At 43.8% G+C, this 1,153,433-nt stretch overlaps 3 protein-coding genes, 1 non-coding gene and 1 pseudogene across 12 annotated transcripts in view; 2 read left to right on the forward strand and 3 right to left on the reverse strand.

Annotated features, from left to right (window-relative positions):
* Positions 1-1,181: 1,181 nt before the first annotated feature.
* Positions 1,182-256,372, forward strand: herc2 (HECT and RLD domain containing E3 ubiquitin protein ligase 2). 8 transcript variants are annotated; one of them, XM_041199292.1, is made up of 93 exons: positions 1,182-1,595; positions 18,977-19,094; positions 27,418-27,555; positions 41,036-41,255; positions 48,669-48,769; positions 48,881-49,037; positions 49,141-49,251; positions 65,748-65,919; positions 69,605-69,778; positions 71,069-71,257; positions 73,499-73,650; positions 75,188-75,345; positions 79,391-79,504; positions 82,569-82,820; positions 84,939-85,132; positions 88,670-88,870; positions 90,039-90,267; positions 90,680-90,804; positions 92,604-92,782; positions 96,305-96,489; positions 96,883-97,038; positions 99,296-99,481; positions 99,910-100,080; positions 108,383-108,486; positions 108,734-108,884; positions 109,544-109,752; positions 113,009-113,141; positions 115,345-115,472; positions 115,604-115,799; positions 116,834-116,967; positions 117,498-117,671; positions 117,794-117,930; positions 122,588-122,739; positions 124,104-124,295; positions 126,017-126,085; positions 134,083-134,270; positions 135,221-135,413; positions 135,963-136,145; positions 136,938-137,122; positions 138,568-138,715; positions 138,833-139,029; positions 140,628-140,858; positions 140,989-141,124; positions 141,783-141,926; positions 143,314-143,456; positions 149,061-149,328; positions 151,108-151,277; positions 151,379-151,477; positions 153,472-153,640; positions 153,759-153,884; positions 154,048-154,156; positions 157,210-157,349; positions 157,812-158,002; positions 168,949-169,054; positions 169,148-169,239; positions 171,121-171,299; positions 177,246-177,357; positions 177,747-177,828; positions 181,957-182,100; positions 182,183-182,273; positions 183,253-183,430; positions 184,227-184,308; positions 184,391-184,562; positions 185,029-185,173; positions 185,634-185,859; positions 186,430-186,601; positions 188,339-188,525; positions 189,099-189,242; positions 189,922-190,113; positions 191,333-191,486; positions 192,513-192,620; positions 200,908-201,039; positions 202,952-203,110; positions 203,872-203,990; positions 204,104-204,229; positions 212,263-212,418; positions 214,557-214,672; positions 218,190-218,388; positions 218,658-218,872; positions 223,344-223,521; positions 232,261-232,422; positions 234,533-234,624; positions 237,529-237,668; positions 240,927-241,114; positions 241,728-241,925; positions 242,643-242,726; positions 246,279-246,420; positions 248,008-248,202; positions 248,948-249,060; positions 251,446-251,636; positions 252,256-252,361; positions 253,633-253,845; positions 255,238-256,372. In XM_041199292.1, the coding sequence occupies exons 1-93, from the start codon at positions 1,524-1,526 to the stop codon at positions 255,508-255,510; spliced, it is 14,616 nt and encodes a 4,871-aa protein (XP_041055226.1). In that variant the 5' UTR covers positions 1,182-1,523; the 3' UTR covers positions 255,511-256,372. The 8 variants fall into 8 exon arrangements, with proteins under 8 accessions (XP_041055226.1, XP_041055227.1, XP_041055231.1 ...); XM_041199293.1 differs by having other exon boundaries at positions 171,124-171,299; XM_041199297.1 differs by having other exon boundaries at positions 126,017-126,061.
* A 2,807-nt stretch (positions 256,373-259,179) lies between these two features.
* Positions 259,180-259,429, reverse strand: LOC121284180 (annotated as a pseudogene).
* Positions 259,430-361,508: 102,079 nt separating this feature from the next.
* oca2 (oculocutaneous albinism II) lies at positions 361,509-891,917 on the forward strand. The gene is made up of 24 exons (XM_041198655.1): positions 361,509-361,731; positions 364,119-364,389; positions 455,104-455,217; positions 478,747-478,929; positions 487,489-487,546; positions 492,550-492,622; positions 539,255-539,412; positions 540,218-540,297; positions 543,401-543,554; positions 572,838-572,909; positions 581,426-581,491; positions 601,293-601,349; positions 623,531-623,655; positions 644,264-644,402; positions 689,210-689,342; positions 694,414-694,561; positions 703,860-703,917; positions 708,648-708,756; positions 769,737-769,864; positions 777,486-777,545; positions 789,196-789,300; positions 791,421-791,514; positions 803,101-803,194; positions 891,414-891,917. The coding sequence occupies exons 1-24, from the start codon at positions 361,509-361,511 to the stop codon at positions 891,499-891,501; spliced, it is 2,790 nt and encodes a 929-aa protein (XP_041054589.1). The 3' UTR covers positions 891,502-891,917.
* Positions 891,918-1,082,955: 191,038 nt separating this feature from the next.
* On the reverse strand, positions 1,082,956-1,083,088 carry LOC121284506. The gene has a single exon (XR_005944489.1). It is a non-coding gene; the product is annotated as a U11 spliceosomal RNA (small nuclear RNA).
* A 7,206-nt stretch (positions 1,083,089-1,090,294) lies between these two features.
* LOC121284106 (gamma-aminobutyric acid receptor subunit gamma-3) overlaps positions 1,090,295-1,153,433 on the reverse strand; it is a 661,993-nt gene continuing 598,854 nt past the window's right edge. Inside the window, exons 8-10 of one of the 2 annotated variants that reach the window (XM_041199198.1) lie at positions 1,110,973-1,111,169; positions 1,108,442-1,108,447; positions 1,090,295-1,090,573 (exon numbers count right to left, since the gene is read on the reverse strand). In XM_041199198.1, the coding sequence (XP_041055132.1) occupies positions 1,090,295-1,090,573; positions 1,108,442-1,108,447; positions 1,110,973-1,111,169 (482 nt within the window). The remainder of the gene's footprint in view (positions 1,090,574-1,108,441; positions 1,108,448-1,110,972; positions 1,111,170-1,153,433) is intronic. The other variant, XM_041199197.1, reaches the window with a different exon arrangement.

Raw genomic sequence — 1,153,433 nt, forward strand, 5'->3', positions numbered from 1 at the left:
AGCTGCAGGGCTACGGGCCAAGTGCAGGAAGGTTGGATTAGAAAGGGCACCTGGGTGTCATTGGGCTGGCATGGACAAGATGGGCCAAATGGCCTCCTTCTGTGCTGTAACTTTTCTATGGTTCTAAGGTTGTGAATCTTTGGAACTCTCTACCCCAGAGGGCTGTGGATGCTCCATTGTTAAAAATACATTTAAGGCCGGGACAGATTTTTGGTGTCTCAGGGAATTAAGGGATATGGGGAGTGGCTGGTAAAATGGATCGAAGCTCAACATCAGCCATGATCATGTTGAATGGAGCAGGCTGGACAGGCCAAATGGTCTATTCCTGCTCCTATATTTTGTGTTGTCATGTCCTAAATGTTCAGCCCCTTATCCTGAGATTGTCCCCCAGCCACACAAATAGCTTAAACTTCAATCAAATCATTATAAATTCGAGGGAATCCACCCCATGTTTGAATAATTGCTCTTTATAATTTAACCCTTGGAGTCCAGGTATCATTGCACTCACTCCAATCCTAAAATCTGGTGCCCAGAGTTGTTCCACAGGGCTCCAGGTGCGGTCCAACCCAGGGATAAGGAAACCAAACCAGGAATTCCGGACTTTAAAACAAAAACAGAATTACCTGGAAAAACTCAGCAGGTCTGGCAGCACCGGCGGAGAAGAAAAGAGTTGACGTTTCGAGTCCTCATGACCCTTCGACAGAACTTGAGTTCGAGTCCAAGAAAGAGTTGAAATATAAGCCATATATTGGCCATATATTGGCTTATATTTCAACTCTTTCTTGGACTCGAACTCAAGTTCTGTCGAAGGGTCATGAGGACTCGAAACGTCAACTCTTTTCTTCTCCGCCGATGCTGCCAGACCTGCTGAGTTTTTCCAGTTAATTCTGTTTTTGTTTTGGATTTCCAGCATCCGCAGTTTTTTTGTTTTTAATTCCAGACTTTACTTCGAACAATATGTTGAAGAGTATGAAACTCGACTGTTCTCTCCACAAACCACCACACGCAGCCAGCGCTCATTCCCGCCGGCCGGCCGTCCATCAAACAGGCGCGCACGGGAAGTCCACCCCCCCCCCCCCCCCCCCACCCCGCACTCCTAAAGCCGAATCCGATTAGCTGAAAGGGCGACAGCGGGACCGGGTCCGATTGGCTGGGAGGGCAGTCACTCTCGGTAGCGTCACCGCGCCGTTGCTAATGGCCGTCGCCGACAGGGTTGGTTGAGCTCTGCTTCCTGCAGCAAAGGCTGTTGTGAGGGCGCATACACATACGGACGTAGAGAGAGAGAGAAAAGCAGCCGAGGGAGGAAGAAAGCAGGATTTAACGGTATGGGGGAGGAGACGGGCCGCCTGTTAAATCACCACCAGAGTTAGGCCCGAGCCTGTGCAGGTAGTGATGCACACAGGGTGAACCCGGAGTGATTCGTCTCCTCGGGTCCTGTAATTAATATAATGCGGCTGTTTCCTTTGCCTGCTCCTTCCTCCCCTTCTTGCCATTGAATTTCCTGGAAGACCTGAGGTGAGAAGATGCCTTTCCAGTGTTTCTGTCTGGCAGCACAGGCTCGTTTCGACTCAAAGTGGCTGAAGACGGATTTGCAGGTATTAAAATTAAATAGATAATTATTTCCAGGATAAGTGGTGGGTGGAATCTGTAATCTAGGTTAATATAACTGTGATGATGTCTAACTCCCACCCAGGGCTAGGGGTGTAAAATGAGGATAGTAAGGCTAATGGGCTGATGTGTTTGTATTTGGTTGGGTGGGTGAGGGATGCAGATTAAATCAGCGTGATCATATTTTTAGTCTCTCCTGCAGACAGGCAGCCATGGATTTGGATGGCCCTTTTCTCCTCGTCCCCAAATCTCTTACTCCCCTCCCCTCCCCTTTCCTCTACCTTGTTTCTGTCAGCTTCAATGATGGAAATACGAATTGTGATTGAAAGGATGTAAATATAAATTAGAAAAAACAATACAATATATGTGCACCTATGAAAGGCTCTTGTATTGTCCTAAGTTCAGTCTGCCCCTGTTTTGAGGTGTGTATCACCATACACTGCAAACGGTTACCAGTACTGAAACATTATACTGTATTTAAAAGATCAGTATGTACTTTCACTCAAGCATAGGATATTTAAAGAATTACATCAATATCAACAAAATAATGGTTTCCTTTTATAGGAAATTTTAAGTAGGCCTCCATAAAATGGAGGCAGCAAGGTGACAAACAGGTTTTTTTGAAAACATCTTTTGTAGAAGTATAATTAATAGGTTAACCTTTTTATAAGACTTTCTTGAAGGCATATTTATTGTGTTGAATTATTTGCATGCATTGATTAATATTCAGAATGTATTATGTTGGTGAGGCCCTTACTGTGTGGGGAAAGGCAGGAATCTGATGGTCAATATGACAGAAGTAAACAGTTGATGAAGTAAACATTTGTGATGTGAATAAAAATTTGAAAGTCATAGTATGGAGGAGTGATGTAGTATGTGTTGCAAATTACTTTGCTATGGATTATTAAGGTATAGATGTGTACTTGCTCTTTGAATACATATTGAATTTCAAATGCAATTGTACCAATAGGGGAAAGGCCAATAATAGAAATGCATAATCCCCTGTTTTGCAAGGAGGAGAATTATAATTGAAACGTGAGTTTATTTTCTGTTATCCATGTGCCAAACTCTTCCAAAAATCTTGCTGCTTTAATTTATCTTCTGGCATTTAGAGTACGGAGGAGTGAGAGCAGATCCTGTATGCAAGACAGAATGATGCACACTAAATTATATTGGAATTTGCAACACGGAAGCAAGTTGTTTTGATCTAACCAGGCCGTGCTGTTGATCCTAATTCCATATACCTGCCCCTTGTTGCCATATCCCTCTTATTGCTCTAACCTTATTCCTATCTAACCTATTCTTAAATTTTGACAAAGACTCTGTTTCAATCACTCATTGTGGTAATGCATACAGTCTTACAACACGTGTTTAAGAAAAAAAGGTTTCTGCTGCATGTCCTTAACCTCTTGTATTTCACTCGAGATCTGCTCTTGTATCTCACTTGAGACCTCTGTCCCCTTGTTTGAGTCCCTGCCACCACTCCAGATAGTCCTATGATGCAGGAAGAACTTAAAATCCAAAACCATTGTGATTTGGGGATTTTCTGTATTGTTTCTATTCTACATCACTCACTGTCTTGGTGCTTTACTATAGCAGAACATCACAAGAAAGGATGATTGGATGAAGTGCAGGAGTTGGGAGAATTGTAAGGAGAGGTGGCTGAAAGCCAAGTCAAAGAGTAAATTTTTAAAAAGCTTCTAAAGGTGGGGGAAGTTGTATTAAAATTGGGGGGATTTAGGAAGAGTGCTTCAGAGTGCAGGATCATGATGACTGCAGAGGATGGGGGTGTTGGAGATGGAGCGGTGTGGACTGGAGGAAGTAAGCTTGGAAGTTTGAACAAGTTTGTGAACAAGAAAACGAAAACAAAATGAGGTCATTGAGTGGTGGAACAACAATGATAGGCGGTGTGTTTCAAGGATAACAATGGAAATGGAGCTCGGCGATGAGTTGAAGTAGACTGGACTTCAGTGGATGATTGAGATCCTTGGGGAAAATGAACCTGGAAATGAATAGGGTATGGATGAGCATCGCAGTGGTGAGATTGATGTGGAAGTACATAATGCTGGTGATGACTGAATGTTCATCCAAGGGTGAGTGATGTTTTGGGCGGTGACGCTATATGGGGAGGAATGGAATCAGTGTGGATATTAGCTGATGCATTTCAGAGGTTCAGAAAGATTCGAGCAAATGAATTTTGACTGACCATTTGTAGAATTTAATGAGAAATTACTTTATGATACTGTCGTGCCTTGTTAATTTGGCTTTACAAACCTGGTGTAAACTGTTTCAAATGGATATTGATGAATTTTAAAACATTAACTTGATTATTGTTTTGATTGGAACAGCTGTTATTGAAAGAAACAAAAATGAATTTTAAGCAGATGATTTTTGCTCCAAATGATCTCTCTCTGTTTACAATCTAGTTACAGTGGACTGAGTTTTGTCAGAACCCATTAATAGGCCTTCAGTACTTATGTATGTTTTCTGTAGAATGTCAGTAGAGTTTCTCTATCGCACAGTAACTGTTTATGTTGCTTCACTCTGATGCAAAACAAAATAAATGGTCTTGAAAAGTAAAGCTTGCTGATCCTTTGTAAGGTTCATAAAAGAATGTTGATAATATTTTGACCTGATTGTAATGAGATGGAACAGATTCAACTGTAGTGATGTGATTTTTTTTCCTTAACTGATTCGCGAAGTAAGAAAGAAAGACTGAGAACATAGATTTTGTTGTCAGCTCGAGGTGGAATTTTTTAAAAATAAGATATCTCTTCCAAACTAACTTATTGTAGACATTTAAAAATGTTTTCTTTTAAAATTTGATGGTATTGAGGTTAAGAATGAAAACCATGTTCTGTGGGAAGTGAACACATTTTAGTGGAAACTGAAGTGTTCTATTTATTTATTTGCTGTTCTGTGCTAGTATTGTATGTTGTAATTAAGACAGTACCATCATCTGAGACTCAGCCCATTGTACGTAGCATCTTAAGTATAGGGTTAACCATTACTTTGGCTGTGGAAATCCTTTGACTTGCTCAGTTGCTTCCCACTACAATTTTTTTGTCCTTTAATGCTCCCCTCAACACAAGTCAATTTTATGCGACCTGTTCTTGTTATTGCATCTGCTTTGTCAAAGCTTGCAGTTTGAGAAATTTTTAATAGTAACTAGGAATACAGCAATACGTTTGAAAAGTATTTGATATACTGAACTGAGATCAGGCCCCTGTTGGTATTAGTTTCCTGAACCCATCTTTTTACTTTGTTTAAACTGTACATTTTGCTCTGTGTCTTTGTCATCTGAAGGCGAGAGATTTATTTTTAAACAGTAGATGATGATCTTTCAACTACAAAGTACAGTACGTGATTTTTCCCTCTGAAGTATCTTAGTGAAAAATGTTTAGGTAAAAACTATTGCATGTTAAAAATGTGGATGATGTGAATTCCTGCTGGGCAATCTCAAAAAAATGAGATCTTTGTTGTTTTAAAAATATTTTTGTCTCCACAAGCTTCCATGATGGGTTCTCGATTCTAACTAAAATGTGTATGTTACTGATGCAAACACGAGCTATTTTTAGGATTTCACCAGTCTAATTTTTTAAATGTACACCTTGTAAGTTTACCAATCTATCCTGTGGGATCGCTCATCAACTGTGCTGGACCACACAACACTCTTATGTCAAAGATTCATTGATTGCATATGCCCACACTGATAAGTGCAGTTGGGAGGTTGGCCTGCAGCATTGAAGTTCGGAGCTGCCCAGGTGACTATCTTCTCTTGGATAGCTTGTCAGGACATAACATTCCTGAAGTTGACCACTGCTGTTGAGTTACTCATTGTGTGTGGGAAGGAGCAAGAGGAATGGACCCCCAATGTGATATGACCTGTACCATGTTGGTCTATTGTGAATCTAAATATTTTGCGAGGTGTAATACAAAGTGGCAAGGAAATCTTGAAGGGCTTTGTTGGGAATATGATACTTCTAATAAAAATATCTTTCTTTGTTTGCATCACAGCACAATTGTGCTTAGTTTAACATATTTTTGATTTGCTCAAAGATTGATCTATTTTAGGTGGCAACAAAGTGCCATGAGAATCATGTGGGACTTCAATCAGCAATGAACGTACTGGCTATTCTGAACTTTATGGTATTGTGAAATAATGCCCTTCCAAAAATTGAATTATTTAACAATCGCAGCTTAAGCAAGCACTGCATGTTTTTTATCTCCTTAACTCCTGTTGAACGAATGCAATCATGTAAGGCCTACAGTTTAACCAGTCCAGTTCAATTGTTTTCTATGTGTGCTCACCTTTCCCATTTCACATTGTCAGCCACTTAAATTGTCAACTTGTATGTTGTGAAAGGAAGCTAAATAGCTGAGAGAGAGAAACAAATATTTAACTTCGGCCAATTTCTGTTCGTATCTGAAAAGAGACTACTGAGTTTATGAGAAGGAATGGAGAAATTTTATCTAACCACTCCGCAGTCCCTGATAAAGATTTTTGTGACAGTTAATGTGAGTCTGGCATGTTATCTTGCCTGTAAACTTGGAGACCTGGCTCCAATCCAGAGCAGTTGTAAAATACCTAATTTTAGTGTACAAGTGTTAGCATTAAACTTATAGGTTTATTTCAGTCTCAAAGTCTACCTGAGGCCTGTAGCTGAAAGTTAGCCCCTTAAATAACTATCCAGCTTTTCTTGAGAATAGTTTTTAAAGTCAGCAAAGGTACAGAAACCAGTGTCCTATGCTTTGTAAAACAAGCCCATGAAAAACGCTATTGCATTTTGGATCACTTAGCCATGTTGCTTCTGAATTAAAAGACCGTGGAGTTAAAATAAAAACAGAAAATTCTGGAAAAGCTCAGCAGGTCTGGCAGTAGAGTTAATGCTCCAAGTCCAACATGTCTTCTTCGGAATTCCATGGGTTCAAGCTTGACCATGTATTTTCACAATTTAGTGCAATGCTGAGAGAGTATTATATTGGTGGTGGTGCTTTTTTGGTTGAAGCCTTAAATTCAGTCCCCCATTTGAAGGCTCAGTTGTATATAAGATATCCCACAAAACAATTTGGAAAGGAGCAGAGGGGTTCGCCTTATGTCCAACTTTTATCCTCCAGTGCCAGAAACAAATTGGTTAGTTGGTCATTCATCTAATTGTTTGTGGAATTTTGCTGTGTGCAAATAGGTTGTGTGGAAACGCATTGTCTCATTCCACATAGACAGTGATGACACCTAGCTCTACCCCACTGCCACATCTTTCGACCCTTTCACTGACTCTGATTTATCACTGCTTGTTCGATATTGACTTGTATTGGACGAGCAGAAATTTCCTCCATCTGGCCACCAACTCCATCACTTTCCCTACCAGCTAAATGAAGGTGAACCAGACCATCCACAACCTTGAAGAGTTATTTAAACCAAAGTCCTTAGATTAGCTTCCACATCCAATTTCATCTATTTCTTTGTTACCTCTAGACATGACCATTCCTTCTTCCAATCTACATCCAAAACTCTGCACCCTAAATCACAATGCAGAAGTGTTGCCTGTAAAGCATGGTGGGATGTTTTGAAGATGCATTTTTTTTTTTATTTGTTCATGGTCTTGCTGGCTAGGCCAGCATTTATTACCCATCCCTAGTTCAGGGGGTATTTAAGCATTTAAGGGGACATTGCTGTGGGTCTGGAGTCACATGTAGTCATAGCCAGACCAGCTAAGGACAGCCGATTTCCTTCCGTAAAGGACATTAGTGAACCAGATGTGTCTTACAACAATCAACAGTGATTTCATGATCATCATTAGACTTTTAATTCCAGATCTTTTATTGAATTCAAATTCCACCATCTGGCATGGTGGGGTTCGAACCCAGGCCCCCAGAGCATTACCCTGGGTCTCTGGATTACTAGTCCAGCAACAAAACCACTACGCTATTGCCTCCCCCCTTTATTTGCAAGCATCCTCTGAATCAGTTGTAGTCTGGCCCTTGCTGTTGTTCTGTAGATCATAATCTAGCATGTTATAACATTTCAACTAATTTATGATGTATAATTGTGGGGAGAGGGTTGGCATGGGTGGGAAGCAAGAAGCAGGAAGACAGGATGTCTTTGTTTATCACTTTTCCCATCTGAGGATCAGGCCCAAGTTAACAGCAAACATCTTGATCATAGCTTGAAGAAGATACTTGTGCAGTTTTTATTTCTTTGGATCTCACAGACCCATCCCTAAAATAAAAAATCCTAATGACCTGCAGTAATCTAATTGAAGGTACTTTGCTGATGGCAGGATAACCCAAATCTCGCAGTTCATGTCAATGTACCCATTACTTGTTTTTTGTGTATCTCAATTTACTGATGCTACCTGATTCTAATTTAGGATGTTTCCTGAAAGAGGATGTAGTGGGAAGGACAGCTCCTTCAAAGCTTCCAACTCCATGAAATTCAAATGGAATACCAAGGAGTAAGAAATGTCAACAGGATCATACAAAAAGTACTTACGGTTTATTGGCTGGATTGACAGGGCTTGTGGTTTGGAGGTGGCCCACTTTCACTACTTTGCCATATGTTTTTCTGTATTTTATTGAGGTGCATCTGATTTTTAAAAGTTGTTCAAAGCAGCTTGGCATATACAGCCATTACTTCATAAACTTTTTAAATGAGCTATTCCGTGTAAAAATAATGTGAGTAACGAATAAATGAGAATACAGTCCTCACCACTTTATGCTTGCTACAGGCAGCCACCTATGTCAGGCAAATGGAGCAAAGCATTTGTCATTGTCATTGAAGTCAATTACAAAGATGTCACTTATAATGTTTTTTGGCATGCTGGTTATTTTGGGACATATGACAAAGCTTTCGCCTCTCATAATGTTCACAAGCTGCCACCAGCTCATTTTAATTCTGGTGAATTAATTCAGCTGTATAACAAAGATGCATGAGTCTTATTGAATAAGTCTGATGTGCTGTAGCAGCAAATTGAGTCTGCAAGGGACTCTGGAGCAATAAAGATGGAGACCTGGAGAAAATCCACGATTTTTAATTTTGCATACATACTGCAGTAGTTTTACTGTACACTCCTTAACAGTGGGCAAATCTCACAAACACCAATGGTGGGGAACCGTATTTTGGAGTAGATTGCATTAACTCGCGCAGCAACTTTTTCAATATTTATACTGTATTGTCACATGAATATGAAATTATATGATTACATACTTTTGAGATAACCCTGTCATACCTGCTCTCTCATTCTATAGTGTTTGGTTCAAATCAATAGGCAATTAAGTGATGGAGAAGGGAGTGCAATTTCAATCTTTAAATGTGCAAATTGCTCTCCTGAATGGTCAGTGATTTCTATTCAGAAATTAGCTCAGTCAGGCAGATGAGAAAAATCTCAGGCTAGATCCTGCGGTTCTGCTGAATTATCTGGTCTCAGTTGGTCCAGCAGAAGGGTGCAACAATTACTGTCTGTGCCTCTGGGTTGGTGTGGGGAAATTGGCCAGCTTTCTAGTTCCTGATTTCTTGCAATTGATCTGTATTATGTACTGTTAATGATGAAGTTGATAAAAATAACATTCTGCATCAATGTGATTGAAAAAATAAAATGAGTACTGATTTTTTTCCTTATCCGTTCCCAGGGTTTACTCTGATTCCCTGTTGCTTAAAATAGCACGCTATTTATTAAATTTAATCTAAAACCTTTTGGAAGTTCATGTGCACTTACCATCATCATGTTTCTCTCAGTCCATTTGGTTTGTCATTTCCTCAATACAATTGATTTGTCAGGCAGGATTTTCCCTTTGTGAATCCATGTTGGCTGCTGTTAACTAGGCTATTGTTGATCCTCAAGCTTATTTCTACAAATCACTTAGTTTCATCCTGTGTATATAAAAAAAATAATGTAAGCTAATGGGTCTGTGGTTGCCCATGTCTGTTTGATCATCCTCTTTGAATATGGGAACCGTATTAGCCTATTTTCAATTTGGTGATATCTTCCCAATGTCCACTTAATGATTCTTGATGCCTCTCATATCTCTTCCCTTGTCTATTTCAGCACTCTGGGATAACTGTTATCCATCCCATATGATTTATTTGTTTCGAGCCCATTTTATCTGCCTGGGACTTCTGTTCCATATGGGGAAGTTATTGATTGAACCTAGGATATTTTGACAAAAAGGCATGTTGCTGATATTTTCCCTTGTGATGTTCATATTTTATGGCTTGTACTACTTCTGTAACTGTCTTCCTAAATAAAAACAAAATGCTGGAAAAATTCAGCACCTGTGGAGAGAAACAGAGTTAACGCTTTGAGTCCGAATGACTTCTTTAGAACTAAAGAGAGGTAGAAATGCAATGGATTTTATACTGTTTAAGAGAGAGTGGAGCAAATGGAAGGTCAGGGTTAGGTGGGAGCTGTGAAGAAATTTGACAAGGATGTCATGGACTGGACACAGGATAAAGGGAGTATTAATGGTCGTGTTAAAGATTAAAGTTGCTGATAGTGACATAAAGGTAAGGTAGCAGAATGTGTTAACAGCAGAACAAGGGTCAGTGCTCTATGAAAGCACAACATAAAAACAAGTGACAGATGGCCCTGTGGGGGAGGGGGTTTGCGGAAAAAGGATTTAAAAAAAATTTAATAAACAAAAATTCGATTTTAAAAAAAAAAGTGGGTGAGGATGGAGGAGAGAGTCCCTGGTCTGAAGTTGTTGAACTCAATGTTAAGTCCGGAAGATTGTAAAGTCCTAATCGGAAGATGAGGTACTGTTCCTCCAGTTTGCGCTGGACTTTTATTGGAACATTGCAGCAGGCTAAGAACGGGCATGAGAGCAGGATGGTGTGTTGAAATGGCAAGTGACAGAAAGGTCTGGGTCATGCTTGCAGACTGAGCGAAGGTGCTCTGCAAAGCAGTCACCCACTCTACATTTTGTCTCCCCAATGCAGAGGAGACTGTATTGGGAGCAGTAAGTACAGTCGACTAACTCGAAGGAGGTTCAAGTGAAACACTGCTTCACCTTAAAGGAGTATTGGGGCCTTGGACAGTGAGGAGGTGGGAGATAAAGGGGCACCAGCCCATTTGAATGTTTTAAGGTGGTGGATGGGGTGTCAATCAAGTAAGCTGCTTTGTCCTGGATGATGTCGAGCTTCTTGAGTTTTATTGGAGCTGCACTCATCCGGGCAAATGGAGAGTAGTCGATCGCACTCCTGACTTGTAGATGGCGGAGAGGCTTTGGGGAGTCAGGAGATGAATTACTCATTGCCGAATTCCCAGCCTCTGACCTGCTGTTGTAGCCGCAGTATTTATGTGGCTGATCCAATTTAGTTTCTGATTAATGGTGACCCCCAGGATTTTGTTAGTCTGTGATTCAGCAATAGTAGTGCCATTGAATGTCATGTGGAGAAGATTGGATTCTCTCTTGTTGGAGATGGTCATTGCCTGGCACTTGTGTGGCGCGAATGTTACTTGCTACTCATGAGCCCAAGCCTGAATGTTGTCCAGGTCTTGCTGCACATGGACTGATTCAGTATCTGAGGAGTTGTGAATGGTACTGAACATTGTGCAATCATCAGCAATCATCCCTAGTTCTGACATTATGATGGAGGGAAGGTCATTGATGAATAAGCAGAAGATGACTGAGCCTAGGATACTACCCTGTGGGACTTTTGCAATGATGCCCTGGGACTGAGATGATTGGCCTTCAGCAACCACAATCATCTTCCCTTGTGCTAAGTATGACTCCAATGAGTGGAGAGCTTTCCTCCGATTTCCATTGACTTCAGCTTCCTTAGGGCTCTTTGATGCCACATGCGGTCAAATGCAGCCTTGATATGAAGGGTAGTCACTCTCATTCGCCTCTGGCGTTCAGCTCTTTTGTCCATGTTTGGACCAAGTCTGTAATGAAGTCAGGAGCTGAGTGGCTCTGGCGGAACCCAAACTGAGTGTCAGTGAGCAGATTATCGCTAAGCAAGTGTCACTTTGTAGCATTGCCGATGACATCTTCCATCACTTTGATGATTGAGAAGAGGCTGATGGGGCCAGATTGGATTTGTCCTCCTTTTTTGTGGATAGGACATACCTGGGAAATTTTTCACATTTGTCAGGTCAATACCAGTCTTACAATTGTACTAGAACAGCTTGGCTTGGGGTGTGGCTATATCTGGAGCACAAGTCTTTAGTGCTGATGCTGGGAATTTCAGGGCCCGTAGCCTTTGCAGTATCCAATGCCTTCAGCTATTTTTTGTCACCACACTGAGTGAATCAGATTGACTAAGACTGGCATCTGTGATGCTGGGGATCTCACAAGGAGGCCGAGATGGATCATTCACTCGGTACTTCTGGCTGAAGATAGTTGCAAATGCTCCTGTTATTGGGTATTTCTGACTTCCAGGACATGTTAAACTTTGCCATTTTTTGGTGCTATGCTTCTGTTTCTTGTACATTTCTCAGTAATTAACTCACACCAGGTCAAGAGGCTGCTTTCCTCCTGTAGCTTCCTTGACACAGTAACAAGAACAAAGAACAAAGAAAAGTACAGCACAGGAAACAGGCCCTTCGGCCCTCCAAGCCTGCGCCGATCATATTGCCCGTCAACTAAAACATTTTGCACTTCCGGGGTCCGTATCCCTCTATTCCCATCCTATTCATGTATTTGTCAAGCTGCCTCTTAAACACCACTATCGTAAGCTGCGATAATAGTGACAATGTCTGTCACTGCAAATGCAAAGGTAAGTTTGATTTATTTTGTTGGATTTAAAAGCAATAAAAATACCATTAATGTTATTTTCCACTTAAATAATAGAGAGTTTGCCATTCTTATAGTTAATTGGATTTGTCACAAAGTAGTTAAGACTTTTTCCTGTGTATTTATGGTGACAGAATTGTTTTAATAAGATTCAGCTGTTTTTTTTCCCCCGGCAACATTTCCTAGTCAGATTTTAGTACTGATGAGGATGTTCCATGGACCATTTCAGTTTTAATTGCAACTTTCATTGAGATAATAGCTACCCACAACTTTTTATGGAGCTGAGACTGTATTTCCATGGTTCTGTTAAGTTTAGCAGCTTCCTAAATGGCATACTTTTCAGATATAGCAGAAATAATAGAAACTGTATATCAAATAAAAAAGTGCGCAATTTACAAAGTTTAGGTTGTGATTTTGGATATGTTCAGTCCAATTAGACAAATAAACTAAATTAATGACATATAAATTGAAAATGCTGGAAATACTATGCAAGCAAAGAAATGTTGCATTTATGTAGCACCTTTCACACCCTTGGGACATCCCAAAGCACTTTAGAGCCAATGAAAGACTTTAAAGTGGAGCTACTGATGTGATGTACAATATGTGGCAGCCACTTTGCACACAAAAGCATCCACAAACAATAAGGTGATAACAACCAGGTCATCTATTGTTGTAAAAAAACAAAAAAACTGTGGATGCTGGAAATCTAAAACAAAAACAGAATTACCTGGAAAAACTCAGCAGGTCTGGCAGCATCGGCAGAGAAGAAAAGAGTTGACGTTTCGAGTCCTCATGACCCTTCGACAGAACTTGAGTGAATCCAAGAAAGGGGTGAAAAATAAGCTGGTTTAAGGTGTGTCGGGTGGGGGGGGGGGGGGGGGTGGAGAGAAGTGGAGAGGGTTGGTGTGGTTGTAGGGACATCACTGCTTGTTTGTCCCTACAACCACACCAACCCCCTCCACTTCTCTCCCCCCACCCAAACCACCCGCCCCACACACACACACACACACCTTAAGCCAGCTTACATTTCACCCCTTTCTCATCTATTGTTGTGATGTTTATTCAGGGATAAACATTGGCCAGGACACTGGGGATAACTCCATGCCACTCTTTAAATTAGTGCTGTGGGATATTTTGAAACTATGGGAGAGAGCAGACAGGGCCACTGTTCAGCATCTCACCCAAAAGAAGGTAGGTCCGACAGTTCTATACTGGAGTGTCAGCCTAGGTTTTGTGCTCAAGCCTCTGGAATGGGACTTGAACCCCATAGCCTTCTGCTTCAAAGGCAAGAGTGCACCACAGCTTACACAAGGCAAGGCAGCAGTATCTGTGGAGAGAGAAACAAAGTTGACATTTCAGGCCTGTGAGCTTTTGTCAGAACTGGAAAATGTTATAGGTGTAACAGATTTTAAATGAGTACTGGAGTAGAAGTGGAGAGGGGAGGAAAGAACCAAAGCGAAGGTCTGAGATAGAGAGGGACGCAAGAGTGATTTAATGCAGGGCAGAGATGACACCTGTCTGAATAAATGGGAGTTGTGGTTATGAGCTGAAATTGTTGAACTTGAGATTGCCTGGAAGGCTATAAAGTGGAATCAAAAGATGAGGTGCTGTTCATTTGAGTTTGATTGGAACAGTTTGAGGCCGAGGTCAGAGTGAGATGGACAATCAAAAATGGCAAATGACGGGAAGCTCACAGTCGTGCTTATGAACTGAATGGAGGTGTTCTGCAAAGAGATCACCCAATCTGTTTCTTCTCCCCAATGTGATCAGTGTACTAAATTGAAAGAGTTACCAATAAATCACCGATGTTTCAGCTGCAAGGAATGTTAGGGGTCTTGAATGATGGGAAGGGATAAAGTTTTAAAAAAAAGGCAGATATTGCACTTCCTGCCCTTGCATGGGAAGGAGAGGGGATGTTGCAGGTGATGCAGGAGTGGACCAGGATGCTGTGAAGGGAACGTTCCTGTGGGAATGCTGGGATGAGTGGGCAGTGTTCTGTGGTGGCCTCACATTGGAGGTGGCTAAGGGTGAAATTAACAGGAGACACTTTTTTAAAACAATTGTGTAATATTCAACTGTGGTCTTGTTTGGGGTTGTTAGCTGTAGAATTGGAGAGATGTTTATGAAATTGGATCTACAGGAACTAAGAGGATCTCAGTGATTTTGCCTCTGTAAATGCTCTGTAAGAACCCAAACACTCTGTATCTCAAAGGCATTCCCAAAAAATGTAAATATCAAGAAAGAGCAGAAACCTTGGCTTTTCCTCCTCCCTTAGCCAATTGCGGTGCTCCAGTGACTCCCCATAGGTCAGTTTACTTATTTGAATCTCGGACCTTTGGCATATGCGCCTCAGTAGCATGTATTTTGTGTAGCTTCAACCCATGTTTTGTTTTTAATGCCTGTAGCTTAGGTATCCTTGTTGTTTGAATTCAAGCACACGGGTTTAATTCCAACCGATGGAGGTAATATGAAGCTTGTGACTTATGAATATTTTTGTTGGTATTTGCTGCAGGATTATGGTGCTAGTTTCTTAGCTTCAGCAGATGATATCTGTTTTGCAACACAGTAACTTGTTGCCAACCAACAAACTGAGGAGTGGGAAGTGACCTAAATTGAGTTCGGTCCAGTAACCTGCAAGAGACTTGGGCAACAGTCGGCTCTTTCATCATTAGAGTTTTGAAGACGATGTTGTCAGATGCTTTAATTTCTTTCAAACTTTTGAACTTGTATCTCTGGTACTAAAGCTGAGAGTTGAGGTGGTTTCACTGGTGACATTAAACTGTAAAATTGGCTTTGTTGTGTGATGTGTCTTGATACAGCAGTATCATTGATGAAATACACTAATGTGAACAGTGCAGTACAACTGTGAAGTTACAGGTTACTTGGATGACTGGAATGAGAAATAGAATAAAATAGTTTTTTGTCTATTTAGTAGGCGGTTATTTTTGATTTGTTGCCAAGAGATAGAAGATTAGAGAAAACATTGCTGCTTATATAACCCGCTCTTTTATGGAAGAGTGCTTTCACTGCCTTATATCTGCTCATATCTCCAGATGTTACAGTGAAAGTCCTTTGTGATCCAGATTGGGCTTCTATCTTAAACACATTCATTGGAATCTCAGCTTCTCCCCATATCAATGACATGAGTTAAGGAGTAGAGACTTGTATCTCCAATTTTGTAGCTGACACCGTGGGGAGAAAGCAGGAAGTTACAAATGGACATAGATAGACCGAGTGGGAAAAAATCCACTTTAGGTTTTGGACAAATTGGAACTCGTTTAGTAATGAGATGCAAGGTGTAAGGAGAAGTAAAGAGATTTTGGTGTCTGTGTATATTATTTAAGGGAGAAAAGTGAGGAGCTGGATTTTGCAGTCAATGGTGAATTAATGGCCTCTGCTTTTCTTATGCTTATACTTCCAAGGTCTTTTTATGGGATTTTGCACTGGAACTTGTGATCAGAAAGTCATTCCGGCATAGTGCCCTCCACATAGGATCTAGGACCTGTGTAAACAAGATAAGCAATTGTGTATCTGCATAAGAAATCAGATTGAAGAATTTTGAATGATATATGCAGAGTCTGAACCAGGAGGTGTAGGGCAGAATAGTTAATGCCAAAACATGTACAGAAAAAGGCTTAAAGAAGTGAGGAAAAATGGTATTCGGAAAGAGACTAAATAAAAAGAAAGAAAATGTTATTTGCGTTTTAAATATTTTTAAATGTCTTTATATAAGATGTGAAATGAAACTCCACACTTGCAAAAGCTAATTTTCAATGAAAGAGAGGTTGTTTAACAGTAATTTAAACAGCTGATTTAAAAAAATGTATTCATACGGGAATAGATAACTCTTGACATTTACTATTTATCTATCACATGACAGTGGCAACATCATTTTGTTCTGTGTTTAAATGCCAAATCACTGGATGCGATACTGTTATAGTAAAGCTTCTGGAAGAGCAGGGCAATTTGGATAGCAGCTTTGTTTAACTGCATGTGTGTGGACGCTGGAAGTTGTAGTCCAACAACTGTGACTGCCAATGGCATACTTTTTGCTGCAAAATCTGAGACAAGGTTATGGCTTGCAGATATATTGACAAGGAAACTAAGTTAGCAGTGGAGTGTTGACATAATTAAGCTGGATTTTCAAAAATTGATTTTGAACTGTTAGATTTGAAAAATCTAAGTTTCTAACAGTGGTAATGAGTAGTATAAATATCAGATTAGTGAGCTGTGTTATGAATCATCTTGGTAGTAGGTAAAAGATGATTAATGGATGTGATGTTCTTCAGAGGGCCATTATAACAGGTCTGCCTGTCTGTTGCTTTCACTGTGCCTATTGCATGCATCGCACTTGAAGTGCAAAATATGTATACATTCACCTTCTGATTGACTCAAATGTCACGTTTGTGAAACAACAAATTACAACTGAGGCAGTAAGTAGTGTATGGATGACCGAGTCATAAACTAGAATGATAACAACCAATCAAGGATTTCAAATGCTGTGTGTCAAAGATTGCAGTTAGCAAATAGCTACCAATTGCAAATTATAGAAAGGAAACTGAGGAGAACACTTCAAACATCTTTTCAAAATTTTCCACTTTGTTTCTCAGTTTAACAAGAAAGCATAGGCTTAAAAGTAGAGTTTTTTGATTATAAAGAGAGAAAATAATTCATTCATAGGAAAACAATTCAATTTGATTATTTGCCTTTGTGTTTAAAATGCTTGCAACATTCTCTGTCAGAAGTGAGTTACTCTTTGAGAAGCCTGGAGCTGCAAGTCATAGTGTTTCCCAGAGCTTTCATTAACTTCACTGAATGGTAGGGCTCAATTAAAAAGCAGACCAACTCCTGGAATACGTTATATAGAAATGGTCAGTGCTGTACAAACCCTAGAATCTAGATAATTAAGACCTCTCTTTAGATCCTAAGGAATGCCACCATATTTTGGAGTTTATGGGCGCTTAATGCACTGCAAATGTGTACCAGGACTTGCTGCTTGTAAAGCTTTCTTTCCCACTCTTGCCCTATGATGGATAAGGTCTAATAGCACTGGAGAACCAGGAAAGCTATTATAAGAATGTTCAGCAGATAACTGGATTGTTTTCTTCAAAACAGTAAAACACCGTGAATCATGAACTTTCTAGGTGCCTTTAAGAGGAAATAGCTATAAAAAAGAGAATTGTCTTGATGGAAGGGGGAAAAGGTCTCTCCTCTTGAGTTGCAGCATGAAAGGCTTCTATCATTGGATCACCAGAGTTGGAGTCCCAAGATCAATTCAAACTATTTTGAAAGTGGGGTGCCTAAAACTGTAGGCAATATTCCAAAGCACAGTGTATAGAAAATAGCTCAGCAGAGAGCAGCAATGATTACGCCCAATTAAAATGTTGCAGGAAAAATGAATGGAAGAGAACATGTTCAAATATTTAAAAACAAGATAACTTTAGAGCGATTCCATAATTAGAGAGTCCTTGAGCTCCAAATAAAACTACGGATTAGAAAGAATTTGTTTCTTTCCAACACTAACTATATGTCTGGTATTAGCTCTTGAGGATGTTTCATGTTGTTTCAAAGTTCCTGTTTATTTAAAGAAAAGAGCTTTATATATCGAAGAATGAGACTGAAGGTTATAGATGATGAAATTAACTGAACAGCACAAGGAGTAAATTGTCTGTTCGAAGGAGCAGGCAGTTGGTTTTATTTATTCAGTACTTTGATTCACATGTTTTCAGCATAAAATGGTGCTTAGTTGCTTCTGCCTTATCCCGTTATTCAGTTTCATTCCAGTTCTTTTATTTACATTTTGGCAGATGACATTTGTGTTCGTATTAGTTTAAATACAGGTTCTTTCACCTTTTTGGTAAGTTGGGGCAATCTGTATGTGACTGCTTTCAGCAGGTTGGCAGAGTGAGCCCATCACCCACTCAGTGAGGTTTCCCACTGGCCCAAAATTCCTGGTCTGTGCTGAGTTGAGCTCATGTCAGTTGTGGCAACAAAAATGAAGACCTATAATGGATCTATATTTAAATTCAATAAAAATCTGCCACTCTAAAAATTCCTTCAAACTATACAATCAATTGTCGGTCAAGTTGCCTGCCACTGGTCATTCAGTGTTGTGGTAGCACTGCTGAGTTTGGGTGTTTAATGTGTGCCAAGTGATTGCAGTATCAGCACAATACATGGCATCCATTGCCAGATGTTCCATAGTTTCTGACCATTCATTCAAAGGATAAGTCTGTCAGGAAAAAAATTTAACTTTCGGGATTTAAGTGAGCATAATTTCATGTGGGGTTATTATAGTTTGTATTTTTGGTGGGGAGAGGGAATGACCTAATTGTTGTAGTAAGATTACATCAGTTTAGAGGGGCAGATGCAACAGTACTCTTTCCTGTTCCCCACAGCCATAACACTTTCCACGCAGAATCTTTCAAATTTAAAAAAAATGCACATATTACTAATACAATGGGCCCTGGAGATTAGTTTCATTTTAGAAGAAAAGGGATAAAGCAAGAAAATTCATTTTTGGGTCATTTTTAACTGCGGACTCTTCTGCCTTCAGTTCTGAAATTGAGGGATTTCAAACTATTAAAATGTGAAGTTATCACCGAGTCATCATTCTATTTTGCTTTCATCTTAGCTTGCCTTCACTCGAGATGGACTCTGTGGACTTTGGAATGAAATGGTCAAAGATGGTGAAATCGTTTATGCTGGTCCTGAAGCAATGCAAAATCTTAATGACTCATTAACATCGAAAGGTAAGAATTTAAATGCAGTGTAAAACTAATATTCCTCAAATGACTATTGTGTCATGTTTCTTGATCTTCAGTTTTTTCCCCCTCCATGGATAGGATTTTGGAACGGTGTGCAGGAGTAGAGGGACCGAGGGGAAAAGTGCACAAATCATTGAACGGGGCAGAGCATGTTCAGAAAGTGTGCAGGACCCTGGACTCCATATATAGGGACATTGATTATAAGAGCAAGGAAGTTATGGTGAACCTTTTATAAACACCGGTTCAGCCTCAACTGGAGTATTGTGTCCAATTCTGGGCACCATACTTTTGGAAGGATATGAGGCATTAGAGTTGATGCAGAAAAGAGTTATGAGAATGATTACAGGGATGAGAGACTTCAGTTACATAGATTGGAGAAGCTGGGCTTGTTCCCTTTGGAAAGGAGAAGGTTGAGAAGAGATTTGATAAAGTGTTCAATTTTTTTTTAAAATCTATTCGTTCACAGGATATGGGTTTCACTGGCTAGACCAGCATTTATTGCCCATCACTAATTGCCCTTGAGAAGGTGGTGGTAAGCCGCTGCCTTGAACTGCTGCAGTCCATGTGGTGCAGGTACACCCACAGAGCTGTTAGGAAGGGAGTCCCAGGATTTTGACCCAGCAACAGTGAAGGAATGGCAATATAGCTCCATGTCAGAATGGTGTGTGGCTTGGGCGGAATTTGCAGGCGGTGGTGTTCCAAAGCATCTGCTGTCCTTGTCCTTCTAGGTGGTAGAAGTTGCAGTCTTGGAAGGTGCTGTCGAAGAAGCCTTGGTGAGTTGCTGCAATGCATCTTGTAGATAGTACACATTGCTGCCATTGTGCATCGGTGGTGGAGGGAGTGAATGTTTAAGGCGGTGGATGAGGCGTCAATCAAGCGGCTGCTTTGACTTGGATGGTCGAGCTTCTTAAGTGTTATTGGAGCTGCGCTCATCCAGGCAAGTGGAGGACATCCCATCACACTCCTGACTTGTGCCTTGTAGATGGTGGACAGGCATTGGGGAGTCAGGAGGTGAGTTACTCACTGCAGAATTCCCAGCCTCTGACCTGCCAATGTCACCACAGAATTTATATGGTTTGCCCATTCAGTTTCTGCTCAATGGTAACTCCCAGGATATTGATGGTGGGGGATTCAGCGATGATAATGCCATTGAATGTCAAAGGAGATGGTTAGATTCTCTCTTGTTGGACATGGTCATTGCCTGACACTTGTCTGATGTAAATGTTACTTGCTACTTATCAGCCCAAGCCTGAATGTTGTCCAGGTCTTGCTGCATTTGGACATGGACTGCTTCAGTATCTGAGGAGTCACGAATAGTTCTGAACATTGCACAGTCATCAGCGAACATCCTCACTTCTGACCTTATGATGGAGGATAGGTCATTGATGAAACAGCTGAAGATGGTTGGGCCTGGGACACTACCCTAAGGAATTCTTGCCATATCTTGGAACTGATATGATTGACCTCCAACCATCACAATCACCAGTGGAGCATCCTTCCCCCGCCCAGTTCCCATTGACTTCAGTTTTGCTTGGCTCCTTGATGCCATACTTAGTCAAGTGCTGCCTTGATGTCGAGGGCAGTCACTCTCATCTCACCTCGGGAATTCAGCTCTTTTGTCCAAGTTTTGACCAAGGCTGTAATGTGGTCAGAAACTGAGTGACACTAGTGAAAATGAGTCTGGATAGAGTAGATGGGGAGAAACTTTCCATTGGTGGATGGGTCAAGAATCAGAGGATTCCAATTCAGGTGAATAGCTAAAGAACTGAAGGACAAATGAGGAAACATTTTTTTTAATGCAGTGAGTGATGAGGATCTGGAATGCTCTGTCTGAGAGTATGGTGAAAGCAGATTCAATCATGACTTTCAAAAGGAAATTGGTAATTATCTGAATAGAAAACATATAGGGCTACAAGGAAAAGGCTGGGAAGTGGGATTAGCTGAGTCACTTGTGGAGAGAGCCGGTATGGACACGGTGAACCAAATGGCTCCCTCTTGCGCTGTAACCATTCTATGATTCTAACTCGGTCTTTCAAAAACCAGTTCTTTTCATGTGGGAACAGCATGAGGTAGCTGCAAAGAATATATACCTAAAAGAGCTGGTAGGTGGTCAGGCCTAATGCCAAAACCCTGCACAGGAATTTGTCAGAGGCACTGTGCTTCTCTTTCCTTGGGACAGAAAAGATTGTGCCACAGAGCACTTGGTGCTGGGACCTACAGAGACAGGAATGCCCAAAAAGCAAATCAGCCTAAAAAAAAAAGGGTTGGAATGTGTGGTTAATTATTTTTTTTGAGGGGGTGAAATGTGTTGTGATTGTTATGCCTTATGTTCACTTGTTATTGGCAGAATAAAACAACTTAATTATTTGTATCTCGGCTCATTCTCAAAGTGTTTCTTGGCTTGCCTTGAAAAGATTGGAGAAGCAAATGTAACTGCGATTGCAAAAGACACAAAGTCCAGTTCTGATTGCTCTAGATTATACTGTTGTATAATTAGATATTGAGCAGTGCTGACACACATCAGATGCTCAGACTATTTACCGATGTGACCAGCACCACTGCAACTGAGAGACCCATCAGATCTAAACTTGTAACAGTAAGCCATTGGCCATTTAATTGTAAGGCAGCTGTATAATATACAAATCCAGTTCAATCTTTGCTTTTCCACATCATGCACCTTTTTTGGGAAGTGGGCGTTGGTTGGTGATTTGTTAATGATAGTGAATCTGCTTTTGTATTAAACAAATGACTCTGCACTGGCATGCAAGTCTCAAGCAGCCAGTGGTAACATCAGTCTGAACTTAGCTAGTTTGTTAAGATCAGGTGCTGGGCAGACCTGCTTAACTTGCTGTATTTTAAACTTGGTCTTTCTAACGAATGCTGGTCTATGGGGTTAAAAGTACAGATTCAAAGGGTGCAGTCCATTTTTGTGACCTTGTGCCAATCCTTAACAGTATGATGCTAGCACAAAGAGGCATGTAGGTGGCTCTTTTATATGCTTAAAAGACTGTTGTTGGCAAATGCGCTGGCATGGAATATTGGTGTCATGTTTTTACTTTGTACATATACACTGGTACTGAAGAGTAAGTTCCACTTTGTGGATGTAAAGCATAATGCGACTCTCCCATTGTGACCTAGCTTTAGAATATGGCAGTGGGAGTTGTCAGGTTATCTGAGGTGACTGAGACTTCTGCCCGTGGCCCTGTGGAAAAACACTTGATAGCAACATGGCCTCCCACAACGACATTGTTGAAACTGCGAATTCATCTTGTCGGTAATCCTATATACCTGGGAGCTCCAGTATAAATCATAGAATTGTTATGGTGCAGAAGGAGGCCATTCAGCCAATCATGTCTGCACTGGCTCTCCAAATGATCATTATGACTTAGTGCCATTCTCCTGCCTTTTCCCTATACCCATGCACATTGTTTCTATTCAAATAATCACCCCATGCCCTCTTGACTGCCTCAGTTGAACCTGTCTCCACCACACGTCCAGGCAGTGCATTCCAGACTTGAACCACTCGCTGTGTGGAAAAATAATTTTCTCATCACATTTGCTTCTTTTGCAAATCATTTAAATTTGTTCCCTCTCATTCTCGACCCTTTTATGAGCAAGAGCAGTTTCTCCCTATCTACTTTATCCAGTGCCCTCATAATTTTGAACACCTCTATCAAATCTCCTCTTAACCTTCTCCCCTTCAAGGAGAACAGTCCCAACCTCTCCAATCTATCTTCATAACTGAAGTTTCTCATCCCTGGAACTATTCTTGTAAACCTTTTCTGCACTCTCTCCAATACACTCACATCCTTCCTATAGTGTGGTGCCCAGAACTGTACATAATAGTCCAGCTGTGGACTATAACTAGTGTCATATAAAAGCTCAGCATAACCTCCTTGCGCTTGTACTCTATGCCTCTATTAATAAATACCAGGATACTGTATGGTTTATTATATGCTCTCTCTACCTCTCCTGCCACCTCCAATGATCCATGCATATATACACCCAGATCCCTCTACTCCTGCATCCCCTTAAGAATTGTACCCCTTATTTTATACTCTGTCTCCATGTTCTTCCTACCAAAATGCGTCGCCTCACACTTCTCCGCATCGAGCTTCACCTATCACCTATCTGCCCACTCCACCAACTTGTCTATGTCCTTTTGAAGTTCTGCACTATCTTCTTCACAATACTTCCAAGTTTCGTTTCATCCGCAAATTTTGAAATTGTCCCCTGCACACCAAGATCTAGATCATTAATATATAGCAGGAAAAGCAAGGGTCCCAATACTGGCCCCTGGGAACTGCAGTACAAACCTTCCTCCAGCCCGAAAAATATCCATTGGCCATTACTCTGTTTCCTATTTCTCAGCCAATTTTCTATCCATGTTGCTACTGTCCCTTCTATTCCATGAGCTATAATTTTTCCCATAAATCTGTTGTGTGGCACTGTATTGAATGCCTTTTGAAAGTTCACGTACACCAGACCAACAGCATTTCCCATCACCTACCCTCTGTCACCTCTTCAAAAAACTCCAGCAAGTTAGTCAAACACAATCCTTAGAAATCCATGCTGGTTCTGTCCCAATTTCAAAACAAATCCCAAATAATAGAGATAAAAAACAAAAAACTGCGGATGCTGGAAATCCAAAACAAAAACAGAATTACCTGGAAAAACTCAGCAGGTCTGGCAGCATCGGCGGAGAAGAAAAGAGTTGACGTTTCGAATCCTCATGACCCTTCAACAAAACTGGAGCAGTTCAGTTGAAGGGTCAAGAGGACTCGAAACGTCAACTCTTTTCTTCTCTGCCGATGCTACCAGACCTGCTGAGTTTTTCCAGGTAATTCTGTTTTTGTCCCAAATAATACACATCTATCCTAGTTGTATTACACTCATTTCCTGACTTTTAAAGTAATCTCCCAACCCACTTCCCACCTTGGCACCATCATATATGGCAAATACATTTCAGATTTTTAAAAAGAGAAACAGGTGCTCCACTCCATTGCCCTTTTGTTCCTTTCATGCTACCTTCCCAATCCCCACCACCCCAAGACTGCCCCAAATTTCCACTTGTTCTAAAGCTGTGTATTCCTGACCTCAGTTCTGATGAAAGGTCATTGGACCTGAAATATTTACACCATTTTTCTCTCTAGAGTCGCTGTTTGATCTGCTGAGTGTTTCCCTGCATTATCTGGTTTTATTTGATTTCCAGCATCTGCAGTGTTTTGCTTTTGTCAGATTGTAAGTGAGCTAATTTCACATTAACAGGTTTTAGTGAATTTCAAATTACTTTTATCATGAAAACCAAAGTAACTTGAGTAACAAAAATTTAATGAGTTTCAATTACAGAGAATTGTAGGCATATGCTTCCAAGTAGAATTTAAATGTAATTGGTATCCCTGAAACCTGTATGGTTAATAATGATGGATTGGACGCTTAGTTGAAAGGTTCCACGAGGTCACAAAGAAGAGGATTTAACTTTATTTGTGAAGCAAATTAGTGGGAGTTGATAATTGAGTGGGAAGATATTGGTCAGGATAGTAATTGGAGAGTAATAGGCATGATTCAGAGAAAAGCAATTGTACTTCTCTGATTTAAAATCAATGGCCCAGATCTCCTGGTCAGTGGCAGAGTAGGCGTGCACGTAGCTGACTGTGATTTTAAACTGCGCACTTACGTTTTTACACTGGAGCCTTTGGGCCATCTGATCCCAGCTCCAACTTGGAATCATTGTCCAGCAGTCTGGGAAGGCTTAGTGGTGAAGCTTAACTGAAGTAAAGCCATGCCCCATCATCATGAACTGAAGACAACTCCTCAAGGTCTGCCTTCAGTTTATTGACTTGCAGAGTTTTTAACTCTCCCTGTCTCCACCACCCCCTCCTGGCCCAAGCCTGACAATACTCATGCCACTCCGCCAGCAGTGCTCGTTGCCTCATTGCTTATCCCTAATTTCCCTTGAGTAGCTGCTGGTGAGCTGCCTTCTTGAACCGCTGCAGTCCATCTGTTGTAGATACACCCACAGTGGTGTTAGGGAGGGAGTTCCAGGACTGGGCAACATAAAATTGGCAATCAGAAGTTTAAACCTCCCACATGAGTATGTGCGTGTCAGGACTTCCTTAGAGACTTGACACGCATAACGGCTTATGTTGAATCGTTTGCCACTCCCAATGAGGGAGTCGGGGGAGGGGGTATAGGTTACTGTTAAATAGGGACATGATAATGGAAATCTCCCTCTCAAAAAGCATTAGTATATGTGTGAAAAGTTTAAATATCAGGAAAGTAAGGACAAGTATAAAAAGCAGCTGAGGATAATCTAAGTCAGAATTAGAAATGTGAAGATGACAGAAGAACAAAGAGCTGTTTTTTCCACTTGAAATAAGTCAGAGAATAATCAAGGGCTGCACTTATCGAGACAAGTATGAAGATAAATATATAGCCAGTGAATGAAATAACTTCAAAAATGGTTTTAGCTAGGATTTAATGTGTGTAAAATTGCTCATACTTGATACCGTTTCCCCTACAGTGTCTGTGGCAGTGGCGAAGGTCATAATATGAGCCAGTGGTTCATTATATTCAGTAGTTAATTAAGATCCAGGTTGATTAAAGATGAATTACTGGCCCCATTATTGGACCCTGAAACTTGCAGATTTGTGTATTTGACTTTGGAAGGGGGAGGCAGTTGGAAAATGAATGTGATATATTAACAACTTAATTTCTGTCAGTTATTTTGGATTCCTAATAAGATTTTAGCAATTATAGGCCCTGTTCTAAACTGGCTGCATTCTTTGTCCTGCCTAAGTGCATCACCCCACATAAGTGTAAGGTGATGCACTTGGGCAGGACAAACAAGGCATGGGAATACACGATGAATGATAGGACCCTGGGAAGTACCGAGGATCAGAGGGACCTTGGTGTGCATGTCCACCGGTCCCTTAAGGTAGCGGGACAGATAGATAAGGTGGTTAAGAAGGCAAAGGGGATACTTGTCTTTATTTGCCGAGGCATAGAAGATAAGAGCAGAGAGGTTATGCTGCAACTGTATAAAACGCTGGTTAGGCCACAGCTAGAGCATTGCATGCAGTTCTGGAATCCACATTATATGAAGGACGTGATTGCACTAGAGAGAGTACTGAGGAGATTTACCAGGATGTTGCCTAGGCTGGAGAGTTTTAGTTATGAGGAGAGATTGGAAAGACTGGGGTTATTTTCCTTGGTGCAGAGGGGGGTCATGATTGAGGTGTATAAAATTATGAGGGGCACAGATTTTCCCCCTTGGTGGAGGAATCAATAACCAGGGGGTATAGATTTAAGGTAAGGGGCAGGAGGTTTAGAGGGGATGTGAGGAAGAATTTTTTTCACCCAGAGGGTGGTGGGAATCTGGAACTCATTGCCTGAAAGGGCGGTAGAGGTAGATACTCTCATAACATTTAAGAAGTATTTGGATGTGCACTTGCGATGCCCTGGCATACAAGGCTATGGGCCTAGTGGTGGAAAATGGGATTAGAACAGTTAGGTACTTGTTTGATCGGCACAGACTCGATGGGCCGAAGGGCCTTTTTCTGTGCTGTATATCTCTAATGACTTTGAGGAAGTGACCAGACTAGTGGGGTTGAAGATGGTCTGGTTGATGTTGTGTCCCTCACCTTATAAAAACATTCAATGCTGTAGCGTTATTAGCTATTGGGGGAAAATCAGGAGAACGTAATATACTGCTTAGATTGGATGGGTAGCTGCCTGGAATCATGGAAGCTAAAATTTGTTAGTGAAAGTGGCTCTTAAAGAAACCAGGGCTCTTAAAGAAACCAGAGTACAGTTGGTGATCCGCAGGGTTCTGTATTGGGATCACTGCTGATTATCAGTAATTACCTAGAGGAAGGCTTAAATAGAATTAGTCATAAAATCATGGATAATACGAAGATGTGAATGAGGATTAATTATCCCTCCCAATATCTCCTCTGGTGTCTCTGCATCAATTTCAGTGCCTGGTCATGTTTTTGTGAAGTGCTCTGAGATGTTTTTCCATCTTAGAGGCATTATATATTGCAAGATATTGTTGAATAATTTACCTGCACATACATTTTGTATTTTAAGATGGCATTTTTGAAGAGTAGATCAAGTGGACACATTTCTAATTTAAATGGTTATCCTAAAGGCTCCTTGGCTTGTTTTAGTTATTGTGTTTTATTATAATCCACAAAGCTATCGTGTTCTATTACATCATCATATATGATGAAGCTACAGTTATATTTTGAGTCTTAAAATGTGATTTTATTTCTCTCCCCCTACCCCCGGCTCCACCCCCCACCAGAGGATAATAATGAATGTCAGACTGGGTCAAAGAAGGATGAGCAGAATGACAAAGAGAAAAAGGATGAAGAAGAAACACCAACGTCCACTTATCGAGCCAAATCCATTATTGAGTCATGGGTTTGGGGCAGGCAGCCAGGTAATAAACAGTCTGTTTCGAAGAAGACATATTGGACTTGAAACATTAACCCTGTTTCTCTCCACACATTTTTTTTGCCAGACCTGCTGAGTTTTTTCAGCGCTTTCTGTCTTTGGACCATAAGACATAGGAGCAGAAGTAGGCCATTCGGCCCATCGCGTCTGCTCTGCCATTCAATGCGATCATGGCTGATCTGATAATCCTTAACTCCACTTTGCTGCTTTTTCTCCATAACCCTCAATTCCCTTACTGATTAAAAATCTGTCTATCTCAGACTTGAATATACTTAACGACTTAGCCTCTACAGCCCTCTGCGGTAAAGAATTCCATGGATTCACTACCCTCTGAGAGAAGAAATCCCACCCCTCTGCCTTATTGGGCGATCCCTTACTCTGAGGTTATGTTCTTTGGTCGTAGACTGACCCACAAGGTAAAATTACCTCTCAGCATCTACCCTTACAAGCCTCCTAAGAATCTTAAATGTTTCAAAAAGGTCGCCTCTCATTCTTATAAACTCCAATGAGTACAGGCCCAACTTACTCAATATCTCCTCATAAGAAAGCCCCTCCATACCTGGGATCAACCTAGTGCACCTTCTCTAGACTGCCTCCAATGCCAGTATATCTTTCCTTAGACAAGGGGACCAAAACTGTTCATTAATCTAGGTATGGTCTAATTAGTGCCTTGTATAGTTTAGCAAGACTTCCCTATTTGTATACTCCACTCCCTTTGAAATAAAGGCCAACATTCCATTTGCCTTCCCTATTACCTGCTGAACTTGTATGCTAGCTTTTGTGATTCATGCACGAGGACCCCCAAATACCTCTGTGCTGCAGTTTTCTGCAGTTTTTTTCCATTTAAATAATATTCAGCTCCTCTATTCTTCCTGCCGAAGTGCATAACTTCACATTTTTCCACTTTATATTTCATCAGCCAAGTTTTTGCCCATTCGCTTAACCTGTCTATATTCCTCTGTAGACTCTGTCATCCTCACCACTTCCCACCTATTTTTGTGTCATCCACAAACTTGGCGATAGTACATTCACTTTCTGCATCCAAGTCATTAATATATATTGCAAATAATTGTGGCACCAGCAATGACCCCTGTGGCACTCCACTAGTTACAGGTTGCCATCCTGAAAATGCCCCCTTATCCTAACTCTGTCTTCTATTAGTTAGTCAATCCTCTATCCATGCTAATATTCTACCCCCAATACCATGGGCTCTTATCTTATTAAGTAGCCTTATGTGCGGTACCTTATTGAACACCTTTTGGAAATCCATGTACATTACACCTATTAGTTCCCCTTAATCTGTCCTGCTTGTTACCACCTCAAAGAATTCTAATAAATTTGTCAGGCATGATTTACCATTCATGAACCCATGGTGAGTCTGCTTGATTATTTTATGCATTTCTAAATGTTCTGCTATTATATTCTTTATAATAGACTCTAACATTTTCCCAATGACAGATGTTAAGCTAACTGGCCTATAGTTACCTGCTTTTTGTCTCCCTCCCTTTTTGAATAAGGTTGTTATATTGGCAGTTTTCCAATCCTCTGGGACTTTTCCAGAATCTAAGGATTCTTGGAAGATTACTACCAGTGCATCCACTAACTCTGTAGGCTGCTTCCTTTAATACTATGCTTGACCCCTCTTCTTTTTAAAGATATGTTCCTTCCTTTCTTTGACTATGGAAATGGTTCTACAAAATTATGAATTATTCTAAAGTTGGCACACAAAGCAAGGATATTTCTTGAAGTTACTAAATCCTAGATCCTGCTAGAATTTATAAAAAGCCTTGTCTGTGTGATCATTTATTGCCTGTTGTATTTTATGATTGAGAACTGCTGTTTAGCTTTGGGATGTTTCATTTACATCTGATATATGACTTGTTATTTTCTAATCCAAAAGCATCCAGATTAGGTTATGCTATCTGTGGTTTATCTGGGCTGAAACTTTTCTGATGTGTCTAGGGAGGAAGGTGCTATTGGAAGTGTAAACATTTCTGTATAGAAATTCATAAATTGATCATAGTTCTTTCCTTCCCAATCTAGCATTATCGAATTCTGTTCCATTCCATGAATACTCTGCCTGAATGCAGGCCCTTGGCTCATTGTCTACTGATGTTTCATGTTGAGCCATTTTTCTTGGCATTTTTTCTCAGTGGTAGTTTGCCATTGCTTTCCACTGTCGGGGGTGGGATGAGGAGTTCCCAAGTCTACCTCAGCTGAAACCGGAATCAAACCGGTGCAAATTGGTATTATTCTGAACCGCATGCTTGCCATCAAGTCAACTGAGCTAACTGGCTCCCTTCAGCATTATTGAATATCATGTCCAAATCTGCCACCATCTCTGCAGTTTGAATTCTGATTCAGGAAAGTTACTTCTCTGGTCTATTAAAATCTTGCTTTCTGTTGCACTAACATCCCCTGGGTCACCTTAATCTTTAATGGATTGCCATTAAGTAAGAACATAAGAACATGAGAAATAGGAACAGACCCATGATCCTGCTCTGTCATTCAAACAAATCATAGCTGACCTACCTCAACTGCACCTTCCTGCACTGTTCTTTTATTCAATTTTGTTCGATCCTGCTTCTGTTCTATCTTTGTACCACACTTTTTTTTTGCCATCCTAAACAACTGTAGCAATTTCATATTTTCTTACAAGAATGATACAGCACAGGAGGAGGTATTTGGCCCATTAGTCTATGCAAACTGTTTGAAAGAGCTATCCAATGAGACACTTACTTCCCTGCTATTCCCCCATAGCACAGCAAAATTTTTTCTGTATGTATATATCTGTTTCCCTTTTGAAGGTTACTATTGAACCTGCTTCTACCATCCTTTTAGGCAGTGTATTCTAGATTATGATAACTGGCTATGTGAAAACATTTCTCTTCATCTGCTCCTTGGAATATTTGCCAATTATAGTAAATCTGTGCTCCTCAGTTATCAACTCTCCTAATGGTGGAATCAGTTTCTCCTTTTACTTTTTACATTGTTACTCTTTACATTATCTATCTGCTTCTTGCAGTGACTATTCTTCAAAAATACTCATTAGCTGTAAATGCTTTGGGACTCCATGAGGTAGTAAAAAGTGCTATATAAAATGCAAGTTTTCATTCTTTGTTTACTGCATCAAAACCCCTCATAATTTTGATATTATTTGAATCTCCTGTTAACTTTATTTGCACTAAGGACAATAATCCCGTTCTGTTAAACCTTCGCACACTCTCTCTATAGTGTGGTGCCCAGAATTGGACACACTACTCCAGCTGAGGCCTAACCACCGAGTTCTTTTTCATCCCTTCCTTGCTTTTACACTCTATGCCTCTGTATAATTCCATATATTTTTTAATAGCTTCAACAACAATTTTGTGTGCGTTGGGACATTTTAATATGCTAAGTGTGCTATATAAATACAAATTGTTGCTATTGTTGCCCTGACACCTTCCAAGATTTGTGTATATCAATTTTATGGAGACATTTGAGGTTTTAGACTGTCGTCGGTTTGTTTTCCCCATCCTTGTTTTTTTGGGTTTTTTTTGTTGGTTTCATGAGAGTTTACGGTGCAGAAGATAACTATTTGTCATTGTATCAACTGCCTATTTTGTGGCATTCAGCCTGCCCTTTCCTAATACCTTTAAATTATTCTTTTTCAAATATTTAACCATCTCCCTTTTAAAAAAGCTAATATAGATGATTTTGTCCCCCACTCCAGAGAATTATCTTAACAATCTTCTGTCTGGGTAAAAAAAAAAGGCCAAACCCCTCCCTTAATCGTCTTAGCATTGATCTTAAATTTATGACTTCTATTTATCAACATTGACAAGTAGAAGTTGTTTTTCAGGACATAGTCTGGGAGTTCAGAGCGAGTTGTAATTGGAATGTGCTTCTTGATGGGATGCTGGAAGCAGATTCAATAGTAACTTTCAAAAGTGAGTTTAATAGATACTTGAAGGTAAAAAAATTTACATGGCTGTGGGTAAAGAGGTGGGGAGTGGGATTAATTGGATACCTCTACTAGAAAGCCAGCACAGGCCACCTGGTCGTCTCTATGTTCTATCATTCTGTGATTGTAGGATTCACTTTTATCAGAAATGCTAAATTTTAAACAGCTCTACTAGATCTCTTAACCACCAATGCTCAAATGAAAAGAGCTCCAGTTTCTTTAATCTCTCCTCGTGACTAACGCCTCATCCCTGATATTTTAGTGAACCTTGACTGCGTCCTCTCCATGGTTTTGATGGCTGCCTTAATTTAAGACGCCCAGGAAATGGTGTTATAACTGCCACCTAACCAGTGTATTAGTTTAGCATTGCTTCTTCCATTTTGACTCTTGCTCTAGTCGTGAAATCTAGCATCCCATGTGCATTTTTGACAGCTTTAACAGCATGTTCTCCTACTTCTGTTGCATTTACACATTACTTACTGTCCTTGACATATTGGTGGTATGGGGTCATGGAGTCAAAGGTCTACAGCACAGAAAAAGGCCCTTCGGCCGATTGAGTCTGCGCCAGTCAAACAAGTATTTAACTATTCTAATCCCATTTTCCACTACTAGGCCCATAGCCTTGTAGGCCATGACACTGCAAGTGCACATCCAAATACTGCTTAAGTGTTAGGGGAGTATCTACTTCTACCACTCTTTCAGGCAATGAGTTCCAGATTCCCACCACCCTCTGGGTGAAAAAATTCTTCCTCACATCCCCTCTAAACCTCCTGCCCCTCACCTTAAATCTATGCCCCCTGGTTATTGATCCCTCCACCAAGGGGAAAAGTTCCTTCCTGTCTACTCTATCTATGCCCCTCATAATTTTAAGTTTTTAAGGCCCTCTGTGAGTTTGTGCACAGCAGATAACTTGGCAGTGGTACCAAGATGACACCCATCACGTGCCAATGTTCTTTTAGCAGATCTGAGAGCCAGGCTGATCTTGTGACTCAATTTCAGCTGTGCAACAAGCAGCTGCTCCACAGACATGATCAGCCCTGCACTGTGCATCCAGAAGATCTCAATGTTTTCATGGGCTAAGCTGTGACCTTTCCAAACATACTGTTGTCCAGGGTAACCATATAGCAAAAATCAGTTGGCATTAAACAAAAATAATAACGTCACATCCCATGCCAGCCTCTCATGAGTTGATTTCCCTCTGGTTAGAGTTGATAATTCTTAGCAGAGGTACAAAATCCAGAGAGGACGCAATCAACATTGCAGATCTTGTCCCTTATAAAGCTCTTTTTCTCTCATGAGCCGCTTTAATGACAAAGTATTAGAACAAGTAAATGGAATTTAATCCAGATAAGCATAAGGTGATGCACTTGGGCAGGACAAACAAGGCACGGGAATACACGATGAAAGGTAGGACCGTGGGAAGTACTGAGGATCAGAGGGACCTTGGTGTGCATGTTCATCGATCCCTTAAGGTAACGGGACTGGCAGATAAGGTGGTTAAGAAGGCATATGGATACTTGCTTTTATTAGCCGAGACATAGAATATTAGAGCAGGAACGTTATGCTGGAACTATAAAACGCTGGTTAGGCCTCAGCTAGAGTACTGTGTGCAGTTCTGGAATCCGCATTATAGGAAGGATGTGATTGCACTGGGGAGAGTGCAGAGGAAGATTACCAGGATGTTGCCTGGGCTGGAGAGATTGGATAGACTGGGGTTATTTTCCCTGGAGCACAGGAGATTGAGGGGGGACATGATTGATTGACCAAGGTCCCTCTGATCCTTGGTACTTCCCAGGGTCCTACCTTTCATCGTGTATTCCCGTGCCTTGTTTGTCCTGCCCAAGTACATCACCTTACACTTATCTGGATTAAATTCCATTTACTTGTTCTAACACTTAAAGCTGCTCATGAGAGAAAAAGAGCTTTATTAGGGGCAAGATCTGCAATGTTGATTGCGTCCTCTCTGGATTTTGTACCTCTGCTAAGAATTATCAACTCTAACCAGAGGGAAATCAACTCATGAGAGGCAGGCATGGGATGTGACATTATTTTTGTTTGATGCCAACTGATTTTTGCTATACGGTTACCCTGGACAACAGTATGTTTGGAAAGGTCACTGCTTAGCCCATGGAAACATTGAGATCTTCTGGATGCACAGTGCAGGGCTGATCATGTCTGTGGAGCAGCTGTTTGTTGCACAGCTGAAATAGAGTCACAAGACCAGCCTGGCTCTCAGATCTGCTAAAAGAACATTGGCACGTGATGGGTGTCATCTTGGTACCACTGCCAAGTTATTTGCTGTGTACAAACTCACAGAAGGCCTTAAACTTACATTTTTTGCTATGTTATACTCTGGTTAAAAGAAAAAATGTTTTCTACACTGTTTAATACAGCTGGTAATTTTTGGAGGCAGCCCTTTGCTAATCTGATTCCTTTTTTATTAATTAATATTTTAGCTTATTTTTAAATACTGAACAGAAAATAAAAGTTTAAATTGTTAAGGTTTAAAATGAAATGCAGTTTTAGTTAAAATACAGTTTTGTAGTGTTCTGTTCACAAAGCAAAATTTTCCAATGCAAAGATAAGAATTTTAAAGTTGTGTGTTAAGTGTCAGATAAGCTAGTTCTTGGAAACTGCATTGCAGGAAAGTTGGTGTGACTTGGCTCAGATGTGACAAAGTTGACACAGGATTAGGCAGCTGAACTCTGGCCCAGTAGCATGTTAATCATCTAGAAACAGAAGGAGTATTTAAGAACAAACATAAAATGGTATTTCTGTAATCTATATATAATAGAAAAGAAAAGGAGCTTATAATTCATAGGTGAAAACTAGACCGCAGTAGTATTGTACAATATTGGGAAAATAACTTTTTGTTTACAGATCAAGTAGTTAGTCTCGACAGGTAGAAGTCACTATATCTAGACTGAAAAAGGACAAATAGGATAACATGATTTGTAAATGACACTCAAAAGACTTTCAGGAGGGGTAGATTCTGCCTGACAAACCTTGAACTTTTTGAATCTCAAAATCATAAAATTGGTATGGTGCAGAACGTAAGAAATAGGAACAGGAGTAGACCATTCAGCCCCTTGAGCCTGCTCTGCCATTCAATAAGATCATGGCTGATGATCTTGTGTTTCGATTTCCACATTCACATCTACCCCTGATAACCTTTGATTCCCTTGCCTAACAAGAATTTATCTATCTCTGCCTTAAAAATATTCAATGATACCGCCTTCTGAGGCAGGAGGATGCCATTTGGCCCATTTTGTCTGCGTGAGCTCTCTGAATGAGCAGCTCACTTAGATCTGTTCTCCTGCCTTCTCCACTTCCACGATCCTGCACATTTCATTCTTTTCAAATAATAACCCTGCCTCCACCCGATACTCGGGCAGAGCATTCCAGACCCTAACCACTCACTGCTTGAAAAAGTTTTACCGCATATCACTATTACTACTTTTACTAATTACTTTAAATCTGTGCCCTCTCGTCCTGGATCCTTTCATGATTGTGAATGTTTCTCCCTATCTACTTTGTCCAGACCCCTCATGATTATGAATACCTCTATCAAATCTCCTCTTAGCCTTCTTTTTTCAAAGTAAAACGGTCCTTCTCCAATCAGTCTTCATAATTGAAGTTCCTCATCCCAGGAACCATTCTTGTGAATCTTTGCTGCACTCTCTCCAATGCCTTCACATCTTTCCTAAAGTGTGGCACCCAGAACTGGATGCAATACTCCAGTTGAGGCTGAACTAGTGACTTATACAAGTTCAACATAACCTCCTTGATATCCTACCCTATGATCCTATTAATAAAGCCGAAGATACTGCATGCTTTATTAACCTCCCTCTCAACCTGTCCTGCCACCTTCAATGATATATGCACATATACACCCGGTTCCCTCTGCTCCTGCATCCTCTTTAGAGTTGGACCCCTATTTTATGCTGTCTCTCCCTATTCTTTCTACCAAACTGAATTACTTCACATTTCTCTGCATTGAACTTCACCAGCTGTTGACCGCCCATTCCTCTAACCTGTCTGTCTTTTTGAAGTCCTCCGCTATCCTCCTTACAGCTCAAAAAGCTTCCAAGTTTTGTATCATCTGTAAACTTTGAAATTGTGCCCTGTGGCTCAAGATCTAGATCATTATTATATATCAGGAAAAGCAAGGGTCCCAATTCAGACCCCTGGGAAACTCCATTACAAACCTTACTCCAGCCTGAAAAACACCATTAACCAATACTCTGTTTCGTGCTACTCAGCCAGTTCTGTATCCATGCTGTTACTGCCCCTTTTATTCCATGAGATGTAACTTTGTTCACAAATCTATTGTGCGGCACTGTATCAAATGCCTTTTGGAAGTCCCTGTACATCACATCAACAGCATTACTCTTACCAACTTTCTCTGTTACCTCCTCAAAAAAAAACTCCAGTAAGCTAGTTAAACATGATTTTCCATTATGAAATCCATGTTGGCTTTCCTTAATTAACCCACATTTGTCCATGTGACTATTAACTTGGCTCTGAATTATTGTTTCTGAAAGTTTCCCTACCACTGAAGTTAAGCTGGCTGGCATGTAGTTGCTAGGCTTATCTTTCCACCCTTTCTTGAACAATGGTGTAATGTTTGCAATTCTCTAGTCCTCTGGCACCACCCTTGAGTCTAAGGAAGACTGAAAATTTATGACCAGTACTTCCACAATTTCCACACTCACTTCTTGGTGTATCCCTGGATGCATCTCATCCAATCCTGGTGCCTTAAAAACTTTAAGTACAGTTAACCTTTCCGATACCACCTCTTTTTTTCAATTTAAGCCCTACAAGTGTCTGAATGACCTCCTCTTTTACCATGGCCAGGGTAGCATCTTCTTTGGTAAAGACAGATGCAAAGTATTCATTTAGTACCTCAGCTATGCCCTCTGTCTCCATGTGTAAATTCCCTCTCTGGTTCCTCATCATCCCTATTCCTCCTTTTACCACTCTGTTACTATTTATATGCCTATGGAAGACTTTGGGGTTCCCTTTTATGTTAGCTGACCGTCTCTTTTCATACTCCCTCTTTGTTTCTTCACCTCCCCTCTGAACCTTCTGTATTCAGCTTGGATTTCAATTGTATTTTCTATCTGATACCTGTCATAAGCACACATTTTCTTCTTTATCTTAATTTTTATCTCCTTTGTCATCCAGGGATCTCTGGATTTGTTTGCCCTACCTTTCCCTTTTGAGGAAATATACCTTGACTGTGCCTGAATTTTCTCTTCTTTGAAGGTAGTCCATTGATTAGCTACCATTTTTCCTGCCAATCTTTTGACTGCAATTTATTCGCCCCAGATCCATTCTCATCCCATTGAAGTTGGCTTTGCTTCATTTAATTTTGCTTACTCCAGACTGTTCATTGTCCTTTTTCATGGTCAGCCTAAATCTTGTGATACAATGATCACTGTCCCCTAAATGTTCTCCTACTGACACTTGGTCCATTTGGCCTACCTTATTCCCAAGCACCTGGTCTAGCAGTGCCGCCTCCTTTGTTGGACTGCAGACATACTGCTGAAGAAAATTTTCCTGAACACACAACTTTTGACCCTTTTCGTATTTGGATTATTCAAGTCCCCCATTGTAAGTACTCTATAATTTGTAATCCTCTATAATGTGTTCCTCCACATCCTTCCCACCAATTGATGGCCTATAGACTACACCAAGCAATGTAATTACACCTTTTTTTGTCCCTTAGCTATAGAAATAGATTCTGTCCTTAACCCCTTCCTGTTTCTCCAGCACTGCAATGCTCTCCTTAATCAATACCGCCACCCCTCCACTTTTTCTCCCTTTCTTATCTGTCCTGAACACCTTGTATCCAGGAATATTTAGCACCCAGTCCTGCCCTTCTTTGAGCCAGATCTGTTATAGCCACAACATCATATTTCCACATGGCAATCTATGCCTGTAATTCACCAATCTTATTTATCAAACTCTGTGAAGCCACAAACACGCACAGTAACCCTGATTTAGACTCTATTACTTTCTCTTTAACTCTGACCCCACCTATTAACTTAGTATTCCCTATTCTAGTGCTATCTATCTTTCCCAATATTCTGTGCACCTGGGTATTCCTCTCTGATATTATCTTCTAGTTCGTTAGTTTAGAACCTCCCCAACAGCACTAGCTTAACAACCCGCCAGGAACTCAGTTCCAGCTCTGTTCAGGTGCAACCTGTTTGGCCTGTACAGGTCCCATCTCCTCCAGAGTCAGTCCCAATGTGCCAAGAATCTAAAGCCCTCCCTCCTGCACCATCTTTCCAGCCACGCATTCATCTGTCTTATTTCCGTGTTTCTGTACTCACTTGGGTGGCACTGGGAGTAATCCATGGACTTAAAGATGTAAAGATTCTTTACTTCAGTGGAGCTTCACTGCCAAATCTGCGATAAATTCCTGCATGTAAACCTGCTACATGTGTTTAAGATAATGCATGTCATAAGTAAAACTTGAAAACGAATAAAGAATTAATGAGAAAGGGAGCCACAGTTTGAGGAGTGGTGCAAGGTGTGGGAAATGTACTAATGGGAGTGTCCTTGGGACCAGGGCTGAGCCTCTGCATGGGTCCCCATATCTTTTTTCAAATGGCCAATAGTACTGAATCATGACAAATAGGTTAAGGGCAATGCTGAAGCAGATCTGGCACTGATAGTGCATCTAACACTTAGCTTGGACACTCATATTATATAGCAATAAACAAACCAGGCAGAATTCTTGCTATATTGCCAAATCAGTTGATTTATAAGTACAAAATCGATTTGTGTTACGATGCAGGTATCCCAGCTTCGCTCCTGAAGGGGGATTTTCAAACATTGGAGGTGCAAATTTGTGGTGAATTTCCAGGGAGTCTGGGGGCATGCTTTACTGGAAAACATTATTTTTCTTCATGTCAGATGATACAATTTAACTAATTTTATGTTTCACAATGGATGGATGGTTAATGTTATAGAGAAAAAGAAAATGCCATTTCAGTTTTGAACAGAGCATGTAGACCATCAGTCCCCAAAAGTTCTCAACAATTACACTCCCAATTTCAAACCTTATGACCCCATTCTGACCCAACTTCGTAGAGGCAATTTAGATTCATGTTCCCCAGAAGCCATTCAATTCCTCATCTTTTCGTGGAGACACTTGTCCCCTAAACCTACCAGTTGATAATTTATTTCTTCTTCCTCACTTCCCCAAATTCAACTTGGCATATTTTTCTGCTCTTATTCAAGCTGGGACTCTTCCTCCCAACTTGCCCACTGTGCCCCTCCTCATTATACGGCTTTTGGCTCTGCCAGCTTTTGTCTTGTTTTTTGTTCTGTTTCATTTTGCTTCCCCCCGCCCCTCTATCTTCTCTGTCTGTGCCTCTGTCTTCATTTCTTTGCCCCAGATTGCTGACAATTTCAGGGAATTTGTCTATCATTCGTTTCCCTCTTTTTTTGTGTCCTCTCCCCTCTTCTTACCATACTCCCTCTCATATCTTTCTCATCTTATTTCTTTCTGTCCTCTCTTCCTTCTCCATTTTTCACTTTCCGATTTGTTCTATCTTTCCCTTTTCTCTCTCCTATCCCTCTGGTTTTCTGTCTTTTAATTTCTTTTTTCTCAATCCCCTCATTTTTCTTATTCGTGTCGCTCTCCTTCACTTCATTCATTTCAAAGTTCTCCACCATTGTGATGCTGAAATTCAAATGTAATTGTTTTATTATCCCAATATACAACTAAAATAAATACTTCAAATAATATGTATCTATTTGCTACTTATTTTAATTTTTACTTATTTAATATAACCTATTCTAACTATTCCATATTTTATATTTGAAGAAATGCTTTACTTGATAGAATATTTATCATCAGCCAAAAAAAAGAACAGGCAGGTGGGTTGCTGTGTCCTGGCCCAGGAAAGAACAGGGAAGTTACTTCAGCATTTTGCAGCAAGTGTCTTAATAGTCAGAATAACTCTTTCGAGTACAAACACATTTCCATCTGTTCCTATTCAGATGCAGTTACATTGTTTCATGGTTTGCCATTGTGAGATTTGAACTCTTGATCTTGGGGTTACAAGCCCAGTACCTTAACCACTTGGCTATTTAGGCCAAGCCAGAAGTTACTTCAGTTCTTTTTTTTATATCTTTTCATTATTCATTCTCAGGATGTAACTCTTTTGAGTACAAACTCCTTTCCATCTGTTTCAGATGAAGTTAGTGTTTCATAGTTTGCCATTGTGAGATTTGAACTCTTGATCTTGGGGTTACAAACCCAGTACCATAACCACTTGGCTATTTAGGCCAAGGCCGGAAGTTACTTCAGCTCTTTTGAGTACAAACCCATTTCCATCTGTTTCAGATGAAGTTACATTGTTTCATAGTTTGCCATTGTGAGATTTGAACTCTTGATACTCTTTTGAGTAAACCTGTTTCCATCTGTTTCAGATGAAGTTACATTGTTTCATAGTTTGCCATTGTGAGATTTGAACTCTTGATCTTAGGGTTACAAACCCAGTACCATAACCACTTGGCTATTTAGGCCAAGGCCGGAAGTTACTTCAGGTCTTTTTACCAGCCTCCTAACTCCTGCAGGTCTGGCAGCATCTGTAACTCTTTCGAGTACAAACCCGTTTCCATCTGTTTCAGATGAAGTTACATTGTTTCATAGTTTGCCATTGTGAGATTTGAACTCTTGATCTCAGAGTTACAAACCCAGTACCATAACCACTTGGCTATTTAGGCCAAGCCACGGAAGTTACTTCAGGGTGCAGCAAGCAAGGGCTTTTGAGAATTGGTTCCTAATTAGTATGTGGTTAGTGGGAACACATGCCTGTAAGGGACACAATGGTTGGTTGGTTTGTTTGTGTGTGTTTCAATACTTGGTTAGTGTTTGGAAGGGGAAAGGAAATGGCGGAATACTTTAATTATGGTTTTGCATGATGATATAGTATATTTGTTTGATTTTTAGTTTTAAATGCTTATTTGGAAGATAAATTAATACAAATTGTTTTCAACCTTCTTGTAAAACAATCATTTTGTTTTACTTTTTTGAATAAGTATTTCCATTTACCCTGAAAAATATACTACTTCAGAGCCCTATGGATTAAGATTTGTGTCCTTGGACTGTCTGATGCTCAGAAGTGCCAAATATGCTTGAAGGGATCTATCTGTCAATTATTTGAATGACGTGTATTGGATATACCAGTTAAGTTTTCACATGGGAGCAGGGAATGAGGGGGAAGGAAGTATTCTGCCTTGGGTTTATCATTGGCATCCTTCTGTCAGATGAACACGAAACAGAAAAGGTGTTGGAAGAATCTACGGTCTCACTCTCCTCTATGTAAGGCTGTATTGAGTGGTAAAGCTTTCTGTAGGGAAGGGTGCAGGAGAAAATGCTGTATGTTAATATCTTATTTTACAAGATATACTAATCTCCAGTTATTTACAATGAAGCCATTGATCTCCATTTTTCTTTTATTCCTTGAAAGTAATAACTATGATTGAATTTTCATTGCAGATGTGAGTGAATTGAAAGAGTGTCTACATGTACTTGTGAAGGAGCAGCAGACAATTGCTGCACAAGCAGCAACCACAACCCTCTCTGGGATAAGACTTAAGCAGAGATTGGCAGTCCTTGAACGATACTTTATTGCACTGAGCAGAAGCGTACTCTTGGAACAAACAAATGTTAAATGGAAGAGCGTTAATGTTCCAATGCCTGTTGCTGACAAGAAAAGGTATATTTCAAGGCTAACACCGTCTCAATCTTATTGACAAAGAAGGGACAATCTGTTCAGCAGCTTCTGCTGCTATCCCACTTCCCCCTTGCTCACCCTGGCCCTGAACCCATGTCATTCTCTAGTTTCTCTCCAATCTCCCCTTACTCCGTCTTCCAGCCAACCTTGTCCATGAGACCCATCTCTGTTCCCTTTAAACTACTGACCATCTCTCTTCCATTCTGGGTCCCATGTGAGTTGGTGTTAGCGATAATTCCCTCTCCTTCCGCACTGACCCCTCTCTTTCAAAAGTGTAGTTAACACCTTCTTCTTGGCCCTTATGTCCTTTCAAGGGATCTTACCATCTCCAATCTCCCTTTCGTCTCTTGAATCCTTGAATGTGTTGCCTCATGTGCACCCATCTTCCTGTAACTCCATCTTTGAATCTTTCCAATCAGGCTTCAAGCCATGGCCCAGCACTGAAACATTCCTAATCAGGGTCACAAATGAGAATGTGACTGACCATGGCATACTATTCCACCATTACCTGCCTGCAACCATTGATGTGATCAACTCCACCATCATTCCTCAATGCATTTAAGACCATAAGACATAGGAGCAGAAATTAGGCCATTCGGCCCATCAGGTCTGCTCTGCCATTCAATCATGGCTGATAAGTTTCTTAACCCCATTCTCCCGTCTTCTCCCCGTAACCTTTGATCCCCTTACCAATCAAGAACCTATGTATCTCGGTCTTAAATACATTCAATGACCTGGCCTCCACAGCCTTCTGTGGCAATGAATTCCATAGATTCACCACTCTCTGGCTAAAGAAGTTTCTCCTCATCTCTGTTCTAAAAGGTCTTCCTTTTACTCTGAGGCTGTGCCCTCGAGTCCTAGTCTCTCCTACTAATGGAAACATCTTCCCCACGTCCACTCTATCCAGGCCTTTCAGTATTCTGTAAGTTTCAATCAGATCACCCCTCATCCTTCTAAACTCCATCGAGTATAGACCCAGAGTCCTCAAACGTTCCTCATATGTTAAGCCTTTCATTCCTGGGATCGTTCTTGTGAACCTCCTCTGGACCATCTCCAGGGCCAGCACATCCTTCCTGAGATACAGAGCCCAAAATTGCTCACAATATTCTAAATGTGGTCTGACCAGAATCTTATAAAGCCTCAGCAGCACATCCCTGCTTTTATATTCTAGTCCTCTCGAAATAAATGCCAACCTTGCATTTGCCTTCCTAACTACCAACTCAACCTGCAAGTTAACCTTAAGAGAATCCTGGACTAGGACTCCCAAGTCCATTTGCACTCCAGATTTCTGAATTCTCTCCCCATTTAGAAAATAGTCCATGTCTCTATTCTTCCTACCAAAGTGCATGACCTCACATTTGCCCACGTTGTATTCCATCTGCCACTTCTTTGCCAATTCTCCTAACCTGTCCAAATCCTTCTGCAGCCTCCCCACCTCCTCAATACTACTGTCCCTCCACCTATCTTTGTATCATCTGCAAACTTAGCCAGGATGCCTTCAGTTCCTTCATCTAGATCATTAATGTATAAAGTGAAAAGTTGTGGTCCCAACACTGACTCCTGCGGAACTCCACTAATCACCAGCCGCCATCCTGAGAAGGACCCCCTTATCCCCACTCTCTGCCTCCTGCCAGACAGCCATTCTTCTATCCATGCTAGTACCTTGCCTCTAACACCATGGGCTCTTATCTTACTGAGCAGCCTCCTGTGCGGCACCTTGTCAAAGGCCTTCTGGAAGTCCAAGTAGATAACATCATTGGCTCTCCTTTGTCTAACCTACTCGTTACTTCCTCAAAGAATTCTAACAGATTTGTCAGGCATGACCTCCCCTTGATGAAACCATGCTGACTTTGCCCTATTTTACCATACACTTCCAAGTATTCTGAAATCTCATCCTTAATAATGGACTCTAAAATCTTACCAACGACTGAGGTCAGGCTAATCGGCCTGTAACTTCCCGTCTTTTGCCTCACTCCCTTCTTAAACAGGGGGGTTACATTAGTGATTTTCCAGTCCTCTGGGACCCTCCCTGACTCCAGTGATTCCTGAAAGATCACCACTAACGCCTCCACTATCTCTTCAGCTATCTCCTTCAGAACTCTGGGGTATAATACATCTGGTCCAGCTGATTTATCCACCTTCAGACCTTTCAGTTTTCCTAGCACCTTCTCCTTGATAATAGCCACCGCACTCACCTCTGCCCCCCCAACTCTCTCGAGTCTTCTACTGTGAAGACTGACGCAAAGTATCTATTCAGTTCCACTGCCACGTCTTTGTTCCCCACAACTACTTCTCCAGGGTCATTTTCCAGAAGCCCAATGTCCACTTTTACCTCTCTCTTACCCTTTATATATCTAAAAAAAACTCTTGCAATCTTCTTTTATATTACTGGTTAGTTTACACTCATATTTAATCTTCTCCTTCCTTATTTCTTTTTTAGTTGTCCTCTGTTGGTCTTTGTAGGCTTCCCAATCCCCTGATTTCCCACTGCTCTTTGCTGCTTTGTATGCTTTTTCTTTAGCTTTTATGCTGTCCCAGACTTCCCTTGTCAGCCATGGTTGCCTCGTCCTCCCTTTAGTATGCTTCTTATTCCTAGGGATGAATTTTTGCTGTGTCTCCCAAATTACTCCCAGAAACTCCTGCCATTGCTGTTTGACTGTCTTACCTGCTAGGCTCATCTCCCAGTCAATTCTGGCCAGCTCCTCCCTCATGCCTCTGTAGTTGCCTTTATTCAGCTGTAATACTGTTACACCTGATTCCAGCTTTTTCCTCTCAAATTGCAGGGTAAATTCTATCATATTATGGTCACTTCCTCCTAAAGGTTCATTCACCTTAAGCTCCCTTATCAAATCTGCCTCATTCCACATCACTAAATCTCGAATTGCCTGTTCCCTAGTGGGCTCCACCACAAGCTACTCCAAAAAGCCATCTTGTAGACATTCCACAAATTCCTTTTCTTGGGCTCCACTACCAACCTGATTTTCCCAGTTTTTCTGCATATTGAAATCCCCCATGATCACTGTAACCTTGCCTTTCTTACACGCCTTTTCTATCTCCTGGTGTATCTTGTGCCCCATATCCTGACTACTGTTCGGAGGCCTGTACATAAGTCCCATTTTGGTTTTTTTACCTTTGTGGTTCCTCAACTCTACCCACACAGATTCTACATCATCTGATTCTACATCATTTCTTGCTATCGATTTAATTTCATTTCTTACTAACAAATCAACCCCACCCCCTCTGCCAACCTGCCTATCTTTTCCATCGGATGTATATCCTTGGATATTTAGCTCCCAGTCCTGATCCCCTTGCAGCCGTGTCTCCGTGATGCCCAACGCATCATACCTGCCAATTTCAATCTGCGCCACAAGCTCATTTACCTTATTTCGTATACTGTATGCATTCAGATACAACACCTTCAATCCTGTATTTCCCATCCCCTTTCTCATTGTCGTCCCTTTATCTGATGTGCTTGAAGTTAGATTCCTAGCCCTTTCCAAATGCTCTGTCCTATTTTGTGTTCTGGAGACTTTAATAGCCTCTCCTGGGCTCTCCTTTTCAGTTTTTTCATAATTTTCTATGATGTTGAATCCACCCCTCCACATGCTAACCTGCTGCTTTGTTTCCCATTAGTTGTATTTCTTGGAGTCCTCCCCCCCTCTAGTTTAAAGTCCTATTGACCACCCTATTTACCCTTTTCGCACGAACATTGGTCCCAGCTCGGTTCAGGTGGAGACCGTCCCAAGGGTACAGATCCCTCCTGTTCCAATACTGATGCCAGTGCCCCACGAAATGGAACCCCTCTTTCCCGCACCACTCCTTTAGCCACGTGTTTACTTCCCTTATTCTTGCGTCCCTATGCCAATTTGCACGTGGCTTGGGTAATAATCCGGAGATTATAACCCATGTGGACTTGTTCTTTAATTTATTTCCTAGTTCCTGATAATCCCCAAACAGGTCCTCTTTCCTAGTCTTACCTATGTTATTTGTCCCGACGTGGACCACAACAACTGGATCTTCCCCCTCCCTCTCCAATATCCTTTCAAGCCGGCCAGAGATGTCCCTCACCCTGGCACCGGGCAGGCAACATACCATGTGGGACTCTCAATCCTGCTTACAAAGGATGCTATCAATTCCCCTAATTATAGAATCCCCTACAACTACCACTTGTCTTTTCGCTCCCCCCTCTTGAATGGCCTCCTGTGCCACGGTGCTGTAGTCAGCTGGCTCATCCTCCCTACAGCCCTCTTCCTCATCACACAGGGAGCAAGTACCTCGTACCTGTTGGACAAGATCAAGAGCTGAGGCTCCTCTGTTCCTGAACACAGGATCCCTCTACGTGCCTCACTTGCACTCACATGCTGTTGACCCTGACCACTGATCGAATTTGAGGTACTTAATCTACCGAGTGTGACCGCCTCCTGATACAAAGCGTCCAGGTAACTCTGCCCCTCCCGGATGTGCTGCAGCTTCCGGAGCTCGGTCTCCAGCTCATTAATTCTAAGCCGGAGTTCCTCCAGCAGCCAACACTTGCTGCAGATATGGTCACTGCGGCTCGCAATGGGATCTGCCAGCTCCCATATCATACAGCTACAACACATCACCTGCCCAGCCATCTCTACTTAGATAATTAATTTATTAATTAGTTTTGCAGTGTTTTTTTCAAATTTGGTGCAGATTTCCTACTAACCAATCAGGTCACAGCTTTCCTGTCACGTCACTTTTTCAGTTTTGGCTTCAGTTACTCTGTGCCCCGAGGTCACCGCTCCGGTGCTCCTCCCTCCGAGTCTGCTCCCTATAGACAAGGCCACAAATCCCGGAGGTAAGCTAGATTTATACTCACCGCTCTGGTGCCCCTTCCTCCGGGTCTGCTCCCTGGAGACAAGGCCGCGAATCCCCAAGGTAAGCTAGATTTATATTCACCGCTCCGGTGCTCCTCCCTCCGAGTCTGCTCCCTGGAGACAAGGCCGCGAATCCCCGAGGTAAGCTAGGTTTATGCTCACCGCTCCAGTGCTCCTCTCTCCGAGTCTGCTCCCAGGATTTACTCACCAATCAGCTGCCTTTTCTTTAAAATCCACTTTCATAAGAGTGTCCCTCGCAGGTCTGGTGCACTCCTGAACGCACTGCCTCTTCCTCTCTCTCGTTTTTTTTTAGGTTTGAGAAGGAGGGAGGGATGGAAACACTACAGCAATGTAATGTTTGGGGCTATTCCGTTCTTTGACAGTGGGTCCTCCTCGATTCCCTCCTGAGTCGTGGTGGCTGCGATGATTTCTCCCAGAATGCTTCAGTCACATCTCACCAGCGTCCTCTGTTGGATGCCCTTCCTCCTGTTGAATGCAAGAGTCCTTTTCCTCGATTCCCTCCTGAGTCGCGGTGTGTGCTGTGACTTCTCCCAGAATGCTTCAGTCACTTCTCACCAGCGCTCTCTTTTCCCCTAATAGGACTGCCCTAGTTGGTTTCATTCTTAGCTATCTGAGTGCAACCAGCACATCATGGCTCCTCTTCCCAATCTTGCATCATTACTGCTTGGAGTTCCCTAAGTATCTATCATTCCCTCACTCCCCTTCCTCATCTATATGCTGCCCCATGAGGACATCACCTGCAGACATGGTGTCAGCTTTCACCTGTATGTTGACAGCACCCAGCTCTATCCTTCCACTACCGCAATTGTTCTCTTTACTGTCTCTTTCTAATATCCAGTAATTGACAAGTCAGAGTTTCTCCCAGTTATATATTGGGAAGATTTAAGCTGCTGCAAACTCTGTTTCCCTGACAGTGAGTTCGTCTTCCTCCCTGACTGTAGTATTTCTTTGGCTTTTCATCCATTGATTTTGTACTTTGAAGATGCTGTATAAATGAAGGTTTTTTTCGAATTATATTTTTAATTTCACTTTTATTGCAGCTTACACATAAGAGGGCCTACACATAAGAGGGATCAGTGAGGCATTTGGAGTGGGATTGTTTTTCACTATTCTCTTTTGATACTTGACCTTTGTTTCATACTAGAAAAAAAACCAGTGCATGCTGCCTACCTTGTACATGTTGGGGGTCATTTTTAAATTTTGGGTGTAAACTTCAATTTCCATTGGAAATAAAATTTCAATTTCAATTTAAAATTTCACTGGAACTTAAAATTGAGAGAGTTCTAAAATGGGCTGCTGAATCTCTTATTGCCTGTTTTATGCCATTGCACAATGTCAAGGTCTATCCAATTGCCTTTTGACCTCTTTCACCTTCCTAATGGTTGAAATGTCTGTACGGCTGAAAACAGCCAAATAGCCTTCTGCATGTCAGCATTTATGAGCTGAATTTGCCAAACATTAATTGCAAAGGCAGGTGCACATTGCACCTTCCATTGCCTTCCACTGAGGTGGAGTAGGACTGGAATTCTTTGGACTAGTACCATCAGTTAAAGAAGATCTCTAGATTTTAAAAAAATTATTTGTTAATATTCAGTGTGCATTATGGTGACTTTTTGAGAGTTCTTACACAAATGTAATTGAAAGTTTCAAGATGTTTCAGAAAAGGGAATAGTAAGATGTTGCATTCTTAATTCAAATTTGCATGTACATTTTGTAAAAATTCTTTCTTGGGAAGCAGAAATCATTAGTAAGACTTACAGTCATTGCTCAACCCTTATTGACTTGTTTATAACAACTGAGTGTCTTGCTAGGCCACGTTAAAGGATAGCTCAGAGTCAACTATATTGAGGTGAGACCGAAACATACGCCAGGATGGCATGTTTCCTTCGTGAAACAGTTTTAGTGAAACAGTTACAATATTTGAGTAAGAACAAAATAGAAGAAAATTAAAAGTAAAATTTTGAAAAAAAATTGAGTTAAACAGAGTAATGAAATGAACTAAACCCAATAAAATAACTATTTTTGCCCAACTAACCTGATTTATGCATATTAAAACCTCTCCCTCTGCCTAATGTAGTGCTAGGTTTTACAGAATTAAAGGATCCATGTTCAGTTTTTCAATCTGTGTATTTGACATAATTTGAGATGTAACAGTTGACCTCACCGCCTTAAGGTTATACATTAGCCAGGATTCCTTCCCTGATTGCTATCAAGTGATTGATGAAAAGTGGCCATGGAGCGTGGGGAGTTTCAGATGAAAACAGCGTCAGGTTTGTTAGTGTAGCTATCCACCATCAATGGCCTGCTGTTACTCCAACTAGGTTTGCATGTGATGAATGGCCTTTTTAAAATAATGGAGGCCAGCTGCTATTTAAGGTGGCACCATTGACAACCATAGAGCTATACCCCCATCAAAAGCAGGTGCACTTAGGAGGCAATTGAAGAAAAAAATACCTTATTCTGCTTCTGTTCAAACATTTAAAAGTTTTCATGCGTGTTGCTACTTGTCATTTCAACTTGTAAAAAATATTAGTTCTAGGCCCGTTGGGAAAGGTGTTGAAGGACTTGCCAGAGTTGGATCCAGAGCTGCACTTTCATTTGCTTTTGCATTCCTTCGCAGAGCTTGGAGATCAGGTAAGGCAATGCTGCATGACATTGTAGAGCAGCCTTTTAGGGCTAAACGCAGATTTTGCCTTTTTTATAATGAGCTCTGAGCACATTTTTCTTTGTCTTTTGATTTTTAAGGTGAAGATGCAGACCTGTGCAGTGAATTACTGCAGGAATCTCTTGATGCACTTCGTTCTCTTCCAGAAGCATCATTGTTTGACGAAGGCACAGTATCCAGCGTGTGGCTTGAAGTTGTAGAGAGAGCAACAAAATTTCTCAGGTCGGTTGTTACAGGGTAAGTTGGTATTCATGGGAAAGCTAAATTTGATATTTTGACTAGAAAGGAAATTAATTTTTGTGGTACTGAGTACTTGGCTTAAAATTCTGATGTTCTGCAGTGATCTTCATGGAGCACCAAGCTCTAAGGGGTCAGGGAACATTCCACTTCAAGACCAGCACTTGGCCCTTGCAATACTTCTAGAACTGGCAGTACAAAGGGGAACACTGAGGTAAGGAATACAAAATTGCGTATTGTTTGTCTAAGTCACCTTACAGAATGTTGTAACTAACATTTTATTTCCAAGCAGTTCATGACATAATACTGCCTTAATAATGAAGTGGGAAGGAAGGTGTCAAGTTAATTTGAGGCGTGGCCTGACAATATCCTAGTTTGTTCCATCTGTTGATACATATAAAATGACGAGACTCTAAAAATTTGTTATGGCCCCTATTTGTGTGCATAACTAATACAGCTTGCAACATGACTGGGAGGCCTGCGGGTTTTAATAATCTGGGAGAACTGTCAGCACCTGTCACTTACACATTGCCAATATTGCAATTTCGAACCATCTGCCTTGCTGGCAGTAGACCTCAGGCGAGTTCTGGGGCATGGAAATGATCATGGTTGATGCTCATGCTCCTGGACCAACAGCAGTGTTTTTTAATGGGTTTTTAATGGTGCTTGCTGCTTAGGCCATAGTCATCACTCAAGAATCCTGAGCAGAGTAGGCTTGAAGCTAGTGTTATGGTAAGACATGTGGTATTTGCCTTGCTAACCAAATCCCAAAGGGAAATTTGGTCAGACTATTGCAACGATTCTTCAATTTGTATTTATCACTAGAAGGTATGTGTACTGAAATCAGAAGTAAAGATTCCACTGCCACTTTTGAAGATTTTAAATATTAAAGTAAAACATCTATTAGCAAAAGAAAAGAAAACTTAAACACACAAGATGACAGTTACACAGTTAAATTTAGTCATACACTAGGTTTGCTAACTGTGATTAAATGGTATTCCTGGAGGTTTCACCACATGACTTGCCCCCATGGTCCTGCCATTAGTCAGTCAACACATCCATCCTTGTGATGTACTGTCTTTCCATGCCAATTGGAAAGCAAAAGGACTCTACCCAATTGGATGATGATTAACTGTCAGCCAAACAGTTTTTTTTTACCATTTCCAATATTTTTTACATCTGATAAAGAGAAATGTTCAAAGAAAATGACAAAAAAACAATCGTTTTTTAATGTCCCATTGATTTTTCTCCAGGGTTGTACAGTGTCCTGGAGATTGATCTTCAATACTGGAAACCTGCTCCACTCATTGCTTGCCAATTTAATGTGCAGGGCTCTGCAGTGAGCTTTAGTACCCTCACTTACATGTGTAAGGGGGCCTCTCTACGCTCATATGGCAGCACCTGTACCCTTGGTTCATCGGCTGGATGTTGCTTCCCAAAATTGGCCCTCCATTGTGCCTGTTTTTGGTGCGTAAAATGGGTGCAGCAAGGTTCAATTTCCACCCCAGACTGACTGTTGAAGTTGTTTTATTAAACTTGATCTTTCTAATAAATGCTGTGTTTGGGTAAAAAAAAAACACTGATTCATTGGGTGCAGCCCATTTTTGTGACATTGTGACAATATGGTGCAAGTTCTATCAGCCCGCTTGGTTGGATGTAACAAATCCCATAGCCCTATTTTGAAGTAGAGCACGGGAGTTAACTCTGTTCATCTCACCACAATTGTTGCTGGACCTTCCAGGCATTCCTAACATCTGTTTTTATTCTAGGGTTCCAGCATCTATAGCATTTTGATTTTTGAGTTGTCCCCAGTGTTCTGGTCAATATTTATCTTTCAATTAGCATCACAAAAATAGATTTATGGTCATTATCACATGTAGGTGTTTGATGTGTACAAATTGACTGCCATGTTTTCCTCATTACAACATTGACATGCTTCAAAAAGTAATTCATTGGTTGTAAAGCACTATGAGATTACTGGCGGTTGTGAAAAGTACTATATAAATGCAAATCTTTCCTTTTTTCATTCCTTTTAAACCCATCAATTAATTCTGTGCCTGTGGCCTCCTGGGGTGATTCATTCCATATTCTTTTGACCTTGGGTGTCATCCTTCTCTGTGGTAGCACTCTCACTACTTTGTAAGAGCTTGTGTTTACACGCCCCACTCCAAAGACTCAAGCACATAATCTTTACCGACACTACAGCAAGGTACTGATGGAGTTTGCACTGTCAGAGGTTCTATCTTGCAGATGATATGTTAAACCACGTCAGGTGGGTGTAAAAGATCTCATGGCACGATTGGAAAAAGAACACAGGAATTCTCTCTGTCCTGGCCAATATTTATCCCTCAGTCAACATTAAAAACAGATTGTGGTCATTATAACATTGCTGTTGATTGGGAACTTGCAGTGGTTGCTGTGTTTTCTACTTACAAAAGGGATTCTAATTTGCAAGTACTTACTCAGCTGTGCTTTGCAACATCCTGAGGTTGTGAACAATGCTATATAAATGAGAGTTGTTCCTTTTTATTTTTTTCTGTGATTTCCCTTTCTAGTCCCTTGTTCTGGATTTTCTTGCCAGAAGGAAGAGTCATCCCCTACCTATTTTTTTAAAATTTAATTCATTCGTGGGATGTGGGCTTCGCTGACTGGGCCAGCATTTATTGACCATCCCTAGTTGCCCTTGAGAAGGTGGTGTTGAGCTGCTTTCTTGAACCGCTGCAGTCCATGTGGTGTAGGTACACCCACAATGCTGTTAGGAAGGGAGTTCCAGGATTTCGACCCAATGACAGTGAAGGAACAGTGATATATTTCCAAGTCAGGTTGGTGAGTGACTTGAAACAAAAACAAAAATTGCTGGGAAAACTCAGGTCTGACAGCATCAGTGGAGAGAAAGACAAAGTTAACATTTCGAGTCCGTATGACACTTCTTTAGAACTAAAGAGAAGAAAAATGTGGTGAAGTATATACTTCACTTAAAGTGGGGGTGGGACAGGTGAAGCTGGATAGAAGGCCAGTGATAGGTGGAGGCAAATGAGAGATTGTGAAAGATGTCATAAACAAAAGGTCAAAGGGGTGGCGATACTGGCTAAAGGAGGTGCTAATAGTGACATTAAGAGTAGAAAGCAGGATGAGCAAGTGACAGATAGCCCTAGTGGGGGTGGGGTGGGCGGAGGGGACGGTGTGGGAGAAAAGATCAAAATTGGCTAAAAGGTGGGGATAAAACAATAAATGAAAATAAATTTAAAAGATAATAATAGAAATGGGGGGGGGGTGGGAAATATATACAAAAATTAAAAAATAAATATTTGGAAAAAGGGGATCAAAAAGAGGTGAGGATGGAGGAGAGAGTTCATGATCTGAAGTTGTTGAACTCATTGTTAAGTCCGGAAGGCTGTAAAGTGCCTAATCGGAAGATGAGGTGCTGTCCTTCCAGTTTGCGTTGAGCTTCACTGGAACATTACAACAGGCCAAGAACGGACATGTGGGCATCAGAGCAGGGTGGTGTGTTGAAATGGCAAGCGACAGGAAGGTCTGGTCATGTTTGTGGACAGACCGAAGGTGCTCCGCAAAACGGTCACCCAGTCTGCATTCGGTCTCTCCAATACAGAGGATGTAAGTGAGTGACCTTGGAGGGGACCTTCTAGGTGTTGGTGTTCCACAGCATCACAGTGCAGCAGAGGCCCTTCAGCCCATTGAGCCTGTTCTCACCTATCTGCTGCCCTTGTCCTTCTAGATATTAGTGGTCGTGGGTTTGGAAGGTGCTGTTGAAGGAGCCTTGGTGAATTCCTGCAGTGCATCTTGTAGATGGTACACACTGCTGCCATTGTGCATTGGTGGTGGAGGAAGTGAATGTTTGTCGATGTAGTGCCAATCAAGCAGGCTGCTTTGTCCTGGACGGTGTCAAGCTTCTTGAGTGTTGTGGGAGCTGCACTCATCCAGGCAAGTGGGGAGTTTTCTATTACACTCCTGGCTGCGCCTTGCAGATGGTGGACAGGCTTTGGGGAGTCAGGAGGTGGATTACTTGTTTCACGATTCCTAGACTCTGACCTCCAGTTTAGTTCCTAGTAAATGGTAACCCCCGGGATGTTGTAATGGGGGTTTCAGTGATGGTAATGCCATTGAACATTAAGGGGCGATGGTTGAATTCTCTCTTGTTGGAGATGGGCATTGCCTGACACTTGTGTGATGCTACTGCTATTTGTCAGCCCAAGCCTGGATATTGTTCAGGTCTTGCTGCATTTGGTCATGGGCTGCTTCGGTATTTGAGGAGTCACGAATGGTGCTGAACATTGTGCAATCATCAGCTAACATCCCCACTTTTGACCTTATGATGGAAGGAAGGTCGTTGTTGAAGCAGCTGAAGATGTTTGGGTCGAGGACACTAACCTGAGGAAGTCCTGCAGTGATGTCCTGGAGCTGAGATGACTGACCTCCAACATCCACAGCCATCTTCCTTTGTGCTAGGTGTGACTCCAACCAGCAGAGAGTTTCCCCCGATTCCCATGGGCTCCAGTTTTGCAAGCTGTCCTTGATGCCACACTCGGTCAAATGCTGCCTTGATGTCAAGGGCAGTCACTCTCACCTCACCTCGGAGTTCAGCTCGTTTGTCCATGTATGAACCAAGGCTGTAAAGTGGTCAGGAACTGAGTGGGCCTGGTGGAACCCAAACTGGGCATCATTGAGCAGGTTATTGCTAAGCAAGTGCCACTTGATAGCACTGTTGATGACCTTTTCCTTTACTTCACTGATGATGGAGAGTAGACTGATGGGGTAGTAATTGGCCAGGTTGGATTTGTCCTTTTTGTGTACAGGACATATGTGGGCAGTTTTCAACATAGCCAAGTAGATGCCATTATGGTTACTGGAACAGCTTGGCTAGGGGCGTGGCAAGTTCTGGAGCACAAGCCTTCAATACTATTGCTGGAATATTTTCCAGGCCCATAGCCTTTGCACTATCCAATGCCTTCAGCCATTTCTTGACATCACGTGGAGTGAATCACATTGGCTGAAGACTGGTATCTGTGATGCTGGGGACCTCTGGAGCAGGTCGAGACAGATCATCCACTCAGCAATTCTGGCTGAAAATTGAAGCTAATGCTTGAGCCTTATCTTTTGCAATGATGTGCTGGGCTCCTCCATCATTGAGGATGGGGATATTTGTGGAGCCTCCTCCTCCAGTGATTTGTTCAATTGTCCACCACCATTCACAACTGGATATGGCAGGACTGCAGAACTTCGATCTGATCAGTTGGTTATGGGATCGCTTAGCTCTGTCTGTCACTTGCTGCTTTTGCTGTTTGGCATGCAAGTCCATCCTGTGTTGTTGCTTCACCAGGTTGGCATCTCATTTTTAGTTATGCCTGGTGCTCCTCCTGGTGTGCCCCCCTGCACTCTTCATTGAACCAGGGTTGATTCCCTGGCTTGATGGTAATTGTAGAGTGGGGGATATGCTGGGCCATGAGGTTACAGATGCTCCTAATATAAATCTTTTCAAGTTGCCAATATTCTAATGAACCTCTTTGAAATTCAAACGCCTCTGGACTTACCTAAAAAAAAAAAGAAAATTCCTGTCACAATCTTACGTGCTAAGACCTGGGCCATGTTTACCTACTTAGCATTTTAAAGGCACTTCTACACTGTCTTTTGATAACTCCAACTTGCATGCTGCTTGATTACAAAATTTAATTAAATCTCACACATACAGAAAGCACCCCCCCCCCCAACCATAAACCTACTTTACAATAAATCACAATAATATTATAAAAAGTATTATACTTTCATGACAGTGGAGCACCCAAAATAGTTCACAATATTCCAAATGAGGCCTGACTCACCCCCTTGTATAATTGCAATAGTATTTCATTAATTTTATGATGAAGCCTGATATTCTAGTTAGCTTTTTTGGCTGCTTTTTGTACTACTTCGACCAAGTTATGGATCAGCCCTTCTTCTCTCTGCTTTGGCCTGGCATCTATTTTTTGCCATGCTCTCCTATGAAGAGCCTTGGGGAGTGTTCTACTTTTAGGGTGTCATATAAATGCAAGTTGTTGTTATGATCCCAGCTGATGTTACCACTGGACAAGTCTGATCCCAGGGTGGAACCCGCCTTGATAGATCCTAAATTTTATTTTTTGTTTAGATAAGTGGGGACTGGCTACTGAAATTCATCATGCGTCACCTGATGAATTTTAACAAAACAATGAAATATTTATTAAACAAGAAAAGATGCACAAGATTACGTTACTCCTTCACCCACAACTATACCTTTACAGATACATACAGATTTGTAAGGATAACACAAGTTACAAAAGTTATCTTATACTCTAATGTCCATAATAATTACACAGTCCGTGTAAACCAATCGGTGACCAGTGGTCAGGCACAGCAGACTCTGAAACCAAGTGACAAATGCCACCCCAAACAGCTGCTATGAATCTCTCCTCATCTGGCCCCAGACGCTTGTTACACAGTGAGCCAACCAGTCTCACTGAACTCTCTCTTTCACATGAGGGTTTCCAATCTCTGCTGTCTAAAAGCTCGCTTTGCAATCTTCCAAACCGATGCTTTCTCTCGGATGCCTTCCACAAGGATCCACCTCCAGGATTACGAACTCACTTTCTGATGTTCCTCTCCCCGGATCACCACGTGCATTCGAGCTTTTCCCCATGCACGCTCTCTCACCAACTCAGCCGTCAACAGTACACCACTGCTTCACATGCCCATAGCAAAGAGTTACAGACCTTCAGTTTTCTCTTTGGACCTTTTGACTTCTCACAAGCCTGTATCGCTTTGAATCTGCTTCCTGGTGACACTGACGTAAATGCCACTCCTGACACTTCGGTATTGACAGCTCTGATGTATTAAGTCAATATAGGCAACTAAAGATTTTTACAAGCCCATAATAATTAGTTACTAGAATCTATAATTAATGGCTGAGTGACTGAGAACCTCAAGAAATTTGAGCTGGTTCGAGAGAGCTAGAATGATTTATATGTATTGAACCTAATAGATTTCAGCTATTTAGGACAGAAGTTAGGAAACACGTCTTTGTGCAAAGAGTGGTAGAAATGGTGAATTCTCTCTTAGAGAAAGTAGTCGAAGCTAGCTCGATTAATAATTTTAAACCTGTGATTGATAGGTTTTTGCTAACCAAAGGTATTAAGGGAAATGGAGCTGAACCGGATGGATGGAGTTAGGATACAGACTAACCATGATCTCATTGAAAGTTGGAATAGGCTAGAAGGCTGAATGGCCTGCTTGTGTTCCTATGACACTGGAAACTTTGTACAGTGGACATAAAGACCTTTATTGAAGAAGTTTTTACATAGCACTAATGTAATGACAATGTTTCTGTTTTACAATTAAAGTCAGATTCAGTACACCATAGTTTAGATAATCATGCAACTACTAATTTAAGTTAGAACCCGGGTGTTCTTTTTTATTGAGATGTGAGCATTGCTGACAAGGCCAGCTATTACTTGACTAGTCTGTGAGACACCTCTCCCAATTTTGGCACAGGCTCCAGATTTTAGTAAGGAAGATGTTGCAGGTTGACAGTGTTCCTGTTATCATTTCCAGTGACTAAGTTGATACCACGTGGTTGATCCGGTTTTATTACTTTTTTTAATTAATTGGACGTGGGCATTGCTGGCTCGGCCAGCATTTATTGTCCATCCCGTTCAGAAGGCATTTAAGAGTCTGGAGCCAGACCAAGTAAAGACAGCAGATTTCCTTCCCGAAAGGACATTAGGGAACCAGATGAGTTTTTACAACAATCGCAATGGTCTTCAATAGACTTTTAATTCCAGATTTTTATTGAATTCAAATTCCACCATCTGCTGTGGCGGGATTTTGAAAGCAGAGCTTTACCCTGGGCCTCTGGATTACTAGTCTAGCGACAATACCGCTAAGCCATTGCCACCCCTTTCTGTACTGCTTTGGTACAACTGAGTGGCTTGCTAGGCAATTTCGGAGGACAGTTAAGAGTCAACCACATTGCTTTGTGTCTGGAATCACATGGGTAGGCCCAGACTGGGTATGGATGGCAGATTTCCTTCCCTAAAGGACATTAGTGAGCCAGGTGGGTTTTTACAACAATCGATGTTAGTTGGCATTATCACCATTGAGACTAGCTTTATATTCTAGATTTATTACCAGCTGCCATGGTGAGATTTGAACTTGTGTCCCCAGGGTATTAGGCTGGGCCTCTGGATTACCAGTCCTGTGACATGATCACTAGTGAGATTGGAAATTGCAGAAGCACTGGTGATAATCTTTCAGTCTTCCTTAGACATGGAGAGGTGCCAGAGGACTAGAAAATCATGAATGTTACATCCCTGTTCAAGAAAGGGTGCGAGGATAAAGCTGGCAACTACAGACCAGTCAATTTAACCTCAATGGCCGGGAAACTTTTGGAAAATATAGTTTGGGATAAAATCAAGACCCTTCGACAAGCGCAGGATAATTAAGGAAAACCAGCATGGATTCATTAAGGGAAAATCATGTCTAACTAACTTGCTGGATTTCTTTTGAGGAGGTAACGGAGAAGGTTGATAAGGGAAACGCTGTTGATGTGGTGGATATGGATTTTCAAAAGGCATTTGATACAGTGGCGCACAACAGACTTGAGCAAAATTATAGGTCATGGAATAAGAGAGAAAGTAGGCACTTGGAAAAGAAATTGGCTGAGTGACAGGAAACAGTAGTGATAAAAGATTGTTTTTCAAATTGGAGGAAGGTTTGTAGTGGAGTTCCGCAGGCGTCAGTGTCGGGACCCTTGCTCTTCCTGATATATATTAATGACCTAGACTGTGGTATGTAGGGCATGATTTCAAAATTTGCAGATGATATGAAGATTGGAGATGTTGTCAACCTTGATGAGGATAGTCTTGAACTTCAAAAGGACATAGACATGTTGGTGGATTGGGCAGACAAGTGGCAGATGATGTTCAATGCAGAGAAGTGTGAGGTGATCCATTTTGGCAGGAAGGATATGGGAGACAGTGTAAAATAAATGGAGAGACTCTCAAGGAGGTGCAGGAACAGAGGGACCTCAGTGTATTTGGACATAGGTCATTGAAGATGGCAGGGCATGTTGAGAGAGCAGTTAATAAAGCATATAGCATCTTTGGCTTTATTTTAGGAGCATTAAGTGCAAGAGTAACGAGGTCATGTTGAGCTCGTATAAGACACTAGTTAGGCCTCATCTGGAGTACTGCATCCAGTTCTGGGCACCATACTTGAGGAAGGATGTGAAGGCATTAGAGAGTGCAAAGGAGATTCACAAGTCTTATTCCAGGGATAAAGAACTGTAGATATGAGGATAGATTGGAGAGATTGGGACTGTTTTCCTTGGAGAAAAGAAAGCTGAGAGGAGACTTGATAGAGGTATTCAAGATCCTGAGGGGTATGGGCAGGGTAAATAGTGAGAAACTGTTCCCACTCAAGAGAACTACAAGAACTAGAGGGCACAGATTAAAAATAATTGGCAAAAGGAGTAAATGTGATTTGAGGAAAACTTTTTTCGCTTAGTGGGTGGTTGGACTCTGCAATGAACTTCCTAGAGGGTGGTGGAGGCAGGTTCGATCGAGGTATTCAAATGGGAATCGGATTGCTACCTGAAAACAAACAATGTGTAAGGTTATGGGAATAAGGCAAGGGAGTGGGGCTAGGTGGAATGCTCTTTCAGAGAGCCAATGAAGACTTGATGGCCAGATGGCCGCCTCCTGCACTGTAAAGATTCTGTGATTTTTGCAGCTTTCGTCTCTTTAATTTTGAAGCCTTCCTCTGCTCCTCATTCTTAACTTCACTTAACAGGACCTTTTCCAGGTTCCTGCTCTTCCTTGGACTTGAAGGTCTTCTTGAGACTTTCTCCTGTTTCTGTTCCACTCCTTGGCCTTGGGATCTTTCTTCTTTAACTTGGGACTTGCTAACTGTCCCTTGTCATGTCCTTCCTATCCTGGCACTTTCTTCCAACTGCACTCAAACTGCTGTTTTGTGTGTGTGTATGCACGCCTGTAGGGGGTGGGGGCTGCCTCTCTCAACCCCTGTTTCTAGGCAACAGCAAACTTCTTTCTATTCTAATGTTTGCTTTAACTTCTCTTCAACAGTTGTAAAAAAAATTCCGTTAGAAATGCAGGCAGCTTTTAAAATGAAACTAAAACTCAACTTGACCTTTTCTTAACACAAAAATACAAATCAAACTTAAACTTTAAAGCTAAAACCCATTCTGAGCATCTACAAATACAAATATAACTTACTTAACTATCTCTATTTCTTAATGTTGTTATTGTAGCTGAAAGTGTACAGGCATGGGTGTCAGGTGAGGATAGGAATGGGCTTCGATGTGATGATTTCTGTGGTTGAATGGCCCATTAATGCTTACTCTCTAATCTCGCACTTAAGTGGCCACTTGGGTGGTATCTAGGCACTTTCAAGACAGGAGAGGAAAAAATTAGCTTACTGGGTTCGCCGGTGTTACAATCCAGTTAGGGACCAGTAATGTTTTGTTTAAAGTAGACAGTTTGAGATTCAAATTTCCCATTAGGAGAATAGATTCTATGGTTTTAAACAAACAAAATAAACTTTACTGTAACAAAGTCAACAAAGTAAAATGATCTATAATACCTATCTTAAACTCTAACATTGAAAATTAACATGAGATAAAGATGAATTAACAGGCAAAGGGTGGTTGAACACACCACATTGCACATTAAATTATCAGGTATGACTAGGACCATGACATTTACACCTGTATTCGTTATAGAGAAGGACGATGTAGGTATAGAAAGCAGGGAAGGGGGACTGTGATATACTTGAACAAATTAGCATTGAGAGGGAGCAGGCATTAGCAGTTTTAGTGGGCTTAAAAGTGAATAGATCTCCAGGCCCAGATGAGCTATACCCCAAGCAGCTGTGGAAGGCTAGGGAGGCAATTGCAGGGGTCCTGACATTAATTTTCAAATCCTCTCTAGCCACAGGAGAGGTGCCAGAGGACTGGAGGACAGCTAATGTGGTGCCATTATTCAAGAAGAGTGGTAGGGATAAACCAGGGAACTGTAGGTCAGTGAGTCTAACAGTTTGTGGTAGGGAAACTTTTGGGAAAAATTCTGAGAGACAGAAACAATCTCCACTTGGAGAGGCAAGGACTAATCGAGGATAGTCAGCATGGCTTTGTCAGGGGGAGATCATGTCTAAAAAATTTGATTAAATTTTTTGAGGTGGTGATTCGGGGTGTAGATGAGGGTAGTGCAGTTGCTGTAATCTACATGGATTTCAGTAAGGCCTTTGACAAGGCCTCGCATGGGAGACTGGTCAAGAAGGTAAGTGCCCATGGGATCCAGGGCAATTTGGCATATTGAATCCAAAATTGGCTTGGTGGGAGGAGGCAGAGGGTGATGGTCGAAGGCTGTTTTCGTGACTGGAAGCCTTTGTCCAGTGGCATAGCGCAGGGTATGGTGCTGAGTCCCTTGCTGTTTGCAGTGTACGTTAATGATCTAGACATGAATGTAGGAGGTATGATCAGTAAGTTTGCAGATGACGTGGAAATTGGTGGTGTGGGAAATAGTGAGGAGGAAAGCCTTAGGCTAACATAAACAGGCTGGTCAGATGAGCAGAACAGTAGCAAATGGAATTTAATCCTGAGAAGTGTGAGAGGATGCATTTTGGGAGGACTAACGGGGCAAGGGAGCACACAATGAATGGTAGGACCCTAGGAAGTATAGAGGATCAGAGGGACCTTGGTGTGCATATCCATAAATCCTTGAAGGCAGCAGGACTTCCAGGGGGAGGTGATGGCGTAGTGGATTTGTCATTGGACTAGTAATCCAGAAACCCAGGAGGACCCGAGTTCAGATCCCGCCACGGCATTTGAATAAAGCATCCTGCGGAATTTGAATTCAATAAAAATATGGAAATCAAGAAACCATTGTCGATTGTTGTAAAAGCCCACCTCATTCACTAACGTCCAATCTGTCTGGTGATTCCAGACCCACAGCAATGTGGTTGACTCTTAACTGTCCTCTGAAATGGCCTAGCAAGCCACTCAGTTGTATCAAACCACTACAAAGTCATAAAAATGAAACCAGACAGACCACCCAGCATCGACCTCGGCACTGGAAATGACAGTCTCAGCCCTGTCAACCTGGCAAAGTCCCCCTTATTAACATCTGATGGCAAAATTATGAGAGTTGTTTCTTAGACTAGTCAAGCACCAGCCTGACATTGTCTATAAGTTATGATTCTGTAAGGATGACTATGTCCCAGATACCATCATCACCATCCCTGGGTATGTTCTGTCCCACCTGCAGGGTCCAGAGGGAGTTGCCCTTGGAGTCCTCAACGTCGACTCCGGACCCCATGAAGCCTCATGGCATCAGGTCGAACATGGACAAGGAAACCTCCTGCTGATTACCATGTACCGCTGTCCCTCAGTTGATGAATCAGTGTTCTTCCATGTTGAACACCACTTGGAGGAAGCACTGAGAGTAGCAAGGCATAGAATGTACTCTGTATGTGGGACTTCAATGTCCACCACTAAGAGTGGCTCGGTAGCACCACTACTGAATGAACTGGCCGAGTCTTAAAGGACGTAGCTCCGAGACTGGGCCTGTGGCAAGTGGTGAGGGAACCAACAAAAGGGAAAAACTTACTTGATCTCATCCTCACCAACCTACTTGCCACAGATGCATCTGCCCATGACCACCGCACAGTCATTGTGGAGACGAAATCCCACCTTCACATTGAGGATACTCTCCATTGTTGTGTGGCACTACCACCGTGCTAAGTGGGATAGATTTCAAGCAGATCTAGCAAGTCAAGACTGGGCACCCAAAAGGCACTGTGGGGCATCAGCAGCAGAATTGTACTGTAACTTTATGGCTCTGCACGTCCCCCACTCAACCATTACCATCAAGCCAGGGGATCAACCCTGGTTCAATGAAGAGTGCAGGAGGGCATGCCAGGAGCAGCACCAGGCATACCTAAAAATGAAGTGTCAACCTGGTGAAGCTATAACACAGGACTTCGTGTGCCAAACAGTATAAGCAGCAAGTGGTAGACAGAGCTAAGCGATTCCACAACCAACAGATCAGATCTAAACTCTGCAATCCTGCTACATCCAGTCACGAATGGCGGAGGACAATTGAACAACTCAATGGAGGAGGCGTCTCCATAAATATCCACATCCTAAATGATAGGGGAACCCAGTACATCATTGCAAAAATTAAGGCTGAAGCATTGGCAACAATCTTCAGCCAGAAGTGCCGAGTGGCTGATCCATCTTGGCCTCCTCCGGAGATCCCCAGCATCACAGACACCAGTCTTCAGCCAATTCAATTCACTCCACATGATATCAAGAAACGGCTGAAGGCACTGGATAGTGTAAAGGCTGTGGGCCCTGACAACATTCCAGCAATAGTACTAAAGACTTGTGCTCCAGAACTTGCCGCGCCCCTCGCCAAGCTGTTCCAGTACAGCAACCACACTGGCATCTATCTCACTTTGTGGAACATTGCCCAGATATGTCCTCTACACAAAAAGCAGGACATATCCAACCTGGCTAATTACTGCCCCAACAGCCTACTCTCCATCATCAGTAAAGTAATGGAAGGGGTGATCAAAAGTGCTATCAAGTGGCACTTGCTTAGCAATAGCCTACTCACTGATGCCTAGTTTGGGTTCCGCCAGGGCCACTCAGCTCCTGACCTCACTACAGCCTTGGTTCAAACATGGACAAAAGACCTGAACTCCCGAGGTGAGATGTGAGTGACGGCCCTTGACAGGCAGCATTTGACCGGGTGTGGGATCAAAGAGCCCCAACAAAGTTGGAGTCAATGGAAATCGGGGAAAACTCTGCTTGTTGGAGTCATACCTTGCACAAAGGAAAATGGTTGTGGTTGTTGGAGGTCTGTCATCTCAACTCCAGGACATCACTGCAGGAGTTCCTCGGGAGTGTCCTCGGCCCAACCATCTTCAGCTGCTTCATCAATGACATTCCTTTCGTCATAAGGTCAGAAGTGGTGGTGTTCGCTGATGATTGCACAATGTTCACCATTCGCAACTCCTCAGGTACTGAAGCAGCCCATGTCCAAATGCAGCAAGACCTGGACAATAACCAGGCTTGGGCTGACAAGTGGTAAGTAACATTTGCGCCACACAAGTGTCAGACAATGACCATCTCCAACAAGAGAGAATCCTTGATGTTCAATGACATTACCATCACTGAATCCTCCACTATCAACATCCTGGGTGTTACCATTGACTGGAAGCTGAACTGGACTAGCCATATAAATACTATTGCTACAAGAGCAGGTCAGGGGCTCAGAATAGTGCGGCGTGTAACTCCCCTCCTGACTTCCCAAAGCCTGTCCACCATCTGCAAGGCGCAAGTCAGGAGTGTGATGGAATACTGCCCGCTTGCCTGGATGAGTACAGCTCCCATACCACTCAAGAAGCTTGACACTGTCCAGGAGAAAGCTGCCCGCTTAATTGGCACCACATCCACAAACATTCACTCTTTCCACCACCAACGCACAGTAGCAGCAGTGTGTACCATCTACAAGATGCACTGCAGGAATTCACGAAGGCTACTTCGGCATCACCTTCCAAACCCATGATCACTACCATCTGGAAAGACAAGGGCAGCAGATAGATGGGAACACCACCACCTGGAAGTTCCCTTTCAAGTCACTCACCATCCTGACTTGAAATATATCGCCGTTCCTTCACTGTCATGGGGTCAAAATCCTGGAACTCCCTTCCCAACAGCATTGTGGATGTACCTAGTCTACGTGGACTGCAGCGGCTCAAGAAGGCAGCTCACCACCACCTTCTCAAGGGCAGCTAGGGATAGGCAATAAATGCTGGCCCAGCTAGTGAAGCCCACATCCCATGAATGATTATAAAAATGAAAAGGACAGGTTGATAAGGTGGTTAAGATGACATATGGGATACTTGCCTTTATTAGGCGAGGCATTGAATACAAGAGCAGGGAGGTTATGATGGAGCTGTATAAAATGTTAGGCCACACCTGGAGTAATGTGTGCAGTTCTGGTTGCCACACTTTAGGAAGGATGTGATTGCACTAGAGAGGGTGCAGAAGAGATTCACCAGGATGTTTCCTGGGCTGGAGAGTTTGAGCTATGAAGAGAGATTGGATAGGCTGGGGATTTTTTCCTTGGAGCAGAGAAGGCTAAGGGGGAACCTAATTGAAGTGTACAAAATTATGAGGGGCATTGATAGGGTAGATAGCAAGAAACCTTTCCCTTTAGTGGAGGGGTCAATAATCAGGAGACATAGATTTAAGGTAAGGGGGCAGGAGGTTTAGAGGGGATTTGGGGAAACTTTTTTTCACCCAGAAGGTGGGGCGGTATCTGGAACTATCTGCCTCAAAGGGTGGCAGAGGCGGGAACCCTCAACATTTAATAAACCTTTCGATGAATATTTGAAACACCATAGCATACAATGGTACGTGTTGGAAAATGAGATTAGAGTAAATAGGTGTGGACACGTTAGGCCAAAGGGCCTCTTTCCATGCTGTAAATTCTATGACTATGACACCATGACGGATCCCATGGATTGCTCAGCAGCCCACTCAAAAGTCAGTGACCATGGAGTCACAAAATTTCGTTAAAACTTTTTCTTATGAGAGATTTAAACTCTTTCACTTTTGATGATCTACCCTCTCAATTCCCTCGAAGGCCGCTCCAATTCGGAGTCACTTGATGACTGCTCGCCTCCTGATGGTTCAGTATCTCCACCTGAGATTCTGTTTCACAAAACTGCTGTCCCACTGCTAATTACTGGTACACCTCCTGGTCTTTTGCAGACTGCTGGCTTCACTAAGCTGGCACTGCCCCTGGGTTTCCCGAACTCCAATCCCTGGCTGTACTGGGCTATAATTAGCTCCCAGGGCTTCTCTGTGAGCTGTAAACCGTTTACGGCCCAAACTGCAACCAACCTCCCTCTCCCAACAAACCAGAGGGCCTTCTTTAAGGTCCACCCATGCCCTCGATGACGTAGCTTTTCAGAGTTCATTGAATGCTTTCAAACTAATTTAGCTCTAACACTCAAAACAAAACATCTCTCTGGTTTGCACTTCTTTGCAAGCAGTGTAGACATCACCTCACCAGAATTCCAGCTAAGTAAGCACACCTGCTGTTTTATGGCACCTTCTCTTCTATTCTTACTCCATTAAACAAACATTGGTAATCCTCGAAACTGCAGTCATCTTTCAGGTGTTCTGGCAATCTCTAAAGACCAGCATTTTAGTTACCTTCCCTTCACAACAATAATCTTCCCAGAACTAAACATTACCTCCAAAATATTAACATGAACCATAAACTAAATATTTATAACACAGAATGCATAACTTTTTGTTGAACCAAAGAATTAAAGCAGACAGCAGAGATAAAAACAAAAAAACTGCGGATGCTGGAAATCCAAAACAAAAACAGAAGCAGACAGCATGTTGATGTACAAGTTAGACAGTAAATGTATGCTAAAATTAAATGAGTTTTAAACAGTGGCAAAGTACAATATTTTTGCAGTCGTGCATAATGAAGCATAGAATAAATGAAGGACATTTGATCTATAAAGTCTGCTCAAATATTTCATCACTTTATTTGAAATACTGACAAAGTATTTGAAGTGTGAGAGAGAATGTTACCTTGAGTGCCTCATTTATTGAATTTACATTTCCTTTTATAGCCAAATGCTGTCCGCAGTTTTACTACTACTGCAGCTTTGGGAAAACGGAACCAGAGAAACTGACAACGAAAGATCATCACAAGGCACCAGTGCACCACTTTTACCTCTTCTGCAGAGATTCCAGAGTATACAGTGCAGTAAAGATTTGCCAACAGCAGATGAAGAGGTACAGGTAGACTTGTGAAAGTTTTCAGTGACATTTCAGCCAAGTGTTTTACGCTTTTGTCTGGCACTGCTGGTATGAAATGCAAAGAACTCCGTGAACATTTGTGTGCATTTTTGAATGAAGATCACTGAGAATGTGATGATATCAAGCATGATTGTCCCTCCTCCTCACTCCCAGTCTTTGTTGATGGCTGAATGTATAGTTTGTTTAATTTCATTGACCAGTAGTTCAGAGCAACAAAATGTATCTATTTTGAACTTGCACTAAGGAAATCCTGGATTAAGAATTGTCTTTTAAATTATTAAATCCCAGGTTTAAGCATGGACACTGGAGAGTAGGACAAAAGCTGCAACTGGGGCATTGTGAGATTGGCGATAGAGCAAAAGGAATATTTATAAGCTTGATTGCCACAGCTTTTGTTTAAATATTAATTTAAAAAAGGAGAATAGAGGACATAGGCAACCAGCAACATGTTTTTTGGCTCAGGTACTTGCAAGTATCTTTTGGGACACACACTGCTGTGGATGATAAATTCAATCTGATGCTGATTTCAAGAAACACCAATTGCGGAATTCTAATGTTTGCAGTTTTTTTGTCTCTTACTTTTTTTCATCAGTTTTCATTTCTAGCTCCCAGATGAGCCAATCATAATTTTAGTTTTAGTTGTGAAGGTGTTGATATGGATTTTATAATGCCTTTCGGCAGTAGCACTTTATGTTAGTTGCCAGGAGTTGCAGCTATTGCATGACACTGACTGACCACAGATTTTCTTTTTCTAAGCAAATGGAGTTCTCTCCCATATCATTTTGCTCTGCTTGACAGCTTGATTGAAAATGGAGCAAATGAAAACACAGCCGTGGGAATTGAACCTAAGTGTGCAGTCCTGAGACTTGAGCTTTTAACTGTTGGGTGGTAAAGCAGCCCAAATAATTCCTAAGCCTTGAGTTACTTCATAAAGCTTCACCTTTCACCTTGGCGACGAATGCAGTAAAGATCACCTTTCCTGCTGTTCTGAGTTTATATGATGGCAGTGTAGGCCCCGGGGAGATTGAAGGTACAGTTTAAAAAAAAACTCATCCAGCATTTGGCACAAATTGGCAATTGAATTTGGAAACACCTTAAGAATGGGAATTCTGAGGGGGAGAAAATTTGCAGTAATGTTGTGGGCAATGCACTTACTTTTTGGCATATTAGATATATTAGGTTATTTTTACAGATTTATGCCACAGCTGGTTGTGCTATTCACGGTCTGGAAGTGCTTGTTAATGATTTTTTTTAAAAGAGAAAAGTGCTCTTTTGCCCAGGATTGATGTTGCACCTTGATCTTCAGCTGCCTCCCAAAAAGTTGGGTGTTTTTGTTTGAGTACTTCAACACCTTGTAACATTTGGAATGTAAGCTATGATGTTCCGTTAAAACACTTGTTTCTTTTTAAAGTACACAATTTGGATTAATGAGAACTTATGATTCCAAATGAAGCTTTGAGGTAGCCGGTTAACGAGGTGAAACTTCATTGCTGTGTTTTCTGCCTCAGCCACCTAATAATTCTCTTGCATTTAAAAAAAATTCTTGTTCTCTGTTATAAAACTCGTGCACTTACTTACATATAAAGAGATATATATGAGTGTAGGTGTTATGGGCTTGTATATGGCGTCTTTTTTTAGACCACTCAACCACTGGAACTGTTTGCTTTTACGTATTTTGTGCCATCCTTTTAAAATTTTAACATGCTTCCTTGTAATAATGATAAAAAATCCAATTTTTTATAAATCTTTCTTCCTATTTGTTTTTCTTCAAACCAGGCAGCATCCTTGTGAATCTGTGTTGCACTAAGCCCTCATTCATGGGCTTCACACTGTAATAAGCCCAAAACTACATGCGGCACTCTAACTCAAGTCAGATGAAGCCTCTAAGTTCAGCATTACCTCTTGGCTTTATCTTCTATATCTCCTGCTAAACCTAGAATACCATTAACATTTTTATAGCATTATCAACGCTTTAATATCCTGAGAACCTGTGCCCTCAAATCATTCTGCTTATTCGGAGTATGAGGACTGCTATTATTTTAGTAAATTTGCATTATCTCGCATTCAACAAATTCGCCAATGTCAAATTCATCTACCACTTTTTAGCCCATTCTTTATTATTATTCCTTTTCAGCTTTATTTAGTTTGTTGAATAATTAACTATACCCCTTATTCTAGTATCAACTATAAATTTTGACACCACTTCATTTAGGCCTATATGCAACTCATTGGTGTTCACAGTGAACAGACTAGGCCCCAGAACTGATCCCTGTGGGACATCACCGTTTCTGAACTACCCTGAGAAATGGCCTTTAACTCCTACTCTGTTTTTCCCTTTTGAAACAATTTTTAAATTCAGTTTTCTATCCTTTCATTAATTTAATACACCTTTATTCTTCTTTAGTAATCTCACATGTGGCAACTTGTCAAAGGCTTTCCTAATGTCAATGCCCACTACATTGGTTGCATTTTCCTAGCTACCATACTTGTTAGCTTTTGGAAGAATTCGAAGACTGTGATTAATCATTTTGAAATCCGTACTGCCTACTTCTAACTATTGTTTATTTATCATTTTAGAGACTCAAATATTTTATCTGCCATATGCATTAAACTAATGGGTTTATAATTATCCAATGGGGTTCATCTTCCTTTTTCTAAATAGACAGTACATTGGCCACACTCTCTGCCTGTGATTCACAGCAACTCTCAAAAGAGCCTGAGATACAATATCTAGGACTGCTGCAATTTCCTTCCTGAGGACCATGGGAGATAACCTGCTGACCCTCAGTGTTTTGTTTTCTTTAGCCTAACCAGCCTACCTAAAACTTCTAGTCATTCAGAATATTATTTCTCAGCCCACTGACAGCCACTTCTGGATTCATCTTTTCTCTAATATCCTTCACATTTAGTAAAAAATGATGCAAAATACTTAAATACTTTCACTATTTTAAAAAATCATTTACAAATTGACAATCCTCTCTCCTCAAATGTCCAATCTCACTTTTGAAATTCTCTTGTTACTGGTAAACTTATAAAATGCCCTACTCTTCCTTTTGATTTAAAGAAAAATGTTTCCTCCTGTTCCCTCTTAAACTTCTTATTAAAGCATATTATGTGGGTTTTTGGGGGGTTATTATTCCTTACAGCCCTTTTCAATATTAATTGGTGTCTAAACTCTTTAGCTATCCACAGCTTCATAAAGACTACTAGACTTCTTTTGGGTTGGGGAAGAGTTTACTCATTTTGTATCTTCACAGTCTCCCACTGTTGGGGTACAGTACTAGTGTCAGTATCTCCTTCCATGTAAACTAGCTTGCTCCTCATTTAAGATTTGCTTTGATAGTGACTTATTCCCTTTCTAATTGGATCTGAAAGTTTTTTTCTACTGTGGTCACCACTCCCAAAGATGCTTAGGGACATATTTAGGTCATCTCCTGGTATAGTTTATTGCCCAGAACAAATTCCAGCATCACCTGATGAAAGTTCCTCATCACATTTTAGGAATTCTGTTCTCATTTCTCCATTTAACGCTCTGGTTTTATGAGCTTGTTGTAAACTTAGTGTAAATGTAGTTTTGTACTTTTATCAGTTCAAACTAATTGCTCGTTATGTGCTTACTATTGAAAAATCATGAACTAAATGGAATATTTTTGCTTTTTTCTACTAGATATTGGGAAATCCTTTGAGTCCAAATGAATGTTTTTTGAGGTACCTTACTTTACCCCAAGATAATGATTTGGCCATAGATCTACGGCAGACAGCAGTTGTGATTATGGCTCACCTGGACCGTTTGGCAACTCCCTGCATGCCACCACAGTGTAGCTCTCCTCCATCTCAAAAGGTAAAATATGTATATATAACTTCAAAAGTCTCAACCAACTTGTTTAGAAACATCCACTTCAAATTATTTGTAATACATTCTGCAATCCAATCTAATCCAAGTTTGCATACTAAATATTAGGAAATTATATTGCTTGGAACACGGGTATTGGAAGACATCGTTTGCTACTTTCATTTGTGTCCATTTCTCTCATTGATGCTCCTTCTTTAAGAGGCTGCAAGAATGGCTTATGTGAAAAAAATACCTCTCACTGCGTAAGTAGTGATGCCCCAAGTTGAAGCTAAAGGCTTGTTAGTGCAGATTAGAGAGGACTTTTCCCCCATGTCTTAAGTTGCTAAATGTTTTGAGTTGGCATTAGATATTCTGTTGGGTTCAGCAGTGTAAATCATACCCAAATATTTCTTGCAATCTTAAAAATGAATAAGAGGATGCGTTACCATGGTGGAGGAATCCATGAATGCGGAACTCCTGCTGAATTTATCTGCAGTGATTAATTTTTTTTAGCTTTCTTTCGTTCCTGGCAGCTGGCCAGCCAGAAAGTTAAAGTGAAATGATGGAAAAATAAGAATCCACATTTTAATATAAACTAACTTCAGATTGAACTTGGGTAAATACACCACATATTGAGCTTGCAGTTAGTAGTAGAGGTCCCAACTCTGGTTGGACGTACCCCTGATGGTTTAATCAAATAATCTTTTTTCGCTAACCATCGCATCGTAGCCTCTCATTGCCATCCCTGGATAGAACATTTCTTTTTATAGCCCTATGATATTTCTCTTGAGGTGCTTGCAGTAATGTCCTGGAGGTTAATCTTCAATTCCAGAGCACCCGTGGAGAGTTTGCAACCCTAAGCACCATTCCATTCCTTGAGTGTACTCCTGGTTTCAGGATCAGCTCTGTGACCTGTCTGAAGTTGTGGCTCTCATTGAAGTAGACAGAACAGCTCAAGGTTGCGGCCAGCTCCTTGTTGAAGAAGTCTGCAACATATCTGGAGGGAGAGCTGAACATTGAGTCTGCACAAGAAATGCTGTAAACATGCAGCAAGTGAGTCAGCATCTGTGGAGAGAAAACGCAGGTTGACATTTCTGATGGAGCTCCTTTCCTCCCAGCATTTGCAGTTTTTTGCTTTTTATTAAAATATTTCTGCAACTTTTTAGGCCAAGTTCTCCTATCAGGTATTGCTTCCTCTTTTAACTTTAGCTAGAATTTGTGAAGAAATGCGAGTAATAACCTTTCCCTGAAGATGCTTTTACATTGAAAAGGCTTCTTTTCTGTTGATTTTTGTGGTAGGGATCTTTGCAAGAAGTTCTTGGCTGGGGGCTGCTTGGTTGGAGAAGTCAAACAACGGTGATTTGCCCCATTCAATGTGAAGGTATTGCTAATCTTGGAGTGATGCAGATTGCTTGTGCTGAGAAATGCTTTATTATTCTTTCGAGGAATGGAAGGGTTTACATGCAAGCATACAGCAGCGATACACTGGTATGTTATGGTTTTTCTTTTTTTCACTATTGAGTACTGGTTTTGACATTTGCTTAAGTTTGCTGTGGCATTCAGATGATACATCACCCTTCATCTTTATTTTGGAGTGTAAGTTTAATGTGCTATAATCACAGCTACTGAAAATAATTCCTGTGGAATATTTGTCTAAGAAAGCTTTGTATGGTTTATTTTGGTGGGGGTGTTTTTTGTGTATCTTGTTTTGTCACAAAAAAATTATAACCATTGCAGCCGCTTTCATCGTATTTATTGTGAATTGGCCAGGCAAAATTCAAGGAATGCAATTTTTTTGTTAAAGGATGGACTTGAATTATATAGCACCTTTCTAGTCCTCATAGCTAATGAGTTACTTTATTTTAAATGTAGCCACTTTTTTTTCTAAAGGCAAGTGTAATATACCACATCACAAGGTCCCACACACAGCAAATGAGAGAAATTACCAATTATTGCTGAAAGAAGAGGCATGTCTAAGCTTTTTGTCTTGCACTCATCAGGACATTCCCAAGAATACCAATATAAGGGGGAAAACAACAATTTATACTGTATGAAGAGAGTGCCAATCGATCAGCAGGTGGTGTTGCCATGGACAATGCACCACTGATGGTGACTGACAGTTAATTGCCAAGCATTTTTTGAAATTTAAACCAGGCAGCTTGACTCTGCTTGGTCAAGGCATTGTTCTGAGGAATGAGTCAGCGAATGGCTGTCACTTATTTTGTTAGGCTGAAACAGGCGTAATGTATACGAACAAGGAGCAGGAGTCGGCCATTCAGCCCTTTGAGGCTGGTCCGCCATTTAATAACATCATGGCTGATATAGTAATCTGAAATCTGCACTCCACTTGCCACCAGAACCTATGACCCCCTTGCTCACCAAGAATCTATGCACCTCTGCCTTAAAAATATTTAAAGATTTTGCTTCCACCACCTTTCCAGAAAGAGTTCCAAAGATTTGCAACCTTCTGAGTGAAAAGATTTCGCCTCAGCTCTGTTTTAAATGGGTGACCCCTTATTTTTAGAGTGACCCCCTAGTTCTAATTTTTCCACAAGAGGAAACATCCTTTCCACATTCACCTTGCCAACACCCCTCAGGCTCTTCTGTTTCAATCAAGTCACCTCTTATTCTTCTAAACTCCAGCAGATACAAGCCTAGCCTAGTCTGTCCAACCTTTCCTCGTAAGACAACCCACTTATTCCAGGTATTAGTCTGGTAAACCTTGTCTGAACTGCTTCCAACATGTTTACATCCTTCCTTAAATAAGGTGACCAATACTGTACACAGCATTCCAAATGTGGTCTCACTTGTGCCCTGTACAACTGAAGCATAACCTCCCTACTTTTGTACTCAATTCCCCTCGCAATGAATGATAACATTCTATTCACTTTCCTAACTAATTGCTGTGCTTGCATGCTAGTCTTTGTGGTGTATGTACATATTCCTTCTGTCTCCAAATAACAGGGCCCCATGTATTAATATATGTAGCTTCCAAAACACACACAAGCACCACATTGTGACTCACTCTGTAATACCTGAACAACCCCTTCATCCCGGCACTGCTGAGTGAATCTTCTCTGAACCATTTCCAATGCAAGGATATCCTTCCTTAAGTAAACAAAACTGTACACAGTATGGTACTTGAGTATTGTTTACACTCATCAGGACACTTCAAGAATACCAATATAAGGGAAAACAGCAACTTGTACACGCGATGACTAGGCCAGTATTTATTGTCCATCCCTAATTGCCCTTGTTCAGAGGGTATTCAACCACATTATTGTGGATCTGGAGTCACATGTAAGCCAGACCAGGTAAGGACAGCAGGTTTCTTTAGGACTAAGGAACCAGATGGGTTTTTGTGACCAATCAGCAATTGTTTCATTAGACTTTTAATTCCAGATTTTTATTGAATTCAGATTCTACCATCTGCCATGGTGGGATTTGAACCCAGGTCCTCAGAGCATTATTGTGGGTCTCTGGATTACCAGCCCAGTGACAGTACTACTATGCCACTGCCTCCCCATGTATGTGATTAGTTGGCAAGTGTTAATCTTTTGCAATATTGTTATCCATGCAGCTTTACCCTATCATGGACTAATGGGCGTATGGTGTTTGGGTTTGGTTTGCTTTTTAAAAATACATTGGTATGCTTGCTTCAAGAAAGGACTTGTTTAAATCATGTTTAAGAGTTACTGAGATGGTCATAATTTCTCTTTTTTTAAACAGGCACCTCAGTTGGTTCAAGGACTTGCCTCAAGGAACATTGTAAAAATTGCAGCACACCCCGATGGTCAACATTTTTTGGCTTTGTCTGCAGCTGGGGAGGTATTCTCTTGGGGCTGTGGTGATGGTGGAAGACTTGGCCATGGAGATACTGTGTATGTATTAGAAAACTTTTTAATTACTGCAATACAACTGCAGTGAATAACTGAATAGGTGTTGTGAAAGAAGTTGAAAAGACCTAAAATGATTGTGTTTGATAGTATTCATTAGTATGAATTTGTGTGCTCACCATAGTGAACAATGTTCATGCTAGGCAATGTTACTCTTAATGAATTTTTGAACACGGTGCCAACATTTGTCAACCACAGCAGAAGATGCTAAGTGTAACAACTTCTATTCTATGCCAACAATGTACACCAGCTGCAGTTTTTGCTGTACAAGAGAGACATCATACTGTTTTCAATACCATCAATTCTGTGTTCTCTCTGATATTGCCAACTTGATGCCAAATATGGGACATTTTTGTGCTTTTAACCTGTAACTACTAAAAACTGTCATAAGACTAGAAAAGTTTGTGTAGGTTATTTAATGCTTAGCAAAGAGGAAATATTGGGTCAGAAGAGGAAATATTGGGTCAGAACTTCAGAGAAATGGCAATCACAGCTGCAATATCTTTTCCACTAGCCCAGGCCATAACAACTTTTAAACATTAGGATTGCTTGAAAAGTCAAGTCGGCCCATTATTACTGTGATACCATCTAGCCATGTAAACTCTATACATTTTAACTTTACATTAAACTTGCCCTCCTCTGGTAACTCCATCATGTTAAAAGGATCCAAGCTGGTTGGTAAAGCCGAAACCAAGACACAGGGCTTTTCTTTATTGAGATTATTGACTTGTTCAGTCTCTCAGCTCTCCCCCCACACGCTATGTCCCAGCTATCCCCTATTAATATGCACTGAAAGACAATGCCCATCACGTGTTTCTCTTAACTGTAACAACGTAATTGACATTAACAAATCTTAACAATGTAATTGATAGGACATTGGCAATCCATACATTTCCTGACCTGGTATGGAGCTTGATATTCTCTTTTCAAATTTCTGTCAATGGTGGTTTAATGATTGCTGTTGAATGAAGTGAAGTCCCTTCCTCTTTAAACCTAAGATGAACTGGAAGCCCTATCTACTGTTTTGCATGTCGTGTCAGAATTAAACACTACCAAGCCAGGCATTGTGCATAGCTCCATGTATTATTAAAAATGTATTGCATTCCAGAGAGCATGAACAGTTTTATCTATATAGCCAGATTTCAAATCTTTAAAATGTTCAGATGCTAGATAATGGATTAGAAGATTTGTCAACATAAGAGTGTGTTGGAACAAAAAGCCTAAAATTAAGCTTGGATCTGGAGGTGAAAAATTACCAGTACATTAATTTTGTTATTTAGTTGTGTCCAAGAACATAAAATTATACAGGAAATCTTTGCAAAGTGTGCTCTTTTATACTTTTTTACTTTCACTGAGAGATGTCAATATTTGGTCTGTCCTGCTATGCTAATTTATGTGACACGAATATACCTCATTTATTTAAAGACTTTCTAAATAACCATAATCCATATTTATGAAATAACTTTTGCAGAAGGTTGTAAAAATTAATTTTGTTTTATTATTTTTTGTGTGTTTTCAACAGATCCCTTGAAGAGCCAAAAATGGTGGCTGCCTTGTCAGGGAAGCAAGTGGGAAAGCATGTTGTTCATGTGGCCTGTGGAAGCACCTACAGTGCAGCTATAACCTCAGAAGGAGAACTGTATACATGGGGAAGAGGAAACTATGGTCGACTTGGACATGGTATTGATGCAATTTGTCTGCCAGAAATGTTATCCTAATTGTGACAGATATGAAACATATTTCCCCTTTTAGACCTTGGATATTGCAAAAGGCAGTGTTGTGATTTGCACAGAACTGTGCCAATTACTGTAATTGCCCAAAACAAAAATTTGATTTAGATAGTTCTAAATTCCGAATAATATTCCCAGATGTTGAATACCTTGAGATAAATTCTCTTTATTTGTCAGAGGAGTAAATGTTTTTGAAGACTTGATTCTTTTCAAGATTTATCTTCTATGAGCTGTGAGTAAGCCTGATAATTGCATCTGTCAACCTTGTTATTTCTGATTTTTGTAAATCCCTGTATTGTGATGTACCTAAGAAGACTGATAATCTTGGGGAAGATTTCCTGTTGACTGTTGGTGACATATTGTAAATACTTTTTGTACATGTGTTTGATTTTGCTGGAACAGGAAGGATCTGTACTGTTGAGACGGTCTCCACCTGAACTGATCTGGGACCAATGTTCTAGCGAAAAGGGTAAATAGGGTGGTCAACAGGACTTTAAACTAGAAAGTGGGGGGAAGGGAAGGGTAAAACTCCAAGAAGTATGACTAATGGGAAACAAAGCAGCTGGTTAGCATGTAGGGGAGTGGATTCAACTTCCTGGAAAATTATGAAAAAACTGAAAAGAAAGGAGAGCCCAGGAGAGGCTATTAAAGTCTCCAGAACACAGAATAGGACAGTGTGTTTGGAAAAGGCTAGGAATCTAACTTTAAGCACATCAGATAAAGGGACGACAATGAGAAAGGGGATGGGAAATACAGGACTGAAGGTGTTGTATCTGAATGCATGCAGTATACGAAATAAGGTAAATGAGCTTGTGGCGCAGATTGAAATTGGCAGGTATGATGTGGTGGGTATCACGGAGACATGGCTGCAAGGGGATCAGGACTGGGAGCTAAATATCCAAGGATATACATCCTATCGAAAAGATAGGTAGGTTGGCAGAGGGGGTGGGGTTGCTTTGTTAGTAAGAAATGAAATTAAATCGATAGCAAGAAATGATGTAGGGTCAGATGATGTAGAATCTGTGTGGATAGAGTTGAGGAACCACAAAGGTAAAAAAACCATAATGGGAGTTATGTATAGGCCTCCGAACAGTAGTCAGGATGTGGGGCACAAGATACACCAGGAGATAGAAAAAGTGTGTAAGAAAGGAAAGGCTACAGTGATCATGGGGGATTTCATTATGCAGGTAGACTGGGAAAATCAGGTTGGTAGTGGATCCCAAGAAAAGGAATTTGTGGAATGTCTACAAGATGGCTTTCTGGAGCAGCTTGTGGTGGAGCCCACTAGGGAACAGGCAATTCTAGATTTAGTGATGTGTAATGAGGCAGATTTGATAAGGGAGCTTAAGGTGAATGAACCCTCAGGAGGAAGTGACTATAATATGATAGATATTGGAGAGGAAAAAGCTGGAATTAGATGTAACGGTATTACAGCTGAATAAAGGCAACTACAGAGGCATGAGGGAGGAGCTGGCCAGAATTGACTGGGAGATGAGCCTAGCAGGAAAGACAGTGGAACAGCAATGGCAGGAGTTTCTGGGAGTAATTTGGGAGACACAGCAAAAATTCATCCCTAGGAAGAAGAAGCATACTAAAGGGAGGACGAGGCAACCATGGCTGACAAGGGAAGTCAGGGACAGCATAAAAGCTAAAGAGAAAGCATACAATGCGGCGAAGAGCAGTGGGAAACGGGATTGGGAAGCCTACAAAGACCAACAGAGGACAACTAAGAAAGAAATAAGGAAGGAGAAGATTAAATATGAGTGTAAACTAGCCAGTAATATAAAAGAAGATTGCAAGAGTTTTTTTAGATATATAAAGGGTAAGAGAGAGGCAAAAGTGGACATTGGGCCGCTGGAATATGACGGGGAATAGCAGTGGGGAACAAAAATGTGGTGGAGGAACTGAATAGGTACTTTACATCAGTCTTCATAGTGGAGGACATGAGTAACATCTCCAAAGTTCAAGAGAGTCGGGGGGCAGAGGTGAGTATGGTGGCCAATACCAAGGAGAAGGTGCTAGGAAAACTGAAAGGTCTGAAGGTGGATAAATCAGCTGGACCAGATGGATTACACCCCAGAGCTCTGAAGGAGATAGCTGAAGAGATAGTGGAGGTGTTAGTAGTGATCTTTCAGGAATCACTGGAGTCAGGGAGGGTCCCAGAGGACTGGAAAATCACTAATGTAACCCCCCTGTTTAAGAAGGTAGTGAGGCAAAAGACGGGAAATTACAGGTCGATTAGCCTGACCTCAGTCGTTGGTAAGATTTTAGAGTCCATTATTAAGGATGAGATTTCAGAATACTTGGAAGTGTGTGGTAAAATAGGGCAAAGTCAGCATGGTTTCATCAAGGGATCTCATGCCTGACAAATCTGTTAGAATTCTTTGAGGAGGTAACAAGCAGGTTAGACAAAAGAGAGCCAATGGATGTTATCTACTTGGACTTCCAGAAGGCCTTTGACAAGGTGCCGCACAGGAGGCTGCTCAGTAAGATAAGAGCCCATGGTGTTAGAGGCAAGGTACTAGTATGGATAGAAGATTTGCTGTCTGGCAGGAGGCAGAGAGTGGGGATAAGGTGGTCCTTCTCAGGATGGCGGCCGGTGACTAGTGGAGTTCCGCAGGAGTCAGTGTTGGGACCACAACTTTTCACTTTATACATTAATGATCTAGATGAAGGAACTGAAGGCATCCTGGCTAAGTTTTCAGATGGTACAAAGATAGGTGGAGGGACAGGTAGTATTGAGGAGGCGGGGAGGCTGCAGAAGGATTTGGACAGGTTGGGAGAATTGGCAAAGAAGTGGCAGATGGAATACAACGTGGGCAAATGTGAGGTTGTACACTTTGGTAGGAAGAGTAGAGGCATAGACTGTTTTCTAAATGGGGAGAGAATTCAGAAATCTGGAGTGCAAATGGACTTGGGAGTCCTAGTCCAGGATTGTCTTAAGGTTAACTTGCAGGTTGAGTCGGTAGTTAGGAAGGCAAATGCAATGTTGGCATTTATTTCGAGAGGACCAGAGTATAAAAGCAGGGGTGTGCTGCTGAGGCTTTATAAGACTCTGGTCAGACCACATTTAGAATATTGTGAACAATTTCGGGTCCCGTATCTCAGGAAGGATGTGCTGGCCCTGGAGAGGGTCCAGAGGAGGTTCACGAGAATGATCCCAGGAATGAACGGCTTAACATATGAGGAACATTTGAGGACTCTGGGCCTATACTTGATGGAGTTTAGAAGGATGCGGGGGGATCTGATTGAAACTTACAGAATACTGGATAGAGTGGACATGGGGAAGATGTTTCCATTTGTAGGAGAGACTAGGACCCGAGGGCACAGCTTCAGAGTAAAGGGAAGACCTTTTAGAACTGAGTTGAGGAGAAACGTCTTTAGCCAGAGAGTGGTGAATCTATGGAATTCATTGCCACAGAAGGCTGTTGAGGCCAGGTCATTGAGTGTATTTAAGACGGAGATAGATAGGTTCTTGATTGGTAAGGGGATCAAAGGTTATGGGGAGAAGGCGGGAGAATGGGGTTAAGAAACTTATCAGCCATGATTGAATGGCGGAGCAGACCCGATGGGCCGAATGGCCTAATTTCTGCTCCTATGTCTTATGGTCTTATGGTCTAAGTAATGCCTGATGGAAATCTCAGCTCTTCATCTTTACATTTACATCAACTCCTGGAAAAATGGTGAATAAGGAAGAGTTTAATAAGCATGTGCTGGCTCTCAGCTCTCAGTTCTTTAATTGCCTAAACAGAGTCGATTAAAAATGCTTACATTACATTTCACATAATTGGAAAGATCATCTTAATAAATATGTTTATAAATAAGTTTATGGTTTTTTTCTACACTTGGTGAATAAGAAATATCTACCTCATTTTATGAAATATTATTTTTAACACGCCCTCCATTTTTTGTAATTTCTGCTGTTAACTAGAAAAGACAAAATATGTAAGTGTTCAATTTTTTAAACTTAGACTTGACTATCTCTGTCTTTCCAGGGTCCAGTGAAGATCAGACCACACCCCTGCTGGTGACTGGATTGAAAGGGTTGAAAATTATTGATGTTGCTTGTGGCAGTGGGGATGCCCAGACACTAGCAGTGGCTGAGAATGGTAAATAATAAGGATTAATTTGCAGCACAGTCCAAGTTAAACCACAACTATAGTACATAAAGCCATAGCAGCATGAGAGAAAAGTCTTAAAAGGCAAATTCAAAGCTGATGTCACAATTGAAGCACTTTTTCATGGAGAGGGTGATTACTAATGGCCTTCTGGCTGCGGTAGTGGAAGCCAAAAGACTAGACTTATTCGAAAGAAAGTTTGATGCTGTGATAGGATCGTGGATTTCTGTAAAAAAGATAGGCTGAATGTCGTCCTCAGGTGTACTGATCTTTGATGCCTCAGCTTTAATCTGTACAAATGAGGAGGAGAATGTTTTAATGGTTAACTTGTCTAATATAAAATATTTCATGGAGGGTTTATTGAGGGAAGTAATTGTGATTGTTCTCGTACGTGGTGATATGAGGGGAGGTCTGGAATCAGCTGGTTTGACTGCCATCTTACTTCAAAGTTGTATAAAATGCATGATGACCAACAGTTAAAAAGGAAAAAATATGTAAGGGAGCCTTGCCTTCAGAAATATGTTTTGTGAGCATTAAGATTTGGGGGAGCCGTGGCTGGGAATGGCACGAACGGCTTAATTGGAACAGTTCGGGTGTGGTGGCACAGTGGCTGTTTTACTGGACTAGCAATCTAAAGGCCTGGACTAATAATCCAGCGATGATAGTTCACATCCTATCATGGCAGCTGGGGATTTTAGTTTTTATTTAATTAAGTGAATTTATCATCAGTTCAGGTTCTCTAATGCTCTTTGGAGAAGGAAATCTGCCATGCTTACCTTGCCTTGGCATGGCCTATATGTGACTCCAGACAAAAAAAACCAGTAACTGTCTTCTAGTTTAGCCACTTAGTTTGCCACCATCCCCCAAAGGCTAATTCTCAATGGATGGTCAATAAATTGTCAATGAATTATTGGTACTTTAAAGCTTGTGTCCGTGCGTGTGTGTGTAATTTAATTCGACTAGAAATGGTTAGACTGCAAGGTTTAAATTTTCAAGGAAGTGATGTGTAAAACAGTCATTTGAAATGGAGATGAATAGAGCTTGCGTGAGGTCAGCAGATGTGGTGTGAATGAAATTTGCAGTTTTAGATAAGTGGAGAAGTGTTCAATTTTCAAAGGAACATAGAAAATGTTTACAACTGGCAAGATAAGTAAGGCAAGGTTATTATGTTGATTTTCCCTGTAAGTACTGGCTATAGTGAGAACGTGAAAGACTTTTATATTCTGTGAAAAGTAACTTGTAAAGACAAGTTGAAACAATAAGATTTACAGATCAAAAAGGGAGGAATATATTTAAAGAAGGATGGAAGGCTGTGTGAGATATTGAAAGGTGATTGTGTTAAACAGGCTGTTGGGGCAAAGCCTCTAGCTATCCTGAAGATATTTGCTGTTCCAGTAACCAAAATTGTGTTAAAAGCCTTTGGAAGTCATTATCTAGTGGGTGCTTGTGGTAACTTTGCTGGATGACTTTATAGAGTAAAAATCTATTTTAGATTGTTGCCTTAAAGGGGATGTATAGTTGGGAGCCTGGTTAGGTAGCAATTTTGGGAACTGTGATGACTGTGTAACTGTAATCTTGTGTGTGTTTAAGTTTTATTTCTTCTTTTGTTAATAAATGCTTTAATCTTTAAAATCTCTAAAGGTGGTAGTGGACTCATTACTTCAGATATCAGTGCACAAGCATTCTCGTGAAAAATACAAATTGCAAAATCGTTATGATAGCATGGCCAAGTTTTCCTTGTGGATTTGGTCGGCCTGGAAAATATCACCTGCTATATCATAATAAAACGCTCATCTCATGAATGAATTTACCAAAAAAAGAAAATTGAAGGGTTCTTTTGTAACTCGAGCCGCAGATATGACTATTTAGAGTGGGGTCTCATGAGGCAATATACTAAAGCAGCCTGTGCCCATATGCAGCAAAACCAGACAACGTTATGGCTTGGGCTGGTAAGTTGCAAGTGACATTTGTGGCAGGCAACGACAATCTTCAACAAGAGAAAATCTAACCATCTCCCCTTGACATTCAATGGCGTTACCATTGCTGAATCCCCCACTATCATAATCCTTCGGGTTGCCATTGACTAGAAACTGAACTAGACCAATCATTGAAATACTGTGGCTTCAAGAGCAGGTAAGAGGCTAGGAATTCTGCGTTGAATTAGGAGTTTGATGGAATAATCTCCACTTGGCTGGATGAATGCTGCTCCAGCAATATTCAAGAATCTTGACACTATGACAAAGTAGCCTGCTTGATTGGCACACCATCCACTATAAACATTCACTCCGTCCACTACCAAAACACAGTGGCAGCCCTGTGTACCATCTACAGGATGCACTACAGCAACTCACCAAGGCTCCTTCAACAGCATTTTCCAATCCCACAGCCTCTACTGCTTAGAAGGGCAAGGGCAGCAGCTACATGGAAACACCACAACCTGCAAGTTCCCCTCCAAGTCACACAGCATCCTAACTTGGAACTATTTCGCCATTCCTTTACTGTCACTGGATCAAAATCCAGGAACTCCCTAACAGCACTGTGGGTGCACCTACATCACATTGACTGAGAAGGCAGGTCACCACCACCTTCTTGAGGGCAATTATGGATGGGAAATAAATGCTGGCCTAGTCAGCGACAAACACATCCTGTGAACAAATAAATTAAAAAAAAATATGTTGACCTACTAATTATGCTTGTACATTATGTATACTGGTTTCAGAAACTCTTTTTTGATTTTGAGGAAGTGTGCTGAATTAATTTTCTTTTGAAGGTTTGGTCGTTGCCTGGAGATGTACTTGTTAATGATATGATCTATTGTGTGCAATTGAATCCTTCTCATATTTTATCAGCAGTCTTGGCAAACAGGAGAAACTACTTATAAGAAAACATTTGAGACTGCGCTGTATCTCCTGTAGCGTTTATTATGTACTCTATTTCAGTGCTGTTATCCTTGTATAATAAAATTTAACTTTGAAATTTTTTTTGATGCTCCTTGAACAACTTCTTCTAAAAGGAAGGCATGTGAGCTTAATGTGTGCTTTTAATTTCTGTGCAGGCCAAGTATGGTCCTGGGGAGATGGTGACTATGGGAAATTGGGCAGAGGTGGCAGTGACGGCTGTAAAACCCCTAAGTTGATCGAAAAACTTCAAGATCTCGATATTATAAAAGTGCGCTGTGGCAGCCAGTTTTCAGTTGCAATTACAAAAGATGGACAGATTTACACCTGGGGAAAGGGTGATACCCAAAGACTTGGACATGGAACTGAAGAGCATGTGCGATATCCCAAATTATTGGAGTGTCTTCAGGGTTAGTACTGCTTAGCCTCAGCTCATCTGTTGAAATCCTCATTCATGCTTTCATTATCTCTAGATCTGACTATTTCAGTGGTCTCCTGGCTCTCCTCCCATCTTCCATCTTCTGCTGCTTGTATCATAACTTGCACCAAGTTTCAATCACCCCTGTTTTTGCTGACCTACATGAGCTCCCAGTCTGGCAATATCTTTTTTTGAACTCTAATCTTTATTTCCATGACCTCATCCCTCTTTATCTCAATGACTATCTCCAACCCTACAACCCTCTGAGACCTCTGCACTCCTCCAATTTTGACCTCTTGCACATTCTCAGTTGCTGTGCCTTCACCTGCCAGGGACCTTAGCTCTGGAATTGTGTTCCTCCAGCTTTCTGCTTCTTTCCTCCTTGAAAAATTGACTTCTTTGACCAAAGCTTTTGGTCACCTGTTCTAATATTTCCTTATGTGGCTTGGTGTCAATTTTGTTTAACAACATTCCTGTGTAGCTTCTTAGGCGGTTGTACAATGTTGAAGGCTATGTACATGCAACTTGCTCTTGTTACATAGAATTTTCTCAAAATTTGAAAATAAACTTGCATTCCTAATGGCTAAAGTGGACAAATTGGTGAGGAACTGAGCATGAAGAACCCAGGTTTGAGCCATGGTCTGTATTGAATTATCTAATCTCAGTGGTAGGTAGAGTTGGTATTAACAAGTTTGTGGGAGGGTCCTTGCTACTGATTGCTGTTCAGTAACTCCCTTTGGATTTGGGATAATACAAACATTTGGCTAAGGGAAAAATATCACCAATCAAAGAGCCTATAATTTCAGTGATGCATACAGAGTGTGACTGGGCAAGGTCAATGTGTTCAGGTTTGAAAATCACTCTTTTTGAGCGTAAAGAAATGTTGAAAGCAACTGTTCATGCAAGTAGGTAAATCCAGAAAAAAATTGTTCATTGAGCAATATTAAAATGTTAATTTGCTGAATTCGGCTTTAGCTAATGTTCAACAGACCGGGTAAGATAGAGGGGAAAATCTGTCAAGGTTGATTAGAAGACCAGCATAAGTCCCATTCTTCCCTCTAAGATGAATATAAATGATCCTGTGGTACCATTTGAAGAAGAGCAGGGGTGTTCTCCTGTTGGCCTAGTCAATAAGCATCCCTCAACCAATGCTAAATAGATTATCTAGTCATTTATTTTATTGATGTTTGTGGGACCTTGCCGTGTGTAATTTGGCCACCCATTTGCCTACATAATCATTGACTGTAATTTAAAAGTATTTAATTGGTCATGAAGTGCTTTGGGACATGTTGAGGTGCTATTTAAATGTAATTTATGTTTGTCATTCTATTTTCTTTAACTGAGAAAAATTCTGACTTTTTATTGCAACTGAATGTTGCCCTGACTGTTGCAGACAAGGGATTAAGCTAGGGATGTCCCTGATTATATAATTTAGTGGCATAATACATGGTTTATTTTCTTATTTAATAGAGAGGCATGCACATCAATCTGCTTTAATTTGTTAGCTCTTTGGCCCTCATGTCCATGAGTTTGGATCTAGCACAGGTGAAGGAACATTGTGCAGATCAACTGTATGTAAATTTCTCATTTATTTTCTAAATTAATGATTGCAACAGTTTTTGCAGAATACTTTTAATATAGCCTTTTTGTCTGTAAACTTTGGTGTGGTTTGATCTGGAGCATTTGTTCAGCATAGTATGTGCTGTGCATATTTTTGTTCTCTACTTGCTCAGTTTGGTAAGAAGTAGGGAAACACCTGGCATTGTGCGAGTTCATGATTCAGCTTTTGCAGCTCACTACAGAGCCTGGCAAGAAAAATTATTTGTAAACATTTAATCAGGCAACAGTTTGATTCACAGATTTGTACTTGAATTATTTGGACAAATATATATGTATTTATAATTTTCACATCTGTGAGCATATTTTCATTTTTGTGTCTTACCTAAGGTTTTCTTTTTAACTTATCAGGCATTGGGGGAAGGGTTTTTTGTGCCTTACCCTGAGCACATCTTCAGGGTTTTTAAGGTGTATTTGGAACTATATGTATATACGTAGGCCCTCTTCAGATGCTGAAAGATTTGTTTTGTGGATTATTTTTGTTTATTTGCAGGTAAAAAAGTAGTTGATGTAGCTGTTGGATCCACACACTGCATGGTACTGACTGAAGATGGTGAAGTTCATAGTTGGGGCAGCAATGATCAGTGTCAGCATTTTGATACCCTGAGGATAACTAAACCAGAGCCAGCTGCTCTGCCAGGCCTTGATACAAAGCACATCGTTGGGATTGCTTGTGGGGCTGCTCAGGTAAAATGTCATTAAATTCCAAATATACACCTGTCCCTGAGGTGATTTATTTTAAAATTTAAATTACACCCTATTTCATATTGGCAGTAGGACTTCAGTATTGGTGAGAGTATGACATTTTCAAGCAGTATTCACTTGAACTATGAGAAGAAACATCCATCAGTGTAGTTAATAAAATTGTTTCTGGAGACATTATATCACACTACATAACTCAAGAATGCAGTACAGTTAGCTTCAGGCTTCTTGAGTAGCGGTCATTGTGGGATCACTTTCAGGAGATGAATAATATCAGTTTTGTCTCAATCTTCCAGAATGTGCTTGATATAGGTATATATCCAAGCAAACGACATATCTTGGGAGAATGGGGAAAGTATAGGACTATAGTCTGTCTGACTGGTTCCAAAGAGCAAACAAAAAAGTCATTTTACCATGCTGTGAAATATTTAAGCAATTTTTCCTGAATCGTTTCCACACTTGCTATGCAGTCTATTCCACATGTTCACCACTTTCTGTGTAATGTAGTTAAACCTAATCCACCTGTGCTCTTTTTTTATATATAAGCTTGAGCCTATGACCCCTGATACAAGAGTTGGTGGCAATCTCAAACCTCTCAAGATTCAATTTATTTATTCCCCTAAAAAAATGGAATTCTTGCATGTTTTGAATTGATTTTAATATGATTTTTAGGTCAAGCTTTGTTAAGACTAATGGCAGGGATTTTTCGTAATACATTTTCACCCAATTTCAATGAAAAATTATGTTAATCATCAAGTTTTTTCTCTTCTTGCCGCTTACTTTCTCTTAAAGGTTTTGGTATTTGAGTTATACTTAGGTTGCATTTCCCAGACATTGTCTGAGTGGCCATCATTCTTGTGGCATCATTTCTTGGTGAATGTCAGTATGTTATTTGACTATAGAGAGCATTATACCTGAGCCTGACTTGTCCTCAGCTGATGTGCACACCCTCAGCTGGTTAGCTGCCAGTGATCAGCAGCATTGGCAAGTGTTTCAACACTTTCCAGCTCATGAATAATGAAGCTGCTTGTAGCTTTTTTTTTACAGGAAATACATGTCATTTACTCCTTTGGACTTCTCAACGAAAGAACCATGAGTGGTTTAAACCTTGAGTTGTAAGAATTAATTATAATTTATATATCAGTAAAATCACAGTGTTATAGCTGCGCAATTTGGCTTACGAATATATGAATTAGGATGCGGGAATAGGCCACTCAGCCTCTCGAACCTGCTCCGCCACCCAATAAGATCATGGCTGATCTGATTGTAACCTCAGCCCCACATTCCTATCTATCCCTGATACCTTTTCATCCGCTTGTAAATCAAGAATCTATCTACCTCTGCCTTAAAAATAGTCAAAGACTCTGCTTCCACTGTCTTTTGAGGAAGTGTTCCAAAGTCTCATGGCCCCCGAGAGAGAAAGTTTCTCCTCATCCCTATTTAAAATGAGTGACCTCTTATTTTTAAGCAGTGACCCAAAGTTTTAGATTCTTCCACAAGAGGAAATGTCCTCTCCACACTCACCCTGTCAAGACCCTTCAGGATCTTTTATGTTTCAATCAAGTCGCCTCTTACTCTTCTAAATTCCAGTGGATACAAGCCTAACCTGTCCAATCTCTTCTCATAAGACAACCTGCCTATTCCTGGTATTAGTCTGGTAAGCCTTTTCTGACCACCTAACGCATTTGCATCTTTCCTTAAATAAGGAGACCAACACTACACAGTACTTCAGATGTGGTCTCACCAATGCCTTGTACAATTGAAGCATAACTTTTGTCGTCAGTTCCCCTCACAATAAACGATAATATTCTAATTACTTGCTTTACCTGAATTCTAGCCTTTTGTGATTCATGCACTAGGATACCCAGATCCCTCTGAATCTCAGAGCTCTGCAATCTCTCAACATTTAGCTAATGAGCTTTTTTATTTTTTCCTGCCAAAATAGACAATTTCACATTTTCCCACATTATACTCCATTTGCCAGACCTTTACCCACTCACTTAACCTATCTTTGTAGTCTCCTTATGTTCTTTTCACAATTTACTTTCGTACCTATCTTTGTGTTGTCTGCAAATTTAGCAACCATATCTTCGGTCCCTTCATCCAAGTCATTTATATAAATTGTGAAAAGGTGAGGCCCCAGCACTGATTCCTGTGGCACACCACTTGCCAACCAGAAAAAGACCCATTTACCCCAACTTTCTGCTTCCTGTTAGCTAGCCAATCTTCTATCCATGCCAGTATGTTACTCATACATTAAGTGCTTTTATTTTCCGCAATAACCTTTGATGCGGCACCTTATAAAATGCCTTCTTGAAATCAAAGTGCAGTAATTCCACCGGTTCCCTTTTATCCACAGCACATGTGACTGCTTCAAAGAAATCCAATAAATTGGTTAAATATAATTTCCCTTTCACAAAACCATGTTGATTCTGCTGATTGACTTGAATTTTTCTAAGTGCGCTGCTATAACATCTTTACTAATAGCTTCCAGAATTTTCTCTATGACAGGTGTCGGGCTAACATTCCTGTGGTTTCCTGCTTTCTGTCTCCTTTTTTGAATAAAGGAGTTAGATTTGCTATTTTTTAATCTAATAGAACCTTCCCTGAATCTAGGGAATTTTGCAAAATCAAATCCAATGCACCAATTATCTCACTAGCCACTTCTTTCAAGACCTTGGAGTGAAGTCCATCCAGACCTGGGGATTTGTTAGCCCGCAGCTCCAACAATTTGCTCAATACCATTTCCCTGGTGATTGTAATTTTCCCGAGTTCCTTCCATTTCCTCATTGGCAGCTATATCTGGGATGTTACTCGTGCCCTGTATAGTGAAGGCCAATGCAAATGACCTGTTTATGTCATCTGTCACCTCCCTACCTTCCATTATCAGTTCCCCAGATGCACTTTTTATAGGACCAACACTCCCTTTGTTATCGCTTTTCTTATTTAAGTATAGAAAGAAGCTCTTACTATTCATCTTTATATTACTAGCTAGCTTTCTCTTATACAAATTTTTCCTTCATCCTTAATCTTTTTGTCATTCTTTGCTGTTCTTTATATTATTCCTAATCTTCTGACCTGCCACCTGTCTTTGAGCAATTATGTGCTTTTTTCTTTAAGTTTGATACTATCTTTAACTTAGTTAAGCAAGGATGGTGGGCCCTCTTGGAATTTTTCTTTCACATTGGAATGTATCTATTCTGTGTATTCTGAAATATCCGTTTAAATGTTTGCCACTGAACCTCTACTGACCTATCCCATGACCTCATTTGCCAGTTCACTTTGGCTAGATTTGCTTTCATGTCCTCGTAATTGCCATTATTTAAGTTTAAAATACTAGTCTTGGTTGCACTCATTTCTCCCTCAAAATCAATGTAAAATTCAATCATATTTTGATCGCTGCCACCTCGGGGTGCCTTCACTGAGTTTATCGGTTAATCCTATCTCATTGCACAATGTCAGGTTTAGTATAGTCTGCTCCCTGGTTGGCTTTGTGTATAAAATTATTTTCTGTTGCTTTAGAGCTTTGCTTGGTCTTCGTGTTCAGAATGGTCAATTGGCCTTCGTGTACCCTTTGTTGTGGATGTTTGCCAGATGACATTTGAGCAACTGGATTTGCTGTTGCGGCAAGTATGTGAAGGAATGGATGGTAGTTCGGATTGGCCTCCACCACAGGAGAAAGAATGTATGGCCGTAGCAACACTCAACCTACTGAGGCTTCAGGTAATGTGATGTCTGCACCTAAATTAAGAGTTGTGTGTATCAACTCAATCTGGTTTAACTTTTTATTAATGATAAAGGTAGCTCATCAAGATTGAAATTATTCCAAGAAAAAAATCATTATTGAATTCAATTGCTAAATATAATTTTAAAAAATTAAATGGTGCTACAATCCCTGTAGAGACAAATAACTTTTTTTAAAAAGAGGTGAATTTCCCAGTGACCAAGGGAAAGAAATGCAGGGCAAGATTTCATGTTTTGAGACTTATACTGTTACAAACTAAAATCAACATAGACTAAGTATTAGTAGACAACTAGCATACCAAACTAAAGAAAAGGTACTTTTGCATTAACTAACTAAAGCAACCAAGATATATGTTCTGAAACTATTTTACTTTGCACTAAGCTTCTGGCAGATATGCAGCATTAATAGCTAAGTACCAAGTCCCAAGTTTCTCCAAGCTTTCCAGCAGGCTCCCTTCTCCTTGCCACTCCTGGTTGAATCTCTGTGTCCTTTGAAAATCATTTAATTTAGTCTGTATTCCAGAACTGACTTCCACCAGCAAGGCATATCTTGATGGATCCTTGTTCCTTTAAACCTCCAGATGCCCTGCCTGTTCCGTCCTCTGCTTTTCAAAAAGAGAACCAGCTCTTAACAGCATCCTGCTTAGTTACTAACATAAAAACAGTGTTTTCCTGCTTTTCACAGCAAAAGCTTCCTTGCCACCTGCCCCCTCTGTCTCCAAAAAACAACTGCCTCTCTTCCTGTGTCAAGGTGCGAGAACTGTTGCTTTATTTTCAATAGGTTTAGATTTCTTTCCCCTTGATGACCAGATCATATGACCCTGTCTCCAGGCAGAGGTTTAGTATGAGCACCATACCACGCTATCCAGAACATTCTTGTTTCATCTTATGTTAAATGAGGCATTTTAAAACATAACCATCTTGTAAAGTCACGCATCCATAACCATGACTGTCTGTAATTTCAGTTCTTCCCAGCTATGCATGGCCTTGTCTATATACTGGACAAATGGATCGACTGGAATTAGTGTTTTTAAATTAAATATAATTTTGTCTGCCTTTTAAAGCTGGGAATGTGCATGTAGGGGAGAGGGAATATAGTGGCTTATTAGTCTTATTATATGAAAATTGTTTTCATCTTCTATTCTAGCTTCATGCTGCTATTAGCCATCAAGTTGACCCAGAATGCCTTGGTTTGGGCATAGGCAGCGTTCTGCTGAATAGCTTGAAACAGACTGTGGTGACTCTTGCCAGCAATGCTGGAGTTCTCAATACAGTACAATCATCTGCACAAGCTGTGTTGCAGAGCGGTTGGTCTGTGTTGCTCCCTACAGCAGAAGAAAGAGCTAGGGCCCTCTCGGCATTGCTGCCTAATGCAGGTAAGGTGGTGAATTCTTTTCTTATGAGGAATGTTGGTGCTGAAAATGGAAACTGTTCCATTCCATTCCCTAGCAGTAGGTCTCAGATCAGTTAAAGCATGTTCTGATGATGTACAATGAAGCTCTCATCTATTTTGCCATTACTTTGTACCTCAACTTTGATTTCAGTCGTGCACCTATATGGCTTCTCTGATAAGATTGCTGGTTATTGCCAAATTGGGGCCAGGATTTTACTTCCCACAAAACATTGTTGGGATTTACCCTCTGGGCCCGATTTGAACCAAAGTTGCACGGGTGAAAGGCCGATAACTAACTCACTGGACCATTAAGACCATTACGCAAAGCCTTAAAAATTTAAACCTATTAAATTCTGATGCATATTCAGCTTTATTTTCATTTTATTGAAATTAAGTTTCAGGGAATGAAATGAATGTAAGTCCAGGTCGCCGATTTATGATTGATCTTTTGGTGAGCAGTCTGATGGCGGATGGAGGCTTGGAGTCGGCACTAAATGCTGCAATTACAGCTGAAATCCAGGTAAAAACAATTAAATTTCAAAGTATTTCTGCATTCAGACTGCCTTCAATTATTTTGTGACTGGGGGTATGTTAGATGGTGGTTTTGTTACTGGATTAGAAATTCAGAGACCTCCTCGACTAAGGATTGGAGACATGAGTTCAAACCCTATCATGACAGCTGGGGAATTTAAATTCAATTAATTAAATCTGTAATAAAAAGCTGGTATCAATAGTGGTGACCATGAAACTACCAATTGTCATTAAAACCCATCTCGTTCATGAATGCCCTTTGGGGAATCAAGACTGCCTTCCTTAACCTGGTCTGGCATATATATGACTTCAGTCAATGTGGTTCCAGCAATGTGTCCCCTGAAATGGCCCCGCAAGCCACTCAGTTCTATTTTAAACAATTTTTTCTTATTCGTCCATGGAGTGTGGGCACCTGGGCAAAATTTTAATCTATAAGCCCATTTATTACCCACCCCTAACTGCCCTTGTTCAGAAGGAATTTAAGAGTCAATCGCATTGCTGGAGTCATATGTAAGATAAGGATGGCAGATTTCCTTTCCTAAAGGACATTAGTGAACCAGTTGGGTTTTTCTCAGATAATCGGCAATGGTTTCGTTGTCATCATCAGGCTTAAGTTCCAGATTTTTATTGAACTCAAATTTCACCGTCTGCCATGGTGGGATTCAAACCAGGCCTGCAGAGCATTACCCTGGGTCTCTAGAATGCTAGTCCAGTGACAATACCACTGTGCCACCACCTCTTGTATTCAATCACTGTTTCAAGCTCTGTTCATCACCACCTTCTCAAGGGCAATTAGTGGTGCGTATTCAACGCTGGCCCTGCCAGCAAGCCCACACCCCTGAATAATTTATTTTAAATCCATGGGATCAGAGCCATTTTTGCTTTTCCATGTGAGACACTGTCATGGAATTGATTGTGGATTAAATAGCATAATCAATTGGTGAATGGCATTTTAAATATTTTTCTCCATAACATGTGTGATCTAAAGAAGTAAAGTTCATTTCTTCAGGATCACTTCCATTGACTGTCCAACTTTACCATATGCCTCTGTTTCAAAATTTTCTTTCGACCCACATCAATGTCTTTATTTCTCTTCAGGCTGCCTCTTTCTTTCCTGTGTGTCTCTTTCCTTAGAATCAAGGGATATGGGGATTGGGAGGGAAAGTGGAGTTGAAGTTATAGGTCAGCTATAATCTTATTGATGATGCAGGGTGTATATAGCCTACTTCTATTTTTTGCATTCACCTATCCTTTTCTTGAAGACACTTCGCAAACACTAAACAAAGGTTTAAGGGTCTCTATTATATAACTCATTCATAAGAAGCTGGACTAAAGAGCCATGAACTGGTTCCTGACATTAAGGAAAAAAGGGGATTAAAAATACACAAACTACAGATTGTTCAAATTTGCATATCTTCAAATGGAATCCGAATGTGAGTGCTTATGTAATGCATTAAATTAACTTTTTTATCCACATATACCATTAAGTCAAGCGTAAATTAAAACAACATTTGAAAGTGCACAGCAGTCTGGCATCATCTGTGGGGAGAGAAACAAAGTTGACGTTTCTGATTGATGACCTGGACCTGAAATGTTAACTTTGTTTCTGTCTCCACAAATGCTATCTGATCTGTTGAATATTTCCAGCACTTTGTTTTTTTTTATTTCAGATATCTGGCATCGCAATAATTTGATTTTGTACTACTGATTCATTCAAGCAAATGTGTTTCTTTGGGTGAGTATCAATGCTTGTGTTCTTTATTGTTAAATAACCTTGTTTTTTTTTAGGACATAGAAGCTAAGAAAGAAGCACAGAAAGAGAAGGAGATAGATGAACAAGAAGCCAATGCTTCAACGCTCCATCGGAGCAGAACACCGCTGGATAAGGATCTCATCAATACCGGCATATATGAGTCTTCGGGGAAACAAAGCTTACCACTCGTTCAACTTGTACAGCAGCTATTGAGGTACTGCTAAAAATTCTGCTGCGTTTCTTTTTCCTTCTATCTCAATTTGCTCCCTGTCACTCCTGAAAAAAGCCATGTATGCTGAAATATGGCCCGACACATACTCCAAAGCTTCTCCCAGTGATTATTCTCATATGAGATGCTTGAATTGTCAGGTGTTCAGAACAATGTATAACTTTAAGTTTAATTTATATTTATATTTGCATTTTAAAGAAGGTAGAATATGGTTTCAGTTTCATTTAGTTTTTCTGTAAGCTTGGTGACAGGAAGCCTGGAGGGCCTCACAGCAAAAAGGTCAGGTTTTCTGGATTTGTTTTTATACATTTTTAATGAGGTTTTATACCCTTGAAGCGAAGAGATGGGTTACAAAGGAGTTAATAGTTTAGTGATTTTGGGAAAAAGCACACAATGTGCTGTTGCCTAGCAACAGGGATTCAGTGAGACATGGAAAGATAGAAAATAAGTTCAGAGTGTGTATGTCAGAAAGTGAAGCGTGATGAAAGTATAATAATTTTCATAATATTTTTCTGGTTTATTGTGAAGTAGGTTTATGGGGGTAAATGTAGTTGAGCCTGTCTGTATGATTTAATTACATTTGGAGTAGAGTAGACTGGAAGCTTGAAATCATCAAAAGAAGCAAAGTGCTTGACATGCTAATGAGTAAATATGGATGCTGGTTTAGCATGTAAGGTTTGAAGGGATTGTTGGATTTCAAAGGGATCTTAGTTTGTTTACCTAGTCAGATAAGCAAGGTTAAGGAGTGTGTTTATTTTTCCCAAAGGTTACTGACAATATTGGCAGCACAAAAGTTTTTATATTACGATGAAGATACAATTTCAAAGACATATGGAACAATAGAATTTACATATTAAAAAGAGAGAAACATATGTAAAGGAGGATGAAAGGCTATGTGGAAGAAGGCCATGTAAGATCTAACAGAAGTGTATGAAATAGCCTTAATGACGCTTCCTGCCATTTGTGCATAAGCCTACTATATAAATGGAAATGGAAGTTGGGGAAAAGCCATTTGGAATTCCACTGTCAAGTGGGTATTGTGTTAACTTGCTGGTTCTGTTTTAAATCTAAAATCTATTTTGGACCGTTGCCTAAAAGGGCGTGTAACTGGAGGTCAGGTTAATTAGGAATTTTAGAAATTATTAGTAGTAGTAAGTAATTGTAGTCTTATGTGCTTGAAATCTTCTATTTTGATGATAAATATTTTAATTTAATTTTCAAAATCTCAAGGTCTTAGCGGACTCATTACTTCCGAATTCAGTGCACGCATCTCGTAATAAATACAAATTGCAAAACCGTTGTGATAGCATGACCAAGTTTCCCATATGGATTTGGTCTGCCTGGTGTACATCATCTGCCACGTCGTAACAGAAGTTCTAAGCTCTCTTTTAAGAAATGCTGCAAGGCTGCTGGGGGACTGAGTTTAGGGAACTCATGTGCTTGCTCTGCAGTTGCAATAATATTGAGTTTAGATTGTGGTTTTGATTGTCTCGGAGAGATACCAGCTGGGGAAAAAGCATCGACTGAATGCTGAGAAATCCGCTGGAAGAAAACCGTTTGCACCTGGGCCAGTCCATGCAAGAAGCCTTGGTGTTAAGATAGTGCTAAGTCTTCACTGGGTTTTTGTGTGTATAAGGGTAATGCTGGGATAAAAGGAATAGTGTGAGTTTGAACAATTTTCTGTTGTTTATATTGAGATCTTTCCAACCATTTTTGTCTGGTGTTATATAGTTCATTTTTCTTTGTTTCATAATGTTTAATTCTTTGTTAAAAGTTCATCGGTAAACTCTGTGAATTTGTTCAGTAACTTTCCTCCACAGGAAAAAAAACAAAGTTTAGATCTATCAAGCCAGGTTTCACAATGAACCTGACCAGTATTAGTATCAGCTGGGATCGTAACACAAGGAAATGCACCAGAGCCTGATTGTGTCCTCTGCTCAGACCCACACATGCTGAGATCATTCTGAACCTTGGGAATTGCGTTCTTTCTGCTGACTTATCTATCTTGGGTTTGCTAATAGCAGGAGTGCTGCAACTCTCTGTCCAGATTATTAGTACTGGTAGTACCTGTTGAAAGTTAATATGTGTGGATATCAGCAGTAGCAACATCAACAGCTTATATTTATGTACCACATTTAATGTAATAAAACAGCCCATGGCAATTCACAGGGGCATTAGAAAACAAAGCATGACATCGAGCCACGTAAGGAGATATTAGGTCCAGTGACCAAAAGCTTGGTTAAGGAGGTAGTCTTTAAGGACTGCCTTAAAGAGGTAAAGTGAGGTAGAGAGGCAGAAAGTTGTAGGCATGGAATTCCAGAGCTTAAGGCCCAGGCAACTGAAGACACTTCCATCAATGATGAAGCAATTAAAATTGGGGACATACAAGAGGTCAGAATTAGAAGAGCGCAGATATTTTGTGGGGTTGTGGTATTGGAGGAGATTACAGGAATCAGGAGGGGTGGTACCATGAAAAGATTTGAAAACGAGAGTGAGAATTTTAAAATCATGATAGCAAGTAAGTGTAAGTCAGGGAGCATGGTGATGCTAGGGGAATGGAACTTGGTGCAAATCAAGACACAGGTAACCGAGTTTTGGATGACTTCAGGTTTATAAAAAGTGGAGTGTGGGAGACCAGCCAGGAATGCATTGGAATAATCAAGTCTTCAGCTGACAAAGGCATGAATGGCAGCCTATGAGCTGAGATGTGGGTGAAGTCGGGCTATATTATGGAGGTGGGAATAGGCAGTTTTAATGATGGCATATATGTGAGGCCAGAAGCTTATCTCAGGGTCAGATATGACACCAGGGTTGTGAACAGACTGGCTTAGTCTCAGACTCTCACTAGGGAGAGAGATGGAGTCAGTTGCTAGGGAATGGAGCTTGGGGCAGGTACCAAAAACAATGGCTTCAGTCTTCACAATATTTAATTAGGGGAAATTTCTGCTCATCCAGTACTGTATGTCAGATAAGTGTCTGATAATTTAGCAACAGCGATGGTGAGGCAGAACTAGGCATTGTCAGCGTACATGTGAAAACTGACACTGTATTTTCAGATGATGTCGGTGAGGGGCAGCATGTAGATGAAAAATAGGAGGTGCTCAAGCATAGATCCTTGGGGGGACATGAGAAGTAATGGAGCAGGAAGAAAAGCCATTGTTAATAATTCTTTGGCTATGATTAGACAGATAGGAATGGAACCAGATGAGAGCAGTCCCACCCAGCTGGATGATAGTGGAGAGGCATTGGAGTAGGATGGTGTGAACAACAGTGCAGACAGATTGATTAGATGCATTCAGGATTAGGTTCAGCTGTGATGCTTTCTGTGAATCCCAGTACCCTGTGCATGAGTGGTGGCTTTATGGGTAAAGTGGTGGAAGACACTGAGCATCCGATAAGGATTCAGCATCTTAGATAGGAAGGGTGAAGGCAGCATTGGAAAATAAAAAGGGAAGAGAAAACAAAATGTGTTTTGAAATGATGTTGAACTGTTATTTTTGTTTAAAGAAACATTGCATCTCAAAGCATCGCTAAATTGAAAGATGTCACTCGTCACATTTCTTCTTCTTTGGACCATGAGCACTTCAATCAAGAAAGGTCAGCTTCTTTGGACCTGTTACTGCGATTTCAGCGCCTGCTCATCAGCAAACTTTACCCAGGTGTAAATTTCAGTTATGAGTCCAATGGATATAGTAAGTGAATTTCTTACTTAGTCCAGTTAATGTGCAAATCTATTTTCTGGGTCAGTTGATTTGGTGGAAAATCATACTCAGTTGATGCAGAATCTGCAGTAAAGCTGCAATGATCCAAGTTCAATTTGGTTTGAAGAAAGTTACAATTGTTTTCTTAACTCTCCTGTTGGCTCAAGGAGAACAATGTGTAATATGTCTGAATAGTTATAATTGTTGGGCATTACTTTGTATAATTGTGAAAGATTTTAAGTTGATCAATATTTTTAAAGTTAGGAGCCTAATACCCTTAATTTTTACCTTTTGCACAAATGGTGTGCTTTTATTTGTTCAGTTTTAATGTTTATGATTTAAAATTTACTAGCCTAATCAGTAATTATCATGTCATCTTTGCAGGTCCTGAGCTTTTAGGAGTGGGTTCGTTACTTAAAAAATATATTGCCCTTCTGTGTACACACATAGGAGACATTTTGCCCGTGGCAACCAGCATTGCTTCAACTAGTTATAGGCATTTTGCAGAGGTGTCTCGTATTCTTGAAGGAGATTTGACAGGTAATCAATTTATGGTGATTTATTTTTAAAAAGAATAATTTAGGAGTTTAAGTGCATCTTTAATCAATGCACTTGAAATATGCAATTGGCACAATTGATACATTACAGAACATGGCTACACTTTTGCAGTTGTGACGAAGACTGACCTAAAACATTATGTTGTGTGTATATAGTTACTGCCTGACCTGAGTATTTACATCATTTTCAGTTTTAATTTTAGATTCCCATTATCTGCAGTATTTTGGGTTACATTGATGGAACAAAAATAATGTTCAAAATAGAAATCACATAATCGTTGTTAATGGGTATGGGAGTGCAGTAGATATGTTGCTGGGTCAGTAATCTAGGGATTTATACCTATAATCTAGAGAACGAGAGTTTGAATCCCACCATGTTTCAAAGAAATAACCTGGAAGTAAAAAGCTGATTTTTTAAAAAATGACCACGCCTTAGCAGCCTTCTGTCTTGTGAGGTGATGGTTTGCATCTTGGTGGTCAACTCTGTGTTAACCCTCACCAGGTGTGGCTCAGGAACTCCACTCTGGAATAGCAGTCTTTGTAGTATTTGCCAAAGAGAAAGACAGTGGCTGCAGGATTTGTTGGCCTTTGTTTTCTCTGGGCCCTCTTCTTGGCCAGCTATGTATTCTGTTTCTCCTTGCCTCTTCCAATGCCCCTCCAAACATTCAGCCTCCAGACGTCACTGCCATCAGCAACTGTCTCTGTTTTGTCAATAACCATGAAGCTGTTGTATTGTTGTAAAAACTCAGCTGGTTCATTCCCATGTCCTTTGGTGAAGGAAACATTTTGTCCTTATCTGTTCTGGCTTATACATGACTCCAGTTTACTCTTAATTATCTTTTGAAATGGATTAGGAAGATAGGACTTAGGAGCAGAAGTAGACCATTCAGCCCAGCAAGCCACTGTTGTCTCATTTAGGTGTGTTAAAGAAGATGGTTCACCATCACATTATCAGGGCTTCTAGGGATGGACATTAAGTTTCAGTCATGACAGTAATGCCTTTGCTTGGCACCACCTGTCCCCACTTTCCCTGCTACAATTTGGTAGGAAGAACAATGGGAGATAATATAAATAAAGGGCAAAGTTCTAAAGTGGGTGCAGGAACAGAGACACTTTGGGGTTATCCATTGAAGGTGAGAGGGTGGTTGAGTAAGTCGTTACATGAGCTTTATAAATAGAGACATGGAATACAAAAGCAAGGAAGTTATGATCAATTTTTTATGAAACTCTGGTTGAGTCTCAACTGGAATGTTGTGTCCAGTTGTGGGCGTCGCACCTTAAGGAGGATGTGAAATCTTTAGAGATGGTGCAAAAAAGATTTGCGAGAATGGATGCAGAGTTGAGGGACTTCAGTTACGTGGATATACTGGAGAAACTAGATAGATTGGGACTAACAGAGTTGCTCTTGCAGAGAGCTGGCAAATCTCGCAAATCTTTTTTGCACCATCTCTAAAGATTTCACATCCTCCTGTGCTGTTTACCAGTCTACGATTCTATGAAAATGCAGATTAAATAGCTGACAGTATTTCACTTAAATTCATATTCCAAAAATAATGGATTCCAAACTCTTAGTAGTTCTGTACAATACCTTTACAATAAATTTGAGCAAAGGGCGGTGAAACAATATCCTCCAAAATTAAATGAAACAAATGTGTTCATCAAAACCAATGTCAGAGATTGTATGATAATACTAACTGAATTTTCCAATAATTTTCCATTCAGTTCTTGCATTGTCACTAAATGGCTTGATAAGCCATTGTTCCCAGGTATTTTAGGCATCAGGTGTTGTACTGATTCTCTTTCTCTCTGTTTAGTTGCGTATAAGAGCTTGTTTATCTGTTTCCCGATTTTGTGCTTACACCCATAAATATCGACCTGTCTTTATTTTAAACGGTTAAATCCCAGTCTGTTCAGATTTTAAGTTCGGGTTCAGCAGTTAAAATGCTTCACAATCAACTGTGTGCCCATTGAGAATAAAGGGATTGCTTGGCGTTTCAAAATGTAGAATCTTGGTGCTGTTTTTGTCTCTCTTTTCACTTTTTCTTATAATTTTCATCCTATAAGAAAACCTTTTTGAAGTCGGTGAGGAAAAATGTTTCAAGTACTGTCTCTGCTTAAAATTAATATAGAGTAACTTGTTAAGTGAAGAATTTAAACTTTGGCGAGTGAGTTAATGGATAGGTACAAAGGATGCTTCTGTTTTGGCTGTAATGTTCTATTCTGTTTTTGTTTTAATGCAGGAGTTCTGCTTCCTGAGCTGGTGGTTTGTGTTGTCCTGCTTCTCACTAAAAATGCTGGACTGATGCAGGAGGCTGGGGCTATCCCTCTGTTGGCTGGATTGCTGGAACATTTAGACAGGTTTAACCAATTGGCACCTGGCAAAGAAAGGGATGATAATGATGATTTAGCATGGCCGGGAATAATGGGTATGTCAATTTAGCTGATAATTCACATAAAACAATGGACAAACTTGGCTTTAAAGTGATTTTAAAATGATTGGCAAAGGAACCAGAGGTGACATGAGCAAAAACGTTTTTACACAAGTGGCTAAGGTCCGGAATGCACTGCCACACTGTACAGGGCAGATTCACTTGTTCAAAAGGGAATTGAATAATTATCTGAAGAGGAAAGATTTTCAGGGCTATGGGGAAAGACTGGGAAGTGGGACGAGGCGAGTTGCTCTAGCAGAGAACCATTCTGAACTCGTTGGGCCAAATAGCGAAACCATTCCATGACACTAATAAATACTTGAACTAGAGTCAGGTTGTCTGTCATTTAAATTTTGACTGTAATCTAGAGATTTTGTTTTTTTAGAATTGAACCATGAATTTTTTTTTAATGTATTGTTTTACAGGTTCAATCTTCACAAATCAGAGCTCACGGAATAATGAGGAGGTTACTCTAATTAGAAAAGCTGACCTTGAGAATCATAACAAAGATGGTGGCTTTTGGACAGTAATTGATGCAAAGGTTTATGACATCAAAGATTTCCAGACACAATCATTGAGTGGGAGCAGCATACTTGGTGAGATTAATTTAAAATATTTCAAAAAGAATCTCACTGTTTATAGTGAGCATGACAAGTTGGTTCACTCTGATTTAATTCAACAAGATCGCAACACACAATCCCCATCTCCATGTTCCTGACAAATGTCTTCTAACAAATGCCATAAAACACAAACCCTGGATGCCCTCACAAATACAGAAATATAAATCATACTAAACTTTTTCTAGAGCCTGGTGGGCCTTTTGCAGCTCAAAATAATCTAACTTTTTTTTTGTGTCAGTCAAAATTTCTGTAAACGCTTTACTTTAATCTTAACTTGGTGAGTGCTTTGAACAATAAATGCTTTTTCCTCTTCTCTAATCTTCGTCTTGTAGACAGGCAGCACAGCAGTAATAGTGCTGGCTGCCCAGCTATATATTAGTTTGTGTTGTTATGACCAGATGAAAAGCAGTGAACTGTCTCCCTCTATTCAACTTCTTTGGTTGATCCCAACAAAGGTTTAGGTTCCTTTTTTCATGATGATGTGCTTTTTCTGAATCCAAATGTGTTGGACTATTTAAGCTGAGAGTTATATGAAGCTAATCAAACGAGGTTTTCTTGAATCAAAGAGCAAATTTATTAACCACTAAACCTGAAGGGGAAAAATATAAAAACATAACATCGTACACACATGTACCAGAAATAAGGGAAATTAGAGGCCAATAAAATAAGTTAAAAGGATTTACGGTTAAGTGCCCTTCGATTGTCCTCTAGGCATAGATTTTTAAACATTGTGGCAGTTTTGGATGAGTTGGTTTCGTGGATGCCGTCAGATGCAGAAGATGTTGCAATTATTACAAGATCTCAGTTTCCTGGTAGGTTTCTAGTAAAGTTCATTTCTGAAGCAGATAATATATGCGTTCCAAAAGAGAGAGAGAGAGAAGAGCCCAGTTTTCAGCCTGTTTCCTCTGCTGAAAACTTTCTTGTAAACTCTCTGCAGTGGCTGCAGCCTGGCCTGTTATACTTCACCCATTGTGTATTTTCAAGGCATTTTGATTGGATCTGTCTGTGGCAGCTATTGTTTCAATATCCAGCACTTTTCATTTTAATGTCCCTTCCACTCCACTGAGGGTAATTTATTTTTCACCTTCTCTTTAGAAAGTGGCTTTGTATTTTTAAGTAGCTTGTTCTGTCTCATTTCAAATTGCAAAATTTCCAGTCCGTTGAAAGTTCAAAAATCTTATTTTCAGAATTAAAGGGGCATAGCTATGTGACAGTGTTCAAAGTTACTGTTATCATTCAGGCGATGTTGTTATACCAGGGGCAACAGAGCCAACACACACTGCAGTGATTCACTTACCCTGGTAAACCCAATAGCAGTGTAGTACTGCTCAACCTGGCTTAGGAGCTACCACGCAAACGTTGTAGATATTCACCTCTGGGAAATCATGAGGATTTTTTCTGGAGCACCGAGACCAACTCAGCACAAATGGCTTTCTGCTCTAGCACACAATGAACTCCCTGATGTGTGTAGGGAAAACATCCACCTGAAGAACACCATCGGCTGACAGTTAGCAAAGTGCTCCCATTGACACAGGACCTCAAAAAAAAAACTCATGCTTGTCTGAAATCCCGCACTGGAACACTATGCATATGCTGCAAACTTGACACCCCCATGTCCTGATGCGCACCTCCTTGTTGAATGTAAACATCACCTGTGCACCTGGTAATTGACACGAGTGTTGAAGTCCCAGGTTTTCATCGTCCTTGGAAAATTTAGAGAACCCTTAACCACATGAAGGTGGGCCAGGCAGGATGTGGCCACTTACTGCAGAAGGAGCAGCTCAAGTTGTGATTGTGACCACCCAAGTCAGACCATCGTCCACATACTGAACTTGAGAGACCCAACCCTGGTGGCATCACAACCATTCACACCATGAGCTGAAGCCGATGAATCAATTTGTTAACTTTGACATCGAACTATTGGTGAATTTTCCACTCCTGCCAGTGGTGAGGGCACACAATTTGGAGTGATAGCAAAAGCCTGGGGACTTCACAGGGTGGATGTGGAGAGGATCTTTCCTCTTATGGGAGAATCTAGAATTTGGGGGCCACTGTTTAAAAATAAGGGGTCACCCATTTCTAAGATGAGAAAAAAATTTTCTGAGGTTCTGAGACTTCAGAATACTCTTCCTCAAAAAGAGGTTGAGGCAGCATCCTTGATTATCTTTAAGGAGAGGTAGATAGGTTCTTGATATGCAAGGGCTGAAAGGTTACGGGGATAGGCAGGATTGTGAAATTGAGGTCAGTCATGATCTTATCGAATGGTGGAGCAGGCTCGAGGGGCTTACTCCTGGTCCTAATTCGTATGTAGTCAGTGTCCCGCCGGTGGGAAGTTAGCTTGGAACCTTGTTCTCCCGACTTTCATGGCGGGTTAAAGGTGGCTCGAATTTCCCGCTGATCGATGTTGGGAACCACATTTGCATCTCATGAATGTTCATTAAAAGGCCAACTCGCCGGAATTATGTTCTCCCTCCAAATTAAGTGCCTCGCCAGTGGATAATTCGAACAGCCCATTTCTCGACTGTATCTATATGGTGTGCACCTGGAGAGCTTCACTTCATCAACTACTTTGAGGTACATAGACATTTCTTTTGCCTACCTTTAACAAAATTGCTGTGAGATTTCGGATGTTTGTTTTACAAGCTGTGCCAAGGCTGGGCATGGGTGATGAGACCAGCACAGAGGGGGAAGACTGAGGCAATACTGGGGGATGGGTAGTGGAGCACGGAGGTTAAAGGGGGAAGACGGAGGCATGACTGAGGGTGGGATTGTGTAACAAGGAAGAGAAGGGGAAAGATGGAGGCATGACTTGGGGTGTGGGTGGTAAAGGAACAGAGTGGAGTAGTGCCAGACTGTCCTGGGGCAACAGTTATAAGACTGTCCAAGGAGGAGTTACAGATTGTCCAGGGGCTGAGGCCACGCTGTCAGGGAGAGAGTGAGCAGATTGTCCTGGGGCTTTGTGGGCCATGTTAGAGAGCTCTGCATGGCACATGTGTCCTGGTCAGAGTCTTGGGCAGGGTAAGGCCTCTCTGGACTGTGACAGTTGTGTACAGAATGGTGTGTAGGACATGGTCAATGAACTAAGGCATTTGGTCCTGAGGGTTGATGTTAATCACAATAAGAGGTTGTGATGGAAGAATTAATCCAGGCTGGTCTTTTGGTTCAATCTGGTTTATTTTTGAGACAACTCCTCGGTGCTACTGACTTCCAAGTAGCTTCCACACAAAATGTTCCAGCTGTATCTTTTTATCCTATTTAGATGGGATAATCAATGCCCACCACCTGTTTAACCAGTAATTGTCTTTGTCAATGTGGCAATCACCTTGTTAGTTGGAGTCATAGTATTGGGAAGCAGAGGGCACAGTAACATTGATGGAATGCATCTGTATTTGGTATGTCGACAAATTCAAAGTCACTGGGGTGGGGGTGAAGCCATTGTATGGTCTTGTGGGGCGGGTCTTTGAAAGTGAAGGTGCAGTGGCCTCAAGAAAGGGAGGGGGTGATATCAACAAATGGCATGTGGACATCAACATTGAAGGGAACAAGGGGGCGAACAAGGATACCCATGTACACAACAACCGGGCTAAGGGTAACTGAGGCCAAGGCTGAATAGTTACAGGAGGGATGGGAATTAGGAGGTGGTGACTGGAGGAGGTGGGAGAAAGTTGGGGGGTGACAAGGGGAGGCTGGAAGATATTGGTGGCACTCAAGTTGGCAGCATCATTTTTGCCTTTAGACAGTAATGATGCAGTTGGGAAAAAGTATGGAAAAATGGTAGGGGATGCGTCTCAAGGCATGTGGGAGGAGTCCCCACTACAATTTTGGGCTAATTGAAGGGGCATCCTAATAATTCTGTGCTCAAGACATGGAGAACAAGGCTCGCTGAGTACTGTTTCTGTGGGTCAGATGCCCATTGAAGGAGCACAGCACCCTCACTCATGCGCATTCATGCAGCAGTCCATTATGGTTTGAGGCTACATTAGAGTAGGTCTGATTGGGCACCTGTCCCTGACAGAGGCATATAAAAAGGAAATGAGTATCAAACAATCAAGGGCTATGCCTGCTGGACAGAAGCTACATGCGCACTACAAGCCTCAATATTCTCATTTTAATGGTCATGGCTTACAAGACCCAACACTTAGCCATGACATTGTTACAAGGCTAGATTAGTATTTAGGCTAATGGAGGCAAGGTGACAATAGGCTGAGGGTTACAGCACATGGGTGCACGCACCCTGATAGAACACCTCTTTGTTTATGCACAGTCATGTCGGAGGAGGATACTCAGCCACCTATAGGCCTTCGGGATATGCTTCAGCTGCAAGGGGTGGCCTGGGGATGCCATGTTTAGATTGAGGGCAGGCGTAGGGCTTCACACTGGCTTCCTGGCTTGGAGATGGTGGGAGAACATACAGGGGGAACATGCAATGATGTCTCAAATCTATTCTTCACAGATACAAAGAGGAACGGAGAATACAGGCTGCAGGCAACATTGCCTTCAGAGATTTTTGCAAATGAGAAGAAGGGCCTGTCACCTTTTAGCACAGCTCAGAGAAGGTCGTCACCCCAAGGAAGACCCACATGCTGACAAAGAGAGACCATGTCCATTAAGACATTTGGTGTGACCAAGGGTCTACAAAAGGTGCTGCTCATGCATAGAGACGTGTGGAAGACAGTGCTGCAGATGCCTTCACTTGTCTCGGAATGTGGTAGCTCATATTTGGCACATTCTTTGTGAGGAACTTGTGCCACGTGCACTGGGAGGGCATCCAATGTTGGTTGCATTTAAGGTTACTGCCGCACTCAATTTTTTTGCCTTTGGAAATCTCTGTGGAATCTCACAATCAATGACACGTAAATACGTAAGGGAGGTAACATGCCCTTTTTAATGAAGCTCGCCATTACGCCTAGTTCCGTGTGGATGAAGCAAGCCAGGGTGCAAGAGCTGTGGATTTCACAGCAATCTCAGGCTTCCCGCAAGTGCCATTGACTGCACGTGTGGTCTTGAGAGCTTCCTCTCAAGGAAGCAGCCTCTGAGATTCCTTTAATAGGAAAGGATTTCACACTCTCAGCGTCCAGCTTATCTGTGATCTTGTAAAGCAGATCATGCATGTTTGTGCTAGGTACCTGGCAAACTCTCATGACTTTTACACCTTGAGTCCCTTGCAGGTGCCACAGATCTTTGAGGGCCCTCGGTGCATAGAGGGTTGGCTCCTCGTTGCTAAGGTGTGTTATAACGTGGCAGATGATGTGTGCCAGGCAGATCAAATCCTGAGGGATTTGCTGTTACAATTTGCGATTGATCATGCGGTTACAACGATTTTGCAAATTGTAGTTATTTTGAGATGTGTGCCCTGAATTCAGTAGTAACAAGTCCACCAAGACTTCAGAGATTTTATAGAAAACTAAATTAAACATTTACTAACAAAAGAAAAGATTTCAAGCACATCCATAGGTTTTACAAATTACTACTGTAATAATTCCTAAAACCCCTAATTAATCTTCGTTTTGCACCCCTGTTAAGGCAACAGTAAAAAAAAAAATTTAAAGAGATTCCAGCCAGTTAACACAATACTCTGGACAGTAGAATTCAAAGTGGCTTTTCCCAGCTTCGGTTTCTGTAGACAGCAGCTTAATGCACAACTACTGGAGGCTTTTCACACTTCCGGTAGATCTCTCAACGCCTTCCAACACAAAGCCCCTTCTCCTTTTATACATTTTTCTCCCTTTTAATGCAAATTCCATTGTTCCCATATGTGTTTGGAACTTTACTTTTCTCTTAACATAAATCATTGCATGGTGCTAATATTATCAGTAATCTTTGAGGAAAAATAAACAACTGTTTGGCCTAGCTTCTCTGGCTAGGTGTAACATACTACCATCTCTTTGAAATTCAAACTACCCTGATTTATCTAAAAATGCAAATTCTTCTTGTCTCACATTCTAAAACTTCAGCCATTTTTACCTATTTAGCATTTCAAACCTAGCTTCTTTTTATGAATCAAAGCCTGCAGACCAGCTGTTTCCAATTCAGTTAAATCTCTCTCTCTCACACACATGCACCCCACTATTAACCTACTTCTACAATAAATCACAATAATATTATGAGAATTATTATACTTTCATGACAAGGGGTACCCTCCTAAAGATGTGGCTAATGATGCCTGTTTGTCATCCACATAGTGCATCTGAGGAGAGATGCAATGGTCCACATTCAGCCACAAGGTCTTTAATAGAGTAGACTATTAGCTCATTAATGATGCATTTCAAATGGTTGGACTAATCAGACAGGGCTCTTCAATACTTACCACAGAGGGTGTTCTGCATCATCGTTGCTTGCTGTGCCCTGCACATCCTAGCCTTGCAAAGGGGGCGGGGGGGGTGGTGGTGTGAGGAACGTGTTGCCAAAGGGAGACATGGAGGAACTACATGTCTCCTTGGATGAAGACGACGTTGAAGGTGATGAGTTTGCAGAGGACAAGGATTTGGATGAGCCACATGAGGATGCCATTACACGTGAATAACTTGGAAGACATACTCATGGCAATCTCATAGCTACAGGAGGAATAAAGTGAAAACAAGTTGATACAAGTGCAGTTCTCCTCATGCTTTGTGGGGTAGTCAATAAGACTTCATTGTCATCCTCAACATCTCACGAAAGGTCATCAATCTGAAAATGATAACGGAGGAATCATAAATCACCTTGAACCCTAATGATGGTGGCATCCTTGGAAGGTGTAGTAGCCTAGGGAGCATGTAGCCATTGTGTAATGGGATAAGCATTCCACTAGTGCACATCCTAAAGCAACTACATACTGACATCAGGTAACAGATTAAGCAATTCCTGCTCTATCCTAAGAATATTTCTTCATCCCAACTGCAAAGAAAGCACCTGTGCACCAGTGTAATTTATCCATTTCCCACACTAACCATCCTTTATACCTTGTGCATACGACTGCCAGCTAGCATAGAATTATGACTCTTTTGCCTTAGACCCATATTCATCAGGAATTGGTGGAGACGATCAAACTCGCCTTCATTTGTAAGACCATTATTCTGTCTTTGGGTATCTGTTGATGTTATTTGTCTAATGGTGTGCAAACGTAATGTCCAATTACAGTGCCTGTTCACAATGCTGTTGACAGTTAATAAAAAAAACTCCAAACAGTCTCATGGAGTGTCTTCTTTGCTGCTAAGTGTCCAATGATTGACAAAGGGCAAATGGGAAATTAGCTTGGCTATTATTACTGACTGGAATATTGATTTACTGCGCAACAGATTGCCTCAGATTTTTTTTAAGACGAGGGAGGTGTTGGACACTAAAACCTGATGCAGGACTGATTCATTAAGATGATTTTGCTAAGTTTGGGAGAGCGATGGCTGACCCAATGTTGACAGTGGCCACACTGCTCTTTTCCCAGCTATGTGCAGTAGGATCCCAAAAGTGCATTAAAATTCTGGCATTTAGGTCATTATGGTCAGGAAAGAAAAGGAACAGTTCTCCCATTAGACAGTCCATGTTGTGACAGAGTGTTCTAGCTCACTCTGCTTGTGTAGTTGTGTTTTACAGTTTTTGTAGTCACCCATGTCCTATTTCCTTAAAATTCCTGTAGATATCTTTAATTTCTTACGACTCATAATTTCGACTTCACTAATAATGATGGCCACTTTTACTAATGTACCACTATTGACATTTTTTTTCTTTTCGTTTTTTACCTGGGACAGGTACAGTTTAATTTACATGTCGACCAGATTACTTGCCTGCTTTTGGGCATGTAAGTATAGGAATTTTGAACCCATGTAATGAGATCTGCCTGCCACTGTTCCTTGTTTGTATTGCTGAATCGTGGAGGATTCCACATTTTAGGTGTGCAGATATAAATGCTAAGTGTCTTGCACCACTCCATATTTGCCTCATCTTTGCTGAAAAGAGTATGTTTGATCGCAATTATGGGGAAGTAGGTGTCCAGGGATCTTGTGATTAAAGGAGGTTGTTTTGAAACTGTAACCCTTGAGAATTGGAAGAAGTGCTCAAAATTTGCGTCTCAGTTTTGTATTAGTTGAGACACAAATAGCACATATGATCCCAATGGTGAAGAAGCTGACAGGATAAATAGAGTATTCGTTCACTCACTGGAAAGGACCCATCCCAGAAAAATGAGCATGTTTTGTTAATCCAGACAAAGCCAACAGAGTTGGTATTTCACAAGTGTATTTGTTACTGTTAGAATGTTTCTTTGCTTTAAATGATGATGATGACAAGATATTTTTTCTTTCAGCTCAATTTGCAGGAGAAGACCCAGTGGTTGCATTGGAAGCTGCCCTCCAATTCGAAGATACGCGTGAATCAATGCAAGCATTTTGTGTTGGCCAGTATGTGGAGGTACAGAAGCATTGAGTAAAGCTGTGCCATGATCTGCTCCATTGTCATCTGTGTTTTAATGAATTTATTAATTGTTGTTGACTTCCATTTTTAAGTATATTTTTTAAGAAGTTAATACTACATCATATACCACTGTTTGTAATGTAAGCAAAACAAGCATAATATTTCATCATACTTCAGACTTGAGTAATTTTTTTGATCTAGTTAATAACTTTTTAATCTCTCCCTCTTTGTCTTTCCAATATAGCCGGATCAAGAAGTAGTCACCACACCGGATCTTGGCAGTTTGTCTTCACCTCTGATAGACACAGAAAGGAATCTTGGTCTACTGCTAGGATTGCATGCATCATATTTGGGAATGAGTACTCCTTTGTCATCTCTGGAGGTCGAATGTGGCAGTTAGTATGCTGACAATACATAATACATTAAAACCCTTAATTTTCCTAACACTTTGAGGGTTGCTGACTTTTTTGCATCAAAAGTATAAAAAGGATTTAACTCAGTTATTGGGAACGTCTCCTTCTCTGGTGGAACATCTGCCCATATCAGTTGGCTTAAAAGATTCTGTCTGAGTTTTACAACTTTGCTTCTATAGTTTTGAAGTTGGGCTTTTTAGCAGTTAGGACTTTGCTGTGTACTTTCTACAATGATTTTTGTTTTGTGAATGTCAGGTGGATACCTTTATGCTTAAATACAAAAAGAGGTGTTTGGAGAGCCTATGATGATCAGTTGAAGTGTGGAGTTCAGAAAGGCTGTCTTAGTTTGCCCTGCTTAAATGGAGTCTCCTGTTGAGTGTGGAACTGGGTTGACCAGATGGTCTTACAGCATCTATGATTGCCAATGCGCTGATCAAAGGGCATAATATGTGAAATTGAGGCTTGCAAATAGAATCTACGGACTGTTTTCAGTTCTTATTTTTGAAAGTTGAGAGCGATATAACATTTGTCAGGTTAAGCTTGCATTACTGCTTGAAAAGAGTGCTTGATTTTAGCGAGCTGGTTTGGTAATGTAAAAATTCTACAGTTTGTAGAATTAACACAATTTCTATATTTAACAGAATGGCTGCAATCTTCCCTTTTCTCTGGTGGCTTGCAGACAAGCCAGATTCATTACAGTTACAACGAGGAGAAAGATGAGGACCATTGCAGCTCCACCACCACTCCAGACAAGACCAAACTTTACGTACGAAATTTAACACTCGGTGATCACACTCAGCCATTCCTGCAGGCGATTGCAGACAACAACATTCAAGACCACAATGTAAAGGTGCATGTTTCAAACAATCAACTTCTGAAAAGTAATGTAAAGTGCTTCACTGTATCTGGTGCTGCTTTTATCTGAGATTTAAAATAGTTAACCTGTGCTTTATACAATACAGTGTTTGTACAAATTTGCACAAAAATTCTTATGTGGATGAAAGGAGACCTGGAGTGCAAATGGCAAAGCTGCATTTGGATAGAAGAAATAATGATTTCAGTTGACTGCTGACCATAGGCCAGTTGATTCAATACAAATTCATTTAATCTGAATTCAAAGTAATTGTAGAATCAGTATGAGAAATTGCTCTGATTAAGGCCTCAATTTACTGCTGTTCACTGCAGTTGTAGTGGCAGATGTTGGTGTGTCTGTAATTCTGGGCACATCCTGATAAGTACTCATGAATGAGTGCAATCAGTGTAAATCTGCCATGCTGACCCAGGGGCATGGCTGGATTTGTACTTGGGCAAATTGACTTTTGAACCAGAGAAAACGATCAAGCAATTTGACTGTAGGTGGTTATATGCTGTTATCTTGGTGGATACCAAGTGGAAACCCTAGGCCATTGTGTAAATAAAGATTACTTACAAATTTATGAATACTGTTATGAATTTGAGTCTGCTATAAATATCATCATGTTCAGTGATGTAATTTGCTCTAAGTGCTCGTGAGTACCCTACTTAGATGGGAATTAACTTGCACTGCTCTATATTACTGATATGATAGCATAACCCAGAGATGTAACCAAAGTCTTTCCTTATGAACTGTGTGCTCGTATCTTTTGCATGTTCAGACTCTTTCTCCAAAATTGAACCATGTGAATATTTGGTCAGGCATGGCTTGGTGGAAAACATTCACATTGGTGAATATGAAGTGCAACATTTAATAGTGTCTTCACTGATTTCAGTCAGTACAGCATTTGTGTAAATTGTTTTATTTGTTAACGGGGTGTGAGCGCCGCTGGCAAGAACTGTGTCTATTGCCCATCCCTAATTGTCCTTGAGAAGTCGCTGGTAAACCACCCCCTTGAATGCAGCTGAGTGGCTCGCTAGGCGATTCGGAAGGTAGTTGAGAGTCAAATACATTGCTGTGGGTCTGGGGTCTTAAGGGCCAGACCAGGTAAGGATGGCAGATTTCCTCCCCTATACTCCATTAGCAAATCAGTTTTTTTTTTGACAGTCTGGTAACTTCGTGATCACCATTACTGGAATAAAACAGAAAATGCTGGAAAAGCTCAGCAGGTCTTGAAGCATCTGCAGAGAGAAAATTGGTTATCATTTTGAGTCCAATATGACTTCTTCGGAACTGAAGAGAGGTAGAAATGTAATGGGTTTTGTGTTGTTGAAAAAGTGGGGAGGGTCAGGTGGAACTAAAGAGAAAGTCAGGGATGGACTAGAGGGCGGGGGAGATTAAATACCAAAGATGTCATGGAACGAAAGGCAAAGGCAGTGGTAATGGTTGTAGTAAAGAAACAAAGCATAAGCCCAGAATGGGCATTAATAGCAGAATAAAAGTCATCTTATTCTAAAAGCAAAAACAAGATACAGACTGGCACATGGCAAAAAAAATCTCAAAATGGAGGAGAGAGTTCATCGGCTGAAGTTGTTGAACTCAATGTCGAGTCCAGAAGGCTGTAAAGTGCCTAATCAGAAGATGAAGTGCTGTTCCTCCAGCTTGCATTGGGCTTCACTGGAACATTGTAGCAGGCAGAGGAGAGCGTGTTTCTCTTTGCAGATGCTGTCAGACCTGCTGAGTTTTTCCAGCAAGTTTATTTCTGTTTTTATTTCAGATATCCAGCATCTGAAGTACTTTGCTGTTATATTACTGATACTGGCATTTTTTTTTTTGCACCCAGATTAATTTAATTAAATTTAAATGCCCAACTACCATGGTGGGATTTGAACCTTTGTCTCCAGATCATTAGTCCAGACTTCTGAATTATTAGTCCAGTAACATAACCACTATGCTACTCTACCCCTTATTAATAATAGCACCCATACATTTATGAAGATTCTGCACTCCCCCACATCAGTGGTCAATTTACTTAACATAGGCAATAACTCCCCTCTTTTCTGGCCTTCAACCCATGGCAGAACCTCCTTTCCTTGCTGTCTTCTGCCTTTTCTGAACCTGCCTACAGCATTTACAGCTTTGACTGCTCTCTTGTTTCATTTAAAAAAAGGCTTGACCACTGGTGGCCTTGCTGTGATCAGCTAATTCAGTACAGGGCGGCATTGTACATAAGCCCTTCTAATCTGTATTGGTTAATATGACATACTGTACATTTATCCCCTGGTCTATTGGGCAAGCTTGAAATACTAATTCGTGAGGAAGAGATACTGTTAGGTGGGTTTCCTGTTCAACCCTGAGCTGAGTTTTTCATGGTCTTTTCTATCACGAACACTGCTTACTTTTAATTGCATGACCATGCATGTCTCTGTTGATCAGCTGCTGAAATGCTCATTTCATGGTTTTCGCACTGCCAGACTTATTTACTTTCACTGCGGCTCTCCCTTCCTTCACTCTTCATAAACTTCAGTTCACTCGAACCTTCTTCATCCCTACAACCCCACTCTCCTCAACCTCTGTTCCTGAGTCTGGCTTCTAGTGCATTTGCACACTCCTCCATCTGCATGGGTAGCCATGTTACATGTGCCTAAGTCCTATGCCTCTGTAACCGCTTTCTCAAACCCTCCTGTCTCCCTCTCCTTAAAGATCTTCACTAAATCCCACTTTTTTGTTCAAGATTTTTCTCACTTCCTCCTAGTCTTTCCTGCTTTGGCATGTGTTGTTCACCTTTTCTGCCATTTTTCGTGGGGCATTTCTCTACATCAAAAGTGCTGTATAAATGCATGCTGGTGGTTGTGCTGTTGCTCATTTCTAACTCATCTCTGTGAACTAGGTGCTTATCATGCTCTGAAGGCACCCATTTGGTATCTTGGGTATGGTGTTGAGGGGGGAGAATGTGTTCACCTGGTCCAGTTTTTTTAACAACAGAAACCAAGTATCTTGGCTTACATTATAGAAGTTGAAACTTTAATTTTACCTTTAAAAATGATTAAGATCTAACTTGGTTTGCTAAAATAAATTATGTAGAATAGTAAAACTGAGTAGATTTTTCTTTTTATGAACAGCCATGCTGAATTTTTATAGCATTTGATTTGGAGTGGAATTGTCTGCATTGTTACCCAAACCTTGCTTTTGTTTAATACTCCTATTCCTGTATTATTTTATTTATATTGACTTGCTTATGTTCCATTGGCAGGATTTCTTGTGCCAAATAGAACGCTATTGCAAGCAGTGTCACCTGACGACACCAATCACTTTCCCTCCTGAGCACCCCGTGGAAGATGTAGGGCGGTTGCTGTTGTGCTGCCTCCTGAAGCACCAGGATTTAGGTTGGACCCTTCACTAAATCTGAAACTCCTGTTATTGACAATAGAATTAGTTTATGTGCATGCTCATACTGAATGTTTAATGACCCTCAAAAGCCAATGCCAGAATATTTTTTTGCAGGCGGCAGGAATTTTTTTTTTAAGGCCAAGCAGGGCTAATGTTCTAATTTTCTTCCCATATCACTTCCTTGTTAGATACATAGAGCTATCAAAGTAATTTCCACTTCTTATTCTCCTGCTATTTGAGATTACAGCCAAATGTTCTCACTGATTTGTACTCTGGCCATTTCTCCTTTCTCATGTGTATTGTGCCCTGTTGTTCTTTTGTCGATATCATTGGCAAGCATGTGTCAGCTGTGGCTCAGTTGGTAACACTTGCATCTAACCGCAAGGTTCCAGGTTCAAGTCCCACTCCCGGGCTTGAGTGCACAAAATCAAGGCTGACACTCTAGTGCAGTACTGAGGGAGCACTGCACTGTTGGAGGCACGTTCTTTCAGATGACACACTAATCCAAGATCTTATCCACCTGTTCAGGCAGATGTAAAAGATCGTATGCCACTATTCTGAAGAAGACCAGGGGAGTTATCCCCGGTGCCCTGGTCAATATCTGTCCCTCAATCAACATCACAAAAACCTGGTCATTATCACATTGTTAACCACGTTCATAAAAATGTTGGTGGAATACAGATGTTAGTCTGTGATGCTGACACAACCAAAGCAGAAGCAGTTTCTAGTCCCTCAATGCAGTGCTGAAATGAACTCTAATTTTGCATGAATTGGTAGATATGACTTCAATTATTTCTAGTATTAGTTCATTTTTTTTCATATTAGCATTGTTTTGTTTCTGTCTTTGATTTGTTTACATTAGGCTGATTGATTATGTTTTTTTTCTTTTTTCCTTCATGGAATGTGGGGATTACTGGCAAAACCAGCATTTGTTGCCCACCCATAATTGCCCTTGAACTGACCTTGCTAAGTCATTTTAGAGGGCAGTTAAGAGTCAACCTCATTGCTGTGGATCTGGAGTCACATGTAGCAGATTTCTTTCCCTAAAGGGCAGTAATGAATCAGATGAGTTTTTGCAATAACTGATAGTTTCTTGGTCACCATTGCTGAGATTAGCTTTATTTTGCAGACTTATTAACTGAATTTAAATTCCACCAGCTGCCAAGGTGGGATTTGAACCCATGTCCCTAGAGCATTAGCCTGAGTCTCTGGATTACCAGTCTTAACAACATTACCACTATACTACTGAATGCTGATAGGAAAACGTTATGTCATTGAATTATTAGTGCACTTGCTTTGATAGGAAAATTGAAATGCTGAGCAAGATGCATCCAATTTGGAAGGAAATTCCGCACTTCCACATTCTTATTTTTTAAACGCTCTCTTTTCTTTATCTGCCCCCTTTTCCCCACCCAATTGATTTTGGACAGTTTATTTAAATTATGGAACTCTTAAAAGTGCTACACTTCTACACTTGCCTGCTACAGCCGTCCTGAAAACAAACTGCTAACATCAGGCTGCACTTGATACGTTGCAAAAATAAAGTGGAGTGCTTTATAAAAACATTGGAATCCACTGTGCCTCAACAACAAAATTCCTCAAACAAATTACTATATCAGTACCTGATGAGGGGTGCCTTGTAGTCGAGTACTGACTTTGGGAGATGAGTGGACACAGAATTGCTAAGTGGCTGATGACCAAGCGTTGGGTACGAAGGAAGGTAGGAGAAGTAGTTGGCAGGGGTGGGGGTAGTCCTGGCCAGTTTAAGAAGCAGCATGGACAGAGCCCTGCGAGCATGGTATTTCACTTGCTGAATGCTCTAGAAATGTCAGTTTGGGGGTCGGGTGGGAAAGAAAATAAAATAAATGCAAATGCAGAAATTGCGAAGTGTAAATTAAATTACTGTATGACGCCTGCTGAATTTGAAATAGTTGACGATTATTGCACAGTGAATCTGACTCTACTTTCTAAAAGACCAGGTGGTCAATGAAAAAAGATTTTTTTTTCTTTTTTAAAGAAGAGAATAGTGGTCATTTGAATTCTGGATGCTGGTTTGATATGCTCCCCTGTGACCTTCAAGTTACTGATGTCAATTATTTTGCTGTCAGAGGCACTGAATGAAATCTCCTGTTACAAAATCAGTTCACTTGCTGGCTTAAATCTAATGTGTTTTTTTTCCCCTATGTAAACTTGATGCAGGCCATGCAGCTTTGTCTGTTATCAATCAAAGTGCCCTTGGAGTGGATCAAGGAAAACTCAGAGTTTTACCTAAATCAGTGGGTGATGTTTGTCGAGTGGTGTATCAGGCCAAGTGCTCTTTAATAAAGGTGAAGAGTAAATTTTATATACGTTTATAAGCAACTTCCTTTTCTACTTTAGATGTTACTTTTAAGACGCCATCCTGTTGGCCATGTTATTTGTTGCAACTTGATTAATTTATCGCACATTTAAATCTTAGACCCACCAAGAGCAAGGACGCTCGTACAAAGAGGTGTGTGCACCAGTAATTGAACGTCTGAGATTTTTGTTCAATGAGCTGCGTCCTGCTGTCAGTAATGACCTTTCTATAATGTCTAAGCTGAAACTACTAAGTTCATTGCCTCGGTGGCGGAAAATTACCCAGAAAATCATCCGCGAAAGGAGGAGAATGAGAGGTATGAAAATAAAACACATGTACCCAAACAAGAGGCTTGCATGCAGCCTGCGTATTTGCACTTGTATATCGTGTGTGTGGATGTGTGTGTGTGTGTTTGTTTCATTTTTAAAATATTATATAAATATATGTAATATTTGAAAAATAAGGGAAAAGATTTAATCAAAATATGATAAAAAATAAACTGTATTGAAGTAAGTTTTAGGAACAAAATTTTCCAGAAAGGGAATGCATTTAACTTTGTGGCAATATCTTTGTTTATGTTAACTTTAAACCTTACTTTTTAAAAAATATTTTTGCATAGCCTCATGTTCTTCTTTGAGAATCAAACATTTAATCTCTTAATAGCTTATGTGGGCAAAGAAAGATGCTGATAATTAGATTTGAAATTCCATTCATTTGTCTAAAAGTGGACAGAATACTGTGAAATCATTACTGAAATCATTTGGTTTGGTAAAATAATAATTATATTTTGTCTTTCAACTCCACCTTAACTTTCATGGTGTGAGGGCGAATAAGTGCATTCAGTAGGCATATTGACCCTGTGGATTTTTTTTAGTGACACAAGCTTAGTAAGTTAGTTAACTGGCTAAGATGCACAAGTAAACTGGACTCATCAATTCAGACTAAACTAGCAAAAGTTTCCTAAATATTAATCCTCCACAGAAACATCAGTTGAGACTAAGGTTCAGGTAATCAAGATCACTTTCCTGCGATTCTGCCATTGAAAACCTGGCTCAAGACTTTTGGTGACTTGCACATCTGGATTGATTTTGGCTGATGTTTTAATTATTTTTTAAGCACCAGTGCTGCATTCCTGAATCTTGTTATATCCGACTTGCAATTTAAAAATAAAATTGCACAACTATAGTCCACATTGAATGTTTATGATGATGATTTCTAATGTGCCTTAGTTTCTTTGTTGTGTTGCTCTTGGCTTTTTGTTTTTAGTGTTTTAAAAGAAACTTTGGTCTCTTTATGGAAAATCACCTCTAAACCTGTTCATAGTGCTGACTGTGCTGTGACTCTTTACAGTTCCAAAGAAGTCTGAATCTGCTGATGTGGAAGAATCCAAGATTGAAAACAGTGAGAGTGATATAGAAGATTCCTGTGTTGTACCACTTAGCCCTGGAGGTGTGGATAAAAAAGCCATGCCTGTGAAATCAAAGGTAAGATAGTGATAAAGATTCCTGCTTCATGTGTACCGTGTAGTTTATAAACCTCGGGGGTTGCCATTGTTTGTGGAATTTTGAAAAATCTTGAGTTTGGAATCAATGGAAACAAATGGAACACAGTGTATCGGTATATATTGTTCTGGAAAAAAATACTTTTCATACCTTGCTGTCAATTAAATTAGGTTTAATTTGTATTCTTTAAATGTTTTAATTCTTTCGTGTTTAAGATTCAAACTGGGTAAATCTTTCCTGATCTCTCTCCCCTTCTTTACATACTCTCTCTCACTTTTCTTGCACATCTCTTCATCGTATACCTCTTTCTTTGTGTTCTGTGCATTCTGTCTCTTTTTTTTTCACTCAGTCCTATTTAGAAATACTGGTTCAGGTGTTTTTGGAGACTTGAGACACTACAACGGCAAATATGTTTGACTGCAAACAAACGTCTGTGCTTTTGAAATTTTGCACCTTAATTCTGTAAATAACATGCCATTCTAATGTATGATTTGTTCTGTGTTGTGATCTAGGATAAGTGGCCACCCCTTCTTTCTTCTGTAACAAGTGTTCACAGATACAAATGGCTAAAACAGAATGTTCAGAGTTCTTTTCCACAATCTGCATTGATGGCAAATATACTTGACTTTGCATTGAAAGAAGAGCCAATAGATGTGGAGAAAATGAGAAAATGTCTCTTAAAACAGGTAAGGCAGAGTTTCCCACTGAATGTAAGATTGCAACATTGGGAAGACTTAACTTACTATTACTAATCCTCAACTTGGTGACAAAGTCCAAATACTTACTGATTTATTGTTTGCTTTTGCAGCTGGAGAGAGCTGAAGTTCGGCTGGAGGGAATAGACACAATGCTTAAACTGGTATCAAAAAGTTTTTTGCTTCCGTCAGTGCAATATGGCATGTTATGTGGTTGGCAAAGACTCATCCCTGAGGGGATAAATATAGGGTAAAAGTGCTTATTTTTAATTTTCTTTTAAGGCGTCACTCATATGTCTACACTAATATATTTAAAAGTGGGTAGAAACTGAAGACCATCTTAGCACAGTTTATGGTAGAAATGGCAGTATATTGTAATCCTACTTCATGCCACCTACTGTAGAAATAATATTCTTGGTACTTAGCCATTTTGTGATTCTTTTTTCGCACAGGAAAGAAATTTCAATATTCATTGAACATGAGAAAGTTGTGAACAAACTAGTCAGACAAATTATTATTAATCAGTTTGACTGCAGCAGATACACATATTCCATTTACCACACAAGTAATAGAGTTCAGTTAGTGGTCTCGGGTATGGTCTCACCAAAGTCCTGTATAATTGCAGCATTTTTTTTCCAGAAGAATGAGAGGTGATCTCTTTGAAATGTATCAGTTTCTGGGAGAGTTTGACAGGGTAAATTCTGTGAGGCTGTTTCTCTTGGCTGGAGAGTCCAGAAACCTAAAGTTATAATTTCAAAATAAGGGTTCGGCCATTTTGGACTGAAATTAGAAAAGATTTATTGTCTCACGGCTGTGTACTATTGGAATTCTGTACTAAGAGGACAGTGGGAGCTCAGTTGTTGACTATATTCAAGACTGCAATCAATAGGTTTTTGGACACCAAGGGAACTGAGGTGTGGGTTTAGGGCAGGAAAGTGGAGTTGAGGTAGAAGATAAGCCATAATCTTGTTAATTGGAGGTGTAGGCTCAAGGGGATGAATGGCATGTTTCTGCTCCTATTATGTCCTTATTTTCTTATAGACACTGCTGTGATGGGTTGAATTGCTCCTATTCTGTAATTGTATAATCCATAAAGAATTTCCTGCCATGTGTAATAAGGCCATGATTTAACATGACCTTGAGTCCAACATGTGTTAAATGCCTTGAAACATATTGCAGGGTTGGATAATGGGGGGGATCTAAGCAGTAGCTTGGTTTGGAGGGTAAGGTGAAGGGAGGGATTTGGCACAGGCTGCTGTTTTAACCTTAGTGATGAAGAAGTCCCATCAACTCCTTGGACTTGTTTTTGGAGGCGAAGGTGGAAGAAGCTTGTAAACATGGTTTAATGTTCGTAGTGAAGAAAAAGTTATATATGCATTTACATTGTATGTGTGTAAATGCAAATGTATTTTGTGAGTGTCTGATTAAAAAAATATTTCATTTGGATTATTATATACAGTTATCCCCCATTTAGAGTGCATTCTCATAGCACTTTTTTGTTTTAGTGGGGTTTTTTAATGACGGATCTTACTCACATAGTACTGCCTCCATTTTTGTTTTAGCTAGTTTACTGCACATGTATCAAGGACTGCATTGTAACTGTGCATTGTCTGCCTGTTTTTGTTTTTTAAACACACTGCCACCTCTCCTGACTGCTTTGCTCCTTCCTGCTCGCTGCCCCTCTCTCTGACCCCCTTGCTGCTTCCCTCTTGCCAAGAATGGCTTGGAAGATGAGCAACAAGCAGGAGGGAGTGAGTGGGTGACGAGATGGAAAGAGTGGAAGGTAGAAAGAAGTGGCAAGTGGGAGAGAATGAGGGGGTCCAGAGAAGTGGCAAGAGGGAAAGACAAGCGGTGGTGGGAAGTAAGTTAGTAAGAGTCATACGTTCATAGGAGTAGTTAGTTAAAAGGGGATTTTTGGGCCACTAAGTTTCAAGACAGCAGTAGGTTTTTAATGTAAGTATTACAGGTTAGGAACATAAGCCCCCCCCCTTATTACATGGTTTCATATGAGAAAATTATTTTTGTTTAGCATGTTTTCGTTTAGCGGAACTTTTTTAGGAGCACAGTAGGAGTGTAGAACAAATGATATCTGTATAAAATTACATAAAATGTACAACACAAACAGGCCAAAAACAAAAATACCTGGAAAAACTCAGCAGGTCTGACAGCATCTGTGAAGAGGAATACAGAAACAGGCCATTTAGCTCATTGAGTCCATGCCATTGTTTGTACTCCACTGAAGTCTCCTCCTAGCTTTTCTCATCCAATTCTTTCAGTATAACCTGCTAACTCCTTCGCCCCCATATGCTTATCTAGCTTCCTCTTGTGTATCTATACAGTTAGCCTCAACTGCTCCCTGTGGTAGTGAGTTCCACATTACATTGTTATGTTAATGATATACAGCAGCGATGGACAACCTAGGCTAGTGAATGGGCCACATGAGTGGCCCTCCTTCATCTCAATGGGCCGCAAGATTGAAATCACGCATGTGCACCAGCCATGACCCCATGAATAAGAATTTGCAGGGTGTGCCAATTGAACTGTAGCAGCGCTTTGGATGCAGAGGGAGCACATGGCTCTCACAGTCAATGTTGTGTGCAGTCAGCATGCACCTCACCTCATGTGCCTTTGCTGTGCATGCATATCACTTCAGTAACACTGGTGGGGAAAAAAACAACGCGGAAGGAAACCAGCGGAATCTGGCAACCCTGCACGTAGGCAACAGTCAACAAAATGTCTCGCGGGCTGCACTCAACTCTGATGGGCCCCATGCGGCTGTGGGTTGCAGATTGCCCAACACTAATATACAGCATACCCAGCAGTATATGCGATGCAGATACCCTTTGGGTTTTGGAATTTAAATTGGAACCTCTGCTTGTAATGCTGAATTAATTGATCTCTGCTGTTAAAGGCTTTGATCAATAGAAATGTGTTCCATCCTGTGGCTGAAAGCTCATACTGCAGCATGATAACTTATTACTTGGTGTCCACAAACCTGTTGTCCAGCCTGAAGTTTAGTGTAGGTCTTCACCTGTGAATATTTGAAATTTGCATTTTCAATTTGGCATGCCGTATATACTCAAGTAATGGTTGATTTTGTGTAAAAGTCAACCTCTGACTTTTGGCCAAAAGGTCCAAACCCTTTGTACTTACCACCTGCTCGCTGCTGAAGTCAAACTCGCCCTGGTGCAAACCTACTCGTTGATAGAATCATAGAATAGCACATCGTGAAAGGCATCTGTTCAGCTTCTCGTTTCTGTGCACGTCAATACATGATGTCAGGGATACCACCTCACTGCTCCGAGCTGTATTCCCGCCAATCCCACCCACTAATCTGACAACATGGTATTAAGAAGGAACGGCAGACACATAGCCGAATTCAAACTTAGTCATTGACATTGCAAAGCAGACAGATAATTGTGCAGCTGTTAGAGAATGCAAACAATAGGAGAAGAACATTAGATATTGGAAGAAGCTGTCTACACAGTTTAGGCAGATACCTTAGAATAAATCTGCAAACTGAGGAAAGCCTAGCATGTGGCTGCAGTTGGAGAATGAAGTTGCAAAATATGTCAATGAAAATTGCCAGAATGGGCTCTGTTTCTCACGGATCTATTTGAATCTTTCCCTGAGGCAAGCAACAAATGTTGGCATTGCAGATTTCAAAGCCAGCCCTGAATGGTGTACCAGGTTTATGAAGAGAAGCAAGTTTGTACTGTGACAGAAGACCAAGATTTCACAGAGTCTTCCAGCAGAACTTGACAAATTTATTGCATTTCAGCGGTTTATAATCAAACATCAACAAAAGAATGGATTGGCCTTTTTGGCAAACATTGATGAGAGACCAATGAATTTTGACATGCCAGCTAGTCAAACTGTGAGCGAAGTTGGAGAGAAAACAGTGTTAGAGAAGACAACTGGCCATGGAAAAAAGCAATGATAGTGTATAAATTTGTAAAAATGGCTTTTTTTTGGATAAATTTGATGAATTTAAGGTGTACAAATTAATGTCTGTCTCTATGGAGATCGTCATTTATTTATTTCAAAAGTAAATATTCAATAATACTTTTTGGCTCCTTCGCACCACTTTTGAGGGCAGAGTTGGCAGGAGCAGTCTCTGACCTGGGATGATGGGAGAGGGTGGATTTCAACCTTTCAAAGTTTACTCATGTGAAAGTCGCCTCCCTACATTTTGGCTAAAAATTTAGTCTTAGAAACTCGACTTTTACTTGAGTACATAAGGTAATTTGTAGGCATGGCTGGTTTGTACACTATTTCATGGTACAAATCTTAATTTTTGAAAGGAAATTTATTACCGAAATGTAAGCTGAGTTAATGGCCTGGATTTTGGGCTACTAATGATGGCGCAACTGTTGACATTCATGTCATTATTTCTCTGAAACTAACAGCAATTTCTGGAACCATACATGTCTAGTTAAGTTTGGAAATCCAGAAGTTGCTGTCAGTGATTCTACGTTTCTCAAGAGGGTGTGCTGTTGAGGTCCCTGCAGAATGCAATTAATTAGAAATCATTGAACTGGCAAGAACTTCAAGTCTTACACTTTTAGCCTCGCTGTAAAAATCCTTGACAAAATTGCACCTTGTTGAATGAGATGTAACTGGGCTTTTAACTGGCCCTGAAAATATGACATTCTGAATGTCGTATTTCTCCATTATGGTAAGAAACTCCACATTTCGATGTTTTTTTTTTAAAGTTTGTGCTGTTTCAGCTTCTACTTCAGTCAGTAGTGAATATCGTTGCTTTGCCTCTGACTGCAAAATCCAGTTCATTGATTTTGTTTTATATATATGTCCTCTGATCAGTGAAATTTTAAATACTACATTTTTTCATTGACTCATTTTATTCATGTCTTGACTTCATATTAAAATAGAAATTTTCTGTTTAGTGAACCTGTTTCAGACTGCCTAAGAGATGTGGATCTCATACCACCATTTAACCGTATGCTACTTGAAGTAACTTTTGGAAAGCTTTATGCCTGGGCTATTCAGAACATTCGCACTATGCTGTTGGATGCACAAGGCAGATTTAATGAACTAGGTAAGAAAGTTTTATTCTTTTAACACACAAATAGAGAAATACAAATCAAAGTTAAATTTTAAGCTAAGACTCGTCCCTAACACCTATAAATGCAAATATAACATGCTTAAACTGTCTATATTTCCTAACACAATCAATTTTCAGAATAGCAAACCTGTTTACAATGATGCAGTGATATTGGAAGTTAATAAAATTTGGATGCAAGGGGAACACTTAAGTTTAAAAAAAGATGCAATTGAATTTTTTATATTTATAGCATATCAGTCTTCTGGAGTTGCATTCATTGATTCAAGGCCAAGTTGTCTATGGGTCATGTGAGTCAAGAATAATTGGGCCAAGAGACACGGGTATAATTGTCCCCATTTTAAAAGTCATTTTTAAAATATATTCCAAGTTCCTTGTCTGTATCTCCAATGGAAAATGTCTTTGCAGACTTGTCATAATGTCATAATTACACCTTCCTGGCATTGGATTTGTGGCAGTGCATGGCCATAGGATGTAATGGCACATCACAAATTAATGCAGACAGTTTCTTTTATAATTTTAGACATAGGAATTCGTAATTCAAAAAGCTTTTGGTAAGTTTGTGTAAATGTAGGATTGTTAATGCATCAGGAAAGGATTGAGAGATAAAAGAACGAAAGTGAAAGGGGAGAGAAGAAATGATATGTACCGTACTTTAAAGATATCTCTTGAAAAATGTTATACAAACATCATTATTGTTAAGAATACAGCTGCAGCCATTGGTTTTGTGAACGATGGACGGAGACAAATTAGGATGGCAAAAAACTCAAAATAAGTGCTGCAGGGCACAAAAATTTTAAATGTTAGTGAGAAGTTTCCATATTTCTAAGTCGGAAATAGTGACAGTTATGTAGGTAGGGAAGGGCTCATAGGCATAAGCCATTTATGTTCACAAGTCTGAATTTTGGTGCATCTGGTTGGAGTCATTGGCAAAACTGCCCAATTCATAGATTGTAATGAGACATACTGCGCACTATCTCTGTTTCATGATGTTTTATCTGTAAATTCAAAATGTAAAATGTTACATTTCCCAGAACTAACACAATTTGCAGACAAGGAGTCAACAACAAAGCAACAGTTTATGGAATCCTTGACAACAAAGAAAATAATGACCAATTTGTTATAATAAGCTATTGCAAAAGCTGACTGACACATAGTAAATGTTACAAATACAGGGTAGCACCACCTTTACACCGTTATTTCAGGAATATTAATTACTTTCAATATATTTTAGACACTTGACCATTTTGATAGATAGAGGATTCATTTGATATGCAGAAGAATTATTAATTGCAAATGTCTGGATCAGAATGTTGCTAATTACAAACTTATCTTCTTAGGCATGCAATCTATCCCTCTGCAAACCGTAACCAATGAGAACCCTTCAGCACCAAGCCTTGGTACCATTCCACAAGCTCGCTTCCTACTCATCATGATAAACATGCTGACGCTTCAGCATGGAGCCAACAGTCTCAGCCTTCTGTTAAACTCTGGTTTGCTTGCATTGACTCAAACAGTTCTGCGACTAATAGGTCAGTGTAAAGTAAATGCTCCAGTATGAAATCTCTGATTCAAGAAGCTTTATTCAATTTTGGTCTCACTAAAATAATCTTCTTTCATTTTCTCCATCCTTCTGAGTCATGTAAATGAACAATGTTGGCTTGTGTTTGAACTTAATGGCATGCAACTTGTAAAATTTTATCCTTGGGACAGTTGGAATAGGGCAATTAAAGTAGTTGGTCAGATTTTATTACTGTTTGAAATTTAGTAATTTAAAGTTCTCTCTTCAGTTAATTTCTAAATTCAAAGTGGATGTTACAGGTACCTCACAAAGGAATAGCATATGGAAAGTTTGTACCCAAAAGAAATTTGCACCTTAATCAGATGATCCCTTCCCTCCCCTATGCCCCCATACCACCCATTTTCAATCAACTGTGCATCAACTATTGTGCTCTGCATCTTTAGTTTTTTCAGAAACATTTATAATCTGTTTTTCATTACTACTTTTGTCATCAAAAGAGTTTCGAACTTTCTCCGACAATCTCTGTCATGTCACCTTAGAGCCGCTTTCATCTTTATGGAGAACCAATCTACCCCTTCTCTGTTTCAACCACCCACCTCCAACACCCCCCACCCCTCAACCCCAACCCCAACCCCAACATCTGACCCATCTCCATGTGGATAGCTACTGGTTAGTCGTTAGTCAGCTAACTGTTGATGGTGGCATTAGGAGCATCAGCAGCTTATAGACATGGAAACAAATGAAGCCAAGGATGGAATCTTTAGGTCCCACACAATTTTTAAAAAAAGCCATGAGTGTGGATGGAGTGATTGTAGGGGGATTTACTGGCAGTGTTACAGTTTGGGATGGAGCCAAATGAGGCAAATGTCATGGGTTGAACCATAGAGGAGGATTAGTTTGTCGCTGTGGAGAAGTCCAAGAATTAGATGAAGGATAGTGTGACATGGTGACAATCTATCTCCTTGGTGACTTTGATAAGGGTGAACTTTGTGCTCTGGACAAGGTGGAAACCTGACTTGTGGAACTTGAACAGGCAATGGTGGGAGAAGTGGGCAAAGACCTAAGTGGGGTTATAAATATACAATCTCACTGTGCAGTTTTCTCTCTTTTAAAATTATGATTCCAGGCATGCATTTGAGCTCTTTTGCCTTAACCTATATAATATCTTTTTCTTTCCTTCTGACAATTTGGACAAAAAGTGGGCTCCATTGTTCTGAAAATTAAACCGGTTTTACTAGAATTTTGTTTTGTTTTGCTGTGTGACCTACATTGGGAACAGATGATGATCCTTTACATAAAAGGAATCAATATTTGTGAAAATTAACTTGTTCTCTCGTAACTTATAAGCAGGCTTACTTTACTTGCTCTAATGAGCTGCAGTTTTTTAAAAATGATACTGAGACCCTTGTAAACATTATTGTAACCCCTTAAAAGTTTAAAATTTGTTTCCTGGTTTTTCAGAAAATTTTCTGAGTAATTCGCTTTCTTCTGGCTTTATTGAAATTCTAAAGCAGCCAGTTGTTCGTCCGTAACTATATCTGAATGCTATACATTTTATACCAATAGTTTTTTTTCTAGTATGCAGTGATTGTCGGGGTTAACGATTCTCTTACGATTAGCATCGCTTTCCCTTGCTATATATATATAAAAGTACCAGGAATAATAAATGATGCCATCCAAAAACGACCTCAATACCAGTTTATAATTCAAAGAAGCGATTTGTACTTTCAGGAACAGGACCGTCCATATCAAAATTGGAAAGAAACAGATTTAAAGGTGGGGCTGTGTTGTGCGCATGCGGTAAGTGTGCACCTTAGGAATTATGGAAACATTTGGATAAAAAGATGTGCGGTGCTTTCTGTTTCCGTACTTATATGCAATTTTTAACATTTATTTTTGCATTTAAACACATCTTGTCACTGATCTTGGAACAGAGTGATACAACTGGCACTTTTGAAATGTATTTTTTTTACCTCCAGAACTGTTAGCTAAGAATATAACCTAAAGAAGTAGGAAAAGGAGTATGCCACTTGGCCCTTCAAGCCTACTCTGCCATTCAATATGATCATGGCTGATCTACTTCAGCTGCACCTTCCCACACTATCCCCGTACCTCTTGATTCCTTTAGTATCCAAAGATCTGTCAATCTCATATTTGAGTGTACTCAACAAATTAGCATCCACTATTCTCTGGAGCAGAAAATTACCAAAGAACCTATAGAGTGAAGAAGTTCCTTTCTCACCTCAGTCCTAAATGGCTGATCCATTATTCAGAGACTGTAATCCCTAGTTATAGACTCCCCAGCCAGGGGGAACACCTTCTTATCAAACCCCTTAAGAATTTTATGTATGTTAGATCACCTCTTATACTTCTAAACTCCAAGATTATAGGCCTAGTCTACTTAATCTCCTCCTTGGATAATCTCCTCATCCCAGTTATCTGCCTGGTGAACCTTGTATTCCTTCTAAAGCAAGTAAACCTTTCCTTATTTAAGGAGACCAAAAGTTATCAGTACTCCAGGTGTGGTTTCACCATGTCCCTATATAAGTGCAGCAAGATTTCTTTATGCTTAATTCCAAACTTTTTGTAATAAAGACTAACATTCCATTTTCTTTCCAAATTGCTTGCCGTATCTACATGTTAACTTTCTATGAAGGGACACCCTCTAAATTCTAAGATTTCCCAGTTGATCAGCATTTAAAAAAAATTCTGCTTTTCTATTTTCCTACCATCTCACATGTTTCGACATTTTATCCAAATGCCACATTCTTACCTGCTCACAATCTGTCTTAGTCTTTTTGCAGCCTCTTTGCATTCACCTCAGTTTACTTTGCCACCTAACTTTATCATCAACAAATTTGGATACATTATACTTGGTCCCTTCATCCAAGTCATTGATAATGATTGTAACTGGCTGAGGCCCCAGCATCAATCTTTGCAGTACCCCACAGAACTGCCCCCCCAACCTGAAAATATCCTATTTATTCCTATTCTGTTTTCTGTCCATTAACCAATCCTAAATCCCATGAGCACTAATTTTGTGCTAATCGCTTGTGCAGCACGTTTTCGGATGTTTTTTGAAAATCCAAATATACTATTTCCATCTTATTAGTTACAACCTTAAAAAAACTCAGATTTATCAAACATGATGTTCCTTTCATAAACTTGGGTTGGGACTGCCAAATCCTGCTATGATTTCCTAAATACCCTTTTATCATTACCCTAATAATAGTTTAGAGCATTTTCGCTAATACTGATTCAGACCGACTAACACTGGTTCAGGCCAACTGGCCTATAGTGTTCTGTTTTCTCTCTCCCTGCTTTCTTGAACAATGGAATTACTTTTTCAACCTTCCAATCCGTGGGGACCATTCAATAATCTCGGGAATTGGATAAGGATCAAAACCAATGCATCCACTATTCTGTCCCAGCCTCTTTTAAAACTGTAGGATTAGGCCATCGGGTTGAGGGAATTTTGTCACTGTTAGCCCCATTAATTTCTCCAGTATGAATTTTTTTTACTAAAACTAATATCCTTAAGTTCCTCATTTTGATTAGTTCCCCACTCCTTCCAGAATATTTTCTGTGTCTTGTAACATGAAGGCAGACACAAAGTATTCATTTAGCATCTGCCATTTCCTTATTTCCCATTATAATTTCTCCTGTCTCTGCCTCTAAGGAGCCCACATTTATTCTCACTAATCCCTTTTTTGTACATCTGTAGAAGCTTTTACAATCTTTTTATGTCTCTCGTTAGTTTACTCTCATTTCCCATTTTCTCTTTATAAGTTTCTTGGTGATGTTTTGCCGAATTTTAAAACCATTCCAGTCCTCCAGCATACCATTTTTTTTTTGGCAACATTATAAGCCCCTTCCTTTAATCTTATACTACCTTTAACTGCTCTTGTTTGCCATAGTTGGACCACTTTTCCAGTGTTGTTTTATTCCTTAAGGGAATCTCTGTTCATTGAGAATTATGAATTAATTCTTTAAATGTCTACCATTGCCTACTTAACATCATACCCTTTAATCTAATTTCTTAATCTATTTTAGCCAACTCACCCCTCCTACCTACGTAGTTAAATTGGCTCATCTTCTGTACTGATTCCCTTAAGTTGCACTTTTACATAGTGTACCATACTGTCTTCCAGTTACACCCCTCCTCCTTTCTCCAGATCAGTGGGACTGCATTTGCTTAGATGCACTATTATGTAGTATTACCAAATGTAGCCAGAGCATCTCCAGCAGCGATTTCTTTTCCTGCCACTCCACTGATGGGGAGTAGGATGGGAGTTAATGGCACATGATACATGGTGTGGACTAGGATATAAGCTGCACAGTTTTTGGCAGGAGGATAGGTAGTTGTCGAGAGCATCAGAAGGCTGGTAGGTTCAAAAAATATATGTATGAGGATTTTCTTTGCAGATCTGCTGATAATAGAGGTGAAAGAAAGTGATCGTTGTTCCAGAGAGGCTATGGAGTAGAAACTCATCTCTGGATTAAGCAGGACCCCCACGTGGCATAAAATCTAGTGCAGTGTGACAAAGCTGAGGGGACAATAGAGTCAGTGGCAGGGGAGCAGAGTTTGTGATGAAGACCAAAGTTAATGGCTTGAGTTTTCCCAATGGAGGGGATTGAGTATCTGCCAAGCAGTTGACAACATAATCAGTAGAATGGTTGAAATAGGTGATGGGTGAAGGGAGAAACCATTGCTGGAATTTTTCTTGTGTGGGTTAAAACGGAATCAAGTCTAGGCAGCCCCACAGTCACATGGACCTGATTAAGAGGAGGGAAGTTGGAGGAGAATAGTGTGGTGTACCATGTTGAAGACTGGAAAAAGGGAGAGGAGGGATATGGTACCCTGGTTATGGTCACAGATGTTATTTATGAATTTGGTTAGGACTGTATTGCAAGGGTCGGAAATTGAATCGTGGAATTTAAGAGTCAGCTGATGGAGCAGAGCTGGAAAGTGACAGTTTAGAAGGATGCAGGAGATGGCAGGATGGCTTGAGGTGTGGCTTCTGATGGAAAGTCAGTGGAGATGAAGGAATATTTTACTTTTGAATAGACGTCTGGTGATAATGGTTTTGAAAAGAAGAGGGACAATGTTTGAAGAGAGGAAATCTTTTACAACTAACATGGGACCCCGGAAGGGAAGATGGATAATCAGGAATTTAATGGAATAACGTTGAGGGGACAGCAAGTAAGTTTTTTTTTTTATTCATTCATGGGATGTAGGCATCCCTGGTTAGGTCCGCATTTATTGCCCATCCCTAATTGCCCTTATTCAAAGGGCATTTAAGAGTCAGCCACATTGCTGTGAGTCTGGAGTCACATGTAGGCCAGACCAGGTAAGGACAGCATGGGCAGCAGGAACTTGGAAGAAAGGGTGGAAAGAGGGAGACCTGGTGGTTCAGATTTGGAGTGTGAAGAGGACTTTGGATGGAAACAATGAAGGGAGCTACACTAAAGGCTTTGATGACAAAAGAAGATTCAGGAAGCATTTGGTAATAGAGAAAATAGCCCTGGGGTTATCTTTGCCAAAAGCATAATCCTAGAGTAGTCAGTGGCTTTTGCAGAGGACCGGTGGGGCCATTAGAAGGCAAATGTTGGCCTTTATTACAAGAGGATTTGAGTATAGATGTTGTACTGCAATTATATAGAGCCTTGGTGAGAGCACACCAGGAGTATTGTGTGCAGTTTTGGTCTCCTTACCTAAGGAAAGATATAAACCTGCCATTGAGGGAGTGCAATAAAGGTTCACCAGGCTGATTCCTGGGTTGGTGGGATTGTCCTATGAGGAGAGATTGAGATGACTGGACCTTTATTCTCTGGAGTTTGGAAGAAAGCGAGGCGATCTCATTCAAACATATAAAATTCTTACAGGGCTCGACAGAGTAGATGCAGGAAGGATGTTTTTCCTGGCTGTGGGATCTAGAACCAGTCTGAGAATAAAGGCAGGTCATTTAGGAATCAGATGAGGAGGAATTTCTTCACAGAGGGTGGTGAGCTTTTGGAATTCTCTGCCCCAGAGGGCTGTGGAGGCTCAGTTGTTGAATATGTTCATGACTGAGGCTGATAAATTTCTACACATTAAAAACATCGAGGCATACGGGACTAATGCAGGAAAATGCTGTTGAAGTAGATGATCAGCTATGATCTCACTGCATGGTGGAGCAGATTCAAAAGGCCGAATGGCCTACTCCTGCCCCTGTTTCTTATGTGGCTTATTAGAACTGGGTATGGTGAAGCCGAGCTGGCAATGAAATGACTAAGCCAGTTATATGCCAACTTTTCTCAAGGAGCAAAGCTGTGGCCTTACTGGGGGAATGACAGGGATGGGAAACAGTGAAGGTTTTGCTGAGAGATGAGAGTGTCAAAAGTAGAGGTGAAGTAATGGTTGAGCAACTCAGTAAAATCAGAGGTATTATGGTAAATGAAGGGTATATTGGGAGGTCTTTTCCTGAAAGGAGATGAGGAAGTGGTCTGAATAACCTTGTCAGTGATTGATCTACAGTGTTAGGGAGGATAAGGTAATAATTAGCCATAATTAGAGGTCAGAGAAATGCATGGAGAGCTTTAGGAGGGTGGTAAATTTTGAAGAGGGAAGGTGGCATCGCTGAGGTGAAGATTGAAGATGGCTTGGGTATAGAGTCCCTTGATAGGCAGTGGGAAGAAAGGTGGTAGAATATCTTGGAGAGAGCGTGGGAGCGGTACATGATTTTAAAGGAGAAAAGGGTGGAAGACGATTAGGTGCTGTGGAAGTAGGGAATTGCCAAGATGTGAGTTGGAAATGAAGAACATGCTGCTACTGCAATGGATTGGGCAGGACAAGAGGTGGAAAGTATAACCTGGCTGAGAGACTTTGATGTGGGAAATTGTGTCACTTATTGTGAGCCAAGTTTTGATCAATGCCAGGGCATCAGTATGATTATCTATGAAAGGTTTATTGAGTTTTATTTTCTGTTGTTAATTAAAATATGTTTATTTTAAATAAATTAATAGTGCTGACAATGTGAGAAGAACCTATTTAGAGAAGTTATCATGATTGTTAAAGAGAGCTAAACTTTCATGCATTGTAGGAAAGGCATTGTCTTTGAAGGGCTCTTTTGATGATGTTGACTCACTTGCACTGCAGTTCTTTCAAACCAGCTTCCTCTGATGCCTTCAGAAACCACTTTTGCAATTCATCATTTCCAAATGCTGGCCTTGGTAGATTGAAAGGGAATAAGAATTTAACTCTAATTTTCTTATTTCCATTGAATAGGACACTGTTGGTACATCCCTTTTTAAACAGGCCATGATGTAAAGGAGCTCAGCAGCTGGCCTTTAAACCGTGCTGAGGGCACTTTTTGTTTTTGCCACTACAGACAAAAAAATGCCATCAAGCAGTGCATACAAAGTATTCTCTTTTCCATTGCCAATTGAACACTAGATCCTAAACAAAGGTCGTTGTTTAAAGAAATTAGTATATTTTTCTAGCACAAGGCAATCCATGTTTTTTTTAGTCATTTGTTTAGTCTCCTTCTGGAAATGAATAGGCCATTGATTCACTGAGCACTGATTTTTTTTCAAGACTTGTTTCCTTGTAGCTGAGTGATAGACTGCTTTGAATTCCCATGGATAGGGCTGCCCCCCACTCTTCCCATTGTCAGAGCAATGCACAGTTGGTATTTCAAACAGTGCTGTTTCAAACTTGTATGCATGACCCTTTTCACGTTTAGCTCTCAGGTTAGGAACTGGTGCTTTTGAAAATTTGTCTTTCTTCTGTGTACTTCCTCATCACATTCATTTTGGTACTGGATCTCCAACTTTGATTTAATTTACTATGTTAAATTCTTCAATTAGTGAACTTCCATGTTGGAAGTTCCCCACATGTTGGTGGCCAATTTCAAACCCTGTGCACCTAGTTTCCAGGTAATAGCATAAGCCACCAAATCCACCTGTGCTGTTCACTTACACTTTAGAAAATTAACCATGTATGACACAGTACAGGTTTTTTAAATAATTGAATGGCTATAAAGTGCTGCAGCAAGAAAATCTTGTTGTTTGGTTACCCATGCATTCTAGGTGAAATTCTAGAGTCCTGTAGGCTTCTAAAATGCAAGAACATCAGTTCAGATAATGTGTAGCCAGTTTTTGGGCTATTATGTGCTGACTAGTAACCAGAACAACAACTTGCATTTATATAGTGTCTTTAATGCAGTAATTCTCTTAAGTCGCTTCACAGGAGCATTATCAAACAAAATTTAACAGCAAGCCATGTAAAGAGCATCTTAAAGGAGGAGAGAGAGCAGGAGAGGCTTACGGAGGGTTTCCAGAGCTCGAACCCAAGCAGTTGAAGGCACAGATACCAATGGTGGCGTGATTACGATTGAAGGAGTGCAGAGATCTTGGAGGTTTCTGTGGTTGGAGGAGGTTGCAGAGATATGGAGGAGTGAGGCTGTGAAAGGATTTGAAAACAAGGATGAGAATTTTAAAATCAAGGCATTGTTGGAACAGGACAGAGGCAATGGATGGACGAAATCTGGTGCCAGTTAGGATGTGGAGAGTAGACATTTGGATGAGTTCAACTTTACCGAGGCTGGCCAGAGGAGCATTAGAATAGTCAGGTCTAATGGTATGGATGAGGGTTCCAGCAACAGTTGAGCTGAGGTAGGGTTGGAGACAGGTGATCTTACAGAGGTGGATGTTGGAGTTCTTGGCTATGGAGCATATCTGTGCTTGCAAGCTCATCTCTGTCAAATAGAACACTAAATTTACAAATTGCCCTCTTCAACCTTTGACAATGATCAGGATGAAAGATGGAATCAGTGGTTAGAGAACAGAGTTTGTGCTGGGTCAGAAGAAAGACATCAGGACTCCATTTTGGTTCTCAGCTTGCCATGGCACTCCCACTGTCCACAGCTGCATTTTATATTAGTTTCAACGACTTTCTGATAAGCAAAACTAATTGAGGCCAGCTGTGGTACGCCACCACTGCCATGACTAGTTCAGCATTGACTTTTCTATTCCTGTGAGATTCAATGCCATACAATGTCGTTTAGCTTATCATTTAGGAAAAGGTAGTGGAAACATGGAAAGCTCTCCTCCAAAAAGCCATTGAGGCTTGGTCAGTTGAAAATTTCAAAACTGATATTGATGGATTTTTGTTAGGTGAGGTTAGTAAGCAATATTGAACGAAGGCGGGTTAATGGAGTTAAGATCCAGATAGCCATGATCTCACTGAATGGCAGAGCAGATTTGAGAGCTGTGTGACCTACTCCTGTTCCTATGAAAGTACCCACCTTTATTTCTTGATTAACTTAGGCATAATATGTTTTTTGGAATTGCTATGGATTTGTTTTTCCTTAATTTTTGGATATTCAATGTTTACATACAAACATCCCTCTCTATCTTTGCATTGGCTTTGTTAGTCTTTCACTGACCTGGTTTGCTTGGAGTTTTCACCTGAGCACCTGCAGCTACCTTGGCAAAGATCGAATGTGGGAATACCAAAATGCCTTGAAATACATCAGAGCCCAGAGGGGCCCTTAAGACAGCTACAAGAAAACAAGTACTTTTAAAGAAATGGCATCTGTGCTCCCTCATGGTCTGCGGTTAATCATTTGTATAAGGCAAATAAAGGATACTTAAAGAACAGTGCAGACCATATTGAAGTCCAATATTATCAGTTTTTAATTGAAGTATTTTTTAGAACTTGATGAGATGTGATTTTTTGCCTCCTGGAAAATTTGATAATGTTACTCTGCATCGAAACAGTTTTAAACCTGACATTACAACCACTTTTTCTTTAGGCCCTGCTTCTGATAGTGGTGAGGATGATATTGGTGCATCTCTTCATGGAGCCTCAGCCACTGTTTTAGAGGAGTCGAGAAAGGAAACCACACCAGTTCCACTGCCTGTCTCTGGTCCAGAGCTAGCGGCAATGATGAAAATTGGCACTAGGGTGATGAGAGGTGTAGACTGGAAATGGGGTGATCAGGTACTGAGGCAAACTACAGTAGTCTATCCTAAAACTATTAGGAATGCCTAGGGTGGAATTTGTCTGTTTTGGCCTATTCCTTTCAGCAGGAAGGAGCTGGGGAGGAGCAATTGAGGCATGACTATTCCTGGTTCAGCTACCGGTCCACTGTGCATGTTGTGTGCGTATGCGGGTATTGTTTTAAATGATTGCATGCTATGCAGTTAATTTACTTCTGTGTGCACTTCTACTATCATTTATGCCTTGGTGTAAACTTTTTTTGTCCAATGATTCAAAAGTTACTATTTAATTGAGGTGCTAAGTCCCAATATGACTGAAACATAGCTGGGTGGTCTTCTTACAATACTTGGGCTTCACACCTCATGGAGTATAGTTTAGATTTTCAAAAAAGTGTTTAAAAATTTAGTTGGATAAAGCTCCTGAGCATTTTATAAATTTTTCCTATGTTTTAATGACATTTGCACTTGTTCATAAAGTTCAGCAGAACTCTGCCTAGAATGCAGCGTACCTCACATTCAGTAAAGAATTGGCTACCTGACTAAGAGAGACTATGCCAATGGCTGATGTGGGGAATGGGCAGTTTGGGCGGGTATGTGGTTTGGTCATACAATTGGAATGAAGAATATTCCTCTGAGGTTGGAATAAAAAAAACTTAGTTATCTTTTTTGGGGTATTTTGTATTCCTTCTTCCTAGACCTCTCAACTATTGCCAGTGGTATGTTTTTAACTACTCAGTCCCATTCCTTTGTAACCCTAAGCACCTCGATTTGATCATTTTTGCCCTAAAGAAAACTTTCAGCTGCCAACTTTTAAAATTTAAATATGAGAAAAAAGTAATTTAAACTGTTATAAATGCATTTGACTGGCTATGGAACTGTTGCTGTAACATGAGTATTCTGTTTAGTTTTTGGACTTTTAACTGTTGTTTTTATCTACAAATTCCTCTTCAGGATGGGCCGCCTCCGGGATTAGGTCGTGTAATTGGAGAACTGGGGGATGATGGCTGGATCAGGGTTCAGTGGGACACTGGGAGCACCAACTCCTATAGAATGGGAAAAGAAGGAAAGTATGATCTGAAATTAGCTGAACCACCACCTGCTGCACAGCCAGCTACAGAGGACTCTGACACCGAGGACGATTCTGGTGAGTAATAAAATACCCGACGAATCATTGACACTTAATTTCAGTGGAAGTGTTCAGAAAAACAAACACAGGCTTGGTTTTTTTTTGGAGGGAAAAATGTAGTGAGCATGATAACTACAGGATGAGCTGTTTTTCAAACTAATCTCGTTTGAGGTAATCTGAGAGTGTTTGGTTTGCATGTGCTTGCTGCAATATTTTTGAAGAATATTTAGCATTTTGATTTATCCAGAGTTCCATTTCAGCATATTGTATAATAAGGAAATCCTTTGTGCTAATGGAGGAAACGAAAATTCAGTTGAATGGCATCAAAGCAGTTTGTTACACTCTATTATCAGTGTGTTATTGTAGTAGTTTAATGAAAATTTGTCTTTCAGCTTTTCTGCACTGTCTCACAATGAAAACAACTCTACCATTTAGGACTAATTCTGCGTGTTCTTTAATAGTCAGTACACTGGGGTTTTCTTCACATTTTGCAAGGGTTAGAAAGAAAGGATACTTGCATTTAGAAAACTAATGAATCTAATTCTTGTGATGCTGTTTTGTGCACAGATGCAGAACCCGTCGAAAAGAACACTCACCCAACTGTGATGCTGTTGATGGGGACAGTTAACCTTCTACAAACCTTGTCACTTTCTGCTGGCATTCACTCAGACCTAGTCCAGAATGAAGCTACCAAAACTCTCTGTGGGCTTTTGCGGATGCTAGTAGAGAGTGGGGCATCAGATAAAACAGGTACCGAACTATAAGAACTTTCACGATCTTTAGCCAGTGACAGTGTTCTGGAGTGCAATTACTTTTGTAATATCATTAGTAAGGTGTGAAAACAATCATGTTCTGAATTGCTGGTAGTTTAGCTTTCTTTTTATGATATATTGAAGTGTAGAACGGCAGGTTTGTTTTCTCATTTTTTAGCTCCTGACTCCAGCTTCATTGCTGTGGGAGCTGCTGAAAAGAATCCAGGTAGAGTCTCACAGAAGGTGGTGTGCAAATTTGCTTTAAATTTTGGGTCTATGTGGATATTCTAAATCAAACATCATTTGCCTGTCACCTGCATAATACCCCAACGGATCAAGATTCACCTGAAGCAGTCAAGAATCAACTGGACCCAGTCCTCAAAGGCCGTATGCAGATTTGCAGTTCGTGCCTCCAACACCTTCTAGACCATTAATTAAAATAGTAAAGAGCCTCCCCTCCCCGACGCCAGTGTTAAGACCGTTCCCCTTTACAATAGGTACGAATCCTGATGCATCAGGCTTATTAAAAGTGTAATTATACTATGCAAAATAAAAGTTTTGCTTCTCAAAACATTGACTTATTTGAAGTAGGAAACTACATGGACACTGATTTTTAAACAAAATGTGTAGATGACAGCAATGAAACGTGGAAGTGGTTGCTTTTATTCCTAGTCTCTTTTGTTAAACTGGATGGCATGCTTTACTTCTCAAGTTTGATCTACTGCAGGAACAGAAAATGTCTTCACGTTATTTGGAGAGGTTAACATTTTCACATTGTGGTTGTTTCTAGCTTCTTCAGTAAATAAAGTAGTATCCAGAGAACAGCACAGGAGCTGGTGTACACTGGGTTTCATTAGAAGTATAGCACTTACTCCTCGAATGTGTGGTACCCTGAGTTCATCTCAGTGGATCAGCCTTCTAACTAGGATTGTTGAAGGACAGCAATCATTCACTGCTGTGTCTCTGCAGCGACAGGTGAGAATTTCTATTGCGCAACTCCTTTTCCAAGAAGCCAAGGGCCAAATGTACTTATGACACTATTAAAATAACATGGTATTTGTCTGAAGTGCGTTCTGCGCAGCACCCCCCCCCCCCCCCCCCCCCAAAAAAACACACACACCCTGCCAAATTCGTCACTTCTGTATCTGTGCTCAACATAGTGACAATTAACATTGGCAAATGGAACATTTTCATTTTTTCCATTTGGAGATGTCTTGGGTTCAGGAAGAATTCAACATATAAATATTTGGGTATATATTTTTTTGATTTACTAATTTTAGGGGAAAACTTCTGACTTGAAAGAACCATGTTCATTTCCTCAATTCATTTACTCATCTCTGAAAGTGTTGACTTTTTCCGGGGCCTGCAATTGCCCTGCAACCCTCTGGTACCCTGTCCAAATGGGTGATCTTCACATTGAGTCGAGACAGAGTGCCATTAATGTATGTGATCATGGAGGGCAGTTTACTTAAGCCCAATTCTGTGGTCACCTGATGCTCATACATACATTTTCTGGCAGCAATCACTAGCTTTTGGCTAGTTATTTTCCTTTCCCCTCAACTCAGTAGAATAGAAAGCCATTGTAAAGCTTCAACTGCTCTGACTGGGATCAAATGTTGCAGCAGTAACGATATGGCCTTGTGTTATGTCAAGAATCTTTATTCACTAGGCTATCAAGGGAGCAAATGACAGCTCTGCTGGATAGGGAAAATACAATGCATGTGTTTTGCAAGGACTTTAAGAACAATACCAACAGCACTCGAGAAGCTTGATGGCATCCAGAACAAAGCAGCCCACTTGATTGGCACCCCATTCACCACCTGAAACATTCCCTCCCTCCATCACTGCCGCCCAGGGGCAGCAGTGTGTACCATATACAATATGCACGACAGCAACTCGCCAAACTTCCATCAACAGCACCTTCTAAACCTGCGCCCTTTGCCACATAGAAGATCAAGGGCCACAGATTCACAGAAGCACCACCAACTGCAAATTCCCCTCCAAGCCATACATCATCCTGAATTGGACCTATATGCCATTCTTCCACCGTCACTGGGTCAAAATCCTGAAAACCCCTTCCTAACAGCACTGTGTGTCTACCTACCAGATGGATTGCAGTGGTTTAAGAAGGTGGCTCACCACCACCTTCTCGAGGACAATTAGGGATGGACAACAAATGCTGGCATTGCCAGCCACGCTCACAACCCATGAAAGAATAAAATGGAATTGACAAGGTACCACGTATGAGATTATTGGAGAAGTATGGAATTTGGGAAAAGATTGTATCCAATTTACTGTCTAATTAGAAGGGAGAGGAGAAAATAGTTTGAATTATCTTTCAGATCACACAGGTTGATAGGGTTCATGTTGGTATTGTACTTTTTTGTCAACATGAATGTTTGCTATTCTATTTGTGTTAGATCTTAGCTCTGCGCTTGTTGCAAGCAGTCCTTCCTTCCTGGGACAGAGATGAGCGATCGAAAGACATGAAGTTCCTTGTTGAAAAGCTGTTTGTTTTTTTGGGTAGTCTTCTGAGCACCTGCTCATCTGACCTTCCACTCTTGAGAGGTGAGCTTCCTTTTATGACTGGCACATATTTTCCTTTTATTAATTGAAAAGTATATATATATAAAATGTTTTAAAATAGATGTGTGGTTAAAGCAGCTTCTGGTTGTGTTTTCACAGATGGAATGTTGAGAAGAAGAAAAACTAGACCTCAAGCTTCTCTGACTGCCACCCACAGCAGTACACTGGCAGAGGAAATAGTTGCACTGTTGCGAACACTTCACTCTCTGAATCAGTGGAATGGACTTATCAATGAATACATTAATTCTCAGCTTAATTGCATCAGTGAAATCATGACAGATAAAGCACCAGAGGCAGTAAGTAGAATATTGTGTTTCTTTACACTGAATTTCTTTTTCACCTTTGTGCTTGTTCTGTGCTTATAGTTACCTAGGATGCAGAGTTGATTTTATGCCCTGTACCATCAATAAATGTAGAAGTACAGCTTTAAAAATGTTAACCTCTTAAGAATAAGAGTTATGATCATAATTCTTATTCAGACCAGGTGAAATCAGCAACTAAAGAGACATAGAATGAGAAAATAATACCCCCCCTCCTCCTCCCTGCTCTGTTGTGCAGTTCTCATGCAGCCTATATTAAGTCATCCTTATGTTTTCTTACCTAGTCCGCCATGTTCATGCACAATTTGCAATTCCTGTCAGCTTGCTGTGAGGAAAGACTTTGGGTCATGTAGGGCTTTCTTGCATATTTTGGAACTTGCAAAGTAAATTTTCTGCACAGCAGAACCAACCTATAATTATAAAGTTTGTGTTTTTGCTAGCCTAGGTTTGTAGAAGAACGTTAGCACTGGGACAACACTGCTTCTCTTTGAAAAGTGCCATGGGATTGTTAATTCTTACATGAATCCAGGAACAAAATTTTTAAAAATTGTCATGGTCAAAACATTAACTTGGTACTTTTACCAGTAAAAGCTTTACCTGCTTTTTAAAGCACACAGGATTATTCTTGCCATTTAATCCTCGATTCCTTTGGAATTCGGATAAGCTCAAAGCCATTCCTGCAGCTAAAAGTATGAACTAAATTTGAAACTGCATAGATACCCCTTCTTATCAGATGATTCATTTTATTTAAAATAGTAGTATTTAATTTTTAAATTTAATTTTTTTTCAAAGTTTGTATTCTCTGATGGAAGGTAGTTGATTCCAGAGCTTTTATCTCAGCAGTAAGAGATTTTATGGCTCTGCTGCTTTTGCCTTGATGTTTTGGGGTAATTATATGTCGCATCATTTTAAGCAGGGTCAAAATGTTCCACATTTCTGACTTAAGTTTGTCACTGTGCTGTGGCACCATGAGCGTCTATGTAGCATCACCCTCATATTAAATCAAATGTGGAATCTTACAATACTGCTCAGATTTCTCCTTGGAACCCCATGTCGGATTGTTCCCCAATGTAAAGTTCTTTGAAACATCTTTCTGTGCATGAGTGCCACAGAGATGCTAGGTAGTTGCTATTTTGTAAGATATGTGAAGCCTCTTTTGTTTCATTATTTCTCTACTTTATTAACCCTGCCTTTATATTGAGGGCTCTGAATCTAGGTATTGCTTCCACTGGTTACCTGGCTGGGACTAACAGAATACAAATGTTTGAACTTGCACTTGCTTGTTTGTCCACACTAAACTATTGTTTACCCTTGGGAAAGGGGGCCATGATCACAGATTATGAGATTGTTTGGATGAACTCTTATGTAAGACAGTAAGTTATTTTTGTGTAAAACAAAAACAGAATTACCTGGAAAAAATCAGCAGGTCTGGCAGCATATGCTGCCAGACCTGCTGAGTTTTTCCAGGTAATTCTGTTTTTGTTTTGGATTTCCAGCATCCGCAGTTTTTTGTTTTTATCTCAGTTATTTTTGTGTGCCTGAAATCTTTTCTTCTCCCTTTTGCATCTTTCCAGACAGTCTTGGAAGATTGTTTCCCTGATTCGGAGAACCCAGAGATTAGTGGATTGATGGCAGTATTGGCTGTGATTGGTGGAGTAGATGGACGCCTGAGGCTGGGTGGTCAGGTGATACATGAAGAGCTTGGAGAGGGAACTGTGGCTCGTATTACCCCTAAGGGAAAAATTACAGTGCAGTTCCATGACATGCGAACATACAGAGTTTGTCCTTTGAGTCAGTTACAACCGGTAGGTGGTATGTGGCTGCCATGCTCTCCTCCTAGCCCAAACCCATCAGCAGACCAGCCATATTTTTGCCTAATTGGTCAGTCCATAATCTAAATGTGATAATAAAATGATTTTGTCTTTTTTCTTTCAGCTCCCAGTGACTGCCTTCAGTGTTAATAACTTGCCATTTGCTGACCTAATGCTATCAGTCTGGGCTCAATTAGTGAATCTAGCAGGGAGCAAGCTTGAAAAGCACAGGGTGAAGAAATCCTGTCAGAGTCTCACAGGTAATTAAAATATTAACTTGAGCATTTGTTTTGAACTAGTAGAGTAGACATTTTTTTCCAATCTTTATTACTCAGGAAATCCACCTGGAAGCTGGACTATAAATGAGGTAGGTTAGAAAAGTTATGCGCCAGCTGCTTGACAATGTATAATGCAGTGATTTCCATTAACATAGTTCGGTAGTTTAATTTTGGCTGTTCTGTAAGCTGTCTTAATTCTTAACTTGGGCCATGAGTGCAACTGGTAATTAAAAAGGTGAACTGTACATTGAATTGACATCGTGTATTAGTTTTAGTTACAATTTCTTCTGAAACACTACTGAATTCATTATATAGCAACACCCTGGTGCACTTAGGACCCAAATGTTCTTCCCTAACCTTACTGAAATTTGAATCTTGTTAGAATTTCTCCCCATACTGCACAAGACCTGAGTGGGTGACGTATTAAATCCTTATTCATCATGTAACTATGCATTTTTAGGTGAAATAAGCTTTTTTCATACCTCCCTGTATTATTTTGGATGTGCTTTTTCATGATAAAATTTGCTTTCTTTCATTTTTTTTTAAATGTAATTCTGTTGCCCCAAGGGTGAGAGCTTTTGTTCTGAAATGGTTTTCGGAATTTAGTGTTAATGCAAATTTTCCTTCTTTCTCCATTCAGAGCAAGTGGATTTATATTTGCTAAGATGTCAGCAGCTGAGATTGTACATACTGAAGGCAGCACGAGCCTTGCTCATGCATCAGGATAAATTGAGACAAATTCTTTCGCAGCCGGCTGTATTTGAAACAGGACCTCTTTCCACTGGTATGAGCCAGCAAATTACCCTTTATCTCGCACTGCAAAATAATCTGTCTTGTCCGAGTATTCAGATTAATTTGAAAGCTTTGTCAAATCTAACCCCTCAAGTGGTGGCATTGTCTAGTGATAGTACTCTCACCTCACTCAGAATGTCGTAGGTTTTAGCCCTGCTTCAGAGACTTCTTCATGTAACTTGACATTTCAGCGTTGCACTGAAAGCTGCTGTCATTTGGTTGAGATGATGTGATGATAAATGGAAAAGATCCTCTAGCACTTAGAAGGCAAGGGAAGTTCTTCAAGGGCCCTGTCCAACATTAATCTCTCAGTCGATATCAACTGAAAATAGTTCATCTGGTATTGAGCTGATTGCGGTTTATGGGACCTTGCTGTGTTGGAATTGCCCATATGATAGCAGCAATGACACTTCAACAGTATTTAATAGTTTGAATGTTCCATGAATGTGAAAGGTGCTGTATAAATGCAAACTCATTTCCTTTCCCTTTCTATCTCCTTTCCTTACAAGTTTTTGAAACCCAGCTAATTTACAAGTAGTATTGAGCTAACTCAATTTAAGTGCTTCAAAGCTGTTATGATTTTGACAAGGCAAAAACAAATAGAATTAATGGGAAGGAAAAGACCAACTGGTCCATCAAGCCTGCCTCACACTCATGATTCCTGGCGCATCATGACCAGGCACTCCCCCTGCTTTTACTGCTGTCTAACCTCCTGGGAGAAGCGAAAAAATACTCAGGAAAATTCCTTTCCGACCTCCTCGTGATCAAAACAAGTTCAGGAGGTTGCATAGACAAAATGTAATGTAGAAATACTCGTGACAATTTCCACTTGCTTTTAAAGTACAGACTAAATCAAAGCCTAGTGACTGGGTTTTATTATTGTAGGAACAATCATTTAACCTAATTCTTGAAGCTTAAGGACTTGTTTGATCGAATCAGCATCTTCCAAGTAAGCGTTTGCCTTTGTGTAAAATGAGAGCTGCTAAAAACTTCATTCTAAATCCCAAAGTATTTTTGAAATTTTTGATGCATCGTAAGGGATTTACTTCTGTTTATATTTCAACACTGGCACGTTTTTGACAGTCAATGTTATTATTCCAGTGCTCGTTTTAAGTCAGATCCTAGGAGACTGGGTTCCTAAAACAAGGTCCTGACATTTACAACACTAAATCTGGTTCTCTAACCCCCGCAGCTGAATAGTGTTGTTGAGATAAGAGACTGTATTCAATAGTTTAAGTGCCAGAACCACGCTTATGAAAGCGGGTTTCCTAGGTTCCAACCTAAATAAGCAGTGTTAGATTATGTGATGCATATTTCCTTGAACTTAATAGTCTTATTACTGCTTATTTTAATACCATTATTTTACCTCTTCCTTTTAGAGGATGCACCAGTTTCCTCTCCAGACGCTGCTGACTTTTCACCTGAGGGACCACAACCCCCCTTGATCCTACTCCAGCAGCTGCTGAGTGCAGCTACCCAGCCGTCACCAGTGAAAGCTGTATTTGATAGGCAGGAGCTTGAGGTTTGATCTTTAAGTTTTTCCTAACCAACAAAAGTTTGAATTTATTTTTAAAAGTGCTCTAATTTTATTTGACTCTTGGTTAGTGAGCTTATGAAAAATTGTCTAGCAAGCATCCTAGTGCCAGTGAGTTGAGGGTGCTGCATACATGCTTGTTAACAAGTAAATTACTCTTGCTTTGAAGCATTCTTGTCAAATTTTGGTTAATGATAATCTTTCTTTGTTGTTGATTTGCTTCTGTTCCATGTTTTAAAGGAAGTGAAAAGTATTCTGGATATCGTTAATATACATTCTGTTGCCATAGAGTCATAGAGGTCTACAGCACAGAAAAAGGCCCTTCGGCCCATTTCCACGACGAGGCCCATAGCCTTGTATGCCATAGCATTGCAAGTGCACATCCAAATACTTCTTAAATGTTATGAGAGTTTCTGCCTCGACCACCCTTTCAGGCAGTGAGTTCCAGATTCCCACCACCCTCTGGGTGAAAAAATTCTTCCTGACATCCCCTCTAAACCTCCTGTCCTTATTCTATGCCCCCTGGTTATTGATCCCTCCACCAAGGGAAAAGTTCTTTCCAGTCTACCCTATCTATGCCCCTCATAATTTTATACACCTCAATCATGTTCCCCCTCAATCTCTACTGCTCCATGGAAAATAACCCCAGTCTATCCAATCTCTCCTCATAACTAAAACTGTCCGGTCCAGGCAACATCCTGGTAAATCTCCTCTGCACCCACTCTAGTACAATCGCATCCTTCCTACAATGTGGATTTCAGAACTGCATGCAGTACTCTAACTGGGCCTAACCAGTGTTTTAAACAGTTCCTCCCTGCTCTTATATTCTGTGCCTTGGCTAATAAAGGCAAGTGTCCCACATGCCTTCTTAACTACCTTATCTACCTGTCCAGCTACCTTAAGGGACCGGTGGACTTGTACACCAAGGTCCCTCTGATCCCCGGAGTCCAGGATTCTACCATTCATCATGTATCCCCATGCCTTGTTTGTCCTGCTCCAGTGCATCACCTCACACTTATTCAGATTAAATTCCATTTGCCACTGATCAGCCCGTCTATATCCTCCTGTAATCTAAGGCTATCCTCCTGACTATTTATCATCCCGCCAATTTTCGTGTCATCTGTGAACTTACTGATCAACCCTCCTACATTCAAGTGTAAATCATTTATATATATAATATATATATACCACAAACAGCAAGGGACCCAACACCGATCCCTGTGGAACCCCACTGGACACATGCATCCAGTCACAAAAATACCCCTCTGCTTCCTGCCACTTAGCCAATTCTGGATCCAATTTGGCAAATTGCCTTGGATCCCATGGACTCTTACCTTCGTTATCAATCTCCCATGCGGGACCTTATCATCACCTCTGACAGAGCTGAACCCTGAGATTCCGAGATTGTGTTGTGCTACCCAGATACTACAAAGCTGCTATAAATTTAGATGCCAGTTGAAAAATTCAAGTGCTGAGTATTGAAAGTGCTTAAGGTTAAAGCATTCCTATTCAAGTCAACACAAAGAGAAGTATTTGCTGCAAGGCAGTACTCGCTGCTTATCGAATTGGGAAGTAAATCACTTGGAAACATGTAATGCTGTCTTCCAGCTGAAACATATAGAACACTGTGCCTGTTTCTGGTTGGCTGCTCCTCATTCAGGTTATTTGTGAGAAATGAGAGTTCTCAATGAAAGAATCCTGAAAAAATACATCGAGATCTCTCTCCAGCTTGATTAATGCCTGTGTACAATTGGGCTCTGTTCCCTATTGTCCAACATTTTGGATTCTTTCTCAACTCTTTGCTGGCAAAATATTAAGTTTTATCAAGCCTCCAATCTTAGAGAACAGACGTTTCTCTTCAATTTCTTTGCTTTTTCTTAATCAACACCAAAGCAGGCAGCTCAATATACAGGTTTTGGAGCGAGAAAGGATTGAAGGATCAGTGGGCATGATCCATGAGAAAGGTTGCTTGCTTTTGAGTCTCATAGCTTTTCCTGTTCCTCACATTTCTTAGCGCTGATTTTTCTCTGCTGGGATTACTCAGTTAATGGTTGCACACAAAGCACCGGGGAACCTTTACACCAAGGGACTCCTGGCATTTAAAAAAAGAAAAAAAGGACTTATATTCATACAGCAAATTTCGTGACCAATGTACATCACAAAATGCTTCACAGCCAATCAACTACTTTTAGAAATGTAGTCATTGTTGCAATGTAGAAGTGCAGCAGCCAGTATTCATTCAACAAACTCCAACAAACAGCAATGTGATAATGACCAGATAATTTGTTTTTATGATGTTGATAGAGGAATAAATATTGGCCAGGACATAGGAGATAACTCTCCTGTTTGTCTCTGCAATAGTGCCATGGGACCTTTTACATCCACCCGGGCAGGGAGATTGGCCTTCGTTTAATGTCTCATTTGAAAGACGGCGCTTCCTACACTGCAGCACTTCCTCAGTACTGCACTGGAGTGTCAGCCTCGATGTTGCTTCATGCCCTGGATTGGGACTTGAACCAAGAACCTTGTGACTCAGAGTTAAGAGTCCCATGGGGAATGTTTTTTATGCATTCACGACATGTGGGCTTTGCTGACTGGGCTAGCATTTATTGCCCATTCCTAGTTGCCCTTGAGAAGATGGTGGTGAGCTGCCTTCTTGAACCACTGCAGTCCATGTGGTGTAGGTACACCCACAGTTCTGTTTGGAAGTGAGTTCCGAGATTTTGACCCAGCGACAGTGAAGGAACGGCGATACATTTCCAAGACAGGGTGCTGAGTGACTTGGATAACCTCCGGGTGGTGGTGTTCCCATCCATCTGCTGCCCTTGTCCTTCTAATTGGTAGTGGCGTGGGTTTGGAAGGTGCTGTCTAAGGAACCTTGGTGAATTCCTGCAGTCCATTTTGTAGATGATACACACTGCTGCTACTGTGCGTTGGTGGTGGAGGGAATGGATGTGGTGTCAATCAAGCAGACTGCTTTGTCCTGGACGGTGTCCAGCTTACTCATCCAGGCAAGTGGGGAGTATTCCATCATACTCCTGACATGTAGATGGTGGACAGGCTTTGGGGAGTCAAGAGTTGAGTTACTCGTCGCATGATTCCTAGCTTCTGACCTGCTGTTGTAGCCACAGTATTTATATGGTTAGTCAATTTCTGGTCAATGGTAACCCCCAAGATGTTGATATTGGGGGATTCAGTGATGGTAATGCCATTGAACATTTAGGGGTGATGGTTGGATTCTCTCTTGCTGGAGATGGTCATTGCCTGACACTTGTTCAACACGAATGCTACTTGCCACTTGTCAGTCCAAGCTTGGATATTGTCCAGGTCTTGCTGCATTTGGACATGAACTGCTTCTGCATCTGAGGAGTCGTGAACGATGCTGAACATTGTGCAATCATCAGCAAACATCCCCACTTCTGACTTTATGATGGAAGGAAAGGTCATTTATGAAGCAGCTGAAGATGGTTGGGCCTAGAACGCTACCCTGAGGAACTCCTGCATTGATGTCCTGGAGTTGAGATGACTGACATCCAACAACCACAACCATCTTCCTTTGCGCTAGATATGACTCCAATCAGTTTTCCCCTGATTCCCATTGACTCCAGTTTTGCTAGGGCTCCTTGATGCCACACTTGGTCAAATGCTCCCTTGATGTCAAGGGCAGTCACTCTCACCTCACCTTGGGAGTTCAGCTCGTTTGTCCATGTTTGAACCAAGGCTATAATGAGATCAGGAGCTGAGTGGCACTGGCGGAACCCAAACTGGGCATCAGTGAGCAGGTTATTGCGAAGCAAGTGCCACTTGACAGCACTGTTGATGATTCCTTCCATTTATTTACTGATGATCAAGAGTAGACTGATGGGGCGGTGATTGGCCAGGTTGGATTTGTCCTGCTTTTTGTGTACAGGACATACCTGGGCAATTTTCCACATATCTGGGTAGATGCCAGTATTGCAGCTGTACTGGAACAGCTTGGCTAGGGGCGCAGCAAGTTCTGGAGCACAAGTCCTCAGTATTATTGCTGGAATATTGTCAGGGCCTATAGCCTTTGCAGCATTCGGTGCCTTCAGCTGTTTCTTGATATAATGTGGAGTGAATCGAATTGGCTGAAGACTGGCATCTGTGATGCTGGGGACCTCCGGAGGAAGCCGAGATGGATCATCCACTCGGCACTTCTGGCTGCAGATTGTAGCAAATGCTTCAGCCTTATCTTTTGCACTGATGTGCTGGGCTCCTCCATCATTGAGGATGACGATATTTGTGGAGCCCCCTCCTCCAGTGAGTTGTTTAATTGTCCACCACCATTCACGACTGGATGTGGCAGGACTGCTGAGCTTAGATCTGATATCCGTTGGTTGTGGGATCGTTTAGCTCTGCCTATCACTTGCTGCTTATGTTGTTTGGCACATCAGTAGTCCTGTGTTATAGCTTCACCAGGTTGACGCCTCATTTTTAGATATGCCTGGTGCTGCTTGTGGCATGTCCTCCTGCACTCTTCAATGAATGAGGGTTGATCCCCTGGCTCGATGGTAATGGTGGAGTGGGAGATATGCTGGGCCATGAGGTTACAGATTGTGTTTCAGTACAATTTTGCCTCTACATGAACTATAAATAGAGTCAACGAATGCAAACAAGATAGGAAGGATGTAATTAGCCCTACAATGTTGTGTCCATGTAGAAGCGCCAACACCTTGTCCAGTTGGAGTAGCATCCAGTGGAAGTGGGCCTTAGGCTTCGTTCCCAGTCCTGTTCAGGGGCTTATATAACATAAAATAAAAACAATGCTGAAGATACTCAGCAGGTCTGGCAGCAACTGTGGAAAGAGAAAATTGATTTAACGGTTCAGCTTGATGACATTTCATTCGAAACAGGAAAAGTTAGAAATTTAATAGGTTTTGAGCAAGTAAAGTGGGGCGGAGGGGGGAGGGTGGGAAGAAGAGCAAAAGAGAAGGCCTGTGATCAGTTAGAGGATAGGAGAAATTAAATAACAAAAGGTTCCATAATGCAAGACCAAAGGAAATGTATTGGGACAAATTTTAAAAAAAGAAAGCTTTTTCTTGGAGATGTGAATGACAGGATAGCTGCTATCCGAATGCAAAGTAAAGGAAATAAGAGTGAAACTAGAGGAAAAAACCCAAACCAGCAAAGAAAGATGAAACAAAATGGCACAGATATTATTAACTATGACTGTTGAGCTCAGTGTTGAGTCCAGAAGTCTGTAAAGTACCCAGTTAGTTCAGGTCATGTCAGATAAAGCACCCCTTGAGCACATTGTGTGTGACTCATGTGAAGGCCAGAGAGTGAGAGGTGGGGTCATTATTATCATTTAAAAAAAAAATCTTTCATGGGATGAGGGCATCGTTGGTAAGGCCAGCCTTTGTTTCCTATCCCTAATTGCCCTTGAGAAGGTGGTGATGAGCCATTGCAGTCCATCTGGTGCAGGTACATTCTCAGTGCTGTTAAGAAGGGAGTTCCAGGATTTTGATCCAGTGACAGTGAAGGAATGACAGTATAGTTCCATATGTCATATATTTGTTTATGTAGTTTTTGTTAAGCATTTTTGATCTTCATGGTATCCTTTTTTGTCAGGCGGCAGCCCTTGCTGTTTGTCAGTTTTTGGCAGTGGAGTCTACCCATCCATCTACACCTGTGTTTGATGACAGCAGCTCAAGTGAGGCTACAACACCTGTTACAGTGCAACCTGTACGGCCAATAAAACACAAGAAGTGCAAGCCTTCTCCCCCTCCACCGTTACCCATTGTGGCTCAACTAATGGAAATGGGATTTGGTCGGAAGAATATTGAGTTTGCACTAAAATCACTTACAGGGGGCTCTGGAAATGCTGCGGGATTACCAGGTAAAAAAATTGCAATATGAATAAACACATTTTGACACTAGCACATCATCTCGCATTCTGGTGTTGTTTTAAAAAATTATTTGGTCCAGACCTAAGTGAGGCATGTGCTGTTGGAAAATTGTAACATGACTGAGTATAATTTAGGAAGTAGTTGCCAATGAGTTAATTAACTTGTATATTGACTATGTACAACTCTAAAATACATCGTTATAACTAGTGTTTCAGAAACTTCCACTGGAAGTTTCAACTCATGATGAATGGCTCTTGTGCACTCGCTTGCAAAATTTTAAAGTATATATAATTGAGTTATTGGAAAAGCAAGGGCAAGTATTGTTCTTGCTCTTTTCTTTATCCTCCATGTAGAAGTGAATAGGCTGGAAATTTGCAAGACCTGGTTTCCTTGAGACTTTTTTGTAATTTGTGCAGTAAGATCTATTGTATACAGGGAATAATAACTTTAAATGTACAGCCACCAGCCTGTGAAGTAGTATGTTAATGGAAAATATGCTGCAGCACTGGATGCGAGATGATTGTTACCACTGGAAGTAGAGATGTCTTTACCAAAAATATGCTCTATTTTGAAGTAAATCAGGTTTATTTTACATAGGGGGAAGTCATCATCATGAAAACTTAAGTTTTGGAAGAGGAAAGTTAAAATGATACATTTGTGATGGGTATGGTTGGCTGCATTTGAAAATTTTGAGGGAATTTGTTAAAAGCAATTGCTTACTTTTTCCTGATGCTGAACATATTTTCAAAGCACTGGGATCATTTAGCCCTCAAATTATTACAATAGTGCTCTGCTGTTAATATTGCTGTGGAATACTGTGGTGACTAAAAGCCAAACCTGCCTGAAATGTACAAATTTCCTGATTAATACGTAAACAGGTTTTGTTTAAAGGCTCCGTTTGCTGCCAATACTGTGCATGCACAGTAGTACTGTTTCACTCCGTGACGTCATTGTGAGCAACGAAGTAAGCGGTGGCCAGAAGCAGAGATGATTATCTAACAGTTATTAAAGGCAGTGATTAAAAAATCCTTCATCTTCTCCACATCAGTGGGCGGAGGGGAGGAATGGAGCCATGATCAGAATGGGGAGGGAGGGAAGGCTTCTGATCCACCCGGTGACGGTCACATTTCTGGATTGCAACCTCGATATCCCACATTTGCAGCTTCAGGGTTTCTTCCGGTTGGATCTTATTCAGATCCTAAAGCCATTCACCCAGTTTCTGAACCCGCAGTTTTGAATCTCCTGCTCCAGCGCCTCTTCCCCTTAACCTGGACCTGTCACTGGTAAGAAGCTTTGGAGCTGTAAATGTGGGATATGGAGGTTCTGAGCTGGAATTGCGGCCGTGACCAGATGGATCAGAAGCCTAGCCTTTCTCCCCGTCCTGATCCTGGAAACTATGGAGATGTCATGGCTCGACTGTCTGCGGGCTCAGAAACTGGGTGAATGGCTTCAGGATCTGAATAAGAACCACCCGGTATTGTGTCTCCTGCAAATGACGTCATTGTTTTCTGCACGTGTGCAGACGGGTATTGGCGACCATCTTCTATGGCCATCTTGTGTTGGCAAGAGATGTTGTTTGAAAGTTGATTGACCCACATAGAACAACATTAATGCATGGATAAAAGTTGATTCAAGAAGACAAAGTTGAAGTGTAGCCTCAGATCTCCTAAATGAGTGTTTGTTTTCATTTATATGACAAAAGCAACATCAAACCCAATTGCACCAGTAACGGTTTACCATCTATTTTTGTCTCAAATTTTATTTCAAAGGTGTGGAAGCATTGGTCGGTTGGCTGTTAGATCACCCTGATGTACAGATCGCAGAGCTTTCTGATGCGGAGAGCACTTTATCGGAGTACTCGGACGAAGAGATTCTAGAAGAAGTAGAAGAGGCTGAAGCTGCTTATGCTGTGATTGGTCCTCAACCAACTCTACCTAATGTATTTTTGAAACAAGATGTACTTAGCAGATTTTAATAACATTGGAGTCATTTGAGTGCTGATGTTTAAATTGTACTAACACATAGTTCTTAATTTTGTAGCCTTGGGCTGCTGTGGTGACTGAAAGTCAAACCTATAAGAAACGTGGAGATTTCTTGAGTAATGATGATTATGCTGTGTACGTAAGGGAGAATATTCAGGTATGGATCGACTTGCAGTTTAAACATTGATAATGTACTGTATTTGACTTTCACAGAATCACAGAATCACACAGTGCAGAAGAAGCCCTTCGGCCCATCGAGTCTGCACCGACACGTGAGAAACACCTGACCTACCCACCTAATCCCATTTACCAGCACTTGGCCCATAGCCTTGAATTCTAATGACGTGCAAAATGCTCATCCAGGGACTTTTAAAGGATGTGAGGCAACCCGCCTCCACCACCCTCCTAGGCAGCGCATTCCAGACCGTCAGCACCCTCTGGGTAAAAAGGTTTTTCCTCAGAGCCCCCCTAAACCTCCTGCCCCTCACCTTGAATTTGTGTCCCCTTGTGACTGACCCTTCAACTAAGGGGAACAGCTGCTCCCTATCCATCCTGTCCATGCCCCTCATAATCTTGTACACCTCGATCAGGTCACCCCTCAGTCTTCTCTGCTCCAACGAAAACAACCGTAGCCTAACCAACCTCTCTTCATAACTTAAACGTTTCATCCCAGGCAACATCCTGGTGAATCTCCTCTGCACCCCCTCCAGTGCAATCACATCGTTCCTATAATGTGGCGACCAGAACTGCACGCAGTACTCCAGCTGTGGCCTCACCAAGGTTCTATACAACTCCAACATGACCTCCCTACTTTTGTAATCTATGCCTCAATTGATAAAGGCAAGTATCCCATATTCCTTTTTCACCACCCCGCTAACATGCCCTTCCACCTTCAGAGATCTATGGACACACACGCCAAGGTCCCTTTATTCCTCAGAACTTCATAGCGTCATGCTGTTCATTGAATACTTCCTTGACAAATTACTCCTTCCAAAGTATATCACTTCTCATTTTTCAGGGTTAAATTCCATCTGCCACTTATCTTCCCATTTGGCAATCCCGCCTATAGCCTATAGTCTTGTGGCCCAAGACACTCAACCTCACTGTTAACCACCCGGCCAATTTTTGTGTCATCCGCAAACTTACTAATCCTACCCCCCACATAGTCATCTATATTGTTTATGTAAACGACAAATAATAGGGGACACAGCACAGATCCCTGTGGTATGCCACTGGACACTGGCTTCCAGTCACTAAAGCATCCTTCTGTCATCACCCTCTGTCTCCTACAACTAAGCCAATTTTGAATCCACCTTATCAAATTACCCTGTATCCCATGTGCATTTGCCTTCTTTATAAGTCTCCCATGTGGGACCTTATCAGCGGCTTTGCTGAAATCCATATAAACTACATCAACTGCACTACCCTCATCTACACACCTGATCACCTCCTCAAAAAATTCAATCAAATTTGTTAGGCATGACCTCCCTCTGACAAAGCCATGCTGACTATCCCTGATCAAACCTTGCCTCTCCAAGTGGAGATAGATTCTCTCCTTCAGAATTTTCTCCAATAGTTTCCTCATCACTGACGTGAGACTCATTGGCCTGTCGTTCCCTGGCTTATCTCTACAACCCTTCTTAAATAGCGGAACCACATTAGCTGTTCTACAGTCCTCTGGCACCTCCCCTGTGGCTAGAGAGGAATTAAAAATTTAGGTCAGAGCCCCTGAGATCTCCTCCCTTGCCTTCCTCTGCAGTCTGGGACACAAATCATTCAGACCTGGAGATTTGATCACTTTTAAGCCTGCCAATGCCTCCAATACCTTGTCACTCCCTATATCAATTCGCTCAAGAACCTCGCAGTCTCTCTCCCCAAGTTCCATATCTTCATCTTCATTCTCTTGGGTGAAGATGGATAAGAAGTATTTGTTCAACACTCTAGCGATGTCCTCTGGCTCCACCCATAGATTGTCCCCTTGGCCCCTTCTGGGCCCTACTCTTTCCCTGGTTATCCTCTTCCCATTGATATACTTATATCATCTTGGGATTTTCCCTACTTTTACCATTACTTTGTGTATTGAACATTTTTAATATTAGTTGCAGAAAGGTCTGGACTACACTTTATTTTGAACTTTAATGTATCATGCAGGTGGGAATGATGGTCCGATGCTGCAGAACTTATGAAGAGGTTTGCGAGGGAGATATGGGAAAAGTAATTAAATTGGACCGAGATGGATTACATGATCTAAATGTGCAGTGTGACTGGCAACAAAAAGGTGGCACTTACTGGGTCAGATACATTCATGTTGAACTATTGGGTAGGTGCATAGTATACTAATCAGAAACACCAGTACTACATAGTAGTTACTGCTCTTGCTAACTTTTAAGTGCAACTCAGGAGCTGTTTAGTTTTCATTGCTTTCTCTTTTGCTCCAGGTTTCCCACCACAGAATTCTACCTCGCACATAAAGATTGCTGATAAAGTGCGGGTTAAGGCTTCCGTTACCACACCAAAGTACAAGTGGGGATCAGTTACTCATAGGAGCGTGGGAGTTGTGAAAGGTAAATGAGTCATGCTTGCATTTTCTCCTTCTGCTTCACCAAAAATAATCATGCAGAATGTGCAGTATTTTGATTCAGTGTGTAGAAAAGTGCTACAAAATAAACTTCAGAAATCTATTGTAGGTTTGCAGTGAAGCATTTAATAATCTTACATTTTTTTCAGCATTTAGTGCCAACGGGAAGGATGTTATTGTTGATTTCCCTCAACAGTCTCACTGGACTGGTCTATTGTCTGAAATGGAGTTGGTACCCAGTATTCATCCAGGAGTCACGTAAGGAATTTAAAAAACCTAACCAAACGGGCGCTTTTTAATTGCTCTTTTCCATTTCTCCTGTGAAATAAGGAAAAAGGTATATTTCCTGTTATGAGAATGCTAACAGAGTAATTACTCTCCTGTTTTTATGATTGGGTTAGTTTTAAAAAAGGGACAATGTACAATTTTGTTCACTGCAATTGGTGAAAATAAACAGAATATTTTTAATTTATTATGTTTTCACTCAGTTTTACAGAACTTTAACTGGCACAGAGTGGGGTGGAGCATGCAAAAGTATAAGGAAAGAGGGCTATCAGAGTTTCTCCAGCGCATGTAAAATTGTTCCATTAAGCATCCCCTCTACCTATTGCCATATAATTTCCAGCTCATCCTGGAGGACAAAGCCTTCCTTAAGCTTGATCATAACAGTTATAATCCGAAAAGCCAGTTGAAGGATAGTACTGAAACCCATCTTTACTCAGTCCTACACTTATTTGCAGAGTGAATATTACAATTACACATCACCTAATCTAACCACACCACAGTTTCAATAAGCGTCTCTTTATGTGTGTTCAAAAGAAACCCCAATCCCAAAACTTTCATGGGATATGAGCATCGCAGACAATGCCAGCATTTGTTGCCCATCCCTAATTGCCCTTGAGAAAGTGGTACTGAACAGCTTTCTTGAACTGTTGCAGTCCGTCTGGTGTAGGTGCACCAACAGTTCCAGGATTTTGACCCAGCAGCAGTGAAGGAATGACATAGTTCCAAGTCAGGTGTCTAGCTTGGAGGGGATGGTGGTCCCATGCATCTGCTGGCCTTGTCCCCCTCGGCAGAGGTTGTGGGTTTGGAAAGAACTTTTGAAGGAGGTTTGACGAGTTGCTGCAGTGCATCCTGTGTAAGGTACACAACATTGTCACTGTGCACTGGTGGTGGAGGGAGTGAACTTTTAACGTGGCGGATGGGATGCCGCTCAAGCGGGCTGCTGATCCTGGATAGTGTCAAGATTCTTGTGTTGTTGGAGTCGCACTAATCCAGGCAAGTGGAGAGTATTCCATTGCACTCCTGATTTGTCACTGTTTAAAAGTAAGGGGTTGCCCATATAGGACAGAGATGAGAATTTATTTTTTGAGGATAGTGAGTCTTTGGAACTCATTCCCTCAAAAGGCAATGGTAGCAGATCAGCCATGATCTTATTGAATGGCGGAGCAAGCTTGAGGGACTAAGTGGCCTACTCCTGCTCCTAATTCTTATGTTTGTATGTTCGTATGTGTGCCTTGTACATGGTGAAATGGATAGATGGAGGTTTTGGCGAGTCAGGAAGTGAGTTACTCACCGCAGCATTCCCAGCCTCTGACCTGCAGACGTAGCCACAATATTTATATGGCTGGTTCATTTAAGTTTCGGGTCAATAATAACCCCCAGCATGTTGATAGTGAGTGATACAGCGATGGTAATGCCACGGAATGTCAAGGGGTGATGGTCATTACCTGGCACTTGTGTGGTGTGAATGTTATATGCCATTTATCAAGCCAAACATGAAGGTTGTCCAGGTCTTGCTTGCATTTGGACATGGACCGCTTCAGTGTCTGAGGATTCACAAATGGTGCTAAACGTGTAATCATTAGCGAAGGTCCTCACTTCTGACTTATGATGGAGTGAGGGTCATTGATGAAGCAGCTGCATATAATGAAACAATTGATACACAATTAACACCACCACCCTCAACATTCCTCCTACCCCCCTGCCAACCACCCCACCCCCTTCCGATGCTGTGCAAAGCTGTTAGGTTTCTTTGCTTTCAGAATTTTGACCATAGGCTCCAGTTTTCTCCTGTTCCGCCCAAACCCAAAATACTTTGTTTCTGTACCCCAGCCCCCCATATCCCTTATTTAACACCCCATCATGAAAACCACCACACCTCACATGATGCAGCTTCTGACCACTCAACAACTTTTTCTTAACCAAGTTCTTGTCTTCTGTTCTGCAAGATTTGTCACTATCTCTTTAAAATATCTCTCCTTGATCCATTTGTTCTTACCATTTAGTTGAATGTTTGCTGACATTGCTGCTGCTTCTATTCTGGTATTTTGTGTTTCTCCTTCAAGACTACCGTCATCATTCCTCTTGTTTAAAAAAAAAACCCTTGTTCTTATTCACCCTCATTGATTATCACCTATTTCCAAACTCCTCAAATGTGCTGCGTCACTCAGTTCCTTGTCTATCTCCATTACCGCACATTATCTGAATTCCTTCAAATCAGGTTTCTGCCCCATCAAGCATTGAAACTGACTTGGCCTGTGCACGTTATTTTGATTTAATTTAGCTAATAATCCCTTCCTGGATTTTTGTCCTCCTGTAAAGAACTGCACATTTATCTACACTGAATTCTCAAATGCATTCAAATCCTCCTGTAGCTTATAGAACATAGGAAATAGGAGCTCTTTGAGCCTCAAAGAGATGACAGCTGTTGATCTACCTCAACTCCACCTTCCTACACTATCCTTATATCCCTTGGTTCCCTTAGTGTGTAAAAATCTATTGATTTTGGCCTTAAATGTACTCAAGACTGAGCATCCACAACCATCTGGGGGTAGAGAATTCCAGAGATTCACAACCCTTTCAGTGAAGAAATTTGTCCTCATTTCAGCCCTAAATGGCCAATTGTTTATTCTGAGATTATGACCTCTGGATTCTAGACTCCCCTGCCAGGGGAAACATCCTCACTGCATCTATCCTGCCAAGCCCAAAATAATGTTATATTTCGATAAAGTCACTTCTCGTTCCTCTAAACTCTGCAAACTATAGATCTAGTATACTCATACTCTCCTTTTATTGGGAATTTGAGGCAAAATAATTCCCTGTTTTCACGACTTCTGCAAGACATTTGAAGAAAAGTTCCTTTGTTTCAGTTGTATACCTGCCTTTACTTCTGCGCAAGCTGAATTACAGTGAATAAAGAGATGTAAGCAGGCAGACATTTTTGTTGCATCATGGTGGAGTTGGCTTTGAAAAGTCAATTTATCTTCATTAATCAGTCTTTTGTTTTACCCTTTTTCCATACAAAACAGGTGTGATGGCTGTCAAATGTTTCCACTGAATGGGCCCAGGTTCAAATGTAGGAACTGTGATGATTTTGACTACTGTGAAAACTGTTTCAAGACTAGGAAACACAATGCAAGGCATACGTTTGGTAGAATTAATGAGCCAGGTGAGAAGCACTGGAAGGTTGCTTAGTAAAAAAATATATATTTTAAAATTACATTTGGATTAATTTACAAATGGATTGTTGCTTCATATCACAAAATCAAAAAAGAATCCAATTATATTTTTCATAGTAATAAAATAGCCCACACCAACTTGGCTATACCTACTATATATGTTATGCAGGAACTATGTCGCAATTAATAATAATGCTTTGTAATGTTATCAAAAGTTGGTCTTATATCATATTAATAATATTAAGCATAATATTTGCTTAAATAAAATATTAAACAATCTTCATATAAAATGTTTTGCTTTATATCAGTATTTGCACTTCAAGTAGCTGTATGAATAAAAGCCAATTCCATTTCACTCATAACTTTCCAATTCTACAAGTTTCCTTTTGGCAAATCTTTTTCTTTTTGTTAGAAAATAGTTGTGTAGTAATAATTTCTATATTGGTTTAAAGGACAATCACCAGTATTTGCTGGGCGTTCAGGAAAACAACAGAATAAGCGATATAGCTGTGAGAGAGGAATGTTGCTAGATGATTGGTCAAGAATTGTGAAGAACTTTGGAGTTTCCTCCTCCGTCAGTCAAGCTTCCCGCCTGATTGATGGCTCTGGGCAGTGTTGGCAGTCTTCAGGCTCACAAGGGAAAGTAAGTGAGAAGTCATTAGCATGACCAGTCAATTCTGCCTTACGCATTTGTCTTCCATATATCTTCAGGGTAGATCCATCATCTGCTGCTTGTTTCTTCAGAACTTTTCATTCAAATTTAAAATTGGGTTGGTTATGATCTTTTCTCAGTTCTTTATCTTCTGTTTTCAGCTGCAGGTTTTATCTCTCTCAGCAGGAAAAAATTCCAAATCTGTTTTGCTTCGGGGAAGCTGAATCTAATTTGTTCAGTTTCATTGAGGTCCTCAACTCAATGAAACATATTTAACATTGTTAAAATAACACTTGCTCGCTGCTATTTTCTTGAAATTAGGTGTTTTTGTGCATGTTTACAAAGAGTTTCAAATTTCTCTTGTCGTATGGGACACTTTGATGTGAATCAAATAACTTTTTAGTTGGTTTATGTTTGCCCAGTGCATCTTCACTCACTGAATCCTACTCTTAGAACTCTGGGTTGAAATACCCCGGCTCCATGATTGTGAGCTTGGAGGCAGAGCTGGGAAAAGAGGGGGAGCTGCGTTGGCATTCCCGTTGCCAGTGATCTTTTCTGGAGGCGGGCTGGGAATCTGATTAGCTATGTGGAGGCGGGAAGATTGTTAAGGCCCCAGTTATAGCTGATTTTGTGATCTTGCTGGCATTTTGCCACCACGGACTGTATGAGGGGCCTGCCAGCTCAGTGAAGTTGGCCTCCCTGTGGCAGGCTGGAGGGCCATCAGAGCCAGCAGCTTCATAAGGGGGATTTGAAAGAAAGAACTTGGAGTTGTATAACTCTTTTATGACTTGAGGAAATCTGTAAACCCTTCACCGCAAATGAAGTATTTTTTAAGTGTAGCTACTGAGAATGTTGGGATATGAGACGCTCCCACAACACCTGAAGTGTCTATACTGAAGTATCTATACCGTAGTATCAGGTAAATTATTTTGCCAGATTCAAGGAGTTTTGACTAAGCAGAGAGTGCTGCCATTCAGACACCTAAATTACTGCTGCTTTTGACCAATGCACTGGCATATCTTTTGTCTGGCACAATTTATCTTTGCAGCATTCGGTAAGCTTACTGTAAGATGTTTAAGATATTGGTGATGATTGAGGCTTTTTGATTTTGCCAGAGGTATATTCAACTTCCTCTGTCACATTCTGTTGGTTATTTTGTACAAATTTTGCCTTCCGTGTGGTGTTTAGTAGATAGTTGTAGATTTGATCGGATTCAGGTCTCTTTTCATTTACAGTAGTCAAGATACGCCTAATGGTCCAACTGGCCAACAAGAAATCATTGATCTTTTATTTACCCCACAAGGGTACAGAGCGAACACTTGGGAGGGCGCTATGATGATCCAAACCAATATTTTGCTACCTGTTGCATCAGACTAGCTTTGAAGAATATTATTTGGATTTTAGATTCGCTTTACTACCCCATCATGATTGTGTGAGCAAAGGAGTTATTTTCAGCACCAACACTTGGTCTTGGTGTATTTTGTACCTAAAGAAGTTAAGAAAAATCAAAGATAACATAACTATGGAAAATAGTAAGAGTATTTTTTTTTATTCATTGATGGGATGTGGGCATTGCTGGCTCAGCCAGCATTTATTACCCATCCTTAATTGCCCTTGAGAAGCTGCTGGTGAACTATCGTCTTGAACCACTGCAGTCCATGTGATGTAGGTACACCCACAGTGCTGTTACAGAGGGAGTTCCAGGGTTTTGTCACAATGACCATGGAGGAACAACAATATACTTCCGAGTCAGGACAGTGAGAGGCTTGGAGGAGAACTTCCAGGTGATGGTGTTTCCATCTATCTGCTGCCCTTGTCCTTCTAGATGGTAGTGGTCATGAATTTGGAAGATGCTGCCTAAGGAGGATTGGTGAGTTCCTGTAGTGCATCTTGTAGATGGTATGCACTGCTGCCACTGTGTGTTGGTGATGGAGGGAGTGAATGTTTGTGGATGGGGTGCCAATCAAGCGGGCTGCTTTGTCTTGGATGGTGTCAAGCATCTTGAGTGTTGTGAGAGCTGCTCTCATCCAGGCAAGTGGAAAGTATTCCATCACACTCATGACTTATGCCCTCCTAGATGGTGGCAGACTTTGGGGAGTCAGGAGGTGAGTTACTTGCCGCAGGATTCCTAGCCTCTGACCTGCCCTTGTAGCCATAGTATTTATATGGCTAGTCCAGTTCAGTTTCTGGTCAGTGGTAGCCACACGCACACGCACACGCACACGCACACGCACACGCACACGCACACACACCCCCGCCCCACCGGATGTTGATAGTGGGGGATTCAGCCATTGGTAACGCTATTGTTTTGTTAAGGGCCGAGGATTCGATTCTCTCTTGTTGGAGATGGTCATTGCCTGACACTTGTGTGGTGCGAATGTTACTTTCCATTTGTCAACCCAAGCCTGGATATTGTCCAGGTCTTGCTGAATTTGGATATGGACTGCTTCTAAATCAGAAACCTAATTAAATTAAATAAAATAAAGCTGGCATGGCATGTGATATGGTGCAGCTATAGCATGTAGGAGGTGGTGGGCATCTGTGATCCACAGCAACCACATTTGTGGTAAGTGTCTACTCAGAGTTGATGACCAAAAACCTGAGCTTTGGACATTGCAATGCATCAGGGAGGGGGAAAGTTATCTGTGCTTAAGGAGGCAGTCACATCGCTTAGGCAAAGTACTTCAGATTTGGTCGGTGGTCAGGGACAGGAGGGTGCAACTGCAAGTGAGGCAGGTATGAGGATCCAGAACGTAGCAATGGAAGAGCCTCAGCACCTGCAATTGTCCAACAGGTTTGATTTTCTTGCAGCTTGTGTGGATGAGAGCAGAGACTGCAGGGAGGATGAGCAAACTGACCACAGCGCCGTGATGCAGGAAGGTATTCAAGTGTGAGGAGTAAAAAGGAATGTAGTTGTAGTTGCGGCCAGTATAGTTAGGGAGGTAGATACTGTTCTCTGCAACTGAGAATGTGAATCCTGAAGGCTGTGTTGCTTGCCTGATGCCAGGGTTTGGGACATTTCCTCAAGGCTGGAGAGGAACTTGGAGCAGGAGGGGGAGGAACCAGTTGCCATGATCCACATGAACACCAATGACATAGAAAGGATTAAGATAGAGGTTCTGCTGAGTGAATATGAGTAGCTGGGGCTACATTATAAAGCAGAGCCATAAAGGTAACAATCTCTGGATTACTACCTGAGCCACAAGCAAATTTGCCAAATTTGCAGATGATACAAAAATAGGTAGGAAGGCAAGTGGTGAAGATGATACAAGGAGTCTACAGAGGGATATAGACAGGTTAACTGAGTGAGCAAAAACTTGGCAGATGGAATACAATGTGGGAAAATTTGAGGTTATGCACTTTGGCAGGAAGAATAGAGGTGCTGAATATTATTTAAATGGAGAAAAACTGCAGAAGGCTGCAGCACAGAAGAATTTGGGAGTCCTTGTGCATGAATCCCAAAAAGCTAACATACAAGTTCAACAGGTAATAGGGAAGGCAAATGAGATGTTGGCCTTTATTTCAAAGGGAATGGAGGATAAAAATAGGGAAGTCTTGCTAAAACTATACAAGGCACTAGTTAGTCCACACCTAGAATACCGTGAACAATTTTGGTACCCTTACCTAAGGAAAAATATACTGGCGTTGGAGGCAGTCCAGAGAAGGTTCACGAGGATGATTCTGGATATGAAGGGATTTTCGTTTGAGGAGCGATAGAGTAGTTTGGGCCTATACTCATTGGATTTTAGAAAAATGGGAGGCGATTATTGGATCATATAAGATTCTTAGGGGGCTTGGCAGGGTAGATGCTGAGAGGTTGTTTCCCCTTGTGGGAGAGTCTAAGACCAGAGGGCATAACCTCAGAGTAAGGGGACACCCATTTAAAACCGAGATGAGGAGGAATTTCTTCTCTCAGAGGGTAGTCAATCTGTGGAATTCTTTACTGCAGAGGGCTGTAAGGCTGGGTTGTTAAGTATATTCAAGGCTGAGATAGACATTTTTAAATCAGTAAGGGAATCAAAGGTTATGGGGAAAAGGCAAGAAAGTGGATCAGCCATGATCTCATTGAATGGTGGAGCAGACTCAATGGGCAGAATGGCCTACTTCTGCTCCTATGTCTTGTAGTCTAAATTGGCACGGGGAAATAAGATCAGAGAGTTAAATGTGTGACTCAAAGATTGGTGTGGGAGAAACAGGTTTTAATTCATCGGGATAAAAACAAAAAAACTGCGGATGCTGGAAATCCAAAACAAAAACAGAATTACCTGGAAAAACTCAGCAGGTCTGGCAGCATCGGCGGAGAAGAAAAGAGTTGACGTTTCGAGTCCTCATGACCCTTCGACAGAACTTGAGTTCGAGTTCAAGAAAGAGTTGAAATATAAGCTGGTTTAAGGTGTGTGTGTGGGGGGTGGAGAGAGAGAGAGAGAGAGAGGTGGAGGGGGGGTGTGGTTGTAGGGACAAACAAGCAGTGATAGAAGCAGATCATCAAAAGATGTCAACAACAATAGAACAAAAGAACACATAGGTGTTAAAGTTGGTGATATTATCTAAACGAATGTGCTAATTAAGAATGGATGGTAGGGCACTCAAGATATAGCTCTAGTGGGGGTGGGGAGAGCATAAAAGATTTTAAAATATTTAAAAATAATGGAAATAGGTGGGAAAAGAAAAATCTATATAATTTATTGGAAAAAAAAGGAAGGGGGCAACAGAAAGGGGGTGGGGATGGGGGAGGGAGCTCACGACCTAAAGTTGTTGAATTCAATATTCAGTCCGGAAGGCTGTAAAGTGCCTAGTCAGAAGATGAGGTGTTGTTCCTCAGGCCCTTAGCATCTTCCTCGAACAGAGGCCCGAACAATCCCCATCCACCACTACTCTCCTCCGTCTGGCTGAACTTGTTCTCATGCTGAACAATTTCTCAATTTCTCCTTCAACTCCTCTCACTTCCTCCAAATAAAAGGTGTGGCTATGGGTACCCGCATGGGCCCCAGCTGTGCCTGTCTCTTTATGGGGTATGTGGAACATTCCTTGTTCCAGTCCTACTCCGGCCCCCTTCCACAACTCTTTCTCCGGTACATCGATGATTACTTCGGTGCCGCTTCATGCTCTCGTCGGGACTTGGAAAAATTTATTAATTTTGCTTCCAATCTCCACCCCTCCATCATTTTCACGTGGTCCATCTCTGACACTTCCCTTCCCTTCCTTGACCTCTCTGTCTCAATCTCTGGTGATAGACTGTCCACCAATATCCATTACAAACCCACTGACTCCCACAGCTACCTCGACTACAGCTCCTCACACCCCGCTTCCTGTAAGGACTCCATCCCATTCTCTCAGTTCCTTCGCCTCCGTCGCATCTGTTCCGATGATGCTACCTTCAAAAACAGTTCCTCTGACATGTCCTCCTTCTTCCTTAACCGAGGTTTTCCACCCACGGTGGTTGACAGGGCCCTCAACTGTGTCCGGCCCATCTCCCGCGCATCCACCCTCACGCCTTCTCCTCCCTCCCAGAAACATGATAGGGTCCCCCTTGTCCTCACTTATCACCCCACCAGCCTCCGCATACAAAGGATCATCCTCCGCCATTTCCGCCAACTCCAGCATGATACCACCACCAAACACATCTTCCCTTCACCCCCCCTATCGGCATTCCGTAGGGATCGCTCCCTCCGGGACACCCTGGTCCACTCCTCCATCACCCCCTACTCCTCAACCCCTTCCTATGGCAGTACCCCATGCCCACGCAAAAGATGCAACACCTGCCCCTTCACTTCCTCTCTCCTCACCGTCCAAGGGCCCAAACACTCCTTTCAAGTGAAGCAGCATTTCACTTGCATTTCCCCCAACTTAGTCTACTGCATTCGTTGCTCCCAATGTGGTCTCCTCTACATTGGAGAGACCAAATGTAAACTGGGCGACCGCTTTGCAGAACACCTGCGGTCTGTCCGCAAGAATGACCCAAACCTCCCTGTCGCTTGCCATTTTAACACTCCACCCTGCTCTCTTGCCCACATGTCTGTCCTTGGCTTGCTGCATTGTTCCAGTGAAGCCCAACGCAAACTGGAGGAACAACACCTCATCTTCCGACTAGGCACTTTACAGCCTTCCGGACTGAATTTTGAATTCAACAACTTTAGGTTGTGAGCTCCCTCCCCCATCCCAACCCCCTTTCTGTTTCCCCCTTCCTTTTTTTCCCAATAAATTATATAGATTTTTCTTTTCCCATCTATTTCCATTATTTTTAAATATCTCCCCACCCCCACTAGAGCTATACCTTGAGTGCCCTACCATCCATTCTTAATTAGCAAATTCGTTTAGATAATATCACCAACTTTAACACCTATGTTTTCTTATGTTCTATTGTTGTTGACATCTTTTGATGATCTGCTTCTGTCACTGCTTTGTTTGTCCCTACAACCACACCCGCCCTCCACCTCTCTCTCTCTCTCGCTCTCTCCGCCCCCCACACACACACCTTAAACCAGCTTATATTTCAACTCTTTCTTGGACTCGAACTCAAGTTCTGTCGAAGGGTCATGAGGACTCGAAACGTCAACTCTTTTCTTCTCCGCCGATGCTGCCAGACCTGCTGAGTTTTTCCAGGTAATTCTGTTTTTGATTTTAATTCATCGGGCACTGGTGAGGAAAGGGGGAACCGAAACATTGGGACAGCCTTCATCTGAATCACTCTGGGACCAATGCACTGGGGAATCGTGTGACGAGGACCATAGAGAGGATTTTAAACTAAATAGTGGGGGGATGGTATGGGCTTGCTTCAGGGTAGATTTGGAAAGTTGAGGAGAAAGGACAAGGCTATAGTGCAGGATAGCAAAACAGGTAATGATAACAGAGACAGAGCCTGCAGAGTGGACCAGCAAATAAGGACGGAGTAAGAAAAAATTCCCTGAGCTGATAGTGCGCTCTTTCGCGCATACAATCAACAGAGCGCACTCATCTCCCTAAGGCTAAGTGCTGCCTCAGGGAGATCGGCTCCACATTAAAAAGTGTTAAGAACAGAAAAAAATAGTTCCCTGACATTTCCCCTCATGTGACACTGTCACATGAGTTGGGACATGTCCATCTCTTTTAGTTACACTTTTATTAAATTTTTAAAAACCTACATGAAACCTCATCCCACCTGTGGATGAGGTTTCATGCTTTTTCTAATGCCCGCCAGGGCTCCTGGCCTGCCCGCCAACCTTAAGGTTGGACAGGCAGGTCCACTAATTACATTAATTACTTTTGTTAGGCACATTGCTGATTTGGCTGAACCCCAGCCGACCTGAAAATTGAAATGAGGCAGGGTGACGTCGGGAGTTCTGCCCGATGTCATCCCGCGTCATTTTACACGTCAGTGAGCGGGAAACCCTGGCCCATAATACAATCAGGCAGAGTTGATATGTTTTGTGGAAGGGAAATCAAGTTTGGCAAATTTATTAGAGTTCTTTGAGGATCTAACATAGATAAAATAGATGTAGTCTATTTGAATTTCTAAAAAGCACTTGATAAGGTGCCACATAAAACATTACTCCAAGATAAGAACTAATGGTGTTGCGGCTGGTATATTAGCATTGATAGAGGTTAGCTAACTAACAGGAAACAGAGGCAGGTTTGTGGTGGGGTGGGTCAGGGAGTGGTGTTGGGTGCCTATAAAATTTTCCGGGTGGTCTCCCTGCCTGCTCCAACCTGTACATAATTTTACGTGAGGCAGGCGAGGCCGAGGATGGCCCACCCACCCTCGCCTCGTTAAAGGCCTTTATGTGGAGGAAGGAGTTCAGAGACATGGGAGGACACCCTTAGGTTTGGATGGGGGAGTGCCTTCCTCAAGGGCCCTCTTTCCGCATCAGGCACCCCCCCCCCCCCCCCCAAATACTTACCTAGTCCTGGACTCTTGAGACTTAGAATCTGGGGACTGCTTGTTGTTCCAATCCTGGCCGCCGTTGTTGCTGGGACTACAGAGCCACTGGTCAATCAGATTGGCTGGCAGCTTTCTGAAGTGGGAGTTCCATCTGAGTGAGGGGTGGAAGCCACATCTCCAGCCAATTAATGCTCCACAGAGTGGAGCTGTGGGGCTGCCGTGATTGGTGGGGATGCGTTCCCCACTGACTCTTTGGGTGGCAGTGCGGGAAACCCCGCCATTTGAAAATGTCCACAGAGTCAGGATAATTGGATCATTTTCAGGTTGGCAAACTAACGAGTGGAGTGCCAAAGGGATCAGTGCTGGGGCCTTAATTATTTAGTATCTCTATTCGAATGAAGGGACCGAAGGTATTTTAGCCAAATTTGCTGACGATACAAAGATAGGTAGGAAAGCAGGTTGTGAGGAGGATACAACGGGTCTCCAAAGTGATATAGGTTAATTAAGTGGCCAAAAAATTGATAGAATACCATTTGGGAAAATGTGAGGTTGTCCTCTTTGGCAGCAAGAATGGAAAAGCAGAATATTATTTCAATGGAGAGAGACTGCAGAATGTTGCAGTGCATAGGGATCTGGGTGCCCTTGTATGTGAATCACAAAAAGTTAGCATGCAGGGATAGCAAGTAATTAGGAAGGCCAAGGGAATGTGGGCCTTTATTGCAAAGGGGATGGAGTGTAAAAGTAGGGAAGCCTTGCTACAGGGCATCAGGGAGCCATTGGTGAGTACTGTGCACAGTTTTGACTTTCTTAATTAAGGAGGGATATACTTGCATTGGAAGCTGTTTAGAGAAAGTTCACTTGGATGATTCCTGGGATGAAGGATGTTGTCTTAAGAGGAAAGATTGAGCAGGTTGCGCCTATACTCATTGGAGTTTAGACGAATGAGAGGTGATCTTATTGAAACATATAAGGTTCTGAGGGGCTCGACAGCGTCTGCTGAGAGGCTGTTTTCACTCATGGGGGAATCTAGATCTAGGGGGCACAGTTTAAAATAAGATGTTACCCATTTAAAATGGAAATGAGTAATTTCTTCTCAAGAGGATTGTTAATCTTCGGGTTTCTCTTCCACAGAGGGCAGCGGAGGCTGGGTTTTTAAATATATTCAAGGCTGAGTTAGACAGATTCATGATTGACAAAGCAGTCAAGGGTTATGGGAGGCAGGTAAGAAAATGATATTAAGGCCACAATTGATGAGCCATGATCTTATCGAATTGTGGAACAAACTCGATGGGCTGAATGGCCGCCTTCTATTTCTTATGATCGATCTTATGAAAATTAATAATATTATTTGTAAACAGGGTTTATCCATTTAGCTATCAGATTCATTAAGTGTCTTAAAAACAAAAAAACTGCGGATGCTGGAAATCCAAAACAAAAACAAAAACAGAATTACCTGGAAAAACTCAGCAGGTCTGGCAGCATCGGCGGAGAAGAAAAGAGTTGACGTTTCGAGTCCTCATGACCCTTCGACAGAACTTGAGTTCGAGTCCAAGAAAGAGTTGAAATATGAGCTGGTTTAAGGTGTGTGTGTGTGGGGCAGAGAGAGAGAGGTGGAGGGGGGGGTTGTGTGGTTGTAGGGACCTACAACCACACCCCCCCTCCTCCACCTCTCTCTCTCTCTCTCTCTCTCTCTCTCCGCCCCCCCCACACACACACCTTAAACCAGCTTATATTTCAACTCTTTCTTGGACTCGAACTCAAGTTCTGTCGAAGGATCATGAGGACTCGAAACGTCAACTCTTTTCTTCTCATTAAGTGTCTTACATATTTCTAATCTTGCTCTGAACAAAGAGTAAAATGCCAGAAATTAATGAATTTGAGGGAGAATTTTTCATATGCCAGGAAGGGGCGGGGGTGGGCGTGGAGCCAATCGCCACCCGCGATCACCTGCCCGCTGCCATTTTACGCGGGTGGGCCAATTAAGGCCAGCCCAACATAATGCGTGGCCAGTAGCACTCAGCGCTACCTGCATGGGCGGGGGAGGAGGGCGAGTCAGAGCTGCCTCGGGGAGATTGAATGGATTATAAAACTTTTCAATAAATAAAGTAAAAATATATTTAAACATGTCCCCTCGTGTGACAGTGTCACGTGAGCTGGAACATGTTTGTGAAGTATGGAAAATGGTATTTATTTATTTTATCATTTTATTTATTAAACCTTCAGGAAACCTCATCCTGCCCTTGGATAAACTAGTTTAATTACTGTTTTAATGGCTTTAATAGGCCTCTGGTGCACACTCGCTGAACGAAATATCAAAATGACACACAATGACGTCAGAGTGCATGCTTGACGTCATCACATGATATTTTACGCGTCAGCATGTCAGGCCTGCCCCGCGTGCTGACGGCAGTATTCTGCCCATAATTTAGTTACTATTTTGGACATCATAAATACTTCACCATATTGAGTGTCTTCGCATTATATATTTTTGTGATGAGTTTTTTTTGTCTTTTTATTGTCTTTTGATCCCATTGCTGTCATGCTTTGCCATCAGCTGGGATGGCATCCTTTCAGGAGCACTCATTTCTGAGTGATGGTCATCTTTGCTAGTCTTAATTATCTTGACAGTTGTACTTCTGTGGGACATGACACTGGGAACAGATTGCTAATTAACTGTTCTGATATGTTGCCTCTGCACCCCCATGTTGCAGGCATGCTTTCAAGACAAAAGGTAGGGGGGAATAAATGGTTCCCTTTAGCTGATTGAATGGTATAGCTAATACTGTTTGAGAAATGATAAAACTGAATGCATGTGCGATTAGTCTGTTGGAGCGTTCTGTGCAGCTCATAACCGATGCTCATTCCTGTGTTGGTCCAAATCGTCCATTAAGTAAACTTTCTGAAAATGTATTTTAGTTCCTCTTATTTGTACAGTTTGTTGAATTTTAGTTCTCTAGTTTCCAGAATGTTTGGATTTTTCAGAGTTAAGTGTTATGATCAGTTCAACAATCTTTATTGCAGCAGTTTTTGGCTTCAACTTTGTTCTCTTAAGCTTACACTTGCATTTTTACTTTACTAGCATTGGATTCGCCTGGAGATCTTCCCCGATGTCCTTGTTCATAGACTAAATATGGTTGTGGATCCTGCTGACAGCAGTTATATGCCTTCATTAGTCGTGGTCTCTGGTAAGTTAAATACCTTAAGTGCCATTTGTATACTCTTGTTTTCGCTTAGGTAAATATGTTTCTGATCAAACATTTGACCATGCTTCGTTTCAGGTGGAAATTCATTAGATAATCTTATCGAGCTAAAGACGATCAATATTACCCCTACAGATACCGTGGTAATGCTTCTCAATGAATGTGTGGAGGTACGTGTTCTCAAGGAAATTTTAATCTGTATGCGCATTCGCTCTAAGAATAAGAATGTGTTTTGCCTTTTATTTGTGTTTGCTGCTATCTCCAAAGTCCAAGTAACCAGTAGAAATAATCACTCAAGCATCTTGAGTTGAGAAGAAACTGTTTTGGTGTTTCGGTGGACTTTCATTCTTGGACAATATCAACACTGTCATTTTCCAACATTGTTGAAATGTTTGTTATTAAATCTACGTCTGTGTGTGTAGTAAAAGCTATATAAACCCTTTTTTGTACATATATTCAAGGCCACATGCTCAATCTTACTATCTCTAGTGGCCTCTTCACAGACTTGGTTTTGATTACAGAACAAGCCCAGCTATGATTTTGGGCAGAATTTTACCGGCCCTTGCAGGCTGGGGGACTGTAACATTCCCCGGACGGCCTTTGTGTTGCCAACATCATCCCAGGTGAGGCCCTTAAGTGGCCAACTAATGGCCACTTAAGGACTGCTTCACACTTTGCTGCAAGTTTCAGGTCGACAGGAGATCAGGGGCAAGGCAGAGGAAGGCCAGCAGGCTGGCTTTCTCAGGCTTCAGGCGGGAGCAGGGGGTTGGGGGGGTTCTTCCCTCATGATCCCTTTGGTGTCGGTCCCCCCCCCCCCCCCCCCCCCGCGCCACTGTAATGGGATTGGCCAGTAGCCCCCTCAGATGGGACTTTCTCCCAAGTGAGGGGCTGAAGTCATGCCCCAAATCAATTAGCACTGTGCAGAGCCTAATTGGCTGTGGGGATGCTGATAATGGGCTTCATGCATTCCCTGCCAACCTGTCCTCTCTCTGATAAATCCCGCCCTGTGTGTCTCAACATTCAAATCCCCTGAACCTCTTCAAATACCACTTCCTTCTGCATCTGAAGTCCTAAAAAAAAGTCCCAAAAAATGTGCAAAACTAATGAAGGTGCCAGACTTCAATGCTGAACAGGATAAGCAGCAGATGAAATTCGATTAGAGAAATATAGCCTGTTTCACTGGGAAACACAAAATTTAAGAAGGGACTAACGCTTTATTTTATTTGCTTTAAAGTAAATGGAAAATTCAAGAAATTATCCTGATTGACAATAAATTGAAGCTACTGCAGCAATGCTCAGTGGAAGTGAATGAGGCAAATCAAATGCTGCATTGATAGGACACTATTGATCTATATTGATATAGTGAATTGACTTTCCTGCCTTAAAAACCTCCAGTAGCTCCATCTTTAAGACCCTCCCTTAAACTCTTCTGACCAAACATTGGTTGCTGTTCTCAATAAGCTCCTTCAGCAAGCAACTCACTGATTTTGCCTCTGAGAAATGTCTTGGGAGATTTTCCTTCTACAATATAGGTGCTATATAAATGCAAGTTGTTTGAGTCATTATTGAGAATGGTAAAGCAATGTACATTGTCTGCTTTACAGCCATTCCATGATCTCTGAAGCACTCTCTCGTGAGATGCATAACCTTTGGGAAACGAAGCATTACTGGAGTGGGTATTTACAAGAAATACTAGAATAATATATGGGCTTAAGCGCCAAGGCCCAGCCTTCATTACACCTTTCTCACTGGTGTTGGGCATCTTTCATTCGGATCCCTCGGTCTTTTCTATGTACCATAGATCCACCCCACTATTGTCTGTTTATACCATTAAGGATGAAAGTATATGCACATAATTAAGCTTACTTTGCTCCTACTGTATATTGTAGTGTTTTTCACATTGTAGTTCTGTTTTGTTATTCCTGTCCAATGTAACAGAGGTGATCATTGCTAGTCAATACACCTTGAACTCGGTATTCAGACAACGTTTTTTACTTTTATCAAATTGTGAACCACAATTAATTTACTTTAACCATGCCTCATTTTCTCAGCAGCACAGATATATTGAGATTGCAATCAAACAGTGCAGAAGTTCTGGGATTGATTGCAAAATTCATGGCTTGAGCATCGTAGGACGTATCAGAGCAGAGGATGAGGATCTTGCTGCAAACTTCCCTTTCCTTGCTTCAGATAATGAGGAGGAGGAGGATGATAAAAGCAATACTGGAAGGTACTAACATGTATACAGTATTGGTCACCTTATTTAAGAAAGGATATAAATGCATTAGAAGCAGTTCAGGGATGGTTTACTAGACTAATGCCAGGAATGGGCAGGAGGAAAGGCTGGACAGGCTAGGCTTGCATCTGCAGGAGTTTAGAAGAGTAACAGGTGACTTGATTGAAAGGTATAAGATACCGAGAGGACTTGACAGGGTGGATGTGGAAAGGATGTTTCCTCTTGTGGGAGAAGCTAGAACTAGGGGTCACTGTTTAAAAATAAGGGGTCGCCCATTTAGGACAGGAGGAGGAATTGTTCCTCTGAGTCTTTGGAACTCTCTTTCTCAAAAGGTGGTGGAGGCAGATTCTTTGAATATTTTTAAGGCAGATGTAGAAAGCTTCTTGATAATCAAGGTTGGTGAACGGCCATCGGGAGTAGACAGGAATGTGGAGTTGTGGTTGTTGGAGGTCAGTCATCTCAGCTCCAGGATATTACTGCAGGAATTCCTCAGGGTAGTGTCCTCGGCCCAACCATCTTCAGCTGCTTCATCTTCCTTCCATCATAAAGTCGAAGTGGGGAAGTCTGCTGACGATTGCACAATGTTCAGCACCATTTGCGACTCCTGAGATGCTGAAGCAGTCCATGTCCAAATGCAGCAAGACCTGGGCAATATCCAAACTTGGGCTGACAAGTGGCAAGTAACATTTGTGCCATACAAGGGTAAGGCAATGACCACCTCTAACAAGAGAGAATCCTACCATCGCCCCTTGATGTTCAATGGCATAACCATTACTGAACCCCCCACTATCAACATCCTGGACCCACCATTGACCAGAAATTGAACTGGACTGGCCATATAAATACGGTGGTTACAACAGCAGGCCAGAGGCTAGGAATCATACAATGATAGCCTACCTCCTGATTCTTCAAAGCCTGTCCACCATCTGTAAGGCACAAGTCAGGAGTGTGATGGAATGCCCCCTACTTGCCTGGATGACTGTAGTTCCTACAACACTGAAGAAGCTGGACACCGTTCTGGACAAAGCAGTCTGCTTGATTGGCACTACATCCACTCCCTGCACCACAGGCGTACAGTAGCGGCAGTGTGTACCACCTACAAGATGCACTGCAGGAATTCACCAAGGCTCCTTAGACAGCACCTTCCAAACCCATGACCACTACCACCTAGAAGGAAAAGGGCAACAGATAAATGGGTACACTACCACCTGGAAGTTCCCCACCAAGTCACTCACCATCCTGACTTGAAAATATATCACCGTTCCTTCACTGTCCCTAGGTCAAAATCCTGGAACTCTGTTCCTAACAGCACTGTGGGTGTACCACATGGACTGCAGTGGTTCAAGAAGGCAGCTCGCCACCACCTCAAAGGCAACTAGGGATGGGCACTAGCCAGCGGAGCCCACATCCCGTGAATGGATAAACAAAAATACTGGGATGTCTGAATGCAAATGTATAAGGCTGCAATTACAATCTCCTGCCAATGGAGGTGCTGAAGTGCTGCAACTGGTTGGTGGGCATAATAACCGGGTAACAGTTTAACATGGCCAGTTTCCATTACAAATAAGAATGTATGCATTTATTATGAAATTAACAAAATTTAAAATGGTGACTGAATGACAAGTTGAGATCCAATTTTCTCTCATCCCATAGCACTACTTCACCATCATACTACACTTTGTGTTGGTTCCTATGTACACAGGCGAATGGCAAGTAATATATTAAAAATTAAGTGTACAGCCATACTTCCACTGGGACATTTTTGGTGTCTCGGGTAATTGGAGAGGTATGGGGAGCAATCAGAAAGTGCAGTTGGAGGCAAAAATCAGCCATGATTAGTATTGAATGGTGGAGCAGGCTTGAGAGGCTCTACAATGCCCTGGACACCACCGTCACCATCCCAGGGTATGTCCTGTCTCACTGGCAGAACTGACCCAGCAGAGGTGGCAGCACAATGGTATACAGTTGGGAGGGAGTTTTCCTGGAAGTCCTCAACATTGACTCTGGACCCCATGAAGTCTCAAGGCATCAGGCCAAACATGGGAAAGGAAACCTCTTGCTGGTACAATATACTGCTCTCCTCAGCTGATGAATCAGTGCTCCTCCATGTTGAGCACCAGTTGGAGGAAGCACTGAGGTTGGCAAGGGCGCAGAATGTACACTGGGTGGGGGACTTTAATGTCCATCACCATGAGTGGCCTGGTAGCAACACGATTGACTGAGCTGGCCGAGTCCTAAAGGACATAGCTGCTAGACCAGGTCAGCGGCAGGTGGTGAGGAAACCAACAAGAGGGAAAAACATACTTGACTTTATCCTCACCAACCTGCCTGCCACAGATGTATCTGTCCATGACTGTATCGGTAGGAGTGACCACTGCACAGCCCTCATGGAGACGAAGTCCCGCCTTCACATTGAAGGTGCCCTCCATTGTGTCGTGTGGCACTACCACCATGCTAAATGGCATAGATTTTAAACAGATTTATTAACTCAAGGCTGGGCATCCATGAGCCACTGTGGGCCATCAGCAGCAGAATTGCACTCGAACACAATCTGTAACCTTATGGCCCGGCATATCCCCCACTCCACCATTACCATAAAGCCAAGGGATCAACCCTGGTTCAATGAAGAGTGCAGGAGGGCATGCCAGAAGCATACATAAAAATGAGGTGTCAACCTGGTGAAGCTATAGCACAGGAATACTAGCATGCCAAACAGCACAAGTAGCTAGTGATAGACAAAGCTAAGCGATCCCACAACCAACGGATCAAATCTAAGCTCTGCAGTCCTGCCACATCTAGTTGTGAATCGTGGTGGACAATTAAACAGCTCACTGGAAGAGGGGGCTCCACAAATATCCCCACCCTTAAGGATGGGGGAGCCCAGCACATCAGTGCACAAGATAAGCATTTGCTACAATCTTCAGCCAGAAGTGCCAAGTGGATGATCTATCTTGGCCTCCTCCAGAGGTCCCCACATCATAGATGTCTGTCTTCAGCCAATTCTGTTTGCTTCACGTGATATCAAGAAATGGCTGAAGGCACTGGACACTGCAAAGGCTATGGGCCCAGACAGTATTCCAGTAGTAGTATTGAAGACTTGTGCTCCAGAACCTGCCACATCTCTAGCCAAGCTGTTCCAGTACAGCTACAATGCTGACATCTACCTGGCTATGTGGAAAATTGCCCAGGTATGTACTGTACACAAAAAGCAGCACAAATCCAACCAGGTCAATTACAGCCCTATTAGTCTACTCTCGATCATCAGTAAAGTAATGGAAGGGGTCATAGGTGAAAGTAACTGCCCTTGACATTAAGGCAGCATTTGACTAAGTGTGGCATCAAGGAGCCCTAGCAAAGCTGGAGTCAATGGGAATCGGGGGAAGCTCTCCGCTGGTTGAAGTTATACCTAGCACAAAGGAAGGTGGTTGTGGTTGTTGGAAGTCAGTCGTCTCAGCTCCGGGGCATCACTGCAGGAGTTAGGCAGGGTAGTGTCCTGGGTCCAACCACCTTCAGCTGCTTCATCATTGACTTCCATTCCATCATAAGGTCAGAAGCGGGAACATTCACTGATGATTGCACAATGTTCAGCATCATTCGGACTTCGGACTCCTCAGATACTGAAGGAGTCCATGTTCACATACAGCAAAACCTGGACAATATCTGGCTTGGGCTGACAAATGGCAAATGACATTTGCGCCACACAAATGCCAGGCAGTGACCATCTCCTACAAGAGAGAATCTAACCATTGCCCCTTGACATTCAATGGCATTACCATCACTGAATCCCCCACTAACAACATCCTGGGGGTTACCATTGACTAGAAACTGAACTGGACTAGCCATATAAATACTGTGTCTACAAGAGCAGGTAAGAGGCTATGACTCCTGCAACGGGTAACTCCTGACTTCCCAAACCCTGTCCACCATCTACAAGGTATCAGGATTATGATGGAATACTCCCCACTTGTCTTGATGAGTGCAGCACCCACAACACTTAAGAAACTTGACACCGTCCAGGGCAAAGCAGCCCGCTTGGTTGGCACCACATCCACAAACATTCACGCCCTCCACCACCGATGCACAGTAGCAGCAGTGTGTACCATCTACAAGACGCACTGCAGCAATTCATCAAAGATCCTTAGCACTTTCCAAACCCACGACCACCACCTTCTATAAGGACAAGGGCAGTAGATCGATGGGAACACTACCACCTGGAAGTTCCCCTCCAAGTCACTCACCATCCTAACTTGGAAATTTATCGCTATTCCTTCACTGTAGCTGGGCCAAAATCCTAGAACTCCCTTCCTAATAGCACTGTGGGTGTATCTACACGACGTTCAAGACAGTAGCTCACTGCCACCTTCTCAAGGACAACTAGCGATGGGCAATAAATGCTTGCCCAGCCAGCGATGCCCACATCCTGTGAATGAATTTAAAAAAAAAATTCTCTGTTGCTATTCCTTATGTTATTATGTTCCTGTCAGTATTGCAATTACTTCCTGTCACACTTTAGCCACTGCACTTTGTTTTAATTCATTCATGGGGTGTAGTTGTCACTTGCAAGGCCAGCATTTATTGCCCACCCCTAACTGCCCTTGAGAAGGCAACCTTCAGTAATATTAAATTTATTATATGGAGCTTGCAGGACATTGAGAACTCTTTTGTAAATCTATGGGCAGGATTTTCTCGTTGGTGGATGGGAGGCGAGACCCGCTCACCGGCGCATAAAATGACGCACGGTGACATCGGGTGGAACCCCTGACGTCACCGTGCCCCTTTTAAATATTCAGGTAGGCGGGGACTCAGCAAAATCAGCTGTGCGCCGCCTGACCTGTCAATGGCCAATTGAGGCCATTGACAAAGTCATTTAAGTAATTAATGGACCTGCCCGTCCAACATTAAGGTTGGCGGGCAGGCCAGGAGCCCTGGTGGGCATTAAAAAAAGCATGAAACCTCATCCACAGGCAGGATGAGATTTCATGTAGCTTTTAAAAAAATTTAATTAAAGTTTTTTAAAAAGTTAGGGATATGTCCCAACTTATGTGACAGTGTCACATGGGACATGTCAGGGATTTTTTTTTCTCTTTTTTTTACTGTAGAGCCGATCTCCTTGAGGCAGCACTTAGTCTCAGGGAGATGAGTGCGCGCTTTCGTTGCCATGCGCAAAAGCGCACATTCTCTGGTTGAGGGGTTTCCCCCTGGGCAGACATCATGCTGGGCGGGCCTAAATTGGCCTGCCCACGTAAAATGGTGGTGTGGTGCCGATTGGAGGCGTGCGTGCCCCGCGCACCCGCACTTCAACTCCCATTTCCCCCCCCCCCTCAATTTGGGGAAAATCCTGCCCTATCTTTCCAATATGAAAGTGTACACTTTCTGCAATTATTTTTAATTGATGTAATTGCCACACCTTCCTTGGAAGGTAATATGTGCTGCTTTCACCCGTGCCCTACAGGGTGCTCATACATTGAACTGCTTTTAAATTTTCATCCTGTAGTTTCAAGCCCTCACACAACATGGTTGCTTGTTTTTTTTTAATCCATTCCTGCTAATTTTGATTTAAAAAAAAAACTCAACTTTAATGTCTTGAATTCTTATTTTTAAGAATCTATTTCTGCTGATTTTTATCTCTCTTAATGTCACTTATAAAAGATGGCACCTTTGGCAATAGTGCACCTTCTCAATACCGCATTGAAGTGCAAAAGTGGATTTATATGCCGAAGTCTCTGGAGGGTGAATTGGACCCAAAACCTTCTGACCCAAACCAAGTTGTCACTGAAACTAATGCATTATATTTGTAGGAGAGCTAATTAGAAATGAGAAAAGCTTCCTGTTATGACAATTTAAGTTTTATTGGATATGTATTAAAATCCTGAAGTGAAACCCAAAAATGTTATACTTGAATGATGTAACTTCAGAAATTATGTTTTGTTTCTTCCCAAGTCTTGTAAGGAAGAAAGCATCTGGCATAGAATCTGCAGCTACTATTAGAACAAAAGTGTTCGTCTGGGGCCTAAATGACAAAGACCAGCTAGGAGGACTGAAAGGTTCCAAGGTAGATTTACTGTTTCTGTGGTATTTTTGTTGTCTTAACATTAGCTTTTTTTCATATGGCTTGAATCAGATAATTAGCCTTGCACACCATGTATCCATTCAATATTGTGCCCTCTGTAATAAAGCTGTGAATCCTTAATTGTTTTTCATGCTGCTCATTATTTCATATGCTCTATTATCTAATTCTTGGATCAGAGGAAAGCATAAGATAAGAAAGCATAAGCATGTTTAATACTTTGAATTGTAATGGTTGACAAAAGTTATTTTAAGTTGTCCGCACTCCTTGCGTGAATAATTTGTTTTGAAATTAAAAAGAATTTTCTTTACTTGTTGGCCCACTTAACTGCATTTTTCACAAAACTGACAACTCTTCTTTGCTTTCACCTTCAGATAAAGGTCCCATCATTTTCTGAGACGTTGTCAGCTTTGAATGTTGTCCAAGTGGCTGGTGGCTCCAAAAGCCTTTTTGCAGGTAACACAACATTCACTTTAGATGTTGACTTATACTAAGTAATATGATAGTTTTTCATGTTACAGAAGTGTACAAATTTGTTTCCAGCTTTTGTGTTGATGACAGCAGGGATGTCAAATGCAAATGCTAAGTATTGTGGATGCTGGAAATTTGAAACAAAACTAGAAAATGCTGACAATACTTAGCAGATCAGGCAGCGTCATTGAGAGAAATTTGAGTTAATGTTTTAAGCCAATAACCTTTCATCAGAACTGGATGTCGGGGATGTCAATCCTGGAAAAGAGAATATTTTTCTTAGTTCAGACACTCATTTCCAACATTGATTACTCTGAGGTCAAACACTTTATATGGCCACCTGTATGTTAAGTACACCTCTTTTCGAGCCCAAGTGATGTGAATTATTCCAAAGCTTTGCGACAACAGTGTCCTGAGTCACCCACATCAGCAAACCTACTGCTGAATTTGAGTGAGTGAAATTATTGTGCCAAATTATTGTTCCCATTAGAAACTGGGTTGAGCTTGCCTAACTTATTTCGCTTGGAAGCTTTATAGTGGGAAGCAAGAGGTGTTCCTCTCAGTTTGAATTGGGTTATGATGCCAGTCATAGAAGTGAAAGAACAATGAGTTTAATCCATAACCCAGATCCTTACAAACTACGGTTAATTTAGTAATGAGGGGTGGAATAGTATACTCTTGCTCCTAATTCATATGCTCTTATTATGTTCGATGAAATAAAGTGATAATTGCTGTTCCAGTAGCTTAGCCATTTGCCATTTACTTCAAATTCCTTTGCATATGCGCTTAGTATGAATACTGTGGTCTTGTTATTTTATTTTAGATTTTTAAGAACTCTATTATAAATTGACTCTTAATTAGACTAGTTTGCATTTGGAATTTTCATTTGTGCTGGCTTTCCTATTGATGTACATTTTAGTCATCTGCACCAGTATTCATCTGATTATCTTCAGGCAGATTTCAGAAGGCTTCAACCATTGTGAAGGTTTAGCTAATGACTTGGAAACAGGCTACCAAAAGTCATGCTTCGTCAATTCAATTGCATGACCTGTTGAGTTCAATCAATAAAGTTATCACTGACCTTTGTGGATAATTGGCCATAACATTTTTTCCCTTCTTATAATGCAGCAGTCCTGAGAAGCATTATGTCATGGAGGTTCCCATTGTTTTGATCCCAGCTGAGGTTACCCCAGGGCAAGCCTGATCCCAGGGTAGAACCCAGCTTAATAAATCCTAACTTTAATTTGTTTAGATAAGTGGGGAGGGGCTACTGAACAGAGTCATCGGAGTCAGCTAATGAACTTTTAACAGAAGCATAAAACATTTATTAAACAAGAAAAGATGAACTATGTTATAATACTCCTTCACCCACAACTACACCTTTACAGATATATACAGATTTATAGGGATAACACAAGTTACAAAAGCTATTTTATACTCTAATGTTCACAGTAAATACACATTCCATGTAAACCAGTTGCAACCTGTGGTCAGACACACCACACTCTGAAGCCAAGTGACAGATGGCACCTTAACTGGGTGCTATGGATCTCTCATCTCAGACTCTTGAGACCGTGAGCCAACCAGTCTTACTGAACTCAGTTTTTCACACGAGTGTTTCCAATCTCTACTCTCTAAGAACTCGCATTGGAATCTTCTCCCAAACCCACGCTTTCTCTCAGATGTTCCTCAAGGGTTCACTGTCAGGGTTTCGAACTCTCTTTGCGATATACCTCTTCCCTGGGTCACCACATGCATTCAAGCTGTCTTCCATGCACTCTCTCTCACCGACACTGCCGTCAACAGTACACTACTGCTTCACATGCCCATAGCAAAGTTATAGACCTTCAGCCGTATATTTGGACCTTCTTTTCTCTTGCAAGCTGTTCTTGCTTTAAATCTGCTTTCTGTAGCTTTTGTCTCTTTAGATCTAAAGCTTTGTGCCTTTCTCTATGCCCCTCACTCTTAACTTCACTTTTCAGGACCTTTTCCAGGTTCCTGTCTGCCCTTTAACTAGAAAGTCTGCTTGGGACTTTCTCCTGTTCCACTCCCCTGGATTCTTGGGGACTTTCTTCTTTAGCTTGGTGCTGGCTATTTGCCCCTTCTTGGTTGCTTCTGCCTGTCAGCTGTCTTTAAAACTGAACTCAAAAACTGCTTTCCTAGTACTGTGAGAGGGACCTGCTTTTCAGGACCCCTGTTGCTGTGCAACAGCACTGTTTTTCTACTGTTGTGTAACTGCAACAGCCGTAAAACTCTTATTAGAAATGCAAGCACCTTTTAAAGTGAAACTAAAACTCAATTTGACCTTTTCTTAATACACAGATACAGAAATACAAATAAAACTTAAACTTTAAAGCGAAAACTCATTCCTAACACTCACAAATACAAATATAACTTAGTTTAACTATCTCTACTTCCTAACACCATCTTTTGTTTTCTATGCTGTTTTTGAGCATTCAGTGTAGAAACTGAGTGAATTAGAAATATTGAGCTTACTTGTTTTTTCTTTTTTCTAAAACCTCTATAAACGTCTTCATTCCTATCTACCCGTCTATTTTCTTTCCGACATAACTTGGATGTATTCTATTCATCTGTGTTCATCAAACTCTACCTGGCTTCCTTTCAAAAGAATAAAAGTATGTATAAAGAGAATGTCCTTGATGTACGGTGGGTGGGAAATATGATCTGACTCCAAAGTGATGCTAATGTATATTATCACTTTTCATCTCTTCTTTCTTGAATGTGCTGACTCTAGTAGTTTATTATTCTGTAGCTTCCTGGCAACTTATGTTGGTGGTAGTTCCTCATGTGTAAACCTTCATAATGAATGTGGTTGACTCCTTGACTGCAGGGAAAGGAAAAAAAATTCACAACTGAGCTCAATTCCAACTTTAACATGACATTGCTGAATACGCAATTTTCAGCAAGTATCATTGGATCCTGTCGAGTAACAGGAACAATTGACGCCCGACTTGAGCATTGCGGGCAATTTTGTTGTTTTTATCACTGTCTCCATTAGTTCAACTAGCTTGCTATGTACCATGGATCAAATATGGGACTTCCTGCTCCATATGGTTCAGTGTCACAATGGACAATGTATTTTCTCAGGGGAACAAAACTTTTAAAAGGCTAGTTTCTCTATTTCTATATTGTCTCCTTAATTTATGAATATGTTTTTAAAAATTTGTTCATGTGGTGTGGGCATCACTGATTGGGCTAGCATTTATTGCTTGCCCCTCATTGACCTCAAAAAGGTGGTGGTGAGCCACCTTCTTTGCCCGCTGCCGTCTATATGGTGTAGTGCTGTTAGGAAGAGAGTTCCAGGATTTTCACCCAGCAACACTGATGTAGTTTCATGTCAGGATGGCTGGAGAGGAACTCGCAAGAGGTGGTGTCATTTTAGGTGGTAGAGGTCGCAGGTTTTGCCGTTGAAGGAGCTTTGATGAATTGCTGCAGTGCATCTTGTGGATGGTGCATGCTGCTGCCACTGTGCATCGGCAGTGGAGGGAGTGAATGTTTAAGCTGGTGGGTGGATGGAGTGCCAATCAAGCAGGCTGCTTTGCCCTGGATGGTGTCGAGTTTCTTGTGTGTTGTTGGAGCTGCACTCATCCAGGCAAGTGGAGAGTATTCCATTACAATCCTGACTTGTGCGGTGTAGATAGTGCTTTGTAGATGGTGGACAGGATTTGGGGAGTTAGGTGAGTTACATGCAGCAGAATTCCCAGCCTCTGACCTGTTCTTGCAACTACTGTATTTATATGGCTGGCCTAGTTCAGTTTCTGGTCAGTGGTAACCCCCAGGATATTGATAATAGATTTGACGATGGTAATATCATTGAATGTCAGGGGGAAATGGTTAGATTCTCTCTTGTTGAAGATGGTTGTTGCCTGGCACTTGTTTGGCCACTTTTCAGCCCAATGATGATGGTGGAACATGAAAGCAGTAGAATAATATGTATGGCATATTGTGCTATTGGAATTGGAGTCACCTTTATCAAACTATTCAAATTTTCTTTCACTATAGATTTGTGTTTGAAAAATTCCTAAATTTTGAAGTGCTTCTGATAAAGCAAAATATTTATGCATGTGGTTCATCTTGAGTTTTACATTGCAGTTACAGCTGAGGGAAAAGTTTATGCCTGTGGAGAAGCCACAAATGGAAGACTTGGACTTGGAATATCCAGTGGGACAATACCCATCCCTCGTCAGATCTCAGCTCTTAGTAATTATGTTGTGAAGAAAGTAGCTGTGCATTCAGGTATGTAGCTGAATTTATTTTTAAAACATTGTGCTGCAACTTATTAAAATATATTTACCGTATATTTCGCAATGCATTGCAGGTGGTCGTCATGCAATGGCTTTAACTGTCGATGGAAAGGTATTTTCCTGGGGTGAAGGAGATGATGGAAAGCTTGGACACTTCAGCAGAATGTAAAAATAAAAACTTTTTTTCCCACACTTTTTGCTCTGCTAAATTAACTCCTATGTTGTCAAGACTAGAGTTTTAAGGTTAGCTTTTTTCAGGCTTCCTAGTAGCCTTTCTGCATTAACATAGGAAAAATTAGCCAGGTTTCTTTAAAAGTTTTTTTTCCTTGTGTTATTTTTTTCTTCCCCAACCTCAATGGAAGGGTAATGGCACTAGGCCATAATGCTCATTTGGAGAGCCGGTGCTGACATGATAGGCCAAATGGTGGCTTCCTGTGCTGTTAAAATTTTGTGATTCATACCTCTCATTCCCTGGTTAAGTAGATTTCCTTGCTGTCCTCCATGCCTTTGTTAAAACTGTTTTCTGCCCATTTCTCCATTGTGGCTGGTCATTGCTCCAGAGTTTTGTTAGTGTTTTTACATTATAAGCCTGTTTTTGTTAAGATTTTCTTTGCTTCCTGTGCAAAATTATTTGACCTGAAATATGCACTTTTCCCCCGATGACAACTGAATATAGGAGCTAGCGTTAGAGACTTAGAAATTGTTTTTAAATTAGAACATGCATTATGTTCAGATTGTTGTACTTCTAAGTATGTATTTACACTGCAACTGCAGAGCACTTTTGCTTCCTACCAACGTTGCAAATGCAGTGCTAATGCAGCTTAAATTTAAAGTCATCATTCAAACTGACAGCAGAGTGAGTCAGGTTCAGCCTTGACACCAAATATGCACTCCAGGTTTAGTGTGTGTATATGTGAAGCTGAAACTTCTTTACACCACTAATAAACGGAGTATGAATGTACCATCAGATTCTGCTGTATAGTGCTTAGTATCTGAAGCATACATGGAATCAGTTTTGTGATTAAAAAAAAAAATCAGAAATTACTTATATTGCATAAAAGTATTAATATGCTTAAGGTTTTCACAAGACTTGCATTAATAAGAATGTTCACTTTCTTTTTTTGAAAAAAAAACAAATATTCAGGAATTGTGATAAACCAAGGCTGATTGAGGCATTAAAAACCAAGCGTATTCGAGATATTGCTTGTGGGAGTTCTCATAGTGCCGCCATTACTTCCAGTGGTGAACTGTACTCGTGGGGCCTTGGCGAGTATGGCAGACTTGGACATGGAGACAACACAACACAGCTGAGGCCAAAATTGGTACTTGCACTAGTTTGCAAATTACATAGCTAATGATTCTTTCTAGTTTGCTTTCAGGAAGCTAAGGCATATGATTACTGTTACTTTTTTTATATTCATTCACATGATGTGGGCATCATGTCCATCCCCAATTGCCCTTGAAGGTGGTGATGAGCTGCTGCCTTGAACCACTGTTGGCACCACTGTTAGAACTGAGTGGCAGTTAAGAGTTGACAACATTACTGTTGGTCTGGAGTCATATGTAGGTCAGACCAAGTTAGGACGGCAGATTTCCTTCCTTAAAGGATATCATTGAACCAGATGGGTTTTTACAACAGTCAGCAATACTTTTATGGTCACCATTACTGAAACTAGCTTTTAATTCTAGATTTATTAACTGAATTTAAATTCCACCAGCCACCTTGGTGGGATTTGAACCCATGTCCCAAGAGCATTAGACTAGATTAGAATTTCTAGACTAGAAAAAGTTGCATGTATTGATAGATTTGAGTAGCTGATATAAATATCGAAGAAACAGAGTTAATTTCGGCCCTCTGGTTAGGAAAGCAGAATGACTATGGCCACTGTTTGAATTAACTGAAAACATGCTTCTCCAAGTTAGAACAGAATTCAAATGAGTGATCAACACCTGATCCATCTGTTTTCCCCACAGTGGCTAGCTAACTTACTGAATATTTTTGCCATTTTCTATTTTGGTAACATTTTATTTTGTTCAAAGTAGCTGCAATAGTCTTATTTTGTGACCATAATACTGCTTTAAGATTGATCTTAAAAATGTATCATTTTCACTTTGTAGGTGAAAGTTCTCCTGGGGCATAGAGTCATCCAGGTAGCATGTGGAAGTCGAGATGCGCAGACACTAGCACTAACTGATGAAGGTAGGGAAGACTTTGCTATTTATAGCTACAAAATCTTCCATTGCCTGCAGTGCACCTAGTGTAATTGTATATTCTTCTGCAGGACTGGTATTTTCGTGGGGAGATGGTGACTTTGGAAAGCTGGGACGTGGAGGAAGTGAAGGTTGCAATGTTCCACAAAACATTGAAAGACTCAATGGCCAAGGGGTTTGCCAGATTGAGTGTGGTGCCCAGTTCTCTTTGGCGCTCACAAAACCTGGTGTGGTATGGACCTGGTAAGTCTGTTTAAAAAAAATTGTAGGGCAAATATTTGATTGTCGCATTAAGTAGACACATTGACCCATATCCTCTGATGCTGCTATTGAGTGACCAGGACTCCACAAGAAGCCCTGATGTGCGCAACGGCACAGACTCAAGTGGGAATTTTAAACAGTGATACACTGCTCTGAGCCTTCTATGGAGACCCCCCAATGTTTTCAAGGGATTTGGCCCTCTCATCATAGACTTTGGCTAGATGCTTTGCACTTGGACGGAAATTTGCTCCAGGATGTTTAGTCCTGTAAATCACAGGCGCGAGACCTGGGTGGGAAGGGATTTACAGTAGAAGCTGAATTGGGAAGGTTTTTTTCCTCATTCAAGCAGTCGAAAGTCAACTTGCTGAACGTCCTCCAGGAGAGGATTGCATGGTCATACTATTAATGCAATTAAATTTGTTCCATTTTTAACTTTCCTTGTGCACAGGGGTAAAGGTGACTACTTCAGACTTGGCCATGGTACTGATGTTCATGTTCGGAAGCCACAGGTTGTGGAAGGTCTCCGTGGAAAAAAGATTATTCATGTGGCTGTAGGTGCATTGCACTGTCTTGCTGTCTCTGATACAGGGCAAGTAAGTGACTATATTTGTTTAATAAGTGGGTATTTGATACAGACATAGTTCAGACTGTGCAAGACATAGGGAAAAAAATTACTTTTGTTTCTTACAAACAAGAATCTTGTAGAAATTATCTAATCTCTTCAATTTATTAAATCATAAATTTTAAGGTGACCTGTTAATTTTCTTGTAATTATTAGTTGCCATTTTTACAAGTCACAAAATGGAAGTTGGAACTCAATTCATAAAATATTGCAGCATATTTATTTATTCCGATGCTTTCATAATCAGTTCTGCTAATGTGCATGTTAACGCGTTCATGATGGATAACACAAAAGAGTTTCAGTCTTTTGAGACAGTGTTTTTCTGTGCACCATAATATAGAACAGTGCGCTTCATAATGTGTCAAATGTGACATTCCAAATCCTTCAATTTAAAACCAATCTTTTTTTCCCCTCTAATATGACATTTCTAGGTTTATGCTTGGGGCGATAATGACCATGGCCAGCAAGGAAATGGAACCACAACAGTAAATAGGAAACCTACCCTTGTACAGGGTCTAGAAGGACAGAAAATCACCCGTGTTGCCTGTGGTTCTTCACACAGTGTAGCATGGACAACCGTGGATGTGGCAACACCTTCTGTGCATGAACCAGTCCTATTCCAAACTGCTAGGGATCCTTTGGGCGCTTCATACTTGGGTAAATTTATTAATTGTGACTTGATAACCATTTATTTGGTATATTTGTCAAAGATTTTGAATGCCAATACTCCTGGAAAATTTAATCAGCAAAGTGGTGTATATACTCAAAAGTATATTGTTTAGAGTTTGTATGTTTCTGTGCCTGCACTTATAATCTGAAATAACTTAACTTAGCATTGCTATTATTATACATAAACCTGTATTTGCCTATTTATATTTTGCAAAGCTGCACCCAAATGTGATACCTACTTTAAACGATGTTCCCAATTCTCATTTTTGTTCATTCAACCTCTGACAAAGTGTTTAGGTAATGAGCTGTTCCACCTCATGCATGTGACACAAATGTAGGACTGTTTGCGATTTGGTCAATGTCATAAACATAATTCCATGTTTTATTTAAGAATTGTGTTCTTTAAGAAGCATTTTATTCATTGCTTGTGATCTTGAATTGTTTAAAATGCCTCCTCTTATTCATCTACATGAAGAATTTTAGTTTTGAAGAACATACTGTCACTTGTAATTCCATTCACTTATTTCTTGGTAATTCCATTCACTTATTTCTTAATAGGTGTTCAGTCAGACCTGGACTCCACCACCATCAGCAACAAAATTAGTGGCTCAAGTAATTCAAAACCCAATCGCCCCTCCCTGGCGAAGATTCTACTTTCTTTGGATGGGAACCACGCCAAGCAGCAGGCATTGTCCCATGTGCTGACGGCTCTCCAGATCATGTATTCTAGGTAAGAGCTCACAACTGAATGCTATTGCTCAATTAATTTATTTCTGGGCCTTAAATAAATTACTAGAGATTGATGGTCATGCAGCTAAGTAAAAGGCTTAGTTTTATATATACATGATAGTGAGGTCTACAATCTGGCAACCTTTGTATCCTAATTTCTGATAATCAAATCAGTGACCCAAATGAAAATACACCGGTTGTTGCTCAAAAAGATTTGTTTTAGTGTGTAGCAATAGAGATAGTGAACAGAACTCAGTGATTGTATCACTGGCCCCAGACAAGCAGAAGTGTAATGATCTCATTGGCCCTTGGGCTTCCTGGATGTCAGTAGGAAAATTTATGTTGAAGGGTGTTGTTGCTGCCATAGTAACTCATAACCTTAGTTATTGGACTGTTGTCAGTAAATCTCTGGTATATGCCCTCTTGAGCAGATGATGTATGCATGTTAAATATTTCTGGTCATTTGTTGGATAAGTGAAGGGTTGAATTCATTTTAACAGCGAATGCACTGCAATGACATGTCCTCTAGCAGAAATCTCTGGCTAAAACATTGAGTTCTTGACAGCATAGTTCCAACAGTGTAATAACTGATAAAACTTTCCATTGTGAGTAACACAGCAAGTCTGTCAGCACCTGAAAACAAAAGATGGGATCTGTGTTAGGTGTGGCACTTAATAGAATAGTCAGTAAAGACATCTACCTGAATTATTCACTTTCCTTTCTCTTTTATGGAGCCACCAACAACATTCTCTGTGTCTGCAGCCATGGTGCATTTTTTTTTTTTGCTCTCCTCAACCTCTCCGCAACATTCGTCATGGTCAGGCACTCCACCTTACTACCCTTTATTGGTTCTACTCCTTCTTGTTCTAATGTAGCTCTGGCTTCTCATCCCGCCAACATAGTCATGCTGGGAGTATACCAAGGTTGCATTCTAGGTGCTTTCTCTTGTTCAAAGATGCTCTCCTCCTCTCCAGTTTGCAGGCTTATTGTGAACGTGCATGGCATTGATTTCCTGTTTGTCACTGTACTGAGCTATAAACTCCATATCAAGTTGCTCACCAAGATTTCTTTGTGGACCTTTGAAAAATTGCCCACCTCACCCTAACTGCATCCTTGCTGCCGCTGATAACCTTATTCAGACTTTTGAGACTTCCACCCTCAAATTCTCCAATGACCTCCTTGAAAACCTCCCACATTTGACCCTACATATATTCCATTTCACCCAAAACTGCTGTCCTTAACCTATCTCCACTAAGTTGCACTCACCCAGCACCACTGACTTCACCCATCTCTACTTGCTTGCCATCCTCCTCAAAATCCTGGTGCTTGTTTACAAATCCTACAGCAGCCTTGTCCCACCCTATCTCTGAAAGCTCCTGAAACCCTGTGTACAACGTCATGTTCTTTATTCCTTCAGTTCTAACCTCCTGTACATCATCTCGCCTCTCTGTTCCAAGAAAAGTATCTGAGCATTTATCCATCTTGATGTTTAACTTGCTTCTCTTTTGCAGCAGTTCTTTCAATTTTTCAACGTTAATGGCTTCCATTCATTTGTTAGAATAATTGGATGGGATTTTCTGCTCACATATTTGACAGATTTGTGACCTTCTATTCCTCCGTTATAATAGGTGGAAAAGTAAATGTTAGGAAGCCCTGACGTATTAAACCGCAGTCATGCTTTTATTGATTTAAGTTTCCCTTTTTATGAGGACTTTTTGATCAACTTTTGTTCCTGTAGAGATGCTTTGGTAGGAGCTTTGATGCCAGCCAGTATGATTGCACCTGTGGAATGCACATCATCATCTCCTGTACCACCAGCAGACACGTCTGCAGCCACAAGCCCAGCTGGTGAGGATACTTCGGAAGTGGCAAGTGACAGGGAAGAGAGAATGAGTCCAAACCCTTGGCAGGACAGAAAAGGGGAGGTGAGAATACAAATGCAAGCCTTGGATGGTTGTTTATCACTGGATAATATCCTCTAAATTAACACTTAAAAACACATATATGTAGAGTAAAACATTTGGGATCCTGGATGAGTCCAAAAGTAAAAGAGAACCTCATTTAATACTGGGCCATCGTTCAAAATGATATAAAGGGCATTAGTTGCACTTTTGCTGGTGTCAGTCGGTTAGCCCTTTGTTGGCTTTCCCTCCCCACCCAAGCTTGCTCTTTGGATATTTCACACAATTTAAGCCATGCAATTTCTAGTGTATACGTTAGTTGCTTCCTGGAAAGCAGAAAATACCAGCTGACCACCTTTATCTAAAGAATAGGACATTACAAAACCAAAGGGCTTGGACTAATAAGTTAGTGAATATCAGACAAAATGGACGTATCAGCTTGAACAAGACAGTCCTTAAAAATTTGTCTCCTCTACTTGTATGTCCTACACTCTACTATTAAATCCAGTGGGCTGCTAAGATTTGGCAATTTTAATATTTTTCTGAGACTTTCAAGAACTTTCTCAGAGCTCTAAAAGATTTTTTTTTATCTTGAAGGTTGCACCGTCAGAAGAAGCTGTAACGCCATCGTCTGCAGTAACACCCTCTACCTCAGCCACCTCTGCTCGTCCTTTCATTCCTGTAACTGATGACCCCAGGGCTGCCAGTATCATAGCAGAGACTATGACCAAAACAAAGGAGGTAATCATTACAGCAGCAATATAACTGAAATGATTTACTAAGGCCTGCTGAAGCATGATGGCGTGTCATGTTGATTATGCCAAAAGTTTAAAGAGCAGTATTGACAAATGAATGGTTTGGGTTAGAATCAATTTTTTCACAAGTTCAGTGGGAAATGACTGCTCTGATATTTTTCTCTAGAGTATAAATGATGGTTTCCGTGATCCCTTTCTTATTCAAAAGCCAGGTCTATATTGTAGCATGGGTCCCATTGTAGCCAGTGGCCAGGAGAAGTTTAAATTGTCAGATTTTGTTGCCAGCAAGTATGATTGCACCTGTGGAATGCACATCATCATCTCCTGTACCACCAGCAGACACGTCTGCAGCCACAAGCCCAGCTCGTGAGGATGCTTCGAGTGGATCTTGTTGCCTGTTTCTCAGGCTGTGCTAGAGTAAGGCCAAGGAACGTGCATGACAGCTCTGAATAGAGCAGTGGAGTGCAATTGAAATATTAACCTTCGATCGTACTTTGCACTGTGCATTAAAGCATATCTGTAAAATGGAGGATGCACAATGTAAATTTGAAAGTCAAATAAATAGATATTTTAAACATTTTGTCTTTCATATTTTAAAGAAAAGTGCGCAATTTTCATTTTATTCAACCTTTGAGTTAGGTCATGTTTTCCTTTTACTCCAAAAGGATTCAGAAAACCAGACAAAGGTGTCAGGACCAGAACCTCAGCACCTAGATGAATTCACAAGCCTGCTTGTACCAGATGACACTCGTGTAATGGTTGATTTGTTGAAGTTGGCTGTGTCAAACCGTGCTGGTGAGAAAGGCAAAGATGTCCTGTCAGCTGTGCTGTCAGCCATGGGCACTGCCTACCCACAGGTAAGTACAAATGCTTCAACACCATCAAACAAAGTCGTGGTTCAATAACCTAGTAGGCAGTGTGCTTTTTTTTTTCCCAACATGACCCTTCAAATTGCCGTGAGAGTTCACAATGCTGTTTTAATGGAGGCATTAGTTTCTTTAAAATAAGTGGGTGAAAGCCTTTTTTAAAATACCTAACAATGTAAAGACCCAGATATGTTAAGCACTTGTACATATAACACCCAGTAATTTCAAATCGATTAAGAAGTGCCAAATTCACCACTTGACCTGTCCAAACTTCTTAGGTGAAGGATAGGAGACAGAACTGAGTTTTTTTTTTATTGAATCAAAGATGGGTTATGTCTCTCAAATTCTGCTGTAGATTTTTAGCTGATTCTTGTACCTTTTCTATTCTCTCCTGAAACCAACTCATTGGACAGTTCTGTGAGTGATAGCTGTCCACCAGCACTCTGCCCAGTGGCCATTCTAAACATCTGCAGGCCCCTTTCCTTGATTGAGTATTGACTAGGGATTGAGAATTTATCTAATGATCTGTACTGATGAGGAGTGATGGAATTGATGATCAATGACTCTTTATTTCATTCTGACTTTGGCATATAATAAATATGTTGCTAAATCAAAATAGTGATTTCAACAAATTTGTGTTAGAAACGATTTATGAATGAATTTCTGATGTCTAAAATTTCATGTACAGCATTGGCTGACACTAATGATAACATGTAATGATTGCACATCTAAGTTACATCAGTAAATTGAGGATATGTTAAAGATTAAAAATTGCAAATTTAATCAGTCACGTCTACTGTAGCTTTGGCAGAATGGACACTATCTATTATCAATGTGCTTGTATTATAGTTCTTCATATAAAGTTCAATGTGTTGTAATCATGAGCATGAATCTCTATCTTTCTTTACTATCTTGTTTATTGGAACCTTTAAAATATTTTATTTGATTTTGTCTTTTGATTTACTAAACCTTCAAAAGGCAAACATTTGAAGTATTTCATTTTGTTAACCTAAATTATGCCAGTGAAAATAAGAATGTATATTATAAAATAAAATGCTTTGACACCGTGTTTCAGTAACTATAATTATTATATTAAAGCCATTGTTACCATTCATGACTTTTGTTCCCTAATGGATTTTTTTCACTTATTGCAAACTTTATTATTGGTCTATGTCCTTTACTTTTTCCCCTTTTGAATTCCGCTCTGCAGGTGGCTGACATGTTGTTGGAGCTGTGTGTGACTGAGTTAGAAGATGTGGCCTCAGATTCTCAGAGTGGGCGCCATTCTCCTCAGCCAGTGATAGTGGAAAGCAGTCACCCGTACACTGATGACACGTCTACCAGTGGGACAGTGAAAATACCAGGTATCTACCTCATGGAAGTATGTTGGGTCAGAAGTCAATGATTCAATATGCTCGGTCATAAATATCCCCTGGCACCTTTCTGTACTTGGAATTGCTACGAAAATGTAGTTAACGAGATTATGTTTTGGGACTGCTTTAATTTAGGTAAATGGAGGAATGAAGGATGTCATGTGACCTGTTCTGTATTCTGCCCGACCATAGGCCTGGCTGGTATGGCTGCTAAAGATTAAAGGAGGGCCAAGATTGTTTTACAGGAAGGAAGTGAAAAGGGTTCACGCTTATAGGCAAAGGCAGAAGCATCTGTGCTGGCAGTGGTTAGACTGTTAGTCACTAAAATCCCAGGAATGTCAAGTTTTGTTAACAGTTGAAATTAAACAGACAGTTAAAGTATAAGATAGAATAGAGTTGTTGTTTGATGGAGAGCCCAATAATGTTATAGCTAAATAGATGAGCTTTGAGGTGTGAAGGTTGCAGAGGAGGACATTGGAGGATCAGATCGCAAGGTTCTCCTAAAAGATTTCCCGGAATTTCACAGATCAGTCAGTTCTCCAGGATCCGTGTGAGATAGAGAGGGAGCAGATAGAGGCAACAAATCTCTATGGTTCACCTTGTAGGAATAGGGCGGGGCTCAAGCTTAGATTGAAAAGACCAAATTCGTGAGGATTTAAAACCAGGCTGGAAAATTTTCCTATCTTGAGGTAGAGAGAGAATCTCCAGGTAAATCCTCATTGTGAAGGACAGTTTTGGGGTAAAAAGTTACCAGCTGGGAAAGGAAAAGAATGGAAGTAAACCTCGGGAGCTAAGAATCATCTTGGACTGGTCCTGGGAAAATCCTATGTCTGCTTGGGGGACGATGTAAAGTCTCACCAAAGAGTGGGATTTTCAGTTGTGTTAAATGTAAAGGGGTAAAATCCTATTTAGTGGTTTAAATTATAAATTGCCTACTGAAATAATGTTTAGTTAATAGTGCTTTTAGCTTGTTTGTTGCAGTCTTTTTTTCTCAGGGCTGTTTTGAATGTTTCAAAGGTGCTGAAGGCCTTAGAGTAGAGTTTGACCGGCAGTGCTCCACAGAGCGTCGTCACGACCCATTGACCATAATGGATGGTGCCAATAGGATAGTGTCTGTTCGATCAGGTAATAACTTATGTACATCTGAACTGCTTTCACATACATGTGATTGCAATTTTTATTTGATTTTCATTGCTGGAATGTTAAATTGATGGTATCTATAAGCTGTTTTCCCTTCCCCTCTATCTGGATAGATTCTCAGTATTTCATATGCTGTTAATGCACTTGAGCTGCTTCTTATGTTTAGTGTACTGGAAACTTATAACATTATTGGAACCTTCCAGATCATATACCTTCTTAAACAATCAGGGGCACTATGCCTTATAATTTTATTGGATCTTTTTGAAAGAAGGGAACAACTTCTGGTGATGGCAAGTTGAAATAAAAGATTCCATATATTCAGCTAAGGAATGGCCATTTGAAAAAGAAACATATTGCAGATAAACTGGCTACTGAACACATTTTATATAGAAAATCATTAATATAGTACTGAATGAAAGCTCGTTGATTGTGATTTTCTCTAGATTCCGATATTTTTTGCTCATCCTGAGTGACTAGCCTTAGGTTAAAGACCAGATAAACAAATAATATGTATTCAAAGAACTCCTCTTTTCTATCCTAATTTCTCTCTCATGATCTTTTCAAATTTAAACCTATCTCGGTAGGTTCACCTGGCTCCACTCTGACCTCAGCCCATCTGCTGTTGAAACCCTAATCCATGACACCATTTATAACTTGGTTAATTGCTGCTTAGCCTGCCCGGGGGAAACTAACCAGATCCAATCGGCCATTTGTTTTCCACCACATCTCATTTGAAGCCAATGGAATATAAATTCAAGCAGGTTGTAAAATGAGTGTCCGACCTGATCCAGTCCTATCAGTTTCACGCTGGACTGGTCAGGTTAAAATCATCTCCAACCGTCCTCACTGCTCTTTGTCGTGACTTGACTTGTATCGGGGGATACTGTTGCGTTTCATTTTTGGGAAAAGCACTCGTAAGTTTTAACTCCTGCTGGACTCTTCTCACTCGTTCTAATCTTTATCATATGTTAATGCGCACTTGCTAGCCTTCTTACTGTAACGCTGCAGATAGCAGATGTTGAAGCCGCACGTGACTTCAGATATTTGAAAGCTCTCCAAACTGGCCTCCCACCACCCATTGCCCATTTCTACTCTGTACCATGTTACACTTACCCATCACCTCTGTCTCTGTTGACTTTCGGTTGACTCCAGATTCCCCAATGCCTCAAGTTTAAAACTCTTGCCATTGTGTTTAAAATTCCTCATGGCCTCTTAACCCTCCTTATCTCTGCAATGTCCTTCAGGCCTCCAATCCCCCACCCCTGAACTCTTATTCCATTAACTTTGGTCTCTTCCTCATCTCCTCACTCCCCCTCATTTTGCTGTGTCTAGGCCCCATATTCTAAAATTCCCAACCTAAACTCCTCCATTTCTCTCTCATCCTTTCAAGACCGAGTCTTATTTTGATTACACCTCTGTGAAGCACCTTGGACATTTTTGTATATTAAAGATGCTATATAAATGCAAGTTTTTATTCACTATTCTCCTATAACGTGCATTGTCCTTTCAATTTCACTTTTCCACACACCATTTGTGACAGATTATAGATCAAATTATTATTTTAGCACTGAGTTGCATACAGCAGGCTCCACCTAGCTTGGCTGTTGTGGTGCATTCAAGCCAATTTAACATAAACATATTTCATCACATATATTTTCATCTGATGCAGGTGCATTCCTGACCTGTAGTTAAGAAGTAAAACCATAATCTGTGTGGCTCATTTCCAAGGTTACTGTTCATATCAGCATCAATTGCAGTTAATAGGATCCAACAATATTTTGATTTTCACTTCTTGATGGTTTGTTTAAAAAGGAAGGAACTAACATCAAAGCATGAAGAATGATTATTCAGTAATTTATGGGCTGAATTCTCCGGTCGGTGAGCAGTTGTGGGACCTGCTTGCCGTTGCGTAAAATGACATGCGGTGACGTCGGGTGGGCAAAGGCCTATTAAGGCCAGTTAAAAACTAATTTAAGCAATTAAATGAGCTGCCAGTCCAACCTTAAGGTTGATGGACAGGTGAAGAGCCCAGGCGGCCTTCGCATTCTTTGTGAAACCTCATCCACGGGCGGGATGAGGTTTCATGAAGTGTTTTAAAATTCAATACTTACCTGGCAGGGGAGAGACCTTCATCGCGTTTCTGCCAGGGAAAGAGCAATGGCTATAACCAGTCGAACTCTTTACCATGGGGCACCTAACACCACCCGAGTCATGGTGAAGGGCAGCGAGCAAGGAACAGGAATGGATAGGACCTTCTTCACCAAAAAAATCTTATTCAAGCTGTGTGGTTTTAAGGCTGCGGAGATCTACTACCTACAGGATTTCCCCAGCGCTGGATTTTTTGATGTGACTTTCAAGCAAGTGGCAGCTTGTGTCAAACTCCTGAAAGTGTTTGAGGAAAAGAAAGACCTGTCAGAAATGAAGATCCTGACAGCGGAGCCGCTCTTTGCTCTGCTGTTGCAACAAGAACGGGTTGCGACGGTGCACCTTTACAACCCCTTCGTCCCTGTCACTGACGTGCTCACCTTCCTTACCAGGTACTTCGATAAGGTTAGGAGCTGCGCCACGGTTAGAGATGATTTGGGAATCTGGACATGTAAACGCCAGGTTAAGGTAACGCTCAAGACTGACGGTAAGGGAGCCATCTTCCACCCCCCTTCCAGATTCGCTATCGGGGGAAGCCGTGGCTACCTTGTCTACGCTGGGCAACCCAAACTTTGTCGCTCATGCGTCAAGGCTGGTCATGTGGCGGCCAACTGCAGCGCTGTCCTCTGCAAGAACTGCAAACAGGAAGGAAACCAGACAAAAGACTGTAGACAGGCTAAGTGCAGCAACCTGTGTGGCGAGGCAAGTCACCTCTACAAGACCTGCCCCAAACATTGCCGTACTTATGCACAGGCAGCCAAAGCCAATGAGGGGGAAGCAGAAGAAATGCCTCGTGTCACTCCAACCACCAAGGCCCCCAGGGAGAACAACGGGACAAAGGAGGACACAGAGAGAGACAAGGTGGAGGAAAAGATTGGGGCAACAGACGGCCAACCAACAGCACGGCCCCCTGAACCTCAGGAGAGCGAATCAACGGAGGAGGAGGAGGCAGCAGTGGGAAAGCAGCAGGGGGAGTGGCAGCTGGTGAAGAGAGCCAAAAGGAAGAAGGGGCTAAGAAGAAACCAAGCCACTTCCCAGACAAGAGACAAGAGGCGTCTCCTATCCGACACGGATAACAAGAGCAGCAGCTATTCGGACGAAGAAGGGCCAGGGCGGCGCCAACAGAAGAAGCGGCAAAACACTAGGGAGTTGGAGGATGAGACACCCGAGCTCCAGAACATTGGAGACAATGAAGAGACCAGCGCACTCCAACTTGGCCCACAACCCGAAGAGGCCAGTGTACCACAGCCCCAGGAATCTGGGAACAGTGAGGCGCTCAGCGCACCCTAGCTCCGGGAAGCCGGGAGCAGCAACGCCCCAGAGCGGGAGAGGATTGGAGAAGCTTCTCCAACAGAGGACATTTCAAAGATAAAAACAAAAAAACTGCGGATGCTGGAAATCCAAAACAAAAACAGAATTACCTGGAAAAACTCAGCAGGTCTGGCAGCATCGGCGGAGAAGAAAAGAGTTGACGTTTCGAGTCCTCGACCCTTCGACCGAACGGTCAGTTCGGTCGAAGGGTCGAGGACTCGAAACGTCAACTCTTTTCTTCTCCGCCGATGCTGCCAGACCTGCTGAGTTTTTCGAGGACATTTCAAACACCGCTCTCTGCACGGACCCCCAGATGCCACCCGAGTAGAACACCGCCAATGGGGAGGTTCAGGACACTTTCCTCAGCCCATCCGAAGTGAAGCAATTTGAGCACACTACGGGCATGAAGGAGCAGACCAAAGGTCTGGAACTCTCAGAGACAACAGGTTTGGTAAGCGACTAACTGCTTTAAAATGGTTGTAAAGATTGTATCCATACATGTGCGTAGCATTAAATCTACTATGCGATGTGTTGCGACCTTGGATTACCTTTCCAAGGTCAAAGCTGACCTCTTGTTTCTGCAGGAGTGTGTGATACCGCACCTCAGCTCCTACAGGCAATGGTCACGATGGTGGTCCCATGGGCCATCGATCTGGTCGGGAGGAAACAACTCTCGTTCCTCCGGCCTGGGTATTCTGCTGCGGGGAGGCAACTTCACCGTCTCCCAGGTTAAGGAGGTGGTGGGTGGGTGCCTCCTCGTAGCAGACGTAATGTACAAGAATGCTCCACTCCGGTTAATTAACGTCTACGCCCTGTCACAAGGGGCTGAGCCGCTGGATGTTTTTCAGCAGCTCCCACTGCTGCTGGCAACCTCCAGGCCGGTCATTCTGGGCGGTGACTTCAACTGCATCATCGATGCGGCTGGACAATCCGGCAGGGCCGAAAGCAGATTGGACGCTACGTCCAGATCCCTGATGGAAACAGTAAAGGATGCCAAGCTGCATGACGTCTTCAGCAACCCTGCAGATGGAGCGCAGCGTAGATACACCTGGTCGCGGCCTGACGGGTCCGTCTGTTCCGGGATGGATTTCCTGTTTGTGTCCCGTGCATTCGCAGTCAGATCCACCGACGTCAAGCCGGTGTTCTTCTCTGACCACTGCCTCCTACTGGCTGACTGCCACTTAGAGGAAGACCAAAGGGTTGGCAGGGGGGCATGGAAGCTAAACGTGCAACTGCTGACCCCAGAGAACATTGAGGAGCTCAAGAGGGATTACAAAGGTTGGAGAACCATGAAACCCCACTTTGAGTCACTGACACACTGGTGGGAAGCGATCAAGGGAAACATCAAGAGGTTTTCATCCTCAAAGGCACCCAGAAAGCTAGAAAAGAACAGAGGGAAATGTCCCGACTCCAGAAAAACATGCAGAATCTGCTCCGGCTGCAGTCGATGTGGGTCGATGTCAAGGAGGAACTCCAAGAGGTGAAGAGCCAGCAAGCCTCGCTCTTTGCCTCGGAGGCCTCCAAGATCATCTTCCGTTCCAGAGTCCGCTCCGTGGAGCAGGACGAGACATGCTCACGTTTCTTCTTCCAAAAGGTACACAGAGAGAGCTCTGTGATCAGCAGCCTGAAGGAAGAAGATGGCTCAGTAAAGTCATCACAGTCCGACATTTTGAGGATCAGCAAATCTTTTTATGCCGGATTGTATGACGTGAAGCCCACAGACAGCACGGCCTCCCAGTCCTTCCTGTCCTCCATCACGGAGGTCTTAGACGACAGTACACGGGAGAGTCTGGACAAAGCGCTAACTCCTGACGAACTGACTGAGGCCCTTGAGTTCTTCAAGAAGAGTAAAACTCCCGGAAGCGATGGCTTGCCGGCGGAGTTGTATTCGGCTCTGTGGGACTGGATCGGCCCGGACCTGCTAGAAGTGTACGAGAGAATGCTCCTGGCCAGCAGTACGTCAGAATCCATGAGGAAAGGCATCATAACCCTCATCTACAAGCACAAGGGGGAAAGGGAGGAAATTAGAAATTGGCGACCCATTTCACTGTTGAATGTGGACTATAAGATTCTGTCCAAGGTCATCGCCAATCAGGTCAAATCCACTCTGGAATTGGTGATTCACCCTGACCAGACCTGCACTGTGCCGGGCAGGAAGATCTCTGACAGCCTCGCGCTCCTCAGGGATACAGTTGCCTATGTACAGGACAGGGGTGTGGATACCTGCCTCATCAGCCTGGTTCAGGAGAAGGCCTTTGACAGAATATCTCACACCTACATGGTGGATGTGCTCTCCAAAATAGGGTTTGGGGAGGGAATTTGCAATTGGATCCAACTGCTCTACACTAACATCAGTAGTGCAGTCTCTATCAATGGGTGGGAATCAGATAGCTTTCCTATTAAATCTGGAGTCGGCAGGGCCGCCCTCTCTTGCCTGTTCTTTTCGTGTGTTGCATAGAACCCTTTGCTGAGTCCATCAGGAAGGATCCGGGCATAAGAAGAGTGACGATCCCAGGCAGTGGAGGCACTCAGGTCAAAGTCTCCCTGTACGTGGACGATGTCGCCATCTTCTGCTTGGATCCGCTGTCGGTGCGCAGACTGATCCACATCTGCGACCAGTTCGAACAGGCCTCGGGAGCCAAGGTAAATCGTGGGAAGAGCGAGGCCATGTTCTTTGGGAACTGGGCTGACCAATCCTTTGTCCCCTTCACCGTCAGGGCTGACGGCCTGAAGGTGCTGGGGATATGGTTCGGAGGGACCAGGGCACGTGTTAGAAACTGGAAGGAGCGAGTGCCTATGGTAAAAAGGAAACTGGGCATGTGGGAGCGACGCTCCCTCTCCATTGCGGGTAAGAACCTGGTCATCAGGTGTGAGGCACTCTCGCTGTTGCTGTACATGGCGCAGGTCTGGCCCATTCCACACTCCTGTGTGGTGGCGATCACCCGAGCCATCTTCCTCTTTATCTGGAGGTCGGAAATGGATCGTGTCTACAGGGACACGATGTACAAGCCTCTAGATAAAGGAGGAAAAAACGTGCCCAACGTCGCCCTCATCCTGATGGCCACCTTTGTGTGCGGCTGCATCAAGCTGTGCGTAGACCCTCAGTATGCAAACACCAAGTGTTGAGGTGCTGAGGTGCTACCTGCTACACATGCCGAGGTGCTACCTGTCCCCAGTGTTACGAAGGATGGGTCTGGCCACGCTGCCGTGGAATGCTCCAAGTAGTTGGACCGTGCCGTACCACCTATCCCTCGTGGGAAAATTTATGCAGAGAAACACCTTTGACCACAAGTCCATCAGGCAGTGGTTGGCACGTAACGTCTTAAAGGCCCTGAGGGAAAAGGAGAAGGTGGATCCTGTGGGATGGTTCCCTGAGCAGACTGACAAAGTCATTTGGCAGAATGCCTCATCGCCAGAACTTTCCAACAAGCACCAAGACATAGCTTGGCTGGTGGTGAGAAAGACCCTCCCTGTAAGATCCTTCCTACATGCCAGGAGTCTCACCCCCTCTGCACGTTGCCCTCGAGGTGGCTGTGGTGGGGAAGAGACCGTTGTTCACCTCCTTGTAGATTGTGTCTTTGCGAAGAAGGTCTGGAGAGAGATGCAGTGGTTTCTGTCGAGGTTCATCCCGAGCAGTTCTGTGACACAGGACTCTGTGCTCTACCGGCTGTTCCCAGGGACACACACCGAGACAAACATCAACTGCAGCTGGAGGATCATCAACTCGGTGAAAGACGCTCTTTGGTCTGCCCGAAACTTGTTGGTTTTCCAGCGCAAAGAGTTGTCCCCGACCGAGTGTTGCAGACTGGCACATTCCAAGGTCCAGGACTACGTGCTGAGGGACACAGTTAAGCTTGGGGCAGGCGCCACAAAGGCGCACTGGGGAAGGGTCGCTGCCTAAGACCTTTCTGCCACAGTGCACCGAGGGACTGGGAACTGTAAAGAGCCCCTCAGGCTGTACAGCTTAAAATGAATGTCTGCCAATGATTGTAACATTCATTGTTTGTACTGATACACCTTGTGATTCATGTTGTAAAAGTTGAACCTGATTGTATTTTTGTGATGGTGATTTTGAAATGGTTCGAAATGTTTTTGAAGATTTATGAATAAAGTATATTTTTGCAAAAAAAAAGTGTTTTAAAATTCAATAAAAATTTTTAAAATAATTCTTTGACGTGTCCCAGCTCATGTGAGGGGACATGTTTTAAATTACTTTCTTTCAGCTTTTAAACATCAAGCTGATCTCCCTGAGGCACCTCTGTGCCTCAGGGAGATTTCTGCACTCTTTTGCACACGTGCAAAAGAGCGCAGGCCCTGACTCCGAGAATCCCCCCACCCCTGCATAGGGAGCGCTCAGCACTTCCGGGCAAGCATCACACTGGGCGGGCCTTAATTGGTCCATGTAAAATGGTGGCGGAGTGCTGATCGGGTTCGCTCGCCCCCACACAACCCCCCCTAACAGGGGGAAAACCTTTGTGTATGTTTTTCTTACCTCGAGCCCTTTCTCTACTGTTTTGTATTTGCTGCTATTCTGTCTCACACAGATTTTTACTTTCTTGGCATTTTGTAAATGGAAAAAAGGAATGAGAAAAGTTAGGTCAATGCAGTATAAATATTTGGAAGAATCAAATGCATCCACAGAGAATATGTGGCAGCAGATTTAAAAAAAAATGAATGTATTTCCACTGGTTCCACGACTTTTTGAATTTAAGACAGCAAATCAAACAACACGCAGGGAAAGTTATTGAGTGTTGTAGCACAACAAATTGTGCGCTTTTTATAATTTAGTTATGCAATTATACATTGACTGTCGCAGGTCGAGAGTGGTCTGACTGGTCCAGTGAGCTGAGAATTCCCGGTGATGAACTAAAGTGGAAATTTACCAGTGATGGTTCTGTGAATGGTTGGGGATGGCGCTTTACAGTGTACCCTATAATGCCCGCTGCAGGTAATGTATGCTTGTGTATTTTTCCATGATAAAGTGCACAGCTAAGGAAGCCCAAACAGCACTGGGAGCAAAACTTTATTACTGTACATTGCAGAATATTTTTACAGCAATTGAAAACCAGTGACACATTTTGAGGGGTTCAGATATTCAGATAGAAAGATTATGGCACAGAAGGAGTCCATTCAGCCCATCAAAACAGCTATCCAGTATAACCCTACCTTCTAATTCTTGCTCTGTACCTCTGTAGGTTATAGCTTCTCAAGTGCACATACAACTGTTTGCCTTGACCACCCTTTCAGGCAGAGTTCCAGGCCCCAACATCATCTGGGTGAAAAAAGTTACCCTTTGACTCCCCTCTATTCCTTACATCAAGGAATTTAAATCTACGCCTCCTGGTTATTGACCATACTGCTAAGGGAAAAGGGCCCTTTTTATTCGTTCTATTTAGGCCCTTCATAATTTTGTGCTCCTCAATTAAATCTCCCCTCAGCCTCCTCTGTTTCAAAGAAAATAAACCAAACCTATCCACTCTTTCCTCATAGCTAAAATTCACCATTCCTAGCTACATCTTTACAAACCTCTTCTGTACCATCTCTGGTGTATTCACTTCCTTTCTGTAATGCAGTAATCAGAACTGTATGCAGTGCCCTAGCTGTGTCTAACTAATGTTTTATACAGTTCTAGCATAACCTCCTTGTTCTTCTCTAGTGCTAAGTTAGTAAAGAAAATTATCCTGCATGCCTTTTTTGAACTCCTCATCTGCTTGCCCTGCTACCTTCGGAGATCTGTGGCCATACACTCCAAGATCCCCCTGTTCCTCGAAACTACTTAAAATCCTACCATTTATTGTGTATTCCCTCGAATTGCATTACCTCATACTTTACAGGATTGAATTCTATTTGCCATTTTTCTGGCCACCATCAGTAGTCTTCCTGCAATCTACAGCTTTGTTCTTCACTATCAACCACATGGTTAATTTTTTTATAATCTGCAAACTTCTTAATTATGCCCCCTACATTTATGTCTAACTCATTGATTTATACTAGTACTGAGCCCTGTGGAACCCCACTGGAAGCAGCCTTCCAGTCACAAAAGTACCCAATGACCATAACCCTTTGCTTCCCGCCACTGAGCCAATTTTGCATCCAACTTGCCGCTTTTTCTTGGATCCCATGTGCTTTCAGTTTACTAATCAGTCTACCAAGTGGGACCTTGTCAAAAGCCTTGCTAAAATCCATGCAGTTTGTGTTGCTGTTGGGACCCTTGAATGTGCCTTTTATTTTTATTTTTACTCACTGTATGAAAATTGCTTAGATCGTAATTAGATAGATGCCTGTTTTGCCCTCCACATTGGTAGGTTTTTATATGGTTTAATGTTCTGCAGAATTTTTACCAACTCCTATCATGATTAGTATTTATGCAAGTTCTTTCAGTGGCTGGCTATTCATCATTGGGTGCCTTTTAAATTGTTTCAGCAGTGAGCCCCGTGTAATATTTCTTACTGTGCACAATCATTTAGCCAAAAATGCAACTGGGAAATACACTACCTCCCGGTCAAAGCACAAAAAATGGCAAAGCAGTCCAGAAGGGTAGTCCATTCGTCAGCAAACCCCACCCGCCCCCCCCAACCCTTCACAACCTCCGAATTGGAACACTTGTTCCTAGTGTCATAGTTGAGGTTGTGGATGTTCTGTCTTAGGAATCACGAGATGCAAAACATTTTTTATCACTCCATGATTCCTATCAATCTGTGGTAGAGCTTTCATCATATGGACTTGTTTAATCATGTTAAGTAATGTATATTTGTAATGTTAAATGTTTCCAAATAAATATCTTTGGTTTTGACTTGCCATGTGCTTTGATTCTTGTTTTACTGCAATCATTCAATTAACTTTTTTACTATTTGAACCAGGCCCTAAAGATCTTCTGTCAGATCGTTGCATTTTGTCATGCCCTTCAATGGATTTAGTTACCTGCCTACTGGATTTCCGGTTAAGCTTCGCATCAAACAGAAGTATTGTGCCCCGTTTAGCTGCCTCTTTGGCAGCTTGTGCTCAGCTAAGTGCACTTGGTATGTATTAAAAGATGGGCCTAAATTTTTAGCTTGGTGGGCGAGTGTGATCGGCGGGCCCGGGAGCAGTTGGGAAACAGACTGGCAACTGCAAACGGCCCCCGCCAAAGGTTTCATGCTGGCCAGCCAATTAACGGCCAGCCAGCGTGAAACGCGCACTGAAAAGTTCAGCACTGCCGGGATGGGGGGGCGGATGATGACGTTTCCGTCAGTGAGCGCTGAGAGAAAGCTCCCTGAAGGCTGGGAGCTGCCTCAGGGAGCTGCAGACCTGAAAACTATGAAGTAAAGTTTTGAAAATCGGGGGGCGGGGGCGGGGAAATGCCCAAGCATCACAGTTGGGCACCTGAATATATAGATGATAAAAGTGCTGTCCACAGACTTTTATTTTTATTTTATTTCATAACGGAAACCTCATCCCGCCCTTGGATGAGGTTTGATGAAAAATGCAAAGTCCACCTGGCTGATTCGCCCATCCGCTAACTGTAAGGTTAAGACGGACCACGAGAAATCGGAGATAAGTGCGCTGTTAATGGGCCTAATTGCCCTCTTAATTGTTGGCGGGCGCGTTTCCGACTTTTGCGCACGCCCACCGAGCGAAATTTTGCGTGAGCCCGATGTCTTCTTGAGTGAATTTACGTCCGATCGGGTCGGGCTTCACCCGCCCACAGGACGTAAACGTCTGCCCATGAGGTGGGAAGGAAATTGCTCATTCATTGGGCATTATGAAGACTGTATTAACAATCTTTTACTTTATATAAAAGCTGCCAGTCACAGGATGTGGGCCTTGCAGAGACTACGCAAACTTCTGACAACGGAGTTTGGTCAGACTATAAATATCAATAGACTTCTTGGTGACAGTGATGGAGAGTCTCGATCTCTGGTATGGCGACAACCCATTTAAGAGTATATTTTAAATATAATTTGCTCATTATTAGCTTTTTTAAAAAAAAGAAATCTAGCATTTTATGCTCACCTTGGAGATTTTTCTTTCAGAGCTTTACTGGGACTGCTTTAGCCGCATTAGTCAAAGGTCTTCCGGAGGCTTTGCAGCGTCAGTATGAATATGAAGATCCCATAGTAAGAGGTGGCAAGCAGCTCCTTCACAGCCCATTCTTCAAGGTAAACATGTTCGTTTCTGTGAATGAATTTAAACATTTAGAATTGGAGAAGTTGGAAGTTTAGAGTTAAGTGTAAATATTTGCCTAACCTGTTCGCACACAAGCTCCCTAATTATCTGGTAGATAAAGGTACTAAAAGGAGGTCTTGAGTTTGAATCCTGGGGCTGGATTTTATGTGCCCCTGCCGGGAGTGCTTTCAGCGGGATTTTGTAAAATAGGTCTGCTGGCAAGCCCACCACCTTCCCTCTGAGCTGACCCCCCCATAATCGGTTAGGTGGAAGGGTGCTGAAATTGGCAGCCTGCCCGCTATATATAAATAAATAATTAAAGGTTAATTAGGCTTGTTAGTAAGCCTGTTGACTAGATAATATGCTGACTACGCCATAATATGGCTGGCATGAGCAAGCTGCTTTTTTATGGGCTACATGATAAAGGGCAGGAAGGAAGGGAGGATTACCTTATTTGGGATGTGCCCTGCAGGTATCAGGGGCCCCCGCCCCACCTTTCTTCCACGCTTGCTCTACAAAACCTGGTCCCCATTCTCCACCCGCTCCCCCCATGCCCCTCCATGGGCTCTAGGATCCCTCCCTGCACCAAAAATGCCAGGGACTTGCCTTTCTCGGGCAGCCATGATCTTCGTGCTACTTCCTTCAGCACCCTGTATCGAGCCCTGGCCCTGCCGTGACTGTTGGAGCTGCCGACAAATCTGTTTGGCCTGCAGCTCCTGAGGCCGAGGCCTCCTCCTACTGAGGGGTGGGAGTCCCACTCTGAACTAAATTAGCTCGCCCTCAGCATGCCAAGGCTGTTCCAGCTGACCTACCTTCCAGAGGGTGCAAGCAGTTGCCCCTCTCCACGCCTCCCTTCCCCGCGCCCCCCTGTAAAATACAGCCCCTGGTCTAGGCTGAGTTAGCTGGTCTCAGTTTTTAGCACTAGGAGATGCTACAATTAACATTAGGACTCCTAGGTAGGATTCCACTCCTGATCGCAGTCCATCACCTTCAATTTGAACTTGTGGAGCAAATTGCCTGTTGTTTAATTTTTTAAAAATTCATTCACGGGATGTGGGCTTCGCTGGCCAGGCCAGCATTTATTGCCCATCCCTAGATGCCCTTGAGAAGATGGTAGTGAGCTGCCTTCTTGAACTGCTGCAGTCCATAAGGTGTAGGTACACCCACAGTGTTGTTAGGGAGGGAGTTCAAGGATGTTGACCCAGCGACAGTGAAGGAACGGTGATATATTTCCAAGTCAGGATGGTGAGTGACTTGGAGGAGAACTTCCAGGTGGTGGTGTTCCCATCTATCTGCTGCCCTTGTCCTTCTAGAAGGTAGTAGTCGTGGGTTTGGAAGGTGCTGTCTAAGGAGCTTTGGTGAATTCCTGCAGTGCATCTTGTAGATGGCACACACTGCTGCTTCTGTGTGTCGGTGGTGGAGGGAGTGAATGTTTGTGGATGTGGTGACAGTCAAGCGGACTGCTTTGTCCTGGATGGTGTCCAGCTTTTTCAGTGTTGTAGGTGCTGTATTCATCCAGGCAAATGGGGAGTACCCCATCACATTCCTAACTTGTGCCTTATAGATGGTGGACAGGCTTTGGGGAGTCAGGAGGTGAGTTACCTGTCGCAGGATTCATAGCCTCTGACCTGCTCTTGTCGTCACAGTATTTATATGGCTAGTCCAGTTCAGTTTCTGGTCAATGGTAACCCCCAGGATGTTGATTTTGGGGGATTCAATGATGGTAATGGCATTGAACATCAAGGGGCGATGGTTGGATTCTCTCTTGTTGGAAATGGTCGTTGCCTGACACTTGTGTGGCGCGAATGTTAACAAAGTAATATTTTAGAGAAAGCATGATTTGAATAGTACCAAGGTTGCTGTTGCAAAATATATTCACACTTTTTGATGCAAACTGAAGATTGCAACGATTAAGTTTGAATTCTCGTAAATGGGTCTTGTTGCCTTTTGGTCACAATGCACAACTGAGTTTTTTTGAGTAGAGCACATGGATTAGGAGATGTTGACATTCAAATACTGTTTCCCTTTTCCCTTTTTAAAAATGCTCTCCCAACGGGTTCTGCTCTCAAATGTGCCAGAGTATTACCAAACAACTTGGCAAGCTCCCTGTTCTGCACTAGATTTGTTCTGTAAATCTCTACTTTGCAGTTTTTGAGAATGCACCAAACTAATTTCCCCCTTTGACTCTTTGTTGTTGTGGGACAGCCTGTTCCCTTGCCACCCACCCACCAGTTTCCTTCATTCAGTGATGTAGGACCTTGATGCAACGGAGACATTAAGCTTCCACATAGCATAGATTTCTAATAATACTTTACAGTGTTAACTCCCTACAGGCTTTGAACCACGAAAGCTTACAGCACAGATAAAAACCAGTCCGCCCATCACATATTTGCAGCCTTTTTTGCTAAATAAAGCCATATGAAACTAATCTCACTGCCTCATGCTTTCTCTATAGCTTTATCCATCAAATATTTATCCACATTTTTCCTTTTTTAAAGAAAAGACCTCTGCCTCAACCACTTCCTGAAACAAAACACTCCCTACGTGCATCAATCCTGCACAGTTTTTTCCGAAAATAAAATTTGCCTCCCTACTCTCTCAAGTGATTTATTTTAAATTTGATGATTTTGAATTGATGATCCCTCATCTCTGACTCTCCAACAATAAAAATGTATTTCTGTATTTTCTCAGTGAAAACTCTTCACAACTTTGGAAGCATCTGTTAAATTTCCTCACAGCTTTCCCTGCTCCGCTGGGACAAACCCCAGTATCTCAAGTGCTTTCTCATAACTATAGCTTTCCATTCTTTGCATCATCCTGGTCAAGCTGCACTGAGTGTTCCCTGTGGTTTCAATGTCCTTTCTATAACAGTACTCTGTCACCTACCTAAAGTTTTGTTTAAGTCCATCATAACTTCAGATTTGGACTCTTGAGAACCAGCTTATAAAGCTGAGCATTCTATTGGCTTTTTTTCTGGCTTTATTTACCAAATAAGTAGGTAATTTTACTTCTGGAGAAGTTGGCTGCACTTTTCTGGCCACATGCTTAGCATTTATAATACCAAAACCATTTATTGGAACTACATTGACCAGAAAGCAAGAGCAAATGCTGCTGAATGGGCATTGTTGGGAAAAATTGCTGTTAAACCGTGAAAAAACAGCAAGAAAAGTGAAAGTGTCTGCCAGTGCAGTTAATACTATTGATGGCTTCACACCATGAATATTTTGTTTGCCAGAGGTGAGATTATACTCCATGACTGCAAGCTTTTACCTAACTCAATTGCAAGGAATATCACCCTCCGAAGCATCAGACAATCTTAATTTTTATTTGTGCTTATTAAGTTTTAACAACAATCATAATTAGTAACAGTGCAAAAGAAAGCTTACAGTCCAGCAGTAATTTAATGCACTTACATTTGGAAGAGAAAGAAAAAGTGGGAGAAAGAAGAAAAAAAAAGAAATAAAAACCATCTCCAATCCCAAAAAAATAAATAAAAAGAAAATTAACAATCATCGGCCAGATTTAGTTTCACATGATATAATACATACAACCCTAATTAGGGTTATTTATATGAAAGTAGAGAGCTGTATCCTAGCCAATAATGCATCTAGCCAATAACGTTGAAAAGGCGAGTGTATCAGTCTGAATTTTTGTAAGAGTGATGCCATTTGGTTCCACTCTAAAGAGTGCTGTAATAGAAAGTTCAGTGTTGCTACTAAAAATATGAGTGATGTAAACATTTTTGTCCAAAATAAAGCCAATTTAGGACACAACCAGTACATATGAATTGGAGAGGCTGGGGCAGTATGGCATTTACCACAGATCGGATCAAAATTTGAATAAATCTTAGATAATTTCACTTTGAATAGACGGATACAATCTAAGATTTTAAATTGTAGTAAGCCATGTCTCGCACTTACAGGTGAGGAATGTACACGATAGTGAATAGACTACCAGTTATCCTCTGATAAGTCAAAATCTTGCTCCCAAATAATTTTTAAGGGAGAAAGCGTAGGGCAGTGTAGTGAAAAAATTAGAGAATATAATTTGGAAATGAACCCCCTAACAAAAGGTTTAGTTCTAATATATTTATTGGTGATTTAGGGAGCAATAAAGGAAACTGAGCAATTTTTTTTTTTTTGCACACAAAATTTGTAAGCAGCGAAAGAAGTGTGTGTAGATCAGATCGTATTTCTGAGACCGAGTGTCGAAAGAAGCAAAAATATTATCGATGTACAAGTTAGCAAGGGTTTTGACGCCTCTCGCATGTCAGACTGAAGGCAGAATCTCCTAATGAAGGCAGAAGTAAATGGCTTGCATTAATAGGGCTGCATAAAGAGAGAGATTGTAGCCCAAAGTGTGTTCTAAATTGGGTATGGATCTTAAGTGACTGTCTAACGATAGGGTTTGAAGAAAAGTGACAGTTTGAGAAAGGAATGGAGGAGCACACCAGAGTAAGCAGGGATGTGGATTGACAGGAGGCTGCCTCCAGTTACGCCCATGCTAAACTAACCGAGTCCGAATGAAGCCAAAAAGAAATATTACGGATATTAGCAGACTAATAATAAAACTGAAAATTTGGCAGTGCCAAATCACCTAAATGATTGGGTCTTTGTAGAAAAACTTGACGAATTCTGGGTGTTTTCTTATTCCAAATAATTGGTCTATTGCAACAAAAAAATGCTTGGAGATAAACAATGGAAGACATTGGTATAGAAATTTTGGAAAAATATTATTCTTTATAGAATTTATACGACCAAGTAAAGAAAGGGGTAAGCTAGACTAATGTGCTAAGTCTTGCTTTGTACATTCCAACAAAGGGTTAAAATTGAGCTTAAAAAGGTCTCCAAGGGATTGAGTAATTAAAATCCCTAAATATTTAAAACTGTTTACTGAGACCTTGAAGGGGAGGGAAGAAAGAAGCTAATTCTTTGCAATAGAGTTAATAGGAAATATTTCACTCTTTTTGCAAATTAATTTTAAAACCTTAAATATGACCAAATTGCTCAAGAGTAGAGAAAATATGTGGGAGAGATGAGGCCAGATCTGAGATGTTAAGAAGTAGGTCATCAGCATTTAGGGAGAGTTTCTGCTCGACTCCACCCTGTGTAACACCCTGTATATCTCCACAGGTTCGCAGTGAAATTGCCAGGGGCTCAATAGCAATAGCGAAAAGTAGTGGGGAAAAAAGGGGACAGTCCTGTCTGGTACCTCGATGGAGGTTAAAGAATTTAGAGTGGATATTATTTATATGTACTGAACTAACTGGGGAGGAATACAATAGTTTTATCCATTTTATAAAAATGGGTCCAAGTCCAAAATTTTGAATAGTGAAGAAAATTTAGTCCCATTCCACTCTATCAAAAGCCTTTTCTGCATTCATAGTTCTAAGAATCTCATGGAGAGGAGTAGCTGAATGTGTAAATAATATTGAAAAGACGCCTTAAGTTAGAGAAGGATTGCCTGCCCTGAATAAAAGCTGCCTGGTCAGGAGAGATAATAAATGGAGGGACACGTTTAAGACAGTGGGCTAAGGCTTTAGCTCGTATCTTGACATCTGCATTTAAACGGGAAATAGGCCAGTGTGAACTGCAATGCAGCGGATCCTTATCTCTCTTCAAAAGAATAGACAAAGATGCCGCATGCAGCATAGGAGGATGCATTTTAGAGAGAAAGCATTCTGAAAACAGAGACAATAATAATGGAGAAAGTTGTGATAAGCATTTTTAAATAAAATTCTATTGGAAATCCATCAGGCCCTGGTGCCTCATTACTTTGCATGGATTTAATGGCCTTTAGTACTTCATCTTGGGAAAGGGGAGTTTCTAATGCATTCATAGAGTAAAACGTTAGAGCTGGGATGTCAATGTTATCAAAAAAAAATTGAAATAAACCAGGATCTGAAAAGGAGTCTGAGGCCTAGAGTGGAATAAAGTTTGAATTGATCATTGATCTCCTGACGATCGGTGGTGGTTTACCCTGCTGGAGTGGTGACTTCAGAAACAGGCCGGTGAGCCAGGAGTCTACCGGTTCTTTCATCATGCTCCGTAAAACATACCGCTTAGCTTTTCTATTTTAGTAGAAAGAAGGTCAAGTTCCGCCTGTAGAGCCAGATGCTGTTTGTATAATATTGGGGTAGGTGCAGTAGCATTCTGCTGGCCCACAAAGAGAATTTGGTCAATCAGTTGGAACAATTTTGAGGTATTGTGTTTAAGTTGGACAGTATATGAAATTATTTGTCCACATAGGCATGCCCTCATACTCTCCAGACAGTAGCAAAGGAAATATCTGGAGTAGTATTAAGTCCTAAAAAAGTATCTATTTGTGAGGAAATGAATGTAGTAAAATCCAGGTCCACTAGAAGAAGAAAATCAAGATGCCATGGTGGATGAGAAACAGATTGGTCATGGGGCTGAATCCCACACCCCACCCACCCCCCCCCCCCTTGTTGGGGGGTTGTGCGGGGGCGAGAGCGAGCACGAACCTGATCGGGTGAGCAGGCCAATTAAGGCCCACACAGCTAGATGCACACCCAGAAGCGCTGTGCACTCCTTGTGGGCAAGGGGGAATTCCCTGCGAAAGAGCGCAACAAATCTCCCTGATGCACTTTAAGTTCTGGAAAATTTAATAACGGTGAAAAAAAAATTTAAGGACATGTCCCCTCATGAGAAACTGTCACATGAGCTGGGACATGTCCATTAATTTTTCCAAAATTTTTTATTTAATTGAAAAACCCATTCATGAAAGCTCATCCCGCCCGTGGATGAGGTTTCGTGAAAATGTGAAGGCCGCCTGGGCTCTTTGCCTGCCCCGCCAACCTTAAGTTTGGGCGGGCAGCAATTCTTAACAACTTTAATTACTTTCTTAATGGCCTTAATAGGCCTTTGACAGATGTCAGGATGCCCGCCTGACGTCACCGCGCATCATTTTACGGTGTCAGTGAGCGGGCCCCACCCCCGCTCGCTGGCGGGAAAATTCTTCCCATAGAATCATATTGCTGAAACTAAGGGGGCATGATCAGGGATCGCAAAACTATTGCATGCGCAAGATTGAACAAACGGGAGCAGCCTCTTGTCAAGGAAAATATAGCCAATACGCGAGTAGATGTGGCGAACAGGAGAGCAAAAGGAGTATTGCCTTGCTGATGGGTATAGAAAACTCCATGAATCTACCAATCTGCAGAAGAAACCTGATGACTGAGGCTGCTTTTGATATTTTGATATTTACAGATTTTTTGGATGAGCGATCTAAATTTGGGTTAAGAACGCAGTTAAAGTCTCCTCCAAGATATGAGTGATAGTTTAATTCATTGAAAATAAGAAGCTGGGTACATATACATTAGCTAGGATCAATGGACAGTTAAAAAGTTTGCCTTGTACTATAACAGCAGCCATTAGGGTCAGCTATAAACTGAGAGTGAACAGAGTTAACGTTTCAGATCATGACCTTTCATCAGAACTTGCGATGAAAGGTCATGACCTGAAACGTTAAAACTGTTTCTCTCTCCACAGAAGCTGCTAGATCTGCTGAATATTTCTAGCATTTTCTGTTTTTATTTAAAACTTTTTAATTTATCCAGGGAGGGAGGATGCACAGAACAACTTTACAATATTTTTGCTGTGGCATATAAACTTGAATCTCACCACTGGCAGCCATACTGTCGTAATAATATTAGTAGAGCTGACAGGTATATATTTTAAGATTGATGTTATAAAATTATGAACCTACAAATGAGTAAGCGTTTGAAAAACATATTTTTGTGAAGAACGTACACCTTTTTCACAAGTCGGAAGTATCTCTTACTGTTAAAATAGATGGAAATCATTGTTCAACACCCACCAAATCACTACCTTAATTCCTTCACAAGAGATTCTTATGGATTTGCAGAACCGGTTTAGATTGAAGTTTGTACCTCGAGACAAGCATTTGCCAGTGATCCTGTATTTATGCATATGTGATGCCTGATTTTTGTCACGAGACGGAAGTGTAAAGAAATCTGAATTTAAGTAGTACTTTGTTTTTGCAGGTATTGGTCGCTCTAGCTTGTGATTTAGAGCTTGATACTCTACCTTGCTGTGCTGAGACACACAAGTGGGCTTGGTTTAGAAGATACTGCATGGCCTTGAGAGTTGCTGTGGCTTTGGATAAGAGAACGTCATTGCCACGGCAGTTTCCTGATGAGGTAATAAATATTAAGAATGCTCAAGAAAACCCAGTCCTTGTCTATTGCTAGTAAACACTCAGCATGTTATTTTCCGAACCTCAGAACTAGATATGAAATTTGGTACAATGTTAATTATCAATGCACTGTTCTCTCTTTGGAACTAAATTGTTGCCTCTGAATCTCAAAAACTCTGCTGATTTTGTATTACACCCTAGATTTCCTCAGGTTAGATTAGATTTCCAACCATCAACAGGGTGGAAAATCTGGCCCTTATTAGTTAGTTTTGATCAAAAATGTGAACATACGAATTAGGAAGAGGAGTAAGCTACTTGGCCCTTCGAGCCTGCTCCACCATTCAGTAAGATCATGGTTGATCTGATTTTAACCTCAACTTCATATTACCCCTGATAACCTTTCATCCCTTGCTTATCAAGAATCTACCTGCCTCTGCATTAAAGATAATCAAGGACTCTGCCTCAACCACCTATTGACGAAGGGAATTCCAAACTCTCTCAACCCTCAGAAAAAAAAAATTTCCTAAATGGGCAACCTCTTATTTTGAAACAGTGATCCCGAGTTCTAGATTCTCCCACAAGAGGAGTCACCCCTTCCACATCCATCCTGTCAACTCCCCTGAGGATCTTGACTGTTTCAATCAAGTCGCCTCACGCTCTTCTTAACTCCAGCAGATACAAGCTTAGCCTGTGCAGCCTTTCCTCAAAAAGCAACCCGCCCATTTTGGGTATTAATCTCGTAAACCTTCTCTGAAGTGCTTCCAATGCATTTACATCTTTCCATAAATAAGGAGACCAATACTGTACAAAGCACTCCACATGTGGTCTCACCAATGCCCTGTATAACTGAAGCATAACGTCCCTACTCTTGTTCATGGGCATTGCCTCACCCAATAGTTTCTCCATATTTGGTCGTTACAATGAGCAGTGTTCAAAGAAAATGGCTGTGGTTATTCTTTTGAACAGGAATTATTACAGATGAAGAAGCCTATTTGACCTATCCAAATTCATCAGTCGAGAAAGACCCTTTGTGGAAATTTATGTATAAATTGTCTTTTTGTATTTTGTGGGTTATACCAAATGGTATAATAATCAATAGTTGATTCCTTCCTTATGGGTCGTATTAGGCTGACATGGGGTTGGATTTAATGCAGCCCATTATGACAGGAAACATGGCGACCAGGCTCACTTAATCCAGCAAGAGGCCGCATGTCAGTCTCCCGTTTAGTTGATTGACACCAATTATCTCTGAGCCCACTGAATTTAGTGATGGCTCAGGGATTAACTGTGAGTGGACATTGCTTTCCTGTGCTTCCAGAAAGCTGCTGGGCAAACCCAGTCAGGTTTGTCTGGGCTTTTCTGGGCAGTGGGGGGGTTTGGAAGTGGTTTCCACTGGGTAGGGGGTGGCTGCTAAAAGCCACTGCCCTTGCCTCTAATCCCCCTGTCCCCAATCCCCCTGCATCCTCTCGCTCCGTGACCCCATTCCAGCCTCACTCACCTGTGGCTTGGGCCCCTTGGAGATCCTAGGCCTCTCCTTGGGTCTATTACAGGTAGCTGCCACTACGGCACTTCCAGCTTTGAGGTCCTAAATCTCAGACAGTCCAACGCTGGCCAGTTAAGTGCCTTACAGGCACTTATTTGTTGGGCCTTCCCCTTGGTAGCGACACAAGTTTCCCACCAGTTCTCCAACCAGTGGGCTGAACCTGCATCAGTTCAACTAATTCTGCTCCTGGAGTCATGATATAAGGATGGAACTTGTTTTTCTCAATTATACAGTAATATTCTTAAAAGTTAGTTAATTCTGTAAGTGAATCACAATTAACAAGTTGTGTTCTGTGATATTTTTAGACTAATGCATCCATTTTTCACAGTGGATTTGTCCATTATTAATTATTGATGAAAGCTTGGGAATGTTCATACTGATGTTGGTATTCCCTTTGTTAATGTACAAAAATGTTTAATAAACTTTACAATCTTTAACTTCTAATATATTTGACCAGTCAAACCTTTGCTTTGCTGGTAAATTAAGTACTTTTAATTTTTTGGTTTCTAGGCTGGTTAGGTTATACATCTGAAGTGCAAAATGCAAAGGGATCAAAACATAATTTCAAATTCCTAAATTTTGTTTTGCATTTGGCACAGGTGGCAAAAAAAATCCGTGAATTGATGATTGATAATGAAAATATGGATGTTCTTCATGAGAGCCACGATGTTTTTAAAAGAGAACAAGATGAACAACTAGTCCAGTGGATAAACAGGTACTGAGGCAGGAGAGTCATTATTTAATTACAAGTAGAGAATATTCAAGTTAGTAATTGTTATCATGACTTTAATTTGCCACTCTGCAGGAATGCCACAAATATTGATGTATTTTTACAAATATTTTTAAAGGAGTATTTTTCTGATTGTTATGTTCCTAAATTCTTTGACATGATTTCAAGAATAGTTGTGAGCAACTTGACCCATGATAGCACTTCTACTGAAATAATTTTTCCTGCTCCATATCGTGAAATCTAATAATGTGAACATAGTTTAGTGCATTTTCCACTGTCTTCCTCCATTTTCTATCTGCTTCATGCCAGAGGAAAGCCAGGCAGTGATCTATTTTCCAAGTTCTACCCAAAGTATTCATTTCCATGATTGAATAGATCATGGTGAATGAGGAAGTAGTTCAGATACCTGAAGAGTTCAGAATTGATAAGGAGATGGTATTGCATAGGCTGCCTGTACTTAAAGTTGACAAGGCGCCTGGACCGGAAGAGATGCATTCAAGGATACTGGGGGGAAGTGAGTGTGGAAATTGTGGAGGCACTGGCCGTGATTTTCCATTCTTCCTTGGACTCTGAGTGGCACCAGAGGGGCTAACTTACCAGTGGCACCAGAAGGCAAATGCACATGGGATACAAGGTAATTTGATAAGGTGGATTTAAAATTGGCTTAGTTGTAGGAGACAGAGGGTGATGACAGAAGGATGCTTTAGTGACTGGAAGCCAGTGTCCAGTGGCGTACCACAGGAATCTGTGCCGGGTCTCTGATTATTCTTCATTTATATAAATGACATAGATGTCGATGTGGGGGCTAGCATTAGTAAGTTTGCGGATGACACAAAGATTGGCAGGGTGGTTAACAGTAAGGTTGAGTGTTTTGGGCTACAGAAAGATATAGACGGGATGGTCAAATGGGCAGATAAGTGGCAGATGGAATTTAACCCTGAAAAGTGTGAGGTGATACACTTTGGAAGGAGTAATTTGACAAGGAAGTATTCAATGAACAGCATGACACTAGGAAGTTCTGAGGAACAATGGAGCCTTGGTGTGTGTGTCTGAAGGCGGAGGGGCATGTTAGTGGGGTAGTGAAAAAGGCATATGTGACGCTTGCCTTTATCAATCGAGGCATAGCTTACAAAAGTAGGGAGGTCATGTTGGAGTTGTATAGAGCCTTGGTGAGGCCACAGCTGGAGCACCGTGTGCAATTCTGGTCGCCACATTATAGGAAGGATATGATTGCACTGGAGGGGGTGGGGAGGAGATTCACCAGGACGTTGCCTGGGATGAAACATTTAAGTTATGAAGCGAGGTTGGATAGACTTGGGTTGTTTTCGTTGGAGCAGAGAAGACTGAGGGGCGACCTGATCGAGGTGTACAAGATTATGAGGGGCATGGACAGGGTGGATAGGGAGCAGCTGTTCCCCTTAGTTGAAGGGTCAGTCATGAGGGGACACAAGTTCAAGGTGAGGGCAGGAGGTTTTTTGGGGGGTGGGGGGTGTGGAATGTGAGGAAAAACCTTTTTACCCAGAGGGTGGTGATGGTCTGGAAGGACTCGCTGCCTGGGAGGGTGGTGGAGGCGGGTTGCCTCACATCCTTTAAAAAAGTACCTGGATGAGCACTTGGCATGTCATAACATTCAAGGCTATGGGCCAAGTGCTGGTAAATGGGATTAGGTAAGTAGATAGGTCAGGTGTTTCTCACATGTCGATGCAGACTCGGTGGGCCGAAGGGCCTCTTCTGCACTGTGATTTCTATAACTGGAGAATTACAAATGTTACACCCTTGTTTTAAAAAAAGGATATAATCCCAATTACAGGCCAGTCAGTTTACCCTGGTGGTGGGGAAGCTTCTAGAAGCAATGTTTTGAGACTAAACTAATAGTCACTTGGGCAAATGCAGGTTAATTAAGGAAAGCTAGCACAGATTTGTTAAGGGCAAATCAAGTTTAGCTAACTTGTTGGAGTTTTTTTGATGAGATAACAGAGGGGGGTTGATGAGGGTAATGCAGTTGATATGGTGTACACAGACTTCCAAAAGGCATTTGGTAAAATGCCCCATAACAGACTTCTGGGCACAGTTATAGTTCATGGAATTAAAAAGGGACATGTGAAATTGACTACGTGACAGGAAACAGCGAGTAGTAGTTAATGGATGGTTTTCTGACAGGAGGAAGGTTCATAGTGGAGTTTCCCAGGGGTCAGTTTTGGGACCTTTGCTTTTCCTGATGCATATTAATGATCGAGAGCTCTGGGTACAGAGCATAATTTCAAAATTTGCAGATGATATGAAACTTGGAGGCATGGTAAACTGTGAGTAGGATGGTGTAGAACTTCAAAAGGACATAGACAAGTTGGTGGAATAGGTAGACGAGTGGCAGATAAATCACTTCATGCCTCTCTGCATTGAGTTTTATTTTATATTGCGTTTTCACATTCTTCCTACCAAAATGAAAGGTACAACTCTCAAGGGGATATAGGAGTAGAGGGACAAAGGTGTATATGTGCATTAATCATTGAAGGTGGTAGGACAAGTTGAGAGAGTGGGTAATAAAGCATATAGCATCCTAAACTTTATTAATTGGGACATAGGGTGCCAGAGCAGGGAGGTTGAACTTGGACAATACACTATTTCGGCCTCAGCTGGAGTATTGCATCCAGTTATGGGCGCCACACTTTAGGAGAGATGTGAAGGCATTAGAGTGAGTGTAGAAAAGATTCATGAGGATGGCCGCAGGGATGAGAAATTTCAGTTAATTAAAAAGTTAGAAGTTGGGACTTGTTTTCCCTGGAGAAGAGAAGGTTGAGAGGAAATTTGATGGAGGTATTCAAAATCATGAGCTGTCTGGACAGAGTAGATGGTGGAAAAAATGTTCCCATGGTTGGAAGGATCAAGAACACGAGGGCACAAATTTCAGGTAAATAGCAAAAGAAGCAATGGCAACATGAGGAAAAACTTTTTCATGCAGCAAATGGTTAGGATCTGGAATGCACTGCCTGAGAATATGGTGGAGGCAGGTTCATGAGACATTCAAGAGTTGTTATTTGAAAGGGAAGAACGCGCAGGGCTTTGGGAGAAGGCGGGATAGTGGCACTAGGTAAATTGCTTCTATGGAGAAGCGGCACAGAAACACCGTCCAAATGGCCTAATTCTGGGCTGTAACCGTTCTGTGATTCCATGTAGGCACTAAGAGCTGTATAAGATGGAGAGCTGGGGTGACATTTTCTGTATTGTGCAGTAGAGAATCAGTTGATCTCCCTATAATGGCATCGATGAGATCACCAAATCACTGTGCAACAGATCATTAGCAGAAGCCTCGCACCCACAATGTCTTGACACCAAGTGTGAAGAATTCAAATTATATTGACTGACTTTCTAAGATATTTATGAACTGAGTGATAGTTGGGGGAAAAATATTCAGTTCTTAATTATCTTTGTTCTTTGACCGAGAGCAAAGCAAAACACTTGAAGTACCTATACATCTTCCATCAAGTTTATTTTCCTTTGACAGGCGGTCTGATGATTGGACTCTCTCTGCTGGTGGAAGTGGAACTATTTATGGCTGGGGACACAACCATAGAGGTCAGCTGGGGGGTATAGAAGGTGCGAAAGTTAAAGTTCCAACACCATGTGAGGCATTAGCAACCTTAAGGCCTGTGCAGCTGATCGGTGGAGAACAGACATTGTTTGCAGTAACAGCAGATGGAAAGGTGAATTTTCAAATGTCCTTTGTTAATACTCTGTTAATGTTAGTTTTTTTTGAAGCATACATATGCTATAACTAATTTTTTGAAGTATCAAAAGGCTACAATGGGACTTAGAAAATATTATTTTCACTTGATTTGTAACAAAATCAGTCTGTTTAAACTATTTTGCAGCATCTTCAATATTTGATTAGTGATGAATCAGAAGGAATATGGTTGTATGGCAATAAAGGTACATTGCAAGAATAATTCTGATTCTTACTTTATTACATTAGTTGTATGCCACTGGATACGGAGCTGGTGGGAGACTGGGGATCGGAGGGACAGAGTCTGTATCTACCCCTACTTTGCTGGAATCCATTCAGCATGTTTTTGTAAAGAAGGTGGCAGTGAATTCGGGAGGCAAGCACTGCCTTGCCTTGTCATCTGAAGGAGAAGTTTACTCTTGGGGAGAGGCAGAAGATGGCAAGCTGGGGCATGGCAATAGAAGGTAAGAGAGAACATTCTGGGGGATGGTATTTGTTTGTGTTACGCCGCTTCTTATTTCAAGCTTTAATGGTGTAGAGGCATTAGAGAGAGTGCAGGAAAGATTTACAAGGATATTATCAAAAATGCAAGGGTAAACATAATCAGGAAATGCTGGATCTCGTTTCTCTTGAAAAAAGAAGTCCCGAGGGGTGACTTGACAGAGGCCTCTAAAATTAGGAAAGATTTTGATTGAATGGATACAGAAAGAATGTTTCCCCCTGTGGGGGAGAGCATAACTAGAGACCATCAATATGAAATAGTCATCAAAAAATCCAATAGGGAATTCAGAAGAAACTTCTTTATCCAAAGTTTGGTGAGAATGTGGAACTCACTGCTACAGGGGTGGGTGAAGAGAATAGTATAGATGCATTTAAGAGGAAGCTAGATGAGCATATGATGGAGAAGGGAATAGATAGTTACGATGGTAGATTTACATGAAGAAAAATGGCAGCAGACTTGAGTAGAGCATAAACACCATCAATGACTGATTGGGCCAAATGGCTGTTTCTGTGCTGTATGTCCTATGGAATATTGACAAAGGAAACAGCACAGGTCACGACCCGCAGCATTGCCTACCCCATTGAATCGACACCATTTTGCGTAGTGCCACTAGAATTAGCACTACAGGATATAATTTCTCCCCCTCTTTTTTTAGGTGTCAACACAGTTTTCTATCCAAATGCATTGCTTTAAAGAAGTAACAGTGAGGGTGAAGGAGGGCAGTACGGTTGATATGTATGTGAGCTTTAAAAAATTGTTTGATAAGGCATCACATATTGTATTTGTTAGGAAAATGGAAGCCCATGCGATTAAAAAGCCATCTGCCACAGCTGTTTTCTATCCCTTAACCAATTTTGAATCCATGTTACTGTGGGCAGAATTTTTCCGTCGACGAGCTGGGGGCGGGGCCCACTCACCGATGCAGGATGACGTCGGGGATTCCCCCTGATGTCATCCTGCCCCATTTAAATATTCAGGAAGGCGGGGGCACAGCGCGATCAGCTGTCCGCCCGCCGACCTGTCAATGGCCAATTGAGGCCTTTGACAGGGTAGTTAAATCAATTAAAGGCCTTGCCCTCCAACCTTAAGGCTAGTGGGCAGGCCAGGAGCCCTGGCGGGCTTCTGAAAAAACATGAAACCTCATCCACTGGCGGGATGAGGTTTCATGTTGGTTTTAAAAAAACTTTTAATAAAGTTTCTGTGATACTTATTAACATGCCCCATCTCGTGTGACATGGTCACATAAGGGGGACATGTTAATAATATTTTTATTTTTTTACTTTTAAAGTTTCAAACCCTGTCAGCGCTCTCCCTGAGGCAGCATTTTGTCTCAGGGAGATGTGCACTCTTTCACGCGCTTCCGTGAAAGAGCGCACCCTGACAGTTGGGGAATCCACACCCCTCCTCCTCCGCGCCCCCCCCTCCCCCCCGCCCGCACAGGAAGTGCATAGCACTTAATTGGCCCGCCCACTTAAAATGGCGGCGGGGCCCATTTCGGTGGCGACGATCGGATGCCTGCCCATCACCAAGCTGGTGAGGCCCATCAAGGGCAAAATCCTGCCCTGTGTCTGCCCACCTCACCAGTCTGTCTCTTTCCTCTTGAAGTCTATGACTATCTTCATAACTGTTTACAACATTTTGCAAGTTTGATGTCATCTACAAGTTTTGAAATTGTGCCCTGTAGCCCCCCCCAAGTCCCAAATTATGGATATATGTTAAGCTTTTTTTAGACTGGAGGGAGATATACAGTGGAGTTCCCAAAGATTCAGTTGTTTGATATACATTAATGACTTGGGCTTGTGGGTGCAGGGGCACAATTTCAAAGTTTGTTAATGACACAAAACTTAGAAGTATAGTAAATGGTTATGAAGATAACTAATTTTACACAGAAAAGTGAGAGGTGATAAATCTTCCTAAGAAGTATGAAGAGAGACAATACTTGCTAAATCATATCATTTTAGTGTTAATGTAAGAAGAGAAAGACCTGGTAGTGTTTGTGCACAAATCTTTGAATGTGGCAAGACCGATTAACAAGGCAGTCAATAAAGCATACGGGATCCGGGACTTTATAGACTGAGGCATCGAGTACACAAACCAAGAAGTTATTCTAAAGTTATTTAAAACGCAACTTCAGCCTCAGAATTGGGCACAATGCTCTAGCCGAGCACCGCACCGTCGGAAGGATGCGTGGAGGTTTTGGAGAGGGTACAGTAGAGATTTACTAGAATGGTTCCAGGATTGAAGGATTACCATTATGAGACATGACTGGAGGAACCGGGGTTGTTCTCCCTAGAGCAGAGAAAGCTAAGAGATTTGTCAGAAAAATTGTTTGAAACCACGAAGAGTTTAGGTTCAATAAATAATAAAAAAGACTGTTTCCAATCACTAAAGGTTGATAAACTGATGCCACAGATTTAAGCTGATTGGCAAATGAACCAGAGGCAACATAAGGAAAGGCCTTTTTGCACAATGAGTGATTAGGATTTTAAATGCATTGCATAATAGAGTAGTGGATAAAGATTCAATAATATCCTTCAAAAAGGAATTGAAGGAATACTTGAAGGAGAAAAAGTTGCAGGGATATGGGAAAAGAACCAGGAAGTGGGACTAGCTAGATTGTTCTTCGAAAGAGTCAACGCAGACTTGTTGGGCCAAATAGCCTCCTTTTGTGATGTACTGTTCTATTTTGCTATTGAGGGAGCTGGAAAACACTTGCCTCCATCTCTCCACCCCTCCACCTCCCCACCCCAAAACACACAAGTTGCCGTGTCAAACCTAAGTACCAAATAACTTGGTCTAGGGTGGGAGAAAACCACACATCTCAGTAATACATAAAATAATTGTTTTGTGTCGTCATTACTCAATGTTGTTGCCTTAGAATTATCATCTAACTCGAGCACTGCGACTGAAACAGGTGCATTACCTAGTGCCCATTTCCTGGAGGTTGTTTTCTCTAAAATAGGATCATGCTTTTTTTATTACAGTAAAGCCCCACCTTTTGCGACTTCCTTGTTCGCGTATTCACTTACCCATGCTAAAGCCTTTGTACACTGCATCGTCCATCTCGTGAGCAATGTTCACTTATCTGCATTTCTTTTCCCCTCTCTCCTGTTTCCCCGAGGAGACAGCAGCCATGGCGGAATAGAGACCTCGACATGTTTCAACAGGGAGATGGTGTCCTAGTCTCTGGAAGCGGATTCCTCCATTAGTCCTGGCTATGGACATTTAATTTTCCTTTTTTTAAGCACCTTTCTGACTGAGTGAGAAGTGGTGCCTGGGATGGTTGCAGCTGAAATGCAGCCCGAATGGAGAGATTAACCTGGAAATGCCCAAATCTCTCAGTCCTGAGCTGCAATAATGGCTCTGTTCAATTTTGAAATGTTCACTGATTTTGTCTGCTAGTTTTGAGGTGATTTTTTTCTTAAACGAGGATTGTCTCTTTTTAAAACTTTCAATATATGTGTTGTATTGCTCAGAGGCTCTCCGCATCTGTTGTATACAGGTACCTCACTTTGCTGTACAGTAACTGCACAAACCAATGCTGCCCTCACATTGCTGGAACCTATCTAATTTGCTCCCATTGAAAAGCATATTCATCATTCGTGATTTTGCCCTTTTGTGAGATTTCGCAGGAACATAACCCCCATGAACGGTGGGACTTTACTGTATTTCAAGTACTTTATTTTCCACTTCTCTTCCCTTCTAAGCTAGGTATAGGCCATAAGACATAGGAGCAGAAATTAGGCCATTCGGCCCATCGAGTCTGCTCCGCCATTCAATCATAACTGATAGGTTTCTCAACTCCATTCTCCCGCCTTCTCTCCATAACCTTTGATCCCCTTACCAATCAAGAACCTATCTATCTCGGTCTTAAATACACTCAATGACCTGGCCTCCGCAGCCTTCTGTGGCCATTTGGTGAATACTGGGGAAGTGTTAGAAGGATTAACAGGTAGTTTATCAAGCTGTTTGAATCACGTCTTGGGCACTCCTTCCATGGCCAGCAAAGTCTGGAGTGGGACTTGAACCCAGAACTTGGCTCAGAGGCAGGAACCATCTGAGCCAAAAGACCTCAAGTTAGTCAGGTGAGGCAATCTATTTAGGACACTCTTCACTATAGCCACTGTGTGTGATGCTGCATGATTGGCTGATAAGAGTTAAAATTCTGGTTGGGTGAGCTGGTTCATGTTGGTGGTACTTACTTAACAACAACATGTAACCTCTTGTTTCCATGATGTGCTTCATCACATATTCCAGCTGATTAGTTCCAGTTTTGACTGATGGGCGACACAAGCTTTCAAATTTTTGACCTTTGTGCTGGAAGAAATGTTACTAAGTGACCATTTTAATATTCTGATTTCAAATAACTTTTCTAGAAACTCAGTGGAGAAGATGTGTATTTCATTTGATTTTTACCTTTTGGCTCTTTTCAGTCCCTGCGACCGTCCTCGTGTCATTGAATCACTGCGTGGCATTGAGGTAATTGATGTTGCTGCTGGAGGAGCACATAGTGCTTGCATTACTGCAGCAGGAGAGCTTTACACTTGGGGTAAAGGCAGATATGGAAGACTGGGACATGGGGACAGTGAAGATCAGCTGAAACCAAAGTTGGTGAGTACGACTGAAGTATTGATTAAAACAGTGATGATGATGGAAACAAATTCTTGTTCCTGGTTTGTTCTCTGGTTTATTGAGCTAAAGATTGAAACACTTTATATCGATGCTGGAATTTTCTGGCCCCGTCGGCGTCAGGCGTCATAGCAGACAGGAGGGGGGAACGATATGGCAAAAAGGCCAAAAATTGGTGTTTACACCATCGTGAAACTGGTTTGCAATCGTCTGCTCCACCCGTAAATGGCAGGACCCGTTTCCCGCCACTGCACGTCGGGAGCTTAATTCCAATACTTTAGCGTCTCATATAAGCCCCGCTCGCCAGAATCATACCCCCATGCTGGATCATGCAGGTACAATCACGCCAACGTGTTTCACAACTGTACATAAGCGACATGCACCTGGCAAGCTGCACTTCACGCGGGCTTCGAGGTTTGTTTGCCTACCTTACTTGCACTTGTGGCCATCAGCACCAGGCTTCGCAGGCAGCACCACATCGCTTTTGTTGGAGAGCTCACGGGCAGGGCTCTGCTTACAAGACCAGCCATAAGGCAGGGGTGGTTTTTCAATGGCTGCAGGCCTAGGGCTTGCTTGGGAAAGGGGAAGAAGTGGCCTCGGATAAGGGAAGAGGCTACAGCGCAAAGGCTGTCCTGGGGAAGTGGGATAGCCTAGGGTGTGTGTGGGTGCACATTTTATCTGTACAAGTGGTCTCAAGATGATGAGGGCTGAGGAGGCAGTCTCCAGAGGAGATGAGGCCAGATGGAGATGTGAGGGTATGTGTGAGAGAATGAGCTGGCAGTGAATGAGATGCCAGTGAATGGGTGATAGCCTTGTGAATGTGTGAATTTAAAATGATGGGATGGCCACTTTATCCTGGTGGCATGGATGAGATCATTCATCCGTTTTTGGCACTGGATGGTCAACTTGTGTGCAGCATTGGCACTGACCGCCTCTGCCTCCACCTCCCAAGCTGGAGTGGTGAGACTGATGGGCCTCCTGCAGCCAGAGCGAGGATAGAGAACATCGCGGCATGCCTCCACAGCATCCAGAGAGCATCCCAGAGATGTGTCACTGAATCGGGGAGGTGCATTCTTTTGGGGCCATGTCTTCACCGGAGCAGTCCTGGGCTGCGAGCATTGAGAAGTGTGCGTGGGGCTACAGTTTAAATATGGCATCCTGCATGAGGAAGAGTCGAGGTAACGGTGTAGTGGGCAAATCAGAGGCCACCCACCAGGGAAACGGCATGTTTCACGTGGCTGCATAATTAATGAGGCAGGAAAGGGACGATATGAAAACCTGCCATTGTGGCTGGTGGGTAAAATGACTTTTTTCCTGCCTGTTACTGTACTTTTGCAAATCTGGGACAATTCCACTCTATATGTTTACCCTGTTCTACAAAGGCAGCATTCTGGATTTGAACCTTAATCTTTGCTTTCATTTCATCTGAACTTCCTGGCCTTCTGTGTCACACGTCTGTGATTTTTCTTTCCCCAACACTTTGTTTTTATTCCCTTTCTAGCTGCTTTCACAACTTTATTCATTTCACATTTCAATTTCTTTGTCTTGAAAGTGTGTAAAATCCCAAATGATGATTTTTCATTTAAAGACAAGGTGACAGCCTTTACTTCATTGCCAAAGGAGACGAAAAGAAAGATGATCTCAATATTAGAAGGAAAATTGAAGCCTTTGTGAATTAACCGAACTCTATAGTTTTAACTATACTCTCCACTTGCCTGGATGATTGCAGCTCCAACAACACTCAAGAAGTTTGACACCTTCCAGGACAAAGCAGCCTGCTTGATTGGCACTCCATGCACAAACATTCATTCCCCCACCACTGACACACAGTCGTAGCAGCAGTGTGTACCATCTACAAGATGCACTGCAGGACTTCACCAAGGCTCCTTAGACAGCACCTTCCAAACCCACGACTGCTACCACCTAGAAGGACAAGGGCACTCCACCACCTCAAAATTCCCCTCCAAGTTACTCACCATCCTGACTTGGAAATATATTGCCATTCCTTTACTGCTGCTGGGTCAAAATCCTGGAACTCCCTTCCTAACAGCAATGTGGATGTACCTACACAACGGACTGCAGCGTTTCAAGAAGGCAGCTCACCACCATCTTCTCAAGGGCAGTTAGGGATAGGCAATAAATGCTGGCCTAGCAAGTGATGTCCACATCTCATGAATGAATAAAAAAAAATGTTCAGAGCCTGAATTTTTAACAGCTTTAAGCCTAGCATCTGCCAGCAAGATCAGAAAAGGGCTGCCCTGTGACCTTAGATGAGATACAGGCTGACCATCTGGTCAGAAAGCTAAGCAGCACAGTTGATCTGTTGTATCAGGCACAGCTACATGAACATACCAAATGAAAATTAACTATGGAGGCCAAGGTTTAGCAAATAGATTGCAAGGGTTTGGTCATCTCCTTTAAAAAGACATCCAGGTAGCATCTAATATCTGCACAGTAATGATATTGGCTGTCAGACACTTAAACCTTCACTTTTTGTCCGATAGACTTGTATTAGGAACATACCAGTGATAGCTTTACTGTCCAAATTGTACCAAGGTGCATTTTAAAAGGTGTACACACATTATCTAGCAGGCCAGCAACTTAACCATTTTCACAATTGACCAAAGCAGCAACATGGGAGAACAATGCCATTTTACAAATTATTTGACTTTTCTACAGTACAGTATTGCAACCATCTTCAGCAAGAAGTGCCAAGTGGATGATCCATCTCGGTTTCCTCCTGAGGTTCGCAGCATCACAGTCTTCAGCCAATTCAATTCGCTCCACGTGTTATTAAGAAACAGCAGAAGGCATTGAATGCTTCAAAGGCTATGGGGTTTGACAATATCCCGGCAATAGTACTGAAGACTTGTGCTCCAGAACTAGCTGCGCTCCTAGCCAAGCTGTTTCAGTACAGCTACAACACTGGCACCTGCCCTGTGATGTGGAAAACTGCCCAGGTATATCCTGTCCACAAAAAGTACGAAAAATCCAATCTGGCCAATTACTGCCCCTTCAGTTTATTCTTGATCATCGGCAAAGTGATGGAAGGGGTCATCGACAGTGCTATCAAGCAACAGTTACTCAGCAATAAGCAGCTCACTGATGCTCAGTTTGGGTTCTGCCAGGACCACTCAGCTCCTGATCTCATTACAGCCTTCGTGCAAACATGGACAAAACAGCTGAACTCGTGAGGTGAGAGTGACTGTCCTTGCAGCCAAATGCTGCCTTGATTTTGTGTGTTAGCAAAACTGAAGTCAATGGGAATTGGGGAAAATCCCCTGTTGGTTGGAGTCATACCTCACAAAGGAAGATGATTGTGGCTTTTGGTAGTCAATCATCTCAGTCCCAGGGCATCGGTGCAGGAGTTCCGATGACTGATGATTGCACAATGTTCAGCACCATTTCCGATGACTCAGATACTGAAACAGTCCGTGCCCACATACAGCAAAGTTCAGATTTGGGCCGATATGTGACAAGTAACATTACTGCCTAATGCTAGGCAATGACCATCTCTGACAAGAACACAGGAACAGGAGTAGGCCATTCACATGGTCAAGTCTGCTCTGCCTTTCAACTAGATCATGGCTGATCACTTACCTGTTATGATGTGGCAGATGATGTAAGCCAGGGAGACCAAATTCATAAGGGAAATTTGGTTGTGCTATCACAATGGTTTTGCAATTTGTATTTATTATGAGAAGACGTGTGCACTGAATTCAGAAGTAATAAGTCCACCAAGACCTTTAGAGATTTAAAAAAATTAAATTAATATTTATTAACAAAATAAAAGATTTCAAGCACATACATAAGACTACAATTACTACTGTAATAATTCCAAATAACTTGACCCCCAGTTACACCCCCTTTAAGGCAACCGTACAAAGTAGATTTTATATTTAAAACAGAACCAGCAAGTTAACACAATACCCACTTGACAGTGGAATGCCAAATGTTTTTTTCCCCAACTTCAGTTTCGTTACATAACAGACTCATGCACACTAGGCTGGAAGCTTCATTAAGGCTATTTCACACACGCCTATTAGATATTACGTGGCCTTCTTTCCACATAGCCTTTCATTCTCCTTTATATATACATTTCTCTCTTTTTAATATATAAGTTCTATTGTTCCTTATGCCTTTGAAACTGCATCTTCCTCATAATATAAAAACTTTCATGTTGCCAATATATTGTCAGTAGCCTTTGGGAAAAATAAATACACTCCTTAGCCCTGCTTATCTGGCTAATTGTAAACCAAATAATCCCTTTCTTTATCTAAAAATGCAAATTCCCCATATACCTGACATGCTAAACCAGCATCCATGCTTACTCACTAGAAGGTCAAACATTTAACTTCTTTTGATGATTCCAAGCTTGCAGCCTATTTGACTTCTAAGTGTACTTAAATCACACAGACAGACCCAACTATACTTACCCCCCCCCCATAAACCTACTTCACAATAAACCAGAAAAATGTTATGAAAATTATTATAGTTTCATCACATACCTCAATGCTACTTTCCCACATCTACCTTAATGCCACTTCCCCGCACTATCTCCATATCCCTTGATGTCATTAGTCTCCTGAAAACTATCAATTTCTGTCTTGAACATGCTCAATAATTGAGCTTCCACAGCCCTCTGGGGTAGAGAATTCCAAAGGTTCACCACCCCCTGGGTGAAGAAGTTCCTCCTCATTTCAGTCTTAAATGGCCTATCCCTTATCCTGAGATTATATCAGCTCATTTTAGGCTCACCAGCCAGGGGAAACAGTTTATCTACATCCACCCTGTCACACCCTGAGAACTAACCATCTCCCCATGGCATTCAATGGCATTACCATTGCTGAATCCCCCACTGACAATGCCCTGGGATTACCATTGATCAGAAATTAAACTGGATCAGCCATATAAATACTGTGGCTACAAGAGCAGGTCAGAGGCTGGGAATTCTGTTGACAAGAATCTCAACTCCTGATTCCCCAAAGCCTGACCACCATCTACAAGGCACAAGTAAAGAGTGTGATGGAATTCTCTCTATTTGCCTGGATGAATGCAGCTGCAACAGCACTCGAGACACTCAGCACCATCCAGGAAAAAGCAGCCTGCTTGTTAGACACTACCTTTAAAAATCTCCCTCCACCACATCGACCTCCACCATCGACTAACAGTGGCAGCAGTGTGTACCATCTACAAGATGCACTGCTCCTTCTGCCGCACCTTCCAATCCTGCAACATCTACCACCTGGGAGGATGAAAGCAGCAGATGTATGGGGACACCACCACCTGAAAATTCCCCTCCAAGCCACACACGTCCTGACTTGGAACTATATTGCCATTCCTTCACTGGGCCACAATGTTGGAACTCCCTTCCTAACAGTACTGTGGGTGTACTTACACCACATGGACTGCAGCAGTTCAAGAAGGCAGCTCATCAATGCCTTCTCAAGGGCAATTAGGGATGGGCAGTAAATGCTGGCCTAGCCAGTGACACCCACATCCTGTGAATGAATTAAAAAAATAAGTCCAGGGTTGTTAATTTCACCCATGTTGTCATTTGGTATTCTATGCACAATGCTATGTTGTATATGAGCCAAGAAATGTTAATATCTTAGAACACAGTTGTGAGATGGTGGCATAGTGGTAATGTCACTGGACTAGTAATCTAGAGGCCCAGGCTAATGCTCTAGGGACACAGGTTCAAATCCCGCCACAGCAGCTAGTGGAATTTAAATTCAATTAATTAATAAATCTGGAAATGAAAACTAGTTTTTGTAATAGTGATCATTAAGCTAAAAGCGACTGTGCTAAAAACCTGTTTGGTTCACTAATGTCCTTGAGGAAAGGAAATCTTCCTTTCTTACCCAGTCAGGTCTTATGTATGACTCCAGTTTCTCGTCTGCATCCCTCCACCATCACCCCCCTCCCGCCCATAACCCTCGACCCCCTTGTCTATAAAAAAAAATCTATCTAACTCAGCCTTGCATAAATTCAATGACCCAGCCTTCACTGCTTTCTGAGGAAGAGCTCTGTGGTACTCCATTAGTTCCAGCTTGCCAACCCAAAATTACCCCGTTATTCCTGCTCTCTGCTTCCTATTAACCAACCACTCCTTTATCCATGCTAATATGTTACTCCCTACACCATGAGGTCTCATTTTGTGTAGTAACCTTTGATGTAATACCTTTATCAAATTCTTTTTGGAAACACAAGTACACCACATCTACAGGTTCCCCTTGATACCCTTTGCTAGTTACTTCCTCGGTAAATCTAAATTTGTCAAACGTGATTTCCCTTTCACAAAACTATGTTGACTCTGCCTGATCTCTATGATTTTCTGAGTATCCTGCTGTAACCGCCTTAATGATGGATTCTAGAAATTTCCCTTTGACAGATGTTAAGCTAACTGGCCTATAGTTTCCTGCTTTCTGTCTGTCTCCTTTCTTGAATAAAAGTTTTAGATTTGACATTTCCCAATCTGCTGGGACCCTTCCAGAATCTAAGGAATTTTAGAAGATAACAACCAATGCGTCTACCACCTATGCAGCCACTTCTTTTAAGTCCCTAGGATGCAGGCCATCTCTTTCTGGCGACTTGAGTCTTTAAGTCTGATACTTTTCCCATTACCTTTTCTTTAGTGATGGTCATTGTTTTAAATTCCTCCCTGTCTTTCACTTCTTGATTGTCAAGTATCTTTGGAAAGTTTTCTAAGACCTCTACAGTGAAGACGGACAATAAATATTTGTTCAACACTTCTTCTATTTCTTTGTTTTCCATTACTAATTCTCCTAACTCATGCTCTAGAGGTCCAACACTTGCTTTGGTTACTCTTTTCTTATTTAAATACTTGTAGAAAGTCTTCCTTTTTAGCTTTCTCTTATATGCTACGTTCCCCCTCTAATTTTTTAGTCATTCTTTGCTAGTTCTTAAAATCTGTCCAATCTTCTGACCTACCACTAATATTCACTGATTTGTAAAGTATTTCTTTCAATTTGATGCTATCCTTGACTTCCTTATTTAGCACCCTTCTCAAAGAGTCTTTCTTTCTCACTGAGCTAAATCTTTGCTGAGAGTTATTAAATACCCCCTTAAAAGTCTGCCACTGCATCTCTACTGCCCTACATTTCAACCTAGTTTCCCAGTTCACTTTAGCCAGCTCTGTCTTCAAGCCCTTATAATTGCCTTTATTTAGATTTAAAACACTAGTTTTAGACCCACATTTCTCACCTTCAATGTTACCCTTGATTGAAAGGGGAAGAAGGTAAAAGTGGTCTTTATAAGACCAAAGCAGCCCACTGCTTTTGGAGTTCATTTCTTTTTTTTTTGATTAGCTAGCTGTGTTTCAGGCATGCAGAAACCCATCACCCTGCTTGAGTGTGCGAATTAAAATTCTTGGAAATCGGCACCCATTGGTCATGTTTTTATTTGTCCAGTATAGAGTGTATATAGTGGCAAAGGATTAGGGACCCCTCAGGAGTACTGCTTAAAGTTAACCAGCTAAAACTATGCAGTTTATTTGTACAAAAGAAAATTCCTGCAGATGTTGGAAACCTGAAATCAAATGAGAAAGTGCTAGAAATACTCTTTCGGGGCATCATGACCTGAAATATTAACTCTGGCTGGAATTTCCTGGTCCCTCCCACTGTTGGGGTCTTCCAGTTTTGCTGAAGTCAATGGACCTTTGAATGGCTTGCTGCATCCGCCACAGCGGGACCCGCTGCACTGGGGCCAGAAAATTCAAGTGTCTGTTTTGCCCCACAGGCGCTGTCTGACCCGCTGAGTATTTCCAGCATTTTCTGTTTTTATCTCAGCTTATCTGTACATTGCACTGAGTTTCCATTGTCAGATGTTATCTTTCCAACATTGAGTTCAGCAATTTCAGATGATAACCTGTGCTCCCATTTTTTTGCACAACACTGCTGTTGCCTTTTAGAATTCTTTTACACCCATCTTTCATTTCATTACTTGTCCCATTACCCTAACCCCTTTTGCCTTGCATACTCGTTTGTTGTTTAATCACTTCTGTCTTCCATTCATAACTCAGACATTTCCTTGTAATCTTTTTCCTCCCCTCCCCTTTGTTTCCCTGCCTCTGTACCTCCTCAAATCTAACATCTTCCAATTCTTACAAAAGGTCATTGCCCGGAAATGTTAACTCTATTTTTGTTTCCATAGGTATGCTGCCTGACTTGTTAATTATTTCCATATGTTTTGCTTTTGTTTCAGATATCCAGCATCTGCTGTGTTTTGTTTTTGTTAGGTTAAATGGGTTGTTTATATAACATTAGAAAAAAACATAGAAAGATTTACAACACAGAAGGGACCATTTGGCCCATCACATCCATGCTGGCTGAGAAAGAGTTATCCAATCTAATCCCACCTACTTTGACTCAAAAATATGCATTGACCTCAAGGTCAGAAGAACCTCTACTGAAAATGATTTTACCTTTACATTCCTCACTTTGATAATCCAAAATGAAAACACATACTTGCTTGTGGGGCTGAATGATATTTCGGTTGTCAGATGCACCAGGCAGACTTCTTTTCTGTGTGCTGTTGATCAGATGGCTCAAGAAGAAGGACCTGCCTTTTTTGTTGCTCTGAGTACTACAACCATAATCAGTGGTGTCCAATTGAATAAATTTCATTCTGGTCTCTGTTGAGGATGGTGCTGCGCACAGTTGTTATCCGACTGAATTTGAAATTGTGTTTGTTTTTCAGGTGGAAGCACTGCAGGGTTACAGGGTCATAGATGTTGCATGTGGAAGTGGAGATGCACAGACTCTTTGTCTGACCGATGATGACATTGTCTGGTCCTGGGGAGATGGAGATTATGGAAAACTTGGAAGGGGAGGCAGTGATGGCTGTAAAGTTCCAATGAAGGTACAGAGAGTTTATAAACTGAAGTTTTATCCACAATTCAGATATTATCACAGGGGAGGAACTCATTGCGCACAGACTAAACTTTGATTCACAGAGAGAAGAAAACGGCAGAGTATCATCATTGAAGGTCAATGGGAGTTGGGGGGCGGTGGGGTGGGGGGTGGCTAGGTGGTTCCAATCGCTCCTTACCCACTGGTTTTTGTATGGATATGGTCTGGGGAGCACTTAGTGGGACTGAGGAAAGCACTCTCCTTTTGGCCCACAAGCAGTGTTGTAAAGGCATTTAGCTTCTCCTGAAGCTGTCCTCACCTCCTTTCAGCTGCCAGGTTTCCTGAGGCCTGGGAAAGCAGGTTAATTCAGAGATCTCCAGCCTCATTATTATTATCCATTGTCCTGCCTTCGTTAAACCTGGAAGTAATCAGGTTTGAAGTGGGTTGGGGTCCTTTGTCAGGTTTTTAAAAACTTTAACATCCAACCCACCCATTTTTGGGGGTCAAAAATCACCCTGTTATCACCTTCTGAAGTTTCTGTTCTTCCTGGAGTATCCATGTGTTCCTAGCATGAATGCAACCTAGCAAGTATCTGTGATTGTAAAGTAAGTAAAATTTGTTTTCAAATCTTCGTTAAGCCAGAAAGAGCAAGAGTACTGCTCCTGCCTCCACTGCAGTCCTGAGAACCATTCTGGAGCCATGATCAGTTTGCCTCAGGGTCTCCTCCCCATGCTTTGACATGTCTAATCTGTTTCCCTTCCATTTGTGTAGTCCATGGTTGCTGAGATTGCTACCCTTGAGGTCTTTCACTTCATGTACAGTCTGATGCTTTAAACTCTCAGCAAGACCTCATACACTTCTCTATGCCCTTGATTATAGCACCAATCATGAGATCTGGTTGATGTCTTTCCCATTTCAGAAGTTTTTCCACCCACTGTTGTGTCCCTTATTTTGGCCCTTGGAAGCCAATAGACCATTTGTGGCCTCTAAGCACCTTTGCAAGACAGGCTATCTGTACCTGAATTATAGAATCCCCTATTATCACCGTTCCCCTATTTTCATTGCTGTGATCTCGCCCTCTCTCTGTGCTCACACATCATGACTTCATGGTGCGATAATGCCTGTTTTCTGTAACTGTCATGGATGATCTGTTTGTGTTTCGAGTTCCACGTTCCCATCTATCCCCAATAACCTTTGATTCCCTTCCCTAACAAGAATCTATCTACCTCTGCCTTAAAAATATTCAATGACCCGGCCTCCACCACCTTCTGAGGCTGAGAGTTGCAAAGTCACACAACCTTATGAGAAAAATAAATTCTCTTTCTCTTTGTCTTAAAACGGCAACCTCTAATTTTAAAACAGTATTCCGTAGTTCTGGACTTACCCAGAAGAGGAAACATCCTTTCCATGTTCACCTTGTCAAAACCATTCAGGATCTTACATACTTCAGTCAAGACACCCCTCTTCTTCCCTCCACCCCTGTGGATAGTGCCCCACTTGCCCTGCCCCACTTGCCCTACACTGCAGGATGATCACCTCTGAACGGCCTTCCAGAAACCTTCCCGCCCCATCAATATTGCAAAAGCTCATCATTCTTCGGCTCAAGTAATGCAACTTCTGACACTTCGTTGTTAGCCGTCCTTCTAGGAACTTTGCAAATTTAGAATGTCCTGCATCATAATTACTGCATATATCACCAGCCTGTGTTGCTGTCTGTTTGGGTCAAAATTGTTTCCTTAAAATAAGTGTTGTTAGATAAGTTAACTCAAAATTTCACTCACTTGATTATTTAATCTAAGAACATGGAGGAAACAAAACCACAAAAAAGGTTTTTGTGGAGAGGTCTAGGGGGTCTGTCACAAATTAGGAATCTGCAGAGGTGTTCGTTCTCAACTACCTGGAGACTGATTTTCTAGTGCGCTCTGTATTGGCTTTGAGTGCCTCTGCTGTTTGCTTTCAACTCTACAACTATTCTTAAAAAAAACAGATTTTTATTTATTTTAAATTCAACCTTTCAGTCTATTTCTAGTTGATTTGTGACCAATTAGATGTGGTCTTGATAAAATTGTCAACTTTTTGGACTCCTTCCATTGATATTGCTTATTATTTTCTGCAAATAGATTGATTCCCTAACTGGTCTTGGTGTGGTTAAAGTGGAATGTGGATCACAATTTTCAGTGGCCTTAACTAAATCTGGATCTGTTTATACTTGGTGAGTATATATCTTCAGCAGTCTGTGTTTTACATATTTGGCTGGTTAATCAGTTCCAATTGACCTGAAAGAAGAATATTTGTGTGCATGGAAGGAGTGAGATTTTTTTTTTAACCTTCTGCCTTAATTTCCCTTGCTATCTTAAGTTCCCTTGCTATTTACTTATCAGTGAAGCAATGAAATGACAGTCAGTAGCAGGTGATCAGCACCCATTTTAATAATAAAAGCAAATTGCAATTGCGTTGCTCGTTTTAATCTAGAAAAAATCTCCAAAATACTTAATAGGTGGAAATAAAAACATAGACACTAAGCTAAAGGAAATACTTAGAAGGATAACCAAAATGTGGTCAAAAAGGTGAATTTTAGGGAGGGTCTTGGGGAAGAGAGAGAAGTGGAGAGCAGGGAGAATTTAGGGAGGCAGTACTATAGTCTGAGGCCTAGTTGGCTGTAGGTATGATTCAAAATGGTGGGATGAAGGGGATAGGCAAGTAGCCAGAGTTTGGGAATGGGGTAGGTTTTTGGTCTGGAGGAGGTTATAGGGTTAGGGAGGATAAGGCCATGAATGGATTTAAATATGGAGGTGAGAATTTTAAATTTGAGGCATTGGGTGACCAGCAACGAATGTAGTTCAGCAAGGTTGGGTAGTGGGTGAGTGGGACTTGATAAGTAATAGGATACAGGCAACAATTTTTGCATCAGTTGAAGCTTATAGATAGAGAAGGGCAGTGAATATGTCAGGACAGTATTGCCCCTTTTGAGTCTGCAAGTGACCGGAAGCATGAATGAAGGTTTCAGTAGCAGATTAGCTGAAATGGAGCAAAAGTGGTCGATATTATGCAGGTGGAAGTAGGTAGTCTTTGTGAAGTAGAGAATATGAGTTTGGAAGTTCAGCTTTGGATCAGATGGGATGTTGAGGTTCTAGGCAGTCTGATTCAGTCTGAGAGAATGTCCAGGAAGGAGAATGGAATTGTTGGCAAGGATATGGAATTTGTGGCCAAAGTTGATGTTTTTGGTGGTCTTGATGTTTAGCTGAGGAAATTGAGCTGGAAGACTGGATGTCAGTCAAGCAAAATGAAAACACAGGCAGAGGAGGGCTCTTGAGGTGCTGCCAAGGTAGAGATTGGTATCATCAGCATACAAATAGAACTTGATCCTCTGTCTGCAAGGATGTTGCATGTAGCAAAAGAAGAGGTTGGATCCAGGATGGATATTTGGGTATTTTCAAAGGTAATGGTGCAAGGGTGGGGATAGAAGTCATTGCTGTCATTGATCTGCAGATGGTTGGTGATTTAAAATTAAGTACTTAAAAATCAGGAACAGTGCTCGTGAAATGATCAATCTCAGTCTTGAAAAGTTAAATTGACTCAATCCACTGCCATTTGAGGGACCAAGTTCCACTACCCTGTGTGAACATGTGTTTTTTTTTGTTGCTTCCCTAAGTAGCTGAGCTCTGATTTTAAGATTATACCATCACTGAAACAGAGTTAATAAACTCTCCATGACTTTAAAACTAAAAGAAAACATTACTCTTGTACTCCACTTTTCAGTCCTTTCAAAATAGGTGAATACTGTTCATGCTGTGGGGTAAAATTTTCCCCCAGTTAGGGGGAAAGTATGGGTGCGGGCAGGCACACCCCTGATTGGCATGCCATTTTACATGGGCAGGCCAATTAAGGCCCACCCAGCGTGACGTCCGCCAGGAAGCACTTTGTGCTCCCTGTGCGGGTGAGGGGAGATTCCCTCAGCGGAGAGTGCGCTTTTCCGCACGTGCGCAAAAGAGTGCACTGATCTCCCTGAGGCTATGTGCTGCCTCAGGGAGATCGGCTCCAAATTTAAAAATGTCAAACAACTGAAAGCAAAATTTCCCTGACGTGTCCCTTCATGGGACATGTCCATCACTTTTACTAAAACCTTTATTAAATATTTAAAAACCCTCATGAAACCTCATCCCGCCCATGGATGAGGTTTAATGCTTTTTTTGAAGCCCGCCAGAACTCCCAACCTGCCCACCAACTCGGCAGTTGGACGGGCAGGTCCATTAATGATGTCAATTACTTTTTAAATGGCCTCAATAGGATGTTGACAGGTGGCGGGTGTGCAACAGATTTGGCTGCGCCCCCACCGACCTGAAAATGGAAATGACGCGGGGTGACGTTGGAAGTTCCACCTGATGTCATCCCGTGTCATTTCACATGTCGGTGAGTGGGCCTCGCCCCGCTCGCTGACCGGAAGATCCTCCCAGTGGAATTGTTAAATACTCCCTAATATATCTGTGGGTGACATAAACAGCTTCTCTGACAAGTTCTGTTCTGTTTCTTCCCACTCCAACGCACCTACCTCTTAATGTAACGTGGTGCAATACCACTGTCCCACTGTAATCACCTTGGCAGGTTTAAGTGATGAAAAGCCAGAGATGAAAATCTGTCTCCGACTTGAGAAGTGAACATCTTGCCATTTATGCTGCAGATCAGAATAAATGCACTTTTACGCTATTGTTCATATGGTCCTGGCCAACATTTATCCCTCAACCAACATGCTTAAAATAGATTACCTGGTCATTATTACATCACTGTTTGTGGGGGTCCTTGCTGTGCACAATTTGGCCATTGTATTTCCTATATTACAACAGTGACTGCACTTTTAAAAGCCCCTCATCAGCTAGTAAAGTGCTTTGGGATATTCTGAGGTTGTGAAAGGTGCTACATAAATACAAGCCTGGCTTTTTTTTCCTTCCTCCATTCCTTCTTAACCTTGCTCCCTCTTTTCCTTCCTAACCTTGCCCCTTCCTTCTCATTGACTGGTATTGGCTAGTCCAACTTATTCCCAGGAATTCAGCAGCATCATTTGATTTTTAAACTAAGTTGCCAAATTAATACTATACTGTGTAATTATCTGGTTTTACAGGGGTAAAGGTGACTACCATAGGTTGGGTCATGGCTCCGATGACCATGTCAGGAGACCTCGGCAAGTCCAGGGTTTACAAGGGAAGAAGGTGATCGCAATTGCAACTGGATCCTTGCATTGTGTGTGCTGCACTGAGGATGGTAAGATTTGTAAAACTTGAAAGCTTGTAGGCAAGCTAATGCAGGCTTATTTAAACTACTGCGCCATTGGGAGTTTTGACAGATTTTAATTACAAAATTGAATGCTTGCTGTAAATTATAGCCAATAATATTCTTATATATGCGAATGCTTGACATGCTTCTATCAAATTCCTTTCTTTGTTTTAATAGGTGCCAACATGTAATACTGGTTAATATTATTAAAATTATGCAGGAAAATTTGATTGGTAGGTGCTAAATGCTCGTATGATATTCAGTGGCAATAATTCCCAGGCTTCTTTCTGTCAAACATGCTGTGCCTTATTTGTTAGTTTAGCTGAACCTGCATTCTGTGGTCATCCCTTTTTAATCTGCCTCATTAGGGATAGAAGCAGGTGGACCAATTTCTTCGTGTTAGGAATGAGAGGGCTTTTTTTCCTGCTGAGTGACTGATGAGCAAGAGTTTGTATGAAAAAAATGGAGTTTTAATTAGGGATTCTGAAGTCACTTTGGGAGGAGGGGGAGAGGAGGCCACATCAAAAAGACAAATCTGATTTTAAGTTCATCAGAGTATTTTTTCATTCTGTATAGTTTAACTCTTTGAAATTTATACTTGTCTTAAAAAAAAATTTACATATACTAATTTCAAAATTGAAAGTGATGGAATTGCTTTAATCTTTACGAAGTGATCATTTATATTTAATTTTTAGTTCTTAGAAGTTGCTTTTTTTCAGTGAAAATGTTTTGCTTGATTTGGGATGCAACATGTAGTTTGCAAAGCCATTTAAACTCCACATATAATGTGCACTTTTAAATTTTGCCTTAGCTCCATAATTTATCTGTGACTTGATATTTGACAGTCCCTTTGGAATCAAAAGCTTGCGGGATCTGATCCCAGTTCACAGAGTAGAGCAGATAACTTAGGCTGGCGCTTAAGTTGAATACTGCTGCATTGCCAGAGTTGCTGTATTTTGGACAAGATGCTGAGATCCCACAGGCAGAATTTTCTGCCTGCCGGACGGTTGGGCCCGACCCAATCTCTGGTGGGCGGGGAACCGATCCCCGCTGGGGAAGCGGGCCCTGCCACCATTTTATGTGGGTGGGCCAATTAAGACCCGCCCAGCGTGATGTCCGCCAGAAAGCACCATGCGCTTCCTGTGCAGGTGGGGGGGTGAATCCTCAAAAGTGAGAGTACGCTTTTTCACGCATGCGCACGAAAGAGCGCACATCTCCCTGAGGCTAAGTGCTGCCCCAGGGAGACCGCTGACAGTTTTAAAAACGTTAAAAATAGGGAAAAAAAATCCTTAACATGTCCCCCTGATGTGACAATGTCACATGAAATGGGAATGTTCTTAAATTACACTAAAATTTTACTAAACTTTTTAAATCCCTACATGAAACCTTATCCCGCTGGTGGATGAGATTTCATGTTTTTTCTATTTGCCGCTGGGGCTCGTTGCATACCCGCCAACCTGAAGGTTGGACGGGCAGGTCCTTTAATTGTATAATTGATCCTGTCAATGGCCTCAATTGGCCATTGACAGGTCGGCGGGCCCGCAGCTGATTTTGCTGTGCCCCCACCTTCCTGAAAATTTGAATGGGGTGGGATAACATCGGGGGTTCCGCCCGACATCATCTCGCATCGTTTGACATGTCAGCCAGCGGGCCCTACCCCCTGCTCGCCAACGGCAAAATTCAGCCCTATGTGTCTGCTCAAGGGGACGTAAAAGAGTCAATGCCATTTTTCAAAGAAAAACAGGGAAGTTTCCCTGTTGTCCTGGCCGATATCTGTCTTCAACCCCACAGATTGGCCTGAATTTTCCTGTTGGCAATTTGGGGGCGGGGCCTGCTCGCCGACGGGAGAATGACGCAGGATGATGTCGGGAGGAACCCCTGACGTCATCCTGGTCCCTTTAAATTTTTAAGAAGGCAGGCGGACAGCGAAATCAGCTGTCCGCCCGCCGACCTGTCAATAGCCAATTAAGGCCATTGAACGGTAATTAAGATAATTAAAGACCTGCCCGCCCAACCTTAAGGCTGGCGGGCAGGCTAGGAGCCCCAGCGGGCTTCTGATAATACAGGAAACCTCATCCACTGGCGGGATGAGGTTTCATGTCCGTTTTTAAAAACTTTTAATACGTTTTATGTGATATTTATTAACATGTCCCGTCTCATGTGACATTGTCACATGAGGGGGATATGTTAATTTTTTAATTTTTAAAGTTTTCTGGACTGTCAGTAATCTCCCTGAGACAGTAATTTGTCTCAGGGAGTGAAAGAGCGCACTTTGACAGTTGGGGGATACCCTCTCCCCCCACCCCCTGCACAGGAAGCGCATAGCACTTCCTGTTGGGCAGGCCGCTGGACGGGCCTTAATTGGCCTACCCACTCAAAATGGCGGTGTGGGCCCTGTTTCGGTGGCGGGGGTCAGCTGTCTGCCCGCCGTTGAGCTGGTGGGGCCCACACGCCCACCAAGGGCAAAATTCTGCCCTTTTCCTGGTCATTTATCTCATTGCTGTTTTTGGAACCTTTGTGCAAATTGGCTGCTGCATTTGCTTATTTTACAACTTTGACCATTCAAAACTTTGGCAGTGAAGCACTTTGGGATATTCTGAGAATGTCAAAGGCACCATGAAAATGAACACCCTTTCATTAAAGAGAAAATATTTTCAATTTGTGCAGAATTGGCTTGTTTGAGCCTGGTGGTATTTCCAGTAAAGTTTGTTTCTGCACCCCTAGATTAGGGCAGGAGTCAGACCTCAGTTCTTTGTAGTTTTGTGTGGTTGGACAGTGGGTGAGAAAGGATTGGGTTTGTTGGTTTTTGTCAACTTCTTTCCTTCACTCCGTTAAACAATATGTTTTTGCTCAAGAACTGCCCAGCTAACACATCAATAGTAGCCACTGGGCAAGCACTGGAGGTCTATATACTACCAAAGGGCATTTTCAAGAGAGGGGAATAAGGATGAAAATTGGTTGAGAGAGGAGAGGAAAGTGCAAATAAACTACATTTCCCCTGAATCAAATGTTGAGAATATTTTTAAGGCGGTGGCAGATAAAATCTTGTTAGGCAAGAGAATCGAAGGTTATTGGGGTTAGATGGGAATGTGGAAATCGAAACAAGATGATAGCTGTGATCTTATTGAATGGCGGAGCAGGCTCAAGGGGCTGAATGGTCTAGTCCTGTTCCTATTTCTTATGTTCTTATGAGTCATGTAAGAAAATCACTTCTCTAATAATTTGTTTCTTTCCTTTCCTAACAAGGAGAAGTTTACACATGGGGAGACAATGATGAAGGGCAGCTTGGAGATGGAACCACCAATGCCATCCAGCGGCCTCGTTTAGTAACTGCATTACAAGGCAAAAAGATAAACCGTGTTGCATGTGGGTCAGCCCACACCCTGGCGTGGTCTACCAGCAAACCAGCTAATGCAGGAAAACTCCCATCGCAGGTTAATTAATAGCATTTGTGGCTACTTTAAAATGTTTTTTAAGTTAGATCTACAGCAGGATGCGTTAATGTGTTGACAAGGTGTCCTCTGAAGTAATGGGACATCATCCCTGATATTGATTACCTACTGAGTTCCCAGGCTTAGTCAGAATTATCTAAGCAAATATGGAAATGAAGCAAAGTAGAAACAGAAAATGCTGGAAAAACACAGAAGGCCTGGCAGCCTCTGTGGAGAGAGAAACAAAGTTAACCTTTTGGATCCATATGACTTTTCCACAGATGCTGCCAGACCTGCTGAGTTTTTCCAGCATTTTCTGATCTTATTTCAGATATTCAGCATCCGCAGTATTTTGTTTTTATTATGAAATTGATGCGAATATGTTTAATAAGGAAGGAAGGATCAGAAAGTAATTAACCTTTGTGGCCATGCCCGCCTACGCTCTTATAACCTGGTCACCAAGTGGTGTCAGCAAGTCTTGGCAGCAAAATACTGCCCATCTTCCTCAGATAGTGGGCTTTGAAATTGGCAGTGTATCTTGGAATCAGAAACTTGGAAAAATTAACATCGTTTAAAAGTAAAACTTGTAAATCTGATTATTTCTCGTGTTTTTAAGATTCCAATGGAATACAACTACCTCCAGGAAATCCCAATAATCTCATTGCGAAATAGACTGTTACTACTGCACCATATCTCTGAACTGTTCTGTCCCTGTATTCCAATGTTTGATTTGGAAGGCCGACTTGATGAAACTGGGCAAGGCCCATCAGTTGGACTTGATACTTTACGTGGAATATTAATATCACAGGGCAAGGTAAGATCCTGCTTTGACAAGGGGCACAGCTTTTGGGGAAGAGCTGTCTTTATCAAATGTCCTATGCGTTGCAAAATAATGAATGTCCTATGCATTGTAAAATAATGAAGGGGGTGTAAGGAGAGTTCAGCTTTGGCTCCACTTTACGTTTTCACTGTTTCAATCAAAATCAATATCAATTACAGCACTAGTAGAAACCATGGGCATGTTATTTCTTGAAATGTTAATAATGGAATAACAGCATTTGCAGAAATGTTAAGCAGGTTTTCACAGCAGAAATATTATTGAGAGGACAAATAGTGGAAAGTTGGTTCCATTGGTTAACAAATTGATAACGAGAACATGATTGAATGAATCTCACTTGAAGATCAAAAGAGGAAGTTAGAGGAAATTTTCAGGGGATTGTTAGAACATGGAATACTTTACTACAAGTGGTATGAAGACAGCGACTGTAATATAAAATAAAAATAAAATGTAAAATAAAATTAGATAAGTATTTGAAAAGGAAGAATGTAACAGATTATGGAGAAGGAGCAGGAAATAGAATTCAAGATGACAATTCCAATTGAAGGACACACACACGGGCAGTGAGTGGAATATGTCCTTAATGCTATGATTTCAGTAGAAGCAATATTTATGACTTTTATTTGTTTAGGAACAGTTCACTGATAGAGGTTCATCTAGCAGTATCCTAACCACTTCAACATTTTATCGCAGGAAGCTGCTTTCCGCAAGGTAGTCCAGGCCACAATGGTCCGAGATCGACAGCATGGACCTGTTGTGGAACTTAACAGAATCCAGGTACAATCGTGCAGCAAAATACTCAGTAAAACTTTAAATCTGGAAGCTTGATCTTTCTAGCAGCTGTTCTTGATGTTAATACCTTGAGGTTATGCAAGCAATGCATTCAGGGCGTGGCACATGATTAAGTTCAATGGGACTCCTCTTTTATTTTGAACAAGTTATGTTTGGCTTCCAATTTAAATTTCATTTTTTGATGTTGGATAACATTTTGTCAAAGAAGGATGCTTTTGTTCTTTAATGAATTTAGACATTAATTTGGTCGAACATCTGATTCTTTCCTTCTATTTCACAACTAATGCTATTTACAGCTTTTGGCTTGAATTGCTAAGGGCAATGACTTGTGCTCTTGAGTTTAGCTACTGCTGTTTCAGAAGTCCATTTCAGAAAGATGCTCAGTTTTTTATTGTGTTAAAGAATGCTTCTAGCTAAGAAACCTGGTAAAAGGACAAGACCTATTAGTATAGGACAACACCCATAGCACAGGAAAATGCTGAGGTTAGAGGCTAGGAATCCTGCGGCAAGTAACTCACCTCCTGGCTCCCCAAAGCCTGTCACTATCTACAAGGCACATGTCAGAAGTGTGATGGAGTACTCGCCACTTGTCTGGATGAGTGCTGTTCCCACAATATTCAAGAAGTTTGACACCGTCCTTGACAAAGCAGCCCACTTGATTGGCACCCCATCCACAAACATTCACTCCCTCAACCACTGACGCACAGTAGCAGCAGTGTGTACCACCTACAAGATGCACTGTAGGAACTCTTTAGGCAGCACCTTACAAACCCACGACCACTACCATCTAGAAGGACATGGGCAGCAGATGCATGGGAACCCCACCACCTGGAAGATCCCCACCAAGTCACTCACCGTCCTGACTTCGAAATATATCGCCATTCCTTCACTGTCACTGGATCAAGATCCTGGAACCATTTCCCTAACAGCACTGTGGGTGTGTTTACATCACATGGACTGCAGCAGTTCAAGAAGGCAGCTCATCACCACCTTCTCAAGGGGAATTAGGGATGGACAATAAGTGCTGGCCTAGCCAGTGATGTGCACATCCCGTAAATGAATAAAAACAAAAATTACTGAGAGCTGGGGACATATCAAGAAGTAGCGATTAGGTTTTAAGGTTGTAGGAGGAAGGGAAGACTGAAGCTAGTAAAGGAGTTTCACAGTTTTGAGGACCTGGGATATAATATGTTGTAGGGGAGACAATGGAGTATGACTGGATTTAAGGGGAAGGAAGAAAATGTAGAGGGATGTTCATTTGGAGCTTGGGTGCAAAAGGAAAGAGTTCAGAGCAAAAAGCATTGTAGTATCCGTAAAATAGAGGACCACAGAGGTTGTGACGAAGGAGGAGGAGAATAAATGGAGGCCTGAGAAGAATTTGCCTATTAGATAAGCATTTCTTTAAAACCCTGCCTTGGAAAACTTCCCTTGATATGAAAGTAGTATCGAGCTCTGTTGTTTGTTTATAACCTCATTATAATACTGTTGTATAGTTATATCCCTGCTAATCCACTGTTGAAAAAGATCAGTGCTATAGTACTGGTTCTCCCATATTATTTCTCAATCTATCACTGCCTGCTATATTATGTTTTCTTGCACTTAATATGACAGTTGCAAAATAAGAAAAGTTCAATCACCTGGGAAACAATTATCAACTATAACTAAGCTAATATTGGGTTTAAGGAAATGATTTGAGAGAATTTTGTATTCCACGGTTTTCACCATACTTTGCTAGAACTAACTGAATCGCATGAAACCCTGCTGGCCCTTGGCCTCCTCTGCTTAAAGTGCTTGCTACTCCAGGATCGTCTTGGATAACATATTGATCCTTTATCCACTACCAGTTATCTTTTTAAACTCCTTACCCTACCCCTTCTACCAGCTACATCCACCAAATCCTGCTTACCCATTATCCCTGTGGTTGCTGGCCTACATGGTCCCCAAAAGCCTTGGAATTAAAATTTTCATCTTTGTATCCAGATCATTCCACTCCCCCATCTCTGTAGTCATCTCTGCATTGCTTCAACTCTAGCCTCTTGTGCATCCCAAAATTCCTTCACCCCCACCATTGTTTACTGTGTCTTCAGCCACTTAAGCAACAGGTTCTGAAGCCCCTAATCCCTCTACCTTTCCTCCTCTAATATGCCCCTTAAAGCCCAGCAATTTGCCCAAATTTTGAGCTTCCCCTCCTAATATCATCTTTGGCTGAGTGTTGACTTTCATCTGATTGTTTTTGTGAAGCAGCTTGGAACACGTTTTATACAGTAAAGGTACTAGATAAATGCAAGTTCACATTTACAACCATTTGAACTTTCCACTGAGTTTTATATCGACTCAACTTAATTTGATATGCAACACTGACACTTGTATAGTACTCCTCACATATTGCTAATGTGAGTTAGCCATAGCTCAGTTGGTAGCACTATCACTTTTGTCAGAAAGCTGTGGATTCTCACCCCACTCACGGACTTGAGCACAAGAATCACGTGACTACTGCACTGTTGGGGGTGCCATTTTTCAGATGAAACATTAAACTGAGGCCCTGTTTGCACTATTTCAAAGAAGAGCATTGGACTTGTCCCCAGTGTCCTAACCAATATTTATATCTCAATCGGCAATACTAATAACGGATTATCGGATTATTACCACATTGCTGTTTGTGGGAGCTTGCTGTGCACTGGCTATGTTTCCTACATTACAACTTTTTTTTTAAAAAGTACTTCATTCGTTGTTAAGTGCTTTGGAATGACATGGGGTTGAAAACCTCTATATAAATGCAAGGCTTTTTTGTATGTAGATGTACACCTCAACACTTTTTTCAAGGGGGAGAAGAGGTGGATACTAGGGAGAAAGTGAAGGTGGAGAATCTAGAAGCATGGCTAAAGAGATTGCTTTTAAAAGTCTAGCTGTTACCAGGGAGTAAAGTCAAATAGTTTTGGAACAGGGTTTTAGAGGACAGAAAGTTTATGGCTGGAAGATTATCCTATGGTGTGGGATCAAGCAGTCATGGCAAGTCCAAGCAGTATAAATCATTACATGAGGCTGGAAAAGTTTTTACATATTGAATGCAGTCATGTTGTGGAGGAGCCTTGAACACGTTTCACTGAAGTACAGGGAGCCAGTGCAGTTTATTGAGGGCAGGGGGTGCTAGATGCATGGGTGCAGGCTTGGACTGCAGAATTCTCATATGGCTGAAATTTATAAAGGGCACAGACAAGTGAGAAGGTTGTAGGAACCAATCCTAGGGATGAAGAAGGTTTTAGTAATGGTTTTTGTCGTGGTAAATGTGAGGCTGGGTGGAAGGAACTCTCCTGATATTTGTACCCCTCACATGCCTCTTGAAATACATGGCTGCTGACACTATAGACTGCTTTCTTATTTATTCTTTCATGGGATGTGGGCATCACTGGCAAGGCCAGCATTTGTTGCCCATCCCTAATTGCCCTTGAACTGAATGGCTTGCTAGGCCATTTCAGAGAGCAGTTAAGAGTCAACCACGTTTCTTTATTGATGCTTAAATTTTATCTTTGTCTTCAGGTCAAACGTTCCAGAAGTAAAGGAGGATTGGCGGGTCCTGATGGCACAAAGTCTGTTTTTGGTCAGATGTGCGCTAAGATGAGCTCGCTCAGCCCTGATAGCTTGTTGCTCCCTCACCGAGTCTGGAAAGTCAAGTTTGTCGGTACATTTAATTATGCAACTAAACTTTATGCTTGGTTTTTTGTGAGGAGCAGGTGGGGAGAGGGAGTTGAAATGGTTTTTCCTCCATTATTTACTTTGACGGTATTTTAAATGTCTTATTATATTCTCCTGATGTTGCTTAATCAGAAGCTAGCTTCCAGTACAGTGAGAGCCCGAGAGAGTGATTGTAATAAAAACAAAAATTGCTGGAAAAATTCAGCAGGTCTGGCAGCACCTGTGAAGAGCGGAGCAGAGTTACTGTCTCGAGTCCAGTATGACTCTTCTTCAGATCTTCACTGTAACATTATTTTCTCTTGATACTTCCAGGCATTTGCATCTGGTTTGATGCTAGATAAATTTGAATCCTGTACTCAACTAGCTCATGTCGTGACCTCTTTCAATGTTGAATTCTTTTTCTGTCCCATTCTTTTAATTTAAAATCCACCATCTTGTACTGTAGTTTTATTAGCAGTTAGTATCAGTGACCTTCATTTTTCAGTGCTTGAGAGTGCAGTTTTTTCCTGCCCCTCCACCACCACCACCTTATAAAGGCATGGCTCATGCTGCTTAAGATTTCCTGGACCCCTGGCACTTTACCTACGTGTTCAATCTCTATATGTGAGCATTCACAGTGAGAGCAGTAGACCATTTACTGGAAAACAGTAATCTTGACCTTACCTAATATCCTCATGTTCACTTTCACCAAAAGTTGCTGGATTGTAATTGGGTGAGTATCTAGCCTGATTGATTGACTTATCCCTACACTATTTTTTATGGTCCAAGGTGATTGAGGATATTTGCAATATCATTATTGCCTTTCCAGCTGAGATCAGATAACATAGGATAATACTGGTGATTTCTTGGCCTATGGCTCAATGCTGCATCAAGATGCCATATGGACTCGAAACGTTAACCCTGTCTGTCTCTCCACAGACGCTGTCAAACCTGCTGAGATTTTCCAGCATTTTTTGTGTTTGTGTTTGATCAAGATGTACAACCCAAGCAGTTTAAGGAGTTAGTTGGGAGATTTTAAGAGCACATCTCTTTGCCAAAATAGGTGTCATGATTCCATTATTCTCATGAATTTTCATGAATGACTGAGGAAGAATGTTCATTTACTTAGATTTGATGTCACCCTTGTCTTTATGTATATATTTTAGTTCAAACTTCTGAGATGAAGCTCCCTTCTTTTCCACCTGGTCGGTTCTTTTTCCTACTGAGTGAAACATGGAGTTTTCAAATTGTTTCCCTTTGTATTTTATTTTCTCATTGACTTACCTACCTATGTTTTTCTCTGCCTTCTCTAGTCCATGATCTGAGACTCATGAATACAATAGGGTCAGGGAAGAACACTAACTCAGGCATCTGGGGCACAAAGCTCTTAAATTGACAGCATCCCGGATACTCTTTTCTCTTGAATGATAATATTCCGCTGTTTGCAGAGTTTGAACAATGCTCTTTGTCACTGATGTCTCCCATTTGCATGTGAAATTTACCAAACATGTAATTTATGCTACTCTGCAAGGATTTTGCGTTTTAGTTGTTGAGGAAAAGTTATCTGACTGAAATTTGTTGTTCCTTTGTCCAGGTGAGTCTGTGGATGATTGTGGTGGAGGTTACAGTGAATCGATTGCAGAGATGTGTGAAGAGCTCCAAAATGGTTTGACTCCGTTGTTGATTGTTACCCCAAATGGAAGAGATGAATCTGGCGCCAACCGGGACTGCTTTCTATTAAATCCAGCTGCCAAATCACTGCTGCACATGAACATGTTCAGATTTCTAGGTATGTGATTTATTAATATGGCTTCATTAATATGACTTTGTTTTCATCCTGTTTTTATCTATGCGTGCATGTGCATAAGTTCAAGAAGTAAGCTTCCTTAATAGTCTCATGCGTAAATACGTCATCCATTGTAACACTAGGCTATAGAGCCAAGAAAGGTTGCATGCTTGATTTTCATGAGTTTAGTTGGGAAAAATGGTAATGGCATTACAATTGCTACCAGCCCTCTTGCTATATGAGGGACAGATCAGTTTGAGTTACCACTCCTGATCTCTGTCCACTGATGCTGAAGATACGCATGTATTGGTTGAGGTTGGGACAAGGTGTGGAGGAATAGCCCACTGGCACTCACTATCAAGGACTTGTGCAAGATGTCAGATGCTACCTGGCATTGATCTCTGTTGGATCAGACTCCACTGCAGTGGAATGCCTGAAGAGTAAAGTTGGAAAAATTAGGGGGTAGTATTAATTTGTAGAAAATAAATCTCTTAGGAACCTAAAGACTCTTAATATATGTAAGATCAGATTTGCTTAATTTTATTTTTAACTTTTAATGACCCTTCAGAAAGTGAGTACTAAATTTTTCAGTGTGCAGTTGGAGCAAAGTATGATCCAATATTTGTTGCAGACATGCCACACTATCTAGGGAACATTTAAATGAAACAATTGAGAAGGAGTACTTTCTTGCCATTTGTGACCTATTAATACTTCTAACAGAATTTATCCTGAAACTTTCCTATTGTAGGTGTGCTTTTAGGCATTGCTATACGTACTGGCAGTCCTCTGAGCCTCAATTTAGCTGAACCTGTGTGGAAGCAACTGGCAGGAATGAATCTAACAATTGCTGACTTGAGTGAGGTAAATCCTGACAATTCTACCTATGCCTTTAATACATTTGTTATATAAGAGCACGTTTTAAAGTCTTTATTTTTGGCTGAAGTTAGAATACTCTAACTTTTGTGTGTGCAAATATTATTAATCAATATTCCCTCCTTAAAAAAGTCAGCCATTGACCTCTCTGCCTTTGAGAACCACCTCCCTTTCATCTCCCAAATTCCATCCTGCAACAATGTGCTTGAATCTCTCCAATCAGATTTCTGCCCCTGTCACAGCATGAAACAGCCTAATCAAAGTTACAAATGGCACCTTTTGAAACTGTGATTATGGTGCACCATCCGTCCCCATCCTCCCTGATCTCTCTGCAGCCTTTGATAAAGTACATTGCGCCACCATCCTCCCAAACCCCTCTTCTGTTGTTTAGCTCAGTGGACTGCTCTGGCTTGGTTCTACTCTTCCTATCTAATTATAGCTAGAGCATCTCTGCAATGGCTTCCCTTCCCCTCTCTGTTGCCTCTGATGTCCCTCAAAGATCTTTCCTCTATTGTCATAATTTATTCTGCCCCCCCCCCCCGCACCCCCCATAGAGCCTGATAATTTTTGAAAAGAGAAATTTGAACTTATAGTTAACAGCTGAAAGGATAACACAACAAGATTTGATGTTTTAAGTTGTTTACTATAACAAACAAACCAAAAGGGCACGGTTGACTAAATGCCATTTTTGTAGGCAACTTATGCTTGAAACTACAGAACAGAACTTTTAACACAACCAGAAAAACCACTTGTCAGGTACACTCTCCTTTAAATAGACATTCAATTCTCCCACAATCAGTCAAACATGGTTCTCCCAAGGGTTTACTTCTGTTCTTTTCCTTTCTCACCTGGTAACTTCTAATCATAGAACCATCCTTCACAGTGAGAATATTATTGGAGATCCTCCCTCTGGCATATGATAGGCTAATCTTCCAGCTTTGTTTTAACTCCTCATAAATTTGGCCTTTTCGATGCAAGCACAAGCTTCACCTGCATTCCAGCTTAGAGAATCAGACAGACTTTTGGCATTGTGCTCCCGCCCTCTCTCAGGCCCTGGCAGACTTCTTATGTCTGAGTTTTCAGGGCTATCTTAGATCGTTACCATCTTAAAGCCCATTTCCATGGCAGTGATAATCACGTGAGCCATGTATTCAGGTAGAAATGCAGATTAATTATCCTTGAGAGCCCAACTCTCTTTCATCTTGGAACTAAAGGGACAGTTTAAAGCACAACTGTTTACAACCCAACATTCTCAATGTTTTTTGGGACTTTGAAGACACAGTCTATCCACTGTTAGCTCACAGGCTGCTGCCATTACCACCAAGCCTAAAAACCTTGCACTTCCCAGTAAAACAATCTGGGCCCCCTTTAATTTCCAACAGTCAAATCACTTGCTGTCAGGCAGACTTCAGAACAGGTCACGTGACCCCCTTCGTTTTACCTTATATTAAAGATCAGCCCCAGAATATACCAAGTTATAAACCTCATAATTGCAACACATTATTCACTGCATCAGCACTTTCAGTCTGCTTGCCCGACATACAGCCTTGGATGAGCTGCAATTTCTTCCATATAAACCATTGACCATATAAACTATCGCCTTCACTCCTGCCAATAACTGTAGCTTTGCCGCTGTCTTGGTTGGCCAAGACTTCATTTAACCTCAGAGTCCTTTTTGACCCTTAACTGAACTTCTGAACTCCCAATCCTTACCAATACAGACACTGCTTGCTTCCACCTCTGTAACATCGCCCATCTCTGCCCCGCCTCAGTCCTTCCATCTGCTGAAACCCTCATCCATGCCTTTGCCATTTCCAAGTCCCCACCTGGCTGGCCATCTGTACTCCACCCTGCTTGAAATTCAGCTCACCTAAAACCCTGCTACTTGGATCTCCTGATCCAAGCCCTGCTCACGTTGGCTCCTGGTCCCCAAATTTAACATTTTCACCTTGATTAAATGCATTCATTTCTACAACCACCCCCATCTCTGTAACTTCACCAGTCCCGCAGGCCTCTTGAACGCCCTGCTCTCTAATTTAAGTCTCTTCCACACCCCACTACTTTTGTACAGCATTAGCAATTGTACCTTCAGCAATCTTGGCCCTAAACTCTCGAATTCCCTTCCTAAACCCATCAGTCTCATCACCTCTCTCCTTCTTTAGGACCCTCTTTGAAACTCTGATCAATTTGACCAACTTTCACTTACCCCCTTTTAATACCCCGCCCTTTGTCAATTTCCATCCGCTACAAATGCGAAACTCCTTGGCTTTTTGTTTATGTTAAAGGGACTATGTATATTCAAGTTATTCTGCATTAATGCTCTGGAGCATTTGAAGAAAGTATATATTATTTAGCCCATGTTCTTATATTTAGGTTGACAAAGACTTTATTCCTGGGCTCATGTACATCAGAGATAATGAAGCCACAGCTGAGGAGTTTGAGGCCATGGCTTTGCCCTTCACAGTGCCAAATGCGAGTGGTCAAGATATTCAGCTGAGTTCCAAGCACTCGCATATCGTATTGGAGAACAGGGCTGAGTATGTTAGGCTGGCCATAAACTACAGGTAAGATGAATCATTCAGTTAATATTGCCTTTCCAGGCATATTTCACAGTGGCTTGCCCGGTTATAATTTTCTCTAGTATTGTAGTTATGCATGATCACTGCATCATAAGGTATTGCTATTATATTAATGTAACGTTCTAAAAGCTATGTTTAATAAACAGTGCTGGTAAAAACACTCTTGTATGAGTTCTAACGTTCCGGGCTTCAGCACAAAAATCAAGGCTGTCGCTCCAATACAGTACTGAGGCAGTGCTGTACTGTCAGAGATCCCTTCCTTTGGATGAGACCCAATCTGCCTGCTTGGTGGATGTAAAAGATCCCATAGCATTATTTCAAAGAAGAGCAGTGGAGTTCTCCCCTGTGTCCTGGCCAATGTTTATCCCTCAATCAACATCACAAAAACAGATTATCTGGCCATTATCACATTTCTGTCTGGGGGAATTTACTGTTCACAAATTGTCTGTCATATTTCCTACATTACAACAGTGACTACACTTCAAAGTATTTAATTGGCTGAAAAGTGCCTTGAGATGTCTGGTGGTTGTGAAAAGTGTTATATAAATACAAGTCTTTCTTTCTAAAAAATATCTTCTTATTTGCTGTGCTTTGTTTTTTACAGGCTGCATGAATTTGATGAGCAGGTTGCTGCTGTCCGGGAGGGGATGGCTAGAGTAGTCCCTGTGCCTCTTCTTTCTCTCTTTACTGGCTACGAACTCGAAACAATGGTACTTCATGCCTTCTGACGGACTCTAAACTGGAAGTTTCAGTTACACAATTAGTTTAAATATGAAGAATGTGATTGCTTTATTTTAAATCTTTGCTTGTTGAGAATTCATTTTTAAATAATGTTGAATTCGTACCAATGCCAAACTTCTACCTCTCGGGGGGGGGCTTGTACTTGAAAGCTTAATGTTCCCCTTTGCTTTGTGATTTTACGCAATATGTGATTGAGGTATTACGAACTAGTTATAGTCAGCCGGAGATGGGGAGGAAAGTGGAGTTGAGACCACAATCTGATTAGCTATGATCTTCTTGAATGGCGCAGCAGGCTTGAGGGGCCAAATGGCCTATTCCTGCTCCTATTTGTTATGTTCTTATGTTTAAAAAAAAATGCAATTGAATGTGGAACTCCCAATCCACCACATTGCCAAAACCCATTGTCAACTTCTGCTAGCTTTGTGATCAACATAATGGATTTAGTGGTAGGAAAAGGGGTCCCGCTGCCAGGCCTGAAAGTTGGAGCGAGAATCCACTTTGGCAGCCAACGGGACCTGGGATCACATCTTGTCAATGGCAGCCAATTAATTAATCCCTATAAAGGTGGTCACCTGCCCCCAAGAGCTACTGGCCAATTAAGGGCAGACAGCACAGCGGTACCACTGGGAATGGGGGCCACTGCTCGGGCTGCACCTGAAGGAGTAGCACACATCAGTGGACATATGCCTTCACAAACAGGTAAGTGATGATGGGGGTCGCCATCTAGATGGCAGTTAAATGCCAGTGGAGGTAGCAAGTGGCCCTTATTGGCCACTTGAGTGGCTCAGTTGTGCTCTGGGCATGAAAGGTCATCCAGCACTTTCCCCTCTGTGGGCGAGGGGGCAGGGCAGCGAGAAGACAATGGGCACACCAATCCTCACCTTTTTACAAGTCCTCCCAAAAGGTTGGGAAAATCCAGCCCAATGTGTCAATGCCTCACCAATTGCTTTGTATGAAATTGGATTATTCTGCAGATTTTCAGGAACACGCACCCTCTTTAACTGAAAGTATGTAAAGGTCCAGCATCTGTTGGAGATCCAGGGAGAAGATGTCCAGCGTTAAGAATGTTTGGCTTTTTTTGTGGCAAGAGTTTTTTTAAATAATTAAAACTTTTTTTGTAGTTAATGATAAAATGTCATTATTAACTTTTGCACTGTTTGCGTTATTAATATTAAAGTAGTAAGCTATGGAAAAGATTTTATAAACTGAATGGTGTATCTCGCTCATTGTAATGTTGCAGGTGTGCGGAAGTCCTGATATACCACTTCACCTTTTAAAGTCTGTAGCCACGTACAAAGGAATAGAACCAAATGCTCCATTAATTCAGTGGTTCTGGGAGGTGATGGAATCCTTCTCCAATACTGAGCGCTCCCTCTTTCTGCGTTTCGTTTGGGGCCGTACACGACTGCCTAGGACAATTGCGGACTTCCGAGGACGGGATTTTGTTATTCAGGTATTGCCAATAGAAAAAGATAAAATTGGATGGTGGCCCAGAGGTGCTTGCGCTTCCTATTCGTGTCAGCTGTCAGTTGGCAGCGTTCTCGCCTCTGAATCAGAGAGTTGAGCACAAAAATTCAGGCTGACGCTTCAGTGCGATACTAAGGGGGAGTTGGTCTGTCAGTGGTGCTGTCTTTCAGATGAGATGTTAAACCATGGCCCTGTCTGCCCACTCCGATGGATGTAAAAGACTGCAAGGTGTTGTGTTCTCCCCACTGTCCTGGTCAATATTTATCCCACAGTCAACATCACTAAAATGGATTGTCTGGTCACTATTTTGTTGCATGAGGGAGTTTGCTGTGTGCAAAGTTGTGTGCCACGTTTCCTTTATTACAACAGTGACTAAACTTCAAAAATACTTTATTTGCTGTGAAGTGCTTTAGGGCGCCCTGCGGTCATAAAAGGCGCAATGTAAATGCATGACTTTTGTGAAACATGAAGGAAAAGGCAGGGAACCTGGAGATTGTCACAGAAGATTACAGTGCCAACTGGCTCGATGACTCCGAGGATTTCTAATGAACATACAAGGGAGAATGATTCCTGGCGTTTGTCCATCTCAGGTCTGCACTAATTTAGCCTGACTTCAGCCAGACCAGTGTTAACAGTGCTATAATTGACCTCATTACTCCTCATTTAGGATTACAGGGAGTAGGAAACCGGCCAGGACTCGTGCATTGGAAAGCATAAAGAGCCAGTTAATCCCTTTGGTGAAGCAGATGAGCCACGAGGAAGTAGTGGAGAAGCTTAAGTTTTACAGTCCAGTGAAAAGATGTCTAGAGGGTTAAAAACACACCTGAAGTGTTTAAATATTAAATAGCATTATATAGCATCGAAGTTGGTCCAAGAAAAGAGGAGGCCATTAATAGAACTGTGTAAATCCAAAATTTTGCTCAGGTTCTTTGCATAATTTTACACTTCCTTTACTGAGAATGAGAAATGTTTGAAATAATCTAGCAGACAAGGTAGTAGAGGCATAGATATTTGGTTTGTTCACAATATAGTTAAGCGCAATGATGGAGAGTTGGGTTGCTGGTGGAATAAGCTTTGATGGGACCAATGGCCTTTCTTTGACTTTTATATTCTGATTAACTCGCTGAAAGTGTGTGCATGTATTTCATACAAAATAACTTTGGCTGCGATGCTGCCTCCACCAGAAGTCAAGCTGCTGGCTGATATAGGTGGAGGACTGCCATTGCTTGTGGAGAAATACCTCAGCATGAATCTTTCTTTGAGGCAAAGAGGACCAAAGAGACAAGATTGGGGGAAATCAAAACCTGAATGCCCGTAAATAGGACAACTTGTTTTGATTTGATGGTTAATGTTGGTTTTGTTTCATTATTTGCGGCAGGTGCTGGACAAATACAACCCTCCGGACCACTTCCTTCCTGAATCATACACTTGTTTCTTCTTGCTGAAATTGCCCAGATACTCATGTAAGCAGGTGTTAGAGGAAAAACTGAAGTATGCTATTCATTTCTGCAAATCAATCGACACAGATGATTATGCTCGTATTGCACTAACTGGAGAGCCGGCCGCTGATGACAGCAGTGACGACTCCGATAATGAAGACGCAGACTCTTTTGCATCTGATTCCACACAGGACTACTTAACAGGCCATTAGAGAAAGGAACATAAGAAGAAATTAGACTTGAGTTCAAGCAACACCTTTTTGGTTGTACAGAACATCTTTGAAATATGCTGCAGGAATTCAGATTCCCTTCAAAGAACAAAAATGGATTCAGATGATAGAATAATGTGGAAAATTTAGAGTTCTCAGAACCACGGTGGACAAATGTAATTATTTATTGCTTACCATAGCCGGCTAATAATTTAGAGCCAATGTGTAATTTAGAATATGGTACTTTATTCCTCACGAACTCGATGCATGTGTTTTGTTTGGCGAGGTTTTACTTTGGTTGCACAATGCTACACAACCATATACACACAATTAGATTTGAGAGCCTCTTGTTTGTGTTTACTGATTTTTTAAAACTGTCTTTTAGTCCGGAGTTAATATAGCAACATGAAGTAGCACCCAAAATGAGTCTCTTAAGCCCTTTCACTGTGGTAGGGTGCAATGTCAAGTTGTTTGGGGGCTCAAAATAATTGTTGTGTTATGTGCATTCTTTTCCCTGCTGTATATTGAGATAATGTGCAACAACTGAAATAGTATAAATACTATGTAAGCTGACTTTATTAGCTGTGTTTGTTTATATGACAGTGAACATTTTGAATGTTGTATCATTTAAAGTTCAATATTCTTAAAACAGTAAGAACGCATTATAAATCGTCTCAACTCTATTACTTTTGGTCTTTTTTTTTGAAGTTTTAAACTTCTGCTGAATGTGCACAGATTAACTCCACTGTAAGGTATGATGGCAGTCATTCAACAATGTACATAATTTGATAATTGTGCAATGTATACACATAAGGTAAAGTCATTCATTTTCCTGTGAATAAAACATTGGCTTACACAAATTAAATTAAATCGATTCCCAATTCTTAATGTGTTATAGTCCACACTACTGTTATCAGTCTCACTGATCAACATCACTGGCATGGCTTTCAAAATTAGATTTCTTTTCTGCAGGAGCAAGAGCAGGCTATTTTGTCTGCTGTACCATTTCGATAGCCATGTAATTCTACTTACGTGTCAGCTGTGGCTCAGTGTTAGAACTCTTACCTTGGAGTTAGAAGATTAGAGTCAGACTCCAGAGAATTGAGCACAAATTCTTGGCTAATATTCCAATGCAGTACTGAGAGCACTGCTATTATTTATTCCTCAACCACCATCACTAAAAGCAGATTATCTTATCATCACATTGCTGTTTGTCATACTTTACCGTGCACAAAACTACATTTCCTGTATTATAACAGTGATTATACTTTTGAAGTAATTCATCAGCTGTAAGGTGCTTCAGGCATACCGAAATTGTGAAAGGTGCCACACAAATGCAATTTTTTCCTTTTTTATCTTTTGTTATTCCATTTCCTTGCCTATTCTCCATTTGTCATAATACTCTTTTTTTGAAACACCAGAATTTCTTTTGAAGCAATGGTTGCCGAGGATTGTGTGTTTGTTCTACATTGTCATATTAGACCATTTAGGACTAGGATGAGGAGAAACTTCTTCACTCAGAAGGGTGGTGAACCTATGGAATTCTCTACCACAGAAGGCTGTGGAGGCCAGGTCACTGAATATACTTAAGAAGGAAATAGTTTTCTGGACTCTAAAGCTGTCAAGGGTTATGTAAAGTTGTATTTTTAACTGATATATCTCCTTTCCCTTGTTAACCTAGTATATCCTCCTTCCCAGTCACCCCTTTAAGACAAACCTGGAGGTACAAAACCTCAGTGCCTGTCCACACTGAGCTTCAAGCTCTTCACCCTACCCATCACTGAGACCACTTCCACCTTTCTAATATTCCCCATTTCGTCTCAAAAGTATTCACACTGCTACTGAAATCTAACGCCTTATCCTTTTCACTTCTAGGCTTGTTTCTCCGCTATCCACCTTGTTTGGCCTAGTCCTCTCGAGCTCTTATTGTCAGTCATGGCTCAGTTGGTAGCGGTCTCGCGCTTGAGTCACAAGGTCGTGGTTTCAAGTCCCGCTCCAGGACTTGCATACAACAAACACCATATGGTCTGCAGTGGTTCAAGAAGGCAGCTCACCACCACCTTCTTAAGGGCAATTAGGGATGGGCAATAAATGCTGGCCATATCCCATAAATGAATAGTTAAAAAAAAAACTAGCCTGACACTCCAATGCGGAACTAAGAATGCACTGGACAGCCAGAGATATGTCTTTTGGATGAGATATTAAACTGAGGTCCCATCTGTTCTCTTAGGTGGATGTAAAACATCCCATAGCATTACTTTTAAGTAGAGCAGGGGAGTTATCTCAAGTGCTCCGGCCAATATTTATTCCTCATTTAACATCTCAAAAACACTAGCAGTTTGCTGTGTGTCAGTTGCTCCATTTTCTACATTACAGCAGTGGCTGGATTTCAAAGAATGTACTTCATTGGCTGAAAAGCACTTTGGGACATATGGTGGTCTTGAAAGGCACTTTATAAATGCAAGCTTTTCTTTCTTACTTATCCAAAACTCAGCTATCTGTATTTTGTTCTGTTGCTATCACTCCTGTTTCTCACTGATCTACACTTGTTTCTTCTCCCCCAACCAGTTACATTTAAGGCTCTTGTTCTTGTGTTCAGTTCATTCTATGGCTTTGTCCCTTACTATTGCTGTGAATCTCCTTCAACCTTGTATCGCTTCTTGCACCCTATGGTTCCCTTGGCATATTGTCCATGCCCCTTCCCTTCTCTTGCCACTGGTCACAGAAGCTTAAGTTGCTTTGGCTGAACTCTGGAACTCCCTGCGTAAAGTCCTCAGTCTTCAATTCCCTCTTAAAAAAAATGCCTCAAACTCCATTTATCAAGCTTTTGATCATCATACTTAACTGTTGCACCATCAAGTACCATCTGTTCCTTTATTTACTTCTCTTCTGTTCCCTAATGTAAAGACCTATTGGTGTTTTTTAAATTACATGGTCATAGAATCAATCATAAACTCATAAAGCACAGAAAGAGGTCATTTGACCCATTGTACCTGTGGCAGCTCGTTGAAAAAGCTATCCAAATAATATGACAGCAGCAACACCGTTATTGCCAACAGTGTCTAATTCCCAAATGGTTTTCTTCTCAGGGAGGGTCAACATGTGCAGACTATTTAGCATATTGAGTTGGGTTCTGAAAAAAGTCAACTTTTTTGTGGCAGGCTTGATAAGTAATACCCGAGTAAGACGAGGTCTGTCATGTTCTAGGACATTGTTAATTAATTTGCCAACCTGAACCATTAATAGAATGTGGTAGTTGTTTTTAAGGTTCAAGAAGGCATGATCAAAAATGGTTCAAGGAAAGTGAATTAACCTGAGCTGCCCTGTGATCCCCAAATATTGTAAATGGAGACCTTTGCATACTGGATCACACTCTGTTTCTAGAACTGTCCTTCACCTCACAACCATTGATTACTCTCATTGGTTTTTTTGATACTTAGGTCATTTTATTTGACAATTCTAACAAATAATATCAGCAAGAGAGTCAACAAAGATTTATGTAAACCAGATGGGCAAGGCTTTAGGGACACTGACGCACCCCCTCCATTCTCCAGCTACATCTGTCCCATGCTGCCATCCAGACCCCACGGAAGCGAATCAGTATCCCTCAGCCAAATTCCCGATGCCTGGCTGTGTGTAGTCTCGCCCATCCTCAAATGCCAAGTTTCATTTTTAGTGCTGCTTTCTTCCGAAGTACCAGCTTTCTGTTAACCTGGCCTTTCCTCTGTTGGGCTGGCAGAGTACAGTGGAGCATCCATGACACAACATTACAGCCTGTGCGTGGCTGAGCACGGTAGTGATTTTGTAGCAACTAGGGCACTTGACATCCATGAAATAGGAGTTGAGGCTTTGCACCAGACGCTGCTTCTTGTGTTTCCTCTTCTCCAGGAGACACATGCAACAAATCTTTTCCCAGAGGCATCGTTAGCGTGGACTCACTAGTGTTTTATGAAGCTCCCCACTAGAGGCATAAATGCAAAATGATACATTGCAGAAGGCAACCTTTCGGCTTGTGTCTGTCCTGTGCTGGCTCTTTGGCAGAACTATCCAATTCATACCACTCTCCATTCCTTTCTCCATAACCCTGTAATTTTTTTTCCTTCAAGTATTTATACTCTTTTGAATGTTGCTGCTAAATCTGCTTCCATCATCTTTTCAAGGAATATTCCAGATCACCACAACTTGTTTTCTTCCAAAAAATAATGTTGCCACATGTTATCTCTGGTTTCTTTATCGGTCACGTTAAATCTTTGTTCTGGTTACTGACCCTTTTGCCACTGGAAACTGTTTCTCCTTATTTATTTTATGAAAGCCTTTCATTGTTTTGATCAGCTTGATCAAGTTTCCCCTCAACCTTCTCTCCTTTGAAAAGAACAATCCCAGCTTCTCCAGTGTCCATGTAATTGAGGTGTTACTGCTACCAATCTCATCTGCATCTTCTTTAATGCTTTGACATTCTTCCTAACATGGGCTTAAAATTGAACACAATACTTCAAGTGGGCCCTAACCAATGTGCTATAAGGATTTCTACAAATACAAGTTGTTTAGCATAACTTCCTTCCTTTCATTCTCTATTTCTCTGTTTATAAAGCCAAGGTTCCCATTTTTAACAAGTCTTCTCAACTTATCTTGCTGCTTTCTATGATGTACATATGCCCCCAGGTGTCCCTGTCCTGCACCCCCTTTATGATTGTACCATTTAGTTCATATTGCTTCTCCCCATTCATCCCACCAAAATGCATCATTTAACATAAATGGGAACTGATGCCAATAGTCCTTCATTCATGTTCATGATGCCAGAACATTAACAATGATGCCATTTTACAGCAAGTAGCTGCTCTGAGAAAGCCTCTTAACCATGAATCAGATTATGTTGTGATCTATTGAAATGTACTTGTCATTTAGTGAAGTTTATTTTTACCCAATCTCTGATGTAAGAAAATCAAAGAGTGACCTGGTTATGACTGTGTCAACCATCTGGATTCAAAAAGCCATTCAATCTGGATCTGATGCAATCAAAGGCTAATTGTTTATCACTGTGGTTCCTGTCTTCAAAAATTACCACGTGGATTTGAGAAAGAGGGTTTTAAACACTTCTTAAGGAAGAGATTACTTATGCTATATTAAATAAAGGTAGCAGAAAAGTAGTTAAATTACTGAGATAGGAGATGAAGAAGAAACTGGCAAGAAATAAAATATTTAAAACTTAATTATTTTTGCCTTTCTGATACAAGTTTTGAGTAACTTTTATTCATTCATGAAATGAATGTGTGTCTGGCAAGGCCAAAATTTATTGCCCTTCCTAATTGACCTTAAGATGATAGTGGTGCTCCACCTTCTTCTTGTAGTCCATGAGGTATAGGTACACCACACAGTCTTATGAGATTTTTTCAGAGCAGTTTGATACAACTGAGTGGTTTGTTAGGCCATTTCAGAGAGGAGTTAAGAGTCAGTGCACCGTGGATCTGGAGCCACATCTCGATCAGGCTGGGTAAGAATGGCAGAATTTCCTTCCTTAAATGACATCAGTGAACCAGATAGGATTTTACGACAATCTGATAGTTTCATGAACATAATTTCTGACACGGGGTGGGAAGAACCAGGGATCTTGGAGTAGCACCTTACCAGTTTGACAAGGAGATGGGCTGTACCAACTGAAATCACTTTTTTTTTTCTTGGAAGAAACTTAAATTTGCTATTGTTCCTTCTCTAATGCTAAACAAGTAGGGTTCGATCAATTCCATTAGGAAACCAGCAATGTGCATTCAATGTCTGCCGGGCTGCCATCCTGATGTGCGAGTATGGCTCCTTCTTGCAAAAGTACTTTGTGTGGGGGATGGGGGTGCAGAATTGGTGGGATTTCTATTGGGTGACATTGTCCTTTCCCTCTAAGGCCATGAGCTCAGTTGTGGATGCAGGAAAGGACATGTTCTCTCTATCAATGAGTTTAAAAAGTTAAAAATGGTGTGGGAAGCTATTGGAAGCGATTTCACCATCCAGGATTCAGAACAGAACTGCAGTTCTAAACCCAGGAATTTGGGCACTTTATATTTAGCTTTTTTCATGTTTTGATCTGATTTTCAGTTTTGTCTCCAGATTATTTTTGAACTGCAACCTACTACTTTGACTGTTACAAAACATCAATCCCCTATCTTCAGCATTCAACCATATAATTAAACAAAGCATTACCTCCGGATTAGGACCTTTGGGAACTGAGTAATTTAATACAATGGCCCAGATTTTGATGTTGAAGAGTATCTTACAGTGTCAGTCTTTAGTCAGACTTGCTCTTACACATTCACTAGAATTTTTAAAAAAATCATTTATGGGATGTGGGCTTCACTGGCTGGGCCAGCATTTATTGCCCAAAACTAGTTGCCTTTGAGAAGGTGGTGGTGAGCTGCCTCCTTGAACCGTTGCTGTCCATGTGGTGTAGGTACACCCACAGTGCTGTTAGGAAGGGAGTTCCAGGATTTTGACCCAGCGACAGTGAAGGAATGGCGATATATTTCCAAGTCAGGGTAGTGAGTGACTTGGAGGGGAACTTGGAGGTGGTGGTGTTCCCATCGATCTACTGCCCTTGTCCTTCTAGATGGTAGTGGTCATGAGTTTGGAAGATGCTGCCTAAGGAGCCTTGGTGAATTCCTGCAGTGCATCTTGTAGATGGTACACGCTGCTGCTACTGTGCATTGGTGGTGGAGGGAGTGAATGTTTGTGGATGTGCTGCCAATCAAGCGGGCTACTTTGTCGTGGATGGTGTCAAGCTTCATGAGTGTTGTGGGAGCTGCATTCATCCAGGCAAGTGGGAAGTATTCCATCACACTCCTGACTTGTGCCTTTTAGATAGTGAGGGCTTTGGGGAGTCGGAAGATGAGTTACTCATCACAGGACTCCTAGCTCTGACTTGGTCTTGGCTAGTCCAGTTCAGTTCCTGTTCCATAAGACCATAAGACATAGGAGCAGAAATTAGGCCATTCGGCCCATTGAGTCTGCTCCGCCATTCAATCATGGCTGATTAGTTTCTCAACACCATTCTTTCGCCTTCTCCCCATAACCTTTGATCCCTTGCCAATCAAGAACCTATCCATCTCGGTCTTAAATACACTTAATGACCTGGCCTCCACAGCCTTCTGTGGCAATGAATTCCATAGATTCACCACTCTCTGGCTAAAGAAGTTTCTCCTCATCTCTGTTCTAAAAGGTCTTCCCTCTACTTTGAGGCTGTGCCCTCGGGTCCTAGTCTCTCCTACTAATGGAAACATCTTCCCCACGTCCACTCTATCCAGGCTTTTCAGTATTCTGTAAGTTTCAATCAGATCCCCATTCATCCTTCTAAACTCCATCGAGTATAGACCCAGAGTCCTCAAACGTTCCTCATATTTTAAGCCTTTCATTCCTGGGATCATTCTCGTGAACCTCCTCTGGACCCTGTCCAGAGGTACGGGGCCCAAAATTGCTCACAATATTTTAAGTGTGATCTGACCAGAGCCTTATAAAGCCTTAGCAGCACATCCCTGCTTTTATATTCTAGTCCTTTCAAAATAAATGCCAACATTGCATTTGCCTTCCTAACTACCGCCTCAACCTGCAAGTTAACCTTAAGAGAATCCTGGACTAGGACTCCCAAGTCCCTTTGCACTCCAGATTTCTGAATTCTCTCCCCATTTAGAAAATAGTCTATGCCTCTATTCTTCCTATCAAAGTGCATGACCTCACACTTGTCCACATTCTATTCCATCCGCCACTTCTTTGCCCATTCTCCTAACCTGTCCAAATCCTTCTGTAGCCTCCCTGCCTCCTCAATGCTACCTGTCCCTCCACCTATCTTTGTATCATCTTCAAACTTAGCCAGGAGGCCCTCAGTTTCTTCATCTTGATCATTAATGTATAAAGTGAAAAGTTATGGTCCCAACACTGACCCCTGCGGAACTCCACTAGTCACCGGCCACCATCCTGAGAAGGACCTCCTTATCCCCACTCTCTGCCTCCTGCCAGACAGCCAATCTTCTATCCATGCTAGTACCTTGCATCTAACACCATGGGCTCTTATCTTACTGAGCAGCCTCCTGTGCGGCACCTTGTCAAAGGCCTTCTGGAAGTCCAAGTAGATAACATCCATTGGTTCTCCTTTGTCTAACCTACTCGTTACCTCCTCAAAGAATTCTAACAGATTTGTCAGGCATGACCTCCCTTGATGAAACCATGCTGACTTTGCCCTATTTTACCATGCACTTCCAAGTATTCTGAAATCTCATCCTTAATAATGGACTCTAAAATCTTACCAACGACCGAGGTCAGGCTAATCGGCCCGTAATTTCCCGTCTTTTGCCTCACTCCCTTCTTAAACAGTGATTTTCCAGTTCTCTGGGACCCTCCCTGACTCCAGTGATTCCTGAAAGATCATCACTAACACCTCCACTATCTCTTCAGCTATCTCCTTCAGAACTCTGGGGTATAATCCATCTGGTCCAGGTGATTTATCCACCTTCAGACCTTTCAGGTTTCCTAGCACCTTCTCCTTGGTAATGGCTACCATACTCACCTCTGCCCCCCGACTATCTTGAACTTTAGGGATGTCATTCGTGTCTCCCACTGTGAAGACTGACGCAAAGTACCTATTCAGTTCCTCCGCCATTTCTTTGTTCCCCACTACTACTTCACCAGCGTCATTTTCCAGTGGCCCAATATCCACTTTTGCCTCTCTCTTACCCTTTATATATCTAAAAAAACTCTTGTAATTTTCTTTTATATTATTGGCTAGTTTACCCTCATATTTAATCTTCTCTCTCATTTCTTTTTTAGTTGTCCTCTGTTGGTCTTTGTAGGCTTCCCAATCCCCTGGTTTCCCACTGCTCTTTGCCGCATTGTATGCTTTCTCTTTAGCTTTTATGCTGTCCCTGACTTCCCTTGTCAGCCATGGTCAATGATAACCCTCAGGATAGTGGGGGATTCAGCAATGGTAATGCTATTGAACGTCAAGCAACGATGGTTAGATTCTCTCTTGTTGGAGATGGTCATTGCCTGGAACTTGTGTGGCACAAATGGTCCTTGCCACTTGTCAGCACAAGCCTGGATATTGTCCCGATCTTGCTGCATTTGGACATGGACTGCTTCAATAATAGAGGAGTTGCAAATGGTGCTGAACATTGTGCAATCATCAGCAAACGTCCACACTTCTGACCTTATAATGGAATGGAGGTCATTGATGAAGCAGCTGAAGATGGTTGGGCCTAGGGCACTACCCTGAGGAACTCCTGCAGTGATGTCGTGGAGCTGAGATGACTGCCCTCCAACAACCACAACCATCTTCCTTTGTGCTGGATTTTACTCCAGCCAGCGAAGAGTTTTCCCTCTGATTCCCATTGACTCCACTTTTGCTAAGGCTCTTTAATGCCACACTCAGTCAAATGCAGCCTTGATGTCAAGGGCAGTCACTCTCACCTCACCTCAGGAGTTCAGCTCTTTTGTCCATGTTTGATCCAAGGCTGTAATGAGGTCAGGAGTTGAGTGGCTCTGGTGGAACCCAAATTAGGCATCAGTGAGCAGGTTATTGCTAAGCAAGTGCAGCTTGATAGCACTGTTGGTGACCCCTTCCATCACTTTACTGATGATGGAGAGTAGACTGATGGTGCGGTAATTGGCCAAGTTGGATTTGTCCTGTTTTTTGTGTACAGGACATAACTGGGCAATTTTCCTCATAGTTGGGTAGATGCCAGTGTTGTAGCTGTACTGGAACAGCTTGGCTAGGAGCGTGGCAAGTTCTGGAGCACAAGTCTTCAGCACTATTGCTGGAATATTATCTAGGCCTATGGCCTTTGCACTATTCAGTGCCTTCAGCCATTCCTTGATATCACGTGGAGTGAATTGGATTGGCTGAAGACTGGCATCTGTGATGCTGGGGACCTCCAGAGGAGGCCGAGATGGATCATCCACTCATCACTTCTGGCTGAAGACTGTAGCAAATGCTTCAGCTTTATCTTTTGCACTGTTGTGTTGGGCTCCCCCATAATTGTGGATGGGGCAATTTGCGGAGCCAGCTCCTCCAGTCAGTTGTTTAATTGCCCACTAATTAGATCAGATATGCTGGTTGTGGGATCGCTTAACTCTCTCTATCACTTGTTGCTTATGGCTGTCTGGGCACGCAGGTTGTTCTGTGTTATAGCTTCACCAAGTTGACACCTCATTTTTAGGTATGCCTGGTGCTGCTCCTGGCATGCCCTCCTGCACTCTTCATTGAACCAGGGTTGATCCCCTGGTTTGTTGGTAATGGTAGAGTGGGGGGTATGCCAGGCCATGAAGTTACAGATTGTGTTTAAGTACAATGGCCCACAGCACCTCATGGTTGCCCAGTCTTGAGTTGCTAGACCTGTTTGAAATCCAGCCCATTTAGCATGGTAGCACTGTCACACAACACGATGGAGGGCGCGACTTTGTGTCCACAAGGACTGTATGGTGGTCACTCCTACTGATCCTGTCATGGACAGATTCATCTGCGGCAGGCAGGTTGGTGAGGATGAGGTCAAGTATGTTTTTCCCTCTTGTAGGTTCCCTCACCACCTGCCACAGACCCAGTCGAGCAGCTATGTCCTTTAGGACTTGGCCGGCATGGTCAGTAGTGGTGCTACTGAGCCACTCTTGGTGATGGACATTGAAGTCCCCCACCCAGAGTACATTCTGTGCCCTTGCCACCATTGCTCAGGGCTTCCTCCAAATGGTGCCATGGTGAGGGACTTCAGTTATCTGGGTGTTATCTCCAGACTTCTGGAGACCAGCTATTTATATTCAAGACTGAGACTTAGATCAATAGATTTCTACATATTAAAAACATCAAGGGATTCGGGGATACTGCAGGAAAATTATGTTGAAGTAGGCGGTCAGCCATGATCTCACCAAATGATGGAATGGGTTTGATGGCTGAGTGGCCTTCTGCTACATAGGCCTGAACTTTGTGCTCATTGGGTGCATGAGATCAGTGGGCCTCAGAGCGGACTGGAAACGGGCCCCCGACCGTGATTTCATGCTGGCTGGCCAACTAACGGCCAACCAACGTGAAACGTACCCTAAGAAAGGCTCAGCACTGCCAGTGGGGGCTGTAAGTGGGCAAGAATCGAAGTCACCGTGGGTGCTGGTGAGTGCTTCCACTGAGCTCCCTGAAGGCAGACAGCTGCAGACCTCCAAATAATAAAAGAAAGCACAGAAGTACTGTACAAAATATCCTTGCAGCACAATCAAGCAGCTGAAAACATAACTCATCAAAAAAAAAATAGTCCCCAGATATTTCTTTCTATTTTATATCCTAACAGAGGTTTCATCCTGCCCTTGGATGAGGTTTCACCAAAAATGTGAAGCCCACCTGGCCGATTGGCCTGTCCACCAAGGTTGGAGGGGCCAAGAAAAATCTCTTACAAGTGGGCCGTTAATGAGCTTAATTGCCCGCTTAATTGTCGGCAGGCAGTCTTCCGACTTTTGCGTGTTCCTGCTGAGCAAAATATCACGTGAGTGTGCAATGACATCAGGACGCTCGCCCGACGCCATCTCACGCAATCTTACGCCCGTTCGGGTCGGGTGCGTGCCTGCCCATGGGACATAAAATTCTGGCCATAGAAATGTTACGGCACAGAAAGAGGCCATTTAGCCCATCATGTCTGCACAGACTGAAAAATGTAGCCACCCATTCTAATCCCACTTTCCAGCACTTGGTCCGTAGCCTTGCAGGTTACGGATGCAGATCCAGGTTTTGTGGTCTGCTGTAGGCAGAGTGGAGAAGATTAAGGGGGAATTTGATCGAGGTGTTCATTCTGTTCACTGGCAGGAATGCCGATAACTAAAAGGTACAAATTTAAGATAATTAGTAAAAATAAACCAGGGAGAGTGAGGAGAAGTGTGTGTACGTAGCGAGTTATAATCTTGCATTTATTATCTGAAAAGGTGGTGGAAGCAGATTCAACAACAACTTTCAAAAGGGAATTAAATATATACCTGAAAAGGAGAAATTTGTAGAGCTGAGCAAGGTAGTGGGACTAATTGAATAACTTTTTCAAAGTGCTGGCAAAAACCCAGTGGGTTGAATAGCCTTACTTGCTGTGTGATTCTAGAAACTGCCAACTATTTCTAAACCTATGTTAGTTGTGATGATACATGATGTTTTCCCTATATTAAAACATAGAAATTACCTTGCAGTGGAAAGTCACTTTATACAGTTAAAGCCTGTTAATGGCTTATTCACTCGGATAATCCATGTACAGTAACTCCCTCTGCTTCCAAGGTAGTATTCACATCAAGTACCCAGCAAAGAAAAATTACAGGAATAGATTTCTTCCTACTTGGGTTTGGAGGCCTTTGGGGTCAGGGATTGTGTATCATACACCTGATTAACTAATAAAAATCGTTCTCAGTAATGAGTATCTTTGAAGCCCTGGGAGCAAGTTCATTACAAATTGTATAAAAGCAGAATGCCTCCAGACAAATTACCCGGACTAATATGGCAGCACTGTTAAATTCCTTATTCCTATTTCATTACCAGGAGCACTGCTCATTATAGTTGAGTAAACTTGGCGCCAGATGTTTCTGTTTAATCTTACATTTTACAGTTAAATGACTTTTCCCAATATTTCCAATTATGATCTCACGGGAAAGCCTTAATTAACTGTAAATGCCTCTGACAAAGACTGAAATGAATTGCTTTGATCAAGAGGGGGAAGTCAAGTGGACACATAGTAGTAGTGCTGTTCTATTCTCAGCATATTTACTCTTGGCCTTTTAAGACTGAGGCTGCTAAAAATTTCTTTTTAAACTCGATCCAAAGATGCAGTCACAGCGAGGTGTGACATACAAGTGACAAACAGAGAGGAAAGGGGAGATGAGACACTTAAGCGTGGATCACCAATTGAACAGCCCATAAAGCTCATTTGCAATGGAATGTACAAATGCCAAATACCAGGAACTTGATGAGTCAGATCCCATTTTCAAGTCTTCATCACTGGGCCAGAGCTAATGTTTCACACAAAATAGTAAACAAACAGATTAATTTGGTCTCACTGGAAGAGGGAAAATATGTTTTGCTGAACTATAATTGACCTGAATTAAGACCCCAGAGGTCATCAGCAGTTGACACACTTGGAAATAATGTCAAATGGGTGATTTCTTTTTCCCCTCTATAATGAGAAAAGAGCAGTCATAGAAATTCATACAAATACGCGTTGGAAATTATAGATAGGATAAGAAATGTTCTGATAATAAAAATAAATTGGTTAGAAATGGCTACGCTCATGGACAAAAAATCTGATCTACCTTTGTGCATAGCCTCTCGGATTCTTTCCCTTCTGTATTTCTCTTTCTGTCCTCTATTTATCTCTCTCACTCCATTACACACTTTGTTGTTGCACTTAATTTCCATCTCTTGCCTTTTTTAAAGGCTATTGTATGCAAACAGATAAAAGACCACATGCACTGTGTTGCATGTGGATACCAGGATTGGGTGGGGGTATGGCTCTAATACAGCTAGGTAAGCTAGAGGTAAAAAGAGGGGCCATGAGGGTTGTGGCCAGAAGAAACCAGGAACTGGCACTGATGCTTGGAGTGGGCAGAATAGGTAGGTGTCTGGGATTGCAAGTAATCAGGGGGCTGGGGGCATGGAGCACTCAACAAGGCTGTGGTTTGGGCCCTGGGGATCACCCAGTGTGGAAGCACATGGGGTTAATGAGATACACTTAGTGAGCTGTTATGACCTGGAATAAATTATCTGAAAGGGTTGGGTAAGCAGTTTCAATAGTGACTTTCAAAAGGAAATTGAATAAATATTGAAAAGGGCAAATTTGCAGAGCTATGGGTAGAGTAGGGGAGTGGCATTAATTGATAGCTCTTTCAGAGAGTTGGCATAGCACAATGGGCTAAATGGCCTGCTTTGCTATATGATTCTACGCCAAGCCTGTAATATATATTGGATTATATACTATTTCTCTTATGTTTGAATTGGTATACTTGCTTGTTTATGCATTTGATTGATTAACAGATGCTTCAACTTCTGATGCTATGGTTGATTGCTTGTTTTGAGTTATGATATTTGCTGCTTTCATTTAGTCGGTTCATAAGTCATAATTTTCTTGATAGGAAGATGTCCACCAAATTTTTATGACTTTTTGTTTTAACAGTCTCTCGGGTGTAACGTTCTGTTAATACATTTTGCTTTAACACCAGTGCTCCAATCCAGTGTGTTTACTTGTCAAAATCTAAAAGGCAAACAAAAAATATTTTCAGTGAAGTACAATCGATCATAAGTCAGAGGAAGTCATGTTTGAGCTGTACAGGTCTCACCTCAAGTACTGTGTTCAGTTTTGGTCACCAACATGTGAGAGATTCAAATGCTGGAGAGAGTATAGACAAAGTTCATTAAGATATTCCATAACATCTGAGGGAGCAGAACTTGGGGACACAGATTGAAAATAGAGAAATGTATTTTTAAGATAAATATTAGCAAATTCTTCTTTGTATAAAGAGTGATCAATGTGTGAAATAAATTTCCAGGTAGATGAGGGGAGAATTGTATGCTGCAATGTCAGGAGTGGGTGCCTGGCTGGATGAATCAAACGGGTCAATTGGCCTTCCTCACTCACAATTCTCTTGTGATCAGTAGTGACGAGACTGGAGAAATCTATACTTTTCAACCTTGAAAGGGCCTTTAAATAAGATGGGAAAGGTAGATTCAAAAATTCACTTCAAATAACACCATGAGAGAAGAACAAGAGGGATTCAATTTTAAAACTCGAATGAAAAAAAAATTAGGACTGTTATCAGAATATTGTCCTTCACAGAATTATCAGCTCATAGAATAAGCTTTAAGTATGCGATAGTGCTGAAGAATTCCTTAGGGAATTCTGGAGTGAGTAATTCATCTCCCGACTCCCCAAAGCCTGTCCACCATCTACAAGGTGCAAGTCAGGAATGTGATGGAATACTCTCCACTTGCTTGGATGAGTGCAGCTCCAACAACACTCAAGAAGCTCAACATCATCCAGGGCAAAGCAGCCCGCTAAATCATCACCTCATCGATCACCTTAAACATTCACTCCCACATGCACAGTGCAGCTACCCACCAACCCTCCTTCGACAACACCTCCCAAACCCATGGGCTCTGCCACCTAGAAGAACAAGGCAACAGACACATGGGAAACCGCCATCTGCAAGTTCTTCTCCAAGTCACAATCCATCCTGACTTGGAACTATATATTTTTTTTTCATTCATCCGTGGGATGTGGGCTTTGCTGACGGGACCAGCATTTATTGCCCATCCCTCGTTGTCCTTGAGAAGGTGGTGGTGAGCTGTCTTCTTGAACTGCAGCATTCTATGTATACCCACAGTGCTGTTAGGAAGGGAGTTCCAGGATTTTGACCCAGCGACAGTGAAGGAACGGCGAAATATTTCCAAGTCAGGATGGTGAGTGCTCTTGGCATGCTCTCCTGTACTCTTCATTGAACCAGGGTTGATCCCCTGGCTTGATGGTAATGGTAGAGTGGGGGATATGCCAGGCCATGAGGTCACAGATTGTGTTCGAGTACAATTCTGCTGCTGCTGATGGCCCACAGCGCCTCATGGATGCCCAGTCTTGAGTTACTAGATCTGTTCAAAATCTATCCCATTTAGCACATTGACTCCATTGTGTTGTATGGCACTACCAATGTGAAGGTGGGACTTTGTCTCCACGATATTGTCATGGACAGATGCATCTGCGGCAGGCAGGTTGATGAGGTTGAGGTGAAGTATGTTTTTCCCTCTTGTTGGTTCACTCACTACCTGCTGCAGACCCAGTCTAGCAGCTATGTGCTTTAGGACTCGGCCAGTAATGATGCTACAAAGCCACTCTTGGTGATGGACATTGAAGTAACCCAGAGTACATTCTGTGCCCTTGCCACCCTCAGTGCTCCCTCCAAGTGATGTTCAACATGGAGGAGCACTGATTCATCAGTTAGGTGGTTCCCTTGCCCATGTTTGACCTGGTGCTATGATATGAGACTTCATGGGGGTCTAAAGTCAATGTTGAGGACTCCCAGGGCAACTCTCTCCTGACTGTACATTACTGTCAATGGTACACCACCTGCCAGTGGGACAGGACATATCCAGGGATAGTGATGGTGACATTATCTGTCAGGTATGATTCCATGAGGATGAACAATGTCAGGCTGCTGCTTGACTAGTCTGTGGGACCGGTCTCCCAATTTTGGCACTATCCCCCAGATGTTAGTAAGGAGGACTTTGCAGGGTCAACAGGGCTGCAATTGCCATTGTCGTTTCCAGTGCCTAGGTCGATGCCAGGTGATCCATCTGGTTTCATTCCTTTTTTGTATCTTTGTAGCAGTATGTTACAACTGAGTAGGCCATTTCAGAGGGAGTCACATGTGGGCCAGGCCAGAAAATGACAACAGGTTTCCTTCCCTAAGGGCATTAGAGAACCAGATGGGGACAATGGTTTCATGGTCATCATTGGACTTTTAATTCCAGATTATTTTTTATTGAATGCAAACTCCACTATCTACCATGGCAGGATTCAAACCCAGAACATTACCCTGGGTGTCTGGATTACTAGTCCAGCAACAATACCACTACACCATCGCCTCCCCTGTATCACTGTTCCTTCACTGCCACTAGGTCAAAATCCTGATGCACCAACATTATATGATCTGCAGAGGTTCAAAAAGGCAGCTCGCCACCCCATCTTCACAAGGGCAATTAGGGATGGACAATAAATGCTGGCCTTGCCAGCAATGCTCACATCCCATGAACAAATTATAAAACAAAACTGTGGAGCCTGTCTGTAGGAATGAACTAAAACAGGCCAAATGACCTCCCACAATTCTATTTATGCTGTGATCTTCTGTGCAGGTTTGTGGGAAACAAGAGGACATCTGATCAGGTTCGTTTAGTGCCTGGATGCTAATCATATGAGATTAACACATGAGAATATCTAAAAGGCATTCTTACAGATTTGATCAATGTCATGTAAATACATCTACACAAAAGAAAACACATTCATTGCTGGATCTCTACACAAAGACTGATGCACCATCAGTAACATAATACTAAAGAAGTGAGTCTTTCAAACTTCCCCTGACCTCATATGAAACAAGAAAGGCCATTTGTCAACACATGGAATGGTCCAGCCCCATTAATTTGTGCTGGAGTTTATTCTCTGCATGAGTTTTCTCCCATTCCATCTCTCTCATCTCAGCCTTTCAGCACTTCTCTCTATTCCCTTTTCTTTCTTGCACTCATCTGGTTTCCTTTTGAAAGCACCTAAGCCTTTTGCTTCAACCAGTTCCTGTGGTACTGAGTTTCACATTCAAACCTCTCTCTGTGTGAAACAGTTTCTCCTCATTTCCTATTAGGTTTATTTATAACTATCTTGTGTCTATGGCCATTCATTTTGTACACTCGACAAAAGCTCCCTCCACTTCGGCCCTGTTGAACCCATTCATATCTATCAGGTCTGTTGTATGTCTCCTTTTTAAATAAAAAAAGCCCCAGTTGGTTCAATGTTTCCCATGGAGTGGGGGAGGGGCTAGAATAGGAGAGAAGTAAAAAATCCAAACTCAATTAATTTCATAACACGTAGAATCCAGAGGGAATCTTCCCTCAGTTTCTTAGACCACAACTCACAGAGTTAAAAAGATGTTTCAAACAATGACCAATCACCTGAAATCCACTGTGTGCAAATATTGCTAGTTATGTTGGCATGATCCACATGATACTGTCACTGTGCACAAATCCGAAAGACTCAAATTCAAAGCCAAGTGTTTGGAGACGTTACCGAAGAAATTTACTGGAATGGCTTCAGTGATAAAGGGTTACAGTTATGTGGAAGAGACTGGGGTTGTTCTCCTTAGAGCAGAGAAGGCGAAGAGGAGACTTGATAGAGGTGTTTAAAATTACGAAAGGTTCAGAGAAATTAAATAAAGTGAAACTGTTTCCAGTGGCTGAAGGGTCAATAACAAGGGGACCTATATTTAAGGTGATTGGCAAAAGGCTAGAGGTGACATGAGGAAAACCTTTTTTTAATGCGATGAGTTGTTAGGATTTGAAACATACTGCCTGATGGGATGGTAGATACTGATTCAATATGAACTTTTGCAAGGGGATTAGATAAATACATGAAGGAAGAAAAAATTGCAGGGAGATGGGGAAAGAATGAATGAGTGGGATTAACTAGATTGCTCCTTGAAAGAACCAGTACAGACTTGATGGGCTGAAAGATCTCTTTCAATGTTCCACTATTCTGTGATTCTTTGTAGGAACTGAAAGGAAATTGGGGCAAGAATCTGTAACTGATCCTAATCAAGATTCTCATCTACACAAAGGGAGTTTTCAATAAAGAGGAATGTGAAACTTCTTTCTAAAGGCTGTCGAAATCAATGACGTGAGAAGTAAGGTCACACTGATGGTCTGTAACAGCTCACAAGATCGCAGTTTGTGCAGAAGTACAAAGCGTCTCACACACACGTTAGTCATATGCATGAAACAGTAAACATCTGCAGTGCAGGAAAACCGTAAGGTTTTCAAAAATGATAGAGAACAATCAGAGATGTGGGCCCCAGTAGGGCAGCGACTACTTAACTGGTGTCTACTGGGCATAATTTGCAGCAGGCAAACCCTTTAAACATTGTTGTATTGAAGGAGGTGATACGTACTGCCACTTTCCTGTCACTATGGAACAGTTTAGTGCACATCACTAAGTATACGTGTGTTTGGATGCATGTCCAGGACTCTATTCCAAAATAACTTCTAAAGATTCAGAACCCAGATTTCACCTTGTAGAGAAAAATGTGCAAACCGATTTACAAAAGCCTGGCAGAAGATACTCAGCAGTTGATAAAATTTTCCTAAGTGTGTTCTCCTTACAGGCCAAAGGCTGTGTACAATCACAAATGGGTTATCTCTTAATATCCTGAGGGAGATAATGATGGAAATTGCAGATACCCAAGAAGCCACATTTCAGGGCTCCATGGAATGCATATGTACCCAAGGGACTGGAGAGTGCTCAGTGTACCCATGTTTAAAAAAGGAGACATGTGATCATAGGCCATGAATTTAATTAAGAATAAAATTATCATTACAAATTTAGTTGATAAGAATGGCTAGATGTAGCCAGCGTCAATAGCAAAAGGGGCAAATGCATTACATGGGAATAAGAGCAGGCCATTTAGCCCCTCAAGCCTGTTCCGACATTCAACCAGATCATGGTTTACCCGTACTTTAACTCCATCTACCTGCGTTGATTCCAATAATTTTAATACTCTTCCCAAAAATCTATTAATTTTCAGAATTCCTAGAGGAGATAACGGACATATCAACTGGGAGAAATGCAATGATCATAATAAGATAACAAGAAATAGAAGCAGGAGTGGGCCATTCGGCGCATTGAACCAGCTCTGCCATTTAATATGATCATGTCTGATCTGATTGTGACTTCTTAAACAAAAAATATTTAAAAAAAAGAAAACGTAACCATTTCTGAGCAGCCATCAAAACTCCTCTTATGTACTTCAAGAACTTAAAAAATACCCAAAGAAACATTGCTCGTTGCTGCTCTGTTAGTGTCGGAAAAATCAAACTGTGATAAATGGACTTGCATGGATGTACTTTACCAATTGAAAATAAGAGCTGTGCAGAATTGGAAATGATTTCTACATAAAGTAATCATTTTTATGGTCAATAAAGAAAAATCACCATGTCCTGTGTTGGAGCTCTAGACCAAGAGTCAAAGCCAGGGAGACTAGAGACTTCTTATCTGATTTGCCACTTTGACTACCACTCAGCCCCAGTAAAGAAAAACGACAGGTGATGATGTTTTGTAGGTAAGACTGAGCTGTCTAACATGGTGGCCTGAAGATGCTCAATCTGTGAGTGGATTTGGCTGGGGCACCCGCTTGATACAGTTGTCTACAACATTGCCAATACAATTTTTAGTCTCTTTTTAGGCCTCTTTACCAAACTGGATCGTGACATGCAGTGCACTGCATGCTGAGGTCAATGTTCTCAGGCATATGGGAATGAAGCAGCATATAGCAATCCTGGAGATTGATGCTAAAAAAGAAAGTATAATATTTTAAACCTATCAGAATATGGTAACCTCCATCGCTCCACATTCAAACTGTTGTCTGCTGCTAGCTCATGCTTCCTCCTTTGCCAATTACCTCAACACTCCCTCTCCCCACTTGCCTTAGATTTGTTGGCTTGGCCTGAGTTCAGTTGTCCAATTGGCCAATCTTGCTCCCATGCTCCACACCTCCCAATGCCATCCTCCCACCCTACCCATCCTGAGCTGCCTCTGAGATTGTGACTGCATGGCGCCTATAGCTCACCAATAGTAGACAAGCAAGAGCAGTGGTCACCTGGATCACACCTGGAGTCAGGTATGACGCATGGTTACTAGGCCTAAATATTGAATGTACTAAAGGTGTAATACTGTGCGGGGTTGTGGAAGCAGGTATTCTGCAACCTTTTGACTTTTCATATTAAAAATGGTTCAGCTCGAGCACTTATATCCTTTACAAATAGATTGTAAAAGCAAAGTGACATTTTTACCCCAGTTTCATTGTTAATTGAAGTGATTTGGACCTTGCATTCTAAAGGCTGGATTATTTCCTGTTCTCCCAGTACGGTATGAGGCAACCCTAATGATTCTATTAGTGGGAGGACTGAAGCAATGATATTGAGGAGAAAGGGGACAATTCTTTGCTGAGTTTTGAGGATACTTTGCATGCCCCCTCACAAAACACTGATAGTCAGTGTGAGATGCTAATAATTCATATGTATAACTATTAGTGCCATTCCTCTCTCTCTCTTGGATGGGATTATCTTCAGCCATTGGTTGCTTATGCCTATCTTCTGCTCTCCTCTTGGCAGAATGCACTAATATAACGCCCACCAGACAGCAAAGTTTGCTTGATTGGTCCAAGCATCATATTGAAATCATTGGGAGGGGGACATTGCTGACACGGCTGGTTTTTATTGACCTTCAGTTGTCCTGCAAAGGTAGTAGTGGCTTTCTACTGTAGAGGTTTCATACTACCCTTGCTTGCCTATTTCAGAAGAAATATAAGAGTCAGCTCGGCTAGTGTCACATATAGAGCAGACCAGGTAAGGCATCTGGATTGCTACCGAAGCAGTATAATTATCACTGCACCACTATTACCTGTGAGTCAGAATCCACTAGGGCTCTGACAGAAGCATTCACCTCATTATATATTACTTCAGGTTATGTTCTTGGGTGACTGAATGGGTAGGTAGCTATAGACCTCATTGGGATCAGAAACTTGGCTCCAGTGGATGGCCTAGTCACACAACCAGTCCTTCTTACCCTCATGATATGTAGCACTGTCACCTCTGAATCAGAAGATTTTGGATTCAAGTCCCCTCCAGACACTTGAACACATTTTCTTATTAGGAACAACACATAATTTTTAGGTTGAATATATACATTTGTGTGTTAAGTAAGGTTAAGGGTTTCAGTTTCATGTAGATTTGCTATGAGCCTTGGTGCCTAGAAGTCTGGGTGAATCTGTGGCCGAAAGGTCAGTCTTTTGGGTTTGTTTATATGTATATACATTTTTAATGAGGTTTCACAACCCCTGAAGATGGGTTAAGAACAGGTTAGATGTAAAAATGGGTAAGTAGAGCAAAGTAGAAAAGTAGAAAAAACTGGGCTTTGCCTAGCAACCATGATCAATTGACACAGAGGCAAGGAGGAAGACAGGAAAGAGGTCAGTGTGTCTCAGAGAATGAAAACAGGGATTTTCAGCTCTCTGAGATAAGAAATATACAAGGCTGCTGGGAGACTGAGTTTAAGGAACGCGTGTTTGATCTGCAGTTGAAGCAATAGTGAGTTTAGAGTGTGGGTTTTGGTGTCTTGGGGAGAATATGAGGTGGGTGAGAAACATCAAGTGAATGCTCAAGAATTCACTGTAGGAAAACCATTTGCACGTGTGCCAGTCCCAAGCAAAGAGCCTTTGTGTCAAGCTAGTGGCAAATCTTCACTGGTTTTTGAGTCTATAAAGGTATTGCTGGCTAAAGGAATATTGGGAAATTGAATTATCTTCTTGTGTTTGTATTGTGATCTTTCCAACCTTTTTGTCTAGTGTAATATAGTTCATTTTTCTTGTTTGAATAAATATTTTATTATTTGTGTTAAAAATTCAGCAGCAGACTCCTGTGAATTTGGTCATTAACTTTCTTCCACGGTTTCTAAAAACAAGTTAGGATCTTACAAGCCAGGTTTCACTCTGGGATCTGACTTGTCCAGTGTTAACATCAGCTGGGATCCTAACAATCTAGTTAAGGATGGCTGCACTGTCAGAAGTGCCTTCTTTCAAATGAGACATTAAACTGAGATCCCATCTGTCTTCTCAGGGGGATATATAGAATACCATGGCACTGTGTGAAGCGTAAGATCACTCGTTGTCCTGGCAACACTCAATCCTCAAACAACACCACTGAAACAGCTCATTTATCGCACTATTGTTTGTGGGACCTCAATGCGTGTAAATCAAATGTTGCAGTCCCCTGTGCTTTGAAAGTCCTACCTTTCTTTCCCCATCCTGCATTCTCTCCTTTCTTTCTTCCTCAGTTCCTTCCTCCCTCCTTCTTCCCCAAGTAAGTTTACTTTTGCATGTTACATCAGTTTTGAATCAATGAGGGTTTTCAGGTGCCTGTGTAAACGGGTAGGTCCTTGGTTTTTCTTTCTTCCCTTTAAATCTAAAAGTTTGTACGTTATAGGGCGAGAGCAAACTGAGAAAGGATTCAAGGAGAGTTGAGGAGAACATTTTCTCACCCAGTGGATTTTGGGGGTCTGGAACTCACCAGCTAAAGGGTGGTGGATGCCTAAGCTATCATCATGTTTAAAAAAATTTTGGGGTAAGCACTTGAAAATGTTGTAACCTACGGACCAAGCACTGGGAAGGGGGATTCGGATGGATTGCTCCTTTTAGTCTGGCACAAACGTGATGGGCCAAATTGCCTCCTTCTGTGCTGTAAAATTTCCAGGTGTCTAAAGATAGCAAGATTGAGAGGATCAGAATCCTACAGCACAAAATGAAGCCTTAGGCCCATCTGTGCCAGCTCTTCAAAAGAACTGTCCGATTAGTCTCTCTCTCTCCATAGCCAGGCAAATTTCTCCTTTTCAAGTGTATAGTATGGAAATAGCTGTTTTGCCTCTCGGTTTGGCAAACGGGGGCGGGGCCCACTCGCCGAGGCATAAAACGACGCAGGGTGACATCGGGTATGCGTCCTGATGTCACCGCACGTCATTTAGATTTTCAGTTCTGCGGGCGCACAGCCGAATCAACTGTCAAAGGCCTATTAAGGCCATTTAAAAACTATTTAAACTAGATTTAAGGTTGGCGGGCAGGCAAAGAGTCCAGGCGGCCTTCACATTTTTTGTGGAACCTCATCCACAGGCGGGATGAGGTTTTATGATGTGCTTATAGATTGAATAAAATTTTTGTATAAAAATCTATTGACATGTCCCAGCTCATGTGACACTGTCACATGAGGGGACATGCCTTAAAATTTTTTTCTTTTCTTTATTTAGATTATTAAATAATGCGCAAAAGAGCGCAGGCCCTGACTCAGGGAACCCCTCCCCGCACGCACAGGGAGCGCTCAGCGCTTCTGGGCGCACATCATGTCACGTCACATCCGCGCCCAGCCCCACCTGATTCCGCACAAACCACCGCACCTGATGGGGGGAAAATTCTCCTTAAAATCTCATTGTATAGTAGGTAACATATTGGTATGGATAGAAGATTGGCTTGCTAACAGGAAGCAGACACTTGGCATAAATGGATATTTTTCTAGTTGGCAGGATGTGACGGGTGGTGTGCCACAGAGACCAGTACTCAACTTTGTACAATTTATATAAATGATTTGGAAGAATGGACAGAAGGAATGGCTGCTAAACTTGCTGATGATATAAAGATAGGCAGGCAAGTAAATTGTGAAGAGGACATAGCATGGATACAAAGTGACGTAGATAGGTTAAGCCAGTGGGCAAAGGTCTGGAAAATGAGTATAATGTGGGCAAATGTGAAGTTGTTCATTTTTGCAGGAAGAATAAAAAAGAAACTTATTAAATAAATGTTGAGAGATTGCAGAACTCTGAGGTGCAGAGGGATCTGGGTGCCCTAATGCATGAATCACAAAAGGCTAGTATGCAGGTAGAGCAGGTAATTAGGAAAGCTAGTAGAATGTTATCATTTATTCTGAGGAGAATTGATTGCAAAAGTAGGGAGGTAATGCTTCAGTTGTACAGGGCACAGGTGAGATCACATCTGGAGTACTGTGTACAGTACTGGTCTTTTTATTTAAGGAAAGATGTAAATGTATTAGAAGCAGTTCAGAGAAGGTTTATTAAGCTAATATTTGGAATGGGCGGGTTGTCTTATGAGAAAAGGCTGGACAGGTTAGGCTTGTATCTACTGGGATTTAGAAGAGTAAGAAGCTCTTAATTGAAACCTTTAAGATCCTGAGGGATCTTCAGGGTGGATGTGGAAAGGATGTTTCCTCTTGCGGGAGAATCTAGAATTAGGGGTCACTGTTTAAAAGTAAGGGGTTGCTCATTTAAGACAGGTGAGGAGAAATGTTTTCTCTCGGTACGTTGTGCGTCTTTGGAACTCTCTTCCTCAAAAGGCGGTGGAAGTAGAGTCTTTGAATATTTTTAAGGCAGAGGTGGACAGATTCTTCATTAACAAGGGGGGGTGAAAGGTTAACAGGAATAGGCAGGAATGTGGGGTTGAGGTTACATTCAGATCAGCCATGATCTTATTGAATGGCGGAGCAGGTTCGAGGGGCCGAGTGGCCTACTCCTTCTCCTAATTTGTATCATCACATGTCCGCATGTTCGTATGTAAGTTAGGGTGATTGCTCAGCCCGTACAGCAGATGATGCTGTTCAAGGAATCTTTCTACACATTTTATAGATTTTCCAATCCAGCCCTGGTAAAATAAAATCATCCAGAACAACTCTACCTGTTCCTGGACATGCTGTTCTTAATTGGACGACAAATAAGAAAGCTCATAACAGCAATGACTGCAACAGCAGTAAACTCAGCAAATTTGTTAATGGATAAAACAACAGAGGATTAGTGTAGGCGTTCAGAACAGAATTTAATGTCGTGCAGAACCAGGGCAAGAGCCCCACTGTCAAAAAAGACAGCCATAGACAACTAAAGAAGTAAGAGACAACATAAAACTAAAAGGAAAAACATACAAAAATGCAAAAAATAAGAAAAACATGGTGAATGTGAAGGCTACAAAGAGCAGCAGAGGGTGTAGTAAGAGCTACAGAAAGGGGGAAGAAAAGAAGCTTGCATCAAATTTAATACAAAAACCTTTTACAATTTATTAATTAAGAAGCTGGTCACAAGTAACTTGGATCTCATGAATTAGCTGATAAATATGATGTTGTTAATGAAAATAAGGAAATGGTGGGCTTGCTAAATAATTATTTACGTGTCAGTATTTATAATAAAGAGGTCAGCATGTCAGACATCCAAACTAAACTATTATTGAATCAGGAGCAGAGACTCAACAAAATAGATGCAAGCAAAATAACAGTAAAGGAGAGATTTATTGCATTGAAGAGAAAGAAATTCCCCAGGACCAGATGGAGTCTATGCCGGGGTTTGAAGAGAGGAAGATGAGAACACTGCAGATGCTGTAACCGTAATCTTCCAAAGTTTCCTTGATCCAGGAGCTGTTCCTTTAGATTGGAAAATTACGCATGCCACTGCGCTATTCAAGGAAGAGGGATAATCCAAAGAATTATAGACCAGTTAGCTGAACATATGAGGCAGAATTTTGCCATCGGTGAGCAGGGGGCGGGGTCCGCTCGCCGATGTGTAAAATGACGCGGGATGACGTTAGGCGGAACCCCCGACATCACCGCGCCCCATTTAAATTTTCAGGAAGGCGGGGGCACAGCAAAATCAGCTGCGGGCCCACCGACCTGTCAATGGCCAATTGAGGCCATTGACAGGATCAATTAAACAATTAAAGGACCTGCCCGTCCAACCTTAAGGTTGTCGAGCGGGCCAGGAGCCCCGGCGGCTAATAGAAAAAAACATGAAACCTCATCCACCGGCGGGATGAGGCTTCATGCAGGGTTTTAAAAAGTCTAATAAACTTATTTTGCAAATTATGAGCATGTCCCATCTCATGTGACATTGTCACATGAGGGGGGCATGTTAGAGAATTTTTTTTCTATTTTTCATATTTTTAAAAGCATCAGCGATCTCCCTGAGGCAGCACTTTGCCTTAATTGGCCCGCCCATGTAAAATGGCGGCGGGGCCCGCTTCTCCGGCAGGGATCAGCTCCCCGCCCGCCGGAGATTGGGTCAGGCCTGCCCGACAGGCAGAAAATTCTGCCCATGGTGTTGGCAAATTGCTTGAGCCTACAAATGAGGACGGTGACTGAACACGTTGAACTTTTTCAGATGATCGGAGAGAGCCAGCACAGATTTTAAAGGGTAAATCATGTACGATTAATTGGATTGAATTTTTTGAAGAGGTGACCAAAGGAGTGAAGAGGGGAATGCCTATTTGATAATGTGTCTGTGGAATTGAAGGCAAATTATTGATCTGGTGAGGAAATTGGCTGAGTGGAAGGAGACAGAGTGTGGTGATAATGGGTAGGCACTCTAATTGACAAGATGTGCCCAGTGGTGTCCCACAAGGATCTGTATTTGGGGCCTCAATTATTCAGTTTTTTTTTCTTTCATGGGATGTGGGTGTCATTAGCAAGGTCAGCATTTGTTGCCCATCCCTAATTGCCCTTGCTAGGTCATTTCAGATGGCAGTTAATTGTCAACCACATTGCTGTGGGTCTGGAGTCACCTGTAGGCCAGATCAGTTAAGGATGGTAGATTTCCTTCGATAACAGATATTAGTGAACCAGATGGGTTTTTATGACAATTGATGATAATTTCATGGTCACCATTACTGAGACTAGCTTTATTTTCTAGATTTATTAACTGAATTCAACTTCACTGGCTGTTGCAGTGGGATTTGAATCCATGTCCTCAAAGCCTGGGTTTCTGGATTACTAGCCAATGACATTACCACTACGCCACCGTCTTAACTGATGGGATAGAAAGCCGAATAACAAAATTTGCTGATGATACAAAAGTAGATGGAAGGGTAAAATTATAAAGAGATATTAATGGGTTAACTGAAAGGGCGAAACTGTGGAATATGGATTTCAACATAGGCAAATGTGAGATCATCCTCTTTGAACCTAAAAAGGATAGAACAGAGTACCTTATAAATAGTGAAAAGCTAGAAACAGTAGAGGTCTAAAGAGACATGGGGGTGTGTTATAATGTGGCAGATGATATGTGCCAGGCAGATCAAATCCATGAAGGAAACTTGATCATGCCATCATAATGCTTTCGCAATTTTTATGTATTTTAAGATGTATGCACTGAATTCGGAAGTAATAAGAATGCCAGGACTTTTAGAGATTTTTTAATAACTAAATTAAAATATTTATTAACAAAAGAGAAAATTTCAAGCACATACATAGAGCTACAAATTACTACTATAATAACTCCTAAAATCCAAAATTAACCTGGCTCCCAGTTGCACCCCCTTTAAGGCAATGGTCCAAAAATAGATTTTAGAATTTAAACATTTCTAGCAAATTAACACAATACCCTGGGCAGTTGAATTGAAAATGACTCTCTCCAGCTTCGGTTTCTGTAGACAGCAGGCTTATGCACAAGTACTGGAGGCTTCTCACACTTCTGTTAGATCTTACAATGCCTTCCTCTGACACATAGGGCAGAATTTTCCCCTCATTGAGAGGGAAGTTTAAGAGCAGGTGCTTGGAGGCGTGACTCCGATTGGCGCCCCTGATTGGGGGCGTGCCCCCATTTTACATGGGTGGGCCAATTAAGGCCCGCCCAGTGTGACATCTGCATGGAAGCGCTATGCGCTCCCTGTGCGGAGAGGGGGAAATCCCTGAGCTGAGAGTGCACTCGTTCGCGCATGCGCACGACAGAATGCACTCATCTCTCTGAGGCTAAATGCTGCCTGATGGGGAGATTGGCTGTACAATAAAAAATCTGAAAAATAGAAAAAAAAGATTTCCCTGACATATCCCCTCATGTGACACTGTCACATGAGTTGGGACATGTCCATAACTTTTAAAAACACTTTAATTACATTTTTTAAAACCTACATGAAGCCTCATCCTGCCCATGGGTGAGGTTTCATTCTTTTTCTAATGCCCGCCAGGGCTCCTGGCCTGCCCACCAGCCTTAAGGTTGGACGGGCAGGTCCATTAATTAGTTTAATGACTCTGTCAATGGCCTCAATTGGCCATTGACAGGTCGGAGGGCGCACAGCTGATTCTGCTGAGCCCCCACACACCTGAAAATTTAAATGGGGCGCGGTGACATCGGGAGTTCTGCCCTGCATCATTTTACACGTCGGCGAGTGGGCCCCGCCCCTCCGTTCACCCACCGGGAAATCCTGGCCATTGCCTCATTCTTCTTTATACATGTTTCTCCCTTATTAATATGTAAATTCCATTGTTTCCATATGCCTTTGGAACTTTACCTTTCTCATAATATAAATCTTTTCATGTTGCCACCATATACTGTCAATAACCCTTGAGAAAAATAAACACATCCTTTAGCTTACTTGTCTGGCTATTTGAAAACAGACTGAGACCCCTTTGAAATCCAAACCCCCCTTCACCTATCTAAAAATGCAAATTCCCTTCACACCTTACATGCTAAGACCCCAATGTTTACTCATTAGCATATTAAAGGCACTTCTACACCTTACTTCTTTTGATAACTTCAACTTGCAGCCTGCTAGGCTACAGAATGTAATTAAATCACACACACAAAAAAGCACAACCCCCCATAAACCTGCTGCACAATAAACCAGAAAAATATTATGAAAATTATTATACACTCATGACAGGGGGCCGGTCCACAGATCATTAAAATGTCATCAACAAGTGCAGAAAATAATCACAATCATATCAGCCGTGATCATGGTGGAGCAGGCTCGAGGGGCTGAATGGCCTAGTCCTGCTCCTATTTCTTAGGCACTTATGTAAAACAGCTAATGGAATTCTGGCCTTTACATCTTGAAGACAAGTGGGTAGAATTCATGCTTCAGTTACACGAAGCCCTGCTCAGAACACACCTGGAAAATTGTGAGCAGTTCTGGGCATCAGACCTTAGATATATTGTCCTTGGAAAGAGTGTAGCAGAAATTCATCAGAATGATATCTGGACTCCAAGTGAACTACGAGGAGAGATTGAACAATCTTTTGCCTGGAATTTAGAAGTTGAGTGGGGGATTTGATCAAAGTTTTCAAGATATTAAGGGGGAACAGATAGAGTAGGTAGAGAGAAACTATTTTCACCAGTTGGGAAGTCTAGGACTTGGTGCATAGTCAGAAAATTAGAGCTAGACCTTTCAGGAGTACCGTTAAGAAACACTTCTTCACACCAAGGATGGTAGAAGTATGGAATTGCAAATGACAATTGATGCTAGATCAATCATTAATTTTACAACTGAGATCGATAGATTTTGTTATCCAAAGGTATGAGGGGATATGGGTCAAAGGCAGGTATATGGAGTTATGTTGCAGATCAGCCATGATCTGATTGAATGACAGCGAAACAGACATGAAGGGCTAAATGGCTTACTGCTGTTCCTGTTCCTACATTGCTATGTTCCTAAAATAGGGAAAAATTAAAAAGATTGCATTGGTGAATGAGATTAGAGGCCAGAGCCTGAATTTTTGCTCCCTGCAGAGTCGGGACAATTCCCGACTCCACAAACCGATTTGGGGAAAAGTTCCCCAGAAGGTTGGATTTTTGCTCCAGGGGTTGTGGGAGTGATGGGAGCAGGTGAAAATTGGAATTGTGCAGGGTGACCCCGGAAAGAACCTGGATGTTGCTGAGTGCGGAAGTGGGCTGAGCGAAAACTGGCGTCAGTGCACCTGCACTTTGTCAAGGCTACTAAAATAAACAATAAAACCAAAAACAGCCCTCACCACTCTCACCCCGCGTCCCCCATACACTCCCCATGACCTATCCATGCCAACCCATGCCTCCCAACCAGCCCTCCCACAGTCCTTCCTACCCTTCATGCTGATCTATGCCTTCCACCCAATCCCCCATGGTCCTATATAATCCTTATGCCACTTAGTGTCAACTCATGCCAACCCATGCCCATCACTGTTTTCCCTTGCACCCTCCAATTCAATTTACCCAGTATCCACCATTGGCAGTCCTCAAGACCCATCCCGAGATTAAATAAAATAAAGCTGTTAAGTGTCTATTAATGAATTTGCCTTTTCAAAAAAGAAACTCTCTCATTGATAAGAACTCATTCACTACATTTAAATTCCTTTAATCACTTATGAATACAGGCATTTGTTTTCATAGCCCCAGTTCAGAGATTCTAACCACTTGCAGCTGTCAATCAAACTGTGATCTGGCAGGCACCAGGACTGTGATAATGAAAGGTTGTGAAATCAGTCATGCCGCACTAATCCTGTAATGAAAGCCCTTAGGCTCATGTCAACAGACAGAGTACAATAGTAAGCACTTTTTTTTTAACACTGCAGGCTTCTTTTAAATTTAAAGGGCAGGGGATTTAAATTGCTTGACAGTTCTCTTGATAGCTATCCTAAAAGTTCTCTTGACAGCTATCCTGTCAGTTCTCTTGACAGTTCCAATGAGTTTATACAGTTTTTAGGCACATTCATGTCTAATTTTAACAATCTCAAAGGGCACCTTACCTCTCCCAAAAATATCCTAAAAGGTATGCTAACTCTTCAAAAGGGTACCTTACCTCTCCAAAGTAACCTGGCAGCTTTAGAGCTTCTCCTACCCAATCTAAAGTACACACATTGTGTTTTAAGCATATCACCAACCAAAATTAAATCTGACTGAGGCAGCTGCACTTTAACATGTGCAGTTTCCTCCATGAACCACGGATGTGTAAATTAAAACTGTCTCATTTCTCCCCCGCACCCACCCTGAGAAAATGGTGGGGTCAGGATTCAGGGGCTGGACTTCTGGACCTCAGCCTCTGCAAAGACTGGGAGCCTCTCCGTCTGTGCGAATGCTCAAACCTAGAAGTGAGAGATAGATCACCCAATGGACATCTGAAAGAAAATCAGAAGAAATATGAAGGGATTTGGTAAATTTACATAGAAACATAGAAACTAGGAGCAGGAGTAGGCCACTTGGCTCTTCGAGCCTGCTCTGCCATTCATTATGATCATGGCTGATCATCCAACTCAATAACCTGCTCCTGCTTTCTCCCCCTACCCTTTGATCCCTTTCACCCCAAGAACTATATCTAACTTCTTATTGAAAACATACAATATTTTGGTCTCAACTACTTTCTGTGGTAGCGAATTCCACAGGTTCACCACTCTCTGGGTGAAGAAATTTCTCCTCATCTCAGTCCTAAATGGTCTACCCCATATCCTCAGACTGTGACCCCTGGTTCTGGACTCCCCCACCATTGGGAACATCCTTCCTGCATTGTCCCTGTCTAGATCTTTTAGAATTTTATAAGTTTCTATGAGATCCCTCCTCATTCTTCTGATCTCCAGCGAATGTAATCCTAACCGACCCAACCTCTCCTCATATGTCAGTCCCGCCATCCCAGGAATCAGTCGGGGAAACCTTCGCTGCACTCCCTCTAGAGCAAGAACTTCCTTCCTCAGATAAGGAGACAAATACTGCACACAATATTCCAGGTATGGTCTCACCAAGGCCCTGTATAATTGCAGCAAGACATCCCTGTTCCTGTACTCTAACGCTCTTGCTATGAAGGCCAACATGCCATTTGCCTTCTTTATGCCTGCTGCACCTGCATGCTCACCTTCAACAACTGGTATATGAGGACACCCAGGTCTCATTGGACATTCCCGTCTCTCAATTTATAGCCATTCAGATAATAATCTGCCTTCCTGTTTTTGCTACCAAAGTGGATAACCTTGCATTTATCCACATTATATTGCATCTGCCATGCATTTGCCCACTCACTCAGCTTGTCCAAATCACCCTGAAGCATCTCTGCATCCTCCTCACAGCTCACCCTCCCACCCAGCTTTGTGTCATCTGCAAATTTGGAGATATTACATTTGGCTCTCTCATCTAAATCATTAATATATACTGTGAATAGCTGTGGTCCCAGCACTGATCCCTGCGGTACCCAACTAGTCATTGCCTGCCATTCGGAAAAAGACCTGTTTATTCCTACTCTTTGTTTCCTGTCTGCCAACCAGTTTTCTATTCATCTCAATACACTACCCCCAATCCCATGTGCTTTAATTTTACACACCAATCTCTTATGTGAGACTTTGTCGAAAACCTTCTGAAAGTCCAAATAAACCACATTCACTGGCTCTCCCTCATCAACTCTATTAGTTACATTCTTGAAAAATTCCACTAGATTTGTCAAGCATGATTTCCCTTTTGTAAATCCATGCTGACTTTGTCCGATTCTGCCACTGTTTTCCAAGTGCTCAGCTATTAAATCTTTTATAATGGACTCTAGAATTTTCCCCACTACCGACGTCAGGCTGACTGGTCTATAATTTTCTGCTTTCTCTCTAACTCCATTTTTAAATAGTGGGGTTACATTAGCTACCCTTCAATCTGTAGGAACTGTTCCAGAATCTATAGAATCTCAGAAGATGACCACCAATGCATCCACTATTTCTAGGGCCACTTCCTTAAGTACTCTGGGATGTAGATTATCAGGCCCTGGGGATTTATTGGCCTTCAATCCCATCAGTTTCTTCAACACCATTTCCCTATTAATACTGATTTCTTTCAGTTCCTCCTGTCCACTAAACCCTGTGTTCCCCAGCAGTTCTGGTATGTTATTTGTGCTCCTTTGCGAAGACAGAACCAAAGTATGTATTTAGTTGGTCAGCCATTTCTTTATACCCCATTATAAATTCCCCTGTTTCTGACTGTAAGGGACCTACATTTGTCTTTACCAATCTTTTTCTCTTCACATGCCTTAAGAAACTTTTACAGTCAGTTTTTATGTTACCTGCATGCTTACTCTCGGACTCTATTTTCCCCTTCTAAATCAATCCCTTGGTCCTCTTTGCTGAATTCTAAAGTGCTCCCAATCCTCAGGTCTGTTGTTTTTTCTGGCCAATTTGTATGCCTCTTCCTTGGATCTAATACTATCTCTAATTTCCCTTGTAAGCCATGGTTTGGCCACCTTTCCTGTTTTACTTTTGCGCCAGACAGGAATAAACAATTGTTGCAGTTCACCCATGTGCTCTTTGAATGTTTGCCATTGCCTATCCACCGTCATCCCTTTAAGTAACATTTCCCAATCCATCATAGCCAACTCGGGTCTCATACCATTGTAGTTTCCTTTATTAAGATTCAGGACCCTGGTCTCAGAATCAACTGCGTCACTCTCTATCTTGATGAAGAATTCTATCATATTATGGTCGCTCATCCCCAAGGGGCCTCGCACAACTAGATTGCCAATTATTCCTTTCTTATTACACAATACCCAGTCTAGGATGGCCTGTTCTCTAGTTGGTTCCTCAACGCATTGGTCCAGAAAACCCTCCTGTATACACTCTAGGAATTCCTCCTCTACAGTATTGTTACTAATTTGATTTGCCCAATCTAGATGCAGATTAAAATCACCCATAATTACAGATGTTCCTTTATTACATGCATCTCTAATTTCCTGTTTAAAGACATTCCTAACATCACCACTACAGTTTGGGGGTCTATATACAACCCCCACTAATGTTTTTTGCCACTTAGTGTTTCTTAGCTCTACCCATACAGATTCCTCATCGTCAGAGCTAATATCTTTTCTCACTATTGCATTAATTTCCTCTTTAACCAGCAATGCAACTCCACCGCCCTTTCCTTTTTGTCGGTCCTTCCTAAATACTGAATACCCCTGGATGTTCAGTTCCCAACCTGCAGCCATGTGTCTGTAATCCCGTCTAAATCATACCTGTTTACATCTATTTGTGCAGTTAATTCATCCACTTTATTGCGAATGCTACTTGTGTTACGGAACAAAACCTTAAGGCTTGTCCCATTCCCACTATTTTTCACTGAGGCCCTGTTTGATTCTTGCCCTTGATTTCTCTGACTATCACTTTTCTTATTCCCCTTTTTGTCTTTTGTTCTTGTCCTTGATTCTCCCTCCTCTGACTCCTTGCATAGGTTCCCATCCCCCTGCCATTTTACTTTAAACCCTCCCCAATCACTCCAGCAAATATTCCCCTTAGGACATCAGTCCCGGTCCTGCCCAGGTGTAACCCGTCCAGTTTGTACTGATCCCACCTCCCCCAGAACCGGTCCCAATGTCCCAGGAGTCTGAAACCCTCCCCCTCACACCACCTCTTCAGCCACGTATTCATTCGATATATCCTGTGATTTCTACTTTGACTAGCACGGGGCTCTGGTTTTAATCCTGAGATCATTACCTTTGAGGTCCTACTTTTCAACTTACTGCCTAACTCCCTATATTCTGCTTTTAGGACCTCATCTCTTTGTTTACCTATGTTGTTTGTACCAATATGTACCACGATCACTGGCTGTTCACCCTCCCCCTTCAGAATGTCCTGTAGCCACTCTGAGACATCCTTGGCCCTAGCACCAGGGAGGCAACATACCAGGCTGGAGCCTCATTTGCGGCCATCGAAACGCCTATCTAATCCCCAGGAAGTTGATAGGGAGAAACTGTTTCCACTGGCAGGGGGGCTCGGTAACCAGAAAACACAATTTAAGATGATTGACAAAAGCACTTGAGAGGAGATTAAGAGAATTATTTTTACACAGCATGCTGTTAGGATCTGGAATTTACTGTCTGAAAGGGTGGTGGTGAAGTGTTCTCAAAATTCCCATATTTTTCATATCATCCACAAGGATATGACTTTTGGACTTTTATGGCAGAGGACCCAACTGCTGGGTTGTGTAGAACCCTGAAAACAGGAGGCTAGGACAAGAGAAGACAGGATATGCATTCTTCCCTTTAAAACAATCAACCCAGAGAAAGACTTCATCGTACATGAAACTAAAGCCCATCAAAATCTTGCATAAATAATCGTTACTAACTACTAAGACAGGAAGGCCACAATCAATGCAATTATGCGAACCCATCAATACTCCACATATACAATGGCTTTCAGTTCAAGACTAGTTACAGGGATAGGAAGACAATGATAAACATCATGCGAGCCCATTAAAAATGAGACAACAATCACCTGAAGAAGCCCACCCAAATCAGACAAAGAACTAACCTTGATTTGGTTTCAGATAAGAAATTTAAAAAAAAACAGTATAACTGGACCACCAGTTATGAAAGGGGAGGAGAGTGGGCAGTTCTGAAGGGTGAGCAGTTTGGAGTGGTTGTAGCTGAGCCAAGCAGAGGAAGGAGATCTGGAGGTTTGCAGGCCCGCAGGCAACATCACGGCGAGGGGCACGGGGTGGCAGGCTCAACTGAAGACAACAAGGCCGCAACCACAGCCCTCCACGAAGATCAACCACCCACATCTGCGCCCTCCACCCAACTGAAGAACCTTAGCAGATTCCACAGACCAGGACCACATGGGGACGGCAGGCCCCAGAGGACACAAAGAGCGTACCCCAAAACTGCAACTGGCTTACCTGGCTGGATTTCAAACTGTCTAGGAACCCTGGTTGGTGAGCATGATCCCTGACCTCTCCTCGTTCAATTTAGTTAGGTTTTGGGGGTGGGACAAGGGTAAGGGGATTAGTAGCGTGATTTTCCCTCGTTATGCCGTGTGTTCCCCATTCTTAACTAAGTGTACTTTGTAAGTCTGTATAATCTCAGTGTAATCCTAATGTTATATGTTCATTTGTGACTTCAAGAAACCCAGTTCTTTTCTTGCACCAAAACCAGTTGTCTGCTGCACTTTGTCACAACCCCCAAATAAGTCCAAGGTCTAGAACCCAGGGAGTGGGAGCGATTCAGACCGCTCAGAAGTCAGTGGTGAAGCTGACACACACCACCACCCCCTACAGTGGAAGCAGATTGAATAATAACTTTCAAAAGGTAATTGGTTATATACTTGAAGAGGAAAAATGTTCAGGGCTATGGTGATGTAGCAGAGGTGTGGGACTAATTGGAAAACTCTTCCAAAGAACTAGCACTGGCAAAATGGGCAGAATGGGCCCCTTCTGCACTGTAAAATTCTATACTTATGCATGAGGTATCATACTACAGTAGTACTCCTGGTCACATTAGCTGCATTTCCAGGGGCCTTCTGTGTCATTTTCCAACATGAGTGCATTCTGTATTGACTGCAGAGCAAATGCTTGATTGCATTGGGTAATGTCAGACAGTGTGATCCTCATCCACACTTTTACTCCACAGAGCAACAGTCAATTTACTAACCCTGGCCTTTATTCTGAGGTTATTTTTGACCCTGTGCAATAAATTGTTCAAGCAGCTGTCCATAGACTGAGCTCCAAAGACCATTATAATAGGCGGCATTGTGTTAAAATTTCTACTGCACTCTATTTGCCCTTCTTGCCAACATAGCTTTTGTCCTGCGGTTTTCCCAACAGATTAACTGAATTATTTGTGTAACTGGAGTAATTTTATGAAAAGAACATAAGAAGTTTAATAATATTGCTACAGAGCCAGGACACAGTGCTGGGCACTCTATTTTTTCGAAAAGGTTACCTTTATTGCCCACACCGAGTGAAGACAAATTTGGAATCCGATTCTCGGCCCCAAATAAATTTGTCCGTAAACCAGGATTTAACGGTGCCTGGATACTATTGGAAAATGAACAGGAAACATATGTGCGGACACTTGACTGGCCCACACCTGGAGTGCTGCATTCAAATATGGGACCCAACCCTGGAAGGGTACAGTGCAGGCTCACCAGAATGATACCAGGGCTGAAGGAGTTTAGATTATGAGTAAATGTTGTGTAAACTGGGCTTGTATTCACTTGCATTTAGAAGGCTGACTGGTGATCCAATTGATGTTTTCAAAGTAATAAAATAATTTTATAGGGTCAACACCAAAAAAATATTTCTCCTGGTGGGGGTGGCAGAAGAGGGATTAATCTCAGAATCAAAGCGAAGCCAGTAAGGAGTGAAAATCAGGAAGCACATATTCACAAATATAATGGAAATCTGAAACTTCCTCCCCAAAAGGCTGTAGATAGGGGATTAATTGAAATTTTCAAGATTGATAGATTTTTGCCCACAAAAATGCATGTTGTAAGAAGATTTTTTTTTAAAAGGTTGTTTCTTCAGTTTTAAGACTGGTAGGCAGGTGAAAGAAGTGCATTCCACACATACATGACCAATAATCCACTTTTTTTATTTGTTCATGGGATAGGGGTGTTGCTGGCTAGGCCAGCATTTATTGCCCATCCCTTGAGAGCTAGACCATTTCAGAGGGCATTTAAGAGTCAACCAAATTGCTGTGGGTCTGGAATCACACCCAGCCTGTAGCCTGGTGCTCACCTCCATGCACCAAGATTGGTCCCCGCCAGTGCGGGAAACTTGAGGTCAACCGGAAAGAGGCTATTTATTCTGCCATAGGTTAATATGTCAGTTGGCACATCCTTACAAGAGGTAGAGTCAGTCTATTTCAGCAGATGGCATTATAGTAAGCTGCCCTTGCCCCTCTACTTTTAATAGTTACAGCTTATAACATTTAACATGTAACAATGGACCTATTGCTAATGTTCAAACAGCAGATGGTTTAACTAACTTTGCTCACAGCTCCCAATGTATAAAAGCCTGAGCTACATGTGACTACATTTCTGTTAGAAGTAGATGGTAAAATGACTGCCCTATGACTTATCGCAACGAGGGAGGAACACTGCACTTATTAATGAAATTCACACAGATAAGTCCAATGTCAGTTTTGGTATTGGTGTCCTGTGCTTCACTTGTGATTTTTTCAATACGTTAAAGGCTGTACTCATGAATTGCAAAGTCTGTGCCAAATGAAAGTTTTCTTTAATGAAAGGACTCTCAAATGTTTTCAGATCTTTAACCAGTTTCATTCTAAACTCTTCCACAATTAACAAAAAAAAAGTTTCATAAAATTCTTGCAAATAGCAAACTTCTTTTTGATAATTGTGGAAGAGTTCAGAATGAAACAAACTTGATTTTGAACAAGAAATCTTAATTAGCGAAGGGTTGGCACTGATATTCAAAACAGAAAAAAAGCCAGATATGGCAGCAACAACAATCTGCATTCATATAATGCCTTTAATAGAGTAACACATCCCAAGATGCTTCACAGGAGCAATTATCAGACAACAGTTGACATTAAGGCAGTATTAGGACAGGTAAGCAACAGCTTGGGTGGGTTTTAAGGGAGGTCTTGGAGGAGGAAAAAGGAAGAGGTTAAGGGAGGGAATTCAAAAGGCTAAGGCCTAGGCAGTTGAAGGAATGGCCACCAATGGCAGAGTACCTAAAATTAGCGATGTACAAGAGGCCAGAATTGGAAGAGCACAGATATCTCAGACAGTTGTAAGTCTGGAGAAGTCTATTGAAATAGGGAGGGGAAATTATAGTTAAATTACACCAAATTTAGGTTTCATAAAACATCTGGTAGAGGGAAGGAAAAAAAACTGAGGAAGAGCTCAACAGTTTTGTGTTCCTTATACATCGGTCTCCCAGTTGTCAGTGTCAATGTCCGCCATCTTCATATCTTACTTGCGGATTTCCTTGTTGCAGAGGAATGGGTGCTCAGGCGGTTGTGTAAAAATAAGGGTGTTTTGTGTTCAAAGACAGCAGCAGTGCTTTTTCAGTGGGCATTTTTATTGAACTGATTGTAAGATGGCAGCTTACAGAGCTCCCCTCATGGCAGAGGTCACATGACTACAGCAAGTCAGATAGGAATGTATCACTGTTGCAGCTCAAATCCAATATCCCCCTTTTCATAACGAATAAAATATCCAAAGGGGAACAGAACCCCACACCCTCCCTTAGGTCTGAAACAGGGGTCTAAAGAAGTGGCTGCCCTGTAGATATGCCAACTAGCCAGCTAATGCAATCTCACCATTCAAACACCCCGATTGGTTGCAGTAAAGAACAGTGTGATCATTCTTTATGTCAACATCCTTTGTATAAGTGATACGTAGAACAATGTATTTGTAGTTTTGGAGGAGAAGCAAGGGCAATGAAACAGAAACTTCCCCCTTTGATACTATTAATAAGTAAGACTATAATTTAGCAGAAGCTGCCTGAACTCACCAAGCAGGAAAACTGACACTCCTGCAGCATCTGCACAAACTCCTCTACCTCTACTGGAGGGAGGAGGCAGGCAATGCCCCAAGTTGCGTGATGCAAAGATTGTGACCCTGTACAAGAAGAAGGACAACTGCAGCAATTGCAACAACAATGCATCTCCCTGCTGATCATCGTGGGAAAAGTATTGCTGTGTTGCCCTTGTCAGACTGCTGATCCTGGCTGAACGGTTGAATCGCAGTGTGGTTTATGAGCTAGAAGATCTACAATTGACATGATCTTCTCAGTCCAGCAGCTCAAGAGAAATGCTATGAACATGCTATGCATTGTCTTCAACCGTGTGACCCGAGGCAGATCGTTTAAGCTGCTGGAGAAAATTGACTGCCCATTGAAGCTGCTCAATGTGACCTCCTCTTTCCATGACAATATGTTATGTGAGGTTAATGATGACAGAATAACATCAGAACCCTTTGTGATCTACTGTGGAGTCAAGCAGGGTTGTATTGTGGCACCGACACTCTGACATATTCTTCTTTTTGCTGTCGTCATATGCCTTCAGGCCATCTATAGAATGTGTCTACTTACATACCAGCCTTGGTCGCTTGAGATCCAAGATAAAGGTGCGCCAAGTCCTCATCAAGAGTTGCTCTACACTGACAATGCTGCATTAGTATCCTATACTGAGGAACACTTTCAGCGGCAAATTGTCAGACTCTCTCAAGTCTGTAAAGAGTTTTGTTTGACCATCAACATCAGAAATACAGATGTCATGGTCCAGGATGTCACCATATCACAATCTATCAGCATTGACAATGTCGAGGTTATTGATAGCTTCACATATCTAGGCTCCACAATCACCAACAATCTGTCACTTGATGCAGAAATCAATACACACATCACAAAAGCTGCTGCTGTTATGTCCAAGCTGAGTGAGTGTGGAACAACAGCAATCTGATTGAGGACACCAAACTGCGAGCCTACCAAGCCCGGGTCCTTATCGCACTCCTCTACTGTGGTGAGAGCTGGACAATAAATGCTAGGCAGGAGAAAAGGCTGAACAGTTTCTAACTTTGCTGTCTCAGATGTATCTTTGCCATTTCTTGGCAGGACAAGGTCACCAACTCAGAGGCCCTTCAGCGTGCTTGTTCCATCAGCATACGCCCATTGCTAAGCCAAAGATGTCTGTGTTGGCTCGGCCATGTTCATCAGATGGGTGACAGTTGTATACCCAAAGACCTTATGTACAGTGAATTGGCCACTTGATCACAAACTTCTGGGCATCATGCCTCTGTGAAAAGACATCTGCTAGCAAGATATGAATATGGCAAGCATTGACACTGATGGCAGCCAATTTTCTCCAGCAGCTTAAATAGACTGCCTCTGCTCACATGACGACCTCTGGTGGCTGACTGTTTGGAAGGGCATTGGAAGAGGTGAGCAGAAATGAAAGCTCAGCTGACCGAGAAGAGGGCCCAGAGAGTTCAGAGGCCAGTGAATTGTGCACCTTCTCAGCCCACTGTCTTCCTCTGCAGCAAATGCAGCAGAGGCTGCCATGCTAAATTGGGGCTCCTGAGTCACACTAGACAATGCTTAACATGGGGTTGATCAGCATGACCTTCATCTTACGAGATGGAGGGCTGCCACATACAGAGTATATGTAGGGGTTAGAGTTTAGGGGATATAGTAATGTAGTAGTTGGTCCAAGACTAGTATTTCAAACTTAAATAAGGGCAATTATGTGGGAATGAAAGCAGAGCTAGCTAAAGTGAACTGGCAAGGGTGATTTAGAGATTGGTCAATAGAGATGCAGTGGCAGAAGTTTAAAGGGATATTTCAGAATACACAGAATAAATAAATTCCTAAGAGAAAGTAAAATTGCAAGGGGAATTCCAAGGGGACCCACCATCTGTGGTTAACTAAAAAAGTTAAAGACAGTATCAAACTTAAAGAAAAAGCATATAATTGTGCAAAGATGGGTGGCAGGTCAAAAGATTGGACAGAATATAAAGAACAGCAAAGAATTACCAAAAGATTAATAAGGAGCGAAAAATTAGTGTACAAAAGAATGCTAGGTAGAAATATAAAGATGGATAGTTTGAGTTTCTATCGATACTTAAATAAGAAAAGTTAAAGTGAGCATTGGTCATCGTTCTGGCAGCAGCTGTGGAGATAGAGAGACAATGAGACAGCGAGGCAGACAGAGAAACAGACAGACAGAGAAACAGACAGAGATAGATCCATCAATGGTCACATTGGTCCTTAGTACTCCCACATTTACTAAAGGGTATAAAAAAGGATCAGCTCATTTCATATTTACCCAGAAGCTGCAGATCTTCACGAATGTACAGAAATTATTGTGTGTAGCGAACAGTGTTACATTAGTACCTCCATCAATGCGTTGCTGATTGTAATCAATGTGCTTTGGGCATTAAGAGACTGTCATATGATAATAAAAGAAATGAGATCGCATTGCTGATGGTTTGGTGCATATTAAATTCATTCAGTTCCAATTTTTCCAAAGTTGGCGATGAATGCATAATCCAAAACTAGCAAATTTACAAAGACACAGTTGGACAGGTAAAACTACTGGTTGATGATGAAAATGAACGTTGTCTACTTCAGACAGCCTCAACTCTTCCAAGCAATTCATGGTAGCAAGACCTGTGAGATGTTTCAATGTGGGATGGTGCCATATAACCAAAAACAACTTTTATATATATATAGCCTTTAACGTAATCTAACATTCCTGAAGGTCTATGGCTTGTGGATAAATAGGAAATGAACTGATCCCTTTTTTTACTCTTTATTAAATTTGGAAAGACCAAGGATACCTGCAGTCATGATGTGACCATTGACTGCTCTCTCTTTCTCTCTCTAGCTGACTAAGCATAAGGGGAGATGGTGGCTTAGTAGTAATGTCACTGGACTAGGAATCTAGAGGCCCAGACTAATTTGCTGGGGACATGGGTTCAAGTGCTGCTGCTAGCAGCTGGAAATGAATAACTTTGTAATTGAAAGCTAGTCTCAGTAATGATGGCCATAACAAATATCATTGATTATTGTACAAACCCATCTGGTTCATCTTTGCTAAGGAGAGTTATGAAACAAAATATGACACCAAACCATACAAGGGGATATTAGGCGAAATGTCTGGTCATAGAGGTAGATTTTAAGGAGTGCCTCAGGGAATTTCAGAGCTTAAGGCATGGCCATCAATGGTAGTACAATTAAACTAGGGTATGCTCAAAAAGGCCAGAAGGTAAATTATTACAAAGAAATGTGAACTTACAAAACTTGTAAAGTTACACAGATGTTGCAGCCTCTCTACTTGCAAAGGCAAAAAAAAAACAATGTTGAAAACAAACACGAACAGCAGTTTGATCAACAAAAGAAATTCACTTTTCAAATAGGATCAGAATTTAAAATAAAATATTATTTATTCTCGGTGCGCGGGCAAAACTGGCATTTATTGCCCATTCCTTGTTGCCATGATTGAGTGGTTCACTGGGGCACTTAGGAAGGCAGTTACGGGTCAACAACATTATACTGGGACTTCAGTTAAGTATAGGCCAGGCCGAGTAAGGACAGCAGGTTTCCTTCCGTAAGGGACATTGGTGAATCAAAGGGTTTTGTAGCAACAATCCACCAGCTTCATGGTCATTTTTAAAGGTACCTGCTTTTTATTTCCGGATTTTAAAAAAAAACTAAGTTTAAATTCTCAAAGGGGTTTGGGTGGCCAGGGATACAAATCACTAAAAGCTACTGGACAGGAACAAATTACAATCAAAAAGGCTAATGGAATGTTGGCCTTTACCTCAAGGGAGCTTGAATACAAAGGACTGCAAGAATTATTCAATTTGAATATTGCTGAAAAGGGCCACATTGCTGAAACTTTTCATCTCGTAATCATCAGGACAAACGCAAGAATGTCAAATTTTTAAAATCACATTAAGAGGTTCTGATTGTTTGGTTAGTCGACTCTGATTACTGAGGCCTTGCCATGGAGAAAGCAACGGGGAACCAAATGCTCCCCAAGCTCCCGGGTAATTCAAAAAAAGCACAAGGCTTGAACATATTGCTTTTGTTTTCAGAGAATGGGCCCCTGTGTATGCGCATATGTTGTTTACAGTCATAGATAGAGTCATATAGGTCTTCAGCACAGAAAAAGGCCCTTTAGCCCATTGAGTCTATGCTGGTCAAACAAATACCTAACTATCCTAATCCCATTTTTTAGCACTAGGCCCATAGCCTTGTATGCCATGTCTATGCAAGTACACATTGAAATACTTCTTAAATGTTAAGAGAGTTTCTGCCTCTACCACCCTTTCAGGCAGTGAGTTCCAGATTCCCACCACCCTCTGGGTGAAAAAATTCTCCCTCACATCCCGTCTAAAACCTCCTGCCCCTTACGTTAAATCTATGCCCCCTCGTTATTGATTCCTCCACCAAGGGGAAAATTTCTTTCCTGTCTACCCTATCTATGCCCTTCATAATTTTATACATCTCAATCATGTCCCCCCTCAATCTCCTCTGCTCCAAAGAAAATAACCCCAATCTATCCAATCTCTCCTCCTAACTAAAACTCTCCAGCCCAGGCAACATCCTGGAAAATCTTCTCTGCACTCTCTCCAGTGCAATCACATCCTTCCTATAATGTGGATTCCAGAACTGCACACAATACTCTAGCTGTGGCCTAACCAGCGTTTTATACTGTTCCAGCATAACCTTCCTGCTCTTGTATTCTATGCCTCGGCTACTAAAGGCAAGTATCCCATATGCCTTCTTAACCACCTTATCTACCTGCCCCGCTACCTTAAGGGACCGGTGGACATGCACACCAAGGTCCCTCTGATTCTCGGTACTTCCCAGGGTCCTACCTTTCATTGTGTATTCACGTGCCTTGTTTGTCCTGCTCAAGTGCATCAACTCACACGTATCCAGATTAAATTCCATTTGCCACTGATCAGCCCATCTGACCAGTCTGTCTATATATTCCTGTAATCTAAGGCTATCCTCCTCACTATTTATCACTCCAATTTTTGTGTCTTGGCAAGTATAAATGAGCCATGCTACCAGAGACAGATTATCTTAAATTGGATGTTGGTGTAGCTATTAGTGCACTCAGGATTGTTCAGAAAGTGCTGTCCAATCATGGAATCACATCTACCAGTAGATGTTTTGGGTTTTGCAAGTGCAGGTTGGCTGAGTACGGTCTATAATCTGCCCATTACCAACAATCAAAGGAACTTGCTATTTGATTCGACCAGGCAATTGTTTGAAATTAGAAAAATTAAAATAGAACTTATAAAATTTCTCTAATATCTTGTGACAAGGTTACAAGGTTAGGTTGGAGAAACTGGAGTTGTTCTCCTTAGAACAAAGGAGGTTGAGGGGAGATTTGATAGAGGTGTATAAGATTATGACAGGTTTAGATAAGGTAGCAAGATAAACTGTTCCCATTAGCTCATAGTACACAGACTAAAGGACATAGGTTTAAGGTTTTGGGTAAGAGATGCAGGGAGAATGTGAGGAAGAATGTACGGTAATGACCTGGAACTCACTGCCTGCTAGGGTGGTGGAAGCAGAGGCAATCAGTGATTTCAAAAGGAAATTAGAGGGCACTTGAGGGAAATTTACTTCCAAGGCTATTGGGCTAGAGAGGGGAAACGGGACTGACTGGATTGCTGCACATACAACCAAAATGGGCCCATTGGGCCAAATGCTTTCTTGTGCCTAAATGATTTTATGGGCTGGATTTCACGGAGATTTTTCCCCCACCACCGTCCCCCCCTGCCAGTCCCAGTTGCAAGAATCAGCTGGCAGTCTACACACCGAAAAGAAACCCGCCCCACAGCTATAGTGCGCTGCTGGAGGGCTGAGCAGGCCAGGAGTGGGATGTTCGCCTCTCAGTGGGATGGAGTCCTGCCCTCGAGAGCTGCTGGGCCATTTCAGAATGGCTGGCAATGCAAGCAGTCCCACCAGCGCCAGAACTGAGTAGTGGGCACTGTTGGAACTGGAACTGCGAGGAGGCCCACAAAGAAGGCACCCTTGACACCCAGATCCAGGCAAGTTTGGGTACTTGGATGGTGAGGGATTGGGTAGCCTAGGGAGGGTGAGGGTGGGGGGGGCTGGGGGTGGGGGAAGAGCCTGTTTTGGAGGTCAGATGGGGAGAAACAAACAGGTTGGTAACATCTTGAGGGGGGGGGGTTGGAGCCCTCGATGCGTAAAGGGCATCCCCTGAATGATGTACCTCTCCCTTCCTTCCCGTCTTTACAAAAAATGTTTTAAAAAGTGGCCTGCCCTAACCTGCTGTTGTTTGGCATTGGTAGGGTATTATATGGGTCAATTGGTTTGTTAACAAACACAATTGACCCTTAGTTATTTATTTAAAAATGGCAGCTGATTTTGGCACCCATCCACCTACTGCATTATGGGGGACAGCTCAGGGATGGGCAGGAAGGTAGTGGGCGTGCTACCCCCTCATATTTTATGTGCATTTCTCCTGTCGAAAACATGTCCGGCGGGTGGGGACTGGATGAGGCTGTAAAATCCAGGCCTATGACTCTAAGATACACACTATGGTTACTGATTTTCAAAAAATGTTATGCCCTTTCATTGAGCCCATTGTTTACCCTCTTCCAGTTCCATCTTACATGCCCTCCATTTATTAATTAGTTGCTTGCTGCTAAATACTCTGTTATTTCACTTGTCTCGAGAGAGAGGCAGGAGAAAGACTTGCATTGCTTGGAGGGATTAGAGAAGTTAAGGTCCAAAGTTGACTATTTCTGATAGGATTACTGAGATATTCAGGCTGAAAACATTTGACTTCTTCAAAGTAATCCCCAAGGCTGATCAGAAACACAATGAGGCACCAATGCCGGGCGCTGGAGGCTAATTGACGATATGGAAACTACATAGTGAGAGGACTTAAGAGAGAAAAAAAATGGAATATTCTACGCTGAGCCATTAAGCACCTTTAAGAGCTTTATGTATTAAATACTCATTAGCGGCTAAGCAGCCCCAAGGCTAGGCACAATGGTGAGAAACTGATGCTGAGTAGCTATAACTCGACACAATGGTGGTGGTGGTGGTGGTGGTGGTTGCGTTTTAAAGGCAAAGAGAGTTTTAGTGGGACAGCTCTGCTTCTGTGAAATACCTGTTTGAAACATATCTCTTCATTTGGAACGTAGGAACAGGAGTAGACCATTCAGCCCCTCGAGCCTGCTGCACCATTCAGTTAGACCACGGCTGATTTGCATCTTAATTCCATTTACGCATTTTTAAAAAAATCATACAAGGGATGTGGGCTTTGCTGGCTGGGCCAGCATTTATTGCCCATCCCTAGTTGCCCTTGAGAAGGTGGTGCTGAGCTGCCTTATTGTACCACTGCAGTCCATGTGGCGTAGGTACACCCACAGTGCTGTTAGGGATGGAGTGCCAGTATTTTGACCCAGTGACAGTGAAGGAACGGCGATATATTTCCAAGTCAGGATGATGAGTGACTTGGAGGGGAACTTCCGGGTGGTGGTGTTCCCATGCGTCTGCTGCCCTTGTCCTTCTAGGTGGTAGTGGTCGTGGGTTTGGAAGGTGCTGTCTCAAGAGCCTTGGTGAATTCCTGTAGTGCATCTTGTGGATGGTACACACTGATGGTACATACTGTGCGTTGGTGGTGGAGGGAGTGAATGTTTGTGGATGTGGTGCCTGCTTTGTCCAGGATAGTGTCAAGCTTCTTGAGTGTTGTGGGAGCTGCCCTCATCCGGGCAAATGGGGAGTATTGCTTCCATTTCTTTTAATACCCATACCTAACAATAATCTAACAAATTTCAGTTTTGATATTTTCACTTGCCTGTGCAGCTTTTTCGGGGGGAGAGTGTTCCAGATTTCCATCACCCTTTGAGTGAAAACTCCTGACATCACCCCTGAACGGTCTAGCTCTAGATTTAAAGTTTGTGCCCTCTTGTCCTGGGCTCCCCCCAATAGAGGAAATAGATTAGATAGAGAGAAACTTATATTAGTTAACCATCTTAAACACTTCAATTAGATCACCACATAATCTTTTAGCAGAAGCTCCATGCGTTTTACAAGAAAGGGCTGAAGAAAGGAGCTAGTAAAGCAAGCAGCATTTCCTGGAATGAACTGCAATTTTCTATCAGGATTATATTATTATATGGTGCTAATGAATAGTCATTATATTGTTTGTCAAAGTACTGAAGTAGCTGCAGACAGATATTCTTCCAGATCTGTTCTTCCAGATTTCAGATAGAAAAATGGGATATTAAACCTCTATGACTGTTAGAAATTTAATATTTACTCCACTTATTCTCTCAGGTTTAGCCACACTGTTCACTCCAGCATGTGAATCTTGCCTCCCTTAAACCAGGTATTCACCCTGCCCTGTATTAAGTTATACAATATTAGGATCTGCTAGTGTAATAATGACACCCTTCTTTGATATCTGGACTGAATTGTGTAATCCTCCACATGTGCCTTCATCAGCACTCCTGCAATATTCTAATAGGTAGACTGATGCACATTTTAATGAAGAAGGTCTACTTTATCATTTTTCCATGGTTAAGTGAAGAAAGAAATATTTGATGTAAGTCACCAAAATTTGATTTGATCTCATATTTCTTTATGTAATTATTAAAATTATGCCACACTGCCAATTAAACTGGCTACCCCATTTAGGGTGAGATCTGCCTAGTAATGAACTCCTGATGTTTTGAGAATGAATAGTGATTTTTCCAACACAAGTAACCTGGATGGCAATTCACATGAACAACCACGAACGTTAAAGAGGAAAATATGGACTATCGAATGCCATCCCCCATCCCTTGCTGCTGACACCCTCTGCCCCTCCCCTGTGAACCCTACCCCAAGACCTACTTCCCACATCACCTCACGTGTGCCTGGGTCCCTCCTTTGTCCAAGGCCTTGGATGGGTGTTTTACCAGCAGCAGCCACCGTCGCCCCAGTGGCGCTGCCATTCAGTAGAGCTGCCAGCCTCTGATTGGCCGTCAGCTCTTGGTGGTTAGGATTTCCGCTCCCCAGTACTTGATCCTGGAGTGGAGACAGTTCTTAGGTAGAACACATTCTATTTATTTACAAAGGAACTCAGCAGCTACATGTGTGTGCTTTCAACTCAAACCCTGTCTCTACATTATAGACTCTAACTATAGACTACCGACCACTGAGGTAGCCTGCGTTGCTCTGTTATTGGATACTAAGATACCTTCTTAAAGGTATATTACACATCAGATTACCACATCCCTCCCCCTTTACTCTGAAATCTGTTTCACAGTTACAATTTTTCTCATAATATCACATTATTTACACAGTTAAGTTATTTACAAATTCAGTCTTTCTGGGGGTTTCCTAATGCGTGTAGAACATCTCAGCTCTACAGCTTCAGATGCTTTGTCAGGAACCTCCTTTTCTGAAGTTGTCTGGACATTAGGTTTTTCTGTGAGCACCTGCAGATCTGTTTCCTCAACTCTTGCAGGTACAGCTGATCCTTCAGACACATCTGTACTCAGCTGAGTTCTTTCAACAGGAGACATTGACTCAGTCGTCAACACCGGTGGTATCATTTCTTGGTACTTTGTTTCTCTCCTCCTGATAGGATCCACGTGTCTCAGTTTAACTCAGTCTTCCACTTTCACTGCACTTATTTCGCCCGATAACCACTTGGGTCCTTTCTCCAAAATTCTTCACATATACCGCCTCTCCTATATTAAATTTCCTGTCACGACTATGCCAGCCATGTCCAGTTTTCTGACTTCCCTGACTCCTTTCCATCTTTCCCCCCTAAATTTGGCGCTATTAAACTTAATCTCGTTTTGAGACGGCGTTTCATCAACAATTCCGCAGGAGTTGTGTTGGGGGTGGTCCTATAATGGAAAGTAAAGCATGCTGGCTTGGTTGCTATTGATTCTCCAGTTAATTTCTTCATGCTGGCCTTGAATGTTTGAGCCGCCCTTTCAGCCAGTCCATTTGAGGAAGGGAGATACGGTGAAGTTTTCACATGAGTGATACCATTGAGGCTGATAAGATGTTGAAACTCAGCGCTTGTGGATGCCGTGCTGTTATCAGATACGGCCACTTCTGGTAGTCCGTTGATGGCGACACTTTGATGTAGCTTGTCAATTGTAGCAGAAGATGTTGGTGAGTTCACCTCATATATGCCCATCCATTTTGTGTGTGCATCAATAATAAGCAAAAACATCGTTCCCATGAAAGGTCAATGTGTAATCACACCCATGGCCTTCCTGTCCACTCCCGAGGGTATAACGGAGCTATTGAAGGTAACTTTTGCACTTGCTGACACTGCATACAACTCCTCGCTAAGCTCTCTATTTCTCCATCCATCCCAGGCCTGCATAGATAGCTGAGTGCTATGACCTTCATTTGGGAAATTCCTGGATGTGCACTACGTAGTTCAGTTAACAATGGCTTTCGTCCTTTTGGAGGAACAATCACTTGTGCTCCCCACAATAAGATACCCTCCTGGCTGGTTATTTCATATCTTCTGTGAAAATATGGTTTAATTTCTTCGGATTCTTGCTCTTGTGACCAACCATGACGAACTTGATCTCGTACTTTGCATAAGACTGGTTCTCACCTTGTCCAATCTCTGATCTGTCGAGCACATACCGGTGATGAATCGAAGAAGTTCAATAATAAAACAAGCTCTTGAAGGACTGGAACATCCTCATTGTTTTCTTGCAAGGGCAAACGAATAAGTGCATCAGCGTTTGCAATCCAATTTCCAGCCCTGTGGATGAAAGTATATTCATACGCTGCCAGAATCAACACCCATTCCAATTTAATTTCCTTCAGTCAGTTTCAGCCAAGGATGCTTGGCCCCTTGCCTGCTACAGCCATCAGGGTAGTTTTACCGATTGGCTTCCATATTGTACAGTAACCTTGCTTATGCCTTTGACTTTGATGTCTTCTCCTGTGTAAGTTTTCAGTTCGGCATCTGTTTCTTCCAAATTTAGTTTATGTTCCCCATAATTCAAATATTTGAAAGTATGTTCACCAATTACTGTAGCGGAAGGTCCTGTGTCCATCTCCATTCTAATAGATCTATCATTCATTCTGACTGTTACATAGATTGGTTCTGTTATTCCCGCCTTCAACTTACACAAGAAATAAATATCGGAATCTGTTACTTCAGGCTCTTCTACATGGTTGATCTCGCAGGATATTTTCTTTTGTTTGAAAGACAGCCTGATTTATCTTTGCAAGGTCTCATGAGGTGTCTGTTTCAATGACAGCAAAAACATTCGATTTTTTTGAACTTCCACTCATTACAAAGGTTGTCTGCTTCCACCTCCATTCCCATTATTCCATGTTTTCGCTGCTAAGTCATTTCTTTTTATTTGTCTGCTAGTGGTGTCTGCTTCCTGCTTCTCAGCAGAGCCTTGCATTTTCGTGCCCTTTTTGGCTGGGGCTTCCCACCCAACATAGAGGAAGGTGCCATTTTGCACTCCCTCTATGGCTTCCGAATCCTTTACTGTGCTTTCCATGGCCAGTGCTATCTCTAGTGCCTTCTTACAATCCAAATTTGTTTCAGACATTAATCCTTTCTGAATTGTAACTTAATTTATGCCGCATGCAAAACGATCTCTAAGCATATCATTTATAGATGTACCAAACTCGCAATGTTCTGTTAAGTGTTTCAGACTAGGCACTTAAGAAGCAACTGTCTCCCCAGGGGCTCTATTTCTTGAGTTAAATTTGAGCTGTCGCATCGTTACTGAGGACTTTGGCTCTTTACGAGTTTCGCTAAGTCATCAAAACTTTTCGAACCTGGTGCACTGGGTGTCATCAAACTTCGAATCAATCCATAGGTCTTACTCCCACAAGTGGATAAGAAGATCACTCGCCTCTTCTCCTCCCCCACAAAGTTGTTTGCTTGGAGAAAGTTCAATATAATGAGACCAATCGTCCACAGCTGGATTGAAAGGATCAATTCTTCCCAATTGCAGTATGCTTTTGAGGGGATTGCTTTGATGATTAGGATGGAAATTCTACTTACATTTACCATGTGAGATATGGCCCAATTTAGTTTCTCTTGATTCCTTTCATTAACTTGTTTTATCCTTGAAGCCAGCTTACTGTATTTTCACTTTTTTCTCATCCTTCATTGCTTTTTTTTGTTTTTTCCTCATCGCCAGTTTGTTGGATCCTAGTCACAATTTTGGTTGGACTTACGGACACAGGTTGCATGCTTGTTTTGGGATGGCTGTGTTGGTAGCATAGACAGAGTAGATCAGCAGATGGTTCTTAGGTAGAGCACATTCTATTTATTTACAAAAGAACTCAGCAGCTACACTTGTGTACTTACAACTAAAACCCTGTCTCTACATTACAGACTCTAATATAGGCTACTGATTACTGAGATAACACACGCTATTCTGCTATTGGATACTAAGGTCATGTGATCTTCCATTATAGAATTCTTCTTAAAGGTATATTACACATCAGATTACCACAGGAGGGGAGGGGGGTGGGGAGGGGGGAGCGGGAGAGGGGAGGTGAGAGGTGGAGGGGAGGGGGACAGTGGCAGTGGAGGTGGGGGCTGAGGGGAAAGGCCCGCTGCTGGCCTGTCAAGTGCTTCGAGTGACAGAAGGTGCAGCAGATTTCCCTCAGTGAAGTGACACGGGGCTCTCCCTGGCCCTCTGGCTGGTGGCCAAGGCCCCTGTCACATCCACAGGATCCCGCCCTTTCTGTCTCATGAGGAATCTGGTAGGTGGTCGAGCCTTTGAAGAAAACACTGGGGCCCTTATTCATTTGGGGTGGGATTGGTGAGTTGGCGGGGTCCGGTATGTCAGGTGGCAGCGCACCTAAAATTGCATCTGCCTCCTGCCCAAAGCTGGCAGGAATTAAATTGTGTCCAGGCTGCTGGGTGGGAGTGGGAGTCCAGGGGCTGGACATGGGCGAGTGCATCAAGAATAACTCCTGGCATAAGCTGGTGCTCGGGGGATAGGAGGCGGTGTGAAAGAGGGGGTGAGGTGGAGTGTCTGACCCGATGAGGGGGAGGGAGAGGAAAGTGCATGTCCAGAGTCAAAAAGTGGGGGACAAAGTGATGGAAACTATATGCATTGTGCAGCATATTGGAGTGTGGCAGGTTCTTATCTTGCAACTGTGATAGGCCACATGCTGCTTCAGTATGAACCATTCAATTTGGGAGAGGTGCTGAGTTGAAATCAGGTGATTTGAGAAAGGCCTGGGCTTGAGGGAAGCAGGTCACAATGCTCTTCATCTGAATCCAATTATACAGCAGCGCCTGGGATTTGGGATTAAATCTCCAGCCTATATCCGTGACCAAAGCAAGTGTGTAGAGCAGAAACCTGGAAGCAGGAAACAATTACAAACTCAGAAAATTGACCAGGGGTGAGACTTATCGTCCATTCATAGTTTACAGATGGAATATTTAGCCCAAATGGATTTATAATCTTACAATAGCTGACTTGGGTGCCACTGGAGTTAATTAATCTAATTGTTGTCAAACAACATTATTGAAAAAGGTTCCCCTAGTAACTCAGTTGAGGAGCTGTTGCCCATGTGTGGAACTGAAATGTAAAGAGCAGTTAGGGTCCAAGTTTAATCCCCAGTCTGTACTGAGGTATTGGATCTCAGCTGATCCGGTGAAAGACCTGGTACAAACAGGGCCTAATGGTTAGGCTCCACTCCATAGGGTTGGGATTGGAGGTGTGGGTTCTAAAGATGGCACTGCAGACAGCGTGCTAGTTGCCTGGCCCTATCCCACCCCTAGGTCATTTCCCTAGAGGCGGGATGGAAGACGACAGTACTACCCAACCAACAAGGCAGGTGGACATTAACAGCTGAGGCCTGTTGACGTGGCCTAATTAGGATCTTCCAATCGGCCAGGTCTCCACAGGCATCAAGGGCCTGGAGAACCAGGGAACCAGTGCTCCAGGTAGGCCTAGAGGTTCCCCCACCTGTCTGCACAGCAGATCCCCACGCATCCCAACAGTGGTAGCCAGCCTGCGAAAGACATTTTTAAATTTAAATTTAAAAAAAAGTTGGAGAGAGGACACCTCCATTTTGAAGCCCCCTCTCCCTTAATTACCTTCCATTGAAGTCAGGCTGCTGCTCCTTTCAAGCTAGAAGGCCTCTGATTGGCTGGCTAGCTTCGAGATCCCACCCGCCGCCCTTAATTGGACGGCGAGCCCATCTTCTGGTTATTAATTGAATACTCTGGGGAAAACCACAGGTGAGTGACTGTGTCTGATCCACATTTGAGCCTGACCATGGGGATCAGAAGCCTGCAGGGGCCCTTAACCTCAAAACAAAATCAGACTTGTTGCATTTGATTGCTTCCTGGTGATCCCTGCTCAAAGCGCTGTGTGTTGATTTTCGGTGAGTACAGGATTGGGAAGCCACGCACAGTCAAATAGCCAAGTGAGTAACAGAGAGCAATTTGTGTGAATGGAACTACTCAGCACTATGCTTCAGAGAAGAGATGTAGAAAACTGGGAAGAATGCGATAAACTTCCAAAAAAAAAAAATTTGGCTAAGTTAGGAACCAGTTTGGAAATGTTGGCTCCCTCTCCTTGGTGTTCTGGGAGTCATCTGTTGTTCCTTTACTTGTATTGGCTCCTTTCCTCTCCACTGACTCCATGAAGCTGTAGCTATGTACGCATCTGGTACACTGAGCAATTAAGCACATCTGCACAAACATCCTTCCGACTTAGAAATACAAGTTTTTGAAAATGAAGGGTGCCTAAGAGGTTTAACTTTTCACACTTTTGCTCGACTGTGTTACTGTAAAGCTTTCAGTTTGCTGAGGCACTTGAAAGCTATTTGCTCCTCAAAGTCGTGTGTAACTTCTAATCCATCATCCCCGGTCTACCAGCCTATGGGCCAATAGCGCTGGTTATACAAGGAATAGTCAATGTGGCAATCAAATGCACAATTTGCTGTTAATTGGCCATCACATGATGGCAAACCCAGGGCAGTCAGACTTATCCATGTGTGCTGAGAAGGATTCACTCCCAGTTACTACAGGATACCAGCTGCAGTGAGCTGAATCCAGTCCAACCCAGCCCTCCTCCATTCTAAAATTACAACCAACTTTACCTTCAGGGAATTTTTGCTGTTCGTTTATCTGCTGCAATTTGAAGGATTTTTGATACTCCAATAACTGCATTTGCACCAACCTTTGTCTGTGGAACTGAATGTAGAGATCTCCAGCATTTGTTGCCCTGAAGTTCTTCAACAGAATAATTTGCACAGGTAAAATAAAATAAAGTTCTTTTGGTAAATTTTATAGAGCACTTTCCTTTACTTTTGCCTTCAGTTAGATTTGTTGATGTTTTAATTTTCTAAATAAAATGGCCTTGTTTTTTCTTGCGTGTTCTCCACAATGTGTGCCCCTTCTCTTTAGACTCCGGCTGAGTACAGCTTCTTGGGTCTCATCCCTTTTTGTGAGTCTGCATGCTGAGTGGCAGCAAGCTCTTCAACTACAAGGGGCTTTGCAGCTCAGTCTGGCATTGTCTACCCACAATTTTCTTCTTAATTGCCGCAGCTTATCTCTGTGACAAATTAGTTTGGATTGCAGGCATATCTTGTGGTATTTTGAATGAAGTGGCTTTACATAAGGAGTCAACACTTCTTTTTTTTCCCATGCCTACCTTCTCATGCATTCCTCTCGAAAGGACAAAGTGATAGTGACACCCTAATCTTCAAAAACACTCAAATGAAACCACTTCACACTCTGAAATGTTGTTCAGCAAAGGAGGAAAGCCAGCCGTCAGAATTATCAGCAGTAAGCTCTCACACTCCAGCAGTGCAATAAATCAATGAGTACGTTTGTAATGACCATTCCCATCTTTAAGTTTGAGAACTTAATGCTAGCATGACTAAACAAGCAGGGATAATGTGTTTCAGTTCCATTGAGAATCGCTGTGGCTTTGATTTAATTACCCTTGTGAAAATGGAATGCGGCATTACAAACAACGTTCGCTGTAACTTTGTCCCCCCCCACCCTGGTGTTCGGGCGTTTTATTTTAGTGCACGGCTCCTTTAAATTTTAGTGCACTGCCAAACACGCGCAATAATTTAAAGGGGCCACATTGTGTATGGCCCACACAGGGACTGTAGAATGACAATGCAACTTCGAGGGATTGTGAATAAATATCTCATAGAAACATCAAAAATGGGACCAGCAGTAGGCCATTTGGCCCCTTGAGCCTGTTCCACCATTTAATGCAATCACAGCCGATCTTCTATCGCTATACTCCCACTCTCTCCCCATACCCCTTAACGTCTCTAGAGTCTAGAAATCTATCTATTTCCTTAAATATATTCACTGACTTGCCCTCCCCAGCCTTCTGTGGTAGAGAATTCCACAGGTTCACCACCCTCTCAGTGAAGAAGTTTCTCCTCATCTCAGTCCTAAATGAGCTGTCCCATATTCCAAGACCGTGACGCCTTGTTCTAGACCCCCAGCCCCCCAGCCAGAGGAAACATCATCCCTGCATCCAGTCTGTCCATCCCATTGCAGATGCATAAACAAAGCAAATGCAATTCAACCCACCACTGTTAACTGATCAGTGTTTACTTAACAAGGGCAGCAGATAGATGGGAACACTATTGCCTGGAAGTTCCCCTCCAAGTCACTCACCATCCTGACTTGAAAATATATCGCGGTTTCTTCACTGTCACTGGGTCAAAATCCTGGAACTCTCCCCCTAACAGCACTGTGGGTGTACCTACACCACATGGACTGCAGCGGTTGAAGAAGGCAGCTCACCACTACCTTCTTAAGGGCAATTAGGGATGAGTAATAAATGCTGGCCCAGCCAGCGAAGCCCACATCCTGTGAATCTTGTATTAAAGCAGTTCTTTCAGTAGACTGTGCCATTTGACACATTTGGAACATATAGGATACAGGAGCAGGCCATTCAGCCCCTCAGTAACAACAACTAACATTTATGTAGCACACTTAACATCGTAAAACACTCCCAAGGTGCTTAACAAGATGCGAATTAAAAAAACATTTTTAACTTTTTTTGAAACTGAGCTATAGAAGGTGAAATCAGGAAAGCTGGACCAAAGGTTTTTAAGAGTATCTTAAAAGACAAGATAGGGATAGAGAGGTGGGAAGTTTAAGGAGGGAACTCCAGAGTTTAGGATCAAGGTAGCTGAAAGCGAGGCCACCAATGGTGGAGCAATTAAAATCAGACGTGTGCAAGAGGCCAGAATTGGAGGAACACAGGGATCTCGAAGGTTTGTAGGGCCTGTTCCGCCAATCAGTATTTTGAGATTTTATTGTCATAATAAGTGTCATGAAAGAAAATGAATCAAATTCTCAGGAAAAAGAAAAGCAAATGTACGGCAGTCCAGTCAACATCTGAAGGAGAAAAGCAGTTTAATATTTCAGCATAAGTCTCTTCATCACACCCTATAGACGCTTCAGCTGGTAGCCAGTGTGCTTCTGTCAGAGGAGACACCAGGCGAGTGAATGGAGCATCTGTCTTAACCCAAAAATGTTTATGTTGATATAACTTTGCTTTGGAGACATATTTAAGACATTTTAAAGAAGTGATTCTTTGAAAAATTTAAGTCTTTTTAAAAAGTGAATGTAGATTGGGCATTCATCTCTCCTGGAAAGTATCACACTTAGGTTTACCTTTACAGACTATGCAACATCGCCTGCAATTCCTATCGCTAGAGGAACCCTGCACTGTTGCAGATCTTGCTGAATTCAACAACAAGGTGCAAAAATGTGTCCAGTCCTGCCTGGGCCATGTATAGACCGTCTGTGGACATGATATAAAAAATGAATTAAAAAAAACCTTGCTGCACCTCTTCTCCAGAATCTATTTTTGTTTTAAGTTGTTAATTTTCTCTCCTGTGCAAATCCCATGCTTGGGAAGCTGTTACCTCCTACATTAGGGTTCCGAGACTCCTTGCTCAAATGGCCATTCATCATATGTGTGTCGGCTGATTGTGTGCAGGAGCGTCACAATTAAGCCTGACTCCGCCCTCACTCTGCACAAGCAAAAGTCACTTGACGGTGAACAAGAGTGGGAGCAGTGTCTGATTCTCCCCTCCCTAACCCATGGTTGCAGAGGATAATCACAGTGCCCCACTGCTTGTAGTGAGTGCATTCCATTGTGCGCAATGTGCTGTATAATGTGGTAGCACTATACGATGAAAGAAAATCATATGTTTATATAGTGCCTTTCACAATCTCAAAAGTCCCAAAGCACAGTGAAATACTTTTTGGAGTGTAGTCACTGCTGCAATGTAGGAAATGCAGCAGCCATGTTGTACAAAGTAAGATCCCACAAACAGCAAAGTGATAATGACCAGATCTTCTGTTATTAGTGATTTTGATTGCAGGATAAATACTCAGGCAGGACAGTGGCACTACTGTTCCTCGGAATAATGCCTTGCGATTTGGTATGGCCACTTGAGAGAGTAAGCGGGAACATGGTTTAACATCCCACCTCTACCAATGTAACGCTCCTTCAGGCCCGCACTGGAGCGTCAAACTCGGTTTTACGCTCAAGTCTTTGGAGTGGGACTTGAACCCACAACCTTCTGACTCCGAGGCTAAAATGCTACCCATTGAGCTGATGTGTGGTCACTTGACAAAAGCCATTCAGTTTATTATGTAGTAAACACATGAGCCTGAAAACTTGTGTAATTCATAAAACATATAAGAAGAATGCTCGTCAGCGTCTCTTGATTTATTCCCTGTGACGGGAGAGGGAAAGTGCCAAGCTGAGTTATTACCATTGGGAATTAAACTCTTTGAATCTGTGTGGAGTGCTGTGTTTTATCATCAGTGTTAAGTTGTGCATTTGTGTAGAGTATTGACACGGAGCAAAAGAATGCAAACTTTGATCTTTAATGCGTGCTCAATCTTAACACTAACCTTTGCTCTCGTTTTATCCTTGATGGGTCTGATTAATTCTGTACCAATTCTGACTGTGAACCAATGGACCAGAGCTTCCAAGGAGTGGCAAGCACAGTTTGGATTGCCACTCCGCTCCTTTATACTTACCTTGGTCAGGAGCTGCACGTTCCTTGCCCAGGCTTTTGACCTGGACCTCGTGAGAAATGTGTAGTGTACCTTGTTCCAGAGCCTTCCAATGCAGGTCAGCAGCATTGGGGGGAAGTGAAGCCACACCCCCTTTTTACGGCACTAGCTGGTGTAAACTGGGTAGGTTTAAAGGTTCCAGCCACTGAGAAGCCAGGGAGAAGGTCAGCATGTTAGTAAGTGGGTGAGGGAATAGGGTGGTCGGAAGGACGATGTGGTCAGGTGGTGTTGTGGCCGAGGCTGGATGGTCAAGGGTAGGGTTGGCTGTTTGGGGGTGGGGGAGTCAGGCAGCGGGTTCAGATGTTTGGGCAGGGAAATGTTGGTTGGATGGGATTGGGCGGGGGTCAGATGATTGGGGGGGAGGTATTAGGTGGTCGGGTGGTCATGGGGTTGTCGGGGGGTCAGTTGGGTGGTTGGGGCATTGGGGGAGTTGGAGCTTAGTCGGGAGGTGAGGCGATAGTTGGCCGGCCAGGGAGGGTAGTCAGGACTGTGGTGGCGGAGTAGTCAGTGGTGGGGTGGTAGTTGGGGTGGGGGGGAGTAGGGGGTTCCAGTGGGAGTGGGGTGGGATGGTGGCCAGTGCTATAGTTACCGAGGAGTTACAAGTGGTTTTAATCCTTCTAACTTTTCCTGGGTAATTATTCTGCTAAGAGAGTCAGAACCATCTGAAGTCTCTGATTTAACCTCAAGACCAGGCTCTTTGTGACTTGTGAAGGCTGTTGCTCTGTAGTAAAGTTACGTGTGGTTGCTGTAGGGGCTTAATACAAAATGGTGCAATAATCCATAAAATTGACACTAGTATAAAGGCGTTCCTTGGCATTAAGAATTAAAACTGGTTGTTTGATTGGAATGTATACCAGATTGTCATTATTAATTTGGCATTAAGTTGGAGTAAAAAGTCTGTCAACATTTCTCTTGACTCAAGTTGTTCCACAGCTGTCGTCTTCAAACTCCCTACAATTTGACGCACAATAAAGATGTTAATTTCATGTGATGGGTATATAACCTTCTTTCCTTCTGCACATGATATGATCTGGTGAGCTGTTCACGACAGCCATTGTGAGCTTGGCAGTATTTCTCTGTCACATCTAAGGGAGAAAGTTCAGTCTCTGTCTTTATTCAAAGATGCCTTTGTTTTGTTGTTTACACTTCGATTAGAAAAACTCAGGCCCAGAAAATCCAATTGTATCTTTCAATGAATGCAAAGGATGGTGAGGCTTGTTCTACACAGCTATTTATGTGGTCCTGAACTTGGTGGGTAATCAGCCAGCGCTATCTGCAATTTTCATCGGCTACTTGCCTATTGAGGGTGGAAGGCAAGCAGTTGGGCTGCACTGAAGACACTTAAAGGCAGCCAAAATTACTTAAAAGAGGCGACGCACTCTGGCTGCAGGCAACAGAGAAATACTTTTGAATATGGAAATACATGGAAGAAGTTCAGAGAAGGCACCCATGTTCTCTGATGCCATCTTGGAGGTCCTGGTAGATATACTGGTCTGAAGGAGGAGGTAAAAATCATTGAAGAAACCTCCACCTCAAGTTGGAAGAGGTTGCAGAGGGAGTTAATGCTAGGAGTTTAGCTCCCAGGACTGAAAGTTTTAATGATCTCACCAGAGTTGCCAAGATGATTCTCCCTCCCAGAACCATGATGGGGTCCCCTTTGTCCTCACTTGTCACCCCACCAGCCTCTGCATGCAAAGGATCAACATCCGCCATTTCCGCCAACTCCAGCATGATGCCACCACCAAACACATCTTTCCTTCACCTCCCCCCCGGCGGCATTCCACAGGGATTAAAAACAAAAAACTGCGGATGCTGGAAATCCAAAACAAAAACAGAATTACCTGGAAAAACTCAGCAGGTCTGGCAGCATCGGCGGAGAAGAAAAGAGTTGACGTTTCGAGTCCTCATGACCCTTCAACAGAACAATTCTGTTCCACAGGGATTGTTCCCTCGGGAACATTCTGGTCCACTCCTCCATCACCCCCTACACCTCAACCCCCTTCCCATGGCACCTTCCCATGCAATCTCAGAAGGTGTTACACCTGCCCCTTTACTTCCCCACTCCTCACCGTCCAAGGGCCCAAACATTCCTTTCAAGTGAAGCAGCATTTCACTTGCACTTCCCTCAATTTAGTCTACTGCATTTGCTGCTCACAATGTGGTCTCCTCTACATTGGAGAGACCAACGCAGACTGGGTGACCACTTTGCAGAATACCTTCAGTCTGTCCGCAAGCATGCCCCAGACTTCCCTGTTGCTTGCCATTTCAACACTCCACCCTGCTCTTATGCCCACATGTCTGTCCTTGGCCTGCTGCAATGTTCCAGTGAAGCTCAACGCAAACTGGAGGAACAACACCTCATCTTCCAACTAGGCACTTTACAGCCTTCTGGAATTAACATTGAGTTCAACAATTGCAGATCATGAACTCTCTCCTCCATCCCCACCCTCTTTCCGATCCCCTTTTTCCAATAATTTACGAATAATTGGTCGCTATGGGACCCAGTGGTCATTGCAGCCCCGCTGTCGCCCGCCCACTCCCTCTGTCTTCAGCAACGGCGTTTCACACTGGGCAGGCCTTAATTGGTCCATTCACGTAAAATGGTGGCATGGACCCGATAGGCAGAAAATTCTGTCCAATGTGTTTAATTTTGAGTCTGTTTGCAATTGATGCTCGCTGTGTTTGATTGGTTAAGCCTGGGTGTGGGCTCTGAAAAGTAAACAAAACTGTAGAAAGAGCTGGAAGCCAGAGCTGAAGCATGGATTAGACATTTCAAAGCACTGTGAATAAAACATGTTACACACACACATAAACGAGTGTCACCTCTGCATAGATATGAGATATAAAAAAAACAACACTGTGAAACTTAACTTTCAAAGTTACGAAAGTTCATTTTTGTGGAAAATTTAAGTCTAGCAATATGTTATTTTAGCCAAATAAGCTATGGAATCCAAAAATCTACTTAATATTTAAATGAAATCTTGAAAAATATTGTGCATGTATATCTGTAAAGTTAACATGGATTGGCAATAGCTCTCAATTCTCACCGCCAGAAGTAAAATGTAACTTAATATTCAGTTGTTTCAGATTTAGGGAACAGACAGGTTTAAACGTTAAGTTGGTGGTATTTTTATAGAATTGCTGGTTAAATCCTTTTTTATTGATGTAAATCAGGTATGATGGTGTCAGTCCTGGCTCAGTTGGTAGCACTCTTGCCTTGAAGTCAGAAAGTGTTGGATTCAAGTCCAGAGACAAAATCTAGGCTAACGCTCCACTGCAGTACTGAGGAAGTGTTGCACTACTGGAGGTGAGGCGTTAAGCCAAAGCCCTGTCTGCTCTCTCAGGCGGACGTAAAAGACCAGTGTCACTATTTCGAAGAAGAGCCGGGAAATAATCCATGGTGTCCTGGCTAATATTCATCCCTCCTTCAATATCTCAAAGAACAGATTATCTGGTCATTCTAACATTCCTATTTGTGGGAGCTTGCTGTGTACAAATTCGCTGCTGCCTTTCCTACAGATCGGCTTTTAAAATTCAAAAAAGTACTTAATTGGCTTTAAAATGCTTTGTGACGTCATGGTGTTGTGAAAGGAGCTTTGTGATTGGGAGTCTTTTTCTTTATGTCAAAATGTGTCTTGTCATTCAAAATGTAACATCGCTTCTGATTCCTATCCACTCAATGGGAATTTGGATAGATTTATACTTTCTAGGTCATTTTGCGGGTCGTTAAGTTAATACCATCAAACAACTTATTATGATGATATAGCAGCAGGTGGAGCTCATATGGCACATTTTTCTAAGTGGTTTTATTATTTCTATTGATCAGATCCGGTAAACAAAGATGCGTTCAACCGGTTAGCCTGACATCAATTGTGGGCAAACTCCAGGAGACAAAGGGCGGAATCACCTGTGCCCGCTGGCGCCGGGCGTGTTTGGTGGCGTGAGCAGACCATATGGCAAGAAGGCCAAAAATTGGTTTCACGACATCGTGAAACCAGTTTGCGCTCATCCGCTTTGCCGGCTGATGGACCGCGTTTCCCGCCATTGGACGTGGGGAACCTCATTGTAGTACATCTGCATATCATTATAAGCCCAGCCCACCGGAATCGTAACAACATCTCCCCCCCAAGCCCCCCACCCCCCCGGTTGGATCGTCTGCCCAAGTTGGCGTGTTTGCCCACTGATGTGTTTCACAACGGTATATAAAAGGCGAGCACTTGGCAGGCTGCACTTTGAGGGGAATTCGGAGGTGAGTGCACAGTAATGTTGCGGGGCACCTGTTTGGCTCGCCTGTTGGAATTCAAGGTTGAGGCGTATTTGGGTGGTGGGGGGTGTTGGTGGCAAGGGTTGCTCTGCGGTTGAGGTGCTTGTGGGGAGGTGGGGCAAGGGCAGCCTGCGGTTGTAGGTAGCACACAAACATGTGTGGGGTGGGGGTGCTGGGCGAGGGAAGTGGCTTCGGACTGGGGAAACTTTGTATAAAGTGACCATCCCTCTGCAGCTGAGACAGTTCAGGCGCAGCCGTTGATATGATTGGAGTCGGGCCCTTGGCTTATCTGCTCACTCAAGCAAGGCAGAAGCATCAAAATGCCACCAAGTGCCCGAGAGCTTTTCAGCCCTCGGTTACAGACTGCAAAAATGTTTTAGTGGACAGCAGAACAGTTGGTCATCTGGGCACATTGTACAATCTCCTTACTAAAGTGTTGGATCAATCACTGGCGGAGACTCTCACAGCCCTTTGCAATGTCATCACCCAGGTTTGGATCAGCCTCCCCCATGGTTCAAGCTAACAGAGCAGCCTTGCAGTGCAGGTTAGGAGAATGCCTGTGCCTGAGCTGAGAGCACAGCGTGCAGTCCAGTGGGAAAAGCTGCCACCAATCAGTTGGGTGGAGTGGGGCGGAGGAAAGGAGGGTGGGGTTTTGGGCAGCCATGCAGTGCACTAATCTTTGGCCATCCAAGTGGTGGCCTGAACACTCTGGGATGCGTTAAGGGGCCTTCAGACTTAACCAAAAGAGATTCTTTGTGCACCCATGCTAAGCCACATGGCTCTCTCTTTCACCCTGCAGGAGGAGGGCATCAGGAGCATGGAACCCAGTGACCTAGCTGTATGCCTTGTGGCTTACAGAGAACAAAGATGACTGAGAAGAGACTGCCTGAGGAACCTGACTGGGCAGAGGAAGGAAAAGCACCTTTTGGAAGAAGAGGCAGCTGGGGCTCCCACACACACTACTGAAAAGCCACAATGAGCCATTGCTGGTCGGTGCCCAGCTAGACCCAGAGCCTGCAGACGCCACCTTTTATTCCTGCAGATGACTGAGAACCAGTGTTGCCGAAGACTGCACATGTCTAGTGGTCTGGTCGGTCACATCTCCCAGCTACTGCAGGATTTGGCCCACGGGGACATGGAGGGCATCCACTGCCAGTGGCTATGAAAGCGACAGTGGTGCTCAATTTCTAAACAGTGGCTCCCTTCAGGGCTTCACAGGTGACCTCTGTGGGATATCACAAGCCTCCACCCATAAATGCATCCATGAGGTCATGGATGCCATCTTTGCGAGGGCACACAACTTTGTGCATTTCGCCCAGGACCAGGAGAGCCAGGGTGCAAGAGCGATTGGATTTGCCTAGTTCTCAGGTTTCCCACAGGTACAGGGTGTCATCGACTGTGCTCAGATCTCCATCGTAACATCAGGTGAACCGCAAGGGATTCCAATCACTGAATTTGCAGCTGGTGTGCGACTACCACAATCACATCCTGCGGGTCTGCGCATGGTTTCCAGAGAATGTGCACGAATCCTACATCCTCAGTTGGCCACAGATCCCTGAAGTCTTCCAGGGTCCACAGAGGCTGCAGGGATGGCTCCTCAGGGACAAGGTTGGGCCGTGCTAACGATACCCGTGCGGCAGCCTCAGACTGCAGCAGAGCAATGGTATAACGAGGCTCATGCTGCAACTTGCAACTTGGAACAAACCATCAGGATGCTGAAAATGAGGTTCCGGTGCCCGGACAAGTCTGGTGGGGCCCTGCAATACAGTCCACAGAGGGAGTCACACATTGTCATCGCCTGCTGCGCCCTTTACAACCTGGCACTGAAACAGGGAGAGGAGCTGGCTGAGGAAGAGATAGAGGAGCTGGAGGTCTCCTCTGATGAGGACGCCGATGGGTTGTGGGTGAGGATGTCCTCAAAGGCGATGTTGAGGCCCTCGCACTGGCCTGACAAGGCAGGCGTGCTCAGGAGGCCCTCATAGTTATAAAAACAAAAAAACTGCGGATGCTGGAAATCCAAAACAAAAACAAAAACAGAATTACCTGGAAAAACTCAGCAGGTCTGGCAGCATCGGCGGAGAAGAAAAGAGTTGACGTTTCGAGATCATCTTTTGATGATCTGCTTCTATCACTGCTTGTTTGTCCCTACAACCACACCCCCACTCCACCTCTCTCTCTCTCTCTCTCTCTCTCTCTCTCTCCGCCCCCCCACACACACACCTTTACCAGCTTATATTTCAACTCTTTCTTGGACTCGACCTCAAGTTCTGTCGAAGGGTCATGAGGACTCGAAACGTCAACTCTTTTCTTCTCCGCCGATGCTGCCAGACCTGCTGAGTTTTTCCAGGTAATTCTGTTTTTGTTTTTGTTTAGGCCCTCATAGTTGTTAGATTTGTGGAGGATGATGATGACATGCAGTGAGGAGACACCATAAGATCCTCACATTGCATCTATGAAATTTTGACTCCAGTCTGGCTTACGGCAGTGCGAATACACTCTGAGAATGTTCCTGTCATGGAGATACAGTGGAGGCCCTAATAGTCACTCGATTGCAGGAGGATGATGATGACATGAAGTGAGGACACTCCATAGATCTTCACATAGCCACTGAGAATCTCTGATTCCTGTCTGGCCGAGGGCAGCTTGCTTGCGCTCTGTGATCAGGGTCATATCATAGAGATGCAGCCCTGAAACTTTAAAAGCACCTGATCCTTTGTCCGCCTTCAGCACCTGACCCCTTCAGGAACACAGTGTCACTGGTCACAGATGCTGAAGAGATGGGGGCCAGCCCCACCTTAAAGGTGCTGAGAGCACACAGAGAGAATGATGGAACTCTAACTGTCCATTACATTCTGGCAGCAATGTCAAGCACCATCGAGGTGCAGGCATCAGTAATGTTTCCAGGGAATGTGAGGCCGGACTATCACTGTGGTCTGAAGGCTGCACAAAGCACAGGGAAGAGGCCCTGGACTGAGACACCTGTCTTTATCTTGTGCAGAAAGGTTTCATATCTGAGTGACACGAGCACTGCTCATCAGAACAAGCAGCCATAGGGAGGGAGACATTCTTGGGAGTTTATTGACAATAGTGATTAGTATGTACGAGCGATTAACACCCATTCCCAGGCTGTGCAACAACATCTTCTTAACTTTCCTAACCCTGCCGCTACATCTTGGTGCTCCCCCAATATCCACACAGAGGCGGAGGCAGCCTTCTGACTGCTAGCCCTATCTGTGATGACCTTGGCAGGCGTCCTCTGGAGGGCCGAGACCTGGAGGGCCCAGGCCTGCTTTTGGGCTTCCGTTGTGTTGCAGAGGCACTGTTCTTGGCCTATGGAGCTGGAGCTGCTGAGGTCACAGGAAGAGGGGATTCGGATGGGTCGGACACTCCCTGAATCATCTGGTCGGATGGCCCTGGTTTGTTGGGGGTGGGGGGGTGGGTACACCTGCTGATCCTTCTTCTTATGGGTGTCCAAGGTCCTCTGGCTGACTCCTCGAGGAAAAGAGGTAGCTGGAGTGAGATTGAGCTGCCCTGCACCCCTCTTGCGTACATGCTTTTGGAGGCCAACTATGGTGTCAGCGATGAAGTTGAGCCCGTGCAGCAGTGCAGGAGTGACGTCCTGGGCCAAGGTCTCCATGGTGGCCGCCATCCTACCAATGTTGACCTTGGTGTATTGACATGCTGGCGCTATCACCTCAGCCTGAAAGTGGATGGATTCTTCTGTTGTGCCTTGCAATCTGAGGAGTGCAACGGACATCCCTTCCTGATGCTCCCCAGCTTGCCTTTGCAGCTTCAGAAATTGTGACATGACTGAGTCCAGACACTCACCATCTAACTTGGACTCAGCAGATTTCTGGCTGCCAGCAGTCCTCTGGAGTGCCTTATACCTGGAAAGTCCCTGCTGCAGATCAGACGGTGTGATGTGCTCACCAGATTGTGATCCTGAGACTACTGTAAAGCTAGGTCCCACTGAGGTGTGTGTCTCTACGCTGGTGGAGGGTGTGGGTGAGCACTGGGATTTCTTTGGGGCTTGATTGGAGGCCCTGGGTCATGGACTTTGTCGGCTGTTTGGCAGATGCAACTGTGAAAGCAAAGGGAGATATAGTTCATGGCAGTGGTCTGTGAAAGAGGACACTTCACTCACAGCATGGTTGTCTGATGGATGTTGCACTGCTGGATCCTCACTTGGTAGAGCAGCGCTGACCTCACCGTCAGTACAGGAATGGTCCAGATCCTTGGCTGCCAACTGGATGGCTCTGTTTTCAAAGTCCACGAGGACCTTAACTTCGGGCATTCCTCCACCAGTCTGCGGCCTCTCCCTTTTGTTGTGTGCCTGCTTGTCTTGTATGAACAGAGATGGAGAGAGTGTGGAGAGGATGCCTGCCAGTCCAGATGATAAGTATGTGTAGGTGCTGAATGGTCCCATAGATGGGATGAGGACAATGAAGGAGTGTGTGAGAGAGTGAGTGGTGATGTCCCTTAATCTGGCCGCAAGTGAGATGTGTGATGGGTTTGTGAGTGTGTGAGTTGACAGTGATGAGAAGAGTGACTTACCCTTGTGGAAAGGGGGTAGATCATTCATCCTCTTGCGTCACTGGGTAGCTGTCCTCTTTTGAAGGGCGTTGGCACCACCTCCCAGGCCAGATTAATGAGGTTGCTGCCCATTCTGCAGCCAGAGCATGAGTAGAGGACATCATGGAGGGCCTCCACTGTGTCCAAAAGGCGCTTGAGGGATGTGCCATTGAACCTTAGGGGCTGCCTTTCATGGCCATGTCTTCTTTGCAGCGACCGTGGGCTGGAAGCACCGAGATGTGTGCATGTGCTGGACTTTAAATATGGCGTCTGGCGTGCTGAAGCAACGAAGTGATGGCGTTGTGGTTGAACGAGAGCCCGCCCGCCATTGAAACGGTGTGTTTCCCGGGAAAGCATAATTAGTGTGGCGGGTTTGGGATGAAACTGCGTCAAAAGCCGTCATTGCGGCCGACGGGTAAAACATGATTTTAGCAGTCCACTACCGCACTTAGTGCAAATCTGGGACGATTCCGCCCAATGAGTAAGAATGTAGAAATACAACGATTAAGCAAGAACAGTTGGCACGGATTTGTTAAAAGTCATTCATGTTCGACAAGTTTAACAAAGCTTTTTGAGAAAGTACCTGATGGTCATTTGTAAGGGGAAATCCAACTGAAGTAGTTGCATGTGGATCATTAAAGGGGGTTCAATGGAAATGAAAATTGGAAGTGATGCTACCAGTTTACTATCACTTAACTTATACTATCACGCAAATTGAGACTAACTCCTGCTATCCATCAAATTCTTTCATGGGCACCCTTACATCCACTTGAAAAACTGGAACAGGTAGACAGGGGGCTAAAGTGGATAGACCCTGAAAATGGGCACGGCAATTGTGATGGATGATTAGCCCAGAATTAACGATTGAAATGCAGGCAGTGTGCCAGCTTCATGCTGTCTGCTGTGTGCAGCCAGCGCTGACCATGATTTTCATTAGCTGCGCAAATTAACTGCTGCCTTTCCTACAGAACAGTTATTACACTTCAAAAAAAGTACTCAACTAGCTGTAAAATAGTTTGTGACGTCATGGTGTTGCGAAAGGGGCTCAGAATCATAACTTCCTGGCACCACTTAAAGCTAGCCAGCACTGCTTAATGTCAGCCAGCACTGCTTAATGTCAGCCAGCGCTGCTTAATGTCAGCTAGTGCTGCTTAATGTCAGCTAGCACTGCTTAAAGCTAACCTGTAACAAGGGACGTGCATTCATGGCTGGAGCTGCTGCTGGGATTCTTGCACGTGGTGAATCTGACCTGGGACACAATGAGGACTGGCACAACCCTAAGAGAGTGTGGGCCCCGAGATTTTTGGATGCTGCACTGGTATCCTTGGTGATGGAAGTGGAAAAGAGGAAAGGTGTTTTGTATTCACCGGCGGGGAAGTGGTAACTGTGGAGTTCAATGCCAGGAACTAAGCCGCAAGGACCTAAATGCAGTGAAGCAAGATGTTAGTTGGCCATACGAGTACTCAATGTCAGTGAATGCATCTTCAAATGCCTTATCCAGGGTTCGGGACATCTGCTCTGGGCTGGGGAGGAGCTTGCGGTGGGAATGAGAGGATCCAGTTGTCGTGGTCCATGTAGGTACCAACGCCATAGGCAGGATTAGGAAAGTGTTTCTGCTGAGGGAGTCTGAGCAACTTGGGGCTAAATTTAAAAAGCAGAACCTCAAGGCTAATAACCTTTGGATTATTACCTGAGCCATGAGCAAATTGGCGCAGGGTAAATAAGATTAGAGAGATGAATGCGAGGGTCAAAGATTGATGTGTGGGAAATGGGTTTCAATTCATGGGGCATTGGCACCAGTACTGGGGCAAGTGGGAGATGTAGCACTGGGATGGTCCCTGAGCAGTGCTGGGACCACTGTTCTTGCGAATCATATAATTAGGGTGGTAGAGAGAGCTTTAAGCTAAATAGTGGTGCGAAGGGAGCATGTGAGAGGTAATATAGTAAAGGGAGACAACAAAGTAATAAACCAGGGCAGCAATTTGGATAATGATTACCACAGAGTGACAGGAAGGGACAGAACATACAATCCTTGGAGTGCACTAGCAGATAAGGCTGGAGATTGCAAAAATGGTAAAGAAATAGGGTTTAAGGCCCATTATCTGCAGCTTTTGTAACAAAAGGGATGAATTGTTAGCACGGGTAGAGATGTATATGTATGCGGTGTTAGGCATTACAGAAACATGGTAGAAAGGTGGCCCAGGCTGGAACCTGAATGTTGAAGGGAATTTGACATATTGGAACAACAGGAAGCTAGGAGAAGGTGGCGAGTAACTCTTATTAATTAAGGATGACATTAGTTCAGTGCTGAGAGATGACCTTAGTTTGAAAGATCAAGATGTAGGATCAGTTTGGGTAGAGACAAGAAATAAAAAAGGTAAGAGGTCACTTGTGGAAGTAGTTTATAGGCCCCCTTAACAGTGGTTACACTGCAGGACAGAGCAAACAGGAATTAATAAATGAGGCATGTAAGAAAAGTACTGCAATAATCATGGATGACTTTAATCCACATGTAGATTGGGAGAATTAGATTGGCAAAGGTTGCCTGGAAAAAGGGCTCATAGTGTCTTCGGGACAATTTACTAGAAATTCTGGAGCCAACCTGGGAACAGGCTATCCTAAATATAAACAAAAATTCCTAGCCTCTGACCTGCTCTTGTAGCCACAGTATTTATATGGCTAGTTCAATTCAGTTTCTGGTCAATGGTAAGCCCCCAGAATGTTGATAGTGGGGAATTCAGCAAAGGTAATGCCATTGAACATCAAGGGGTGATGGTTAGATTCTCTTTTGTTGGTCATTGCCTGGCACATGCATGGCGTGAATGTTACTTGCCACTTGTCAACTCAAGCCTGGATATTATCCAGGTCTTGCTGCATTTGGACATGGACTGCTTCAGTATCTGAGGAGTCACAAATGGTGCTGAACTTTGTGCAATCATCAGCGAACATCCCCAGTTCTGACCTTATGATGGAAGGAAGGTCATTGATGAAGCAGCTGAAGATGGTTGGGCTTAGGACACTACCCTGAGGAACTCCTGCAGTGATGTCCTGGCACTGAGATGACTGACCTCCAACAGACATAACCATCCTTCTTTGTGCTAGGTATGACTCTAACCAGTGGAGAGTTTTCCTTCTGATTCCCATGGACTCCAGTTTTGCTTGGGCTCCCTGATGCCACACTCAGTCAAATGCTGCCTTGATGTTAAAGCCAGTCACTCTCACCTTGGGTCATGACTAGTGTTTTAAACCTAATTTAAAAAAATTTTCATTGTTCATTCATGGGATGTGGGCGTCGCTGGCTAGGCCAGCATTTATTGCCCATCCCAAATTGCCCTTGTTCAGAGGACATTTAAAAGTCAACCACATTGCTGTGGGTCTGGAGTCACATGTGGGCCAGACCAGGTAAGAACAGCAGATTTCCTTCCCTAAAGGACATTGGTGAACCAGATGGGTTTTTATAACAATTGACAATGGTTTCATTGTCATCGTTTGACTTTTAATTCCATATTTTTATTGAACTCAAATTCCACCATCTGCCATGGTGGGATTTGAGGCCGGGTCCCCAGAGAATTACCCTGGGCCTCTGGAATACTAGTCCAGCAACAATAAAGGTAATGAGGGTATGAAGGCAGAGCTAGCTAAGGTGAACTGGGAAACTAGGTTAAAAGGTAGGACAGTAGAGATGCAGTGGCAGACTTTTAAGCAGGTATTTAATAACTCTCAGCGAAGATTGATCCCCATGAGAAAGAAAGGCTCTTTGAGAAGGGTGCATCATCCATGGCTAAATAAGCAAGTCAAGATTAGTATAAATTGAAAGAAACACTGTACAAACCTGCAAAGATTAGTGGAAGGTCAGAGGTTTGGACAAACTTTAAGAGCCAACAAAGAATGACTTAAAAAGATAATAAAGAGGCAGAAAGCAGAGCATGAGAGAAAGTTAGCTAGTAATATAAAAACAGATAGTAAGTGGTTCCGCAAGTATTTGAATCAGAAAAGAGTAATTAAACCTGGTGTTGGTCCTCTAGAGAGTGAGTCTGGGGAATTGATAATGGAAAACAAGGAAATGGCAGAAGCTTTGAACAGGTATTTTGTGTCCGGCCTCATGGTAGAACACTTGGAAAACTTCCCAAAGATAATTGAAAATTAAGAGGTGAATGGTAGCGAGGAACTTAAAACAATCACTATCACCAGGGAAAAGGCACAAGGAAAACCATTAGACCCAAAGACTGACAAGTCCCTAGGATCTGACGGCCTGCATCCTAAGATCTTAAAAGAATTGGCTGTACAGATAGTAGATGCATTGGTTATAATCTTCCAAAAGTCCTTAGATTCTGGAAGGATCCCAGCGGATCAGAATATAACTTATGTAACACCTTTATTCAAGAAAGAAGGGAGGCAGAAAGCAGGAAACTATAAGCCAGTTAGCCTAGCATCTGTCATAGGGAAAGTGCCAGAATCCATTGTTAAGAAGGTTACAGCAGGATGCTTAGAAAATCATGGGCAGAATTTTGCCTTTGGCGGGTGGGCTGGGTGGGGGTGGTCTGGAAGCCGACTGCTGCCCACGATTGGCACCACACTGCGATTTCACGCTGGCAGGCCAATTAAGGCCCACCCTTAATTAAACATGAGGGGCAGCGCTGAGTGCTGCCTGTGCAGGGTGGGGGGAGAGGCGGGGTTGGGGGGGAGAGTGTGAGCAGGCCGAGTGTGAACTTTGTGCATGCGGGCGAGTGAACGCTGCATAATCTCCCTGAGGCACGGAGCTGCCTCAGGGAGACAAAGAGGTATGATAAAAAAGATAAAGATGTAATCAAACATGTCCCCTCTGTCACATGAGCAGGGACATGTTATTAATGAAAAATTAAAGTTTTTGTTTTATTTTTATTTGCTTTTGGAAACTTCATCCTGCCTGTGGCTGAGGTTTCCAAAAATATGCAAAGGCCGCTTGGCCTTTTTGTCTGCCCTCCAAACGTTACCGCTCACTCGGCTGACATCAACGCGCATCATTTCACGCTCGAGCGGGTCAGGCAGGTGCTCTATCCACCAGCCGAGCGAAAGTTTTTGCCCCATGATGTGATCAGGCAGAGCCAACATGGCTTTATGGAAGGGAAATCGTGTTTAACTAACTTGTTAGAGTTTTTTTTTTGACAATGTAACATTCAAGGTAGATAAAAGGAAACTGGTGTGCTTGGATTTTCAAAAGGCATTTGATAAGGTGCCACATTAAAGGTTGCTACACAAGGTAAGAGCACATGGTGTAGGGGTAACGTATTACATGGATAAAGGATTGGTTAGCTAACAGGAAGCAGAGAGTAGGGATAAATGAGTCTTTTTTGGATTGGTAATTAGTGGAGTGCCACAAGGGTCCGTGCTGAGTCATCAACTATCTACAATCTACATCAATGACTTGGATGAAGAGACTGAATTTGCAGATGAGATAGGTAGGAAAGGAAGTTGACAAGGCGTTAGAGAGTTTGCAAAGGGATATAGACAGGTTAAGTGAGAATTCCTTTGACCACTAATTCCAGTGACATTGTAAATGAACATATGAACGTTTTCTTTCAGGTGCTTTGGCAGTGTTTATGATTTTGCTAGAATTACCACTTGGAAAACATCTTCAAAAACACATTTACATTTAGCAGTCTCCTTTTGAGAGAGCTCCCACAATGTCCTCAAAATAAACAATAATCAAACTCTGCCTATTGCTTAGGAAATAAAGCAAGTCACACCGATAGTCTTTGCTAATCGTATGACTTTTAGAAGCAAGCTGCTCCATAATAGTTTAAAAATAGGAAGTCATTTCTTTGACAATTTTTACAAAAATGTTATGCTATTCATTTTCCCGAGCTCTTCTGCTCTTAGTTCGCTGCCAAAGTTCCCAGCTCATCAGCAAACCAGATATCCCAAAGATAATAGGGCAGGAAAAGGTTGTACTGAGGACCAATGAGTTATCCTCCAATTATGAAAAATATAGAAATAACCCAGAGTGCCAGCATGAGGCATTTTAGTTAAAGATGCTGTATAAGTACAAGTTGTGGTTGTTAACTATAACTGGTATCTTACAAAATATTTCACTTTAAGGCCAAAATGCAAATAACTAACCTCCTGTTACAGTTTTTTTTATCCGTTCATGGGACCTGGGCGTCGCTGGCGAGGCAAACATTTATTGCCCATCCCGAATTGCCCTTGTTCACGGGGCATTTAATAGTCAACCACATTGCTGTGGGTCTGGAGTAATATTGTGTTTCAACTGTTAACTCCCAAACCCCAAGGTTTAATTTTGTCAAACAACCCCACAGAAAGACATCAATTATTGAGGTTATTTAAAGGCATCAAAGAAGGACACTTTACGGATGGTTTCATCCTTTTGATGAAGAGACAGCTTAGCCTTCAGTAGATACAAGTCTCTGCCGGCGCCCTATTTGTATGATGGCCTAGTAGGTTGTTTCAGCAACACACAAGGCTTCCCTGAAACAAGCAATGCCTCTGTTACTGAATCAGAATTAATGCTTACAACGTGAGTATTGCTGGCAAGACCGCCATTTATTGCCCATTTCTAGCAGCCCTTGACTGAGTGGCTTGCTGCGCCACTTCCAAGGATAATTAAGAGCCAACTAAATTAGCATGGGACTGGAGTCCCATAAAGGCCAAAGGCAGGATGGTAGGTTTCCTTCCCTAAAGGACATTAGAGAGCCAGTTATGTTTTTATGACAGTCCAATATCTCCATGGCCACTTCTATTTTTGGATTTTTGTTAAAAGCAGGATTCAAATTCTCAGTGCCACAGTGGGATTTGAACTCATGTTCTCTGTGTTGTCTAGTTCAGGCCTCTGGATTACTAGTTGAGTAACAGAATCACTAAACCCCCTGTACCTTGTTTGCGCTTTGTTGAGCATCCTTTCTCTTTGCTTCAGGGCAAGAATGCAAAGTGTCTTGTCACACAAACTCTCCTGCCTGAACTCTGGGGGTCTATTTAAAAATGTTTGACAGTTTGAGGCTTTGAAAGGCCTCGAGCAAATATGCAGAGAATGGAAAACCCAACTCAGCAGCCATTAGAATCCTGCATGGATCCGAGCTGCTCCATTTTGTCACTGCTTAAAGTTAGTTACAGCTAATTAGAGGCTTTCCCATGAGATTTTATTTAGAAATCTCTGCTAAAGATCATTTGAATCCCGCAATTACAGTAAACTGTAAGATTAAGTAGAAAATCTGGTGCGAAGATTACTAAACTGTAATAAGAGCAGTGCTGCCGAGAGGAAATCAGCTCTCTTAATCCGGATAATACATTTCAAGGTAAAATGCTGCAGATAGGGACCAGCTGTTGGATAATATAGTGTTGTCCTAGTCCCAGACAGATCTGTTAACTGCCCACCTAAATAACAACTCTAACAGCATCCTGCTGTATATTCTCAACATTAAAGTGGAAAGTTATAAAGAAACATGAGTGTTTCTATCTACTCCTATCTCTCCTGTTTCTCTCTCTCTCTCTCCCTGTCTACTACCTATCACTCTCTATCTATCCCACTCCAGAGCTTGAGCACAAAAACCTATGCTGACAGTCCAGTGCAACACTGAGGGAATGCTGCACTGGAGGTATTCCCTAGCGTAGGTCAAACCCATGCCCCATCCATCCCCTGAGGTGGGTGCGGAAGATCCTACAGCACTATCTCGAAGAGGAGAGCAGGGGTGTTATCCCAGGTGTCCTGACCAATATTTAGCCCTCAATCAATATTGCAAAGACAGCTTCTTTGACCATTACATTGCTGTTTGTGGGATCTTACTGTACCTGAATCTGCTGCCACATTTCCTACATTCCAACAGTGACTACATTTCAAAAAATACTTAATTGACTGGAAAGTGCTTTGGGATGTCTGGCAGTTATGAAAGGCTCTATATAAATGCAAGTCTTTTGTTTCTTTTTATCTTTCCATCTACATGAATAACCTTTGTTAGAAAAACAGTTTCCTTGGGCCGAGTTTTGCAATTGAAATGCTTAACTACTGTTTAATAAAAATAGAATTTGATTTATTCACAGTCTCTCTAAATCAATGGCGCTGATGCTTTTCTCATTTTATGGAGGAGGCTGCATTTAGTGCCAATTTCTACTCACCAATAGCATTTCTTTTAACCATTGGCTTGGCCATTGCACTTCAGTGAGCACGGAGGGACAATTGGAGACTGGAGTCACGCTTGGGTATCATTCATGAAATGTAGACATTTTAATTACAGACTGCTGCAAGACAGGAAAGATATTACATTAATATTGCTCCTCAGGATATCCTAGAGAGCTTCAATGCCAATTCATTCTTATTTCTCAAGTGTAGTTATATTTGTTACTGTAGCAGCTAATTTTCATGCAGCTTGATCCCACAGATAGCAATGCAGTAAATGACCAACTAATCTGCTGTTTACTTTTGGTGGTGTTGGTTAAGAGGTAAATGTTGGTTAGGGCTACAAGGAAGCTCCTCTGCTCTCCTTTGAGTGCTACCCTGGGATCCTTTCCATTTATATGAACAACTGGGATAAATTTGGTTGTTGAAGTTGACGGTAGCTCAAACCAGGTGATGATGACTTGCGATGGAAAAGATAATTGGGTGAGGCAGCTGCCATTTTGTCATTGTGCTACCAACCAATACCACTTCCACTCCCCACACACTCTGTTTACTTGCCTCGTGTGAAGGACAACACTTCTAACAATAGAGCATTATCACCGCATTGAAGATAAATTCAAAAAGCGGGTGCAGGGGCAGAAGGACCTGGGGATGCTTCTGCACAATTTGTTGAAGGTTTCAGGACAGGTTGAGAAAGTGGTTTAAAAGGCATGAGGGAGTCTGGGCTTTATAAATCGAAACATCGAATGCAAAAGTGGCTGAGGTATGATAAAGTATGGTCTCAACCGGAGTATTGGGTCCAATTCTAGGCACCTTACTTTAGGAAGGATGTGAAGGCTTTAGAGAAGGTACAGAAAAGGTTTGGGAAGGCTTCAGGGATGAGGGACATGCATAGATTGGAGGAGCTGGGGCTGTTCTCCTTAGAGGAGAGAAGGTGGAGAGGAGACTTGATAGAGGTGGTCAAAATCATGAGGAGTCCGAACAGAATAGATAGGGAAAAATTGATCCCTTTGGTGGAAGGTTTGAGAACCAGAGGACACCGATTTAAGGGATTGGCAAAGGAATGAACGGCAACATGAGGAAGCATTCCTTTGCACAGCAAGCGGTTAGGATCTGGAAAGCACTGCCTGAGACTGTGGTGGAGGCAGGTTCAACTGAGGCTTTCAAAAAGGAATTGGATAATTATCTGTAGAGAAACAATTTTCATGGTTAGGAAAGGGCAAGGCAGGGGTCTAGCTGAATCGCTGTTACAGAGAGCTGGTGTGGACTCAATGGGCTGAATGAACTCCTTCTGTGCTGTAGCTATTCTATAACCCTAAGTATTACTCCATCTTAGGTGGTCAAGTCCTGGAGTGCAGGGTTGAACACATGACCTTGGAGTGAAGAGTGTTACCTCTGAACCAATTTGATATGGTTCCAAACTCCCCTGCATTTTATTAGTAACTATACATAAAAAGTACTTTATTGGCTGTAAAGGCCTTTGGATGTCCTGGGGTCCTGAAAGATGCTGTATAAATGTAAGTTCTTTCCTATATATTGATTTGCACATGGAGGCAGAGGGAATAGCTGAGGTGTTAAATGAATACTTTGCACCTGTCTTTACCAAGGAAGAAGATGCTGCCCAGGCCATGGTGAAAGAGGAGGTAATTCAGACACTAGAATGGTTTAAAATTGATAAGGAAGAGGTATTAGATGGCTGTCTATATGTATAAGTTGACAAAGCAGCAGGACCAGATGAGATGCATCCAAGGGAAGTGGGAGTGGAAATTTCAGAGGCACTGGCAATAAATTTTCAGCCTTCCTTAGACTCGGGTTGTGCCTGAGGACTGGAGAATTGCAAATGTTACATCCTTGTTCAAAAAGGTATGTAAAGATAAGCCCAGCATCTACAGGCTAGTCAACTTTAGCAGTTGCGAAACTTCTAGAAACAATAATCCGGGACAAAATTAACAGCCACATGGGTAAATGTGGATTAATTAAAGAAAACCAGCATGGATTTCTTAAGGGAAAATTGTGTTTAGCTAACTTGCTAGAGTTTTAAATGAGGTAACAGAGGGTTGATGAGGGCAATGCTGTTGATGTGGTATACATAGGCTTCCAAAAGGCATTTGGTACAGTGCTGCACAAATTTGTGAGCAATGTTATACCTCATGGACTAAAAGGGATAGTAGCAACATGAGTACAGAGTTGGCTGAGTGACAAGAAACAGAGATGTTTTTCAGGCTGGAGGAAGGTTTGTAGTGGAGTTCCCCAGGGGTCAGTGTTGGGACTGTTGCTTTTCCTGATATATATTAATGACTTAGACCTTGGTGTACAGGGCACAATCAAAGTTTGCGGATGATACAAAATTCGGAAGCATTGTGAGCTATGTGGAGGATAGTGTGGAACTTCAAAAGGACATAAATGAATTGGTGGAATGGGCAGACAGGTGGCAGATGAAGTTCAATGCAGAGAAACATGAAGTGATTCATTTTAGTAGGAAGAATGTAGGGAGACAATATAAAATAAAAGAGTTCAACTCTAACGGAGTGCAGGAGCAAAGGGACCTGTGTTATATGTGCATAAGTCATTGAAGGTAGTAGGATAGGTTGAGAGTGCAGATAAGAAAGCATACCTGGGAAAATTCAGCAGATCTAACAGCATCTGCGGAGAGGAACACTGTTAACATTTCGAATCCATATGACTCTTCATCAGAACTAAGGAAATAGAGAAATGAGGTGAAATATAAGCTGGTAGAGGGGGGTGGGACAGGTAGAGCTGAGTAGGGGGGCCAGTGATAGGTAGACGCCTCTACCTGTTGATGTTTCGAGTCCGTATGACTCTTCATCAGAACTAAGGAAATAGAGAAATGAGGTGAAATATAAGCTGGTACAGGGGGGTGGGACAGGTAGAGCTGAGTAGTTTTTCTAGGTATTTTTGTTTTTGTTTCAGATTTCCAGCATCCACAGTATTTTGCTTTTAAACAGTATCCTAGGCTTTATTAATAGGAGCATAGAGTACAAGAGCAAGGAAGTTATGTTGAACTTGTATAAGACACTAGTTTGGCCTCAGCTGGAGAACGTGTCTAGTTCTGGGCCCTGCACCTCAGAAAGGATGTGAAGGTATTACAGACTGCAAAAAAGATTCACAAGAACGGTTCCACGGATGAGGAACTTCAGTTCTGAGGATAGATTGGAGAAGTTAGGACTATTTTCCTTAGAGAAAAGAAAGCTGAGAGGAGATTTGATAGAGGTATTCAAAATCATGAGGGGTCTACATAAAGTAGATAGGGAGAAACTGTTCCCATTCCTGAAAGGGTCGAGAACAAGAGGCCACAAATTTAAAGTAATTGGTAAAACGAGCAAAAGTGATATGAGAAAAATTTTTCACTCAGTGAGTGGGTAAGGTCTGGAATGCACTGCCTGATAGTGTGGTGGATGCAGGCTCAATCAAAGCATTCAAAAGGGAATTGGATTATGAGCTGAAAAGTTAGAATGTGCAAGGATATGGGGACAAAGCAGGAGAATAGCAATAAGGGAATTGCCTATTCGGTGAGCTGGTGCAGACACAATGGGCCAAATGGCCTACTCCTGTCCTCCTGTCCTGTAACAATTCTGTGATTCTGTGACATATAAACAAAACCATTGGAGAGCTGCTTATTAATAAAAATGAGGGAAGAGAACATCATGGCAAGACATTTGCTCTGAATTCACTAGTTTGTATCTATCACACAGTTTGTACAGTGTAGTCAGTGCCCTGATAGTTAGTGTTATTCTCAGATCAGACAGAATGTAAAACACAGAAACAAGCCATTCAGCCCAACTGGACAATGCTGACACTCATACTGTACACTTGCCTTCTCCCAGTCCCCTTCACCTAACCCTATCCCCATAACATATCATGTAGCACCTTTCATGACCACAGGGCTTCCCAAAGCATTTTAAAGCCAATGAAATACTTTTTGAAGTGTGGTCATGTTGAAATTTAGTGAACTCAACAGCCATCAGGATCATTAACTGTAGCCTTTAACTGTAACCATAAAAGTAGGGTGGTCTTTCTATAACTGTACAGGGCATTGATGAGACCACACTGAGAATACACTGAGTGTACAGTTTTGGTCTCTTTACTTAAGGAGGAATTTACTTATTGGAGGCAGTTCAGAGAATGTTCACTAGGCTGATTCTTGGGATGAAAGGGTTGTCCTATGAAGAAAGGGTGAACAGGTTGGGCCTCTACTCATTGGAGTTTAGAAGAATGAGAGGTGATCTTATTGAAACATATCCTGAGGGGTTTGACAGGGTTGATATTCTGAGGATATTTTCCCTTGTCGGGGAATTGAGAACTAGGAGACACAGTCTAAAAATAAGAGATCTCCCATTTATGATGGAGATGGGGAGGAATTTCTTCTCACAGAGGGTTGTTGGTCTTTGGAACTCTCTTCCACAGAGAGCAGTGGAGGCTGGGTCATTGATTATGTGCAAGGCTGAGTTAGATAGATTTTTGGTTGACAAGGGGCTCAAGGATCATGGGGGACAGGCAGGAGATTGGAGTTAAGGCCACAATCAGGTCAACGATGATCTTATTGCACTGTTCCCCTTGGAGAGGAGAAGGCTAAGAGATTTGATAGAGTGTTCAATATCATGAGGGAGCTGGACAGAGTAGATAGGGAGAAACTGTTTCTGCTCACAAAAGGATTGAGGACAAGAGGACACAGATTTAAAGTGATTTGCAAAAGAAGCAAATGTGATGTGAGAAAAAACTTTTTCACACAGTAAGTGGCTTGGGTCTGGAAGGCACTGCCTCAAAGTGTGGTGGAGGTAGCTTCAATTGAGGCATTCAAGGGGGAATTAGATGATTGTTTGAATAGAAACAGTGTGCAAAGGTATAGGGAAAAGGCAGGAGAATGGCACTAAGTCATGATGCACATTCGGAGAGCTGATGCAGACACGATGGGTCCAATGGCTTCCTTCTGCACTATAACAATTCTATGATTCTATTGAAAGATGGAGCAGGCTTGATTTGTCAATTGGCTTACTCCTGCTCTTACTTCTTATATTCTTGGCATGTTGTGTATGCACAACTATCCATGATGTGATGGTCACGCGCTTGCAGCACATGCATTACACAGGAAGGGGTTCTTAGGAAGCACAAGAAACTGTAGAACCACAGTTCTCAAACATGACAGATAACTGGCTATTATATTGGCTCTGTGCTCCCCCAACCCCCCAAGCCCCTCCTCCCCGCAACACCAGGAGCTGCACCAAGGTCTGACTTTGAACAGTGAATCGTGTTTCACAATATAAATTTTTAAACAGCCTCAAAATTTTAAAGAAACACAAGTAGCATCAGCATCAAACCATTTCCTGCACAAATCCCAGCCAGCTCACTTACCTTTGTTGAAGATGAGACGCTCATTTTTTTAATCTATGGTCAGGATTTTGCAGTTGGCGTGAGGGGTGGGCCCGACATGCCGCTGCGTAAATTGATGTGCGATGAGGTCGGGCGTGTGTCCCGACATCATTGTGCTGCTGTGCGATGCTTTGTTTGGCGGGCGCTGGAGTCAGCTGCGTGCCCGCTGATAATTGGTAGGACTATTAAGGCCGTTAACATATTACTTTCAATTTTACGCTGCCCAGACAACCTTGTGGTCGGCGGGCGGGCGAAAAGGCCAAGCGGCCTTTCCGTTTTTTTAGGAAAGATCATCCGCCAGCGGGATGAGGTTTCCTAAAGCTTTTACGAATGAAATAAAAAGCTTTTCTGAAAAATAAAAACACGTCACATCTCATGTGACACAGTCACACGGGGGGACATGTTTCATTAAATTTTTATTACATTCATTTATTTTTTCAAGAGCTCTTCAATCTCCCTGAGGCACGGAGATTGAAGTGCTCGTTTGCGTGCACGTGTGAAAGAGCGCTGGACCCAACTCTCCCTCCTCCCCCTGCCTGCGCAGGTAGCGCTCAGCACTACCGCTCGCCTTAATTGGCCCGCCTGTGTAAAATGGCGATGCGGAGCCGAACGCGGGCGGCGGTTGGCTCCGTGACCGGTCCCACCGAGCCCGCCCGACACGGGAAAAATTCAGGCCTATGATTTTTTTGAGGGGGCCATGGGAGAGTTTGAGGGATTGTGCCCCCTTCAAGGTGAGCTGTCCCAAAGTGATGTACATGTAACTCTGTGGGTAGCAGTCTTGCCTTTGAGTCAGAATGTCGTGGATGCAAGTGCCACTGCAAAGACTTATGCACAAATCTTAGTTTGGCACTTGACTGCAGGCTGTTCTTTCTGCTCCAGGTTTACCCTTTTGAACCCCTCGACTATCTTCTGACATGCCCATCCAAAGCCTGCTTTACAGAATGAAAAACCCAGGTTCCTCAAACCTTTCCTTGTAGTTTGGACCTTTGGCACAAGGCTTGAAATATAATATGATGATATTTTGTTAAAATTGCTCCCTGTCAGATTAGCCATGACCTCATTGAATGGTGGTACTGGTCTGGAGCTCTCAATGGCTTAATCCCTTTCCTGTGCTCCAGAATTAACCTTAAAACGGTCTTTGCAATGACATGCACCTAATGTTCTATTCCAGAAAGCCAGGTGGCAAAGGATAGAACTGGAGCCAATCTTCATACACTTTTATAAGCTGTTGTTTATAGAGATACACATTACAAACATGTACCTCTTCAACCCGGTCACACAATTTCAGTTTGTTCCGTTTTTATAGGGGGACAGATGAATCTCCAGTTAATGGCCACCACCTGAATATACTTAAACATAATTGATATATAATTTTAAGGAAGGGAGCGAATACTTAGATTAATATAGTGTTGTAGTATACATTTAAGTGGCCTGTCTAAAACTGCTTTGCATCACCAAACAGGATGTGACATATATACTCAATGTAACCATTGGGCAGATGATCAAAGTCATAGAGAGCAGACATGTTAACAATTCTCAGATATTTTATATAGTTTCATCTCTTCAAATAAAAGAACCCACCCAATTAAGTTACCTATCCTCAACAAAAATAAAAATACCTGGAAAAACTCAACAGGTCTGACAGCATCTGCGGAGAGGAACACAGGTAATATTTCGAGTCTGTATGACTTTTCATCAGAACTAAGGCAAAATAGAAAAGAGGTGAAATATAAACTGGTTTAAGGGGTGGGGTGGGACAAGTAGAGCTGGATAGAGGGCCAGTGATAAGGTGGAGATAGCCAAAAGATGTCATAGACAAAATGACAAAGAGGTTGAAGGTGGTCTCCACCTACCACTGGCCCTCTATCCAGCTCTACTTGTCCCACCCCTGCTTAAACCAGCTTATAGTTCACCTCTTTACTATTTTTCCTTAGTTCTGTTGAAGAGTCATATAGACTCGAAACGTTACTGTTCCTCTCCGCAGATGCTGTCAGACCTGCTGAGTTTTTCCAGGTATTTTTATTTTTGTTTTGGATTTCCAGCATCCGCAGTTTTTTGCTTTTAAGTTACCTATCCTTGTTGTATGATCGGCGTGTTTTTGTGAGGCTGAAAACACAGCAAACGAAGATAAGAACAAGAAGCAGGAGTAGGCTCTTCCATTCAATAAGATCATGGCTGATCTGATAGTAACCTCAAATCTGCATCCCGCTTACCCCCAATAACCTATCACCCCCTTGCTTACCAAGAATCTATCCACCTCTGCCTTAGAAATATTCAGAGACTCTGCTTCCACCGCCTATTCAGGAAGAGAGTTCCGAAGACTCACAACCCTCTGAGAGAAAAATATTTGCCTCATCTTAGTTTTAAATGTCCGGCCCTTGATTTTTAAATAGTGACTCCTAGTTCTAGATTCTCCCACAAGTGGAAACATCCTCTCCACATCCACCCTATCAAGACCCCTCAGGATCTTGCATGTTTCACTCAATTCATCAATTCACCTCTTACTCTTCTAAACTCCAGTAGGTACAAGACTAGTCTGTCCAACCTTTCCTCATAAGGCAACCCGCCCATTCCAGGTATTAGTCTGGTAAACCTTCTCTGAACTGCCTCCAACACATTTACATCCTTTCTTAAATAAGGTGACCAATACTTTTTTAAAATTCATTCATGGAACGTGGGTGTCGCCGGCTGGGCCAGTATTTATTGCCCATCCCTAATTGCCCTTGTTCAGAGGGCATTTGAGAGTCAACCATATTGCTGTGGGTCTGGAGTCACATGTAAGCCAGACCAGGTAAGGACAGCAGATTTCCTTCCCTAAAGGACATTACTGTGTACATACTGTACACAGTACTCCAGTTGTGGTTGCACTAGTGCTCTGTATAACTGAAGCATAACCTTCCTACTTTTGTATTCAATTCTCCTCACAATAAATGATAACATTCTATCAGCTTTCCTAATTACTTGTTGTACCTGCATATTGGCCTTTTGTAAATCTTGCACTAGGACACCCAGATCCCTCTGTACCTCAGATCTCTGCAATCTCTCACCATTTAAATAAATATGCTTCTCTTTTATTCTTCCAGCCAAAATGGACAATTTCACATTTTCCCACATTATACCCCATTTTCCAGATCTTTGTCCTATCTACGTCACTTTGTAGCCCCCTTATGTTCTCTTCACAACTTACTTTCCTATCTATCTTGGTGTCATCGGCAAATTCAGTAACCATTCCATCCATCTTTTCATCCAAGTCTTTTTTTAAATTGTAAACAGTTGAGGTCCCAGCACTGATCTCTGTGGCACACCACTCGTTGCATCTTGCCAACCTGAAAAAGACCCATTTATGCCACCTCCCTACTCCCTGTTAGCCAGCCAAACTTCTATCCATGGCAATATGTTACCCCCTACACCATTAGCTTTTATTTTCTGCAATAACCTTTGATGCGGCACTTTATCAGATGCCTTCTGGAAATCTAAGTACAGTACATCCACCGGTTCCCCTTTATCCACAGCACATGTTACTTCCTCATAGAACTCCAAGAAATTGGCTGAACATGATTTCCCTTTCACAAAACCATGTTGACTCTGCCTGATTACCATGGACTTATCTAAGTGCCCTGCTATAACTTCTTTAATAATAGCTCCTAACATTTTGGCTATGACAGATGTTAAGCTAACTGGCCTGTAGTTTCCTGCATTCTGTCTCCCTCCCTTTTTGAATAGTTGAGTTACATTTGCTATTTTCCAATCTAAATGGACCTTCACTGAATCGAGGGAGCTTTGGGGCAGAATTTTGCCCTTGGTGGGCATGTGGGCCCCACTGGCTTGGCAGTGGGCAGACAGCCGACCCCCACCGCTGAAATGGGGCCCGCCGCCATTTTGAGTGGGTGGGCCAATTAAGGCCCGCCCAGCGGCCTGACCGACAGGAAGCGCTACGAGCTCCCTGTGCAGGGGAGGGAGGGAATCCCCAGCCGTCAGAGTGCGCTCTTTCATGTATGCACGCGAAAGAGCGCACTGCTCCCTGAGACTAAGTGCTGTCTCAGGAAGATTAGTGACAGTGCACAAAAGTTAAAAAATAGAAAAATAAAAATATTATTATCATGTCCCCCTCATGTGACAACGTCACACGGGATGGGACATGTTAATAAAAACGACATCAACTGTATTAAAGTTTTTACCGCCAGTGGGTGAGGTTTCATGTATTATCAGGAGCCCACTGGGGCTCCTGGCCTGCCCGCCAGCCTTAAGGTTGGACGGGCAGGTCTTTAATGATCTTAGTTAGCCTGCCAATGGCCTTAATTGGCCATTGACAGGTCGGCAGGCGGACGGCTGATTTCGCTGTCCACCCGCCTTCCTAAAAATTTAAACGGACAGGGATGACGTCAGGGGTTCCTCCCGACATCATTCCGCGTCATTTTCCCATCAGCGAGCGGGCCCTGCCCCCAAATCGCTGATGGGAAAATTCTGGCCTTGGAAAATTAAGACCAATGTAGCCAATATCCCACTAGTCCCTTCTTTTAAGACCCTAGGATGAAGTCCATCAAGGCCTGGGCACTTGTCAGCCTGCAGCTCCAGCAATTTACTCAGCGCCACCTCTTTGAGTAATTTTCCTGAGTTCCTCCCTCCCTTCCATTTACAGCTGGCCCTGGGATGTTACTTGTATTCTCTATAGTGAAGGCTGATGCAAAATACCTGTTCAGTTCATCTGTCATCTCCTTGTTTACCATTATCAATTCTCCAGACTCACTTTCTATAGGACCAACTCTCACTTTGTTAACTCGTTTCATTTTTAAATGTTTCTAGAAGCTCTTACCATCTGTTTTTATATTTCTGGCTAGCTTTCTCTTGTATTCTAATTTTTCCCCACCTTATTAATCTTCTAGTCATCCTTTGCTGTTCCTTATATTCTCACCAATCTTCTGACCTTTCACCTGTCTTTGCACAATTGTATGCTTTTTATTTAAGTTTGATACTATCTTTAACCTTTCGAGTTAACCATGGATGATGTTTCCATCCTTTGGACTTTTTCTTCCTCGTTGGAACGTATCTATTCTGTGGATTCTGAAATATCCCCTTAAATGTTTGCCATTGCATCACTATTGACCTATCCCTTAACCTAATTTTCCAATTCACTTTAGCCAGCTCTGCTTTCATGTCCTCATAATTGCCCTTATTTAAGTTGAAAAACATGGCCTTGGACCCATTCCTCTCTCCCTCAAACTGAATGTAAAATTTAATCATATTATGGTCACTGCTACCTAGGGGTGCCTTCATCATAAGATCACTAATTAATCCCACCTCATTGTACGATACCAGGTCTAGTATAGCCTGCCCTCTGAAGGGTTTCAGAACATGCTGTTCTAAGAAACTATCCTCAAAACTTTCTAAGAACTCATCTAGGCTATCTTTTCCCATCTGACTTTCCAGTCTATATGTACATTAAAAGCTCCCATGATTATTGCCATGCCTTTCTGACAAGCTTCCATTATTTCTTCCTTTATGTTCCACCCTACCATGCGGTTACTGTTAGGGGGCCTGTACACGACTCCCACAAGTGACTTCTTGTCTTTGCCATTGCTCATCTCTACCCAAACCATTTCCACATCCTGATTTCCTGAACTTAGGTCATCCTCTCTATTGTGCTAATGCCATCATTAACTAACAGAGCCATCCCTCCATCTTTTCCTCACTTCCTGTTCTTCTTAAATGTTTTGTACACTTCAGTATTCAGGTGCCAATCCATGTCCTCCTACAGCCATGTCTCTGTAATGGCTATCAAATCATACTTATTTATTTCTATGTGTGCTCTCAGTTCATCAGTCTTGTTTCGAATGCTTCATGCATTCAGATACAGAGCCTTAGCTTCATCCTTTTATTCTTTTCATAATCTCTAGTCTAATCTGTTGACTTACTGTTAGATCTGTACTTTCTACCCCTTCTTGTCACAGCCTGTTTTTCATTTCCTGTAATAATACCTTTTGTTATGGTACAGCTGATGGTAAATGCTGAGTTGTTCGAATCCCAGAGGGAAACTTGAGGCAGCTGCCACAACTATTTTTGCAATTTGTATGTTTCGAGATGTGGGCTTTGAATTCAGCAGTAATAAGACCACTGAGCCTTTTAGGTTTATACAAAACTAGATTAAACATTTATTAATAAGAAAAATGATTTTAAGTACATACACAGGTCTACAAATTACTAGTATAATAACTTCTAAACCCCTTAATTAATCTGACTCCCAAATACACCTCCGTTAAGGCATCAGTAAAGCATATACATTTTAAAAGACCACGATACCCTGGACAGTCAAATTCAAAGTGAGCCTTTTTGCACCTTCGATTCCTTGAAGACAGCAAGTTGAGCCTTAGAGGCTGAGGGCTTTTCACACTTGTTAGATTTAGACTGATGGCCTTCATATGCAGCCTTCTCTCCTTTATGCATATTTTCCCCTTTGAATGCCAAATTCCCATTGTTTCACTATGTCTTTGGACTTTTACCTTCTTACTAATAATATCTATCATAGCACCAATTTAACCAGTAATGTTTGAGAAAAGTAAACCCACTGGTCAGGATTTTACATTTGGAGTGTGGGGGCGGGCCAGACATGCCAGAATGTAAAATGATGCGCGATGATGTCAGGCGTGCATCCTGAATTAATTAAAAGGCTATTAAAGCCACTAGCATCCTCATTAACCGGAAATTTATGCTGCCTGTCCAACCTAATGACTGGCCGAAAAGCAAGAAGGCCAAGCGGCCTTTATGTTTTTTAGGAAACCTCATCCACGAGTGGGATGAGGTTTCCTAAAATTTTTACAAATTGAATAAAAACTTTTTTTTGAAGAATAACAACGTTTCATTAAATTTTTAATTTTTTAAAATAATTTCTTCAAATGCACTTCAATCTCCCTGAGGCAGCTCCATGCCTCAAGGAGATTGAAGCACTCTTTTGCGTGCATGCGTGAAAGAGCGATGGGCCCGAATGTCCTTCCCCACCCTCTCTACTTCCCTAGTTATGCAGCTCAAGAGGACACCAGCCCCAGCACGGTTCAGGTGTAGACCATCCCAATGGTACAGATCCCTCTTTCCCCAGTACTGGTGCCAGTGCTCCACAAACTGGAACCCATTTCTCCCACACCAGTCTTTGAGCCACACATTCATCTCTCTAATCTGATTTGCCCTAAACCAATTTGCGTGTGGCTCAGGTAATAGTACAGAGATTATGACCTTTGAGGTTCTGCTTCTTAATTTGGTGTCTAGCTCCTCATACTGACTATGTAGAATCTCCTTCTTTGTCCTGCTTATTTTGTTGGTACCTACATGGACCATGATGACTGGGTCCTCCCCTCCCACTGTAAATTCCTCTCCAGTCCCAAGCACATGTCCCAAACCCTGACACTGAGTGGGCAACACAGCCACCTGGATTCCCATTCTTTGCTGCAGACAATGTGTCAATCCCTCTGGCTATACTGTCCCCCACTATCACTAAATTCCTCATTACTCACCCTGCTTGAATGGTTTCCTGCACCATGGCCAATGGCCAGTTAACTCATCTGCCCTGTAGCTCCCCCCACCTGCACTCTCATCCAAAGAAGCTGAAAAGACCTCAAACCTTCTAGACAATTGCAAAGGCTGAAGCTCCTGCACTCCTGCCCCCTGGGTCCCTTTATGTGCCTCACTTTCAGTCACACCCCTCCTGTCCCTGACCACTGACCAAATGAGAAGACCCTTTCCTAAGTGGTGTGACCTCCTTCTGGAATAAAGTGTCCAGATAACTTCCCCCCTCCATGATGTGCTGCAGTGTCTGCAGCTCGGCCTCCAGCTCAATAACTTCGAGCTCAAGTTCCTGCAACCACAAACGCTTACTGTAGATGTGTTTGCTCTGGATCATACCAGTATCCAGAAGCTGCCGCATCCTGCAATCACTGCATATCACTCATAGACTCATAGACATCTACAGCATAGAAGGAGGCTATTTGGCCCATTGTGTCTGTGCCGGCCAACAAAGATCTGACTACATTAATCCCATTTTCCAGCACTTCGGCCATAGCCCTGGAGGCTATGGCAATGCAAGTGAGTATCTAAATACTTCTTAAATGTTAGAGTTTCTGACTCAACTGTCCTTTCAGGCAGTGAGTTTCAGACTCCCACCACCCTCTGGGTGAAAAACTTTCTCCTCAACTCCAGTCTTAGCCTTCTACCTCTTACCTTAAATCTCAGAAAGAGGTTCTGCTGAGGTACAATGAGCAGCTCGGGGCTAAATTAAAAAGCAGAACCACAAAGGTAATAATCTCTGGATTACTTCCTGGTGATTAGTGATATAGGTGCAATAGATCGTGACGTGGAATCAATTTGGGTAGAAATAAGGAATAGCAAGGGAAAGAATACATGGGTGGGTGTCGTCTATAGGCTCCTGAAGAGTTGACTCACTGTAGGATAAAGTATAAATCTGGAAATAATGGAGGCATGTAAGAAGGGCATTACAATTCTCATGGGTGAATTTAATCTGTATATTGACTGGACAAATCAGATTGGCAATGGTAACATGGAAGGTGAATTTATAGAGTGCATCAGGGATTGTTTCTTAAAGCAATATGTTGCAGAGCCTACCTGGCAACAGGCTATAGATCTAGTAATGTGTAATGAAATAGGATTAATAAGGGATCTCATAGTTAAGGATGCTCTAGGGGGTAGCGATCACAACATGGTAGAATTTCAAATTCAGTTTGAGGATGATCAACTCAGATCTCAGACGTGTCCTCAATTTAAATAAGGGCAATTACAGAGATATGAAGAAAGAGTTGTCTAAAGCGGGCTGGGAAAATAGGCTAAGGGGAAGGTCAGTGGATGAGCAGTGGCAGACATTTAAGCAGATATTTCATAACGCTCAGCAAAAATTCATCCCGGTCAAAACGAAGGACTCGATGAGAAGGATGAACCACGCATGGTTAACAAAGGCAGTCAAGGAAAGTATCCAATCAAAAATTAAGGCATACAAAGTGGTGAAAACTAGTGGCAGGCCAGAGGATTGGGAATTTTTTTAGGAATCAGCAGCAGTTGACTAAAAAACTAATAAAGAGGGAGAAAATTGATGATGAAAGTAAATTGGCAAGAAATATATAAACAAACAGCAAGAGCTTCTACAGGTATATAAAAAGAAAGAGAGTAGCTAAAATGAGTGTTGGATCCTTGGAGGATGCAACTGTAGAATTGATAAGAGGGAACAGGGAAATGGCAGATAATTTAAACCAATATTTTGCATGGTCTTCAAGATGGAGGACACTATAAACATTCCAAAGATATCAGATAAGCAAGGAGCTAATGGGAGGAAAGATCTTATAACAGTCTCTATCATGAGGGGCAAAGTATTTGAGAAATTAATGGGACTAAAGGCAGACAAGTTGCCAGGACCTGATGGCCTGCATCCAAGGGTTTTAAAGGAAGTGGCTGCAGAGATAGTGGAGGCATTGGTCGAAATATCCCAGAACTGACTGGATTCCAGGAGGGTCCCGGCAGTTTAGAAAACCGCTAATGTGATGCCACTGTTCAAGAAGGGACGGAGACAAAAAGCTGGAAACTATAGGCCAGTCAGCCTAACATCTGTCATTGGGAAAATGCTAGAGTCCATTATTAAGGAAGAAATAGCAGGACATTTAGCAAAGCTTAACACACTCAAACGGAGTCAACATGCTTTTGTGAAAAGGAAATCATGTTTGACAAATGTGCTAGAGTTCTTTGAGGATTTAACAAGCAGAGTGATAAAGGGGAACCAGTAGATGTATTATATGGATTTCCAGAAGGCATTCAATAAGTTGCCACATAAAAGATTATTGCATTATTGCTCATGGTATTGGGGGTAATGTATTAGCATGGATTGAGGATTGGTTAACATACAGAAGACAGAGAGTTGGGATTAATGGGTCTTTTTCAGGTTTGAAAGACATCACTAGTGGATTGCCACAAGGATCAGTCCTAGGACCTCAATTATTTGCAACTTATATTAATGACTTGGAGGAGGGGGCAGAGTGTAATGTATCCAAATTTGCTGCTGATACAAAAATAGGTGGGAGGGCATGTTGTGATGAGGACATAAGGAATCTGCAAGGGGATATAGACACTTTGAGTGAGAGGGCAAAAGCTTGACAGATGGAGTTTAATGTAGGAAAGTGTGAGGTCATGCACTTTGGTAGGAAAAGTCAAAAGGCAGACTATTATTTAAATGGAGAGAGACTCCAAAAAAGTGCAGCACAGAGGGATCTGGGTGTTCTTGTGCATGAAACACAAAAGGTTAGCTTGCAGGTGCAGCAAGTAATTAAGAAGGCAAATTTTGGAATTTTGGCCTGTATTGCTAGGGGGTTAGAGTTTAAAAATAGGGAAGTCTTGTTACAGCTGTAGAGGGTGTAGGTGAGGCTGCACCTGGAGTACTGTGTACAGTTTTGGTCCCCGTATTTAAGAAAGGATGTACTGGCATTGGAGGCAGTTCAAAAGAGATTCACTAGGCTGATTCCTGGGATGAAGGAGTTGACTTGTCAACAACGGCTAAACAGATTGAGCCTTTATTCATTAGAGTTTAGAAGAATGAGGGGTGATCTTATTGAAATGTACAAAGTTTGCGGGGGCTTGACAGGGTAGATGTTGAGAAGATGTTTCCACTAGTAGGGGAATCTCGAACTAGGGAACATAGTTACAGAATAAGGGAGCACTCATTTAAAACTAAGATGCAAAGGAATTTCTTCTCTCAGAGGGTAGTGAATGTCTGGAATTCTCTACCTCAGAGAGTTGTGGAGGCAAGATCACTGAAAGTATTTAAAAAGGAGGTAGATAGATTTTTGAAATATGATGGCTTTGAGGGATATGAGAAGCTGGCACGAAAGAGGTGTTAAGGCCTGGGGACGATCAGCAATGATCTAATTGAATGGTGGAGCAGGCTTGAGGGGCTGAATGGCCTACTCCTACTCCTATTTCTTATGTTCTTATATCCCCTGGTTATTGACCCCTCTACTAATGGAAAAAGTGCCTTCTTATCCACCCTATCTATGCACCTCATAATCTTATACCCCTTCATCAGGTCCCCTCCCAACCCTGGTTGCTTCAAGGAAAACAACCCCAGCTTATCCAATCTTTCCTCATAGCTCAAACCCTCCAGCCCAGGCCGCATCCTGGTAAATCTCCTCTGCACCCTCCCCAGTGCAATCACATCCTTCTTATAATGTGACCAGAACTGCATGCAGTACTCCAGTTGTAGCCTAACCAGTGTTTTATACAGTTCCAGCATAACATCCCTGCTCTTCTATTCTAAGCCTCAGCTAATGAAGACAAGTATCCCATATGCCTTCTTAATCACCTTATCTACCTGTTCCCCTACCTTCAGGGATCTGTGGATATGCACACGAAGGCCATTCTGATCTTCAGTACTTTCCAGGGTCCCACCATTCATGGTGTAATCCCTTGCCTTGTTAGCCCTCCCCAAGTTCATCACCTCTCACTTTTCCAGGTTGAATGCCATTTGCCATTGCTCTGTCCATCTGACCAGTCCATTGATGTCCTCCTGCAGTTTATGGCTATCCTCCTCACTATTTACCAAACTACCAATTCTGGTATCATCCACAAACTTCTTGATCATACCCAGCTACTTTTAAGACCAAAGCAAGGGCCCCAGCACCGAGCCCTGCAGAACCCCAATGGAAACAGATTTCCAGTCACAGAAACATCCCTCCACCATTACCCTCTGCTTCCTGCCTCTCAGCCAATTTTGGATCCAACGTCCCACTTTGCCATGGGCTCTTACTTTCTTGACCAGTCTGCCATGAGGGACCTTATCAAAAGCCTTGCTAAAGTCCATGTAGACCACAACAAATGCATTACCCTCATCAACACTCCTGGTTACCTCCTCAGAAAATCGATCAAATTTGTCAAACACAACCTTCCCTTGACAAATCCACACTGAATACCTCTTAATAAACCTTGTCTCTCCAAGTGCATATATATTCTGTCCTTTGTCTATCTCTTCCTCCCTTTTTTAATAATGGGACAACATTTGCAGTCCTCCAGTCCTCTGGCACCTCACCTGTGGCCAGAGAGGATTTGAAAATTACTGCCAGGGCCCCTGATATCTCTTCCCTTGCCTCCCTCAACAGCCTTGGATACATCTCATCCGGGCCTGTGGATTTATCCACTTTTAAGGCTGCTAAACCAGCTAGTACATCTCTCTCTATGTTAATTTCCTCTAATATTTCACAGTCCTCCACCCTGATGTCTATACCTGCGCCGTCCTTTTGCGTTGTGTAGACTGATGCAAGGTATTCATTGAAGACTGTACCCACATTTTCCGGGTCCACACACACATTACCTCTGTGGTCCCTAATTGGCCCTACTCTTTCCCTAGTTATTCTCTTGCTCTTTATATATTTAAAACACTCCATTGGGTTTTCCTTTATTCTACCCACTAATATTTTCTCATGCATTCTCTTAGCTTTCTTAATTTCCTTTTTAAGTTCCCCTCTGCACTTTTTATACTCCTCCATGGACATCGCAGTACTGAGCCCTCGGTACCTGCCATAAGCTTCTCTTTTTCTCTTAATCCTTACCTTTATGTCCCTTGACATACAGAATTCTCCAGACTTGGTCCATCTCCTTTGTCTTTACGGGAATATATTTGCCCTGTACTCTCGCCATTTCCTCCTCGAATGCCTCCCACTGCTCTGACACAGTTTTATCTGCAAGTAGCTGCTCCCAGTCCACTTGGGCCAAATTGCATCTCATTTTAGTAAAATTAGCCTTTCCCCAGTTTAGAATTTTTATTCCCGGCCCAACCTTATCCTTTTCCATAACTATCCTAAATCTAACTGAGTTATGGTCACTATCTCCAAAAGGCTCCCCTACTGATATGCCTTCCACCTGCTCGGGCTCATTTCCGAATATTAGGTCCAGAACTGACCCCCTCCCTTGTTGGGCTTTCTACGTTCTGGCTAAAAATGTTCTCCTGGGTGCGACTTAAGAATTTTGGTCCCTCCCTACCTTGCACGCTAAAACTATCCCAGTTAATATTTGGGTAGTTAAAATCCCCTACTATTACTGCTTTATTATTCTTACACTTCCCTGAAACTTGATTAGATATTTGATCCTCTATTTCTCCCTGACTGTTTGGGGGCCTATAGTAGACACCGAACAGTGTGTTTGCCCCTTTTGTGTTTTTTACTTCTACCCATATGGCCTCATTTGATGATCCTTCCAAGATATCATCCCTCCTCACTGCTCAAATTGATTGCTTGATCAATATTGCGACACCCCCCTCCTCTTCTATCCCCCTCTCTATCTCGTCTGAATACCTTATAACCAGGAATGTTGAGCTGCCAATCCTGCCCTTCTTTTAGCCAGGTCTCAGTCATAGCTATGACATCATATTCCCACGTGCCTATCTGTGCCCTCAGCTCTTCTGTCTTATTCCGCAGGCTCCTTGCCTTAAAGTATATTCCATTTAGCCTTGCGAACCTCACTTTTTCTTATCTAGTCTATGTTTCCTCTGCCTTCTAGGCTCACTTACTAACATTTCAACTTCTAATTCCATCTCAGCTTCTCTCCCCTCTGAACTGCTTTTCAGGATCCCATCTGCCTGCCAACTTAGTTTAAGTCTGCTCCAACAGCATTAGCAAACCTCCTTGTGAGGATGTTGGTCCCGTTCCTGTTCAGATGTAACCTGTTCAACTTGTACAGGTCCCACCTCCCCCAGAAACGGTCCCAATGCCCCAGGAACCTAAATCCCTCTCTCCTGCACCATCTCTCCAGCCACACATTCATCTGCTCTTTCCTTCTGTTCCTATACTCACTACTGAGTGAATACCGGGAATAATCTGGTGATTACTACCTTTTGAAGTCCTGCTTTTCAATTTCTTACCTAACTCCCTAAAGTCTGCTTGCAGGACCTCATTTCTCTGTCTTCCTATGTCATTGGTCCCAACATGGACCATGACCTCTGGCTGTTCACCCTCCCCCTCCAGAATGTCCTGCAGCCGTTCCATAACGTCTTTGGCCCTGGATCCTGGGAGGCAACAAACCAACCTGGAGACATGTCTATGGCCACAGAAGCACCTGTCTACTCCACTCACTAATGAATCCCCTACCACTATTGCCCTTCCACACTTCTTCCTCCCACCCTGAGCAGCTGGACCACCCACAGTGCCATGGCCTTGTCTCTGGTCGGCCCCCACAGAGGAACTGTCACTCTCACCGTTTTCCAAGGCTGAGAAACGGTTTGCGAGCGAGATACACACGGGGGATTCCCTCACTACCTGCCCGGTGCCCCTCTTCTGTCTGGCCGTCACCCATTCCCTCTCTGCTTGCACTTCCTTAAGCTGCGGGGTGACCAGATCCTGAAACGTGCTATCCACAAAGCTCTCAGCCTCCTGAATGCACCGCAGTGCCCCCAGCTGCTGCCCAAGTTCCAAAAGCCGGAGCTCACCTGCCCTGCCATTCGCAAAATGTGTTAATTAATAATTGCTAATTAATTTATAATTAATAAAGCTTCCACCTCCCAATAGGTTTTGGCACTGCCAGTAAACTTTACAATGCAGTACTGATAAAACTTACAGTTTCTAATAATACCAGTCACTGATTTCCCTGCTCCTTCTGCTGCACCATAGTGGAAACCTAATACTGGAGGCTGAAACACCTTTAACGAACACAGGGCTCCCCCCCCCCAAAGCATTTTTACAGCCAACAAGGCTGGGTCCCCGTTTACTGACTCACCTGAAAGTTGGCTTCTCCAACAATGCAGCACTCAGAGTGTTAGCTTTTGATTTTGTGCTCGAGTCCTGGAATGAGACTTGAACCCACAACCTTCATTAGCATCGGGTGAGGGGGTGGGGGGCACAGGGGAATGGGGTAAGACACCCACACTGATTTTTTTCTAACTGAAAGAAAAGCATGGACCAATGTATGCTGCGTCTTGCAAGGCCATTCAAAATTCATTCACCTGGCTTATGACTTCATTCAACCCTTAAAAACTTTGTGACACAGGTTGCAGAGTTGTCCGAAGAGCACAATGGAAACGTAAGTTCTTGACTTGAGTAAAGTGCTCCTTAGCTGCATTCATGTCAACTATCCCTCACCATCAGATTGTAAAATGGGTAATTCTCATGTCAGTGCTGTTTCATGTGAGAAACTAGGGACATCGGAGCTCCAAAGAAATTCAGCGATTTATGTACATAGGTCACTGAAATGTACCAGTTAGGCAGAAAAATAAAATGAATAATGGAATGTTAGCCTTTAAATTCAGAGGGCTACGAGGAGAGTGTGAGAGGAGGGCCCTGGGACAGGCAGTCAGCAGCACCTAGAGGAGAGTGTGAGAGGAGGGCCCTGGGACAGGCAGTCAGCAGCACCTAGAGGAGAGTGTGAGAGGAGGGCCCTGGGACAGGCAGTCAGCAGCACCTAGAGGAGAGAGTGAGAGGAGGATCCTGGGACAGTCAGTCAGCAGCACCTAGAGGAGAGTGTGAGAGGAGGGCCCTGGGACAGGCAGTCAGCAGCACCTAGAGGAGAGTGTGAGAGGAGGGCCCTGGGACAGGCAGTCAGCAGCACCTAGAGGAGAGTGTGAGAGGAGGACCCTGGGACAGGCAGTCAGCAGCACCTAGAGGAGAGAGTGAGAGGAGGATCCTGGGACAGTCAGTCAGCAGCACCTAGAGGAGAGTGTGAGAGGAGGACTCTGGGACAGGCAGTCAGCAGCACCTAGAGGAGAGTGTGAGAGGAGGGCCCTGGGACAGTCAGTCAGCAGCACCTAGAGGAGAGTGTGAGAGGAGGACTCTGGGACAGGCAGTCAGCAGCACCTAGAGGAGAGTGTGAGAGGAGGGCCCTGGGACAGGCAGTCAGCAGCACCTAGAGGAGAGTGTGAGAGGAGGGCCCTGGGACAGGCAGTCAGCAGCACCTAGAGGAGAGAGCGAGAGGAGGACCCTGGGACAGGCAGTCAGCAGCACCTAGAGGAGAGTGTGAGAGGAGGACTCTGGGACAGGCAGTCAGCAGCACCTAGAGGAGAGTGTGAGAGGAGGGCCCTGGGACAGGCAGTCAGCAGCACCTAGAGGAGAGAGCGAGAGGAGGGCCCTGGGACAGGCAGTCAGCAGCACCTAGAGGAGAGTGTGAGAGGAGGGCCCTGGGACAGTCAGCAGCACCTAGAGGAGAGTGTGAGAGGAGGACTCTGGGACAGGCAGTCAGCAGCACCTAGAGGAGAGTGTGAGAGGAGGGCCCTGGGACAGTCAGCAGCACCTAGAGGAGAGTGTGAGAGGAGGACCCTGGGACAGTCAGCAGCACCTAGAGGAGAGTGTGAGAGGAGGACCCTGGGACAGTCAGCAGCACCTAGAGGAGAGTGTGAGAGGAGGACTCTGGGACAGACAGTCAGCAGCACCTAGAGGAGAGAGTGAGAGGGGGGCCCTGGGACAGTCAGTCAGCACCTAGAGGAGAGTGTGAGAGGAGGACCCTGGGACAGGCAGTTAGCAGCACCTAGAGGAGAGTGTGAGAGGAGGACTCTGGGACAGGCAGTCAGCAGCACCTAGAGGAGAGTGTGAGTGGAGGGCTCTGGGACAGGCAGTCAGCAGCACCTAGAGGAGAGTGTGAGAGGAGGGCTCTGGGACAGGCAGTCAGCAGCACCTAGAGGAGAGTGTGAGAGGAGGACCCTGGGACAGGCAGTCAGCAGCACCTAGAGGAGAGTGTGAGAGGAGGACCCTGGGACAGGCAGTCAGCAGCACCTAGAGGAGAGTGTGAGAGGAGGACTCTGGGACAGGCAGTCAGCAGCACCTAGAGGAGAGAGTGAGAGGAGGGCTCTGTGACAGGCAGTCAGCAGCACCTAGAGGAGAGTGTGAGAGGACGACTCTGGGACAGACAGTCAGCAGCACCTAGAGGAGAGTGCAGAGTTCAGGGAACTGCACCTTTTAAAGTATATGTTGGTCTTGGAATGCAGTATTGATTCACCAGAACGTGGGGAGATGATGGTGTGGCGTTAATGTCATTGAACTAGTAATCTGGAGACCCAGACTAATGGGTTCAAATGCCACCATGGCAGCTGGTGGAATTTGAATTCAGTTAATAACATATGGAGTATAAAGCTAGCCTCAGTAATGATGACCATGACAATCATCATAGATTGTTGTAAAAACCCATCTGGTTCACCCTTAGGGAAGGAAATGTGCTGTCCTTACCTGGCCTGGTCCACAAGTGACTCCAGACCCACAGCAATGTGGTTGACTCTTAAATGCCCTTTGCAGTGTCCCAGCAAGCCACTCCATTCAAGGGCAATTAGGGATGGGCAACAAATCCTGGCCTTGCCAGCGACGCCCACATCCCAAGATAGAATAAAGAAAATAATTGCCAAGACTTCAAGGGTTAAATTATGGGGAGAGATTACATAAACTGGTCTTGTATTCTTTGGAATATAGAAGGTTAAGAGATGATTGGATTGAGATTTCAAGGATTTTGAAAGGAATTGACAGGATAGACAAATGTTTTCTGCCCATGAGAGAGTCTAGGACAACGAGAGATAACCTTAAAAGTCAGAGCCAAGCCATTCAGGAGGCAAGTTAGGAAACTCTTCTACATGCAACGCGGTAAATACTTGTTTAATTATCATAGACTGGTTACAGCACAGAAGAAGACCATTTAACTAAGTTGTGGAGGTGGGGGGAGAGGGGGGGTGGTGCGTGGGGGGATGGTGGGTTGGGGTCGGGTGCACTGGAGAGGAGATTAGAAGGGACATTACAGGAGGATGGAAGTTGTGGAGAAGTTGAAGGGGAGGTTATGTGGGAGGTTTGGGTGTGGATTGGGGTAGGTTAGAGAGGGGATTGTGGGGAGGTTGGAATGGGGGTTAGGGGGCATCGGTAGGGGGAGGTTAGAGGAGAGGTTCGTGGGAGGTTTGAGCGTGGGTTGAGGGGACATTAGAGGGGGTTGGAGAGGTTAGGAGGGTTATAGTCGCTCTGCCTACTGCATGCAGATGTAATGAAAGAAAGACAAAACCTACATTAATACAACACATTTCACGCTGTTTCAAATCGCTTTACAACCAATTAAGTTGAGTTGTAGTCACTGGTACAATGTCGGCAATGTTGTTAAATAGCGGAGCAGGCTGGAGGGGCCGAATGGCCTACTCCTACTCCTAATATGTATGTTTGTATGTCATTCTGAGATGGGTGAGATGAGCTGGGCTATGTGGCCTTTGTCATCTCTAATTATCTTGCGAAAAGGTGGAATCGTAGCTGGAGTTCTGTTTATTTTCTTGCTAATGGACATTTACAATGAGCGAGCTTTATGGGGCGAGATGCAAGGAGTGTGTAATGGGCTTTTAGTGACTCTGTAACTTGTTTTACACTGCACAGTTTTGCTCGGGCCACACTTGGTCAAATGCCGCCTTGATGTCGAGGACAGTCATACTCACCTCACCTACCTAGCATAAAGAAAGATGGTTGTGGTTGTTGGAGGTCAATCATCTCAGTTCCAGGACATCACTGCAGGAGTTCCTCAGGGTAGTGTCCTAGGCCTAACTATCTTCAGCTACTTCATTAATGACCATCCCTTCCATCATAAGGTCAGAAGTGGGGATGTTCGCGGATGATTGCACAGTGTTCAGCACCATTCACGACTCCTTAGATACTGAAGCAGTCCATGTCCAAAAGCAGCAAGACCTGGACAATATCCAGGCTTAGGCTGACAAGTGGCAAATAACATTCACGCCACACAAGTGCTAGGCAATGACCATCTGCAACAAGAGAGAATCTAACCATCGCCCCTTGACATTCAATAGCATTACCATCGCTGAATTCCCCACTATCAACATCCTGGGGGTTACCTTGAGCAGAAACTGAACTGGGCTAGCCATATGAATACCGTGGCTACAAGAGCAGGTCAGAGGCTAGGAATCCTGCGGCGAGTAACTCACCTCCTGACTCCCGAAAGCTTGTCCAAATCTACAAGGCACAAGTCAGGAGTGTGATGGAATACTCCCCTCTTGCCTATATGAGTGCAGCTCCCACAACGCTCAAGAAGTTTGACACCATCCAGGAAAAAGCAGCTGGCTTTACTGGCACCCCCTCCACAGACATTCACTCCCTCCACTACAAATGAACAGTGGCAGCAGTGTGTACCATCTACAAGATGCTCTGCAGAAACTCACCAAGGCTCCTTAGACAGCACCTTCCAAACCCATGACCACTACCATCTAGAAGGACAAGGGCAGCAGATACATGGGAACACCACCACCTGGAAGTTCCCTTCCAAGTGACTCACCACCCTGACTTGGAAATATTTCGCCGTTCCTTCAATGTCACTGGGTCAAAATCCTGGAACTCCCTTGCTAACAGCACTGTGGGTGTACCTACACACAGGACACTTAGAAAACATCAATAGAATTAGACAAAGTCAACATGGGTTTATGAAAGGGAAACCATGTTTGACAATCCTGCTGGAGTTCTTTGAGGATGTAACTAGCAGAATAGATAAGGGAAAACCAGTGGACTTGGTGTATTTGGATTTTCAGAAAGCTTTTGATAAAGTCCCACATAATAGGTTTATGTGCAAAATTAAAGCACATGGGATTGGGGCAATATATTGGCATGGATTGAGAACTGGTTAGCAGACAGGAAACAGAGAGTAGGAATAAATGGATCTTTTTCAGAGTGGCAGGCGGTGACTATTGGGGGTGGGGGGTGGTGGGGGGGGGTGGGGTCAATGCTTGGACCCCAGCTATTTACAATATATATCAATGATTTGGATGAGGGAACCAAATGTAATATTTCCAAGTTTGCTGATGACATGAAACTTGGTGGGAATGTGAGCGATGAGGGTGTTAAGAGGCTTCAAGGTGATTTTGACAGGTTGAGTGAGTGGTGGCTACATGATGCAGTATAACGCGGATAAGTGTGAAGTTATCCACTTCGGTAGGAAAAGCAAGATGGCAGAGTATATTTAAATGGTGATAGATTGGGAAATGTTGATGTACAAAGGGACCTGGGTGTCCTTGTATATCAATCACTGAAAGTAAGCAAACAGGTGCAGCAAGCAGTTAGGAAGGCAAATGACATTGGCCTTCATTGCTAGAGGACTTGGGTACAGGAGCAAGGATGTCTTACTGCAGCTGTACAAGGCCTTGGTGAGACCATACCTGGACAATCGTGTGCAGTTTTGGACTTCTTACCTAAGAAAGGATATATTTCCCACAGAGGGAGTGCAGCGAAGGTTCACCAGATTGATTCCTGGGATGGCAGGATTGTCTTATGAGGAGAGATTGGGCCGACCAGGCCTGTACTCACTAGAGTTTCGAAGAATGAGAAGAGATCTCATGGAAACATATATAATTCTGACAGGCATGGACAGACAGGATGCAGGGGTGATATTTCCTCTGGCTGGGGGGCCTAGACCAAAGGGTCACAATCTCAGGATAGCGGGTGGGCCATTTAGGACTGAGATGAGGAGAAACTTCTTCAGTCAGAGGGTGGTGAGCCTATGGAATTCTCTACCACAGAAGCTGATTTCTGGATTTCTGGACTCTAAAAGTGTCAAAGGGTATAGGGAGAGTGGGGGAGTACAGTGTTGAGATAGAGGATCAGCCATGATTGTACTGAATGGCAAAGCAAGCTTGAAGGGCTGAATGTCCTACTCCTATTTTTTATGTATCAATGTATCTATATGTGGACTGCAGTGGTTCCAGAAGGCTGCTCAGCACCACTTTCTCAAGGGTAATTAGGAATGGGCAATAAATGTTGGCCTAGGCAGCGACACCCACATCCTGTAAATAAGTAAGAAAAAACATGATTCTCAAGAGTCTTTCCCATTAACTTTAATCTTGTCCTTTTGTCTACTAATCTATTATCCCTCTCTGTCTTGGTGCTTTTTATGTGTTTTTTTGAGGTATTGAAATATTGTGATAAAGTTGTGTTGCATAGTAGATAATGAAAATATATTGTAGTGAGAAGCAGCAATCAGCAGACTTTAGACTTGCTGATCAAGAAAACACCAATACAACTGTGTACCATTAAATCTTTGTCCTCTGGCACAGAGACACCTGAGGGCTCCAGCACTTCTCACTGACAGTAATGAACTATGTTGTTCAATCAGTCCACTTTCTTGCTCAGGAGTCATTTGATCTTTCTACCCTGTGATACTACTGATAAAATAGAATCCAAGTACACCCTTGTACGAAATAATTATATTGAATAGTGCCATGAACCCAGGCAGAAAAAAAGTCTTCCTCTACCTCTACAGAATGGAAAAGATCTTGCGCAGTTTACCTGGGTTGCAAGTCTTGAATCTTTCCCCTAAATATGAATTTACTGTCACCATGTCCATATGATGCAATGTGTAGAGCTTGTTAATGAGGCTGAGGCAGTCACTGAAATCAGTGTTATCATCTGCACAGTGTTATAAATAACTAATGAGATACTTTCCTGTCAAATTAATAATATTACGCTGCTGTTAAAGTAAAATTTGTACTCTCTGGTTCGTTTAATTGTTGCTGTGGGTTATGGGGTGAGCACAATCAAGCACTGCATTATATATTAATATAATATATTAATATATTGCTGCTTTTAATATTAATGACCCATGCTGCATATATGCTGGACAATATTTGTAACCAGATGCCAATAATGCGCATTATCATTTTACTGGGGCCTTTCTGTGATTGTTTGGTGAATTGATTGGCGAATCTTGAAGGGGGAAAAAATATCATGCATGATTGAGGGGGAGGGTTAAAGTGGGGGTGGGGAGGATTAAGGGGCCCAGAAACAGGAGAAGCACTGGGGCTAATGATTTCTCTCCCTGGCTCTGCCTACAATTGATGATAAAACTGGAATTGTTCAACTTCATGGCTGCAATACTCTTTATATCCACAATGTGGCAGTGTAGCCACACTGTTCAACAAAGCCATGGCATTGTTGAGCTCCCAACTATGTGAAACTGGTTCTGTAAAGAAGTTCAGGCGGCACATGCCTCTAACATGTCTTTTAATGAGTAGCATACCCGAACTTCCTCTGACACACCACATTTCCGTTTGCAATAAACATTGATGTTTACTATTCTTTATTATTCCACTCTCCATAAACTTGGAGTCACCCAATCCTGCGTTTTAACTCATACCAAATCCTGTTCACCTATCATCCCTGTGCTCCCTGACCTACATGATTTAAAAATTTTTGTCCTTGTTTCCAAACTCTTTCATGGCCTCGCCCCTCCCTATCTCTGAAATCTCCTCCAGCCCTGCAACCCTCTGCACTCCTCTAGTTCTGACCTCTGAGAACCTCTGACTTTAATTGTTCCGCCATTGGTGACAGTACCTGCAGTAGCCTCGGTCCCAGTCTGTGGAATTCCCTTCTTACACCGCTCCGCCCCTCTGCCTCACTTTGCCCCTTTAAGCCACTCATTAAAACCTACCACTCTGACCATGATTTGGGTCCAGTGTCATAAAACCATAGAACCATGGAACACTACAGCACAGAAAACAGGCCATTCAGCCCTTCTAGTCTGTGCTGAAATATTATTCCGCTAGTCCCATTGACCTGCACCCTGTCCATAACCCTCCAGACCTCTCCCATCCATGTATCCATCCAATTTGTTCTTAAAACTTAAGAGTGAGCCCGCATTTACCACATCAGATGGTAGCTCGTTCCACACTCTCACCACTCGCTGAGTGAAGAAGTTCCCCCTGATGTTCCCCCTTTCACCCTAAAGCCATGTCCTCTTGTGTTTATCTCTCCTAATCTAAGTGGAAAGAGCCTACTCGCATTTACTCTGTCTATACCCCTCATAATTTTGTAAACTTCTATCATATCTCCCCTCGTTCTTCTATGCTCCAAGGAATAAAGTCCTAACCTGTTTAATGTTTCCCTGTAACTCAACTCCTTAAGACCCAGCAACATCCTGGTATATCCTTATGTGGCTCTGTGACATAATTGTTAATGTTCCTGTGAAGTGCCTTGGGGTGTTTTACTATGTAAAAGGTGCTATATAAATACAATGTGTTGTTGTTGGCGATACACTTTCCAGGATGCATTTATTAACCATTTATAAATTACTGGCTGATTGTGAAAAGAATTAGGTGAATTTGTTTTAATATGATTAATGTTTGTACAAAAATGGGAGAGTGTCTCAGCTTTCAGTTCAGAGAAGCTTTCTCAGGCTGAGGAGTTGAAGTTGGTCCAAGTCGCTTTCACGATTGATTCTTGATAGATTATCTATTCAACCGGTTTATAAGTTACTCACAATGTATTTATTTAATCAGTAGGTAGGATGAGTGAGTTAAAGGGAGCAGCTTTGTGTTTTCTGTGTGTGTGTATGAAGTGGGGATAAGCAAGATCTGTGGTTGTGTTATAAAAAAAGAGAGAAGGTTGATAAAACTCCGCAGGCCTGGCAGCCTCTGTGGTGACAGAAACAGGGTTAATGTTTTGAGCCCAACCTGTCTCTCCTTTGGAGCCTTGTGGTTGGGTTCTTTGACTGATCAAGATGAATTTCTGCTACTGGATTCATCCACTTCTTTAAGGCTAAACCTGGTCAAAACTGGCACAAAACCCTCGTTTGTGCAGACATAACAGGAGGCCTAAATTTTCAGATTAAACATGCTGATTAAACGCAGAAATAATGTGAACGTTAAGAAGTAAGAAGGGTAAAAACTGTATTCAGTCTGCATTGCAAGAGCTAGGATTCAGATAAGGGCTGCTATCCTCGAGATTAGATCTTGCTGGTGTTTAGATCGCTAATGTTTGAAAACTGTTTTGCATTTATTCTCATGAAGGTCATATAACTATTTGAGCCATCTATGCTTCTGTCCTATCTTGAGTGGGGTGGTATTTTAAACAAGGTAGTAGCATTGATGGAAAACCAGCTCCTGTTTAAACTCTCTCTGTTTAAAAGTGAAGAAAACCATCACCATTACCAGCAAGTGAAAACTAAACACAACGCATAGAGCATTAAATGGAATAGTTCAGGTAATCCTGGATTATTACTTCAAGCAAAGTGGAGCCAGAGGACATGATTAGAAATGAATGATGGATCAATTTAAAACAGATCAGGAAAATCTTCTCTAATCAAAAATGAATGAAGGTCTGGAATAATATATCAGAGACAAAAACATTGGGAATTTTAAAAATCTGGTTGTCTGGCGAGGCTTTCTGATAGCACTTTTGCCTCTGAGATAAGTAGGTTCAAGGCCTAGTCCAGGGATTTGAGTACAACATCTAGGCTGACACTCTAGTGCTGCACCTATTGGAGATGCTGTCGTTTGGATGAGACATTGGCCCAGATTCCCCCATTCTCCGGGTTGCCAGAGGCCCAATTGTAACCGCTCCCCCCCCCCCCCCCAACAAGATGTGTATCCAGATGTCACGCAAGCCCTGACGCGCTGGGTTCTGTGGGAAATTCCCGGGAAGTTGGAACTTCGGAAGGGCAATTCCCCTGCTCCCAGGGAGCCTGTGAGAAAGCCTCTGACTTTGAGTTAGTTAGAGTTGGAGATAGTTCTGATGTACTTACCTGAATAGTTACCCAGGAAATGTTAGCCAGAAAATCCTTGGTCTAACTCCTCAATAATTATCCGACTGACACTCTAATGGCTCACATTGACACACCCTTAACCACACCTCTGACCACCCCCCTATTCCCTGATCTAACTCGACTACCACCCCCCAACCCCCCACCCCACCGCCGATCCCCCACCTAACCTGCCTGACCAGCCGAGTACTCCCCGACCTGACCCACCTGATCCCTGACTACCCTCTCCGCCAGGCTTAATTGCTCCCCACCACCCAACTACACACCCCCTACCCGAACCGCCTGGACTCTGACCTGATTACCCCTCCTGACCCGACCCACCTGCCACCCTGCCCACCTGCCATGCCTACCCATTCACTATTCACCCGCTCGACCCTTCGCTTGTTCACTAGCATTCACACTGGACATTCAAACTTGCCGAATGGCAGCTGGTGCTATAAAACGTTGGGGGGGGTGGTTGTTTTGGGGGAGGGGTGTTGTTTTGGGGGAGGGGGGGTGTTGGGCTGGAGGGGGGGTTGTTGGGGGGGAGGGGTGGTGTTGGTGGGGGAGAGGGGGTGTTGGGGGGGAGTTGAGGAGGGGGGAGGGGTGTGTTTGGGGGGAGGGGGGTGTTGGGGGGGAAGGGGATGTTGGGGGGGAGAGGGGGTGTTGGGGGGGTAGGGGGGTGTTGGGGAGGGGGGAGGGGGGGTGTTTGGGGGGGGAGGGGGGTGTTGGGTGGGGGGGTGTTGAGGGGGGAGGGGGAATGTTGGGGGGGGATTTGGGGGGGAGGGGGGGGTGTTGGGGGAGAGGGCCTTTCTTTACTTCCTCGCAATGCTCTGGCGCTGTGACAGAGTTTCCCGAAGGACACTGCGCTCCGCTTTTCTGGAGCAGCCAGGCTCGGAAGACCCTGTGAGAAATGTGGCGCAGCTTCGAGACGTGGGACACTTTGAGTGGGGCGGCTATCCGACCAGGATTGCCTCTCCGTGGTCCATCTGGGCCAATAAGCTGAGGCCCTGTCGGCCCTCTCAGATTGACATCAATGCCTTGGAGAAGGGTACCTGGTAGCAGAGAGGGTTATGTTACTGGATAGTAATCTTGAGGCCTTAACGATCTAATGACATGAGCTCAAATCCTGTCATAGCAGCAATAGAATTTAAATTCAATTAATTAAATAAATTGGATTAAAAAGCCACTCTAAGTAATGGTGACCATGAAACAACCAGATTGCTGTAAACACCCAGCCGGTTCACTAGTATTCTTTAGGTGGCGAGATCTGCACCTTTACCCTGTCTTATCTTCTGAAATGGCCTCTCAGTTGTGTCCGAGACCGTCTCAGGACAATTAGCGATGGACAATAAATGTTGGCCTCGTCAGCGATGCACACATCCTGTGAGTGAATAAAAAATGTGCAGATGAGTTCTTTCTGGTTTCCTGGCCAATCTTTATCCCTCAACAAACACCGTTAAAATAAATAGTGTTGTGGGAGCTGCACTCATCCAGGCAAGTGGGGAGTATTCCATCACACTCCTGACTTGTGCCTTGTAAATGGTGGACAGGCTTTTGGGAGTCAGGAGGTGAGTTACTCATCGCACGATTCTTAGCCTCTGACCTGCTGTTGTAGCCACAGTGTTTATATGACTAGTCCAGTTCAGTTTCTGGTCAATGGTAACCCCCAGGATGTTGATAGTGGGGCATTCAGTGATGGTAATGCCATTGAATATCAAGGGGCGATGGTTGGATTCTCTCTGGTTGGAGATGGTCATTGCCTGACACTTGTGCGGTGTGAATGTTGCTTGCCACTTGTCAGCCCAAGCCTGGATATTGTCCTGGTCTTGCTGCATTTGGACATGGACTGCTTTAGTATCTGAGGAGTCGCAAATGGTGCTGAACATTGTGCAATCATCAGCGAACATCCCCACTTCTGACCTTATGATGGAAGAAAAGTTAAATTTTAACACTTAGTATTCTTGTTAGTAACCTAATAATTTTGCAAAGGAGAGTAAAGAGATGCGATTCTGTTGGCTAAATGGCCCTGGCACTTCTTACCTCCAAACAGAAATTCTAGATGCTCCTTGCACTCTGACTGACCACATGTGCAAGAAGTGCCAGCAGCTACAGCTACTGGGGCTCCGAGTTTCGGAGTTTGAGCGGCAGCTGGAGGCACTGAGGTGCATCCGCGAGGCTGAGAGTTTGGTGGATAGCACGTTTTTAGGCATGGTCCCTCCACAGCTTATGGAAGTACAGACAGAGAGGGAATGGGTGACCATCAGTTAGAAGAAAGGTGTCAGGCAGGTAGTCAGGAAACCACCAGGGTGCAACTCGCTCGAGAACCATTTTTCTGTGTTGGAAAACGGTGAGAGTAATGGTTCCTCTGGGGAGTGCAGCCACGCTCATGGCACTATGAGTGGCTCAGCTGCACACGGGGAGAGGGAAAAGAGGAGAAGAGCAATAGGGGTAGGAGACTCGATAGTAAGGGGAACAGACAGATGTTTCTGTGGCCACTGATGAGGCTCCAGGATGGTATGCTGCCTCCCTGGTGCCAGGGTCAAGGATGTCACTGAACGGCTGCAGGGCATTCTAAAGGGGGAGGGCAAACAGACAAAGATCGTGGTACATATTGGTACCAACGACATAGGTAGAAAGAGGGATGAGATACTGCAAGTAGAATTTAGCGAGTTAGGAAACATTAAAAAACTGGACCTCAAAGGTAGTAATCTCTGGATTACTTCCAGTGCCACACGCTAGTGAGTATAGAAATAGAAGGTTAGTCCAGATGAATGCGTGGCTGGAGAGATGGTGCAGGAGGGAGGGCTTTAGATTTCTGGGGCATTGGGACCATTTCTGGGGGTGGTGGGACCTGTACAAGGCCGATGGGTTTCACCTGAACCAGAATGGGGCCAACAGCCTTGCGGGGGAGGTTTGCTAGTGCTGTTGGGGAGGGTTTAAACTAACTTGGCCGGGGGATGGGATCCTGAGAGGAGGTTCAGCAGGGGGAGATGCACAGCAAAAATTAGAAGAGAGAGCACATGAGTCTGGAAGGCATAGAAATTATAGGCCAGTTAAGGTGCACTTTGACTTTCTGTTTGGGTGTTGGAGGTGGGGATTCATTTAGCTCCCTTTCATTGATGTTGGCCCCTTGGTTTGTGCAAATTATCCCAACTCCACCCCACCCACCCACTTGCCCACAATTTGGGATTGGGGTTTCATCATTATCCGTGAGTGGCTGGGAGTTCTGCTCCCCTGCACTCCTGACAGCAGAACACAAATCTTAAATTTTCTGTCCTAAGCGTTTCTCTGGATAGCTGGAAGAAGGCCTCTCTCATCTCTATGTATAATTTTATGATCCTGTTAATAACACTTGTGATCTTCGCAACTGGGCAAGCTGAGGGCAGTTTGAGATTGACTATTTTCTCTTTATTTTTTAACAAAAAATAAATGTAGATCATATCATCATGAAGATGTACCTGGACAACAAAGGCCAGATTGAGGTGGAACTTACACAGAAGACGGCTTCCCCTCCAAGGAGTTTGAATGGGCACCTCAAACCGTCAGCTGAGACCAGAGGTTTCGGGGATCTGGATCTCCTGGAAGGCTTTTGTGGGGTGGCCCCGAGTCAGGATGTGGAGCAGGGCTGCTATCAGAATGGAGCTATAGCACATGAGCGGTATGTCCTGCATTGTGAGGAATTCAGCCCAGTCATTAAACAGGAGTGGTGAGTCTGATGGCGTTATTAACATGGTTAAGCTGATGTATAGGAATAGTTAGTATAATCACTTCTGCTGGGATGACACACGATGCCTTATCTGAATGTTGGACAACTGGTTGAAAGGGGAATCTTTTTATTCCCTCCCCTCATTTTTATGCCATTAAAATTAATTATATTAGGGCTACAGAGTTTGATGGGAAGTAACAAACTGTGATAAATCCCACAAATTTCCAAACTTACATCTCAATAAGGTCTTGTTGCCTGAGCGCCCTGGTTTCTGAACAAATCTGAGTGACAGCCAGTCACTTGCCCTGATTATAAATATGGGCTTGTGCACTCAACCAGATGGTTCCTGGCTTGAACCAAAAATTCCTTCGAAGTTAATTCCCGGAGAAAGAGATCGGTATAAATGGGACTCCGTCTACCCAATGGCTGCATACATGACAGCATTGTTGGGAAGTCAACAGGAATCCTCTATGAATGTCTTACCCTTGACCACAGAAGATGCACACTTGCCCTCAGACTTCAGCTGCACTGACATCCCTACTCCAATTGCTGACTTTTGATTAAAGGACGGACTTGGTAAACATTGACTATTGATATTGGTGCAACCTAGTTTATTTATTTTGAAACAATCAGTGCTAGTGGCATAGTTTGGCTAATTGAAACGGATGAGGCACTGAATCCGCTAATGCGAGTCAAGTGAATTTACACATTCAAATACCTGTGCTCAAACTTGGACTTAACCATCTCTGCACCCATTACCAATACCTCATCTACATCCAAACTCTCTCAGACATGTGCTCACACACACCATGTATCATGGTGGCATAGAGGTCATGTTATTAGGTTAGTAATCCAGAGGCTAGTAATAATGCTAGTATCAGTAATGGTGACCATGAATCTACCATCCAGTCCCCTAATGTCCTTTGGGGAAGGAATCTGAATTCCTTACCTGTCCTGGCCTACACGTGGCTTCAGATGCACAGCTTTGTGATTGACTTCTGAAATGGCCTAGCAAGCCATTCAGTTGTATTCAAGAAGGTGGCTCATCATTATCTTCTCAAGAAAGATTAGTGATAGATAGTAAATGCTTGGCCTGGCCAACAATGTCAACATCCCATGAATGAATTAAAAGAAAACAGACAAGATCTCCCATAACTAAAATTGTTGGAGAACCCTGGATGTATCTCTGCTGATTTCAGTAGCTCCTCTATTGCAGCCTCCTCGGAATGTCATCAACATGGAATGCTTTTATTTTGAAACTTAACCACATCTGGACAGATTGATCTGGATTCTCATGGAGTCGTAATGACTCCGGGACTATTTAAAAATGGCACGTGGGACCCAATTCTTGATTCCCGCCCCCATTCCCAGCACCCCTGATTTTCGCCAACATAGAAACTAGGAGCAGGAGTAGGCCATTCGGCCCTTCGAGCCTGCTCCTCCATTCATTATGATCATGGCTGATCATCCAACTCAATAGCCTGCTGCTGCTTTCTCCTCATACCTTTTGATCCCTTTCACCCCAAGAGCTGTATCTAACTCCTTCTTGAAAGCATCCAATGTTTTGGTCTCAACTACTTTCTGTGGCAACGAATTCCACAGGCTCACCACTCCCTGGGCGAAGAAATTTCTCCTCATCTCAGTCCTAAAGGGTCTACCCCATATCCTCAGACTGTGACCCCTGGTTCTGGACACCTCCCCCATCGGGAAGATCTTCCTGCATCTACCCTGTTTAGCCTTGTTAGAATTTTATAGGTTTCTATGAGATCCCCCCTCATTCTTCAGAAGCCCAACGCAGAATAATGTTGTGGGATCCCACACTGTGCCTTCCTGACCTGGCCAGCTCTATTGCAGGAGTAGGCATCTCCTAGCCCCCACAATGTTTGTGGAGTAGGACCAGCTTCTCCATGACTTGTGGTTCATGACCCCTTAGAGGGCACTCCCCCAGTACTGTGCTGGATTGACAGCCTAGATTTTTGTGCTCAAGTCCTGGAGTGGGACTTGAACCCACAACCTCCTGGCTTAGAGGTGAGCCCTACCAACTGAGCTGTGGCTGACATATATTTCTCCGAGACAGACATCACTGACACAAAAGATATTGTTATAAATGCTGTTTCATAGCTGGAAATCGATCAACTGAATCAGGCAGCACAAGACATTCTGTGATTCACAACTGTTTTATTGTTAAACTATAACTCAACACAAATACTCTTCCATTCTGAATCCTCTACTTCTCCAGAAGCAGCCTTCCTACTGGGGAAAACCTAGCTCTTATGTACAGCCTTCCATGAGCATCGCCTGCTCTCAGTTCACGCTGGTTTTCTCTTAATGGGACCTGCATTTCTAACATTGTCAAATATCAGACTTAATGAGATGAACATGTTTTAAAATTTCTGTTTTAACTTAAAGTAAAATAGAATGTCCTGTAGAGGGGGATGGTGATCGTACTAAACCCTGCCTGGAGACAAGCCCATGTGATCTGTAACTGAAACCTATCGAAAATTAAGTGACAGTTTTCACACCTTAGCACAAAAGATGGGCAGCTGGTTTTTTGGGCACAGACACACAGCGACAGAGCCATGGACAGGGAGACAGAAACAGCTGTTGCTAATGTTGTAATATGCCTTTAAGGGATAACAACATGCCATTGATAGAAGGGCAGTATGTCATGTCATCCGCCTCAGTTTCACTTTGGCTTGTGAGCAGAGCACAGCAGGCTCAGCTTTGCTGCTGATGTCTTCAGGTTTTCCATCCATGTATATATGTTCTCATGTGCCTAGTTTAAATAAATGATCCTACAACGTATTAATCTCATCCCTTATGAGTGATTGGTGCCTTTATATCATTATAAAAACTCAACAGCTATGAAAATCAGGGGAAAAAATCATGTTCTTTGAGTTAGCCGCAAGCAGGATCTGGTGAGAAATGGCTCTTTGTTCGAAGAGAGGAGACTTGTGGAAATTTAAGGACCAAGGAGTCACGGCATGGGCTTTGCTGCTGGAAGTTGATTCGTGCGGACTCCAGAAGACTGAGTGGAATGATTTTCAAAGGAAACTGTTAGACTTACCCTGCTGTGGCTGGGGCCAGGAAGCCTGCTGAAAAGTCAAGAGGAGTTTGGAAGCTAATCTTCCAAGTTACATATTTGATGGGAGAACAGTGTAAAGTAAAAACATGTCATAAACAATATTGTGGTTGTGTGAAATAAAAGCAAAAGCTATGGATGCTGGGAGATCTGAAATAAAAACAGAAAGCACAGGAAAAACTCAACAGATCTGGCAGCATCTGTGGAGAGAGAAACAGAGTTAACATTTCAAGTCCAATATGAATCCTCTTCAGAGTATAGAATTTCTGATGTAATGCCTCTGCTACTAACTGGTATGCACATAATATAGCCCTTTTTGCTGCTTTGTCGCTTGTTGCACTTTTCTCAGGCAAGAGGGAGTAAACCTCTTGAGCTTTTCCTGTCAGCTTCCTATGTAACAGCAGGAATCAGTATTGCGCTGGTCACTTTAACTGCTGTGCTAACCTTTCGAAAGAGATAAAGAAGGCACCCACATCTTCTTCATCAAACCTAGGGATTAAATGGACATATTTGAATACCTCAGCCCCTTAATCTGAGCTAGAGGTGGTTCCCCTGCCAGGGGTGTCTTCAATGGGCACAGTGGGATCCTCCCTTCTGGGCTCGAGCTGTTTTAATTTAAACTCCCTTTCTGTTTTTTATCTTTCCTGGAATTCTCTCTCTTCCTTTTGTTCCTGCCTCTCTCTCTCTCCTTTTCCTCAAGTTCTAGGTCCAATATCCACTGCTGCAACCTTAAGTTCTCTGCTGCTTAATTTATCTGTCCCAGCGTCCTCAATTTACACCTCTAGATGTTTTGTCAACTGTTTGAAAATTTCTGTTTTCCTGGTTTTGGGCAGAACTCCACCTCTAAGTGCCTAATTTTGTTATCTTTTAATTCTTTCTCGGACATGCCCTTAATTCCTCGCCAGTTATCTTATCCTGTTCTCTGAAATCATTGACCATCGAATGTGTACAGTTTAGCACTTTAGTATTACAGACCCAAGAAAACCTTTTGCAATTTTTAAATTGCTTTTGAAGGAACAGTTTACCTCCCCCACTCCAAATCTTTCATCACTCTGCGGGAACAATTCTGATGAGCTCCCCAATATCATAATGACCAGGTGAGAAGGGGTGACTGGCTCCCCCCTATTCAATCTCCTTGGTTGGTCACAACAGAGGTTTATGCCATCCAAATCAGCATGTATTTAACTATTTAGGCTGTGAGCAATAAGGAGCCAATCAAACAAGGTTTTCTTGAGTCAACAGGAGAGAAAATTGATTAACCACTAAACCTGAGAAAAACAATAAAAAACGTTCAAGCATTTGGCACTCGCACAATCATTTGTACACACGCACATGTGTACACACCAGAAATAAGGGGTGTCAGAGTCCAAATAAAAAAAGGTAAAAGAATATACAGTTAAGTGTACTTTGATTATCTTTGAGGGTAAATTTTAAACGCTGTGGTTGATGTAGAAGATGTTGCAATTATTATGAGTTTGCTGGTAAGTTTCTGGTAGAGTTGGCTCCTTGAACCAGGTGACACTCTTTTTCCAAAAGACAGTGAGGGAGAGAGAGCAGCCCTCAGCTTGTTTCCTCTGCTGAAGACTTTCTTGATGCTGCCTGTGTCACTTGCAATCTCTTTCTAGTGGCTGGGCAGCCTTGCCTTGAAATACTTCACCCATTGTGTATTTCCAAGGGGTTTTGGGTGTGTCTGCTTGTGTCAGCCATCGTTTCAATATCCATTACTTTGCATTTTTAATGTCTCTTCTTTAGACAGTTACACATTTCAATGGGTGTCTGGGCTATAGGAAACGTCTTTCTCTCCACATTTCCTTGAAGGTCATTTGGTTTCTCACCTTCACCTTAGAATGTGGTCTTGCATTTTTAAGCAGTTCCTTTGTCACAGTTCAAATCGCAAAATTTCCAGTCAGTTGAAAGTTGAAAAATCATATTTTCAAAAATAAAGGGGTGCAGTCTCTTAACAGGAAGTACCTTATCAGGAAGGGTTGTCTTATGAGGAAAGTTTGGATGGGTTAGGCTGTATCCACTGGAGTTTGGAAGAGTAAGAGGTGACCTGGTCAAACTTTTAAGATCCTGAGGGGTCTTGACAAGAGTGGATGTTTCTGCTTGTGGGGGAATATAGAACTAGGGGTAATGGTTTAAAAATAATTGGCCACCTATTTAAGGCAATGATGAGGAGAATTTTTTTCTCTCAGATGGTTATGAGTCTTTGGAACTGTCTTCCTCAAAAGGCAGTGGAAGCAGAGTTTTTGATCATTTTTAAGGCAGAGCTAAATAGATTCTTGATTAACAAGAGGGTGAAAGGTTATGGGGGGTAGGCAAGAAGTTACAGTAGGATCAACCATGATCTTATTGAATAGCGGAGCAGGCTTGAAGGACTGAATGGTCTACCCCTGCTCCATATTCATATGTTTGTATGTACCTTTTTTAAAAAAAATTGCATTAGTTGCCTGTTGAGTAATGTTTGGTTGAGGCTGATTTTAGTTTATTTGTTACAGTAAAAGCCTTAAAATGTGAAATCTTGTCCTGCAATTCTTTATGTTGGTTGCTGGGAAATTTATCTCTTGTTTAAAAGTTATTGGTCTCCATGGGGATTGAAGCAACATGTTAAATAACACTAGCCTATTAAACAATGTTGATGCTAACACAGCCAGTACCATCACCATTAAGAAAATATATGTTGAGAATTACAATAAGTACTCATATTATTACTTGTTGGAGATTAGATAAGCATAGGTGCAAATCATGTGCATCAAAATAGCTCATTTTTAGTTAGGCTTTGCTTAATAACAAGATCCAAGATTATGGTGTAGATTAACAAAACTAAGTGTACAGTTACAATTTGTAAATCCTTGTGTCATTGGAACAGGAAAACAGGAGCATCAGCTGCTTGAGCCTTTTCTGCTATTCTATTTGATCATCTGTGCCTCAACTTTATTTACCCGCCTTTGGCTTTATACCCTTTGGGATCTGTTGATCTCAGTCCTGAACATTTCAATTGACCTGGCATCAACAGCCTTTTGGGGAGAGGGCTCTCGATACCAACTCTGACATGTTTCAGCTATTCCTCTGAAATATGAACATAACTCAGGTGAGCTTTTCCTTTTGGCGAGGTTTTCTGTTGTAGTATTGTCGTTCTTTAGGATGCCCAGCTCTTTCCTGGGGATGCTTTCTGTGATTGCCGCCTTCTCATCCTAGTTCACCTAACCTCACACTTACATTATCTCTGAGCATTGTGACTTACTGTATCCTCCCTGGGCCCAGAAGGAGGTATTAATGGATAGCTGACATGCTTTAAAAGTTTTTACTTCTGGTTGATTCAGCTCTTAGAATTTTTAATCTTCAACTTTCATTCTTACCAATTTGGCTCCTTTTTTTACAGAGCTGCTTGAAAGGTTATTTGCAATTTATTCTTAATTTTGCCTTTTAGAAAGTAAGTAAGAAAGTAAGACTTTCTTAGAAATTGTAAATCTCCTTGGAAGCACTCTCTTTTTCTCTCTCTCTTCCTCTTTCTCCCTCTCTCTCCCTTTCCCACTCTCTCATCTCTCTCATTTTTCTGTCTCTCTCCTCCTCTCTCATTTCCCCCTCTCTCCTTCTTCCCCCACACTCTGTTCTCTTTTTCTCTCTCTCTTCTCCCTCTCTCCACCTCTCTCCCTCCCCATCCACTCTCTCTTCTCTCTCTCACTCCTCTCTCTTTTCCCTTTCTCTCACCCCCTCCTCCCTTTCCCTCTTCCTCTACCCTCACTCTCTCTCACACACACGCTTCTCCCCCTCTCTCACTCTCTCCCTATCTCCATCTCTCTCTATCGATCCCCTTTTCTCCCTCTCTGTATTTCTTTACAACTTCCTCTCCCCTCTCTTTCATCCTCTTCACTCTCTCCTCCACTCTCTTTTTCAGTCCAATCCCTGTCCCTCTCTCCCTCACCTCCTCTCCATCTTCCTTCCTCTCTCTCCTTTCTCTTTCTCTCCTCTCTCCCTTCTCCTGTATCTCTTTCTTTCTCCCTTCTCCTGTCTCTCTCTCTCCCTCCTGTCTCTCTCTCCCTCTCCCCCTCCTGTCTCTCACTCTCCCTCCCTCCCTCTTTCTATCTCTCTCTCTCTCCCTCCCTCCTGTGTCTCTCTCCTTCCTCCTCTCTCTGTCTCCCTCCTGTCTCTCTCTCCCCCTCCTATCTCTCTCTCTCTCGCTCTCCCCCTCTTTCCTTACTAGGTTAGGCGTGGAGAAAAGCATAGTTTTATTCTCCTAAATTAATCCTGTGGGCCCTAAACATTAGTGACCAGGTAGGATCTTTCAAATGTGTAATTCAACTGGACAGATCTTAAACCTGTCGTCTATGGCCGTCTAGCTCTTTTATAAATTTTAGTTACACTCACCCATTAACTCTCTGCCTTTTGCTTTTGTGATATTCCTGGACTAGTCCACTACATATGCCTCATTATCGAGTGTAAATTTTATGAATTGCAGCAGGCCAAGGATGGACATGAGGGCATGAGAGCAGGGTGGTGTGTTGAAATGGCAAGTGACAGGGAGGTCTGGGTCATGCTTGCGCATAGACCGAAGGTGTTCCACGCAAACTGGGGGATCAGCACCTCATCTTCCGACTAGGCACTTTACAGCCTTTCGAACTTAATATTGAGTTCAACAATTTCAGATCATGAACTCTCTCCTCCATTCCCACCCCCTTTCCGAACCCCCTTTTCCAATAATTTATAATTTTTTAACAAATATATTTTTCTTTTCCCACCTATTTTTAAATTTATTTCGATCTATTGTTTCATCTCCACCTTTTAGCCCATTTTGATCCCTTCCCCCCACCCCACCCCCACGAGGGCCATCTGCCACTAGCTTGTCCTGCTTGCTACTCTTACTGTCCCTACCATCAACACCCCTTTGTCCTTTTGTCTGTGACATCTTTGGCAGTCTCTTCTTGGCCTCCACTTATCACTAGGCCTCTATCCAGCTCTACCTGTCCCACCCCCTTCTACCAGCTTATATTTCATCTAATTTCTATATTTCCTGGTTCTGATGAAGGGTCATATGGACTTGAAACGTCAACTGTATCCCTCTCCGCAGATGCTGTCAGACCTGCTGAGTTCTTCCAGGTATTTTTGTTTTTGTTAATGTGTTCCATTGCTTCTCGGAACATTCCAGACTCCTTGATTGCTCTCCATTGGGGAGACAGTGGCGAAGTGATAATGTTGTTGGACTGGTAATCCAAAGGCTCAGGCTAATGGTCTGAGGACATGGGTTTAAATCCCACCATGGCAGCTGGCGGAATTTGAATTCAGTTAATAAATCTGAATTATAAAGCTAGTCTCAGAAATGGTGAGCATGAATGTTCTTTACGGAACAAAATCTACTGTCTTTACTTGGACTGGCCTCCATGTGACTCCAGACCCACAGCAATGTGGTTGACTCTTAAATGTCCTCTGAAATGGCCTAGCAAGCCACTAAGTTCTCAAGGGCAATTAGGGATGGGCAATAAATGCTGGCCTAGTCAGCGATGCCTACATCCCATGAATGAATAAAGAAAACTATTATCGATTGTTGTAAAAACTCATCTGGTTCGCAACCGTCCTTTAGGGAAGGAAATCTACTGTCCTTACCTGGTCTGGCTTACATGTGACTCCAGACCCACAGCAATGTGGTTGACTCTTAACTGCTCGCTGAAATGGCTGAGCAAGCCAGTCAGGGTATCTAGGGATGGGTAAAACATGCTGGCCTTGCTAACGCACTTACATCCCATGATAGAATAAAGAAAAAACCCAATAAAGAATTTAAGAGAAACTTCTTTACCCAGACGGCGGGTAGAATTTGGAAATCACTACCACATTGAGTGAGGCTTTAAAGAGAAGTTAGGTGAGGGAGAAAGGAATGGAAGGATATGCAAATGGGGTGAGAGGAAGTAGGGTGAAACAATGTTCGTGTGGAGCATAAACACCAGCATGGAGCAGTTTGGTTGATGACCTGTATCTGTGCTGTAAATTCTATATAGTTCTTCTGTCATTGATTCCAATTTAGTCAAATGATCCTGCATGTTTTGAAATAACCAATCGAAATACGTATCTTCAGGAGCTGAAATCCGGTATATAAATAAAGGTACAAACCCCAAGACCCACTATATAGCCAGATGCCTGAGAATGGAATAAAAATATGACATTGAGAAATAGACTAACTGATCAAGGAAAGAGAGAGAATAACATATTACAGAAATTATATCCTTATAATTATATGATGGGTTGAATGTCCTCTTTCTGTGCTATGTCATTCTATGATTCTGTGATATGAGATAGTGAAGTTAGCCAGGTTTTGGTTTTATAAAAATCTAAGAGTAGGTGCAGGGAAGAGAAACATTTGACATGAAATAGGGTTCCAAGTATCTCAGAGGCAGTCTTATCAATGAAAGAGATGTGTGAGTCCTGTTTGAACTTTTCAACCTTATTTTCCTCCTTCCGAACATGTCTGGCCCTGAGATTTAGGCCTGGATTTTCGTTGCAAGTTTTTGATCCTTGTCCTTCTAGAAGGTAGACATCACGGGTTCGGAAGGTACTGTGAAAAGAGCCTTGGTGTGTTGCTGCAGTGCATCTTATAGACACTGCTGCCACTGTGCACCGGTGGTGGAGGGAGTGAATGTTTAAGGTGGTAGATGGGGCTCTGAGCAAGCGGGCTGCTTTGTACTGGATGGTGTCAAATGTTTTGAGGTTTGTTGTAGCCGGACACATTCAGGCAAGTGGAGAATATTCCATCACATTCCTGACTTGTGCCTTGTAGATGGTGGACAGACTTTGTGGAGTCAGGAGGTGAGTTACTTGCCACAGGATTCCCAGCCTCTGACCTGCTCTTGGAGCCACAGCATTTATATGGCTGGTCCAGTTCAGTTTCCGGTCAATGGTAACCCCCAGGATGTTGATAGTGGGGGATTTAGTGATAGTAATGCCATTAAATGCCAAGAGGAGATGATTACATTTTCTCTTGTTGGAGATGGTCATTGCCTGGCACTTGAGTGGTGTGAATGTAACTTGCTACTTAGCCCAAGCCTGAATATTGTCTAGGTCTTGCTGCAAATGGACAGCTTCACTATCTGAGGAGTCGTGAATGGTGCTCAATATTGTACAATTATCAGTGAACATCTGCAACTCTGTCCTTATGATGGAAGGAAGGTCATTGATGAAGCAGCAGAAGATGGTTGGGCCTAGGAGATTACCCTGAGTAACTCTTGCAGCGATGTCCAAGGATTGAGATGATTGGCCTCAAACAATAACAACCTTCTTTATTTGTGCTCAGTATGTCTTCAACTAGTGTTGAATTTTCCTTCTGATTCCCATTGACTTCAATTTTGCTAGGACTCCTTGATGCCACATATGGTCAGATGCTACCTTGATGCTAAGGACAATCACTCTCACCTCATCTCTTGAGTTCAGCTCTTTTGTCCATGTTAAGACCAAGGCTATAATGTGGTTGTTATGATCCCCGTGGAGGCTGACAACATTTAAAAAGAAATTCGATCTTCCAGTTAATAGCTAAATGGTTGATATGACAAAATTTCACATTTTAAAACATTTACTGTAACAAACAGACTAAAAGCACTCCAACTAAACACTAGTTTTGTAGGTAACGTGTACTTTAAAGTACAGAACAGAACTTTTAACACAATTGGAAGAACCCACTATCAAGTATAGTTTACACTGTTCTTTTAGGTAGACATTTAATTTTCTTGGAACCAGCCCAAAATGGTTCTTAGCTCCTGAAGTTTTACTTCTGATTTTTCTTTTTCTTCCCCAGCCTGGAAACTTTTAACCCCAGAGCTATCTTTCGTGGTGCAAGCTTTCCTGGAGACTTCTCCCTTAAGCTAAATCTAGACAAATCTTCCAGCCTCATTTTAACTCCTCACAAATTTGGTTGCTCTTATTCGAGCGCGAGCTCTCACCCTTATTCCTACACAGTGAACCATCGAGACTTTTGGTCTCTAGCTGCTCTCTCTCCCCTGGGCCTTGGCAGACACAATGTTAAAAACCTTATAATCTTAACAAGTGCAGGAGCTGAGTGGCCCTGGAGGAACTCACACTGAGCATCAATGACCAGGTCATTGCTGTGTAAGTGTTGCTTGATAGCAGTACTTATGACACCTTCATCACTTCGCTAATGATTGAGAGTAGACTGAAGTGGTGGTAATTGGCCAGATTGGATTTGTTTTGCTTTTTGTGACAGCATACATTTGGGCAAATTTCCATTGTCAGGTAGTTGCCTAGTTGCCAGTGAAGCACTATGTCGTAGTTTGTCTAGGGGAGCAGCTAGTTCTGGAGCACAAGTCTTCAGTACCACAGCTGGGATATTGTCAGGGCCCATAGCCCTTGCAATACCCAGTACCTTCAGCTGTTTCTTGAAGTCATGTGGAGTGAATCGAATTAGTTGAAGACATTTGTGATGCGGGGATCTCAGGAGAAGGCTGAGATGGATCATCCACTTGGCACTTCTGACTGAAAATGGTTGCAAATGCCTTGTCTTTTGCATTGATGTGCTAGGCTCACTATTCATTGTAGATGAGGATATTTGTGGAGCCTCCTCCTCCTGTTAGTTATTTAATTGTCCACCACCATTCATAACTGGACTTGGCAGGACTGCAGCGCTTAGCCTTGTCTATCGTATGTTGCTTTTGCTGTTTGTCATGCAAGTAGTCCTGTTTTGTAGCTTCACCAGTCTGACACCCCATTTTTAGATATGTCTGGTTCTGCTCTTGGCACGGTCTCCTGCATGCCTCATTGAACTAGGCTTGATCCTCCGTTTTGATGGTATTGGTAGAGTGGGGGATATGCCGGGCCATGTGATTACAGATTGTGGTTGAATACAACTCTGCTGCTGATGATGTCCCACAGCACATTGTGGATGCCCAATTTTGAGTTGCTAGGTCTGTTATCCCTTTTAGCATGTCGGTAGTGCCACATAACGTAATAGATGGTTTCCTCAGTTTGAAGATGGGACAAGTACTGTGCTGTGGTCACTCCTACCAATACTGTCATGGACAAGTGCATTTGCAGCAGGTAGATTGGTGAGGATGAGGTCGAGTAGGTTCATCCTTCAGGACTTGGCCAGTTCAGTCAGTCAGATTGGTGCTACTGAGTCACTCTTGGTGATAGACATTCAAGTCCCCAACCCAGAGGACATTCTGTGCCCTTGTTACTCTCAGTGCATCTTTCAAGTGGTGTTTGTCAGAGTACTGATTTATCAGTTGGGAGAGGGCAGTAAGTGGTAATTAGCAAGTTTCCTTGACTCTATTTGACCTGATGCCACAAGGTTTCATGGGGTCCAGAGTCAATAATGAGGACTCCCAGTGCAACCCCCTTCTAATGTGCAGCATTGTGTTGACATCTCTGGTGGCTGTGGTGGGATAGGACATACCCAGGGATGGTGATGGAGGAACTAGAGCATTGGCTGTGAGGCATGATTCAGTGAGTGTGGCTATGTCATGTTGTTGCTTGAATAGTCTGTGAGAAAGTTCTCCCAATTTTGGCACAGACCCCCAGATATTAGTAAGGAGGACTTTGCAGGGTCAACAGAGAAGGGTAGACCATTGTTGCTTCCGGTGCCTAGGTCGATGTTGGGTGGTTCATCCGGTTTTGTTCTTTTTTGACTTCTCAGCTTGGTAAAACTGAATGGCTTTCTAGGCAGTTTCAGAGGGCAGTTAAGAGTTAACCATGTTGTGTGTGTCTGGAGTCACATGTGGGCTAAACCAGGTAAGGACGACAGATTTCCTTCCCTAATGGTTGCATAAAAGGGCTGCATGACAAACTGAGATATGATGGTGATGTACTGGCTTCATCTGCGATGATCCGCTGGCATAGAAATTAAGGGTCATAATGAACTTGCTGCCCATTGGCAGAGCATCCTCACCTTGCTCTGCGGCTGCAGGTTTGGTTGGAGGAGGTGGCACTGTTCGGTGACCACCTGTTTGGTGAAGCGTAGCCGCCGCAGATGCTGCTCCTTGCTAAGGTTCTAGTTGGGTGAGCACCCTCCTTCTCCTCCCTCTATGCGCAACCTCCTCTCTCTATTGCCTCTGCTCCATCTCCATGTCATGCTGCAGCCCAAGAAAGAACTGCAATTATAGCTCCAATGACTGGGAATGCTCAGAGGCCTTTTAAAACCACCACCACTTCTCCCAAAGGTCCAGCATCACACCCCGTCCTGACTGAAATAACTTCTCTCGACTCCAGCAACAGCACAGTAGCTGGCACTTCCACTAACTCTGCAACAAACAGACGGTCAAAAGCTCCACACCTGGAAGTTGAACGGCGATGCCTTTCAAAAGAAATGGCGAGGGGTGTCCCTTGTGCTGCCGAGCCCATGTGTGTGATCGAGAGAGAGTGTTAGAAGGGCTGACATGGTCCAAAATGGCAGGTTGAGCGGCAAATCAGTGTTAGACACTGACTGACATGATGAGCTGCATGCCCGTGCTATCGCTCTTCAAAACATGGCGAGTAGCACGGACAGCAGTGGGAGTCAGCAGGAGTTGACCTCCTCGCAGCGGTGCCTTCGGAGCTGAACTTTGCAGTCTTCAATGCTTCTGCTGCTGACACTTTAAATTTTCACTGTTCAGAGTAGGACTTTTTTTTTTAAGCAGCCACAATGTCTTATTGGAATAGCCAAAAGTAGTAATCGCTTTCATTTTCCAGCAATCTAGTTTTTCTATTCTTATTGGGAGCAGCTCCAAGTTATTACAACAAGTGCACGGAACCTCCATTAGAATTCTCTGCACATAGTGTGCCAGGGAATTGAAGACAATTACAGATACTGCAATACAACTGTGAAGTATTTATTGTGTGAGTGCTGCCCTCAATGGCGCATTCAATCAGGGTGATTCACCATTAATAAAATAAAAGTACATGACTCGCACAGCAAATCCCGGCTTTATGCCGATCCATTTCAGGCAATGTGACTGCACATGAAGTAACACTTTTATGAACAGTTATTTTTGCATTTGACAAAATCCTACACCATACCCCCCGCCACCCCCCACAACCCCCACCCAACCCCCATCCCACCACCTCAACCCTTGATGCAGACAGCAGGGCTAAAAAGAGCAGGAACATAGCAATCTACAGGGTTGAGATGTACTATTCCAGTCCAACCAGCCAGAAACAGTGTAGGGGAGAAAGCGAGGTAAATCTCATAGGCTCATAGGCATTTGCAGCACAGAAGGAGGACATTCAGTCCATCATGTCCGTGCTGGTCAACAAAGATCTGACTACACTAATCCCATTTTCCAGCACTTGGCCTATAGCCCTGGAGGCTATGGCAACACAAGTGAATATCTAAATACTTCTTAAATGTTATGAGAGTTTCTGACTCAACCACCCTTTCAGGTAGTGAGTTCCTGACTCCCACCACCTTCTGGGTGAAAAAATTTCTCCTCAACTCCCCTCTTAGCCTTCTACCTCTTACCTTAAATCTATGCCCCCTGGTTATTGACCCCTCTAGTAATGGAAAAAGTGCCTTTCCACCCACCCTATCTCTGCCCCTCATAATCGTATCTACCACTATCAACCAAATCAAGAAGATGATGCCGACTTAAAGCTCCAATGGAGATTAGAGGAGGAAGGAACTACTGAGGGAGGTAAGGAGTTTCTCAGTTTAAAAGTTCTGAAAAAAGAGATTTATAATAAGTGGCAATGTCATGCTTTCTCGTTTGAGGATGTAGGAAGCAGATGAGCTGGTAGGTCTGGAGTTTAGAGGGACCAGAGAGCAAAGTCCCGGTGAGCTCTGAACACAGTTTTTGCCTTGTGTCAATGTTACTAGAAAGCTTGTGATGGAGAATGCATGATTGGAGGCTGGAGGTGAGTAACAACATGGATGATAATATCATTCATATAACGGCAAATCCAATGCAGGAGTCACAGCTTGTGTTTGGACTGCCTTGTGATGTGTGTAGAAAACTACAGGCCAGTTAGTTTAACATCTGTTATAGGGAAAATATTAAAAGCTATTATTAAAGACATTCTAGCAGGGCACTTAGATAAATTCAAGGTAACCAAGTCAACTTGGCTCTGTAACAGGGAAATCATTTCAACCAATTTATTGGAGTTCCTTGACGAAGTCACATGTGCTGTGGATAAAAGGATGTGTGTATTGTACTTGGATTTCCAAAAGGCATTTGATAAGGTGCCACATCAAAGGTTATGACAGAAAATAAAAGCTCATGGTGTAGGGGGTAACATATTGGCATAGACAGAAGATTGGCTAGCTAGCACGAAACAGAGTATGCATCAATCCGTCATTTTCCGGTTGGCAAGATGTAATAAGTGGTGCACCACAGTGATCTGTGCTGGGGCCTCAACCTTTTACAATTTATATAAATAACTGACTTGGATGAAAGGACAGAAGGTATGGTTGCTAATGGGGAGGGGATGGTGTAGTGGTATTGTTGCTGGGCTAGTAATCCTGAGATCTGGGGATCCGGGCTTGAAACCTGCCAAGGCAGATGGTGGAATTTGAAAATTCAATACAAATCTGGAATTATAGGTCTAATGATAGCCATGGAACCATTGTTGATTGTTGTAAAAACACATCTGGTTCACTAATGCCCTTTAGGGAAAGTAAGCTGCCATCGTTACCTGGTCTGGCCTGCATGTGCCTCCAGACCCACGGTGATGTGGCATCGGGTCAAACATGGGCAAACCTCCTGCTGATTACCATGTACCGTCCTCCCTCAGCTGGTGAATCATGTTGAATGCCACTTGGAGGAAGCACTGAGGGTGGCAAGAGTGCAGAATCTACTCTGGGTGGGGGACTTCAATGTCCGTCACCAAGAATGGCTCGGTGCACCACTACTGGCCGAGTCCTAAATTACATAGTTGCTAGACAGGGTCTGCGGGAGGTGGTGAGAGAACCAACAAGAGGGAAAACCATACATCATCCTCACCAACCTGCCTGCAGATGCATCTGTCTATGATAGCATTGGTAAGAGTGACCACTGCACAGTCATTGTAGAGATGAAGTCCCGCCTTCACATTGAAGATACCTTCCATTGTGTTGTGTGGCACTACCACTGTGCTAAATGGGATAGATTTTGGACAGATCTAGCAACTCAAGTCTGGGCATCCATGAGATGCTGTGGGCCATCAGCAGCAGCAGAATTGTAGTTGAACACAACGTGTGGCCTGGCATATCTCCCACTCTATTATTACTATCAAGCCAAGGGATCAACCCTGGTTCAATGAAGAGTGCAGGAGGGCATGTCAGGATCAACACCAGGCATACCGAAAAATGAGGTGTCAACCTGGTGAAGCTATAACACAGGACTACTTGTGTGCCAAACAGCATAAGCAGCAGGTGACAGACAAAGCTAAGCGATCCCACAGTTAACGGATCAGATCTAAGCTCTGCAGCCCTGCCACATCTAATCGTGAATGGTAATGGACAATTAAACAACTCACTGGAGGAGGAGAGTCCACAAATATCCCCATCCTCAATGATGGGGGAGCCCAGTACATCAGTGCAAAAGATAAGGCTGAAGCATTTGCAACAAACTTCAGCCAGAAGTGCCAAGTGGATGATCCATCTTGGCCTACTCCAGAGGTCTCCAGCATCACAGATGCTAGTCTTCAGTCAATTTGATTCACTCCACTTGATATCAAGAAATGGCTGAAGGCACTGGATAGCGCAAAACTATAGGCCCTGACAACATTCCAGCAATAGTACTGAGGACCTGTGCTCCAGGACACTGGCATCTCCCTGGCTATGTGGAAAACTGCCCAGGTATGTCCTGTACACGAAAAGCAGGACAAATCCAACCCAGCCAATTACTGCCCCATCAATCTACTCTTGACCATTAGTAAGTTAGTGGAAGGGGGCATTAACAGTGCTATCAAGCGGCACTTGCTTAGCAATAACCTGCTCACTGACGCCTAGTTTGGGTTCTGCCAGGGCCACCCAGCTCCTAACTTCATTACAGACTTGGTTCAAACATGGACAAAAGAGCTAAACTCCAGAGGTGAGGTGAGAGTGACTGCCCTTGACAGCAAGGCCACATTTGACTGAGTGTGCCATCAAGGAGCCCTAGCAAAACTGGAGTCAATGGGAATCAGGGGGAAAACTCTCCACTGATTGGAGTCATACCTAGCACAAAGGAAGATGGTTGTGGCTGTTGGAGGTCAGTCATCTCAGCTCCAGGATATCACTGCAGGAATTCCTCACAGTAGTGTCCTTGTCCCAACTATCTTCAGCTGCTTTATCAATGACTTTCCTTCCAACATAAGGTCAGAATTGAGGATGTTCGCTGATGATTGCATCATGTTCAACACCATTTGTGAATCCTCAACACTGAAGCAGTCCATGTCCAAATGCAGCAAGGCCTGGACAATGTCCAAGCTTGGGCTGACAAGTGACAAGTAACATTCGCGCTACACAAGTGTCAGGCAATGGCCATCTCCAACAAGAGAGAATCCTACCATCATCCCTTGATGTTCAGTGGCATTATCATCACTGAAACCCCACTATCAACATCATTACCATTGACCAGAAACTGAACTGGGCTAGCCATATAAATACTGTGGCTGCAAGAGCAGGTCAGAGACTAGGAATCGTGCAAAGAGTAACTCACCTCCTGACTCCCGAAAGCGTGTCCACCATCTACAAGGCTCAAGTCAGGTTAACTGAGTGAGCAAAGGTCTGGGAAATGGAGTATAATATGGGCAAATGTGAAATTGTCCATTTTGGCAGGGCAAATAAAAAAGAAGCCTATTATCTAAATGGTGAGAGATTGCAGAGCTCTGAGATGCAGAGAGATCTGTGTGTGTCCTCGTGCATGAATTTGAAAATGTGAGTACGCAGGTGCAGCAAGTAACTAGGAAGGCTAATAGAATGTTATCATTTAGTTCAAGGGGAATTGGATAAAAATATAGAGAGGTTGTGCTTCAGTTATACAGGGCATTGGTGAGACCACATCTGGACGACTGTGTATAGTATTGGTCTCCTTATTTAAGGAAAGATGTAAATGGGTTGGAAGCAGTTCAGAGAAGGTAAACTAGACGAATACCTGGAATGGACTGGTTGTCCTCTGAGGAATGGTTGGACTGGCTAGTGTCACGACTCACTGGGGACAGTGCACTGTCGTATCAAGCCCCACTGCTCCCTGGGCTGAGACAAATATGAAAAGTTTGATTAGACCACTTATTTGCCCCAATTCTACCCAACTGTTTAACTTAGGTTAAAAGAATACGAACATCAGGTTTGTAAATTAACAAGTAAATAACTGTTTAATAAACAAATTGTCCTTAACCAGTGGCAAAAGAAAGAAATATGAATTGCTAACTTTTAGCTCTTTAACTTAAACTCTACCCCTTCTTAAACCCCATATATATATATATATATATATACACATACACACACACATACACACACACACACATACACACACACACACATACACACACACACACATACACACACACACACACACACATACACATGCACACACAAACACTTGCACCAATCCGGAGTTCAGGATTAGGTGGATTGACTTTGATTGCTTTCTTCCAAATTCCTTGCAGGGGCAGAGATGAAGTGGTTTCCCAACACTTGCAGTCTATGGTTCTCTGGTTAAGACTTGCTTTTAAGTCTCTATTGGTGATTTTCCTCTTTTTCCTCCTGACAGGGGTTTCTCAAAGAAAGTAGGATGCAGCGATGTGAGGAATAGTCAACTAGCTACAATGGCAGGATTACTGGAGTTTTACAAAACACAAGAGAGAAAGAGGTTTCAGGTGTTTCCTCTTTTCAGGCTAGGAGCTGATCTACTACACTATCCTCGCACAAAACCTGGCCACTTGGTCAGGAGGTAATCAAAACACCAATGCCAAGCAGTTCCCTCTGAAACCAGGTCTCCTTTCCAGAACCATTCTGTCCAACCTGGCACACACTGTTCCAGGATAGCAACATTGTCGATTTTCTTATTCCTGCTCCATTGAACATCAGTTTTAAACTGCAGCCATGGTATTTTTTAAAGCCATATTCCAAGCAAAAGTAAAAATATGTTCTTTACACTAGGCTTCATCTGCTGGAGTTTAGAAAAATAAGAGGCGGCTTGATTGAAACATGTAAGATCCTGAGGGTTCTTGACAGGATAGATGTGGAAAGAATGTTTCGTCTTGTGGAAGAAACTAGAACTAGGGGTCACTGTTTAAAAATAAGGGGTCGCCAATTGGGACAGAGGTGAGGAGAAATTTTTTTCTCTGAGTGTTGTGAGTCTTTGGAACTCTCTCCCTCAAAAGGTGGTGGAAGCAGAGTCTTTGAATATTTTTAAAGCGGAACTAGATCGATTGTTGAAAAGCGAGGGGGCAAATGATTATTGGGGACAGGTGGGAATGTGGTGTTGAGGTTACATTCAGATCAGCCATGATCTTATTGAATAGCCGAGCAGACTCGAGGGGCCGAGTGGCCTACTCGTGCTTCTAATTCATATGTTCGTATGTATGGCCTTTATCTGAACAGAGAAGGGTCCAGCCTGGACTGATACTGGTTTCTGGAGAGAGTACTAAAGAGCAGAAATATGGAATTAATAAACATGGATGTAAAAGGTCGCATGGCACAATGCAAAGAAGAGCAAATGTATTCTTTTGGTGTCCTGGCCAACATTTATCCCTCAACGAACATCACCTCTGACTCACAAGGTTTGGGGTTCAAGTCCCAATCCAGATCTTGAGCACAAAAATCTACACTGAAACTCCAGTGCAGTGCCGAGGGAGTGCTGCACTGTCAGAGGTGCCGTCTTTTGGAAGTGATGTTAAATCGGGGCCTCATCCGTCTGCTCGGGTGGTTGTAAAAAATCCCATGGCACCATTTCAAAGAAGAGCAGGGAAGTTATCCCTGGTGTCCTAGCCAATATTATCCTTCAGTCAACATCACACAGATAGATTAGCTGGTCATTATCACACTGTTGTCTTTCGGATCTTGCTGTGCCCAAATTGGCTGTTGCATTTCTTGCATTACAACAGTAACTACAGTTCATTGGCTGTAAGGTGATTTGGGATAGCCTGAGGTTGCAAAAATTAATATATCAATGAAAATTTGCTGGTCCTTTCTACCTTGTCCTTAATTAACGCCAGCACCAAACTGATTGAATACTTGTGATCGATGATCGAGTTAACTTAGTGATTATGGTAATCCAGCAAAGCAAAGGCTCTGAGTTCACAAAACCACAGAAAAATGACCAGGAAAGCTGATGGGTTGTCATAAAAACCCAACTGGTTCACTAATACCCTTTAGGAGGATACGAGCCACCTCTCTCTGGTGTGGTCTAAATGTGACTCCAGGTCTACACTATGTAATTAACCTTTAATCCTGTCAAGGCAACTAGTGATGTGTCACCCAAATTCTAAGGTTAAATTAAAAGAACAATTAGTGGCATGTGACTGCAGCTTTGACCCATCCGTAAAACCACCCCTTCTCCTGGGTTGGGGCTTAGCATGTATGCAGAATAAATGCCCAGTGTGATCTCTACTACTAAGAGGGAACATCCTGTCATATTTGACAAGGCAAGGGGCCAAGGGTAAGGTCAAGCCTAGGAGGGCAATGATTGAAACTTCCTCTTAGATTTGACTAAAACCCAAGTTCTAAAGACCCCCATTTGGAAAGAGAGGAGCCCACTATTAAGTTCACTGTCTCTACCCAGCAACTGAGGGAACTTACGCAACACCAACACCTTTACCTGGTGTCCCTGGGTTTAGTGGAAGATCTGTCTGTCTGTCAGGCTCTACCTCCCACTGAACATTTACGTCAAGTGAGCAGGGAAGGAGTAGTTGCAGGAGCTGGAGGTTGGGTGAGGCAACATTGTTAGGCCTCAACTTCAAATTCTCCCTTACTATTTGTAACTATCCTGCCCAAACCTATGGAACAACAAAGGAAATTCTAACCTGCTCTGTCTATTAGCTCACTGGGTGCCTTCTGTAGCGAGTGGGCATCCCATGGAACATCTAAGTTTACCTCTTTTTTTTCTGAATTGTTGGTTTTAAAGTAATTATTTGTTAGTTTTATTTTGTTAAGGGTAGTTTGGCTGGGCTATCTGTCCCTGTAGATTTTAATAGTGCCTCTCTTTTTTTTGGAATGACATCTGATGCATCCTGATGAGGTTGGCCTTAGCAAACTTTAAACTAGGACACTCGCAATGTTTATGTTAGGTGGATGTACATTATGTTACTCTCAGCCACTTTTCTGGTACACAGTGAGTGGATCGGTGCCATTTCCTGCTCTTGCCCAGAACTGGAAAATGTCATCAACTTTACTTCTAATTTCAAGCCTTCCTTCATTTTCACATGGTCTATTTCTGACAATTCTCCAACTTTTCTGTTTTCAGCCAGTTTTAGGATAGACTATTGACCAATATCCAGTATAAGCTCACTGACTCCAATAATTAACATGACTACACGTCTTCCCACTTTGTTTCCTGTAAGGAAACTTGCCAGAACTCAGTAGTAGGCGATGCTGAAAAAGTGTCAAGGATGCCGGAGACAGGTAAGTCTCAGGCTTTTTGGGCAGGGAGAGATCGAACATCTTAGGGTGGGTGGGCAAGAGGGATAAGGGGCAGGTTTTGGAGGTCAGGTGGGGAGACACAAAGGCAGGATACGATGCGCACAGGGCAATGCCCAAAGGATGGACCCTCCTTCATACCTTTCATCAACTTGGGTGAAAAAACTGTCTTCCCACTCTCCCCCGCCTTCCCCTGCCCAGTGCATTATGGTAGTGGTGGCTGATAGAAACCCTATCGTGGCTCTGGGAAGGATGGAAATTGGAGCGTGGGAAATGGGACATGCACGGTCAAGGGCCTTGAGAACAAAGCTAGAGGGAGGGAAAAGGAAGGCATATCGAAAATGCTGGTATGAAAGTGGTATTGTCAAAACAGATACAATGGAGAGGGACAAAAAAAATAGGAGATTGGAATAGAGTCCTTACAGGACTGCCAGCAGCTCCCGAGAGCAGGACTTCCTTCCACCAAAGTGCAGAAGTTTGACCCTTGGCTAGGTAAGGCTGCCAGCAGCGTATTTTCATTGCGGGCTGGCCTTTTTAAACTGACCAATCTTTCTTCCGGTAGCGGGGGAGAAGGTGATCATACCCTCCCCTATAAAATCCAGCCCCATGATCTGTCACCAGCTCTATTATCATTGTATCAGTAGACTGCCAGGATGTTAGAAGGCAAACTAAATGGATCTTGATCACTTTTTGTCTAGAAATCCCTGTTCTTACAATGAGAGCAGACAAAAGAAAACCTCTTTTTTTTCCTGTATACACACGTTAATCCAAAACATATTTTCTATCTCACGACACTGCTGTTGAGATGGTGGACTCTTCATTTCAAAGCTAAACCTCAAGATCTATCTCTCGAGCTGCCCCCAGGGCATAAAGTTCCAGAAGCTTCTCAATGCCTCAAGGTTCAAACAGGATTCTTGAAGGAATCTTTCTCAGCGAAACTCGAGAGTCACCAAAAATGGACACTCACTGCATTGAGGATAACTAAGTGACCTTCAGGATATAGCATACTCCATTGTTGTAGAGGCCCTTGGCCCTATATGTCGTAAGCATCAAGACTGGTTTGATGAAAACAATGAGGTAACCAGAAACTACTGGAAGAGAAACATCACCTCCACAGACTTACCCCAAAGGCAAGTCATCACTATCCAAGCACGATGTCTATTGCAGGACTATCCAATGCGAGCTCAGAGCGATGCAAGACACTTGGCTGAATCAGAAAGCAGTCATACGCAGACCAAAAAGACTGCAGGAGATCCTACGATGCTCTGAAATCTGTCTACGGGCCCCAGTCTACTGGTTCAGCATCAATCCTTGGTGCCAAAAGCTCAGTACTGCTTACAGAAAAAACCTAAATTCTAGAAAGACGGTTAGAACACTTTAATTGCATCCCCAATCGGCTGTCATCTATCATTGAAGGAGCAATCAGCAGGCTGGCACAGGTTGCCATCAACTGCTTTCTTGATGACCCTCTTATGCTGTTGGAAACGATGCAGACAATCAAACTCCTGTCTCATACCAAAGCTCCTGATGGTATCCTGGCTGATGTCTACAAGGCTGGAGGTCAATGTCTAGTCAAGAAGCTTGATGAACTCTTTAATTTTTGACAATGAACTGTCCCACAAGAATACAAAGATGCTTCCATTGTCCACCTGTACAAGCAGAAAGCAACTTATTAATTTTACAACAATCATAGAGGAATCTCAACCTTCTTCATTGCCAACAAAATCTTCACCAGAATCCTTCTGAACAGCTTAGTTCAACATCTCAGCCAGGGTCTGCCTCTAGAGAGTCAGTGTTTCATGTTTCAAAAAAGGTTGAGGAGCCACATAAATGGCGTTTGCAATTAGACAATTCCAGGAGAAATGCCATGTTTGATGACTTGACGATGGTCAGCCGTGAAGCATTTGGAAGGTAGTAGCGAAATTCTGCTGCCCTGTGACAGTGGTTTGACAGTTCCATGACAGTGTGCTTGCACATGTCCTGAATGAAGGTGAATCTTCTGACCCACTGCCATTCACTAATAGCTTTAAACAGGATTGCACGCTAGCACTAACCCTCTTCAGCATGTTTATCTCCATAATGCTCTTCGATGCTTTCCATGGTGGTGATCCGGGGATTGAAATCAGATATACATGGATGGGAAGCTGCTCAATTAGATGACTCCAGGCAACGACCAAGGTCTCCAACAACATACTTTACAATTTCCTGTTTGCCAATGACTGTGTACCAGTTGCCATTTCAGAGCGGGACATGCGATGTAGCATGGACTTGTTCTCGAATGCATCAGGCAGCTTTGGCCTTACAAACAGCACGAAGATAACTGAAGTAACATACCAGCCTACTCCAGAGAAGCCCTATCTCGAACCCAAGATTTCAGTCTATGATCAGAACCTGTCAGCAATGGATAAGTTCATTTATCTCGGCAGCACACTGGTCATGTATCCTGACACTCGCTTACCAAAGTGAATTTTCTATGGAGAGCTTGTGTTACAATTGTGAGGTTTATAGGATTATTTTGTTTTGAGATTGTATCTTTAAACTTAAGGCAAATGGGGGTCGTATGACCTGTACTGGAGTCTGTCTGACATTAAGCCTGGGTGGTTTGATTGTTAGAGATCAAAGGAAGGCTTAAACTCTGCTGCTGCAATAAAATTGCAAGGTATTCACACTTGGGGAAGGGGGGAAGTTGATGGGCGGGTACGTATTGGCGCACTTCCGATCGGCGCCCCTGATCGGAGGCGTGGCGCCATTTTACATGGACGGGCCATTCAAGCGCTATGCATTTCCTGCGCGGGCAGGGGGGGTGGGGGGCAGGGAATGCCTAAAATCGAGAGTGCACTCTTTTGCACATTTGCACGAAAGAGCGCACTCATCCCCCTGAGGCTAAGTGCAGCCTCAGGGAGATTGGCTCTACATGTAAGAAAGATAAAAGTAGAAAAATAAAATTTCCCTTACACGTCCCCTCATGTGACAATGTCACATGAATTGGGTCATGTCCATAATTTTTACACAATCTTAATTAAAAATTTTTAAAGCCTACATGAAACCTCATCCCGCCCTTGGTGAGGTTTCATGTTTTTTTCTAGTTGCCGCTGGGGCTCCTGGCCTGCCCGCCAACCTTAAGGTCCTTTAATTGCTTAATTGATCCTGTCAATGGCCAATTGAGGCCATTGACAGGTCGGTGGGCGTGCAGCTGATTTTGCTGCGCTCCTGCCTTCCTGAAAATTTAAATTGGGCGTGGTGACGTTGGGGGTTCCCCCTGACATCATCGTGTGTTATTTTATGCCCGGTGAATGTGCCCTGCCCCCACTCGCTGCCGGTAAAATCCTGCCCTTGGAGCTTACAATGTTTGGACTCTGAGTCTCCAAAATCCTAGAAAGGTGCTGAAGGTACTGGGTTATAAACAGTTGTGGTGTAGTCTGTTCATTTACTTCTAAGATGAAAGGGAGTTGGGGGTAAGGATGGCCCTTTAGCATTTCTACATGAATGCAAAATTAATGTATTTCATGTTGCCATAGGGAAGAGGCAGAGGAAGTCGCTTTTGAGATCAGGTTACAGACTTCCCTACAAATCAATGAATATCACAGACAGACAGAGCAGTTTTATGCAGTCAGCCAGGGGACAGGCCGCTTGGCTTTGTAAGATACCACGGCTGGATGTGGGAGAGAGATGGTCTCTAGTTGAAGATTCACATCCTGCAGCCATCTGAGCATTACAGGCGTGGTCAGGGAAAGAAGAATCATTGGAACAGGCTTTACTGCTGCTGGTGGATTTAAGATACACTCCAAAAACTGGGGAAAGCATCTGGAGACAGTCAATTAAAGATACTTCTCGCTGAAACAGGGATTAGGAAACACATTGGCAGCTGGGAGAAACTATGGACTGTTTGCTATCTCCCTCCTCCTTCAGATAACTTGCCCTAAGAGGGCTTTGGTGACCATGAACCTCCATGTTAATCTTGCTCTGGAGGTGTGCATAACCTTCATTTGTGGTACATTCATCCAGTTGGCAAGGCCCTTTAGAACGATCATTATTTGCCAGTTTGCTGTAAGGACTGTAATTCTGTGGAGAGTGCAATATGTGATAAGTATAAAAGAGGAGCATTCCTTTCTCTAGATTAAAGTATAAGTTGTCTATAAAAAAAAGTACTGTTTAGTCAATAGTGCTTTTAGTCATTTGTTGCAGTAAAAGTTTAAAAAAGTGAAATCTTGTTCTGTTGTTCTTTCGGCTATTAACTGGCACTTCGAGTCTCTTTAGTAGTTATAGGGCCTCCACAAAGATTGTAACACTTGAGTCTCGGGTGCGCTCACATGGCGGTCAAAGGAAGCACTGCAAGGACACCCTGGAGGCTTCACTTAGGAGTTTTGATATTGATTTCGAGTCCTGAGAGAAGCTTGCCCAGGATCACTGCACCTGATGCAACCAAATAAAAGCGGTTTGGCTTCCTTCGAAAGCAAAGCGCATATGAGAGGCAGAGAGAAAGCACAAGAAGAGGAAATCCTTAGCCAACAGAGCGTCCAAAATTCAACCTGTCCTATTTGCAGCAGAGCCTTCTGGGCACAGATCAGTCTTAACAGTCACTTATATACTCGCTGGAACCCTAGCAAACACTGCAGATGATGAATGTGGGTACCTTCACCTCAAAGGGTGACCATGAATCTGCTGTTAGATCATTTTTCAGTTTGGCTTTTGTCTTTTTGCTTACTGCAAGTTCTGACATCCCTGGAATCAATTCCATGTTCCACAGCAAAGGCAATTTCAAAATGTTTTAAAAACGACCCAGTGCAGCGCACACCCACAGCTACATATTAAAATCTCAGCAGCACTTGGGCATGGAAATCCTGACAAGTGTTCAGTGAGGTGTGTGCCTTCAAGATGAACTAATTATTACCAGAGAATAATATTACTAAATTCATACAGACATTGAAATGTTAAAAGGCAGTTTTGAAGAAAATTATCTTCTTCATTAATTAATTTAATTACTCATTGCTACTCTTCGTCATTATGCTTTACTTTTAATGGGATGCCGATAATGCTGGTGCTTTGTGATCTTTTTAGTTCTGTTTGATGTTCCATGAAGATTCCAAGCATGCAATTAGTTTTAAAATTAGGCTGCTCATCTCATTTACTCGATACTGAGGGATGTCCCTGATGCATCCAATGTTGGCTGCTTGAATTCCTTTCACCTCCACAAATCTAATTTTAAGGAGTTTGGCTGCTGCTATTAGTGCACTTGATTTGAAAATGTGAAGTGCATGAAGAGCTGCAGCCACTCCTGTATGAAGAATACTTACTTTGGTGAGGTTCCAGGGGACCCACTGCTGCCCCTTGAGTGGGTGTCTGCAGCTTGCCTTCCTGCCTTCAGGAAGTGAGAAGAGAGCAGAGCAAAACAAGAGCTGGGAAACTCACTCTAGGTGTTGAACTGTTGTCTGATTAATAGCGGTGGGGACTGAGGTCCTGTAGCGAGGAAAGTGAAGGCAGCTTGTTGGTGATGAACTGTGAAAACTGAGGCAACAGCAGCATGAGATTGGGTTTCTTCAGAGTGGTTTCTATTTGTTTTTGTGGCTGACACAAGGGCAGGACTTTCCCTGCAGGCTTCTGAACCCTGCCATCAGGTTCAAATGGGAACCAGTCACTCAGGGCTGAATTTAATATTGGCAATGGCGGAGAGTCGACAGAATTCTGTATGTGTCTCTCGGGGATGGTCTGCCATAACTACGTTCTCATCTAGCACTGAGTTGGCCAGTGACGAGCTTTCCTTGGGATTTAGTACGTCATGAAATCCCACCCGCTGAGAGCTGCTGGCCAATGAGGGGCTTTCCATTTCCCGTATGCACCACTGGGAGCGGGTGACTGCTGCTGGTAAAGCACCCACCAGAGGTCAAGGGTCAGACCACAGGTATGTGATGGCTGGATTGGCGTCGCGGTGAGAGGGTCAAAGGAAGGGCGGGGATTGGCTTACAGTTGGATGTCCCCCACCCCCCCACCCCCCATTCTGATGCTATGACCCTCAATCAGGCACTGAGTGCCTTTGAATGAGACCCCACCCCCCAGCCCGGATACCTGGAAGAAACCCCAACAGGGATTGCTTTTCCAATTACCTGCGTGGTGACTCCTCCATCTGTTGCTGGTTGAAAACCAGCAGCAGCAGGACGAGGCCCTTAAGTGGGCATTAATTGCCCACTTAAGAGCCTTCATTCGTGTATGGGTGGGAAGGCTGTCCACAAGCCTTCACGCCCGGACTTAATCAGGCAGATGAGGGCAGGAGGCCACAGCCACTTTACACACTCCCTCCCAATTGAATGTACCCCGCCTCCAAACTTGCTTCTGAGGGGGAATTAATTTCCATCCTTTGGTGTGATTTACCCAGGAGCAGCCAACTAATGGTAAGAGGGCAGGCTCGCTGTCCAATTAAGGATGGTGGGCCGGGTCTCGAAGCCGCTGGGCCCATCAGAGGCGTTCTAGTTTGAAAGCAACATGATACAATGGTAGGTAAATGAGAGAGAGAGAGGACGCTTGAAAATGACAGCACCCCCTCTCTGCAACAGTTTAAAATCTGAAATTAAAAAAAAAGGCTCTTGGAGCCAGGCCTTCACTGTGTGTGTGTGAGAGTGGGCTTCTGGGGTGCAGGCGGTGTGGGGGCGGTAGGCTCTCTACAGGGGGGCCTGCAGCTGCTGAATGCAAGCAAACGGGGAGGAGCTCTAAGACTTCCAGGAGTGCTCACCCCCTCACCTGCTGGCAGAAATCTGCCTCTAGCCAGCTAACCCGAACCCTGCCACCTGCGGAAAGCTGAGGGTCACTGGAAAATTCCAATCAGCCTCCTTCAATTGGCCCTGAGTGGCCCTTAAGTTTAATTGGCTACCCAGTGTGTGCAGGTAGCTAGCCCTGGTGCCTCGATCTGTCCCACTCTACACCCTCAAACCTGCCTCGAGGAGAATGGCCTGGGGCTGGATGGAGTTGGGGAATCAGCCTGCTGGCCGATAGCATTATTTTCAGCACCTACCCACCCCAGTGCTTTGCCCTGGCGAGGACTTAAAATCCAGCTTCAGGTAAAAACTGAGATAGTCTTTGATCCCTAACTCCCCCCCATAACCTGTACTTACAGTTGCTCTGCAGGTGTCCTGTCTATGGTGTAGCAGGCGCATGTAAAAAAAAAAATGTGTAAAGTCAAAAAAAGACAAATATTCAGTCACAAAGTGATTATCAGGAGCAGATTTTGTCCTTATGTAACCAATTTTCTTTATTCCTCATCTCTGTCGGATGCATCAGTTCATTGCTTGGATACATCGCTCTCTTATATCATGCCCCATTGTAAGAATAATGGCTGCTACTTTCAAAGGTGTCTGTACAATCAGGGTGGTGTCCATGACTCCTGCAGCTGGATGTCTTTTCTGCTGAATGATTCTTCTAAATAGCGAAGGCATTGTGAAAGGAATCATGGATCCCACTCTCTGCGATATGCCCATTTATCCCTCACAGTGAACGAATAAAAGCCAGCATTGAGTGAAACCTCACTACATCTGATAGACAACAGCAGAAATAGCAGTAGCCTGATCAACTCATGCCTAATTGTAGGTTTACATTATTGGTGCTGGTGGCACACCAATCTGATCCACAGCAGCAGTCCAGTCAATTGAGCCAACAGGCACCCCCAAACACCTGAGTTGCTGTGGCAACATACACTTTTAATGCATGTTGTAGCCCACAGCTATGGATAGTGATGGTAGAAGCTCTGATGTTCCTTGATGCTGACCAGCATTTCTCCCACTCTACCGTCTGCCTTTGGCTTATGTTGGAAGGTTTTAACAAGTCAATACTCAACCTGTTTGGACATGTTATGAATGCACCTTCCTTGGCCAACAAGTCCTGGAGTGGGACTTGAACCTAGAGCTTTATGGTTCAGAGGCAGGGACCCTACTACTGTGCCACAAGACCTCCCAGCCCATTTCGCATCCACTAAAATTTCCTTAACCATGAATTCAGTTAGGCTGTCGATTTGCTTATCATCTGAACCGCCTAAGATGAATTTCACTCCAATCGTATTAGTCTAATTCCTTTGGAACCTAGACATTAAACTGCTTGTCATCCTCAGTCTCTTCTCCCTGTGGCCCGGAGTCTTCTAAAATGCACATGTAGCATCACCGAGTCACTAATTCGTTTACTTGATCTTATCCACTGCTCTTTCCGACCTTGGTGTTGGTTCTTCACCTAAGTGTCTGCAAAAGAAACAATCTCTACCCAATCCAGAGGGAAAGTTCCACTTAGACCTCATTGCTCCAAAGATAAATCAAGCAAACATCCAGAATATTTATCTAACCTTTAAATATTGCATTATTCACACTTGATTAATTGGCTTTAAATGGTTAAGATGCCTACCGCGTATTGTTTTACTGTAGAAAAGGACTTTTCTCACAATACAGTGCTTGAAATTATGCCACACCGTCTGAAATCAATCACCAAAATAATTGCGTTTAATTGCACTGCAGAGTGATGCCGCAATTCTTTGTGTGGGTGGTGCCAATAATGCAATTTTGATAATAATCCTTAACACTAGTTACGAAGGATAATTAGATGTTATCTAATGGGGACTGAGGCACTTATGTCTCTGTCATTATTGACTGCATTTGTAGTTTTCTATTAGTTACAATAAGTTGCTGTGACCTTGTTGGATGTCATAATTTCCACAGGATATGGGCAAACATGGTTTTTGGTGTTATTTTTCACCTGCAAATCTTTAACCTCTGAAGTCCCTAGGCACTGCTTTATATTTTTTGGTTATTTGCATGCACTTATTTAAAGGCACATGTGATGCAGCCTGTTAATGTGCCTGCAAGTTGTACAGTCGGCTCAAAGTCCAGCCTGGGAATGCAGAAGGGTCAGTGGCAAGTGGAGACTTAAACCCTTCTCTGCAGATTGAAATTGTAGGGGAAGTCTATGTGTGAAGTTACAACTCAATCCAAGTCAATATCGGGAGACGTTGGGGAACATGCCATTTCACCACCTACCTCTCAGTGACTGTGGGATAGTGAGGATATTAGAAAGTAGGACTGTAAAGTTGGCATTCTGCCCTCTGGTTTCCCTTTAGGGGTGGAGTATTTTGCAATCACTGCTAAATCGTCCTTGGGGGCGGCGGGGTAACATTACGGGGAGACAGGTGTCTTTCTGCACTGCTCAAAGTAATTTCTAGCTATTTATTCAAGGGATGATGCTGCCCATTTCATGGAAATGTCATGCTGGACCATGCTGTCCCTTCAAGCCTGTGGCATGGGAGAAGGGAACTGAAGAAAGCAAGAAGGAATTGCATTTGCATTGCGTCTTTCACAACCTCAGGATGTCCTAAAGTTCTTTGCAAACAATTAAGTGCAGTACTTTTAAAATGTAGCCACTGTTGTAATATAGAAGAGGGCTTGAAGAAGTCATAAACATGAAACTAAGTGCAAAATATATTGACAACTACAAAGCCTCTGCACAAATGGGAACACTATAAGATTTAATATTTTTTTGTTGCCTTATTACAAATTCAAGGATTAATTTTCTTCCATTTGCTAAAGTTAATGAAAATTAGATGTGAAGGGATATCCCTTTAGATTCATGATTACCTTCTTGCTAAATTTAAAAAAATGAAGGAAATCATATACACCTCAGGGCCTAGTTGACAGTAATATTGGGTATATGATGAGCATGCTATTGTTTCTAAAGCCATCCAAGCTGTAAATGATTTGAAAAGGGGCTGCACAGCTCCCTAATGCACATTGCTTTCAATTCCAGGTGACATTAGATGCATGAGAATGAAAAAATTACTGCGGATGCTGGAAATCTACAATGAAAACAGAAAATGCTGGAAAAACTCAGCAGGTCTGGCAGCATCTGTGGAGAGAGAAACAGAGTCATACGGACTCGAAACGTTGACCTGCTGAGTTTTTCTCAGCATTTTCTGTTTTTATTTCAGACGTTAGATGCTATCTTTGGTCATATCACACACCCCCTGACTCCCCAGAGCCTGTCCACCATAAGGCACAAGTCAAGAGTGTGATGGAATACGTCCCACTTGCCTGATAAGTGCAGCTCCAACAACACTCAAGAAGCTCAACAACATTCAGGACAAAGCAACCTGCTTGATTGGCATCCCATCCACCACCTTAAACATTCACTCCCTCCACCCTTATTGAGATGAGGAGAAATTTCTTCACCCAGAGAGTGGTGAGCCTGTGGAATTCATCACCACAGAAAGTAGTTGAGGCCAAAACATTGCATGTTTTCAAGAAGGAGTTAGATATAGCTTTTGGGGCGAAAGGGATCAAAGGATATGGGGAGAAAGCAGGAGCAGGTAATTGAGTTGAATGATCAGCCATGATCATAGTGAATGGCCTACTCCTGCTCCTATTTTCTATGTTTCTATGATGTAAATTGGCAACAGTGTGTACCATCTACAAGGTGCATTGTAGCAACTCACCAAGGCTCCTTAGACAGCACCTTCCAAACCTCTGATTTCTACCATCTAGAATGACTGCATCGGTTCACAAAGGTGGCTCACCACCACCTTCTCAAGGGCAACTGGGGATGGGCAGTAAACACCGGCCTACCCAGCAGTGCCCACATCCTCTAGAGGAATAAAAAAAAAGTATCATGCCACCTACCTTTTCTCGACTGAAGGAGCAGTGAGGCCAGGCCTTCCCTCTGTTCATGCTTAGGTCAAATACTAGGATATGTCTAAGAAACGTTCTCCCCTCTTCGCCAAGACTTCTTTGACAGGACTACCCGCACCCACCACCCCCCCAAAAAAAAAACCTGTGACCTGCAGAACCTAGAAGGAAAAGGGCAGCAGATGCAAGGGAACATCACCACCTCCAAGTTTCCCTTGCAAGTCACATACCGTCTTGACTTGGACATCTATCAACGTGCCTTCACCTTTGCTGAGTCAAATCCTGGAGCGCCCTAGCTAGCAGAGGCATTAGCACAGTGGTAATGTTATGGGACTATATTCCAGAGATCTGCACACTTGCTCCTGAGATATGAATTCAAATCCCATCACTGCAGGTGGAAAAATTTAAATTCAATGAATAGATATGGAATTAAATTATAGTTTTATTACTAATTGCTGTAATGTCTGGGCCTCCCTTACCTAGTCTAGCCAGGTTCTAAATTTACAGCAATTTGGTTGACTCAACTGTTCTCTGAAATAGTGTAGCAAGCTGTCAAACTGCTACAGAAAGCATTGTGGTTGTGGGTACATCACATGGACTGCAGCTGTTCAAGAAAGCAGCTCGCTATCTTGAGGGCAGTTAGGGATGGGCAATAAATGCTGGCCCAGCCAGCGACGCCCACATCCCCTGAATGAATAAAAAAAAAACTGGGGTGCTTTACCGACTCCTTTGATCACATTTTGGTTTGATGTTTGTAAGTTTCCTTTGAATTTTGTCTTTTGTTTTTGCAGTTTCCCCTTAAGAGGCTGCCTTTTACTTTGTCCCTGATTTTGTTCATTTAATTTAATTGGTTTTGACTCAAAAGAGTTACATCCTAAGAAAAAAATTACAAAACTACTGTTGGAGTGCCTTCACTACAAGGACTGCAGTGATTCAAGGTAAAGGCTGCCTTCTCAAGAGCAGCTAGAAACGGGCAATAAATGCTGGCCTTGCTAGTGATGCTCACAACTTGAGAATGAATTAAAAAAAACATTTTCCATGCTATAAATACTGAACATTGGGCAGCATGACCCCATTACCATGTAACATAAATCATTCCAAACAAATATCAGTTATGTTTTGGATGTTTTCTTTCAACCATGTCTCTCCCTCAGGCCCCTACCTGGATGCGCAGGCAAAACATGTGTGATCTGATGTGCAGCTAGTTCCACACTTAATGTTCTTTAGAATCCAGTAGCTTACTGTAATGTAATACCAGCTGCCCCATTGAGAAATAAATAATGCGTCTTGCCCTTGTCATCTCAGTAGTTTAACAAGTGTTCTTTTAAAAGTCTTGACTATCATATCTTACATTAAAACAATAGCTACATTTCAAATGAGGTAAGACTGACTCTCCCTTGATATTAAGGCAGTATTCGATCGAGTGTAGCATCAAGGAGCCCTAGCAAAACTGAATCGATCGGAATCAGGGGGAAACCTCTTCTCTGGTTGGAGTCATACCTAGCACAAAGGAAGATGGTTGTGGTTGTTGGAAGGATATCACTGCAAGAGTTCCTCAGGGTAGTGTCCTAAGCCGCACCATCTTTCGCTGCTTCATCAATGACTTTCCCTCCATTCTGATGTCAGAAGTGGAGATATTCACTGATGATTGCAAAGTGTTCAATACCATTCACAATTCTGCAGTCTGTGTTAGCATGTAGCAAGGTGTGGACAACTTTCAAGCTTGGGCTGATGGTGGCTAGTAACATTGGTGCCATACAAGTGCCAAGCAATGATCATCACCAACAAGAAAGAATCTAACCATCTCCCCTTGTCATTCAATGGCATTACCATCACTGAATTCCCCACCATCCTGGTGATTACCACTGACCAGAAATTGAACCGGACCAACCATATAATATAATGGCGACAGGAGCAGGTCAGAGGCTGGAATTTCTGCTATGAGTATCCTACTTCCTGACTCCCCAGTGCTGTTCAATATTTATAAGGTGTCAGGTATTATGACACAGCCGATGGTAAGGGCTGAGTTGTTCAAATCCCAGAGGGAAACTTGAAACAACTGTCATAACTAATTTTTGCAATTTGTACATTTTGAGATGCAGGCTTTGAATTCTATAAAACTAAATTAAACATTTATTAATACAAGAAAAATTGTAAGCACATACATATGTCTGCAAAATTATGACTATAATAACTACAAAAATCCCCTAAATAATCTGACTCTCAGTTAAACTCCCCTTAAGGCAACAGTAAAACTCAAAGACTTTAAAAAGACCCCAACCAAAGCACATTTGACCTTATGAATTCAAAATGAGGTTCCTTGTAGGCTCATTTGTAGGCTTACAGGCTGGTTAGGTCTTAAAGGCCTCTGCCTTACACACACAAACTCCTTTCTGTTTATACCTAGCTTTTCGTTTGAATGTAAATTTCCCATTGTATTGCTAGGTTTTTAACGCCACATCTTCCAACAATAACATTTTCATCCCACTAATTTTATTAGTAATATAAACACATTGCTTGGTGTCTCTCAGCTAGGTGCAAGATTTTACTCCCAGTCTTAATGCTTTATCCAACAAATGCAAACGTACACCCTTAACACCTATGGTTCTAAACTTCTCAATGTTTATCTAATTACCATTTCAAACCTACTTCTTTCTATACATCGAAGCACCCAGACTAGCTGGCTTTAATCCAATTAAGGCACACACATACACACACATAGACAGACACCACTAAACATTATTTAAAAAAAATAACTTCCAATAATATTATAAACATTAATCTTTTCATGACATCAGGAGTGCGATGGAATACTCTCTGCTTGCCTGAATAAGTGCCTCTCTAACAACAATCAAGATGCTTGACATCATACAGAAAGAAAGCTGGCTGATTGATTGGCACCCGATGCATCATCTTAAACATTCACTCCCTTCACCATTGGTGCACAGTGGCAGAAGTATGTACTGAAGCAACTCTCCAAAGCTCCTTTGACAGCACCTTCCAAATGTCCAACCTCTATGACTTAGAAGGACAAGGGCAGCAGAAGCAAGGGAACACCACCACCTGCAAGTTCCACCCAGGCCATACACCATCCTGACTTGGAACTAGATAGCCATTCCTTTAATGTGACTGTTTAATGCTTAAGCTGATGCACTGGGGACAAAATCCTGGAACCTACTCCCAAACAGTACTGTAGGTGTAGATCCACCATATTGCACTTGGACTGCAGCACTTCAAGAAGTTGGTTAACCACCAACTTTCTCAAGGACATTTAGGGATAGGCAATAAATGCTGGTCTTGCCAGTGATGCTCACATCCCATGAATGAATAAAAATAAATGTACTCAACTGTACAGTGCTTTGGGACATCCCGAGGTCATGAGTAGCACTTTACAAATGCAAGTTCTTTCTTGAAAACAAATTATTGTGCAGGATTCAGACAAGCTTCGAATGGTTAACAAGCTCTGAGCATCTTTATGTGCAGTTTAGCCTCATTGCTATACACTATCCCTTAGTTTGTTGTATCAGAATGAATCCCATGAGCAAGCTTGTTTTGAGAAGGCAGCTTTTCTGTCAGAATTAAAATTTCAATGCCCGCTGACCCTCCCCTTGTGGGTATAAGTGAACTAAATGCAGAAATCATTTGTACATGACGGAAACTTTGTGGACGTGGATGAAGTACGTACTTTACCTTTCCTGCTGCTTGATTATTCCCAGCATTGGAGCATTCGGTTTGTAGTGAGCCAGCTCTTTGCTTGTGAGGATGGTGGAGTGTTGATTATGAGTCCCCGGTGTCCCTGGCTCTCCTTAATTACTGGTGTGTGTCTGCTGATGCTCAAAGCAATTCAGGATATAATAGAATTAACGAAGGGGAGGAACAGACGAAGTAACTGTAATTTTCTGGAGTCTTTGTCATGGCGGCTGTGGTATAAAAATAGCTGAAAAACAAGTTGGAGTAAAATAAAAACAGAAAATGCTGGAAATATTCAGCAGGGCAGTCAGCACCCATGAGGAGAGGGACAGAATTAAAGCTTCAGATCAATGACCTTTCATCAGATACCTGATATGACTGCTCCGTGTGGTGTTTAGTGACAGAAAACCCGGACTCAGTGTGACTCTATCAAACCTATTTTCACTGATTCGTTCCCAAGGACAAAACTTAATGATGACATGCGGCTTCATAGATGCTGGCACCCCTCTGCTACTGTACCAAAGGTTGTTCAATGTGGGGAGCAGATCTGCTTCATATGTGAGTGCTCTCATGGTGGGGTCACTGGATAGCAAACAATCCTTGCCTGATTGTTTCACAATGCCTGGGGTCAACTGAAGCCAACAGCAGCACCCCATCGCTGTACAAATTTAGACCAATTAATTCAGCACAGGCAAGAGATCAGGGAAAGTTTAAGAAGCAATTGAGAGGTTTAGAATTCAAGATTAGATCTGGTCAAAGGGGCAAAATGGGAAAACATGTAAGAGGAAGATGGACAAATTTGTTTTGGACTATATGCCTATGCGGACTGTAAGCATGGGGTAGAGTTTGACTGCTCCCCCGCCGGTGGGTTTGAGGCGGGGGACTCGTAAAATGCAGCTCATGGTCAGTCTGTCACTACCCCCCCACCCACCCCCGACCCGGGGTCTCCCATTTTATGGGGGGAGGTGATGGTGGAGGCGCTTGGTGGCATGCCCACCCATGGGCTTATTGAGGTGCTTAAGTGGACAATTAATGGTCACTGAAGTGTCTCATCCTGCCCCTGCTGCGGGTAAGGCCCATGCCAATTGGGTAGCCTGGCAGCTTTAGCTGCACAGCTGGTGTTGTGCAAGGAGTGTACCCGCTTTACGGGTCCCCTGTGCCCATCAGAGGCACTCCCCACAAAGTCCTAGCTTGCTTTACCCTACCCCCATGCCGCTCAAATCCGGCTCCCCATGCCCCCTCAACCCTCGATACCCCAGACTTACCTTCAGCCCAGCCTCCTCTTTGGGGACTGGCTGTAGACCCAGCAGCGTTCACCACTCGAACCTGGTGCTGCCGGGACTACAGAGCCGCTGGCCATCTGATTGGACAGCAGCTCTTGAAAGTGGGACTTCCACCTCAGATGGGGACAGGAGTTTTGCCCTGAGCCAATTAACACCCTACTGCATGTTAAATGGTTGTGGGTAGTCGGTATCGACAGGGAAACCCCAAATTCCAAAAAATCCTGCTCATGCTGCTTGTGCCAAATCAATGTTCCTGTGTTGTAACTTCTGTACATTTCCGTGTATCAAACCTAGGACCTTCCTGGGGTATATAGTTAATCACTACATGATGTAACCTATTCACCAACTGAGTTGCTGGGAGCCGATCAGTCAAACAATCCATCGTAGATATTTCCTTTTCCATGAACTTAATAAATTTTTCTTAAATGCAGTATGACTTTGGGTGTAGGTCTGACGTCCTTTCCAGAGAACTAGTGAATGACATGTCCTCTGTGGACTGACATGACTGATGTATGTGTGATTTTTGGGGCTGACATATGTGGCTTGTTTGCATTTTTGAAGTTAGCTATGGCCTTTGGAGCTATGCATGCACAACATGTGTGCACACCGCAAATTCCATACCCTTTGCCACAGATTCCATTTCTCGCAGCAGCTGCTCTCTGAAGTGGAACTGGACTGCTTGAAACTCTGGCAGCCGTTTTGACCCTGAGCTGAGCTTCTTACTCCCTAAACTCTCAAGCGCGTGGGCCACCCTCTTCCACCGCCATTACTTTGCCCATTTCTGCCCCTACCTCAGCCTACCTGCTACTTAACCACTCGTGCATAGCTTTGTCACCTTCAGGCTCTGTGGCCTGAATTTTTCGCTCGCCGGGTGTGTGCGATCGGTGGGCCTGGGAGTGGACGGGAAACGGGCCCTTGACCGCGATTGGACCCCGATTACGATTTCACGCTGGTTGGCCGATTAACGGACGGCCAATGTGAAACGCGCGCTGAGAAAGGCTCAGCAGCGCTGGTGGGGGCAGGAAGAGGGAGGGCACCGACGCCACCGTGGGCACTGGTGAGCGCTTCCAGTGAGCTCCCTGGAGGCAGACAGATGCCTCAGAGAGCTGCAGGCCTCCGCAGGATACACGAAACAACAAAAATACTGCAAAATATGTCCATGCAGCAGAAGCAAGCACCTGAAAGCATACCTCATTAAAAAAAAACCCCAGCCCTCAGATATCTCTTTTTATTCTATTTCCCCACGGAGATTTCATCCCGGCCTTGAATTGAGGTTTGAGCGAAATGTAAAGGCCGCCTGGCCGATTGGCCTGTCCACCAGCTGTAGAAGTGGACAGGTTCACGAGAAATCACAATCAATTGCCTCCTTAATGGGCATAATTGCCCGCGGACCCGCTTCTGACTGCCGCCCGTGCCCGCTGAGCAAGATACTGTGCGAGTGTGCGGGATCTTGGGATGCCCACCCAACGTCATCTCGCGCTGTTTCGCGGCTGGACGGGCTGGACACCTGCCCGTCCACGGGGTGTAAACTTATGGCCCGTGATTCCAATGCATGCTTGGCTGGCAGTCCTTTATTAAACCCCCTGTAAATTTCAGATCACCCAAACCTCTGCTCCTTGGGATGTGGATCCTACAGCCCTGCAGCAGGTTCTTTTCACCTTTCACCTTACCCTCGCTGATTTACATTGCCTAATGGCTCCCCACCCCATTGTACCAATTTTAAAATTCTTAATGCTCTTGCTTCTTCTTCTTCCCCTAACCTGAGGCAGAACTTTACAGTCACAGACTGGCAGATTTGCAGATGGGTGTGGTGGGGGTGGGGACCGTATTAGCCTGCCCGTGTGCTTCCCACTGCCTACCCACCTGTCCTGACCTGGCACCAGGTTTATGTGGTTTGGGGGTGGGGGGTGGTTGAGTCCATGGGCGGCTGGCTGGTTGACACCCTTAAGTGGCCAATTAATGGATATTTAACGGTCACTTCCCACCTTTGCAACCTCGCCTTGCCCCTTGCACCCCTTCCCCCCCCATCCCCGGGTCCTCCTCTCATCCCGTTGAGAGATTCCTCAACCTACCTCCGTCCTGGCACTTTGTCCCCCTGAGGCTTGGTGTAGTCTCAGCTGTGGCCACCGCTCCCAGTGTCGCTGGGTGGACCAGGGAGCTGCTGGCAATCGGATAGCTGGCAGCTCCCTGAGGGGGGAGTTCCTCTTAAGATGGGGGTGGAAGGCCTGCCTCCAGCCAATTAATGCTCCACAGAGCGTTAAATGGCTGCTGGCCAGCCATTGGGAGCGGGAGTGGGATTATCGCTGGCTTTTTCGGTGGCAGGGCTGGAAACCTCGCCTTCTGCAAAAAATCCAGCCTCCTGATCTCTATAACCTCCCGCACCACACCAAACCACTGGTCCACTCTGTGCACTCTCTTTCTTCTGACACTGGCCTCATGCGCATACCCTGCTCCCTAAGCTCATCACTGGCGACTGTGCTTTCAGCTGCCTTGGCAACAGTCTGGGATTAAGCCAGCATGTTCACAATCTTGGTGTCACATTTGATGAGAAGATGAGCATCTGACTTCATTTGTGTCATCCTCGACCACCTACTCCCACATCATCCAACTTCTTCCCTGTCTCAACTCATCTGGTGCTGAAACTGTCACCCATGCCTTTGTTGCCTCTAGCCTCAACTATTCCAACACACTCCTGGCTGGCCTCCCACATTCTACCCTATGTAAACTTGAGGTAATCCAAAATAGTGTTGCCTGTGTCTTAAGTCATGCCAATTCCCATTCTCTTATCACCTCTATGTTCACAGACATACATTGGCTTCTGGTCAAGCAATGCCTTGATTTGAAAATTCTCATCCTTGTTTGCCCAAGCCTCCATCACATTGCCCCTCCCTGGGTGGAATTGCTGGTGCCCGCTGGCGTCGGGCTTGTTCAATGGCGTGAGTGGACAATATGGTGAGAAGGCCAAAAATGGGTTTCACAACATCGTGAAACCAGTTTGCAATCGTCCGCTCAGCCCATTGATGGCGGGACACATTGCCCGTCATTGGATGTTGGGAACCTCATTATAGTACATTTGCACATCTGCATATCATTATAAGGCCAGCCCGCCAGACTCATCCCCACCCCCGCCACCCCGCTGTGATTGCACACCGACATGCTTCACGACAGCATATAAAAGGCCTGCACTTGATGGGCTGCACTTTGAGGGGAACATAGGAGGTGAGTGCCCAGTAATGTTGTGGAGTGTTTGTGAGGTACGCCTCTTGGACTTCAAGGTTGAGGCGAGTTGAAGGGGTCAAAGGCAGCCCTGCTGTTGAGGTGACTTTGTGGGGGGACAAAGGCTGCCTTACGGTTGAGTTAGCGCACAAGCATGTGTGGGCTGAGAGGTGGGGGGATTGATGGGCGAAGGAAGCATTCGGGACACCTTGCACAAAGTGACCATTCTTCTGCAGCTGAGACAGTTCAGTCGCAGCTACATTGACATGTGTGGAGGCGGGTCTGTAGCTTATCTGCCCACTCAAGCAATGCAGAGACATGCAAGTGCCACCAAGTGCTCTAGCGCTTTTAAGCCCTTGGACACAGATGTCAAACTAATGAGGGTTTTAGTGGACGGCACAACAGTTGGACAACTGGGCACATTGTACAATCTCCTTGCTAAAGCTGACCATAGAGCAGTCACTGGTGGAGGCACTCACAGTCCCTTGCAATGTCATCAAGCTAACAGTGCGGCCTTGCAGTGCAGGTTAGGAGAATGTCTGCACCTGAGCTGAGAGTACAGCATGCAGTCCAGTGGGCAAAGCTGCTACCAATCAGTCAGGTGGAGTGGGTTGGAACACGGTGGGGTTTCGGGCAGCCATGCAGCGCAATAATCTCTGGTCATCCAAGTGGTGGCCAGCACTCTCCGGGGTGTGTTATGGGGCCTTCAGACTTAACTAAGAGAGGTTCTTAGTACATCCATGCTAACCCACGTGTCTCTCTCTCTTTCACCCTGCAAAAGGGGTATATCAGGATCATGGAGCCTGGTGAATTAGCTGTATGCCTCATGGCATACAAAGAGTGAAAACGATGGAGAAGAGAGTGACTGAGGTGCCTGGCTGAGCAGAGGGAGGAACAGCACCCTCTTGAAGAAGTGGCGGCTGGGGCTCCAGCACACGCTGCTGAAGAGCCACAGCGAGCCATCACTTATTGGCGCCTAGCTACCCGCAGGGTCTATAGATGCTGCCTATCACTCCTGCAGATGACCAAGAAGCAGTGTCGCCAAATACTGCGCATGTTTAGGGAACTGGTCAGACACACCACTCAGCTACTACAGGATTTGGCACCATGTGGACATGGAAGACTGTTAAAGTGACAGTGGTGCTCAATTTCTAAGTCAGTGGCTCCTTTCAGGGCTCCACATGTGACCTCTGTGGGATATAACCAGCCTCCACCCACAAGTGCATCCATGAGGTCAACACAGTGCATTTCGCCTATGACCAGGAGAGCCAGGATACAAGAGCAGTTAGATTTGTCCAGATCTCAGGTTTCCCACAGTTGCAGGGTGTCATCGGCTGCACTCATGTGGCGCTTAGTTCTCCGTCGCAACTCATGATCAACTATGTTAACTGCAAGGAATCCCATTCACTGAACTTGCAGCTGGTGTGGAACTACCACAAACGCATCCTGCAGGTCTGTACACAGTTTCCAGGCAGTGTGCATGACTTCTACATCCTCAGTCGGTCACAGATCCCTGAAGTCTTCCAATGTCCACAGAGCATGGATGGCTTCTCAGGGACAAGGTCCACAGAGGACTTGGCTGATGACGCCCATGCGGGAGACTCAGACTGCAGCAAAGCAAAGGTAAAACAAGGCTCATGCTGCAACTTACAACATGGTGGAGCAAACCATCAGGATTCTGAAAATGAGTTTCCAGTGCCTGAACCGGTCTGGTGGGGCCCTGCAATACAGTCCACAGAGGTTGTCATGCATCGTCTTCATCTGCTGCACCCTTTACAACCTGGCGCTGCAACTGAGAGAGGAGCTGGCTGAGGAGGCAATGCAGGAACTGGAGGTCTCCTCCAACGAGGAGGTTGTTGACGGGAATGAGGGTGAGGGTGTCCTCGAAGGCGCCGATAATGGCGTTGAGGCCTTCGCACTGGCCGGATGAGGGAGGCACGCTTGGGAGGCCCTCATAGCTGTTGGATTTGTGGAAGACAATAACGACATGCTGTGAGGAGAAATCATTAGATCCTCACCTTGCATCTATGAACGTTTCACTCCAGTCTGGCTTATGGCAGCATACATACCCCCTGTGACAACGCTTCTGTCATGGACACACAGTGGAGGCCCTAATAGTCATTTGATTGCAGGGTGGTGATGACGACATGCAGTGAAGACACCCCATAGATCTTCACATAGCCTCTGAGAATGCCTGACTCCTGTCTGGCTGAGGGCAAGTCGCTTGCACTTTGTGATCAGGGTCATACCACAGAGACACAGCCATGAAACTTTAAACTCATCTGATCCTTTGTCCCCTTTCAGCACCTGACCCCTTCAGGAACACAGCGTCACTGGTCACAGATGCTGAAGAGATGGGAGCCAGCCCCACCTTAAAGGTGCCAAGATCACACAGGGAGAATGGGAGAACTCTGTGGCATTCTGGCAGCAATGACAAGCACCATCGAGGTGCAGGCATAAGCAATGTGTCCAGAGAGTGTGAGGCCGGACCATCACTTTGGTCTGAAGGCTGCTGAAAGCACAGGGAAGAGGCCCTGGACTGAGACACCCGCCTTTATCTTTTGCAGAAAGGTTTCACATCTAAGTGAGACAGATGCTGCTCATTTGAATAAGGAACCACAGGCAGGGAGACCTTCTTGGGAGTTTATTGACAATAGTGAACATTATGTACAAGTGACTAACACCCGTGCCCAGGCTGTGCAACTACATTTTCTTAACCTTCCTAACCCTGCCGCTATGTCTTGGTCCTCTCTCGACATCCACAGCGGAGGCGGAGACAGCCAGCTGACTGTGATGCTCTGCCTGTGATAACCTTGATGGATATCCTCTGGAGCGTGTAGGCCTGGAGGGCCTTGGCCTGCTCTCAGGGATCTGCTGTGTGGCAGTGGCTGCACCCTCGAGCTGTGGAGCTGGAGCTGCTGAGGTCACAGGAAGAGGGAATTCAGATGGACTGGACACCCCCTGAGTCACGTGGGTCGGTGGCCCCGGGGTGGGGACCTGCTGATCCTCCTCCCTATGGGTGCCCGAGGGCCCCAGGCTGATTCCTTGAGGAGAAGGGGCAGCTGGAGTGAGATCGAGCTGCCCCGCACCCCTCTCAGGTGCACATTGTTGAAGGCCAACTATGGCATCAGTGATGGAGTAAAGCCTGCGCAGCAGTGCAGGAGCGACGTCCTGGACCAAGGTTATTATGGCGGCCGCCATCCTGCCAGTGCTGACCTCGGTGCATTGCAATGCCGGCGCTATCACCTCAGCCTAAAGGTGGATGGATTCCTCCATTGTGCCTTGCAATCTGAGGAGTGCAGCGGACATCCCTTCCTGATGTTCCCGAGATTGCCTTTGCAGCTCTGGCAACCGTGACATGAACGAGTCCAGAGGCTCCTCATCTGACTTGGACTCAGCAAATTTCTGGTCTGCAGCAGTCCTCCGAGTGCCAGACACCAGGGAAGTCCCTGTCGCCACCTGCTGTGGATCAGAAAGTGTGATGTGCTCACCAGATTGTGATCCCGAGTCTATTCGAAAGTTAGGTCCTACCGAGGTGTGTGTCTCTGCGCTGGTGGAGGGTGTGGGTGAGCGCTGTGACGGGACTTCAAGGAGGATGCCTCCAGATTCCTTTTCAGAGTTTTGTTCGGGGTTTGATTGGAGGCCCTGGCCTGTGGAGTCCATTGGCTGTTTGGCAGATGTGCCTGCAAAGCAAGGAGAGATAATTAGTGCACGGCAGTGGCCTGTGTCAGTGACCAGTCACAGCATGGTTGTCTGATGAATGTTGCACTTCTGGATCCTCACCTGGTAGAGCATCGCCGACCTCACCGTCAGCACAGGAACGGTCCAGGTCCTCGCCGGCCAGCTGGATGACTCTGTTTTCAAAATCCGCGAGGACCTTGATTTCAGGCATTCCTCCACCAATAAGCCGCCTCTCCCTCTTGTTGTGTGTCAATTTGTCATGCATAAATATAGATGAAGAGAGTGTATGCAGAATGCCTGCCATGTCAGACGATCAGTATGTCTGGCATGTGTGGGTGGTGAGTGGTCCCATGGATGGGATGAGGACAATGATAATGTCCTCAATGGTGTGAGAGAGCGAATGGTGATGTCCCTCGAACTGACAGTGATTGAGAGCCCAGTGGATGTGTGATGGGATTGTGAGTGTGTGAGTTGAGAGTGATGAGAAGAGTGACTTTGGAGGAATGGAGATCATTCATTCTTTTGTGGTACTGGGTGGCTGTCCTCTTTTGAAGGGCATTGGCGCTGACCACCGCCTCCCAACCCAAATTACAGAGGTTGCTGCCCATCTGTAGTCAGAGTGGGGGTAGAGGACATTATGGCGAGCCTCTAATGCATCCAAAAGGCACTCGAGGGATGCGTCATTGAACCTTGGGGGCTGCAGTCTTTTTGCCTTTCAGGGCCATGTCATCTTTGCAGCAGTCATGGGCTGGAAGCACTGAGAGGTGTGCGCGTGGCTACAATTTTAATATGGCGCTTGGCGTGCTGAAGCAGAGAGATGATGGCGTGGTGGGCAAATGAGAGCCTGCCCGCCATGGAAACGGCATGTTTCCCGGGAATGCATAATTAATGTGATGGGTTTGGGACAATATGGCATGAAAAGCCACCATTGCAGCTGATGGGGTGTCATATCAAAGGTTATTGTGGAAAATAAAAGCTCATGTATTAGCATGGATAGAAGATTGGCTGGCTGGCAGAAAACAGAGAGTATGCATAAATGGGTCTTTTTCTGATTGGCAGGATGTGATGAGCGGAGCCCCAATGGGATCTGTGCTGCAGCCTCAACTTTTTACAATTTTATCAATGGCTTAGATGAGGGGAATGAAGGCATGGTAGCTAAGTTTACAGATGACACAAAGATAGGTAGTGTGAGAATGGATTTTGACAAATATTCTTGGAGAATATTGTGTTATTTTGTGAAGAAGGGTATGTGTGTGTGTGTGTGTGTAAATGATTTAATTAAGCTGGGGAAAAGTTACTAGGGGTGGGTTGTCCGGGAGGTTTAAGAGATGAAAGGATAGAGGCATTAGGGGTGCATTTGTAATGAGATATTATGGTGGGTTTGAGGTACATGTAAATAGGATCTAACATTTGCATTTTTAGATAAATTGAGAGTTAATTTAAATATTAAAGGGAGGTCAGAGGTGTAAAGTAACATTTTTGTATCTTACAGGAGTTCCATGGATAAATAGAAAAGGATACAATACATTTTATTGATCCAAAAGCAGAGACAAAATAGAAACATGAAAGATTTCATATTTGGAAGGATTTGAGTTTCAGTAAGATGTGAGAACAATGGAACCTGAGATGAAAAGTTAGGGTGGGGGGAACAGATATTTTAAAGTTACTATGGAGAGCTTAAGAGTTGGCTATTGATTGTTGGCCATTGGCTATGTGAGGAAGATCTCCTGGAAACAGCTCTAGGCTAAAAGAAAATGCAGTTATAATCAGCCACCTAGTCAAGCCTGAAAAGCCTTGGGCTGCAAAAAGCAGTCTGAAGTCTTGGAGTTCCACAGCAGAGTGGAAGAGAGTTTAAGCGGCTGTGTGATGTGCCTTCATTAAAGCTACAGCAGTTTGCCTTGGGTAATATTATTGGATTTTTATAGTTCAACATCTATAAGAGAATGTTGCCTAGAAGATGTTTACTTGTGGGACTGATCCAAATATGGAGTCTTTTGAGGGAATGTTTTGTAAGACTCATTTTAATTGTGTAACTATAATCTTGTGTGCTTAAGTTTTCTTTTCTTCTTGTTAATAAAACTTTTACTTTTAGTTTTTAAAATCCCAAAGTGTCATAGGACTGCTTTCTGCTGTGATCAGTATATTTTCTTCTCATTTTCAGAGTACAAAAAAAAATGGTACGGTTGTAAGCTAAGTTTTCTCCTGGGATTTGGTTTGCACAGCAATAACATCTGCTCTGGACTTAACAGTAGGAAAGTATGTTGTGATACAGATTGGTTGAATGAGTGGGCAAAAATATGGCTGATGGAATAGAATGTGGGAAAATATGAAGTTGTTCACTTTGGAGGAAGAATAAAAAAGCAAATTATTACTTAAACAGAGAATGGCAAGAGGATTCCGAGCTTTAGAGGGATCTAGGTGTTCTAGTGCATGAAGCACAAAAAGGTAGTATGCAGGTACAACAGGTAATTAAGAAGGCTAATGGAATGCTATCCTTTATTATGAAAAGAATCGAACATAAAAGTAAGGATGTTATGCTTCAGTTATACAGGGCATTGGTGAGACCACATCTCGAATATTGTGTGCAGTTTTGGTATCATTATTTAAGGAAGGATGTAAATGCATTGGAGGCGGTTCAGAGGAGGTGTACTAGATTGATACCTGGAATGAGCAGGTTGTTTTATGAGGATAGGTTAGAGAGACTGGGATTGTTTTCACTGGAGTTTAGAAGTGTGAGGGATGACTTGATTGAAGTGTATAAGATCCTGAACAGCATCGCCAAGTTGGACATGGAAAGGATGTTTCCTCTTGTCGGTGAGTCCAGAACTAGGGGGCACAGTTTTAAAATTAGTCATTGCCCTTTTAGGACAGAGATGAGGAGAATCTTTTTTCCTCTGGGGCTTGTGCGACTTTGGAACTCTCTGCCTCAGAAGGTGGTGGAGGTGGGGTCATTGAATATTTTTAAGGCAGAGGTGGATAGATTCTTGTTATGCAAGGGAATCAAAGGTTATTGGGAGTAGGTGGGAATGTGGAATTCAAAACACAAACAGATCAACTGTGATCTTAATGAATGGCAGAGCAGATTCATGGGGCCGAATGGCCTACTTCTGCTCCTTTTTTGTATGTCCGTATACTCTCCTCACTCTCTTAGTGAACACTTTAAATTGACCAAACCTTCATCACTGACTCCCCAACCAGATAAATGTTTTTTCTCTATTTACACTCTCAAAGCCCCTCATGATTTTGAACCGCTAATACATTTTATTTTAGCCTCTTTGCTGGAATGGAAAGTGTTCCAGTTTTTTGTTCTTCCTCAACTCGGAACAAAAGATGTTGTTCTGTGATAAAACATAAAAATACCAATAATCCCTGTAACATATATATTAATGTCAAGTAAAATATTAAACACTTAACCAAAACAGAATATGCTGGAAACACTTACAGGTCAGTCAGCATCTGTGGTGAGAACAGACAACTTATCTCTGAATCAGATGTGGGAATCTGTGCATTTGAAAAATGGAATGTTGTCTGCTTTATGTTTCACTCAATAACCTATTGAGATCAAAGTTGGCATGTACGTCTTGTACATATCTTGGGGATGATGTTTGTTATTAATGTACATTTTGGAGAACTTCTTTGCATGACACTTAGCATGAAACCTCTGGATCTTGTTTTATGGTAATTTCTGAATATCCTGTAGCTCCCCAGCAGCTGTAGCAAAATAATGGCCCAGGTCTTCCAGTCTCTAGATAGTCCGAGACCAGATGTACCCCGCAAGATGTGCTACAGAGTGCATTGGAAGTTCCAGTGCACTGACTCCATGGGAATTGCTTGGGAAGTTTGAACTTCCAATAGGCGATTCCTCTGCTCACTGGAACCCTTTGAAAAAGTCTCCAACTCTGAGTTAGAGTCACCTGACTAGCCCCAACTACCCGGCTCCCTGCTGAACCCCCGATTCCCCCCAACTCCTCCCTGAATCCCTCAACCTGATCTGACCAGCCCCAACCACCCAACTCACGCTGATGCCCTCCCAACTGCCCACCGATCCCCTGACTCCCCCAACCCCACCTGATCCAACCTCACCACTTGACTCCCCTCTTGACCTGATCTGACCCGACCTCACCCCCGCTTAGTCTCCCCCAGGTCCGACCTCATCACCCTACCCAGCTGCCACCCTACCCCCTTACCCGCTTCGATTACTCACCCTACCTCCTTGCCAGCCCAACACACTTACCTACTTATTTTAGCCACCCTACTCCCTTACCCACCTCACCCACCCTAACCCCTTACCCACTTAGCTTCTCTTCACAGCTTTTTAAATGTTTGGGACATTTAAACTCTTTGCTTACTAGAATAGAGCAGGTAGAGGCTGTAAAAAGAGGGTGTGGCTTCTGCACAGATTTTCTTCGCTGCTCCCTTCGAGGTTTCCTGCGCTAAGTCAGTTTGGAAGGATCCTCCATCGGAATATTGCCCAGAAAAATCAGAGGAAGTTAAATGGGTGTTGGGTCAATAGGTTTGATTGAAGTTGCCACTGCTCCAGGCAACTGAGTAATGATGCTATAATCTGCTTTGTTATGGGATTTCCATTCAACCACAACAATTTACATCTGTGAAACAAATATATAGGACAGGAACGGCAATCAAAAATTTTATTAATGAGGTCTGTTTTTGATAACATTTAATAGTGGGGATGGTCCTTAGATCCTAGTAGGTAGAGTAACTACAAGTAAAATCATTGAATATAGAACGATCTTTGGGTTATTATTTGGGCCATGAGCAAATTGTTTACCACGTATTTAATTCTCTAATCCGATTAAAGAGCTAAATATGTGGCTCAAAGATTGGCATGGGAGAAATGGGTCTCGATTCCTGGGACACGGGCATCAGTATTGGGGAAAGTGGGAGTTGTACTGTTGGGATGGTTATCACCTCAACAGTGCTGGAACCAATGTTCTGGCGAGAGTTATAACTAGGGCAGTAGAGAGGGCTCATGGGGGCGGGGGACATTGTGATAAACTAAAGAGAGAGGAGAAGGTGAGAGAGCAGTAAAGCAATAAGGGAAATAGTTATCAGAGTGTGACAGGAAGGGACAGCATGAAAAACATAAGTCCACCAGCAGTTAAGGCTAGAGATTACAAAAATAATAAGATATAACTAAAGGCACTCTACCTGAATGTACGCAGCATTCGCAACAAGGTAGATGAATTGATTGCACAAATAAAATTAAACAGGAATGGACCTTATTGCCATTACAGAGACATGACTGCAGGGCCAAGGTTGGGATCTGAAAGTTCAAGGTTATTTGGCATTTAGGAAAGATGGGCAAAAAGGTGAAGGGGGTATTGTTGCACTGTTAATAAAGGATGGGATCAGTACATTTAGCAGCACAAATAGTAGTGGTAACATAAGGCATGGTAGAGGTGCATGTAACAAGGGTAACACGGTAACCATGGGGGTACTTCAATCTACCAAAAGACTGGGTAAACCTAATTAGCATTAATACTGAGGAGGATGAATTCCTGGAATGTATATGCGATTATTTTCCAGTATGTTGTGGAACCAACTAGAGAATGGGCTATTTTAGGTCTAGTGTTGTGCAATCAGAAAGGGCTAATTAATAGTCTTGTTATAAAGGAGCCTTTAGGGAGGAGTGACCATAATATGATAGAATTTCACATGAAGTTTGAAAGTTCAATCCGAAACTAGAGTCCTTAATTTAAACAAAGGAAGCTACGTAGGTATGGAGGGCAAGTTGCCTGAGGTAGATTGGGGAACTACATTAAAAGGTATGATGCTAGGCAGGCAATGGCTAGCATTTAAAGAATGAATACATGATTTGCAACAAACTTACATTTCTTTAAGGCACAAAAAGCCAGCAAAAAAAATGATCCAATCATGGCTAACAAGGAAAGTTAAAGATTCTATTAGATCAAAGGAAGAGGCATATAAAGTTGCCAAAAAAAAGTGGTAGACCTGAGGATTTGGAGCGTTTTAAAATTCAGGAAAGGAGAAACAAAAAAACGATAAAGGAAGAGAAAATAGATTATGAAAGTATTCTAGCAAGGAACATAAAAATGGTCTGTAAAAGTTTCTACAGGTATGTAAAAAGGAAAAGGTTAGCAAAGACAAATGTGGGCGCATTACAGGCAAAGAATGAAGAATTTATAATGGGTAATAAGGAAATGGCAGAGAAACTAAACAAATGCTTTGTGTCTGTCTTCAAAGAAAAAGATATAAAAAACCTCCCTGAAATATTAGGGAGCCAAGGGACTAGAGAGATTGAGGACCTGAAATAAATTAGTATTAGTAAAAAAGTAGTGCTGGAGAAAGTAATGGGACTGAAAGTTGATAAATCCCCTGGACCTGACGATCTACATCCCAGAGTTTGAAAGAGGAGCCTGTAGGGATAATGGATGCATTGGTGATCATATTTAAAAATTCTATAGATTCTGGAATGATGCCTGCGGATTGGATGATAGCAAATGTAACCCCACTATTTACGAAAGGAGGGAGGGAGAAAACAGGAACAACAGACCTGTTAGCCTGACATCAATAGTAGGGAAAATGCTAGAATCTCTTCTAAAGGATACTTAGAAAATAATGTTAGGATTGTGCAGAGTCAACATGGATTTATGAAAGGGAAGTCATGCTTAACAAACATGTAGGAGTTTTTGAGGATGTTAACTAGCAGGATAGATAAGGGAGAACCAGTGGATGTGGTGTATTTGGATTTTCAGAAGGCTTTCCATAAGGTCACACACAAGAGGCTAGTAAGCAAAGTTTGAGCGCATGGGATTGGCATAATATGTTGGCATGGATTGACAAAACAGAGTAGGGATAAATGGATCACTCTCAGGTTGGCAGGTATGGCTATTGGGGTACCACAAGGATCAATGCTTGGGCCTCAATTGTTCGCAATCTATATCAATAACTTGGATGTAGGGACCAAATCTAATACTTGCAAGTTTGCTGATGACATATAACTTGGTGGGAATGCGGGTTGTGAGGAGCATTCAAAGAGGCTTCAAGGGGATTTAGACAGGCTACATCAATGGGCATGAACATGGCAGATGTAATATAATGTGGAAAATGTGAAGTTATTCACTTTTGTAGGAAAAACAGAAATGCAGAGTATTTCTTAAATGGGGAGAGATTGGGAAGTGTTGATGTCCAAAGGGGTGTGGGAGCGTATGTTCATAAGTCACTGAAAGCTAACATGCAAGTGACTAATCCCCGCCTACACCCCACCCCTTCTGACTACCCCCACTCCCTGATTACAAACCCATCCTGAGTATACCCCAGCCCCCGACTACACCAAAACCCCTGACCACTCGTCTACCTTTCTACCTCTGACTAACACCCCCCCACTCTCCCTGACCACCTGACTACCTCTCAACCCACAACTACACCAAGCCCTGACCCCACCCGATCACCCAACATCCCTCCTCAACCCCTCCCTGACCAACCGATCTCTGCACGCCCTGACTACACCCCACCACCTGACTACGCCCAACCTGTCTGACCACCCACGCCCCTCCCCGACCATCCTGCCCCCCTCCCTTCCACCCTTGACCACACCCCCCAGCCCCCTGACCACCCGATGCTTCCCACACCAACACTCCCCACCTGGGATCCTTAAACTCTGGTTTACAGCAGCTGGTGGTTAAAAAGGGGGTGTGGCTTCATTTCCCCCAATGATCCTGCATTGCCCTGACGGGTCTCCCAGAGCAGCCGCACTGCACATTTCTCAGCAGTCCCCAGGTCGGAAGTCTGGGTGAAAAAAATGCAGCCCCAGTCCAAGGTAAGTGAAAAGGAGTGGAGTGGCAATCCGACAGTGATACCACCCCATGGAAGATTCAGCCCAATGTCTTTTTCTCATTGTCTTGATTTTGTAGCTCAGGTGTAGATTATGGATAATACATTGAGCTGAATTTTCCCAGCCCTTTGGAGACAGGCTGGGACGCAGAAGGGCTGGCAATGCGGAGGGAGAAAGCACTGTGAGCGGAGCACCATGTCTTCCTGCCTCCATTGCTCATTGTCCTTGGTGGTGAGGCTGCCTCTGCTGGCTGGCCAACTGAACCACTTAAGGGCCACTTCCTACTCATGCAGGCGTTTTGCCTGCGTCAGGAGGGCCCACCATCACCAGGTATACCCCGGTCAACTCCCAGTGGGGGGAAGGGGTGGTGGCTACTCTTTGAGTACTCCACTGGCCATGGTCAGACCTCAATGGCCACCTAACCCTAACCCCCACCCCTTATTGCCACGCCTACTTGCCTTGCCCTGGCTTCATCCAAAATGCTTACACATCTTCAAGGGTGCCTCCTGCAGCATCATCAGTGGCCACTGCTAAAGGTTGCCCTCCCAATGCTGCTGAGCTGCTAGTCCTCTGACTGGGCTGGCAGCTCTAATCGGCTACTGCTGTAAAATGCTCAGGACCCTGCAGCCCTTCGGAGCAGGGTCGGCTCCTGCTTTCAGACCTTGTGGCAGGCCTTGATCCTGGGTGCTAAAATTCAGCCAATTTTGTCTGCAACACGTGCCAACCTCTCCCTGTTTTCCTTGTCTTTTGCAGTTAGAATCTAAACTCGCACTTGGATATTAAATGGGAACACTGGGAGGTACTTAGTCATGACCAATTACTATTGCTGTCCAAGAAACTGTTCCATACAACCTTGGTTTTGAAATATCGCTTCTTTGGGCTATCAAGCTTTAAGCGTGCCTCCCTCAGCCTTTCATGTGATTTGCTCCATGACCTCTTCTACTCTTTTCAGACTTGGCATTCTGCACTTTGGACCTTACCCTTCAGCTAAGTTTCTCAAACCTTAAAAAAAAAACACCTCTAAAGGAAAATCAGAATGTATTTTGGCATCTTTTGGGTAGTGCTTTTATTCTGACACTTCGTCTGAAAGTGCCTACTGAATACTGTAACCTTGAGGACCCAAATGCCTCATTGTGCAGCACTATAACAGTACGCTGCTTTCTGCACTTGAACCACAAGCCAACAATCCATTGCATGAAGAGGGACAAAGGACTGTTATCCATGGTTATTATTTTTCTGCTCTGGCACTACTAACCCCAGGGACATTGTCAAGTGTTCATTATTGCTAATTGGTTTGTATCGTGCTTGTAAATGTGTCACCTTTTTTTGGTAAGATAATGCAACTGGACTTCATGTGCTACTTTTCTGAAATTGCTTAAAATTACCATTAGGCACAAACTAGAAAAAGGCTGCAGTCTGTGCCACCTGCAAGCCTCAGATTGACAGCCGCTCACATGAAAATTGATTCTGTTCTCCTTTTTAATGTAATGAGCTAGGTTTCTCCTCACTTCTCCTGTCTTTTCTGCTTCCTCATTTCCTTATTGAAACTTACCAGAAAGAGAAGGAAGACCAAATGCAATGAAACAAATCTTTGGAAGAATTCCCACTTGGACGGGGGATAAAAATTAGCATCGTCACTAATGGTGTGTTGGGTTAGGTGCCCTCTGAATATTTGTTCTGGGTATTTGTGAAAGAACGGCACCACCCATTTCCAGAGGTTACGGTTTTGGTGGACACTCCTGGTCCTTCAGGACTGTGCTGATAAGGGAAAAAGGAAATTCTTCCTTTAATCACCACAGGGATGAGTGCATTAGTCAGTCTTGGACCTCAGCCAAGCATTATAACAAGGCTACCTGGCAAAACAGATGACTGGTCATCTGTTCAGCCTACTTCTATTGGTACTCCATTCCTCCACTACTATGGAATCAGGGGGACAATATTAAATTGGATTCAGCATTCCTTACCAACAGAAGGCAAAGAGTGGTGTGTGATGGGAAATCACCCTTTCCCAGAGATGTTCTGCCTGGAGTGCCCCAGGAAACTGTGTTGGGACATTTACTGATCTTGACATACATAAACGACCTTCCCAACAAGTTAAAAAAAACAGGGTGTAACTATTAGCAGATGACTGTGTGGTTTACACATCAGGAAAAACTCAAGATCATATCAATTCACTGAAAGATGATCTTCTGGGATTGCAAAATGGCAGGACCAATTGGAGTTGGCATTCAATGCCAAAAAATGCTATGTCATGTTCAGCAGCAACAAAAATGATCCATCAACAGGTAGCTTTCAGTTCTGTAATCAAATTCTCCAACAGGTAGATACACAACAATACCTGGGATTTCATCTTAAAAACAATTTTCAATGGGGATTCCACATTCAGCAGACAACATCCAAAGCAACAGGGTTCTGTGGCGGGATCTTTGGTATTGCAACAAAGTTATCAGAATTATAGCTTACCAAATATTTGTTCGTCCAGTCCTGGAGTATGTAAGTTGTGTGTGGGATCCTCATACGGCGAGGGATATAAATAAGATTGAAGCAACCCTAAGGCTTGCACAAATCCATTGCATGAATCAGTGTGGGAAATACTCCAGTGTTACACCCCAGATTAAAGATTTGGAATGGGAATCGCAACAGCAAAGGAGGGAGAAAAATAGACTGACCATATTCTATAATATATGGAATGGAGGGTGGAAATTGACAGAAACAAGTACCTGCTGCCGTCTGGCAATGTCAAAACATGCAAACTACAAAGATAATTTATTTCCAAGACAGCATATCAACAATCTTTCTTTCCAAGGACAAGCCCACAATGGAACAAGCTGCCAAAATAATCTTTAGATTATTTCCATTTCAAGGCTGAGATAGACAGATTTTTAATCAGTAAGGGAATCAAGGGTGCTGAAAATCTTTTTCCAGTATCCACAGTGTTTTGCTTTTATCGTAGGGAATCAAGGGTTATGGAGAAAATACAGGAAAATGGAATTGAGGATTAGCAGATCAGCCATGATCTCATTGAATGGCAGAGCAGACTTGACGGGCTGATTGGCCTACTTCTGCTCCTACATCTTATGGTCTTATTTAAAAATTTTCATTATCAAGGCTTCCACCTCAGCCGATTATGCTTGGTTTAGCTACTCTACCCATATAAATGTTGGCGGAAGATGGATGTTAGTCTCCGATACCAACACAACTAAAGCAGAAGCAGATACAATTGCCAGCTAGCCTCATTATGAATGCTTGGCTGAGCTCCAAGAATAGCTAATACATTGAACCAGGCAGGAGTTTGTTTACACAGTTGCAAATGGAACAATTGACAGACTTCTTACCTTGTAATAACTTGATCTTTCTTTGAAGTTGTTTTTCAATATCTGTGTGTTTATTTGGAAAGGCAAAGGGTTCTTCTGGGGAATTTCAATGGCTGTGTTTAATTGCCACTTTTATAAGGTAAGAGGGGCAATGGTTTTCAAAGGGGTTTTTGAAAGGCTGTTTTTTTTTCATTTCATGAGCATTTCCAAGACTTGCCAGTGTTATCATATGGCTCATTGGTTGTGCACCTAGTGCATACTGGGTGACTGAGCATGGAGGGGGCATGAGAGATATGAGGGGCATTGTGAAGGCATGGGTGATATAAGGGAGTATGAAAGGGGTATGGGGGATTGAGGGGTGAGCACCAGCCTTCTAACCTTCCACCCTTGGCATCCGCTCACCTCCGTTGCCACCTTGGGCCTGCCTGCAGAGGCGGTGTGCCTGTCCCCCCAACAAAACAGTACTTTTCAGTTGTCTAATTTAGTGATAATTTTTTTTGGAGGGAGGTGGGGCTTGTTTCAGGCTGAGGCAGTTCAAAAGTGACAGGCCTGATGGTGGATGACTCGGTTATAGGGCTACCTAAGCCAAGCTGATCCAACACATTCCAGTGAAATGTTGATGATGACTAATCAACTCTATTTTTCTGATGGAATCATCTATCACTGTGATTGGAATTCTTCCTGTTTAGCTCCATAAAACGCCACAAGCCACTGGGTGTAACGGGCAGGATGATGCTGGCTGCCTGAGCAGCTTACAGTGGTTAATGCTGGTGGGCTTCTTCTGTACTGTAATGGCTGCAGTGTTTCAACTGGTCAAGCTCCTGTGACGTCTTTGTGCACCTCCTGAGTCAATAAACCTTGGCTTTGCAATGGAGCTGTCTGGCCTTAAGATGTGTGAAGTCTATCTACAGGGAGAGAGAGTGCATATCTTACTGAACAGACAGAAACTCTTCTCCTTGAATTCTCTGCCCAAAGGCAGGTCCGACCACGGGTAGGGCAAAGAGGCAGATCCCAAATCAATCCCAGTCAGAATGGGGATTAAACATCCATGATCCATATCAACTGTGCAAACTGAGTCAACCACCACCCCATCCCCCAGGAGCTAAAGTTGCTGTGTACACTTTTATACATGTGTTGTAGTGTGGAACTATGGATAGTGATGGTAGGGGTTCAAATTTCTTCCCATTACATGGCTGACCAGGAATCTCCCCCATTCTTATCACCTGCCTTTGGTCCGTGTTGAAAAGGTTTGCAAGTTGGTACTTAACCTGTTTGGCCACATAACTGACACACCTCGTTTGGCCATCAAGTCCTGAACTTCTCCTGAGCTTCTGTCTCAGAGGCAGGAATGCTGGCCACTGCGCCACAAGACCTCCTTGCAGAAACTCTGTCCATGTTGATTTCTTATCGCCTTTACCCAAAGACTCCTGAACATAAGTGAGAGTTTTCTGCACTGGCAGATGTCCAGCTGACTAGAAACCTAGAAATAAGGTTGACTTGGGATGATTTTCTGCACTAAATAATGCCACCAATGTATGTAATGTGTACATGTGATTTATATATCTGTAGACTGGTTGCCTACTAAAATGTGAAGTACAACTATTTGAGGTCCTCTATTGACTTACTACAAACAAGACAAATAGCAACATTCAATATCGAAGCTAATTGCCAGTTTTGTGATTAGCCGTCTCCATACTCCAGGGTGTGCATTGCTTCCCACCAGCAATCACGCTGTGGTTAATGCTCCATCCAACAGCATTGTTTGAGTGGAGGCCTGGTTGATGCAATGATTGATTTAACTGCTTTTGCCAGTTATTTTGAGACCGGAGTTCCGGTTCAGTGATGTACAGCAGCTATTGGTTTAAGGCTGTTATATGTGAAATTTGCTGACATTGACAGCCTGTTCCCAGCAGACTTCAATGCTGCAGTTACAACATTAATCTCATTTAGCCTCCAGGAAGTGAACAAAATGGAATTTCTGACTTAAGTGCCTCTCTGATCCTTTTGGAGGGTTTACTTTCCTGTAGTGGAGAGTATTTTCCCTGTTGCGATTTCATTGTTTACATTTCCCTAATTGGCTTCCCTCCTGCCCAATATGGCTTCCATTAAATAGACAGTGATCTCTTCATGACCTACAATACAAGCTCAGATTCCAAAATGGACCACATTGCTTCTATAATATACTCTTTCTCAAATATATCAGAATTTTTTTATTTTAAAGGTTGCAGCAATAAACTCAGAAAAATTGCACAAGTAGGTTTCAGTTTCAGCTTGGTTTTGTGTTGGCCCTGCAGTGCACTAACAAATAAATGATAACTAAATTCTTCTGTTCTGTGCTTTATGCAGAAAGTAGCTGAATAACCATAATGAGAGAGGGATTCAGGTGGCCTCTTAAGTGTCTGATCCAATCTTACAAGCATTATTAGCATTAATAGTATGATCTGGAGCAGGGTCCCTCTTCAACTATTCTGTTCACAACTCTCTCGCCTCCATTTGTGCACATTTATAGCTCTGTTACATTACTGTGGTTGCCGAAAATGCTTCTTTTTAAAATTTATTTGTTCACAATATTCGGCCAACATTTTTTGCCCATCCCTATTTGCCCTTGGTGGTGAGCTGCCTTCTTGAACTGCTGCACCCATAGTGCTGTTCAGAATAGAGTTCCAGAATTTTGACCCAGAGACAGCGAAGGAACGGTGATATAGTTCCACGTCAGGAAGGTAGTTTGGATGGGAACCTGAAGGTTCGGGTGTTCCCATGCATCTGCTGTCCTTGTCATTCCATGTGGTAGAAGTCATAGGTTTCAAAGGTGCTGTCAAAGGAGCTTTGGTGAGTTACTGCAGTTCACCTTGTAGATGGTGCACACTGCTGCCACTGTGCATCGAGGTTGGAGGAAGTGGATGCTTAAGGTGGTGGATGGGGTGCCAATCAAGCAGGTTGCTTTCTCCTGCATGGTGATGAGCTTCTTGTGTTGTTAGAGCTGAACTTATCCAGGCAGAGTATTCCATCACATTCTTGACTTGTACCTTGTAGGTGGTGGACAGGATTTGGGGAGTCAGGAGGTGGGTTACTCCCAATAGAATTCCCAGCCTCTGACCTGCTCCTGCAGCCACAGTATTTATATGGCTAGTTCAGTTCAGTTTTTGGTCAATGGTACCCCCAGGATGTTGATAGTGGGGGATTCAGCATGGTAATGCCATTGAATGTTAAGGGCCAATGGTTAGAATCCTTTTTATTGGAGATGGCCATTGCCTGGCACTTGTGTGGCGCAAATGTTACTTACCACTTATCAGCCCAAGCCTGGATATTGTCCAGGGCTTGCTGCATTTGGACATGGACTGCTTCAGTATCTAAGGAGTCACGAATGGTGCTGAACATTGTGCAATCATCAGCGAATATCCCACTTCTGATGTTATGGAAGGAAGGTCATCGATGAAGGAGCTGAAGATGTTTGGGCCTAGGACACTACCCTGACCACTCCTGCGGTGATGTCCTGGAGCTGAGATGACTGAACTCCAACAACCACAAGCATCTACCTTTGTGCTAGGCATGACTTCAACCTGTGAGAGTAATCTCTTGTGAGATTAAAGAATGGATTGCAATTGAGTGACTGGCTGGTTTAGAATACTGTCATTCAACTTGGAGACCTGAGCTAAAGTGAGTACACAGCTGCGATAAAAATCTTCTGTGTTTTCCCCCTGGATTAAAAAAGACTAAGTGAAATGACTTTGGAGAGCATAGGGTGGATTCTCTTCTGCCTCTTGGCTGAGGAATCAGTGCTCCCTGGCTGGGGACAGAGGAAAATGGGGCGGAAACCCTATTTTGTCAGTTCTTTGCTCTCATTACACTACTCTGAAATTTCCATGAGTGTCCCACAAAACATTACTCGGCTGTGCCAACGGGAGCGGAAGGCTCAATGTAACAAGTTTGATGCAGTCACAAACAGCCGTAACTTCCCTTGGTGGCCATTGGCCACATAGGAACATAAGATTTAGAAGCAGGATTAGGCCATTCGGCCCTTTGAGTCTGCTCTGCTATTTGGTAAGATTATGGCTGATCTGGTTGTGTTCTCAGGTTCACTGTCTGCACCCCATAACCTGTGTCTCCCTTGTTTAAAAAAATTCTATCTAACTCCACCTTGAATAAATTTAAAGACCCAGTCTCCACTATCTTCTGGGAAAGAGAATTCCACACTCTAATGACTCTCTGAGAGAAAAAGAATTCTCCTTATCTCTGTCTTAAAAGGGAGACCTCTTATTCTTAAACTATGTCCCCTAGTTCTAGGCCCCCCAAAAGACAAAACATCCTCCTGTTATCCACCCTATCCAGTCCCCTCAGGATCTTATATGTTTCAATCAGATTACCTCTCATTCTTCTAAATGCCAATGGATATGGGCCTAACCTGTTCAACCTTTCTTCATAAGATAAGCCCTTCATCCCAGGAATGAGTTGAGTGAACCTTCTCTGAACTGCCTTTAAAGCAATTATATCTTTTTTTTCAAATAAGGAGACCAAAAGTGTATACAGTATGTCAGATGTGGTCTCGCCAAGGTCCTGCACAGCTTTAGTAAAACTCCCCCACTTTTCTATTCCATTTGCCTTGTAATAAACACCAATCTTCCATTTATCTCCCTAATCACTTGCTGTACTTTATATGATTAATGTACCAGGATAACCAGATCCCTCTGTACCACCAAGCCCAGCAATCTCTCTCTGTTTTAATAAGATACTGCTTTTCTATTCTTCCTGCCAAAATGGACAAGTTCATATTGACCCACATTATACTCCATCTGACAAATTTTTGCCCACTCACTTAAACAATCTATATCCCTTTGCAGACTCTCTACCCCGTCTTGACAACCTACTTTCCTACCTATCTTGGTAAATTTAGTTACCATACATTCAGACCCTTCATCCAAGTCATTGATATAGATTGTAAATAATTGAGGACCCAGCACTGATCCCCGTGGCACTCCATTCGTTACAGCTTGCCAGTCTGAAAAAAGACCCATTTATCCCTGCTCTCTGCTTTGTTAACCAACCCTTCATCCAGTCTGGGGAATTGATAATGGAGAACAAAAGAATGGTGGAGGTGCTGAACAGGCATTTTGTGTCTGTCTTCACAAAAGAAGACTTAGAAAACTTCCCAAAGATAATTGAGAATCAAGGGGTGATAGGGGGGGATGAACTTAAAACAATTACCATTGCTGGGGAAAAGGTGCTAGGAAAATCATTAGATCTAGGGTGCGATTTTCCCCTCCATGCACTAAGTGTGGTGGCGGGCATGAAAATCAGAGTTTTACCTGCCGGCTGCATTGTTAGCTTCCTGCCTCATTAATCATGCGCACATAGGAAACAGGCTGGATCGTGGGCTGGCGGCCTCTGTTTTGGCTGCCCCACTGTGAGCTCACCGGTTCCTCACTCTAGGCGCCATATTTAAATGGCACCCATGCACAGCTTCCTCAATGCCTGCAGCCCAGAACTGCTGCAGATGGGAGAGATGGCCCCCAACAGGATCAAGACAACTGCTTCCAATTTCAGTGACCCCTCCCTGGAACACCTGCTGGACGCAGTTGAAGCCCACTGCAATGTCCTCTACTCCTGTGATGGCCAGAGGAGGTCCAGAAACCTCGCCACTAAGGCTTGGGAGGTGGTGGCAGTGGTGGTCAGTGCTAACGCAGCACTGAAGAGGTCAGGCACTCAATGCAGAAAGAGGGCGAATGATCTCATCACTCTCAACTCTCACACTCACCAGCCCATCAGACATTCACTGGGATCTCACACGCTGCAGCTCAATGGACATCACCACTCGCTCTCTCACACACACATTCACATCTCCAGCTGAGCTCATCAACTCTGGAGTTCGCATCCTCATCCCAACCTTGGATCCACTCACGACGCATACATGGCAGGCATCCTTATTAGCTTCCCTGACACGCGTCCTGCTCACACTCTCCACCTGTCTTTGTGCAGGACAAGCTTGCACACAATCAGAGGGTGAGGTCTCAGACCTGGGGTGGAGTGGCTGGAATCAAGCTCCTCACTCCCTACAAGAACTGAGCCATCGAGTTGGCCAGAGAGGACATGGACTTGCCTGCAACAACGGTGAGGTGGGCAGTGCACACCCAATCAAGGATCCTGCACCAGCTCATCCCTTGGACAAGCATACTGTGAGTGCGTTGTCCTGTTTTAGAGTCACCTGCCATGCATTAATTATCTCTACTTCCTTTCATATGCACCTTTGGAAAGTGCCTGAGCACAACCACAAGCCAGGCCCTCAGCTCCAGCCCCAATGACACCTTGGATGAGGAATGAGAACAGAGCACGACAGTAGACCCATTACAGTGCTACCCATACCCTCCAACAGCATGGAGGCACATTCCTTGGTGGGACCTATTTCTAAAGCAGCCTTGGGGTTCACAATCTGGTGAGCACAGCACACAATTTGGTCCACAGCAGATGGAGGCAGAGACATCCGAGGTCACCAGCACCCGGAGGACTGCTGGAGGCTAGGAAGCTGTGGAGTCCGAGTCAGATGAGCCTTTGGACTCGGTCCTAACTCAATTGGCAGAACTACAGTGACAATCATGGGATTATTAGGGAGGGTTTCAGCTGCTTTCCACACATTTCAACATACGATGGAGGAGTCCTTCTGTGTTCAGTCTGAGGTGATAGCGCTGGCATGCCAATGTACCGAGGTCAACACTGGTAGAATGGTGTCCACCATGCAAACCTTGGTCCAGGACATCAGTCCTGCACTGCACCGGGAGCTGCACTTCATCGCTGTAGGCATCAGTGGTTACATGAGAGGGACCCAGGGCTCCTTGATCTCACTCCAACCGCCCCTTCTCCTCAAGGAGTCAGCCAGAGGCCCTCAGGCACTCACAGGGAGGAGGACCAGCAGCTGGACACCCTGGGGCCAATCATCTAGATGACTCTCGGAGTGTCCAGCCGATCCCAATTCCCTCTTCCTGTGATCCCATCACCTCCAGCTCCACAGGCCGAGGAGGGTTCACCTGTCCCACAGCAGGAGACCCAAAGCAGGCTGGGGCCCTCCAGGTCTCGGCCCTCCAGAGGATACCCATCAAATTCATCACAAACAACAGGATGTAGCAGTCATCTGCCTGCTGTGGATATTGGGGATGCACCCAGAAGTAGAGATAGGGTTAGGAAAGTTAAAAAATATCAGGAGCACAATGGTGGCAAGGGTGTTCACCACATGTATATAATGTTCACAAAGGTAAATAGGATCGCACCCATTTCACATCTCTTGTGTATGCCTCCTTTTTATGATGAGCTGTGTTGCTGTCAATCAGGTGTGATAGCATGGTCCCTCCTCCCACTAATTGCAGATGTTGCTATCATGGGCCTCTTGTCTATGTATCTGCTTCCATATCACCACAGTCCGTGCCCATTCTCAGATCATTCCCGAGATCAGAAATGCCTCGTCCTTAATATAAAGTGTGCTTGTAGAAGGAACCTCGTTCACATACTTTACAGGATCATGTCATGTTCTTTCTTGGCTGTATAAGATTGAGGCAGAGGTGTTCTCCCATCTCGTCTGCATTATTGAAAGGTGAAGGTGTAATGTAGAAGGAGGGATGTCTTAATGCATGGAAAAGGGTCATATATCCTGGAACTCCATGTACTCCACCATCGACATTAGACGGAATGCACTGTCCCGTTGCTGGAGATGGATCTCCTTGAGGAGCTTTGTCACATTGAAGGTATACAGTTACGAGCCTACTAAGGATAGTGGAACAACTCCTGGCTCTTGGAGTTTGCTGTTGTGACTCGGTTGTTGAAGAGATGCTTGAAGAGGCAGCACCTTCTGACGTCTGATGCCAGGATGCCCTCCTCTAATTAGCGCCTCAGCAAGGACACACGTGCCCAAGGCTTCATCATTGTTATGATTGGTCCCTGGGTGAGGTCCCCCAATTTATTATTATTCTGGATGATGCACCCCAAATTGTTATGCTCCCGGATGGAAGGATGAATTGGCTCCCCTTCTTTATTCAACCCCCTTGGTTGGTCGCAACAAGGTTAATTTAAAAAGGATTCCTTCCCCCATGGATACCTTTTTCCAGTCCAAATGTATTTATGTTTTCAAAGGAGCCAATTTAACCAAGCTTTCTTGAGTCAAAGAAAGAGTGAGTTAATTAGTTACTAAATGTGAGAAAAAAATAATAAAAATGCAACACACATGCACACAGATTAGAAATGAGTAATTGAGTCCAAAAATAAAAGTTAAAAAGATATATGGACAAACCAAAGATTGATCCGTGAGGAGTAGATGGTGAAAGGTTGCGGCGCTTAAGTTGGGTGATTCCGGTAGAGCTGACTTTGGCAGTTGAGCAATGTTTGGAGATTCTTGGTTCTGCGGGTTAGCCGAAAGGAGTTGTCCTGTTTCCTTTTCCACTGTGGCTTTTCTGATTTGCGACTTACTTCCAGCAAACAGAGAGAGATTTTTTTTCCCTGCAAGCACAAGGATGCCTAGTTGGTGTTCTTCAGCTGTGACCTTCACAGCGCACCCTTGCACTGAAGGCCTGGAATACCAAAACTAGCATGCAGAGATCAGGGTTGCCGTTGGCTTTTAACCCCTTTTGTTGTGTATTCCTGGAGGGGAAAAAACAAACATGTCCTTCACCAAGAAATTGCTTTTTTTGAAGTCATATCATGTCCACAATCTGGGATATAACTCACAGGAGATGGGTTCTGCTAAGATGGTAATCAGCCTCCATTATCTCTGCAACCACAGGAAATTACAGTTTAGTTTTTGCATTGCATCTTTTCCTTTGCAGTGCCTCTGTCTGAAATAAGCCTTGACACCTTTTTAGGTGCAACATTCTGTTCTCTGGACTAGTCGGTCAAGTGTAATCCACAGAGGACTTTTCTAGCAAATGGTTGCTTTACAGTCTCAGCCAGCTTTTACTTGTATGTCTTTTTAAAAAATACCCAGTTCCTACTTAATCACCACCGCGCCCCCCCGCACCACCCCCACCCCCCCCCCCCCATCCTAGTGCAGGGCACCAGTTCTCCAACTGGCCCTCAGAGCCCTCACCAGCAGAGCAGTCCCTCATTTTAATTTTGTATTATGCCTTCGCTGCAGGTTGGAAGATGGTGGTGCTGTGGTCTCACTACCAGACCAGCATTGACCCTCCCTGTGTGAATATGGAAATCCCTCCTATTGTTCTGGAGGAGCTTAATGTTCAGATTTCCCTTCCTCCAAAACCTCTCAATCCTCTCCCTGTATTCGTTGATCCCATTGTGATTGTGGTGGATATCCCTTTGTTACACCCTGAATAATTTAAGGTAGATGTGTCTATGCTCCATTCTGGACCTTACCTCTCTCTGTCTTGAGGCCACTTGCACAGTGAAATATATACAGCCCTCCCCCCAACGCCTTTGAATACCCCCAGAATACCATCTCCCCATTTATAGGTTGCAGAGCCCTCCCCTAACCAAGAGAGTGCCCACCTGTGGCCCAGTATGATGCCAGAAACCCTTCCCGGGCGGATGCACATGATGTTATGACCATGCCCTGCGCACAACACTGACTGTCACTGAACTGACATGCCCTCCCCCTCCCTGGACTGGGACGAGGACAGTCTTTGCAAGCTCAACAATGTAAACTGAAGCTCTTCTTCAATCACTGATCCTCCCATTCTGGCCCCAAACTCGCTTATGTCATTCTGTAACATAGTCTCTCCCTATCCTGGCACAGAGGATGCTTCCGCCCCCCCCATCCGGCATGCCCCTGTCATATGTCTGAGTGCAACCTTCCCCACTCTTTCCCCCCACCATTCCAGTGGAGGCCTTGCCGTGCAGCCCCTCCCCTTGCCTCTGGCCAGTTTCCCCTCTTTCTCAGTGGAAACCTTGCCCTGCAGCACATTAAAAGCCACTGCTGCCTTACCGCTGGTCTGGTAGGTAGGTGGAGCTGACTGCGAAGCCTGGCGCTGAGTGTGAGTTGCCGTGAACACTGCCTGATGCAAGGTAGGCGAATGAACCTCAAAGTCACGAGAGAAGTGCAGGTCGTCAAGTGCTTGGATACCGTTTGTGGAACACGTTGGTCTAATTGGGCACCAATGTGCCCCATTGATCCATGGTGGGGGTGATATTCCGATGAGCAGCCCTTATAATAATATGCAAATGTATTTAACTGGCGATCCCGATGTGCCATGGTAGGAAATGCCATTGAAGGCCGGAGCGTGATGATCGCAAACGGGTTTTGCGTCGATTTTTGGCTTCTGATGATATTTTCCGCTCCTGCCCACCATGACGCCCACCGTGGAGGGAGTGGAAAATCCCAGCCCTAAAGACTGACAAGAACCGGATGGCCTGCGTCCTCGGGTCTTAAGAAAAGTGGCAGCACAGATAGTAGACGCATTGGTTATAATCTCCCAAAATTCCTTAGATTCTGGAAGGGTCCCGGTGGATTGGAAAATAGCAAATGTAACACCTTTATTCAAAATGGAGGGAGGCAGAAAGCAGAAATCTATAGGCCAGGTAGCCTGGCATCTATCATAGGGAAAGTGCGAGAATCCATTGTTAAGCAGGTTATATTAGATAATCATGATGTGATTAGGCAGAGCCAACATGGCGTTGTGAAAGGGAAATTGTGTCATAGTTAACATGCACAAAAAAACAAAGAGGCAAACAAAAGAGGAGACTCCCAGGCTCAGTCTCCCACAGGCTGTCCGAGAAATAAGGGACAAAAGTCATCCCCTAAGGGACCCATAACAAACAATACAGGACCGTTGGTCACCCTGGCCTTGCTCCAAACCTCTGCTGACTGGAGGATTGTCAGAGGTGCCAGGAGCAGGCTGAAGATAGGTTTGGAATTGTCACTTAATTCCCGAAAAGGTTCTGATTCGTGATTCTCCAGTCCCAGAACCGAATCCTGGCCTGTTTTCCACTGGGATTGGCAAAGTATGCCTGGTGAGATTGATTGTACCCGGTCATGACTGAGGGTCTAGGAGTGGGTAAACTTGACTTGGGGGCCGGGATTTTCTGTTGCGCGTGGGGGTGAGAACAGATGTGGGGCGCACTTTGAAAGTAGCGCATCCGGACGGCGGGGTCAGTGTCCTGACGCTTCCGAGCATGCTGCTATTTTCAAAGTGAGGGCAGGAGTGGGGGCAACCAGGAACCTGAGGGCCTCCAATTAACTGTCCATTAAGCACCTTGAAGATCTTGTTAATGGGCTGGGGAGGGACACAAGGTCATTTTCAAAACGCAGATAGCCAAACCTGAACAGTCTGGTGCATGTTAGTGCGCAGCTGTTGGGTACAATGTGGGGAGCAATTAAGTGAATTATTTCAATGAGGAAAAGATTTTGCCACTAGGGCAATACTTCTAAAACATTTTCCTGGTGTAACTCCATTTTATTGGCTTACACTCCATGTGATCCCAGAGTTAAAAATTGGGAAGTACGAGGACTGTTGAGTTGGGTAGGAAACTTCAGTTGTTGAATGGGAAGCAGGAGTTGAACACTGGGGAAGTTGATGGAAAGGCAGTGTTTCGAAGAAAGTAAAACCCAAACACCTACCTTTTCATAGGTTTGTTTTATTGCAACAGCCCAATTGGGCCTCAGAGAGCAGTTGATTAGGCCACGCTCACCAATGAAAAGAAGCGTGATATTTAAATGGGCCTCTCAGTTGTCAGGAATCAGTCTGAGCTCCACTGCAGCCATTGCTGCCTCAGTGCACTTAACCCTAAAGTCTCTTGGGGTCGTGACCCACAATTTGGGAAGACTAGAGGTTTTGTGTGAAATTGGGTGCAGCATCTTTTAGTTGGCTATTTGGCCACTTCTCTGTGTAACAAGGCTGCTAGCCCCCATCATGGCTGCTGTTTGCCTTTAACATTTGTGCTCAATAGGTAGCTCCTGTTTCAGGGCACTGCTCATTGCCGACCCAATCATGGTTTTATATTTGAAAATTGCATGGTGTGAACATGGCATGAGGTTGTGATCCAGAATTTATCTGACCCCGGATTGAAAATTAAGCCCAGTGAATTCCATCCCCACTCCCTTGCGAACATACGAACCTATGAATTAGGAGCAGCAGTAGGCTGTATGGCCCCTCGACTATTTGGTAAGATCATTGCTGATCTGATTGTGATCTCAACTCTATTTTCCTGCCTAACCCTTATTTCCTTTTGACTCCCTTGTTAATCAAGAATCTATTTAACTCAGCCTTAAGAATATTCAAAGACCCTGTCTACACTGCTTTCTGGGGAACTGAATTCCACAGACTATGACCCTATGAGAGAAAAAATTCTCATCATCTCCTTCTTAAATGGGAGACCCCTTATTTTTAAACGATGCCCCTTGCAGTTCTAATCTCTCCCACAAGGGGAAACATCCTCTCAGTATTCACCCTGTCAAGCCCCCTCAGGATCCTATGTTTCCATGTAAGATCACCTCTTAATCTTTTAAACTCCAATGGATACAGGCCCAACCCGTTCAACCTTTCCCCTTAATCCGAGGAATCAGTCAAGTGAACCTTCCCTGAACTGCTTCTAATGCAATTATATCCTTTCTTAAGAAAGGAGACCAACACTATACTCAGTATCCCGGATGTGGCCTCAACAACACCATGTACAACTGTAACATAACTTCCCTACCCTCATATTCCATTCCCCTTGCAATAAATTACAACATTCCATTTGTTTTCCTAATCACTGCCTATACCTGCATACTAACTTTTTGTGATTCATGTATCTGGACACCTGGATTCCCCTGTACCAACAGAGTTCTGCAACTTCTCCCTATTTAAATAATATACTGCCAAAGTGGACAAGTTTGCATATACCCATTTTATATTGCATCTGCCAAATTTTTGCCCACTCACTTAACATATTTATATCCCTTTGCAGATCGCTTATGTCCTCTGCAAAATCTACTCTCCTACCTATCTTTGTGTCAAGAGCAAATTTAGCAACCATACAATTGACTCCTTCATCTAAGTCATTAACATAGATTGTGAACGGTTGAGGCAACAGCGTTGATCCCTATGGCACTCCATGAGCTATCGCTTGCCAACCTGAAAATGACCCATTTATCTCTAATCTCTGCTTCTTCTTAGCTAACCCATTCTTTATGCATAGTAATGTGTTACCCCCTACATCATGCACTTTTACTTTGTGTAGTAATTCTTTGATATGGCACCTTACCAAATGTTTTTTGGAAATCCAAGCACACCACATCTATAGGTTCCCCTTTATCTTTTGCTTGTTACTTCCTGAACGAACTCTTAAATTAGTCAAACAAGGTTTCCCTTTCACAAAACCATGTTGACTCTGCCTGATTGCGTAAGATTTTCTAGGTGCCCTGCTAAAATCTCCTTAATAATATATCCTAGCATTTTCCCCATGACAGATATTAGGCTAACTGGCCTGTAGTTTTCTGCTTTTTGTCTCCCTCCTTTCTTGAATAGAGGAATTACATTTTCTATTTTCCAATTTGATGGGACCTTTCCAGAATTTGGGAATTTTTGAAAATTACAACCCATGCATCTACTATATCAGCAGCTGTTTCTTCTAAGACCTTAACATGAAGTTCATCAGGTCCTGGGGACTTGTAAGCCTTTAGTTCTAATAGTTTTCTCAGCACTCTTTTCCTGGTGATTGTAATTGTTTTAAGTTCCTCCCTCCCTTTCACCTCTTGACTTGCAAGTTCTGCAGTGATGACAGACAAAAAACACTTGTTCAACACTACAGCCATTTCCTTGTTTCCCATTATTATTTCCCTGATTCTAAGACTATTAAGGGGCCAGCATTCACTTCAGCTATTCTTTTCCTTTTTAAATACTTTTAGAAACCTTTACTCTCTGTTTTTATATTTCTAGCTAGCTTTCTCTCATACTCTAATTTATCTCTTTTTTAGCCATTCTTTTCTGTTTTTAAATTTTATCCAATCTTCTGACCTACCTATTAATTGTCGCAGAAGTGTACACTTTTTCTTTCAATTTGATACTATCTTTAACCTCCTTAGTTAGCCATGGAGAGTGCATCCTTCTCCTAGAGTCTTTATTTCTCACTTGAATGTATCTTTGCTGAGTGTTATGAAATATCTCCTTAATTGTCTGCCACTGCACCTCTGACCTACCCCTTAATCTAATTTCCCAGCTCACTTTAGCCACCTCTGTCTTCTTACCCTTGTAATTACATTTATTTAAGTTTAAAACACTACTCTTAGACTCACTCTGCTCTCCCTCAAACTGAATGTGAAATTCAGTCATGTTAGGATCATTACTACCTAGAGGTTCCTTTACTATGAGGTCATTAAATAAGCCTGCTTCATTGCATTTTGCCAGTTCTAGAATAGCCTGTTCTCTGGTTGGCTCTAGAATGTGCTGCTCTAAGAACTTGTCCTAAAATCACTCTATGAACTCATCTTCCAGGCTACCTTTGCCAATCTTATTCATTTAATCTATATATAGGTTAAAATCACCCATGAGTATTGCTGTGCCCTTCTCACAAGCCCCAACTATTTCATCCCCATTACTTAATCTGTCCTACATTGTCGTTACTATTTGGGGGCCTATAAACTATTCATGGATTTGAAACATTAACTCTGTTTCTCTCTCCACAGATGCTGCTAGACATCCTGAGCTTTTTCCAGCATTTTCTGTTTTGTTCTCACCGCTGCTGTCCAGTGGTGTATGCAAATCTGGGGCGCACCCCATGTTGGGGCGGGGGCGTAGTTGCTGGATTTTGACTCAGTGACAGCGAAGGAATGGGGATATAGCTCCAAGTCAGGATAGTATGCAGCTTGGTGGGGAGCTTGCAGGTGGTGGTGTTCCCATGCCTCTGCTACCCTTCTCCTTCTAGGTGGTAGAGGTTGTGTGTTTGGAAGCTGCTGTCAACAGAGCCTTTGTGAGTTGCTGCAGTGCACCTTGTAGATGGTGCACATTGCTACCACTTTGCAATAGGGAATGAATGTTGAAGGTGCTGGAAGGGGTGCCAATTGAGTGGGTTGCTTTGCCCTGGATGATGTCGATCTTCTTGAGTGTTGTTGGAGCTGCACTTACCCAGGTAACTGGAGAATATTCCATCACACTCCTGACTTGTGCCTTCTACATAGTGGACAGGCTTTGGGGAGCCAGGAGGTGAGTTACCCTCTGCAGGACTCCCAGGCTCTGATCTGCTCTTGTAGCCGTAGTATTTATATGGCTAGTCCAGTTCAGCTTCTGGTCAATGGTAACCCTCAGGATGTTGATAGTAGGGGATTCAGCGATGGTAATGCCATTGATTGTCAAGGTGTGATGGTTAGATTCTCTCTTGTTGGAGGTGGTCATTGCCTGGCACTTGTGTGGTATGAATGTTACTTACCTCTTGTCAGTCCAAGCCTGGATATTGTCCAGATCTTGCTGCATTTGGGCATGGACTGCTTCAGTATCTGAGGAGGCGCAAATGGTGCTGAACATTGTGCAATCATCAGCGAACATCCTCACTTCTGACCTTATGATGGAAGGAAGGTCATTGATGAAGCAGCTGAAGATGGTTGGACCTAGGACACTACCCTGAGGAACGCCTGCAGTGATGTCCTGGGACTGAGAAGATTGACCTCCAACAACCACAACCATCTTCCTTTGTGCTAGGTATGACTCCAGCTTCTCCCTTCATTTAAAATCTCCAGCCACCACCAATGAGCAAGTAGTATTGTGAGAAACAAGTGTTGGAGAAAGATGATCAAACTGCTGCTAGACTCAACAAAAATTGTCAGACAGAAGTGACATGCGGCTACCAATCTGCTTTAAATTTTCCTTTTTTTTGAAAAGGCAAAATGAAAAGGGTGTATTTATTTGTGCAGCAACACTAGTGGGGCACTTTGTCCACACAGGGCCGAATCTTATAGCCCCATCGTGGTGGGCATCAGCCGTAAAATGCGATGAGCTATTCAAAAGTCCACTGACTTTGGTAGAATCATAAAATCCCGCCGTCATAAAATTCCGCCCATGCCCAGTTGCCGTCTCAGTGGGCAGTATTTAATGAAGGCGACAAGAGTCTTGCCCGCTGGCTGGAGAGCCATTGAGAACCTCATGCCACCTCTTTTAGGGAAAGCCCACCATATTGAGTGCTACTTAGTCACTTAACCTGGCATGGGCAGGCCTTCCCTGGGGGTGGATTAACCACCCGCTAAGATCTGCCAGCCAATCAGAGGCTGGCAGCTCTATTGAATGGTGGCATCACCGGGGAGGTGGTGGCTGTTGCTGGTACTACACCCCTGACATACCTGAGGCTTAGGGTCATCGCTGGACCCCAGGATACAGGTGGGTGATGGCAGGAAGGGAGTCACGTGGGAGGGGATGCCTGGGAGCCCGTAAGTGACCCTACATACATTTGCTTGTTGTGCTCCCTGCCTGGTGAGACCCCACCTGCCACGGGGTTAATACCAGTGGTGGTGGGAAGAGGGCTTCAGGTGGGCATTAATTGCCCACTGAAGGGCACCAATTGACAGTGGGCCAGGAAGACTGTCCACGGACCTTCCTGCTATGGACTTAATTGGGTTGGAGATGGGAGGGTGGGAGAGTTCACACCTACCACCCTCCTGCCTGATTAAGTGCCTCCCTTGTCACCAAACCCACCATGGGGAAAGGCATTAAATTCTGCCTCGTGTCAGTGTCAGAGTGCCAGCTGCATGCATTATAACAAACAAGTTGGCTTCACACTGACTAAGAATAAAGTTAAAATCATCCCTTTTTAGGGCTGTGTAGTCCTTAACCAATTTCAAATTCTTGTCTCTAGTCCACCTATCATTTATCAACTATTCCCTTATTAAAACTTGCTCCTGACAGTGCAGTAAATTACCAAGATATGTCATCAGAAAATTACAGTAAGTGAGATTCCCAACTTCCATTGAAGAGAATTGAGTATAATATTTAGTTTAAGGACACAATAAAAATATGTACATTGACTGAAATACTTAAGAAATTAATTACCCTTGTGGGACTTGAAATGATGACCCTGGGGTTGAGTCCCATTATCTACCAATTGAACCTACCTGGACTGTGTAGAAACTCTGCACAAAGCCTTAACACAGTGGATCTGGCTTAAGGAGGCAACCCTCACATAAAATCTCATTGAACAGGATTCTGACATCATTGGGTGGACATGGTGGGTTGGTCTGGGAGTGGCCAGGAAACGGCCCACTGACCACGATTGGCTTCCAAATGTATTTTCAGACTGACTGGCCAATTAGCAGCCGGACAGTGCGAAATGCATGCTGAAAGGCTCAGCACTGCCGGGGTGGGGGCGGGAAGACGGTGAGCACTGAAGTGTGTGCAGGCATGGGGGGAGCGCACAATGAAAGCTCCCTGAAAGTAGAGAGCTACTACAGGAAGCTGAGAAATTTTAAACCATGAAATAAAGACCTGGAAATGCAGGAAAAAATCTCCACACATCGGACTCCCTCACTTGAACATGTGGATTATAAAAATTCTGACAAAACAGTTTTACTTAAAAAAAAATTAATATCGGAAACCTCATCCCACCCGTAGATGTGGTTTCCTCAAAAATCCAAAGGCCGCCTGGCCAATTCACCCACCAGCCGTAATGTTGTATTTGCAGCGAAAAATCACACTTAATTGATACATTAATGGCCTTAATAGGCCTCTTAATTGTCGGTGGGCGCACAGCCAACTGTCGTGTGTGCCCGCCGACCAGAATATCGCGCGATTGCAGGATGATATTGGGAAGCTCGCCCGATGTCATCACGCACTATTTCATTTACAGGCATGAATGAAAAATCCTGCCCATTGAGATTGAGATCACATCACAGTTTGGGAACTGGGATGGATTGTTGCCAGCAAATTATGTTTTTCCAGGTGCCACAATGAAAAATACTTGTGCCTGAAAAGGGTTGGTGTAATCCATGGGATCCTTGAGAAGATCTTAGCAATCAAATACAACAGCAACTGCTTTCATTTATACATCACCTTTCACATAGGAAAATGTCCCAAGGTACTTCACAGGAGTGTTATCAATCTAAATTTGACACAGAGCCACCTAAGGAGATATTAGGACTAAAAGATGGCTATATATGTTTTGCCAGATGGCCTGGTTGAGCTCCATGACTCACTAATGGATTCAGCCCTGTAGGAGGTTGTTTACACAGCTTGAAGGTGATTGCTACATTTTGAATGACAGCTTCATGAGGTTGTAAAAAGGGAAATTTGATTGGCTGTTTTTTGTTTATTTCACAAGCATTTCAAAGACTTACTGGTGTTGTTATATGAGTCACTAGTTCTGTACCTAGCGGATATTGGAAGAGTGGCTGAGCTTTTGAGGCAATGTTAAGACATTGGTTTGATTTTCACATTGAGTCACGGGGCTCCCCCCACACACGAATATTTGATTCTCCATACTGTAGAATGCAGAAAAGGACTTGATACACTAGACAAAGTACTCTAATACATCTGAACACTTACAAAATGTTGGTCAACTTAATAGTTTCGTGCCTTTTAAGGACAGAGTCCTATGGCCAATCACTGTACAAATAACATATTTAACTCTCAAACAACATCTAATTATGACAGTTGAAGTTGGCAAGAGCTTTTAAGTTTACCTGTCAAAGGGTTTCTGACTTCACATCGGGCTTCCCTGAAGGCTCATGAGCTAACTTACCTGACATGATTCCCACAGCCTGCAAGAATCCACCTGCCTTGATGAAAATAGCAACCTAAAAGAAAATCGTAATTGGAGCAGGCATTTAAACAGCAAGCCTGAGGTCATTTTAAGTGTGTGTTGGGCCCTGACCTGCTATGTTTCCCAACTGAAGGAAAATGGCCCCACATGTCTTCCATTTGGCCCTCCCAATGCTGGTTTACTTAGCTTCGGGAGGAGAAAACCTGGCACATTAACTCTGTTTCTCTCTCCACAGATACTGTCCAACTGTATTTCCAGCGTTTTATTTTTTTTTGTTAGGGAGAACTCACGTCCTCTTTTTTTTTTGAATATTGCTAAAGGATATCTTATGTCCAACTGAGAAGGCAGACTGGGCCTCATTTTAACACGATGGGTAACTCAGCCCCTGACTTCTCAAAGCCTGTTCAGCATCTACAAGGCACAAGTAAGGAGGGTGATGGAATACCCCCCTCTTGCCTGGACGAGTGCAGCTTCCACAACACTCAAGAAGCTTGGCACTGTCAAGTTAGGAAGGTTCTAAAGGAGGAAACAGGTTTGGGGAAGGATTTTCAGAACAAGGATCCAGATGGTCAAAGGTCCATCCGTTAATAATGTGGAGGATGGAGGAAGGGGTACACAGAAGGTCAGGGTGAGAGGAACATAGAGCTTGGAGCTCAGGAGAGTAATGGAATGCTCCCCACTTGCTTGGATAAATGCAGCCCCCACAACACTCAAGAAGCTTGACACCATCCAGGACAAAGCAGCCTGTTTAATTGGCACCCCATCCACAAACATTCACTCGCTCACCACTGACGCACAGTAGCAGCAGTGTGTACCATCTACAAGATGCACTGCAGGAATTCACCATGGCTCCTTCGACAGCACCTTCCAAACCCATGACCACTACCATCTAGAAGGATAAGGGCAGCAGATAGGTGGGAACACTACCACCTGGAATTCCTCTCCAAGTCACTCACCACCCTGACTTGGAAATATATCATCATTGCTTCACTGTCGCTGGGTCAAAATCCTGGAAGTCCCTTCTTAACAGCACTGTGGGTGCGCCTACACCACATAGACTGCAGTGGTTCAAGGAGGCAGCTCACCACCACCTTCTCAAGGCCAACTAGGGATGGGCAATAAATGCTGGCCTAGCCAGCAAAACCCACATCCTGTGAATGAATGAAAAAAAGATCTCTGACAGTGCAACAGCCTCTCACTTCTGCACTATGTATCCACTTCGGTTATGTATTCCAAAGCCTGGAATGGAAATCTTCTGACTCAGAGGCAAAGGAGATTCCATTGAGCCAAAAACTTAAAAACTTTGCAAACTTAAAATCTTGTCAACTTCAACCCTAAATTACCATTGAAAATGTGTTTTTCTCCATCCTCCTGTTCCTGAGCTGTGTCTGCTTTGGCCAGCTGTTCTCCCATAATCTGTGTGCTCAGCTTCTTTTTTCATCTCCTGAGCAGGAATGGCATAGAATCGTATGGTCATTTGCTAAAATTAGGCTTAAATCTGCAACAGCATCAATTTATAAGCTGACAGTACAGTCATTCCATGTGTTGAAGCGGGTGCAGGTAGAACACCAGATTTTCCAAAAGTGCATTTAGTGCACACCCTTCAGTCCTGGCACTGATAGTTTATCTCCATTTTAAGACACACTATACGCATTGCACCCATGACTGGCATCTTAGTGGTGCGTAGAATGATTTCTATTGGAACGCGCTATCCTTCTCTTTTATTAGCATTGAAATTGCTGTCATTGTAAACCTTCACATCGGAGGCACGTTTCCCAACAATATGCTCAATTTCCATCTATCTTCTGTCTGGGCCAGAATTATTGTTGAGGTGCTGAGGGTGTTGTGCATCACTGTGTCGTGGCCACACATTAACCCTCTTTTATTAGTTGTTGCTAGCACAACTGCACTATGTTGACACATGCAATAGACTTCTACTGCCCCATTTGAATCAGGGGTTTTGACTATGCTGAGTTCTTGCTGTGTTGGGATTTTGAAGGGTTTCACTGCGTTTCAGCTGGCATTAAGCTCCTAGCAGTGGGGATTTTGTTCAATGCTTCCATGGCACTTGAATTAGTTGAGAAGAATGAGCAGAAGAAGAGGAGAGCTGTCAGAGTTGATAGGTGGCACCAAAAGTTCACTGTCTGGATCCACTGGCATGCCGGGCACAGTTACTTGGCAATGGCTGAAGAACAGCTCCAGAGAGGCTGAAGCTTGGCAGTAAGGCCATCTCCCATCTGCTTCAGAAAGATTTGCAGATAACCTTACAGATAAGGATGGCACAGCCAGTGTCTGTAGAGGTGACCATGACCATTAATGTAGCTTAGCTAATTCTATCCTCCAGCTAATCTTATTTTGCAGTAAAAAAAACTGCTTTTTCCTCACTTCAGGGTTACTGCAACCATATGAGTCTCATTATAGGAGAGGACTACGCTGGTTGTTCACAGCTAATCAGATGAGAAATTTTAAAATCACTAGAATGGAAGTTCCATGATCTAAACTCTTACCAACTTTTTCTTTCATCCTAGTGACCAAAGGAAAATATTTCCCAATGTTAATTGTCTGCTAATTGTGTTTAATTGCATGCAGATTGTAGACATTAACTAGGAATTCACTTGAGCCCTTTATAAATAGGCACAGACAAAAACTATGGTTATTGGGTTAGGAGATATATGTCTGTAATGTGTAACTGTAAATAAGCATTAAAGTGTGTAAAGATTGGCTCCAGTTCTATCCTCCATCAACTGGCTTTCTGGAGGAGAATATCAATGTCTGCATCCAGGCATCTTTTGATCAGCAGGTCTAAGGCATAAAGCTCAAAAGAGGAGGCGGCCAGAGACTTGATAAGTATACTGTTAGAATTGTCAGAATGAAGGGAAAATTTAGAAGGATACCTGAGGGAAATGCTGATGCATCATTACAGAGTTGACGCCATTGATGAACAATTGGTTGGCAACTCAAGGAAAATTCAAACAGTTCATCTGATTGATTGTGACTCACAAGCAATACTTTCCAACCGCTAGTGCAGTCATGTTCAAGGACAAGGTACTTATTGAGGATGCGGTAAAAGTCAATGAAAGTGAAATTAAATCACTCCAAACAAGTAATCTACCTTTGCCTCATGCACTTGTTGTTTTTCCCTCTCATCTGCTAAACTTCATTGCCTCAAAATTATTATGTCCCCTCCCTGCCAGTAGAATTCCAGCAGAGTGGGTCCTGTGCTCATCAAAAACAGAAGGAGAGCAACCCTGTCAAAAAATCCATGAAATATGGCTTGCAAGGTAAGGGTGATAGTCCCACAAATTGAGGGCCAGATACACCAGGTGGTGGGGAGGGGGTGAGGAGAGAAGCCTGGAGAATTTGGGAATCCAAGTGGACCCCATCTCTATTCTTGTGTGCAACATTGTAGTGCCCCTCTGCAGTGCTGGTTATTTGACAAAAAGGTGCCATAGCCCTGGGGCTAGAGGGTATCACTTGTAGTCCAGCAGTCACATCCTGGTTCTTTTCCCTACTCTGGAAAGAGAGCTGAGACACTGGACTGACAAAGTATAAAAGCATTGTGACAACTACCAACCTGTCATCAATTCATGTCTCTGATGCCATGCCTTGTCATAGCAAATGCAGAAAGCAGAAGCCTTTATGGTCCATCTAAGATTAGTCAGCAAAGCTAAAGCCCATGGGATTAAAGGGACATTGGCAGCATAGATTACAACAAGTGGCTTGGGGACAGAAAGCAGAGAGTTGGAATGACTGGTTGTTTTTCAGAATGGAGAGAAGTATACAGCGGTGTTCCTAAGGGTGCCAGTATTTGGTCCACTGCTCCTTTTGATTTTTTTAATGACCTGTACAGGGCATAGTTTCAAACTTTGCAGATGATATGAAACTTGGAAATCTAGTAAACAATGAGGAGGGTAGTATCAGATTTCAGGAGGACATGGACAGACTGATGAAATGGCAGGAAGTTGGAGGATGAAATTTAACATGGAGAAATGTGAGGTGATACCATTTGTAGGAAGAATGAGAAGAGACGATGTGAATGAGATGGTACACTTTTAAAGGGTGTGCAGGAATAGAGAAACTGGTTGGGGGTAGGGGACGGTGTGGTGGGGGTAGGGAACGGTGTGGTAGGGGGTGGGGGACGGTGTGGTAGGGGGTAGGGGACAGTGTGGTAGGGGGTAGGGGACGGTGTGGTAGGGGGTGGGGGACGGTGTGGTAGGGGGTGGGGCACGGTGTGGTAGGGGGTAGGGGACGGTGTGGTAGGGGGTGGGGGACGGTGTGGTAGGGGGTGGGGTGGAGGGTGTATGAACACAAACCTTTGAAGCTAGAAGGACACATTGAGAAGGCTGATTAAAAAGAGAATATGGGATCCATGGTTTTATTAATAGAGGAATAGCGGACAAAAACAAAGGTCAGGATTTTTCAGTCAGCGGGCGAGCTTGGCGGGAGCGGGAGGGGGCGATTGAGGGCCAGTTAAGGCCTGCCCAGCGTAAGATGCGAGCTGTAGCCCTCAGCGCTACCTGTGCAGGCAGGGAAAGAGAGAGAGTTGGGGCCAGCTCTCTTTCGTGCATGTGCGCAAAAGAGCACTTCAATCTCCCTGAGGCAGCTCCGTGCCTCAGGGAGATTGAATCGCTATTGAAATTATTAAATAAATGGATTAAAAACTTATTTAAACATGTCCCCTCATGTGACTGTGTCACATGAGGTGGGACATGATTTTATATTATGGGAATTTAAAAAATTTAATTATTAAAATCTCATCCCGTGGATGAGGTTTCCTAAAAGAGTGAAGGCTGCTTGCCCTTAAGGTTGGATGGGCAGCATTAACAATTACACTAATTACTTCCTGAATAGGCCATTTAAATATTGACGGTCACGCAGCCGACTCTGGTGTGTGCCTGCGAAATGAAGCATCGCAAGACAGCGCGATGACGTCGGGACACACGCCCGTGTTATCGTGCGTCATTTTACATGTCGGGGTGTCGGGCCCACTCCCACATGCCAACTGAAAAACTCTGCCCAAAAGATTTATGCTAAACCTTTATAACACACTTGTTAGGCCTGAACAGGAGAATTGTAGCCAATTCTGGAGAGTGCACATTGGGAAAGATATCAAGGCCTTAGAGTAATTCCAGTGATTTACTAGAATGGTCCATTCACCTAGAAGGACGAGGGCCACAGAAGCATGGAACTACTTCACTGTTGCTGGGACAATATCCTGGAAACCCCTCCGTAACAGATGGTGTCATAGTGGTAACATCACTGGACTAGTAATCCAGAGACCCAGGCTAATGCTCTGGGGACATGAGTTGAAATCCCACCATGGCAGCTGGTGGAATTTAAGTTCAATTATTAAATCTGGAATATAAAGCTAGTCCTAGTAATGGTGGCCATGAAATATAATTGATTCTTTAAAAACCCATCTGGTTCACTAATGTCAGTTAGGGAAAGATATCTTCCATCCTTAAAGGGTCTGGCCTACATGTGACTTCAGACCTACAGCAATGTGATTGACCAAAAAATGGTCCAGTGAGACACTCAGTTCAAAGGACAATTAGGGATGGACAACAAATGCCCATCACTCCATGTGATATCAAGAAACAGCTGAAGGCACTGGATATTGCAAAGGCTATGGACCTGGACAATATTCTGGCAATAGTACTGAAGGCTTGTGCTCCAGAACTTGCCACGCCCTAGTCAAGCTGTTCCAGTACAGTTACAACACTGGCATCTACCTGGCTATGCATAACATTGTCCTGGACACAAAAAGCAGAACAAATCCAACCCATCCAATTACCACCTCATCAGTCTACTCTCGATCATCAGTAAAGTAATGGAAGGGGTCATTAACAGTGCTATCAAGCGGCACTTGCTTACCAATAACTTGCTCACTGATGTCCAGTTTGGGTTCTGCCAGGGCCACTCAGCTCCTGACCTCATTACAGCCTTGGTTCAAACATGGACAAAAGAGCTGAACTCCCGAGGTGAGTTGAGAGTAACTGCCCTTGACATCATGGCCGCATTTGACTGAGTGTGGGATCAAGGAACCCTAGCAAAACTAGAGTCAATAGGAATTAGGAGGAAAACTCTCCACTGGTTGGAGATGTACTTAGCACAAAGGGAGGTGGTTGTGGTTGTTGGAGATCAGTCATCTCAGCTCCAGAACATCACCGCAGTAATTCCTCATGGCAGTGTCCTCGGTCCAACCATCTTCAGCTGCTTCATCAATGACCTACCTTCCATCATAAGTTCAGGAGTGGGAATGCTCCCTGATGATTGCACAATGTTCAGCACCATTCACGAATCCTCAGATACTGAACCCGTCCGTGTCCAAATGCAGAAAGACCCGGACAATATCCAGGCTTGGGCTGACAAGTGGCAAGTAAAATTCACGCCACACAAGTGTCAGGCAATGACCATCTCCAACAAGAGAGAATCCAACCATCGCCCCTTGATGTTCAATGGCATTACCATTACTGAATCCCGAACTACCAATATGCTGGGGGTTGCCATTGACCAGAAACTGAATTGGACTAGCCATATAAATACTGTGGCTACAAGAGCAGGTCAGAAGCTGGGAATCCTGTGATGAGTAATTCACCTCCTGACTCCTCAAAGTCTGTCCACCATCCACAAGGCACAAGTCAGAAGTGTGATGGAATACTCCCCATTTGCCTGGGTGAGTACAGCTACCACAACACTCAACAAGCTTGACACTGTCCAGGACAAAACAGCCTGTTTGATTGGCACCGCATCCACAAACATTCATTCCCTCCAACGCACAGTAGCAGCAGTGTGTACCATCTACAAGATACACTGCAGGAATTCACCAAGGCTCCTTCAACAGCACCCTCCAAACCCACAACCACTACCATCTAGAAGGACAAGAGCAGCAGATAGATCAGAACACTGCCACCTGGAAGTTCCCATCCAAGCCACTCACCACATTGACTTGGAAATATATCGCTGTTCCTTCACTGTCGCTGGGTCAAAATCCTGGAACTTTCTTCCTAACAGCACGGTGAGTGTACCTAAACCACATGGACTGCAGCAGTTCAAGAATGCAGCTCACCACCTCAGGGACAAGTAGGGATGGGTAATAAATGCTGGTCCTGCCAGCAAAGCCCACATCCCGTGAATGAGTAAAAAAAAAGGAGCCAGCACAGGCATGATGGGCTGAATGGCCTCCTTCTGTGCTGTATCATTTCATGATTTTAACTATGGTTGTTATATTTTGGGCCTGCAATACCACGTGGGCACAATCAATATTTTTATAAACGTAAGGGAATTCAGCAATACTGAAAAACTTGCTAACCTTGTCCGTTACCTGGATCTGAGCACTGCCATTTGGTTGTGGGGTGGGAGGGGTGCAAGGAGGGTGCAAGGATAGTGGGCCAAAATCCTTAATTGGTCGTTGCTGACAAGATGCCCCCTGGGTCCCACCATTGGCCAAAGCAGGATCGCTTCTTGCTTTCGGCTTCAGCAATGGGACTTCAGCCACATCATCAAAATTCAGTCCATTGTGTACATTGACATCCACAGACAGTGAAAGAATTGATGACTTAAAGGAGTGCAAAGTAAATTCGGTAACCTCACAGATTTCCCCTGTAGACTCCTGGAGTCAGCCTATGGTATTAAATTTGAGCGTTGTGGGCACCGTTAGATCCTGTGCTGTTCAGCTTGGTTACAGATATGACTGCAGCTACACAAAAGCTTTGTGACCAAAGCACAACCTTCTGAGGCTGATCTCCTTGGAAAGGCCTTCAGAAGTGCTCCTGGTGTCCTTGTTGTGCGGTTTGGGTAATGCCGGCTCTATTGTGCTGCCTGACTAATCTGGTTTCCTATATTGCTTCCTATTGCCCTTTTTCCATCATCATATTGATCATGTAAAATGGGATTCCCATTGGAAAGCCTATTGTTTGACCTACAGATCCCTGTTCAATAATTGTCTTGAATCAGCCTGATTTTCAAAGCTAATGCAGAAGGCTTTCTTAGTATGAGTACTGGACAAAATTCTTCATTATTGTAGGGTTGCATTCCCTGGAATTTAGTAAGTTATGGATGATTTGATTAATGTTTTTAAGATACTAAGGAAACTGATAGGAATTATTTCCAATGTTTGGGAGCCTAAGACTAGGGCCTAAAATGTGAGCCAAACCTTTCAGGAGTGAAATTAGGGTGGTAGACGTTTGGAACTCTCTTCTGCAAATGACAATTGATGCTAGATCAGATGTTAATTTTAAATGTAGAAACATAGAAACATAGGAAATAGAAGCAGGGATAGGTCTTTCAGCCCTTCGAGCCTGCTCTGCCATTCTATATGACCGTGGCTGATCCTCTATCTCAATGCCATTCGCCTGCTCAGTCCCCATACCCCTTGACGCTTTTAGAGTCTAGAAGTCTATCTATTTCCTTCTTAAATATATTCAGTGACTTGGCCTCCACAGCTTCTGTGATAGAGAATTCCACAGTTTCTCCACCCTCTGAATGAAGAAATTTCTCATCATCTCAGTCCTAAACAGTCTACCTGAAATTGTGATCCCTTGTTCTAGACCCCCTCCACCAGAGGAAATATTATCCCTGCATCCAGTCTGCCCAGCCCTGTCAGAATTTTATACATTTCAATGAGATCCCCTCTCATTTTTCTCAAGTCCAGTGAATACAGGCCTAGTAAGCCCAATCTCTCCTCTAAGGTCGTTAGATTTTTGTTAACCAAAGGTGTTAAGAGATATGAGTAAAGTCAAATGTATAGAGTTAAGTCACAGATCAGCCATGATCTTACTGAATAATAGAACAGGCTCGAGGGACTAAATAGTCTACTGCTGTCCCTTTGTTTCTGTAAGAAATTTCAGTGAACAGTGTCCCTTTAACAAAATACATTTGCCTTGTTGAATGGGTTTGAGCAAAAGTTGTCTTTTAGGCAGTGGCTCACACTCTTAAAGGGAAGATAGCTTATGTGAACTCCGTCATTTGCACTTGGTTGTTTTATGAGGGCAAATGCTTCTGCAATGCACCCTGAAATGAAACAGAATTTCTGTCATTTCCCCACTGGGAACCTGGTGTAAATCATCCTTATCAGATACTCCTGCTCCTGCAATGGTGCAAATTTGGAGTACACCGCCTCCCAAGTCAGGAATTTTGGAGACTCCATTTCCTTCCTCTATCTTGGCTGTAATACAAAGTAACAACTCTTGTGACTATCTGGCTTCTGATCTTTACTGAATGCACAAATGTACTGAGGATGAAGAAAGTCCAGGAATGGTACTCAACTCTACAATAAAAATTATTGTATTGTATTGAGTGAGCCCCTCAACTGCTTAGCAAATTCACAAGTCAAATCTGTACAGACCAGGATGGTTCTACACTTATTCCTGGTTTGTGCTGAGTTAGCTGTGGGTGTTGCTAGGAGCTCTACAGTTGCCTTCAATAATCTTGAATGAGGAAGGGGGAAAGCAATGTTCCCAATTTTGATTGATAACCGGTGAATGCACCTCTAAGTGTATCAGTATGGACATTGGGCTAGGCGGTAATCCTTCCAGGGTCATTAAAGCATTTCCAATGCTCATTGTCAATAGTCATACTTGAAGAATGGAGGTTAAGGTTTAGGCTTTGGCGATAGATTAAGCTGTAAGCAGTGGCAACGGGATACAATTGATGGGAAATGTGCAGGAACATCACCCCAGACGGTGTGATCCATGCACCAGAGCTTCCTGCTAATCTTTTTAATAGCTCAGATAAAGTCCTACTTCACTGTGGACCATGAAAAGGGGAAATTTATAGAGACAAGATGGTCAGTAATTCAAAAAATTGAACTATGGCCACAAGGTGACTTATCTTTTTGACAGCTTTTCAATTTAATTTTAATGAACGATGTCTAAGAATCGCATTATGTATCAGACTCTAATCCATTTAATGTTTTCAATGACTATAAAACCTCACAAAACATGTATTTTATATTTTTATCCAGTTAGATTAATGTAATTCAGCTCAGGGAAAATGTATTGTCCAGTTTTCCAGTCAAGTTACAGCAACTACTACAATGCTATTTTATTCAATGAATGTAATGATACTTACAGCATACAATGATATCTTCAGTATATAATAATATTGTTGTATGTCCTAGTGTCTGGTGGAATTCATTTAAAAAAAATGTCTGCAGTTAATAAATGCCAAATGATTAGGTCTCATTGATTGTTGTGTCGATAAAAAATGACTCATTTATATCATGCTTTTCTTGACCTCAGGACTCCCCAAATCACTGTACAGCCAATGCAGTTCTTTTCAAGTGTCTTCACTGTTGTAATGTAGGATAGTGTGGTAGCCAGTTTGCACACAACAAGTTCCCACAAACATCAAACTGAGGGATAAATACAGGACACTGTGGAGAAATCACCATCCCCTAGAAACATAGAAAATAGGAGCAAGAGTAGGTAATTTGGCCCTTCAAGCCTGCTCTACCATTCAATATGATCATGGTTGATCCTCTATCTCAATGCCTTGCTCCTGCTCTCTCCCCATACCCCTTGAAGCCTTTAGAGTCTAGAAATCTATCTATTTCCTTCTTAAATATATAAATATATTCCTTCTTAAATATATGGTAAAGAATTCCACAGGCTCACCAGCCTCAAAGTGATGAAATTTCTCCTCGTCTCAGTGGTCGACCCCATATCCTGAGACTGTGACCCCTTGTTCTAGACCCCCACACCGGCCAGAGGAAAAATCATGCCTGCATCCAGTCTGTCCCGTTTTTGTATGTTTCAATGAGATCCCAGCTCATTCTTCTAAATTCCAATGAATACAGGCCTAGTCGACACAATCTCTCCTCATACAGCAGTCCTGCCATCCCAGGATTCAGTCTGGTGAACCTTTGCTGCACTCCCTCCAAGGCAGGTATATCCTTTCCTAGGTAAGGAGACCAAAACAGCACACAATGCTCCAGGTGTGGTCTCACCAAGGCCCTGTACAGCTGCAGTAAGACACTCTTAATCCTGTACTCAAGTCATCTTGCAATGAAGGCCAACATACCATTTGCCTTCCTAATTGTTTGCTGCACCTGCATGCTTGCTTTCAGTGACAGGTGTACAAGGACACCCTGGTCCCTTTGTACATCAACATTTCCCAATCTATCACCATTTAAATAATACTCTGCCATTATGTTTTTCCTACTGAAGTGGATAACTTCACACTTATCCACATTATATAGCATCTGCCATGTATTTGCCCACTCACCCAACTTGTCTAACTCGCCTCGAAGCCTCCTAACATCCTTCTCATTGCTCACATTACCAGCTAGTTTTGCTTCATCAGCAAACTTGGAAATATCACATTTGGTTCCCTCATCTAAATCTTTGATATATATTATGAATAGCTGGGGCCCAAGCACTGATCCCTGTGGCATCCCACTAGTAATCACCTGCCAGTCTGAAAAAGACGCAGTTATTCCTACTCTCTGTTCATTATCTGTTAACCAATTCTCTATTCATGCCAATATATTACCCCAATCCCATGTGCTTTAATTTTTCACACTAACCTTTTATGGGGTACTTTATCAAAAGCTTTCTGAAAATCCAAATACACCACATCCACTGGTTCTTCCTTATCTATTCTACTAGTTACATCCTCAAAAAACTCCAGTATGTTTATCAGACATGATTTCCCCATCATAAATCCATGTTGACTTTGTCTAATCCAGTTGATATTTTCTAAGTGTCCTGTTATCCCTTTCTTTGTAATAGACTCTAGCATTTTCCATATTACTGATTTCAGGCTAACCCACCTGTAATTCCCTGATTCCCTGAGGGTTACATTTGCCACCCTCCAATCTGCTAGCACTATTCCCGAATCTAAGGAATTTTGGAAGATGACAACAAATACATCCCCTATTCCCATGGCCACCTCCTTTAGTACCCTGGGATGTTGATTATCAGGCCCGGGGATTTATCAGCTATCAGTCCCATTAACTTTTCCAGCACTTCTTTTTCAGGATACTAATTTCCTTCAATTCCGCCTTCTCACTAGACCCTTGGTTCCCTAGCATTTCTGGGGAGCTATTTGAAATACTGCCATGGGATCTTTCATGTACACCTGAGAAGGCACATGGAATCTCAGCTTTACATCTCATCTACCAGATAACACATCAGATAATGCAGTACTCCTCAGTGTTCCACTGGGGTGTCAGCCTAGATTATGAGCAGAATTTTACGTCTTGTGGGCGGACATGTGCCTGACCTGATTGGGAGTAAAATAGTGCGTGATGACATCGGGCGAAGGTCCCGATGTGGATATTTTGGTTGGCGGGTACACCTGAGAGTTGCCAGTGCGCCCTCCCGACAATTAAGAGGCCTATTAAGGCCATTACTCAATTCATTTAATCCTATTCTATCCAGCCTATCCAACCTTACGGTTGGCGGGTGGATAAATAGGCTAGGCAACCTTTGCATTTTTGGGGAAGCCTCATCCACAGGTGGGATGAGGATTCCCACAGTAGTTAAAAAAAATTTCGCAACATCATTTTTAATATGTCCCTGTTCATGTGACTGAGTTACCTGTGGGGACTTCTCTCCCTTATTTTTAAAATCTTTATTTTTCATTTTAAAATTCTTTTGTTCCTTGAAGCAGCTCTGTGCCTTCAGGGAGCTTTCAGTGCGCGCTCCCCCACACCTGTGCAGACTTCAGCGCCCACGCTCCTCCTGCACCCACCCTGGCAGCGCTGAGGCTCTCGGTGCGCCTTTCACACTGGTTGTCCGTTAACTGGCCAGCCAGCGTGAAATCGCGCTTGGAGCCCTATCGCGGGCGGTGGTCAATTTCGTGGCTGTTTCTCAGGCCCGCTTGCCAGGCTTGCCCGACGAAGGGAAAACCCTGCCCTATGTGTGGGACTACTCCTGACTCGAGTGAGGATGCTGCCCACTGAGACACAGTTAATGCCACATCGCTGGCGTCAACAAAGCCAGATTTCTGACTGTCCGATGTTAGGCGCCTATATTTGTTTGCCTTTGTTGAATTGCCATTATTCCTGGGTGTTTCCCAGGAATTTGTCAAAATTTCTGGGACACGGGGGCTTGGGGGTCTTCGGTTGGTCTCTCACCCAGAAAACTTTGGAAATGGCCAATCAGAGCAATACCTAAAGATATGTCTTTGTGATGAGTCGTCTTGAGATTGGTTTGTGGAGGGGTAGTGAAGTTGCAATTGCCGGGGCAACTCTCTGGTGAATAAAGCACAATTAAGAGGGTCATTTTTACACTTGCCCTCTGTGATGTTGGGTGAGGAAGGGGAAAATTGATCAGAGTTTCCACTTCTCACATTTATCCAGCAACTGCTTCTAGAAGTGTATCCGTGTGAACATTGGTCTTGTCCCTGATGCTATCTATGCTCCATTCACTTCCAACTAGCATCTGAACTCCAATAATTAAAGAAAAAATTCTATCTTCTTCTTTCCTCTCCTGAAAGTGTGCACTCTTGAATATTGTTTGTTGGGTGTTAGCAACTCTCTAGTACCTTACTGAAGTGGCTGATCTCCTTGCGTGTGCCTAGGCAATTTATATTGGCAAGATACTCAGCTGACAGAGGGGGCATCACAGCCACATTTGACCCTGTTGGCTCCAACATTCAGACTTGCCAACATGATTGTCAGTGGCTGATTTTTTTTTCTCTCTCTTCAGACCAACCTGTGGAATCGGAATGCTCCCATCATTAGCAAAGTTGGAGCCAGCTAAATTAGCATGAACTGGGTCTTTCAGGAGGATTGGGGTGTGTTAGTATCTAATAGGTTCTGTTTGATGGATGTTACATACCCAGTAGTTTAAGGCAATAAGGTGAACAGGTGTCAGTTAATTATACTCAAATGTGTAAATGTAAATAAGAGTCAGCCAGCACTGGGTGCCTGGTATTGGAGTGGAGTGGTGAGCAATAAACTGTCCTGGTCTTTTTATCATTAGGATGTTGGGGAAAATATTGTTTCAAAGGTGGAACATGGTGAGCACAGGTATAAGCACAACATGTGAGAAATAAGTGGCGGGTGGAAAACTTTGATTTCTGGAAAGATCAGGTACTATTTCGACCATTTGCAGAATGAGGTTTAAATGTCAAGGTTAGGCTTTGATCATATCGCTCAATGTTACATTTTGCCATTGGCCATGTTTTATCATTTAATCATTAAAAGATAGTCAGATTTATAAGTCTTGGATTTAGCTGTGTGGGGTGGTGGTGGACAAAAGAACCATCTGGCCTGGAGATGAAATACTTCAAGATCTTGATCAATGTTTAACATTAAGGCTATAGGAAACTGGTATGGAAATATGGGAACTGGGAAGGGGAATCCAGATTAAAAATCAGAACCTTGGTGCAATTGATCTTTACATATTTTGTGATGAGTTTAAAATTGAAATGAACAGGAAACCATCAACAAATATATATATAGAGAAATAACTGGCCCGACGCACCAGACAAGTCAATTTGAATTTTTCTTGACTCATGAGCCCGATAACTTCCTGCTGTTGCATTTGGTAGGATTGCTTTCTGGTTAACCAACCAGAATTTCTTGGGGGCACGCATTGTTGCAGTGGTGCATCCTAGATATAGGGGCTTTTGGGTGGAGGAAAGTATGGGGTAAATGACGTTCACAAATACTTATTCCTAGCTGGAGTTTACAGTGACTTTTGTGCAACTCAGTTGTTCCCTCGTCACCTTTTTAAAGATTGATGGTGTTTGTGAATTTCCTGGGTTAATGCCAATTTTCCCACTGCAAGGCAATGAAAATACTTCCAACATACAAAAAGCCAATTTCGTACAACATTAAATTCAGAAAAAGCAAGAGCTCAGACTGTCCTAGATTGAACCACACTGTGAGTGTTCACTGCTGAATTTTAATTGCTATGGCACCTTCCCTTCTCAGACCAAACAAAGGAAATGATTTCTCATGGCCTAGGTTGTGTAAGGAACTGGCCGAATGCTATGCATATTAAATCTAATCTAAAACATCTGGTGGGGGATATTGGTCTCTGACAGCAGGGCAAAATGGAGTTGTAGCAAATCGACTCCCCATTTTTCACCATGCCCAATTTTTTTTTCATTCATTGAAGTTCATAGGACGTTAATTCAAACTCTTTTTGGGAACTCGTTTTTGTAGTCTCACTGTCTTAGACTTGGCTTGAAATTAAAAATCTTGCCGAAATTTTCCCAGTCAATTGAAAATTAGAAGTGTCACGTTGAAAAATCGGTTATAATTAGCTACTGGACTGATGCTACCGGTGTAGAACAGTTTCACCCCCGTGGATTATTAAAGGTGAGTTTAGAAGTTTTATAATCTAAATGTTTGCTTGAATCAACGTGCTTTACTGAATTTAGTCCATTTGCACCTCTCAGCCACCAGCCTGCATAGTCTGTCAAGACAATAGCAAAGAAATGAGACATAACAGGCTGTGCTTTTCAATTTATCATGATTTAATTTTAGCAGACTTCTATGACTTTAGTTTGATCTATAGTAACTCTTTTGAGTACAAACGCGTTTCCATCTGTTCCTATTCAGATGAAGTTACATTGTTTCATAGTTTGCCATGGTGAGATTTGAACTTGGGGTTACAAACCCAGTACCATAACCACTTGGCTATTTAGGCCCAGCTTTGATCTATAGTATCTGAACATCAACAGCACCCATTATACAGGTCTGATTAGATACTTGTGTCCTTGATCTTTAAGTGAGGCGGAAACATCAGCTGTTCAGTAAAGTAATTAATTTATGATAACCATTGAAGTTAATGTACACACTTAGTAGGGAATTCAGTTCTAAATTGCTCCATGCAGACTTAGGCCTTGATGTTATGGCTCAATATTACATTTTGCCATTGGCCATGTTTTATCATTTAATCAGTAAAAGATAGTCAGAATTATAAGCCTTGGATTTTGTTGTGTGGGGTGGTGGTGGACAAAAGAACCATCTGGCCTGGAGATGAGATTCTTTATTAAGATCTTGATCGTCATCAAGGGTAGAGAGAAGCTAGCTAAAGGCAGAGTTTCTTATACAGGCACAAGCATTGGGAAAGATCAACCGGTCAAATCTGAGAGTTGACTATGGTTTCCTTGCCTCTCATTTAGTGGCCACAGCGGTTCAAGAAGTCAGCTCACCACCACCTAGGGCAGTTAGGGATGAGCAATAAATGCTGGCCTAGCTAGCCATGCCTGCACCCCATGAATGAATAAAAAGATAGAATTGTCACAGCAACAAATCTTAATGGGAAAACCAGGAGTAAATTTTGAAGTGTCAGTTGCGGCTCAGTTGGTATCATAATTGCCTCTGAGTCACATGTTTCCAGGTGCAAGTCCCACTTCAGGACTTGAACACAAAAATCAAGGAATGACACTCCAGTGCACTAATCAAGGTGCAGTATCTTGGGTAGATGTTAAACCGAGGCCCTGTGTGCCCTGTCAGATGGGTATAAAAGATTCATGGCATTCTTTCTAAGAATGTCAGGGGAGTTACCCTTGGTGTCTTGGCAAATATTTATTTCCCAATCAACATCACAAACAGATTATCTAGTCATGATCACATTGCAGTTTGTGGGAGTTTGCTGTGTGCAAATTGGTTGCTGCATTTCCTACATCACAACAGTGATTACTCCAAAAGCACTGCGTTGGTTGCAAAGTGTGTTGAGATGTTTGGTAGCCACAATCAGCACTATATAAATGCAAGTCTTCCTTTATTTTTCATTTTTAAATTAGCATTGGTGAGATCAGTGCCCAAGATGGCAAAATGTATGGCATATCTCACCGATTTCAGCATGATAAATTCTGGGCCAATGTACATGAATGATCTTCAAACTAAATTCTTCCATCCCTTTATTTTAGGCTCCATTCCAATGCACCGAGGAATTTAGAATATCAACTCTTCAACTCCAAGTCGAAAGGCAGTGATTTCAATGATAAGACACCTTTGTTGAATGTTTCTTCTGAAGTGAATGGGTAAGTTACAAAATGAAATGAATCTCCTTGACTGCAAATTAAATGCAGAGGGAATGTGAAGGAGCAGCCACCAAAGGCAGCTGAAATACCAATGAGAAAAATGCTTGGGGTTAGCATTGTTTATAATGCTGTAACAATTTGCAGCACTTAGTACTTTGATTTTCAATCTAAGTTGATTGAAGTATTAACTTGCCTCATTGAGGACTAAGAAATTTCATGGTGGCTCTCTTTTGAGGCAGATGTTTATTTGGCTGGACCACGTAAAACACTGAAACTAAAACAGAAAATGCTGGAAAAACTCAGCAGGTCTAGTAGCATCTGTGGAGAGAGAAAGAATTAATGTTTCAAGTCTGTATGACCTTTCTTCAGAGCTGAGTGCACTTAAAACACTTTTGGGTCCTGCTCTTGCCTGCTAAAACTGCAGGATCATCTAGGAATGCAAAGATAACCACTAGGTTTCTTTATTCTATTGCAAACCACATTCTAAAACTCCATTTTTCTGTTCCCTGCACCCTCACCTCCAACAACAAGTACAAGGAGCTCATGGACTTCTTTGTCACTAAGCTAGAGACAATCTGATCAGCCGCATCTCTCCCTTCCATTAGCCCACTAGTCCAAACTTCCTTTATTACTGCTCCCTGCCCTAAGTTCTCATCTTTCTCTAGTTTCTCTCCTATCTCTCCTCATGCCCACTTAGAGCTCACTTTGTCAATGAGACTCTTGTTCCCTCAATCCTTTTCCCACTAAACTGCTGATTACTCATCTGCCCCTCCTGACCCCACGATTGTCAATGTTGTGTCTCTCCTCAGATGCTGTCCTGCTCTCTAAATCGCTCCTCAAAAAAGTAACTGTGGATCCGACTCTTCTTGCAAACTACCTTCCCATCTCCAAGCCTCCCTTTGCTCTCAAGTCCTTGAAAGTCGCCTCCCAAATCAGCTCCCATCGTCCCTGAAGCTCCATGTTTGAATCCCTTCAATCAGGTTTTTGCTGAGACAACTCTTAACAAATTCACAAATGATATCCTGTATGATGTGGCAAAGATAAACTTACCCCCCTTGCCCTTCTCATACTGTATGCAACCTTTGACACAGTTGACCACACCATCTCTCCATTGTCATCCACTGTTGGATCCAGTGCCCTTGGTTTGTTGGGGCTAAAGGATCTGGGTGCACACTTGTTTTGGAGTGACCGAGTTGGTACAGAGACAAAACACCCAGAGATTGTTGTTAGAATAAACACATGCTGTTTATTTACAAACTAAACTCAGCAGCTACACTGTGTGCTCACAACATAAAACTCTGTCTTAACTCATCAGTGACTAAATCATGACTCTCACACATAGAGGTAGCCTGCACTACTCTGCTATTGGATATTAAGATCATGTGACCTTGTATTATAATTCTTGAAGGTATGTTACATATCAGATTACTAAATCCACATAGATGGGACTGCTCTCATCTGGTTCCATTCTTATCTATCTGTTCGTAGCCAGAGAATTACTTGTAATGATTGCCCTTGTTGTTCTTGCACCCTTACTGCTGGTGTTTCCTGAGGATCTATCTTTGGCCCCCTCTTTTTTTTCAGCTACCTCTCAGCAACATTATTTGAAGGCACAGTGTTAGTTTTCACATGTACATTAATGACACTCTGCTCTACCTCACATTTACCTCTTGACTGCTCCACTATTGACAACATGCCACTCTATCTCGCCACCACCCCTCTTCACTGCTCCACTATTGATAAGCTATCAGACTGCTTATGGATGAGCAGAAATTTCTTGCAATTAAATATTGGGAAGACTGAAGCCATTGTTTCTGGCCCCTGCTCCTAACTCTGTTCCCGAGTTACCAACTCCATCCCCCTCCCTGACCACAGACTGAGGTTAAGCCAGTCTGTTCGCAACCCTGGTATCACGTTTAATGCCGAGAGGATCTTCCAACCTCATATTCACTCCATCACTAAGACTGCCTATTTCCACATTTGTAACATTGACTGACTTCATCCTGTCTCAGCTCATCTCTTGCTGAAACCCTTATCCATGCCTACATTACCTCTAGGCATGACTATTTCAACACACTCTTGGCTGGTCTCCCCCATTCTACACTCAAGAAGGAAATATTAGCTGTTAGGAAGGTCCTAAAGGTGGATAGAAGTTTGGAGAAGGATTTCCAGATGGCCAAAGGTACATCCATTAAAAATGTGGAGAATGTCAGGGTGAGAGAAACATAAAGCTTGGAGCTCAGGAGTGTGATGGAATACTCCCCACTCGCTTGGATGAGCGCAGCTCCCACAACACTCAAGAAGCTTGACACAGTCCAGGACAAAGCATCCTGCTTAATTGGCACCACATCCACAAACATCCACTCCCTCCACCACCGACACACATTAGCAACAGTGTGTACACTCTACAAGGTACGCTACAGGAATTCACCAAGGCTCCTTCAACAGCACCTTCCAAACCCACGACCACTATCATCCTGAAGGATAAGGGCAGCAGATAGATGGGACCACCACCCACCTGGAAGTTCCTCTCCAAGTCACTTACCATTCTGACTTGGAAATATATTGCCGTTCCTTCACTGTTGCTGGGTCAAAATCCTGGAACTCTCTCCCTAGAGGCATACCTACACCACATGGACTGCAACGGTTCAAGAAGGCAGCTCACCACCACCTTCTCAAGGGCGTCTAGGGACGGGCAATAAATACTGGCCCAGCCAGCGAAGCCTACATACCATGAATGAATAAAAAGTGGCTACAGAGATGAGGATGTGAAGGGATTTAATCATAAGCATGAGATTTTTAAGTTAGAGGCTTTGGTGTGGGGAGGGATGGTGGAGCGATCCAGGAGCCAATGCAGGTCAGCAAGGATAAGGGTGAGCTGGACTTAGTATGGAGTATGATATGGGCATGACATGCCACATCATGAGTTTTGGATGAACTGAAGTTTACAGAAGATGGGAGACTGACCAGGAGTCAAGTCTGGGATTTGTTTTTCTTCCATCTTTGATGGGTTATAGGTGGTGTTGCCAAGATAGGCATCAGTTGCCCATCCCTAATTGCCCTTGAACTGAGTCGCTCAGGGGGCAGTTAAGAGTCAACCACATTGTTGAGGATCTGGAGTCACATGTAGACAGGACCAGGTAAGGATGACAGATTTCCTTCCCTAAAGGGTATTAATGAACCAGATGGTTTTATGACAATCAATGATGGCTTATGGTCACCATTACTGAAGCTAGCTTTCAATTTCAGATTTAAAAATTATAGCATTTAAATTCCACCATGTGCCATGATAGGATTTGAACCCATGTACCCAGGGCATTAGCCTCTGGATTATCCAGCCCAGTGACATTATCACTATGCCACCATCTCCCCCCTAAGTAGTCATGTTTGGAAATTAAAAAAGGCATGGATGAAGGTTTCAGCAGTGGATAGATTGAGGCAGGGAAGGAAGGGGTTTGATGTCAGAGGTGGAAGGAAACAGGTGAACTTTGTGATAGAGATTGTAATCTGAAAGTCATCTCAGGTCAAATAGGATGTCAAGAAGATCTGCCAGTGATGTTCCACCCACCGCAGTCATTTCCGCCCCCCCCTTCCCATCATAATTTAAAGAGTTAGTAGAAATAGGATGAAGTCTACACATAACTGGATTCTAAAATTCCAGGGTTGCGCAGCCCAGAAGCACATTTTTCATCTACATTAATATTCCTAATTCAAATTGCTTTCACTTTCAGGTTCCATCTACCTGTCGCCCAAACTGGAAAAGTGTGCCCCGACATACATTCTTATCCAATATTTTAACTCCATTCATATTATAATCTAGTGTCCTTAACGCATTGGATACTTGTGGTCTACTGGCTCCTGCAACAAAAAAAATTGATTTTTTAATAGGCCTACAGTTGTTGACTTAAGCTAATTAGGTGGCAATGAATTGTAGTTTGTCACAGTCTCCAACTGATTGCAAGGCCAGAGGTGATTATGCCTTTTTGTTCAGGGAATTAGTTACACAATAAACTCTTGTCAGTGTAGCAATTACACAATAAACTCCTGTCCTGTGAGTAGCATTCCTGCCTTGGTTTGGTCAATCAAACACTTCCTAAAATCCTAAAAAAGATAATGGCTTCAGATTAAAATAAAATCAGATCATTTATAAATAGGTACAGGTTTATTTGGCTGTCTACTGCCTTCCAAATACTGGGGGCAGGATTTTGGGTTGGGACCCGGACGTTGGGGCCAAAAGGGGGTCCTGACCCCTCACTGTGTTGGGATCATCACGTGGCAGTGACTTTCCATGAATTGACCAATTAGTGGCCAGAGAGCGCACCCGCCATCCAACGGGTGGTCTCTTGAAGCTGGAGGGCCAATAGGAAGCCTTCCAGCATAGGAGCTGAAGGCTGCCATTGCAGGTAAGAGAGATATCCAGATGGGTGGGAAGCACCTCAAAACCTGCCTGCAGCACTGCCTACAGCCACCGCCCACCCACCGACCCCATTCACCACCACCCCCCACCCCCCTCCCCTCCACTCACCTACCCCGTCCCCAGCACTGGGAGACTGCCTCCGGGCAGCTGGCCCATTTCCAAATGGAAAATTCCAATCCGCCTCTGGTAATTGGCCCCAATTGGCCTTTCACTTACTTTAATTTCTTCCACCCCAATCTTGTATATGGGAAAATGGCCCGAGAGCAGGATGTTGCTGGCAAATTGGCATGCCGGCCAGCAGCCTTAATTTACACACCTGTCTGTCTCTGTTCTCAGCCAAACTATAGAGTGAAAATTCTGCCTAGGCCTCAACTCAATGTGTCACAAAACCAGTGGAATGAGTTTAAAAATATTGTACATGAGAAATAAACCTGTATGCTGCCTGTCTTTTACAAATTTTAAGAAAATGCATTCACCACCCCACCCCCCCTGCAACCTTCTGCCTATTTCTCCTCAAGCTAGTCACTCGTGCTGCAATGTAGCTCCACAGAAACCTTCCTGTACCTCATCCAAATGTGTATTCTTCACAAGTCTAAAAAATGGGTGTTAAAAGGTGTTGCCAATAGGCGTATCATAGCTGTGACTCATCTTGTCCCCACTTTATGGTAGTATTTTATGGAGCCTACAAGAGCGGGGTGACCTAATTAGGTGGAATGGGAAATTTTGATTTCTCAGTGGTAGATTGATGACGTTAGTTGATGGCATGTCAATAATTACTCTGAACTGTGGTGGGTTCATACTTGCAATACATTTGCACGTGTTCACTGTGTGCGCAGGACTGTATGCAGTCCCACATTAACCCTATTTGTGCCAGACCCTTATACTACAGATGCAACCCCCATGATCAGTACCTCATCCACCACCTTAAACTTTTACTCCCTTCACCATTGTCTTTTAATAACTGCAGTGTGTACCATCTACAAGATGCATAGCAGCAACTCACCAAGGCTCATTTGATCACACCATCTAAACCCACGGCCTCTGCCACTACTAGAAGAAGAACAGCAGATGAATGGGAACACTGCCACCTATGGGTACTCCTCTAAGATTTGGAGCTATATCAGTGTTCCTTCACTGCCGCTGGGTCAAAATCCTAGAACTCCCTTCCTAACAGCACTGTGGGTGTACCTACTGTTATGATCCCCAGCTGAGGTTACAAGTCTGATCCCAGGATGGAACCCAGCTTGATAGATCCTAACTTTTATTTGTTTGTTTTGATACGTGGAAAGGGGCTACTGAACAGACACTGGAGTCAGCAAATGAACTTTTAACAAAAACATAACATTTATTAAACAAGAAAAGATGAACAATATTACAATACTCCTGCACCAACAATTATACTTTTACAGATATATACAGATTTGTGAGGGTGACTCAAGTTACAAAAGCTATCTTACACACTAATGTTCACAGTAAGTACACAGTCCATGTAACCCAAATGGCAACCTGTGGTCAGACACACCACACTCTGAAACCAAGTGACAGATGCCACCTCAACCAGATGCTATGGATCTCTCCTCAACTCCTGCCATCCCCCCACCCCCCCCACCAGATGCTTGTCACACTGTGAGCCAACCGGTCTCACTGCGCTCCGTCTTTCACATGAGGGTTTCCAATCTCCACTTGAAGAACACGCTTTGAAATCATTTCCCAAACCGATGCTTTTTCACAGCTGCCTTCTGCAAGGGTTCATCCCCAGGGTTTCGAACTCTCCTTCTGATGTTCCTCTTTCCTGGATCACCATATGCTTTCAAGCTTCCTTCCATACATTCTGTCTCTCCTACTCAGCTGTCAACAGTATACCACTGCTTCACATGCCCATAGCAAAGACTTATAGGCCTTCAGCCATCTATTTGGACCTTCTTGCCTCTTGAAAGTTGTTCTCACTTTAAATCTGTTTTCTGCAGCTTTTGTCTCTTTAAATCTGAAACTCTGGAGCCTTTCTCTTTGCCCCTCATTCTTAACATTAACATTCATTAACAGGACCTTTTCCAGGTTCCTGTCCTTCCTTTGACTAGAAGGCCTGCTTGGGACTTTCCCCTGTTTCTGTCTCTTTTAGCCTTGGGACCTTTTTGCTTCTTTTGGGAAATCTGCTCTCACTCTGCAGTTCCCTCTCCCAGTGTCCAGTCTCTCTGGATTCCTTGCTTCAAACTGAACTCAAAACTGCTGTTTCTCTAGTTTTTGTGTCTGTGGGAGGGACTTGCCTCTCTGGACCCCTGTTGCTGGGCAACAGCCCACTTCCTCTACTCTTGTTTGTTTAACTTAAATGCCAAAGTCGTAAATCTCATTAGAAATGCAGGCATCTTTTAAAGTGAAACTAAATTTGACCCTTATTAACACAGATACAGAAATGCAAGTTAAACTTAAACACTAAAGTTAAAACTCATTCCTGACACCCACAAGTACAAATATAACTTACTTAAATTGTCTCTATTTCCTAACACTACACCACATGAGCTGCAGTAGTTCAAGATGGCTGCTCACCATCTTCTGGAGGGCAATTAAGGATGGTCAATAAATGCTGGCTTCACCAGTGATGTTCACATTGTTCAAACAAATAGTAGAAAAAAAATGACGATTGTTCTCCCAGCCACCGATCACTAGCAGTGGCCCTTATTCCAGAACTTCATTGCATAATCTGCAGCACTGTCCTTAGATTAAAGTCTGGGGACCAATCTCCTGGGCTCTACAAACTTCACCATTTGTGTGCAGCATACACAGCTAAGGGTGGCTGAGGGGGAATCAGAGCTCTTGGATTTCTAATCTGAGGATGGTCTCAATTTCCCTCACTCTTTCTTTCTCTCCTCTTTCTTTCTTCTCTCTTTTCTCCTCTTTGTCTTTCGTTCTGTTTCTTGCTCTCTCTATTTCTTTCTCTCCTTCTCTCTTGTGTGTATAATGTGAACAATGTGACTTTATAGACATGCTATTGAAATTTAATGCGGAGGTTGCTACAGTTTGGAAGAAAAGTGGTAAACTATTCAAGCACATTTGGGAAAAGCCCACAGTATTGAGCAAGGCAAGTTAACAGCCATTGAGCACAATCTACACTTAAGTGCATTAATGAATAGAAGTAGGTCAAGGGAAATCCCCAAGCCTGGAGAAATGCATACCTTTCAATCTGATTTTCATTGCATTAAATATTTACCGTTCTTGGGCCTTTCCAAGCGATGTTAAAATCTTGCAGCTCTAATTTTCGACCTAAATAGCCTCAGGGAAGCTCAGCAAGCTGAAATTCAGCAGCTGGTAGCTGAATGTACTTTAGTATTTCTATACAGCCCACTAAAAATTCTAATTTTCTTAGAGCAAATTGAGTAGGAATTTACATTGTAGACTTATTCTGCAGAGGTGCTATTGCATAAAAATAAATGTCAAATTTCAAGAGCTTATTGTCAGAATTCTGGTATAATTTGTTTTACTAACCTATGTCTAAATAAACTAATGGGGCTTCATTGTGTCAAACAGTGATGATATTTCCACAGAGATTAATTTTAGTTCATATGAATATAATTACAGTTAGTGATGCGTAAGTAAGATTAAATAGCATTAACTGTAATAAATCATTACTTTGATTAACTATTCATGAAAGATGATTATGAGATTAATTTATTGGTTAGACTGTAATATTTTCTGTATATGACAGTTAATTGACTCCTATTCAGATTCATTCAAAATATACAGGGCTAGGTTACTAGCTATTGAATGACTGAATTAATCCTTTCTTGCTGACTATCAAATAAGAAGGCAGTTGACTTGAACTAACCCAGAACTGTAGATAGCTATACTTGAACTTTAAATTGCTGGTGCTTTCCTTCCATTTACTTAGGATGGTGGTCGTGCAGCAAACCTATTGGGGATGGGGTAGCTTCATATGGTGCACCTTTGCCAATGGCTGAAGAGACCAATCCATAGGAGGCAGGTTCTGCCACAAGCGCTACACATGAAGTGTTTTGGTGTTGATGTGGTGTTTTTGGTGTGACACCTGTTGTCATGGTGCTGTAACCACTGATTGTAATGGTGGCGCACACTGGCCCACAGGTGATGCCGCTATTTCCTTTGTCATTAGCTAGGTGTGAAAATTGACGTTAGGCCCTACATGTCACGCTAGCAGGCATCCTTGAAGTGGAGCTTTGGGTGTCCTACTTGTCTTCTAGCTCTGGCTACCTTGCCATACAGAGAATTCTTGGGTTTGCATCCATCCTCCAACCTGCGACTATGCCTGAGCCAGCTATGTTGCCTCTACTTGCAGATGGCCAACATTACTTTGTTTGAAGGGGTTACCAAGGTTGTGATTTTGCCCTTCGGTGAGATGCCCAGAGAATGTGCAGCAAACAGCGACAATGAAATTTGTTGAGCTTTCTTTCCTAATAGCTGTAAGTTGTCTATGTTTGCGAGCCATACAACAAGGTTCTGAGAACACAGGTCCAATTAACCAGCACCTTGGTACTAAGAGTAAGTTTAATGTTATTTCATGCAAGTTTCTTGGAGTTGGTGAAAGGTGGTAGCTGCTTTCTATATGTGTGGATGAAGCTCTGCATTAAGAAACAGCTGATCTGTCACCATAGACCCAAGATAGCAGAATATGCTGACTACTTCCATTTAGTGAGATCAAGGGAGGGGTTGTGGCATACAGTCCTATAACCATAGTTTTCTCTGCTGGTGTTGAATGCTTTGAGATCAATGCAAGTAAGGTAAAGAGGTGTATCCTATTCCCTACACTTCTCTTATGGCTGGTGTATGGACAAGATCATATCAGCTGTAGGTCTGCAAGCGTGGAAACTGTGCTTCTGGATACACTCGGTCTGCAAATAGATGGAGTCTTTTGAGTATGACCCTAGCGAAGGCCTCTCCTGGGACACCTAGTCCTATTTTGCTTGATTATCAGAAAGTTACATTTCAAATTAATGTCTGGGATTGATATAAATTGATGAGATTAATTTTAGGTTAGATACATTAGATAAAAATAGAATTTGTATTTATATAGCACCTTGCATGACCACAGGACATTGCAAAGAGCTTCAGTCAATGAAGTACTTTTGAATTGTAGTCACTGTTGTAATACAGGAAACACTGGAGCCAATTTGTGCACAGCAAGGTTCTTCAACATGCAATGAGATAATGACCAGATAATCTGTTTTAGTGATGTTGGATGAGAGATAAATGTTGGTCAGGACACAGGGGAGAACCTTGATTTGGGAGACATTGCTGACTGAGTTACTGTTGCAAATTGCAACAAAATCTAACTCATTTGCACTGATGTGAAAGAACAGTCTTTCTGAACCTGCCAATTCAACAACCTAACTTTCTGCTTGCCTGTTCGTTCCTTTTGTAGGGACAGTGCTGTCATCTCCAAAACATTAACGTAGGGAAGAAAAAGACATTTAGAGGGATCTAGGAGAAAACTAATCAAAGATAGTGATGGATGACTGAGAATCAGACACGCCTGAGATATGCCTTTTAAAATATTGTGCAGACATAGATTCTGGTACATAGCAGGCTAAGAGAAGTTAGACCTTGGGGTATAACACTTCCCCATTTTAGGCAACATCTTGCTTGGTCAAGTCAGGTGTAACACAGTCATCTGCAGAGGAAAGCTAACCCTAATATTAATTATAACATTTTAATAAACTGGGCAAGTGGGTATGGCCACTTTAACACAACATGTGAGATTACCTGATTTGGTATTGTATTCCAGACAGCAATATTCATTGATCAAGAGGTAGGATGTACGCTTTCACTTATGCAAGATGGACATTGTTATTCCTCACCCTGCCTTGGTGTAAAATATCTCATTGAGATGTCATTTAAATGCACAACAGTGATCTATGGGTAGTGAGATGATTCTTGCATACATTCCTTGTATTTAACAATTTTGTTGTAAAAACTTAAGCTTATCTCTAGCTCTAATTTGCATAGACTGGCTTTACTTTCACATTTGTATTTATAACTCTAGTGTATACCTCATCTTCCTCCTAATAAAATATTCTGTCTCTCAAATAGCACTGATTTGAATTGTTGCAGTTTTGCATGTACTATATGGAAGAATTAGTAAGCTCAGCTGCTGTCTGATGCAATCATCATGGCTGATATGGAATCTGCATTTCTTTGACATTTTGTCACATCCCAGAGCAGTTATCTTCTTGCAAAGGACCATTTGCATTGTTGGAAAGTGCAAGATCAGCAAAATGAAACTTACTACTATTGATTGAGGTGTCACAGCCATTTTCTCTCTGCTGCTGCAGCTCATGTCTGAACATTTGTATGTGTTTTCAGCTATTGGCTTACTCGTTCATAGATTAAATGGGGAGAATTTCGCTCCTGAGGTTCCTCATAGGTATTGAAGGAATCTGTGCGGGCTTGTGCAGGTGGAGGCCCGCAGTTTCTCCTGCCACGACCAAGTTCCATGTAGAGCAGTTGCCTTGGGAGTCTGGTGTCAGATGTAAAACAAGAGTCATACGGACTCAGAACGTTAACTCTGTTTCCCTCTCCACAGATGCTGCCAGACCTGCTGAGCTTTTCCAGCATTTCCAGTTATGATACAAATGACATGTCCTGCCCAGCGGAGCTGGCTTTGAGTGATTAGCGCTTCAATGCTGGACATGTTAGTTTGGGGGATGATGCTGCTGTTTGACTGCCTTTTGTGCCACCAGATTTGGAGGATCTTGCAAAGGTACTGCTGGTGGTGCTTCAAAGTGCCTGCTGCAGGTTGACCTAGCCTTCGAAGCATGTAGCACGTGGGGAATCACTGCTGCCTGGTAAACCATGATCATAGTCTTGGGTTTTGAGGACTATAGAAATGCTTGAGGGATGTCCTCCAACCATCCCTGAAGAAGTCAAACTCATGGAAGACCCTAATTTGTGACTGACCAAAATAGAGAAGGTTCATCCTAGGAGGTGCTAAAAACATCGAGAGACTTTAGGAACACGCAGAGGAAAAGTCTATGTTGGAGAGAGTGCACAAGTCTTCAAACAACTCATCCACCCGACCCTCTAAGCACCACCTGTCCCTCGTGGCAGAGTTTGCAGATCACACATTGGACTTATTTCAGAACCCATCGAACTGGAGTGGAAGCAAATCATCCTCGATTTCTGAGGGCCTGCCTATGAAGAAGAATCCAGGATGCTCACATTCCACCCTAACGTTTTGAGAAGCAGTTTAAAAAATATGGAAATGAAAAGCTGGCACCTCCATCACTGGCCCCCCTTTCCCAACTGCCATCCCAGGGTGCCCCCTTTTCCTTGGCCTTTCCAACACAAACGCCCTTCCTCGCTTACTCGGGGGCCTCCCCTCTTTACCTATGTCCTGGGCTCCTGGTACTTATAAGCTGGGGGACTGCCTGCAGTCCCAGCAATGGCCACTACTCCCAGTGGTGCTAGAGGGACTACAGAGCTACCAGCCAATCTGACTGGCTGGCAGCTCTTTGACATTCTGGGGCAGAAGGCCTGCCTCTAGCCAATCAATACTTAATGGAGCATTAAAAGGCTACAGGACTGCCAACATTGGTGGATTGTGTGTCCCGTCGACTTTTCCTTAAGGCCTGGCTCTAATTTTTGCACTGTGCCCTGTAGTCCTAGACTCTCCAATCAGAGGAAATAGTTTCTGTCTTCCCTATCTGTTCCCCCTTAAACCTTAAACTTCGATCAAATCCCTGGATTTAGCTAGATTTCATAAAATGGATTTTATTTTCCACTTGTTTATTTTTTTGTTTTCTCAATTGTCTCACTTTTCATTGGGAAGTGGTTCCAGTGGCATCAACATCCTTCTGGTAATTCAGCCTGTGAGCCACTCTCCTGTGAGCTCAGACACTGACTCCTGGTTGCCTATTCAGACCAGTGCTGATGCTGTTTCCACCTGATGTCCAGTCACTGCACCTCACCTGCTGCCCTAGCTAGATCAGCTATTTGCGCACAAACTGAGCTTTGTTACCTTCTGATTTGTATGGTTGCTACTGCTGCAGTTATTCACTGGGCTATCAGTGAAGCGATGAAAAATGAGCATAAAATGCCTTTTTATGCCCAGAACATTCTCTTTCTCTCTCTCTCTGTCTCTCTCTCTCTCATGAGATGCCGCTGAGTATTTCCAGCATTTCTGTTTTTATTTTAGATTTTCAGCATCTACAGTACTTTATTTCTGTATTAAAAATCACATTCTTGACCAGTTAACAAATTTCTCATGGAGCTCAATGGGCTGTTAATTGGCAGCAAGCAGGTTCCCTGTTCCCTTCCCCCTCCCCACGGCACTTCGATTGACATTCCCGACTGCCCGGAGGCATTGGGATCCTGAGACGACTTTGGCCCCCATCCCAGCGGCATTTGAAAATCAGCACTGAGACAGACACCCCTCACTCTCCTGTTTGTACATATTCTAGCTATGGAGAGATAGGTAAAAACCTGGAACCTTGAATACAAAGGGGGAAATTTACAAAACAAAGGTGATCATTATTGTTGAGATCAGGTCTAATATCTGCTAACCATGAGTATGCTATACAAAAAATGTAAATTGTCAGAAGCCACTTAGGTCAAAGCTTCTCCTAATCTGACCGTAAAACACTATACACCACATCCCTGCCTTTCTCAGTAATTGAGAGACATAAATTTCAATGATTTGTCTCAAGTCTAAAGAAAACACTTAAGCTTAACGAGAACATTCAACTTATTAAATATTCCAAGTCTTGTATTAATTTACCAAGCACATAGTTATAGTCATTTACAGCACAGAAGGAGGCCATTTGGCCCTTTGAGTCCATGCTGGCTTCCCACAGAGAAATCCAGTCAGCCCCACTCCCACTCTTGATCCCTGTAGACCTGCAAGTTTACATCCATTAAGCACCCACCCAACTTCATTTTGAAATCATTGATTGTTTCTAATTCCACCACCCTGTGGCCAGCAAGTTCCAGATCATTACCACTCAGTGCATTAAAAAAAAGTTGTTCCTCACCTTCCCCTGCATCTCTTGCCCAAATCTGTGTCCCCTAGTCCTTGTACATCAGCTAGTGGGAAGCGTTTTCCCTTGTCTACCTTATCTAAGTCTGTTGTAATATTGTACACCTGTTTTAAACCTCCCTTTAATCTCCTTTGCTCTAAGGAGAACAATACCAGTCTTCCCAAGCAAACCTTGTAACTAAACTGCCCTCACCTCCCAACGTTCCTGGAACTAAACTGGTAAATCTCCTCTGCACCTTGTCTTCCCTGCTTTTGTACTCAATGCCTCTATTTAAGTTATATACAATGCGATGAAAGACTTGTTAATCAATTGAAAATAGTTCACTTTGTAACCTTTCAAAGGTATACATAACCAACTTCTCCATTAGCTCTTGGTCAATGCGGTTTGATTTTTTGATGAGTGAAACTTAGTTTGGAAATTTACTGAACTCTTCGCAGTTGAATGGAGGCCTATTGTCACTTCTGACCATTTGAGGGACTCCAAACAAAGCAAAAAACTGCTCAAGTTTTGGGATGAATGCTTTTGATGAAGTAGACATAACTAATTCCATGAATGGGAATCGGCTGTAGTTGTCAGTGCCAAAAGCAGATGTTCACCATTGTGCAAGTCAACACTAACTTCAATCATGGTCCTAGAGGTAGTTTAGGCACCTTGAAAGGATTATGAAGATTTGACATTTTCATTTCATTTTCCATTAGGAGTTGTTTGGTTTTGACAATTCCCTGATGACCTTCATGTGCTACATCAACAGTACATTCTCTCAATGATTGTGAGATGACAATGCAATTATTCTGTAACACGAGATCAGATGTCATTGTAATGGTGAGCTTGTGTCGAACATTGTGAAGACCTGTAGTGTGTGAGATTTCATTTGTAGATGCTCTTTCAATCATGTCTTGGCAGTTTTGTGAGCCGTCATATGTAGTTGCAATGCTTCATCTTGTTTTGTTGCCACTTTAATGCCAGCTAGTTTTAGCAATGTTTGTTTAGCCACATTTAGGTTTACGTAGTTAAGATGTTGTTCAGCAACCTTTTCCCCACAACTAGTGGGACTGACAGTTAGGTACCACTGTACCTAATGGATGCTGTGAAAGATAGCCCACTGGCTTCAGCTTGCCTGGCTGATACTCAACATGGAACTCGTACTCTTGTAGTTTGAGTATCCAATGCTCTATTCAAGTAGATGGTTTGCTTTGTGGGTTGTTGAACAAGTTTACTAATGGTCTATGATTGGTTATGGCTTCAAACTCGCTGCCATGCAAATAGAGCTGAAAATGTGAGATACCTCGTGATTGAGAGCGCTTCTCTCTCTGTTTTTGAATAATGTTGCTCTGTAGGTGTTAGTGATCTGCTTTCCATCTCCACCAATGATGGGTTCCCTGCCTTGTCTTTTTGCATGAGAACTGTACCTAAACCAACTGGGTTGGCATCCACAACTAGCTGGGTGGTTTTTTGCAGGTTCAAAATAGGCATTTTTGCAATTTGCTGATAACCGTTGTTTTATCTGGTGTACAGCCGGTTTGTATAATGTAGTCCACTCCCACTTGGCGGTCTCTTTTGTCAGATCATGTAAAGGGACCGATAGCATAGCGAGGAGAAGAATGAAGCAACTACAGTACATAAAAACAAAAAAACTGCGGATGCTGGAAATCCGAAACAAAAACAGAATTACCTGGAAAAACTCAGCAGGTCTGGCAGCATCGGCGGAGAAGAAAAGAGTTGACGTTTCGAGTCCTCATGACCCTTCGACAGAACTTGAGTTCGAGTCCAGGAAAGAGCTGAAATATAAGCTGGTTTAAGGTGTGTGTGTGGGGGGGCGGAGAGATAGAGAGACAGAGAGGTGGGGGGGGGTGTGGTTGTAGGGACAAACAAGCAGTGATAGAAGCAGATCATCAAAAGATGTCAACGACAATAGTACAATAGAACACATAGGTGTTAAAGTTGGTGATATTATCTAAACGAATGTGCTAATTAAGAATGGATGGTAGGGCACTCAAGGTATAGCTCTAGTGGGGTTTTTTTTATAATGGAAATAGGTGGGAAAAGGAAAATCTTTATAATTTATTGGAAAAAAAAAGGGAAGGGGGAAACAGAAAGGGGGTGGGGATGGGGGAGGGAGCTCACGACCTATAGTTGTTGACTTCAATGTTCAGTCCGGAAGGCTGTAAAGTCCCTAGTCGGAAGATGAGGTGTTGTTCCTCCAGTTTGCGTTGGGCTTCACTGGAACAATGCAGCAAGCCAAGGACAGACATGTGGGCAAGAGAGCAGGGTGGAGTGTTAAAATGGCAAGCGACAGGGAGGTTTGGGTCATTCTTGCGGACAGACCGCAGGTGTTCTGCAAAGCGGTCGCCCAGTTTACGTTTGGTCTCTCCAATGTAGAGGAGACCACATTGGGAGCAACGAATGCAGTAGACTAAGTTGGGGGAAATGCAAGTGAAATGCTGCTTCACTTGAAAGGAGTGTTTGGGTCCTTGGACGGTGAGGAGAGAGGAAGTGAAGGGGCAGGTGTTGCATCTTTTGCGTGGCCATGGGGTTGTGCCATAGGAGGGGGTTGAGGAGTAGGGGGTGATGGAGGAGTGGACCAGGGTGTCCCGGAGGGAGCGATCCCTACGGAATGCCGATAAGGGGGGTGAAGGAAGATGTGTTTGGTGGTGGCATCATGCTGGAGTTGGCGGAAATGGCGGAGGATGATCCTTTGAATGCGGAGGCTGGTGGGGTGATAAGTGAGGACAAGGAGGATCCTATCATGTTTCTGGGAGGGAGGAGAAGGCGTGAGGGCGGATGCGCGGGAGATGGGCCGGACACGGTTGAGGGCCCTGTCAACGACCGTGGGTGGGAAACCTCGGTTAAGGAAGAAGGAGGACATGTCAGAGGAACTGTTTTTGAATGTAGCATCATCGGAACAGATGCGACGGAGGCGAAGGAACTGAGAGAATGGGATGGAGTCCTTACAGGAAGCGGGGTGTGAGGAGCTGTAGTCGAGATAGCTGTGGGAGTCGGTGGGTTTGTATTGGATATTGGTGGACAGTCTATCACCAGAGATTGAGACAGAGAGGTCAAGGAAGGGAAGGGAAGTGTCAGAGATGGACCACGTGAAAATGATGGAGGGGTGGAGATTGGAAGCAAAATTAATAAATTTTTCCAAGTCCTGACGAGAGCATGAAGCGGCACCGAAGTAATCATCGATGTACCGGAGAAAGAGTTGTGGAAGGGGGCCGGAGTAGGACTGCAACAAGGAATGTTCCACATACCCCATAAAGAGACAGGCATAGCTGGGGCCCATGCGGGTACCCATAGCCACACCTTTTATTTGGAGGAAGTGAGAGGAGTTGAAGGAGAAATTGTTCAGTGTGAGAACAAGTTCAGCCAGACGGAGGAGAGTAGTGATGGATGGGGATTGTTCGGGCCTCTGTTCAAGGAAGAAGCTAAGGGCCCTCAGACCATCCTGGTGGGGGATGGAGGTGTAGAGGGATTGGACGTCCATGGTGAAGAGGAAGCGGTAGGGGCCAGGGAACTGGAAATTGTTGATGTGACGTAAGGTGTCAGAGGAATCACGGATGTAGGTGGGAAGGGACTGGACAAGGGGAGAGAGAAAGGAGTCAAGATAACGAGAGATGTGTTCTGTGGGGCAGGAGCAAGCTGAGACGATCGGTCTACCGGGGCAGTTCTGTTTGTGGATTTTGGGTAGGAGATAGAAGCGGGCCGTCCGAGGTTGGGTGACTATCAGGTTGGAAGCTGTGGGAGGGAGATCCCCAGAGGAGATGAGGTCAGTGACAGTCCTGGAAACAGTGGCTTGATGTTCAGTGGTGGGGTCATGGTCCAGGGAGAGGTAGGAGGAAGTGTCTGCGAGTTGACGCTCAGCCTCCGCGAGGTAGAGGTCAGTGCGCCAGACAACAACAGCACCACCCTTGTCAGCGGGTTTGATGACAATGTCAGGGTTGGACCTGAGAGAATGGAGTGCAGTAAGTTCAGAGAGAGACAGGTTAGAATGGGTGAGAGGAGCAGAGAAATTGAGACGACTAATGTCGCGCCGACAGTTCTCAATGTTCCCAACCCTGACATTGTCATCAAACCCGCTGACAAGGATGGTGCTGTTGTTGTCTGGCGCACTGACCTCTACCTCGCGGAGGCTGAGCGTCAACTCGCAGACACTTCCTCCTACCTCTCCCTGGACCATGACCCCACCACTGAACATCAAGCCACTGTTTCCAGGACTGTCACTGACCTCATCTCCTCTGGGGATCTCCCTCCCACAGCTTCCAACCTGATAGTCACCCAACCTCGGACGGCCCGCTTCTATCTCCTACCCAAAATCCACAAACAGAACTGCCCCGGTAGACCGATCGTCTCAGCTTGCTCCTGCCCCACAGAACACATCTCTCGTTATCTTGACTCCCTTCTCTCTCCCCTTGTCCAGTCCCTTCCCACCTACATCCGTGATTCCTCTGACACCTTACGTCACATCAACAATTTCCAGTTCCCTGGCCCCTACCGCTTCCTCTTCACCATGGACGTCCAATCCCTCTACACCTCCATCCCCCACCAGGATGGTCTGAGGGCCCTTAGCTTCTTCCTTGAACAGAGGCCCGAACAATCCCCATCCATCACTACTCTCCTCCGTCTGGCTGAACTTGTTCTCACACTGAACAATTTCTCCTTCAACTCCTCTCACTTCCTCCAAATAAAAGGTGTGGCTATGGGTACCCGCATGGGCCCCAGCTATGCCTGTCTCTTTATGGGGTATGTGGAACATTCCTTGTTGCAGTCCTACTCCGGCCCCCTTCCACAACTCTTTCTCCGGTACATCGATGATTACTTCGGTGCCGCTTCATGCTCTCGTCAGGACTTGGAAAAATTTATTAATTTTGCTTCCAATCTCCACCCCTCCATCATTTTCACGTGGTCCATCTCTGACACTTCCCTTCCCTTCCTTGACCTCTCTGTCTCAATCTCTGGTGATAGACTGTCCACCAATATCCAATACAAACCCACCGACTCCCACAGCTATCTCGACTACAGCTCCTCACACCCCGCTTCCTGTAAGGACTCCATCCCATTCTCTCAGTTCCTTCGCCTCCGTCGCATCTGTTCCGATGATGCTACATTCAAAAACAGTTCCTCTGACATGTCCTCCTTCTTCCTTAACCGAGGTTTTCCACCCACGGTCGTTGACAGGGCCCTCAACCGTGTCCGGCCCATCTCCCGCGCATCCGCCCTCACGCCTTCTCCTCCCTCCCAGAAACATGATAGGATCCTCCTTGTCCTCACTTATCACCCCACCAGCCTCCGCATTCAAAGGATCATCCTCCGCCATTTCCGCCAACTCCAGCATGATGCCACCACCAAACACATCTTCCCTTCACCCCCCTTATCGGCATTCCGTAGGGATCGCTCCCTCCGGGACACCCTGGTCCACTCCTCCATCACCCCCTACTCCTCAACCCCCTCCTATGGCACAACCCCATGGCCACGCAAAAGATGCAACACCTGCCCCTTCACTTCCTCTCTCCTCACCGTCCAAGGACCCAAACACTCCTTTCAAGTGAAGCAGCATTTCACTTGCATTTCCCCCAACTTAGTCTACTGCATTCGTTGCTCCCAATGTGGTCTCCTCTACATTGGAGAGACCAAACGTAAACTGGGCGACCGCTTTGCAGAACACCTGCGGTCTGTCCGCAAGAATGACCCAAACCTCCCTGTCGCTTGCCATTTTAACACTCCACCCTGCTCTCTTGCCCACATGTCTGTCCTTGGCTTGCTGCATTGTTCCAGTGAAGCCCAACGCAAACTGGAGGAACAACACCTCATCTTCCGACTAGGGACTTTACAGCCTTCCGGACTGAACATTGAAGTCAACAACTTTAGGTCGTGAGCTCCCTCCCCCATCCCCACCCCCTTTCTGTTTCCCCCTTCCCTTTTTTTTTCCAATAAATTATAAAGATTTTCCTTTTCCCACCTATTTCCATTATAAAAAAAACCCCACTAGAGCTATACCTTGAGTGCCCTACCATCCATTCTTAATTAGCACATTCGTTTAGATAATATCACCAACTTTAACTTTAACACCTATGTGTTCTATTGTACTATTGTCGTTGACATTTTTTGATGATCTGCTTCTATCACTGCTTGTTTGTCCCTACAACCACACCACCCCCCTCCACCTCTCTGTCTCTCTATCTCTCCGCCCCCAACACACACACCTTAAACCAGCTTATATTTCAGCTCTTTCCTGGACTCGAACTCAAGTTCTGTCGAAGGGTCATGAGGACTCGAAACGTCAACTCTTTTCTTCTCCGCCGATGCTGCCAGACCTGCTGAGTTTTTCCAGGTAATTCTGTTTTTGTAACTACAGTACATGATGAGTCCTAACAGACTCTGGACTTCCTTCATGTTTGTAGCATCCGCAACATTTGCAATGGCTTCAAATTTTAGTGGATCAGTTGTTACCCGTTCAACACTGAACACGTGAGTGATTGAAGAAGCACTTGTTTTTGCTCAAGGTGAGGTTACATTCTCTAAGATGTTGTAGGCATGCCTCGAGTTCACCTTCTGTGCAAACGTAAATGAGAATGTCATTACCGATGTTCAGCGTGCTTTCAAGCCCTTGAAGTGCAGACTGAATCTCTTGCTGAAATGCTTCAGCTGCTGAATTGACTCCAGAGTTGAGCCTCTTGTATTGAAAATGTCCAATGTGAGTGGAGGTTCAGATACCTTGATTCTTCTGCAAGCAGGATTTGATGGTATCTGCACTGAGATCAAGCTTAGTGAAGTGTTCAGCAACATGGACTTTATGATGTCACCAATTGTCAGTGCCAAGTGTCTTTCTCGTTGTATGGCTTAGTTTGATGACTTCATATCAACACAGACTCTAACCTGGTTCTTGCTCTTAGGCTTCATGAGACCTAAGGTGTAGACTCATCCCCAACTTTCTCTATAAATCAAGGTCAAATTGACACTGAAGTTCCTTCACACTCTGCTTCCTGACATGAAATGGTATTCACTGCCAGTGATGCACTACAGGGGACACAATGGGGTCTACATGCAACTTACATGTAAAACCTCTCAGTTTGCTGATACCAATGAAGCAGCCAGCACACAATTCGAGAATGTATCCATATGATATCCATAGGAATCGTGTTTGTGATGGCAATCGTGCAGACCTGCTGCTGTGTGAAAACTGATGAGCGTGTTACATTCTCCAGATATGACAAAGAACATATTCATCCTGGTGCCTATGAGTGAAATTGGCATTTCAAAAGTCCTGTGAATTTTCAGTGATTTCATGATTGTAAGGGAAAGTTTTTGTGTTCCTTGGTTTGCAGAAAATGAGGCAATCCTGAAGTTTGCTGAACGTTTTGTCTCCCATTGACAGATGCTGCTGTGTCTATGAGAGCATCTATGTCCGAACACCCAATGGTTACTGTCATGCATGGCTGTTTGCTGTGACTGAAAGAGAGCACAGAAGTATGTTCAGGGCCATCTACCTCAATTTTGGCTACATTCTGTTGCCCTTTTCTGTTGGTAGTGGTCTTGGTAGTTGATGAGCAATAAACACGAGCAAAATGATTGGATTGCCTACAAGCTTTGCACTGTTTACTGGTAGCAGGCCACTCCGTGGCACTGACACAGTGGAAACATTGTCGCTGTTCTGTTTGTGAGGCTGCTGTTGTTGCTTTACAGGTGGGTTCCTGGCACATGGGTGATGAACAGTGTTTACAGGTGTTGAACTTGGAGTGGTATTTGGCAGCCTCAACTTCTGTAGCTCTGGACTTAAAGCAAAAGTGAGCTTGCTAACTCCAACAGCTCTGGCAGTTTTCTGTCTTTCTCAAATGCTTTACAGCATAGTTGGCTAGAGGGACAACCTTTGTTGATTTGTGTTTTTATTTCCCTTTCGACATTTTCAACTTCACCAAAGTCACATTTGGCTGCTGGTCACCTCCAGCGTGTGCAAATACAGGTCAATTGTCTCATTAGCTTCTTGCTTTGTGCGTCTGAAGATGATTGATTCATGTATTGTGTTTTTCTTGGGCATAAAATAGGACATTAGTGCATTGGTTGCTGAGTTGTAGTAATTTTGCTGAGGTGTAAATGTTTCAAAAATGTCTTCTAATTCTTAACTGCCTTAGTGGAAAAGTAAGCCTTTTCTCTTTTGTCCTCTGTGATAGCAAAATGCCATAGGCCCTTTGAAATGCCACAGCCACTTTTGCCAACATGGAAATACAGATGGCTTTAAAGGTACTTCAAATGTTGATAGATTGGGTACAGGCAATACCATTTTTATCAGCTACAGGGATGAAACTTGTCTGTAAAGCTTTCCCGCTTGTTTGATCTGAGCTTATGTGTCTTTGAACAGCCTAAGTGTTTCTCTAAATCTGCAACTTAAAATGCTGTCTTCTCTGCAGAAAGTAGGTAAAACCCTCAAAATTCACACCTTCTTATTTTGCTTTATCTTCCTCATCAGTGTGGGGTTCTCGGGACTGGAGAATTAAAAGTCCAAGAGCAACATGGCTTCTTTATTCAACAGCTTCTTCATACTTTGCTCCTGCTTGCAGACTTTCTCTGTTGGTACAATTGTATATGGTAGCTCCAAGTGAACAAAATGAGCATTACTCTTTTCAAAACACTCTGCACTACAGAAACCTTACCCTGAGGCCAACAGGTTGATTGGCCAGGGAATTGGAAATATGAAATAATAAAAGAAAATGCTGTAAATACTGGTCTAATAGGGCACAGTATCCAGATAAGGCATATTGTTGTCACAGAGCAGAGAAAACTTTACTCTGGCAGGACTGAATGTTGATATTGAGTGCCTGAATGGTAAGCTGTTCCACTTAACAGAAGTAATGGGCAAATTCCTGTGGCGGCAGTGAGCATCTTGGCTGCTGGCTGGAGAGCCGTCAAGACCCACGTGTCACCTTATTCGAGGGTGTTAGCTGCATCTTGTGCCACTCATGCACTTGACAGGCCAGCAGCAGGCATTCCCCTGAGATCAAGGACCCCGAGGGCAGAAATCCTGCCTGCTGTGGATTGGATTGCCAGCCAATCAAATGTCTGTATTCCTCCACCAGGGGAGAGGTGGTGGCCATTGCCAGTACTGCAACCACCTGAGGCCTGAGATAAACAAGGAGCCAGGCACAAGTTAGAGATGGTGCGAAGTGGATTACAGGGGAGGGGGGCTGCAAGGGCAGTATGTGGTTCTCAGCTACCTCTGCAACAACCCCTTCTCCGCCCCCCCCCCACCCCCCCCACCCCCACCACTTCCGAATGCCAGGTCCCTTGATCAGACAGAGTGCTTTTGAATTAGAGACCCTCTTGGGGGCCCACGAGTAAACATGCTAAGGTTTGTTTGTCATGTTCTCTGCATGGAAAGCCCCCAACTCACCAGTGATGGCAGGATGAAGCTCTTAAGTGGGCATTCATTGCCCACTTAAGGGCCTCAATTGATGGTGGAGTGGGAAGATTGTCCATGGCTCTTCCTGCCACAGACTTAATAAAGGCGCGGGTGGGAAGGTAGTAGAGTCCCCACCAACCATCCTCCCGCCTGATTTAAATGCCCCTGCCATCTAACTCATCACAGGAAAGGGCACAAGATTCCATTCAAAATCCTTCATTTTGCTGAATACAGAATCACGGGGGGAGGGAAACCTGAGATGCAAAAGGCATCATGGTAAATTTGTATGCCATAGAATAAAATGTCTTCCTTTTGCATAACTTCATTTGTTCTGCTTTCAGTTGGAAAATCAAATTTTGCCAAGCTCAAAAGTGGCTCTGCTACATAAGTAAACTTTTAAAGGCTGCTTTTTAAAAAAATAGCTTTAATGAAATTTAAAAACCACACTAGTCAAGTTGCAAATGTTAAATATTCTCCAGGTTTATGTTGCCTTGTGTGATTTAACCTGAACTTGATGGTGTATGTATGGAATGGAAATCAATAGTACAGAAATTTCGATGATCTATGGGCAGTGCCAGTTTTATGCCTGGGCAGCTCATTGAACATTCATCCCATCATGTCACTGCACCCTCAATATAGGGCAGTGCATTGTATTGCTTTACAATGCTGATGATCATTAGGGAGATGTTCATGCAGAGCCACTCCTTTTCTGTTGATAGAAGAAGCTACTTGACTCTTCATGAAGCGGATCCTGATGAATCATGGGAAAGCAGCTCAGGCGAACTGGAGCGACGGTGTCGACTGGGAAGTGAAGTTGGCTGCCTTTCTGCATCTACCTCTACCGAGAAATGTGACATCTTGGACAGTCTCCACCTGAACTTCACACTTTCCAACAAGCTTAGGTAACCAATGCCCTTTACACTTTGTTCAATAGTTTCCTACTGATTATTTGTTTTATTTTCTATTCTGTTTTCTCCCCTCCTGTCAAAAAGGCTTTAATCGTGCTTGACACAGTCCCATAGGTGAAAACCACACATTAGCTTGTTTAAGTGGCCATTGTTTGTGTGTAGCTACATAGTCACGAAATCTGTTGCCTAGCCTCTGACTCCATCCCTCCAACCCAATGTCTGAGGTTTATGTACATGCAAACATACAAATTAGGAGCAGGAGTAGGCCATCTTTGCATCCTTGGGGTATTATTTGACCCCAAGCTGAACTTCTGAACTCTTATCTCCTCCATTACCAAGACCACCACTTTCGACTACTGTAACATCGAGGCTGAAAGCCTCGTCTATTCCTTTGCCACCCTTAGGCCTGACTGTTCCAACCCTTGCACCCTCTGTAGACTTGAGCTTACCCAAAACTCTGCACCCTTTATCCAAACTTGCAACAAGTCCTATTCACCCATCACCCTTGTACTGATCTACATTAGCTCCCAGTCTGGTTACTCCTCAATTTTAAAATTCTCATACTTTTTTTTTTCTCAAATTCCTCCAGGCCTCATCACCGCCTCCCCCGCCCCCCCCCCGCCCACCGCCCCCCCACCCCGCCCCCCCCCACCCCACCCACCCCCGCCACCATGATTTTACTAGGGCAGGTGGCGGGGGGGTGCTTGGGTGAGGCCTAGGGTGGCCTGCCTGCCCTCACTCAATTAATGGCCACTATAGGCTGCAATCTTTAGGCCAGTGGGAGGAGATCAGTTATGTATGGTCGCCCGGCAGGTTAGTCTGCTCAGGCCTCAGGTGGGAAGGAGTGGGGGCTCCTTCTTCATGGGCCCTCTTTCCCGATCAAGGGCCCTGCCCAAGGTCTGCGTTCCCCTTCCCTGCCCCCATCACCATCTCCTCCTCCATCAACCACCCCCCCCACCCTGCCCTGCCCCAACCGGGTACCCAGCTCCTGCTGGCATTTGCAACCTGACACCCGCCCCCACTCCACTGCAGCTCCCCACCCTGGAGCTTCCTCTTTTGCCTTTGCTGATAGACCCCAGGACTTAGCTGCATTCTGGTCTCCTGGCACTTTGCTCTGTGGAACTTGGTGTAGCCCCAACAGTGGTCATGGCTCCTGATGATGGGGCTGCATTTTGTTAAGAAATTAACAAATTGAAATTGATTCTTGATCAATATCTTATCCTGGAAGTTAACGATGAAAAAAGTAGCATTACAAGTTCAGCCTGACTGAAATCCCTGTTATGATCCCCAATCATTTAAGTTCAAATTGTGGCCTAAGATATTAGTAACAAGCTATTATGAAATTCTTTTATGTCCTCTTTATCAAATATATTATTCCATTCATTTTAATCAGCATAATGCCTTCTTTAAAGGACCTGACTAGGGAATCTCAAGCACGTTTGTGCTTTTGAACGAATGCTACGTTGCGTGATTTCAACCCTCATGACAATCAATGTTATCTTCGTTAACAAAGGTTTTGAAGAAATTTGCATCTTCTTGCTGAAGGTGGCAGTAGTGGATTATCAAGAAAAGAATGGTGGTACTAGTGAGGTTACAAATTCACACTGAAAATTTGGTTAGTAAATATAAATGAATTAATGGATACCAGCATTGCCGGGTTGATTGATTGAACTGAAATGGCACAGTTTCAATAGTTATTTACATTTTAGTTTTTGGAATGAAATGCAGTTTCTGTATAACCTACACAGCTCCTCCAACTAATAAAAAAATTATTGATTTCACTGCCCCAAATTATTGCTATATTTATGGATATCAGTGCATTCCATTTTGAACTATAGTATAAATAAAATTCAAACTGTGGCCCTTCGAACTAATTCTTTACATTTGCAGATATGGACATATATTTGTATGCATGTAATATTTATGTGTTTGCATGCATGTATATATGAAGTTAGCTGTTGAAGTGTTGCTATAAGAGAATGAAGAGTGTCCAGGGTAGGAAAGGAAGGGATCACGTGTTATCTTCAGTGCCCTGGTGAGGTCGTTGAACTTCTTTCAGGACTGCTGCACAGCCCCAGAGGTGAGGGATTTGACACGTGGTACCACTTTCCTCTAGATGGCATGGATGTATTCCTGGCTGACCTGTTACCACCCATATCTTGGTGTCTGTGCCTCCTGACTTCAATTTCCTTGAAGAGGGTTTGGAGGCTTTCTTCTCTTCCTGTGCATTGCCATGCCCTGCTGCATTTTCTGGTTGCTTGGTGCAGATGCTGCTGTTGTCGAAATAATTCTCAAAGTACAATGAAAAGCTTGATGAACCACCATTGAGTGAAGTTATTTGAGAATCTTGTGTATGAGACAAGTGCCTTGGACAGGATTTTTTGCTTGCGAGGTGGGCAGCTCGAGTTGGGACATTTCCTAGCTCAGAGCACCCGCCTTGGGGAGAAAAGTGCCCAGAATGGCACAAGTTTCATTCTGGGAGGTTGGGTGGGTATGGGATAGGGTCGGGCCCACCATCCTGGATGCAGATTTCAGGCGCCCATGAGTGCCAAGGCAGGCCGGTTAAAAGACTTCATCCTACTAATTTTGCTAAATATTAGGCCCTCTAGTCTTCAATCCTCACACCAATTCACCCCACCACCGACTTGCCATGTCCCATCCATGCCAACTCATGCCAACCCTTGCACCCAGCATCCCTCAACTGCACCCATACCCTCCATGCCAAACCATTTGCAAGGCCCTTTAAAGCCCCATTTCAACTGTGTCAACTCCCACCCATCCCCATGGCCCCTTTGCCACCTTAGTACCTGTGCATGCAAACTCATATCCTCCATCCACCACCCTTTTGCCCTTACACTCACCATGCCAACACACCTAGTGTCTATCCACCATAGGCAGATCTCAGGGGCGAGGCTGAGATGAAGTGAAATAATATTCTAAATATTTATTATAGACTTTACTACATAAAGTAACTCCCATCTGTGAAAGCTCATTCAATACATTTAAACCCCATTGAGTACTTAATCCTTATAAAAACACACATTTGTATTCATAACCCCACATTCAAGACAGCTAACCTTTTTAATAACCTCTTTCAGTTGTCAATCAAACTGTGAACTTACAGCCACCCACTGTGATAATGATAGGTTGTGGCAAGCAGTCAAGCAATGCTACAATAATAGCACTTAGGGTACTGTCAACAAACATCTATTGAAACTGTTAGAACAGATTTTCTTTACTCATACACAGAGAGGCAGTTTTTTCTTTGCGATTTTAAAAGGGATTTAAATAATGTGACAGCTTGAAAGCTCTATATAATTTATCCACCCATTAATAGCAGTTAAGGCTCCACCATAAAGCCGTGGAACACACACTGCATGTTGAGGCTGTTCCTGGAGCGAAAATAAGGTCTGCTTGTCTTGTGCATTGAGTTTTTAAATGGCACAGCCAATTTGTAATTTGGGCCTGTGTGCTTCATGCCCTGCCCCCTTTCCCCTACCAGTGAAAATGGAATCTGCTGGAAATGTGGGCAGGTCTTCCGGACCCAGGTCATGTCTGCTATTTTTAAAAGTCGGCAGACTCTCCACGCCTCAATAAAAATCTGGCCTTATATTCTTTCCTCATTGCCTCCTGATGCTGAATTTTGTAGGCTGTATTGTCCTTGTAAAGGTGACTGTCCAGTTACCATGTGCTGCAGATAATTACCCCTAAAAGTGAAAGCCTTTCTAATCGGCATAACATCAGTGCATCTGTGAGGAAATCTCACTGCTTTGCGTACATTTTGTGACTGTTCAAATCAAGCACCGTCTAGGAAGTGGTATAGTTGCAAATTGTTCTGTCTGACTTATTTCATGGTGGGGAAACAGCTGTAAATTTGAATAAAGAGGTTTCTCAATCAACAAAACTGCGTCAGCAAGAACAGCCCTGTGACTTCCAAGATAAAAATAATCGCTGAATATTAGATTTCACCAATTACATTCTGGAACAGCTTTTATCCCACTGAGGAAGGTAACAGCAAGGAAGTGTCACTAGCTAGATGTTCTTGCCACTAGATGTGATAACAATAGACTCTGATGGAGAGCTGTACATCAGTAATGTGTAAGGTAAGAGACAGCTTAATGGGAAGTGCTGAGTGAATGTAAAACGAGTGTAGAGCAGGAAGTAGTTACACAAACATAGTAGCTTGGGGAAATACAGCTGTACCTCCAGAATAAAGTAAGATGTCGTCAAATTGAGAGCCTTTACAACCAACCTTTGAACTATTCAAGAGTGCAGTAGTGGGTGCATGCATGTGAGGTGCTGAATTAACAGAAGGTAAAGGCCACAATTGCTAAAACCTTGGCTTCACAAGTTGATCAAAGAAAAGACACATGCTTTTGTCCTTTACTTGCAATACTTAAACTGAATAGATTTTCCACAGATTAATAGATGTATCTTTGCGGAAATGATGACAAGATGCCTGGATTTGGAAGTCCCACCCTCAAACCTGGCTCCCACCATTTTCACAGGGGAGGGGGAAACAGGCGCAGGTTCAAGTTTACACTTCTGTGGTTCGTGGAGGCAATTGTACATGTTAAAGTGCAGTCAGATCCAATTTTGGCTAGAGGTATGTCTAAAACACGGTGTGTGCACTTTAGACTGGGTAGGAGAAGATCTAAAGATATCAGATTTCTTTGGAGAGGTCAGGTACCCTTTTGGTGTGGTCCCAAGACACCTTTGGGATTAGTAAAGTGCCTTTTGGGAGTAGTAAGGCGTCATTTGGGAGAAGGTTGGTGCTCTTTGGGAGTGTTAAGGTGCCTTTTGGGATTGTTAGAAATGTGAAGTACATAAACTCATTAGAACTGTCAAGATAGCAGGCAAGCTGTCAAGGCATTTAAATCTCCTGCCTTTTAAATAAAAAAGGCAGTCTGCAATGTTAAAAACATTTTCTTTTGCTTTTTCACTCTGATATAAGCCTCAGGGTTATCATTACAAGATTAATGCTTCATGACTGATGTCACAGCCTTTCATAATCACAGTAGAGTGACTGCTGGTTCAGTTTGACAGCTCCAAATGCTCTTTGAAGTGGGATGATGAATACAAGTGCTTATTTTCATAAGGGATTAAACACATTTAAATGTAATGAATGAGTCTTTTTATCAATGAGAATGTTTTTGAAATAGTGAATTAACCAATAGGCACTTAAGAACTTTATTTAATCTCAGCATGGGTGCTGAGGTCTGCCCATGGTGGTTGCTGGGTGAGTTGGCATGAAAGGTGTAAGGGCAAAGCTTGGTGGGTGGGGGAGCATGGGTTGGCACTGAGTTGGGGGCTTGGGCTATGAAGGGCCATGAGGTGGGTGGAGGGGCATAGGTTAGCATGGAGGGTATGGGGGCATGAGGTGCCATGGGTTGGCATAGATGGGACTTGGGGTGTGTATTGGGGGTGAGGGGGTGCGAGTGGTGAGGGCTGTTTTTTGTTTTTATTTCAGTAGCCTCGACAAAGTGCCGGTGCACTGATGCTAGCCTTTTGCTCAGCCCACTTGGCACATGGCAGCCTCCAAACTCTTACTGGGGTCGCTGCCATGACTCCTGCTTTCACCCACTCCCCACTCTCGACCTGGGCACTTTTTCCTGGATCAAGATTTCAAAGCCGGGAATTGTTCCGGCTCTGTGCTCCCAACATGGGATTGAGTGTGTTTTCTTCATCCTGTGAAAGAGAACCTTTGGAATACTGAAGTGGTAGTGACAGGCTAGATGTTATTATTGTAAATGCTTTTCTAGAACTGTTGCTAATTGGGTTTCTGCTGGGAATTAACCTTTCCAATATGTTTAATGGAGATTTTTTAAATTATGAAGGGGTTTGTTTCTACTTGTGGGAGGGATCCAAATTATGCCCATAAGTACAAAATAGCCACAAAGTTTCTTCAGTTGGAGAATGGTGAGAATGTGGAACTCTCTACCCCAAGGAGTAATTAAGGTGAATATCACAGATGTAATTACAGGGGAACAAGATAAACACATGAAGGAGGAAGGAATAGAGCAAATGCTAATAGGATAGTTGGAGAAAGTGGGAGTAGGTTCATGTGGAGTCTAAATGCTGGCATAGACAAGTTGAGCTGAACAGCCAGTTTCTGTGCTGTGAAGTCTATGTAATATATAGAGAGGGCCTACAGAAGGGCTGCCACATAGGCCAAACAACATGAGGGATGCTCATGGCTCTGTACCTACCTATTCAATGGTGTCTGCGCACACATCTACAGTGGGATTGGCACCCCACATTGGCAGATGAATAGCACAGGTGGAAGCCTGATGAGTGGAATGTAGCATTTCATTTAGATAGACATTCATAGAAAAAAAAACATACAAACATAGAAAATAGGAGCAGGAGTAGGTAAATTGGCCCTTCGAGCCTGCTCCGCCATTCAATATGATCATGGCTGATCCTCTATCTCAATGCCATACTCCTGCTCTCTTCCCATGACCCTTGATGCCTTTAGAGTCTAGAAATATATCTATTTCCTTCTTAAATATGTTCAATGGCTTGTATTATATTTAGTAAATTAAAATTGTTGTTATATTTAATAAATATAACGCGCATCATTTGAATGGTTCTTGCTGGAGGTCTGACTTCTGATTGATATATAATGGTTAAGTTTGAGACTTCTTTTTGGCTTTCTGTATCAATTGAAGAGGAAGTTAACTTTAAGACTAAGTAGTGCATTGAAGTACAATACCTTCCCATGTTCAACAAAGGCAGCTTGTATTTATATGTTGCTCTTACCATAGTGAAATGTTCAAGGCACTTCACAGCAGCATTATCAAATAAAATTTGGTACCAAATCACACAATATTGTCACATATTAGGTTAGATGACATAAGAAGAAGACACCCTGACAAGGCGCAACCCTTGTCACTTTGTTTGGCTCAGGATCTTTCTTCAAATGATTAAATAAATTGGGTATAGCTTGTGGCAACATGAGATTTGTGGCTCAAGTAACCAATGGCCCATTCTCATTGTATTTTTCCTTAACATTTTTAAATAAAGGAGAAAATGATGGAGGTACACAGCCAATCAGTCAACACCTATAAAGAATAAAGGCAGTTTATGATGTGTGGACCCTTCCCCAGTCTTACGTAGTAACTGCTTCTCACCATGGATAAAGGAGAAATGTGACAAATTCTGTCCATAAATTCATGCAACACTCAAGTACTGTAGGCTATTCAGCCCACTGTGTCTGTGCTATCTCTTTAAGCTATCCAATTAATCCCACTCCCCTGCTCTTTTTCCCTAATGCTGAAAAAAAAACTTCCAATATTTATCCAGTTTCCTTTTGATAGTTGAGATTGAATCTGTTTCCACCACCTTTTCAGGTAGTGCGTTCCAGGTGTATTGTTTGGAGTTTAGAAGGTTAAGGGCAGATTTGATCAAAGTTTTCAATTTAATAAAGTGAATAGATAGGGTAGATAGAGAGAAACTGTTTCCACTGGTTGGGGAGCCTAGAGTTAGAGGAATAATCTGAACATTAAAATTGACCCTTCAGGAGTGATATTAGGAAACACCTATCCACAAAGGGAGGACTATGATCCAGGTTGGGAGCTCCTCATTGCTATCAGTGTCAGTGGGGAAGGGGTGATGGGTGCATTGCCAGCAGCTACCAGAGACCCAGGATCAGCAATGGACCCAGGCCACAGGTGAGTGAAGGTGGGATGGGGGGTCACAAGGAGTGGGCCACTGGCTAGGAGTGGGGGCAGAGGTCAGAAGAAAGGGCAGGGGGAGTGGCTCTCAGTGGACCTCCTTTCCCCCGATGCTCGGCCCCTCAATCAAGCGCAGAGTGCCTTTGAATGAGGGACTACCACACTGAAAGCAGCAAGCACACTCAACAGGGTTTGCTTTCTGGGATTCCCACGTGGCAACTGCTGTGCCCACTGCTGGTTGAATACCAGTGACAGCAGGATGAGGCCCTTAAATGGGCCCAGTTAACGGCCACAATTGCCCTCTGGACAGGAACTGCCAACAAGCCTCCCCCACCTCATGGACTTAATTGGGGCAGACATGGGAAGGGGGCAGGGTTCCCACACAGCACCCTCTTGCCCAATGCAATGCCCCCCTTGCCTCCAAACCTCCCTCGGGGGGGTGGGGGGGGGGGGTTGGTGGCAGCATTAAATTCCGCCCAAGGTGTGGTGGACATTTGGAGTGCTGTTCTGCAAAAAGACAAAAAATGCTGAAGCAGTTGTAAATTTTTTATCTGAGATTAATAGATTTTTGTTAAAAGCAAGGTATTAAAAACTGTGGGTCAAAGGTGGTTTATGGAGTTAGGTCACAGATCAGCCAAATCTCCTTGAATGGTGGAACAGGTTCAAAAGGGTGCTAATGGCCTCCTTCTGTTGCTAAGCTCCTAGATCATAATAATCCTTATGTGCCTGTATAATAGGTGAAGGTTTTGGGATAATGTGTATTCTTTTAAAGTCAGGTTTAAACTGTGTTACTGTCAATCATAGTCAATTAGGCATAGACTGTAAACTGTTGAATGTATCTATATTTACAACTCTTTTATTTGTTTCTTTTTTGCAGATGTGTTTTAAGAGTCCTGAAGATTTCCAGCCTCTTTATCTTCGTAGTTGTTTGCTCAGTAGGTGCCCTGTTTTCCATTATTTCATGTAGCTTTTCCTTGGCTTGGTTACACGGGTAAAAGCAGTAACTATGCACAAACCCAGTTAGTTAAGGCTATGTTACTACTCTCAAACAGGCATTATGATTTGGGAATGGTGGTTGCTTAATGTATCACTGTACTGTCTGATTACACCCCTGTGAAGCTGCTTGGGATGCTTCACTAAGTTAAAGATGTATAAATGCAAGTTTTTGCATGGTTTAATGAACAACCAGCAGATGCAAATTATACTGCCAGCTGCATCATGTAGGAACCAACTTAGGAGCTTCATATATAAATATCTGACTGCAGGCAGAAAACTCCTTTCGCAAGATGTCCAACTATTAGACCACATTCAGAGGCATTACTGCTCTCAACATAAAAAAAGTATCAAAAGTAAGAAAGCTTTCACAGGCACCCCCAGGCTCCCTGACCACCTTAAATAGGGTGGTGTTGTACTGGTGTGAAATGTAAGGGGTGCGAGACTAATGAAGAGTCTTATTAGACTCGAAACATTAACTCTATTTCTCTCTTCATAGATGCTGCCAGACCTGCGGAGTTTTTCCAGTTTTTTCTGTTTTTATTTCAGATTTCCAGCATCTTTGGTATTTTGCTTGGGAGTGGGGGGTAGGTGGTGGGGCGGTTGTATAATGGCATTGACATGTGTTCTTCCATGGATAAAATGGTCAGTGCCATGGGTAGTCATATCCCCAACCAAACGAAGGCAACTTTCAACATTACTGTGGGACTCTGGATGCCAAAGTCTGCCACCTTAAATAGGTTGAAATATCTTGGACTCGGCCTTACACGCTTGCACTGATCGGCATCAAGCTGTTCTTCAGCACAGTGGTAATAGTAAAGTGCAACCATAAGAGGGGTGATAGTGAAAGAGGTCATAAAAGTGCAGGCTCCAATCAAAGTGCTTCAACATCTTGCCCACAGCCCACCTCTGTGAGTAGCCCTGCTCTGCCTCTTCTCCTGAGTCTGTTCCGGCACAGGTACAGGTGGAACACTCTTTGGTGGGGTCCTTACAGGTTCCAAAACCCAAAAGGACATCAGGCAAGATCAGCGGTGCAGTCAGAGCGGGGTCGTGAGTAGTCTGCCTCTATTTCTGCTGAAGCCACAGGGATTGCACCATGTGGGAGAAGCAGACAAGTGAAGGGTGAGGTTTTGTAGTTGTGCTAGGATCTGCACAAGGGTGTGTGAGAAACTGTTGTGTTAAGTTTTTGTAACTTTTTCACATCACAGATGTTCTTTTTCACCATTGCCCAGTTTTGTCCATGTTAACTTATCTTTTAACATGTTTGATGAACGTGAGGACATGAATTCATGGGGACCAATGGGAGGATGCTGAAAGGGTGGTATTTAGTTGCAGGACTGTTTTGTGTCAGTGGCATTGGCAGTTGGGGAGCACGGGGGAAGAACGGCTCTTGCATTTTCAACAGACATGAATGCACTAGTACAACACAAGTGAACCTTACAGTAACAAGGGCATCCCTGGCCTCCTGGGTAAAAATGTGAGCAGCTCGGGGGCTGTATTACCCTCATTATCCAACTCCTTTTCTTCCTCCTCCTTCCCCTCCATATTTCTTGTAGGCGCCTGCATAACGATCTCCTTGTGGTTGATGAATAATCTTGATGGGGGTGCCTGGATTGCCATGTTCGTGCAGTCGATGGTACCTGTGAGATGCCAGCCAGAGCTGTACTCTCTTCTTCTGACTGGCATCTTTGGTGGCAAAGTTGACGTAATTGCCAGCCCTGACACATAACCCATCTAACCACCTTTCTAATGTACCTGCGGGCAGCTGCCTGGGAATTCCTGGATTGGTCTGTGGCAGAACCTTGGCAGGATCCTGGCTGGATGGCAGTGATGACTTTGACAGCCACTAGTAATGTGGGACCACCTAATCCAGAAGGCAGCAGGTCTTCTCCTCGGTGGCTGCAGATGCCTGACACCAACTGACATGATGTTCTGAGCACCTTGAGACACTGATGATCAGATACATCAAAGAAACTGAGCCTCTGGCTGCCCTGTAAATCCTGCCTCCTGGGTTTTTCCACCTGTGTGAAGCCTCTGTCTGCTGGCCCCCATTCTGCTGGTCCTCTTGCCGCTCTGTAGCTGTAGATGCTGCTCGTCTGAGGTGCAGCGTAAGGCAGCATAAGCAGCACCAACCTGATGTGAGTAATGTCTTAACTACCCTCTGAAATGGCTGCAAGCCACTCAATTCATGGGCGAATAGGGGTGGGCAACAAATGCTGGCCTTGTCAACGACACCTACATCCCATCAAAGAATAAAAAAAAAATCACACATCCAGTGATATGAGCAAAACCCCTAAGGAGTAGAGAGTAACCTTGAAATGTTACAACATGAACGTAACCTCTCAGCAAAAGCATCGTGGGCAAACTTTATTCCACTCGTAGGAAAGACAGCAGCTGTGAATACTGAGTATTTATTGGCCTCTTTGCCAGGGATTACTCAGCCCCCTCAATTCCCACTGTGTTCTTGCCTTGGGTGATTTATGGGCGAATTTCAGGAATCCTGGAAAATCCGTGGACTTGACATTAAGCTGAAAGCAGTGTGTCAATATCGCTTCAATTGAGTGATTAGCATAGGGAAATTGATGGCCTGTCTCTTCTGCGGGGGCTGCTTGCACACAGCCTAACACGCTGGAGTCGAAATCAGGAGTCAGCAGGCTAGTTTCCTGTCGTGCTGTTGGTTTTAACACCCCTCGTGCATTCAAACCCCCACACTCTTCCACATTAAAAACCCAACTCTTTGTCACGCACTTGGATTAATCTTGCACGTGAAAGGTCCCTTTTCTCGCCCACCTTCAATCTTTAAGTATCTGAAAAGGTTCAAAGAAAGTTTGAAAAAATATCATTTATTTTTAATGCCTCAGATTGCTCGCAGCAGTATCCTGGAGGCTCTTGGACAATCCTAGAGAGATGGCAACCCTGGAGGTCCTGCTGGATTTAAAGCTCAGTGTGTTTTCAAGCAGACTGCCTCTTGGGGCTAGACATTGGGATTTATGACGTTGGAATAAAGGGAACAGTTGGCGTAATGATTGTATGTGATTGTGTGTTGGGCGTAGATGTCTGATTCAGTCCTTCAGCCACACTATTGGTCAGAGTCCAAAGTGAATACATTTGAATCCAGCAACCAATCTCAATGATGACTTCAGACCCTGTACTGGGAAATGGGGCTTTTAAAGTGGAAGGAAAATGAATAATTAGACAGTAGCTTAAAAATTTCCTGTTGGTGAAATGCTAATATATTCATAACACTTTATTTTTTCTGCCTTATGACATCAACTCGGTAAATAGATTGACATAAATTAACTGACAGAGGAATTACTGTGGATATCAGGGATTTCTTAATGTATTACATTACTTTTTCTGCTATTTTATTGAAAGCTAAAACAGATTAACACCTGCATTATGGTGATAATATATGGTTCACAAAATCACACAGACAAAATACTAGAGTTGCTGGGAATCTGAAATAAAACTAGAAAATGCTGGAAATGCTCAGCAAGTCAGGTAGCATCTATGGAAAGAGAAACAGAGTTAACAGTGTGATTTTAATGCCCCAACCCCCACTCCCCACCAATCCAGTGAAAATGATGGAACAGGATGGGTTAAAATCATCTGAGTCCACTTATTGGCCTAGAAACCGTACCCGTCCTGGCTGCTGACATTTCACTCTGTCATACTGCGACTTTCCAGGTTTCCCTGCTGAGCACTGATGTCTTTCCCAATGGCTTTAGATGGGAGCCAATTCCGCTGTTTACAAATGAAGCCTGAGTCAAATATCCATAATTCCCAGCTTCCAAATTTATATTAACCCCAATGTTTCAGGCCAATGGTCTTTCATGCAGTTTGATTTGCCCACTAATATCACCAGCAGTAACATCCTGACTCTATAAATATTGCTACTTAGAGAATGAACAATTCAGAGCCTTGGTGCTCATGCCAAACACTCCATTTTTTATACCAATTTATCTTCACTGATTGCTATCTGTTAGCTTCTGTATAAATTATACCAGTTGCTCAGGATGTCTAAAGTTGGATAAGAAGTAAACCAATGTGCCAGCTTGTTAGTCATTGCAACTATTTTGGTAAGATATTTTGATATCGGTTTGCTTGTGACCTTCTGAAGATTGGAGCCATTCCTTTCAGTCCCCACTCAACTTGTTTTCCTAGGTACTGACTCCATCTGTCTCCCCAGTAACAGTCTGAGATTCAGATTGACCCTGTGATGAGCTTCTGACCTCATTTGTGCCATCACTAAGATGATTTCCACCTCTGTAACATTGCCTGACTTCACCCCTGTCTCAGCTCATCTGCTGCTGAAACCCTCGTTCATGCCTTCGTTATCTCTCGACCTGACAATTCCAATGCACACTCAGCTGGTCTCCCATATTCTCTCTTTCACAAACTTGAGATAATCCAAAACTCTGTTTAAGACCAGTGTCTTAACTTGCAATCAAGTCCCATTCCGCTGTCACCCCTGTGCTTTCTGGCCTACAATGGCTCCTAGTCAAGCAATGTCTTGGTTTTAAAATTCTCATTCTTGTTTTCAAATCCCTCCGTGCCCACAACTCTCCCTATCTTTGTAATCTCCTCTAACCCCACATCCCTCAAAGATATCTGTGCTCCTCTAATTTTGACCTCTTGAACATCCCTGATTTTAATTGCTCCAGCCTTCAGCTGCCAGGATCCTAAGCTCTGGAGTTCCCTCTGCATCTCTGTACCTCACATTCCTTTAAGACTGTACTTAAAACCTACGTCTTTGACCAAGGTCATCTGACCTAATATCTCTTTACGTGGCTCGGTGTCATATTTGTTCTATAATGCTCCTGTGAAGCACCTTGGGATGTTTTATTATGGTTAAGGTGTTATATAGATATAAGTTATTATTATTGTTAACCTTTGAGCTGAAATGAAAATAGTTTACAACTGCTATATTTTCTAATTATCCCAGGTTTTATTTAGCTCTTATCCGGATCATGGGAATCCTAGGCAAATGATAGCTGTTTCACCATTCGAAGGCACACGTATCCTTTTCCAGTACAAGTATTCATTTGATTCTGCATCACACATAGCATCCATTATGGATGTAGATCTTCTGTGATTAAATTAAAAGCCAGAACACCTGCTTAGAAGAACTTTGGTAAAACACTACTCGATTAGTGATTTGGCTTAGAGATGTTTATTTTAACTTTTTTATTAATGTCACTGTCACAAGTTTCAACCATGTTCCTTGGTTTAAGTAATACTGACAAGACTTTCCTGTCAAGTTAAAGAAAGACATGTTTTGCTGAACCGGGAAGGTTTATAATAACATTATTTACTCCATTTATTAACTCCAGCTGCCTAAAGGTGAGGGAAGTCTACCTCATGAATTTGCAACACACAACTAAAAGAGAATTCCATACCTTCTGGTGCTGAAACATCAGTGGCCAGTGGATTCTGCTCAGCAGTCAAAACTTTGGCTAACGTTTCAGTCAATTCTCAGTTTCTCTGTTAGAATTCCTAAATTGTGCAACAACTTTGCGATACTTGCACCCGGAGTTTCATCCATGACAACTTTTTAGAACTCCCTAACATTGTCTGCAATTGGTGGAAGGCATGCTAAATGCATCTCCATACAACCCATTTAGAAAATTTGCTGCCACTGATTTCCACTGATCAATGAAGCCTCAGTAACCAGCCTGCCATTGTGCAGCATGTCTCTTTTCTTTCAGCAGTACTCAAGTTCTGTACATCCAAGAGACTATTTAAATGATTTGGACAGAGTGACAAAGTAAGGCTTGCTGATAATAAATTAGTGGAGATGGTGATAACCTGCGAAAAAAATGCAAGATTGGCAAGGGCACAAAAATAGGTTTCTATTAATGGGCAGATAAATGACAGATGAAGGTCAATGTAGGGAATTGTGAAGTGCTACATTTTTGGGGAAAAATACACAGTGAAAGGCAGTGTAGCCAGAATGGAGGAACAGAAGGATCAGGGACGTGGATACATAATCCTTCAAAGTGTGTAGGTAGAATAAGACCAGAAAAAAGCAAACGGGATGTTCAGTTTTCTTTAAAGGGGCACAGAACACAAAAGCAATTAATTGATGTTAAATTGGTCTGAAAAATGGCTTGAGGCATGGTTGGAGTATTGTCAGCAGTGCTGGGCACCCTATAATAAAAATAGCATTGGAGCGACGAAAAAGAGATACATGGAGAAGATTTGCTAGAACGATGCTAAGATTGAAAGTTTATGGTTGTAAGGGAAGACTGAATATTAAGTGGTAAATCTAAAAGAGGATTCTTTTAAATTATAGATAGTTTTGAGTGGGTAAATGGTAAGATTGTTTCCACTGGTTGGAAACAATAACAAGGTGGCAAAAACTGGCAATTATCACTATCATTTGAAAAATGAAAAGGGCAGGAACAAGGATTTTCCTTACACATTGCATCATTAGGACCTGGAATGATGAACAAAGCCCTTCAATGTGTCCTTTATGCATTAGTTGCATTGTTAGTTTTGTTATTACCTGATACAGTAAATTAATGTTTCACTGCATTTATTTAGATTGTGAAATAAAGCTGGATCTAGTAGAGTGGCAATGGAAGCCGTGGCTATAATATTAGTTATTAAAGGGGGACTGGGGTTGGATTTGGATTTGTAAAGGAAGAAAGATTACAGAAAAAGGGCAGAGAAATAGGTTAATAGATCCAGTGATAAATGATAGCATCATTATGGGCTGAATGGTCTCATTCAATTTCTGCTGCTATGATTCCAGGTTTGGAAGTTTACTGAACCAAGAACCACCTGAGTTAGGCCTACACCCTTCAGTCCGCTGAGTACCAGTATTGATAGTTTAACTTTTGGAAGACCAACTCCTATAGTGTCTTATTTACGTATCTTATTGGTAGTTTTACGGCTTGCTGATGCAATAAAGTACTGTTTCACTTTCTGTGCACTTAAATCATAAAATACATTTGGATCCATGCAGTCACTTTGATCATAGGCCAGGATTTTAAGGCCCCTCCCATCCGGTGGGATATTACTGTCCTGCTGAACGAAATGGAGATTTAAATGCCTCCTCACCACACTTGCTGGGAGGAGACACGCCACAACGGGGCTGTAAAATCCTGGCCATAATTTCTTTTGAGTCCATCACATGAAATGCAAAATTATGAGGGTTTTTTACATTTTTTACCTTGGTGTTTGGAAAGAGAGAATTTTCCATCTGTTTCAAAATAATTGAAGGACTGCAAGGCAAAACTGTTTTAAATAGTATCCACAAATTGGAAAAAGTGCCTTTTTGGAGCAGTTTGCCAAAGCAGTAATTTGTGTTTTAAAATCTCATTGGGCTTTTGCAACTAATGTGCAATTCCAGTCACCCGGCCCCTGGCCTTTCAAACAGTTATATTCGAGAAACCCAAATTAATTGCACCAGGTGACTATTTGAACATCTATATTTGGTTTCAGCAGCCTTCACAAACCTGCTGGGGAAAACAATCTGTAAATAAGATGTTAAAATCTCTCTACAGGGACATTAATGTGATACTCACTGCCACTAACAGAGGCCTGGCAAGCATAGAGTGTGATAATTAAGCAGCTGTGACGCAGATGGCCAGTGAGCCAGATGTGGAACTCTTTAAGAATTGTTGGCACTGGATAATGTATCTTTTGTTTTAAGTGTTGTGTAGAGATTGCCAATTGTGCTATTCCTGGACGTTTGGTCTTATGGCTGTTGCTGAAGTTATTTTTGATGGATTCTTGCTGAGGATGCCAATGACGATTACTGACAGCTGTAATTTTAATTCGACCAACCTGAGCATACCGGTGCTTGAGACTGAAGCTCACGTATTGGCAATGCAATTGGAAATTATAGAATTATAGTGCAATGCAACACAGAAGGAGGCCATTTGGCCCATTGTGCCTATGCCAGCTTTTGAGAAGAGTTATCCAATTAGTCCCACTACCTTGCTCTTTCCCCATAGCTCTAAGTTTTTTTTTCCCCCTTCAAGTATTTGTCCAATTTTCTTTTGAATGATACCACTATGTTGAATCTGCTTCTGACACTCTTTCAGGCATTGCATTCCAGGTCACACCTCTATGTGCAAAACAATGTTTCCTCATGTCACCTCTAGTTCTTTTGCCAATCTCCTTAAATCCATGTCTTCTGGTTACCAATCCATCTGCCATTGGAAACAGTTTTTCCTTATTTACTCCATCAAAACTGTTCATGATGTTGAACGGTGTTATCAAATTTCCTCTTAATATTAACTGCTTTCAGGAGAACAACCCCAGCTTCACTGATCTTTCCTCTTAAATGTTGTCTCTCATCCCTAGTACCATTCTGCACCCTCCCCAGTATAACACTGCAGCTGAGGCCAAACCAGTGTTTTATAATAGTTTTCCATAATTTCCAAACTCTATTTCTTAATTAATAAAACCATTGATTGTATATGCTTTTATTAACAGACTTCTCAATGACCTTAAGATTTGTGCGCACACCCCAGGTCTTCCTGTTCCTGCATCCATTTTAATATGGTACTATTTAATTCTTATTGCTGTTCCTCATTCTTCCTACTGCAATTTATCACTTTACATGTTTTTCTGCATTAAATTTCATCTGCCATATATCTATCCATTTCATCAGACTATAGGTCATTCTGTTGCTATCCTTATTATTGCTTGCTACATTTCTGAGTTTTGTTATCTGCAAACACCACTGTATACATCCCCCCCCATTCTGAAAAACAGCTATTCACCACCACCTTCTGCTTTGTCCCTTAACCAAGCTAATATCTGTGCTGCTAATGTACCTTTAATCCAATGGGCTTTAATTCTGCTGACCATTAATTTTAGATACACCACAAAAACTTGGAGGGCAGAATTTTTCCATCGGCGAACTGGGGGCAGGGTCCCCAATGTCATCCCGCCCCATTTAAATATTCAGGAAGGTGGGGGCACAGCGCGATCAGCTGTCTGCCTGCCAACCTGTCAATGGCCAATTGAGGCCAATGACAGGGTAGTTAAACCAATTAAAGGCCCTGCTTGTCTAACCTTAAGGCTGGCGGGCAGGCCAGGAGCCCCGGCGGGCTTCTGATAATACATGAAACCTCATCCACTGGTGGGATGAGGTTTCATGTTTGTTTAAAAAAGTTTAAAAAAGTTTTTGTGATATTTATTAACATGTCCCATCTCGTGTGACATTGTCACATGAGGGGGATATGTTAATTTTTAAAAATTTTTCTATGCTTAAAGTTTCAAACACTGTCAGCGCTCTCCCTTGGGCAGCATTTAGTCTCAGAGAGATGTGCGTTCTTTCACGCACTCTGACAGTTGGGGAATCCCTCCCTCCCCGCACAGGAAACGGGCAGGCCAGGAGCCCCAGCGGACGTCTGAAAAAACATGAAACCTCATCCACCGGCGGGATGAGGTTTCATGTCTGTTTGAAAAAGTTTAATAAAGTTTCTGTGATATTTATTAATATGTCCCATCTCGTGTAACATTGTCACAAGCGCTTCCCGTCAGGCTGCCCACTTAAAATGGCGGCGGGGCCCGTTTCGGCGGTGGCAATCGGCTGCCTGCCCATCGCTGAGCCGATGGGGCCCGCCCGCCCATCAAGGGCAAAATTCTGCCCGTAGTTTTTTTTTGCTAATGGTTCTAGTACATCATATTTTATCAACATCTTTTAAAAATCCATGTATGAAGCATCAACCACACCATCCTCACCAACCCTCCCTATTATTTCAAAGAACTCTATCAATGGTAACCAGAGACCCTAATGCTTAGCATTGATGCTTCATCATTGTTGGACTCATCTTCAGAGCTGGACACTGTAGAGTAAAAGGTTAGCACCAGGAGCTCATGAAGCTGATATAACCACAAGATTGAATAACAGAAATCTGGGGAAGGAGAAATTCCAACCTCGTGCTGTGTTCCCAATATGCACATAGTAACTGTAAATAAAGAGCAATGGTTCTAACTATCTACAGTCTTGAGCAACTTACTTTGAAGGATAGAGAAGCCCCAAAGAACCCCATTTAGACTCTGAACACATGACGAAACATGGTGGTAGTGGACAGCAAGTAAAAGACCTAGAAAAAAACTGCAAGAACTAGCTACAGACCTGGCAAGTTAAGAGATCCTCAAAAGGACAAAAGGAACATACTTAAAACTCACCAAAAAGTCAGAGCATCGCGGGTGCAGCAGATGCAAGCTGACCCACAGACTTGGAGTCCAGACAGCAGTGAGCACAGGTCAGAACCTAGAAGCAACACCAGTGAAGCATAGACTATTCCAGGGTTTGTTACAAGCATGGAATCCACACTACCGCTCCCTGAACCATTCCAGAGCACTGAAGGATCGAATTAGGCTCAGTACTGGGACAATCGGAGAATAAGATTTTCCAGATATAAAACCGCTTCTGGTTTGCACAAAAAAGAACAAAAGGATCAGGTCAGTATATTACTCTATGCAGCTGGAGCTATTGCTGTCACTGTAATAGCAAGGCTGGGTGTTGATGAGACTACAGCTTCTTATGAAACAGTCCGGCAAGCATTTGATTTGTATTTCAGCGTTCGCATAACTTAATTATAGAAACGGCAAAATTTAACAAACGAAAGCAAAGACCAGGCGAGAGCTTGGATTGATTTATCAATGATCTATACAGGTTGGCAGAAATTTGTGACTACAGAATATTGAGGGATGAATTGATTTGTGATCGAATAGTAGTTGGGGGTCCTAGATGAAACTCCATCAGATTGCTTTCAGACGAGAGAGGATTTAACTCTGGTCGAGGCACTACAAATTGCAAGACAAACTGAGCTCAGAAAACAAAATGAGCATTTGTTCACGGAGGAGGTGAGGTCCCATCGAAAAGAATGAGTGAGGCCATTCAGTATGTGGGCCATCAGAGGAAAAGCACACCAAAGCAGAAGCTCACGAAAATGGGGAAAAGTGTGCCAATCACCACCTGGAAAAATAGGACATTTCAAAATCACCTGCGGATCTAACTGACAACCTGAAAAATGTTAAAGCTAAAACACATACAAGAATGGGAAGAACTACAGAGAAAGGAAGTAACTTTCCCAGGGGAAGTAAATGCAATAGAAAATAAATACTGGTGTATTAAACTTGAAATGGATGGTTACCCCACAGTTTAAATTCGACACATGGGCGGGAGTTTCCATCTTATCTGACAAAGTAAAATGGCCCAGGGACATTACATTACAGCCTTTATCTATCGAGTTACAGGGTCCAAGTGGGAGTGTGCTGAAAGTCATAGGCCAACACATGGCAAAATTGAAGTACAAAGACACAGAAAATGTTGATCCTCTCTATCACCCAGAATGTTCTTTACTAAGCAGGAAGGCCTGCTTAAAATTTAAGCTAATCTATGAAGTTGATGCGGTTACTGATGAGCATAACACCAGTGTATTCAGGAATGAATTTCCAAGATTATTTACATAGGGCTGGGAAGACTGAAGACTGAGTACCATGTCACCCTAAGAACTGATGCTAAACCAATTTGCCTCTTCACACCAAGGAAGGTCCTTCACCCACTCTTGGACAAAGTCAAGGGTGAAATTGAGAACATGCTACAGCAAGGGGTCACCTCACCAGTTAACATGCCAATAAACTGGTGTCCAGGAATGGCCACGATCTCATAGCCAAAACAAATCAGTGGAATGAGATCTACCTGATGGCCCAGTGGATGAGGGTTTTGCTAAACTAGCCAAGAGTACCCTATTCATCAAATTGGATGCAAACAGTGGACTTAGGCAATTGCTTCTGGACAAAGAATCCAGATTGCTAATCACTTTTATAACACCACATGGTTGTTATTGCTTTAATAGATTACCATTCAGAATTGTTTTTTCTCCTGAAATATTCCAGAGAACAATGTCTCAAACCTGACAAGGCATGGAAGAAGTAATATGCCATATGGATTATATACGTACATATGGCTCCAAGAGAGAAGATTATGACCATAGAGTTAGAGCAGTTCTGAAAATCTTTAAGGAGGAATGAAAAATGTGAAGTCGCCAAACCTAAAATTAAATTTCTAGGTCAAGTTGTACAAGCCTTTGGAACAACAGTTGAGCTAAAGAAAAGGTGATCAGAGAGTTTTCATAACCCAAGAACATGACTGAGCTCAGGATAGTCAACCAAGTGGACAAATTCCTGCCAAATTTGCCAGGTGTCAATGAGCCTTTGAGACAACTGTTGAGATGGAGTCAACAGTAGTGCTACATTGTGGACCAGCAAAATGCTTTTGAGAAAATCAAAAGTCTTTTAATATCCTATGAAATTTTGGCACATTACAACCCAGAATTACTGACCATAGTAACAACAGATGCATCCAGGTCTGGTGGTAGTATTATTTCAAGTACAGAGGGATGGTAAACATAGACCAGTTTATTACACCTCAAGGTCACTCACAGACACAGAAAAGATAGCTACAATTGAGAAGGAAGCATTGGCAGCAACATGGGCATGTGAGAAATTCTTGGACTACATGATAGGATTGCGGTTCAGAATTGAAACAGACCATAAGTCACTAGTCACTCTTCTGAACATGAAAGAGACTGCAAAGATGCCATCTAGAATCCAATGGATCAGATTAGGATTAATCAGATATGACTTCATAACAGAGTGCATTCAAGAAAAGCACTGGATGATAGTAGATACACTTTTGAGGATACCAGTTGAGGTAACCAACCTGGTGGAATTACATTTCATTGGGAGGTGAAAGCGTACACATCTATCATTACTCAACACTTACCGGCTATTGCAAAGAAGTCACAGGAGATAAAACAAGCACAGCAGCACAATGATGAATGCATCCAGATAAGAAATACTGCCTGGAAGGATGGCCAGGCTATCTATACTCCCAAAAATCCAGTACTATAACAGTACTAAGAACAGAGAAAGCACCTCGCAATTATTGATGATTACCTCTGAGTGTTTAATGACTAAATAGTCATTCCAAGAACACTTTGGCTTAATATTCTTCAAAGACTTCACCAAAGTCACCTTCAGGATAGCAAAATGTTGAATGAGAGCCAAGCAATCAGTCTGGTGGCCAGGAAGAAGGGAGAACCTGATTGGGCAATTTTGAATTGGGGGCACAGCTGTTGTGAGGAAGTAACAAATGTTTGTTTGGTGATGAGGGGGAAGAGATGATGATGATGGGGTTAAGTCAGAGTCCAGAGCACAGCTGAATCCGTAGTTTTTGGGATCTTTTATTGTCTTTCATTACCCAAAGGCTCCTTGACGAGAGAAGGGTGAAAGGCAGCCTGGTGAAGGTCTTTAAAATTATGAAAGGGCTTGATAAGATAAACATGGAGAAAACATTTCCACTTGCAGGGGAGGGCCTTAAATATGAGATTGTCACCTAGGAAATTAAGTAAGAACCTCTTTACTCAGTGAGAATGTGAAACTTCCCACCACAAGGTTGAGGCAAATAGCACAGATGCATTTAAGGGGTAACTAGAAAGGAATAAAAGGACATGCTAATAGGATATGATGAAGTAGGGTGGGAGAAATCTCCTATGGAGCATAAACAGACATTTACCAGTTGGGCTGAATGACCTGATCCTGTGCTGTAAAAAGTCGATGTAAGCTACACAGGTGTGAAACAATGATGGGGGCAATTCAACAGGGAATGGTGCTAAACAGATAGGGGAGGTTTGGGCAGAGGGGGTTTGTGGAGGGTGCGGGGGTTTGTGGAAGGTGAGGGGCTTTGCGGTGGTGCGGTGGTGCGGTGGTGTGGCGGTGGGGGGGTGGAGTCACTAAAACAGAACACATTTAAAAGATGAAAATTAAGTTTGAAATGACTTAGCTGTGGGGAACATATCAGTGGTTTTATTTTTACAGGCTGATGTCTTGGCTTTCTCCCTCTTTTACCTGCTATTCATGGGGAGGCTTTCACACACGGAGGCTGCCAGGGAAACAGGGCAAACTGCGCTGCTAAAGTACTTTTCTCCCACGTTGGCAGCAGCAAAGCCCAGGAGATGCGGGGCAATTCTGGAAGCCTCCCAGGGAGCCCTAGCACTGTGCGTTGAGAATGGAACATAAATGCCAGCATGGACTGGTTGGGCTGAATGGCCTGTTCTTGTTCTGTATATTCAATGTAATTCTATGCCTTGAAGCTACTGAATGCATGAAGAAGAAAAACAATAGAAGGATATGCTGATAGGGCGAGGTGAAGCAAGGGTTGAAGGAGGCTCATGTGGAGCAGAAAAGCATTAGCATCGACAATTCGACCAAATTGTCCATTTGTTGTTGTAAATTCATGTGAACCCAGATTAAAACTGCTCTTTTAGTTGAATCTGGACGCTGGCAAGACCTCTTTTTTTTAAAAAACAGGGGGCAGAATCATCCCAGATTTGGGCTAATAGTGGGCCGGAAAATTGACGTTTTACCCGCCGGCCGCAATGACGGCTTCTCGAGCCATATTGCTCCACTTTAATTATGCATTCCTGGGAAACATGCCATTTCGATGGGCAGGCTCTCATATGCCCACCACACCATCACCTCGCTGCTTCATCACGCCGGGTGCCATAATTAAAGTGTAGCAGCGCGCACATATCTCAGTGCTCCCAGCCCGGGACTGCTGCATGGAAGACATTGGCTCTGAAAGACAAAATGTCTTCAGCCCCCAGGTTCAATGACGGATCCCTTGAGCACCTTTTGGAGGCAGTGGAGTCCTGCTTTGACGTCCTCTACCCCCTCTCTGGCTGTCGGATGGGCAGCAACATCATCAACCTGGCCTGGGAGACGGTGGCAGTGGTGGTCAGCACCAACACCCTGCAAAAGAGGACAGCCACCAAGAGGATGAATGGCCTCCTCCATTCCACCAGGGTAAGTCACTCATCTAATCACTCTCCACACACACACTCACAAACCCATCACACACTCACAGGGCCCTCACTCACTGCCAGTTCAAGGGACATCACCATTCACTCTTTCATACACACCTTCATTGTCCTCATCCCGTCCATGGGACCACTCCCCACCCACGCATGCCAGACATATGCATCATCTGGCCTGGCAGGCATCCCACTTACACTCTCTCCATCCCTATTCATGCAGGTCAAACTGGCACAGCAACAGGAAGAGGTCGCTGACCAGTGGAGGAATGCCTGACATTAAGGTCCTCATGGACTTAGAAAACAGCCATCCAGCTGGCCGGCAAGGATCTGAACTATCCCTGTGCTGACGATGAGGCTCTACCAAGTGCTTCAGCAGTGCAACATCCATCAGACAACCATGCTGTGAGTGATGTGTCCTCTTTCACAGGCCACTGCCATGCATCCTCCAGTCAAGCCCTGAAGAAACTTCTGAAGGTGAATCTGAAGGCACCCTTCCTGAAGTCCTGTCATAGCGCTCACCCACACCTTCCACCAGCGCAGAGACACACACACTTCAGTGGGACTTAGCTATAGAGGAGCCTTGGGATCACAATCTGGTGAGCACACCGCATTGTCTGATCCACAGCAGGCAGAAGCAGGGACTTCCCAGGTTTCTGGCACTCGGAGGACTGCTAGATATCAGAAATCTGCTGAGTCCGAGTCAGATGAGGATCCTCTGGACTCAGTCATGCCTCGGTTGCTGGAGCTGCAAAGGCAAGCTTGGGAACATCGGAAAGGGATGTCCGCCTTCAGGCTGAGGCAATAGTGCTGGCATGCCAATGCACCGAGGTCAACACTGGTAGGATAATGGCCGCCATGGAGACCTTGGTCCAAGATGTGCACCTGCACTGCTGTGCGGGCTGAACTCCATCACTGACACCATAGTTGGCCTCCAACTGTGTGGCAGTTTGATCTCACTCCAGCTACCCCTTCTCCTCAAGGAGTCAGCCAGAGGCCCTCAGGCACCCATAGGAAGGAGGTTCAGCAGGTGCACCCCTGAGGGTCGTACACCCAGGTGATTCCGGGAGTGTCCAGCCCATCTGAATCCTCCCTTCCTGTGACCCCAGCAGCTCCAGCTCCACAGGCCGAGGACGGTGCCACTGCCACACAGCAGGACACGGAAAGCAGGCTGGAGCCCTGCAGGTCTCAGCCCTCCAGAGGACACCCATCAAGGTCATCACAGTCAGCAGGCTGCCTCCACCTCCGCTGTAGAGGTCCGGGGAGCACCAAGATGTAGTGGCAGGGTTAGGAAAGTCAAGAAGTTGAGGCTGTGCAGCCTGGGCACAGGAGTTAGTCACTTGCACATAATGTTCACTATTGTAAATAAACTCCCAACAATGTCTCCCTGCCAATGGCTCCTTGTTCTGATGAGCCGTGTTCTTGTCACTCAGATGTGAAACCTTTCTGCACAAGATAAAAGCAGTTGTCTCAGTCCAGGGCCTCTTCCCCATGATTTGTGCATCTTTCAGATCACAGTGATGGTCCAGCCTCACTGGACACATTAGTGATGCCTGCACCTCGATGGTGCTTGTCATTGCTGCCAGAATGTCATGGGCAGGTGTCACAGAGTTCCATCATTCTCTGTGTGCTCTCAGCACCTTTAAGGTGGGGCTGGCCCCCATCTCTTCAGCATCTGTGACCAGTGACACTGTGCTCCTGAAGGGGACAGGTGCTGATGACAGACAAAGGATCAGTTGCATTTAAAGTTTCATGGCTGTGTCTCTATGATATGACCCTGATCACAGCGCAAGCGAGCTGCCCCCGGTGAGACAGGAGTTAGACAGTCTCAGGCTGCATGAAGATCTATGGAGTGTCCTCACTACATGTCGTCATCATCATCATCATCTTGCAATCAAGCGACTATCAGGACCTCCACTGCTCTCCACGACAGGAGCATTATCACAGAGGGTATGTGCACTGCCATAAGCTGGACTGGAGTCAAACGTTCATTGATGCGCTTTGAGGATCTATTGTGTCTCCGTGCTGCATGTCATTGTTGTCGTCATTGTCCACAAATCTAGCAGCTATGTGGACCTCCTCAGCATGCCTGTCTGGCCTGGCCAGTGCGAGGGCCTCCACCCTTATCGTCGCCTTTGAGGACCTCCTCACCCTCAACCCTGTCAATGTCCTCCTCATTGGAGGAGACCTCCAGTTCCTCTTCAGCCAGCTCCTCTCCCCCTTGCCGGGTTGTAAAAGGCGCAGCAGATGACGACAATGCATGACACCCCCTGTGGACAACGCAGTCAGGTGGACAACGCAGTCAGGTGGACAACGCAGTCAGGTGGCTCAATCGATCTCTTCTCCGTCATCTTCGCTCTCTGTGCACCACGAGGCATAAAGCTAGTTCACTAGGCTCCATGCTCCTGATCCTTTTGCAGGATGAAAGGGTGACGTGTGGGTTTGCTTGGGTGTTCTAAGATCTCTTGGTTAAGTCTGAAGGCCCCTTAACACATCCTGGAGAGTACTGGCCACCATTTGGATGACCAGAGCTTACTGTGCTGCATGGCTGCCCAAAATCCCACCCACGTCCACCCCACTCCACTTTGCCCTCTGGACTGCCTGCTGTGCTCTCAGCTCAAGTGCAGGCATTCTCCTAACCCGCACTGCAAGGTGGCACAGTTATCTTGACCCATAGGGGAAACTGGTCCAAGCTGGGATGCTGACATTGCAAGGGACTGTGAGCACCTCTACTAGTGCCTACTCCACGGCCAGCTTCAGCAAGGAGGTTGTACAACATGCCCGGTCATCTATCTGTTCTGCAGTCCACTAAAATGCTCAGTAGTTTGCAGTCTGTGTCTGAGGGGTGTAAAGCTCTGGAGCACTTGGTGGCACTTGCATGCCCCTGTGTTGCTTGAGTGAGCTGATAAGCTAGAGGCCCGACTCCGGTCATATCAATGTGGCTGCATCTGAACTGCCTCAGCTGCAGAGGAATGGTCACTTTATACAAGGTTTCCGTACTGCGTGGCCACTTCCCTCGCACACCCCTAATGCTTGTGCACTACCCTCAACCACAGGACAGCCCTTGCTCCCCCCCCCCGCCAAGCCGCCTCAACCTTGAAGTCCAACAGGTGACCCCGGCGAGTGATGCACAATGTTCCTGTGCAGTCACCTCCAAGTTCCCCTCAAGGTGCAGCCCACCAAGTGCTCGCCTTATATATGCTATTGTGAAACACATCGGCGTGCAATCACAATGACTTCGGCAGCTGATCCAGAGTGGTGGGTAGGGGGAATGATTACGGTGGGTTCGCCTTATAATAATATGCAGATGTATTACAATGAGGTTCCCCACGTCCGATGACGGGAGATGCATCCCCGATGGGCTGAGCTGGACGATCGCAAACTTGGTTCACAATGTTGTGAAGCCGATTTTTTTTTTTTACCTTCTCGCCATTTTGTCTGCTCACACCACTGAACATGGCCAACACCAGTGGGCAGGGAAAATTCCACCGAAGGGCCAGGATTTCCCAGTCGGCAAGCAGAGGTGGTGGGGGGGGGGGGGGGGGGGGGGGGGGGCGGGGGGGGGGGGGGGGTTCTGCTCGCCGACGGATAAAATGACACAGGATGATGTTGGGAAGAACCCCCAATGTCACCCCACCTCATTTCAAATTTCAGGTGGGCGGGGTCTCAGCAGAATCAGCTGTGCGCCCGTCGACCTGTCAATGGCCTCAATAGGCCATTGACAAAGTAATTAAAGTCATTAATGGACCTGCCTGTCCAACCTTAAGGTTGGCGGGCAGGCCAGGAGCCCTGGCGGGCATTAGAAAAAGCATGAAAACTCATCCACAGGCGGGATGAGGTTTCATGTAGGTTTTTAAATTTTTAATAAAAGTGTTAATGAAAGTGATGGACATGTCCCAACTCATGTGACATTGTCACATGAAGGAACATGTCAAGGGAAGTTTTTTTTCTCTATTGTTAACATTTTAAAATTTGGCGCCGATCTCCCTGAGGCAGCAATTAGCCTCAGGGAGATCAGTGTGTGAAAGAGCGCACTCTCAGTTTAGGGACACCCCCTCCCCACCCGCACAGGAAGCACATAGCGCTTCCTTGTGGACGTCACGCTGTGTGGGCCTTAATTGGCCCACCCACCTAAAATGGCGGCATGCCTTCCAATCAGGGGCCCCGATCGAAGGTGTGCCTCCATGCGCCCACTCCTGAACTACCCCCCCACCCCCGCCCAACGAGGGGAAAATTCTGCCCAAGGTGTTTGCTGGGGGCAAATGTGCCAGATCCAGTAAGTTTTCATTGGACTTGACGGTGGTTGAGTGGGGCCTGTCACTGACAATGGAACAGGAGGGCTTTTAAAAATGAAACAAACAGAAGCTGGAAATGGTGGTAATGTACAATAGAGTCTGCGCTGCTGATACAACAGCATCTGTAAAAAGAAAGGATAATTTAATGTTTTTAGGTGCACAAGTGTTTATCAAAACAAAAGTGTATATACATGAAACATGGCCTCTCCCATTAGCTGATGCTGTTCTACTCGATGAGTGGCCCATTATGAAAGCAACAAACTGGCACTAGTCATCTGAAAATGAAACCAATAAATGTTGGCAAACACTCCGAAGGTCAGGCAGCAACTTTGGAGAGACAAAGAGAGTTAGCTCTTCAGGCTGATGATGCTTTCATGTCCTCCTTTGAAAGGAGGATTGCAGAAGCAAGTGAGTTAGCTCGCTGAATTTTATTTTGTTAAATTTGTGTTCTGTAGGCCAGGGGCAAACCGAAATTCAACAGCTCAACTGGCAGACCCAGGAATCTGAGATGAATGAAGATCAATGTGGGAGTACCTTGGACTTCTAACACTAATTAATATGAGAATTTGTCTCCTATGCCATGACAACAGAGATTATGGATCTATTTTAATGCATTAGGCAGTCAACATTTTTATTGGACTCATTATTGGGTAATGCAGCTGCCAAACTACAACAGAGCTGGCTGATGCAGAATGTACTGGGTGATAGGAAGCTTCCTTGCTTAAACCATACAATAACAACTTTTATAGTGCCTATATTGTAATAAAACTTCCCAAGACACTTCACAGAAACCTAGTCAAACAAAATTTGCCACTGTGCCACTTAAAGATATATTAGGATAGGTGATCAAAAAAGGTAGGTTTTATGGAGTGCCTTAAAGGAGGCAGGTGGCGGGGGTGGGGGGGTGGAATTGGGGAGGTATGGTGGGGGTAATGGTGGGGGTGGGGGGGAATGGGGGGGAGAGAGACAGATGGAGAGATTTTTGATTGGAATTCCAGAGCAAAGGGCCTAGGCAACTGAAGGCATGGCCATCAATGTTGTAGCAATTTAAATCAAGGATATGTAAGATGCCAGGAATGCATAAAATAATTTTTTTTTGCAAAAATATACTTCATTCATAAATCTTCAAAAACATTTCGAGCCATTTCAATATCACCATTACAAAAATACAATCAGGTTCAACTTTTACAACATGAATCACAAGGTGTATCAGTACAAACAATGAATATTATAATCATTGGCAGACATTCATTTTAAGCTGTACAGCCTGAGGGGCTCTTTATAGTTCCCAGCCCCCCAGTGCACTGTGGCAGAAAGGTCTTAGGCAGCGACCCTTCCCCATTGCGCCTTTGTGGCGGCTGCCCCGAGCTTAACTGTGTCCCTCAGCACGTGGACCTGGACCTTGGAATGTGCCAGTCTGCAACACTCGGTCGGGGACAACTCTTTGTGCTGGAAAACCAACAAGTTTCAGGCAGACCAAAGAGCGTCTTTCACCGAGCTGATGATCCTCCAGCTGCAGTTGATGTTTGTCTCGGTGTGTGTCCCTGGGAACAGCCCGTAGAGCACAGAGTCCTGTGTCACAGAACTGCTCGGGATGAACCTCGACAGCAACCACTGCATCTCTCTCCAAACCTTCTTCGCAAAGACACAATCTACAAGGAGGTGAACAACGGTCTCTTCCCCACCACAGCCACCTCGAGGACAACGTGCAGAGGGGGTGAGACTCCTGGCATGTAGGAAGGATCTTACAGGGAGGGTCTTTCTCCCCACCAGCCAAGCTACATCTTGGTGCTTGTTGCAAAGTTCTGGCGATGAGGCATTCTGCCAAATGACTTTGTCAGTCTGCTCAGGGGACCATCCCACAGGATCCACCCTCTCCTTTTCCTGCAGGGCCTTTAAGACGTTACGTGCCGACCACTGCCTGATGGACTTGTGGTCAAAGGTGTTTCTCTGCATAAATTTTCCCACGAGGGACAGGTGGTACGGCACGGTCCAACTACTTGGAGCATTCCACGGCAGCGTGGCCAGACCCATCCTTTGCAACACTGGGGACAGGTAGCACCTCAGCATGTAGTGACACTTGGTGTTTGCATACTGAGGGTCTACGCAGCGCTTGATGCAGCCACACTCTAAGGTGGCCATCAGTATGAGGGCGATGTTGGGCACGTTTTTTCGCCCTTTATCTAGAGGCTTGTACATTGTGTCCCTGTGGACACGATCCATTTTCGACCTCCAGATAAACAGAAGATGGCTCGGGTGATCGCCACCAGACATGAGTGTGGAATGGGCCAGACCTGCGCCACATACAGCAACAGCGAGAGTGCCTCACACCTGATGACCAGGTTCTTACCCGCAATGGAGAGGGAGCGTCGCTCCCACATGCCCAGTTTCCTTTTCACCATAGACACTCGCTCCTTCCAGTTTCTAACGCGTGCCCTGGTCCCTCCGAACCATATCCCCAGCACTTTCAGGCCTTCAGCCCTGACGGTGAAGGGGACAAAAGATCGGTCAGCCCAGTTCCCAAAGAACATGGCCTCGCTCTTCCCACGATTTACCTTGGCTCCCGAAGCCAGTTCGAACTGGTCGCAGATGTGGATAAGTCTGTGCACCGACAGCGGATCCGAGCAGAAGACGGAGACATCATCCATGTACAGGGAGGCTTTGACCTGAGTCTCTCCACTGCCTGGGAGAGCACATCCACCATGTAGGTGTGCGATATTCTGTCAAAGGCCTTCTCCTGATCCAGGCTGATGAGGCAGGTATCTACACCCCTGTCCTGTACATAGGCAATCGTATCCCTGAGCAGCGTGAGGCTGTCAGAGATCTTCCTGCCCGGCACAGTGCAGGTCTGGTCAGGGTGGATCACCAATTCCAGAGTGGATTTGACCCGATTGGCGATGACCTTGGACAGAATCTTATAGTCCACATTCAACAGTGAAATGGGTCACCAATTTCTAATTTCCTCCCTTTCCCCCTTGTGCTTGTAGATGAGGATGATAATGCCTTTCCTCATGGATTCTGACATACTGCCGGCGAGGAGCATACTCTCGTACACTTCTAGCAGGTCCGGGCCGATCCAGTCCCACAGAGCCGAATACAACTCCGCCGGCAAGCCATCGCTTCCGGGAGTTTTACTCTTCTCGAAGGACTCAAGGGCCTCAGTCAGTTCGTCAGGAGTTAACGCTTTGTCCAGATTCTCCCGTGTCCCGTCGTCTAAGACCTCTGTGATAGAGGACAGGAAGGACTGGGAGGCCATGCTGTCTGTGTGCTTCACTTCATACAATCCGGCATAAAAGGATTTGCTGATCCTCAAAATGTCGGACTGTGATGACTTTACTGAGCCATCTTCTTCCTTCAGGCTGCTGATCACAGAGCTCTCTCTGTGTACCTTTTGGAAGAAGAAACATGAGCATGTCTCGTCCTGTTCCACGGAGCGGACTCTGGAACGGAAGATGATCTTGGAGGCCTCCGAGGCAAAGAGCGAGGCTTGCTGGCTCTTCACCTCTTGGAGTTCCTCCTTGACATCAACCCCCATCGACAGCAGCCGGAGCAGATTCTGCGTGTTTTTCTGGAGTCGGGACATTTCCCTCTGTTCCTTTCTAGCTTTCTGGGTGCCTTTGAGGACGAAAAACCTCTTGATGTTTCCCTTGATCGCTTCCCACCAGTGTGTCAGTGACTCAAAGTGGGGTTTCATGGTTCTCCAACCTTTGTAATCCCTCTTCAGCTCCTCAATGTTCTCTGGGGTCAGCAGTTTCACGTTTATCTTCCATGCCCCCCTGCCAACCCTCTGGTCTTCCTCTAAGTCACAGTCAGCTAGTAGGAGGCAGTGGTCAGAGAAGAACACCGGCTTGACTTCGGTGGATCTGACTGTGAATGCATGGGACACAAACAGGAAATCTATCCTGGAACAGATGGACCCGTCAGGCTGAGCCTAGGTGTATCTACGCTGCGCTCCATCTGCAGGGTTGCTGAAGACGTCGTGCAGCTTGGCATCCTTTACTGTTTCCATCAGGGATCTGGATGTAGCGTCCAATCTGCTGTCGGCCCTGCCGGATCGTCCAGCCGCATCGATGATGCAGTTGAAGTCACCACCCAGAATGACCGGCCTGGAGGTCGCCAGCAGCAGTGGGAGCTGCTGAAAAACATCCAGCCGTTCAGCCCCTTGTGACGGGGCGTAGACGTTAATTAACCGGAGTGGAACATTCTTGTACATTACGTCTGCTACGAGGAGGCGCCCGCCCACCACCCCCTTAACCTGGGAGACAGTGAAGTTGCCTCCCCGCAGCAGAATCCCCAGGCTGGAGGAACGAGAGTCGTTTCCTCCTGACCAGATCGATGGCCCATGGGACCACCATCGTGACCATTGCCTGTAGGAGCTGATGTGCGGTATCGCACACTCCTGCAGAAACAACAGGTCAGCTTTGACCGTGGCAAGGTAATCCAAGGTCGCAACACATCGCGTAGTAGATTTAATGCTACACACATTTATGGATACAATCTTTACACCCATTTTAAAGCAGTTAGTCGCTTACCAAACCAGTTGTCTCTGAGAGTTCCAGACCTTTGGTCTGCTCCTTCCTGCCCGTGGTGTGCTCAAATTGCTTCACTTGGGATGGGCTGAGGAAAGCGTCCTGAACCTCCCCATTGACGGTGTTCTGCTCGGGTGGCATCTGGGGGTCCGTGCAGAGACCGGGGTTTGAAATGTCCTCTGTTGGAGAAGCTTCTCCAATCCTCTCCCCCTCTGGGGCGTTGCTGCTCCGGGCTTCCCGGAGCTGGGGTGCGCTGAGCGCCTCACTGTTCCCAGACTCCTGGGGCTGTGGTACACTGGCCTCTTCGGGTTGTGGGCAAAGTTGGGTTGCGCTGGTCTCTTCATTGTCTCCAATGTTCTGGAGCTTGGGCGTCTCATCCTCCAACTCCCTAGCGTTTTGCCGCTTCTTCTGTTGGCGCCGCCCTGGCCCTTCTTCGTCCGAAGAGCTGCTGCTCTTGTTATCCGTGTCGGATAGGAGACACCTCTTTCCTCTTGTCTGGGAAGTGGCTTGGTTTCTTCTTAGCCCCTTCTTCCTTTTGGCTCTCTTCACCAGCTGCCACTCCCCCTGCTGCTTTCCCACTGCTGCCTCCTCCTCCTCCTTTGATTCGCTCTCCTGAGGAGTGGGAGGTTCAGGGGGCAGTGCTATTGATTGGCCGTCTGTTGCCCCAATCTTTTCCTCCACCTTGTCTCTCTCTGTGTCCTCCTTTGTCCCGTTGTTCTCCCTGGGGGCCTTGGTAGTTGGAGTGACACGAGGCATTTCTTCTGCTTCCCCCTCGTTGGCTTTGGCTGCCTGTGCATAAGTACGGCAACGTTTGGGGCAGGTCTTGTAGAGGTGACTTGCCCCGCCACACAGGTTGCAGCACTTAGCCTGTCTACAATCTTTTGTCTGATGCCCTTCCTTTTTGCAGTTCTTGCAGAGGACAGCACTGCAGTTGGCCGCCACATGACCAGACTTGCCGCATGAGCGACAAAGTTTGGGTTGCCCAGCTTAGTCAAGGTAGCCACGGCTTCCCCCGATAGCGAATCTGGAAGGGGGTTGGAAAACGGCTCCCTTACCGTCGGTCTTGAGCGTTACCTTAACCTGGCGTTTACATGTCCAGATCCCCAAATCATCTCTAACCGCGGTGCAGCTCCCAACCTTATTGAAGTATCTGGTAAGGAAGGTGAGCACGTCAGCGACAGGGACGAAGGGGTTGTAAAGGTGCACCATCACAAGCCGTTCTCGTTGCAACGGCAGAGCAAAGAGCGGCTCTGTCGTCAGGATCTTCATTTCTGGCAGGTCTTTCTTTTCCTCAAACACCTTCAGGAGTTTGACACAAGCTGCCACTTGCTTGAAAGTCACATCAAAAAATCCAGCACTGGGGAAATCCTGTAGGCACTAGATCTCCGCAGCCTCGAAACCACACAGCTTGAATAGGATCCTCTTGGTGAAGAAGGTCCTATCCATTCCTGTTCCTTGCTCGCTGCCCTTCACCATGACTCGGATGGTGTTAGGTACCCCATGGTAAGGAGTTCGACTGGTTATAGCCATTGCTCTTTCCCTGGCAGAAACACGATGAAGGTCTCTCCCCTGCCAGGTAAGGAATGCATAAAATACAGCTATATTAGCAATCAGTGAATATGGATCGATTGGGGTCTTTATTGGTTCTGTGTCACTGAATATGTACAGATGCACACCTATATAATTTACCTTAAAACAAAAATTCATGAACTATACTGAACTATACGGTGCATATTCTGTTATCCTGTGCTTCCAGCATCATTTGTCCCTGGCTCTCTCCTGATACTCTCTTTTCTACCTACTGTAATTATGCACACTTGCCTGGCCTAACATGATGATTGGAACAAAAAAAGTCTTACTGTAATCTTGCTCAGCTTTCCTGTGGCCTTATCTGTTGTACTGTGTCACGTTCTGTAGTAGGTTCTACATAGTTGCGCTTTCATCTTTGAGGGTTACATTTCAATATTTGGCAACAAACCAATATAAATCAAGGCAGACGAGTAACATTCGCACCACACAAATGCCAGGCAATGACCATCTCCAACAAGAGAGAATCTAACGATCTCCCCATGACATTTAGTGGGGGAATCAGTGATGGTAATGCCATTATCAACATCTTGAGGGTTACCATTGATTAGAAACTTAATGGGACCAGCCATATAAATACTGTGACTGCAAGAGCAGGTAAGAGGCTGGGAATTCTGCGGCGAGTAACTCATCTCCTGACTCTCCAAAACCTGTCCACCATCTAAAAGGCACATGTCAGGAGTGTGATGGAATGCTCTCCATTTGCTTGGATGAGTGTGGCTCCAACAAAACTCAAAGTACCTGCCACCATCAAGGACAAAGCAGTCTGCTAGATTGGAACCCCATCCACCACCTTGAATATTCACTCCCTCTATTACCGACACACAGTGGCAGCAGTGTGTACCATATAGAAGATGCAGTGCAGCAACATGCCAAGGATCCTTCAACAGTAAAACCCACCAATCTGCAACCTCTACTATCAAGAAAGACAATAAAAGGACAAGGACATCAAATGCATGGGAACACCACCACGTGTAAGTTCCCCTCCAAGTCACACTCCATTCTGACTTGGAATTATATCGCCGTTCCTTCACTGTCACTGGGTCAAAATCCTGGAACTCCCTTCCTAACAGCATGATGGAAATACCTATGCCAGATGAACTGCAGTGGTTCAAGAAAGTGGCTCCACCTTCCCAAGGGAAACTGGGATGGGCAAAAAACACTGGCCTTGTCAGCAATGCCAATATCCTAAAAAAACAAATGAAATGAAAGACAGAGAGACTCACTATGCACCGTTGTTTTCTGGGTGTTAACCTTTCTGTTTCTGTCTGGAAAAGCTTGTTAACAGGGATTTGAGTTGGGGAGAGGTCTGGAGCTCTTATGTGGAATATTCTTATTGTAACTCTTTCGAGTACAAACCCGTTTCCATCTGTTTCAGATGAAGTTTCATAGTTTGCCATTGTGAAATTTGAACTCTTGATCTTGGGGTTACAAACCCAGTACTGTAACCACTTGGCTATTTAGGCCAAGTAGCTGCCTCAGTTATTAAATCACTAATTAGCTCTAATTATTCATCAATTTGAGGGTTGACTTCTCTAAGTTTTTTATTGACCATCTCCACCTCATAGATCCTCATTCTCAGCTGCAAACCCATTCCTGGATTCATTACATCTTATGGCAGCACGACTACCCTCTGTGATAATGCTCCTGCTTGCACTCTTGTGTGTGATTAGATGACTTCTTTGTGATCTCTGGATGATTATTGCAGGACAATCATTCAATCACTATGCCCCTAGTTTCTGAAATGCTCTGAAAACAGTTTCTCTTATTAACTCACTCCCTGCTGGACTTGGTGCCATAGAATAATACAGCAGAGGAGTCCATTTGGTGCACTATTCCTGTGCTGGCTCTTTGAAAGAGCTGCCAAGTTAATCCCAATGCCCTATCCTTTTCCCATTGCCGCGCTAAATTTCCCCCCTCACGTATTTATCCAATTCCCTTTTGAAAGTTAATATTAAATCAGCTTCCACCAACCTTTCAGGCAGCGCACTCCTAATCATGACAACTTGCTGTGTAAAAATAATCCTCCTCATCTCCCCTCTGGTTCTTTTGTCAATTAACTTAAATCTGTGTCCTCTGGTTAATGTTGCATAAGAGTTTCCGCTTATTTACTCTATCAAAATCTTTACTGGTGTTGAACAGCTTTATTAAATTTCCCCTTAACCTTCTCTGCCCTAAGGAGATCAATCCCAACTTCTCTACTTTTTCCACATAACTGAAGTCCCTCAGCCCTCATTCCATTTAGTGAAGCTTTTCTGCGCCCTCTCTAAGGCAGTGTTATGTCTGATAGTGAGCTGAGCTTCAAATCTAACACCTAATATATTTCATGCTCTCCATTATCCAGAAAAAGTCTTCAGCCACTTTATTGTCAAACATTGGGATCTCTTTTTAAGCCACTCTGCCTTACAACAACTCACCCAACATTTTTTTTTCATTCACAGGGTGTGAATGTCGCTGGCTGGGCCCAGCATCTATTCCCCATCCCTAATTGCCCTTGAGAAGGTGGTGGTGAGCTGCCTTGTTGAACCGTTGCAGTCCATGTGGTGTAGGAACACCCAAAATGCTGTTAAAAAGGGGTTTCCAGGATTTTGACCCAGTGGCAGTGAAGGAACAGCGATATATTCCCAAGCCAGGATGGCATCTGGCTTGAAAGGGAACTTGCAGGTGGTGTTCCCATGCATCTGCTGCCCTTGTTCATTGAGGTGGTGGGTTTGGGGAAGCTGCTGTTGAAGGAGCCTTGGTGAATTACCACAGTGCATCTTGTAAATGGCACACATTGTGCCACTGTGCATCAGTGGTGGAGGGAGTGATTGCTAAGTTAGTGGATGGGATGTCAGTCAAGTGGGCTGCTTTGTCCTGAATGGTGTCCAGCTTCGAGTGTTGTTGGAGCTGCACTCATCCAGGCAAGTGGAGAGTAACTCTTTCGAGTACAAACCCGTTTCCATCTGTTTCAGATGAAGTTACATTGTTTCATAGTTTGCCATTGTGAGATTTGAACTCTTGATCTTGGGGTTACAAACCCAGTACCATAATCACTTCACTCCTGACTTGTGCCTTGTAAATGGTGGACAGGCTCTGGGGAGTCAGGAGGTGAGTTATTCACCGCAGGATTCCTAGCCTCTGACCTGCTCTTGCAGCCACAGTATTTACATGGCTAATCCTGTTCAGTTTCTGGTCAATGGTAATCCCAAAGATATTGATAGTGGGGGATTCAGTGATGGCAATGCCATTGAATGTCAAGGAGAGATGGTTAGATTCTCTTGTGTTGGAGAAGGTCATTACCAGGCACATGTGTGGCACAAATGTTACTTGCCACTTATCAGACCAAGCCTGGATATTGTCCAGGTCTTGCTGCATTTGGGCATGGAATGGTTTAGTACTTGATGCTCACGAATGGTGCTGAACATTGTGCAATCATCAGCGAACATCCCCACTTTGACCTTATGCTGGAGGGAAGGTCATTGATGAAGCAGCTGAAAATGGTTGGGCCTAGAACACTACCCTGATGATCTTCTGCAGCAATATCCTAGGACTGAGATACTGAGATGATTGATCTGCAACAACTGGAATCATCTTCCCTTGTGCCCGGTATGACTCCAAACAGCGGTGTGTTTTCCCCCGATTCCCATTGACTCCAGATTTGCTGGGGGTCCTTGATGCTACACTGGATCAAATGCTGCCTTGATGTCAAGGGCAGTCACTCTCACCTCACCTTTGGTGTTCAGCTCTTTTGTCCATGTTTGGACCAAGGCTGTAATGCGGTCAGGAGCTGAGTGGCCCTGGCAGAACTCATACTGAGCATCAGTGAGCAGATTATTGCTGAGTAAGTGCAGCTTGATAGCACTGCCGATGACCCCTTCCATCACTTTACTGACGATCGATAGTAGGCTGATGGAGCGGTAATTGGTTGGGTTGTATTTGTCCTGCTTTTTGTGTACAGGACATACCTGGGCAATTTTCCCCATTGCTGAGTAGATGCCAGTGTTGCAGCTGTACTGAAACAGCTTGGCTAAGGGTATAGCTAAGTTCTGGAGCACAAGTTTTCAGTACAGTTGCCAGAATACTGTCAGGGCCCATGGTCTTTGCAATATCCAATGCCTTCTGCCATTTCTTGATATCATGTGGTGTGAATCAAATTTGCTGAAGACGGGCATCTGTCATATTAGTGGGTCCTCAGTAGGAGGCTGACATGGATAATCCACCTGGCACTTCTGGCTGAAGATGGCTGCAAATGTTTCAGCCTTGTCTTTTTCACTGATGTGCTGGGCTCTCCCATCATTGAGAATGGGGGTATTTGTGGAGCCTCCTCCTCCAGTTAGTTGTTTAATTGTTCACCACCGTTCACAACTGTAGTGTCAGGGCTGTAGAGTTTAGATCTGATCTGCTGGTTGAAATATTACTCAGTACTGTCTCTTCAGAAGCCACCTTCTTTTGGGCCCCCTCCAATGTGTGAAGTTCTCAGGTGCATAATCACCACTCTAAAACTGCTTTATAAACGAGAGATGCACCCATGACCAATTGAATAATGACAAACTATTCCAATAAAAAGAACCATCCACAACCCATCTTTCATCAACTACTATATGTAAAAGAAAAAAAAAAATCAGGTTAATGTTTTGGTGTAACCCTGCATTAGAATTACTGAAAGATTGTGCCCAAAATATTATTTTGTCTTGGCTCCTTTCAGATGCTGACTTGATCGGTGTGTTTCCAGCATGTTCTATTTTAATAGCAGGAAAATAGTTTTGTGTGCATATTTGATCCTGGCTACTTTAAGGCTTTTCTCAGTGAATTTTTGTTCAGTGATGAAGAAGCATTTGGTAAAGGAGAAAGTTTAGAGATTTGAATCAAGATGTTATTTATGCACTGACAATGCCAAAGCAGCACTGGTGCCATTTATATAGTGGTGCTAACAGGTACCAACACAGTTGTATTGCTGGTTCACAGGACCACAGTAAGGGCTGGACCAGGAGGGACAGAAAGCAATGCAGGCAGAGCTCCATCAATGCACAGAACAAAATCTGTTGTGAAAATATTCTCCCAAATTGTTAATGTCTTGATGAGTCTAGCAACGTTAGTACTGTACTGAACCTGGACTGAACCTCTGTCATGGACACTGCAAAGATAGCATATAATGATATGGTTGGAATAGTTACAGACACAATTGAAGTAGGAGATCTTATAACCGAAAGCAATGCCTCAGCAAAGCTATCTTTGCACTTGATATTGAGGGGTAAAATTGTAAAGCCCAATGGGAATCCTTGTTATGATGCTTGCAAGGCATAATTTATTGTACCATCTGCAAAATTAAGAAGTAATTAATTAGAATTTAGTAAATTAAATCAGCTGGGTGCAATTTTGATTGACAAGCATAGCTACTCATTAACTGATATTCATTTACTTGTAGAAAACTATGGAAAAACCTTCCCTCATGTTTAAAGTTTCACCAACAAAGCAAGATATTTTATTCTTAAGATAATTCAGGCTGGCTTGGGGGAGGTCATAGCTGGCAGTAGTTCCAGAAAATAGAAATAACGAGAAGTTATCGCATTGAAATATATATAATTCTCAGAGGGCTTAACATTGTAATTGCCGAGAGGCTGTTTCCCCCCAGCTGTAAAGTCTAGAACTAGCCCCCACAATCTCATGAAGAGGGATCATTGATTTAGGACTGAGATGAGGAGGAACTTCTTTACTCAAGACGGCTGCGAACCTTTTGGAATTATCTATCCTGCAGGGCTGTAGACTCTCGGGCCTGAATTTTTTTGCAGATGGAGAGGCTCTACTTTGTAGTGAAAATGGCACTGGAGGCCTGAATGCGGAAGCCCCACCCCCGAACCTGGCCCCCACAATCTTCGCAGGTGGGTGGGGAATGGGGGCGAGTTGCACATTGCACATCCGTGGTTCCCAGAGATAGCTGCAGATGTTGAAGTGCAGCTGCCTTCAGTTAGATCTAATTTTGGCTAGCGGGCTATCCAAAACACAACTTGTTGCACTTTATCAGTAGAAAGTCTAAAGCAAGCTGAGTTCTTTGGAGTGATGGAGTACTCTTTTGAAGGGCTAGGGTATCCTTTTGGATAGGTCCATATATATCTTTTAAAGATGTGAGGTGCCCTTTGGAATTGTTAAAAATATACATGAATGTGTGTAAAAATAGATAAGCTCAGTGGAGCTGTGAAGCTCCTTGGAGCTGTCAAGGGAGCAGTCATGGAAGCTATCATGGAAGCTGTCAAGGGATTTAAATCTCCTGCCCTTTAAATTAAAAAAAAGTTACCTGCAGGTTAAGAAAAATCAGTGCTTGTTATTTCACTCTCTGATGGCAGCAGACTGAAGTTTATCATTATAAGATTTGCGCTGCGTGACTGATTTCATAACCTATCATTATCATAGCAGGGTGCTGGCCAGTTCATAGTTTGATTGACAGCTCCAAGTGGTTATAAAGTCTTTGATGAGGGGCTGTGAATTCAAATGCTTGTTGTTGTAAGGGATTAGGTGGTTGAAGGAATTTAAATGTCGTGAATAGGGTTTTTATTAATGAGAAAGTTTACTTTTAAACAGTGAATTCATTAATAGACTTTAGTATTTAGAACTTTAGTATTGCTGATAAAATATATGTTGTCAAAGCTTTTCCACTTGCACTCATTAGGTCAATTGTAAGAATACCAATGTCGGGGGAGGCAACAACTTTATACTGTATGAGAAGAGAGTGCTGATTGGTTGGCAATGGACTCTGATTGGTAGAGGTGATGCCACGGAGAATGCACAGGTTAATGGCGATTGACAGTTAATTTCCAAGCATTGTTTGACATTTAAACCAAGCAGCTTGACTCTGATTGGTCAAGGAATTGGGCAGAATCATCCCAGATTTGCACTAAGTGCGGTAGTGGATGGGTAAAATGACATATTACCCACCAGCCACAATGGCGGCTTTTTATGCCGCACTGTCCCAAATCCAAAGCATTAATTATGCATTCCCAGGAAACATGCAATTTCCGTGGCGGGGGGAATCTCATCTCACTGCTTCCTCATGCCTGGTGCTATATTTAAAGTGCAGCCGAGCGCAAACCTCTGTGCTTCCGGCCCACAACTGCTGCAAGAAGACTGCAGCCCCCAGGTTTAATGACATGTCCCATGAGCACGTTTCGGATGCTGTGGAGTCCCACCGGGATGTCCTCTACCTCCTGCTCTGGCTGCAGGATTGGCAGTGACCTGACTAATCTGGCTCCTCATCACTCTCAACTCATACGCTCACAAACCCATCACACATTCACAGCGCACTCACTCACTGCCAGTTCAAGGGACATCACCATTAGCGCTCTCACACTCACCAGCATTGTCCTCACCAGTTCATGGGAGCACTCACCACCCACACTTGCCACCTGGCCTGGCAGGCATTCTACTGACACTCTTTTCATCTCTGTTTATATAGGAGAAACTGGCACAGAACAAAAGGGAGCGGTAGCTTACCGCTGGAGGAATGCCTGAAATCAAGGTCCTCATGGAGTTTGAAAACAAAGCCACCCAGCTGGCTGGTGAAGATCTGGCCCGTTTCTGTGCTGATGGTGAGGTTGGTGCTGCTCTACCAAGCGAGGATCCAGCAGTGCAACATCTATCAGACAACCATGCTGTGAGTGATATGTCCTGATTGATAGGCCACTGCCATGCACTGATCATCTCCCCTTGCTTTCACAGGCACATCTGGGAAACAGCTTACAGAATCCATGACCCAGGGCCTCCAATCAGGCCAGAAGAAACCCCTGAAGAGGAGTCTGAAGGCACCCTCCTTGAAGTCCCATCACAGTGCTCACCCACACCCTCCACCAGTGCAGAGACACACACCTCGGTGGGACCTAGCTTTAGAATAGCCTTGGGGTCGCAATCGGGTGAGCATATCGCACTTTCTGGTCCACATTAGGCAGTGGCAGGGATTTGCCAGGTGTACTGCACTTAGAAGACTGCTGATGGCCAGAATGTTGCTGAGTTCGAGTCAGATGACCAGCCTCTGGACTCGGCCATGTCACAGTTGCTGGAGCTGCAAAGGCAAGCTCGGGAACATCAGGAAGGGATGTCCGCTGCACTCCTCAGATTGCAAGGCAGGATGGAGGAGTCTGTCCGCCTTCAGGTTGAAGTGATAGTGCTGGCATTGCAACGCACTGAGGTCATCACTAGTAGGATGGTGGCCTCCATGGAGACCTTGGTCCAGGAAGTTGCTCCTGCACTGCTGCATGGGCTGAACTCCATCACTGCGCCATAGTTGGCTTCCAGCACTGTGTACATGAGAGGGGTATGGGACAGCCTGATCTCACTCCAGCTTCCCCTTCTCCTCAAGGGGTCAACCAGGAGCCATTGGGCACCCATAGGGAGGAGGATCAGCAGGTGCACACCCTGGGGCCATCCACTGGGAGCGTCCAGCCCATCCAAATCCACTCTTCCCGTGACCTCAGCAGCTCCAGCTCAACAGCTCCAGGAGGGTGCCACTGCCACACAACAGGTCCCTGAAAGCCAGCTGGAGCCCTCCAGGTCTCTGCCCTCCAGAGGACACCCATCAAGGTCATCAAAGATAGGGTGTAGCAGTCAGCAGGCTGCCTCCACCTCCACTGTGGATGTCCAGGGACTGCCAAGACAAAGTGGCAGTGTTAGGAAGGTTAAAAAGATGTAGTTGCACAGCCTGGACTTGGGTATTTGTCTCTTGTACATAATGTTCACTATTGTCAATAAACTCCTAAGAATGTCACCCTGCCTGTGGCTCCTTGTTCTGATGAGCAGTGTTCGTGTCACTCAGATTTGAAACCTTTCTGCACAAGATAAAGACAGGTGTGCCCCTCTTCCCTGAGCTTTGTGCAGCCTTCAGACCAAAGTGATGGTCCGGCCTCACACTCCCTGGGGACATTACTGATGCTTGCACCTCGCTGGTTCTTTTCATTGCTGCCAGAATGTCATAGGCAGGCATCACAGAGTTCTGTCATTCTCTCTGTATGCTCTCAGCACCTTTAAGGTGGGGCTGGCCCTCAGCTCATCAGCATCTGTGCCCAGTGATGCTGTGCTCCTGAAGGGCTCAGGCGCTGACAGCTGACAAAGGATCAGATGCATTTAAAATTTCATGGCTGTGTCTCTGATCACAGAGCGCAAGCGAGCTGCCCTTGGCCAGACAGGAGTCAGACATTCTCAGAGGCTATGTGAAGATCTATGGAGTGACTTCACTGCATGTTGTCATCATCCTCCTGTAATTGAGCGACTATTAGGACCTCCACTGCATCTCCATGACAGGAGCATTATCACAGAGGGTAGTCGTGCTGCCATAAGCCGGGCTGGAGTCAAACATTCATAGATGCAATGTGAGAATCCTATGGTGTCTCTTCACTACATGTCGTCATCATCCTCCACAAATCTAGCAGCTATGAGGGTCTCCCATGTGCGCCTCCATCGTCTAGCCAGTGCGAGGGCCCATTGCTGTCATTGTTGCCTTCGAGGACATCCTCACCCTCATCCCCATCGATGTCCTCCTTATCAGAGCAGATGACCAGCTCCTCCATCTCCTCCTCAGCCAGCTCATCTCCCCGTTGGAGCGCCTGGTTGTAAAGGGCACAGCAGGCAACGACGATGCGCGACACCCTCTGTGGACTGTATTGCAGGACTCCAACAGACCGGTCCAGGCACCAGAACCACATCTTCAGCATCCCGATGGTTTCCTGCATCAAGTTACGAGTTGCAGCATGAGCCTCGTTATACCGTTGCTCTGCTGCCGTCTGAGGCCACCCGACAGGTGTCATCAGCTACGTCCTCTGTGGGTAGCCCCTGTCCCCGAGGAAACATCCCTGCACCTTCTGCGGATCCTGGAAGACATCAGGAATCTGTGACTGACTGAGAAAGTAGGGCTTGTAGACACTCCCTTGAAACCAAGTGCTGACTTGCAGGATGTGTTTGTGGTGGTCGCACACTAGCTGCACATTGAGTATCCCTTGCAGATGCCATAGTTGACTGCGTGTTGCGATGGAGATCTAAGTGCCATGTGAGTGCAGTCGATGGCACCCTGCACTAGTGGGAAACCCGAGATCTGGGCAAATCCATTCGCTCTTGTATCCTGTCTCTCCTGGTCCCGGACAAAATGCACAAAATTGTGCCCTCGTGGAGGTGGCATCCGTGACCTCATGCATGCACCTGTGATATCCCACAGAGCTCACCTGTGGAGCCCTGAAAGAAGCCTCTGGTGTAGAAATTGAGTGCCATCTTCACTTTCACGGCCATTGATGTCCACGTAGCACCAAATCCTGCAGCAGCTGGCAGATGTGACTGACCTGTTCCCTAGACATGCACAGTCTTCAGCAACACTGGTTCTCGGTCATCTGCAGGAATGAAAGGCGATGTCTATAGACCCAGGGTCTAGCTAGGCACTGACCAGCGACGGCTCACTGTGGCTCTTCAGCAGCGTGTGCGGGAGCCCCAGCCGCCCCTTCTTCCTGAGAGTGATGCTGCTCCCTCTGCGAAGCCAGGCACCTCAGTTGCTCTCTTCTCTGTCATCTTCACTACCTGTATGCCACGAAGCATACAACTAATTCACCAGGCTCCATGATCCTGATGTTGTACTCCTGTAGGATGAATAGAGAGACGTGTGGGTTAGCATGGGTGCACTGAGAACCTCTATTGGTTAAGTCTGAAGGCCCCTTAACAAATCCCGGAGAGTGCTGGCCACCACTTGGATGTCCAGAGATTATTGCGCTGCCCGAGGCCACACCCACCTCTGCCCCACTCCACCTGACTGACTGGTGGCAATTTTGCCCATTGGACTGCACGCTGTGCTCTCAGCTCAGGCACAGGCATTCTCCTAACCCACACTGCAAGGCTGTGCTGTTAGCTTGAACCATGGGGGATATTGGTCCAAGCTGGGATGATGATATTGCAAGGGGCTGTGAGCACCTCCTCCAGTGACTGCTCCAAGGCCAGTTTTAGCAAGGGGGTTGTACAATGTGCCCAGTCGTCCAGCTGTTCTGCAGTCCACTGAAATGCTCATTAGTTTGTAATCTGTGCTCAAGGGGTGAAAAGCTCTGGAGCACTTGGTGGCACTTTGATGCCTCTACATTGTTTGAGTGTAAAGTGCTCGAGAAGCTGAACTCCAAGCCCGACTCCAACATATCAATGTGTCTGCGCCTGATCTTCTCAGCTGCTGAGGAATGGGCACTCCATACAAGGATCCCTAATACGTGGCTGCTTCCTTCGCCCACTCGCACCCCAACCCCTGACGCGCTTCTGCGCTACCTTCAACCACAGGTCAGCCTTTGCCCCCACCCCAAGGTCGCCTCAATCTCAGGGCAGCCTTTGCCTCCCCCCACAAAGCGCCTCAACCTTGAAGTCCAACAGGCATCCCTCGCGAGTGCTCCATAATGTTACTGGGCACTCGCCCCCTAGTTCCTCATAATATGCAGCAAGACAAGTGCACGCCTTTTATATGCCATTGTGAAACATGTCGGTATGCAACCATGCTGAGGTGGATGGACGATCCAGCATGTGTGGGCGGTTGGGGGGGGGTGGGGGTGAGTCCGGTGGGCTAGCCTTATAATGATATACCCACGTATTACAATGTGGTTCCCGATGCCCGACAGCGGTAAATGCAGCCCGCCATTCACGGGCTGTGTGGATGATCGCAAACGATGTCGTGAAACTGATTTTTGGCCATATTGTCCACCACGCCACTGGGCATGGAAAATTCTGCCCATTGACTTGGGGAATGAGCTGTCGCTTATTTTGTTTAGCTGAAACAGGCGCAATACGTTATCGCCTCCCCCCCTGAGGGATGGGTTGGTATGAATGGGGCATGGGGAATATGCGAGGTGTGAGGGGGTGAGAGCGAGAGGGCTGTTTTTTGTATTATTGTTTTTTCTTTGCAGCCCTGACAAAGTGCTGGATCAGCGAGGCCAGCCTTTTTGCCCAGCCCCCCTCCGCACCCGGCAGAGCCTGCGCTGCCTCCGAACTATTTTCGGGGCTGGCGGGCCCAACTCTAGTTTACAGCCGCCCTTCCAGAATGAAAATTGGAATCTCCTATCAGGAATCGGATTTGTGGAGCTGGGAATTCTCTGGACTGTACTCCTGGCTCAGGAGTGAAAATTCAGGCCTCACATATTAAGTGTATTCAAAAGTCAGATTGACAAAATTTTGAACAGTTAAAAAAAAATAGAAGGGCATTGGAGGTATAATGGGAAAGTGAAGTTGAAATAGTATATTGAATGGTGAAAAAGGCTTGAGGGAGCATTTACTCCTGTTTCTATTTCTTAGTTTCATGTGTCAACCAGGCCTCAGTTGGAAGCACTGTTGCCTAAGTTCGAATGTTGTGGACTGAAGTTCTGCTTGAGCATAGTAACCTAGGCTGACACTATTGCGCAGTACCGAGGGGATGTTGCACTGTCAGAGGTGTTATCTTTTGGAAAAGATGTTAAATTGAGGCCTTGCCCACCCTCTCAGGTGGACGTAAAAGACCCCATGACATTGCTTTAGTGAAGAGGGGTGGAATTATCCCCAATGTCCTGGCCGACATTTATCCTTCAATGAATACAACATCAATGTTTGTACAAGGCTGGTCACGTCTATTACTCTCTGGCTGGCAGGAGATTTATATCTGTTTGTAATGAAATGAATATTTCCATAATGTGCTTGTTTATTCCTCTCCCCTGTGTCTGAAAAACCTGCAACTGTGAATTTGTTCTACTTACCAAACCAGCTGAAAGTCAGTGAAACTTAGCAGTAACAGGAGATAGTTATTTTTCAACACTATTCTGTGGCTGCTGCCATCCAGACCTTTATATATCCTGGCAAAGAAAGAACCTGCGTTTATATAACACCTTTTTTCTGTTCTCAGCCTACTCCCAAATGCTTCACATTGAGAGACTGCCAATACTTTCGCGAGTGACCCGCCAACAGACTACCCAAAACGTTTCCTATCTACAAGGCATAAGGCGGAATGTGATGGAATGCTTTCCACTTGCCTGGGTGAATGCAACTAGAACGACTCCAAAAACACTCAAGAAGCTGAACACTGTCTAAGACAAAGCAATGTCCTTTGATTGGCGCCTCATCCACCACCTTAAACATTCACTCCCTCCAGCACAGGCACACTGCAAGAAGCGCTGCAGCAACTTGCCAAGGCTTAACTTCAATACACCCTCCAAATCTGCAACCTCTACTGCCCTGAAGAACAAGGGCAGCAGATGCATCGGAATACCTCCATCTCCAAGTTCCCCTCCAAGTCACACACTGTGCTGATTTGGAAAAATATCATTGCTCCTTCATCATGGATGGATAACAATCCTGAATGCACTGTGGGGGTACCTATGCCACACCGACTGCGTGGTTCAAGTAGGCAGCTCAACATCCTGTTCTCAAGGGAAATTGGGGACGGGCAACAAATGCTGGACTTCCCAGTGATGATCACATCCCATGAGCGAATGAAAATAATTTGAATTTGAAATGTCATCACCGTTGCTGAGCAATTGAACAACAGTCAATTTCCCATAGCAAGACCCCATGAACACCAAAGCAGATACATTGGTTTTGGTGATGTTGGTTGTTGACTCTTTGCCAGGAACTCAGACCTCCCTGCTCTTCTTCAAATAGGCTGTCAGCAGGTAGACAGGACTTCAGAATGACATCTGAACAATGGAGCAGATTTTCAAATTACTTCCTGGATAGAAAACTGGCATTATAGAAACGGCCCCTTTTTCATTACTGTTTGGAACTCGAGCAGTTTCTACAATAGGTGGCTGATCCATAATGGCAGTATTGTGTACAGTCAACAATTTGATAATTCACCTAAATACTTCTGACACCTAGGGACGGATTTTAATTCGGAGTGGGCCTCCAGCATGAAACTGCTGCGGCAAATTAATTTCCCAACTTCTCTAGCCTCTCTACATACTCATCCCTTCTGGTAAATTTCCTCTGGTAAATGATGTTTGTCTGATTAAGTTAGGAATTCTCTCCAAAATAAGGTAGCACAACACTCAGATAATAACAACAAAAACAAAAAAACTGCGGATGCTGGAAATCCAAAACAAAAACAGAATTACCTGGAAAAACTCGGCAGGTCTGGCAGCACCGGCGGAGAAGAAAAGAGTTGACGTTTCAAGTCCTCATGACCCTTCGACAGAACTTGAGTGAGTCCAAGAAAGGGGTGAAATATAAGCTGGTTTAAGGTGTGTTGGTTGGGGAGGGGGGGGGAGGGGTGGTGTGGCGGGGGGAGAGAGAGAGAGAAGTGGAGGGGGTTGGTGTGGTTGTAGGGACAAACAAGCAGTAATAGAAGCAGATCATCAAAAGATGTCACAAACAACAGAACAAAAGAACACATAGGTGTTAAAGTTGGTGATATTATCCAAACGAATGTGCTAATTAAGAATGGATGGTAGGGCACTCAAGGTATAGCTCTAGTGGGGGTGGGGGGAGCATAAAAGATTTAAAAATATTTTAAAATAGTGGAAATAGGTTGGAAAAGAAAAATCTATATAATTTATTGGAAAAAACAAAAGGAAGGAACCCTTATTTTTTAATATTCTTAAATCTTTTATGCTCCCCCCACCCCCACTAGAGCTATACCTTGAGTGCCCTACCATCCATTCTTAATTAGCACATTCGTTTGGATAATATCACCAACTTTAACACCTATGTGTTCTTTTGTTCTGTTGTTTGTGACATCTTTTGATGATCTGCTTCTATTACTGCTTGTTTGTCCCTACAACCACACCAACCCCCTCCACTTCTCTCTCTCTCCCCCCACCCAACCCCCCCCCACAACACACCTTAAACCAGCTTATATTTCACCCCTTTCTTGGACTCACTCAAGTTCTGTCGAAGGGTCATGAGGACTCGAAACGTCAACTCTTTTCTTCTCCGCCGATGCTGCCAGACCTGCTGAGTTTTTCCAGGTAATTCTGTTTTTGTTTTAGCACAACACTCAGTAGTGACTGTATGACATTTTAGATGCAACCGGGTGAAAATCCCCATAAGCAACTGCTGGGAAAATTCCTCCGACAGCTTCATCAAGCCTGGCAGCAGCTGAGGATCCCTTTGTCTATGAGCGGAAGTGGCGGCCTCCCAACTTGTACTGCCTGGCGCCTACTGGTGGGCACGAGCAGGAACTGGTGGGAGTCAGGCAGGCAAAGACAGAAATGAGGTTGGTGTCTTCATTGCATCACTTGACCGTTACTTGCCCATATATACATGCGACTCTTGATTAATTTCAATGGGGCATATAGTGGCCAAGGCGCCAGTCTGCCAAATTATTGACAAGGACAAGGATGCAGCAATAAGTTGGCACAATTTCCCGTTAAGTTTTGAGTGAACCACTGCACTGAAGTGCAATTATTGAGAATGCGGGAAAGAAATCAAGTTACAAAATATGGTTGTGTTTTCTATTTGGGCATGGCCATCGGTGCTCATAGCTGTTTATATTAGGGCTCAAGGGTGCTGTGAATTATCACTGCGCGAGGAAGTGCAATTAGCATGTTACTATAGATTGAACCTTCATTGATATATTTGTGAACAGGTTTGTAGCTCAAAAGTAAGCTGTTTACGATGGATGCAACTATCTGACGATAAAGAACATAACTGTCCGGTTTCATTCGTTTTCTATCTTTTAAATTTATCTTTGCTCCATTGTGAGCTCTGTTTGTCGAGCAGCTGGTTATTTTTCACACGGTAGTTAGGGGCTTGGTATTGTGCGTGCATCAGATAATGTGCCAAGCACTCTGTTTGAATTACAGAAATTAAAGCAAAATTGTCAAGTGACTGTTACATGAAGGATGAGAGTTCTTTTGCATTTGTCCAAGGGCACCTATTAGTAAAGTGTAGTTGGTTCCCACTGTTGCCAAATTATTTTATGGCCCACAGATGTTTTACTGGCTCCATTTTTTTTTGCTGTAAAGTTCTGGGACACCTCCCAACCCGATGGACCAAAATAGCTTCCTGATTGCTGTAAATTTGGTGAGTTTGAGTTACTGTGGAAGCTTCTGATTTCTCTTTACACTGCGCTTGTTATTTCAATAAATTAGACAACAATGCACCAGCCAGACGGAATGGTGCATGCTGTATTTGAAGGATTTGTGGTTTCATCCCTGAAAGACCATTTTAGAAAGGCACCAGATAAAAATTTATTGTACCTGCATTCAGGCATTGATCTAAATTACTGGTGAAAGGATATGCTAGCAAAAAACCTATGAAAATGGATAAAGGTTTGACGGGCTAATGAAAGGCAAAGGCTGGTATCCATTTGTCTTGATGAAATAACATGCTTCTTGACAAAAGGCAGTCTTTTGTTTTCTAAATTAGACATTTTTAGTGGTTTTTGCACATTTGTAAAATGGTCTTAATCTCTGGGCGATGTTTTAAAATGGCATTATATCATAACGTTATGAAGGAATGCATAAATTTGTTGCGATGTCTTTAGCCTTCTAAAGCTTCTACAGTTCAACAAGTCAGGTTTCGGTGACCCGATGGCCCGCCTGCAGTGTAATAATTTGTTATGGCAACGCACACCATTTGTTATTTGAAAGTTTCTCTCACTGCTGGCCATACTCTATTTGTAGAGAGGCTTTTGCTAATCCATCTCTGCAGTTGGCCCTCACACTCTCCGAAACAAATTGACAATTTTTTCAAAGACCAGATTTTTTTTTGTTGCTGCTGCGTTTTTCTGCATTTTCCACCCTGCCGCAGATGTGAGCTTTATCCTCCAGCACCCTGGTTTGTGTTCTCCTAAGTATGAATAAACTTGAAATAGAGCCTTGTTTCAAAGCTCCTGGACTATCTTGTCTGGAGATTCATGATGCCAGTAATTGCTGAGTGGCAGAGCAGGGTTATAGTGAGGTTGTCTAGCTCTGACTGTTTGGACATTTACCTGTTTAAAAATAGAATTTGGGAGTGGAGCAACTTGACTGCTTTGTAAAATGCTCACAAAATGCCTCCGGAAAATAGCAGCAATTGAGGACAATTACAGTGAATGCTGTGGAATCTATTATATTTTTTCAAAAAAATATAACTGCCTGCACTGTACACATATAATTAACTCCATTATAGAAACCTCGCCTTTCCTCTCAATTACAAATCATCAAGCTGTACTCACTGAATGGTCGACAGTTTGAAGGGTGTTAGCCAGTAATAAAGCAATAGAGGGAGGTGTCACATCATTAAAGGTAGACATTCATCTTGCTATTTTTAACTGGTTGGTTAACGCACTCAGATGATTCTTTTCTGCTCGCAGTTTTAACCCAAGTAGGTTAATGACTTCATTAAAATAGTGGGCCGAGGAATTTCAACTGAACACTTAATCAAGTACGCACAAATAAGTTTTTATGCTTAAGAGCTGAACTTGTCCAATTGATTGTAGTCTAGGTCCTGAAACTATTCCTGCCTTATTACTGCTGACTTGAGAAGCAATTTTATCACTATTTTTGCTTCATCAGTTAACAGATGCTTTTGGGGTTTGATTTTAGCTTGCCGTATTAGTATAAAACTGGTTATAGTTTCCATGTATTGGCATTAGAGCTCTGAAGAGTAATTCCGTGGGACTATTCAGATAGTGATGTTTCCCAAATAATGGAAGATGCCTGTTGTGCTCTACCACCAGCAATGACCAAGAATATGATAAAAATCAAGGATGAGTGAAATATATTTGGCCAACTTGATGCTCACCTCAGGCAGCAGCATAGTGGTATTGTTACTGGACTAGTATTCCAGAGACTCTCTGGGACCTGGGTTCAAATCCTATAAAAATCTGGAATTAAAAAAGTCTGATGATCACCACAAAACCATTGCCAATTGTGGTAAAAAAAAAACCTACCTGGTTCAGCAATGTACTTTAGGGAAGGAAATCTGCTGTCCTTACTTGGCCTGGCCTACATGTGACTCCAGACCCACAGCAATGTGGTTGACTCTTAAGTGCCCTCTGAACAAGGATGATTAGGGATGGGCGATAAATGCTGGCCAAGCCAGCCATGCCCAAACCCCATGAATGAATGAATGGAAGAAAATAGCGATTACTATATTTTGAACACCTAAAATGTCTGTAGCCCTGAGATTCTGGGGTCCCTGCCCCAACCAGTGGAAGTGCAGTGGAGTGGGACACTGAGCCTGCAACCTGTCCTAAATGGTAGAGATGCGATCATGCAACTGCATAGGTGAATCAGATGTGCCACCCTGTGAAGCATGAAGAGATCCCAGCCATTCAGATCAATATCGCTGAACCCCAAGAAGTGTTGAAGGAGTGATGCTCCACTTTTACTGCCCTTACTGTCGGACAACTGCCCATCTTTTAAAAAGTATTCGAGGGATTGGGTTATTTTTACTCTTCAGGTTTGGGGCCTTTCTCGAGATCCACAACATACTCGCTCCCAGCTGGCTTGAGCTCTCCTGGAGCTCAGGAAAGTGTAATGGGCATAACTCAGGGAGGATATACTCAGACACACACGATCTCCCCTCAACCACCACCCCCCCCCACCACCGACCACCCCCCCACCACCAGACCCCTTCCCCCGACCCTCACCCTCACCTCTCTCCTGGCTTCCAAAAGCAAATTTTGGGTATGGAGAGCAGGCAGAAGAGTCAGTCACTTCACTGGACAAAAATTTGTTCATAATTTTACATGAGATGGAGACCTAGTAAAAAAACTGAGTTCTGCCTCAAATTCTGTACCCCACCCACTGCACGGACAATCCAACAGCTTCTGCCCTTCCGCCACAACAGAATTTTAAGCCCTTTGTTTACCCATCCCTCACTCCTCTCAGTAGTTATCTTTAACCTCAGTTTTCTGGTTTCTCTATCTCTCTCTTCCTCCGCTTAATATGCACTTAAGCTTATAAAGCATGAAATGTAAATGGTACTTGGTGATTTGTTTCTCTCTCTCAAATACAGCAATTTTGTTTAAAGTGAAAAGCTCAATATAAAGTTGACTTAAATACAGATTTTGACATTTACTTGTTTATTATCCTTCAATAACTTTGAAGAATCGAAAAATAGATGTTGGTATTCAGAGCGATTGGGATGTCCTTGTACATGAAGCAGAAATTGTTAATATGTAGGTACAGCAAGCAATTAGGAAAGCAAATGGTAGGGTTAGCCTTTATTACAAGGGGTTTGGAGTACAAGAGGTAAGAAAGTCTTGCAGTAATTATTCAGAGCTTTAGCACAACCACACCTGCAGTACTGTGCACACTTGTCCTAAAGGGGGAGAAACAAAAGTTCATTTAATTGATTCTTAAGAAGACAGGGCTGCTCTGTGAAGAGAGCTTGAATAAAATTGGCCTATATTCTCTGGAGTTTGGAAGAATGTGAGATTATCTCATTAAAATATTTGCATTCTTAGAGGATTTGGCGGGGTAGATATTGAGAGGCTATTTCCCCTTGCTGGGGAATCTAGGACTAGGGGACATAGTTTCAGGATAAGGAGTCGGCAAGTTAGGACTGAAATACTCAAAGATTTGTGAATCATTGGAATTATCTACCCCAGAGGGCTGCGAACTTTTAGCATTGGAGTATATTCAATGGATTTTTGGGAATTAACAAAATCAAGGGAAATGGGAAAAGGGTGAGAAGGTGGATTTGAGGTAGAGGTTAAGCCATGACCTTATTGAGTTCATGAGGGTCATGTGATCTTCTCATGCTCTTATTTCTTATGTTCCGATGATTTAAAAAAAAACTTTAGCACAGCTACTAGAAGATAAAGGACAATATTCATTCAGCTTAACTGATAGAACAGTCGTGATGCAGGCTGGAGAATACACATACATTGCACATGCTTAGGCTGTACAATCCAAATTCAGCTCACAACTCTGGATAAATATGAGGCACCAAACCCAAAGTTTTTAGGAGAGGCTGAGACATTCAAGTAAAGTTTTACTGAAAGTATTAAAAGCTGCAATAGGTAAATCACAAGAGAGACGTAATCATGTTATTGTGAAATATGGCGTGCAATTTTGTTTTTGTGGAGAAGTTTAATTTTGGTTTTGCTCTTTTTAAACATGGCAATAGCAATCACCTTAGGGCAGAATTTTCTGGACGGCGGGGAGGCTGAGTGGGAGCAGGCGCGGGCGCGGACCCGATCGCTGCTTGCGAACAGGTCCACGCTGCCATTTTGCGTGGGCAGGCCAATTAAGGCCCAACCAGCATACTTCAGGACTGCCATGCAAAGCGGGAGTGGGCAGGCGGCAGCAGGCGCACTCAGCCCACAGGGTCCAATGGTGACCTGGTAACCTGTAAAAAGGAAGGTCTGGCAGCCTTGTAAAGGCTACTCACAATGGCTGGGCAAAGGGCTCTGCAGAGGGATAATGGAGGTTATACAAGTCTGCAGGGTAGGCCATCGGGGCAGGCCAGGCCAGGCCGAAGGGTAGACCATTGGGGCAGGCCAGGCCGGAGGGTAGACCATCGGGGAAGGCCAGGCCGGAGGGTAGACCATCGGGGTAGGCCAGGCTGGAGGGTAGGCCAGAGTCCCCCTCATTTTTCCAATGAGTGCCTTGCTGGCCTCCTTGAGAAGGTGGCAGCACGGCAGGAGGTGCTGTTTCCCCAGGATGGGAGGAGGAGGCCCCTCCGCATGACGAAACGTGCCTGGGAGGAGGTGGCGGGGGTGGTGAGCTCCCGTGATGTGGTGCAGAGCACCTGGATCCAGTGTCACAAGTGCTTCAATGATTTGTTGTGCTCTGGAAGGGTGAGGACAATGTTGGCATTGGTCACTCAACCCAGCAGGTTGGCTCTCGTCCCTGCTGCACCCCCGAACCCCCCCGAACCCCAAGCCTGAACGTAGTGACTGCATTGAATCATTGACGACACGTGTCCTTTGCTGGGTGGCCAGTAGATATTGCCCATGCTGAGGTCAGTCTGAGAGGGTGGTGACGAGATGGGTTCTGCACCCGCAGCATGTGGTACACTGAGACCTACATGACTGATTTGGGGGCAACCTGGAGGAGCTGCACCTAGGCGCAGTGCTGGAACTGGAGGACATGTCCAAATCAGGGTGATGACAAGCTGGGAGATTCAAGGTGGCATGGCAACGAACCATCTGCTGCCCTCAACACTCCACGTGCTTGCGCCTCCTTGCTATGGAAGGATATACCGTGTGGTGCCTAATGTGACGTAGGGTGGGGTGGGGGACAGGCCTAGCACCTTTGTGTGAGTGTTCGGCAGCAGCGGGGTAAGGGGACACTGGAGTCCTGATATGTCTCACTTTGTTTGGGGTGGGGTGTGTGCGAAGAGGGTCCAGGTACAATTTGCACTAATCAATGCTCTTCACTCGTTTTCAGGAGAAGAATGCTCATAATGCTGCAGAGTGTGTGAGGGCTGGCGGCGGCCAGGCGCAGTTAGCCATTCTCAGCCGGTTTGAGCAGGAGGCCCTGGATTTGGATGCACCCAGGTCCACTGGTGTCGGTGAGGCTGGGGTGCCACAGCCAGGTAGTTACACCCAACAGTGAGGTCAGCATTGTTCTCCCAACAGCCAAAGCAGTGCTGAATGTTCAGTGATTTAATTTTGCAACCTGGCTTCACCATTGCTTATGAAAGGATAAGCGCATAATGATCCGGGGGACAGGGATGCACTTTGTCATTGTCTCCACATTACCTGATCCAATGTCCTTGTTCTTCCTTTCAGCATCATCGGAGAAGGGGCAGGAGTAGGAGCAGCAGAGGCCCCCCCTCACACCTGAGGGCCCTGAAGTCTCACCAGCTTCACACCATCTCTGCCAGGCAGGCACCAGCACAGATACTAGCACCTCGGTGTGAACATTGTCTAGTGTCCTGGGGCACAGCGTTGAGGGCACTTCACAGTCGCTGGAGGAGCTGGCAGAGACAGAGAGTGCCCATGGCGCCAGCAGTCGGAGGGCTGCAGGTGACCAGGCACATGCTCAGTCGGTGCCTGCCTGATGTTGTGCCTCTGGAGTCATCCGCAACGCAGCAGCTGCAGGAAATGCGACCGGGTGTGCGGGAGCATCTGGAGGAGATACATGAGGCTATGCTTGGCTTGGTCTCCGTGGTGGAGGAATCTATGTGGACGATTACCGAAGCAATGAGCCACATGTCTGAGTGCCATGCGTCCTCCATGGAGTGAGTGGCAATTCACGTGGTGAGGCTCCTCCAGGAGACCCATCAGGACTTCTTGAGGATGCACTTGGACCAACAAGCCTCACATCAGCATTGACCTCAGCTGGTCAGTGCTAGTGTGGGCAATGGTGTGGGTACTAAGTTTCCCAGCTCGGTGCCCATCCATCCACGGTGAGCAGGGAGGCCCGAAGCAAACTCATGTTGGCGCAGCAGCTGCCTGTCGTCTCTGCAGGCACCTCTCAGGGCACTCCAGATGAGGGTGGCACTCTTCCAGTGACCACTCCGCCCCTCTTCCAGTGACCGTAGCATCCGGTGAGGCTGCGATGTCTGGGGAGACGCCAGCTATGGAACTGGCAGCTCCCTCCCAAGTGGGATCAGCACAGGCTCCACAGGCCAGAGGACGGCCGCCAAGGTCATCGAGGCCAACAGGACAGCAGAGTCAGCAGCTGGTTCAGATGCCACTCCCAGCGATGGGGCAGCACCAAGATGTAGCACCCGGAAACGAAAACATAAGGCCCCTTAGGCATGGCACGGGTTTATCACTGGTGCTTTTGTGTTGGCCCAAGATGAGGATTTTATGAATTGCTTTGAATTGGAACACCCTTGTCATTTTGTTTCATTAAGTTTCTTTGCTTGTGATATTAAATTAGGACATGTGACCATGGCTGAGGGTGCCTCTTTTCTTCTGCATGTGTATAGTTTCCAAAAATGTTAGGAGTGCTTTGTGAGACATTCAGCTTTATTAACAAGGCTCTGAGTTACTGTTCCTAACCTGGATGATTTGGCACTTAGGTATTGAGTATGGAGCCTTCAGCCCAGGATTGTCCTGGAGGTCCATCTGTGGTGTGCTAGCTGAAGGTTCATTGGATTAAAGCCTCCCAGGTGTCCGTGCCTCCCTGGACTCTAGTGTGCAGCCGCCTTCATCGTCCACTGTGTCCCCCCTTTCCAGCGCAAGATTGTGGAGAGTGCAGCATGCAATCACTCACTGATACACGATCTTGGGGGTACTGGAGTGCGCCCCCTGAGTGGTGCAGGCATCAGAAGCGCATCTTAAGAAGACCGATGGCTCTCTCCACCACAGCCCTTGTGGAGGCGTGGCTCCTATTGTACTGCTGCTCAGCTTCTGTTCTTGGATGGTGGAGAGGCGTCATGAGCCACCATCTGAGGGGATAGCCCTTGTCACCCAGCAGCCATCAATCAAGTCGGGCTGGAGCACTGAAGAGCCCCGGCACCTGGGAGTGTCTGAGGTTGAAGGTGTCGTGGGAGCTGCCTGGGTACCTTGCACAGACTTGTAGAATCAGCATCCTGTGGTCACACACTATCTGCACGTTCATGGAGTGGAAGCCCTTCCCATTGATGAAGGCACCGGGCTCACCTGCTGGTGACTTGATGGCCACATGTGTACAGTCTATTGCACCCTGGATGTGGGGGAAGCCAGTAATGGCCGTGAAGCCTCTGGCTCACTGTGTCTGGCTTGCCTGGTCCCAGCGGAAGTGTATGAAGGTCAATGCCCGCCTGAACAGAGTTTCTGTAACCTGCTTGACACAAGTGTGGACAGCTGATTGGGAGACACTGCAAAGATCACCCACCGAGCCCTGGAAGGAACCAGGGGCATAGAAGTTGAGGGCAGCTGTGACCTTCAGAGCCACTGGCATGGGGTGTCCACCCACACAGTTAGGGGAGATCTCAGGACCTATCACCTGACAGATAGAGTTGACTCTCTCTTGAGAGACGGAGCCTCCTTCGGCACTGCATCTCAGACATATCGAGGTAGCTGCTTCACCGCCTGTATACCCTGGCAGCAGGATAGTAGTGTCTTCTGTAGCCCCTTCTGCCTTGGTCTACCCCTTGGCCCTTGCCCCTTGTGCCTGCGCTGGTCCTCCCAAAGGTGGCTCCCCTGGAGGCTGAATGTGCACTCCAGGCCTCCTCTCCCTTCTAGCCCTCCCTTCCTCCTCAGGGCAGGTGCCTCTGGTGGAAAGTTCAACTCCCACTCCCAGGCTAAGGGGAGGCTTCCTGAAACCTGCAGGCCCAAAAAAGATTCCTCACTGCAGAGTGCCGACCTGAAGGCTAAGAGTCCAGACAAAGCAGCTGGTATGCGTTTTGAAGTATTGCAGATCACACGGGCAAATTTCAAAAACTTTGAAAAATCAATAGTTGAAAGAGCACATTCGTGACCCCAGTGAACCCTCTAACCCCGCCCGTGGATGAGGTTTATACAAGTGTGCTCTACCCGCCTGCCCGTTGTGCCTGTGGGGCTGACCCGAAGATTGCACGGGCGCCGAAAGATCGGCGTCGATTGGTGAGTCAAGGGCCTTAAGCGGCCCGTTAATTAATGGCGGGTGCGCAGTGGATAACATAGCGTGCCCGCCCAATGAAATATTGCGATGGCGCGCGGTGACATCAGGACGCTCGCCCAACGTCATCACCCGTCATTTTACGGGTGGACCTGCGGGGCCCGCTCCCTGCACGCCAACAGGAAAATTCTGCCCTTAGAAAAAGTAATGGATCAAAAATTTTCGGATGAAACATTTTCAGTTAAGTATTTTGAATAATTTTTGGGGTGGGGGGGGGTGGTGGGTGTGGGGAAGAGTCACTTCAGTGGCCAGGTTGTGCTATTACACAGTGATTCCAATTCACTGTCGCATCTAACGAACGAATCTAATTATACATGTAACCAGAGTCACAGAAAAGGGATTACCGCACAAATGTTTCAGGTAGTTCAAAACAAAAAGAACGTGAAATCTAATAGAGAACTACTCGTCTGAGAATTTTCCATGTTAAGTTATAGATGTCATTTAGGATCGCTGAATAAAAGGAGACATGCTGGGCAGAATTTTATGCTGACGGGATTTTTCGGTCCCACTGAAACCAATGGACCTTTGAACGGGAGGGCCATAAAATTCCGCCCCCGTTTAAGTTTTTTGTCCTACACTGGGGGAGAGATGATGGTGTAGTAGCAATGTCACTGGACTAGTAATCCAGAGGCCTGGGCTAATGCTCTGGGGGCATGAGTTCACATCCCACCCAGGGCAGCTGGTGGAATTTAACTTCAAATGATAAATCTAGAATCGAAAGCTACTCTCAGTAATGGTGACCACGAAACTATAATCAACTGTCTTAAAAACCCATACTGTCCTATGGGACCATCCTTACCCGGCCTAGTCTACACGTGACCCCAGACCCACAGCATTGGGTTAACTGCCCTTTGAAATGGCCTAGTAAATTCACTCAGTTCAAGGGCAATTAGGGATAGGCAACAAATGCTGTCCTTGCCAGCAATGCCCACATCCCAAGAAAGAATAAGAAAAGAGCTTATCAGAACAGAATCGCAAGAATACCAAATCACAAAGGGAGCAACATAAGAAGAGGATGCTGATTAGTTGGCAAGTGGACTCTGATTGGTAGAGGCATTGACATGGAAAATGCACCAGGGAGCAGTTAACTGCCAAGTTTTTGTTCAAACTCAAACAAGCCAGTCAACTCTGAGTGGTAATGCCATGGAAAGTGGACTAGTAAATGGCTGTCCCCTAACCTTCTGCTTAGTTTAAAAAGGCACAAAGGACAGGGCCCTGTGTGTGAATATATGTAGATTATAGCACGTCTAAGTGAGCCACACTTCGAGCCTGACTGATAATGTCAGTCATTTAATGAGATCCACCTCAAATGTCTTCTTCATATTTAATCTTTACTCAAAGTTCATCTCCTTTACATTTGGATTAATTCTTGTTACCCTTCTATGCACACTCTGCAATCATTGCATATAAAATTTGCAAGAGGAAGACCAGAACTCTACGCAGTATGACTGAACTTGTGTGCTCTATAGTGCCAGCAGAACTCCATCATTGTATTTTTGTTAGCCAAAGCTTTTAATGGATATGGAGCAAAGGCAAGTATATGGAGTTAGGTCGCAGATCAGTAATGATCTCACTGAATGGTGGAACAGGCCCAAGGAGATAAAAAAGGCTCCTCCTGTTCCAATGTTCATATTTACCTGTACAACCCACTCAGCCTGATATCTTTTGCTTTGTCTCAGAAATAAAGCTGGAAAAATACAAAAAAAAAGGGCACTTACGTCCATAATAAAAAAAAATGAACAGCTTGATTTTCCACTGGGAAAGTTTGACGAAGGACTCTTGTTTATAACTTGACTAGAAGTACTGAGCAGACAAAATTTTGGTGAATGCATTGTAATGTCGTTACACTTGGTGTCCAGGACAACGCTCACCCCATTTTGAATTAAACCGATGGTTGTTAAGGTTATATTTTCGTTGCTGTTACCCTCTTATTTTCCAATGATGCCCGTTACAGTCCTTGATTAAAATCCTTTTCAGTGTTAAACCTCACAAACTTTGGAGACAATGCTCTTCTCAAACTAGAAATCGCAGGACCGTTTGCAGAAGACCAAATTCACAGGAATACAGAGGAGTACATCAACATTCAAGTAGAACAGGTTGAAGATGGCGGCAGAGGAAGAAGACGTCATCAGCAGGTCGTAGTATTTTGAAACATTAATTCTATTTCCCTCTTGGGGTCATGTGACTTGCAAGACTCCCTCTAGTCCAGCTGGCCCTGTTGTGTATTCACTGGTGTGTTGAACACTTACCGACCCTACCATGTTCTGGATTGCAAGCACTGACCAACAAGAGTGCATTTGTTACTGCGCAGTGAAGTTACAGCCCTCACGGGGTATTTGAAGTAAAATTCAAATCAGAAGAAATTGTAGATGATAGAATAACAATAACAGCATCCAATCGTCAAAAGATCGCCTTCATGGCTTGTGCCCTCTTCCCACTGCTAATTGGTACTTTAAAAAAGTGTGGCAAAAACCCTGTCTCTAAGCCTCTGGTAATGCTGTTACTGACCTGGGCGTAAGGAAATACATGAGAGTGGGGTAGCTTGCCTCATCCATTCAGCAACTGCCCCTAGCTGCATACATAAGTGATCAGCTGAGTTGGGATTGGGGGGTGGGTGGGGTGGGCAGGGGGAGGAAGTGGGCAGGGAGCTGGGTGACCGGTGTCAAAACCTGTGCCATTTAATTCAGTAGGACAATGTAATTATCATCCCATGGTTTTTCCCATTGATTCAAAATGAAAAGTTATTCCCGCAAAGCTATTCAATGCATCTCAGCTATTAACTTGTCATTAGGTTTCCATTTTGTTCAAGGTAACTCTAAATATAATACTTTAAAGGGTTAAGTACAACAATTACCTGACATTGGTTCATGTTGGAAGAATATTTTCATGCACAGAAATTCAAGGGTTTGAATCATGTTGACTGTTTTACGCTTTTCACAGTTAGTACACAATTGGACCATTCCATTAAATCCACAAAGGATTCAACTCATCAAGACAAAGACTTTTGAGATGGCTAGCAGGTAACTATTTTACTGAGTTTGTAATGACTTAACTTCTTTCTTAGCTGGTGGCCCGGTCAAAAGTGAGCTCAAGACTAATTAGGAGTAAGTGTAGAGTGTTTGTCTGGGCTTCACAAAAAATAGCCTAGACTGCTAGCTGCCATATTACATTGCTCTCTGCACCCTGATGAATGGACACCCTCTCTCCTCCAACCTACCTTTTCTCTGGGTGAGTTTGGCCTCTGGACTGTGGTTGATCTGGGTGCCCATCTTCTGCCCTCAACTCCCTGGGTGAATAGAAAGGAAGACTTGCCTCTATGTAGTACTTTTCATGACTACTGGACTTTTCAAAGCACTCTACAGCCAATGAAGTATATCTGAAGTGTAGGAGGGGAAAAGGAGGGAGGTTGATTACTTTGTGTGTGGGAGGAGGGGAAGAGGGGGACTGATTACTGTGTACAGGGGGTTGGGGGAAAGCTTCACTGAGTTTTCTGTCAATGGGAATATGGAGAGCATGGCTGAAACCTACATGAGTACATATAATATTTTTATAAAGTACTTTAAAGACACAGATTTTCATATTTATATGATGTATTATTTATTATATATTATATATAATTAAATCTGAATGTTACTATCCGGCTTTATTGCTGTTTTGTTTTTGCTGGGGTCAATTTTCAACTGTTAAACTGGGATCACATTAGAAAATAGTTTGGGAAACACTACTTTATGATATAAAAATGAGACATTAATGATGGTACTGAGACTCTCTCTCAAAATGGATGCCGGTTGACAGGACTTTTGAACAATTGAAGAGCCTAACTGAGCCCTAAATGGGGACATTGGAATTTATAGTGATATATAAGGACTTTAGGAACCAGGACTAAATGGTCAATGACCAGAGGGCACTGATTTAAGGTGAATGACAAAAGAACCAAAAGCAAAAGCTTTTTTACCCAGCGAGTGACTAGGGTCTGGAATGCACTGCCTATGAGTGTAGTGGAGGCACAGTCAATTGTGGCTTTCAAAAGAGAATTGGATAAGCACCCAACGATAGAAATATTGCAGGGTGACATTGAAAGGGTAGGGGACTGTGACCAGCTGGGTCATTCTTGCAGAAAGAGTTGGCACAGATACAAGGGGCTGTAACCATTCTGTGATTTTCTTTATGTCTGCATACCTTGATTCAATTACCCCTCCCCACCCCAGTTAAGGTGATGACAACACTTGTTCTTGGGTCTCCATTTCCAATGCCATGGAGATCGACAGTAACGTGTTTTCAAGGTGTTTGGGCTCAGTCACACCTGACAATCTGGGTGGCTAATTTGTACAGCACTAATGGAGCCCGTCTTGAAAGGAAATTTTTAAAATCTCTTTCACGGGAATTGGGCATCGCTGGCTAGGCCAACATTTATTGCCCATTCCTAATTGCCCTTGAGAAGGTGGTGCTGAATTGCCTTCTTGAACCGCTGCAGTCCCTGTGGTGTAGGTACACTCACAGCGCTGTTAGAAAGGGAGTTCCAGGATTTCGACCCAGTGACAGTGAACAAATGCCAAATTGTTCCAAACTAGGATGGTGCATAGCTTGGGGGGGATCTTGCAGCTGATGGTGTTCCCATGCCTCTGCTGCCCTTGCCCTTCAGGGTGGTAGGGATCACGGGTTTGGAAGGTGCTGTTGAAGGAACCTTGGCTCTTTGCTGCAGTGCACCTTGCAGATGGTACACACTGCTGCTACTGTGCATTGGTGGTGGTAGGAGTGAATGTTGAAGCTGGTGGCTGGGGTGCCAATCAAGCGGGTTGCTTTGTCCTGGATGGTGTTGAGCTTCTTGTGCATTATGGAAACATAGAAACTAGGAGCAGGAGTAAGCCATTTGGCCTTTTGAGCCTGCTCTGCAATTCAATATGATCATAGCTGATCCTCTATCTCAATGCCATATTACCGCTTGCTCTCCATACCCCTTGATGCCCCTAATATCCAAAACTTTATCAATTTCTTTCTTGAAGATACTCAGTGACCCAGCCTCCACAGCCTTCTGTGGTAGAGAATTCCACAGGTTGATCACCCTCTGAGTGAAGAACTGTTTCCTCATCTCAGTCCTAAATGGCCTGCCCCGTATCCTGAGACTGTGGCCCCTGGTTCTAGACTCCCCATCCAGGGGAAACATCCTCCCTGCGCCCAGTCTATCTGGCCCTTTTAGAATTTTATACATTTCAATCAGATCCCCTCTCATTCTTCTAAGCTCTAGTGAATGCAGGCCCAGTCGAACCAATCTCTTCTCTTACGACAGTCCTGCCATCCCCAGTATCAGCCTATTGAACCTTCACTGCACTCCCTCTGTGGCAAGTATACCCTTTCTTAGGTAGGGGGACCAAAACTGCACGCAATACTCCAGGTGTGGTCTCACCATGGCCCTGTATAGCTGCAGTAAGACATCCCTAATTCTGAACTCAAATCCTCTTGCAATGAAGCCCAACATACCATTTGCCTTCCTAATTACTTTCTGCACCTGCCCATTTACTTTCATTGGCTGGTGTACAAGGATACCCTTTGTACATCCACATTTCCCAATATATTGCTATTTAAATAATACTCTGCCTTTCTGTTTTTCACACCGAATTATATAACTTCACATTTATCCACGTTATACTGCATCTGCCATGTGTTTGCCCACATGCACAACTTGTCTAAATCACCCTGAAGCCTCCTTGCATCCTCCTCACAACTCTCAAGCCCGCCCAGTTTTGTGAGGATTGGAGCTGCACTCATCCAGGCAAGTGGATGCACTTGTGCCTTGTAGATGGTGGACAGGTATTGGGGAGTCAGGAGGTGAGTTACTCTCCCACAGTAAGAACAGGAGTGTTTCCTGGTCAGCCATACTGCAGAAGTCAATGGCAAACTGCTGTGGTACTTTGCCAAGCCTAATCGTAGTCCAATCCAATGGAAGTCCATGGTTGCCAATGCCCTCTTGGGGGATGGTACCTGGAGGAGGAGGAGGAAGGGGCTTTGGTGCATTACTAAGTTACAAGTGTTATATTGTTGTTATTAACCATGGGTGACTGCACTGGCACTTAAAACACAGAATATCACATATATCGTTGACCAGTGATTGCACTTCTTTTGCAGCAATGAAATTGGTGTAAGTATACAGGCCTTCCTCAAAAACAATGAAATGGTTCCGCTCTCCATTCGTCACCAGTATCTCTATGCAAACGTTGAGACGCAAGTTGCAATTGCATCCGTCATTTTGGCTGGAGTCTACGCACTTATTATATTTGAGGTAAATTCTTTCGGATCATCAGTTGACCATAGCATTACATTCTGTTCCATGTTAGAGTGTGTAAGATATAGTTGCAAGGTTAACTTTAATTTAATAAAAATTCTATTCATAAAGATGGAATTGTAATGTTCTGATTTAATCATACAACTCATTATAGCCTGTTACAGCAAAACGTCTACTGATTCATATTGAAAATCTATGTGTTAATCCTTCCCAGTCCATATATAAAGCAGTGGAACATGCAACTGAATGGCTCTGCTTATAAAATATTTATACCTATGGTAAAGTCAGTCTGTGGTATTGTACCAGCTCAGACAGTACCCCGGACTGGTTATTCATATAGGTGTGGGAGAGGTGAACTGGAGAATAGGTTCTTCATCCACATAGATAAACATTTGTGCCTCCATGTGTGCTGCCCTTCTGTTTGACAAGCCAACATTTTTAACAGAAAGAAGGAAAAGCTGTGATTCAGGAGGGAGCGTAAAGATGTGTACTGTGGCCAGTACAAAGAAAGGCTGGAGTGGAACCATCGCTTGGAGATGATCCCAGTAACTAACATTCAGGGCTCTTGCAGCTCTGAATATATTACAGAGAATTTGGAGAAGACTTAGCTGAAACACTTTGGCGGTGCACAAACTCCAAATCCAAATCTGTGGTTTAACAGGTTTTCAGTCTTTACACGCAGACTGAATTACACAGCTACAGAATTACCTTGTTTGTATGTTGCAAACGACTGTACACAGTGTCACCGAACTATGCAGAACATTTATTACACCTTTCTGTATGTATCTGAATATAATGTGACTTCGCATGCACCAGGATCCATCCTGATATGGACATTTTTTTGTTGATAATAGTAAAGGACTCTTTTAGTGAAATATTTGAATATATAAGATTTATGGAGTCCTATTGCTTTAAATTGCTTTGTGGTAGATCACAACTTTGTGTGATGGCATAAGATACGTGATAGCGAATTGGCAACCAACCTTACATTACTCCCAATGTCTATTTCAGTTGGGACAGATGTAAAAAGTTTTCGTTTTTACTTCTCCTACACAACCACAGAAAGTCACGATCACCCCCTTGAGTAGCCTATGGTGTCACCTTTGACAATACTGAACTAGTTGCACCTTCATTACCTGTCTGATTCCCAAATATTTCCTGTTTCCAATATGTTCTAAATTTAATTGCCATGGACATGAGGGGATTACAGAAACAATTGCATTGTTCTGATCTGAGTAACAAAGCGAGACTGGCATACCTCATAAACAAAGAACTGTTATTTCTAGAATGCATTGATAATTACCAGGTTTTTAAATTTATTTATTCATGGAATGTGGGCATTGCTGACTAGGCCAGCATTTACTTCCCATTCCTAATTACCCCTGAGACGTTGGTGGTGAGCTGCCTTCCAGATCTGCTGCAGACCATGTGGTGTAGGTACACCTACAGTGCTGTTAGGAAGGGAGTTCCAGGATTTTGACTCAGTGACAGTGAAGGAATGGGTGATATATTTCCAAGTCAGAATGGTGCATGACTTGGATGGGAATTTGCAGTTGGCCGCCTATTCCTATGCATCTGTTGCGCTTGTCCTTCGAGGTGGTAGAGGCCATGGATTTGGAAAGTGCTACATGAGGGGCCTTGATGCATTGCTGCAGTGCATCTTGTAGATGGTGCACATTGCTGCTACTGTGTGCAGCTGTGGAAGGAGTGAGTATTGAAGATGGTGGATGTTTTGCCAATCAAGCAGGCTGTTTTGTCCTGGATGGTGTTCTGCTTCTTGAGTGTTGTTGGAGCTGCACCCACCCAGGCAAGTGGAGAGTATTCCATCTCACTCCTGACTTGGGCCTTATAGATGATAGACAGGCTTTGAAGAGTCAAGCAGTGAGTTAATCTCTGCAGAATTCCCAGCCTCTGACTTTCTCTTGTAGCCATAGTATTTATATGGCTGGTCTAGTTCAGTTTCTGGCCAGTGGTAACCACCAGGATGTTGATAGTGGGAGATTCAGCGATGGTAATATCATTGAATATGAGAGATTTTCTCTTGTTGGAGATGGTCATTGCCTGGCACTTGTGTGGCATGAATGTTACTTGCCACTTATCAGCTCAAACTTGAATATTACCTAGCCCTTGCTGCACATGGACATGGACTGCTTCAGTATCTGAGTGGTGAATGGTGCTGAACATTGTGCAATCATCAGCGAACATCTCCATTTCTGAACTTATGCTGGAAGGAAGGTCATTGATGAAGCAGCTGAGGATGGTTGGGCCGAGAACACTACCCTGAGGAACCCCTGCAGTGATGTCCTGGAACTGAGATGATTGACCTCCAACAACAACAATCCTTTGTGCTAGGTATGACTCCAACCAGTGGAGAAACTTCCCCCTGATTCCCATTGACTTAAGTTTTGCTAGGGCTCCTTGATGCCACACTCAGTCAAATACTGCCTTGATGTCAAGGGTAGTCACTCTCACCTCACCCCTTGAGTTCAGCTTTTTTGTCCATATTTGGATCAAGGCTGTATTGAGGTCAGGAGCTGAATGGCACGGACAGAACCCAAACTGAGCACCAATGAGGTCGTCAAAGCCTGGTTCTGCCTCTTGGAAGGATGTACATAACCTGTCTGTTCAACTTCATGCAAAGCCTTTTGTGCCTGTGCTAAGATGGTAATAACCTGTTAACTGCATAATAGGGCATCTTCTGAGATTATTAGATTCCCTTACTTGTAGCTGCATGCGATTTCTGGGCAAACTACAATGATCCCAACTGATTTAGGAAGACTGCTTAATGTTGGAGATAAGCGAGAGTTATTTGGGCTAGTTCCTGGTGCGGTGCAATTGCAGGAACTGTTCAGATTTTTCAGCTCAAAAGGTGACAAGAAAGCACAGGCTGGCACAGTGTGTGCTATGGAAATGGAAAAAATAAAATCGCTGTTGCAGTTTGAGAGGATGGTGCTCTGTGATTGCTTAGGAGCTTTACTCTGAACCTGGGTTCATATTACATTGACCTGTAATTACTTCATGCTGAATGCCCAGAAGAGAGAACATTTTTCCGTTGTCACCCTGTGCGCAAGAATCAACCTCCAAAATGACAAGAAAATGTCTCCTTTTGCTACATTTCATTGGTTCTTCAAGGTAACAAAGCAAACCGATTTTCTTTTTTCCAGGCAGCATGCTGCTTTATTTTGAGAATTTTCAGCTTTATTATCCTTTCAAGCCCCACTCCAGAGACTTGAGCGCAAAAATCAAAGCTGACGCTCTACTGCAGTACCAAGGGATTGCGGCATTGTCAGAGGTGCCGTCCTTAAGATGAAGGTTTAAACTGAAGCCCAGTCTGCTCTCTCAGGTCGATGCAAAATATTACATATGGCACTATTACGATGGCACTATTACATAGAAACACAGAAACATTGAAAATAGGAGCAGGAATAGGTTATTGGCCCTTCGAGCCTGCTCCGCCATTCAGTATGACCATGGCTGATCCTCTACCTCAATGCCTTACTCCTGCTCTCTCCCCATACCTCTTGACACCTTTGGAGTCTGGAAATCTGTCTATTTCCTTCTTAAATATATTCAGTGACTTGGCCTCTACAGCCCTCTGTAGTAGAGAATTCCATAGGTTCACCAACCTCTGAATGAAGAGGTTTCTCCTCATCTCAGTCCTAAATGGCCTACTCCATATCCTGAGATTGTGATCCCTTGATCCAGACCCCCCAGCCAGGGGAAACATCATCCCTGCATCCAGTCCGTCCAGCACTGTCAGAATTTTATACATCTCAATGAGCTCCCATGTCATTCTTCTAAACTCCAGTGAATACAGGCCTAGTTGGCACAATCTCTCCTCATATGACAATCCTGCCGTCCTAGGAGTCGGTTTGGTGAACCTTCGCTGCACTCCCTCTATGGGAAGTATATCCTTTCTTAGGTGAGATGACCAGAGCTGCGCACACTGCTCCAGGTGTGATCTCACCAAGGCCCTGTACGGCTGCAGTAAGACATCCTTGCTCCTGTACTCAAGTCTTCTTGCAATGAAGGCCAACATACCATGTGCCTTCTTAGCTGCTTGCTGCACCTGCATGCTTGCTTTCAGTGATTGGTGTACAAAGGCACCCAGGTCCCTTTGTACATCAAAACTTCCCAATCTATCACCATTTAAATAATACTCTGCCATTCTGTTTTTCCTACCAAAGTGGATAATTTTACACTTATCCATGTTACACTGCATCTGCCATGTACTTTCCCACTCACTCCACTTGTCTAAATCGCCTTGATGAGCAAGGAAATTTGAATCCTGACCAATATTTACGAAAAAATCTCCAACGTGGGAGTCAAACTCGCGACCTTCTGATCCAGAGGCAAGAATGCTGCCATTGAGCCACAGCTGACTTCTTATGATGTGGCTTATTTCCACACTTTACAGTACCTGTACCGACTGATCCATTGAGAAAACCTGAATGTACTATTGCCTTTACACCAGCCTGAATTATTGAAACACTTCACAAGACATGTATTAAACCATTTGCTCTTTGTCTGGCATATTAGATAATTGAGCTGTGTGATGTTGCATCTTTTTATTATGATAGACAATAGTGGCAGCTTCCTACAATAGGTAATGAGAATGTGATGCAAGAGTCACGACTCAGAACACTATCGTTCAGCTGACAGCCTTTCTGCATCTTGCTGATTACCCCTAAGTAGTCCATCATTGAGCACCTTATGCATAAGTGAGCTGCATGAGTAATAATCTAAAAAAAATTGCCTTTGTACAAAGGCACTTGTTCAGTGGGGGAGAGTATCATCTGCCAAAATATTTTTGAGTTAAAGCTGTGAGATCCTGATAATGTACAATTCTCAAAGCTGGATGTGGTGATCCCACTGGATTTTTTTATTCCTTAACAAAAGGTATTCAACAGGCTAGATATTCTAAATGGAACGTACATGTTAGTAGAGCCATTTCTTTTGACACTTGCTGCTTCTGCATATTTTATAGACATTTAATTCTGCATAAGATTATTAAAAATTATCTGTGGATTTTCAGTTAAGAATATCTTCATGTGCCATTCAGATAAGAATCAGACCTTCTGAAAAGCAATTGGAATTTTGTTGTAATATTTCATAGCTCGCTTTACCACATGCATTTATCATTTCAATTATTTAACCGATGGTTGTTTGAGTAGGGTCAAAGTTTGTTCCTGGAATTGTCAAAGCTTTTAAACCCAGATATTAGCATTTGCTTTTAGATTAAAAGCCTAAATCATGTTTATTTCATTCAAACCAGCAAGGAGATCTGTAATCTATAATATGCTTTACAAACTGAGGCTCTTGGTAATGAATAAATTTGTGCAGGTGATATTCAACTCTATTTTCTACAATTACTCAATTACATTGATAAAAATGTTGCCTTTATTTCAAATTTACTTTTCCTTCCTCAATATATTATTATATTCTATTCCCAGTGTAAGCAAGTCTGTAAAAGCTAGAAATTACTGTGAGTGGTAATAACAGAGTGAATGTTAACATGTGATAGGAACATTACAAAGAAGGAGAGGTCACTCAGCACTTCACGTCATTCATTTAGATCATGGCTGATCTGCACCTCGATCCCGTTTACTCACCTTTGCTCCATGTCCCTTGGTACCTTTATCTAAGAAACATGTACCTCAGCAAAATCTCCAAGCATCCACAGCCTTATATGGAGGATAGGGGGTGGGGAACAAAGCTCCAGATTTCTACTGCCCTTTGTGTGAAAACTGCTTCCTGATTTTGCTTCTGAATGACTTGGCTCTAATTTTAGGATTGTTGATTCCTCGATCAGAATAAATCATTTCTCTAAATCTAATCTATTCAATCCTTTTCATATATTTAAAACACTTCGATTAGGTTCCACCTCCACCTTTGTAAGATTTTGGATTCTGGGTCACAGATACCGAAGATAGGTAATTGACTATTTGTAAGCAATTTTAAGACAGTTTATTAAGAAGCAACAGTTTAGATATGAGGCATTAACTAATTAGACAGAAAAAGTATACAACCTGTGATGGTTGAGAGCGGTTTACAGATCCCAGAGAATGGACGGACCGTTGGCACAGAGTGTACGCTGATCTCAGTAGCTTGTGATAGCAGCACTCTGCTTTGTAGTCAAAGTGTCAGGGAATTCTGCCCTCAGTCTTCCTCCTCCTTCTCTTTTTCTTCCGCTTCCACCTGAAGAAGGCGGCTACCTGATGAGCACTGCCAGCTCTCCAGGATCCCCTCCCTCACCATGACCCACCCCCTGCCTCTGAGCAGGTGGGGGCTAGTGGCTTACCCAGTGTCAGTCATCTATTTAAATCGTTCTGACCAATGGATACAGGACAGGTACCCATGCTGTCAGGTTGGTTACCTCACCCCCCCTGTTTGTCACCCGGTCAGAGTTTTAGTTTATATCTAGTTATGCTGAGGGTCATACCCTGGTCCTTTCTGAGAACTTGCGTAGATAAGAGTCCTACTCCAGGGTTTGAGCACAAAAATCAAGGCTGGTGGAGCACCTATGGAGTACTGCACTGCCAGAGGTACCATCTTTTCAGGTGAGATATCAAACCGAGGCCCCATCTGCCTGCTCGGGTGGATGTAAAAGATCCCATTATGCTATTTCAAACAAGAGCACTGGAGTTTATTCCCAGTGCCCTGGCACATGGACACAATTCTGCCATGCCAGCCCAACAGAGATACATTTAGAATGAACATGCACTAATAGTTTAGTGGAGTGAAACAGCATTGCACAGCAGCAACTGGAACAATTGATTTGTGCTATGCCATACGATGCTGTTTTTCAGGAATACACACTGCAAATGAATGGTGCCCCCAAGGACATTCAAAGTAGGAAAGGAAGCTCACAAGATTCTGTTATGAAATTTTATGCCACAATTCTTCCAGTTGGATTTAAGACTAGAAATTACTGTAGCAGAAGGAGTGGGAGATCTCTTAATGTGCACAAGACACCATCTTACCAGCTTAGGATTGTCAACATGGCAGTCTGAACTAAAGGGACCTTGATGTTTCCAAAGACTGTTTAGAGATATTTGCCTTTTTAGAAAGCTATTTAGTTAGGTTTTATACTATGCAGAAAATACCAGTCTATTAAAGACACCAATTTCTTACACCTTTTATATGCAAAAGCATATGAGCCAAGCTTATCCAACCTGTCCTCATAATTTAACCCTCTGAGCTTTGGTGTCATGCTGGTGAATCTGCACCGTGCCCTTTCCAAGGCCTATATCCTTCCTGAGGCATGGTGTCCAGGACTGAATGCAGTATTCCAGGTAGAGTCTGATTGATATTTTATGCAATTGAAGCATAATTCTTCTCCGTTGTATTCCGCTTTGTATTCCAGTCCCCTTGTGATAAAGGCCAACATTCCATTGGCACTTAATTGTTTTTGGTTCTGATGATCTTTTGGCCTCTCACTGTCCAAAAGGAGCTGTTAACCCATAATGCCTCTGAACGTCACATGAACAAAATAAGAAATCTTCCACTCTTTCTGCTACAGTAATTTCTAGTCTTAAATCCAACTGGAATAATTGTGGCATATTATGTATTCCATGAGATTTCATAACAGAATCCTGTGAGCATCCTTTCCTACTTTGAATGTCCTTGGAGGCACCATTTAGACTCTTCTCCTTCATTCAGCATCAGTTACATTGCTTTAGTTGATCCACCTATAAAGATTGTCCCAGTTGGGCTGTTTCCTTATATTCTCTCAAGACCTGCTAACATTTGCAGCCCATATACCTGAAGAACAGCATCATATGGCATAGCACAAATCAATTGTTCCAGTTGTTGCTGTGCAATGCTGTTTCACTCCAATGAACTATTAGTGCATGTTCATTCTAAATGTATCTCTGTTGGGCTGGCATGGCAGAATTGTGTCCATATGCCAAGGGTACAGGGGATAAACTCCAGTGCTCTTCTTTGAAATAGCGCAATGGGATCTTTTGCATCCTCCCGAGCAGGCCAATGGAGGCTTGGTTTGATATCTCACCTGAACAGACGGTACCTCTGACAATGCAGCACTCCATCGGCGCTACACCATCAGCCTTGATTTTTGTGCTCAAACTCTGGAGTAGGACTTGAACCTGGAACCTTGTGATGCAGAGACAAGAGTGCAATGACTGACATGGGCAAGAAAATTGGGGAATGAGAGAAATATGTACTTAAACAAAAAGTCAGACTCAAATGTAAAAGCTGAACTAAAATCAGGACTAGTGGTTACTTAGAACAGAATATTGACACCATGGCTTCTACTGCACTTGTCAGTCAAGCAATCAACACCTCCTGGTGGTTTATTTTGCTGTACAAGCAGGCCTCAGCTTCCATTTAATCATACTGACAAGACAGTGAATTTAAAGTATGTTCTGCTGTTCCAGTGAAACACATCCAATATGTTTCAGTAAAGCTCAGTGAGAAATCTGTTTTCAGTCCTGCCTATTACATCTCCAGCTGAATACAAGGGCCGTGGGTCACTGTTGCTATAGGAATTAATTGCACAATCACATGCGCCAAACCACAATTCTGGCTGCCTCTAGCATTATGTAAACATTAATGTGTGTATGTTTAATTTAGTCCACTCACCACGCATTACCAGAGCCCACATTAATGCTGTTTTATTGCAGATAAAATATTTAATGGTTTGGTAGGTGGAATGGATGTCCACTTGAGGGCAGTGCACATTGAGGTTTGAAATAAATGGATTTTTAATGCGTCTAATGCAACTGCAAGAGCTAATAATCAAAATGTTGAACTGTGCCTTGGCCAAAGTTTTCATTATTTTTAAATAATGCTAGTAACACTGAGTTGGTTGTTAATGCTCAAAGCCAAGGACATCAGAGTGATTATAGGCTTGATTCCTGACCTTGGCCATGTTGAGCGTGACTTCCAGTGGCTTGTATGTGGATGGAAAATTAGAGGGCAGAATCATACCTTGTGTGGTTTCTGTCACCACCTGGCAGTATAATAGTATAAGAGCTACACAATCAATTGCAAGAAAGAATCCAAAGCAGAAATTGAGGCAGATGTGTGTGTTAAAGCTGGGGGAAAATGTGGCAAATTGGATGGGATTAGAAAGGGAAATCCAGAGTGCATGGATATAATGGCTGGTGGTTCTACCATCTATGATGAAATGAATGGAGACAGAATTATAGTGCATTAGGTATAGCAAAATGGAGGGTAGGAGCTGGAAGTGCTGGATGAGCTTGGGGAAGTAGAATATGGAGGGAAGTGCAATTTGCAAACCAGAGTGAGAATTTTCATACTGATAAACTGTGCACCCACTACTGGGCTCTGGTGCTGCTGGGACTGCAAGGAGAAACAATGGACTGGCTGGCACCTATTGAGGGCTGCCCCTCCTCCCACCAAGGAGGCCCACTCTATGCTTGTTTAGCCTGCTGGCAGTGCATTTGGCTGCTGGGTGGGCCTCTTTCAGGTACATCGAATGCCAGCTGACTCTTGTCAAGCAATGTGACCCCCCATGAAATCCAGCCCCTAGTGATTAGAGTATTTTACTTTGAGATCCCTTTGTTTCCTCAACCCCAACTTACTGAATTTTTAAGGAGGTAACAGAGAGAGTAGAAAATGGTGATGCAGTAGATAAATTTATCCGGACTTTCAAAAGGCCTTTGGATGAGGTGCCCCATAATAGACTAATGAGTAAAGTCAGAGAATGTGCAGTCATGGAACAAGTGGAGGAATGGATTGCTCACTGGCTTCAAGACTGCAAGCAGGGAGCGTAGGAATAAAGGATAGCTATTCAGAGTGTGGTCCACAAGGATTGGTGCTGGGACCACTGTTGTCCACAATTTACATTAACAATTTGGACTTTGGAATCAAAAAGACAAAGTAATTTTCTTCCTACCTAAAAGCTTAACTGTGTTCAACTTCATTTGCAAATTATTTGCCCATCTTGCAAATTTTGTTAATGTTCTCCTGTAATATGTTACAGTCCTCCTCAGTATTAACTATCCCCCTAATTTGGTGTCATCAGCAAATTTAGAAATTGTGTTTTTGATTCCAAAGTCCAAATTGTTAATGTAAATTGTGGACAACCGTGGTCCCAGCACTGGTCCTTGTGGAACACACTTCCCACCTTCTGCCACTCTGAATAATTACCCTTTATTCCTACACTCTGCTTGTAACCTTGAAGCCAGTGATCAATCCATTCCTCCACTTGTTCCCTGACTCCGCAGTTTCTGACTTTATTCATTAGTCTATTGTGGGGCACCTCATCCAAAGGCCTTTTGAAAGTCCAGATAAATTACATCTACTGCATCACCATTTTCCACGCTCTCTGTCACCTCCTTAAAAATTCAATAAGGTTAGTCATGCAAGATTTTCTCTTTTGAAATCCATGCTGGCTATTCATTATTGTATTTCTCTCCTTTAACATAAAACCAGCTCTTTCTGCCCACCTGGGTAGATAAGGTGAGAGCAGCCAACTAAGCAATATGTGGGGAATTGAACCTATGACTTTCTGGTCTCTGTGCATCACTCTGCACATTCATGCAATAAACCATAAAGTAAGACTCCCTGTAGCCTTGATGATTGTTTGTGATTTGCTTATGTGGGTTACATAATCCAGCCTGAAATCCTCCTTATAAACAGGCCTTTTTCCTCAATAAACACACAGCTCCATAAATAACATAAAAATGGTTTGGAAAATGAATCTCTTCTCAATGATGTTCTCACATTCTCAGTTATATTGCCTCTTGTTACTTGAGAAAGGAGAAAGTTACATATTTTTTCATCATCCTCAATGCTTCAGGTCGGGAAGTAACAGGTCCTATTGTGAACATCTTTGACAGACTGATCCCAAGCAAAGGTACCAATTAAGGCTTTGCTGCCAGTTCATCATCTCCTGATCTATGTGGCTGAGTTCAACTGTGAACAATATCAAAGGAGCAATTTATCCTCCTTCATTCACACAGCATGGACACAACACAACAGTGGGAGTATGGCATTTTGGTTCATCTCTCCATCAGATATGCGCTGAGGGAGTTTGTGTACGGTTGAAGCTTACCAGTAGAGATGACCCAAAAGAAAAACAACTCTTATTGATCACATTGCCTTGGTTAAGTAAAAGCCTTTGGTATTGATCTGAATGCATTTGGAACTGATTAATGGCTGCAAAAATTCTTTTGAAAAAGGGAATGCCCTCTTTAATTGGCCTGCACAATATTAGCCAAAGTCCTAGTAATGGTCATACACCAACATTTGTGTATTAACTAAGAAAGCAAAATGCATCTGGTGATGAACAAGGCATTGAGTTCCATCTAGTGCAGGAAAATGCTCTGCAGGTTCAGAAGCAAAACGCAGCCACTTAAAGTGCACTGAAAAGAAAACTGAAAGCAAAACGAATACAAAAGCAAAATTCTGTAGATGATAGAACTTTGAAATAAGAACAGAAAATGCTGGAAATACTCAGCATTTGTGGAGACCGAAACAGGTTGCTGACATTCCATCACTGAAACACTGGGCAGAGTTTAATATGGGGAGGATCCGCCATTAGCAGTGAAATCTGGCGCCACCCCCGCCGATCAGACCTCCGGGATTCCCAACGGAATAAATGTCCAAATTGACAGCAGAACCCTGCTGCCGTGGCTCCAGGTTCCACAGGGCACGTTTAACCGCTGCACCTCCAACTGTGGGATGGATATCTGTAACCCCCCCGCCCACCCCCCACTGCCACCAGGAGCTTCTGATCAGTCGGAGGTCAGCAGCTCCGCAGTACTAATGCCACAGAGAGAAGTGGCCACTGCTGGTATTGCAGTAGGGCCCTTTCAGAGGATCGCCAATGGATCCCCAGAGAGAGGTAAGTGTGGGCGAGATGGGGGTTGTGCAGGGTGGGGTGGTGGGGGGGGTGGGGTGTGGGGTGGGTGGCAGACAGGGTAGGGTGTGGTGGCTTCCTGTGGGACACACCCTGCCTGATGCTGAGTCCCCTGATTGGGCTCAGAGTGCCTTTGAACAAGGGATTCCCTCTATAAGGTTGCAGGCAAACCCAGTAGGGTTTGCTGGGTGGCATCCCTAGATGGCGATCCCCTGTTAGCAGCGGTGGGATGATACCCTATGTAAGTGGCCACTTAAAGGGTCTCGATTGGCCTCCGGGTGGGAAGACCACCCACAAGTCCTCCCTCCTGTCTTTAATCAGAGGGAGGTGGCAAGGTAGCTGGATCTTCATTTGCACTCTTTTGCCGCACCCCCCCACCCACCACCACCAGCTGGTGGGCTGTCTACAAATGGGTGGCTTGCTGGGCTATTTAAAATGGCATTTAGGAACATTGGTGTGGACCTGGTGCCACATGTAGGCCAGACCTGGTAAGGATGGCAGATTTCCTGCCCTGAAGGACATAAGTGAACTAGGTGGGTTTTTATGACAATCTAGTAGTTTCATGATCATTGTTAATGAGACTCAAATTTTATTGCACGTTTATTAATGAATTGAGTTTAAATACCTGGCGGGGTTTGAACTTGTGTCTTCAGAGCATTAGTCCAGGCCTCTGGATTACTATTCCAGCCATGTTACCTTTCTGTTCTCTTTTCCCGACCTGAATATTTCCAGCAATCTCTGGTTCTATTTATTTAAGCAAAACTCTTGTTCTTAAGTGAAAGAAAAGTGAAAAATACACCTTGAGCACCTCTACCTTTGTTGTGAGAAAGCCTTTACATGTCCTGCTTTAGACTGGCTAACTCAATGTGGGACTGTAAATTCGAACCTGGGACTCAGCAACTGGTTAGAATGTGGTATTGCCTACCATGTGGGGTAGGTTGAGGCATTTAGAGTAGATACCTTTAAGGGGAAGCTTGATAAATAGATGGAGCAGATAGGAATAGAAGGTTATGCTGATGGGTTTATATGAAGAATGGTGGAAGGAGGCTTGTGCGGAGCATGAACATTGGAGTAGACTAGTTGGACCAAGTGGCTTGCTTCTGTGTCATAAATTCTATGTAATACATGTGCAGTATGTGTAAGTGTTACAGAACATCAGAGCCCAGATCTCTGAAGAGTGACTAATTGTAATGAGGACAAATAGCAGCTAACCAAGCACCATCATTATTTGGCTGCTGCTGTGGTGTGTCTCATCAGGTTCTGTGTGTGAAGTGGGTTCAGTTTATTTCTCAGCCAATTTCATGTTTAAAATGGTGCTCCTTTTGTGTCACAGCATCTGATGCTCTATTCATATGCCCTTCACTTTGCCTTGATAAATACGACGCAGTAACCCTACAAATAGGAATTGCTCGATGCTCTTCCTTTCTCACTACTCCCTCGTGATATTTTGACATGCCAATGTTTTAGCAGCGTTTGTGCAGCAAAGACCATGGGCAGGATTTTTTGCCCTTGGCTGCGGTGTTCGGCGGAGCGGGCGTGGGCGGTTGGGAAGCCGACCTCTGTCCGCGATTGCACCGTGATTTCAGGTGGGTGGGCCAATTAAGGCCCGCCCAGCGTGGAACGTGAGCGGCAGTGCTGAGCGCTGCCTTTGAGGGCGGGGGAGTGGGCCTAGCGCGCAGCTCACGTATCCACGAGAAAGAGCGCTTCAAACTCCCAGCGGCACGGAGCTGCTTCAGGGAGATGAAGCGCTGTTTAAAAAAAAAATAAAGGAAATAAAAATGTCATAAAGCATGTCCCCTCATGTGACTCCATCACATGAGCTAGGACATGTTTTTAATTAAAAAAATAAAGTTTTCACTTGATTTTTTATTTGCTTTAGGAAACCTCATTCTGCCCGTGGATCAGGCTTCCTAAAAAATGCAAAGGCCGCTTGGCCTTTTCGCCTGCCCGCCAACCGTTAGGTTGGACGGGCAACTTAAATTGGAACTTAATTCGCTTTTTGATGGCCTTAATAGGCCTTTTAATTGTTGGCGGGCGCGCAGCCGCTTCTGGCACACGCCCGCCGAACGAAATATCACGAGACTGCGCGATGACATCGGGACGCTCGCCCTACATCATCGAGCACCATTTTATGCTCGAGCGGGTTGGCCACACCCCCGCGCGCCCAACGTAATGTTCTGCCCTATGTTACAGTGCTGCATGGTTACAAAGCACAAATCTATCTTGGTCTAGCCTTTTGAGCAACGAGTGGGCCTTTGAGGAGTTCAGAGAAACTATGCTGAGCCAAGTTTAAAAATCCTTTCAGCATGGTGACTGGGAGAAAAGCATGTTTTATTCCTCAGTTTTAATTCAGCTTCAGTTCTGAACAGAATAGTGTGAACAGCCACCAAAGTCAGTACTAGTATTGTGCCCGACAATATGAAACCTAATTGTTTTTTCCCAGTTTTCTCTCAGTAGGCACTGCCTTTTTGTTGGGGTGAAGCGGGAGGGAGGGTGGGGCGGAATTTTATGGCCCCGCCTGCCATCAGGTTTGTCCGCTCCCGCCGAAAGTGAATGGACTTTTGGCTGGGCCACTGAATCTTCCGCGGGGAGTCACGCCATGACAGGGCCGGAAAATCCTGGCCAGTGGTTGGGGGTGGGGGATACGAAGTGACGGGATTCCTCAACAGGCCTCTGATACTACAGCCAAGTGGCTGCTTTTGAAGTGTGAGCGTAGATGCTGAAGGAACACTTTTTGACGCCGATGAATGTATGCTATTGGGGTGCGGCGCAGGCTATGAAGGCACACACTGGTTCCCTGCCTTTGATGTGCCTTATATATTTGTAAAATTCATTCATGTGGGTACTGCTGGCTAGGGCCAGCTTTTATTGCCCATCCCTAATTGCCCTTGTTCAGAATCAACCACATTGCTGTGGGTCCGGAATCACAAGTAGGCCAGGTCATGTGAGGATGGCAGATTTCCTTCCCAAAAGGGCATTAGTGATCCAGGTGGGTTTTTATGACAATCAGCAATGATTTCACGGTCATCAATAAACTTTTGATTCCAGATTTTTATTGAAATCAAATTCCACCATTTGCCATGGTGAGATTCGAACCCAGATCATTACCCTGGGTCTCTATATCACGAGTCCAGAAACAATGCCACTACACCACCACTGCACCTTAATTACCATTGGCTGCTTGAATCAGTACAGAAAGGTCTTGCTGCAAAGTAACAGAAGCTTTACTTCAGCACGTTAAGGTGTCGGTAATAATTCTAGCATCCTGATATTTCACATTGGGAACATTGGATCTGTACTATTTCATTAATTCGTCCATATGCTGAGTCCTGCACTGGATGCAGAAGTGAGCTAAAAGGACAGACAAGTGAGTAGTTGGATTTTAAGGTGGTTTTTCTAATTTTTGCTGGCCAGTCAGTTGCAAAAATTCTTTTTGTTATGAGCTCTGACACTGCCATATTTTGATCTGGTCCAATTAATTGGGAATGGAGGAATGCTAGATTGGTGGGATTGCACAAGGGAAGGACTGTGGCTGTCCACTTTTGTTGCTTTGAATTTAGAGCACAGAAACCGGTCATTTGGCTCAACTGGACTGAGACAATGCGTGGGATTTTCCTGCCCTGCCTGCCACTGGTATCGTCCAGTCCTGCTGAAAGTCAATGGACTTTTGGCTGGGCCGCCGAACCTCCTGCAGAGGGTCCCACCACAACAGGGCCGGAAAATCCCGGCCAATGTTAATACTCCACATGAGCCTCCTCTCACTACCCTTTTCTTAAGCCTGCCAACATAACTTTCTACTTTTCTCTCCCTTGTGTGCTTATCTAGCTTTCCCTTAAATGCACCTATGATATTCACCTCAGCCCCTCCTTGTGGCAACGAGTTCCACATTCTAACCACTTGGCGTGAAGCACTTTCTCCTGAATTCCCAATTGCATTAATTAGTGACTATGGGCGGAATTTCATGCCCTCCTGGGTGCCAGGTTTGGTGGCGAGGGTGCATTTAATTGGGCAGAAGAGTGGTGGGTGGGGACCCTGCTGCCTTTCTGTCTCTGCCACCAATTGAGGCCCTTAAGTGGGTAATTATTGCCCACTTAAGGGCCCCCATCCTGCCATCGCTGATATTAACCTAGTAGTGGTTGATGGGCTTGCCATGCTAGAAGCACAGCAAGCAAACCTGTGCTGCGTTGCTTGTGCGCTGTGGGGTGGGTGGGGGTTTTCTCGTTGAACACCACACCCCCCTCCCCAACATTTGCCTTGCACCATCATCCCTTTTGACATGAAATCACTCCTGCCTTCGCCCTATCACTGACCATTTTGTTCTTTTCTCCCCTGCCCTCTGCCCCCCCTCCTGGCTCCATGCTTGTTTATAAACTGTTCCAGCTATGTCTTATCCCAGTTCTGGTGGAAGGTCGTCAACCTGACACATTTGGCTCCATTTTCACTCTGTGCAGGTGGGTGGTTTTTGAATGAGTTAAACTCTCGGCTGTTAACTCCTCAGATGCTGCCTGACCTTCTGAGTATTTCCAGCATTTTTTGGTTTAACAGTTGTCAGGGAGCACAGAACTTGAGTAGTGTGGAAAAAAGACATTTTATCGAAGATTTTCGTCTTGCACTCATCAGGACAATATCAATCATACTAATGTCAGGGGAAGCAACAACTTGACACTGGTATTCTTGGGATGATCCTGATGACTGCAAGACAAAAAGCTTCGACAAAATGTCTTTTCTCAGCAATTTTTTGTTTCGTTACAGGTTTCGAGCGGGTGTATCATTTTGCTTTTGCTCCAGTCATTGGCCTCATTACAGCAGTGGAAATGGCCCAGTAGTGGTAGTTGCCTATTAAAGGACAAACAATGTCTATAAATAAATAAATGAATACATAAGGGAAATAAATTTGCAGGACTATGGGGGGAGGGGATGGAACTGATTGGTTTGTTCTCCAGGGAGCCAGCACAGCTTCGATGCGCCGAATGGCCTCCTTCTGTGCTGTAATCATGCTACGACGCGCAGGAAGTAAAATCACTTCTCCCTGTGCAGTCAGCCACCCAAATGCAGGCCTTTATTGATGAAATATGGTGACCTAGGTTTACAGCCACAGGAAAGTGACCTGGCAGAGCAGCACAGGTTCTGTTTCAGTAACATGCTGCAGACTATCGCAGACTGCTCCTGAGAAGATAAAGATGCAGATTTATTCACTGTCTTGGAACAGCACATCATGGACTCAGTAATCCGCAACATGCCAAATGTGTACCAATTTAAGTCAGTGCTGATTCCAGGTGTCCACATAATATTGCCAACAAACTCAGTTACCAATCTATTATCACTGGTCCCGAAGGTCAAGTGAAGCTCCACCACCTGCGAATCCAGTTAGTTCTATCTGGCACAAACACACTTCTTCCAGTATTAGGGAGGAATTTTGCCCACATCCAGCAAGTGGTCTCAGCTGATGTGTTGATAGTGAAAGGAAAGACTTATTGTGTGCTTGGCTTCCTTACAGCTCATGCACCACCACTAATTAGGCTACCTTCAGCAGTCACTAGCTTCAATAACACAACAAGATCAGAGCTCAAAATTTGCAGTGAATCCTCTCGCATATCTGACAATACAGAAAAATAGCAGATTATAGCTGTGACTCCCAATGCTCAGTATCATCCCAAGATACCGGCTGCTTGTTGATGTAAGCATGCGCACGAGGCATCTCTGGATCAAATTTTGTGTCAGAGTATGACTAATTTATATATTATATTTTGCTTGGGAGTGAAATCAGTTGGGGCATTTTTGCCATATGCATCATTTCGAGAACAAAGTGTGTAAAATGGTGCAGTTTTGTGCCCTGCTGATATTGAGTTTTAACAGCAGTGGGGTAGATTTTGACTTTGTCTAATCGCATAAAATAGGTTGATAACTGTTTTACATCTCTGTCGATTTTCATTTCCATTGGAAGTCAATGGAAGTCAGTACTGCCAGCCTTTATAACCATAAGCCTGAGCTTGACATCCATCTTGCAATAGGGTCCATTCTATAGTGATTGAGGACTGGGCCCTTGGCTGATATCCGCCCCTCTGCAATTGAGAGGCATTGAGATTAATTGAGGTAGCATCCCAACTTCTGCCCTGCAGTGTCAACTTTGTCTCGGTGGAAGTATCCGAATCTCTGAACCAAATGGGCTGTGAGCTCAAGTCCCACTCCAGGGAAATGAGCACATAATTCAGATTGACATGCCACTGCAGTACTGAGGGAGTGCTGCATTGTCAGTCTTTTGGATGAGATGTTAAAGCAAGGCCCTGTCTCAGGTTGCCATAAAAGATCCCATCCCATATTTGGAAAAGAGCAAGAGAGTTCCCCCCTTATCCTGACCAATATTTATTCCTCAATCAGCATCACTAAAAGCAGCAACTACCACACTGGTGTTTGTGGGAGCATATTGTGTTTCCTACATTGCAACAGTGATGACACTTCAAAAGTACTTCAGTGGCTGCAAAGTCACTGGGTGCTTTATAAATGCAAGTTTCTCTCTTCTTATCTTGTAAATCAGTTGACGTCCACTGACTCGGTGCAACCTGCAAATGAAAGGTGGTGATCTTCCAGCTTGTACAGTTCAGTATGATGCCATGCCCTGCATTTACTCACTAACCCATATCAGGGATCATCGACAAGCTCTTATTAAAAGATTCATGTTATTTCCAGAGTGCTTTCAGAGAATTTCTAGGCACATTTGTCACAACATTGACAGTGTGCATTTTCCATTAATTGCCTCAGACTGCAGTAGCAGTCACCTGTAAATATATTTACTGTTTAAAGAAAGAAGAAACATTTCCCTAATATCCTCATTAACAACAATAAGTGCATTCCTCTCACAACTCAAACATTTCTCAGGGCGGTATGTCAGTGTTTTTCCTGTTTACAATAATATTTGTATCTTGTATCTTATTGTAGGCACTGTTTATAATTACTGTACTATACCAATTTCTCAATGAAGGAGGGGGAGGGTTAGAGAATCAACATGCACTGAAATGAACGATAGTAATTTTGAAATTTCCTTTGTGTCACCAGTTTGAGCCTGATTTTCCTGGTGAGTTAAGCTTGAGTGAGCAGGGATAGAAAATCAGGTGGGAAGCCATTCTGCCAGCTCCTTACTGCTAATGCCACTTCCTAGGTAATATTATGCATATATTACCTGCCTAAATGAATGGCGATGTTACTTAGGTTACATATGTCATGCACACCTAAATTGGTGTTAACATGCTGTGACACGTATTCATAACTGCAGCTTCATGCTTCCACCATTAAATAGAGCTTTTTAAGGTTTAGAAGCTTCAGATCCCATGACCTGCACACACCAGCCAGTGTTAGCTGGTGGATGGGCCAAAGATGATCCAAAAGGTCTCCATGTTTGTGGGGTTGGGATGAGCAGAAGTGCAGCACAAAACCAGTTTTGGCCGCTGTTGCTGTGGCTCCCATCCACTACCAATCGGGTGTTCCCCAGGGATCGATTCTTCACTGGCCTGCTTGCCCTGGGGCACTTAGTTTCTTGCTTCAGCCCGCTGGCCTATTGTAGCTGTGGCCAAGTCCTCGAACTTATACTTCTGTGAAGATGAGTGGTAGGTGAGAAGACTGGACAGAACATAAAGAACAGCAAAGAATGACTAAAAGATTAATAAGGAGGAGGGAATTAGAGTAGGAGAGAAAGCTAGCCAGAAATATTAAAACAGTAAGAGTTTTTGCAGGTATTTAAAAAGGAAAAGAGTAAGTATAGTGAGTGTTGGTCCTCTAGTGAGTGAGTCAGGGGAATTAATGATGGAAAATAAGGAATTGGCGGATGAGTTGAACAGGTATTTTGTGTCTGTCTTCACTGTAGAGGATACAAATAACACCCCAGAAATAATTGTAAATCAGGAGGTGAAAGGGAGGGAGGAACTTAAAACAATTACAATCACCAGGGAAAGGCTACTGAAAAAATTATTAGAGCTAAAAGCTGACAAGTTCCCAGGTCTTGATGGACTTCATCCTACATCCTAAAACAAGTGGCTGCTGAGATAATATGCATTGGTTGTAATTTTTCAAAATTCCCTAGATTCTGGAAGGGTCCCATTAGATTGAAAGGAAGGATACAGAAAGCAGGAGACTACAGGCCAGTTAGCTTAACATCTGCCATATGGAAAATGACCCAGACCATAAGACCATAAGACATTGGAGCAGAAGTAGGCCATTCGGCCTATCGAGTCTGCTCCTCCATTCAATGAGACCATGGCTGATCTGATAATCCTCAACTTCACTTTCCTGCTTTTTCCTCATAACCATTGATTCCCTTAACTGATTAAAAATCTGTCTATCTTAGCCTTGAATATACTTAATAGCCCAGCCTCTATGGCCCTCTGTGGAAGAGTTCCACAGATTCACTACCTTCTTGAGAGAAGGAATTCCTCCTCATTTCTGTTTTAAATGGGCAACCCCTTACTCTGAGATTATGCCCTCTGGTCCTAGATTCTCCTACAAGGGGAAACAACCTCTCAGCATCTACCATGTCAAGCCCTCTAAGGCTCTTACATGTTTCAATAAGGTCACCTCCCATTTTTCTAAACTCCAATGAGTCCGGGCCCAACCTACTCAACCTCTCCTCATAAGAAAATCCCTCCATACCTGGGATCAACCTCGTGAACCTTCTCTGAACTGTCTCCAATGCCAGTATATCTTTCCTTAGATGACCAAGCTGCTCACAGTATTCTAGATGTAGTCTAACTAGTGCCTTGTGTAGTTTTAGCAAGACTTCCCTATTTTTAAACTCCATTCCCTTTTAAATGAAGGCCAACATTCCATTTACCTTCCCTATTACCTGCTGAACTTGTATGGCATAACCTCACATTTTCCCACATTATATTCCATCTGCCAAGTTTTTGTCCACTCACTTAATCTGTCTATATCCCTCTGTAGACTTTTTGTGTCATCCTCACCACTTGCCTTCCCACCTATTTTTGTGTCATTTGCAAATATGGCGATAGTACATTCACTTCCCTCATCCAAGTCATTAATATATATTGTAATTGTGGCCACAGCACTGATCTCCATGGTACTCCACTAGTTACAAGTTGCCATCCTGAAAATGCCCCCCTTATCCCAACTCTGTCTTCTATTAGTTAGCCAATCCTCTATCCATGCTAATATACTACCCCCACCACCATGGGCTCTTATTTTATAAAGTAGCCTTATACGCGGTATCTTATCGATGCCTTTTGGAAATCTAAATATGTTACATCTACTGGTTCCCCTTTATCTACCCCGCTTGTTACCTCCTCAAAGAATTCTAATAAATTTATCAGGCATGATTTCCCCTTCATGAAGCCATGCTGACTCTGTTTGATTATATTATGGATTTCTAAATGTTCTTCTATTATATCCTTTATAATGGATTCTAACATTTTCCCAATGACGGATGTTAAGCTAACTGGCCTTTATTACCTGTTTTTTGTCTCCCTCCCTTTTTGAATAAGGGCATTACATTGGCAGTTTTCCAATCTTGTCGGACTTTCCAGAATCTAAGGAAGATTACTACCAGTGCATCCAATATTTGTGTAGCCACTTCCTTTAATATCCTGGGATGCAACCCATCAGGTCCAGGGGATTTATCACCCTTTAGCCCCATTAGTTTCCTAAAATGCTGACGTCTACTATTAAGGAGATTATATTGGGCCACTAAGAAAATCTCAATGTAATCAGGCAGAGTCAACATGGTTTTGTGAAAGAGAAATCGTGTTTGACTAAATTATTGGAGTTCTTTGAGTAATTAACAAGCAATAAGAATAAAGGGTTGTGCTGAACTTAAATTTCCATAAGACATTTGACAAGGTGCCACAACAAAATAAGAGCTCATGGTTTAGGGGGTAACATATTAGCATGGATAGATGATCAGTTAGCTAACAGGAAGCAGAGAGTAGATCATAGTGGACTATTTTCAGGTTGGCAAGATGTGACAAGTGCAGTGCCACAGGGATCAGTGCAGGGGCCTCAACTATTTACAATTTATGTCAATGACTTGAAGGGACCACATGTTTTGTTGCTAAATTTGCTGATGACACAAAGATAGGTAGGAAAGCAAGTTGTGAAGAGGACATAAGGAATCTACAAAGGAGATAGGTTAAATGGGTGGGCAAAAATTTGGCAGATTCAGTGTAAGGTGGGAAAATGTGAACTTGTCCACTTTGGCAGGAAGAATAGAAAAGCAGCATATTATTTAAATGGAGAGAGATTGCAGCACTCTGCGATAGGATCTGGGTGTCCTGGTACATAAATCACAAGAAGTTAGTATGTTGATGCAGCAAGTGATTAGGAAGGAAAATTGATTATTTATTGATTTATTACAAGAGGAATGAAGTATGAAAGTAAGGACACATTGCTACAGTTGTACAGGGCATTGGTGAGACCATATCTGGAGTACTGTCAACTACAGTTTTGTCCTCCTTATTTAGGAAAGGATATTAGAAGCAATTCATATGAGGTTCACCCAACTGATATCTGGAATGAGGGGTGGGGGTTATCTTATAAGGAAAGATTGGACAGGTTGGGCCAATACTTGGGAGGAATGAGAGGTGACCTTATTGCAACGTATAAGATCCTGATCCCTGGGCTTGACAGGGTGGATACCGATAGGATGTTTTCCCTTGTGAGAGGGACTAGAACTAGGGGACACGGTTTCAAAATAAGGGTTCCCCCATTTAAGACAAAGATGAGGAGAGTTTTTTTCTCTCAGACGGTCATGAGTCTCTGGAACTCTCTTTCCTGGAGAGTGGTGGAGGCAGGGTCAATTAATATATTTGGGGCAGAAGTAGATAGATTCTTGAATAACAAGGGGCTCAAAGGTAATCGGGGGTAGGCAGGAATGTGGAGTGGAGGCCACAATCAGATCAGCCATGATATTATTGAATGACAGAGCATGCTCGAGGGGCTGAATGGCCTACTCCTGCTTCTAATTTGTATGTTCATACGTGAGCATGGTTTGAGCCTCCAGGCAGGACCAAAACGCAGCTGAACAACACGTTCTTCTGGCCAACTGCCAGCATACAGATCTTCCCAGAAATCTCCCCATTTTTTCTTTTAGATATTGGATACCAGGATATGAAGAAGTGAGGGTAATGTCAAATCAGCATAACCAACGACTGTAGGGCAGAATTTTGCCCTGGGCATGCAGGCTTGGTGGGGGCGGGCAGGGTGGTCGAGAAGCCGACCACAGAGGCCCCGCCCGGCATGAAACGTGAGCGGCAGTGCCAAGCACCGCAGAGAGCTGCCTCAGGGAGATGAACTGATTTTGGGAAAAAAAAATTAAAGATCTTATAAATGTTATGAAACACATCCCCTCATGTCACTCTGTCACACGAGCAGGGGCATGATTTTAATTCAAGTGTAAAATTCTTACGTGATTTTTATTTGCTTTAAGAAACCTCACCCCGCCCGTCTATGGCGCGCACACGCCGAGCGAGCTATCACGATGACATCGGGGCGCTCACCTGACATCATCGTGCGACAGTTGATGCTCGGCCGGGTCACATGCACTACACCCGCCTGCTGATCTAAAAATCCTGGCCGTGGTTTCACTGGAAGAGCAATGGAAAGTCCCAACTCTGCACGTGGTCAGGAATTCCTCTTCGCTTCTGGTGAAGCTGCGGCAGCGGAGAGTGGGAACAGCTCTGAGGAAAACCCTGGATAATTCTTGCTTTAATTGAGTGGACTTGACAGACCTGGGTTCATAGAATCAGAGCATTCACAGCACAGCATCAGACCATTCAATCTATTAATCCTGTGCTGGAGCTAGCTGTTCAATTAATAAGACCATTCTAAACCTTTTTGTCTGCCCTTCCTGCATGCCCTTTATGTTCTTTGTTCTATTAACACTCCTGAGTAACTCTGCTAGATCTATGACTGGATTATTGATGTACCACTTTATTTAGGAAGGCTGAATTCTGTTATTGCTGTCATTTCCCTTGGCACTGATATTTTGATACCCGTGCCAATACTGACACAAAAAAGACATTCAGAAAACATGCTGCTGTCTGCTTTTCCATTTAAATGTTGCATTTAAATATTTAAGTACTCCATTTGAACAGGTTTGAGTAAGTGCCAAGGAGGAATGCCCATCAGTTAAAATTAATTCCAGGGCTTTGTCGCTGAACATACTGACACCAAGTAACATTCAGTCAAAATGAAGAGGAAGAAAACAGCCATGAATACTGGAAATGCACAGTAGGTCAGGTAGAAAGAGAAAGATGGGTTATTGCTTCAGTCTGGATGCTGCGTCAGAACTGTCAAAAAGAATAGTTTAGGAGCAGGGCATAATAAGGATCAAGTTATTAAGGCAAAAGACCCTTGAGTGCATTGTAACTTTGTAAAATAAGATTCTTTGAGATTAAGAGGCAAAATTGCAAATCAGAAAATATTAGAGCAAAGTATATTTTCCCCCGTCCATCAGCTATCAGCGCTATTAACTTTGCTAAGAGCTTGTGTAAAATGCAGTTTGTTTAATTATGCGACTGTTGCAAAATTATTTTGTGAGAAGTTCCTGATTTACAGCATGTTCTCCTAAATTCCCACCTTTGCACCCGTCTGCCTCGGAAGATGATGGATTGTGCCCGGGGTGTATGTCACTTCTGAATTAAGCATTGACTGTTGTGGCTTTAGAAGCTAATTTGTGAGGGGCAGACCTTCTGCAGCAGGCACAGATGAATAGCATTGGCCCAAGGTTGTCTGATGCCTTTTTCCTTCTGGTGGGCTCTCTTTTTCACCATCTGGTCATTTCTTTTGTCCTCTGCTTTTTCCGTGCCCTTCTTGACTGTTTGTATCCAGGCACCCCAGGCAGCAGCAAGGACTTCCCATGCACCGACTCCGATCCCAGTCAAATCGAGGTCTCGCTTGCAGACATTCTTGTATTGCAGATGTGGGTGATCTGTTGGTCTAGTGCCAACAGCAAGCTTACCATAGAGCATGTCTTTGGGGAGTGGGATTGTTATCATCTATTCGGCTCAAATGACAAAGCCAATGGAGTTGTTACTCACCTAAGAGGGCAAGCATGCTGGGGTTCCCTGCGTGCTGATGTACTTCTACATTCGGTACTCTCTCCTGCCAGGAGATACTATTTAATTATACACTACACAGGGAAATATACTTACCATTGTAAGAGTTAAACAAGGACTTCTATTAGTAAAACCAAAAGTCAGCAGAATTCTCCAGGCGAAACTTATCCACCGTTTAAGGAGGACGGGACAGGTGGAGCTAGATAGAGGGCCATTGATAGGTGGAGGCAAAGGAGAGATTGCCAAAGATGTCATAGACAAAAGGACAAAGGGGTGTTGATGGTAGTGATATTAGCTAAAGGATGTGCTAATGGTGACATTAAGGGTAGAAAGCAGGATGAGCAAGTGACAGATGGCCCTAGTGGGGGTGGGATGGGGGAAGGGATCGAAACAGACTCAATTTCAAATCATTTCTCTGCTCCTCTCACCCACTCTAACCTGTCTCTTTCCGAACTTGCCACACTCCGTTTTCTCAGGTCCGACCCTGACTTTGCCATCAAACCCGCTGACACGGGTGGTGATGTTATTGTCTGGCGCACTGACCTCTACCTCGCAGCGGCTGAGCACCAACTCGTAGACACTTCCTCCTACCTCTCCCTGGACCATGACTCCACCACTGAACATCAAGCCATTGTTTTCAGGACTGTCACTGACCTCATCTCCTCTGGAAATCTTCCCTCCACAGCTTCCAACCTCATAGTCTCCCAACCTCAGACGGCCCGCTTCTACCTCCTACCCAAAATCCACAAACAGGACTGTCCCAGCAGACCGATGATGACAGCCTGTTCCTACCATACGGAACTCATTTCTTGCTATCCTGACTCCATTCTCTCTCCCCTTGTCCAGTCTCTTCCCACCTACATCCGCAATTCCTCTGATGCCCTACATCATATCAACAATTTCCAGTTCCATGGCCCTAACCACCTCCTCTTCACCATGAACATCCAATCCCTCTACACCTCCATCACCCACCGGGATGATCTGAGGGCTTTCTGTTTCTTCCTTGAACAGAGACCCGAACAATCCCCATCCACCACTACTCTCCTCCGTCTGGTTGAACTTGTTCTTTCACTGAACAATTTCTTCTTAAGCTCGTCTCACTTCCTCCATATAAAAGCTGTGGCCATGGGTACCTGCATGACTGTCTCTTTATGGGGTATGTGGAACATTCCTTGTTCCAGTCTTACTAAGGCCCCCTCCCACAATTCTTTCTCTAGTACATCGATGACTGCTTCAGTGCCGCTTCATGCTCTCATCTGGACCTGGAAAAACATGTTAACTTTGCTTCGAATTTCCACCCCTCCATCATTTTCACATGGTCCATCATTGACACTTTCCTTCCCCTCCTTGACCTCTCTGTCTCAATCTCTGGTGATAGACTGTCCACCAATATCCATTACAAGCCTACCGACTCCCACAGCTACCTCGACTACAGCTCCTCACACCCTGCTTCCTGTGAGGACTCCATCCCATTCTAGCAGCTCCATCGCATCTGTTCCGATGATGCCACTTTCCAAAACAGTTCTTCTGACATGTGTTCCTTTTTCCTTAACCAAGGTTTTCCACCCACGGTCGTTGACAGGGCCCTCAACTGTGTCCAGCCCATCTCCCACGCATCGCCCTCACACCTTCCTCACCCTCCCAGAACCATGATAGGGTCCCCCTTGTCCTCACTTATCACTCCACCAGCCTCTGCATTCAAAGGATCATCCTCTGCCATTTCTGCCAACTCCAGCATGATGCCGCTACCAAACACATCTTCCCTTCATCCGCCCTGTTCGCATTCCGGAGGGATCGTTCCCTCTGGGACACCCTGGTCTACTCCTCCATCACCCCCTACACATCAATCTCCTCCCATGGCACCTTCTCATGCAACCACAGAAGGTGCAACATGTGCCCCTTTACTTCCCCTCTCCTCACAATAAACTCCAAACGCTCCTTTCAAATGAAGCAACACTTCACTTGCACTTCCCTCAATTTAGTCTACTGCATTCGCTGCTCCCAATGTGGTTTCCTCTACATTGGAGAGACCAAACGCAGACTGGGTAACCGCTTTGCAGAATACCCTCAGCCTGTCCGCAAGCATGACCCAGACTTTCCTGTCGCTTGCCATTTCAACACATCACCCTGCTCTCATGCCCACATGTCCATCCTTGGCCTGCTGCAATGTTCCAGTGAAGCTCAACGCAAACTGGAGGAACAGCACCTCATCTTCCGACTAGGCACTTTGCAGCCTTCCAGACTGAATACTGAGTTCACCAACATGAACTCTTCCCTCCATCCTCACCCCCTTCTTGATCCCCTTTTTTCTAATAATTATTATATATTTTTATAGTTTTCTTTTCCCACCTATTTGTATTATTATTTTAAAAAATTGTTTCCATCCATTGTTTTATCTCCACCTTTTAGCCTATTTCAATCCCTTGCCCCTCCCCACCCCCACTAGGGCCATCTGTCACTTGCTCATCCTGCTTTCTACCCATAATGTCACCATTAGTACATCCTTTAGCTAATATCACTACCATCAACACTCCTTTGTCCTTTTGTTTATGACATCTTTGGCAGTCTCTCCTTTGCCTCCACCTATCACTGGCCCTCTATCCAGCTCCACCTGTCCGACCCCCCTTAAACAGCTTAAATTTCACCACATTTCTATTCCTCTTTAGTTCTGAAGAAGAGTCATATGGACTTGAAACATTAACTCTGTCTTCCTCTCCACAGATGCTGTCAGACCTGCTGAGTTTTTCCAGAAATTCTTGTTTTTGTTTCGGATTTCCAGCATCCGCAGTGTTTTGCTTTTATCTTGAACCTTATACACCATAGGGCCAATATTAGCAGAACTCTCCCAACAGGCCTTGGGGATCATAAGGGATTAACTGGAATGGAGACAGAAGGGGTTGCGGGGAGGTAGTGTGGATGAGGATAAATAGATAAGGTAAAGACAAACAGTGCCAGAGATGGAGCAAGGGTAGAATGAGATAAAGAGGCCCTGCTTGGGTAAGTGAAAGATATGTACCTGGGACTGGAGACATTTGCTTATTATGTGATTATGTACTGACAAGATTGGAATTTGAATAACACATGCGTATGTGACCAGTTGTGTATAAAAAACATGGTTTTCCTGTAAACGGTATAATTCTGTTTTAGCTAGTCTAAGTCAGACTCTCCCTGCATTCGCTTGAATAAAATGAATATCTGAGTCTCCTGTGGTCAATTCTTAGAAGGCACCACAGCACCATATTAGCCACCCCTTGTTCTGTTCTATATTGTTTGAACTCTGTTAGATTGCCTCTGGATGATAATATTTGAGTTGACAATGAGTTGGTTGCCTGTTTTCCCTTTCTTCTGATTTACGTTCCAAGTGAAGACTATGTAAATGAAAATCGGAAGATGTGTCTAACAGCTGGCTCATTTTCTGCCAAAGTTAAATTTACCCAAATTTTGTCATGACTATGGGGTATAACATGAATATCAGCTCCACTGATATCATGAATGACGATGCTGCTCAAATATCCCATTCAACAATTCTAAGCTAATTTAGTAATTTTGATTGTTTAAGCTAACCCTGTCAGAAAGTCACTGAAGGGATCAAAAATGGGGTTACCTGGTCTATGAAGCATTGATTTCAAACACACTTCTACATCCTCTGTGATTGGCACCCCATCCACAAATGTTTCCCCCCTCTGCCACCGAGGCACAGTAGCAGCAGTGTGTACCATCTACACTGCAGGAACTCAGCAAGGCTCCTTAGACAGCACATTCCAAACCCACAGCCTCTAATATCTAGAAGGCAGACACATAGGAACACCACCACTTGGAAGTTCCCCTCCAAGCCACTTACTATCGTGACTTGGAACTAAGTCACCGTTCCTTCACTGTTGCTGGCTCGATATCACCCTAACAGCACTGTCAGTGTACCTACACCACATGGATTGCAATGGTTCAAGAAGGCAGTTCACCACTACCTTTTCAAGGGCAATTAGAGGGAACTCACAGTTGTGAGTCTTTGGAACTCTCTTGCTGAAAAGGTGGTGGAAGCAGAGTCTTTGAATATTTTTAAGACAGAAGTGGATAGATCCTTGGTAGGCAAGGGGTTGATAGGTTATTGGGGTTAGGTGGGACGCAGATTTGAGGTTAACTGTCAGATCAGCCATGACCTTATTATAAGGCGGAGCAGGCTCGAGGGGCTGAATGGCCTACTCCTTGTTTGTATGTTTGTAATTAGGGATGGGCAATAAATGCTAGCCTAGCCAGTGATGCCACATCTCATGGATGAATTTTTAAAAAATTCTCTCCTTCTTAGAGTCCACCTTCCTGATTGTTATGTTGGATTAAATAATTATGCATGTTTTCTGTGTGCTGTGATTTCAGATTGTTCATAGATCTTTGGCTGCCATGTTGGGATCCCTGGCAGCTTTGGCTGCCCTGGCTGTGATTGGTGATGTAAGTGTTTTCCTCATTCCCAGTACATTTCAACAGCTTTTATGTTGTATCTTTTCAAAGATCTGTCAGGAAAGTTAAGGTACGATTGATGATGTTATGGCGTGGTTTGCTCTACCAAAACACAGGTCCTTGGCTCATTGTCTGCTGATGCTTCACCCTGAGCCATTTTTCTTGGCAGTCTTTGCTGGTGGTGGTTTGCCATTGCCTTTCACTCTCGGGCAGGGTGAGGAGACACAGGCCTAAGTCTACTTTAGCTGGAACGGGAATCGAACCCATGCTGTTAATCTGAATGCCATGCTGGCCATTTAAGTCAACTGAGCTAATTGGCCCCTACAGTTGATGAAGAACCTGGACTTAGGCTGATAGTGGGAAAATATTACATTGTTCATCTAATATTCCCCACAGCTATTTTAATGAAGATATAAAACGTGATTTAACAATGAACGTAACAAAATATCCCATGGGGCAATTTCAGGATTGAAGTAGCAGGTATTTGTGAACAAAAGTTACTGATTTTTGAAATGCTGTATTATCAGTGTATGCAAATCTCTCAAGCAACTTCCTACATAACTGTACACACATGAAAGAACAGTTCGCTCAGTATGTTTGAACCAGAGAAAGAGACCTTTGATGTGGTAACTGTGCCAAAAACATTTGCGTTGGTGACTTCATGAAATTTGATTTAACCGTTGGAAAGGCATATATTTTAGTACACGTGGGCAATAAAAGTTGGCCGTTCTAGTGACACCAAACGTGCATTTATAAAATGCTTTTAACATAGTAAAACATCCCACAGTGCTTCAATGGAGCATTAACAAACAACATTTGGCATCAGGCCTCATAAGGATATATTAGGACGGATGATCAAAGCTTAGTCAAAGAGATAGGTTCTCAGGAGTGCCTACGAGTAAGAGAGTGAAGAAGCAAAGTGGAGAGGTGTAGGGGGGAAATTCCAGATTTTAGCACCTAGGCAGCTGGAGGCATTGCTGCCGATGGTGAAATGATGAAAACCTGGGATGCACAAGAGGCCTGAATTGAAGGAGTGCAGAGATGTTGGAGGGTTGCTGGATAGGAGGAGATTGTAGAGGTAGGGAGAGGGCGAGGCCTTGGAGCAATCTGAAAACATTGTGGAGAATTTTAATATCAAGTCTTAACCCTGTAATAAATTGAAAAAAACATGCTGTTCGTTCCTAACCCTCTAACATTTTTATTTCCCATTCTTCATGCTGTCCCCTACCACTCAGATTTCTCTAGGGGAAGGATAGCCCATGGTTTAGTTGATCACATTTATCACTTTATCACACAGTCAGTTATTGAGCTTTTCACTTCAATTAAGATCAACTCAACAATATCCCTCCCTCATTTTAACATAGATGGAATCAAATTAGTAAGATGTATTTTGCAAGTGGTCTCCCATAATCATGGGTAATTTTACTGAACTGACTCACCTCCCCTGACAAACCAAAGGTCTCATGGCTTTTGTCCTTCATTTTTTTTTGGCTTAAATGTTTTCTTTTCTCTCCTGCTTCTCTGTAATCTTCCATTTATCTTTGGCACTTCAATTTGAATTTAGATTCAGCATCTCCTGGCTCCCGTGTCTCCATAATCCTTCTTTATCTTTTTCAATTAGCTCAAGTCTTTTCTTGTCATGGTTTTGCATGCCTGATGGCACTTGCTGAAGCACAGCAAAATGTGTTAGTTTTGGTGAAAGGGATAATGTGGGTCCATGTCAGTTTTCAGAGGTGCATTTTGAGGTGGGTATGGATTCTGCAAATTACCACAGCTTTTCATATTGACTACAGTCTTCTTTCATAGTTTTTCTAATCTCACTTTTTTCTCCACTTTCATAAACTTTATAACCTTTGATCCTGACTTTCTGTATTGCCTATCGTCTGCACACGATATACTTATTTTTAAACCTTTTGCAACCATTTCTGTATTTATCAATGAGTCCCCGGCTTTTGATATACCACCTTTGCTTTTAGTCAGAATATGTTCAATGTGTGCCTTGTCCACCTTGCATCTAACTATCTACCCCTGCTGGCCTACTGCTTAATCATAGAATCAGGCACAGAAGGAGGCTGAGCAGCCCTGTGCCAGCTCTTTGAAAGAAATGTCCAATTAGTTCAAACCCCCTGCTCTTTCCAAGTAGCCCTGCAAGCTTTTCCTTTTCAAGTATATATCTAATTCCCTTTTGAAATTTATGATTGAATTTGCTTCCGACACACTTTCAGGCAGTTCGCTGCATAGAAAAAAATATCCTCATCCCCTTCTGACTCATTTTCCAATTATTTTAAATCTGTATCCTTTGGTTACTGATTCTCCTGCCAGTAGAAACCGTTTCTCCTCATTTACTCTTTCAAGGCCTTTCAGAATGTTGAAGACTTCTATTAAATTGCTCCCTAATCCTTTCTGCTCTAAGAAGAACAACCTCTGCGTCTCCATTTTTCCCAAATAAATGAAGTCCATCGATCCTGCTATTGTTCTAGGTAAATCTACCTGGGCAGCTTCTCCAAAACCTTGACAAATGATCTGCCAGCTCTTCCAGTTAATTAATGTGTTTGATCTCCTTTAACCCCCACTTGAGTTAGCTAATGGAGTAGCTATGTGTTGCATAAACCTCCACTTAGAGCTGGAATGTGAATGATGTAGGCAAATGAGAGATGTAGGTGAACAACAAAGGCCTAATTGCTTGGACTGCTGGACTCTTCAATCGTTCCTCCAAGCTGCTTCACCCAGTTGTTTCCACATAGCTGCGATAATTACAAAGGGCCAAGTCATTAGATCTGACCCAAGCTGGGGGGAAAAGAATAGCGACAGGGTTTGAAAATCAATTGATGAACGGTGAACTTCAAGAAACCTTAATTTCTATTCTTGTGGTTGACGACTTTGATCTTCTGCAGAAAGACAAATTGGCTCACAGAGAAAGTACATTTTAGCTAAGTTCAGCAGGCTGAAGGGAAAATCAGTTTTTGCTCCTGAATTCAGTAAATTTTAATTCTGTGCTGAAAGCACTCGATGAAGATGATCTGATGTTTAGAAAAGAACTTGCATTTATGTATCCTGTCTTGGCTAGGCTCAGAAACCTATTAGGTGTGCAAAGAGACCACTTAGCGACATGACAATGAGTGTGATTTATTAGGCTAGGCCTCAACTGTATTGTCTTCAACTCTGGGCACCACACTTTAGGGAGGATGTTTAGGCCTTGGATAGGGTCCTAAAAAGGGTTACTAGAAACAGTACAGGGATGGGGGGCTTTGGCTATGTGGACAGACTGAAGAAACTAGGGTTGTTCTGCTTAGAGTACAGAAGGTTAAGAGGATAAGGAGCTGTTTCCAGTGGTATTTGGGTTGGCAATCAGAGAAGATAGATCTAAGGTGATTGGCATCTTTCTTACAGAACGAATTGTTGTGATTTGTAATGCACTGTCTGAAATGTTGGTGAAGGCAGATTAAAGAGTAACCTTCAAAAGAGCATTGGCTAAATATTTGAAGGGAATTATTTTACAGGGTTATGGGGAAAGAGCAGGGGAGTGGGATAAATTGGATTGTTCTGCAAAATAGCTGGCACAGGCACGATGGGCTGAATAACCTTCTATGCTGTATGCTTCTATGTTTCTATGGCCAGTAATGTTCTGGATGGCAGGGTTTCCCTACCCACCATCCGAGGAGTTAGTCGTGAACAGATTGCTGCTGATCCTGGCTTTCCAGCAGACATTTAATGAACCAACAAGTTGGAGATGGGACTTCTGCACCTTACTCAGGAGGAAGTCCCGCCTTAGGAAGGTGCTGGCTAATTTGATTGATCTGATAGATCTTTAGTCCCAGCAGTGCCAGAAGCTGCAATAGACAGGACTGGGACAGTAAGCAGACCCCAGAGTCCAGGACCTGGTATGTGTGAGGTCTCAGGGTGTTGGGGGAAGTGAGGGCAGATGGGAGTGGGGGTGCTGGTAGAGAGGCCGGCGGGTTGGTTGTTGGGCGTGTGGGGGGGTGGGGGGGTGGTGGGGAAGGAGCACTCATGGAGGCCAGACCCTTTGGGGGTTCAGGGGGGTGCCATTTTGAAAGGCTGTTCATGGGCCTGCCTGAGGCCTGAGCAGGATCACTATTCCGGCTTCTCCCCGACCCCTGAAGTCCTCTTGCCAGCCTGAAAATTGAGGCTATTAAAATTTGTAGGTGTTCCCCTTTTCTCTCAGAGACTCTCCCCAGTCTCAGGTTTGTGAAACCAGATTCACAACTGTATGGCTTGAACAGAATGACCAGCGAGACAAGTTTCTTCTGAAAGTTCACAATTGCTTTATTGAATCACCCACAACCCCACAGTACAAAACCCCCAAATTTAAAACAACCCAGTACCCGACATGAAGTTATCACGACTCAAGCTTAAACGTACAAAAGCCCTAACTCCACACACAATCCCCAAGACTCGGTTTAAACCTACAAAAACACAGGCAAAACATCTTGTCCTGAAACCTTAAGAAAAAACCCACAAACCAATATCACCAAGAAATGGCTGCAACAAGTTACAAGGCACCAGCAAAGAAAACACCAAGTTTTTGCCTCAAACCTTCACAAAACTCTCAGATCAATATCACTACGATTTGGCTGAAACTTACAATCCCCAACACGGCTGGTCTGTCTGGTGTTGACGGTAGGCCTGAGTCAAAGTGACAAAACTCGACTCTCCTCCTGACTGCAGCCCAAAACCTTTATGCCACTGTCACCACAATATGACTGAAAACACTCTCAATCCCCAACATGGCTGATCTGTCTGGTGTAGAATGTCGCCCTGAGTCAAGGTGACCAGACCTAACCCTCCTTCTAACTGCAACCCAGATACTCAGACCTGTTCTTCTTTTATAATAATTTAACTCAGGCATGAGTTAATAATTTAACTCAGGATGTGGTGGGGGAGCCACTCCAGGCCTTGTTCATCCCAGATTACAGAAAGGTCAAGGCAGGAGGGAGCCCAGTGGGAACATAAGAACTGGGAGCAGGAATAGGCATTCTTCTAACGTCCATTTAGTTGATTCCATGCAAAGTCCAGACAAATGCCATCAGCTCCTGCTGGTTGAAACAATATGGAGTTTCCCATAGAAGATGTATCTAGATGAATATTATTGGTTCCCATTGTATGAGTGATTCTCCTGCTGTTTGAGATGGCATAGTAGCAGCACTTGGCTCCAAAGTTAATGAGGCTTGGAAGACCCTATTCTAGTACTCTTGCCTGTGGTGCAGTCCTTAGTTGCATAATTCCTTGAGTGTATTGTCCTTTGTGCTATTGTATTAGGTAATCAGACTTCTTGTTTGCATTAGTTGATGGCAGGTAATAGCATTCCCCTGGTACAGCTGTTCCCTGATAGCCAGTCAATGTCCAAACCCTTTTGATGAGTCACTGTTTTTTCACTAAATGTCCGTATTAAGCCCTTGTTGCACAGCCCTGTACTGCTAACCACAACTTACCTTTTTTGTAATCTATAGTTCCAATCATGAGGTCAAAACAAGCCCATGGGTTTGAAATTATGTTCCATAAATTTCCCAATTGGAGGGGATTTCGATTTTAAAAATTGGCCACTTCAGGGCCTCAATTGGGGCAATGATGTGGTGGGGGAGCCACTCCAGGCCTTGTTCATCCCAGATTACAGAAAGGTCAAGGCAGGAGGGAGCCCAGTGGGAACATAAGAACTGGGAGCAGGAATAGGCAATTCAGCCCCTCGAGCCTGCCCTGCCATTCAATACAATCATGGTTGATAAAAACAAAAAAACTGCAGATACTGGAAATCCAAAACAAAAACAGAATTACCTGGAAAAACACAGCAGGACTGGCAACATCAGCAGAGAAGAAAAGAGTTGATGTTTCGGGTCCTCATGACCCTTCAACAGAACTGAGTGAATATTAGAAGAGGGGTGAAATATAAGCTGGTTGAAGGTGGGGAGGTTGGGGGGGGGGGGTGCGCGGTGGGGGGAGAGAAGTTGGGGGGGGGGTGATGTGGTTGTAGGGACAAGCAAGCAGTGATATGAGCAGATAATCAAAAGATGTCACAGACAAAGGAATAAAGAAGTGTTGAAGGTGGTGATATTATCTAAATGAATGTGCTAATTAAGAATGGATGGCAGGACACTCAAGGTACAGCTCTAGTGGGGGTGGGGTACAGCTCTAGTGGGGGTGGGGTGGAAAGACTAGCAGGGAATACAAGATTTAAAAATAATGGTAATAGGTGGGAAAAGAAAAATCTATATAAATTGTTGGAAAAAACAAAAGGAAGGGGGAAGAAACGGAAAGGGGGTGGGGATGGAAGAGGGAGTTCAAGACCTAAAGTTGTTGAATTCAATATTCAGTCCGGAAGGCTGTAAAGTGCCTAGTCGGAAGATGAGGTGCTGTTCCTTCAGTTTGCGTTGGGCTTCACTGGAACAATGCAGCAAGCCAAGGACAGACATGTGGGCAAGAGAGCAGGGTGGAGTGTTAAAATAGCAATCGACAGGGAGGTTTGGGTCTTTCTTGTGGACAGACCGCAGGTGTTTTGCAAAGTGGTCGCCCAGTTGCAACCCCTGCCCCTTCACGTCCTCTCTCCTCACCGTCCAAGGGCCCAAACACTCCTTTCAAGTGAAGCAGCATTTCACTTGCATTTCCCCCAACTTAGTCTACTGTATTCGTTGCTCCCAATGCGGTCTCTTCTACATTGGAGAGACCAAACGTAAACTGGGCGACTGCTTTGCAGAACACCTGCAGTCTGTCCGCAAGAATGACCCAAACCTCCCTGTCGCTTGCCATTTTAACACTCCACCTTGCTCTCTTGCCTACATGTCTGTCCTTGGCTTGCTGCATTGTTCCAGTGAAGCCCAACGCAAACTGGAGGAACAGCACCTCATCTTCTGACTAGGCACTTTACAGCCTTCCGGACTGAATATTGAATTCAACAACTTTAGGTCTTGAACTCCCTCCTCCATTCCCACCCCCTTTCCGTTTCTTCCCCCTTCCTCTCGTTTTTTCCAATAATTTATATAGATTTTTCTTTTCCCACCTAGTTCCATTATTTTTAAATCTTGTATGTCCTGCTAGTCTTTCCACCCCACCCCCATTAGAGCTGTACCTTGAGTGTCCTGCCATCCATTCTTAATTAGCACATTCGTTTAGATAATATCACCACCTTCAACACTTCTTTGTTCCTTTATCTGTGACATCTTTTGATTATCTGCTTCTATCACTGCTTGTGACTATAACCACACCACCCCCCCACTTCTCTCCCCCCACTTCTCTCCCCCCACCCCACCCCCCCATCTTAAACCAGCCTATATTTCACCCCTTTTCTAATAGTCACTCAGTTCTGTTGAAGGGTCATGAGGACTCGAAACGTCAACTCTTTTCTTCTCCGCCGATGCTGCCAGACCTGCTGAGTTTTTCCAGGTAATTCAATCATGGCTGATCTCATTTCGGCCTCAACTCCAATTTCCTGCCCTCTCCCCTTAACCTTTCAACCTGTTACTAATTAAAAATCTGTCTATCTCCTCTTTAAATTTATTCAGCATCCCAGCATTCACTGCATTCTGAGGTAGTGAATTCCACAGATTCACGACCCTTTGAGAAAAGTAATTCCTCCTCATGTCTGATTTAAATCTACCACCCCTTAGCCTAAAACTATGGCCTCTCATTCTAGAATGCCCCACAAGGGGAAACTTCCGCTCCACGTCTACATTGTCTATCCCCTTTAGCATCTTAAATATCTCAGTTAGATCTCCTCTCACCCTTCTAAACTCTAGTATAGGCCTAAACTGCTCAATCTCTCCTCATAAGACAAGCCCCACATCTCTGGAATCAATCTAGTGAACCTCCTCTGAATCACCTCCAGTGCAACAACATCCTCCCTCAAATAAGGGGACCAAAACTCTGCACAGTACTCCAGGTGCGATTTCACCAATGCCTTGTACAGTTGCAACAACACTTCCCTATTTTTATACTCTATTCCTTTAGCAATAAATGCCAAAATTCCATTTGCCTTCCTTATTACCTGCTGTACCTGCATACTAGCTTTCAGCGATTCATGCACGAGGACACCCAGATCCCTCTGCACTGAAGCATTCTGAAGTTTCTCTCCATTTAAATATTTTTTTATTTTTTATTCTTCTGAAGGCCATACAAAGAATTTTATGGTCACCTCCTGCCTAAAAACCTGCTGACGGAGGATCGTATAATTCTACCCTATAATTAATTGCAGAAGCTGAGAGCTCAACCCTAAACTTTGTCTGTACTTTGAAGGATTTCTGTCAAAACTCCCCATCTGTTTGCCTTTTAATACTAACAGAGCCATTAAGTAAAGTTCCATGAATAATTTATTTGACATGCTTGAATTGGTATTAGCAAATTATAGCTTTGTTTCTGTTCTTTTGTGATGGAAAAATGTAAAAGTTGACTTGCATCTGAGAAGAATGTGAAAGCAGAAGAAAGTAGAGCTCATACTACAGTGGAAGAATTTCTAAATAGATCCATGGGATTAACTATGAATTTTATCCTTTTGATTGCAGAGACCAAGCATGGTCAGAGTTGTGGATTGGATTGACTATGAAACACTGGCGTTATTGTTTGGAATGGTAATTAAAATTCTTTTAGCTGGGATTGTTTTATTCATGCATGCACAGTTTTTTTTTCAAAAATACATCTTTTTCAAGCAGTTTAACTGCAGAGCATAATTTAATTTTTACCCTCAATCTCACCATCTGTTGGTTTGCAAAACGTTTCAGCATCTGCGCAAATATTCCTGACAAAAAAATTGATTTTCTTTGGCTGACTGAGCCCAGAGTTTACATGTTCATGTACTTCAATCTCAGGAAGTAAGATGTGGGTTCTCAGGTGTTGCAAAACATATGCTTGAAATATGGGAGCATGCATCAATCAAAAGCCTAGAGTATGACTCTTTGAAGTCTGTAATTCATTGTGACAATCTTGTGAAAACAACCAAAGTAGCAATTCTCAAGGGCAACTCATGTTTGACCTTCCCTGTGGATTGCAAAGGGTCTTGTGTCAGTTGTTAATTACACAATAATTGAGTTTAATTATATGCTGCTAGTGAGCATTCATTGGGGTTTCACTTGAGCATATATAAAGAGGCATTTACTGAAACTTTGGGACGGTTGAGTCTGGAGGCAAATGCTTGTAATGTTTTATCCTGTAAATAAATGGAAGACTTAGCAAAGATTGGCTCCAGTACTATCCTTCACCAACTTGCTTTCTGGAATATAAGATCAGTCACAATCAGGGAAGAAAAGTTGACTCTGTTATATGTTCAGTAAGCTTCACAAAGAGATTCTGAGTCTTGTATGGTTGAAAATTAAGTGTTTAGTGATAACACATAATAGAGTATAGCCCAAGCTATGAGCGAACCAGGTCTTCTGTCCAGTCCACAACTGGACCTAGTCTCAGGTCATGTGTCTCTTTACATTACAATGTGGGTGGCACCGTTCCCTAGTCCCACATTAACCCTTGCTATGCCAGATACCATTATAATACAGACTACAGCGGCAGGGTGTAATATGGTTGCATTGAGATTCAACTATAGACAAGGATGTTTCACTTAATGAAGTGATAGGTGGCCAAATCTAAGGAACCACTGTGTTGGGGCTTGGCGCTTACATAGGACCTGGGTCTGGCAACACCTCAATTTTAAAGTTCTCCTCTTTGAGTTCAAATCACTCCCCCCCACCCCCCCTATTTCTGTAATCTTTTTCAGCCATACAACTCTCTGAGCGTTTTCCAATTCTGGCCTCTTGGTCATCACTGATTTCAGCTGCCTAGGCCCTAAGCTCTTGGATTCCCTCTTCAGCCTCTCTGCCTGGCTTTCCTTTAAGTCACACCTTAAAGCCTACTCCTTGGATCAAGCTTTTGATCACTTGCCCTCATATCTCTTTATGTGGCTCAATGCCAAGTCTTGTCTGATAATGCTGTGTGAAGTGACATGTGGCATTTTTGTTCCATTAAAGGTGTTGTAGAAAGTTGTTTTTACTGTTAGCAGTGAATATGTAAGCATATTTATTTGAAAGATTTTGCTTTTTTTTTATAGCAAAGCTGTTTTTCTTTATTCTTTTATGGGATATGGGTGTCACCGGCAAGACCGGAACTTGTTGCCCATCTCTAATTGCCCTTGTACTGAGTGGCTTGCTAGGCCATTTCAGAGGGGAGTTAAGAGTCAACCACATTGTTGTCAGTCTGGAGTTAGATGTAGGCCAGACCTGTTTTATGATCCCAGCTGATGTTACTACTGGACAAGGCAGGTCCCTTGGTGGAACGTGGCTTGATAGATCCTAACTTATATTTTTTTGTTTAGAAAAGTGGAGGGCAGCCACTGAACAGAGTCTGCTGATAAACTTTTAATGAAAGAATAAAGCATTTATTAAACAAGAAGAGATTAACTATATTACATTGCTCCTTCACCCACAACTATACCTTTACAGACATATACAGATTCATAATCATAACACAAGTTACAAAATCTACCTTATACTCTAATGCTCACAATAAGTTCACAGTCCATGTGAACCAATGGGATACCTGTGGTTGGACACCCCACACTCTGAAACCAAGTGACAGATGCCACCCCAAACAGATGCTATGGATCTCTCATCAACTTCCCCCCAGGTGCTTGTCACACCGTGAGTCAACCAGTCTCACTGAACACCATCTTTCTCCCAAGGATTTGCACACTCAATGCTCGAAGTATTCACCTTGGAATCTTGTCCCAAATTATAATTTCACTTGGATGTTTTCAACAAGGATCCACCTCCAAGGGTTTGAACTCTCCTTCCGATATTCTCCTCCCCTGGATCTCTACATGCCTTCAGGCTTCACCCTCCATACACACTCTCCGGTATTCAGCTGCACCAAGCAAGACACCACTGCTTCAGAGACTCGTAGTAAAAGGTCACCCACCTTTGGCTGTCTCCTCAGATCTTCTGGCTTCTAGCAAGTGTATTTTGCCTTGATTCTGCTCCCTGTAGCTATCTCTCTTTAATTCGGAGCCCTTTCCTCTGTTCCTTACTTTAACTTCACTGAACAGGACCTGAAGAATCATAAGGACTTGAAAAGTTAACTCAGTATTTTTCTCCACAGATGCTGCTAGACCTGCTGAGTTTTCGCAGCATTCTCTGTTTTTGTTTCAGATTCCAGCACCCGCAGTATTTTGCTTTCATCTTAGGATCTGTTCCAGATTCCTGTCCTTGTCCATTGAATTAACTGTCATCTTGGGACCTTTTCCTATACTACTTCCTGGCTTTGGGACATTCTTCTTTGTTCTTTGGCACCTGCTTCCTGCAGTTCCCTCTCCTGTGTCCAGCTTCTCCTGGTACCTGCTTTCAACTGAACTCAAACTGCTTTTCTGTTTCTCCCTGTTTCTCTGTAGGTCTCCTGTTGCTAGGAAACTGCATATTTTGTTTCTATTTGAACTTCCCTAAACCCTTGGTAGCACAGCTCTCCACCACAAGGGTCATAAGACCTCATTAAAATGCAGGTATGCAAACAAATCTCCAGCCCCACTCTAAAATGAAGTCAAAATCCTGGCTTCATGTTTCTAACACACAAATGAAAAAAAGTAAAATAAACTCAAACTTATTCCTAACACACACTTAGAAAACTGTCTCTAGTTCCTAACACCAGGCAAGGATAGCAGATTTCCTTCTCACTATTGAGCCAGATGGATTTTTATGACAATCAACAATGGTTTTGTAGTCACTATAATTCCAGATTTTTATTAATTGAATTTAAATCACACCAGCTGCTGTGGCAGGATTTGAAAGTACACCCCCAGTAGATTAGCCTGCGACTCTGGATTACTAGTCTAATGACATTATCATGACACCACCATCTGAGACAATTTTAAATGGGTTCCTTCCTCCCTTAAGAGTCTGAAGTTGCTCATGCAAATATACTTGTTACTTGCAACTGCACAGCAGTAGTTGAATTCATTAAGGTGAAGGTCCATGTGACTGCAAGACTGGTCACTGGAAAGTTTATATAACCACCCAACATACCCCAAATTGACACAGTTGGTGGAACTTTCCACTCCCACCAGCAGGGGGAATCACAGTGGACAGGGGCACTTAATTTGGCGGGAGGCAAAAATCTGTTTCCCGACAACAGGATACGCTGTTGGAATTTTGTTTCTCCCGACTTTCAAGGTGGGGTTAAAGGCGGGTCGAGCTCCCGGACGAACGAGGTCAGGAACGCCATTTACATGCGTTAGCATATCATGCATGTTCATTAAAATGCCACCTTGCAGGAATTAAACTCCCCCTCCAAATTAAGTTCCCCATCAGCAAGAATTTAGCACGTTCAGTTTGACAGCTGTATATAAGTGGCCTGCACCTGGCAAGCTTCACCTCTTCCATGCCTTTGAGATCCGTGGATGTTGCTTTCTTCTTCGTGGGGACCTTGCATAACTTCACTTGAGTGCCGTTAGGAATTGCTGCGCCAAGGCTGGATGAGGGAGCCAGGCGGATGCTGGAAGAAGGCAGGGGTAGGGTGGAAGGGTGGAATGAAGGCTGGACAGGGGAGGCAGGCCTATGGGAAGAGGGTGGGGAGGGGAATTGCCAGAGGGAGTGAGGGAGAGTATCCGGGGAAGCGGGTGGTGAGAGTGTTTGGGAAAGGGAGGCAGTGTTTTAGAGGGTGGGGTCAGTGGCATCGGCGGTGGAGTCCTGGTGGGGGGAGAACTCAGGGTACTGGTGAGAGGAGGGCACAATCACAGTCAGAGGTGGGAGTGGGATGAAGTAGGGTGGCAGGTCCAGGGTGAGAGACTGGTAGGTAAAGGTCTCATCGCGTGGATTCATGGAGGAGGACAAGAGAGGTGGCTCAGAGAATGGGAGAGGATAGGGTCAGAACGGGCATGGGGATGGTAACATGTGCTGGGGCTGAGGGGAGGAAAGGTATGTGGAGTTGGATTGTGATAGCATCCAGGGTACTGGGAGGAGGTTCAATGGTGACAATGGGGAGAGGAATGGTGATATTGGGTAGGTATATGGTGATGAGGGGAGGTTAATGGGTGACAGGGGGAAGGTAGAAGGTGGTGGAGCGAGTTTGAAAGTTGACACACCATTTTTCCAAACTGACATTGACCAGTCAGTGAGATCCCTCGAGGTGGGAGGAGGGCCTTTTTGGGTGGGTGGAGTTTGAGGTCAGCACAAGTGGCCGACCAAAGGGACACCCTCATAATTATGAGGAAGCTGGATGTCAAAGATGCTTAGTTGTGTTCTCCTCTCTATGGTGAAGCCTGCATTGCAGCAGGTTTGTTCCCGACTCATGTGTTTCATAACACTGAGGTCCCAGCAATGTGTGGAGCTGCTGTTCATTCAGTGCCATTTGCCATTGGCTGCAGTCAGCGGCAGGGATGAAGGGAGGGAGGGAGGTGGAATGCCTCCAAGAGTCACAGATGGTGGAGGGCAGCCAATTCGCGACTCTAAACCTCAAGGGATCATGCAGTTAGTCTTTCTATGCTGCCAAGGCAATGGTCTCTCTATAGAGTTCCGATGGTAGTGGAGACAAGCAGAAAAGTATCTGCGTGAGGCTTCTTGCAACTGGCTCTCATCGCCCTGGTCAACGAGCAATGTCTCCATGCACATTCATGTATGAGTGGGAGGAATAACCATCTCTGGTCCCCAAGGATGTCCTTTACCTGGAAGGGGGTGGTGTGGGGATGCGATGTCTAGACTCAGACCTGGTGAAGGGCTTAGCATTTGCCTGCTAGCTTTGAGATAGAGGGAAACTTGTAAAGGACTTGATGTATCACTTCATTTCACTCGCACTTCCACTGAGGCACCAATGAAGCAGGTTGCAGGCAACCCTACCTTGGCAACGTATCTCATCTAGTTGAGGAAAAAGAGGGCCCTGGCAGGGCCAGTTGGGGAGAGGGCCTGAGCAGCAAGAGGCGGTGGGGCGGCTATAAGGTTAAGAGGCTGGCAAACATGGACCGCTGCAATGGCAAACATTGGTCCGACCATGGGTGTATCGCAGGCAGTGCTCTTGTCTAGAGATGACTGAAAAGCAATGCCGGAGACGCCTTTTTATGTCTCGGGGTGTTGTTGGTCACATCTGGCAGCTTCTCCAGTACAAGCTGCAGCTGTAAGGATGCTGTTGGAGTAATGTGGGGATCCTAGCCTGCGCTGAGTGAATGTCTGGCTGGGTGACCTTTAGTGCCAGGATCTTCAACCTCATGAGGCAATGGTGGACCAGGTGACTTCCTAGCCCCCATCGCCACGAGATTCACCAAACCTCTCATGGGTGCATAATTAATGAACTGAAAAGCAGAAGATTGTGCGTGTTCACCTATCCCGCTGCCCAGCGAGAATCATACCCACTTTCCCGCCTGGACTTAGTCTCCAGAATGGAAAATTCTGCCCAATGATTTCCTGAAAGCTCTTTGCAAGCGGAGGCCTGTTTTGGAAAGTTTGTTTTTGAAAATAACACAAGCAACTTATTGCATGCTCGGGTGGAATGTGTCAGGCTGGTTCACTGAGCCAGCCGTACTCAGCCTTTTAATGGCCCATTGTTAATGTTATTAGTCCAAGTCCGGAGCACTGGTTTTAGTTTCAACCCTCTTACTTTGCAATTTACCTCAGGTCCAACAGCAAACAAAATAACCCAATGTACTTTGTATCTCCCTTGTGGAGGAAATTGATTGGTGGTCAGACCATTTAATGAAATGCCAATAAAAGAGAGTTGATTTGTGATCAGGAATGATACATAGCTTATATAGCTTCTGTCTCATCAAAATAAAGAGTGTCCAACCTCAGCCAAATATTAAAAGGCTCAGATTCTGTGAGCAGCGGTGTAGCAATTTGTGGTGTGAATTTGCCTAATGTTACTTTTGTTCCTAAGCCCAACAATATTGATGTCATCAAACAGACTAATCAGCCAATCACCTTGAAGAATTCCAACAGGCAGAAAAGCAGAAAAACATTCATTATCCTTCATACTTATCATTCCTACAAAACAGATGAATTGTCAGCTCAAATAGATATGTATCACCTGATTTCCATTATAGAGATGTGTCTGAGAGATGACCAAGATCGGCACCTGAATATTCAAGGGTACTTGACATTTCAGAAGGACAGGAAGCTAGGAAAAAGCGGTGGGGCAGCCCTTATATTATCAATTACATTAGTACAATATGAGAGATTACCTTAGTTCTAAAGATCAAGATGTAGAATCAGTTTGGGTAAAGGTAAGAAATAGCAAAGGTAAGAAGTCACTTGTGAGAGTGGTTTATAGGCCCCCTAGCTAACCACACTGTGTAGGACCAAGTTTACAGGAAGAAGTAATGGGGGCTTGTGAGAAAGGTACTGCAATAACCATTGATGATTTTAATCTACATATTGATTGGATGAATCAGATTGGCAAAGGTAGTCTGAAAGATGAGTTCATAGAGGGTTTTTGGGACAATTCCTTAAAGCAGCACGTTCTAGAGCCAACCAAACAACACGCTATTCTAGACCTGGAATTGTACAATGAGACAGGATTAATTAACGACATCATAGTAACGGAACATCTGGGTAGCAGTGACCATTTATTGACTAAAATTTCGCATTCAGTTTGAGAGTGAGAAGTGTGGGACCTTTACCCTTCCTGATATATAGTAATGACCGAGATCTTGGTGTACACGGCACAGTTTCAAAATTCATGGATGATACAAAACTTGGAAGCCTTGTGAACTGTGAGAAGGATAAGGTAGAACTTCAAAAGAACATTGACAAATTGGTGGAATGGGCGAAACAGTGACAGATGAAGTTCAATGCAGAGAAATGTGAAGTGATTTATTTTGGTATGAAGAACATGGACAGATAATATAAAATAAAGAGCACAACTCTAAAGGGGGTGCAGGAGTAGAGTGTCCTGGATTTAAATGTGCATAAGTCATTGAACGTGCAGGACAGGTTGAGGCAGCAGTTAATAAAGCATACAGTATCCTCGGCTTTATTAATAGAGGCGTGGAATACAAGAACAAAGAGGTTATGTTGCAATAAAAGCAAAATACTATGGATTCTGGAAATCTGAAACAAAAACAGAAAATGCTGAAAAATTCAGCAGAGTTACATTTCAAGTTCATACGACTCTTCTTCAGAGCTGAAGAGAAGTAAAAATGTGATGAAATTTATACTGTTTAAGGAGGGTGGAGCTGGATAGAAAGCCATTGATAGGAGGGGACAAAGGAGGGATTGACAAAGATGTCATAAATTAAAGGACAAAGCGAGTGTTAATGGTAGTGGTTAGTGCTAAAAAAAAGGTGCGCATAGTGGCATAAAGGTAAGAAAGCAGAATGTGATCATGTGAAAGAACAACATGGAACAAGTGACTGATGGCCCTACAGGGCTGGGGCAGTGGTGGGGGGAAAAATGGATAGAAATGAGATAGAAGGGGGATAAAAAAAAGGGATAAAGCCACGGATGAATGAATAAAAATAAATGGATAAAAAATAAAAACGAATGTAGATAAAAGGGGATTAAAAAAGGGGGTGAGGATGGAGGAGAGAGTTCATGGTCTGATGTTGTTTAACTCAGTGTTAAGTCCGGAAGGCTGTAAAGTGCCTAGTCAGAAGATGAGGTGCTGTTCCTGCAGTTTGCGTTGGGCGTCAGTGGAAGATTGCAGCAGGCCAAGGGCAAACATGTGGGCATGAGAGCAGGATGGTGTGTTGAAATGGCAGGTGACCTGGAAGGTCTGGGTCATGCTTGCGGACAGACTGCAGGTGTTCTGCAAACCGGTCACCCAGTCTGCGTTTAGTCTCCCCAATGGAGAGAAGACCACATTGGGAACAGCGAATGCTGGAGACCAAATTGAAGGAGATGTAAGTGGAGCGCTGCTTCACCTGAAAGGAGTGTTTGGGCCCTTGGACGGTGAGAAGGGGGGAGAGAAAGAGGCAAGTGTTGCACCTTCTGCGATTGCATAGGAAGGTGCCGTGGGAAGGGAATGAGGTGTTGGGAGTGATGGAGGAGTGGACCAGGGTGTCCCGGAGCAAATGGTCCCTATGGAATGCCGACAGGAGTGTGAAGGGGAGATGTGTTTGGTGATGGAGTTGGTGGAAATGGTGGAGGATGATCCTTTGAATGCTGAGGCAGGTGGGGTGAAAAGTGAGGGCAAGGGGACGCTCTATCATGGTTCTGGGAGGGAAGAGAAGGGGTGAGGGCAGAGGTGCAGGGAATGGGTCAGACACAGTTGAGGGCCCTGTCAACCACCAGGGGGAGGGAAACCTTGATTAAGGAAGACATGTCAGAAGAACTGTTTTGGAAAGTGGCATCATTGGAATAGATGTGACAGAGGCAAAGGAACTGCGAGAATGGGATGGAGCTTTTTATTTTTATTCATTTATCTGTGGCTTTATCTCCTTTTTTATCTCCCTTTCTATCCCATTTCTATCCTTTTTCTCCCCACCACTGCCCCCTCGCCCCCCCCACCCCATCTCCAAAAGGGCCATCTGTTTCTTGTTCCATGTTGTTCTTTCACACAATGCTGCCCTTGTTCTGCTATTATCACGTTCCACTTTCTTACCTTTACGCCACTACCAGCAACTTTTTTTTAGCACTAACCACTACCATTAACAGCCCCTTTGTCCTTTACTTTATGACATCTTTGTCAATCTCTCCTTTGTCCCCACATATCACTGGCCTTCTATCCAGCTCCACCTGCCCAACCCCCCTTAAGCGGTTTAAATTTCGTCACAGTTCCACTTCTCTTCAGCTCTAAAGAAGGGTCGAACGGACTCGAAACGTTAACGAGGTTATGTTGAACTTGTATAAGTCACTAATTCTGCCTCGCCTGGAGTATTGCATCCAGTTATGGGCACCGTACTTTAGGAAAGATGTGAAGGCATTGGAGAGAGTGCAGAAAAGATTCATGAGGATGGTTCCAGGGATGAGGAGCTTCATTTATGAAGATAGGTTGGAGAGGTTGGGGCTGTTTTCCATGGAAAAGCAAAGGCTGAGAGAAGATTTGGTAGAGGAATTCAAAATCATGAAGGCCCTGGACAGCGTACATAAGGAGAAAATTGCTCACTCGTGAAATAATTAAGAACAAAAGGACACAGGTTTAAAGTAATTGGCAAACATCCACTCCCTCCACCACTGATGCACAGTGTGTACCATCTACACGATGCACTATAGGAACTCACCAAGTCTCCTTAGACAGCACCTTCCAAACCAATGACCATTACCATCTAGAAGGACAAGGGCAGCAGATGCATGGGAACACCTGCACCTGGAAGTTCTCCTCCAAATTGCTCACCACCCTGACTTGGAAATATATCTCCGTTTCTTCACTGTCACTGGGTCAAAATCCTGGAACTCCCTCCCTAACAGCACTGTGGGAGTACCTATGCCACAAGGGCTGCAGCAGTTCAAGAAGGCAGATCACCACCACCTCCTCACGGGCAAATAAGGATGGGCAATGAATGCTGGCCTCTCCTGCGACACCGTCAATGAGTTAAAAAATACAATAGTGACATGAGGAAAAACTTTTTCACGCAGCAAGCGGTTAAAGTCTGGAATTCACTGCCTGAGAGTGTGGTGGAGGCAGGTTTGCCCAAGACATTCAAAAGGGAATTAGACTGTTATCTTAAAACTGAAGAATGTGGAGGATTATGGGGAGAAGGCGGGAGAATGGCACCAGGTTAATTGCTTGGAGAGCCAGTGCGGATGTGACAGGCCAGTTGGCCTCCTCCTTGCTAAAACAGTTCTGCGATTGTGTGATTCTGTGATCCAAGTCAAGTGTTTTAAACTTAAATAAAGGCAATTATAAGGGCATGAAGACAGAGCTGGCTAAAGTGAACTGGGAAATTAGATTAATGGGTAGGACAGCAGAGATACAATGGCTGACATTTAAGGAGATATTTCATAACAGCAAAGGTACATTCCAGTGAGAAAGAAAAACTCTAGGGGAAGGATGCACCATCCCTGGCTAACGAAGGAAGTTAATTATTGTAACAAATTGAAAGAAAATGTGTTTAATTCTGCGAAGATTAGTGGTGGGTTAGAAGATTGCACAAAATTTAAAAACCAGCAATGAATGACTAAAAAAAAATGTAGAGAGAGAAATTGGTGTATGAGAGGAAGCTAGCTATAAATATAAAAACAGAGAGTTAGAGTTGCTACAAGCGTTTAAAAAAAGGGCAAGAGTGATTAAAGTGAGCGTTGGTCCCTTAAAGGGTGAGACTGGGGAATTAATAATGAGAAGCAAGGAAACGGCAGAAGTGCTGAGCAGATATTTTGTGCCTGCCTCTGACACAAATAACATCCCAGAAATAATTGTAAATCAAGAGGTGAAAGGAAAGGAGGAACTTAAGACAATTGCAATCGCCAGGAAAAGGCTACTGAGAAAACTACCAGAACTAAAGGTTGACAAGTCCCAGGAGCCTGCATCCTCACACCTTAAAAGAAGTGGCTGGTGATATAGTAGATACATTGGTTATAATTTTTCAAAATTTTCTAGATTCTGGAAAGATCTCATCAGATTGGAAAATAGTAAATATAACTCCGATGATCAAGAAGAAAGGGAGACAGAAAGCAGGAAACTACAGGCCAGTTAGCCTAACATTTGTCATAGGGAAAATACTAGAATTCATTATTAAGAAAGTTATACTTAAAAAATCTTAATGCAATCAAGCAGAGCCAACATGGTTTTATGGAAGGGAAATTGTGTTTGACTAATTAATTAGCATTCTAAGAGGAGGTACCAAGCAATGTGGATAAAGAGGAGCCTGTAGATGTGGCATACTTGGATTTCCAAAAGGCATTTGATAAGATGCTACATCAAAGGTTGCTATGCAAAATAAGAGCTCATGGTGTTGGGAGCAACATAATAGCATGGATGGAGAATTGATTAACTAAGAAGAAGTAGAGAGTGGGATAAATGGATCATTTTTGGGTTGGCAAGCTGTAAGTAGTAGAATGCGCTGGGGCCTCAACTATTTGCAATCTATATCAATTACTTGGATGAAGGGCCTGATTGTATGGCTGCTAAATTTGCTGATGACACAAAGATAGGTAAGAGAGTAAGCTGTGAAGAGGACATAAGGAGTCTTTAAAAGGATATAAATGATTGGCAAAAATTTGGCAGATGGAGTATAATGTGGGAAAATGAAAACATGTCCACTTTGGCAGGAAGAATAGAAAAGCAGCATATTATTTAAATGGAGAGAGATTGCAGAACTCTGTGGCACAGAGGGACCTGGGTGTACATGAATTACAAAAATTTAGTATGCAGATACAGCAAGTGATTAGGAAGGCAGATAGAATGTTGTCATTTATTGCAAGGGGAATGGAGTTTAAAAGTAAAGAAGTTTTGCTATAACTGTGCAGGTCTTTGGTGAGACCAAATCTGGAACACTGTGTACAGTTTTGGTCTCCTTATTTAAGAAAGGACATAATTACATTGGAATCAGTTCAAAGGAGGTTCACTCGACTGATTCCTGGAATGAAGACGCTATCTTATGAGGAAACTTTTGATGGGTGTGGTCTGTATCCATTGGAGTTTGCAAGAATGAGAGGTGATCTTATTTAAACATTTAAGATCCTGAAGGAACTTGACAGGAAGGATACTGAAAGGATGTTTTGTTTTGTGGGGGAGACTAGAACTTTAAAAATAAGTGTTCTCGCATTTAAGTTGGAGATAAGGAGAAACTTCTTCTCTCAAAGGGTCGTTGGTCTTTGGAACTCTCTTCCCCCCGAAGGTGGGGGAGGCAGGGTCAGTGAATATTTTTAAGGCTGAGTTAGATAGATTCTTGATTGACAAGGGAGTCAAAGGTTACAGCAGATAGACAGGAAAATAGAGTTGAGTCCACAATCAGATCAGCCATGATCTCATTGAATGGCGGAGCAGGCCGCAGGAGCCTAATGGCCTATTCCTGCTCCTAATTCAAATGTACACACATTCACAATATTTTTAACATTGTACAGGGATTGCTAAAAAAAGCAAAATGCTGTCAAAGCTTTTCATCTTGCATTCATCAGGACAGGATCACAATAACACCAAATCTCAAAGGGAACAACATCTTATACTGCATGACAAGAAGATACTGATTGGTTGGCCATTGGACTCTGATTGGTAGAGGCATTGCCATGGAGAATGCAGTAGGGAACAGTTAACTGCCAAGCTTTTGTTTAAATTCAAACCAGGCAAGTCTTCTTTTATTGGTCAAGGCATTGCCATGAAGAATCAACCAGGGAATGGCTACCCCCCAAGCTTTTGTTTGGTGGAAAATGTGAAATGCATGGACATGTTCTTTCTGTTTGCATGTGTGAATATATGTAGTTTCTAGCATGCATAAGTAAGCCACACTGTGAGACTGACTGATAATCTTAAATTGGTTGTCAGTGTAATTCTCAGAATAATTGGGATTGTTCAATAAGTGTTGTCCAGCTGCGGAATCACATTAATGTTGAACATTATGTTCTGAATTTTAAAAGCATGGGCTGCTTGTGTATGGTCAGTACTTTGCCTGTTACAAACAGCCGAAGGGATGTGCTGTTTGAAACAACCACCAGTCGCTGGAATGTATGACATTCATACCTGGCATCAGACCATTACTGAAATTCACATACCACTTTACTCATTTGTGTGCTAAGCAGAGTGTCTTTTTGGTTTGACAGCAGTATTATGTTAGTGGAGAACACTCGTGTTGTTATATTTGTCAGGCTCATAGTGTGGCTTGCTTATTTGTGCTAGGAGGTACACATATTCACACACAGGCCGCAGTCCATTGTAAATGAAAGAATATATCCACGTTTTGCACCTTTTCCTACTAAACAAAAGCTTGGGGGACAGCCATTCCATGGTTCATTCCCCATGGCAATGCCTTATCCAATCAGAGAATACTTGCCTGGTTTGGATTTAGACAGAAGCTTGGCAGTTAACTGTTCTTTGGTGCATTCTCCATGCCAAAATTTCCACCAATCAGGATCCACCAATCTTCGTCCACTTTTCATGTAGTATAAATTATTGTTCCCTTTGACATTTGGCGTTCTTTCAATTCTGACCAGATGAATGCAGACAAAAAGCTTTGACAGCATGTCTCTTTTCCCTCAAGTTCTGTACTGCCAAGTGACTGTTTGCACAGGGAGCAAATGAAAGATTGGTTGTTACACCTGGGATAAACGTAAGAACTAAAACGTCATCAGTGAGCTTTGAAAAATATTTTGAATACTTTAAAAATTAATAGTTTTTTTATCATGATGTTAAAATTTGACATTCCCCAAATGTAAAATTAACTTTTCAGTACCAGAGCAGTTGTGCCCGAACTTAGTAGACTGGTATAAAACCAATGACACCTCATTCAATAAGGTGTAATGTTTTTCTAGAGTTTTTCTAGAGACTAATAGTGTATAAGTCAAAGTTCGCATCAATTCAATGATTTCCAATTGATTTACATCTGCATGGACTTCAACAGCACTCTCTGTTTGGGCCCCAGGGAATCACTGACAACATCTGGATTTCCACATCTGCGCATTTGAAGACATCAGAAGTTGCTGTCAGTTTCGCAGTTGTAATGATGGCGAACGTTAACAGTTTTGCTGTCATTGCAACCTTAAAATCTAGACCAATATATATAAAAGAATACCAAAATCAAATTACCCATTCTGTTTACAAAGCTGCAGCAAGCTGTCATATTAATGGATTATTTGTTGCTTTAAACACGATTAGCGTAATTGGAACAACACAGGATATCATAGCATTATTCATGCCGACATTCAAAGTGATCCTTGTGCAAATGCTATCCTCAGCAAAACTGTCAGCGTTATCAGCACTTGCTGGATATTTAAAATAGCAATTTCCAAATAATGTTCTCAGAAGTGCACCTGTAAGTGTTCCAGCATTGCTGCAATGTTAGGATGCCCCACTGTAAAACCTGCATATACCATCAGAAATCCCATTTTGTTGTTAAGATAGAAACATAGGAACACAAGTAGACCATTCAGCCCCTCGAACCTATTCCATCATTCAGTTATGTCATGGCTGATGAACCTCTTAACTCTATCCCCCTCCCCTTTGGCTCCATAGCCCCTAGCACCTTTGTTTGGTAAAAACCTATCAATTCCAGTTTTGAAATGCTCAGTTGGTCTAGCCTCAGCAGCTTTTGGGGAAGAGAATTCCAGATTTCCACTTTGTGTGAAGATATTCTGGCTGTGCCCCTGAATGGCCTCAACCTAATTTTAAGTTTATGCCTGTAAAGGGTTAACATCAGAAGCATACATGATGTTGATGTAATAATGATGTCAGATCACATGACTGGGAAGTAATCGAGATCTGGAAGAGAGCAAGAAGCTCTTACCTTGTGTGGAGGTCCAAATATGTAAATACTTGCTGTAAATAAATAGTTCTGGTTGAAAAGACTATGGACTCGAGCAGCATACTTATGGAAGACTTGACAATCCCTAAACCCCATCTAAACATCTACTACATAACAAAACAATGCCCATTTTGTTTTTACAGGGTGTATGACTGCTTGATGTCACTGGAACTTTGCTGGTATTTAACATGGGGACAATAGCTTTCCATATGGATGTAAAGCTGTCATTGCAGAATACCCAAATGGAAAGCTGATGTCAATTTTCATTGCCACCTATATAGATAATAGGCAGGTTAGCATTTCAGGTAAAGTCTCTTTATCTGTGATAGGGTCACCACTTGAAACTGTAGCCCTTCTCTTTACAGATGCTGACAAACAATTTTATTAAAGTAGAATTTTCAGCACAGAAACAGGGTATTTGGCCCAACTGATTTATGCTGGTCTTTAAGTTCCAAATGAAGCCCCTTCCAATCTCAATCTCTTCAACCAACCCTATCTCCATTCATGTACTTCATTCAAACAATTTCTGTTTTTAATTTCAGACTCCGAGCACTTGTAGTTCTCTTAAGTCCTTTTTCCTACCTCTGTTCCTCTAAACCGTTGCTGGATTCAGAAAAATCTGGAACCAAGATATTTTACTGTCTTTGGAGTTGTCGTTATGGTCAGATATTTACTCTCCCCACCAAGGGCACAATGTCATGGATCCTTTCCCAGTACATAATGGCCCATTCTTGACCTGTGGAGTAGTAGTGGGGCATTAGGTGGTCTATCTACCGTTAGGTCAATTGAGACCGCCTACAAGGTCTGACACCCTCCCCCTCGGGTTCCCCCTCCTTCCTGGTTTGCGCATCCCTGTTTCCACCCTCCTCACCACGCCAACTCACCCCTCCCGTGGCCTCCTAGCCTGACCCTGCTGAAGCCACCCCCCCCTCCAAACCAAATTTACCTCTCCACCTGACTCCAGCAGTGGTCTCCTTTTGGGGCGTGCTGCAATCCCAACAGTGGCTACTGCTCCTGGTGCCACCACTGGGACCAGATAGCTGCTGGCAGGTATTGCCTGGCAGGTCATCACGGCGGGACCTCCTCCCCAGATGAAGGTGGAAATCTCACCCTGAGCCAAATAAAGACCCTCCAAGTGTTAACTGGCTGCAGGGGCAGCTGTCGACTTTATCGCCAGCAGGCGGGAACCCTGGCATTACATAAAATTCTGCCCCGTCTTCCAATACAATTTGGTGAGGGATGCTTTTCCTATGGGTGCAAAAGGTCAAGGTTGACATCAACAAGCTTTATGGGCACTCATAAATATGGAAACTGATCTAATCTGTTGTTGGTGCTGTGCATTGGAACTGGATAGCGATCAGTTCATATCCTTTCAAAAACTTCAAAAACATGGGGCCGGATCTTGCCCTTGTTGGGCGGGCTTGGCAGGCGTGGGCAGGGGTGGTTGTACCAATTAAGGCCCACCCAGCGTGAAATGCAAGCTTCAGTTCTCAGCGCTGCCTGTGTGGGCGGAGGGTGGAGTGCAAGCGGGGTGAGTGTGAACTTCATGCATGTGCACTTACCAATCTCCCTGAGGTAGCGATCTCCCTGAGGCACAGAGCTAGCTCAGGGAGATGAACAGATTTCAAAAAAATAATAATTTTATAAATGGTATAAAACATGTCCCCTTTTGTGACTCTGTCACGTGAGCAGGGACATATTTTTAATTAAATTTTAAAATTTTAATTTTAATTTTATTTGCTTTTGGAAACCTCATCCTGCCCGTGGATGAAGTTTCCAAAAAAGCGCAAATGCCTGTTTGGCCTTTTCGCTTGCCCGTCAACCATAAGGTTGGACAGGCAGCGAAAAATTTCTTTCAATTAATGTTTTAATGGCCTTAAGAGGTCTTTTAATTGTCGGCATTGTGCTGCCGATTCTGGCATATGCCCGCCACCGAACTATCTCGTGAGTGCGTGATGACGTTGGGACGCTCGCATGATGTCATCGTGCATCATTTTATGCTCGGTCGGGTCAGGCACGTGACCGCCTGACGAGCTTAAAATTTTGCCGAAGGAATTCAGCAAGGCCGTGTGAAAAGGCAACAAGTGTGGCTTAGGTCATAGGCCAGGGTTTGCTACTTGTGCACTTGTGATTTAAATCACTTGATCCTTTTTGTAATGGACTTGAAAATTTAGGCTCATGGGTGCTGAATTGGAAAATTCAGAACCTGTTGAATGACCTTAATAGCCGCCCTTGTGAGATACATCAAGGTTGCAATTCTGATCACGTCTTTGCATAAAGAAAACATATCCTTCAGAAACAATGCAGCTTTCAAATTGGATTCTCCCCTTCTGGCCTGTTGGATCTCGGAAGACAATTTTGAAGGATCCTGCTATCTCGTTCATTTTCTGGGGATAATTTTTGAATGTGTCATTCTATATACTAACGCATGTAACAGCCCTACTGTTCAAACCGCAAAATGATGTTTTGATTGACGGTATGCAAACAAACGTGAAGGATGTTTCCTGTTTCTTTACTTGTCCCAGTGCCGCTCCCTTTGGCCCTGCACCACCAACTCATTTTGTCATTTAATCCCTCCTGTCTTCCACCCTATCACAAATCTTACCTTTCCTTCTTTTTCCATCCTTCCCCAATACACCTGCTTAAAACCTGTTACATTTCCAAATTTTCCCAGTCCTTAATAGAAGGCCATTGACCTGAAACGTTAACTTTTTCCCTCTCCACAGATGCTGCCTGAGCAGCTGCATATTTCTAGCTTTTTCTGTTTTTATTAAGGATACTGTTTATTTAAATTTCTGTATTTTTGAGTACAGTCCAAAGCTCGGAAACTGGAGCCCTTTTAGCCTCTGAAGTTCAGCTCCACATGAGCAATTACTTCCACAATTGAAAATGGGCAGAGGGAATGTTTTTTGCCCCTGTTAGTGAGTCTGTTCTGTTTGCCTGTAAACAAAGGGCAGAATTTTACGCTAGCAGGATTTTACAGTCCCGCCGATGTTTTGAATGGCTCACCACAATTTACAGCCCCACCCCCACCCCCACTGTGATGGGACCGTAAAATTCAGCTTAGTTTATCTCAAGAGCTAATGGGCGGATTTCAACAAACTTGGTACATAGATAAGATATGGCACAAGGAAGAAATGATTAGTTTTTGGTGAAGATACAGATCTGGATCTAGATCCTGGAATTTTTTATAGGAGCCATCCATTAACATTGGGAGATATGGCAAAAATTAACTCTTTACAATGTTGAAGATTGTTTTATTCAGAATGTTGTTGATTGTTTTTGAATGTTGTGAATTGTCTCAGCTGCTGTGGTGCTATTAGCCATTGTTGTAACAATGTGACCAGAGTTTTCAGGAACAGGTTATTGGATATCAATTCGCCTGAAGCCTCTTCAGTGAGATGGAAACTCTTAATGAAAAGATTTCTTTTTTCAGCTTTGTAGTTACCTCGCAACAATCAGGCAGAGAAAAGTCTCAATGAAAATTGTAATAATGTTGAGTTAACACAGCATAGTAGAGGCATGCACTCTACTGAGTGCCCTCTTCACTTGCGTATATGATCACATAGATGATTTGGCTGAAGAAAATGATTTTACCTCCAATTCTCTCTCCGTTATGACTCATGCCAAACTAAGTCCAATTGCAACCTATTACTGGATGAGAACAGCCAACTTACACATGTTAGAGATTGCTACTGGGACCCTTCTAAGATGTGTGGCTCCTTCACATCGCATGCACTGTAGATAACCACTTTCCTCAGGCCTCACTAGTGTTGAAATTTTGACATGGGATATAAAAGCTAAAAACAAAACAAACTTGCACAAGTTTCTACATTTTTTTTATTAAGGTAGTTCTCATTTAATACGGGTACTGACAGAAAAACACTTCGCAATTTTATCTCCCCCACTGAAGGTTTATTTAGTTAGTTTGTTTGTCTGTAAGCAATATATCTCAAAAACTGATGGGCAGATTTTATCGAAATTTGGTGCATAGATAGTGTACGTCTGGATCTGGGTCCTGAGATTTTTTAAAGGATCGATTAACATTGAGACATAAAGCAAATTGTCTTTTTTTCCATAATGTTGTGGGTTGTTTTATTTGGAATGTTGTTGATTATTTTAGAATGTTGTGGATTGTCTCAGCTGCTGTCGTGGAATTTGTCACAGTTGTCAAAATGTGATCAGAATTTTCAGAGCAGGTTGCTATATGGATTTCCTGAAGCCTCCTCAATGAGGTGGAAGCTCTTCATAAAAAGATTTCTTTCTCAATTTTGTAGTTTATCACATTTTAAGCTGAGGTTTAATGTCTTATCTGAAAGATTGCTTTTCCATCAGTGCAGTAACCCCTCAGTAACATACTAATGTCTCTGGCCTGGGGCTTGAGTCTATGACCTTTCTGACTGAGAGGTGAGATTGCCTATGACCAGTTAACCATAGCTGGTGCTAACATAGGGAGCCTAAATATGTAAGGGGAGAAAACTAAAAGTTAAGCATAATATTGAACATAACCTAAGTGTTAACAAATTAATGTTTATGATGACGCAATTGCTTCCATATGATTTTAACACGAACTTTTATCCCAAGGTGTTATCATTTCCTTTAAAAGTGAGAAGATTCAGATTTTCACATTCTGCCCTCAGCAGTCCTTGGTTTCATACCCACCCCTTCTAATAGAAAGCAGGCTGGTGAGGGCAGAAATGAATAACCCTGGCCAAAGTAATTTCATATCAGTGCAGCAAGTGTAGTGTGATTTCTGGATTTCATATCAAGGCGGAACGCCATGCAGGTCACTTCACCCATTTGATTCAAACACGATGTATGAACTATTATTAGTTAATAAAATTGGACAGATGAGATTACAGTTCATAGTGCGGTGTATTGAAAAGCATTCTAAGGTTTCTGTCAGATTTCCTTTAGCTGGCATTTGCTATATTGGTATTTGCTGGTGCTATTGCTTTATGAGTAAAAGTAAAGTCACTTTAAAGAAAAATTGTAAGAAATGTGAGTAAAAATATAGAGTAGAAAGTCAAACTATGAAACCAATGTTCTTTCATTCATTGTGCTATTTTTTTTTAAAGATGATTTTGGTGGCAATATTTTCAGAAACTGGCTTTTTCGATTACTGTGCTGTCAAGGTGAGTGCAACAAGTTTTATTTCCCTCAGCTCGGACATGAAGAGTCAAGAAATTATCCTGGTGCTGTTTGATTTATTTGTTAATTTGAGCTTTCTATTGTTAAGTGAATAATGAGCATAAATAGAGGAATGAGGAATTTTCAGCCCTCGCCCCCCCAATAATGGGCTGATGTGGGTTGGGTGGGATGTTAAAATGTTGAACATCTGAATTCTGCCTCCAGTTGACCTTCAACCTGCCCACTTCAGGTTCCCAGAAGGAAAAACCAGTAAAATCTGGAAGATGACTGGTACTGGTCTGACGTGATCTTGTATACCTTAAAATGGAACTCCAGTTCGGTCCAATACCAGTCATTTCCAACTCTTACTGTTTATTCATGAATGGAGGTGGGACAGCTGGATGAGCAACAAATCCCCTCTCACAAGATGATTGGCTATAATGAGCCTGTGCGCCTCATTTAAATGACCATTTTAAATTTAACTGTGGCTGGATGAATTTTCCATGTCTCAGGAAATCTGCTGGCCAAGTATGTGAGGATTGTTGGATCCTGGGTTAAATGACTTTCCATTTATCTTCTGGATCCAGTTTACCTGCTTCACCAACTCCACCACCACAACCAACCCCATCTCCGATTGGACACACTCCTGACCCTTCTGATCTCCTTTATGAACCTCCCAATCTTACCGCTCAACCACTATCCCAACTATTCTATCCTCCAAATCTCCTCCAGTCCTCTGTGAGGCCTCATAGCTACCCCCCCCCCCTACCCACCCCCCTGATCCTTCCTGATCTGCCCTCCCTGACCCTTCAATCCCCTGATTCATGTCTCCAGACTCCATATCACGATCGCCCTCTGCTCTGGCCTGCCTGGTCTTTCTTGACTCCAATCTCTGATCTTCCTCCACCTCCCCCTGACCTCCCACATCATGTCCAGGCTTCTCTGACCTTCTATGACTCTGTAATCTGATCTTCCTACCCCCTCCCCATCCCCACCCCCAGGGGACTGATCTTTCCCATTTCTTCTCCACTTCCCAGCTGTGGCCTGGTGTCGAAGGCCTATCTGCCCGTGGTTGGGACGTGGAAACCAAAAATACTAATCAGGTCCTGCCGTTAAGTTCAGTGGGACCTTTGGGAAACCTCTTTTTCTTCATTTCCCGATGCGAAATCAGCCCCCTCGCTCCCTCCCTGAGTTGATATCCAGCCTGAGGAATGAAATTCAGTATTTCAAAGAGCATCCTTCACATGTGGCCTTTGCTTAACATTGGAGATGGTCTCCACAAGTTGCCACAAAAGCTCACAATAATTTTTACAGGTGATTTAGGCAGTAAGTCTTTGAATCTTCAGTGCAACAATTGGTTATAAGGGTGGCACAATTAGTCAGCTGTGTAACATGCTCTTGCGAACCTGATTATTTGCAAAAAAATTTGAAGTATATTCTGTCAAATACAGGGGATTATTGTAGTTTATTACTTATAGCATGACAAAATGCAAGAATACACGCTTCCAAGTAACACGGCTACGCACCTCTGCTAAGTCATAGTGTTGAACAGACTGCAGGTAGTTTGGGACAAGTCAGTTTTCCTGTAACTTACATGTGTATGATCAAGACAAATACTTGACAAATGCCTAAATATAGTGTGTCAGCAAAATGAACCTGGACCAAGAGAAACGAGGAAGAAAAATTGCAAAATGGTTGTATAGTGGAGCCTAACTGGAGAACAAAGATAATGATGCACAATACCAAATTGACAGCAATCATGGGAATAATTTATGAATAATATCTGATTACATGTTTCTGAAATGAGTTTGGCTATATTTGAATAGGACTAGGGATCACAGAAGTTGCTCTATTCTGATCATGTGAGCTATGTTTCGTAAGCAAGAGACAGCTTTAAATCATATAGTTCTGGGAACATTGCTATGTAATGGCTGATAGATATTTGTTGAACAGTCTCTGGTAAGACACTGCCCAGTGGCTAAAAATTGTAGGTTGCATGGGATTTGAAACTGGAGGGGGGATTTCTAGTTGTTCCTTTTCAATATAGAAATTGCCATTGACAATACCACAACCTGCACTTATATAGCATCTTCTGTAACCTTGGGATACCCCAAAGCAATTTACGGACTATGAAAAACTTTTAAAGTGTATTCATTGTAGTAGTGTAGGAAAAAGGTACCAAAAATACCAATGAGATAACGACCACATGATTTAATTTGATTATTGTTGGTTGAATGATAAATATAGGCCAAGACATCATCACCATCTTCCCTTGTTCTTTTTCAAATAATGTTTTGAGATAAAATTGGATTACCCCTGTTAGTGGATGTGGCGATTGTGATGCGCGATTACCCCATGCCTGATGGAAGTGTGCAAGGTAGCATGCAAACTTCTTGCTCCCTGCTCATCTCCATGATTGTGGCATGCAGCCCAGTGCTAAGCATATGCTTGAGTGGCTGCATGCCCAGTTTAGGTCCAGGTTTGTGTGAAACTAGCACTGACTTAAGCTAGCTTGTACTTCTTAAAGCCAGCCTGCACCTCTTACAGGGTGATGCATTCTGGCTGTAGGAGGCATTGGAAATGACTGTGAAAGTGTTTCTCAGATCAAGGAAGAAAGCTCAAGGGGCTAGGAGGCACTTATTTAAAAGGGAGTGGGAGTGTTTGGCCTCAGAGTTCAATGAAAAGAGTGGTTCTGTGGACCTGGATGCAGTACTGCAGAAAGAAGTCAATGACCTCACATGAAAGTTCAAGGTCAGTGAAAGCGTTTTCAAATGCCACCTCCTACCAACCTCACCAGCAACCTGCTCAATGCATTACACCTCCATCACTCGTTATCAACAATTCCTAGCAGCCAGGTTTCATGCCAAACATTCATATGCTCCATCCGACCCTCAGACACTTACTACCGCTGCAAGTTTCACACGCACATTTCACAGCTTCTACATAATGGCAAATATTCAGCTATGACCCGAACACATTGCAACATGTTCACTGACACTTTTCCCTCTCCCTTGCAGGAGGCAGCAGCAGAGAACCAGCTGGGGCCAGGCGTGGATGCATCTATCCTGCCTCTTGGAGGAGCTGGTGTCCTGAATTATTGGTGTGGCCATCACTGAGGCTATTGCAACCTGTGTTGCTGAGCCATCCAGGATGACAGTATGTTCCTGCCTTATGGGCCTTCCCAGATCCCACTTCACTCTCATCCTACAACTTGGGATGAAATACCATCTGTAGATGGTATATCAAGCACCTCTTGTTTTCACCCACCCACGTCCCCACCCTTTCTGCATTTATGTTTCCAGGTTTTTTCAGATATCCAAGACCTTCTGCCTGGCCAGCCAGATGATGAAGGGGAAGAATAAGAACAGGTATCTGATGAAGAAGCACCATCACTTGATATGACACTCACAGCCACCAGCTCAGATATCAGTCCAGTGCTTACATTGAAGGTAGAGGTGGGATCAGCATGTGCTGAGTGACATGGCAAAGCTGGGTGCACCATCTGCCTAGAGGGTGAATTCACAAGACAAATTCAGCTGTAGAGGACTCAGATGAAGACTTTGCTGGGGCAGTGTACATGAAAAGGCTAATGGGCTTGCACATCGAAATGTTTGGGCATTGGTGGGCCTGCCGGTAAGCCTGTTGTCACTCTCAAGAAGCATGGAGGAGTCTGGCTCCAACTTGGCACAGGGCTTTGCGCAGAACTTGGAGCCCATCTTTTCCGGCATGGAAATGGTGGCCAACTCTATAATAGCACTTGCAGACTTACTTGTAATACAGCGTGTGATGGCTGATGTCTCAGCTTCCATTGTAGCACAGGCAGAAGCCACCCTCCGTTTGAGTTGCTGCAGTGGCAGCTCAGACTGAGGTCATAAGTTCTCTGCTTGTTGCCATGCAGGCTTATACTGTTGCCAACATGGGTGCTGAAGATGTCCTGCAAGGCCATCTGCAGTCTCTCCCAGTGAGAGTCAGCAGCTGTCCGCCAGCCAAACTGTAGGTACAGGGATAACACTATATAGGAGCACTAGGTCAGGCAAAGGTAGCTGCAATGCAGGAAGTAATGGGAAATGCAAGAGTGAATACAGTACCTGTACCTGCATGGTGAGTATTTTTTTTTATATTTGCTGATGTATTTTATTTTGCAAGTTATTTGAGCTATGAATGCACAGTGCTGCACATGTATGGTACAGTATTTCAACTAGTACATTGATCTTTCTGGGTGAGAAGTGTCTGAAACAACCTAACTCTGGCTTTAACATTGATTCCTATGGGAACCTATGATTCACTTAAGGCCGTTTCACTTAAAGTTGCGATTGTCAGGAACGAAGCCATTACTTTTAAGTGAGGACTTATTGAGTTCAGTTTTGCTTATATTATTGGAAGTGTTGTTGGATAAAGTTGATTTGGAATGGTTATTTTGAAGTCTCTTTTTCCCCAAGAGTTTTGGCCAAAAGGCCACTGTGATGATCTGTAACAGATGGATGGAAGAGTGGAGAAGTGTGGAGCAGTGGTGACATTGGGATATTTTTCCAGGGAAATCGGAACCTGATGAGACACACACAGCCTGTCCAGAGTTCCTTGACCCCTCCTCCTCTTCCTCCTGCTAAAGGCTGCTAAAGGCTTGGTGGCAAGGGCTGTGCCCTCAAGGTTGCGAGGTTATGGACGATGTAGAAGATCATTACGACTCACGAGACAACTCTTGACAACTATTGGAGGGCTCGCCAAGAGCAGTCTGGGCAGTGAAACCATTGTTTCAGGGCTTTGATGATATGTCCCATAACATCCCTGGTCGCAGCATGACTCTCACTGCAGGAGCGCTGTGCGTGTGTGGTCGGTGGTGGAGTGCAAATAAGGCATGTGTACAGTGGGTAGCCCTTGTCACTGCTCAGCCATCTTCTGGTTCATCATGATGGCTTGAAGATAGAGGGAACAGCTGACTGGTGCAGGCTATTACATTGTGGCTGCTGCCAGGATAGTGAGCATTCACCAACATGATAGCCTAGACCACCTGCACACTAAGGGAGTGGGACTCTTTGCTGTTCCAGTACATCTCCTCCATTGAACTGTAGTGCCTGCAGAGCCACACACATGCAGGAGATGGATCCCTGCACTGTTGAGAATCATGCTACACTGGCAAAGCCACGTATCCGCTCCTCCTTCATCTCCCTGGCGAGAAGGCTATGGAGTCCCCTCTCCTGAGTACAGGGCCTCTCTGATCTACATGGAAAACTGGGAGATTTTGGTTGGTGTCACTGGCTTCAGCCTGAAAGGCATTGAAATTGATGGTCACTCGCAGTGCCACCCTCACCCAGCTTTGGGGAAAGTTCTGCTTCAAGAAGGTGGCACAGTTCAGTGTCTACCTCCTTAGTGAAGCATAGCCACCTCAGATACTGTTGCTGGCTGAGGTGGAGGTAGGAGAAGTGGTCTCTGAAGGCAAGGCCTTCTATTGAGGGCCCAGCTCCCCCTCCTCCCTCTAGGGTTTTATATTTCTATTCTCTTCTATTCTGACCTTTTAAGTGTAAAACCTCCCAGCTTGTTTACGTTGCATTTACTCCATTTTCTATAGCTAAAATTTTAATTCTTGAAACTAAAAGTTAAATTCTAAAACTAAAAAGTATATTCTAAACCACATGAATCTTGGACTAGATATTTGCAACACTGGTAAAAGTCAGCTGAACCTACCTTATTCCATCTTCAGCACATTCACACTTGTAGTAGACATCATTAGAGTAATTGAGCACAATTTGATTGATTTTTTTCCACTCTTCACTGTTCCTCATAAATGTTCACCATTCTCTGTGTGAAATAGTTACTTCTGACCTGTCCAATCATCTTCCATCTTCTAAGCTTCATCCCAGACTCCCTTACTGCCATTTATGAATTCATGATAGATCTGATGACCTGCATCCTAGGGTCGTAAAAGATGTGGTTGCAGAGATAATAGATGCATCGGTTGTAATCTTCCAACAGTTCCGTAGATTCTGGAAAAGTCCCAGCAGATAGAAAGCCATCAATGCAACACCTCAATTCAAGAAAGGAGGGAGGCAGAAAGCAGTAAACTATAGGCTAGTTAGTTTAACATCTGTCATTGGGGAAATACTAGAACCCATTATTAAGGAGATAGTAGCAGGACATTTAGAACAGCATAATACAGTCAGGCAGAGTCAACATGGTTTTGTGAAAGGGATATCGTATTTAACAAATTTATTAGAATTCATTAAGAATGTCATAGCAGGGTGTTTAAAGGGATACCGGTGGATGTAGTCTCAAGGGCAATTAGGGATGAGCAATAAATGCTGTCCTAGCCAGTGATGCCCACATCCTATGAAAGAATAAAGAAGAAGTGTATTTGGATTTCAAAAAGGCATTCAATAAGGTGCCACATAAAAAGTTAATGCACAAGGTAAGAGCTCATGGTATTGGTGGTGATATATTAGCATGGATAGAGGATTGGCTATCTAACAGAAAAAAGAGGGCCATGATAAATGGGTCATTTTCAAATTGGTAAATGGAGTGCTAGGGATCAGTGATGGGGTGTCAACTATTTACATCTATTTTAATGATTTGGAAGGAGGCAGCAACTGTATTGCAGCCAAATTTGTTGATACTATGAAGATAGGTAGGAAAGAAAGTTGTGAGGAGGATACAAAGGGCAGAATTTTCTGTTCTGGAGACTAAGTCTGGTGGCAGAGGCGAAAATCGGAATGACTTCTGCTGGAGAGTGGGACAGCTGAACGCGCAAGACCTTCATCTGTTCAGCTCGTTAATTATGCAGCCACAAGAAGCACATCGAATCTTGTGGCAGGGTGGGCAGGATGTGACCTGCCCTGCCGTTACCTCATAGGATCCAACGTCCGGGTGCCATGTTTGAAAGGCACCTGGACAGACATTCATTCTTCCATTCTTCTATTTTACCCCCTGACCTCTCCATCCCCCACCGCCAGTTCTGGCTTGGTGTACCCCCCCCCGTTCCTGACCTTGGGCAGTATTTGTGACATGCAGCTGATATCAATCAGTGATGTGTGAAAGGAAGGTGAAAGCAGCATCTACTGACCTGAAAGTCTAGGAAGGAAGTCGACCTCACCAGGTGCACGCCACTTATGTACAGTCGAGAAATTCCCACTGGCAGAACCCTAGATTTGGAAGAGGGGACTTCGATGTTGGGCTTTTAATGAGCATTCATGGGATGCAAATGGGATTCCCGACATGGGTCTGCGGGACACTCGACCCAACTTTAACCCGCCATGAAAATTGGGAGAACAAGATTCCAAACTAATTTTCCGATGTCGGGAAACCGATTTTTGGCCTCCCACCAAATTTTGCTCCACTGCCTGCCACGATTCCCACTGCTGGCAGGAGTGAGGGATTCCACCCAAAGGCCGGAATTTTCCATGCCTGCCGACGTCGGGAGTGCTTGGTGGTGTGATTCTGCGATTCTGTGAAGGCCAAAAATCATTTTCACGACATTGTGAAACCAGTTCGCGATCATCCCCTCTGCCCACTGATGGAGGGCCACGTTTCCGGTCATTGGATGTCAGGAATCTCATTGTAATACATCTGTATATCATTCTAAGGCCAGCCCGCTGGGATCATCCACCCCACCCCCCCCATTTCGGTGGGAAAACACACCGATGTGTTTCACAACAGCACTTATAAGGCATGCAGTTGTCAGGCTGCACTTCGCTTGGGACTTCAAGGTTTGTTTACCTATCTTGCTTCGGTCAGCACTCACAGTCATCAGCGCCAGGCTTCACAGACAGCACAACATCACTTTTAGTGGGGCCCACGGGCAGGTCTCTACCTACCCAATCAGCCACATGTGGGCTGCTTTTCAACGGCTGCAGGGCTAGGTCTTGTATGGGGAAGGGGGAGAAGTGGGCTCAGGCAAGGGGAGAGGCTGCAGGGTGAGAGCTGTACTGGGGAAGGAGGGTATCCCAGGGTGTGTGTGGGAACACATGTTGATCTATGTAAGTAGCCTCAAGATGGTGAGGGCTGAGGAGGCAGTCTCCAGAGGGGATGCGGCTAGATGGACATATGAGGGTCTGTGTGTGAGAATGGGTGATGACGTACCTTGAGCTGGCATTGAGTGAGATGCCAGTGAATGTGCGATGGGCTTGTGTGTCTGAGTTTAGAGTGATGAGATGGTTGCCTTACCCTGGCGGCACAGCTGAGATCATTCATCCTCTATCTGCATTCGATGGCAACCTCTTCTGTGCAGCGTTGGAACTGATCACCACTGCCATCACCTACCAAGCCAGAGTGGTAATTTTGCTGCCCCTCCTGCTGCCAGACTGGGGGTAGAGGATATCACAGCGAGACTCCACAGCATCCAAAAGGCGCTTGAAGGCTGCAGTCTTCTTGCTTTTCGTGGCCATGTCTTCTTTGCTGCAGTCCTGGGCTGGAAGCACTGAGCGCGGCTGTACTTTAAATGTGGTGCCTGGTGTGATGAAGCGGTGAGGTGATGGTATGGCCCACATCGAAATAGCGTGTTTCCCTGCAATGCATAAATAATGTGGCAGGTTTGGGATGATACGGCGTGAAAACCCACCATTGCGGCCGGCAGGTAAAACATCGTTTCATCCGCCCACTATATCCCTTAGTGCAAATCTGGGACAATTCCACCCAAAGACTCTGCCAAGGGATATAGATAGGTTAAAGATTAGGTGCTTCCCATTTAAGATTGAGATAAAGAGAATTTTTTCTCTCTCAGATGGTCATTAGTCTGTGGAATTCTCTTTCCCAGAGAGCAGTGGAGGCTGGGTTACTGAATATATTTAAGGCTGAGTTAGATAGGTTTTCAATAAGCAAGTAGTGGGGGTTTATGGGGGAAGACAGGAAAGTGGAATTGAAGCCACAATCAGATCGGTCACGATCTTAATGAGTGGCGGAGGAGTCTGGAGGAGTCAAATGGCCTAATCCTGGTTGTAATTCTTGTGTTCTTGTTGTGGTAAGTGAGCGGGCAAAAATTTGGCAGATGGAGTATAATGTGGAAAATTGTGAGGTTGTCCACTTTGACAAGATGAATAGAAAAGCAGAAAATTGTTTAACTGGAGAATGTTGCAGTACAGAGTGATCTGGATGTCCTTGTACATAAAGTACAAAAAGCTAGCATGCAGGCACAGCAAGTAATTAAGAAGGCAAATTGAATGTTGTCATTTATTGCAAAAGGGATGGAGTATAGAAGTAGAGAAGTTTCGCTACAACTGTACAGGGCATTGGTGAGACTGCATTGAGAGCACTGTGTATATGAGGAAAGGTTGAGCAGGTTGAGCCTTTACCCATTGGAGTTTAGAAGAATGAGAGGTAATCTTATCGAATCATATAAGTCTTTGGGGAGGCTTGGCAGTGTAGATGCTGAGAGGATCTTTCCCCTTATGGGGAATCCAGAACTAGGGGGTACTGTTCAAAAATAAGGGGTCTCCCATTTAAGACAGAGATGAGAAGTAAATTCTTTTCTTAGATGGTCATTAATCTTTGGAGTTCTCTTCCACAGAGAGCAGTGGAGGCTGGGTCATTGTATATAGAGTTAGATAGATTTTTTTAAATTTTAAATTTAAAAAAAAATTCATTCACGGGATGTGGGCTTCGCTGGCTGGGCCAGCATTTATTGCCCATCTCTAGTTGCCCTTGGAAGGTGGTGGTGAGCTGCCTTCTTGAACTGTTGCAGTCCATGTGGTGTAGGTACACCTACAGTGCTAGTAAGGGAGTTCCAGGATTTTGACCCACTGATGGTGAAGGAACGGCAATATGTTTCTAAGTCAGGATGGTGAGTAACTTGGAGGGGAACTTCCAGGTGGTGGTTTTCCCATCTATCTGCTGCCCTTGTCCCTCTAGATGGTAGTGGTCATGGGTTTGGAAGGTGCTGTCTAAGGAGCTTTGGTGAATTCTTGCAATGCATCTTGTAGGTGGTACATGCTGCCGCTACTGTGCATCAGTGGTGGAGGGAGTGAATGTTTGTGGATGTGGTGCTAATCAAGCGGGCTGCTTTGTCCTGGATGGAGTCAAGCTTCTTAAGTGTTGCTGGAGCTGCACTCATCCAGGCAAGCGGGAAGTATTCCATCCCCCTCCTGACTTGTGCCTTGTAGATGGTGGACAGGTTTTGGGGAGTCAGGAGGTAAATTACTTGTCACAGGATTCCTAACCACTGACCTTCTCTTGTAGCCACAGTATTTATATGGCTAGTCCAGTTCAGTTTCTGGTCAATGGTAACTCCAAGGATGTTGATAGTGGGGGATTCAATGATGTAATGCCATTGAACATCAAAAGGCAATGGTTGGATTTTCTCTTGTTGGAGATGGTCATTACCTGACACTTGTGTGGGGCGAATGCACTTAGCACTTGTCAGCTCAAGCCTGGATATTGTCCAGGTCTTGCTGCATTTGGCAATGGACTGCTTCAGTATATGAGGAGTCACAAATGGCACTGATCATTGTGCAATCATCAGCGAACATCCCCACTTCTGATCTTATGATAGATGGAAGGTCATTGATGAAGCAGCTGAAGATGGTTGGGCCAAGGACACTACCCTGAGGAACTCCTGCAGTGATGTGCTGGAGCTGAGATGATTAACCCCCAACAACCACAACCGTTTTCCTTTGTTCTAGGTATGACTCCAGCCAGCAGAGAGTTTTCCCCCTGATTCCCATTGACTCCAGTTTTGCTAGGGCTCATTGACGCCAAACTCGGTCAAATGCTACCTTGATATAAAGGGCAGCCACTCTCACCTCTTTTGTTCAGGTCTTCTGTCCATGTTTGAACCAAGGCTGTAATGAGGTCAGAAGATGAGTGGCCCTGGCAGAACCCAAACTGGGCATCAGTTATTGCTAAGCAAGTGCCGCATGATAGCACTGTTGATGACCCCTTCCATTACTTTACTGATGATCGAGAGTAGGCTGATGGGGCGGTAATTGGTCGGGTTGGATTTGTCCTGCTTTTTGTGTACAGGACATACCTAGTCAATTTTCCACATAGCTGTGTAGATGCCGGTGTTGTAGCTGATTTTTGATTGGCATGGGAGTCAAGGGTTATGTGGGGTAGGCAGGATAGTGCAAGTAAGGCCACAATCAGATCTGACATGATCTTATTGAAGAGCAGAGCAGGCTTGAAGGGCCAACTCCTGCTCTTATAATAAACAGCTTCCCAGAGTTTGTCTTGTCATTACCCTGAAGGATCTTCAAGACCTCAATGAGATCCGATCTCAGTCTTCCCTTCTGAGGGAAACAAACTCCTATTCTGAAGCCTCTCTTTACAACTCTTTTTGGATTTGGAGAATCCTTGTGCTAACCTAGGAAATGGCTCTCCTAGCAGAACCTGGAGGAAATTCAACCCCATCCTGATTTTACCAAATTCTTGCAATTAAAAGTCCAATGTGACCATGTTTAAGGATGGGGACAGTGGGAACCTATGACTGTAAATGCTAGTTGGATAGAAAATGAGCATGCACTTTCATTCTTCAGCATAATTTTCATTTCACCAATAAGCAATTTATAATTTTTGATTCTTGTGATGAAATGTTTTCAAATTAATGTCAGCCATTAAGAAACCAGAGTCTTATATTGATGATGAAACAGCGTAAATGAATTAAAATGCACCTTGAACCATCATTTTGATAACTAAAATGGATGGTTGTGCTGAATGATAAATTAATTGAAGCTTAAATAAGCTGGAGAGAGAAAAGAGCAGAATGAAATTTTTGAAAGGGATTTTTTTATAGGAAGACCAAAGCTCATGATGAGAGAATTAGCTAGATATCGAACAAAATGTAGAGTGGGATTTTGCCTGATTATAAAGGGAATATGAAATGAGTATTTCCCCTGCCAAGCTGCACACTGTACTGTACTTGGGATTAGAATGCCAAACCCTGCCTACAGTTCCCTCTGAAAGATTGAACCATACCCAAACTGTGATTGAAAGTGAACTTTATATAAGCAAGCAGGCTGTTGATCAATTTACTGTCTCGATCCCGGGGAGAACAGGGATTGATATCTTGTGTTCTGATATATGGTGGCTGACAGCTTAACAAAGTACCAAGTTCAACTGCCTGAGTCAATAGATGCTCAAAATTTTCAAAGGTTTTAATAGTGTGAAAAAGGAGAAACTGTTTCTACTGCCAATAGGGGTCAGGAAGCAAGGAAACAGGTTTAAGATAGTGGATGTAAGAATCAGAGGGGAGATGAAGAGAACTTTTTTATGCAGTGAGTTGTTATGATCTGGAGTGTGCTGCCTGAAAGGATGGTGTAAGCAGATTCAATAGTTACTCTCAAAAGGGAACTGAATATTTACTTGAAAATGAAACATTTTCTGGGCTATGGGGAAAGACCAGTGGAGTAGGACTAATTAGATAGTTCTTTCAAAGTGCTGGCACAGGCACAATGGACTGAATGCCCTCCTTCTGTGTTGTACTATTCTGATTCTATAATTTTCTGATACAAGCTGTATATAACTTCAAGAAAACTCATATATACTCAACCTCTGTTCTGCTGAAAGAATAGGGGCATGCCACCGAAGCTTTTCATCTTACACTCATCATGACAGATGCAAGAAAAGCAGGAAAATACTGTGGATGCTGGAAATCCGAAATAAAAGCAGAAAATGCTGGAAAAACTCAGCAGGCCTGGCAGCATCTGTGGAGAGAGAAACAGAGTTAACATTTTGAGCCGGTACAACTTTTCTTCAGAGCTAAAGAGATGTGATTGGTTTTATAATGTTTAAGAGGGGGTGGAGCAGGTGGGGCAAAATAGAAGGTCAGAGATAGGTGGGAGCTGAGGAGAGATTTGACAAAGATGTCATGGATACAAGTCCAAGGAAGTGTTAATGTTAGTGTTAAAGACTAAAGAAGGTGCTGATAGTGGCATAAAGGTGAAATAGCAGAATGTGTTAATAGCAGAACAAGGGTCAGTGTTTTGTGAAAGCAGAACATAAGAACCGGAGACAGATGGCCCTGTTGGGGGGTTGGAGAAAAAAAGGGGTCAAAATAGAGGAGAGAGTTTATGGTCAGAAGCTGTTGAACTCAATGTTAAGTCCATAAGGCTGCAAAGTGCCTAATTGAAAGATGAGGTTCTGTTCCTCCAGTTTGTATTGGGCTCACTGGAACATTTGGGCATGAGAGCAAGATGGTGAGTTGAAATGACAAGCGACAGGAAGGTTTTTTTTTAATTCGTTCATGGGCGTAGTTGGCTGGGCCAGCATTTATTGCCCATCCCTAATTGCTGTTGTTCAGAGGACATTTTTTTTTAAGAGTCAACCACCTTGCTGTGGGTCTGGAGTCACATGTAGGCCAACAGCTGATTTCCTTCCCTAAAGGACATTAGTGAACCAGATGGGTTTATAATGACAATCAGAAATGATTTCATGGTCACCTTTTAATTCCATGGTGGGATTCAAACCCAGGTCCCCAGATTACCAGTCCAATGCCAATACCACTGCCTCCCCAGTCTTGCTTGCAGACTGTGTGAAGGTGTTCCACAATGTGGTCATCCAGTCTGCGTTTAGCCTCCCCAATGTAGAGAAGACTGCATTGGGAGCAGCGAATGCAGTAGATCAAACTGAAGGAGGCAAAAGTGAAATGTGGCTTCACCTTAAAGAAGGAATGCTTAGGGCCTTGGATATTGAGGCGGGAGTAGGCGAAGGGTGCTCTTTCATTAGAGGGAGATGACTGGTGGTGAACTTAACCAGAGAGTCACCACACCTCAGGTGAGGGGCGAGGTTGAGAAGGCTTGGAAGACCTCAGCTGATATGGGAATTGAACCTGCATTGGTGGCATCACTCTGCATTACAAACCAACTGTCCAGCCAACTGAGCTAATCAACCCCCAAGGAGGAGGTAAAGGGGAAGGTTTTGCACCTTTTGTGATTACATGAGCAGATGCAGTGAGAAGGGGATGAGGAGTTGGGGGGTGATGGAGGAGTGGACCAGGGTGTCGCAGAGGGAACAGTCCCTATGGAATGCTGACAAATGGGGTGAGGGGAAGATGTGTTTGGTGGTGGCTTCATGTTGGAGTTGGTGGAAATAGTGGAGGATGATCATTTGAATGTGGAAGATGGTCGGGTGAAAAGTGAGGACAAGGGGGACCCTATCATGGTTCAGGAGGGAGGGGAAGTGGTGAAGGCAGAGGTCTGGGAGATGGGTCAGACAGTTTGAGGGCCCTGGCAACCACAGTGGGGGGAAACCCCTAGTTAACGAAAAAGGAAGGCATGTCAGAAGCACTGTTTTGGAAGGTAGCATCATCAGAACAGATGCAACAGAGGTGGAGGAACTGGGAGAATGGGGTGGAGTTCTTACAGGAAGCAGGGTGTGAGGAGCTGTAGTCGAGGTAGAAATGGAGACAGAGAGGTCAAAGAAGGGAAGAGAAGTGTTGCAGATGGAGCAAACCAAGATAGGAAATGGGGTGGGAATTGGAAGCAAAATGTGTAAATTTTTCCAGGTCCAGGCGAGAGCATGAAGCGATACTGAAACAGTCATCGATGTACAAAAAAAGATTTGTGGGAAGGGGCCTGAGTAGGACTGGAACAAAGAATGTTCCACATACCCCATAAAAAGACAGACATAATGGGGACCATGCAGATACCCATAGCCAGACCTTTAATTTGGAAGAAGTGAGACAAGTTAAATGAGAAATTGTTCAGTGAGAGAACAAGTTCAACCAGGTGGAGGAGAGTGGTGGTGGCTGGGGATTGTTCGGGCCTCTGTTCAAGGAAGAAGCAGAGAGGCCTCAGACCATCCTGGTGGGGGGATGGAGGTGTAGATGGACTGGATGTCCACAGTGAAGAGGAGGCGGTTAGGACCAGGGAACAGGAAATTGTTGATATGACGTATGGCATCCGAGTAATTGCAAACCTAGGTGGGAAGACACTGGACAAGGGGAGAGAGAATAGGGTCAAGATAGGAAGAAATGAGTTCCTGGGGGTAGGAACAGGCTGACACGATGGGTCTACCAGGACAGTCCTGTTTGAGGATTTTGGGAAGGAGGTAGAAGCTGGCCGTTTGGGATTGGGAGACTATGAGGTTGGAAGCTGTGGAGGGAAGATCTCCAGAGGGGATGAGGTCAGTGACAGCCCTGGAAACAATGGCTTGATGTTCGGTCTTGGGGTCATGGTCCAGGGGAGGTAGGAAGAAATGTCTGAGAATTGGCATTTAGCCTCTGTAAAGTAGAGGTCAGTGCGCCAGACAACTGCAGCACCGCCCTTGTCAGCAGGCTTGATAGCAAAGTCAGGGTTGGAGCTGAGAGAACGGAGAGCAACAAGTTCAGAAGGAGATGTATCCGAGAGGAGCAGAGAAATTAAGACGGCCGATGTTATGTTGACAGTTCTTAACGAAAAGATCAAGAGCAGGTAAAAGGCCAGAGGGAGGAGCCTAGGTAGAGGGAGAATACTGGAGGCAGGTGAAAGGATCCGTTACTAAAACTCGCTTTCACGGCCATATTTTCTTCCTCAGTGACTGTCTCCATCTCCGACTTACCCCACATGGCTTCCAACTGTCCTTATCCCCAGTTCCATTTCATTCTTCATCTCATCTGACCCTAACAAGGCAGGCAGAAGTGAGTGTTACTATCCCAGCTGAGGTTACCCCTGGACAAGCCTGATCCCAGAGTGGAACCCAGCTTGATAGATCCTAACTTTTATTTGCTTGTTTAGATATGTGGAGAGTAGCTACTGAACAGAATCACAGCTGATGAACTTTTAACAAAAAAAAAATTATTCAACAAGAAAAGATGAACTACATTACAATACTCCTTCACCTACAACTAAACCTTTACAGATTATACAAATTTGTGAGGATAACACAAGTTACAAAAGCTATCTTATACTCTAATGCACACAATAAGTACACAGTCCATGTAAGCCAATAGTGATGCCTGCAACTCAGCGGTGCTTGTTATTGCTGTCAGAATGTTGTGGGCAGGCATCATAGAGTTCCTTCATTCTCCCCGTGTACTCTCAGCACCTTTAAGGTGAGGATGGCCCCCATTTTGTCAGCATTTGTGACCAATGATGCTGTGCTCCTGAAGGGGTAGGTGCTGAAGCAGTGTGGCCATTAACAGTGAGAGAGTGCAAGAGGAGCAGTGGGGCCATTAACAGTGAGAGAATGAGAGGAGCAGTGGGGCCATTAACAGTGAGAGAGAGCAAGAGGAGCAGCGTGGCCTTTAACAGAGAGAGAGTGCAAGAAAGGTGAGAGACCATTAAAGAGTGTGGAGAGAGAGGTGAAAGACCATTAAAGTGCACGGAGAGCAGCTGATTGGTGAGTAAGATTGGTGAGTATTTCTAGCCTTGAAAGTAAAAGCAAGGTCTTTAGTTTGGGTTTAGGTCTCCAGTCTTTTGTTTCTTTTTTTCTCTTTTTCTTAAAAATAGCTTGTTGAGTATAAGATCGATATTGGTGTGTAAAAAAATTACAATAAAGTGTAAATAGCTGGGGATGCTTCAAGTGTAAAGAGCAGCGACACTAGAGTAATTAATTAGTCAATTAAATAAAATACGATAACAATGGCAGGATGGGTGATGTGTTGCTGCTGCAGCATGTGGGCGCTGCTGGACATCAACGGGATCCAGAGCAAACACATCTGTATTGAGTGCTTGCAGCTCGGGGAACTTCAGGTCCAAGTTAAGGAGCTGGAGTCCGAGCTGCACACATTGTGCCACATCAGGGAGGGGGAAAGTTACCTGGACACTTTGCACCAGGAGGTGGTCACACCCCTCAGGTTAGGTAATTCAAATTTGGTCAGTGATCAGGGACAGTAGGGTGTGACTGCAGGTAAGGCAGGTATAGGGGCCCAGGGGGTAGCATTTGAGGAGCCTCAGCCCCTACAATTGTCCAACAGTTATGAGATTCTTGCAAGCTGTGTGGATGAGAGCGGGGACTGCAGGGAGGATGAGTGAACTGACCATGGCACCATGGTACAGGGAGACATTCAACTGGGGGGAGGAAATAGGAACTTAGTAGTGGTAGAGGACAGTATAATTAGCGGGAAAAATACTGTTTTCTGCAGCTGTGAGTGTGAATCCCGAAGGCTGTGTTGCCTTCCCGGTGCCATGGTTAAGGACATCTCCTCAGGGCTGGAGATTTGGAATGGGAGGAGAGGGGTCCAGTTGCCATCATCCATGCTGGTATCAAAGACATTGATAGGACTAGAAAGGAGTCGCTGCTGAAATAATTTGAACAGTTAGAGCTAAATTAAAAAGCAGAACCTCCAAAGTAACAATCTTGGGATCATGGGCAAATTGGCATAGGGTAAAGTCAAGGAGTTAAATGTATGGTTCAAAGATTGATGTGGGAGGGATGGGTTTCAGTTCATGGGGCACTGGCACCAGTATTGGGGTAGAAGGGAGCTGTTCCGGTGAGATGGGCTTCACTTGAACTGTGCTGGGACCAGTATCCTGGTGAATCACATAACTAGGGCTATAGATAGGGCTTTAAACTAAATAGGAGGGGGGAGGGTTCTTGCTTTGTTTTAACTATGGGGTCGCTTTGCTCATGAACCAGTTGCATGCTTATCTGTCGGCGGGCAGGTTGATTGCAATATATGGCAGATGCAGAGACCAATATGAAATGCAGCACATACTATTTATTTAGACAAACATCAGAGCACTAACATGATGTCTGCTTCTCCAGCCAGACCCTACTCTGGACTAACATTAACATGGTTGACCGCGCTGCACATCTCTCGGGTTTTACAGTCATGTGATCAATCTGTTCTCAGTCTCTTAAAAGATTACCACATTCCTCCCCCTTTACTTGACAGCACATTTTACAATATATTAACTATTTACAAAAATGAACTATTTACAAATTCAGTCTCTCAGGAGGCTTTTTCAAATGTGTCGACTGTCGTAGTTCTATGACTTTGGTTGGTTTATCTGAGGCCTCCCTCTCAGGAGTTAGGTCTCCACTAGGCTCCCCAGTAGGAACCTGCAAGTTTTCCTCTTCAACTCTCTCAGGCTCAATGGGTTCTGCAGGTACCTCCAAAGCAAGAGGAGTTCCTTCTACCTGTGGTGTAGACTCCAAAGGGAATGCTTGGCGCACCTTTTCTTGACATTGTTGAGCTACTGTTCCACACCACTTCAGAGTGATTTGGTTCTGTCAGAACTTCTGATGGGAAGATAATGACGGGACTCAAACTCATGTTCTTCCACACATATTTATGCCATGTCTCAAAGCAACAAATATAGAGAGAGGAAGGGAGAAGGAGGATGAGTATCATGAAAGTCAAATCACAAATGATGGCCAGCATCTTCTGGTCAGTGAGTGGGGGCGGGGCCCACTCACCGATGCGTAAAATGACGCAGGGTGATGTCGGGCGTGCGTCCCGATGTCACCCTGCGTCATTTAGATTGTCAGTTTGGAGGGCATGCATAGCGTTTCCTGGCGCACGTCACGCTGGGCGGGCCTTAATTGGCTCCCGCTCTTCCCCTCCGATGGGAAGAAATTGTTGCCCCATTATCAGCACCATGGAGTACATGATTTACCAGAACACCAGAGACTGAAAATGAAATAGCGAGAAGAAATAGAAGTACATGTATATCTACAAAAAGAAGACCATCAATGGAATGAACTAGCTACCCTTATGATCAGGAAGGCAACCTGAACAAAGAACCAATAATCATTGATAATTCACATACTACACTATAGAATTCAACCTCCAAGAGAGCAGAGAACAAGGTCGGAGAGGTTGGTGAAACAATCACATTGCTTATCTCTGTGAACCAGAGATGAAGACAGAGACTTCAGGAGGAGATATAAGGTAATATAAATAATGTATTTAATAGAGTCAGCAACTTGAGGGGAGATGAAGCATAAGTATTAATGTTAAATATGTAAATAGATAGTCTACATCAACAGCGATGTGAGATCACATGACAACAGAGTATCTGAGAAAGAGTTCTATGTAGAGCCTCGTGCTAAGCATAGTTCATATAATGTTCAATGAAAGGTAAAGGTTACCAACAGCTTTGCCTTGAGCAATATCTATAAATCCTAACCATGGACAACCTCATCTAAGACCTACAACGATGATAACAGATTTTTCAGCTGCGTAATGGTTATGATGATGGGACCCAGACGATGCTGTTTGGTGTGGAATTAAAAAACGTTGACCCAGTGAGAGTGACAGAATGATGATTTATGTCTGAGTTGGGATGGTGTGCAATTCGGAGGGGACAGTGTTCCTGAGACATATCTACATTTGTTTGCCTTGGGCGGTAGAGGATTATGCATGGGAAGTGTTGTTTTGTGGGTTCCTGCAGTGCATTCTGCTGCTCATATATACTGCAGCAGTGGTGAAATGGGTGGTTACAGAGGCCAGTAGCAGGGTTGACAATAAAGGGAACTGTTGCATCCTAGATAGTGCTGAACTTCTTGAGCTCTGGCATTAATCCAGAGAAATGTTGAGTATTCCATCACACCCCCAACTTTTGCCTTGCTGATGGTGAGGCTTCGAGGAATCAGGAGATAGGCCACTCATCACAGGGAACCCAGCCAGTGCTGCGCTCTTGTCTCCATGGTGCTAATATGGCTTATTCAGTTAAAATATTAATTCAAATTGCCAAGATATTGATGGTAGAAAACTCACTGATTTTGGTGCTGTTGAAGGCCAGGGAGATGCTGTTGGGTATTTTCTTAAGGGAAAATTTAATACTCTGGCACGTGCATGGTGTGAATATTACCATCCACTGTCAACTGAAACCTGAATATTCTCCAGGTACATTTGTAGGCTTCCATGGGCTGTTTGATTACTTAATCATATTAGAGGTAATCATTTGAAGTGGTTCTCTGAACTTGCAAAGAGGTCCCTAAGCTGCTTTGAGACATTGATAAAGACTCATTTTGTAATTGGGAATGCTTTAACTTGAAACCTATAAATAAATGCTAAATTCAATTTAGCACTGAAGTCAGGGAATGAACAATATGAGTCTGCTTATCAGCAGTTAACTTTAATTCAGTTCCAAATCATGCCTTCCTGTAATTAACATTACTACAAGAAAAGAAAAATAATCAAACAAATATGACATGACTATAACGCAGCCAGTTACAAAACAAAAGAGATGGCCAAAAGAAAATATGACTGAATTATCAATTTCTTTTTTCCATTTTCATGTATTAATTGAAAAAAAAGTACTCTAACTGCAGCTTTCAGTACCTTATGGAGTGGTTTCAGGTAGAAACAATGACCCAGGTTTTGCTGGAGTGGGGCATCTCATAGCAGACCCCATTAGTTAACTGTTCTCCCTTAGTGTTCAGCTTGAAAATGGTTTTCCCTGCAAGTTTCTGAAATTGAGATCTGTGAGACTCCACAGTGTGTATCATTCCCTTTCTGGACCAGAGAGGTTGAGTGGCATTGCAGGAACACAGATTTAGTAATTTAAAGGTAGCCACTCTGTTAAGCAGCAGCCTTGACTTTCTGCAGCAAGTCTCATTGGTAGTCCATGTGCAAGTGCGGCAATTTTGTGGAGCTTATGTGGCGGTTGAAGGCAAGCTGATGTTTTCTCAAGGCTGATGGTAGAGTGACATGAGTTGTCCGTAACATACTGGCATGGACTGAGAGTTGGTGAATGAACAGAAAACAGGGCGTAGGAATAAACGGGTCATTCTTGGGTTGGCAGGCTGTGACTAGTGAGGTACCGCAAGGATCGGTGCTTGGTCCCCAGCTATTCATATTCTATTTGGATGTGGGGACCAAATGTAATATTTCCAAGTTTGCTGATGACACAAAACCTGGTGGGAATATGGGTTGTAAGGAGGTTGTGAAGAGGCTTCAAGGGGCTTTAGACAGGCTAAGTAAGTGGGCAAGAACATGGCAGATGGAATATAATGTGGAAAAAATATACTATATTACCTGCTTTGGTAGGGAAAGCAAAAATGCAGAGTACTTCTTAAATGGTGAGAGGTTGGGAAGTGTTGATGTCCAAAGAGACCTGGGATGTCCTTGTTCATGTGTCATTGAATGCTAACATGCAGGTGCAGCAAGCAATTAGGAGGGGAAATGGTATGTTGGCCTTTATTGCAAGAGTGAATATAGGAGTGAGGATGTCTTTTGTTATTGTATACAGTCTTGGTGAGACCGCACCTGGAATATTGTGTACAGCTTTGATCTTCTTACCTAAGGGAGAATATACTTGCCATGGAGGGAATGGAACAAAGGTTCACCAGATTGATTCCTGGGATGGCCGGATTGTCCAATAAGGGGAAATTGAGGAGACTGGGCCTGTATTCTCTAGAGTTTAGAAGAATGAAAGGTGATCTCGTTGAAACATACATAATTCTTACACGGCTTGGCAGAGTAGATGCAGGAAGGCTAGAAGGTCTGGAACCAGAGGACACAGCTTCAAAATAAGGACTGAGATGAGGAGGAATTTCTTTACTCAGAGGGTAGTGAATCTTTGTAATTCTCTATCATAGAGGGCTCTGGAGGCTGTCATTGATTATCTTCAAAACAGAGATTGATAGATTTCTAAATATTAAAAACATCAAGGGACATGGGGATAGTGAGGGAAAATGGTGTTGAGGTAGTAGATCAGCCATGATCTAGTTGAAAGACAGAGCAGGCTCAAGGGACTAAGTGGCCTGCTCCTGCTCCTACTTCCTGTGTTCCTATGTCCAGCAGCTTGTGGCAATTCACAATTCACAGGGCATCCTCTCCTCGCCACAAGTTGCTGGGTGATTTACGCTTTAATAAAATGGCGAGGGTTATTAAGGTCGCCGTTACTTTGGCCATAAAATCTGGACCTACATGAAAGGGTTATTAGTGAGGTATATTGTACATAATTAGAGGCTGTTGTAGGCCACATGTTAGCTGTTGGCTGTGCGGTCCTAGGTGCTCTTGATCACAATGTGACATTGGATATGTGTTTGTGGTATGATGTTACATTGCATGTACCCAGCAAGTGCCACTTTTCCAGTTTGCTGCTGCAGTTTTCATCTGTGTAAGATCATGTGAAAATCTTTGTAAAACTGAACCAGAAATTATGTTCTTCACATTGTATCCTGTTTTGCCAGAAAATAAACAATTAAATATTTTGTTGCATAAAATTGCCACTGACAAAGATTTTTCTGTGTTTTCAATATCCGGAAAACATATTCCAAAAATAGTTCAGTGAAATACTACACTCAATATGCATTAAATATAATTTAAAGGACATTGAATGCAGTGACCTTTTATTGTTCTGTAGTGCTGTAAATAAATATTGCTATTTTCCAGGCTTACCAGTTGTCTAGAGGAAGAATATGGGCCATGATCGTCATTCTGTGTCTCATTGCGGCAATTCTATCAGCTTTTTTGGACAATGTCACCACAATGCTTATCTTCACACCAGTAACTATAAGGTACTTGTTCTGTATTGTGGTAAAATTTCTTCACTGATGCAGCTATGTGCCTATTCTCCTAGGGGAGAGAGAAAGAAATCCAGAGTCAATGGAGGTTTGAACTAGTTAAATGTGACTTGTCCCTTTCAAGGGCACATGAGCAAATCAATAACAACAAGTTGCATTTGTGTGGCGACTTTAACATAGACAAACACCCAAGGTGGTTTTTCAAAGGGTAATTAAAAAAATAAACAGACATCAAGCCAAAGAAGAAATTAATGGGAAGGGTGGTCAAAAATCAGATCGGGAGGGTCTTAATTAATAAGAGGGAGGTGGAGGCGTTTAAGAGTTTATGTCTAGGTGTGCCTGCCAGTGGCGGGGTGAATCAGGATGGGTGAAATGCACAAGATGCAAGGGTCAAAGGAATGACTTGATAGCAACGAAGCAACAACTTGCATTTATATAGCACTTTCAATTATAAAATGTCCCGACGCACTTCACAGGAGTGTCATCAAACAAAACCAGGTCAGTTATGGAGATATCCACAATAAGGTTATGGATGACAAGGGCCTTGCTCATGAGTAAATTGACATTCTGATGGGAAATGTGGAGAGGAGCAGTGATTGTTAATCTGCTGATGGAGTCTAAGGGAGAAATGGTTTTTGGGGTGAGGATGATGGGAAGGATTTTGGCAAAGTTAGTATCCAGGCATCCTGTTGAGCAGAAACATCAATGTGAGAGGAGAAATGTGCAGTTGGGAATGTCGCTCATAAGGAAGCAGTGATGGATGCCTCAATGGGCCCTTTGCGTAATGCTGCAAGAGACACCATAAACTTATTTAAATGTGATTCAAGCCTGGGATGGCATGTGTTGAGTAGAAAGGCAGGGTTGGAGTAGTGATGGGGAAGGGATAGAAGCATTAGAGAAAAAGGTGGAAGAACTTTGTAACAGGAAAAGGAGGAGACGGGAGACGGTTACACGATCGGCTGAGAGAAGAAAAGATGGAGATAGAAGTAATGAGCTTAGGTCTGGAGCACTAACCAAAAGGCATGCAAATTGACACTAAAAGAATTCAGGATGCATTGGCATGGTAGAGGTTAGGAAAGGTGCCCCCTGGTTATAAACAGTGGATTGGGAGGAGACAAATGGCAAATCCAAAGTTCAGGGCTGCTGTTCTATGGTGGGACAAACTTGAATTATGGACAGTGTAGAGTCAGCTTGGACTTCGTCCAAATTTGAAGATACATGTAGAGAGGGAATGGATGCAACAGGAATTCAGACTTTATTGGTGCACTGCTGGAGGCTTGATCTTGTTACATGGGACTTGGCTATTTCCACATGGGAATTCGTCCTAACTCATTACAAGCAATAATATTGGTGTTGTTGAGTTGATTTTCCAGGCAACCTTTCATAGTGGAAACATTGAACTTTATTTACAAGACAGCAGCAGCAGCAGCTACATGTGTGCATCTAACTCTATAATTAAATAAGAACTCTCCCTAGTGGTTTTCCCACACTGCAAACTCATTGGTTTACATAGATCATGTGATCCTATAACAGCGGATTATTCTTAAAGCTACAGTCCTACGTTTATCAAAACTATAATTACTACAATTGGTATAATGAAGTATTTTCACAATTTCAGAGAAAACTATGAACAGTTGTCTTTTCCCTAGTGGAAGGAGTCTAATCAAAACTCACTTAGGCTTTATTGAATCTAACTATTAAATGAAAATAATTCCCTTTGAAAATTCCCTCCAGTTAATTCACATAATTAATAAGCAGATTTGTCAGTGTGATGTATCTCTATTCTTATCACTGATAAGATGAGGTGGTCTCCCTCATCACCCAGTTTTCTTCTATGATCTGTTGCGAGACAACCAATGCACTCACGAACAGAAAACTCTGTCCCTCTATCTCCATCACAATAAATGGCAGTTCAGTCTTCACATTAGTCCAATTTACGACTACTGTCAGTGGATTGTAGTCATGAGTTATGCACTCTCACTGTGAAATGTCTGGTTACATTTTGTTGCTAAATTGTATCAGTTTACTTGTAAGCTTGTGCTCCGTACTCATGAGCCTGGAAAAATAGGAACAGGGGTCGACCATTTAATCCCTCAAGCCTGCGACACCATTCAATGAGATCATGGTTGATCTGCAATCTAACACCAGCTATCTGCCTTTTTCTCCATGTCCCTTAATATCTAAAAAGCTATTAATTTCAGATTTAAAATTAACAATTGATCTTCCATCAACTGCTCTTCGCAGAAGTGAATTCTAAACTTCTGCCACTCTTTGTGTATGGGAGTGTTTCTTAATTTCACTTCTGAAAAGGCCTAATTTTTAGACTCTGCCCCCAAGTCTATATTCCCCAACCAGCAGAAATAACTTTTCTCTGTTTTCAGTACCCTGTCTGTTCCTTTAATATCCTGGAAACATTGGGCAAATCATCCCGTAACTTTCTAAATGCCAGTGAATACAACCCTAGTTTGTTTAATCTCTTCCTTATAATTTAGCCCTTGGATTTCAGGCATCTTTTTGGTCAACCTAAACTGTACTCCCTCCAAGGTCAATATATCCTCCCTAATGTGTGGTACCTAGTACTGCTTACATTTCATTTGGTCTAACAAGAGCTTTGGATACCCAAAGCATGACCTCCATCCCCTGGTATTCTAAATTAAGGTATTTTACCTGCTGATAATGTTAAGATGTGATGAGTATTTCCAGGATTTTCTGTTTTTATTTCAGATTTTCCAAGTGTTCACGCTTACTGTGTAGATAAGCTATACCTAGAAAAGATTATTCGGTATAGCTGAAACCTGTACCTGCTTTTCTTTACAGAATACACAAACTTCTGGAAAAGGCAGTTAAATTTCAGAATACACATTTTATCTGAAAATTAATTTGTTCTGTTATAATTTTAAAGGTACTCAGAACTCTTTGCAGATTATAATTACACATATGATTTCTGGCTGCCCTGTGATATTACACTGTATGGTCCTATGCGTTTCTGCTTGTGGTGTGACATTAAGCTGAATGGTCCCTGTATGATAATGTGCAATTTAAGAGGTTAACAGTGCAGGTAAAGGATTTTGTGGGATAGCTAAAATAAATGCCTACAGTAAAGATGAAGGATAGAAACTGCAGATGTACATTGGGAGTGATTTGATAGAAAATTAGAACATGTGGTGAGAAATAATGAGGAAAAAATTGCTTAACAATGGAGAAGTCAGTATTAATGCTTTTGCATTATGAAAATGTATTGTGTGTGATGGAGGCTAACACATGATTTAGATTAGGTCGTTAAGATTCTGCAGGCCAAAGCTAAGCAAACGGGATATGTTGTTAGTTTAAGGCAATTTAACAAGCATCAAAGGGTTTGTGCAAAGAATTATGTCCGAGTTTGCAGAAAAAATGTCTGGCCTAAACTGTATATTATTCTGGACAGGCGTGATGTTAAAAACTATGTAGAATTGTTTTACTTAAGAACACAAGGTAGAGGAGCAGAAGTAGGCAATACAGCCATTGAGCCTAATCCTCCATTCAATAAGATCATGGCTGAACTTTTATATCAATTCCACTTTCCTGTCAATCCCTCTAAGAATTTTACACTTTTCAATGAGATCACCTTTCATCCTTCTAAACTGCAGAGAATACATTCCCATTTCATTCAATCTCTCCTCATAGTACAACACTCTCATTCTAGGAGTCAATCTAGTGACTCTATGTTGCACCCCTCTAAGGCAAAGATATTTTTCCTTAGACAAGGAGATCAAAACTCTACTCTCATTACAGCCCTGTACAAACGCAGCAAGACTTCCTTACCCTTACACTTCAACGCCTCTGATAATAAAAGGCCAAAATACCTATTGTCTTCCTAATTCCTTGCTGTACCAGTGTCTTAGCTTTCTGTGATTTATGTTTAAGGATCCCCAAATCACTCCAAATACCACATTTACTAGTCTCTTGCCTTAAAAGTATTTTGCTTTACCATTCTTCCTAGCAAAGTGGATAATTTACATTTTTCCACATTATACACCATTTACCACCTTCTCACCCAATTACTTAACCGATCTGTATCCCTCTGCAGCCTTTTTCTGTCCTCCTCACAACTTACTTTGTCACCCACCTTCATATTGTCAGGGAACTTGGATGTATTGCTCTTGGGCCCCTCATCTAAGTCAATGATATAGAGTAGAAATAGCTGAGACCCAAATGCTAATCCTGGTGGCACTCCACTTGTTACACTCTAGTACCCCAAAAATTATCCATTTATTTCTTTCTGTTTTCATGAACCAATTTTTTGTCCATGCTATTATATCACCCCCAATCCCATGAGCCCTATCTAATCTTATGTAATGACCTCTTGTGTGGCACCTTATCAAATGCCTTCTGAATATTCAAATACATTACTCCTGTTGATTTCCCTTTACCTACTTGGTTAGTTATATTTGCAATGAATTGTAATAGATGTATCTTATTTTTTACTGATAAGAAATGAATGTTTTCCACATTCCAGTGAGAGTAAGATATAATAAAAACAGAAAATGTTGGAAATACTCAACGGGTCAGGCAACATCTGTGCAGAGGGGGACAGAGTTAATGGGCAAGATTTCAACTCATTCAAAAGCCACCCACTTGCATTAGTTCAATGGTCTTTCATCAGAACTATCAACAAAATAATGTATATATGGAATAACATTGCCATCTACCTTTGTAGTACCATATTACACAATGATCACATGACCTTAATCTCAGACTTAATGGCCAGAATTTTTTGCTGAGTGAGCGGGCGTGTGCCCAACCCCCTCGAGCATAAAATGACGCACGGTGACGTCGGGCAAGTGTCCCGATGTCATCATGCACTCGCGCGATATTTCAGTCGATGGGTGTGCATGGGAATCAGCAGTGCACCCGCCGACAATTAACAGGCCTATTAAGGCTATTAAAGTAATAATTAAATGCAATTCTTTTGCTACCCGTCCAACCTTACGGTTGGCAGGCAGGCGGAAACACCAAGCGGCCTTTGAATTTTTTGTGAAACCTCATCCATGGGTGGGATGAGGTTTCCAACAGGAATTAAAAATAAAATAAAAATGTTTAAATCTCATTTGTAACATGTCCCTGCTCGTGTGACAGAGTCACATGAGCGGGGACATGTTTTTAACATTTTTAAATTCTTTATTTATCTTTTTAATATTCTTCAGCTCCCTGAGGCAGCTCTGTGCCTTCAGGGATCTTTCAGTGCACGCACCCGCGCAGATCCACAAACCTCCGTGCTTGCCCTCCTCCCGCAGTCCATTCCAGCAGTGCTCAGCATTGCAGTGCACGATTCATGCTGGCTGGTAGTTAAGGGCGTGGCAGCAATTGGTTTTGCAACCGGTCCCGGGCCCACCCACTGTGCCCACCTGCTGAGGTAAAAATCCTGTGCAATAGGTTCAGAGCAAGCCACCTGACCTTGCTTAGGAACAATTTCATCAATTGCATAAGCATTAATTCTGAAACCTCATTTGGAATAGTTGCTCATTCACAGAACCCAATGAATATCCTACTTGGAAGTATATAGACATATAGACTCACGGTGCTGCTGTTGGTCTTACTAAAGCCAACAAGCTAATTTATCTTTACTGCCTGAACCTGTACAATTTTGATTAACCTACTAATTCATCTAACAGTCCTATATGCTTTTGGTTGCAGAGTGATTTCAGTGTTACACTACATTCTGTGTTTTTGTTTGCAATTTGATCTTATTCTGACATTTTTTTCATCTTGTTATATTTTTCTGGTACTGTGTGACATAATGCCATGAGGTCCTGTCCATTTCTGGTTATGGTATGTCATGCTGTGTGGTGTTGTGGTTTTCTAGTTATGGTGTAAGCACTTTTGATTAGGATATAAGGCTATATTATGATTACAGTTAAAGTGTAACATTAATATGTATGGTCATGTCTGTTTCAAGTTATGTTATGACATTATTATTATATGGTTGTGTGTGTTTCTGGTTATGGTGTAACTTTATGCTTTGTGGGCCTATGTGTTTCATAGTCTAACATAGTCCTGTATTCTTCTGGTTATGATGTTATTGTGGGGGCCTGTGTGGAAATTTACTATCCAAATCTAAAGTTTATTAGGTGCCTAAAATTTAACTCTGTTGAGCCATTTTACATTAACTAGACTAAAATAAATGCACAGTTACACCAACGATCCACTTCAGAAGTTGTAGCACCCTGTGGAGTGAATGAATTAACCTCTTCTTGCCAAAGCCATCATATGAGGAATCTATTATGGCACAGTGGATGGTAAATGCTGAGCTGCTGAAATCCCAGAGGGAAACTTGAGTTATTATGATGCACATCAATTTGTTTCTGTCTGTAGCTTTTCTCATTATGTAAAACAATTTCCATATGCTCAAGTATCTCTTGATACCACAACTGTTTGCAATTAGTATTTTATTTTGAGATGCATACCTTGAATTTAGTAGTAATGACCCCACTAAGATTTAGAGGTTTTTTGCAAAAATAAATTAAACATTTATTAACAGAAGAACAAGGTTTTGAAGCACATACATTGGTTTACAAATTACTACTATAATAACTCCTAAATCTCCTAATTAATCTAGCTCCCAGTTACACCTCCATTAAGGCAACAGTGAAACAAGATTTCAACAGGCTCAGGCAAAGCACACAATACCCTGGACTGGGATATTCACAGTGAATTCACAGAATCACACAGTGCAGAAGAGGCCCTTCAGCCCATCGAGTCTGCACCGACACGTGAGAAACACCTGACCTACCTACCTAATCCCATTTACCAGCACTTGGCCCATAGCCTTGAATGTTATGATATGCCAAATGCTCATGCAGGTACTTTTTAAAGGATGTGAGGGAACCCGCCTCCATCACCCTCCCAGGCAGTGCATTCCAAACCGTCACCACCCTCTGGGTAAAAAAGTTTTTCCTCACATCCCCCCTAAACCTCTTGCCCCTCACCTTAACTTTATGTCCCCTTGTGACTGACCCTTCAACTAAGGGGAACAGCTGCTCTCTATCCACCCTGTCCATGCCCCTCATAATCTTGTAGACCTCGATCAGGTCACCCCTCAGTCTTCTCTGCTCCAATGAAAACAACCCAAGTCTATCCAACCTCTCTTCATAACTTAAATGTTTCATCCCAGGCAACATCCTGGTGAATCTCCTCTGCACCCCTATAGCTTCGGTTCCTGTAGGCAGCTGCTTGGTACATAGAAGCTGGAGGCTTTTTACATTTGTTAGATCTTAGAATGCCTTCCCCTTACACATAACCTCATCTCCTTTATACAGGTTTCTCGGTTTTTAATGTAAATTCCTTGTCCCAATATGTCTTTGCAACTTTACTTTTTCCATAATATAAATCTTCCATAATATTCATATTATCAGTAATCTTTGGGAAAAATAAACAAACTGTTTGCCTTAGCCTCTGTTGGCTAGGTGTAACACCTTACCATCTCTTCGAAATTCACAACTCTGGTTTATCTAAAAATGTAAATGCTCTTCTTGCTCCACATTCTAAATCTTCAGCCATGTTTACATATTTAGCATTTTAAACCTAGCTTCCCTTCCAATAACTCAAAAGCTCCAGACTAGCTGTAGGCAATTCAATTAAAACCCACACACACAACCTCACACAGAGAAACTAATCCAAACCTCACTATTAACCTACCTTTACAATAAATCAGAATAATATTATGAACATTATTTTATCTTCATGACAAATCCAACAACTAAATCATTAACTACTATTTATTCATTGATACACTGATAACACAATGAACAGCATTTTAACACAATGCATTATGTTATATGCTCTTGTGTGTTCTGGTAGAAGAGGTACTTGAGCATGTGGAATTGTTTTACATAATGAGAAAAGATACAGACAGAAAGGAACTGATGTGCATCATAATAACTCAGCATCAGCTGAACTCAATACCTGGTACAAAGTGAAACTAGACACAGATCAACAATCAACCCATAGTTAACAAGGATCATTTATGGTTAGGCTCCTTGCAGCATTGCCTAGCTAGTAGCTTTGAATAATAATAATTTTGTTTACTACTGATAAACCCATAGCTTTAACAATGTAATTCTTGGTGCAGAATTTTGCCCTTGGTGGGTGGGCTTGGTGGGAGCAGGCGGGGGCAGTCGGGAAGCTGACCGCTGCCCGCGATCGGGACCGGACCGTGATTTCCCGCTGGCGGGCCAATTAAGGCCCACCCAGTGTGAAACGGGAGCGGCAGTGCTGAGCGATGCCTGTGTGGGTGGGGGGAGGAGGGTGAGCGGGCTGAGTGCAAACTTCGCACATGTGCATGAGCGGGCGTTGTATAACCTCCCTGAGGCATGGAGCTGCCTCAGGGAGATGAAGCATTTTTTAAAAAGATGAAGAAATTAAAAATGTGACTCTGTCGAACTATCGCGTGACCACGTGTTGACGTCGGTGCGCTCGGCTGATGTCAACATGCGCCATTTCATGCCCAAGCAGGTTGGGCATGCGCCCGCCCGCCGAGCGGAAATTTCTGTCCTTGGTTTTCATACAACCTTTTTCTGCTAAGTTACGTAAAATTACATAGAATATGCAGCACAAAAACAGGCCAATCGGCCCACTTGTCAGTGTTTATACTCCACGCTGTTCTATTTACCTCATCTCAGCCTTTTGCTATATTTTTCTATTCCCCTTTTCTATTCCTTTTGAAACCATCTAAGCATTTTGTCTCAATCATTTCCTGCAGTAACCAGTTCCACATTGTAACTGCTCTGAGTAAAGGCATTCCTCCTTATTTCCCTATTGGATCTATTAGTTCCTACCCTGCATTTATGGTTGCTAATGTTGGATTCTCCCACAAGTGGAACCATTCTCTCCACATCTAACCTGTCTAACCCATTCATAATTTTAAAGACCTCTATCAGGTCTCCTCTAAGTTTTCTGTTTCCTAAAGCTAAATGTCCCAACTTATTCAATCTTTTCCAATAGCTGTAATCTCTCAGTTCTAATGCTTTTGGCCTTTCTATTCCTTCTGCTCCTATAGTTAATCATTATAGGTTTGGCTGTCTTAGTTCCCTTTGGAATGTTTGTATTTGCCTTAAGGGCACCTGCAAGATCGGATTCCATCTGTAGCTAGGGTATTTCTTCCTGCTTTTGATGTTTGTTTTTTTTTCTCCCTACGTAGGCAAAACAGTGTGTTCTGTTTTCAAAAATTTAATCCTTACTGACAATAACAATTTGCTTTTATCTGGCTGGGCTTCTGAAATGTTTGAAGTCTCACAGTTAACGCTTTCTCAGCCGAGAAGTCTTCACTTCACAAGCCGACTGTTGTGCTTTATGAAACCTTTTCCACATTTAATCAAGTCTCGCTGAATTCTTGCAAACCCCCTTCCCAATCAAAAGCTGTATTGTTTTTATATAACACAGGAGGAGAAGCCAGCAGAAGCAATGGTATCAATGACGAGTGGTGTTCACCCTTGGTGTTGCCTGCCCCCAGGAATCGACACGTCTGCGTAGTGCTGTGAGAAGCTGTGCAAATTTCTCCTCCCCCCAAACAATCTTTTATACATTTTGTACATTTAATTTTACAGTCAACAACCAACACCCCTCTCCCCACACTTTTCTACCTATTCCAGAGGCTGATCAATGCGTGTAATTCATTTTATCGCAAAAGTTCCTTTTAGGCGCCAATCCCTTAGATATATGTCAAGAACTTATAATGGGAAAATTTTAATTTAGTTAATGGGAACCAGACTTGTTTGTTAGCATTCTCTTAATGTTCTCTGTGCTTAAATAATGGTAGCTAGACAGTATTGGTGTAACAGGGTCATTTGAGACCTCAGGGGCTGGTCGTCCCTGCCCTTTTGTGAGTCACCCCAGGCCCAGCTAAGGGTCCATGGTCAGGGTTATGAGTCATGGCCAGCAACAGAACTAGCAAATTTTCAGTAATGGTGGCGGAAAGCTAGAACCTTGAGGGCCAATGGCTGCTTACAGGCAGAGAATCCTTCCGGAAGAGGACTTGTGGTTCCTTTAAGCACACATGAGGAAGGCGATGAGAAACATCCTCATGTAATCTATTCCCTTGTCATATTGTTCATTGAAATTGAAAATGGGCAGCTTCTACAAGCAACTGAAGAGGAAAGTGCAAGAGTGTGAGGTGAGGAGAAATGAGCAGAGAGCCGGCCCTTAGTCAGATCACTACTAAGACAGTATGAAGCAAAACAGCTCTAAGTCAGGTTATTTTGCATACTCTTATCATGAGAGATTACATAACCCTCTGTTCAAGGTTGACTCCTGGTCATTCCTAGCTGTGGCTACTGATTGGGATCAGATGCAAAATGCTTTTCTGTCAGGCTGCTGTCTGACACAACATGGGTATTTTTTATCGTTGATTCTGCTTTCCCTGAGTTCAGTAAAGTTTTGAAATTGTTGTCCCTTCTCCTACTCCCACAGTTTAAATGCAAAGCAGTATTCCAGATTAACCTTTCTCTGCCTTTTTGTTATGTTGTATATATCTATGAGGTCACTAATGTTTCCTTTTCAGACTGAAAATGTCAAGTCTCTCCCGCCTTTCCTCATAACTCACACCCTTGACAATTTGTTGGCCAGATTTCCATCTGGGAGGTGGGAATCAGGTGTTGGGGGATTTCCCGAGATCGCGATCCCACCTCCTGACCGGCAGTGCCTGCCCAGGCTATGTTCATGGTGAGGTGGCCGGAATAAGCCGGAGTGGGGGGTCGCCGCCTCTGGAAGCAGGCCTGAACAGAAGTGGGCAGATCCTGAAGTGGCCAGGTTAAAATGCCCACCTCCCTTCATGGAGGCATGGGCCCAATTCTGGAAATGAGAGTGAGGCCCCCTAATCCTTACCTGCCTCAACCCCCACTCATCAATACACCCTCACCAATCCATATCCCCTCCTTAGCCCCCTCACCCTCCCATACACACTTACTTAGTGCCCACTATCAAATTACTTTTTTTATTTTTTCATGGATATGGACATCACTGGCTAGCCCAGCATTTGTTGCCTTGAGAAGGTGGTGGTGAGACACCATCTTGAACCACTGCAGTCCATGTGGTGTAGGTACACCCACAGTGCTGTTAGCGAGGGAGTTCTGGATTTTGGTCCAGCCACAGTGAAGGAGAGGCAATTTCATTCCAAGACAGGATGCTGTGTGGCTTGCTGGGGAACTTGCAGGTGGCGGTGTTCCCATGCACCTGTTGCTCTTGTCCTTCTAGGTGGTAGAGGTCGTGGTTTGGAAGGTGCTGCTGAAGGAGCCTTGTTGAATTCCTGCAGTGTATCTTGTAGATGGTAAACATTGCTGCCACTGTGCATTGGTGATGGAGGGAGTGAATACTTAAGTTGGTGGATGGGGTGCCAATCAAGTGGGCTGCTTTGTCCTGGATGGTGTAGATGTTCTTGATTGCTTTTATTGGAGCTGCACTCGTCCAGGCAAGTGGAGCATATCCCATTACACTCCTGACTTGTACTTTGTAGATGGTGGACAGGCTTTGGAGAGTCAGGAGATGAGTTACTCACCGCAGGATTCCCAGCCTTTGTAGCCACAGTATTTATATGGTTAGTCCAGTTCAGTTTCTAGTCAATGGTAGCTCTCAAGATGTTGATAGTGGGGGATTCAGTAATGATAGTGCCATTGAATGTCAAGGGGCAATGATTAGATTCTCTCTTGTTGGAGATGGTCATTGCCTGACACTTGTGTGGCGCGAATCTTACTTGCCACTTGTCAGCCCAAGCCTGAATACCGACTACGTCTTGCTACGGAGGAATACAGACACAAATGGTACTGGCGATTGTTGGGAATGGGGGCGGAAATCCTGGAACCAGGTTCCCATTTTCAAAGCACATCTGATGGGGTCGGTCCTGTGTTGGGATGGGAATGTCCGGCACCAATTTCAGAAAATGAAGTGCTGTAAATTCCTAGGAATGGCAATCAGTGCACACTGCTCAGTGCTTCCAGCCCAGGAATCCTGCACAGAAGACAGAATGGCCCTGAAAGGCAAAAAGACTGCAGCAACCACTGCTTCAGTGACTTGTCCCGCGAGCACCTTTTGAACGCTGTGGATGGCCGCTGTGATGTTCTCTATACCCGCTGTGGCTGCAGGATGGGCAGCGAGATCACCAGTCTAGCATGGGAGGCGGTGGCAGTGGTGGTCAGTGCCGATACCCTGCAAAAGAGGACAGACACCCAGTGCCCAGTGTCGCTACAGGATGAATGGTCTCATCCACTCTGCCAGGGTAACTCACTCTTCTCATCACTCTCAACTCACACTGTCACAAACCCATCACACATCCACAGGGATCTCACACCTCAAGGGACAACACCACTAAGTCTCACACAATCCCTCACATCTCCATCAGGCTCATACCCTCTCGAGTTCGCGTCCTTATCCTGTCCATGTGTCCTGCTCACCCACTCTCCATCTGTCCTCATGCAGGAGAAGCCTGCTCACATCAGCAGGAAGAGGTCCCAGACCAGGGTGGAGTGGCCCACATTAGGCCCCTCACTCACTTTGAGGAATGTGCCAATGTGCTGACTGGTGAGGATGTGGGCCTTGCCTGTGGTGACAGTGAGGTCAGCAGTGAACACCCTCGTAAGGATCGTACACCATGTCTTCCTTCTCTCAATGCAAATGCGAGTGCTCTCTCACCTGCTTTTGACTGTGCTACCATGCACTATTACAGCTCTGAAAAAGAGTCATACGGACTCGAAACGTTAACACTGTCTTTCTCTCCACAGATGCTGTCAGATCTGCTGAGTTTTTCCAGCATTTTTTGTTTTTGTTTCAGATTTCCAGCATTCGCAGTATTTTGCCTTTACACTAATTATCTCTACTTGGGTTCACAGGGGCCTCTGCCAAGCGACCGACACCCTCAGTCAGCCAGTCCCTCAGCTCCATTCAGGTCCTCACCTCCAGCCAAGAGGGCACCTCCTCCATTGAAGAGCTGGAAATCAAACAGCCTGGAAGACATTACCCACATCCCCCACCAGCGCAGAGAGACACACCTTGCTAGGACCGAGATCTAGAGCAGGCTCGGGTTCACAATCTGGTGGTCACCGCATGGACACGTGTCTGCAGCAGGAGGAGGCAGGTTCGGCTGAGCTCCCTAGCACTTGGAGGACTGCTTGGGATCAGGCATCTGTAAGGTCTTAGTCAGATGACAAACCTCTGGATTTCAACTCATACCGGAGAGTAAGCAGCAGGCATGGGAACATCACGCAGAGCTGTTGGAAGCCCTCAACAGAGTGGCACGTGAGTCAGAGGAGTGTGTCTTCCTGCTCTCTGATGCAGTGGTACCCACATGTGCATGTGTGGAGGTTTCCATGGGGAGGATGGTGGATGCCATGAAAACCCTGGTCCATCAGAACACAGAGATGTGTATAGACTTGCACTTCATTGTAGGAGCCATGGGTGAGTTCCTGCAGTGGCAACACGAGACAGAAACGAGCCACCTCTACGTCTCTCTAGGAGTCAGGCCTCTGAAGGGAGGCGGAGCAGCAGATGGACATCACACTTCTCAAGGCGTGTCCTGCGCCGACGTGCAATTGCACCAATGTGGGCGGACGATTCAGCCTGGGGGTGTGCGGTGGGGGGGATGATTCTAGTGGGCTGGCCTTATAATGATATGCAGATGTATTACAACGACGTTCCTGATGTCTGATGACGGGGAATGGGGCCTCCATCAACAGGTTGAGCGGCGATTGCAAACTGGTTTCATAACGTCCTGAAACCGATTTTTGGCCTTCTTGCCCTATTGTCCGCTCACGCCACTGAGCACGCCCGACGCCAGCGGGCATGGACAATTCCGCCCTGTGACTTATCTTTGTTATCTTGGTTATATAGTTCAATATTCTATTTACTCTGTATTGTTGGGCATTTTGAGCATCAAGTCTGTGAAATCTCTTTCCACTTCAACATTAGCTATTGCAACATTATTCATGGAGTATCCAAGGTACCTATTTTTCTTTCTCATGTGCAGTACTTCACATTTATCTATTAAAATATTACATTTCAGCTGCTATTATTCATCTAACTTATGTATTTCGCTTAACTCATCCTTTAGTGCCCAGGTTACCTCCTCTGAATTTGCATGGCTGATGTGAAACCAGCACGGCTCTCAACGCTGTGCCCTGGGGAGCCTCACTGAGTACTTCTCCCGACTCTGGCAAGACTCTTTTTTTGGCCATTGCTTTCGATCTTCAGCCAATTTCTTGAACATTATCAAGCTTTACCCTGAATCCCTGTGGCTTTGATTTTAAGCCAACAGACTTTCATATGCAATTCATCAAACACTGAAAGAGCAGCAGGCAGTTCTCCAGTGTCCCAGTCGACATTCCTTTCTCAACCTCAATAATTGGATAGGAAGTGTTTTGGGACATTCCAAAGATGCGAATAGTGCTTTAGAAACTGAGTCTTGGGAGGGGGGGGGGTGCGGGTGCTCAATACATTGGATATGATGGCTGCAAATATTGGTGTTGCCACATGGTGGTGTATTAGATTGAAACGTTTTATGCAAGCAATTTATTTTTTAAAATTGTCTCCTTTTTGTTAGTTTCTTAAACTTTTAAATCTTAAATTTTTAGTACCATTCTCGCTTTTTTCACTGAGCACTAAACCGTTCCCCAGGCTTTCATTTTAAACATCCTCCTGACTCCTTTGTCCCATTTGAACGAAGTGAGTGCCACATATCCACTGTAAAAAGAATTTTTAAAAATGATCGAAGCAGTCATTAGCTCTCATGTACTTTTCTTGTACAAATACTTATGAGAAACTTCTGATCAGGATCTTCCTCGCAGCTGCCCCCACTCGCCAGCCGTGTAGGACTTTGTGCATAAGGAGGCTTTTTGTTGCCCTTTGCACCTCTGTTTTCCTGAGGGAGCTAAGGCTTAAGTGAAGGATCCTAATTCTGGGATCTTTGTCTTATTAAATGGGGCCTTTCCAAACCAAGAATCTGTACAGCAGAGCAATTGGATGGACAGAGTGTCTGCTCCTGAACCACTGCCTGCGCTGTTTGTTGTCCAGCAGCCAGTGTTGGTAGTCCCAGCAACACTTTCCCAAAGATACCTATATTTTTCCCCTTCCCACAGAGGGAGATACCCTCTAGTGCTGTACAGCACAGACTGAGAACTGAGGGAATCAGACTTCATTTGATACAATGGACATATGACAAGCTGTACTTTGATAATGTGCTTGGCTATAATTTTTGTTTTGTTTTTCCTCCCCATGGTTATTTTACAATTTTTAGAATGCCTAATCTGAACTGCAATTATTGGCACAGAGAGGCTTACCTGCTTCAGCATAGGCCAAACATCAGTCATCACTGGGAAGAATGGCAGTCACAATGAATACAAAACTAGTGGGAGTACGAGATTAGGAGAGGGATTAGCCGCAGTTATCAGGATAAAGCTACCTTGCTATTAAGATGCATTAAAGAGACGCTGAATGACTGCTGTGTAAAGAATATCACATTCAACTCACAAATATATCTGACATTTTGTTTCACCAGAATCTCTGTAATACTCGAATCTCTAAAGAAAAGCTCTAAAACGTGATTAACCCACAATAACTGGTCAAACATGGGCTGCTTCTCAACCCTGTTAATAGTTCAGTCAGTGCAGCAATTGCTGGGATGGAGCTATTCCTTAACTTTTTGAGCAATGCAGATTTAATTGAATAAAAAAAAAATTGAGGATATAAGTCACTGAGATGTCCTGGTGCTCTTAGCTGTATTATTGTTTGTGTTAAAATTTTTCTAGAAATATTGCAAACGAACAGAATATCAGTGGGCAGAGAGACAAATAACATGAACGTGAGATGAGAAAATGTACTGGGGCATGTCAACACTTTCAGTTTACTCTCTATCCAAGTCATGAATGTTTTGGAAAACTAAGGAATTGAGCAAGATGGTGAGGAGGTGTGTTGATCAAATTGGGGTCAATGGAGAAAAGACAAGCCTGTTTTCCAATCCTAAAAAAAAACATGTTCTTATATATCTGAGAAAGAGCTGTGGGGCTTAAGTTGCGAGATTGGGGAGGTCAGAGGAGGGTAGAAATTTTTCAGCCATGATGGGAGCAGGCTTGATGGACTAGCTGGTCTTTTCCTGCTGTGTGTGATAGACATAATTTCAATGAAAGAGGTCAAAATATTGCCTGATTATTCATGCTCAGTTATTGATAAGGCATTCATCCATTTACCAAAACCATTTGCATTTGTGAACTCTCACACATGCTCCTAGGATTTGGATGTTGCTTTTACCACCAAAAACTTGGTGCAACACTAAGCTGTGCAAGCAAGAAGATTGCACTTGTGATTCCTGGAATATAATGAACTAGCTAACCTCAGCAATTTGGGCGATGAAAATGGTCATGTTCCTCTGCTGTTGGGAGCAGGAACGATATGTAATCACAAATGACTAGAATGTCCCCACTTGTGTGGGCGACCAAAAGGTTAATACACCAGGATAAGGATTCATGGATTTTGGCAGTGATATATTAACATGGATGCAGGATTGGTTAATGGACAGGAAGCAGAGAGCAGGGATAAATGGGGTATTTTCAGGTTGGCAGGCTGTGACTAGTAGAGCCCTGCAAGAATTATTATTGGGACCTCAGCCATTTACTAAACTAAAGTAATGCGCTAACATAACATATCCACGTTTGTTGACGAATATTTTTTAAAAGGCCTGAAACTTGTAAATATTGGTGCTCAGAGAGACTTGGGTCTGTTGGAAACCGTAAATATAAGATAGTCACCAATAAATCCAACAGGAAGCTCAGGAGAAACATTTTAGCCAGAGAAAAGTTTGAATACGGAACTCGCTTCCACAGGGAGTAGTTGAGGTGAAAAGCATAGATGGATTTAATGAAAAGCTAGGTAAGCACATGAGGGAGAACGGAAAAGGGTTAGATGAAGAGGAATGGGAGGAGGCTTGTGTGAAGCAATAACACTGGCATCAAACCAACTGAGTTAAATAGTTGTTTCTGTGCTGGCCATTCCATGCAATAGTAAAGTAGCAAGTGCAACATTTTAACTTTTTTCCACAGCTGCCAGGGTTATAGGAATTCAGAGTTTCTAAATGTTTTTTATTGTTAATTAAGTATGTATATAAATTATAAGTATGGTTGCTAATTTGTTGGGAAATAGCCCAATTAGAAAATGGTGCACACAGCTATTATGGAAAGGTTATGGGGATTGTTTGTAAAAGTCATGAGATGAAAAGACAATTCACTTGAAAACAGAAGCTTCACGAGATCTTTCGTTCTTTCTGATTGTAGCAAATAAAGTTAACACCTTGTAAATGCATGAAAATACTGAATAAGTCCTACAATAGTCGGCAAAATTAGGTTTCAATCTTGGTACTACTCATTTGCTTCTTTAAACAACAGTTACTTTCTATAGTTGAGTGTGCATCCTCAACGATCTGAAACTTAGCCTTGACACTGCAGTGCTTGGGCAACCATTGCCCAGCTACATTTCAATTTCTCTTTCGCTTTCTCAATTCTGTTTCCCTTCTCATGTTTGACTGGGCATCAATTAAAACTCGCTGTCATAGCTACGTCTCTTTCCTCAGCAATTGTTTACAGCTCTGACTTAATTCATATGGATTCCAGCTTAAACTTGTGCTGCGGATCGTCTTTGATCTCGGCTATCTCTGTGATATTCAGCATAGCTCTTATGATAAATTTCCTATTGGATAGTTTGGATAGTCATCACATCTCACATCAAAGAAGACAGATAATACTAGCCATGTAAGACACTTATTGTAACAGGATAAACTATTAAGTTGATGTATTAATAAATGGGACTATATACAAAAGCAAACAGTCTAGGTAAGATATTAATCGGTATAATAAAGCAATAAAGACAAGAGACAGTGTCCAAAGTGTTTATCAAAGCCAATCCCTTTGGACTCTTGTAGAAGCTGAGATAAAGTGCATCTCAGCAAGGAATTTGAAAGGAAAAAGATGAATAGGCTTCTATTGAAAAGAGAAATAAATGTTCTGATCCCCGTAGAGATTGATAACTTTAAACAAGGGATATGAGTTCCCAGTGACCAACTTAAGGGAACAAAATTTCAGGTTTTAAGACTTCTACTGTAACTAACAAACGGAAAGTAATGTCAATTAAATGTTACTTTGTAGGTAACTACAACTCTAAACTACAGAAAAGATATCCCCTCTTTAACTTTCTAACACAACCGAAAACCCCACGGCACAGATATTACTCTCTGCAGAATAACAGTTTCACAAGAAGCAGTCCAGCACCACTCCCAGCTTCCACTGGGTTCACATCTCCCCATTTCACTGAATAGTAATGTTGAGTGACCGTCAAAAAGCGCTTCCCCCAGTTTTCAGAGAAGCCCTGAACCGATTGTCTTAGAATCAAGTTGCCACGGGATCCGTTGATTTGACCAGAGTTCATCCTTTCTCATGCATCCAGCTTCAGCAGCTTGCAGAAAACCCACAGGAATATTCTCTCTGCTGACTGCACAAGCTGTAGTCCTCTGTCTCTCTCTGTGAGACCACTCTTTCTCCCTCACTCTCCTTTTTCTGTTCAAAGCTTTGGAGACCGAAAATTTACACGTGTAAACATCTTGCACCTTCTTCCCAGTAAGTCAACCTATATAGCCCCGCCCTCTTCCCTGCCCACCCCCAGTACAACCAAGCCACCCAGGCTTGTTGTTGGGCAAAATTTGAAACAGGTCACATGATTCCCCCAATCATTTCTTCAACTGGATAGTTTAAAAAAGAGAACAATCTTATGAAACCTCACATTCATAACAGAAGACTGAAGGGTGCCCTAAGAGAGGTCTTTAAAATTATTAAAGGTTTTAATAAAAGTAGACTTGGAGACAACGGGTCGATTTTACAGCCATTCTGTAGTCACAGCAGCATGAGAATCAAGCAGTGGCCGCTCCTGGCATTACAGCTAGTCCCAAAGAAAGAAGCATCAGGGACCCCCGATTTCAGGTAAGTCTGGGGATTTTGGATGGGCCCTGCCTCACAGACCAGATCAAGGGTGGTGGGGGGAAGCCGTGTTTTTGAGGTCGGGGGTGGTGGGTTGGGGTGGGGAATGCTTAAAGGGGGTGTATGATCTTTTGAGGTGGTGCTTCCAATGGGCACAGGCAACCTCCCAAAGGAGGTACTGCTCTTCCTGCCTGATAGTAGCCTGCACAGTGAAAGCTGTAATATAATATAGTAAGTGCAATGAGGCCCTTAAGTGGCCACTAATTGGAAGGAAGATCATGAATGTACAGCATTTAAGCTTGGGAAATGTGACATTTTCACTGATAATAGATGGCAGATGTACACCCAAAACATCTTGAAAATAATTGATTTTTCTGATCCAATGTGCATAGCCTTCTTCCTATAACCCATTTTGATGAGTTTGCAGGAAACATTCATTTTTTTCATTCGTTCAAGTGATGTGGGTTTCACTGGCAAGGCCAGTATTTATTGACCATCCCTAATTACCCTAATAAATGGAGGGCAGATTGAGAAAGTGGTTAAAAAGTCATTCACAATCCTGGGCTTTGTAAAGAGGCATGGAGTACAAAAGCCAGGAAGTAATGAGGAACCTTTATAAAGCATTGAATCGGCCTCAACTGGTGTATTGTGTCCAATTCTGAGCACCACACTTTGGGACAGATTTGAAGACTTTAGACAGAGTGCAGAAAAGGTTTACCAAATGGCTCCAGGGATGAGGGACTTGGTTCAAAAATCTGGGGTTGTTCTCCTTAGAGAAGAGTAGGTTGAAGGAAGCTCCAATAGAGGTGTTCAAACTCATGAGCAGTCTGGATATGGAGAAACTGTTCCCATCGTCCTAAGTGTCGAGAACCATTGAGCACTGATTGAAGGTGATTGGCTAAAGAAACAATGGCAACATGAGGAAAATCTTTTTTTACACAGTGAATGCTTAGCATCTGTAATGTATTGCCTGAGTGTGGAGGAGGCAGATTTAATATTGGCTTTCAAAAGAGAATTGGATAAGCACCTGAAGAGAAAAAAATGCAGGGCTATGGGGTAAAGGCAGGAAATGGGATTAGCTGAGTTGCTCTTGTAGCGAGCTGGCACAGACGCAACAGGCTGAATGGCCTCCTCCTGTGCTATAACCATTCTATGATTTCCTCTGCTGTACTGTCTGATCTTGGCCACCAGATCTGTGTGCTTGTGCAGGTACTGGAATTGAATAGGATAGAACAGGGACTTGGTGCCTCCAGGGAAAGGATAGTCTGTTGATTCACTCTGCAGGCTCATGTATAAAGAAAGGTCAGATGGTTGGGGTACTGGTTGGCTGAGGTAATTATGACCAGGTAACAATCAGTGTCTTCAGGTGAGGAGGTGGCGAATTGCTACAATAAACATTGAAAACTCTTGACCAGTTATGCATTTGATTGCCATCTCTATTGGATCCTAGCTCGTGCAATTCTGAAATCTCTGGAGCCAACAGTTGTTTTTTCCAACTTTTTTTGGGTGGGTGGGGGGGTGGGGGGGGTGGCGGTGTGTGGGCGGTGGTGAGTTTGAGGTTGGGGCATTGTTTCCAAAGGCAGCTTAATTTACACTCAAGTTCCCTGATGCTATTGTGTCTCCTACAGGTTATGTGAAGTGCTCAATCTGGACCCCAGGCATGTCCTGATTGCGGAAGTTGTCTTCACAAACATTGGCGGAGCAGCCACAGCAGTTGGGGACCCACCAAATGTCATCATTGTCTCCAATCAGGCACTACAAAAGAAAGTAATACAATGCTTTTCAACTTTATCAATATGGATGATGAATAATTTGTTATGACATGACCTACAAAATATGCTGGTGTTTCAAGGAAAAAAGTTTAATTATTTAGCCACTGTCATACTGGAACTAATGTAAGAACCTGTGGATTCCAAGAATATAGAGCGTAAATTGATTTTTCACTCATTTATTGTATCAGTGTTCACTCTGTGTAAGTTTTAACCCAAAATTATCAACAGGTATTTAACTAACCACACAAATGGACAATTTATTTCTCTCCCCTAAATTAACGGCCAATTTTTTTGCATCATTTGTACCTTGTGATGATCATTGATTCAGCTACTTAAATTTAAGGGACACTTCCTTATCTTGTCTGCATTTTTTAAAATGATGGACGTCCTAACATTCTGGTGGAATCTTTCATCCAATGGAGGGTTTGCTCCAAACATTCATCTATTTTCACCCATCTTCTTGCTGTTCATTTTCAGTATTTAGTGTTTTCCTTTCAGACTTCAGTTTTCTTTTTGCCATTTTTTTATAGTTTATCGTGGTTAAGAGAATATATGTATATATGGCAGCCTAACCTTCTCAAACACCAAGAATAGGTCACTTTAAGAGTGTTCTTCATAGCGTGCATCCAGTGAGTCTACAAGGTCACGTACAAATCTTCAGCATTGAGAACAATTTTTTTTTTGGTTTTATTTTCATGTTTAGTTTCCTTTTTTTAAAAGAAGATTTGTTCTGCCCAATGTTTCTTTTGTTTCTGCAGATCTTGCCAAACACTCCGTTTGGTCACTATGGTCCACTATGTTTCAGAATCCACATTTATAATATTCAAAGCATAATATTGGGCACAACAATGGATTTGGATTTCCGGGAGCTTGTTGTGCAGCTCTGTATTTGGTGTGTGTTTTATCCTGCTCTACACTTGTAGTGCTGCTGTAAAAGAGTTTTCCTTTGAACTGACATTTAAAGAATTATAATTTAAACCCAGAGTCAAGGGGCCACTGTGTAGGAACTCTGCTTTTGAATGAGTTAAAACTCACCCAAGGTCTAATTTTACTTACTCCAGAATCAGGTTGGACCCTGATCCTGAGTTTAGCATTGTTGTGAATTAAGATTGTATTTAGGCCCTTAAAGAGATGAATCCATTCATATAAAATTCCTCTAGTATTTTACTGAAAATGTTAAAATAAACAGGGTAACCCCTTCTATTAAAATAAGAAACAGGAAGATTTGTATTTATGTACCACTTTTCACAACCACTAGATATCTCAAAGCACACTGCAGCTAATGAAGTACTTTTTGAAGTGTAGTCACCGTTTTAATATAGGAAATGCAGCAGCCAAATTGTGCACAGCAAGCTCCCACAAATAAACATATAATAATGGCCAGATAATCTGTTCTCTTTTGTGATTTTGACTGAGGGGTAAATATTGACCAGAACACCAGGGTTAACTCCGCTGCTCTTCAAAATAATGTCATGGGACCTTCAACCACCCAAGCCGGTGGTTTACTATCTCATCCAAAAGACAGCACCTCCAACTGGAGCCTTAGCCTTGATTTTTGTGTTCAAGCCCTGGAGAGGGGACTTGAACTTGGCACCTGGAGATTCAAAGACAAGAGCACTACCAACTGAGCCACAGATGACACAAACCTAAAGCTTGTTCATATGAACACCTTTAAGTGTTCCTTAATAACGCGATGCAAAATGGGTTTTTGCCTGTGTTGAATTTTTAACTAGTATGCTCTGTTTCTAGAAAGGACATGTTGAATGATAAAAAGCTTACAGTCAGAAGCGGTATTTTTCAAAACAGTCATGACCTTAGATACCAGGCAGCTTGTTGTGGTAGATTTCACAAGGTCCAAAGTGTTATGACAAGCATATTGAGGTGAATTTTCTTCTGTCACCCTATCTGAAATTGGGGGGGAGTCATGAAAGAGGCGAGGGTAAATTTGAGTGATGGTGTTTACCACTGCCTTGATTGGGATTTCCCTCCCTCTTTCAGTAAATTGTGGTAAAAACACTGGCCTGAATTTTTGCACAGACGGAGAGGAGGCTTCCCCTAACAAATAGAATGTGCAACTTGTTTGAATGCACAGAGCGATTGTATTCAACAGCAGGCTTGCTTGCCATCTTTCAGTGTTTGGTTTTCCATTTAATGTTTATGAGAAATTTAAGGGTCACTTATTGTCTGTGGTCCACTTTGAAGAACAATTTGGTTCCAGGAGTCCCCATTAATGGGATTGTATTGACTTTTTGTGCTTAGTCCAGGTTAGTTTCATAGGAATATAGGAACATAGGAGCAGGAGTAGGCCATTCGGCCCCTCGAGCCTGCTCCATCATTTAACTAGATCATGGTTGATCTTCTACTTCAGTGCCATCTTCCCACACTATCTCACTGTATCCCTTACCCTCATTGGTACCTAGAAATGTATCGACCTCTGCTTTGAACATACTCAATGACTGAACCTCCACAACCCTCTAGGTAGAGAATTTACCCTCTAGGTACCATGCTCTGACTGAAGAAATTCCTCCTCATTTCGGTCTTAAGTGGCCTACCTTTTATTCTGAGACTGTGTCCCCTTGTTCTAGACCCCCAAACCAGGGGAAGCATCCTTTCTGCATCTACTCTGTCGAGCCCTGTAAGAATTTTGTACACTTCAATGAGACCGCCCCGATTGTTCTAAACTCTAGAAAATACAGGCCCAGTCTCCTCAATCTTTTCTCATAGGACAATCCTGCCATCCCTGGGATTAGGCTGGTGAGCCCTTGTTGCACTCCCTGTATGGCCAGTACATTCTTCCTTAGGTAAGGAGAGCAAAACTGCACAGCAGGTGTGATCTCACCAAGGCTCTATATAACTGCAGTAAGACTTCCTTACTCCTGTACTCAAATCCTCTTGTAATAAAGGCTAACGTAATATTTGCCCTTCTAATTGCTTGTTGCAGCTGCATGTTAGCTTTCAGTGACTTCTGAATAAGTGACTTATGAACTCATAATTCCAATCAGCAACAAAATTCTGTTTTTGGTCATTTTGGTCAGGAGAGAGGCTAGCTCAGCTTTAAACTGTGACATGTGTTAACAGCATAAGAAGAAAAGGACATGCATTTGTATAATGCTTGTCACATTCTCATGATTTCCCAAAGCATTCCAAAGCCAATGAATTATTTTTTTAAGTGTTGTTACTGTTGGTCTGTTGGCAAATGCAGCAACCAAAATTTCACACAGCAATCGGATAAATGAGCGCTTAACCTATTTTGCTGGTGATAATTGAGGGATAAGGTTGGCCAAGGTACCAAAAAGAGCTCAGTTGCTGTTCATAAAATAGTGCCATTGGATTTTTACATTCATCTGAAAAGAGTGTTGATTTAATGTTTCATCTGACAATACAGTGCTCACTTAGCATTGCAATAAAGTGTCAGCTTATATTTTGCGTTCAGATCATTAAGTGGAACTTGAATCTACAACCTTCTGACTGTGATATGAAAGTGCTCTCACTGAGTCAAACAAATATTTTTAAAGAAGTGAACCTCTGCTTTTACTGATATTTGGAGAGAAAGCAAAGGGCACCTTTACCACTTTTATGTACAGAGAATACTTTTAAGTGAAAAATTCTATAAAGCTTCATAATGGAGGCAGAGATCATGATGCCTGCCTGTTCGTGACAATGCAAGCAGCACTCAAATTTTGTGCTGACTGCCCATTTATAATGAGTAGCATGCAGCCCATCACTAAAGGTGCTACCTCAGCAGGGGAACCGAGTTTGTGCAAGATTAGCGCCATTTCACTACTTAAAGCCAGTTTAAAGTACTTTGTCTGCCGCAGCTGCTGCAAATGACCAGGGAAGAGTCTCTGAGCAGGAAGAACAGCAAAATGGTGCAGCACAGCATGGAGCATGCTGCAAAGTTCTTTGAAGTAACAATGGAGGCCTTGGTGGAGGAGGTAGATGGGAGCTGGATAGGAAGAGAGAGGTATTCTACCTACAGAGATCTAGGAGGCCCTCCAGACAGATGTGAAGGCAACGGGAGCGGATAGCCATTGTTTTTGATGTAAACAGTCTAGTCCTGAGGACCTGGATATAGTGCAAGAAGGAATTTAATGATCCCACACAAGTAGTCAAGATCAGTGATGGCATCTTCAAATACGGTATCCTTACAATGAACAATTAGCATCACACACTGCTCCATTCACTACACCTACATCACTCACCTACCAACATTCTCTATCAAGCATGAACATTAAGTACAACATTCATAGCTTACCCCACCCTTGCACAGTAGGACTCCTGCAACCTTCACACTCACACGTCACACCTTGCACACTGTTAGCTGTTCAACTATTATAGGAACATCACCCAAACACATTGCACCACATTTACCGACACACTTCCTCTGCTCTTGTGGAACAAGGTGCAATATAACTGGAGGCAGCAGCAGCTAACCTGTGGGAGATGGCATGGTGGCAAGTACTGACTCCCATAGAGGTGACACTGCTGGGATTCACTGGAGGAGGTACGACTAAGGCTGTGGCTAATAGTGCTGCTGAAACCATAGAAGATGACTAGAAGTTTGGACTTGATCCACCTTCTCTCATCCCAAAATGTCTTTTGATTTACAAGCTGCAGATGGTGTAAACATGCACGTCTGGCTTCCCCCGACCCTCACCTTCCCTCACCGCAAATGTACTCTTGTGCCTTTCTCTTTTTAGATACCAGAAAGCTGCCATCTAGTCAAGCACTGGTGCAGGAGAGTGAAGTCCATTTGGAGCAGGACACTAAGCATTAAGAAACACCTTTATTCGATCTCACACTGGCAATGAATAGCTTAGATACAAGTAATAGGCAAATTTTAGAGGGTAGCATAGAGGCGGGGTGTACAGTTGGTGAGTCACAGGGCACAAGTGGGCTGCACTCAGGGCAGGGGGAAAGTATAGTGTAAGAACTAGCTCAACAGAGGTTTTGGAAGATACTGTCGAAGGAGCCTTGGTGAGTTGCGGCAGTCCAGCTTGTAGATGGTACATACTGCCGTCAGTTTGTGTTGATGGAGTAAGGAATGAATGTCTAAGGTGGTGGATGGGGTACCAAACAAGGGGGCTGCTTTGCCCTGGATGGTGTCAAATTTCTTGAGTGTTATTTAGAGCTACACTCACTCAGGCAAACGGAGAGCATTTCACCACACTCCTGACTTGAGTCTTGTAAATGGTGGACAGGGTTTGGGGAGTCAGGAGGTGAGTTACTCCTCGTAGACTTCCCAGCCTCTGACCTGCTCATGTAACCACAGTATTTATATGGCTGGTCTAGTTCTTTCTCTGGTCAATGGGGAGCCCCCAGGGTGTTGAAGGTAGCGGGGGGGCGGGGGAGGGTGGGGGGTTCAGCGATGGTAATGCTATTGAATGTCAAGGATGGATGGTTAGATTCTCTCTTGTTGGAGATGGTCATTGTCTGGCCCTTGTGTGGCATGAATGTTACTTTCCGCTTATTAGCCCAAGTCCATCCACTACCAACTCCATGAGAGTATTTGCAGATCCAACTGTAATGCAGTGTCTGATGTCTGATGTCTCAGCTTCCCTTGCAGCACAAGTAGAAAACACCCAATGATTGAGTGCAAACACAGATTGACATCATGTAGTCTCAGCTTATTGCCATGCAAGCCCAGCTTGCAGGCCATGCAGGCTCAGACTTCTGCCACCTTGGCAGCAGCTATCAGTGCTCAAAGGAGATTGCAGGGTATCACATTGCAGTACAGCAAACTACCCTGCAGCAGAATACTGGGATTGCTGAGGTGCCACTCTGATGGATTGGCAGTGGCATGGTGGAGCACGAGCTGTTGTCCTTTCCCAAGATGATAGCATTCATCCTCCCACCCCAACTGTCTGTCAGGGCCCTTGCTGTTGACTGTTGCCGCTCAGCCCAGACGGCTGCTGCTCATGCTGAGACAGTGCAGTTCAAAGCTGGGCCATCTAAACCCAGAACTGGATGATGTCCTGCAAGTCCATCTGAAGTCGGCCCCACTCAAACTCATGTTTCAGGCAAGCTACAGCCACTGGGATAGCACTGCATAGGAGTATGAGGTCAGGTGAAAGCACTTGGCAGACAGGCACTAAGGGAATGTACAAGAGTGGTTAGTTGACTTCTGTATGGAATATTGGATGGTTTGTTTGGTAAAGTTGATTTGGAATGGTGGTTTTTTGGTTGCTTTTATTTCAGCATTGTGACCAAAAGGATGCATGATGGCCAGTGATAAAGGAAGGTAAAGTGTGCGACTGTTGTAGAATGGGGATTTTGGGTTGTTTTAAGTGGAACCATAATCCAGTGAGGTGCAAATGGACAGCCTGCCTGGAAATATATTAGTTGCCTCCTGCCTTTATCTTGGTCCTCCTTTTCCTCTTCCTCCTCCTCCTCTTCCTGTTCCTCCTCCATACCTGCTTCCCTCTGATCAGAGAGAAGACAATGAGCTCTGCTCTTCTTGCATAAAGAGTTTCAATCACATTCCTTGTGGGAATGTGGACCACAAACTAGGAGATGTTTCCTGCTCCAGCCTGGAAGGATGACAAAACAAAGAAATGCAGGGTCTTGGTCACTTTCACATCCAGTGGCCGAGGTATTCTTGCAGGTTTTTGTGAAAATTTCATTTATAAAATAAAATGGAGTCAATTGCACCTGGCTTAGGTTGTGGAAGAGAATTATTCCTGGGAGATGCTGGTTGATTAAGTCCCCCTGCTGAAATCCCCCCTTCCTTTTCTCCTCAACCTCCCTCTGCGAGTATCTGTTTCTACTCTGTGTTGCATCTGTTCTATCTCCGTTTCAAGGAGACTGGTACCTACACCACCCATGACTGGGATCAAGTTATCTGATCAAAACCCTTGAAGTCAAAACTAAAGCCTTCTCTATGTGCAGTAACACTCCATTCAGCAATTTTAATCATCTCTGCAAACACCAAACTCTTCTATAAACTCACACAGAGTCAGAAGAAATTAATCAGCAACGACCCTAAGAGTGATCATTGTTCCCTTTAAACAGCACTGCTGGGAGGTCCTTCCTGCTGCTCGATGCACGCTCAGCTGTCCATGTTTATGAGAGGGTGTTAGCTGGAGTAGCGAGTATGAAAATGGCAGTGCTGGTGTCAAAGCAGTCTTACACAGTGACTCTGATCACAATCTGCCTGCTTGGGTGCACAAGCCTAACGCCTGTGCTATTGACCACCCAAAATGATAGAGTCATGGTGTAAGGGTGTGCGTGTGACACAGATGGTATTTTGGAGCCAAAATGGCACCTGTCAGCTCAAATTACAGGCAATACTGAGCTGAATTTTGTTCACTGATAAATGAAGCTATCTGTTAATTTATAAATGTGTCTTCATTTCTTAAGAGTGTATATCCAGTCTGCTTTTCTAGGGGTTGGACAGGCTGGCGGGGTCAGAATCACATGATGGCACATGATACATTCCAGCAACTGGTGTACAGCGCAATTTTCCTTCTGTGATCCCTGTGCAATCTATTAATTTCCTCAATATTGGGCAGAAAAAATGATGCACTCCAGATTATAGGGAATTAGGAGGCCACTTACAGGAATGGCTGATAATGCTGAACACAGGTCAATAACTCGCATTAAACCCCAACGATTTGACAATTATTAATAAGAAGCCTGGATTTAAGACCAGTTAAGAATTACTAAGAATCACTGCAATGTTTGGCCCACAGTGGTGACCAATTTTGCCACAAAGTGATAGAAGACAACAGTGATTTCAGATAACCGTCATAACCCATGACTGATAGTTTGCTACTGTAGCCTCCAATTCTTGTCAGTACTGCTTCACAAGTGAAGGGGTTAAACTATTTTGTTGTCTTTCCCTTCAGTGCAGCATGGAACCCTAAACAGTTCTTGATTGCATATTGTCCAAACTAATTTCTGTTTCATTCATCCATCATGCTAGATTAACCTCTTAGAATCATTAATATTCATTAGAATAACCTTATAGCTGGTATGTGGTGAGGTTGCAACTAAGTGACGACTGATCAGTCATTAGCAATGGTAAATTGAACTATGGGGTATGAGAATTGCAGAATTAAACACTCCAACATTAACATTAATAGTTCTTTTGAAAGGCAATTGTAATTTTTCATCATTATGCATTTATCACAATGTTATTACTTGACTTTAAAAGGGACAAGTTATTTCTTTAACAGAATAATACAAGTACTTGTTTTTCTAAATGAGCCATTTGCTGAATATTTGCTAAATTTGCTATCCAGTTGCTAAATATTTACTGTTTTGGTTGCTTTTATATCATTCTCCTGCCAGCTCCTGGCAAACAGACTTCATCAAGCTAATGTTAAATAAACTCATTAGATTAATTGTAACTGACACTTAGGATGGCTTGTTTTATACTGGGTCCCTGCCTCCAGCCTATCATGCCCCAGTAAACATGCTGTTTAGGATGGAAGCATGATTACTGATCAGAACAACGGTTGAGAACTGTGGAAAGAAATAGTTGCTATTATGTGACATGAACTTGTGGTGCAAGCCTTGGAATGCAGCCATCTTGATGTTACTTCTTGCTGATGTCACCAAGTCAGCATTTCACACATATGCAGTAATGAAAATGTCATGGGCAGTCTGCACAGTCTACAGATTGAGATTTGTGCAGTAGCTGGGACCTGCTACACAATCTGAATGTTCATCTAGTACATAGGTCACAAACCCAAGCAGCTTAAAAGTCAGAACATTGATTTATGCATTGACCAGTGAGGAATTAAGACATACAGAATAGAAAGGTTCTACACTTGATCTGTACTGAAGTAGATGATAGATAAAGAAAGACTTGCAGTTATATAATGCCTTTCATGAACTTTGGAATGCCCAAATTGCTCTATGTCCAATGTAATGCTTTTGTGGGTAATAGAAAGGGGTAAGGGGGTAGGGTAGGTGAGGGGGTAGGGCTGGGTAAACGGGTAGGATGTATAAGGGGATAGTGTAGGGTAGAATAAGTGGGTAAGGGTGTAGGGTGGCTGGAAGATCAGGGTGGCAAGTGGGTGAGGCAGGTAGGGTGGGAGAATGGCAGATGAGTGAAGTGGGTAAGGTGACAGGTGGGTGAATGGGTAGGTGGATCAGGGGTTGTCAGGTTGAGTTAGGGAATGTTGAGGGTTGGAGACTAGTCAGGTCAGGTCAGGGTCTAGTCAGATCAGATCTGGGGGCGTTGAGAGTTCAGGAAGGTTGGTTGAAGGGTTGAGTGGGGGAGTTGGGAATGCAGCAGGGAGCACTTAACTGCCAAGCTATTGTTCAAATTCAAACCAGTTAGGTGGACTCTGATTGGCCAAGGCATCGCCATGGTGAATGAACCAGGGAATGGCTGTCCCCCAAGCTTTTGTTTAGCTGAAAAAGGTGTAATACCAGGACATGCTCTTTCTGTCTGCAAAGGACAGGGCCCTGAGTGTAAGTATTTCTGGTTTCTAGAATGTGTAAGTGAGCCATGCTGCGAGCCCAGCTGATGATCTTAAAGTGGTTTTCAGTGTAATTGTTAGCACAATCAGGATTGTTTAGCAAGTGTTGTCCAATTGTGGAATAACATCTAACCTTGGATACTATGTTTTGAGTTTTGTAAACATTGGCTGGTTGGATATGATTTTTGAATTTGAACAATAGCTTGGCAGTTAACTGTCTCCTGCTGCATTCTGCATGACAATGACTCTGCCAATCAGAGTCCACTTACCAACTAATCAGCACTTCTCTTCTCATGCAGTATAAATTGTTGTTCCCTTTATAATTGGTAATCTTGTGACCTGTCCTGATGAGTGCAAGATGAAAAGCTTAGACAGTGCCCTGAATTTTTCAGTTGGCGTGTGGGGGTGGGCCCGACATGCCGGTGCATAAAATGACGCGCGATGATGTTGGGCGTGCGTCCTGACATCATTGCGCAGTCTTGCGATGTTTCATTTGGCGGGCACGGGCCGGAGTTGGCTGCACGCCCGCTGGCATTTAAACAGCCTATTAAGGCCATTAAGGAAGTCATTGATGTAATTGTTAACGCTGCCCGTCCAATGTTAATGTTGGTGGGCAGGTGAAAAGGCCAAGCAGCTTTCATGTTTTCTAGGAAACCTCATCCACGAGCGGAATGAAGTTTCCTAAAGCTTTTGTTAATTAAATAAAATTTTTTTCTGAAACATCAAAACATGTCCCATCTCATGTAACACAGTCACATGAGGGTACATGTTTAATTAAATTTTTAATCCATTTATTTAATAATTTGAAAAGCACTTCAATCTCCCTCAAGCAGCTCCGTGCCTCAGGGAGATTGAAGCACTCTTACGCGTGCATGCCCGAAAGAGCGCTGGCCCTGACTCTCCCTCCTCCCGCCGCCTTCAGTGGTAGCGCTGAGCGCTACCGCTCGTGTAGTACGCCGGGCGGGTCTTCATTGGCTCGCCTGCGTAAAATGATGGTGCAGAGCCAATCACGGGCGGCAGTCGGCTCTGCGATTGCTCCCCCAAGCCCGCCCACCGACTGAAAAATTCAGGCCAGTATGTCTCATTTTTCCTGCAATACTCAGGTTCTGTACTACCAAATGACTATGAATATATATATTAAAATATACATAGAAAATTTCTAGTTGTGTAATTGGGTTGCACTGAAAAACCTCATGAAATTCTTGATGTTCCCACTATTGTTTTTATTAAATAGATAAAACACATTTCGTTCAAATGGTCATGTTTGAATGCACTATTTCTGTTTAGATGATCTTTACCAGTCCCTTAGTATAAAGTAGAATTAATGATCCACACAATGTGGAAAGTAACTTACTTCTGATTTATGGGTGAATGTGGGCGAGATGCTATTCAGTAAATTGTGTGTTTATGTTATTTTTTATAATAGATGCAATGCTTCATTAGTGTTTAGCCCTTTGTGAGTTTTTTGCAACTTGTAAAGAATACTAGCAGGATGTTCTATGTTGTTGCACATGTAACATTGTTTTATAATGGCAGGAGTGCTAGACAATGTAAAGCATGTGCTTGGTTGCTGGTCTGTGGCTGTGTTGAATCTGGGATGACCCATTACTATCTGATTACTGTAAATGGACAAATGGCCAAAACAAAGATTGCTTCAGTGAAGGAAGATTGTAGATTGGTAACTGCTTATAAATGTCAGTGTTAGATGGGTGGCAACAGACAGGTGAGGCTGGATTTTCAATCTGTGATTGGGAACCCAACCTCTAGATCATTTTTGGGTCTGAGCTTGCGAGGGTTCAACCGATGCAATGCTGTTTTGATATGCAAAGGCCCTAAATGGGCTAAGTTCCCATGTGTCTGCTGCCTATGTCCTTCTAGGTGGTAGAGGCAGGTTTGGAAAATGCTATGGAAGGAAGCTTGGTGGAGGTAGTGAATGTTTAAGCTGACAGATGGGATGCCAATCCAGCAGAGATGGTCTTTGACTGGCATAAATGTTACTTGCCACTTAACATGTTGTATGTGGGCAAGGACTGCTTCAGTAACTGAGGTATCTTGAATGGGACCGAACGTTGTGCAATTGTCACTGCTGACTTTATGATGGAGAGAAGGCCTTCGAAGATGGCTGGGCTGTAAAGAACTCCTGCAGCAAAGTCCTGGAGTTGACTGGTCTCCAGCAACCACAACCATCTTCCTTTGTGCTAGGTATGACTCCAACAATGGAGAGTTTTCCCCCCGATTCCTATTGACTTCAATTTTGTAAGATCCTTTGATGCCACACTCGGTCAATTGCTGCCACGGTGTCAAGGGCAGTAATTGTCACCACACCTCTGGAATTCAGCTCTTTTATCCATGGTTGGACCAAGACTATAATGAGACCTGTATCTGAGTGGTCATGACAGAACACAAACTGAACATCAGTGAGCAGACTATTGATGAGTAAATGCCGCTTGATAACCCTGCCAATGACGCCTTTTACCTCTTTGCTGATGATTGCGAGAAGGCAGATGGGGCTGTAATTGGCCACCTTAGGTTTAGAGTCATAGGACTGGATTTTACACTCTCCTGCCAGGAGGTTTGAAATGGGGGACACATGAAATCCAGCAAGTGGCGTGCCCACTGCCTGGCTGCTCGCCTGTCTCTGACTATCTGAGATTTTCCAGAGGTGAGGAGGGCATGGGAGAAGCATCAGATGGCCCGCACACCCTTAGACCTATTGAGGTCCTTATGTGGGCAATGAATGGCCCCTTAAGGGCCTTATCCCGCTGCAGCTGGTGTTTTACCTACGGCCAGGGAGAGACCTATACCATGCGGGAAGCACAGCAACTCCTTGAAAACCCTCCCACATCACCAATAAGTCTCCATCCTGGCCCTTTGAACCCAGCCCTCGCCCAGACTTACTCGGACTCCCTGGCACATGGGACTCCCTGCAGTCCCAGCAGTGGCCACAGCTCCTGTTCGGTGCTTCATGGACCACAGACCATGCTGGCCATCAATTGACCGTCAGGTCTCTAAGTGGGACTTCCTGCTGAGATGGGGCGGAGGTCTCGCCTTAAAGCTCCCTGTGTTAAATTGCTGAAGGTAAAAATCAGGATCATGGGTGGGCTCCCGCCATTTTTTTTTATTCATTCATGGGATGTGGGTGTTGCTGGTTAGGCCAGCATTTATTACCTACTCCTAATTGCCCTTGTTCAGAGGGCATTTAAGAGTCAACCACCTTGCTATGGGTCTGGAGTCACATGTAGGCCAGCAGATCCCCTTCTCTAAAGGGCATCAGTGAACCTGATGGGTTTTTACAACAATTGACAATGGTTTCAGGCTTATCATTAGACTTTTAATTCCTGATTTTTATTGAATTCAAATTTCACCATCGGCCATGGTGGGATTTAAACCTGGGTCCCCAGAGAGTTACCCAGGGTCTCTGGAATACTAGCCCAGTAACAATACCACTACACCACCGCCTGCTCTATAATGTTTTAGCTGGGCTGGGGCAGAGACCATGGCGTCATGACCATAGAGTCATTTACAGCACCTAAGGGGCCATTTGGCCTATTGAGTCCATGCTGGCTTTCCCTGGAGCAATCCGGTCAGTCCCATTCTCCTGCTCAATCCTTATACCCCTTTATTTCCTTCGGGCGCCCATCCAATTTCCTACCACCTTGTGAGCAGCGAGTTCCAGGTCATCACAACCCGTTGTGTAAAAAGGTTCTTCCTCAAACCACTCCTGTATCTGTTGCCCAAAACCTTAAATCTGTGTCCCCTTGTCCTTGTAGTATCAGCTAATAGGAGCAGTTTTTCCTTGTCTACCTTATCCCAAGCTATCACAATTCTGTACATGTCTATCAAATTTGCACTCAATCTCCTTTGCTCCAAGGAGAATGACCTCAGCATTTCCAACCTAATCTTGCAACTAACCACCTCCCCACACCACCCCAACCCAACCCTGGAACCATTCTGATAAATCTGCTCAGCTCCCCCTCTCAAGGACCTTCACCACTTCCCCACTGGGGTGACCCAAACGGGACACAATACTCAAGTTGTGGCCTAATTAGGGCTTTATATAGGTACAGCAAAATCTCAGCTTTTGTACTCAATGCCTCTCTTTATGAAACACAAGGTCCCGTATACTTTATAATCACTGAGAATCACAGTATCGTTATGGTGCAGAAGGAAGTCATTCAGCCCATTGCATCTGCACCGGTTCTCCAAATGAGCATTTTGACTCAGTGCTATTCTCCTGGCCTTTCCCCATAACCCTGCACGTTGTTTCCATTTAAATAATCATCTAATGTTCTCTTGAATGCCTCAAATGAACCTGCCTCTACCACACTTCCAGGCAGACCTGTCCTGCCGCCTTCAAAGATTGATGCATATACATCCCCAGATCCCTCCATTGCCTCTTCCTATCCCTTCTGCCAAATTGCATCACCTCATACTTGTCTGTATTAAATTCCATCTGTCCCTTGTCTGACCATTCTGCTAGCCTATCTATGTCATGGTGCAGGCAATTTGTATCTTCACTGTTTGGCATCACCACACAAACCCTTGTTCATTCATTTGTTACTTCTAGACTTTGACTCTTGCAACACATTGCTGCTTTGCCTCCTACCTTCCACATCCATGAACTTTAGTTTAATGGAAAGTTCTGCTACCAATATCCTTACTTGCACCAAGTCCTGTTCACCCATCACCCATGTGCTCACTGACCTACTTTGGCCCCTGGTTAAGCATTGCCTCGATCTTAAAATTCTTATCCTTGTTTTCAAATCACTCCATGGCCTCATCCCTAAACTTCCTCCAGCCCTACAACCCTTTGAGATCTCTGCACTCCTCCAATTCTCTTCTTTTGTTCTTCCTAGATTTCAGTTGCTTCACTATTGTTGGCTGTGCCTAGGGCTAATTTCCCAAGTTCTGGAACTACCTCCCTAAACCTCTCTGCCCCTCTACCTTGCTTTTGCTTCATAAAACCTACTTCTTTGACCATGTTTTTGTTCATTTGCCCTAATATTCTCTTATATGCGTTGTTGACAAATTTTGTTTGACAAGACCTCTGTGAAGCACCTGAGGGTGTTTATGATTACGTTAAAGGTGCAATATAAATTCAAGCTATCGCTGTTATCAAATCTCCCTTTAACCTTCTCTGCTTTAAGAAGGACAACTCCAGTTTCTCCAGTGTTTCTATGTATGCAAAGTTTTTTTTATTCCTGGTGCCATTTCCTCTGCACCCCCTGTAAGGCCATAACCTCCTTCCTAAAGTGTGGTGCTGAGAGTTGGACCCAATACCCAGCCTGGGAGATAACTGGTGTTTCGTACAGGTTTCAGTGTAATTCCTTGCTTTTGTATTTTGTTTCTCTATCTATGAAGCCAAAGATCCTTTATCCCTTTTCCACAGCCTTCTCAACTTGTCCTGAAACCAACAATTCTTATCTCGGTCTGTTTGTTCCTGCAGCTTCTTTTAAAATTGTATTATTTCGTTTGTATTGTCTCTCCTCATTCTTCCTTTCAGAATGAATGTTTTTCAATTCATTCATGGTATGTGGGTGCCGCCGGCTAGACCAACATTTATTGCCCATGCCGAGATGCCCTTGAAAAGCTGGTCATAGAGTCATAGAGTTAAACAGCACAGAAACAGGCCCTTCAGCCCATCGTGTCCATGCCGGCCATCAAGCTCCTCTCTATTCTAATCCCATTTTCCAGCACTTGGCCCGTAGCCCTCTATGTTATGGTGTTTCAAGTGTTCATCTAGATACTTCTTAGATGTTGTGAGGGTTCCTGCCTCTACTTCCCCTTCAGACAGTGTGTTCCAGGTTCCAACCACCCTCTGGGTGAAAAACATTTTCCTCAAATCTCCTCTAAACCTCCTGCCCCTTACCTTAAATCTATGCCCCCTAGTTATTGATGCCACCACTAAGGGGAATTTTTTTTTCCTATCTACCTTAGCTATGCCCCTCAATTTTGTATACCCCTATCAGGTCCCTGCTCAGCCTTCTCAGCTCCAAGCAAAACAACCCTGGCCTATCCAGTCTCTCTTCATAGCGGAAACGCTCCAGCCCAGGCAACATCCTGCTGACTCTCCTCTGCATTCTCTTCAGTGTAATCACATCCTTCCTACAGTGTGGTGACTAGAACTGCACACAGTACTCCAGCTGTGGCCTAACTAGCATTTTAGACAGCTCCAACATAACCTCCCTGCTCTTATACTCTATGCCTCGGCCAATAAAGGCAAGTATCCTATATGCCTTCTTAACCAGCTTATCTACCTGTGCTGTTGCCTTCAGGGATCGATGGACACCTACACCAATCTCCCTCTGACCCTTTGTACTTCCTAGGGTCCTACCATTCATTTTATATTCCCTTGCCATGTTAGTCCTCCCAAAATGCATCATCTCACACTTCTCAATATTAAATTCCATTTGCCATCGCTCTGCCCATCTTGACAGTCCATGCAAATTTTTCTGTAATCTAACACTTTCCTCCTCACTATTTACCACACTACCAATTTTCATGTAATCTGCGAATTTACTGATCACACCTCTTATATTCACGTCTAAATCATTAATGCACACTACAAACAGCAAGATCCCAGCGCCAATCCCTCTGGTACACCACTAGTCACAGACTTCCAATTGCAAAAACAACCTTCGACCATTACCCTCTGTCCCCTGTCATGACGTCAATTTTGGCCCCAATTTGTCAAATTGCCCTGGGTCCCATGGGTTCTTACCTTATTGACCATTCTCCCATATGGGACCTTGTCTGAAGTCCATGTCAGCTACATCAACTACATTGCCCTCATCTACACAACTAGTCACCTCCTCAAAAAATTCAATCAAATTTGTTAGACATGATCTCCCCTGACAAGGCCATGCTGACTATCCCTGATTAATCCCTGCCTCTCCAAGTGGAGATTAATCCTGTCCCTCAGAATTTTTTTCACTAGTTTCCCTACCACTGATGTTAGACTCACTGGCCTGTAATTACCTATTACCCTTCTTGAATAATGGTACCACATTCGCTGCCTTCCAGTCCTCTGGCACCTCCCCTGTGGCCAGAGAAGATTTGAAAATTAGTGTCAGAGACACTCCAATCTCCTTCCTTGCCTCACAAAGTAGCCTAGGATATATCGCACCTGGGCCTCAGGATTTATCCACTTTTAAGCCCACTGCCGGTGGTGAGCTGCCTTCTTGAACCGCTGCAGTCCATGTGGTGAAGGTACACCCAATAATGCCGTTAGGTAAGATGTTCCAGGGTTTTGACCCATCAACAGTAAAGGAATGGCGATATATTTCCAAGTCAGGATGATGAGTGGCTTGGAGGGAAGCTTCCAGTTGGTGGTGTTCCCATCTATCTGCTGTCCCTGTCCTTCTAGATGGTACAGGTTGTGGGTTTGGAAGGTGCTGTCTTAGGAGCCTTGGTGAGATGCTGCAGTGCATCTTGTAATTCTCTACATTACGCTTCATTTGCCGTGCATCTGACTATTTTGCTGTGTCCCTCAAGATAGATTCCTGTAAAATCCCCACAACTCATGATAAACTGCTGGTCTATATTTATTTCGATTCCCCCCTCCCTTTTTAAAATAATGTTTGCAATTTTCCAATTCCTGAATCTAGAAAGCTTTGAAAATTATTGACATGCCAGAGATAATAACATCCCTGTCAAAGCGAAGACTTATTATACACAGTTGTCCATGCAGAAGGTATTTAGCCTGCATTCAGTAGTCCAGAGTTTTGAAGATATGCGTCTCAAACTGTCAAACTACTTTTCTTAAAGTTTCATTTTGTTTTTGCTCTTCATCCTCCAACTTGCATTTGATGCTATACCCAAGATATGGGGCAGAATTTTCTGCCTGTCGGGTGGGCGGGCGCCATGATAACCAATCTCCGGCGGGTGGGGAGCCAATCTCTGCCGGAGAAGTGGGCCCCGCCGCCATTTTAAGTGAGCTGGCCAATTAAGGCCCGCCCAGCGTGACGTCTGCCGGAAAGCGCTATACGCCTCCTGTGCAGGCGGGGGTGGATTCTCCAAAAGCGAGAGTGCGCTCTTTCACGCATGCACACGAAAGAGCTCACATCTCCCTGATGCTTATTGCTCCCTCAGGGAGATCACTGACACTTTTAAACATATGAAAAATAGAAACAAATAATTCCCTAGCATGTTCCCCTCATGTGACAATGAGATGGGACATGTTCATAATTTACATAATAAGTTTATTAAACTTTTTAAAACCCTACATGAAACCTCATCCCGCTGGTGGATGAGGTTTCATGTTTATTCTATTGCCCGCCGGGCCTCCTGGCCTGCTCGTCAACCTTAAGGTTGGACAGGCAGGTCCTTTTTTTGTATAATTGATCTTGTCAATGGCTTCTATTGGCCATTGACAGGTCAGCGGGCCTGCAGCTGATTTGGCAGTGCCCCCGCCTTCCTGAAAATTTAAATGGGCCGGGATGATGTCGGGGGTTCCGCCCAACGTCATCCCGCGTCATTTTATGCGTCAGCGAGCAGGATCCGCCCCCTGCTTACTGGCGGCAAAATGCTGCCCATGGTTTTTATCGGAATGCTCTGAATCGTTTGATGAGCTATCTTCATCTCTGCTGATCACTCAGATGCTGCTCTCTCCCTCCAATGCTTTGATTTGGGTCATTCATTAGGAATTAATGTAGATGTGAATCCGTTTGATTCTGAGTGAACTTGCATACTTCCCTTTATTACAGCATTACAGTGCTTAATAACCCAGAAAATACATTGCATTGAGCCTGGGTATTGAAGTCTATTGGATCTGCATACTCCAAGGAGTAATTTCAGGAGTGCAGGAAAAAGTGACCACAGCTTGAAAACAATGACCATCACTTTGAGGACAGTGAATCCTGAAGAACCCTTCTGGGTTTCCCATTAGAAACAAACTTGTCTTTATAGAGTTAACAAAGGTAATCGAGAGGCTTGACTCTGAGTGGGGACTGCTCAGCTTGGGAAATTATAGGCACCAACAAATGATTTTTGGTCTAAAGCTAACAGATCATTCTGGATCCCCGTGCCTGTTGCTCCATACTTGGAATTTTGGATCATTTAAACATCAGGCACCTCACCATCATACTCAAGAACAATGGGTAGGCAATAAGTGCTGGCTTTGCTAGTGATGCTCACAACCCAAGAATTAATTTAAAAAAAAATCTCCCTTTCTTCCCCCTCCTAAACCACTCTTGTATTTTAAATAGGCCGAAGGCTGGATCTTGCATTCTGTCATGCAGTTAAATTCAAATTTAAAGGGTCCTGAAAAAAAACCTATGGGTACATTAATCGTTGGGTAACACAGAAAATACAGCTTTTAATGGAACGGCTTGCCTTGGAAGTGGTTTATGCAACTGAAGTGTGACAGGTCAGAATGAAAAATTAACAAAGAAGTTCTGGTTGGTTTACTGCCATTTCGGTGCTCCGTCCGGAGTACCAACACTCTGTGAAAAGCAGCCGTGAATGAATTGTAATGCCATTTACTTCTCCTTACTATTAATAGACTGCACTTGCTGGGGGCTTGTGTAGGAGGTGAAGTGATTCTGAATGATCAGGGAAATAAGTCCACTTTGAAAAGGCTTTTCTGTCAGAAAACTCAGGGGAAAGTTACACTTCATTTTGACTGATGTGAGGGGGTGGGCGCAGGGGGAGAAGGGGAAAGTGGTTTATACACTGTAGCTAGAAATTCTAACATTTAAAGAACCAGAAGAATTGAATAGAGCCTGAAGTTGACTAATAATTTACTGGAGCAAAACCGAACCAATGGACGCTTAAACCTCTTGCAGGGCACAGTTGGATTTGTATGGCATCCACTGAGCTAAGAAGTATCTAGTATGTGTCCAGAACTCTTCGGCATTACAGTATGTTCCATTGTTGAGATCCATGATGGAGAGGAACAGGGGAGGAAAATTGGTACTTTTCCCCCAAAGTATTTCTTCTATTGGTAGGGAAAGAACCATATTGAAAAAAAAACCCAATGACCGCTCGCCATGTTGGGCCAACTGTGCTCTTAAGGTGACCTGATATCCCCGTCAGCCCTCCATACGCTGGGCGGAATTTTCCGAGCCCGCTGGCAGCGGGTGTGATGGGTGGCGTGCGTGGAAAATATGGCGGGACTCACTTCACGGCGGCGTGAAGGCTGGTCGGGATCTTCCGCTCAGCCCGCTAACGGCAGGCCGTGTTTCCTGCCTTCGGTCGGCGGGGAGCTCATTGTAATGCATTAGCATATAATCACAAGACCATCCCGGCAGGCTCTTGGAACCCCGCCGAATGGTCCGTCCACGTCGGTGGGAAATCACCACACAGCAGCACGCAGGAGGTGACATGCACTTGGCGGCCTTCGCTGTGGGGGATCTGAGGTGAGTGAGCGGCAGTGTTCCCCACAGCTCGCCTGTTGTTTACAGGCCTCAGGAATGCCGGCGGGGGGGGGGGGGGGGGGGGGGGGGGGGGGGGGGGGGGGGAGAAATTGATGCCTGTCCCGGGGGGCGACTGCTGAGGGATGGGGGGTTGTCTGAGGGCAAGTGCTGGCCAGCCTCGGAGGTGACTGCTAAGGGGGAGGGGTTGGGGGGGGTGTCAAGTGCTGCCCTGGTGCTGCATCCCGCCCACAGGCAATTGAGGTGGGGGGGTGGGGGGGTTGGGGGGGGGTAACAGGGTAAGCAAGGGAAGTGGCCACGCCTTAGGGACACCTGTATAAACTGACCACGCCTCTGCAACTGAGACAGATCAGGCGCAGCCACTGTGATATGATTGGGTTAAAAGCAAAATACTGTGGATGCTGGAAATCTGAAACAAAAACAGAAAATGCTGAAAAGCTCAGCAGGTCTCACAGCATCTGTGGGGAGAAAAAAAACAACCAAAGTTAATGTTTTGAGTCTGCATGACTCTTCTTCAGAGCTCTGAAGAAACATCAGATGGACTCGAAATGTTAACTCTTTTTTTTCTCTCCACAGAGGGTGATATGATTGGAGTCAGGCTACTAGCCTGCCCGCCCATGCAAGCAACATGGGAGTAGCAAAGAGCACCCCCTCCCCCTCCCCCTACTCCTCTGGCACAGACTTCGAGTCCGCCACAGCTTTATTAGACCATGGAGCAGTTGGACTGCACACTTTGTACCATCTCCTCGCCAAGCTGGCCATGTAGCAGTCACTGCTGGAGGCGCTCACAGCCCTTCGCAATCTCAGCATCCTGGTTTGGACCACTGTCCCTCATGTTGCAGGTTGACAGGGCAGCCATGCAGCACATTCATCTCTGGCCATCCGAGGGGTGACCAGCACTCTCTGGGAAGCATTAAGGTGTGGTCACACAGGGCCAGGAAAGGTGCTAAGTGCAGCCATGATAACCACATCTCTCTCTCTCTCTCTTTCGTGCTGCAGGAGGACCACGTCAGGATCATGGATCCTGGTGACCTAGCTGTGGCCTGATGACCTATAGAGACCATAGAAGATGGAGGAGAAAGTGACTGAGGCTCCTGGCCATGCAAAGGCAGGAGCAGCAACCTCATGAAGAAGGGGCAGCAGGGGTTCCCGCACACGCTGCCCAGGAGTGACTGCGAGCCATGGCTGGTCGGTGCCTAGTGACACCTAGGGTCTATAGACGCTGCCTGCCATTCCTGCAGATGACTGAGAACCAGTGTTGCCGGCGACTGCTCATGTCCAGGGACCTGCTGGCTCACATCTGCCACTTATTTCAGGACTTGGCACCAAGGGGACATGGAGGGCATCCACTGCCAGTGGCTGTGAAATTGACCACAGCACTCAATTTCTATGCCAATGGCTCCTTTCAGGGCTCCACAGGTGATCTCTGTGGGATTTCACAATCCCCCACCCACAAATGAATCCATGAGGTCACAGATGCCATCTTCTCCATGGCACACAACTTGGTGCATTTTGCCCGGGACCGGGACAGCCAGGATGTAAGGGCCATTGGATCCGCCGTGATCTCAGGATTTCCACAGGTCAGGGTCATATGGCACTCAGGTCTCCATCGCTACACTCGGTGGACTTTATCAAGCACAAGGACTTCCACTCACTGAATGTGCAGCCGTATGCAACCACCAGAAATGCATCCTGCAGGTACGCACATGGTTTCCAGGGAGTGTGTACGATACCTACATCCTGAGTCACTCGCAGATCCCTGCAGTCTTCTAGGGCCCATAAAGGCTGCAGGGTTGGCTGCTTGGGGACAAGGGCTACCTGCAGAGGCCGTAGCTAATGGCAGGCGGGCTCTCATTTGCCTGCTCACCATCACCCCTTGTTGCATCACGCTGGCCACCATTTTTAAAAGGCAGCCGCCAACAAAGCACTCATCATCACCAGCTCACCACCATTGCCCAGGAGACATGGCCAGCTGCGATGTGAGGATCTACAGGGACACCTTACTGCATGTCATCATCATTCTCCACAAATCTGGTAGCTATGAGGGCCTCCCGAGTGTGCCTGCCTTGTCTAGTCAGTGCGAGAGCCTCATCCCCATTGTTGTCACCACTGAGGACCTCCTCACCCTCATCCCTGTCAGCGTCCTCCTCAACAGAGGAGACATGCAGCTCCTCCATTTCCTCTTCAACCAGCTCCTCTCCCCGTTGCAGGGCCAGGTTGTAAAGGGCACAGCAGACGACGACAATGCGTGATACCCTCTGCGGACTGTATTGCAGGGCACCACCAGACCAGTCCAGGCACCAGAACCACTTATTCGGCATCCCCATGGTCAGCTCCACCAAGTTGTGAGCTGCTGCATGGGCCTTATTATAGCATCGCACTGCTGCAGTCTGAGGCCGCCGCATGGGAGTTAGATGGGCTGGTCTCCCAGGATCACCTGGGAGCGTACACCTGCTGATCCTCCTCTCTATGGATGTCTGAGGGCCCCTGGCTGACTCAGTGAGTGGAAGGGGTAGCTGGAGTGGGTTCGAGCGGCCCAGCACTCCTCTCACATGTACAGTGTTAGAGGCCAACTATGACATTAGCAATGGAGTTAAGCCCGTGCAGCAGTACAGGAGTGACGTCCTGGACCAAGGTCTCCACGGCGGCCGCCATCCTGCCAGTGTTGACCTTGGTGTGTTGTAATGCTGGCACTATTACTTCAGGTTGAAGGTGGACAGACTCCTCCATTGTGCCTTGCAATCTGAGGAGTGCAACAGACTCCCTTCCTGATGTTCCCGAGCTTGCCTTTGCAGCTCCAGCAACTGTGACATGACCGTGTCCAGAAGCTCATCATCTAACTCAGACTTAGCAATGTTCCGGCCTCCAGCAGTCCTCCAAGTGCCGGGCACCTGGGAAGTCTCTGCCTCTGCCTGCTGTGGATCAGGCAGTGCGATGTGCTCACCAGAATGTGATCCTGAGGCTACTGTAAAGCTAGGTCTCACCGAGGTGTGTGTCTCTGCGCTGGTGGAGGGTGTGGGTGAACAGTGTGATGGGACGTCAGGAATGGTGCCTTCAGATTCCTCTTCAGTGGTTTCTTTGGAGATTGCTTGGAGGCTCTGGGTTGTGGACTCCATCGGCTGCTTCCCAGATGTACCTGTGAAAGCAAGGGGAGATAATTAATGCATGGCAGTGGCCTGTGAAAGAGGACACATCACTCACGGCATGGCTGTCTGATGGATGTTGCACTGCTGGATCCTCACTTGGTAGAGCAGCGCTGACCTCACCATCAGCACAGGACTGGTCCTAGTCATTGCTGGCGAGCTGGGTGGCTTTGTTTTCAAATTCTGTGAGAACTTTGAATTCTGGAATCCCTCCACCTGTCTGTGACCTTTCTCCCCTGTTGTGTGCCAGCTTGTCCTGCATGGACAGAGATGGGGAGAGTGTATCAGGATGCCTGCCAGGCTAAATGATAAGTATGCCTGGCCTGTGTGGGTGGTGAGTGACATCCCCCATGGATGGGATGAGGACAGTGAAGGTGTGTGTGAGAGCGTGAATGGTGATGTCCCTTGCACTAGCAGTGGGTGAGGGCCTTGTGGGTGTGTGATGGGTTTGTGAGTGTGTGAGTTGAGAGTGATGAGAAGAGTGAATTACCCTGATGGAAGGGAGGAGATCATTCATCCTTTTGCGGCACTGGGTGGCTGTCCTCCTCTGCAAGGCATTCATGCTGACCACCACTGCCACCACCTCCCAAGCCAGGTTGGTGACTTTGCTACCCATCCTGCGGCCAGAGCAGGGGGTAGAGCACATCCTGCAGGCCTCCACAGCATCCAGCAGTCACTCGAGGCACCTGTCGTTGAAGCGGGAGGAGCTGCAGTCTTTTCTCCTTTGCTGGCCGTGTCTCCCGAGCAGCGGTGGTGAGCTGGTGGTGATGAGCGCTTTGCTGGCGGTTGCCTTTTAAGATGGCGGTGGGCGTGCTGCAGCAGTACGGCGATAGTGAGCAGGCGGATGAGAGCCCTCCCACCATGGAAATGGCATGTTTTGCAGGAGTGAATATATAAAGAGTCCTCAATATCGACTCGGGACCCTATGAAGTCTCATGGTATCAAGTGAAATATGGGCAAGGAAATCTCCTGCTGAATACCACGTACTGCCCCATCCCACCCCCTCAGCTGATGAATCCACATTGAACATCACTTGGAGGAAGCACTGAGGGTGGCAAGGGCACAGAATGTACTCTGGGTGGGGGACTTCAATATCCGTCACCAAGAGTAGCTCGGTAGCACCATTACAAACTGAGCTGGCTGAGTCCTAAAGGACATAGCTGCTAGACTGCGCCTGTGGCAGGTGGTGAGGGAACCAACAAGAGAGAAAAACATATTTGACCTCATCCGCACCAACTTGTCTGCCTCAGATGCACCTGTCCATGACAGTACCGGTAGGAGTGACCACCACACAGTCCTGGTGGAGACGAAGTCCTGCCTTCACATTGAGCATACCCTCCAATGTGTTGTGTGGCACTACCACTATGCTAATTGGGATAGATTTCAAACTGTTCTAGCGCTCAAGATTGGGCATCCATGAGGCATTATGGGCCATCAGTAGTAGCAGAATTATACTCGACCACAATCTGTAGCCTCATGGCCTGGCATATCCCCCACTCTACTATTACCACCAAGCCAGGGGATTAACCCTGGTTCAGTGAAGAGTGCAGGACCTCATGCCAGGAGCAGCACCAGGCATACCTAAAAATGAGGTGTCAACCTGGTGAAGCTACAACACAGGACTACTTGCGTGACAGAACCAACAGATCAGATCTAAGCTCTACAGTCCTACCACATCCAGTCATGAATAGTGGTGAATAATTAAACAACTCACTGGAGGAGGTGTCTCCACAAATATCCACATCCTAAATGATGGGGGAACCCAGCACATCAGTGCAAAAGATAAGGCTGAAACATTTGCAACAGTCTTCAGCCAGAAGCACCGAATAGATGATCCATCTCGGCCTCCTCTGGAGGTTCCCAGCATCACAGATGCCAGTCTTCAACCAATTCGATTCACTCCACATGATATCAAGAAACAGCTGAAGGCACTGGATACTGCAAACACCATGGGCTCTGACAATAATCTGGCAATAGTACTGAAGACTTGTGCTCCAAAACTTGCCGCACCCCTAGCCACGTTATTCCTGTACGGCTACAACACACTGGCATCTACCTGGCAATGTGGAAAATTGCCCAGGTATGTCCTGTCCACAAGAAAACTGGACAAGTCCAACCCATCCAATTACCGCCCCATCGGTCTGCTCTCGATCATCAGTAAAGTGATGGAAGGGGACATCAACAGTGCTATCAAGCGGCACTTGCTTAGAAATAATCTGCTCACTGGCGCTCAGTTTGGGTTCAGCCCAGTATCACTCCCTCCACCACCGACCCACATGTGGAAGCAGTGTGTACCATCTACAAGATGCACTACAGGAACTCACCAAGCCTCCTTTGACAGTAACTTCCAAACCCACAACCCCTACCATCTAGAAGGACCAGGGCAACAGACAGATGGGAACACCACCACCTGGAAGTTCTCCTCCAAGTCACTCACCATCCTAACTTAGAATTATATCGCCATTCTTTCACTGTCGCTCTGTCAAAATCCTGGAACTCCCTCTCTAAATGCACAGTAGGTGTACCTACATACATGGGCTGCAGTAGTTCAAGAAGGCAGCTCACCACTGCCTTCTCAAGGTCAATTGAGGAATGGGCAATAAATGCTGGCCTAGCAAGCGATGCCCACATCCTGTGAGTGAATTTTAAAAAATGATAAATGCATGGGGTTTGGCAGCAGTTATGAAGTTTCTGGATTTGGTAACCATCAATGAAAGGGAAGTTTCCAGGGAGAAAATGGGTGCAAAAAGGATCAATTTTTCAGGGCTATGTTTGCAGCACCATTGGCAACTGAAATGCACCCAACCCCTTTCGGGAGTTGAGCAATTCTGAGATGTTCTTGGAGGTTGGCCAAAACAGCATTTCCTGGAATATGATAGCACTATAGAGAATTTGGGACGGTTACAATTCCTCAGTGGATATTTGATGGAAATGCAGAAATTCTGTAGGACCCAGAGTGGAGTGAGATCTGGAGTAAATCAAGCAGACCCCATTGGAAATTCATCTCTTTCCTTGTCTGTCCCTAGCCCCCTAAATGCTTTTCTATGTGTTTTTCCTTCTGTCTCTCTATATATGTTTAATTTGTTCCCTATCTCTCTCTATCTCTGTCTTATTTTCGCAGTTATGCAGTCTTTTTTGTCTCTCTTGCTCTCTACCTCTGATTCCCCCTCTCGCTTAGAAATTCATCATTAATATACGTGTTTAGCATACAGAAAATGGAGAAAAAGCAGCAATTTTCACAGGTTTATGAACTGTGATCCAAGAGCGCCTGAAAAACAACTGATAACAGATTGGCTGCAGATAATGTTCAGGGTTTAGGGTGGCATTCTTGCCTAGTCCCGAGAGGATCCAAACAGTAGATTTAGGACCCTATGGAGAAACTGTCCCTTGGGACTCATTGGAATGATTGGACCCATTTCAGCCATCCAATTTGGGCTGGATTCCCCACTGGCATCAACTCTTAGGAAGTTCAGGGATTGGGGGAGGAGGTGAGAGAAGGGGTGGTGAGTGATCATGGCCAGTAGTGGCTTTCAGGGGTGCGCTGCAGCCAGCCCTGTCTTCTCTTGTCTTAAATGACCGTTTGCTGGCGGTCATTTGTTAGGCTGAATTCATGGTACAAAATTCTGAGCAGAGTAGGCCTGGCATTTTCTCTGCTCAGATCAGCTGAAACTTAGGAAGGGAAGTGCACGCATTAGAAATGCACGCATTACGCTGCTCATTGGCCTATGCTAGAGAGGCCTAAACTCCAGGGGCACCTGAAAATTGCCCAACTCCCTATAGGGGTTGGGTGTATTTCTGTTATCTGTGGTGCTGGGAACATAGCCCTACAAAAATGGCCCTTTTTGTACCCATTTTCTCCCTCCTTTTCATTGGTGGCCATAGTTGTTCCTGAAGAACCCTGAGCAGGACAGGTCTGGTACCTGCTTCCATCAAAGGAAACAAATTTCCCAGAGGAGTTTAAAATGTTATGAGTCTCAAGGGACTACGTGGCCTATTCCTGTTCCTTTGACCTCGTCCAAAGATAAGGAACCTGCCCTTCTTTGTGCTGGCTGTACAGCACCTCATTACCTTCAGTCTACATACAAACATACGAATTAGGAGCAGGAGGTGGCCATTCGGCTCCTGGAGTCTGCTCTGTCATTCAGTAAGACCAATACCGATCTGATTGTGGCTTCAATGCCTCTATCCTGCCTACCCCTAATACCCTTTGATTCCCTTGTTAGCCAAGAATTTATCTACCTCTGCCTTAAAAATATTCAATGACCCTGCTCCCACTGCAGTCTGGGGAAGAGAATTCCAAAGACTTACCACCCTTTCTCCTCAACTCTGCCTTAAATGGGAGGCCCCTTATTTTTAAACTGTGTTCCCTCTTTCTGGTCTCTCCCACAAGGTGAAACATTCTTTCAGTATCAGTCTACAACACAGAAACATGCCATTTGGCCCAATCATCCAAACTAGCATTTAGGCTCCACAAGGTCCAACTCCCACCCCTCCTCATCCAACCCTATCAGAAAATTCTTCTCTTCCTTTTTCCCTCATGTACTTATCCAGCTTCCCCTAAACGCGTCTGTGCTATTTGTCTCAATTTGTGGTAGCATGTTCCATATTCTTACCACCTTCTTGGTAAAGAAGTTTCTCCTGAAGTCTCTACTGGCTTTATTAGTGAATATCTTACATTTATGGAGCCTTGTACAGCTAAAGACATAGATCATTTATTGATGTCTCAGGCAAGCTATTCAAGAAAAAGTTTCAATTCTAATTTGAGGATAATCCCATTTAAGATTGCCATTTTAGCTTTCCAGTGACTTGAAGGCTTTGTAAGTTTTGGATAACAGGCATGTTGGATTATCTGGAGCAGCTATTCTTGTTTTATTCAGGAACGTGTGCACCATTTCAGGTTTCATTGATAGCAGCTCCATGATGCTGCTGTTAGTAATTTTTGGACTGCAGTCCTGAATAATTAATATGAGGCAAGCTTCCAAAACTCTTGCAATATCTGCATTATGTATTTATATATAGAGACAAGGCTGGTAAACGACAAACTATTTGGGCCTATTAATATTACATGAACACAGCAACGACTGAGTGGAGTTAACTAATTTCCAGAAATATGCTGGAACAATAGTAATGGAACAAGAATAGTTCCTTCAGCTTCTTGAGCATGTTCTCTGACTCAGTTAGATCATGGCCAATTTGTATCTCACATTTACATGACCAAGACTTTGCACAAGTGGTGGCAAGTCGGATTATAAAGTAGAGAATTAAGATTTTTTTCTTTATTCTTTCATGGGATGTGGGCATCGCTGGTAAGGCCAGCATTTGTTGCCCATCCCTAATTGCCCTCGAACTGGGTGGCTTGCTAGGCCATCTCAGAAGGCAGCTAAGAGTCAATCACATTGCTGTAGTGGAGTCATATGTAGGCCAGGCCAGGTAAGGATGGCAGATTTCCTTCCCTAAAGGACATTAGTGAACCAGATGGGTTTTTCAACAATCAATGATAGTTTCATGGTCACCAATACTGAGATTACTAGCTTTATATTAGGGATGATGTTGAATAATATGAATGAAAGTGGGGAGTAATATATAGCAAAGGGAGGGGGCTGTGCTGGTTTAAGGTTCTGTGACTGATGGTGGAGTGCAGATTTGAGGAGGTGGAGTGGGGAGAAAGCTATTAATGTAGTGCTCTGGATTTAGAAATCCATAGAGTGCAAGGTGTAATTTAGGGCCGGAGGTTTACTCCAGATGCAGAGTGGAATAAAGCAATGAAGAGGCTTAGGGGTTTATAAAAGAGGGCAAGGAAATTTGAAGCTTTGTAATGAAAGGTTGTGAACCAGTGGTGATGACATGGGAGGTAGCTGAGAAGGACTCAGTGTGGGGTACAATGCAGCAGCCAAGTTCCAGATGAGTTGGAGATTGTATGATAGCAGTTTTCATTTGCAGAGTGTCTTTATTGTCCCAAAATATTTCGTAAGTGGGGTTGGGGGAGGAGTTCTGGATACTGAATAGAAATGGCATGGGAGATAATGGGAGGTGATCAAAAACTAGGTTGAAGAGGCTTTTGAAGGTGGGGAGAGGTATGGCAAAACAGGGGAATTTGGAAGAAAATTCAGAGGGGCGAGGCCATGAATGCTGATGAAGAGAGAATCAAATAAATTGAGCTTGGAGAACACGGATTTAAGGTAATTGGCAAAAGAACCAGAGAGGAAAAGGTTTTTTTTAAAAACGCAGTGATTGGTTAGGATCTGGAATACACTGCCTGAGAGTATGATGGAGGCATATTCAATCATGGCTTTCAAAAAAACATTTTCAGGACTATGGGGAAAAGGCACTAGATGAGCTACTCTAACAGAGAGCTGGCAAAGACATGATGGGCCTAATAGCCTCCTTCTGTGCTGTTCTCCTTCTATGATCCTATAATACAAAAATAAATAATAAACTGAATATATCAAGGTATAGCTTTTCCTCCAACGTAAACTTCTGTGCTTTCAACATATGCTTGCAGTTCTATGCTCATATCTACTTTTGCGAACAGAAGAAAATATAACACCATGTATCTGTGCCACTCGAATCCACTGCAGTCTTGTTTATTAAGCTGTGGTGAATTCCACAAGTGTAAATTTAAGCCTGCGGCCAAACAACCTTGTTGGTTGACAGATTCAAATCACCATCCTAACACTGGAACATCCCACTTTGAATATTCAGAAAGGAAAGCAAAATATTTATCCCAAGTGGGTTTTATTGTAGAGTGCTGAGAGCACTTGGAAAATGTTATGTTGGTGAGAGAAAGAGGCTTGAGGGGGAGAGGATTAAAGTCAGGAAGTATGGATTTGCAAGTGGAGCAGAAGCATACGGGAGGCGTGCAAGGACCACTTCAGCATAAAACAGCTTGTTTACTGTAAAATCTTGGCTACCGATTTATGACAAAAAATACTAATTTGTTTTGAAAAGCTGTGCTCTTTAACTTGTTGTTCAGTGTGTAAGTGGATGTGATAATATATAATGTTTGACACAAAAGTCTTTTTCCCATCTACATGGGGAAACTAGACAGAGGGGCACAGCCTCGTGATAAGGGGTTGACCATTTAGGACTGAGATGAGGAGAAATTTCTTCAGTGTTGTGCATCTTTGGAATTCTGTACTCCAGAGGGTTGTGGATGCTCCATTGTTAAATATACTTAGGGTTGTTATGGACAGATTTTTGATCTCAGGTAATGAAGGGATATGGGGAGCAGGCTGGAAAGTGAGTTGAAGCAGGAGATAAGCTACGAGTGTATTGAGTAATGAAACTGTCTGAAGGGGCCACATGGTCTATACTTCCTCCTATTTCTTATACTCTTAAGTAATGACATGTTGAGGAGTTCATCAACCTTGTCTGAATGTCAAATATGTTGCTATGTGGAAATGCTATAGGAAGATAAGAATGAGGAAGCAAGAGGCATGAAACAATGAGCCTGGGTAAGAGAGAGAAAAAAATGTGGCAGTAAACAAACAAGAGTTGGATAATCATGGTTGGGAAGAGAACTATAAGTGGTGACAGAAATATGTGGATTAGGGCAGATTTTTGAGGAGCTGTAAATTATAAAACCATGGCTCAAGATATCTTAAAGAGTTTAATTATTTTCATATCTTGTGTGTCAATATACTGAAGATCATATGAAAAAGAGCAAAATTTACCTTTAATCTGGCAATAGCTTCTCAAATGAATATTGGATTTTATGTAGAGAAAATGTCGCTTTTCAGCATCAGAGCATCTAATAGCTCAAAAGGGATGAATATTTTGCACCACGGGTATCCTTCAACAAAGAATATAGGAGTATAATTGAATAATGTTTAATAATGTAACACACCATATCCCTGGAGAACAGAAAGAATTACATGTTCCTATTTTCTCTGATTCTCTGTGACATAAAAGCCTGGACAAACCTCCTCCCACTGTGAAACGCAGGCATGTTTTTTAACTGAGCAAATGCACTTTGAAGGTAAGCCTGTTGTCAATTCATGTTAGCAGAGAATTAATTTATTGAGTGTATTTTTGGGGCAAGGTGTGGCGTGTGAGAGAAGAGGTAAATTTTGATGGGCAATTGAAGATGAGCACCAAATCCAAAATAATCCTATAGAGATTGTCACTTTGATCTCTTTCAAAGGGTTTGGAGCATATGTTCATATATGTAGCTCTTTAGGGAGCATTTCTTACCTCTTTCATTGACTGATATGATGATAGGTGGTGTCAGATATGCACTAGAGAGTTTAGTTAGGAAACTGCTGCAGCAATATTATTACATATTACATTATTGGTTTTATTTTGCCAATTTTCCCCTCCTCTCCTAGTCTCCTATTTAGGGGCAGATGTGGTAATGTCACTGGACTAGTAATACAGAGGCCCAGGTTAATGGCCTGGGGACCCGGGTTCAAATCCCACCACAGCAGTTGGTGTAATTTAAATTCAATTCATAACATCTGGAATTGAAAGCTAGTCTCAGTAATAGTGACCGTGACAACTATCATCGATTGTCTTAAAAACCCATCTGGTTCATTAATGTCCATTAGGGACGGAAATCCACCATCCTTATCTGGTCTGGCCTACATGTGGCTCCAGGTCCACAGTAATGTGATTGACTCCAGCAAGGCTAACTGAATAGCAATTATGAACAAGATCCCCTTGCTAACTGCACTTTGCTGTGGCCAATTGCAGCTCCTCAACTGCTACCCTGGTTGAGATTACTTTGTATACCCAGGCATAATCTGGGCCTTCCTGAATTATACTCAGTACCACTCAGTGGAATTTTAGCTGTGGTTCAGTTAACAGCACTCCTGCCTCTGTGGTTGTGAGTTCGAATCCTGCTCGCGAGACTTGACCATTAAAATGGTTAACTCAATGTAACTGCCTCTCAGGTGGACCTAAGGGATCTCATGGCACTATTTCAAAGAGCAGGCTAGTTATTCCTGGTGCCCTAGCCAATACTTATGCCTCAATCAACATCACAAAAATAGATGCAAAAACAGAAAATGCTGGAAAAACTCAGCCGGTCTAACAGCACCTGTGGAGAGAAAAACAGAGTTAATGTTTCAAGTCCGTATGGCTCTTCTTCAGAGCTCTTCAGATTTCCAGCACCTACTGTATATTGCTTTTATCGCAAAAATAGATTATCTGGCCAATGTCACATTGCTGTTTGTACGTATGCTCAAATTGGCTGCTACATTTCCTACCTGGCAAAAGCAACTGAATTTAAAAATGTCTTCATTGGCTTTAAAGTGCTTTGGACATCCTGAGGATGTGAAAGCTGCTCTTTCTTCTCACCATACACCACACTGATAGCAACAGGTACAAAATTGCTACTAATCCTGTGCCTTATCTCACTTCGGCTTTACGTAAATTAGGATAGCTCTTCCGACTAGACCCAACATGACTATCAGTCATTGCAGCAACATTAAAATGAATATTACTCTTTATTGCGATCAATCTTGCCTTTTTTTTCTGGTCTCTTGCCTTTTAACAAGAAGATAAACAGCCTTGAGGGCTGTTCCTGTTCTTAAGTTGAGCACTAGAAACTGCAGGGTGCTGAATGATTTATTTGCCTTCTGAATTTCCTCTCCTCCCTTACCGGGGAGCACCTGTCTTGATGGCAACATATCTCCATGGTGAGTTGAGTTGAGAATCACAGGTCTGCAGGGGAGTGTCAATGCATCTGTGGCCCAGCATTCATGGCCACATATGAGTGAGCTTAAAACCGCTCCTCTGATTTTACAATGGTATATTTTAGTACAAAGAATTATGAGAAAATAAATAAATCTAGCAGGATTTTCAGGTCCCGCTGAGGTCAAGGCTGGAGGTGAACAGGGCCCGAAAATACTGGACCTGGCTAGCATGCCAGTTTCCTAGCCCCATTGCCAGTGTTGGCCGTTTTGTCTGATCGAGAGGTTGACTGGCTGTTGAGTGGGTAGGCCTTTGGCACTCGGAGGGAGGGCTCAGAAAGGCCAGAGAGGTTGGGGCATGGTGGGGGTAGGAGGTGCGCATGCTGGAGGCCAGGATCAGGGGTGTTCAGAGAGGGGAGATTGGTGGCTAGGATTGGAGATGTTTGGGGTCCAGAGCAGAGAGGAGATTGGAGGCTGGGGTCTGCACTGGCTGTGGGAACAGTGAAGCAATTGGGTCTGAACTGGCAGCAACAGGAGCAGCAAAGCCACAGGATCCAAACCAATAGCTCACTGATGAAAAGAAAGACGTTAGAAGTTATTTGAAGCTAGACAAAGTTTCTCAAGTTAACTTAATTTAAAACTGTATAAATTTCCTCTGTCATTTTAATAAGCAGACATGAGAGTTACTAAGTTCCCAACCCCCAGACCATGCTGAATGACCAACATCAGTCTTTGTTCCAATGCCTGCCCCCTTCACAAAGTGCACACATCTGAAAATCTAGTGAGGAAAAGAGAGAGCAGAATTTGTATGGCACCTTCAACTTAAAATGTGCCCCAAGGTTTCTCCAAAACTGGATCTTGGACATGAACGAACAGACCAGCTTTGACTGTGATTCCACTTTTTGTTGCCCACACCTTCTGGGTCTTGCTTGCGAACAATTGCCACCAGCCTGAGGGCTGTTACTGCGAGTCAGAAGAGAAGACAAAATTTGGAATTTTAAAAAATAATTTGTCCGATATATAGCACACATCATTTATCTGAGATTTGCTTATAGTTGTTCAGTACTTAGAAGTTAATGAAAACAATGTTAAAATGTACCGCAGTTAGCATTCAGCAGTTTCCTTGACTACCGGATATGTTCTGAAGTCTTGTGTTTCATTTTTATTTTTGACCTCAGCTCCTGTAGCTCGGACCAGGGCTGATTTCCATCTTAAGTCGCTTAACCCTAACAAAAAAAAGTCAATCTTATTTTTAAAATGTTTTAGTTGACCTAGCCTCAAGAGGTTTTTGGGGGAAGAGTGTTCCAGACTTCCAGTACTCTTTGCTCCAGAACACCTGACTTAGCTCTAATTTTAAGATAATGCCCTCTTATTCTGAACTCTATCACCAAACAAAATATTTCTCCGTATTTTTTTAATTCTTCCATGGGATGTAGGCAAGGCTAGCATTTATTGCCTAACCTTAAGTGTCCTTGATAAGGTGGTGGTGAGCTGCGTCCTTGAACCCCTGGAGTCCACCTGATGTAGGTACACCCACAGTGCTGTTAGGAAGGGAGTTCCAATATTTTGCGTAGTGATATAGTCCCAGAATGACGATATCTACCCCATCAAATTCTTTAACCATCTTAAACACCTCAATTATATCGTCCCTGAATCTTCTTCCCCCAGATATTTTGTGCTCCTTGACATTGTCCATTGACATGTTGTGACACAATTGCATTTGTGTGTCCACAGAGTGCAGGTAATGCATGTGCAACACATCAAAGGGTATTGGTGATGCATGAATTCAGAAGTGTACTGCTCTGAAGACCCAGCCCTGCTGTAGAAAACATCAATTTAGATAAATGTTTTAAGTACTGCTGTGTTTTAGTACAGTGATTCACTTTTTTTTTTAAAAAGGAGTCCTCCGTCTTCAATTGCAAAAGCTTGTAGTTATTCACTGAATAACATTTGACAGAATTACATATTCAGTGAAGTGTTTTGTTGAGATTGTAATCTCGAGCTAAAAGATGGCAGTGCCCATCGAGCCAATGTTTTTATGAGTGCCAGTGACAGACATTGGCATCTTTCAATCTCAAGTAAGCTACATTTTGCAAAAAAAATAAATCCATGCAGAATTCAAGATAGTTACCCTGAACTGACCAATGTTGGGTAAGTTTAAACCTAAATTGAAAAGGCTTTTCTTTTTCATCTTGAAGATTCATTGGACAGGATTTTGCCAGCCCTCTGGGAACTGGCTGGGGTGGGGTTGCGCAGAGACCAGTAAAAATTGGGGGTTGGTGGGGGGGAAGGCAGGGGAGTCTTCCCGCTGTCATGTAAATTCGCCAGTGGCAGGCAAGGTGGAGGATGGCCCTCCCACCCAGAGGCCAATTAAACCCTTAACGGACCAGTTAAGGGCCTCTACACGCTGCCACTGGCCTTTTACCCAGTGGTGGCTGAACCCTTTGTCATGTGGTGAGACAACCTCATGAACTCAGGTGAGCTTGGAGTGGAGCGGGGGAGGGGTGGGGGGTGGTGGTGGGGGAGACACCCTCCTGATTGTGCACTCTTTGGTCCGAGGAAGGGCCCCCCTTGCAGTAATTCCCACAGCAATGGAACTTCCTGTTCTCAGCTCCGCTCCCCCACCTCCCACCCTGCCCTTGCCCTGGTGCCCCTTGAACCAAGCTAACGTGGTTGGTGGGGGCAGTGTCATTCCACGGCATCATCTCTTTCCAGGCCCAGTCACAGCAGCAGCCCCCACTCTGGTGGCACTGGTGACACTGCTGAGCTGCCAGCCCTGTGATTGGATGCCTGACCCCTGTAAAATGCAGCTAAGGGGTCCCGCAAACAGCCAAGGCTGGGTTTCCCCCAGCTGTGGGTGTGCCTACACCACATGGCATGCAGCTGTTCATGAAGGCGGCCCACCTCCACCTTCTCAAGGGCAATTAGGGTTGTTCAATAAATGCTGGCCTAGCCAGCGATGCCCACAGCCTGTGAAGAATAGAAAAAACAGTGCAGTGATAATAAAATTCCAGCCGAAGTTTTTGATCTCCCCATACCTTGATTTCTCCAAGTCATGTACATCCTATAGCCAACATGCTATCAGATCTCCACCAATGGTGGTCTGAGTCAGTCATTTTATTGGATCAGGTTGTGGTTGTAATGGCAGGGAAATTGTCAGCATTCACCGTCATTACCTTGTGAAACTGACAACAACGTCCGGCATTTGCATAAGTTCAGTTAAACATGAACATCCAGACATTTCTATCAGTGATTCCCTACTATTCCACAGGGTGCGCTGATGAAGTTCCATCATTTAGAAATCACTGAACTGACAAGAGCTTCCCGTTTTATGCTGTAATATCTCTGCTAAAATCCCCATGGATTGTAGCTCTTGTTAATGAGGTGTAACCGGGTTTTCCATGGTGCGCTAAATCAGATCTACTGCTGAGCAACATCTTTGCCATCCAACAGTCAGGGAAATGTATTATTCCAAGAAGGGTAGGGGAGTTGCCCCCAGTGTCCTGGCCAGTATCTATCCCTCAGCCACCATTACCACATAAAGGCAGACTATCTGGTAATTGTGGATTGTGGGACCTTGCTGTGTACAAATTGGCTGCTGCAATTCCTACATTACAGCCAATTAAGTCACTCTTGTAAAGTGCTTTGGGACATCCTGAGATCATGAAAGCTTCGATATAAAGGTTTAAGTCATTTATTTCCCTGTTTCAGGGAAACCATTGTCTCCTCCTTCCCCAGAACGTGATACAACACATTAATTGGGTAGATTTTAACTGGCTGCTCCTTGCCCTTTCCTTTTGAAAATCTATCCCTGTAAATTGGTTTTCTACTAGTGGGTCAAGTTAACTTCTAATGATTTTAATAAGCGATCCTACGAGACCACTTGTTTTCCCGTCTGTAAATAAATGTATTTAGAACAGAGGTACCAAATTGGTTTGTGTAGGAAGTACAGCTGAATAACAAGCTGTCTAAGATGCTACTTAAGATCACCATCAAAAATATACAATCACGCCCCTAATCCTCCCATCTCATCGACTGGTTCCACTGGCAACATTTCTTGTTAATTTAATAGAGTCTGCAAGCATAAAAATTCCAAAGGAATCCAAGTACTTTACTGCAAAATCCTTCAAGATTTGTGTGTGTCAGCTGTGGCTTAGTAAATAGCACACTTGTCTCTGAGCTGTAAGTTCCTGTGTTTAGGTCCCACTTGGGCTCGAATGCACAAATCAAGACTAACATTCTAGTGCAGTACTGAGGAGTGCTGCACTGCAGGAGATTCTGTCTTTTGGATAAGATATGTTATACTAAGGCTCCATCTGCCTTTTTGGATGGATGTAAAGGATTTCATGGCACTATTTTGAAGCGCAGTAGGAGAATTATCCCCAGTGTCCTCGCCAATGTTTAACCTGTTTTTATAATGTTGATTGAGGGATATCTGGTCATTATCACATTGCTATTTGAGAGAGCTTGCTGTGTGAAAATTGGCTGGTGTGTTCTTACAATGCAACAGTGAATACACTTCAAACACACTTCATTGGTTGTAAAGCTCTTTAAGATATCCGGTGGTCAGGGAAAGTGCTATATTTAACTTGTTACTGTTGTGTTGTTTAAGCTGTTCTTAAACAATGCTCTTCTGCCTTATTATTTTGTTCTGTCCTGAAGTTGCAGAGTGCTTTTGGAACATTGTCCCACAGAAGCTAACAGCACTTCACTTCTTTACCAACTCTTCATTGGTAGACCTTGAGCATTGGTGAACTACTCCACTATAGCAGAGCCTAACACTGTGCTCTCATTAAGCAACACAACCTGATCCTGTCCTTTCCTGACATGCACACGCTTTCTAGCTGTGATTAGCAACAGGAGCGGATATTGGCATGGGTTTGTTTTCTCTTCTCCCCAGCCAAAAAGCACAGAAGCCAATGCAGCACACTCTTACTGCCATTTTGCTGAGTCCAGCACAAAACACGAAGCAAACCTGAGACCTTCATGGCCTATAAGGCTGGTGCATAAGGACAAAAGTAAATAGGAATAGGAGTAAAAGATATGGCCTGTCGAGCCTGCTCTGCCATTCAATGCAACCATGATTGACATTTGGTTTCAACTACCCCTTTACTACACATTCCTCTTAGCCCTTGATTCCCTGAGACCCCAAACACCTGTCCGAGTCTTAAATAAAGTCAGAGATAGCATATACACAACCCTCTGGGACATAGCGTTCTGAAGATTCACAACAGTTTGAGGAAAGAAATTTCTCCTTCTTTCAGTCCTAAAAAATTGGTCCCATGTCCTGATTGTGCCTCCTTGTTTAAGATTCCCCCGTATCTACACTGTCAAGCCCTTTCATAATCTTGAATGTTTCAAAGAGATCACCTCTCATTCTTCTGAACTCCAAAGAATTACAGATCTAGTTTACTCAGCATTTCATCATAGTGGAACCCTCTCATCCCAGAAACTAATCTAGTGAACTTGAGTATTGCTGAATAAAGAATCATGTTGTTGAAGTTTTTCATCTTGCACTCATCAGGACAGATGTAAGAATGCCAAATTTCAAAGGGAGAACAAGTTATACTACATGAGAAAAGGGTGCTTATTGGTTGGCAAGTGCCAACTATGGTTAGTTGAGGAATGGCCATGGAGAATAGGCCAGGGAACTATTGTCCCCCCCACTCTTGATTAATTCACAAAAGGTGCAGTCCTTTTGCCTGCAGAGGACAGGTCCCTGCATATAAATGTATGTAGCTTCTAGCAAGCTAGAGTGAGCCACATTGCAAACCTGACTAATAATCTTAAGCTAGTTGTTTGTGAATTCTTAGCAAAATCAAGATTGTTCAGCAAGTGCTGTCCAATTGCAGAATCACATCTAATGCTAGGCATTATGTTCTGAATTTTGCAAGCATGGGCAGGTTGAGTAAAGTTAATACTCTGTCTATGGCAAAAGCAAAAGGCACGTGCGTTCGATACAATCTGCCAATCATGGGGATGTATGGTCTATGTACCTGGCTTCGCACCACACTGAAATCCACACAACACATTATTCATTTTTATGGTAGGCGGAATGTCCTTTTGGCTTGATGGCAGCATCCTGTCAGTGGAAAATACCACTCCTGTTGCTTTTGCATAGCAACAGTTTGAAACAGCTAGCTTTACCTGATGCTCAAACTTTTGAGATACATTTACCTTTCCAGGGTAATTTGAGATAGACCAGGCACTTTCAGGTCCAAAACTGGCAGCTGTTCATCAGCATGCGTGATACACAACGAGCAATGATCTGATCAGGGCAGCCATTATCCCACAGGATAACTTTGATGCGCCCTATTTCAGTGTCAAGCTTGTATGACGAGCATATGGCTCAGGCCCTCTTTACATGATTGCTGATAAGGCCAATAGGAATCCTAATGTTGAGTTCGGCTTTAATAACATCATGTATGCCCAAATAGATGGTGTTGCCCTGGGATCCCCTCTAGGCCCAGGCCTCGCTAATATTTTCATCAGTTTTCATGAGAAACGTGTTTAATGAAATTGCCTATAACATCCTACTTGTTGCATATTTCTGAAATTTTTTTTATATTTGAATCTACAGCGACATGTAAGAATTTCCTAAATTCACTTTTCAAATGGAGTAACCTAATCAGCTTCCTTTCCTCAATGTGCTAGTTGGGAAATCCACTAATGGGTTCTCTACTACAAGCCTACCTTCACTTGTCAATATATGCAGTTGAATACCTACAGCTGCATATGCTATAAGATTGTATTCCTTGTCCAAGCACAGCAAAGTCTTCCTGAACATCAACATTTACAAATTCCGTGCCTTTTAAAAGAATATTCTGCTTTTCTATTCTGATGACCAAAGTGAATAACCTCGCTTCTCGACATTATATTTCATCTGCCACCTTCTTGTCCATTCACTTAACCTGTCTGTTTCTCTTTGCAGCCCCTTTATGTCCTCCTCACATCTTGCATTTCCATCTAGCTTTCTGTCGGCAGCAAACTTAGATACATTACTCTTGATCTCTTTGCCTAAGTCATTCATAAATAGCTGAGGGCCCAGCAATGATCCTTGCAGCACTCCTTTAGTCAAAGCTTGCCAACTCGAAAATGCCCCATTTATTGCTTCTGTTTCCTGTCCATTAGCCAATCCTCTATCCATGCTAATATATCGCCCACAACTCCATGACCCCTTATCTTGTGTTGCATCTTATCAAATGCGTTTTGGAAATCCAGGTATACTACATCTACTGTTCCCTTTTATCCACCTCACTAGTTACATCCTCAAAAAACTCCAATAAATATGTCAAACATGATCTCCCTTTTGTAAAACCATGTTAATTTGTTTTAATCATGCTACACTTTTCTAAGTACATTGTTAAGACTTCCTTCATAATAGATTCCATCATTTTCCTAAAGACTGATGTCAGATGAACTGGCCTGTAGTTCTTGGTTTTCTCTGTCCCTCCTTTCTTGAATAGTAGTGTTACGTTTGCTAACATCCAATTTGTTGGGACCATTTCAGAATCTACGAATTTTGGAAAATCATAGCGGCAGAGATAATGGGCAGGATTTTACGTGTTGGCGAGAGGGGGCGGGGTCCGCTTGCCGACGCATAAAATGACGTGTGGTGATGTCAGGGAGAACTCATGACATCACCGCGCCACATTTAAATTTTCAGGAAGGTGGGAGCACAGCAAAATCAGCTACTGGCCCGCTGACCTGTCAATGGCCAATTGAAGTCATTGACAGGGTCAATGAAGTAATTAAAGGACCTGCCTGTCCAACCTTAAGGTTGACGGGCAGGCCAGGAGCCCCGGCACAAACCTCATCCATGGGCGGGATGAAGTTTCATGTAAGCTTTAAAATATTTTAATAAAGGTTTTGTAAAAATTATTGACATGTCCCAAATCATGTGACATTGTCACATGAGGGGACATGTTAGGGAAATTTTATTTTTCTATCTTTTCTATCTTCATCTTTTTTACATTTACAGCTGATCTCCCTGAGGCTGCACTTAGCCTCAGGGAGATGAGTGCTCTCTTTCGTGTGCATGCGCATGCGCGAAAGAGCACACTCTCGATTTTGGGGTTCCCTCCCCACCTGCACAGGGAGCGCATAGCACTTCTGTGCAGATGTCACGTTAAGGCCCGCCCACGTAAAATGGCGGCATGCCTCCGATTGGGGGCGCCAATTGGAAGCGCACCTGTACGCGCCCGCCCTTCAACTTCCCCCCCGACGGGCGGAAAATTCAGCCCAATGGATGGACTGTCTATCTCTTTTAGAACCCTGGGATATATCAGGTCCTGGGGATTTGTTGGGTTTTAGTTCCTCAAGTTTTGCTAATACTTTTTCCCCTGATGATATTAATTAATTTCCTCACTCTTATTAGCACATTGGTTACCCTCTATTTCTGATATGCAACTTGTGTCATCTACTGTGCAGACAGGAAAAATATTTGTTCGATGTCTGTCATTTCCCCATGATAATTTCTCCTGTCTCTGCTTCAAAGAGAAAAATGTTTACTTGAGATACTTCTCTTCTGTTTTATCTACTTGTAAAGCACTTACGGTGTTATTATGTGCTTGACTGGTTTATGCATTCTATTTTTTTTCCCCCTTTTATCAACATTGTAGTGCCCCTTTGCTGGTTTCTAAAACACTCCCAATCCTCAGACTTCGTACTATTCTTACTATTATCAGTCTCTCCTTTTAACCTAATATTATTCTTAACCTCCTACATAAGGATGGATCGTTCTTGCTGAGTTTTAGTCGTGCAGTGGAATGTAATTTTTCTTTAAATGTTTCCAACTATTTATTGACTGCCATACCTTTTAGTCTTATTTTCCCAATCAACCTTAGCCAGCTCCCCCTCACATCTGTGAAATTGGCTTTAAGTTTAAGATTCTTGTTTTATGGTTGGAGTATGTTGTTTTCAAACTTAATATGGAATTCAATCGTATTATGATCACTACTTCCCAGTGGATCTTTTACTATGACATTACTAATTAACCTTATTGCGCACAAGGTATAGCTTTACCCCTACTTAGTTCTGCAGCACATTGCTCCAGGAGACTGGCATGAAAGCATTCTACAAACGCAGCTTCAGACCACCTTTGCCAATTTAATTGGTCCCATCCGTATTAAGATTAACACCCCCCATAAATATTACATTGCCTTTGATAGAAGCACCAATAATTTCTTATTTGATGCTATAAATGCTAATTTCTTGTCCAGTGCTATAACTACTATTAGGGGGCCTATAAGCTACTCCAACTAGTATTTTCTAACCCTTGAAATTCCTAATCTCCACCCATACTGATTCTACTTCCCGATTTCCTGAGCTAAGATCCTTTCCCAGAAATGACCTTACGTTGTCCTTTAGCACCAGGGCTGCCCCTCTTACCTTTTTCCATTTGCTCATCCTTTGTATAAACCTGGAGTATTTATTTCCCAACCTTGGTCAACTGGTAACCAAGGGCTGAATTTTGCTCACCAACCCCCTTACCTGCCCCCCCACCCCACCGCCCAACCCCCGCCACCCCCCCCCCCCCACCACCCCCCCCCCCCCCCCCCCCCCCACCCTGCCCACTACAAAAGTAGGTTCCAAACAGACCAAAGTAAAAAAAGGTCAACCAACAGCAATAACATGCGAGGGCTGACTCAAACGAACAGAGAATGGGACTTCGGCCCTTTAGTGAGAGGAAGTCCCACCCTCGAGAGCTGCTAGCCAATCTGATGGGCCGGCAGCTCTTAGTTGTCCCAGCAGCACCATAGCTCAGTAGTCAGCACTGTTGGGACAGCAAGCAGGCCCTGGGAAGAAGAACAATGGACCTTTGAAGGCCAAGGTATGTCCTGGGCTTTTAGGGCAGGATGGGATTGGGGAGCCTGGGGGTGTGGGGCAAGGGTGGCACAGGATCGAGTTTTGGAGACCAGATGGGGAGGCACAAAGGCGGTGTTATCATCTCAGGGGGTTGCCCCCAGTGCACAAAGGAAATCCCCCCAAATAATGTGCCCCCTCCTTCCCAACAAAATTATTTGAAAAGCAGCCTTCTCATCCTCACCCGCCTACCCATACCAACTGTATGATGGCATGGACAGTGTAATATTTACGTCTAAAAACAAAAAACAAAAAACTGCAGATGCTGGAAATACAAAACAAAAACAGAATTACCTGGAAAAACTCAGCAGGTCTGGCAGCATCGGCGGAGAAGAAAAGAGTTGACGTTTCGACTCCTCGTGACCCTTCGACAGAACTAGGCGAATCCCAGGAAGGGGTGAAATATAAGCTGGTTTAAGGTGGTGGGGGGGTGGGGTTGCGTGGGGGGAGAGAAGTGGAGGGGGCTGGTGTGGTTGTAGGCAAAAGCAGTGATAGAAGCAGATCATCAAAAGATGTCACAGACAGCAAAACAAAAGAACACATAGGTGTCGAAGTTGGTGATATTATCTAAATGAATGTGCTAATTAAGAATGGATGGTAGGGCACTCAAGATATAGCTCTAGTAGGGGTGGGGGGAGCATAAAAAATTTAAAAATATTTTAAAATAATGGAAATAGGAGGGAAAAAGAAATATCTATATAATTTATTGGAAAAAAAAAAGGAAGGGGGAAGAAACAGAAAGGGGGTGGGGATGGAGGGGGGAGGTCAAGACCTAAAGTTGTTGAATTCAATATTCAGTCCGGAAGGCTGTAAAGTGCCTAGTCGGAAGATGAGGTATTGTTCCTCCAGTTTGCATTGGGCTTCACTGGAACAATGCGGTCTCCTCTACATTGGAGAGACCAAACGTAAACTGGGCGACCGCTTTGCAGAACACCCGCTGTCTGTCCGCAAGAATGACCCAAACCTCCCTGTCGCTTGCCATTTCAACACTCCACCCTGCTCTCTTGCCCACATGTCTATCCTTGGCTTGCTGCATTGTTCCAGTACGCATGAAAGAGGGCACAAATTTCCCTGAGTAAAATGCTGCCTCAGGGAGATCGGCTCAGGTTTGAAAGTTTCAATAAAAAAGGGGAAAAAATTGCTGACATGTCCACTCATGTGCCACTGTCACATGAGCTGGAACATGTCAATTTCTTTTATTTAAACATTTTATAAAAATTTTAATACACACATGAAACCTCATCCCGCCCGTGGATGAGGTTTCATGTCTTTTCAGAAGCCCGCCAGGGTTCCCAGCCTGCCGCCCGATTAAGGTTGGTAGCAGGTCCATTAATCACGTTAATTACTTTTTTAATCGCCTTAATATGCCTTTGACAGTTTGGCTGATTCGGCTGCACGCCCGCTGAACTGAAAACCTAAATGACGCGTGGTGACATCGGGATGTACGCCCGACGTCACCCTGCAACATTTTACACGTTGGCGAGCGGGCCCCACCCCCTGCTCGCCAACTGGAAGATGCAGTCCTTTAAATTAGCATCATACCATAGATCTCTCTGTGCAGTAGCAAAACCTGTCCTCTTTTATAGAGAGCTGATGACTCACACCCAAGTTGCAACTGCTAAGTCAGCTTCCTGCTACAGTGATTAATACCTATTCACTTTCAGTTGATTGACAGTTAACTGTTACTGACAGGCAATTTCTGTTAACTAGGCTTCTTAACTAGTTTACAATTTTAAAGTTCTAAATCAGAGTATGACTGCTAAATGAAATTATAGCTTGAGAAAAACTTAGCAGAGAGATTCCCGCCTGCACCAAATTCCCAAGGTAGCACGTGTACCTCAAAGCACTCTGTAGCATGGAGCAATAAGAGTGCTCCATATAACTAAGAGAAAGAAAACTTGCATTTATATCATGCCTTTCATGACTTGAGGATGTCCCCAATCGCTTTATAGCCAATGGAATACATTTGTAGTGTAGTCATACTTGTAATGTAGGAAAGGTTTTGTGTAATTCATTGTTTGGCTTCTTTTCCCTTGCAGGTGGATGTATTTATTATTCATATTTATCAAAACATTAAATTCTGATATTTTTTCCTTGTAGCTTCTTGCGTTCTGCTCCTTCACATCACTCCCTTCCTTAAATTCCACCTCCTTGGTCACTCCTCTTAATATCTCCTTGTTTCTCTCAGTGTGATTATCTTCCAGATTATGTGCCATGGCACATCTTTCCAATCTAAAGGTGCTATATAAATGCAAGATGCTGTTATTGTTTGGAGCAAGATGCTACTCTGAAGGCTTCTGGTGCCATTTGACCCTTGCTGTATTTTGTTCCTCTTCCTTTTGCCTCTTTCTCACCACAGGGCCTGGATTTTGCAGCATTCACTGGGCACATGTTTGTTGGAATCGTCTTGGTCCTCCTTGTGTCGTTTCCCTTCTTGAGGCTGCTTTATTGGAACAAAAAGCTGTACAACAAGGAACCGAGTGAGATTGTGGGTGAGTCATTTTATGACGTCCCTTTGGAATTGCTTTTCTTTCCCTCCCAATGATTTGCTAGCTTCTTACTTGAGGGCAATGACCCCCTTTAGGGTTGGGCTGCAATGCCTTAGATTCTGGCCATTATGCAACACCCTTGCCATGACAAGCTCAAAGGGTGAGTATCAGCAAGCTATTTGTTTGCAGGGATTGACATAGTTCAGACAGATTCTCTTTCCTCTTGATATCAACCCCAGCCAAGGGTTATTCCAGAGCTTCTTGACCACATTGCTTTGAGATAATTGTCCAGATCTTAACAAGGAGATGGGTGGAGGGGTGTTGGAAATGGTGCTTGTGAGCCCTGAAGTGTACCTGGGGAGGATGGGGAGTAGGGAGGACCAGCCGGGCCTCATTTCTATAAACTTTCCCTGACTCCTGCCCAAACCGGCTAGATACATTGCTGGTTTGATGGGCGGGGGAGTGAATTTGGGGTGGCAGGAGGCTGCTACACGGGCCCATGGCAATGGTCCAGGGTAATTGGGTAAATGGGGAGTTGGAGGACTACTCTTTACACACCTGGCAGAGGGAGTTTTCCCCATGCAGGACAAGGGAGGCATGCTTGTTCTTCTAGGCCCACCGGGAAACCTAAAATGCAATTTAAAAACTTACCTGCAGCCACCTTGTGGTTCAGCAGCCCCCTGACAACAGATCAGGCCTGACAGGGGATTGTGATTGTTGCATACTTTCTTTCTCACTGTCAAGTTGTGGGAAGAAACATGAAAGAAAACCCTTTCTTTGCTAGATTCCAAATTTGACCCAGGATTCCTTTCATAAGTTGAAAGTAACAGCAATTTTGTTGATGTCTCTTCGCACCCCTGCAGTGGGGAGGCGATGGAAGGTTTCCTGGCTGATTATCAGCCCATCGAACCGCATCATGAATGCTCGCCAGAAAGTCCTGGCATGCGACTTGAACCCAGAGCTTCTGGCCTAGGGCTAGGGACACTACCACTGAGCCACAAAACTGCCAGTAATGGCAATGATACTTAGTTGGGACAAATCACTATTAGTGAGAATAATATGAGGTACATGAGCAAGACAGGCACAGCGCTGTCAGGGTGAAACTCTCAATGATCGAAACAACCAATTTGATTCAATCCCTATGGCAAGTAGAACCAAAATCATGTGGGTGTGTAGAGAGAACGGAAAAGGGAATTGATTCTGGGACTAAATATAGAGGAGCAGGCATCTCTCGTCACTTTAGTTCAAAGAATTATTTGGTATGTTGAAGGTAGGAAATAAGTAGATTTTCCCATTTTGCTTTGTAATTTAAATGTACTATTAAAATGAAGATTAAGGAGGTTTAGATCCTCACACATATTAGGACTGAGACTGGAGTTATACAATTGTTACACACCCTATTTTTTTCCTCTTGGCGAAATGGAGGACAAGGGATTTTGACTTCTGCAAATTGCATTTCATTCTGCTGAGGACTCCTGAACTCCAGTCTAATGAGACCAGCTAAAGTCTATTCTCACTTCTACCATCTATCACAGATTGTAATAACGTAAATCTAAGCTGTCAAGGGATTTAATTGGGGACACAGTGCCACGTTCTAAATACAGGCACAAATGAGAAAATTTACCAGATTCACAGTCAGCACCAGTCAGCTAATGCATTCAGATTATTTATGAAGCTAAAGGTTGCTTTATGGGCTACAGTTGCACTAAAAAAAAATAAAAAAGATGTTTCTATGTTGCTTTGCATGTCTTCAAGTGAAGGCCTTGTTATTCACTTAATGGGAACTCAGGTCTTTTTTTAATCTGCGTTTCTATAGCAACAATCCTGTTATGCTGATCTAATTCAGTACGAAAGACATCAGTTCTATAATTTCTGGCACTTTCTGGAACTCATAATTTTGTCCCTTTTGTGTAGGACCAGTAACACACAGCATTAATAAATTAATGAGAAAGTTATCTTAAATTGTCTAGACAAATGCTTAATTGCATCCTAGGTGAAAAATATTCATTGGTCCTGCATCTATAATTATCTTGATGAGTAGAATGCAGCCTAATGAAGAATACAATGTTTGTATTTATCATCCAAAGGACAATGCTAGAGTTTCTGTCTTTTGACTGTGGATGGACAGAATATTGAACATTCTGCTTAGTGAATTACTTGTGGTGAGGTCACTGCCTTTATCACGGCCACACAACAACCAATTTCAGAGTACACATGAATCAGCAGTTAATTGGTTTTTTGGTGATATTGGTTGAAGAACAAATGTTGGTTAGAGAACCTCCATCATTGTGGCACACCCCTCACGATTGCACTTGACTATCAGCTTGGATTATGTGCTCAAGGCCTTGGTGGGGGTTAGGGTTTGTTGGGGGGGGTTCAAAATTAAAACATTCTCAATCAGAGGGAAAGGTGCTACTGTTTGTGCAAAGTTGATATCTCACAGTCCCCTCAATCATTATCAAGTCTAAAGTCAAACACAATTGGAGTATATTTTAACTCTCCTAGTGAAATGATTTTTCAGGCTTCAGTTGTTTGGTTTGGTTATTTTGCCTTCAATAACATTGCAATTGTTGCTGATATGACCTATCTCCCAAAGATTGAAAATGATCTTATAAAGACTGATGGTAGAAAACATATTTTGGCAATACTATTTTATATGCATCTCCACCTGGAATATCCTAGACGTATACATCAATGTGATTACTTTACAATTGACCAAGGTCAGCAAAAGGTTTGCTGTGAAAATATAAGTTCATTTTCATATGATTTGATATAAAATTATATTCATATTTGCACTGCAGACACTCTTGAAATGGTTTGGTCTTTGAACTGGTATTTAAGAAATCATCATCTCGATGGACATAATTTTCTATTTGAAGGTTGTACAATTATCCTAGTAAACAATTCCTGAAGAAACACCGTACAACACTTTAAGGGACATCCAGTTCTGCAGAGTTCTTCCTCAATGATCATGTCTAATCCTTTACAAACCGAGTAACCCTTCTCTTTAGGCCCATTAATTACCATGCAGCATCTTAACCTGAAATGGCGAATATGTCCCAGTACACTAGGAAACTTCAATACATTATCACAATTTTACTTCTTCAGTACTATAATGACTATTTTTAAAATATACACCATGAAAATTGTACTGTCTGCATGTTATATTTTGCATAATTAAATGAAACTGATTCCTATTCAACAAGAATGTAAGATAGGTATAGATGAGTGAAGCTTTTGACCAATCCTAGCTCATCAACCGAGATAAATATTAACGTGCCCTATCAAACTGCTACTGAAGTGCTTTCAAGATCTTGGGCTGGATGCAGAAGATATTTATTAGAATGCTACCAAGAATGAGGGCCTTCAGTTTTGTGGGGGGAATGAAGAAGCTGAAATTGTTCTCTTTAGATCAGCCAAAGTTAAGGGTAGATTTAATGGAGGCAGTTAAAATTACAAAGGATTTTGATAGAGAAGATAAGGAGTTGTTTTCACTGGCAGAAAAGCTAGTAGCCAGAGGAACAGATTTAAGATAATTGACAAAACAACCAGGGAGAAATTAGGAGATTTTTCTTTTTAACAAAGAGCCAGCATAGGCCTGAACAGGAAGGACACCTCCAACCCTCAATAAAGCCACCAAGGTTTACCTGGCGGCCTCACCATGTGGCATGGGAACTACCCCGCTGCTGGTAAAATACCAGCGGCAGTGCAAGGAGGCCCTAAAGTGGCCATTAATTGTCCACTTACGGGCCTCCAAGGACAGGTGGGTTGACCAGTGCCTCCCCCTGCTACTGATAAAATTCCAGCAGAGGCAGGTAGCTGACGGGTATGGTGCCCAACCCCCACCATCGCACCCAATTTTTTGCACCCCTGCATCTCCCAGCATGCAATTGGGGTGGGGGAGTACGTAAGATTCCTCCGTTATCATTGTGCTCACATGGTGACTAGGACTGTACGCAATACTCGATGAAAGGTCTAACCAACGTGCTCTGATGAAATGTGAATCTTTTGGTTTCTTTCTTCTAAATTTTCAGATTCTGGCTAACCTGTTTCAGGTTTCCAGCATGTGCTGTTCCTTATCTAGTCATAACTTGGTACTAAACGCAGTGTGCTGTGGAACCAAGTGCAGCAGCAAGGAATTTTGTGATCTCCTTTGAAAGGAATATTCTTTTAAAAGTTATTGAAAATGAAATATTTTGGTTGATGCTGTTACATTGACAGTGTAACATTGTCAAACTTGGAATCATGGCTGGATTACTACATTTCTATCCCTTCAATTAGCATCTCCTTTGATCCCCAAATCTATTCATAGAATCACACTGCACAAAAGAAGGCCATTTGGACCATCATTCCTGTGCTAGCTCTTTGAAAGACTATTCCAGTTAGACCCACTCCCTTGCTCTCCCCTTGTAGTCCTGATTTTTTTTGGCCTTCAAGTATTCAGTTCCGTTATGATAATTGCAATTGAACTATTGAATCTGCTTCCACTGCCTTTTCAGGTTGCCCAGTGCATTCTAGACTATAGCAACATAAAGAAAATTCACATGTCCCTCTCCCATTGTCTTAAATACGTGCCCTTGGTTACGGACTTTCCTGCCAGTGGAAATGGTTTCTCCCTATCTATTCTATCAAAACACTTCTTAATTTTAGAATTATATGCAACATTCAAGTTCTGCTCATTTAGAAAATAATGTATAAATCTGCTGTTCCAAATTGTTGGACTTTTACAGCGAGCCTTTTCATTTTAAAACCTCCATGAAGAGCAAAGCTTGGAATGACTGGGAGGGAAGGCTATCGGAAAACCCAGCAGTAGCGAGTAGCTCATGTCAAAGTTGCCTTTTAGGATTGTAGATTGGAAGGAGAGAGAGGTGACTGAGGGAGGCAAAGAGTTCAACAGATTTGAGGTCCTGGGAAAGCCTCTATATCTCAAAATCTTTTTGCTGGTGTACTAATATGCGACAAATCCTGGTATAGAAATGTCATTGCTGTCTCTTGTGTCTGTCAATTTGCTCCACTCTGTCTTTGTGCTATGTCTGTCCATTAAACCTTCTCATTTTGTTCTTTTTTCCCCCAGAGCTGAAACATGAGATTCACGTGTGGAGACTCACAGCTCAGCGTATTAACCCGGCCAGCCGAGAAGAGACTGCAGTGAAGTGCCTGCTAATGCAAAAGGTTCTCAATCTGGAGAATGTGCTCAGGAAAAAGCTTAGGACCTTTCAAAGGTTTGTGTTTTTCTGTCCTTTGCTGTTTAAGCTTTGTTGGCAAGGTTGTAGAATTGCAATTAAATTATAGCCTGCTTCAGCAGTTATCTTTACATGGGAATCCCAGTGGGACTCTTTTTAACTTCAGCAGGCCTATCAACTTTAAATGACTTTTTGGATGACTTACTGATCTGCATTTAAATACAACTGATTTATGCTCATATCCAACCTCATTGCTTCCTTTCCCATTGCAATCGTCCAACACCTGTTAGTTGTGCCATGTTTCACGCTGATTTAATTCTCACCATCTCACATATATGGTAGCAAGGAAGAAGAGTTGGCACGCACCAGCTGACATTACTGCTGTTAATGAGTGGCATTGAGGTCTGCTTATTGACTAAAGTCTGGAATTCTCCTGGAAATGATTAACTTTGTTAGATAACCCAAACACCAAACTGTTTCGGCTCTACAATTGTTCAATTTGAGCAGCTTTCTCCTGGGCCTGTGTCTCCTGAATGCATCAAACCATCCAAGTTTGTGGTTCAAAGGGTGGTAGCACTTCACTTGCTTGAACATTAACAAGCCGCCAGTGCAGGCAGCCTCTTTGGTACCGGGAGACATCCCAGAAAAACAGACCTTAACATTTGTGACCTTTTGCCAGAGTTGATTGCTTTATTGAATCCAATGTTCCTCCTCTGACTCCTATTCACTCACTACAGTTTGGATGTCCGGAGCATTTAGTCTGCTCATTCCCTGTTGTCACTAATATATTGGAGTGAGGTGCTAAACTTACTGGTACAACATCTAAAATGATTCACTGTTCATTGATTGTCTAACAGGTATTCTAAAGCTAATCTGTGCTACAACATCCTATAGACCAAATACAATTGACCACAATTTTTGAGTACTTTCAGTGCAGACAAGACAAAAGCAATGTAGACTGGATTGGCACATCGATCAGATGCTTTCCATTCCCAAATAAGTATTAAAATAAGAGAAAAGCCTGAAAGGAGGGAGGGAAGTAACATTTTGGGGAAGGAGTTCCAGAGAGCAGGTTCATAGTGGCTGAAACATCAGCCTCTAAAGACAGAGCAGTAGGGAACAAGCAAAGTGAAAAGATGAAGGCTGGGACTTATGGCTCAAAAAGGTTTCTCAGGAAAAGACAGGGAAGAGGTTGAAATGAGGCCAAGGGTATTGAAACCTTGCTGGTGCACAGAAAGACACTGAAGCTTAGAGAGGTTGGCTAAGATGGGTATAGGAACATTGGAACATGAGTAGGCCATTCAGCTCCTCAGATTTGTTCCGCCATTCAGTGAAATCAGAGCTGGTTTTAATTCACATTGACTCCATACCCTTTATTAACGTTAGTGAGTCAGGAGTGTGATGGTGTACTCCTCACTTGTCTGGATGAGTGCAGCTCCCACAACACACAAGAAGCTGGATATTGTCCAAGACAAAGCAATCCACTTGACTGGCACCACATCCACAAAGATTCACTCCCTCCACCACCGACGCACAGTAGCAGCAGTGTGTGTACCATCTCCAAAATGCACTGCAGGAATTCAGCAAGGCTCCTTCGACAGCACCTTCCAAACCCACGACCACTACCACCTAGAAGGACAAGGGCAGCAGGTAGCTGGAAACACCACCACCTGGGAGTTCCCCTCCAAGTCACTCACCATCCTAACTTGGAAATATATTGCCGTTCCTTCACTGTTGCTGGGTCAAAATCCTGGAATTCCCTCCCTAACAGCACTGTGGGTGTACTTACATCACATGGACTGTAGCAGTTTGAGAAGGCAGTTGACCACCACCTTCTCAAGGGCAATTTGGGATGGGCAGTAAATGCTGGCCCAGCCAGCAAAGCCCACATCCTGTGAATGAATAAAAAAAGATCTGTTAATTTAATTTAAGGTTATTAATCCAGCTGGCAATTTTTTGTGGGAAAAATCTCAGTGCAGAGTTCTGGGTTAGCCAAAGTTTGTTAAGGAAGGTGGAAGGTAGGCCACTCAAAAAAACATCTCAGGAATCAACCCTTAACGCGACGAAAGAGCGGATATGAGTTTCAGTAACAGGAATTTGAAATTGATAAGCAGGAAAAGGCAGCACACACCATGATGGTCAGCTAGAGATATTTCTCACCCACACCTCTCACCATCCTGGGAGAAGCAATAGACAAGAGGATAAAGCCAGTGTTCATAAGGGGAAAAACAAATCCTGGAAAATTCATCCCTGAACCCTTGGGCAATGAAAACCACCCGAGGAGATCATATGGACCATATGTGAGGCATAGCATAGCAGTCAGAAGCAGGGTAACGTTTTGGCCCTTCTAGCCACCATCCCTGAGCAGCAGTAAGTTTCTAGGTGGCAGTCAGGATGGGGAAACCAGGGCGATACATTTTTTTCTTTCCTACCCAATAAGCTGAGGCACTGATGCCAATGGAATACTCCAAATGTCACCCTGGTTGAAATCAGCTAACTCATCACAAACTGGGATTTGAATCTGCACTCCTCTGGTCAGTGGTTACTTTTTGCCTCATCATATGGAACATTAGGCACTACTATCAGTGAGATCTTCAACTCTGTCTTAATCGTATAGACGAGTTAAAGCACTTAAATCATTAGAGTCATAGAAACTTCCTCGTCCTCCTCCTCCTCCTCCATGTACCGCCCTAAGAAGGCATTGGCGACAATGGATCAGTTCATGATTACACGTGGCAAAGCACTGCAGTGGTTTGCCATTACCTCTGCAATATGGCTGGCCAGGAAACTCTCCTGCTCTTTACTGCCTATCATCAGGTATATTGGAAGAATTTACAGGTTGATAACCAGCCTGTTTGGCCACATTATGAACTTGCCCAAGACATCCGCATCCGAGAAACTTACAGCACAGAGAACTGGGCTCAGAGGGAGCATCCTCATGTTATTTTAGAACGTGGATCTCACATCTGGTGAGGTCAACATGATGAGGAGTTTTGATAGAATAGAGGGGGGGAAACTGCTTCCTGTGGCAGTTGTGGAAATATCTGGAGGGTACAGATTCAAGATAATGGGCAAAAGAACCGTGGTTGGGGAAGATGAGGAGAATTTCTTTATACGCGGTGAGTTGTCCTGGCCTGGAATGTGTTACCTGAAAGGGTGGTGGAAGCAGATTCAATAGTAACTTGCAAAATGTATTTAGATATGTACTTGAAAAGGAAAGGTTTACAGAGCTACGGGGAAGAGCAGGGGAGTGAGACTAATTAGATTGCTCTTTCAAAGAGCCAACACACGATGGGACAAATGGCCTCCTTCTGTGCTGGAAGACCTTATGATTCTTTATCTTGGATTTAGATGCTCATCACATATGTGCAGCCCTGGCCTGTTTGTGGCATTGCGCTTGGGGCACAAGAAAAATTCAAAAAGGCCACATAAAAGACAAAGCTCAAAAGATAACACTGCTGCTGTGTGGAATAGTGGAAATGCAACAATTTCAAAGATATTTGCTCCTTTCTCCACATCCATTGATGCACTGTATTTCAAGCGACATATTCTGATTTATGGTAAAAGCACTTCTGTTGTTTCTTAAGTACTTTCAAAACAAATAGTTCATCTGAAGTGTCCAGAACACAGTTATGTGTTCAAGGAAGTTTAAGACCAATCAATTTCCATTGAATTTTCTTTATCTGTTCTCAGCATTTGGGCAATGTTGGCAACCTTACATTTATTGCCCCTCCCTAGATGTCCTAAAAACCTTCTCCTTGAACTGCTGCGGTTTTCTTAGATTATTTAAAGGATGTAGGTGTTGCTGACAAGGCCAGCATTTATTGCCTATCACTAATTGCCCTTGAGAAGGTGGTAGTGAGCTGCCTTCTTGGGCAGAATCTTCTGCCTGTCGGGCGGGCTGGTTGGGAGCAGGCACGGGGTGGGTGCGGAGTTGATCGCCACCCGCGATCAGCTGCGTGCTGCCATTTTACGTAGGCGGGTCAATTAAAGTTGGGAGGGCGGCTGGTGATGGAGAGGGAGAGTCGGCACGAAAGAGCACAGAAATCTCCCTGAGGCATGGAGCTGCTTCAGGGAGATCAAGTTCACATTGAAAGTTTAAAGTAAAGACAGATTAAAAATATTTAGACATGCCCCCTCATGTGACAAGCTTATGAAATGTGTGATAAATATTTACTAATTTAATAAAACTTTCATGAAACCTCCTCCCGCCCGTGGATGAGGTTTCACAAAAGAGGCGAAGGCCACCCGGGCTCCTTGCCTGCCTGAAGCCAGCCTTAATGTTGGACGGGCAGCCCTGTCCATTTTTTAAATTACTCTCCTGATGGCCTTAGCAGGCCTTTGACGGTTTGGCAGGAGCGCAGCCACCTCTGGCATGCGCCCGCCGAACGGAAGGTCAGAATGATGCGCAGTGACTTCGGGACGCACACCCGACGGTCACCGCGCGGCATTTTACGTGCTGGTGTGCGGGGCCCACGCCCACACACCGGAGAGAAAATTCTGCCCCTTAAATACAACTGAGTGGCTTGCTGGGCCATTTCACAAGGCAGTTAAGGGTCAACAACATTGCTGTGAGTCTGGAGTCACATAAAGGCCAGACAGGGCGCTAACAGCAGACTCCCTTCATTAAATGAAATAAGTGAACCTGATGGATTTTAAAAACATTCTGATGGTTATATAGTCATCGTTACTAATACTAGCTTTTTATTCCAGTTTTATTTAGTTAATTGAATTTAAATTGTGGATTTTGAACTCATGTCAGTGAATCATTAGCCCAGACCTCATAATTACTAATCCAGTAACAATATGTCCACGTAAGGATGGCATGTGACTTGGAAGGGAGATTGGAGGTACGATGGGCAGAATCTTATTGAGACATCAGGGGTCTCGCCTACCGGCTGGAAAGCCGGTGAGAGATAAAAACAAAAAACTGCGGATGCTGGAAATCCAAAACAAAAACAGAATTACCTGGAAAAACTCAGCAGGTCTGGCAGCATCGGCAGAGAAGAAAAGAGTTGACGTTTCGAGTCCTCATGACCCTTCGACAGAACTAGGTGAATCCCAGGAAGGGTTGAAATATAAGCTGGTTTAAGGTGGTTGGGTGGGGGGTGGGGGGGGGGTGGTGGTGGTTGGCGGGGGCGGAGAGAGAAGTGGAGGGGGGTGGTGTGGTTGTAGGGAAAAGCAGTGATAGAAGCGGATCATCAAAAGATGTCACAGACGGCAGAACAAAAGAACACATAGGTGTCGAAGTTGGTGATATTATCTAAACGAATGTGCTAATTAAGAATGGATGGTAGGGCACTCAAGGTATAGCTCTAGTGGGGGTGGGGGGAGCATAAAAGATTTAAAAATATTTTAAAATAATGGAAATAGGAGGGAAGAAGAAAAATCTATATAATTTATTGGGAAAAAACAAAAGGAAGGGGGAAGAAACAGAGGGAGGAGGGGGTGGGGATGGAGGAGGGAGGTCAAGACCTAAAGTTGTTGAATTCAATATTCAGTCTGGAAGGCTGTAAAGTGCCTAGTCGGAAGATGAGGTGTTGTTCCTCCAGTTTGCGTTGGGCTTCACTGGAACAATGCAGCAAGCCAAGGACAGACATGTGGGCAAGAGAGCAGGGTGGAGTGTTGAAATGGCAAGCGACAGGGAGGTTTGGGTCATTCTTGCGGACAGACCGCAGGTGTTCTGCAAAGTGGTCGCCCAGTTTACGTTTGGTCTCTCCAGTGTAGAGGAGACTGCATTGGGAGCAACGAATGCAGTAGACTAAGTTGGGGGAAATGCAAGTGAAATGTTGCGTCACTTGAAAGGAGTGTTTGGGCCCTTGGACGGTGAGGAGAGAGGAAGTGAAGGGGCAGGTGTTACATCTTTTGCGTGGGCATGGGGTGGTGCCATAGGTGGGGGTTGGGGAGTAGGGGGTGATGGAGGAGTGGACCAGGGTGTCCCGGAGGGAATGATCCCTACAGAATGCCGACAGTGGGGGTGAAGGGAAGATGTGTCTGGTGGTGGCATCATGCTGGAGTTGGCGGAAATGGCGGAGGATGATCCTTTGAATGCGGAGGCTGGTGGGGTGATAAGTGAGGACAGGGGGGACCCTATCATGTTTCTGGGAGGGAGGAGAAGGCTTGAGGGCGGATGCACGGGAGATGGGCCAGACACGGTTGAGGGCTCTGTCAACGACCGTGGATGGAAAACCTCGGTTAAGGAAGAAGGAGGACATGTCAGAGGAACTGTTTTTGAAGGTAGCATCATCAGAACAGATGCGACGGAGGTGAAAGAACTGAGAGAATGGGATGGAGTCCTTACAGGAAGCGGGGTGTGAGGAGCTGTAGTCAAGGTAGCTGTGGGAGTCGGTAGGCTTGTAATGGATATTGGTGGACAGTCTATCACCAGAGATTGAGACAGCGAGGTCAAGGAAGGGAAGGGAAGTGTCAGAGATGGACCACGTGAAAATGATGGAGGGGTGGAGATTGGAAGCAAAATTAATAAATTTTTCCAAGTCCCGACGAGAGCACGAAGCAGCACCGAAGTAATCGTCGATGTACCGGAGAAAGACTTGTGGAAAGGGGCCGGAGTAGGACTGGAACAAGGAATGTTCCACATAACCCATAAAGAGACAGGCATAGCTGGGGCCCATGCGGGTACCCATAGCCACACCTTTTAATTGGAGGAAGTGAGAGGAGTTGAAGGAGAAATTGTTCAGTGTGAGAACAAGTTCAGCCAGACGGAGGAGAGTAGTGTTGGATAGGGATTGTTCGGGCCTCTGTTCAAGGAAGAAGCTAAGGGCCCTCAGACCATCCTGGTGGGGGATGGAGGTGTAGAGAGATTGGACGTCCATGGTGAAGAGGAAGCGGTTGGGGCCAGGGAACTGAAAATTGTTGATGTGACGTAAGGTGTCAGAGGAATCATGGATGTAGGTGGGAAGGGACTGGACAAGGGGAGAGAGAAGGGAGTCAAGATAACGAGAGATGTGTTCTGTGGGGCAAGAGCAAGTTGACACGATCGGTCTACTGGGACAGTGCTGTTTGTGGATTTTGGGTAGGAGGTAGAAGCGGGCCGTCCGAGTTTGGGAAACTATCAGGTTGGAAGCTGTGGGAGGAAGATCCCCAGAGGAGATGAGGTCAGTGACAGTCCTGGAAACAATGGCTTGATGTTCAGTGGTGGGGTCATGGTCCAGGGAGAGATACAACACCTCACCTCATCTTCCGACTAGGCACTTTATAGCCTTCCGGACTGAATATTGATTTCAACAACTTTAGGTCTTGACCTCCCTCCTCCATCCCCACCCCCTCCCCCCTCTGTTTCTTCCCCCTTCCTTTTGTTTTTTCCCAATAAATTATATAGATTTTTCTTTTTCCCTCCTATTTCCATTATTTTAGAATATTTTTAAATCTTTTATGCTCCCCCCACCCCCATTAGAGCTATACCTTGAGTGCCCTACCATCCATTCTTAATTAGCACATTCGTTTAGATAATATCACCAACTTCGACACCTATGTGTTCTTTTGTTCTGCCGTCTGTGACATCTTTTGATGATCTGTTTCTATCACTGCTTTTGCCTACAACCACACCACCCCCTCCACTTCTCTCTCCCCCCCCACCGCCCCCCCCACCCCCCCCACCACCACCACCACCTTAAACCAGCTTATATTTCAACCCTTCCTGGGATTCACCTAGTTCTGTCAAAGGGTCATGAGGACTCGAAACGTCAACTCTTTTCTTCTCCGCCGATGCTGCCAGACCTGCTGAGTTTTTCCAGGTAATTCTGTTTTTGAAGCCGGTGAGAGGCCTGTGCTGCCTCATTTCTGGAAGACCCCAGGGGTGGAACTCTTGCTTACTGAGTGCTGCCGGCCAATCACAGGCCCTCAGCTGTTGTACTCAACAGTGCCACTGGGGAGACCATGGCTGCTGCTGGAAGAACATGCTCCAGAGTCCTGGGATTGCAGAGTGACCCAGACTGGAGGTAAGCAATGTTGGCGAGGTTGGGGGGAAGCTGTGGATTGGAGTGTTTTCGCAGGGTGGGGTTTTCAGGGAGAGGGGTGCATGGAGATTGGCAGCGAAGGCAGGTGGATCGCTCTCAATATCCCGTTCCCCCCTGACCTTCCCAATGTCCAGTCCCTTGATCTGGCATTGAGTGCCTTTGGGGGAACCTGCCCTCCCCAGCTCCCGGAAGTGACGAGGAGCCCTCCCAGGCTTATCTGTCCTGCATTCCGCATGGCAAGAAGCCTGCCTGCAGCTGGGTTAATACCAGCAGCAGTGGGATGAGGCCCTTCTGGGGTCTTAATTGGCCGCTGAAGGGCCTCAATAGATGGCGGGGTAGGACGTTTGACTATGGGGGGGCCTTCCCACCCTGAACTTAGTACGGGTGGAGGTGAGAAGGCAGTGGGGTTCCAGAATGCCACCAAAGTACCAAAGTACATGCCCTTTCCACCTCCAAGCTTGCCACCAGCGAGAGCAGAATATTTTGTCCAATGTTTCCACAACATTGCTGGTCTTGTCCTTTTCAATGGCAGAGCATGCAAGGAGGGAGGTATGTTGAGTTATTTTGTTAGTATTTCACATCATGCAGTCAAAGATAATAGTAATTTGGTTAACCAACACTAAATTAGCCAACACTAAGTTAGCCATTCAATGTAACCATAATGAGAATAGATGTCAGGTATTGATTAATGAAGTAGATCCAGATATGAGGTGAGGTTTTCCTCTTTGGATGACTCCCAGTGGAAGCTCAGTATGGTGGACTTTAAGAGATGACTTGGCCACGGGTGAACCTGGGGAGTTCCTTAAGTCAGTCTCATTAAATTTTTTAAGATGGGATTCTGCCACGGGTTAAATTCCCAACCCTCCAACATGCTTTATGCTCATAATTTGGTTTGGGTATAGACAAGCAGAAACAGCAGTGTAGCTCATCCTTGAGGACCAACCTTTGAGTTGCTATCTACCACTGTAGTAGTGAGATACATCTATCTGGAACTGAGATGAGTATCATTGTAACTCTGAATTATTAATCCTACGTCTTTGATGTGATTTTTTTTTGCAATCGTTGAAGTGAAGGAAGGTTAAGTGGAGAAGTAAAGCTGTGAGACATTGCTGAAATCTTCTCTTGATCTAGTTACCTCAACAAAAAGCGTGAACAAATTTAATTCTGGAATCAACATCCTTTGAGTGTTAGGTGTGAAATCCATGACTAGAGTTTGCTGTTGTCTCATGTAAAACTCAGCAGAATACAATGTTCCTGCAAATTCTGCCAGCCTTTTTATGGCTTTATTTCAATTTGAATTAATTACCGCAACATTTGGATACATTGATTTCCTTTTGTAACTATAATTTTCCATGTTTTAGACAAATTTCACAGGATGACAAAAACTGGGAAACTAATATTCAGGAACTGCAAAAAACGGTAAGAAAGGTTTGGCTTTCTAACTTTCCTGTTAGACTATAAACCTCCATCTGTCTTATAACGTGACTTAAAACTGTTCTGAAAAAACCCTACTTGTTATATTTTAACCATTTCTGCCTGATAACAACTTGAATTTATAGTAAGTCATTGATTAGCGCCTTCCAAATTGTGAATATGTATGTGGACATCCAGCATTGCTAGTAAATGTAGAGATGATTAAATAAAAATTAAGGCTGATGACTTTTCTGTGAAATAGAAAGGGCTGCTACAAACTTGTTCTTAGGACTTGAGATGATACAATGGCTTCAAATTGAGGCACCATTTACCTCCCTCAGTCTTAGGCTCTGAAGGCTCTAACACTCAAATTTTGCAACCTTCTTTCCTATTTGCTTTCATCATTGTTGGTGCTCTGCACTGTGGATCCTTGGCTTTAACTTGCTTAAAATCAAATAATCAATGGTGAATGCAGCTTAAGTTAAGGTGGGGCAGGGAACACTAGAGTTTTATTTGGTAGGATCAATTCTTCCTAGGTTATTTTAAGCAGGAATCTCTGAATATGACTGAAAAGTGTTAAAGTTCCTTCACTGCTATAAAGACCCAGCGCTGCTTATATTGAAATTACTTTCTGAAGTAACGGCCAATTAAAGTAAGCCATTCAACCCCAACAGCATGTCTGCTCTTCAATTAGATCCTGGCTGTTCTGTAACTTTTTGCCATTTTACCCAGCTTTATTCCATATTCATTGATATCCTTTACCTAACAGAAATCTAGCAATCTCAAATTTGAAGCTTTCCATTGACCTGGCACCCACAGTCATTTGGAGTAACAGGTTCCAGATTTCCACAACATTTGCTTGAAAAAGTGCTTCTGAATTTCACACCTAAATAGACTATTTCTAATTTAGAGATTACGCCCCAGAGTTTTGCCACGCACCTTCGTCATGGCGAAAATCCCAGAAAGGGCAGAAAATTCTAAGTGCTGCCCCCAAACCTGGCATTTTCCACTTGGCAGGGGCAGGATTGGAGTCAGGCTGGGGTTGGAGAGACAGCAGGTCATTTAAATCAGCAGCTGCCTCTACCGAGGTGGGATTTTGGAAGGCCAGGAGTGCGAAACTCGGAGTGTGCGGTTTAGAACAGGTAAGAGGAGGTCTGAACTTGGTGGATACGTTTGGACAGTCAGGGTATCCCTTTGGAGAGGTAAGGTAATCCTTTGGATATGGTCCCAGGACACCTTTGGGAGAGGTAAGGCACACTTTAGGAGACATAAGGTACCCTTTGAGATTAAAATTAAACATGATTATGCATTTTTTATGCACAAACTCATTCGAATTGTTAAGCTATCAAAGGACTGTCCAGCTGTCAAGGAACTGTTAAAGAGCTGCCCAGCTGTCAAGGAAGTGTCAAAGCTGTCAAGCAAGTTTCCAAGGATATTAGGTAAGTTGGCGTGGAGGGGGTAAAGGCAAAGTGTGGTGGGTAGGGGGGGGCATGGGTTGGCAAAGGGGATATAAGTGGCCATGGGGGTGGGGCAGGAGGATAGGTTGGCATGGACTGTGTGTGAGGGTGAGGTGTAGGGTGAGGGCTGCTTTTTGTTTTAACATTTTATTTATTTCAACACAACGCCGGTGTGCAAAGGCAAGCCTTCCATGCAGCCCGCCTCTGTACCCGGCAGCCTCTTCACTCATTCTGGGATCGCCCTCCCCGATTCCTATTTCAGCATGCCCCCACCTCAGCTGAAAACCTGACCTGTGGGTGGACATTTTTAAAGGTTGGGTTCGCAGAGCTGGGAAATCCCTCGGCCTTGTGCGCCTGACCTGGGGTTGAAAATCTGGGCCTATGTCCGCCTATTCTGGATTTCCCACCCAAGGAAATAATTTATCACTATCTAACTTATCAAATCGCTTTATTATTTTAAAGACGATTAGTAGGCCACCCCCTTTTAAGACAGTGGACAGATCACCTTTTACTCTGGACACTGGGTTCAAATGCTGTTTGATAGTTTGAAACTCTTCTTTCTCCGATGTTAAAAATCAGAAGTACAGAGGAATTTGGGAATCAATCAGTCCCATTCACAGTGGATACAAATCTACCTGTAATTCAGCTGTTAATAAAATTGTCACTCTCTTGAAGGCCTCGCTCAATGACAATTTCAAAAATGGACCATGCGAGGATTGGACACAGTGTTGGCCCAGGGTTCAGCAAACCCATCATTGGTTCCATGAATTACATAGAGTTACATAAGACTACAGCAGAGAAACAAATCTTTTGCCCCATCTGATCCATGCTGGAATTTATGTGCCGCATGAGCCTCCTCCCTCCCCTCTTCATCTAACTCCATCATTGTATCCTACTATTTTTCCCCCCTCGTGCAATTATCTAATTTCTCCTTAAACTTATCTAGCTTCCAAATGCTGCTGATCTTGAGCCCCTGCTTTTAACTGGGGTGGGTCTTGTGAGTGAGGCTGGGGTTGGTGGGGAGGACGTTTGGTTGGGTAATCCGGAAGTTTGGATTTCCTTCCACGTTGTGGAAGTCTGACTCCACGGCGTGCCTTTTCTTGTTTTCCATCAAGCTTCCTGCCTGACATCCACAGGATTGACAATGTTGACTACACGTCAGGCAGGGTGCAGGCCAGGTGCAAGTGGGAAGTCTGCAGCTGGGTTAGTGGGAGGTTGGGAGTAGGTCTGGATCTTTGATGGGGGTGGATTCTATACTGCGGGGGTGCCTTTGGTCACTGATCTGAGAAGTGGGTCAGATATCTAATGTTGGGCCCTTTAGTGGACAGTGAAGGAGGTTAAAAAGTTCAGCTGGGGACTTTCTGTTCCTTCTGGGTCACAGGCACTGCTGGAAAGGCACCATGAAGCAGCTCTCACCTCTCTACAGCTGCCGGATTCCCCGAGACCTAGGAAAACTAACCAGTCAGGATTAAATCTGGAAGGCACACTAAATATTAGGCATGCGCCTCATTACAATGTTTAAATGGCCAAACCACCTTTTGCCGCCTGGAGGCTTGCCTGTGTCTGACCCTCCCGCCTCTGTGTTCCACCTCTGTTAAAACTGGAAGTGGGCAGGTTGGAGGTGAGTTGGGGTCAGCTTTGAGATGTTTGAAATTTATCACCCCACCCAACCCCACCCGCTTTTGTGGTTACAATTACCTCTGGGTGAGAAAAATTTCAAAAAAAAGAATTGTGATTATTCTTATCACAGGTATTATTCACTCTTTTGAACGCAAAGGGCCAGATTCTTTCAGGCTCTGGAGATCTTTAAAAATGGCGAGTGGGACCCAGATGCGGAAGTCCTGCCTGCATTTCTGGCAGATCCCATTTTTAATGTCAGTGGGGAGGGGGTGGGGGGCAGGATGTGAATCACACAGGCCGAAACCCAAACTCAGCAGGGTCATTTCAAATTAATGCTGAGTCCAAACAGACCCTATTTTCAGTGGTCCTAGGGCCTTAATTGCGCCATGGGAGTCACAAATTGATGGAGGATACATAAATGCTGTTGAAGGCGATAAAGTCTGCTTAGCTGTCATGATCTGAAGTTATTTAAAACTGATAAAAGCTAGACTGCAGCCAACAGTTGGCAAGAAAAAAACAAATACGGATTGCTGGAGTGCATTGATTGGTAGGCCATCTGCTGTAGCTTAGAAAGAAATATTAACATCTGTTCCTACAGTTTTAATAGATTCCATTATTAGCATTTCCCAGGAGATGTTATTATAGCTGATCCCATTATGAAAGCTTGGCTGAGTTTCAAAACTGCTTATCTCAGCAGTGGGGGGCTGGTTCACATTTTGATTGACGGTTTTAAGAGACTATTAAAGGATTAGCTGTCCTTGATGTGGTTAGTGAATAGAAGTTTGTTTTTATAGCATAATGACCACTTGAAAGGATTTAAAATCATTACATTGGTTTCCTGAATGAGAGATTTCTTTTCAGTATCAAATGTGTGTGCATGAAAACTCTCTTAGATTGTTAGATTTTTTTTCATTTCCACATGACTCCTGATGTCTGCCCATAATGGATACTGGGTGAGTGCCTTCTAACCAGCCTTCCTCCATGACTGCCTTGGAGCTGCCTCTTGAGGTGACTCAATCATGCCTCTGCACGCCCCGCTCTACCACCACCACCAGGAGTGGAAATCATGCATTTGGAGGTCATTTTTTTTCAAGGTCTGTCAAGTTGGAAAATTTCCCAACTGGAGCTCCAGCCTCCATGGCGAAAATCTAGTCCAAAATTAACAGTGGGAATCAAAACAAAAAATAAAATCAATGCTACAAAAAGAAAAGCACAAGAGATTCTGAAGCATCCAAGCGAATGGCCAAGGCAATTGCAGTTGTACTTGCTCATGCCACATAACGTGTGGCCACTGGAGGACAGAACAATGAGAAGTAATGGGATTTAAAATAGATTGTGAAGTGGCCTATAGTAATATAAGAAATCAGGCAGAATTTTCTAAAATGCACAAGATGGGAACAAAAGTCTGTTCTGGATCTTCCCATTAAAATAATAGTATTTAAAATGATCAAAAGTTGATTTTCAGCTTGTCAAAACGCTGAGAAGAATTATGGATTGTTGGGTGGACCTGTGACTGAATTACTCTGCTGTCTTTCCCCCTGTGCACAGAGAGCAAGATTTCATAATGTGATTGGATTTTTCTTTTCTGTCCCATTGATTTTATGAAGTAAGCTGCAATTTTTTTCACAAAGTTTTTTTTTATTGATTGTATCTTTGCAGCACAGGATAATGGACAAAGCCCTTTTGGTGAAATGTTCAACTGTTTTGGGATTCGTTATCTTCATGTTCTTTCTCAACTCGTTTGTTCCCAGCATCCATCTTGATCTTGGTAAGTAGGCTTTTTTAGTAACAGCATGGGTGGTCAGATCCACATCTGACATCTCCCTGTGAATATAACCCTTAACATCCGTCATTTCTCTATCTCTCTAAGTTGACCTTTGTGCACCATCGCCAGTTTTAACGCATTTCCAGCTTTTTAATTACTGTGTTTTCAGGCTATTAAATCTATTAAGTGCCTCTCAGTGACAGGAGCTAGCATATCTGCCTCTTAACTTTTGTCTGTTGCTCTTCCCTGCACCTCCCCACTCCCCAACAACACCCCTAACATCCAATAATGAGATTTCTTCCAAATGTGGAACACCCAATGCTCTAATGTGTCAGCTGCATATTTCTTGTATTTGCTATTTACGTTTCAATCTTTCACATCTATGTAATTTGGAAAAATTCACTAGCTGTGAACACTCATTAGAATACCATTCTTTAATGTGCGTGTGGGTCAAAAACAGGGCTACAATACGATAACGGTGATTGTCCATCCCTTTCTCATCAACCATTTGTTCGATCTTCTTCAGGGTCTCTCCATTTTATTTTAACTATTGTGACTTCTTTTTTATATTATGCTAAATCTGAATCAGCTGCTTTTTTGGGGGGGCTTACGTTACTTCTAAATAATAAAGACAGGGCTGAAAACCTTTTGGTGCCAGAACTTGTCTGCCAGAAACCTCTGGTATTGATCTTTTATGTTTTTGGTTATCCAATTCGCTTCGTCTCACGAATGCTAGCTGCGCCCTTGATATTGACACATTAACTGGTGCTTGAAAGAATATAGGCGGAGAGACCAATTAACTCAATAAATACTGGTGGTTTATTGGAACTAAGAACAAAGTACTGTCATCACGGGCAGGATCTTCCCCTCGGCAGGCGGGCATGGTGGGCAGGCCTGGGAATGGCCATGAGACCGACGCCACCTGTGATTGGGGGCTCCAACCCGATATGATGCTGACTGGCCAATTAACGGCCAGCCAACGTGAAAGATGCGCTAAGAGACTCAGTGCTGCCGGGGTTGGGGCGGGTAAAGCGCTGAAGTGTGCGCGTACATGAGGGTGAGTGCACTGACAGCTCCCTGAAGGCACAGAGCTGCCTCAGGGGAGCCGAAAGATTTTAAAATGAAAAATAAACTTCTTACGTATTATATAAGCATGTCCCCACATGTGACTCAGTCACATGAAAAGGGACGTGTAAAAAAGGATGTGAAAACATTTTTTTGATTTTTTTTTAGTAACTGTTGGAAACCTCATCCCACCTGTGGATGAGCTTTCGTTAAAAATGCAAAGGCTGCCTGGTCAACTAACTGCATTCTCTTAATGGTACAGAGCACTCCACATTACCACTTCCCTCCCCCTTTACTTGAAAGTACAATTGACAAGCGTCACAATATCCCAATTATTTACATAAATAACGATTTACAAGTCAAGTCTCTTAGGCGGTTTCCTCGGACATGTCGAGCGTCATAGCCCAATGGCCTTGGCAGGTTTCCCTGGGATCCCCTTCTCAGGGGCCAACTGTCCACCAGGCTCTTTGGTGGGAGTGATGACAGCATTCTTTCTTGTGGGACTGTCTCTCTTCTCTGGAGATGATCCACGTTTCATCTAATTATTTGGCCATTTACTGCGAACAGGATAATCTGGTGCTGATGGAATCCCCGTCCAGCTTTTTCATCCCAGACTTAGTTTGGACCGCCCGCTCAGCCAAACCATTAGAGGCAGGGTGGTAAGTCAAGGTTTTGATATGAGTTATTCCACTGAGGGTTGTAAATCCGATGAACGTCCCGCTGGTAAATGCAGTCCCACTATCTGACACGAGCACCTCCGCTAACCCGTGCACTGCAAAACTCTGTCGCAAACGGTCTATGGTGGCAGCAGACATGGGTGACCGGACTTCATAGATATCCATCCACTTTGGGTGTCTATTAGTAAAAGGAACATTGTGCCCAAGAAGGGCTCCATGTAGTCGACGTGGAGACGCACCCGTGGCTGCCTTGGCCATTCCCAGAGATGCAAAGGAGCTAAGGTTGGGGGAAGCTTATTGGCATTGAAGACAGCTTTTGACGAGCGTTTCGATGTCTGTGTCCATCCCTGGCCATCACAAGTAGCTGTGCACGAGCATCTTCATCCCACTAATGCCAGGCTGAAGCGCTACGTAACACAGCCAGTAATGACTTTTGCCCTCTTGGGGGCATGATAACCCTTGCTTCCCAGAGCAATATGCCATCCTGGCAAGTGAGCTCATATCTGCGATTGAAATAGGGCTTCAAGTCAACAGATTTTGGCTCGCCTGACCATCCACTCAAGACCAGTTCCTGGATGTGAGGTAAGAGTTGGTCTTGGTTTGTCCACTAATGGATATGTTTGGCCTGGACAGGAGAGGAATCAAAAAAAATTAACACTAAGACAATTTCCTGTGGAATTGGAACCTTCACGTTGTTATCTGGCAGGGGGAGACGGCTCAGCGCGTCAGCATGTGTGACCTAGCTTCCTGATCGGTGAATAAATGTGTATCCGTAAGCAGCCAATATCAGTGCCCACCTCTGGATGTGAGCAGATGTGATGGTGGGGGGCATTGCCTTATCCTCTCCAAATAATCCCAGCAGAGGCTTGTCATTAGATTAGATATAATGTGAAAATGGCGACCGTGGAGGTATTAATGGAATTTCCGAACACCAAACACAACAGACAAGCCCTCCTGCTCAATGTGAGAATATCTGCAGCACTGAGCGTGCAAAATGTATAACCAATGGGTCATTCGGAGCCATCCGCCATCCGATGTGAAAGTACAGCCTGTACTCCATAAGGGAATGCATCACAAGTAAAAATCAATTCTTTCTTTGGGTCAAAGTGGACCAGTAGGTCTGATGAACTTAGCAATTGTTTTACCTTCAGAAACGTATCCTGGTGCGGAACTTGCCAAATCTATTTATGGTTTTTCTTAAGCAATACGTATAATGGAACCAGTAAGGTTGATAGATTTGGGTGAAATTGCCTGTAGGAGTTTATCATGCCTTAGAAGGCCTTTAGTTCTGTAGTGTTCCTCAGTGTAGGTGCCTCGCGAATGGCCTTGACCTTTTCTTCCACGGGATGCAGGCCGATATTATGGCCCAAGTAAACTACCTCTTTGGCTTGGAAAATACATTTTCCTTGCTTCAGGCGCACCCCAGCTCATGAGAAGTGTTTCAGCGCCTCCTCCAAATTAGCCAAGTGTTCTTCATCAGTTCGTCCAGTAACTAAGACATCACCCAGATAAACAATGAGTCATAGAGGTCGACAGCACAGAAGAAGATCCTTCGGCCCATCGAGTCTGCGCTGGTCAAACAAGTACCTAACTATTCTAATCCCATTTTCCAGCACTAGGCCCATAACCTTGTATGCCATGGCATCGCAAGTACACATCCAAATACTTCTTAAAAGTTATGAGGGTTTCTGCCTCTACCACCCTTTCAGGCAGTGAGTTCCAGATTCCCACCACCCTCTGGGTGAAAAAATTCTTCCTCATATCTCCTCTAAACCTCCTACCCCTTACCTTGAAACTATGGCCCCTGGTTATTGATCCCTCCACTAAGGGGAAAAGTTCCTTCCTGTCTACCTATCTATGCCCCTCACAATTTTATACGCCTCAATCATGCCCCGCCCTCAATTTCCTCTGCTCCAGGGAAAATAACCCCAGTCTATCCAATCTCTCCTCATAACTAAAACTCTCAAGCCCAGGCAACATCCTGGTAAATCTCCTCTGCACTCTCTCTAGTGCAATCACATCCTTCCTATAATGCAGATTCCAGAACTGCACGCAATACTGTAGCTGTGGCCTAATCAGCGTTTTATACAGTTCCAGCATAGTTGTTCAGAGAAGGTTCATTAGGCTGATTCCTGGGATGTGAAAGATGACAAATTATGCAAGTCTTGAAATATTCAAGTGGTAATCTCAAATCGTTAGGAACATGCAAGACAATAAACATTTCCTCTATCTATTAAATGCCGTGGTAATTACAGTAGACAAAGCATCTGCTGTTGAGAACGTGGATGAAAATTTAAGGTTACCGCCATTTAGTTCAAATCAATTTTTAGAAATGCCTCACTAACATAAGGCAGCTCACCACCATCTCTCAAAGGCAATTATGGATGGGAATAAATGCTGGCCTAGCCTGCAACACCATATCCCCTGAAAGAATGAAAAGAAAAATCAGTGGGACATATCTAAGTTTAATATCTTTAGGTAGCTCTCATATTTTTTGTGAAATTCACCAAAATAATGATTAGTTTGTGGAGATAAATGTCATTTGCAGTTGCTGTGGGTGAAAACGCTCACTCTTTACACCCCTTGTTTCTGGGATATGATTGATCCATATCAAAGTCAAAAGCAATAAAGTCAATAATTACAAAGTTGAAGCTCCACTAGGAAAATATACTGTGTTGAAGTATTTTGCTGCAAAATTTCCAATGTTAATCTTTTGAAAAGTCACAATGGGCACTACAACGTTATGCAACCACATAACTACTTCTGATTTGGACCTACTAAATTACTAATTCTTAAGAAATGATGTTTCAAAGATTATTCTCCCAATGTTAGACATGGAAAATAGGAACAGGGAGTAAGCCATTCAGCCTGTCAAGCTTGATCTGCCATTCGATAAGACTATGGCTCATCTGTAGCTCAATTCCATTCAGTCACCTCTGCTCCTTATCCCTTAATACCTACCCTTCACTAAAGCTATCTGTTTCACCAATGTCCCTTAGAGAAAGAAATCTGCTATACTTACCTGGTCTGGCCTGCATGTGACTCCAGATCCACAGCAATGTGGTTGACTCTTAAATACTCTCTGAAATGGCCGAGCAAGCCACTTGGTTGGAGCAATTAGGGATGGGCAATAAATACTGGCCTCATTAGTGATGCCCACATTCCAATAACCAACGAAAAAAAGAAAAATCTCAGTTTTTAAGCTTTCAATTGACCAAGCCTCCACAGCTTTTTGGGGGAAAGCATTCAAGATTTCATGACCGTGTGAGGAGTGGTGCTTCCTGACATCATTCCTTAATAGCTCAGCTCTAATTTTAAGGTTATGCCCTCTGGTTCTGGACTCCCCTGCCTGAGGGGATTGTTCTCTATCTACCCTTTCAATCCTTTAATGATCTTAAACACCTCAAATCAGATCATCTCTTAATCTTCCGTACCCAAAGAAACAGAAGTCTAGTTCTTGCAACCTGATGTCAGAACTTAACATTTTTAGCTCCATTACCATTCTGCTAAGTCTGCGCTGCACCCACTCGAAGACCAAAAATGATGCTGTGCCCATAACTGAATGCAAAGCTCCAAATCCAGTCTAAGCAGAACTGTATACAACTGTCATATAACTTCCACCCTTTTGCATTCCAGCTGCCTTAAGTTTTTTTAAATTCATTCATGGGATGTCAAGGTCGATGGCAAATCCAACATCTGCCGTCCATCTCAAAGTGCCCTTGCGAAGATGGTGGTGGGCCACTTTCCTAAACCAGTGCAGTCCATGTGGGGCAGGCACGTCCCCAGTGCTGCCGGGGAGGGAGCTCCAAGACTCCGATCCAGCGACAGCGAAGAGACCCCAATACACCTCCAAGTCAGGATGGTGTGCGGTCCGGAGGGGAACCTGCAGATGGCGGTGCTCCCATGTGTCTGCCGTCCTGGACCTTCCAGGTGGGAAATGTCACAGGCTTGGAAGATGCTGTCAAAGGAGCCTTGGCGAGAAGACATGGGACAGAAGCAGATTTTCCATGGTACGCTGGAAAATAGCACATGCCGATGAGACCTCAAAAGGTATTCGAGTATATTGATGCAATCCTCGATGTGTATTGTTGGTCATGAATTCCCTAGAGTCTTCTTCCAACTCTACCTGCTGGTAGGCATGGCTCATGTCGAGTTTTGAATATGTGATGCCCCCTGCCAATTTTGAATATAATTTGTCAATCTTCGGTATCGGATGTCTATCAAGTTTGGCCGCTCTGCTTACAGTTAACTTAGAGTCACCGCATAAACAAACATTTTGGTCTGGCTTCAGTACTGGTACTATGGGTGCTGCCAATCGGAAAATTGTACCAATTGTAAGATACCCAACTTTTTCAGCCTGTTTATCTCAGTCTTGACCTTGTCCCGTAGAGCATATTGGATTGGTCTGCCTCTGATAAATCTGGAGGTTGCATTATGGTCCACGTGGATTTTGGCTTATATCCCATCACTGGAATATCTCGTCACTGAAAATGGCGCGTACTTTTGTAACAATTCCTGTAAGTTTCTCATTCTGATTTGAAAAATCTCGGCCCATTGCAATTTAATCTTTTTGAGCCTGTTGCAACCAATTAAACTTGGGCCCACCCAACTGATGCTATAAGGGGTATAACTGCAACAGGACTTGACATATCCTTTTCACTCCTATTTCTTCGCCAGTATGTGTTTTTAATTTAGTGTCTGATTGTTCCAAACTTAAAGGATGGACTCCTTTATTCAAGTGTCTGAATGTATATTCTCCTATGACAGACATTGATGCCCCAGTATTGACCTCCATCTTAATGACTACCTGGATTGGCTCAGTTCTATCCACTTTCAGGTTGTATAGTGAATTATTGTCAGATTCTGCTTCCTCTGGCTCTACAATGAGACAGATTTCACAATTTCTACCTTTGTCTTTAAAATGCTGTCTCAGCCTATCTTGACAGTGCCGCATTATGTGACCATTGTGGTGACAGAAAAAGCATTCGATATTTCTGAACTGTCGATCACCTGCAGGCTGTCTGGATGCATTTCTCTCATTAATGTTGTGGGTTTTCACTGTAGTACTACTGTTCTTCAATGGTCTGCACATAGTGGGTGTTCCCAGCTTTTCTACAGAGTCCAATGTTTTCGAGCCTTTTGTTACTGACCCTTCCCGCCCTACAAGATGGATGGTGCCATTTTGTGCATCTTTTATTGCCTCCGAGTCTCTAACAGCCTCTCCATGGCTGTTGCCAATTCTGATGCCTTACTGAAATCTAGATTAGTTTCAGATAGCAATCGCTTTTGAATAGTATCTTCACTGATTCCGCATCTCAACCGGGTCTCTGACCATGTCATCAATTTAAATTCTGAACTCACAATATTCCGTTAATTCCTTTAAAGCAGCTACATAGCCAGCAATTGTCTCTCCTGGAAGCCTATTCCTCGAATTGAATTTAAAACGCTGCATAGTGACTGAGGGCTTTGGCTTCAGGTGGTTTTTTTACAATGTTTACTAACTCATCGAAAGTCTTCGTATCGGGGGTGTTAGGTGACATGAGGCTGTGGATCAGCCCATACATGTTCTCACGCATGTGGACAAAAGAATCACCCTCTTCTTGTCCTCCCTTGCGATGTCATTAGTGGTAAAGAAGAACGCTTAGTGTTTGACGTAATGAGACCAGTCTTCAGAAACGGGGTTGAATGGTTCAAGATGCCCAAACTGCAGCATATTCAATGACTAAGTAGACTGCGCTTTTAAACAGCTTCAAAGTAGTGGTGAAGTAACATAGCTGGTTTACCACAGCTTTCTTGATTGCCAACCATTGATCCGGTTTATCTTCATCGTCAGTTTTATGTTTTTGTCCGGTGAACGCTAGCTGCACCCTTGATATTAACACATTAGTTGGTGCTTGAAACAACGTTGGCAGAGAGACTGATTAACTGAACAAACACTGGTGGTTTATGGAACTAAGAACAGGACACTAACACAACGTGTGCCTCTTCAATCACCTCCAGCTCGAGACTTACAATTACCCAAGAAGCCCATGCTGGTCAATACAGTCACATGGTCAACTAACTACATTCTCTTAAAGGTACATAGCCCTCCACTTTACCACATGACCCCACTGAGGTTGGAGAGGTAGGGGAAGATCACAGAATTTAAATACCCGTAGGTGTCCGCAACCTTGGAGATGCATCGCAGAGCCAGACGGTGTCAGATTTGGGGGAGGTGATTACACTGGGGCTTCTTCAGGAAGAAATCACAAGGGCCTCCTTGGCTTAGTAAAGAAAGATTTGGCAGAAAAATGTCAGCCTTCTAAAGAAGCTCTGGGCCAAATCTTCAACTTCTATCATCCAATGGGCTGTTCCAAGTCTGTTTGCCAATCTAGCTAGCTTGGGATGCAGGATCTCTAGGCCTGGGAATCCCTCTGCCCATCCCCAACTCTTCTCTACTGTGTGTGGAGCAAAGCATAGAGGAAAGGGGCCAGAGATTTGTTATGCTCATTTCCTGCCTTTTCGGCTGTCTGGATATTCCCAGTACTTTCATTGAGGGGATATGGAGCACTTCTGTGTGCAGGCATTGTAACATTAGGTAATTTAGATGAGAGGGGCCTGAGGCATCAGGCTTTAGGGCTTGCACCCAACCTGCTTATTGGAGGCTATGAGCTGAGCATTTTCTGCAACTCACCAGAATACAGGTGCCTTCTTTTCCACCATCAGGGGAATCTTCAAGGCCAGAGGCCTTCTGACAGCTGTGTTTGGACAACAATCAGAGGGGACTGCAGCCATCATTACTGCAGCATTACTTCTCTATTCTGGGTGCATGCCATGGGTGGGTGGGTGGGGGGTGGGGGGTGGGGGGGGGGGGTGTGTGTGGGGCGGGGGGTTGGTGGTGGGGAAGAGGCGGCTGGAGTGGGTGAAGATTGGGCCTGCACTGAGGCCAGTGCTAATGAACTGAATTGGAAATACAGGTAAGTTGGGTGCATTTTACCTCGTGGTGCCTGAGGCTAGAGGATTGCCCTACTTAGCTACAAACTAGATCAATGCCCAATTCTCCAACCAGCAAGGAAACAACATCAACATTTAATTCTCGGTTCCAGTATGACGTGTCTCTTGGCTGGGTTTAAATAAGGAACGAAACATGTGCATCTTTCTGCAGATTTTATGTCTAAATGCCAAGCTGTGATTTGTACACAGATAAGACTACTATACTGGTTTGATGTTCTATTCAGAGACAGTTATAGATATTCTTGCATATAAAAATGATTTCCCTTGCTTTTGAAGATTGATTCCTTTGAGATGTTTTGCTTCAATGTCTCAGACCATCATCAGCCTATGAACATTATAACATTGCTGATGAAATGAATTTTCAACAAATATGGACAAGAAGAACTTCAAAATAATGACAGTCAATTCACAATGAAAGTTATTTACATATTAATAAAACCTATGAATCTGTATCAAAATATAGTGTCGATTTGTGATCCCACCAAAAGCTTGCTGCTAGCTCAAGCTAACCCACATTTTAAAGAGCTGAATCTGCCCAATTTTACAGGTGCCCTTCATTTTACTAATTATCGTTAAGCTCCCAGCACAATTTTGGTCTATGCCTGGTAGCGTTAGGGGGTGACGGTTGCGTAGTGGTAATGTCATCCAGTAAGCCAGAGGGCCAGGTGAAAGCTCTGAGGGGCATTTGTTCAAATCTCACCACGGCATCTGGTGGAATTTAAATTCAGTTAATGAAATCTGGAATTGAAAACTAATCTCAGTACTGGTGACCATGAGACCATTGGTGATCGTTGTAAAAAGCCATCCGGTCCATAATCTCCTTTAGAGAAGGAAATCTGCCATCTTACCTGGTCTAGTTTACGTGACTCCAGATCAACAGCAGTGTGGTTGGATTCTCAAATCTCTCAGTTCAAGGGCAATTAGGATGGGCAACAAATGCTGGCCTTGCTATTGATGCCCACAACCCATGAAAGAAAAATCTAACTGAGAAAGGGCCAAGCAAAGTCTGACCAGGAATTCAAATTTGAAGGGAAGTACACACTTAGAGGTACTTGCATGTGGAGACAAATATAGCTTCAGTCTTTATAAAGCTCAATCTAAAATATTTATTAACCTTTGCCAAAGCTAACGACTAGAGATACATGAGATGGAAAGAATGAAGTGAAGGAAGCCCAATTTGAAGATAGATGATTGATGTGTGACAGCTGCCCACCCATCCACCTCCCCCCCCATCCCCCACCCCCCACCTTGGTAATATGACATCCAGTGTGGCACACAACAAACCTCTTAACCGATAGATGGCAAAACAGGAATCACAGGTACCCCTCTGAAGCACCCACCCCCCTCCCCTTCTCCCCTCTCTCCCCACAGTGATGGCTCTGCAGGTGCAGCCATTTTATATTTCAAGTTTGCTAAAGTTGCCTGAGAAGGTTCCTTAAGATGGAGGTTCTCTCCTTCTCTCTCTTATACCTGAAATGGCAGGTTGCAGTTCAGTTCTTCCTTGGGCCAGGGCCTCCTATTAGCCCTCCAGCTTCAAAAGCCCATCCACCATCCTTAATTAAATGATGAGTGCGCCTTTTGGCCACTAATTGGCTGATACAGGCAAAATCACTGCTGGGTGACTGCTCCCAACACCACTTGACTCCGTCGTTGGGATCCCCAACTCAAAACGCAAAATCCTTCCAATGGTTCAGGCCGACGATCTTTCATCAGAAACTATTTCCTGCGGTAGGTGGGGCGGTAACCAGAGCCCCAAACATAGGCCTAAATTTTACCCTTGGCAGGCGGGCACGAATGGTGGGCCCGGTAGCAGCCGGGAAATGGACCACCCACCGTGATTTGCCCCCGGCCGTGATTTCACGCTGACTGGCCAATTAACAATCCAGCCAGTGTGAAACGTGCGCTGAAAAGCTCAGCACTGCCGGGGTGGGGCCAGGAAGAGGACGGCGATGATGTCACCGCGGGTGACAAAAAATGTCCATGCATCACAATCGAGCGCCTGAAAGCACACCTCATAAAAATGCCGTCCACAGATACCTCTTTTTACTTTATTTCATAACGGAGATTTCATCCCACCCTTCGATGAGGTTTGATGAAAAATGTAAAGGCCGCCTGGCCTATTTGCCCGTCCGCCCACCATAAGGTCGGACGGACCACAAAAAATTGGAGACAATTGCGCCGTTGAAGTGCGCCCGCTGAGTGCGCGATGATGACAGGACGCTCGCCCACTGTCGTCTCACGCGATTTTACACCTGGTCGGGCCGGGTGCTTGCCCGCCTGTGGCATGTAAAACCCTGCCCATAAAATAATTGGCAAAAAAGCCAGGGAGAGATGAAGAGAATTTATTTTTACTGTGCTCTAAAATGCACTGCCTGAAAGCCTGGGGGAAGCAGATTCAATCGTCACTTTCAAAAAGGAATTGGGTTCCCCACTTAAAATGGAAAAAAATTAGAGGGCTAAATGGAAAGAGGAGGGAGAGGAATGAATTGGTAACACTTTCAGAGAGCTGGCACAGGGGCCAAATGGTGTATTTAGGTGCTGTATGATTATACGATTCTATTTTATTTTTCCCTTCCCAAATAAAGCCTTTGTCACTTGCTATGGACAGCAGATTGGTTGATTTGGAGTATATCACCTGTGTAGCCTGGAATGATTTGCCACGTTAACATACTTACAAGGAGAGTTATTCAGCTGTCTGCAGATCAGCCTGGAGCTAATAGCTTAGCTTGGACATGGCCTCTGCTCTGAGATTGAGGTGACAACCGGAAATAAAAGCAAGATCTTGCATTGATTAAGTACTTTATCAACCCTCAGAACATCCCAAAGTACTTTCTGCCCTATGGGTTAGTTTTGAAGTACGAGGGGTGGCTTGTGTCAGTGGGTACGGCACAGAACCCTGATCATGAGAGCTAGACGTTGGAGTTTTCTCTCTTTGTGTTTTCCCTGCTCCTGTCTCCATTTAATTCAGAAGTGAGTTGGTGACAGGTTGGGGTGGGCTTTGGTTTTTTAAGTTTCAACATCTCACTTGGGGCTTGAGCTTCAGGCTTGCAGTTACTGTGCAGACAAACACAACAGCAAATGATTGATTGAAATGGGTTGTAAACTGGCTTAGGGTCCATAGGTAGAAATGATTGTAAATGGATTTGGATCTGCTTGCAGACCAGTCACCACCTCAAAGGCAACTAGATTTTACTAGAATATTTTTGAATGGTACTCTTCATTTTGCTTTTAATTATTATTGCCTTAATTTTCTGAATATTGGGATCAGACCAATAGGTCTGTAGTTGTTAGGTCTCTACCAGTCAGTTATTTTTCCACTGTTGTGTTTTAGAGGGATTGTAATTTGCTGCTGATAGCTTGTAACTTGGAATCCAGTCAATGTTACCTCAATATTTATCCAAGCTGCTTATTGACATTACAGTCTAATTGCAAATGTAATTAGGCATTTTGTAAAATGCTAATGTTCCCAAATGTCTTGGACGACTTGGTTGGTAAATGCATTGTCTGGTGTGGTACTGGGCCTCACAGACCAGAATAACAACAACAATGGCCAAGTTGTATAATTCTTTGAACATAGTAAGACATCTCAAGGATTTTACAGCAGTCTATTACAGTCACTGAGCCAAAGAAGGAGATGTTGGGTCAGGTGAGCAAATATTTGGTCAAGGAAGCAGGTTTGGAGCCTTGTTTTCAAACCCCACCATGACTTTGTCCCTCTCTATCTCTGTACTCTCATTCAGCCACTGAGATATCTGAGTTCATTTATCCTGGTCTCTTCAGCAATCCCTATTTTAATTGATGAGCATGCCTTCAACTGACTAGGCCCTAAAGCCTGGAGTTCCTTCTCTAAACCTCTCCACCTCTTTCCCTCTCATTCCTCTTTTAAGACACTCCTTAAAACCTACCTCCTTGACCAAGCTTTTGGTTATCTGGTCCAATATTCCCTTCGGTGTCAAATTTTGCTATATATCCCTCCTGTGAAATGCCTTTGGACATTTTATTATGTTAAATTGGTGTTGAAGCTCACCAGACAATACTTTTAGTCACCAAATTGCCAAGGACATTTTGGGAAATTGGCATTTTATGAAATACCAAATCAATTAGCTGGACTCATCTGGGATGGCAGTTGAGGCAATAGAATTTGCTTTACAGAGTTTGAAGGCCATGAAGGGAACAATATGAATCAGCCAAAATTCCTACTCTTGGTCATTATCCATGTGAATTTTTATTTATTCTTTCACAAGATGTAGGTGTCACTGGCAAGGCCAGCATTTGTTGCCCATTTCTTATTGCCCTTGAACTGAGTGGCTCACTGTTAAGAGTCAATCATGCTGCTGCAGGTCTGGAGTTACACATAAGCCAGACTTTGTAAAAATGGCAGATTTCCTCCCCTAAAGGGCACTAGTGAACCAGATGTTTTTTTTTTACAACAATCAATGATAGCTTAATGGTCAACATTACTGCAATTGGTTTTCAATTCCAGATTTTATTAATTGAATTTAAATTTCACCAGCTGCTAGAGTGGGATTTGAACCCACAGCCCTAGAGCATTAGCCTAAACCTCTGAACCAGAGGCATTACCACTAAACTACCATCTCACCTTTAATGATCCAGTGTTGGAAAGAATGCATAAGTGCAGACATCCGACCTCCCTTAACTAAGTTACCAAATTCAGCATTTACATGCATACATGAATGGGGCATCTAGCTGCTTTTTGCATACGGGAACATCTCAAACTCAAACCTTTGCATCATTATAGGGCTGATTTCCCAAGACGGCATTAGCAGTACATCTAAATTGCCGGCAGCTGAGAAGTTTGGTTTGGGTGAATGTGACTGCTGTGCCATGTCTTCCCTGAGTGTCCCTGGGCTGGGAGACTCAGCAAGGAAGTCATTAGAGAAGTCAGCGAGGGTGATTGGGAAGACTCTTCCATGCACGTTATAACTTCCTTTTTGGGCATCTGCATTCTTGACCCATCCAGGAAAGGTACAGAAATCTCAGAACAACATGAAGAGGGGTGGTAGGTGCAGGTAGGATGAGGGATAAGATTCAAGAGATGCTTGGTCATTCCTATTCTTTGTTTCACAAAATCTCAAAGACCTTCTTACTTTTCTCAGCCTTTCTTCATTCCTACAATTTCCATATTTGGCATCATTTAAGCTCTTCTTCTGAGGCAGCCCCTCAGGATCGAGGGATGACTTGCTTCAGTTTGATGGGTTATGAGATGGCTGATATTGATATCCAATCTCTGCTCTGCAGACACTGCCACCTGCAGGTCAGGTGGTGCTTGGAGGGCCGGGTAGATGAGTTGTTGGGAGGTTTGAGGATTCTCTCCACTTTGCCTCGGTGTGTTCCTGATGAAGTCTCTCAATGTGCTCGGTGCCTTCCCAGGGACTCCCTGTGAGTTGGCAGGGATGTTTGACCTCTTAAGGGATGCTTAAAGGACATTCCTACAGCTTTTTCATTGTCCCCATGGGACTCTCCTACCTTGGCCGAGTTCTAAGTAGAGCAGTTGTTTCAGGAACCTGCTGTCAGGCTTCATTTCTGATTTACCCTTTTTACATCTTTGGTGATGATGTCCTGCACCGTTGGTCTTGCTTCTTTGCCAAGATTTTTCAATTAAGAAAGATCAGAACCCTCAAGCAAGGAAGGGATAAATAGGAGAATGATTGCAAAACCCCAAAAATAAAATTAAGGAAGAACGTATTATTGCTATCTTGTTTTTTTTCTGTTATTATTAACATGCAGCTTAAGTCTGGCCACAAGAGGAAACCACCCCAAAACAAAATGTTTGGGTGATTTGTACGTGAGTCAGGACTGTAAATAAATCTAGCTGCTAAAAATTTGAGGGATGAAGACTTGTTGAATCACTTCTAGATTGAACTGTTTCAAAGCTATTAAACTATGTGTGGGTAATTCTACAGAGAATCTTTTAATAAAAAGTTAGATAGTTTAGTTGCTGTATCTGAGTGTAATTATATGGATCTATAATGAGTGGTTGGAAATTTTGGAGTTTGGATATCTGTTTGGGTTACTCTTGAAACAACAGTTCCAAATTCATCTGATTACACATACAAGTGCCCTTGGTGTGAAAAGGCCTTTGCAGGGACCTCTAAACACTAAATCATCAGTCCTCCATTTCATAATCAATGCACATTGCAGGTGCCAATCCATGCTGAGAGCATCCAATTGGGGCAACTACCCTATAAACATTTAGTATCCAAGCCTTTCATTCTTTCATGCTGCAATGCTGCATCCAGCAACAACAATTACTTACATTTACATAGCACTTTTAATGTAGTAAATTGTCCCGGGGTGCTTTCACAGGCCCAGTATGGAACAAAGTTTGACGTTAAGGAGATTTAAGGCCATGTGACCAAAGGCTTTGTGGAAGAGGCATGTTTCAAGGAATAACTTAAAGGAGGAATGGGAGGTGGACAGGCAAAGAAGTTTAGGGATGGAATTCCAGAACTAAGGACCTAGGCAGCATGAGGCGTGATAAAAATCAGGGAAGAGGCCAGAATTGGAAGAGCGCAGAGCTCATGAAAGGTTGTAGGGCTGGAGGGAGTTGCAGAAATAGAAAGAGGTGAGGCCATGGAGTAAAAAAGGATGGAAGTTTTAAAATTTTGCCAGACCAAGAGTCCAGTGTCTCACCTCAGAAAGTGTACCAACCAACATTCCAGATCTGGTTCAAGAATGGGAAGCCCTGGCTGAGAAAGCCCCTGGCCCTGGTCTCATCAGTGAGCACAGGGGTGATGGGTGAATGATGCAGAGTGAGTGACTCAAAATTCTTGATTCTGCCAGTTTCCCACTATAACTCCAGAGGAATCCCAGGAAGGTCCCTTGGAAATGGCAGACATTGTTATATTGCAACTCACTGTTTCAGGGAGTTTTTTCTCAGTGTAAGTGACAGAACTTCCTGTTTAAAAATAACGGGTTGCTCATTTAAAACAGAGATGAGGAGAAATTTTTTCTCTGAGTGTTGTGAGTCTTTGGAACTCTCTTCCTCAAAAGGCAATGGAAGCAGACCCTGAATATTTTTAAGGCAGAGCTAGATGGATTCTTGATCAACAAGGGGGTGAAAGGTTATTCGGGGGTCAGCGGGAGGTTACAATCAGATCAGCCTTGATCTTATTGAATGGCGGAGCAGGCTTGAAGGGCCGAGTGGCCTACTCCTGCTCCTAATTCATATGTTTGTATGATCCCGGCCTGGCTGGAGTTGGAATCAAAGGTGGGAAGTAAAACAACAAAACAGCAATGGGAGGCCTTCAAAGAAGATGCAGTTCAGGTGCAGACCAGACACATTCCCATAAGGGGAAAAGGAAGCTCATCCAAAACTAGAGCGAGCCTCTTAAATGACAGAGAAAGAAATCTTATGATGAATGTTGAACTCATAATTCAGTGGAGAATCAAGTTCAGAGCATGAGAATAGGTTATCGGGTAACATAAAACAAAATTCAAAAGTCTATAAACATATAAACAATATTAAAAGTGAAGTCAAAGGAAAGGTGAGGCCAAACGGAATAAAAAGGTGATTTTTCTTTTGGAATCAGAGGGTGTGAGGAGGTACTAAATATGTACTTTGGATCTGTTTTCACTAAAGAAGAGGCCAATGTCACAGCAAAAGGAAGAGATTGTAGAGAAATTGGATAGGATCAATGGAAGTACTAAAATAGTTGACAGTGGTACCTAAGGTTAAGTCACCAGCCTGGATGGGATGCATCCTAGGTTGTTGAGAGCAATGAGAATGGGAATTGCAGAGGCTCTGGCCATGGTCTTCCAATCACCCTTAGGTACCAGTGGACTCAGGGATTGATGGATGAATGATGTATAGTGAGTGACAAAATGGAGAGAGGGATAATCTTGGCAACTACAAGACATCAACCTAACATTGGTGATGGTGAATAATAATCCGGGACTAATTTGATTGAGCGTTTTGATACAGTAACAGACAGAGTTCCTGAGTGTAATGCAGCTGATGTTGTGTATATGGACTTTCAAAAGATGTTTGATAAAGTACCACATAATAGACTTGTTAGCAAAATTGAAGCTCTGAAGAGGCAGTGGCTATGTAGATATTGAATTGGTTATAGGTCAGAAATCAGAGAACAATGGTGGGAGATTGTTTTTTAGTTGGAGGGAAATGTGCTGTGGTGTTGCCCAGGGTCTGTATAAGACCACTGTACTTTTATGATATATGTTTTGGACATGGGCTTGGGTATACAGGGCATAATTTCTAAGTTTGCACCTGACACAAAATTCGGAAGTGTAGTAAATGGCTAGAGGGACAGACTTAAGGAGGATATAAACTAATGAAATGGACAAAAACATAGCAGATGAAATATAACACACAAGTGTGAAGTGATTATTTTTGGTAGTAAGAATCAGGAGAGGCAATATAAACAAAATGGTATAATTTTAAAGGAGTTGCAGGAACAGGGAGCCCTGGGGGTGTACATACACAGGTCTTTGAAGATAGCTGGACAAATTGAGAAGGCTGTTCCAAAAGCAAATGGGATCCTGGGTTATATAATTAGAGGCATAGAGTACAAAAAACAAGGAAATTGTGTTAAAACCTTGGTATAGGCCTCAGCTGGAATATTGTGTCTGATTCTGGACACCACACTTTAGGGAGAATATCACAACCTTTTTTTATTTATTTGTTCATGGGATGTGGGTGTGGCTGACTAGGTCAGCATTTATTACCCATCCCTGTGGATGGGCAATAAATGCCCATTTATTGGTACTGAGCTGCTTCTTGAACTGCTGCAGACCATGTGATGTGAGGAAGGGACCTCTAGGATTTTGACCCAGTGGCAGTGAAGGAACAGTGATATATTCCCAAGTCAGGATAGTGTGTGGCTTGGAGGGGAACTTGCAGGTGGTGGTGTTCCCATTAATCTGCTGGCCTTGCCCTTCTAGGTGGTAAAGGTCACGGGTTTGGAAGATGCTGTTGAAGAGGTCTTGGTGAGTTGCTGCAGTGCATCTTGTAGATGGTACACACTGCTGTCATTGTTCCCTGATTGTGGAGGGAGTGAGCGTTTAAGGTAGTGGATGGGGTGCCGATCAAGTAGACTGCTTTGTCTGTTGCTACTTGAATGTTGTTGGAGCTGCACTCATCCAGGCGATTGGAGACTATTCAATTACTCTCCTAACTTTTGTCTTGTAGAGGGTAGACAGGCTTTGGGGAATGAGTTGAGTTACTGACCACAGAATTACCTCTGACCTGCTCTTGTAGCCACAGTATTTATATGACTGGCCCTGTTCAGTTTCCGGTCAATGGTAACCACAGGATGTTGATAGTGGTGATGGTAATGCCATCGAATGAGGGAAGGTGTAGAGGAAATTTACTAGAATGGTACTTGTGATGAAAGACTTCAATTATTTTGGAGAAACTGGGGTTGTACTTCCTATAGCACAGAAAATCAATGGGAGATTTCATAATGGTGCTCAAAGTCCTGAGGGTTTTGGTAGAGTAAATAAGGAGAGACTGCATCCTGTGGCACAAGGGTCAGTACCCAATTGACACAGATTTAAGGAATTGTTAAAGGAACGTAGAAGCAACGTACAGAAAAAATAAACTGATGCCGAGTTTTTATGACCTGGAATACACTGCCTAAAAGGGAATAGGATAACTAACTACCTGAAGGCAGAAAAATTGCAAGGCAATGGGCAAAGAGCAGGGGAATGGGATTAATTGAATAACTCTTTTAATGAGCTGGTAAGATAGACCTCCCCCTAGGCCTGGAGCTGGATGCAGCAGACAAAGAACATGCATATGCTTATTGTTTCCTGGAACAGAATAATCCTAGCCTGAAGTCAGAGCTATAGCTTGAAGGGCACCTTACTGCATCAAGCATGGCTGACCAGGAGACTCTCCCATTCTTATCACCTGTCATGGGTGTATTGGGAAGTCTTACAGGTTAATAATCAACCTGTTTAGCTGCATTGTGCACCTTGCTTAGCTATCAAGTCATGGAGTGGGACTTGAACCCAGTGCTTCTGGCCCATAGGCAGGGACACTGCCCACTGCACCAAAAGATCACCTGCTCTAGCAGTCTGTGACTCTATAATTATTATCTAAAAACACTGAGGTCAATCTTAGCCACAACTGAAGTAAACAGGGAGAATGAAAAGGTACAGTAATCTACAGAACCTTTTTTTGTGGCACCATACCTTTTGGCTTTGAAAACACATGAATTTTTGGACCTTGCTGGGGTCAGGAACAGAATGACGGCCTGAAAACACTGACACTGGCTGGCATGCTGGCACCAGCCATTTTTGTTGAGGCGGATTTGGGCTAGCTCAAATACCCACCCTCATGGAACAGAGTAGAATATTAGGTTCTTAAAGGCCCTCATTAAGGCCAAATAAAAGTGGCCAACTTGGATTTTCCAGTTGGCCTCCAGTTTCCTGAACCAGCAGGTGAGCAGGGGAATCTGGAGGTGGGCATCCGATGGCAAGCCGGAGGGAAGTGGGAAATGCTCCTCGGAGGCCCAGGGGCCATTTCTTCCAGCCTGGGTGTGTGAGCAGCAACAGGCCTCCCTGTAGAGAGATTCCTGCCATCACAGTAGTGATCTGACTCCAGAACCATTTTTTATTTAAAATTCCAAAAACATTAGTGCAAGGGGCCCTCTCTGTTACTTACTTACCATCATGACAAGCTGGAAGGCCTGTGATTGGCCCTCCAACTTTAAGAACCTGCCCGCCGCCCCTTAATTGGACAGGGAACTTGTCTTAATGCCAGTTGAGGGGGTGCCTCTGTGAAAACCCTGAGGAGTGACTGTTTTCCTCCCCACCCCCTCAGGCCTGGGACCTGGAAACAGTCCCGAGCTCTGTTTCCCCTTTCTCAGAGGGTAAATCCAGCTCAGTTTGTCACTGAATTTGGGATGCCGAAAACGCCCTCCGTCACTGACCCCACCAGAGCATTACAGAGTCAGTGGGCTGCGACCTGATTAGCGTGGAGTAGGCAGGTACCGGAGGTGCATGGGGAAGTGTGGACATTGAGCAAGAGCAATATTGGACTTGAATGTGATACCCCTGGAAGGAATAGCCTGCCACTCATCACTGTTTTGCATGACATATCGGGCGTAATGTTAACAGTGTAAATAGGCACCATTGATCCCGCTGCCCTTTATACAAAAATCGGGGGAGATGTATAATGGGTGGCTGAATCAATATTGTCTGCTTTACTCTACAGCCCAAAATTAATGTGAACCTCAAAAAGAATGGCACTTAACCGAAGCTCCCAAGTCTATATTGTAGAAGGTGATGTGTTCTGAAATAAAATAAGATTGGACATTTTAGGTGAACACAACAATGTTGAGCTTGAATGAGAGTGATTACATGGAACAATGTGCTATTATTTACAGCAGATTGTGTACGTTAAGATTTATATTGCTGAGGATGACAGAATTTCTAATAATTTCTTTTGCTCTATTTGAGTTGAGTAGAGAATATTCTTCAGGGTAGATTTAGTGTGCATATAGTCTGAAGCTGTTCGTCAGATTGTGTTCCAATAGCTAATGTTTCTTTTCACCCTCTAGCTTATTACAGTAAAACAGATGGAATAGACTTCGCGACAAATTACACCTTGTGTCTTTCAAAACAGATATTTACGTTGCCTACTTAAGAGGGTTATGTTTCATTCGGATTGAATTGTATGTAGCTGTCATTTCAATTCTTTAAGTTATTAGTTATGTAGAGAGTGACAGGTTTCAATAAGCTACATTATTTTCTTTTCTACTCTGACTGGGATATAGGTCCAGCAGCACTTCACCCAAGAGTCATGTCATTTTTGAATATGTGAAGCAGTGCGTGTCAGTACTGCCAACAAAAGGTGGCATCACAGTTAAGCCCAATTCCCACAAATACTGAATTGCAAACATAGATCACTTGCTAGTGATCCAAAGTGGCTGATTTCTTTCCCCCTCCATAGCCGCACCTGAACAAATATTGACCAATCTCTTTCAAGAGTCAGTCGACACCGGCTAGTTACCGGACCAGTGGAGATATGCTAACGTCTGTGGCATATTCGAAAAAAGGGGATAAAAGTCAGCCAGAAAACTACCGACCGGCATCCCTCACTAGCGTCATTTGCACATTGCTTGAATAGAGATATATTTTATTCATTCACGGGATGTGGGCTTCGCTGGCTGGGCCAGCATTTATTGTGCATCCCTAGTTACCCTTGAGAAGGTGGTGGTGAGCTGCCTCCTTGAACCTCTGCAGTCCATGTGGTGTAGGTACACCCACAGATATTGTTCATTCTCATGTCATGAAGTACTTTGAAGCTCACAATAGCCTAATTGATAGCATGGCTTTTGGTTGAAGAGATCTACTGAAACATGGCTTTTACAGACTGTTGACCTAGTTTCAAGTCTCAAGAAACTACTCAAATGGCAATACCAGAAGCTTTTGACGAAGTTCCTCAAGTAAAACTCTTGTCCAAACTTCACTACTATGGAATCAGGGAGACGTTATTAAATTGGATCCGGCACTTCCTCACCAACAGAAGACAAATTTGGGTGTGTGATGGGTAATCATCATCTTCTAGAGAGGTCCTCCCTGGAGTGCCCCAGTAAACTGTATTGGGACCTTTGCTGTTCTGGGCATACATAAATGACCTTCCTAACAAGTTAAAAAACTGCTGGAGGCCAGAAATTTTCTGAGTCTGAGTTAGATGAAGAGCCTCTGGACTCAGTCATGTCACAGTTGCTGGAGCTGCAAAGGCAAGCTCAGGAACATCAGGAAGGGATGTCTGTTGCACTCCTCAGATTGCAAGGCACAATGGAGGAGTCTGTCCACCTTCAGCCCGAGGTGATAGCACAGGCATGCCAACGCACCGAGGTCAACACTGGTAGGCTGCCATGGAGACCTTGGTCTAGGACATCAACCCTGCATTGCTGCATGGCTGAACTCCATCGCTGGTGACATAGTTATCCTCCGATAGTACTAATGTGAAAGAGGTGCGGAGAAGTCCGATCTCACTCCAGCTTTCCCTTCTCCTCATAGAGTCACAGAGTCATAGAGGTCTACAGCACAGAAAAAGGCCCTTCAGCCCATCGAGTCTGCACCAGTCAAACAAGTACCTAACTATTCTAACCCCATTTTCCAGCACTAGGCCCATAGCCTTGTATGCTATGGCATTGCAAGTGCACATCCAAACACTTCTTAAATATTGTGAGGGTTTCTGCCTCTACCACCTTTTCAGGCAGTGAGTTCCAGATTCCCACTACTCTCTGGGTGAAAAAATTCTTCCTCCCTCTAAACCTCCTGCCCCTTACCTTAAATCTATGCCCCCTGGTTATTGATCCCTCCACCAAGGGGAAAAGTTCCTTCCTGTCTACCCTATCTATGCCCCTCATAATTTTAAGCACCTCAATCATGATTTCCCCCCTCAATCTCCCCTGCTCCAGGGAAAATAACCTCGGTCTATCCAATCTCTCTTCATAATTAAAACTCTCCAGCCCGACTCCTGGTAAATCTCCTCTGCACTCTCTGTAGCGCAATCACATCCTTCCTATAATGCAGATTCCAGAACTGCATGTAATACTCTAGCTGTGGCCTAACAAGCATTTTATATTGTTCCAGCATAACCCCCCTGCTCTTATATTCTATGCCTCAGCTAATAAAGGCAAGTATCCCATATGCCTTCTTAACCACCTTATCTACCCGTCTCGCTACCTTAAGGGACTGGTGGACATGTGCACCGAGGGCCCTACCATTCATTGTGTATTCCCGTGCCTTGTTTGTCCTTCCCAAGTGCATCACCTTACATTTATCCGGATTAAATTCCATTTGCCACTGATCAGCCCATCTGACCAGCCCGTCTATATCCTCCTGTAATCTAAAGCTATCCTCCTCACTATTTACCACCCCACCAATTTTCGTATCATCCATGAACTTACTGATCAACCCTCCTACATTCAAGCCTAAATCATTTATATATACCACACACAGCAAGGGACCCAACACTGATCCGTGTGGAACCCCACTGGACACAGGCATCCAGTCACAAAAACACCCCTCGACCATTACCCTCTGCTTCCTGCCATTCATCCAATTCTGGGTCCAATTTGCCAAATTGCCTTGGATCCCATGGGCTCTTACCTCCGTTATCAGTGTCCCATGCAGGACCTTATCAAAAGCCTTGCTGAAGTCCAAGTAGACTACGTCAAATGCATTGCCCTCATCTACACACCTGGTCACCTCTTCGAAAGATTCATTTAAATTGTTCAGACATGATCTCTCCTTAACAAAACCATGATGACTGTACTTGATTAATCCCTGCCTCTCCAAGTGTTAGATTAATTCTGTCCCTCAGAATTGCTTCCAAAAGTTTCCCCACCACTGTGGTTAGACTGACTAGCCTGTAGTTCCCTGGTTTATCCTTTCCTCCCTTCTTGAATAATGGTACCACATTGGCTGTCCTCCAGTCCTCTGGCACCTCTCCTGTGGCCAGAGAGGTATTGAAAATTATTGCCAGTGCCCCTGCTATCTCCTCCCTTGCCTCACGCAACAGCCTGGGATACATTTCATCCGGGCCTGGAAATTTATCTACTTTTGAGACTGCCAGACCACTTAGAACCTCCTCCCTTACTATGCTAATTTTTAAAATTATTTCATTGTCCTGATTTCCATACCCAAGTCAACCCTCTCACTTGTGAACACCGACACAAAGTATTCATTTAGAACCCTACCTACCTCTTCCGGCTCCACACACCAATTACCACTATAGTCCTTATTGGGCCCTACTCTTTCCCAAGTTATCCACTTACTCTTAATATACTTGTAAAATAACTTTGGATTTTCCTTTATTTTACCTGCCAATGTTTTCTCATGCCCCCTTTTTGCTCTCCTAATTTCCTTTTTACGATCCCCCCTACCCATTCTATATTCCTCTGGGGCTTCCGCTATTTTGACCCCTCGGTATCTGCCATAAGCCTCCCTTTTTCTCTTCATCCAATCCTGTATATCCCTCAACATCCTGGGTTCCCTGGATTTGTTGGTCCCACCATTATCTTTACTGGAATATGTTGGCCCTGTACTCTCCCTATTTCCTTCTTGAATGAGTCCCACTGCTCTGACACAGATTTACCTAAAAGTAGCTGCTCCTAGTCCACTCTGGCCAAATCATATCTGATCTTATTAAAATTGGCCTTCCCCTAATTTAGAATTCTGCTTTCTGGCCCATTCCATAACAACCTTGAATCAAACGGATTTATGATCACTATCTGCAAAATGCTCGCCCACTGATACCTCTACCACTTGCCCAACTTCATTCCCTAAAATTAAGTTCAGGACCGCCCCCTCTCTTGTAGGACCTTCTACGTACTGGATTAAAAAAGCTCTCCTGGATGCATTTTAAGAATTCCGCTCCCTCTAAACCTATCACACTTGGACTAACCCAGTTAATGTTGGGGAAATTGAAATCCCCCACTATTGCTACTCTATTATTTTTACACTTATCTGAAATTTGCCTACAATACCTGCTCTTCTATTTCTCTCTGACTGTTTGGGGGCCTATAGTACACTCCCAGCAATGTGATTGCTCCTTTTCTGTTTTTTTTAGTTCTACCCATATGGCTTCATTTGAGGAGCCTTCTGAGATGTCATCCCTCCTTACTGCTGTAATTGATTCCCTGATCAATAATGTGATATCCCCTCCTTTTTTACCTCCTTTGCTGTTTCGCCTGAAGACCCTATATCCTGGAATATTGAGCTGCCAATCCAGCCCCTCCCTCAACCATGTCTCTGTGACAGCAACGATATCATACTTCCATGTGTTAATTTGTGCCCTCAACTCATCTGTCTTATTTCTCAAACTCCTTGCATTAAAATAAATAACATCCAACCTTGTGCCTTAACTGGCCTATAATTTCTGTGCCTTCCAGGCTCATTTGCTCTCTCTTCCATTTTTGGCTGTATATCTCCCCCTGCTGAACCTCCTCCCAGGATCCCACACCCCCTGCCAAATTAGTTTAAACCCTCCCAACAGCACTAGCAAACAAGGATATTGGTCCCATTCCAGATCAGTTGCAACCCGTCCACCTTGTACAGGTCCCACTATCCGCCTTGTACAGGTCCCACTGCCGCCAGACATGGTCCCAATGTCCCAGAAATCTAATGCCTTCTGTCCTGCACCATCTCTCCAGCCACGCATACATCTGGACTCACCTCCTATTTCTATACTACTAGCGTGTAGTAGTATAGAAATGGGGGCCACTGGGCACCCAAACCCAGGGCCATCCACCCAGCTGACTCAGAGAGTGTCCCGCTAATCCAAATCCCCCCTTCCTGTGACCCCAGCAGCTTCAGGTCCACAGGTCAAGGATGGTGCCTCTGCCATACAACAGGACCCTGAAAGCAGGCCGGGGCTGTCCAGGCCTTGGCCCTGCAGAGGATGCCCTCCAATGTCATACATGCAGGGCATCTCAGTCAGCAGGCTGCCTCCACCATGGAACACCAAAATGCAGTGGCAGCATTAAGAAGATGTAATTGCACAACCTGGACATTGGTGTTAATCTCTTGTACTTAATGCTCACTATTGTCAATATACTCCCAAGAAACTCTCCTTGCTTATGGCTCCTTGTCATCAGATGAAGGGTCAATGGCCGAAGCTGCTGCCAATCGGTTAAGTGAAGTGGGAAGGACATGGTTGGGGCTTCAGACAGCCAATGAGTGTGTAGTGTGCTCATTAGCTGTCTTAAGCCCCAACCACCTCCGCCCCACTGCACTTGACCAATTGACAGCAGCTTCGGCCATTGGACTGCATGCTGTGCTCTCAGCTCAGGTGCAGGCATTCTCTTAACCCATACTGCAAGGCTACCCTGTTAGGTTGAACCATAATGCATACTCCGAATAAAGACATTGCAAGGGGCTGTGAACACCTCCACCAGTGACTGCGGTATGGCCACAGCTCGCAAGGGGATTGTACTACTTGCCCAGTTGACCAATTGTTCTGCTGTCCCCTACAACACACATTAATTTGCAGTCTTGTCCCGAGGCATGAACATTTCTGGAGTGTTTGGCGGAATTTTCATGCTTTTGAGTTGCTGGAGTGGGCAGAAAAGCTTCAGAGGCCCGACTCCAGGCGTGTCAATGGAGCTGCTGCTGAAAGGTCTCCGCTGCTGAAGAGTGCTCACTTTTGACAAGCTTTTCCAAGTGCGTGGCTGCTTCCCTTCTCCCCCCACCCCAACCATCCCCCAGCATGTGCTGGAGTTTTACCTTCAGTCTGTCTGTGCCGCCTTGCCCCCCGACAACCCCCCCACCCCACCCCCTGCTCTGACCTGCACTGGAGCCCTTGCCCCAGCACTGCACTGGAAGCCAGCAGGGAAAAAGTGACTTGCCTGTGCCCCAAGGACAACCCCACACAATGGAACACGCTGCCAAAGACAATAGTCACAGCCCCATCACTCAGGGCGGAACTTGTTGTCCCGCGGCGGGTGTGCACCCGACACCATCGCGCCCTCTCGTGATATTTTGCTCGGGAAGGCGCGTTCAAGAGGTGGCAGTGTGCCCGCTGACAATTAAGAGGCAAAGTAAGGCCCTTAATCAATTCATTAATATTTTGCTGCTCGTCCAACCATTCGGGTGGATAGGCCAGGCGGCCTTTGCATTTTTAACGAGAACTCATCCTTGGGCGGGATAAGGCTTCGGGCAGTAAACAAAAAAAACAGTAAAAATTCTTAAAACACATTTTCCACATGTCCCTGTTCATGCGACAGAGTCACGTGTGCGGATGTGATTTCCTTATTGTTTAATTCTTTATTTTGCAGGTTAAAAATCTTCAGCTCCCTGAGGTAGCTCTGTGCCTTCAGGGAGATTTCACGGAGCACAGCCACCACGCATACGCACACCTCAGCGCTCACCCTCCTCCTCCCCCCCTCCAGCCTGACAGCGCTCGCCCTCCTCCCACCCCCCACCCCAGCAGCACTCGCCCTCCTCCACCCCACCCCCACTCCAGCAGCGCTCACCCTCCTCCACCCCACCCCCACCCCAGCAGCACTCACCCTCCTCCACCCCACCCCCACCCCGGCAGCACTCGCCCTCCTCCCCCCCGCCCCACCCCGGCAGCACTCGCCCTCCTCCCACCCCCCAATCCGACAGCACTCGCCCTCCTCCCACCCCCCCCACTCTGGCAGCACTCGCCCTCCTCCCACCCTCCACCCCAACAGCGCTCGCCCTCCTCCCACCCGCCCACTCCGGCAGCACTCGCCCTCCTCCCACCCCCCCACCCTGGCAGCACTCGCCCTCCTCCCACCCCCCAACCCGACAGCGCTTGCCCTCCTCCCACCCCCCCACTCCGGCAGCACTCGCCCTCCTCCCACCCCCCAACCCCAGCAGCGCTCACCCTCCTCCCACTCCCCACCCCGGCAGCGCTCACCCTCCTCCCACCCCCCAACCCCAGCAGCGCTCACCCTCCTCCCACTCCCCACCCCGGCAGCGCTCACACTCCTCCCACCCCCCCACCCTGGCAGTGCTCACCCTCCTCCCACCCCCCAAACCCAGCAGCGCTCACCCTCCTCCCACCCCCCAACCCCAGCAGCGCTCACCCTCCTCCCACTCCCCACCCCGGCAGCGCTCACCCTCCTCCCACCCCCCAACCCCAGCAGCGCTCACCCTCCTCCCACTCCCCACCCCGGCAGCGCTCACACTCCTCCCACCCCCCCACCCCGGCAGTGCTGAGGTTATCAGCGGGCTGGCTGGATAATGATTGGTCAGCCAGCGTGAGATCGCGGTCGGGGCCCGATTGCGGGCAGCAGACTGTTGCGCGGCCACTCCTGGGCCTGCCCGACGGGGGGAAAATCCTTCCCTTGAAATCTTCGACCCAGCTTTAGATTATTTCTATTTATAAGTTTTCATTCTCAGGACTACCACATCAGCAGGTCATGCCTGGTTTAGCTAGTGCTACCCGAATAAACATTGGTGGAATAAGCATTTCAGTCTGTGATGCTGACTCAACGAAAGCAGAGGTCGGAGCAGATCCAGAACTGTGGCTGCCCTGGACAAGGAATAGCTCATGTAATACTCCCGGGGCCCAGTTTCTGTGGGTCGTAACAAGGAGCCACATGTGCTAACTCGCCAATGGAGGGGTTATATACTGACAGGATGACACTTACAAATTTTTCACATTGCTGCTAGCCTTTATTGTAGGCTGCAAATGGGAAGCAAACTAGCACATGAAAGTGGAAGAAAGCATGTGAGCTCTCTTCACTAATGCACTAGACGCATCACATTGACATTTTGGACCTCGCTACCCCATGCTAAAGTTTGAGAGGAAATCAGGGGAGGTTTGGCTCTCAGACATGTTGTGTGCAGGATCACTGGCATGTGCACAAACCAAACTCCCAGCTATGGTTGAATAGCTCCACTGCCTTGTGGGTACCTTGGGAGAGTTGGTGAATAAGGGGGTAAACCTGACAAAAAGGCTGGAGTAGATCCCAAAGGTGGGCTGATGTCTAAAAATGTCATCTTTCCAACAACTACAACCAAGCTGCTGCCAAACATAGTGTCTTGCATTTCTTTAGATTTAACTGGGCAGGTCGAGATGGTGACCCTGATGGTTGGTTAGCCCAGGGCCTCCATAAATTTTGCCCAAGCGAGCATCCTGGAGAGGATGCTCCAATTTCATTGCAGAGCATTTACACAACACAAGGAACAGCAGTTACTATTGATAAGCCCAACTTGATTGGCGTAGAGAATGGATGCGACGAGCTGTCTCTGACAGTGGGAGGGACCATCGGGTCCCATTGGTCAGTTGTCTCAAGTCAGGAAGCTCCTGATTAGTAAAGTGCTGACCCACCATAGTCCATCCACTTCAGTAGGTGCTTGGAGCATGGAGTCTCGGCTCAACAAGTGGATGGAATCTATCGTATCAGGAAATCCAATGAAATAAGTGAAAAGTAAGAAGATGCCAACTCTTTGATTGGCTAGCTGGAATGTCAGGACCATGTGCATGCAAAGGACAGAGGACTTGCAGCTGGTCGATAGCACCCACAAGACAGCTGTGATTGACGAGGAATTTGACAGGCTGAACATTGACATAGCATAGCATCCCTACAAGAGTTCAGACTTGCTGAGAGCAGATCCCTGAAGAAAAAACATCGAACATTCATCTGGTAGGGGAAGAGATCGGAGGAAACATGCGAGCAAGGTGTAGGCTTTGCTATAAGAAGCTTGCTACCCTCAATGATAGAATCCCCACAAATGATTCAGAATGTGTTGTCTCCTTATGCCTCTCAACACAAACAGAGCCAGTTATCGTCATGAGTATCTATGCTCCAATGCTGTGCTCCATTACACAAGTGAAAGACCAGTTCTATGAGGAGCTTGGCACTGCTATCAGCAGAATCCCTCAGTTAGAACATCTTTACCTACACTGGCAATTTTAATGCGCGGGTGGGCGAAGGTCATGGGGCATATGGCCCTCCTGTCTCAGGCATCATGGTCTGAGAAAGATAAATGAGAATGGACCCAGACTATTTGAGCTTTGCTGCTACCACTAGCACCTCCTTTCGGAACAAAGCCCATGCCACGAGGCATCCTGGAGGCATCCAAGGTCAGGACATCCAGCTGGATCTGATCATCACCAGATGTGACTCTCTGAAGAGCATTCTGAACATACAACAAACCACAGTGTTGACTGTGATACAGTTCACTCCCTGGTGTGCACTATGAGGATGCAACCTTTGGAATATTTTCATTTAAAACAGGAATGCTGCCCTCGAATCAATGTCAGCCATACTGCCTCCTCAGATAAAAACCGATAGTTCCACAACTCAATTGAATAAATGCTCTCTGGCGTTCCTGTACCGAGTGCACAAGCAAAGTAGAACATGTTCTGAGATACCATCAACAATACTGCACTCTCGACATATGGGAAGCAAGAGTGGAAAAACATTTACTGGTTCGTGACTAACATCACTGTGTTGGAAGCTGTCATTGAAGCCAAGCGATCAGCTCCCATTAATGACAAGAGCAATCCAAGCAAGACAACTCCTATTGCTCTAAGAACCACTCAAAGTCCAATAAAATGCTGGGTAGTGCAACTCTACCAGAATATCCAGATGCTGTTCGACACAGGGAATATCAGGGGCGTGCATGAAGGAATCGAAAAGTCAACAGGTCCATCAGCAAAAAAAACGGCTCCGTTGAGAACAAAGGCCAGGAATCTCATCTCCGACTGCAATAAACAGTTGGTGAGATGGGTGGATACTATCTTGAGTTGTACTGTAGGGAGAACATTGTTACTGAGGAAGCTGTAGACGTAGAAAGTCTGCCTGCCATGGCAGAGCTGGATATTGGAGGAGCAAAGCTAGTGCCTCGCTTGTCATGGGCGAACTCCAGGTGTTGATGCTATTCCACCTGAGCTCATCAAGCACGGGAAACCGACACTCCTGCAACATCTGCACAAACTTCTCTGCCTCTGCTGGAGGGAGGGGGCAGTCCCCCAGGTTGTGTGATGCAAGGATTGTGACCCTGTACAAGAACAAGAGTGACCGCAGCCATTTTAACAACTATCGAGGCAACTCCCTGCTGACCATCATGGGGAAAATATTTGTCTGTGTTGCCCTTGCTAGATCTTGGCAGATCTTGCCAGATCTTGCCAGATCTCAGCTGAATGGGTCCACCCTGAATCCCAGTGTGGTTTCAAAACTGGAAGATCTACAATTGATATGATCTTTTTGGTCTGGCAGCTGCAAGAGAAGAACAAAGGAGAGCACTATATATTGCCTTCATCAACCTCACCAAGGCACTCAAGCAAATGAGCAGAGGCAGCCTATTTAAGCTGCCCACCAAAGCTGCTTATTCCTCTTTCCATGACAACATGATGAGTAAGGTCAGCTACGATGGTGCAACAATGGAACACTTTAAGATCCACAGTTGCGAAATAGTGTCGCACCCTGGCATCGTCACTCCGGCTATACTTCTCTTTGCTGCTGTTATATGCCTTCAGGACATCTATAGAGGGTGTCTACTTACAGACCAGAACTGACAGAAAGCTGTTCAGCCTTGCTCACCTGAGATCCAAGACAAAGGTGAGCCAAGTCCACATAAGAGAGTTGCTCTACACTGACAATGCCACATCAATATTCCATACTGAAAAACACCAGCAGCAGCAAATTGTCAGACTCTCTCACACCTGTAAAGTTTGGTTTGACCATCAGCATCAGGAAGACAATAGTCCAGGATGTCACCACATCACCATCTATTTGCATTGACAATGTGGAGGTTATTGATAGCGTCACATATCTAGGCTCCACAATCACCAACAATCTGTCACTTGATGCTGAAATCAATGTGCACATGGCAAAAGCTACAATTGTTATGTCCAAGCTGATTAAGAGAGTATAGAAGAGACTGAAGTGGCCCATGTCCAAATGCAGCAAAACCAAGACAATATCCAGGCTTGGGCTGACAAGTGGCAAGTAACATTCCCAACACAGATGTGCCAAGCAATGGCCATCTCCAACAAGAGAGACTCTAGCCATCACCCCAGGATGTTCAATGGCATTACCATCACTGATTCCTCACTATCAACATCCTGGGAGTTACCATTGAACTGGACTAGCCATATAAATACTGTGGCTACAATAGCAGGTCAGTGGCTAGGAATCCTGTGACTAGTAACTCACCTCCTGACTCCCCAAAACCTGCACACCATCTACAAGGCACAAGTCAGAAGTGTGATGGAATACTCCCCACATGCCTGGATGAGTGCAGCTCCCACAACACTCAAGAAGCTTGACACCATCCAGGCCAAAGCAATCCACTTGATTGGCACCCCACCCGCAAACATTCACACCCTTCAACGCCAATGCACAGTAGCAGCAGTGTGTATCATCTACAAGATGCACTGCCTGAATTCACCAAGGCTCCTTAGGCAGTATCTTCCAAACCCATGACCACTACCATCTAGAAGGACAAGGCCAACAGATAGATGGGAACACCAGCACCTGGAAGTTCCTCTCCAAGTCACTCAACATCCTGACTTGGAAATATATTGCCGTTCCTTCACTGTTGCTGGGTCAAAATCTTGGAACTTCCTTCCTAACAGCACTGTGGGTGTACCTACACCACATGGGCTGCAGCAGTTCAAGAAAGCAGCTCACCACCACCTTCTCAATGGCAACTAGGGATGGGAAATAAATGCTGGCCTAACCAGCAAAGTCCACATCCTGTGAATGAATAAAAAAAGAACAGCAGCAATCTGATTGAGGACACCAAACTGCAGGTCTCCCAAGCCTGGTCCTTACCGCACTCCTCTACAGAGGTGAGACCTGAATAATATAGGCTAGGCTGAACAGTTTCCACCTTTACCTTCTCAGACATATCCTTGGCATCTCTTGGCAGGACAAGGTCACCAACTCCGAGGTCCTGGGGCATGCCAATTTCATCAGCATGCACTCATTTCTAAGCCAACAACATCTGCACTGGCTCGGTCACATTCATTGGATACATGATGGCCTTATTCTCAAAGACCTTCTGTACGGTGAATTGGTCACTGGGTCACAACATCGTGGTGTCCATGCCTCTGCTACAAGGAAACCTGTAAGCAAGATATGAAGACGGCAGGCATTGACACTGACTACTGGGAAGACAGTCACTGATAGCCGTGACCTTTGAAGGCTGATATTTTGGAAGGGCAGCTGGAAAAGGCAAGCAGAAACATAAAGCTTAGCTGGTCAAGAAGAGAGCCAAGAGAAATCAGAGGCCAGCGAATCATGCACCTTCTCAGCTCACTGTCTTCCTCTGCAACAAATGCGGCAGTGACTGCCATGCTGGAGTGTGGCTCCTGAGTAGCCCACCACAGCGCAAAGCATCGTCTTATAAGATGGAAAGCTGCTGCCGACCTGCATACTATAGCTCAATACCACATCAAGGAACACCATATAGTGTGAGAAAGGCAAAATACTGCGGATGCTGGAAATCTGAAACAAAAACAAAAAATGCTGGAAAGACTCAGCAGGTCTGACTCATACGGACTTGAAACGTTAACTCTGTTTCTTTCTCCACAGATGCTGTCAGACCTGCTGAGTTTTTCCAGCATTTTTTGTGTTTGTGCACCATATAGTGTGTTTCCTCACCGAACATCAAAGGAGCCAATTTGCTACTTAAAAAAAAATCCTTTTCTTAGGTGACTGAAGAAAATACTTTTTGAAACATAGTGAGGCAGCAAACATTGCGCTACTGACTCAAATACAAAAGCAAGATACTGTGGACACTGGAAACCTGGAATAAAAACAAAAGAAATGCTGGAATGCTGCTCAGCAGGTGGTATCAGCAAGTGTGGAGAGAAGCAGAGTTCACATTTCAGGTCGATGACCTTTCTGATTTGTTTTTATTATCGCGCTACCGACTTGCAGGTTTTCAGTGGGTGAATGCAGGCCAGAATGTGAAGAATTTCTGCTGGTAAGAGTGGCCTTATTTGAATATGAGTTGGTGCACGAGCAAGGGTATCACACCCAGGCTGGTTAAAATTGCCCAGGTTACTTACCACCTGGAACGCTACCACTGACTTATCATTCTGAATATGAACCTTGTTCCTAGTGGGTGGCATGGACACCCACCCAAGGCCCAATGTAATGCAGAGGAAAAATCACTCCACATTTTGTGAAAATCTTTTAACAATAAGCCTTGTCAGCGGCTTGAAGAGTGGAAGAATTCATTTGGCGAAGTATGTGACTGAGAAATAATAAGTCACTTGTACCTCATTTGTGCTTTGCCTCTCATGGTATTTATTGTTAATAAGGCTCTGGGCCCATTTTCTATCGGAGATTCTACTTGTATATATTGGTATTAACGTATTTGATCTATGCAGTGGCACACTTCGCATTTGCATTATCTGTACGTATCATTTCATAATGAGCCACTCAGTTTCGATTAATTGGGAACAATTCTGCTTTTGAATCAGAAGATCCTGAATGCAGGTCCCATGCCAGGATTTGAGGCTGATGCTCCATTCAACAACAAAAATGTGTATTAAATAAAACCTTTAAAATTAGTGAAATAGCCCAGCACCCATCACAGAAGTATCATCAAACAAAAGATTTGTTACTGAGCTACTAAAGGAGATACTTGGATGTGTGAGTTTGGTGTTGGGAAACTATGGGCAGAAATTTTTGTTCGGCGGGTGGGCGCGGGCCTGACCTGCTCGAGCGTGAAATGACGTGTGTTGATGTCGGCCAAGCGTGCCGATGTCAACTTGCAGTTGTGCAACAGTTCGGTTGGCGGGTGTGCGCCAGAGTCGGCAGTGCGCCTGCCAACAATTAAAAGGCCTGTTAAGGTCATTAAATAATCAAATTAACCTAAATTTTTCACTGTCCGTCCAACCTAATGGTTAGCGGGCAGACGAAAAGGCCAAGCGGCCTTTGCATTTTTCTGGAAACCTTATCAACAGGCGGGATGAGGTTTCCAAAAGCAAATAAAAATAAAATAAAAGTTTTAAAATTGAATTAGTAGCATGTCACGCGAGTCACACGAGGGGACATGTTTCATTACAATTTTATTTTCTTTATTTTCTTTTTTTGTAACAGGCTTCATCTCCCGAAGGCAGCTTTGTGCCTCAGGGAGATTATGAAGTGCTCACTCACGCCCATGCTCGGCCCGCTCGCTCTCCCCCACCTCCTGCACAGGCAGTGCTGAGCGCTGCTGCTCGCGTTTCACACCATTCCTTCATTGGCCCGCCAGTGTGAAATTGCGGTCCAGTGCCGATCGTGATCAGCTTCCCGACCGCCACTGCCCACCTGCACCGAACCTGTCCGCCAAGGGCAAATTTCTGCCCTATGTCTCTAAGAACTATATTTTCTTTTAAAAGTTGGAAGGACACTGCATTATTTAGACACTTGGGAACTGACTTGGATTTATTTTAAAATAAAGGTCATAAGTTGACCTTGGACTGTGAGAAAGCATGCCTTTTCCAAGAAATCAACTGACCAGCAGGGCACTTGAGGAGGGGAGTTATTTGCTTATTTGAACTATAATTACATTAATGGCTGGGAAAAAAAAAACTGTTTTAAAGGCAAAGGCCCTGGCGATTTACTGGAAATCACCTGATAAAGATGGGCTTTATGTTTTGAACTTTTTTTTTGAACTTAGTTGGGAAAAGAAGGGGGAAAGCTACCCAATTCTCCTTGCCTTGCATGAAACAGTATGCTTATCGGTATCCAGATAGGAATTCTCATCTCAGTGGAACTTGTCTGTATTTGGAAAAGCAAGAGGCTGAGACAAGAGGGAGGTCCCAATGATTGACCCGGCTCTATTCTCCTCCTCACTGAAGCTTCATTGGTGAGAGCCACCAGACATCTACTGGGGCTAGTCTTCCATCTTCACACGAGGGAGCACCGGTTGACGGCATCAAAGCCCTGAGAACTTTATCCTTTTCATAATGTTTTTCATGACTTGCCAATTTCTGTAGAGACCTTATTTATTTGTTTGTCCTTTGCGTGTGTGTGTGTGTGTGCGTGTGCGTGTGTGTTGGGATATCTCAAAAGGATAGATAGTTACACTTCCAAATTACAAATTGTGTGTCAACCAATTCTTGCAACTTGTTTTAAAAAAAAAGTTTGTTTTATAATCAATCAATCATTCTGAGTTTATTGAGTTATTCAGTTCATTGAGTTTATCCTGGGTCTAACAGTAGTGAAGGTAAATAATTGGCCATCTTGGTGAGTGAATTAAATCTTTACACTAATGGTGAGACCAGCGGAGTGGCGGGTCTAGATAAGCTGTGCACTTCCAGTCATAACATTGGTGAAAGAATTGTTTTTCAAGGAGTGTTGTAAAGGAGGAAAGAGAGAGGGAAGGGGAGAGTTTATGGAGAGATTTCCCTAGGCAGCTGAAGGCATGGAAATTGTATTATTAGAGTTGCTACCCTTTGGGTGAGAATTAAACTTGAGGCTCTACCTGCTGGTTTGGGTAGGCATTAAAAATCCCATGACACTACTTACAAGAGCAAGAAATTTTCCTGGTCTCCAAGATAACATTCCTTGATCAACAAATGCTGTATTCATTAGTGATTTTGGAACGTTGCTTGTGCAAAATGGTGCTCCTTTTTGCCAAATAATAATGGAAAAACAAATTCACAATGTGAAATATTTGAGGCCTTTTGACAGCTTGGAAAGTTGCCATCTGCATGTACGTCAGTGGAAGCCCGCGCGCGCGCTGGTTGTTCAGACTCGGGAGAGTTAAGATAGAATAAGTTGACTAAAACACAAATCATGATATTTTAAAAGGGGCAAATATAATTTGATTGAACCCAACAGTTAGTCCCCCCTGCTTTCTTAGTCCCAACACTTCTTTAGCTAAGTTGAATTGGAATTCCGTCACACTGAATGCTGCTCATGGATATCACAACAGTTTTGCCAGAAAATAGACATGATATGAGTCATGCATCCATAGGGCTTTATTATCCTTCACTATGATGCAGTACCTGATGAATTATACTTACTTTAATTAATGGTTGATCATTTTAAAATTGCAATTCAATTTCATTATATGGTACACTTGATTTAAAGGGGTAATTACAGTATTAACCTAATTTGATATTTCATGCTGTGGAGCATTTTTAAAACTAATTTGACACCAGACAAGCTACTGTTTATGTGGACTATGTTTTCTTCTTTTATTGTTGAAGTTACACTCACATGTATGTCATGTGAAGCCATTTTCATTTTGATTATACACTCAGAGGATTTTATGAAGTTAATGGGAAGGGTCCATTAAGGATTTTTGTTGCCATGTTTCTGCTGGGTATAATATGTCTGTATGGCCAGACCTGGTGTATTGAGTATAATTCTGGTCATTATACCACAGCAAGAATATACAGGTATTGGAGTCAGTGTGGACAGGCCAACCAAATTGATATTGGTATTAAGGTATCTGAGGAGAGACTGGGATTGTTTATTGTGGAAGATATTGATTTTCAGCTTTCTTAAGGGTGTAGAAAAATTGACCACCAGTAACATGTTTGAGATTGCCACAATTTCTAGAACGGGGGATACGAGTTCAGGTTTAGAAGAAGGAAGGTGCATCGACAGTTTAGATCCAATTTTGTTTAAGCAGGGTGGGAGGCATGTTGGCAAAATTTTCCTCAAGGGCCTCAGGATCCCACCATCAGGCACAGATTGGGGCCAAAAGCCAGAACTGTATGGGGAAGTGTTGCTCATCCAAGGTTTTCCCCAAATTGGCCAACTGGTGGCCAGAGGCCAGGCTCTTGAAGCTAGAGGGCCAAAAGGAGAAAATTCTAGTCGGCTTCCAAAAACAGGCCATAATAGGTCATTAATTGGGTGAATTGATGGCCTGCTACTTGTAGGAAGGTAGCCCCCTGCCACCCTCACCGCATTCCCCCTACTGCCCCCCCAACTCCATTACCATTCTGTCTCTGGGGCAGAATTAAACTGGGGAACTGGCACATTGACTCGTAGCTCAATTTTTTTGTACCCACCCGTCCTTTGCCCACCCCATCAGGGGCTAAAAATTATCCACGTGGAATGGATTAGCCAGCAAGGCAGTGGAAGTGGATAATGTGGAAACATTTAAGGAATGATTGAATAGGTACTTTGATGGACTTAATAGCGAGAAACTGTTACTACTGGCAAGAATGTTTGTCGCCAGAGGACACAGATTTAAGATGATTGGCAAAAGAATCAAAGGAGAGGTGAGAAGATTTTGTTTTTTACACCGCAAGTTGCAATGATCTGGAATGCACGGCCTGAAAGGGTGTTGGAGATGATTGAATAGTAACTTCCAAAAAGGAATTGGATAAATACTTGAAGGGGAAAAGTTGCAGGGCTATGGGGAAAGTACAGAAGGGTAGGGCTAATTGGGAAACTCTTTCAAAGAGCTGTCTCAGGCAAGATGGGACAAATTGTCTCCTGTGCTATATGATTCTATGAGGCAGAAGGAGTAAATACTATGGGAACATAATTAAGGGAAAATTGAAGTGGTATCTTGGAGAGTGACTGAGTTTTTGGACCAGCCAGATGAAGTACAATATCATTTCTGGTCCTTTACTTTTCAATGTTCCTAATGCTGCAGTGTAGTGCAAGAGGGCATGACATTTTATAGTCAATCACTGCAGCCAATTTGTTCACTGCAAGATCCCACAAACAGCATTGAGGTGAAAATCCAATTAATGTATTTTGATTGAGGGAAGAACATGGCAGAATTACCTTGCCCGTCTTTGAAAAATTACCATGAGATCTTTACCATTCACCAGAAGTGGAAAACTAGTTTAACATGATGACAGAAAGATAACACTCCACACAGAGCAGCAATCCCTCATTACTCAACTGATGTGTCAGCCTTGATCATATGCTGAACTCCTGGGGTGGGGCTTAAATGCACAATCTTCTCACTCAGGAGAGAATGCTATCAGTTGAGTAAAACAGGAGAGTGGAGCTCTATAGATAGTGTGTTATAATGAGTTAATAGAATAGTTACAATAATGAGTGATGTAGATCATGATGTGCCAGTGACATCAACAGTCATGTGCTAGAGACTTTTTACAAGAGATGGGATAGTCTGCACTCAAGAGAGATGTGCCTACCTCGTAGCTCTTCATGTATGTAGTGTATATAGTTTGTATATATAGTGTAAATAGTTTATATAAACAAGTCAGAAGTAACTACCTGAGTCAGACCACAGTTACTCCAGATAAGATAGGCCAACCAACCAACATACAAACAGATAGCTCTTTTAAAGAGCTGAATGGCCATCTTCTATCCTGTAAGATTCTATAATTTTATCATTATATGGTATATCTTGAAACCTTTATTAAACTGGCTAACAAATCTTACTGGTGTCAATGTTGCCTAAGTAGTACTAGACCACAATAAGCTATTTTCAAATTGTCAACAATATGTGGGAACATTTAAATGAGCTAGAGTTTCAGTATTATATGAGGAACATATATGACCTTTTAAAAAATTCATTCAGAGGATGTGGGTGTCACTGGCTAGGCCAATATTTATTGCCCATCCATAATTGCCCTTGAGAATGTGGTGGTGAGCTGCCTTCTTGAACCGCTGAAGTCCATGTGGTATAGGTACACCCACTGTGCTATTAGGGAGGGAATTCTAGGATTTTGACCCAGTGACAGTGAAAGAATGGATTTATATTTCCAAGTCAGGATGGTGAGTGGCTTGGAGGGGAACTTCCAGCTGGTGGTGTTCCCATGTATATGCTGCCCTTGGCCTTCTAGATGGTAGTGGTCGTGGGTTTGGAAGTGCTGTCTAAGTAGCCTTGGTGTGTTTTGAAGTGCATCTTGTAGATGGTACACACTGCTGCCACTGTGTGTTGGTGGTAGAGGGAGTGAATGTTTGTGGATGTGGTGCCAATCAAGCGGGCTACTTTGTCCTGGATGGTGTCAAGCTTCTTGAGTGTTGTTGAAGCTGCCCTCATCCAGGCAAGTGGGGAGTATTCCATCACAAGCCTGACTTGTGCCTTGAAGATTGTGGGCAGGCTTTGGGGAGTCAGGAGGTGAGTTACTCACTGTAGGATTTCTAGCATCTGACTTGCTCTTGTAGCTACAGTATTTATATGGCTAGTCCAGTTCAGTTTCTGGTCAATGATAATCCCAGGGTGTTGATAGTGGGGGATTCAGCGATGGTAATGCCATTGAGTGTCAAGGGGCGATGGCTGGGTTCTCGCTTGTTGGAGACAGTCATTGCCTGGCACTTGTCACTTGCCACTTATCAGCCCAAGCCTTGATGTTGTCCAGGTCTTGCTGCATTTGGAAATGGACTACTTCAGTATCTGATGAGTCATGAATGGTGCTGCATGTTGTGCAATCATCAGCAAACATCCCCGCTTCTAACCTTATGATGGAATGATTGTTATTGATGAAGCAGCTGAAGATGGTTGGGCCAAGGACACTACCCTGAGGAACTCCTGAAGTGATGTCCTGGAGCTGAGAAGACTGACCTTCAACAGCTACAGCCATCTTCCTTTCTGCTAGGTATGACTCCAACTAGCAGACAGTTTTCCCCCTTTTTCCCATGGACTCCAGTTTTGCTAGGGCTCCTTGATGTCACATTAGGTTAAATATGCCCTTGATGTCAAGGACAGTCACTCCTCCCTCACCTCTGGAGTTCAGCTCTTTTGTCCATGTTTGAATCAAGGCTGTAATGAGGTCAGAAGCTGATTGGCCGTGGCGGAACCCAAATCCAAATCCAAACCTAAAGTCAGTGAGCAGGTTATTGCTAAGCAAGTACCACTTGATAGCACTATTGATGACCCTTTCCATCACTTTACTGATGATCGAGAGTACACTGATGGGGCGCTAATTGTTCAGGTTGATTTGGCCTGCTTTTTGTGTACAAGACATACCTGGGCAATTTTCTGCATTGCTGGATGGATGCCAGTGATGTAGTTGTACTGGAACAGCTTGGCTAGGGGCGTGGTGAATTCTGAAGCACAAGTCTTCAGTACTATTGCCGGAATATTGTCAGGGCTCATAGGCTTTGCAGTATCCAGTGCCTTCAGCTGTTTCTTGATAGCATGTGGAGTGAATTGAATTGGCTGAAGACTGGCATCCATGATGCTGGGGACATCCAGAGGCTGCCGAATGGATCATCCACTTGGCACTTCTGGCTGAAGATTGTAGCAAATGCTCCAGCCTTATCTTTTGCACTGACATGTTGGGCTCCCTCATTAAGTGAGTTGTTTAACTGTCCACCATGACTCATTACTGAATGTGGCAGGACTGCAGAGCTTAGATCTGATCCGTTAGTTGTGGAATCGCTTAGCTCTGTCTATCACTTGCTGCTTATGCTGTTTGGCATGCAAATAATCCTGTATTGTTGCTTCACCAGGTTGACACTTCATTTTTAGGTATGCCTGGTGCTGCTCCTGGCATGCCCTCCTGCATTGTTCATTGAACCAAGGTTGATCCCCTAGCTTGGTGGTAATGGTAGAGTGGGGGTTATGCTGGGCCATGAGGTTACAAATTGTGGTTAAGTACAATTCTGCTGCTGCTGATGGCCCACAGCACCTCATGGTCGCCCTGTCTTGAGATGCTTGATCTGTGTGAAATCTGTCCCATTTAGCACAGTTGTGCCACACAACACGATGAAGGGTATTCTCAAGGTGAAGACGGGACCTTGTCTCCACAAGGACTGTGCAGTGGTCATTCCTACTGATACTGTCAGTAACTCGTAAAATTTAAGAAGTATTTAGATACTCATTTGCATTGCCATAGCCTCCAGGGCTATGGGCCAAGCGCTGGAAAATGGGATTAGCATAGTCAGATCTTTGTTGTCCAGCGTGGACACGATGGGCCGATTGGCCTCCTTCTGTGCTGTAACCACCTATGAGTCTCTGAGATGCATCTGCAGCAGGCAGGTTGGTGAGGATGATGTCAAGTATGTTTTTCTCTCTTGTTGGTTTGCTCACCACTTGCCATAGACCGAGTCTAGTAGCTATCTCCTCTATTGGTGCTACCAGCCATTCTTGGTAATGGACATTGAAGTCCCCCACCCAGAGTATATTCTGTGCCCTTGCTACTGTTAGGAGGAGTACTGATTCATCAGCTGTGGGTGGGCAGAATGTGGTATCAGCAGGAAGTTTCCTTGCCCATGTTTGACCTAGTACCATGGGACTTCATGGGGTCCAGAGTTGATGTTGAGGACTTCCAGGGCAATTCCCTCTCGACTGCATACCACTATGACACCACCTCTGCTGGATCTGTCCTGCTGGTGGGACAGGACATACCCAGGGATGGTGAAGGTGGTGTCTGGTACATTGTCTGTAAGGTATGATTCCATGAGTATGACTATGTCAGGCTGTTGCTTGACTAGTCTGTGAGACAGCTCTACCAATTTTGGCACTAGCCCCAGATGTTAGTAAGGAGGACCTTGCAGGGTCAACAGGGCTGAGATTGCCGTTGTCGTTTCCGGTGCCTAGGTTGATGTTGGGTGGCCCATCCGGTTTTATTCCTTTGAGGCTTTTTAGCGGTTTGGTACAACTTGAGTGGTTTGCTAGACCATTTCAGAGGGTGTTTAAGAGTTGACAACATTGCTGTGGGTCTATAGTCACATGTAGGTCAGACCAGGTAAGGATTTCCTTCCCTAAACGACATTAATGGACCAGTTGGATTTTTGCAAGAATCAACAACGGTTTCATTAGACTTTTAATTCCTGGTTTTTATTGAATTCAAATTTCATCATCTGCTGTGGTGGGATTTGAACCCAGGTTCCCAGAGTATTGCCCTGGTCTCTGGATTACTAGTCCAGCCACAATACCACCACCTCCCTCTTGCTCTGTTATCACAGCTAAATAGCTATGACCCTGTCCTAACCTAATATATACACTGACATACGCTTCCCAGCAAGGCATGGGTACGATCTAGTATAAAGATTTGGGGGAAGAGGAACATCAGGATCTGGGAAGGGGGGCAAATACTACACCAGAACAACAAGTGCAATGTGTGCGTGAGGGGTGTTAGGGGAGGGGTGAAGACATATACAATGCTCGTGCCTGTGCAGTAGGAGTTATTGGGTAGTAATCAGGAATGAGAATTCCTGCTGCTCTTCCCTCCCCATAGCTCAAGGCAAGAAATTAGTTACTCCAGTGCGGACCAGAGATTGTGCTGGTCTCTGTAACTTGGTTCTGTACTGAGCAATGGTTTTGCCAGCTGAGAAATTGGGCAACCTCCCAAATACATTCATTGTAAAATAGATGAGAGGTTTTACTATTTTACTTACAATACTTAGGCACCTAATTAGTTTCAAACTGAGGGAGGCATAACATCAGCCCCTGAAATCTGGCCTTTTCTAGGATTTATACGGTTTACAATAAAGCAATGATATTGTGCCCCAGTGATCAGATTGCTCTCATATTGTAGCATGAAAGATATCATAAAATATTGTAGCATTGACATTTGATAAAGTCATTTTAGTTTGCAATAACTACCATCCTTATCAGTCATTCTGATTGCTATTGATTTGGAAATACTTTTTCTAAAATAATATAATATCCTTTTGACACTGTGTGACTTGTAATAAATTGTATTTGTTTAACAATAACTCACTTGCAATGTGGAATAAATAGCTCAGGTTACTGATGTGACATTTATAAAATGGTAAATCTGTAATATTTGAGTGACAAACAGTAATACCAGTAAACCTGAAAATAGAAACTATTTAAAGGGGCAGCCTTCCCATGATAAAGGATATGGAGGGGGGTGAGGGGGCAAGGTTATTCGAGGAAGATTGCCATTAATGGGTCCAGACAGCAAGTAGTCAATTAGGTCATTTGGCCTGACTGCCTGACTCTCTTCCATGATTATGTCCATGCCCAGATGTTCCTGGGGAGGCAGCACTGGGTGTCCACCAGGATGCCCTGTGACTGATGGGCACTGGGGAGACTGGAGTGCATCATTAACCCCGGGAGTGCCATTTTAATTTGAGTTATTAAGTTTCCTTTAAAGTTTTGGTTTGTTTTTGTTCTGTTTGTTTTTGTTATAGTGGATCAGTGGTGTCGCTTTCAAATGGGGCACTTAATTGGTAATGGGTTACAAAAGAGCAAATGGGGGAAGATCCAATTCAGTCACAGTAAAAATGTTTTCCTTGCCAATGCTGTCAAATATATTTTGACACTACTCTGCCAAGGTTATGGTTCCATGTTTCATATCTGTCACTCACCTTCTTATTCCTCACTCAAGTGCCTGTTACTGTTAAGAGTCAGCAGGTATTGAGGGAGTGGGGTGAAGGGATGCTCTACCTCACCCAAAGTCTTCCCAATTGCATTACCAGCTTGATAAAAGGACCCTCCCGCCCCCCACAAACTCAGGGGAGCTGGGACCAATTATAGAATCACTACCAATAACCTGGTCTCATATTGCAGCAGAATATATACCAAGTGAGTACAGATTGAGGATTGAACTTTGTGTCCTCCTGGCTTGGCTACCTACTGGCCAATCTCGCTGAGCCATCAAGGAAGCCCTTTTCATATTTCTGGTCTGCAGTTAGACTTAAGTGTACTTTATGGCAATAGCAATACAGAGGCTTTTCCTGCTGCCTTCTCTTTGTGCATCCACACGCCAAACATTTACAATAACAACATGACCCCTTTAACTCCAACAAAGAGAACAGAATAAACTCCTCATGCGTTTTTCACAGAAGGAACATTGATAGAAATTTACAGTGCCAAAGAAGACCATTCAGCCCATTGCGCCTCTGCTGGCTCTTTGAAGGAGTAGTCGTGTTTACTCTCACATCTCCGCTTTTGTCTGTGACACTGTAGGTTCTTCACCTTGAAGGACCTGTTAAATTATTTACAGAATCAGCTTCCACCTTTTCAGACAGTATTTTCTGGACTCAGGCAGATCTCCTTTCAAAGCACAAGCAGAATTTCTATGTGACCTTGTTGGTGCCATTTTCTCAATGTGAAGGATGCAATGACCTGAAATGTAAGCATCAAACACTCCCAGATCAGCTATAATATGAGTTATGTTCCAAGTAAAGCTTTTTTCTATTCCAGCCGTCCCCTTGGAATTTCTTCAATGTGTTCCTCGAATCTCCTGCCATGATTTGGGCAGAAGACCAGGGGAAACACCCTGGATATATGCTAAACAAGGCTGTTCATACCTTGTCTCTGGTCTTCTGCTAAGATTATGGTAGGAGATTGGAGAACCTCGCTGAAGTTCTCCCCTAATGTATTTCAGCTTCAGCTGCATGACTGTGACTTGTTTTTATTTCTTATACCAACCATCCCCTATGAAGTCACCTTTGAGTAAGGTAGCCAGTTCAATGCTGAATTAGGAATGGGTTTTTGTTGTGGGCCAATGCCCACTGAATGCTAGACTAAGAGAGCTCAAAGCTACTTGACATAGGATCATTACAATCAGTAGAATAGACATTCGTCTCATGTAATGTTAGCCTTTATAATTGGAGGATTGATATACAAAGGGGAGAATTTTTTATTACAGCTATAGAAATCCCAGGCTAGTCCACATCTGGTGTACTTTGTACACTTCTGGGCACTACACTGTTCAGCACTTTGCTGCAGTACATTTTTTTCTGTTTTCTGCAAGTCTTGTTGCATCATGCTGATAATATTTATGTGATAAAACTGTATGTGATAGCCTTGTAGTATTCAGGGAGAGCCACTTATTTTCATTTTATCCTTTGTGAGAAAATGTTATCCAATAATAGCAAACCATAAAACAATTATGCGGTATCATGTCTTCGGTATGAAAGAGTAAACTAATGCCAGATTTCTTGCTTCATGTTGCTGCAAATAACTAGTTCGTAATTCATATGTTTTAGAATATAACTTCTAGTTTTAGGAATTTTAACTGTAGAAAATAGGGGCATATGATTGAGAAACTGATAGGCAACACTGAAGTAAATGTAATTCAAACAAGCTTGGAGTTTATTATACTTAAAAGATTGGGGGCATGTTGAGTTATGAGGTCAGAGATAGCAATTCTGCAAATGAGGATCGTAACATTCTATTACAGACAGAAGTAATTCACATGGTTTCCCAGAATCAAGAAAAAACTTTTGGAATTACTAGTTAATTAATTTGTATTTCCACCTGGAAACAGGCCATGCGTATCACATTGCCAAAGTGATAGTGATTTAGGGTGGAGCCTTGGTTAGAAAGTTCTTTTGTTTAATTTATCTCTATGTGTTTGCTGACAGAAGCAGTGAGTTCATTTTGGGAATAGACAGACAGAGGATGTTGCAGCTTTGCTTTGATGAAGACTGCATCTCACTGGATTGAGAGAGCCACCAGGAGTTGGCCTACACTTCACGCAGATAAAATACTAACTTTAACATTTACTGCATGGAATGTAAGGTGGGCTCTATCTTAGTTTGGATCTTGTGAGAGAAAAGCAGCTGGAGGATTGGCTCTACTTTGTAGCTAGTGGAAGAAATCTATAGTGGTCTTCACAGAGCCTTGCAGCAGAAAGCTGTCAGCAGAGTTAGCTTGGGAAGCTGTGGAACAGCAGTTGGATCTATCCAGCAACCCAAACAAGGAGCTGAGGCATCCACAGCCATGAGTTGGGTAAAGGAAAAGGTGGAGTGTCACATAACCAAAAAGCTAATGGAAAAAGCCCCTTGGAGGAATACTAAGGAGAATTAAAGTAAATTCCAGAGAGATGTGGCATACCTTTTCGGTTGATCCCATGAAAAGTGAATGAGCCTTAAAGATTTCATTGAGATAAGGGAACTCTGGGGTGTGGGGTGGGGGGTGGGGGGGGGGGGGCGTTGTGGGTGGGTGGGAAGTAAAAATTGGACTGAATTTATAGCATAAGTCTTTATAAGCTTTGGTGTTAAGTTGGTGTGCTTGCTTTGCTTATTTTATTTTTAATATGCTATAATTTGTTTTTTGTTAAAACATGAGAAATCCTGTGGCATAGTTTTGTCAGTTAATTACTGGGTGTGCAAATTTCTTCTTTAAATGTTAACGGTCCTCAAAATGATTGCAACAATAGTGTTAGTGCTATCTTCAACAACAAAATATAATGAAGGGTATTCACACAGAATAGTGATTTCAACTCTGGGGGGAAAAAGCATCTTTTTTAAGCAACATTTTCAGCACCACTGGTTGTCAGGCAACCATATGTAAATGAATCACAGGGCGGCCCAGAAGTGTGAGGAAACTTGGGGGGTAGAGGGAGGAAGCCTTTTAAAGGTATACAATTGCCAGAACTGTCTTCCTTGCTGGATGAAGCTCCGACACTGTTCCAACCCCAACAAAAATGATGAGGAAATACAGCCTCACAAATTCCCTTCTATTCATAGAATCACAGAATCACACAGTGCAGAAGAGGCCCTTCGGCCCATCAAGTCTGCACCGACACATGAGAAACACCTGACCTGCCTATCTAATCCCATTTCCCAGCACTTGGCCTTGAATGTTATGATGTGCCAAGTGCTCATCCAGGTACTTTTTAAAGGATGTGATGCAACCCGCCTCCACCACCCTCCCAGGCAGTGCATTCCAGACCGTCACCACCCTCTGGGTAAAAAAGTTTTTCCTCACATCCTCCCTAAACCTCCTGCCCCTCAACTTGAACTTATGTCCCCTCGTGACTGATACTTCAACTAAGGGGAACAGCTGCTCCCTATCCACCCTGTCCACACCCCTCATAATCTTGTACACCTCGATCAGGTCACCCCTCATTCTTCTCTGCTCCAACGAAAACAACCCAGGTCTATCCAACCTCTCTTCATAACTTAAATGTTTCATCCCAGGCAACATCCTGGTGAATCTCCTCTGCACCCCCTCCAGTGCAATCACATCCTTCCTATAATGTGGTGATCAGAACTGCACACAGTACTCCAGCTGTGGTCTCACCAAGGTTCTATACAACTCCAACATGACCTCCCTATTTTTATAATCGATTGATAAAGGCAAGTGTCCCATTTGCCTTTTTCATCACCGCACTAACATGCCCCTCTGACTTCAGAGATCTATGGACACACACGCTAAGGTCCTTTTGTTCCTCAGAACTTCCTAGTGTCATGCCATTCATTAAATACTTCCTTGTCAAATTACTCCTTCCAAAGTGTATCACCTCACACTTTTCAGGGTTAAATTCCATCTGCCACTTATCTGCCCATTTCACCATCCCGTCTACATCTTCCTGTAACTCAAGACACTCAACCTCACTGCTAACCACCCAGCCAATCTTTGTGTCATCCGCAAACTTACTAATCCTACCCCCCACTTAGTCATCTATGTTGCTTATATAAATTATGAATAATTGGGGACCCAGCACAGATCTCTGTGGTAAAAATTTGGGTCAGAGCCCCTGCGATCTCCTCCCTTGCCTCCCCCAGCAGCCTGGGACACAAATCATCCGGACCTGGAGATTTGTCCACTTTTAAGCCTGCCGACACCTCCATTATCTTGTCACTCCCTATATCAATTTGCTCAAGAAACTCACAGTCTCTCTCCCCGAGTTCCATACCTTCATCCTCATTCTTTTGGGTGAAGACGGATGTGAAGTATTCATTCAACACTTTACCGTGTCCTCTGACCCCACCCATAGATTGCCCCCTTGGTCCCTAATGGGCCCAGCTCTTTCCCTGGTTATCCTCTTCCCAGTGATATACTTTTGAATATCTTGGGATTTTCCCTACTTTTCCCTTTCACAGCTGACAATTGGAACAAAATCAAGCAGTTACCACAGTAAGCTGATGAGCAGAAGATTCTGCCGCTGTAGTCTTGTTGACTGTTGGGATGGCAGTGAACGAGTGTTTGTGATTAAATCAGTGACTTGGGCCTGCCAGCCATTCAGAATGCACTGCCATGGTAACCAGAACTGTCAATATCAGAGAAATGTTAGGAGAGATGTTTATCATCAAAAAGGGTGGCATAGATTACAGACTCATTGAATTGCATGACCAATGTTTCTTTTGCAGAGAGAGGGCATTATATAATATGAAAATAAATTTTGAATCCCAGGTCTTCCAGTCATTTTCCTATAAATCTTTCCTCCTCCCTGCACTCTAGTCACATCAAAGTCAAAACTAACCCACCGCCTTCTTTTTATTCTTTCATGGGATGTGGGTGCCGCTGGCTGGGCCAGCATTTATTGCCCATTCCTAATTTCCCTTGAGAAGGTGGTGGTGAGTTGCCTTCTTGAACCGCTGCAGCCCATGTGGTGTAGGTACACCCACAGTGCATCTGCTGCCCTTGTCCTTCGAGGTGGTAGATGTCGCGGGTTTGGAAGGAGCTGATACATTTAACCCATTCCCATCAGACCCTCAAAATAAAGTTCGCTTCAGCTTTCTTTTTAATCTAAAATAAGGTTGCCAACCCTCGAAGATTGCCCTGGAGTCTCCAAGAAGTGAAGGTCAGTGTTCAGATCACTGCTGTGGGGAATCCTGGAGAAAAAAAAATCATTGGCCATTAAAACGTTTGGCGGTGTGTTAATGGAGGCAATGGAGGGTCTCACCCATTGGCTGAAGGACCAGCGAGAGCCCCGCGTTGCCTCTCTTTGGTAAGGCCAGCCATATTAAGTGTCACTCTGGCATTTAACTGGACAGTGGTGAAGTGTCAAGGGCCCCAGGGGCAGAAGTCCCGCCTGCAGACAGCTTCTGGCCAATCAGAAGCCGGCAGCTCTATTGAGTGGCAGTGACTCCTGGTTGCTGCTGCTGATATGACACCCATCCAAGGCCTAGCATCGTTGCTGGTTCCAGGCCACAGGTGAGTGACGGCCGGGTGGTGGGGGTGGGGGGGGGTGGGTAGGGTGGGGGAAGAGGTGTTCACGGGGTGGGACTCATGGAAGAAAGGGGAAGATGGAGCCAGTGACGAGAGTCAAGGGTTGACTCTCAGCTTGCCCCACTCCACCCCACAGCCCCCCCCACTTTGTAATCCTGGGTCCCTCAATCAGACACTGAGTGCCTTTGAATGAGGCACCCCTGCAAGAGCATGCAAGCTCATCACATGATGAGCCCTCTGCCAGTTGCTGGGTCAATATGATTGGTGGCAGCAGGGAAGTTCATTAATTGCCCATTTAATGACCTCACTTGACAGTGGGACAGGAAGACCGCCCACAGACTTAATTGGGGCAGCAGGGGAAAGATAGTGGGGTCCCCACCCGTCACCATCCCGCTTCTTTCAATGCCCACACCCCCGCCACCAAATTCACCATGGGAGAGGGCATTAAGCTCTGCCCACTGTATTTTTAAAATGCTTTTGAGCACTTATTTATTAGTTACAAAAATAGTGGATTTGGGGGAAGAAAGTTGTTTAACTGACAGTCAAGAATGATCCAGTTGCCTAAATGAAGAGTCCGTGTGCTTTCCTATTGGTTAAGGAAGGCGGCACACTATGAGAATGTGAGTATATTGGGTGATAAACGGTGGGAGTGTGGGGGTGGAGAAGTAGGAGGCAGAAAATGTGATGACACCTCTTCTGGAATAAGTCTAACTGGATTGAACTGATGGGAAGGAGGGACTACGTGATGATGCACATGTTGGGTGACCAATGGCAGGAGCCTGGAGGGGGGCAGCTGAAGGTAGGAGGTCATGTGATGTCATCTCCCAGAATGTAGGCCCTGCTAGAGTTGGTAACCTGTTAATATGCCCAATTCTTGGAGACAGCAGTTACAAACCACAGACTTGTGTTTCAGTGACATCTCTGCCTCATTTTCTTAAAGAAACTGAATCAAGGCTCTGTTTGTCACATGATCTCAGAGTCCTCTATTCCACCCTAACTTCACTGTGCAAATGCACAATGGTAAGACCAATCTCCATTTAGAAGCCTTGTTCATTTTCATCTGTACTCTGGGCTCCAACAATAGTTGTTTCCAACCAGAAGCTGGCTTTTAAACTAATGAATATGCCTCAAGCATGGGAGATTTTGTTTGCACCCAGAGCAACTACCTCTTTATGTGTGGCTTGCAGTTGGCAGACATAACTGTCATTCTTCTGTTGTCACCCAGAGGCTGATTCCCTCTCAGGCTCCTAGGTGGTCATGGGGTTAATTTGAATGAGTTCATATGTGTGATGACCTCCTATAAATTAACCCCAGCAACTCCCATAAATAAACTCCATTGCCTCTCCTGCTGTTCTCCGATTCTCCCTCACTTACTCCCGCTGCTCTCCGGTTCTTCCTCCCTCTTCCCCGCTGGTCTCCAATTATACCTCGCTTTCTTCCCTTGGCTGTCCCCCACTGGTCCCTGGCTTTCCTCTGCTCTTTCCCACTGACCTCCGCAATGGAATCCCTGATTGGCCACCAAAAAGTTCTGATGGAATGGCCAATCAAGACACTGAAAGTTGAATCAAGCAGGGCGACCAAAAGCCCTCCTACTGAGAACTAGTCCAATTTGGCGAGGGGAAAGATTGCCTCTGGTGCCGGCTGTTGATGCCGGTGAGAAGGATCTCTGCACATATGGGAGCGTCCTGATGCAGTGGCTTAACAGTCGGTGAATGGGCGGCATTCTAGTTCACAGGGCATAGCCGAGGGGGTTTTTGGGTTTGTGACAGTAAATGGAGTATGAGGTAAGGGAGGGTGGGGGGGGAGCAAGTGAAGAGAAGAGATGCTGATGCTGTGCGAAAAGGTGAAGTGCTGACGGAAACCTCTGGGACAGTCCACGCAAAGAGGGAAAAACTGCAATCCATGACACTTCAGCTATTTTGAGCAAATTGTCGGGACACTGGGATGTTTTCTGAAAACTGGGACTGTCTGAGGAGGTCTGGCCACCGTAAACCTTATAAAATTGACAGGCTTTTAAAACCCAAGCTTTACATTGAGTATTCACTACTCATTAATTTAATTTAACTGAGCTCCTCTCCACAGATGCTGCCAGACCTGATGAGTTTTTCCAGGTATTTTTGTGTTTGTTTTGGATTTCCGGCATCCGCAGTTTTTTGCTTTTAATTTAATTTAATTTAACTGATTAATTTACCTTGTCTTTGACCTTTTCACGGTTGATTCTGGCCTGCTCTGTGTGTGTGCTGCCTGTTCGCCCATGTTCTCAAATTCAAAGAAATGTTAAAGACACTTTAGAAAAAAGGATCATATTTTGTTGCAGCTATTTGAATTGGTATTTTAAGCTTTAATTCACACAAGAATTGAAAATAAAAACATTTCTGCATTTTTGCAACACATTTCTTTTTTTGAAAGCAGTGCCCAAAAGTCAACCAAAAGTTATATTCAAAGTGATAGCCAGCCAGAACAATAATTTTTTTTGCAAAAGTAGTGTGAATCACTGAATTAAAATTCTAAACCACATGTTCTGAATGAGTATTTCTTGAGGTGTTACAGCTCTTTGAAAGCCAATTACTGCAGCACTGATTACATAGATATATTAGGAATTTTACTCTATTGTTAGGAGTTTGAATTGCAGGAAATAATCAAATCAGCATCATTGTCTTCAAAACTGGAACTAACCCAATCTCTACAATTCTACAACTCAAGAGGATTTGAAATTAGATTACATGGGATAATTTAAATCACTGAAACTTTGGTTTAAACAAAAAGCAGAATAAGCATCTTAATGTTATGGGATAAAGATGATCAAATATCGAACTGAACACAATGATTTCTCCCTTGCTGCGATGAAAATGCTGGTGTCACCGGTGGAGGACAACTGACCTGAATTAAACAGTTGGGATTTGGGGATAATAGCGATTTGCCGAAGCTTTGCCTGATTGCATTTCATATTTCATTCGATTCCGTTTCAATGAGGGAGTAATTTTCCACACATTTCCCTTAGCAGATTAAGCAAATTGGAAGTAGGTTATCTTAGGGTTGATTTCTCGTGGAGGGATAATGTTTGATGCCCCAATGACTTTTTCTTGGTTCTATGGTGTTTTAAGTTGTTATTTGATCCTTGTATCTTCCCCAAGTTTAAAAAAACAAATTAAAGTAAATAAGGCTCGGATCAGCCGAGCTTCTAACACATTTGACTCAGAACCAGAAGGTTCCTTCACTGCTGCTGGGTCAAAATCCTGGAACACCCTCCCCAACAGCACTGTGGGTGTACCTACACCACATGGACTGCAACGGTTCAAGAAGGCAGCTCACCACCACCTTCTCAAGGGCAATTAGGAATGGACAATAAATGCTGCCCTAGCCAATGACGCCCACATCCCATGAATGAACTTAAAAAGAAATCCAGATACAGTTCAGGATTTGAGCACAGTACACCAGCGACAACACTTCGAAATACTTTATTGGCTGTTAAGTATATTGGGATGTCTTGAGCTTGTGAATGTTGCCGTGTGAATGCAAATGCTTTCTTTTACATAACCAGATTGATTCACCAGTACAGATTTTGAGGCAGTGTTATGTTCGAGAGCATGAGATGCTATCCTTTAGATGAGGAATTAAACTGAGGCCATATTTTCCTGTCCCAGTGGCTCAGGTGCGGGTTAAAGATCCCATGGTACTACTTGCAGAGCAGCAGGAAGTTCTCCTAATCCGTCAACAGCACAAAAAAATTCTCAAATAATCATTCATCTTGGTGTTGCAGTCAAAGCAGTTTGTTGTACTTGAAGTGCTTTGAAATTTTCCTGAGAAGCATAGTTAAGTGTCAAACTTTGTTTAGTGATTTGTTTAGCACTCTTGCCCTCAGAGTCAGAAGGTTGTGGGTTCAGCACTGAACGTTCGGAGTTGCCATCCATCAGATGAGATGTAAAACTGTGGCCTTGTCTCCCTCTCAGGTGAATTTAAAACATCTTTGTTACTGGTTGCACTTAAAAGATAATGAATCAAAGCTTGGGGGATATACAGGAGGGTGGCTGATATGGTTAGTTGGGAAGATTTGAGATAGATGGGAGGATATGATGTAACATTTGGCTTCTGATAGCTGTGTCTTTAGGCAAAGCCCATTGCTTCTATGGCCATGGTAACCAACAGATGTAATTGGCTGCACAATCAGGTAGTAACAAAAGTGTGCTCCTATTCTGGAAGCATTTTCTTATGCAGCAACCCAGCTGATCAGAATTTTAACAAATTCAAAGGTGCTTATTGGCTAGGATTTGCTGTTTGAAATTAGCAACAGGAAGACCATCATGCTTGTAAGTTGTTAATACTTGTAAATTACAGATGGCGGAAGAGGAAAACTATCTTTAATTTGCTAGTCCTTAGTTTTCTGGAGCTCTGAGCGTCATGGATTAGAACTTATGTAACACTTCAGGTCATATAGTACTTTTCATCCAAAAGTCATGTCAATTATCAGATTAGCAAAAATTGCATTTTGAAATGCGTATTTTAGCCTATTGTAGACTGACTCTATCTTTATCATTTGAAGTAATGTAGTTTCACTAACTTGCTGTGGGTTATTGTTCTGTTCCATTACTCTACTTATAATACTGGGGAATTAGGTGGTGAAAGCATATCCAGAACAACTTTCATGAGAGAATTACTTGAAGGGGAAAAATTGCAGGGCTATAGGAAAGAGGAGGGGAGTGAGACTGATTGGATAGCTCTTTCAAAATGCTGGCACTGGCACAATGGGCAAAATGGCCTCCTTCTGTGCTGCATCATTCTATGATTCTCTATAATCGCCAACATACATCTTTCAAACACATTGTCCCCTAACCGCACAATAATTGGCACCTATTGAGTAATCGACTTACAGTTGATTGTATGATGCACAATGCCATGGCTCAATATTCTATTGGCATCATGTGAACAAACAGCACCTTTGATTCATTGGGTTCTCAGTTTGTCTATGGAAAGTGCTGTGAGCATGGTCCAATAGTCATGGGAGAGACCCTGACCTGAAACTATACTCTCAGCATAAACCATCACCTTCAGGCAAAGAGGAACAAAAACAATCAGAGAGGGACAAGTATATGTTCATAGGTTTCTGTCTATGCTTGCCGCTCCAGGAGGTCACAAAGTCTGGGAGAATCTGATAGTGTGAATTGACCACTGTCATTTGGAAACAAAATTCCTGCTGGGGTGCAGAAGCAGCACCTGCTGTAAGATTTGAGACTATTCACTTTTGCTAAGACCCAAGAATTACAAGAATAACGGAACACACTTAAATATCTGAGTTAGCCATTATGATTTATTAGGTTACCTAGGCATCAAAATCACACAATACAATGGCTACTATGGAGTTTTTGACACCTGCAAAAAAATGTTTGAAATATGGCGCAAGAATTTATACATACAATCACCCATAAGCAGTCACTTCACATTGATTATAGTCTCTCTAGTGACTAACTAGGTCACTCTTCTCTCCAACTGCAGTAATGAGGTTCCTTTAACAGCCACTTTTATATATATTTTTTCAACAGTGGACAGGACTTTACACTAACAGGGACCCATTGCCCAGTAAAAATCTTTCATGATATAAATTATCCAGTGAAGTGGTGAGTTCTTTGTTTGAACCATGGAGTTAAAGCCTGCCTTTATGTTATCCATTCTACATGAACTCCTAAAGTTTTCAGATATGCCATCTGTCTTTGATCAACTCAGCTTTTATATTATCTTCCTTTATCTCATCCGAGACTGTTTTTCACAATTCTTTCAAAGCATCTCGTCTCTGATTTGCAAACTAACTTTCAGAGCTTCCTCATTTGTATCCGCCTGTTACCAGTCATTTATGCTCAGAGCCGTTCATAATGGTTATCCAATCCAAATGTTCTCTGTTCTTAATAAACCATTGAAATCATACTATTGATGTACACACTCAATAGCTTTGTATTCCAGCAAGTATAATGTTTTAAAACAGCTTTGAAGTATTGTTACGACCGGGATGGGAGGAGTGTGCAGTTTATCTAGCCCCGCTACTCCACAGGTCTCATCATTAGTTTAAAGGTTTAATTCACTCACCAAAATGGCCAATTATTTACCTTTGCTACTGTTAGACCCAAAATAAAAAAGACTTTAACTAGGCTTCTTTCAATAAACTCAGAATGATTGATTTATTATAAAACAAAACTTATTTTTTAAAACAAGTTGCAAGACGGGTTAACACATAATTTGTAACCTGGAAGTATAACTATCTATCCCTCTTAAAATTCCCCAGCACACACACATACATAAACAAAGGACAAACAGATAGATGGGCCGTTGAAGAAAAGGCTTTATAAAAGAAAGGAAAGCGTTCACAGGGTTTCAGAGCTGTTAATCTGGAGCTCTCTCAAGTGAAGATAGATCACTAGTCTGAGTAGATGGCTGGAAGTTCTCACCAACGGAACTTTGGCATGGAGGTAAATAGAGCCGGGTCAATCCTTCTCATCTCAGCCTCTCAGGTTTTCAAAGACTTACAAGTTCCACTGAGATGAGGATTCCTAATTGGATATTGATAGCCAATCTATTCCAAGCAAGGCAAGTAGATTGAGTTGGGCAGTTTCACTTTTTCAGTTCATTCCCAACTGAGTTCAAAAAACAAGTTCAAAACTTAAAGCTCATCTCTGTCAGGTGATTTCCAGTAAATCACTAGCCTTTGACTTTAAACCAGTTTTTTCCCTTTCATTTGAAGTAATTACAGTTTGAATAAGCAAACAGCTCTCTCCCCATCCTCAAGAGGTCAGTTAGCTGAAGTCTTGCTGATAGTCCAAGGTGAACTTACGCCCCTTCTTAAAAAAAATCCAGATCAGCTTCCAAGTGGCCGGATAATGCAATGTCCTTCCATATTTTAAAAGAAAATATTGTCTTGGAATTTCTGGTTCTAACAATATGGCTGATTGTTGTTCTCTTTAGCTCTCCATTATAACAGTGGGCCTCACAGCCAAACATTCCATGGCCTGGAGAATCTTGTTTTCTCTTATCTGAGAACAGCATTTAGCACTTGCAGTTTACTTTGAAAAGTCTTTTGGCCTTGCAAAACATGCTCGTAAAATTTGGTCAAAGTAGTTTCTGTACAGCTGGCTACAGTAAAGAGCACTTTGTATCTCATCTAAACTGTCAAAGGACCTGGGTTGAATACCTTTCACAAGTCTCACTACAAGTTCTGAAGTTAGTCAAGAATGTTGCATGTTACAGTTTCTTAGACTACCTATTCTGTTGAAGCCCTTGGGACAGAGGCCGATGGGCTGAGGTTAGCTCACTGTGCCAGGAGTGGTACCATTGCCTGCTCAGGATGTCAGTGCAGAGAGCAACCAGGCCTCTGACAGAAAGCAATTGACCCCCTCCAAAATTGCTTACATTTATTTAGTAAATATCTGGGGACTTATAATGTTCTCACAAGAGCTTGTGCCAAGTTTTGCTTGGCATGAGTTTTGTCAAGTGCTTTTGAAGGGCAAAGAGAGGAAAGTCCCACTGGCAGTGAGGTAATGGAATTACTCCTAGCTCCCTGCACCCTGGGTGTATAGGAAGGGTGGAATCCGGGGGTACCTGGGTGTTCTAATCCATGTTCCTGCATCCCCCTCCTTCAAATCCCAGTACCCTTCGGAAGAAGTCAGCCTTCTTGCCTCTTGCAGACTCACAAATTTTGGAGCCAGTCACTTTTCTTATTCTTTCATTCCTAGCTGCATAAGTTTCAAATTTTCAGCTTTGCTTCATGAGGACTCAAAACGTCAACTTTGCTCTTCTCCACCGATGTTGCCAGACCCGCTGAGTTTTTCCAAGTAATTCTGTTTTTGTTTAATAAAATTACTGCCTAACAACTATCTTCCCATTATTTTTTACACGTCCTCTGGCTCCATTTTTCTTTAGATCTGTTTATTTTACCTCTAACAGATGGATTAATATATCAGAGGCTTTGGAGCAGATTGCCTGCTCACCCCATTAGCAGGGTGTCTTGGCAGAAACTAACTGGAGAGAAAACAAAATACAAATAAAGGATAAAATATTCTCTTTGGGAACCCAGCTTCAGTGAAAAGCCACAATATGAGAGGAGGAACTAACGATGCAGTCAATGGTCCTATGGTGCTGAATAACAGCAGGAGGAGGAAGAAGAATGGCCTAGTGGAATATGACCGGAGGCCGCACTTTGCTGAAAGAATAATTGTGTGTTAATTATGCATACCGTTGTTAATGAGTAATTTGGCCAGCAAGTTCAGGGCATTAAGAGAAATGCCATTGGGGTGCCAGTCTTTAGAACTTTGTAAAAAAAAATATATTTTTGTCATGCAATGTGGGTGTCACTAGCAAAGCCAATGTTTGTTACAGATTCCTAATTTCCCTTGGACTGTATGGCTTGCCAGAGGGCAATTAACAGTCAACCACATCACTGTGAATCTGGAGGTCATGTATATGTGAGACCAGGTAAAGGATTTCCTTCTCTCTGAGAGACATTAGTGAACCAGATGGGTTTTTCCAACAATTGATGATAGGTTCATGGTCACCATAACTGAGACCAGCCTTCAATTATGTTTCTATAAACCCCAACTGCTGCAGTGGGACTTAAAACCCTGTCCCCAGAGCATTATCCTGGGATTACTAGACCAGTAACATAACCACTATGCCACCATCTTCCCCTGCTGGTTGATGTATGTTTCTCCATCTTTTGCTTTGTCTGAAAGGTCATCAACCTGAAATGTTAACTCTGTTTCTTTCTCCACAGATGCTGCCTCACATGCTGAGTACTTCCAACATTTTCAGTTTTTATATCAGATTTTCAGCATCTGCAGTGTTTAGCTTTCGAGAAACTAAATGATACAATTTTTAAAAAACGATGCAGGATCAGAGAGACCTGCGGGTCCATATAAACAGTCCCTTAAGATGGCAGGAAAAAAGCTGCTAAAAGGTCTATGGGACCCTTAGCTTCACTAATAGAAGTGTACGCTACAAAAGTAAGGAAGTTATGGTAAACTTTCATAAAAACTGGCTAGGCTTCATCTGGGGTACTGTGGCCAACTCTGGGCACCACACTTGGGGAAGATGTCAATGCCGAAGAAGGTGTGGGGGAACTTTCCTGAAAGGGTATGAAGGATTAACACAGTGAGTAGTTAGGATTTGGAATGCACTGCCTGGAAGTGTGGTGGAGGTAGGTTCAATTGAGGCATTCAAGAGGGCATTGGATGATTATCTAAATACAAACAGTGTGCAGGGTTACGGGAAAAGGGCAGGATTTTGGTATTAAGTTAAAATGCTCAAAGAGCTGGTGCAGACACAATGGGCTGAATGGCCTCCTTCTACACCGTAACAATTCTGTAAAAATTTCAGTTACGTGGATAGACTAGTGAACTAGGATTGCTCACCTTAAAAAATGAGAGCACATCCTGCGTTCCTACCAACATGCATTACGTTTATGTGTTATTTATCAACTTGGTTATTCCAATGTTCTCCTGATCAGCCTCCCATCATCGACCTTCAATAAACTTGATCTCCTCTAAAATTCAACGGCACGTACCCTAACTCCCAGCTCTGAAGAAGGGTCATACGGACTCGGAACATTAACTCTGTTTCTCTCTCCACAGATGCTGCCGGACCTGCTGAATTTTTCCAGCATTTTCTGTTTTTATTTCAGATTTCCAGCATCCGCAGCATTTTGCTTTCAACCCAACAGGCCCGGCTCACTCATCACCCCTGTGCTCGCTGAGACTCTCTGTCCGGCAACACCTCAATTTTAGTGCTGTCCTCTTCATGCCGAAATCCTCCATCCCTCACTCCTCCTAGCTGAACCCGAAATATGAGCACCATGTGTTCTCTGAACGCGGGTGTGTGAGTGCTCCTGGGCGGGGAGTGAAGCCCTATCTGCTCTCTGAAAGCAGTGGTGTCAGCGCTGTGAGATTCTGAGCCTGTCTGAAGGTGACCAGATCAAATTACACAGCGCACAGACCTTAAATTACTCGACAGCAGGCGGGCTCAAATGACATGTTTCAGGCAAACTATGGCGTGTGTCTTTTCCTCCAGGGGGACCAATCAGAAATCTAGTCCAGAAGAAGGGTTATATTCAAATTAAAATGTTAACTCTGTTTCAATTCGTTTCAATCGTTCAATTCAAAAGTCATTGTCCATTTGGAAACTCATTGCAGGTACCTTGCTCATTCACAATAAAATGAATAACTAACAATGAAAAAAAAAATCTACATCACGAACGATGAGCAATGTGAGCTCCATGTCACCGTGATGCAGTGCCATCTTATCTCTTAAGTACACAAAAGCCAGAAATTTCCCCTTGTCGGGCGGGCTCGGTGGGTGAGGGGCGGTCGGGAAGCTGACCGCCGCCTGTGATTGGCTCCGCTCCGCGATTTCACACGGGCGGGCTAATTAAAGCCCGCCCTGCGTGGATCATGAGCGGCAGTGCTGAGCTCTGCCTGTGTGGGCCGGGGGAGGAGGAAGGATGGAGAGCGGGCCTGGCTCATGAAAGAGGGTTCCTAAAAAATGTTTCGCCTGCCCGCCAACCGTAAGGTTGGATGGGCAGCGTAAATTTGATTTTAATGAGCTGGTTAATGGCCTTGGTAAGACTTTCAGTTATTGGTGGACGCACAGCCGACTCCAATGCGCGCCTGCTGAACGAAATATCACGCGAGAGCATGATGATGTCGGAACGTACACCTGCACACCACATTCTGGTCAAACAGTACATAGGCAAATTCCTCTCCTTGGCAAGAGGGCTGATTTGGTGGGTGTTAGGAATTAAGACAAAAGCTTTCCAGGGAGACTGTCCTGGAGACGTGAGGAGCAATGGACACACAACTATTGTTCAGTACCTGGTAACATGGCAGCGAATGCACCACCTATTTGAGTCTCCTCCCTCCTTCCACGACCTTTGTCGTGCCTTTTCCACCATAGGAGAGGATACAGGTGAGCTGGGACTCATGCTGACACAGGAGGAATACTGTCAAAAAGTTTCCCCAGTCCATGCGTGGCCTTGGCTCCGGCTTTACCACGATGATCGTGGGCCTTGCCTAGCTTGGCTGGTTGATGTTGTCCCACCTGCCCCGGATTTGGTGTTGCACGAGGGCTCCTGACGATGGGGGCTGCTGGACTTGGAGAAAAAAATCCTGCGGGGCATGCCGGCTCTTTCTGTACTGCTGGAGGAGGGCGAGGTTCCATCACCACTCCCAGGTGGCGGGGTAATCAGGCAGAGGCATGGGGGACCTGGACCTGGTCCGGTCCCAGGCCCATCTGGGTAGTTTCCACCGTGGCTCCATGACTTGAGGGAATGCTGCACCGGCGGAGAGCCAGCCTGCAGAAGACTGGTCTCCCTCCACAGATGCTGCCAGACCTCTTGAATAATTCCTGCACTTCCTGTTTTTATTTCAGATTTCCGGCATCCGCAGCATTTTATTTTTATTTTCTAGAAATTAGTCCAACCCACTTGTGCTGCAAATGATCGCTGCCCATTCCTTCCTCACCCAAAACCACAACAACAACCAGATTTCCTCCTCAGTCAACTTGCTCTTTGTTTGTTTGGCTTTACTGTTTTCAATTGGCTGAAATGTTGTAACAATGACAGTAGTTTAACTGGATTGATTGTGAAGCATTTTGCACCATTCTGAGGACCCGATCAGGTGTTGTACAATTGCAAGTTCATTCTTTTCTCCTCATTTTCATGTCTTGAATCCTCTCTACATAACATTTTCAGCTGTAATTGTGATATGAAATTAGCACTGAAATAGAAAAAAAAATGCACAATTGGTCCTGTCTACAGAAAACCAAGCTACCACCTGGAGATCCTAAATTGTTAATTGTTTTAATTTGCATCAGTCATTAGCTTTTGGCAGTGCTTTCAGATGCGCAAAGTGAGCTGCTGTTTCATATTTATCACACACAGTTTGATAGCCAAAACTGCGAGAAAAATCAACTCAAATAAAGCTCCTAAAGTTTTTTTTGATCAGATTTGTGTTATTATATTTCATTGACGTTGCATATTTTGCGTGAAACATTGTTCTTGTACTAACTGCAGATGTACATTTTTAATAGGCTGGATCGCAATGTTGGGTGCAATATGGCTCCTGGTGTTGGCTGACATCCATGACTTTGAGATTATACTGCACAGAGTAGAATGGGCAACACTTCTCTTCTTTGCTGCACTCTTTGTCCTGATGGAGGTATTTTACATTTGTTATTACTCTCATTTTTATTTAAGATTAAGAGCTCAGTTGTATCTAGAATCTAGAACATGGGAGCACGTTCTTAGGATAAGGGGCCAATCATTTAGGACTGAGATGAGGAGAAATTTCTTCACTCAAAGGGTTGTGAATCTTTGGCATTCTCTACCCCAGAGAGTTGTGGATGCTCCGTCGTTGAATATATTGAAGGTGGGGAGAGACAAATTTTCAGCCTCACAGGGAATCAAGGGGTATGGGGAGTGGGTGGGATGTTGGAACTGAGACAAAAGATCAGCCATGATTTTATTGAATGGCGGAGCAGTCTCGAAGGTCCAGATTGTCTATTCCTGTTCTCATTCCTTATGTTTTTATAGAACCATAGAACACTACAACACAGAAAAACAGGCCATTCGGCCCTTCTAGTCTGCGCTGAAATATTATTCCACGAGTCCCATTGACCTGCACCTAGTCCATAACCTTCTAGACCTCTCCCATCCATGTATCTATCTAATTTGTTCTTAAAACTTAAGAGTGAGCCCACATTTACCACGTCAGATGGTAGCTCGTTCCACACTCTCACCAATCTCTGAGTGAAGAAGTTCCCCCTAATGTTCCCCCTAAACCTTGCCCCTTTTACCCTAAAGCCATGTCCTGTCATGTTTATTTCTCCTAATCTAAGTGGAAAGAGCCTACTCGCATTTACTCTGTCTATACCCCTCATAATTTGTGTAAACTTCTATCAAATCTTCCCTCATTCTGCTTCGCTCCAAGGAATAAAGTCCTAACCTGTTTAATCTTTCCCTGTAACTCAACTCCTTAAGACCCGGCAACATCCTAGTAAATCTCTCTGCACTCTCTCAATCTTACTGATATCCTTCCTGTAGTTAGGCGAACAGAACTGCACATAATACTCCAAAGTTAGCCTCACCAATGTCTTATACAACCTCACCATAACTTCCCAACTCCTATACTCAATATTTTGATTTATGAAGGCCAGTATGCCAAAAGCTTTCTTTACAACCTTGTCTATCTGTGACGCCGCTTTCAGGGAACTATGTATCTGAACTCCCAGATCCCTTTGTTTCTCCTCAGTGCCCTAACATTTACTGTGTATGTCCTACCTTGGTTTGACCTTCCAAAATGTAACACCTCACACTTTTCTGCATTAAATTCTATTTGCCATTTTCTGGCCCATTTTTCCAGTTGGTCCAGATCCCTCTGCAAGCTTTGAAAGCCTCCCCCACTGTACACAACCCCTCCAATCTTAGTGTCATCAGCAAACTTGCTGATCCAATTTACTACATTATCATCCAAATAATTGATATAGACAACAAACAACAATGGTCCCAGCACCGATCCCTGAGGCACACCACTAGTCACAGACCTCCAGTCTGAGAAACAATCATCCACTACCACTCTCTGTCTTCTCCCACACAGCCAATTTCGAATCCAGTTTACAACCTCTCCATGGATACCAAGTGTCTGAACTTTCTGACCTAACCTCCCATGTGGGACCTTGTCAAAGGCCTTACTAAAGTCCATGTAGACAACATCCACAGCCTTTCCTTCATCTACTTTCTTGGTAACCTCCTCGAAAAACTATACAAAGTTCGGTAAAACACGACCTACCACACACAAAGCCATGCTGACTATCCTTAATCAGCCCTTGGCTGTCCAAATAATTATATATCCAATCTCTCAAAACACCTTCCAATAATTTACCTACTACTGACATCAGGCTCACTGGCCTGTAATTACCTGGTTTACTTTTGGAGCCTTTCTTAAGCAACGGAACAACATGAGCTACCCTCCAATCCTCCGGCACCTCACCCGTGGCTAAGGATATTTTAAATATTTCTGCCAGGGCCCTTGCAATTTCTACATTAGTCTCTCTCAAGGTCCGAGGGAATATCATGTCAGGCCCGGGGGATTTATCTACCTTTATTCGCTGTAAGGCAGCAAGCACCTCCTCCTCTTTAATCTCTATACGTTCCATGAAACTACTGCTTGTTTCCCTTCCTTCCTTATACACTATGCCAGTTTTCTGAGTAAATACTGATGCAAAAAAACTGTTTAAGATCTCCCCATCTCGTGAGGCTCCACACATAGACGACCACTCTGATCTTCAAGGGGACCAATTGTGTCCCTTACTATCCTTTTACTCTTAATATACTTGTAGAAACCCTTCGGGTTTACCTTCACATTATCTGCCAAAGCAACCTCATGTCTTCTTTTTGCCTTGCTGATTTCCTTTTTTAGTATTTTCTTACATTTTCTATACTCTACAAGTACCTTATTTGCTTCTTGTTGCCTATACCTGCTGTACACCTCTCTCTTCTTCTTAACCATTTCGCCAATATCCCTTGAAAACCAAGGTTCCCTATGCCTGTTAACTTTGCCTTTAATCCTGACAGGAACATGCAAACTCTGCACTCTCAAAATTTCGCCTTTGAATGCCTTCCACTTACTGAACACATCTTTGCCAGAAAACAACTTATCCCAATCCACTCTTCCTAGATCCTTTCTCATTTCCACAAAATTGGCCTTTCTCCAATTTAGAATCTCAACTCGAGGACCAGACCTATCCTTACCCATAGTTAACTTAAAACTAATGACATTGTGGTCACTGGACCCAAAATGTTCACCTACACATACTTCTGTCACCTGACATGTCTGGTTCCCTAATAGGAGATCAAGTATTGCATCCTCTCTCATTGGTACCTCCATATATTGATTTAGAAAACTTTCCTGAATACATTTGACAAACTCCAAACTATCCAGCCCTTTTACAGTGTGGGAATCCCAGTCAATATGTGGAAAGTTAAAATCTCCTACTATCACAACTTCCTGTTTCTTACTTCGGTCTGCTATCTCTCTACAGATTTGCTCCTCCAATTCTCTCTGACTATTGGGCGGACTATAAAACAACCCTATTAGTGTGGTCACACCTTTCCCATTCCTCAGCTCCACCCATTTGGCCTCTGTAGATGAGTCCTCTGGGCTGTCCTGCTTACGCACAGCTGTGATATTTTCCCTGACTAGTAATGCCACTCCTCCCCCTTTCATCCCTCCCCCTTTATCACGTCTGAAACAATGGAACCCCGGAACATTGAGCTGCCAGTCCTGCCCCTCCTGCAACCAAGTCTCACTAATAGCAATAATGTCGTAATCCCACGTGCCAATCTACGCCCTAAGCTCATCTGCCTTTCCGACAATACTCCTTGCATTGAAATAGATGCACCTGAGAACATTTCTATCACGTACGGACCCTTGATTTCTGTCTATACATGCATCCTCGCTTGACCTTTATCCTCCTCCACCTCTCTTTCTGCTCTAACACTCTGGTTCCCCTCCCCCTGCAAATCTAGTTTAAACGCCCCGGAGCAGCATTAGCAAACCCACCCGCAAGGATGTTAGTCCCCCTCCAATTCAGGTGCAAACTGTCCCATCGGAACATGTCCCACCTTCCCTGAAACAGAGCCCAATTGTCTAGAAACATGAAGCCCTCCCTCCTTCACCATCTCCTTAGCCACGTATTTAGCTGCATTATCCTCCTATTTCTAGCCTCACTAGCACATGGCAGGGGTAGCACTCCTGAGATCTCAACCCTGGAGGTCCTGTCCTTCAACTTAGCACCTAACTCCCTAAACTCTCTTTGCAGGACCTCCTCCTCCTTCCTATCCACCTCATTGGTCCCTACATGGACCATGACATCTGGCTGCTCACCCTCCCTCCTGAGAATACTGAGAACTCGGTCTGAGATATCACGGACCCTGGCACCAGGGAGGCAACAGACCATCCGGGATTCTCGATCTCTCCCACAGACCTCCTATCTGTCCCCCTAACTATCAAATCCCCTAGCACTACTGCTCTCCTCTTTTCCCTCCCTCCTTTCTGAGCTGAGGGTCCAGCCTCGGTGCCAGAGACACGACAACTACAACTTGTCTCTGGTAGGTCGTCCCCACCAACAGTATCCAAAACGGTATACCTATTGTTGATGGGAACGGTCACAGGGGTGCTCTGTTCTTTCTGTCTACTCCCCTTCCCTCTCCTGATATTCACCTAGCCGCCTGCCTCCTGACTTTTAGGAGTAACTGTCTCCCTGAAACTCCTGTCTATTACTGCCTCTGCCTCCCGAATGATCCGAAGTTCATCCAGCTCCAGCTCCAGTTCCCTAACTCGGTTTGTCAGGAGCTGCAGCTGGATGCACCTTTTGCAGGTGTGGTCATCAGGGACAATTGTGCTGTCCGTGACTTCCCACATGCTGCATTCGGAGCACTCGACTGCCCCAACTGCTGCCTCCATTACCTATTCCTAATTTACTTAAAGGACTTTACCCGGCCCTACCCCACTGGGAGAAAGCTTGTCCTCGGCCTCTGCTCACCTAAGCCTCTCGAGCCAAAGCCTCAAAGCTCCACTCCTTCACTGGGCCACTCACACACTGGCCACTCCTCTTCAGCTTGCTTCCCCTCCTTTTATTTTCAATCTCCACACTCTTTTTCAACTGACCTGCCTTCAAGATCCGCACTTCTTTTCAACTGTTGCGTGTAAGAGTCCTTCTCCTCAATTCCCTCCTTAGTCATGGTGACTGCGCTGACTTCTCCCAGAATGCTTCAGTCACTTTTCACCAGCACCCTCTGTTGGATGCCCTTCCTCCTGTTGAGTGCAAGAGTCCTTCTCCTCGATTCCCTCTTGAGTTGTGGTGACTGCGCTGACTTCTCCCAGAATGCTTCAGTCACTTTTCACCAGCACCCTCTGTTGGATGCCCTTCCTCCTGTTTAGTTATAAGTAATAAGATGAAATTTCAATCAGGCCTTCCAGTGGGAGAAACTTGCAGAAAAAGCTACTATTTGATATTCTCTGGAATGTTTTTCAAAAGCACTTGCAGCTAAACAGCTTGAGAAATGGATAATTTTCCATGTGCAATATAGACCAGAGGTTCTAACACTATGTCATGTGTTTTAGGGAACTTCACATTAAGTTGGTGACATGGGAATGATGATGCTGCCAAGGGCTACTGTTATTTTTTAAATTCTGAATTAGGAGGTAAAGTTGTATGTTTAGGTGGGTAAAGTTACAGAGAGACACGGACAGACTAAGTGAAAGGGCAAGACTATGGCAGAGTTGAATGTGGGGAAGTCTGAGGACAACACAAAGAGGTGGAAGAAGTGGGCACAGAATTGGATGAAGATTCATTTGACGGACCTTATTTCCAGCACAGAGTGTTAAGGATGGAGTTTTTAAGGAGGAGTGCAATGAAAAGTTTGAACATCGATGCCGCCACACCTTATGAGGAATTGACAAGGCCAACAAGCATTGGGTTGAGGAGAGGGTGTTATGTAGGCAAGAGCTGGCTCAGGAAAGGGATTGAGGAAAGAAGTAATGAGACTGTTGGAAGAAACATGTCTTGTAAGGGGTGTGGGAAAATAGAACAGAGGCTGCAGAGTGCCTGGAATCAGGGCTGAGGCGGATCTTGGGGACTTGATGGCAGGATAGACACTGGTGCAATGGGAGGTTGAGGCAGCAAACCATTTCAACATCGGTGATAAAAAGATCGACACAGTCCTCACACACAACGTCGGAAATATGGATGGATGAGAAATGAAAGGGACCTGAAACGTTAACTCAGTTTCTTTCTCCACAGGTGCTGCCTGACCTACTCAGTATTTCCAGCATTTTCTGTTTTTATTTCAAATTTTCTTCATCCACTGTGTTTTGCTTTTGTATTAGTTGTGCATATTCTCCTCCAATTCGGTTCAGCGCATCTCTTGCAGTTGCATAGCATCTGATGCGGACTGCACTGCTTTTCCCTCATTTCCTATTCAATTCATTATGAAAAGCAAATGGCATAAATCATAGCTGAAAAGCCCATTCAAAAAAAGGAATCCGAGAGGCACATAACATACTGGGCTGGAAATCACTTTTGGTGAAGAATATTATCTGAATACACTCACCATTTGCATTCAACAATCACCAATTCACTTCTGTCTAAGTGAAAGCATATGCCTTCAGAGATTTTTTTAGATTGAGTCAAGCCACATCTTGATTTTAAAATCCTCATCTATAGTAAAAGGGCATCTCGCATAGCAAGGGTTAATGTGGGACTGGGAAACAGTACTGCTCGCTGTGTGATATAAAGAGACACATGATATGAGACTAGAGAGAGTTGTGGACTGGACAGAGACCTGTATAGAAGCAAGCATGGAATTAGCTCATAGCTTGGGCTATACCCTGTATATGTACATAGTTATGTCTTATCAATAAACAGTTAATGTTCAACCACACAAAATTCAGAACCTCTTTGTGAGACCTACTGAACATAAAACATCATCTTTGTTTTCAAATCCCTTCATGGCCTTGCCCCTCCCTATTTCTGGAATTTCCTTCAGCCACAACTCTCCGACATATATCAGTCCTCCTCTAATTCTGGCCTCTTGTGCACCCCCAATTATAATTGCTCCACCAATGGTGGCTGAGCCTTCAGCTGCTTTGGCCCTAAGCTCTGGAACTCCCTCCCTATACCTCTCTGCCTGTGTACCTCACTTTCCTCCTTTAAGACATTCCCTTAGAACCTATCGCTTTGGACCAACCCTTTGGTCACCTGACCTAACAGCTGTTCATGTGACTTTGTGTAATATTTTGTTTTATCCTGTTCCTCTAAAACGCCTTGGGACATTTTATTAAAGGCCCCTTATAAATATAAGCTATTGCTGAGTGACACCCTAATCTTCACCAAACATTATTTAAAGAAAAGAAGCAGTTCTAGAATATTTAATTCTTAGAAGGCTTCATTTGAGTGTGATCAAGCATTCAGCATTGCAGATGAGGTAACTCATCCAGCAGTTGGTTACTTCTATGTTGGACGAATGCATATCTTCTCAATCTTCTTTTTGACCAGTGACCATAATACATTCCTTACCTTGTCACAGCTGGTAAAGTTGTTGCTAGAACTGGTTTCGGCAGTTAGGTGACATTTTGTTGTATGAAGGGGGTTAATTTCTAGAACAGATGCCAAGGACCCATGAAGGTGCAGGAAGAAAGGTAAGCAGAAATGTTCACATCTTGTGGAAGAAGGTTTGGTAGGAAGTCAGGATCATGCATATCAAAAAGAGTAAAATACTATTCATACGATAAAAAATGGGAGGTTGAATGAGGTAAAATGATGGAAGGGCAAGATGAAGTGTTTCAATTTTGCTTAAACTGTTTTAAGTCTCGACTTTTGCAGCTCATAACACAGCAAGAGAGCTATTGCTGAAATTTGAGCTGCTTTAACGCTGTATTTATTAGTGGTTGTTTCAGCTGAAACTGTGAAATAATGCCTGTGTCAAGAAGCCTATAATTCCTCGCAAGCTGCCAGAAGCTTATAAAACCAAATAAGAATTGAAAACTGAAAAATGTATAATCTTGAAGTAGGCCAAATAAGCCAAAAGTCAAGAAGCCATGATGGGTTCTCCTAAACGGGATAACTATGAAACCAATTGTGTTTGTGTCCCAGCAGAAATGTGCAATGAATGAAAAGCAACTGATTTTCTAGATGCAGGAGTAAACTGTTGTAGAGCTATCATACTCCCTTTTTGTCTTATAATGACTCCACATGTTTATTTTAATATTTCTATCCTAGGCACTGGCTAGCTTGCAATTGATTGACTACATTGGAGAACAGACAGCCACATTGATAAAGGTAACCCATAACTGCTTGTGTAGCTATAAGGGAACAATTTGCTCTTTCTTACCCTAAATATTCAAAAGCTGATTTATTTCAGGGTCACTAAGGCTTTTAGGTCACATTGATCATGAATGAACTTGTAACAATGGTAAGAAACAGCAGTAATCCCAAATTATGAGAGGATGTCTGCTGACTAGGCCAGCTGTGGTTTAGTACCTGATGTCCACAAGAGGGAGAGCAAAAGCATCCAAAGCTAGAGCTCCCTGGATGATGAAAGACGTGTAGATTAAAATGAAACTGAGAAACTAGGCTTATGATAAATGCCAGGTTCATAATTCAGCTGAGAACCAGGCTCAATTCAAAAAATTACAGAGAGGAGGGGCAACATTTTTTCAATGAGAATAGGTCTTCTTATAGAGCATGGGAGGTACTAAATGAATGCTTTACATTTGTCTTCACTTAAGAAGAGAATGCTGCCAATGTTAATATAGGATGAGGTAGTAAATATATTGAATTGGATAGAAAAAAGATTAAGAGGAGGTACTTAAGAGGATGGCAGTGTTCAAGAAAAGTCACTCAGATGGGATGCATCCCTGGCTGCTGAGAGCAGTAAGGGTGGAAGTAGCAGAGGCTCTGGCCAATAATTTTCTGATTCCCCTTGGATATGTGGGTGATGTCAGAGGATTAGAGGTTTGCAAAGGGAAGTGGCTGCATGGAGATAAAATTGGTGAAGGAACAGAAAGCAATGAGCAGCGATGAAAGAATGTTTTTCAGGCTGAAGGAATGTATGAAATAACACCTTTTACTTCTTAAACAATCTATATTAATGATGATCTGGACATGGGTGTACAGGGCTTCATTTCAAAGTTTGCAGAGGACACAAAACTCAGAGGTATAGGGCAGAATTTTCCTGTTGGCATGCAGGGTTGGGCCCCCCACCTCCACACATCATTACATCAGGCGAGCGTCCCAGCATCACCGCGCGCCATTACAATATTTCATTGGCCGGGTGCGCGATGATGTCTGATGCGCGCCCGCCATTAATTAAAGGGCAACTTAAGGCCTTTGACTCACCAATTGATGCCGATTTTTCGGAGCCCATGCAATCTTTGGGTCGGCGCACGGACACAACGGGCAGGCGGGTAGGACACTTTTGCATAAACCTTATCCACGGGCAGGATAAGAGGGCTCACTGGGGCCACGAGTGTGCAGTCAAGCATTTATTTTTGAAAGTTTTTGAAATTTGCCTGTGTGATCTGCAATACTTCGAAACGCATCCCAGCTGCTTTTTCTGGACTCTTAACCTTCAGGTCGGCACTCTGCAGTGAGGAATCTTTTCTGGGCCTGCAGCTTTCTGGAAGCCTTCCCTTAGCCTGGGAATGGGAGCTGAACTCTCCAATGGAGGCAGCTCCTCTGAGGAGGAAGGGGGGGCTAGAAGAAGGAGGAGGCCAAGACTGCACATTCAGCCTCCAGGGGAGCCACCTTTGAAGGCGCATACACAAGGGGCGCAGGGCCAAGAGGTGGTCCAAGGTGGAAGGGGCAGCAGAAGATACCATTATCCTGCTGCCAGGGTATACAGGTGGCAAAGCTTCCACATGAGCTGTGGTAGAGAGAACCATTGGTCTTCTTAAGATGTGCTTCTGATGCCTGGACCGCTCAGGGGACGCATTTCATTTCCCCCAAAATCGTGTCTCGGTGATAGTGGTTGCATGCTGTGCTCTCCACAATCTTGCGCTGGAAAGGGGGTACACAGTGGACGATGAAGACATCGACGCATTGGCTGCGGATGCACATGATGCATAACTCAATATGTCTGAGATGCAATGCTGAAGGAGGCTCCATCTCTCAAGAGAGAGACAGTCAACTATATCTGTCAGATGATAGGGCCTGAGATCTCCACTAACTGTGTAGGTGGACACCCCATGCCAGTGGCTCTGAAGGTCACAGCTGCCCTCCCTCAACTTCTATGCCTGTGGCTACTTCCAGGTGATTTTTGCGGTGTCTCCCAATCAGCTGTCCACATTTGTGTCAAGCAGGTTACAGGCACTCTGTTCAGGCGGGCATTGACCTTCATCCATTTCCGTTGGGACCAGGCAAGCCAGACACAGTGAACCAAAGACTCCGCAGCGATTGCTGGCTTCCCCCGTGTCTAGGGTGCTGTAGACTGTACATATGTGGCCATCAAGGCGCCAGCAGGTGAGCCCGGTGCATTCGTCAACAGGAAGGGCTTCCACTCCATGAACGTGCAGATAGTGTGTGACCACAGGATGCAGATTCTATGTGCAAGGTACCCAGGCAGCTCCCACGACACCTACATCCTCAGACACTCCCAGGTGTCAGGGCTCTTCAGTGCTCCAGCCGGGCCTAATGAATAGCTGCTGGGTGACAAGGGCTATCCCCTCAGAAGGTGGCTCATGATGCCTCTCCGCCATCCAAGAACAGAAGCTGAGCAGCGGTACAATAGGAGCCACGCCTCCACAAGGGCTGTGGTGAAGAGAACTATCAGTCTTCTCAAGATGTGCGTCTGATGCCAGGACCGCTCAGGGAGTGCACTCCAGTACCTCCCAGATCGTGTCTCAGTGATAGTGGTTGCATGCTGCACTCTCCACAATCTTGCGCTGGAAAGGGGGGACATAGTGGACGATGAAGACATTGGCGCAGTGGCTGCGGCTGCACACGATGAGTCCAGCAGTGAGTCCGAGGATGAGTATGTACAGGGAAATGCTGAGGAGGTAAACGCTGACCCGGGCATACCCAGGGAGGCAGGGACACCCAGGAGGCTTTAACCCAACGAACCTTCAGCTAGCACACCACAGATGGACCACCAGGACAAGCCTGGGCTGTCGGCTCGAAACTCTATGCCGAAGTGCAAACTCTGCCAGGTTAGGAACAGTCACTAAGGGCCTTGTTGATAAAGCTGAATGTCCAACCAAGCACTCATTACAATTTTGGAAACCATACACATGCAGAAGAAAAGAGGCATCCTCAGCCATGGTGACAGATCTGAATTTAATATGTCAAGCAAACCAACTTATTCCAAAAAAAGACAATAGTGTTACAAATCAAAAAAAAATCATAAGGATTCCGATTACCGCCGGTGCCTGCCTGCTCCCGCTCCCACTCCGCTCCCCCACAACACCACCCCCCCCCTCCCCCACCCCCCCACCACCGCCAACCAGAAAATTCAGCCCATTGTAGACATTGAGGAGAAAGTAGCAGACCTCAGGAAGACATTTGCAGACTGGTAAAACGGGCAGACACATGGCAGATGACATTTAACACGGACAGGTGTAAAGTGATGCATTTTGTTGGGAAGAATAACAAGAGGCAATATAAACTAAATGCTGCCTGACCCGCTGAGTATTTCCAGCATTTTCTGATTTCCAGTATCCGCAGTATTTTGCTTTCTATTAATTTGTTCTATATGTTCAGACCTATTGTCCTTAGATTCGCTTGTGCGTGTCTCTTGCAGCTGCACAGAAAGTAGCACCTGATGCGGACTGCACTCCTTTTCCCTCATCTCCTATTCAATACATTATCAAAGGCAAAGGACACAAATCATAATTGAAATGCTACCCGATATAAACATTTCGAAAAAAAGTAATCCAGGAGTCACATAACATACCAGGCTGGAAATTACTGTTCGTGATAATAGTGGATACACGTTTCAACTCCTGTCCCTGTTATAATGAAAACTACAGAAGAATATCATCACCATTTCTACACAACCGTCACCAATTAACTGGGATTCAGGAACAATGAAACCTGGGTGTATACATACACTTGCCTTTGAAAGTGGCAGGACAGCTCAGAAGGGAAAAAAAACAGCTTGGACCAGTACTCTTATTTCCCAGTTTCACTGGTATTCCATTTTAAGGTATACAAGACCAGTATTCTTATTTCCCAGTTTTTAGTGTTTTTTTTCCTTTTGCGGAGTTGAGAAGGCTGTTTACGCTAGAGCAGAGGTTAAAAGGATATTCAATAGTGGAGTTCAAAATCAAGTAGTTTTTGAATAGGGTAAATAAAGAACATCTGTTTCCAGTGGAAGAAGGGTTGTGCTTTTAGGATAATTGGTAATAGAACCAGAGGCAAAATGAAGAATATTTCACGCAGAGATTGTATGCTTTGTATATATACTGAAAGGGTAATGGTAGCAGATTCAATCATAACTTTCAAAAGCAAATTGGATACACAGTTGAAAAATAAAAGACTTACAGGGCTATTTGGAAAGAGCTGAGGAGTGGGACTAATTGAGTCGCATGGTCTAATGATGGGACACATGGCCTCATCCTAATTTGTATAATTCTATGAGCCAGATGGTTGTGAGATCAAGCCCCAATCCCCTTATGTGAAAAATCTGTGCTGACGCTCCAATGTAGCTGCTCTGTGGGAGATGCCATCGTTTGGATGAGATGTTAAACCGAGGCCTGTCTGCCTTTGTAGATGGATGTAATAGATTCCATGGCACTATTTTGAAGAAGAGCAGTCCTGGTCAATATTTACCCCTCAACTAGCATTGCTAAAACATGGAGTGGAATTTAATTCTTGGCATGAGGCTCCCGACGGTGGAACCGGAAGTGGGCACCACTTCCACTTATGTGTCAGGAGCCAGCGTGCTCACAATCATGAAGTAAATTTAAAGGGCAGACAGTGGGCATGTAGGGCACAAAGAATCACATGGCTGGTGTGGGCAGGAAGTGCCTGAACTCACTAGCAGCTGACTCGTTTGAAGGTCAGGGCAAGCTGTAAAAAATGGAGCCTCCTGGACAAGCATGCAGGGTCTGCGGGAAGGGAGCATTAGGAGTCAGAAAATGCTGGAAAAACTCAGCAGGTCTAACAGCACCTGTAGAGAGAGCAACAGAGTTGACGTTTTGAGTCTGCATGATTCTTCTTCAGAGTTAAAGAGAAGTAAAAATGTGATGAAATTTATACTGTTTAAGGTGGGTGGAGCAGGTGAAGCTGGTTAGAAGGCCAACAATAGGTGGGGGCAAAGGAGAGACTGACAAAGATGTCATGCATAAAAGGACAAAGGGGTGTTAATAATAGTGGTGCTGGCTAAAGGAGGTGTTGATGGTGGCATTGAGGTCAGAAAGCAGAATGTGACAATAGCAGGACAAGGGTAAGCACTCTGGAAAGAACAACATGAACAAGTGACAGATGGCCCTTGTGGGGGAGGGGTTGGGGGAGAGGACAGTGGTGGGAAAAAAGCAAAAAGGTGTCCCTCGACATGCCACTAAATATTCAGTTTGTCATGCGTTTTATGCCAGAGAGCGGGTCGAGAAAGGGGCCATGGAGATCACCAGGGAGCTGGGCAGCCATGCCAGTGCTGATGGCAAGGCAGGATTAGCCAGGCAGCATAGTGAGAATGCTTCCAACCTGATGTTGAGACATGGGCACTTACACGCAAGAAACTGTCATGTGTTGAAGCTTAATGTCTTCCTTTGTGTTCTCCATTGCAAGCTCTTGAAATCTGGAGCCAAGGCCACAGCCCATCCTCTACCTCTGAGGATGCTCTGTTAGCTGCCTCTCCTGTACATTCCACCAACAGAGTGACACTCACACGGGTTTCAGGGGGATTGCATGTAGCTTCACATTCTGGTGAGAGCATCACAGAAAAGCCCCAGCAGCTAAGAGAGGCTTACAATGGGAGGACTGATGGTGATCATGCCCATGCTGAAGATGGGCCTCTCGTCACAGCCACAAGAAGCCTGCTGGAGCTGCAGAGGCAGGTAGGGGAACATCTGGTAGAATTGCCAGAGGCAATGCCCAGCATTGTGTGGATGATGGCAGTGCCTATCCAAACCATGTGAGTGCATGGCTTCCTCTGTTGAAGAGGGTTTTAAAAAAAATTTGCTCATAGGATGTGGGCATCGCTGGCCCAGCATTGCCCATCCCTAATTGCCCTTGTTCAGATGGCATTTAAGAGTCAGCCAACCACATTGCTGTGGTGGCAGCAGATTTCCCTCCCTAAAGGGCATTAGTGATGGGTTTTTACAACAATCATCAATGGTTTCAAGGTTGTCATCAGACCTTGAATTCCAAATATTTAATTGAATTCAAATTCCAACATCTGCCGTGGTGGGATTCAAACCCAGGTCCCCCAGAGGACTGATGGACATCCCACTTGCTCACAAGCTACAATGTTGTGGGATGATTGCATTTAGTCTTTATTGGATGTTCATGGTTGTGCCAAGATTTACATTCTCAAGGCTGTGGGACATTCCTGAACATGTAGCCTCTGGTGGCCCTCCCATATATGCTGTGACAAGGAGACTGGCTGAGGTTACTTGCTCCTATGACAATTGAACTGTTGTAGGTGTATTCGTAGACTTATCACGGAGGCCCAGGGTAAGAAATATGATCATGGTAGCTCCAGTGACTTATATCCAAGAGTGAGGCGTTTATCCTTGGGGGTAGTCTTCACTTGCGATTGTGTGTGAGAAATGTCCTCTCCCTTTGGCCTTTTGGGAGATAGAGGATGTGGCTTCTGAGGTAGAATCAGGTGGGCAGACATCCTGAGCAGGCAATGGTTTGTGGGCGATGTAATGCTGGTCAGGTAGGTGCCTTTTTCCTGCACAAAGTGATTAAAAATTAGGTTGCCTCTGGCAGCCCTGGCAGGTCTCTCCATGTCCCTGGCGTACTGGTAGGTGCAGCAATATTAATGACCTCTTCCACAGATTCCTCACCATCATCCTCATCTGAGGAGAAGTGCAGCATCTCCATGCCTTCTCCTCGGTGTAATGCCACAATGTGCAATGCAGAGCAGACCATGACAATCCTGGACACCTTCTGGGCACAGCCTGTAATGCTCCACCGGAACTGTAAAGGCAGTGGAAGCGCATTTTCAGCAGGCCAGTTGTTTGCTCTATGACTGCACTGGTTAATTCGTGAGCTGCATTATAATTCTTCTCCACGAGACAGTGGGGATGATGCACTGGTGCCATGAGTCATATCCTGAGGGGTTAGCCCTCATCACCCAGGATCCAACCTTGGACTTGGGCAGGCACCTCAAGTGGCTCTGGATGCTGGATGTGGTCTAAGATGTAGGAGTCATGAAAGTTCCCTGGGAAACCAGCACACACCTGCATAATACTTTTTCAGTGGTCGTGGACTAATTGTATGTTAAGGGAGTGAAGCCCTTTGTGATTCACAAATGCAGCTGGCTTTTCCCAGGGAGCTCTAATGGCCACATGAGTGTAGTCGATGATCCGTGCACTTGTGGGAACTGCTCAATGTCCAGAAAACCCACTGCCCTTGCAGCCTGGCTCTCAGCAGCACTTGTAAACTTTATAAAATTGTTGGCCCTTCTGTACAGGGCATTGGTCACATTCCTGATGCAGCTATGTGTTGCAGCCTGCGATATGTCACACTTGTTCCCCGTAGACCCCTAGAATTAGCCAGTGGCATAGAAATTCAGCGTTGCAGTACAGCTTGAGAGTAAGTGGCATCAGGTTGCCTCCAAATCCACAAGGCTGCAGGCCTTGTTAAAGGACTACTAACAGTGACCGCCTCCCAGGATAGCTTCATCTGTCTCTGGCATTGCCTCTCAGACAGTTGAAGATCAGCTGGTGCGCATTCTGAACACGTGCTGATACACAAGTGCTTGTCGTTGAGAATGACGGCCCTGGTTTCCTTCATCCTGACCAGCCTCCCCATCTGTTGACATCTGTTGATGGCCTTGTGTCCTCTGTTGTTGTTTGGTCCCAGCAATCCTTGGACAACTCCTCTCTTCCTCCGCCTGAACTTGCAAAGACTTGGTGTATCAAATCCATCGCAAATCCACAATGTGAACTGTGTGAAGAAGGCAGGAAAGGGGAGAGCATATCTGTGTACATGGCCTTCATCCATAATGCAGCTGCCGCTGACCAATGGAATGCTTGAGCCTCCCATGGGCTACATTCAGGACTCCTCCCATTCCACAGTGGCTGCTTCCCAGAACAACCTGGTCTCCTGCCAGCTCAATCTGTGTTGGCAGGTTTGTCCATGGATATGCCCAATGTGACCCTGCAGCTGCTAGCCATCCATCTCCACCTCTGTCAATCTCGAGCTTCTGCCCATCGCCCATAGTCCTCCTAACATCACCCAGCACCTTCCCTCAATCATCCTCAAACATCCCACCATCACCCGTGATACTGCGTTGGTGACTTTTGACCTCTCCCCTCACCTGCCTGATGTGATCCTGAAGCCTCCCTCCATTAACCTTGAATGGCTCTGGGTAGCTCTCAACCCATCCTCAGGCACCTTTGACCTGCCCTCCCTCAAGCTGGACCTAGCTTCCATCAAGTTTAATCTTCACTCTGTGAATCTGGATTTCCATGTGTGGTACAGTTGCCTCCCTTAGACACAAAGGACCCGGCCTCAGAAAGCACCCTTTAGTTGGACAGCACCCTCCCCCTTTGACCCCCCCCCCCCAATATGCCAGAGCCTTGCTGTACTGCAGTAGATGTCCTGACCCCCCATACATGCTCAGCAGTTGCGTCATTTGATTTCCCAACCACCCCCAACTTTGACCTGAATGTCCAGCTTGGAACTCAAAAACTCAACCCAATGTTGGGAACCAAAAATTTTGGCTCACGCGGAATAAAGCCCTCCCCCTCCACCCACCTTGTTTCCCACTTAAATTACCATTAAGCTTCGTCTATACTATCTGGTCATTACCATGTTGCTGTTTGTGGGATCTTGCTGTGCTCAAGTTAGTGATCATGTGATCTATAGTATAGCAATGATAGCACCCCAGAAGGTTGTAAAGCACTATGGGCACCCTTTCTATGGAACAGTTTTGTCAGGTTTACTAACGCATGCTTTGTAGTATGTGGGCAAACCTGCTCCCCTCATGCTCCTGCAGTAGTTCCGCTGGGAGGCGCACATTGTTTGAATACCTGACTCCCAAAGCAAGTGTTCTACTCTGAACTCAGTCACAGCAGGAGACTCCCAGGAGGACAGTGGAAACGCTGCTCTGCAAAGCATCCCTGAAGGGGTCAAACGTAGCCACTGACCCCTAGGTTGTGACCGATCAAAACGGAGAAGGCTCATTTGGGAAAGTACTGAACGCATCGCGAGGCTCTGCCGGGGACGTGCATCGGAGGGAGCGCAAAAACCTCCAAGCAACCCATCCACCCAACTAACCCTTTAAGCACCGCCTGCCCCGCAGGTGGCAGAGTCTGCAGGTTCGCACATTGGACTCATCCGCCATTCCAGAGCCCATCAGATTGGAAAGGAAGCAAATCACCCTCGATCCCGAGGGACTGCCTAAGGAAAAGAGTAGCTTCTGACATGTGCACCAATCTTTCACACATCAGCACTTGAGTAGCAGCTGGCCAGATGGTGTACTACATCAGTAATGTTATAAATTAACATCATTCAAATGCGCAATTTCCTTTTGCGCCTAAACTTATTATTTCAGGTCAGTTTCACAGGTTTCTGTGTACCTTGTAGGAACATTGAACATCAGGAAACAGTTGAGGGCAATAATTAATACCTGGACACATGTGGCTGAGTCACAAGTAGTGTGACGACAGTGGGGAGGTTACAATGTTTCACCTTTAAACTTCCTGTGGCTTTTATTTTAAAATCTTTTTGCCTTTGCAAATTAAAAGCCAGGGAACTTTTTTGCCAGCGGCTGGTGAAAGATAATTCTGGTCAGCTGGGATCAGGCTAATTAAAATATTTACGGAGATTCCTTGGTATTGCCTCTGCTTTTGAGAGCATATCAGTCTGGCAGTGGGAAGCAGTGGGCTGTTAGAGAAATGTAAGGACCCATTAGAGTCTTGCCTTTCAGGCAGTTAAAATTAGAGCAGTGACTTATGCACCCACCAGCCGCCACCAGCCCCTGATCCTTACTTTGCCTTCCCCATGGGATGAAGTTTTAAGCCGCTGATATTACAGTCCTTGAATGCAGATCAGGCTTCAGTGATGCCGCTGGGGCTGGACTGTATCCTAACCCTGGGCTTGCATGGCTGGGGTTGCCATTCTGTTGAATGTATTCATCGAATCATAAAAATTTACAGCACAGAAAGAGGCCACCCAGCTCATCATGTCTGTGTCGGCTGCAAAATGCTCTTGGCCATTGCCGTGTAGGTTATGGGACTTCAAGTGTATATCCAAGTGCTTTTTAAAAATATGGTATGGGTTCTTTCCTCAACCATCCTTTTCGGTAGTGAGTTCCAGACCCCCTACTAACCCCTGAGTGAAAGCAATCCTCGCCAATTTTCCTCCGACCCTTCTGCCAATTACTCTAAATCTCTGTTCCCTGGTTATTGACCTATCCGCTAAGAGAACTAGGGCCTTCCTCTCCGCTGTGTCTCGGCCCCTCATAATTTTATAAACCCCAACCAAATCTCCCCTCAGTCCCCAAAGAAAACAAGCCCAGCCTATCCAATCTTGTCTCATAATTAATATTCTCCGTTCCTGGCAACATCCTGGTACATATTCTCTGTAGCCTCTCTTCCTCTGTAATGCAGTGACCAGAACTGTACCTTGTGCTCCAGCTTTGGCCTAACTAGTGATTTATACAGTTCTAGCACAACCTCCCTGCTCTTACCCCCTTTGCCTTGTCTAATAAAAGAAAGTATCCCGTATGCCTCCTTACTCGTCTTATCTACCAGTGCTCCTCACTGGAGGTATCATCCACATGCCCTCCCATGGCCAGCTGCCCCTCCCCTATGCCCCCACTCTTTGCCACCCAACATGTCTATCTTCGTGGTGTCATGTCTCCTCCACACCTCCTTCCCAACTGGCAAAATGGAATGGGAAGACTTTTCATTACCTGATTGACTGGCAGTCCAGAATCATCCCAACAGCAATTCTTCCCATTGCTAATATTTTTATAGCTAAGAAGTGGTCAAAATTTAAAGAAAAGTATGGTTTTTAACACAACCCTTATGTTCAATAAACACTGAAATGCTCCAATAATAGACATATTAGTTTTAGTTTAGAGTCCCTCTGCACATTAAGGGCTAGAGAATTTAGCTCATGGTATAGCTCATCACTTATATTTCCAGTTGAATTTATTAATTTTGGATAATTAAAATTTTTTTTGTATGCCTATACAGTACAGGATTATTTCTTAATTGAAATCTTCATATCAGCAAAATGTACCCATCATATTTTTCTACCCCAGATCTAACTTTGGACTCCAGTCTTTTCTCATTAATGCAACAACACCCTAGTCTTTCCAGGCAACAGCAAAATACTGCGGACGTTGGACACCTGAAATAAAACAGAAGATGCTGGAAACTCTCAGCAGGTCAGGCAGCGTCTGCGCAGAGAGCAGCAGAATTAACATTTCAGGTTGAAGATGTTTCAAGGGATGTGGGCATCGCTGGCCAGGCCTGCATTTATTGCCCATCCCTAATTGCCCTTGTTTGGAGGGCATTTTAAGAGTCAACCACTTTACTGTGGGCCTGGAGTCACACGTAAGCCAGACCAGGTAAGGACGGCATTTAAAAATAGTGTCACAAATTGATGCAGTTCATGGCAGGGCCAGGACCTGGAATGAAGCTGAGCATTGGGCTCCTGATTCCCCAGTGAAAATCCAGCCCATAACTCTGTTCCTCTCCCCGCCAATGCTGCCAGACCTGCTTGAGGGTTTCTAACCAACCTGGTTATGATGTGCTATTGTTTTTCTCTACTAACGCACACTTCTTTTGTTTCTTCTCCAAAACAGTCTGTTCCGGAAGACCAACGGCTGTCAATCGCTTTAATCCTAGTCATTTGGGTGTCTTCCCTGGCGTCTTCTCTGATAGATAATATTCCCTTTACAGCTACTATGGTAAGTCAATTCTAAGGTGCCAGACCTGGTGTTTGGATGGGGAATCTTCAATGAAGACAAATTTTCAAGTTTCAGATTTGATCACCAGCATTGTGTCTCAGTCTTTTGCTTTTGGTTACTAAGCCAACTTTGAGAAAACCCAATCAACTTAGCAGTCATCTTTACCTCTCCAAAGTTTCGGCCTTATACAGGGAAGTTCTACTCTGCTTCCGTTCACTTCAAGTCTAATAGGATACTTAACAAGAATGAAATATTTGAAAAATAAATTGGGCTAAGATTTTTTTAAAAATGAATTGGATTGCCCACCAAGGCTAGTAGCAGAATATTCCCTATTCACACAGTGAGTGGTTAGGATCTGGATGCACTGTCTGAGATTATGGGGAAGACAGATTCAATCGAGGCCTTTAAAAAGGTTTGAATAATTATCTGAAGGGAGAAAATTTGCAGGGTTATGGGGGAAAAGGCAGGGGAGTGAGACTAACTAAGTTGCTCTTGTAGAGAGCTTGCAGGGACAATGACCTCTTGCTGTGCTGTAGTCATTCTATGATTCTATGTATGATGAAATTAAAAAAACACTCATTATAAACAAATTTATAATTGCATACATCTAATCTCTTTTAACTAATACATTACTTCCTTACACTAGTACATTATCTGTATTTACCAGTACAATTACCTTCGTTCACCAGTAAATTACCTTTTTTTGAATTCATCCATGGAATGTGGGCTTCGCTGGCTGGACCAGCATTTATTGCCCATCCCTAATTGCCCTTGAGAAAGTGGTGGTGAACCACCACTTCTTGAACCACTGCAGTCCATGTGGTGTGGGTACACCCACAGTGTTGTTAGGGAGGATGTTCCAGGATTTTGACCCAGCGACAGTGAAGGAATGGCGATATATTTCCAAGTCAGGATGGTGAGTGGCTTGGAGGGGAACTTCCAGGTGGTGGTGTTCCCATGTATCTGCTGCCCTTATCCTTCTAGGTGGTAGCAATCGTGGGTTTGGAAGGTGCTGCCTAAGGGGGCTTGATGAGTTCCTGCAGTACATCTTGTAGATGGTACACCCTGATGCTCCTGTTGCCACAGTATTTATATGACTAATCCAATCCAGTTTCTGGTTAATGGTAACCCTCAGGATGTTGATAGTGGGGTAGTCAGTGATGGTAATGTCATTGAATGTCAAGGGGCAATGGTTAGATTCTCTCTTGTTGGAGATGGTCATTGCCTGGCACTTGTGTGGCACGAATGTTTCTTTCCACTTGTCAGCCCAAGCCTGGATCTTGTCCAGGTCTTGCTGCATTTGGACAAGGGCTGCTTCATCCTCCCATCACTCGTAAAATTACCCGCCTTCACTAATAAATTACCCCTCGTCCCTTGTTCATTTAGCTCCTTTCAATTTAACAATGACCTCCTTGCATGTTAACAAGTCCTCACTAAGTTTTGGCTTCATGCATTTTTAAAATGTGCTTTCCAACGTAGTATGTAAAGAAGTAATTGAGATTAATTGAATGTCTACTTTTTTTGCTGTCTATTTTGTTTAACAACCCATCGAGTGTGCAGTGGCTGTTTCCACAATCTATATATAGGTTATTGCTTGCCTGCAAGCATTCTGCACCTCACCCAAAAATAGGATTGTACTGGTGAATAGTTTGAACTCTGTTGTATTGGGTGCATGACAGCAGTATTTTTCCCCCATTACAGAGAGTGCGTGCAGCTGCTCAAACTAGCTTCAGCTGAGAGTTGTTTTTGTATATTTATATATACGTGCATATATGGAAAAGGTAATTTCAGAGAAGCTGTTGCATTTATAAAGCATTGCAATCACACTAGCCCACCAGAGGAAAGCAGGCTGAACTTTTTTTTCAGCACAGCCATTAATGTAACAAATATCTTTTTTTTTCGAAAAGTGCTGCTTACTAGTCTGCTCTCACTCATTAAAAAGATATATTTATGGGCCTGGTGTGGAGGAATGGGATCAGTTAACTTTGTGCTTTGAAAGCAGGTGCCAAGCACTCAATAGCCAGCAAATTTAAATTGCTGCTCGTTTTTTTAAAAATAGGTTGAACGCCACTGAATCAAAAATTGGTTTCATCTGCATTGTCCTCTTTCTTTTTTAATAGATACCTGTGCTGCTAAATCTGAGTCAGGACACTGATGTAAACCTGCCGGTGAAACCTTTGATTTTCGCACTGGCGATGGGAGCCTGTCTGGGAGGTGAGTGACAGTGTTGTATTATGATGCTTTGAAAGGTGATCTGCTTCAGTAACAAGAGACAATAAAGCTGTTCCATCAAAATGTGCTGCAGATGAATTCTTGAAATTGTAGTCCAGTGCACGGAGATATTTCCCCCACTCCCAATTCGTCATCAAAGTCAGCATATCTGACAGCTGGAGAAGATGATATCTACAAAGAAACCTAATCATTGGTGACAAATCCTTCAGAAGTCAAATTATGAGGGTTTCTTGTGTGCACTGGGTTTTTTTTTTTGGTTTCTTCCAGCTTCATTGAAACAGTGAATCCTTGAGGGGGAAAAATGCGAAGGGGAAGAAAGACAATATTGATTTCAGTATAAAAACAGAAAATGCTAGAAAAACTCAGCAGGTCTGACAGCATCTGTGGAGAGAGAAACAGAGTTAACCTTTGATTTCAGTATATGTTTTTTTTTTTGTCTCACCAATTTCTTTCCCCCTTGTCTCCCTCCCTCCCCCCCAATGGGTGTCCAATCAATATTCTTTCCCCTTTGAAAATTTTGAATCTCCACTACTTAATTTACGAGTGGATGGGTAACTTTCTCTCCTCACTAGGTATCAGTACTAGAGTGATTATGTTACTAGGCTAGCAATTCAAAGGCTTGAATTAATAAATCCACAGCAGCTTTAGAATTTAAATGCAGCTAATTAAATTAATCTGGAATTAAAGATCTAATATCAATAGTAGTGACCAAGAAACAACTGGGTCGCTGTATGAAAGAAAGAGGTAGGTTCACTGAAGTCTTTTAGGGAAGGAAATCTGCTGTTGTTACCTATAAGAGACCTGCAACGATGTGGTTGACTCTTTTACTGCCCTCTGGAGCTGAATTTCCTTTCACTTCCCTCTCATTTACGCCTGTAAATGGGGTGGTCACAAGACGAGAATTAGGAGAGAAATAAAACAATCAACCTACTTTCGATTTCCGGCAGACCGCCCTTGAAGCATCCAGCGCTGCCACGAGAAACGGGTGGGGACCGAAAGAACATATTCAAATAAGGACCAAAGGACACAATTAAGGCTCCAACACAATTCGTGCGTAAATAAGTGCTGGCATCACTACTTCCTCCTCAGGCCAATAAAACACAGCCATTGCCATTTGGGAGGGCAGCTACTTTCAGCATTATTTAAATGGAACCTCACTTGCCCTTATTTCACTTGCCATGGAGGTTTGGAGGAAATTTTGCTGGTAGTCTGTTGTGTATTTTTTTTGACAAATCATTCAATTTTTAAGTGCCTAAACAACCTTTTGAAATCTTAAGAGGGATACTGCCTAAAACAAAAAAAAAAGGCATCCTTCTAGCAATTCCAGTTAGGCCGGCAAAAGAGGAGCAACAGCAGAAGGTGGAAGGAGGCACTAGGAGCAGGAGCTGCGGCTGTAGCTACAGGGGGACTAGCTGTTCCCGCATTGCCTGGTGCAGTGAAAATCACTGGAGCCCTGAACTTCTTTCCCTCTGGCTCCTTCTAGGCTACGTGAGAGGAAATGTCAGCAACATCAGTCAGCCTGTAGTTCATGCTTGCAGTAAGCAGGTGACTGATGCTGTGTTTGCTAACTCAAGTACTTCCATCGCGTTCCCCATGGGCAACTAGAAGTGGCAGAATGGGACCCTGGGTCTTACACCAATTTGAAGGCTTCTTCCCCAAGCTCTGGGCCTCATTGACTGCTCCAACATTGCCTTGTGGGCTCCTCGCATAACCCCAGAATCCAGATTTCTAATTATCTGTCAAAAAGAAAACTGTTAAGGCAGGCAGGAAGAGAATTTGAGACAAACTTATTAAGTATTTGTATAATCGTGAATGTACAGTTCCTTGTGTTTAAGATCAAAGTCATAGAGGTGAAAATTCCATCTTGCAAGAGGAGAAAATGACAGCCAAGTGGAGTTGCAATTTGAAAACAAAAAAGACTTGCATTTAGATAACGTTTTTTGTAACCACCTGATATCTCAAAGTGTTCTACAGCCAATAAAGTGCTTTTTGAAGTGTAGTGACTGTTGTAATGTAAGAAACACAGTCGCCAATTTGCGCACAGCAAACTCACACAAACAGCAATGTGATAATGGTCAGATAATCTGCTTTTTGTGTTGTTGATTGAGGGATAAATATTGACCAACACACTGGGGATAATTGCCCCATTTTTCTCCAGAATATTGTCATGGGATCCTTTATAACCACCTGAGTAGGTGGATGGGGCCTCAGAGGCACAGGAGATGATACCTCCAACAGTGCAGCACGCCCTCAGTTTTGGACTTTTTGTGCTCAAGTCCTGACATTGGACTTGAACCAAGTGACTCAGAAGCGAGAGTGCTACCAAGTGAGCTATGGTTGACACTGGGAGGGGAGGGGAGGAGGGTGGGTAGGGGGACCCCAGATCCATTTGTTTCCATCCCTCTAAAGTTACTCCCAAAATCCAGGAACAGTGACTGCTTCTTCAGCCAATGCAGATCACATTATGAACCTTACTTGGGGCTTAAGATGTGGCAAATGACAATCAATCCCCTCTCCCACCACCATCACCACCACCACCAATGGGACAATGTGAGTTTGAAATGGTAAACAGAACTCCATCCCTCAACAAAACCCATGGTTGTTTTAGGCTATGAGGTGTTTGAGTGCACTGCATTTCTAACATCAGATCAAATGTGATCTTTGGCATGTTTCTTACAGACTAGTCATGGGTTTTGAATTACAGTTAGGTATAATTAAATACATTTGCCATGTTAATCAAGTCTAATATCATTCATTATTTATACTTCTTTCATACAGATAAGTATTAAAATTTTCACTTAATAGGTAATGTCAGTTTTATAGATAAATTATAAAAAGTACAATTCATTAATGTTGTTCTTAATAGTATAACTTTGAGTTTGACACACTTATGTATAATTTAGATTTTTAAAATTATATTGCATGATGAGAACAGTTGACACTTGATGCGCCTTTGATGTAGTTACGACATACAAGCTTCTGAAGGGGCTTGACAGGGCAGACACTGAGTGTTACCCCTGGCTGGGGAATCTAGAACACATGGGCACAACCTCATGATAAGGGGTCAATCATTTAGGACTGAGATGAAGAGACGTTTCTTCACTCAAAGAGTTGTGAACCTTTGGAATTGTCCCCCCCCAAGGGGTTGCAGATGCTCCATCGTTAAGTATATTCAAGATGGAGATCAATGATTTTTGGTCTTTCAGGGAATCAAGGGATATGGGGAGCAGGCAGGAAGTGGAATTGAGGTATCAGGTCAGTCATGATTGTATTGAATGACAGTGAAGGCTCGAGGGGCTGCATGGTCTACCCCTGCATCTTTCTCTGCCTCCTGTAGAAAAGGCAAAATTTAAAATTGGTCAATGCATTTCTTAAAAATATATATTTTAAACAAACTTGTTGAAGGGGCAATGCTGATATGAACATATGCATTAGGAGGAGCAGTAGGCCATTTGGCCCTTCATGCCTGCCCAATCATGGCTGATCTGATTGTGGCCTCAATTCCACATTCCTCTTACCCCCGAGAACCTTCGCTTCCTTGTTAGTCGAGAATCTACCTACTTCTGCTGTAAAAATATTCAATGAACCTGCTTCCCCCCCTCTTTGGGGAAGAGAGTTCCAACGATTCACAACCCTCTGAGAGAAAAAAATTCTTCTCATCTCCATCTTAAACGGGAGACGCCTTATTTTAAAACTGTGTCACCTAGCTCTAGTCTCTCCCAGAAGCATCCAGCCTGTCAAGAACCCCCCAGGATCTTATATGTTTCAATAAGATCACCTCTCATTCTCTAAACTCCAATGGATCCAGGCCCAGATTGCCCAACCTTTCCTCATAAAATAACCCTGCAACCCACGTATCAGTTGAGCAAACCTTCTCTGAGCTGCTTCAAACACATTTATGTCCTTCCTTCAATAAGGTAACCAATCCTGTATACAGTATACCAGATGTGGTCTCATCAACACTCTGTACAACTGTAGTAAAACATCCCTACTTTTATATACCATTCCCTTTGCAATAAACAACAGCATTCCATTTGTCTACCAATCACTTGCTGTATCTGCTTACTAATGTTTTGGGATTCATGTTCCTCAGAGTTCTGCAATCTCCATTTAAATAATACACTGCTTTTCTATTCTTCCTGGCAAAGTGGACAAGTCCACATTTTCCCATATCATACTCCATTTGCCAAATGTTTGCCCATTCACTTAATCCATCTATGTCTCTTTGAAGAATTGTTATGTCCTCTTCACAATTTACTTTCCTACCTATCTTTGTGTCATTAGCAAATTTAGAAACCAAACATTTGGCCCCTTCATCCAAGTCATTGATACAAATTGTAAATAGTTGAGGCACCAGCACTGATCCCTGTGGTACTCCACTCGTCACATCTTGCCAACCTGAAAATGACCCTTTTATGCCTACTCTTTGTTACCTGTTAGCTAACCAATCCTCTATCCATGCTAATACATTACCCCCTACACCATGAGCTCTTATTTTGCATAGTAACCTTTTATGTGGCACCTTGTCAAATGCATTCAGGAAATCTAGGTACAGCACATCCACAGGTTCCCCTTTATCCATATTGCTTGTTACTTCCTGAAAAAGCTCCAATAAATTAGTCAAACATGATTTCCCTTTCACAAAACCATGTTGACTCTGCCCTGATTGCATTGAGATTTCCTAAGTGCTCCGCTGTAATGTGGCATGCTATCAAATTTAATTTTTTCATTTGAAAACATTCATGTACAAATGCCTAGCATATCTATGTTCCATTCAAATAAATACATGAACGTCTGCCTAAAAGTAACTAGTATAGGAATGTAGAACTCAGCCTTGGTTCGGTCACAGTACCTTTGCCTGCCAGTAGGTTGTGAATTCAAGCTCCACTCCAGAAACTTGAGCACACATTCTCCAGCCACTATAGCCTGACACTTTGGGATTATCATCATAACTGGCTTTGTCTTGCTGCCTCTTTTATTGCCTTCAAAACCCTCTGAAGGATTTACCTCTGCAATTGCCTCTTCAGTCTTTCCTGATCACAAAACCCTTCAATTGCTGCCTTATGCCTAGCTTAAGTATTTTTAAGTAATTTTCATTGATTCACCAACCTGACCCAAGCATTTGACTAGGGCAGGTAATGACATAATGGTATTGTTGCTGGACTAGTAATCCTGTTACTTCCTGAAAAAGCTCCAATAAATTAGTCAAACATGATTTCCCTTTCACAAAACCATGTTGACTTCGCCCTGATTGCATTGAGATTTCCTAAGTGCTCCGCTATAATGCGGCATGCTATCAAATCCAGAGACCCAGGGTAATAATCTGGGGAGCCGGGTTCAAATCTTGCCGCAGCAGATGGTGGAATTTGAATTCAATAGAAAAAAATCTGGAATTAAAAGTCTAATGGCGACCATGAAACCATTGTCGTACAAACTCATCTGGGTTCACTAATGCCCTTTGGGGAAATCTGCCGTCCCTACTTACATGTGACTCCAGACCTACAGCAATGTGGTTGACTCTTAAATGCCCCCTGAACAAGGGCAACAACAGGATAGGCAATAAATTCTGGCCTAACCAGCGACACCCAGATCCAATGATTAAAAAAAAATCCTTAGGCTCTGTGGATTGTGCTCCAAAGATTTGGATGTCCAATAGATTTCATCACAATCCTTCAATTGTTTCATGATGATATAAGTGGGAGATCTGAAATAGATGCCTTCAAAACGCAGACTGGGGTCAAGCAAGGCTGCATGATAGCCCCCATAGTATTTACAATCTACCTATTCAACCCATCAAAGATCAAAACCCCTCTGGTGTCAGTATAAAATTAGATGGAAAACTCTTTAACTCCATGCAAAACTAAACTGACCATATAAACATACAGTTTGCGGATAACTGCAGTGTCATTGCCCACTCCGCACCAGAATTGCAAGCGCTGTCAATGTCTTCAATTCTGCATACAAGAAACTCAGGCCAGCCCTTATATGTTGCCAAAACAAACAAACACATGGTAATAGCCAAATATTCCACCTCCCATTAATGTTGAAGTACAGATCCTGTAATATGTTGGCAACCAAAAGGCCACTATTAACGAGGAGAGCCAACACTGGATCAGCTGTGTGAGCTCAGCTTTCTACAAACCACAGCAGCAAGTGTTTGACAAAAAAAGCCCTCTGCAAATCAACTAAAGTCCAGTCTTCAGAGCAGTTGTTGCCACCAGTCCTTACTGCATTGAGACCTGGACTGTGTGTCAGTGACACATAAGAGCACTAGGGAAACTCTGTTAGCACTGCTGCTGCATCATCCTCCTGATTCGATGGGAGGACTAGCAGGCAAACGTTACTGTTCTTTAAGCTGGCTCCTCAGACATCCAAATCAACTTTGATGGACTGGAAACTGTGTCCGGATGTCCAAAAACTGTCTCCTCCACCTGTTGAAGGTCCTGTTTCCTCAACACTCAAATGGCCAAAATTCTAGGGAGGAGCAAAGAAAATGCTCCAAAGACAGTCTGAAGCTCTCCATGAAGTGCGTCAGCATTGATATTAACGACTGGAAGGAGCTTGCTACTAATCTTTCAAAATGGCGACAACTTGTCCATCAAACTGCATCACGCTTTGAGTCCAAATGTCTTAATGATGAGGCAGAGCAGCGACAGAGAAGGCAAGAAAGGGAAGCAAATCCTGCACACTAATCCCAGTAGCTTGTGGGATGTCCTGTCCCATGTGCCCAAAGGTCTGTGGATTGAGAATTGGCCTGTTCAGTCATATGAAGACCCATGGCAGAAACTCAAGACCCTGAATAGACATCACCATTGAATCAAGGGACAGCTGACAATATTAGAATACCATGTACTCAGTCCAGAAGTGGTAGAGATGCATAATACATTTATGTATAGTAAAAGAAAAGATAAATGGATGGGTTTGAGGAATATGTCACAGCTCGGAAGGAGATTACTAATGAAAGACATATTTTTAACACAAGGCTTCAAGCTTAGGCAGAAGGCATTGATTAATATGTAATAGATTTGTGGAAAAAAGCAAAGTCTTGTGAATCCTCTTAGACAACCTCATTAAAGACACAACTGTAGTCAGAATAATAGATGACCAATTTCAAGCTAGATTACTGAGACAAGTCTAGTTTTACAGAAAACACTTGCAGAGCAACAGAAAACAGCAAAACAGCAGTGTGAGCGAAGCAAAGATTTCACTTCATTCAATCAAACAAAAAAAGAGCCAGAGCTAGCTGGTCAATAACAGGTCATGGATTGCAGCTACCATGATAATTGCATAGCATCAGTCAAAGAAGACACACAGCACAATAATTTAAAATGGATGGATAAAAAAGATGAAAGGAATCTAACAATTGAAAACAAGTTAACAAAGTACACCTAGTATCTTTAATGGTAATTTAGTTCATCAAGTTGTCAAATACCACAGAAATAACTATAAAAGCAATCTGAAACAGACATAGCACAGCACTGGCCTCGTGAGTGTGGTGTGTTCCACAATGTGACTGAAACCCTGGCATTGAAATACTGGAAGATGAGCAAGCTACTGGGGATTAGGAGCGCTGCTGCCAGCTTGGCACTTCTAGGTAAGATATTATCCTATGAGGATGAAACCCATGTGTATGCAGCACCCAAATTTATGCCAACTGAATGCAGATATGCCCAATTAGAGAAAAAAGTGACAGTTGTAGTAATTGGAGGCAACAAATTTCATCAGTATTTCTATGCACAAAATTATGTGAGGGAGACAGGTATGAAGGAATCACTGTATGTATGAAATGCCACCAAGATAGTAGTGCATGTACTTAAATTGCAAAAATATAAATTGACAGTACAATACAAGAAAAGTTACAGAGCTCCACATAGAGGATGCACTGAATTGAATCTACCAACCCAGAACTGACAGCACAAGATGTCAAAGATGATTAAGTATCTGTGTGCGTGATGTTCTGTCTCCTGATGTTGCAAACAAGACTAGGTGAGATAATAACAAAGACTGAAGAAAGTCCAATCAGTACAAAAAGTTGACTGATTGATAGAACTTCTGCTGATAAAATACAGAAAAACACCAAGCATTTCAAGAACCAAAAAAAAAATCAAAAGTCAAAAGTTCAACCTGGCACATCACCACAAATTGCAGGTAGAGTGAGTTGACATTTGACATGCAATACATATATAAATAACATGTGCAGCAGAAATACATCACACTCTAAGCAGACCATGGCAGAAACTTATTTAAATTTCATTCAAATTCATAATTAATCATGTTTGAGCACCCTTTGATTTAAAGAAAAACTAATAAGTTGTTTTTTAAATTTATTCGTTTATGAGATGTAGCCGTTGTTGGCTAGGTCAACATTGTTGCCCATCCCTAATTGCCCTTAAGAAGGTAATTGTGAGCTGCCTTCTTGAACCACTGCAGTCCATGTGGCCCAGGTGCACCCACAGTGCTGTTAGGAAGAGTGTTCCAGGATTTTGACCCAGCGACAGTGAAGGAAACGACAGTATATAATTAGTGAGAAAAATACATTACATTTTTAAAAATCCCTTCAGATTGTTGCACAATTTCTTACCAGGTAATACTGACCCTTCCAAAATTGTATTCTTTAATGTTTTGACAATCCTAAAATTTTGTTGCAGCAAGGTGAAGCCTTTTCCCATTTTCATATTCTCAGAGTACTATCACAGATTTTTACATAGTTATTTTCGGCCATAAAATAAGGTTGAGATGTGTAGGCTGACTGAAAATTGGCACCATGTGTGACAGACAGGAGGAAAGAAGAAACTAGTTATAACACTCTGGCCTAATCACCTTAACTCTGTTAGCTCCTATTGATTGGAAACCTGATGTTATCGCTGCTGATTGCTTTTTTCCCCAGCTGCACAGGGATAAAGTACACCAGACTGACACCTGTTTAAGCAGACAAGCGTTGATTGAGTTTACTTGATGAGGCAGGTGCAAAGTCTTACAGGAAATGCACACAGTGCTACATGAACAGCAGAGTGCATAAGCCTCTCTTGATAACAAAAGTTAATCAGAATTGGAAAATCAGTGCCCCAGTTTGAATTCACTAAGCAGTGGAAAATCTATTGTTAATTGGATAGGATAAGAGGAAGTCGCATCTGAGTGTTTCATGAGTGTTGCTGAAAAATGCACAAACTTGGGGCTCAAGATGAATCAAAATGTATTGAATGTGTGCTTGAGTACCCATTTTAAAATGGAAATCGCACTGTTAGGTGTCTCCATCTGGAAATTACTGTAAGTCATATTATTGTGCAAATAAGAAATGGCTGCTTGTATCAACTTCCTCTTCCTCTCTATTTAAAGGAGGGCATTAGGCTTTTTAACATAAACAGGTTAACTGTTCTGATAAAGTAGCAGAGTGAGGAATTTGGTCTCAATGCAATAAACGTTCATACCATAACTAGTTAATTTAGACACCAATAAGCGTGATGTTACACGATGGTTTTCAAAATAATATGAACAATTTATCAACAGTATGCAAGGGCTAGCTTTGCAATCCATTTCCTTCATTGAACTACCAGTATCTTGTGCATAATCTAGGCTGCCACTTCAGCACAGTACTGAGAGAGTGCTGCACTGTTGGAGGTGCTGTCTTTAGGAAACGACATATTAATTGAGGCCCCATCTGCCTTCTCAGATTGACGTTTTTTTTAAAAAAATGTACTTTATTCATAAAATGTCTGGAAGAACATTATAAAGCATTTCAAAATCACCATCACGAAAGTACAATCAGATTCAACTTTTACAAATGGATCATGAGGTGCATCAAACAATCAATGAATATTACAATCATTTCAATATGGTCGTTACAGACAATCAGACAATGGTATTGGAGTTATCAACATACATCATGTTGCACTCTGAGGTGCTTCAATACATTTATAATACAACTAGTATTCAATGCATACATTCATTGGGAGCTTTACAGCCCGAGGGGCTTTAAACAGTTCCCAGTCCCTCGGTGCCCTATGGCAGAAAGGTCTTAGACAGCGGCCTTTCCCCATTGTGCCTTTGCAGCGGCTGTCCCAAGCTTTAATGTGTCCCTCAGCACGTAGTCCTGGACCTTGGAATGTGCCAGTCTGTCTCAGATTGATGTATAAGATGCTACGGCACTTTATGGAGAAGAGCAGGGGAGGTTTGCCAGGCCTTGGCCAATACTTATCCCTCCACCAGCATTACCCAAGCCAGCGCATGGTTAGATTTTGGTTTGTGTCTGTTTCCATATTAACAGGAGTCTAATGTCTTAAAAGCACACCCAGCACTAGACCCCTTTTAAAATGGAGATGGCAAGCTAAGGGGGTGGAAAAGCTACCGACCCTATTTTGAGGCCATTATCACCCGCTGAAGGCAGTGGCAGGGAATTTAACATTTCAGATGTGACCTGCCATCTTTTTTCTAGGTGCTGATAGACCGACAGAGCATTTGTAGCATTTCTTGTTTTTATTCCAGGTTTCCAGCTGTGGCAGTTTTCTTCTTAATATGTCAGGCATGTAGCGAACTAACAAGTATTAGTGGTGTTATTGAAAAATTTGCATCAGCATGGTGTATTTTATGTCCTCAGGACATCCTAGAGAACTTCATTTGCAGCCAGGAGAATTCCTTTTGAAAGGTCGTCATTGTTTTAATGCAGTGAAATTCAGCAGGAGCACAGAGCAAGCTCCCACAAGCCACAAATGAACTGAATGAACAGTTAGTCTGTTTTTGCTGGTGTGAATTTTGTTTAGAGCAGCAGAAGTTTACTTCTACCAAAAAAGGTAGACAGGTAAGTTCAGGGATTGGCGGGGCAGGGGCAGTTGAAGTGGCTTGGACGTGGAAAACTGTTTCGTGAAGTCAGGGGAAATCAGCCTCAATTAAGTGCTCCAATCTTGAATCAGAGCTCCCCTCATTCATGGAGTGTGGGCATCACCAGCTAGCCCATCCCTAAATGGCCTTGTTCAGAGGGCATTTAAGAGCCAACCATATGGCTGTGGCCTGCAGTCACTTTTCTTCCCCAAAGGGAATTAGTGAAGCAGATGGGTTTTTACAATGATTGACAATGGCTTCATGGTCACCATTAGACTTGTAATTTCAGATTTTTATTGAATTCAATGGCCATGGTGGGATTCAAACCCAGGCCCCCAGAGCATTACGCTGGGTCTCTGGATTATTAGCCCAGTGACAATACCGCTATACCATCGCCTCCCCCACCTCTTCCCAGTCTGAGGGCTGAGGCAGAAGAGAGCTGCCAACTAGTCAAAGTCAGTTTGTGGGAGATTAGGCATAACAGCAAAAGCATTTTTCCTAATCACCTTTTGGTTTCACATTTGAATTAATGAAGCTTTGCCATAAATATCCAAACCATCGATTACAAATCTTGCATATCTTATAAGAAGTACAAATTACATTTTGTTTTTAATCTACCTTCAATTCTCCAACTAATTCAGTTAGATTCCTACACGATTCTTGGGTTTGCTGATTGTTTGTGACCTTTTCACGATCGTTGATATCATTATCTTTTTATTCTAAACTTTGGTTAATTTCCCTTCACCTTTTCAGGCAATGGAACATTGATTGGAGCTTCTACCAATGTGGTGTGTGCTGGAATAGCAGAACAACATGGCTATGGCTTCTCCTTCATGGACTTTTTCAGGTAAAATTCTCTTGAAAACTTTGTCCAAACACAAGAAGACATTAACTTTGAGAACGAGCATGTATATTGCCATTGAATTTCAGTATAGATAAGCGAGAGGTGGTATATTTTGGTAGGAGAAATAAAGAGGGCACATAATAAGAGTCTAAACAGGATAGAGGAGCAAAGGAATCTAGGGCTACACATTCTCAAGTCAATAAATCTAGCAGTGGAGGTTAATAAGGCAAAAAATGAAAGCAAACAAAGTACTGGGGTCCATTTCTAGAAGGTTGGAATTGAAAAGCAGGGACGTTGCACTGGATTTTCATCTGTCAAGTGGATAATGGGAGTTGAGAAAATTCTGGCTCAGCCCCACTGCTTCAGGAGAAAGTGCTAGGAAGGACTGGACATTCATTCCTGGCCCATGGGTATGGGCTGCAATCGGGACAACGGAGCCGGGAAGAAATTCGGCGGCAGCGCAGGTGCAGCTTGGTGAAGAGGCGGGCTGTTTAAAAGGCCTGCCTCAGTGCTGTGGAACTTCACTTCAGTTGTAATAAAAACAGAAAGGTCCTCACCCCTAACCCCCATACACCCTCCATGCCCCACCCATGCCACCTCATGACCCCACCCACTCCCAATGACTCCTCTTGCTCTCCATGCCATGCTATGCCTTCCAACCAACCCTTATGGCCCCTCACACACCCCCATGCCAAGCTACGGTACTTCTGCACCCATTCATTCCCATTATGCTGTATAGAACCAATGAATCCTATAGTGGCAGGAGGATGTGTCAAAAAAGCTTCAAAAACATTCATTCATTGATAACTTTCCACTTCCTTAAAAAATATTCTTTTACTCAGTCAAAGTATCAATCACCTTTTGAATATTAATACCTGAAATTGTAAGCACTTGAAATATCTTTTTCTGTGTAAATAAACATTGTGCATTTGACAACATAGATCAGAGAGGCAGGCCTGTTAATCAAGCAATGTTTTCCCTGGGGATCAGGTGTTTCTATACTCTGTTCTCATTATGCTTTCTATAAGGTTCATTATATACAGGGTATGGTAGATGAATGGGCTTGGAAGTTCCAAAGCTTTGCATGGAGAGCATGAGGTGTCATAGGAGGTCGTTGGGGGCATATCTTAGCATTGGGGACATGAGGGTCCAAAGGGATTGCTTGGGGGGACTATCTTGGTGGGGGCAGGCATGAAGGGCCATGAGGAGGTTGGTGTGGGGGCATCCTTTGGCATGGAGGACATGAGGAGGACCTTTTGAACGTACCTTTCAAAACGTCCTCTCGTGTAGACTATAGACAGGATTTTTACATTATCGGGCGGGCACGGCGAGTGGGCCTGGGAGTGGTCATGAAGCTGCCCACAGCCCGCGATTGGACCCAGACATTGATTTCACGCCAGCGTGAAACGCGCGCTGCTGCATGCGGCTGGGGTGGGGGGGGGTGCCGGAGGAGGGCGAGTGCAGAAGTTTGCACATGTGTATGGGTGCATACAATGAAAGCTCCCCGAGGCACAGGTCGGGCGCAGGCCTGCCCGCTTAGTGAAAAATTCAGCCCTATGATTCAACACCTCTGAGGTGCAAGGAACCATGACTCTTTGAATAACTGGCTCGACTCCATGAAAATTGAGGAGGACTAGGACATGCCTTTCCCTGAACCAGCCTGCACCCTTAAAAGTGACTGATAAAAATTGGAAACACCAGGAACAGGGTCAGAAATCCCGCAATTCGATCCTGGCACCCATTTTTGAAGGTCCACGGAGTCTTCCTGACCCTCGGAAAATGCAGCCTGTTACATTAAACTTGTATTGAGCCTTGGTTAGACAATACTGTGTGGAGCTCTGGCCTCCATATTATAAAAGGATATTGAAGCATTGACATAGGTGCAATAAAGATTCACAAGAATGATACCAGAGCTGAGAGGATACGCTTATCAGAACAGCCTGAACAGGATGGGGCTCTTTTCTCTAGAAAAATGAAAGCTGAGGAATGACCTGATAGAAGTCTTTAAGATAATGAAAAAGTTTGATAGGGCAGAAATAGAGACGTGATTCCACTTATGGGTCAAAACAAGAAGTCATAAGTATGAAGCAGTTGCTAATAAGTCGAATAGGGAATTCAGGAGAAACTTCTTAATTAAAAGTGGTTAAGTTAAGGAACTCCCTACCACAGAGATTACTTCAGGCAAATAGCATAGATACATTTAAGGGGAAGTTAGATAACCATATTAAGGAGGAAGGAATGGAAGTATATGCTATAATGGGTTAGATGAAGAGGACGGAGAGGAGATTCATGTGGAGCATAGGTCTATGGGCTGAATGGCCTGTTTCTGTGCTGTAGAATCAGGTATAAAAATAAAGGTAGTGTGCTCTTCTAGCTAGATCTCCTGCAATGGCTTTTCCTCCTTCTCCAGTGCTGTTATCTATGTGGTAGAGGAAGCCTAAGGTTGTAGTTCAACGTAATGGGTAAAAGAATTGCTTTTCTCAGCATGTAGAACATTAATGTACATGCATTCCAAAAAATACCTGATAACGATTTATGATCTAAGAGTAAGTTCACCAATCTTATACTCCTAGTGGGGGACGTATCTTTGACCTAGTGACTACTGGAGTTCCACAGGGATCAGTGTTGGGACCACAACTTTTCACTTTATACATTAATGATCTAGATGAAGGAACTGAGGGCATCCTGGCTAAGTTTGCAGATGATACAAAGATAGGTGGAGGGACAGGTAGTATTGAGGAGGCAGGGAGGCTGCAGAAGGATTTGGACAGGTTAGGAGAATGGGCAAAGAAGTGGCAGATGGAATACAACGTGGGCAAGTGTGAGGTCATGCACTTTGTAGGAAGAACAGAGGCATGGACTATTTTCTAAATGGGGAGAGATTTCAGAACTCTGGAGTGCAATGGGACTTGGAAGTCCTAGTCCAGGATTCTCTTAAGGTTAACTTGCAGGTTGAGTCGGTAGTTAGGAAGGCAAATGCAATGTTGACATTTATTTCGAGAGGACTAGAATATAAAAGCAGGAATGTGCTGCTGAGGCTTTATAAGGCTCTGGTCAGACCACATTTAGAATATTGTGAGCAATTTTGGGCCCCGTATCTCAGGAAGGATGTGCTGGCCCTGGAGAGGGTCCAGAGGAGGTTCACGAGAACGATCCCAGGAATGAAAGGCTTAACATATGAGGAACGTTTAAGGACTCTGGGTCTATACTCGATGGAGTTTAGATGAATGAGGGGGGATCTGATTGAAACTTACAGAATACTGAGAGGCCAGGATAGAGTGGACGTGGGGAAGATGTTTCCATTAGTAGGAGAGACTAGAACCCAAGGGCACAGCCTCAGAGTAAAGGGAAGACCTTTTAGAACAGAGATAAGGAGAAACTTCTTTAGCCAGAGAATGGTGAATCTATGGAATTCATTGCCACAGAAGGCTGTGGAGGCCAGGTCATTGAGTGTATTTAAGACCGAGATAGATAGGTTCTTGATTGGTAAGGGGAGAAGGCGGGAGAATGGGGTTGAGAAAGTTATCAGCCTGATTGAATGGTGAAGCACACTCAATGGGCTGATTGGCCTAATGTCTGCTCCTATGTCTTATGATCTTATGGCCCTATGCTCTCTGAAATCATGGCCTCCCACTGCAAGTAGAGGATTTGTGAATTTACTCGATAATGGACAGAACAATCTTTTCATCCAATGCAGGAGCTGTGCAGCAAGAAACTTTAGTTTGTGTCTAACATCAGTGCAAATCAGGCCTTGGGAATTCTTGATTCTGGCATTCTCTGCACATATGCTGCATTCCCCAGCCAAATACAAAATTAAACCCTTCTCTCCAAAGCATGTGTACTGAGGTGGAAATGGAATTCAATATTTTAAGTAACAGTAGCCAAGAGTAAGAGACTTCTAATGGCTCCCCAGAGATGTGAACCTGAGATAAGCCTGCAGTACCACAAACAACTTCATTAAGTGAGAGAAGTTATTCCTAGCCTCCTACTTCTTTTCCCTGTCAACCTGCACCTAGAATCAGGGTGCCTCAAGAAACTGGTATAATTTGCTCCTGCCAACAAGTTGAAGAGGACCCCTCAAAATAGGTCACAGTGGCCCACCACACCTTGAGATCTTTTTGGCTACTGCTGGAGAACAACAGGCAGAAGTTCCTGACGCTGGCATTAGAATTGGCTAGGACTAAGGTCTGTTGATGGCTGTGGGGAGGAGTGGGGAGAGGAATCTTTAGTGAGAATATTCAGGCCATACATTTTGCCTTTCTTCAGTGTTGGGGCAGTGGGGAGAGTGTTGTGTGAGGCAGGAAAATTGCTTTTTCGAGTGCCTAACTGGCAGCACAGAAGTCAGTCACTTGGCTCATTAAGCCTGATCAAGTGGAGTGAGCATCCTGATTCTATTTTCCCAGTTCTGTCCTTGTGTTTCAATACGCTGAGCATAAAATGTTTCATTATCTATATTTTATATCTTTTAATCTTCTAAGTAGTATATTGGATGTATAAAAGTTTTCACATCAGCATATAATGAGCCAGATCGGACACTTCCTGAAAGAAAGCCACTAATATTCTCCAGTGAAATGTGAAACTATCAAATGGGAGCGGTTCTATTATCAGCAGGTCATTAACATTTCACGAAAGCCATAGCTGATTAACTCTCAATGTGTGCTATGTACTCAACTCCAAGCCATTTCAGATCTGTTGTGGAAGCATTTAGCAAGACCAATGTGATGTTAATTTGCTACCCTGACACTGGATGATACTTTTGTTAATTAACTCTGAGCTTCTACCTCTACAATGGTGTTATATATGGCTGCAATACTATAGGCAGATATAAAAAAAGAACTTGACAATACCTTTTAACCTCAGGCCATCCTAAAGCAATTCACAACCAATTAATTACCTTTGAAGTGAAGTTATATAGGCAAACATGGCAATCAATTTGCACACAGCAAGCTCTTACAAATAGCAGAGAAGCTTTGGTTGAAGATGAGTGTTGGTCAGAAGGACTCTGCTGCTCTTTTTCAAATAATGCATGGACTTTTCGCCATCAGCCTGAATGGACAGGCAGAGCTTCTGTTAAACTTCTCATTTTAAAAACAGCAGCTTCAATAAACTAGAGTTTCCTTATTATGACATTGAAGCATCAACCTAGATTATGTGCTTAAATCCTCGATTGGGACTTGAATTTATGACCTCCTGACAGATTTTAAAAATCGAGTAGGGTAGAAAGCTATATAGAATACTCTACATTCGAAAGTATAGCTTAAAAAGGAGTCGATCGCTTGTTAATGTTGCAGCCCCTTCACTTTGAATTGTACAAGTCGCCTCGGGTTACAAGGTCCTTGAAATAATTATGATAGAAATAAGATGCAGAAATGTGATTAAGATCATACTCAAATCTGTTGAAATTTGTTCTTTGCAAAATTAGTAATGAGCACCTTAATCTGTCAATTTGACATCCCCGCCTCTGCTTTAAGACAGCAAAATGGTTAAAGTTTCTATTGAGGCATGACCCCAGCCTCATCATTTTTTGGAAAATGATGTGGAAACACATGATTGCTATTCAGTGACCCCTGTTGTAAGGTGCGTGCATGAAGATTTTGGGAAAGGACAGAATTGGGGTTGGACGTGGTGTCTTTGAGTAAGAATGGAATCAGTGTCAGCTGCTGTCATTCATGAAGTCATACTTAAATAAGACCAACTCTTTTGGAGGGAGAAAAATTAGGAGTATAGTGAACTGGGAGAAGATAAATTTAGGTTTCCTAGCCATCTTGCATAAGATGTAAGAGTTAGGAGTAGGTCATATGATCCCTCAATTATACTGCATTCAGTGAGATCATGGTTGAACTCCTACATCAACTTCACTTTGTACACTACTCCATATCTGTTGATTCCCAAAAATCTGTTGATCTTAGTCTTGAGTGTACGCAGGACTGAAAACCCACAGCCTTTTGGGGTAGAGAATATTTATTTTCATTCATAGTGTTACGAACGCAATAGAAACCAATAACTTTTTGTAAAAAAAAGAAATCCAAAATCCCAGTTATTTACTGAAGGAATGAAGCCACAAGATTCCAGAATAATTTTTATGGTACAAGAGTCAAACAAAGCAAACACTAAATACTATCTTAGGTAACCTCCTCTACTGTCAAGTCCATAATTAACAAAAGTTAAATGTGAATTAACAGACCATGTGGTTGAATAAAAAGTATAGAAACATAGAAACTAGGAGCAGGATTAGGCCATTCGAGCCTGCTCCGCCATTCATTATGATCGTGCTGATCATCCAACTCAATAGCCTGCTCCCACTTTCTCCCCAAGAGCTTTATCTAACTCCTTCTTGAAAACAAACAATGTTTTAGTCTCAACTACTTTCTGTGGTAACGAATTCCACAGGCTCACCACTTTCTGGGTGAAGAAATTTCTCCTCATCTCAGTGCTAAATGGTTACCCCGTATCCTCAGACTGTGACCCCTGGTTCTGGACTCCCCCACCCTCGGGAACATCCTTCCTGCATCTATCCTGTCTAGTCCTGTTAGAATTTTATAGGTTCCTATGAGATCCCCCCCTCATTCTTCTGAACTCCAGCGAATATAATCCTAATCGACTCAATCTCTTCTCATACGTCAGTCCCGCCATCCCAGGAATCAGTCGGGTAAACCTTTGCTGCACTCCCTCTATAGTAAGTACATCCTTCCTCAGATAAGGAGACCAAAACTGCACACAATATTCCAGGTGTGGTCTCACCAAGGTCCTGTACAATTGCAGCAAGACATCCCTGTTCCTGTACTCGAATCCTCTGGCTATGAAGGCCAACATACCATTTGCCTTCTTTACCGCCTGCTGCACCTGTATGCTTACCTTCAGCGACTGGTTTACAAGGACACCCAGGTCTTGTTGCACATTCCCCTCTCTCAATTTATAGCCATTCAGTTAATAATCTGCCTTCCTGTTTTTGCTACCAAAATGGATGTACAAGATTACATTATACATAGCAGATAGAACTAAAACAGATCTTACGAATTGGCTCGGCAGTCCATTCAGCATATAGGTCATTAAGCTCAGTCAAAAAGTCCTTCAAAACTCTGTCTTCTCCATGATGAATCTCAGCTATTCTTTTAGGATTCAGTCCGATCTCCAGCTGACAGCAGTGCACAACCAACCAGGGTTCTTCTGGCACGGTCTTCACCAAAAATGGCATACTTCTACAGAACCTCCTCAACCCTGCTTATGACAGGCTGGATGGTGTAGATCCACTACTGTTATCTTCAAATAACAGAAAAAGCAGCAGCAACTGTTTATTTCATTCTTCTCAGCTTCCGGATCTAGCCTTCATTGTCTTTAAACTGCCTGTACTGCATCGCTGGAATCATCATCATAAAATGAGCTTGGATGGCTCTGTGTCCATTTATATGCTTTCAGCCAGTTTCTGTCTTCCCAGAAGTTTTGGTTTCCAACCTTAGTTTCAGTCTTAGTTTCTGTAGAAATTGAATGGTCAGCTTCCTTTTTCCAGTTTCCATTTTCAGTTAGGGCCTGCCTCAAAAAAATTAAGCTTTGAAACCACGGATTCCATTGCAATGTGGGCATTGCTGGCACTAATCCATAATTGTCACTGAGAAGGTGGCGGTGAACTGCCTTGACAACTGACTGGTTTCTAGGCCATTTCAGAGTTAACTACATTGCTGTGGGTGCAAACCATACATAAGCCAGACCAGATAAGGACAGCAGATTGCCTCCTCTAAAGCACATTAGCAAATAAGATGGGCTTTTATGACAATGGTAGTTACAAGATCATGATTATTGACACTGGCTTATTCCAAATTTATTTAATTAACTGAATTTTTAAATTCCCCTACTGCTGTAGTAGAATTTGAACTCATCTCTTTAAATCATTAGTTCAGGTTTTGTGGATTACCAGTTTGGTACCTTAACCACTATAGTACAGTTCCTGAAAATGTACTGTTTGCTTTGCACTATCTCTATGCTGATTTGCAAGAACCTCCTCTTAGTCTGATCCTGTGTGATCGACATTGATTTTGTCTTAATTATTAATTGGGTAGCCAGGCTTCATGACAATTCCATTGTTGGTCCCTGCCCACTGTTTGAGGTGAAGCTTCAGTAGTCTTAATAAATACACACTAAAAGATTTAATTGGATCACTATCACAAATTAAAAACTTGCCTCGTAAGTTTAATTATATCCTTTAATTAACTTTTTATGCGCACTGCAGGGTCTCCTCTATCTTTAATGAGAAAGTTAAATATATTCACATTGAGCAAATTGTACCAACTCAGGAAAAAAGATTATAACTGAAAAATGCAGAATTTATCAAGTGATGAATTTTAGGGTGGCTTTTAAGAAACAACATGAAATGTCAGTGTGGAATAATTTGTGAGGCCCGAAAAACCAAATGGGAATCCCTTTCATCGGATAACCACATGGTTAAGGCTGCATGCAATATTCTGGCTGGTTTATTGGGCTGGTCCAATGTGTTCATGCATATTCATTTTTATGAGGATTAAATCAGAATATTGATTCGTGCAATTTAACATCAGTGTAGGGTAGCATCAGACTGGGCACGTGGAATTGGATGGAACAGCAAGTTGTACACATGATGGGCTCTTAAAGGGGCAGATGCTTTTGTGTCCTATTAAAATATTATTGTCCCATAGCTTTAGTAGCTTATTTGCCAAAGTCTTTTGATTATCATTTTAAAGGTACAAATGGAGAGATTTTTCTCGGTCCACGGACTGCCTAGGTGCAGTTAATATCGGAGATTTGGAACAGATGCCCCAAAAGGAACATTAAATCAAACGGAAGGAAAATCAGGCATTGATGGCAAGCTTCCTTCCCTGAAAGGCATTCCAGACTAATCTGTTTTTTGCAACAATCTGGCAGCTTTCATCATAGTTTTTCTGGGAAGAGCCCACAATTTAGCATATTTATTAAGTTGAATTTTACATCTTGCTCATGCGGTGTATGAACTTCTCTGAGTTGTTTGTCTTGTATCATAAATGTTACAGTACTGCATGCCCAACTAACTGCCCATCCTGGTCATTTGTAAGTGACCATGTAGCATAAAGCGTATTGTGTTATAATCTTTTGGCGAGTTAAAGACTTTGGAATATATTCGTGTGATAATGCTTTCAATTGTAAGTTACAGCTTGAACAAGTGACGTGTGGAAACATGCCCACACTGATCTACACTGACCCCATACACCAATAACTTGATTTTAAAATTCTTATCTTTGTGCTCAATGTCTCCATGGTCTTGTCCTGTCCTAAATCTGTAACCCACCTCCAGTTGTGCAACCCTCCAAGAACTTTGTGTACCTCTAACTCTCATGTATCCCCCACCATTGGCGGACTTCAGCCGTATAGTTCTTAAAACTTTCCGCCTCTGTCTTCCTTGAAGACCTTCCCTTAAAACCTACCAGTTTGACCAGACTTTTAGTCATACATCCTAATATCTCTTCTTCAGTTTGGTGTCAATTTTTGTCTGACCATGCTTCTTCCCTGAAACCTACCTCTTTACATAAGATGAGATGAATGATTGTGTGAGCGCTGGTCATTGTTGAGCAGCATTTGATGGGGCAGGTTAACAAGCAGCATTTTGTGTCATGAAGTAACTTGGTACAAACATTATGATTCTTATTACTTAATTTATATATTTCACGACACATCATTGCCTGTGCCGAACAGGAACTTTCTGAAGATTTTAAATCCTAATATGTTTATGAAAGCTTAGGTAATTTTGAAGAAATGGACACAAAAATATTGGAGTATTTGTGATACTGTACTAACTAAATACCCAGTCTGGCTATGAAAAATGATTGGAGTTGTTTCCTTTGGAATAAAGGAGACTGAGGGGTGATTTAATGAGATGGATACCATTATAAGCGAATATTAAGGACTTTGTCGCTGAGCAGGCCGGGGTGATCGGGGGCGGTTGGGAAGCCGACCTTCGTTCGCAATCGGCTCTGCGCTGTGATTTCATGAGGGTGGGCCAGTGGATTGCAAGTGGCAGCGCTATGCAGGTGGGGTGGTAGAGGGCGAGCCGGACCTCACACACAGTTCGTGCATGCACAAGAAAGAGCGCTTCAATCTCCCTGAGGCATGGAGCTACCTGAGGGAGATTGAAGCACGAAATGTGACATGTTTTTAATTCCAAAGTAAATTTTTTATTTAGTTTAACTCATGGATGAGGTTTTCTAAAAAATGTAAAGGCCCCTTGGCCTTTTCGCCTGCCCGCCAATCATAAGGTTAGATGGGCAGCATAGATTTCAATTTAATTAGATTGTTAATGGCCTTAATAGGCCTTTTAACTATTTGCAGTTGCACAGCTGACTCCGGCGCATGCCTGCCAAATGAAATATCGCGTGAGTGCACGATGATGTTGGGATGCACATCTGATATCATTGCGCGTCTTTTTATGCTCAGGCGTGTCAGACGCTCACCTGCGTGCCGAGTGTAATATTCTGCTCTTAGTGTTCTGAACTGTCAACAGAAAACCCTGGCTGACCTACTGCATTTAGCTTTCTATTTACCCTTTGCTTCTTAGCACTTCATCCCCATGGCAACCTCTGGTCACTCTGGCATTTCTTGGAACCTAATGATGTCACAATCGGGAAGAAAATTAACCCTCATTCAAATACTCCCCATTCCACTTTGATCTTAAAGAGGCATTGCATAAAAAGAAAATACATGCTTCCCAAAGCACATGTGTCATCACAGTCAAAAACAGAGGGTATATAAGAAGTAAGCTATGTAGATGCAGAGGAAAATGCTGAGCAGGGAGTCTAATTTATGTCAATGGTTTGGAGTCAGAAGCACAAAGCAAATCGGTCAGCTTGCAGTTGATTTCACACCAGAAGGCAGCTTAGGAGCTGAGGAACTAAACACCAAGTTGGGCAAACTATATCAGTGGAAGGAACAGAGACAGATTAAATTTAACATGGACGAGTACAAAGCACTGTTCGTAAGAAAAAATGGACAAATAAGCACTTTATGAATTATTTCAAAAGAACTAAGGATAAAATTGAAAGGTCTCATGGGCTTGGACTAGTGAACCATCAATATGTCCACTACTCGGGTCGCAGGGTCATTTGAGGTCTCAGGGGGTGGTCATCCCTGGCCATTTGCATGTCACCCTATGCCACATTTTCGGTGGTGATAGCAGATAACCTAGAACTTTGGGGGCAATGGCTTACAGGCGGAGGATCCTTTGGGAAGAAGACTTGTGTTTCCTTAAAGCACATGTGAGGAAGGCAGTGGGAAGCCGCCACATGTATTCTTTTCCCAAGTCATATTACTCATTGGAGTTGTAAATGGGAGGTAACTGAAGAGGAAAGTGAAAGACCATGTGATGTGGAGAAAAGAGCAGAAAATCTTCTCTTGGGCAGATTACCACTACGCTACATCCTCTCAGGACCACCAATCAGCAGAGAAAACAGAATCAAAATTATCGAGTAAGGATCAGAGGAATTAACTTTTCAGCTGATTTGGGCAAACCAAATTTTATCCATTTCTGGCCACTAAGACATATGAGAATCATCGATGTTCTGGTGCAGAGAAGAGCCACAAAGTCATTCCTGGCATCATAAGACTGAAGTATGAGAAATAATTGCAGAAATTTATACATTTTAGCCTTGATAGGAGTTGACCATGATATGGCTTAATGAAGTGATTGAAAGTGAATTGTTTGGGGGAACGTCCATGGACATTCACCCTCTAAGATGCAATTTTGTAGCATGGGCTAAACCAGATAGGTGTGGCAGGTTCACATGACTGAAGGATGTTAGTGAACCGGTTGAGTTTTTAGTAATAATCTGGCAGCATTTCTGATCATTAAGTGCTAAGCAAAGTCTACCTGTAGCCCTCAGCACTGACCCTGTTGAAGCTTGTGATTCGGCGTTGGGTGGAGGGGGGATCACAGTAAAAAATGATTCCACCCCAAATTTGGGGGTGCAGGCACCAAACCTCATCTGGATTGCCAGGTGGACCTTGTAGTGAGACAAGGCATACCTGCACTGACCCCACATTGAGTCCTGTCCAAGAGCCAGCGCACTGAATTTCCCAACTTAACAATTCCCTCGCATTTGTTCTGACCCCTCTCCATTATGTGAATGGAACTTTCATAAGCAACTGTATGGTCTGCCCGCACAAGACCACGTTAAAAACTTGGCCTCAAAGCCCGGACCTCGTCTATCCAGGAGTCCTGGCTGACTTTACAGCTGCTCTGATGGATTCCTGCTGAAGTTGTGATGATGCCCATCTAAGCAGCTATGAAGTTTTAGCTCCACTATGTTTACCCTGCACGGATATGAACTGGAACTGTATTTTTAGCAAGCAGGGATATTTATTAGAGGAAGTTGAATTTTTTATGGTTATTACTTAACTGCTGTTTCTCTCAAAACCTGCTTCTGTTCCCAGTTTCACATTTCACCCCCTCCCCTTGACTATGACCTTCTTTATTAAAATATTAGAATTGGACAATATGGACCTGAGCTTTTCTCAGAGCTGTTGTAAAAGAAGTAAGGACCTTGGATTCACAGAGCGCCTTTCATGGTCTCGAGACACCCCAAAGCGCTTCACAACCAAATAGTTACTATTGAAGTGTAATCACTTTTGTCATGCAGGAAACACGGCTGCCAATTTACACGTAGAATATTCCCACAAGAAGGGCATAAGTCGGTGAAAGGATAGTGCTGAGGTAATTCTGCTAACCTTCACCTCCCATCAGTGTTCTGCTGTGTTCCCAATCCTGTACTGGACAGTTTGGGTCAACTCAAGAGTTGAAGCGTCAGCCGAGAATAACTTGCTGTCTTCTGTATCTACAATCTGATGCTTAAAAACTGAGACTAGATTTAAAGAAGGATGTCTAATTGAGTTTTTAATTATATTTATTTAATTCATTCCTTATTCATAGAGGTGACATGAAAAGGAACCTCTATTGATTACAAGAAAAGGTAAGCCAGCGGTATGTACTTAAATATAGGTTCGTACTACCCTGGAGACATTTTCTTCAAACCTATGTATATGTCAAAAATCTGCTTGAGGTGGGCCCAAAATAGAACGTATTTTACAATTTCAACAAACAGATCAATACTTTCAGTCATTTCTAAGAAGCCAGAACAAATATTTATCAATATTTCCCCTGGGGAAATTGTTTTTTTTTAATGATTTCTTCAGCATTGTCTACGAAATGGCATTTTGCTTGTTGATTTGTTTTATATTCTCCATATTCCAAAGCCAACTGAGGCAGGTTAACAAGGAAAATCTCAAAGCATGCATGTGGTAATTATGGTTTTATTTAGTGTGTAATATACCTCTAAGAATAGTGCTTGTTCAGGTAGATCACATGATCTTTAGCATCCAATAGGAGAGTAGTGCAGGCTACCTCAGTCGTTAGTAGTCAGTACTGTGGAGATAGAGTTTGAGTTGGAAGCCCACGTGTAGTTGCTGCTGAGTACCTTTGTAAATAAACTAAAAGTTTCCAACTGAGCAGTGTCTACTGATCAACTCTATCAATAGTACCGACTTGGCCAACACACAACAAACTGGCAACGAGGATAAAACAAATTTGACAGAAAAAATCAAGTGAAACAAAATTGGCACTATACCCCTCGCCAAGTAATTGCAAGTAGGAGTTTCATTCGACTCAACAAGGTAATTCCCTCCCAAAATGCCACAATTCGGAAGAATTGATCCTTTCAATCCAGCCACGGACGATTGGTCTCATTCTATTGACTATCTCATGTTCTTTTTCCAAGGGGGGTGTTTTCTGCCTGTCAGGGGGTGCTGAGCGGAAGCGGGCACAGGCAGGTGTGTAGCCATTTTACGTGGGTGGATTAATTAAAGCCCGCCCAGCATGATGCACACCCGGAAGTGCTGAGTGCTCCCTGTGCAGGTGGGGGGAGGGGGGAGGGTCGGGGCCTCAGGGAGATTAGTTTCACATATAAAACATTGGGGTTTAGGGAGAAAAAAAATTTAAGGACATGTCCCCTAATGTGAAACAATCACATGAGCTGGGACCTGTCCATTAATGTTAATAAAATATTTTCCAACACTTTAAAAATATTCATGAAACCTCATCCTGCCCATGGGTGAGGTTCCATGAAAAATGCAAAGGCCGCCTGGGCTCTTCGCCTTCCCGCTTAAGGTTGGACTGGCAGCTCAGGTCAATGATTTAATTGATTGTTAAATGGCTTTAGTAGGCCTTTGACAGTTCGGCTGTGTGCCTGCCGAACTGAAAATCTGAATGATGTGTGGTGACATCGGGAGGCCCGCCTGACATCACCCCGCGTCATTTTACACCTCGGCAAGCAGGCCCCAAACCCGCTCGCTGAGCCGAAGATTCTGCCCTTAGGTTCCTCACCAGTATGCGCTCAGATCAGAGACTGGACAAGCCGGGACCCAGTCCTGTCTCAAGTATGAGAACAAGTGCTTCATGGTTGGTCACAAGAGCCCATATCTGACAAAATAAAACCGTACTTTAACAGAAGACATGAAATAACCAACCAGGATGGCACCTTATTTTGGGGAGCACGAATGATAGTACTTCCAAAGGGAAGGGAGCCACTTTTAATTGAATCACGCTGTGCACATCCAGGAATATCCCAAATGAAGGCCATTGCACGCAGCTACCTATGTGGTCTGGGATGGATGATGAAATAAAGAGTTTAGTGAAGAATTGTGTGCAATGTCAGTAACTGCGAAAGTTACCATCAGCAGCTTCGTTACACCCTTGGGAGTGGCCGGGAAGAGCATGGGCAGGATTTTACATCCCGTGGGTGGGTGCGTGACCAACCTGATCGGGCGTAAAATAGTGCGCGATGACATTGGCGGGCATGCACGAGAGCTGGCAGTGCGAATGCTGGCAAATGAGAGGTCTATTAAGACTATTAATCAATTAATCAATTGAAAGCTCTTTGTCGCTGCCCGTACAACCTTACAGGTGGGTGAATCGGCCAGGTGGCCTTAGGATTTTTTATGGATCTCATCCCCCGACGGGATGAGGTTTCCAGCATTAATTTTAATACAAAATAAAAATGTTTTGACCATCATTTTTAGTACGTTTACGTTCATGTGAGTGAGTCCTATGAGGGGGGGGGACATGTTGTTCACATTTTCAGAATCCTTTCTTTGATTTTAGTATTCTTCAGCTCCTCCCCATGCCCGCGCAGACTTTTGCATTTGCACTTCTCCCGCTCCCCCACCCCTCCAGCGCTGAGCTTCTCAGTGCGACTTTCATGATGGCTGGCCATTAATTGGCCCACCAGCGTGAAATCACAGTCGGGGGCCAATCGCGGGCAGTGGACCGTTTCCCGGCCGCTCCCTGGTCCGCCTGGCGCACTCACCCGACGCCCTGAAAATCCTGCCCCATGGGTGTGGTTACATATTGATTATGTGGGACCTTTCATGGGAAAAATGTTTCAGCTCATTGTCGATGCCCACTCAAAATGGATGGACACACATGAGGTGAAGTCACCAACGCCTTCTGCCACAATTGAGAGGCTACGTCAATGTTTTGGCATTCACGGACTACCAGAAGTAACCGTTTCTGATAACGGCACGGCATTTATGAGTGCTGAGTTTCAGCGGTTTATCAACCTCAACGGCATCACTCAGGTGGAAACTTCACCGTACCACCCTTCCTCAAATGGTCCGGCCAAAAGGGTGGTTCAAACATTGTAGGCAGGCATGAAGAAGCTAACTGGCGATTCCTTCGCAACAAAACTAGCACGCTTTCTTTTCCATTATAGGGCCACCCCTCACACAACTACAGGTGTTACACCTGCCGAGTTATTGATGAAATGCCGCCTCAGGACGAGATTGAGCTTAATAATGCCGAATTTAGAGGGGAAGGTGGAAAGGAGTCAGGGAAGCCAGAAAACTAGACACGACTGGCATAGTCGTGAGAGGAAATTTACTGTGGGAGAGACGGTATACGTGAAAAACTATGGAGAAGGACCAAAGTGGTTACTGGGTGAAATAAGTGCAGTGACTGGACCTCTATCCTACCACATGGAGGTGGAAGACCAAGTCATACGGATACATGTGGATCATATAAGGAAGAGAGAAACAAGTCACCAAGAATTGATTCCACCACTGTTCATGACTGGGTCACCATTTCCTGTTGTGAGTACTCAACTCGGTACAGGCATGTCTGATGTTCCTGTAAGAGTTGAGGGTACAAAACTGCAGCCCCAAAGCACCTGATGTTTGGGCAACTCTGGAAAAGGAGGTTCCTGACAAAGAATCTGAAGTTGTAGAGCTGAGACGTCCTACACGCATAAAGAAACCCCCAGAAAGACTGAACTTGTAAATTAATTACCAGTGCTAATATTTTGTTGTCTCGAGAAATTTGTACTTGTAAATATAAAATGTATATCCGAGCAAAGGGGGAGGGATGTGGCAATCATGGTTTTACTTAGTGTGTAACATACCCTTAAGAATAATGCTTGTTAAGGAAGATCACTTGATCTTTAGTATCCAATAGGAGAGTAGCACGGGCTACCTCAGTAGTTAGTAGTCAGTGGTGTAGAGATAGAGTTGGAGTTGGAAGCCCACGTGTAGTTGCTGCTGAGTGCCTTTGTAATTAATCTAAAAGCTTCCACCTAAGAAGTGACAGCTGATCAACTCTATCAATAGTACCAACTCAGCCACCACTCACAACAATGCCGCTTCCTTAAAGGGATTTCCTTCCATGTCACCACTCCCCCCACCCCCGACCTTCATAATTTCTTGCTGTCCAAATCAGCCCTTTTCCTACTCTTCTGTGCTTGAGAAAGATTTTCTCCATTTACATCCTTGTGGCTTCAAATTCTTTTTTCTTCAAGCAACTTCTGTGTTTCAATTTTACTTTTAGGTTAAGACTTATGTTAAGTCTGGATTCTAAAGTTTTGTCAACTTGAGAAAAAAGTGCTTTCAAGGGAAAATGTAATAAGTGCTAAGTGATTATGATCTTCCATCAACCATGGCTTCGCATTGTGCTGATTTTGACAGAATTGGAACAATGCCACATGAGTTGATACAGCTGAAGCCAGACCTACATTTTTATATGCAAAACAAAGTATACACTTCTTAGATGAAAGAAATTACTAGAAAAAAATTAAGGTGCATGGAATTAGAGGGAAACCCTTGACATGGCCAAGAAACTAGCTGACCGATAAGCGGCAGAGAGTTGATAAAAAAGGGCCATTTATTTGAATAATAGAGCGTAACATCTGGGGCTGGACTTTTGCGGAATCAGAAGGACTCTGGAGCCCTTTAAAAATGGAGGGCGGAGTCCGACTCTGGGTTTCCTGCCCTCATTCCTGGTGGCCTTAATTTTCTCTGGCACGGGATAAGGGTGCGAGTAGTGAGTCCGTGCCCTGCACTCACAGCCTGGCAGCCTCCATTGTGGGGATAGATATCTTCTAGCATCCCTGCAATTTTCATGGAGTCCAGCCAGCTTCTGGATGGCTTGTGGTTCACGGCCCCTCAGAGGATTCGTGAATCAAGTCTGGATTCGGGAACCTTTTGGTAGGTAAGTTCAAAAGGCCTTACCCGCACTTCCTTGCCCTCTCCATGCCAGGCAGTGCCAACCCATGACCCTTCCGTGTCCATTCACCTAGTATACACTATGTACAGAACCAATGAGCCCTATAGTAACAACAACATGTTGGAATCTGTTAAAAAAAAATCCGTTCATAAGAACTGCTGTTGCGACAACCCCATAAAAGTGTCAAGCAACATTAAAATATCAATAAGGTAAGCTGTAAGGATTTGACACCTCTTAATCTTGTGCACATAAACCTTGAGCCATCAACAAAGAGATCACAGAAAAAATAACTTTGTTTCACCTCATAGAAGATGTCAGTCAAATAAATCCAACAATTCTCGCAGTAGCCTAAACAAGACGACCACAGAGTTAATCCTTTTATGTAATTCTGTGCTATTTGCAAAGCATGAAAATGAGGCAGTTTTTAAGTGGTTTCATACATACCATTGTTACTATAAGGTTCATTTGTTCTGTACATAGTGTACACTGGGTGAATGGGCATGGAAGAGCTCCGACATGGAGGATATGAGGGGTTTTTGGGGGTCAGTGCAAGGGAATGTGTTGGCACTGAGTTGGCATGAGGACTATAAGAGGCCAAGGGGTGTGTGTGGGGCATGGGGAGTAGGTGGGATGGCGGGGTGGTGATGAGGTGTGAGGGGTGAAGGCTAGAGAGCTTAAAATGAATCCAGATAACTGGAACAAACTGTGCCAGAGGATCGAAATGGGTATTTTACCCAGCCCACATCAGCACTTGGTGGCCCCTGAGGCCACTTCCAATCTGCATCAGGGGCGGCGGGTCCAACTCTATCCTAGACCTGCCTCCCCAGACCGAAAATAACAGTAAAAAGGGGCACTTTATACAGAGGTGGGTCTGCTGAGTCAGGAAATATCCCATCTCGGTAGTGAAAATCTGGCTCCTGGTGTCCAAGGGATTAGAGTTGAGTTCCCAATTTTTACTTCTCTATATAAATGATCTGGATTTTGTAATTGCTGGGCCAGTTGTAGCTCAGTTGGCCATATTCTTGCCTCTGAGTCAGGAAAGTTGTGGGTTCAAGTTTTGCCCCAAGCATAACAATTTGGTCTGAAAGTCAAGTGCGGTACTGACGGAGCGCTGCATTGCCAAACGTGCTGTCTTTCGGATGAGACGTTAAACCAAGGCCCTGTCAGGTTGACATAAAAGATCCTTTGGCACTACGATGAAGAAGAGCAGAGGAGTTATCCCTGCTGTCCTGGCCGATAATTATCCATCAATCAACATATAAAAATTCACATATTATCTGGCCGCGTTGCTGTTCATGGGATCTTGCTGTGCACATATTAGCCACTACATTTCCAGCACTACAGAATATTAAAAGTGCTTAATTGGCTGTAAAACCATTTGGGACATCTGGTTCTTTTTTTGATCAGGGTATATTCAAATATTTGGATGATACCAAGTTAGGCAGTGTAGCAAATTGAAGAAATGGTGAGTTAAATCGACTTTAGGGAGTAAGCAGTCAATGACAGGTGCAGCTTAGCACCATTTTGGATATAAGAATTGCAAATGGTAATGCCGTCAAAATGGGAAGCACTAGGGAATATTGTGGGACTAATGATTCTTGACCAGCCAAAAGCTCTCTCTTGTATAATGACCATGAAGATGGATAAAGGTGGCTCTGGTAGGTCACCTTCCTTGATTGGAATTCTCTTGAGCTCTACCCCCTGATCTCTCTGCAGTCTGGACAATGACAAAGAAACTGACATCTAGGTCTGGTGAGAGGCACAAGTGAGGCCTGTTGCAATGTTCAGGACAAGATCAGGCACATTGTCCCCTTATAAAGGGGGTTGATTAGGAATATAACACAAAGCTTTTGAGCTGGTGTTGCTGGGACGCCAGCACCATTATTTCATTTCATCTTGCATTCAGCACTCTTGCTTCTGACGCTCTAGATTCTGGGCTCAAGTCCCATTCCTGGGCTTGGGCACGAAAATCAACACCAGCACTCCAGCGCTGTACGGAGGGAGCACTGCACTGTCGGCAGTGTCATCTTTCACATGAGACATTGAACCGATACCTCAGCTGCCTGTTCGGGTAGCTGTAAAAGGTCTCATGGCACTATTTTGAAGAAGAGCGCGGGGGAGTTATCCTCAGTGACCTGGACAATATTTATCCCTCAATCAAATTCACAAAAAACAGGGATTATCTGGTCATTATCATATTGCTGTTTTTGGGAGTTTGCTGTGTGCAAATTGGCCGCCATATTTCCTACATTACAGCAACAGTGACTACATTTCCAAAGTACTTCATTGGCTGCAAAGTGCTTCGAGATGTCCTGTGGTCATGGAAAGTTCTATATAAAAGTGAACCTTTCTCTTTTTTCTCTTGCTCCTCCCCAGCCGGCACCCAAACTAAGCTCACACTAGTGCAGGCACTGGCCAGAAAAAATAAACTAGTTGACCCCAACCCGACCTGGATATTCAATGAGGATCCGAAATAGAGGGTCGTTGGCAGAGTATGAGTGGGTCTGATTATCCTTAGTCATGATGTTACTGAATTATGAGTTGTGCCTGGATGTGTTAATGCAATGGCAACCCCAGGATCAGATTCTAAACCCACGTATCACATCCAAGTGGCCATTCTTCACATGAATCATTGAAGTCCTGGTAATAAGTGTTTTGACCGTTTGAACAACTGATCCAACAACTGTTTGACAATAGCTTAGTGGTAAAACCTTTGCCTCTGAGTCTGAAGGTTATGAGTTCAAGTCCCACCCCAGAGACTTGAGCACACAATCTCAGCTATTTGGCTTCACTGGCTGTCCCTCAGTTCAAGGGTGACATCTACTCAAGGATGCAAGTTTCTCCTATGGGTCTTCATGTGACTGAACAGACCGATTCTTGACCCACAGGTTGTTGGAGCATTGGTCAGGATATCCCACAAGAGTTCAGGCTTTACTTCCGCTTCTTTCCTTCTCTGCTGCCGCTCTGCCTCATCATTGAGCTGTTGTGATTCAAAGCTCGATGGATAAGTTGTTGCCATTTTGAACAATTGGTAGCAAGCTCCGTCCAGTCATAAAAGTCAATGCTGTTGCACTTCAAGGAGAGATTCAGGCCTAGGACTTTTGTTGACCTGCGGAGGTCATTGGCATCAAACACTTGCTGCCGTAGTTTTTAGAAGTTTGAACTGGCACAGCTGATCTGGTGTTGGATCTCCTTGTCAATGCTGGTCATTTGAGAGGTGGCTGCCAAGGTTTGGGAAGTGCTCAACATGTTCCAGAGTATCTCCTTCAACATATGGGAGGTGGAATATTTGGCTGAACAGCTGTGAGTTGATATATGAGTTTTGTTTTGGCAAAGTTCAAGGACAGACTGAGTTTCTTGAATGCAGAATTGAAGAGATCGAGAGTGGCTTGCGATCTGGTGCAGAGTGGGCAATGTCACTGCTGTCATCTGCAAACTGTATATCATGTAGGACTGTGGTAGTCAGTTTAGTTTTGGCATGGATGCGACTGAGGTTAAAGAGTTTTCCATCTAGGTGTTATTTAATATTGACACCAGAGGGCAGCTGATCTTTGATGAGGTGAATAACCATTATCAGGTAGATTGTAAATAGTCTGAGGGCTATCACACGGCCTTGTTTGATCCGGGTCTGGATTTTGAAGGCGTCAGTTTCAGATCTCCCACTCAAGGCAGTTTCAGTCATGTGATCATGAAACAATTGCAGGGGTTTGTGATGATTTTTCTTGGACATCCAAATCTTTGGAGCACAATCCACAGAGCCTCATGATTTATTGAACAAATGCTTTGGTCAGGCCGACAAATACAATGAAGGGTTCCTGGTATAAAAGCAAAATACTGCAGATGCTGGAAATCTGAAATAAAAACAGGAAGTGATGGAAATACTCAGCTGTTCTGGCAGCACCTGTGGAAAGAGAAACAAAGCTAATGTTTCAAGTCGAATATGACTCTTCTTCAGAACCCTGAAGTAGTAGTCCTGAGGAAGAGTCATATTCGGCTTGAAAAGTTAGCTCTGTTTCTGCCTCCACAGATGCTGCCAGGACAACTGAGTATTTCCAACACTTTCTGTTCTCGACATTTTTCTTGGTTTTGTTTGGCAACAAAACCATGTTGGAGTTTCCTCTGGAAAGTCTAAAGTCACACTATCTCTGAGGGGATTTCCGCAGCCATGGGAAGTAGAGAATTCAGGAGAATGTGTGCCAGGATTTTTCTACAAGAGAGAAACACCTCGGTAGCTCTCGTGGCATTATTTATCTCCCTATTTGAAGATAGTTGCAATTGTAACATTTCTGAAATCAGGGGTGAGGGTTCTTTCTCTCTCTCATATCCATAGCATAGGTATATAGAATCTTAATATGAGGAAAAGTCCGCCAGCTTTGAAGACCCCAGCTGGAATTTCACTGGGCCATAAGCTTTTTTGTTTTCATCCATTTGATTGCTTGTTGCAGCTCTTCCATTAATGGTGGCTCACCCATGGATTCTACCACAGAGTTACTGTGGAATAGCCTGGACAGTATCAGCTGCCAATGTGGATTCATGGTTGAGGAGTTGTTGAAAATGTTCTTTCCAGTGTTGATGGATAGTATTATCATTCTTAAGAAGAGAAACACCATCCTGTGATTGAAGGGGGTTTTGTCCATTTGACCTGGGTCTATAGATGACTTTCATGGCTTCTGAAAAACTTTGCATGTCATGATGGTCAGCATACTGTTGAATCTCTTGGGCTTTGTCTTCCCACAACATGTCCTTTATCTTATGGATTTGGCTGGTATCCCATTACAGTTGCAGGGAGTAGGCATCATAGTCAAACCAATCCTGTTCTCACCTGATGCCCACACGTACACAATTTCATAACAGCACCTGGACTGGAGACTGTGTCTGACCTATCTCTTTTCGCACCATCAGGCTAGAAAAGGCAATTAGAGCATTGATATTGTCATCCTGTCTGCGTTTCAGTAATTCTCCACAAACCAGGAATCAAACCTGAGACTTTTCTGGTGTGTGTGACTTGACTTACTTGCTGCCTTAACTAGCTGACCCATCAGGGGAGGTACTGCCAACTGCTTTTCCTGCGCAGGCCCATGTTTTATGAGTACCAATTAAAAAAGATCTACAGTAGCCTTTTCAGTTCCTTAGCTGTCTGCAATGTCATAGATTTCGAAACATTTTATTAACCTCCAGAGAACATGTGGAAGAATGAATGAATCGTTTCAATTCACCAGATCATCAACAAAAGCCCATGTAATAAATCACAGAGGGAAAGGATGTAATATAACAAAACCCAGCAGATGAACTAAGAATGAAGGTCCATTTATATATCATCTTTCACCTCCTCAAGGTATCCCAATATGCTTTGCATCCAATATAGTCACTGTTATGTAGGCAGACTAATTAAACGTTTCGCACCACGAAAGGTATGTGCTTTTGAAACTTAGGAACAAGAGTAGGCTAGGCATTCCTTTGAGCCTGTTCTGTCATTCAGTTAGATAATGTCTGGTCTTTACCTCAATTGCATTTCCCCACTTTTGCTCCATATCTCTTGATACCCAGACCTATACACAATCATGAAAATTATAATTGACCCACAGGCTTTTGGAGGACAAAGAGTTTCCGATTTCCACTATCTTTTGTAGAAATGTGCTTTCTGAGTTCACTCCTAGATTTTATGATTGTGTCATCTTGTTCTGAATTTCTGCACCAGAGGAAATAGTTTCTCTATATCACTTTATCATTTAAGCAACTCAATTAGGTCACTCCTCAACCTTTTTAGCCCAAGGGAATACAAGCTATGTTTGTGCAACATGTCCTTCTAATCGAACCTTTTAAGCCCCAGTATAGTTTGGGTACATCTGTGTTGCACCCACTCCAAGGTCATCGTACACTTTCTGAAGTGGGGTGCTCAAACCTGAATGTATTAGCCATATGGGATCTATCTGGGACTGCGCACAACTGAAACACCACCTCCTCTTCTTTGTATTCTAACCTCCTTGAGTCATTAGCCTTTTTGATTACTTTTATTATCTGTGAACTAGTTTTTAGTGATTTGTGTACCTGGGCACCTAAATCTCTTTGCTCCTTCACAGTTCCCTATCTCCTGCCATAAAGAAAATATTCAGGTTTTTCATCTTCAAATGCAAAGTGGATGATTTTTCACTTCCCTACCCCTTTTAGCTGCCAGCTTTGCCCACCTACTGAAGAATATAAGAAGATAAGAACTGGGAGTAGGAGTCAGCCACATGGTCCCTTGAGTCTGCTTCACCACTTATTAAGGCCATTGCTGACCTCCTTCATCTACTCCACGTTTCTGCACTATCTCCACATCCCTTGAGTTCTTTAGTGCCCAAGAAGCTATCATTATCTTGAATCAATTCAGTGGCTGAGCATCTTCAGCCTTCAAGAGTAGAGAATAACCAAGGTTCACTCTCTGAGTGAAGAAATTTCTCCTAATCTCGCTCCTAAAAGGCTGACTCCTTATCCTGGTAGTATCAGGGTGTTCAGGGTTGAAAGGGTTAATGTGTGGGACTTGGATAACATTCTGGGATGGTGCTGGTTACACAACATGTCTGTTGAAGAAGTCTTCATAGTCTTCTGTATGTTAACAGCAAATCTTTATTAACTACCTGCATATATATAGATATTCAGTAAAAGGTACCGGCATGGAGCTACCTCCATCTCTAGGTCTTAACATGTCTTTGGCCAACAGCATACTAACCCTAGGCCTAGATCATATGCCTTCTTATGTCACTGTGTGGGTGGAACTGAACTCAGTCTCACATTAACCCTGTGTATACCAGACCCTTACGCTACACTATGAAACAGTACCGCTCACATGCAAGACACACATAACCAAGAGTCGAGAGGGAGAATGTTCATGGCTTAGACTATGCAACATCAGTCTTGTATACCTGTATGCAGTTATCGTTATCCACTAAACAAGTTATTGTTTAGACGTACCTATGCCTCAGCAATCACTCTTTAGCCAGTCACACCCAAAACACCACAAACCTGAGACTCTGACCCCTAATTCTCGATTCCCTGTCCAGGGGAAATAACCTTTCAGCATCTACACTGTCATTCCTCTAAGAATTTTATACATTTCAATGAGATCACCTCTCATTCTTCTATACTCCAAAGAATATAGGTCCATTCTACTCAACCTCTCCGCATAAGACAACCCTCTGATCCCAAAAATCAGTTTAGTGAACCGCTGTTGCACCCGCTTTAAGTAATTTCTTCCTTAGGTAAGAAGACCAAAACTATACACAGTGCTCCCATTGTAACTTCCTGCTTCCTCCAGCCTCCAAACTTAGTGGAGACTTTTTAAAGATTAAAAGCAGTAAATGCACTAAAGAGAAGATAATTCTGATTGTGATTTTAAAGTGGATCATGGATTTATCTAATAAATTAATATGCCAAATTACCTTTACAAGGCAATATTTGAGGGCCAAAAAACACCCTCCTATTTTGATTTATTCATAGAACCTGAGTATTGCTGGCAAGGCCAACAATTATTGCCCATTCCAAATTGTAAATGAAAAACTCGGGGTGATCTGCCACCTTGAATCACTCCCTGTGGTGGAGGTACGCCAAAGTGAAGTTAGGGAGAGTTCCAGGATTTTAACCCAACAACAATGAAGGAACAGCGATATATTTCCAATTTCAGAGGTGTGTGACTCTGAATTTCTAGCTTGTCGGGTGAGTGTGATCAGCGCGACCGGAAGTGGATGTGCTGCCCGCGATCAGCTCCCGGCATCAATTTCATGCTGGCTGGCTGGCTGATTTACTGCCAGCTGGCACGAGCCCAGACGCTGAGACAGGCTCAGTGCTGTCGGCGTGGGCGGGTGCCGGGAGCAGTAATGGTGCGGGTGGGGAACGGTGGGGTGGGGTGGGGTGGTGTTTAAATGGAGCTGCCTGAAGGCTGGAAGCCTGGGTTCAAGAGTCCCAAGGAGCAGCTTTGAAAATCAGATTGTTTGACTCATCACTTCAGTTATTGCGCTGTTACTGTCTGCAGTATGCCATCCACACCCGCAGCCCATGCCAGGCAGGATGGAAATGCCCAGGGCCAGTCTGCCCCCTGCTATTCCAATAAGAGCCTGCGGTCTTCGCTGGAGGCATTCAGCGCCAAACTCAACATCTTGCTGCCGCAAGATAGTAAAAGAAGACCACCTCACGTGACAAAGCTGGCCTGGACAGAGGTGGCAGGTCTGGTCAGCGGGCATGATGTCATGCATAGGACCTGGTCCCATTGCAGGAAAAGGCACAATGGCCTTCTGCGCTCTGCCAGGGTGAGTACTAAATCCAGCTGGAACTTTGGATAGATGTCCTTGTGGGCAGTAGCACTTGTTGGTGCTCATGGGTGTGAAATGCGAAGCCTAAAGTGGCACATATTCCTGTGCCTTGATAGGCTATGGCTATCATGTATGTAAGGGTGAAGTGCGGCAATGTGAAGGTCATTTGAACTTGCGTCTTCGGGGGCCGGGAGTCTGGGGTTTTCTGGCATTTCTGTCCTTACAGGAGGAGTCACAATGCACAGGAGCGAGAATGGGTGGGTGGTGGGGTCCAAAACCTTCTTCTCTTGGGTCAGGCAGAGAAACAAGGACTGGTTATGGCCAGGTCCATGGAGAGGCAGTTGTTTCAGATAAGGATAACAGTCCAGTAGACAAGGAAGACATTGGGGGAGGGTGTGAGAGATGTAGTGCAGCAGTTGTAAGATTGACATGTGAAATCCATTAATCCCCATTGCTTGTCCATTCAGAAGTCATTGCTCAGCCAGTTGTCCGTTCTGAGAAGCAACTAGACTGCATGCAACCTGACTTTGCAATGCTGTTCAAGACTGACGTCTTTTCTTCCTCCATCCGATGGAACATCCTCACGACCACAGAATGACCCCGAGGACACTCCCTTGACCTCTGAGGCTGACCAGCTGCCAGGTGCACCCATGCCACATCCTCCCTCTGCCCCATGCACCAGCGCAGATACAGGCACATTGGTGGGCATATGCATATTGGAGCAGACGGTAGTGCACGCTGGTGAAGGCACATCACACTCACCTGAGGAGCTGGCAGAGGCAGTGTCCCCAGGTCGCCAGCAGTTGGAGGATTGCTGGAGATCAGGGCGATGCTGAGCCTGAGGCAGATGATGAGCCTCTGGAATTGTCCATCTGGCAGCAGATGCTGGATATCCAGCAGGATGCACATGAAGATCTGGCAAAGATCCCTAAGTGTCTGTGTGGCATGGTCTTAGTGTTGGAGGAGTCCACGCGGAGTGTGAGCAGTGTTGGCCCAGAGCTCAGAATTCACAGCCTCCTCCAGAGAGAGTGGCAATTCTCATGGAGAGGCAGCTCCAGGATCTAAACCAGAGGTTTCTGGGGCTGCGCTCGGACCTGCAAGCGCACACACTGGCAGTGACCTTAACAGGCCACTGCCAAGGTGAGGGATGGATGAAGCACCTGGTGACTGTGCTAGTTGCACGTTCATCTATGGTGAGCAAGGAGGTTCAAACCAACCTCATGTTGACAGATGACCTGCAGCTCCATGCATCTGGGGGCTTCTCCTAGGATGCTGTTGATGCTTGGGAGATCCTCTGCCAGTGACCATCGCATCTGAGGACACCACGATGACTGAGCCAAGATGCTAGACTCTCCCGCCTAGGTGGGGCCTACACAGGCTCCAGCGACCAGAGGATGTCTGCCAAAGTCATCAAGGCCGATGGGGCATGAGAGTCATCAGCTTTCCTTAAATGCACATGCCCATGAGGAGGAAGCACCAAGTCATAGCGCTCGCAAGCAGAAAATTAAGTCACTATGATCACAGAAGGGTTCTCATTGGTGGTTAATTTCTCATTGGCATATGCGTAATGGTGCATATATACCTTTACCCTTGCCTTCAATATTAAAATGTTAGATAATATGCAATGGTCTTAGTGTGCTTCATGCAGTTGTCAGCGAAGTGGCCTGGGAGTCATGTGTAACACATGTATAGAGCTGCAAAGTTTATTTCAGAGGTTGGGACTTGAGTGCACGGTGACATTTGTGCCTCATCAGCACTGATCAGCAAAGTGTGTTTCCCTTACCATCATCTTGACTCCTTGCTTTGGATTCCTAACCGAAAGTCCTCTGAATCAAGGTCCCCTTGGCTTCCCTTGTCTCCCATAAGCATCCTCCTTACATTAGGATCTTGCCCCTCACCCTGGGGCTCTTGAGGCTCCCTCTCAGACTCAGCACTTGTATCGTCCCCTGCGGTCTCTGAAACAGCACCACTCTCTTCATACTCCCATGGTTCCCCCCTTGAGAGAGGAAGATTGTGCAGTGCACAGCAGACTACTACAATGAGGGAGACATGTTCCAGAGGATATTGCAGTGATCCCCCGCATGGTCCAGGCAGCAAAACCTCATCTTGAGTAAGCCTATGGTCCTCTCAATTTTGTCCCTTGTGGAGGCATGACTGCAGTTATAGCTTTCCTAGGCTGCAGTCCTCGGGCATATTAATGGCATCATCAGTCACCTTTTCAGTGGGCAGCCTTTGCTCCCCATTAGCCAGCCATCCAAGTGAGCTGGAGCAATGAAGGGCCTTGGCACCTGGGAGTGACGCAGGATGTAGGCATCATGACATCTTCTTGGATACCTGGCACAAACCTGCAGTGTCTGGCTCATGTGGTCACACGTAATCTGGGCACTATGGGAGCGGAAGCCCTTTCTATTGACAAGGAACCCGGTTCCCCTGCTGGCACTTTTATGGGCACACACTTGCAGTCAATGGCTGCCTGAATTTAGGGAAATTCTGCAATTGCAGCGAAGCCTCTGGCTCGCTCTGCCTGGCCATCCTGAAGTGAAAGAATGTGTTGACCCTTCGGAACAGTTCATTTGTGACCAACCTGATGCAGCTGTGGGCAGCCAACTGAGTGACACTACATAGACCTCCCACTGACTCCTGGAAAGAACCTGAGGCATTAAAGTTCACCTTCAGAGTCACTGGCAAAGGACGGCCACCTACATAGTTGGAGGCAATTTCGGAGCCGATTATTTCACAGATAGCAGTGACAGTGTCCCTGGAGGGGTGGAGCCTCCTTTGGCACTGAACCTCTGACTTGTCCAGGTAGAATGATAGCTGCCTGTGCACCCTACCTGCTGGGCAATAACACCTTCTATGGACCCTTCTCTCTTGCAAATCCTGGTGGCCCTCTTCCCCTTCTGGCTGCGTCTCTCAGTCCATAGGGCCGACTCTGGGACAGTGCCTGTAGGCAGCTGGCCTCCTCTCCATTCTGGCCCTCTCCTCCTCTTCTGAGGGTGTCCCTCCAGCTGAGTGGATTGTCTAGATGGTTGCAGAGGTCGCACTGAAGGGGCCATTCTGCAGAAAACCTCTGCAAATGCTTAAAAATCAGTGTTCTCCAAAACACTAAAGGAATGCCAAAAACGACCAATTAACCAACTACAAACAACTCACAGCAAAACTCCTCACCTTACCAACATCCTGTGGGCTTTTTATCCTGCCCTGGATGTAGGATGAATGAAAAGTGTGAAGGCCGCTTGGTCCATATGCCAAATGTAAAAGTGCATGGGCCACTGAAAATCGCACTCAATTGGGCCTTTAAATGGGCTTAATTGGCCTTTAGCTTTCGGAGGGGGATGGCTCTGACTTCTGCCCACGTCCGCTGACTGAAATATCGCAAAGTGGCGCGATGACATCAGGACACCCTCCCGACATCATCGCGTCCCATTTCGTGACTGTTTGTGCCTGCCACCCGCCCACTTGGCGAACAAAAAAATCCTGGCCTTAGAGGGAAACTTGCAGATGTTGGTGGTTTTCCTAAGCACCTGCTGCCCTTGTTCTTCCAGGTGCTAGAGATCACAAATTTGGAAGAAGCTGGTGAGTTTATAGGGAGTTCCGGCTTAGGATCGGGATAGTTTATATGGTTTGAATAGTTTATATGTTTGAATTTAATTATTTATTTATTCCTTCATGGGATGGGGCCATCACCCGAAAGGCCAGCATTTGTTGCCCATCCCTAATTGCTGGGTGAACTGAGTGGCCTTCTCCACCATTTCAGAGGGCAGTTAAGAGTCAGCCACAATACTGTAGATCTGGAGTCACATGCAGGCCGCAGGCCAAACCAAGCAAGGACGGCAGATTTCCTTTCCTAAAGGACATTAGTGAAACAGCTGGATTTTTATGACAATTGGCAATGGTCTCAAGGTCACCAATACTAAAACTAGTTTGCCAATTCCAGATTATTAATTGAATTTAAATCCCACCAGCTGTGGTGGGAATTGAACACTTGTCCCCAGAACATTAGCCTGGGACTCTGGGTTACTACTCCAGAGACATTACCGCTATGGCACTGTGTCCCTATAGGGGATCATTTCAGAAGGGCACTAACAAATGAATGCGATATTGTAATTTCCGACACACATCTGAGAGTTAGGGTACCATATTTAACAAAGGCTCAGAATTTGGTGATAAAATATCAGTAAATTTAATGTTGCTCGCTATTCTTAACGTTTAAATTATTCAGTAACTTGTGGTGAGGAAGAGATACCCCTTGAATTGCAAATTGCCACAAGTTGCTGGATGATTTGTGCCACTCCGCCATTGGCCTTGCATAAACGGCAGCTTGCCCTCAACCTCCCTGGGCCTGAATTTTGCGCTTGTCGGGCGCACGTGATAGGCAGGCCCCGGGGAGCGGTCGGGAAACAGGTCCCCGATCTCAATCGGCCCCCGACTGCGATTTCACGCTGGCTGGTCAATTAACGGTCAGCCAGCGTGAAGCGTGTGTTGGAAAGCTCAGCACTGCCGGGGTGGGAGCGGGAAGACAACGGGCGCCAATGTCACCTTGGGCGCAGGTGAGCGCTTCCAGCGAGCTACCTCAGGGAGCTGCAGACCTCCAAATAATAAAAGAAAGCACAAAAATGCTGCAAAAAATGTCCATGCACCACAATCAAGCTCCTGAAAACATACCTCATAAAAATGCTATCCCCAGATATTTCTTTTTGTTTAGCATCCTAACGGAGATTTCATCCCGCCCTTGGATGAGGTTTCGTCAAAAATGTAAAGGCCGCATGGCTGATTGGTCCATCAGCCAACCATAAGGTTGGACAGGCCACAGAAAATTGTTTAGAATTGCGTCGTTAATGGGCTTACTTACCCGTTTAATCGTCGGCGGGCGATCCTCTGATTGCTGCAAGCGCCCACCTAGCGAGTGCGCGATGACATTGGGGCGCTTGCCCGGCGTCATCTCATGTGATTTTAGGCCAGTTCAGGTCAGGCGTGTGCCCGTCTGCAGAACGCTTTGCTATGTTTGCACATTAAAATCCTCACAGAAAGAGCTGGTGCTTAACAGCATAAGTACCCTTTTAATGATGTGATAACTGGTGATGCAAAGTCGATCAATCTCTCTGGCCCAGAAAGGGAGAATTTACACAGGCTGATTCTCATTTCTGCATTTCTTCTCAGCGACATTAAAACGTTATTTTAAATTTTTTTTCCATCCTTTCTTTCTGTCTCTCTTAACCCATGTCTTTCTTTCCCTCTCTTTACTTCTCTCTCTCTATGATTTAATTCTTTATACCCATCCCTTTCTTCATTGTTCCTCTATTTCTTTACTTTTTATTTATATGTATTATTCAAATAAAAATTATTTCTTTCAAAGTTATTGTTTAAGGAGATAAATGTGCTTCAGCAATCATTAAAGTCGCATATGCCCCATTGCCTCACACTTCTACTTACAGGGTGAAAGGGTTTTGAGCTCAAGCATGCAAGGAAAGGACTCACTAACAACACAGCAAGATCTGAGCCATAAAATGAATTATATTCCATTATACTTAGTAACTGAATTACACCCTCATTTATTTAATTTGAGTGCCGCAACATGTACCTTCAGATATTTTCTCTGGAAAACAGGGAATTTTGTTTTTTTATTCATTCATGGGATGTGGGCATCACTGGCCAGGCCAGCATTTATTGCCCATCCCTAATTGCCCTAGTTCAAAGGGCATTTAAGAGTCAACCACATTGCTGTGGATCTGGAGTCACATGCAGGCCAGACCAGGTATGGGTGGCAGCTTTCTTTCCCTAAAGGACATTAGTGAACCAGATGGGTTTTTTTACAACATTCGACAATGGTTTCATGGTCATCATTAGACTTTTTAATTCCAGGTTTTTTATTGAATTCAAATTCCACCATCTGCCATGAAGGGATTCGAATACGGGTCCCCAGAGCATTACCCTCGGTACCTGGGTTACTAGAGTGTTTGTACTTCAGAAATTTTATTAGTTTGCAATAAGGTATTGAAGTTTTATAATAATGCATTATGTTTGAAAGTAGAAGCCAATAAGAAAATAAAAAGCAACGAAACAATTTCCAACTTATAAACAAGGTACTCGACCCAGCCATTTTAAAACATCTATCTAGATTTAGTAACAATGAGCTTTGTATATGTCAGAAGTGATTAAATGTGCTTAATGTGACATGAAAAGTACATTTTTCATTGTGTGTAAAAGTTCACGAAAGTGGAATAGAATTGCCTTGGGTTATCCTGACCTCCTGCATTACTCCAATAGAAAATAAGTGCAAATTACTTTTGCTTGGCTGTTGCTGCCGGTTGCCTGTTAAATTAACATTGGGCAGTCACCGCAGAAATTCTACCCCAAATTCTACCCCTGAAATATGGACATTTGGGGGGCTTCCCTGTGACTGCACTGCCATCAGAAACCAGATGGAAGGTGTCCGATGCATGATACTCTCAGCTGAATCCTAGAAAGGCAAACAGAGTTCCTATGAATGTTATAGGGCCCAGATTTTACACAGAAGAACATAGAATTTAACTTAACTCATTTATGCCAGTGTTTATGCTGCACCAGAACCTCCTCCCAGCCCTCTTCATCTAACCCCACCAGCATATCCTTCTAATCCCTTCCCCTGCATATACTTATCTAGCTTCCTCTTAAATGCAACGATTACATGGGATTGGCCTTTCTAACATATGTCAAATATTCTGTTTGGTACAGTAATGAGATAAATTAATCTGTGTGCAGTAATGTAATGATCTCCATGAATCAATTACTGCACAGTAAGTGCTCAATGAAACTATTCAAAGGTAGAAAGTTCCTTGTTTTCTATAAATAATTTTATCAGCTAAAATCCAATTAAATCCTACGACTTTTATGAATGGAAGTTATTGAAGGGTTTAAGTAAATTCAGACGACATGCAGTGATATTTACAGTGCATTTCATTTGCCATCAAAGACCTGTAAACTTTCTTAATCTCCTGTTCTGTTTTATATTTTTTGTTATCTTTTCAGACCCTCCAACTAATAACTTTGTCCTCTACTCTTCTAGACTCTCCATATCTACCTCAATAACAGACAGCTACTGTCACTCGAAACAAATGCTCTGGCTTTTCATTTCTATAACGGAGTGTTAAATCTTTGTTGGAGTATTAAACCTCCATGCTCATGGAGGCAACAGCCTTCTACACATAGGGTGCAAATAGCCAGACTTGTTGGATAGTAGATGAATTTTACAGCTTCTATAAAGCTGTCAATTTGCCTATGTAAACAATAAGGGTACATGATGGTGTAAAATGGGTGATGTGAGTTGGCAGCCTGGTTTACATCATTCCCGAGTTGTACTGACTCCAAGCAGCTGATTTAGACCATTGCCCAAAGTCAAGTTACCCCTTAATTGTTCGTAGATCTCAGCTTATGATAGTGGCGGATTTTCTTAGCTACAGACTGCTGGAATGGCTTTCTGGCTTGTTTGGCACGATTCCTGGTTTCAAATTTGTTCGTGCAGCTTAGTTATTTTTTTTCCCCCTGGCAGTATCCATTGCTAAACTACACTGATGTGTGGGCAGCATAAATTGTGAAGACATCCTTGCTTTCAGTACTTGAGTACTTAGGAAACACACCATCATACAACAGATGGCTAAATAATTGCTCATTTATCATAGAATACCATACCTAATCAGGATGCTTTTTTGCTACGTAGGATTTACATAGGAATATAAGAGAATGTATACTTCCAGCAGCAGACGCAAATATGCTGTGAATAAGTAGACCATGGCTTATCATCACAAACTATTTACAACCAAAACAAAACTCAGAATTTACAAGCAAATGTTTTTTGCACATATTTTTGTTTTCAGCTCAGAGCTTTGAACCCCAAATATGACTGCTAGGACAGCATTTATTTAGGAATACTGGAACAGTAGGAGGCCACTTAGCCCCTTGAGCCTATACAACCATTCAATAAGATCACAGTCCACCTGAAACCGAACTCCATATATCTGCCTTTGCTCCATATCCCTTAATACCTTTGGCTGACAAAAGATGATCAATCTTAGATTTAAAATCAACAATTGATCTAGCATCAATTGCCATTTGCAGAGGAGAACTCCAAACTTCTGCCAGGCTTTGTGTGTAGAAGTGTTTTCTAATCTTAATCCTAACTCCTAATTTCAATCCTGAAAGATAAAAGCAAAACACTGCGGATGCTGGAAATCTGAAACAAAAGCAGAAAATTGCTGGAAAAGCTCAGCAGGTCCGACAGCATCTGTGGAGAGAGAAACAGAATTAATGTTTCGAGTCCGTATGATTCTTCTTCAGGCTCGTGACATGTTTTAAAAGTTTTTAAATTACTTTATTTAATTTTTTAAATATCAAACTGATCTCGCCTGCAACGAAGATTGTCCGGTCCCGCTGAAAGTCAATGGACTTTTGGCTGGGCCACTGAATCCCTTGCGACGGGTTCTGCCACAACAGGGCCCAGAAAATCCTGACCTTAGTCAAGGGGGATGGTAACAGAGTGGTAGTGTTACTGGACCAGTGAATAAAAGCAAAACACTGCGGATGCTGGAAATCCGAAACAAAAACAGAAAATGTTGGAAAAACTCAGCAGGTCTAGCAGCATCTGTGGAGAGAGAAACAAAGTTACCTAGTGATCCTAGAACTTGGATTAATGCTCCAGAGGCTTGAGTTCAAACCCTATCAGAGTAACTGGGGCAATTTATATTCAATGAACTAATAAATCTTGAATAAAAATGCTAATCTCATTAATTATAAACATTAAACTACCAGCTGTCATAAAAAAAAAACATCTGGTTCACTAATGTCCTTCAGGGCAGAAAATCTACTGTCCTTACCCAGCCAGGCCTACATATTCCACAGTAATGTGGTTGACTCATAACTGCCCTCTGAAATGGCCTAGCAAGCCATTCAGTTGTATGGAACCACTACAGAAAGGTTAAGTACCTAGAACACATGGGTGGCAGTGATCAGGAAAGTGGCTCACCACCACCTTCTCAAGGACAATTAGACACGGCAATAGATGTTGGCCTTGCTAGCGATGTTCATTTCCCCAGAATGAATTTTTAAAAATGTTCTATGGGTGCTCATCAGCTTCAGACCGTTCAGGGCCCAGAAAGGATGTTTGAGTGTCAGATATATCTGGAATTAAATTTGGAATTAAAAGTCTAATGATGACCATGGAACCATTGTCAATTGTCAGGAAAAACCCATCTGGTTCATTAATGTCTTTTGGGGAAGGGAATCTGCCATCCTTACCTGGTCTGGCCTACATGTGATTCCTGACCGAAAGCAATGTGGTTGACTTTTAAAATGCCCTCTGAACAAGGACAATTAGGAGTGGGCAGTAAATGCTGGCCTAACCGGCGATGCCCACATCCCATGAATGAATACAAAATATATATATTTAAGCACGTGTAGGTTGTGCAGTGCCAAATTTATTCTGTCTAAAGGAGATGTGGGAACTGGCTGCAGCCCCTGTAAACAGCTTTCTATTTGTAACTATAATAGTAGGTTTAAGGCATATCTTAGCACGGTCAGCTTGTTTCAGTTGATCAATGCAATCCTTGAATGAACATAGGTGGCATTCTTGTGCTTTATGCAATGTATGCCTGAAAATGTTACCCTGAATATGAATGGGTCAACAATCCCAACAATTACTCTCACCAGGGATGCCCAAAGTTGGCAGGGCCTGAGGACATCCCTTCATTTGCAAAGGCAGGTGTCTAAACTACTAGGGGTAGCGCAACTTGGCTGCCTGACGTAGTGAAAAGGTAGAAAATAGACAAACTACAGCCAATTCTGCGTGATGGGGTGCTGCTTTCCCAAGATCGTCATGAAAGAATTCAAAAGTGGCACCTTAATCCTGTTAATTCTGTTTCCTTTGTAAAAGGATACATGACTCATGTCAAGGTATCCAATCTGATTGTCATCCCCAAGTGCACCAAGTGCTGGGATTCATGGATAAATATTTTAGATCTGGAGCTACAACTGGCATGACAAACAACCATTGGCGCCAAGAAAATTAAGCTCACTGTTAGGATGAGATGAAACATTTCACTTGTACTGATCTTAGTCTGGGGCGCTTCGCTTTTCTGTGATTTTTAAAAGCAAACTAAAATCCGATCCAAAAAGTTTGTTTTAAGAAACATCAAATACATATCTCAAAATTTGCTTGAACTGGCTGAATGTTGTTGTGTTGAGAGAATTCTCATTCCTGCAACCATCGTAAGGAACTCAGATATTATCGAATGTGTTTGTGAGTTCGCCAGAAGCAGAGAGTAATGGATGAGTTTAGGACTGCAAGTGAACAAATGCAATATTTTGAGCTGTACCACATGGATAAATATGTTTTCTGTTTATTGGTTCATAATGTATAATTAAAATGGAATTAACTGTTTTGCAAATTGTAAGTAACAATGGGTCGTGGGCTAGATTAAAAGAACATTGCAAACATATCTTATAAAACCTTTCCTGTTACATATACAAAACATCATCTTCATCATCATATAGCACTCTTAATATAGTAAAATGTCCCAAGCTCCTCCACAGCAGCATTACCAAACAAAGTTTGACATTGAGCCACATGAGATATTAGGACCAGCGATCAAAGCTTGATCAAAGAGGATGGATTTTAAGACGCTTCATAAAGCTGGAGAAGAATGTAGGAGGTCGGAGAGGTTTAGAAAGAGAATTCAAAAGTCTGCAGCCTAAAAAGCACGTCTGAGGGTGTGCTTGCCAATGGTGGGGATAAGAAAGCCGGGAGCACGGGAAGCTGGAAAGGTTTGTAGCAGGTTTGATTTTCTTGAGCAGTGTGGTACCATTGCTCTTTAAAATGACCGGTTTTCTGGAAATGAGATTGTCACCTCAGGAAATAATTTTCCATTAATTGTTTTCAGCTTTGCTTGAGAAAGCTGAGTATCTTCATGCATGGTGACATCTAATGGATTTTCATTTTAATTAACAAATCCTGTGGAATTAAAGATATAAGCGGTTCATATGTTAACTTATGAAGCTTAACTATTTCACAGGTTTATCAGAATTCCAGAGGTTTGGAACTCTGTACTAAATGTCCAAGTGGTTTCCTGATAAATATCACATTGGAGCTCAACAGGATCCAGGTGAAGCTTTGGAAGCAACCATGCTTTATCCTTGATGGACTCCTTTCCATGATCACTGTTCATTTCAATTAATTGTGAAATGGCATTCTTCCTTAATTCCAATTTGTAAAACAACATTTGCTTCACTCGCTTTAAGGATCGGTGAATACTAATTGTTTCTTCAAAGGAAGCTTGGCTTATGTCTTATTTAAAATGGCATCATATTATTCTGCTAAATTATCTCAATTAGTTTTTTTTAAAAAAAGCCACATGAATCCATGTTGGAAGATTAATGTGGCAATCGTAGTAAAGAGGACAATAAACTTCCTCATATCAGTGGTAGATTGGAAGTAACTATTTCCCACTGGCTGGGGATTCTAAGACTACAGGGCAAGTTCAAGGAAAAAATTAGAGCAAGACCATCCAAGAGTGAAATTAGAAAACAGTTCTTCAAAGGGTGGAAGAAGTTTAGAACCTCTCTTGCACAAATAACACTGATACTAGATCAATTGTTCATTTTAAAACTATGATTGATGAATTTTTGTTAGCCAAATATATTAAGGTATATGGTGTAAAGCTGAGGACACCTTGGTGGGCTCATGCAGCGAGGCGATATGGGTAGAGCTCCAGAATAGGAAGGATGCAATCATAATGTTGGTGGTTTACTATAGGCCTCCCAATTGCCAGCGGGAGATTGAGGAACAGTTATGTAGGCAGATTTTGGAAAGATGTAAAAGCAATAGGGTTGTTGTGGTCGGTGATTTTAACTTTCCCTATATTGACTGGGAATCACTTTTCCCGAAATGCTCCCCTACTGAACCTTTGACCACCTGGCCGGGTTCATTCCCTAATACCAGGTCCAGTATTGCCCCTTCCCTAGTTGGACTATCTACATATCGTCTCAGGAAGCCCTCCTGGATGCACCTTACAAATTCTGCACCATCCAAACCATAATTCAGTAAGTTTCAAGGTTCTGGTGGATAAGGATAACAGGAGTCCTTGGGTTAAGGTGCTTAATTGGGAGAAGGCTAATTATAACAATATTAGGCAGGAACTGAGGAATCTAGACTGAAGGCAGAAGTTTGAGGGCAAATCAACAACTGACATGTGGGGGGCTTTCAAACGTCAGTTGATAAGAATTCAGGACCAGCATGTTCCTGCTAGGATGAAGGATAAGCATGGCAAGTTTCAGGAACCTTGGATAATGAAGGATATTGTGAGATTAGTCAAAAAGAAAATGGAAGCATTTGTAAGGGCTAGAAGGCTGGGTACAGATGAAGCCCATGGAGAATATAAAGAAAGTAGGAAGAAACTTAAACAAGGAGTCAGAAGGGCTAAAAGGGGTCATGAAAAGTCACTGGCAATCAGGATTAAGGAAAATCCCAAGGCCTTTCATACTTATGTAAAAAGCAAGGGGGTAGCCAGGGAAAGGGTAAGAGGTGGGAATCTGTGTGTGGAGCCAGAAAAAATTGGAGAGATACTAAATGAATACTTCTCATCAGTATTCACCAACGAGAAGGACTTAGCGGTCAATTTGTCTAGGGAAGAGTGTGTAGATAGCCTGGATCATGTTGAGATCAAAAAAGAGGTGTTAGGCGTCTTGAAGAATATTAAGCTGGCTAAATCCCCAGGGCCAGATGGGATCTACCCCAGAGTACTGAGGGAGGCAAGGGAGGAAATTGCTGGGTCCTTGACAGAAATCTTTGTATCCTCACTGGCTACAGGTGAGGTCCCAGAGGACTGGAGAATGGCCAATGTTGTTCCATTGTTTAAGAAGGGTAGCAGGGATAATCCAGGAAATTACAGGCCGGTGAGCCTTACATTAGTGGTAGGGAAATTATTAGAGAAGATTTTTCGTGACAGGATTTACTACCATTTGGAAGCAAATGGACGTATTAGTGAGAGGCAGCATGGTTTTGTGAAGGGAAGATCGTGTCTCATTAACTCATAGAGTTTTTCGAGGAAGTGACAAAGATGATCGACAATGGAAGGCAGTGGATGTTATCTACATGGATTTCAGTAACGCCTTTGACAAGGTCCCTCATGGCAGACTGGTACAGGAGGTAAAGTCACACGGGGTCAGAGGTGAGCTGGCAAGATGGATACAGAATTGGCTTGGTCATAGGACACAGAGGGTAGCTGTGGAAGGGTGCTTTTCTGAATGGAGATCTGTGATTAGTGGAGTTCCGCAGGGATCAGTGCTGGGACCTTTGCTGTTTGTCGTATACATAAATGATTTGGAGGAAAATGTAACTGGGCTAATTGGTAAGTTTGCAGACAACACTAAGGTTGGAGGAATTGCAGATAGTGAAGAGGATTGTTAAAAGATACAACGGGATATAGATCGGTTGGAGTCTTGGGCGGAGAAATGGCAGATGGAGTTTAATCCGGACAAATGCAAGGTAATGCATTTTGGAAGGTCTAATACAGGCAGGAATTATACAGTAAATGGCAGAACCCTTAAGTGCATTGACGGGCAGAAGGATCTGGGTGTACAGGTTCACAGGTCACTGAAAGTGGCAATGCAGGTGGATAAGGTAGTCAGGTAGGCATATGGCATGCTTGCCTTCATTGGCAGGGGTATTGAGTATAAAAGCTGGGAAGTCATGCTGCAGCTGTATAGAACCTTGGTTAGGCCACACTTGGAATATTGCATGCAATTCTGGTCGCCACATTACCAGAAGGATATGGAGGCATTGTAAAGGGTGCAGAGGAGGTTTATCAGGATGCTGCCTGGTCTGGAGGCTATAAGCTATGAGGAGAGGTTGAAGAAACTCGGACTGTTCTCACTAGAGCGATGGAGATTGAGGGGCGACTTGATAGAAGTTTACAAAATTATGAGTGGCATGGACAGAGTAGATAGTCAGAAGCTTTTTCCCAGGGTGAAAGACTCAATTACTAGGGGACATAGATTTAAGGTGAGAGGAGAAAACTATAGAGGAGATGTGCGGGGCAAGTTTTTTACGCAGAGGGTAGTGAGTGTCTGGAATTCGCTGCCAGAGAAGTGGTGGAAGCAGGTACGATAGTTGTGTTTAAAAGGCAGCTTGACAAATACATGAATAGGATGGGAATAGAGGGATACAGACCCTGAAAGTGCAAAATGTTTTAGCTGACGGGCTATATGATCGGCGCAGGCTTGGAGGGCCAAAGGGCCTGTTCCTGTGCTGTACTTTTCTTTGTTCTTTGTTCTTTGAGTATATGGAGTTAGGTTGCAAATCAGCAAGTTTTCACTGAATGGTGAAACAGGGTACTAGGGGCTAAATGGCCTAATCCTGGTCTTGTGTTCCTATCAGAGTAAATGTCAGGGCATACAAAGCTTATTACCATATTAGTCTCATACGATCAGTCCTGAAGTTACATATTCAACATAATCTAGCAGGGAACAATTGAATCAAACCTTTGGAAATGGGGCATGTCTTCCCAGGGTTTGATTGGTTCACCAATCCACCATGATTAGCCATCCACCATTGTCATATGTCTGCCATGGGTTAAGTACATATTGAAGTTATCTTATGTTCAGACTAGCCGTCATAGGCTGGCAAGTCGAAACATAAGAGGGAAAAAGAACCTTAGCTCTGGCTCCAGCAGCTGTTTGTTATGTTGACAGGTTCTGTAGAATAGTTATATGTGCCCAGAGATCAATGTGTATCATTGTGGTTCGAATTGTTCCAAATTTAACTCTCAGAGGGATTCAGATTAGCTCACAGAATTTTAATTTAAGTATTTGGTTGAAACTTTAGTGCCTTGATCAAAAGTGCTAGTATAGTTTATCCTTCTCCATCAGGTACCATGCCCTAAGAGGGCATTGGAACCATGAACTGCAGTGGTTTGCCATTGCCTTCTGCATTACAGCTGACAAGTTCTGTCGAAGGGTCATGAGGACTCGAAACGTCAACTCTTTTCTTCTCCGCCGATGTTGCCAGACCTGCTGAGTTTTTCCAGGTAATTCTGTTTTTGACCAGGAAACTTTCCTAGTCGTACTGCCTGCCATCAGCTGTATTGGAAAAAATCTACAGGCACTTTCCATGGCCATGAAGTCCCAGAGTGGGACTTAAACCTGGAGCTTCTGGCCCAGAGGTAGGGACAGCACCACTGCACTGCAAGACTTATAGGGGAAAATTTTCCTCCCGTTGGGGGGGTTGTGCGGAGAAGGGCAGGGGCGGGTGCAGACCTGATTGACGCCCCTGATCGGGTCCGCGCCGCCAATTTATCTGGGCGGGCCGATTAAGGCCAACTAGTGTGATGCACACCCGGAAGCACTGTGCGCTCCCTATGCGAGCAGGGGGGTTCCCTAAGTCAGGAGTGCGCTCCTTCAGGCATGCGCGCAAAAGAGCGCAGAAATCTCACGCCTCAGGGAGATAAGTTTTAAGCTTGAAAAATATTATTAAAAAAGGAAAAAAAATTGAAGACATGTCCACTCATGTGACAGTGTCACATGAACTGGGACATATCAATGAACTTCAGTGAAAAACTTTATTTAATTTATAAACCCTTCATGAAACCTCATCCTGCCCGTGGATGAGGTTCCATGAAAAATGCGAAGGCCGCCTAGGCTCTTGGCCTGCCCGCCAACCTTAAGGTTGGACAGGCAGCTTTCTCAATAGGTTTAATGAGTTAATTAACGGCCTTAACAGGCCGAACTGAAAATCTAAATGACGTGCGGTGACATTGGGACGCACGGCTGATGTCACTCCGTGTCATTTTATGCGTCAGCGAGCGGGCCCTGCCCCCACTTGCCAAGCCGAAAATTCTGCCAATAATTTATGGCAGCAAGTAATGCTTTAGAACTCCCAAAGGAATGAACCAAACATTGCCATAGTTTTCCAACTATGAGCTGAATTTAGCTTGCTTGATTTGAGAAGGCCCCATATTTTGCTTTAAATGTATACTGATGTCCTCTTTGATCATGCCTTTGTTTTGTTCTCATTACATTGGTTGCGCTTTACAGAACAGTGAATGCTGAATAGGACGCAATAAAAGGAATAATGAAAAGTTTGGGATTGGCGGCATGCTTTGAAAGCAGGGAAGGAGATAACAAAATGGCAGTGAGTCCAAGAAGAAAGAGAAAAGTGGCTAAAAGAATGATTGGTGATAGTGGATTAAAGAGAGTGAGAAAGAAGGAATAACCTGATGTCAAGAGTAAATGTCGGTGAATGCAAAGATGTTTGACCAAATATATTGCTGAGGTCAGGTTGGGAATAGCCTGTGATTTGAAAGCGTGACTGAAGATGTAAATTTATGGGTTTAACTAATTAAGTCCTTGTCTAGGTTCACTGAGAGATGTTGAACAGATAATTCAGCATGTGGAATTTGTTGCCGTTTATGGTGTGCAGTTTTTTTTCCAGTTGTCATTGTTTGTGTTGCCTTTGAAATGTGACTTCAAATTTGGTTACACTTCATTATCTTCAGCAAAATGTGTAGGGGGGTTACTTTGGTGTAAGGGTGATAACAGGTGCTAATTGGTTGCTGCACTAATAAGAGACACGTAGGTTTGAAAATTTGGTTTTGACCCATAATTTTGGGGCTAATTGATGATACCCATGATTTGAACTTGGCTGGAGAGGCTAAAAGCGACTCCTGCAGGTTTAGCACCCAAGCATTAACCAGAAACAATTTTTGTGGAGCAGCATATGTAGCCTCCTCGCACTCACTTCCAGTGAAGGTAAGGAGTGGGCTGACTGACACTCAACAGAATGTTTTAGGACAACTCAAAAACCGAGAGAGAGGGTGCACAGGTTCTCAAAAAGTGACATTGAAGATCCTAGTGGAGGAGGTTCAGAGGAGGAACAGTATCCTGTATACCCTCTGCCCCTCTCTGTCTCTCTCACAGCTGGTGTTGCTCTTCCAGGTCTTATGTCCTCCTCCCATTTCTCCTCCAGATCAATGGGAACCCTAAGCAAGATTCATGATATAAATAGAGGCATAGAGTACAAAAGCAAGAAAGTTATGATGAATTTTTTATGAAACCCTGGTTTGGCCTCAGCTGGAGTATTGTGCCCAGTTCTAGGCCTCACACTTTAGGACTGATGTAAAAGCACCAGGGAAGATGCAGAAATGTTTCCAGAGAATGAAGAACTTCAGCTATGTGAATAGATTGGAGAAGCTGGAACTGTTCTACATGGAGAAGAAAAGGTTGAAAGATTTCTAGGTTCTCAAAACCATGAGGGGGCTGTTCAGGGAGAAACTGTTTCCCTTGGCCGAAGGATTGAGAACTAGAGGACACCGATTCAAAGTGATTGGCAAAAGAAAGCAATGGTGACATGAGAAAAAGCTTCTTACACAGCGCATGGTTAGCATGTGGAATGCACTGCCTGAGAGTGTGATGGAGGCAGATTCAATCAAGGCTTTCAAAAGGACACTGGACAATTATTTGGGGAGAGAGAGTTTGCAGGGCTATGGGAAAAGACAGGGGACTAGGGCTAGGTGAGTTGCACTTGCAGGGAGCCAGCATGGACATGACAAGTTGAATGAACTCCTGTGCTATGATTCTGTTACCAGGTGTTCTCTTTCTCCCGGTAACTCCTATAGGGTGGTGTAGCACACCACAGAAACTTTTTCGGGTGAAGTCCTCAGAGAACTTCTCACAGGGAAAAATAATGTCGGCGGGTTGGTGAACTCTTGATACAGTGTCCCAGGAGGTTCTCCTGATATGTCCCAAAGGCCATCTTCAAGCCCGCTAGCAGCAAGTAAACAGTAAATAACGCGCATGACTTTAAATAAAACGCTCTAAATAATCTTCAGTGACTTTACTCCAATTCAGCTGCTCGCTGTTAGTTGATGCATGAGCCAGTAAAATGTTAGCCTCCTTAACTAAGCTAGCAGGCAATTTAATTATTAATTTCGTTGTTAATTAGGTACTTAGCAATCTTCAGGGTAGCTGTCCCTTGTGTGCTTCTCACCTTATTTACTAAGATGGCATCTTGCGTTAAAGGCGGACTAAGCTGGCATTGCGGTTCAGGACCCCTACCTTGGTCACCTCCTTAGTCCCTAAGTGTCCGTGGAAAATGGTCCCCAGAAATTCTTACTTCAAAAAGGCGGGGGGGTGGGGGCGGTTTGTCCGATACCCATAGCAACAAAAACATCAACAAGTGGATTTTACACTAACTGGAATTGTATTGTGAACTCCATAATAAAGACCGTAAAACCATAAGAACATAAGACATAGGAGCAGAAATTAAGCCATTCAGCCCATCGAGTCTGCTCTGCCATTCATGTAATCATACTGGAATAGTGTGGTATGTTTTGACTGAGTATTCATGTTGGATTATATAACATGAGCTCGACAAAGAGCAGATACAGTGATTGTTGCAACTGATGTCTGTATTTAAAGTAGAAACAAGGAACAAAGCAAGTGAAACAAGATCGAGTTCACCTAAAGACTGCGGTTCTTGTTTTGGCTGTTTTGAACCTGCCTCGTATATTGTTATTATTTGTAAGGGCCTCTTGTGGCATTGCTCACACTGAATCAGGGGTTAGGATGTGGGAAAGGCAGTCACTAAATTATGGAGGTGGGGAAGGAAGCACGTGGCAACTCAGATGTTGAAAAACAGTTTTAGACATTTGTTTGGAGACTGAAGTAATTGTTTATTTCACTAGCTCATGGAAATTTGAAGCAGTGAGGAATTTTGTGTGATTACTGTTGGACTGCTTACCTGTTCTATCTTGTTTTGTTACTTTAAATATAGTCATCCGTTGTAACAACAGTCGAATCATATCTTTGTCTTTACCAGTTTATGCTACACAATCCAACATGAACACTCAGTCAAGTCGGACTACACAATTCCGGTATTATATGATTACATGATTCTTTACTATGGAGTTCACCAAACTGTGTAAGAATCATACCTAGCACAAAGGAAGTTGGTTGTGGTTGTTAGAGGTCAATCAACTCAGTTCCAGGACATCACTGGATAATATCTGGGCTTGGGAATACAAGTAACAAGTAACATTCGCACCACACAAGTGCCAGGCAATGACCATCTCCAACAAGAGAGAACCTGACCATTGCCCCTTGACATTCAATGGCATTACTATTGCTGAATCCGCCACTATCAACATCCTGGGGGTTACCATAGACCAGAAACTGAACTGCACTAGCCATATACATACTGTGGCTACAAGAGCAGGTCAGAGTCTAGGAATCCTGTGGCGGGTAACTCACCTCCTGACTCCCTAAAGCCTGTCCACCATCTACAAGGCACAAGTCAGGAGTGTAATGGAAGACCCTCCGCTTGTCTGGATGAGTGTAGTGCCAACTCAAGAAGCTTGACACCATCCAGGACAAAGCAGCGCACTTGATTTGCACCCCTTCCACAAACATTCATTCCCTCCACCACTGATGAACAGCAGCAGAGTGTACCATCTACAAGATGCACTGAAGAAACTCTCCAAGGCTCCTTAGGTAGCATCTTCCAGACCCACGATCATGACCATCTAGAAGGACAAGGGCAGCAGATAGATGGGAATGCCACCACCTGGAAGTTCCCCTCCTAGCCACTCACCATCCTGACTTGGAAATATATCACCGTTCCTTCACTGTTGCTGGGTCAAAATCCTGGAATTCCCTCTGTAGGAGTACCTACACCACAGGGACTGCAACAGTTCAAGATGGCAGCTCAGCAGCTCCTTGTCAAGGGCATTTAGGGAAGGGCAATAAATGCTGGCTGAGCCAGCGACGCCCACGTCTCATAAGTGAATTTAAAAAAAACAAATACCACACTTCACAATTCCAGGCTCACGACAGCAAACACTGGGTTTGCTCAAAACACTTGTATCGATTCTACCTTTTGATCTCTGCTTTCCGAGCCTATTAACCCCAAACCATAATACATTAAACGGCACACAATGCAGACTTCAGATAACATAGAACCATGGCGATACAATTATGTTCTTCTCAACCTCTTCCAAGGACTCAGTTTCCCTGGTTACATGGTCCATTTAGGCTCTTTATTCACTTTGTTACGATAGACAGTGATGAAACCGACCTTTAAGAATCTAGATGAATGGCCCTCCTTCAACTCTACCTTCTTTAAAAAGCATCCTTCTTCAGCAGAACCGAAAGTGTTTTTAACTCATTGACTGGGTTTTGAAGGCATCAGGAGGGACCGACACCTCAATGTCATCATGGAGTATTCCCAATGGGGAGAACGGCAAAGGCTGGGCTGCCCGGAGATAGGCAACAATTAAGTAAATTAACTGGCCTACTGAAAGCCATTTTACCAGCTCATTGGTATTTTGAGGGCAGACTCCCAGCAGCTTTGTGGGCAGGGAGGGTGCTTTGGGCCTTTGGCCGTGTGCCCCGAAGAGGAGCCCCAGTGGCAATGGCCCTGGTGCCGCTGGTGAAAGGTTCATCCTTCTGATTGCCAGGGCTTGCCTGCCTGGCCTGGCATAACACAAAACTTTCTGACCTGCCCTTTGAGGGCACCTCAAGACGGAGGTGCCCTCTCCTTCTCCCTGCAGTCTCAGCTGCGGCCACTGCTCTTGATGCCTCTGCACAGTGGCAGCCAATTAAGAGGCTGCCTCCAGAAAAATAGCCTATTGCAATCCTGCCACCTATTGGTGTGAGCTCGGGTCACTCATTTCATCCAGTTGGACTTCAGTTCTGTTGGTAAATTTTCAGCCATCATGTCTTGACCCCACGTATAACAAGGCGCACTTACATACATGGGTAGTGTGAACTCACAATCCCACAATTGCAACTGCAAACACTCGATGGACACACAGGGCAGGATTTTCCCGTCAGCAAGCAGGGAGCGGGGCCCGCTCGCTGATGCGTAAAATGACGCGCGGTGCCGTCGGGCGGAACTCCCGGCATCACCGCGCCCCATTTCAATTTTCCGGTAGGCGGGGGTGCAGCAAAATCAGCTGTGCGCCCGCCGACCTGTCAATGGCCAATTGAGGCCATTGACAGAGTCATTTAGCTAACTAATGGACCTACCCATCCAACCTTAAGGCCAGGAATTAGAAAAAGTATGAAGCCTCATCCACGGGTGGGATGAGGTTTCATGTAGGTTTTAAAAAATTTTATTAAAGTTTTTGTAACAATTATGGACATGTCCCAACTCGTGTGACAGTATCACATGAGGGGACATGTCAGGAATTTTTTTTACTATTTTTAATATTTGTCGCAGCCGATCTCCCTGAGGCAGCACTTAGCCTCGGAGATGAGTGTGCTCTTTCATGCGCATCCGTGAAAGAGCGCACCCTTGATTTAGGGACTCCCCCCGCCTATACAGGGAGCGTATAGCACTTCCGTGCGGACGTCACGCTGGGTGGACCTTAATTGGCCAGCCCATGTAAAATGGCGCCACGCCCCCAATTGGAGGCGTGCCTGTGCGTGCCCGCAATTCAACTTTGCCCCTGATGGGGGGGAAAATCCTGCCCACAAAGACAGAACACTTGTATGCAACAGATCACCCATGGCATGGTGAACCTGAGATTAAGGCCTAGATTTTCGTCCGCACACTGGGTGCGCAGAGCTGGGAAAATTCTCGGCTCCATGAACCCGGCACCTAAAAATGTCTGATCGAATGTCAGACTTTCATTTCGGGATGGTGAGCTATATTAGTGGTCGGACCGTGGGACCACGGAACTAGAGCGAAAGGTGCTGGGTTTGCAGGTGAGCTGGTTGGAAGCCCTGCCTCTATGTACTGGCACTGGCACTGTATCAAGGTTTTTAAAAAAAACCCAGAAAAAATAACACCCTCACACCCCCTCAACTCCTCATGCTCCATCCATAGCATTGCATGCCAACCTGTAGCCCCACTCTCCCCCATGGCTCCTCATACCCTCCATGCCAACTCCTGCCCCTCTGTCCACACCGCATGGCCCCTCAAACACTCCTTGCCAACCTATGACCTCCACTCATCCCATGACCCTTTATAGCCCCAATGCCAGCTTAGTGCCAAATCATACCAACCCATGCCCTTCACTGACCCCTATTTGCCCTTACACCTACCATGCCAACTCACACAAAACCCACAATGCGCAAAACTCAGGACCCATGTTGAGGTTAAACAAAATAAATTTCAAAGTATCTATTGTAGACTTCATTTTTTTAAAAAAACTTTCATTCATAAAAAAAACATTTATTACATGTACATTCCTTCAACTACATTATCATTTACAACAACAAGCATTTCATTCAAGTGCATAAACCCTTATAAAAACAAGCATTTGATTCATAGTCTCACTTCAAAGGGTCCATAACCACTTATAGTTGTCAATCCAACTGTGAAATGGCAGCAATATCACCTATTGTGATAATGGACATTGTGAAATCAATCATGCAGCACTAATCCAGTAATGGAAACTCTAAGGCTTATGTCAATAAATAGAGTGAAATAGCAAGCAATTATTTTTTGAACATTCCGGACTTTTTTTTTCAAGAGTTGTAGGGCAGGATTTTAAATGCCTTGACAGCTTGACAACTCCCTTTGAAAGTTCATCTTGACACTTTTGACATTTGTTTTAGGCAGCTCCCTTTGACAATTCATCTTGACAGTTGTTTTTGACAGCTTCCACCAACAGTTCATCTTGACACTTTTGATAGTTCTTTTTGACAGGTCTCCTTGTCAGTTTATCTTGATACTTTTAACAGTTATTTTTGACAGTTCCAATGAATTTATGCCCTTTTTATACATATTCATGCCTATTTCTAGCAATCCCAAGGGCACCTTATCTCTCCCAAAGGGCACATACCCTCTACCAATAGGCACCCAAAGGGCACATACCCTCTGCCAAAGGGCACCTTACCTCTCCCAAAGGGCACATGCTCTCTGCCAAAGGACAGCTTATCTCTCCCAAAGGGCACATGCCCTCACCCAAAGGTGTCTTGAGACCACACCCAAAGGGATATCTTACTCTCCAAAAGGGTACCCTGGCTATTCAAATGAATCCACAAGGTACAACCTGATCCTACCAGGTCTAAAATAAAAGCACAACACTATGGATGCTGGAAATCTGAAATAAAAACAGAAAATGCTGGAAAAATTCAGCAGGTCTGGCAGCATTTGTGGAGAGAGAAACAGAGTTAACGTTTTAGAGTTCTAAAGAAGTCATACAGACTCGAAAAGTGAACTCTGTTTCTCTCTCCACAGATGCTGCCAGACCTGCTGAGTTTTTCCAACATTTTCTGTTTTTATTCCTACCAGGTCTAGGAATCCTGCAGCAAGTAACTCACCTCCTGACTCCTCAAAACCTGTCCGCCATCTACAAGGCAGAAGTCAGGAGTGTGATGGAATACTCTCTACTTGCCTGGATGAATGCAGCTCCAACAACACTCAAGAAGCTTGACACCCTCCAGGACAAAGCAGCCCACTTGACAGGCACCACATCCACAAACATTCACTCCCTCCACCACCACTGATGCACAGTAACAGCAGTGTGTACCATCTACAAGATGCACTGCAGAAACTCACCGAAGCTCCTTAGCTAGCACCTTCCAAACCCATGACCGTTACCATCTAGAAGGACAAGGGCAGCAGATACGTGGAACACCACCAATTGAAAGTTCCCCTTCAAACCACACACCATTCTGACTTGGAACTATATCATCCATTCCTTCATTGTAGCTGGGTCAAAGTCCTGGAACTCCCTCCGTAACAACACTTTGGATGTACCTACACCACAGGGACAGCTGCGGTTCAAGAAGGCAGTTCATCACCACCTTCTCAAGGGTGATTAATTGGGCAATAAATGCCAGCCTAGCCAATGATGCCCACCCCACATGAATGAATAAACAAAACCTGCTGAAATTAGTCCAAAACTTGCTTTTCATTAGTTTGAACCTAGTTCTACTCCTACAATTTAATGTAAAGTAATTTTCTGGATTTTACTCAGTGCCATTTGCAACCTTCAGTCCATCTGTAAGACCACTGCTGAGAGGCCCCATTTTGAGGCTGAAAGGCTTGCGTTTCTCCAGCTTTTTGGCTTGAATTTTCCTCTAACCCAGATTCACCTCTGGAGGAGGGTCATGCTGGACTTCTACTCGCTGTCCTAGCCCTGACTCACTTTGCTGGGAACAGGGCTCATGACTTGTGCAAGGTGGGAACTTGATAAGACTCCTGTCGCAAGAGAGAGCCATGTATTACTCTCCAGGGAAAGGCAACTCATCATTTACGTGTCAAGTACCTACTCAGGCAGATTGCACCCGTCTGTTAAATATGATAAATCCTGTTTGAAAAGTTTGTCTTCAGTACGATGCCAGCAATTATTGGGTGCCGCATCACCACTTCCTATTAAAAGTCGTCTATCATTTATCTTGAGCTGCTGTGGAAATGAATATATGCCATTAATCTCTCCTGCATCTTTCATTATCATTGATTCACTGTAAGCATAAGTTTGTTTTGTCAGGAAAATGAAATAAAAAGAATGTGTGGAATAAGTATACTTGTCTGGTTTAAGGGATAGGCATCTGCAGGGAAAAGCACTTGTAGGATAAACAAAATGTCCCTCCCCCACCTTTGCCCCACACCATTTTCACCTGTCTCCTAACCCTCGGCTTCATTACCCTTCATTGAAAGGGTTGCTCTGTAAGGCTCAGGAGACAGATGTTTCATCAAAGCAGAGGCACTGCTGACATCTGGCAAGGAGATCCTAACAGCTTGCAATCTGTTAGTCACAATTAATTGCCGACTCATTTGTCTGTTTGCAGACTGATTACAACTGCCTTTCCACTGTTTGCACAGCAGCCTGCTACCTTAAGCTTTGCAAGGTAGCACCCCACCAGCCCACCCAAGATTACAATTATTTAGCACAGGTTAAAAGTATCATCAGTCCAACACTTCCTGAGATAATGAACATTTTGAGATCCTGACCTCTAATTCACAGGTACTGGACATTGATAGGTGAAGAAATCAGCTTTATTATAATTTATAGCAAGTGAGGCCAATCCACTTAGTTGCATTCTGGGCCTGCCTAAAGATGCCAACTTTCCATATTTGGAGTGCAGACTCTGGGCCTGATGTTCTGAGCATCCTGTTCTACTGGCGCACATGAGGCAGACTGGAACTTCCACCTCTAGGAGGAATTTTATGGGGCCAGTAGGAGGGTCTTAGGAAGTGGGGAGGCTGTGGGCTGTGAAAAATCGGGAGAGAGGATAGGGGTGGAGTGCCCGTCAATCTTGCCACCGCCTTGGCATCCTACTAACAACAGGGAAGGTGGAGGATCACCATCTTGTCCAGAGGCCAATCGTGCCACTTAAGTGGCCAAATAAGGGCCTCTTCCTGCCACAGCTGGAATTTACCATTGGTGGGATGGGAGATTTGAATACAAGAGACTCGAGAGACAAAAGTGAGGGAGATATTAGCAGTAGACTGGAGTGAGGGAAATGTAGCGAACATAGCACGGAACAGACATGGGATAAATAAGTATGGAAGAAGTCAGGGCAAAGATAATTACATAAACAACAAAAGGCAGAAGGATGGCAGCGAGAAGACCCTGAAACTGGTATCCTTTACTACTGCTGCAGTCCTAGGAGACAGCACACTCGCATCTCCTCTTTTAGGGGTCAAACCCTTCAAGGGGTGTTGTTGTGTGCTGGTGGGCATCAAACCCACGGCAGCTACTGAACCCACAAATACGAGCAGGGCCAAGGGGTGGGATGGAGGAGGGGTGAGTGCTACCTGACTTGAGTTTAGATGAAGAGGATGGAGGCTGGAAAATAAGCTCTGTGGGTTGTTCTCGCTGAATGGAATCAGCTACCATTATACAAGTACACTATTTTCTCTTTAGTACAAAAAGTGCACCTTTTGTTTGCCTTTAAACACCATGCTTTCTGCTAACCTTGCTGTAGATTATGAGCAGACTATGAATTGCCAAGGAAATAGCAAAAAAGTCTTGTTTTTATTATAACCGTTTCCATGAGCACTGGACAACTCAAAGCGTTTTACAGCCAATGAAGTATTTTTGAAACGTAGTCACTGTTGTGATGTAAGAAACGTGGCAGCCAGTTTGCACACAGCAAACTCCCACAAACAGCAATGTGATAATGACCAGATAACCCGTTTTTGTGATGAGGGATACATTTGGCTAAGACATTGGGGTAGCTCCCCTGATCTTTTCAAAATAGTGCCACGGAGTCTTTTACATCCAGCTGAAAGGGCAGACTGGGCCTCAGTTTAATGTTTCATCCCAAAAAACAGCATCTCCAACTGTGCAGCGCTCCCTCAGTTATGCATTGGATTGGTAGGCTTGAATTTCGTGCGCAATTCGTAAAATGGGACTTAAACCAACAACCTTCTGATTCAGACTGTGCTACCAATTTAGTCATCGCTAAAGCAGTGTTTTATTAACACTTCTGATCCTTGCATTAGAATTGCCAGGTTATGCATCATAAGTGCAGGGATGACAATGCTGATGATATTTTCTAACCGGCAGTATTCCTATACGATTTCTCTATAAGAATCTGTAATGAACTTGCTGCCTTGTTCTCTTTGTGTTTATACACATCTCGATTCAGTTTTCAGTAATTTTAAATAAATATTGAAACATAATTTCTGCCCACTTGCCTGCAAGATTTCTCAACTCATGTCTTAGCTCCCTTGTCTTTGTTGAAAATCCGTTGCTTTTTTGTTTGTATCTTCAGCTTTTTTTTAGATTTCCTTAGTCATTCTATCCACATTCTTTTGTGATCTCCTTTGGCTGATTTTAGAATAAGTCCTTTTGCTAACCCATTGTTTTGCAGAAAGCTATGAATGAGGCTTCTTTAAGCAATGCACAATTCTGAATCACTGTCTGGCACGTCCTCCTAGAATCATAGAAACTTATCGCACAGACAGGGCCATCATGCCATCCCATCATGCCATGCTGTCCCTCATCCCATTTGGCCCATCATGCCTCTGCTGGCTCTTTAAAAGACCGGTTATGTTTACTCCCACACATCCACTTTTTTCCCTTAACCCCGTAAGTTCCTCATCCTCAAGTACCTATCCAATTCCCTTTCAAAATTATTTATGGGGCAGAATCTTCTGCCTGTTGGGCAGGCCGGTCAAGAGTGGGAATGGGCGGGTGCGGAGCCAATCGTTGCCCGCGATCAGCTGCGCACCGCCATTTTACATGGGCGGGCCAATTAAGGCCCAGAGTGACACGCGTCCAGTAGTGCTCAGCACTACCTGTGCGGGCAAGAGGGAGGGGAGGAGGGAGAGTCGGGGCCTGTGCTCTTTCGCACAAGTTCAGTTTTAAAGTTTGAAAAAAAGAAAGAATAAAATTTTTCAGACATGTCCCCTCATGTGGCAGTGTCACATGAGCTGGGACATGTTTATGAATTGTCAAAAAAGTTTTATTCATTTAATAAAACCTTCATGAAACCTCATCCTGCCTGTGGATGAGGTTTCATGCAAAACGCAAAGGCCGCTTGGGCTCTTCGCCTGCCCGCCAACCTTAAGGTTGGAAGGGCAGCCCTTTCCATTGCCTAAATTGGTTCATCAATAGCCTTAACAGGCCTTTGACTGTTTGGTGGGCACGCAGCCGACTCCGGTATGAGGCCGCTGAACGAAAGATTGGAATGACGCGTGGTGATGTCAGGACGCACGCCCGATGTCACCACACGTTATTTTATGTGTCGGCTTGTGGGGCCTGCTCCTGCATGCTGAACAGAAACTTCTGCCCATGGAGTTAGCTTCCAAGTGGAATATTCCGGATCCTGATAACTTTGAATGAAAAAAATTCTCCTCATCTCCTGTTTAGACCATTTACCAATGATTTTAAGATCTACGAGCTCTAGTTACTGACCCACTCATGCAGAGGGAATAGTTTTTCTCTACCTACTCTATCAAAACCTCTCATCATCATAAAAACCTCCACTAGGTTACTTCTTAATATTCTCTGTTCCAAGGAGAACAGTCCAAACTTTTTCAAACTCTCCTCAAAGCTGAAGTCCCCTCATCCCTGGTAAAATCATGTAAACCTCTTCTGACTGTTGCCCATGATGTAAATCTTAGAATTTTAACTTTGGGATCTCTGCCTATTTTTGAGGATTTTCAGCTGACCATCTCATTGATCTTCTATTGATAGCTTGCTATGTATTACAGTTTTATGGCTCCAACCAGTGCTGTCTTCATTATCTGCCCAAGTCAATTGCCTCTAGAGTATAGGCCAGTTAGAAGGATTATATAGTCCATTATGCAACACCAATTAATGTTTCTACAAGTCTCAATCCTTGTTCTTATTTAATATTAATGACTTTCTTGAATCTCTTTAACACCAGGATTTCTGTTTTTTTTATCTAGAAAGTCTTGGTATACAGGCCAGTTACATGTGAGGTTGTTGTATCCTGTTACTTGAGGCCTTGTCTTGCCAGTAAAGTTTCTCAATGAAATTAGTAAACCATCCACACCATCTTGTCTTCTTCCTTATTTAGCTTCCAGGCTTGAGTTGTGTATTCCCTTCAGCAGTTTTGGGTGGTCTCTTGGTCTCTCCACTATTGCAGAGCCCTGCTGCTTTGATGCACATCTGACTCATGGAGATAATGAACTGATAAGGTGCCCTCTGCCAATTATTTCTTTGCATTGAACTGCACAGAATTTACAGCACAGAAAGAGGCCATTTTCCCCAACTGGTCTCTGTTGGTGTTTATACTCCCCACTTCAACGAACCTATCACCCTTTCTCCCTCATGTACTTAACTAGATGTTCCTTAAATGCATCAATGCTAATTTAAGGGACAGCTTCATAGGTCACAAGGATTCACCGGCACTTGGAGTTTTGAAGCTGCAGCAACCACAGGAATGGAGAGGAGACCTGGGATGGCTGTTTTCCCGATCTCTCACTCTTAGCTGAAAGTCCTGCTGCTGGCTCTGAGGGTCTATAGTGAGTTGAGCTCTGCCAAGGGAAGGAGGAAGAGGATAATCTCTCCAAGTAAGCAGGAGTGACTGAGGAAGTCAGCAACTGGAGTGTGGTACCTCCAAACTGGTGACAGAGCACCAAGAGGAGCCAAGACAGGTCAGTAACATAGGGCAGAATATTACTGTTGGCATGTGGGCGCGTGCCCAACACACCCAAACATAAAATGACAAGCAATGATGTCGGGCAAGTGTCCTGACATCATCGCGCAGTCTCACAATATTTTGTTTGGTGGGCGCATGCTGGAGTTGGCTGCACACCCGCCGACAATTAAAAGTCCATTAAGGCCATTAAGAAGCTAATTAAATTCAAATTTACACAGCCCGTCTAACCTAACAGTTGGTGGGCAGGCGAAAAGACAAAGCAGCCTTTACATTTTTTAGGAAACCTCATCCACGGGCGGGATGAGATTTCCTAAAGCAAATAAACATCAAATAAAAATGTTATTTTTGACTTAAAGACACGTCCCAGCTCATGTGACAAAGTCACATGCGGGGAAATGTTTTATGACAATTTTATTTCTTTTATTTTTTTTTTAAACAGCGCTTCATCTCCCTGAGGCAGCTCCATGCCTCAGAGAGATTGACGTGCTCCTTCATGCGCATGCACAAATTTAGCGCTAGGCCCACTTGCCCTCCCCCCACCACCCGCACAGGCTGCGCTGAGCACTGCCACTTGCATTCCACGCTGGGTAGGCCTTAATTGGCCCGCCAGCGTGAAATCGTGGTGTCGAGCTGATCACCCCTGCCTGCCCCCACTGAGCACTCCTGTTAAGGGAAAAATCCTGCCCATAAAACATTCGGGAGCCAAGCCCCACACTCCGACATCCAACATTTAACTGCACAGCAACTCTCCACACAGCCTGCAGTTCCGCTCATTCCTCTGTCTGCAGGTTCCCTACATCTCCACCTGAGCAGCTAACGCTCATACTCACTCTCGTCCAATTCTTCTCTCAGTTACCTTCCACAAATGTTGTCCGTCCCTCCTCTCCACAAAAGCCATTATGAACACTCACACTTCTCTGCTTTCTCTCCTGGTAGGAGCAGAGTGCGCGCAACTTGACAAGAGGCAGAGACATGAGGCTGGTCGGCCCTCCAGTGATGGGCACCTTCTCAGCCAATGGCAATGCATGCCCACTTGCTCCTCTGAAAAGGAGGCCTAATACCAGGAGGCTGCAGATGTTAACAATGACATATCATGAGATCTTGAACCTCCTGAGGCACTGGTGCTCAGACGTGTTGAGAGAGCTGATCCTCTGCATGTTGACCAGGTTTTGGGGTTCCCACCTGCTTCCAACTGGATCTCGGTGTCCATCCACTTGGCCCTGCGGAAGGGCAGGTGGATGAGGAGAAGGCAGCCGGTGCTTGTGCTGATAGCAGTGATATTGCTTCTGCTCTTGTCCTTCACCAAAGGTGCAACGAGGAGCTATGTAATCTACCCCCATGCCACGGTGAAGGCTGGCAGCAGGGAAGTGCAGCTGAAAGTTAGTGCAGTGCCAGACAGGTGACGTGACTTCCAAGAAACTGGTGATCACCTCAACCAGTGAAAACACCCCCTGCAAACAGAAGCGTTTTGGAGAGCAACCTCTCACTTGGCAATGGCTGGAGCTCTCAGTTTCACTGATCAAAGCCTTCCTAGCCTGTCAGTTTCACTAAAGAAGCACTCGCTTGCGTGATCCTGGCGAGTTACTGACTGGTCAGGAAACAGTTGCTCAGGTTGTTAAAGGCAGAATTGAGGGTTAAAACAGCGCTTGGAGCTATTTGATTTTTAAAATTACTTACCTGACAACTGCAGGGGGTTCCCCGCTTACCTTCAATCTCACCCTGGTGAAACTCAGGAGAGAGTGGGGTGATATTAGAATCCCAACCCAACATCACTTTTAGGGGCAAAAACAAAAATAGCTGGAAAAACTCAGCATCTGCGGAGAGGAATACAGTTAATGTTTTGAGTCGTATGACTTTTCATCAGAACTTTTATCATTTTGCTTTTATCACTTTTAGGGGATCTAATTCCCTGCATGCACCCAAACCTGCCTATCCTTGCCTGGGAAAACTCTCCCCATTGTATCACAGTCAGTCTGCGCACATACAAACTGCTGGGATCAACTTTGCATCAAAAATGAGACAGGCTATGCTAATAGGGCCTAAACGAAGAGGAGTGATACGTTTAAGTCATTTCCCAAGAGCAATATAAACAATATAATAGGCAGCTTCAGTGCCCACACAAGAAATATTTTATGGGGGTTTTACTTCATATTGACAGACTTTCGTTGATCCAAATCATTAAACAGATATGTCCCTAACGTGTGATTACAGCAAAACTAATTTTGTTTGAAGTCTGTTCCAAAGCATTTCTCAAAGTCTTACATGTCTACAGGGATACAGGTAGTATCGTGTTTCTGTGAATGAATAGGAAATCCAGAGGACTGGACTAATAATCTGGAGCCATGATTTCTAATCCCAGCGTAGCAGATGGAGAATTTAAATTCAGTTAATTTAATACATCTGGAATAAAAAAGCTGGTATCAGTCATGGTCACTGCCAAATTAATGTAACAAGCCATCTAGTTCACTCACATCCTTTAGGGAAGGACATCTGCCATCCTTACCCCATCCAAATCCACAGCAATGTGATTAACTTGGCCCAGCAAGTCATTCAGTTGTATTAAAGAAGCTCGCTCACCACCATCTTCTCGGGGCGCTTAGGGACGAGCAATGAGTGCTGGCCTTACCTGTGACGCCGATATATAAATGATAAATTTTAAAAAAGCAAAATGCCTTTGCTACTGGGTTACACAATTCTTTTCTCCCCTATCCATGTGGTGTCTTCTAAACAGCTTTTGGTAGAGATTGACATGGATGGGACCTTTAGCAAATGCAGCTGGAGGAGAAAGCTTTTGCAAACATGCTGATTAATTGGATGACTATGGAATGCCATTTCCTTTGAGATGATACTTAATTGCAGAAAGTTGAACCTTCCCTAAAATATCTTCCCAGCTTGTGCCAAAGTTACAAGACAAAAAAATGATCTCAGCACTTTACCCAGTCAGTTCGTAAATAGACCTCAAAATATTTTGATTTCTAAAATAAAACGTGAGATGTAAAAAAGGCGATGAACTTGCACTCCAGGTATCATTCACCTGGGAACATTTCATGTTGGCTTGAATTTTGGATTGGCACCAGAAGCAGAGGTTGGAAGTAATATTTTCAAACAAAGCATTTCCTGAATATGGTAAGGATTGCCGTAAGTGGCTGAGCCGCCTGCAACATTTAAGAAGTTAGATAAGTGCTTGCTGATGAAAAAAAAACCTGAAGGGTAGGGGTAAATGGGCATGAAAGTGGATCATTTCTGATGTGCAGTTAAAATAATAACTATGCATTTATATAGCGTCTTAATGTAGTAAAACATTTGAAGGCACTTCACAGGAGCATTATCACACAAAGCTTGATACTGAGCCACATAAGGAGATATTAGGTCAGAAGACCAAAAGCTTGATCAAAGAGATAGGTTTTAAGGAGTGTTGTAAAGGAGAGAGAGAAGTAAAGAGTATTAGGGAGGGATTTCTGGAGCTCAGTCCCTAGCAGCCGAAGACACAGCTACAAAGGAAATTGGGATCTGCAAGAGGTCAGAATTTGAGGTGTGCAGAGATTACAGAGGATTTTAGGAGGTGGAGGTGGATAGCGAGAAAGGCAGAGATGAGAACAAGGAGAGATGTAAAAGCAAAGATGAGAATTTTTAAATTGAGGCACTGCTACACTGCGAGCCGGTGTAGGTCAGTGACAACAGAGATGATGGATGAATGTAACTTGGTGTGAGTTAGAATACGAGCACCAGGGATTTGGATGCGTTTAGACAGGCACGATGGGCCAAATGACTTCTTTCTGGCCTGTATAACTCCAAATTTTTACAGAGCTGCAAAAAAACTTTCATTTCTGGTTTTACAACAATTGCAACCTCAAATTCTCTGCAAGCATTGTGAACACCATTTTAATAGGGAAATGGGCACTTCTGCAACAAACGTGCTCAGCTAGAATCTCACTCCTGCTTTAACAGTATAGTTGAGAATCCGTATTCAAAATTGGTTTCAAAGCAAAATGATCTCCACTTTCCAAGGAAGGGAGAATTGTTTTTGACCCTGCGATAAGTAATTTTGTTTTCTCTGTCCCCACCACACACATTCCTTTGCTGACAGCTGAAGCTTCCCATATACTCACAAAGCTTTGGTGTGAAGCCCGGTAACATGACAACTATCAGCCTTGTGAGCTGACGTAAGCTTTTGAACCTGTGCACCAGCTTGTCATAGTCCTTAGCCGCTGTTTAATCAGGTTTGGAGATTTTCACTAGCAACCAATTGATGATCCCAGATTTGAAAGGTAGAATGGAACATGCCAGATCAAGGTGAATTTGGAGGGTGGGACTTGAACCAATCAGATGCTCATTTTCCCATTGTTACTTTCGCAAACAGAACATCTGAAAATGAGATTTGGGTGTTTGGGCATGGTAGCCCACTGGTCAGGGTTCTGGATGACCAAACCAAATTGGAGTTAATAAATCTTGGTAAAACTTGGCACTAAAAAATCTTAACAACAATTCAGCCACTTCCATGATAAAAATCTAACAGGTTCTTTAAAATTTATTCTTTCATGGGATATGGGCATCATTGGCAAGGCCAGCATTTGTTGCCTGTCCCTATTTGCCCTTGAACTGAGTGGCCTGCTAAACTCTTTCAGAGGGCAGTTAAGAGCCAACCTGATTGCTGTGGATATGGGATCACATGTAGGGCAGACCAAGTAAGGATGGCAAATTTCCTGCCCTAAAGGACATTTGTGAACCAGATGGATTTTTAATGACAATCAGTTACTGAGATGAGCTTTCACTGAACTGAATTTAAATTTCGCCAGTTGCTGTGGTGGGATTTGCACCACATCGATATCCCCAGCTCATTAACCTAGGGCTCTGGATGACTAGTCCACTGACATTACCACTAAACCACCATCTCACCAACGACCCAAAGATGCCCTTCAGGCAAGGGAACCTGCCACCCCTATCTGGTCTAACCTACAAGTAACTCAAGTCCCACAATATGTAGCTGATTCTTAACTAGGAGCTATCCAGTGATGGGCATGAAATATTGCCAATGTAACTTAAATTCCAAAGAAACTTTTTAGTAAGTTGCTGTTGAGTATATTTTTTTAGTGCTTGTTTCTAAAGAAACTACACTTTTGCTTTTATTAATTCATGGTATGTGGGCATCACTGACAAGGCCAGCATTTGTTGCTTTTGCCTAATTTCCCCTGAGAAGGTGATGGTAAGCTGACTTAGAACCATAGAACCATAGAAAAGTTACAGCACAGAAGGAGGCCATTCAGCCCACCTTGTCCATGCCAGCCCGAGGGCACCCAGGTGCCCTTTCTTGAACTGCTGCAGTCCATGTGGCGTAGGTACATCCACAGTACTATTATGGAGGAAATTCCAAAATTTTGACCCAGTGAGAGTGAAGGAACGGTGACATAGTTCCAAGTCAGCCTAGTTGGGGGGACTTCCCTGGTTTATTGTTTCCATGGCCTGAATCTTCTGGTCGGCGTGTGGGAGCGGGCCCTGCTTACCGACGCGTAAAATGACGCGCAGTGATGTCGGGCGTGTGTCCCGATGTCACTGTGCGTCTTTCAGATTTTCAGTTCGGTGGGAGCGCACGGGAGTCGGCTGCACACCCGCCGAACTGTCAAAGGCCATTTAACCTTAACCTTAACCCTAACCAGTTAGTATAATTGAGTGAGCTGCCTGTCCAACCTTAAGGTTGGCTTCGGGCAGGTGAAGTGCCCAGGCAGCCTTCACATTTATCATGAAACCATCCACGGGCAGGATGAGATTTCATGAAGGCTTTATAAAACAAATGAAGATTTTTATTAAAAATCAGTGACATGTCCCAGCTCATGTGACACAGTCACATGAGGGGACATGTCTGAATAATTTTTTTCCCCTTTATTTCATTTTCCCCTTTATTTTAAATGATAATAATCAAACTGATCTCCCTGAGGCAGCTCTGTGCCTCAGGGAGATTTCTGCGCTCTTTCACATGTATGCGCAGGCCCCGACTCAGACTCCTTCCCCCCGCCCGCACAGAGGGTGCTCAGCACTTCCGGTTGCGCGTCATGTGCACCTAAAATGGCGGTGCGCAGCTGATTGTGGGCGACGATCGGCTGCCTGCTCTCCTGCGCAGGCTCCCACTCAGTCCCCCCGACGGGGAGAAAAATCCCCCCCCCGTGTGTCTGCTGACCTTGTTCACCTCGATGGTAGAGGCATATTTTTGAAAGAATCTTAGTGAGTTGCTGCAGTGCATCTTGTATATGGTACACATTGTTGACACTATAGCTGATGGTGAACAGAGTGAATGCTCAAGGTGGTGGATGCCCTGGTTGTGAATGCATCAACTGACTTTATTTGGTAATCCACATCATGAACATTTTTTATTTTTCTTTATCTATCATTTCACGGGGTGTGAGTGTCAGCAGCTAGGCCAGCATCTATTGTTCTTGACAATGCTGTTATGCAATTGCCAAGGTTTGGAAATAAAACAGGGCATGAGGTTTGGAATGATTCTGGATTATATATTGTATTTCACTCTCAGAATTGGGACCTGCTTTGACTTCAGTCGCCCAGTAGCTTCTGAACTGCTGGAGAAACATGGCAGTTTTTTGCGTCAGGGTTTTGCGTTTTTCAAGATGTCTGTGAGTCTGCTGCTCCCTGAGCACATGCACGGGGTCAGGCTGCCACTCAAAATATCTTTCTCCACCAACAGTTGAAAGTTGGATGCCTGAGGATAGGGCCTTACTCCCCAAGTCAGGAATGTGATGGAATACTGCTTGATTGACACCCCATCCACAACCTTCAACATTCATTCCTTCCACCACTGATGCTCAATAGTACAAGTGGGTCCTATCTACAAGATGCACTGCAGCTACTCACCAAGGCTCCTTACACAGCACCTTCCAAACCCATGATCACTACCATCTAGAAGGACAAGGGCTGCAGATACATGGGAACACCACCACCTGGAAGATGCTCTCCACGCCACACACCATCCTGACTTCGCAGTATCTCACTGTTCCTTCACTGTCACTGGGTCAAAATCCTGAAATTCCCTCCCTCACAGCACTATGGTTGCACCTAGACCACAGAGACTGCAGCGGTTCAAGAAGGCAGCTCAAGGGCAATTAGGGATGGGCAATAAATGCTGGCCTAGCCTGTGATGCCCATGTCCTGTGGAAGAATAAAACATTTTTCGAACAGCACAGATGGGGGTGTGACACAGTAGTTTTGTTTACATATCCCTGTCTGCACATGTTTAGCACCTAGAGGATTGGTCTCTAGGAAATGGAGGGGAATCGCACTAAGAGTTGAGGATCTCGTCCCTGAACAATTTTCCAATTTCTTCTGCCTAAGATACACTGAAAAACCTGTCAGAAATGGCCAAAAATTTCTAGAGGTTTCAAAAATATATCTTGGGCTATTGTGGCTCATAGAAAAGTGACCTCCCATCAGAACTTACACTCCTCTTCATTTATTTCTAAGTCACCATTTCTGCTAACTGTACTCTTGTGTAGTGCAACCAGAATTATGGACTACTCAGTATACACACAGCAGGACACAGGAAATGGGAGCTGGGTTTGACTCCGGGCTGCGAATCTTCCTCCGTCATGAAGCTGGAACCGACAGGGATTTTCGTAAGGGTTGGGTCCTTAATTAGGTAAGGGCTGGGTCTGCTGTCCGATCCTGCAGGCAGGATGGGGGAATGGAGGTGAGTCAGCCCCGGAGTGGGTGGGATTAAATGGAGCCTGTTAAAGGGTTCTGTAAGTATTCCTATATTTAAGATAATAGAATTGCTGCTTTCAAACTATGTTGTCAGCCAATCATTAACACACAGTTTCTTGGTAAACTCCCTCCATCCTTTTCCAAACCAGGTATTCTAGGGAACATTGCTGTGCATTGGAGATTTAAGGCAATCCTTATATTTTGGACATTGCTATTGTCTCTTCCTCTGTATTACCCCCACAAGAACTACCCACAGCATCCCCCTTCCTGCCATCTTAAATAGCCCTCGTACCCTTTCCTCATTGTGTACTGCTCTAAGTAAAGCACATAACTCACCATTTTATACCACCACCTAGCTTCATTAAATTTTCTTCTGTCCTAACTTGTCTCTGAGTTGTTGCACATCTGACCTCATAGTCTGAAATTATATGGGAAATTACAGGCCGATTAGCCTGACATCGGTTGTTGGTAAGGTTTTAGAGTCCATTATTAAGGATGAGATTTCAGAATACTTGGAAGCGCATGGTAAAATGGGGCAAAGTCAGCATGGTTTCATCAAGGGGAGGTCATGCCTGACAAATCTGTTAGAATTCTTTGAGGAGCTAACGAGTAGGTTAGACAAAGGAGAGCCAATGGATGTTATCTACTTGGACTTTCAGAAGGCCTTTGACAAGGTGCCGCACAGGAGGCTGCTCAGTAAGATAAGAGCCCATGGTGTTAGAGGCAAGGTACTAGCATGGATAGAAGATTGGCTGTCTGGCAGGAGGCAGAGAGTGGGGATAAGGGGGTCCTTCTCAGGATGGCGGCCAGTGACTAGTGGAGTTCTGCAGGGGTCGGTGTTGGGACCACAACTTTTCACTTTATACATTAATGATCTAGATGAAGGAACTGAGGGCATCCTGGCTAAGTTTGCAGATGATACAAAGATAGGTGGAGGGACAGGTAGTATTGAGGAGGCGGGGAGGCTGCAGAAGGATTTGGACAGGTTAGGAGCATGGGCAAAGAAGTGGCAGATGGAATACAACGTGGGAAAGTGTGAGGTCATGCACTTTGGTAGGAAGAATAGAGGCACGAACTATTTTCTAAATGGGGAGAGAATTCAGAAATCTGGAGTGCAAAGGGACTTGGGAGTCCTAGTCCAGGATTCTCTTAAGGTTAACTTGCAGGTTGAGTCGGTTGTTAGGAAGGCAAATGCAATGTTGGCATTTATTTCGAGAGGACTAGAATATAAAAGCAGGGATGTGCTGCTGAGGCTTTATAAGGCTCTGATCAGACCACATTTAGAATATTGTAGGCAATATTGGGTCCCGTATCTCAGGAAGGATGTGCTGGCCCTGGAGAGGGTCCAGAGGAGGTTCATGAGAATGATCCCAGGAATGAAAGTCTTAACATATGAGGAATGTTTGAGGACTCTGGGTCTATACTCGATGGAGTTTAGATGGATGAGGGGGGATCTGATTGAAACTTACAGAATACTGAAAGGCCAGGATAGAGTGGACGTGGGGAAGATGATTCCATTAGTAGGAGAGACTAGGACCCGAGGGCACAGCCTCAGAGTAAAGGAAAGACCTTTTAGAACAGAGATGAGGAGAAACTTCTTTAGCCAGAGAGTGGTGAATCTATGGAATTCATTGCCACAGAAGGCTGTGGAGGCCAGGTCATTGAGTGTATTTAAGACCAAGATAGATAGGTTCTTGATTGGTAAGGGGATCAAAGGTCACGGGGAGAAGTTGGGAGAATGGGGTTGAGAAACTTATCAGCCATGATTGAATGGCGGAGCAGAATTGATGGGCCGTTTGGCCTATTTTCTGTTCCTATGTCTTACGGTCTTATGAAGGCTCCTAAAAGCCACCTCCACCAACGTTCCAAAAACTTCTGAAAGTCAGGATTTGAATAAGCCCTCAAGTAGTTTAATTGGCCTGTTAAAAAACTCGGGCCAGTTCCGAGACCTGATCTCTCTCCTGCCCTCATGAAAATGGAGGTGGAACTTCCGGCCGCACAGCATAGCAGCCATTACGTTTTCTTGCCTGCTTCCATTGTAGCCCAGTTCAAGAAGGGAAAATTTGGCCCCTTGAGCTCGTATGTCGTATTATCTATATTCAGAAGTCTTCTGGACCTGCTCGGGTTTTTTTTGAAGCTCTTGATCTATTTTTTTCTAGTTTTCTGGATCGGCATTTATGCTGCTCATTGAATTCTGTCCACCCCCGATCTCCCCACCCTTCACCCAACACCCTCCCAACACTGTGGTCACAGTCAAGCCATGTAAGGAATTGAGTCTGCTATGACAGCACAGATTTGTGGTACAATACTGGTATTGCCATGTGCAGGTCACTCTCTCAATGCTTTATAAATCACCACTATTACGACTGGTTCGTGATTATATGGCTGCAACTGGCTTGAGGGGGAAATCACCATCTATATCCAGACCAGTGTCAAGCTAGGCTATGTGATAGCCCCCACACTTTTTACAAACTGCCTGACGGTGGCTATTCACCTCATCAAAGATCAACTGCCTTTGGTGTGAGTATTAAATACCCCCTAGATGGGAAAACTCTTTAACCTCAGTCACCCCTGTGCCACCACTAAATTAACCATGTTAGACATACATGGACCACAGTTTGAGGATGACTACAGTGTCATTGCCCACTCTGCACCAGAGTTGTTGCAAGCCACTCTCAATCTCTTCAATTCTGCACACAAGAGACTTGGCCTATCCTTGAATGTTGCCAAAACAATGTCCATGCATCAACCGACACCTAGTCAGCCATATATTGTATCTCTCTTTTTGTTGAAGCAGAGACTCTGGAATGTGTTGAGCCCTTCCCATACCTTGGCAGTTACCTCTCTCAAAATGCTACCATTGGCAAAGAGATCCAACAATGAATGAGCTGTATCAGCTCAGCATTCTACAAATTATAGCAGTGAGTATTTGACAACAAAGACCTCCGCAAGTCAACAAAAGCCCTAGCATACAAAGCAGTTGTCATTACCATACTTCTGTAGTGCAGTGATACCCTAAGCGGGCCAGAGAAATTCTATCAGCAATGCCTCCACCACATCCTCCAGATTCAATGGATGGATTACCGAACAAATGCTCTGCAAGCATTCAGGCAAAACTCTTGCAAAATCAGCTACGATGGACTGGACACTGGCTGGAAGGCCAAAAAGCATCTTCCCAGTTGGGTCCTGTGTTTACAAACTCTCAAATGGCCAGCGTTCCAGAGGAGGACAAAGAAAATGTGAAAAAGACACTTTGACGTTATCTTTGTAGCATTAATGATTGGAAGGAGCTTGCTACCAATTGTTCAAAATGGTGACAACTTGTCCATCAAGCTGCATCGAGCTTTGAGTCTAAACACCTTAATGATGAGGCAGATCGGCGGCAGAGAAGGAAAGGAAAGGCAACAAATCATGCAGTCTGGATCCTACTACCTTGTGGGGTGTCCTGCCCCACGTGCCCAAAGATCTGTGGGTTGAGAATTGGTCTGTTCAGTCACATGAAGACCCAGGGCAAAACTCACGACATCATCCTGAAATCAAGGGACAGCTGATGATGAAATCACCACTGCTGCTAACTGTACTCTTGGTGCTGCAATAAGTATGCTGAATGGTTCACTGTACATTGTAACAAGCCAAGTACATTGAAACAGCCTGACTCACATCCAAATTCAAGAAATGGCTCCACTGCAAACAAGTGAATTGGATTCAGGTGGAAAACATGCTCTCTAATATCAGCGTGAACATGAAACAGTTACCTGGATTTAGGTTGTCTGAGGGGCTCAAGAATTCAAACGTTTCATTGTTGCTCAAAAGATTACAGACTTAAGTTCAAAAGTTGCATGTTACTCAAACTCATTCCCAATTCTTACCAGGCACTAAATCAGCATCCAAGAATTATCATGAACATTTAGCTCTTACTGTGAATTTTAAAAAATCTATATATTTGTTTACTTGGGGATCATTGATTTAAAAATTGTTCGCCTTGTTTTCAAATCCCCCTCTCTCATCCCTCCCTCCTTTAGAATTACAGCCCTGTGAGATCACTGTGTTCCTCCAATTCTGGCATCTTGTGCAACCCTAACTTCCGTAGCTCCACCATTGGCTTCCATGGCTTCAGCTGCCTAATCTAGTCTCTCAGCTCTGTACTTCCCTCCCTAAACTTCTCCATATCTCAACCTTTCCTCCTTGAAGACGATCCATAAAACCTAAAACTTTGATGACATAATTGTGTCCAATCAAAGGCAGTTTCTCTCAGTGATTTGCTCAACGTGCATTTACTTTTCCGCCTAATTATCCTGCTAAACTGTTCCTTTATTTCGAAGTGGGATCTTGTACATGGGTAATGATGGCCCTATGGTTTCTCCTCCATTTAACCCTTGTTTACATATGAGCCTTAACAGTGACCGTCAATGGACATTTGGGATGGGATTTTCCACTCCTGCCTGCTGTGGGAATTATTGTCACAAGCGGGGCAGAAAATTGATGGACCAGCAAAAGGTCCATTGACTTTGGCTGAAAAGTTCCGGTGCCACGCGGGTAGGACCGGAAAATCCCAACCTTTGACTCTGGGAATGTTGATTACACCCAGTAAGGATCTCTGGCCATTTTTCTTCCGTTTCCTGGACAATTATTGAGGTGCTTGGCACCAGCTCGCTTGGTACAAACCACTCTATACAACTTCTGCTACACCATACATGTACTTACTCCAACAGAGTCACACTTAATTGGCATTGCCTGTGGAGAAGTCTGCAACTATGGGGCTAATAGAAACATTTTTATGGACAGAATGAGGGGTGGGAAAGAAATTATAACTATAAATTTGCACTAACTTTAACAATATCATTGTGTTATTGACAGTTCAATACTCCTTCTAAAAATAATAAGCTAAAATCTCCAGAATTGAATTATGGAAAATAGTGCAAAATCAACTCCAAGAACAAATTTCACATTCCCTGCCATTCAAATGTGCTCCATGACAAATGCAGCCGATGCAAAGTGAAATTTGGTTGATCTACTGGCAGTCCAGAAGGTATTTTAAAAATTTCACTTCTAGCCATTTAATTTTACCAAAACGGCAATATCATAATCAGCTCTTAGTCAATAGTTTCTGGAGTCAAGTGTCTCTCTCGAGACTTGAGTGTTTAATCTAGACTGATGCTCCAGTGTCGTATGGGAGAGAGATGTCTGGTTTGAGGTACTTGCTTTCAGATTTTCTCTGTTCAATATTTGTAGACAAGACTTTACAACTGCTTTTATTTTTGCTCCTAGCAACCAGAGGAGCTCTTACTCCTATTTGCAGCTAATCATTTGAGAGGTGATCTTATCAAAGTAGCTATGGTAATAAACAAACTGCAAAGACTCAGAAAATAATTTCAAACTAAGCCATGAGAGTAGGACAAGGATGCAAAGGTTTAAATCAGTGAAGAATTTATGGCTTACAGCAGTCTCCTGGAGTCTGCTTGATTGCTTTAGGGAGCCAGAGAGGAATTTTCAATGAGATTTTCTTAAGTTCATAGTTTTTTCTTCCTCTGTGTACTTTCCTCTCCCAAAAGCTTGTGCCTAGTGGGGATCTATGTAGCTCAGGGAAGCCCTTTTCCCTCTGACTCAGAAAGTTCAAGATCCATTTCAGAAATTTGAGTACATTTTCTGTACTGATGTTACAGTAGAACATTGGAACAGAAGTAGGCCAATCAGCCCCTTGAGCCTGTCCCACCATTCGATGAGATCAGGACTGATCTGTACCTTAATTCCATCCATCTGCTTTGCTTCTCAATCTTTGTCCAGCAAAAACCTATTGATCTCTGATTTAAAATGATTAACTGAACTTGCACCTACTGCTTTTGGTGGAAGTGAGTTCCTACTGCTACCTCCCTTTGCATGAGGAAGTGTTTCCTAACTGCTCTTCTGAATGGCCTGGCTCTGCTTTTAGGGATATATCCCTTTCTACTAGACTTATCCACCATCAGAAGTTGTTTATCTCCATTTACATTATACCTATTTGTTTCAAAACTCTAAAACCTTCAATCAAATTATCTGTAAACCTTCTACATTCCAAGGAATAGAAGCCTGGTGGATATAATTTCAGTAATATTCTGGTGAATCTGCATTTCATGTCCACTATATCTTTTCAAAGGTGCTGTGCCCAGCATTGTACAGAGTATTCCAGATGTTGGGGCTTTGTATGACCGAAGATGGCTTGCACTGTAATTGTTATCGTCTTTCAAATGAAGCATCAGTCTGAGGCCCTGTCTGCCCACGCAGGTGGATGCAAAAGACTCTGTAGTGCTCTGCTACAGAGCACTATTCAAAGATAAACAAGGAGGTTCTTCCAGTGTTCTGTCCAATGCTTACCTCAGTCAATATCAGTAAAACAACAGATTACTAAGTTACTTATCACATTACAGGTTGTGGGCTCTTCCTGTGCTCAAAATGCCTTCAACGTGAAGTGTTAATGAGATGTGCTGATGATATTAAAGAACATTTGCAAATTTCTTCTTTCTGTATAAAAGAAAGTTCATGCATTTATATCACACCTTTAAGGTTGTCCCAAAGCCAATGAAATGCAATTAGTATTGTAATGTAGAAAAGCAGCAGCAAATTTGTGCACAGCAAGCTCCCACAAACAGCAACGTGATAATGACTAGATGAGATGAGAATGACTGCCCTTGATGTCAAGGCAGCATTTGACCGAGTGTGGCATCAAGGAGACCTAGCAAAACAGGAATCAGGGGGAAATCTCTCCACTGGTTGGAGTCATACCTGGCACAAAGGAAGATGGTTGTGGTTGTTGGAGGTCAATCATCTCAGTTCCAGGACATTACAGCAGAAGTTCCTCAGAGTATTATCCTCGGGCCAAACAGCTTCAGCTGCTTCATCAATGACTTCTGACCATCATAAGGTCAGAAGCGGGAATGTTCGCTGATGATTACACAATGTTCAGAACCATTCGCGACGGCTCAGATAATGAAGCAGTCCATGTCCAAATGTTGCAAGACCTGGACAATATCCAGGCTTGGGCTGACAAGTTACATTCACACCACACAGGTGGCAGGCAATGACCAGCCCCAACAAGGGAAAATCTAACCCTCTCCCCTTGACATTCAATGGAATTACCATCGCTGAATCCCCCACTATCAATATCCAGGGAGGGTTACCATTGACCAGAAACTGAACTGGACTAACCATATAAATACTATGGCTAGAAGAGCATGTCAGAGGCTAGGAATCCTGTGGTGAATAACTCACCTCCAGACTTCCCAGAGCCTGTCCACCATCCGCAAGGCACAAGGTAGGTGTGTGATAAAATACTCTCCACTTGCCTGGAGGAGTGCAGCATCAACAAAACTCAAGAAACTCAACACCATCCAGGACAAAGCTTGACTAGCACTCTACCCACAAACATTCACTCCATTCACCACTGATGCACAGTGTCGGAAGTGTGTACCATCCACAAGAAGCACTTCGGAAAGTTGCCAAGCCTCCTTAGAAGGGACCTTCCAAACCAAAGTGCACTATCATCTAAAAGTACAAGGGCAGCAGACACATAGGAACACCACCACCTAGAAGTTCCCCTCCAAGCCACTCTTTGATTTTCAGGAGCGCCTTTAAAGGGTAGAGGCTGGTTCCTGTCAAAAGTCTACATCTGCCACTCCTGACCAGGCTGGCTTCATTGTGGAGTTAGGCATGTCCCACCCTTCTGCAACTTTCATGCAGTTTGGGCCAGGTTTTTAAAGAGTCATGGTTCCCAGCCCCTCAAGCATACGTAATAAGGCTTGGCTGAAGCTCAGAAAACAGTTAGAATACCAGAACATCTGTTGCCCAGAGGAAACATTGATTGATTAACACCTCAGGCTCTCTAATCTTTGCAGTAAATTTCACAATGTTTGCTTGCACAGGTTAAGTGGTTTCAAGGGTTTGTGATTTATGCTTTTTGAGACTTCAAAGGGCCTCGATGATTGACAGTTATAGAGCAGACCTTTTTCAAAGGAGAAAGTTATCAATTCATTAGTTTTTTTCAAAGTTTAATTTTATACACTCCACTATTCACCATAGGTTTCATTAGTTCTAGAAAGTGTACAATGGGCCAATGGGCTTGGAAGTGCCTTAGCTTGGCATAAGGGGCATGAGGGTCCATAGGCAGTGGGTGACAATGCAGAACTTGGGAAAGGGGCATGAAGGGACATAAGGGCTGGGTGGAAGGGCAGAGCTTGCCATAGGGGCATGAGGGTCCAAGGGAGCGGGTAGAGGGACCTCTGAAGCATTAGGGGCCATGGGGGTGAATAGAGGAGCCTAGGGGGCTTGAGAGGATATGGGGGTGGGTGGGGGAGAATGAGGCATCATGGATGGGCCATGGAAAGTGTTTGGAGGGCGAAGGGGTTGTGAGTAGTGAGGGATGGATGGGCTTGATGTTTTTATTTTCACTGGGATAGAGTCCCACAGCAACAAGGTGGGCTTTTTAAAAAGCCCACTCCCGACAGCCCCTATGGCTGCCTCTGCACTTCTGCCTGGGGCAGCATGTCTGACTCCAGCCTACATCTGTCCCCCATCACTGAAGATCCCGCCTTTGCAGGCACTGTCTCCCGAGGCAGGTGGGCTCAGTCGGGAATTTTCCTGACCCCACCAGCCCACCTCGAGGATGAAAATCCAGGCCAGCATCTCCAACACTGCAGCATACCCTCAGTATAGTGCTGGGTATTTTATGCTCAAGCAGGACCTGAACCCCCAACCTCCAGAATCACCAGTGAGTTTGCTAACACTGAAACACATCTAACACTATTATATTCATCTTGTATATATTCATATACATGTTTGCACAGTAATTCTGGTTTTTAAGATTTGATAGGAAAATGCATAGAAGAAATCTGTGATATTTATGATTTCAGTGCACAGACGCATTCTTATCCCATTTTGAACTAAAGGAAATCTCTCTGAATCCAGTTGCGATCCATCTTCGCAGTAGTTCTTACACTTGATTAAAATGTAACACACATAGAGTGAAGTCGCTTACACTCTGCAGGAACTTGCAAAGATCTTGCTGAGAGCACTTCCTGGAATTCCACCTGGTGCAATAGCTCAAGATTAATTTTCTTGATGTCAAACAGCATCTGAAGTAGAGAAACCGATCTTATCCTTGTTTTCAAATCCCTCCATATGGCCTCATCCCTTTCTATCTCTACAATCTCCTCCAACCCCGCAACCCTCCAAGATATCTGCCCTCCTCTAATTCTGGCCTCCCGTGCATTCCCAGTTATAATTGCTCTACCACCGGTGGCCGTGCCTTCAATTGCCTAGGCCCCAAGATCTGGAATTCCCTCCCTTTCCTCTCCTCACTGCTCTACCTCGCTTCCCGCCTTTAAGGCACTCTTTAAAACCTACCTCCTTCACCAAGCTTTCAGCCATCTGCCCTGATATCTCCTTACGTGGCTCAGCGTTGTGCTTTGTTGAATAATGCTCCTATGAAATGCCTTGGGATATTTCATTACATTGACGGTGCTATATAAATATAAGTTGTTGTTGTTTTATGAAACATGTTACCGTTCTTATTATTTAAGAGGTTTTTCTTTATTAATTTAAAATGGGGTTCAGGAGTTTTTATTATCTTTGCTTTTGGACCAGCAAATTACAATTGGTGTGTCAAATGGTAATCTTGAACTGCTGATTAATTGTTTAGTGGTGATTTTTTTTTCTTCCCCTTTCAATGCCGCTTATCAGGCACAGCATGCTGTCTTTTTCACCTCTAGGACGTGGAAATATCGAGAGTGATAAGATGAGGATTGCCCTTCTCTGCTAGATGTGAATGTTCTAGGTGAAATTAAATTAAGCAAGCTTATCCCAGAATCTGCTGGCTATGAATCCGTGCTAATTGACCATCACAATAGTAATATCATTCACAGAGACTGCAGAGGTGTGTGTTGTGAGAAGTTCAAACTTAAACAGCGGTGCATTATGTTGACTGTTTCTGAAGTTAGTTAGGACAAAGCAAGGCCCCTTTTAAAGAATGGACTCAAATAACTTTATATAGCAACTTTCATGACCTCAGTATTTGTAATTATGTTTCAATTATCTTCATTGTCAGTTCTAGCCTTCTTTGTACTTGTAATTCTATCTCATTTAAGGAAACTGAAATATGGAGCTGGGGTGAATGTTGTCATAGTTCACAGACGATTATTTAAAGTGCCTCTGAGCTGAGTATGATGAAGCTGATGATTGTTGGGTTATTTGAAAGTCCGATGATGTTTGGTGAAATCAGTACTTAGTTGTTGGTTCAGCAGTTAAGATTTGTTCTTGTAATGTGGGCAACACTTGAAAGACTTAAACTTAAATAGGTTGTGGCACAGTGAATTGCTAATCCAGAGACCCAGGGTAATGCTCTGGGAGCCTGGGTCCAAATCCCACCACAGCAGATGATGGTTTGAATTCAATTAATGAAATTCTGGAATTAAAAATCTAATGATGACTATGAAGCCATTGTTGATTGTCCTAAAAACCCAATTGGTTCACTAATGCCCTTTAGGGAAGGAAATCTGTTGTCTTTACCTGGCCTACACGTGGCTTCAAGCCCACAGCAATGTATTTAACTCTGAAATGGCCTAGCAAGCTACTTGGTTGTTCAAACTGCCAGAAAGCCTGTAAGCAATGAAACCAATGGCAAACTCAGCCCTGTCAGCAGTGCAAAAGCCCTCTTATTAACATCTGGAGGCATGTGCCAAAATTAGGAGAGCTGTCTCACAGACTAGTCAACTCACATAGTCATACTCACCGAGTCATTATCTTACAGCCAATGTGCCAGACACCACCATCACCACCCCTGGATATGTCCAGTCCCACTGGCGAGACAGACCCAGCAAAAGTAGCGGCACAGTGGTATACAGTCAGAAGGGATTGCCATGGGAGCCCTCAACATCAACTCCGGACTGCAGGAATTCTCATGGCATCAGGTCGAAACCTCCTGCTAATTACCACATACTCCACTCCGCACCACCACCCACCCCCCCCCCCCCCACCCCACCAACTCAGCTAATGAATCAGTGCTCCTCCATGTTGAACACCACTTGCAGGAAGCACTGAGGGCGGCAAGGGCACAGAATGTATTTTGGTTGTTGGCTTCAACACCAAGAGTGGCTCGGTAGCACCACTACTGACTGAGCTGGCAGAGCCCTAAAGGATATAACTGCTAGACTGTGTCTGTGGCGGGTGGTGAGGGAACCAACAAGAGGGAAAAACATATTTGACCTCTTCTTCACCAACCGGCCTGCTGCAAATGCATCTGTCCATGACTGTGCTAAATGGGATAAATTTCGAACAGATCTAGCAACTCAAGACTGGGCATCCATGAGGCACTGTGGGCCATCAACAGCAGCGGAATTGGATATAACCACAACCTGTAACCTCATGGCCTGGCATATCCCCCTCTCCACCATTACCCCAAGCCAGGGGATCAACCCTGGTTCAATGAAGACTGGAGGAGGGCATGTCAGGAGCAGCACCAGGCATTACTAAAAATGAGGTGTCAACCTGGTGAAGCTATCACACAGGACTACTTGCATGCCAAACAGCAAAAGCAGCAAGTGATAGACAAAGCTAAGCGATCCCACAACCAATGGATCAGATCTAAGCTCTGCAGTCCTGCACACCCAGTTGTGAATGGTGGTGGACAATTAAACAACTCACTGGAGGAGGAGGCTCCACAAATATCCCCATCCTCAATGATGGGGGAGGTCAGCACATCAGTGCAAAAGATAAGATTGTTGCATTTGCAACAATCTTCAGCCAGAAGTGACCCGTGGGTGATCCATCTCAGCCTCCTCCGGAGGTCCCCAGCATTGCAAAGGCCAGATTTCAGTCAATTCAATTCACTCCATGTGATATCAAGAAATGGTTAAAGGCACAGGATACTGCAAATGCTATGGGCCCTGACAATATTCTGGCAAAAGTACTGAAGACTTGTGCTCCAGAACTTGCTGCACCCCTAGCCAAGCTGTTCCAGTACAGCTACAACACTGGCGTCTACCCAGCAATGTTGAAAATTGCCCAGGTTTTTCCTGTGCACAAAAAACTAACCTGGTCAATTAATGCCCCATCAGCCTACTCTGGATCTTCAGTGAAGTGATGAAAGGGGTCATCAACTTTGCTATCAAGCAGCACTTGCTTAGCAATAACCTGCTGACTATGCTCAGTTTGAATTCCACCAGGATAATTCAGCTCCTGACCTCATTACAGCCTTGGTTCAAATGTGGACAAAAGAGCTGAACTCCAAAGGTGGGGTGAGAGTAGCTGTCCTTGACATCATCAGCATTTGTCAGGATGTGGCATCAAGGAGTCCTAACAAAACTGGAGTCAATGGGAATTAGATGGAAATCTCTCCACTGGTTGGAGTCATAGCTAGCAAAAAGGAAGATGATTGTGGTTGTTGGAGGTCAGTCATCTCAGTTCCAGGACATCACTGCAGGAATACCTCAGGGTAGTGTCCTAGGGCAAACCATCTTCAGCTGTTTCATCAATGACCTTCCTTCCATCATAAGGTTAGAATTGGGGATGTTCGTTGATGATTGCACAATGTTCAGCACCAATTGTGACTCCTCAGCTACTGAAACAGTCTATGTCCAAATACAGCAAGACCTGGACAATACCCAGGCTTGGGCTGACAAGTGACAAGTAACATTTGTGCCACACAAGCATCAGGCAATGAACATCTCCACTGTTACCACCACAGCTGACATTATTGCTGAGCAAGCAAGACCAGAGTGAAGTCTATCTCACTGGTCATAAACATATTTTTATTGTGAAAATAAGGAGGAAGAGCTATTGACCTCAAAGGCCTAGAATCTCAGTAACAGCTTTAGAATTTTAAACATTAAAAGATTTATTAAAAAGAGAAAAACTTAAGCATACAAGATAAAAGTTACAGTTAAAACAATCTTACAAAACAACCCCCAAAATACACACTTAGTTAAAAGTATTCAATTGAACTACATTTTGGGCAACAACCCCATATAGAGTTTTAACCATAAAAATTTAATAAATATTACCCAAGTCAAGGAATTGTCACTTCAAGAAAGGTACACCTCATGACTTCTCAAACACTTCCACTCTGATGTGGATTCCAAAAGGAGGTTCAGAAACAAACTGTTTCCTAAAACAAAGACTTTTCTGCCTTAGCCCTGAGTTGCTTTCTTCATGGTTAAATCCTTCACAGCTTTTCAACACTCCAGCACACACAAGCTGTTTTCAATAGTCATCCCCCACAGCAACTCTCTACAGTTAAACAACTCTTTCCTTAAATATATCCTTTTCCCCTTTTGTCTCAGGTTCCACTGTCCTCAACACCTCTTTAAAATTCAGTTTCTCCAAATATAAAAATCTTTCATGTTTTCTACTTCGCTTCTACTTTTGGGTCAATAAAATTTAATATACCTTCCCCTGTTTACTCCTGGGACCCCTGATGGATGCAAATGTTCCCTGTCACCTATGAACTCCTTTTGAAATTCAACAGCTTAAAACCACTTGCTCAACTTATATCACAATGCAAATTTCAGATCCAACATATTTACTTGTAACTCAAACGCACCATAACCTCTCATCGCAAATGCACAAACCTAACCCTGATAACCTTTCATCTCTTAGACCTCAAGAAAAACCTGACTCTAGTAACCTTCCCACTATTGAATTCACCCTGGACTCACAAACACCCACAGCTCTCAACACAGAAAACATAATCACAAGCATATAAAAATATACATCTGTCATCATACCACCAAGAGAGAATCTAACCATCGTCCCTTTGCATTCAATGGCATTACCATTGCTGAATCCCCCACTACCAACATCCTGGGGGGGGTTACCATTGATCAGAAACTGAACTGGACTAGCCATATAAATACTATGGCTACAAGTACAGGTCAGAGGCTAGGAATTCTGCGACCAGTAACTCACTTCCTGACTCCTCAAAGCCTGTCCAACATCTACAAGGCACAAATCAGGAGTGTGATGGAGTACTCCTCTCTTGCCTGGGTGAGCGCAGCTCCAACAACACTCAAGAAACTTGACACCATTCAGAACAAAGCAGCCCAGTTGATTGGTACCCCATCCACAAACATTCATTCCCTTCACCACTGCTGCACAGTGACAGCAGTGTGCATTGCAGGAATTGACCAAGGCTCTTTAGACAGCACCATCCAAACCTATGATGCAGCAAGGACAGCAGATTCATGGAAACACCACCACCTGGAAATTCGCCCCCAAGTCACACACCATCCTGACTTGGAAATCCATCACTGCTCCTTCACTGTTGCTGGGTCAAAATCCTGGAACTCCCAGCCTGTCAGCACTCTGGGTGTACCTACACCCCATGGATTGCAGGGGTTCAAGATTACAGCTCACCACCACCTTCTCCAGGGCAATTAGGGATGGGCAATAAATGCTGGCCTAGCCAGCAAAGTCCATATCCCATGAACGAATTAAAAAAAATTGAGACAACTTTTAAAGTCCTTTTTGAACATTTTAAATAATAATTACAGATTCCCCAATCAGTTTAAAGTAATTACAAACTTTCCTTACTGCTTCCGAGTCAAACGCTGTCATAATTCGATGTGTTTCTGTTTGACTTTCTCTCCCCATGGCAGTTGGATTGCATTGGCATGTCTCCAGGCTGAGGTGTTGTTTTACTTTGAGTTAAAGGTACATTTTAGAACATAACTGTCCTGTAAAGTTCAGCATTCATGACACCAAGCAAACTGCCCTGACTTGGATGATGTTGAGCTCCTTGGGTATTCTTGCAGCCGAACCCATTTAGGCAAGTGAAATATGCTCTATCACACTCCTAACCTGGGTCCCCTAGATAGTGGATAGGTTTTTCGAGGTATTGGGCCAGTTGTCATAGATTACCTTACCCCTGCCCTGCTCTTTTTACACAGCATTGATATGGTTGATCCAGTTCAATTTCTGGTCGTTGACTGCCAGAATATTGATCGTGGGAGACTCAACAATGACAATACCATTGAAATCCACAGGGAGGTGACTGGACTTTCCCTCGTTCATGATTGTCCATACCTGGCACTTATGTGGTCTGAATATCCCCTTCCATTTGTTATTTCAAGCCTGGGTGTTATCCAGGGCCTGCTTGGACTGGCATGGACTGCTTCATAATCAGATGAGTTGTGAATGGAGATGAATGCTGGAATAACCAGCAACGGGTACATAGATAATCTCATGACATGGATGATTCTGAATGAAGATGGCCAAGAACACTTTCTGGAAGGACTCCTGCAATGAAGTCTCACATCTGTGATGACTTGTCTCTGACGTTTGCAATTGTCTTCCTTCTGTGCTTGGAATGACTTAAGCGTTGGACCCATACTGACTTCATTTTCGCTGGGCCTGCTTAGTGGCCTACTTGGTTGAAAGCTGCCTCGTTGCAGAAGGCAGCTGCTTTTAACTCTTTGTTGCCCAGCCCACTTCTCTCACTAGTGAGCAATAATGGAGCAGCCAAGATAACAACTCCAGAAATGTTCAAGTTGAACAGGAACAGGGGGACAGGGGCTTTCACAAAGAACTTTGTTCTTTTATCCCATTAACTTCAGCTCAGCAGGCAAGCTAATTCCTGCTTTGTTGATTTTACCTCCCCCAGCAAATAGCTACTGGCTCATTCTCTGAAAAACTCATTAAAAAGGCCTCAACAAGAAGCAACATAAAAATTATTCATTACCAACTTTAATTCCTTTTTGAGGTTGAGGGAGGAGGTGCGTCAGCTGGAAAATGGGACGCTGGGCAGAAACAGAAAACCTGCTCCTTTCAATATAGCTCCTGGTTTTCTCCCTGTTTCAATGATTATCGCTTCAATTGCCTTCAAACAACTGGCCTCAAGTTAGTCCCTGCTGATAAGGCCTTGCAAAAATTACCCTCGTAAGTTTTATCAATTACACATAATCAAAGCCAAAATAAATTTGGCCAGGTTTCATTTAAAAGGTTTATTGTAAAGAAATAAGAATATTTTAAGAGGCTGTGTTGTTACTTGTGATAGTGTCATAAAAAATGAGTTTTTTTAACATGATTGTTTTACTGATTTTTCTGCTGTTGAAGATTAAAGGGTCTCTTTTTAGTAACATGAAAGATAATAGGTTATTATATTTTCAGTACACAACTGTTATTGGAGACCAATTATATCCTCCATATTTTTATAATCAGGCTCCTGCTGCTGTTCGTAATTTTAAAAGCTGTAAATGAAACAGCTGCTGGGGATATAGTTACTGGTATATTCTTCAAAGACAAATTCAGAAATAAAGACATTTGAAAACCCCAAACTGTGATGCCATTGGTGATTGGAGCATGATATTTTGCGCTTGAGGACAGATTCTTCTCATTGTGTTGGAATGTAAAACACTGCAGATAGGAAGAAACACATGAGCATGATGTCTCCTGTCTGCTTATCCATCCGTTTCAATGAATGGATAGAGGTTTGAGCACGCTCCATTACGGACATGCAATCCTCCCTTTGCATTTCTTTTCAACGCGCTGCCTCGGTTGATCTCTTGCATAGGAATAGGAGCAGACCATTCCATCCTTGAGCCTGCTCTGCCAATCAATTAGATTACTGTAGATTGTACCTGAACTCTAATTATTCGCCTTCACTCCATATCTCTTGATACCCTTAATAAGTAAAAAATGAGCAACCTTGGTGTTGAAGGCTCCAATTTTCCTGACATCCACGACCTGTTGGGGGACAGAATTCTAGATTTTTGCTACCTTTGCTATGAAAAAGTTCATCTGTCCGGAGCAATGTTGTGTGATTCATCAAGTTATGTGGCACTCCACCGAAAATTAAATGACCTTCAACAAATCACCTCCTGATGATTCCTGTGTCTGCTTGATAGTGCTGCAGCAAATCTTACATTGGGGAACAGTGGCAATGTGCCAAACAAGAGAGCAAACTGTAAGTTTGCATGCTCCTAATGAGACACAAGTAAAATTCCAAGGACACCATAACTCTGACAGAAGACCGGTAGAAATGGCGGACAGCCATTTGCACCATTGCTCTATGGATTCCCACAGAATTTCAAGGGGAGACCTGGAATCCCCCAGGGAATTACAGCGTCAGTTTCTGCCAATCACTCTTGTCTTGAACATGGGCCAGCCACCTAAGTTTCCTGAAATAAGTGCTCTAAAGGAAAGATTCTGTGCTCACTGATTAAACTACCTGGTATGAATGATTGATTAATTGTGGGTGAAGGTCCAACCACTTGAAAATGTTGGTTAGATGGACAAGGAGAAATATCCTCCAACATCCTGCCTCTGTCTTTGTACATCTAAACCCTCTGCCCAAAATAGATTGCTTCTCATTTCTCTGCACTCCCTTCACTGTCCATCAAGATGTAGCCACCATCAATTTTCCATCATGAAATTTCAGGTGGAAAGTTTTAGTCTGAACTTTGTCCCAAAGAAGACACTGTATCTTAATTATTGACTTGTATTTCCTCTTGTGTTAGCTGCTGATGGACCTGTTGCAAATTTCCTACACTTCTGTTTTTATTTTTGGCCAGTGCATTGTTCTCTGTGTGCTGAATGATGCCGGGCAGGACGATCCCAGATGCAATAAATGGTCAGAAGGGACATTATTATTTGCCTTATTGCCCCTATTGAAAAGGGGAACATTAATCAATGACCCTATTTCTATCACTGTTGGAAAATGCTGAGGTGTGGATATTGGCTAAACATTGTGCCTCTGATCTCTGGCCCTCTCATTAAAACCTACCCTTGAGTTTCAGCAGGATACTCAATGTGCATTATGCCCTGTCTGCATCTGAAACTGGGCATGGATGGGCAATGGTCTGCAAATGTGGTTGGCAATGAGTGCCACCTGATCATTTATTTTGCCCCTGCAGGATTCTCCAGTCAGACTAGAGTCGAGCAGTTAAAGCACCTGGGATCTTCATTTCATTATAAAAACCTTGACATGGAAGATTTCGCACCCTGTCCCCAACCACCCCCCCCTCCAAACTCCATTTAATCTACCACTCTGCCAGATTACCATTCAGACAGAGAAGACAAAAATCTACCCTTGATGGCATTTTTTTTAATTGCAGGCATTGAAAGTTGGAATCATGTAGAAACCAACAAAAGAGGTTCAGCGTTGAAAGGGTCAGCATCACACCATATTCATTGTTGGTTGGTTGCAATATAATTATCATTCCCTCTTCTGCCTAATTATGTTATTTAGGGTGTTGAGCACTTGGATGGTTAGCTTACATGATCTGGGTGTAGAGGAGTTCATGGGCAGTATAGGTGGTGGCAGTAATTCCCTTACACAATAATGCTAAGTCACAACCCATTCCCATCTCAGCTGTATGACCTTTCTGTTTTCTTCTGTTCATTATCTGATGCAGTAAACCTGTCAATGCTTTTAATGGCCTACACCAAATGGAGCAAGGGAATGATTCAGACAGTGATAGGATGTTTATTGTGCTCTTGCGGTTGATTAATTGACCGAACTCCCGAGGAAACCTCACTTTTATCTTTGTTGCTGTTTGGCATTGATCTCACTGGCTCGTGTTGCTTTGGAGTACACAAGTTTTCTTCACTCTGGAATAAATGCAGAGTTTTAGAGCTCACAAAGGGACTGTCCTTTCAACAGCGATGAACTTGGTTTTTCTGTAGAAAAAGGCAAATTACCTGAGAGTGCTTTTCCCGTGCATTGAATAGCTCCCATTTATCTTTCATTTTTTTTTCTTTTCACTAGAATTGATTATTTAAAAGCAAAACGAAACATGCTCGCTGTGAACATTTTTATAAACAATACAGCTGAAGCTCAGGCCCTTGTTGCCTAGGTGATGCTGGTTGGGGGGATAGAACCCTACCATGGAATTAGAAATATTTAGAATAGTCTCAAAGAGGGAAGAAAAATATTCTATTCTTTACCCTTGACAGTCTAAGCACAAAGAAAACAGTATGAATAATGTTGCGGATATATTTAGCTCATGCGTAACACAAGTATGGCTTCAACTGAATGCATGGAACCTTGTTTAAAGCGCTTAAACTGCCTTGGTGTGAAAAGACTTGGATTACAAACTATAGTATGACATGGTGAGCTGATCTAAATTATTGTACATCACTTGAACATGACAGTTCAGAAATCATCCTTGTACACATCTTTTGTATTTATATAGCTTCTTTTAAAATAGTAAAATATCCCAAGTTATTAAAAGGCGGGGGTCAAACCCGCACAGCAGTATGGATGGAGTTTGGGTAGGTGAGAAAAAACATGACCGTAAGGAGGTGTTTGAGGGTGGGGAGAAACCTGACAAGGCTTTTTGCTTTAGGTAGAGAGTTCCAGCTGGTGGGGGCAGATGCCTGAAGGCCCTGCCACTGATGCTGGAGCCAAAGTAAGTGTGGGAGCATGCAATAGTCAGATGAACGGGAGTGAAAGTGGTAAGGGCTGGAAGAGGCTGTACTTGGTGAAAGGAATTGATAGGTGCGATAAAATAAGCTTTATTGCCTGATCATTGTCTCATCACTAACCTACAGCTTCTCCCAATATAAACATCTCTCTTTCCCCTCATTCCAAATTTCATGTCTTCATATTATGAATCCAAATTGTTCCTCTCAACCTTTGATCCCACTATTTACTGGGATGGGTCTGGTGAGCGAGGGGGGAAAGAATTGAGGCCAGGAAATCCAGAACTCCAGGGACAGAATCTTGCCCTTGTTCGGTAGGCTCGGTGGGGACGGGCGTGGCCGGTCAGGAAGCTGACCGCTGCCCGCAATCGGGACCAGACCGCGATTTCACTCTGGGGGGGTCGGGGGGGTGGGGGTAATTAAGGCCTGCCCAGCGTGAAACGTGACTGGCAGCGCTCAGCACTGTCTGTGCGGGGTGGGGGGGGGTGGTGAGTGAGGTGAGATTGAATTTCGCCCATGCGCGCGAGTTCACACTTGAAAATCTCCCTGAGGCACAGAGCTGCCTCAGGGAGATGAAGAGCTTTCAAGAAAAATTATAAAGATGTGAAAAATGTAATAAAACATGTCCCCCCATGTGGCTCTGTCACACGAGCAGGGACGTGTTATAAAAGAAATTTTAAAAAAAATTATTTCATTTTTATTTGATGTTGGAAACCTTATCCCGCCCATGGATGAGGTTTCCAAAAAAAGTGCAAAGGCCGCTTGTCCCTATTGACTGCCCGGCAACCGCAAGGTGGGACAGACAGCGAAAAGTTTGTTTCAAATACCTTGTTAATGGCCTCAACAGGCCTTTTAATTGTCAGCGCGCGTGCTGCCGATTCCCGCGTGCACCTGCCAACCGAAATATTGCGTGACTGCGCATTGACGTCGGGATGTTCGCCTGACGCTAATGTGCCTCATTTCAAGCTCGAAGGGGTTGGGCGCACTCCCGCCCGCCGAGGTAAAAAACTCTGCCCCAAGTTTCCTTGCACATAGGCATGTTAAGTATGGGCCATACAGCCTCAATATAATAGTTAGTTGGCCAACCCACCTCCTGGAAGCAGATTAATTGTCCCATATTCACCAACCCCATCATCCCTCATTAAAAGCAGCTAGAGAGGAGTTTGAGATCTTTAAAACGTTAAAATCCCACCTGAACCAAACCCCGCCACCCCCCCCCACCTCTGTTTTTTGCAGGGGGTAAAATTGCCCCTCTTTCTCTCTCTGCCTGTTCCTCAGCTCCAACTGTGATGAAGCACCCACTCTGCTTTCTGTCTGCCTCCCCTTTGTGTTAAAATCAAGGCAGCCTCTTAACACAGTTGCCTCATTCTTTCCTTGGAGCCCATCACTGGTTTGGTTCAGTGTTCACTTCCTCTTAGAATTTAAAGGCTTTTAAAAAAACCAATCTTGCTATCACCTGATACTACCCCTTGATTTGTCTATCTGGTTCTAGTTCCTTTCAAACTTGCTGCCACCCTGCACTGGAGTCCTTGGAATGTTGCTCAGATTTTCAACTAAACAACAGGCCAATCTTATGCTGGCCAACAACGAACATTGCAGTTATCAGTAGCCATCCAACTAGTATTTTTGGCTACATAAGCATGTCTAAAATTGATCCTTAAAAATTGTAATAACACATGGGCCTGAGTTTTACCCATGGCGAGCAGGCGCAAGAGACAGGCCTGCGACTGGTCGGGAAATGGGCCGCCGCCTGCGATTGGTTCCCCCCCCCCACCCGACCACGATTTCACACTGGCCAATAAGGCCCCCCCAACGTGAAACACGTCCTCCCAATGGTCGGGGCGGGGGCCTGTTGACCGCTGGGTCCAATGGTGACCTGGCGGCATGTTTAAAAAGGCTGCCAGGGAGGAATATATCTTCTGTGTTGTGAACACTGAAGTTATGGCGTCAAGTACAGCTGGAGATGTCAGGCAGGAGGACAGGTTGGGTGGGCACCGGGCACCCGTCCCCCACCGGTTTTCAGTTGTGTGCCTTGTGGTTCTTGTGGAGGAGGCGGCTGTCAGGAGGGACACCCTTGTCCCCAGAGATGGAAAGAGGAGGCCACCACACCTGATAAAAAGAGCTTGGGAGAAGGTGGCAGCGCAGGTCAGCAGCCATGATGTGGTGCGGCGCACATGGGTCCAGTGCTGCAAAAGATTTAACAACCTCTTGCGCTCAGGAAGGGTGGGTACCGTGTTGGCATGGATCAGTGTGTTGAAGTGTTAAGGTCTGGCTGTCCCCCTGTGGAGCTCAGGGGTATTAGAGTCTGAGCGCCAACTGTCAATGACATCAGAGCTGGCCAAGAGGGTGAGCCCTGGCTGCTTGGAATGAATGTGGTTCGAGGGCCATGACTTGGATGTGCCCTGGGAGGTGTTCCTCAGCTGGGGTTGGCTAGGCTGCAATAGTGCTGCAGGTAGAGAGTGGGCCAATCCAAGCTCCTCTGTCCTTTCAGGAGAAGTCTGCCCATAACTACATTGAAAAGTCGTGGACAGGCAGAGGCTCCCCAAACCCCCTAAACCTATCTGGATTTGAGAAGGACGCCTTGGACCTTGGTCAACCAGCCGCAGAGAGGCTGGGGTGTCAGATGAAGATAAGACTGTAGTGCACTGAGCTGAGAGTTTCAGGTGGTGCAAACATTCGTCTGCAGTCTCATCATTGATGGGAGCCTCAAAACTGGATTCCCCGTTGATCATTGGAAATGATGGCACCGTGATGCAGATCTCTATTGTTTCATGAGGGTGCCTGGCATGTACAGTAACAGTGTGATGACTTAAACTAACGATATGTCATTGCTCTCCCTTAGATTCACCAGCACGCACTCAATTGTAGGACCCCAAAGATCCACCCCTGACGCCAGAGGACCACTAGGATTCACATGCACCTCCCTTGCACCACTCTCTGAATCAGGCACTAGCGCAGATACCAGCACCTTGGTGGGTATTAGATCCTCAGCTGGAATGTTGGAGCGCAGTAGTGAGGGCACCTCACACTCACTTGAGGAGCAGGTGGAGGCAGAGAGCGCCCAGGGCGCCAGCAGTTGGAGGACTGCTGGAGACCAGGGTGATGCTCAGTCGAAGGCAGATGCTGAGCCTCTGGAGTTATCCATTAGGTGGCAGATGCTGGATGTCCATTGGGATGTGCGGGACGATCTGGTGGAGGTCCATGAGGGTATGTGTGCCATAGTCACTGTTGTGGAGGAGTCCATGTGCAGCGTGAGCACTGCGTTGACCCTCATGGCCGAGCGCACTCCCTCCTCCATTGAGAGAGTGGCGACTCTCATGGAGAGGCAGCACCAGGGACACAATGAGGGGTTCCTGGGGCTGTGCTCGGACCTGCAAGCCCTCAATCAAGCACTGAGCTCAACTCATCTGTGTCTGTGTGCGTTGTATGAGGTATCCAGTATCGCAGTTAGGTGTCCATCCATCAATGGCAAGCAGGGAGATCCAAAGTGACATCATGGTGCACAAGCTGTTTATTGTCTCTGCGGGCTCCTATCAGGGCACTCTGGATGATGGCAGCAGCTCCTCCGTCCCTCTGCCAGTGACCATTGTATCTGATGAGGCTGCAGTGACTGGGTAGATGCCAGGTGTGGCACTGGCTGCTCCCTCCCAGGCGGGGCCAGCTCAGGCTCCACTGGCCAGAGGACGACTGCAAAGGTCATCAAGACACCAGAGTCAGCAGGCTGTCTCCAATGCTGCTGCCAGCTGTGCTGGGGTTGGAGGGGGGGTGGGGGGGCACCAAGACGTAGCACTCGCGGGTGTAAGTTTAAGGCACCATGAGCACAAGAGGGACTGGTCATGGGTGATCTTCTGTTGTGTAATGTTTTGTTTATGTTTACTGGTCTGGGAATGAAGACCAGAGAAGGTGATGTTAATTTCTTTGGATTGTCAAAATGAGATTAATTTTGTTTTAGTCCTAATGGCCTGAGTATGCTTCACCTTTGTATTTTTTTGCTGCAGGATATACCAGTATGTAATGCTGAACGTGAGGGGCTCTAAACGTTATTGCACAGGCACTGAGTGGACTTTGGGTTCAAATGAAAGGGTCATTTCAGACATCTGAGATGGAGGTGGCAGCCCTGGCATGAGATGGAAGCAGATCTTTGGCAGCCTAGCTGAAGGAGCATTGGGTCACGGCGTCCCTGGTGTCCCTGCCTCCCTGAAGGATACAGAGGTCTGCCTTCATGCCCTCAGTGTTCTCTTCACCGTGCTCCTCTTCTGACTCACTGCTGGGTTCATCCTCTGTGACCTGTGCAGCTGCGTCAAGATCCTCTTCCTCCAGTGGGTCCCCCCTTTCCAGTGCCAGATTATGGAGAGCGCAGCATGCAACCACTATCAGTGACATCCGCTCTGGGGGGCATTGTAGTGCTCCCTCTGAGCAGTGCAGGCCCTGGAAACACATCTTCAGAAGCCCTATGGTCCTCCCTATCATTGTCCTTTTGGAGGCATGACGCCTATTATGACACTGCTCTGCCTCTGTCTTGGGTGGCGGCCACCTTTTCAACAGATAGCCCTTGTCACCCAGCAGCCATCCATCCAGCCGGGCTGGAGCACTGAAGAGCCCCGGCACCTGGGAGTGTCTGAGGATGTAGGTGTCTTGGGAGCTGCCTGGGTACCTTGCACAGACTTGTAGAATCAGCATCGTGTGATCACACACTATCTGCACGTTCATGGAGTGGAAGCCCTTCCTGTTGACAAAGGCACCGGGCTCACTTGATGGCCACATGTGTACAGTCTATAGCACCCTAGACACGAGAGAAGCCAGCAATCTTGCAATCCCTCTGGCTGCTCAGCCTGGCTGGACTCGTCCACACGGAAATGAATAATGTCGTTACCTGGCTGAACAGAGCTTGTGTCACCAGCTTGGCGCAACTGTGGACACCTGATTGGGAGACTCCACAAAGATTCCCCCACTGACCCCTGGAAAGAGCCGGAAACATAGAAGTTGAGGGCCACTGTGACCTTCAGAGCCACTGGCATGGGGTGTCCACCCACACAGTTGGAGGTGATCTCAGGACCGCTCATCTGAGAAATGGAGGTCACAGTTTCACTGGAGAGGCGGAGCCTCCTTCAGCATTACACCTTGGACATATTGAGGTAGCTACCCTGGCAGCAGAATAGTGGCATCTTATGCAGCCTCTTCCGCCTTGGACTTCCTGCTGGCCCTGTGCCCCTTGTGCCTGCGCCTCTCCTTCCACCGGTTGCTCCCTTGGAAGCTGCATTTGGACACCTGGCCTCCTCCCCCCTCAGCCCCTCTCTTCCTCTTCAGAGGAGGTGCCTACAGCGGAGACCGCAATCCCCATTACCAATGTCAGTGAAGGCGGCCTGATACCTGGAAGGGTCCTCATGGTCAAAATCCTCCCAGGGCCGTTGGTGACACCAATGAGTTCCTGAAATGAAGCCTAGAAATGCTGAGAATGAAGCTCAGAACTGGGATGAAGCTGTCAAGTTCAAATAAGCAACCAGCAGCAAATTATCTCCTAAACTCCTCACTACTCACACTGACAATGCTGCTGACCCTCTTTATCCCGCCCATGGGTGGGGTTTTGAAAAACGTGTCTGCCTGCCTGCCTGTTCTGCTCATGCGACGAGCGCAAAATCACACGGGCAACGTAAAATCGGCTTCAACTGGGCTTTTGATGGCCTTAAGTGGCCTCTTAATTGATGGTGGGCGGGGCTCCAGCTCCCGCGTGCACCAGCTGACCTGAAGATTGCGCGGGTACGGGTTGACATCGGGCCGCTCGCCCAACGTCCTCCCGAGCTACCTTACACTCAACCGGGTCGGGCGCGGGTCTGCCCGCGAGGCGTCAAATCCTGCACATGAGCGCAAACAGAAAATATAGATTGTCAACTCGGCCTCTGGGTGTGCTGCTGCCATTGTGGATAAGCCACCCATCGCAGAAATGTGTCCACTTTCATTTCCATTGAAAATCTACTCTGGCGTGTCCGCTTGGGGGATAAATGGGGATTATTTCATTTCTGCAGTGGATTTACATAATTCTGCCATAATGCAGATCTGTTACCTCCTGGTCTTCATCCAGATTTACTGTCCTAGGTTCTCAAGTTGGCATTCAGCCATGCGTGTTCATACAAGTCTAGCTTACATGTGTAACAAATCCATATTGAGAGGCACCTCGAGGTATCCCATAATTGTACTTAAATGCCCACATTTCCTGTCATTAATTATTTTTCCGCTCTTAATTTCCTTTCAGATTGGGCTTCCCCATGATGCTTGTTTCCACAACTATCGGGATGTGCTACCTCCTTGTTGTTCATGTTGTCCTGGGATGGAACTCGTGAACTGACCTCAAAAGAACAAAGGGAGCACTGTCCTTGGAGGATGGTGCTTATTTTCAACAACTTAAGAGTCAAGCGACACAGAGTAATTACTGCAAAGAGAACTGACTGTTCAACTCGCAAATTTAAGCCACTGTCTGGTATTTTTGTGACAATTTTCCAATCCTGCCCTGTATATGTCTACAGACCATCGTGAACAGGAGTGTTAAATGTGCCATAAAATCACAACAAGGGAATAGTCTACACACCAAAAGCACATTTCGCTCAAGTATTTGAATAACTTGTTTTCAGCAAAGACAAACATTTCATGTCATCAAAAATGACAAATTGTAATTGGTTCAAAATCTTTGTACACTTTTAGACCTTTATCCTTCTAGTGAACAACCACTCCAAGTGTCATTGATGTTTATTGACCATCTATAAGGCAGCAACTGAAGTTTATATCAACATGACAGATAAGTGCAGATTATTAAAGAAAAGAATGAATGTATTCTCAAATATTAAATAAAACCTGTTACAACCAAATCGCCATCAATCTGCTTTCATACAAGTCTATGTTCATTTAAAGTCGGCAGCTCACTCATTCTATTTAAACCAGGGCCGAGTGTGAAAACGGCATTGGAGTGCTCTGAGTTTCTGTGGGTGAACAATAGGCTTGCTCCATCCACCATCTGCCTCCCCATAGAGAGAAAGGGAAAGTACGGGGGAGGGAGAGAGAGATTATATAAGAGAGGAAAGATATATCTGCAAAGAAAAAAGATCGAATCCACATGAGACTTGAAGAGAGGAGACTAGATCAAGGAGAGATTTCTTCAAAGGAGGAGAGATTTGGAGACGGGCCTAATTTTGATCAGCAACATGAAAATGCCCGTTTCTACCTTTCTCAATGCATCTAATTCCAACTGGTTACTATGACAGCAGGTCATACAGTTGGCAAGCATCAACTCACTGACACTATTTATAAATAAGAGTTTGGATTAAGCTACTGGTATTAGGAGCACATGCCGACTGTTACAGTTTGAGAGGGCAGAACAATAGCACTTTAAAACATGCTGTTGATTTAAAATAAAGTCTCCTGGTATGATATAATGCATCTTCTGACTCATTGTGAGCAATGCCATGCAAATATACATTTCATCACTATTCAACCCTGGCCCATTTCCCTTGGCAGGTCACAATCCTCTTTCCCGTCCATCTAGCTACACAGCAAGAAATTGTTGCATTTCATGGACTATTTGATCTTTTTTGCCTATATTTATATCACTAGATCTTTGGTATTGATCCAATTCTTCATTCCTGGTCCTTCGTTGGGAGTCTGTTTCACACATATATTGCAGGCATTTGAACAAAAACCTTCCAATTTCTGGTCCCATTGAGGCATATTCATTCTAAATATCTGTCCCTCGGTTCAGCATTTACAGACCCAATCATGCATAGATCTTCATCATATTTGCCTCCTTGTGCTTTTAAAGATTGATTCACATCCCCTGCCTCAATGATTTTTTTCTCCATTGGAAACAAATTTCACTCTATTTAATTGTCCTCATCACTTATAGCCCCAGGCCCTAGAAACACACATGGTGATTTCTCTTGAGCTTCTTCAACGCATTAATGCCCTTTCAGTCATTAGCAAATCGCTGTTTGTGGGAGCTTGCTGTGCGCAAATTTGCTGTCGCGTTTTCTATATTACATAGCGACTACGCTTAAAAGCAAAGATATTTATTGGCCTGTAAAGTACTTTGGGACACCCTGAGGTTGTTAAAGGCTCTATTTAATTCATGTCTGTCTTTCTTTTGCAGGCAGGGTGCCTAATAGCACACATGGGGCAGGATTTCACCTTGTTGGGTGGGCCCAGGAGCAGTCATGAAGCTACCCGCTGCCCGCGATCGTGCCCTGGCATCGATTTCACGCTGGCTGGCCAATTAGCTGCCTCAGGGAGCTGAAGATTTTTAACAATGCAAATAAAGATTTTACAAATGTTAAAAACATGGCCCCTCGTGTCACTCTGTCACATGAGCAGGGACATGTTATAAATGATATTTCAACATTTTAACTTAATTGTTTAACTCCTGTTGGCCCGTGGATGAGGGTACATAAAATATTCAAAGGCCGCCTGGCAAATTCACCTAACCGTCAACCATAAGGCTGGACGGCCGGCGAAAAATTGCATTCAGTTGTGACTTTAATGGCCTTAGTAGGCCTGTTAATTGTCGATGGGTGCGCTGCCGAATCCCATGCGTGCTCACCAACTGAAATGTTGCACAAATGCACGATGACGTTGGGACACTCGCCAGATGTCATCGCACGTCATTTTACACTTGAGCGGGTTGGGCACGCGCCCACCACTCAGCGAAAAATCCTGCCCAGGATATTGCAGCGATCTATTCAAAGCTAAAGCAGTTAGAAACATAAGATGGAGCAGCAGTAGACCGTACGGCCTCAGTTTTTGACTATTGCTACTATTGCAACTGAGCTAAATCCTGCTGCTAGCCAAAGCACATACACAGCAGGAGTCACTAGACAATAAGATCCAGGAAGATTGGCTGAATTGTCCCCTTTCTGGCTCTCTGTGGCTAATTGCGTTACTGCTTTCCTGATTTACATCAGTGAATTCACTTCACATTGGGAATCAAACCTCAAACCTTATTAATCCGTATGATACTGTAGGGCACGCTGAGCGGTGTATTTGCCTACCAAATGATGTGCTTGCTTTCATACATGAACCAAATGCCAGGCCTCACAAACCACATTCTGCAGCCTCTAGTTAAATTATGAAAATGTGTTATGCAATAAAAAGGATTAAATTGTTAATTTTATGTTCCATCTTCACTGCTTTGCTTGCATATTAAGCAATCATACTAGATGAGGGCCAGCTGAGTGACTCTTGCAAAGAGCTGTCACGGACCGGATGTCCTCCTCCTGTGCAGTAACCATTCTATGATACTATACTTTGAATTGGCATCAAGCTGCTCACAATTTCCCATCCATCATACAAATGAACAATTTTGCGCCAAGGGTTTCTGCTCCAACAAGCTCTCATGTCCCAGTGGTGAAGGGATATCTACCCCGGTGAGGTAAAAGGGAGATTTGCTTTTGTAAATGTTGTTGCTGGCAATGGAAAATGTCAGACAGTCAAAGACCTTTTCAGGGCTGCTCTGGTGCGCCCAGGAAATGGAAATGCTGTGGTGGTTGATCCATCTAGGCCTCCTCCTGATGTGCCCCCCATCACAGATGCCAGATGTTGACTAATTTGATTCACTCCATGTGATATCAAGGACTGGCTGAAAGCAAAGGATGCTGCAAAGGCCATGGACCCTGACAACAACCAAGCTGTAGAGCTGAAGACTTGCCCCAGGACAAGCCACACCCCTGGCCAAGCTGTTCTAATACAGCTACAGCACTGACATCCACCTGACCACGTGGAAAATTGCCCAGGTATGACCTGTCCACAAAAAGCGGCACAAATCCAATCCAGCCAATGACCATCCCATCAGTCTATTCTCAATCACCAACAAAATGATGGAAATCGTCATTGTCAGTGCTATCAAGCGGCACTTGCCCAACAGTAACCTGTTGACTATGCTCAGTTTGGGTTCCATCAGGGCGACTCGGCTCCAGACCCCGTTGCAGCCTTGGTTAAAACATGGACAAAGAGACTAAATTCCAGAGGTGAAGTGACAGTAGTTGATTGCCCTGAACATCAAGGCAGCATTTGACCAAGTGTTGCCACCAGGGGCTCTAGCAAAATTGAAGTTTTGGGGAACCATGGGGTAAAGTCTCCACTGACTGGGCTCATATGGAGCACAAAGGAACATGAATGTGGTTTTTGGAGGCCAATTATCTCAACGCCAAGACTTCAAAACAGGAGTTCTTTAGCTCAACCATCTTCAGTGACATTTCCTCTGTATTAATGGTGGAATCGTCCCAGAATTGCACTAAGTACAGTAGCAGGTGTGAAAAGTGATGTTTTACCCGCTAGCCGCAATGGCGGGGTTTTGCACCATATCATCTGCTTCCCGTCTCATTAATTATGCAGCCCCAGGAAACATGCTGGGGTCTCGCTGGTGGGCAGCCTCTGAACCGAATGCCATGCTGTTACCTCACCATTTCCTCATCCCTGGTGCCACATCTGAACTGCAGCCGTGCACACAGTTCTCAGTGCTTGCAGCCCAGGACTGCTCCAGTGAAGATATGGCCCTGAAGGCGAAGAAATGGAATGCCTTTTGGAGGCCCACTGTGATGTCCTTCAACCCCCCTTTGGCCGCAGGATGTCCAGCAAACTCACCACTTCGGCTTGGGAGGCGGTGCCAGTAGTGATCAGTGCCAATGAACCATGGAACCATAGAACACTACAGCACAGAAAACAGGCCATTTGGCCCTTCTAGTCTGTGCCAAAATATTATTCCGCTAGTCCCATTGACCTGCACCTAGTCCATAACCCTCCAGACCTCTCCCATCCACGTATCTATCTAATATACATGCTGCACAGAGGTTGGCCATCCAGTGCAGAAAGAGGATGAATGATCTCATCTGTGCAGCCAGAGTAAGGCAATCATCTCCTCACTCTAAACGCATGCACTCACAAGCCCAGCACACATTCAGTAGCATCTCACTCACTGCCAGCTCAAGGGACATCACCACTCATGCTCTCATGCACACACAGCCTCATATCTCCATCTGGCCTCATCTCCTCTGGAGACTTCCTCCTCAGCCCTCACTATCTTGAGGTCACTTGCACAGGTCAACATGTGCCCCACCCCACACCCTGGGATGCCCCCATTCTCAGTACAGCCCTCGCCCTGCAGCCTCTTCCCTTGCTTGAGGCTGCTTCCCCCCTCTTCCCCAAGCAAGCTATAGTTCTGCAGCCATTGAAAAACCATCCCATCTTACAGCTGGTCTGGTAGGTAGAGACCTGCCCATGAGCCCCCCTAAAAGTGATGTGGTGCTGCCCGCGAAGCTTGGCGCTGATGGCAGTGAGTGCTGACCGAAGGCAAACAAACCTCGGAGTCCTGAGTGAAGTGCAGCCCGCCAGTTACCCGTCCCTTAGATACAGTTGTGAAGCACATTGGCGAGCAATCACGCCAGCTGATCCAGTGTGTTGGGATGATTCCGGCAAACATAATGGGATGCTAAAGTATTGAAATTAGGTTCCTGGCATGTGACAGTGGGAAACGCGGCCACTCCTCACTCTCTCACTTCTCACTTAACCTGGAGTGTTTCTCTGCTTGTTTTTTTACCATCTGCAAGTCAATTGGACATTTGGCACACGCTGAACGGGCAAACAGATAGTGACCATGCTTACATCAGCCTTAGTGGTTGAGGAGAAGGTGGCTTCTCCCCACAGCTATGTTGGTGTTTGTGGCATTTGAGTAGTCTGGGGGCAACCCACAGGGGAAGCAGCTAGACACATACTCAGAACTCCAATGCATGTCTTATTGATGGTGATGAGATGGTGGAAGGGGAGCCTCAAGGTGTCATGGCCAAGAGCCATCTGCTGGGCTCAGCGCTGCACCTAGTTGCGCTTCCTTGTCATGGGTGCTAAGACCTGTGTGTTATTCAAAGTGATGGACGCCGAATGTGTCCAAGGTGGCAGTTGGGGGAGGGGACTGGGAGCAACCATACTATCTTCTGGGGACTGATCACCAGTAGTGTGGGCAGTAGTGTGTTCAAAGGATTGGGCGATCGCAAATTGGCGATTGGGTTTCACAATGGCACAAAGCTGATTTTTGGCCTACTTGCCAAATTGTCCGCTCACACTGCCAAACATGCCTGATGCCAGCGTAAGCGGAAAATTCGACCTAAGATCAGAAGTGGGGTTGCTTACTGATGGTTGCAGTACTGTTCACAACTACACACATACTGTAGCAGTCCGCCTGCAACAAGACCTGGACAATATTCACGCGTGGACTGAAAATTGGCAAATAATATTCAAACAACACAGGTGCCAGCAATGACCATCTCCAATAAGAGAAAATCTAACTACTTCACCTTGACATTCAATGGCATTACCATCACTGAAACCCCCAACATCAACATTCTGGGGGTGACCATTGAAACTTAACTGGGCCAGCCTTATAAATACGGGGCTGAATTTTCTGTTTGTCGGGTGGGTGGGCCCAACCCAACTGGCAGCGGGCACAGAGTCGATCGCCGCCGGAGAAACGGGCCGTGCCGCCATTTTGCGTGGGTGGGACAACTAAGGCCCGCCCAGCGCGTTTCAGACTCCCGGGTTCAGCGGGAAATTCAAATCTACGGCGGGCGTGTACAGACCGCTGGTTCCAATGGGGAACCAGCAGTCTGTATAAAGAAAGGCCAGGCAGCCTCCTTTAGGCTGTTCACCATAGCCAGCGACCGGGCTCCAGAGGAGGTGGGGGCAGAGGAGGAGGAAGGGGGGCATGCTGCAGGGTAGGTTAGCGGGGGGGGGCAATGTGCCCCTCGGTTGTCCGATGCCTGCCTTGCTGCCCTCCTGGCAGGGGTGTCAAATCATCGGGAGGTGTTGTTTCCGGAGGATGGGAGGAGGAGGGCCCCCCCCATGTGATCAGGCAGGAGTGGCAGGAGGTGGCGGAGGCTGTAAGCTCTCAAGATGATGTGTGGCGCAAAGGAACCCATTGCTGCAAGCACTTCACTGATTTGCTGCGCTCTGGAAGGGTGAGTACCATGTCAGCCTTGGCCATTTTACCCAGCAGGCAGCCTTAGCCTTTGAGGCCCCCCCACCCCCCCACTGCCACCTCTTAGTGTCGTTACTGCATTGGACATTTGGCACACGCTGGGCGGGCAAACAGATAGTGACCATGCTTACATCAGCCTTAGTGGTTGAGGAGAAGATGACTTCTCCCCGCAGCTTATGTTGGTGTTTGTGGCATTTGAGTAGTCTGGGGGCAACCTGCAGGGGAGGCAGCTAGACACATACTCAGAACTCCAACACATGTCTTATTGATGGTGATGAGATGGTGGAAGGGGAGCCTCAAGGTGTCGTGGCCAAGAGCCATCTGCACCTAGTTGCACTTCCTTGTCATGGGTACTAAGACCCGTGTGCTATTCAAAGTGATGGACGCTGAATGTGTCCAAGGTGGCCGTTGGGGCGGGGGGTGCTGGGAGCAGCCGTACTATCTTCTGGGGACTGGTCACCAGTAGTGTGGGCAGGAGTCACTGGAGGCCTCAGATGGGCCACTGTGGTTGGGGTGCGGCTTGCGCGTGCAGAGTACATGAGCCATCAACCCCAATAAATGCTCTTCTCTGTTCTGCAGGCAAAAACAGAGAACGATAGCTGGGAGCATCTGCGGACTGGAGGTAGGCACGGTCTGGTGCAGGACCTCACCACCTTCAAGGAGCAGGCCATGGAGCTGGGGATGAGGCAGACAGCCAGGATGGCAGGTGTTGGTGAGGCTGGGGTGCAGCAGCCAGGTATTTGAGGGCCACAGTCCCATTCACTCTGTCTGCCCACCATCCAAAGCACTGATGATTGCTGCAATCGTTAATGCTGCAACACTGCTCATCCACAGACTGAGACACTCTGAGGTGTGGGTCATACACAAAGGTCCCTCGGCCCCTTAAGGATGCTTGTCTCTAGCATCTTCCAAAGTCGCCTTATCCCATTTGTGACCACTATCCCCATGGCCTAACATGCCATGGCATCGCTGCTGCACATCCAAAGACGTTTTGCATCTTAGGAGGGTTTGTACCTCCACCACCCTTTCAGCCAGTGTGCCCCACATTACTCTGTCCAAAAGGTCCTCAGCACTTCACCTGTCAACCTCATGGCACTCAACTTAAATAAATGTCACCACGTTACTCATCCCTGCGCCAAGGGGAAATGTTGCCTTCTGTCCTCATAATGGTATGAAGGTCAATAATGTGACCTGTCAATCTCCTGTGATCGACGGCAAATGTTGAAAGTGTTTGCAATGTTTCCTCATCACCGCAACTGTCCAGGCCAGCATGCAACCAGGTCAGGAACCCCTGCAGTCTCCCCACTCCAATGCCATCCCTCCAATGAAGCACAGGTCACAAGTGAACGCAGAAGTGTAGCTGTGGCCTCGACAGCGTTTTCTGCACTTGCAACATGACCTCCCTTTTCCTACATTCTATTCCTCAGCTTATAAAGGCAAGTTTGGCTTTGGCCTTGTTAAACACCTTATTTCCTGTTCTGCTACCTTAATGGGTCTGCACAGCAAGGTCCCTGTCATCGTCGTGACTTCCCACAGTCCCAACATTACTCATGTATTCCCGTACCTTGTTTGTCTTGCCCAAGTGCTTAACCGCACACTTATCCACATAACATTCCATGTGGCATTCCACGTGGAGTTGATGCTGAAATTAACAACAAGGACAGTGCATCAGTTAGCGTTCAGTCAGTAACACCATTCATCCCTTTCCCCCCCAGGCTCATAATGTGCTCACCCTTCAAGAACCTAAGGAGACGAACATTGGTGGGGTGGTAAATAGTCAAGAGGAGGTCCAAACATTACAAATGCTGACAGGCTGGTCAGATGGCCTAAGGAATGCCACATGGAATGTTATGTAGATAAGTGTGCTAACAATCACACAGGTAAGTTTAAAACACCTACTACAATAAATACTTCAGATAAAACATGAACAACCCTTCTGAGCCCACATATCCTGCCCGTGGATGAGGTTTGTTAAAAAATCAGTTACCCGCCTGCCCGTTGGGCCCCTGCGCCGAGCCGAAGGTCGCACGGGCTCCTCAAAATCGGCGACGATTGCCGAGTTAAGGGCCTTAACAAGGCTTTTAATTAATGGCGGATGCGCATCGTGCTTCATAGCACGCCCGCCCAGCTAAATATCATGATGCCTTGCACTGACACAGGGACGCTCGCCCGACGTCAGCGCCCGACATTTTAAGCGCTGACGTATGGGTTCCGCCACCCGCACATCAGCCATAAAATTCTGCCCAATGTGACTACAAGAGCAGGTCATAGGCTGTGAATTCTGTGACAAGCAACTCACCATCTTACTCCCCAAAGCCTGTCCACCATCGACAGGGCACAAGTCAGGAGTGTGATGGAATAGTCCAATTGCCTGGCTGAGTGAAGTTCCAATAACACTCAAGAAAATTGACACCATCCAAGACAAGGCAGCCCGCTTGATTAGCATCCCATCCTCCCCTTAACCATTCACACCCTCTATCACCAGTACACAGTGGCAGCAGTATGTACCATCTACAAGATGCACTGCAGCAACTTACCAAGTCTCCTTCGATAGGACCTTCTAAACCTGTAACCTGCACCGCCTAGAAGGACAAGAGCAGCAGGCACATGGGAACACCACCATGTGCAAGTTCCTCTCCAGGTCACACACCGTCCTATGTTGGAACCATATCGCTGCTCCTTCACTGCCTTAGGTCAAAATCATGTAACTCCCTTCCTAATAGCATTTGGATGTACCTACACCACATAGACTGCAGTGGTTCAAAAAAGCGGTTTATCAGAACCTTGTCAAGTACAATTAATGATGGGTAACAAATGCTGGCTTTGCCAACGATGCTTACACCTCGTGAATGATAGAAAAATAATGGCGGGTACTCTTAAAATTATTGGCATTGGCACCAAGCATGCGTTCTGGGTACAGCACTGATGTCCTTTGCTGGTTTATAAGCATACGCTTTTTCTTTCTCTGCCTGCTCTCATTATAGGTTATCCAATTCAGGTCACATATTAACTTTCTGTCTTGATCGAGATATAAAATGGTGTTAATTTGTTTTCAGGAAATTTATTACTCGAGTCTCCCATAATAAAGTAGGAATATACAATGAAGGAAGTGTGCTTCTCTATGTAAATAACTATTAGAAAAAAAAACTATACCTACTTAATTTATATATTTTTTAAATGAAATCAACCTCTGTGCTCTTTGAAGAAAGTCTGATTGCAGTTAAATTTACCCATCGTGTATTTTTGGTGCTCTTCAGGGTGAGAGGCACCACAGCTTTTCTTTACTGTTATAATATTTGATTCAAAGGATAAAGTGGTGTCAGTAGCTCCTGGAAAAAGGTTAGGTTAGCATTTTTGGGTGCAATTTTTCACTGAATTGGAACTGGCAAGCTAGTTTTGCTGGCGTTTGAAAACCATCCATAATCTGTCAGGCCTGTATGTGACTCCAATCCCACATCGACATGCATCTTAAGTTTCCTTGCAAGCTGCTCAGGAGGGGCACCAAAAAAAAAAGCCAGCCTAGCCAGGAGCAACCACATCCCAAGGCCAGATGACAAATCAGCTTGACGCTCAGAAGCCGTTCCTATAACTTACAAGTGAAAATAAATCATTACGCTGAAACTGCAGCAAGGCACTGGGGCAGGCGCAGGCCCGGTCCGCTCGAGCGTGAAATGATACGCATGGACGTCGGGCGAGTGTGCCAACACCGATGCGCAGTCGTGCAATAGCTCGGCCAGCGGGGCCCACGCGGGAATCGGCAGCGCGCCCGCCGACAATTAAAAGGCCTGTTAAGGCCACTAAATTATCAATTAAGTTAAATATTTCGCTGCCTGCCCGACCTTACAGAGCCACACGAGGGTACATGTTTTATACCGTTTCTCGTTTCCCGATTATTATCTTTGAAAAACTCTTCATCTCCTCGGGGCAGCTCTGTGCCTCAAGGAGGTCCTCAAGCTTGTGCTGGCCCTGCCCCCGCCTGCACAGGGAGCGCTGAGCGCTGCCCCTCGTGTTTCATGCTGGGTGGGCCTTAGTTGGCCCTCCAGTGTGAAATCGCCTTCTGACCTTGACCGCGGGCAGCGGTCGGCTTCCTGACTGCCTCGCCCACCCCTGCCGAGCCCGCCCGGCCAGGGCTAAATTCTGCCCCTGATCTTGTAAGTTAAGTTTAGAAATGTCCAGCATCTCTTTATTGCTGGTGAAAACCTATATGGGGTTGAGTTTTTGCTTCGGACACAGGAACAGGAGACTGCTTCCTGACTCCGCGCCTGCCCCAGTGGGGAATCAGTGACTTGCTGGAAACTGGACGGGGGCTGCTCCTTAATCAGCACGGGGACAAGTTCCCTGTTCAATTAAGTGCGACAGGCAGGCACTCGAAGCTAGAGAGCCAAGCAGAGGCCTTCCAGCTTGAGAGAAGCACTTGGCTGCAGAAAAGGAAGGGCCCTTCATTAAAAAATACAAAAAGCAGCCAAGCTGCCACTATGGAGGTGGTGGGTGGGCGGGGGCGGGGGGGGGGGGGGGGGGGCGCGGGGAGGGGGAGGGGAACCCCTTTACAGGTTGGCCTTTGGCTACACTCCCACCCTCGTGGGGTTTGGTGGCCTAGCCAGGCCACAAACACGCCTCAGCCAAAATGGCCGACGGCCAGAAGCCATGTTGGAAAACTGACATTGCTGGTATCTCCAGGTCCTTTTCGCCTCTGTTCCTGCCCATTGCTTCTGCAATCCACACCTTAGAAATCCTTTCCAAGTGGATTGAAGCCGTGAAAAGATTTGGAAGCAATAACATGAATTTAGAACAAAAACAAAAATACCTGGAAAAATTCAGCAGGTCTGACAGCATCTGCGGAGAGGGACACAGTTGACGTTTCGAGTCTGTATGACTCTTCATCAGAAGGGTCCAGCATCTGCAGTATTTTGCTTTTGACATGAATTTAGAAGCCGGTTCACCAGAGAGAGGGGTGATAGGTGGGAATGGTATGATCCCTATACTCAAATTCTAGAATTTGTAAGGGAGCATTGTCTAGTACAGTCATGTCTGGCCTCCTATAGGGCTTTCTCTGATCTTTGCACGTTAAGTCTCTGACCTTCTGTTAAACACTGAGGAACAGTTGAATTGGTAGAAAAGGATTAATGTGCCCTCTTCAAGGGATCAAGAAAGCAAGCAACATTTAGGTCCAAGCAGAATACTATCTTATCGAATGGATTTGTACAATTAGACTATGCATTTATTTAATGAGCACTGCAAGCTTAACTTGGCTGTTTCAGCAGTGGTAAAATTTAGCAGTTGTGTTCTCTTGGCCGCAGTAGAGATGATAAGACTATGATAAGACTTGGAGCATTGTGGTGACCGCATAGAGACTAAGGCAATCTATCCTCCAATAAGCAGCTCGTTAGCTGAATTTTCACTGGCATGGGGCAGTGAGAATCAGAGACGTGTCCAAGTGGGTCTTATGCCTTGACTGCTGCATGTAAGTGAGATGCCCTCCCACTGACCCCACAAACTCTGGCATTGAATGTTAATCGACCACCAGAGGGCACCATCCGATGCAAACACCAAGGCTGTTGCCTGTGGATTTCAGGGCCAATAGACACAATGGCTGTGTAGTACAGAAGGTAGATATAATGCCTCCCTGCCATGCCCCCTCCACCCATATGGGTTTTGTACCTAGTTGAACACACACCTCATTGGTTGATGCCAGTTCCCTCTATGCTTAAATCCCATTGGCCTGAATGACTTAGCTGCAAGTACAGTTTCACCACCCTTCCTTCATGCTGCCAAAATGGTTCTAAAACAAAATTAAATTATTTCACTTACATTAGTAGGAAAGGATCCTCCTAGGAGCTCAATGAGAAATGGTGTGGCCAGCCCACAGGGGGACTTGAAGCAAGATTCCACTTCAGAAATAGAGGTGGCGCTGACCTGAGCTAAATTTGGTGCTATCGGTTCAAGGTTACTCAGATTTTCTAAAGTTCAATTTTGCAAGAAAGGCAATTCAAGTTGAGCCCTGATAAATGCATAGTTGCTGTAAATCTCAGTAATTGGAGCTGGAGGTTCAGTCGTTTGCCAAGTGCTTTAAAATTAAATAAAGACGTTTCTGGGCTGATTCACTGACAGTAAATTATAGCTGGTTGAAATTTCGTTTTATCTAATAGCTGCGTAGATCCTGCCTGACCTGATCTTGACAGTCTCAACCTAGTTCCCAGCACAAACACATCCAAAGCACAAAACTACTCATAATTCAGCGCTAATTGGCAGCCTCACACAGAGAGGCTCTGAGGATTCCTGGTGTGAGAAATGGAACAACTTACGTTGCTTCAGTAGGGGGTGTTCTTCTGAACTTGGTGCTGAGACAGAATTTGGAGAGTTTCATTCTGCATCTGGCTGGGGTACAGCTTCCCTTAATGATTTTAATAGGTTCAAACTGTGGAAAATATTCCACTCCTCAGCACTGATAATCCTCACTTTGATGGACATAAATGCTCGCTACCAATATGTGTCCACAGCCAGACAGAGAGAGATGGAGAACAATTTCTAAAGACTGCTAATATAGGGTGGAAGTGGAAGTAGTTTAGGAAGAAACTGGCAGATTATTATGTCCAGGTGATAGGATGCGACCAATATGAACAATTTGAGTGAAATGGCCTGTTCAATGCAAATGATTCCTAGCAGTGGTCTAAGTCTAGTGAAGGTAGTGTAATGGTACGTTAAGGGTTCATGAGCATGATTGCTGACCCTGTCCTATCTCAGTGAGAGCAGAATGACTAAGTGGCCCCTTCAACAGGAGCAAACACCTAAGGGGGAGAGACCCTGCCAGTTGTTTGGAAGCATGTTGTATGTCAACATTGTCTACCATTGATTACTGTGTGGGCAGAATAGGAACAGGGAAGAGCATAATTGGGAAAAGAGAGTTGGCCTTTGCACTGTTGTACAATTATAACTAAAATAAATAAGCAAAACTGTAAACCTCTGCTTCAACAGAATGAGATTGTACCATGGCATGGATAGTGGAAAGCGAATTCAACCCATGGATCCTGTTTCCACCTAGACCAAGAATGCTCTTGAGATTCAACCTCATCCATTAATCTCCCAAGAGAAATCTCAGTACGAAAACTGTCTTGTTTCAAAACAGCAGGGCATCCACCCTCACACTTCAACTATATAATCACAGCTTATCATCACACTCCACCACCCCCACCTTCCCATTGGGAATGCTCTCTCTCCTTTACTTCATCATTTTGTCACCTGCATTAATTTGCTTTATAACCTGCGTCTGACTACTCCCAATTACATATTCAGTCTCTCTACGAAGGGGTTAACTGACTCATGGCTGCATTATTCTAAACCCACTTTGGGGCTGGCTATTTTTAAATCCGTGCCCTCTAGTTCTGTGCTCACACACGAGTCAAACAGCCCACCCAATTTATTCCTTTCAATAGTTTAAAGGACTGCACCATGTCTCCTCACCATCTTCCTTCCTTAATGAAACCTCTGAGAATCTGTCCTCATAAGTGAGGAACCTAAGGGTAGAAATTGGGCCTCACGGCGCCTGTTTTATGAGCACAAGATGTGAACGAAAGGCCCAATTTTGGGAGGGCAGGCCCTGCAACCCGCAGATGCCTGAAAAACATCCAACTGGAAATTCCTTTCTTTGGCATCCTTCCATTTCGTACGACGATGGTTTGTGCCCTGGTGGTCAACCCTGTGTTAGGGTTGTAGCTCTGCAGCCCCAAGCTGGCCTGGCAGTCACTGCTATATTGGCTGAAGTTGCATGTGGACTGCTAAGCGGCAGGATTTGCTGGCCTCCGTTTCCTGTGGGAATTAGTTCAGGTGTTTTCAAGGCAGCTGCCGAAAACAGGAGTTAGGTCATTTGCATATGTTAATGAGGGGCCTATCCCTGCTCTCCTTCTGTAAAATTGGGCACCATTAAGCGGGAAGGCTTCAGGCCTACTCAGGATTTCTGGAGGAAGTGGCCTCAAAACCCATTTTTGAAGATAGCTAGCTGTCTGTGAAGGTGAAGCAGGTACCAGCAGATCACCCAAATAATTGAAATGAGGCCCAAGGCTTAATTTCACTGGCCGACTGGATTTCTCACTTCTCTGCCCTTGTCCAGAGCTGGAAGCATGGGATGGGGGCCTTCTAATGACCTCGTCTCCTTCCAGACGATCCCGCTGCAGGCCTCAGTCTCACCCCGGGCCTTCAGTGGGTAACCATAATCAGTTCGACATTTAGCTGTCCCATGTTGGACCTTCTAGCTCTTCAGTGATGTCCACATTAACACCGGTACCGATAGTCTCCCCTTTTGATGATAGGAATCCCTCTTCCTTATTTCACTAACAAGCCCTGATCTGGGGGGAAGGGGTCAGACCTGGGGCAGACCCAGAGGGCAGATAGGCCTACAGCGTTGCTGAAACTCAACCTCGGGGAAGAAAATCCAGGCCAATGCGATTTTCTATATCAACAAATCTCATTACTGATCCATTTTTTGTCCATTTAAATCGACACTATTCATCACATGGGCTTTGAGTTTGTTAGTTAATTCTTGTCTCTCAAACCTGATTTATATTCTCAGCTGCCTCATAGTTTAAGACCTGACCTTTTGCAAGACAAATGAAATGTTATGATTTATAGCTGCGACTTCCTCCAGGAAAAAAATAATGACTGCACTGAATGGATAAAAAGCAACCCGAACACCTAGTAAAATTCATAAATGGCTGGTTGTGTCAGTGAGCTGATTTGTGATACATTGACTTCTGGTTTTATTTAGACATCCTTTCATTTTAGCACAGCTTGCTATCATTGGGAAAATGCCTACCATTTGCTGGCATAAAGTAGAAATGTTTATTTTGCTTTTATAAAATAATGACTGATTTAATGATGTGGGAATTTCCACCATGCATAGCCTACCAGGTGCTAGCGCAACAATAGCTTTGCCCCATCTTCCTCCCCATTCTCCCTGCCCAACCCCACCCTCACCCCCACCCCCACCTCAATTTCACCCATCCTTTGTGTATGTGAAGGAACAAACCAAACTGTCTAATCTGATATTTCTGGGGGGAATTAAATGAAATACCTGACATATGAGAAAATGTCAACATGGCTTTCATGCAATGCAATCTTTCTCTAATTTTGATGTGCTCACACGTGCTAATTGAATGACTGCGCTCCTGCCAAGCCCTCTATCCCTAATGCGCTCAGCTCATGAGAGTTATTAGTACTGTAATAACACATAGGCACTTGGGAACATAAGAGCAGGCGTAAGCCATTTGGCTCCTCGAGACTGCTCCACCATTCAACTAGATCATGCTTGATCATCTATCTCAATGCCATTTTCCAACAGTATCCTCATGTTCCTCATAATATGAATGATGTATAATTTTAAGTTGAGTTTATATATATATATTTGCATCTTGAGAAAGGTAAAAATGGTTTTGGTTTCATTTAGATTACATTTATGAATCTTGGTGTCTGGGAATCTGGGAATCTTGTGACTAAAATGTTTTAGGTCTTTTGAGTTTGTTTGTATATAAACATTTTTAATGAGGTCTTACAACCCCTGCGGTTAAAGAGATGGGTTAAAAGGGGTTAAAAGTTCAGTGATTCTGAAGAAAAAACAAAGTAGAAAATCTTAACTGTTGCCAAGTGACTGTTATCCATTGACACAGACACAGAAAAGACAAGATGAGAGAGCAAGTGTTCAGTGTGTGTCAGAGAAAGAAGACGGATTTTAAGCTATCTGAGAAGAAAAGCCATAAGGCTATTGGGACAGTAGTTAACTGAATAATCAGTTATAGGTTTCAGTAAAGTTGTCAGTTTAGCAGAACTGCTACTGGAAGACAGAGTTCAGAGAACTCGTTGTTTGCTCTGCAGTTGAAGAAACTGTGCGTTTGGAGTCTGGTTTTTGGGTGTCTTGGGGAAAGATGTGAGTTGGGTGAGAAACAAGCAGCTGCTCAGGAATTCACTGGAAAACATCCCTTTGCAATTGTTCCAGTCCCAAGCGAGGAGCCTTGTGTCAACTAGTGGTAGCTTTTCACTGGTTTATGTGCCTGTAAAGATATTGCTGGAGTAAAGGAATAGTGAGAATTTAAATTGTCTTCTTGTGTTTGTATTGAGATCTTTCCAACCTTTGTGTCTGGTGTAATAGAGTTCACTTTTCTTGTTTTAATAAAAATTTTATACTTTGTATTAAAAGTTCATGCTATGAATTTGTTCGGTAACTTACCTCCATGGTTTCTAAAAAAGAAAATAGGATCTATCAAGCCAGGTTTCACTCTGAGATTTGACATGTCCAGGATTAGTAACAGCTGGGATTGTATAATGTCTTTAATATCTAGAAATCTATCGATCTCTATCTTGAACATATTTAATGACTGAGCCTCCACAGCCCTCTGGGGTACAGAATTCGAAAGATTCAACAACCTCTGAGCGAATAAATTCCTCCTCATCTCAGTCCTCAATAGCCTGCCTCGTATTCTTGGATTCTGTGCACTGGTCCTAGAACCCCTAGCCAGGGGAAACATCCATCCTGTTTCGGCCATGTTGAGCCCTGTAAGAATTGTGTATGATTCAATGAGATCACCTCTTATTCTTCGGAACTCTAGAGAATACAGGCCCAGTCTCCTCAATCTCTCGTCATATGGCAATCCTGCCATCCCAGGAATCAGTCTGGTGAACTTTATTTGCACTCCCGCTATGCCAAGTACATCCTTCCTTAGACAACGAGACTAAAACTACACAAAATACTCCAGGTGAAGCTTCACCAAGGCTCTATACAGCTTGTTACAACCAGGTGAGAAGGGGTGAACTAGTTCCCCTCTATTCAATCTCCTCGGTTGGTCACAACAAAGGCTTAAGTTTTTTTTTTCACGAGGATATGCCTTTTCCAAATCAGAATGTATTTAACAATTTAAGCTGTGAGCAATAAGGAGTCAATCAAACAAGGGCCGGAATTTTCCACCTCCTTTGGCATTGGGCGTAATGGTGGATGTGAGTGGACAATATGGCGGGAAGGCCAAAAATCGGTTTTACGCCATCGTGAAGCCAGTTTGTGATTGCCCGCTCCGCCCGTCAGTGATGGGCTGCTTTTCCCGCCGTCCAACATCGGGAAACTAATTGCAATACATTTACATCTCATCTCTTTGCCTGCTCACCGGAATCATCCCACCACACTGGAGCATCTGAGTACACCAGTGTGATGGTATGCCGATGTGTTTCGCAACAGTATTTAAAAGGTGCGCACCTGGTGAACTGAACTTCAAGGGGAACTCTGAGGTACTGTTGTAACAAGACTTCCCTATTTTTAAACTCCAATGCCATAGCTATACAGGTCAAAATTCCATTTGTCTTCTTAATTACTTGCAGCGCCTGCATGCTAACTTTTTGTGTTTCATGCACAAGAACACCCAGGTCACTCTGTGCTGCACATTTTTGGAGACTCTCTCCATTTGAATGTTGCACAGCGCTTGAGGGAGGCGGCCATTCGACTTCAAGGCCAGGAGTTTCCCATCGGGGAGTGGGGGGGACGCGTCCCGCTCGCCGACGTATTAAATGATGCTTGGTGACATCAGCTGTGCGCCCGCTGACCTGTCAGTAGCCAATTGAGGCCATTGCGTTGACAGAGTCATTGAAGTAATTAACCTCAAGGATAGTGGGAGGCCAGGAGCCCCGGTGGGCAATAGGAAAAGAATAAAACCTCATCCTCCGGCGGGATGAGGTTTCATGTAGGGTTTTAAAAATTTAATTAAATTGTTTTTAAAAGTTATGGGCATTTTTTTTTCTATTCTTAATATTTTTTAAGGTGCAGCCGATCTCCCTGAGGCAGCACTTAGCCTCAGGGTGACGAGAGCGCTCTGGCATGCACATGTGCGAAAGTGCGCACTCTCGGCTCGGCGAATTCCCCCCTCCCCCCACAGCACAGGGAGTGCATAGCGCTTCCATGCGGAATTTACGCTGGGTGGGCCTTAATTGGCCCGCCCACATAAAATGGCAGTGCGCCCCCAATCAGGGGGGGGGGGGGGGGGGGTGCGATCAGAGGCGCACCTTCGCGCGCCCGCTCTTCAACATCCCCCCCTGATGGGGAGAAAATTCTGGCCTAAGGAAGAGGCGCTGTGCATTCAGGCAAGGGCACAGGCCAGTCGCTTTTTCCCTGCTGGCTGACAGAGCAGTGATGGGGATGGGGGCAAGGTAGCACGGTCTGATGGTAGTGCACAAGCGCATACAGCGGGGGGAGGAAAGCAGCCACACATTAGGGAAACCTTATATTAAGTGAGCATTCTTCTGGAGCTGAGACAGCTCAGGCACTGCTACGTTATCATGCTTGGCATGCTGGGCCTCGAGCTTGTCTGCTCACTCAAGCAATGCAGCGGCATGAACGTGTCACCAAGTGCTCCGGAACTTTTCACCCCGCGGGCACAGACTGCAAAATAATGAGCATTTTAGTGGACTGCAGAACAATTGGACGACTGGGCAAGTTGTACAACCCCCTTGAGAAAGCTAGCCATGGAACAGTCATGGCTATGGAGCGCCAGAGGCACTCGCAGCCCCTTGCAATGTCTTCATTCAGGTTTGGACCTGTCTTTTTTTAATTCATTCACGGGATGTGGGCTTCGCTGGCTGCGCCAGCATTTATTGCCTACCCCGAGCTGCCCTTGAGAAGGTGGTGGTGAGCTGCCTTCTTGAACCGCTGCAGTCCCTGTGATGTAGGTACGCCATCATGATTCAAGCTAACAGTGCAGCCTTGCAGTGCGGGTTAGGAGAATGCCTGCGCCTGAGCTGAGAGTGCAGCATGCAGTCCAGTGGGCAAAGCTGCTGCCAATCGGTCAAGTGGAGTGGGGTGAAAGTGGGTGGGGTTTCGGGCAGCCATGCAGCACACTATTCTCTGGCCATCCAAGTGGTGGCCTGCACCCTCCAGGATGCGTTAAGGGGCCTTCAGACTTAACCAAGGGAGGTTCTTAGTACATCCATGCTAACCCATGCGTCTCTCTCTCTCCTTCATCCTGCAGGTGGAGTGCATCAGGAGCATGGAGCCTGGTGAACTAGTTGTATGCCTCATGGTGTACAGAGAGCAGAAACAAAGGAGAAGATAGCGACAGAGGCGCCTGGCTGGACAGAGGGAGGAGCAGCACCCTCCTGCGCATGCTGCCGAAGAGCCACAGTGAACCGTCGCAGGTCAGCACCTAGCTAAACCCCGGGTCTACACACAGTGCTTGTCATTCCTGCAGATGACTGAGAACCAGTGTCAGAGAAGACAGCCCATATCCAGCAAACTGGTCAGTCACATATGCCACCTGCTGCAGGATTTGATGCCACGGGGGACTTCGAGGGCATCCATTACCAGGGGCTGTAAAAGTGACCGTGGTGCTCACTTTTTATGCCAGAGGCTCCTTCCAGGGCTCCACAGGTGACCTCTGCAGGATCTCGCAAGCCTTCACACATAAGTGCAGCCATGAGGTCACTGACACCATATTCACGAAGGCACACAACTTTGCGCATTTTGCCCGTGATCGGGTAAGCCTGGAAGTAAGAGCGCTGGTATTTGCGCAGACCTCTGGTTTTCTACAGGTGCAGGGTGTCATCAACTACACTCATGTGGCGCTTAGATCTCTGTGGCAACAAGCGGTTAACTGTGTCAATCACAAGGGCTTCCACTCACTGAATATTCAGCTGGTGTGCAACCACCACAAACACATCCTGCAGCTCTGCGCAGGGTTTACAGGGACTGTGCACGACTCCTACATTCTCAGTAGGTCTCAGACCCCTGACGTCTACCAGGTTCCACAGAAGCTGCAGAGTTAGCTCCTCGGGTGCAAGGGCTATCTGCAGAGGACATAGCTGATGATACCTGTGTGAAGGCCTCAGAGAGCAGCAGAGAGAAAGTCCAACAAGGCTTATGCTGAAACTTGCACTTTGGTGGATCAAACCATTGGGATATTGAAGATGAGGTTCTGGTGCCTGGACCGATCTGGTGGAGCCCTGTAATATAGTCCACAGAGGGTGTCACACATCGTTGTCACCTCTTCACAACCTGTCACTTCAACAAGTGGAGGAGCTGCCTGAGGAGGAGATGGAAGAGCTGCATGTCTCCTCTGATGAGGACAGCAATGGGGATGAGTGTGAGGAAGTCCTCAATGGCAAAGATGATGATGATGAAGCCGTCGCGTTGTCCAGATGAGGCAGGCGCATTTGGGAGACCCTCGTAGTCGCCAGATTCATGGAGGATGATGACATGCAGGGAAGAGACACCATAGGTCCTCACATTGCATCTGCAAACGTTTGACTCCTGTCTGGCTGATGGTGGCGCACATATCCTCTGTGATAAAGCTTCAGTCATAGAGATGCAGCGGATGCTCATTGTCCCTACATTCCAGGAGGATGATGACAACATGCAGTGTGGACACTCCATAGATCCCCTCATAGCTTATGTGAATGTCTGACTCCTGTCTGGCTGATGGCAGCTCACTTGCTCTCTGTGACCAGGGTCATACCATAGAGATGCATTGGGGAAACTTTAACTTCTCCTGATCTTATGGCATCCATCATGAGCTGAACCCTTCAGGACTGCACTGTCACCGGGCACAGATGTTGATGAGATGGGGGAGCCAGCCGCACCTCAAAGGTGCTGGGAGCAGACAGAGAGAATGACGGACTCTGTGCCGCTGGCCCAAGACATTCTGCCAGTGCTGATAAACTCCATTGAGGTGCAGGCATGGTTGATGTGACCAGTGACAGTGAAGGTGCACCATCAGTGTGCTGGGAAGGCTGCACAAAGCACAGGGATGAGGTCCTGGACTGAGATACCTGCCTTTATCTTGTGCAGGAACCACCTTTCACTTCAGACTGACACAACAAACATTGTTCACCATAACAAGGAGCCATAGACGGGTGACATTTTTGGGGTTTATTTACAATAGTCAACATTATATACAAGTGATTAATGCCCATGAACACATGGTGAAACTCCATATTCTTAACCTGCCTAAGCCTGCCACTACGTCTTGGTGTTCCCCCGACATCTGTGGTGGAGGCAGCCTGCTGACTGCCAAGCTCTGTCTGTGAAGACCTTGACAGGCGTCCTCTGGAGGGCCAAGACTTGGAGGGCCCCGGCCTGCTTTCTGGGTCCTGCTGTGTGGCAGTGGCACCCTCCTCGACTTGTGGAGCTGGAGCTGCTGGGGTCACAGGGAGGAGGGAATGGGATGTGCCAGGCACTCCCGGAGTCACTGGGTGGATGGTCCCGGGGTGTGCATCCCTATGGGCTCCCAAGGGCCCCTGGCTGGCTCCTTGAGGAGAAAGGGAAGCTGGAGTGAGATCGAGCTGCACCACACCCCTGTTGTGTTGACACTGTTGGAGGCTAGCTATGGTGTCAGTGATGGAGTTCAGCCCATGCATCAGTGCAGGACCAAAGTTCTGGACCAAGGTCTCCATGGCAACCACGGAGAGGCTGGCGTGTCAGAATAAGGTAAAGAGTACAGTGCACAGAGGTGGGAGTTTTGGATGCTGCAAACAATCTTGTGTAGTCCCATCATTGTTTGGAGACTCTGGACAGGATTCCTCATGGATTATTGAAAGACAATGGCACCATGATGTAGATTTCCATTGTTTCACCAGGGTGCCTGACATGCACAGTGACAGTGTGATAACTTAAACTAATGACATGTCCTTCTTCTCCCTTAGATCTGCCACCAAGTAGCCAAACACAGGACCTCCAGGAGCTACCCCTGATACCGGAGAACCACCAGACTTCCCACCGACTCTCTGAACCAGGCACCAGCGCAAAAACCAGTACCTTGGTGGGCATTAGTTCAGCGGCTAGTATCTCAGTGCACATTGGTGAGGGCACTTCACACTCGCTTGAGGAGCAGCCGGAGGCAGAGAGTGCCCAGGGCTTGAGCAGTTGGCGGACTGCTGGAGGCCAGCAAGATGCTTAGTCAAAGACTGATGATGGACCTCTGGAGTTGCCCATTAGGCAGCAGATGCTGGATGTCCAGTGGGGTGTGCAGGAGGATCTGGTGGAGATCCATGAGGATATGCGTGCCATGGTCTCCATTGTGGGGCAGTCCCTGCAGAGTGTGAGCACTGTGTAGACCCTCATGGCCAAGCGCACTGCCTCCTCCATGGAGGGGGTGGCGACTCTCATGGAGATGCTGTTCCAGAAACAGAATCGGGGTTACTGGGGTTGTGCTTGGACCTGCAAGTCCTCGCACAGCCATTGACCTCAGTCAGTTAGTGTCCGTGTGGGAGATGGATGAGGCACCCAGTATCCCAGCTAGGTGCCCATTCATCAATGGCGAGCAGGGAGGTCCACAGCCATCTCACATTGGCACACGAGCTGTTTGTTGTCTCTGCGGGCTCCTCTCAGGGTGCTCCAGCTGATGGCAGCAGCTCCTGCCCCTCTGCCAGTGGCGTGGCATCTGATGAGGCTGCAGTGACTGGGGAGATGCCAGATGTGGCACTGGCCGCTCCCTCCCAGGTGGGGCTAGTACAGGCTCCACTGGCCAGAGGATGACACCAAGGTCATCAAGGCCAACAAGACAGCAGAGTCAGCAGGCTGTCTCTGATGCTGGTGCCAGCGAGGGGGGAGCACCTAGATGTAGCACCCATAAACATAAGTTTAAAGCATCTTTAGTACAAGAGGGACTGGTCATGGATGATCTTTTATTCTCCCATTTTTTTTTACTTTTTTTTAACACCTGATATTGTTGTGTTCAATAATCTGTGAGTTCCAACATTATACTACATTTGCTTTTGTGTTATTGGCCTAAGCATGCTTCATTTGTTTTGTAGGTGCAGGGCACGCCATTATATAATGATGGACGTGGGTGGCTCGAAACTTTATTGCACAGGCAATAATGGGGGGGCAAAAGAAAGGGTCATTTCTGTAATCCAGAATGGTGGCGGCAACCCTGGCATGAGGTGGTAGCTCTTAATGGGCCGCCTAGCTGAAGGATCATTAGATCAAGGCACCCCTGCTGTCCCTATCTCCCAGGAGGTTACCAAGGCCTGCTTCCTCTGCATTCCCCTCACTGTGGTCCTCTTCTGACTGACTACTGGACTCATCATCGGTGGACAGTGGAGCTGCGTCAAGATTCTCTTCCTCCAGTGTGTCCCGCCTTAACAGAGCCAGATTGTGGAGAGTGCAGCATGCAATCACTATCAGTGAAACTTGCTCTGGGAGGTATTGTAGTGCTCCCCCTTGAACAGTCCAGGCATCGGAAGCGCATCTTGAAAAGATCGATAGTTCTCTTTACCACCATCCTTGTGGAGGCGTAGCTCCTGTTGTAGCGCTGCTCAGCCTCTGTTCTTGGGTGGCAAAAAAGTGTGCTGAGCCACCTTGTGATGGGATAGCCCTTGTCACCCAGCAGCCATCCATCCAGCCGGGCTGGAGCGCTGAAGAGCCCCGGCACCTGGGAGTGTCTGAGGATGTAGGTGTCGTGGGAGCTGCCAGGGTTCCTTGCACAGACTTGTAGAATCAGCATCCTGTAATCACACACTATCTGCACGTTTATGGAGTGGAAGCCCTTCCTGTTGATGAAGGCACCCGGCTGCCCCACTGGCGCCTTGATGGCCACATGTGTGCAGTCAATTGCACCCTGGACATGGGGGAAGCCAGCAATGGCTGCAAAGCCTCTGGCTTGCTCTGCCTGGCAGACCTTGTCCACGCGGAAATGAAGGAAAGTCAATACCCACCTGAACAGAACTCCTGTCACCAGCTTGACGCAGCTGTGGACAGCTGATTGGGAGACTCCACACAGGTCCCCCACTGACCCCTGGAAAGAGCCGGAGGCCTAGAACATGAGGACTACTGTGAACTTCAGAGCCACTGGCATGGGGTGTCCACCCACACAGTCAGAGCTGATCTCAGGCCCAATCATTGGACAAATGGAGGTCACAGTCTCCCTGGAGAGATGGAGCCTCCTTCAGCCTTGCACCTCGGACATATTGAGGTAGCTGCATCGCCGCATGTAAAAGCTGGCAGCAGGATAGTAACATCTTCTATGGTCCCTTCCACCTTGGACTTCCTGCTGGCCCTGCATCCTTTGTGCCTGCACCTCTCCTCCCACAGGCCCCTCCCCTGGAAGCTGCATCAGGACACGTAGCCTCCTCTCCCTTCTGCTCCTCTCTTTGGCCTCAGAGGAGGTGCCTCCAGCAGAGACCTCAGTCCCCATTACCAGGGTAAGGGAAGGCTGTCTGATACCTGCAAAGGTCCAAATGGTCTGAATCCTCAGGGGGCCTTGAAGATACCAATGAGTCCTGAAATGAAGCCTGGAAATGCTAAGAATGAAGCCCCGATCAGAAATGAAGCTGTCAAGTACCAGTAAGCAACCAGCAGCAAGTTATCTCCAAAACCTCTCAATACTCACACTGGCAATGCTGCTGACCCTTTTTATCCTGTCTGTGGATGATGTTTTTCAAATTGTGGGCTGCCCACCTGCTTGTTTTGTCAGTGCGATGAGCGAGAAATCACACGGGCAATGTTAAATCACCATCAGTTGGGTTGTCAAGGGCCTTGACAGGCCTCTTAATTAACGCAAGTTCCTCACCAGCCCAGAGCAAATGTCCTGAACCCTGGTACTGGCAGGCAACACAAGCCTTCTACACTCTCACTCTCAGCTGCAGAGAACTGTGTCTATCTCCCTGACTATTCTGTCCCTTGCTAGCACTAAATTTCCTTTATTTCCCCCCACTTGAATCGCTTACTATACTACAGGGCTATGGCCAGTTCACTCATCCATCCTGCTATCTCCACTTTCATCCATACAGGCTGCAAGGACATCAGACCTGTTGGACAATTGCAAAGGCTAAGACTCCTCCACTGCTACCTTCTTGATCCCCTTTCCTGCCTCACTCACAGTCACACCCTCCTGCCCTTGACCAAAGACCAAATCAGAAGACCCTATCCTGAGGAGTGTGATCGCCTCCTCGAACAAAGTGTCCAGGTAACTTTCTCCCTCTGTGATGTGTTGCAATGTCTGCAGCTCTGTCTCCAGCTCAATGGCTCTGAGCCAAATGTTCTCCAGCAGCAGACATTTACTGCAGAATTTTATGCCTTGGAACACACAGGTGTCCAAATTCTGTAGCTGCCACACATCACCTGCCCTGCCATCTTTATAGCATTTAATTATTAAATAATTATTTTACTGGCTAAATTTTAATTACTTCCTTTAGTCTTGCCTGTGTTTACATTCCTATCATTTCCATAAATGTTCTACTTACCCCAATTGAAACTTCCCAGTTAAGGTAGATAGGAAATGCTCAACAGCCCATCTAATAAGCTTTACTATTATTAGTAAACATTCTATTACTAATATGACCTTACAATTACTAAAATTACCCAAGTTTTGAAAGGTAAATGGGAAAAATGCTCATCAACCAAGCAACCATCTGTTTTCGTGTGACATCACACTTGATTTTTTTCAGAACTTGCCAGTCCCTTCTGGAGCCAAGGATGGAGCTAGCTCTTTTATGAAGTCTCCTGGCACACTATCCTCCTGCTTTTTTTAATTAAGTCTCTTTATAAGGCAGCTACTTAAGTGAGCAACATCCCTTCCCTCATTGCACTGAATTCCCTCATTCACAGAATTCTCAAGCTCACACTCTGTGTCTAGCTGTACTCAGTGATGAGCTGCTGTATTCATGCTTGCTTACTTCTTGTGCTTAGCAGGACTACCAGTAATTATACTAGCTGAAATTCTACAGCGATGTGTCAGCAATACTGGCTAGAGAAACCAGGTCAAACTAACTGCCTAATTAACTAACTGCAGCTGCCTCTCTAGTAGAGCTTGTTTACCCCTGACTAAAATTGAAAGAAACCTAACTTTGACAGTAAATTGTAGTTAAATGCTAAATGCAAACTAGACTAGACTTTAGAAAGAGATTGACTTTTAAAATTAATCCTTAAAATTCCCTCACTCACTAAATTCCTAAACTCATAGTCTGTGTCTAGCTGTACTCAGGGGTGAGCTGCTATGTTTGTCCTTGCTTACTTTCTCTGCTTAACAAAATCACATCACATTTGGTATCTCTGAGGTACTTTCATTTCTAACACATTGAGCATGATTGAAACAAATAACTTAAAGGAAACCATAAAATCAGTTTTAACATAATTTGTTGATTCCTTGTCGTTATTCATGCTTCCAAGCAGAATAGCTTCAACTATCTGGTATGTAGAGTTTTACAGAAGGAAGATGAAAAGCAGGTGTAAACACCTGTGTTTAATGAAGTTGTGCAGCCTTTCCTTGTCATCCTTATTTGCATGAACTTTGGTTCAATGGTTACACTCACACTGCTGAATCAGGAGGCCATGGGTTCAAACCCTACTACGGAAATTCAATCATGATAATTCAGTCTAATACCTCACTGCATTACTGAGGGAATGCTGCATTAAATAAACCATGCTTGGCCTCTCAGGTGGACATGAAGGATCATTTAAAAAGAGATCTTTGCCTCTCAACCAATATTACTAAACCAGATAATCTGGCGACATTGCTGTCTGTGAGACCCTGCTGTGGAACAAATTAGCTGCTGTGTTTTCTTCAGTACAACAGTAACTATATTTCAGATGTTCTTTGCTGGCTCCAAAAGACTCTATATAAATGCAAGATCATTCTTTCTATCTTGCTGTATATAATTTTATAAGGTTTTGCTGTTGGCCCGTTGTCTCGCCCAATGGTTGCAAAACTTGAAAATTCAGGAAAGTGTGCTCATGGTAATCTTGCAGTATTGAAATGTAAAATTAGCTCTTAGATATCACACTGGGAGTACTGTGCACAGTTCTGGTCTCCATAGGATATAGGGGAAGCAGAGAAAGTGCAAAGAACATTCACAAGCAGGATGTCAGAATTGAGACGATATATTTATCAGGAAAGGCGGAAAATGCTGGGGCTCTCTTCTCTGGAAAAGAGAGGACTGAGGGGACAAAAACAAAAAATCCTGGAAAAACTTAGCAGGTCTCCACATTACAGGAAGGACATAATAACTCTGGAGAGAGTGCAGAGGAGGTTTACAAGAATGTTGCCAGGGTTAGAAAAGTGTAGCTATGAGGAGAGATTGGATAGGTTGGGGTTATTTTCCTTAGAACAAAGAAGGCTGAGAGGTGACTTGATTGAGGTGTACAAAATTATGAGGGGAATAGATAGAATGGACAGGATAAAATTGTTTCCCTTGATGGAGAATTCTAGAACCAGGGGACATAGATTCAAGATAAGTGGCAGAAGGTGTAGCAGGGACATGAGGAAGAAGTTTTTTACGCAGAGGGTAGTGGGTGTCTGGAATTCGCTGCCCAAGTTGGTGATAGAAGCAGAAACTTTAAACTCTTTTAAGAAGTACCTGGATCTGCACCTAAAGTGCTGTAAACTACAGGGCTATGGGCTGGGTGCAGGAGGGTGGGATTAGAAAGGGCACCTGGGTGTCCTTGGGCTGGCATGGACAAGATGGGCTGAATGGCCTCCTTTTGTGCTGTAACTTTCCTATGGTTCTATGGTTCTATGGTCTAACAGCATCTGTGGTGAGAAAGACAGAGTTAATGCTTCGAGTCTGTATGACTCTCCTTCAGAGATTGAAATGGACTCGAAACGTTAACTTTGTCTTTCACTCCACAGATGCTGTCAGACCTGCTGAGATTTTCCAGCATTTTTGGTTTTTGTTTCAGATCTCCAGCATCTGTAATATTTTGCCTTTATCTTAGAGGACTGAGGGGGGTGACTGACAGAGGTTTGTAAGATAATAAATGCATTTGAGGTAGACATAGACAAGATATTTGCACCTGTGGGGGTGCCCAGAACTGGAAGTCATAAGTATAAGATAAACACGATTAGACCTGAAAGGTAATTCAGGGGAAACTGTTTTACCCAAAGTATGGTAATAATGTGCAGATGATACCACAGGGTGATGTTGAGGCAAAAGATGCATCCAGGAACAGCACAATAAGCACAGAAGTGAGAAAGGAATAGAAGAATATGCTGACAGGGTAAGGAGAAGTGGGTGGAAAGACTCACGTGGAGCATAAGCAGAGGCATAGATCAAATGGATTAAATGGGCTGTGTCTCTGCTGTAGATTCAATACAAATTAATGCAACTCTAATGTCACTGATTAAAAAAGTGTCTTTGGACAAAATATTTAAATATGAAGGAACGCTTCTGCCTGTGTACTTGCTGTGTGAGCTTGATGGGCTTGTGATAAGTATCACAACATCCAGGTAGTAGAACAACACACCCACGTAGCAGGAACTGCACTGTGATCTTAACATGTTTTTGTTGTGCCATGTGCTATCTTCACACTTCAAGTGAAAGATACTAAAGTCTGGTTGTTAATGCCTCTCAAGATCCAGAGGATTATTTCATTACATTCATTTTAGTAGCACAGAATCACACAATTCCCAAGTCTGGACAATAGAGCAAAACTCACTTAGTAAAGGCAGCAGTAGGAGCTGAAACCAGAGGAATCTTCATGAAATAGCTGAGGGCATAGGCCTTGTAGCGCACTTCTTTGAACACAGGATGCAGCCCATGAGCGTGAGGCCATCCTTACATTTGGCTCCATTGTGACCATGTGTGAGTCTGATTTAATTTGAAACTAACACCTAAACAGCGTAAATAGCATGGTAAAGGAGATCAAGGAAATCTTCTCTAGTTTAAAGACTGAAATGCAACAGCCTTTGTCACAGTGGAGGAGGCCATAAGTAAAGGTTGTGCATCTCATAGGGCTGCTCTCATGCCAGTTATGGAATAATTGGGTGACAAATACAACAAGTTCTGAGGGTAGCTTTGACCACAAGGATCTTGCAATGGTAGGACAGTAGTCCACAGTCTGGTACCTCTCATGAGCATAAACCCTCCTTTGGCATTGCGCAGGGACAGCAAATTGGTAGTGGAACTCTGAAGAAAGAAAGAACTTGCTTTCATATAGCATCTTTCATGACCTCCAGACATCCCAAAGTGTTTTGTAGCTAAGTAATTACTTTTGAGGTACACTCATTGTTATAGGAGACACAGCAGACAATTAGCACACAGCATGGTTCACAATCTACAACTGGATGAATGATCATTTAAACTGTTTTGGTGATGGTGGTTAATGGATAAATGTTCATCAGAACAGCAAGAAAACTCCTCTGCTCTTCTTTAAATAGTGCCATGGGATCTTTTACATCTACCCGAGTGAGAAGGCAGAACATTGGTTTAATATCTTAGCTGAAAGAAAACTATGCTGACAATGCAACACTCCCTCAGGGAGGGTATGGGCAGAATTTTGGGTTTTGGCTCAGGACTTAACATCAGGGTCAAATGGGGGTCATGACCCCACACTGGGTGGGAAACAGTCAGTGTCTTTACCCGAATTGGCCAATTACTGACCAGAGGGCAGGCTTGCTGTCCAATTAAGGATGGCCAGCAGGCTCTTGAAGCTGGAGGGCCAAAGGAAATGCTCCAGTTAGGAAGGTGCAGCAGCCTGCAGTTGCAGGTAAGAGAGAGAGAGGACACCCCCTATCTTAAGGCACCTTCTCAGCAACACTTAAACTTAAAAAAAAATGGCCACAGCTGTTGGGCCACCAGCATGGAGGAAGATCCCCTCTACAGGAGTCCTTTTTAAAAATTGGTTCATGGGGTGTGAGCGTGAACATTTATCGTCCATCACTAATTGCCCTTGAGAAGGTGGTGGTGAGTTGCCTTCTTGAATTGCTGCAGTCCATCTGGTGTATTTACTTCCTGGAAACCGTTTAAGATGTGACTTATGAAACATTTTGAGTCTTTTCATCAAATTTTCCTATTTTGCTGTGTTAGAATGTATGTGGTGTAAAAAAGACAGGATTTGTATCTTTCTAGCAGCTTTCACAACCTCAGGATATCCCAAAGTGCTTAACAGCCAATGCAGTACTCTGGAAGTGTGGTTGTTGCTTTAATGTAAGAACCGCGTACACCAGCCCCCAGTTGTACCAGACAACTCCAGACACTACAACAGGGTCCTCTATGCCCAGAGCTCCACAAAGTCAATCACAGCTGGCATCTCAAGTGTCCTTGGTGAAGGTTCATCAGTTTACCTCCGCACAAACTCCAGGCACAGATGAACTACCTCATAGGAGAACCAGCCAGGGTAGTGGGATGGACTCTGAAGTGAGGCACCAGGGCTTTGCAGGAGGGTGATTTGTTTACTTTGTGGAATGGTGAAACAAAGAATGATTTTCTGAACATTGCTCTGAAGAGGGGTCATAGAGACTTGAAACATTAACTCCTTCTCTCTCCACAAATGCTGCTATACTTGCTGAGTTTTTCCAGCATTTTCTGTTTTCCAGCGTCTGCAGTATTTTGCTTTTAGCTAAAGAATGATTTTTGTCAGAGTTGTTGGCCTTCTTTTAACTGTGCTGGTCTTTAACTTTCTTGTGAACAGTAATGTGATACTGAAGAAGATTGGCACATTAGAAACATAGGAGTATAGGACTTAGGAGCTGGAGTAGGCCAATCGGCCTTTCAGGCCTGCTCTGCCATTCGATAACATAATGGCTGACCTGATCATGGTCTCAACTCCACTTTCCCGTCTACTCCCTTGTGGATTAAAAACCTATCTAACTCAGGCTTGAATAAATTCAATAATTCAGCCTCCATTGCTCTCTGGGAAAGGTAATTCCACAGATTAGCGACACTCTGAGAGAAAAAATTCTCCTCATTTCCATCTGAAGAGGGAGACGTTTAATTCTTAACCCGTCCCCTAGTTCTATTCGCACCCACAAGAGGAAACATCCTCCCTGTATCCACACTATGAAGTCCCTTCAGGATCTTATATGTTTCAGTAAGATCACCTCTCATTCTTCTAAACTCCAATGGGTATAGGCCCAACTGCTCAAACTTTGTTCATAAGATAAGCTCTTCATCCAGGAATGAGTCAAGTGAACATTCTCTGACCTGCTTCCAACACAATTATATCCTTTTTCAAATAAGGGGACCAAAAGTATACACAATACTCTGGATGTGGTCTCACCAAGGCCCATATAGTTAAACTTCCCTATTTCCCTTGCAATAAATATTGAGGGTGTTAAAGTAATGGGTGTTGGGATCTTGGTGAGATAGGAGCAGGGAGTGTTGGTGCACCGAGAGGGAGAGAGATTAGGAGCTTCTCCTCAATTTCTGCATGTTGGCTCTGGAAGTTGGCACAATTGGTCAACCCCACTACGCACCCCCCTCAACAACGCCACCCAACCCCACCCCACTGGCCCCCTCAGTACTTCGTCATCCTCATTCTCCTTGTCATCTTTAGACTCTCCAATATCTTCCTCCACAGATGGTTCAAAGGATTGGCTCGTGTGGAGCGCAAAGATAAAGAGCATTTAGCAAACAATCACAACTTTGGAAATATGATCCAGGTTTTACTCCACAACACTTCCCCAGTGGCCAAGGCAATGGAACCCTTGCTTGAGACTCCTGATTGTCTGCTCAAACAGATCTCTGGTGGATATATGGCTCTGCTTAAAGTGCTCCTAGGCTTGTGTGCTGGGATTCCTGATGTTTCATCCCAGGCAACATCCTGGTGAATCTCCTCTGCACCCCCTCCAGTGCAATCACATCCTTTCTATAATGTGGCGACCAGAACTGCACACAGTACAGCAGCTGTGGCCTCACTAAGGTTCTATACAACTCTAACATGACCTCCCTACTTTTGTAATCTATGCCTCAATTGATAAAGGCAAGTGTCCCATATGCCTTTTTCACCATCCCACTAACATGCCCCTCAGCCTTCAGAGATCTATGGACACACACTTCAAGGTCCCTTTGTTCCTCAGAACTTCCGAGTGTCATGCCGTTCGTTGAATACTTCCTTGTCAAATTATTCCTTCCAAAGTGTATCACCTCTGTAGAGGGTGGTGGTGTGTGTCAGCTTCACCTCTGACTTTTGAGTGGTTCGAATCGCTCCCACACCCTGGGTTCTAGACCTCGGACTTACTTGGGGGTTGTGACAAAGTGCAGCAGACAACTGGTTTTGGTGCGAGAAAAAAAACTGAGTTTATTGAAGTCACAAGTGAATTTATAACATTAGGATTACACTGAGATTATACAGACTTACAAAGTACACTTAGTTAAGAATGGGGAACACACGGCATAGCAAGGGAAAATCACGCTACTAATCCCCTTACCCTTGTCTCACCCCCCAGAACCTAACTAAAGTGATCTAGGAGAGGTCAGGGATCATGCTCACCAACCAGGGTTCCTAGACAGCTTGAAATCCAGCAAGGTAAGCCGGTTGCAGTTTTGGGGTACGCTCTTTGTGTCCTCTGGGGCCTGCCGTCCCCACGTGGTCCTGGTCTGTGGAATCTGTGAAGGTTCTTCAGTTGGGTGGAGGGCGTGGTTGTGTGTGGTCGATCTTTGTGGAGGGCTGCAGTTGTGGCCTTGTTGTCTTCGGTTGAGCCTGCCATTCCGTGCCCCTCGCTGTGATGTTGCCTGTGTGGGCCTGCAAACCTCCAGATCTCCTCCCTGCTTAAACTCCGCTCCAACCGCTTCAAAAACTGCTCACCCTCCTGTCTCAGTTTCACCTTCATAACTGGTGGCCCAGTTATACTGTTTTTTTTCGAATTTCTTATCTGAAACCAAATCAAGGTTAGTTTTTTGTCTGATTTGGGTGGGCTTCTTCAGGTGATTGTTGTCTCATTTTTAATGGGCTCGCATGAGCTTATCATTGTCTTCCTGTCCCCGTAAATAGTTTTGAACTGAAAGCCGTTGTATATGTGGAGTATGGATAGGTTCACATATTGCATTGATTGCTGCCTTCCTGCCTTAGTAGTTAGTAGCGATTACTTATGCAAGATTTTGATGGGCTTTAGTCTCATGTAAGATGAAGTCTTTCTCTGGGTTGATTGTTTTAAAGGGAAGAATGCATATCCTGTCTCCTCTTGTCCTAGCCTCCTGTTTTCAGGGTTCTACACTTAACTCAGCAGTTGGGTCCTCTGCCATAAAAGTCCAAAAGTCATATCCTTGTTGATATGAAAAACGTGGAAAAGTATAGAACCCTTCAGCACCTCACACTTTTCAGGGTTAAATTCCATGTGTCACTTATCTGCCCATTTGACCATCCTGTCTATATCTTCCTGTAGCCCAAGACAGTCAACCTCTCTGTTAACCACCCAGCCAATCTTTGTGTCATCCACAAACTTACTAATCCTACCCCCCCCATATGTCATTTATATGAATGACGAATAATAGGGGACCGAGCACAGATCCCTGTGGTACGCCACTGGACACTGGCTTCACTAAAGCATCCTTCTGTCATCAGCCTCTGTCTCCTACAACTAAGCCAAATTTGAATTCACCTTATCAAATTACCCTGTATCCCATGTGCATTTGCCTTTTTTATAAGTCTCCCATGGGGGACCTTGTCAAAGGCTTTGCTGAAATCCAGATAAACTACATCAACAGAACTACCCTCATCTACACATCTGAGCACCTCCTCAAAAAATTCAATCAAAGTTGTTAGGCATAACCTCCCTCTGACAAAGCCATGCTGACTATCCCTGATCAAGCCTTGCCTCTCCAAGTGGAGATAGATTCTCTCCTTCAGAATTTTCTCCAATATTTCCCTACCACTGACGTGAGACTCAATGGTCTGTAGTTCCCTGGCTTATCTCTACAATCCTTCTTAAATAGCAGAACCACATTAGCTGTTCTCTAATCCTCTGGCACCTCCACTGTGGCCAGAGAGGAATTAAAAATTTGGGTCAGAGCCCCTGCGATCTCCTCCCTTGCCTCCCTCAGCACAAATCATCTGGACATGGATGATTTTTTAAGCCTGCCAACACCTCAAATACATTGTCACTCCCTATATCAATTTGCTCAAGAACCTCGCAGTCTCTCCCCACGAGTTCGAAACCTTCATCCTCATTCTTTTGGGTGAAGACGGATATGAAGTATTCGTTCAACACTCTAGCGATGTCCTCTGGCTCCACCCATAGATTTCTCCCTTGGTCCCTAATGGGCCCTATACTTTTTTCCTGGTTATCCTCTTCCCATTGATATACTAATAGAATATCTTGGGATTTTCCCTACTTGTACCAGCCAGAGCTTTCTCATATCTCTTTGGTCTCCTAATTGCTCTCTTAATCTCCACCTTGCACTGTTTGTACTCCACTAATGCCTCTGCTAATTTGCTTCCCTTTTACCTGCTAAAAGGCTCTCTTTTCCTTCTCATCATACCCTGAATATTTCTAGTCATCCATGATTCACTGGGCTTGTTACTCCTTCCTATCATCCTTGAGGGAACATATTGAGCCTGTACCCTCCCCATTTCCTTTTTGAATGCCCCCCACTGCTCCTCTGTAGATTTCCCCACAAGTAGCTGTGTCCAGTCTACCTTGGCCAGATCCAGCCTTATTTTACTAAAATCCGCTCTCCCCCAATCCAAAACATTTTTTTTGCAACTTGTTTATTTCTTTGTCCATAACTAACTAAAACTGTACCATGTTGTGGTCACTATCGCTAAAATGCTCGCCCACCACCACCTCAGCCACCTGTCCATCTTCATTCCCTAGAATTAGGTCCAGCAATGCACCGTCCCTTGTTGGACCCTCTACATATTGACCTAAAAAGTTCTCCTGTACACATTTCAAGAAATCCACTCCATCCAAGTCCTTAACACTATATCTATCCCAATTAATGTTGGGAAAGTTGAAATCACCTAATAACTTTTTGTTATTGTTTTTACACACCTCAGCAAATTGTTCACATGTTTGCTCCTCAATTTCCCGCTGACTATCTGGGGGTCCATAATAAACACCTAACAATGTGGCTACCCCTTTTTTATTCCTAACCTCTACCCACAAAGCTTCATTCGAAGCTCTCTCCAAAATATCATTTCTCCTTACTGCAGTAACGGACTCCTTAACTAATAATGCAACACCTCCTCCTCTTTTACCCCCCTCCCCTGTCTCGCCTGAAGATTCTCTCTCCCGGAATGTTGAGCTGCCAATCCTCAACCACGTCTCAGTGATGGGTACTATATCACACACGTGTCAATCCTCATCCTTAACTCATCCGTTTTACCTGTAATATTCCTGGCATTAAAGTAGAGGCCATCCAGCCTTGCCTTACTCCCTTGAAACTTAATGCAGCTGTACTCCCTCTCACTTGATTGTTTTACTGTATTATGATGTGTCCCTAATCTGCTAACATTCTGTGTTCCCTCCCCCTGCAGAATTTGTTTAAACTCCTCCCAACAGCACTAGCAAACCCTAGCAAGGATGTTCTGGTTCAGATGTAGATCGTCCCACTTGTACAGATCCCACATTCCCCAGAAACGATCCCAGTGATCCAGGAATCTAAAACCCTCCCTCCTGCACCAACTCTTAAGCCACGTATTCATCTGTGCTACTCTCCTATTTCTGAGTTTGCTAGCACGTGACACTGGGAGTAACCCAGAGATTACAACCCGAGAGATCTTGCTTTTTAGTCTACTGCCTAACTCCCTGAATTCTTGATGCAAGACCGCATCCATCTTTCTACCTATGTCATTGGTACCAACATGTACTTTCAGGATGCCCTGCAGCCGTTCAATGACATCCCGGACTATGGCACCAAGGAGGCAACATACCATCCTGGAGTCATGTTGATGGCCACAGTAGTGCCTATCTGTTCCCCTGACTATGGAATCCCCTATTACTATTGCTCTTCCTCTCTTCCTCCCCTCCTGTACAGACAGGCTGCTTGTGGTGCCAGAAGCTTGGCTCTGTCTGCACTCTCTGGAGGATCCAGTGCCCTCATCAGCCTCCAAAATGGAATACCAATTTGCAAGTGGGACCCCAGGGGACTCCTGAACTACCTGCCTGTTTCTCTTGGACTGCCTGGTGGTCAGCCACTCCCTTCCTTCCTCAAGTCCCTTCAGCTGCCTTTTCCAGTCCCTTCCCTATAGTGAGGTGAACAGAATTAATCATGAAGTGAGCTGCTCAGACACAGCTACAAACACCAAACCATTATACTGCCTTGTTTAAGAGTGGTTAACTGGCAACTGCCATCTTTGTGTCAGATATCATGATTGTGCCCCTATTCCTACTAGCTGAGAATCGAAGGATTTGAGGAAATTTGCCATCTGTAGAAGAAAGGCAAGATTACAGTGATCAAGGGGGATTTCAATATGCAGGTAGACCGGGGAAATCAGGTTGGTAGTGGATCCCAAGAAAAGGAATTTGTGGAATGTCTACGAGATGGCTTTTTGGAGCAGCTTGTGGTGAAGCCCACTAGGGAACAGGCAATTCTAGATTTAGTGATGTGTAATGAGGCAGATTTAATAAGGGAGCTTAAGGTGAAGGAACCCTTAGGAGGAAGTGACCATAAAATGACAGAATTTACCCAGCAATTTGAGAGGAAAAAGCTGGAATCAGATGTAACGGTATTACAGTTGAATAAAGGCAACTACAGAGGCATGAGGGAGGAGCTGGCCAGAATTGACTGGGAGATGAGCCTAGCAGGAAAGACAGTGGAACAGCAATGTCAGGAGTTTCTGGGAGTAATTTGGGCGACACAGCAAAAATTCATCCCTCGGAAGAAGAAGCATACTAAAGGGAGGACGAGGCAACCATGGCTGACAAGGGAAGTCAGGGACAGCATAAAAGCTAAAGAGAAAGCATACAATGTGGCGAAGAGCAGTGGGAAACCAGGGGATTGGGAAGACCACAAAGACCAACAGAGGACAACTAAAAAAGAAATAAGGAGGGAGAAGATTAAATATGAGGGTAAACTAGCCAGTAATATAAAAGAAGATTGCAAGTTTTTTTAGATATATAAAGGGTAAGAGAGAGGAAAAAGTGGACATTGGGCCGCTGGAAAATGACAGTGGAGAAGTAGTAGTGGGGAACAAAGAAATGGCGGAGGAACTGAATAGATACTTTGCATCAGTCTTCACGGTGGAGGACACGAGTGACATCCCCAAAATTCAAGAGAGTCGGGGGGCAGAGGTGAGTATGGTGGCCATTACCAAGGAGAAGGTACTAAGAAAACTGAAAGGTCTGAAGGTGGATAAATCACCTGGACCAGATGGATTAAACCCCAGAGTTCTGAAGGAGATAGCTGAAGAGATAGTGGAGAGCGTTAGTGGTGATCTTTCAGGAATCACTGGAATCAGGGAGGGTCCCAGAGGACTGGAAAATCACTAATGTAACCCCCCCATTTAAGAAGGGAGTGAAGCAAAAGACGAGAAATTACAGGCCGATTAGCCTGACCTCGGTCGTCGGTAAGATTTTAGAGTCCATTATTAAGGATGAGATTTCAGAATACTTGGAAGTGCATGGTAAAATCAGGCAAAGTCAGTATGGTTGCATCAAGGGGAGGTCATGCCTGGCAAATCTGTTAGAATTCTTTGAGGAGGTAACGAGTAGGTTAGATAAAGGAGAGCCAATGGATGTTATCTACTTGGACTTCCAGAAGGCCTTTGACAGGGTGCCGCTCAGGAGGATGCTCAGTAAGTTAAGAGCCCATGGTGTTAGAGGCAAGGTACTAGCATGGATAGAAGATTGGCTGTCTGGCAGGAGGCAGAGAGTGTGGATAAGGGGTCCTTCTCAGGATGGTGGCCGGTGACTAGTGGAGTTCCGCAGGGGTCAGTGTTGGGACCACAAATTTTCACTTTATACATTAATGATCTAGATGAGGACATCCTGGCTAAGTTTGCAGATGATACAAAGATAGGTGAAGGGACAGGTAGTATTGAGGAGGCGGGGAGGCTGCAGAAGGATTTGGACAGGTTAGGAGAATGGGCAAAGAAGTGGCAGATGGAATACAACGTGGGGAAGTGTGAGATCATGCACTTTGGTAGGAAGAATAGAGGCATGGACTATTTTCTAAATGGGGAGAGAATTCAGAAATCTGGAGTGCAAAGGGACTTGGGAGTCCTAGTCCAGGATTCTCTTAAGGTTAACTTGCAGGTTGAGTCGGTAGTTAGGAAGGCAAATGCAATGTTGGCATTTATTTCGAGAGGACTAGAATATTAAAGCAGGGATATGCTGCTGAGGCTTTATAAGGCTCTGGTCAGACCACATTTAGAATATTGTGAGCAATTTTGGGCCCCGTATCTCAGGAAGGATGTGTTGGCCCTGGAGAGGGTCCAGAGGAGGTTGACGAGAATGATCCCAGGAATGAAAGGCTTAACATATGAGGGATGTTTGAGGACTCTGGGTCTATACTCGATGGAGTTTAGAAGGATGAGGGGGGATCTGATTGAAACTTACAGAATACTGAAAGGCCAGGATAGAGTGGACATGGAGAAGATGTTTCCATTAGTAGGAGAGACTAAGACCCTAGGGCACAGCCTCAGAGTAAAGGGAAGACCTTTTAGAACAGAGATGAGGAGAAACTTCTTTAGCCAGAGAGTGGTGAATCTATGGAATTCATTGCCAAAGAAGGCTGTGGAGGCCAGGTCATTGAGTGTATTTAAGACCGAGATAGATAGGTTCTTGATTGGTAAGGGGATCAAAGGTTACGGGGAGAAGGCGGGAGAATGGGATTGAGAAACTTATCAGCCATGATTGAATGGCAGAGCAGAGTCAATGGGCTGAATGGCCTAATTTCTGCTCCTATGTTTTATGGCCTTATGTTCTTATGGATCTGCGTGCATCTCTTAGATTGGGAGGCCTTTTTTTTCTTCATTCTTTCAAGGGGTGTGGGTGTCACCAGCAAGGCCAGTATTTTTTTGCCTATCCCTGATTTCCCTTAAACTGAACGGCTCATTCCAGAGGGCAGCTAAGGGTCAGCCATATTGCTGTGAGTCTGGAGTTACATGCAGGCCAGACTGGGTAAGGATGGCAGATTTCCTTCCCTAAAGGACAGTAATGAACCTGATGGGTTTTTACAAAAATCGATGATAAATTTTCATGGTCACCATTATTGAGGCTAGCTTTACATTCCAGATTTATTACTTTGTCGTCTTACACAGCAGGCCCCATGCTACCTTGACAGGGTATGACCTGGTTTCAATGATCTGGCGAGGCTTTGTAATTAAGGACAAGGCCCTGCTGCACAACCATCAGTCAATCCGCAGGTGAAGGATTTTGTTGTGGTAGGACTTAGTGAATGGCAGCACTCTACATGCCACATGTAAAGTAGGCTTGTGGGGGGGTGGATGGGGGGGTTGAATGGACTGAAGGCACCTCTCTCCATCAGAACACCCTGCTATTGCAGTCCGCAGCTGCTTAATGATCAGGATGGGCCCTGCTTATCTTGAAGCTATCCTCCATTTCTGGAAGGTTGCTCTGGCTATCCGTCAGCCACTGAAAATGTTGGCAGCTGTAGCTCACCCCCACCAGTGTAGGTCTGCAAGTTTATAGGATTACCGATGATGATGTCCACACCCTGGTTTGGGGCTCGTGTTTGTGCTGTGACAGGTAATGGACCCCTGTGACTGCATGTGTCGTGAAGCAGAGGCAATTATACACAGCGCTGCGTGCTTAGCGAGGCTGTGGTAAGCCAGGCAGTTCCTGAGAGCCCAGATGGTGCAGGCAATTCCTGAGGCCTTCTCACCTTTTCTCCCTGCAGGCCTGTGGAGTTTCCCTTGCTGCTGCATGTATGACAGCTCCAGCGGCTGACCTATCAGAAACAGCCATGACAGCAGCGAGTGTGCAGGACTGTAAAGACCGAAAGGCTGCTCCATCTCCTAAAAACAGATTCGAGACATTTTCAATCACCGCAGCTGCAGCTGAAGACATCCTAGCAAGCATCCAAAAGTACAAAATCGTACAATAGAAATGGATCTTAAGATGCTTTAGGGCCCTCAGTACCATATCTTGATTGACTCTGCACTTAACTTAGACATGCCACTGAGACACCTAAGATGTGCCCAAACTGAAATAGGACAACTGGAGCACTCTGGGTGCACTTCAGTTGCATGCGATCACACTGGCATGTAGTGAAGCTGATTCATGCTCGGGAAAAGGGCAAAGCGGGGTCCAAATGACCTCCTATGTCTCTCCTGCGGCCTTAGCTCCATTTCACTGCAGACATTCAACATGCTGCTATACTACATTGTTAATTTACCCTGTTGGCTTCTCTCAGCACCATTCTATTTTGTCAAGATGTTCATAATCTTCAGCCGAAATAATAGCTTCTTACGTTGACCTCAGAGGGCACTGAAGTTCGTATTTGCTTTGGATAATGGACTTTCATTTACCTATTTACCTGAACGAAAAGGATCCTGAGTGCAGAAGAATACATCTCGAGGTGAAGCTTGGTTCAATTATAGCAAGTAGTGGCTTGTACATTGTCATTTGCGCCAGACAGAAGTTCTCTCTGAAATCAATGAATACTGCACTTGCTTATTTCTTAGCTCGATAAGAGCTTTGTCTTGAGTAGTGGTGCATGAAAGGCAATGGTGAGACATCAGACAAGTGCTCGTAACCACATCTTTCACTTCCTTGTCCTCAGATAAACCTGGGCCCATTATACCTCTGCACTAGGATTTGCAGCTGATAAAGTACCTTCACTAGTGGCAATGGTTCTTAGCCTAAGTTCATTGTGTTTGAGTTAAATTAAAATCCCTTACGTCAAGCTTCTCAGCTCATTCTAATACTAATTACAAGGTTCTTTTTCTGGTGTTGTCCAGCAGAAACCTGTGATCTGCAAATGCCCTGGCAAAAGAAAGAATCATAAAACAACGCAACAAAGAAGGGGGCCATTTGGTCCATCGCATCTGTGCCAGCTCCTCGAAAGAGCTATCCAATGAGTCTCATTGCCCTTAGCCCTGCAAATATCTCCCCTTCAGTTTTTATCTGATTTGCCTTTGTAAGTTATTACTGAATCTGCTTGCATCATCCTTTCAGGCAATGCATTCCACATCGTGACAATTCTATATGAAAGATGTCTCATTTCACTTCTGGCTCTTTTGCCACCCATCATCCTGGAAACATTAACTCTATCTCCCTCTCTCCACGGATGCTGCGTGACCTACTGAGTCTTTCTGGCGTTCTTCCGGCTTTTAACTCAGGTTTCCAGCCTCTGCAGTATTTTACTTCAAAGGTCTGCAGGTGTTATGCGAATTTAACCCTGAAACTTTTAAGGTATCTGCAATAAGGAGATGATATTTGGAGAATAAAGCACAGACATCAATAAATCTAAGTTTGCTACACTTCCAACTTGTTTACAATTAAACTTACTCAAAGGAAACTCAGGAGAACTGCTCGATGTTGGATTGCAATTTGCTCTCCTTTTGATGAAACACTTGCACTTTGGGGCAAAGATACAAATTAAATTCCTGTCTCTGCTATTTTAACACAGGTAATAATGGGATATTGCCTTTGGAATAAAATGTAAAGAGGAATTTTATACTATTGCACAACAAAATGCCACAGCTAAGATGTTCTTTAAGTTGATATGTATCCAACAGAAAAGTCAGCAAATGATTTGTGTCCACCTCCTTAGAATGTTTCCATTTGAACAAAAGATTTTACTTTAGCTAGAATTAAAAATAATACTTGCTAAAATTTAGAAAACGCCATCCACCTACAATCTAGAAAATTCAGTGCTCCTTCCAAGAGTGTTCAACACAGAGGAGTATGGATTCATCAGCTGAGGGCTAACCTCACAAGCTTGGGTGAGGTCAGGTTAAACTGTTAATGGCATTACCAAAACAGAATTACCTGGAAAACCTCAGCAGGTCTGGCAGCATCGGTGGAGAAGAAAAGAGTTGACGTTTCGAGTCCTCATGACCCTTCAACAGTTCTTTGATCTCTTCCATGCCGCCAGGGTAAGGCAACCATCTCATCACTCTAAACTCACACACTCACAAGGCCAGCACGCATTCACTGGCATCTCACTCACTGCCAGCTCAAGGGCCTCCTCAGCCTGTACCAGCCCACTTGTACAAATCAACAGGTGCCCCCACTTGCATCCTGGGATACCCCCTTTCCCCAGTACAGCCCTCACTCTGCAGCGTCTTCCCTTGCCTGAGGCCTCACCTCCCCCTTCCCCAAGCAAGCCCTAGCCCTGCAGCCATTGAAAAGCCATCCTTGTCTTAGGGCTGGCCTGGTAGGTAGAGACCTGTCTGTGAGCGCCCCCCTAAAAGTGAGATGGCGCTGCCTGCGAAGCCTGGCACTGATGACCGAAACAAGGAAGGCAAACAAACCTCGAAGTCCTGAGTGAAATGCAGCTTGCCAGGTGCAGCTCATTCAGGTACTGTTGGGTGCCCGGATGATCCAGTGTGTGGGGATGATTCCGCGGGCAGGGATTATAATTAAATGCAAATATATTAAAATGATATTCCCGACGTGCGGTGGCAGGAAATGCAGCCCATCATTGATGGGTGGAGTGGACGATTGCTGGTTTCTGGCCTTGCCACCATAAAGTCCGTTCACAGAATCACAGAATCACACAGGGCAGAAGAGGCCCTTCGGCCCATCGAGTCTGCACCGACACATAAGAACCACCTGACCTACCTACCTAACCCCATTTACCAGCACTTGGCCCATAGCTTTGAATGTTATGACGTGCCAAATGCTCATCCAGGTACTTTCTAAAGGATGTGAGGCAACCTGATCATGCCCATCATGACGCCTGACACCAATGGGGACGGAAAATTCCAGCCTGTATTTCCTACAATACAGCTTCAAAAGTACTTTATTAGCTGTGGAGTCCTATGGGACACCCTAAAGCTGTGAATGCAAATCCTTCTTTCCCTCTTTTTATTATGATAAAAGAGCATAGGGCAGTCAATAGAAGTCAATAGAACTGAATGCTGCACAGCCTACAGGAGCCATTATATATAACTGCCTAAGAAACATTCTTACCCTTGCATCTTTTGAGCCACGTCAAGTCAAAAAAAATTAAAAGTTGCAAAAAGATAAAAGGGTTCTGTGGATGTAATTTTTTTTCACTTAAATGGCCCATTTAATCACGGAAAGCAGAATCCTGGATGCTGCAAGTTTAGATATTGAATTAATAAATTGCACAATAAAAGCCAATCTATTCAATTGTAATCAAGACAAATAGGTTTCAACAAGAGGGACGAAAAACATTTCGTCATTGATTGAATTGTCATTATCAGGAAAATGAAAAGTGGCCTGATTTCACTCATTGATTGTTCAAGGTATATTAAACATTCTTTGCACATTCTTTTGCTGGAATAGTCGTTAAGCGTATTATTATGCTTCACACATCTTTTGGCTGGACTTTTAAATGAGTCAAATTGAATTGTATTGATGAAAATGGCATTTGCCACTGAAAAGCAATCCATATTTAGAATGTTATTTCCTATAAGAAAAGTTATAACCAACTTAATAAAGAACCAGCATAATTCCATGCTCCCAGAAAACAAGAAATCATCCTAAAATTTCAAGAAGCAACAAAATAACATAGAATCTTACGGTTTTTTGTGGGTAAAATGGTTCCTTTTCTGGAAGACAGTGATTAATAAGAGACACTTCTGAAAAGATAGAAGTGGTAACAATTTTTACACGTTAGGTTAATGTGTAAATGTTTGCTATCATTTCGATGGCATCTACCCCTGCCAGTGAGGCACTGGTATAGAGGAGGGCGGCAGGTTGGAACAGAGCTGCCATCAGTAACTTGTTAGGAATTAGTGGTCTACCAGCACACAACAATGCTCCTGCTGTCCAAATTCGGGTAGGATTGCAGTTTGATTTTTTTTATACCTGGACCTCCTACTACCCTGACGTATTGTGAGTACCTTTGCAAACCTGAGGAATGGGGCTGTGATGCACCGACATGCACTGGGAGTGAGTTCTGTGAGCGCCACCATTGTGAAACACAGATGCTGAACACAGCATGTTCCTGGCTTAGGTGGAGTGAGGAAAAGTGCTACCATAAGACCTTTATTGGATAAGGCCTCCAGCTGAGAGACCATCCCCCCCTCCTCCTTCACTTCCTGTGAGCTGCTTCTTTTCTTCTTGCACTACCTCCTTCTCATCATGTAGCCCTTAAGGGGGAGCTCTACTGTGGCTTCCATGACTGGGAGCAAGTGGTGTGCTCGGAATTCTTCCAGTAACAACCCGCGCCTTCTCTCTTCTTCATTTCAAGTTCTATGGATAGTATGTCACTTAAAGTGCTGTTACCAAAATCTTGTGAGGTACCACATCTATATTGTTTTGTTAAACTGCATGCACAGTGAATATTTGTGCATAGAGGACTGATTTTGTGAAGATGAGCTCTGAAGAAGAGTCATACAGACTCGAAGTGTTAACTCTGTTTCCCTCTCCAGACCGGCTGAGTTTTTCCAGCACTTTCTGTTTTTATTCCTGATTTTAGTATTGTTGAAGTGGCATCCAGCAGGTCAGAATGGTTGCAAGCGGATAGGGCTCTAGCTGTTTAAATAACTTGCTTCCTGTGTGTTTTGGGGACTAGTATTCCAGAGACCTTGGGTAATGCTCTGGGGACCCGGGTTTGAATCCTGGTGGATGGTGGAATTTGAATTCAATAAGAAAATCTGGAATTAGAAGTCTAATGATGACCATGGAACCATTGTCGATTGTTGTAAGACACATCTGGTTCACTAATGTCCTTTAGGGAAGGAAATCAGCCATCCTTACCTGGTCTGGCCTACATGCCACTCCAGACCTACAGCAATGTGGTTGACTCTTAAGTGCCCCCTGAACTAGGGCAACTAGGGATGGGTAATAAATGCTGACCTGGCCAGTGACACCCACACCCCATGAACGAATAAACAAAAATTGCGTTGTGCTTCGGTCAATAGGTTTACCAGCATCCAGCTGTGTTTTGTACTCTGTCTGAACTTGGTAACAGTAGTTAAGGGAAGACCCACCTTGAATTAAAGACAGACGGGATCCAGGAGAAAGATCTTCCTATTCCCTTTATTTAAAAATTTGCCATTTTTGGAGGAGAAAAATGGCTTGAGTGGGTGAGAGACCATTGGCAAAGAGAAAGCAAATGATTGTGGCCATGATCAACACCACGCTGGAATATTGGGTTTCCCGAAGTGGTCAGTTCATTTCAAAGATGTAATAACATTAAAATGACCAAATTTCAGGAATTTCTTGACCACTTTTGTTACGTTCTTTTGAGCCATAGTCCCAATTCATCCATTTTTTTTGCCTCCAACATTCTTATCCCCAACAATGAGCCACAAGGAGAATCTTGCCTAGAGGAAGAAGGGCAGGACAAATCGATGGATCTAAGGTAGCCTGAGAGGTCATTTGGTTCCATCAACATCTGCAGGCAAAGGTGGAAATATTTCATTTGAGCAGCTCATTAGCGCTTGCAAAGTCTTTTACTCAAAGGGAAGCAGGGATAATAGCAGATATGAATGCTGACCCACGAGGCCAGTGTTTGCCTTCTCAACCGTGTCATGTAGCACACCCTCCAGTTCTCCAGTGATCAAACAATGGTGCTGTAATACACTGCCACGTGTCTGAACCTTTGCTTTTCTTTCTCTTTACGTTTCCCTGTTGTTTATAGACCTCTACACCTTCAAACATTGCAAAGACTTCTGATGGGTTGAGATGCCTTTTGAACATTTCAAAGACTTTGGAATTTTTCACAAACTATTCTGCTGCTTCCCTTGAATTATTACCCATGAACCTGTGTCCTCTGCCATCTAGAAGAGCAAGGGAGTGGAGCATTGTCACACACATTTGCTAGTTAATACTGGTCCCAACAACATTTGTGTTGCGCTTGGAAATACGTCAATCAGCCTACCGTAACTGAGAAATCAGATCCTGCACCAGTGCTTTGAGTTCACCTATAATATAACAATTATCCCTGCTAAGAGTAATCTCGGACAGTGTCCTTTATAATGCATAGAAGGGAGGGCCAGCTGAGCCTGCAACTTCAGTCTCGCTCCACAGTGTGGTGAGTACAACACCGGACACTAACATGGACATTCAATAAAGAGTGAAAAAAACAACACAACGTTGGGCGGAATCGTCCGTGCCTGCTGGCGTCGGGCGTGGTCGGTGCCGTGAGCGGACAATATGACGAGAAGGCCAAAAATCGGTTTCTCGACGATGTGAAACCAGTTTGCTATCGTCCACTCAGCCTGTTGATGACAGGCCGTGTTTCCCACCATCGGACATCAGGAACCTCATTGTAATATGTCAGAATATCATTATAAGGCTAGCCCTCCGGTCTCATCACCCGCTTCCTGCTGGGTCATCCTCCCACATCGGCGGACATGTTTCACAACAGCATATAAAAGACATGCACTTTGAGGGGAACTTGGAGGTGAGTGCAGAGTAATGTTGTGGAGTTCAAGGTTGAGGCGTGTTGTGGGAGGGGGGCCAAAGGCTGCCCTGCGGTTGAAGGTAGCGGACAAGTACGTGTGGGGTAGAGGGGAGTGGGCGAGGGAAGCGGCCATGCATTAAGGACACCTTATATAAAGTGACCATTCCTTTGCAGTTCAGGCACAGCCATATTGACTGGAGTTGGACCTCTAGCTTATCTGCCCACTCAAGCAACACAGGGGCATCAAAGTGTCACCAGGTGTTCCAGAGCTTTTCACCCCTCGGGCACAGACTGCAAACTAATGAGCATTTTAGTGGACTGCAGAATAGATGGACAACTGGGCACATTATACAATCTCCTTGCTAAAGCTGGCCTTGGAGCAGTCACTGGTAGAGAGGCTCACAGCTCCTTGCAATGTCATCAGTGCAGACTTGCAGTGTGGGTTAGGACAATGCCTGTGCCTGAGCTGAAAGCACAGCGTGCAGTCCAGTGGGCAAAACTGCTGCCAATCGGTCAGGCAGAGTGGGGCGGAGGAGGGTGGGGTTTTGGGCAGCCATGCAGCACCCCAATCTCTGGCCATCCAAGTGGTGGCCAGCACTCGCTGGGATGTGTTAAGGGGCCTTCAGACTTAACTAAGAGAGGTTCTTAGTATACTCATGCTAAGCCCTGCGCCTCTCTGTTTCATCCTGCAGGGGGAGTACATGAGGATCATGGAGCCTGGTGAATTAGCTGCATGCCTCGTAGTATATAGACAGCGAAGTCGACGGAGAAGAGAGTGACTGAGGTGCCTGGCTCTGCAGAGGGAGGAACAGCACTCTCTGGAAGAAGGGGCGGCTGGGGGTCCTGCACATGTCACTGGAGAGCCACAGTGAGCCATCATTGGTCGGTGCCTAGCTAGAGCCAGAACCTATAGACCCCGCATTTCAGTCCTGTAGATGACCGAGAACCAGGGTCACCGAAGATTGCGCACATCTAGGGAACTGGTTGGTCACATTTGCCAGCTGCTGCAGGAATTGCCGCCATGTAGACAAGGAGGGCACCCACTGCCAGTGGCTGTGAAAGTAACCGTGGCGCTCAATTCCTACACTAGTGGCTCCTTTCAGGGATCCACAGGTGACCTCTGTGGGATCTCACAAGCCTCCACCCACAAATGCATCCATGAGGTCACGGATGCCATCTTCATGAGGGCACACAACACAGTGCATTTCGCCTGGGACCAGGAGAGTCAGGGTGCAAGAGCGATTAGATTTGCCCAGATCTTGGGTTTCCCACAGGTGGTGCTCAGATCTCCGTCGCAACACACGGTCAACTATGTGAACCGCATTCAACGTGCAGTTGGTGTGCTGGCTGCCCTTTTTTGCAGGGCGTTGACACTGACCACCACTGCCACGTCTCCCAAGCTGGATTCGTGAGGTTGCTGCCCAAGCTGCGGCCAGAGCAGGGGTAGAAGTCATCATGGCGGGTCTCCACTGCGCCCAAAAGGTGCTGGAGGGACGTGCCATAGAACCTGGGGGTGGCAGTCTTTTTGCCTTTCAGGGCCATGTATTCTTTGCAACAGCTGTGGGCTGGAAGCACTGAGAGGTGTCCGCGTGGCTGGACTTTAAATATGGTGCCCGGCGTGATGAAGTAGCGAGGTGATGGCATGGTAGGCGAATGTGAGCCTGCCAGCCAAGGAAATGGCGTGTTTTCGGGGAACAGCCTCAGAGTAAAGGGAAGACCTTTTAGAACTGAGATGAGGAGAAACTTCTTCAGCCAGAGAGGGGCGAATCTATGGAATTCATTGCCACAGAAGGCTGTGGATGCCAGGTCATTGAGTGTATTTAAGACTGAACTGGATCGATTCTTGATTGGTAAGGGGATCAAAGGTTACGGGGAGAAGGCGGAAGAATGGGGCTGAGAAACTTATCAGCCATGATTGAATGGTGGAGCAGATTGATGGGCCGAATGGCCTAATTTCTGCTCCTATGTCTTATGGTCTTATGGTCTTATGATGCAGAGCTTACGTGTTTGTCTAGGAGGATCTTTTATAGCCCAGCTGTACTTGCTGCATTGTCAGCTAAGAGCAGGTTTCACCAATGAAAAGCTTCCCCTGCCACATGATTCACGTGTCTCCTGCGTCTGCCGCCGGCTCGTTAAATTTTAATTAGAATTGCGTGGGATTCTAGCTCCCGACATGAGGGTGGAAGTGCTGGCAACTTCCAGTTCCGCTGCCGGGAATAGTGACTCACAGATAAAATACCACCCATTGTGTGTTAAGCAGTTCACTGTGTAATACATGACTGAAACCCTGGATAAGGGCATTTGCTGAGAACATAACATTATCGCCTGGTTAAGAGCTAAGGTCTGACCTTTGCACTTCTGTTTGGTATATCCATTATATTTCTGTTGTTATTAGCCAACCTGTGGAAACTTTATTGAGATCTGGCTGTGTACATTATAAGGAGATACATCGGCTTAGAAATTATATTGTTCAGTGCCCAATTTTTCAAGTGTTGCATGGACACCTAGGCCCCAAGATGGTGGGTCAGAAGTGCATACACACGTCTGGCTGAAAGTCCATCATCCACTATCTTGGGTAAGAACATTCAAGAGGCACCCTTTGCCCTCGCCTGAAGTAGACGCGTGACCCTCTGCATACACACATAAAGGCCTAATACCTGTTTGAGGTCCACTCTCCGAGATTGGTTTGCTCTGAGAAGGAGAAATGTACCAAGTAACTTCAGTAGCTTTGAAAACCTAAACCTTTGTGCTGTTTAACCTGTTAAAATGGAAATGTAATTATGTTTCTTCGCTAACTCACTGTAACAATAGAACCTTGAGGATTACAGGATTGTTTTATTGCATGACTTGCCTTTTGCTTTTGGACCCTAGCTTACAAACACATTTGTAGAACCTGGTCTTCTTTCTCATAGATCATTGAAATTCTCAAACAAAAGATTTCAATGAACCTCATTCCAGTGGAAAGTATTAATGATTCCAATGAAAATGCCAAGGATGTCAAATACATTTATGATGTTTCTACCTGTGACAATGATGGAATTCAGCCCTGCAGATGTAAATTTTTTGACATTTCCATTCATTGCTGACTTACACTTTCTATTTTTTCTCTCACTCCCCTTTTCTCTTCAGTTTTTTTCAGCTGCACTACCCCAGTCCCTCCACGGTTTTAGCCTTCACCACCTGCAGAGTCTATCAACCACGTGGATAAACTCGGCAAGGGTCATGTATTCAGCGTGACAAGTATTAATTTGGTTTAAAGATGTAGCCTACTCTCATAGCTGTCAATGTTTCACCATATTTCTACTTCTCTTTCATTCTGAAGAAGAGTCATACGGATTCGAAACGTTAACTCTGTCTTTCTCTCCACAGATGCTGTCAGACCCGTTGAGTTTTTCCAGCTATTTTTGTTTTTGTTTGGATTGAGCAGTTTTGGAAATAACATGTCTACAGGGGGAAAAAAATCGTGCTGCTCTTATGAAGAGGAAGAAATTCCCTTAAGTTATTTAAAGCTGCCGTTCTATAGTGTGTTAGCCCTCTGTTCAGAGCATAAAACTTCCCAGTTCCAAACCTGCATGCCTATGTAATCAGAAGTTTTAAGGAAGTTGGTATCACAATCCTAATAGTCTACATGCCAACAAGGACTACAGGGCACAGGAACTGCAATGAACACTTTGACCAATTAGCTTCCAGGAAGCTGAAGACAGTTTAAAAATAATGGGCGAAATTCTCCCAAAATGAAAGTAAGTATGGTGGCGGGTGGTTTTGGTAATGATGGTAGCTCTCGCCTGATTCTGCACTTGGAGCCTCATTGCAGAGGTAGAGGCATGTTTCGATCCGAATCACTTGGTGTGCTGGGAGCTGATCTGTCTGTTCGCCATCAGCTGGTGGGTTCGAAGGACTGGGTGCCATATTTAGTGGAGGTCCAACACACAATCTCAAACTCTCCAGCCCACCAGAGATGTCTGCAATACATAAGAGAAAGGCCGAGAGCCTCAGGACGAAGCCTGTACCCCGCTTCACCCACCAGGCCCTCCAGGCCTTGTTAGGAGGGTTGCAGGAGCAAAGGCACATGCACTGCCTCACGGATGGCTGCAGGAAGCAAAGCAGTCTCACCTCTCAGGCCTGGGACACTGACGTGGAGCAGGTCAATGCAGCTGACACCCATGCCCAAAGTCCCAGTGCCGGAAGAGGATGGATGATCTAATCCACTCGGCCAGGGTAAGTCATCCCTCAACGCCCTCCAACATCAAACTCTCATCATGGCATCATACACTCAAACGGCTACTCTCTTCAGGAGTTTCATGCAACCATTAGCAGGGGGCACATATCAACACTAGTTCTCTCACCAAGACATCCACATCACCACCATCCCATCTGTCATGTTGCTCACACTCCATCCTCTGGCCCTTCTGGGGAGGGCTCACCACATACAGGGGCATATATGTCACCAAACCTCTGCTCCATCCCTTCTCATCACATGCCTATCCTTCTTCACTCATGTCAAGCTGCTGCAAGAGAGCGCAGACTAGAGGAGGAACGTCTGACAGCCTCACCCTCAGTGAATTCGAGAAGGCTGCAGCCGAGCTGGCTGGGGAGGACAGGGATCGCTCCTCTGGGGAAGGGGAGATCAGCCCCTCCAACCAACCTAATATGGATCACAGCTCCATCACCAGGCCAAGGCCCTCCACGTCTCCCGAGGACGACTGCCAAGGTCATCACAGACGTCAGGACATAGCAGTCAGCAGGCTATCTCCCCCTTTACTGAGGATGTCAGTGCTGCACCCAGGTGTAGCGCTAAACATAGGAAAGTTAAGAAAAATTGATATCACTTTTGGGCCATGGGTGTGCTAGACATGTAAATAAATTGCACTTTTGTTAATACATTTGATGGTTATGTGAATGTACCTGTCAACTGAAGATGTTGTGATTTTGTAGTTTGGAGTCCTCTTACTTCAAGGTTTAGCCTTTCTCCTGCTCAGTGATAGTGTCCCACTGTGAGATTCACATTCCTGTGATGCCACCCTCAGTTGAACTAGTATCTGCACCCCTTGTGTGATGTCAGGGAGATGTGTTTAAATCTTTATTTGAAATGTGTGATGGAAGGTTCCTAACCTTTCTTCCTCAAGGAACTTCATTGAGTGAGGGCAGCTCATCAGCATTGATAATCTAGCAGCATTCGTGTCTCTTCAGTGGTAATGGCAGAAGACAATACATGCACGGGAGGAGGAGATCCCTAGGCATGTCCACATTGTAGTTGCAGCAGTGTTTGCCTCATTAAATGACAGCGAAGGCTTCAAGTCTGCTCTCGCATCGCTCTTGTTCTTAAGTGGGCTCTCAGTTCTCAGAGTGAGCTCACTCACAGGGCCCCACCGACCAAAGCAAAGATCAAGCTTGGTGATTCATGAGGCAAGTGTGAATGTGGGACTCATTCTCGCAGCAAGTGGGTGGGCATCCTCTGAGTTGAAAGAAGATGACATTGAGGGCTAGGAGAGATGTGGCCATATTCCCTCACTTGACATTACTCTTCCTGGAACCTGTCAGTGATTAACGTATCACGGGCAAGTCTCACACGTCTTCCTTCCTCCATGGTGTGATTGCGCTCATACTGACCCTCAGCAGCCTAGAGGTGGACTCCCTGTGGCGGACTGGTGGGACCAGCACTCCAGCATAAATTAAAATCCTTACTCCCCACTCCCATACAGCTACCATACCTAAAAGGCTGCTGCTGTGCCCCCTGTGGAGGGTTCCCCAGCCACAAAGATGACCATTTGTTTTTTAAAAGTTTGTAAGAAGTGCTGAATGCGTGCCTCCATCTTGAAGGTCAATCTCTCTCTCTTACTTGCATCAGCAGGTTACTGGAGGGCCTCCAATTGCCCCTCCAGCTTCCGGAGCCCACCTGATGTCCTTAATTGGACAGTGAGTGCACAGTCTGGCCATTGATTGGCCATTCCTATGAAAATCACAATTAGTGTCTATTTTTAACACAGTGTGGGGTCAGGACTTGTATATAATCCTAATGTCGGAGTTGCAACCCCAAAACAAAAATCCAGCCGTATAATCCTGGAACAGGGCCTACAGTATCTGGGAGAAGTTTGACTGTATTTCCACTCAACCAAACTTGTTTTCTATTTCTTACATTATATTCTTCAAAAAGTACTTCATTCAGTGTAAAACATCTTGCTATATTTCGAGGTTGTGAAGGGCACTATATAAATGCAATTCCTTTCCTTTATGCTTTGTCATATCTGTGTCATCTTATTTCATGCACAACCATTAATCTTTCAAGCTTCTAAAATTTTTGTGTTAACAAAGCCCTTTTTCATTTGACCATGATTGACCATGGCCTCATTTCTTTGTATTGTCTAATGTACGTTATGTTCTTTTATTCAACATAAATGTACCAATCACAGAACAAGAATTGGTGAAACAATAATGTGGGTTCTTTATTTGAAGATAACACTACATGCAATAATGTTAACTAGGAAGCAAGGTATACAGGTCTGACTTCTACCATCAGCTGCTATAGACTGAATACGAATCATGGGACTAATACATCACATCCTGTTGAGGTGGTAGTGATTGAGAGTAGTTTAAGATATACACCCTTAAAGATACATATACATCATATCACAACAATGTACATAAGGGCTTAATTAATTAATGTGAAATGTATGTAATGGGGACATGTAGATGAGACAAAAACATTTAACATTGTGCTCAACTCCGGACAGGAGAAGGCAGCCAAAGATAAACCTCTCAAGGCAAGGATGCCACCATTTTAAAGAATTGGGCCATTTTATCCTTCAATTTTATTTGCTCCAAAAAAGATCACCTCAATTCTTTTACCAAATGCCCTAGTACTAGCTTGGATGAACAATTTCATATTGAGTGGACAGCTTTATCTAATGGTTAATAACCATGCTTAGGTCCTTCACCAGATTTGCAAACAGATGTCTGTTCCTTGTACATTTACTGTACATCCAAATATTTTTCTTTTGGTTCTAATGTGTATCGCCTCATGACTGTCCACATTAAAATTCACTTTCTGTTCCTTAGACTTGGTACTTGATACATTTTAGTCCTTTGTGCTAGTCAACTAGCCACACAGTTTGGTGTTATAAGCAAGAATTTCCATTTTCCAAGCGTGTTCTTCTCCATATTGTCCTTGAGACAGCAGGAAACCAGAGCAGAGTATTTCTGACAGTCATTTCTGAGAGTCTTTCTGAGAGGCAGGAAGTGGCCTTTAATTGTTCACTTAAGTGGCTCAATTGGGCTCCTGGCAGACAGCTGATCTGCCAACTTTCCCATCGCTGGAAAAATGGCATGGCAGTGGGAAGTCATTGCCACCCCCCCAACACCGCCCCCCACCACCCCACCCCATGCCCCCACCTCTCCCCCACCCCCCAGTGCCTTCTTGTACCATTTTGCCAGCCTTCCCGCCTCACAGCCCATCGCTAAAGTTGCTGGTAAAATTCTACCTCTAGCCATTTGTTTTTATTGGTTAATATGATGTAAACAAAGATAAATACAGTTTAAACTTAATAATGTCACAATTAAAGAGTTGAGGAAAAATGTCTTTGAACAATTGATGCAAAAGTTAGGAATTCTCTGCCACAATCACAATGCGATTTTGGGCTAAGCGAACCTTTTCTGTGCTGTAGCATCCTATGATTGCATTCTATGACTTCCAATAGCAAGTGCTGGTTTAGACTGGGAGCCCTAGTTGCTTTTTCCCTCCCTAATCTAGGTATTGAATGTGGTTAGACCTCTCTCGCTTCTTTACAAGCTAAAATCAACTAAATCAGCACCTGCTATGACTGAACTCAGAACCTTCCTGGCCTATGTGTCTCAGCAACACAATAGTACAAATGATTTGGGGCCATTAGGGAACCTCCTGAGCTGAGCAATAACAAAAGCAATTGTTATTGAGCTGCTATTCAGAAAATTGTATTGCAACAGGCTAATGTTCTGAAGCTGTTCTAAACACAATGCCAAAAGTACCAGTGTAACAGATGCTATAGCTCTCTGGAGACAGGATTCAATAAAATTGTGGCTCTGTTTTACAGAGGCACTTTCACTTGTAATTAAACACATTTAAGAAATGATTAGTGGCAATGCAATAAGTTATGACACAGCCCTTTCACCTCTGACGCCCGGTTCACAACAGATGTAGTGATAAAAGTCTCTTTCCTCGGATAGGTTTCAGAATCCTAATTAATATTAGTTTGAGCAATAAAGTGAGGCTGTAAGAATGGCTGGTGAATTAGGAAATGTTTGATGAATTAGCCCTGAGTTCATGTTAGCAATCTTGCTTAGAAGGTTTTGTGTTCAAACGACAGGTAGGTACAATTGGGGTGAGACTTTAGCACAGTGCTGAGAGAATGTGCTTTCTTTTGGATGATCCATTAAACTGCTCAGGTGGGTGAACTATTTGTACTTCCCCACTGGCGCTGCTTGCCAGAACTACCTGAGGCCTGATCCTTTTTCCTATCCAGGAGGATGTCAGCCATCTTCATCTTTCTGCAGGTGGCACTCAATTGAGATTGTACATAAGCCTCACCCCCTTGAGACTCTTCAACCCTGGGGGTGTGGGGGGGTGGGGGGGTGGGGGGGGCAGCAAAAATCCCAGAGCTAATAGTTGCATTTGGCTAATTCCTGAGAAATCTGTCGAGGTCAGCAGCCCATCTGTTGGGTGGGCAGCAATCCCTTCTCACCCTACTTATGGCATCGCCATCAAAGAAAAAAATCTTGGCTCAGTCTATGATCTGGTGCAAGTCATACATAAAAAAGAAAGAGAAAGAGGAAAGACTTACATTTATGTAGTGCCTTTGAATTCAGGCAGACAGCTCAAAATCCTTTGCAGCCAATCAAGTATTTTTTTTGAAGGAATGTAGAATGGCAGCAGCCAATGTGGCACAGCAAGCTCCCACAAGCAGCAGTGAAGTAAATGATTAGATAATCAATCAGTTTTTCTGGGTGTTGTTTGAGAGATAGATGTTGGCCGGACACTGGTGGAACTCTCCTGCTCTTTTCTGAATAGTGCAGTGGGGTTTATCACAGGTGCAAATTTCATCTGAAAGCAGGCAATTAAAAGGGGAAGGTTTGGTTAGGGGAAAAGGGTAGGGTGGGAGGTATGAGGTCTTTAGCAGCTTTCCCATCATGCCAGTTAGGGTGAAGGTGAGCTTAAGCCAGGAAGATACCACCTTCAATGTTTTCGGTGGCTCCAGATACCCTTGCTCATTGCAGCTGGTTCCATGATGCCGAGAACCATCTTCTCCATAGGGTTCAGGAGGTGCAGATGCCCTTCTTGTTAATTTTAAAACATTTGAGCACATGTAAAGGGACACTTACTGCAACTGCAGTACTGTTGAATTAGAAGGTCCAAGGCTGTTATCTACATTAGTATGTTTTTATCCAATAAAGTAAGGGGCAACACTGAAACTAGTTTTAGGAAATTAAGTGGTGCAGAAGGTAATGTGGGAGATGGGCAATCTTTTAGCGCCAAAACTCTGCAGCCAACCCAGCATACTGTCACCATAATGTCAGTGGAGAAAATGAAGCCAAAATCCAGAAATGGCAGACTTCCCAGTAATATTTTATGTTAATTTTTTTACTATTGTGGTAATACAGGGCTAAAAATTCATCTGCCCTATTGTTTAGGACACAGAGATCAGGATTCGCGGCTTGCTTGCACCAGTTCCATTGGAGGTGGGCAGTACCCAAATTTGGTGCACCCACCTCATTACCATGACTGTAGCATAGGGGCTGCGCCTCATCCTTACTGCTGGCTTCCACTTCATGCTGTTTGCTGCCTCTGCGCTCGGCAGCTGCCCGATCGGCGTTTCACTGACGTGGTATAGCTAGCCGGAAACGCTTGAAATGCTTCACTCTGTAAGACTGAGTATAGGTTCGCTCCACTATTATCCTTCACCAACTGGCTTCCAGGGGATATCACCCTCCAGTTCTTCTTTGCTCCCTTCAATTGCAGACCACCTTGACCTTGAAGAAAGAGAGCAGAATATCAGTGAATGTGTGGAACCCTTTCTCCAATCCTGTTGCCCCATTTTCCATCTTTTACATTCCAGCAACATTATTCAATGTAACCTCCTTTAAGAGAGACAGACTGCCTTTAAGAAGAGCAGGCTGGTCGTACCACATCAGTAAAGTGCTCATTGGGCTGCTGCTGAGCACAGAGGCAGCAAACAGCATGAAGAGGAAGCCAGCAGTGAGGATGAGGTGCAGCCCCTATGCTACATCATAGTAATGAGGTGGCTGCGCCAAGTATGCGTACTACCCACCTCCAATGGAACTGGTACAAGCAGGCTGCAAATCCTGTTCTCTGTGCTAAAAAGAACAGTGCAGATGAATTTTTAGCCCTCTTACCACCATATCAAAAAAAATGAGCATAAAATATTACTGGGAAGTCTGCCATTTCTGGATTTTGGCTTCATTTTCTCCACTGACGTTATGGTGACAGTATGCTGGGTTGGCTGCAGACCTTTGGAGCTAAGAGATTGCCCATCTCCCACATTCCCTTCTGCTCCACTAATTTCCTAGAATTAGTTTCAGTGTTGCCCCTTACTTTATTGGATAAAAACATACTAATATGGAAAACAGCCTTGGACTTATCGTAGGAACTTTTTCTTTGCCACTTACATCACCTCTACCTATATCTAACTTTGGATAGTTAGAGCTAATCATTATTATGGCCTTGTTGTTCCTGCACTTTTCTGTAAAAGTCTTTGCATCTTGTCCACTGTTTATATTCCAGCAGGCTATAATAATGATTATGGTGAAAAGAAAGAAAGGCTTGCATTTATATAGCACCGTTTATGATCATCCAATGTCTCAAAGTGCTTTTGAAGTGTAATCACTGTTGTGATATAGTTAACACAGCAGCCAATTTATACACAGCAAGCTCCCACAAGCAGAAATGTGATTAGGTCAAGATAATCTGTTTTTGTGATGTTGATAAGTACAGATGTCATCTTTCCACACAGACTTACAGCATCTTGAATGACTTCAGACTGTTAATGCTGAGCTGTTCCAGCATTTTGTTTCAGATTTCCAGCACCTGCAGTATTTTGCTTTCATCTTATGGCAATGGTTTCATGGTCATCAGTCTATAATTCCATACTTTTATTGAATTCAAATACCTGCCATGATCGGACTTGAACCTGGGACCCCAGAGGACTACACTGGATCTCTGGGATGCTAATGCAGTAACAATGCTACTATGCTACTACTCCTCAGAACTTTTGCCCCAAACCTTCTCCCACCTTTTGTGGATAATTGAAATTCCTCTCTTTGTGTTACTGAATGGTTTTTAGTTTTATATTTTTTATTCAAATAAATCTAACTGATTTTATCCATTTATACATGGACAGGTGTTGTTTGGGGCATATTGCTATTATTTCCCACCTCAGTTTGACCTATTGGATGGGGCGTAACATAGTGGTCACTTTACTCAAATCAGAAATTATTTACTATGGATCAGCCAGGAAGGAGGGTCAATCCCAATCTCTTTGGGGAAAATTTTTTCCCTGTCGTGTGGCCAGTTCGGGAGCTGGCATGGGTGGGCGCGGAGCTAATCTCCACCCATGATCGGCTCTGTGCCACCATTTTGAGTGGACATGCCAATTAATGCCCGCCCAGCATGGCATGCACCCATAAGCGCTCAGCACTATGTGTGTGGGTGGGGGGAGGAGGGAGAGTCGGGGCCTGCGCTCTTGCGCGTGAAAGAGAACAGAAATCTCCCTGATGCACGGAGCTGCCTCAAGGAGATTAATTTAAGAATAAAACATTGAATAAAAGAAAAGAAAATTACTGAGGCATGTCCCCTCATGTGACAGTGTCACATGAACTGGGACCTGTTAATTTATTTTAATAAAAAATTTTATTTAATTTATAAACACTTCATGAAGCCTCACCCCACCCGTGAATGAGGTTTCATGAGGAATGCTAAGGCCGCCTGAGCTCTTCACCTGCCCGCCAACCTTAAGGTTGGACGGGCAGCCCAGACAATCAGTTCAATTGGGTTATTATTGGCCTTAACAGGCCCTTGACAAGCTGGGTGCGCACCCGCCAAACTGAAGATCAGGATGATGCACAGTGATGTCAGGATGCACGCCCGATGTCACCACACGTCATTTTATGCCTCAGCGTGCAGGACCCACCCCCACATGCCAAACGGAAGATTCTGGCCTTTGTTTGGGGTTAATGGCTTAAATTTGCCACTCACCCTTACCATTTTAACTCAGTTTTACAATTACAAAGTCATGCAATAGTAATTTTTCTTGCTAAGGTTTTAAGTTTAATTGATTTTTTTTCTAAATGAGTGAATTTTCTCTACTAAAAAGTCTTCATTGAAGCCCTTTTGTGCAAGTCAGTTATCTCAACCTATCACATCATCTGGACAGCAACCTACAGTGAACCACAGATTTGCTGAACAAATTAAAATACAGATTTTTAAAAAATACAAATTCTGGAAATTGAGGAACTGTCAATCATGACACACAACACAACAAAAATGAAAATCAGAAAATGCTACAAGTACTTAATAAGCCTGGTGAGCATATGAAAAAGCAAAAGATTGGTTAATATTTTGGGTGGGACTCATTTTCAAGACCTGACAGGGTCTCACCCAATACGCCTCTTTTATCCTCCTTTTAGATACTGACAGGCCCACTGAATTTCCTAGAATTTTTCTGTAATTATTTAAAATGATGAGTTATACGTATTGGCTTATCAATTACCCACCTACTTGTTATAAAGATTACCTTCCATTGCCAAAGGAGGGGCTTTTGAAGAAAAACAGCAATGCATTCTAGAAAACTCCAGGGTCTGTCAGTCACCACCCACCAAGTAATAAAAATCGGAACTGTGGATTTCGTTACTTTCCCCCATCATCCCCCATTCCTTTAATCTACATACATTTAAAACTCAGGTATAAGATCATCATTGCTCTTGACTAACAGTGGAGGAAGACATCCTCTGAGCTATGCAGAATGGAATTAGAAACCTATTAAATTTGAGTTCCCTCTGGCCTCTCTTCTAGGCTTTTCAATCTTATTGCTATCCTGTGCAATGACCTTTGGGTCATTTGGGCCTTCCCATAAATTAATCAATTATGCAAATATAGGTCCCATCCTTTCTTTTCTCTTTCTCGTTTTCTTTCTTTCTATCGCTCTTTCTCTCTTTCTTTCCTTTCTCTTTCTTTCTTTCTTTCCCTCTTCCTGTTTTTCTTCTTTTTTTTCTCTCTTTCCTTTCTCTCTCTCTTGCTTTCTTTCTTTTTCCCTTTCTTTCTCTCTCTCCTTTCTTTCTCTCTCCCTTCTTTCTTTTCTTCTGCCCCTTGTTCTCTCCTTTTCTTTCTTTTTCTGTTTCTCTCTCTCCTTCCTTTCATTTTCTGTTTCTCTCTCTCCTTCCTTTGTACAGAATAAAGAATTCTAGCTTCATATGCAATATGTCAATCCTTGCTTGCTAAAGGAACACTAAGAATTGGGAGTGAAGAGCTCTTGAAATATTTAAGTGTTTTGAAAATGTGTTAATATACAGGGGCATAATCCTAAAAGCTGTGTTGAGGAATTTATATTCATTGTTTTGAATGAAGAAACATTAGTTGATTATGGTAGTATATACTTAACAGCATTTTCAATCTTCAGTACAACCAATCAGCCAAAACAAACCTTGTTGCCAGCCCATAATTTTGACTAATGAAAGCTTGTTTTTGTATAATTCACTTTGGCCCATCTGCACACTGTCTCATGAACATTTATCATCTTTTAGTATCTCAGTTTTCATCATTAATCCTGTTTTAAATTTCTTTCTCTCTACACCTGTCTACATAAGACAACACAGTCATGGAACAAATACATTAGGCCCAATTTAAGGTACTTTAACCTGTTTGCCTTCCGTACTTACAGTCTGATTTCATACATGCCTGTATTTGTCAGACAGAAAGAAGCTGCTCCACGTGTGGGCTTGCTTAATACGATGGCTTCACTCTCAATGTTGTCTCCATACATAGAAATCAAATGGGTCAGTAATAAGAGTATGCATGTGGCAGAGGAGGAGGGACAGGTGACAGACATGGCTTAAGCAAAGAAGCCAAAGTGGTACAGTGGCAGGAAAAGGTGGGCAAGAAGCCTTTTTTTTTCAATTCATTCATGAGATGTGAATGTAGCTGGCAAGGCCAGCATTTATTGTCAATCTGTAATGCCCTTCAGGAGGTGTTGGTGAGCTGCCTTCTTGAACTGCTGCAATCCATGTGCAGGTACACCTACAGTGCTGTTGGGGAGGGATTTTGACCCAGTGCCAGTAGCGGCAATGTATGCCCAAGTCAGGATGGTGAGTGGCTTGAAGGGGAACTTGTAGGTGGTTGTGTTCCCATGGACCTGGTGCCCTTGTCCTTCGAGATGGAAATGGTCGTGGGTTTGGAAAGAGCTGCCGAATGAGCCTTGGTGAGTTGCTTTGGGGAGCCAGGAGCCATAGTATTTATATGGCTCATCCAGTTCAGTTTCTGGCCAACGGTAACCCCCAGGATTTTGATGGTGGGGGATTCAGAGATGGCAATGCTGTTAAATGTCAAGGAGATTTAGGTTAGATTCTCTCTTGTTGGAGAAGGTCGTTGCCTGATGTGTGTGTGTGTGTGTGGTGCGAATGTTACATGCCACTTGTCAGCCCAAGGCTGAATGATGTCCAGGCCTTGCTTCATGCGGGCATGGGCTGCTGCATTAACTGAGTTGTTTAAGGGACTGAATACCGTGAATCATCAGCGAACACCCCTACTTTAAGCCTTATGTTGGAGGGAGGGTCATTGATGAAGCAGCTAATGTGCGATGGCAGCAAATCTACAGAGGAAAGGAAGTGCTGCTGCTATTTCTGGAGATAAGGGTATCATGAAAGTCTCTGGAGGTGCTGACATCTCTGACAGCAACACAAAGAGAATTGGGTGTTTGGCAGGTCTCTGCCTTTTGCGTTGCCAGCCATAAAATTGATCTCGGTGGCAGGCGGAGCCGGAAAACCCTCCCCCAAGATATTTCTAACTCCTTGATGAACAAGTTTTGATCTAATTGATTTAAATAAAATGACTTTAAGGTTATGTCATGGCATGACGCTGTAAAAGACACATTCATCCGAATCCTCTCTCTCTGCTATTTTGGAGTAAGACTTGGTTTAAAATAGAAAAGACAAGGATTTCAGATAATGTTACCATTCGTATGTTAGCGTCCCACAATGTGACTGCAGGTTGAATGTGTTTAACTGTTTGTACAGAAACTGACAGGTTTGCTTGATCTGCTTGGTTTGTTTGTTTTGATCAAATAGGGCAGAATTTTATGCTGATCGGGCGGGCGTGTGCCCGATCTGATCGGATGTGGAATTGTGCAAGTTGATGTTGGGTGAGCATCCCGACGTCATTCTACGCTCGTGGGATATTTCGGTTGGCGGGTGCACGCAAAATTCGGAAATGCTCCCACCTACAATTAAGAGGGCAATTAAGCCTATTAACGGAGCAATTGACTCCGATTTTTTGTGGTCGATCCAACCTTATAGTTAGCGGACGGGTGAATCGGGCAGGCGGCCTTTGTATTTTTCATGAAACCTCATCCAAGGGCAGGAGGCTGAAGTGGTTATGAAATAAAATAAAAATCTGTGGGCAGCATTTTCATCATCTATATTTTCAGGTGCCTGATTCTGATGCTTGGGCATTTTTTTTTTTCCGGCTTTTTGAAACTGTATTTGATGGTTTATGGGTCTGCGGCTCCCTGAGGCAGCTTCCTGCCTTCAGGGAGCTTTCTCTCAGTGCTCGCCCACGTCTCTGTTGATGTCATCGCCCTTTTGCGCCCCCAATCTGGCAGCGCTGAGCTTTTCAGCACGTGGTTCACACTGGCTGGCCAACTAATGGCCAACCAGCATAAAATCGTGTATGGGGGCTGATTGCAGCTTGCAGTCCGTTTCCCGGCCAATCCCAGGCTTGCCGATTGCACCCACCCACCAAGCTAAAAATTCAGGCCACGGGTTTGGGAAGCTTTAAAACGGGGAAGCGTTTTTCTTTCATTTTGAACTGTTTTCAGAGTCTCGCAAGATTCTCAATTGCCGAGGCTCAGTTGTAGAACATTTAAGCCCATTCTAGTTTGTTTTGTAGTACTACTTGTTCTGTGCTAAAATCACAGAGCCACACTATGAGCAAGAGCTGCCCTGGATCAAAATAGATATTGGTGTTCATTTTTTGTGTTGTAAAGTAATTATCTTACGATTAGCTACCTCAGAACTGAATTGAGTGTCTTGAGAATGGTATTTTTGGCACCAAGTGGTACTAGCATATTCATTGATTGCAAGAAGCTACAAATCCTGTTTTATTAATGCTCCTAATAGAACCCAGAAGCAGAAACAAAAGCTGCTCCTCTCAATAAAATGAATAAATACATACGAGACTCTGTCTACAAAATGTTTCAAATCACTTGCTGTTATGAAACACTATTATAATACAGGAATGCAGCACTACCAGTGTTATCATGTGCAGAGGAGATTTGCAAGAATGATTCCCAGGATGAAGAACTGTAGCCATGAGGATAGATTGGAGAGATTGGGACTGTTTTCCTTTGAGAAAAGAAGGCTAAGAGGAGACTTGATAGAGGTATTCAAGATCCTGAGGGGTATGGACAGGGTAAATAGTGAAAAACTGTTCCCACTCAAGTGAGCATCAAGAACTAGAGGGCATAGATTCAAAATCATTTTCAAAAGGAGTAAATGTGATGTGAGGAAAAGCTTTTTCACCCAGAAGGTGGTTGGAGTCTGGAACAAATTTCCTGAGAGGGTGGGTGGAGGCAGGTTCAATCGAGGTATTCAAAAGGGAATTTGATTGCTACTGGAAAGAGAGAATGTGCAAGGTTATGGGGATAAAGGAATGGGACTAGGTGAAATGCTCTTTCAGAGAGCCAATGCAGACTCGGTGGGCTGAACGGTCTCCTTCTGCACTGTAAAAATACTGTGATACTGTGTGATCACTGGGCAGCGGGTACTTGCTCCTCCTCAAACATTACCAGCTATCCCCGTGCGCATTTTGACTACCTATTTACATCAATTAACTGCAACTTCCAGGGTGTGAGCAGCAATGGCTGTTGTCTACAAATAATGAATAAGATGTTGAAGATGCTGCAAGGTGGTCCACCTGCTCTTTCAGGTTTACAATGATGGAAAAGAGAGACACGTTTAAAAAGCTCTTGTATCAAAAATAAAAATATTAATTTAAAAGACAATAAAAAGTACACAGGACTGATGAAGAAGAATTTATTGTTTATTGTTGAAAAAATCATTGAAGCTTTTTATCTTGTTCTCATCAGGACAATTTGCAAGAATAACAAATGCGAAGGAAACAACAATTTATACTGCATGAGAAGAGAGTGCTGATCCTTTGAGTTGATGAGTCTTGCCTAAAACACAAATTAACAATGTGATTTATGAATTTCAGTGCCAGTGTGATGCTAGGTATGTAGGCTGAACATCCTAAAGGCTGGTGGATCATATCAAACAACATGTCCCTTTGGCTGTTCACAACAGGCAAAGTACTGACTATAACCAACTAAATGGTACTGGCATATCCATTGATTGCAAGAAGCTACAAATCCTGTTTTGTGCAAAATAATGCTCCTATTAGAACCCAGAAGCAGAAACAAAAGCTGCTCTGCTTGCAAAACCCAAAACATAGTGTCCAACATTAGATTCTGTGATTGGACAGCATTTGCTAAACAATCCCGAGTGTGCTAAGAATTATACTGACAACCAATTTAAGATCTTCAGTTGGGCTCGCAGTGTGGCTCACTTACACATGCTAGAAGCTACATATATTAATGCTCAGGCCTTGTCCTCTGCAGACAAAAAGAGCATGTACACACATTGTACCTTTTTTCAACTAAACAAAATAGGAGACAGCCATCCTCTGGTTCATTCCCCAAGGCAATGTAATGACCAATCAGAGTCAACCTGCCTGATTTAAATTTAAACAAAGCTTGGCAGTTAACTGTCCGTTATCAGTTAACTGGTGCATTCTCCATGGCAATGCCTCTATCAGTCAGAGTCCACTTGCCAACCAATCAGTACTCATTTCCCATGCAGTATAAATTGTTGTTACCTTTACATTTGGCATTCTTGTGAATTGTCCTGATGAGTGCAAGACAAAAAGCTTCGACGACATGTGCCTTTTTTTTTAGTAATACTCATGTTCTGTACTATCAAATGACTATATTTATTGTTCCTCCAACTCAATGTTAGATCATTGTTTTTGTTTCCTTTTAATTATACTTTTGTTCCTCTGTCTCTCGTTTTGAGCCCTCACTTTAACCACACACACTGGCTGTGGTCAATCAGCTGTTTGGCTGAGAGTGGCAGCTTATTTGCTTGTAGCTGCCCATAAGAAGTATGTGCATAGATTAGGTTGACTTTAGAGATTTGTAAGCCCACTGTTTGGGAATGGGTAGCCATGGGCTTCCTCACGTGGTCTTTATGTTGCATAAGTGAACAAATTGGAGGGACAAAAGAAATAAACTGTGAAGGTTAACATTACTAACAACAAGGGGCTTGAAAATAACCAAAGAAAACTGAATAATCAGCCATTGAAGCTGTATGAGTACATATCTATGGCATAAAGGCAACTAATTGGGTTCGGCTACAGACTACTACAACAAATTGAAGGTAATATCTAATTATAGGATATATGTACATCCCAGAAAAGGGAGAGAACTAGCTATGAAGATTCTAATTTGCTTAAGTTAAAATAGAAAAGAGGATATAGAGTCATAACCCGTCAGAAGGGGGAGATGGTGATGTCACAGTAGTGTAACTGGACCGGTCATCCAGAGGCGCAGGATAATGTTCTTGGGATGGGTTCAAATCTCACCATGGCAGCTGGTGGAATTTAAATTCAATCAATAAAGCTGGTGGTCTCAGTAATGGTGACCATGACGTAACATTTGGTTTGCTGATGCCCTTTTAGTCAAGGAAATCTGCCATCCTTACTTGGCCTGGCCTACACGTGGCTCCAGACCCAGAGCAATGTGGTTGACTCTTAATTGCCCTCTGCAATGACTTAGCAAGCCACTCAGTTCAAGGGCAATTAGGGATGGGCAACAAATACTGGCCTTGCTGGTGACGCCCACATCTCATGAAAGAATACATTTTAAGAAAAGGTGTGATATTGTCAGTCAGAGCTCCTAAGAAATGAGTTAAGATAATAAACCAGTAGGACTTGTGGCAGATAGGATAGATGGGACAAAGGGAGAGGAAAGTCAAACATTGGAGTGTGCTTCTCCAGAGCATTGCTTGGTGGGATGTAAGTCTTCAACTCTCATGATCCGTGCCTCTCCTCGTAACATAGAGGATCTTTATGTTTTGGCTCCTGAGGTCCAACATGATGGACAAGAACCAGCTGCTTTGTGGCTTTGGTCATAAAGTTGTAAATGTATATAATATTTTAGAAAATATTTTTCTTATAAAATAGAAGTTTAGTCAGTGGGTGTGTTTTAATTGAATTAAAGCCAGCTAGTCTGGGTGCTTTGATGTGTACTAGTTTCGTTATGTAAAAGAGATAGCGTACATTTGCATTTTTTGAATAGATCATTCAAGAAGTGTGGTGAAAATTTGACACCTTTCTAGCAGATACCAAGCCATATGTTTATGTTACTAATAAGTTGACGTCAACTCTTTTCTTCTCTGCCGATGCTGCCAGACCTGCTGAGTTTTTCCAGGTAATTCTGTTTTTGTTTAAATTAATGAAATGTTTCATTTAGTTTAATGTAAAACCTCAAGAGCAGATGGTCTGATTCCTGAATTTAGAGTTGCATCTCAAACATAATGCTTAAAATTATAGGTCATGACAGTTATTTAAAGTTTCCCTCTGGGGTTTTTAAATAACTCCACGTTACCAACTGCATTAGTCATAACACTTTCCAGGAGGCTGTTTCCAGGTTAGGAAAGTGCCCTGAACGTATCATATGACCAACTGAGACCGGCCGCATGCCCAAATATCTTTTGGTAATTGGGATGTTTAAAGGAGGTTTGGTGGACATCCTTTTGACCTGTATCCTTCCAAACGTCGCCTGTACAAAATCCAATTCTCCTGTATGCATTGGATATTTGGACTATCTCACAAGTAAACCAGGAAAAAACCTAATGCAGAAGATTAGTGGTGTTGACATCATTTGTTGCATTTGATGGTGGCCGCAGCACCAGTAGAGAATATAATAGAAATGTTTCTCTCTATTACAATTTGTACTACAGGAAATGGTAGTGCTCTCTTTTCATTAGCTGTCGGTGGAAAGGCTGCATCTGAGTTACTGGAGGAAATTGAAGTTACCACTGAAATTGTAATTAAAAACTAAAATGATTTAGCATTCATAAGTAGAAGACCAGATGAATTGCATCCAAGAATACATAAGGAAATGAAGGTGAAATTTTTCACAGCTCATTAAATGCATGGGTGGCAGCAGAAGGCTTGAAAATTGCTTATTTTGTTCATTTTTTTTAAGAACGGTTAAAAGCTTTTGTTATGCTTTCTCTTCCTGTGTACGCACTTACTCACTCACTCAACAGCTGCATCTATACGCGATAATGTGGAAAAAAAAAATCTCAAATCCTTGAAGGAAGCTTAATCAGAAAATAATGAAATCTAAACCAAAGTAGGTGATATTCAGAAGTGTGACTAAAAATTTTCTTAAAGACATAAGGCTGGGATTTTCTGGCCCCATCATGGTGGGACCAGCTGTGGGAGACCCGGCAGCCCAGCCAAAAATCCATTGGCTTTTGGCAGGACCGGACGATCTCTGTGTTAGGCGGGGCCGGCAAACCCCACCCATAGGTTTTAAAGTAGGCCTTCTCTGTTTTCTCCTTCTCTCAGGCAGTCCCTCGGGATCGAAGATGATTTGCTTCTGCTCCAGTTCAGTAGGTTCTTAGGTGGCTGCTAAGTCCAATATGCGATCTTAAGATTGCCACACGTGGGGCAGGTAGTGCTTGAACAGTTGGGTAGATAGGTTATTTGGTGGTTTGTGCGTGCTCCCTCTGCTACCGTGACTTCACCTCTGCATGTTCCCGAGAAAGTCTCTTGATGTGTTTCGTGCCATCTCGAATGAGCCTTCCCCATTTTGGTCGGTCACAAGCCAGGATCTCCCATGAGTCCGCAAATATGTTTGACCTCTCCAGGCGTGCTTTGAAGACATCCCTAAAGTGTTTCCGTTGTCCTCCTGGGATTCCTCCTGCCGGGGCGGTGTAGAGCATTGCTTTGGGAATCTGGAGTCAGGCATGTGAATGACATTCCCAGTCCAGCGGAGCTGATTTTGAGGCATTAGCACCTCGATGCCGGGCAAGTTTGCTTAGGAGAGGACAGTGCCTTTGGACTGCCATTGTTGCCACCTGATTTGGAGGATCTTGCGAGGGCACCACTGGTGGTACCTTTCCAGCGCTTAAAGGAGGAGGAAGAGTTAAAGACGGGAGTCACCAACAATTGTCACATCAGCACTGCAGCTATGGAAATGGATTTCTCCTTGGGCTATATGGAAACTATCTTCTCCATGGCCTGTATATTGTGATGATCAGTACCGGAGAGGTTGATCTGATAGAGTGGTAATTTCTACAGGTTATTCTCAAAGTTGACTCCTAGGTTGGAATCGCACAGATTTGCGCCAGAAGAGGTAGCGGGTGGGGAAAAGGATGTTTTACCTGCTGGCCGCAATGGTGAGTTTTCGCGCTGTTTCATCCCAACCCTGCCTCATCAATCATGCATTCCCAGGAGCTACGCTTTTTCTCTGGTGGGCAGCCTCTGATTCGCCCACCACGCCGTCACCTCGCTGCTACCTCACGTCGAGCGCCATATTTACAGTGCAGCCGTGCACACACTCCTCAGCGCTTCCAGCTCAGAACTGCTTCACAGAAAACATGGCCCCAAAAGGCAAGAGGACTGCAGCCCTCCAATTCAATGATGTGCCCTCGGAATGCTTTCTGAATGCCCTAGGGGCCCCCTGTGATGTCAATTACCTCCACCCTGGTGCAGGAGGTGCAGCAACATCGCCAATCCGGCTTAAGAGGTGGTGGCAACAGTGGTCAGTGCCAACACTGCCCACAAGATGTCAGTCATCCAATACTGAAAGAGCATGAATGATTTCATCCATGTCACCAGGGTAACCACCTCATCACACTAAACTCACACACCTACAAACCCATCACAAATCTCACTAACTGGTAGCTTAAGGGTCATTGCCACTCAATCTCTTACACGCATCCTCACATCGCCACCTGGCCTCATCTCCTCTGGAGATCGCCTCTTCATCCCATCCATGGCTCCACTCAGCACGTACACACACACACACACACACATACACACACCTGGCATCCTTCTCATTTGGCCAGTTGTGCGCCTTGCTCTCACTCTCTCCAGTTATGCAGGACAAGATTGCGCACAGTCAACTGGAGAGGTGCCAGACTCGGGGTGGAGTGCCGGGCATCAAGGTCTTCACTCCCTTTGGAGACCGTGTAACAGAGCTGGCCAGAGAGGACCTGGACCATTCCTGTCATGACGATGAGGTCGGTGCCAAGCATCCAAGTGAGGATCATGCACCAGATCATCCCTCTGGCAACTCAGCTGTGAGCCCACTGTTCTGTGTACCACACTAATAATCTCCACATTGTCTCATAGGCACATCTGCAAAGTTGCCCTCAGGCAATCTAGGCCCCAGCTCTAGCGCTGACAGCACCTTGGATGAGGAGCCTGAGGACAGCACCTCGAAAACCCGTCACAGCGCTCACCCAAACCCTCCACCAGCGCAGCGACACACACCTTGGTGGGACCTAGGTGTATAGCTGGCTCGGGTTCACTACCTGGTGAGCACAGCACACAATCAGTTCCACAGTAGGCAGAGGCAGGCCACCCAAGGTCATCAACGCTCAGACGGCTGCTGGAGGCATAGGAGCTGCTGAGTCTAAGTCAGATGGTGAACCTCTGGACTTCGTCCTCAATCAGTTATTGGAGCTGCAGTGACAATCACAGGGACAGCAGGAAGAGGTGACAGCTGCACTCCTCAGATTACAAGGCATAATGGAGGAGTCCGTCCGCCTTCAGTCCAAGGTGATTGCGCCATCATGCCAATGCACCAATGTCAACGTTGGCAGGATGTAGCTGCCATGGAGACACTGGTCTAGGACATCTGTTCTGCAGTGCTGCGCGGGCTGAACTCCATCGCTGACACCATCGTTGGTCTCCAACAGCGTCAACGCGAAAAGGGTGCAGGGCAGCTCGATCTCAATCCAGCTCAAGGAGTCAGCAGGGTGCCCTCAGGCACCCATAGGGAGGAGGATCAGCGGGTGCCCACCCAGGGACCATCCACCCAGGAACTCTTGGAGTGCCTGGCCCATCCAAATCCTCTCTCCCTGTGACCCCAGCAGCTCCAGCTCCACAGGCCGAGGAGGGTGCCACTGCCACACAGCAGGACCCCAAAAGCAGGCCAGGGCCCTCAAAATCTCAGCCTTCCAGAGGATGCCTGCCAAGGTTACCACAGTCAGCAGGCCACCTCCACCTCCACTGTGGATGTCAGGGGAGCACCAAGACAGCAGCAGGATTAGGAAGGTTAAGAAGGTGCTGTTAATCACTTGTACATAATGTTTATTATTGTAAATAAACTCTCAAGAACTTCTCCCTGCCTATGGCTCCTTGTTCTGATGAGCAGTGTTTGTGTTGCTCAGATTATGAAACCTTGGTTCCTGCACAAGATAAAGGCAGGTGACTCAGTCCAGGGCCTCTTCCCTGTGCTTTGTGCAGCCTTCCCAGCACACTGATGGTGCACCTTCACTGTCACCGGTCACATTAGTCATGCCTGCACCTCGATGGGGTTTATCATCACTGCCAGGATGTCCTGGGCCAGTGGCACAGAGTCTGTCATTCTCTCTGTCTGCTCCCAGCACCTTTGAGGTGCGACTGGCTCCCCCATCTCATCAAATCTGTGCCCGGTGACAGTGTGGTCCTGGAGGGATACCATCGGATTAGGATTAAAGTTTCCTCGTTGCATCTCCATGATATGACCCTGTTCAAAGAGCACAACCAATCTGCCATCAGCCAGACAGGAGTCAGACATCCACAGAGACTACATGAGGAGCTATGGTGTGTCTATACTGCATGTCATCATTATAATGCTGGAATGTTGGGACTATTCATGCATCTCTATGACAGGAGCCTTATCACAGAGGGTATTTACGCTGCCATCGGCCAGACAGCAGTCAAACATTCACAGATGCAATGTGAGTATCTATGGTGTCTCCTCACTGCATGTTGTCATCATCCTCCACGAATCTAGGAGCCTCGTGTGACCAATGCGATGGCCTTATCACCATCATCCTTGCCGTCAAGGACCTCCTCAACCTCATCCCCATTGATGTCTTCCTCAATGGAGGAGACATGCACCTCCTCCATCTCCTCCTCACCTCCTTGTTGCAGTGCCAGAATGCGAAGGGCACAGCAAGCAACGATGATGGATGATGGATTTATAACACATCCCTGCTCATGTGACAGAGCTACAGAGGGGACATGTTTTATTACAATTTTGAAATCTTTATTTTACACTTGGAAAAATGTCCACCTCCCTGAGGCAGCTCTGTGCCTCAGGGAGATTTGCAAGCGTGCACCCACATGCATGTGCGAAGTTCGCACTTGCACTCCCCTCCAGCCCGCACAGGCAGCGGTGAGCGTTGCTGCTCGCGTTTCATGCAGAGCAGGCTGTAATTGGCCCACCCAGCGTGAAATCATGGTTTGGCCCCGATCATGGACGGTGGTTGGCTTCTCGATCGCCTCCACCTGCCTCTGCTGAGCCCGCCTACCAAGGGCTAAATTCTGCCTTATATTGCTGATCTTTATCCTCCACATATTGGTTGTGGTTTGTTTAGAAACCTATTGGCCTGGCTGTTCCAATGGTGAGTGTTGAGACAGCCACTGCTATTGTGCATTGGGAGGCTGAGGAAGTCCCGATCCATGCGCATGAATTCTATTTACCCGGGTAATTTAAACTTCCAATGGGAAAAATTACGCTGCTCAGGCTTCACTGGGAATCTCTTCAACACTGACCTTAGTGTCAGAGATTTGGGCTCGATGCCCTGTACTTACTCAGAAATTTATCACAGGATGTTCTAGCTGTAAATCCTAAGCACAGGACTTGGTTTGACAGCAGGAGCTAAAGCACGGAGGCCTAAAACCGTAAGTAAACTTGAGCAATTAGCATCCTCCATCCCGACATTGCTGCCCGACTTCACCCCACCGCCCCCCCCCCAACTGCCGCACCCCAGACAATGCTCACCCCACCCACACCCCAGCAATGCTCACTTCAACAGCACCCCCAACAATGCTCAATTGCCCCCCTACACCCCCTGACATTGCTCATCTACTCCAACCCCACTACCCCCACACTCCACTGCCTCACACGCTCTGGCAATGCTTTTATTTCTGTTAAGTATTCATTAAATACAGGCCCACTGTGTTAGGGAAGAAACATATTATGCAACTGCAAGAAAATGGCTACGATATAGTCAATTCTATAGGCCTATCTTAACATTTAAGGAGGTCCTGCAGTGCGGTGGGCAGTGCCCCTGCCTTTGAGCCAGAAGTTCCTGGTTCAAGGCCAACCTCAGGACTTCATGGCCAAGGAAAACATGTTCATTACATGGCCAAGCAGGTTGCTTGTCAACCTGTAAATCCTTCCCAGACACCTATGGCAGGCAGTAAGAGTTTCCTGGTCAGCCATCTGCAGAAGGCAACGACAAACCACTATAGTATCTTGCTAAGCATAAACATGAACCAGTCACAGAAATGTTGCAGCACAGAAGGATGGTTTTTGTCTTGTTGTGTCTGCACCAGCTCTTCGAACTAGCAATACACCTAATGTCACTCCCCCACCTGTAACTCCACAAATGCTTCCTTTTCAGATAATAATCTAATTCCTTCTTGACTGCCTCAGCTGAATCTGCCTCCACCACAGTCTCAGGCAGCACATTCCAGATCTCAATCAACAGGAACAGTTTTTCCGTATCTACTCTGTCCAGACCTCCCCCATGATTTTGAATACTTCTATCAAATCTCCTCTCAAACTTCCCCAAGGAAAACAGTCCTAGCTTCCCCAATCTATCTACGATCCATTGTTGCCAACATCCTTTCAAGGCATAGTTCTTGAATAGAGAGAGAGATCTTTAAATCTAGTTTTGCATTCTCCATCTACTGGTTCAATGAAAATTGTCTGGGTTATGACACATATCAACAGCTGTTGAACTGTAGTTTAAAAAAGCTCAAACTGAAGCTTCAGGTACTTTCATCAAGCAATCCCCAATTTGATTTTAATTGTTATACATTTATGCTAGTTTGATTTGAATTAAATCATTGGGTAAGCAGATGGATTGCTGGAATCAAGCTAGTGTAATGCCTTTGGTTGCCATCTGGCTGATAATGTATTGCAGATAGCAGAAGAATTAAGTTTAATGTCTGGCGCAAGAGCTCTTCTGCTCAATCTGCAACTGATGTTAATTATTCCATGCATTAGTTTAACGTCCATCAGATTTTGATAGCTGAAACTGATGCTAATTATGCAATTCATTCATTCAATCTCCATCAATTGTTTATGTCTGCAGGTTCAAAAAATAAATAAAACACTGCATATTTTACTGAACCTGATTTTTAAGTATCAGCCCTACCTGAAAACCTTGACAGAATTCTGCACGCAGCAGTGTCAACTTGCACTTGGGTGCAATACTCCACTCCGGAAGTAATTTTTAAGTCATCATTTGATATCAGGAAGTGATCAAGTGAAGGAACTGACCTGAAACCACAAAAATTGCTAACATCTATTTGCTGGCAAGTATCAAAAGCACTTCAATTGCATACAACAACCTTTCGACTGACATCATTGGTGTTGAACTGTCATGAAATGATGCTGAATCAGCGATCGGCCAGCTCCAAATGTGCTCACAGCAAGAACCTTGGCCTGTTTAAGCATTCACAGCTAGAATGTTGTTGGAAATTAACTAAGCCCCTGCAGCCCATACCTGGAAATTACCTACAGTGTAAGTGCACATACCAGCAATTAATATGGGCTGGCTTGGTAACGAACACACCTGTCTCATAATTTCCGGTATCACGGAATATAGAGATATAATTCAGCAGAAAATATATATTAGTTAGACTTTATATATAATTAGGGCCTTATAATTTAGAATTGAATAAATGGTTACAATTTATTGACACGTAGAAGCAGGCTAAAACTTTTTACCCCTTTTGCACTCACAGGGACAGCTCTGAGTTCAATTAAAGACAGATGAAGTACTTCATGGCCTGAATTTTCCGCTTGGCAGGTGGGCATGTTCAGCAGGCCCAGGAGCGGTCAGGGAACAGACCGTCGACCGCGATCGGCCCGAAACCGTGACTTTACACTGGCTGGCCAATTAACAGCTAGCCAGGAGGAAGCACGTGCTGAGAAGCTCAGCGCTGCCGGGGTGGGGGCGGGAGGAGGGCGAGTGCTGACAGGAAACTCCCTGAGGGCAGAGAGCTTCCTCAGGGAGCTGAAGACCCGGAACCCAGGAAATAAAGCCCTTAAAAATGAGGAAAAATAGGTCCAAGAGTCACAATCAGGCACCTGAGCATGTAGATTAGAAAAATGCTGTCCACAGATTTCTAATTTTATTTTATTTAATAATGGAAACCTCATCCCGCCCTTGGATGAAGTTTGATGAAAAATGTAAAGGCCCGCCGACCGGAATATTGCGTGAGTGCGGGGTGAGGCCCAGACACTTGCCCTACATCATCTCATGCAATTTCACACCTGATTGGGGCAGGCATGCGCCCGCCCGATCAGCATAAAATTCAGCTGCACGTGTTTAGAATCGGCCGGAATTTTAAAGCTCCTTTTTCAGGCACAGGTACCAGGTATGGACTGGTCTCAAGAATGAGCAGAACATTTAACTTCTAGTCCATTTCATGATCTTAAGTGCCTTTGAATGACTCAATAAAAAGATATTTTGGACATTGTAAAAGTGTTCTAACTTTTGGATTCTATATTGGAACTAAGATTATGTTTTCCATCTTTCTATCTTTAATGTTGTGATGCACTTATAGGCACTTAAAGTGTATTGCACATTCTTTAATAAATATGTCAATAAGTTAGCAAAGTATAACATCTTATGAAGTATTACTTTAAGCCCTCTCTAACTCCGAAGTGGAGGTGAATCGTTGAGGCAAGACTGCCCGGATATCCGGGTAATTATGACCTAGCTGATAATTATTAAAAATGGCTATCTTGAAGAAGGCAATATTGCTTGATGATAATTTATTATTTACTCAGAGCCAAAACAAAAGTGTTTGCAAGAGGTGGCTATTTTGAACTGAGGGCAATTACTAAGGGAGTGATCTGGAATAGCCCCATAAGAAGATAGCATTATAATCTGTTGTACAGTTATAAAGAACATATCTTTTTTACTGTTGGACTGTGGCAGAATTACAATGGTTGTAGGTTGAAAGACATGTCCACTAGGACAGGATGAGAGATATATACAATGTTGCAGTCCTGGCACAGAATGTTCCATGAAAGACAGGATGGTGCCGGAAAGGAGTCCTGGATCAATGGAGCTGTCTGGCAATAACGTTTTAATTGGCTGCTGACCAAGTGACAAGGATTTTGTGTGGTAACATTGCAACAGTAAACTCCTGGCCTGCAAAGAGAAAAGATCTAAAAATCTCTCTTCCTCTTATCTTTATAACCTGCTGTTTACAAACCTGGTGCTCATATTCTGTTAACCTAAATTAAACAGTTAGGTAGAATTGGGGCAGTCTGGTGGTTTGATCAAACTTTTTTCACATTTCTCGTGGCTTGGGGAACAGTGGGGCTTGATATCATGCGCACTATCCCCAGTGAGTCGTGACAGTCCTGAAGAGTGAAGTAAAGTGAAATCATGCCATTATGTAAAAGGTTAGCTGAGCCAGGACATGTTAAGATTGTAAAATTTATTGGGATGTGTATAGCCCTCCAAAATCAATGTTGCTGTTTTACACTGGAGAGGAGCTCATGATGGACTGCCCTGATACAACCTCAACGACCTCTGACATGGTTGGGGGGCAAAAATATGACTTCAAGATCAGGCAAATTGTCTCTGGCCATGCCGAGATTGACGTACACACAAACATCTGCTAAGGAGCTTATGGGAACCTGCTACAAGCTGTTCAGGTTTCTTTCGCACTAAACACGCCTGAGAAAGTGTAATCCCTGTCAACGTATCATTGTAGATTCCAACTTCCATGCAATTTACAATAGATAATCCTCTTTCTAAAGCAACAAATACACACACACATTCACATTCCAGGGTGTTGGCACATGTGCAGAACATCTCAAAAATAATTCCACACCAGCAAAGTCAAAAAAGGAACTGATGGTATCCTACTCTTAAGTGCAGAGTACTGATAACCGCACACAATCAGACCATGAATCTTGGCACAGAGGAAAGGAAACAGGCATTTTGTAGCCAAGCCTGAACTTTGATTTGCAGGTAGAACCTCTCTACTAGTTACTGATGTCATTTTATCTATTGCAAAGATGCCCGCTGCAATGCCGGAGCCACTTTGATGTTTGGATCCTCGATTCTGCAAATGATTGAAGAAGCTAGCAACCTAGGAATCAGAAGGCAGTCGCACACCAAATTCAGGAATTTTAAGCACTGAAGTGACAACATTTGCCATCTGCATGACAGGCTTGTTTATCCAATGGACAAGTCTCAGTAACTTTCCATTGAGGCCTACATAAGAGAACCAGATGTATGCCCACCGTGGTTCCAAAGCCTTAACAACATCAATTAAATGAAGCAACTGGTGGCAGCTTCTGCAATCTGCTCATGTGTCAATCAATGCATAAGGCTCCAAAATCCCACAGTGGTGAATGAGCACCTGCCTACCTTGTGAAAGCTCCTTAGGTTCTATACTCTCCTTGCATAGTATGTGAATTGCTTCCACTAGTAGGAAGTAGGGTGGATAGAAATCATCAGGTAGAATGCCAAACAGCACAGGGGCTGAGTAGTATAAAAGCTAAGCCCTGCGTTCATTCGCTTTCCAATATAACAAATATTGTTTGATGGACCTTGGAAAGTGAGAGATGAAATTTGGTGGCTTTGTACTGAGTAGCCTCTGATCAACTATGTCAACATAACTACTGATGCTGAATGCACCCAGTTGATATTTTGGCTCAAACCAGAGCCTCAGTAGCTGCCTGACAGCTCCTCAAAGGACACTGTGCATATCATCAATGGCAGTTCCTTGTATCAAATCATAGCCTTTCAGGGTTGTCAAACCAGGGTGGACCCTTTAATCCTGGCACTGGATTTCTACTTGTTTCAGCTTCAAAGGCACATTCACTGGTTTCTCCATGATTCCTGCGAGGCCCAGCAGCATTTATGGGGTTAAAAGGATCGACCCTGGTGTGACCCGTACCAGCTTTTACAACTTGTCCTGGCTGTCTGCAGTTAGGACAACCAAGCACACTATTGAATTGTGTCATGCTCATGGCACCAGCCTTTACAGGCAAATCACAGGGCCCACACAGAGGAAGCACCTTTACATTGATTTCAACTTGGCAATGATTGCAGCTCATATCAAAACCGACTTTGTACAGCTCGTGCAGTGAATAACAGAGTGACTTCACGATGACGTCGTGCATACTTTTCTACCATTAAATCTTGCTCATTACTTTTGCAGAATCAAAGAAGGAGCTGGAGATTGTGCAGCACACGATCAGTCAGCAGATGGATGCTGCCGAATTTGCTGGAGGTGCAAGCCCAAAAAAGGCCAAGAAGGACAAGACCGAGGTCAGGGTGCAGCTTCCTGCCACTGCACACCATGGCAATGAGTGTGGCCCACCACCAAATAAGAACGGCAAGCAGCATAATTTAACTGAACCGAGTTTGGAGATTAGCTGGCAACTGTGTGCAGAGGCTGTGGATGAGCAGGAGGATGAGGAGCAGGAGGAACCATCCCCCACCATGACCACACCAACCTTCACCGGTGGCACCAAGCAGCAGGCAGCATTGGCAAAAGCAGGCGCTTCACAGGGTGACATGTGAAAGGAGCCAAGAGGGGAGAAGGCAAGGCAGCATGAGGCCACAAGGTTTAGCCTCTGGTCAATATAAGAACATTATAGCTGAGCCAATGGGACATAGAGCCCTCGCCAGCTGTATTCGCAGCCGCATGAGGCCAACTAGGGTCTGGTCATGGCTGAACCCATGTGGGTGGGTTTTGGGCATCATCCCAGCTCCAACACCAGTATACCCACTTCCACACATGCCACAGGTCTTGTGAGGTATGGAAGATGGGTATTTCCCCCAACTCATGGCAGATGGACAAGCTCACTCACCCCTAACTCTTGCTGAAGTGGAAGCCATTAGGCAGGAGCTTGAATGTCTTTGAGCAGAAAACCAGAGTCAGCAGGTTGGGCCATAGCACAAGCATGTCCTCTGGGTGACAAACCAGGTAAAGATTTCTCTGTTCCATGCTGCACTCCACAAAATAGCAGCTTACCCCACAGTGTGTGATTGCTGCATCCCCGCAAATTATGATGTATTGTTCGAGGCACATGTAAGCAGTGTCATGTGAACTTGGAATTGGCCACTTGGCCAACCCCCAATCCCAGTAGAGATATTACGATTGAATGTCACAAAATTCAAATCACTCCCCCACCCCCGTCATACCTTCTGATTGTAGCTCTGCTTGGGATTCCTCTGGGCAGCTACACAAAGCAATCTGTGACTCTTTCCATTGTAGGTATCCTTCCCGAACATCTACAGGCATTGCGCAATGTACTTTCTTTCCTGGAGGGCAATGGTGGCACTGACTGCAGGCCTGAAAACGAAAGGCAGGCGAGTACTAGTGGCCCCCTCTCCATTATCGCCGCCCTTGCTATTCTGTTTAAGTGGGGAAATCTCAATGATCATGCATCCGCGTGTGGATTCTGAGGGAAAATTCCCAATACCCATTAATGGAAGAATTCTTCTCTTTCTCATGCAGGTCACCATAGCAAACCTCAAGAGGCAATAAGTGCCAGTGACCCCATGAATGCAGACATTGCACATGTTCAGAACCCACAGGAGACCATCTTGATGCAGGCAATGCCTCCTGGAGGCGGGATCCAAGAATGGGAGTGGGAAAGGAGATTCGAGGTATGTACAACTGATTCAGTGGGTAAAAGAACATCCAGTTTTCATGTCCCATTGCATTCTGGTAGCAACATAAATTTCTGGCCACCGTACTATCGGATCCTTAAATGAATTTCTGAATGTTCAGAGCCGTGGCCAAGAGAAGTCTGAACTTGTAGCATCTTCCAATGTCTTCATAACACCTGAACAATTCCAGACCCTGACAAATATTGGAAAGCCACATCTGGTTCTCAGATGCCTGGTCCATGCATTCTGTCCTCATAAAATCCTGACTACCTCACCCTTCCAGGGCACAGCTTCTACAGCAGATGGGAGGAGGCCGTTGCACCTATAGGCTATTCAGGCTGTGAAAGGTGAGTGCATACTTTGCCCAATATCCATAAAGCAAGTACATGCGTTGCATGTCATTCTCAGGGGAGGCAAGGTATGAAGTGAAACCTCAGTCTGGGACCAAAAATTTTATTCAAAGGCTTGCTTGATTCTACTAAGCACTTCCAAGGTTCATCAGACAGTGCCAGCAACAGGATGGGGTGCCAATGTCCGAGACAGGGCTGAACCATGTCATAAACAGCTGCTGCACAAATACTGGGTGACTGCCCATCAGGAGCCTGAGAGTTGGGCTAACCCCAATACTGCAGGGCGTGAATCCGCTTGGATTAATGAAAATGAATCCATGCTGCTCACTTCATGTAAATAGTTGCTTTCATTGTTTTTTCCACTAATAACTGCACCTTTAATTAAGTAATTGTTTTCCTTGAATTAATAAGTGCACATTTAATTTAAATAATTGCTTCCCTTGTTTTTTTTGAACTCACTGGGTTGGTGGTCGCAAAATATAAGAGGAAAACTAAGGCCAGAATTTTCCGGCCCATTGGTGTTGGGCGTCATGGCAGGTGAGTCATCCGATGGTGTCAGCAGGATCATCCGAAGGTTGCAGGCTGGCATGAATCCGCTTTGCATCCCGCTAGTAAGGCCCGACTGGGATTTACCCCCCACACCAGGTTTGCCGTCAGGCTGGCAGGAACACATGCCGGCCCAGAACATGTCTGGATAAGTGTGACATTGCAGAAGTTGGGCCTTGCTCAGATCGTGGACATCTGCGGAGCAGAAGATGCTGGGACCCTACAGCTACCGGACCCTGGAGGAACACGTGCATAGCATGCTGGGTGGATCCTCATGGACATGGCTCTGCTACGAAGCAGCTCTCAGAAGGTAGGAGGTCTCTGTTGACTTCTTGGGTGCGCTTCGGAGCATCATGGTCTTGGCCAAGGGCTGCTACAGAAGATCGGCGAGGACGGGGAGGGGAAGGCTAAGCTGTGAGTGGAAGAGGAAGCTGTGCCTGGTGGGGGTGGTGGTGCATGGGAAAGGAAGGTCTAGGTTTGACTGGGAGAGGAAGGCGTACCAAGGCTGTGGGGGGTGGGGGGGGGGGGGGGGGGGGGGTAGGTATGATGAGATTGGGAGGGGGAACAAAGGCATCGGGGGGGGTGGGGGGGGGATGGTTGGGAGCAGGGAGGAGGGGGTATTGAGGATGTAACAGCAGAGAATGTGGCAAGTGGGGACGTGGGTGTAAGGGAGGAGGAAGGTGTAAGGGAAGGAGTTCAAAGGGGGGAAGGAGTTCGGAGGGGGAAAGGAATTCGGGGGAGGAAGGAATTGGCGGGAAGGAAGGAGTTCAGAGGGGGGAAGAAGTTCGTAGGGCTAAGGCGTAATTGTGGAGGAGGGAATAAGGGTGGAGGAGGGAGTATAAGGGGGATGTCCATGTGAATGTGCAAGGGAGTGGTCTGTGGAGTCGATGACTGTCTCCTGGGGAGCAAACTGAGGGTGGGTGTGGTAGGAGGGAATGGTATTTATGAGAGGGTGCGGAGTAAGTCAGAAGGATAAGGATGGGAGGGTGTGGGTGTGATGGTATAGGTATAAGGGACAGTGAGGATGGTTGGTGGGGTCTCAGAGGCAGACAGGGATCCTGGCGGCGTGAAGGAGGCGGTCAGGGAGGTCCATGTGGATGGGGCTGGGATTCTCAGGAAGTTAGGGAATATGCACGTTGACCTGCACATCCTGAAAAGAAAAGGGCTCTGGCTGGTAGGTGGCATTGGGGAGGTGGACTATGATCCCAGGGAGATCAACAGTGTTGGAGGAAAGTAAATGGGTGACTTGGGAAAGGGAAAGGATGGGGGAGCTGATGAGAAACTTGACTGTGACCATGTTTCTCAAATCAAAAAATCAAAAATGAATGGAGCCTCATGTTAGACAGGCACAGGCACATGGGAGTGCGATGAGTGCGTGGGCAGAAACGCAGATCATCTCAAATGAACAACTGAAAGTGAACCCCAGCAGGCATCATTGAAAATGTTCAGGACATTGAGATGAATGTGATGGAGGAAGGCTCCACGCATGTGGTAGAATGCTTTGCACCAGGGTCCAAAAGGTCCTGCCACACACACACTTCTCCCTCCAGAATCACTTGCTGTCTGGCTGCGTGCAGCCAATGAAGCTGACTGTCAACGAAGCTGAAAGACACCATTACACATTCAGTGAAAGTGAATATATTTTCAGATCGTAAAGTGACAAAACATGTTCACCTGTGCAATCACTTGTGATCTGAAATTCTTAACTTTTCTAGGCCTGCCACTTCGTCTCTGCAGGAGACATGGAGACAGTCTGTGCAATTTTTGGCCCTGTTGACTCTGATGTCTTTGGTCTGCATCCTCTGGAGAACCGAGGTCCTGAGGGCCCCAGCTTGCTTTGGCTGTCCTCCTGTGGGCCAGCTGATCCCTCTGCAGTGACAGAGGACAGGGTTGAGGGAGTCACAGGGGACTCGGAGGGAGAGGAGAGCTTCTGGAATCCCTGAGTGGATGACCCAGCGGTATCTAGCTGCCACTTCTCCTCTCTTTGGGTGCCCAAGGGCCCCGGCCTGACTCCTTGAGGGAAAGGAGCACCTGGAGGGACATCGAGGTGCTCCATTTCCATCTCTCATTGCCACTGCTGGAAGTCACCTATGACTACCACGATGGAGTGTAGGTCTGCACACATCTCCACATTCTGCTGGAGCAGGATCTACATGAAGTCCATCATCTTTCCCATGGAGACCTCCATGCATGCATATGCGGGCACCATTTCATCAGAGAGCAGGCAGATGCACTCCTCAGACACAGAATCACAGAATCACAGTGCAGAAGCGGCTTTTCGGCCCACTGAGTCTGCATCAACACATGAGAAACATCTGACCTACCTAACTAATCCCATTTACCAGCACTTGGCTCATAGCCTTGAATGTTATGACGTGCCAAGTGCTCATCCAGGTACTTTTTAAAGGATGAGAGGCAACCCGCCACCACCACCCTCCCAGGAAGTGCATTCCAGACCGTCACCACCCTCACATCCCCCTAAATCTCCTGCCCCTCACTTTGAACTTATGTCCCTTTGTGACTGACCCTTCAACTAAGGAGAACAGCTGCTCCCTATCCACCCTGTCCATGCCCCTCATAATCTTATACACCTTGATCAGGTCACCCCTCGGTCTTTTCTGCTCCAATGAAAACAACCCAGGTCTCTCCAACCTCTCTTCATAACTTAAGTGTTTCATCCCAGGCAACATCCTGGTGAATCTCCTCTGCACCCCCTCCAGTGCAGTCACATCCTTCCTACAATTTGGCGACCAGAACTGCACACAGTACTCCAGCTGTGGCCTCACCAATGTTCTATACAACTCCAACATGACCTCCCTACTTTTGTAATCTATGCCTCGATTGATAAAGGCAAGTGTCCCATATGCCTTTTTTACCACCCCACTAACATGCCCCTCAGCCTTCAGAGATCTATGGAGACATACACCAAGGTCCCTTTGTTCCTCAGAACTTCCTAGTGTCATGCCATTCATTGAATACTTCCTTGTCAAATTACTCCTTCCAAAGTGTATCATCTCACACTTTTCAGGATTAAATTCCATCTGCCCATTTGACCATCCCGTCTATATCTTCCTGTAGCCCAAGACACTCAACCTCACTATTAACCACCCGGCCAATCTTTGTGTCATCCACAAACTTACTAATCCTACCCCCCACATAGTCATCTATGTCATTTATATAAATGACAAATAATAGGGGACCCAGCACAGATCCCTGTGGTATGCCACTGGACACTGGCTTCCAGTCACTGGCTTCCTGTCATCACCCTCTGTCTCCTACAACTAAGCCAATTTTGAATCCACCTTATCAAATTACCCTGTATCCCATGTGCATTTGCCTTCTTTATAAGTCTCCCATGTGGGACCTTGTCAGAGGCTTTTTGAAATCCATTTAAACTACATCAACTGCACTACCCTCACCTACACACCTGGTCACCTCCTCAAAAGATTCAATCAAATTTGTTGTGCAAGACCTCCCTCCGAAAAAGCCATGCTGACTATCCCTGATCAAAGCTTGCCTCGCCAAGTGAAGATAGATTCTCTCCTACAGAAATTTCTCCAATAGTTTCCCTACCACTGACGTGAGACTAACTGGCCTGTAGTTCCCTGGCTTATCTCTACAAACCTTCTTAAATAGCGGAACCACATTAGCTGTTCTCCAGTCCTCTGGCACCTCCCCCGTGGCCAGAGAGGAATTAAAAATTTGGGTCAGAGCCCCTGCGATCTCCTCCCTTGCCTCCCTCAGCAGTCTGGGCCACAAATCATCTGGACCTGGAGATTTGTCCATTTTAAGCCTGCCAACACCTCCAATACCTTGTCACTCCCTATGTCATTTGCTTAAGAACCTCGCAGTCTCTCTCCCCAAGTTCGATACCTTCATCCTCATTCTCTTGGGTGAAGACAGACGTGAAGTATTCATTCAACAATCTACCGATGTCCTCTGGCTCCACCCATAGATTGCTCCCTTGGTCCCTTATGGGCCCTACTCTTTCCCTGGTTATCCTCTTCCCATTGATATACTTATAGAATATCTTGGAATTTTCCCTACTTTTACCAGCCGGAGCTTTTTCATATCCCCTCTTTGCTCTGCTAATTGCTTTCTTAAGCTCCACCCTGCACTATCTGTACTCCACTAATGCCTCTGTTGATTTGCTTCCCTTGTACCTGCTAAAAGCCTCCCTTTTCCTTCTCATCGTAACCTGAATATCTCTGGTCATCCATGGTTCTTGGGCTTGTTCCTTATCACCCTAGAGGGAACATGTTGAGCCTGTACCCTCCCCATTTCCCTTTTGAACTGCCCCATCACTCTGTTGAGAGCTTCCAACAGCTCTGCGTGATATTCCCCCACTTTCTGCTGAGTCTCCACGATGAGTTGGAAGGCCAAATCCAAAGATTTGTCATCTGACTTGGACCTCACAGATGCCTCTTCCCCAGCAGTCCTCTGAGTGCTGGGGAGCTTGGGTGAACCTGCCTCCTCCTGCTGCGGGCATGTGTCCATGCGGTGACCACCAGATTGTGAACCTGATCCTGCTCTAGATCTAAGGCCCACTGAGGTGTGTGTTTCTGTGCTGATGGAGGGTGTGGGTAAGCGCTGTGATGGGTCTTCCAGGCTGCTTATTTCCAGCTCTTCAATGGAGGAGTTGTCCTCTTGGCTGGAAGTGAGGACCTGGATGGAGCTGAAGGACTGGCTGGCTGAGGGTGTCATCAATTGGCAGAGCTCCCTGTGAACCAAAATAGAGATAATTAGTGCATGGCAGCACAGTCAAGAGCAGGAGAGAGAGCCACTCAGAGTAGCGTTAAGAGAGGGATGATGTAACGCAGGATCATCATGTGGGTGTTTGCCACCCACCTCACCAGCACTGCAAGCATGGTCCACGTCCTCACTAGTCAGTGCGATGTCGTGCTCCTCAAAGTGAGTGAGGGGCCTAATGTGGGCAACTCTGCCCGCCTCCCCCCCCCCCCCCCCCCCCCTCCCCCCCCGGACTGGGACCCCTATCTGCTGTTGTGGGCTAGTTTCTCCAGCGTGAAAATAGTTGGAGAGAGTGTGAACAGGACACATGGCACTGCAGGGAATGTTTGTATGGTGAGCGGAGCCATGGACAGGAACGAGGATAAGAGATCCAGAGGATATGAGCCTGATGGAGTTGTGAGGGTGCTTGTGAGAGTTAGCGCTGTTGTCCCTTGAGGTGTGAAATCCTTGTGGATGTGTGAAAGGTTTGTGAGTTGAGAGTGATGAGGTGGTTGACTTACCCTGGTGGAACAGATGAGAGCATTCATCCTCTTCCTGCACTGGATGGCTGACCTCCTCTGCTCCAGTGGTTCTGATCACTACTGCCACCGCCTCCCAGAGCAGATTGGTGACTCTGGTGGGCCTCTTGTGGCCAGAGTGGGGGTAGAGGACATTGTGGCGGCCTTCCACTGCACCCCAGAGAAGTCTCACTAAATTTGGGGGCTGCCAGCTTCTTTGCAGGAACAATCTGTTGCATTTTAATACCTCCTCAATGGAAAGTCCAAAAAAAGACAATTTACATTTAATGTTCTGACCAGACAAGCAGGCTAACTTCCAGCTTGGGCAGTTTCATGTATGTTGGCAGACAAGGAGGGAACTCACCTAAACATCTCAATGCCACCTTGTTTCAACACAAATTGTCCATTCTCCATGTCGTTTAAAAAAGCTAAGTTTTCATTTTCCATAAATATGCGGGCATAACTGTCCGAGCATGACAAATCCAGTAAGGAGTTCAGGAGAAGCTTCTTGACCCATGGGATGGCTCGTACCATCATGAGTAGCAGAGAATAGTATTGTTGGATTTAAGTGGAAGATATGTAAACATGAGGAAAAATGGGGAACTATTCCCCCCCCACCATTGGGGGGGTTTGTGCGGGGACAGGCGGGGGTGGGCGTGAACCTGATTGGTGCTCCCAATTTGGGCTGCACCACCATTTTACGTGGGCGGGCCAATTAAAGCCCGGAAGCGCTGTGCGGGTGGGGGGGGGATTCCATGCGTTGAGGCGCAGAGGTGCCTCAGGGAGATCAGTTTAAGGTTTCAAAATTTAAATGAAGGGGAAAAAAAAACTTTTAAGACATGTCCCCTCACGTGAGAGTGTCACATGAGCTGGAACATGTCAATGAATTTTTAAAATAATTTTTACTGAATTTTAAAACACTTCATGAAGCCTCATCCCGCCCGTGGATGAGGTTCCATGAAAAATGCGAAGGCCGCTGGGCTCTTCATCTGCCCCCTGCCAACATTAAGGATTGGACGAGCAGCTCATTTAATTGTTTTAACTCGTTTTTAACGGGCCTTAATGGCCTTTGGCGCGCAGCCGAACTGAAAATCGAAATGACGCGCTGTGACGTCGGAACGCTGGCCGGTGTCACCGCACATCGGGCAGAATTTTCTGGCTGACGTGCAGGTGACGTGGCCTACACATCAGCGCTTAAAATGTCACGCGAGCTTGCCGATATCAGAGCGCGGCACCGCGATATTTCGGTCGGCGGGCGCACACAGCAGGGGGACCCTTGCCCGCCATTAATTAGAGGCCTCGTTAAGGCCCTTAACTTGCCAATCGTCGATGATTTTGAAGGGCCCATGCAAACTTCGGGTCGAAGCACGGGCCCAATGGGCAGGCGGGTAGGAGGCTTTTTATCAAAACTCATGCACTGGGGGGATATGTGGACTCAGAGGGGTTGTTCATGTTTTTCATAAAGTATTTATTGCAGAAAGTGTTTTCAAGTTGCCTGTATGATTGTTAGCAAATCACATCGATTTCCAAGAGCTTTTTGTGTACTTTGAAACCAGTCTGCAGACCGTAATCTTTCTTGGGCCTGCAGCTTTCCGGAGGCTTCCATTTAGCCTTGGGATAAGGGTTCTGATATCTCCACTGGAGGCCAGCTCCTCTGAGGAGGAAGGGAGGGGTAGAATAAGGAGGAGGCCAGGACTGGACAATCAGCCTCCAGGGGAGCCACCTTTGGGATGCCAGGCGCAGGCACAAGGGGCACAGAGCCAAGAGGTAGTCCAAGGTGGAAGGGGCTACAGAAGACGCCACTATCCTGCTGCCAGAGTTTACAGGCAGAGAAGCAGCTACCTCAATATGTCTGAGGTGCAGTGCCGAAGGAGGCTCCGCCTCTCTAGGGAGACAGTCAAGTATATCTGTCAGATGATTGGCCCTGAGATATCCCCTAACTGTGTGGGTGGACACCCCATGCCAGTGGCTCTGAAGGTCACAGTTGCCCTCCACTTCTATGCATCTGGCTCTTTCCAGGGCTCGGTGGGTGATTCTTGTGGTATCTCCCAATCAGCCGTCCACACTTGTGTCAAGCAGGTTACAGATGCTCTGTTCAGGCGTGCATTGACCTTCATCCACTTCCTCTGCGACCAGGCAAGCCAGACACAGCGAGTCAGAGGCTTTGCGGCCATTGCTGGCTTCCCCCGTGTCCAGGGTGCTATCGACTGTACACATGTGGCCATCAAGGCACCAGCAGGTGAGCCCGGTGCCTTCATCAACAGGAAGGGCTTCCACTCCATGAACGTGCAGATAGTGTGTGATCACAGGACGCTGATTCTACAATACTGCGCAAGGTACCCTGGCAGCTCCCATGACGCCTACATCCTGAGACACTCCCAGGTGCCGGGGCTCTTCAGTGCTCCAGCCCAGCTGGATGAATGGCTGCTGGGTGACAAGGGCTATCCCCTCTGAAGCTCATGACGCCTCTTCGCCATCCAAGAATAGAAGCTGAGGAGCGCTACAATAGGAGCCATGCCTCCACAAGGGCTATGGTGGAGAGAGCCATCGGTCTTCTCAAGATGCGCTTCCGATGCATGGACCGTTCAGGGGGCGCACTCCAGTACCCCCCAGATCGTGTCTCCCTGATAGTGGTAGCACGCTGCGCTCTGCACAATCTTGCGCTGGAAAGGGGGGATGCAGTTGACGATGAAGACCTTGATTCACTGGATGAGGCTACACATGATGAATCCACCAGTGGCTCAGAGGATAAGGAAGCACAGGGCGATGATGAGGGGCTGCACGTCGACCTCCTATTACACCAAGGAGGCAGGGACACCCGGGACACTTTAATCCACTGAACCTGCAGCTAACTCCACACACATGGATCAGCATTGCCTGGCGCTTCCACACGTGGTGCTCAGGTGCTACATATTCCACCTTATCAGCTGCAACTAAGGGCTTAGTACAGAAACATCAATGTCCACTCAAGCACTCATGAGATGTCTGTGAAACATACAAATGTAGCACAAAGGAAACGCCATGATCAGAAAACTGGACTTTATTCCATCCAACATCAAACAGACACGTCTTTATGAGAAACATAACTATCTGTTCCCTATTCTAAGGCCAACACAAAATCACCAGTGATATACCCATTGAGTGCCTAAGGTGCCTTATGCTTTCGTTTGCGGGTGCTACATCTTGGTGCCACCCCATCGCTCGGAGTGGCTTGTAAGACAGCCTGCTGACTCTGCTGTCCTGTTGGCCTCGATGACCTTGGCGGGCATCCTCTTGCTCATGGAGGTTGTGATGGCCCCGCCTGGGAGGGAGTGGCCAGTTCCAGAACTGGCACCTCCCCAGTGGTCGCAGCCTCAATGGATGCAGCGGTCACTGGCAGAGGGGCGGAGGAGCTGCTGCCCTCATCTGGAGCATCCTGAGAGGAGCTTGCAGCAATGACAGGCAGCTGCTGCGCCAACGTGAGGTCCCATTCAACCTCCCTGCTCACCACAGTTGCATGAGCACCGAGCGCTGACATTTGGTGCCCAGAACATCTGCCACATTGGGAATGACTACCCATGGCCAGTACCGCTGTGAGGGCTTGCAGGTCAAAGCGTAACCCAATCAGAAGATTTTCCATCCGATCGAAACCCCTCTCCATGAGAGTCGCCAATCTCTCAGTGGAGGAAGCCTGAAGCTCTGCCCTGAGGTTCATGCCTTCACGTGCAGTCTGCCTGGACTCCTCCATCGCAGAGACCAACTGAACAATTCCCTCATGCAACCCTGCTGAATGCAAACGCGCTTCCTGCTGCTTGTCCAGCTGCTGCATTGGTGACAACTCCAGAGACACATCATCAGTGCCAGACTCAGCATGTGCCTGGTTCCCTGCAGCCCTTCGGCTGCTGGCATCGGCACTCCCTGTCCTACCATCTCCTCCAGCGATTGTGAATTGCCCTCTCCATTGTGACCCGGGACACTAGCTGACAGTAAATTCCTCACCGAGGTGTGTGTGTCTGAGCTGGTGCCTGGCCGGCTGAAATGATGTGCCGCACGTTGCATGTCTTGGCTTCAGGTGTGGTGGGGGGGGGGGCCCTGCGGTGTCTATGGCCGCGGCCATGTGGTGGTGATGCTGAAATTAACAACAAGCACAGTGCATCAGTTAGCGTCCAGTCAGTTAAACCTTTCATCCCTTTCCCCCCCAGCTTCATAAGTCGCTCATCCTTCAAGACCCTAAGGAAACGAACATTGGTGGAGTGGAAAAGAGTCAAGAGGAGGCCCAACCATTAGACACACATACAGACAGGCTGGTCAGATGGCCTCAGTAATGCCACATGGCATTGGAGTGCCTCCTCCCCAGCTCCATGGCCTCGTAGGTGGTGAAGTGCTGGAGCAGTGCATGCGCACCACCAGTTCTCTGGCACTCCTTGAGATTGTGCTCAGTTTTTGCCTGCAGAACAGAGAAGCGCATTTATTGGGGCTGATCGCTCATGTACTCTGCACGCGCACGCCACACCCCAACCACAGTGGCCCATCTGAGGCCCCCAATGACTCCTGTCCACACCATTTAAAGGATACACTGCATTTTTGTTTTTCCTACCAATACATTTTCCTCATTATATTCTATCTGCCAGTTTCTTGTCCACTCACCTAGCCTGTCTAAATCCCCTTGAACCCTTTTTGCATCCTCAAACCCACCTTTTTGTTTTTTTAACTTGTCCTTTTGCCTTGCACCATCACATCTTCTATCAATCCATCCCTGCTGTCTTCCACCCTATTATAGACCTTCCTTTTTCATTACTCATTCCTGCCCACCCCTCCACCACCAACCCCCTTCCTCAGGAACCTGCTTTTTAAGAAAATCACTGGATGTGGGCACCATTGGCTAGGTCAGCATTTATTGCTTTTTTTGTGTGGGTCTGGAGTCACATGTAGGCCAGACCATCTGATTTCTTTCCCTAAAGGAGCAGTAGTGAACAAGATGAATTTTTGCAACAATCAGCATCAGACTTTTAATCCCAGATTTTTATTGGATTCAAATTTCACCATTTGCTGGGGTGGGGTTTGAACCTGGTTCCCTGGAGGATTACCCTGGGTTGCTGGAACACTAGCCCAGTGACGATACCACTATGCCACCACCTCCACCTGCAACCTTTGACCTTTTCAGTTCTGATGAAAGGCGATTGACCTGGAGCAGTGACACTGCTTCTCTACCCACAGATGCTGCATGATCTGCTGAGTATTTGCAGCATTTTCTGTTCTAATTATAGTTACCAATTTCTCGACTGGTGGTGGGCAGCAGCTTCAAGCTACATTAATCAGCAGTACCTTCTACTATCCATCTTCAATACGTGGTGGATCTTGGCAGCCTATAACAGTTAAGGGTTTTTCCTTAGTGTTACTCAATAGCTAAGATGTTCTTTGATTAGATGTGTAGTGTTGTATGTAGCAGTAAAGGGAGATTAAGCATGTGGCTGCAAGCATGTTTGAAAATCTTACAGCCTAAGCTACAAAGCTGCAATGGGATTAAGATAAAGATTGCACATGGTGCTATGAGCGCTTGCCAAAATGTTTATGTATTCTTAAGTTGAAACTGTTCAGAAGTATAATTTAACCTCCTCCCATTGCTAGTGGGTAACTACGCCAACTAAGGCAACACTCAGCCATTCAGACCACAAGGCTCCAAGCCCAATCCTTGCCGGTGCTGTGTTAGCTGATCTCCAGGACAGCAAATAAAATGTTATAAATGACTTCTGCCCCAGAACAGGGAAGAGGAATTCAGCCAGTTAATTTTATCCAGTTTAGCTGGAAAATATACATGTGCGGATACATACAGAATCGGATCCGGCTGTGAGGTTTTCTACAATTAAATAATGTGCTGATACTTATTGTGTAGACTCACATGTGAAGACCAGCCATTTGGGTAAGGTAACAGCTGGGTGTTTGCATCCAATATCTGTACCTGTATGTGTTTGTGCTTTTCAGGAGCAGTGGGGATAACACTAGCCAAGAATAAGTACTTTAATTGAATATTTGATTATCCTTTTGAAATGAATTGCTGTAACTTGAAAGGTAGTCAGTGGAGGATTAAAATAACCAGCAAAACCAACATACCTGCTGCAATATTCTCTCATCTAATTGAATAAATACAGGTAATAGTCTCCAAAAAGGAAGCAAAGCACCTTCAGATTTAAAAAAATAGAAATTTAACATAAATAGCATTCAAAATTGAACCCTATGGCCATGAGATATATGTTCTAATTTTTAAAAATGTAATTAAATGAACTTTTACTAAACTGTCATCATTGATAGATAGTCTTGGCTCTGTCGAAGATTATTGGGTTTTAAGTTCAACTCCAGAAACTCAACTATATAATCTAGATTGGTATTGTGCCGCAATGTCACAGTTGTCATCTTCCAAATGAACCCTGAACTATGACACCATCCATTTACTCAGGTGGACTATAAGATCCCATTGTACGATTTAAAGAAGGGCAGGGTAGTTCTTCTGGTATCCTGGCCCATGTATATACCTCAACAAACATCATTACTTGGCCATTATCTTATTTCTGTTTGTGGAACTTTGGTGAGTGAAAATTCACTGCTGAACTTCTCATGACAACACCTCTAAACGCACACAGTTGGCTGTGGAGAGCAGAGGTGAAGGATAGTGAGGAGGCAAATGATAATCAATGGGCAAAATTATCCCCCCATCGGGGGGGAAGAGCAGGAGCGGGCAGGTCCCTGATCAGCGCCTCCGGTTGGGGGTGCGCCGCCATTTTATGTGGGCGGGCCAATTAAGACCCGCCCAACGTAACATCTGCCAGGAAAGCGCTATGCACTCCTTGTGTAGGTGGGGGCTATTTCCTCAGCTAGGAGTGCGCTCTTTTGCTATGTGCTGCCTCAGGGAGATTGGCACAGATTTTCAACTTTTAATAAAGGAGTTTCAAAATTTTCACTGCCATGTCCTCATGTGACACTGTCACATGAGTTGGGACAGGTCCATAAGTTTTATTTAAACCTTTCATTAAAATTTAAATACCCTCATGAAACCTCATCCCGCCAGTGGGTGAGGTTTCATGTTTCTTCACAAGCCCGTCTGGGCTCCCGGCCTGCCCGCCAACCTTAGAGTTGGACGGGCAGGTCCATTAATGAGCTGAATTAGTTTTCTAATGGCCTTAATAGGCCATTGAAAGGTTGGCGGGCGTACATCTGACTGGGCTGCGCCCCCTGCCGATCTGAAAATGGAAATGAGGCGGGGTGACGTCACGAGTTCCACCTGACATCAACCCACGTCATTCTACGCATTGGTGAGTGGGCCCCGCCCCCATTCGCCAACCAGAAGATCCCACCCAAATGTGACAGGAAGGGGCAGAAAATATAAGCAGAAGAGTGCAGCAGAAATTGATAATGGGGAACAAGGAAGTAGCAGATGACTTAAACCAATATTTTGCATTGGTCTTCATGGTGGAGGACACTATAAACCTCCCAAAGGTGTCAGGTAAGCAAGGTGCTAATGGGAGGAAAGGTGTCTGTCATGAGGGACAAAGTATTTGACAAACTAATGGGACTAAAGGCGGAAAAGTCACCAGGACCTGATGGCCTGCATCCAAGGGTTTTAAAGGAAGTGGCTGCAGAGATAGTGGAAGCATTGGTCGAAATATTCCAGAACTGACTGGATTCCGGGAGGGTCCCGGCAGTTTGGAAAACCGCTGATGTGATGCCCCTGTTCAAGAAGGGAGGGAGATAAAGAGCATGAAACTATGGGCCAGTCAGCCTAACATCTGTCATTGGGAAAATGCTAGTGTTCATTATTAAGGAAGAAATAGCAGGACATTTAGAAAAGTTTAACACAATTAAACAGAGTCAACATGGTTTTGTGAAAGGGAAATCATGTTTAACAAATTTGCTAGAGCTCTTTGAGGATATAACTAGCAGAGTTGATAAAGGGGAACCAGTAGATGTAGTGTGTTTGGATTTCCAGAAGGCATTCGTTAGGGTGCCACATAAAAGGTTATTGCACAAGATAGGAGCTCATGGTATTGGGGGTAATGTATTAGCATGGATTGAGGATTGGTTAATACACAGAAGACAGGGAGTCAGGATTAATGGGTCTTTTTCAGGTGGGAAAGACATAACTAATGGATTGCCACAAGGATCAGTCCTAGGACCTCAATTATTTACTTGGAGAAGGGGGCAGAGTGCAACGTATCCAAATTTGCTGACAATACAAAAATTGTTGGGCGAGCATGTTGTGATGAGGACATAAGGAAAGTGCAAGGGGATATAGATAGGTTGAGTGAGTGGGCAGAAGCTTGACAGATGGAGTTTAATGTAGGAAAGTTTGAGGTCATGCACTTTAGTAGGAAGAATCAAAAGACAGTCTATTATTTAAATGGAGAGAGACTCCAAAAAAGTGCAACGCAGGGGGTGTTCTTGTGCATGAAACACAAAAAGTTAGCAGGAAGGTGCAGCAAGTAATTAAGAAGGCAAATGGAATTTTGGCCTGTATTGCTAAGGGGTTGGAGTTTAAAAATAAGGATGTCTTATTACAACCATACAGGGTGTTGGTGAGTCCGCACCTGGAGTACTGTGTACAGTTTTGGTTCCCATATTTAAGAAAGGACATACTGGCATTGGAGGCAGTTCAAAACAGATTCACTTGGTTGATTCCTGGGATGAAGCGGTTGACTTATCAAGAATGGCCTAGAAGGTTAGGTCTTTATTCATTAGGTCGGTGAGTGAGGGCGGGGCCTGCTCGCCAATACGTAAAATGATGTGGGATGGCCTGCTGCAATGTTCCAGTGAAGCTCAACGCAAACTGGAGGAACAGCACCTCATCTTCCTACTAGGCACTTTACAGCCTTCCGGACTTAACATTGAGTTCAACAACTTCAGATCACGAACTCTCTCTTCCATCCTCAACCCCTTTCCGATCCCCCCTTTTCTAATAATTTATTATTTTTTTACAAATATATTTTTCTTTTCCCACTTGTTTTTAAATTAATTTCGATCTATTGTTTTACCTCCACCTTTTAGCCCATTTCGATCCCATCCCCCCCTTCCCCTCACCCCACCCCCACTAGGGCCATCTGCCACTAGCTTGTCCTGCTTGCTACCCTTAATGTACCCATTAGCACATTCCTTAGATAATATCAACACCCCTTTGTCCTTTTGTCTATGACATCTTTGGCAATCTCCTCTTTGCCTTCACCTATCACTGGCCCCCTATCGAGCTCTACCTGTCCCACCCCCCCCCTCTACCAGCATATACTTTGCCCCAATTCTCTATTTCCTTAGTTTTGGTGAAGAGTCAAACAGACTTGAAACACCAACTGTGTTCCTCTCCGCAGATGCTGTCAGACCTGCTGAGTTTTTCCAGGTATTATTGTTTTTGTTCTAGATTTCCAGTATCCGCAGCATTTTGCGTTTATTTAAGCAAAAGAGGGGTTTTCTGTTTACTGGCTGGCACTTTTAGAAGTAGATGCATTTTTGACAAGAATACATATCTTAGTTTTTAGTTATGTTTGCATTTTGAAATTCCAGACATGTTAACATAAAATGGACTTTAGGGCCAGGATTTTCCAGTCATCCTTGGAGGGAGCTGGTGGGGTGGGGTGGGGGGGGGGGGGCGGCGGGGGTGGTGTGTGTGGGTGGGGAGAGTGTAGCAGAGCAGCTGTCGCACGCGATTGGCTCTGCACCGAGATTTCACACAGGCAGGCCAATGAAGACCCATCCTGCATAGACTGTGAGTGGCAGCGCTCGCTACCTGTCTGGGCGGAGGGAGGAGGGAGAGTCAGGTCCAGCGCACAGCTCGCGCATGCGCAAGAAAGAGTGCTTCAATCTCCCTGAGGTACGGAGCTGCCTAATGGAGATTGAAGCGCTATTTTAAAAACTAACTAAAGGCAATAACAATTTAAGGAAATATGCCCTCTCATGTGACTGTGTCACATGTGATGGGACATGTTTTCATTTTCAAAATAAAGTAGTATTAGCTTTAGGAAACCTAATCCCGCTTGTGGGTGAGGTTTCCGAAAAAACGTATAGGCTGCTTGGCCTTTTTCCCTGCCCGCCAACTGTAAGGTTGGAAGGGCAGCATAAAATTCAACTCAATTAACCTTGTTAATGGCCTTAATGGGCTTTTCAATTATCGGTGGGCAGGCAGCTAACTCCGGCGTGCTCTCACTGAACGAAATATCGGGCAAGTTCGCGATGATGTTGGGACGCACGCCCGATGTCATCAAGCGTCATTTTATGTTTCAGTATGTTGGGCGCGTGCCGGTACACCGAATGTAAAATTCTGCTCTAGATGTGTACAAACTCAACGAAGCAATAAAGAACAAGAAGTTGTGGATAAAGCAGGAATTTTTAGCAAGCCATGGATTATATTGACATAAAAGAAGGCTGAGTTACAGAACAATCACTTAACTGATTGGAATTCCAATACACTCATACATTGAATTCATTAATATTAGAGCCTATGAATATAGTTCCTATATATAACCATTTTAATAGTTAAGTGAAGCCAGTATTGACAGCTGCTGATGTTTAGCACAATATACATGTACAGTGTAGGTATCATAGAATGGTAGAATGATACAGCACAACAGGAGGCCACTCATTCCATTGTGTCTGTGCCAGCTCTTTGGAAAAACTATCCAATGGACAGTATTTTACATCTGGCGTGCGGGTGCGTGCCAGAATCGGCTGCGCACCCACCGATAATTGAAAGGTCTATTAAGGCCATGATCTAGGTAATTAAGTTGAATTTTATGTTGCCTGTCCAACCTTACGGTTGGCAGGCAGGCAAAAAGGCCAAGCAGCCTTTACGTTTTTTAGGAAACCTCACCAACCAGCGGGATGAGGTTTCCTAAAGCTAATACTGATGAAATAAAAACTTTATTTGGAAAATAAAAGCATGACACAGTCACATGAGGGGACATGTTTCAATAAATTCTTAATGTCCTTATATAGTTTTTTAAAAAGCGCTTCAATCTCCCTGCGGCATATGCGTGAAAAGAGCGCTGGCCCCGGCTCTCCCTCCGCCCACCATCCGCACAGGTAGCGCTCAGCACCACCGCTCGTGATCCACGCAGGGCTGGCCTTAATTGGCCCGCCCACTTGAAATTGGGGTGTGGGGTCGATCGCGGGCGGCGGTCGGCTCCAAGACCTCCCCTGCTCGCTTCCGCCGAGCCCGCCCGGCGACTGGAAAATCCTGGCCAATAAGTTCCAGTACCCTGTCCTTTCCCCACAGCCCTGCAAATTTCTCCTGTTCAAGAATTTATCCAATTCCCTTTTGAAAGTTACACTTGAACCTGCTTCCGCCATTCTTTCAGGCAGTGTACTCCAGGTCACAACAAATTACTGCATTAAAACAAAAATCTGCATCTTGCCTCTAGCCCCTTTGCCATTTACCATTGTGTATCCTTAAATTTCTATACTCCACATTTTGCAGTTGCCTTTTGAAGATCAGAGTACTGATCATGCTAAGATAGGATAACCAGGACTATTGACATTAGGCATGGCCCAAAGGTGTACCGGGGGTAATTTGGAATTGTAGTATGGAATGGGTGATAGCCACTTAATGGCCCTTTTTGCATTGGCTTCATTGCAAATAAAACTTGGGCGAGATGTACAACTGGCTGTTGCACCCATTTTACAATTGCACAAAGCCAGAACTAGCCACATTACATTTGGGAATTGGAACTTGTTGCTCTATTAAAATTAGGTGTATAATAAGGGTGGCATCATAAACACAAAGAACAGTGTCTCAATGATTAAAACTGTAATTATGGCCCTCCTGCAAGATTAGAATTGTAACTTTTCTGGTTCTCTTTGCTTTGATTGTGATTGATACATTTTCCATTCTACATAAGGGTTTCACTTTGTTTCTTGACACTTTCTGTGTTGCTAGCAGCTGTTACTTCACTACAATCTAGCAGTGCACACCCCTTTCTCACAAACATATGAAAAAGGGCAGCATAAGGCCAGTTGACCTGTCCTGATCTAGCATTGCATATCATACCAATGATCCACAAGTCATTGCATCCATTCTCCCGACCCTCCAACCACTCCTCCCCCTCCCCACACCAGCCATCCATCCCAACCTACCCAAGCAGTTGTACAAGATCCTGGAAGAAAGGAATACATAGAGAAGAAAAACAAACATTGGCCAATTTAGGAAAAAATTCTGAGGAGTTCCAAAAGACAATCAAGTTTGAGCATGTCCACGTTGCTAGGAAGAGTTGAAAACAAGTATATCATTTAAATGGAGAGAGATTGCAGATCACTGAGGTATAGAGGGATCTGGATGTCCTGGTAGATGAATCAGGAAAAGTTAGCATGAGGTAACAGCAAGTGATTAGGAAGGCAAATGGAATATTGTCATTTGTTGTAAGGGCAATGGAATATAAAAGTAGGGATGTTTTGCTACAGTTGTACAGGGCATTGGTGAGACCACATCTAGAGTATTGCATATAGTTTTGATTTCCTTATTTAAGAAAGGATTGCATTTAAAAGCAGTTCAGAGAACTGATACATGAGATTGGGGGGTTATCTTTTGAGTAAAAGTTGGGCAGGTTGGGCCTGTATCCACTGAAGTTTAGAAGATTGAGAGCTGATCTTATTGCAACGTATAAGATCCTGAGGGGACTTGATAGGGTGGAAGCTGAAAAGATGTTTCACCTTTTGGGAGAGACTAGAACTAGGGGACACAGTTTAAAAATAAGGAGTCTCCCATTTAAGACCGAGATGAGAAGACATTTTTCTCTCAGAGGGTTATGAATCTTTGGAACTCCCTTCTCCAGAGAATGGTGGAGTCAGGGTCTATGAATATTTTTAAGGCAAAGATAGATAGATTATTGACTAATAAGGGATTCAAAGATTATCAGAGGTAGGCGAAATATGAGTTGAGGCCTCAATCAGACCTTACTGAATGGCAGAGCAGGTTCAAAGGGCCTAATGGTCTACTTCGGTTCATGTGCTCATATGTTAGCTGCATGGGGACAGGGAATTGGTAACCTGCAAGGATCATTTTACTTTCCAGATGATTGTTTGATGTGGCAGATGATGTCTGTCAGGCGGATCAAATCCACAAGGGAAACTTGATCCTGTTATCACAACGGTTTTGCAATTTGTATTTATTTCGAGATGCGCACATTGAATTCAGAAGCAATAAGTCCACCAAGATCTTTAGAGATTTAAAAAAAACTAAATTAAAATACTTATTAACAAAAAAAGAGATGACAAACAGATGCATATGATACATACTGTAGTAAATACTAAAATTTCTACGTAACCTGACTCCCAAATACACCCCCTTGTATGGCAACATTCCAAAAATAGATTTTAAAGTTAAAAAAACAAGCCGACACAATCTAGCAGTGCACACCCCATTCTAACAAACATATGAAAAAGGGCAGGATAAGACCAGCTGAACAGTCCTGATCTAGCATTACATAACTTCCACACACCATTGCATCCATTCTCCCGACTTGTCACCCACTCGTCCCCTGCCCCACACCAGTCATCCATCCAAATCTCCCCATGCAGTTGTACAAGATCCTGGAAGAAAGGAATACGTAGAGAGGAAAAACAAACATTGGCCAATTTAGGAAAAAAACTCTGAGAAGTTCCAAAATACCTTTAAGGGCTGCATGCAGTAGACATGTACAGACATGTTGGAGGTGTTTCTGAGGTTCTTTCACAAGCTTCTGCCAGAAATCACAGGACCTCTCACCACATGGCTTTTCATCCTCCTTTATATACGTTTTCCTCTCTTTAAACTGTAACTTCCATTGTCCCATATGTCTTTGAAAATGCACTTTTCCATAATATAAAACGTTTCATGGTGGTAATATTTTCAGTAATCTTTGGGATAAATAAACACATTGCTTGGCCACCTTCTCATGTTAGATGCAAACATCCTACTATCTCTTTGAAGTTCAAACTGTCCCGACTCATCTAAAACTGAAAAATCTCCTCATATCTTACATTCGAATACTGCAGCCATGTTTGCATATTTTGCATTTCAAACATCTCTCTACCTAACTTCTTCTGATACTTCCAAACCTCCAGACCAGCTGTCTCCAATTCAATTAAATCCCACACACAAACACACTGAAACTATCCAAAACCCACTATTAACCTACTTTTTTTAAATGAATCACAATAATATTATGAAAATTATTGTAATTTTTTGACAATGTTGTTGGACACTTACAGGAACTCATCCAGTTCCTTTTTTTGTGCGGCGCTAATACCATGGCTTTGAACTTATAATCATTTTATTTCATATTCTATTGAATAAATTCTTTATTAAGAAGATACCAAGATTAAAATATGTATTTTCTTGCATATAAAAAATGAAGTGGTGCTCTAACAGAGGTGTTTAAGATGATTAAAGGATTTGATTGGGGGGAGAGAGAGTGAGAAACTTTTTCCTCTGGTGAGGGAATTCAAATAAAATAAAAACTAAGGCATCCAGGGGTGATGTCAGGAAACACTGCTTCACACAAAGGCTATTGGAAATCTGGAACTTTCTCTCATAAAAAGCTATTGTGGCTGAGGGTGAATTGAAAATTTCTAAATTGAGATTGTCAAGCTTTTGTTATTAAGGGTTACAGAACCAATAAAGGCAGGTAGATGGAGTTAAAATACAAATCAGCCATGAACTAATTGAATAGCAAAACAGGAGCTGAATGGCTTTCTCCAGTTCCAATGTTGCTGTTACATTCACTGTGTAAGTCTCTGGCTGCTCACTGTCTGTAGTCTAGTTCTGCTCCTCTCTTGCCTAATTAATTTTCACAGCGACCTTCTAGCGATTCATTTGTGTTGTTTACATTCAGGCCTTCACGAATGCTCCATATAAAGCACACAGTTAATACTGACTATTGATTCCCACTTAAAAGCACAAGCAGTTCATTCTGATCCTACAGCAAACATCACAGTCCACACAAGAGGATTATTAGCTGCAACAGAATTTCTGCAGGTGAATTAAGGCATAGTTGAGCTGATCACTTAAAAACAGACGGGGCTAAATATTTTGACTATTCCTAGGCAACGGATGAGCAATTGTGTCTGTGTTCCCAATAGCACTTCTTATTGTTTATATAGAATATTTGTGCTGAATGGCCTCCTTCTGTGCTGTGCAGGATTTGGTGATTCTATGATTGACGACCCATAGTTTAAATATCAATATGTCTCCCCTCAATGAATCTGTTCATAATTTTAAAGAACTCTATTTGATCACATCTCAGCCTTCTCTTTTCTTCCAAATGCTGAGGTGGCCTAAAAAGAAGCCTTTCCAACTGACAGTTTCTGTCAACCCAAGGACAGAGCTAAGCATTTTCAGCCAACTTTGAACTCAAACTTGAATCTGTGCTTTGTTTCACTCTGTTGAGATTTGAAATAAGTGCCAGCTTAGATGTATTTAATTACCCTGAGGAGGGATGTAACAATGCATCCATTGGTAACAGAGATAAACTGCTCCAGTAAATTGCACATATAGGGGGAATAATAATTATCCAAATGCAGCAAGAAAGATCTAAGGCTTACTAAAGAGGCTAATGATAGTATTAGATTAAAAGCAGAGGCTTATAATGTGCAAAGAATCGTAATAAGTCTGGAACGGAAGATTTGGAACGTTTTAGAAAATAGCAAAGGGCCACTGATAAGTTGAAAAAAAGGGAAAAAAATAGATTTTAAAAATTATGTCACAGGATGTGGATGTCACTGGTTGTGCCAGTAATTATTGCCCATATCTAATTGCCCTTGAGGAGGTTGTGATGAGCTGCCTTCTTGAACCATTGCAGTCCATGTTGTCATGAAGGTATAACCGTTTCCATCATATTTTTCTGGTTTCCTTTCTATAGTGTGGCGACCAGAACTGCACACAAAGTTCACAAAATGCGGTTGAGCACAAAATTTCCAACACTCAAGCAGGCCTCCTTTCTGAGTTTCATTTGTTCCTATAACATATAGAACTGTGTTTTCTGGACCACAGTGTCTCAGAACCAGATAAACAAGCATTATGATTAAAATTTCTTGAAGCAATGAAGGCCTCCACAGACTGAACACAACTAACATCACTCAAACAAATATCAGGCCATTTTCTCATTGTTGCTTGTGGGACCATGCTCTGTGCAAATTGGCTGCCACATTTCCTACATCACAACAGTGACTAAACATGAAAAAGTACTTCTTTTGGGATGTCCTGGAGTCACGAAGGACGCCTTATTAATGTAAGATTTCTTTTCAGGCCTTACACTGGCCTGGACATCAACTACCATGTAGAAGACATCCTTAAAGGGTATTTTTTTCTGTTGATACCTATGCCATGAAGAAGGGGGCAGGTTTGTTAGCTCAGTTGGCTAGATAGCTAGCATGTGGTTCAGAATAACACAAACAGTGTGAGTTTAATTCTGATTCTGGCTGAGGTAGACTTAGGACCTGCCTCCTCAACCAACCCCTGAGAGTGGAGACAATGGCAAACCATAACTGACAAGAAAAAAAGCTGCCAAGAAAAACAGCTCAGGATGAAGCAACAGTAGACAATAGGCCAAAGACCTGCCTTCAGGAAGAGCTCCCATATCATGCCCCTTTAATGAAGTGTTAGAAAATAGAGATAGCTTAAGTAAGTTATATGTTTGGGTGTGTTAGGAATAAGGTATATCTTTAAGTTTAAGCTCAATTTATATTTTTTTCTATTTGTGGATTAAAAGGTGAAACCTGGGATCTAGTTTCATTTTTGAGAGGAGACATCAGGTCTAAAGCTCTGTTTGTATATCTGCATTTCTAATGAGTTTCATGACCCTTGGAGAGCTGTGTTTTCAAGTGCAGGGTAGTGCTTTAGGAAAATTAAAACGAGGTTAGTAAAAAAAACATTATGCTGCTGTTTAGCAACCGGAGGTCCCACAGAGACAGAAGGGTAGCTTGAGTTCAGTTGAAAGCAGCTTGAGTTCAGTTGAAAGCAGGTGCAGCATAGGAGGGACTGATAGCAAGTCCCAAACTAAAGATCAGTTGAAGCCAGGATACCAGAGGGGCTGGATACAGGGAAAGGAACTGCAGAAGCAGGTTCAAGAAACCAAATCCAGGGGAATGGAACAGGAGAGGTCCCAAGAGGACAATCTCGTCAAAGGACAAGGACAGGAATCTGGAAAAGGTCCTGTCCTGTGGAAGTGAAAGCAAGGGACAGAGAGGAAGGCACCAAACTTCAAGCTTAAAGAGAAGATAGCTGCAGGAAGCAGACTTACAGCAAAATAGAAGCCAGAAGATCCAAAGGGACAGCTGAAGGCCTGTAACTCTTTACTATGGGCATGCGAAGCAGTGGTGTTCTGTTGACGGCTGAGTCAGCGTGAGAGAGTGCGTGGAAGGAAGCTTGAACACATGTGGCGTTCCAGGGGAGAGAAACATCGGAAGGAGAGTTCGAAACCCCTGAGGTTAACCCTTGTGGAAGGCTTCTGAAAGAAAGTGTTGCTTGCGAGAAGATCCCAGAGCGAGTTCTTGGAGTGGAGATTGGAAACCTTTGTGTGAAAGATGGAGTTCAATGAGACCAATTGGCTCACAATGTGACAAGCGTCTGGGGGGAGTTGAGGAGAGGTCCATAGCATTTGTTTGAGGCAGCATCTGTCCCTTGGTTTCAGAGTGTTGTATCTTACCATGGGTTGCCTATTGGTTTACATGGAATGTGAACATTAGAATGTAAGGTAGCTTTTGTAACTTGTGTTATCCTTACGGACCTGTAAATACCTGTAAAGGTATAGTTGCGGGTGAAGGAGTATTGTAATATAGTTCATCTTTTCTTGTTGAATAAATGTTCTATTCTTTTGTTAAAAGTTCATCAGCTGACTCCGGTGACAGTGTTCAGTAGCCACTATCCACATATCTAAACAAACAAATAAAAGCTAGGATATATCAAGTTAGGTTCCACCCTGGGATCAGACTTCTCCAGGAGTAACATCAGCTGGGGAGCATAACAAAATGGGGGCTCTTGCGGGATTCGAAACACTGACAGGTTATTGGACGCAAGATAATAATTGGATCAGTATTATCGGTTATAAGGTGGGATTGGAAATCCTTGATATTGGGATCTGTGAATCCTTAGAAAATGAGCAGTGGAGGAAAAGAGGTACTGAACATAGGAACTGGAGTTTCTGTGAGGTATATTATACTTGTTGGAATTTGAGATGGCTTTGGAAGTTGCTAAGGTTTCTATTTAAATGGATCGAAAATGTAATCCTGACTGGTTTACAGAAATTAATCAAGAGTAAGCTAATGGAATTGGCGGATAAATTGGAATTAGAATTACCTGGAGGGGCGAAGAAAGCAGACATAGTTGAGATAATAGCACAGCATTTAAAACTGGAAGGGATAATAGAAAGACAACATTCTCAATGGGGTGAGTCAATTGAGTTAGCTAAGATCCAGTTGCAAATGAAGCAACTTGAACAAGCAAAGAAACTGAAAAAACTTGAATTAGAGGTGAAAGAAAAAGAAAAAGCAAGAGAGGGAAAAGAAAATGAAAGGGCAGAAAAGGAAAAGAGAAAGAGAAGAAAAGTAAAGAGGAAGGGCATTTCAAAGGGAGCAAGTGGGAAGGCAGGAGAGAGAAAGGAAGATGGAACTGGAATTTCAGGCAAGGGAAAAGAATAAAGAAAGAGCGGCAGGGGAAAGAGAGAAGGAATAAGAAAGGGAACATCAGCTTAGAAGGCTGGAAGTTAAAAAAGAGATCTCAGATGCTGAGGAAAGCTCTGATGTTGAAAAATCCTTCAATCTAAAACCTAGTGGTGAGATGTTTAAGTTTGTGCAAGCTCTCCCAAAGTTTGAGGAAAGGGTGTAGAGACATTACTTATCTTGTTTTCACAAGGTGGCTAAGCAAATTAAGTGGCCAAAAGAAATCTGGACATTGGTCTTACAGAGCAGGTTGGCAGGTAGAGCTCATGAGGTTTATGCTTCACTTTCAGAAGAGGTATCAGCAGATTATGATGCAGTAAAAAAGACTATTCTGAGTGCATATCAGTTACTCCCTGAGGCAGAAATTTTGGAATATAAGGAAACAGCCTGGGCAGACCTGTACTGAGTTTTAAAGGTTAAAGCAGAGTAATTTTGACCATTGAATAAGGGCATTAAAGTTAGAGGCAACATATGAAGCTCTTAGGGAAATAATTCTCTTGGAAGAATTTAAAGATTCACTTCCTCCTGAAGTTAGAACCCATGTTGAAGATCAGTGGGTTAAAATGGCTAGACAGGCAGCGGAAATGACTGACAATTATGAACTGGTCCATAACTCTAAACCCTTTTCCCATCACACCCATAAAACTGAGAAGGATAGAAGATGGGAAGGTGAAAGGAAGGCAAATAGCCTGGGAAGAGAAGGGACAGTTGGGAATTCCCATGAAATTTCTCCTCAGAACAGAAAGGAAGGTGTTCAGAGTAAAAGTGACATTCAAAAGCCTAAGGGCGAGCAGGGGGCTGGGCCCACTCACCAACACGTAAAATGATGCATGATGACGTTGGAGGTCATCCTGCCCCATTTAAATTGTCAGGAAGGCGGGGGCGCCATTGACAGGATCATTGAAACAATTAATGGACCTGCCTGTCCAACCTTAAGGTTGATGAGCAGGCCAGGAGCCCCGGCGGGCAATAGAATAAACATGACTCCTCATCCACCGGCGGGATGAGGTTTCATGTGGAGATTTAAAAAGTTTAATAAAGTTTTAGTGTAATTTATGAACATGTCCCATCTCATGTCACATGAGGGGGACATGTTAAGGGTTTTTTCCTTCATAAATCTATTTTTAACATTTTTAAAACCGTCAGCGATCTACCTGAGGCAGCACTTAGCCTCAGGGAGATATGCGCTCTTTCGTGTGCATGCACCTCCTGTTGGATGTCATGCTGGACTGGCCTTAACTGGCCCGCCCAGGTAAAATGGCGGTGCGGCTTGCTTCTCCGGTGAGGATTGGCCCGCCGGAGATTGGGTCAGGCTCACCCGCCCGACAGGCGGAAAATTCTGCCCTCAGTATTTTCATGTTAGGGAAGATTGCTGGAGACTAAATGGTAGTCCTACTGCAGTAGTAGGAACGCCTAAAGAATACTCAGAAAAGGCAGTATCAGAAAAGGAAATGGTTGTTGAAACTATAGCAGTGGGTACAGGCAAAACGTGTTCCCTCAGAACATGCAGGGAAATGGGATATGGTTCAAGGAAGTCCAGAGAATTCTTCTTTGATTACTGATGAAGGAAGTCAGGCTAACAGAGGTTATGGATGTTTTGTCTCAAAGGGAGAAGCCTTCCCTTACTCCTCCAACAAAATAAATCAACAGATTAAAACCTTGAGAGATACAGGGACAGATCAATCATTGATGGTGATGATGCATTTTGTGTCCGGATAGTTTTATGAAGGAAAAGAGGTATTAATGGAATTTATGAACCTGTTTCTTTGTGTAAAGTTAATTTACAAAGTCACTTTGTAAATGGAATTGATACAGTGGGAATTACTCCTAAATCGCTTATTGAAGGGGTAGATTTTACTCTGGGTAATGATTTGGCTAGTGGAGACAGCCATGTGTCAATGACTATATTGCAGCAGGTGGTTGATCATGCTGACCTTAACCAACTTCAAGAAGCTAGTGCGGCCAAAAATGAAACACTAATTGCCGCTAACAAGAAATGGAAGGAAAACTTGATCAATATAGCGCTTCCGGTCGGGCAGGCCGCTCAGCGGGCCTTAATTGGCCCGCCCACTCAAAATGGCGGGCCCCATTTCGGTGGCGGAGTTCGGCTGCCTGCCTGCCACCGAGCTGGTGGGGCCCGCCCACCCTTCAAGGTGAAGATTCTGGCCCCTCTCTTGACTGTAGATGCCTCAGTCCCTTGTTCTGGTTACTCTTCCAAAACTTAAAAGCAATCTGCTTGTTGCTTTCTTTGCCACAAGTCTTTGTGAGGATCATGGTAGGTTCTTCCACTGGTTTCAAACCAGGCAATTCTATAGCTTCTTTTCCCTCACAAATTCAAACTGAGGTTAAGCCCCACTCACATTCCACATGGTTAATAATGAAGTTAGTTGTTTTACTCTACTTACAAGGCAGAGCTATAATTTACTTTGGCTATATCTTATTGAGCTGCAAACCACATGAGGTCCAAACTGCAACTAACTGTCAGCAGAAATACCCAGATAAATTGAAACCAGAAAACTATCCTAAGCTCCACCTTTCTCCATAACAACATAGCCTGCTTTGGGCTGCCCTCAAACCAAACTTTAGATTAATTATCCCTCGTTTACAATGTCTTCTTTGACCTGATGAAGGGTTTACTGATTATCTCCACTTCACAAAAGAAAAATCATCTCTCTGGAATGCCTTTACTTTAAGGATTAGAGACACAATGGCCCGAACTTTTCCCGCATCAGGTGGGCTTGGCAGGACCAGGTTGGGGGGGCTCGCGGAGCTGACCACCAACTGCGATCGGCTCCGCACTGCCAATTTACATGAGTGGGACAATTAAAGTCCACCCAGCATAATACGTGAGCGGCAGCGCTCAGTGCTGCCTGTGCGGGCAGAGGGAGGAGGGAGAGTCGGGTCCAGCGCACTTTCATGCATGCGCGTGAAAGAGGGCTTCAATCTCCCTGAAAGGAAACAATAAATAAATGCAATAAAAATTTATTGAAACATGTCCCCTCATGTGTCTGTGTTACATGAGATGGAACACGTTTTTATTCTTCAAAAAAGTTTTTATTCAATTTGTAAAAGCATTAGGAAACCTCAATCCTCCTCGTGAGGTTTCCTAAAAAATGTAAAGGCTGCTTGGCCTTTTCGCCTGCCCGCCAGCCATTAGGATGGATGGGCGGCATAAATTTGAAATTAATTAGTTCCTTAATAGGCCTTTTAATTATTGGCAGGCACACAGCCGACTCTGGCGCTCGCCCGCCAAACGAAATATCGTGAGACAGCGCGATGACATCAGGACGCATGCTGACATCATCACGTAGGCACTTCGGGCCCACCCCCAAACACCGTCTGTAAAATCCTGGCCAATGTCTTCAGTTCTTTAGCTAAATAAGCCCACCTGCTGTTTTAAAGCTCTGCCTCTTCTATTCAGGCTTTATTGAAAAAAACATGGATCAGCTTTTGACCTGCCATTTAGCCAGGCATTCTGGCAATCTCTGAAGACCAGCATTTTAATTAATTTACCTTTACAAATTTAAGCTTCCTAAAACTAAAAATTACCACTAAAATGTTAACATGAACCATGAGCTTGATATTCGCAAAGAGTATGCTGCAATTTTAAAAGTAGCAGTTACCAAGAGTAATAGAAAGGACAGCAAGCCCAAAGTGCAGAGCAAAATGGAAGAAGATGTATTTGAAATTACAAGGTTAAAGGAAATGCATTGAACAGTAACTCCAGTCTCTCTTCAAAATGTCTATTTGAAAGGTTGAGCACCAGGACTTCTGATATACCCATTTTATTAGTACATAGGGCTGTAGTACAATGCTGTGGATGGATTCTTGCCTGAACCTGTGAAGAAGAAGGAGAATTTGCATTTATATAGTGCCTTTCACAACCTCAGGACAGTGCAGAGCACTTTATAACCAATTAAGTACTTTTGTAGTGTTGTTGTATTCCACTGCAGGAATTCACCAAGGTTTCTTAGACAGCGCCTTCCAAACCCACGACCACTACCATCTAGAAGGCCAAGGGCAGCAGATAGATGGGAACACTGCCACCTGGAACTTCCCCTCCAAGTCACTCACCATCCTGACTTGGAAATACATCGCCGTTCCTTCACTATCGCTGGGTCAAAATCCTGGAACTCTCTTCCTAACAGCACTGTGGGTGTACCTACACCACATGGGCTGCAGCGGTTCAAGAAGGCAGCTCACCACCACCTTCTCAATTGAAACTAGAGATGCACAATAAATGCTGGCCTAGCTAGTGACGCCTGCATCCCTTGAATGAATAAAACAAAATGTAGCCGCTAAATTGCACACAGCAAGACTCCACTAACGGCAATGAGATAGCGACCAGATAATGGATTTCTAGTGTGTTGGTTGAGTGATAAATATGGGCTAAGGCATGTGAAATTCAGCATGGAACCAAGTTAAAATAAATATTGATAATAATGAGACATGTACGCACTGATAATGCAACCTCATCCTGCACTCCCAAGCCACCCATCTCTGGAAATTGATAGCTGAAAAATGCAATATGGCATTTTTTTTTATTCATTCATGGGATGTGGGCTTCACCAGCTGGGCCAGAATTTATTGCCCATCCCTAGTGGGATGTACCTGAGTCTGCATGAAGCATTGTAAATTATAGGCAAATGAATGTCAATATAGCTTTGCACACAAATTTCCTCCAGGTCAGGTCAGATCAGAATGCTCCCATAAAAAAACAGGGTGGCTGCTTCTTGCAATTGTTTCAGTATTGGCAAAGGATGAGAGAGGATGCACAATTTTATTAGGGATGAGGGATTTTAGTTCATTGGAAAGGAGAAGCTGTGATTGCATTACTTACAACTATGGTGTTCAAAATTATAAAGGCTTTGTTGTAGAATTGATCTTCAGACAATTTTTCTTAGTGGAAACATTTAAATTTATTTATAAGAAAGCAGCAACAACTACACATATGCATCAAACTCCATAACTAAAGAAGAACTCCCCTGTAGAGGTTCCCCGTGCTGCTAACACATTGGTTTACACAAATCATGTGATCTTACAACACAGGATTATTCTTAAAGCTACAGTCATACGTTTCCCAACTATAATTACTACATTCCTCCCCCTTTAACATTTCTATGCATTTTGTATTTACAAGAATATTGTCTCCTGACATTACAATATTTACACAAGATCCGTCTTTCAGGTGGTTTTCTGATCCATGTGGAATGTTGTAGCTCCACAACTTCAGATTCTTTTGTAGGGACCAGATTCTCTGGAACTGCTTTAATATCAAGTACCTCATTAGGCACAGGCAGTTCAGTGTCTTCCACTCCAACAGAGACATTGGGCATGTCTGTCCTTGGTTGAGCAACTTCAACAGGAACCACAGGTTCAGCAAATGTTACAAGTGGAATATCATTTTATTGGGATATCTCTCTTTTTCTTAAATGATCTACATACTTACAGGTGATCTGGTCCTCCACTTCCACATGGTATGACAATGGTCCAGTCACAGAACTTACTTTACCAGGTAACCACTTCGATCCTCCACCGAAATACACTTACATATACTGCTTCTCCAATAGTAAACTATCGCTCACGACAATGCAAATCATGAGCCGCTTTTTGGTTCCCTTGACTTTTCTCCACCTTCCCCATCAAATTGGGAAGTATTAGGTTTAGCCTTGTCCGAAGATGGCAGCTCATCATAATTCTGCAGATGTTGCACCTGTCGTAGTGTGGGGAGTTGTTCTCTAGTGAAATAGAAAATGTGCAAGCTTGGTCTCCAATGAATCAACTGTAAACTTTTTCATTCGGCAGTAAAAGTTTGTACTGCCCTTTCCGCCAGTCCATTTTATGATGGGTGATAAGGTGCAGTCTTCACGTGGTTGATGCTGTTGAGGCTGATAAATCGTTGGAACTCAGTGCTTGCAAATGCAGCTCCATTATCTAAGGCGATTACCTCTGTCAATCCATGGATGGCGAAGCTCTGGCGTAGTTTTTCTATAGTAGCGTCTGATGTTGGCGACTTTACCTCATAAACGTCTAACCAATTGGAATCTATAATCGGCAGAAACATTTTCCAAGGACAGGACCTACGTAGTCAATGTGCAATCGCAACCAGGGTCTACCAGGCTACTCCCATGGGTGAAATGGGGCTGCCAACGGCAACTTCTGTAGCTGTTGAAGCTGCGCACAGTGTTTTACCACATTTTCAATATTGCCATCCATCCCCGGCCACCAAAGGTAACTCTGTGCTATTGATGTCATTTGGGACATCCCTGGATGGGCGTTGTGTCACTCTGCTAAAAGTGGTTCCCTTCATTGTACAGGAACTACTACCCATGCACACCATAATAGAATGCCATCTTGACTGCTCATCTCATGTCTTCGGTTGAAAAATGGCTTCAATTCATCAGAGGCTGGTTCCTGGGACCATTGGTGTAACAGTTGGTCTCTCACGCGAGACAGGACAGAATTACATCCCGCCCAGTTTCTTATCTGCCTGGCACAGACTGGTGAGGAATCTAGAAAATTCGTCACTAACACGAGCTCCTGTGGGATTGGGACATGTTCATCATTCTCTTGCAAAGGAAGGTGACTTAGGGTATCAGCATTTGCTGTATGAATCCCTGGTCTATGTACAAAGGTGTACTCATGTTCCATCAAAATTAGGGCACATTGTTGTATTCTTGCAGAAGCTATGGGTGGTATAGCCTTTTCCTCACTCAACAGACCCATAAGTGATTTGTGGTCTGATACTATCGTGAAATGTCGCCCATGCACGTATTGATGGAATTTTTTTACCCCAAAAATAATTGGCAGGCCTTCCTTTCCAATCTGAGAATATCCTTTTTCAGCTCTGGTAAAGTCCTGGATATTTGTCTATTGGCCTCTCTGTGCTGTCATCTATTTAGTGAGATAGTACCACTCCTAGTCCATTGGTGGACGCATCGCAGGATAGAACCAATTCTTTTGTCTGGTCATAATGCACTAACAAATTAGAAGTGTGTAAGAGTTGTTTTACTTTCATGAAGGCTTCTTTTTGGGGAGCCTCCCAAAAGCGACGCTGGTTTTTTCTTATGTGAATGCAGAGGGGCTGGAACTGTGGATAAATTTGGTAGAAATCGCCCATAATAATCCATCATCCCTAAAAATGATATAAGTTCAGAGGTGTTCTTGGATGCAGGTGCCTCTCCCATTGCTTTAACCTTCTCTTCAACTGGGTGTAACCCTTGGGCATCTACCCGGTGGCCCAAATAAATGAGTTCATTTGCTTGAAAAGTGCGTTTTTCCTTCTTCTTCTTGCTTCTAAAAATTGTTTCAGGGCCTCCTCAAGGTTAGCCAAGTGTTCCTTTTCTGTGAATCCAGTTATCAGTACATTGTCCAGGCAGACCACAACCAGAGGTAGTCCCTGTAGTAAGCTCTCCATTGTTCTCTGAAAAATGGCACAGCCTGAGGAACCACTGAAGTGTATACGGTTATAATGCTTTACGGGTATTTCTGGTTATGAATTCCCAGGAGGTGTCATCCAGGCTGACTTTTCCCACCCCGAATAGGAGAACGGCACCATTTTGCACCCCTTGAATGGCTTGTGAATCCCTCACAGTGCTTTCCATTGCCAGCGCTATTTCTAACGCTTTCTTAAATTCAAGATTCATTTCAGCCAGCAATCTTTGCTGAATAGTGTCTTCCTGCACTTCACATACTAAACAATCTCTGAGCATGTCATTCATGGTTTCACCAAAATCACAACATTCTGTTAGTTGTTTTAATTTCACCACGTTGGTAGCAATGGTCTCGCCCGGCACTCTGTTCTGTGAATTGAACCTGAACCTCTGCATTGTGATGGAGGGCTTGGGTTGGAAATGCCCCTTAACAAGGTCTACTAATTCGCTGAAGGTCTTCAAATCTGGGGCACTGGGGGCCATCAAGCTACAAATTAAACTGTAGGCCTTGGTCCCACAAATACTCAGGAGAGTCTCTCCTCTTTTCCAGCCCCGTGACTTTGTTTGCTTGAAAGAAGAATGTAAGACATTCCATATATTGAAACCAGTCGTCTGTGGCTGGCTCAAAGGGATCGATTCTACCAAATTGTGGCATTTCAGATGAGTATTTCTCCTTTTATTTTTACCACACTTAGATACTCACAATCGCTGGGCGAGTTACAGCAGCGAATCTGATCTATCCTCATCACCAGTTTGTTATAGAGTTGACCTTCAGACAACTTTCCTTAGTGGAAACATTTAACTTTATTTACAAGACAGCAGCAGCAACTACATGTCTGCATCAAACTCTATAACTAAAGATGAACTCCCTTGTAGAGGTTCCACACGCTGCTAACACATTGGTTTACACAGATCATGTGTTCTTACAACACAGGATTATTCTTAAAGCTACCATCCTACATTTCCCAAAACTATCATTACTACAGGCTTTTGCAGACCAGATAAGGAAAAACTGTGTCCACTGCTGAGTGGGTCAGTTACCAGTGGTCACAGGTTTAAAGTAATTGGCAAGAGAACCTGGGAAGAGATGAGAAAAATGTCTTTTACACAGCAGGTTGTTATGATCTGGAATACACTGACTGAAAGAGCAGTGGAAGACGATTCAAGAGTGACTTTCAAAGGGGAATTAGATCTATACTCAAAAAGGAAAAAAAAATGCAGTGAGAAGAGGAAAGAGCAGATGAACTGTGACAGAAATCCCATGTGTACTATTAACTCCTGTTACTGCTGCGTGACGTCTGAAAATTATTCCCTTCATTAACCTCGACAATTCGAATTTGAAGTGTGACCTGGACTAAAAGGCTCACTTTTCAATTTGGTTCTACAGCTTTGAAGAACTGCACAAGGTAATTGTCAATGACCTTCAGCAAGCCTTAATAATGAAAAATTGAATCAGTTTCCTCATTGTCCAGTAGCCTTTAGCTTTTTTTGGTGGAGTACGTATGTTCAAATCAGTGCTAATTAGATAAATCATCCATGGACACTTTCTTCCACCATCCCTAATATTACTTCCTTTTTTCTAAACTTAGCAAAGAAACATGTACCAGACCCAACATGCCTCAGTACAACCCATAACATATGAGCCGCCATTTTGCTAGCATTGTTCTATTCCTTATGTCAGCCATCTCTGATATATTTTTCACTGTGGGCATATGTCCAAATAGAAGCCTTACAATCACTAATGCCTTTGAAAGTCACTATTAACCAGAAGAGTAACCGGAACAACCATATCAATACTGCAGCCTTAAGACTAGGGCAGAGAATTAGTACTTTTGTGATATAACGCTCAATTCCAGTTCACACAAATCCTCTTCACCACCTCCACTGCATAGGTGCATCTGATTTTTCAATGGTGATGCTCCTTTAAGCAGGTTTTCATATTCTGAAGTGCATTTCCCTACATCCCTACATGGTAAGCCACTCAGAAATGAAATAAACTGTTCAGGACCCGTCTTGCATAGGAAATGACACCAAAGGGCATTGTTTCAGGCCTTCTAGTGGAGGTGAGGACATTTCATATTATTGAGTTTCCAATGTTCCAAGGAAAATCCAACCCCAGGAATCAGAGATAGCAATGAATGTGAAAACCAAAGCATTGTAAATAATCATGATCAGAGTTAACAAGAGAGCCAGAGGCTAGGACCATGGGCTAGATTTCATGGGTTGGGGGGTTGCGCATTGCCTTATCCCCCATTGCAAGAGTCAACTGGCAGCTGTTATACTTAAAAGAAGCCTAACTTGCAGCCATAACACACTGCCAGCGGGCTAAACAGGCCCTCTTTAGGAAGAAGTCCCGCCCTCGAGAGCTGCTGGCCAATCAGATGGGCTGCCAACTCTTGCTGCCCCAGCAGCACCAGAACTGAGTAGTGGGTGCTGCTGGGATTGCAAGCAGGCCCACGAAGAAGGTAGCCATGACGTCCGGGCCCAGGTAAGTCAGGAATCCTGGACGAGGAGTGATCGGGCAGCCCGGGAGATGGCGAGACGGGTTGGAGGGCCCTTTTTGGAAGCCAGGCAGGGAAGACTAAAGGGAAGGGTTAACATCTTGGAATGGGGAGGTGGCCCTGATATTCAAAAGGCGCCCCCTGAATGCTGTGTCCCCATTCCTTCTCACTGTCACAAAATGTTTTTTTTAAAAAATAACCTGCCCATTCCTTCCCACCCACCCATGCCAACTGTTTTATGGCGTGGGCAGTGTGTAATCCAGGTCAATTGTTTTGCCAACAAACTTGATTGACCCTTAATTACTTACTTAAAAATGAATGGTGGGCTGTTGTGGAGGTCCAGAGCGGTGGTGGGCTTACCACCCCTCACATTTTACATGCCCCCCTCGTCGAAAGCATGCCTTTCGGGAGGGCAGTGGCAGGGAGCATAAAATCCAGCCCCATAAGCAGCTTTCTACTTTTGAATTAACTCTTTTGGAGTCAACCAATTAAAATAAATTATCAAAACGAGAGGCAAAATAAACATCGCCCCTAAATTACGGAACTGCAAAACCGAAGACAAATTTTAAAGGAAACTCACAAACATCAAATCAAGGTGTGATTAAAAGGGTCACTAAAACACGCCAGTCCCCGCGGTGCCCACTGAGCATGGAAGGCCTCGACTATGCCGGCGGACACCGCGTGCTCCCTCTCCATGGACACCTGACCACGAACATAGCTGCGGAAGAGGGGCAGACAGTCGGGTTGGACGACCCCCCCCCTCGATCGCCCGCTGCCTGGACCTGTTAATGGCTAACTTGGCCAGGCCCAGAAGCAGGTTCACGAGGAGGTCCTCCTCCCTCCCAGCACCCCCTCTGCACCGGGCGCCCATAGATCAGGAGTGCGGGACTGAAGTGCAAACAAAATGTCAATAAAAAGTTTTTTAAATAACTGAAAAGGTAGTGCAGCCTACAATACCCTAGGTATACACGATCCACAGACTCGACAAGACTGAAAAGGGGCAGGTATCTGGGGAGTCGGTGAATCGAAGCATCCTAAGGTTGTACGGGACTGCTGTGTGTCACACTCTCCACCCCAGGTCCCCGATGGAAAGCAGGAGGATGCCTCCGTAGAAGGCCCCCCAACGGGGACCTCCACCGCTGGACGGCAACAAGGCACGCCAGAGCGTGTCCAGGTGATGGGCGAGGGCAAGGAAGTGAAGGGTGTGCAGCAGCAGTCCGTACAGGAAACCCCTCCGCGCCACGCTATAGGACATGGAGAGCATTTCTGCGAGGCGACTCAGGTTGCAGGGCACCAGCTCCCGAGGGAGGGTTCGGGGCTTGGGGCCAATGTGGAATTCCGTCCGATCAGAGGTACACTCTGTAGGAAGATCACCGCGCACCTGCGACACCTCGAGGCCCAGTATAACGTCGGGGCCGAGCACAATCATCCTAAGGTCTTGAATGGCATCGGCCGCGAGCGGGACATCCACAGACGGGCAACGTGTGACACGCCAACTCCTGGGACGGATCCCAGAACAGCGGCTATTACTGAAGGCGGAGAGCTGCATCGCGAGGCGACCATGTTCCAGGCTTTCATCGGGTCCTGGTAAAAGACGGGCAATGCTTGCAAGGAGCCACGAAGGCCCCTCAGGCCTATAAACAGGAGCTGCACATCATAATTCAGGCCGTGCACCTGGCAGAAGACATACGTCTCCAGGGAAACCATCTCGGAGGGGGCTCGAGGTAAAGGTATCGCTGCAGGGCCTGAAGGTGTAAGGTCGCCACCTGGGTGCGTAGGCACACTAGCACCTGACCGCCCTCAGCAGCGACCCAGTGCAGCCTTTCGTCCAGAAGAAGTCGATGAGCATTCCCTGGATTTTTGTGATAAAATCTGGGGGAGGGGTCAATGTGACCAGCCGGTACCACAGCATGGTGGCAATTCGCTGGTTTATGACCAGAACACGAACCCGGTGAGACAGCACCCGGAGCAGTCCTCTCCAGCACAGCAGGCGGGTGGTGACTTTGGTCTCCAGCTCCTGCCAGTTCGCCGGCCAGGATTCCTCAGCAGGGAAGAGATGGACCCCCAGGTAGAGGAGGCTGGTCCTGCTCCAGGTGAAAGGCCTGAGCTCCTCGGGTAGGGGATCCATATGCCACGGACCAACCAGGAGTCCAGAACATTTGGGCCAGTTAATCCTGGCAGAAGGCGCGGCAGAGTAGACCTCCTGGTACTCACGCATCCCCTGCAGGTCAGCCAGGTTCGTTAAACATGAGAAGCATGTCATTGGCGTAAGCCGGAAGGACAACTCTGGTGCCTGGCCCACGCAGAAAAAATCCCGACAACCTCCTCCGCAACAGGCGCAGGAAAGGCTCCACACAGATAGAATACAATTGGCCAGACAGGGGGCAGCCCTGACACACTCCTCTCCCAAAGCGAAGGGGCCCCATCAGGGACCCCTGAACCTTAACACATTTGAATTAATAGAACAGCAGATTCTCAGGGGTCAGTATTCCGTATAATGTGAGTTAAGGTTAATGTGTACTCTCGCTACTTGCCTAAGAATATGTTGGTTCTTGCAAGGTTATCAATTCATTCATTCTCCTTGCATTTGGTTTGACTTTTCCTGCCCCGGGGAGAATCCTGGCTCCTTACAAACTAGGTGTCACGCTGGCTGTATACTCCAGGAGCTACTTCAAGACGGCCTACTTCAGGGATCCCGCTCCTCTACACTTTGAAGCTAGTTTGGGACCTGATCTCCAATTCATACCGACACTTTAGCATCTAAACTGCCATATAAAACATACCATAAGTGGCCAGTTCATACTGCAGAGGATAAGTATTACAATTATTGGTGGAAATCACACATTGGTCCAATATCTGCTAAGCCGCAAGAGACTCCCAAACACTGTAGTGGGACTGGCTGCCTTTGGCTTCGGTTTGTCTTAGCTGTGTTTTTGGAAATAATAAAAGGAGTGTGAATCTAGCTGCAATCTGTCCATGTTTCATTAACATGTTAAGTGTTGAGCCAAAAACAATTAACTTATAATGCACAGCCTCTGTTAAACCACTTGGGCTCCAGGGATCAATAAAACAGTCATTATCAAATCATCCACTCACTTTTTATTCATTCTTCATGACTAAGTAAATTGGCTCTGATGGGAATAAAGGGTATTCATGATTAATATAATTTGAGATCGTTTTGCTACCTGTCACTATTGTGGATCCTGTTATCAAATACATTATGTTTATTTCTCAGTAATGTGACTTAAATTCAAATGCCAGCTGGCATTAAGTCAACAACTGTCTGGGGCCAGTGAGGTTGCTCTGTGAAATTAGTACGCCACTTCCCATCTTGAGTATCACAATGGCTGCCAACTGTTGAACAATAGAATTAGTTTAGGCCACAAGTTCACCCTTAGTGACTGTGGCCATTGTGCACCATCCCTCCTCATCTTTCTTGACCTGTCTGCAGCGTTTAACATGGTTGATCACACCGTCCCCCTCCATTGTCTCTCCTAGTGGGATGGGCCCTGCCTTGTTTCACTCTTGCCGAGTCGTAGCCAGAGAATTGCCTGCAATGTTTCTCTTTCTGCTCTTTCTCTTTCTTCTTGTCCTTTCTCCTCTTCCTGTTCCTGCGCCATTATCTCTGGAGTCCCTCAAGGATCTATCCTTGCCCCCTCCTGTTTCTCACCTATACACTGGTCCCCTGTCTGATGCATCATCAGAACACCAGCCATATACATAGTTTAGCTACAAGAGCAGGTCAGAGGCTGGGAATTCTGGGGCGAGTAACTCACCTCCTGACTCCCCAAAGCCTGTCCACCATTTACAAGGCACAAGGTTGATGGAATATTCCCCACTTGCCTGGATGAGAGCAGCTCCAATAACATTCAAGAAGCTTGACACCATCCAGGATAAAGCAGCCCACTTGACTGGCATCACAACCACCATCTTAAATATTCACTCACTCCACCACCAATGCACAGTGGCAGCAGTGTGTACCAGCTACAAGATGCACTGTAGAAGCTCACCAAGTCTCCTTCAACAACACCTTCCAAACCCACGACCTCTACCGCCTGGAAGGACAAGGGCAGCAGATGCATGGGAACACCACCTCCTGCACGTTCCCCTTCAAGCCACATAGCATTGGGACTATGGGCAGAATATTCCCATTGCCATGTGGGGGCGAGGCCCGCACGTCGACGCATAAAATGACGCGCAGTGACGTTGAGCAACTGTCCTGACATCACCGCACGCCATCGCTATTAATTAAAGGGCCACTTAAGGCCCTTGAGCCACCAAATGACGGCGATTTTTCGGGGCCTGTGCGATCTTCAGGTCATCGCACGGACGCTATGGCAGGCGGCTAGGACACATTTGTATAAAACTCATCCACGGGCGGGATAACAGGGGTCAGTGGAGTCACCAATGTGCTCAGTCAGATATTTATTGTTGAAAGTTAATGACACCTGCCTGTGTGAGCAGGAATACTTCAAAACTCATGCCAGTTGCTTGGACAGAACTCACAAGCTTCAGGTCAGCACTCTACAGTGAAGATCCTTTTTGGGGCCTGCAGGTTTCAGGAAGCCTCCCCTATGCTTGGGAATGGGAGTTGTGCTATCCACTGGAGAAACTTCCTCTGAGGAGGAAGGGCGGGCCAGAAGGGGTAGGAGGCCAGGAGTACACATTCATCCTCCAGAGGAGCCAGCTTTAGGAGGAGAGATGCAGGCACAAGGGGCACAGGGCCAAGAGGAAGTCCAAGGTGGAAGGGGCCACAGAAGACGCCACTATCCTGCTGCCAGGGTTTACAGGCAGCGAAGTAGCTACCTCAAAATGTCTGAGGTGCAGTGCCGAAGGAGGCTCCATCTCTCAAGGGAGACAGTCAACTATATCTGTCAGATGATGGGGCCTGAGATCTCCACGAACTGTGTAGGTGGACACCCCATGCCAGTGGCTCTAAAGGTCACAGCTGCCCTCAACCTCTATGCCTCTGGCTCTTTCCTGGGCTCGGTGGGTGATATTTGTGGTGTCTCCCAATCAGCTGTCCACACTTGTGTCAAGCAGGTTACAGACACTCTGTTCAGACGGGCATTGACCTTCATCCACTTCTGTTGGGACCAGGCAAGCCAGACACAGCGAGCCAGAGGCTTCACGGCCATTGCTGGCTTCCCCCTTGTCCAGGGTGCAATAGACTGTACACATGTGGCCATCAAGGTACCAGCAGGTGAGCCCGGTGGCTTTGTCAACAGGAAGGGCTTCCACTCCATGAACGTGCAGATAGTGTGTGATCACAGGATGCTGATTCTACAAGTCTGTGCAAGGTACCCAGGCAGTTCCCACGACGCCTACATCCTGAGACACTCCCAGGTGCCGGGGCTCTTCAGTGCTCCAGCCCGGCTGGATGGTTGGCTGCTGGGTGACAAGGGCTATCCCCTCAGAAGGTGGCTCATGACACCTCTCCACCATCCAAGAACAGAAGCTGAGCAGCGGTACAATAGGAGACATGTTTCCACAAGGGCTGTGGTGGAGAGAGCCATCGGTCTTCTCAAGATGTGCTTCCGATGCCTGGACTGTTTAGGGGGCACAATCCAGTACTCCCCAGATCATGTGAAGCTGATAGTGGTTGCATGCTGCGCTCTCTACAATCTGGTGCTGGAAAGGGGTGATGCTATGGACGAAGAATATGTAAACGCAGTGGCTGCAGCTGCACAGGAGAGTCCAGCAGTGAGTCCAAGGATGAGCATGCACAGGGAAATGCTGAGGGAGTAGATGCTGACCCAGTCATACTCCAGGGAGGCAGGGACAGCCGGGAGGCTTTAATTCAATGAACCTTCAGCTAACCCACCACAGATGGACCACCAACAAAAACCTGGGCTGCTGGCTCCATACTCGATACCTGAGTGCTAAATCTGCCTGGATAGGGACATTAACTAAGGGCCAAGTCAATAAAACTTAATGTAACACAACCCACTCATAACATCATGGATAACCATCCACCTGCAGAGGAAAAGAGGCACCCTCAGCCCTGGTCACGTATAAATTTAATGATATAACAAAATAATCTTAAGTATACAAAATGACAAAGGTGTTAAACACCACACCAACTAATCATGACCTCATTGCGGGGCAACACAAAAGCACCAGTGAGAAACCCGTGGTGTGCCTAAGGTGCCTTAAATTTACATTTACAGGTTCTACATCTAGGTGCTCCCCCCTCGCTGGCACTGGCATATGAGACAGCCTGCTGAGTCTGCTGTCCTGTTGGCCTCGATTACCTTGGTGGATGTCCCCTGGCCCATGGAGCCTGAACTGGCCCCACCTGAGAGGGAGCAGCCAGTGCCATAGCATCTCCCCAGTCGTCACAGATGCAACAGTCACTGGCAGAGGGGCGGAGGAGCTGCTGCCTCATCTGGAGCACCCTGCGAGGAGCTCATAGTGATGACAGGCAGCTGCTGCACCAACGTGAGGTCACTTCGGACCTCCCTGCTCACCATAGATGGATGGGCGCCGAGCTGGGGAACTTGGTGCCCAGACCATCTCCTACAATGGCACTGACCAGCTGAGGTCAATGCCGATGTGAGGGCTTGCTGGTCAGAACACATCTCCAGGAGGCCCTGATGCGTCTTCTGGAGGAGCATCTCCATGAGAGTCGCCAATCTCTCCATGGAAGAAGCATGGCGCTCGACCATGAGGCACATTGCATTGGCGATGGTCCGCATGGACTCCTCCACCATGGAGACCAAGCCAAGCATAGCCTCATGTATCTCCACCAGATCCTCCCACACACTCTGCTGGACTTCCAGCGTTTGCTGCCTCATGGACGACTCCAGAGGCACATCATCAGGCACCGACTGAGCATGTGCCTGGTCCCCTGCTGGCTCCATGGGCACTCTCTGTCTCTGCCAGCTCCTCCAGTGACTGAAGCACTTTCACCGCTGTACCCCGGCTTACTAGCTGATGTTCTAATTCCCACAAAGGTGCTAGTATCTGTGCTGGTGCCTGCCTGGCAGAGATGGTGTGATGCTGGTGAGTCAGAGACTTCAGGGCCCTCAGGTGGGAGAGGGGACCCCTGTGCCTCCTCCTCCTGGCCCTGCTCCACTGATGCTGAAAGGAAGAATAAGGACATTTGATTAGTTAACGTGGAGACAATGTCAATGTGCATCCCTGTCTCCCAGATCATTGTGTGCTCATCCTTCCATGAGCATTGGTCAAGTCATGTTGCAAACTTCAATCACTAAACATTTAGCACTGCCATGGCTGCTGGGACACTAATGCTGACCTCAGTGCTGGGCAAACATACCTGCCCAAGGCACCCCAGCCTCACCGACACTGGTAGGCCTGGGCACATGGCGCCTCCCCAGATCCAGGGCCTCCTGCTCGAACCTGGTAATGATGGCCAACTGGGCCAGCCCTCTGCCAGTCCTCACCCGCTCAGCAGCATTATGAGTATTCTTCTCCTGAAAAGGAGAAAAGAGCATTGATTAGTGCAACTTGTACCTGGAATCTCTTCGCTGCCATTCCACCCCAACCAGAGTGGGACATTGCAAAGCTCCAGTGCCTCCTCACCCCGCAGCTACCACACACTCACACAAAGATACCAGGCCTATCCCCCCACCTTGGCCAAATGCAGCCTACATCACATTTGGCACCACGCGGTCCAACCTTGCAGAGCAAGGAGGTGCAAGCACGTGGAATGTAAAGAGCAGCAGATGGATCAGTGCCCTGACACCTGGAAGCTCTCCTCCCAGCATGTCAGCGCCCTGACTTGGACATATCCTGGAGTTCCAGGACTGCGCCTAGGTGCAGATCCTCCAGGTTGCCCCCAAAACAGTAATGTGGGCCTCAGTGTATCAGATACTGCGGGGGCAGAACCCATCTCATCACCACCCTCTCAGGGTGACCTCGGCATGGGCAATATCTGCTGGCCCACCCAGCGACGGACACAAGCCGTCAATGATTCAATGCAGTCACTACACTCAGAGTTTGGGGGTGTGCGTGCGGCCAGGGGGGAAAGCCTACCTGCTGGGTTAAGTGACCAATGCCAACATGGTACTCACCCTTCCAGAGGGCAAAAGGTCATTAAAGCGCTTGCGGCACTGGGTCCAGATGTGCCGCACCACATCGTGGGAGCTCATTATCTCCATCACCTCCTCCCAGGCACCTTTGGTCATGTGGGGGGTGGGGGCCTTCCTCCTTCTGTTCCTGGGAATGAGGACCTCCCGACATGCTGCCACCACCTCGAGGAGGGCAGCAAGGCAGTCGCCTGAGAAACGAGGGGCACAGTGTCCTCCTGCTTTACCCTCCTGCCTGGCCTGTTCACCAGCAGCGCTCTGGGGAGCCCTTCTGCAGGCCATGATTGGCAGCCTTTGCAAAGGCTGCAGGAGCACTTTTAAACAGGTCATCGGGTCACCATTGGACCCGGTGGTCATAGCTGTCCCGCCGCAGCCTGCCCACTCCTGCTGTCCTCGGGAGCCACGTTTCACGCTGGGTGGGCCTTAATTGGCCTGCCACATAAAATGGTGGCGGGGACCCGATCGCCGCTTGCACCGCCCACCTGAAAGGGACAAAATCCTGCCCCACGTCGCAGTTACTTCACTATCACTGGGTCAAAATCCTGGAACTCCCCTCCTAACAGCACTGTGCATGTATCTATATCCACATGGACTGTAGCGGTTCATGAAGGAAGCTCACTGACACTTTTTCAAGGGCAATTAGGGATGGACAATAAACGTTAGCCTAGCTAGAGGTGTTCAAAACCTGTGAAAGAATAAATTTTAAAAAATGGGTGGAATTTTACCAGCCCTTTGAAAACGAGCTTGGAAGCAGTCGGGATGGAAAATGGCAGTGGAAAGGCTGCCAGACCAGGAAGTGGACTGCAAATTAAGATAATTAGTTACCCTACTGACGGCCACTTTACCACATTGTGCTGGCGTCAGAACTGCCCGGGGCATGGAGAGACCACTAGCTACACCTAAGGTACCTCCTGGCAACACTTCCCGTGGGTTGGGGGTTGCAGGAGTGGTGGGGGGAGATGGGGGAGGGGGTGTGGGGGGAGTTGGGGGAGATGGTGTTGGGCGAGATGGGGGAAGGGGGTGGACCTTCCTTTCCAATGGATCAATGTCCCATGGAGGGACCACCCACTGCTGGTCACGGTTCTGATGCTGCTGCTGGCCTTGCAATCATCGGGGCCTGCATGCTGAGCCATGGCATATCATTTTTTCCTTAAGGGCACCTCAATACTGGAGGTGTCCTCCTTGCAGCCTCAGCAGTGGCCACCTCTATCAGTGGTACTGCCAAGGCTGCCAACCCCCTGATTGGGCGGTAGCTCAGAGATGTAGGCTGCCACCCTGAATGGGGCGATGGTTCTGGCAACAGCTTCTTAACTGGCCGCCGCCAATAAAATTTCCTTGCTTGGGCTCGAGACCCACATCTGATTCCAAACAGGGAACTGGCTGCCTGGTGACAAAATCCTGGCCACAATGGCAGGTTAGACATGCACCCTCGAGCGCCTTTTACTGTCAGGCTACTTGACCAATGGCCTGACCCGGATAAGATGAAATCTTTTCCTATCAAATATTGCAAAAACCAAAGTCACTGGCTGGGATTTTCCAGTCCTGCCTATGACAGGAAAATTTGACGGACCTGCCGAAGGTCCTTTGACTTCAGGCTGGAGTTTCCATCCCACCCAGCCACTGTCTTTTGGCCCTGCTACACAGTCTTCCTTCATCAGGAACTCATGACCCTTCCTTGGACCCTGCCACAGGCTGAGCATCATATTTGACTCTGAGTTGAGCTGCTGCTGACCCCACAACCTTTTCATTACATTGTCTTATTTCACCTCCATAGCATCATCCGCCTCTGTCTCTGCTTCAGCCCTTCCGCTGCTTAAACCCTCACTGATGTTTTTGGAACCTGCTGGTTCAACTATTCCAATACTCTTTTGGCTGGCCTCTCATCTTCCATCCTCCATACATTTGAGCTCATCCAAAGCTCAACCACCAACCCCTACAACCCTGTAAGCTCTGATACCCATTTAATAACCCATACCCAAGCTCCGTTTGCCCCTCACCTCTGTTCTGACTGACTTACATTGGATCCTGGTCCACCACCGCCTCATATTCGAATCCTTGCATGTTCCTCCCTATCTCTGTCATCACCACCAACTCTACAGCCCTTCAAAAACTCAGTATTCCTGCAATTTTAGCCTCTTGTGCGCCTACCACAGCATTCACCCCACCATTGGCAGCCATGCCTTCAGCTGTCGAGATCCTAAGATCTGAAACTCCCTCCCTAAACCTTTCTGCCTCTCCTTGAACACACTCCTTAAGACCCACATCCACCCAAACATTTAGTCGCCTGTTCTAATATCTCTTTATCTGGTTCAGTATCAACTTTTGTCTGATTGCATTTCTGTGAAGTACTTCAAACAGTTTTTCACTTCATTTAAGTATTAACTTGAGGGGGGAGTCCTGCATGCCATTTTCTGACATTCTGGCAGTCTGGATACCAATGCAGCTCCCTGTCTAAAAATAATACATGGCTGCTTAGTAGCAATTATACAGAAGATCATTTTATTGCTCAGATTTCTGTTGCCCACTCATTTTGCATTGATACTTACAGACTGAGAGCAATTTCTTTTGATTCATTTATTTTGAATCTATTTGATATCTGATTGCTCCTTTAAATGCATCTACCACTGGACTCAATATGCATGCTCTTTCCCGTTTGAACTCTCTGGTTGCAGTATGTCCATTCTATAGGCTGCATCTTAGCAACTCACCTTTACAGGCAGAAAGGTTACAGACAGAAATGATGATCCTTTCTCCACTCTGTCACCAAGCTGCAGGTGAGAATGTAACTTTGACATCCATGTCAGCTAAATTTGCCATGCGGTAGTGTAAGTCTCAATAGGACAAGACGAGTATTATCAATACAACCCCTGTTGTGACACTAATATTGACATATGCTGTATTTTACTCTGTAAACTGAAGCACATTGATTAGCTGATGGTGCTTAATTAACGCTGTGGAACTAGATACCCTTTTCAAATTCACTGCCAAAGTATTTTCCTTCCTGACCTTTTACTGACCTTTTCTGTACTGTTTTAATAACCCAGTCCCAGAACCTGGATTTATTTCTTGGCAGTAATACTAAAAGGAAATCGTTGAGTATTGATGATAGTGGAGGCCTACTTTGTTTCTGTGCACCCTGCTGATAAAGAGCACAATTTACGTCTTTGATTATATCACGTGGATTATATAAGATTCAAAGCCCAAGGCTAAAGATTCCCAGAGAAAACAATTATACAATTTTAATATGAAGAGATATTGCAGCTCTATTGGAAAAAAAGAGACCTGTCACCATTTATATTTACAATTAATTTAGCTACCAGTTGTCATAGAGGATTCGCGAAATCATAATTGGAGTGCTTCTATTTGGAGGGGAATGACACCACTACAGCAGGATACTGCACCTCTGGGAAGCTTCAGGGTAGTGACGTGAGTAATTGAGGTGTTAATTATGCTGGAGTACTTAACCAGGTTAGTCTACAGGATGCAGAAAAAAAACTATTAAGATAGCGGAAATCAAACAAAAGCTGCAAAGATACCTCAGGTCATTTAAGAATTCTGTTCCAGCCAGTTTTCAGAGCTGGATTTAGACATACCATCCCCTAATGAAGGCCTGGGATAAGGAAAGCATTGACAAGAATCTCGCAAAGGTGAATGAAGATTGATGTCAAACTCCAAGATAGCAGGGAAACTCAGCATGTAGCTTATAAAATCTATGCAGGTAAAGTGAGAAAGGTTGCACATTGATTTTACCAGGGGGCATGGAGTAATGAAGTGGTCTTTTGTGGTCCAGTAATATTGGCGTCATAACTTTGGTGCGGGGCAGAGGGTGTGGGTGGGTGGAGGGGAAAGGGAAAGGCATCACTGTAACACCATGCTGTAGATAGCGAGTCATTTAGCCGATGTTGCTTCCACTCATTTTGACATAAAAAGATGATTTGCCAACCCATTGAAATGTAATTATCAACATGGCCCCCATTATTATAGCAATGTGCTGGCAAAGTATCGAAGCTGAAACAAAGGCATGTTTGACACCCTGGAACCACCCATTCATCGACATATAATTAGAAAGAATTTGGCAGAAATTCCCCCTTTTCTGGCACCAATGTCATCAGCATTACAATTAAGAAGTTGATGGGGTTAATAATGTGCCTGTACCCACTGTGCAAAAGGTACCGATTCCATGTACACCTGCACACAAATGGGCTGACCACCAGGGTTACTGTGTTGGGCAACAGGAACCAGTGAAAGACCAGTGAGTGGAGGGTAAATGTCTCGTGAGCTAGGAGGAGGGGGAAGAGAAATAATAGAGTGCCAAGAGACATCAGCCCCCACATCTTTGCAACACCTTAATGCTGGCTATGACACTACTCAGACACCCCAGGCGCAATAAGGGGCAATCACCTAATTAGCATTAAAGTCGGGGCCTAATATCCCTAGTATGAAAGTTTTGCACAGCCTACCTGCTGCTCCCTTTGTGTTTGCCACCTGCGATGGGGTGACCCAAGTGCCACGTCGACTTCACACCTCGCTGCCTGATTTTCTGGGCTGGTGACCATCTTATGATTGGCCCCTGTTTTTGATTAAAGTACAATTATCATCTTAATCCAGGGCAAACCGATTTCTCATTAGCCAAAACCTCACTTAAGAGGGCTCTGTGCAATATTGGGCTTAGAGAGTGCACAGCACAGGCTGCTGCTTGGCATGAAACAATGATTACTTTGCATCCTGGTTTCATATGCCTCCATCAGCAAATAACAAAACATTTAAGACGGGGATTTGCACTGTTAAAAAAAAATCAAAGAAACTTGCACTCACCACAATAATAGCATTAGTATGTCAACAAGTACAAAATGTCTTTGAATTTTCAGCCTGATGGTAACTTAACAATGTCTAAACAGTGAAAATATCCAAGAAATTGGGCCTTAGGTACAATATTAAATGCAAGAGATTTAGAACAGAAAGGAAGAACAAACACTTCTTGGTACACAAAGTTGTGAGGCTGTGGAGTTCACTTCCAGGTTCAATGGTTGAGGCAGGAATTATGTTCGGCAAGTTCCCTGGCGTCCACCTGCTTTACTGTTGTAGTCACCATGCAAGTTTGGGAGAAACTCCGGTTACAGTTCTTAGGGAATTCCAGGCCAATATCAACATTCAAAATTGGATTGGATAGTTCAATGAAGGAAAAAGGGACAAAGGGATGTGGGAACAGATTGGCTAACCTTGATTCAGACTGGTTGGACAGGATGACTTGTTTTCTGACATCTATGGTGTTAGCTGTGCTTGAGCAGTGAACAGCGTTGAAAGATTTTCTAGAGAAGAGACTCTGGGGGTAGCTGTTTCTGGCACTTTTGGAATTTAAGAATCCCCCATGGAGTTTTTTCACAAGCTTGCTGTTGCCTCAAGCTTATCCCTCAAGTCGCCACTGGCCTCATTTACATTCGGCTAACCAATAGTCGTTGATGATATGCGTGAAATTTCCTCCACTTATTCCGTGAGTCCACTCAGGGTGTGTTACCCCTGTAGGCTTGAGACACAAAAGCATTTAGGATCAGGGCTGTGAAGGTGAATTGATGTGTTCCTACAGTAGAAAGGGCCAAAGATTTATGTTTTTCAGTGAATGCTCTTTCGTGTTTTTTCTGCCTACTGGAGTTGCCATATTTCAGATGTGACGTTACCTCAGGGTCTGCCCCTGAGGTAGATGTAAATGATTCAGTGGCACTATTTTGAAGAGAAGGGAGTTATCCAGTGCCCTGACCAATATTTGTTTCTCAACCAACAGATGTAAAAATAGAAAATGCTGGAAAATCTCTGGCAGCACCTGTGGAGAGAAAAACTCTTATGACCGATGCAGCTGGTAAAGTGGAAATATTTAAAGTTCCCAGGGGGAAACTTTGAACAACTGTCATGACCTATAATTTTAAGTTTTATGTTCCAGATGCAACTCTAAATTCAGGAATCAGACCACCAGTTCTCGAGGTTTTACATTAAACAAAGTGAAACATTTTATTAATTTACAAGGGTTAAAATATATATACACATGGCTTCAAATTACTACTATCATAACTTTTAACAAATTCCCAAACTAATCTCCATTAAGGCAACAGCAACCCATAGACTTAACCAAACACCAGGCAAAGAATTTTCACCTTATGAATTCAAAACCTGTGGAGCCAGTTGGAGGCTTGCAGCTGCCTTTTGATCTCACATTGCCTCTGGTCTACACACCCAAAAACTGCTAAAGTTATACCCACCACCTCTGACTGAATGCAAATTCTCATTGTCTCACCAGCCTCTTTGAACATCACCTTTTAACAATGAAACCCCTTTCATAGTACCAATTTTATTAATAATATAAACATATGGCTTGGTGGCTACTAGAAAGGCATCAGTTTTCACCCCACTTCACCCCACTTCAAAATATGCAAATGCATGCTATCTCTCATATATCAAAACTAGTACCCATCAAAGCACCCAGGCTAGCTGGCTTTAATTCAATTATCCAATTGAGGCATGCCCTCAGACTAAACCTCCTTTTTAAAAGAAAAACATTTTCCAAAATATTATATACATTAATAGCTTCATGACAGAAACAGAGTTGATGTTTTGAGTCCATATCCATACATGGAACGCAAGAATGGGTTAACGTGAGTTTTAAGAAACAGAAAAGGGGCGGAGGTATGTGGCTGTGTGGTGCTTCATGGACGTCAATGCAACAATGTAGGTTCTCTAATCAGTAACTGGTAAGATACTGCTGGCCTTGATATGATATCTCCCTCAGCTGTAGCTGTGTTTTTGCCCATGAGCAAAGAGGTTTGATGATGGGGATATCCCCTTTCAGCGGCTTGCCTTTGCTAGGTATTGTACTCCAATCTGCACTGCAAAGAAATAAGTAAATGCAGGTAAGGCTGGAAGTTAATGAATAAACGTCAGCTGCCATTTTAATGGTGAAGCAAGAAAAGTGTAGAGTGACTGTGTTAAATTGGATGAAGGTGTTTTGATGTAGGGAAAGGCAGTTGATGTGCAATAGGGGAATTGTGTAGCCAAAGCGCAGGACAGGGTGTTACAGCCATAATAAAGCGGAGTGCAGTCTGAAGGGTTAGTTGTGCAAGTTTTACTTTAAGAGGGTGAAGATTTTTCTGGTACCCAGAGTGAGCAATGAAGAAAAGGAAAAGGTGTGCAGCTGTGGCAATGTTCCGCAATTCTGGGCATGAGGGAATTGGCAGTCAGTATCAGTGACACTCCCCTCAGATAACATGAGCGATAATTCTGGGTGATTTGTTGGCAGCCACAGCCAGAGTCTGCTCTTGCATTTAATTCCATTCCCTTTACCAACGCCCGCAGGAGGGCTTGAATGTCTGAAGAAGCGAAATAGTGTATACTTTTCTTTGGGCACAGACGATATTTGAATATTCATAATTCTGCCTTAAAAATATTAGCAATGCATGAGGCTGGATATTATTCTCCTTTGCCGGTGTGTGTAATGTTGGGGGGGCTCATAAAATGCAATGCATAGCCTGCCCTTTGCCTTCCCACCTACACCTGACCTGTCTCCCATTTTACTGGGGGGGTGGTGTGGGTGGTGTTGGGGAAGCGATGGAGGCATCAGGCGGCCCAATTAATGGCTGCTTAAGTGCCTGCCCTGCCACTATTTTACCCACAGCAGGGGGAGCACAGGCCAAACGGGTAGCCTGGCAAGTTTAACTGGGTGAACTGGCATTAGGAAAGAAGGGGGAGTACCAACTTTGGGGGTGGGGGGGGTCCCCCATTCGCATCGGAGGCATCACCCACCCAAGGTCATAGACAGCCCTTTAACCCTCCTTGCTGGGCTCTCAAGCCCGGTCCCTACCTCCCTCATCACCCTCACTGGAGGCTGCCCTGCTGAGACCTCTTCCATGTGGCTTCCATGAGCTCCTCGTCTTTGGGTTCTGCCTGTAGTCCCAGTAGTGGCCACCGGTCGATCCTGGCGCTACTGGGACTACAGAGCTGCTGGCCAAGCAGATTGGCCATCAGCTCTCTAAAGCAGGACTTACTCTCCAGATGGAGACGAAGGTCTCGCACTGAGCCAATTAATGCCTTGCCGAGCGTAAAACAGCTGCGGAGCAACCAGCTTTCTCATGGGTGGGCTCCTGTCCAGCATTTTATTCGAGGGGGGAGGAGGGCAGAGAACATGACACCCTGTAAAATCCAACCCATGTGGTAATTTGATAAAGATAAAAGGCAAATAGCGTTCCTCTCTTTCAATCTTGTCCCCTCGTGTTCTGAACAGTGCATTGAGAACGCTGTCCAGAACTTTCCTGGAGATTCAGCTGCTGCAATGATTTTGCGCCAGGGTAGAATAAAACTTACCTGCAGAACAGTGCAACTAAGCTTCCCCATGAAACCTGGAGGCCATTGGCAGCTAATTCTTTCTGTTTAAAGCTACAGCAGTTGTGCAATTCACACTGAGGAAATTCAAGGCCCATATTTCTATGTTCATGTACAAACTGTTTAAAGGACAGAGAAAGCTGCTGTGCGCATGGGCCAGGATTTTTCCTATGGTGGGCAGGCTGGGCGGGAGTGGGCGGGGGGGGTGGATGCGGAGGCGATTGCCACCCGCACTCAGCTCCATGCCACCATTTTGGGCTGGCCAATTAAGGCCCGCCCAGTGCAACATGCAGCCTGGTAGCGCTACATATGCAGGCGGGGGGGGAGTGGGGAGAGTCGGGGTCAGCGCTCTTTCGCGAATGGTTATTAAAATAATTGAAGAATTTATTTAAAAATTTACTTAAACATGTCCCCTCACGTGACTGTCTCACATGAGTGGGGACATGTTTTTATATTCATGAAAATGAATTAGTTTTTTTAATAAAAGCTTCAGGAAACCTCATCCCGCTTGTGAAAAACGCGAAGGCCGCTTGGGCTTTCGGCCTGCCCGAAGCCAAACTTAAGGTTGGACGGGCAGCGTTCACAAGTGGCTCAATTGATTTCTTAATGGACTTAATAGGCCGTTTCCATTTCGGCAGGCACGCAGCTGACTCTGGCGCACGCCCGCCGAACAAAGTATTGCGATGGAGCGCAATGACATCGGGACCATGCCCGACATCATCGGGCGTCGCTTTACACGTTGGCATGTCGGGCCCGCCCCCCCACACGCCAACCGGAAAATTCTGTCCATGAAACAGTAAAATTAACACTCATTGTGCAGTCTATAGACATTGAACCCCTAAAGCAATACAATTCCTTTCATGCCAATTAGGACGTGGGATGATATTTGGGAAACATGTTAAAACTTAGGGAAAGAGGAAATGTTAAACAAATTAATTATTGTGGGATCCTGTTAGCCTGAAGCTGGAGTCTAAGCTTTAAAAAAAATCATTTTTATCTTTGCCTTTGGTTCACTTAAGCAGCAGCTCTCAGGCACTGTTAATGCAGCCAGCCTGTAATCCTTCGGAGGACACCTTAAAGCTTAATGCAAATAGGGCAGACTTAGTCCTCTCATCACTGCCCAAGTACCTTGGCTAGATAAAAACAGAAAATGCTGGAAAAATTCAGCAGGTCTGACAGCATCTGTGGAGAGTTAACATTTCAAGTCTGTATGACCTTTCGTCAGAGCTCTCTCCACAGATGCTGTCAGACCTGCTGAGTTTTTCCAGCATTTTCTGTTTTTATTTCAGATTTCCAGCATCTGCAGTATTTTGCTTTTATGCTTTTACCTTGACAAGATGTCTATCATATTGATCAGAGCGACTTATTGTTACTGAATAAACAAAGTTCTATTTTTCTTGTGGGATCACAGTATTTTCTGAGGTTTATGGGATTATATTCATAAGACTATAAGAAATAGGAGCAGAAATAGGCCTGTGGGCATTTTGAGCCTATTCCATTATTCAACATGATCATGGCAACTCCATCTTCCTGCACAGTCCCCTTTCCCCTTAAATTCCTCGTACCCAAAAGTGTGTCAACCTCTGCCTTGAATTTATTCAATAACTGAGCATCCACCTGTCCATACTGTAGAGTATTCCAGCCCTTTGAGTGAAGAAATGGGGGTGAGGGGCTGGAAAATTCCAGCTATGACCCCATGTTCAGGATTTCCCAGCCACGGGAAATGTTTTTTCACTATCTATGCTGTCAAATATCTTAGGAATTTCACCTGTGTCGACAGATCACCACTCATTCATCTACATTCCAGGGAATATAGGCCTAATGCGCTTAATCCCTCCTCACAGGACAGCCCTGTTAACCCAGGAATTAGTCTAGTGAATCTTTGTCTTATTTCCTCTAGGGCGAGTATATAGTCCTTAGTTTAAGAGAGCAAAACTACACACAGTACTCCTGGTGTAGCCTCATCCGTACAATTGTAGCAAAGCTCCTTTATTCTTATACTCCAATCCCTTTGTAACAAAAGCCAACATACCATTTGCCTGCCTCATTGCTTGCTGTAGCTGCATGTTAACTTTCTGTGATTCATGTACAAGAGCATCCAGCTTCCTCTGAATGCAAACTTAACCAATCTCTCACATTGAGAAAAGTCATTAATATAGATTGTAAATAGCTGGAGGGTGGGATCTTCCAGTCAGCAAGCGGGGGCGGGGCCCACTCGCCGATGTATAAAATGACCCGGGATGACATTGGGCGGAACTCCTGATGTCACCCCGCGTCATTTCCATTTTCAGGTCGGCGGGGACTCAGCTGAATCAGCTGTGTTCCCGCCGACCTGTCAATGGCCAATTGAGGCCATTTAAAAAATACTCAACATCATTAATGGACCTGCCCGTCCAGCTGTAGAGTTGGTGGGCAGGCTGGGAGCCCTGGCGGGCTTCAGAAAAAGCATTAAACCTCATCCACGGGCGGGATGAGTTTTCATGAGCGTTTTTAAATATTTAATAAAGATTTCAGTAAAAGTGATGGACATGTCCCAACTCATGTGCCAGTGTCACATGAAGGGACATGTCAGGGAAATTTTGATATCGTATGCGCGAAAGAGTGCACTCCCAGCTGAGGGAATCCCCTCCCACCCGCACAGGGAGTGCATAGCGCTTCCTGTCGGACGTCACGTTTTGTCCTTAATTGGCCCGCCCACGTAAAATGGCGGCGCGGCACCGACTGGAGGCACTGATTGTAGGCGCGCCTGCCTGCGCCCGCTCCTGTATGTCCCCTCCAGCGGGGGAAATTTTTTCCTGAAGTCCTAATACTGATCCTTGTTGTACCCCGTCAATTACAGCCTGCCAACCTGAAAATGTCATGTTTATCCCTTGTCCCTGTTTTCTGTCCATTAACCAATCCTCATGCCATGTGAATATATTGCCCCCATCCCATGAATCCTAATTTTGTGTCCTAACCTCTTGTGTGACACCTTATGGAAAGCTCTGTGAGAATCCAAATGTGCTACATCCACTAGTTCCCCCTTAACCATCTTTCTAGTTACACCCTCAAAACAAAACTCTCAAATATGATTTCTCTGTGTTGACTTTGCTTAATCATATTATGATTTTCTAAGTGCCTGTTACCCATTCCTAATCGCCGACTACTGATGTTAGGCTAACTGTCCAACTGTTCTTCATTTTCTCTTTCTCCCCTTTCTTAGATAGCAGGGTTATGTTTGCTACCTTCCAATCCTTGGGAACTGTTTTAGAACCTAAGTAGATCAAAACCAATGCACCCATTATCTCTGCAGCTACCACCTTAAAAACCCTAGAGTGCATATCATGAGGCCCAGGGAATTTGTCACCACTTAGTCATACTAAATTCTCCAGGACGACTCCTTCACTTTATTATGATCCGGCTAGGGGCCAGTAACTTTTTGGGTAAAGTAGACAAAGTTTGAAATCCCAGTAACCCACTGGGAGAATAAAGTTACAAGGCTGCATGGCTTTAAACAAACAAGATAAACTTAACTAGACAAAGTCAGAAAAGTAAAACAATTTACAATATCTATTTTATTCTCTAACATTCAGAATTAACAAAAGCTAAATATGAATTGACAGGCAAACTGTGGTCAAGCACATCACACTGCACATTAAATGGCAGATGCAAACAAGACAGATCCCATGGGTTTCTCAGCAGCCCACTCAGATCTCATGACCACTGTGAATCAAAAATTTGCATTAAAAATCTCTCCCTCATGAGGGATTTCAACCCCTCCTTTGTGAAGATCTAGCCTCTGCATTTCCTTAAAACCTGCTCCGGTTGGGACTGCCTCAATGACTGCTCACCTCCTGATGGTTCAATCTCTTCTCCTGAGACTGTGTTCTATGGGATTCACAAAACTACACTCCCGCCTCTAATTAGCGGCACAATTCCAACTCTTTTGCAGACTTAGCTGGCACAACCCGGGTTTCTCCGACCTACAGCCTCCCAGCTGCACTGATTTATAAATGGCTCCCAGGGCTTCTTCTGAGCCCTAACTCCACTGAATGGCTCCCAGGGCTTCTCTGTGAGCTGCAGCCATAAGAAGTCTAAATTGCAACTAACCCCTCTTCCAGCAAACACACAGATAAATTGAAACCAGAGAAACTTCTTAAGTTCCATCAATCCCCATGAATTTTTTATTCATTCAGGGGATGTGGACTTTGCTGGCTGGGCCAGCATTCATTTCGCATCCCTAATTGTCCTTGAGAAGGTGGTGGTGAGCTGCCTTCTTGAACCGCTGCAGTCCATGTGCTGCACAGTGCTATTAGGAAGGGAATTCCAGGGTTTTGACCCAGCAACAGTGAATATTTCCAAGTCAGGATGGTGATGAATTGGAGGGGAAGTTCAAGGCGGTGGTGTTCTCATCTATCTGCTGCTCTTGTCCTTCGAGCTGGTAGTGGTCGTGGGATTGGAAGGTGCTGTCTAAGGAGCCTTGTTGAATTCCTGCAGTGCATCTTGTAGATGGTAAACACTGCTGCTACTGTGCGTCGGAGGTAGAGGGAGAGAAGGTTTGCGGATGTGCTGCCGGATCAAGTGGGCTGCTTTGTCCTGATGGTGTCAAGCTTCTTGGGTGTTGAAGGAGCTGCACTCATCCAGGCAAATGGGAAGTATTTCATCACACTCCTGACATATGGATGGTGGACAGGGTTTGGGGAACAGGAGGTGAGTCGCACAATTCCTAGCCTCCAACCTGCTCTTGTAGCCATAGTATTTATATGGCTAATCCAATTCAGTTTCTGGTCAATGGTAACCCCTAGGATATTGATAGTGGGGGATTCTGTGATGGTAATGCCATTGAATGTCAAGGGGTGATGGTTAGACTCTCTCTTGTTGGAGATGGTCATTGCCTGGCACTTGTGTGTTATTTGCCACTTGTCAGCCCAAACCTGGATATTGCCCAGATCTTGCTGCATTTGGACGTAGACTGCTTCAATGTCTGAGGAGTTGCGAATGGTGCTGAACATTGTGCAATCATCAGCGAACATCCCCACTTCTGACCATATGATGGAAGGAAGTTCATTGATGAAGCAGCTGAAGATGGCTGGGCCTAGGACACTACCCTGAGGAACGCCTGCAGTGATGTCCTGGAGCTGAGATGACTGACCTCCAACAACCACAACCATCTTTCTTTGTGCCAGGTATGGCTCTAACCAGTGGAGAGCTTTCCCCTGATTCCCCCGATGCTAGGGCTCCTCGATGCCACACTTGGTCAAATGCTGCCTTGATGCCAAGGGCAGTCACTCTCACCTCACTTCGGGAGCTCAGCTCTTTTGTCCATGTTTGAATCAAAGCTGTAGTGAGGTCAGGAGCTGAATAGCCCTGGCAGAACCTAAACTGGGCATCAGTGAGCAGGTTATTGCTAAGCAAGTGCCACTCGATAGCACTGTTGATGACCCCTTACTGATGATCGAGAATAGACTGATGGGACGGTAATTGGTCGGGTTGGATTTGTCCTGCATTTTGTGAAGCGGACATACCTGGACAATTTTCCACATAGCTGGGTAGATGCCAGGATTGTAGCTGTACTGGAACAGGTTGGCTAGGATTGTGGCGAGTTCCAGAGCATAAATCTTCAGTACTATTGCCAGAATATTGTAAGGGCCCATAGCCTTTGCAGTATCCAGTGCCTTCAGCCATTTCTTGATATCACATGGAGTGAATTGAATTGACTGAACACTGGCATCTGTGATGCTGGGGACCTCCGGAGGAGGCCGAGATGGATCATCCGCTTGTCACTTCTGGCTGACGACTGTAGCAAATGTTTCAGCCTTATCTTTTGCACTGATGTGCTGGGCTCCTCCATCATTCAGGATGGGGATATTTGTGCAGCCTCCTCCTCCAGTGAGTTGTTTAATTGCCCACCACCATTCACAACTGGATGTGGTAGGACTGCAGAGCTTAGATCTGATCCGTTGGTTGTGGGGTTGCTTAGCTCTGTCTATCACTTGCTGCTTTTGCTATTTGGCACACGAGCAGTCCTGTGTTATGGCTTCACCAGGTTGACACCTCATTTTTAGGTGCTGCTCCTGGCATGCCCTCCTGCCCTTTTTCATTGAACCAGGATTGATCCACTGGCTTGATGGCAATGGTAGAGTGGGGGCTATGCCGAGTCATAAGACTACAGATTGTGTTTGAGTACAATTCTGCTACTGCTGATGGTCCACAGTGCCTCATGTATGCTCAGTATTGAGTTGCTAGAATCTGTTCAAAATCTATCCCATTTAGCACAGTGGTATTGCCACACAACATGATTGGGGGGCATCCTCAATGTGAAGACAGGACTTCGTCTCCACAAAGACAGTGTGGTGGTCACTCCTACTGATACTGTCATGGACAGATTCATCTGTGGCAGGCAGATTGGTGAGGATGAGGTCAAGTATGTTTTTCCCTCTTGTAGGTTCCCTCACCACCTGCTGCAAATCCAGTCTAGCAGTTATATCCTTTAGGAATTGGCCAGCTCAGTTAGTAGTGGTGCTACTGAGCCACTCTTGGTGATGGACATTGAAGTCCCCACCCAGAGTCTGTTCCACATCCTTGCCACCCTCAGTGCTTCCGCCAAGTGATATTCACCATGAAGGAGTATTGATTCATCAGCTGAGGGAGTATGTGGTAATAAGCAGGAGGTTTCCTTGTCTTTGTTTGACCTGATGCCATGGAATTCATGGGGTCTGGAGTCGACATTGAGGACTCCCAGGGCAACTCCCTCCTGACAGTTTGCCACTCTGCAGGGCCTGTACTTCTGGTGAGACATGACATACCCAGGGATGGTGATGTCTGGGACATTAATCTGTCAGACATGTTTCTCTGAGTTGCTTGACTAATGTGTGAGACAGCTCTCCCAATTTTGGTACTAGCCCCCAGATGTTAGTGGGCTGACAGGGCTGATTTTGCTGATGTCTTTTCCAGTGCCTAGGGTGATGCTGGGTGGTCCATCCCAGTTTCATTCCTAACAGTTTGAAACAACTGAGTGGCTTGCTAGGTCATTTTAGAGGGTTTTTGTGGGTCTGGGGGCACATGTGGAGTCACATATAGGCCAGATCTGATAAGCACAACAGATTTCCATCCGTAAAGGGCATTGGTGAACCAGATGGGTTTTTGGGGGGGTCACCATTAGACTTTTAATCCCAGAATTCCACCATCTGCCATGGTGGGTTTCGAACCCACGTCCCCAGACCATTATGCTGGGTCTCTGGGTTATCAGTCCAGCAACAATACACTACGCCATCACCTCCCCTGAAAAATGAAGTAACTTTTTAGGGTTCACTGAATGCTTTTAAACTAATTTCATTCTAACTCCCAAAACAAAACATCTCTGGATTGTGCTTCTTTGCAAGCAGTGTAGACATCATGTCTCCAGCTCTCCAGCTAAGCAAGCCCACCTGGTGTTTTATGGCCCCCTTTCTTCTATTCTGACTATTAAACAAACACGGGTAACCTTCTAAACTGCCATTTTCTTTTAGGTGTTCCGGCAATCTCTAAAGCCCAGCGTTTTAGTTACATTATCTTCACAACAACAATCTTCCCAGAACTAAACATATTACCTCTAAAATATTAATGAGAACCATGAGCTATATATTCATTACAACTTATACCGATTTCTAAAAGTTCCTTATTTTTACAAGTTGTTTTAATTGTGAGAGCGGTAACATTGCGTAAAACAATTTTATGATTTCATCATATAAAATTTGCTTTGAAAAAAGCAGTTGTTACTTTAAAGGGGTTGCTTAGGAGAACTGGTAGGCTTCGAAGTTTCAGGCTGTGTACTCTGCCTGGCCTCTGGAGGAATGGCTGGAACACATGAAAAAGGCAGTTACAGATAGTGGGGGATGGGAATAAGAGTGGGATCTTACTGCTGATTGTTCAGGCTATTGTGTTTGTAATAAGCAGCATGGCTGGTCGTCTGTTTTTTGAGTAGGGTAGACAGATATCACTGATGAGAAAGGCACTGTCTTGGGGGATAGTGCAGTGTTGATAAGCCTCCATGGCGTCCTTGATACGTCTTGTATGCCAGAGTATGATGGATGAGATAAGTCTGGATTTGGACCATTGTGGTTAATAAGCTCAGCATGTTCGATGATAACTGAGTTGTCCTATTCACTGACCTATTACAAACACAATAGCCTGACCAAGCTTTGGTCAGCTGTCCTAATATCTCTTTATGAGATATTACGAGAACAATCCCAGGAATTAAAGGCTTAACATATGAGGAACATTTGAGGACTCTGAATCTATACTCGATGGAGTTTAGAAGGATGAGGGGGGATCTGATTGAAACTTACAGAATACTGAAAGGCCTGGATAGAGTGGATGTGGGGAAGATGTTTCCATTAGTAGGAGAGACTAGGACCCGAGGGCACAGACTCAGAGTAAAGGGAAGACCTTTTAGAACAGAGATGAGGAGAAACATCTTTAGTCAGCGAGTGGTGAATCTATGGAATTCATTGCCACAGAAGGCTGTGGAGGCCAGGTCATTGAGTGTATTTAAGATGAGTAGATAGGTTCTTGATTGGTAAGGGGATCAAAGGTTACGGGGAGGAGGCGGGAGAATGGGGTTGAGAAACTTATCAGCCATGATTGAATGGTGGAGCAGAGTCGATGGGCCGAATGGCCTAATTTCTGCTCCTATGTCTATGGTCTTATGTGGCTCAAAGTCAAATTTTATTTGATAACACTCAATTGAGGAGCCTTGAGATTTTTTTTATTATTATGTTAAAATCACTATATAAATGCAAGTTGCAAATCCTGACTTCTGAATGAAGTCAAGTGCGAACAAATTATTGCCCCAATTATGACCTCAAAACAGGCCTTGGTTAATACTATGCAGTGTACATGACTTCAAAGTGAAGTCAATATCTCCCACGCATCCAGAAGTCCTGGCAGGATCCATGGAGCCTAGTGAATAAACTCAGGCAATGCTGGCATTAACTTCATGCAGAAGCTGTCAATGCCTCACTAAAATTTGAATAGCACAGTGCTTCTATTTTAGTCCAGAAAGAGTTGGCTGTGAAGCGAACTGTTGAAATGCTTTAGATTTCCACTTGTATTTTGGAGAGCAGTCGGGGGTGGGGGCAGAATCAAATTCCACAAGTTTCTTTCTTGTCTACTTGACCCTGTTGAGCTCTCAAGAGAATATCCTTATCCCTCTTTTATGTTGGCTGCTTTGCATTTAATATACTGCCAATAAATTTCTATGTAGGGGCTTCATTGTATTTGTAATTCTTGCTTATATCAGTGGATCTGTTCCATAATCTCTCTTTCTGCTTTCCTGTCCTGTGCTCTTTGCATTGTTCTAACATCATTCACATGATAGTGTTTTTTTTTGCTTTGACTGTGCTCCCATTCCTTTGCTTTTTGCCAATCAAAAGAACATCATTCACAACACTCTCGTCCTTAGAAGCTGGAAGAAATGATCATACAAAATCACTGGGGATATCCTGTGTTTCGGGCATCTGTTATTCTGAATGATTGAACCAAATTAGCTAACATTTCTATCACCATTAAAAGCATGTACATGAGGAAGCCTAGCTTCAACAGTATATGTAAATACAGTCTTGAGTGACCGTTCAGTATGAATGTCTTTGCATTGGTCAGAAAGACCACAGTTAAGCCTTTTATGATACAATTACTGAAGGAAAGAAATTTGGAAGCGAATAATTGAACAAACATTGGCCAGGATTTTCTGGCCCCACTGTGGTGGGACCCGCCAAGGGGGATGCGGCGGCCCAGCCAAAAGTCCAATGACTTTCAGTGGGACTGGACGATCTAGGCGGCGGGCGGGCCAGAAAATCCTGCCTTATTGTCATCCACAATCTTTCTAAACTACTAAAGCCATAATGAATATGCCACATAAGCTCTGAGTTCAACCTGGGATATGGGGAAGAACAATGTATTGGTATGAATTCTTTCCCTTCCTTGCTTTGTCTCTCTCTCTCTGCCTTCAAAAGTCTTCTAATGATCCTCTTATATGGCAATGCTTTCACAGGAAATAGGGCTTTTGTTTTAACTGGTTCTTTCATGGGGTGTAGGTGTTGTTGAAAATCCCTAATTGCCCTTCAGAAGGTGAAGCCTGTCTTCTTGAAAATACATGAGAAGGATGGGAATAGAGGCATACGGACCCCGGAAGTGCAAAATGTTTTAGTTGACGGGCAATATGATCAGCGCAGGCTTGGAGGGCCGAAGGGCTTGTTCCTGTGCTGTATTTTTCTTTGTTCTTTGTTCTTTGTTTGAAGCACTGCAGTCTGTGTGGTGTAGGTACGCTCACAATGCTGATAGGAAGGGAGTACCACCATTTTGACCCAGCGACGGAGCAAGGAAATTTGATATAGTCCCAATTTGGAATGGTGTGTGGCTTGGTGGTGTTCTCATGTGCCTGCTGCCCTTGTACTTCTAGGTGGTAAAGGACGTAGGTTTAGAAGGTGCTGTTGATGGAGATTTGGCGAGTTGCTGCAGTGCACCTTGTATATGGTACACACCACTATCACTGTGCGTCCATCGTGGAGGGAGTGGATGTTCAAGATGGTGGACGGGGAACCAATCAAGCAGACTCTTTTGTCCTAGAGTGTGTCATGATTCTTCAGTATTGTTGGAGCAGCACTCATCAAGACAAGTGGAGAGTATTCCATCACGCTCCCGACTCATGCCTTGTAGATGGTGGACATAGATTTTGGGTATCAGGAAGTGAGTTATTTGTTGCAGTACATCTTTAAGGTAAGAGTATGTCTCTGTTTACATCATTAGAAGGGAAATGACGTATGTTTTGTTGGTTCCAGTTTTAGTTTTACTTTTGCTTTAAGCAGCTGAGCGAACAACAGCTCCAAATTTCACAACAATGTAAGACTATTTTCATGTGTCTAATCTTAATAAGTGAATATACAAGCATACAAATATATGAATTAGGAGCAGGAGTAGGCCAGTCGGCCCCTCGAGCTTGCTCTGCCATCCAATAAGACGATGGCTGATCTGATTGTAACCTCAACCGCACATTCCTGCCTACCCCGATAACCTTTCACCCCTTGCTTACCAAGGATCCATCTAGCTCTCCGTTAAAAATATTCAAAGACTCAGCTTCCACTGCTTTTTGAGAAAGAGAGCTCCAAAGACTCATGACTCTCTGAGATAAAAAAATTCTTCCCATCTCTGATCTCTGTCTTAAATGGCTGACCCCTTTTTTTGAACAGCATCAGCTTAGCTCAGATATGAAAGATGAGTGATCAGGAAATGGGCCAGAGTGATAGCGAGCAAGGGAAAGTCAGAGAAACAAGTCATATAAATCGGGCCAGTGAGGGATGTGATTATAATGGATGGCATCTGGAGTTGTTGAAAAATAAATTGAATAAAAAGCAACAACACCAATACTCTGTGATGAGTTATTCCGGCCACAACTCATCTTTGTGCACGGAGCTTCAGAAAAGGCCCTGGAAGCGGCTACAGTGACACTCACCCCAGGTGCTGCAGCAGAAGGAAGGTCAAAGGAATATTGTCAGAATTCCCCAGTTTGAATTAGAATGCAGCTGACCTACTATCCAAATTCAAAATGTTAAAACAGCGTATAGAGCTATGGTTTCTTTATTTAGGTGTGTCTGAACCAGACAAGCAAACCATAAGGATTTGCCTAGCAATTGGAAATGAAGGCCTACACAGGCTGAACACATCAGGATGAAGAGAAGAACTAAAGGATCTCCAAAAGATATTGGCTACATTGGAAGGCCAGTCTAGAATCAGGCTAAACTTCTGTATTTATCACCTACTGTTCATGTCATATCACCAGCTGCCTGAAGAATCCATAGAACTCTTCATCAGCAGATACAGACAAAAGGCTCTTTACTGTGCTTTTTCAGATGCAGAGCTAGCTGTCCGTCAACACCCCTTTGTCCTTTTGTCTGTGACATCTTTGGCAATCTCTTCTTTGCTTCCACCTATCACTGGCCCTCTATCCAGCTCTACCTGTCCCACCCCCCTCAACCAGCTTATATTCCATCTCATTTCTATATTTCTTAGTTCAAATGAAGAGTCATATGGACTCGAAATGTTAACTGCGTTCCTTTCCGCAGATGTTGTCAGACCTGCTGAGTTTTTCCAGTTATTTTTGTTTTTGTTTCAGATTTCCAGCATCTGCAGTATTTTGCTTTTAGCTGACAGAATTGTTGAGTTGGTGGCCGCACCCACTCCCATGGAAGCTTTCCAGAAAGATCTGTTAGACAAGCCCAAAGGGCTACTCAAGGATGGACCTAGGTACGATTGTCACAGGCCGACAAAGCTCAAATGCTATGTACAACCCTGACTGTTGAGACACTTACTAGAGTCCCAAACCTGGCAACACGTGTGGCAGGTGTGGACTCCTACATGCACCAAGAAAATCCCAGCATTTCATTAGTTCTGTAAGGCATGTGATGAAAAGGCCTTTGACAGTGACAGTGCACTAGAACGAAGGCTGATGGAGCTACAAAGAGCCGTGCACTGATCCAAACAGAATGTATAAAAGTGGTACCTTCAAATGACAAAACTGACCATGTGTATCCTGTCAGAAACATATACATGAGGTGACTGCCAAACCAGAAAATGACAATGATGTGCACTTTGAGATGAAGAGTGATGAGCACGTTTCATGCCATCAATCTCATGGAACACATAGATATCATCACACTGTCAGAAGTGTTTGCCAATATTCAACTTATCTGTCATTAGAAATTTGATAACTATTCATTATTGGCCAAGGGAGACACAGGGGCAAGTGCCAACATAGTATCTCTGGGAATTCTAAAAGAATTAATTGAATCAGTCCAATATCACAAGGCAAATCAACCTCAGAAGCTACTCCTATCACATTGCAATATTCTAAACGTTTCAACAAGCTTGGCATTTTCCAGAGAGCTGCAACACTACGCTTGCAGGAGAATGCAAGTCCATCAATTGATCCACCACATAAGTGTAGCATCCATATACAAGCCAAATGGAAAGTTGAACTAGACAAAATGGAAAATGACAGAATCAATAAAAAAAGTACAAGAGCACACAGATTGGGGCAGCTTAACCACGTGTCATAAAGAAAGGTGGATTGTTGAGAGTATGCCTCTATCCACGACATTTAAATACAGCTTTGAAACATTACCCTTAGAAAGGGGAAGTGCTTATAAGAGTTAAATCTGAGGTTCGCAGATGGAAAATTCTTCCCGAAGCTTGTTGCCACACATGGTTATTAGCTAGTACATCTCGCGACAAAGTCTAAAGAGCTTGTTACATTTAGTTAAAGTCATCACACTGTCACTGTGTATGCCAGGCACCCTGGTGAGACCATGGAGATCTGCATGATGGTGCCATCGTCTTCCAATGCTCAATAGGGATTCCAGGTTCGAGGCTTACATCAGTGAGGGGACTACACTAGAATGGTTGCACAACTCTCACCTCTGTGCACTGCGCTCTTACCTACATCTGGCACCCCCGCCTCTCCACGCCAGGTTGCACTCCATGTGCATGCCGCCTCTCCAGCTCCAAGGCATCCTGCTCAAACTGGGTGAGCATCAGCAGGTTGGGCTGGCCTCCACATGCATTTGCCCCCTCGGCTTGGTTATGGCTCATCTTCTCCCGAGAGGACAGAGGAGCATTAGTCCACTCTCCACCTGCAGCACCATTGCAGCCTGGCCAACCCCACCTGAAGAACACCTTGCAGGGCACATCCGAGTCATGGCCCTCGAGCCTCAAGGCACTCAGTCCTAGCAGCCAAGTCTCACCCCCTTGGCCAGCTCAGACAATTAGCAACCCTGAGGTCCATGGGGGGATGTCCACATATTAACATTCCTGCACACTGACCCATGCCAACATGGTACTCCCCCTTCCTGAGAACAGCAGGTCCCTGAGAAGTGCTTCCGGCAAGTGTACCCATGTGTGCCGCACCATGCCATGGCTGCTCACCTGAGCTGTCGCCTACTCCCATGCCCTCCTGGTGAGGCGTGGTGGCCTCCTTCTCCCATCTCTGGGAATGAGGGTGTTCCTCCTGGCAGGCGCCTCCCCCAGGAGGACAACGAGGCACTCATCAGAAAAGCGGGGTTCCGAGTGCCCGCCTGACCTAATCTCCCACCTGGCGTTTGCTGCTGCACTCGACTCCATTGTTACAATGGCAGACAGACGTCCTTCCTTGGCAGCCTCCCTGGGGCTGTCTGGGCCATTTTTAACTGGCTGAAGGGTCACCATTGGACCCGGCGGCCAACAAGCCCCCAACACTGCTCGGGCCTTCCAGGCCAGTGAGGAGCCGTGTTTCACGCTGAGCAGGCCTTAATTGGCCCATCAGTGTGAAATCGCAGACGGGGCCCGATCGCGGGCAGCGGGTGATGGTCGGTTTTGCGGCCACTCCCAGGCCCACCCGAGGGGAAAATCCTGCCCATTAACTCTGTTTCTCTCTCCACAGATGCTGCCAGAGCCTCTGAGTTTTTCCAGCAATTCCTGTTTTTATTTCAGATTTCCAGCATCTGCAGTATTTTGTTTTTAGAACTCTTTAATTGCACTGATGTACCAATCAATCTGATTGGAGGCAAAGCATCTCTTCCAAAAGGCTACCTTTCAGACTCCCGCACCAGTATGTCCAGAGATTCCCAAGGGACCATCCGTATGTTGCCTTCAGTAACATCATCCACAGAGGGGTCAGCTTCCATATGTACAGCACTGGCATAAAACTACGCCATCACTTTGTTCAACCACTCCTCTATTGCTGTAGGATCTCTCGGTCAGCATTCTGTCTTGCAGCCATAACTTCCTTCAGATGACCATAGGAAACTCTGAAGCCCCTACCATAATGTCTGTATCCTTATCACCAACTCTCTCCTTCTCAGCCACCATCTCAGACTGAACAAGGTGATTTGGCATTCTTTTCAACGCCATGGTGAGTTTCTGAGCTGCTGCATGTTCTCCATTGCAAAGAAAGTCTACTTCCACCACCTCATCTACCACTATCTCAGTCCACCTGCTGCTGAAATCCTCATGTATGCCTTTGTCACCTCCAGACTCAAATATTTACCAGCCAACCCCCTATTCTCTGTAAACTCCTGCTTACCTAAAACTCTGCTGCCTGTATGCTATACTGCACCCAGTCTCACTTGTCCACGACCTTCGTCTTGACTCACCTACATTGGTCTTCCAACGGTTCAAATGTAAAATAAAAAACAGAAAATGTTGGGAAATACTCAACAGGTCTGGCAGCACCTTGAGGAGTTAACGTTTCATGTTTAACCTTTCATCAGAACATCAAATTTAAATCAATCTTAGCCTGAAATTCCTTATATGGGCACAACCTGTAAGCTAGAACCAAAGGTGTGTACAGTTATCGAAACGTACAGCTCACAAGGAAGCCATTCGTCCTGTATTACCTCTTCGAAAGAGCAGCCATGTTATAGTCCCACGTCCTATATATCTCCCTTAATGGAGACATTTTCAACCCATTCAATCATCCTTCATGCACATTTGGCACCAGCATTAAGAACCAGCATTTGGGAAATTTTTCAATTTTTAATGTGACATATCTTTGCCATAAAAATGCATTAAAAGAATGCCGAGGAAATACAGAGCACGTCTCAGTGAGGACAACTTAAAAAAGATGCTCAGCAATTTGCATTGAAAGAGCTGAAAAATAACTTTGGCCTCAATATTAACCCCTCCCCACAGAAGGATAATGGGTTGGTCAGGGCAGGTGAGTGGGTGTTAAAAATCCAAAATTAGTGAACATGCCTGCAACTCACAGCAGATGGGTTTCCTGACATCCACTGTCAGCAGGCAGGACTCTACTTTAACACTTCGAGGTTTTACAGATGTCATGCGGTTTTCCCTGGGGCAACCTTGTATGGCGCTAGGGTTTCCCACCCCACTGCCCAGAAGAGTCGGCTGGGAATGAATCCTAAGTGTGCCAGCTGCCCCGGAGCTACTTAACACTCTGACGAGCGCCAATTGGCTGGAGGTCAGATTTCCGCCCCTCACTTGGGAGGAAGACTCAGAGGGCTGTCGGCCAATCTGATTTGTCAGCAGTTCTGTAGTCCCAATAGTGCCACTGGGAGCCGTGGCCACAGCTGGAACTACAATCAGTCCCTAGATTTTAAGCCCTGGAGCCAATGTGTAGGTAATTGTGGGATCTTATGGTGGGCACATGAGGGGAACACCTAACAAGGCGTGGGAAGGGCACCTGGTGTGGAAAGGGGGCCAGTGAGGCGGCTGTACCCCCTCACCCCACTCCAGCCCAAGGCCTGGGCAAGGTGACCTTCCATCCCACATCACTGACGCCCTCCCGCTAGCCCCAAAATTGAGGCCAGGCAGGAAACAGCCATGAGTTGGATATTTATGGGCGTCAATTGGGGTGAGGTTGAGCGTGCTGCTCTAGGCCTCGCCTGCTCCAAGTAAAATTAAGGGCAGGTCGGGGAGGGTGCGGCCGAGAAGGCCACCCTGTGAATTTTACTGTCTCCCCTGCACCACCTGCCAAAACCGCCAGCGGCAGACAGTAAAACTCTGTCATTGGGTTTTTGTGAAACTCGGCAGTAAAAGAGAAGTGGAAAGTAAAGGCATCCTTTCTGGCAAATGTCTTTATCCAGCACTCCTTGTGGGTTAAGAGAAGCAGGAGTGCTGTACCCCGGCCCCTCAAGGGATTCTTTGGTTTCCCATCTGCTCATGGTCTTTCCCCCAACCACCTCGATGCCGAGACCTGAAGGCCAACAGCCCCCACTCTCATAGCCCAAGCATCTGTTTGCCATTTTCCTGCCTTTATGCAGGTTTGACATCAGTCTGACAATTTAAAAACCTAATGCTGTGGAATTTTGTGACATACGTTTTCATATTATATGCCTTGTAAAATAGTAGGCAGGATATTTTTGCTGCTTTTCCACTGGTTTAGTTGCAGTACAGGGAAGAATATTGGCAGGTTCCACCGAAAGTCAGTGCTCATTGTTCTAAACAAGTGTAAATGGGACAATGATGATGAAGCGAAGCACTGGGCTGAATTTCAGGCAGGACAGTGGAGGAAAAGAAAAAGGAGTAAAATCAGGCAGTAAGCCCTGCCACTGTATTCCTGCCCTGAGCTAGATTTTCCCCCTCTCACCCCTATCATCAACACCCTGGCATCCGCTTCAAAGAAAAAGAAAGAATTGCATTTATGAAGCACCTTTCACGGCCCCGGGATGTCCCAATGTGCTTTACAGCCAATGAAAATCTTTAGCAGTGTCGTCGCTGTTGCACAGGACTCACTGAACTCAAACATGTGTAGCAACAGCTGCCCTTCCTCCCCATTTACCTCTCGTCTTCCCTTGTTGCCATGCTCTCTGTGACTACACAGCAGAAGAGGGCAATAGGCCAGGGCAGAACTGACAACTGCACCCCTGCATCTCCACAAATAGAGGGAGATGCCCTCCTTTCCCTCTAATCTGGCACTCAGGCACTTACGCTTGCTGCCCTCAGTCTCTTTTGAGGGCTACCAAACTGCAGCTGTGGTCGTCTTCACAACATTCAATGATTAAGCTCTGTGAGAAATGGATGTTTATTAAAAATACTTTTGGAGAATATTGTGTTATTCTGTGAAAAAAGCTGCATGTGTCTGTTTGCGTGTGTCTATGATTTAATTAAGCCGGGCCGAGATTAATAGGAAGCAGGTTGTGTAGGGGTTTTAAATCACAAAAAAGAAAGAGGTGTTACGTTTGAGGTACAAGTGAATGGATTAGATCTAACATTTGCATTTTTAGATAAGTTGAGTGTTCTTTTGAATATCAAAGGGTAGTCGGAAGTGCAAAGAAACTTGTTTGCGTTTTGCAGGAGATGGAGATATTATATTTTATTGACCCAAAAGCACAGACAAGATGGAAACATGAAGGATCTTATGTTTGGAAGGATTTGAGTTTCAAAGAGATGGGAAAACAATGGAACCTGAGAGGAAAGGGGGGAAAAAAGCATTTTAGAGTTACCATAGAGAGCTTAAGGGAACTTTGTGGACAGTTATTGAGATGGAGCTGCTGGAGCTGGAACCTCTGAGCTGGGAGAAGATGCATGTTTGAATCAGCCATCCAGCCAAACCAAGAAAGTCTTGGGCTACAAAAAGCAGTTTTATTTTGAAGTTTGGGTTTCCATAGCAGAGTGGAAGAGAATTAAAGGTCATGTGGTATGCCTTTATTAATGCTACAGCAGTTTGCCTTGGGTAATATTACTCGATTTTTATAGTTAAACATCTCTAAGGGAGCATTGCCTGGAAGGTGTTTACTTGTGGGTCTGACAAAGTAGAGTTTTTTGGGGAAATGTGTTGTAGGACCAGCCTTAATCGCGCAACTATAATCTTGAGTGCTTAAGTTTGCTTTTATTTTTTTAAATAAAACTTTTACTTTTATGTTTTAAAATCCCCAAAGTGTTACTGGACTTCTTACTGCTGAGATCAGCACATCTTCTTCTCGTTTTCATACAAAGGGTAAGGCCTATATGCCAAGTTTCCCTCTGGGATTTGGTTTGTTCAGCAATTAACATCCGCTGTGGTCATAAAGAAATTTGGGAGCTCTTTTCGGAATTATTAAAATCCCTTGTTTGTGAATCCAAAGGATATGCATATGAGAAGAACGCTGTGGTCACAACAACTCCAAATTCATTATAATACAGAAGTAAGTGAGAACAGTGTTCTATTTATAAGATCAAAACAGGCCTTCACTGTCTGGTTAACATCTTACAAGCAGCACATTCAAAACATGGATTGTCAAGTTTAAAACAGGGCAGGTGGCAGCCTTCAACACAAATCCACTTCGTTTGCTTCATCGTTTAAATAATGATGTCGTTGGACATATACCAGCAAAGGATATTAAATTACCATCATGGCTCGGGATATCTGGATATTTGTATTATAATTACTATAAAAGTAGCCTCTAAGTTAGAGACTTGTTATCTGTCCTTGCATAGGTTGTATAGCCCTTAGTATTTTGACTATGGATTATGGACATAAATTCAATGTATGTTCAACACGATAAAGGCTGGTTGCAAAAATAGTAAATTGATTGGAATACAACCAGGTGTTTTGAGATAAACACCCCAGGCAAAGATACATCTCCATGGAAGGGAAATCAGTGCATCCTTGCCTGGAGGTGTTTCTATTATTTTCTTCCAGTATTCAGCTCTGGTTATTAATTTACACAGTTTGATATTCTTGGCAATTTTTTTTTCAAAGTAATTGTCAGTAAAACCAAGATTACAGCCTTCAACAAAACATATGGCCATTTATGACGTTCGATACATACTGTGCTGAGAAACCTGCTGATGGATCCGAGCCACTTATTGTGTATATGCATGCAGTTAGCTCCCTGCCTATTGACAGGCTCAGTGCTTTGTGAGTTCTTTGCAATTTGTGAGTCTTTGCAATTGCCTGCTACTTGCATGTCCTACTTTTTATATAAACGCTCACCCAATCTTCTGTCTCCGTATTGAGCTGGTATACACCCAGACAATGAAGGACTTCACTAATTGATGAGTTAACTTCCTTTAACACCCATTCAGTTAAAGTTTCATAATCTACAACTGTTTAAAATGAATGGGACCACAATCACGGAAATGATGGGTGAAATAATGAATCCACACTTCTTGTTTGTGTTTGAAATGGTTTGGAATGTGATACAAGCGCATGAGACTAAAAGACAGAAAAGTTCAGAATAAAATGGATCGCATTTACAGTCTGTCATATATCATTCCATCACATGTCAAAATACATCAGATAAAAAGCACAGTGACTTGCTATGAGGGCTAATGCACCAACAACTTGTGCATGACAAATCTTTGAGGAAACAATGAGAAGAATGATTAGCTGACATGTTTTTGATTGTATTAGTTGTACTTTGGGAAGGAGGGTAGGGAAGTCCCATCCTGCTCTTTGAAATAGCACCATAGGGCCTTCAACGCTAACCTAGAGCATCTGAACAGGCAGACAGCGCCTTGGTTTACTGTTGCATCGGAAGGAGGAGGGTTCTGACACTTGGGCCGGAATTTCGAGGTTGGCGGGCAGGCACGGCCAGGGAAAGGCTGCCACCTGCGATTGGCACCTCCCCTCGACGACAAATTCATGCTGGCTGGCCAACTAACGGCCAGCCAGCGTGAAGGGCACGCTGAAATGCTCAGTGCTGCTGAGGTGGGGGCGGGAGGAGGCGAGCACTGAAGATAGCGCGGGTGCGGGGAGGGGAGCGCTCACAGAAAGCTCCCTGAAGATGCAGCGCTGCTTCAGGATGCTGAAGAATTCAAATCCAATAAAAACAGATTCTAAAATCTATTAAAAAATTGCCCACACGTCAGAAACAGTCACCCAAACATACACAACATGAAAATCCAGCGCAAACATTTTTATTCTTGTTATCCAATGGCGGGAGCCTCATCCTGCCCTTGGATGAGGCTTCCTCAAAAATGCAAAGGCCGCCTGGCCAATTCATCCACCCGCCAACCGTAATGTTGGATGGGCAGCAAGAAGACCCAGTTAGTTGCGCCATTAACGGACTTAATAGCCCTCTTCATTGTCGGCGGGCATGCTTCCGAGTTTAGCATGTGCCCGTCGAGCGAAATATCGTGCGAGGGTGTGATGACATCGGGATGCTCACCTGACATCATCGAGCGTTATTTTATGCTTGAGCGTTTTGGGCACGCATCCACACACCAAGTGAGAAATTCTGGCCTTGCAGTGAAAGGGTGCATCATGGTGGCAACCTTCAACTATAGTGAGGGTAGAAAACAGGTGCTTATTATGCGTCACCATCAGTTTTGCTTTGAATTGCACCGGAACTAATACTAGCAGTTTTCCAGCCCCACCAAAAATAAAGACCACCTCCCCTACCACCCCCCCCCGCCCCCCCCCACCCACCCCCATCTTCAAGTGCTGGACTGGGGTCTGAACACACAATATTCTGAGCAATGGTTATAAGGTGGAATTAGTTAATAAGGGGTATGAACCTCTGCCCTGAGTAATCTACCCATTTCCAAAACATATAGTCATGCTAAGCTGTCTGATTTTGGCCTTTGTTATGCAATAGCTTTTATATGGTGCCTTTGAGAACTTCAGGACATCCTGAAGTGAACAACCAGTGAAGGACTTTTGAAATCTTACCATTATTCTAATGCAGGGAAAACTTTTATTTATTTGTTCATGGGTGTTCAACATTTATTGCCTGCCCCTAATTTGCTTGTTCAGAGAGCATTTTTGAGAGTCAATCACAGTTCTGTGGGTCCGGAGGTACATGTAGGCCAGACCAGCAGACTTCTTTCCCTAAAGGGCTTTAGGGGTTTTTATGACAATTGATTCATGGTCATCATTATCAGGCTTTTAATTCCAGGTTTTTTTTTTGTACTGAATTCAAACCACAATCCCCAGAGCATACCCTGGGTCTCTGGAATACCAGTACAGTGATAATACCCACCCCTCCAAATAGCAGCCAATTTATGCCCAGCAAGGCCTTGAGAAAGGACCGGATAATTTATTTTATTTTTCTTTTATTTTAGTGATGATGGCTTAGTGATTAGTGTAGGTCAGGAAATCAAGAGACCATTCCTCCTCCTTTTTCAAATAGTCTCATGGGATCATTTACATCTACCTGGAAGGAGAGACTGGCCTCAGTTTAACATAAAACAAAAGTGAAATACTGCGGATGTTGAAATTCAGAAACGAAACCCAAAAATGCTGGAAGTGCTGAGCAGGTCAGGCAGCATCACTGAAGAACCTGGAGTGGGCTCGAACCCCTGACTGTCTGACTCAGTGATGAGAGACCAGCCACTGAGTTAAGGCTGGTGACTTGTTGGTTCAATATCATTGTAGCAACCCGATAAAATCAGAATTTCATTAGTGCCTGCCCATACCTACAAAAGAAAGATTAAATAAAGAAATATTTATTCTTGTAATCCTGATGCCACAGCATAAAAGTGACAGTAAAACTGCTGATTGGTACTCTAATACTCTACTATCATTCAATGGATTTGGATGGCAGGAGCACTCCTGGGCGAAATTTAATCCAAGTGATGGAGGCCTCATCTGGCATCTGATAAGCCGGTGAGAGACCTGCATTGCCTCCTTTGGTGAAGGCCTGTCGTATTAACTGTGGCCAACGGCAGGCTTTCCTGGATTCAAGGGCCCTGGGGGTCCCACTCCCAATTGGCTGGAGCCAATGAGGCTGGCAACTCCTCATTGCCATCAGCACCACTGGGGGAGCAGCAAGGGGCCCAGGCCGCAGGTGAGTGAGGATGGGATGGGATGTCACAGAGAGGGGACGCTGGCTATGGCAGTTCTGAAGAAAGGGAAGGAGTCTGGCTCTTAGTAGGATCCCCATCCTTCCCAGAAGGAACTGAGTTCATTTGAATTATATGTGAGACCCTGCAGTGCAGGCACAGTGCTTTGAATGTTGACTTTAAGGCACTGGGATCAGGATGGGGTTCCTAGGACTCCCAATGATAAGACGGAGAGCAGCGTACCTACTCCAGCATCCTCTGAAACACATTCTAGAGGCACCACCCCTTCCTTGGACAGATTGCAACAAAGGGAAGCAGTATTTCAATAGCGAATGGGATAGAAACTGATGCAGTGCAGCAGAACATTCCTGTCCACTTTAACACCTGATTCTAACTCAGCAGTTAAGTAATATCAACTGAGCCAAGCTAGTTAAGGGCATCACAAAGCAAGTAGCTGAAATATGGGGAGGTGGTTGCACAGTGGTAATGTTACTGCACTGGTAATCCAGTGACCCAGGCTAATGATCTGGGGACAAGGATTCAAATCCCATCATGACAGCTGGTGGAATTTAAATTCAGTTAATAAATCTGGAATTGAAAGCTAGCCTCAGTAATGGTCACCATGAATTGATTGTTGTCAAAACACATCTGGTTTACTAATTCCCTTTTGGGAAGGAAATCTGAAGAGGGCAGGACTCCTTTATCTTGGAAAGAGGTGGACTGAGGAATAAACTGATATAGATCTTTAAGATAATAAAGGGGTTTAATAGGGTTGAGGTAAAGAAAATACTTCCACTTGTAGGGGCAGGGACGGGGGAAGTCCAAAACTAGAGTTCATAAATATAAAATAGTCACTAATAGAGAATTCAGGGGAATGTTTATACTCAGAATTTGGTGAGTATGTAGAACTCACTACCATGGAGTAATTGAGGCAAATAGCAGAGATGCATTTAGAGGGAATTTGGAGAAGTACATGAGGGAGAAAATATTAGAAGGATATGCTGGTAGGCTTAGCTGAAGAAGGGTTGGAGCATAAAGGGTGGCAAAGAGGGATTGGATTGAATGGTCTATCTCGGTGCTGTACACTCGATATGATTCGATTTAATCTATGCTGTCATATCCCCAGGACTTAAAAGTGATCATAAACTGTTAAAATCAAATCTTACTTTTTTACTTAATTAAAAAATGGGCTTTTCTAATCCAACAGGTCACATGATTTACAAGTTGGCTACAGTTTCTGGAAATTTCCAACAGTAATTACAAGACAAAAGACCAACTCTCATCCTTGTGGAATCTCACACCTCTCATTGTGAAGATGCATTGCAATCAATGGAATGCAATCAATCAATGCAAAGTTAATTAATAAATTAATTATCTAAGTAGAGATGGCTGGGCAGGTGATGTGCTGTAACTGTATGATGTGGGAGCTGGCAGATCCCATTGCGAGCCGCAGTGACCACATCTGCAGCAAGGGTTGTTTGCTGAAGGAACTTCGGCTCAGAATTGGAGTCCGAGCTCCAGACGCAGTGGTACATCCAGGAGAGGGAGAGTTACCTGGACGCTTTGTATCAGGAGGCGGTCACACCCGGTAGATTAAGTACCTCAAGTCCAGTCAGTGGTCAGGGTCAGCAGGGTGTGACTGCAAGTGCGACAGGTAGAGGGATCCTGTGTTCAGGAACAGAGGAGCCTCAGCTCTTGACCTTGTCCAACAGGTACGAGGTACTTGCTCCCTGTGTGGATGAGGAAGAGGTCTGTAGGGAGGATGAGCCAGCTGACCATGGCACCGTGGCACAAGAGGCCATTCAAGGGGGGGGTAGAAAAAAGACAAGTGGTAGTTGTAGGGAATTCTATAATTAGGGGAATTGATAGCGTCCTTTGTAAGCAGGATCGAGAGTCCCGCATGGTATGTTGCCTGCTCGGTGCCAGGGTGAGGGACATCTCTGGCCGGCTTGAAAGGATATTGGAGAGGGAGGGGGAAGATCCAGTTGTTGTGGTCCACGTCGGGACAAATAATATAGGTAAGACTAGGAAAGAGGACCTGTTTGGGGATTATCAGGAACTAGGAAGTAAATTAAAGAACAAGTCCTCAAGGGTTATAATCTCCGGATTACTACCCGAGCCACGTGAAAATTAACATAGGGACGCGAGAATAAGGGAAGTAAACACTTGGCTAAAGGAGTGGTGCGGGAAAGAGGGGTTCCATTTCATGGGGCACTGGCATCAGTATTGGAACAGGAGGGATCTGTACCATTGGGACGGTCTCCACCTGAACCAATCTGGGACCAAAGTTCTAGCGAAAAGGGTAAATAGGGTGGTCAGCAGGACTTTAAACTAGAAAGTGGGGGGACAGGGAAGGGTAAAACTCCAAGAAGTATGACTAATGGGAAACAAAGCAGCAGGTTAACGTGTGGGGGGAGTGGATTCAACTTCATGGAAAATTATGAAAAAACTGAAAAGAAAGGAGAGCCCAGGAGAGGCTATTAAAGTTTCCAGAACACAAAATAGGACAGAGCATTTGGAAAGGGCTAGGAATCTAACTTCAAGCACATCAGATAAAGGGACGACAACGAGAAAGGGGATGGGAAATACAGGACTGAAGGTGTTGTATCTGAATGCACGCAGTATACGAAATAAGGTAAATGAGCTTGTGGCGCAGAGTGAAATTGGCAGGAATATTGTGGTGGGCATCACGGAGACATGGCTGCAAGGGGATCAGGACTTGGAGCTAAATATCCAGGGATATACATTCTATTGAAAAGATAGGCAAGTTGGCAGAGGGGATGGGGTTGCTTTGTTAGTAAGAAATGAAATTACATCGATAGCAAGAAATGATGTAGGGTCAGATGATGTAGAATCTGTGTGGGTAGAGCTGAGGAACCGCAAAGGTAAAAAAACCATAATGGGAGTTATGTGCAGGCCTCCGAACAGTGGTCAGGATGTGGGGCACAAGATACACCAGGAGATAGAAAAGGTGTGTAAGAAAGGCAAGGTTACAGTGATCATGGGGGATTTCGATATGCAGGTAGACTGGGGAAATCAGGTTGGTAGTGGATCCCAAGAAAAGGAATTTGTGGAATGTCTACAAGATGGCTTTTTGGAGCAGCTTGTGGTGGAGCCCACTAGGGAACAGGCAATTCTAGATTTAGTGATGTGTAATGAGGCAGATTTGATAAGGGAGTTTAAGGTCAAGGAACCCTTAGGAGGAAGTGACCATAATATGATAGAATTTACCCTGCAATTTGAGAGGAAAAAGCTGGAATCAGATGTAATGGTATTACAGTTGAATAAAGGCAACTACAGAGGCATGAGGGAGGAGCTGGCCAGAATTGACTGGGAGATGAGCCTAGCAGGAAAGACAGTGGAACAGCAATGGCAGGAGTTTCTGGGAGTAATTTGAGAGACACAGCAAAAATTCATCCCTAGGAAGAAGAAGCATACTAAAGGGAGGACGAGGCAATCATGGCTGACAAGGGAAGTCAGGGACAACATAGAAGCTAAAGAGAAAGCATACAATGCGGCGAAGAGCAGTGGGAAACCAGGGGATTGGAAAGCCTACAAAGACCAACAGAGGACAACTGAAAAAGAAATAAGGAGGGAAATGATTAAATATGAGGGTAAACTAGCCAGTAATATGCAAGAGTTTTTTAAATATATAAAGGTGCAAATATATAATATATATGCAAATATATAAAGAGGCAAAAGTGGACATTGGGCAGCTGGAAAATGACGCTGGAGAAGTAGTAGTGGGGAACAAAGAAATGGCGGAGGAACTGAATAGGTACTTTACGTCAGTCTTCACAGTGGAAGACACAAGTGACATACCCAAAGTTCAAGAGAGTCAGGGGCAGAGGTGAGTATGGTGGCCATTACCAAGGAGAAGGTGCCAGGAAAACTGAAAGGTCTGAAAGTGGATAAATCACCTGGACTAGATGGATTACACCACAGAGTTCTGAAGGAGATAGCTGAAGAGATAGTGGAGGCGTTAGTGGTAATCTTTCAGGAATCACTGGAGTCAAGGAGGGTCCCAGAGGACTGGAAAATCGCTAATGTAACCCCCCTGTTTAAGAAGGAAGTGAGGCAAAAGATGGGAAATTATAGGCTGATTAGCCTGACCTCGGTCATTGGTAAGATTTTAGAGTTCATTATTAAGGATGAGATTTCAGAATACTTGGAAGTGCATGGTAAAATCGGGCAAAGTCAGCATGGTTTCATCAAACAAAGGTCATGCCTAACAAATTTGTTAGAATTCTTTGAGGAGGTAACAAGTAGGTTAGACAAAGGAGAGCCAATGGATGTTATCTACTTGGACTTCCAGAAGGCCTTTGACAAGGTGCCGGACAGGAGGCTGCTCAGTAAGATAAGAGCCTATGGTGTTAGAGGCAAGGTACTAGCATGGATAGAAGATTGGCTGTCTGGCAGGAGGCAGAGAGTAGGCATAAGGTCCTTCTCAGGATGGCAGCTGGTGACTAGTGGTGTTCCGCAGGGGTCAGTGTTGGGACCACAACTTTTCACTTTATATATTAATGATCTAGATGAAGGAACTGAGGGCATCCTGGCTAAGTTTGCAGCCGATACAAAGATAGGTGGAGGGACAGGTAGTATTGAAGAGGCAGGGAGACTGCAGAAGGATTTGGACAGGTTAGGAGAATGGGCAGAGAAGTGGCAGATGGAATACAATGTGGGGAAGTGTGAGGTCATGGACTTTGGTAGGAAGAATAGAGGCATAGACTATATTCTAAATGGGGAGAGAATTCAGAAATCTGGAGTGCAAAGGGACTTGGGAGTCCTAGTCCAGTCTTCTCTTAAGGTTAACTTGCATGTTGAGTCGGTCGTCAGGAAAGCAAATGCAATGTTGGCATTTATTTCGAGAGGACTAGAATATAAAAGCAGGGATGTGCTGCTGAGGCTTTATAAGGCTCTGGTCAGACCACATTTAGAATATTGTGAGCAATTTTTGGCCCCTTTATCTCAAGAAGGATGTGCTGGCCCTGGAGAGGGTCCAGAGGAGGTTCACGAGAATGATGCCAGGAATTAAAGGCTTAACATGTGAGGAATGTTTGAGGACTCTGGGACTATACTCGAAGGAGTTTAGAAGGAAGAGGTGGGAGCTGATTGAAACTTATAGAATACTGAAAGGCCTGGATAGAGTGGACGTGGGGAAGATGTTTCCATTAGTAGGAGAGACTAGGACCCGAGGGCACAGCCTCAGAGTAAAGGGAAGACCTTTTAGAACAGAGATGAGGAGGAACTTCTTTAGCCAGAGAGTGGTGAATCTATGGAATTCATTGCCACAGAAGGCTGTGGAGGCCAGGTCATTGAGTGTATTTAAGACCGAGATAGATAGGTTCTTGATTGGTAAGGGGATCAAAGGTTATGGGGAGAAGGCGGGACAATGGGGTTGAGAAACTTATCAGCCATGATTGAATGGCAGAGCAGACTTGATGGGCCGATTGGCCTAATTTCTGCTCCTATGTCTTATGGTCTTATGGAATCAGGAACTAGCAGATGCTCCATCTCCCCAAGCTGCTCCTATAACAAAGGGAGAGCCATCAAAACTTGTCATTCCTGCAGAGACGCTAATAGCCACCATCTGTCTCCTAAGGTGAGAAATGAATTTTGACTGGAGGTATAGAAACTGCCTTTTAGCCAGCAACTAACTCAAATTAATGGGCAACATCACATGATGCAAGCTTCTGACCTTTGGAAAGCTGCAACTCAGTCTGCTGTTTAACCTCCACGTTGCAAAGACTACAGCACGACTCCGGGCTGACCAAAAACCTGCATCACATTAAACCCTCCTTGAAGCCTGTTCTCTGGAAGAATCCTGTCGTCACTTGCTGAACAGACCAAGTGTCTATATACCAACCTTAGTTAAAGTGAGCAGGTAAATGAGGTTAAGGGATAGGTAAATAGAGATGTAGTGGCAGACAGTGAAAGGGATATTTCAAAATACACAGAATAAATACATTCCAACAAGAAAAGAAATTCTAAGGGGAGGGCCCACCATCTGTGGTTAACTTAAAAAAGTTAAAAATAGTATCAAACTTAAAGAGAAAACATATAATTGTGCAAAGATGGGTGGCAGGTCAGAAGATTGGACAGAATATTATAACGGCAAAGAACGGCTAAAAGATTAATAAGGAGGGAAAAGCTAACTAGAAATATAAGGACATGTGGCAAGAGTTTCTATAGATATTTTTAAAAAAGAGATAATGAAATGAGCATTGATCCTATATAAAGTGAGTCTGGGGCATTAATAATTGAAAAAAAGAGATGACAGAAAATTGAAACGGTATTTTACATTGGTCTTCAGTATAAAGGATGCAAGTAACATCCTCGAAATAGCTGTAAATCAGGAAATAAAATGGAAGAAGAAACTCAAGAAAATTAAAATCAGCAGGGAATTGGTACTGAGTTAATTATTGGAGCTATGGGCTGCCAAGTCCCCAGGTATGGATGGATTTCATCCTAGGGTATTAGTAGGAGTGGCTAGTGAGATGGTCAATGTGTTGGTTTTTATTTTCCAAAGTTCCATAGATTCAGGGATGGTTCCATCAGATTGGCAAGCAGCAAATGTAAATCCTTTATTCAAAAAGGGAGGGAGACAGAAAGCAGGAAAGTATAGGCCAGTTAGCTTAACATCTGTCATAGGGAAAATGTTAGAAGCTATTATTAAAGATATTATAGCAGGGCACTTGGAAAATTTAAGCTAATCAGGCAGGGTCAACATGGCTTTGTGACAGGAAAATCATGTTTAACCAATTAATTGAAGCTCTTTGAAGAAGTAACATGTGCTGTGGATAAAGGGAAACTAGTGGATGCACTGTATTTAGATTTCCCGAAGGCATTAGATAAGATGCCACATCAAAGGTTATTGCGGAAAATAAAAGCTCATGGTATGGTCGGTAACATATTGGCATGGATAGAAGATTGGCTAGCTAACAGGAAACCAAGAGTAGGCATAAATGTGTCATTTTTAGATGGCAAGATTAACAAGCGGTGTGCCACAGGGATCAGGGCTGGAGCTTCAACTTTTTACAATCTATATAAATGACTCAGATGCAGGGTCCAAAGGTATGGATGCTAAATGTGATGATGACACAAAGATAGGTAGGAAAGTCAGTTGTGAATAGGACATAGGGAGGCTACAAAGGGTTATATATAGTTTGGTGAGTGAGCATCATATGCCAAATAGAGTATACTGTGGGAAAGTGTGAAATTGCCCATTTTTTGCAGGAAGAATAAAAACGAATATTATCCAAATGGTGAGAGATTGCAGAGCTCAGAGATGCAGAAGGATCTGGGTGACGTGGTGCCTGAATAGCAAAAGGTTAGTACGTAGGTACAGCAAGCAATTAGGAAAGCTAATAGAATGTTATCGTTTATTGAGAGGGGAATTGCATACAAAAGTAGGGAGGTTATGCTTCAGCTAAATAGGACATTGGTGAGACCACATCTGGAGTATTATGTACAGTATTTATCTCCTTATGCATTGGAAGCAGTTCAGAGAAGATTTACTTCACTACTACCTGGAATGGGCGGATTGTCTTATGAGGAAAGGCTGGACAGACTAGGTTTGTATCCGCTGGAGTTTAGAACAATAAGAGGCAACTTGACTGAAACATATAAGATCCTGTGACAGGGAGGATATGGAAAGGACATTTCCTCTTGTGGGAGAATCTAGAGCTAGGGCCACTGTTTAAAAATAAGGGATTGCTCATTTAAGACAGAGATGAGGAGAATTTTTTTTCTCTCAGAAGGTCATTAGTCTTTGGAACTCTTCCTCAAATGCGGTGGAAGTAGAGTCTTTGAATATTTTAAAGGCAGAAGTAGATAGATTCAAGCACAGGGGTGAAAGGTTATTGGGGGTAGGCAGGAATATTGAGGTGAGGTTACAATCAGATCAGCCATGACCTTATTGAATGACGGAGGAGGCTTGAGGGGCCAAATGGCCTAATCCTGCTCCTAATTCGTATGTTTGTATCTTTCTATCTCTCTAGCTGCATTACCAACAACTTTAAAGGAATTCTGTAACTCCTACTTCAGCAAGCTGAACCCACCTTACCTCCTGTGTGAAGAAGCTGTCACTGGATTCTGACAATCATGTGAACTGATATACATATCTGGGGCTCTTTTTCTTTCAAGATGCTCATAACTGTAAAAACTTTGCTTTCCTATCTTCTTATTGTGTCTGTGTCTCCATGTGTGTGTGTGTGTGTCCGTGTGTATGTCCATGTGTGTGTGTATCTGTGTGCCAGTGTGTGTGTGTGTCCGTGTGTGTGTCCTTGTGTATGTCCTTGTGCCCGTGTGTGTCCTTGTGTCCGTGTGTATGTCCATGTGTGTGTGTGTGTGTGTGTGTGTGTGTGTGTGTGTATGAAGTTCCAACCATTCCCTAGGTTTGAATGTATGAATAAACTATACTTCTGATTTAACTCCAAGGAGAGTTTGCTGCAAGTCACTTTAAAAATTGACCTTGCAATCCAAGGGCTTGGGGAAACACACCACAGCCTATTCCAAAAATTGAAACACGTCTGCTTACAGGCAGACTGCGAGAAAATGAAAGAGTTCAGGGTTGCCTCTCTCCCGTCTCTGTAACAAATACTCAATTGCTCTGGACTCTTCTTATTCATTTAAATCTTTCCAGAAACAGAAATAAACTTTTGAAATGCCTACTTCTTTTTTCTTTTAACCAACTATGGAAAATTAAAACTATTGTGATGAAATGCGATACTTACCCTTTTAGTCAGCAGTTGGGGGTCAGAGCTTAGGGCCTTATGTGCATGCGCCGGCCAGGGAATGGCCACACAGTTTAATTTGTTTTCATGTCTTCAGGCCAAGAACCAGCCTTGCGCATGTGCGCAAAAGAGAGGAAGTCAAACAGCGTGAAAAGCAGGTCAGGTGACCTGGATAAAAGCAAAATACTGCGGATGCTGGAAATCTAGAACAAAAACACAAACAGTGCTCAGCAAAGGACTCAGTTTCACACCCTTATGCCCTCACCTCAATGAATTTCGGGCTCGGCACGACGCTGAACTCTTCTTCCGCCGTCTTCGTCTCCGTGCTCACTTCTTTGGGCAGGAATCCTCTTCCCGTTCAATGGATCCTTTTACCCACCTCCAATATTCTCCCTCTGGATTTTTACCTTCTCTTGATCTTTTCATTGAGAACTGTCGGTGTGACATTTGTCGTCTCAATTTCTTTGCTCCTCTCACCCACTCTAACCTGTCTCTTTCTGAACTTGCTACACTCTGTTCTCTCAGCCCTGACATTGTCATCAAACCTGCTGATAAGGGCGGTGCTGTTGTTGTTTGGCACACTGACCTCTACCTCGCAGAGGCTGAGCATCAAATCGCAGACACTTCCTCCTACCTCCCCCTGGACCAGGACCCCACCACTGAACATCAAGCCATTATTTTCAGGACTGTCACTGACCTCATCTCTTCTGGGGATCTTCCCTCCACAGCTTCCAACCTCATAGTCTCCCAACCTCAGACGGCCCGCTTCTACCTCCTACCCAAAATCCACAAACAGGACTGTCCCGGCAGACTGATCATGTCAGCCTGTTCCTGCCCCATGGAACTCATTTCTTGCTACCTTGACTACATTCTCTCTCCCCTTGTCCAGTCTCTTCCCACCTACATCTGCGATTCCTCTGACACCTTACCTCACATTGACAATTTCCAGTTCCCTGGCCCCAACCGCCTCCTCTTCACCATGGACGTCCAATCCCTCTACACCTCCATCCCCCACCAGGATGGTCTGATGGTTCTCCGCTTCTTCCTCGAACAGAGACCCAAACAATCCCCATCCACCACTACTCTCCACCGTCTGGCTGAACTTGTTTTCTCACTGAACAATTTCTCCTTAAACTCGTCTCACTTCCTCCAAATAAAAGGTATGGCTATGGGTACACTCATGGGCCCCATTTATGCCTGTGTCTTTATGGGGTATGTGGAACATTCCTTGTTGCAGCCCTACTCAGGCCCCCTCCCACAACTCTTTCTCCGGTACATCGATGATTACTTTGGTGCTGCTTCATGATCTCAACTGGATCTGGAAAAATTTATTAATTTTGCTTCCAATTTCCACCCCTCCATCATTTTCACATGGTCCATCACTGACACTTCCCTTCCCTTCCTTGACCTCTCAGTCTCAATTTCTGGTGATAGACTGTCCACCAATATTCATTACAAGCCTACTGACTCCCACAGCTACCTCGACTACACACCCCGCTTCCTGTAAGGACTCCATCCCATTCTCTCAGTTCCTTCACCTCCGTCGCATCTGTTCTCATGATGCCACTTCCAAAAACAGTTCCTCTGACGTCTACCTTCTTCCTTAACCGAGGTTTTCCACCCACAGTAGTTGACAGGGACCTCAACCGTGTCCGGCCCATCTCTCGCGTATCCGCCCTCACACCTTCTTCTCCCTCCCAGACCAATGATAGGGTCCCCCTTGTCCTCATTTATCACCCCACCAGCCTCTGCATTCAAAAGATCATCCTCCGCCATTTCCGCCAACTCCAGCATGATGCCACCACCAAACACATCTTCCTTTCACCTTCCCTGGCAGCATTTTGCAAAGATCGTTCCCTCCAGGACACCCTGGTCCACTCCTCCATCACCCCCTACACCTCAACCCCCTCCCACGGCACCTTTCCATGCAAACGCAGAAGGTGCAACATCTGCCCCTTTACTTCCCCCCTCCTCACCATCCAAGGGCCCAAATGTTCCTTTCAAGTGAAGCAGCACTTCACTTGCACTTGCCTCAATTTAATCTACTGCATTCGTTGCTCCCAATGCGGTTTCTTCTACATTGGAGAGACCAAACGCGGACAGGGTGATCGCTTTGTGGAACACCTTCGGTCTGTCCGCAAGCATGACCTAGATCTCCCTATCGCTTGCTATTTCAACACTCCACCCTGCTCTCATGCCCACATGTCCATCCTTGGCCTCCTGTATTGTTCCAGTGAAGCTCAACGCAAACTGGAGGAACAGCACCTCATCTTTCGACTAGGCACTTTACAGCCTTCTGGGCTGAATATTGAATTCAACAACTTTGGATCATGAACTCACCTCTCCATCCCCAACCCCTTTCCGATCCCTCTTTTTCCAATAACTTAAATATATTTTTCTTTTCCCACCTATTTCCATTATTTTTGAATGTATTTCCATCCATTGTTTTATCTCTACCTTTTAGCCTATTTCGATCCCTTCCCTTCTTCCCACCCCACCTCCACTAGGGCTATCTGTACCTTGCTTGTCCTGCTTTCTATCCTTAATTATCACATTCCTTAGATAATATCACTACCTTCAACACCTCTTTGTCCTTTTGTCTGTGACATCTTTTGGCTATCTCTACCTATTGCTGGCCATCTATCAAGCTCTACCTGTCCCACCACCCCCCCTTAAACCAGCTTATATTTCACCTCTTTTCTATTTTTCCTGAGTTTTGATGAAGAGTCATACGGACTCGAAATGTTAACTGTGTTCCTCTCCGCAGATGCTGTCAGACCTGCTGAGTTTTTTCAGGTGACCTGGAACCTGAGTGTCATTAGGAGGAAGGTGTCCCAGGGAGCCGGACACTGAGAGGGTGATAGGGAGAAGGTCCCAAATGAAGAAACGGAACAAATTGAGTTTTCCCGAAGGTCCCAGACAGGGGCAAAGACAGGGATCAGAAACAGGTCCCAGATGACAGTCCCAGGTAAGGGACAAGGATCGAGATCAGAAACAGACCCTTTTAAGTAAAGTTAAGAGAAAGGAGCAGGGAAATAGGCTCCAAACTAAAGACAGACAGTTGCGAGGTTCAGACTTGAAGTCAAGCGGGCTTGAGAGAAGCCCAGAAGATCCGAGAGGGCAGTTGAAGGTTGGTGACTCCAAGTTGCAAGCTGTAGGGGCAAAAGGCACCCTTTTGGAGCAGTGGTTTTCTGTTTGACTTGGCCAAAGATCTGAATGTGTGCTTGGAAGATGACTCTTGAGTGTACTCAGAGATCCACAGGAAAGGAACCTCAGAAGGTGGAATTGAAACCATAGAATTGGATCCTTGTTGAAGCTGCCCAAGTGGAAGCAAAATTTGGAGAGAATTCCAAGGCAGGTTGTTCAAATGTGGAGTTTGGAAAACCTTGTAAGAAAGATAGAATTTCAGTGAGAACAGTTGGCATACGGTGTGACACGCATCTGGGTGAGTTGTTGAGAAATCCATAGGATCTGCTTTGGTTGCATCTGTCATTTTTAAGATTGTGAGAGGTCTTGACAGAGTGGATGAGGGGTCACTGTTTAAAAATAAATGGTTTCCCATCTAGGACAGAGATGAGGAGGAATTTTCCTTCTCTGAGAGTGTTGAGTCTTTGGAACTTGCTTCCTCAATAGGTGGTGGAAACAGAGCCTTTGAACATTTTTAAGGCAGAGCTAGATAGATTCTTGATAAGCAAGACGATGAAAGGTTATCAGGGATATGTGGGAATGTGGAGGTGAGGTTGCAATCAGATCAGCCATGATTTTATTGAATGACAGAGCAGCTTTGAGGGGTCGAGAAGCTACTCCTGCTTCCAGTTTGTATGTTGGTCTTTACGTTGGAGTGTGGCATGCCTGACCAGAGTTCACCTGTCAATTCACATGTACCACATACTTATCCTGAATATTACCATGTAAGATAGGTATGGTAAATTGTTTTACCTTCCCTAATTTGTATGTGTCTGTAAAGATATAGCTGGAGTGAAGCAATAGTGAATATTTGAATCATATTCTTGTGTTTGTATTGAGATCTTTCCAACCTTTTTGCCTGGTGTAATATAGTTTTTATTTTCTTGCTTAATAAATGTTTTATTCTTTGTGTTAAAAGTTCACCAGCAGACTCCTGTGAATTTGTTCAGTACCTTTTCTCCATGGTTTAAAAACAAAGTTAGGATCTATCAAGCCAAGTTTCACTCTGGTGCCTGGCTTGTCCAGTATTAATATCAGCTGGGATCATAATACATTGTGTTTGGCGATTTCTTTCTCCCTCATGGCTTAATATACATTCAGCATTAGATATGCTCAGAAAATAATGTTTGCACTATTGCTTAGTAGAACCACCAAAAGTAGGTTGATAGCTTAAAGCTTCCTACTTCCTTTGCCTGGGAGAGGGGAGTGTTGATTGTGAAAAACACTGGGGCCCTATGGGCTGGAGGCTGGGGGGCGGTGGGGAGCCGGGGGGAGGGGGGTGCAACCTGAGCTTAGCATTTTAAATTGGGTCTGTCAGGCTGGCAGCTGAATTGTTTTGTGATTGTAGTTATTTTTTGTAGCCACTTTCCTAACATCAGTTGATTGCTCTGTGATTAATTATCCTCCAAGAATCAGCATTGAGTCTCCAATTTCACCATTGTCACAGTCGCTCTGCCTACTGCATGCAAGTGTAATGAAAGAAAGACAAAACCTACATTAACACAGCACCTCTCAGGATATCTCAAATTGCTTTACAGCCAATTAAATGTTTTTGATTTGTAGTCACTGCTATAATGTAGGCAATGTAATCAAATGGCAGACCAGGCTCAAGAGGCCAAATGACTTACTCTTGCTCTTAATATGTATGTTTGTGTGTCATTCTGGATGGATGAGATGAACTGCCATCCATAATTATCTTGCAAACAGAGGGTGGAATCATGGCTGGGGTTCTATTTGTTTTGTTGCTAATAGAAGTTTACTGTGAGCAGGCTTTGTGAGGTGAGATTGCCAGGACACGAGTGCATAATGGGCTCATAGTGAATCAGTAACATGTTTTATACTGCACAAGATTTTCAAGAGTCTTTTCCCTTGACTTTTACCTACTTACCTATTATTCCACTCTGTCTTGGTGTTTTTTATGTGTTTTTTTAAGGAATGGCATATTGTGATAAAGTGTCTTGCATAGCTGATATTGAAAATATATTGTAGTGAGAAGCAGAGTATTCAGACTTGCTGATCAAGAAAATACGAATTCAGTCTATGTCTTCTGGCCTCTTAAAAGTTGTGTCACACAGAGACACCCAAGGGCTCCAACACTTCTCACTGACAGTGAAAACCTATGTTGTTCAATCATTCCACTTTTTTGCTCAGGGGTCATTTGATCTTTCTACCCTGTGAGATTACTGATAAAATAAAATCCAATTACACCTTGTTTGAAATAATTATATTGAATAATATCATGCACCCGGGAGAAAGCTTTCTAATTCTTATGAGTCTTGAATCTTTCCCCCAAATATGAACTTACTGTCACCATTTCCATAAGGTGCAATGTGCAGAACATGTTAATGAAGGCTGAAGCAGTCACTAAAATCAGTGTCATTGCCTGTACAGTGTTGTAAATAACTAATAGGATATTTCCTTGTCAAATTAATAATATTGCTCTAAGTTGTTAAAGTAATATTTGTACTCTCTGCTTTTTTAATAGGCAGGGTGGGATCACCTATAGGGTGCACACAAACTAATACTGCATTATATCGTTGCTGCTCATAATATTAATGACCTATGCTACATATATATTGGACAACATTTTTAACCAGATGCCAATAATGGGCATTATCATTTTACTAGGACATTTCTGTGATTGATTGGTGAATTGGTTGGTGAATCTTGAAAGGAGAAAAACTATCATGCACGGCTGAGAGGGAAGGTGAAGTGGGGAGGGAAGTAAGGGGCTCGGAAACAGGAGGAGCAGCAGGGCCCATAATTTCTCTCCCTGGCTCTACATTTCTCCCAGGTATGACTCCAACCAGTGGAGTGGTTCCACTCCCTGCTCCAATTCCTGACTCCAGTTTTGCTAGGGCTTCTTGATGCCACACTTGGTCACACTTGATGTCAAGGGCAGTCAAACTCAGCTTATCTTTTGAGTTCAGCTCTTTTGTTCATGTCTGAACCAAGGCTGTGATGAGGTCAGGATCTGAGTGGACCTGGCAGAGCCAAAACTCAGTGTCAGTGAGGAGGTTACAGCTGAGTTGGTGTTGCTTGATAGCACTGTCAGTGACATCTTCCATCATGTTGCTGATAACCGAGAATAGAGATGGAGCGGTAATTGGTCAGGTGGGATTTCTCCTGCATTTTGTGGACAGGACAGTGTTAGAACCATAGAACCAGAGAACACTAAAGCACAGAAAAACAAGCCATTTGGCCCTTCTAGTCTGTACCGAAATATTATTCCTCTAGTCCCATTGACCTGCATCCAGTCCATAACCCATAGAACCATAGAACACTACAACACAGAAAGTTGGGCAATTTTCCACATTGCTGGGTAGATGCCAGTGTTGGACGGGAACAGCTTAGCTAGGGGCATGCTTAGTTCTGGAGCACAACTCTTCAGTATTATTGCCAGAATGTTGTCAGTGCCCATAGCCTTTGCAGTATCCAGTACCTTCAGCCATTTCTTGATATCATCTGAAGTGAATTGAATTAGCTGAAGACTGGCATCTGTGACCAGGGGACCTTGGAAGGAGGCCAAGATAGATTATTGACTCAGCACTTTTGGCTGAGGTTAGTTGCAAATACTTCAGCCTTGTCTTTACACTGATGTGCTGCGCTGGGTGACATTTGTGAAGCCTCCTCCTCCAGTTGGTTGTTTAATTGTCCACCACCATTTATGACTGAACGTGACAGGGTAGGACTGCAGAACTTTGATCTGATCAATTGGTTGTAGGATCACTTAGCTCTACCTATTGCATGCTGCTTCCGCAACTAGTCCTGCGTTGTTGCTTCACCAGATTGGTACCCCTTTCTTAGGCATGTGTTGGATCCAGTGCCCTTGGTTTATTGGGGCTAAAGGATCTGGGTTGCACACTTGTTTCGGGGTGATCAAGTTGGTACAGAGACAGAGAATAGCCGGAGATCATTGTTAGAATAAACGCATGCTGTTTATTTACAAACTAAACTCAGCAGCTACACTTGTGCATTCACATGTCTTCATTCATCAGTGTCTAACTCAAGACTCTCCCACACAGTGGGCACTATTCTGTTATTGGTTACTAAGATCATGTGACTTTACATCACAATACTTGTCTTAAAGGTATATTACATATCAGATTACTACAAGCACCCCCCCCCCCCCCCACTTACTGACAAATACATATTACAATTTTTTTCAATATATCATGTCATTTACATAGATCAACTATTTAAAAAGTGAGACTCTCTGGGGGTTTCCTTAAGTGTGTGGAATATCTCAGCTCCACAGTTCCTGAAGTTTGATTTGGAATCTCCTCTGCTGGTGTCATCTGAGATCTGGTTCTTCAGCAGGTCCCTGTAAATCTGTTTCTTCAACTCTTTCAGGTACAGTCAGCCCTTCAAATACACCTGTACTCGGTTGAGTTCTTTCAACAGGAGATCTTAATTCAGTCTCGAACACTAGTGGAATCACTTCTGGGTATTTGGTTTCCTCTTCTTATGTGATCTACATGTTTTTTTATTTCTTGATCTTCAACTTTCACATGGTAGGAAAGGGGTCCCATTACAGCACTTATTTCACCCAACAACCATACTGATCCTTCTCTAAAATTTTTCACAAATACCTCCTCTCATACATTAAACGTTCTGTCCCGGCTGTGACAATCATGTCCCATTTTCTGAATTCCTGCCTTCTTTCTATCTTCCCTTCTAAGTTTTGCATAATTAGGCTCCATTTTGACCAGAGATGGCGCTTCACAGGTGTGACACCTGTTGTCAAATGAGGGGTGGTTCTATAATGGAAAATAAATCGTGCTAATTTAGTCGCTATCGAATCTCCAGGTAATTTCTTCCTACCAGATTTGAACATCCAAACTGATCTTTCAGCGAGTCCATTTGAAGAGGGGTTGTATGGAGATGTTTTCACATGAATAATACCATTGAGGCTTGTAAATCCATAAATTCAGCACTTGTGAATAAATACTGTTCCATTATCTGATACCAGCACTTCAGATAGTCCATTTATAGCGAAACTTTGTTGTAGTTTATTTGTTGTCGCTGAAGATGTGGGTGACCTCCCTTCATATATATCCATCCATTTTGAATGAGTGTCTATGATAAGTAGAAACATTATTTCCATAAAAGGTCCCACACAGTCGATGTGTACTTGTACTCATGGCCTTCCTGGCCAATCCCAGGAACGTAATGGAGCTGTTGCAGTTAATTTTTGTACTTGTTGACACTGCATACAACTTCCCACTAAGTTCTCTATTTCTCCATCCATCCCAGGCCACCACATATAGCTATGTGCTATTGTCTTCATTTTGGATATTCCAGGAAGTGCACTGTGAAGTTCAGCCAACAGTGGTTCTCGCCCTTTTGGGGGAACAATCATTCAAGCACCCCACAATAAAATGTCTTTGTGTCTGGTTATCTCGTATCTTCTCTGGAAATACGGTTTTATTTAATCAGATTCTTGCATTTGTGACCAACCAAGAAGAACTTGATTTCTCATTTTGGGTAAGACCGGGTCTTGGTTTGTCTGAACTTTAATTTGTTTAGCACATAGCGGTGATGAATCCAGGAAGTTTAATAACAAGACGAATTCCTGAGGAATTAGAACACCCTCACCTTTTACTTACAAAGGTAGACAACTGATTGCATCTGCATTTGCAATTTGACTTCCAGGTCTATGAATAAAAGTATACTCATACGCTGCTAAGATCAATGCCGGTCTTTATACTCTTGCTGAAGCTATAGAGGGTACAGACTTGTCTTCACCAAATAATCCTAAGAACAGCTTGTGCCCAGTTACGATAGTAAAATTATGACCATGTATATATTGATTAAACTTCTTAACAATGAAAATGATTGCCAGGCCTTCTTTTTCAATTTGAGAGTACTTTTTCCCTACAGTATGGAGTGTTCTCGGCACATATTGAATACCAAAAAGCTAACATAAAAGTTCAATAGGGAAAGCAAATGGAATGTTGGCCTCTATTTCAAAAGGAATGAAGTGTAAAAATAGGGAAGTCTTGCTAAGACTATACAAAGCACTAGTTAGACGACACCTAGAAAACTGTGAGCAATTTTGGTCCCCTTATCTAAGGAAAAGTAGAGTGTCATTGGAGGCAGTCCAGAGAAGGTTCACTGGGTTGTTTCTGGGTATGGAGGGATTTTATTATGAGGAGAGGTAGAGTAGGTTGGGCCTGAGCTCATTGGAGTTGAGGAGAATGAGAGACGACCTTATTGAAACATATAAGATTCTTAGGGGCCTTGAAAAGGTAGATGCTGAGAGATTGATTCCCTTTGTAGAAGAGTCGAGGACCAGAAGGCATAATCTCAGAGTATGGGGGTGCCCACTTAAAACAGAGATGAGGAGGAAGTTCTTCTCTCAGAGGGTATTGAATCTGTGGAATTCTTTACCACAGAGGGCTGTAGAGGCCTGGTCATTAAGTATATTCAAGGCTGAGATAGACATATTTTTAATCAGTAAGGAAATCAAGGGTTATGGGGAAAAGGCAGGAAAGTGGAGTTGAGGATTATCAGATCAGCCATGATCTCATTGAATGGCGGAGCAGACTCGATGGGCCAAGTGGCCTACTTCTGCTCCTACATCTTACAGACTTATATCCTATAGGTCATTCTGATCCATCATTCATTTGATGAGAAAGCACTGCACCCACTCCAAAGGGAGATGCATCACACATTAATATCAATTCTTTTTTAGGATCAAAATGTACTAGAAGTGTGGGTGATTGTAACAACTATTTCACTTTTGTGAAAGCTTCTTCTTGTGGTGTTTGCCATGACCATCCCTGGTTTTTCTTGAGCAAGTAATACAGGGGTGCCAGTTCTGTTGACAAATTAGGCAAGAAACGTCCATAGCAATTGATCATCCCCAAGAATGATTTCAGTTCGGGTGTATTCTTTGGTGCTGGGACTTCTTTAATAGCTTTCACTTTTTCTTCAACTGGATGTAGGCCTTGTGAATCTACCTTGTGACTAAGGTAAGTTGCCTCTTTTGCTTGGAATGTGCACTTTTTCTTTTTCAGTCTCATTTCAATTTGCGAAAAACATTTCAGAAAGTCTTTCAAGTTCATCAGATGTTCCTTTGCAGTCCCGTCACGAGAACATCATCCAAACAAACTACAACATGGGGCAGTCCCTATAGTAAACTTTCCATAGTTGTTTGGAATATGGTGCAAGCTGAAGATACGCCAAAAGTTAAATGGGTATATTGGTACAACACTTTGTGTGTATTTATGGTGACAAACTTCCGGGATGCCTTCTTTAATTCCAATTGTTGGTAGGCATGGCTCATATCTAACTTCGTGTAGACCTTTCCACCTGCCAGTTTAACATATAAGTCTTCAATTTTAGGTGTGGGGTGCCTATCCAATTTTGCCATTTTATTAATTGTTAATTTGTATTCCCTGCATATTTGAATGCTTCGTTCAGGTTTGAGAACAGGTACAATTGGTGCTGCCCATTCTGAAAACTGCAAAGGCTGTATTGTTCCCTGTTTTTCTAATCTGCCCAGTTCGGCGTCTACCTTTTCCCGCATTGCATCAGGTACCGGTCTTGCCTTCATGAATCTTGGTGTTGCCTTTGGATTTACATTAATTTTTGCTTGTAGCCCCTCAATTTTTCCAAGCACTTCCTTGAAAATGGAGGCCTATTTTTGTAGTAGCTCTGAAAGCCCATTAGCTCTCAGTCGGAAGATTTCAGCCCATTCCAATTTAATTTCTTTCAGCCAGTTTCATCTGAGAAGGTTAGGTCTCTCACCTGCTACCACCATCAAGAGTGATTTGACTGTTTGATCTTTGTGATGTACTGTAATTTTACATACACCCTTGACTTGTATGTCTTCGCCTGTGTAAGTTTTTAATTTGGTATCAGTTTCTTCCAAATTGAGCTTACATTCTCCATGATTCAGGTATTTAAAATTATGCTCACCAATCACCCTAGTGGCAGCACCATTATCCACCTCCAGTCTTATAGGCTTCTCATTCACTCTCATGGTTACATAGATAGGCTCTGTTCTTCCTACCTTTAAATTATATTGAGAATAGATATCAGCATCTATTACTTCAGGCTTTTCAATGCTGTTTATCTCATTGAATTTTTGCTTTTGTCTGCCAATCTGTCTGGTTTGATCTTTACAATGTCTCATGAGGTGCCCATTTCAATTGCAGGAGAAACATTCAATCTTTTTAAACTGTGATTAATTACAGGGTTGTTTGCTTCCACCTCCGTTACTATTATGTTATGTTTTTGCTGCTAAGTTATCTCTTTTAATTTGTCTGCTGGCGGTGGCTATTTCCTACTTCGGAACAAAGCTCTACATGTTTGTGCACTTTTTGGTGGAGGCTCCCTGCCCAACGTGGAAGACGGCGTCATTTTGCACTCCTCATCTGGCTTCCGAGTCTTGCACTGCACCTTCCACTGCCAGAGCGATTTCCGATACCTTCTGAAAATCTAAATCTGATTCAGCCAGTAATCTCTTCTGAATTGCATTTTGTTTATACCACACACCAGATGATCTCTGAGCGTATCATTGATAGATGTACCAAACTTACAATACTCAGTTAATTGCTTCAGACTTGCCACATAACAAGCAACTGTCTCCCCCGCAGCTCTATTTCTTGAGTTAAACTGAAACCATTGCATCATCACTGATGGCTTGGGCTGGTAATGTTTCCTTGTGAGGTTCACTAAATCATCAAAACTTATCGAGCCTGGGGCACTGGGCACCAACAGATTTTGTATTAGTTCATATGTCTTACTCCCACACACAGTCAGAAGGATTGCAAGCCTCTTCTCCTTCCCTGTAATTTTGTTCACCTGGAAGAAGAATGCAAGATGTTCAACATGGTGTGACCAGTCATTTGAGGTTGGATCGAAAGGCTCCACTCTTCCAAATTGTGGCATGCCCTGAAGGAATTACCTGGATGCTCAGAAGGAAATTTTCTTTTACTTACAGCTACCATGCAAGGTATGGCTGATTCAGTTCTTCTGATTTCCTTCATTCTTCCGCGCTAAATACCTCATTTTTTCTGTGGTTTTCCATGCTTTTGCTCTCATCGCCAGTTTGCTGGATCCAGTGCCCTTGGTTTTTTGGGGCTAAAGGATCCGGGTTGCACACTTGTTTTGGGGTGACCGAGTTGGTAAAGAGACAGAGAACATCCAGAGATCGTTGTTAGAATAAATGCATGGCGTTTATTTGCAAAGTAAACTCAACAGCTATCTTTGCGTGCTCATAACTTAAAACTCTGTCTTCACTCTTCAGTGTCTAACCCAAACTCTCCCACACAGAGGTAGCCCGTGCTACTCTGCTATTGGGTATTAAGATGTGAACTTACATTACAACACTTGCCTTAAAGGTATATTACATATCAGATTACTACAGCATGTTTGGAGCTGTTCCTGTCATGCCCTCCTACACTCTTCAGTGAACCAGGGTTGATCCCCCAGTTTGATGTAATGGTAGAATGGGAGATAAGCTGGACCGTGAGGTTATAGATTGCAGTTGAATACAATTCTGCTGCTGCTCATGGCCCACATTTCTTCACAGGTGCCCAGTTTTGAGTTGCTAGATCTGTTCAAAATCTATCCCATCTAGCACATCGGTAATGCCACACAACACAATGGAGTGTATTCTCAGTGTGAAGATGGGACTTGTCTCCACAAGGACTGCACAATTGTCACTCCTACCAATACTGTCATGGACAGATGCAGATTGGTGAGGATGAGGTCAAGTAGGTTGGTTCCCTCACCACCTGCTGTAGACCCAGTCGAGCAGCTATGCCTTTTAGGACTCGGCCAGCTTGATCAGTATTGGTGCTACTGGGCCACTCTTAGTGATGGATATTGAAGTCCCCCACCCAGACTACATCCCTTGCCACCCTCAGTGCTTCTTCCAATTGGTGTTCAACAGAGATAAATACTGATTCGTACTGATTTGGGGAGGGGGGAGGTTGAGGGGGCACCCTATGAGGTAATCATTTTTAAAATTCATTTACGGGATGTGGGCATTATTGGCTAAGCCAGCATATTGCCCATTCCTAATTGCCCTTGAGAAAGTGGCAGTGAGCTGCTTTCTTGAATCGCTGCAGCCCACGTGGTGTAGGCACACCACCATCACAGCGGTCTAAGGGAGAATCAGTAGGAGATTTCCTTGCCCATGTTTGACCTGATGCCATGAGACTTCATAAGATTCGGAGTCGATGTTGAGGAGTCCCAGGGAAACTCCTTCCTGACTGCATACCATTGTGCCACCACCTCTGGATGTCTGTCCTGCCGATGGGACAGGACATAACCGAGGATGATGTTGTTGGTGTGTGGGACATTGACTGTAAGTCATGATTCGGTAAATGTGACTATGTCAGGCTGCTGCTTGACTAGCCTGAGGGAAAGCTCTCTAAATTTCAGCACGTGCCCCCAGATGTTAGTAAGGAGGATTTTGCAAGGCCAACAGGGCTGGGTTTGGCATTGTCATTTCCAGTGCCTAGCTCGGTGTCAGGTGGTCCATCCGGTTTCATTCCTTTTAGGATTCCTATCCAACTGAGTGGCTTGCTAGGCCATTTCATAGGGCATTTAAGAGTCAACCATATTGCTGTGACTCTTTAAAAATATTTGCTCTTGTGATGCGGCGGTCGCTGGCTAGGCCAGCATTTATTGCCCATCCCTAATTGTCCTTATTCAGAGGGCACTTAAGAGTCACCCACATTGCTGTGGGCCTGAAGTGGTAAGGATGGCAGATTTCCTTCCCTAAAGGGCATTTGTGATGCAGATGGGTTTTTACGTGAGCCTACAATGATTCCATGGTCACCATTACTGAGACTAGCTTTTAATTCTGGATTTAACAATTGAATTTAAATTCCACCAGCTGCCGTGGTGGGATTTGAACCTGTGTCCCCAGAGCATTAGCAAAAGCATCTGCATTACTAACCCAGTAACATCACCGCTATGCCACCTCCTGTAAATTACAATTAAACTATAATTTAACAGATTACAGTTAAATATCTAAATTTAACCATGGCTTTAACCAGTCTGATGTATTTTTCTGTTAACATACCACTGTTCTTTAAGCATTTACTGTACTTGACCATTGACAGCATTCCATCTGATCAGGACAGCAGACAGGGTCAGAAGGTGATTTTTAAAAATTCATTCACTGGACAAGGCCTTCACTGGCATTTATTGCCCATCCTTACTTACCCTTGAGAGGGTGAAGGTGAGCTGCCTTCTTGAACCGCTGCAGTCCATGTGGTGTAGGTACACTCACAGTGCTCTTAGGTAGAGAGTTCCAGGATTTGGACCCAGCAACAGTGAAGGAACAGCGATATATTTCCAAGTCAGGGTGGTGAGTGACTTGGTGGGGAACTTCCAGGTGGTGGTGTTCCCATCTATCTGCTGCACTGGTCCTTCTAGATGGTAGTGGTAGTGTGTTTAGAGAGTCTTGTCGAAGGAGCCTTGGTGAACTCCTGCAGTGTGCCTTGTAGATGGCACACATTGCTGCTACTGCGCGTTGGTGGTGGAGGGAGTAAATGTTCGTGGGTGTGGTGCAAACCAAGTGGGCTGCTTTGTCCCGGACAGTATCAAGCTTCTTGAGTGTTGTGGGAGCTGCACTCATCCAGGCAAGTGGAGAGTATTCCATCACTGATTTGTGCCTTGTAGATGGTGGACAGGCTTTGGGGAGTCAGGAGGTGAGTTACTCATCGCAGGATTCCTAGCCTCTGACCTGCTCTTGTAGCCACAGTGTTTATATGGCTAGTCCAGTTCAGTTTCTGGTCAATGGTAACCCCAGGATGTTGATAGTGGGGGATTCAGTAATGGTAATGCCATCGAATGTCAAGGGGCCATGGTTAGATTCTCTCTTGTTGGAGATGGTCATTGCCTGGCACTCGTGTGGCACGAATGCTACTTGTCATTTGTCAGCCTAAGCCTGGATATTGTCTAAGTCTTGCTGCTTTTGGACATGGACTGCTTCAGTACCTGAGGAGTTGTGAATGGTGCTGAACATTGTGTAATCATCAACGAACATCCCCGCTTCTGACCTTTTGATGGAAGGAAGGTCATTCATGAAGCAGTTGAAGAATGTTGGGCGGAGGACACTACCCTGAGGAACTCCTGCAGTGATGTCTTGGAGCTGAGATGACTGATCTCCAACAACCACAACCATCTTCCTTTGTGCTAGGTATGACTCCAACCAGTGGAGAGCTTTCCCCCTGATTCTCATTGACTCTAGTTTTGCTTGGGCTCCTTGGTGCCAATTGTCAAGGGCAGTCACTATCACCTCACCTCGGAAGTTCAGCTCTTTTGTCCATGTTTGAACCAAGGCTATAATGAGGTCAGGAGCTGAGTGGCCTCGGTGGAATCCAAACTGGGCATCAGTGAGCAGGTTATTGTTAAGCAAGGACTGCATGATAGCATTGTTGACGACCCTTTCCATTACTTTATTGATGATCAAGAGTAGACTAATGGGATGGTAATTGGCCAAGTTAGATTTGTCCTGCTTTTTGTGTACAGGACATATCTGGTCAAATTTCCACAAAGCCAGGTAGATACCAGTACTGAAACAGCTTGGCTAGGGGAGCGGCAAGCTCTGGAGCACAAGTCTTCAGTACTATTGCTGGAATATTGTCAGGCCCATCACCTTTGCAGTATCTAATGCCTTCAGCCATTTCTTGATATCATGTGGAGTGGATGGAATTGGCTGAAGACTTGCAGTTGTGATGCTGGAGACCTCTGGAGGAGGCCAAGATTGGTCATACACTCGGCACTTTTGGCTGAAATTTGGAGCAAATGCTTCAGCCTTATCTTTTGCACCGATGTGCTGGGAACCTCATCGTTGAGGATGGGGATATTTGTGGAGCCTCCTCCTCCGGTGAGTTGTTTAATTGTCCACCACCATTCATAACTGGATGCGGCAGGACTGCAGAGCTAAGATCTGATCCGTTGGTTGTGGGATCGCTTAGCTCTGTCTATCACTTGCTGCTTATGCTGTTTGGCACACAAGTAGTCCTGTGTTCTAGCTTCAAGATCTGCTACCTTTAATATGACCACAGAGAGGCTGGAAACTCCTAAGCAGACATCGATGCTAGTTTAACAAGAATTCTTGTCTCACTTCTCCTCGGTTTCTCTAATAGATTAGCCTCCATTCTGGACAAATAAAACATAATTTTCTAATTCAAAATGTAATCCTCTTGGCTTTTTCCTTATTGTTTTTGATACTTGGATGATTACCAAATTATGGTGCTGAGCTTTGTTTTGCTGTATCTGATGGCACAGGGGAATTAGACAGACAAGAGGGTTTTCAAAATGTAATATCTAATGCAAATTGCTAAATCGTTAAAATACGTTGAATTAGCGAGGTAAACAGTGCTGTATTTACATCACAAATATGTACAAATTCTAAGTCCCTTGCGTAGCCTACCTCTTGCATTCTTTTTTGTGGTTGCCATGGTAACAATAGAAATGCTTTTGATGAATCTGAGCCTTAAATGTCATATTATCATTCAGTAAAACTTCTTGTAAGTTGATAGAATATATACATTATACCTCGCCATATAGGTACCTTTCTGCATATGACTTTTTGCCTCCACTTTCTGTTCCCCCAACCCCACCTCCTACCTCCCCATCTGGCAGTGCCAAGGCAATGCTCAGGTGGAAGTAATTTCTATTGTGTCCTCTAATACGCTAATTCCCTGTAACGATGCATAAGATGTTACTTCTGCTTCCAGAGAGAACCACATTTTTATGGCAGATGACAGGTTTAGATTAATGTAATCCTGGTCACAGTTGTGCAGAAAGAAGACTGAAATAAGTAAAGGGAATACATCTAGTGGATGCAGCCTACATAACAACAACCAGAGAAAAGTAGTTCATTTTCTGAAATACTTTGAAAGATTTTTGTGCAAGCATTTCATTCTTTTTTGATCGTGTGTTGGAGGAATAGAATGGAGCACATACTGATGCCTCAATCATGCAGCTTTGATCCAACTTTGCTTTCCATAAAATTACACAGAACTGACAGCACAGGAACAGGCCATTGGTCCAAGCCGTGTTTGCCATGTTTACGTTCCACTCCATCCTCCTCCCAGCCTACTCCATCGAACCTTATATCTTTTTCTCTTTCTGTCTCCCTCTTGTACCTATCTAGCTTCTCTTTAAAGGCATCTGTTTCTGATCTCAGTAATAACATTTTGAAAAAAGACAAATGAAGGCTAGGTCTTCTTCAGAGGGAAGAAAGAAAGGATTAAAAGGAGATGGCTTTTAGCCAAATTTGGACACCCTTAGAAGCTGGCTGAGCAGCAGTGTTGGCAGAGTTCTGGGTTTAAGATAGCGCATCACCTGGAATGAACAGAAGGGAAAAATTCTGGAGCTGGACTGTGGTGGAAAAGAACTTCTTGTCAAATCTGATAATGAAATCTGCTGAGGAATATTCATTTTGTAGGAGTACGTCTATTGTTCAGGCTATTTTCCTGCTGTCCTTTGAAATTTCCTTGACCAGTAGATTAACTGTGGACGAAAACACTGATGAACAATCTGTGCCTAGGCTTCCTCCGGTTTGTGCCAGTTGCCAGTTGGCAGATGGATATTGAAAGATATGCCGGCTACTTTATTCTCCTACATTCAACCAAAACTGTTATCATAGAGATATCGACAGTTGCAGTTAGATAATACAATTTGCTTCCCTTCAGAAAGTTATCTTTGCCGGAAAAAGAGACATTTTTTATCAAAGCTTTTGGTCTTGCATTCATCAGGACAATTCGCAAGAATACCAAACGTAAAGGGCACAAAAGCCCAACAACATAAGTGACAGCCAATAACTGATTCATTCCTCAGGGCAATGCCTTGACCAATTAAAAGTTAAACTACATGGTTTAAATTTTCAAACAATGCTTGGTGGTTAACTGTCAGTCACCATCAACTGGTGCATTCTCCATGGCATTGCCTCTACCAATCAGAGTCTATTTGCTAGCTAATCAGCACTCTCACCTCATATAGTATAAATTATTGTTCCCTTTACATTTGGCATTCTTGTGAATTGTCCTGATGAGTTCAAGATGAAAAGCTTCAACAAAAAATCTCTCTTTCAGCAATACTCAAGTTCTGTGCTACCAAACAACTAAAGGTTACCTTTCATTGACAGCCCAAGAGCAAAGTTAGTAACTGCCCCAATGGATTTACTGAAGTTCTGAACAGACATGACTTTGATATAGGTTTTGCTGGGAGAATAAAGTTCAAGGTAAAAATTATTTTACTGAACAATTGTTGCTTTACAACAGCTGTTTAGTAAAACGTCTTTCGTTGTCTTTACACACAGAGGAACATATACCCTTTAACGTGAACGGAAAGTATTGTGGTAAGGACTTTACATTGGCAGTATCCTCCTTTGTGCTATTTTATTCTTTGAATTCTACAATATTTGTTGAACTTGCAATTATATAACATCTTGCTACATCTTTCAGGCATTCCACAAAGTACTTGTACAAAGCAGCAAGATTTCACTTGGGGGCACTCAGCACCTCGTTCCACTAAAGGATATAAGCATAAACATGGTCAGTAGCATTACTGAACTGGTTCAAGGGTCAGCCAAGCAGCAGAGACAAATTCCTCTCTCCTCTTGTCTCCTGCCTTTTCTCTTTTTTTCTGTTTTTTAAATTTTTCTTACATCCTACCTGGCTGGAGGAATTTGCAAGAACTTCTTTCAGGTCTGCTGTGATCCCTGCCTTTGGCCGGGATTTTCCAGCCCCATCGTGACGTGACCAGTCGTGGCTGATTCAACGACCTAGCCAAAAATCCACTGGATTTCGGCAGAACCGGACCATCCAGGCGTTGGGTGGAGCCAGAAAACCCTGCCCAAAATGTCTCATTTCCTGGAGCGTCGGCAAGTGTGAGTAAAGTTGACAGTTGGGTGACTACTAACCTGAGTAGTCATGCAGGAGGTTATGATCCCTTCTGTAAGAGTCCTCCTGAAAGCAGGAAAATTGGTAGACCTGATTACAAATCCGTATTGCTCTGTACTTTGTACTTTGAACACTCATCCTATTAAATGTCTCTCATTTTACAAGGACTTTTAGCACACAACAATTTTTGCTATTTGGAAGAGTATGTTTGAAAAGTTGAAATATGTGGAATTTTAACCTTTGACATTATAGATGTTGTTAGTTTGTGCCTCAGCAAGCATCCCCTATATGGCTGTGACACAACTGAAGCTTTGAAAGGCAATTTTTTAGAAAAGCTTGAATGCCTTTCATCCGTACTGTAATATGCTCAAGCATTGTTTGATTGAGGTGCTTAAGCATTGTACATGACTACCAGAGTCAATAAAGAACATGTAGGTTGCCACTGGAGACATCAGCAACATAAGTCAATCAGCTAATTGTGTTTGCTGCATTCCACCAGTATTCAATATATCTAGGATTAACAAGAACAGTGAAGCAGGTTGGTTCCAAGTTACCATCCATTTACAACCACAGGTTGTAACACCATTGAGACATCCATGGACACAGTCTGAAAGTGTGTGCGAGGGCAGGATTTTGCTCTTGGCGGGGGTGCTCGGTGGGGGCTGACGGGGGCCGTCGGGAAGCCAACTGCCGTTCGCGATGGGCTCCGCACCGCGATTTTATGTGGGCGGGCCAATTAAGGCCTGCCCAGCATGGAATGCGAGCAGCAGCACGGAGCACTCCCTGTGCGGGCGGTGGGGAGGAGGGCGAGCGGGCCTAGTGTGAACTTCGTGCATGAGCGTCAAAGAGCACTTCGATCTCCCAGAGGCACGGCGCTGCCCCAGGGAGATAAAGTGCTGTTTAAAAAATATGTAAAGGAAATAAAACTGTCATAAAACATGTCCCGTCATGTGACTCTGTCACAGCAGCTGGGACATGTTTTTAATTCAAAAATAACATTTTTATTTGATGTTTATTGGCTTTAGGAAAACTCACCCCGCCCGTGGATCAGGTTTCCTAAAAAATGTAATAGCCGCTTGGCGTTTTCGCCTGCCCAACCATTAGGTTGGATGGGCAGCGTAAATTTGTATTTAATTAGCTTCTTAACAGCCCTAATAGGCCATTACTATTGGATTAATACTCCAGCGTGTGCCAGCCGAATGAAGTATCGCGAGACAATGCGATGATGTCAGGATGCTTGCCCAACGTGATCGCACATCATTTTACGCTTGGGCGTGTCGGGCGCGTGCCTGCCACCGAGCATAATATTCTGCCCCAGGAGTCTCAAAGAATGAATCCAGACAAGGGACCGGCAGTTTGAGTTTAACATGTCTCTTCCACCAATGTTATACAATCTTGTTTTACAGCTAGCAGGTGTTCTGCATAATGATATTCAAGAATTTTTGTTACGAGCTGGTATTAGTCAATAATGGCAGGAAACAGAAATCAAAATTCCATGCAATCTCACGTTAAGTGAGGAGTATTAAATCAGGCCCTACACTGCCAGCATGATTGTGATTAAAATTGGTTGTTTAAGAGCTCGTCCTAAATAAATTACAATGGGAGGAAAGCTCATTGTCACCAATTTTATGCCGCAGGAGAGTGTTAAAAAGTTACTTCCTTGCAACAGTTTTATCTACAAAACTTTGTTATGCTAACCATGACCACACATTTGAATTTTTGGTTTTATTGCTACATATAAACCCAGAACAAAAACAGAAACAGAAATACCTGGAAAAACTCAGCATGTCTGGCAGCACTGGCGGAGAAGAGCACAGTTGATGTTTCAAGTCCTCATATAAACCCAGGTTGCCTGATTAGGAAATATTTGGGTTAGCAGCAAACTGATGGTATAGCAGTAGAAAAATATAAGCACAACAGTAAATTTAATTGTCTCACTCTCACAGTATGTTACATTCGCTGCATCACACTTACTAATCAAAGAATAGTTACACTCAATGTCCAAGTGTGGCATCAAGGAGCCCTAGCAAAACTGAAGTCAATGGGAATTGGGGGAAAGATCTCAACTGGTTGGAAGTATCCAGCACAAAGGAAGATAGTTGTGATTGTTGGAGGTCAAACATCTCAGTCCCAGGATTTTGCTATAGGAAACCTCAGGGTTATGCCCTTGGCCAAAGCATCTTCACTTGCTTCACCAATGACCTTCCTTCCATCATAAATCAGAAGCAGGGATGTTCACTGCTGATTGCACAATGTTCAGTATCATTCATGACTCCTCGGATGTTTAAACAGCCTGTGCCCATATGCAGCAAGACATGAACAACATTCAGGCTTGGGCTGATAAGTGACAAATGACATTTGTGCCACATAAGTTACAGGCAATAACTATCTCCAACAAGAGAGAATCTAACCATCACCCTTGACATTCAATGGCATTACTATCACTGAATCCCTCACTGTCAACATCCTACGGGTTACCATTGACCAGAAACTGAACTCTACCAGCCATATAAATACTGTGGCTACAAGAGCAGGTCAGAGGCTGGGAATTCTGTGGCGAGTAACTCACCTCCTGACTCTCTAAAGCCTGTCCACCATCTACAGGGCACAAGTGAGGGACGTGATGGAATACTCCCCACTTGCTTGGATGAGGGCAGCTCCCACAATACTCAAGAAGATTGACACAATCCAAGACAAAGCAGCCCGCTTGATTGGCACCACATCCACAAACATTCATTCCCTCCACCACCGACACACAGTGGCAGCAGTATATACCATCTACAAGATGCACTGCAGAAACTCACCAAGTCTTCTTTGATAGCACATTTCAAACCTGTAACCTCCACCACCTAGAAGAATGACGGCAGCAGGCACATGGGAACACCACCACCTGCAAGTTCCCCTCCAAGTCACACCACATCCTGTCTTGGAACTATATTGCTGTTCCTTCACTGCCTATAGGTCAAAATCATGGAAAACGCTCCTTAATAGCACCTGTGTGTACCTACACCACATGGACTGCGGCGATTCAAGAACATCGCTTAATTAATGATGGGTAACAAATGTTGCCAGCAATGCTTATTCCCCATGAATGAATAGCGAATAAAAAAGACTGGTACTCTTAAAATTATTGGCATTGGCACCAGGGATGCATTCTGAGTACAGTACTTGTGTCCTTTGCTGGTTTATAAGCATACACTTTTTCTTTCTCTGCCTGCTCTCATTATAGGTTATCCAATTCAAGTCACATACTAACTTTCTGTCATGATCGAGATATAATATGGTTTTAATTTGTTTTCAGAAGCTTTATTATTCTAGCCTCCCTTAGTAATGTAGAAACATACAAGGAAGGAAGTGTGCTTGTCTATGAAAGTAACTTTGAAAAAAGAAACTAAACCAGGGACTTAGCCCTCATCAACTTGTCAAGCCTCCTTTGACATCTTACAAACCCACAACCTCCAACACCTAGAAGGACAAGGGCAGCAGATCCATGTGAACACCACCACATGCAAGTTCCCCTTAAAGCCACACATCATCTTGACTTGGAAATATATCACCGTTTCTTCACTGTTGCAGGGTCAAAATCCTAGAACTCCCTTCCTAATAGCACTGTGGGTGTACCTGCACCACACAGACTGGAGCGGTTCAAGAAAGTGGCTCACCACCACCTTCTCAAGGGCAATTAGGGATGGGCAATAAATGGTGGCCTAGTCAGCAACACCCAAATTCCATGAAAGAATAAAATAAATACATCTCCATGAATACAAGACAAAGCTAATGAAGTTAAATTGATAGTGTAAATCACAATGTGGCACTGACTTTCTCCCTCTACCTGGACCCTTCCCTCTTCATCAACTGGCATGTCATCAGCCATCTCAGTTTCTCTGCTCCATTTACTCACTCTAACCTGTCTCCCTCTGAACTTGCTGCACTCAGTTTTCTCAGTTCCAACAGCAACATCGTTATCAAACCTGCTGACAAGGGAGGGTGCCTTTGTCGTCTGGTGTACCAACCTCTGCCTAGCAGAGGCTGAACACCAACTCTCCGACACTTCCTTCCACCTTCCCTTGGACCATGGACACACCACCAAACATCAAGCCCATTGTTTCCAGAACAGTCAAAAACCTTATCTCCTCCAATGACCTTCCCTCCGTAGCTTCCTACCTCATAATTCCTCAACACCGTACAGCTTGCATCTACCTCCTTCCCAAAATCCATAAACAGGACTGGTCTGGTAGACCTTTCATTTCAGCCTGTTTCTGTCCCACTGAACTGATTTCTCCCTACCTTGAGTGCAGTTTTTCTCCCCTTGCCAGCCTCTCCCTACCTAAATCCATTACTCTTCTGATTCCCTCCTTCATTTCAAAATAATTCAGTTTCATTACCCTAACCATTTCCACATAAATATGGAACTGGTAAAACAGTGTTCCATTCCACTCCCAGTGGATTGGAAGTTAACAATTGTATCACAGTGGTTCAAGAAACGAGGGAGAGAGAAAATCTATAGGCCTGACTGGGTGGTCGGAAAAAGGCTGGAATCTATTATTAAGGAATGCTTAACAATAATGCACTTCAAAAATGATCAAAGTCAACCTGGTTTTACAAAAGGAAAATTGTGTTTGGTAGAAAGAATGAGGAAAGGCAATATAAACAAAAGGCTACAATTATGAAGGGGGATGCAAGAACATAGAGACATGGGATGTATGTGCATAAATCATTGAAGGTAGCAGGGAAGGTTAAGAAAGTGGTTAAAAAGGCATGAGGGATACTGGGCTTTATAAATTGAGGCATAAGGTGCATAAGCAGAGAAGTTATGATGAGCCTTCTATAAAGGCACGAGTTTGGCCTTAATTGGAGTATTATTTTCAATTCTACTTCGCATTTTAGGAAGGATTTAAAGGCTTTAGAGAGGGTGCAGAAAAGATTTACAAGGTTGGCTCCAGGGATAAGAGAATTCAGTTACGTGGACAGACTGGCGAAGCTAGGATTGTTCTCCTTATAGATGAGAATGTTGAGAGGGGATTTAATAGGGGTGTTCAAAATCATGAGGGGTCTAGATATAGTAGATAGAGAGAAACTGGATGAATTTAATCCAGCCCATCACAGCTGGAACCATGGCCACTGGGCCCACTTAATGATGGGAGAGGCCCCATGTCATCCTCCCGGCAGTGGCAAGACATACCCCTGACCAAGTTGGAAAGGGCTGATGGCGGTTTCCTGGCTGCCACCAGCAGGATGTCAGTTAGGATCCTTAATGAGCTAATTGACACCCATTATCTCTGAGACTACCACAATGTCGCGGTGGTGCAGGGAGTTGCAGAAATTGCAAAAACAGTAAAAAGACAGTAGTAAAGGTTCTGTATCTGAAGGCACATAGCATTCGTAACAAACGGATGAACTGTCGGCTGAAATGGGAATAAATATGTATGCCCTGATAGCCATTTGGAAAGATGTGGCTGCAAGGTGCTCGAAGCTGGGACATGAATTTTCAAGGATATTTGACCTTTCAGAAGGACAGAAACTGGGAAAAGCTAGGTTGGGAAGCTTTGTTCACAGAATCACAGAACTACAGAATTTTAACAACACAGAAGGAGGCCATTCAGCCCATCATGTCTGCATCAGCTCTCCAAATGAGCATTATGACCGAGTGCCATTGCCCTGCCTTTTCCCTGCACGTTATTTCTATTCAAACAATCATCTAATATCCTCTTGAATGCCTCGATTGAACCTGCCTCCACCACACTTCCAGGCAGTGCATTCCAGACCCAAACAACTCATTGTGTGAAAAAGTTTTCTCCCACGTCACATTTGCTTCTTTTTCAAATCACTTTAAACCTGTAACCTCTTATTTTTGATTCTTTTACAAGTGGGAACAGCTTTTCCCTATCTACTTTGTTCAGCCCCCTCATGATTTTGAGCATCTCTGTCAAATTTCCTCTTCTCCTGTTCTCCAAGGAGAACAGTCCCAACCTCTCCAATCTATCTTCTTAACTGAAGTTTCTCATCCCTGGAACCATTCTTATAAACCTCTTCTGCAATCTCTCCAATGTGTTCACATCCTTCCTATAATGTGGAGTCCAGAACTGTACACAATATTCCAGCTGCGGTCTAATGAGTGTCTTATATAAATTCAGTATAACCTCCTTGCTTTATGCTCTATGTCCCTACCAATAAAGCCCAGGATACTATATGCTTTATTAATTGCTCTCTCCACGTGTCCTGCCACCTTCAATAATCTATGCACATATACATCCAGATCTTTCTGTTTCTGCACCCCCTTCAAAATTTCACCCATTATCTTATATTGGCTCCCCATGTTCTTCCTACCAAAATGCATCAACTCACACTTCTCCACATTGAACTTCATCTGCCACCTATCTGCCCACTCCACCAACTTATTTATGTCCTCTTGAAGCTCCACACTGTCCTCCTTGCAGTTCACAACACTCCCAAGCTTTGTATTGTCTGGAAACTTTGAAATTGTCCCCTGCACACCAAGATCTAGATCATTAATATAATCAGGAAAAGCAAGGATTCCAATGCCGACCCCTGGGGATCTCCACTACAAACCTTCCTTCACCCTGAAAAATATCCATTGACTATTACTCTCTGCTCCCCATTTTTCAGCCAATTTTATATCCACTTTGCTACTGTCCCTTTTATTCCATGAGCAATAACTTCTTACGAGTCTGTTGCGTGGGACTGTCAAATGACTTTTGAAAGTCCATATACACCACATCAACAGCATTACCCTCATTGACACTTGCCTTTATCAATCAAGACATAGATTACAAAAGTAGGGAGGTCATGTTGGATTTGTTTAGAACCTTGGTGAGGCCACAGTTAGAGTACTGTGTGCAGTTCTGGTCACCACATTATAGGAAGGATGTGATTGCACTGGAAGGGGTGCAGAGGAGATTCACCAGGATGTTGCCTGGGATGAAACATTTAAGTTATGAAGAGAGGTTGGATAGGCTTGGGTTGTTTTCATTGGAGCAGCGAAGACTGAGGGGCGACCTAATCGAGGTGTACAAGATTATGAGGGGCATTGACAGGGTGGATAGGGAACAGCTGTTCCCCTTAGTTGAAGGGTCAGTCACAAGGGAACATAAGTTCAAGGTGAGGGGCAGGAGGTTTAGGGGGGATGTGAGGAAAAACCTTTTTACCCAGAGGGTGGCGATGGTCTGGAATGTGCTGCCTGGGAGGGTGGTGGAGGCGGGTTGCCTCACATCCTTTAAAAAGTACCTGGATGAGCACTTGGCACATCATAACATTCAAGGCTATGGGCCAAATGCTGGTAAATAGGATTAGGTAGGCAGGTAAGGTGTTTCTTACGTATTGGTTAAGACTCGATGGGCCAAAGGGCCTCTTCTGCACTGTGTGATTCTGTGATTCTGTGACCTTTTCTGTTATCTTTTCAAAAAACTCTAGCAAGTTGGTTAAACATGATTTCCCCTTTAGAAATCCATGTTGGCTCTTCCTTACCAACCCATATTTTTCCATGTGACTACTAATTCTATCCTGAATAATTGTTTTTAGAATCTTGCCTATCACTGAAGTTAAACTGACTGGTCTGTATTTGCTGGGCTTATCCTTACAATCTTTCTTGAACAAAGGTGTAATGTTTGCAATTCTCCAGTCCTCTGACACCTCCCCTGAGTCTGGGGAAGACTGAAAGATTATGGCCAGTACCCCTACAATTTCTACTCTCACTTCCTTCAGTATCCTTGGATGCATCTCATCTGGTCCCATTGCCTTGTCAACTTTAAGCACTGACAGTTTTTCTAACTATTCCTGCTTATCAATTTTCAACTCTTCTAGTAACAGGGTTTCCTTGTCTGTCACCATGACCTGGGTAGCATCTACCTCCTTGGTAAAGACAGATGCAAAGTATTCAGTTAATACCCTCAGCCTTTGTCCATATGTAGATTCACTTTTAGGTCTCCAATCAGCCCTACTCCTCCTTTTACCATCCTTTTACTATTTATATGTCTATAGAAGACATTGGGATTCCCCTTTATGTTGGCTGCCAGTCTTTTCTCATAATCCCTCTTCACTTCTCTAATATGCTTTTTCACCTCCCCTCTGTACCTTCTGTACTCCTCTTGGTTCTCAATTGTATTTTCTACCTGACATCAGTCATAAGTGCATTTTTCCTTCTTTATCTTAATTTTTTCATCCAGAGAGCTCTGGATTTGTTTGCCCTGCCTTTCCCTTTCAATGAAATATACCTTGACTGTGCCCAAATTAATTCTTTTTTGAAGGTAGCCCATTGTTCAGCTAGTTTTTCCTGCCAATCTTTTGTTCCTGTCTATCTGGACCAGCTCCATTCTTGCCCAATCAAAGTCGGCCCTCGTTCAGTTAATTATTCTTACAATGGATTGCCTATCCTCCTTTTCTATCATCCTAAAACGTACAATAGAATGTTCACTGTCTCCTAAATGTTCCTACACTGTTAATTAAGGATGATATTAGTGCAACCAGTGAGGGTTTATCTTGGTTCTAAATATCAAGATGTGGGATCAGTTTGGGTAGAGATAAGAACTAGCAAAGGTAAATTGCCTGTGGGAGCAGTTTATATGTCCCTATCAGTAGCCACACTGTACTTTTAGGTAGACAGGAAGAGATAATGAGGGCTTATAGGAAAGGTACTTCAATAATCATGGGTGATTTTAATTGACATTTAGACTGGATGAATCAGATTAGCACAAGTAGCCTGGAAGGTAAGTTCATAGAGTGTTTTCAGGACAATTAGAGCAGCATGTTGTAGAGCCAACCAGAGTGTAGGATACAGTGAGTGTTGGTCCTCTAGAGAATGAATCTGGGGAATTAATAATGGGAAATAAGGAAATGTTGACTAGATATTTTACATCTGTCTTCACTGCAGGAGACACAAATAACATCCCAGAAATAATTATAAATCAAGAAGTAAAAGGGAGATAAGCACTTAAAACAATTATTATCACCAAGAAAAGGGTACTGAGAAAACTATTAGGGTTAAAGACTGACAAGTCCCCAAGACATGATGGTCTGCATGCTTGGGTCTCAAAGGAACTGGTTATTGAGATAATAGATGCATTGGTTGTAGTTTTCCAAAATTCCCTAGATTCTGGAAAGGTCCCATCAGATTGGAAAATAACAAATATAACTCCTCCATTCAAGAGAGGAGGGAGACAGAAAGCAGAAATTACAGGCCAGTTAGCCTAACATCTGTCATGGGGAAAATGCTAGAATCCATTATTAAGGAGGTTATAGCAATCCACTTATTAGTAAATTTAAATGCAATCAGGCAGAATCAACATGGTTTTGTGAATAGGAAATCATATTTAACTAATTTATTAGAGCTCTTTGAGGAAGTAGCAAGCAAGGTGGATAAAGGGGAACCTGTAGATGTGGTGTACTTGGATTTCCAAAAGGCATTTGATAAGGTGCCACATTAAAGGTTACATGTTAGGGGTAACAAATTAGCATGGATAGAGAATTGGCAACAGGAATGAGAGTGTGGTTAAATCAGTTATTTTTGGGTTGGCAAGACTTAATTAGTGGAGTGCTGCAGGGATCAGTGCTGGAGCCTCAACTATTTGCAATTTACATAAATGCCCTGTTTGCATTCGGGGGCACCCCTCCCCCAAGATGTGGGCTAGTTGTGGGGGGGGAGCTGCATACTGCTCACCACCCCTGCCCATGCACCCCGAGAAGGAAAGTCAGTTCTGAACTGACCTTCTTCAAAATAGGCAGCGCCACAGTAACACCCTGACTGACGGCCTAAAGAAGTTGAAGGCCGGACTTCCACCCCTCAGTGGGCAGAAGTCCCGCCCTTGGGAGCTGCTGGTCAATCTGATTGGGCGGCAGCTCTAGCCGTCCCAATGGCGCCAGAGCTTGGTTGTGGCTGCTGCTGGGGCTGCAAGAAGGCCCCAGGATGGTGAGGGAAGAGGACATGGCCAACAGAGAGAGAGGTAAGTTCAGGGTTTTGGATGGGGAAGGATCAGAGAGCCTAGGGACAGATTGAGAAGGATGGTGTGGATGGGTTTTGGAGGCCAAGCAGGAAGTTAAATAGTGTGCATGGTTAAAAGAAAAGGGTGAGGGACTGAGCCAAGCTGAATTGTTCTTGCAGAGATCTGGTGTGGGCTTGATGGACTGAATGACCTCTTTCAATGCTGTAACCATTCTACAGGAATACTGATACAGCTACTTACCTGGACAGCTCCTGCCTCTGTTTCATTATCAAGTTTGCCAACGCTCAGGAAACCCGTGCGACTCCAATTAGTTGCAAATTGGCCTCCCAGATGCTCTGTAGAAGTCCAATCTAAATGAAGTGTCCCACCTCACCACAGTGCCACACTTGACCCAATATCCACTGCTGTACCTTGTAGTAAGGAGACAGGTTACATAGATTTCACATTTTAATCCTAACACTTTTCCATCTATTGTGATCAATATTGAGGTCGCTGTGCTGATGATATGAAAGGGGCCTGGCTATCATTGAGCCCTGAGGGTCACAAAACCACAGATGGAGATGGAGGGGTGAATGTTAATGGGGGAGAATATATTGCTCAACCCCTCCAGTAGAAAGATCAGTCTTGACCTGATCAGTTTTAAAAAAGGTTGCCCCGCAACACTGGGGGGAAGATCTAGCAAGGTGACTGTGGGACTTCCGCCCTCCTCTCAGCGATAGGAAGTCCCGCTCTTGAGAGCTGCCAGTTAATCTAATTGGTCAGCAGCTGAGTAGTTCCAGCAGTGCCAGGGCATATTAGTGGCCACTGCTGGAACTACAAGGGAATCCTGAGGAGAAGGAACATGGATGCCCGGCGAAGATGTGAGCCTGGGGTTTTTGAGTTGGGCAGGCATCAGGGACCCTAGGGAGGTGGGGAGGGAGTCAAGGGCTGGGTTCTGGAGGCCAAAGGTGCAGGACACACAAAATGGGGGTGGGGTTGGTGGGGGGTGGGGGGGGGGGGTGGGGTGGGGGGGGGGGGGGGGGGGTAACCATCTTGGGGAGGGCATTCCCAAAGGAGGTGCCTCCCCTCCCTTCCCATTTTAACTTGAGTTGTTGAAAGAATGGGCTGGGTTCCTTCATTCTGCCTTCCCCAGCTGCATGTATTTTTTTTTAAGTCCTAATAATGGCTTTATTTAACTTAAAATATTATTCATTCATTTACAATGGAATGCAGGTCCAGATTCAGAGTTCAGATGTTGTATCCAATCAGGCTTCTTCGGCCAATGACCTCACCAATGTAAAACCGCATTGAATTCCTGTGGTCACAAGTTCCTAAGGGCGTCCTATCATGTGCTATTTTTCTTTTTGGAGCGCCGAGACAAAAGATCACCAGCAGCTCCAAGAAACAAAAATGGTGCTTCTGAAATCTCTTGCTATCGAATCCGCACGGATAAAGCGCAAGCACCTTGTCCATGTGTTATTGGAAACAAGCCCTTAATTGGCCAGTTAAGGGCCTCAATAGGCCACTGGTGTGCTGGCTGGTTGATGCTTTACCTGCCCACCGTATTATGGGGAACAACTCGGGGCTGGAGGGTGTGGGGGTTGGGGGGTGGTGGGGCAATGGGCAAGAAGGCGGTGGGCTAGCCACTCATTTTATTTTACTTGCTCCCCGCCATCACTGCCTGCAAATACATCAGTGGGGAGGGGGCTGTAAAATTCCTTCTGCAAAGTGAAATAACTTGAAGGAACACAAAGTCATGTCTGCAAACCTCTTAGGAGCTGTTCCCACTTGACCATACAACAGTAGACAGGAGCACCTCCAAGCAAATTCCTGACTAAAGTCTCTCTTTTTTAATTTTCCTTCTACCTGATCTAACCTACCTTGTCTATAACTTGTTTGATCCCACCGCAAGTACTTTATTTTTCTTTTATTATAACAAAAGGTTCCACTTGACTCCCCTCCTTATTCCTAGCCAAGCAATCCTCAGTAGTGAACTGTTTGTCTGGATCCATATCGTCAATCCTTCATATGATGTCGAAAAAGTCCTGATGATGCCGGTAGCTCTGTTCTGTCTCAAGGACAATAAGATCTCTTCAATTATTTAGTGACCAGAATTCCACAGTTGCTCTGAAAATAATTTTGAGGGAATTAAGCCATTTTCTGACTGGAAACGCTTTTGAATCAGCCATTTTTGTGATAAGAAAACAAAGACATACTGGGTACAATCTCTACTCATAAAATAGTTTTATTTGTTGTAAATACATTTCACTAAAACACTTATAAAGTGCATGGATAAAGTTAATAATTCTTAAACAGAAATGATAAAAACAAAGGTTGATTTTCTTCAGTGGCTTAATGGCCTGTACAGTTGCCTCACCATTCGATACAGAAATGCTTTATTAACCCTTTGAGTACTGAATTCTGTTTGCAGTTTCATGAACATTATCTCCCTATCCCAGGATTAATATTGTGTGGAATTGTCATGCTGAATATTTTAAGATGGAAGTTGGAGACACGTACAGGGCAATATTATTCAGTGCTCCTTGAGGAACTAAAACCTTATAAAGGTTTATATTTCTTACATTTCCTTTTGCTCCCTGTGGCATGAACTACAAGGGTGAGTACCTCTAGATATCTCCATGGACATTATTAATGCTAATCTACATTGGGTGACCTAAGGTGCATTTGGGAGTCTCTGTTGATCTTCCCTCTCTTGCAGCACTCTCCGTTGAAACATCTCACTTGCTGAATTTACTTACCAGCTTACTCAGCAGTACACACAATTTACTCGGATAGAGAAGCCAACGTCAAATGGTAATTGAGACCAGTGCCCATACTTGGCTCATTTGAAGGAGAGTGGCACCATTTTATGGTTAAAACTATGTTGCCCTACAGAATTGGAAGTTGTTATAGGTTGCTTTCTGATGACATGTAAATGATCATAACGTACATAATTAAGATGCCCATAAGAGCCGTCACTCCACTGCATTCTGTCGATTAAATCAGTAAACGTGCAAAATGTTGACTTGTTGAGGGAAAGCTTGCAGTGGCCTCTCAGTGGAACAAAATTCATTCATGATGATTTCCTTTGGTCAGCACATCTAGTGAAACCGTGACCAGAGTAATAATTGTCCTCCTCTCCATGCATTGTTCAATGGTGGCATGAAATAGTAACAAAAACCCAATAATGCTTTTAAAGTGAGATGTACGTGTGCCCAGATTTAATTAGTTATTAGCTTAAAAGAAAAATATTGGTGACAATTTTAACCTAACCACCCATCTGGACACTGACAGGATTGGGTGCAATGTTTACTTTAAACCTCCACTAATTTACCTCCATTGAGCTCAGTGGGCAGGATATAAAATCCAATCCTGTGAGCTTCCCATGGGCATGTAATGTTCAAGTGACCTCCAATTTTTCTTTTAGTCAACAAATGTTAATTTACAATGCCTGACAATTGCCTTGGGATGTTTTACTACCTTAAAAGTGTGATATAAATGTCAGTTGTTATTGTAGTGGAATATTCTTTAGTCAGAGAGTCATACAGGTCTACAGCACAGAAAAAGGCCCTTCAGCCCATCGAGTCTGCATCGGTCAAACAAGTACCTAACTATTCTAATTCCATTTTCCAGCACTAGGCCCATAACCTTGTATGCCGTGGCCTCGCAAGTGCACATCCAAATACTTCTTAAATGTTATGAGGGTTTCTGCCTCTACCGCCCTTTCAAGCAGTGAGTTCCAGATTCCCACCACCCTCTGGGTGAAAAAAAATCCTTCCTCACATCCCCTCTAAACCTCCTGCCCCTTACCTTAAATCTATGCCCCCTGGTTATTGATCCCTCCACCAGAGGGAAAAATTCCTTCCTGTCTACCCTATCTATGCCCCTCATAATTTTATACACCACAATCATGCCCCCTCTCAATCTCCTCTGCTCCAAGGAAATTAACCCCAGTCTATCCAATCTCTCCTCATAACTAAAACTCTCCAGCCCAGGCAACATCCTGGTAAATCTCCTCTGCACTCTCTATAGTGCAATCACATCCTTCCTATAATGTGGATTCCAAAATTGCATGTAATACTTTAGCTGGTCTGGCCTAAAACATGGAGGAGAAAGAAATTGAAGCAAAACAACTGATGCTATTTGCTGGAGTGCAGGATATATATAGGCTAATGGTTGTAACAAGGGAATAAACATTGGACAGTTACATAACAAGAACATTGATGATGTTGTAGATAATTTCACACAGAAAAAAGTGAAATCACAACTATCCAGTTGTGATATAGCAGGAAAAGAGTAACTAGCAGAAGCAATATGGAGAAATTGGTAATTAGGCAAACAAAGTAACAGTTGACAGCTTCCACTGATTGCCTGCACAAGACAGATAGATATGAACAGAAATATAATACTGCTGTGGTTCTCATATGAGTGCGTAATCTGATTACATGAAATTCCTCTCTCTCATATTTGCTTATTCCAGTTTATAGTCATTTGGTAGTACAGAACTTGAGTGTTGCTGAAAAAAGAGATACGTTGAAGCTTTTCATCTTGCACTCATCAGATTCCTTTGTTGGAACACCAATATAAGGGGAAAACAACAATTGATACTGTATGTGAAGAGAATACTGATTGGTTGGCAAGCATTTTCTGATTGGTGGAGGTGTTGCCATCACTGGTGTTGCCATCTCTTCTTATACAGTATCAATTGTTGTTTTCCCCTTATATTGGCTTTCTTGTGAAGTGTCCTGATGAGTGCAAGATGAAAAGCTTCAACATTATTCCAGTTTATTGTCTTAGTTAACATAACAAAGACTTTTGGCAAGAGCACGTTAAGCATTCCTGTGATAATGCACTAACTGTACTTTCTCCCTAATGAGAGCTGCTTACAAAGAAACAGAATTAGAGCAAATTGCACTGTGGTAATGACCAGGTTTCTATATTCTACATATAAATTGAACAGATCAGGGATGAGTAAAAGAACTTAACTAATGAAATTCTAGAGATAAGCAGTAACTGCTTCTTAACACAACATCCAGGGCAGACATTATGTTAGATTTAAGGAACATAGGAACGGAAGTAGGCCATTCAGCCCACTGAGCCTGCTCCACTATTCAATTAGATTAGAGATTGAAAACACTGGGGTTGTTCTCTTTAGAGCAGAGAACATTTAGATATTTGGTATAAGTGTTCAAATTCATAAGCAGCTTTGACCGAGTGAATAAGGGGAACTGTTTCAATGATGAAAGGGTCAGTAAGCAGAGGAGCCAGACGTAAAGTGACTGACAAAAGAACAAGAGCCAATGCAGGGATTTATTTTAGTTGTTGTTGTTGATTTGGAATGAATGCCTGAAAGGTGGGAGCAGATTCAATAATAACTTTCAAAAAAGGATTAAAAATTACGGGGCTATGGGGAAAGAGCAGCGTAGGATGATGGGCTGAATGGCTTCTCACTATGTTGTATCCTTCTATGATTCCATAACTCTAATCTAATACCTCAAAGGATCTTCATCTGAAATTATCTTATGAATTCGTAAGAAATGACAAAATAGTACTTGAGAGTTGTTCAGGTGATGTAATGTTACTTGCATTTCCAGAAAGCCAGTTAATACAGTTCTGTTTGTGAGGCTTTCTAAAAGTGAAACCTATGGAAATAATAGTAGCCTAGTTGTTTGAATTGGAATTGGTTTGGTATTAGAAAGTAACAGGTGATGATAAATGGAATAATCTCCATGTCCAGTTAAATGTTGGCCATCATCTTCAGCTCCTACCACAAACTCCAGACACCAAGTGCCTCCCAGAACATACTAGGCCAGTGGAACAGATTTCTAGCTTGCATCTTGAACACTGTCATATCTTCAAGAGCAAGATGGAGCTATTTCTGTTTGGAGAGGAGATCAGGTTTTATGAGTCTCCTGGACTAGCTTTAACCACATAAAATGCAGCAGAGTGATTTGTTAGATATGACATGAGGTATCATGACAATGGAGCACTCTGGATGGACCAACTAATCTTTTCCTGTCTGATATTTTTGTACGTTTCTATCTCAGTTTGGGCAGCAGTTGAGGTGCGACAGCCAAACAGGCTAGGCATGGAATGCTTCCTGCCATCAATTGCTATCTGGTAGCCTCCGTTGGAAAATGTGTTTTGTGTGTTGGATAGAGACTGGATTAGCAAATTACGATAAACTATGTTGTCTCCACGTTAAATAATCTGCTGTCTCATATGTGTAAGCATGACGAATAAGCACTTGGACGATGCATTGGAGCTGAGCTGAGCTGTTGTGTCCATGGAAATGTAATGCTATGAAAAAGAATCAGTTAGAATTGAATACTGTAGGATATAAAATTACACACACACACAAACACACACACACTCGCACACACACGGTGATTCTACACATCTTCAGAGGTTGTTGAGGCAACCTCCAGACCACAACCATGGAAATCAATTGAAATCAAGAATTCCCACTCTAGCACTATTAGCCTCGATGTAACAAACTCATTGAAAAAGTTACACCTTGCTGAATGAGGCTTTTAATGGCATACTAACTTCATCATTTCTTCTAAACACCCTCACTGGCTCTGAAAAGCTAATTTTATATTTGCAGAATGTCAAATTTCTCCAAAATGATAAAAAAATTCCACATTTTAAAAAATAGTTCATTTTATTTTTTAAAATGCGTTTATCTTTATTTTAGCTTTAATCTTAATCCTGTCATAATCATTTATTCTTAAAGTATCTTAAAATTTAAATGAAAAGTGAAGGATTTTAAAGTGCTTTAGCTTCCTGGTTTGCTTATTTTGAATACTATAATGTGACTGGCTGCCTGCTTGTTGACAGTACTGCTGCTGCACGCCATGACATCCTCTTCACTTGGCACCGGGTGTAAATTGCCATCAGGAAAAGGGAAAGCTGCACCAGAGAGATCATTGGACCTTTGAGATCATAAGAACAAAAAAATAAAAACAAAAGAAGCAGGAGCAGGAATAGGCAATTTGGCCTTTCAAACCTGCTCCACCATTCAGTAAGATCACGGCTGATCCGATTGTGGCCTTAGCTCCACTTTCCTGCCAGCCCCCACCAACCCCCATCCCATTACTCTTGACCCCCTTGTTGATCAAACATCTGTCTAACTCAGCCTTGAATATATTTTTCGACCCAACCTCCACTGGTCTCTGGGGAAGAGCATTCCAAAGATGAATGACCCTCTGAGGGAAGAAATTTCTCCAAATCTCAGTCTTAAATGGGGGATCCCTTATTTTGAAACTGTGCCCCCAGTTCTAAATTCCCCCATGAGGAGAAACATTCTCTCAGCATCTACTTTATCAATATATCTCAGAATCTTATATGTTTCAATAAGACCACCTTTCATTCTTCTAGACTCCAATGAGTATTGCCCCAACCTACTTAACCTTTCCTCATAAGATAACCCCTTCTTCCCGTAAATCAGCCTAATGAACCTTCTCTGAACCACTTACAACGCAAGTATATTAAGGTCAGTGGCAAGCGCCCGATTTCACCACTGACCACCAAATCTGGCCGTTCTTTGAGTTTATATATTTCAACAGTACATCACATGTAAGAATCAACATTGGAGACCATTGCTTTTCTTCATTCATGTTTCCTTGTGTACAATTATTTTTAGATACCATTGATACCATTCATTTGACCTACCAGGAAATACACTTTAGTGATGTGGGAAGCACCCCTTTTTCTCCCCTGGGGGAGACGGGCAAATATGCCACTGAAAAAGCTCATAAACGGGAATTAGCCAAAACATAAAACTTAGGCTTGGCAATTCTTTTAACTTGGGTACACAAATACTAACTCAGTCCTCAAAGGGCTAAACAGAATCATGATCATTTTTAAGAGTGAATGAATGGAGAATGCACCACCTTGTAGATACTTAATGTTTCATCAATATTTTCAGCTAGTTTATCTCAGCCACCTCTAACATCATACTACCAAAGAAACCCCACATAAAAATATGAAGTGCTGGAATAATTTTCCAAACAGTCTAACACTTTGTTCACCCAACACTGTTTTGAAATTTCAATTAATGAAAAGACATAGCATACACAAACACTCTTAGTTTTTTTCAAAGGAAACTTTGCTTTCCTTCCAAAGATCTCTCTAAACCTCTGGATTTGGCCCATCTTGTCAAATACAAATGGGTTCGCATGAATTGCCTTTAATTTAGGAAGATAATTTTTTCCTTGGGTTGCTATGGCCAGAAATGCCTTAATTTATTCTAATTAGCTCTGTAAGAGGAATATGCTTCAGTCTAGTTTGCTCTTAGCTAACTCTTTACTTTTCTTCATGCAACTATTTAAAAATCGAGGCTTTTCTGACTATCCAACAAACCTGTGAATAGTTACTCTAAAATTGCTGCTGGTTGCAAAACCGAGAATACAGTTAGTTGCATCAATAAGATCAGTCCATTCTCTTCAAGATTTTCAAAAATATTTCAACAGATGACCTTGGAGAAATGCCTTGTCAACTTATGTACACTTTCCGCACCTTCTTCTTTCCACCATTTTATTTTGAATTTGCAGTTTGTATATATTAAAGAAATGGAAAAGAAAGAACCAATGCTGTTACTTCGTCCCAGGTAGCTTCACTTTTCTGACAACATCCAGAGATACATATCAAAGTTACAGGACAAGTGTCGACAAAGGAAGTCTTCACTGCTGCAGGCAGAAGCTTAAAGATAAAGGTATCCAACCCAGTAGACGAGATTAAATAGCAAAAACGTTGTAGGAAAAAACACACGTGAATATGTGTCTAATTTCAAAATGTCTACGTGGATCCGTCCTTTGCGCCATGAGCCTGATTTACATTCCTTGTAACAGCAGAAGAAGCTCTGGCAGTCTTTACCATCCAGGCATTCATATACGCAGGCTTCCTCAAAGTCCTGCCAATACATAGAATTGTTTATGGTAATGACTGAAGAGGCTGGCCCCAGGTTCAGTACAGAATAGTTCTAGAATGAAGAGAGAAATGAGATTTTTTTTAAAAACTAGCAATAAGACACAAGCTACCCTTTCCAACATATTCATAACAAAATGTAATTATGAGCAGTTTTAGCCATATATATATATATATATTTCATCTGGAAAATCTGAGCAACTTGCAGATTGATATCTCTTTTGAAAAACAACGTGAGTAAGATAGCATTAGGATTTATAAAGCACTTTGAGAATTTATACAGGGTTTTGGTCGGACCACTCCTGGAATACAGTGTGAAGTTTTGGACCTGAATTTTACCCTCCCCCGCTGGCGGGTTTTTAGGCGAGGAGAGCGTGAGATTGAAGGCAAGGGATTCCCTCCTGCCTGCCCTGACCTCACAGTGATTTTACGCTGGGGCAGGTAAAGTCTCTGACAGGATGCCCGCTCTTGCCCCAGTTGAGGCCCTTACTGGCCACTTCAGTGCCATTTTTTGCCCAGCCTCAATTTTTAGGTTGGTGGGAGGATTTACCTGATGTGGGGTAAAGCCCGAAAATGAACGGGCTTAGGTCTCAAGCAGGAAGTGGAGTGGGGAACGCCTCCATCAGAAGCCCCCTTCTGACTTCAGGCAACCCCCCCATCTTAAGGTCCGGTGGCCGCTGGACCTCCCTCTCCACCGGCCTCTCCACCGACACCCCAATCGCCCTCTTTGTGTCCCCCCACCGGCTTTCCCAACCCTCCCTGCAATCTGATTGGCTGGCAGCTCTCAGGCAGCACTTCCTCCCAAGTGAAAGGCAGAAATCCCGCTGGCAGCCAATTGATGTTCAGTCGAGCGTGAAATGGAAATGGCTGCGGAACACTCGGAGTCGGCGGGGATGTGTTCCCTGCCGACTCTTTGGATGGTGGGAAGGGAAACACTGCCATCTGAAATATTCAGGCCTTGGTCTCCACATTTAAGAAAGGAAAAACTTACATTAGAGGTGATACAGAGAAGGTTCACTAAATTGGTCCCTGGGATGAGGGGGTTGTCCTATGATGAGAGATTGAGTAAATTGGGCTTATATTCTCTGGAGCTTAGAAGAATGAGGGAGGATTTCATTGAAACATAAAAGATTCTGAAGGGGCTTGATAGGGTGGACCCTGAAAGATTGTTTTTGCTGATCGGGAAATCTAAAACACGGGGTCTCAGGATAAGGGGCCGATCATTTAGGACTGAGATGAGGAGAAATTACTTCACTCAAAAGGTTGTGAACATTTGGAATTCTCTACCCCAGAGGGTTGATGCTCCATTGCTGAATATAGTTAAGGCTGGGATAGACAGATTTTTGATCTCTCAGTGAATTAAGAGATAAGGAGAGCAGGCAGGAAAATGGAGTTGAAGCCCAAGATCAGCCATGATCATATTGAATGGTGGAGCAGGCTCGACAGGCCATATGGTCTACTCCTGCTCCTATTTCTTGTGTTCTTAAAAGTAAGTCAAACACTTCCCTGGAGGCTGAAGGCATTGCCTTTCCTGCACAATGTTTTTCAGCTTTAATCCACATTAAAAGCAAATTTTCCTTTCTTCCCTTCCAATAGCATTGATTAAATTAGGAGCATAAGGTGTGATTCTCAATTTCATTCTCTCAGCCGGGAGCTGTGCTGATGAGGAGTACGGTTTGGAGAATGGGAGTTACAATTTTGTGGCCCAATCAATGACCCACATGCCTCTCAAGCATGGCTCTCTCGGCAAAAGAATGGGATGGCAGATTGCAATTTAATCAGATTTTCTTCATTCATTTAAAGGCAAAACCAGCCACCATTTCATAGCAGAACAATTGCTTGGAAATTGCTTGATACTTCGAAAGCAACATTCCTGTGTGGGGCATATGAGTCAGAATTTATTTACCGTTTGTGCTTTGATTTTTCTTTTGCTATCTTTTCCTCCTTTTGAATTCATATCCTCTCAGTTGGTTTATTGGGCTAGTCATTGATTGCTCCATGATTATGGCCAATGCTGCAGTTTAATCGATTAATGAAATGAGCATTGGGACAGATGTATAACAGTAGCTTGAACTTGCGCTGCCTGAAGTATGCTATTGCCCAAAGTCAAGATGAATCCCTCTCCTTCACCCCAATGGAATTTCCAAAAAAATGTGCAAGTCAATTAGCAAACAACCCTCATGGTAGAGCCAGGAGCATGACAGGGCACCATTTTAAAATTAGGGGTCGTCCTTTTAGGACAGAGCTGAGGAGAATTTATTTTCTCTCAGAGGGTTGTGCGACTTTGGAACTCTCCGCCTCAGAAGGTGGTGGAGGTGGGGTCATTGAATATTTTTAAGGCGGAGGTAGATAGATTCTTGTTAGGCAAGGGAATCAAAGGTTATCGGAATTAGGTGGGAATGTGGAAGCCGAAACACAAGAAGATCAGCCGTGATCTTATTGAATGGCGGAGCAGGCTCGAGGGACCGAATGGTCTACTCCTGTTCCAATTTCTTATGTTCTCATGACAAAACAATAGGGCTGACAGGTGCTGACTAAGGGAAAATGCCTGATTATTTGATGATTGCTTGACATCTTCTGGCTTGTCACACCAGTGACATTTCTCCCTCAATCGCCACCCATCAGCCCGTTATATCTTACACTCTGTCCATATGGGAAACTATATTATTACCAGACTCGAATTTTATGTTTCTATTTCAACAGATGTCTTCGTTCTCCGGTGTTAATTTACTATTTTGATTTAAGACCGTGGTTTGTTAGATGACTACAGACCCTGCATTTCGAATCAAACCTATAGATAAGTACCTCTTGGGATCCTTTTTGCTGGGTGAAGAACCATTCACGTCTGCGTTCCCCTTTCCAATCTTGCTCATACTGACTCGGGAACCCATGACAGTGAGAATTAGACTTAACTCTACAGCTGAGGGTTGCATCCGGGAGCTGGGAATGCAAAAATGTTTTCAAGTGCAGGTAAAATATTCCAGTAAATGTGATTAATCATCAATACAATTATCAGAACTAATAACAGCATTGTAGTGGTTAAGTGAATTGTTCTTTTAGCACCAAAACTTTGGTTCAAATAACACTCAGGGTAACGTAGCGAAAGTCTCTGCTGTCCACTGGCTGTAGTGGCCCTTTATGAATTGAGCCTGAATGATTTTAAACCGATTTATGCTGACCATAGCCCCTCGCTTACATTCATTTAGTTTCTAATAGCATTTTACCAACAAAATAAATTGATCCAAGATATTTTATGGGAGTGGTATCAGACATTTAAGACTGAACCAAAAAACAAAAAATGCTGGAAAAACTCAGCAGGTCTGACAGCATCCGCGGAGTGAAAGACAGAGTTAATGTTTCAAGTCCGTATGAGTCATACGGACTCGAAACGTTAACTCTTGTCTTTCTCTCCACAGATGCTGCCAGACTTGCTGAGCTTCTCTAGCATTTTTTGTTTTTTGTTCAGATTTCCAGCATCTGCAGTATTTTGCCTTTACACAAGACTGAAGCACACATGGATGTTTTTTGTTCAGATTTCCAGCATCTGCAGTATTTTGCCTTTACACAAGACTGAAGCACACATGGATGTTTTTTGTTCAGATTTCCAGCATCTGCAGTATTTTGCCTTTACACAAGACTGAAGCACACATGGATGTTTTTTGTTCAGATTTCCAGCATCTGCAGTATTTTGCCTTTACACAAGACTGAAGCACACATGGATGTTTTTTGTTCAGATTTCCAGCATCTGCAGTATTTTGCCTTTACACAAGACTGAAGCACACATGGATGTTTTTTGTTCAGATTTCCAGCATCTGCAGTATTTTGCCTTTACACAAGACTGAAGCACACATGGATGTTTATTGTTCAGATTTGCAGCATCTGCAGTATTTTGCCTTTACACAAGACTGAAGCACACATGGATGTTTATTGTTCAGATTTGCAGCATCTGCAGTATTTTGCCTTTACACAAGACTGAAGCACACATGGATGTTTTTTGTTCAGATTTCCAGCATCTGCAGTATTTTGCCTTTACACAAGACTGAAGCACACATGGATGTTTTTTGTTCAGATTTGTAGCATCTGCAGTATTTTGCCTTTACACAAGACTGAAGCACACATGGATGTTTTTTGTTCAGATTTCCAGCATCTGCAGTATTTTGCCTTTACACAAGACTGAAGCACACATGGATGTTTATTGTTCAGATTTGCAGCATCTGCAGTATTTTGCCTTTACACAAGACTGAAGCACACATGGATGTTTATTGTTCAGATTTCCAGCATCTGCAGTATTTTGCCTTTACACAAGACTGAAGCACACATGGATGTTTATTGTTCAGATTTGCAGCATCTGCAGTATTTTGCCTTTACACAAGACTGAAGCACACATGGATGTTTTTTGTTCAGATTTCCAGCATCTGCAGTATTTTGCCTTTACACAAGACTGAAGCACACATGGATGTTTATTGTTCAGATTTGCAGCATCTGCAGTATTTTGCCTTTACACAAGACTGAAGCACACATGGATGTTTTTTGTTCAGATTTGCAGCATCTGCAGTATTTTGCCTTTACACAAGACTGAAGCACACATGGATGTTTTTTGTTCAGATTTGCAGCATCTGCAGTATTTTGCCTTTACACAAGACTGAAGCACACATGGATGTTTTTTGTTCAGATTTGCAGCATCTGCAGTATTTTGCCTTTACACAAGACTGAAGCACACATGGATGTTTAGGACAGATGGTTGGGACAGGCTTTTAAACAGCACCTTAAAGGAAGAGAGTGGGGTTGAGACCGGGAGAGATTTAAGGAGGGAATTCCATGGCTTCGTCAGGTGTGGCTATGGCTGGCAATGGTGCAGCCAAGGAAATTGAGATGGGTTAGCAGTCGAAATTGGAGGGATGTAGAATTCTCAGAGGCTAGAAGAAGTTACGGAGATGGGGAAGGGTGAGGTCACGGAGCGATCTAAACATGAAACTTCCACCAGTTCGCAGAAAGTGTGAACTAAAATAACAATCTTTCCCAGCGGGTATTTGAACGGTAAGGAGGTGGGAGAAAAGTCCACATTTGTGCAATAAAATGGTACGTTTCAGAAACTATTCAGAAGCTAATTGTGAGACCCAAAGCCCCAAAGTGTTAAGCCGTAAAATTTGCTAATTATAAGTGCACCTTTTCTGAAATAACTAATAGTCCAAAAATTGCTGTAGTAGGCCAACAGTAATGCCCAGTGTTAGTTACATTTGCCCTCACCCATTTGCTCTCCATCATAATTTGCCCCATAAGTTACTTGGAGTGTGAGGCAGAAACAACATAGCCACCTATACACTGCACCTGGGGTCTGAGTCCACAAAGTATATCTTTTTAACCAATCACATTGGCAGATAATGAAATGAAAAGAACAAGGACAGGATGAGAAAGTGTAAGTTAGAAAGGGTGATTTTTTTTTCAGTCTTTTTTATAGGATGTGGGTGTCATTGGCTTGGCTGCTATTTATTGCCCATTGCTAGTTGCCGTTGAGAAGGTGGTGGTGAGCTGCCTCCTTGAGCCGCTGCAGTCTCTGTGGTGTAGGTACACCCATAATGCTGTTAGGGGTGGTAGTTCCAGGACATTGACCCAGTGACAGTGAAGGAACGGCGATATATTTCCAAGTCAGGAAAAACTCAGAAAAAAAAATTCACCCATTTAATGTTAAACCGGTAAAGAAACAATGAAAACCTAAAGCAATGAGATTGCACACTTGTAATAGTTACTCTTTAGGGGCAGACAAGTTGACTAGTAGTAATTAGCACCTATCACAGTTATCAGGGCACTTAGCCTGAAATGGACCTATCTTTCTGTGGCAAATTTACATTGTATCGACCCTGCAAGTACAGGAACTTCATGCAACCAGATCTTTTTTTATTCTTTCACGGGATGTGGGCTTTGTTGGCTAGGCCAACATTTATTGTCCATCCCTACTTGCCCTTGAGAAGGTGGTGGTGAGCTGACTTCTTAAACTGCTGCAGTCCATGCAGTGTGGGTACACCCACAGTGCTGTTAGGGAGGGAGTTCCAGGATTTTGACCCAGCAACAGTGAAAGAACAGTGATATATTTCCAAGTCAGGATGCTGAGTGACTTGGAGAGGAACTTGCAGGCGGTGATGTTCCCATGTGTCTTTCTCCTTCTAGATGGTAGTGGTCGTGGGTTTGGAAGGTGCTGTTGAAGGAGCATTGTTGAATTCCTGCAGTGCATTCTGTAGATGGTACACACTAATGCTACTGTGAGTCAGTGGTGGAGGGAGTGAATGTTTGTGGATGTGATGCCAATCAAGTGGGCTGTTTTGTCCTGGATGGAGTCAAACTTCTTGAGTGTTGTGAGAGCTGCACTCATCCGGGCAAGTGGGGAGTATTCCATCATTCTCCTGACTTGTGCCTTGTAGATGGTGGACAGACTTTGGGGAGTCAGGAGGTGAGTTACTCGCTGCAGGATTCCTAGCCTCTGAGCTGCTCTTGTAGCCACTGTATTTATATGGTTAGTCCAGTTCAGTTTCTGGTCAATGATAACCCCAGGATATTGATAGTGGGGGATTCAGCAATGGTAATGCCATTGAACGTCAAGGGGCGATTGTTGGATTCTTTCCGATTGGAGGTGGTCATTGCCTGGCGCTTGTGTGGCATGAATGTTACTTGCCACTTGTCAGCCCAAGCCTGGATATTGCTGCACCAGGACTGCTTCAGTGTCTAAGGAGTCGTGAATGGTGCTGAACATTGTACAATCATCAACGAACATCCCCACTTCTGACCTTATGATGAAGGAAGGTCATTGATGAAGCAGCTGAAGATGGTTAGGTTGAGGACACTACCCTGAGGAACTCCTGCAGTGATGTCTCGGAGCTGAGATGACTGTCCTCCAACAATCACAACCATCTCCCTTTGTGCTAGGTATGACTCCAACCAGCAGAGAGCTTTCCTCCTGATTCCCATTGACTCTAGTTTTGCTAGGGCTCCTTGATGCCACACTTGGTTATAAAGCAGGCATGATGTCAAGGGCAGTCACTCCCACCTCTCACCAGTCACTCTGAAGATGTAGTTTTCACAAAGCCAACGATAGATGCATCCTCGACAGAACCTTTTGATCTCTACGCACCTGCCCTTGCTAAAGTTGCTGTGGCATTTGCACTTTTTAATAGTCTTTTCAAAGGATGTAGGTGTCACTGGCTAGGCCAGCCTATTGCCCAACCCCAAGTGCCTTTGAGAAGGTGGTGGTGAGCCGTCTTCTTGAACCGCTGAAGTCACGTGGTGTAAGTACTTAAATAACAGCGAGCAATATTAGCCTCACCATTACTTTGACAGCAATTTTTTGAGCCAATAAATTTTTAGCACCTTTCTTTCTCAATTCTCCAATCTGGTTAGCAGCTGATATTAGGCAAATTCAGTGTGAGTACTGGAGCATGTGCTGCATGAAAGGGTTTCTTGTAACTACTCAAAATGTTCTTTGCAAGATGACTGGACTCTAACTGTGAGGTAAATGTTTATCTTGTTTCCAGCACAGAGGTCCAAGCACCGTAGGTGCTGTTAATGAAAATCAAATAATAAAAGTGAAAAAAAATAAAAGGAACTAATCAATTCCACCGCTGTCACTCGCTGAACACAAAGCTGTCACTCAAACACCCAATATCGTAACTCTCACCATTATTATTCCTATCATGCTGCTTTCAAACTAGCTTCAGGCTCCAGTTATTTGACAGGGAATTGTCTGCGTATAGACCAGGGGTTTCTGGTAGTAAACTATCCTTTCTCATCCTTCTTGCCCTGTCTGCGGCCTTTGGCACCCTGCACCATAGTGCCAGGGTAAGTTTGCTCATCCAATCCTTCTTGGCTTAGCACTCACTCCTCGTCGCATTCAGGCCTCTTCTCACTCTGTGCTTCCTTTCACTCTGACCCAATCTCTCAGCCTTTGCCAAAACTGCAGGAGGTGAAAATATATCAATCAAAAAAAGAAGTGAGCAGGCCCCAGATTGAGCCCATGGCCAGGTGATGGAATGGCGCAGCACCTTTTTTAGGGCTGGGAAATTGGATGCGCTGATGCATGAGGACGGCACAAGGAAGGTTGTATGGCTTTGAACTCCAGGGTACAGCCAGAGGACACTAGGAGATGAGAACCAGAATCAGTAGCATGTATAGTATGGTACCTACAAAACTGAAGCGCCCACGTGCATTGACATTTCAACACCACTGGCAAAGGGAGACTCGTGGTCAGTGCCATTTACCACACCAAAGGCCCAAAATTGTGCTGCAATAAGTTGTCTTGTCAACTCAGAACACAAGCTGTTCCGTCATGGCCAGCCCTCCTACAGCTTTCCAGTCTTTCATTTTAATTCATGCACACTCTTGCAAGACATGAAGTCAAGATGCAACACGTCAATGATTGATATAACAACGGACTTGCAGATTGGGCACATATCTGTCATTGTAAATATATTCTATCAAGTTACAATATTTCAAGACTGCTTCTCTGGTTATGTGACAATACTAAAGGAGACGGATTCAAATTGGAGAAATGTTCACACATCACATACTTTTGACTCCAGTGGAAGAGGCCATCCAGGACATTCTCATATACCAGAGCATGGAAGGATTAGGGAAAGGTAAAAAAACACATTCCAACTTGGTCTTAATGGGCAGGATTTTTGTTTTGGGGTCGGGAACCGAATGTTGGGATCATTTCTGCATCCCATTCCCACACTTTGATGCGCCCAATGTGATCTTTTGTTGTTTTGGCCAATTAGTGGGCAGAGGGCACTCTCACCAAGCAGTTAGTATGGCAGGCATGTTCCCAATGCCAGAGGGTTAATAGAAGACCTTCCAGCAGTCAAAGATTGTTGGAATGGGAGTTGCTGAGGTTTGTTGAGTAGCATGAGGGTGCTTCCATTCCTGGGTGTCGACCACAGATCAGACAAAAATGTAGGCCAGAAGGGTTAGGGCCTTTGAAAGTCATGGGGGAAAGTCTGCCATAGTAATGGATTGGAGCCTCTAATTCTGATGTCTGCACACACTGCTGCTTGGAGGCTGCTACGGTTTTATGTATGGTCTCCTGATGTGATGGGCACCCCATGATTGAAGATCCAGTCAACATTGGGAGACCGCCCCTAATTAAGCCCTTAAGGAGCTCAGTTGGTTACCCTCTGCAGCCAACCATCCTTAATGCAGTGGAGACAGGAATATGCCATGGAGCCAGCTTGATGGGATTTTCCTCCCATTTTCGAGGCCCCTCCCTCCCACTCACCACTCCCCTCCCTACTCCCCCCCACCCCCCACCCTCCACTCACAGACCGGCCACCACAGGCAATTCAAAATTCAGCCCAATGTCTTTCTGCTGTTGTCTCCTGTTCCCCTTGTATTCACTTCTACTTAGAGTTTTCTTTATTCTTTCACAAGATGTAGGTGTTGCTGGCTAGGCCACCATTTATTGTCCATCCCTAATTGCCCTTGAGAAGGTGAGCTGCCTTCTTGAACCATTGTAGTCCATGTGGTGTAGGTGCACCCACAGGGCTGTTAGGAAGGGAGTTCCAGGGACTGCAAAGGAATCACAGAATTTAAGAATTTTAACAGCACAGAAGGAGGCCATTTGGCCCAATGAGTCTGCACCGGCTCTCCAGATGAACATTATGACCCAGTGCTATTGCCCTGCCTTTTCCCCATAGCCCTGCACATTGTTTCTCTTCAAATAATCATCTACTGCCATCTTGAATGCCTCGATTGAACCTGCCTCCACTGCACTTCCAGGCAGTGCATTCCAGACCCGAACCACTCGTTGTGTGAAAAGGTTTTCTCCCACGTCACATTTGCTTTTTTTTCAAATCACTTTAAATCTGTGCCCTCACATTCTCAATCCTTTTATGAGTGGGAACAGCTTCTGCCTATCTACTCTGCCCAGGCACCTCATGATTTTGAACATCTCTATCAAATCTCCTCTCAGCCTTCTTCTCTCCAAGGGGAACAGTCCCAACCTCTCCAATCTATCCTCATAGCTGAAGTTTCTCATCCCTGGAACCATTCTTTAAACCTCTTCTGCACTCTCTCCAATGTGTTCACATCTTCCCTATAATGTGACGCCCAGAACTGTATACAGTGCTCCAGCTGAAGTCTAACAAGTGCCTTATATAAATTCAGTATAACCTCCTTGCTCTCATACTCTATGCCCCTATTAATAAAGCCCAGGAAACTATATGCTTTATTAACTGCTATCTCCACCTGCTCTGCCACCTTCAATGATCTATGCACATGTGCACCCAGGTCTTTCTGCTCCTGCACCCCCTTCAAAATTCCATGCCTTATTTTATATTGTCTGTCCATGTTCTCCCTACCAAAATGCATGACTTCACACTTCTCCACATTGAACTTCATCTGTCACCTATCTGCCCACTCCACCAACTTGTCTATGCCCTCTTGAAGGGCCACCATCTTCCTCACAGTTCACAACATTCCCAAGCTTCGTATCATCCTCAAACTTTGAAATTATCCCCTACACACCAAGATCTAGATCATTAATACATGTCAGGAAAAGCAAGGGTCCCAATACCGACCCCTGGGAACTCCACTTCAAACCTTCCTCCAGCCCGAAAAATGTCCATTTTTCAGCTTCCCTTCTTTCAGCCAATTTTGTATCCACATTGCTATTGTCCATTTTATTGCATGGGCAGTAACTTTTCTCACACCTCTGTTGTGTGGCACTGTATCAAATGACTTTTGAAAGTCCATGTACACCACATTAACAGCCTTACCTTTTCTGTTACTTTTTCAAAAAACTCCAGCAAGTTAGTTAAACATGATTTCCCCTTTAGAAATCCATGTTGGCTCTTCCTTATCAACCCATATTTTTCCATGTGACTACTAATTCTAACCTCAATAATTGTTTTTAGAATCTTGCCCTCCACTGAAGTTAAACTGACTGGTCTATAATTGCTGGGCTTATCCTTAGAACCTTTTTTGAACAAGGGTGTAATATTTGCAATTCTCCAGTCTTCTGGCACCTCTCCTGGGTCTAGGAAAGACTGAAGGATTATGACCAGGGCCTCTGCAATTTCTACTCTTACTTCCTTCAGTGTTCTTGGATTCATCTCATCCGGTCCTGGTGCCTTGTCAACTTTAAATACCGACAGTTTATTCAACACTTCCTCCTTATCAATTTTGAATCCGTCTAGTGACAGGGTTGCCTCATCTGTCACCATGGCATGGAAAGCATCTACCACCTTGCTAAAAATGGATGCAAAGTATTCATTTCATACTTCAGTCATGGCCCCTTCATCCATGTGCAAATTCCCTTTTAGGTCTCTAATTGGTCCTACTCTTCCTTTTACCACCCTTTTATTATTTATATGCATATAGAAGACTTTGGGATTCCCTGTTATGTTGGCTCCCAGTCTTTTCTCATAATCCCTCTTCCCTTCTCTAATATGCTTTTTCACCTCCCCTCTGAACCTTCTGTATTCCTCTTGGACCTCAATTATATTTTGTACCTGACAAATGTCATATGTACACATTTTCTTCTTTATCGTAATTTCTATCCGTTTTTTCATCCAGGGAGCTCTGGATTTGTTTGCCCTACCTTTCCCTTTCAATGGAATATACCTTGAGTGTGCCCGAACCAATTTGGTTTTGAAGGTAGCCCATTGTTCAGTTACAGATTTTCCCACCAATCTTTCGTTCCAGTCTTTTTTTCTAAACATTCATGGGGTGTGGGCTTCACTGGCTGGGCCAGCATTTGTTACCCATCTCTAGTTGCCCTTGAGAAAGTGGTGGTGAGCTGTCTTCTTGAACCGCTGCAGTCCATGTGCTGTAGGCACACCCAAAGTACTGTTAGGGAGGGAGTTCCAGGATTTTGACCCAATAACAATGAAGGAACTGCAATATATTTCCAAGTCAGGTGTCATATTTCCAAGCCCATTGGACCCAGCTCTGTTCTTGCCCCACCGAAGTTGGCTCTCATCCAGTTAATTATTCTTACTCTGGATTGCCTTTCATCCTTTTCTATCTTCATCCTAAAATGTACAATACAATGATCACTGTCTCCTAAATGTTCCCCCACTGACACTTGATCTACTTGGCCAACCTCATTTCCAAGAACCAGGTCCAACAGTGTGTTTTTTCTTGTTGGATTGGGCACATACTGCTGTAGAAAATTTTCCTGAACACAATCTAGGAACTTTTGCCCCTCTCCGCCCTTTACACTACCACTGTCCCAGTCTGCATTCTGGTAATTAAAGTCCCCCATTAAAATTACTCTATAACTCTTGCATCTCTCTGCAATTTCCCTGCTGACTTGTTCTGCTACATGCTTCTCACTAGTCGGTGGTCTATAGACTACACCGAGCTCTATCCAAATTGACTCTGTCCTTGAACCCTCTGGGACATTCTCTTTCTCTAGCACTGCAATGCTCTCCTTAACCAATAGTGCCACCCCTCCTCCTTTCCTTCCTTTCCTATCTTTTCTGAACACCTTGTTCCCAGGAATATTTAACACTCAGTTCTGTCCTTCATTGAGCTAGGTCTCTGTTATCACCACAACATCATATTTCCACGTGGCAATCTGCACCTGTAACTCCCCAATCTTATTTACTATACCCCATGCATTCACATACATGCATAGTTACCCTGATTTAGATTTTGTTACTTTCTCCCTCACCCCGAATTCACTGATTAACTTACTATTCTCTATATTAGTGCTATCTGTCCCTCCCAGTATTTTGCACACCCTGGTATTCCTCTCTAATATTTTCTTATGGTTCTCACATCCCTGCCGAGTTAGTTTAAAGCCATCCCAACAGTACTAGCAAGGAATTCAGTCCTGGCTCTGTTCAGGTGCAACCCGTCCACTTGTATAAGTGCCATCTCACCGAGAGCCAGTCCCAGTGTCCCAGGAATCTAAAGCCCTCCCTCCTGCACCATCCTTCCAGCCACACATTCATCTGCCTTATCCTCCTATTTGTGTGGTCACTGGCATGTGGCACTGGTAGTAATCCAGAGATTACTACATTTGAGGTCCTGCTTGCTAATTTTCTACCTACCTCCCTAAATTCTGTTTGCAGGACCACATCCCCCTCCCTACCTAAGTCATTGGTACTAATGTGGACCACGACCTCTGGCTGTTCACCCTCCCCCAGAAGAATGTTCTGTAGCCGCTCTCTGACATTCTCGACCCTGGCAACATATCATCCTGGAGTCACGTCTACGGCCACAGAAACACCTGTCTGCTCTCCAAACCAATGAATTCCCTTTCACTATTGCTCTTCCTTTCTTCTCCCTCCCCTCCTGTACAGCCGAGCCACATGTGGTGCTGCAAACATGGCTCTGACTGCACTCCTCCTGAGAAACAGCACCCTCACCAGCCTCCAAAACGGAAACCAGATTTGTGAGTGGGACCCAAGGGGACTCTTGCACTACCTGCTGCCTACTCTTGGACTGCCTGGTGGCCACCCATTCCCTCCCTGTCTCCAGGCCCTTGAGCTGCGTTGTGACCATCTCTCCGAATGTGCTATGTGAGCTGCTACTCAGCCTCGTCGATGGGCCACTGGGACTCCAGCTGCCGCTCGAGCTCTGAAACCCAGAGCTTCGGTTTCTCCAGCTGGCGGCACTTCCTGCACATGTCGTCCAGGACACTGGTAGTGTCTATGGCTTTGCACATATTACAAGACACGCGTTCCACTTGACTGAGCTGCCCTGCCATGTCTTAACATTGCGCTAGCTTTGTTCTACTTTGGATTATTTATATTACTTTATTATATTGGCCTTAAATTTCCCTTATTCCTGGCGCTTTTCAGTTAAATTCAAGTACAGCAACTTGTTTAAAAATATTACACTTTGCTAATTTACTCACCAGGTCCTACTTACCAAGGCCCGCTCTTCTTTCTGAAGAAAGGTAGAAAAGGAAAGGAGTGCAGTGAAAGCTCTGTTTGAAGGCATGTTAGGTAAAAGGCATTCTAACATTTGTGCCTTTTCTGTCATTGCAAGCATGAAGGAGTATCTTAGTCAATGATGGCTGTGGCCTGTGTACAGGAACATCGCACAGGATCCTGTATGTCTCCTGCCAATGTTTACAAACACCAGCACAGCTACTCACAGCTCAGAGCTGCACTTAATGAACTTGAAGAGGTAGCATCAGTTAAGGAAGAGTGCACACATAAGGATTGCACAGTGCTGGTGGCAGAGTCGCAGAACCTGCAGGACAGATAACTACATGCATTGATGCTAACAATCTGTGTTTTGTGTCAACGTTGTTCATTTGGGATGCATGATGTCTGCACCTGGAAATCTGCAGGATTCAGAATCCTAGAGTTTTGCTGAGGTTGCCCCATAATGCACTAACATAACATCCTTTGTAAATGGGTTGGTTGTGTGTGACATATTCAACGATCTCCCAGCATAATTCACCTCTTTGTACTGCGGGCTGCCGAAGAACTTGAAGACTTAACAGATATTGATAGGGAACTTCATGGGCCAGTGCGATTTATGGTTGAATAACACAGCCACAGGATTTCCTTGAAGGATGAAACTGTCAGTATCTGATATTATACAGTTGTCAACATCAATATAGTACAAGTTTAATCATTTAATAAACAGGCACTGTTACAGCTATGCATTTTTGACATTGACATACTATTTTGGTAATCATTGCAGCTTTGTTCTCAGATTAGGCCTACCAAATGATGCAAAGCTGTTGCTTTTAGTATTTTTAAATTCGAGTCTATAACAGGAGCTGTTTATGGTTATTCTAAAAAAAGGTTTTGCTCAAAGAAATAAGCAGCTATTACACTTGGCTAAATGATTATGTTGAAGTGAATCAGCCCCAGAAAGTCATGATATTCATAATCTAATATCTATGCAAATGAACACCATCTATGCTCCCCTGCAGCACTAAGGGCTTGACACATAGGAAAAGTTACAAGCTATTGCTTTACAGTGGGAAGGAAATGAATGTGCTACCATTTGCAAACAAGGCAGCTCATCCCTGATAGACCTCTGGATAGATAGCTGACCGATTTGGCATGTGTTGACAAATCGGCACAAATGCAGATTGGTTTCTTGACATTGTCCAGGACAAAGCAACGCACTTGATTGGCACCCCATCCACAAACCTTCACTCCCTCCACCACCGACGCAAAGTGATAACAGTGTGTACCATCTACAAGATGCATTGTAGCAACTCACCGAGACTCCTTCAACAGCATCTTTCAAACCCATGATCTCTACTGCCTAAAATGATAAGGGGAGCAGACACATAGCAACATGGCAAGTTCCTCTCCAAGTCACACACCATTCTGACTTGGAACTATATCACCATTCCTTCATTGTCCCTTCCTAACAGCACTCTACTGATACCACATGGACGGCAGCGGTTCAAGGAGGCAGCTCATCACCAACTTCTCAAGGCAGTCAGGGGTAGGCAACAAATGTTGGCTTTGCCAACAGTGCTCACATCCCATGGATGAATAAAAAAAAGATGTTGAGATGTTCAGTGAATAGCTCAAATGAGGGAATTGTAAGCATAGTCTAAAGAGATGTGGAATATTGAAACTGTTGAGTGAAACGTTATAGCAGTTTCCAGAGGTGAAATGGATTTTCAGTGTTCCCTCCAGCCTTTATGCTATGGCATTACACTTCTCCCGTAAACCAGAGGGAAGTGTTAAGAATTGTGCAGAAGGTAACAGGTTTGGCTGAGAACACAGGCTGCAAGTTTGAGATTTTAAATTAGTGCATGATGGAATTGAATGGAAAAAACAGCAGCAATTGTAAATCAGTTTGAAGAAAAACTTAATCTATGATTGAATAAAGGAAAAAAGGGAAAGATACTGTTCCTTTTTCGAATGTCACAAGTTGCACAAGTTCTTTTGTTTTCAAGCTGTCTCCCTTTAAAACAAGCTTGTATGTAAAAATGTTGAAGAATGTATTTCACTGTGAAAGCTGGGCTTTGCTTCTATTACATTCAATGGTTTGTCCAGTAATTGGAGGGCCACCTGAAGGAAGCAAGATAAAGATTTATTGCTTTGTTTCCAAGAATGTGTTACTTTCTGCTCTATTTTGTGGTTGGTTAATAAAATATTGGTCTGAATTAAATTGGAATTATTGAGGTTGACAAACCTATTAAGTTGTGAAAATCAGACTTCTTTTATGGCCAGTCAAATTCTGCTTGTCATAAATTGCCTGAAAGTCTCTAGTTCCGGAAAAGATATTATCACATAAGTAATCAACATTTTTGAATTTCAGGAGTCAATGATTTGAGGTAATTCTGATTGTTTAATTATCCTGCTAGTTCTGTAAAGTGTTACCAAGGAAAGAGAAAGACAGGAGGAATGCCACTGCTATCTCATGGTCTGGTAACGATCTGAAGGCATCTTCATGCCTTAACACGCACCAAGTCCCTTACCCTTATCACCCCTGCGTTCAATGACTTACATTGGCTCCTGGTCAGGCAGTATCTTGATATTAAAATCCTCATCCTTGTTTTCAACTCCCTCCATGGCCTCATCCCTCCATATCTTTGTAATATTTTCCAGCTCCACAATCCTCTGGGCTATCTGTGCTCATCTAATTCTGGACTCTTGAACAATCTCTATTTTAATCATTCCACCAGTGGCAGCTATGCCTTCAGCTGCATAGGCCCTAAACTCAGAATACCCTCCATATACCTCTCCAACTCTCAAAGGACACTCCTTAAAACCTACCTCTTTAATGACATTTGACCCTGAGATGAGCTTTTGACCTGTACTTGCATCATCAAGAGGTCATTCAAAACTCTAGTTTTGCCCGTGTCTTAACTCACAGCAAGTCTATTCCCCCATCATCTCTGTACTTGCTGACCTACATTGGCTCCCTGTCTAGCAATGTCTTGATTTTGAAATACTCATCCTTATTTTCAAATCTATCCATGGCCTTTCCCCTTTCTAGCTCTGCAATCTCCTTCAACCCAACAACCCTCTGAGATATCCTCATTGCTTTAATTCCAGCCTCTTGTGCATTCACTACCACAATCCACCATTGGGCAGTGGTGCCTTCAGTTCCCAGGCCCCAAGTTCTGGAATTCCCTTTCTACACCTTTCCGCTTCTCTTCCTCATTTTCCTCTTTCAAGAGACTTCTTAAAACATATCTCTTTGACCAAGCTCTTGGTTATCTGCCCGAATATCTCCTTACATGGCTTATTGTCATACTTTGTTTTATAATGCTCCTGTGAAGCACCGTGGGCCATTTTCATTACGTTAAAGGTGCTATCACAATATAAGTTGTTGTTGTTGATGTTGATGATGCTTGGCTTAGTCTTCTTTTGAAACACAGAACTGTTAGCTCTTTCCACAAGCTGCTGGGTCCTTTTTTTTTGGAAGATTAGCTTTGTTTTTAATTCGCCAAGCGATAACTTTTGGATTACTGAATGTAAATGTATATATTGGGCATCATCTGTTTCTGAAATTGGAATTGGTAAGGTAAGTTGATATGTGTTGCTGTTTCAAACACTCGAGAGGAGAAGATTTATCTGAAGTTTTACATGGTGTTTAATACTATCTTGGGAGCATCCTATATGGAACAATTTCAGTCAAGGAGTGTTGAAGGGTGGAAGTTGAATGAATCTATAGTTATAGATATGAAGTTTGGGTGATTGTATGTACATAATTTGCATCCTTGAAATAATTGGCACAAAATCATAGGCCAACAGACTTAAAAATGGCATCCAGGGAATCTGAGTCTACAGCAACCCTACTTTGACTCTAATTGTGGTACTATTTGAAGAAATATATGCAAATGGAGGACAAGGTTCCATGGTTCAATGTTTGACAAGCAATAGTTGTGGACATTGACAATCACTCTGCTGAAATTGAGAACATCCACAGAACTTTGGATCAGATTGGCCATGTAGACTGGTGAAAGTTATTTTTCAGACAGAGGCCAGTGATTTACGTTCTTCTGCTGGTGTTGTTTCAGTTAATTGTGCTGGTAATCTTGATTTACTACCAATGTGCGTTCAAAAACAAGGACTACACAGGACTAAATGTGCCAAATGAGTATTCAAATGCTAACCCTTATGTCTTACAGAAAGTATACAGAGAAGATTGGGAGGAGTGTAGGAATGAGAGTCCACACTACCTGAGTACCTCAATGTCCTGGACTGTCGATGGGACTAGCACACAATGGATTAATACAACTTTTTTCATTGTGTATGCAGGCTAAAGGTAAGGATATCTCCACAGACAAGGAGGGTGATGGAATATCTGAAAGTCACTTGACTATGTCTGTTGTGATGGTATAGAATATGTTAGCTTGGTCACTTGTGTTTATGGGAATGGATCTGAAATTTGTGTGGACAACGTAACCATGGCAACAAAATGATTAGAGGAGATTGAGAAGGGCTAAGTGCATTTTGCTGTGTCCATGGTGTTGTCATTTCTGTGTACTCTGATTTATTGGTGGTATACATAGAATTCGAAGATCAAAGGTAAAAATGGTGAAAAGACTGTGAGTGAATCACATATAAATGCATAGCAGCATTTATACTGGCATATGAAGTATGATGTCTCAATAAAGACTATGATTCCGCATTGTTCCAGCAATATGTATGTGTTCACTGGGGTTTAGAGTAATAAGATGAACTAGAACAAGAAACAGCCCAAGAAGGGCCTCCTGAGATCAGGAAATCTGCCATTAGTTGTTTTTCCCTCAACTGTAGGACTCTCACAGAATTGAAGGGACACTGTTGGTGGTCATGCAGTGGACCCATCTGCCAGCTGGAGAGCCAGAGACAACTCCTCTGTGGCCATTCCCAGGAGCCATGATGGGATTAAAATCCAATGATACAGCTCACTGGCTGCAGCTGGGGTTACTGGCTCCACCAGAGGCAATTTCTCACAGGACTTCCTGGTGTGGGGTGGATGTCCCGCCTCTTAGAGCTGTCGGGTGGGAGGGGTGGGGGGGTGTCTCTTCTACACAGGCAGCCCATGCCAAAAGGAGATCCTTGATGGAGGCATGGGCCATGGGTGAAGACCATGACCAGCCCCTAAAAATAAATCAATCAGCCCCCGCAACTCACCATGGCTTCCCCGACTGGCCCTCGCGAAAATATCTCACTTACCTTATTCCTGGGCCTCCATTACCAATCCTGCAGCCTGGGCCTACTGCAGTACCAGCAGTGGCCACTGCTCCCAGTGGTGGTGCTGTTAATAGACAGCCACCAACCTCTGATTGGCTGGGAGCTCTCAGTGGTGGGAAATTTCCCCTAAGGACAATGAGGACCCCGCAGCTAACCAGTTATGTGCCTGATTAGCACTAAATTGGGTTGGGCGAGCATGGAATGGCTGCAGCAGAGTTGCCACAGGCTCTCCAGCTGGTGGATGGGCCCACTGCTTTGAGCATTAAATTCAACTCTGAGAGTGGGGAGGTAAACAAGCAGCAATTAAATAGCGACAAATGAATTGCAGTGGGGCAATTAGATCATTAGGTCATTACTCCTTTAACTTTGAAAAAATACAAAACTAAGCCACTATTTTGCGCTCCCGCTCCCCTGCAATCCCATTTCTTGGAAACCCAAGCCACTGAGTTTCTCCTGTGAGAAAAAAAACACTTGCACATATTTATGTACAGTGCACATCATAGAATCTTAAAGCATAGAGGAAGCCCATTGATCCATCATAGCTGTGCTGGCTTAGGTTTTCCAACACTAGTAGTAAAATAGTCTATCAGAGGCATACAGTTAACACACCCATATTCCCATTAGCGGTGGTGGTGTGTTACAATTCACTCAGGGAGTTCTACATGCTGTGGTACTTCTACATGCATGTCATAACCTGGAGCTATGGATACTGATAGAAGAGGCGCCAACATTCTTTCCATCACATGGTTGACCAGGAATCTCTCCCATTCTTACCACCTACCATTGGCATGTCTCGGGAGGGTTTGCAAGATGATCCTCAACCAGTTTGGCTGCACTATGAATGCATCTTCCTTGGCCATCAAGTCCTGGGGTGGGCCTCAAACCTGGAGCTTCTGGTTCAGCAACATGGATGCTATGGACCACAGGGCCCCCCATTCCTACTAGTAAGACCAGCTAACCTCACAGTAACATCATTTGTTAATATTAGCACCCATGGAAAAGCCCAGGCTGTATCCAGTGGCAAGTTTCCACATGTCCCACTTACGTAAACGATGCATCAAGATTTTCAATATTCATGATTACCAGGAGAATGATAACAGTTTTCTAAAAGAACAGGGTTCAAATTTCACAAGAAAAAGAAAGTCTGAGGAAATTGTTATGTCTACGACGTAGCTAAAACCCTCACAATGTTGATGAACATACTGGGACCAGAGGAAATCCTCTCATGGTTTTGACAATTTGCATAACACACCAGGACCAGAAAAAAACCTCCCCCACCCTTCTTAAATTGTTCAAAGGTAACGCATTTCTCTGTGAATTGTTAAGTAACATCTGGGGAGCTTACCGTCTTTTTCTTTCTCGTACAACTCGGTTTCTTGCAGCACGTGTAGTAATTGAGGGCTGCGTACTCCATCAATGCCGCAAAGACAAATAAAAAGCACACAGTGACGAATAAATCCATTGCAGTGACGTAGGAAACCTTGGGTAGTGACTTTCTGGCTATGCTGCTGAGTGTTGTCATGGTTAGTACTGTTGTGATCCCTGTTTCGTAAAGGAAGAAATGCCAGTGCAAATTAACATTTGAAGAACATTCCCAATCCCTTATACAAATGCCCTGTTGTCATTTTATTAATTTATTGATCACTCAATTGGCTACAGTAGTCTAACGTGAAACCCTACGGTCAAGGCAGAAGCCAGCATAGAGACAGCAGAATAAAATAATGTAATAGCAAACTGGCCTAGGTGAACACATATACAAATATAATCCCACCATATTAATTTCAAATGTTAGCAGTTGAGGAATGAATGGGGTCTCAAAGGGTTTCACTCCTGCTCAAGACTACTTTCCTATAATTACAAAAAGATTGCCCAAGTGGATAGCCAAAGAAATCTTAATCATGTAAGCACATAAAAAGGTAAATATTCCACTTTCTGCTCTTGTATTTCTGCTTTGGAGCTTTATCTGCTGATCAGGAAACCACATGTGCAGAGTGGAAATTCATGGGCTGCCTGCATGCAACTTCCCAGTTTACCCCCATATAACGTTCCAATGGGCAAGCTTCGCACTGGGAGTGTATGAGTGGAGGTTCTCATTTCTGAAGCCACATTTAGCACAGTCAGCAGAAGAGAAACAACCCAGGCAGAAAAAGAGTCAAGATCGGGGTAGAATGAGAGCAAAAAGTCTGAAGTTGAACCAGAAGGTTAAGGTGAAAGGTCATCATTATAAATGGTCAAAGTAACTACCAGGAAGAGTGGTGAAAATGTATGGTCTCCACACATATTTGGTTAAGGTGTTTGGTAGTGAAAAGGTTAGGTTTGCACAAATAGGTCGTGTTTTACCTGCAGAGGTTCACGAAGGTGATGGGAGTTGGAAGGAAAATAATGAGTCTGATGATTTGGATAGTTGGGATATGAGTAGAGTATCAGTAATTACTCCAACACAAGTTTTGCCTGAAACCTGTTCAGATCCAAGTCAGAGTCAGACAGACATGTCTGATGAAGTGAAAAATTCAACTGAAGTTCAAAGAAACAATCAGTCTTTATTAGAGAAAACTTCTCCTCAGGCTCAGGCCCAGATGAGTCAAGATCCTTTCCCAAGTTTTGAAAGTTTGGGTCAAGAAAGGCAACATTCCTTTAGGAATAGGAAACCAGTGGTTAAGTTGGTAATGCAAATAAATGAAAAACAATAAATTGTAAATAAGTTATATGGAACTTGAACATTGTGTAGCATTTCATGAAGGAGGAGTGTAACAGCACCCTCTTGTGGCCATTTGTGTATGTATGTATATAAACCAAAACCAAAATAAACCAGTGGCATTCCATGTGGCACACAGTCGTTTTTTTGTCTTAGAAAGATATCACATGCACGAAGGTTTGCATTGAATGATCTTCGATATATAAGCAAACACAACAGTCACCTTACAAACAACAAGGTTCCACCAAAAGTTATTGAAGCAATAATTTGTTGATCCATTTTCTAGGGTGTTGGTTGGGTGTGGAACATTGCTCCCTTTCAAAAATGCCACAAGGTCTTTGACATAAAGCCAAACAGGCAAACAAGGCCTGGATTTAACAATATGCATAAGGAGCTAGTTCTACCTCAGTATTGCACTGGAGTGTCAGTGTAGATTGTAAGCTCTCTTTCTGGTATAGAATTCTAATCCACAATGTTTTGGCTTGCAGTGTGTTATGAACTAAACTAAACCAACATTGTTACACAGATGTTGGACCAACTAACAAATTTTCAGCAGTCAAAAAATAGTTGGTACTGATGCCCTTCAACCATGTATTTTTGGGCATTACAGCCACTTTCTTTAGGCATTACAGCCATATTACTTGCTTTACTTTTCACGGGCTCACCTCAATACAAATCGGAGCGTATTCACAAGGATGTGCTTCTGAATACACTGGCTCAGAACTCTGGATTGAAACATCAATTGGATTTAATAGTGAGGGTTGTTCGCAAGCAACACAATAAAGACTATTTACTGTTGATTCACAAAGCACAAATTGTAGCTCTGAGCAACCATGGGTGAAGCTTAACAGGCTTGTACTGGAATTTAATCTGAAGAGTATGATTAGAACTGATAACAACCACAAGTTTTGTGCTACAACAGTTCTTATAGCCTTCCATTGCACTTAATATTTGTATCAGACAAGAATTTGTGTCCATCTAGTTGCTCTTCACATGGAGAACAATGCCTCAAGTCACATTACAAAAAGTTGGCCACAAAATAGGACTGGAAAGAAAGAGGAAATCATAGTTGCTCATGAAAAGCAAAATTAGTTTGGGGGAAGGACTCAGGGAAGCCAAGTGACAGGATTTTGGGAGGGACCTCCAGAGGATGTGACATAGGATTGTGGTTTGTGGAGTAGAGAGAGCAGAGACACAAGAAAGAAGCTGATGTTGTAGGAGTGAAGGGAAGATGGGGGGAATGTATAGCTGGAGGTACAGAGGGATGGACAGTCTTTGAAGGATTTCAACATGAGGGCAAGAATGTTAGAGTACAGGGTGCCAGTGAGGCTTGGCATAATGGATGAAAGGAAGTGCAATTTTTTTTCCATCAAGGAACATGGACTATAGGCTCAAAGACATCTGCAGCACAGAAGGAGGCCATTCGGCCCATCGCATCCTTGCCTGTCAACAAAGATCTGACTACACTAATCCCATTTTCCAGCGCTTGGCCCATAGCCCTGGAGTCTATGACAACGCAAGTGAATATCTAAATGCTTCTTGAACGTTACGAGAGTTTCTGACTCAACCACCCTTTCAAACAGTGAGGTTCAGACTCCCACCACCCTTTGGGTAAAAAAATTTCTCCTCAACTCCCCTCTTAGCCGTCTGTTTCCTAATTTAAATCAATGCCGCCTGATTATTGACCCCCCTACTAATGGCAAAAGTGCCTTCCTATCTATCCTATCTATGCCCCTCATAATCTTATACACCTCTATCAGGTCCCCTCTCAACCTTCGTTTTTCCAAGGAAAACAACCTCAGCTTATCCAATCTTTCCTCATAGCTCAGACCCTCCAGCCCAGGCAGCACCTTGGAAAATCTCCTCTGCACCCTTTCCAGTGCAAGCATATCCTCCCTATAATGTGGTGACCAGAACTGCACACAGTTGTGGCCTAACCAGCATTTTATACAGTTCCAGCATAACCTCGCTGCTCTTGTATTCTACACCTCGGCTAATAAAGGTAGGTATCCCATCTGTCTTCTTAACCACCTTATCCACCTGCCTTGCTACTTTCAGGGATCTATGCATATGCACACCAAGGTCCCTCTGACCTTCAGTACTTTCCAGGGTCCTACCTTTCATAGTGTAAACCCTTGCCTTGTTAGCTCTCCCCAAATGCATTACCTCAACACTTTTCTGGGTTGAATTCTATTTGCCTCTGCTTTGTCCACCTGACCAGTCCATTGATATTCTCCTGCAGTTTAAGGCTAACCTCCTCACTATCATCCTACCGATTTTCATGTCATCTGCGAACTTCTTAATCATACCCCCTACATTTATGTCCAAATCATTTAGGGTCATTTATGTACACTACAAACAGCAAGGGCACCAGCACAGAGCCCTGCAGAACCCCACCGAAAACAGACTTCCAGTCACAGAAACATCCCTCTACCATTACCCTCTGCTTCCTGCCTCTCAGCTAATTTTAGATCCAACTTTGACTTGGATCCCCTGGACTCTTACTTTCTTGACCAGCCTGCCATAAGGGACCTTATCAAAAGCCTTGCTAAAGTCCATGTAGACCACATCAAATGCATTACCCTCATCAACACTCCTGGTTACCCCCTCAAAAAATTTGATCAAATTTGTCAAACAAGATCTTCCCTTAACAAATCCATCCTGACTATCCCTGATTAATCTGTATCTCTCCAAGTGCAGATATATTCAGTCCCTCAGAATTCTTTCTAGTAACTTCCAAACAATTGCCAAACTGTAAAACTGAATTCAGTTTTAATGTGCTTGAGGGAAAAATCCACACTAAAATCCTGTCTACATAAAGAACATAAAGATAAAACCTTATGTTTTGATTTCCTCATAATTTTTCTCCTCCATTCCTAAATGTGGGACAAAGTACCATGGACACAGGCAGCCCTCTAGTACCTCATCCAAATGGACAAATGTGAACCTGGATGACAAAGTCTATTTGAATCTGAGCTGAGTTTTTCCTGCCCTTACCCAATACCAGGGATCACTAGATAGTAATCAGGAGCTCATTTCCATTGAAATATGTTTAATTTTTAATTTGCTTTTCAGAATTGAAGATGGAATTGTTGCACGAACCTACAGACCCAGCAGAGAATGTATCAGTTGCCTGGCAACAGATGTAGCTTGGCAACTCATTGTAGCCTGGCAACAACTATAGACCAACAGTTCAGCAGAAAACATGGCTGTTTCTAAAGGTCTCACTATTCTGCCTAATCATGAGAGAATACAAATGGCTCTTCAGTGAAATATCTTGACACACGGACGGTAACCTTCGGAACATACGCTAAGGTGCCAAACCAACGGAATGAATTGACCAGCCGTATAGAACCCCTCAAATGAAAATTGGCTGGGCACTGTGACAGGCAGTCAATCTAATCCATCAGTGTGCACTCAAGCAGTGAGGGGGAAAAGCTATGCCGTTGTTCAAAAGGAAATGGTTCTTCCAGGTTAACGGAAAACTTCCCTGATCTCCTGAAGTCACAGAAATGACAGCCCTTGGAGATGTGAGTGGGCAGATTGAGGTCAAGGACTCATCAGACCTGTGTCAGTGCTAGCTATTACAATTAAAGTTGCCATTTCCCAGTTTCCTGAATTATACTGAACAGAGAAGGTTAAGGAGAGATGAAATAGAGGTGTGCCATCACAAAAAAGGCTCATCAGATTTAACGGGAAGAATTGAGATGCTTTCCATACTTTTGAATATTAATTCAAACCAGAAACAAAAAAACAGGCATTTTCAAATCATAAACATCACTACTACATGAGAACACGTTTGTGTGAAACACTCCAATAAGTGTTATACAATCATCACAATAATCTTCTAACAAAACTAATACTTATGTTACATCTATATTAATCAAATCAAGTCAACAGTAACATAAATCTTGCTTACAAAACCACATTGTTGCTGCTTGCGCAGGAGCTAGTCTGGCTGAGTGGTAGGTCATGTGAGTGGTGGGGATGAAGATTCTGGCCTGTTCTCTTGTATGGTCTCGGCCATAGTGTTACACATCAGCTACTTGCATTTTCGACCAATCTGCCGACCACACTTTGAGAACAACTCTTTAAGGTAATTGGCAAAAGAAAAAGGGGGAGACGAGCATTTGTTTTTAAACAGTGGTTTGCTATGGTCTGGAATACACTGCTTGAAAGGGTGGTGGAAGCAGGGGCAATAGTAACCTTCAAACGGAAACTTGGTATATATTTGAAAAAAAATGCAGGGTTCTTGGGAAAGAGGAGGGGAATAGGACTAATTGGATAGCTCGTTCCCAGGCACAATGGGCTGAATAGCTTCCTTCTGTGCAGGATGATTACACACTAGTCTAAACCACTTCTAAAACCTTGTCCAAAAGACACTTTCTTATCTGTGACCTTAGATAATGAGTGCCTACAGGCTGCCTCACTGCTGAGCCCAATCCTTGCCTCACCAACAACTGCTCTTTCTATCACCAAGTGCAAGCAAGGACAGGGGCCCTTGATGATTTTCTATTCTCTAGCCCAAGGCAACTCAATCCAATTATAACAATCCTAATGTTGCTCAGGTTGAGATTGGATAATTCAGCACAGAGCCTGGGACCTTTTTGATCTTAATATCAAAACAGCTCTCTCAGCCAAGGTACATCGAGCTAACAATGGTTCATCTTATAATAATTTTAATAAATAGGGAAAGCACACAAAGAATAAAGGTTGTTCAGATATGAATTTAGACTCTGCAATTGTGGGATTTCTATTTATTGTATGAGAATTAAAACTGCTTGCTGACTTGCTATCGCCTGGCATACACTCACTCAAAGTCAAGATCAACCCTCAAATCTGTCCCTTCCACAAATCACAGACAATCCTCTTTATCATAAACTGCATCCCACCTATTGCATCTTCCACTGAAAAGTTCTGCATAAATATACCCTGATCCCAAAGGTGTAATCACCACTTAGGCTGGTAAGGAAATTCCCAGCCAACGTTTCCTGATCTCCCATCTTGTGTGAGGCAATTTTATTCCCTTTCCTTTGGCAGCCTGGTATTAAAACATATGTTCCAAAAGTAAATTATTTCCTGCACGCTATTTTACCGATTTAACACTGTTGTATTAAATGACATAATAGATAATGTTAGATTATTTGGATTAGAAGCATTCTGTCACCAAGTTGCAACAAAAAAAATCCATGGCTGCTTCTGGATAGGTGGACAACTGTATCAAATGGAAGCAGATGGTGCATAGAGGGATTTACAATCACTGTTTATAATAATCTGATCTTCCTGAAAGCAATTTAATTCCTATTTTATGTTTTCCCCACAAGTTCCTGATTTGATAAGGAAGTGTTAAGTGTTAGCAATTGACATGTGTCCACAGGTAGCTCTTGGACAGTAAGGGACATAGAAGACTTGAGGGGCAAAGTAGTCTTTTCATTCGACAAAGAATTGAATGTAATCGAGTGCTCCCAAAGATATTCAATCAAAACTTTGATATCCCATCCACCATATCTGTTTTTCCAATCACTTTCTTGTTAATTTCATGTCAGAATCCAATAGAAAATATATCTGAGTGGCAGTTGCATCCTAAACTGTTTGAGAAGGAGCCATTTTGATGATATTTGGACTGTATGATCTATGCCCACTTTTCATAACACCAACGTACCTCAGAAGATCAGAAGAAAAACACCTGAGGTTATATTGACCATGGTCACTATGGGAACAGCTGGCGCCAGTGCTCTGGGCACCATTACATCTGTGCTTGCATCACTATCAGACCTCACTATTCTTCACTCCATCATTGATGGTCACATCTTCAGCGGCTTAGGTTCAAAGCTCTGGAATTTCCTTGTTAACCCTCTCCAAATTTCTACCTCTCTCTCTTCCTTAGGGAGAGATGACCTTAGTCCTAAAGATCAAGATGTTGAATTTGAATGAGTGTAGTTAGATATAAAAAGAATAGCGATGGTAAAAGTCACTTGTGGAAGTAGTCTATAGTTCCCCTAAAGTAACTACACTGTAGGACAGGATATACAGGAAGAAATAATGGGGGGCTTGTAAGAAAGTTTCAGCAATATCATGGGTTATTTTAATTTACATAAAGATTGGACAAATCAGATTGGCAAAGTTAGCCTGGAAGGTGAGCTCATTAAGTATATTTGGGACAACTTCATACACTAGCATGTTCTTGAGCCAACCAAAGTGCAGACTATTCTAGATCATGAGGTGAGATTAATTCATAACCTCAGAGTAAAGGAACTGCTAGGTAGCATTGATCATAATATGATTGAATTGCACATCCAGTTTGAGGGTGAGAAGAGTGAGTCTATGGTTAATGTTGTAAATAAAGGCAATTACAAGGGTACAAAGGCAGAACTGGCTAAAGTGCAATAAAAACAGAAAGCATTGGAAAGATTCAGCTGGTCTAGCAACATCTGTAGAGATAGAAACAGGATTAATGGGCAACATTTTCCCCCCATTGGGGGGGGAATTGTGGGAGCGGGCGCCAGTGGGCGGCCTTCTGATTGATGCCCCGAGTCAGGGGGGCACAGCCATTTTAAGTGGGTGGGTGACATCCACTAGGAAGCGTTATGCACTCCCTGTGTGGGTGGGGGAGGGGGGATTTCCCTCAGCTGGGAGTGCACGCATACGCGTGGAAGATCTCCCTGAGGCAAAGTGCCTGTCTGCCACCTGTAAGGAAGGACCATCAATGAGGTCAATTAGATTTTAATGGCCTTAACAGGCCATTGACAGTTTGGCTGCGCGCCCACTCAACTGAAAATCTAAATGACGCGAGGTGACATCGGGACACAAGCCCCTCCCCCGCACGCTGACCGGAAAAACCTGCCCAATGTTTCGAGTCCAACGTGACTGTCCTTTGGAACTGAAGGGGGGTAGGTAGGTGGTGAGTTTTATGCTGTTGAGAAAGCTGGGAGAGGCAGGTGGAGCAAAAGAGGAGGTCAGGGATAGGTTAGCGAGCTGGGGAGATTAAATGGCAAAGATGTTATGGAACGTAAATCAAGAGGAGTGGTAATGATAGTATTAAAGACACAAAGCATTGGTCCAGAGTAGGTGTTAATAGCATGATAAAGGTCAGCATTGTCTGAAAGCAAAATTGCAGAATGTGTTAATAGCAGAATAAAGATCAATGTGTCTGAAGGCAAAAATGTGAGAACAAAATACAGCTTGGCACATGGGAGAAAAAAGATCAAAATGGAGGACAGAGTTCATGGTCTGAAATTGTTGAATTCAACGTTGAGTCCAGAAGGCTGCAAAGTGCTGAATAGGAAGATGAGGTGCTGTTTCTGCAGCTTGCATTGAGCTTCAATGGAACATTGTAACAGGCCGAGGACAGAAATGTGAGCATGAGAGCAAAATGGTGAATTGAAATGGCCAGTGACCGGAAGGCTGGTGGTCATTCTTGTGGACAGAGCGAAGGTGTTCCACAAAGCAGTCACCCAGTCTGCATTTGGTTTCCACAGTGTGGAGGAGACCATATTGTGAGCAGCAAAGACAGTTGGATAATTTGAAAGAATTACATGTAAATCGCTGTTTTAGCTGGAAGGCATGTCTGGGACCTTGGACATTGAGGAGGGAGGAGGTAAAGGGTCAGGTGTTATATCTCCTGCAATTGCATAGGAAGGTGTCATGGGAAGGAGATGCGGTGTTGGGGGTGATAGCAGAGTGGACCACGGTGTCATGGGGGCAATGGTCCCTTTATAATGCTGACAGAGGAGGGGACAGGAAGATGTGTTTGGTGGAGGTATCCTGCTGCATTTGCAGAAATGGCGGGGGATAATCCTTTGAACATGGGTGCTGGTAGGGTGGAAAGTGAGGACAAGGGGAACCCTATTGTGGTTCCGGGAGGGAGGGGAAAGCCTGAGGGCAGAAGTGTGGGAAATGGGTCGGACACTGTTGAGGGCCCTGTCAACCACAGTGGTGGTTACGGTGCGGGAGTGTCGGCTGAAGAAAAGGGAACACATACGGAAAATGATTTTGTGGAAGGCAGCAGCATCAGGACAGATATGACAAAGATGGAGAGACTGGGAGAATGGAATGGAGTCCATACAGGGAGCAGGGTGTGTGGAGGTGTAGTTTAGGCAATTGTGGGAGTCTTGTGATGGATATTGGTAGACAGTCCATCACCAGAAATGGAAACAGAGAAGTCAAGGAAGGGAAGGGAAGTGTTGGTGGTGGACCATGGGAGAGAGGGTGGAAATTGAAAGCAAGATTTATGAATTTTTCTAGGTCCAGGTGAGAGCATGAAGTGGCACCGAAACATTCATCGATGTACCAGAAAAAGAGTTGTGGGAGGCGGCTCAAGTAGGACTAGAACAAGGAATGTTTCACATACCCCACAAAAAGCCAGGCATAATTGGGGCCATACACGTATCCATAGCCACACCTTTTATTTGGAGGAAGTGAGACAGGTTAGAGGAGAAATTGTTCAGTTAAAGATCAAATTCAGCCAGGCAGAGGGGGTGGTGGATGGGGATTGTTCTGGCCCTGGTTCAAGGAAGACACAGAGGGTACTTAGACCATCCTGGTTTGGAATGGACGTGTAGAGGGATTGGAAGTCCATAGTGAAGAGGAGTTGGTTAGGGCCAGGAAATTGGAAACTGTTGAAATGATGTAGGGTGTCAGAAGAATCATGAATGTAAATGGGAAGAGACTGAGCAAGGGGAGAAAAAATTGAGTCAAGATAGGAAGAAATAAATTCAGTAGGGTAGGAACAGGTGGAAACAATGGGTCTACCAGGGCAGTCCTGTTTGTGGATTTTAGGAAGGAGTTAGAAGTGGGCTCTGCAGTGTTGGGGGACTATGAGGTTAGAGGCTGTTCAGGGTATTAGCTAAAGTGAATTGGGAAATTAGGTTAAAGGTAGTTCAGTAGAGATGCAAGGGCAGACTTTTAAGAAGGTATTTAATAACTCTCAGCAAAATACATTCCAGTGAGGAAGAAAGACTCTATGAGAAGGATACGCTATCCATGGCTAACTAAGTTAAGGATAGTATCAAAGAAAAAGCTTATGCTTCAGTGAAGATTAGTGGTAGGTCAGAAGAGTGGACAGAATTTAAAAACCAGCAAAGAATTACAAAAAAAGGAGAGAAAACTTAGAGTGTGAGAGGAAGCTAGCTAGAATTATGTAATCAGATAGCAGGGAAAAGTGGAACTAAAGTGAATGTGGGTCCTATAGCGAGTGAGTCTGGAGAATTAATAATGGGAAATAAGGAAATGGCAGAAGTGTTGACCAGATATTTTGTGCCTGTGTCTTCAATGTAGAAGATACAAATTCTTGTATATCAAGAAGTGAAAGGGAGGGAAGTACTAAAACAATTACAATCACCAGGGAAAGGGTACTGAAAAAAATACTAGAACTGAAAGCTGACGAGTCCCTTGAACCTGATGTCCTGCATCCTAAGGTCTTAAAAGGATCGGCTGCTGAGATGCATTGGTTGTAATTTTCCAAAATTCCCTAGATTCTGGAATGGTCCCATCAGATTAGAAAATAGTAAATAGTAAGTTCACGAAAGGAGGGGGACAGACAGCAAGAAACGACAGGCCAGTTAGCCAAACATCTGTCATAGGGAAAATGCAGAAATCTATTTTTAAGGAGGTTAGTGCAAGGATTCTTAGAAAATTTCAGTGCATTCAAGCAGAGTCAACATGGTTTTGTGGGACGGAAATCATGTTTGACTAATTTATTGGAGTTCTTTGAAGGAGTAAGAAGCAACGTGGATAAAGGGGAACCTGTAGATATGGTGTATTTGAATATTTGGATTTCCAAAAGGCATTTGATAAAGAGCATCTGTCAAGGATTTAACCCAGCCAATTGAAAATTTGAATCTTTGCCAAGAACAGGAGAAACAATGTTATACTCAAAATGTAGAAAACCTTGAGACTGCTATGCTAGTAAAGGCCTTGATGCTGTTTGCAACAAGCTGGAAAAACACCTGAGCGCACACACACACACACACACACACACTGTTTGATCCTCAAAGAATTCTGAAATAAAAAAACCTCAGAATATGTTTTATCAATGGCTATTTTTTTCTTAAAGCAATAGATTGTCTTTAAATTTGGCTCTTAAGCAAGCATCTAGGTCAGATTTGCCACCGCTGACCTGAGAGTAGAGGTCTTATGGATGAGATCTCCTCATAGATGAGACAAGACAAAAACTACATTTTATAATTTGATTGTGAGTATAAACTTATTATGTTATTTGTTTGGATATCCTACATTCCTATATTCATTTTTTGGTGGATTTGCATCCTTTGCATTTATATTTTAGGTAAATTTGTTATCCTTCATTTACTTTGAGGTGGATTATATATTCTGCGTTTATATTCTAGGTGAATTAGTTTATTCTGCATTTATATTTTAGGTGGATTAGTTTATTTTACTTACTTTACTTTGTAACATTGCAACCATTACTATAATGCAATGCAGGATTTAGCCTTATAATACAATATTATTTAGTAACCATTATAAAAGCTGTAGACTCATTCTTTATTCTAGAGTTCTTTAATGGGGAACCTACAGCTTGAGAGTGGTTAGCTCAGAGGAGTTATATCTGCTATAATATACCTAAGAAGAATATTTCATTTTGAGATATCTTTATTTATCCTAAATACTCCTGGGAGGGAGGAGATTTTATTTTAAGACCAAGTTGAAAGTTAGTATAGCTGACTAAGCACTTAGAATGATTTAAAGTCTCACCTGGTTGAGGATTGAGACTGACAATAAGTTTCAACTGGATAAATTTATCTTGCCAGTGGGTAAAGATAACAGAATCCTAACACATGGATTAGCATGGATAGAGGATTGGTTAGCTAACAGGGAGCAGAGGATAGGGATAAATGGGTCATTTTCGGGTTGGCATGCTTTAACTAGTGGAGTATCACAGGGGTCTGTGCAGGGAGCTCCGCTATTCACAATATCAATGACTTGAATGACTGGACTGATTGTATGGTTGCTAAATTTGCTGATGATACAAAAATACTAGAACAGTAAGTTGTGAAGAGGATAAAGAAGTCTGCAAGGGGATATAGGTAGCTTAAGTGAATGGGCGAAAATTTGGGAGATGGAGTATGATGTGGGAAAATGTGAATTTGTCCACTTTGCCAGGAAGAATAACAGAAAGCAGTGTATTACTTAAATAGAGAGAGGCTGCAGAACTCTGTGGTATAGAGGGATCTGATTTCCCTTGTACATGGATCACAAAAAGTTAGTATGCAGGGGATTAAGAAGGCAAGTGGGATGTTGTTGCATATTGCAAGAGGAATGGAATATATAAAGTAGGAAAGTTTGGTCTCCTTACCTAAGCAAGGATATAATTGCATTAGTCTGTGATAGAGTGGAAGACAGGAGAAATTAAATGTCAGAAGAGTTGTTGGGGCAGAGCCAAAAGGAGTTGCAATGGGACAAGTAAAGAAGCAAAAGATGTGTCCGGAGGAGGTGCAAATGACAGAATAATGAACATCTGCTAAAGATGAGGTTTCAATGCCTCAATAGATCTGGGGAAACCCTGGAATACGTACCTTCAGTGGCATCCTGCATCATTATATTCTGTTGTGCATTGCAGAATATTGGTGCACTAGAGGGAGTAACATTGGCACAGTGGATGGCTGTGGCCTGAGTCCTCTGGGTACATGGGCCCTACTGCATTAGAACAGATTTGGGACACCTGTGCATGAGCCATCTCAGTAATATGAGGAAGATCCAGCATTTGTGTCACCATCGAAGGGGCTGAGAGTGTGTCATCAGCTGTGGAAGCACTCTGCGAAGAACTCCCTTTGTCTGAAGTCTGTCCCTCTGCTGCTCTTTGAGGCCACATATTCACTCCTGTGGTTACCTGGAGTGGTTGAGCTCCTGGGAAAGGGGAGATACGTGGTTGATTCCTCTCTACGTGGTCGGCACTAGGACCCACCTGCCACTGTTAATTACAGAGCTTCCTCATTGGCAGTCACTTAATTGGCCGCTGATGGTAAAATGCATTGGGGCCTCTTGCTGCCTGCTATATGTTCCGCAGCCACGCATCTCTGCCCAATGTCAGGGCCTCTGCTTTTGTGGCAAAGTCCTCGCCTTTACCTCTGATCCTCTCTCCACAGATGCTGCCTGACCTGCTGAGTATTCCCAGCACTTTTTCTCTCTCTTAGTATAAATTGTTCCTCATAGAGTTTTTAATTTTACTTTTATTAAATCTCCAAAACCGATTAAAACCTGAAGAGACACTTGTAATGGTTAATTTTCAGAGCCAGCAAGTTTCATTTATCACGAGTGTAAAAGGGTACTTTGACAAGCCCTAACTTGAATTTAGAACACAAACACCATGCAAATACAGCAACTTCATGCCAATAATAGCAAGATGCAACCTGGACAGCAATGGTTGGATATTTGACTCAATCTGCACCTGCCCCTTAGCTGAAGATGCTGTACAATTTGCACATAAATAACTCTGAGCACCATTAGCCTTACGATTACTCTAACAGGAATATCTGGGCTATTAGCCTTTCTCATAACATAGCCCAGAAGGAAAAAGTAGTAAAAACATGGGAAATAAGAATGCTGGTCCGAACTGGTCTTTCATATCTTAAAATGGAACACCAATAAAAACTGGGCTGAACTGTTCTTTCCTCCTGGGAAGCTAATTTTGAGTACAAGTTTTTAAACAGTACGGCTCTCCAATTTTTTCAATGCCCTTTAACCTCCTTTCTTCTCTAGTTGTTTGTGTTTTGTAAATTTATAATTTTTGCACACTTAAGCTAAAAAGAAAGCTAAAAATGCATCTTATTTTCTTCATGCTTTCCCCAGAAGTTTTTTGTGGGCCGGAATAATTTTTACCAGCTAATCACAAGCCCAAAGGTATGTTTTTAATCATGCAGGAAGTAAAAATGGAATAGGTCATATTGGTCTCTGCATTTTTATGTATCGATAGAATAAAGGCCAGCTAAAAATTGACATACCCGAGTGTAGCACACCCTCAGATTCACAGATTAACAAGAATGTTTATCCATGGTACACTGAGGCTCAAATCAGTGCTGTCTTGGCAATTGAGTAAGTCATAACTGGTGGGCAAGAGCATGAAGCTATCCCTAATGTTAGCTGGGGTACTCCATGACCTGAATTTTCAGGATTGTGGGGCTGAGCCCCCGCCAACTGAAGAATCAGTGGAAAAAACAGGCCCAATGCCATTTCACGCTCTAACAAGCATTGATTGGCATAAGGCGGGACTCCTGCCCTTCACCAGGAGGAAGTTCCGCCTTGGGGAGCTGCCAGTCAATCAACGCTGCTCTGGCCGGAAGGGCCCTACCCGCCCTAGATTGAACTCCGTTCGATTTTGGGCTTTTCCCTCTCCCCCCGCCCCTGATCCGTCATCTGCCCACCAGCCTAAAAATTGAGGCTGGGCGGGTTTCCTGTTCGAGGCCCTGCCTGCCCTAGTGTAAAATCGCTACCAGGTCGGAGTGGGCGGGTTCCTGGAGGGAATTGCGTCAATGCAATTTCACGTTCCCTCCTCACCTCAGAGCCCTCCGGTGGCAGGGAGACCATAAAATTCTGGCCTATGACTATGTTCCTCACTTGACCAAAGTCTCCTGTCTGAACTCTGCAGTCTAAAGCAGCAAAGCAAAGGTTGTGGGGTGTCTCTTGTTCGCTTTCTTCTTCTTCTCATCATTCAGATTTTATCTTCCAGTCTCTTTCACTATCTGTGTATTCCTCCACCTTGGCATCTGGGACACTCATTGAGCACAGTACTAACAGGCCTGAGGATTTGTCATTAGGTCTGAAGGTATGTGTTGATTTAATATTAAACCATCTGCATGAGCAGCAAATATTGTGCCTGCAGGATGGAGTTTGGTGTATTCTGTACAAAAAAAAATTGCCTTGTTGGCAAGCTCCCATACACTTGTATTAATAGACTAATGTAAAAATAGAATATATTTGTAAGCAACCTTGCTAATGGACTTGCTCTCATATCCAGTGCCGTTTTAAAATTTCAGATTTCCAATAATTCACACCATCTGTGTTTTACCTCTGCTGATACTGTGCTTTTTGATTCCTTGAAATGGGACGTTAATCCAAAGTCTCAGTTGCCCTCTCAGTGGATGTAAGAGACCTCAGAGGGCAGACCATAATGGATTTAAGCATGAGTATGAGTCAGAATTAGTTAATAATCTAACAGTACGGGAGCATTTATCAGATAGTGATTATAATATGACTGAACTTGATTTGAAAAGGTGCAATTTAACATAGATACTATGATTCTAGATATTGCTAAGACTAATTTTAATGAGATGGGACAGATAATGAAGACAGCAAACTGGTCAAATCTGCTACTGGGTAAAAACAGTGGAAGGCGTTAAAAAATAATTTAGCTAGGACCATTATATACTTCTAAGGGGCAAGAGCACTACATACCAAATAAAACAAAAGAGATGAGAAGTAACAAAAAATAAAGGAGAGACCATACAAATTGCACAGAACAATGCAGATCTAGAGGTCTGGGATAGATGCAGAGACCAGCAAAGGAAGATATAAAAAGATAATAAAAGCTAAATAAGAGCTTCCAATAGAGGAAGTGGATAATATAGCTTACATCCCAGGGAAATTAATAATGAATCATGTATTGGAGCTCACTAAAGTTAATCTAAGCAAGAAAACAATATTAGAACAAAAATGGTGAAGACTGGCAAATCCCCAGGGTTTTAAAGAAAGTAGGTGAAGAAATTGTAAATGCTTTAGCTCTAAATAACTCTCTAAAGTGTTCTCAATTTAAGAATTATCTGTTTAGGTTGAAAAAATTACAAAAGTAGCTCTAGTGTTTAAGAAAGATGAGAGAGAGAAACCAGGGCATTCAGAACTGTTGGTCTAACATCTGGTGTGGGCAAGTTATAAGAACCTATACTGTAATTCATAACTTAAGATAATGTCCCAGACTCCACCATCACCATCCCTGGGTATATCCTGTCCCACCGGCAGGACAGATCCAGCAGAGGTGGTGGCATAGTAGTATACAGTCAGGAGGGAGTTGCCTTGGGTGTCCTCAACATCGATTTCGGACCCCATGAAGTCTCATAGCATCAGGTCAAATATGGGCTAGGAAACCTCCTGCTGATTACCACGTACTGCCCTCCCTCAGCTGATGGATCAGTACTCCATGTTGAACATCACCTGGAAGAAGCACTGAGGGCGGTAAGGGCACAGAATGTACTCTGGGTGGGGGGGCTTCATTGTCCAACACCAAAGTGGCTTGGTAGCACTACTGACCGAGCTGGCCGAGTCCTAAAGGACATAGCTGCTAGACTGGGTCTGCGGCAGGTGGTGAAGGAACCAGCAAGAGAGAAAAACATGACAGTGTTGGTAGGAGTGACCACCGCACAGTCCTTGTGGAGACGAAGTCCCACCCTCACATTGAGGAAACCTTCCATCATGTGTGGCATAGCCACCATGTGAAATGGGATGGATTTGAACAGACCTAACAACTCAAGATGGGGCATCCATGAGGTGCTGTGGGCCATTGGCAGCAGCACAATCTGTAACCTCATGACCCGGCATATCCACCACTCTAGCATTACCATCAAGCCAGGGGATCAACCTCGGTTCAATGAAGAGTGCAGGATGGCATGGCAGGAACAGCACCAGGCATACCTAGAAATGAGGTGCCAACCTATTGAAGCTACCACACAGGACTGTTCGCGTGCCAAACAGCAAAAGCAGCAAGTGATGGACAGAGCTAAGCAATCCCACAACCAATGGATCAGATCTAAGCTCTGCAGTTCTGCCACATCCAGCCGTGATTGGTGGTGGGCAATTAAATACTCACTGGAGGAAGAGGCTCCACAAATATCCCCATCCTCAATGCTGGAGGAGCCCAGCGCAGCAGTGCAAAAGATAAGGCTGAAGCATTTGCAACAATCTTCAGCCAGAAATGCCGAGTGGATGATCCATCTCAGCCTCCTCCAGAGGTCCCCAGCATTACAGATGTCAGTCTTCAGCCAATTCAATTCACTCCATGTGCTATTAAGAAATGGCTGAAGGCACTGGATGCTGCAAAGGCTATGGGCCCTGACAATATTCCGGCAATAGTGCTGAAGGCTTGTGCTCCAGAACTTGCCGCACCCCTAGCCAAGCTGTTCCTACAGCTACAACACTGGCATCTATCCGACAATGAGGAAAATTGCCCAGGTATGTCCTGTACACAAAAAGCAGGAGAAATCCAACCCGGCCAATTACCGCCCCATCAGTCTACTCTTGAGCATCATTAAATTAATGGAAGGAGTCATCAACAATGCTATCATGCAGCACTTGCTTAGCAATAACCTACTCACTGAACCCAGTTTGGGTTCCGCCAGGGTCACTCAGCTACCGACCTCATTACAGCCTTGGTTCAAACAGCCTCCACCATCGATGCACAGTAACAGCACAAGTCCAAGGCTTCTTAGGCAGCACCTTCCAAGCCCACAACTGCTACCATATAGATGAACAAGGGCAGCAGATAGATGGGAACACCGTCACCTGGAAATTCCCTTCCAAGTAATTCACCACCCTGACTTGGAAATATATCGCCATTCCTTCACTGTTGTTGGGTCAAAATCCTGGAACTCACTACCTAACTGCACTGTGGCTGTACCTACAACACATGGACTGCAGTGGTTCAAGAAGGCAACTCATCACCACCTTCTCAAGGGCAACTAGGGATGGGCAATAAATACTGGCCTAGCCAGCGAAGCCCACATCCCGTGAATGAATTGAGAAAAAATGAACAAAGTCACTGAACACTTGGAGAAATTTGAGATGGTTTGAGAGTGAAAATGGATTTGCAAAGGGTAGGCCATGTCTAATAAACTTTCTTTTTTTGGAGAAAGTAACTAAAATAGCAGGTAGAGCAATGCCTATGAATATAGTTTATATCGGCAGCCAGAATTTATGCACTAAGGCTCCACATAAGAGACTGATTGCTAAAAGTAAAGGCATGGAATTGAAGGCAAATTATTGACCTGGTTGGGCAATTGGTTAGGTGATGTAGACAGGGTGTAGGGATAATTGGTATATACTTGAATTGAGAAGAAGTGACTTAGTGGTGTCTCACAGGAATCTGTGCTGAGGCCTCAACAATTCAGTTTATTTATTAATAATTTAGATAATGCAATAGGGAGCCATATATCTGTGTTTGTTGATGACACAAAGATTGGTGGCATAGTAAGTAATGTAGATTGGAGCATAAAATTACAACAAAATATCGATAAAATGATTGGGCAAAGTTGTGGCGGATGAATTTCAAAGCAGGTAAGTTTGAGGTAATCTATTTTGGACCAAAAAACAACGGATCCAGCCACCCTTTAAATAGTGAAACATTAGGAACAGTGGAGGTCCTTGGACTTGCATTTATTCAGAACATTTTTCAATCTCAGGGAATCCCAAAGTGTTTTGCAGCCAATGAAATATTTTTGAAGTGTAGTCATTTTTTGCCAAGCTTTGTTGGAATTGCTGGCACGTAGAGCATTTGTTGCCCATCCCTAATTGCCCTTGAACTGAGTGACTTGCTTAGGCCATTTCAGAATGCAATTAAGAGCACTACTAGCTGTCAAGGTGGGATTTGAACTCATGCCCCCAGTACATTAGCCTAGGTCTCTGGATTGTTAGTCCAGTAACATTACTAGTACACCACTATCGCCCCTAAGTGCAATGTAGGAAAAGCGACAATGAATTTACACACAGCAAGTTCCCACAACAACAATGTGACAATGACCATATAATCTGTTTGCGTGATGCTATTTGAGTGGTAAACATTGGCCATGTCATCAAGGATAACTCCACTGCTCTTTTCCGAAATGGTGCCGTGGGATATTTTATGTCCAGTTTAGAGAACAACAGGTCCTCAGTTTAACATCTCATTCAAGAGACAGCGCCTCAGGCAATGCAGCTGTCCTTCAGTACAGTACTGGAGCATTAGCCTGGGTTCCTTTTGTGCTCAATTCTCAGGGGTGGGCATTGAATCTGTGGCCTTTTGTTTTAGAGGTACCAGTGCTACGCACTGACTCACAGCTGGCATGGGTTTACTTAGGGGTTCATGTACACAGATCACTAAAATGTAGCAGTTCGGTACGGAAGTATTCTAAAAGGCTGACGGAGTGTTAACTCTTATAACTCAAGGGCTTGGGTATAATAGAGAGGAAGTTTTACTACAGATATAAGCTCTGGTTAGATCAGAACATACAGTTCTGGGCATAGCATCGTAGAAAGGATATACTGACCTTGAAAGGAGTACGGTACAGATTCACCGGGGCTCCAACTGTTGGACTATGAGAGATTAATATAGGAGGCTATGGAGTAATTTGATGGAGGCTTTTAGGACTTTAGAATGAATTGCTAGGGTGGATGGAAAAGCTATTTTGACTGGCATGGGAGTCCAGAACAAGGGGACAAAACCTTAAAATCAGAACTAGGCAAGTCAGGGCAGAAGTTAGTTATGCAAAGGGTGGAACTCTCTCCCACAAAATTAAAATAGTAGATGTGAGCTCAATTAATAATTTTAAGTATGGGATCATACTTGCTGGCCAAGTGTTAAAGTGATCTGGAGCTAAGGTGGGTGAATGAAATTATGATGCCCAGCATGATCTCATTGAAAGATGGAACAGGCTTGAGAGGCTTTTGACCTAGTCCTGCTTCAATGGCACTTTATCAAAGTAGAGTCCTGGTTAATAATACCTCAACCAACACCTAAAAACAGATTAGATAAAAGCAGAAAATGCTGGAAATACTCAGCAGGCCTGGCAGCATCTGTGGAGAGAGAGGGAAATACAGAGTTAACCTTCCATCAGAACAGGTTACCTGGCTATTGTCACATTGCCATTTATTGGGAACTTGCGATGTGAAAATTGTTTTTCATGTTTTCAACGTTACAACAGTGACTACACTTCAAAGTACTTTCAAAGTCCTTTGGGATGTTCTGAGGCTGTGAAACATGCTTTATAAATGTAAGTCCTTTCTCTTATAACACGGATGGCTTGTACCATGGGGGGGTGGGGGTGGAAACAGACTGTTGTGAATAGATAGGGGCTGCTACTGCTGAACCTTTCAGAACATAATCTGTTTTAGAAGTCTTTTTCCATCTGTCTGCTAATTAATCCAAGTCAGAGATGCATCACTCTGTAGTCTTCTGCTATGAGGGAGCCTGCAGCATGAACCTGGTCATAATCTCATATGCTAGAATAACTTTGAACAAGTGTGATGTCCTGAAATGAACTTTAACCGGTAAATACTGAGGGAAAGCTGTTGCTTCTGTTCCTCGGAATGCAAAGTTACATCCCTTGGTTTGATTTCTCTGTGAGCCCTTAAGTTCTTTCATCTAAGATAATTCATTCTCTCAAGAACAATGTGGGTTGAGGGAGAGATGGGGATCTAATTTCTGCAGTTTTCATTTGACCTCCCATTAGTGCCAGATTGGCATCAACCTCAGACAGAAGCTGTTTGCAACCTTTCCACCAAAGTTAGAATGGGAGGTCAGGAAAACCCCTGTGGAAATTCTCCCCTTTGGATTATCATTTTGGAAATTCCTGTCAGACACAAATCAAATAATGTTGGACCGTTTCTATATCATCAGAGGGTTTCCTGCTAGGAAGGGGGGTTGTTATCCCTGAAAGTATATGGAGGCTTGCAATCCCTAAGGATTGTCAGCTGCATATACATTGGTTGTTTTTATTCGTTCACAGGATGACAAAGCATTTATTGCTCACACTTGTTGTTGTTGAGGAGGTGGTGGTGTCACTTTCTTGAATCACTGAGGTCCATGTGTTGAAGATACTCCCGCAAGATTATGACCCAGTGATGATTGGGGAAAAGGTGATATATTTCCATTTCCGTGTGTGACTTGAAGGGAGGTTTAGATATGATGTTGTTCCCTGCACTTGCTGCCCTTGTCCTTTCACATGATAGCGATTGCCGGTTTGGGCAGTTTTGTCTGTTATTATTACAATTTTTTACCTTGGACTTATTTACTATACAAGACACAAGGCATCAGTTACTCATAAAGGATTGGGTAAACACATCGTGGGTTCATTTATTTAGACTGGGCACACGAGAACAGTTTTATATATAGGTATAAAGTTTGAAGACATCAGAGCTGTGTGTGTGTGTGTCTGTGTGCTCTGCTCAAAGCAAAAGTGAAACTAAGACTGGATCACATGACAAATTTCCCTTCTAGTGATGTCATACTGATATCCCTTAAAGGCATATTACAACACACCCCTTTTTTGTAAAGATACATTCCCCCACTTCCGAAGAGTATAACTATTTACAATACATGTTCATGTTTAGTTACCATTACATAGCTGCATAGGACTGATTAATCAATGAGACTCTAAAGTGTAAAGGTAATCTTGTGATGGTAACCTTGTCTGGAGGTTTCTTTAATTGCTCACAGTGATCTGTGTGATTGTGATTCTTGGATGTTGTTCCTGGTTACATTTGGGATTTTGTTCTAGATGCAATAGATCTGATTTGTCCTTGATTACACTTTACTGTTGCAGTTTTGTGTGCAATGACTTTATAGGACCTTGGTTCTGAACAAATCCTTGTCACCTCGGCTGGTTGCTAAGGACCTTCCATGGGATCCTGGATATGAACTTGTAGTCCCAACTGTAAACTTGGCAATTCTGCATTTTTATCATGCAGTTCAACATCTTCTCTTGCAGTTTTAAAAGTTGTCCTCTAGTTTCTGAGGGAGTGGAATGAGTAAGAGTAGATAAATCGGTACGCACTGGTCTGCCAAGGATGAGCTGTGCCCGTGATGGAATAGTTACACTTACAGGTGTCGCTCTCATAGGTAACATTGTAATGTGTAGATATTGCTGATCTGTCGACATCTGAGAACTAGGAATTTCACCATGTGAATCATTCATTCAGCTAGGCCATTAAATCTAGGGTAATGAGGAGAAGGAGTAGTGTGATCGATATTTCACTTCTCACACATATCTTGAAATGGCATACCAATAAATTGCAGATTGTTATCTATAATGATCTCCCTTGGTACGCCAAATAAACTGAAAATAGCACTTAGAATGTATGCAACAGTTGTGCTTGATGCATTTTGAATAATGGGGTTCCTGGTAAAGTAGTCAATGATGACAATAAAGTCAGTACCATAGAAATGTAAAAGGTCCGAAGCGATTTAGGACCAAGGATGGGTAGGAACTTCATATGGAATCAATGGTGCTTTGTGTTGACTTGGCATATGACATGGCTTGCACTTCTCAATGACGACTTCAACGCCATTGTTCATAACTGACCAATTGACGGACTCTCTTGCAAGTCTTCTCATCTGATCAATGTCCATGTGTGAGTGATGAAGTTATTGAAGAAAATCAGGTCACAAAGATTCTGGTATGATGCCCTGCCTGCCTTTAAAAATGACTTCCCGGGAGATGCCTAGCTTCAGCTGATGAGGCCAAAATTAGGGGTCGTCCTTTTAAGACAGAGATGAGGAGAAATCTTTTCTCTCAGAGGATTGTGCATTTTTGGAACTCTGCCTCAGAAAGCGATGGGGATGGGATCGTTGAATTTTTTTAAGGCGAAGGTAGATGTATTCTTGTTAGGCAAGGGAATCAAAGGTTATTGGGGGTGGATGGGAATGTGGAATTTATAACAGAAACAAATCAGCCATGATCTTACTAAATGGTGGAGCAGGCTCAAGGGGCCGAATGGCCTATTTCTGCTTTTATCTTGTGTGTTTGTATGTTCATAAAATGGTCTCAAGTGTTCGTGGAAATGCTGAACTGAATCTGGCCAGCCTTCAATGATGGTTTTCCAGTTTCTGCAGTGTGGAATCTCTCACTGTTTCTGTATTTGCACTGCGCAAAATGTACCAGATCAATTTGGAGAACATTTTCAAGTTCAATGTCAATGAAATCAACTTGTAGATCCAAGGATATCTCTTCTCCTTTCACTGAGTTAGGCAATCTGCTAAGTGTATCCGATGTAACCATCAAGTTACTTGGCTTGTACCTAATCACACGGTTCTAACCTTGAATCTTTATCAGAAGATGCTGCACTCTTGGCAGTGCACTGGTCAATGGTTTTCATCAAATCATCTCCAGTGGCTTTTGGTTGGGTGTGAAAATGTATGATTCAAAACACTAAAGTGAATGTTTCCTGCTCGATGTTGGAGTTGTTGGATTAAGTTGTGGACAGAGATTTTGAAGCAAATGCAAGCGGTTTGCCTTTTTGTAAAAAGCATGCTCCCAGACCTTACAGTGAGGCATCTATCTCCTTAGGATAATGTGCGTCTGATAATGTGCTTCAAAGATGTATTGGTGGTCTTTGTGCCACCTCCTTTCTCCCTTCGTGATAAAGATTTTTGAGTGAAATTAGGAATGTATGGAGACAAGCAATTAAGGAGATCTGGACATCTTCGAAGATTGTCCTTATCTTGAGGTGCTGGCATGGCTTTAATATTCTCTATTTTACTTAGGTCAGGACATATAGGAGCACTGGAATAAATAGAACCAAAGAATTTGATCTGCCTCACTTTAATATCACACTTCAGACTGTTGAACTGTTGAACACCAATTCTTCATGACGTGCCACTTACATCAATAAATGCAGGTAATGGTCATGTTCTTTCTTTGTTCATCCCACAACAGCTATAGTATCTGTGGCACAAATGCATCCTGGTGCAGTGCATGTAATGCGGTGCATGTGACCTTGAAAGAGATCCTGGCTAACAGATAGCCCAAAAGGAAGTAATTGAAAACATTATTATCCAAATGGGCTATGAAATGTAGTAAGCTCTTGGGAGTTCTCCATGAGATTTACTGACCAGTACCCATGCTTGGCATCAAGCTTCAAGAAGAATATTGTGCCTGAAAAGCTCTTTAGTGTGGGAATTTTGTAAGGACAATGTTTCAAAGCTGTATTTAAATGTTGTGGATCTAGACATATTCTCAATGATCCATCCTTCTTTATGACACATGTAATTAAGCTACATCAATCATTGTTCTTTTTCTAATGATTCCTTCTTTCTCCATTTTGTCTAGTTTGAACTTGAAGTTATCTTCCAAGTGCATGTTGCACTTATGTTGTGGATCAATTAGCGCAGCTGCATTCCCCTGCAAATGTCATGTTGCAGCTTCCCTGTAACTGCCAATTTTGTCAAAACACTATGGCTATTTCAATGTAAGGTTGTGAACTGAGGTGATAGGAGTAGTTTCTGAGGATAATCTGCCTTGTGATTTGATTCCATGGATTGTTACTAGTGTGAGGTCCTCACATGCCAGTAGACCTGCGATTGCTGGTCATTTGGTTTCTACGATGTAGAACATCTGTGACACCCAGGAGGATTCACTGTACTTGCACAGCAGGACTATGGGTCCTGTTTCAGTGTGGATTAAGTGAATTGTTGCACGCTGCAAGTTTCACAGTAGCAGGTTTTGCCATGGCCTTGCTCGACATTAGGTACATGGGCAGAATCTTCTGTTCAGTGTGCGGGGGTGGAGCCCTGTACGCCGACACACGGTGATGTCGGGTGCGCATCATTCTGATCTTTCGTTCAGAGTCGGCTGTGCACCCGCCGAACTGTCAAAGGCCTTTTAAGGCCATGAATAAACCAATTAACGTAATTGTCAGGGCTGCCCGTCCAACCTAAAGGTTGGCTTCGGGCAGGCGAAGAGGCCAGGCGGCCTTCGCATTTTTCATCAAACTTCATCCATGGGCGGGATGAGGTTTCACAAAGAGTTTATTAATTAAATAAAATTTTTAATGAACATTCATAAACATGTCCCAGCTCATGTGACACTGTCATACGAGGGGACATGTCTGAATAATTTTATTTTTTCCATCTGTGTAACTGAACTTAATCTCCCTATGGCAGCTCCATGCCTCAGGGAGATTCCTGCAATCTTTCGCACGCATGTGTGAAAGAGCGCAGGCCCCAACTCTCCCTCCTCCCCCCACTCACACAGGTAGTGCCGAGCACATCTGGGTGCATGGCATGCAGGGTGGGCCTTAATTGGCCCACCCACGTAAAATGGTGGCATGCAGCTCTGCGTCCACCTGCACCCGTTCTCAACCGGCCTGCCCAATGGGGAGAAAATTCTCCTGCTTGTCTTTTAGAATTCGTACAGGTAGTGTGTTGGCATTTGCCCCTGGATCAATTTTGATCAATAACAGATAGCTACCAACTTTCTTCGGACAGGTAATTCAAATCTTGGCAAACACTTTGGATGGCATGACAGCATCTATGTTTACCATGAGATTTATGGTGCGAAACATGTGTTCACCACTATTTGTCTCGTCATCTTCTGGTTTGTCAATCACCTGATGTATGTAGGCAACAGAGCTATGTGTGTGTGTGCTCCGCTCAAAGCAAAAGTATAACTAAGACTAGATCACATGACATATTGCTCTTCTCATGATGTCATGCTGATATCCCTTAAAGACATATTACAACATTATTAAAGGAGCTTTGGCATGTTATTTAAGTGCTTCTTGTAGATTGGAGACTCTGCGTCAATGGTGAAGGGAGTGAATTTTTAAGGCGGCTGACTGGGTGCCAATCTAGCAAAATGTTCAGCTGCTTGAGCATTGTTGCAGTTTCATTGATCCAGGCAAATGGAGAGTATTCCACCATACACATGACCTGTGCCTTGTAGGTGGCTGAAAAGCTCAGATTAAACTGCTTAACTAAAGTACAGGGATATGAGTCATATATCAAATAATCTGGAGAAATAAATGTTTAGTGAAGCCAAGTTATTTCTTAATCTTCTCCCCTTTATTTAGCTAAGGTCTCCCCCTTGCCCACCTTTCTGACAATGCCTCCTACTCCCTGGCAGGTATATCCCCTCCCTCCTCAAATGAGATGGTCAGGTCTGACAAAATTCCTGAGGGAAGCTGAGTGTGGATGGGACTCAAATCCACTTTGCATTCCCTCACTTCAATCTATTTTTTGTTACACTAATAGAGTACCTGAGTTCCCATGCGATGAATTGAGCTGCAATGGTTTGTTGATATATCCCTGGATACAAAACACTACCACCAAACTGAGGCTCCAGTCTCCTGATAGATTTGCAACCATAAGCAATGAAATACAAGGTTATTTAGATAAGGCTCAGTTTGGAAGGAGGCTTATGTGGAGCATAAACATTGGCACAGACCAGTTGGAAGGAATGGCCAGTTTCTTGCTGTAAATTTTATGTAATTCCAGATTATTTCAGTTAGCAAGGAACAATCTAGAACTGTGACCTATACCTGACACCGTGATGGCACCATGGGGAAAAATCTCTATGCAATAGACATAATTAAAATGTAAACATATTTTATTTTATAAAATAATCTCCAGCATTGTATCTTATAGATTAATGCATTCTTTGGCACTGCATGTCAAATGGATCATCAATCCACTGTGTCACCAGAATGCACAGTTTTTCCCACATATGTCAAGGTTCTGTTCCCACAGTTATGAAGTTGCAAAGGCAAGTCAGCTGTGCACTCATCTTGTAGGCACCATACGCAATAAAACTGCAGTAACATGCCTTTAAGAGTTGTTCAGCACCTATAACCTGATGCCAAACATACACATCTCTTAAACAACCCTTCATGGGTTAACCTTATTCTTAACTTCAGCTCAACAAGCAGCATATTCCAGAATGCTTTCAATTCATTGCTTGAAGGTTTCTCACTGAACATTTGAACAGATTGATGTTCAGTGAAACTTGTGGCAATGAGTTAAAACAACCAAGATAAAGTGCGCTGTAGCACTCAAGGTGAAAATTAATTGAAAACTCCATTTACTCCGCTGTCAAAAACGCTTACACCATTATGGCAGAGGTTGGGGATAGAGGTACTGTCAGAGCGCCTCCTACTGAAATAATACTCATGAAAATGTCACAAATCAAACTGAACATCAAGGGCTCAAAACCCTCTTTTACACAACGACGCAGCACACATTATAATCCCCCCTATTGTTTTGTACATGACAGTTCTTTGCATGTTGCACATACTGCAGAGTCTTCAAATCTTGTTATACAAAGAGTTTTGCTTAATCCATTTCCTACTGGATTACAAATTGCCTGCAATTTTCTTCACAGAATTTGACACTTGTTCATTAATATTTATCAAACAAAGCAACTTCTCTATAAAGGTGAGGATTGGATATGCATTTACAAAAATATGTTGCAAAGGGAAGTATGGAGCATAGAGATCGTGGCCAGAGGTTCATCTAGCATAAGCCAAAACTATTGCAATTACTTCTCGATAGTGGCTCTATTGCACCTGCACTTACAAATATCTGACATCAGGGAATCAATGAAACAGATGTAAAAACAGAAAATGCTGGAAAACAGGTCAGGCTGTGCCTGTGTAAAGAGAAACAGAGTTAGGTTAACTCTGTTTTTCTCTCTCCACAGATGTTGCCTAACCTGATGAATGATTCCAGCATTTTCCATTTTTATTTCAGGTTTCCATCATCCATAGTATTTTGCTTTTGAACCTGTTTTTACAAAGAAAGCAGTGTAAAAAAAATTACTGATCTGCAGCAAAGCAAGAGTATGTTCTTACTAGTCTGTTGGTCATTTCCAGTTCTTTAATATCTACCTTCTAAATCAGCTTGATTGTTCTTTTTTTCAAAAAGAAAACTTTTCTTAGCTTCTAATAATATTTCAATTGCTGACCCTATTGTGGATCCATGAATTTTCATTTATATATATAGTATATATATGTATATAAATATATATGGTGTATAAAATATCCTGTGTGATGCAACATGAAATGAAATTCAAGCTGACATTTTACAAATGTGTACTCCTGGCATAGAACATTAAAAATATTGTTCCAAGTGATATGGCCAAGTGAGCTAATCTACAAATATGTATGTATAAAAAAAATCAGATTAGAAAGTGGAAAGATACTATCCGTCTTCCTCTACCTCCAAGGGCAGAATTTTTCCCTTGACTTGCGGGCTTGGTGGGGCCGGGTGGGAGCGGTCAGGAAGTCACCCGCTGCCTGTGGTCGGCAGCGCACCACAATTTTACGCAGGCAGACCAATTAAAGCCCACCCAGCATGATATGCGAACGGCAGCCAGCGCTGACTGCTGCCTGTGCGGGTGGGGGGAGGAGGGCGAGCAGGCCTAGCACGCAGTACGCGCATGCACGTGAAGCAGCACTGAATAATCTGCCTGAGGCATGGAGCTGCCTCAGCGAGATGTAGAATATATTGAACAAATTATTGAACATCGGAAAATTTAAAAAAAAATTCAGGGACATGGTTTTAATTAAAAAAAAATAAAGTTTTATTTTATTTGCATTTATTCAACCGTGGATGAAGTTTCCCAAAAAATGCAAAGGCCGCTCAGCCTTTTCTCCTGCCCGCCAACCGCTAGGTTGAACGGGCAGTGATAAATTAAACTCAGTTGATCAGTTAATGGCCTTGACAGGCCTTTTAATTGTCGAAGGGCGCGCGGCTGGCTCCGGCATGTGCCCGCCAACCGAACTATCGCGTGACTGCGCGTGGACGTCGGCACGCTCGGCCAACATCAACGTGCGTCATTTCACACTCGGTCGGGTTGGGCACGCACACACCCGCCGACCGTCATTTTCTGCCCCGCGTCTTTTCTCCTCTAGCTCTGTCTCTTTTTCCTTCATTCTCCCTCATCTCAGGCACTGAATCAAATTAAATTCAAACTTCTGTCACACAGTTGATGTGATTAATATTAATCTTGTCTAACTGTAAACAAAATTCAAATTGAGTTGCTTTCCGGTAGAAAATTGAACTAACATTCAATGAAAATAAAAAACTCCCAGTCCCTCATTTTTTTCTCTTACTTTCTCTGACCCAGCCTTTCTTTCTCTCACATTCACTCTCACTAGCCTTATTCTGTCTCTGGCTTTTATTCTCACTAACACCAGTCTCTCCCCCTCACTTTAATACACTTGCTGAAGCAAACAAATCGACAATTGCATGGCATTTTTCACTCTATTCCCACCACGTGCAGCTTTCATGCTTATAACACCCCATTTTTATTTTACTTCAATAAATCTTTTGATATATGTCCCCTTGACAGTCAATGTTATTTGTAGAAAAATTATAGAGTAGTAAGTGCTAGAAGCTAAAGATAGAAATTAGGTTGGCACAAATGACCGAATAATACTGAAAAATATTTGAAAATTAATCACAATTTAAATGGCCAGCCTACGTAATCCACATTTAGTTCACAGAGCCATAGCTCAAGGCACAATAATCAACTCTAAAACAGGCATTTGGAGGAGCTGAGACCTTCAAGTAAAAGGCTTCATAAAGGCATTAAGAGATACAAATGATGATTCATGGAATAAATTTAATAATGTTATCTTTATTTAGTTTACACCCTCCTTTTGGGTATTACAAAGTTCAGCCATTAAGAAAAAAACTGGCAATTGTAAAAGCTTTCAGGAAGTATCTCAAATGATTTGTGAGGACCAGATTGCCAGACTGCACAGGGTAATATGTTTACATAGCCAAAACCACAACAAACATTGACATGGAACGTCGTAATGGGAGAAAGTTGATACACTGGAAGTCAAAACATAAAGCATTGTGTTATGGGTGACCAATCTGCAATTGAAGTGTTGGGCCCAAGTGGCGTGTTGAAAATTGAACGTGGAAATTGTCAAACTCCATTCTTGGAACATAGCCTTGCTCAATGGGAACCCAGATCTCAGCTATGGGCATGGGATTTAAAGTGCCTGACTATGACTGGAAAATTCGGAGTTCCTTCAATCAGAATAGTTGACCCCTATGTCCAATTTTCTGAGTTCAGAGATTCAGTCAAATTACATTGCATTATGCAGCAAAACCCCAAGACTTCTTGCATGTGCACCAAAAGAATAGAGAAGTTGGTAGAGTTCATAATGACGTTGGGCAGAATTTTCCCATCCTGCCCCTGACAGGTTACGTGGTGGGTGGGAGCAGAGAGTCCAGCGGCAGGCAAAAAGTTGGAAATCTGCCAGCATAAGAACAGTTTGCAATTCTCCCGATGGCAGGTTAATGGTGGGCCGTTTACCATGCTGACTAGTGGCATGAACGCTGTTTGCATTCATTAACATCTCTTGAATGCTCATTAAAACAGCTGCTCACCAGAATCTTCTCACACCTTGCCAGGTGAATGAAATTACATCGGTCGCAAACCCGCTTGAAACAAGTCAGACCTCAGTTCACTCGTAACTTTGAGGTGAGTGCAACAGACATAGCTCACCTGCCATAGCGATGCGCCTGTGTGGTTGAAGTGAATGCCACACAGCTGGGGCTGCAGGGTTGGTCTGCTCCTGTGCTGTGGTACCCGGACAATGACCAATACTGCGGCTGGAGCTGGGGAGTGCAGGGGTCTTCTACTCCCCTTGGCTGAGACAAGGACATCACTGTGCAGTGGTAGTCAGGCAGAACTCCACTTTTAGAAACTAGCACTTCAACAGGGGGCAGGCTGTGAGACGAGGGTGGGGATGACGTACGTAAGGTGGGCAATGGGGAAGGAAAATTGTGGAAGGGCTGGGCGGGGAAGGGCAAACACAAGGGGAGCAAATGAAAGGGAAGGCTGTGGAATGGCTCTGAGGGGGAGGAGCGAAGATGAGGGGGAAAAGGGGAGGGAAGGCTATGGAATGGCTGGAAGGCAGAAGGACAAAGGCAAGTAGGCCTTTCTGGGGTCGCCCTCTAACTTGTTGCCACAAGAGCAAACAGGAGTCTGCTTCAAAAGAAAGGAGGAAGACCTCCTTGGGATGAAAGCCACTGAAAGCCAATGGCTTCATTAGCAAAGGGCTACTCAGAACTCAGTGGCTTCACATCACTGTTTCTGCATCTTAAGAGTTTGATATTGGAGGGAATTGAAGGAAGACTTACCCTGGTAGAGTGGATGTGATCATTCATCCTCTTTTTGCCCTGGATGCCATTTGGGGCGTGGTTGCTCTGCAACGGCCTCCCAGGCTGGAGACGTGAGGCTGTTGTGCTTCCTGCAGCCATCCCTGGGATACAGAACATGCCTGTGGCGCCCAGACTCCTCTGATCAAGGCCTGGGGGACCTGGTGGGTGAAGCGGGTGCTGCCTTCCTCTTGAGGCTTTCGGCCTCCTTCTTGTGGCTGCAAGACATCTCTGCACGTGTCCGGAGGACATGTGGGCTGGAGACAGTGAGATGTGTGTGTTGGACTGGCGTTTAAACGTGGCGCCCGGACATTCGACCCCACCAGCTGATGGTGGGCAGACCAATCAGCTCCTGACCCACCAGGTGATTCGGCGTGATAGCCGCCTATGCATAATTAATGAGCTTCCAAGTGCAGAATCGGGCGCCAGTTCCCGCCGATCTGGCCAGCGGGCTGAGCACCACTGAAACTGCCCGCCACTGCACTTTGTCTCAGAAATGGAAAATTCTACCGGTTGAGTCTTGAAATTGCTTGAAACCTATCAACAGCCTAACATTTACAAAGGGGCAGGGATCAAACTAAGGCCTCAAGCTACTCATTTGCCTGATATAGCACCTTAATGACAAAATGTTACAGCGCAGTTCCACAGGCAAAAATATTTTTCTATGTACCTGATAGCTCATGAAAAATAGGTGATACCGGATGACAGCATGTGAAATCTAGCAGGTATATGTTCATCTTTCAGTTAGAAGTTTCCTTATTTTAGTGCGTTAGCACTGCCAATTTTCCTTGCCCCAACTTTGTCAAACAGGTACTCGATTGTAGTAATTATATTTTCTTACAAATGTGAAAGGTGACTAAACAAATGATGCAAAGAAGATAGATGACTGCAAAATTTACATTAATTGGCTATATGCTTTATAGCCAACAATTTGATGATGCCGATTACTTCACCTCCACGGGACCAATACCAGGAGGGAATTATTTTACTTCCTTCATTTACACAAATGTAAACTGTGCAGCATGTGTTCGAACATTTATCATTCTTCTTGTAAGACATTATGTAGGGGAATTTATAAAGCATCTGTTAAAACCAACTGGTGTCAGCATGTTTTAATAAACACTGCTCGACAGATTTTCCTCATTTGCATGTGGGCATTATATAATTTCCTGGGGTGAAGTGATTAGAGGAAAAATTGGGTGGAGAGAATCGCATGACCAAAATGGAAGCCAGACAACAATCTATCCATTTAAGTTAATGCTCAGATGGAAAGAGGAAATTCTGTCCCACAAACGCTTCAAGAGGAGAAAACCTGAAGGAGCAAACTTCCAAATACATTAGTATTTAAATTAATGTCATATAGCAAGTACTAATTAGTTACAAATTACTGATTAATTTTATAAAGCGTTTTACAAAATCTTGCTTATTTGGGATGCTTACCCTCACTTGAGGATTCTGGTGCATTCGATTATGTCTTGATTAATTTTCAAGACTTTTCATATTAATCAGATTGCAGACTAGGTTTATTCTATTGTGCTCATCAATAATGATCGCTGTCGCAGTTAGCTGATTTTATGCACAAGCTGTTACTAACTTGCACTAAAGGGCACCAAATTCCAAGCTATTTTGTCTGACATAATTGTGTGCAATACATGGAAGAACATTGTGTCCACAGCACAGAAAGAAACAATTTGGCCTAATTGGTCTATGTCTGTGTTTATACTCTGTCCAGGGAAACTTGATGGATGTATTCGAGATCCTGAGGGGTATGGACAGGGTAAGTAGTGAGAAGCTGTTCTCAAACAAGAGAACATCAAGAACTAAAGGGAACAAATTCAAAACAGTTGGCAAAAGGAGTAAATGTGATGTGAGGGTTTTTTTTCACCCAGTAGGTGTTTGGAGTCTGGAACTAACTTCCTGAAAGAGTGGTGGAGGCAGGTTCGATCGAGGTATTCAAAAGGGAATTGGATTGCCATCTGAAAAGAGAGAATGTGCAAGGTTATGGGGATAAGGGAGAGGGACTATGTGGAATGCTCTTTAGAGAGGCAGTGCAGACTCGATTGGCCAAATGGCCTCCTTCTTCATGGTAAATATACTGTGCTGCTATGATCTCACCTTACCAGAATATCCTGTGACTCGTTTCTCCCTCATGTGCTTGTTTAACTTTACAACAAATACATTTATGCTATTCGCCTTAACTACTCCTTCTGGTAACAAGTTCCATGTTCTTACCACACTTTGGGTAAAGATCTACCCAAGATATGTTAATGGAATTATGATATGGGGCAATGCAGTTTTGACAAAAGGAAGGTTAATATTGCTGGTCACCAATAGTCAATGGCCCATTTTATAAAAACTTGGAAAATAACAATTCATATGATATTCTGGTGCCTTTTTCTCCATTCACAGATTGTACTAGTAAATACTATTGAGTGTCTTGTCTTGACATTGAAATCAAATCATTTGTTCTTGCGTCTTTATGAAGGCCGGACAAAGGGAAACGATAGGTCAAGTCAAAATGCTAAAACTTCAGGCAAACACATTGAAAATATAGGGCTATACCTTCTGTAGAGCGACAACCACAGTCCAGATTGTCACTTTGCTCCTGGTTACTTACCCTGAAATGCAGCACACCTTTCACACCCAATCTTCTGACTCGGGCCAGGTGAGAAAGCTGCAGCGTAGTGGGTTCCCAAGGCCTTGTGTTGAGGGGAGCTGAGTCAGAGGCAAGGAAGACATGCCCCCTTATTTTGTGGCACCAACTGCCATAAAGCTGGTACGTTTAAAGATCCAGCCACTTTGAGAAGCCAGGAAGAAGATAGGTGTATATGGTAAGTGGGCAGGATTGGGGGGGTGGGGAGCGGGTAGGGTGGGTTGGGTGGTCAGAGGGTGGGGGTGGTCAGTGGGGTGGTGGTCAGTGAGGGGGGGTTTGGGTGGTTAGTAGGGGAGATGGGGAGGGTAGCTAGGGGCTGGGCGTATAGTCGGTGGGGTGGGGAAGGCAGTTGGGAGGAGGAGGTTAGCTGGGGATGGCGGAGTTTTATCGGGGGTGAGAATTTTGGCGGGAGGGGAGGGCAGTTGAGGGGGGTGGAGTATAGTGGGGGGTGGGGAGTGGAGTCAAGGGGGTCAGGGGCATGGGAGTGTAGCCGTGAGGGTGGGGAGGGTGTTTGGTGGAGGGGGGGAGAGGAGGGCAGTGAGGCGGGGGGGGGTCATTCATGGTGTAGTCGGTGGGGGTGGCGGGGGGGGGGGGGGCGGTATCCCCATGGAGGGTTGTGGAGGAGTGGTCGGGGGACTGGGCAAAGTCCTGGGGACTTCCGTTCGAACCTCCCAGGCAATTGCCATGTAATCCCTTAAGTGGAGACTTTGGGTGGGTCGTTGGGGGCGGTCTTGGAAGGGGGGTCCCCCTGCTTATTTTGGGGTTACCCACCACCCTCCTCCCCAAAGGTGTGATGCCCTGGGGTTCTGAAATTATGAGCAATGATTTCAATTTTACTTAGTTATGTTTCTTTTTATCACTGCAAAGCGGCAGTGAAGAATCATAACAAAAGGCACTACTAAGTTTAAAAAAAAGGTGCAGCGGGTGAGTTAGATTAATTTAATTTAATCTGCTTAGAGAAATATTCACTAAAAACACAGGGTATGGTGACAAGAAAGTAACATTCAGCCCATGGAATACGCCTCTTCTTAGCACTTCCCTTATTGTGGCATCCAACTGAATTTTGAACATCCCTCACATTTTCCCTTAACTATTCGCTCCCACAGTCAATGTATTATTTCAAATAACTCTTTTGGAGTATACCTTGTGTGGTGACAGCTTACAAGTACTTTACACACCTGTGTAAGACTCCCCTTTTTAATCGCAATAACAGGAGAGTTTTTATTATGAATAAGTTTGAATGCTCATGTTGCCAGTACCTTTTTACCTCCTTTGAGTAGAAAAGCTCATCTGAATGATGGGGATGTCCACCCCCAGCATAAAATTTACCAATGGCTTATAATTAATTTAAATTTATGGCTTCTGGCCCTTTCTGGAATTTTACAGCACAGGACAGGGAGGTGGGGTGATGTGAAGATGGGCTGTAAAATTGGGCACCATGCCAGTAGTGCTGTTCCGGATGCTTAGGCACTTGCTCCCTGCAATTTTACCAGTGGCAATGAGGGGTTTGGGTGATCCAGTTGCTTGTGGGCCAATTGAGGTCCTTATGTAGCCAATTAATGGCTTCCACTTGCTGCTGCTGGAATTGGCCAGCGCCAAGTGTCCAACCCACCAGTTGAAACGTAGCAGAATGGTGGCTGGGCAAGGTGGGGTGGTGGTGAAGTGCCTCCTTTTCAAGCATCCTCTGCCAATCAGAGACACTCCTCACGGTATTCTACCCCTCTTCCACATTTCCACTCCCCCCCGTCCTGTCCACTTGAGATCCTCCCCCCTCCCCTCCCCTGACTGGGGCTTGCCATCCTTGCCCTGATTGGCAGACTTACCTTTAGGTCTGGGCTCCATCATAGCTTGCTTCCCTCTGGATAGCCCCATCAGTGGGCACTCCAGGTGGTGCTGCTGGGACAAGAGAACTTCTGGCCATTTGATTGGCTGACAGTTCTAGGAGGCAGGACTTTCTCTCCACTGGGGCCAGAAGACCCACCTCATGTCAATTAACAACACAACGTTCAAGTGGAGGTGGGCTTGCCCCCAATGTTTATGCCGGGGGTGGGATGGGGTGTCCACCCCCAGCGTAAAATTTGCCCCATGTCTTACTATTCTTGATATATAATCCAGAATTCTACATTTTTAAAATTCATCTCTTCCTCATTTTGTCCAGAGATTGAAAATGAGGAGTTTACTATCAATTCGATCTTTTTCGAAATCATCTTTTGCAAGTTCAAGCTCATTCAACGGGTACCTGCATTTCCCATTTTTCAACCAATGTCTAACATTTTAGATTTAGTTTATAAAGCATTAACTTTGACTAAATTAACACAAAAGTTAGATATCTGGCATCAGGTCATGACACATTTACCGTCTGCAATGCCCGTTTCATTACGGGTTGATTCATTTTGATTTGCTTCAATTAGTTTCTATAACCCACTCCAGGGCCACTTTAGACCAGATGTTCAGTATATTTTTGGGCTTACTGTGTGACTCTGCTTTTATAAGCATCACTAATGCACTGCAAGCCACAGAGTTTTAAGCAAATATTTAGACTTGACATCTGTCGTACAGTGTCTTTGCTGCACTTGTTCAGTCCTGACCTTGATGGGTCAGATGAGGCAGGGAGCTCACCATGACACTGACTCATTTCCTAGCTTGGCGAGATTCTTAACCCCCACCCCCCGCCAACCTGTCAAAAATATGAACAGTGCATTTCCAATGCACAGTAGGGAGCAATGTTTGGCAGGTTAACAGTGAGTTCTTTCATTTTTTAAAAAGTTTTTACGTATGGGTCTACAAGATTATGAGGGGCATGGACAGGGTGGATAGGGAGCAGCTGTTCCCCTTAGTTGGAGGGTTGGTCATGAGGGGACACAAGTTCAAGGTGAGGGGCAGGAGGTTTAGAGGGGATGTGAGGAAAAGCTTTTTTACCCAAAGGTTGGTGATGGTCTGGAGTGCACTGCCTGGGAGGGTGGTGGAGGCGGGTTGCCTCACATCCATTAAAAAGTACCTGGATGAGCACTTAGCATGTCATAACATTCAAGGCTATGAGCCAAGTGCTGGTAAATGGGACTAGGTAGGTAGGTCAGGTGTTTCTCACATGTTGGTGCAGACTCAATGGGCTGAAGGGCCTCTTCTGCACTGTGTGATTCTGTGAAGGGTTGCTCACTTTCAATGCTTTGATATCTGTAGCAGTCAGGTGTAGCATTTGGGTCTTGGGTTGGGTGCAAGCTGCAGCCAGTTTATTGGCTCAGTCTCTTAGCACTGTGAGCTCTCTGGAAAATGGTGTCAGAATGCAGATTGATGGTGTTAGGGGGAAATTAAAAATGCTAAAAGAGAATACAGAAAGAATTTACTGAAAAACACCTAAAATCTCCAGGCAGACATGGCTGCTAAACATATTAAGAGTTGAAAATTACCAGATGAACATTGCACAGTCTTGAGAAAAGTATGACGTAAATTAGATTAACTGTACTCCTAACTCAGATAGGGAAGGGGCAGATGGTTTTAACTTAGATCTGGGAAGATGAACAAGGGACAAAGAGGGGGCTTTGATGAAACACAAACAGTCTCGAGTTGTGAGAACCAAGGTCTTTGCGTACGTGTTTTAATTTTGATTGGATAATATAATTATGTATAAAATCCTTTAGAATAATTGGTTAGCAAAATCACATGTTTATGTACTCAATAGGATAGAATTAGCATGGGACCAGTGTGTTCGGTTACCGATTGGATGTATTCAAATGTACTCAAATGTATTATAATAAGAAAAAGTACAAAAGTAGTGAAATGTAATCAATCTGGGAGCTGGGTCTTCATTCTTAGGAATGATTGCGGCTCCCTTGCATATGCTTGAATAAAACCGGTTAAGAGGAAGCCCAAGTCTCGCATGGTCGTTGTGGGACCTGAGAGTGTAATATCTCGTCTTCTTTGGGAACGTGGGCATGTAGTTAGGAAATTCCCAAGTTGGTCTGTGCTTAAAATAATGGCTCACTATGAGAATAGGATTTCTCTTTTTAATAGAAGTAATTTGTTTCCCTTTTCTTACGTTTCCCTCCCTGAGCGTTCACCATGATTAAAACTGTGGCTAGGTGACCTGAACTCTGTCAAGATCACTCTTTGGCTAATTGCTTGAAGTGAGCTAGAATAGCTTGTTGTAGTTTGCCTGCCCTCCCCACAGCTCAGCACAGGATGATATGATGAAATCTCCGGGAATACATGCAGCTAAATTCAGAGCCCTAACCTCATTTGTTTTGAATTCTTCTACTCTACTGCATTTTGAAGATGAAGTGAATGAAAAGTAGAGGTTAGGTGGAACCAATATTATAGCAGGAAGGGTCAACATTGGGAAAGAGCAGCTTAGAGTGGAAAGCTGGGGGAACAATGTGTTGAATGCAGGATTTGAAGCTTAGTGTGAGCAAAATAGGTGAGGTTAAAGTAGTAAAACAAAGGGGAACAATAAAGTCCCTGAAAGTGTGAATTTGGAGACTGAAGGTGAAAGAGAACATAAAATTTTCTTCTATCTTTGTTCAAGAATCGGTTAGAGACTCTCCTTAGTTATAGGTAGCAGGATTCAAGTCAATTGTTTCTCTTAGTCATCTTTTCTTGGTTAAATGGCAATTTTTCCAGACATGTCTACATTAGAGCATACAAATCAGGAGCAGGAGTAGGTCATTAGGCCATTCAGCCTCACGAGCCTGCTCCGCCATTTGATAAGTTCATGGCTAATCTGATTGTGGCCTCAACTCCACTTTCCTGTCTACCCCCTATGACATTTGACCCCTTGGTCAATCAAGAATCTATCTAACTCAGCCTTAAAAATACTCAATGATCCTGCCTCCTCCTCTTGGGGAACAGAATTCCACAGGCCAATGACCTTCTGAGAGATAAAATTTCTCCTACCTTAAATAGGAAACCCCTTATTTTTAAACTGTGTCCCCTGGTTCTAATCTCTCCCATGACAGAAACATGCTCTCACTATTCACCCTATCAATTCCCCTCAGGATCTTATATGTTTCAATAAGATCACTTCTTGTTCTTCTAAACTCTAATAGAGAAAGGCCCAGCTGGAACTCCGCCAGAAGAGGACAGTGTAAAACTTCAAAGGACATTGACACATTGATGGAATGGGCAGGTAGGTGGCAGATGAAGTTCAATGAGGAGAAGGGTGAGGTGATACACTTTGTTACAAAGAACATGGAGAGATAGTATAAAATAAAGGATACTATTCTAAAAGGTGTGCAGGAGCAGAGAGACCTGGGTGTATATGTACATAAGTCATTAAAGGTGGAAGGACAGGTAGAGAGAGCTGCTTTCAAAGCATACAGTATTCTAGGCTTCATTAATAGGGGCATAGAGTATAAAAGCGGGGAGGCTATGATGAAATTATATAAGATACTAGTTAGACCTCAGCTGTAGTATTGTGTACAGTTCTGGGCGCTACATTATAGGAAGGATGTGAACGCATTGGAGAGAGTGCTGAAGAGGTTTATGAGAATGGTTCCTGGGATGAGAAACTTCAGTTATGAGGAAAGATTGGAGGAGTTGGGACGGTTTTCCTTGGAGAGGAGAAGGCTAAGAGGAGACTTGATAGAAGTTTTCAAAATCGTGAGAATAGATAGAGAGAAACTATTCCCGCTCATAAATGGATCAAGAACCAGGGGGCACAGTTTTAAAGTATTTTGCAAAAGAAGCAAATGCGAGGTGAGAAAAAACTTTTTCACACAGTGAGTGGTTAGGGTTTGGAATGCACTGCCTGGAAATGTGGTGGAGGCAGGTTCAACTGAGGCATTCAAGAGAGCATTGGAATGTTATTTAAATAGAAACAATGTGCAGGGTTATGGGGAAAAGGCAGGAGATTGGGCAATATGTTAAAATGCTCAGAGAGCCGGTGCAAACAAGATTGGCCAAATGGCCTCCTTCTACACTGTAACAATTCTGTACTTCTGTGGGACTGAGACTCTACACAGTACTCCAGATGTGGTCTCACCAATGTCCTTGTAACAAAACTTTCCTACTTTTATATTCCATTCCCCTTGCAATAAATGATAAAACACTTTCAAAACACTTTGGGAGGTGAAATTGGTCTTCAGCATTAGCTCAGAACGAGTGGTGGTGAATTGGAAGCACCTTTTACACCACATCCAATATGCCTTTCCATCTTGCCTGTTTTGTGTAACAGCCTGAGACCAATTTCATGCAGTATTTGAATTATTTGGATACCTGTAGCAGCAGATTCATTGTGCTAACGATTTTACTCCAGGATAAATGCCTCAATTGTGGCAGTTTTCCTAATTTGAGGTGTGAAATTAGATCAGCCCTAACAATCTGATAAACCACACCTTAAAACATTCACCAGTTTAGACTCAGGTATGGAAGGAAAGTACAGCTCTGTCAAGCTTGTCAAATAATCTAAAATTAAGTCTATCAACCCATAAATCCATTGGGTAGTGGTGCAAAACGTGTTTGACCTCCTGAGCCAGAATCCTGCCTGACATCACATTATTGCACCATTATTGTAATGGAATCTTGCAACATTTAAACACAATTGGGCCTGTTTTTTGGGGGCACTAATGAGCTTCTTGAAGCTCCAATATGGAAAGCAGAAGGTGCACACAGAGCCAGAGAAGGCAAGGGCCTAGTGGTAATGTCACTAGGTTAGTAACCCAGAGGCCCAGACTAATGCTTTGGGGTTTGAATCCTACCATAGCAGCTGGTAAAAATTAAATTCGGTTAATAAACCTGGAATTGAAAACTTGCAGTAAAGGCAGCTATGAAACCATCAGTGGGTGTTGCAAAAACCCATGTGATTCACTATGCCCTTTGGGGAAGGAAATGTTCTAGCCTACATATATGACTGAAGACCCACAGTAATGTGGTTGACTCTGAAATGTCCTAGCAAGCCACTCAATTCAAGCCTAATTATGGATAGGCAACAAATGCTGGCCTTTGCAGTGATACCCACATCCCATAAAAGGAATGCAGCCTTTTAAGTGCTTCCAGTTCAAAGAAGCATTAGAGTCATAGAGGTCTACAGCACAGATAAAGGCCCTTCGGCCCATCGATTCTATGCCAGTCAAACACGTACCTAACTTTTCTAATCCCATTTTCCAGCAATAGTATTTTGTATGCCATGGCATCACAAGTGCATATTCAAGTACTTCTTAAATATTATGAGGGTTTCTGCCTGTACCACTTTTTCAGGTAGTGAGTTCCAGATTCCCACCACCCTCTGGGTGAAAATATTTTTCCTCACATCCCCTCTAAATCTCCTGCCTCTTAACTTAGATCTATGCCCCCTGGTTATTGATCCCTCTACCAAGGGGAAAAGTTCCTTCCTGTCTACCCTATCTATGCGCCTCATAATTTTATACACCTTGATCATGTCCCCCCTCAATCTCCTCTGCTCCAAGGAAAATAACCCCGGTCTATCCAATCTCACCTCATAACTAAAACTCTCCAGCCCAGGCAACATCCTGGTAAATCTCCTCTGCGCTCTCTCTAGTGCAATCACATCCTTCCTATAATGCGGATTCCAGAACTGCATGCAAGCGAAGCAGTTACATGGCAATTGGCTTCAGTTAGTTCCAACCGGCTGCAGTTTGCCTGTCAACTTGTTCCAGAAGAAAACAAAAACAGAATTACCTGGAAAAACTCAGCAGGTCTGTTTTTATCTTTTTGTTCCAGAAGAAGCCAACTGGTGTTATCACATTGTAAAGGCTATAAAATTCTGTGTGCAGTGCCTGCAAATGAAACAGGCATTAGGCCTCTTGCACATGAATATGAGAGATCTAACACCCGTCTGTGGGCCCCACTGCAAGACTAGCTTGCCCTGAGGTACTGGCACCAGCACCAGCTGCACTCAGGAAAACTAGGTTAACATGCAGCTTAACAATGAGTCCTTAAAGCAATCACCTGTGAGTACACAACCAATGAGTTAAGGTAGGAAAGTATACCTACCAATATATGGATCTGAGGGGAACAAGAGTGGCAACTGTTTTAGACTGTTTGTGGTGTGAAATCCTGCTGATGGGAGCAGGTATCAGAACTGCAGGCCTAATTCAGATTCCGTTATGATAAAATTTAAAATAAAATTGATGTGAGGGGCTGAATGGCCTACTCTTGTTCCAGTGGGTTATTTCAGTAATCAATGCTCCCATCTTGTGAGGCTCAAGGTCATCATAACATTGCTCCTCATATGCCAACACTTTTAAGGCATAATTGCCCATCTTTGCATTCTCAGTTTTCTGCTAGAACCACATATTGGAAATTCTAGCATTTGCAGGAAAGGATCTCACAAGGAATTTCAGAAAGTAACATGCAAAATGTGCTCTTGAATCTCAAAATATGGGCTCCCAGTTGGCAAGTCTCCCTGCCAAAAATGGGAGGCCAGAATATGACCCCTTAATGTAGCCACAGCAATATGGAAAAAGGAAAAGTTAGGCGGATATAGAAGCAAAAGATTCTCATGTAAACATTAAGATGAAGGAGGTGGTGGTATAATGGTATTAGTTCTGGTATTCCAGTGACCCAGGGTAATGTCCTGGCTTCCTGGGTTTGAATCCTGCCACAGCCGATGGCTAAATTTGAATTTAACAAAAA

This window comes from Carcharodon carcharias, chromosome 11 (assembly GCF_017639515.1).
Source record: "Carcharodon carcharias isolate sCarCar2 chromosome 11, sCarCar2.pri, whole genome shotgun sequence".
Classification (NCBI taxonomy): domain Eukaryota; kingdom Metazoa; phylum Chordata; class Chondrichthyes; order Lamniformes; family Lamnidae; genus Carcharodon; species Carcharodon carcharias.

Bases quoted from the DNA above. Each gene is read 5' to 3' on its own strand.
- herc2 (XM_041199292.1), top strand. From the start codon at position 1,524: ATGCCTTTCCAGTGTTTCTGTCTGGCAGCACAGGCTCGTTTCGACTCA. The intron at 88,871-90,038 runs GTAATGTGATGT...CTTCTATTCTAG, and splicing joins TCAACCTACTGAGGCTTCAG to CTTCATGCTGCTATTAGCCA. The intron at 249,061-251,445 runs GTAAATCCTGAC...TCTTATATTTAG, and splicing joins CAATTGCTGACTTGAGTGAG to GTTGACAAAGACTTTATTCC.
- oca2 (XM_041198655.1), top strand. From the start codon at position 361,509: ATGCTCTGGCGCTGTGACAGAGTTTCCCGAAGGACACTGCGCTCCGCT. The intron at 689,343-694,413 runs GTGAGTCATTTT...TTTTTCCCCCAG, and splicing joins GGAACCGAGTGAGATTGTGG to AGCTGAAACATGAGATTCAC. The intron at 703,918-708,647 runs GTAAGAAAGGTT...GTATCTTTGCAG, and splicing joins TTCAGGAACTGCAAAAAACG to CACAGGATAATGGACAAAGC.